Raw genomic sequence first — 1153433 nt, 5'->3', positions numbered from 1 at the left:
CGCTGGATTTTGGAATAGTTTTATTTACTATTCCCACTCCGGTCTGCACAACAGTAGGGAAGATGTTGGACTTTTAAATCCAACAGAATTCCACCAATGCGCCCCCATAAAGCAAGTCTCTGTAATAACTTGCGTGCTGAACGAATGCGTGCTAAAGACGCGTTCGTTCTATTGCCAGTGCTGTGAAGGCACAGCGTGATTCCGGCTTCGTCCTAAAGGACGTTTCCCCCTCCACAGCAAGCTATAGTCCTTGATGCACCAAAGTATCAGGTGTAGTGAATGTGGCCTACAGGAAGTGACCTCATCGCGTCAAAGGGCTGACCCCTTGACCCACCCTTAGCCCCTTCACATCCTGAGTTTTCAGGGGTGGCCCATAAACATCTAAATGCAGTCACATCATATGGTGCACTCACAAATTATTTGACCTGTTTATTTAGGCAAACAGTATTCCACCACCAGGCATAAATAATGTCCTGATTATTACATTTCTGATCCAATCTGAGCAAACACCAAAAACCTGGTTGGTGTCACTGTAAGCTGCGAGCTGGTTCAACGTTGCAGAACACACAAACTATGCTGTGTGTTCTGGAAACACTTATGATGGAGCACTGTGACCACAGCTCTTTCACAAAAATAATCCTGGTAATTGGATGTTTTGAAGCAAGGCTGTATTCTAGTTCTGTGCCCTACCTCCACATCTTCTGTAGATGGTTAAAAGTATGGTTTTCAAGGAGCCTGGAGTGGGCATTCAAGTCTTATCAGCTGTTCATGTAAGTGCAGTGTCCAGGCACTCTAAAAGCCACATTGACAAAGAACAGCCCCTTTAAATCCCTTAGAGTAAATGAGATATTGTCGCCTCTTTCTACAGGGGAGTGCCACAAGAGCATCTGAATGGCTGACATTCACAGACTTCGTGTGCGGATGAGCAAGTGCCATTACAATGAAAGCTTGGGCGAGCACAGAGTGAATTATCGGCTATCACTGGAGATGCGCTTCCCCGAAAAGCCAGCCATCTAGAGGGACAATTTCAGACATTCTGTGTGCGTCACAACAGAGAGGAGGCTATTTTAAGTCCGCTCAAGTGCCTTATCTCTGAATGTCACACCTCAGTGTGGCAAGCTGTCCTCCTACTGATGTAACTTTTAGAGTCATGTAGAAAGGAGCATAGGTGCGATCCACGTGTGGTCATAGTGACTGGAAGGAGGTGCGATGGGCCCTCATCATGAGAGTGACGGCTATAAATATGTAACTTGCTCAGTCGTGCTACAACTCTACGTCAGTAACATGGTCAGCTCCGCCACTCACACCCGGGGGAAGGTAGCAGACTGCCTGGCATACCAGCACATAATTCACCCAGATGCATTGTGGTAAATTAAGTGTGTGATAACACTCACTATTCATCAATCAATATTCTTTATTCGATTTAAAAAAATCATAAAAGACAAACACAATATAAAACAAAAAATGGAGAGCAACATCAACACAAGTTAATATTTCGATTGCTTTAGAACCCCAGAGAAGTCACGTGAGAGAAAAAAACAGACTGTGGGTGTATTTAAAAACTGTAGATCCAATAATGCAGGTCTGACTTCAATAAAATTCATAGGCTTTAAGAGTGGGTGTATAAGTTTAAATTGCAAATGATTGTATTTCGTACAAATTATGACAATGTGTACTGTGCCATTAGCTGAGACATTCTCACAATTACACAAGGGCATCATCAAGTCCTTAAACGAACCGTGATTAGAAGGCAATAGTCGCGGGAATAAATTAAGCCTAAAACACGTCAAAAGATGTCACTGGTGGTGGGACAGATTCCAAGGAAGATAGGGCTCCAGTCCACTAACAGTTTTCACCAGTATCGCATGACGCCCTGAATGTTTGTGTAGTGCTATGACCTCACGGTCTGCTGCCATCTTGTCTCTAAACGCATCATTGACCCTTCTACGATCGGGTTTAGCTATTTGGATTGGTATAAAGTTTGAGTCTCCCTAAAGATTTCATATTAAAGGAGATATAGGCCAGCCATGGGATCAAGGAAGAGTTATCCTTATGCGTGCAATCCTGCGTGATCAGATTGTTAAGAACTAACTCCTCCTTTGTCCAAACTGAGAGACAGAGCTTCAGGGGATAAAGTCGAAGCTGATCAATAATATAGCCCAAACCCAGCTCTACGTGCACAATTTTGAAGGGTGTGATTTGGGGAACCCCCAAAAGCCCCCTGAGAAATTTGTTTTCAGCTGTTTGAATAGGGGGCGACAAGCCCATCTCCCCAGATACTGCATCCATAGCTGGCTCATGGAATGCGCTGAGCCGTGAAAATTTCCAAGAATGATTTTATGTGGGTGCGCCCAAGTCGATGGGAGAAATCTCCTATGCTAAACATAGCCCTATTGAGAACCATCATGTTACGGGTTATAAGCGAATGCCAGTGGAGGCTAGAGTCTAATTGAACACCCAAATAACTAAACTTATTAACCTGGCTTACAAGGTGAGGTCTGCTGAAAATTTCAATCAATAAGGATTGATAAAGCGCAGCAAATTATCTGTACCGGTCTCAAGGCACTGGAGTTGCTGGCTGCTTCACGTGCTCTGTTCATTTGAACAGCCATGCAAGCAGAGAAAAACGATAGAAAAGTTGGAGAAAGCTCTCAGAAAATGGGGGAAAAGAAGGAGAAAGGAGTAAAAAAGAGGGAGAAGCAGGAGAAAGCACTCAGAAAAACAGGGGAAAGGAAGGAGAAAGCAGTAGAAAATGAAACAAAGGCAGGAGAAAGCACTCAGAAAAACTGGAAAAAGGAAGGAGAAAGCAGTAAAATGAGGAAAGAGCAGGAGAAATCACTCACAAAAAATGGAGGAAAGGAAGGAGAAATGAGGGGGAAGGAGAAAGCAGTAAACAACAAGGAAAAAGTAGGAGAACGCACTCTGAAAAACAGGGGGAAAGGAAGGAGAAAGCAGTAAAAACAACTAGGCAAAAGCAGGAGAAAGCATGCAAACAAATGAGGGAGAGGAAGGAGAAAGCAATAACAAAGAGGCAAAAGGAGGAAAAAGAACTCAGAACAACAGGACGAGAGGAAGGAGAAAGCAGTGAAAAACAAGACAAAAGAAGGAGGAAGCGCTCAGAAAAACTGGAAAAAGGAAGGAGAAAGCAGTAAAATGAGGAAAGAGCAGTAGAAATCACTCACAGAAAATGGAGGAAAGGAAGGAGAAAGCAGTGAAAAACGAGGCAAAAGCTGTAGAAAGCACCCAGAGAAACGGGGAGGAAGCAGAGCGGTGCAGCAGCACTGGGACAGCTGGACCTGGGGCCTCTTCATTCATTGATTCATGCTGCTGCTCCATTAAGTAGGTCCAGAGGGGAAAGAAAGGCACTGGGAGGTGGTGGGCGGTACTTGGTGGGAGGCAGGAAAACAGGTGGCAGGCTGGAGTGGCAAATGAGGAAAAAACAAGAAGCAGCAGTGAAAGATGAGGGGAGAGCAGGAGAGGCACTCAGAAAAATGGGGGAGAAGAAGGATAAAGCGGTAAAATCTAGTCAAAAGCAGGATAAAGAACTCCGGAAAACGGAGGACAGGAAGGAGAAAGCAGTGAAAAACTAGGCAAAAGCAGGAGTAAGCACTTAGAAAAACAGTGGGAAAGGTGGGAGAAAGAAGTAAAAAATGAGGCAAAGGAAGCAGAAAGCACTCAGAAAAATGGGGGGAGAGAAAAGAGAAAGCAGCAAAAAAGAGGCAAAAGTATGAGAAAGCACTCCAAAAACAGGGGAGAGGAAGGAGAAAGCGGTAAAAAACGACGCAAAAGCAGGAGAAAGCACTCAAAAAAATAGGGGAAAGAAAGGAGAAACAATGAAAAACAAGGCAAAAGCAGGAGAAAGCACTCAGAGAGGGGAGGAAGCAGAGTGGTGCAGTAGACCGGGAAAGCTGAGCCTGGGGCCTGCCCAATGGGGTCACGTTGTGGCTTCACTAAGTAGGTCCTGGGAGGCGGTGGGTGGGGCTAGTCAGGAGGCGGGGAAACGGGCAGCAGGCAGGAGCGGCAAATAGGGAAAAAAAAGAAGAAGCAGTGAAAGACAAGGCAAAAGCAGGAGAAAGCATTCAGAAAAACGGGTAGAGAGGAAGGAGACAGCATTAAAAAATGAGCCAAAAGCAGGGAAAGCACTCCTAAAAACTGGGGACAGGAAGGAGAAAACAGTAAAGTGAGGCTAGAGCAAGAGGGAGCATACTGAAAAACAGGGGCAAGGAAGGAGAAAGCAGTGAAAAACAAGGCAAAGGCAGGAGAAAGCACTCAGAGAAACGGGGAGGAAGCATAGCAGCATGCAGAGAAATGGGCTAATGGGTGAAAAAGTTTGGTATTCACCATCGTTGGTGCAGCCAGTACTCGGTATATATAAACATGTGTTTCAGGATAGTTGTACTTCTTTAGTGGAGAGTAACACCTTACATTTGGGGTGCTGGCAATGCTGCTTATAGTCAGGGTTGTCTGCATAAGTCTTCATTCTGGACTTGTGAGATGAATCAGTGAGTCAAACTTTCTTGACATCAATTTTCAGTGGTCCAGTGGGGTAGAATACTACCCATGGGTCTCCCGAACATTAGGGTGGCTGGGCTTTCACCGGTTGTAGAATGAGGAGTAGATCTGCAGGCAAGAAGAGTAGAATGAAGGACTGACTTGAGATCAAGTACCTCTAGTACAGCGATCTGAACATCTTTCTTAAGAATGCTCATAAAACATTCAACAACGACATTAGCCTTAAAGGTGTGCTTTTCTGATGCTTGATATTCAAATGAGTAAGAAAGTGTTTTAATTCCCGACCACTGAATGGTGGATTGTCAAACTTTAGAATGGATGGAACACCCCAGGTTGCAAATACGCCTTCTAGTCTTTCAACTACTCTATCAAGAGTGATTGATGAAAGGTTTTCTACCGGAGGAAATCAGGAGTACACATCTATGAATGGCATAAGGTAATGGCCATTTTCAAGGGGTCCAAAGAAGTCAACTGCAATTTTCTCCCAGACATGTTCAAAGGATGCTGTGTTGTGTTGGGAGATAAACAATTGCACAAATGACAAGCCTGGAGCCCTCTCTCAACTCACTCATCAAGATGAGGGAACCAAAAACAGTTCCGTAGGGCTCGCTTGGTGGGGACAGTTCCACAAAGTCCCTCGTGTGCCACGTCAATGGCTTGCTGTCGTAAACTTTCAGGAAGGACAATTCACTACCCTCGCAAGATAATCCCTTCTTGTGTAACCGACAGTTCATCATGCACATTCTTGAATTATTGATATTCAAGGTTATCAAGAGGTCGAGCATGTGTTCTCTAGGATTGATGCCTAATATTGTTTTTGAGGATGAGCATTTTCCCTTCTGCATTGGTAGCAGCACTTATTTGCTGCTCGGACACAGCTGCAGGAGTGCTGGATTCCACAGTGAAGTTATCGTAGATCTCGCCACTTTGGAAAGGGGTACTAAGACACTGTATGGGCACTCGAGAAAATTAGACTGCAGGGTTTTGATCTTTTCTTGGCTGCTCTTTCTCTCACATGTATTTTTATTATGAAGTTTTTGGGAAACATGGAGCCAGCAACATAGCTGAAACTCTCTTCAGGACAGAACAAAAAATATACCCGCACAGTGTCTGAAGGCCTAAAAGTTATTATACTGTGTAGGTGCAGCTGCATTTTCCATATGACAAGCCGACGTGTAATTAAATTATTTAAACTTATAACTCCCCCTCGGAAAATGCGAGCAACGTCCTTCAATGTAATTTCTTGCTTAGCTTTCAAAATGTGGTTTAATGGTGAAATCAGGTATTTGATAACGTAAGTGGAAGATTTACTTTACAAAAATTTACTTGACGCTGCCTGAGCTAGATCTGTCTTAACATCAGTTTTACGATTCATCCCACCTCCTTAGCTGGGATTAGCTATCTCTTAGTGGAGAGGAACTGTTGGCCAGCTTGGCTGGTGAAATTTGAAACTAGTGGGGCGTAAGAACAATTCATGAACTTTGGCACATATGCATATGAGCTGCAAATGTTCTAGGAAAGTTCAAGAGGTTTCTCCCTCAAAGAACATATTTAAAAATTGGTGTAAAATGGTGCATTTTCTAGCACAATTTCTTTAATAAATTAACCAAAATGCACATTTCTTATAGGCATTTTTTTTAAAAACCGTTCAAAATATTGCACAGATTTTCAAATTTTTCAATCTCCAAATTTGAAAGGTAGAGGTGGGCGAGTCATTGAAAGCTTGAGTCACCTGCCTGACTCTGGCTAAGTTTGAGATCCTTTTGGGCTCTTAAATTCCAAAATGAGCCATGCCTTCATGTGGCACCTGCCTGCTGCACATGCTCTAATCTCATGTGCCAAGAAAGAGAGACAAGACATCAACTTTCAGTGTAAAATAGGGCAGGGAGGGAATTATCCATCTAGTGGCTTGCAAATGTCAGTGCCGGGCAAGGCCTGAATACCGAGAATATCATATACAGGATTCATAGATTCTGCGAATTGGGCTAGTTCCAACAGCAAAAATTATGTGTTCATCTGGCCCTAAATGTTTTTCCATTTTTATAAAATTGTTAGGGAAATTTATTATGTGGTGTTCTTTGTCTTAAAATTGTTGGTACTGCTTTAACTTTACAGGCAAATCTCTCTGGATAGCCTGTTGCTTGTGTCATAGCTACCACGGGTTGATCAGAGACTCTCTTAGAAGCGTGTATTGACCTAACTTGACTGTGTTAATTAAGTTGCTAGGGTCACCCACTATAAAATCAATACCCCATTTCTGACAATTTCTCTCAACTAAATTCATACATTTAAAGTACTGGATTGAACACCTTCCTCGCCACAGAAATATATAAAAGTATTGAAGCTGCTGAATAAAGTTGGTAAATAAGAAGTATTCCCCATGCATTTACCAGTCCTAAAATATGGTTGTGAGAAAACTGTTATGTAATCAGCAATTTTTATATAACAAGAATTGAGCTTCAAGTTCAGTTTCTGACGGTGATGATGGTATTATCACTATCAAATTTAGCCCTATATCTTAGTTTGAAATGCATCCTCGAATTACCCTTCGATGCAAGGATGCATTTTGCACAAGCAAATAGTGGGGAAAACACAATTGCTGTGAACAGCATCCACTCGCATTTTGGTTGCTTGTGTGTTCCTGCACTTTCATTTTGCAGCATAGGTGGTGTCATTACATGATGTGTGCAATAGTATAATTTAAGTAATTTAGCGTACAGCACAATAGACATAGTGGTGACAAGCTAACAGGGAGTTTTAGACCCTGAGATAATGGAAGCGAGAGTGGGAGCCTTAAGTTTGCAGTAAATCAATCAATTAATACATTCTTTATTCGATCCATTAAATACAGATCATAAAAGCACAGGTAAAATCAACAATTAACACACAATTTCAAATCATAAGTTCTAAGATTCATATAGTGACTAAGATTACCTTGGCAGATCATGAATAAAGAATATTAAAAAATTAGAATAGATACAGTAAAAAAACGCCAAATTTTGAGCCATGTGGGCGACATGTATATATATATATAGTTGCCCTTTATCTCTAGGTTGGTTTTGGAATAATGACTCCGCACAGTCTAGAATCCCCCCAATTTTATCCTTCTTATACAAGCCCACAAAAATGTAGCTACCGAAAAGCAAACAAAAGGATCAGGCAAAGACTTGAAAAAGTATCTTTCCTACCGACATTGTCTAAAATTGTGGTGCCTTAAAATCGGAATGATATATCTACTCTTTCTTTTTTGTACAACCCAGAGAACAAAACTTAGTGCAAAACAGATTGGAGTGAGTGGTTATCACAGGGGCACAGCATCAATTCAGAGTGCTTGAACCTTCTCTCCGGATAACCTAACATCAAAGGGATCAGCTTCATGCAACATCTCAGTAGGATGTATCGGTGCTGTGCAATACTAATACTTGCTAAGTAGGAGTACCCTTCCTCTAATCTGGGTGGGATCATATGGTATGCGAGGACTGCTGGTTTGCTATGACTCCGTTCCACTCGATCATAATGTGCCTTCAACATAAAGCTATCAATCAGTTTCTGTTTAGAGACCTTCCTGCACGCAGTCGGATCCTTAGATAGTTTGGGTAACCCAATAACAGTCAGAGTTAACTCCATGTATCTCATCCACCTAATCCTACTGTACTTTTCCATGTTTAGACAGTTTTTTATTATAGTTTGCTTTAGGTTAACTGTATCCCTACGCCAAATGGAAAACCACAGTAGGATTGGGGCCAGTCTAATCGTGTCTGACACATATGTCAAACCCAATTCAATATGTAGGATATAGTTTGAGTGGGAGGACGGAAGGGACACTAAGCTCCTAAAAAATCTATCTTTGAGGATTTGGAGAGAGTCTATATGCGCCATACCCCACAAGTAGCCGCTGATTTTGTCTCCGCCTGATAGATACTTTTTATTTGGACTAAAGTTCTCACGCCCAACCTTTTGGAAAAGGAAACCTTTTGGAAAAGGACATGATAGCTGTCCAACTCCTCTCCATGCCTAGTGCCCTACCCGCCACCAGATTTGACCAGGTTTGATTTTTATCGAACAGGACCCCCAGGTGGGGGAAGGTGTCTACCACTTCTATTTTGCAGGATTCTATATTAAAATGCGGAGCTCTGTCGCGACTAACAGCCCCAGATATGATGACCAAGGATTTTGTTTCATTAACATTCAGATGCCATGAAGGACACATATGGTATGAGCCGTTAAAGGGCTAAGCCCGTTCTGGCGATCAGCACCACGTCATCAGCAGAAGCCAGTATTGGTAGGGAGCAGGTACCACACTTGGGGACATCCGAAGAGAAACCCAGAAGGTTTTCCTCAACCCCGTTTGTGTAGATGGAAAAGAGGAACAGAGGAGAACACATCCCTGCCTGACGCTCTTAAAGGAGCGGGTGCGTTCCCCATTTTTGCCATAACTAACACATGCGGTGGCATTGGAGTATAATTGATGGATAAAGTTAATTATGGCTGGATCAATTACCATCACCTCCAATATATACCATAGCTTGGAGTGGCTTACGCAGTCAAATGTCGCAGATAGGTCCATGAAGGCCATATACATTTTTCCACCCTATGCTCTGGTATATTTATCTATTGTTAAGGATACATTTAGGCACTGGTCTATGGTTCCCTTTCCCCTTAGAAACCCATACTGCGCCTGCATTAAAATGTTCTTCTTTTGTGCCCACCCCTCCAGCCTAAATAGGAGGAGTCGACCCATGAGCTCGGCAATTGTATCTAGCAGGGAGATTGGCCTATAGTTCTGTGGGTTTCCCCTGTCCCCTTTTTTATATATCGGTCTTCCATGAAGGCCGGGGGCCAACCTTAACTATGCTATTAAAAACATTAGTTATTAGGGGGGCGCATAGGTCTTGGTTTTCCTGGAAAAAAATCAAATAGCACCCCATCAGGTCCTGGAGCCTTACCAGCACTACAGAAAGAACTATTGATGGACAGAATGCAGAACAATGTCATACATTCACCCCAGTACAGAGATCTGGGCCTAAATCCATCGTTTTTTTGCTCACCATGCCATTCCAGTTTGGACCCAGCCATATGCAAATCAGTCGTGACCCTGTGCCCAATAGGAACAGTCCAGCCCAAACTGCCAGGCCAGGTCTGCCCTGGACTGGAAACAAGCATCCTGGGACCGGTTTCGGGTTTTCACCCCTCTTCAGCCAGGATAGCTTGATTCCAGTGGCGTCCTACTCGGGGTGACAAATGCAAAAAGAACTATTGATGGACAGAATGCAGAACAATGTCATACATTCACCCCAGTACAGAAATCTGGGCCTAAATACATCGTTTTTTTGCTCACCATGCCATTCCAGTTTGGACCCAGCCATATGCAAATCAGTCTTGACCCTGTGCCCAATGGGAACAGTCCAGCCCGAACTGCCAGGCCAGGTCCTCCCTGGACTGGAAACAAGCATCCTAGGACCGGTTTCAGGGTTTCACCCCTCTTCAGCCAGGATAGCTTGATTCCAGTGGCATGGAGAGCATGGGACTCACGTCTGAGCATACCCGTCCCACTCGGGGTGACAAATGCAAAAAGAACTATTGATGGACAGAATGCAGAACAATGTCATACATTCACCCCACTACAGAGATCTGTGCCTAAATCCATCATTTTTTTGCTCACCATGCCATTCCAGTTTGGACCCAGCTATATGCAAATCAGGCTTGACCCTGTGCCCAATGGGAACAGTCCAGCCCGAACTGCCAGGCCAGGTCCTCCTGTTGTGTTTTGATTTGTTCTGCATTCCCTCCATCAATTGTGTGCCTTTTGCTTTCTTGCTCTAAGAGCGCCAGGTATGCCCAGACGTGGGTCCTGGGCTCACAGTGCCACTGGAATCAAGCTATCCTGGCTGAAGAGGGGTGAAACCCCGAAACCGGTCCTAGGATGCTTGTTTCCGGTCCAGGGAGGACCTGGCTTGGCATTTTGGGCTGGACTGTTCCCATGAGGCACAGGGTCAAGACTGATTTGCATATGGCCAGGTCTAAACTGGGGTGGCATGGTGAGCAAAAGAATGATGGATTTAACCCAGATCTCTTGACTGGGGGTGAATGTTTTGATTTGTTCTGCATTCCGTCCATCAATTGTGTGTCTTTTGCTTTCTTACCAGCACTGCAGGCTGCCAGCCCTCTTCTTACTTCTAAAAGTGAGATGGATCGGTTACCTTGCTTTTCGAAATCTAAATTTGTTAAAGGTGTTGCAAGAGATTTAGTGGAGGCAAAAATATGTACAAAGTGTGCCACCCATGCTTATTCACCTACATAAGTATCCAGGGTGGGATCCTTGGGATTTTTGAAGCAGGGTGTGTTAATTACCTTCCAAAAATCTCTGCTATTTCCCGTGCTGGCTGCATGACCATGTTCCATCCAGGCTTCTTCACATCCCTTTCTCTCTTCTTTCTTGCTATCTTGTAATCCCTGCGTAGTGATCTTATTTGGTCTACATTTCTAGGTTGATTTTTCAGCGCATTACTAAGGGCTTTTGAGGATTTTGTACAGGGCGAATCAAACCAGCTATTCGTTTTTAGAATTATTCGCCGGTTTCTAATGAGTAAGGCCACTTTTACTTTCCCAAGTAGTTCTATAAACTGTCGTAATTCTACTGCTGAGCTGGACTCCAATTCTAAACAGTTAAAAATATTGTCCAGTAAGTTCGATATGATCTGAGGGATCAGTTTCATTATATCAATTTGTGCCCACTTTAGTTGGAAACCATTCTTTCGGGACAGTGTAAGGTATTCTGTTCCCTGATAGTGCGTCACTTCCCTGCTGGCCAAACTCAATTTTATAAAGACAATGGCGTGGTCACTAAAGCACATAAATAAGTTATCTACATGGGTAACCTGATCACTAAAAGGATTTGACACTAATATAAAATCGATGGTGGATTCATATCCATTCCTTCTAAAAGTTTTCCCTATGTTACCTGTTAGTGAATTCGGGTTATTGGCTATTGCCATGTCCCTGGTGTATATCATCCTATTTAGGGTGTTTCTGTATTCATTATGAGCAAAGTGGTGGATGGGATTTCCCAGCACGTCTTCTAGACCACAAACACGATCTTGGTTATGTTTGTAGAGGTGTACGTTAAAAACACCCACCCATTTAATACTAAGTGCTCCATTATAAACACACCTGGTGAGTTTATCTATCTCCGTATTCAGCTCAGCTACCACTAGGTGCATGTGTTCCCCAAAATTATTATTTATAATAGTTAGAGCCATGCGCCCTCACTGGCGTCCATTATCAGGAGTAGGTGGAAATAGGCACTTGGACGTTCAAACTTTCTTATTTTTATTAGTAGGGTTTTTGGGATTAGAGTTAAAAGACCCCCCTTTGCTCTACCTGACTGTGATGGTGTTGCCTCTGTCTGGAATCAGCGGTAACTGTTTAGAAAAATACAATCCGTGGCCCATGTTTCCTGTAGGGAAGTAATGTCCTGGGTTTGCCAATATATTTGCCAGTATACGTTGCTTAGCTTTAGTCCAATGCCTGCCACATTCCAGGAAGCTAAGGTAAGTGAATGATTATGTGCCTCGTTCTAGATGTCGGGAGGTATTATGCTCCCTTGAATATTGACATCTGGTCTATCCAATCCCTCTACAAGATCACTGCCATCTAAGGGTAGTCAGTCGCATGCTTTAAGGTCTGTCAAGGGGACATATTTATTTGCCAATCTCCACCCTGCAAAACCAATGTTTCTATCCATTTGGCTCCATGTGAGGGCTTCCCTGGGGGGACCTCTATATTCATTTCCAGAGAATGGGATAAGACTATAAAAATACTCCAATGGTAACACTGTAATCTGTGCATCCTTCATGGGTTCTTTGTATAGCTGGCCTAAGAAGGATCTAACTGCAAATTCATTATTAAAATTAATTAATTACCACACAGTCGCCCGCTATGGATTTCCTGGAGGTGCCCAGCCACTCCACTCCCCTGGCAATAATAATCTGATTGAACAGAGGTCCACATTCCACCCCCCACCCATAAGTTGGGGCTCACCCACAGTGAACTCAGGATGTAAGAGACTGCATGGGGATTTTACTGGTGTCCCCCTGGCTTGACTAGGCCGCTGCGCAGCAGCTGGAGTATGGGGCACTGGGCTGGTTACATGCAGACACATGTGTACATGCGTGTGCACACGTGTATGGTCTGCGCAGGGGAGATTCCTTGCATGCGCAGTCCAGGAGCAGCTACAAATTGAATGGTGTGGCAGGACTTATGCCGAATTGGGTGGTGACATGGAATAGGCTTTATACACTGGAAAGAAACAGGCCAGGGAAAGTAACTGTGTTTTACTGTGTTTTCACTTCATTATTCCCCTATGGGGATGTGGGGCCCATGGCTAGAGTGACTTCCACAAGACCTACAGATGCCAGACACGCACTAAAGTCCATTGTAGCGGATGTGAAAAGAAGTATTCTGCAGAGTCCAAAGTCATATTTGTACTGCTTTTTGGTCATCCAGAAATGTCATATTTCTCTGAGTCACTGGCTGGGGTCTGGCCCTGGCAGGGTAGATTAATGACCTTTCTTCCCAGAGCAAAGATCTTCCCTCCGAGGAAGAGAAAGATAGGTGGAGCTACAGGCTAATCCATCAGGAGCTGTCGCTGGGTGCCAGGCACCAAGCTGAACCAAGGTGAAGGCAGCACTGGGGGAAGGGGACCATGTGGCCAGAGACACTGGACGACGCCATTTTGAACAAACCCAGAGGCTGGACAAGAAGGAGGGAACAGGGGCAGGGAAGTGATGTGTCACTGTTTGATAGGACCAACAGAGACTTCCTGTCAGCCCCCTACTCAACTTTTAAAAAGTGCTTGCACAGGAAGAGAAGCTCTCTCTGGGGTGTGGTCTGCTGAGGCTGAAGGTGCTAGAGCCTGGCACAATGGGCAGTTGGAAGGAGAGACCCCCTGACTGCCCCAGGACACAATCAGCACCAGAAGAAGAGCCCAGGACCGGTGCGCAGAAGCAGTGGCCTCTGCACAGGGAGAAAAGAGGCCCAGAAGGATAGCCAGGCGAAAGGCTGGCGCAGGGAGCCAGTGAAGACCGCTCCCTGCAAAGGCACCCTCTTTGAGATCCGGAGGGCGATGGAGAGTGCTCCCAGTGGCTGGGGGGCGCCACCAGGAGCACGAGGATGCAAAAATGGGACAGATCGGACCCCCAGGGGCTGAGATATGGCCCCCGGAAGGTAGGCGACCTTTGACCCCTAAGAAGACCGACGACAAAGCGTGTGGGGTTCCGCCGCCGGTCTCAGCGATGCCCCCGGGGTGTGTCAGGTCGCGGGGGCTGCCCCCAATAAGAAGAGGAAGCCGGGGAGCGCCATCGCGCTCCCCACAGACTGTAGCTGGAGGGGAGCACCATCGTGCCCCCCCTCGAAGAGATTCGGGGGCCCGGGATCCCAACTCCGGGCCCCATATGCTGCGATGGAGGCAGGGAGCGCCATCGCACCCCCCACAAAGACGAAAGTCGGGGGGGTGCCGTCGCACCCCTCCCCCCGTGAAAATGGGCCCAGGGGTCCGGAACCCCATCCTCGGGCCCCGAAAAAGAAGCGTCGGTGTGCCCCCCCCCGTAAAGATGAGGAAGGGCCCGGGATCCCATCCCCGGGCCCCACAGTGAAGGCGGGCGTGGGGGGAGTGCCGTCGCTCTCCCCCGAAGAACGGACCATCCCGCGGGAAGCTACGTGTCTGCCCGGCAGACCAGAACTGCTGTGCCAGCTCCCGTGGCAGCACACAAGGGTGCTGGCTGCACGGGGAGCCGGTGGGGGCAGCTGGGGGTGGGCTCCCTCAGCTGCCCTCCACCGCAGATGGCAAGCAGGGGTCCCGGGTGGGACCGGGACCCCAGAAGCAGTGTTGGGGCATCGCAGGGCCCGGGTGGGACCGGGCCCCAGAGAATCTGCCGATCGGCCGGGGGTGGGCTCCCCGAGCCGTTACTCTTACCTGGGGGTCCGGGTGGGACCGGGCCCCCCAACGAGGCCTGAAGCCGCTCATCAAATATTCACAGAAATCAGACAAAGCACCCCACAACGTTTTTGGTGCCTGGTGGCCCCAGAGGAGGGGGGTCACCCTCAATGGTGAAAAGGTGCTGGGAGGCGCTGCTGGAGAAGCGCAGTCTCCCCCCCAGCATGAAGAGACAAGTCACCCTAGGTGTCCTGGGGATTCGAAAGGAATAACCCCCTCCAGGGCTCAGCCAGCATTTAATACCTTCTGGGCTGGGACTACTTGTTCTTCAGCTGAGGGTGTTTTGATAATTGTATCAAGGAGTGAAGGGCTGAGGTGCGGATGTCTGGAGAAGGGCATCTCCTGGAGGTGAAGAGGTGTAATTGCGCTGAAATGCTTTTACTAATGAATATTTCTTTTAGAGGGACTGAAGTTCACCTGTTCAATGTGAAGTACTGGTGTAAGGTGATGTCATAAGCAAAGTGGGGTTATGTGGCCAGACTTTCCTGCTAGGGTGTCTGGCTGTACATGTAATCCTGTGATTTCATCTGTGATGCCTTTAGGGCTGTAATTGCAATACATTCTAATGATCCACAAATGTGCTGAGTACTGACATTCTAAAGTGTGCTTAAACATGTATTCTTGCTGCTGCACTTAGGTGAAGACCCCAGACTGCTAGCCCTTAAGATATAGAGGTGCATACTTTATGGTCAGTAGGAGATGCTCAGTCAGGGGCCTGTGTCACCAAGGCAGGTGTACCCATTTTTAATACTGGTTGAGGTAATGGGGTGGGTCGCCACTGGGATGGTGCCAGTGTGCAGGGCCCACGCCCCAGGTTATGTTCAACTAATGGCATTGGGGGCAAGATGATGTGCATACATGGGAGTGGTGGTATTAGACCCCACCCCCCACGGGAGGGTTGGAGATGTTATGCAATGTCACAAAGTAATTCCAACAGCTTCTGCATATTTGTAAATTGGTGCATAGTATTGAGTAGTGTGTGTGTTTAATAAATATACTCTTACTTTTATAAAGCAAAGTACAGACTGGACAATCAATTATTGAGTGTTATTTTTGCGCACCTGCAAATGGCGATTACTAGCCCACACCACCTCCCTTGATTAAGCCTCAGACTGCTCTGCAACGCTACCCTCTGAGAGTCAGGCGCTACAATTGGGTGTTTGGTTCCCAGTGAAGGACAAATGTAGTCATGTTATTTGTGCAGGCCTCACAGATGCTGCCTTGTTTTCCAACACCTAGTGACAGAATTGAGGGGGTAAGGGGTATTTCATCCTTATCAGCCTAGGTAGACAGTTGGGATTGACCCATGAAACTTGGTAACTTGAAAAAGACGGAGGTGAGGCTTGCCGATTCATAGTGCAGTCTAAGGAAAGACCTGAATAAGGGGGAGTCTTGTTCTCAAGGCACATTCGCTTGGCAAGCTACAAACCTTGTGGGAGGGAAGCACCCCCAAGAACTGGTTTAAAGTGGACACAGGGAAGGGAACTTTGTATTTCCCAGGCCACACCACAAGGTGGACACCAGAGCTCTGCACAAGGGAGGGGTTCTCCTATCTTGGATTATAGTAGTGAGGTACAGTGTGGGATTGTTTGCAGTAACACACATAGAAACTACTGAAAAAGTGGACAGGGCGGCCCCTGGGATGTTTCCATTGGTTAGAGCGAGTAAGGAGTCAACCCCCCCCCCCCCCCCACTAGCTTCTGCCAGTCAGAAATATAATTGTGGCTCCGCAAGGAACCATCCTCAGAACACTTTCTGGACATGCAGAAGATCAGAAGAGGACTGGACCTTCTGTATGTTACCCAAGAGGATCCCAGAAGGACTGGACCTGCTCCATATTGTATATAGGACAAATAATTAGACAACAAGGTTCAGTTGGCTGACCTGTGTGGCTACAGAAACACAACAAGCTGCAAGAGGCCTTTTTCCTGAAGTGACCAGTTGACCTGTACCAACTGTACCTGGACTGGACTGGACCTTGCATGTGGCATCTGCTGGAGTAAGTCATGGCCTCTGAGTGCTATCCCTAGAGTACTGGGAGATATAGATGTGACCCAGAGATACTTCTCCAGAATCCAGAGAGTGGGGGCTTAAAAAATGTTTGGACTTCCAAGACCTCTTGAAGCATTTTGGCAACCTTGTGATGTGACAAAGGTGGCCAAGTTCAAAACAACTTCTTTGGATAGAGCTTCAGGCTTGCCCCGCTGGAGGGATTTGAGCTCCATAAAGAAGGTCAAGTTGGAAGGTAAAATCTTTGACCCGGACAAACCTGCTTTGTGTATCAGACCAGCGCTTCATAACAGTGGGCCTGACATTGTGAATTGGCCCCACTCTACCTCTTTCATAAAGTACCATTGACGTTTAGTGCTTTGTGGCAAACCTTTACTTAAAACATTAAAAATTCATATCTCTGATTCCCTCTACTGGATTTTTTGTTGTTTTGGTGTCATTTTATTAATTAAACTTTACTCTTTTATTCTAATTTGGTTTGGGGTTTTTATTATTTCATGGTTTGACTTTATTATGTGTTGTAAAGATTCATATTTTACACAATGCCCTAAGTTAATTCTGTCTGCTCCGTGCCATAGCTAAAGGGGGTTCAGTGCAGGTTAATCACAGGCTAAGTTTGTGACTTTAGATTCACTCTGACAAGTTAGGTTATTATTCCTGGAGGAGATTAACATCCCATTGCGAATAATAATCCACTTTCTTACAAACAAGCATAGGCCTACTGTACACAAAAGGGCCTAGAAAAATACTGTCAGATAACAACCTTAAAGAGAATACTCCCAAGTCAAATGTGTTAGTGTTTGGAAGAAAAATATATAAGAAGGGAAAATGGTTTAAGAAGGGGGAAGATATTGGATAATTATCGGATACATTAAATAACTCAACCTTCATTAAATTCCGGAAAGTCAAACCTGCTGAAATTTAACGCGGGAAAAGTATAAGGTATTTACGCTGTCATGAGGATTTCGGTGCGTTAAGCTCCAAAATCCGCATGTTATTCCCCACAAACTCGTAATAGGTGTTATTAATTGCATCAGATACATAACGTACCCATTGTTATCGTTATTTATCAGGTGCGTTAAATAACACACAAACTCGTCTTCAGGCCCGTAGCTTCACTCAAACCTAAGGCAAACTCCTTGGTAGTTGCTTTGACACATGTTGTATGGAAGTTACCCGCCCCATCTATAAAACCACTTTTGGATGTTATCAAAGCGAAAAGTATGCATTTATTACTGTAATGGTGCGAGACCATCCCTGTTAATGTAATGAAATGATTGGACCTAGCCCAATGCAATCTGTTCAGGCAGCTGTTGAATCTTCCTCTTCATCACAGGCCCAGATGTGCCTGGAATGTTGTCTAATTAAGAAGATAGAAGTGCAGGCATCGTGTAAACTAGTTTCTGGGATTATTGAAAAAAGCTAAACTGAACACTCTAAAACCTATACTTTGGGCACAGATAGAGAAGGTGAGCAGTACTACCATGAATAGTCATCTTAATGCCGCGCCAGGATTTACTACCAAAGAAGGAAGTCTGGGAGAACTCATAGTCACCAATATAGAACCATCTCAGAAAAGCAATTATCTGAAAAATCTGTCAGATTTTAAAGTTTGTTCATTATTAAAACCTATGGGTCTATTTATTCCAGGCATTTCCAAACATATCTGATAGAAGTAATGCCATTAAAACCTCAAATAGAATATACCAGGTTATGATTTGGGTGGTTTGATACAGGTGAAATAGAACAAGAGTAGGATAACACGCGGTTAAATACTGACTGCGGATTCTGTGGATACACATTTGAAAACCTTAACACACATACTACGTTGGTGCCCAAGATTCGTGGATGAACGGAATGTTATAGTAAAACCATAACTTCTCCACCCTAGTGTCAGAAAAGGAGTTGAAGTCAATAGTTTAAGTTTTAATAGCACAGACATGCAACTAGCTAGTTGCCTAGTCCAATTTTTAAGTATGATGTATTTTATTGCATGATCTTTAGCATGTTTTGCGATATATTTACTTTATGCATTTTGTTAGTAATAATTTCTATATTATTTGTCTAGGATTTGCATTGGGTTTTTTTATCATTAAGCAATAAAGTTATTCTTTCCTCCATGCAATCAAAAAAAAAACATGGAAATAAAATAACCTACTTTTGGCAAGAACTAAACAGAAAGCCAGCAGACGTGATAACTAATTGTGAAAACAAACGCCTACAGTGGACAGAGCTACTTGCATTTTAAAAGATAGCATCAGGCGCCGTTATTCAAGCCAGATGTAGGCACTAGACCCCCCTCTTTCAGCGCCTTGAAACCCTCACGGGTGAGTAGTGCGCTCTACAAAACCCTGATTGATTGATTGATTGATTGGTTGATTGACTAGACCAACACGATTGGTACAGCGCACTGAAAACTGCTCAAGGGATGGCAAACTTTTAAACTTGGTCCTCACAGTTTTGTGAATGTACTTTTTTGTGTAAACATTTTTGAGAGAATTCTCAGACTAAAAGTGTTTTTCCATTTTATTTCTCTGCAGTATCTGCTTTTAGTGGAAGTGTTCTCCCACAATTTGATTTTTGGAAACTTTTCAAACTTTTTGAAGTTTACAAAGTTTTTAGAAAAAAAATACATATTTGTAGAGGAAAGATCTTCGCGGCTTCACATCCCTGTGGCCCTCCTTTTGCAACAGAGAGACCCTGCAATTTTAATACATCTCCTTTGAAGGACTCTGTCAATGCAGCTGCGCCAGAGAAATGACATCCCATCCCGCTGTACCCGCCAATGCTTGTTATATTCAGCGCTTGTTTTGGGCATCAGAGAGTAATTGCTTATGGAGCGCTTTGATATGAGGAATATTTTTGAAGTAGGGACCTCAATAATTGTGCTCGGGGAGCTCAGGATGAAATATCTGCATCTTTGAAAGAGATGAAAGCCCCCTCACTTATCTCACCTAGTATAATGTGGTATGTTTGGTCAGGAGTACAAAGGGCCTGTCATTACTTTGGGTTCTGCTGTGAAGTTTGCAAGGGCAGAAAGGATTCAAGCTGCAGCTTTTTTTAGCAATAATGTCAGCTCTTTGCAGACTCTTCAAGGTCGGCTCAGCCTTCTGGACCTCGGTAGCAGCTGAATAAGAGCCAATTATCTGCTGTAATAAAGCAAAGTTGCTGGACTGCAAAGCAGGTAATGCCTGGTAATGATTCTTTATTAAGCAATATACAGGATCAGATAGGAGACTGAGCAAGCTGCCAAAAATACATAGAGTGAGACTGTAAAAAACCTCCAACTGGAAAGAATAGCAAAAAGCAGCAGCTGTTCCGCTAGTCACGTAATTCGCGGACAACCAATTTTTCGCTTGAATGATGACTTGCTTTATGCTTCGTCAATTTTCTTTGCCTTGGGGATCCCAGGTGGTTCCATGGTGTGTTCAATAGCGCAGTGTATAATGTCTCATTTCCCTGCTCAGTTATAGTGAAAGTTGTGTCATCCATAAGTGTCTATTTGGAGCCACTTTGCTTGTCCCATGATGCCTTATAGTGATGCACCCAGGAAGCAAATGTACAATGTTTTAATTACAACTGATGGATCAACCCCACTTCTACTGCTTTCTCTGGGATGTTGGGAGAAGAGGGTGGAGGACAGCCGTTGCTTCTTTCAGACCGCTTAAGTGAAGCAATATTAACACGTTCACCACAGAGATCTGTGAAGTGCGCCAGCCTTACAATAAATGAATTTAGTATGATAACTATTCACCTCGATCTTTAGGAGGATGCCACCCTCATTATAATTATGAGCGAATGTCCTTGATACTATACTGAATCGAGAAACCGAGCTACAATTACTCATCGCTGTTATGCCTCCGGGTCGCCATGCGCTCTATAAGTGATAAGTGATAAGTGATAAGAGTGTTTCACTGTAGAGGAAGCGAGAGGAAGATAAGTATCAGGGTGCAGAGTTGGGGGGAGGAGTAAAGGGGTGAGGATCTGCATTGGGTCAGGGAGTGTACTGGGATGTTGGTCCAGATTCCCTCGTCACAGTGGGAGAAGACTTGTTGTCTGGGTTCTCCATGTTCTTGCACCATTGACAGTAAACGTATTCCAAAATTACACCTCTTTCATCTGGTTCACCTTTGAACTCCAGCTCCATGAAAACTGTTACACTGGTTCCCAAAATGATTGCTCCTTTTGCTGTAGACATGTAATTTTGTTTGTCTACTGCCGCTGAACCTCCTTCTTGTATACGGGCAATTGTAATGCTTCTTCTGGAAAAACCTAGTACGGACCCATCTTTTTTTACTCCAATTACCACTATAAATTTATTTTCATTAATGTCCAAAACTACAGAATACAACCTTTACTCACAGTTTTCTGTCTACCTGGGGCAAGGCTCTCCCCTCCTCACCTTGAAACCGATTCTGTCGTAATCCTCACTTTGAAAAATGTTTGTTTCATCCTTGATTTTGAAGTATCCAGAACTCCTCAGTCTTTCTGTGTTGCTCAACATGGTTTCCCACCCTCGTATGATATGGCTTCCCATCCTATAATCCTAGGATGTCCATCAGCAGCTAGGGTGGATTCCCTTCCAAGAATAGCCTCATTTCTTACTAACAGACATTGGTCAATCTCTCCATAGAAATACTCCTCCTCACTTTGGGAAGTTTGTTGCTGATGTCTGCAGGGATCTTCCATGTACTCAATTATTTTTACTATGTATTTGAATTCCCTAGCACACCTCGCGTAGACCACGTATTGTTTAAAGTTTTTATTGTATGTGGAAAACACAATGCTCATTCAGCATCTCAGCCATCACTTGGGTACTATTTGACTTTCATAACTGTGTAGTTCATATAGTTACTTGCATGTCTGCCACTAATTATTCCTCAATACACATAATACTGAGATCCTTTTTTTGGATGGTCTACTGCGCTTTGGTACCCTCCAATGGATGTCCGCCAGCACCATTATCATTGGTCAAAATCTTGGGAAAATTTGTGGCATCAACTTTCATTCAAGCCACAGTTGGCCAAACCATCCTCCTCCTATGATTTGTCCCTAAGGACTCTCCGAGAAATCCTCCCTTAGTTTCATCAGGCTTTTGAATAATCACAGAGGCGCTCGCTTTCTTCTGTCTGTGTTTCGCCAGTGCTACACATCCCGTTCTCCCAAAGATCCACCAAGTACACATCATTCATGTCTGTGCACCTGGTTCTTTGTCTTTCACTCAACAGACACATCTCTGTACACCTGTATAACCTTCCCTGGTTTGGTACCAAAAACACCTAGAAATAATGATAAGTACCTATACATATGCCATAAGGACCTCCATAGGTGTGGAACCATATTTCTCTGCCCCATTTTCATTTATATTCTATTTGACACTTTCATGTAAGCCTCAGTTAAGCTATCGACTGTCCCTTTGTATGCCATGTTAGGATGGGAGATACAGCTTTTTCCCATCAAGAACATAACATTTGGAGAAGCACATTGCCTTCCCAGCTTCAGTATATTCCAACTCAGCTTTTATTCCATAAGGCTCTGAAGACTTGCCGCATCCCAGTCTGATCTCTGTTTTGCTGCCGACTCCTCCTTTTCAGTCTAGGGCACTATCTAGCACTTTATACATTTAATTAAACTTGTTAATTTGCTCTAAGGACACAAATGCCTCTCTTTCAAAATGCAGAAGCAAAACTATGAATAATAAAAATCTAATTTATCAGATTTTTTTAGCACTTGATGAATGAATTAGCTTTATTTAACTCTATCGATTTTAATAGAGTGATTTTTTAAAAACATTTTATTGAAGAAAGATGCTCCAGGAACCAGTGACAAAATGTAACCCTTTGTGTTTTCCGATCCACAGATGACGTGTCGGTGCTCCTGCAAGAGATCATAACTGAGGCGCGGAATCTCAGCAATGCAGAAATGTAAGTTCATGGTCATAAGGCATTGTAATCCTAATGTGTATAAAGACCCATCACTTGGGGTATTCAGTGAGTACACACTGGCACTCCCCCACTCTTCTTGGGAGTATGAACTCCACCTTCTCAATGAACAGTGTTGTTTGTGGATAATTTGTCAAATATCCAAGCAGACATGGGTGTGAACTACTTTTTACCACTCCTTCCAGAAATCAAAATCTAAACTTTCCTTTTTATGTGGATATCACTTTTTTGGGAGTGACGCCTGCAGTCGAACATGAGGAGAATTTGGTATTTGGCAGAAAAAAAGCTTGTATGAAGCTGGAAGTTGCAAACCACCTAAACTTAGATTAGTGGTGTGTGTAGCTATTCGAGGTTGCAGTACGTGTAGTAGAGAGTACATGCAATATGAATATGTAATATGAAATCCAACCGCTCAACTGATTATACCTCTGTTTCCCTTACGGCAGATGTTCTGTGTTCCTGCTGGAGAAATACAGTCATGAGTTGGTGGCTAAAGTCTTTGATGGTGGAGTGGTGGACGATGATGTAAGTCTGGGACACAGGATTCAATGATTGGTGCATACCACAAGCATCGTAGAGATGGCCTACTTTAATTCAAGTAGTTTTCCTGTCAAATAATTTACTGTTGATGAGACTCTTTCTATGTGTAGGTCTACAATAATGAGTATTCTATGATATATCCGTTTTAATTCCTCATTCTCTCCATGTTACATTTCTTTGACATGTAATTGCACATCTGTAATATTTAACTACTGTTCCCACCCCTACTAAAGACAATATTTATATTTTTACTTTTTGTTGTACTTTGTCATGTGATTCGATTTTTTCTCATTGGCTTTTCAATTGCATGATTTATAAATCAGTCCACCGAAAGCAAGGTTTTGTCTCCTGTATTCAAATAAATTCACTGTTATGCACAAGGACATTTCTTCCTGCATGTAGGGGTCATTGATCCTTTCCCTGCTTGGGTCCATTGTGCCTTGCATTGCAATCCAGCAAAAATGTGCATCAAAAGACTCGCCCTAGATGGGGTGTAAGACAAGCAAAAAAAAGCTTTCCTGATTCACAAAACATTTTCTCTCTCAGAAGGTATTTCTTACTCTTAATTGGAAGACACATTTGAGTCTGGAGTAAGACACAACTATTTATTGAGAGAACTCTGTGAATTACCTTCATAATTTCTATAAAGCAGAGAGTGTAGTTCTGGTGTAAGTTTCAATTGATACACTTAGAAGATTCATTAAGACCATAAAACTGGAAGAAGCCTTGACATACATTGGGACTTTGGTCACCTCGCCTAGGGCCATCGGGGGCTATTCACAAAGGTAAACTTATTTGTGAGTACATCAACATGTGTAAATTTACTCTTAACACTTTACAGTAACTTTACTACTTTTTGCCGTTCACCATTTACAAGTTTAAAGTTACCAAAAGTGTAGACTTACAGGTCCCACCCAAAACAAGATGTAGAGTCAGTAAAAGCATCATATGCGACTGTAAAGTTAGTACTAGTAGTGACTTTACAAGCATATTTGACGTTCCACAGAGGCCGAGACATTCACTATCAGGGCGATGATCTCCCTATGGTAATTACAGGGAGATTTATAAAAGCTTACTAAAGTTAAAAATAAATAGTATAAACTTTTTATGTTAAACACTAATGTAAATTATTTATATATATTTCTTTTAAAAATATGACAAATTAAAAAAATCTTACACCACTATTAACTTAATTTTGAATTAAATATGTAATTAATGTAAGTATATTTTATTAAATTTAAATGATTTTTCAGATATTCATTTAAAAAATCCACCCAAAAAAATGGTTTATATTAATTTATTATCTATAACTAGTTATGAATTGAAATAATTGTAATTAATTTAGTACGTTTAAAAAAATTTACTTTTATTTTTAATTATAAAAGGTAATCAAAATTTATTTTAAAAAATACACTAATATCTATGTACAAAGTATATTTACATTTAACGGTAAACTAAATTCATAGATCTGTTTTACAAAGATAAAATAAATAAATATATTTTACCAATATTTCCTACGGGGTTCTATTTTAAATTCCTACCTCCATTATTTTCTATGGGAGGGTATTGCAGTACCAGTGGTTGACCGTCTGTGGTGTTGGATGTACTCCAGGTCTAAGCTGGAGTACATTTACATTACTGTTTAGGGTCTTTTTTGGCTGTAGTAACTACAGAAGTGCCATCTGTACATAGTAACGGGTTTACTCTTTTCGTGGGTAGGTGCACATTCCTCCCTAAAGCCCTCCCTAGCCCTTCCTAAACCCTTCCTTACTCCTTCCTAAATCTCTCTCATTTATTCATAAAAATTCCCCATTTTTCAGCCCCCCCTGTCCTCCCTGCACTTACTACTAAAATGTGTACCTACATGTGTGGAGCTTTCCGCAGTCAGGGCGGAGATCTCTGCACGTAAAAGACAGGAGAGGAAGAATCATGGACCTCCGCACGTAGGTTGGGAAATAGCACTTTGTAGTACGTTAGTAGTAGTATTGTAGTACGACTAAGTATATCCCGAAATACAGTTTGTGAATAGACCCCGTGATGTTAACTTACTGTACCCACAGAATATACACGCAACATGACAATCTTGCCCTTCATGTTACTAAACTGAACATGTCTGTGTACTGTGATGCCAGGTGGCAGTTTTTAATCTGATGAAAAGCCTAGCAAGTGCTGAGTTTTGACTGAAGTGTTTATATACTCTCTGTGTTTGCCTCAGAGCTATGAAATCCGGATTCCAGCCGACCAGGGCATTGCTGGCCATGTTGCAACAACAGGGCAGATCCTTAACATCAAGGACGCGTATTCTCACCCACTCTTTTATCGGGGAGTTGACGACAGCACTGGCTTCAAGACGAGAAATATCCTCTGTTTTCCCATAAAAAATGAGAGTAATGGTGAGTGGCAGAACACCGACTATTTTTACCTCAGTCAGTGACTACTGGAAGGAGGGATTGATGTTTTCAATGGTCATGACGGATGGGGTGGGTATACAGGTGCATGAATGAGAGCATCTACTGGAGAGTTGTATTGGTGGGAACGAAGATGGATGTATGGGCGTACAGACTTTTAGATGGACATACAGATGAATGGATGCATAGTACGACTGTTGGTGAATACATTGGTGGGTGGGTGGATGGTTGCTTGACAAGATGGATGGATGGATGGATGAATAGAAGGATGGATGGATGGATGGATGGATGGATAGGCAGGTGGATGGAAGCTGGTTCGATGTATCAATGGATTGATGGATGGACAAATGGATGGGTGGATAGCTGGGCAGATGGCTAGCCAGAAGAAGGATGGATGGATGGATTAATGGACAGGCGGACGGTAACACTGTTAGATGGATGGATAGATGAATCAATACATGAGTAGAACATATAGGTGGAGGATTGGGATGGATTGGAATGTATAGGCAAATGGTTGAATGCTCACAGTATGGGTGACAGGATGAAGGAATACCAACATTTGTGTTTGTATTTTGTATATTTTTGGAATTAGTACAAGACAGCATTCGCCATATGGCTTCTTGGTGCTACAGCAATGATTCACAGGATTAATGGCTAATGGGAATAGTGTCAGGTCTTTAAAGCCTATTTAAATTTTTATTCTGATTCAGGTTGTACAAAGTAGAGTGGAACTACAGGTAAAAGGTCAAAGTCTTACTTATACTCCAGAGAAAGTGAAATAATGAATTAACACTGAGTGCCTCCACACTTGTGGCAGAGGACCCGCAGTCATGGAGGAGTTTCCAATCTCTGGGCAGAATCTCCGCATTGAGAATTCTCAGTGTGGAGACTTGCCGCGAGTGACAAATGTTGGTTTCAAGACACCAAGATTGCTGGCCACATAATCAAAAACACTCGGAGGTTGAAAACAACGACTCTTCAAGAAAATTCTCTATTTCTTGAGTATATTCATAGAGGGAAATAAATGCAAAGGTTTGATGAACACCCACAAACTGGGAAGATTTAGTTGATGAAGCTTGCTACTGGAGGCACACCAATATCCTTGTGCCCTTGTCGTTGAGTAGCTGCTCCTTCACATGTTGCCCTAGTTGCCGACACAAGTTTCTTCTGTGTTTCAGAGGTGATTGGAGTGGCAGAGCTGGTCAACAAAATCAATGGACCCGGATTCACCAAGTTCGATGAAGACCTGGCAACGGCGTTCTCCATCTATTGTGGAATCAGCATTGCGCACGTATGTCCACGAGCTTCATTGGCATAGCCGCCTCATTCATTAATTCACTTATTTTATTTCCTACCTGTGACTTTTTGGAGTGCTGATCGCGCGAGTTCCACTGCATTTCCCTGTTGTACAGTACGATTCCTTAACACAATAGTTGGTAAAGGTTAGCCATATTAATTCTTTAAAGTTATTAGTAAACCTTACACAGGCAAACAAAGATCAGATCAGAATACGTAAGGCAGATATCATGTATAATTTAAAAGAGCAAGAACAGGTGTTGTCTTTTCTAATAATTCGGATCAATTTACCTCTGCCCTATATGGCATGTCTGAGATGCAATTACAAATCTAACCTTGAATTCATTATTCTCCTAACCCTCACCATGCCACGCGTGTAGCAGTTAGTTGTTCAGACTTTTGGATATTTGATGTATCTCATCCTTAAGATGACATCAATCCATCCCCAATCTATTTACATAACTGAGCTCCAAAGAATGAGTCTCAGTTACTGAGAAGATATTTGGTGCTCATTTCAATTCTCTCAAAATAGAACGTTGAGAGTCATTGAAATTCCCAAGATTCAAGCAACAAATGTCACTTTGAAAACAGCATGAGAAATGTTCTCAGCCATACACCGACTGGAGGTCGTTGTGATACACAACCATAACCTTGTTTCGATGCAGCAGCCTAGCAGTCCTGACTTCAAGAATGCACTTGGCCATTGAAAATATTCATCTCTTCCTTCATTTTAGAAATCTTTTTGAGCTTCTGGCATTTCTTGAACTATTGTCCTTTGCTTAAATATTACTGTAAGGACTAAAAGTGAACTTCTGTACTCAATAATTCAACAGGGCAAGATTGGTCCACACCAATGCAGCATGGGCTGAAGCTGACACGTGACTGTCACCACACGTCAGAATTGGCACCTCTCAGCAAAATCAGAACTGGTGTGAACATAGGGCCTTATATGGAGTTTGGTGGACAGTTGTGTGACATTACAACGCATTCCGTTGAAACACATGCCTTTACCACGCATGCATTACAACGCAAATGCTATTACGTGAAACCTTTACCACAAATATGTCTTTACCACGCATACCTTTACAATGAATTTCATTGTAAAACCATGCATGCTATGGGCATATTCATGGTAAAGGTTATCTCAGACTCCTGCCCCAAGTCCCATTACTGCTCCCTTGTGCCCACCCCCCTTCAAGCCCCCAGATCTTTTTTATTAAAAAATACCCCTCCCCTGTATGCCTGCGCGACCCCCATCCCCCAATCCTTCTAACAAATACCCCTCCCCTGTCCTGAACCTTAAAAATGGACACCTGTGTAATTCCCCCACCCTCAAACCCTTCTAACAAATACCCCTCCACTGAACTCTAAAAATGGACCCTTGCACGATTCCTTCACCCCAAACCCTTCTAACAAATACCCCTCGCCTGCCCTGAACCGTAAAAATTGACCCCTGTGTGATTCCCCCACCCCTAAACCCTTCTAACAAATACCCCTCCCCTGAATCCTAGAAACAGCCCCCTGTGCGTCCCAACCCCCCAAGCCCTTAAATTAATTGTATTTAAAAACTAAAATCCCCCTTACCTCTCCACAACGTCTCCTCTCCAAGCTTTTTTGAGGCGCGTGCACGTCCTAAAGAGGAAGCAGAAGGGTCTTTCCGTTTCCTCTAATGACACCGATAGCCTCCACCACTACGTATCTCGTTGTACAAGCATGTGTGATAAAGGCTATGCGTGGTAATGGTGTTTACCAGGCACACACATACATTTACCACACATACCTTGACAACTTAATTTGTTGTAAAGGTATGCGCAGTAAAGTCTATGCGTGGTAACCACGCATGCATTGTAATGCATGCGTGGTTCAGGGTATGCGTGGAAACCGCCGCGTTATAGTGGCTGTTTCCCTTGGTGGACACCCAACTGTGCCACAAACTTGATAGAGTACACTGTCCTAGAGTTCACCATTTCTATTAAGTGTCAAGAGGACCACCATGATTCCACAGACTGGGATTCCCCTGGTGGAAACGTTTGACTGATGGCATGACCCGACATTGGGCAGTCAGTCATAGTATCTCAGACTGTCCCTCAGTTTAGGGCAGACACTCGACGTGTTTTTCCTGTTTGGAGCTACCAGGGAAATCCTGGCAGTCTAAACCAGGAAAACAAACAAATTATCCCGGGCCAGGACACCCCTTGACAATCGCACACTTTAGAAATAGATAGATAGAGAGATAGAGAGATAGAGAGATAGAGAGAGAGAGAGAGAGAGAGAGAGAGAGAGAGAGAGAGAGAGAGAGAGAGAGATAGATAGATAGCCCCTACATGCTTTGAAAAAAAACTCCTAGGGCCTCATGTAGGAAGCCTAATACCGGTCGGTAACGGCCGATTTTCGGTAAATATACCGTTACCGACTGGTATTTAGGCTTTTGAGATGTAGGGGGATCATTTCATGATTCGGTATTTACCGAATCGATAAAATTACCGAATCGGTAATTTTACTGATTCGGTAAATACCGAATCATGAAATGAGATGTAGGGGGAGTGTGTGGTGGGTGTGGGGATTCGTTATTTACCACCAACTAAAGGTTGGTGGTAAATGACGAATAGGTGTAAAAAAGCATTTTTGTGCACGTTTAAGTGTGCAATGTGGCAGACATACATGCCCTTAGGGCATGTATGTGCGCCACATGTGCACACATGGCCGAATCAGGGGTGCAACAGGGTGTCAATGTGACACCCTGCCACCCTTGCATGTGCTCCCCCCATTACCGAATCGGTATTTACCGAATCGGTAATGAGGCATACCTTCCCATCAATGGGAAGGTATGCCTCATTACCGAATCGGTAAATACCGATTCGGTAATTACCGAATTTCTACGAATCGGTAATTTTTACCGCATAAATACCTACATAGCATTTACCACTTCATAAATACCGAATCGGTATGATTCGGTATTTATGAAGTGGTAAATGCCAGGCCACCTACATAAGGCCCCTAGTGTGTTATTTTTTGTTTTTCAAAAACAGCTTTTTGGAGTTTGTTTCTGAAAAACAAACAAATTGAACATGGCACCTGTACAACAAAGATTCGGTGCCTTCCACTGTTGCGGCACTTCTTTCAAGGCACAGAGTTCTCCGCCTTCCTGGCAAGGGCTCTAACTATGGAGGGCTGCAGTTCACCAAGGCACTGGAGTACCTCCACCTACTACATGAACAAACTGGAATATAGACTACTAACGTTTAAGGAGCAGATTTACAAGCCCCTTGCGCCACCAGTGCATCACTTTTGTGTCGTACGGTGGTTCATTTTACTGCTCCATATTTACAAGGACAGGAAAAGCCACCCTTCGTGACTTTTCCTGTCCTTGTAAATATGGCCCCTTTGAACGCAGCACTTTGCTTGAAAGGGACGTTCCATGGGTGTTGCTGTGGGTGTTCCCACGCAACACCCATGGAACCAGACACATTTCCAGATTTACGAGGAACCGTAAATCTGGAAATGCGTCTGAATGCTGCGCCTCCCCAGGGTAGGCGTAGGGAGGCACAACAAGGAGACATGTATTAATTTATCTTTGTTTTTTTTCCCTCTTTCTGTGAATGCTGCATTCTGCAGCACACATAGAAAGAGGAAACCACCTCTAATGATTGTTTATTTACAGGAAGGTGTTCCTTCCTGCACATAAATAATCCTTAAATTAATGTCTTTTTACAAGTTCTATGTGTGCTGATGCTGCACACATAGAAATTGAAAAACGGCATTTCATATTGTTTTTGTGCAGGAAGGGAACCCTTCCTGTACAAAAACAATCTCACCACGACGCAGGCATCCTTGCACCATGGTGCAAGGGTGCCTGCGCCGGCGCATGGCAGCAGTTTGTGCGACAGCGCAGGGGAAAGCGACATATTCCTGTAAATATGTCACATCCCTGTGCTTTGAAAGTGACTGTGTCACTTTCTTGTAAATCTGCCCCTAAATGAGGACGCAGTTATCTGAAGTGTTCAATAATCATCTCTCAAAGTTCCTTTCCTCATTTGTGAACGCATGTTCACTCCAATGTTCATTGTAGCATAAAACCTGCTGATCATATAACACCCTTAGCCTGACAGAGGAGCAGATGTTGGCTTCCCATGGTAATTGTTGTGTGCCCCGTGCATGAAGATGTCTTGCCTCCAGTCTCATCTGCTTTGTTTTTTTCCTCCTGTAGTCTCTACTTTACAAGAAAGTCCACGAGGCTCAGTTTAGGAGCCACCTGGCCAATGAGATGATGATGTATCACATGAAGGTAAGTTCTTTAAATGTCAGCTCTGTAATCCAGTATTTAATCAATATTCAGAAATGCAGGTTTAAGGTGCAGTGTAGTGTGCCAGTGTATTACTTCAACACAGGTGTGTGTGCTTGGGAGACAATGATGCTTCTGTGAAAAATATGATGAGAAACACTAGGAGGGCAGAGAAGGGCATCTAAAAAGCCCTAGCCTCCATGACTTTACTATGACTATACTATGGGAGTGAGGAATACTACTGGTTACAGAGAGGAAGTGTAATGTAATGTAAATTGGCATTTATAAAGTGCGCACGGCTACTCAGAAGAGTGTCTCGGTGCTGCACGACCTCATGACACAGTGCTGAATTATACTAGTAATGAGAAGGCTATCGGCTACTGTTGAAATAACCAGGTTTTTTGCCTCTTCCGAAACATGAGTAGCTCATTCTCCACTTTAAGTGACAATGGCAGGCAATTCCACTGATGGGATGCCTGAACTTGAAAGGAACGGCCATCCTTGCGGGCCAGGGAAAATTTGGGAATAATCGCCTGCAGCTGCGAAGACGATCTCAGAGTTCTGCTCGGGATGTAATGCTTGACTCTCTTTTTAATGGAGGAGGGGCCGGTGTCATGTAAGGCCTTAAATGCCAATACCAATGCTTTAAACCGGATTCTCTTTCGAATCGGCAACCAGTGTAAGGCTTTCATGTGGGTGGCAATCCGTGCTCTAGGGCCTAGCAAAAGAATCGCCCTGGCTGCCGCATTCTGAGCCACTTGCAGCCGGTTCAATAGATATTCTGGGAGGCCCAGATATAGAACGTTAACGTAGTCCAGTCTTGAGACAATAAGAGCCTGGGCTACAGTTTTTCTGTGAGTGACTGGTAGTAAGGGAAGAACGTTTTTAAGCATTTTTAATAGGCCAAAACATGTCCCCACTACTGTTTGAATCTGGGCTTTAATGGATAAGCTGTCGTCTAACTTGATCCCCAAGTTCTTAACTGTACTAACTGAGGTAGCAGGGGGAGACATGTCTGAAGGCCACCATTGACGCCAGACGTCACTGGCGGAGGACCCGAAGAAGATGATCTCCGATTTCTCCAGATTGCACTTTAGTTGGCTCCTTCTTAGCCAGGCAAACACTTCTATCAGACAGTGTTGGGATTGTGTAGACTCAAGTGGTTCGAAGAGTAACTGATGGACCAGGGATTTGTTGCTTAATGAAGAAATGGAGATCACCAAGAAGAAGAGATAACAGAGGGGAGGACAGGGGTGTAAGAGCAGCAGCCAGCATATGATACCAGAGGAGAGGCTGGGTTTACGTTAGTAACTGAGTATGGATGGAGAAGTGCTCTGGAGAAGGTACTGACTCATCTTGCGACAAGAAGGTAGACTTTGGAAAATCAGAGCAGAATATAAAACACCTCCTTTGTTCTGAAAACGATTCTAAGAGACTATCCTAAGGTCTGATATTTTGGATTGAAAGAATCAAATATAAGACTCATAGGTGATGGAACTACACAATGTTTGGAATATTTAAGACAGTTTCAAGACCTGTATATCTTGGGGCAGATTCACAGAACCATTTACCAGTATAAGAAGTAGTACTACAAGAGTACTCTTTTACATACTCTTAAACACTTTTGTGAATTGGCCAGAAGTATCCAACTTCCTATTAGTAAAACTGCAAAGAGTGAACAGTCATTTATATTTACACAAATTATATATGAATATTCCTTGAATATTCCCATTCGATTCCAATTTTAGATGTTTTAGGGTCAATTCACAAAAGTACATAAAAGAGTACTACATGAAAACTATTTTACATACTCTGAAAGGCTTTGTGCACATAATACTTAATTCCTGTTGAAGGGTTTTTGCTGCAGTGTTAATGATTACATATTTGTGTTTATAAGGCCAGAATAAACTGTAGTGGTTATATTTCCATATCATTATGTTTAACTTTTATCATGCCTCCTCAAAGTACAACACAAAGGAGCTGATTGGTATGGTTTCATGGCATGATTGCAGTTCACAAAATGTATTTGCCGCAGAGAAAATACCAGAGAAAGTGACTTGACCGGCGAAACAATAGCACGAGATGGGGCAAATAGACTCATCAGATGAAACATAGTGAGAAGTAAGACCATGGGTAGAATATAAGACAACCTAGCAAAATCATAGATGAAGGAAAAAAGTGAGCTATTGAAGATCAAGCAACGAAGAGAAATATGAACCATAGGAAGTAGAATGCATAGCCGGCTGATCCCTGAATGCTAAAATGAACGAAAGAGAGAACAGATTATAGATTTGAAATCGATGGACAAATGAAGAACAGTGTTCAAGAAGGAATTTACTAATCGATGAATTAGAGATTTCAGTTTGCAGAGTGATTAGAGATCTGATTTTCTGGATGTAGGAGGTCTTGAATCATCCTGTGCTAGCACCTATGGGACTCAGAATTTAAACAAACAGTCATAGATTGCTCCCCATTTGTCCACTGAATGCTTTCTCAGAATATATCAAAAGATAATTAAAATTCAATTCTTAGATAACCGTCTTTGCAGCAGAATCAACCAAGATATTATCTAGTTCCCTTAATAAGGCACATTAGAGAACATAAAGCAGCTTTCTGTAATGACATAAAATGTTGGTGCAAAAACTGAGGATGAAAGTTAGATAAAGGCAACTGGAAGGTACATAAAGAGGGAGACATCAACAGATTAGATGACACATCCAGCTCTTATCTGTGGTCATATTCAATTTCTGTGAGACATTTCACTCTCCTAGAAATGTCACTGGTGATGTCACATGGGTATAAATAATATGTAATTGCAGTGATGACAACAAATGCACTCTCCTAATTCTTTACTAATTTGGCCTTTTGATTTTAAGGGTGACCAGTAAAAACTTCCAAGAGCTTGATGAGGATTTAAAGGCCACACCACTTTTGTGATTTTTGAACAATTAAATTTTAATATTTAATATCAATTTTCAGGTCTCAGAAGATGAATCCAAGAGGCTTCTAAGATATGGCATCCAGCCGGTGTCTGAAATTGATCCAGAGTTTGATAAATTTGCATACATGCCACGATCCCTTCCAGAGGACGATACTTCCATGGTGAGTATGTTAGGTGGATATTCAAACACGCAGAATGTCTGTGTTGGGTGATGTTTCTTCTAGTGGCTAATCTTGAAATACTTCCAGTCAGCACTCACCGATGAATGCAGAATATTATAATTTCAAAACACATAAGTGAATATGAATATGCACTTCCCCTCCACACGGTTAGCTTCTGTTGGCAGAATCATGTTGAACCGCACTCAAGCATCAATTCATCCTCTAGAAATTCTGAATATAAAATGTCTAATGATTATCTGAAATCAAGAGCCACTGCCAACTTGCCAATGTTCTACTACAGTCAAGCAAATGTTACATTAAAGTTTGGAAGACCAGAAAGGCCCTGAAGTCTAAAGTATCTTTATTAACAAGTGTCAGGGGCAGGAACTACTCTGTACTAATATAGCCTTATAGCCCGCTGTAGCTGGCTATACCGGCCATCAAAGGATTGCTCTATTTGGCTTGGGCATTGAACAAGGGAGCAGGCCTTTAATGGCCGGTAGAGCCTGCTACGAAGGGCTCTAAGGCTATTAGAACATTCCGCCCCAAGTGGGAAGAATATTCTAATTTGTAAAACAAAGGTCTCATGGAGATCGAGGGGGTTGAAACCCCCTTGGACTCCGTGAGGCCTTTGTTCGCAGCAAGGGCTGTGAAAAAACATTGGAATATTGATTTTCCAGGCTTCTACCGGCCATGAAAAGCCCCGAGCACTCCATTGCCTTCAATGAGGCACCCAACTTTCAAATGTTCTAATACGTCATAAATGTTAACCATCTCCTTCACAACTACCAGTCTGGATTTATATCACGCAGCAGCACGGAGATCACAACCTTACCCATAATAGGCAACGCTCTCTTAACCATAGATGAAGATGGCCCCTGCCTTCTGATATTGTTGGACCTTTCTTCTGCTTTTGACATAGTCGACCATCCCACCCTCATATGCACCCAGAGCTTAAAATGGGATTCATCAGCAATAACCTTCACTAGTTCTTCTCCCGCCTTTACAGTCAACACCATTTTGTTCACATAGGCACCTGCAGGTTACAAAAGAGCCCTGTCACCTGTGGAGTCCTCCAGGGCTCCATACTGTCTCCTGCCGTCTTCAACCTTTACATGGAGTCACTTGGTGCTCCACTCAAACATAAAAGCATCAGGATTCACCAATATGCTGACACAACTCTACCTGCACGCCTCCTCTGCTTTAGACATTCACATGCCTCAAAAACTGCTTGCATCCATTAAGACCTGGATGTCCTGCACCTACCTGACGCCTAACTAAACAGGATTCATGTAATTTGCCAAGAACCATAAATGAGATAAAGTACAAACCTGGCACAATAATATGAATCTTATCAGATTCTAACCCCAACTTTCACTGAATGCCAAGATACTTGGGTTTGCCCTGGACACCAACCTCAACCGCAAGGAACGCATTGGCAAAAAAACAAAGACAACCAGGCACCAGCTCCCCATTTTAAAGAAAGTCAAAGCATTTCCTCCAGAAAGTGACTTCAGAACTGCTGTTCAAGCCCTCATCTTTCCTCTATGGATGGCGGTAATGTCCTGCTCCATGGCCTCCCAGACCCCACAGTGGCACTGCTTAGGGGCATTCTGCATGCCACGGCACGTGTTATCCAGAGTGTGCAGAAATGTAACCACATCACCCACATCCTGATGGAACTCCATTGGCTCCCCATTCCAACCTGCGCCATCTTTAAAACCCGCTGCATCATTTACAAAGCTATCACGACCAGCATTTCTGCTTACCTTGCAGACTTGCTCACTATCTTTGGTGGATCTTGGCACAGCTAAGACACCATCAGACTGCAGGCCAAGAAGTGTAAAAAAGAAAAAACAAGACAGCAGGCCTTTTCTATGTATGTATCCATGATCTGGAACAACACCCCCATATCAATCAGGAGTGCTGCAACGCTGTTCCAGTTTAGGATACAGTTAAAGGCTTGCCTTTTTAAAGAACACAATGCTTGTCTTTGACAAAGTACAGCCCTCCACTGCCTTTTAGTGCACTTTAGAAATTCTATATACATGGATACACAAATAAAGACCTCTTCCAATCCACAAACGTTTAACAAAGAGCAGCTAAGGGTTAAGGACAAGACTGGTACTGCCTCTCTGATTTTCAGTCTCCGGATCCCTGGAATGGGAGCACGTGCTTATATTCCAGCAGGGATCAACTTAACAACAAGTCCTTGAGTCACTTTGGTATCTTGAGTGATGCTGGTGCTATGATTTTTGCTACCCTTATAAAGAGACATGCATCTCTAGTAAAGGGAATACCATTGCTGCTTGCATGGCCCACTAGGCATTTCCCTGCTGGTGGCCCTCTGAAAGGACACCTATTGTACCCTGCCTAGAACACATACATACACCAACACAGATCTACCTCTCTCTTCGTCTCATAGACTGATTATGAAATGATTGCTGGCAGTCAGTTTGCCACGAGCATGGCAACATCTACAATGCTCAAAGTGGCGGTGCACTGACAGTGCACTCAACTGCTGTGGAAGATATTCACACAATGAGGCCACAATACTGAACGTGGCTTATACTTCTATGAGGAGGGGAGGGACACACCATAGTGCTGAGTCTGCACCACTGGAATTTTGAAACAGAACAATAAGGTTGTTGTTCCTGGCCCTGCAGTGCAGCAAAGGTTTATTTGGGTAATGGATTCAGGCCAAATCCCACGTATTTCCATCGTAAACCCACCTCCCGCAGTACAAACAGGACACGTGCAGTTGTGGCAGGAGATTCCTTAAAGTAGTGCTGTGTGCATTAAAAATGACTTATTAAATTAAGGAGCCATAATTGTAAAATTAAAATCAATTTTTAAAAGTTGCAGTGCATAAAGTTAATTTACGTGTAATTACAGAACCTGTGAATGCCCTGCACTTGCAAGCGAGTCTTTTGCTGTCTTTCGTGCCTCAGTCAGGCACACTCAATAGTTAATGTTGTCAAAGTGGATGAATGGGGCATTTTGCTCATTCAGAGAACAATGCAGACAGAGCAGGGATATGTTGCTCAGACTGACTACAATTAATTCCAAATGCTTTGCTGCTCTTCGCATGCAGCACACAACCTAAAATTGGGGCCAGTTTGTGTAAGGCAAAACATGCAGATGTCAAATGTGTATAGGGGAAACAGTTGCAAGACGTACTGCATCAACAGTACTTACCATTATTTATTTTTTACAGGTAAGAGTAGGCATTAGTTTGTTATCAATTTAGTGTTGCATCAGAACATACCTGTATCAATGAAATTAGCCTAGAAGTCTAAAGTTCTTTATAGTTCAAAAGGTGTAATAGCATATGAGGCACAATGATGCATTTTGTCCCCAATTAGTTTACAATCTGTTGGGCCAGCTGTCATTACTGTGCATTAAAACATAATATAAGTAGTCAGAAAGTCCCAGTTACTAAGTCTTTTGTTGTTGTTACAGGCTATTCTAAGTATGTTTGAAGACATGGGATTTGTCAACAACTACAAACTTGATCGCCAAACATTAGGCAGGTGGGTTGCCAGGTCTCCTATTTATTAACTTTTGTATGTTAGGGTTGCTATTGTTTCTCAATTTCAATGTCATATATTTTGTATGAGTGTTAGTATTTCATTTGAATAGAGAAAATTGGCAATATCATCAGAAACATACATCTAATCAAGTGACATGCAAGGATGAAGTATATTTACTGTTAGTTTCCTTTAAACTAATATATCCTTGTGAAATACCCTCAACATATTTGCTGTGATTTAGGATCACCATGAAAGTGTCACCCTACCTACACCACTCATCTACGCAACCTTCTCTCTTCAGCTGCTCTATACTTAGATTTGCACTTTATAAATCCCTTGCATACATACATAAAGATATCTGTTGGAAGAAGACTTTAAGCTGCTAATAACAACCTGATGACCAAGTAGTCAGTATTGTTGTAATCAACCATTAGCAAAAGATGAAGATTTTTTTGTCCTTCCATAAGGACCTTTCTTCTTCGATTAATACTCTGAGTCCAATAACTAAATATACAGACACATCAAATTTAACATTGTTCTCCCAAATCTACGTATTATACCATCTTCTCAAATTCTTGAGCAATTACTTGTATGTTCATTAGTACCATTTTGAGTTAAATGGACTAAGGAATTCTGATCAGGAGCCACCAATATATTATCAGTGTACATTCTCTGGCAAATCATCTTTTGTACGATACAAACTCTTCTGATCTCAGGATTGTATATTTTTCAGACCATTAAGGAGAACACACTTGTGGCATGAGTATCCCGGGTCTAGTATATTGCCTTCCATATAGCTTAAATGCAGGACAATCTTTTGAAAAATATACCAAATGTGTTTGTGAACAGATACAAAATCAGAATACGAATGTGTCCTGTATAATAAATAGTACACTGTATGTTGGTTGTGTGCATTACTATATTGAAATGTGCAACATCAAATTTAAAGAATATTTGGAAATTTCATGAAATGCACAATAAACTGTTGTATGTTTATCTTACAAGCAGGGTAAAGTTGTTTTGTAATTTAAATCCAATGTATATGCTAAGATATAGAATGTAAATTTGCTGTCACACAAATGACGTAAGTGCAAAAACTCTTGTTCTACTCATCCAGGTTCTGCCTGATGGTGAAAAAGGGGTACCGGGACCCCCCATATCACAACTGGATGCACGCCTTCTCAGTTTCTCACTTCTGTTACCTCCTCTACAAAAACCTGGAACTCAGCAAGTACTTAGAGTAAGTGATTTGAGTGGAATTTAAGGTCCTAATGTCCTGGCATTTCCTGACTACAGCTCTTGAAATCAGTGTGAATTCACCTGCAAAAATAAGCAAAACTTGCATCTGGCTTTTGTTTGAACGAGCCCAGCAGTCTTCAAGCAGAAATTGCAAATATTTAAAAAAGCGCTAGAAGACAATGGGTTTAATACAGTGAAATCAACTACAGTTGGTCGTTTGTTACATTACTGTCTGCCTTTCTTTATAAGTTGTCTGTCACTGTTGTACTATTAGTCCTTTCATCCTAAACATTGAGGACAAATGCTTCCAAAGAAAGACAGTGCTGCAAACACCTCAAGGCTTTGGTCTTTGACAAAGTCTTGTGAGGCAGTTAGCTGATTAAAGGCAAACAGCCGGGTACTTTATGATAACTTCAAGAAAGTGGGAAAAAAAAAACAATACTACAGTCCAATGATAGACTTGAAACAAGTTCAGGACTTTAAGACCATAGGATCTTGAAGAATCGCTGTGCACTTATGGTGCCTCTAAAATTCGTCTTAACCCCCCGGCTGAACATCCCTTTACAAAACTGCTTAATTCTTAAAGCTAAGGATGTGTGTAACAAACACATTTTTAATTTAATCGCATGCTACTGTGGCTTGGAGGCAGTGTAAAAGAGGAAGAACTTGATGCTTAGTTGAGATAAATGTGATGATCTGAGTCATATGATTTAGGACCTGTGTTATGAATGTCATTGATAAGAACACAGGAGCAGGCAATAGAGTACTTTGGGGAACAGGAGAGACCAAGAGCAGTTGTAAGATATCAGGTTGTTTTTGAAGAGCATGGAAAAAGGAAATTCTGGGCCTGATTGATACATTTGTCAGACAGATGTATGTTTGTCACGGTGACAGAATAAAATACTTGGTTGCCCTGACAGATATGCTGTCTACCAAAGATAGAGATGTCCGCTGGCCCCGCGTACATCTCTTAACATTGCAAGGACCTGCTGTCATGGTGATTCCTGTCAATGTTGTAAAAGTTTGCCTGTCGACTCCGTCAAACATGATGGCCCTTCCAAAAACTTTTACGTGTATTCATGAAAAATGTAAAACTGTTTCCCCCCACACCATGAGAGATTTGACCCATGGTGTGTTTATTTTCTTTTTAGTGTCCATTACCACCAGATTTTACCTTGGGGTGAGAGACCACAAAAACAAGCTGTCCCACTGCCAACTCTAAATAGGGCGGGTGGTCAGATGGCTAACCTCTGATGGCATATATTGTGTCGAGCCATCAGAGGATTTTGTCTGCGACTTCGCAAAAGTAGGCTCTGTTGTCACCATCTCATAATGAGGGAGGCCGACAGTTTGGTGGAGAGGGTACACTGTCATAGTTGTAATGTAGTTTGCATAAGCAGTATACTGGCTGCCAAACTCTAAATCAGGGCCTATTGGTTTTAGGATATGACTAGTGTGATAGTTCTAATGTTTTGATTTGTATAACTATTTTCTATTAAAATATATAGGGCCAGATTTGCTAAATTCTCACGCAACTCAGCAGCCAAAAATGCTGTGCTGCGCTGCATTGCATGAGAAGAAGAGAGCAGGCAAGTGCCATATCTACATGATATGGCTCTCTCCTTCCCTCTCTCTAAGCCTGGTGCCTTATTTTGCTGCCATGCACCGCATGCACACCTTTGAGCCATAGTGAAGGGTGTGAGTCTAGCAAAAGTTTTGTACTGGAATGCTTCCAGTACAAAATACTATACCTAGACAACGTTTAGAACTTTTCCTACTTTGTATGCGTACTGCACAGTGCAGCACATAGGCAAAGTCAGAAAAGAAAGGAAAAATTAAAACATTTATCCTTTTAACACATGCTTTCAAGTGGCATTAATATTTGATGCAAGCCCCGTCTAAGATTTTTGGTAGATAGGGTTTTGCATCAAAAAGCATGAGTGGGTGCATGGGAACGCCCCTTGGGCATCCCCCATGTAACGCCCCCCTGAAGTAAAGTAACGCAATGTAGTGATTTGCACTGCTTTGTTTTAGGCACTTTTCCCGCGAAAAAAAAAACAAGTTTTGTGCAGAAAAGTAAATAACAAAAATATATTTTGTGCTGGTTTGCAAACACATCGCACAATGTTTGTAAACTGTCCCATAGTTTTGAAAAATGTTTTAACAGAAAAATCTCAAAAGTATTTTACATATGATAAAGCTAAAAGGAAGTTGATGTTAGGACTTAGAAGGTCATGTAAAGGGGAACTTTACCCACATTTTGTAAATATGAAAAGTTCTGCTAGGAGCCCATTATTTGCTTTAGAACTTTTTTAAATGGGCATGTGAGACAAACACTAATCTGTGAAACTACCTGAAAGTAGAGGTAAGTATACAATATCTGTAAAATAGAGGGTAGCTTGTCTGGTTGTAAATACATTAAGATATGTAAAAGGTAAAGGCAGGGGATGGCCACTAGAGCAATCAGGATTGCAGAGGATGGGCACTAGATCAATCACTTATACTTTCTTCGTGTAGATTAATTTAACTTAGATTTACACATGGACCTGGCAGGCCTGTAGGCCATCTTATTCTCACAAATGTAAATAAATTTCTTACTGCCTCTTTAAGCTACATAAGGTCTTTCCCTTGTCTGTCAGCTGGAGTGGCCAACCACAATTCCAATTCAGCTCCAACCACAAATCTACGGTCTGTCTAGGATATAAGCACTCCTTACGACAGTCAGAAAACATAAGGCTGAGGTTAGATACTCATAGATAGCCTTAGAGTCAGCATACAAAGGTGGTATATATAGATTTTATTAGAAGAAGAAGGTGGACCTCAAGCAACAGAAGCCTGGGTTTGGGGTACATTTACATGATGTCTCAATGTCATGCCAAGGATCTTTGAGGATAAAAGTGGTCTAGTAGCAACCCATGACTGCTATGTGTGCAGATGCATGTGCCATGCTATGACAAAAGGATATGCAAAAAGAACAATTTGTCCATCATGTGTTCATTTTGCTTATGCTAAAAGTAGAAGCACCTTCAGGAACACTTAAAACAAGTCATCAGCAGAGCACACTCTCTAAGGGACAATTCAGCTCCAACCACAAATCTACTGTCTGTCTAGGATATAAGCGAGCACTCCTTACGACAGTCAGAAAGCACCCCCTTCACCTCCCTATTTATGTTGGCTATTGTTGCGAACCAACTGAGGACATTCCTCATCTGTAAGATGAACATTTATAAGAGAGTGATATGTTACTTTGTACTAATGATAGACTCATTTGGTGTTGTCTCCTCTTCAGTGAAGGACTAGAAGCTGAAAGCAATCCTGGAAAAATTATACAAACCAGTCCCTTATTGTACAAAGCGTGCACAGCAAATGAGTTTGATCATCTCTAGGAGGAATTGAGAAAGCAAATAATATATCTGGCTAGAAGAAGGTAGTGTGTGTTCCTCAGGGCTGTTTACCAGGGTAAACTCCTGATGACACAATCCACATCTAAAAGCAGATGCTTATCCTCAGCCCATCAGGGTTTTTCCCTCAATCAGGTGGCCAGTCCTACTCAGCTCCTCTGTACAGATCCTTTGGTTAGAAGAGTCAAATACAATCATTTGAAAGTAATTGATTATGAAAAAGAAATGAAACATTCAGGTGCCAACTATTGGCCATGCAAACTGTGTAATCATGTGGTTCTTAATCAGAGCATTATGCCTTTATTCTTTCTTGTCTTGCAACTAGTGTTGATGCCGTGTTACTGCAGATGTCCGACTGCCATATCTAAGGTGTTGTCCGATTTGTTTTATTTCCTTTCAGGGATATAGAAATTTTTGCCTTGTTTGTCTCCTGTATGTGCCACGACCTAGACCATCGAGGAACAAATAACTCTTTCCAAGTAGCATCGGTAAGAAAAACACCTGAAGATTTCTCCACTCTGTTTATCACCAGGTTTCCATCAGTAGATTGAAGATACTCATTACATGATAACAGGCTAACAAGCAGGAAGCGGAATTTACAGTTCTGCATTGTGGGCAGAGTTCTGCGGTAGTGAAGATAAATGAGAATTTTCATCCCAACTTATAGACTGGATAATATTAAACAACACATGCTGAGCCATTTAGGCCCTGGTGGGTAGCCCGTCAGCCGCTAGGTCACCAGAGGCTATGCCCTCCACCCTCCTGGCAGAGGACCGCCCATCCTAGTTAGGGATCCCCTCCAATATGGCAGGGATGTCTAAGTCTTCAGTTTTGGTTCTTCTTCTTTCATCTGTACATGTATAAATCACTTTCCATACATCTACTGAAAATATGGAATGGGTTGTAAGCCCTAAGGTTCAATTATGTCTACTTTACCTTGTACGGTTATTATGAATTCATCAGGACATCATGTAGGGCAGTGCGTCATCCAGGAATCTATGCCATCTGACCATGGCAACACATAATGTAAAAGGATATCACCCAATTAATTTCCCTGGTTCAGCAAGGTAAGATCTTTTCTGCAGACTCAATTTAAACTAAATTGTGTTCCGGTGCCCATAAAGAGGCATATTTTGTATGTTATACGTGCAGTCCATTTGAAAGCCATAATGAGTTATTTTCCCATCTGTGGGATCCTGGCCTCTGCATTTACCCAAACCCACACAATTCTAGACTGGAGGTTATAAACGGACAACACAATAACAGAAGATAACTCAAATGAGTGGGGCTCGCAGACACATCTTAAGCACCAGGCCATAGATGGGGAAGGAAGACATTAGTGGTGGCTTATTGTACAGTCAAACACTTCAACAATGAGGTACAGCCATGCATGGAAAGGGGTACACTGAAGTAGTGTTCAAACATACCTCATGGATTGCTGAAACAAGATTTGTTGACATCAGAGTCATTTTTGTTCAACAAACTTTACAAAAAGTTATTTTAATCTTTCAGAAATCAGTATTGGCAGCATTGTACAGCTCTGAGGGATCTGTGATGGAGGTAAGGGTGCATGTCTTTTCACATAAAAATACTATCCAACATTGGAAAGCTACCGTCAACACACATGCTTCTACCTGTGGCCCTAATTTCACATTGCATGACTCACAAAACACCTGTATGGCCATGTGGTAAGGCAAGGTTGCATAAGCCTGTTTTTGTTCATTCCACTTCAGTGAGATACTGTGCTGTGCTAATGTTGGTGGGAAGCACACTGGCCTGCAGACACGCAATGTAGCAAACATAGGTGACATAATTTTCTTTAGTGGCCTAATGTAGTGTGTGTTTTTTCTTGCATTATGATATTGCGAAATACATGCAAAACTCAATCATATATATCAATGAGAAAAACGTACAAAATCCCTAATACAGAGTGGTGGGACTGATAATATGGTGTTAGATTACTTTCATCTCACTGGAAGATAAAAGAAACATTTACTCGTCCAGCGGCAGTGAAGAAAAGTCATCAGGAGCTTAAAAAGAAAAAAGCGGGAAATCTCCCAAGACTTCAGAATGGCTCCATTCTTCCCGAAGGAGGAAAGAAAACCAATTACGAGGCTGTGTTAGGGTCAAGCTCGCCTCAAGTCTGTCCATTACATTATAAAATCACTTTGATTCATGTGCTGAAATGAAAAAAGAAAATGAATTGTGTTTAGAATCTGTGGGTGAAATGAAGGCTTGAATGTGGCAGAGCATGTGAAACCTCATTGTACTTTTGAGAAGTAAAATAGTTCCTCATGCACTGCAATGGAATCACTCCTTTGGAGGTGAAATGATACACCAAACCACCGAGACCGTGTGGTAAGAGGGAAATATTCCTATGAAACCCACTGTATGTCCATTTATAGGAATTAGTCATTAAATGTCGGACAGACAGGTAAAGCTGTTAGTAGAAAAAAGCGGTAAAAGGATCCGAATTCAAAAATTAAAGTTAGCCATACCTACATCCGTCCAAGTCAGTCACTGAATACAATGCACATGGACCATGCTGGACATGCACAGCAAGAGGCATTATTGTGCATCACATGTATCCCTGAGGACACCATGTGACTGTGAATCCAAAATGTATGTGATAGGCAGCGTTTGGAGGAAGCCCACACCTCATGTTATTATGCTATTTTAGAGAGGACCTATCTAAGGATACTATTTAGGGGTTAAACCCACAACCTAAGGTCGGGTTTAGCTCAGCGGCTCCTTCTCAAACATGAAAAACCCACAACCTAACTCCCAATATCCCTCAATGGAGAGTCCATGAGTAAGTTTGAGGCACATTAAGCGGCTCCATAAAGACCACCTATATTTCAAGAAGCTTGAGGGAAGGGAACTATACCCCTGTATCTGTTGCATCTGACTCTTCCTGTCAAAAGAGGATAAGATGTCCTTAATCACTTCTAGTGTGTAAAGGTTACACAGACAACCCTGCTCGACCTCCTCTGGCATCTCAGAAAGCTGAGAGGCCCAAGGAGGAGCCATTCTCAAACCCTCCCATACACATTATATATTGTCATTTCTGGAAGGCCTCTTGTGCAAAGCCCTTTCAGGTGTTCTGATGTGGTCATTGATGCTGTTTTTTATTTTTACTCAATAACTTTCTGACTTCAGTGTCTAGAACGTTGAACTGCCACAATCAATGCTAAACTACACCTTACGCGTTCCGAGCTCTGAATGGCATGAGCTCCTGAACTGCTTAGACGTACCTCGGCCAGACCATCCTTTGTGGGACCTATAAAAGCAAAAAGGTGATGCGTAGAATGCTTACATTATTGGCCCACTATGTCACTCCGGACAGAGGCCAGCCATATGCAAAAGAGACTTAATCCTAATCCTGCAACAACAAGAACAGTGCAGACCAATTGCAAGGTCAGGTTCCCTCTGAACAGGAACACAAGCAACCCAGACCTGTTTGAGCCGTATTGGACCTCCTCAGTGAGGAGTAGCATGTGTCCTAGGTACAGTGAAAATGGGGCCCAAGAATGTGCATACTAGTCACACTTAGGGCATCTCACGTACAAAAACAAAGACGTGACGGGTGGAATGCTCGAATTATTCTCAGTCAATGGTTTTTGCTAGGGCTGCATTCCAGTCCATCATTTTTTGCCCAGGTGCCAATCCAGAGACTAGCCATGATGTCAAGTCCTTGTAAGTGACTTATATTTCCCTATCACTACCAAAATGAAAGTCAGGGTGTAATGGAATCTGCGTTGAAGAAATGGTTGTTTTCACAATGTATGCCCTGGTACTCATTCACGCGGTTACTGAGCGATTTTTTGAGAGTGTAAATTCTTATTTGCTAATAGAAGTACTGCTATTGCATGCTGATTCTACAGGGGTTTCCCTCTGGACGTAAAGAAGGTAAAACTGAATGGAATATTCCAAAAAGGAATACATTTTGATTGCTATTCGAGTTGTATTTTGCACAATACTTTACAAAGATACCGCTGACCTCTTACGTCAGCCTTATTTAAAGGCACTGCAGATGGCTTCCAAGATGGAGTCCTCGCCCAAACGCATAAACTGCATTGTTGAAACTGGGTTTAGCTATTGGAAGATGGTGCTTTAGGACTGTAATGGAGAGTAATGCAATCAGAGGCAGATGTTGCTGCTTTATGGCTTCAGTGGCTCTTCGCTTCTAATCCATCCCACCGCTCACATCGCCACCTCTTCACATTGTACTAAAATAGACAAGTCAAGTTGGCAATGCAGATGATTGTGAGTGAATAGATAAGCACCCATGACAGACTAGGGGTCTGGTTTACAGCTTTGATACTTGATTTTCCATCCACCATTGGGGTCGATGTAGCACTTCTACCGCAGAGAAGGTGGAGTTAACAGCACAATCAGTTGCCTTCAACCACTGTTAGATGGGGCCAATCATTGCTGTATGTACTGTATCATAAACCCAGATTCTGAGGAATATAAGGTCACCCCAGTAAATTATTGTTGGCTGTTTCAATGTAAGCTAGGAGACTCCTCCTTGGCCTACGTGTTAAAATAATGTGAAAGAGATGCAAGGATGAAGAGAATATCCCCTTTTTCCCCTGTGGGTTTCATGCACTGCTTGGGGAGCTCAAAGATACTCATGCACTTTTTAGTGGATATTAACTGAGTGAGTAACCAGTAAGCAGCAGGCAATGATGATGGTATTGGAAAGGTGTCCACTCAATAGTGCTGCAAACAAAGTTAGATTGTTATTGTGAACTGTGTATAAAAAGCTCAGATTTATGCAAATATTTTGGAAATTCACATCAAATAAATGTAGTGCAATAAATCTGAAAGAGAATCATTTGCATAGTCAGTGGTTAGCTTGAAACCTGAATAGTTCTAGCCCTCATAGATCAATGATGAAAACACTTGACGTACACGATCAAAATGGGGGATTTGGGAGGTGACAGGTGACATGTAACACTCGTATTTGTAAATTTGTTCTGCAATGCAGCTTCTTATTGACACGAAAATGTCCTCTTCGGTTGACTGTTTGCGGTTTCTCGACAGAGACACCACTTTGCACAGGCCATCGCCATCTTGAACTCCCAAGGCTGCAACATCTTTGATCAGTTCTCAAGGAAGGTGAGTCGAAATATATTTCTTGGCTGCTATGTAACATGTGTGCAAGTCATGCCAGTGGTCTCCTAGCTAACTCAATCAGGCCAAATTCATTTCACATGCACTTTCCTTATAATTAAAAAAAATTATTGCAGTTCTTTAGGATTTGTGTGGAAGATTTCACTTCGGTATCACTGACCCTCTGATGGGTTTTCGTTTCACTAATGGAACTTCTACCATCTACCAAGCAGTCATCTATATCTACGCCCACTGGTAAACCTGAGTGATATTAGAGCTGTGTTAGTGATAACACTTTAGTAGTATGATATTTTTTATTGTGCATAGAAAAAAGTGACACTTCCCACTTCAGAGTCGTCTTAAGAGTGGGGATGCAGTCTACTTGTCCTTCGATGTTTTTCCTGGTTCTTCCATTCCGAGGGATATTACTCCATATCCTTCAAAGGCGTAGCCTTAATCTATCTGTCTGTCTATCTATCTATCTATCTGGATGGGGATGGACTATTAGTTCTCAGGCAATTTCTGCAGGGTAAAGATCTGTAATTGCTTCAGGTTTTTTAGTCTTCCATATGAATTTCAGACCCATCTCCCATTTATTAACGTTAAGAGATTGTATGGTAAGGGCATGACATGATTAATGAATTTGTCTGTAAATGCGCAGTAAGCACCCCAAGGAATCGCAAATGTATTTAGTATTTTTAGACATTTTAAAGTCTGATGATTTTAATTGTTTTATTGGATTTTATAGTTTTAACGGAAAGTTTTTAAACAATTTTTTGTTACATATGGGTCATGAGATTATTCTTTGTATTTCTGCTTTGATGACATATCTGTCAATAAAGCTAATTAAGATGATGATGATATTACTCCATATCCTTCAAAGGCTTAGCCTTAATCTATCTGTCTATCTGTCTGTCTGCCTGTCTGTCTGTCTGTCTGTCTATCTGTCTGTCTGCCTGTCTGCCTGTCTGTCTGTCTATCTGTCTATCTGTCTATCTATCTACCAATCTATCTACCAATCTATCTATCTATCTATCTATCTATCTATCTATCTATCTATCTATCTATCTATCTATCTATCTATCTATCTATCTATCTATCTATCTATCTATCTATCTATCTATCTATCTATCTATCTATCTGTCTGTCTGTCTGTCTGTCTGTCTGTCTGTCTGTCTGTCTGTCTGTCTGTCTGTCTGTCTGTCTGTCTATCTGTCTGTCTGTCTGTCTGTCTATCTATCTACCAATCTATCTATCTACCAGTCTATCTATCTATCTATCTACCAGTCTATCTATCTATCTATCTGTCTATCTATCTATCTATCTATCTATCTATCTATCTGTCTATCTATCTGTCTATCTATCTATCTGTCTGTCTGTCTGTCTGTCTGTCTGTCTGTCTGTCTGTCTGTCTGTCTGTCTGTCTGTCTGTCTGTCTGTCTGTCTGTCTGTCTGTCTGTCTGTCCGTCTGTCTATCTATCTATCTACCAATCTTATCTACCAATCTATCTACCAATCTATCTATCTATCTATCTATCTATCTATCTATCTATCTATCTATCTATCTATCTATCTATCTATCTATCTATCTATCTATCTGTCTGTCTGTCTGTCTGTCTGTCTGTCTGTCTGTCTGTCTGTCTGTCTGTCTGTCTGTCTGTCTGTCTGTCTGTCTATCTATCTATCAGGGTCTCTCTCCCCCTCTTCTAAACCTTCCCCCTACTGGGACCTGTTTCTCATCTGGGAGAGAGAGACAAAAAGCAGGAGTTTTCCACCAATCTGCTGCTAGCAGGGTTCTCCACTACCCTTCTCTCCTTCCAGGCATATAAAAGTTTGTCTGGAGGTTGTCCCGCCTGAAATGCCACCTTTTATCCTGGGGTTGCCTCTTGTTGTCCTTCTATGTGTGATTCTCTTCCCTTCATGCTCTTCAAGTGGCTATTTCCTTTTACTACATGAATCTAGAGTTCAAAAAAGGTCAAGGCCATCAGAAAACCTGACCTCCATGCATATATCTTAACCACCCTCACCAAATCTCCCTGGCCCTACCAGCTGCCTGAAAAGTTCACCACCGCCAGTGGATTATGTCAAACCCACAGTCAGGGCAACATCACACTGGAGTTGAAGAAGTTCAGAACAGAAAAAGCAAGGTAACAGGCCGTCTCCACTTGTGCACTAACATCCCGTTTCTACCAGGACTGACCCAACCCTGCTCCAATATAGGAAAGATTTGAAGACACCTCCCTTCAAAGAACACTACATCAAGATGAAGCAACAGTCCAAGTGCACTGTCAAAACCCAGTTACCCCTCTCGTCACTTGTTGCCTGTATCTGTGCCATTGACCATGTACAGCTCTTCATGCCTTTTAGCTAGGGTCACACCAAACAATAAATACTTACAGACAAACTCACATGCATTTAAAAACAGAGGTAATTTCTTAATAGTCATCCAAAAATGTATTTTGTACACAGAACAGGGTACATACGCTTTCTTCATGAACACTTCAGAAAGCCTTTCTGAATCAAAGGTGTCTTGTAATGTAAGAGCATTTCTGGGATATATTTTATACACATGATTATTCTCATTGTTGATAAATACACATGTGCTATTAGGCCCATTTCCCTTAAATGTAGTAAACTATTACCTTGTTGTTGGATCTATGAATCCTGAGTTTGCGAATGCAAGATTTAAGTTTTCGAATAAATTTTGTGAGTGTAAATATTTCCCTGTGTCTACTTACTCCCCCAGGATTACCAAAGAATGCTTGATCTGATGCGGGAGATAATTCTAGCAACGGATCTGGCGCATCACCTCCGAATCTTCAAGGACCTCCAGAGGATGGCCAATGGTAAGGTCACACGGCAGCATCTTGTCTGCTCGGAGTGGAGCTGTCCAGAGAGGAGGCATCTGATGGTGGCACTCATTTCATTTCATTTCCAAAGACTTTATTCGGATAACAACGTATCCATAAAAGTAAACATATACAGATAAAAACACATTAATAGCAATGTCAAAGTTCATAAGGTAGCAAAATACAATGAACATAGGTAAGGCGCATATAATGAATAGCAAAATACGATTAACTTCATAGGTCTCACATCGTTTTCTGAGCACCCGTAGCTACTCTCAGAAAGGTGCCAGTACGCAGGATCAGTTCAGCATTGTCCATTTTAAGTATGCAATTAAGAGCTTCAAATAAATTAATAGTAGACAGTTTTTTAAAATATGGGATAAACAGCCTTTATGCATATATTTCATATAGTATTTACAAAAGAATAAAAAGTGTAAAAGTGTTTGTCCGCTGTGACGGAGGCACTCAATGATAGGCACTTCCTTCTTGATGTACATGCGATTCAGTTGTACAGTTTTAAACAGGGCGTGTCTCTTAAAGAAAAAATTTGGTGTTGTAATAATTCAAAACAAATCAGGACCTTCATTAATTTACTATCTCTCAGCACAGATGATTACTTTAGCTCAGGGGCGTAGTTTAGTCCATGAGATTTGGGGGGGGGGTGAATCTCAAATTTCTCCCCCAAAAAAGCTATGAGGTGCAGGATGGAGGGGTTAGGTGACCAAGGTTTGAGATGGGTCAGTACTGATTGCATTAGGCAGGCCTCCATCCAGAATGGCACAGTGGGTGAACAATGATGAGTTAGAATGCTACCCTGACCTTTTAAGGTGTCTGATTGCCTGTAATCTGCCTGGAAACCTGAGATTGGCGTAGCTTTCCATGCCTACTAATGCCAATGTTTGTGAATTCAAAAAAGTATTAAATTTGCACCCATTCAAGAAATACTTCTGTAGGCGCAGGCTTACTATGTGGAAAACCAGTCAGTTAAGACCTCTTATTGAAATTAGAAAAATAAGAAAAACCTACACAGATATAGCAGACTCAACTCAGGGCCCCAGATTCTAAAACCAAACCAGGTATGCATTTGAAGGGTGTCACACCCTGAATCCCCCCATACCCCTAGCCCCGCTGAAGCTGTGCCCCACCTCAGCCTGGTAGTACTCCATGGGAACTCATAACTTTGGCCATGTTCAATATAATGGCCAAGAGTCCCTGCCTTAGGATCACTTATTTTAAATATATTTTCACTGCACACACTCTTCTTTGTCTCTGCTACAAGAAACCTTGATGGTAGAGTTGTCAAATAGGTGCATGTGGCAGGCCTCCATGTTTCTAGGTCTTGCCTCTTAGAAATGATTGTTTCAAGTGATCAACAGCCCCATCAAAGCCGGATTCACAAATAGAGGAGGGCATGGAGGCAGATCAATAGGGGGGCCGAGCTAAGCCATTGGTCTGGCTTGGCTGCAAGAGTTTTTTGCACACGCTGAGCCATGAAAACATTAGTTATGTATATTGTGCAACAAAGGTAAAGTAAAAATAGGCTGCAATCCCTTCAAGGTTAAAAAAAGTGTATTTCTTAAACATGGATATAAAGACGTTTATTAAAAGTTGTTTTTAAAAACATTCATGGCTCGCCCCCCAACGACAATGCTGTTAGTGAACTAAGAATCAAGTCAGTAGTCATGTAAACGCTTAATGTGGCCTAGATTATTATAGATGGAGCAACATTACAGACTATTAAATCAAACATAAAAGGTGCTTGTACAATGCACATAGTGAACTGAAGTATTTAAAACTATGCTCATATCAATTATAATAAAGAAAAAGGAGGCTCTGCAAAAGAAAATTTGCCTAGGATCACACAATTTGATGAAGCAGGGAATCCAGTATTGATTCCAGGTTATCTGGTTTCACATTTCGAAATTTAGAGCTGTCTCTCGTTCTCCTATTTGCATAATAGGCCACTGTTTTGTCTTACATTCTCAAAACAAGAAAAACCGACGTAAAGCTAGCAAGCCCGACTCAGGGTCCCCAAATCCAACTGCCAAGCTAAAAATGCGTTTATTTGGGGGTGTCATCCACCAAACACCCCCCGAAGCTATGCTCCTGCTTTAGCTACAAGTATCATTTCTATTCCTCTGTCCATGATTCCACCATGTTTTGTATTTACCGTACCCTATAACTACCAGGGGCCCTATTATGTATAGGACGCACTTTCCCTGTTTGCGCCCTGGCGCACCTTAAAACAGGTGCACCAGGCGCAGACAGAGAAAGTGCACCCTATTACATAGACTACCTTGCCCCCAGGGCAGTCGCGAACATGTGCTGCAAACAGGACAGCACGTTCAGGTGAAATACGGAGCAGCTTTAAAGCAGCCGCTCCTTGTTTCACAGTGCAGACGACAACCCGCCTGCACTTTTAAAAGTGGAGATCCCCTTGCAGGCGGGTGCAATGAGTGACTGCACCCGCCTGCAAGGGGATGTCCTGTGGGTTCATTGGACCCACTCCCCCAACTCAAGAGGGCAGCTCTCAATGGGCACATTGACAGTGCACCCCCTGACAGCTTCTTTGCCTCTGCATCTGTGTCTGTAATAGGGCATAGAGGCAAAGGGACTCCCTAATTTGCATGGGGCACTCCCCCATGCAAATGAGGGAACCCCTCTTGAGGAAGCGCTGGCACTGTATGTGTGCCAGCACTTTCAGTAGTACAGTAGGGCACACACAAGCGTCTGCAGCCCCTTCTATAATACCAAAGTGCCCTGGGGTGCGCAAAGCATGCGCAAATGCCCGTTGCGCCCCAGGGCACATCGTGTAATATGGCCCCGGATGTGTTAAAAACCTCCCCCTTCATTAAAATTTGATAGGTCAAACTAGCCAGACTTTAACAGGAGAAACCAATACAGTAGTTACAGTTCAACTGGAATTTGGTGTCTTAAGCACCAAAACCCACGTTATTCCTCAACATTTCAGAATTGCTGATATTTATCGCATCTACTACATTCCGAACCCCACAGCACTGGATTTTATTGGGTGCGACAAATGGCACCTAGATCTCTTCTAATCAAAATCAGGGCCGTAGTGTTCAATAATACTGTGCACAGCAATATATTACAAGTGTGCCTAAAGCAAATAGATGTTCTCTATTTTAAACACAATTTCACCTGAGAAAGCGAATGAAACACGTCGGCAAAAGACATTCAACTAATGAAAGGACCGATTGGTTCTAAGGTATTGAGCACCAGCCCTTCTCTCGTAGAGACATACTTTTGTGATGCACTCAAGCCTTTCTTGGATCAAAGCGTAGCCACAGAGAGGTTCTAATGACAAACGTCTTTCCATTAGTGCATCACTAACAGAAAATATTTTCCAAATGGGATCTCTGGTTCCAGGACCATACATGTTGTTTTCAAAGACTTGATGGCCAGCTGCGTCCTGGCTTGCCCGTAGGTGTCCCTGGCACTGTCCCTCCTCCTTCTGAACTTATAATCGTGAAGTCAGTACCAGGCAGTGGCGGCTCCACCGCTAAGGCGCAGGAGCGTCGTCCCACTGCTTTTAGCAGTGTAAATAAAGAACACATTAAATGATAATAACAAAGTTATTATAAATTCATGTTTCCTTGCTGCTTTGCGGGCGGGCACGCTGGGCTGCTCTGCTCTCAGAGCAGGGCAGGGGAGGAGTCATGAGCACTTTGCATGTTCTCTATGTGGGCTTACATTACTGCCTGTGAGGAGAACATGCCCGGGCCCCCAGCCCCCGTCTGAGCGCCGGACCATGGCGCTCAGACCAATCGCAACGCTGCATTGCATGGACCATGGCGCTCAGACCAATCGCAACGCTGCATTGCATGGTTGTGATTGGTCAGTGGAGCGTAGGTGATTACCAATCACAACGCTGCATTGTAGGGTTGTGATTGGTCAGAGGAGCGTAGGTGATTACCAATCACAACGCTGCATTGTAGGGTTGTGATTGGTCAGTGGAGCGTAGGTGATTACCAATCACAACGCTGCATTGCAGCATTGTGATTAGTCAAGGTAGCCTGGGTGCTTCCTGGTTCCTTTTCGGTGCCGATGGAGTCCTGTCGGGGAGGAGACGCGGCGGCGATAAGATAAGTTATTATTGTTTTTTTACATCTCTCAGCCCTGCTTCCGCCTCGCAACCCCCGATCGTGGCCCCTGCAGGCGTAAGGGCGAGATGAGAGGTCATCGCTGTGATGTTACAGGTCAAGTGGTGCAATTTCTGCTACCGCTGGCATTTTGGTGAATCAACATAATTCAGGAGCGAGAACTATATTCGTATTTTTAGATGCATATTTGTTACCTTTCACAATAAAAAGCTTTAGGTCTTCTCTGCTCAATTACATTTCCTGCCCTGCTTCATGTGCTATTAAACAAACCTGGCCTTCTCCACACTTTATTTATTGGTGCAGGACTGCAGTGTCATTCCAGGTTTAGTGCCTCAGAGTGGACGATAACACTGCAATACTGCAAATGTTTGTACATGCTTAGTGCCAGTTCTCAAAATGTAGAGTTTTTTCCCGTATAAATTTTGTCAAGATTTACCTATTAAAATTTTTGCGGTGGAAATTTTTACATATTTGAGAATCTACATCCGTGCCACAAACTCCTGAACTTGGATTCCCACCGCCCTTAAAACGAGGGACTATATCTGCTGGATCCCTTCCTGCCTGGCCAAAACAGCCATATAGGTATTGTCATTTCTCTCAGCGCCCTAATGAATTTTTGATGTAACTAATATAGTCAAAAATAGAACAAGCATTGGCAAAGCTAATAGACTTGGCATTGGGTGCCAGCTTTTCGGCTTTTTCAATGTTTCTTTTATTGTGCTCTAGTTTATTGAAAACCTATTTTTTGGGAAGCTGCCAGGCCCTCGTCAATCTAAAAAATAAAGAAACCTTTGACTAAAAGCAACAATATTGTTTCGTCTCATAAAGCACACATGGCCATAGTAGTCCCTGACACATAAGCAAACTACTTTGTGTGTGGATGTGCTCCTTGTAAAATTGCAGAATGCTGTCATTCGCAGTGTAGTTGGTCACTGCCGGAAGTGGGCTGACCCACTGCACTGTGTTGTCTGCTGTATTGGGAGGAAGACCAATGTGAATGACACAATAACAGACCAATGAAGAGACCTGGCTGAAACACCCTCATCAGTATAATATGCACATAATTTTAGTGAAATCAAAAGGTCGTGGCTAGCAACAAACCTAATAAAAATATAATATATAATCAGGACATCATATGGAGGTTTCCATTATTGTACACCCTTAGTGTCTTTGAACTGCTCAGCAATCTCCCCCTCGTTCAGCACGCCCAATTCTTCCTAGCAGTATACTTTATTTAGTAGATTTAGCCAAGATTTGAATAGTATTTCAACTGTTTTATTAAAATTGAACAGTGCATTCAACATGAGAGCTCAGATCTAAGCTCCAGCCTTAACTAGCTCATGTTGATTAACTACATAATAATAACTACTAAATTACTCGTTTGAAATATAGCATTGTTTGGCAACTGCCTGCCCTCTTGACACATAGTAGACAGTACAATGTATTTATTGTCTCAAATTATATTACATATGTTTGTGGCAAAAATGGATGTACAACTGAGTTTTAACATGTATGTCAGGAGCATACCGTCCTTGAGGGGTGGGCGGCGCGAGCTCAGGCTGTGTGCTGATTGTTGTTTCGCTGTGACCTGCTTCTCTCTACTGGTTCATCCTCCCCCAACTCCAGCAACAAATAATGCGTTTGAGATCCATGCAGCAAAACCTGCAAAAACAATAAGTGCGGTCTGCCTTCCTTAGGTTTGTTTAGACCTATGCTAGCAGGTGCTACAGAGCTCAAAGCACTCAGCCCTGGTAATGGGAGTGCTGCAGAAGACTTCAGTGACATGCTCAGAGGTCCAAGATGCTGTGTGTCCTGGAGTAGGTTGGGGGGGGAGGGGTTGATTTAGAGTTTGGCGCACAGGGTACTCTCTGGCAAATGCGGAGGAGTACCCGGTCTGTCAAACTCTAGGCCCATCAGCCTCATTTAGAGGTTGGTTGACTGTAAGATTTCCATCAGTGACTCCATTGACAGAAATCTCACTCAGCCCACTCTATTTAGAGTATACAGTGTGATGTCTTTTCTTCTGTCTGCCACCGCCAGGAAGAGCCATTATTGTCATACATGAAATATTCTGTCTAGCACTGTGTGTGTTATTTAATCAGCTGAATGACCCAACAAGCACTCCTTACATTGTTTTTGATATAATACTCTCGCAGACTGTAGGGGTCATTCATTTTTTTGTTTTTCAGAAACAAACTCCCACTTTGGGAAGTTTGCCTCTGGAAAACAAAAAAAGTTAAACATTTAGTGAACACCATCAAAACAGCCACTCACAGTGTGCTATGAAGGATGCATAATTCATTCCTGCCAACTTTCAGATATATTTGACTAGATTAGAGGAGGTGGGGGTCTAAAGGTGTGAGGTCAATGGAGGGGCGTGGCTTAAGCCTATCATTTTTATGAAGCATGAGTGGGTGGGTTCATGGAGAGTGGGTGGGGCCTTATGTCAGAACTGACCCGACCCCACCCCTTAAGAAATGCTTCTGAAGGGCTGCTACTGGCCAGGAAAATTTGGAAAACCCCCCCCCATGGACATCAGCAGTCCTCAATCTCCAAACAATAGCTGGAAACCCACACTATACAAGTGTTTCCAGCTCATGTCATCTCCCACCGTGCAATATTGGATCCTCACTGGGAGACCGTGTGAGCAGAGATGACACTGTGAGACTCAGGGTGGGACTGAGTGTGTTGGCAGGTCTGAAAATATCACGCGTAGTCTAAATCTGAGTCAGAGGAGAGCGGCGAGTGGTGAGAATGAGCAACACAATGAAAAGGTTGCCCTGTCATGCTCACAGCTCCAAAATCCTTTGTGTTGTGATACTACACAAAAATAAGCAGATCTGGTCTCTCTGCTGCATAACCCTTGCAGAGAAGTGGTAACAGCAGACTTTATTGTGTCATGTCACACAGCATGGTAGCGTGGCATGTGCACTGTAACATTTTAAAAGGTTTTAGTTTGTGACCCATAGACCAATTGTGCTATTGGTAGAAAACTTAGGAAGGGAAGGAGGCTGCACAGAGCTGCTCTCTCGACAACACCAACTCAGTAGGGTCCCATGACACAAGTTCACAACCCCAACCTGGCCTATGTGCCGACAAATGGAAAGTTAACACGGTTTACCAGACTTGCTTATCATTTTCCTTGTGTAATTAGCACAACTTTCTGGTGTAATATTTGCAGTTTGGTCAGTGGGTGTCCCACTGTTTGTGAAAAATGCTATTATAGTTCTATTTTGGAATGCGCTGTCATCTGGTCTACGGACACAGAGACTGCTAAACTATTGTCCTGCTAAGTGGGTCTATGCCAGCTGTCTGTCCAGTTCTTTTGGTTTTGATAATATGGGGGCATATCATCAAGGGGCTTTATCTCTGCTTTTCTGGCTTTAAAAGCCAGAAAAGCGGAGATAAAACCAACGCCCTATCAGCAAGAGGGTGCTAACATGCGTATTCGCATGTTAGCACCCTTTTACACTACGCCTACCTTTGTATCTCTAATGAGCTGCAAAGTGGGCGTTCCTGACATACACTACATGTCAGGAGAGCAATAACGCGTCTTTGCGCTATCAGCAAGGATGCCCTTGCATTTTAGCAGACGTTAGTTTTTGGAGAAAACTGCTGTTTTCTCCAAAAACTAACGTCTGCTAAAATCCTTACTAAGCCACCCCTAACATTGGGGGTGGATTATGCTGATACGACCACAGGGTCGTATCAGCAAGGTTATCGCCCTTTTGCAGGGAACATCGCTGGAAAACCAGCGATGTTCCCTGTAAAACGGCGATAACATCGCTATCTCTGGAATTTTTATCGCCCTGGAGCAGCACGTTGATGATAACGTGCTACCAGGGCGATAAAAAGCAGAGATAGCAAGCGATAAGAAAATTATCGCTAAGCACGGCCAGCGATAATTATCGCTGGCCGTTGCTGATTTGGCCCATGGTTACCCTATACTAATCTGTTATTCTCTATCTGTTGAATCCATGACATATATGTTCAATGTGATCAAACATTTCCATGCATGTAATTGCCTATTTCAATTTCATGCAATCATATTTTCTGTGCAATACGACGATGCCACAAATGATTATCAGTTCCAAGACACTTGTCTTGATAACATGTTTCCCATTCATATTTTGATAGGTTTCTCTGTGGTCTAGCACAACACATATTCCATGTTCTATATGACCCATATTTTGGTCACATTATTAGATATTTCCCTGTGTGTTTTGAACATACATTTCTAGGTCTTGCATAAGACAGTGCATCTTGCGAGACCTTTTGTTACCTTATTGGCCTTAGAGGCCACCCACTGCTTACCATTGGTTGGCTTAATTGTCTCTCTCATTTGCTAGCTTCTTCTTCATCAACTTCCATAGGCTGTCCTTCCTCTTCTTGTGTTTGGCCCTCACTTGGAGCACAGACACATTACTGAGTCCTTCCTCTGTTCGCTTTTTTAGGTGCTATATTTTATTCATTTTGTTTAAGCACTCTACAAGAGAGTGTATGTTTTCCAGTTGCCTCCCTCGTGTACTTCCATGCCTCTGAGTTCCTCCCCATTCCTCTCCGTGCAGGTGTGCTGTCCTAGCCCCCCACTCAAACACCGTTGTCTGTTCTGTTTGCTTGCCCCAATTTCTCCCACCAACTCTCTGTTGTTTGGGTTCTTGTCCGCGTGCTTCCCTTGCCCAGCCTTCGTTGTTGGTGTGCTTGCCCCAGCCCCTCTTACACATCCTTTGTTGTCCATGTGCTTCCCCTAGACCGTCCCGTTCACCATTAGTTGTCCGTGTGCTTGCCCCAGCCCCTCCCGCTCATGCTCCATTGTCAGAGTGCTTGCCTCGGACCCTCCCACCAACCATCTGTAGTCCGTGTGCTTGCCCCACCACCGGTCGTCTGTCCTCCCGCACACCAGCGTCCTTCTCTACCACACACTCCCCCCTCATCCTGTCGTCTCATCCCCCAACCTACTTCCCTGAGAGAGAAGGACGTGGGAGTAGAGGGAAGATGACAGGCGAATGAGGATGGGGGAATACAGCGCTAAAAATAATTACCAACTAAGGGGCATATCAACAAGGACTTTATCTCTGCTTTTTTGGCTTTAAAAGCCAAAAAAGCAGAGATAAAACTAGCGCCCTATCCGCAACAGGGTGCTAACACGCAAATTCGCATGTTAGCACCCTATTACTCTACCCTTCCCCTTGCATCTCTAATGAGATGCAAAGGGGGCGTTCCAGAGTAAAATAATAGGAGAAATGTCGCTAAGCGACATTTCTCCTATTATCAAGGATATTGTTAACCCTGTTAGCGATAAAAAAAGCAGCGCTAACCGCGGTTAACGCTGCTTTTTTACGTCTGGTATTTTTCTGACTTAGCCATGATATCCTATGTAAGGTGGATATCATGGCTAAGTATGTCTATCCCTATCAGCAAGCTATCGCCAAACCTTGTGGGATTATCGCTTTATTTCCAGCGATAATCTCACAATTGGCAGCTTGCACTCTAAATTTTATCGCTTTGGAGATAAGCGTTGCTGATAGCACGCTAACTCCGCGATAAAATTCAGAGTTGGCCGGCGATAATTATCCTCACGCTAAGAGCGCTGAGCGATAATTATCAAGCATGGTGTTAAAATTATCGTCGCTTTAGCGGCAGAAAGAGGCGATAATGGGCTTGATAATATGCTCGTGAGAATTCCAATAGAAGCCCAGGTTCTGGCGTGAACATGGGCTTCTATTGGAATTCTCAAGGTCATATTATCATAATCAAGCTCATTATCGCCGCTTGAGCGGCAGTTTTCTGCCTCTAAAGCAGCGATAATTTTTACACAGTTTCTTGATAATATGCCTATAAAAAGCGCTATGATGTTGCCAGTGCTAATGCCCTTAAAAGCGCTATGTTGTGGCCAGCGCAAATGCGCTTTTATAATTGTTACTTTTAGCCATGCTGCACAGCATGCACTCTCTGCTGTACAGCGTGGCTACAAATCATTTCCAAGGCAAAACCTCTCGTAGGCGAGACCTTTTGGCCTTGCCAATGCTTGTTATATAATGAAACTGACTGTTTTTCATAGTCTTAATGTGTCATTCGTTACACATTTAGCTACGTGGTGCTACTGATAAGCATATTGAAACCATGAAAATGGCACACATATCTGGAAACTTCTCAGCAATGGTATATGAAATATGACTATATAAATTTAATTCGCTGTGCTTCCACCCTTTGCCCACTGGATGGCAGGCAAGTCTTTCAATTGGATTTTGGTACAAAGAAATGTTGAGCGTGAATAAGTAAGCACTGCTGTAGGTCATGCCTTTTTTTTCATGAGACATACAGTAACCGCCAATTTGTTGACGGCATGAAAGATATCAAATTGGTTGTGGAGAATAATAGATAAAACCAGTCTGCCCAGATTGCCACATGACGCGCTGCGAGTCAGTTTTCATGGCCATGACCCCTGGGCATAGCTATCATAAACAACCTAAGGATGGCTTCCGTGGGTCATTCAGCTGAGCAGAATACACACCGAGTGCTGGACAGATTATTTCATAAGCGACAATAAAGTCTTTGAGAAGTGAGTATCAAAATAACAGTATTAGAACAATTAGGATGAACCGAAAGTTTCATCTACCAGAACCGCCTCCTTCCATCCTGTAAACTGGGACTTTCCAAACCCCCCTGTGAGGAACACCCCTCGCCAGGAAAATGTTTCACCGAAAATGAATGTTCTCTCATGCAAAGAAACACAGGGCTCCTATTAGGACTTCACTTCTATCTCTAAGAACCATATACATTATATAAAAGCAAACATCACGCCTACATGTAGACACTTCCTGTAATGAAGGTAGGGGGTGCCTCGTGTATTTGGCACAACCCTGTCCTACAAAGCGCCACCAGTTTTGAGCTGACCTTGTGTTAAGACAATATTGCCCCTGGGCGCACCTCTTCTAGTTAAGAAACAGCACCTGCAGTATCATGTAATACATGTCATATGATTGATGTATATGTTTCACGAGCTGGTGCTTAAAGATTGAACCTTACAAAGGGATGCAACATATCTGGAATTCATCTAAAGTCAGAGTCATCTTAAAATAACAGCTGCTCTGAGAAGCGAGCCTGTGGCCTAAACATGCATTTATGTGAATAGTGAAACGAACCCAAACTAACAACATGCCTCCTTAAATGAGCTGCAGATTTTCCAACAATCACGCTGGCATATAATGTTAAAATACATTATACATGTACAGGGCGCATGAGAGGGGCTAAAGGGGCAGTGGAAACAGAGAGGAATGCTGATTGGTTGGGGTACTTAGTGAGAGAAACACAATATTTTGTAAAGTAACCAACTTTTCTAAAGACTTTTAAAGCAGAGAGGGAGAGAGAATGTGTGTGTTTTTGTCTGTGTGTATGGATAATTTATTGGTGAAATCTGACAGACACCTCACCACACCCGAGCGAAAGTACCTGCACCCAACTATTTAACAGAAAATACATTTATTAGGGGGATGTAACACCCCAAACACCCCGCCTGAAGCTGCACCCCTGGCCTTACTCCTCAGAAGCTGGAAAACTAATTTGTGGAGTTCCGACAGGTTCCTTACGCAGCCCAACCCTCTGCAACATCTACATGACTACGCTGGCACATCTATGCAGATGACACGCAAATACTCCTTCAACTCAAATGCTCCAAAGACATTGGAAAATCCCCAATTTTCAGTTGTCTCAGAGCTGTGGATCAGTGGATGACGTGGAGCCATCTCTAATTGAATGCTTCCAAAACGGAAATACTCACGTGTGGCGATTGGAAACATAATGACCCGCTTGCCGCCTGGCCTGATGAACTGGGATCACCGCCTAAAGTATCAAAGGATGTAAGAAACCTTGGAATGACCATGGACTCCAAGCTATCGATGAATGCCCAAGTGGACAAACAAGCAAGATCAGGCTTTGTCACTATAAAAATGCTGCGACAAATTTTCCCTCATTTGGGATTTCCACACAAATTCCAAGCTACCATCGCCCTTGTTCTGTCCAAACTCGATTACGGAAATAGCCTCTACCACAGATCACCTTTAACGACCATGAAAAGACTACAACGGATTCAGCCCTCGGCTGCCAGACTACTCTTGCATATCCAACCGCGAGACCACATCTCACCTGCCTTGAAAGCCCTGCATTGGTCACCGGTTGCCAGAAGATCCACATTCAATCTGCTTTGCATCACCCACAAAGCAATACATGGAACAGGACCGCTTTTCATCAGGAATAAAATCACCAAACACATTCAACAAAGGAACCTCCGCTCTAAAGGGGCATCTCGCCTCAAAATCCCAAGATACAAGAAAAAAAACATGGGCGGCACATCCTTCTCTGTTCAAGCAGCCAAACTAAGGAACTCTTTACCCCCAAAATAAGATCCACCGACAACCACCTTATATTCAGAAAACTACTCAAGAATTGGCTCTTCCCCACATAAGCACCATACACAAACAGAAATTTACAGCATATTCCTCTGTATATAAGCATTTATTTTCACTATAGATATGTACCTATCTTTGTGTATTGCTTTGTATAAACATGTAGAATAATTATGTTGTTGAAAAAAAAACATCTTTGGTCTACATGTACTTGCTTCCATTGTGCATCTATGTACCTTCATGTACTTGGATCTGTGTGTCTGTTACTTTTCTCCTGAAACAGCATATCCAGTGCACTACCCTACTTCTCATCCTGTACCTCTATCAATATCTTTAATCTACATATACTTACCTCTTTTATGCATCTATATACTTTCAATGTACTTATGGATCTATATATTTATCACTTTCTTCTAATTTGGCATTTCCAGTGCACTACCCTATTTCTCAGCCTATACTTCTCTCAATATATCTTCTAGCCCAACTTTCTGACTCATCTCAAACTTCTTTCTACTATTCTTTCCAATGCACCACCCTATCTCTCACCCTATACATCTATCAATATATCCTCTACATCCACTCTCTCATTTATCCCAAACCCCATACCACTGCTATGATCCCCAAAATAACCCTTGCTAGACTCTCACCTACTCTACCCCTCCGTGCAGCATCTGAAACCTCTTTTACTATACTGATCCCCCAAAACAAACCTTTCCAAACTCTTCCATCTGACTCGTTCCCTCCAAATACCATTTTTACTCATCCAAAAGCCTCCTCCTACTGCTATGATGTAAAAAAAGAAATAAAAAACAATCCTTCACTCTTCAATCCCTCCACTATCCTTTTCAATCAAAATAACAGACTAACATGTTCACTTCTCAAATTCCATATTACACTATACTAATTCACCACAAATCCTTTATGGGTTCCAGAGTAGTGTGCTTCTCGTCAAAAAAGCGCTTCAAAACTCCATCAGGGGTAGCAAGCGCTATATAAATACAAACCTCTTTCCCTCTTCTATCCCGCCACCTACCCTTCTCTATCCAAATAACTGAATCACAGATCCACCCCTCAAATTACTTCATATTTCACTATACTAATTTTCAACACTAATCTTTTATGAGTTCCGGAGTAGCGTGCTACTCACCCGAAAAGCACTCCAAATAACTGACTAATATCCAGCACTCAAATTATCAAATTACTTTCATATTTCACCATACTAATTCATCACTAATCCTTTATGGGTTTCCGGAGTAGCGTGCTTCAACACCCTATCATGGGTAACAAGCACTATATAAATACAAACCTTTTTTCCTCTTCTGTCCTTCTGCTATCCTTCCGAATCCAAATAACTGACTAACCTATCCACCACTTAAAATTTACTTGCATGTTTCACTATACTAATTCAACACTAATCCTCAATGGGTCCCGGAGTAGCGTACTACTCGCCGAAAAAGAGCTTCAACGCCTCCTCAGGGGTAGTAAGCACTATACAAATGCAATTACAATACAATACAATGCATCATCAACATATGTAGGCCGACAACACAAAACAGAAGCTGTCTCTTGGACAAAACACCCTGCATAAGAAACAGCTTCCGCATCTGCATGATCAAAGTAGTCACAAGAATGAAATCCACCTGTCAAAAACTGTACACAGAAAAGACCAAAGTGGTGATCGTTGGGGAAGGTGGCCTCCCCATGGGACCCTACCTAGTGTTCCACAGACCTCAGACCCATTCACAACACAGCCCAGATAAAAGAAATCTTGGAATCATAATAATTGACAACAAGCTGGACATCTACCCCCAGGTCAATGCCGTTGCCACATCCTGCTTTCACACCCTGAGGATGCTGAGAAAGATCTACAAGTGGATACCAAACAACAACAGGAATAACATCACACAAGCCCTCATCACCAGCAGACTAGACTACCGGAACGTCTTCTACACAGGAAGCACCAGGAAACTCACAAAAAGGCTACAGACCATCCAAACCAAAGCAACCAGAGTGATCTTACAGCACACTGAGAAAACTCCACTGGCTCTCGATACACAAACAGGTACAGTTCAAACTTCTCACCCACACATACAAAGCAGTACACAACAAAGACCCAGCATAGCTGAACTGTCACGTATATCTCCACTAAATGTCCAGGCACCTCGGCTCAGCCGAATGCTCACTAGTACATGTCCCACACATACAATAAAAGTAGCTTAGGATATCAAACCTTTTCATACATTGCTCCTAAGGCATAGAACAAACAACCTCCTACACCACTTCAGAACCTCCTCATTTCTGATAGAGCACTATAAAAATACACATAACATAATCATTTTCATGGTAAAAGAAGAACCACACTTTCCATTCTGTTTGAATTACACTTAAGTATTTAAGGCTTTTCTATCCTGCTGCAGACAAGAGGCCTCTGCTGAAAGGTGACAAGTTAACCTTTACAAAGTGTTGGTTGTGTTACTGCATCCATTGTGCAGGGATTTTAAAAACCTTTTATCTGTTTGAGCTCAGAACATATAAGTTAAAACTAGTGAGCCATGTAGCAGATGATGTATTAAGTGGCAAAATAACATATCCTCTCCATTAAGTTTTCCAGAGGCCCTAAATATACTGAGACTTGTAATACAAACATAGGACCAGGGCTAATTGGGGCACTTTTAACTCTTCCAGCACAGTGTAAAACTGATGGTAAGCAATTGAGTGACAAGAAGATGTGTCTTCCAATAATGGGTGTAGGGAATTGGTTTACTGATTCTAGGGGGGAAACCCTACTCAAGCAGCAACCATAACTCTTGTCAGGGCAAAACACAAGCAAATCTCAAACCACCCTGAGCTCAATCCTCTGCTAGCTTGGCACAAAGCAATCAGGCTTAAATTAGAGGCAATTTGTAAAGTATTTATGCGGCACATAAAGTGAATACAGAACACAAGAAAAGTTCCACACCATTTTTAAACAATTGAGTAAAATATGTTAAATTATTTGACACCAAAGTAACAAACATCCAATCACTAGAACCAGAGATATGCAGTTTCAAAGATCTAAGGTAAGTATAGTGTCGAAGAGCACAAAGCACCACTCGCGGATATCTGGTCATGCGACACCGAGTGGAAGTCACAAGTTCAGCCTGCCCATGATGGAGCGTGAGATGGATACAGCGACCAGGTTAGTCTCGCTGAAAGAGTTACCATCGAAAGTCCACCGCAAAGAGTTCCATTTGCAGTGGAGGGGGCTCTGAGGAGCAGATAGAGTGTTCTGTATGGTCGTCGTTGTTGTGCGAAGGGCTAGCCGGATATTGCAGACGGTAGCCGCTGTAGTGTGAAGATCCTGACCGGCATCAAAGGTGATCGTTGCTGGAGATTCGTTTTGTTGGTCACCAAGGACTGTTGCTGCTGTCACTGTAGCACATAAGAGGCCGTTCCAGTTGTAGGTCCAGGCAGCAGGTCCAGTCATCTGGTGAGCTGTACAGATGCAGGAAGGCCTCTGGAGCGTGTTATGTCCCTGTACCTCAGAACAGGAGGTCAGTTAGCTGATCCTTGGAGTCACTTCAGCCTGAGAGGAAGGGTGCAGGTCCAGTCTTCCTTCTCAGCAGGCAGGGCAGCAGAGTGGCAGTCCTCTTGCAGCAGATCAGCACAGCAGTCCTTTTCTGTAGTATCCATTGGTTTAGGAGTGTGCTGAAGAGTTGGGTCTGAGGGTGCACTATTTATCCTTGGCGCCAGGTTTGAAGTAGGAGAAGTTTCTAGAGGGTTCCATCCCTAGAGTTGCTTGAAATTTCCTGCCACCTTGCCCGTGCCCCAGTTTCTCTGGGGGCATTAAAGCCTAGTGTCAGACCCTTTGTGAGTGTGGTGAAGCAGAGCATTTGTGATGTGCAAGTGTGGTAGGTGAAAGCTCCGCCCCCCTATCAAGTCAGAGATGGCCCAACCTGCCAACTCCTATGCCCCCTTTGACTCACCGCCTGGGAGCAATACACAAAGACCAACTGTCAGCTACACTTAGTCATGTAACCCAGGATAGAGGCTGCAAGCACCATATGGCTGGAACAAGAAAATGCCAACTTTCTAAAAGTGGTATTTTCAGAATTGTAATTCAAAATCCAACTTTAACATTAAAGAGGATTTTATAATAACATTCTTTAGAAACCAAACTCTGTATTTCTACCTGCTCCTAACTGAAAGATATCACTTATTATATGTGATAAAGTACCCCAATGTTATCCTATGGGAAATGTAGGCCTTGCAGTAGTGAAAAGCGAGTTTTATGAGTTTTTTTCACTACTGGGGCATGTAAACGTTAAACCTACATGTCTAACATTGTTTTAAATACAATGCACCATGCCCTATGGGCTGTTTATGGCCTACCCTAGGGGAGATATATTTATTAAAAAGGAGGGTTTAGGTCTGGATAAGGTGTATTTTGCCAGGTCGAAATAGAAGTTTAAATCTACATACACAAGCCTCAAGGCCTGAAGCATGTTTAAAGGGCTACTTAGGTGAATTGCACAATCGGTTCTGCAGGTTCACTAATTACATTTAATTTACAGGCCCTGGGCACATGTAGCACTACTTTACAAGGTACGTAAAAGTAAATTAAATGAGCCTATTGGGTGTAAGCCAATGTTACCATGTTTAGGGAGCGAGCAAAAACACCGTAGCACTCGTTAGCAGTGTTAAAAATTGCAGAGTCCTAAAGCCAGCAAATATGAAGTCAGCAAAAATAGTAGGATTGAAGGCAAAATGTTGAGGGAAAACCACATCAAGGATGTCAGGTCTCACAATAAGGAAATAAAGTAAGGCAGTATGTAACAAATACACATCCCTCCCACTGACTCCACAGTAGGTGAAACAGGCTTTCACTGAAACAATTGCATTAAATAAAAATCACATTTGCACACAAAGCTGTAGCAAGGTGTGCAAGCAAGTGCATAAACCTCTGATTGTAGTAGCCTGGGGTCACAGCTGGGATTGATTGCACAGTTTCAGCTGCATTAAGTGTTGAAGAAACTACATACGGTTCCATGCAGATTCAAAGACTGTTTTTTAAATCCTAGGAACAGCCTTATCTCCCATGGTACCGCTTACACTGAGCCATAGAAATTCATCAATCGAGGCCTGTTAATATAATGTATAAAAAATGCACTGGCTTCCACTCCTGTTCCTTTCACATTTAAAACCTGCTGCATAATCTATAAGGTGGTCAACTCAAGCACCCCCTTATACGTGGCAATGGAGATTAAGATATCTTGAGGATCACACAACACAGCAGCCGCATCACCAGGCATGAATTGAGTAAGAGCAGTAAGTATTGGAAAGAAATCGACTGTTATGAGCCAAAAGTCTGAAACATCATCCTGCTCAGACAGGCATCATCCTTTCATAAATTCCATAAAGAGCTGAAGGTCCATCTCTTCAAAGAACATCTTGTCACACTGTGACCTCCTCATCACCGGACTACCCTTGAGGACCACCACCCACCCTCTTCTGCATCCTCACTCCGGGCGCCGCTCTCGTATAAATGTAAATGTAAATGTCAAGGTACTTATAGAGCGCACTGTCACCAGACGGCCACCTTGCGGTGTCGCCTTTGCGGTTTCCTGGCGCTGATACTCATACCGCTGTGGAACCCCTCCTGGCTTTCCCTGTGAAGTGTCCACTCCTGGGCACCCCCAGGGTGAAGCCAGGCATCCTTAGCGCTGTTGGGGCCGGTGTGGAGGCTAAGCAAGCTATTGCCCAGAGTTGCAGCGTGGGGCCCATGATTAGAATAGGCACCGAGGCGAGAATAGACAGGTCCGAGGAAATTGAGCCCGAGCCCCACCGAGGCGGGAATTGAACCCTGGTCCCTGGCCAGAACTCTGCTTCTGCCGCTCTAACCATTGAGCCACACTCCTCCTATTACTGCAAACCCCATCTCCACATTGTTGCTTCATCCCCAGCCCTCTTTAACACCCACCTGACACCTCCTTAATCTGTTATCACCCTCCTGGTGAGCACTGTGTTGCTTTGTAGACTGATTATGTTCTGTAAATCACATATCTGTACAAATATATATTGGCAAAAATAAAATGTTAATTAATTCATATTTAATGGGGGTGTTTACATTTTATGGACAGGGCGGAGGTATGTGTCGGCTAAATTGATGGTCCACCTGCTCTATTTAAATTCCAGCAGACCATTGTGTTTCTGCCGCCAGAGCCCCAGCAGGATTCGCAGAACCGACAGCCCCACAGACATCAGACCATCTATGTAACTATCTCAGTTTGACTGCCCTATTTAGGGCAGATAGTTCGACACTCTTTTTTCTGTTCAGAGACCACCAGATGGTAAAGCTTGGTGGTCCTGAACAGAATAAAGGAAAAATCAACCCAACAACTTCAAAAAAAACTCCCAGGGTGTCAAGGTCACTTTTTTTCAAAAACAAGCTCTTGCTTTCAGAGCTTGTTTTTAAAAAATAAAAAGGTTTGCTGAGTGGCCGCATGAAACAACGACTGCTTAGCAACCTTTACAGTGCTTCAGAATAGCCCTGTGGTGGCAGCCTCTTTGAAGGCATAGAGATTCCATCAGGCAGGTGGAGTTCTCTAAATATGGTGGTCAGTAATCCCCAAGAGGGAAGGAGGCCATGACCTCCGGCCACGGGCACATGACGGGCCACTTCCCATAACTCGAAATGACCCCATAATCGATATCAAATAGATGCCTTCTTGCTGAAACCCAACATAACTGTCATACTTTGATATCCTGTTTTCTGTTTTTTTAACAGTTGGCTATGACCCCAAAAATAAAAATCATCATAGTTTGTTGCTGTGTCTTCTCATGACGTCGTGTGACCTCTCGGATCAGACCAAAGGATGGAAAACCACAAGGAAGATTGCAGTAAGTAATCCCTTCCTGCCCACACCCTCACCAAACCAGGCATGCTTAGAGATCATGTAATGCAAATGCATTGTAAATGCAAGCCAGGGGTGTAATACAAGCCCCTGTGGTGCAGCGGGGACTCCACCCCTTCAGGAGCCGCCCACCCCTCGAGGGGTCCCCCACCCTTCAGGTAGGCCCATTCATGCCAAGGTATATGAACATCTGTAAGATATGGGAGACTCAGGGGCCCCCTCATCTCCTTCGGCAGTAGGGCCCCATCATTTTGCTTTACACCACTAATCCAAGCATGCATACGTGCACCCTGCACAAGTGCTTGTTCCCGGGTATGTGGTCCATCTAGTGTTGCTAATTTAAGAGGCAGATATTAATACTCCCTGCACTCTTCATGAGTGCAGAAACAATTGGCAAAAGAACCACATATTCAGTCACATATGCTTTTGCAGAATGTTATTGTTAATTCCTCTAGACAGCCACACCTAAGTATGAGTTTCCTTATAAAAAAATAGAGGAACCATCAACTGACCTACTCCCACTAATGCTGCTTACTAAGTGCAAATAAGTATGTGGCAGGAAATGTGCTTACATTTGTGCCTCCTACCTGATTTTCAAGTAGTGCAAAGCACAGAGAACTATCTGCTAAATGAGGGCCCGTATATCGTTTGACACATACGTGTTGTACTTCTACCGTTCGTCAGAAGGGGGCGGTCTGTGATGGGAACACAACATACTGCTTCAGTTTCTACCCAAGAGTGCCCAGGTGCAGAGGTTTGTCATCAAAGTCCTCAATGGGCAGGAGCCTGCATCAAGGCCTAGATTTACTAAGCCTTTGCGTTGCCCTTGCAGAGCGCAAGGCAAAGCAAAGCAGCACAAAGGATTAAGTGTTGATTTGCACCACCTTGGGTGACTTTGTAAAGAAACATAACGAAGCTCAGACGCTTGCACTGGCGTAGCATTACATTTCAATGTGGTAGGCAGTCCATAGGTGGAGCATGGGCATTCCTGTGCATCCATCCACAGAATTTGATACAATCCTAGATGTACTGAAATCAGTAAACCTGGGATTGCACCAAAATAGTCCGCCACCCCGACCATGGCGAAACAAGGAGAAATATGTTTTTTTCTCATCATTACTTCCTCCTTGCAACATGCATCCAAAGGGGAAGTGGCCTCTTAGGATTTTTGTGTACAGCATGGTATCCCTTCCTGCACAAAATAATGCTTCCTGTGACGCAGGCATTCTTGCACCATGGTGGAAGGGGCCCTGCGTTGGCACTTGGCAGACTCAAGTGCACCAGCCCAGGGAGAGAGCTGAAGAGTGTCATATCTTAGTAGATATGGCACTATGCGGCTCTCTCCCATTAACGCAACGCAGTATAGCAACTTTGCTTTTTGCCCTGTGTTGTGTGAGCTTTTACTGAATAGCCCCCCAAATTTCAAAGTAGTGGGGTCAAACACCTCAAAACCAACTCTATCGCCTCAAATCAATAGCATAAGAAACATGTAAAAGAGGGTTCCAACCCATTCCTATAGATCAGTGCACATTTCTCCAAATAGTTATAATGTGTGACTTGAGATATCTTTACCCTTATAATTCTGAATGGTGTCTTTCTCCTTCGCAGGAACTGATTTACAAAGAATTCTTCTCTCAGGGAGACCTGGTAAGTGATTAGTACTTTGCACTGATAATCAGTTTGGTGAAAAGAGCAATGAGGGGCCTTTGCAAAGCATGGTATCTGGTCTTTCAGCAGATGTCTTTGGATCAGAGTTCTGGTTCTACCTGTTTCTTAGCTTGGTTGTGGGAATCTTTTTTGCCATCTCCTTGTCACTTAGTACATCATTCCTCATAAATTGAGGAGAACCTAAATGTGATCTTTTCCACATAAAAAAACAAGATTCCAAAGAATACTAGGAACTGTAGTGACAAGCATGTGCTAAAGAGTAGGCACAGTTGCAGAATTAACAGCTGAGTGGAAAAATTCATAGGTACGTGTGAACACAAATACGGGCTAATGCCACTCCCATGTTATGAGCTTTCATTAGAGATGTTGAAGGGAACAGCTTTAAAGTTTCCAGATCTTACCAGGACAGGGCAAAGGTGAACTCAGTGGGATGGAAATAGAATGCTCACTTTTGAGCGAACACTTTGGGCCCGATTCACAAAGGTAAACTGAGACGAAAGTCTAACTTTACGACTTTCGGTATTCACAAAGGGCATTTACAAGTTAGACCTTTGTCTCAGTTTTGATCTCAGTTAAACTTAAGACCAAAACTTTTGTAAATTTGGAATCTTGTCTCAGTTTACCTTTGTGAATTGGGCCCATTGTCTTGATGTGCAGCAATGAGTACGATTTATAGATCCTGTAAGAGAGGAGGCTGTATGAGTAGTACCGGAATTGGAGGAGATAGGCATAAAATAGGGTGACCTCAAGCATGGAGGACCTCAAGCTTGGAGGCTTTGGGATGTCACATTGTGAAAATAAGGAACTAGTAAATAAAGATCTCAGAGCGTTCCAAGAGAAGGGTAGAGGTACAAACCAGAAAGTAGGGCAACAAGAGGGCAAACAAGCAATCTTCTCAATCACTATAACACGGAAGAGAAAGGACACAAAATACGAGAGGGCAGAAGCAGAGAGGCAATGGCAGGGGTTGATGAAGAATATTGATGAGTAAAGAGAGGCACCGGAAGAAGGGAAAAGAGGACTACGAGAGTATGAGGAAATAAGACTATCAAGGATTTGAGGATCGTTAACAAAAGCATTGCAATACATGCGTCTGCTTCTTGCAGGAGAAAGCCATGGGTAACAGGCCAAGCGAGATGATGGATCGGGAGAAGGCGTACATCCCCGAGCTGCAGATCAGCTTCATGGAGCACATCGCCATGCCCATTTACAAGTAAGTCATTCATAACACAACAGCCGCAAATTCTTCTCCTCTGCTGTGTCAAAGACTCGACCAGTTGTCTCCCGCAGTGGGCGCCATCATATTTGTCAGTGTGAGTGAATATGCCTTATGGCTACTCACCCTTTGGTCAAAACCTAAACAATTGCTACTTCAAAGGTATCAGCAAATGGAAGAATGTAAATTCTTTCCTTAGAGAAAACTGGCCAATACATCTTGACATAACAATAACTCGGGAACATGTTAGCAATAAATCCAAAGACAGTGGGGCCGAAGACAGGTTCAGTAACGTCATTCGAACAACATAGCTTCTCCCACCAAAGTGCTGATGATATTACACAATACTCTCTTGAATCCCATTCGCCCAGGACAATTTCCCCTTGATCCACTTCTCATGTCAGTAGTATGTTAACCATAGACTCCAAAAACATGTTTTGCTAGATTCACTAATCTGAGACAAAATCCTAACTTTATGACTTTCGGTATTGACAGAGGGCATTTAGGAATCCTAACTTTACTACTCCTAAATGCCCTTTGTGAATACCGAAAGTTAGAATTTTGTCTCAGATTACTTTTGTGAACTGGGCCCGCAGACTCCAAAAACATAGATTAGCAGCATGCCAACTTTATGTAAGTCACTGCAAAAGATCTTGACCTGTGCCGTCTCCAAACCTTCCGGTACTCACTCCCAAATATGCTAGGACTAGGGTCAGAGTATTAAATTAAAGCAGACACAAACATGCTCGAAGTGAGTTTGGCTGGATTTAGAAATTAAACACAGATCAAAAGTTTTGTAGGGAGATATTCATATAAGGGGAAGTTTCTGCCTATCTATTTTTATTAATCCGTGTGTTTGTAAGATACTTCCCTCAGTTCATGATTTCACATTTCTTTTTCAGCCTCTCTGAAGAATGTGTCTGTCTCATGTAGCTTTCCAGCAATCTTGGCGCTTGATTTACAGTGCAGGGGGGTGATATTAATGTGGAATCTGCTGCATGGTGTCTATGAGGCTTCGCAGAGTGTAATAATGCTACATATTAATACTGTTGGGTGTGGGAAACAGCCATGGCTCAGGTAGGCGAAGTCTCAAGTTGGTCATGTCCCCTTCTCGCTCTCAACAAAGGTACTAAATAGCATAATACACTCGATGCAGCTACATACATGGTTTATACCGAGCACCTTTGTCATGGGCAGTAGTTGTATACAAAATGGTTTTTAACCATACCCAGAATACAGGGGATTACATCCGTGCATTGAAATAAATACACATTGACTAGGCCTCATGACTAGAAGAAGACGTGTTTATGTGATGTTTTTTTAATTATAAGCTTGTGAAAATTAGCTCTGTGGTATCAACATTTATTTTTACAGTTTGTAAGCTGGTGCCTTGGTGTGACCAGCTGAACTTGCTCAAGACTCACGCAGTGATCTGCAGGCCATAATTTTGAAGGCATTCCATCCTTCTAAGGTCGAGTCTGGTTTACTGTTATCTATTATCTAGGGCCCACAAACAGGATAATAACGAGAACTCTTCTTTATAGCGGTCAGAAGTGCAACAGGTGCGCTGTAATAAACAAAGGTTCAGCCCTATTGTTCCCCTGCAGTGTATGACTTGTCACTACTTGAAATTCACAAAGGATGTGTACAGCTACGCATGAGAAACTGTGATTACCACAGCTTTACAGCAGTGCTACAGGAATTATCTATACATTTTAAAAAGTTCAGACTGTATTCCAAATGTAGTCGCAGGTCTGTGCAAGTGAAGTTCTAGCTTTATGAGTGTTGGGCAACCTGTCCGCAGTGTTGGGCTCAGCTAAGAGCAGTGAGTGTGAAATATGCTGCATTTTGCCCAATTTTGGTGCAATTGGAGCCTTTCTTGCACCTCCATCACCATCGGGGCAGGGCAGGGCTCTTTAACATTTGGAAAACGTCAACTTTCAGAGCATCCTGGCCTCCCAACCCCTTAACCTATAAGGCCCGATGCACAAAACTCGAACCTGGGCAGTCAGCATTTGACACTACTAGGCTCATAGGATTTGCATACCTGTATGACACGTATACATGTATGACTGCCCTGTAGTGTGTAAATATTTTTTGCAAAAGGAAATGTTGCAAGTTTACATTTCCACACATGTAATGAAAAACACAAGTGCAGCTTCTTGATTGTAACTTTTACATTTTTGGTTTCTCCACATGGAATATATTATTCCCTGGAGGTGGTAAGCCCCTTCCTCTACATTCCCACCAATGTTTGGTGATTTCCTTGCCTTTCGTACCCTAAAAACAGATTTATTCCAGCCTTTGGCAAGAGTACATCTCCAACAGATTTAAAGGTGGAAAATTACCAGCAAAATGTTTGTGGACGTCAACAAACCTGCAGAAGCCCCTGCCCTGGAATGCACACAATCCTGTCCTGTGAGCAGACTTACTAACAAGTGAAACAGGCGGTAATTCCGGAACATGTTTATGTTCACTTACTGGCAAAGGCAGCCAGATATGGTGGGTGGACAGATATGTTTAAAAGGCCTCGTTAGTTCCAGTCACCCTAAAATATCACACCCACATCTCACAAGTTTGCAAACCTGATTTGTCAAATAGTTCAAATATTTCTCAGTGCTCTGTTGAAAAGACTTACTAGAAACCATGTAGCTACGAGAACAGAACTAAAAGAATGCATTTAACTTGGCTCTCTGCCAGTGATTCTTGGTGTGCATGGACAGTTTCGGGGTGATACATCAAGCAGGGGCCGAGAAAAACAGGGGGGGGAGGGGTAAAAAAAAGTGTGTTTCACATGCTAAATTCCATAGGAGCTTTGAACACGACTACAACCCAAATCGCTGGGAGAAATTACACTGAATTTGGCAGAAAGGTATCACGCTTCCAGTTATTTGGTGTAAATCCGTTCAGTAGTTTGTGAGAAATTAAAGGAAATCCAAATTTGTTTATCTACGATCGCGGCTAATTTGTGAATAATAACAAGCTTGTGCAAAGATCTGCAAAGCTCTGATTGGCTGCCAACACTTCAACCAGGAAGTGTTGGCAGCCTGACCCCTTAGCTGGTCTTTGGGTCCTGCCAGCGCAAAAAAGCACTTTAAAAAAAAAAGTCACAAAATCATGATGAATTCGCAAATTCTCAACAAAAATGAAAACAAAAACAACCACAGTATTCTGCACTTGATTTAAGGTAAGTCCCGGGTGGCCAGATGCCGGGGGCATACCTCCTTTAATAAATTAAAGGACAGGTGCGCACGTGGGCCCCCTCCATGTGCATTTTTATGCCCCATGGACCACCACCTCCCCGGGGCTTATGTTAAAGTAAAGGAGGGGGTCTATGCCTCCCCAAGCCCTGGCAACCACCACCTCCCCAGGGCTACAATTAACATTTAAGAGGAGATCTACGTGACGGAATGGGGTGGACTGGTGTGCGACACAAGAATAACCTATTTATGAAGCACAGGGTTGCCCAAAGAAGAAGTACCACAGGGTATAGGGCAAATGGCTTGGCACCATGGGGTAGTCAAAAGTGTGTACCCATTGTTTGTATCCATCTGTAACTTATGGGGTCGAGCGTTCTGGGATTGATCGTTCATCTGGCTGTGACTTGTCATCTTCAGTGTCCACTGCTGATTTGCTGGTGTATGTTTATTGTCAAAATCAATAAAATTGCTTATCAAAACAAGAGGAGGTCTGCGCTGATCCCTGACCCTAGGGACCACCACCTCCCGGGGCCAAATTCAAGAAAGGAGAGGGGCCACCTGGCCCCCCTCTTGGAGCCATTTATGGCCCTGGGGACCAGCACCCACCCAGAGCCGGCTCCTGCTGTGTCCCGGGGGCCCACCCCTGGGACATAGCGGTTTGCTTTTGCTAGGCGGTCGCTGACAAAGTGCTCCCGCCCGTTGAAAGCTGAGGTTTCATCTTTTTCCTTGCTTGCAGACATGGGGGCAGGGAAAGAGATTAAACTATTCTCCTGCACGAAGGGTGCTGAATTTCTATCAGCTCCCTGCACGCAGCAGCAATGCTGGCATCCGCAGGAGGCCCTGGCTGGGACTAGGGCACCCAGAGATACATCAGGGGGCCCTGGGGGATGGGGCCTCCGGGTCCAAAATAGGGCCAGAGTGAGGGCAGCACGGCCCACCTCCCCCATTCAAATGTGGCCTGGCCCCATGAAATGGGAGCCCCGGAGCTGAAATCGGCCCAGGGACGGGGGCCGCGCAGGCCTCCTCCCCATTGAATAATGGCCGGTCCCCGGGTGATAGGGTCCCCAGGGCCAAATACGGTTAGGGGAGAGGGGCGCATGTCTCCTCTCCCCCGTTCAAATGTAGCCATGCCCTGGAGGATGGGATCCCCGTGCTCAAAATCGGCCCAAGGAGGGGGCAGCACAGCCCCAGCTCCCATTCAAATGTGGCCAGATCCCAGGGGATGGGGTCCCCAGTGCCAAAATCGACCCGGTGAGGGGGGCAGCGCAGCTCCCCTCCCCTTTTGAAATTACAGTGCTTTCCTCCCCCATTTTTGAGGGAATAGAAACGGCAGAAAAACTAGCAGAAACTGCAAAACAGAGGACAGAAAAACAATCAGGAAAGGCAAAACACAGGGCAGAAAAATGAGTAGAAAAGGCAAAACAGATTGCACTCAGACACTCACACAACCAATCACAGACCCACTCAGAGACACATGCACCCCACTTACTTATGCACCTAGACGCACATGCACCCACTCACAGACCCACTCAGAGACTTACGCACCCACTCACAGACCCACTAGTGATGTCATTCAAGATGTCATCAGTGATGTCACTGACCATTTTATGAGTGGTGTAGTATGTGAGGTCATAAGCAGTGCATTGCGGAGGCATAAGTTATAGTTAGCTCAGCTAACTATGACTGCTGAAATTCACTGGTTTTGAAGGAGTGCAATCTAAGCCTAACTATAATATATACACACACACGCATGCACACACACACACCCTCCCCCCTTCACGGCATTCGACTTAACAAAACACCAAACACAGCAGCACAGCATGGAGCACAAGCATCTGAGGGGTATTGGTTCAACTTCTTTTTATTTGTTTTTCTTTTTCATTTTCTTGTGCAAACTCCAACATGTTCTTAAAAAGCACTAAATACATACAGATAAGATGACCGATGCATTTCGGCTGACGCCTTCAACTGGGTCTGTATATGTATATGTATATGTATGTATATATATATATATATCTATATATTTTTTTTATTTTTTATTTTTCTTGGGAGTAAAAGACTACCAGTCCCAGCATGCAAGTATCAACTCACCTGACTTGCATTTGAAACGTTTAGAAATAAAAGAGGGGATGTTCTGCTAGCCTGTTGTTTGCCTCTCCTTTTTCTACAAACTGCCCAGAGGAAGGACGTTATTCGAAACGCGTTGGCAGTACCTATGTGAGGAGAGGTTTCAAGTGTGCTGCCTCTTTGATGTTTGGCTTACCCCTAGTGAGTGCATCCCACAGAAGCGGTAATCTTCATTTTTCACAAAAAGTGGCCAGCCCAGGTCACGGGATAGCACCGCTGTGACATCCAAGCGGGTCCGCGGCATTTGCACTGGCATGGCGATGTGGAGCTGGGGGAGCCTTCGCTATACAGGCACCGCTTTGGAACTTTGTTTGTCCCACGATTAACTTTTAGAAAATTGCGAGGCAACGCCCACTTGGGAGTAAAAGACTACCAGTCCCAGCATGCAAGTATCAACTCACCTGACTTGCATTTGAAACTTTTAGAAATAAAAGAGGGGATGTTATGCTAGCCTGTTGTTTGCCTCTCCTTTTTCTACAAACTGCCCAGAGGAAGGAGGTTATCCGAAACGCTTTGGCAGTACCTATATGAGGAGAGGTTTCAAGTGTGCTGCCTCTTTGATGTTTGGCTTACCCCTAGTGAGTGCATCCCACAGAAGCGGCAATCTTCATTTTTCACAAATAGTGCCCAAAGGTAACCATATCTCATGCCCCACCATGCACAGTGATATTATCAGTGATGTCATGAGTGATGTAATATGTAGGGTAATCAGCAGTGCATGGCGAGGGCACTAGTTATAATTACCTAAGGGCACAAATTATAGTTACTTGAGATAACTATAACAATAACTAGTGAATTTCAGTGTTTTTTAGAGTTTAAAATGTTATGTTGTTACTGAGCATTTCAGCTAACTATAACGTTACTTTAACCTTAGTTTTTTTCAGTGAATTTCTAGTTGTTATTTTTTACCATACAATACTCCAATGCCCCGCTGCACACGGCCTCCATGAGCAGCAGGTGTTTGCTGCAGCTGTATGTAGCCAACCCCACGCTGCGCATTGCCTCTGGCCACGTGCAGTAGGGGGCTGGCCACATGGCCTGGGGCCACGCCCTGTGGCCAACCTCCCCAAAGGCAACCAACCCCACACCAGCCTTAGGTTCTGGACCTGGGGACCCCAGGGCCTGTTTTTTAAAGAGGAGGGAGCCTCCCTGAAACTATTATGGCCCTATGGACCCCATCACCCAGGGCCATTTATATTTTAAAGGGGAGGGGGCCCACCTCCTTGACCCTCCTTAAGCCCTGGGGACCTCGTCCCCAAGGACTTAATATTTTTAAAGGACGGGGGGGGGGGTTGAGGCCCTCTCCCTGAGCCTTGCTAGGCCCTGAGGACCCCAAAACCTTACAAGCTCGTGCCCGCTGGGACAGACTTGGTGTTTGATTCCACTTAGCAGGAGATATGAAATAGCTCCCGCCAAGCGAGAGCAAACACCGATTTCTCTGCCAGCTCCAATGCAGGCAGGGAAACTGCTATGTACTGGAGGTGGGCCAATGAGCTAGCCCTGGGGGATGGGTTCCCCAGGGCCATTAATGGCTCAGGGAGAGGGGATGCACGGCTCCTCTTTCCCTCTGCTTATTCAGCTGGGCCCCGGGGCCGAAATCAGCCCAAAGAGGGGGACTGCGTGCCCCCTCCCCCTCTTCCAACATGGCTGGGTCCTGGGGGATGGGGCCCCAGGCCCGAAATTGGCCCAGGGAGGGGGCCTACATGCGCCCCTCTCCCTTTTCTAATAAGTCCAGGGGATGGGGTAGCCGGGACTGAATTCAGGACGGGGGCTAAGTGCCCCCTTTTACATAAGGAAGGGCCCCGGAAGATGGGACTCCCAAGGCCAAAATCGCCCCCTCCCCAATATATAAATAAATATTTGTTCCCCCCCCAGGACCAGGCCTGCTAAAAAGCAGAGCCTCAGTGAACTCTGCAAAATTTTAAAAAAAATGTTTTTGGTCCCAGGCAGGGGCCTTCTAGGACCCCACCACCAGGCTAGGGGTCAGGGTATTCCGACCTTTACCCCTTATGTCTTTATTTTAGGCATTATTTAGGACTCTGGACTGAGTCCCGAGTCCTAACATGGCTGCCATCACTTCCTGGTTGAGCCAATAAGATCTCAGTATGAGACCTGTCAGGATCTGTGCAGCCTCTGCGTCCCTAGATATACAAAGTATTTGAGCATTAATTGCTAACAAAAGCTACTGATTTACACCAAACACAAAACCACTCTTTCTGGACCTAGATCTAGCTTTCTGCCAAATTTGGTGTAAATCCGTTCAGCGGTTTAGGCTGTAGCTGTGGCTAAAGTTCCTATGGGTAAATGAATGGGAAAAATGTGTTTTGGTACCCCTGTTTTTTTATCTGCCCCCACTTGAAGAATCACACTGAAACTTTCCAAGCGCAAACTAGGCAAAAAAGAGATTTATCATACAGTGCCAAAGTTATTAGCAAAACAAAAAATGCATTTCCTATGGAAACACGGTCCTAATTATATCTATCCATTGATGCTTATCACTGGTTAATATACACACACACACCACTATTCCTCCCCAATAAGAGTGCGAGCCAGCACACGGAGACGAGAGCAGGTTAACACCTGTTTCTTGTCTCAGGCAACATAGGTCACAGGATGCGTTTCGGCTGTTTAACAGCCTTTGTCACACTAAAAGGCGCAGTTTTGTTCAAGGTATATATATATACTCTCCATGTGATTAATGGTTGACTGACATAGACAAAATTCTATTAAGTTCTCGTTCACAGCATATATAATACTAGAAATTGCATCTGTGCCACAAGCAATTATTTATATACTCGGCATTATTAATGAATAAAAAACATTGTGTACTAAATTCTATTTAACATCTCTAAAATGCACAGTATCATATGCAGTGTGTTAAGTATTGGGTCAAGTGGAGTCATATACTTGACCCAAATGGACAAGCATAGAATCAATCAATGACATTTATCCCAAAGCTTAACAACTGAAATCAATGATGTCTACACAAATTATAAAATGAATTAATTCATAATACTCATTACTCATTGCGATTGCTGAATACAGCCCCAATGGGATACTATACAATCTGCAACTGCAACAAGAGCAGTGATGACAGTGCAACAGGCTCAACGCGATTCAGCCTGCAAGGCTTTATACATGAGTAACTGCCATTTTGAATGACACCGTAATAAAATACACTACTTTTCCGGTGCAGGTCGCATGATACAATCAAAGTAAATAAAAATACTAACCTAAGGTGTTGGTCTTCATTAGCGTAGACATGTATCATTACACATCCTCATAAATTATTCAGCGAATTACACTGTTTTGAAATGTCAACGCATAAATGAGAAGAGCAGCACCAGTGTCATCTTGAAGTTAATCATTGTGGTTAAACAATGCTTTTATTCATATTGGTAATGTTGAAAAAGGTAGTATACAACATTTTGATATAAAGTCTCTCTATAGCAGGAATATGTGTCCAACAAGATAATCTTGGTGGTACATCGATACAGGAAAAATACTACAGTATCCTAATGTTGAAAGCATAGACATAGAAAAAATACTAAGAATGTATTATTTACGCCGTGTAATATACTGTTATTCCTTATTTTGGAGACCATAATCCTCCAGGACATAGTGATCATCCATCGTTCCTGTCGCAGAACAGCAATTGTACACGCTTAAATTCGTAGCTCCCATATGCAAAAAGATATAAGGAATCCATTATTAGGATGAAAACATATGGTACCTGATGAATACAAATCCTTTCTATTGTAAGTAAAATAAGCGAACATGACAATGTGTTAACATTTTGGTGCGTTGACCGCAGAGATGACAGGAGTCACAGCTTGTGATTGAGGGAGAGTTTAATTTCTGAATAGGAGAATCAGCACTCTATGTCACCCCGCGATCGCTCCAGACTCCTAGAACAATTGACAGCCAAGAATTTCTCAAAGAGCATCACCATGGCACTCAGACATAGAATAAAAAACATTCCAATAATTAAAGAAAAAACCCCATAGTACTCTTATATGTAAAACATAAACCCATAACACACTTCCCTTCCCTTAACAGAACCAAAAACACAATAAGCCCTCAACAAACAAATAGCAAAAACAAATGTGAAACCAACCGTTTACACATGACAAAGTAAATACATTATGGAAGAATGCAATAATACATGACAAGGTAAATTACCTCATGAAAGATTGTAGTCACTTAGATACTTGAGCATACACACCTTCCTCCTACTCTTGTTTTCTCCTTCAACAACACCACCAACTGCCCTACTTTCCTGCAATTCAGAGTCACCCGTGACGACTTGCTGTGAAACCAGATTTCCATCACCACCTTCTGAACTTATTTCACTAATAGATTGGAACCCACAAGGATGCATAGGGCGCACCTCACAGCCAACCAAGGAACTACCTCCTTCTGGGTAGGTGTCACCTCTGCCAGTTACAGAACCTACAATTGATAAGTGACTATCAAAACCTAAAGATAAATCCAACTGGTCGTAAACACCCAACTCTTGTCCAATCTACAACCTGGCCACATACCCCTTACTCCACCATTTACTATTTTCTTCTCTGGCTGAGTACTTGTAAACTTAAACCACTGTTGCCCTGGGATAAAATTTGGAAGATGAGATTTTAGTATCCTTAGGTCTCGTAACCCTGACCTGTTCCCTCACATGAAAATCTACTGCTTTCCCCCTATTCAAGTCATTATATCTGATGCTACTTCTCTCTTGAGTTTTCTCAACATTAACTCTTATCTGATCAACACTAGGAATACTCTTGTTGACCTTATTTATTTTATTTATTTAGCAGTATTTATAAAGTGTGAACAGTCATCCCTGAGGGGATATCACGGCGCTATAGATGCCACAAATTGTATTACTAAATCACTAGGAGAGAGGCCAAATGGAGAGAGCAGGTGAATCAGGAAAGAGACAAGTTTTAAGCTTTTTTCTGAACCTAAGGTAATCATCTGTGCAGTGAAGATCCAGGGGTAACAGATTTCAGAGGGCTGCCGCAAGATGAGTAAAGGATCGGCCTCCCGCTCTAACCCTTGTGATCCGCATAGTTTTGGCCAATGCTAAGCTCATGGATCGCTGATTTCTTGAGGGTGTATAAAACTCAATTTTCGAACGAAGGATCACAGGGCCAGAGTCGTGTAAAGCCCTGTGTGCATGACAAAGAAGTTTAAATTATGCCCTTTTTTGGATGGGAAGCCAGTGAAGAAATGTAAGGCAGGCCAAAGCGGAATTATATTTTTCTTTATCAAATATAAGCTTTGCCGCCATGTTGTGAATCACGTATAAGCGGATGAAAAGGTGGTCGGCCATCCCTATGTAGAAGGTGTTGCTACAGTCTAATCTGCTGATTACAAGGGCTTGGACTGTGGTCCTGCACCAACGCATGGAATCCAGTTGAAGAGTTTTTTAAGAGGTTTGATCAGGCCATAACAATTGCTGCATGTGGCAATAACTTCATATTGCATGGTCAAGGACTCATCAATAGGAACGTCTACATTTTTAGCAGCTTATTTGGGCTTAGTTGCAGGTCCCAAATACGCGCACCACCATGATGAGTCCCAGATCAGGTGGGCACTACCAAATAAAAACATTTCATTTTAAGCAGCACTATCAGCCAGCTGGTGACCTCAGGGAGGCAACTAGAAAGATTCTGTTGAGTGTCATTAAGTTTCTACCCTATCAAGATGAATAATTGCTTATCGTCAGCATATGAGCATATCTGGAATCCCCACTTGCAAATCAGCTTGGAAAGAAGTGCGACATACACATTAAACAGGTTAGGGCTCAGAGTAGAGACCTGTGGCACCCCGCAATTAGAGCTGTGGGGAGAAGATCTCTCTATTCTTGTACCTGACGTTTTCATGAAAATACCTCATCATTTCAATTTCATGCCCACCAAAAGCCACAGTGCGAATGTCTGAGGGTAATAACTTGACATGCTTCCATTCATGATCATACAATGTATCAGACACTATGGTAATGGGTTATCCTGAATCCACTGTGACCTCCATGTCTACATTGCCAATTTTGATATCACAGACAGGGGCACCTTTCTTTCCCATCTTCTCTCCCACAGCCAACATATTTATAGGTGATATCCTACTAATGGAAAACACCAATCTTTTTTCCCTTCTACTTCTTCCAAGCTTTTAACTGAAAGAGAGTCATCCTGACTATTCACAAAGACAGCTTTGTGCACATTCTTACAAACACATGCAAAGTGTCCTGTCTTTTTGCACTTCAAACGCAATTTCCCTACTGCAGGACAATTACTGGAGTTGGCCATGTACATGTGGGTTTGAATCCCATCCTCATCGCCAAGATATGTTGCATTGACTTTAGAGATGACATGAGTCACAACTTGTGATTTAGGGGGAATTTATTTTCTGTGAAAAGAATCGGCACTCGTCGTCACCTCGTGAACCCTCTAGACTCCCAGAACAACTGACAGACAAGAACTTCTAGGCAATTGAACATAGGATAAAGTCATGCCAACAATTAAAGATATAATGCCACAGATTATATATATATATATATATATATATCCTCTCAAGGTGCCCCAGCATTAAGAGACGCACTCCTCCAGCCAGTGATTTCAACCAAAATCATTTATTTAAGTAGGAGCCAGCATTGCCATTCCGATGATTTCTGTCCTCCTGCCTGACGCGTTTCAAAGCTTTTATGCTCTTTCCTCAGAGGCAGTTTCAATGCGCACGTTTTTTCAAGATTCCCACAGTCCCCTGCGCCATTCAAATTAGTTACCTGGCCTCCGGTGTGCCTGTTCACCATTGATTTCAATGAGGTGCACGCTGGGATTTGCAGTTTAATTTCCATTTACATTTTACCTTCCAGTAGGTTTGTGTGCATTAAAACGATTTTGAGGACCAATGTCAGCCCTCCAGTGGGCCTCAGATTAACAAGTCCTGTTCCACAATTACATACTGGCTGCGCCGTCACACGATCCCTGAAGAGTTCAGAAAGACGATCCCTTTGCATATTCAGAATCCTTCCTACTGTTCACATCTCTCCTGCTCTTGCTTCCCCTCTATGGTTTGCCTTTCCGCATGATTTTAAATTTCACAATCTATTCATCGTGTTAAATGTGTCAATAAGCTAGCTCCTTCTTACCCTTCTCTTGTACACTGTTACACTCTAACTTTCTACGTCTCTGTTTCTGTGATTGCTTTTAAATAAAGCAATTTTTTTTCTTTGAAATGCAGCCCGTTTTTCCTAAAGGGTAATGGAGTGTGTTTTAAAAGCAAGAACATTACATGTTTAAAATTCATTTTTTAAGAGCTCTTTAAAACATTTTTTTACATTCTCAAAGGGGAAAGGGTCCCATGGAGACCATTCCCATTTGTGAGTGGGTTATCACCAACATTGATTTGGTGGTAAAATGTAAATGTTTGCAATTGGAATTTGGTCACAAAACATTAATACATATCAGAGTGAATCAGTATTTGGAAGGAGCACCCTAAACAAGCCCCTTCCAAATACCGAATCACAAACACAAATTGTGACTCAGTAACGACTAACAGAATCGCAATTTGTCTTGTGTACGTTTCAAAAAGCATTTTTGGGGTCGCAAACAGCCCGATTCAAACATTCAGGCCATTTGTGACCTCAAAAATGCTTTATACATCTGGCCCCAAGTGTTTTGTTGAGTTGGAAAAATGTACCAAATACTCTTCCTTCCCTATACATCACTTCTACACTTCCCATGTACCCCCATGTTTTCAGGGAGTGTAAGGGGAAAGATTTCTATGGAGAAAAACAAAGAAAATCCAGTTTACTCTATTAATCAATATTTACACAGCATTTTCTCCTTACACTTGTCATACCTGCAGATAGTCCTCAAAAATATATGCCTCGGATGTAGAGTTTGCACAGATTTCAATGTGTATTGCGGGGTGATCCTTATGAATGTCAACAATGGAGAACTCCATGGAAATCATGGGAGAAAACGTACAATACACAGATCTTCTTTCTGTTCAATATATGTGAACTGGCACATGAACGTCTAGTAAGGAAACTTGAATCTAGCAAAGGTTGTTTGATTGCATGCGTAAAACTAAGGTCTAGATTTACTAAGATCTTATTAAAGAAACAGAGGCTTGCTTTATTCATACCTTTCTATTGCTACTTCTCTACACAGCACTTTAAAGAAAAAAACATATTTTTCTAGCATCTATGGCATTAGAACCAATCTCATGGCTGCTTTCTTAAAACCTTACTGTTCAACATTGTTCCCCCTTCAAAGGTTCAGAGAACTTAATTCCTCTTCCTTCATCTGAACTCCATCCTCCTCGCTCCCCTGGTCCAGCACTGAACTCCTCCTTTGTCTTTTTTCATTATACCTCAGTCATTCCTCCGGCCCTTCTCCAAACATAAAAAGTAAATCAACAATCTAAACCAATGCCATTTTTTCTAATTTCTTTATTTTTAAGACTAAAACATTTGCTACTCACCCATCTTCTCCATTCCCCTTTCCTATTGTATCTATTCAATATAGAAGAAGTGAGTGGAATAATGGGAGCTTTCCTTATCTGTAATAAAATCCAGATTTCTCTGTCACTAAATCTTTAAGATGTGTCGTTTTTGGCACAATGTAACCCAGCAATATATCTATTCACATTACCTCAGTACATAACTGGCAATGCCCTTGGCAATGCCCTTTACTTGATCTTAAGTTTGCAAGTCTTAATGCAGTTGATAAATCAGCCACTTTGAACCTATCCACAAATTTTGCTCTTGAAGAAACCAACTTCTTAGCCATAGCACTGAGAGAGCGTTGCTGATGCAAAATTTGTAGGGGTGCACCATATTCACTGTTAGTCAGCATCCGTATATAATGCAAGAGTGTTTAGACTTCCGGCGTTCCCAGCACCATGAATCAAATGAGCCTTGAATGTACTCAAACCAACTTCTGGTTCCTGCATTACTAAACATGCAACCGTCACTGACGACACACCTCTATATAGTCACACATAAAAAGTCAATAACAGAAACTGAACTCCAACATTCTTCTCCCAAACTTTTAAACACAACTTAATGACATACACCTTTGGATACTAATATTGCCAAACACATTATTTTCGGTCCCCATTATACCTGAGATAACACTCTTGATTTTAATACCTACTACCTAACTCCATAGTTCACATGTGAAACCCCTCTGAAAGATATCACAAGAAGCAAAGGAGTCAACTTCAATTTAATGGTTTTAAACTTAAAAATGGCTTACCTGACCGTGCCTCAAATAAACAATAGATCTATACCTTCCTTTTCAGTAGTCTCTGCAATCTCATTCCCTTCAAGACTCTACATATCAAAGAACTCCTACTAATGGACTTTCCATCACTCCACTAATGATCTGCTGCTATGGCTGACCTATAGCAATTCATTGCTCTAAATATAATCCTTTAAGAAATAATTCAGTCAAAATACTTACCACCATTATATTAACCTGGGTAAGCAGAAGGATCTTTGGGGTGCTTGTCACTGGCCGAATGAGTTGGGTACTCTTCCTCGTCCTGTCGACCATGTCCGAAACCTGGGATTTTTCATTGATGAATCCTTGAAAATGCACCATCAAGCTACCAAAGTTGCAGGCACCTGTTTTACCATCTTGAAGTGGTTACGTAAAATTATTTGGATGCTGCCTAAAGACACCCAAAAAAACGTAGTCCATGCTCTTATTACGTCACGGCTGGACTATGGAAACGTTCTGTTTTTGGGTGCAAATCAGGCGGTATCCCATAGGTTGCAACTTGTGCAAAACTCCGCTGCCCGACTCCTATGCGGAGTTCCTAGATGTTCTTCTATCTCCCCTCATCTACGCGACCTGCACTGGCTCCGTATTGACAAGCGGATTGAGTTCAAAGCTCTCTCCTTTATGTACAAAATCAAGTGGGGCCTAGCACCTGACTACTTACAGACTCTTGTCTGTCCGTATGTTCCAACTCGTGCCCTCCGTTCCTCCTCACTTGAAAAATTTCACGTTCCCAGGTTCAGGCTTTCTAGAATGGGAGGTAGATCTTTTTCTGTCTTGGGCCCCTCTCTCTGGAACTCAATTCCTCTTGCCTTACGCAGGGAGCCGTCTTATCCCCACTATCGTTGTTCTCTTAAGACTTGGCTTTTTAATCAATAATTGCTTTCCTCTTCAGTAAATTCGTCCAGGCGCCGGGAAACCCTTGTTGGGTAGCTGTTGCGCCATATAAATTAAATAAATGAATAAATAATAAATAAACCTTCCAAAGCATAGACAGTCATTTGCATACACCAAGGTATCCAAGCTTTCCATGCTCCTCTGTATCTCATCCTTGTACCTGGAGCCCATGACTCTTCAAGCAAAGCTTTGACCTTCTCTGAAAGCTTTTCATATTGTTTGGATCTTCTGGCATCTTCCAAGCAAGCTCGCTCAGAGCCTCATTTTCTACCAACCGATGCACTTCTCCTCCAATCCCCTTAAAGAGCCATTTGGATGCCCACATCACATAAAACCCCAAACTGAGTGATCAACATGAAGAGACATCTCTGCCTCCGCACCATCACGAAGGGAGGAGAAACAAAACGTAGAGTCTTCCTCAATTCTGCAGAAATGCATCCACTTCCTGCTATCTTGGGTCTGGCCTCCAATTTAATAATTCTATAATTGAGCTATTAATCTGGAGACAAACAGATCCACCTCTAATGGAGCCCCTATGGTCTGAATTTGCCTGAAACACTTTTTCAACATCCAATTGCTGTAATCTGTGGAACAGCTCCAATTCCAATCCACCATAATACCAGTTAGATACAATATTCTGCTATTTATCTAGTGTTCCAAATAATAATGTAACATCTTTTTCGCTAATTCTGACAGACTCTGCAGTTTATTGCTCTCTCTGAATGGGCTATATACCATACTGCTAACACACTCTCCATACATAAAGGAACGCACACACCCTCTACACATGCTAGAAAACTCCTCAAAGCAAACAACCCAGGTTTCATTTCCAAACATGTGTATGCTGAGTTCTCTCCCTTGGCATCCACTTGGTACCTGTATCCTGCTGTACCACATGGGCCCCTCATTCATTGCAATTTGCATCTAATTCTAAAATAAAATATGGAATTGTCCCAAAAGTATCTCAATCTTTCCCAGCATCCAAATTCTTTTTTCACCAACTAAACTCTTCTGTTGCATCTTCTGCCAGTCATACCTTGTCCCCATACCACAGAACACCCCCAATGTTTTTTCTTTAGGCTCTGAATTGCCGTGTAATGTCAAGAGACTGGGAATAGCATCTGAATCGAGGAAGACTGAAGACCAAAACGACGTGTCAAAGCCTTCAGACCTAGCAGTTCAATTCTATCAGCCGTTCCAAAAACACCACTGTTGCCAAACACTTTTCTCAATATATTTTGAGCTTCTTCCAAAGCTGTAAAAGTATGCACATATTTTCAAACAGTTTAACAAGCTCCTCATCAAATCGCAATGCCTATCTACACTGAGCTCCTTTGGGGTTAAGTTACCCAACTTTGGAAGAATTTCATTGTGGAATCACCTTGTATGTTTCTGTAATTAAAGCAGAGTTAACTTTTCTTAGGAAAAAAATCACCCTCTGGCTCAAACCTCTAAGGACTGCAACATTCACCATCCCCCTTTTATTTGGGCCTCATTTTCCCATGACACATGCCAATGAAACTCATTTTAAATTAGACTCAAGAATTGTGCTCTCATAATGGCTCTAGCATCCATGTCTAAATGTTTTTGGATTTACTTTTTTATGTAATATAATCCCCAACACGTGGCATGGGCCACACATCTGCGATACAGGAGAGTCTTATTCAATTTGGTCAAAACATATGTTTCCCCATTGGTTCCTTCGACACACCCTTAATACCTAGAATTTCATATTCGCCTATCAAATTTTTCTATTTGCAATCTACCTCTTTTAAATTTACTATCTATTCATTACAATAATTTGTACCCGCTCTTTCCTCTGCCACTAAGGACACATTTCCGTTCCATGCCTCCATGGACACGCTTCCTTTTTATGGTACAGTGACCATCTTCCCCAAATATACTGTAAGAAAGTTCCTCCTTGTTCATTTAAGTGTGATACTTAGTATTTTTCACACTCATTCCACCATTAATATTCCTCACATTTCTCTTCATTTTTCTCCAATAATGACAAATATTCCTCATCTGAGGCCTTCACCCTTCCTTGTTTACCTAACACTTTTTGAACTGCTTCCTTATCAGAAATATTCGCTTCTCTTTGTACAGGAAGCTTATTATATCTACTTGTACCACATCACTAGTAACAGTAGTCTGCACCTTTTGCCCCTTTTAAATATTTTTTACTTCTCAAAACATTACTCTTCATCTGATTATTTTTTGCTAGTTAGTGCTTCACAATTTCAGCTGGTTTTGACAACTGGCGAATCGTTACTCTGCAGCCACTTCCTTCTTAATGATGCCCCAGCTTCCTGATCCAAAATGGCCACATAGTCTTGCATTAACTATGAGATATTTTAGGATTATATGTCAACTAACCAGTCAAACATCAGAAACACTAGCACTTCGTTTGCATGAGCCACTGGAACACTGCTCACTGTTTATTCTCCAAATATCTGGCCAGTTGTAAATGTAAGTAATTATTTGAGTTTAGGCACTAGCTACATGCTTCGCCTTATTTCTCCATCATTGATTCTAATTAAAACTCCCTACTTGTGCTTCACAGTTGTGCAGTTTTAATATAGCAACATTGAGTCAAATTATAAAGCATGTGTTAATACTATATACTCCATTTCTAAAATAACTCTTTAAACCCCAGGATGATGCTTGCAAAAATAGTAGGCAATAGTCCATATCTTTTCCAGTCATGTCTTACCGGGTAGCATTCTTCTACTTAAGATGCAAGATGCTAATCTTTTTAGGAGCAATTTTTAAAGAGGGAGAATGTTGTACAGTGGGATTGCCCAACAGCAAGGAGACGGGCTATTATTACGTAGCTGCTGGTATAATATGATTTGCTCTTGAAAGTGCTGTGTGGAGAACCAGAAATAGTTGTGAATAAATTCTCGACTTGCATAAAATCATGACTCCCAATACACTTCTCGCTTGTCTTTCACCGTTCTTTATGCTTTCCCTCTTCCTTAGGTTGCTTCAAGAACTTTTCCCCAAGTCCTCTGAACTCTACGAGAGGGTGGCAGCTAACAAGGTGCAATGGGCTCAAGTCTCACACAAGTTCACCATCAGGGGATTGCCAAGCAACAACTCATTGGACTTCCTGGATGAGGAATATGACTTGATGCAGGAGGCAGCGGAAGAAAGTATCAAGATGAATGGCTGCCTGGACATTAAGGGGCATAGAGAACACCACACAGCGGAATTATGCCCAAAATGAATAATCAGAACTTTTTAAGCTGTTTATTTTATCCTAGATCAAATTTGACACGGTTGATGATTTTGATACAATTGTAATCTATTTTTGCAGGAAGGTCATCACATTCAACGCATGTCATCCAACACAAAAACATTTTACATTTCTTTTGATGGGTTGACGGTGTGTTTCTAGAATCACGCAAGCAGATGGGTGGGATGATCAAAGAGATTTTGTTATGAGAAATGTTATGACAAATATTTGAATGGTTTGCATTAGTGGCCACTGTAGGAATAAGTGCTTGATGGGCATTTTTTGTGCTTCGATTCTAGTGGAAATGTGAGACTGTTTGAAAAATGAGAATTACCCCAGTGAGGGCCAGCCTCACCAGAGGCATCTGAATTGTCCCAATATGTCTAGGTGCTATGTGGGTACGTGATGTACAGGCATTGAAAGTCACTTGGCAGAAAAGGAAAGGACTGATGGTTGACTCCAGACACCTGTCTGGTTCTCCAAATTCAGGCCATATACTTAACACACTTCACTACTGATCTGTGAAGCATACTCGTCTGAAAGGCACTGTTGAGAAACTTCAGCCATTTGAGGCTAATATATATTTGTCTGGGTAGCTGTTGATCTCTATGAGAAATACACTACGGCTTGCCTGGGTTTCTATGTACGAGCCGAGACACAGACATTTCAGGGAGCAGAAGCCTGGTGTCTGACAGAAAATAGAGTATCCATGTTTGGGCTGTTCTTCAGGAGCCCCAACTGTGCTGTACAACTTGTTGCACATACCCGCTGTAGGAATTGAAGTGATAAGACAGTTTGGTTAAATTGTGACGAAGGCCAGTGTAGCTCAGGCTCTGTGTTATTTAATCATACGCTGAATTATGGCGCGTTTAGTTATGTTTTCACCTTTGAGCATCATAACTATAAATGCCAGACTACACTGGTTATAGGCAAGGAAGGAATGACAGTGGCAGGCACCAACTGTGTAGCACCAACACATTAAATGAAAATGTCTTTTGCCACATATACAGTCAATCCACACTTGAGTTATGTCATACTTACATTACACCCTTACAATGGGATCCTGGCAACAAAGTTCATCTTATACCTGTACTCCTTATAAGCAACACCTCTCCAATTGAATGCACTGTCCTTTAAAGTTTATATCATCCCTCAACAATCCACGGGGGCAACATAACACATTGAAGTTACATAACAAAATTCCACAATAGCAGATACTTATCCAAATAGTTCTGGAAACCCCACTACATAAAACGGCCAGCAAACACTAAACCTGTAAAGCAGACAGAATCAACATTTTCTGCATGGTGATGGTCCAGCTGAAAAATGTTGGGAATCTTGTTGGCAGCAAAGAGAAATACGTGTCTTCATCTCCAGTCCAGTAATGGGTGAAGAGCCATAGACTGCATCTTACAAGTGCAGGTGTCTGAATCCCAAAGAAACACGTTTGCTAGTTTGTTTTAATATTTGTGGGTAGCAAACCAAAGGCTGCTTCGAGATGTAGACATATTGGAACAAACTGTGTAGATTTATAAAACAGCTGAATTTAATAATCTGGCATCTGATAAAAAGCTTCTTCTAAGGCCAACAAGTTAATATGTTTTTTTCAAAAAGATGGCAGACAATGGTAGGTGAATAAAATTTGGCAATATGCCAAATTAGTCACAGCATTGGCCTGAAGGTTAAAAGTCAGATTACTATAAAACATCACACATTGATTCATGACAGATTTGAGGAGGGTAGATATTTTTCCAAAGTTAACTGGCAACTTATGAAGCGAGTGGTACGATTGGCCCAGCTCAGTCCTGGACGTCTGATTGGTCTCCATTATGGCTCAATCATCCTGCATCCAGCACTGCATCACATCCAATCAATTACACCGTGTCTGCAATCTTGAAACCCCCTTGAGGCCCAAAATGCTCAAAGTTCCATCGCCATGTAGTTGGCACTGGAGCTCGTGGTTTCTGGTTCACTGACCTAGCGGTTCCAAATAAGTATTAAAGAGTACATTGGATAAGGCAGGATCTACAGACTTGAAACAATGCTTCCAAAAGGAACAGAATGACTGCTGACAGTCTGGAAAGTCTGAATCTAGCTCAATGTCATTACCTTGATTTGTCCCATCAGGTCCAATCAACAAAACAATTCTCCTGGTTCATGGTATCAACAGCTGCCAACAAATTCAACAATATTAAGGCACCAGATGGCCCTGAGGTCATGTGCACTAATTTTTAAGGTGGTCTAAAATGGACTAAGGGCTTTTTTTGAAAGTCAAGAGATCTTTGAAAAATGATATCCTTCTGGCTTGCAACTTATGGGGGCTGTGTTCCAGAAGGGCATTTCAATCAAAAGTAGGGCGCAGTATTTCACTATCCAGAGGCCCGCACAAAACATAGCACTTTGGCTGTTACTCAGCATCACATAACCTAACCATCACCTCTACTTTTCCTCACCTTGGGCTAAGTGCGACTGGGATAAGCTAATAACAAATTCAGTGAACTTTTATAGGGACATTCATTTAAACAACTCCCTATACTTACAAAATAAGATCTTCATATTACCCTGAACCATTGAGTGAGTTAGGCCCATGTCTGTGAATGAAGGGCTTGGGTTTGTGATCTGTGTGTATCTTTCAGATAACAGGTTCTAAAACTAGCAGGACTGATTAGGCCAGTGATGCTTCCAAGGTCAAAAAAATTAGCATTGAATTTTATTTTTCTCCACTGAAAAACTGATTGGCTCTTGAAGACAATACTATATTCTCCAGGTTTACATATAATTGCTTGCAATGCAATCAACAGATTCCCTGCCACCAGATATCACACACAAATGGTTACAAAGTCCGTCTGTTAGCGCTTCTCATCAGTATGTCCATTCTCTTAATTACAAGCCTTGGAGCATGCAAATCTTTAGACAACTTGGTTTACCACATCAAATACAGGATTAAATGTAATGGTATCAAGCAGTTGTTCTGAGATGCCATGGTACATCAGAAGACCCTGGTTTTAAATACACAACTATACATTATAAATGCAAAATTTCCAACTGGGAATTTGAAGGTGGAATGTTAACTTTGGGGATCATGAAAAAAGAATTAAAAGCAATGGATTCTGGAGGCACGGTTTGTATTAAAGAATTCCCACAGTAAGCTCTGAAATCAGGATTATGAGGATAATATTCAAATCATGAGATTCTGAAGGCATCAATTTTAATCAGGGTATCCTAAAGATAAAATCTGAAATGAGTATTATGAAATCAATTGTCTACATTGCAAGAGAGTGAAGGTGAGGTCTGAAAGAAGAGGAATGAGGAGGCAAGGTCTGAAATCAGGTTGATGAAGTTAAAATTTGAAATCAAATTACGAAGCACAATTTGAAATTCAGAGCTTATCAGGAAAAAATGAAATCATGAAGCAAAGATAATGTGAAATCAGGCTAGCAAAAGCAAAATTTGGAATTGTGCTTTTTAGGACAACATCTATAATTGGGATGATGACGGTAAAATTGCCAGGTGACTACAAAGCAAGACTTAAAACCTGGGGATGATGAGGAAAAACCTTGAAAATCAAGCGCTGATTTACGAAATGTTGAATTGGGAAGGGACAAGGGCAAGAATCCAGAGCAGGGGATTACAAAAGCAAAATTGAAATGAGAGGATCATCAAGGAAAGCTTTGAAGTCAGATTTTCTTTAATAAATGAATTGAAACAGCGATTATGAAGGAAATATTATAATTCAGGAGATTAGGTAAAATTTGAATTTGAAATTGAGGGAAAGAGCTGGAATTGAAATTATATAGGTAATTTCTACACTATAAATGCAAGATTTGAAATCAAGAAGCTTAGCTTGAAATGCGATTAGGAAGACAAGAGGTGAAATCAGGATTATGAAAGTATGGTTTGAAATGAAAACATGAATATGAGATCTTAAATCTGGGGATTGATTATGAAGTCAAGATATGAAATTGAGGAGGACAGGAATTCAGAATCAGAAAACTGGGAACCACAAAGAAAAGATTTGCGATGTTGAATATAAAGATACATTTAAAAATCTGACTTATGAAGGCAAGATTCAAAGTTTCAGTACAAGGAATAATATGGAAGAAGAACGGAAAAAGCAGTGTTATCGAGTTAGTACAAGAAGTGAAAGGGTAATTATGGAGAAAATGGCCAAAAGGTAGAAAAATGACCATGATCCTTTAATCCAAAATATAGCAGCTACGATTTGAAGCCTAAATCTTCCATATTTAATTTGACCTTGTGAGTATTTTGGCTTTAACAGGGCTTGAAGCAACTATTGGTACCATCTTAGAATGTGTTTATTGTTCACAGATGTGAGAAAGTATGTTTCTCAAATAGTGTTTCTTATATAATGATGAAGGCATTTGTTTGGTAGAAAAACATCCAGGCGGACACAATACACAAACCATTGAAAGCATCCAATGCTTTTTGGAAGAGGCATAGGATAACATACAGCACATAATTATCCTATATTTATTGGAACAGGGGAAGAATCTCATGTTGATTTAAAGGGCTAAGCGGATACCAAAAACATGTAACCCTGTGGGCGGATTTCACTCGGAGTGAGTCACTTCGAATTAAAATGTTTTACAACTAGATATTCTGGAAAGTTACCATTTTAATCACACATCACCACTATCTTCAAATACACGTACATAAATTCCAACAAAGGGTGTATGCCTGCATCTGACCACTTGTCGAAACAAAAACACAGCTATTTTAATGTATCGATTCAATGCAACTCTTTTCGAAGATACATTTACAGCCATCTAAGAAGAAGGAAGCAAGAGTAAAGTACAGATGTCTCTATTGCACAATATTTAACTCACAAGTCTTCGCTGCTGATTGACATGTTCAACACCCAGGTATATTTAAATAAGTGGGGTCCCAAAGGACTTATTTCAATAGTTTAAAGGAGTTCACCATACTTTTGCCAGAAAAAAAATTGTTTTCTCATTCGGAGGCCCTAGTGGATAATATTTTTGCATGAATCATTCTCTACCATAAAGCCTAATGCGAAAGCTCTAAATTATTTGAGAATGCGTTACTGACAGCTGTATTGGTTTAGTTAGTATAGCTAAGATGCACAACTGCCGTCTGAATTTGTTATTCTGTTATTTATATTTTTAGTGTGTTGACTTTCCGGTGAGGAATACACATATAGACAATCAGTTCTACTGTCACATGCCCTTAATGCAACCAAACTCCAAGGGGTTCTTACAGCAGGATCACTTTAATACCAATGACAAATCTCAGGAGGCCACCTCTGAACCATAGTTCGGTTTCTACGCCAAGCGACCACTAGGCCATCACTTTCATGAAATTATCACCACTCACCACTATGGTAATGGCATGAATAATGCCTGCACAACAGTCTGTCTCAAAGGAGTTTAAACTAGTCTTGAATTATCACATTGAATCTAGTCCAATCTAGACCAGTATGACTTGTCCAGCAGACTGCTTAAAACAGAAAGATGGCTCTTATGGATAACCATTTTATTGCAGGCCTTAAACAATTACAGAGACAAAATTTAGAATACTTACAGAGAGACATCTGAAGAAATCCAGAGGGTTTTCCATTCTCAAAAAGCAGATCAAACATTATCCTTGCCCTGCACATGCAATACTTGATTTCATCCAGTGGAGGTTGTGAAGTGAAGATTTCAACAAGACTGTAAACATTGGTGTATGCAGAATGCCTGCAGCTTGCACAAACAAGTCAAACACATAAAACTCAAAGAGGGCTATTTCATACCATACTAGTAGGTTTCTGAACGTCCAGCTAAAACACTGCATGTTACACTGACAGTAGTCTTTCTGCTGGGGCATTTTCTCCTGTGTGGTTTTGTGGATGCTGGAGGAGAAAGTAAGGGGTGATAAAAAGGGGAAATAATGTATGTGTCTTATAATGAGGATCACATGAACCTCCTGCTTTCAGGCAAGTTAACCCCCACATGCCTATCGGTGTGGGGGATACTAGGAGTGATGTATCAAAGAGATGCAGCGATGCAGGGATTGAGATTTCCTAGCTGGTGTATTCTGTCTCGTAGCCACCAAAGCAGCCGCGGTCCCTGCAGGTAACAGCGGTGAGGCGGTGGGGCCGGGTGAGGGGGGATTTCAAGGAAAGAGGCAGAGGGAAAATTAATTATTTATTTAATTCTCCCTCCGCATCGTGCCTCGAAATCCCAACTCACCCGCCCCCACCGCCCCACCGATGTTACCTGCACGGACCGCGGCTGCACAAAACGGCAAGCTATTGGTGGAGATGCTCAAAGTTGGTTCTGGGAAATCAACAAATGGATTATGGTTCTTGCCTCTTGTGTGCCCTCCTGACCTCTGGTTCCCTCTTTTCACAATGGCTGCACCCACTGACATATCAGATACATCCCTGTGGCCTACTTATTGAGCTGTAAAGAATGTCCTTTTGCCAGACAATGAAACAACAACATGGACCGGCAGAAGGCTAATTTTTTTATCTATACATACAAATATATAATATATACTTTTATTTTGAATATATGTAGTGTGTTGAGAGGAGGTTTGCAGACCTACCTGTGAGCTTTGACATGAATTGCTAAATGGACCATGTATTCATTTGCCTTACCAATTCTGAGTTGCCTTTAGAAAAATGCTTTGTAAAATATTCTGTAGGGTCTGTGTAGCTACTGTAAATTGGTAATGTTGGCCAATAGCATGTATAGGAATGACTACTGAAGATATCTCTTTATACCGACTCCCTTACCGAAAGAGAAAGCACATTTCTAGCTGTAAAGATAAAGCAGCAACTGAAAAAAGTATGCTTCCCTTATTTGTACTAAAATGGATTTTCTCTTTTGAAAGCATAATGCTCTTTCTGGTGAAAAATGTTTGCATTCATATCTCTGAAAACAACAAAGTTACTGCAAAGATTTCACATTCTTGGTACTAACAGCAGGTGTAAGGTTTTGTAAATTTTACTTCGAGTACATAACATTGGAGAGACCTCTTCAGGTGGTGGGTGGAGGTACCGAGACTTACGGCATCCCAGCCCATAGACGAGGTATGACACCATTCAATTCCATATGTGCCAAGCCGGTGGCCTGGTTGCGTGGCCCAATACCCGTGAAAGATGAACTGACACCACCAAACACTTCTTACCTGGTTTTTAAATGTAGTGCCAGTTCTGCTGGGTGGCAGGTTACTCAGGTGCAGGGAACAAGGGCCTGCAGAAGCTTTTACTTGTAGTATCCCAGGTGTTGCAGCCTGCTTCTGTCTAGCAGTCAAGGATTTCAGCACTCTGCCCCTGTCTCTTGAAAAGAAGATTTGATAAAGCACTGCCTATGAGCCTCTCCTGTCTGTAGTGGTCAAGGATTTCTTCAGCCTGCCCTCTATTGAGAAACAGACCACACACAAAACTATCCCCTCTCAGCTATTTTCTGTAGGAGGCATTGTTTGTGCAGACTGCCACAGGCTGTTGGGCAGAAGACTACACAAAATGTTACCCCTCTACAGCAAATTCACTTTGCACAATTCTTACTGGACTCTTTTATGGACTGGAGTGTACTACAGAAACAGTTTGCTCTTTTTTTTTTTTCTTTGCTACAGTGCAAATATAACCCGACCTAAAGGTGTAAACACAGGCTGGAAAAATACTGGCTATATGATACTGACTGCCAAAATGTCAACCTCACTTCCACGTTTTAAGTTATTAATTCCAATCACACTCACTCTTCCCATCTGTTTTAGGTTTCGTTTACTGTTCTAAATCCAATCCTGTCGTATTTTTGACAAGTGTTCCAAAGTGGGTTCAAGTAACTGTTGAAACTTTTGTAGTTACTGCTCTCAGGTAATTTTTTTTAGCAGTCTATATGTTTAATCACAGTTTTTTTAGTCTCTGATTCGCAAAGATTTTTCTATAAGTAGTCCTAGTTTACTACGGGCATGAGGGTGACTTAATGATACATTTCCGAGTTTAAGGCACAGAAAATAGCTTTGCGAATCACAAAATATTTTGTTCTCTTACTCGTGGGACTCAGAACTTCACGAGAAAGTCACAATTAAGACTCAAATGGGAGTAAGACGCAACAACTCATAGAGGAAACCATGGTGTGAATCAGAACTCGCACTTAGGAATAGAGTGAGACAAAAAAAAAAACTCATGAGAAAGCTTTGTGAATCAGCCCCTGGGTTGTTGTAGCTTATATTCTCAGATGGTAGTATTTTTTAAGCCCACTTTGGCACCAACACCCCCTAGGTTTCTTAAGGCATTTTTATGCTTTCAAAAGAGAAAAGGAACTCCGCATTTTAACATTTGCCATGCCAGTGAGTTGCTGCCCACACATAAATTAGCAGAAGTTGCTCCTAAGAGCCAGCCCGGAGCCAGCCATTTGTGCCAACTGTACGGTGCTCGCTGTGTAGCGGAACCAGGGCTCGACGCTACCGGCACTGCAGGGGGAAAAGGCTTCAAAAGTGGATGTGAAACAAAAGTTCGCGGTATGTCTCAGAGTGTTTTGAATAATGACATATTTTGCTGTGGTCTCCTTTGTACATACATTTTGTAGATATTGTAAAGCACGTCTGGTACTAGGGTTCGCCGGCCTAGTGAGTGAAATATTTTACAGCTTTACCTGTCTATCCTTGTTACATTTTGCTGTTTTCTTGGATAGTAAATCTGTGGAGGAGGAAAGTGGGGGGTTTCTTTTTCCTAATAAATTTCATACACAAAAGTATTTTGACTCGCATCTTTCCTTTAAGAATGCACGGCGGCCAGCCGCGAAGGGAGGGGTTCGTATGATCTTGCTCTGTCACCTCAAGTAGCCTTTGCCTGCCGGTTCTTCGCGGCCATTGCATCTATTCCCGAAGATTCCACGGGTAGCGGAAGTGACTTCACACGCCCGGCGACCACTGATAACATCACATGACTGACTTCCTGTTAGCAGCTCAGCAGCAGCTCGGTTCCTGAGATGCCAGGGAAAGGAAACGGAGTTAAGACTAAATAAATAGACCTGATTAACATTTTATGTTATGTTATGTTATGTTATGTTATGTTATGTTAAAAACTTTTGTAAAGCGCGACAAGGAGGCGTCCCGGCGCTGAACAGCAGAAGAATGTCCATGCACGGAAAGGCACAGGAAGGCCTACAGAGAAGGGAAAGGAAAAGTTTTAATGGCTTTCCTGAATTGGAGATAGTGAGCCCTCGAATATGGGCCGGCAAGGAGAACCAGAGGAAATATATATTTATATTTATATTTACATTACTTCCCTGCTCTTACCTTCAACACTCCCGAGACCAGTTGTCATGTTTCTTTTTTTACACTTCTTAGTCTGCAGTCTAATGGTGCTCTTGTTAACTATGCCAGGAATGGTTGTATGTCGGAACCACCATGCAGGCTTTTACCGCACCTTCCTTAACGCGGTTCAAACCACGAATGCGTCTTTACAACGCATTCTTTTACCTTGCAAGTTGTTACAAAAACTTGCCTTAGGGAAAGCTCTGGGAATAGTATAATTTACGATTCGACTCCAGTCTGCACAACAAGTCCAAGATCAGTCCAACTGAAGCAAGTCATTGTAATGACTTGCATTATACAAGAATGCGTTGTAAAGAGGCATTTGTAGTTCAAACCACGTTGTTAAGGCACAGCGTGGTTCGAGCCGTGATGTAAAGGCTGTTCCCCACCAAGAACCACCAGAGATGGTGAGCTTGTGTGCAAGATAAGCGGAGGTGCTGGTTGTAATAGCTTTGCAAATGATGCCGCTTGTTTTGAAGATGGTGCGGGTTGGCAAACGGTGACAATGGAGTGCCATCAGGGTGGTGGTGATCTGGTCATATTTGTTCAGGCTCTATATAAGATTTGTTGCGGTACATAGGATGCCCCTAAGGGTTGCCAGTGTGGAGTCTGGGAGGCTATGGAGCAGGGCATTACCACCATTCAGATGCAAGAGTACAAGGGCCTGAACAGCTGTTCTGAAGTTGATTTCTGAAAAAAATGGTTTGACTTTCTTTAGAGGATAGAGCTAGTACCAGGCCGTCTTTCTTTATTTGGCATTGTGTTCATTGAGGGAGAGGTTGGTGCCATGTCATTGAGCCAGGTTTGCACTGTATCTTGTTTGTTGTTCTTGGCAAATAATAGGAATTCTGTTTTGGTTTGGTTGAGCTTCAGGTAGGCACTGGACATCCAGGTCTAGATGATGTCCAAGCAGTGTTTGAGACATCAATATCTGAAGCTGTTTTCTATGAGTAGAGCACCAAGTAGCTCCATGGAAAGGTTGAAGATGACTGGAGATGGTATGGACCCCTGGGGGTGCACCACATGTGATAGGGATGTTTTGTGACCTGAAAGTGCAGATGTGAAGAAAATGCTGGTGGTTAGAAAGGTAGAAGGGGAGCCAGTCCAGGATACTGCTGATAAATCCCATTAGCGACTTGAGGGTGCTAATAGGGGTTTTGTGGTCAATAGTGTCAAAAGCAGCAAAGAGGTTCAGCAGTATGCAGAAGGACTCATGGGGTCATGGTTTTGCCTTACATGAATCTCACACATCCTTGGTCACCTAATCCTACATTCAATACATCAACAATAAACTTTACTTTTGAGACATGGTTTTCTTAATGTCAAGAAAGCAATGAGAATAACTCAAGGCTCCCAAGGGACAGAAGCTGACCTTCTTTCCAAAGGACAACCCTTCCACTGCCCTACATGAAAAATTCAACAAATCAATGGCCTTTTTTCAGCACATAGCTCATACCACGTGGAAAGGCACCCATAGGCTGCAATTTCTACTAGACTATGTCAGCAATTCATGCATTTCATCACTGTTCTCCTATATTGTTAGTAAAGTGATAGACCACCTGACTGAGAAAAGAACACAAAGGAAAGGTAGCACCACATCAGAAGCCATCAACATCAATTCCTGCAATTCAGAAAATAACAAAAGATACATCTCTTTGGAGACACTACTTGCATAGATAAGGACCAACCCATTGTAGAATCTCCCTCATTAGAAAGGATCATGAATCACATCTCAAGGTCCCTGGTAAACACTTTATGACACTTTAGCTAGGTTAATACTTTGAAAAATGCTATTACATACATACTTGCATAGGACTAAAGACAGGGAGGCAGATTTACAAGAAACTGACACATCCCTGCGTTAGAGCAGAGATGCGTCAGTTTCCCTGCGCCTGCGTGTGAAACCCTTGCACCACCATGGATGCGTCGCATTTACAATACGTAAAAAAGGGGACAAGGGCACCCAAAGGAATTAGACAGGGACCTTGGGAAGTTATGTATTACAGGAAACAATGGTCCCTGAAAGCAAAAAATAATTAATCATACAATGAATATAGCCAAGATTGGTACTATATTGCAGCCAATGTCCAGCCGGACAGGGCAACTTTAATAAGTAGAAATAGTTAGCAATGATCCAGAGAATGTAAGTAGAGTCTTAGTGGGACACAAGCCTGTATCCTGAGACTTACATATCGTGAGGACAAAAATGTAGAACACATTCAGGCAATTACAATGATGTTTCTGTTTTAGAAAATAATGAATAGTGAAACATCTAATACAAATACTGCCACCTTCACAAGACGTTATATACAGAAATTTGAATGTGTAAGGTGGACAACTAAGTCGACGGCGTTTCGATCCTTATCAGGAGGATTTAGGATCATCATCAGAACTAATCAGTTAAATTTCCCATATTCAGATGCCTGATTTTACATAAAATAATAAGGCAAACAACGAGACATACGAAAGTATTGGGAAAAATGCAGGGAGAAAGGGGAAAGAAAATAGCAACATAGTAGTTAATAGTACGTTTAAAAGGTGAAGCACAAGACGTCAAAATAGAACAATCGCGTCAGATCAGGAGGTAATCTACATTTAAAAACTTTTGCAGTAGTGGCATTGTGGACACGAAGCGTCCAGAGAGGTAATTTCTAGAGGACACGAAAGAAGAGGTGAAGGCTACGAAAGTAATGAGTGAGCGGTTGGTGATTGAAACCACGAAGGTTTAGGAATTGGCCCTGAAAGTGCCACACTGTGCGTATAATTGTGTTGGTAGTTCGAAGAGAAAATGTGGTGGTCGATAATTTGTGAAGCGTAAATAAATAGTGAAGCGGAGGCATGCCATTTATATTGTCAAGCAGTGCCACGAAGAAGGAATGATGACATGGTATAATAAGCATGCCGCAAGTGCACCGCGAGGGAAGGGAGGGAGAGAATTACCTCGTGGTACCAAATGTGGCAACGTAGGGGGTGCCGCGTTTAAAGCGGGTTACGGGTTCGCAGAAATCCAGAGGGACGCGTTTCGGAGGTACAATGCCTGTGAAAAAAAGGAGCTAAGATGAGGTGGTTGGAAGGAAGCGGCGTGTTAGTAAGAGGTGGAGAGGGTTGTGCGCTTACCTGGGACAATTAATTTCCGGAATTAAGGGACACGGTGTAATGGTTCGTCTGGGGGGGGAAAGGAAGAATTGGAATCAGGAGCCATGGGGCAATCATCTAGTGAGGACATGGGAAATACAGTGGCGATTCTTACCTCAATGCGGTGAGAGAAACGAATTCCGTGGCCACGCGAAAGACAGCTCGTTCGGACAATGCCGGATCGACTGTGAAGTGGATGTGAAACGCCGTCGTGTTGTAGGTATACGAAGTCATGTGGGCGGTCACATGGGCGGTCAGGTGGTCCCAAAGAGTGCCGTGTGGACGAGAGGAGGGTAGTGGGCGTTTCTGGGCGCCATATTGGGAGAGTGAAAGAGCAAGGATTGCTGAATGAAAGCCAAGGCGGCCAAGGAATAGAAAATAAGGAAAGTAACTATTAAAAGACAGAGGTGTTATGGAAAATACAGTAGATAGTAACGGGAGCAATCGTGTCACGTCAATATACAATTGAGAGTCAAGAACAGTTGATTATGCACAGCATTGCCACTTATACATTAGAAGAGTGGCAAATGGGGACCGCGATGTTATGGTCAGTGTACATAGGATTGGAAATGAATAGGTCCAAAAAGTTCATAGCAAGGAGGTCCAGTCCTCAAGGCGGTTCAGCCCTTTGTGTATACTGCCAGTTTTCAGAATCCACTTTAATTCCTCTTTGTTCAACAGTTGGGAGAGATCTGCACCTCTCAGCGGGATTTTCACAACAGAAACTACTGTCCAGTGTATGTCATCCTCAGTGTGGCCTAGAGCCTCAAAATGTTCAACCAAGGGTGCATTTGGGGTTTTGCATCTTAATCTGCTTCTGTGTTGGCAGATTCTTATCCGGATTTTTTGCGTGGTTTGACCTATATAAATCATATCACAAGGACAAAAGATGGCATAGATGACATTACAAGTATTACAGTTGCTGAAGTGCTTGTGCGACTTGCGTATATTCCAAAATGCAAACTCTTTACAGTCAGAGGTAAATCCACAAACTGAGCAGTTACCACATCTATTGTGACCAATCACAGATGGTAGGGCCCAGTGGTCATGAAGGGTACCAGTGTTCGTTGTACTGGGGAGTGCTGCTCTAACCAGGTGGTCTCTAATGTTCTTGCTTTTTCTAAAAGCAAAGAGAGGTCTCTCAAGGTTGAGTATTTCTACGTTTACCACATTCCAGTGTTTAAGAATGCTTTTGCGTAGTTTGTTGGAAGAGAGGGAGAAAGTAGTTACACATACTATGCGGTTCTCCGTTTTCTTGGATTTGGGTTCCAAGAGAACTTCCCTTGGACAGTACCATGCTCTTTTGAGGGCACTACGGATCAATCTTTTTGGGTAGCCTCTGGAGGTCAGTTTGTTGCTGAGTGTTTTAGCTTCCCTGAAGTAGTCCTCCTTAAGGGTGCAGTTACGTCTTATACGTAGGTATTGGAAATAAGGTAGAGAGTCTTTTAAAGCTCTCGGATGGTTGCTGCTATACTTTAGCAGAGTATTCCGCTCAGTGGGTTTCCTAAAAAGGCTAGTAATCAGATGTCCATCTTTGTGTGCTATATTGAGGTCAAGAAATGGTATGGATGCATTATTGTGTGTGAGTGTGAATTTTAGACCACCGCAGTTGTTGTTAAGCCAATGGAGGAAATTTTCAAGCATGGTTTGAGTGTCATGCCAGATCAAAAAGATGTCGTCTATGTAACGTTTCCATAGTGACATGGCAGAGAAGAAAGGGTTCTGTTGAACCAGTATATGGTTCATCTCAAGTGCGTTCATGTACAGGATGGCCAGATTTGGTGCAAAAACTGCTCCCATGGATGTACCCTTGGTTTGCTGGTAATAATGACCGTCAAACAAAAAGAAGTTCCTGGTAAGGCAGATCTCAAGAAGTTGCAAAATAAAGATGGTGGGGACTGCGTGTGGTCTGGTACGCGTGTCTAGAGTTGCCTCAATGATGTGTAGTGCGTCTCGCTGGGGGATGTTTGTGTATAATGACTCAACATGCGTGTGAAACTCTTGCACCACCATGGATGCATCGTATTTACAATACGGCATACCATGGCGCAAGGATTGGCAGATGTGTGCGCAATTCTGACGCATCTGTTGACACAAAAGTACTCATTGCTGGAATTGTGTCGCAAGCACGACGTAACTCCAGCAATCTATGGGGAGGCCTATACTTACTGTGCTGCATCACTCCTTACGCCTGCGTCAAGCAGGCGTAAGGTTTTGACGCGGTGGCATCCTAAAAGTGGCACAGTGAAATCTTGTAGATTTCACTGCATCACTTCTACAAGGCTTTCCTGTGTGAGAACACCCCCCCTGCATACATTATACCTGACGCAGGTATGATGTGGCGCAGGGCTTAACAATGTGACACCTCTTCCTAGATCCATCACGTTGTAAATGTGCCGCAATTTGGGGTATTGTTTATACCGCCGCTGTGTCACAAAATGTGATACAACAGCGGTTCAAAAGTGACGCAAGGGGCTTCTAATCTGCCCCAGGGTAACCAGGTATCACAGATTTGCTGGGACAGTTCTGGTTTTTCACGAGCTGTCCCAGCAGATTTTGGAATATTCAGCACATATCCTGGTTTTCAGGGAGGATCGAATGAAAACAGAGGGAGGCATATTTTATTGTGTTACAAGGAAGTAGTAGGTAGCAGCTCTTATAAGAAAGCAATTTAATTAACATGCATTAGACTGTGTTTAAATGTTGCATTAATGTATTCACTTTTTGCCTAGTTCTCTCTGTTTCTGTGTTGATGAGCACTGATATCTAAGTCATTCTGTGCCCACAGGGTTAATTTAAAGTGTTGTTCTTCTATTCTTGTGAAATGCCACAGTTTTTGTTTTCAAAATCTTGCTCAGCCTACCTAAAGTAGTTCCTCCTTGTGACACGAGTCACACGACACACATTGAGACAGGCCGTGCAAGGCAGAATCACTAATGCTAGGCATGTGTGCTAATTAAAATACATGATTACAGTGTTAGATCTCTCAACTAGGTGCAAGAGTAAAGCTGTGAGCAGTATATTTAAGGTCCCCTTGAAAACATCATGGTTCCCAGGGATATTTACCATGCAGGTTTTTAACCTTGAAAACACTGGGGCGGTGTGTGACCAGCAGGAGCCCTACGTGGGTCGGCAAGGAGGGACATGTGGACTTGATCAGGCCAGAGAGTGCCTTAGTTTTCGACACTTGTCCTTTTACGGCATTTAATAAAGCTAGCATTTTGCCTTGGAGCCATAAAACCTGAAATTTGCCAAGGCCTGCCAAGACTTCTGAGGGGTGGGGGGCTGTCAACAATCACAAATGGTGCCTCTCGCCCATAACATAGCATATCTATTATTACACATTTCAGACCATAGAATGAAATAAAATAAATCATAAATTATATTGTATTAATATTAGATCACAGAGGAACTCTCTAAGGTGCTCACAAATAATATAAGCTTAAAACAACTCGAGTCCAGTTGTAGACAGGGAATGCATGTATTCAAGGATAATATTTAGAATTGTTGTTTGATGGGGAAATGCAAGAGAGAGAAACCCATACTGCTCTGATCTAGTTTTATGAATAGTATCTTAATTTAGATGCAATGCACAGGGCAGAAAAAAAGAGGATAGACAATTGCTTCTGGATTTTAAATGCAGATTTTTCATGCACCAGAAATTATTGCACGCTTTAACTTGTAGTGGAAGGCAGAGCCCACATTATCAGCTTTTGTGACCACATGTATAAATAAATACAGGATTCAGGTAATAGTTCTTCTTCAGATGTGCTGTACTTGATTCGCAGTTCCTCCTTGCTCATCTTGGTCTTTGCTCTTGGCTCCCTAATTCACTTTCTTACCAGTGGTACCCCACAGAAATGATTGCGGGGGGGGGAGAGGGGGGGGGCAGACCCTAGCTCTGACTCCCTCAAGCTGTCAGTGCTCTGCTTTGCCTGTGAGCATTTGTTTTTCTATTTATTTAGGTGCAAAATCCCATTTACTCAAAAGAATAAAAGTAGTTCTTCCTACGCCGTCTTTTTGAATAATTGTGGTTATACTTGACTCGCACTCTGTGCTAATATACTATATTATTAAGGTCCCAGAGACAAGGCCGAGAGAAGACCACCCAAGCAATATAGCACACAGCCAACCACCGATAGCCAAACCCAAGGCCCAAAGACCTCACTGCTGGTTGCCTTCAAATCTTGAAACTTTCCCACATTAAACAGGGAACATCGGTCACATATAGACAGCAGTGTTCTTCCATTGAAGAATCTTTAAGAGGCAGGCATAGTCATTTCATTCCACGATCAATAACAGCACGGTGAGTTATGGTAGCCCTCAACATTTGTATCAGATTGTAGCACTGCAGAAAGACCACTATACGGCCATTATATGGCATTATACGGCAGTATGGATTCAGCTTCCAACCCTTCACAAAACACCCACTTATGTTCCACAAATAAACTCCTAGGACATTCCATATCCCCATCTGTAGCTCCACCTTAACTGCCTGAACTTTTCCTGCACCATCCTTCCTTGCAGAAAAGATGAAGTTGTTGCTGCACTCACTGCTGCTGAGGAATATCCGGAATTATCGTCCCAACAAAGTTGGGGAACCACAGCTTCAACAAGTATGATGTTTACCATGGTACACTCACCATCACTAGCTGAACTTAATTGCACAGCACTCAGTGAGTCCCTCATGGACACTAAGGCTAGTCATGAGCAAGACAGACCTATTCAAAACAAGTTAACTATTTTTCTCCCTCACAGGAAATTGTACAATGAAATAAATTAATTAAACACTCTGCTTGGACTGCTACCAGTTCTTCTGACACGAATAGTCGCTTATGATATACATATATAGATACAGATTAACAGAGATATGTGGTTTTCAAAGAAAATAAGCTTGGCAGCCATTTTACAATGCTTTTCTTCATTTCAAATGCAGGTATGATGCTTTCAGCCTTTCCAAAGCTTATGATGTAATTCAATAAGGTTTGGCTAAACCAAAAGCATGAGTGGTGCTGGTGCCTGGTAGCGGATGGTGGCGTTTGACTGTGGAGCAACATCCACATAGCAAGGGGGGCAGAATATGAACAACAGTGAAGAGATTGCTAGGGAGGACTATGTAAAACAGCATTCAACGTTTTATGAAATGCCCTAGCTTTAAGGACAGCTCAGCCAACCAATGGCAACTCCTAAAACAAGCATTGGCAAAGCCAATAAGTCTGGCCTTGGCAGGTTGATGCAATCATTCATTTTTCTTTGTTGTTTGTCATTGTGAGCATGTGCCCGAAAAGAAAAAAAGAACATATAGGGCTACCTAAGCATTGCCGCCATATGATAGCATTAAAAATGTTTACATTTATAAAAATATTCACTGATCTGGGCAATTAAAAGTGTTTTTTATATTCAAGCCTTTTAATTGTCCCATGTATTATTTATTGTTATTATTTGTGAAGGAGACAAGATTAAATCACCAGCTAACCCAAGCACTCAAATTGCAGGCAGCAACAATGTTCCAATGGTACAAAAGCTTTTTATAACTTTACAAAGAAGACAATAACATCACCATATAATTGGGAACCCAAAGTGCAGGCATAATACATAATTACTATTTAAAGTTAATATAAAAATAATTACAATGCAAAAGCACACAGGAAACCAGGTTTACCACTGAAGAGAAAGGAACTGTTTTACATGAATGTGAACAATGTCCACAGGCTTTGTGCAATCACTCAACCAATTCCAACAACGTTTGTCCAAAGTCGACTTTGGACACTTCTATCTGGCGAACATGAGGCAGATCTGCTAGCATGTCCCATTGATTTGGCGCAGAGCGTGAGGTTGCTTCTTCCTCTGGAAGCAACTACATTTTGTTGAGACTTCTATAAATGCAAGATATATACTGTTAAGAGGTGCTTTGCCAGATGGATTTTTGGTCCTGAGGAGACCCACTATAAATTACTTGTGGGTCGAAACGTCAACACTGGAGTGCAGATCATTTAATATGAAATAATTTTTAATTCCGGATCAGTATTTATGCTGGACTGAAACTTTTAAACTATGGATACCTATGATGTATATATGTATCATATTTTATTTGCTTCACATTATCACTTATGAGCACTGTGCCATCTGCACTTTATTGATTTACTTTCTAGCATCTTGTGGAAAGGATAATACTTTTGTGGTTTTTGTAAATGATCAAGATTGACATGAGTTCTTCAAACCTCATGGGTTGTTTTGATTGAGTCCCATGGTACCATTTCTGCAAGGTAACGCAAGGCAGCAATATGTGCTGCCTTTCGTTACCGTGGATTTACTAAACCACGCAGATCCACGCAAGGTGGCTTTGTATTGCTTAGTAAATCCCACTAAGGGGCTCGCGTTGCCTTACGTCACCTTGCGTTGCCTTCATCGTCATGCGTAACGCGAGGGCAACGAAAGCCCCTAGTAAATCTGCCCACTGTTATGAAAATCTTTGATATAGATACATGACACATGAGACGAGCCAGCGCCATGGGTAAATTCTAATTTATCCTCCTAGAAAAACAATTTTTACCAAGCAGTGTGCTAGGAGTGTGCAGTGCACAACTATAGCACGAACATCCCAAGAAGGTGTAAGTTGGCTCCTCTAACTGTTAAAAGGTTATGTGATGCACATTCACGCACATACACACACAAAACTCTCAAATATGTGATTATTTTACATGAACACAGAATTTTTAAGTGGTGGTAGTATTGGTAAAAGTGATATAAGTGGGCATGGTGGTAGTGTGGTCGTAGTAGTAGTGGTGGCAATGGTAGCATTGGTGTCAGTACAAGCACTGGTGGTAGTGAAGGTGTTGGTGGTAGTGATAGTGGGGGTGCTGGTGGAACTGGCAGTGCTGGCGATGGTGGTGGGGATGATGATAGTGACAATGAGAGGGGTGGCTATGGCAGCAATGCTGATTTATGTGGTGATGATGGTAATGATGACTGGTGGTAAAAGTGGTGGCGATAGTAGCGGTGATAGTGCTTGTAGTAGTTGTAGTGCTAGTGGTGCTGGCAGTGTTGGTGATGGGGTGGGGATGATGATAGCGACAATGTGAGCAGTGTTGGTGATGGGGGTGGGGATGATGATAGCGACAATGAGAGCAGTGTTGGTGATGGGGGTGGGGATGATGATAGCGACAATGAGAGCAGTGTTGGTGGTGGGGTGGGGATGATGATAGCGACAATGAGAGCAGTGTTGGTGGTGGGGTGGGGATGATGATAGCGACAATGAGAGCAGTGTTGGTGATGGGGGTGGGGATGATGATAGCGACAATGAGAGCAGTGTTGGTGGTGGGGTGGGGATGATGATAGCGACAATGAGAGCAGTGTTGGTGGTAGTAATGGCGATTGTTGTGGTGATGATGGTAATGGTTGTGATAACGATGGTGGTGGTGATAATGTATTGTTGTGTTGTGTAGTGGTGGTGAGGTCCATACCAGCATGTTATGAAAAGAGGAAAATCCTTCATTGAAGTTTTACTAACCTGGGCAAATATCACAAAGGTGCATCTCTCAGTGCATTTTTACCTACCTCCTTTGGAAAAGGATGATCTGGTTTGTGCTCTGAGCTGAATGATTTCATCTCTCTCGTGCACATTCACAGAAGAGCCATTACTATTCATCTCACTCTCGCTCCATAACAGCTTAGCATGTAGTCAAATTCATGTGCATTAATCTTGTGTAATTATTTGATCATAAAAACTGAAAACATATTCTGCAGAGGAATTAGTACAGACAAATAAGGGTCCTGTAGAACTGCTGGGTAAATTAAAGGCTCACAGTTGTTGCAATGGAAAATGAGTTGTAATAGTTTAACAGTCATGAATCATTTGACATGTCAGGCCAATTTAAAGAGCCAAATTAAACTAACTTCAAAATGTGTTTAGTGCAGCACTGCCACCATTGCCCAGTCTATGCAAGATCCTATGAGTACAACAGCATTTCTATTTATTTCTCAGATGAGACTTTTTCAAAAGGCGGCATTAGGTTGGAGGAGTGTCCAATTTGCCTTCTGCAACATTTGGCAGAAAAAAAACGTCTCCCCAAAATCATCTCATGCAATCAAGCAACACACTATTTAAACTCAGAAAGACTAAATCCTTGTACACACATTTAATTCCATCTTCTTTTAAATTCATTCTTTATATCAAAATTATTCCGCAATTCATATTAAATTAATTTCAAAATTGGATATAAATCGAAGACTGTTTTTTACCTTAATATGTTGCATTTTCCCTGCCCCAGTGCCCTCCTGATGCAGGTTGACCTTCCTGCACAAAAACAATCCTGAGAGGCATTTTCCAATTTCCATGTGTGTTGCAGAATGAAGTGGAAAAAACAAGGTGAAATAAAGAGATTTCTCCCCTGGCGATGCTGAGCACTTTGGCGCATTCCAAGGACTACCACTAATGGTAAATCTGGGAATGCATCAAACTCCATGGATGGATGCGTGAGAAAACCCACGTTCCACCTATGGAATGCCTCCCTGGGGCAGAGTCCTGATTTATCAAGCCATGCAGGGCCACGCCAGGAGGCCTTGCAAGGCCTGAAAAATCTCACTTAGGTTTTGCGTTGCCCTTGCGCCCCCTTGCATGGCGCAAGGGTGGCGTAAAACCTTGATAAATCTGGTCCTAAGAATAAAACATTATGTTTATGATTCATATATGTGAATTAAGGTATGGAAGTCTCTTCTGAGAGGAGACGTCATGGTTAGGCGCTGAGTACGAGGGTAAATCGTATATGGGTTGCTGACAAGACACCTCAACGGGTACGGGAAGGGGGTGGGGAGGGTGTTGGGGTTTTTATGTATTATGTTTTAAGTAGAAAAATGTGTGCCCCCTTGCGGGGGAAATGACTACAAGAAATGACATACAAGATTGCCAGCCTTGCTAGATATATTAAAATACAACTTTTGAGCATAGCGCTGCCCAGCCTCCGGGATGTGGGATAAGCTGTGATGTAACGTGCCTATAAGTGACATTGCGTCCGGCCTTAGGGTTGTAGGCGCACAGCTATGTATGTCATCATGTGTTGTCAGTTAAAAAATAAATAAATGAAAAAAAAAAAATTATGATTCATAATGATAACTTTGGTTTAAAAGCAGAGCTGTTAGGGCCCTACTGATTATATTTTCAACTAGTTATTTTCACTTAATGTTTAACGAGAAGTGTCTACCTCTAGTCCAGTTATTGCTAAATCACAGAAAACAAAACAAATTACTATAGCTGTCACGTTTTCAGATTGCATATTTGTGACATTACCATTGTTTACGTGTCTTTATGAGCAACACTCGAGTGAATAAAAAACAGCAAAATCCCTGTTGTAAGATACATATCGGAAAGTGCCCTCATTGGCGGAACTTGAAACTCTAGAAGTAAGTGCCACTTTGTTTTTGTTCAAGTTTTCCTGCGTGCACTGAGGCAGCGCTGCCCACTAGCAGCAGAACATCACTGCGCTTAAAGTTACCTGCGTCGAGAGCAGGGACTCCCCATCATCTTTATAAAATACTGCAAACTAGAGGTGCAAGCAGGACAACATTTACCCTTTCCTCGATCCCTTTATAGGGGCTGCAGACATGTTTAGCAGATGCACCAGCCAATAAATAGCCTTCCCCACTTGGTGGCAAACATAGAACGGCTTCTGCTGAGCTCAAAGGAGCCCTCAAATTTGCGTGACGAAATGTTCAATTACCAGAATGCGCGAGTGATGAAGGATTTGCGTTAGTCTGACCCGTGAGGCGTGGCACTTGGCAGGGCTGAATTATCCTTTTTTGTGTGGATCTACTGCATGCCAAGAACGGTCTGTCATAAAAAAGCCAGGGCTTGCTGATGGTGCCCCATGACGTAGGCATGCCAAGCCATGCACACCGACCCGACTCATACGGGAGAGTCACGATTTTTAAAGCAACATATTGCTTTAATTTACCTTTCTCCCACCTGATATTGTCCCCACTTTAATACAAGTGAGTGGAGAAATAAATCCTCCCGGTCATTTTTTGAAATTCTCCCTCTTTCTCCTCTCCAAATGTTGGCAGGTATGCATAGGGAACGTAGAAGCTATTACAATGATGCCTTTCAGATCTGCACTGTATCACTTGGCAAATCGCAGGCCTCGCATAACGTGAATGGCAAACTCGGTCTTGGTTTTGATTCTGAAAATCTGGCCCCACGTGCAATGGGAGCTGTTTTATTACTGCCTCTTTCAGAGACGATTTTAGGAGTGGGCAAAGTGGGCAAAGTGGGCAATCGCCCAGGTCCCCCATTTTCCAAGGGCCCCTGGGAACATGAATGTATGTTTGCTCTTTCGTACTTCTGTCTATTTCTCTATCTAAACTTTTAACATATAATTCAATATTGTTTGGCATCATGGGGCTTCAGTCAGGGGAAAATGGATAATAAAATTCAAAGTTGTTCCGAAAAGGCCCCCCCCCCCCCCAAACATTCTTGCTCTGGGCCCTCAAAATATTTTAGATGGCACTGGGCTCGTCCCCTTACTTCCCTATCAACCCTGTGTGGGGGGTGTGCAGGAGACTAGGTGTAGCAGGAAGTACACACTCGCCAGAGTCATATTCAATAACAGACACCATGCTGACTCACCCTGCAGACAGCCTCCAGGCCTCATGGCTGCAGAACCACTTCCTGACACACTCACAGCTGGAGCCCCGCCTAAAAGTAAAAGGGAGCGAGTGTAACATGAACCTACAGACCACTTGAGGTTATATTCTTGGGTGCTAAAGTGAAGGGGCCATGCAGAGGTGAACCTTAGACTAGAGCAGCAGGTGCAGTGGCACCGGAGCCCAGAAGCCCGAAGGGCCCACAGAACCCTAAATATTACTGTATTTTGTAATTGAAACATCAGCCAATGGGCCCATTTCCTTCCTTGCGCTAGGTCGCATGATACATACATTGGCTACACAACTGGGGCCATGGCCATCTGGTGCAAAGCATTGGTTTTGTGGTGCAGCAGTGAGGAAACAGCTACGATCAATTGACGTATGCGCATGCCCACTCTCTTTAAATCCATAGTGTTGCCTCCCAATACATATTGCCCAATGTCGCCACATTTGAGGTCCTTACTGTGCATATATCGAGGCATTTGAGGACATAACTGTGCATGGGAAAACTACACTGGGCATGTGGCTATATCTGCACTATACGAGGCAGCAATAAGCATTATCATTCTATAACTCCACAGGAGAGGCTGCTTTGTCTGACCTTGGGCCCAAATTTGCTAAGATCGTGTGCTGGGTTTGCTTTACTTTTGCAATGCAAACGCGGCACTAAGTGTTGTGATGGTGTTTACTTTCCAATGCAAATCAGTCAGGTTTAATGGTAGGGATGTGTTTTAATTTCCCCACAGTTTTAACATTTTTGCATGTGTGATGCATTGTACAGCATTGCACAGTACACATACCAAGTGAGAAAAGTATTAAAGCATCGTTTGTGAACTCGAAGGCTCCAGTTCCAGCACAAAACCTATACTTTACAGAAAACAAACTACGGGGCCGATTCACAGAACTAGTCTGAGATAAAATCCTAAACTTACTACTTTTGGTATTCACAGAAGGCATTTAGAAATAGTAAAGTTAGGACTCCTAACTTTACTACTCCTAAACTGAGACAAAATCCTAACTTTACGACTTTCGGTATTCACAAAAGGCATTCAGGAGTAGTAAAGTTAGGAGTCCTAACTTTACTACTACAAATGCCTTCTGTGAATACCAAAAGTAGTAGTTTAGGACTTTATCTCAGTTTAGTAGTAGTAAAGTTAGGAGTCCTGACTTTACTACTACTAAATGCCTTCTGTCAATACCAAAAGTAGTAGTTTAGGACTTTATCTCAGTTTAGTAGTAGTAAAGTTAGGAGTCCTGACTTTACTACTACAAAATGCTTTCTGTGAATACCAAAGGTAGTAAGTTTAGGATTTTATCTCAGATTAGTTCTGTGCATTGGCCCCATCATTGTACTATTGTGCAAGGGTGTGTGCGTTGGCACATGGCATTCTAAAGTGTGCCTCGGTGCAGTAGTCCCCAAGCTGAACACAGTGGAAATGTTCTCATAACAGCTTTGTGTGGGTTGGTTACACTAATCATTTTCAGCCAATAATCAGCATTGTGGGAGGTTTTCTGTTCATGGGGAAGCTGCACTGGACACTTGAAGCCATTCCTTGCCCTGGGGGACTGTTAAATGGATATTCAAAGTTGAACCTGGTCGTATTGAGGGACGCTGCGCATTACAGGATATAACTCCACATGAGGAAGCTGCACTGGGCCTTTTCCAGACTATAATTGGATATGAAGAGGCAAGGGAGGCAGTGCTAAACATACGAGTCAGAAGTGGAGCCAGGTCCGGTGGGTCAGTGGACTAATGCATCCACTGCAGGGGCCTGTGTTTGACCTCATGGTCACAGGTTCAAATCCCGGCGGGTCCACTCAGCCTTTCATCCATCTGAGGTCAATAGACTGAGTACCATTGAGCGGGAAACAGCGTTTAAAACGCTGGTAATACCACATGGGTAGGTTACAATGTGGACGTTACATCGTCCACGTTGTTACCATGCAACGCATTACATTGCAAGTTGTTTCAGCGACTTGTGCTAGATGGCGCCCAACAGCAGGGAATGTGTTGGATTTTATATCCAACACATTCCCTGCTGTTGCGCTAACTGGAGTAGGAATAGTAATTTATACTTTTTCTAAATCCAGCGGGCCATCTAGCCCAAGTCGTAGAAACGACTTGCGATGTAAAGCCATGCATGGTAACAACACGGATGATGTAACGTCTGCGTTGTAACATACTGCAGGGTAATGGATGGCGTAGTAACGTCATACATTCCCATTGAGCTGGGTAACAATAAACATCTGGTATTCAGCGCCAAGAGACCTCGTTGGGGTGAACGTGCGCTTTACAAATACACATGTTATGTTATGACTGGGCATTTGGAGTCTGAACACATGGAGATTTGACTGGGCACTGCAGCTGACTCCAATCAGGGGAAGGATAGCTAGACTTTTGAGGCAAACTTCAGCATTCTAACACTACACTACCCTGGGCATTTGAGGGTAACTTGCACACCTGAGTCTAGACTGGGAATAACACTGTGCAGGTTGAGGATGATTGTGGAACCGAATCTTGAGCATTATGAGCCTGCACTGGGAGCTGGAGGCTATAGCTCTGTGTGTGCTTCCTGCACATGGCCATTGGTGCTGTGCTTGGGCTGTTCAGACTGTGACTGTGTGAACTGAGGTTGATCCTGGTTTATTGGGATGGTGTCAGGCCATCTGCCACTGTGTGTGTGTGCCTCTGCCTGGGCATTTGGAGATCTGCCTGGCTTTTCAGTGCTGTCCTTTGGAATAAAGAAGTCTGCCTGGGCCTTCTAGGCACTCTGTGGGTATTCACACGGTGTTCTGGTCATTTGAGATTATAACAGGGCATTTCAGACTGCACCTCGGCATTCGGGCTATGCCAGACTTGTGACTGTTCCTCTGCATTTGTAATGTAATGTAATGTAAGGGTATTCCTATATAGCGCGGCTGCCACCCAACGGGTATCCTGGCGCTGAGATTACCAAGAAGGTTTGTTATTGCACAAACATGTTTTATTTTGATGTATCATGTTCTTGGATGGGTGGTATCTGTGCTTAATACCATATTATCGCTACATCACATGCAGATGATGGAAGCACCCTAATTAACATATGAAAGATAGCTGATTAAGATATGTATCTGCTTTAGTAACATTTTATTGTTTCATTGGCCTTGCAAGTATTGTAGGAGGTGGCGATGATGTCACCTCCTGTGATGTCATCGAAGGGAGTCAGAAGTCATGTACCGTCACTCCTTAAGATGCCATCAGTGCCTAAGGGCACGTGATGTCACTTCCTCTATCCTGGCATTTTGGTGAATTGACGTCCATGTTTGTGAAGGGAGGCTGTACCCTCGATCTGCTACCACAGTGTAAGAGTGATTATCCAGTGCTCTTGTTCCCGGTTTATGGTGCTCTGCCTCTGCTGCTGTGGGGAGGAATTCTAGTGTGGCACCCAACTAAAACTTTGAAGGTCAATCAATCAGTAGATTTGTAGAGCGCTTTTTGTCACCCGTGAGGGTATCCAGGTGCTGGGGTGAAAGCAGCCCACAAGCAGGGAGTATGAGGACTGTGCAGGAGGCAAGGTGTGGCAGGCAGTGCACACTCACCACAGTCCACGGAAGGCTCTGGCTGCTTTCAGTTTGATCTGTGCTCAGGGGCAGAGCTCAGCCTCGGAGCTCCGATCTCAACAGGAAAGGTACTGTCAGAAAGGAGAGAGTCTCTCTTTTCCAGTGGTACATCTTGGTAGTGGATACCTGCTCAGACATCACTTCAGGAGGAGGATCCAGAGATCTACACCCCTAGATCATTAAGCACAGTATACTGTGTTTTCCCAGACTGGCCCATTGTCATTCTGCACATGACAATGAGCTGGCTGGCTTTGTGAGCACAGTCAGAATAACTCTGTGCACACCAACCCCGAGGCAGCCTTTTGGTCAAGCTAGAGTGCGCCACTGTTCATTATGACTTTGCAGGACACTTTGCGCACACAGAGACATTGTAAGATGTTTGTTGTTGGGCATTGGGGGACTAGTAGTCACAGAAACAAAACTGTGTTTCATCCCATAACTACCTGCTCTAAATCAGCCCATTTTAAAGGATACAGCTAGGCTGGCTGGATAAGGTGCTAAATATGCATGGTTAATATGGCATTCTCTATTTGAGTGTCTATACCTTTATTACCTCCTGGAGTAAGCTTTGACAGCTCAAATTGCCACCTATGGAAACACAAGTTTCTAAAGGAATCCACCTTATCCAAATTAAATGAAATAGTCAGTTCTGAAACAGCGATCGTAAACAACAGATGGTGCCGATTAATCATCTATTCCCCCTGACCAAAAGTCAAGCACTCACAATATGCTGCTTTTTTACTTTTACATAAAAATAGTATGGGACTTTTGAGATAAAGGTAGCAAAGAGATTTCAGAAGATGCTGAGATGTTTTGAAACTGCTCAAGATTTTTGAGGAGAGGAACCAAAGACGAGGCAAGCTAGCAAAAGGAGGTCAGGTTAGTGGCTATGATCTCTAGCTCCAGAGACGTTTTAATGCATGGGCAAAGTGGGCTCTGGCCCAGGGCCCCAGCCTCTCAGGGGGCCCCCTGACAGAGTCAGCTCCGTTCTTCAGAGTTTTGCCCTAATGACCTTGAATATTTCTTAAACAGATTGTTTTAAATACTGTTTTCCTTTCATTTATTGTTTATGTACCTGATGTGTGAGTCTAGTACAGCCATTTTGCAGAGAAATGTTGTGTTTATGTTTCATGCAATATACATAAAAAAAGTTTATTCAAAACAAGGCATAACATATAAGTAATGGGAGGGCGTCAAAGAGATTATTTGTAGTAATATTGGTGAGCTGCTGCTGTGTTACAATATTGAAAACACACATACCTATCCCTGAATATTAGATGTAAACACATTTAGGGCCTTATTTATGAGAAGTGATGCATCGCTGTGTGAAAACAGGGATGCGTCACTTCTCAGTGCGCCCTCCTTGCGACATGATACATGCGTCATATTTACTGTATGACGCATCATGTCGCAAGGAGTTACAGATACGTCAGTATTTCTGACGTATCTGTAGGCGCAAACGTGATGCATTGCTGAGATGTGTCTGAAAATAGACGCAACTCCAGCAATGTGTCCTTTCACATGGGGCAAGCCCCACGTGAAAGGGAATGCATCAGTCTTACACCTGCCGTGAGGCAGGTGTAAGATATTGACGCAATGGAGTCCTAGAAGTGGTGCACTGAATTCTCATAGATTTCAATGCACCAGTTCTATGAGGCTTTTTGAGGGGGAACACCCACCCTGCATACAATATACCTGGCGCTGGTATAATGTGGTGCAGCGGATTACAAAGTGATGCATCGCCCTAGATGCGTCACTTTGTAAATAGGGCTCAACATGGCACATTTTTTACGCTGCGAGTGCGTCACAAAAAGTGACGCACCAGCGGCAGAAAAGTAAAGCAAAGCCTCATAAATAAGGCGCTTAGAATTTGGACGAGTGTTCCTTTGCACTGTCAGGGACCTAATGAAATGAAATTGTGTATTTAATAAAGGGCGCAGCTACTCAGACTAGAGAGTCCTGGCGCATGACAGTGGGAGGAAAACATGCGTAAAAGACCCATCAGTTATCAAAAAGCCAGGTTTTTAAGTTCTTTCACGAAAGAGAGTAGGTCTGTGGTAAGTCTCAGAGACTCAGGGAGGTTATTCCACAATTTCGCACCTAGAAAGCCGAGGCATCTGCCTCCAGTGCTGGCAGGGCATATTTTAGGCATAATGGCCAGGTTGGCATTGGAAGATCTTAGGGGTCTAGATGTTGTGTAGCGATTAACTCGCTTATTTAGGTAGCCGGCTCCTAAGCCGTGAATATCTTTAAAGATGATGGTCATCGCTTTGAAGTCCATCCGTTCTTTTATGGAGGGCCAGTTTAGAGACTTAAGAATAGGGGTCATACTAGATCTGTGTTTAGGTCTCAGGATGGTTTTGGCTGCCGCATTTTGTACCACTTGTAGGTGCTGTGTAAGGGATTTGGGAAGACCGAGGTACAAGCTGTTGAGATAGTCAAGCTTTGATGTCACCAGGGCTTGCACCACGATCGTTCTGCTCTCAAGCGGTAACAGTGGCAGGATTTTTTTTTAGCATCCGGAGTATGCCTAAGCAAGCGCCAGTAAGATTTTGGATTTGAAAGTGCATGGAGAGTGTCTTGTCTATGACAATTCCTACATTTTTTACTTTCTCCTTTTCCGTGGGTGGAGGCGGCAGATCTTTTGGCCACCAAGAGCTCCAGTCAGGCGTTTCTGGATTACCAAAGAAAACAACTTCAGTTTTGTCAGGATTGCACTTCAGCTGATTGATCTTAAGCCAGTTAAACACCTTTGTGAGGAAAGACCTAATCATTGCCCCGTCGAAGTCGGTTCCTTTTTCACATGTAAAAATCAGCTGAGTGTCATCAGCATAGGAAACTATTTTGACGCCCTCTTCCTCTACCAGAAATGCAAGGGGGATAGATATATATTGAAAGGGTAGGACTGAGAATGGAGCCCTGAGGGACACCTACATTCATGGCCAGAACCGGGGATGAGAAAGGGGGAAGCCAGATGTCCTGAGATCTATTTGCCAAGAAGGATGACATCCACATTAAGGCGGTCCCTCCCCCCCTCGGCCGATGTTAGCAAGTCTTTCCAGGAGCCTCTCATGTGGGACCGTATCGAAGGCCGCCGACAGATCGAGCGGTATCAGAACAACCATGCCTCCCTGCTCCAGCTTACCCGTGAGAAATTCAGTCACTTCCAGCAGAGCATACTCTGTACTGTAGTTAGCCCGAAAACCGAATTGGGACTCATGAATGAGCTTCCCAACTTCACAGTGTTTTTGGAGGGCCTTGTTTACATGCTTCTCTGATACTTTGGAGAGGGCCGAAAGAAGGGAGATCGGCCTGTAGGTGGCAGGGTCTGTCGGTTTGGCGTTAGCCTTTTATATCAGTGGAAGAATCTTAAAATTCTTCCATAATTTCAGCATGTTGCCTGAGGAGAGGGAAACATTAATGAGCTGGTTTACCAGGGGGTTTATGGTGGGAGCTAATAGGTTCAGGATATTTGCTGGATATGGGTGGGTAGGAGAGCCAGACTTAATGCTTTGGAGAAGGGTCAGTGACTCTTCAAGCTGAAACTCAGGGAAAGCTAGTAAAGATGGAGGATCCAAGAGGTGAAATTTGCTAGAAGAACGAAGGTAGAAGGTCAGTTCTTCCTCTGAGATGTTAGTGAAGGCTTGTTGGATCACAGAGATCTTTTTGTGGAAGAATTGAGCTATTTGATTATACCATTCTTCCGTGGAATGGCCCTTCCTTTGTGCTGGCTTTCGGGGTGGTAAGGGTAAAGGATTTAACTATGCTAAAGATTTCCTTACTCTTATTTTGGGCATTGTCTATCTTGGTTTGAAAGAAGTTTTTCTTGGCTGCCTTCACGAGAATGTAATGATCTTTTAAGGTGTCTTTATACACCTTCTTGTCCTCAGGTAGATAGGATTTACACAATTTCCGTTCCATTTTTCTACAATTTGTTTTGCTAGATCTGAGGGATTCGTTTAACCATGTAGCTGGTGGGGCCGACCTCTTTGAGTAGCGGGAAACAACCGGTACCTCTGCACCAATGTTGGTTCAGAGCCATGACTCTATTGATAGGGCGTCCGAGTCTGGGCAGCCAGACAGCTCCGTTGAAGAACAACTGAGAGCATCTGCTAACATCGGGATGGATATTTTATGGAACTTCCTGTAATTAGGAACCCTCTGCCCTGCGATAGATTGAGGGGCTGTGGCAGAGTTGGGAATGACACATTTTAATATGAGGTCGTCAGACCAGGTAATGGTAAGAGGTAGGCTTACAGATATGTCAAAGTTGTGAAAGATTTGGTCTAGGGTATGGCCCTTCTCATGGGTGGCTAAAGAAATAGATGGAAACATGTTGCAGGCCTGCAGCGTCTCCAACAAGGAAATTGTTTGAGGGTCTTTTCCATTGTCCATATGTATATTGAAATCTCCCAGAAAAGGCAGTTATTGTATTTTAAGGCCAGGGAGGTGGTGGCTGTATTAAGCATAGTAATACATTTTCTAATTGAACCTGGAGGTCTGTAAATCAGAAAAACAGCTATGCTATGATGGGGACTAAGGTACAGCAGAAGCCTAAGGACTCTGCCCCCTCGATGTTTTCCATCGGGATGGGAGAGCAGTCTAGTTTTTTATTGTAAATTATGGTGACACCGCCCCCCTTACCACTCGGTCGGTCCCTCCTAAGGATTTTATAACCCGTAGGGATGGCCGAGGTGATAGTAGGGTTGGAGGCTTCAGACAGCCAGGTCTCAGTGAGAAGTAAAAGATCAGGCTGTTCGTCTAAAAGTAGGTGACACGTGTGGTTCATGCTTTTGCATAGAGCGACAATTCAAAAGGGTGGCCTTTAAGTCCTCTGTTTTCTTATTGTTTTTACACTTATTGTTGCGTGGAAATTTCTTATGTGCGAGTTTTCTGAGCTGTAGGAGAGACCAGTTGCACTTATTGAAAGTCTACCTCCAGGCTCGGATCAGCCGCTGTACACTGACGTAATGGTAGCCGCCTAAGGCTAAGCAGTTTTTTCCTATTGTAATATAGTGGAAGAAACTCACCGGAGGAGAACTGGGTAGCATGGCCGGTGCCAGACACATCTGGGATGCTGACGGGCACAGACGGGCCTGCCTTTGGGGTGCCAGCGGCGTGCCCGCTGCGCGTAACCGTTTGTATTTGGAATATATAGGCTAATGCCTATGATGCAAACTGGATCGCTAACGCACCTGAGGAAGCAGAAGCTGCGTGGGTGGAAGTGAGGAGCTCGACAGTAACCCCAGCCCTCCGCACAATCGGCGTATCAGCCACGGCAGACCTGGACTGGAGGAAAAGCGAGATGCGAATCGGAGCAGCTAAGGAAGTGTAGGCAAGCAGAATCAAGTAAAGTGCAAGTGTGCGTAATTCAGCCACACATATACAATTTTAAAAGTATTAAAAACCTAGTAGCAGGGCAGAAAACACTAAATCCTACTGCTGTCAGCTGCACGCGTCCATTTACATCGGGAATATATAGGTTAATGCCTCTGATGCAAACTGGATCGCTAACGCAGCTGGGGAAGTGGAAACTGCGTGGGATCATAAATTCAAAGTTGTTCTGAACAGGGGCCCCCAAAATATGTTTGGCCCAGGGCCCCCAGAATCCTTAAGATGTCCCTGGTGCTGTGGCCCCCTCTGAAACCATACTGAGTTGGGTCCAATGCTTGTAAGACCTCCAGGAATTGATTACGTTGAGCATTTATATTTTTCTCAACAGTTTTTGTGGGTAGAGGGAGTCTGGATATTGGTCTGAAATTTTTGGGATCTTTAGCATCAAGATTCGATTTTGTCAGTAGAAGCAGAATGGATGTTTTTTCCAATCTAACGGGAAATACCCCTTTGAGTACATTGTCTTTATAATAGGGGTCAAGGCTTTGGATACTGGTTCTGTTGCTAGTTTTAATATGAATGTTGGGCCGGGGTCAAAGGGGGAGCCAGACTTCACCTTCTTGAGAAGATTAACGGTATCCCTGACCGTAAGCAGGGCAAATTTATCGAGTTGAACAATAACTTTCATTTCTGTGTTTAAGCCATCCATTTGGCCCATAGTAGTATTAGATGTTGTGTTGGAAAAAGTTGAAAAAATGGCATTCACTTTATCATAAAAGAAATTAGCCAATTTATCACACAATTCCTGGCTAGGTGTGATTGTAGGTGCTACTGGGTGGGCCCGGCTGGTTACAGTATTGAATAGTTCCTTCGACGAGTTTTTTGCAGCGTTAATTTTGTTAGAGAAAAATAATGTTTTGCTATTGAGAAGCATCTGTTTATATTGGGCAAAGCCGAGTTTATATACCTCCTTGTCTTTATCCTTATAATCCTTCCTCCAGTTACTTTCCAGGTGCTTACAGACCCATTTTTGATCCCTGAGCTGCTAGGTATACCAGGGGGCGGAAGGTCGTAGTCTATTACGATAACACATATTTTTTTAGGAGCTAACTTATTCCCTGCTGCTTTCAACCACCTTGAATAGGACCTAGTCGCCTCATCCAGGTTTGTAGGTGGTGTGGTTAGAGTATTGCTGAGGACCTCCTGTAGTTCCTCAGCTACTACCTTGTTCCACGCTCTTTTCACCAGTTCTTTATTTGCTGGTTTTAAGGTGTATCGAACAGGGATTTTTAGCAATTTTTAGAAGGCCTATTAATTTCTTCTATCTTTTTCATTTGGCTCACGACAGGGACTGGAAAGGGAAGTGCTACATCCTATACTCTCAGGTCCTGTAAGAAAATCATGCCTCTTTTACCTAAAGACTGTCAATTTACGGTCATTACAGCTCTCACTATGGCTAGGCTTGACTATTGTAATAGTCTTTATTTTAATATCCAGGAAGGACTCATGCATAAATTGCAACTCTTGCAGAATGCTGTAGCCAGACTGTTGTCTGGTATCCCAAAATACGCTCCAATCTCCAATGAGATTCGGAAGCTTCACTGGCTGCCAGGTAGGAAGTGTACCCAGTTCAAAGCCTTGTGTCTGGTCCATAAAGCCCTTCATGGGACGGGTCCAGGTTATCTAAAAGAGCAGTTGTATTGGTATACACCGAACAGATCATTGCGCTCTTCTGATGCTAAATTGGTACATGTGCCCTTTGTAAAAAAGGCCACCTGGGGTGGCAGAAGCTTTGTATTTGGCACAGTGAAAGCATGGAATGATCTTCCACCCCACCTCAGAGGCACAACCAACTTGTTGGCTTTCAGAAAGGCGTTAAAAACTTGGCTGTTAACAAGATAACAGACCACTCTCCGCTCTGAGCTTCGGGTAAGACTTCACACAGCGCCAGGACACCTTCGGGTAACAGATAGCGCTTAATAAATGTTTATAACATAACATAACATAACAGTCTCTGATAAATTCTGGTCACTTTATTGGCAGTTGTTTCAATATGGCTGCCACTTTGCACACAGCAACCATCCTAGACTGGCAGTCATCTTTTCCTTTCCAGCCTAGACTGACAGTCCTCTTTTCCTTTTTATTTTCACAGAGTGGTCCTCTTTCCCTTGCGAGTGACTGAGGGCTAACTCCGAGTTCAGGCATTTTGATCCTGGGCAGATCAGAAAAATGAAGAAAATGGCAAAGGAAAAAGGGGGGTAGTGCATCAATGACAGATCGGTAACAGTTCTCCTTTGGCTCCACTGGCAGTCCCTGCAGATTTAGGTCAGCAGTGCACTGTGCTTTTATCACAGCAATGGCATATGCTGCTATGACTGAAACTGGAAGGAGAGGAGGAGAGGGACCTGAACGTCCCTTGCGAAATGCGGCACAGACTATGTGCTCAGCCTCATTGCTGGTCGTCTCGGGGAGGCCGAGAGCATCTCTTTCCTGCTCTAGCCAACGGCGGCTGCACTCAGGTCTGCAGAGTTTGTGGCAATACAGCTCTCACCACGCATTGCTCATCAATCCACAAGTGAAGGCACGCATCAGGCATGCAAGGAGCAATCTGGGCCCATCTCTTATTGGAAAAGGAAGCACCCAACCTACGATTGATAGAGCCCCCAGAGGCAAAGAACATCGCTCACCAGCGCAGACGGCAGAACAGGTAGGGTTGCACTACCCAGTCCCTGGAAACAGCTGGGGGGGCACCACACAGGGAACAAGCAGCATGCCAGTACATCAGGGCTCTTGAAAACAAAGTGGCAGTCCTTCTCCTAGTCTCACAACCCACAGGTCAGCACAAGCAAGAGAGTCCAATGGCAGTTCCTCCTGGCAGCATCACAGTTGTTCTGGCCAGGTGCCATCTGTAGAGCCAGCAGCATCTGGTTACAAGTCCCACACAGTGTCTACAAATATGGGGTCACAGCCCCAAAAGTCTTTGTTCTGGGGGCACATTGAAAACTTTTTAGAAGTGCACAACACCCCCATTTAACCCCAAGCCCTGGCTCCAGACACACTACAGGGGGGCAGAGCCAGCATTGTGAAAGTCAGGCACAGCCCTATTCAGGTGCAGGTGCATCTCCTCCCACTGCTCTAAATGCAGATCAGGCCTATTCAGTCCAGCACTGAGTCACCAATGAAAGGCAGGACACACCTCAACTCCCCTGTCTAGAGTAAATGCACAGCCCCTTCTCCTGTCAGTCTAAATCAGACGTTGAATACACAACCATGCAGGGCACAAGGAGCAGGCCTGGGCGGAGTTTGTGGAGTTGCGCTACGTGGAACTCCACAAAGTGCGTTAGAAAAATGCAGTTCGCTGTAATTGTCAGTGCAGGGTGTTTGTCCGCACTGTGAAATTATCCCGAACAGCACAATACTCGCGGGTGCTGCTTCCTCTCTGCCGCTTGAGTTGGTTTTCTACTCGAGCTCAGCTCTTTCAACGCGAAGGAACAGTTTCTCAATGGGAGCAGTCGCGAGCATACGCGACCACTCGCATTGAGAAATCCGACTGCCAGCGCTGAGAAATCTCACCGGGAGTTTGATTTCCCTCGCTTGCACTTGCCAACTTAATGATGAAGACGCGAATGAGGAAAATTCTTGCCAGGAGGTGGCTTTTCCTCAATCGCGCTCGCCAACTTGATGAAGACGAGCGATAGCGAGGATAAAAACTCTGCTCTGCACATTTTTTCAGAACTCCACGAGCTCCATGTAACGCAGAGTGCAGAAAACTCCGCAAACTCTGCGAGAAGAGCGGAGTTCACCACCCAGGCTTAACAAAGAGTCATAAGCACAAAGAAATACCCACTTCTAAAAGTAATAACAAATCCTCTTTCACCAATAAGCAGGATGTATTACTACTATTCCAAACATACCACAAATGGCCACGGTACCTCTTTCATATCAGAAATTACCACTGAAACACATATCACGGAATTCCCAATGCAAACCTATGAGAGGCCAGCCTCACAGCAGTGAAAAAACATATAGGCTGTTTGTCACTACCAGGCCATGCCACACAACTAAGGCACATGTCCTACCTTCTACCTACACAGCACCCTGCCCATAGGGCTACCTAGGGCCTACCTTAGGGGTGACCTATATGTAGTAAAAGGGGAGTTTCAGACATGACAAACACTTTAAGTGCCACGTCACTGCATCAGTAAACTGCGCAGGCAGGCCCTCCAGCAGCAGAGGCCTGAGACAGGTGTGAAAGGCTACTTCTGTGGGTGGCACAAGCAGTGCAGCAGGGCCACTAGTAGCATTTAAATTTACAGGCCCTGGGTATATGAGATACCACTGTACAAGGTACTTAGAGGTAAATTAAATATGCCAAACAGGTGTAGACCAATCTCACCAAGTTTACCAGAGAGAGCACATGCACTTTAGTACTGATTAGCATTGGTAAAGTGTCCAGAGTCATAAAACCAAAAGAAACAGGTCAGAAAAAATACAGGAGAAAGGCAAAACGTTTGGGGATAACCCTGCAAAAAGGGCCAGTTCCAACACACATCCTCCTCTCACCATCTCCTCTCTCTCTACCCTCCACTTGTGTTGTTCTACTGAAACTGCCTCTCTTACATCTACATCCCTCTTTCATGTGCTACCCTTCACCTCTCATCTCTTCCTAAGGTCTCCTACCTTTTTTTTGCTGATTTGTCCCATTTACATCCACCTCTCCACATTTACACCCCCTGTTTCTTACAGGGTGTCACAGTTTCTGATTCTCTTCCATCCACCTATCTCTTCTATGCTCTGCATTACTTCTCATCACTCCCCAAGTCTTTTACCTTTCTCAGTGATTCTGCACAATTACAGCCACCACTCACCTCCCTGCCTTACTTGTCACATCTAATTTCTCCCCAGCCTCTAACTTTCTCTCACCGATTCTATCCCTCTAACATCTACCTCTCTCCTGACTCTCTCCAACAGGCTTTTGCTTTCTCTTGGTGGTCCTGCCCTCCTACAACCACCTCTCACCATTCCCTCTCCCTGCCACATAAGTTCCCCTCATGGTTCTGCGTTTTACTGGTTTTGCACCCTTTACATTAACCTCTCCCTTTTCCACAGCCTCTTCTTGCTCGTTCTGCCCCTCTTCAGGGCCGGACTGGGAACCGTAACCGGCCCTGGCACACTGCTCGTCCGGCCCCTCTGGGGGCGAGGAGGGGGTGTGTCCGAGCTGTGTGCTAAGGCCGGTTTCAACCGATTTTGTTACGGGGCCGATATTGCCGGCCCCCTGTGGAAATGTAAAATCTGATTCTTTAGTTTTTTAATTAAGCTGTGCCTCATCCATTTTCACCCCTGCCCTGTTTTCACCCTAGCTCTATCCTTGACACTGCACCTGCATCAACATTGGTAAAGAATCTAGATTGGGACATTGTAGGCTGCGTAAACATGCAAAGTCGGCACAAATGAACAGCTGATGTCTGCACTGGGTTTTCTAAACAATGGTAAAGCATTAGATATTGTTTGTTCAGATAGCCTATTTTGTTGTGCAGCTTCAGGGTGCGACAGTTACACAAGACACCAAGGTTGTTGATTGTTACTGATTGTCTCATTTGTGTGTTCTTCCCAAAGCTCTATTTACCTCTGGGCATCCCTTGTCTGTGATCTTTGCTATAAAAACCCATGTAGCCATCGTTCAGTGTGCTCTCTCCTTGAGTATCTCTATGGTACTTGTCGGATGGAGTCCCATTCATGAATGCTTAATAAATGACCTACGGTATGAACTTCGCTCCAGTGTCGATTCCTCCTTACTTGTTAATAACCCTTAGACGAAGTGGTGACCTGCACCAGCAGATTAAAAGTAATCTGCTCCACAGATTGTGGCCCAACGTGGGGCCTCATCGAGGGCTTGCAGTCGGACCGGGGGGATGGAGATCAGGTCGGTAAGACGAACTTTGCTGAGAGGCGCCCCACTTGACTAGTGTTGCTCGTGGTCTAACGTGATTTTTCTCTGATCTTCCTGGTGGCTGCTTGCTTTGACTGGGGCCTTTGGATGGTCATTTTTGGATCAGGGAGGATCAACAGGTGGGAGTCGAAGACTACACATAATGTAAATCTGTATTTAACTGGTTCATTTGATTAGGATTTGCTTAGTATTTGCTTGGTTTGGTATTTGTCTGGTATCTGCTTGACATTTTGAAACTTAGACTCTGTTCTGGAACTTGCTATTTGTTTTGACTAACATTTATTTTTACAGGTAATGTGAGAATATTTTTTAATTCTCTCCGTCTATAAGTTTTTTATATCTTATATAACATGCCTGTACTTAGCACCCTTTGGAAGTTTTGTTGTTGCTGCTGCGATAAGCAGAGCATTTTGGAAGCAAGTCAGCCGGCGCAACCAGAAGGTACGTCGAATTTTGAGATGTAAATCAAATATGGTATTTGTCCCATCTTGTATAATTCATTGTGGAACAAATATGCGAAAGGGGATCCCCAGTTGCAAAGGCCATTATAGGGAACTATGCACCCTCACAAACTCGAGTATCTAGAGAAACGATTGTTTTTAAAGAAGGTTAGGCCAGCTATTTTTGACAGTTTACGTATGTAGAGGAAAGAAGTGAAGGAGCGGCAGCTTAAGGCAGAGAAGTTACAAAGGAAACAGGAAAGGAAAACAGGTATCAGAAGTATAAGTAATTGAAGGATAAGGAAGTTCAGGAGAAAAAGGAATGTTTGGATAGAGAGCATAGATTATTAACATCTAAGGAATATATAGTTAGACCAACAGTAGCAGTTCAGGTCCACCAAGAAGATGTGGATTCAGATATTGATGGGTTGTTGATTAAACGACCCCCGCCCCATATGTACCCTTAACACCTCTTCCCCCTGGACCACCAAATGTAACCCCCCTTGTGCCCCCGGCTCCCCCTCCTTTGCCCGCGGTTGTCCAGCTTCCTATTTTCCAACCAGTACCGGTACATTCCTTACCCCCTCCAACCCAGGCCACTGCACCCCTATCTCAGGCCTCTGCACCCGAAATAACTGATGATCCCATACTTCCTGCATCTGTCCTGACCCCTCGAGTTCTTTGTTCTATTGTATCTCAGTTTCGTCAGGATAGGATAAGGTTGATGGTATTCAATTGGTTAAGTGATCTAGAAATGGAAGTAGAAGAAATGATAGATCAGATACAGGGTTTTTCTGAAGGCGAGCTTCTTTGTCTCATAAATAAGCTTTCTCATAAATGTATGATTCAATGGGAGATGACTACAGGACAAAATGGTCCAGATGATGTTAGAGCTATTAATCAACAGTGTCAGATAGGGGCCTTCCCTGTAAATAGAATTAATACTGCCATAGCAATGATAATTGGATACCTTATTGAACTCTCTTCCTCTTCCCGAATAAGACCTATGAGGGAAGCTACGCCACAGTTTATTCCTGGAAGAGGGAATGCAGACAATGATGACCCAAATAGTGCTGATGCTAGAGCCCATTTTTTGTATAATTGGATATAGAAGCCCTGGAAAAGGACGGATGTACTCACTTTAAAAGCCTCCTTACCAGACATATGGAAAAATCCTAGAGGATTTTATGATGATGTACAGGCAGCCATTGATTCTATTCTTGTATCATGATCTTAGCAGATATTGATGGGTTTTTTGGTATGATCCTGCCACCAGATATGTGGTGACTTACCCGGAAACAGGATCATGCTGTTGATTTGGGAGGAGATTGTGCTGCCATAATAGCAGCTGAAAGGGATAGGAAACCTGGTCAGAAATATAGTCAGCTTATATTGGATTTGCCTGGTAACATACTTACTTATATAAAAACGATGGTTCCAGCTGGGAATATAGACGATTTTAGTGGGCAAGATACATCTACACCTACGGGTGCACATTTATTTGTAGATCGATTTGTGGGAAATTTACTTCCTGAGATATCGGTCCTCTTAAAAAACTCTGAGAGTACATGGGCTTCAGTTACTCCGAAAGCTATATTAGATATAGCTCAGTATTATCAGAATCAGGTGACCACTGAGCAAGAAAAAAAAGAAGGAAAACTAAAAGAATTGAAAACGAAGGTAATAATGGTTCAGGCCTATAGACCCCAAGGTCGAGGTCGTGGCCAAAATTATGGTCAGAATTCTAGACAAGCACCTCCAGTAGGGCCACCGCGTAGACAAACTCCACTAGGGCTGGACCAATGTGCTTATTGCAAGGAGAAAGGACATTGGCGTTCTGAATGTCCTGTTTTAGCTGCTGGTGAGAGAGGAAGGGGACAAAGGAATAGTAATCGAGGGACTTCAGCTCCCTGACAGCAGCCACAGCAGGTTCAAGCTCCAGATAGAAATAGGTCAGGAAATTATTTTGATCAACAAAATAATCAATTTTCTATGGAGGATTAGGAATCAGAGGAAACTGTGGGAACACATTTTGCCTAGGACAGCGTAGGACAAGGAGGACCAGTTGAGATACCTGTAGATCAGTCAGGGCCCTATATAACAGCCACTATACTTGGGCAGGATCAGAAATTTTTAGTGGATACAGGGGCGACACATAGTGCAATATCTCAGAAACTGGTCCCTGGGACACCCTTGTCTGGCCAAGTGATTACATTGATAGGATTTGATGGAACACCAATCCTAGCCCTGTGTCCCAAAGACTGCCTTTGCAGGTTGAGAATTTCATCACTACAGCCCCCTTTTTACTTCCCACACATGCTCCAGATAATCTAATGGGACTTGATCTTTTGAAATACTTCCATGCTACTATACACTGTTCCCCATCTGGAGTACGTGTCATTTTTGGAAAAATTACATTGCCTACACAATATACTTTTTCTTCATGTTCGGATCTTGATTCTGTCCCTGCATGTGTTTGGGCTACTGCTGACACAGATGTGGGAAGAATGGACATTTCCCCAGTACACATACCGGTTCGGGAGGATGCTTCCTTATCAAGGGTCCCGCAATATAAAATATCAAAAGGTGAGGATGCATTGATTTCTATCATTGATGACATGATATGTACAGGAGTTGTTGAGGAAATGTCCTCTAATGTATGCAGTAGCCCCATTCTCCCCATTCTAAAATGAGGCGATGGAACAGGGGATAAGATTGACAGATTTGTGATTGATTTAAGAGAAGTTAACAAAATAGTGATTCCTCAATATCCTGTCGTCTCTGATATTACGACTTTGTTGACATTAATCTCACCTACAGCCACTGTATTCTCCGTTATCGACCTCAAGAATGGCTTTTTCTCTATTCCTATACATGAAAACAGTAGATATATTTTGGGGTTTTCATTACGGGGCCACTCATTTAGATTTTGTAGGGCTCCACAAGGCTATAAAGAAAGCCCTAGCATTTACAGTCAGGCACTTAAGCGACAGTTGGATGAACTTCTTTTGCCACCAGGAGTTACACTTGTGCAATATGTCAATGACATTTTGCTAGCCGCAGACACAGTTGAGCATTGTAAAGAGGCCACTCTTTCTCTCTTGCAGCACCTTGCTGATAAGGGACATAAGGTCTCTAAGAATAAGCTGCAATATTGCCAGTCTGAGGTCACTTATTTGGGCCATCTCCTGTCTAAGGAAGGCCGTACTCTGACTAAAGATAGGATTCAAACTATCCTAAAGAGTCCTATTCCAAGTACCTAAAAAGAAGTCAGGGCACTTATTGGTATTACTTCCTACTGTAGACAGTGGATGCCGAACTTCTCACTTATCATCAAAGCTTTTTTGTCCCTTGTTACTAAAGATACTCCCTCTCCTTTACCATGGACATCTGAATGTCAGGAAGCATATCAGCAGCTTTGTGCATCCCTTTGTTCTACTCCAGTGTTAGGCACTCCATACTATGCAAAACCTTTCATACTATATGTACACAAGAGAGAAGGATGTGCATTGTCAGTTTTGACACAACCATATGGCAATAAGCATCGTCCATGTGCTTATTTCTCAGCTGTATTAGACCAAGTGGCCAGAGGACTTCCAGGTTGTCTCAGAGCGGTTGCCGCCACAGCGATTTCTATACGACAATCTGAGAGAATAGTGTTGAGTAACAAGTTTATGGTCATGGTACCACATTCTGTGGATGCACTCCTGAATCAGACGGGAGGAGGCATCGCCATCGTCCACAGGAACACCATCCGTCTCACGACCAGCACCGACAACACCCTGACCACCGCCGAACACCTGCATTTCCAGATCCACACCGACCCGAACACCACCCTCAGAGGCACCCTGATCTACCGACCCCCGGGACCACGCACACAATTCAGCGAGGACATCGCCGACTTCGTCAGCCCGCATGCCCTCCCCTCCGCTGACTACATCCTCTTGGGGGACCTCAACTTCCACCTGGAGAACAACAACGACCGCAACACCAGCACCCTGCTCGACAACCTCGCCAATCTTGGACTCAAGCAGCTGGTGTCCACCCCCACCCACCTCGCCGGACACACACTCGACGCAGTCTTCTCATCCAGCACAGACATCGACTTCAGCCACGCCACAGAGCTTCAATGGACGGACCACAGCTGCGTCCACTTCACCTTCAAAAGAACGACGACCCACCACCACCAACAACAGGCTGCCCGCAGAAGCTGGAACAAGATCACAGCAGACCAGCTCGCCACCTCCTTGAGCCTGCACCCTCCTGCCAGCTCAGCGAACCCCAACCAGGCCGCCGACAACCTCACGAAGTGGATCAGCAACTGTGCGGACGAGCTCGCCCCGCTGAGGACCCCGCCCAGCAGACCCGGCAGCAAGAAAGCCCCATGGTTCACCGACGAACTCAGGAGCTCCAAGAAGAACTGCCGAGCCCTCGAGAAAGTCTGGAGAAGGGAACCTACACCGGACAACAGGACCACCTTCAAGCTGGCCACCCGGAAGCACCACCAGCTGATCCGCGCCGCCAAGAAAACTGCATTCAAGGACCGGCTGGACAACAACGCACACAACTGCAAGGAACTCTTCAACATCGTGAAAGAGCTATCCAAACCCAGCGCAGGAAACAACGACATCACCCCATCGCAAGACCTCTGCAACTCCCTCGCCTCATACTTCCACAACAAGATCGCGGACATACACAACAGCTTCAACAACCAACCAACGCACACCACGACCGAACAACCACCCCCCACCACCACCCTCCACGCCTGGACCCCGATCAGCACCGAAGACACCATCCGCACGATGAACTCCATCTACTCCGGATCGCCGACCAACCCCTGCCCTCACCACGTCTTCAACAAGGCCGACGCTGTCATCGCACCCCACCTACGAGACATCATCAACACATCCTTCGACACCGCCACCTTCCCTGAGAGCTGGAAGCACGCCGAACTCAGCGCTCTTCTCAAGAAACCCACAGCGGACCCCACCGAACTCAAGAATTACCGCCCCATCTCGCTCCTCCCGTTTCCAGCCAAAGTCATCGAAAAGACCGTCAACAAGCAGATGGCCGCCTTCCTCGAGACGAATGGATCCCTCGGCTCCTCACAGTCTGGCTTCCGAGCCAACCACAGCACCGAGACCGCCCTCATCGCCGCCACCGATGACATCCGAGCCCTGATGGACAACGGAGAAACAGCGGCCCTCATCCTCCTAGACCCCTCCGCGGCATTCAACACTGTCTGCCACCGCACCCTAGTACAGCGCCTCAGCAACATCGGAATCCAGGACAAGGCGCTGGAATGGATCATCTCCTTCCTCGACGGAAGAACACAGAGAGTCCGCCTACCTCCGTACAAGTCAGAGGCCACCGAAGTCATCTGCGGCGTCCCTCAAGGATCCTCGCTGAGCCCTACTCTCTTCAACGTCTACATGAGCCCCCTCGCGGCCATCGCACGCCAACACAACCTCAGCATAATCTCCTACGCCGACGACACCCAGCTGATCCTCTCCCTGACCAACGACCCGCCGCCGCCAGAGCCAACCTGCACGAAGGGATGAAAGAGGTAGCCGAGTGGATGACGACCAGCCGCCTGAAACTGAACTCAGACAAGACGGAGGTCCTCATCCTGGGCTCTTCACCCTCCGCCTGGGACGACTCCTGGTGGCCTCCCGCCCTGGGCACCGCACCCAAACCGACAGACCATGCACGCAACCTGGGCTTCATCCTGGACTCCTCCCTCTCCATGACCAGGCAAGTCAACAACGTCTCCTCGGCGTGCTTCAACATCCTACGCATGCTACGGAAGATCTTCTGGTGGATCCCCACCGAGACCAGGAAGACCGTCACCCAGGCCCTCGTCACCAGTCGACTGGACTACGGCAACGCCCTCTACGCCGGTACCACCGCCAAGCTCCAGAAGAGACTCCAGCGGATCCAGAACGCCTCAGCCAGACTCATCCTTGACATCCCACGAACCAGCCACATCTCCGGACATCTGAGAGACCTACACTGGCTCCCCGTCAACAAAAGAATCACCTTCCGCCTCCTCACCCACGCACACAAAGCACTACACGACCAAGGCCCGAGCTACCTCAACAGCCGAATCAACTTCTACGCTCCCAAACGCCACCTCCGATCAGCCAACCACGCCCTCGCCGCCGTCCCCCGCATCCGAAGAGCGACTACAGGAGGAAGGTCCTTCTCCTACCTGGCCGCCAAGACCTGGAACTCCCTCCCGACCGACCTGCGCCTGACCCAAGACCACCTCTCCTTCAGGAAGAAGCTGAAGACCTGGCTGTTCGAGCAGTAGCGGCACCCCCCCCACCCTCAGCGCCTTGAGACCCTACGGGTATGTAGTGCGCTCTATAAATGTCTTTGATTGATTGATTGATTGATTGATTGACTAAGACACAACACTTGACTACCGCTAGACTCACAGGATACGAACTTAGGCATTTGGCACCTCATATTAAACTTAAGAGATGTTTGACATTAAACCCAGCTACATTGTTACCTTTGCCAGCTGAACAAGCTCGTGATTTGCACAATTGTATTTTACTAATAGAAGAACAAACTAAGGGAAGAATAGATCTTAAAGATACACCTTTGTTAGATCCAGAGGGAGAACTATGGATGGACGGCTCTTGTTTAAGACTACCTGATGGCACCACCTCTGCATCCTATGCCATAACTACATTACAGACTGTGGTAGAAACATCCCGCATCCAACATAAATCTGCCCAAGCAGCTCAACTCATTGCGCTCTTGAGGGCTCGCGAACTCAGTCAGAGATTAAGAGTCAACATTTATTTTCGGACAGTCAGTATGCATTTGGTATGGCACACAATTTTGGCAAGCTTTGGAAGGAACGGGGATTCCTAACCTCCCATGGTTCTAAAATTCAACATGGCGAATTGGTAAATAGTCTTCTTACTGCCTTGACATTGCCAAAAAGTATAGCCACTATTGTGAGATGGATTAAGCCACGCCCTATTTACAACACTAAGTTAGCATAAACGAGATCATTGTTAGCAAGCAAGCTTGTCGTTTCTGCTGCGCTGCACACGACACTGTTGTTATGTGTTATTCATTTTAGAAATGCTGACTCGACTTTGCCTTACAGGATAACAAACTGTTGTTTCACATTCTTAACCGTGAAATGTGCCCTTGGTCTGTACATCATGCAAAGAACGCGTCTGGGTCACTAGAAGGTACAGAGTGTTGTGTTTAGATTGATCGTACCACTTGTTAGACATATCATGCATACAGCTGCCAATATCTGAAGGACAAGCATCTTTAATATTGCAGAACAGTTTGGTTTTACATTCATTCGAACAGAAGAGCTGATGCATGCGAGAGCTGATCCTTTGATGTGATTCTACTAAGCTGATCTATACGGTATGGGGTCCCCCCTGTTAGCCTAAGAGACCTTCTAATAGTCTAATAATAATAATGTATTAGATTCTAGTGAAAGGAGTGTGGCTGTATACCACTGTCATTATTAGTATGATTGCTCCTTTCATTTTATATGGTATTGTAATAATGCTTATGGTTCTGATCTGTACTGTTAGTCTGCTAGTGTTAGCCAAAGTACTGCATCTTAGGACGCGAGGTTTATAAAATAAACTCTTTAAACTTTACCGTGTCTGTATTATTATGTTGTGGACTAACAAATAGATACGAACAGGTATTTCGGATTCCCACCACTCCTGAGAAATATCTAAGTCGCTTGTTCTGGTTTGTCTATACAGTGGGACCACCTAGATAGATCTAGGTTAACGAATGGGATACTAAGCTAGTCGGATAAGGGGTTCTGGGTTCTGAGGGGAGTTTTCTGGTACACCACAATTCTCTGAGGTCCTGGTCTCCTGCGCATAGTTCTGTGCAAAAGCAGAATCCCTGCAACATGGCGCACCTAACGTTTGGTCTTATGATCTGAGACGCTTTAGTAGTACTTAATTTTAGTCCACAACTACCCTCACTCTCGTTTCCGGAAAACAAGAGTGACGGGTTAACCTACCTAGGTTTTGACTAAAGGTTCTATCAAGCTTGAAAATTAAAAAGGTTCTAATTTTTGAGCCCAAGTGCTACTGTAAATATCGTTGTTGCTCTTTAGGGTGTCCTTATGGCGGTTAATATTCCCGCTCATAGTAGGGTTCCTCTGCGCGCTCATTTGAGGGCTTATGGGGTGCCTGATGACGGGATGGCCGTGGTCTTTGTGGTCAGTGCTGATACCACTTACCCGTATGAGTTGTTTTACTCATGGGTGACCTTTGAGGAAGTGGATACGGACGATAGTTTGTTCCACAACTATACAGCCTCGCCTGTGCCTGCGGCTTATGCCCCTTATAGGACACTAGAAATTCCTATTTTTGCCTGGCAGCATACAATTTGGTTTAATGGCGCCCTCCCCCATGAGGTCGTATCGGCGAGAATGGGCCCGTTGTCAATTGCAGGGGCCACTTGGCCGGTACTGGCCGGATATACTCCACACCCACGCTACCTGACGGTGGGAGTGGGTGATTTACGTACGCTACACACAGCCCTGATTACGGTCCATAGGGCTTTAGTGCAGTATGTGTCACGCACAGTTCAGGTGGGAGCACCTGCGGTTGCTGGACACGGGGCGGATCACCATCACGCGGTGGTGATTAGCCCTGTTATGGTTAACGCGGTTGTCGGCAAGCGCCCCCTCAGTAAGGATGAATTTCCTTACTGGCTTGCGGAAAAATTTGATCAATTAGAAGCCGTGTTTCCAAACACTACACCTGTGGATAAACACAGGATACTCACCATTACTTTGCCGAAGGACCTGGTCCCTGAACTTGTTGATTGTGACAATTGGGGCAAGGTCTTTGCTGAGACCTATTCGAAGTGCTACGGCACTCCGTCTATGTCTGTACTACCCTCCGTCATCAAGAAAGTCCAAGAAAGTCATGGTGCGGAGGCAGCAATAGAGTTGGGATTACGGCTTGTCGACAGTTTCGATGTGGTTTGTTCCATGGTAATGGGCAACCTCAAAGGAGATGCCATGCAGTTCCAAGTTGGTAATATGCTGGAGCTTGTGGCTGATGCCGATAAGCCAAGGGAGTTCGCGAAAATTATTGCGAAAGCCTATAGGATGGTTGGACGTAGTGCCTTAGGCGTGAAACCCACCATCAAAATTCCTGAAGTAGTGCAGCAAACTAAGGTGAGTTCGTCTACAAAAGACGAAAAGCCCAACTTTCCTAAACAAAGTTGGCGAGCCAAAAAACAGGAGAAGCAGCAACAGAAACAGGTTTCTCGTCCTGCCTCACCCGTTCAGTCGTATAGTGAACGCACTTATGATTTGCGCGATCGTACTCATATTAAGTCACCTGATAGATTTCAGGTTTCTGAACAACGCTCTCCTCGTTCTTCACAGGAAACATCGACTTCGCACACTGGTGGTGGAGACCGTGGGAGAGGACGGGGTGCTCAAGGTCGAGACCAGCCCCGCCAGACTGACGGTAAAGGCAAGCAGGAAGACGCTGCCAGACCACGTCCACCGTTTCAAAAAAAGAAAGTTGCTGCTATCTCAGCGAGATATGCCTCAGATGGTCAGGACACAGCTTCGGAACCTGACATGGGCACTAACGCTGCTAGACAGCGCAGTGGAGGTTACAGTAGTGCGGGAAGCATTGCGTCCATTTCTGGAGGCGACAGCAACTGACATTTATGTGACAGTTGAAACTGCTGATACTCGCGTAGCCCCCCCAGAAAGATTATTTGAAATAGTCCTTAATATTGAGGGTGACATACAACGCAAAATTAAAGTGTTTTTTTGGGATAATCTTACCACCACATATGATATTCTTTTGGCGGAGAAAGATTGGCCTCCGGCTTTCATTTTGGACGCCCCAAGGGGAGAGGAAGTTATACTTCCTTCCTTTGGGCACGCAGTGCCCACGGAGGAGTCTACTAGGTTAGTCGGGGAGTGGGCACAGGTGCTTGCACCTGCGTTATATCGTAATCAGGTTGGTTGGGATAAATGTTCTCCCAATCACGAGATTCCATTGCGATCCGATCCCCAGCCTCAACCCCAATATCCCATGCGTCGCGAGGCAAGACCTCACGTCACGTCCATCCTTGAACAATTGGAATATCAAGGAGTGATTGAGACATGTGTGTCACCCATGAATAATCATTTATTCACTGTAACGAAGCCTGACGGGTCGTACCGCCTAGTTTAGGATTACCGGCATTTAAACTCGCATTGCCGGACGTGTGCGGTACAAAATACTCATAGTTCGGCTCTCGTAGATAGTCTTGTGAGAAAACGTTTCAAAACTACGCTCGACTTATCAAATGGCTTTTATTGCCATAACCTGGCCCCTCTTAGTTATGAGTGGACAGCATTCACCTCGGGTGGCAAACAAAAATTGTTCAAAAGGCTCCCAATGGGCTATAAAAACAGCCCTGGAGTTTTTGCCGCTCGCGTGGTCTCTCTCTTGGAGATGGTAGACCCGGAGGCATAATCGTATGTTGATGACATCTATCTGACAGACGACGAGTTGCTTCCACAACTTGCTCGTGTGGATAACATAGTGACTATGTTTGCAGACTTCGGTTACAAGTTTAACTTTAAGAAGTCCCACATTGCTGAGTTTACAGTGTTGTTCTTGGGGTACGAACTCAATAATGAGGGTCGAGGCTTGGCACCGCAATTCCTTGAGAAATGCGCACGCCTTCGTATCCCTACGACACTGAAAAAACTACAATCCCTGCTGGGTTTTCTGAATTTCGGTCGATCCTACATTCCTGATTATGCCCAGCGTATCAAGACGCTTTATGCCTTGATACAACCAACTTTTACCAGATCTTGCTGGCTGCCAGAGCACTCATTAGCATTGTATACTTTGCAAACTGATCTTCTTACAGCTAAATATTTAAAGACTCGTGACAACCACACCAACCTGGTCATTAGAATTGTCCCAGGCGCGGAAGGTTTCACGTACTTAACGTTCAATGAGGGCGACACAGTCCCCATTGCTTACAAATCTCATCTGTACACTTCGGCTGAGCTGCGATTTTCCACTGTTGAAAAAGTCTTAACGCCAGTTCAGATGGCGATCCTGAAAGAACGAGCCTATCACAGGGGGCTAGTGGTAACACCGTTTCCTGCTCCCGAAGCAGTCACTAAAGCTAGTGTACCAAATTCTAAGGCTTTGCATCCAAGGTGGATACAATGGGCAACCTCCTTAGCTTCGCCTGACGTCGAATACATCTTTGACGCGGCGTTGCAGACTCAAGAGAGTTTGGAGTATGAATTTGTTCATCCTGCTCCTCTGTCATTGCGCCCCATCGAGGAATACCATTGTGTCATATACACTGACGGGTCGGCGCAACCCGCAACTGGATCGAGGCACGCTTATTCAGCGGCTTGCGCAATTGTAGTCGGTACTTTCGTAAATGGAGAGTTCCAATCTGATGCAGTGCATACGCAGTCATTGGGTGATTGTACCGCGCAGTTAGCGGAGCTTCGTGCTCTAGTGCTTGCACTTGAGTTTGCTGATCACAGAGTCACTACTCTTATAGTGAGTGATTCTTACTATTGTGTTCAATCTTACAACGACAATTTGCTTTTTTGGATTATGAATGGTTTTCGTGATTCCAAAGGTGGCACAGTAAAGCATAAAACGCTTTGGGCTCGAGTGGCAGAACTTAAAGGGAGTCTGCCACTTGTGAATGTAATTCACACTCTTGGTCACCAACGAGTTGGGGTCCATGCTGTCGGTAACAGTTTGGCTGACGAGGCAGCAAAAACAGCAGTGGCGACATATTTAGTAGCAGCAGTTACAAGATCTAAATCTGAGATAGACGATGACATTTTAGCAGCTATTGCTGCTTCTGAGACAGGGACAAACTTCCCTAGGGGTTTCCCTTCTCGATACCATTATCACTTAAGTCCTGATAACGTCCCGTTAGTGAGGATTAAAGACGTTGGTGATAGATTGATTCCCAACGCGGACTGCAGACCAAATTTGATAACAGCTGCCCACGAAGGTGTTGCGTCTGCGCATGCTGGAGTGTCGGCAACTGTGTCTCTTTTACAGCAACGTTACTGGTGGTACGGTTTGTATAAACAAGCGCGGGCTTATGTACTTAGTTGTGACATTTGCCAGCAGATTAAACCTTCTTCTGTTGCTCGTCCACCTCCAACGCAGCTGCATATATCTAATCAACCACTTGCGTGTGTTTATTTAGATCACTGCGGTCCTTTTACCTCTGATACTGCGTACAAGTACATCTTGGTTGCAGTGGATTCGTGCACACGTTTTCTGTGGATGTGGCCACAAAGTAGTGCTGATGCCAGGACTGTCATCAAAGCATTGCATGTCTTTATAGGGAGTTTTGCGTGTGGTACCCTTCACTCTGATCAGAGCCCGGCGTTCGCCTCTAAGGCGTACAAAGAAGCAATGAGAAGTTTGGGGGTCCAAGTCAAATTTTCGTCTCCATACCGGTCTGAGGGCAATAGTGTTGTGGAACGGATGAACCGTGACCTAAAGCAATCGTTGACAGCCAAGGTGTTAGGTACAGGCCGGAACTTGCTTGCCCACTTGTATGACGTCCAACGTGCACTTAATAACCTCCCTAGAAGGTCTCTGGGTGGGCGGACCCCGTACATGATGCTCTTTGGAGTGAGAATGTTTGTTCCGGACCTTGATGGTCTAGACATGGCGGCGGCTGCCGCGCCTTTTGACCTAGATGACCTCTGTGCTGTATTGCAGAATCTACAAGAAGCAAGAGACACTCTAGCGAAGGAACACGTGCCCTCTACATCTGAAGAAGCGCTCCTGATTCCGGTAGTCGGCTGGCTGCCTCGAGTTGGTGACCTGGTCCGTGAGAAGGTGGAGAACAAGAAGGAGTTTGGCCCCTCTTATCGTGCACCAGTCCCGGTGCTTGGAGTATTGGATACACGTACGGTTGTTTTACCCCCACTTCCTGGTCGCAAGGAAAACAGGTACATTTCAATTGAAAATGTCAAGCTACACAGGGTGGCCGATTCTCCATAGTATGACACCTTTGGTTTCCTGCCCTTCGATGCTGAGAAACTCTGTTGTGATGCCACCCTCTATCATCGTGCCTGAAGTTTCCATTGAGATGCTTACAGTTTCAGATCTGCCTGTGCCACCTTCTGCTGGTGGTTTGCCTGGTGATCCGGAGTATGCTTATCCTACAGAAGTCGCTTTGCCCCTATTAAATACAACAACACTTACCCAGTCACATTCTTCCTTTGAAACTGAATCATTGACTTCCACTGTCCCTTCCAAAATTTCTAGATTTTTTGCCTGGTTCAAGAGACATTTTTTGGTTGCACCTTGGACTTACATCTGGTTGGTGCTGATTTGTATTTTTTTATTCATGACAATTGACTTTGTGGTAGTGTTTTTTAGACTTATTAATGGACACTACCTGAATGAGCGTTCTACAATTCAATTAATTGATGGAACTTTGGCCCCCCATTCCTCATCACACATCATGAAACGAGACCAGACGTTTGTGAACATCACCGCCTGGCCTGTACGTGATGGGATTGCATGGGATGCAGTGAACTTTCAAATTCATGGTCCCGCCGAAGTTATTAATGTGCCAACTGTTTTTCGTGTTTCTATGGGTGATGTGGTTAAACAAAACATCCGCTCAGATCATTGGGATGTACAAGCAATAGAAGCACTGGTTTCTGATTTAAAATATTATGCTGCATTTGATGCTGACGATCTGTATTTAAATACTGCAAACTACGATGAACAATTTTGTTTTCAACATTATGGCACACATTTCCTACACAGAGCAAATACTTTTCGAAATTTTGTTAATTTCACCCAATAGGAACATTGTCCAGTCCCTATGCCTGGCAGCTCGGTCACTTTATTGAAAAAATTCACATACTTTTCAGATTTTAGTGTGTCAAACCCTGATTCTTTTTATTTTAAGGTGGCGGTAGAACCCGCTTCTAAGGTCAGACTGACACACACAAAATTATTATACTCCAAATCCTTTATGGATGAATTGGCTATTGGAGGTTATGACGTATGGAAAGCAACTATCGATCTTAAATCGGTTTGGGGAACTAAATCGTGGCAGGTACAGGGAACAAAAGCATTGCATCGTGCCTGTCTTATCCCTAACCATATCTTATTTTTAAATTCGTCTATTTTTCAGACCACCTGTTTTGGATTGGCTATATCTAAAAAATTAATTTCCCCTCAATCCCTGATCTGGGTGCTTATCCTGGTTGGGATAATCACTCAGATCTATCACTTACTATGTTGCAGTCCCTTGTTTCCAATGGCACCTTCAATATTTCAACATTGAATCCTGAGGGTTGGTTGGTGTGGCAAACAAGCTCAGATTCCTGTCAACGTCGGTTTCTGGATTTGGCTCCAGGGTATACACAACTTAGAGTTGACCCTCGTTTCACATCTTCACACACGGTGACTACCTACTCTGTAGGTAAGTTATGTCAGTCATGGCTGCAACATTCCACGTTAACTTCAGTTAAGCTTCATTTGTCACGCTTAAATGAAAAAATAGATTTGAATGATTTTATTAAGGGTCCTGTAAATGGTAGATCTAAACGATGGGCTTATGCTATTTACAATGAAATTTGGAAATTGTCGCAAATTGAAGCTGCTTCTAGATTACGTGCTATTGACCAGGCCAATATGGAAAAAGTATTGGCTGTGATAGATAATAGTATTAATACTTTGTCTTCTAGAATATATACATTAGATAATATTGTTTCTTCTGTCGTAGACATTGTGCAGGATGATGTATCTGTGTTGTATCATGGTCAAAATCAGTTGCGTTCAATTATACAGTTTGCATGGACATTGCAAACGTTAAAGGCAGGGAAAGTCCTGAATATTTCGTCATTGTTCCTTCCTTTTAATTTGACAGAAAAACAGCAGTTCATGTCCATAAAAGATGAAACTTATGCTTTGCTGCACATTGAAAAATTAGAACCTTTACCTTTTTCTGTAGCTGAGTTGAATTCAGCCGTGTGGCTTATCCACGGATTAGTCCCTCTACCTTTTAGTTTGTTCAAATTTAGTTTGTGCATGAAGCATTATGCCATTGGCAGATATGAACAACTTGGTGATGCGTTCCTGCACGAAGTTTGGTCACTTCCGTTCACTTACAGATGCGTAAGGGATGGCAAGGAGGTTTACTTAAAAGGTGAAGAATGCACTTCCGCTCCTGATCACTCTGTGGTTTGTAGACATATACAATTACATGGCGCTTGCAATATATACGCTCCTAATTTAGCTTGTGTCCTAAAGGGGATTCCAATGCCAGTTATAACGTCTTCTTTTAAGCTGCTTGCCAACGGTAGTTATTTGCTTTTAAGTAGTGAAGCTTGCTGTGGGATGCTAGTGGGTATTCCTTACATAGTCACTGTTTCGCAAAAAGTAGTTTGCTGTAATAACGTCCTTTTCCCACCCCCGCAAGGCCGACTCGATATATCCATCTGGCCAGCGATTCCAACCTTGAACGCAGAGTTCAATAGGATGAGCAGAATAAGGGCTCTTTTGTCTAAAAAAGAGGTTGCGTTGACTTCGTCCCGTGAAACATTTCTTCTTAATGTGGCGAACACACGCACTGAGGTACAAGCTCTTTTAAATACCGACCTCCCCCTCCATTTTGGAACCTTGATTCAAACTATCTTTAATGCTTCGTCTACGACTGGCCTTGTTCATTTTTTTAAAATTGTGGGCTCGGGCTTCGTGACATCTTTCCAGACTGTTTTTGGTGTGATCCCCGCATTTTTACATTCTATTTTTTCGAGTCTCTTCGGAGGGTTCCCCTTGCTCCTCGCTTTGGTGGCTGGGATCCTGTTGTTGATTTGCGCACTTCGGTATGGCTGCACACCGGGAGTTGCAAGACAGAATGCTGCGCTTGCTCCATCTTCGTAGCCGGATGCTTGATTTCTACGGCACCTTACCACTGGCGGTATTAAGCGTCAAGTATGGATTGTCTTTCCGGTTTCCCTTTTTTACGTGTGTGCAACCTGTTTTTCATTGCCTAGATTGTCCCTTCCAATGGGCTCTGGACTTGTGCCTGTCAAACTTGGCGTCACCTGACCCGGATTTTGATGAACTAATGTGTCCCTTAGTGGCTCATGAATTTGATTGTTCTGGTGTCGGGTTTATGGCTTTGGGTGCTGCACACGGAGTCCTTGGAAACTGGGATATCGGAGAGGCAGCTATTGAATTCCTTGAAAGGAGTCATATTGAGGAGACTGACAGTTGTCCTATCATGGTGCTGGATGCTCCGATACTTGATGAACATGTGTGTTCCTTTCCCTTGCTAAATTGGATGGCAGATACTTTTGCGGAACGCTCCAATGATTTCCTCTTGGAAGCAGTTGCAACTTACGGTGCATATACCTTCATGGATTGACTGATTGACATTGTCACTCCAGGGTGCATCCAGGGTGCATCCAGGGTGCATCCAGGATTGTTAATTTTCTACGAAAGTTTTGCTTATTTTTTAACACATCATTTTTTCATTTTTTAAACGAATTTTTTTTTTATTCTCGGACTTTACACTTACCTTATATGGACTTATAGTTCATGCCCTTGGTTCCGTTCTGAATCACTTGAACTCTGCGTTCTTGATAAGTGTATCCCTATTGGTTCGTGCTCCGATCATGGGGGGGTGTGAGATGGATTAAGCCACGCCCTATTTACAACACTAAGTTAGCATAAACGAGATCATTGTTAGCAAGCAAGCTTGTCGTTTCTGCTGCGCTGCACACGACACTGTTGTTATGTGTTATTCATTTTAGAAATGCTGACTCGACTTTGCCTTACAGGATAACAAACTGTTGTTTCACATTCTTAACCGTGAAATGTGCCCTTGGTCTGTACATCATGCAAAGAACGCGTCTGGGTCACTAGAAGGTACAGAGTTTTGTGTTTAGATTGATCGTACCACTTGTTAGACATATCATGCATACAGCTGCCAATATCTGAAGGACAAGCGTCTTTAATATTGCAGAACAGTTTGGTTTTACATTCATTCGAACAGAAGAGCTGATGAATGCGAGAGCTGATCCTTTGATGTGATTCTACTAAGCTGATCTATACGGTATGGGGTCCCCCCTGTTAGCCTAAGAGACTTTCTAATAGTCTAATAAAAATAATGTATTAGATTCTAGTGAAGGGAGTGTGGCTGTATACCACTGTCATTATTAGTATGATTGCTCCTTTCATTTTATATGGTATTGTAATAATGCTTATGGTTCTGATCTGTACTGTTAGTCTGCTAGTGTTAGCCAAAGTACTGCATCTTAGGACGCGAGGTTTATAAAATAAACTCTTTAAACTTTACCGTGTCTGTATTATTATGATGTGGACTAACAAATAGATACGAACAGGTATTTCGGATTCCCACCCCTCCTGAGAAATATCTAAGTCGCTTGTTCTGGTTTGTCTATACATTGGGACCACCTAGCTAGATCTAGGTTAACAAATGGGATACTAAGCTAGTCGGATAAGGGGTTCTGGGTTCTGAGGGGAGTTTTCTGGTACACCACAATTCTCTGAGGTCCTGGTCTCCTGCGCATAGTTCTGTGCAAAAGCAGAATCCCTGCAACACTATCAAATGTAGTGCCCACAAGAAAATTACAGTTAAGGTGGGACAAGGAAATGCTTTTGCTGACGAAGTTGCACGATAGATTGCAAGTGCACTCACAAGTAAAATGTATGTACTACGATCACAAGCTGAAAGATGGGAAAACATGTATACAGAGATTAAGGACATACAGCAGTAAGCCACTGAACAAGAAAGGGCAGAATGGCAAAAGGAAGGAGAGCTAGATGATGAAGGATGTTGGAGGTCAAAAGATATGTCAAAATGGAAATTGCCCAATGCCTATGTATTGCCTTTTGTGACTATGGCTCATGGACCTGCTCACATTAGTGCCAAAAGCATTATTTCCCAATTAGATCCAATCTGGGATAGTCCGCTCATTTATGAAAACAGCTGAGCATTTGGTCAAAAATTGTATGATCGGCACAATCCTGGGAAGGGAGCATCAACTCCTACTGGTGGATTTTCTCCACCTCATGTTCCTTTTGAAGCACTCCAAATGGACTACATTCAATTAGAACGCTGTAAAATTTTTAAGTATGTACTAGTAGTGGTTTGTTCTTTTAGTAAGTGGGTAGAAGCATAACCCACCAAAGACAACAGAGGCTTGACAACAGCTAAAATTCTGTTAAATGAGTTTTTCCCCCGGTTTGGGGTTTGTAGAGTCCTATGGAGTGACAAGGGCCCCCACTTTACTGGCCAGATAATAGAGTACCTAATGAAAGGATTAGGGGTAAAGCAGAATTTTCATGCTGCTAATTATCGCCAGGCAGCTGGTTTGGTAGAAAGGTACAATGCCACGTTGAAGCTAAAACTAGCGAAAATACAGGCAACAACGGGCCTTAATTGACCAGATGCCTTGCTTGTAGCTTTATTATCTGTTCATTCCATCCCACATAGTAAGATTGGACTTTCTCCCTATTAGATAGTCTTTGGTAGGCCTATGAATGTATGGGGACCTCCAAGACCAAATATAATCAAAGAAATACAGTACCATGTTTTGAGTGATTATCTTAAAAACTTGACTAAAAAATTGTCTCTGATTCATCAGCAGGTACATGAAGCTAATCCAGACAAGTCAGAGGGTCCGGCTCATGGTCTTCAACCTGGCGACTATGTTCTTATAAAAAATTTCCAGCGTTCTAAGAATTTGGAGCCTCGCTGGAAGAATCCGGAGCAGATCCTGCTAGCGACTCGAACTGCTGTCCGTGTCACCAACAGACGCCACTGGATCAATGGAGGGCACTGCAAGCGAAACCCAGCAACTGTTCTCCAGCCAGAAGGCAGAAACGATCTGAAAGATATCTAACAGACTCAGAAAAGTGTTGCTCTTCTAAATAAAGATACTTTGTTTCCTGATCAAACTACGCCTTCAGTAACAAGGTACGATCTACGACCAAGGAAGGGAAGGAGCAGATAGAGATACCGGAGGACCGATTCCAATTAGTGGAACGGTTCGGCTGCGACACGGTGGGATCACAGAATCGGCCGAACTAGGTTCAGAGGGGATTGTGATACGTGTTCAGTGGTGCCTGGATCTCTCTCCGACCTGTGGTTGTATCAATACCGAAAAGGAGAGATGCAGAAATTGGGATCTAAGTTGCAGTTGCGAAACAAAGACAAGACTCTGTACATACTATTGATAATATTGGCAGCAGTTTTTTGGACAATGGAGAAAGTGATTCCGGCTTGAACCCTTTTGCCTGCTACTACTCCTGTCCCCACACAACATTTTTAGTATACTCTTCCCTACCATGAACAGAAACACCGAATGTCCTACCTCAATAACACTTTCATACAAATGCTACATCATACCCACAATGCTACGAACATTACCAACTGCTGGGTATGTGGAATGATGCCAGCTCATCTGAAGAAGGGAGGAACGCCTTTTATCCCCTTGCCATTCTCACATAATGGCTCCTGTAGAGCCTGGTTTGCATTATTGTGGGCCTCTGAAATTAGTCAAAAGGTTTTTGCTGATGTAGGAAGACTCAAAGCCCAGCTCAACAGGGTTGTTGCCCGATGAAGAAGGAGATACCCAAGCCAAAGGAACTGTATGGGAAATGGAGGAGTACCGCAGAGGGAATTCTTCCACCAGATATGTCTTCCTCAACACCCGAACAGCCAAGGGTAATGGGCCTCCTGTTATCGCTGTAACCAGAGCCCGAGCAGAACTTTGTGTGAGCAGTATTGGCAGTATTCCCGTGGGAAAAAGTGACTGTACCTCTGTTTTAAATATTACTGGAATGAACAATAGCACGTTTTATCTTCCCATAACACTTACTTCATTTGTGGAAACAAGGGTTATTATCATCTTTCAGTCAGTTGGTCCGGCATCTGTTACGTGTCCTTTTTGCTTCCCCCTGTGTTATTAGCACCTGCCTCTTATCACAAAGACCAGACATTGATTAATGGCATCTCTTCAAATAGATACAAAAGGACCATAAATAGTGATGAAGTAGATCAGACTGATAAAGCCTTGCAGCAATACGTTGATTTTACTTTGGGACTCTTCTTTTTTGTCGGTGCAGCCCTAAATAGTAGAAAGATTAGACGGCTAACCCGAGTGGTAGAAGCTGTGACTAATCAGACAGCAATGGCTCTAGGAAATATTACAGAAGAGCTCCAAATTACAAGGATTGTAACTCGTCAAAATAGAATGGTACTTGATGTAGTGCTTGCCGATCGTGGTGGAGCATGTCGCATCATGGGTAGTAGCTGTTGCGTGTTCATACCTGAACACGCCCCTTCTGTCTATGATGCCATTTCTAAATTACATAAAATAGCTGCAGAAATACATCAAGACCAAGGAACATGGTCCGGGTCTGAGTAGTAACAGGGACTTATCTCCACTTGGGGTTGGAAATTATTAATGGGAATAGTAATTATAGGAGCCATCTTCCTCACCTGCTTCTGCTGCATTCAATGTGCCCCTATGATATGCACCACTTGTATAAATACCTGCAATAGTATTAAACCTTCCCCATGTTCATGAACTGAATCGAGAAATGATGTTACAACTTGAAATTGATGAAGTAATGAAAATCGACATATAAATTAATACATGTACCTTATAAAATAGATTCAGCACAGCTGAAAAGGAAGGAATGTGGAAATGTAAAATCTGATTCTTTCATTTTTTAATTAAGCTGTGCCTCATCCATTTTCACCCCTACCCTGTTTTCAGCATGGCTCTATCCTTGACACTGCACCTGCATCAACATTGGTAAAGAATCTAGATTGGGACATTGTAGGCTGCGTAAACATGCAAAGTCGGCACAAAAGAACAGCTGATGTCTGCACTGGGTTTTCTAAACAATGGTAAAGCCTTAGATAAAGTTTGTTCAGATAGCCTATCTTGTTGTGCAGCTTCAAGACGCGACAGTTACACAAGACACCAAGGGTTGTTGATTGTTACCAATTGTCTCATTTGTGTGTTCTACCCAAAGCTCTATTTACCTCTGGGCGTCCCTTGTCTGTGATCTTTGCTATAAAAACCCATGTAACCATCGTTCAGTGTGCTCTCTCCTTGAGTATCTCTATGGTACTTGTCAGATGGAGTCCCATTCATGAATGCTTAATAAATGACCTATGGTATGAACTTCGCTCCAGTGTCGATTCCTCCTTACTTGGTAAGAACCCGTGGACGAAGTGGTGACCCTGCACCAGCAGATAAAAGTAATGTTGCAGCTTGTTGTATCCCTGTAGACATACCGCGGGCCAACCAACTGACCTTTGGAAACTACATCTCAATCCTGGGCACAAGTGGTAGTAGATCCAGCCCCTCAGCTATCCACACAGGTCACTGACAACAGGTTCAGTGCTCTTCTATTCTTACACAGGTCCAAAAAGTGTCCTGATGAGCTGGGAGTGAGGTGCCACTTTTGTATGATTCAGTAGCCAGTAGGTGACGATGACGCCTAAAAACTAATCAATGAAAGCTATTCCACAGTGCACTAATCTGGGTTAAATCCAATATTGCAGAACCCTCCTGCCCTTGGAGGAGGCTGGTGTTCCAGCCAGGGGAGTGTCTAGGGAAATAAGCCCACTCATCCTCAACCGCACAAAAACTTGTTGTGGGAGCAGCTCTCTCTTCCACTGAGATGTTGCCAAGCTGGCCATGGCTGGACCAAGGAGCAAAGATTGTGCGTCACCAGGTTTCCCTTTACACTTAACTATGAAAGTGCAGGACTCAACCTGGTCCCTTTCAAATTGATATGCCAATACTCAAACCTTAAATAAAATTCTTAAGCAGGATATTTCTTTGAGAAAAAGTTTATTCAACTGAATGAAAAGGGAGGCCTGACGTTCCAGCAATATATCTGACAGAAGAGTCTAAGCTCAGGTAAATATAACATTGTCCAGCAATGCAAATTTACTCAACAGTTCAATTCTCAAGCATAGCGATTAGATGGACATCCAGTTCAGTTCAGTTCAAATAACTTTATTCGATTTAAAGAATCATAAAAGTTTACACATTAAAAACATTTAAGACATTTACAGGATTTATACCTATTCGCTTCCATAAATCTTAAAATACCAGCTGAATTGATCAGTATTAAAAATCATCATTGCATTCCACACCCAGATTTATAACCATAACATTTTTGATTCCTTTCATAATTCACAACGTTTCCTAATTCGGAATACGATTCTAAAAAAACTAAGGACTACACTGCAAATTGCGGCCGTAGAAAGTGACCTCAAATAAACAAAGCCCTCCTGATAAGAAAAGGGGCGAATAGCTTTCAAAATGGGCTTTATAAAGTGTGTTCAAGGATCTTTATAAAAAGAACAGAATAGTGTGAGATGCATTGTGCTCTGTTTGGCCATATTTGTACAGGGACAGGTGGCCAGTTTCTCACACCAGCCAACCTGTTTTGGATAGGCCACAAAAAAATGCAATATACCCAACCGAAACCTAGTCAACAGAAAACGCGATTGAACATGTACCGTGAATGACAGGTAATATTGCTGATAACTTATTGTCCCATCAGCTAGCATTCCCCAAATCCTGGATAGACATTTTTAATTTGGTGCGGTATGCATTTTTAATGATCATTTTTGTATTGGGCCCAATAGTATCTGGGTTTTTGTAATATTCATCTAGGCCAATTTTATAAAAAGTATTCCTAACATAACAAAGCCAGGGAATTGACACTGCATTATCCAAGCTCATACAATCTTTAAGTATACTTCTAGAAAACAGGAAATCTTCTGAAGATCAAATTTCCACCCATAAAATAAGTGGGGCAATATTTATCTTGTCTTTCACATATTCCAGGCCGATCTCTGAATGACAAAATAATATTGAGGTGCTACCGGTAATCATTAGTAGTCTCTTTAAAGATTTATTTTCGAAGACCTGGATCTGATAGCCCTTGTGGTAACTCCATACTCCAGCCCCAAAGGTGGCTACAGACAAACATTTAAATTTATATAATATTATCATTTCTGTGACCGGTTTATGTTGCAGGTTACATGCAAAATGAAACAGCACCTCTATTATTCTCCTAGACTGCTGGGCCCTTATTGTGACTAACTTGTCCCAATTCAGTTTGTTGTTGAAAACATTTCCTAGGTAAGTTAAATTGAGAACCTTCTCAATCGTTCTTCCATTCATGATAAACTTTCTGGTTTTAGTTTTTTTTCGGGCCACAAACCATGATAAATGATTTACCTTAGTTTACTTTGAGGTCCAATCCTGACATAAAGTCAGTGAAGGCGATCAGAACCTTTTGTAGACTATTAGCCGTTAGGGTCATTAACCCCTTCAGCGCTGCGCGGATTCACCCGCGGTGCTGAAGGGTTCGAGCGCGGGCGGGGCCATGACGGAACGGTTCCGTCATGAGCACAGCTCAACCGATGCTCATGACGGAACCGTTCCGTCATGAGCATGGAAGGGGTTAATACCGTATCATCGGCATATGATAACAGGGGGACCGGTTTGCCATCTATACTGGGAAAATCCAGTTGCTGTTGTATCAAAAATGATTCAAGGCCATTTGTGTAGATAAGGAATAGGAAAGGGGCCAGAATGCAGCACTGACGCACCCCCTCCATAGACGCTATGGACCTAGTCTTCTCTCCTCCTGGGCCAAAGCGAACAGCAACAGTGGTGGATTCGTGCAACCTATGTAACAGGGTGATAAGGGGCTCTTCAAAGCCCATTTCCCGTATCATTGTCCATAATTTTCCCCTGCAAACAGTGTCAAAAGCACTGGACAAGTCCATGAAGGCCAGGTGAATCGAAGCCCCACCTGGCCCTCATATACTTGCCCATAATCAGAGACAGGTTAAGACACTGTTCGTTTGTGCCCATCCCTTTTCTAAAACCATATTGTGTATTAGCGATTAAACCTGTAGCATTTGCCTAGGACTCAAGTCGCACTAAAATCAACCTCCTCATGACCTTATATGTGGCATCTATCAGGGATATTGGCCGATAGCACGTGGGGACATTCCTGTTTCACTTTTTAAAAATAGAAGTCAAAGGTTAGGCAAACCATAAAAATGCTTAAATGAAAATAAAATCAATTAGGCTTGCACTGGCTCCCCCCTGATAGGTTGGGAACTGTACAGAAGGGTTGCTAGCCAATGTGTTCACCATACATAAATCGTTTACCAATATAATAGTATTCAAAGCATCACCCTGAGGTGTATGCTTAAGATGTGAAACATTACAATCTTCCAAATCGACTACCCCACATACTCTTTGTGAGTTATACTGGACATCCATTATTTATGTCACATCTTCCTTGTACATTCATAACACTTTGTTATACAGTGCACTCTTCCCACTGCAGCTGCAACCTTGAGAGCTACTTACAAATACCAGCATGAGAGCATCATATCTTACTCCCTTGCCTTCCTATGCCAGCTGGTGCTGAGCTCTGCAAAATACCCCAAATTGTTAATCACTGGAGTTCATGCATGTATTAGGGCAATAGCAATGAATTCATGTCATTCGAAAAAGATGGAGCTGATTCAGGTTTTGAGGTTGTGTTCAGGCATCTACAATTCCTTCCTTTTGGCACTGTGTGCGAACTTTCTTACCCCGCAATATTGATTAAATGCATGGCCTCCCTTTGAATTTGTAGTTTCTTTCCATTTCTGCGCCTTATCGACTAATCTTTGCTTGTAGCCTTTGGAGTTTATACAGCTCCTTCCAATACTTATGCACACTGAGCATAAGCTAGGCCATATAAATACTAGTACAAGCAAAAGTGGAAGTACGACTATCACTAATCTTGGAAGGCCTAGAGACCACTTTTCTAGTTGATCTCCGCTCTTTTTCCAGGACTCCTAGATGGGTCATCTCATGTTCCTTCTGTGAAACTAATGTGATATCAAATATAAGATCTTGTACAGTCCGTGTATTGTCAGGGATAAAAGTGCAGCACTGTGTGCTGATAATTTTGCACCCTCTGCCCTCCTTCACTAAGATTAAATCGAAAGCAATTCTGTTTTGCAAAATCATGCTGTGCATTGTAATAATGTTTTCAGTAATGTTAGATAAAGCATCGGCAGTGTCATTAGCCAGTCTCTCTATTTATTGAGCTTCCTTCCTTATTCTTACTACATTTCATGCTACCTACCCCTACTGGAGGAACCACATTTGTGAGAGTTAGAGCTATTGACATTGTAAATGACAATGTCTTTTATCTATGTGTTTTGGCTTGGAGTGGATGTATGTGGTTTGGAGTCAAATTATGTGGGTTGAATTGAAATTATTGTGGAATTGTGTGGGGTGGAATTGTGTGGTGTGTAATGTATGTGCGCAGTGGAATTATGTGACATGGTGAATAGATAGGGGGGAGAGCGGCACAATATAGATGGAAAGGAAGATAGAGAGGGATAGACAGTTTGTGCTGAAGTTGTGAATGGAATGGAAGAGAATAGGGAGGGAAAAAGAGGCAGGACTGAACACTAGCAATCAAGGACTTTTAAAGAACACTGACATAGACAAATGAAAAGCATAGGCAAGCAATGTGTAGAGTTGAACTCCACAAGCCACATTCACCCAATTCTTGTGGCAGCTCTGCAAGACATTCTTCAAACAAACTGTCACCACAATCTAGCAAGCACCACACATGCCCTATTAATACTCACTCCTTCTTTCACCGCCACTTTCGCCACACATCTCCTGACTCCATCCTCTCTGGTTTTTGATCATTGATGCTCTACCTGGGGACTTTCGGGTCAGACTCGAAGCTATTCTACATTCCGGTTCTAGATTCTCCCCTCGCTTCATGTGCACATCATCCGACTCTGCTACCAACTGAAGGAGCCTTGGCCTGCATGCTAAGATCAATCCAAGGTCGGATCTGCGATGGTTCTTTTTAGCAGCATGAATGTGTAGAGGGAAAAACAGGTCATGAATCACTTGAAATACAGTGTAACTCAAACGGCTACACAAGAATCCAAATCAACAACTGATTGAGAGTTAGTCATTTTTATTAAAAATTCAAAAATAGTTGGATATACACAAATCTTAGCATGAAAGTATAGAAGTACAAGGGAAATAGAAGGAAACCGACCCTCCTAAAATGGTTTACCGGTTGAAGCATGAAAAGAACAATAAATTCTCTGATGATTATCCATGAGATGAGAAGAAGAGCTGATGCAAGTCTCCCTTCATCACACGTCTTCTGTATACCGCATTTAGTTCTAACTATCCCTACTCAGGCCTTGAAAAATCCACTCATCCCCACGCAATTGCGAGTGAAATTTTAGCAGGTCTAGCTATTTTTAGCACTTACTTTACCCTGCTGGCAGTAACCTTAGGCTGGAAGAAACAGGTGTTCTTTTTGTTCAGAAAGTGCATGAGCAATTAAAACGCCTTTAAATCTTGTTTTATCTTGACACATTTGCCATCTGCTCAAGGACAGAGGTCAAATGTCAGTTTATCTTTTTACTAATTGTTGCTCATGTGTTCCTGGAAAACTTTTCTTTCTCTAATGCTTGTTCTCAAGTGAGCTATTTGACAATAATTGTGAAACAAAATGCAGTAAAATTTCAGTTTTTTATCTAAAACAACATTTGAAAAGCTTGTAAATGAATAGTACAAGTAGATCAGAAATTATGAAATAACTTTTTTTTGTAATTCAGAAGTGTGATGCAAACAAAGATTTAAATTGGAGGAAAACAAATCAGCACACTTTACTTGCTGATGTGCATATGACAAATATTTGAAGAAACTTTATTTCTAACATTGTAAACTTTATAGTTTTAAAAACACGTCAGTGACAATGTTTGTCGCCATTTCAATGTAAAATCTGCTGATTGCAAATAACAGTGGGCTGCTACTTTATGCCTTTGTTATGTATTTGTTAAAAGTGATAGTTTTTAAACATGATGTGAGAGATATTCCTGGCCAAGTCCTGATGAAAATGCATTTAATGAATTAAGAGGCATGTCTGCAGTCAAGTGTATCTTATATGTGACTAGATTCACATTCTATATGGAGCTCATGTTTAGTCTACTAAATCAAACAAAAGCGTTTTCTGTATTGCAGACGTGCTGAACATGCAGATTTGAAGGTGCTCTCATGTTATAACGAAGAAAATGGCGTCTCAGTGAATTAAAATGCTTGCCCAGGATCACATCATTTGAAACCAGTTTATGGGTAAAGAGCATTATAATTAGGGCTCCCGGTAGTCCGTTTTTACAGATGTTTAGATATAAATACAGACGGAAAACAAGTTTTCCTTTGTCTGTATTTATATATAAAAACGGGAAAATACTAGTGCATTTTGCTGTGCTGACGTGCTCCAGCAGACCTGCCTACAGTAACACAAAACGTGTCAGCCCGGGCTGAGACAGCTTCCTGGGCTCACACAGAGCTGCCAGCCGCACCCGAGTACTTCACAGGTCTTTGAAAGACCGCTTGTTAATGAGGCTTTGTTGTTATTTCGCCCCTTTTAGAGCCCCTGCCAGAGTCCCATTAGGAGCCTCTATTCACACCATTGTTGCGCACCTGCTTTCCCAGTGGGTTGGCGAGTCATTTCGAGACTGGACAAACGCAGCTCGCTCCGGGAAGTGTCTTGGAGGGAGGGCGTTAAACCCTGGGGCACCTGGGACTGGGTTCCTGAGCCTCCGTGAACATTTAAAAGCACATAACCTTTCAAGACTGGCAAATTTCGGAACACGAAAGTTGGCATTTAAATCCAAAAGTACGATTAAAAGTGAGGTTCACTTTCCCAAATACATACAGAGTTGTGGTACATCAGCGCATAGTTCAAAGCGTAAGAGCGCCAGAGCACAGCGGTATCGGTCACTGGGTACAGTTGCTTCATGCATTATTACTAAAACATAAGCGCCATAATAAAGACAAGAACCATGCAGTCTGTTTGTTGCTCTATTTAGCAAAACCTAGACAACCTATTCACTATTCAGCTTTTTACTAACGTGACTGTGTATGGGCAGATCTAAAACTCCAAGAAGGAGTACAAAAACAGTGCACGTGGGTGGCATTTCTTTGCTGTCATCCTATTACAGAGCCCGATATCTCTACAATGGCTCCCAATCACGGACTAGATCATGTCTAAAGTCCTCCCTACGTTTACAATCTTCTTTGAATCCCTAGGCAATGCGAAATACCTATCCCCATTGACACCTTCCAGTGATACAGCTTCAATCAAGCAGTAATCACCAAACTGGGAACGGCCTGCTTCCAAAATAAAGCGGTGGTGTAAAGTAGGGACGTGAATGTGCAAAAACACATAATGGAGATCAAAACACTCCAACCAACAGAAAGTCATCTGGATTGGCACACGGACAATCATCCACCCTCTCAGCTGGAAAAAAAATTATATATATATAGAGAGAGAGAGAGAATGTGTGTCTCTCTCTCTCTCTCTTTTTGGGCACGGGCAAGTCTGCTGACTAGAAATGTCACTCTAACCAGCTCCTTTAACTTGGAGCCTACAAACCACTTCAAGGAGAGTATCTGCTTGAAGGAAGGGGGGAATGGAGAGAAAGTACAGAAAAGACAAAGCAAAACTTTTTGAATTATTTCTGAGACGCTCCATGTTCAGATGTTTCAGAATCTGCATATTCTTAGACTAATTTACCAATGCCATTTCTAAGATATTCAGGAAAACATGAAAAAAGTTTCTCATATTTTTAACGTTTGGTAATCAGGACTCGAAAATTTCCAAATATTTCTGATCTCTGCTCTTCGTTTACATTCCTTTTTTTAAATCAACTTTTCTTTGTTGCACCACCTGGGGCTGGGCTCCGAAGACATATGATTGCCCTGATGGTTGCGGCGTGGAAAGCCTGAGACCACTGCTATGCTCACTGAAAACGTTTACAGCATTTGATTTGCCCCGTTTACCGTGTGAGTGAGTATGCCCTTGGTTTTCTACACATTAGCTTCTACTACCTTTTTTCACCGTTTTTTCTTTGTTGAGTCTGTTTTTCTGTCCTCCTACTTGAAGCACTCACTTTAAAAAACAAGCATTTGCAATGCAATAGGTCTCGCATTTACTTGAGTTTGAGCTATTGGCATTGTAAATGACAATGCCTTTTATTTATGTTTTGGTTTTTAAAACAGATAAATAAAAGGCATTGTCATTTACAATGCCAATAGCTTAAACTAGCGTAAATGCGAGACCTATTGCATTGCAAATGCTTGTTCTCTTCTGCACACACAAAACATCAATCCTCATAGTGATGGCCAGGGACAGCTTTTAGCGCTAGTGAGGCACAATTGGGTTGCACCTGAAGGTAGTGTGAGTTTCTCTCAGTGTGGCAGTATGGTGTTCAGTGGGGGAGAGGATGTGGCACTCTGCAGATGACAGAAACTGCAAGGCTCTGAGACAAATGGCTTGTGATAGCACTTTTAAGAATATTTGGGACATTCTGCAAATGGCAAAGTTTTCAGATGAATGTATAGTGTTGACCAATAACAACCGAGCGCATGTGTGCATTGTCAATTTAAATAAATGTGGAAAAATACTAGCTGTAGCGTCGTCTTTTGCTTGTGGCAAAAATAAATGTGGATAAATACAGAAAAAATGCCCAAAAAATAAATATGGATAAATACAGACGGAAATGGCAAAAAAATAAATACCATAAAACCGGGAGCCCTAATTATAATTATGTAGAGTATATTATTTAAGTCACTAGGCCTGCAGGTCTAGTAACATTTTTGGGATTTTTCGAGCCCTGCTAATCAAACTCTAAAGTGGCATCCCTAAGTTAGGATATAAACAAAAGACGTTAAAGAGAAAAGGTGTCAGTTGGCAAAGCCTTCGTAAAAAGCCACTTTGGCATGAAGCCACAAGCAACGTAAAGTAGACACAGTAGCATGCAGGTGCTCTGTCTGTTCCTCTCTACAATTCATCATATATTCAAAATCATTGTTTGAAAATATCCCATGATGCTTTTGTCACACCTACTCCGAAATTGGGCTCAGCCACAAACTTTTCCATGATGTCGACTCCCTTCACGGCCTTCTCCACACACGCCCCTTTGTAGCAGATTGTCCTTGGTCTTCTCTCTTTCTCCCGTGTGAAAACACCTCCCTCCACCATATCTCCTGTAACCAAGCTAACTGTAACTCCTTCATTACGCAACCTTGTCCAATACAACAATAACCCTACTCTTTACTAATAAACTTTTTCCACCTGCAATGCAAACGTGAGACAAAAAGCATTCTACAAGATTCACATAAGAATTTGAACATTACTTTCAGAAACGAACACTCCAAAAGTGTTACAAATTCAGGCCTACAACTTAGGCTAAATTAATGAATTTGCTATACTACGCAGGTTGAACATTACATCAACAGTTAACACTCAATAGGAGAAATTGTCTTCAGTACATTAGTACACGTCTTGCATTTATATTAGCTTAAGAAACATTTATCAGAATTAATACATCACTGAATCACATTTACTAACAAGTGAGGCCTCAGTACTGGGCCTTACATTGGATCACATTAACCTTCACAGGAACATGTTAGTTGATTTACATTTTTTCTTAACATCTAATTTCATTACAAGACCGGAGGCTACCATTATGCATAATCTTATATTTGCCACTCCTGCAGAGACACCTTCAAAGAACATCCCAACCAAGAACAATCCAGAACTGAAATCTCAATAAACAATAAATGTCTCTGGCATAAAACTCTCCACCTCTTTTAAATGCTGCTCCTGTTCAGATAAGTACCTTCTTACTATATGTGTGTGTGTGTGTGTGTGTGTGTATATATATATATATATATATATATATATATATATATATATTTATTTATTAAGGATGTGTGTGAGTTTTATTAATTGGATGCGTCTAATTTTCAGAAGCGGTGTGTTTCTTTGAGTGATATTAATGTTGTTAATTGAATAATTTTGAAGAGTAGTTTGTAAAATAGGAAATGAAAAATGATTTGAAAAATATTTTGAAGTGTTTTCACTTTCAAAGGGAATAGTGTGTACCAGGTTTATTTACATAGTATTCATCGATCGGGTTGAGAAATATTTATTTTTGGTATTTGTAAGCTAGAGGCATTTGCGGGTTTCTTCAAGCGCGGGCTTACCGTTTGATTAGCTCGCAGTGCGTGCATGGGTGCGAGCCTTAGAGAGGGAAGCAAGTGCAGTTAGTAGTGGTCTGGCACCCGCCTGGGTTCGTGCGGTAGTTCGAGGTCCAGTAGTGTGGCGGTTTGGGAGAAGAAACTGCACGCAATCAGACACAGATTAACAGAGCCCAGTGATTGGTGTGCAGTGATCTCACGAGATCACGGCAGCCATCTTGGTTTGCGCTCACCGGCATGTATTTCGATTGCATTCGCGCTGCCATTTTGAGACAGGAGGCATTGCGAAGCATTGCTAGGCACACTCTCAATCAGCTGAGGAGCAATTTTACGAGTAGATGGAGAGAAAAGGGTATTAGAGGATATGGAGAATATATATTAATCGGAATAGTTAAGACAAACAATTTTGGTGAAGTTTTAGTAGTGGTATATTAGAAAGAAAAACAAAGGAGATGTCCATTGATGAGAGTGGTATGCAGCCGCAGGTGGTTGAAGGGAGAGTAAGTGAGGAAAGCTTGAGAAGATTGATTCAAAATGAAGTGAGAGCTTCAGTAAGGGAGATAGTAGAGATTTTTTGGATAAGAAAAGAAAGGAAGTTAGATCAGACAATGCTTTTTGGTCTTTTTCAGAAGAGGAAGGAAATAGAAAACAGAATAGGCCAGGGAAGAAACAAACAAAACATATGGATAAAAACAGCAAGGATGGATTTAACTCCATCACAAGAATTGGTGCCTGTGGTGGCATGCAGAGCAAAGCTGTCCATGGCGGCACACAAGATGTATCAGAGGGTGATTATTTATTGGAAACTGATGACACAGTTTAGAAGGATCAGCAAAAGTCTGCAATGAATACATTTATTATGTAGACCAAGAGCATGACTTGAATGATGATTTGAAGGTTTATGCTGCAACATCATCTAAGACGGTGATTAAAGATCCTTTAGGGGAGGAAATGTTCAGTCCGTATGATTTAAGGCACCAGAGAAGTGCTGATTGGTGGCCTTTGGATCATGTCAGCAAATTTATTAAAACATGGATTAGAAAGCCTCTAGAGAGGGAGGTAAGGAGTGTTCTTAAAGCGGAGTGTTCTAGGCCGCAAATACATAATAAAGTATGTTATACTCCTAATCTTGACCCAGAAATGATTACCTATCTGTTTAAGATGGGAAGGGACACTCACAATGCCCTGGAATGTTCTTTAAAGCAATGCCAAGTTCGGCTTTTGGGCATATTAGGTCCGCTTGCAAAAATATTGCATATGGCTGAGGAAGCTCATTTGAATGGAGAACAGGTTGATGTTAAACTTTTACGTGGTTGGAGCCAAAGAGCTATGGTGTTTTTGGGGAATGCTAATTCTGGTCTTTTGGCTGAACGCAGGAAGTCTGTTTTGATTAAAATAAACCCAAAGTTGGGTGAGATGGCAGACAAGGAGCCCACTAGTGAAGCAAACGGTTTGCTTTTTGGTGAAGAGTTTGGGCAAACATGTAGCCATGTTTACTGCTCTCGATAAGGCACATAATAATATGAGGAAAGAATCTGGAGGTGTTTTTGGAAGGGCCAGCAGACGAGGATCTTATGGTGGCCGGGGATTTCAAAGGTCCCAGTACAACTACATGTACAGAGGAGAAGGGAGAGATTTCCAGCATTCCACTGTATTCTTTCCACAATGAGGCCAGTTTAGTAAAACAAGAAGTAGTAGTCGGGGAAGAGGTCAATCAGCTACAGGTTCCCGAGGTGAGTATGGAGATTACTTTTGGCTCTTCCCTAAAAAGAGAAGGAGGATGTTTACATTTGTTTCTGGAGGAATGGAAAAAGGTAACAAGGGACCCGTGGAATCTGAATACGGTCCAGGGGTTCGAGATAGAGTTTGTGGAATTACCTGATCAGTGATCAGGTAAAAAAGCCAAAAGAGTTGAATTTGTTTCTGGAGCAAGTCTGGGTGGCAGAGTTGGAGATAGAGGTGATGTTACAGAAGGGTGTGATGCGTCTGGTAGAAGATCACTTGAAAGGCTATGTAAGAACTTTGCTTTTAGCGGAGAAAAATGACAAAGGGTGGAGATAGGTAATAAACTTGAGACGCCTCATTCGGTCTTTGGTTTACAGGCATTTCAAGATGGAAGGGATCCATCTATTAAGGGACTTTCTACAGACAAGGGACTAGCTGGTAAAATTGGATTTTGGAGATGCTTATTTCACTGTGCCTATGAAAGAAGAAAGTCCAAAATTTCTGCAGTTTAGATGACAGAACAAATTATATCAGTTGTTGTGTCTTCCATTTGGCCTGTATTCCGCGCCGTGGTGCTTTACAAAAGTGATGCGAGTAGTGGTAGCGTTTTTTGAATGAGAGAGGATTCTGTTTGATTGTTTATTTAGACAATATTTTGTTGATGTCTCAGGATGTGGAGAAATTGATTTCACAACTCAAAGAGTCGGTTCATATTTTAGAGAATCTAGGATTTTTGATAAACAAGGAAAAATCAATATTATCGCCATCTCAGAGTATGAAGTCTTTGGGTTTCAAAATAGACACGACTGGGAAAGTTTTGTTGTCGCCAGAGAAGAAAGTACATATGATAAAGAAAGAGGTTGTACGAGTGTTACGGAAGAAAACATTGACCTTGAGAGATTTGGCAAGGATTTTATGGTTGTTTTCATCATCAATACAAGCGATTTTTCTAGGGCCTTTGCACTACCAGGATTATAAAGCGTGAAGACAGATGCCTCGAGAGGAAGATTATGGTATGGAGACAACGTAGTTTTGAATCAGGAAGTGAATGAGGAGTTGAGTTGGTGGATGCACAATCTGGAGGCATTGAATGGAAGAGCTATTTTTGGTTATGTACCAGATTTTGTATTGGAGACGGATGCCAGTCGATTAGGTTGGGGAGCTCGATTGGGAGTAGAGGAGACAGGTGGTACTTGGTCAGGCCTCGAGAGGGGCCTTCACATAAATTGCCTGGAGTTGACGGCGGGGTTGTATGCTTTAAAGAAGTTTCAGGAAGGTGTTATAGGGACAGACGGTATTGATAAATGGGTTAGGAGGTTGCAGATCCAAGGGTCTTTCGGACATTGCAAAAGAGTTGTGGATGTTCCGGCTGGAACACAAAATATCTTTAAGAGCAGAGGGGAATATGAATTTGGTGGCAGATTGGAATTCGAGACATGTGAAAGATTACAGAGATTGGATGCTGAGGAGAGAGTATTTCGCGAGGATAGATCAGATTTTTGGACCTTTGGAGATAGATTTGTTTGGAACAAGGTTAACTTACCAGTTTCTCAGGCATTTCAGTTGGTTAGCAGATACAGGTGTGACACCAAAAGATGCTTTTGAGCAAAAATGGAAAGAGATGAGGGGGTATGCGTTTCCGCCTTTTGCAATGATCCAGAGTGTGCTTCTGAAGGTGAGGAAGGAGAGATGTCAGTTGGTACTGGTAACGCCATTTTGGGTGTCTCAGGCGTGGTTTCTAGCAGTGTTGGAACTGGCATGCAAAGTTTCATTGTTGATCTTGGCAGAGGAAGGTCTGTTGTCAAACGAAGAAGGAGAGGAGCATCCTTTGGTGTTGAGCAGGGTCTTGAACCTTCTTGTTTGGAAGGTGTCAGGAGATCTAGAGCGTTCAAGGGCCTTTAGCAGGAAGCTGCAGAGTTGCTCGAAGAATCTTGGGCAGCGGGCACTAGGAGAAGATACAAAGGAGTATGGGATTTTTGTGTTTGTTGGTGCATAGAAAGGAATTTGGATCCAGGGGAGGCGTCTGTCGTGGAAGTTGTGAATTATTTAGTTGAGCTATTTGAGAAGGTATTCAGCTATCGGACGATAAATTGTTATAGGTCAGCTAATTATGCTGTACATGCTTTTGTTGGTGGTAAGTCAGTAGAGAGTAATGTTTTGGTTTGTAGAATATTGAAGAGCAAGAGACTTAAAAGACCTCCAAAGGCAAGGTATGACGTTTTGTGAAATGTAGAATTAGTATTGAAGTAATGGCCAATGAACAAATATTTGAGTATTAGAAATCTTACAGTTAAGTTAGCGACACTGTTGTGTTTAGTGTCATGTAGAAGAGTATCAGATTGTAAATGTCTAGAGGTAAGTAATAAAACTTTCAGTCTAGACAGTGTATTTTTGAGATACGAAAAAGAACATAGACCATGTACACTTCGATATTGTATCCAAAATGTGAGGAGTGTAAAAAGTTATGCGTGGTAGACTGTTTGTAAGTGTATGAATGTAGGGTATTGGAAAATAGAAGAGATGGTGAGTATCAGTTGCTAATCTCTTTTGATAAGTCTTTCAAAGCGGTAAGGACAGCGACAATTTTGAGATGGGTGAGAATTGTAATGGGGCTAGCTGGAGTGGATGTGGAGAAGTTTAAAGCTCATTCTGAAAGGGGTGCAATGGCAAGTAAGGCTTGTTGGTCTGGTTTGGAAAATATTTTGAAAGCGGCTGATTGGTCTAATGTGAGTACTTTTGGGAAATATTATTTTAGGTCAATTGAACACGTCAGAGGTAGTGTTGAAGGGCTATCAACATGCATAATGGTAGCCTCCGGTCTTGTAATGAAATGGCGATTCTCCTCAGAATAACATGACAAGAGAGTCAGGATTTCATTAAAAGACACAGAGGCTAACATTATCCATCCCGCCTCTCCCAGAACAAAATAATTATAATTTTAAAATATAGATTAAAATAAATAAAGGGGAGGAGATTGGGCACATTTTGAAGAATTGCTAATTTTGTTTGAATTTAAATTGGTTGTAGATGCACAATGAAATGGTGTTTTAGAGTTCCGTTTTTTGGGGACGAGGAGTTTTCATTTTATATTTTGTTACAAATGCACAGTTGTGAACTAAAGAAAACATGGAGATTACAAGTGGAGGAATAAGGATAAGTTTCTTTGCAGTTTTGCATTTAAAATAGGAGGAGAGATCTATGCTAGAGACATTTATTGTTGATTGAGATTCCAGTACAGGATTGTTCTTGGTTAGGATGTTCTTTGAAGGTGCTGCAGCAGGAGTGGCAAATAAAAGATTATGCATAAAGTTAGCCTCTGTGTTTTTAATGAAATCCTGATTCTCTTGTCATGTTAATCTGAGAATTGCCATTCTCCTATGACATTGAATGATATATGAGTGCATTCTACATCAGTTACATTGCACTCTTTGCGGATACCCCATGTAGGATACAAATCTTCCCCTCTATCACCTGCATGTTGTTAATGAACACTTGGGTTGGAACAGGTGGAAGACTGGGACTGCTGTTTATACTTCTCTTGAGAATTACATATTAACCTTAAACCCTTACACTTTGCTCCGTTTATTTCCTTGAGAGAGGTTGTAGTCAAGGGTCCTTTGACACCAACCATGTTGGTAGATATGATGCCGCAGCTTGCTGTAGCGAGGTGATACTACCCCACTGCCCAGCCCAACCTATCCAACAAGGCTCTCTTTGTTTGCAAGATCCCACTCAGACAGGCCGGGCATGGAGAGCCACCATGAGTGAAAGGCGAGTGACCCCACTACAGGAGGACGCACAAGCACACCTTGTGGATGTTTGTATGTCTTGGTCACCTCAGGTCTCAAACCGAGATCACTATAATAACTTTAGTCATGGGGAATGTCTACTGCCTGCTCACACCTCTGATTCCTATGCTTCCTGGCTCTCTTCCTATGTGAACTGTCCAGGAATTGTGAAGTTTCTTGATGCACCAGTATGACCCAACTCCCCTAAAACAATTTGGAAAAGGCCAGTATTAGGTGCGGCTATGGTGAGGTTGGCCACTGCTAACAGGTATAAATCGCCCCAAACCTAAATCATAGACTGCCTGAAATAGGTCACAGATAGCCTTCTTGTTCCTCGTTTTAATGTGCATCTTGCGTGCAATAAAATATGTAGCCAGGTGGATTTATTCACCTGTTGTACTGCCTATACGCAGCAGCTGCAGAGTGTTTGAGTGCTCCTCCCTCCGCTGACATACTTTCATTTCTCCAGTAGTATGTTGAGCTGGGGCTCAGCATGCAGGAGTTCCAGGACAATCAAATACACTACTTATAGTCCATGGGGCCACCTTCAGTTCATCATTGGCGGTCAGCGCCATCTTGTTTTCTGGCACCACCAAGGCACATTAACGAATATCCATAGTATGAAGTGAGGGTAATTCCCAATGAAACCCCCCCACCCATTTAATTTCAGTTCTTTGGGCATCCTAAAATAGGATGTTGATAGAATATTAATTTGTTAATATCCAAGTGACATTTGTTTAAATCTTTTTTCTTTTAATTGTTTCAGCCTTAAGAAAGTGATCAAGAGGATTGAGAAACGCATGTTGGCTGAGCTATTTTGAATAATCTTAAGCATCTGATAAGAATGCCAAATACTCTTAATCATTCCCTTGAAATGTACCTGAACATTGATTAATTAACAAATGTCTCTATATGTTGTACTTGATTCAAATAGCATGCCAAAAGAATAGCGGGACATGTAGGAGTGCACAACAGGGTGCTGTTCAACTCCCTTTATATGTGAATATATATTAATACAACCACCTATACCACCACCAGCACCTTCACACATTCTACCATCACCGATACCACCACCAAAACACAACTGCCTCAATAACACCACACAAATAGCACAATTAATACTGCCACTGACAATGCCATTATCAACACCACTATCACCAATACGACCAACAATGCCGCTAACCACGACCACTATCAAGCATTTGCAAAGTCAAAGACCTAGCTGTTGTGTTGAATAATCCACAATACGAAGTAGAAACAATAATATGTTTAATCCAGTGGTAAGTAGGGAGCATATAAAAGAGCAAACAAACCATGTCCACTCTGAGTCATCTCCTAGTCATCTCCTACCAAGGTTCTATATTATATCCACAAGACTCTAAATAACAAAAGCATGAGCAAATACATTTCAGGCACATAGTGCCAATCTTGGCAACAATCCCCATCCCACATACAGAAATATCATCAGTAAATAAACCACACGACACATTACTTGTGGAGAAAATTGCTGCAGGTTTATTTGCATAACAAATATGCCAAACATGGTGGGTTATCTTACGGGCGATCCAAGGGCAGGAGAGCCCCTACGCCGCCTGCCGACCTGATGAGCCAAATTATACCGTGGCCGTCGCCGATCGGTGCATACCACTTACACCATGGCCGTCGCCAGTCGGTGCTTACAAATTTTGGGGGAGGGGCTAGCCCCTCCCACCGGTGGACCACCAGTCCACGCCCTTACTCACGCCCATGAAGGAGTGGAGCGTTCCAGGCAACCCCCGGTTGCTCAAGTCCACAACCGCCCGTAGGACTAACGGGGCGCCGTCGCACATCCAGGGTCCGACACGAGCACCTCCCTGGGGATAGTTGGCCTGTGCACCCTTGTTGTGCTCCTGCAGAGGGTACCCTTCTGAATCTTGCAGCCTCTGGATCGCCCTGTTACTCCACCACAGCTCTGGGTGTGGCCACCGTCACAACCAGGGCACCCCACCGTGGTAGGCATCTTTACCTACATCCTGCTGATTCCAGGGCCTCTCCCTGGTCCAGCAAAACAAGTCCATGCCCACTCTAAACAAGAGCACCCCGGCCTCCCCTGACTGTGCTCTTCGCCATACTATACAGGGGTTAAGTTGACCACCATAGCTCACATGCCCCCAATGGTTGCATAACTTACACATGGAGGACTTCTTTTCTTGCAACAATCCCTCTTCCCCCAGAGAGTCTAATCATTGCCTCCCCCCAGGCCCCACAAGACAAGTCCATGCCCACTCTAGACCGGGAGACTAGTCCTTGCGCACCCAGCCAGGTGGTCCCTAACTTCTACCAAACACCCTGTGGACGTGGAGGCAACCCCCTTAGTCTGTGCCGCAGCTGCAAGCTGCCCCAGCATATGCCTGGGACCCCCAACCAAGGTAACTTATTGGAGGAACCCCATACCTCCATTTCCCTAATTCTGTCCCCCGCGCCACTCAAGACGCATGGAAGGCCATACGCCCAGCTCCTTGATCCTGGCGTAATAACGAGAAGCCAGGCTGGTAACACCCTTAATGAGCACTGACCAATCCAATACAACTAATCACGCTTGCACCTAATTTACCCGACAATACTGCCCCCAAGTGCCCATTCATAGCCTTCCTGTTGGATGACCAGAAAGTGGGGAGGGGAGACACCCCCTTTTGTCTGTGCTGCAGCGTCTTAGCAAGCTGTTCCAGTGCATGTCTAGGAACCCCAACCCAATTATCTCCGTGTCAGGAAACTCATGCCACCATCTCCTGCTTTCCGCCCCTCGTGCCACTCTCAGCACGCATGGATGGGCCATCACCCATGCCTTTGACCCTGCCCTTGGCCAGACCTATTCTGGTGGGTACCAGGTTGCGGACCAGAGGATGGACAAGCTACAGGGATGGTGAAATGGATAGACCCAGATCAACTGCCCCTCCTGGCCCTGTTGGGATGCCGGGTGTCCTTTAAAATGAGCCTCTGTGCTGCACCCAGTATTATCGCTAAGCTTATAGCCCCAACACAATTTGAGTCTGATAAACTTAAACACCACGTGCCGCGATGGCGAGAATGCAAGCATTTGGCTATCTACCAGCTCTGTTGGCTTGACCAGTCTGTTTGCCTTACAACTTGATAATACCACTATGACAGACAAAATACTGAATGTGCCATATCCGGTTTCAGTGAAAGAATGTCCTAAGCGAACCAGAACCGTATATGGGCGGCTGTATGCCTATAGAATTGCGCATCCCCATGCTGCGCTTATGGCATGGTGGGAGCAAAGACCACCTCCCTGATTACCTGCCCCGTTCTATAATCGTGGGAGTGTTGGCTGCTTTCAATCACTGTGGCCTGTTGCACTAACCCAGTGTTTCCCAGTGCTTTGGAACCTGTAGCCGGCGCTCACTTATCCCTATTACTGATGACCGTCCTGTGGTAACTACCAGTTATGCTGGGGGACATTCCCGCTAACTGGCCACTAGGTTTGCACCTCGCCCGAATTATTGATAAAACGGATTGAACTAATGTTGTGTCATAGACCCGTCCCCATGGTAAATTGTCTTTTGTTCCTCACCAAGTCGGTTAGTCCCCTGCTCATTTAACCCTATTAAAATTCTATTAGTAACTTCACTTTTAGTATAATAGGGCCCAGGGGTTTGACTCTGCTGTTGAAGCCGTCCCCACACCCCGCAGGTGAATCGTTACAAGTTCTTTGGCATGACCCCTTCGAAAGCAGCTTGAGACCTGCCGTGGCAATGTGGCAGGCCCAAGCAGGACCTGCATGTCCTTACCTTCCTATCCTTGCATAGCGGCACTCACTGCTGCAGCTGTCTAGGCGCCCCAATACTCTGCCCTTTTGAAACCAGTTATCTATGATAATGGTGACCAATTGCTGGTACCCATGCAGCTGAAATTGGACCTTCAGAACTCTGACTGTCTCCTTGAAGCAATAACCTGTGGCTATGCCTACGAGTCCTGTATGTATTTGCCAACATGACGTGTAGGTGAGCCCGCTGTCACCCTGGGGGTTTGTAGTCTCTGACAGAGACAAGATGAAGCATGCTAACCTGCCCCCAAACTCAGCAGAACAACCACATGTGCGAGCATGCCACAAACTTCTGTGCAAGCAGGCCAACCCAACAAACCCTCTCCAGCACTCGGGGGCACGTGGCCAATCCTTGGACTGAATCCAACCCTGTTGAAATCCAGGATGGTCTTGAAGGACCCAACTCTTGGCCCATGATCGCAACCCTTTCAACATTATCCTATTGGCCATGGCATTCCGTCCCTTTAGCCAACATTCACAGTTTAGGCATGTCACTTAAATCATCTCCATCCTGCGTTTAAGGCTAACTAGTTTGAGTTCTGCTTTAGACAACATCCCTTTTAACAAACAGTGTTCAGTAAACGATCATGTTCGTCTCCTGATCAGTCGTCTCCGTTTGCCTGGCACTCGTTAGACCAAAGGAGGCTTCTAATAAGCACCCTATACCAATGTATATATCATGTTGTGCAATAACTACTGTATAAGGGAACAAGAGATTACCAGTGCACCTTGCCAAGGGCCTTCCACTGCGTGTGAACCTCTGTTGTTGCGTTTTAGACTGTTGCTCTGTTTGAGCTGTAACATCTCTGACTTTAATTTATTAATTTATTTCACTGCAATTTGTCTTGGAGATGAGGGATTTTGCAGCAGGTCCAAGGTTATAGGACATAAAGTCCGGCATTGCAAGTTCCAGTGACCTGGCTGTGAGGAGCTGCCTTACCACTGTTGTTGGCACATGTAGTGTGAGGTTCGACCGCCTCACCCATTAAAATTAACTGACACCAAGTAAAGACCTTCATGTGTACATATGCAAAGCTGCTAGGTTGGCAGTGGGCAGAATGCCAACATTCAGTTAATGTCACTTCGGGTCACCATGATTGTCCTAACCGTTACTTAGGAGACAGACCTTAATACAATTTGCTCCTGCAGTTGCTCGCTGTGCATCAATTAAGTAGAATAATCATGCCAATGAACAGCAGACGGTTCGATTCCCAGGAAGTATGAATGGTGGCACTGATTCCTGCAGTTCTTGGAAAGTGCAATGCTCGCAGACCATACCTGGGGAAACATAGTTGCACATTGCCAGCTACTATAAAGCCTGATAAGAGATTGTAGGGCATCTCCACCCAGCAGCCCACACTGTGACTGCTGTGTGCAGCTATTAACCTTTGTGCTGGGGATGAATCTCTATTGTCAGATTTGGCTGCAGTTCGCTCTACAAGGTTCCTAATTTTAATACAAGTGCAGCTACAAGAGAACTCCCCATCCCGCCCTATTGGAATGCTGTGATGTCTTGCTCCCAATCCTAACAGGCTGCTCACTGTCACCATGTGTGTGGTTTGGTCACCTAAATGTGACAATCCAATGTCCGCGAATTGTCCTTTCGATGCCGCGCATGTTCTTGTGGTCCTTCTTGGAACGCTGCTGCATCGTATGTCAACCCACGCTCAATGACTGCCCAGGCTAGAGGCAACTTGTTGCCGGTACCCGCTTCTATCTTGTCTCCTCCCTGGTGCAACACCCTGGCCTTCCATGGCAGAGACCCATCCAGGAAATAACCAAACCCCCTGTAGGCCCGCCTGCATCTGAGCACCTGCTCCATTGCTGCACCCTGATTACTTCCAGTAAATATGGAGCAGCTACCACGCCTCAAAGCCTAGTGATAGTGCAAGCATACAGGACAAGCACCTGTATAGTTGGACTGTAAAGTGTATGTAAATGTGGGTAGTGTTAAACCCGTCAGACATAGGGCCCGCACATGTATAGTTCGACTGTAAAGTGTGTATCACTGACTTTCTTGGCCGGGTGAAATATTTTTTGTGGCCAAGAGCAATGGATGTCTTTGGTAATGAACACTTTAATAAGCAGCACAATGAACCACAGTCATACCCATAATGCCTCTGAGGTGATGCAATTGGAGGACCCCAGACAGGAAATATTCAAAAGCCTTCGGATGCCATTAGCAGCCATACAGTGTAGAAAGGACCATCAAATCCGGAAACAGCGCCTAGGGGGTAAGCCTCCAAACCCGAACTTGTGCAAGAACCAAACCCAAAGGCTCTCTGTGTGTTTTATTCCAGTCCATGCCGCATAAGTCAGGAAACTTGCCGGCTGGGTAGAAACCTGACCACAAACAAAATTGGTTGAACCGTAGTAACCCAACTTAGTTAATGGCCATTCCCAAGAGGGTACCCCCTAAGACTTACCTGGGGCTAGCCCAGCGTCCGAAGCACCTGCTCTAATACCCCTTAGTTCTGGCCTGTCATTCCTCTACACCAGGCTATCCAGAGCTATACAACTATAATCGGACCTAGTGGCCGGACAGACACAGCAAACCCGGTAAGACAAGATAAGGCATGCTACCCTGCTCCAAACTCTGTGGAACCACCACCTGTGCGAGCTTGCCCAACAACCGGAAAAGTGTGCTGGACATGACCCGGTTTCAGGGTCAGGATACTAGTCAAGGGCAAGTCGGAGTTGAGGGATGGCAGGGTGGCCTCGCCTCACTTTTGCAGAAATTGTCTCCACCTGCTGGCCCATGTGTACCTAAGGGATTCATTATCTTGTCTGTTATCCCAAGTGCCCTCCTTTACCATGAAGTCATAGCTGCATGGAGCCGCGGTGCTCAGTAAGCGGAACATGCAACGCGAGGCCGGCCCCTTCGATGGTACCATGCAGCATACCAGCCTAACACACCGCAGGTGACGCGCCCACTCGTGACACACCGGCAGGCCCAGCCGACAAGTGGGCCACCCGCCATGCCACGACAACCAAACCTATTGTGTTTCAGTGTGGAGCTACCGGTCCACCCATGTTTGTCCCGCGTGTCTTAGCTTTTTCCGCGCGCTGGCCAGAGCGCTGTGTGAATGTGTGGTTCACCTGTCAACATCTTCCGTTGAAACAATATGCAACCCGCCTAAATGCATTTTTATGGGAGTCTAGATGAATGGCATGTATCCCCACTGAGACACATGTATTCAGCAGTCTACCTGCAATGTAACCGGTCCACCTGTAAAGCATGGACACCCGAGGGTAAACGACACGCATAACAAATTAGCGTCACCAACAATGTTGTGATAGATGTGTCTACCAACCTTTCTCTGTCTCACTCTATCCCTATTCCCTATCTCACTCTCCTCTAACCTATCACTCTTCTTCCCTTCTATGACGTATCCTCTCTTTCACCCCTCTATAAATATGATGTAATGGAGTGTTCAGGCATTCCACTCTGAGAGACGCATCTTATCTGTTACTTGCTTCCCACCTGCGTGTGGGCCTTAATGCTTATAACTTATAAAATAACTTATTATTTAAACTACATCAGACTTTGTGTCTCAACAAATTGGCGACGAGGATGACTTGAGGCCCAACGCTAATGATAAGAAAATCCTCCTTACAAACAACTGAAAGGCAAGTTACGACGGAAAGCAAGTTATCAACGTGATTAACTGAAACTCTGACAACTTCATCAAAAGGTAAATAACTGCTGCGCGTAAGTGTTTTACATTCAGCGCACTGTTTTTCCTTGAAGTACGACGTGTCAGTGGCAGTTGGAATTCCGTTTAACTACCTAGCGCGTGAGCATCTGTTTTCTTCACACGCGCTCTGCTGTGAGGGTGACGTAACGCTCCGCGCGTTGACAGTTGAGATGTATTGCAACTTGCCATGCACCGTACTCACGCAGCACGCTGCACGCTCTACGTGCAGCCATCTTTGATGGATTTTCAGTAAGGAAAGGATTGTTATACATGGAGCGTTTTACCATTGGTAAGGAAAGGATTAATTTAAAGCATCAAGTGAAAAGTAACTTTTAAAAGAAATAATTCTTAGCGTTTCTACTGAAAAATAAATGAGTGACATTAAAATAAAAGGTGAAGAAGGGGAAAGCAAATCTAAAATGGCACAAAGCAATACCATTTGTGTACCAGCGTTCTTTTTAAATGAAGCAGGAAAACCACCTATGCGCTGGAGAAATTGGCTTTTGAAAATTATTTAGTAGCAATAGATGGGAAAGACTATAGCGCAGAAAGGAAAAAAGCTATAATGTTTGGGTTATTAGGCAATGCTGGCCAAGAAATATTTGACAGTCTACCAGAATTTGAGCATCCTCCAGGGCAATTCATTCCTATGAATGAATACCAAGAAGCTGTTAAACGCATAGAGAAACAATTTTCTGAAGAACCAAATATTATGGTGGGCAGACATAAATTTGCCATGCGTAAACAATTGGAAGGAGAGTCTGTGGAAGAGTATATAGCGGCGTTGAGAGTTTTTGCTACTAAATGTGAGTTCAATGAAATGGTGGACACATATATTAGAGACCAGTTCGTTTTCCATTGTTACACAAAAGAAATCCAGGAACGATTACTAGCTTGCAGGAATCTAACCTTGTAAGAAGTTATTGACATTGCCAAAGGAATCGAACGTTCTTTAATGTCAAGCATTGAATTATCAAGAGAAAATACAAATTGCACTAATGTTTTTGCTTTACCGGAAAAGAAAAGATATGATCAAAAATATGAGTTCAAGAACAAAGGAAGCAGAAACAAGGAAGGTAAAATTTACAGTTGTTATAGATGTGGATCAAAAGACCATTTAGCCTATTTCCAAGGATGTCCAGGTCTTGGGAAAAGATGTGCAAAGTGTAAAAAGGTTGGAAATTTTACCTTCTCATGTAAAAATCTTAAAAGTAACTTCAAAAGCAATGTAAAAGTTAATCCACTTGAAGAATTTGATGAGGAAATGTGTTTCAACATTGTTCTATCTATTGACGCACCTTTAGGTAGTGTGCTGATTGGTGATATAGAGTTACAAATAATGGCTGACTCTGGGTCACCAATCACAATAATTTCAGATAAAATCTTTGATAATCTTTGGGAAAATTGTGATTTAAGAGAGACCGATGTCAATCCCAAGGCCTTTGGCGAATTTGAAATTGAAATGGTTGGATTTTTTGAAGATTCACTTAACTTCAAAGGTAGAGAGATATATACTAAAATGTATGTAGCATAAAAAGGATGAAATATAGTAGGCTGGAAGGACTTAGCCAAACTAGGTGTAATACTCAAACCAGGTGCTGATGAACCAATAGTCTTAGATGACAATTATTGTAATAGTATAAGCATTAAAGAAAATCCACTTACACTTAAAGCTGTACAAGAAATTAACAAAGAAGTTTTTGAAGACCACATTGGTTGTGTCAATGGATTTGAGCACAAAATCAAAGTAAAAGAAGGTTCTGTTCCCATTTCGCACAAAGTTAGACCAGTTCCTTTGTCCGTTAGAAAAGAACTCAAGGTACTACTTAATAAACTGTGCAAAGATGGAGTAATAGAAGAAACAAATTCATCTGAGTGGGCTTCAGCTATAGTCGTTACTAAAAAATAAAATGGTGAGATCAGAGTGTGTGCCGACTTGAGGTCTCTCAATAAGGATATCGTTGTGGATTGACATCCCTTAACTAAAATTCAGGAGATTTTGGCATCCACAACCGGTTCTAAAATAATCTCTTTGATTGACCTTAGGTCGGCATACCATCAAATCAAGCTAGCGGAAGAGTCAAAGGATCTCACAACCTTTGTGACTCCATTTGGAGCATACAGATTTGTGAGATTACCTTTCGGACTCACCTCAGCCGCGAGTGTCTTTCAGGAAATGAAGGACATCATTTTTAAAGATATAAGAGGTGTTGAAAAGTTCCAGGACAACATATTAGTGCATGCTCCCACCATTTATGAACATAACAAAATTGTTTGTAAAGTGCTTAATATACTAAAAGAGAAAGGGATGACAGTTACAAAAACTAAATATAAATGTGCACAGGATAAAATTGAATCATCTTGGTCACCTACTAACGGCTGAAGGAATTAGACCCAAAAATGATTTGGTTCAAGCTATTAGAGAAGCACCATGCCCAGCTGATAATAATTTATGGGTCTTTGTGAATATTATTCAAGATTCATTGAGGGGCATGCTGTGAAGGTTGAACCTTTAAGAAAACTTTTGCGTGAAGGAGAAAAATTTGTATGGGCAAAGGATCAGAGTTGTGCTTTTAAACAGATAAAAGAGTGTATATTATGTGCTCCAACCTTATTTCCTTACGACCCTGACAAGAAAAACATCATTACAGTTGACGCAAGTGCTGTGGGCATTGGAGCAGTATTCAGTCAAAAAGACAGGAATGAGGAATATACCATTGGCTTCATTTCTAGACGCCTCAAACAAGCTGAACAGGCATATAGCACTATTGAAAGGGAGACCCTAGCATGCGTGCGGGCTGTTGAAAAACTCAAAACCTATTTGTGGGGTAAAGAATTCGAGATCAGAACTGACCATAAGCCGCTGACATTTATGATGGATGGCTATGAGATAGGCAATAATAAAGCATCTTCAAGACTTGTTAGATTGATTGCTAAACTACAGGAATATAATTTCAAGGTAAAATACATCCCTGGGAAATTAAATTCCAGAGCAGACTTTCTATCTAGAATGCCTATCGCCAACAATGAAGAGGAAATTACAGAGGAGGTTGAGTGCGTTGTCGCTCCCATTGATGCTACAGTTATAAGTTCAGGTGCCATCACTGAAACTGAATGGGTTGAAAATCTTAATAATGACCGTACATTACAAAAAGTGATGGAATGTGTTACTACCAAATGGCCTCCTTTACGTAATCTAGATGGTGATTTTAAAAATTATCAGCAAGTCTCTGATGAAATAACTATTGAAAATGGTTTACTTATGAGACATGATTTATCTATTCCACCACAAAAACTTAGAAAAATACTTATTTGCATCACTCACAAGGGTCATCCTGGATCAACAGCTACTAAGAGCATTCTCAAAGAATACTATTGATGGCCTGGAATTAATTCTGATGTTAACAACCATGTAGATTTTTGTGAAGAGTATTTAAGAGCAGATAAGCATTGGAAAGTGGGTAAAAATGAAATGCAATTTGTTGAGATATCCATAGGGCCATGGTCAAAAGTTGCCATTGATTTTTCAAGAATATTTAAATGTTTGGAAGAAAACTGTAAGTTTCTTGTAAGTTATCTGATTATAACTCCAAGTGGATTCACTATGAATTTGTTCCTACGATAACTACTGCATTGTAATTGAATGCCTAAACACATTTTTTGCAATTGAGGGCCAACCCAAACTTTTAGTGTCTGATAATGGAACACAATTGGTATCATTAAAAATGCGTAATTATTTAAAATTGTTAGGAATTAAGCAGGAAAAAACTCCGTTGTACAGTCCATCTTCAAATGGTCAAGTTGAACGTGTCAATAGATTTCTCAAAGAGGGAGCTCAACTAGCCATTGCGTCACACTTACCAGTTAAAAAATATATTCAGGAAAAAGTCTTCAGTTACAACAACACAGTAAATAAAGTTACTGGACAAACACCATTCTTTCTCATGAGAGGAAGGAAAAGTAATACCATGTTGACACCAAAATTTAAGAATTGGTATCAAGAAAAGGTTCAATGTACCAGAATTGATGATACAGAGGTTAATGTGCATCAAAAAAGTGTAGACAGTCAAGCATTGACTAAAGCATATCATGATGTGACCAACAAAACTAAGTATAAAAATTTCAAGAAGGGAGATTTTGTGATAATTAAAAAACCCATAAAAGTACAGAAAGGTGAGTCTACTTTCACCAAACCGTACAGAATTGAAAACGTGTCCAAAGGTTCAGTTTACCTTGGTGAAAAGGGTTGTTGGAGTAAGAGTGATGTTGTAGGTCTGAAGCCAGGACAAGAAGAGATTCTACTTAAGAAAGAAGGATCTGATTTTGTTAATGATTTTGAATCCTGGATCAGTGTGGATTTAGATGTTGCAGCACGGAACGTCAAATTCCCCCTTCGGCACAGACCAACTACCTCGGCATCCAATTCACTCAAATACATTCATTGGTGGGGCCCATAACACCAATATACTTACACTCCGTTGATCTGTTTTTCTGAGGGAAAATACGCTTCCAAACGCTGACGTGAGGAATACCTTTACCTTACCCTTAAACACATTGACCTCAGACTCTAAGATATCCCTCTCAAAAGGAGATGGATCATTTAGTTGTTATCTATGATTTTAATGAATAAAGCTCGTCTATCTACACATTACTTCTTTACTGTTGTTTTCTTATTCAAATAATCAACACCACACATGTGTCAATTAATCAAATATTCTTTATCTAAGAAATATTGCAAGAAACTTTAGAAATCATCATCAGCATTTCAGAGCATCATATTTACCTATTCTGGCTAAAGTCGTCCTCTAAGTCAATCAGTCAAAGAAGAATTTGTTCAGCAAAGTTAGGCCGCAATTCAGTCTCTCAAAGATTCAGGATAACAGCTGTCCAGCAGTGTCACCGTCCTCTCCGTCAGCATAACGTCAGGAAATCGAGTTTGTCAAAGAAGAGCAAGACCTCAGCATCAGCGTCAGCATCTGTTCAATTCCCTACCTACTTTTATAATGAAAATAATGTCAAAAAGTATCAAGATCGGGGTTTAGAGAGTCCTGATTGGTCATCTTGGGGTGGCGGGGTACAGTTCTCAGGGTGTTGAATGATGAAGTCATCAAACTTGCTTGTTCCGGCTTTTAAATTGAGCTTTGTCTTTAGTCTTGGATGGGTTCCCGGAGCGTCCTTGAAGGGTACATGTTCTCCCGGGGTCAGGTCCAGGCCACTGCTGCTGGCGGTGACGCCTGCGCACTTCACCCAAAACCTCGTGTTGTCAGGGCAGTCACGATTAACGTATCGTTCAGCCATCTTGTTTAGGCCGAAATGGTCAACTTAAGTAAAAGAAACACAAAAACATAATTAAAACATAGAAATGGCTAATAAAATGTTATCCCCTTGCTAATACCCATATGTGTGTGTATTTATCTAGCAGTAGCAACACTCAGCGCGGTTTATACTCACTGAATAAAGCACAAATCACAAATACATCACCAAAGCAACATATAACATGCAATATTCTAGTTTTCTACTATTAATATGCGTACTCAAGTTAGTTTACAATTAATATAGCCATGCAAGATGCAATTCCTATGTGTAATTCTTTTGTTAATATAGTTGGTGAGTTATCACTTCAAACAAATTAATAATATTACAATTAATTGATTATTCGGATTAATATAAACATGCAGAATGGGGGGGTATACAACATTTTGTACTACCCGCTCCAGCAATCCCCCCTTTGGTGATTATATCACCACACTAATTTAAAATTTTGTATCCCTTTTACGGAAATTTTGAATTGATTTCTTGTTTCGTTCATATTTCAGTTTCCCCTGTTTCTTCTCTTTTTGCTGTTTTATACATGCTATCTTTTAACTCTTCTAGTTCTATTTCTTCAAGTTCTCTTTCTTGTTCCTTATCCCTTCTCCTTAAGTTTTCTCTTTTTATTCTTTTCTGGTTTTTATTCTTTCTACAACAAATACAACCTAGTCTAATTATTAATACTAAGGAAATCACACAAGTTAAAGGAAATAATATCTTACCTATAAATGTACTACCTAGTTTTACTACAAGGTATTTAATAGCTGATATTTTCTTACCAATCTTCTCCCAAACACCTTCAACCTCCAGTGGTACAATTTCGTCATGCAATTCTGTAAAATTCTTAATATAAATTTTCAAATCTCTACTTTCGTCAGGAATGTAAGTACAACAATGTTGAACTTTCAGCATTCCACAGACTCCACCCTCTTTTGCCAATAAAATATCAAGGTCAAGTCGATTTTGCATTACCATAGCACGCATGGCAACCATTTCAGTATTTACCAATAAATATCCTCCAGCGGTGCTTGTTGACAAGCGATCCACTACTGTTGAAAGTCTTCTAATTTTGTTCGCATTCAGAGATATTCCCACTGCGGGTATCAGTGCTCCAAAAATGTCACCAACAATTTCAGTCCAAGATTCTCTCTTACTACGTGCTAAATAACTACCTAAACTATGTACACCATCTTCTCCTCTATCCATGTGAAAAATCTTTGGAAAAACCAGGCCAACATAACATGTGCCATACCAATGGTCTGGCAAACGATAATATGCCCTGTTCCCGCAAATGAAATACAGTCCTGGAAAGACTGGATCTCTTCCACCTTTAAATCCCCATCCTCCCATGATTCGGTATGTATCATGGCACTCACTATTCCCTAGAAAATAATTGTCATACGCCGTCTGATTCCTTCTTATACACAATTTCCTTTTCTGAGGCCAATCTAAAGCCATAGTTGGACTTGTTTCCCCTCTTAAATGTTTCTCCGTTTCTACATCCCAAACTGTTTTCTCCACTTTCCCTTCTGAAACCTTCCTTTACATTTTCAATCTCCTTTCTTCAACCATATCCAAAAATGTCTTCTCCTCTTTCTTTAAACTGCAAGTCAGGTTATTTCTAAATATATATTCTAAGGTTAGTTAATTTGTCTCTAAGAAAAATTCACCTGATACCTTTGCAGGTTTTACCTTGTTTAGTTTGTTAATTGCTGGTACTTGTGAAAATATAGTATCTACATCTGAAAAATAATACTCTAATTTACCTGTTTGATAAAATAAACTAGCTATTACACTACATGTTATTCCATATGTTACAGGAAGGTGATGATAAGTCACTCCTTCAGATACAGATGCAGGTAATTGCATACATACGTAGCAATCCCTTACGTCCATTGTTTTTACATATTCATACAACAATTTTGAAAACACAATGTTAGAAAAATCCGTTATTGACCTGTCTTTATGTAAATAGTTTGTATCTATTCTAGTTGGAACTACCTTTTGAACTTTCCCTATATTAGTTATGTTATCACTATGTCCTTCTAATGTATCAACAGTAACTTTAAATGAAATTAGTAGAGCAAGAATACTCCAAAGAAGCATTAATAATCCTGTACAACAACAACACATTTTGCACCATCTTCTAAGAAAGGTACATCTACTTTTGCTACTTTCTATGTGTGCCATCTTTCTAAAATGAGCCGTGTCTTTTGACTTAGCCTCTTCTACTTCACAACTAGTTTTCTAACCCAAGGCTTCTAAGCACCTACGTGGTTCTACCAGTTTTTTGTCTCTTTCAGTATTTTATTGTTTTTCCATCAGTAACTTCCTTGTCTCATTCAGTTTGGCATCTCATCATCTTTCACCTTCCCTTCGTTTTCAACATACAGGTTGTCCTGAATATCCGCTTCTTCTCCAATATCGGACAAGATAACTCTCAGGATTTCCGATTCTTCGTCTTCCTCAACCACTTCCGGTACAACCACCTCTGGATTTCCTTGGCTATCCGCCTCTTCCTTCACTTCAGGCAGGGCCACATATGTCCATTCCGGTGATTTATACTTCTGGTTAGGTTTTCTTGTTCTTTTGTTCTCTTTGACTACTGTCTGTTCTTCTTCTTTAGATTTTTCCTGACTCGTTACTTCATTCACCTGTTCAGCTCTTGGCGAATTTACACGTGTCAGTCGATATCTCAGTCTCTTTATTTTGTTTGGCCACACCTCGTCTTTTGCCCCTTTTTTCAATTTCTCATTCTTTTCAGTTCTCCAAGCTCTCTTTCTCAGAACTCGGCCTTCTGGTATTTCATCTTCGCTTTCCTCAGACTCTGTTTCAACTTGCCTTTTACCTTCAATGAGTTCTTTTTCCACCTCTTTTGTTTTCCCTACTTCTGTCCCTCCTCGAATCTCCGTCACGCAATCTTCCTGCTGACTACTTGTCCCTGCTTCTAACTGGATGTTGGAGTTCCCTACACCTCGTCGGGGGTCTTCCGCAATAATCTTTCCCTCTCTCTCTGTATCTGGCACCTGTCCATCTAAAGGTGTTGTCTCAGGTGGAATTTCTCTCATTCCGTCATCTGGCACTTCCTTCTCACGTATTTCTTTTATTGTCTCTCCACTGTGCTTTTCTTTGTTCTTCCTTTGTTCTTTCTTGGATGAATGGGCTTTTGGTTCTGTCTCTGAGTCTGAACTGGATTCAGAAATCTGTAATCTTTTCCTCAGGGAGTTACTTCTGGGGACCAAAGTTAACCTTGGCTCTGTCTCCCCCTTTCAGAGTTTTCTCCTTCTTTATCCTTTGGCTCTCCGTCATCTGACTCAGTACTAGATTCTGACTCATCAAAATACTCCTTTTCTTCACAATCAACTGGATTTGGAATTCTCAAAGTATGACTTGCATGGATCCAGTTCTTCAATCCAGCACACTTCACAGCTGTTGTTGTAGTCAAGACGACTTGCCTTGTTTTTCCCCACCTGGGAACCAAACAGTTTCTTCTTCTGTGTACTTTTATCCTTACCCAGTCCCCTGGGCTTAGATCATGAGCTGGCTTCTTTTCAAGAGTGGTGGCATCCGCTCCAACCTGATGAAACACAGAATGAACTGCGTCAGCCAGGCTTTTACAGTATTCCAATACCATGTCATCCGTTATTGTCATCAGCTTGTTGACTGGTATAAATACATGTCTCATTGCGCGTCCCATGATGATCTCATGAGGACTCAAACCAGTAGTTCTGTCTGGTATTGATCTAATAGTCATGAGTACCAGAGGCAAGACATCTGGCCATTTCATACCTGTGGCTAAACACATTTTCCCTATTCTGTTTTTGATAGTACCATTCATTTGTTCTACTTCACCAGAAGCTTCTGGTCAGTAGGCACAATGCAGTTTTTGTCGTACATTCAATGCTTCACAAATCAGTTTTATGATCTCATTATGAAAATGTCCTCCTCTGTCTGATTCAATTGTTTTTTAAAAAATATGTTTATTAAATTTTTTCCATACTCAACAAATCAAAATAATTTGCACACAGCATTTAGTCAATGCATGGGAGGAACATTGATCATAAAACCAAGAAAGAAAAGGGAGTCATTAGTTCAGCCCCAGAATTTAACTTCCCAAAACAATCTCCTTATTTTAAAGGATCCTCCTTCCATCTCCTAACAGGTTCCCATATACGCTTGCCAAGAACTCTACCCTTTTTCCCCTTTCTATCGTATATCCCTTTTTCCAGATTATATGCTGACAACAATCTGGCCAGCCATTGATGGAATTTTGGAGCTGCCTTATCCAACCATACTGATGCAATACAAGTTCGAAAAACAGATATAGCCACGAACAAAAAGAAAGGTGAGCCAGACTGCTCTTCTGCCCCTCCTACCCCCAGGAGGATCCATACTGGTGTAAGAACAACATTTATTCCTAAATTTACGTCTAGAAAAGATTCAATAGCCTTAATCAAGAATTTAAGCTGGGGACACAACGCAAATATGTGAACATTATCAGCCTCACTACTATCACACCAGGGACACGTAATTCCCGTCGTTCCCCCCCATTTAGCGATCCTATCGGGTGTATGATAAAGTGAATAAATCGTCTTATAATGCTGGGCCTGTAGGGCTGCAGAGCAGAGTATAGTCCGCCCTAATTCAAGAGAATCCTGGAAGCACTCCTGATCAACCTGGAGTTTATCTCCCCATTTCCTTCCATATTTTCCCAAATCGTCACCTTTTAATAAAGATAACTCAGCATAAATTTTCTTTATAGAACAATCTGCTCCAGCCTCAATCATATCCAGAACCCTATTTTTACTAAACCCAGCAGTCCCACCCTTCTTATTCATCAAAAAACTCTGAACTTGCAAAAATTTAAAGAAGTTGTACCTAGGAATACCATACTTCCCTTGGACTTCCAAAAACTCTAAGAAGCCTTGATCTCCCATAAAATCCCCGAATTTCAGGATCCCCCGCCGTCCCCAATCACTCATAATTCCATCCGCAAATATCTCTACTGGAAGAGATTTATTCCCCTCAATCCTAGTGTAGGCATTGAATCTACCCATCCCCAGTTTTTTACTCAACGCTGCCCAGATTTTAGATCCTGCTCCAAGTGTCTTAAATTTGGTTAGTTTATAGTACCCAGGATCAGTATATTTCAGGAAACAATTCCCAGCATCTTCACCAATAAGTATTGCATAAATGTCAGTTGTTCCTGACTTGACCTGGATATCTGAAGTGTCTCCTCCCATAAGCCCTCTCATATATTGTATGGCTGATGCCCAATAATATAACTTAAAGTCCGGTACTGCCCATCCTCCCCTATCCCTAGGAAGAGTTTGAAATCGAAGGGCTCTCCTAGTTTTCCCTTGTGCCCAAATAAATCTATTAATCAGGTGTTCAATTGCCAGAAACCATTTAGCTTCAAATATCAGAGGGATTGTCCTAAACAAATAAAGGAATTTGGGCAAAATAAGCATTTTAATCACATTAGAACGCCCCACTAAAGAAAGATGGAGATTGTCAATCTTATCGAAATCTTTCTTGCATTTCACCATTATAGACTCGATGTTTTTCTCCACGATCTTTCCTAAGTCTGCCGAAATATTGATACCTAAATAGACCGCCGATTTCACTACCCGCACATCATTGCAGGTCGCCTGAAAATTCTTTATAATCTGTGTCTTAGGACCATTTAAAGCGCATCCCGAAATCCGTCCAAATACCTCAGCCTCCAATTCTACTTCCAAAATTGCCCTGGTAGGGAAGGGAGTCACTATCGCCACATCGTCTGCATAAACCAAGGTTTTGCAGAGTTGGCCCTGGAAGCGAATCGGGGCAATTTGGTTATTTGGTTCGAGCCTACGGATCAGCGGATCGATATAAACCGCAAATAGCAAGGGCGAGCATGGACACCCCTGTCGGGTGCCTCGATTAATCTGGAAAGGCAGTGTATGCCCTCCATTAATTCTAAGCTGGGCTGTGGGTGACCGATAAAGTGCCTGTATTGTCTTAATGAAACCTACTCCAATACCACACCATGATAATGCAGCCCAAAGGTAGTCCCAGGGGACCCGGTCAAAAGCATTTTCTGCGTCTAAAAACATAACCGCCATGGGTTCTCCTGAGACTTCCGTAGCGTCGAGTAAGGTAATTACTTTTCGAACATGTTGCGCAGTTCCTCTCCCTGGTATAAACCTATGCTGTGTAGGGCTGACCAATTGCGCTATTATCTTGGACAGTCTAAGAGCCATTACCTTGGAGAAGATTTTGGCATCCGAGTTCATGAAGGTGATAGGCCTATATGAACCTGGTTCCAAAGAAGACTTACCCTTTTTTAAAATCACCACAATATCTGCCCTTGCCCATGATTCTGGGACAGAGTGTCCAGACTGAGCCTGCAAAATAGTATCGACCAGGTCAAGGCTTATTATTTTTTGAAACATTTTGTAAAACTCAATAGGGATTAAATCAGGCCCCGCAGAGGGGAGACTATTAAGAACCACTAGAATTTCCTCGATTTTTAGAGGTGCATCAAGTGCCTCTCTATCATGATCAGAAAGCTGAGGAGGAATTAGATCCGAGAGATACCGCTGGATATCTGAGGGAGCTCCTAACTGATCTTCGCCATATAATTTAGCATAAAATTGCCTAAAAACCTCTTTAATTTCCTCGGAATCTGTAACTTTACCTCCTTTACCGTCAAATATCTGGTTGAACTGTCCTGCCGCGGTTCTCTGCCTGGTGCGAATTGCAAGAGTATGCCCCACCCGCTCGCTCAACTCATAACATTGTTCTCTTTTGGTCAAAAAAATCGCGGCTACTTTTATAGCAAGCCCCTCATTAAGATCTGCTTTAATACATACTATATTAATGAGTAACGAGCCGGGGAAACACCAACCTGAACTAGAAGTGCCAACTCGTGTTCCGCCTCTGCAAGTGCTTTCACCAATTTATTGACTCTGGCCTGTTCATGTTTTTGCTTATGTAGACTATAACTTAACGTCTCTCCACGAACCCCGGCCTTAAAAGCGTCCCAGATCACCCCTGAGGAGGTACTACCACGATTTATTTCCCAAAAGGTTTTTATCCAATTATTCATAAGTTTCACATAATCCTCGTCTTTAAGCAACCCCATCTCAAACGTCCATGTCCGCGTACGCCTTTCACTTCCTAACGATTTTACTGTTAAAACCAATGGGTTATGATCCGAAACCAGTCGAGGGAACTTTTCTATCTTACTATCAAAAATTAAGGAATTTGATATAAAAAAATAATCCAACCTAACACAAACCATATGAGGAGCGGAATAATAGGTTATACCATCATCCAGTGGGTTCAAACGTCCCCATGCATCAGTTAAGGAATTATGGCGCGCCATATTGATGATTGCTCTAGATACCTTTTTCTTCCGCCCACGATATTGCTGTCCTTCCTCAATACCCAAGCCGCCAATCCCATTGATGTTAAAATCCCCCGCCAAAATAACTGGTTCTGACCATAAAGCCAATTCTGAATCTAAGTATTGAACAACAGCTGGGTCATCTTCGGTAGAACCGTACACTGATCCAATGGTGACTATTTGGTTTTTAATTAAACATTCTATCAAGACCCATCTCCCCCATTGATCGTCCTTCTTCCTGATGACCTTAACATCCCTTCTTCTGGACAAAATAGCCAACCCTCTAGTTCTAACCCCCTGTCTCGAGTAAGCCAACAGGAAAAACCCAAGCTGTTTGATTAAGTATCCCCTTGCGGCTTCTACGTGCGTCTCCTGGAGGCATACAAAATCCAGCCGCATTAATCTGAGGGCAGCTGCAAAACGTTGTCTTTTCACCTGGTCATTCAGCCCACAAACGTTAATTGAGGCAATCCTTATACTCATTAAAATACATCATATGTGTGACCCCTCCACGAAAACAAACCATAATTGCATAATCCATTTGCATTCCTCATTACCTGCCCAGATTGTGACTTCACCTCCCCTTTTCGAATAAGACTTCTCAAACCTAGTGCTGTGCAACACAATACAAATCCCCATTACCGTGCCCGACCCCTCCCAAACACCTCCCCCACCCTGCAATTCCCCCCCCAGTACCCTCCCCACTTACAGGCAAATGGGTCAATCCTGACCCATGTGTGGCAGCTAAGAATGCAGCAGCCGCCCCCCTCACTCGCGTGGACCCCCTATATTCCATACATATTAGCCATATGGCCTAGGAATCTATTATACCTCCTGAGAACCAAGAAAGGAGTAACCCTTACCCCCCCTTCTGCGCTTTCATTTCTGCCAAATATTGCTGGGCCTTAATCTCTGAGATAAAAAACCTAACCTGCCCCTTGAAGATAACCTTAAGCCTCGCAGGATACATCAAATAGGCCTCATGCCCAAGGCTCTGAAGAGGCACAATCAACTGCCTCAACCTCCATCTCCTTTCCACCGTAGCATGGCAGAAGTCAGGACGGGCAAAAAAAGTAACTCTATCAAACGTGCGTTTAGCCTCTGGTTTAGCCTTCTCCATAATCTCTTGCCTAAGTAGAAAGTTACCAACATAAACCAAAATTGCCCGAGGTCTTGCTGCCTGTGATGAACGAAAGGATTTTTTTTGATTAAACGGGAAGCGATGCGCTCTTTGAACCTCAACCTCCCAGTCCCAAGTCTCCATCTCAGGGAACGCGCCCTTAAGCAATTTAATTACAAACGCTCTTATATCCTGTCCTTCAAGCCCTTGAGCCACACCCAAAAGTCTTATGTTGTTGCGCCTCTGGCGATTCTCGAAGTCCTCGAGTTTCCATTGGACATCCTCAGTCAGTTTCTCCTGTGCCTCCTTAAATGAATGCCATCTGCTCACATCATCTTCCAGCTGACTCGTTCTCTCTTCCACGTGAGCAACCCTGTCCGCCATCTCCTCGTATAATTTATTCATTTTTCACATAGAGCTCTGGATTTTTTTTGCCGATTGCTTTGCTCTCCGAATCTCAAGCCTTTCCTCGCCCTGCATCTGCTTCAGAGTGGTATAAAGAAGATCCAATGACGTGGCCTGTGGCTGATTACCAATCTCATCCTGATCTGCCTGGGGTTTAGGCGCCGCGCCCTCCTGATAGAGATGAGACGTTGCTGAATAGTCCCAACAGAGCTTCCTGCTCTCCCCCACTTCAGGCGGACTAGGTGAGTGTTTCAGTTTAGATTTTAACTTTTTCTTATATAAAGCCCTATGAGTAACAGGTGCCTTCTGAACCGAGGAACTCACTGCAGAGTCTAGATCAGAGGTACTGTTCAAGCTTTCTTCGCTAGACATAGAAGAGTCTGAATCGTCATTTAAAGAAAAGAAGCATTCACCGTCTGGGGTTCCAGGGATTCCTCGACTAGATAATAATAGCTGAGCCTGAGTATGAGCCTGACGTTGAACCTGAGCATGAGCAGTTACACCTATAAGACTTGATTTCTCAGGGATCGCCACAGAGTCTATCAAAACTCCTGTATCATTCTGAACAGAATTTTGAATATACGTGGAGTCACCTTTTATGCAAGCCACACTATCAGGCAGAGTTCTTTCCACGCCAGCATGCTCACCAGACTTACTCTGCAACCTCAGCATCTCGACACACAGTGAACTCGCGTTTGACTTTTCCTGACTCAGGGGGACTGCCTGCAACATTGTATCCGATTGTTGCTTAGCGACAATGCATTCGGCGTCTGGTGGAGCTTCATTTCTTTCCTCGAGACTGGCCCCGACTTGAGCCCCGTCAATTTCCAATGCCTTCGCCTTGAAGGATTTGTGTACAGAAGGCTGCCTGAGATCCTTAATTAATTTGGTCTTACCCCCATCGGGCCCAGGCTTCACTGCTGGATTTAATTTGCGAGCACTGACGTCTTTCCCGCTTCCCGGTATCGCTGAGCCTACAGCGCTTCCAGCAAAACCTCGCGGATCATCTGGTTTCTTCGGAGCTCTCCGTACCTGTGTTCCGCGTTGCAGACAGTCTTTGCCCACATCGGCGTCCGGTTTCTCCTTGTGGGTCACATCTTCCTTGGGTTGCTTGGGGCCCCTCGGCGCCATGGTCCGGTTGCTTCTAGGCTTACCACTACTCCGCCACAGCAACGGCCACTGCACAAGTAAGTCGGATTTAAATGTATCTATAGCCGCGATAGCCTGCAGCATCCAGCATGTTGAACACAATTTCCAGATAGAGGCCACAATCGAATGGGGGTCCTTGAACATCCCGCTTCCCCTAGGGTCACATAGTCAGGGTGCCTCAGAGGAGGGAGAGAAAGCTGCGACTTCGCGCTGCACTCAGTCAGCGGCCATCTTGCCTTCTGTCTGATTCAATTGTTACTGGGAACCCAAACCTAGGTATAAATTCCCTCAACAATAATTTTGCCACTGTCATTCCATTATTTCTTCTTGTTGGGAATGCCTCTACCCACCTAGAGAATAGGCATACCATTACCAAAACATACCTCAACCTGTTACAAGGAGGCATCTCAATGAAATCTACTTGCATTCTGGTTATTGGCCCTCCCTCTCCACCTATTGTTCCTAGATTCACCACTGTCTTTCTTCTGGGATTGTACTGCTGACAAATTAGACACCTTTGACAAATACTTTCCACCACAAGCCTAAACTTGGCATTATACCAAGTTTGTTTAAAAGACCTAATCATGGCGTCTCTCCCTATATGTCCCTGTCCACGATACATCCGTGCCATGGCAGACATCATGCTATCAGGCATAACTGGTCTTCCATCTCGATAGACCCACACATGATCTTTCTCTCTTGGTGCACATCCTGCTTTTACCCACTGTTTTACTTCTTCCTCTCCTGCTTCTTCCTGCAATTTTCTTACCTCATCCCATGTTCCCACGGTGTTAGTAAACATTGGGAAACAAGAAATCGTTTCTTTTTCCTTTGCCCGATTGATTGAATTCTGATTTTGTGCACAATACTGTGCCATGTCATTGGCGAATTTATTTCCAGTGGCAATGTAATCACCACTGCGACTATGAGCAGCACATTTTACAACAACCAATTGCCTAGGCAGTTGTATTGCCTCAAGCAACTTTCCAACCACTTCAGCATTCTTAATGGGAGTCCCACTTGAGGTCAGGAAACCTCTTTGCAGCCAAATTTGGCCGAAATCATGGACCACCCCGTAGCCATACTGGCTATCAGTTATCACAGTCACTCTCACATTTTTCCCAATCTTACAGGCTCTGGTCAGGGCAATAAGTTCAGCTACTTGGGCCGACCTTACTCCTTTCAAATATGATGCTTCCATCACAGCTGCAACTGTACATACCGCATATGTTGCACTCAGCACTCCATCATCTGTTCTCAAACAAGATCCATCAACAAACATGACATAATCACTTTCTGGTAAAGGGTCATCTTTTATGTTTCATACTTAGTCAGTCGGCTGTGCGTCATATACTGAGTACGACTCCTTGTTAAAAGAATCGCCACATCATGAGGCACAAACACTTTCACAGGGTATCCCATCACAATTCCTTCACTCTGGTCCGAACTTCGACATGTAGCAGCTACTGCTTTCAGACACCCAGGAAGGGCTACAGCTACTGGGTCCAACATGGATGAAAAATATGCAATTGGTTTCCTCAGTTTTCCATGCTTCTGTACTAGATCAGAGAGCGCACATCCATTTCTCTCACTGCAATACAACTCGAACTCCTTATCGTAGTCAGGCATACCTAATGCTGGCGCTTTACACAATCCTTCTCTCAACTTCTTGAATGCTGCCAACTCCTCTTTGTTCAAATCAATAGAATCTCTCACATTACTTCTTGTCAGTCGCACCAAAGGTTTTGCAATCAATGAAAAATTGCCTATCCACTGACGACAATATCCAACCATTCCCAGAAACATTCTCACATCTCTTTGGGTCATTGGTGGACTCATTCTTTTTATGATCCTGATTCTATCTATGGTTATTTTCCTGTGTCCTTTCTCAATGCTGTGTCCCAAATATTGGACTTCTTTCTTACAGAATTGTAATCTTGATGGCGACACTTTTAGTCCTCCATCTGCCAAATGATTCAGCAAAGCTACCGTGTCTACTTCACAAGCTTCACGAGTTTTCGATGCCACAAGTAGGTCATCGATATACTGGACTAGAACTCAATTTTTAGGCATTTCTAGACTCTCCAAAGACTTTTTCAATAGCTGATTAAATATTGAGGGGCTTTCTGTATACCCCTGTAGAATTCGGCACCACGCCAAAATACGCTCGCCGAAACGAAATGCAAAAATTTGCTGACTGTCATGGTGAAATGGGATGGAAAAGAAAGCATGGCACAAATCAATCATTGTGTACCATTCTGCGTCATGAGGGATCTGATACAAAATCACAGATGGATTCGGTACAATGGGACAACATGGTACAACAATTTTGTTTATCTTTCTCAGATCTTGCACTATTCTGAACTTCCCACTAGGCTTTTTCAGTCCCATTATCGTTGAATTACATGGGCTACTCATTATTTCTCTCAAAATTCCTTGTTTTATCATTTTCTCAATCACAGGAGTAACGCCTTCAATTATTTCAGGTGTCAACTTATATTGTGGGACATTTGGATAACAGACTCATTCTTTTGTGGAGAAGTGTGGCTCAATGATTAGAGCAGCAGACCCTGATGCAGAGGTCTAGCCTGGGACCAGGGTTCAATTCCCTGCCTCAGCGGGTCTTGGGCTCAAAAATTCCATGGACCTGATAATTCTTGCCTCGGTGCCTATTCCAATCATGGAGTGCAACTCTGGGCAATAGCTTGCTTAATCTCCACAACGGCCCCCACAACGCTAAGGATGCCTGGCCTCCACATTGGTGGTGCCCAGGAGTGGACGCCTCACAGGGAAAGCCAGGATGGGTTCCACAGCGGTATTCGTACAAGCGCCTTGAGACCCTTGCGGGTGAGTAGTGCGCTATACTAGTATCCAATTTACATTTTATTTTACATTTTTTACAGTTATCTTTACTGGTTCTACATTCCTCATCAATCCTACATCTTCTCCTGTGAAATCCCAAACTTCTGCTTTTACTGATTGTTTCAACATCAATACCCATCTCATTTGCCACTTCTTCTAATCTTTCATGAAGACTTTTTGCTCTCCATGTTACGCTTTTGCACAGAAATAACAATTCCTCATCTTGGTACGTTTTTAACTTCTCTGTCGGGATAGTTCCTACTATTAATTCTTCCAGTAGCTACATCTATTGACTGTCTTTCCTTTGCAAGCTTCTCAACCATTCACTCAACTCCTCTGTAGATGGTCCTACTGGCTTCTCTACATTTCCTTGTCCAAAATCTTTTTGAGTTTCTGACACTGTCTCTATCATTGTCATACGCTTCTCTGCACAGTTTTGACCTACAAATGGATTATTTGAAAAACTCGGTTCAATCATACTCATATTCTGTCTCCATGGATTCTCACTCTGACTCATTCTTGGTTGTTCAACCGGTTTATTACTTTTATAAGGGACTGTCAAACAATGTTCGCTGTCTTTCTGCTTGTCTAAAATAGGCATTACTGGACCTATCGTTACTGGTACATTTACCGCTTCCAACTTTTTAGTCAATTCTCTTATTTTCTCCGTTAATTCTAGGGTTGTTTTTGCTAATTCTGCTGAATTTTCTCCATCCAATTTTCCTCCAGACTTCTTTTCTACCTCTCTAATAGGATTGTTTCTTCCCAAATCTTGGAACTCTGGTTCCGATTTTATGATTCGTACTGTTTCTTTTATTGGGGCACTTGGAGTTAATATTTCTGGTTCTGGTCGGTATGGTGGTAGATTCTTATAGAACACATCATCAAGAACATCATCCTCAGACTCATTCACTCCGTACCCTCTTGACTCCACATTATACACACTTTCGTCCTTCATTCTCTCCTGCAGTTCTTATGGGAAACAAACCCTCAGTCATACTTGCATTCCGCCACCTTCTCATTCGATCATCATGCGTCTCATGTCCGTATGATCTGCCAAACAGGTACCTATATCCTCTACCATTTCTCTGTCTTTCTCGGTCATGCATTTCGTCTTCCCACTCCGTCAAAGCCTCAAATTGAGTCGGTCTAGGTCTCGGTTCTAAATTCATCATTTTCTCTCTCAAATTTCTCAAAACAGCCAAATTAAATGAACCATGCTCTGGAAAAGCCAATACTCCGTCTTTTTCAGTGTATTTAACCCAGTTGTCTAACCAAATAGAGGTGTGATATCCATATTTTGCAACCATAAATGCAGGGGTTTTCGGTGGAGGAAGTAACTGTCCTTCCCTAGTTATGATCGGTTTGTCCTTCTTAAACCACTTCTTAATTTTACCAAACCATGACTTTTTCTCTTTTTCTGGTGGATTGTAATACATTTTCCTTTCTTTCGTGTCTCACTAGTTTCTCCTTACGACTGTACCGCTACTCTGTCCAATTACAGCGCGACTCACACTAACGCACCAATCCGGAGTGTCTGCGTCACTGTCACAATTCTCAAATCCCAGCGCGACTCACACTAACACACCAATAGGGAGCGTTTACGTCACCCTGTATTTCTCCACTCCTAGCGCGGCGTACACTAACGCACCAATCCGGAGCGTTTTACGTTTCTGACCGACTGTCCAATCCCAGCGCGGTCGTTCTGACGTCAGCAGCCGCTGCGGCAGCTCCTGCTCCTGTCTACCCCTCCTTTACAAATTGGCTCAGTAAGTTTTTGTTTCAATTTCTACAATTCTGTTAGTAACAACATAAAAACGTCTCCATTGTCCGCTTCGCTAACCAAAGAATAGCAATAGACCTTTCTCACGAGAATTCAGTCTTTCCCGAGAGCAGCGCTTACCTCTGCCCTACTACGGAATCGTTACTTCCGTTGATAAAGTAGCACATCCCTCTATTTCACCCTTCTAACAAGCATTAGCTAACTGTTTCTCTAGTATTTAAGACACATAGTTGGAGACCCAATGCTCCTGAGAAATAAACCCAGAGTTTCACAATTAATCTGAATGCTATTTCGTTCACGCACTTCACACAAGAAAATTTAGTACATTCACACAGAATCCTGTCTTTCCCGAGAACAGCGAACAGTCTGTCCTACTACAGAATTATGACATACGTTAACAAAGCAGCGCTTACCTCTCCTTTGTCCTTCTAACAAGCTCAGAGAGTACCTATTACCTTTCCAGTGATAAGCGTTATCGGAATGCCAATTGGATCCCTGGTAACTAAGACCAGAATTTCACAGGTAACCTTCGCTATCATACACACTTCTCTCACACAGAAAATGTCTCTAATGGCAACACACAGCGATGTCACCGAATCGAACCCAGACAATGCGTCATGCAACTTCAATCGTCACACGTTTTTCTCCTGTGTACCTATAGGATAACAACAATTCCGTCTTTCCTGAGAACAGCGCTTACCTCTGCTCTACTACGGCACCGTTACAAACTTCCGACTTCCTACATTCCAGAAGCCGTGCAAACAACATACAACTCAACACGACTCACCATAGAGTGTTAGTACATAAACCAATATCAATAACCAATAATCAATAAGCTATTTACAAGCAATGACCACTAAACCAAACAATAAAAACCATTGTCTTGCTACCAGAAAACTGTTGCAGTGCGGAACGTCAAATTCCCCCTTCGGCACAGACCAACTACCTTGGCATCCAATTCACTCAAATACATTCATTGGTGGGGCCCATAACATCAATATACTTACACTCCGTTGATCTGTTTTTCTGAGGGAAAATACGCTTCCAAACGCTGACATGAGAGGAATACCTTTACCTTACCCTTAAACACATTGACCTCAGACTCTAAGATATCCCTCTCATAAGGAGATGGATCATTTAGTTGTTATCTATGATTTTAATGAATAAAGCTCGTCTATCCACACATTACTTCTTTACTGTTGTTTTCTTATTCAAATAATCGACACCACACATTTGTCAATTAATCAAATATTCTTTATCTAAGAAATATTGCAAGAAACGTTAGAAATCATCATCAGCATTTCAGAGCATCATATTTACCTATTCTGGCTAAAGTCATCCTCTAAGTCAATCAGTCAAAGAAGAATTTATTCAGCAAAGTTAGGCCGCAATACAGTCTCTCAAAGATTCAGGATAACTGCTGTCCAGCAGTGTCACCGTCCTCTCCGTCAGCATAACGTCAGGAAATCGAGTTTGTCAAAGAAGAGCAAGACCTCAGCATCAGCGTCAGCGTCTGTTCAATTCCCTACCTACTTTTATAATGAAAATAATGTCAAAAAGTATCAAGATCGGGGTTTGGAGAGTCCTGATTGGTCAACTTGGGGTGGCGGGGTACAGTTCTCAGGGTGTTGAATGATGAAGTCATCAAACTTGCTTGTTCCGGCTTTTAAATTGAGCTTTGTCTTTAGACTTGGATGGGTTCCCGGAGCGTCCTTTAAGGGTACATGTTCTCCCGGGGTCAGGTCCAGGCCACTGCTGCTGGCGGTGACGCCTGCGCACTTCACCCAGAACCTCGTGTTGTCAGGGCAGTCACGTTTAACGTCTCGTTCAGCCATCTTGTTTAGGCCCAAATGGTCAACTTAAGCAAAAGAAACACAAAAACGTAATTAAAACATAGAAATGGCTAATAAAATGTTATCCCCTTGCTAATACCCATATGTGTGTGTATTTATCTAGCAGTAGCAACACTCAGCGCGGTTTATACTCACTGTATAAAGCACAAATCACAAATACATCACCAAAGCAACATATAACATGCAATATTCTAGTTTTCTACTATTAATATGCGTACTCAAGTTAGTTTACAATTAATATAGCCATGCAAGATGCAATTCCCACGTGTAATTCTTTTGTTAATATAGTTGGTGAGTTATCACTTCAAACAAATTAATAATATTACAATTAATTGAATATTCGAATTAATATAAACATGCAGAATGGGGGGGTATACAAAATATTGTACTACCCGCTCCAGCATAGATGCAGCACACAGTTCCGATAAGGATTACTGTAACTATATTAAGAAAATAGTTTCATCTGCTTCTCATTCTTTTTCTGTTCCAGAAAGTTTAGTGAATGATAATGACACTAGTAAACATGATGTTCAATCCAGAAATCTGAGACGCTCTGGAAGTTCTATATCTAGTAATGAACCTCATACCATTTCCTTAATTCTCATTGTGACCTAAATCCCCTTATTAGAAGAATATCAAACAACCCAAACACTTTGATGATTTTGTGTTATATTAAAATTCACTGTTTTCTCTTGAGGATAAGGGAGATGTTGTGCTAGATGTGTTTACCTACCTTTCTGTCTCACTCTATCCCTACTCCCTATCTCACTCTGCTCTAACCTATCACTATTCGTCCCTTCTATGACGTTTCCTCGCTTTCACCCCTCTATAAATATGATGTAATGGAATGTTCAGGCATTCCACTCTGAGAAATGCATCTTACCTGTTACTTGCTTCCCACCTGCTTGTGGGCCTTAATGCTTATAACTTATAAAATAAATTATTATTTAAACTACATCAGACTTTGTGTCTCAACAGACAAGCCAATACGCCGAACGGGTTGCTCTCTGCCCCCCCCCCCCCCCAGGCTCTAACCACACGGTCAGCTACCTGTATCAAAATTGAAGAACTATTCTCTTGCAACAACCTAAATAACAATTCGCAGATATATTGTTATATCTGACTTTTGCCTTTCATTTCCCTGGCTGTGACTTCCCAGTTGCTCAGCTAGTTTGTAGGGGCTCAATTTTATTGTCATTTCAGATGAACCACTTATAGTGCTCTATGGTTAGAGGAGTTCATGTATTTACTGTGAGGAGCCGCATGGGCTCAGTTGTATTGGTGATTTTCTGTTTATTCCTAGTGATTAATTGCAGAAGCATTTGATACTGCTAGGCGTGTTCGAAGTTTCATTCTTTTCGCACTTTAAGATGATAAACAATTTTGATGCTCAGTTTATTCTTTATTTTTAATGAACCACGTTTCTTAGTGCTCTATTCCATTAGAGGGTTTCACATACTTACTGTGAGGAGTCGTTTACTGTGAAAAGTCGTACAGGGGCTACATTTTCTACATTTTTTACAGTGTTTGAACTTATTTTATGGGTACTTATGCGGAGCCACACTAGTGTTCACTTTGGTTGAAGCGCCCCATGCTTTTCGAGTTTAATGATAAAGAGCCGTAGTGTGCTCAGTTCTATTCATGTTCATTGATATGAACCACGTAAGTGCTCTAATGTTTTAGAGTTCATATTTCATTTATTAATTGATGTGGAGGTTATGGGAGCAGTGTTCTCCAATTCTATTTTAAGAAGTTTTGGGACATGAGTGTCCCAGTTCAGAAATGTTTAATTTGATTTTCCCCAAGGGAGGGGGATGGTGATAATCTAAATGTCGTTATAATTGAGAATGTCGTTATATTTTAGAATGCATTGTAAATGTTTTCTTTCAGTATATGTGAGAATGTCGTTATATTTAAGAATGCATTGTTATGTTCATGTTTCTTTTCTTAACTTCAGTTTTGTTGTTTTCCTAAGGAAGGGGGATATGTTATATCTGACTTGTAATGGCAAAGGATGTTCCTATAGTTCCTCAAAGAAAGAGAGAAAGAGTGGTATCAACACGAAGGCTAGGGTGGATAAAAAGCACCGTATAGTTATTGCGGAAAATCCTTATGTCGGATTTAAATGCCCTCACACACCCTTGCAGGTGTCATGCTTCATCATTTGGGCTGCTCCTCGTCGGGCCGGCGGTGCAATGCCCGACGGGCTCCCTAAAAAGGGGCTCTTTGGCGGAGATCTTCAATCCGACTGCCGTATAGATGAAGTGCGGGTATGGGGCCTAGTCAAATGTAGATATGGAACAGTGAAGTTAAAATAGGGTAAGGAGTACCTGATGAAAGTAAATTTTATTCGGATGGCCTCCGACCTTAATTTAAAAACGTGTATACATAGCACTTATACAAGTGTAATGTCTCCTGTTGTAGTGGCATGTAATATACAATGGTCGGTCAACATGTTTCTCGCTCAGAGTAATTTACACTTGCGATTCTTCAGGATCTATAAGAGAATTAACTATCTACATTAAGCAGCCTATTTAGGTTAGAGTTATTAGTTAATCTACGTATTTAATACCTGTTGGTACCGGGAGCTACCTGAAAAGAAAATGAAGTATGTTCAAACAGGTAAGGTCAAGCAGGTATGCAGGTGCTAATGATAAAAACAGTTGGTGAAGCCTACTGGGTGACAAACACTCTATAACTTAAAATGGTGCAGTGTCGCAACACACATACACATTAATGAATTAAAAAGCCGAGGTGGTGGGTCCCTAGGTGAGCTAAAGTGACTACTCACCAGTGTGTAACATCTATAGAAAGAAGCACACAATCGTGCATGATTGACTCACCCTAATCAGTCACTATCCTGGTATCAACATTACTCGGTGGGCTGTACCCAAGTACGACTTCCTCAGAAATGTAGGACTGTATTGAATGAAATACATATCAAGCATAAACTCAAAAAACGGTTGTCTTAGAACACAAAGGATAAGTACCAGAGAAACGTTCTTAAAACTAGAAAGTATAACATGATATCCGTTAGAACAGTATAAGATATCATTATCACCTAGTTATGTAATAATTCATCATTCGCTTTTTCTCGGAAGCGTCTGTTATTGCTTGCACAACAAGGGATTATAAAAAGGGGTTGAATAAAGACTATCGTTGCTTGTGTCAATGATTTCACATAATCGTTAGTATCAACGCATAGTGTCTTGTCCTAACCAGCCATTAAGTTCAGTATGGATCGAGGAGGAACCCAATGTGTAACCCCCAGTATTCATGTTCGGTGTTTAAAACCTCAGGCATATGTCAAAATGAGCTCAGTATTAAGGTGCTTAAAACCTCAAGCATATGTCAGAATGAGCTTGTGACTCCTTAAAGTAACAATCCAAGGGGGTAGTAATGGCATGTACAGGAGATACTTAGGTAAACAACGTGGTTTAGTTCCCCAACAGAGGCCCACGTGGAGCCATGGTCCTTTGGTATGGATGGGAGAAAAGGTGAGAGTGCGCTTAGTCCTATATGCGGGTAAAAATGACTAACGTGAGCATTCCCACGATATAGCTATTTTGTTAATAAAGATATCAACACAGCAGTTGCCGGGGCTGGGTGCTCATTATGCCTCGTCATAAGCGGCCGAAGAAATTATCATTTATAAATAGAATGAGGTTGGGAGGGGCAGGCCTTCAATGTACTGCTCATACTGTTCGTGGTCGATGGTTAAGGCATTCGTCAACGTTAGCGCGTCAGTCAGGCATACGTATATGTGAAAAGGGCTAATACGAGCATGCAATGAACAGACTACGGTGTACAACTTGGTTATTTTCTTAGTGTCGGCGTCAGCCTCGCGGGTGTTGGGGCCTAAGTGCTCGTTATCTTTAGCAGAGCTTGTAAAAAAGTCTGGACTTATTGAGATTGGTCTAGTTTACTTACATGTCTTCTCCTCGAGTACCGTAATGCGACCTACCCTCTCCACCGAGTCCGGAAGGTGGTGTGGTGGAGAGGGAGGTAGGAATTATGTTTTGAGTCTGGTCATGTGACGCGTGGCTCGATTACGTGATGCACTACAAGGCTAATAGGAGGTTCACTTTGGTGGCCATGTTGGATTGGGGTTCACGATCATTGTTAGTAAAGCGGAATATGGGAGAATGATGACAGAAGTCCGTTGTATAAAGTTATTTGCGTAATAGGGATGCACAGAATTTATCAACTGAGGACTTTAGGTGAAAAGTATTGTAGAAAACAGATTGTATGTTAATGTCAACAATAGCTGTAAACTGTGAGTCTGTGCACAACCCAGACATCCAACCATCGCAAAAAATATATATATGAATAGATTAGACCCACTAGTAAAGGTATATGTTAAACTCATTACAAAGGTCTGGTATGTGCTCGTGTGTTACAAAGGTTTTTTGTCAGGTGGGTTTAGAAGCACATTTAGAAAAATGTTAGGAGAGTAGTTGAAAAATAGTTCTCAACCAGTAGAAACAGCTCTACTATATGTTGTAACAGGCGGCGTACATATCATATTCAGATCTTGATTGTCCCCCAAGGGATATCATCGTTAAGCCCATTAGTGCTGGTTGATAAGCGAAGTATCCATCGCTGTTCCTTCGCATAAAGGCTCTGTTTAGTAATATTGGGAAAGGCTTCTAAGATTAGCCACCTCACTGTATCAGGTGAATGGTTGTTTTCAAGGAAATTAGTGCTTATTTTGGTGTTATTTTTCAAACAGCGAAAATTGCTGCGATGTTCCGTGATGCGTAGTTTGATAGGACGGGTTGTCATCCCTATATAGTTGAGATTACAGGGGCACGTGAGAAGATAGATGCAATTAGCCGTATTACAATAGGTATGTGATCTCATTTCCCACGTGAAGGAATTGTTGAGGGTTACCGTCTTGTGTGTGGTTGTAAAAGCACATACACTGCATCCGCCACACGGGTAGTGTCCTTTGACCCTTGGAAGGTGCCACAGTGTTTGTTGTGAATTTTTTGTAGTTTTTGCTTTCGGTCTGGTTCTGATGAGCATATCCTTGATGTTACTTGAGCGTCTAAAAGCAAATCTAGGCAAAGCAATATTCATAGAGCCTGTGTTGAGTATACTCCAATGTTTTTTCAACACCTTGGTCACCTGATTAGATATGGGTGTGTAAGTGGTGACGCATGTCAATACCTCAGATTTATTTCTAGTTTTGTGTTCAAGTAGGGCCTCTCGATGATTATTGCGCGCTCGTTTTTTTGACAATATAATACTACTGTGCGGGTATGATCTTTCAATCAAGTTTTGTTCTAGAACGGTTGCCTCACTCTTATAGTCATCCAACGTGCTGCAGTTCCTCCTAATTCTCAGGAATTGGCCAAACGGTAGGTTTTCCTTGAGAGATTTGGGGTGGTGGCTACTGTAATGGAGAAGGCTGTTACGGTCAGTAGATTTTCTGAACATGGTGGTACTAAGATTACCCTGTGTAGTCTGGATTGTAAGATCCAGAAACGCTATCCGTGACAAAGAAGCTGTGATAGTGAAAGTGAGGTAAGGATTGAGATTATTGATCCATCCAAAGAAGTCACCATAGCTTTCCTGATCTCCTGTCCAGAAGATCAGGATATCGTCAATGAAACGTTTCCAGAGGAGAATGTGATTGCGGTAGGGGTTGGTTTCATTGAGGATATGGGTAGCCTCAAAAGCTGCCATATAGAGACAGGCCACACTAGGAGCAAAGGTACTCCCCATAGAGGTACCTTGCGTCTGATGGTACAGCTGGCCCTTGAATTCGAAAAAATTCTCAGTCAATGCCAAGGTGGCGCACTCCACGATAAATGCTGGTGGTGTGGTTAGCCCCTCAGAGGATGAGTTCAGAACGTCTTCAATCACTTCTAGGGTCGCCCTCTGGGGGATGTTAGTGTAGAGGGCCACAACATCAAGAGTGATGAGGAAATCGATGTCATTGGTATCATGAAACTGATCCAATAAACGCAATACATCCGTGGTGTTCTGGATGTATGATGGTATCAGTTTTACTAGAGGTTGAAGGAAATGATCACAGAATTGTGATAAGGGTTCGAGGACCGAATCTATCCCCGATACTATCGGGCGACCAGGTGTAGGTATAGTGTCCTTGTGAATCTTAGGCAAGATATAGAAATATGGGGTCTTAGGTTCTCTCTTGATGAGAAAGCTTGCCTCTCTCTTGGTTATCCACCCCTGGCTTTCTGCTGAATCTACTATGCCCATGATAGTTTTCTTAAGGCGTTCGACAGGATTTTGGGACAGCGGTGTATAGTATTTCCTATCACCCAATTGTCTTAGGCACTCTGTGTCATAATCTGTGGTTGACATTATGACAGTTGCACCACCCTTGTCCGCCTGTTTGATGGTGATAGTAGTGTCACTGGCAAGTGTTTCAATCGCCTGCATTTCTTGCCTAGAGATATTGTTGAAGTGTTTGTTGTTAGTCAGGGCCCTTACATCTTTCAGAACAGCTTGTTCATACGTAAGAACCTCATTCGTTATCATCCCACTCTGGGGAGTAAAGGAGGAGGGGTTGTGCAGACCTGAGTCTTCGTCAGGAATGTATTCCTTCCCCTCAAAAAAGAATTTTAGGCGGATCTTCCGGAAAAACTGGTGCAGTTCACAAGTCTGTGAGAATAGATCCACTCGAGGTGTTGGAACAAAGCCTAGTCCTTTCTGTAGGACGTTGTTTTCTGTCTTGGTTAGTAGTCTTGTAGACAAGTTTACTACTAGGTTTGTTTTCGGTTGCTCTGGCTCCTGGTTTCCACTCCTGATTGAACCGGGTCCTCCCATTGTACTCTTTTTTCTTGTTGAGTACCTCTTTTGCGCCCTCGCCCTCTGCCCCAACCTCTGCCTAAAAAAGGCTGGCGTATGCCTTGGGGTGCAAATTGTGGCGGGTACTGAGGGCCAAATTGTGGAGGACCCTGAGGGAACATAGGGTATTTCCAGAAAGGTGGAGGGTTATGATGTGGGCCCTGGTAGAGCGACGGTGGGTAGGTGTTATAACCTTGCCTGCCTCTCCTGCCTCTGTATTGGTTGGGTCCCATATTTTCTGTGCTAGAATCGCTGTTGTATGATGAACTCCTGTTGGAGGAGTTGGAACTAGCATCAGAGGCGTAACTGGTGTTAGACGGGACATAGTCAGCTTTAAGGTAGGGGTAAGCCTTTTCCTTATCGAATCGTTTAACCCCTTCGCTGCCAGGCCTTTTCCCCCTCCTGTGCCAGGCCTTTTTTTGGCTATTTGGGGTAGTGCGCGCTTAGGCCCCTGTAACTTTTTGACCGCATTAGGTAGCCACGCCAAATTTGCGTCCTTTTCTTCCAACATCATGGGGATTCTAAAGGTACTCAGGGTTTGTGGATTCCCCTGGAGGGGTCACAGAAAAGAGCCAAAATACAGCAAAACCTTTTTTTTTTTTAAATTGGAAAAACGGGCTGCAAATGAAAGCATCTGGGTTTTTCCCTGCAAATGTACATAGCCTATTTTTGCTATTTTTTGTGCTTTTGACCTCCTTCCAGTTAATGGCAGAAATGGGTACAAAAGCAATAATGGATCCTGGAAAGCTATACATTTTCGAAAAGAAGACAACTTTCTGAATTCAGCAAAGGGTCATTTGTGTAGATCCATCAAGGTTTTTTTATAGAAACAAACAGTTAAATGTAGGATAAATTGAAATTTAGTTGAAAAAAACAGCCTTTTGTGTCAACGTTTTCACCTGTAACTTCTTCTAATTATGACAGCTCTTTGAAAGCAATATACCGTTGCATCCGCTGGACATTACTGGTTGTGGGGATATATAGGACTTGTAGGTTCACCAAGAACCCGACGAACCCAGAGCCAAAAACTGAGTAGTAACTTGCAATGGTTTTTTATTATGTACCGGGTATATAGTAATTATTCTGTAAAAAAGTGTACATGGAAAAATCGGTATGAAAGACACCTATGTATTTCTGAAATGGGAACAAAATATAGAGTTTAGAAACAGTAGATATTTGCACATTTCTGAAATTGGGAATACTCATACTAGCATGAGAATTATCAGTCATTTTTTAGAATGACTTCTTTTTTACATAATATCTTTAATTTGGAAAGCAGAAATGCATGGTAAGTCAATAGATAATAACAGTTCCTTTACAAATCTGAATTACCCTAAGTATCCCGATAAAAATGGTACCTCACTTGTGTGGGTAGGCATAGTGCCCACAACAGGAAACGGCGCAAAACGCAACGTGGTCACAACTCAATATCGCAGTGAAAATTTACCCTTTTTTTGCAAAGTGCCTAGCTCTAGTTTTTGAACCCTAGCTCTGCGGGCACCTTGGGAAACCTAGCAAACCTATACATTTTTGAAAACTAGACACCCAGTGAAATCCAGGATGGGGTAACTTGACTGCCTCCCACCAGGGTCTGTTACGCAGAATCCCTTGCAAACCTAAATAATTGTCAAAAAAAACACATTTTCCCCACATTTCTGTCGTGGAAAGTTCCGGAATCTGCGTGGATCCACAAATTTCCACCCACCCCGCGTTCCCCAAAGTCTTACGAGAAAAACGGTACCTCACTTGTGTGGGTCGGCCTAGTGCCCGCGACAGGAAACGGCGCAAAACGCAACCTGGTCACACCTCAATTTCGCAGTGAAAAATGACCCTTTTTTGGAAAAATGACTAGCTGTAGTTTTTGAACCCTACCTCTGCGGGCACCTTGGGAAACCTAGCAAACCTATACATTTTTGAAAACTAGACACCCAGGGGAATCCAGGATGGGGTGACTTGACTGCCTCCCACCAGGGTCTGTTACCCAGAATCCCTTGCAAACCTAAACAATTGTAAAAAAAACCCACATTTTCCCCACATTTCTGTCATGGAAAGTTCCGGAATCTGCGTGGATCCACAGATTTCCACCCACCCCGTGTTCCCCAAAGTCTTACGAGAAAAACGGTACCTCACTTGTGTGGGTCGGCCTAGTGCCCGCGACAGGAAACGGCACAAAACGCAACCTGGTCACACCTCAATTTCGCAGTGAAAAATGACCCTTTTTTGGAAAAATGACTAGCTGTAGTTTTTGAACCCTATCTCTGCGGGCACCTTGGGAAACTTAGCAAACCTATACATTTTTGAAAAGTAGACACCCAGGGGAATCCAGGATGGGGTGACTTGAGTGCCTCCCACCAGGGTCTGTTACCCAGAATCCCTTGCAAACCTAAATAATTGTCAAAAAAAACACATTGTCCCCACATTTCTGTCGTGGAAAGTTCCAGAATCTGCGTGGATCCACAAATTTCCACCCACCCCGCGTTCCCCAAAGTCTCACGAGAAAAACGGTACCTCACTTGTGTGGGTCGGCCTAGTGCCCGCCACAGGAAACGGCGCAAAACGCAACCTGGTCACACCTCAATTTCGCAGTGAAAAATGACCCTTTTTTGGAAAAATGACTAGCTGTAGTTTTTGAACCCTAGCTCTGCGGGGCCCTTGGGAAACCTAGCAAACCTATACATTTTTGAAAACTTGACACCCAGGGGAATCCAGGATGGGGTGACTTGACTGCCTCCCACCAGGGTCTGTTACCCAGAATCCCTTGCAAACCTAAAAATTTGTCCAAAAAAACACATTTCCCCCACATTTCTGTCGTGGAAAGTTCCGGAATCTGCGTGGGTCCACAAATTTCCACCCACCCCGCGTTCCCCAAAGTCTTACGAGAAAAACGGTACCTCACTTGTGTGGGTCAGCCTAGTGCCCCCGACAGGAAACGGCGCAAAACGCAACCTGGTCACACCTCAATTTCGCAGTGAAAAATGACCCTTTTTTGGAAAAATGACTAGCCGTAGTTTTTGAACCCTAGCTCTGCGGGCACCTTGGGAATTCTAGCAAACCTATACATTTTTGAAAACTAGACACCCAGGGGAATCCAGGATGGGGTGACTTGACTGCCTCCCACCAGGGTCTGTTACCCAGAATCCCTTGCAAACCTAAAAAATTGTCAAAAAAAACACATTTTAGCCACATTTCTGTCGTGGAAAGTTCCGGAATCTGCGTGGGTCCACAAATTTCCACCCACCCCGTGTTCCCCAAAGTCTTACGAGAAAAACGGTACCTCACTTGTGTGGGTCGGCCTAGTGCCCGCGACAGGAAACGGCGCAAAACGCAACCTGGTCACACCTCAATTTCGCAGTGAAAAATGACCCTTTTTTGGAAAAATGACTAGCTGTAGTTTTTGAACCCTAGCTCTGCGGGCACCTTGGGAAACCTAGAAAACTTATACATTTTTGAAAACTAGACACCCAGGGGAATCCAGGATGGGGTGACTTGACTGCCTCCCACCAGGGTCTGTTACCCAGAATCCCTTCCAAACCTAAAAAATTGTTTAAAAAAACACATTTTCCCCACATTTCTGTCGTGGAAAGTTCCGGAATCTGCGTGGGTCCACAAATTTCCACCCACCCCGCGTTCCCCAAAGTCTTACGAGAAAAATGGTACCTCACTTGTGTGGGTCGGCCTAGTGCCCGCGACAGGAAACGGCGCAAAACGCAACCTGGTCACACCTCAATTTTGCAGTGAAAAATGACCCTTTTTGGCAAAATGACTAGCTGTAGTTTTTGAACCCTAGCTCTGCGGGCACCTTGGGAAACCTAGCAAACCTATACATTTTTGAAAACTAGACACCCAGGGGAATCCAGGATGGGGTGACTTGACTGCCTCCCACCAGGGTCTGTTACCCAGAATCCCTTGCAAACCTAAACAATTGTCAAAAAAAACACATTTTCCACACATTTCTGTCATGGAAAGTTCCGGAATCTGCGTGAATCCACAAATTTCCACCTACCCCGCGTTCCCCAAAGTCTTACGAGAAAAACGGTACCTCACTTGTGTGGGTTGGCCTAGTGCCCGCGACAGGAAACTGCGCAAAACGCAACCTGGTCACACCTCAATTTCGCAGAGAAAAATGACCCTTTTTTGGAAAAATGTCTAGCTGTAGTTTTTGAACCCTAGCTCTGCGGGCACCATGGGAAACCTAGCAAACCTATACATTTTTGAAAACTAGACACCTAGGGGAATCCAGGATGGGGTGACTTGACTGCCTCCCACCAGGGTCTGTTACCCAGAATCCCTTGCAAACCTAAGAAATTGTCAAAAAAACCACATTTTCTCCACATTTCTGTCGTGGAAAGTTCCGGAATCTGCGTGGATCCACAAATTTCCACCCACCCCGCGTTCCCCAAAGTCTTAGGAGAAAAACGGTACCTCACTTGTGTGGGTTGGCCTAGTGCCCGCGACAGGAAACTGCGCAAAACGTAACCTGGTCACACCTCAATTTCGCAGAGAAAAATGACCCTTTTTTGGAAAAATGTCTAGCTGTAGTTTTTGAACCCTAGCTCTGCGGGCACCATGGGAAACCTAGCAAACCTATACATTTTTGAAAACTAGACACCCAGGGGAATCCAGGATGGGGTGACTTGACTGCCTCCCACCGGGGTCTGTTACCCAGAATCCCTTGCAAACCTAAGAAATTGTCAAAAAACCACATTTTCTCCACATTTCTGTCGTGGAAAGTTCCGGAATCTGCGTGGATCCACAAATTTCCACCCACCCCGCGTTCCCCAAAGTCTTATGAGAAAAACGGTACCTCACTTGTGTGGGTTGGCCTAGTGCCCGTGACAGGAAACTGCGCAAAACGCAACCTGGTCACACCTCAATTTCGCAGTGAAAAATGACCCTTTTTTGGAAAAATGACTAGCTGTAGTTTTTGAACCCTAGCTCTGCGGGCACCTTGGGAAACCTAGCAAACCTATACATTTTTAAAAAATAGACACCCAGGGGAATCCAGGATGGGGGGACTTGACTGCCTCCCACCAGGGTCTGTTACCCAGAATCCCTTGCAAACCTAAAATATTGTCCAAAAAAACACATTTTCCCCACATTTCTGTCATGGAAAGTTCCGGAATCTGCGTGGGTCCACAAATTTCCACCCACCCCGTGTTCCCCAAAGTCTTACGAGAAAAATGGTACCTCACTTGTGTGGGTCGGCCTAGTGCCCGCGACAGGAAACGGCGCAAAACGCAACCTGGTCACACCTCAATTTCGCAGTGAAAAATGACCCTTTTTTGGAAAAATGACTAGCTGTAGTTTTTGAACCCTAGCTCTGCGGGCACCTTGGGAAACCTAGAAAACTTATACATTTTTGAAATCTAGACACCCAGGGGAATCCAGGATGGGGTGACTTGACTGCCTCCCACCAGGGTCTGTTACCCAGAATCCCTTCCAAACCTAAACAATTGTAAAAAACAACACATTTTCCCCACATTTCTGTCGTGGAAAGTTCCGGAATCTGCGTGGGTCCACAAATTTCCACCCACCCAGCGTTCCCCAAAGTCTTACGAGAAAAATGGTACCTCACTTGTGTGGGTCGGCCTAGTGCCCGCGACAGGAAACGGCGCAAAACGCAACCTGGTCACACCTCAATTTTGCAGTGAAAAATGACCCTTTTTGGCAAAATGACTAGCTGTAGTTTTTGAACCCTAGCTCTGCGGGCACCTTGGGAAACCTAGCAAACCTATACATTTTTGAAAACTAGACACCCAGGGGAATCCAGGATGGGGTGACTTGACTGCCTCCCACCAGGGTCTGTTACCCAGAATCCCTTGCAAACCTAAACAATTGTCAAAAAAAACACATTTTCCACACATTTCTGTCATGGAAAGTTCCGGAATCTGCGTGAATCCACAAATTTCCACCTACCCCGCGTTCCCCAAAGTCTTACGAGAAAAACGGTACCTCACTTGTGTGGGTTGGCCTAGTGCCCGCGACAGGAAACTGCGCAAAACGCAACCTGGTCACACCTCAATTTCGCAGGGAAAAATGACCCTTTTTTGGAAAAATGTCTAGCTGTAGTTTTTGAACCCTAGCTCTGCGGGCACCATGGGAAACCTAGCAAACCTATACATTTTTGAAAACTAGACACCTAGGGGAATCCAGGATGGGGTGACTTGACTGCCTCCCACCAGGGTCTGTTACCCAGAATCCCTTGCAAACCTAAGAAATTGTAAAAAAAAAACACATTTTCTCCACATTTCTGTCGTGGAAAGTTCCGGAATCTGCGTGGATCCACAAATTTCCACCCACCCCGCGTTCCCCAAAGTCTTATGAGAAAAACGGTACCTCACTTGTGTGGGTTGGCCTAGTGCCGTGACAGGAAACTGCGCAAAACGCAACCTGGTCACACCTCAATTTCGCAGTGAAAAATGACCCTTTTTTGGAAAAATGACTAGCTGTAGTTTTTGAACCCTAGCTCTGCGGGCACCTTGGGAAACCTAGCAAACCTATACATTTTTAAAAAATAGACACCCAGGGGAATCCAGGATGGGGTGACTTGACTGCCTCCCACCAGGGTCTGTTACCCAGAATCCCTTGCAAACCTAAAATATTGTCCAAAAAAACACATTTTCCCCACATTTCTGTCGGGGAAATTCCGGAATCTGCGTGGATCCACAAATTTCCACCCACCCCGCGTTCCCCAAAGTCTTACGAGAAAAATGGTACATCACTTGTGTGGGTCGGCCTAGTGCCCGCGACAGGAAACGGCGCAAAACGCAACCTGGTCACACCTCAATTTCGCAGTGAAAAATGACCCTTTTTTGGAAAAATGACTAGCTGTAGTTTTTGAACCCTACCTCTGCGGGCACCTTGGAAAACCTAGCAAACCTATACATTTTTGAAAACTAGACATCCAGGGGAATCCAGAATGGGGTGACTTGACTGCCTCCCACCATGGTCTGTTACCCAGAATCCCTTGCAAACCTAAACAATTGTCAAAAAAAAAACACATTTTCCCCACATTTCTGTCATGGAACGTTCCGGAATCTGCGTGGATCCGCAGATTTCTACCCACCCCGCGTTCCCCAAAGTCTTACGAGAAAAACGGTACCTCACTTGTGTGGGTCCGCCTAGTGCCCGCGACAGGAAACGGCGCAAAACATAACCTGGTCACACCTCAATTTCGCAGTGAAAAATGACCCTTTTTTGGAAAAATGACTAGCTGTAGTTTTTGAACCCTACCTCTGCGGGCACCTTGGGAAACCTAGCAAACCTATACATTTTTGAAAAGTAGACACCCAGGGGAATCCAGGATGGGGTGACTTGAGGGCCTCCCACCAGGGTCTGTTACCCAGAATCCCTTGCAAACCTAAAAAAGTGTCCAAAAAAACACATTGTCCCCACATTTCTGTCGTGGAAAGTTCCGGAATCTGCGTGGGTCCACAAATTTCCACCCACCCCGCGTTCCCCAAAGTCTTACGAGAAAAACGGTACCTCACTTGTGTGGGTCGGCCTAGTGCCCCCGACAGGAAACGGCGCAAAACGCAACCTGGTCACACCTCAATTTCGCAGTGAAAAATGACCCTTTTTCGGCAAAATGACTAGCTGTAGTTTTTGAACCCTAGCTCTGCGGGCACCTCGGGAAACCTAGCAAACCTATACATTTTTGAAAACTAGACACCCAGGGGAATCCAGGATGGGGTGACTTGACTGCCTCCCACCAGGGTCTGTTACCCAGAATCCCTTGCAAACCTAAAAAATTGTCAAAAAAAACACATTTTCCCCACATTTCTGTCGTGGAAAGTTCCGGAATCTGCGTGGATCCACAAATTTCCACCCACGCCGCGTTCCCCAAAGTCTTACGAGAAAAACGGTACCTCACTTGTGTGGGTCGGCCTAGTGCCAGTGACAGGAAACGGCGCAAAACGCAACGTGGTCACACCTCAATTTCGCAGTGAAAAATGACCCTTTTTTGGCAAAAAGACTAGCTGTAGTTTTTGAACCCTAGCTCTGTGGGCACAGTTGGAAACCTAGCAAACCTATACATTTTTGAAAACTAGACACCCAGGGGAATCCAGGATGGGGTGACTTGGGTGCCTCCCACCAGGGTCTGTTACCCAGAATCCCTTGCAAACCTAAAAAAGTGTCCAAAAAAACACATTTTCCCCACATTTCAGTCGTGGAAAGTTCCGGAATCTGCGTGGGTCCACAAATTTCCACCCACCCCGCGTTCCTCAAAGTCTTACGAGAAAAACGGTACCTTACTTGTGTGTGTTGGCCTAGTGCCCGCGACAGGAAACGGCGCAAAACATAGTGAGGTGACATCAAAATTGCCTATCCCAAAACCACCTGATTTTGCAAGGGGGATCACTTGGGTTTTTGGCCCGGTGCACGGCGGCCATCTAGGGAAGCCTACCAAACCCATACATTTCTGAAAACTAGACACCCGGGGGCTTACAGGGAGCTGAAAAAATCACTTTTTTCACACTTTTTTGTGTGGGAAAGTTGCGACATCAACATTGCCTATCCCAAATGTTGCATCACTACGTTTCGGGCCCTTGCCTGTCACGGGTACTTGGGCCTCCCACACAAGTGAGGCACCATTTTTACCGGGAGACGCAGGGGAACGCTGGGAGGTGTGAAATTTGAGTGAGCCCGGTGATGCCACAACTTTCCCACACAAAAAAGTGTGAAAAAAGTGATTTTTTCAGCTAAAATTGAGGTTTGCAGGGGATTCTGGGTAAGGAAAATTTGGGGGATCCACGCAAGCCATACCTCCCTGGAAGCCCCCGGGTGTCTAGTTTTCAGAAATGTATGGGTTTGGTAGGTTTCCCTAGATGGCCGCCGTGCACCGGGCCAAAAACCCAAGAGACCCCCCTTACAAAACCAGGTGGTTTTGAGATAGGCAATGTTGATGTCGCCTCACTACGTTTTGGGCCCCTGCCTGTCGCGGGTACTTGGGCCTCCCACACAAGTGAGGCACCATTTTTACCGGGAGACCCAGGGGAACGCTGGGAGGGGGGAAATTTGAGTGAGCCCGGTGATGCCACAACTTTCCCACACAAAAAAGTGTGAAAAAAGGGATTTTTTCAGCTAAAGTTGAGGTTTGCAGGGGATTCTGGGTAAGGAAACGTTGGGGGATCCACACAAGCCATACCTCCCTGGAAGCCCCCGGGTGTCTAGTTTTCAGAAATGTATGGGTTTGGTAGGTTTCCCTAGATGGCCGCCGTGCACCGGGCCAAAAACCCAAGTGACCCCCCTTGCAAAACCAGGTGGTTCGGAGATAGGCAATTTTGATGTCACCACACTACGTTTTGGGCCCTTGCCTGTCGCGGGTACTTGGGCCTCCCACATAAGTGAGGCACCATTTTTACCGGGAGACCCAGGGGAACGCTGTGAGGTGTGAAATTTGAGTGAGCCCGGTGATGCCACAACTTTCCCACACAAAAAAGTGTGAAAAAATTGATTTTTTCAGCTGAAATTGAGGTTTGCAGGGGATTCTGGGTAAGGAAATGTTGGGGGATCCACGCAAGCCATACCTCCCTGGAAGCCCCCGGGTGTCTAGTTTTCAGAAATGTATGGGTTTGGTAGGTTTACCTAGATGGCCGCCGTGCACCGGGCCAAAGACCCAAGAGACCCCCCTTGCAAAACCAGGTGGTTTTGAGATAGGCAATGTTGATGTCGCATCACTACGTTTTGGGCCCTTGCCTGTCGCGGGTACTTGGGCCTCCCACACAAGTGAGGCACCATTTTTACCGGGAGACACAGGGGAACGCTGGGAGGTGGGAAATTTGAGTGAGCCCGGTGATGCCACAACTTTCCCACACAAAAAAGTGTGAAAAAAGTGATTTTTTTCAGCTAAAATTGAGGTTTGCAGGGGATTCTGGGTAAGGAAACGTTGGGGGATCCGCGCAAGCCATACCTCCCTGGAAGCCCCCGGGTGTCTAGTTTTCAGAAATGTGTGGGTTTGGTAGGTTTCCCTAGATGGCCGCCGTGCACCGGGCCAAAAACCCAAGAGACCCCCCTTGCAAAACCAGGTGGTTTTGAGATAAGCAATGTTGATGTCACATCACTACGTTTTGGGCCCTTGCCTGTCGCGGGTACTTGGGCCTCCCATACAAGTGAGGCACCATTTTTACCGGGAGACCCAGGGGAACGCTGGGAGGTGTGAAATTTGAGTGAGCCCGGTGATGCCACAACTTTCACACACAAAAAAGTGTGAAAAAAGTGATTTTTTCAGCTAAAATTGAGGTTTGCAGGGGATTCTGGGTGAGGAAACATTGGGAGATCCACGCAAGCCATACCTCCCTGGAAGCCCCCGGGTGTCTAGTTTTCAGAAACATATGGGTTTGGTAGGTTTCCCTAGATAGCCGCCGTGCACCGGGCCAAAAACCCAAGAGACCCCCCTTGCAAAACCAGGTGGTTTTGAGATAGGCAGTGTTGATGTCGCATCACTACGTTTTGGGTCCTTGCCTGTCGCGGGTACTTGGGCCTCCCACACAAGTGAGGCACCATTTTTACCGGGAGACCCAGGGGAACGCTGGGAGGTGTGAAATTTGAGTGAGCCCGGTGATGCCACAACTTTCTCACACAAAAAAGTGTGAAAAATTGATTTTTTCAGCTGAAATTGAGGTTTGCAGGGGATTCTGGGTAAGGAAATGTTGGGGGATCCACGCAAGCCATACCTCCCTGGAAGCCCCCGGGTGTCTACTTTTCAGAAATGTATGGGTTTGGTAGGTTTCCCTAGATGGCCGCCGTGCACCGGGCCAAAAACCCAAGAGACCCCCCTTGCAAAACCAGGTGGTTTTGAGATAGGCAGTGTTGATGTCGCATCACTACGTTTTGGGCCCTTGCCTGTCGCGGGTACTTGGGCCTCCCACACAAGTGAGGCACCGTTTTTACCGGGAGACCCAGGGGAACGTTGGGAGGTGTGAAATTTGAGTGAGCCCGGTGATGGCACAACTTTCCCACACAAAAAAGTGCTAAAAAATTGATTTTTTCAGCTGAAATTGAGGTTTGCAGGGGATTCTGGGTAAGGAAATGTTGGGGGATCCACGCAAGCCATACCTCCCTGGAAGCCCCCGGGTGTCTAGTTTTCAGAAACATATGGGTTTGGTAGGTTTCCTTAGATGGCCGCCGTGCACCGGGCCAAAAACCCAAGAGACCCCCTTGCAAAACCAGGTGGTTTTGAGATAGGCAGTGTTGATGTCGCATCACTACGTTTTGGGCCCTTGCCTGCCGCGGGTACTTGGGCCTCCCACACAAGTGAGGCACCATTTTTACCGGGAGACCCAGGGGAACTCTGGGAGGTGTGAAATTTGAGTGAGCCTGGTGATGCCACAACTTTCCCACACAAAAAAGTGTGAAAAAAGAGATTTTTTCAGCTAAAATTGAGGTTTGCAGGGGATTCTGGGTAAGGAAACGTTGGGGGATCCACGCAAGCCATACCTCCCTGGAAGCCCCCGGGTGTCTAGTTTTCAGAAACGTATGGGTTGGTAGGTTTCCCTAGATGGCCGCCGTGCACCGGGCCAAAAACCCAAGAGACCCCCCTTGCAAAACCAGGTGGTTTTGAGATAGGCAATGTTGATGTCGCATCACTACGTTTTGGGCCCTTGCCTGTCGCGGGTACTTGAGCCTCCCACACAAGTGAGGCACCATTTTTACCGGGAGACCCAGGGGAACGCTGGGAGGTGGGAAACTTGAGTGAGCCCGCTGATGCCACAACTTTCCCACACAAAAAAGTGTGAAAAAAGGGATTTTTTTCAGCTAAAATTGAGGTTTGCAGGGGATTCTGGGTAAGGAAACGTTAGGGGATCCACGCAAGCCATACCTCCCTGGAAGCCCCCGGGTGTCTAGTTCTCAGAAATGTATGGGTTTGGTAGGTTTCCCTAGATGGCCGCCGTGCACCGGGCCAAAAACCCAAGAGACCCCCCTTGCAAAACCAGGTGGTTTTGAGATAGGCAATGTTGATGTCGCATCACTACGTTTTGGGCCCTTGCCTGTCGCGGGTACTTGGGCCTCCCACACAAGTGAGGCACCATTTTTACCGGGAGACCCAGGAGAACGCTGGGAGGTGCGAAATTTGAGTGAGCCCGGTGAAGCCACAACTTTCCCACACAAAAAAGTGTGAAAAAAGTGATTTTTTCAGCTAAAATTGATGTTTGCAGGGGATTCTGGGTAAGGAAACGTTGGGGGATCCACGCAAGCCATACCTCCCTGGAAGCCCCCAGGTGTCTAGTTTTCAGAAATGTATGGGTTTGGTAGGCTTCCCTAGATGGCCGCCGTGCACCGGGCCAAAAACCCAAGTGATCCCACTTGCAAAATCAGGTGGTTTTGGGATAGGCAATTTTGATGTCACCTCACTATGTTTTGCGCCGTTTCCTGTCGCGGGCACTAGGCCAACACACACAAGTAAGGTACCGTTTTTCTCGTAAGACTTTGGGAAACGCGGGGTGGGTGGAAATTTGTGGACCCACGCAGATTCCGGAACTTTCCACGACAAAAATGTGGGGAAAATGTGTTTTTTTGGACACTTTTTTAGGTTTGCAAGGGATTCTGGATAACAGACCCTCGTGGAAGGCACCCAAGTCACCCCATCCTGGATTCCCCTGGGTGTCTAGTTTTCAAAAATGTATAGGTTTGCTAGGTTTCCCGAGGTGCCCGCAGAGCTAGGGTTCAAAAACTACAGCTAGTCATTTTGCCGAAAAAGGGTCATTTTTCACTGCGAAATTGAGGTGTGACCACGTTGCGTTTTGCGCCGTTTCCTGTCACTGGCACTAGGCCGACCCACACAAGTGAGGTACCGTTTTTCTCGTAAGACTTTGGGGAACGCGGGGTGAGTGGAAATTTGTGGATCCACGCAGATTCCGGAACTTTCCACGACAGAAATGTGGGGAAAATGTGTTTTTTTTGACAATTTTTTAGGTTTGCAAGGGATTCTGGGTAACAGACCCTGGTGGGAGGCAGTCAAGTCACCCCATCCTGGATTCCCCTGGGTGTCTAGTTTTCAAAAATGTATAGGTTTGCTAGGTTTCCCGAGGTGCCCGCAGAGCTAGGGTTCAAAAACTACAGCTAGTCATTTTGCCGAAAAAGGGTCATTTTTCACTGCGAAATTGAGGTGTGACCACGTTGCGTTTTGCGCCGTTTCCTGTCGTAGGCACTAGGCCGACCCACACAAGTGAGGTACCGTTTTTCTCGTAAGACTTTGGGGAACGCGGGGTGGGTGGAAATTTGTGGACCCACGCAGATTCCGGAACTTTCCACAACAGAAATGTGGGGAAAATGTGTTTTTTTGGACAATTTTTTAGGTTTGCAAGGGATTCTGCGTAACAGACCCTGGTGGGAGGCAGTCAAGTCACCCCATCCTGGATTCCCCTGGGTGTCTAGTTTTCAAAAATGTATAGGTTTGCTAGGTTTCCCAAGGTGCAAAAAAAGGGTAAATGTTCACTGCGATATTGAGTTGTGACCACGTTGCGTTTTGCGCCGTTTCCTGTCGTGGGCACTATGCCTACCCACACAAGTGAGGTACCATTTTTATCGGGAGACTTAGGGTAATGCAGATTTGTAAAGGAACTGTTATTATCTATTGACTTACCATGCATTTCTGCTTTCCAAATGAAAGATATTGTGTAAAAAAGAAGTCATTCTAAAAAATGACTGATAATTCTCATGCTAGTATGAGTATTCCCAATTTCAGAAATGTGCAAATATCTACTGTTTCTAAACTCTATATTTTGTTCCCATTTCAGAAATACATAGGTGTCTTTCATACCGATTTTTCCATGTACACTTTTTTACAGAATAATTACTATATACCTGGTACATAATAAAAAACCATTGCAAGCTACTACTCAGTTTTTGGCTCTGGGTTCGTCGGGTTCTTGGTGAACCTACAAGTCCTATATATCCCCACAACCAGTAATGTCCAGCGGATGCAGCCGTATATTGCTTTCAAAGAGCTGTCATAATTAGAAGAAGTTACAGGTGAAAACGTTGACACAAAAGGCTGTTTTTTTCAACTAAATTTCAATTTATCCTACATTTAACTGTTTGTTTCTATAAAAAAACCTTGATGGATCTACACAAATGACCCTTTGCTGAATTCAGAATGTTGTCTTCTTTTCGAAAATGTATAGCTTTCCAGGATCCATTATTGCTTTTGTACCCATTTCTGCCATTAACTGAAAGTAGGTCAAAAGCACAAAAAATAGCAAAAATAGGCTATGTCCCAGAAAAATGCCAAAACTGTGTAAAAAATGTTGGGTTTCTGACAAAATTCAGGTATCCCCAAAAAGCTGGGAAAATGGTGATTTCAACCCCACAAACCCTTTTTTGATAACATTTGCAGGGAAAAACCCAGATGCTTTCATTTGCAGCCCGTTTTTCCAATTTAAAAAAAAAGAATGTTGCTGTATTTTGGCTCTTTTCTGTGACCCCTCCAGGGGAATCCACAAACCCTGAGTACCTTTAGAATCCCCATGATGTTGGAAGAAAAGGATGCAAATTTGGCGTGGCTACCTAATGTGGTCAAAAAGTTACAGGGGCCTAAGCGCGCACCACCCCAAATAGCCAAAAAAAGGCCTGGCACAGGAGGGGGAAAAGGCCTGGCAGCGAAGGGGTTAAACGATTCGATAAGGAAAAGGCTTACCCCTACCTTAAAGCTGACTATGTCCCGTCTAACACCAGTTACGCCTCTGATGCTAGTTCCAACTCCTCCAACAGGAGTTCATCATACAACAGCGATTCTAGCACAGAAAATATGGGACCCAACCAATACAGAGGCAGGAGAGGCAGGCAAGGTTATAACACCTACCCACCGCCGCTCTAGCAGGGCCCACATCATAACCCTCCACCTTTCTGGCAATACCCTATGTTCCCTCAGGGTCCTCCACAATTTGGCCCTCAGTACCCGCCACAATTTGCACCCCAAGGCATACGCCAGCCTTTTTTAGGCAGAGGTTGGGGCAGAGGGCGAGGGCGCAAAAGAGGTACTCAACAAGAAAAGGGAGTACAATGGGAGGACCCGGTTCAATCAGGAGTGGAAACCAGGAGCCAGAGCAACCGAAAACAAACCTAGTAGTAAACTTGTCTACAAGACTACTAACCAAGACAGAAAACAACGTCCTACAGAAAGGACTAGGCTTTGTTCCAACACCTCGAGTGGATCTATTCTCACAGACTTGTGAACTGCACCAGTTTTTCCTGAAGATCCGCCTAAAATTCTTTTTTGAGGGGAAGGAATACATTCCTGACGAAGACTCAGGTCTGCACAACCCCTCCTCCTTTACTCCCCAGAGTGGGATGATAACGAACGAGGTTCTTACGTATGAACAAGCTGTTCCGAAAGATGTAAGGGCCCTGACTAACAACAAACACTTCAACAATATCTCTAGGCAAGAAATGCAGGCGATTGAAACACTTGCCAGTGACACTACTATCACCATCAAACAGGCGGACAAGGGTGGTGCAACTGTCATAATGTCAACCATAGATTATGACACAGAGTGCCTAAGACAATTGGGTGATAGGAAATACTATACACCGCTGTCCCAAAATCCTGTCGAACGCCTTAAGAAAACTATCATGGGCATAGTAGATTCAGCAGAAAGCCAGGGGCGGATAAGCAAGAGAGCGGCAAGCTTTCTCATCAAGAGAGAACCTAAGACCCCATATTTCTATATCTTGCCTAAGATTCACAAGGACACTATACCTACACCTGGTCGCCCGATAGTATCGGGGATAGATTCGGTTCACGTACCCTTATCACAATTCTGTGATAATTTCCTTCAACCTCTAGTAAAACTGATACCATCATACATCCAGGACACCACGGATGTATTGCGTTTATTGGATCAGTTTCATGATACCAATGACATCGATTTCCTCATCACTCTTGATGTTGTGGCCCTCTACACTAACATCCCCCAGAGGGCCACCCTAGAAGTGATTGAAGACGTTCTGAACTCATCCTCTGAGGGGCTAACCACACCACCAGCATTTATCGTGGACTGCGCCACCTTGGCATTGACTGAGAATTTTTTCGAATTCAAGGGCCAGCTGTACCATCAGACGCAAGGTACCTCTATGGGGAGTACCTTTTCTCCTAGTGTGGCCTGTCTCTATATGAGGCTACCCATATCCTCAATGAAACCAACCCCTACCGCAATCACATTCTCCTCTGGAAACGTTTCATTGACGATATCCTGATCTTCTGGACAGGAGATCAGGAAAGCTATGGTGACTTCTTTGGATGGATCAATAATCTCAATCCTTACCTCACTTTCACTATCACAGCTTCTTCGTCACGGATAGCGTTTCTGGATCTTACAATCCAGACTACACAGGGTAATCTTAGTACCACCATGTTCAGAAAATCTACTGACCGTAACAGCCTTCTCCATTACAGTAGCCACCACCCCAAATCTCTCAAGGAAAACCTACCGTTTGGCCAATTCCTGAGAATTAGGGGGAACTGCAGCACGTTGGATGACTATAAGAGTGAGGCAACCGTTCTAGAACAAAACTTGATTGAAAGATCATACCCGCACAGTAGTATTATATTGTCAAAAAAACGAGCACGCAATAATCATCGAGAGGCCCTACATGAACACAAAACTAGAAATAAATCTGAGGTATTGACATGCGTCACCACTTACACACCCATATCTAATCAGGTGACCAAGGTGTTGAAAAAACATTGGAGTATACTCAACACAGGCTCTATGAATATTGCTTTGCCTAGATTTGCTTTTAGACGCTCAAGTAACATCAAGGATATGCTCATCAGAACCAGACCGAAAGCAAAAACTACAAAAAATTCACAACAAACACTGTGGAACCTTCCAAGGGTCAAAGAACACTACCCGTGTGGTGGATGCAGTGTATGTGCTTTTACAACCACACACAAGACGGTAACCCTCAACAATTCCTTCACGTGGGAAATGAGATCACATACCAATTGTAATACGGCTAATTGCATCTATCTTCTCACGTGCCCCTGTAATCTCAACTATATAGGGATGACAACCTGTCCTATCAAACTACGCATCACGGAACATCGCAGCAATTTTCGCTGTTTGAAAAATAACACCAAAATAAGCACTCATTTCCTTGAAAACAACCATTCACCTGATACAGTGAGGTGGCTAATCTTAGAAGCCTTTCCCAATATTACTACACAGAGCCTTTATGCGAAGGAACAGCGATGGATACATCGCTTATCAACCAGCACTAATGGGCTTAACGATGATATACCTTGGGGGACAATCAAGATCTGAATATGATATGTACGCCGCCTGTTACAACATATAGTAGAGCTGTTTCTACTGGTTGAGAACTATTTTTCAACTATTCTCCTAACATTTTTCTAAATGTGCTTCTAAACCCACCTGACAAAAAACCTTTGTAACACATGAGCACATACCAGACCTTTGTAATGAGTTTAACATATACCTTTACTAGTGGGTCTAATCTATTCATATATATATTTTTTGCGATGGTTGGATGTCTGGGTTGTGCACAGACTCACAGTTTACAGCTATTGTTGACATTAACATACAATCTGTTTTCTACAATACTTTTCACCTAAAGTCCTCAGTTGATAAATTCTGTGCATCCCTATTACGCAAATAACTTTATACAACGGACTTCTGTCATCATTCTCCCATATTCCGCTTTACTAACAATGATCGTGAACCCCAATCCAACATGGCCACCAAAGTGAACCTCCTATTAGCCTTGTAGTGCATCACGTAATCGAGCCACGCGTCACATGACCAGACTCAAAACATAATTCCTACCTCCCTCTCCACCACACCACCTTCCGGACTCGGTGGAGAGGGTAGGTCGCATTACGGTACTCGAGGAGAAGACATGTAAGTAAACTAGACCAATCTCAATAAGTACAGACTTTCTTACAAGCTCTGCTAAAGATAAGGAGCACTTAGGCCCCAACACCTGCGAGGCTGACGCCGACACTAAGAAAATAACCAAGTTGTACACCGTAGTCTGTTCATTGCATGCTCGTATTAGCCCTTTTCACATATACGTATGCCTGACTGACGCGCTAACGTTGACGAATGCCTTAACCATCAACCACGAACAGTATGAGCAGTACATTGAAGGCCTGCCCCTCCCAACCTCATTCTATTTATAAATGATAATTTCTTCGGCCGCTTATGACGAGGCATAATGAGCACCCAGCCCCGGCAACTGCTGTGTTGATATCTTTATTAACAAAATAGCTATATCGTGGGAATGCTCACGTTAGTCATTTTCACCCGCATATAGGACTAAGCGCACTCTCACCTTTTCTCCCATCCATACCAAAGGACCATGGCTCCACGTGGGCCTCTGTTGGGGAACTAAACCACGTTGTTTACCTAAGTATCTCCTGTACATGCCATTACTACCCCCTTGGATTGTTACTTTAAGGTGTCACAAGCTCATTCTGACATATGCTTGAGGTTTTAAGCACCTTAATACTGAGCTCATTTTGACATATGCCTGAGGTTTTAAACACCGAACATGAATACTGGGGGTTACACATTGGGTTCCTCCTCGATCCATACTGAACTTAATGGCTGGTTAGGACAAGACACTATGCGTTGATACTAACGATTATGTGAAATCATTGACACAAGCAACGATAGTCTTTATTCAACCCCTTTTTATAATCCGTTGTTTTGCAAGCAATAACAGACGCTTCCAAGAAAAAGCGAATGATTAATTATTACATAACTAGGTGATAATGATATCTTATACTGTTCTAACGGATATCATGTTATACTTTCTAGTTTTAAAAACGTTTCTCTGGTACTTATCCTTTGTGTTCTAAGACAACCGTTTTTTGAGTTTATGCTTGATATGTATTTCATTCAATACAGTCCTACATTTCTGAGGAAGTCGTACTCGGGTACAGCCCACCGAGTACTGTTGATACCAGGATAGTGACTGATTAGGGTGAGTCACTCATGCACGATTGTGTGCTTCTTTCTATAGATGTTACACACTGGTGAGTAGTCACTATAGCTCACCTAGGGACCCACCACCTCGGCTTTTTAATTCATTAATGTGTATGTGTGTTGCGACACTGCACCATTTTAAGTTATAGAGTGTGTGTCACCCAGTAGGCTTTACCAACTGTTTTTATCATTAGCACATGCATACCTGCATACCTGCTTGACCTTACCTGTTTGAACATACTTCATTTTCTTTTCAGGTAGCTTCCGGTACCAACAGGTATTAAATACGTAGATTAACTAATAACTCTAACCTAAATAGGCTGCTTAATGTAGATAGTTAATTCTCTTATAGGTCCTGAAGAATCGCGAGTGTAAATTACTCTGAGCGAGAAACATGTTGACCGACCATTGTATATTACATGCCACTACAACAGGAGACATTACACTCGTATAAGTGCCATGTATACACGTTTTTAAATTAAGGTAGGAGGCCATCCGAATAAAATTTACTTTCATCAGGTACTCCTTACCCTGTTTTAACTTCACTGTTCCATATCTACATTTGACTAGGCCCCATACCCGCACTTCATCTATACGGCAGTCGGATTGAAGATCTCCGCCAAAGAGCCCCTTTTTAGGGAGCCCGTCGGGCATTGCACCGCCGGACCGACGAGGAGCAGCCCAAATGATGAAGCATGACACCTGCAAGGGTGTGTGAGGGCATTTAAATCCGACATAAGGATTTTCCGCAATAACTATACGGTGCTTTTTATCCACCCTAACCTTCGTGTTGATACCACTCTTTCTCTCTTTCTTTGAGGAACTATAGGAACATCCTTTGCCATTATTGTATCAGGGGCCCCTGTTCCTACTGGACCTCCCATTCCTCTGTGAGTGGAAAACGGCCTCTTTTGTCCCTCTTTTTGCTCTCTAATATCTGACTTGTGCCTTTCATTTCCCTGGCTGTGACTTCCCGGTTGCTCAGCTAGTGTGTGTGGTAGAATGCCTGATGACATCATGTAATGTTTGGTTACTGGCTTGTGTGTGGACTGGCAGTTGATGGCAGGCAGGATGAGCGACAGGAGAACTGCTCCTGGTGAGGTTACAATTCCATCTACTTATCTCTTTATAATGAATTTATTCTGGAACTAAGCTTCAATAAATCAAACCTATTTTATACAACTGAATTTAATGACATTTAATTGTTACATATATGGAACGTGAGAATGGAGCAGGAATGACATTCGCTGGGTCCCCCTTCTGCCTAGTTAACTCTAAATAACAAAAGCATGAGCAAATACATTTCAGGCACATAACTCTTGGTTTAATGAGCTGTTGCAAAGAAATACATTTATGCATGCCTGTGCTTATCTACGTTGTCACAATAAAGTCATGCTTATTGTCACTACCAACGATTGTTCGTGTAGCAGTTCGAGTGTATGGGATGCTCATAGTTGGCGCATGTTACATCGTTTATTTAATTAATAATATAATGAAAGCATATAAATTCATGGATATACATAACTGTAATTTTATAAAAATGCCCTAACCACGAATTGTGCTTAACTCACGAAATGAGAAAGGGCAGTACACCACGAGCCAACCTCTCAGTGTCACATGACGTAGTAGGCTAGCCATGTGAGGAGAGCGTAATGTTGTTGTTTATTTTATATAAGCTGACCCAAATGAACTAGAGGGGTGATATAATAAAATAATTACACAGATTCTTTTTTTTTATGACATATTAGGTATTTAAATAATACTTCCTTTCTTTATATATATCATAAAAATGAATAGGCTAACTGTATTAGATATATCACAGTATTAAAACCACACTTCTTGTTTGTTGCCTCTACATATAACCCCGCTGTCTGTGGTTAAGTGGAACGACCCGGGAAAGACCCTTTCGCGGAAGAACATTGGCTAGAAGTTTCCCCACAGGGTGCAGCTGTTTTCCCCGAGCCACGTGCTGTTGAAAAAAAACAAGAGAGTAATGCAAATCGCAGCGGAGTACTGAGGGAAGCCTCTCAACTAAGAAATCGGCCATTTCGGCACCTACATTTTTGTTAACGCATGTCCCACATGTTCAGTTTTACACATAGATTTTTATAATAAGTAAATGTTATCGAGGATTATCGCATATATAATAAAAGAAAACGAATCCAAGGGTTACCCGATTTATAAAAGTTATAATGTTCTAATGAGTTCAAATTCTACATAAAGAATGGTCATGTCAAGTGTATTCAAAATTCTCAGATTAAACTGTTTTCTGCTTTGAAAATAGTTCAACATTTAGTTTTTATAAAGAACATTTACCCTTCCAAAATGGCCAGAGAGTTATGAATTGAAAGCAAGCGTGAGTCTGCATCGCCTTACTACTGGTGAAAGACAAGTTTGTGTAGTCCGTTTACTATGTTTATGGAACTTCTCGCACTGCTAATGCTAGCCGCTGTCAGTGAGTCTGTCACTGCCATGGCAGCCCTCGTCTCGACTCGGGAACCCCGGCTCACCGGGCAGCGATCGCTGCCCTGCTGGAAGGAGCACATCACCATGGAGCTGAGGCAGAGGGACCGGGCTCAGAAAGCGCGATACGAGCAAGTGTTCCAGTCCTGTGAGTAATGCATGCCCGAGATTTAAGTGCATCCTTCCTGCCTTTTATAAAAGCAGCCCCTCGGCGCTGTCCTCCTTGTACCCGGTGCAGCGCAGTGTCACAGAATCGAAGCCAAGCAGTACATTACTAGTTCTCAACCAGGAACCTCTAACTAAATTATTAACAAAGCACTTTAGTGAAAAAAAGTTTGTTAGACCAGCAACATCATTCAAGCATATACCTAACGATACCTACCCATTACTATGTGGGTACTTAGTGAAAACTTGATGCTATCGGTCTTATTGTGCCCAGATCGTTTATCCGTGTGGTGGCTGGCTTTAAAGCTACATTTAGTGACACAGATAAAAACATGTGTGCTGTAAAACTGATCCTGCATTCTTTAATCTCTATTAAGTTTTGAGGAATGTCCTGGCTTAGTTTATAACAACTGAAACTAGGCGCTGCATTAGATTGATTGGAAAATCATATTTAGATGGTTTTTTTTCTTAACACTTGTTCAGCTTAAAGTGCACGATCTGGGCACAAAATGCATTTTTAGAGTAGCCTTGATATCATTTGCAGCATTGCGGGTATTTTAAAATTACGTGTGACTGCAAAGACATGCAGCTTTTGACCATTTATTTCAGAGAAGTGGAATGTAAGACTATCGACTAGTCGGCTGCAGAAGTTGTGATACTCTCTTGTTTTCCCCAAGCCACCGCTCCTGCTAGCGCCCTGCACACTCCCTTTATCCGCCTCGACTTTACTGTGTTTCTGCTATCTGTCCCGCTTCCTTCCTACGCACATAACAAGGGTAACAAGCACCACAGCTCCTGTTTGTAGCAGTGAAACAAATCAAAGCCCATCCAAGTACATATTACATGCACAGACAGCTGAACCGCAGTTATTACTGTTCTGAAATGTCCTGCATTCACATTTTCTGCCAAACACAAACTAAGGTATAAGGTGCCAACGTAAGCTTTTTACGAACTAAAACGCATCATGTTCAACTCTATGCTTCTTTTTAGTTCTTTTTACGTGCCTTTTGCAGCGAGCGACTCGACAGCCAGCCCATACAATATGTTGTCGAGTTTTCACTTGGAAACTTTAAAAAAAACTCTTGGTTCCATCCTTAGCAGGTTTGGTCTAATGCCGCTCAAAGTCATACTTGCAATGTACCTCAGCTGTGACAGCGGACTCCTATTAAAGTGTTTTTTAAACTGATAAACACACACAATTAAACTGGATCACCTTTAAGGTACACAACTTAAGAATCATAAGAAAAAACACGATTCATGTGTTTATACATAATGAATTTTTTCTTGGTCTATCGATTCCTATTTCTTCTTTTTTATGTTTTTATTAGGGGCCTGATTTATGAACATTTTTGTGTTACTAGGTGCATCGAAACATCAATGCGTCTGAATAAATTCGACACCTTGTTCCCATAATTAAATTTTACCCTTGTAGATTGTATTTATGAAAATGGAATCAGCACCAGCGCGGTGGATTTTCCTAGTTTGTAAATGCAGGATCAGGATGTGAATATTGGCGTTTCAGTGGGGTTGGCCGTGCAGGGAACACATACAGACTTGTAAGGGTGATTGTCTTCACAGACAGTGTGAAGGAAGTTTTTAACCCTGAAAAAAACACACATATTTTCTCGTGTGAATGTGACAAGGAAGTGCTATTTTGGGTGGAGCTCAGGAGGTTCAACACTCATATTTAATGTCGATGAATGTGAAATAATTTTTTAATGGAGGGAAAAAACGATACATGTGACATTTCTTCTTTATTGGTACACGCAGAACTTATTTTGTACCTGCCTAATAGAACATCTCATTGCATACATTTTGTGCATTGAACTGGTGTTTAAATCTACAACTGTCGTATGTTACCAGGAGTAATCCTGGGACTGTTTATGGATTTCATTAAATTTGATAATCGATTCCAAACATAGGGATAATTCAACATCGTAGATTTCTGACTGCTACGTCTTTGGGTTTGTGATTTGGGCCTGGGTATCTTTGTGACTATCCATCGCTCTTTGTGTACATATGGGTCAGTTTGCTTATTTGTGTGTGTCTATGCACATGTCTCTTTTTTTGCATATTTGTGTAGTTATGCCTCACTCTATGCATCTGAATGCATGCTCACATTTCTACTTGTGTTCACTGGTTACAAACATATTTGGTTTCCTATTTATCAATTTTTCCTCTATATGTTTATATGCTGGTTAATCTTCCTCCCTAGTTATATAAACGTTTGCCTCCCTCTCTGTATGGATGTATGCTGTTGTCCTGTAAATTTGCTCTGTTGGTTAATGCATCTACTGCAGAAATCTGTGAACAGCCTTTACAGTTTGTGAAAGAACCCCAAAGGGTTGACTTAGGTTTTTATCCCTTCAAGGTCCATAAAATGAAGGCCGCTGAGTTGCATACTATTAAAACTATTATCAGACCCCCCAGGATATTGCGGCATAGATTTGCAAATTTTGCGGCGCAAATTTTTTAATTTAGTGGCATTATTGCAGCATTTTATTTTACTCGTAATCATTCATTTTCAATCTTAAATCAATGGAAACTGTTTTAGCAGAGTATTCCACTTTCAAATAGGCATGTTTAAAGTGTCTGAGAGTATTTGTTTGCTAAGTTAAGTCCCCGAGTTCTTTAATGGCTGTCAGCAACATTATTTTCATGTTTCTGGCAACCAATCGGAGAACTTGCGGGACTCTGACTTCCGCAGGAGCGAGATGGCCCAAGGGAAATAAAGATCCCAGGAGCAAGATGGCCCAAGGGAAATAAAGGTCCCAGGGCCAATCATAACTCTCTACTTTTAAATTGGCATGCCTGCGAAAGTCTAAGACACTCTTGCAAGCCTAAATGCACCCTTGCTGGGTCCCAAAACAAGAAGAGTTGGTGCCCAAAGCTGCTCCCCGCTTCTTGTACAATCTCATCTCAGAACAGGGTGCAGGCACCCCTACCCTGACCAGTGGCATCAATCCTTCCACTCTCCCGCCACCGACCCTGCTTACAAGCCTACCCCATGATTTGCTGTAATTCGATTCTCTCCCGGCTGCCCATACACTTAAAACTGCGCAGTAAACAAGTTGCACACATGATTATACTGACTGACCCCCTCGCTCCCCCACTTTCCACCTACCACTACCCCCTCCTCCAGGGCACATGTCCTAAAAAAAGAAGTGGGGGGACTAACCAAGTTAGGTAGTTTGGAAGTAACATCATGGCGCGTGCCACCATAGCACATGACGCCACGACGCTTGTCATTGCACGTGGGATAACAGGAATTGATCTCTCTGGAAGTGACATCAGATATTAAGACCTCGTACATTTGTTTATCAAGTATATCATGAGTACATTTAAGCGCATTATGCGATTTAGCAAATTAGATTTTGCTTTGGGCTTGTTAAAAAAAAAAGTGGTGCAATCCCAACGCAAAATCTCGGCCTCAACAGATATTTTTTTTTTTTCAAAGTCTTGCCACAAAGAAATTGACAACAAGGAGTAGCATGGCAGTAAATGTCTTCTGCTTAATTGGTTGCAAAGTCTGCATTTTAAAATATTTTATGGGGTTAAGGCATCTGCAAAAGAAACAATTGATGGACGGAATGCTGGTCAATGCCAACATTCACCCCCAGTCACAAGGATCTGGGTTTAATCCATCATTCTTTTGCTCACCACACCACCCCAGTTTGGACCCAGCTATATGCAAATCAGTCTTGACCCTGTTCCTTATGGGAACACTCCAGCCCAAACTGCCAAGCCAGGTCCTCCCTCGACCGGAGACAAGCATCTGCTACAGTGGCGCCCAGTAAACCTCAGGGAATAATAACAATGGTGAGATAACTCTTGAGGTTAAAGCATTTGTTGGAGAAATCTATGTTTTGTGTAGTCCCAGATTTGCATCAAAGTAGTATAGAAGGTTAATGTGTCTCTTGCAAAGCACATTGAGTAACATGCAGAGCAGAGAATTTTATTTTATGTTGTTAGGTAAGTAAGTTACTGCTTTGAACACAGAGATCCTTTTGTTAATTGCAGTTCATAAATTACAATCCTTCTAATCAATCAATCAATCAATCAATATGAACTTTTTTCGGATAAAAACAACATATCCATAAAAGAACAATTAAAAATATAATACAAAAAGAAGTACAAATATTTCAAACACTTCGAAGAATAAAAGTTAATCTGGGTGCATAGTATTGCGGGTACGAACCGCCATTTTTAAAAAGGATCCAACTCGGAAGCATAATTCATCATTGTTAATGGCTAGCACCATCCCATAGGCTACCTTATAATCTGTAACCAATCGTTTTTTTAAATACGGGTCAGAAATTTTTTGGTGAGGGATAGGTAATAGGAGCAAAAGAATAGGAAGTGTAACATTAATTGTTTTTGAATATTATTACATGGACAGATGGAAAGATCGAGGTTGGCAGAAAAACCAGTAGGGAATGACAGCAGATATTTCATTGTGTCTGTCCTTAACCTGAAAAATAAGCCCCTTTCCCAGCATCCAACTGGTTTTAAAAGGTATTTGGGCATGGCTGGGGTCACGTACTCAATTTGCATATATCTAGTGACCGAGGATTTTTTACGCTCAGTGGCTAATCTTGTTTCTTTATAGGAAGCGTAAAGTGATTTTTCCAGAATTTTAATACTGGTAGGGCTATGATCTAGAGGGTTTAAAAATAAATGTTCCAGATTCAAGCTGTTTAAACTTTTGCGAACTCCTGCCAACCACGGTATGTCCATCCCTCTGTCACATTTTAAACAATCCAAAATTATCTCCCTAGTCAATTGTGCGGCCGAATTCTTCCAGATTCTTAGCCAGAACAATGTCGGGCAAGCCTTAATAAAGTCCTCTATGTAAGGTAGATGAAGTTCGCTATGACTAGCGTACGTAGAGGAGAAGAATGGAGCACCCAAAATTTTACGACAAACCCTATTCTCTTCACACTGGATAGGTGTGCTGATGGTATTCCCCCATACCTCGGCCCCATATGTGGCGGTTGGTGTGCATTGTAGTCTGTAAATTTTAATAATGGAAGACCCTACCTCTATGTTTTTTGGCTTGGGTAGCCTAAGAATTGTGTTAATAGAGTTGATAAACTTCCTTTTACAGTGAACTACATGGTCATTCCATGATCCATTGGATGCAAATACCTGCCCAAGATACGGGAAGGTGCGAGTGCTTAACAATTGATTAGAATTAGGATTTATAACAATTGAGAGATTGGAGTATTTCTTGGACCCACACAACATTAAAAACGATTTATTAAAATTAGTACATAAGTCCAAAGTTGCCATAAACTCCACAAAACCGTGGACAAGGGCGCGTAAAGCTTTAGGGGTGCGCCCCATTAACACTGCGTCATCAGCATATAACAGTGCAGGAATCTTATTTCCACTGATGTTTGGGACATCTTCGGTTGAGATCAGAAGAGATTTGGTCAAATCATTAATGTATAAATCCTTCTAATATAGCACAATGAGCTGTGAAGGACATGTGACCCCTACGCTTTATAATCCTCACTGATTCATGTAAGTCATCTTGTACATTGATTTACACTCTTACATGATTTATTATCAATCTCTAATGTGTATGCTATGTAAAGCGCTCTGACATCCTGCATTGGGATGAGAAGCACTATAAAAGAAATAAAATTGTACTATTTAAATTGTTATTTTTGTGAATACTTGGACAGACAAACACATCTGACATTCTTACAGTGCATGCTCTTACTTACATAAAGGGACTGAACAAAGTAAAAAGCATGCATCTCCTAAGTACCTGTGAAGAGATAGCAAGCTGTGTGCCTCCGTTGTATTTGTATTTAAGTGAGGTTCATGCCACGTCCAGTCCGGATACTCTATCAAAACTTGGCCTTTCTCTTTGACACAGCTGGAAGTGACAATAAAAAAATCCCCCCTTGCTGCCTGCACATTGTTGCTTTGAACGAAATGCAGGAATTGTCCTGTATACATGGCGCGTGAAAGGGATTATTTCTGTTCTGAAAGTTAACACATTCCTGCCCAGCACCTCTTCCTCAACATACCTGCAGGCGATCTGGTCTGCATAGTTACGTTCTCGGCTCTCCTTGCAGAAGACAGCAGTGCTGCAGCTTTCTGCCACCCAGCTGCCAATCCTTGATTTTGCAGGCACTTTTGTAAAAAGCGCTTATTTTTTTCATAAGTGCCAATTTTGTGATTATTTTGTAAATCGCGAAATTGCTAAATCCTGGAGGGTCTGTATTATGTGTAACTTTATTGGGTTTAGGGGCATTTCCTCATCTTGGGTGACTTTTATGACGATGGTGACTTTGGACCATAGGGTGACTTAGTTACCAAATTTGTCCTTAGTCGACGCAACAGCTTTAGATTGAGCCAGGCACTTAATTGGGCGGGCTGGCCCTTCATGCATCTAGAGTTCCTCTATCTCAATAACATGCATCATAAAGGCATATCGAGGTTCTACCACCACCTTTTGCAGTTGACTCCTTCTCGTAAACACGCTTATGTGTTGCAATGGGAGAGGGAGTTGGCTACAGAGATATGCGACAACACTTGGGGAGCCATCTGGCAAAGAGCGGCTAAATCTTCGATTTGTGTCCATTATAAGGAGAACGCATATGAGATATTGACTCGTTGGTATCTTAATTCCGTTAGACTGGCCAAGATGTTTGGAAGTTTGGATTTGTGCTGGAACGGGTGCGGAGAGAGGGGCACTTTTCTACACTCATGATGATCACGCCCAGTGATCCAGACTTTCTTGGATGAGATCCAGAGCACAGTGCAGACCATAACCAACGTTCAACTTCCACTCGAGACACTAACGATTCTCTTGTGTGACCTGGGGGCTGACAGACGTTTTCCTACATCAAACGCTCTGGGCCAACTGCTCTTCCACCTATTTCTGGTGGCGCGACAGTGTGTGGCACAGATGTGTGAGCAGCCACTTCCTTCTTCACATATGTGGTGGGTGAAGGTGTGGTCCATCTACACCATGGAGAAATTGACTGCTATCATTCAAGACAGGGGGGCCAAATTCGATGCTATATGGTGCCCCTTTACTAGTCATATTAAGCCCCAACAGTGAGCAGTAGGGCTTCAAATGATGATTTCCAAAATACTACGCACCTCCGACATCCACATTATGTCCTCTTCTGACCTTGTTGAGGGATCTGTTGAAATTTAATTTTCATGTGCATGACCGGGGTGGGGTGGTACGTTGCATTGATTTTTTTCATAACGTTTGGTTGTGAGTGTTCTGCTTTCCCATAATTTTTTTGCAAGAATTATTCCTAGTGGAATTGTACAATGTGTCATGGTTACTTGTTTTATTTTTGAAATGCAAAATAAAATTGTTAAAACAAAGCTATTATGTGTAGTGCCATGAAACCACAGGACATTTGACGTAAATGCGGTATGCATTAGGAAATATTATGCCTGAGGGGCATGATCCTCTTATGTTTAGATTTATGCGTAACATATTTAAAAATCTTTTTCCTGATTCATAAAAGTGTAAAGTACTCACTATTGAACTTTACCATTTTTAGGTCAACCATAGACATAGCCTTAGCTATTTCCCCTGCCTTAAGTTTTCCATACATCACAATCCAAGTACATGTACACATTGTCTCTTTTAGTCATTCCCTTTCATGCTTTGCTTTCATCACATGTTATTAAGATGTCACTTCTGCTAACTGCAGCATACAGCTCACTTTATCCATGTCTGTGTTGCATTGTAACTTATAGCATTTTGCCTGCTCACATGTGCAAAGATGCCTGAAATGGGGAACACTTATGTCCTAGGCTGCTCCTTTATTTTTCTACTTGTTAATGTTGTAAATATTTTTTTGCATATTGTGTATGTTTGCATTGCGTTGTCAACATTGCCAAAAAAGCATTGTATGGAATAACATATGTCTCAGAGTCTTACTCCTATTAATCCCATGCTGCTACTGCAGATTTGGGACCAACCAACAGATGTCCCTACACTCCTGAGCCAGTATGCAAAAGCACAGGCTCCTGGAGTGCTTTAAAACCCCAAAGATCTCTCTCTAACCCACTGGGAGACTTTGGGTGAGTTTTGCTACTGAGCTGCTACACTGCTTACAGCCCTCAAACACACTTTAAATCTTTGGTGGTGCCCCTGCTCACTCATAGGCGTCCACAAGAAACAATTTGTTAATTATAGTGCCCGCCACAATGCCTTATGGAGAAACCTTGCATGCACATTGTGTTAACTGCACTGTTGCAAGCATTTCCTAGTTCTCGGTGACCTCGTTTTGTGTTCATCCCGGTTTTCCCTGCCCCTTTTAGCATTAGGTGAGAGGAGCAGCTTGGGGAGTCCACTCCTGTGCTGCCGCCTCCACACCTAGCCAACACTATTATGTGACAGCATGGGAGCCGGCAGATTATGTTTCTCCTACCTGTTTGGAAAGCAGATGGGAATGGCTGTTGTGCGTGCCTGCCCCTCCAGGCACAAAGGGGTGGGAAAGAAACCTTTTTGCCTCTTTGTCCCTGGCGATGGTGTGCTCCGAGGACAGTCCTCCAGTTGAACCTGCATGTTGGAAATGGCTCTGCAGGGTTACCCTAAATATGTTGCCTTCCTCCTCCTCTTTTTTTGACCTTGTTTTTGTTGGTTTTCGTGCTCAATGCACCTTTTTACTGCTAACCAGTGCTAAAGTGCTTGTGCTCTCTCTTTAAGGTGTGGTAACATTGGCTTGTCCACAGTTGGCATATTTGATTTACTTATAAATCCCTTGTAAAGCGCACTACATGTGCCAAGGGCCTGCAAATTAAATGCGACTAGTGGGCCTGAAGCACTGAATGTGCCACCCACCTAAGTAGCACCTGACCTGCCACTGCAGAACCTGTGTGTGTAGTTTTGATCAGCCATGTCGACCTGCCAAGTTAACCTACTTCCCTGGCCCAAACCTTCCTTTTTATTTCATATAGATCACCCCTAAGGTAGGCCCTGGACAGCCCATGGGCAGGGTGCAGTGTATTTAAAAAGTAGGACATGTACTTGTACGTTCTACATGTCCTGGTATTGATATACACTTAAATTAGTTTTCACTACTGCAAGGCCTATCTCTCCCATAGGATAACACTGGGATTGCCTTATTACATCTTATAAGTTTAATTTCCATTTGGGAAGAAATAGGACCCCCAAATTTGGTGTATCTGAACACAATTTGAAAACACAACTGATGGTGGAGTTGTTTTTAAATAGCATATCTAAAAATGCCACTTTTAGAAAGTTGGCATTTTCTTCTTTAAACTATTTGGTGCCTTATGTCTGTTTCTGGAATACACATCTGGGGTGGGTGACAGCTGCACCCTCCTCTTGCAAGTAACATAGGGCCAGATGTATGAAGCATTTTACTGGTCGCAAAAAGACGATTCTGATGTGCAAAATGCGATTAGGTAACTTGTTACCAAATTGCCATTTGCGATTCGGTATTTGGAAGGGACGTTTTTTGGATGTCCCTTCCAAATACCTTGGAAGGTAACCCATTTGCAAATGGGAAGAGGCCCCTTGTTAAAAAAAATATTTTTCAAGAGCAAGCAGTGGTCCTAACTGTAAAGTTTAATTTTTTCTTTGAAAACTCATCCTGTTTTCCTTTCAGAAAAATGGTCTGCATTTAAAAAAAAAAAAAAAAAAAGATTGCTTTATTAAAAAGCAATCACAGACACGGTGGTCGGCTGACCCCAGCAGGCCACCATCCCTGTGATGGCTGCTATTCCTAATAGGTTGCAAATTGTGACCTACCTCATTAATTTTTGACCCACTAAGTATCGCTAATGAAACTCTAAAGAGTTTCATACATTATGAATACCGATTTCCTAATTGCGGGTCAGAGAGAATCGCAATTAGGAAATCGGTATTGCAGATGTTAGTACATCTGGCCGAGAGGTCCAACAGCATAGGGTCACATGTTCAAAACTTTACATTTTCGATTTCCTAATTGCGATTCTTAGTGAATCGCAATTAGGAAATTGCAATTTGTAATGTAAGAAAACTTAAAAGATTCCAATAGTGATTCCTAATGAGTCCCAAAACGACATACCTCATGAATTTTAATGGTATAGGGCACAATTTGCGGCTAATTAGGAATCGCAGCCATCACAGGGATGGTGGCCTCCTAGGGTAAGCAGACCACTATGTCTGTGATTGCTTTTAAAGAAAGCAATCTTTTTTTTATTTCAATGCACCTGTTTTCCTTGGAGGAAAGCGGGATGCGTTAAAAAAAAAAAAAAGAGTGTTCTTTTAATTTTTTAAGAGTAGGCAGTAGTCCTGCTCTTTAAACATGTTTTGCTAATCATTCTCAAAGGGGAAGGGATCCCATAATTTCCGAATGTTTTGCAACTGCATACCGCTCGCAAAAAATGTACACATACCACTGCGATTCGGTATTAGGAAGGGACGCACTAAACACACTCCTTTCTAATATTGAATTGCAAAACTCAAATTGCGATTTGGTAACAAGTTACTGAATCGTTATTTGGGCTTTGTAGATGCCAAAAAGCTTTTTTGCGGTCGCAAACGTCCAGACTCTGCAAATCGGGTCATTTGCAACATCAAAAATGGTTCGTTCATGTGGCCCATAGTTGCTTGTATTGAACGTACTTGTAATTTCCTTGTATGGTCTGGCATACATGGCAACATTTTAGAGTAGATAAGTGGGAGATTAAAAAAAATTATCTGGAGAATGTATTTTCCCTAGTGATTTATATTAAAGCATAGTCGATCTATTGCCATGTATGGTGGTGACAGACAATCAGCATTTCATTTTTGGCAATTCAATAACATAGCGCAAACATAAACAGAGTTCTATACTCTGTTTATTTAGGCTATGTAGCCACACAAAAAAAATGTCGAAGCCTGTCACACGCTCTAATCTCTCCCTCCAAGAATTAAGGACAAGGTGTTGACCTTTGATATCAGAGGTAGTTCTTGGAGTGGGTGACTGGAGCAGGCGCGCAATGCCCATTGGGCTCAAAGGGCTTCAGCCCCCCTCCATCGTGTGTGTCAGCCCGGCTGAGACAGCTTCCCGGGCACACACACAGCCGCACCCGAGTACTTCACTGGTCTTTAAAAGACCATTTGCTTATTAATATGGTTTTGTTGTTCTTCCATACCCTTCTTAAGAGTCCCTGCATGTTGCTGGAAAAGTCAGCCCCCACCCACCGACATTTTTAGTAGCCTCCCCCGAAATTTAGCTCTAGTTGCGCCTCTGGACTGGAGCGTGGGTGACAGGCATCAACATTTTGTTTTTGGCAATTTTACAAAAATCTGAAACCGGTTTCTGCATGCAGGAATCAGGAGGCAGGACTCGGAAGTCTCCTTTCTGAATTGGGAGGGTTGGCTTGTATGTATACTAGATCAGAACTCCAGCAGGCCGGGTTGGTGCTTCCATAAAACCAGGTGTCCTTGGGCACCACCCCAAGTGCTCAATTACCAGTGGCCTGTTAATTCCGATGTTCCTGGTAACGGCATTTCAGGGTCGGGAAATAACAGGGATTATTCCCGGACACTCATCACTCATGTGTTTGGGGGCATTTCAAAGCCAAATGCTTGATTGCCCGGAGTGCTGAAACTCCTTGGACATTCCTGCTGGCGTTTTGCTATGTAAAATGAAATGAAAGTGACAGCCTAGCACGCCTGCCACGCCGCTCTGCGTCACACCGGAAGTCTCCCGTTCCAGCATGGTGGCATTCCTGAGGAAGATTTTTCACAGGTACGTTTAACGCTCTAACTGACCTGAAACAAATATTTACAAAAAGGCCTTGCGTTGGGAAACTCCACTAAACAAAACAATTTTAGGGAATTGTTTAAACTATTTTTTTCTGATGTAGAATTGAGCTTTTTGTGTTCAAACTGTTTGCATTTCGGTACTGTTACCTGCGGATAAAAATGTTTCTTCAGATTGAAGCAGCCTTCACATGACTGGCATTCATTCGCCTTTTCGAGTCACTGGTATTATTTAATTCAAATGAAAGGGGTCTCCACTCCCCCTCTCCTTGTCTCTCCCCCCGCCCCCCCATCACTCTCTCTCCCTTTCCTTCCGTCTCTTACTCTTTTGTCTCTGTGAGGTGACACGGGCCAGTAACTCGGTACATTTAATTTCTTTACACCATTATCATTTTTCATTAGTGGATTAAATACACTCCAGGTGTTTTAGAACATATAGGTTTGTTTTAAAACAGGTTGTTTTAAAAGACGATGTGGCGTAATGGTCGGAGCTCGCGACTTTGGAACTACTGGGGAACCGGGTTAGAGTCTCGGCGTCGGCTCAATATCCTGTGATTCTGGGCAAATCACTTAATCTCCCCGTGCCTAACAAAAACAAGCATTTGCAATACAATAGGTCTCGCATTTGTGAGAGTTTAAGCTACTGGCATTGTAAATGACAATGCCTTTAATTTTGTTTTAAAAATCATCAGATAAATAAAATGCATTGTCATTTACAATGCCAATAGGTCAAACTCTCATAAATGAGAGACCTACTTCTGTCAGGTCCCCACAATTCTTACCTCCTGCTTGTGGAGAGATCCCACGGGGACGACGTGGACAATCTTCGGATTCTGTCAGGTCCCCACAATTCTTACCTCCTGCTTGTGGAGAGATCCCACGGGGACGACGTGGACAACCCTCTCCTGCGCCCTTCTCCTTCTGGAAGGACCAAATACACTAACCAGGTCAAAGAGGGAACCGGGGGAGGCTGCCAAGAAGTGGGTGAAAGCAATATGGTGGATGTCGTGGTGGGGCATCCTCCGTGATTTTCTGGTTCTTGTGTCGACACCACCTAATGGCGAGAGAGGATGCAGGTGTAACAATCGCGCCAGTTAAAGGGGGGGCAGACACATGCACCAAGTACAGTGGGCAGATACCGGTTATATAAACCATGAATCCCTCAAGGGTCACCTGAAATAAAGTGCTCCTGTGCGGAGTTGAAGGATCAAAGCAAGTGCGACTTCGGGCAGTTGCATGAGCCGCTGAGGAAGGGATCAAGCGCTCCTGCGCTGGGTTTGTGAGGCAAAGTAAGCGCTACTTCGTGCCGTCGCACGAGTCGCGAAAGAAAGGGTTAAGCGCTCCTGCGCTGGGTTTGTGAGGCAAAGTAAGCGCGACTTCGTGTCGTCGCACGAGTCGCGAAGGAAAGGGTTAAGCGCTCCTGCGCTGAGTTTGCGGGGCAACAGTGAACGCGACTTCGTGCCGTCGCACGAGTCGCGGGAGAAAGGGTTAAGCGCTCCTGCGCTGAAGGGGAAGACAAGGCAAGCGTGACTCCGTGCCTCCGCACGAGTCAGCAAGGAAGAATCTGTGGGCGCCCTTGCACGGTCCGGACGGAGTGTCCGGTTGCAGAGAGAGCCTTCGCGTACGCTCCTGCGTTCCTGCAAAGCTCAGGGGAAGTATCCGAAGCGCTGATGTGGGCGTCTTCTGTGTTGAAAAGCAGAATCAACCGGAAGTGCTGGCCGGCCGGTAGCGTCAGCTGCGTTGACCTTCAACAACTAGACTGCTACCCTGCCAGGCGGATTTAGGTGGGAGGAGTCTCGTTACCAGAGGAGACTGCCTCGCTCCCGTTCATCAGGAAGTGAGGAGGCGAGCGAGAACATGACAGTACCCACCCCTAAAATAGACCAACCCGCAGGTCAAAGAGGGGTAACAGGACGGGGCTTCTGGGGTTGCCGGATATGAAAGGTACGAACCAAGGTAGGCGCATTACGGACATGTGAAAGGTGCTCCCAGGAGCGTTTTTCTGGGCCATACCCCTTCCAATCTACCAGGTAAAAGAGTTTCCCCCTTGTTCTACGGGAATCAAGGATGGCCCGAACCTCGTATTCCATGTGGTCATCCACAGGAACAGGAGGAGGGGGCTCCGCTATCAAGCAGTCAGGATGGGCAGGACGTAAGAGAGAGACGTGAAAGACAGGGTGGATTTTCATGTGGGGAGGTAGTGATAGCCTCATGGACACCTGATTGATAACCCGAGCTATGGGATAGGGACCTACGTATCGGGGCAACAGTTTCTTGGTCCCATGTGTGTTGAGGTTCTTGATGGACACCCACACCCTATCCCCTGCTACGTAGGCAGGTTCGGTTTGCCTGTGTTTATCTGTGTTTTGTTTGTAGTATTCTTTGGCTTTGGCTAGCTCGAAACGGGCTTGCTGCCATACGGTGCGGAGGAAGGCATGATGCTCCTCTATGGTAGGTATTCCACAAGTCTGGGCCTCTTCCCAGGGAGTCGTTCTGGGATGGTGTCCTTGGAGACAATAGAACGGGGAAACCCCAGTGGCAGCATGTTTATTGTTATTGTAGGCGTACTCCACCATCCATAACACATTGGACCATTCTGTTTCAAAGGAAAGCAGCAAGCAACGGAGGTATTGTTCCATGGTACAATTCGTTCGCTCTGCCTGTCCATCGGTTTGGGGATGGTAGGATGATGACAAATGTGCATCCATGTGCAAAAGAGAGCAAACCTCTGTCCAGAACCTGGACACAAATTGAGTTTCTCTGTCTGTTATTAGCACTGAAGGGATTCCATGTAGTCGTACCACATTCTGCATGAAGATTGCTGCCAATTCCGCATCTGAGGGTAGTAGTTTCAGTGGTACGAAATGTGCCATTTTCGTTAGGTGGTCCACGATAGTAAGGATGGTAGTGTATCCCGTGGTGGTCTTAGGGAGTTCCACTACGAAGTCCATTGAGACGGTGTGCCACGGGCAAGGGGGAACAGGAATGGGACGCAACAGCCCTACTACGGGTTGTGAGGGTGTCTTTCCTTGAGTGCAGACAGGGCAACGAGCTATGTAGACCTGTGTGTCAAGGTTTAGGGTAGGCCACCAGAATTGTCTTTGCAGTAGGTACTTGGTTTTCTGGTACCCCGGGTGACCAGATAGGGGGTGGTCGTGGCACATGACCAGTGCTTGTTGCTGGTGAGTAGGTAGTGGTAAGTAATACCGCCCCTCCTTGAACAGGAATCCGTCTTGTTCTGTAAGTCCTTGGATGTCTCCTGTCCAGTCCTTCGGATTCTTTTGTTTTAGATCGTGGTGCAGTTGTGTTAAGAAGGAGGAGGAGGACACTGCTCCCTGTAAGCATCGGATGGGAATAACGGGTACTGGTTCTGTGGAGGGTGCCTGGTCTTCGGTTTCCTCTAGCCTGGACAAGGCGTCGGCCTTGGCGTTCTCCCTTCCGGGTCGGTAGGTGATCTGGAAATCGTATTCGTTGAAGAAGAGAGTCCAGCGTAGTTGTCTCGCCTCAAGGCTCTGGCTGAACGGAGGAACCGTAGATTTCTGTGATCGGTAAAGATTGTCACCGTGTGTTTAGCGTCCTTTAGGTAGTGCCGCCATTCCTCAAACGCCATTTTGATGGCCAAGAGCTCCCTATCTCCAATGGAGTAATTGCGTTCTGCTGGTTGTAGCTTCCTGGAGTAGTAGGCTACCGGGTGGAGCAGATCGGTTTTGCTGTCTCTTTGCGATAATACTCCCCCTAGGGCGTTCTGTGAGGCATCGGCCTCTACTATAAAGGGGCGAGTAGGGTCGGGGTGCTTCAGTATCGGAGCCGAGGTGAACCTGGTCTTTAGTTCTTGAAACGCCTGTTCTGCTTTGGCGTCCCATAGGAAACATGCCCCTTTACGTAATAAGCATGTAATGGTGGTAACAATCCGGGAAAAGCCCGCAATAAAGCGTCGGTTGTATTTTGCGAACCCAAGGAACCTCTGGACTTGTTTCACGGAGCCTGGGGACGGCCACTGCAATATGGCGTCGATTTTTCTGGAATCCATTTGATCGCCTCCCGGTGTTAGAATGTGTCCCAGAAATTCCACCGTTGTGGTGTGGAACACGCTCTTCTCTAGCTTTACGTACAGCCCGTGGTGCTGCAATTGCTGGAGTATAGCTCGCACATGTTGGAGGTGCTCCTTCATGTCTGCGGAGTAAATCAGTATATCATCGATATACACAATGCAGAAGCGGTCGATGAATTCCCTTAACACCTCATCTATAAAATACTGAAAGGCGGCTGGGGCATTGCAGAGTCCGAAGGGCATGACACGATACTCGAACAACCCGTACCGTGTTCGGAAGGCGGTTTTCCACTCATCCCCCTCACGGACTCTGACAAGATGATAGGCCCATCGTAAATCCAGCTTTGTATATATGGCAGCACCTTTCACTTAATCCAGTAGGTCGTGTATCAACGGTAGAGGATACCTGTTCTTAATTGTTATGGCGTTCATCGCCCTAAAGTCTATACAAGTGCGTAGATCGCCTTCTTTCTTCGCCACGAAGAAGAGGGGGGAAGAGACAGGAGATTTGGAATGGCGAATAAATCCGTTCTGTAGGTACTGGGTGAGGTAGGCGCGAAGATGTTCGTTTTCCTTCTCTGTGAGGGAATAAACACGGCTGCAGGGGAGCGTGGATCCTGGAAGTAGATCAATTCTGCAGTCGAAGTGGCGATGTGGGGGTAGGGTGTTGGCACTTTGTTCGTCAAAGACGTGAGCCAGGTCTCTGTATTCCCTGGGTACGGTCTCGTGTGTGACCATACCCATCCCGTCCCGTGGCAGTGTACAGGCCTGGACCTCCTTTGTAATGTTTTTCGTCTCCGAGGAGTAGCAAGAGTGAACACAATGGACAGAGTCCAATACGGTTTTACCGGTTGCCCAATTAATCAGGGGATTGTGCTGTACCAGCCAGGGAAGGCCTAATATAAGCCTAAACTGAGGGGCATCGATGATATCAAAGGCGATGGTCTCAGTGTGCTGGTTTTCCAGCACCATTTGCAGGTCTTCTGTTTGATATCGGATTAGTCCGGAAGTCAAGTCTGTGCCGTCCACTGCTTTCACGGTTTCGGGTTTTCTTTTTGTTCGTTTCTGCATGCCGAGACCCGTCATGTACTGGGCATCGATGAAATTCCCGGTTGCTCCCGAGTCGATCAAGGCTACGACGTGCCATGATGATCCTGTTGATGACTGCAAGAACACCGGCACGCCCATGTGGTGGTGGTCGGCACAGATGGTAGGGGTCTGTTTTTTCTCGGCTAGCAGTCCCAGTAGACAGACCCCGTTTGCTACTGGGAGGTCCCGTTTCCCAACCCTTCTCCTCGGATGATCGGGAGAACAGAAGGAGTCCTCTCTCTGGGCTGACGGGGCTTTGCAGGGCAGTCCCGCACGAAATGACCGTTCTTGCCACAATACAGGCAAAGGTTCTGTTTCCGTCTTTTTTCCTTTTCTTCTTTTGTTAAGGGGGCACGGACACCTCCGATCTGCATGGGCTCAGGAGCATCGCAGGTTTTTGGCGTGTCTCTGTACACAGGGAGTCTGGCCTCACCTCCCTTGGTCTTTTCGGTTCTCCGCTCTTGTAGGCGATAGTTCTGTCTGACTACCATATCTATAAACGGGCCGATATTCCTCTGGTGGGTCTGTCATTTGGGAGATGAGGTCTTTCAACTCATCGCGTAGGCCTCTATAGAACACCAACACTTGTTTTGATTCTGGCCAGCGGGCTTCCACCACCAGACGAGTGAAGGTGGTAATGTAATGCAGCAGTTCTGTGTTGCCCTGTTTCAAATTGAGTAATTCGTTGTCCGTGGCTTGCACGAATGTATGGCGGGTGAACATACGTTGCATGGTCTCTTTAAAGACTGGAAAGTTGTATAGCAAGGGCTCGTCGTTCTCCACCAAAGGAATGGACCACTGGGTAGCGTCGCCTCCTAAATAGGAGAGAACAAAAGCGACCTTGGAGGCATCATCGGGGAAAGCAGTCGCTCTGGCCATAAAGTGCAGGTGGCATTGGTTAAGGAAAATGCTGTTTTTTGTGCTATCGCCATAGAAACGTTCTGGTGCGGCCAGCTGTGCCGCAGGTTGGGCTATGACCTGAACGGGTGGGGAAGCAGACGAGGGAGAGGGTGAGAGACCCCCCGGGTTGAACAAGGGAGGCCTTAATATTCCTTCTTGCCGGGGTCGATGTATAGGGGAGGTACCCCAAGGTCCTGTGTTTCCGACACCCAACTGCCCTTGTAAGGTAGTTATATCGTGTCGTAGACTACGGTTTTCAGCTTGAATACTAACCAGCATGGCTGCTATGTCCTGTAAGGTAACGTCGGGATTATCCATGTTGTCTGGGTGGGATATGTAACGTGGGCTTCGAATTCTGTCAGGTCCCCACAATTCTTACTTCCTGCTTGTGGAGAGATCCCACGGGGACGACGTGGACAATCTTCGGATTCTGTCAGGTCCCCACAATTCTTACCGCCTGCTTGTGGAGAGATCCCACGGGGACGACGTGGACAACCCCCTCCTGCGACCTTCTCCTTCTGGAAGGACCAAATACACTAACCAGGTCAAAGAGGGAACCGGGGGAGGCTGCCAAGAAGTGGGTGAAAGCAATATGGTGGATGACGTGGTGGGGCACCCTCCGTGATTTTCTGGTTCTTGTGTCGACACCACCTAATGGCGAGAGAGGATGCAGGTGTAACAATCGCGCCAGTTAAAGGGGGGGGCAGACACATGCACCAAGTACAGTGGGCAGATCCGGGTAACCTAAACCATGAATCCCTCAAGGGTCACCTGAAATAAAGTGCTCCTGTGCTGAGTTGAAGGATCAAAGCAAGTGCGACTTCGGGCAGTTGCATGAGCCGCTGAGGAAGGGATCAAGCGCTCCTGCGCTGGGTTTGTGAGGCAAAGTAAGCGCGACTTCGTGCCGTCGCGGGTGAAAGGGTTAAGCGCTCCTGCGCTGAAGGGGAAGACAAGGCAAGCGTGACTCCGTGCCTCCGCACGAGTCACCAAGGAAGAATCTGTGGGTGCTCTTGCGCGGTCCGGACGGAGTGTCCGGTTGCAGAGAGAGACTTCGCGTACGCTCCTGCATTCCTGCGAAGCTCAGGGGAAGTATCCGAAGCGCTGATGTGGGCGTCTTCTGCGTTGAAAAGCAGAATCAACCGGAAGTGCCGGCTGGCCGGTAGCGTCAGCTGCGTTGACCTTCAACAACTAGACGGCTACCCTGCCAGGCGGATTTAGGTGGGAGGAATCTCATTACCAGAGGAGACTGCCTCGCTCCCGTTCATCAGGAAGCGAGGAGGCGAGCGAGAACATGACAACTGCATTGCAAATGCTTGTTATTCTTTAGTGCAGACTTCAGCCAAGTAGGTTTCAAAGCACTGTGCAGTCTGATATCCAAACAGGCCAGCAGGATATAGTTGCACCGCAGTTGGCCTCTTTACCTTGGTGTATTTGATAATGGGAGGTTGTGTGCTGCAGTGGAGGCATACAGTACTAGGTAAGAGAAACAGGTTGGTTGGAAAAGCAGCATACCAGCTAATTTAGGTAGCAAAAAGATCAGTGCAGATATACAGGCGCACGGAACAATTGAGGCAAAATTTGGCAAAACGTGCAGCTCATTACACAGCAGAAGCAAGAGCATGTTGACATTAGTATCATAGAGACCTTTGAGTATGGAGAGCCCAGTAGTGTAGAGAATAACGTAGACAACTAAGGGAATGTGCACCTTAGCGATAAATCCCTCTAAAAACTAAATAATAAATACAGAATGAGCAAGTAGTCTAAGAGGGGGATGCACCCATTGAGTGTGCACATACTCAAAGCTCTACCTACCGATGACCCTTACTGCGGGTGTCCGGGCGGGAGTGCACACCACACGGACCGGGCACATGAAGCATGCCCAAGGAACCGGAATGGTTAGCACTCAGCACCCGTTTGGCCGTGTTTACTGTTTAACAACGTGCGGCCGAATAAAGAAGCCCCCTTAACAGTCTCTGGACCTAAATGCCAGTGTCCCAAAAAGGCGTGTAATAAAAACTCATCATTTCAGAGGCAGTGGTTGTATTGTGCGTCTGGAGCGGGCACTGTCTGGCATGTGCTATCGAGCGGGTCTGCAGGTAGATGCATCCTGTGTCTCCTTACCGCGGGGAGGGCTCTTGACACTCCGGCACTAGGTACCTTAACCGGACCGAATGGACATACCCCACTGTCATGGCGCCTGTGTTTTTCTGCCCCTGTACACTCCTCTATAAATGCGGCTACCTCTGGGCCTTTCCTGCTTTAAAGACGCGCATACGGCACTCTATACAGTAGCAGAGTACTGGAGGCAGGATAAGGGGCTGCTTCAGAGCAGCGTGCGGTGCACCGGCACTATTTTTGTACTTCGGAGAGTTACACAAGCAAGTCAAACATATTGTAGAGAATCATTAATGTGCAGGGAGGAAAGTCCAAAGACGAAATTAGAGAGGAAAAAAAAATATGATGAACAATATAAAAGAAAATACGTGGGCTTGAAAAAAAACCTGCGACACTCAAGCAGCGTGTGTTTAAACGAAGCTAAACACAAGTCCGTGTGTACCACAGTGTATGCTGCTGCTAACACTGTGCCTACCTCTGTATGAAGTTTTTGCTTGTTAGCACATATATAGCAGCCTCACTAAGTCTGGTGTCGGGCACAGTCCCACACTGAGGTATTTATCCCCTTAAGCACGGCTCTGGACTCACTTCCAAGAAACACCACAGCAGCAAAAAACAAGCAACACAGCACGAGTACTTGGGGGCCGAAACATAGGAAGCAGCGACAAAGATGTAGGACAACAATTTGGTCTGCCTTCAAGAGTCTTTACAGCATAAATACTAAGCGCATATATGCGCTTTTCCTCGCGGCCATGTTAAGTGTACATAATGTGTAGGTATTATTTCCGTCACACACCCTTGAGGCGCAGCCTGATGCAAAGAGTTCTAGTTTTGCGGCGGGTCCTCTCGGACTATCCTTTTGTTCAGCGATTGGAAATTAAAAACAAGAAATAGAAAAAAAATCTGTTTCTTTACCTTTGGTATAATTGCGGCACCCGCGCTTTACTTTTAATGTTATAAGTAAAGCGCGGGTGCCGAGATTATACCAAAAGTAAAGAAATAGATGTTTTTTTCTATTTCTTTACCTTTGGTATAATCGCGGCACACGCGCTTTACGTATAACATCAAAAGTAAAGCGCGGGTGCCGCGCTTATACCAAAAGTAATGATATAGAAAAAAAAATCTATTTCTTTACCTTTGGTATAATCGCGGCACCCGCACTTTACTTTTAATGTTATAAATAAAGCCCAGGTGCCGCGATTATACCAAAAGTAAAGAAATAGATGTTTTTTTCGACTAAGTTTGTTTAGGAAATATAACCAAGGATTGAAAACAATTACATCAGAAGGCTGAAAACCAAAGCATACAGCAGCTCTAACACTGATATTGGCTATTTACAAAGCCCACAAACAGCAAAAGGAATTAGCGCTCATTTTATTACCCGTCAGAATAAGGCATTTTTTATCGACATAGAAATAATGAAAGATGAAGTCAGTACTGTCAGAGCTGGAATCTGTGATGTTTAGGTTTTTGCACAAGAGTTCTGCCTCATAGGGAGGGCAAGGGAGGGCAGAAGTAGTTAGGGGTGAAATAGGACGAACTGGGAGGAAAAAGGAGGAAGGGGATAAGACTAGAAGAAGAGATGAAGGCAGTGGAACTAGGATTGGAAAGCAATGAAAAAAAGAGAAGAGACATAGAAGTAGAATGTGGAGAGAGGGGGCAGAGTTAAAATGTGCAGAGAGAAGGGAGGCCGAGGTAAAACGTGGAGTGAGACGGGAGGCGAGGAGGAGGGGTGCTTAATGCCGTACACAGGAGTTTGCAGACGCTGCGGTGCACGGTCGGGAGCAGCCAACAGCGAACACACAGAAGGAGGGTTACCGGATACAAGAAACATGATGGTGGTAGGAAGCGTCGGGGACAGCCCCATTTGGAGAGGGGGCTGTACAACAGTGCCACATCCGCTTCAAGCGCTGCTGGAAAGGGGAAGGCGACCTGGGCGCTGCAGCTCAGTGCTGATTTACGAACAGATTAGCCGCCGAGGTCTAAAGTTCACATACCTGTGAGCCATCGAAGCATAACCATCTCGGGCAGCAGGCGCAATGCAGGCAACCTTGCAAGAGATCCCAGAGTGGCGGGTTCAGTCTATAGATGAGGTGATTTACCACAAACATGCATGTTAATGCACACTAATTAAAATAAAAAACAATTACGCTGTGTAAGCGTAACAAGACTGAAGTTAGACGGTGCTGCTTCCGGAATTAACGAAAGTTACGTATGGGATGAAGAGCCAATAATAAGCCTGATAACAAAATAAAATGCACAAGTTAACTAATGGCAAGCGGCGAGAAATTACCCAGCAATAGGCGGAGTTTCACCACCCATATAGATTACTAGATGTCTCGGAGAGACAGCGCATGCGTGCTGCCTAGGCGAGACCTAAAAAGATGTTTTATTATAATTTTTATTAACATTCAAGGTAAAGGGCAGGATACATCAAGTAGGCCTTTTGCAAACCTATCTTGGGATTACATAGAATGGGTCTTGTGGGAGCTCAGTTACAACAAATTGCCAAATCTCCAGTCACTCTCACACCAAACTCCTTCCAAGAATTTTCTTCATTAAGAATTTTAGTTGTAGGTGGGACAGAGAGGCCTTGTTGCTGCATGACTTTTAAGTGGGAGGGATGTAGACATGAAGGCCAGTGCAGAGTCATGCAGCAGCCTATATTTGAGTCGTCAGGGAAGTTATTTTTGTGGGTTAAGGAGTAGGTGATGGATTCTAATTCAAAATAAATATTTATAATCCACTGTGCAAGACCAATATTATTGCACTGGCCTGTGAAGTCTAGTGTCAATAGTGTCTTGGAATAATGTTTTTACTTGTTTCCGGTATAAATGACGGTGCTGAAGACAGGTTTCTATTTTGAAAGGCTGTTTTCCATCCACTGTTTTGATAATTTATGATGCACACTGTCCCTCTTCATTGGAGCTGCGTGCTTTTCTTGCCATCACAATTCTAGATTTGCCTGCTCACTGCTTCATCTCAGGTCCTAGCGTGATCACCTGATGCGTGTGATCATTAGTTAACTACTACTTAAAAGCTCTGATTCCTTAAGTGCAGCACTGGCCATTCTATCACTGTTCTTGTTTCGCTGACCCTTTGTTTCTAGTGTTTCTAATTTCCTAATTCCCCAAGGTATTGGCAATCTTCCTTTGCATAGTTTCCTTATTGCTGAGCCATTGCTATCATTGCTTGCAAAGCTTCCTGATTCCCTATGTACACCCAAATTACTGTTCCTTGAACTAGCACTGTTCGGCTTTGTGTCACTGTTCCAGAAATAGAACTATTTTAGTGCATTCCTTGTTTCCAGAGCATCCATTATTTTGACAGTTACCTTTTCTTGTCCCTTGCCTTTCTTTCTATCTACCTTAGTACCAGTTTTCAGGGTGCTACCTTCGTATCTCTGCTGTAGTTTCCATTTTCCTAGAGTGATTGACTTGCTTGTTGACTGCAAAATGTTCTGTTTGTTTTCCCTTCATTAATTTTTAAGCACTACTCCTCTCAAGCTTTTTGTCTATCATGGCCGTGTATTTAGATCTCCACCCTTGCTGTTGCCATGTTGCATGTTTGTATGTGATTCATGTGCGAAGCTGGCAATATTGGTTATGTTATATGTTACGTTATGTTATGCCAAGCTTATATTGTGCACGTTCACCAGAGTCTTCTTGGCGCTGTGGTAAAGAAAGGCGACATCTCGTCAGGTTATTGACAGTATGCTTGTGTGAATAGTCAAGTTTTCAGCAGCTTCCTGAAGATCATATAGTTTGCTGCTGGTCTAATTTCAGTTGAGAGTGAGTTCAAGGTGTGGGGACCTATCACTAAGAATCTTACTCCTCCAGTTTCTTTCACTTAAAAAGCTTGGAACCATGAGGCAGTTCAATTAAACTGATCTGAGATTGCGCATCGGGGTATACCTCTGGATTCTTGAAGATAGAACTTCGGGGCTTTGTTATGGAGATAATACAGCCTCTTTTGGCAGGGGGGGGGGTCACCACTATACCGTATTTGTCCATTTTCCCCTGCCTTTGGGTCTTGGCTTTTTGTCTCTGGCCATTAGTTGTCGCCGTTTTTTTGGGGTTATTTCCGAGTGTGCTGAGTTACTGGCCGACCTGAGGGGCGTTAATCTGTGGTCGACGTCTCCCCGTCGCGGTGCCAATGCTTTCTTCTGCTCGCTTGCTCTCTCGCCTTCAGGGTCTCAGCTACCAACTCCCCCCTGCCTGCGGGCTCCAAGTGCCGCCAAGTGTCCCAACCCCACTGTCGCGGCAGCATGTTTTTATGATGGCTTGCTGCTTCCCGTCTGCCCTATCTGTAGCACTAATGCCTCCTGGGGTTTGGAATGGGCTGGGCGTACGTGCCAAGTTCTTCCTTTTCGTGTTCCCGGTCTCTCCTGGCATCTCTATACCCAAAGCTGTGGGTATTTCACCTTGTCTCAAGTGGGCCTTTGCAGTCCACTTCCCCTGGCGCTATCCGTTTTTCCCGATCTCACCTGGCAGACGCCCCTTCCCTGCGGGTCCTGTATTGGGGGACTTGTCTGGGGTCAACCCCACCGACCATGGCCGATACAGATGCCCTGGGCTGCTTCCACGCCCAGTAGCCGCCTTCCCTCCGCAGCTTGGGGTAATTTCCACGGTTGCCCTCTGGCTCTGGCGTGGGTTCTGGAAGTTCTTGCTTTTCTTCCCTTCTCCCCCAAGTCTTACACTGATCGTTGGTTGTCTCCTGTGGGGATATGTTGTGCCTCTCTGGCCAGTCTCCTGCCCCCGCCTACACAGTTCTATCGTGGCCATCAGGTCTGCCCAGGCCCTGCGTGAAAAGTTATGGGCCCGCGTTCAATCAGAGATGCCGCCGGAGTGGGTGGGGGGGCTTTGTTTGCTGTTCACGATTGAGGGGGTGCCCGATGTCCTCTGCCCTCTCTAGCCTCGCGAGGCCCAGGCTTACTTCATCGCCTGTTTGCAGAGTCTTCTATTGGATCAGGGCCTCCAAGTGCCTCCGGACAGTGAGGGCGTGGTCTTCCTTCCCACCCCACTGCATGCGTCTCTGGCCCTGTACGCGCCCCCACCTGCCTCCGGCGGTACGGGTCCGTGCAGGGTGTGCTGGACCTCGTCTTCTGTTGCGAGGTACTCCGGCGGTGCAAATCTGTGTGGCACTGTTCCTCTTCCATGCCCGCAGGATCCAGCCGCCCCGCCTCAGCTCACAACAGTCCCCCATGCTCCCTCCGGCTCCAACAAGGAAAGAGGCTTTGGTAACCCCAGCAGGTGGGGTGGGAGGGGGTCGACAAGGATGTTGGGTCTCGCCATCTCCTCAAGTCGATCGGTTCATCCGCCTGTGCAGTCAGATCCCGAAGCTCCCCTCTTTAACAGCGGTTGTCTTTGCCACCGTGCGCCGCCATTTTGGTCTCTTGCGCTCGGACTCCAAGGTGTCTTCACTGTTGGTGGGTTTCCACAGCGTGGTTTCAGCTCTAATGTCTCAGGTTTGTGCCGTTGCTCCCCACCTTGTTTCCCGGTTTCTGTTTCAGGCGTGGATGGGGTTTGGCAGTCAGGATTTGGTACCGGATTCGTGTTGGGCTGCTGGAGCCTCGGGGCGAAGCGTCATATCCATCTGAATATTTAGGTTTAAATCTTTTTATTAATCTTAACCAGGTATCACCGACGACATCAGTAGCTTGCGCCTACAACCCTGCGGGCCGGCACGTTACTCCCCAGAAAGGCCAGCCTGTCTCAGAGCTCAGGGGCTCGCGTTATGAAGACAATACTGTTACTATTACTATACACAGCATGCCGCCTACAACCCCACAGGGCCGGCCGCAATTTAACCTCAAGCAGAAACCAAACGTCCCCTTCCCTCCCACGGACTAGCGCTGTAAGACTGTCCTCCAAGTTGAGCTCCGTGTGTAGCCCCCCCCCTAAAGCACAAGCTGTCGTAAGAAACATCAGGGAGGTCGCCATCCCTCGAGAATCAGAGCCCCCTCCCGTGTCGTAGGAACCGCCTTCCAGTCCTGTCTGAGAGGGCTGCCATCCGCTCCGATACCTAGTAAGTAACCCAACTTTCTACCCCCAACAACCCCCCAACCCTCCCCCCGCCCTTCCCAACTCCCGATGCCCCCCCCAAACCCCCCCTCCCCTCCCCCTCCCGGTCCAGCGCGTGCCTCCGGTGAATCCGTCTCGACCCCAAGGTCCGATACTTCCTATCAGGCACCTCAAGAGGCCTCCTCCTCCCGCGCGGTAAGCCGCAGGAGTCGCAGGTATCTCAGGCAGGTCAATTCTCTAAATTCCGTGACCAGTAGAGACCGAAACGGCTGCCAAAGGTCATTAAACTACTCTGCGTCACCTGCCACCGCCAGCGACATTTTCTCCATCCCTAGCACATGCCGCAATCTGTGTAACCAGCCCGTGACTGTGGGTATCGTGGGCGAACGCCAATGTACCAGGATCGTCTGAACTGCCGACCACAAGGCTGTGGCAATCTGTCTGCCTCTGCGGGTTTTTAAGGGATATGTCAGCCCATTTGGAAGGCCCAACAGGGTATAAGCCGGGAAGCGCAGTATTTCGGTGTCAAAGTGGGAATCCACATTGTCAATCACCTCCCTCCAGTAGGCGGCTAGTAGGGGGCAATCCCATAGTGCGTGCGTCAGCGTTCCTCCTGCCCGCAGCCCCTCCAGCAAGTGGCCCCTTTACTATGGTCCATTTTGTGCATGCGTTCCGGAGTATAGTACCAATACGTGGAGACTTTAGTGAAGGTCTCAGTGAGGCCGGCATGATAGGCCGAGTGTCTGGCCCTGTAAGCGACCTGCTCCCATTCGGCATGACTCAGGGACCTTCCCAGCTTTCGTTCCCAGCGCTCCCGTCCCGGGTTATATAAGTGTGAAGCGGGCGTCTGGAGAAACCTGTACAGGTCATTGATAAGCTTTGTGTCGGACGAGCGTGTCAGGAGCCAGCGCTCATAAGGGAGGAGCCGCCTGTCAGCCGCCTCCCGCACCTGAGGGTGCAGCGCCCAGTGGCGCGCCTGCAGGTATCGCAACCTTTCAGATTCCGGGAACGCATACTCCTGTTTGAAGCTCGTGAATGGAAGGACCCCCTCTGGGCCGTACAAGTGGCACAAAGCCCGGCATCCAGCCGGCCGCCAGTGCTCAAATGCGCCTCTCTCCAGTCCTGGAGTGAAGTCCGGATTATCCACTATGGGTGTCAGCGGCGAGAGGAATGACGTCAAGCCGTGCACAAGATTTGTGGCATCCCAGACCCGTAGGGTTACTCTAGTGATAAAGGAAGCGTAAAGATTAGCGGGACGGGGAGCTCTGCGCAGGAAGGGTACCTCCTGCAGAGGTCGCCCTGCCACCGCCTGATCCTGGAAGAGCCAGTGTTTGTCCGACTCCCAGCGGCTCCATTCCACGAGATAACGTAGCTGTGACGCGTAAAAGTATTTGCGGAGATCCGGGATCCCGAGACCTCCGGCCTCCGGCGACAACATCGAGAGCGCCCGGCGCATCCTAGGTTTCCTACCCTGCCAGATAAAACGCCCCAGGTCGGATTGCATCTTCCGAAGCCACTCCGCCGGCGGCTGCAGTGGAAGCGCCCGGAACAAGTACAATATCTGAGGCAGGATTGTCATTTTAACTGCCGCCACTCTCCCCAGCAATGAGAGGGTGTTACGGTCCCATCGGGCTAATTCTCCTCGGACCTTCGTGCCCAAGGCGGTATAATTCGTCATTACCATTGCAGGTAGGGTAGGAGCCAACTGGAACCCCAAATAGGACACCCGAGTCCGCAGACCACAGGATCGGAACCCTTTGTCGCAGTAAGGCTTTAGTCCCCGGTGCTAAGGAAAGATCCAAAGCCACCGACTTCCCCATATTCATCCTGAATCCCGACACCGCCGCAAACGAGGTGAGTTCCGCTATACAGGCCGGCAAGGCAGAGAGCGGATCGTCCAATGAGAAGATCACATCATCCGCGTATAGGCTTACGGCGTGACTGAAGCCTCCAAACTTTACCCCTCTCACCGCCGGGTTATCCCGCACCCGCTGCGCAAAGGGCTTCATATATAGGGCGAAAAGTAAAGGCGACAGCGGGCATCCCTGTCTCGTACCTCTTTCGATGTCAAGACTCTGGGAGCAGTACCCATTCACTCTCACCACTGCGGTCGGGGATCGGTAGCAATTGAAGATCATGCCGCGGAATTTCTCCCCTATCCCTACCTTTGTTAAGACCTGCTCCAAGTACGGCCAGTGGACCCTGTCAAACGCCTTCTCGGCGTCGACTGACAGCAACATTCTCTCCCTGGGGATCCGCGACACTTTTTCTATGAGGTGTGTGATTCTTTTGGTATTGTCCACTGTCTGCCGCCCCGGCACGAAACCCGCCTGATCCGGATCTATTAGTCCCTGGAGGAGCGGGGCCAAGCGGCTCGCCAAAATCCCGGTAGAGAGCTTGAGGTCGATGTTTAAGAGCGATATAGGCCTGTAAGAGCTGCACTGTGTCCGGTCCTTCCCCGGTTTGGGGATGACCACTAATGACGCCCGCAGCAGATCCGGCGGTATGGCTCCCTGCGTCGCAAAGGAGTTGAATAACCGCGTAAGGATCGGCGCGAGTGACAAGCAAAACGTCTTATAGAAGAGGGAGGTATACCCGTCCGGACCCGGGGATTTCCCGTGCTTAAGCTTGGCTATAGCGGAGATAACTTCCTCGATCCGGATCTCTTTATCCAGAGCTTCCGCTTGTGTAGGTGTCAGGGACGGCAGAGAGACCGACTCTAAGTATGCTGCCACGGTGGGCGCGTCCGGGGGGTCCCCCGCGTACAAGTCAGCATAATACCTACGAAAGAGCTCTGCGATGTGGGCGTCCTCTGTGGCCGTCGGCCCTGCGGGGTCAGTGATCGCTTTCACCGTCTGTGTCTGCCGCGCTATTCTCAACTTGCTCGCCAATAGCCGACCGCATTTGTCCCCCCTGTGTAATAGGCGTGCCGGAGGCGTAGTGCCGCGTACTCCGCCCGGTCCATGTCTAGAGCCGTCAGGAGCTTCCTCGCTCCCACGAGCTGCCGCCAGACGCGCGGAGCGCCTGTCCGTCTGTGTACGTGTTCCAGTTCACGAACCTGCTGCGTGTGCTCCTCCCGTTTCTGGCGCCGGTTTGCGTTATCCGCCGAGGAGATCGCAATAAACTCCTCCCGGAGCACCGCCTTCAGTGCCACCCATTGCGTCGCTCGTGACGTGTCCGAGGTCTCGTTGTGGGTCAGGTAGTCAGTTACCTGCTGGACTACCCCTCGTCTGTGTAGTAACGCGTCCCGTAGACGCCAGACACGAGGGGGTTGAGAAATCGGCGGCAGGCAGAAGGTAGCCGTCACCGGGGCGTGATCTGACATGGAGACCACCCCAATGTCCGCCGCCGTGGCCAGTGCGCAGACCGGCCCAGTGACCAGAAAGTGATCTAGCCGCGCTTAGGTCTTATGTGCGTGCGAATAGTAGGAATAGTCCCTTTCCGCCGGGTGCAGGTGACGCCAGAGGTCCTCGAGGTCCATAGCCGCCAGCTGGGCCCTGCACCCCGCTGAGAACTCTCCAGTCTGCGGCGAGCGGGGGGCAGACCTGTTGAGTGCAGCGTCAAAGACCATGTTAAAGTCTCCTCCTATAATAATGTGTCTATCCGGTGTGGCTGTGACCGCGCCCAGCGCCGTACTGAGGAAGCGTTCTTGCTGCTTGTTCGGGCTATAAAGGGACCCGATTGTGAAGGAGAGGCCGGCCACCCTGAATCTGTATGCCAGAAGCCTGCCTTTTTGTTCCGCCTGTTTGTGGAGCACTTCTCCCCGAAAGTGCCGGACAACCAGTATCGCCACCCCCACTGTTTTAGTGTTACTGGACGAGAAGAACTGGGTGGGGAAGGCTGAGGAGCGCAGCCTGGCACAGTCACGGGGTAGGAGATGAGTCTCCTGTAGAAGACAAATATCGGCCCGGGTACCTTACCGGTAGGGATAGGATGGCTCGCCGCTTAATCGGGTTGTTGAGGCCCCTGACATTCAGCGTGACAATTTTAAGTGCCGTGGGCGTCATTGGCAGTGGCAAGTATGACAGCAGGGCCCCCACAAGGGCCCACGGACCAGAGTATGTGCGCCGCCGCCGCGGCCGTGTTACCAGGCACGCGCTGGACTCCCCCCCCCCCCCCCCCCACCCCCCTGCATCCCCACCCTCCCTTAGTCTCCCCCCCTCCCCCCGAATTCCTGCAGAAAACACCCCAACCACCCCGCCACCCGCCCCTCGGCAACGTGCCAACACCTCCCGAACCCCCTCGGGCAATGCCCCCCTCCCACTGCCCCCAATCTGAGTCAACATTGTCCAAGTCCCGTCCCCAAGGGGCAAGTCTGTGGTGAAGTACTCCAGTGGACGTCCAGCCACCGGACCCCCTCCCCCCGCCCCAAACTGGCCCCCACACCTGCTCAGTGTCAAAGGCTGTGATGATCTCCCCCCGGAACAGACTTACGCGGTCGGCGCCGTGTCACTTAGTCCAGTGTTCTCCGCCACCTCAAGTACTGCCTCCGCCATGCTAGCTCTGATTGGTGGGTGAGTCTGGTCTCGAAGGTCGTGCCGGCTGGTGCCGCCCCGACACCCGCTGCCATCCGTCACTGCCAGCGCGCCCCTGCCGCCGCGGAGCCGCGTCCACCTCCGGCGCCGATATGCCCAAGACCCCGCATGTCTCCTGCAGGGAGCGTAGCTGATGCAGAGTGCCATTCCATCGGAATATGAGCCTGAACGGGGGTCCCCATGCGTATGGTATTTCGTGCGACCGCAGGAAGTCGGTGGCGATTTTGAACGCTTTCCGTTTCTGTAGCGTGATGGCAGACAGATCCTGGTACAAGGCGACCTGGTGGCCCCGGAAAGTGGGGGGCTGCTTCTTACGAGCTTCCGCCAGGATGCGTTCCTTGAGCGGGAAGTCCGGGAGGAAGGCCAGAATGTCCAGGGGCGGCAACGATGCCCGGCGCCGCGGCCCCACTCGATGCGCTCTGTCTATCCGGTTGTGGAGCCCGTCCGACTCTCCCAGGACCTCTCGGAACAGATCTTGCAGGTAGCCCGCCACGTCCGTCCCCTCTTCTGTGGGCGGAATGCCACGAACTCTGATATTGTTGCGTCGAGATCTGTTTTCTAGATCCTCGGCATGCGCCTGGAGGTCGATCTGTTGATCCCTGAGACGCAGCACCTCTTGTTGCAATCGTTCTAGTTTGTCATCTCTGCTCCGCCCGGTGTCCTCAAGCGTGACCACACGTTCTCCCAAGCTATCCACTTCCCTCCGGACCTCCCGCACCTCGCTGGCCACCTCCTTCTTCAGGGCTTGGAAATCCTCCCGTAGGGAGCCGAAGAGGGATTCCATGAAGGATCTGGTGATCGGAGGCTCCCCGTTATCAGCGACCGGCGCCCCTCCGGAGGGGCCGGGCGATTGCTGCCCCCGTTCCACTCTCTGCTGGTTCCTGCCCAGTAGCTCGGGGAGAGTGCGTTCCCCCTTCCGTCCTCCCTTGCTGCCCGCCATGTGCTCCGGGACTCAGTACAGATCGGCTCTTCAGTGCCACAGACGTCCCACTAGGGCTCCTGTCTCACTTCGGCACCCTCGGGGCCCCGGCTGACCTCCTCCGCGTCCACTCTCTGCGGTGCCCCCCCGCCTCTGCTTACGCACTCCGATGGTCTGCAGGTATGTCCCTCCGGGACCCTTCCGCTCACTTCTGTGCTCGCGGCGCAGTCGCCGCCGCCGGGGGGCCGCGAACCCCTCCTCAGCCGGACACCTGCCGCACCCGGTCCGTCCACAGCTAGCGCTTCATGCTCAAGCTCCTCTGTGGGGAGCGTACAGGTCGGACTCCTGCCCTCACAGCCCCGGCCCTCGTGGTCGTGGATCGGGTCTCTCCATGCACCCCCTTCAGCCAGCAGAGCCCATCCTACCTCCAAACTGGCTCCGAGGGCGGCGGGGGGTGGGGAAAACAGGGGGGGGGGCCCTCGCAGTCGCCCCCGTGCGATCCAGCAGCTTCACCCCACCCAAACTGTCCGCAGGCCGCCGCGCCGGTGTGCGCACGTGTCCCTACCAGCACCGGGACCGTTCAGCTATACCGTCCTCCGGCCAGTCAGCTCACACGCGCCGCACAGGCCTCCGCCCGCCTCGTGTCCTCTGGGCCGGAGGGCCTGCACTCCACACCCGGGGCCGCGTCCTGCCCCACGCTGCTTCCTGCTCCGACGCCGTAGTCGGCCCTCCGGGCCTGCAATCGCTCCGCCGGTCTCAGCAGGGGCTGCAGGGGTGCCTCCGATCTTGCGCTGTTTCCGCTCTTCTGCCGCTGGGGGCGGGGTCACGCCCCCCCCGCTCCGCTCACCACCACCGCAGTCCTGCGTCCCAGCTTGCGCCGGTCAAGGCCGTTTCCGGACCCCCAGCTGGTGTTTGGGCCGTCCCTTCGTGCCTCGGCCTGTCACCTCCTCCGAGCCGGGTGCTTTCCTAGGCGGGCCACCGGGCTCGCAGCCAGCCGTGCCGGTCTGATGCTCCGCCCCCTCTCGGCCGCGAACTCCAGGTCGTTCCGGCGAGCGCCGCAGTCGTCTCTCAGGCTCTCCGGGCTATCGGGCAGCCCCCACCAGCACGCCAGAGTTTTCGCCGCCTGATCCCCGTTCCTCCGGGGGGAGATGCAGCGATTAAACCCGGTCTAGGGGCTCAGGGAAGCAGGAGCCGGCGGAGAAGTCGTCCGCTCACCTCGCCATCTTGGCCACGCCCCCCCCCCCATCTGAATATTTAACCCAAAATGTCACCAGCCTTCTGATGGTCCTCAAACTTTCATCTCATTCAAAGTCATTCCTTAAATTGATGATCTTTCTCAGTCTGCACTACTGTTTTAACTTCATATTGAATGTAAGTGTCTCAGTGACAACAATACATTAATTATGACTGTATGTTCGGTGAGCAAAAAGCTTTGGCAAAGCCAATAGATCTCGCCTTGTTGACCTTGTGGCTGTGCCAGTGCTTTTTGTGGATGCTGTGGTGCAACTGGAAAAATAAAAAAGAGAAATAAAAAGCGCAGAAGCGCAGCCCCTGCTGTGTCATTCTGCAGGCAAGTGCATGTGTCAGCACGCATGCACACACCTGCAGAATGGCGGGCCAAATGCTTCTTTTTTTATTTACCAATCTAAGATGGCAGACTTCACTTAGATTGGTAAATTAACAAAAATCTGTTTGATGTGCTTGAGGACAATTTCAGATAGTAGTGCGCCTGGCAGCAAATGACAGCTGCAAGCTCCTTTTGGTGTGCTACCACTTGCTGTAGGTTTGTTAATAGAGTACTTGTACTGACACCCACCACCCTTACTTATATTTTTACAGACTTACTGTGATATAGCTCAAAACGCCATTAAGGTACGAATTACATCTCTGGCCCTTAGTCAGTTGTGATTTATCGGCCTTTTTAACTACTTTATTCACACTAATGTTTTTCCTTTCTCCCACTCCCGCGCTTCATGTACCCAATTTGCTTCCTTCCATCTTTTGGATTTTGGATGATGTATTGAGAAATTCTAAATAATACATTGTCTCCATAATTTTAACCCCTATTTTGGGAATGCATTGGATGCGAGATATTAAGCAACAGATATTCTAAAAACATTTGTGAGATCAATGTAAAATGTGACAGAATAGTTTCTTAGAAATGTGTATAATGAAGTGATTTGTCTAGTATTCTTTTGAGCTTTCACTTTGTTCAATGCAGACTAAGCCATCATTTCGACACTTTATCAGCACTGGGACTTTCTCTGCTGATGATACTTTGGGCTGTCACGAAGGGTGTTGCACTTTTAGTTAAAAGTCGTCAGAAATCCTTACACAGATGTATATGTCTGATGTTGAAACTTGTTATTGTACATTTTCTAGCCCTGAAGAAGTCTTGAGTTTTGACCCTGACAAAACACGTGTCGGCTGGGCATAGTGATCTACAATAAACACAAATCATCTGGAGTATTCTGCGATTATTACTTTTATTGAGTTGAATTATAATGAGCATTGTATCAGATGTATGTGGATGTAGAACATGGCAGTACTAGTCATATATGTCTGCTTTGTGTGTGCACAGGCCCATATAGTATAAATTGAGGGGCATTTGTGTCTTTTTGGAGGGTTTAGGGTTTTCCCTTTGCCTGTAGCACCACACTAAATTTAGAAATTTGTAAACCTTGCGAGGAAAAGGAGGCACCATCGCATACCGCACCAATATAAACCCGTTGGCTTGTAATCAAGCAAGCAAATTATGTGACAGAAGTTCACTGCACAAGTAAACAGAATGGGTAACTAGCAAAGAGGCAGGCAATTTGAAAAAAGAGTTCTCTCTAAGTATAAATAACCTGAACATTAAGAATGCTTGTACGAGGGTCAGGATACAAAATTCCAAAAGGAGGGACTGCTAAGTGTATTCACCAATGAAAAGCCAGCTTTTCTAAAGAATAGCAACAGGAACCAATGAAAAATATGAGCGTTTTTTCAAGTCCATATCGAAGAGACAGCGTAAGCGCTGCCTAGACGAGGCCTAAAAAGGGGGAAGTTGTTGCTTTCTGACAGGAAAAGAACATTTACGTTGTTTGCATTGTTAAGCATTCCGTCAATCATTTATACCTTTTGCTTTTGTTGCCCTAAGTGGGAAGTGTATGCCCAGACATGGGTCCCTTGGTCACTGCGCCACTGGATTCAAGCTCACCTGGTTGATGAGGGGTGATGCCCCGAAACCGGTCCCAGAATGCTTGTTTCCGGTCCAGAGAGGACCTGGCTTGGCAGTTTGGGCTGGACCGTTCCGATGAGGAGAAAGGTCAAGGCTGATTTGCATGTGGCTGGGTCCAAACTGGGGTGGCGTGGTGATCAAAAGAAAGATGGACTAAACCCAGATCTTTGTGACTGAGGTGAATGTTTGAATTGTTCAGCATTCTGTCCATCATTTGTTCCTTTATGCTCATATACTTATATGACCCAAGGACATGTACCTGACTGATGGCAAAAATCAAGTCAATAACCAGGAGTTGTATCGCCAAGTTCAAGAAGACCCAACACGACAAACCCAGGAGGCAATTTCAAAGATATTGCAAGATGGATTCGAGCAGAGATTCTTGGGCCCAAAGGAATACGATTTCCTATTGAAGAAATTTCCAAGGATCCCGGTCATTTACTTTTTGCCCAAAATCCATAAACGACTTAATTATCCGCCAGGGTGACCAATTGTCTCTGGTGGTGGTTCCCTCATGGAGCCAATTTCGAAGTATGTCGATATCTTTCTAAAGCCATTCTTAGCTGATGTACCGTTGTATCTTAGAGATATGAGTTTGATCATCAACTCCACTGGATGGTCTCCTTAGATGTGACCTAATTATATACACAGATACCCCAGGATGAGGCCCTACAGGTCATTGAACTCTATCTTGAAAGCAGGCTGAGACCTCATAGAGTTCTCTAAGAGGGGGTTGAGGGATCACCCTTCCCCGGAACGTAAGGACCAGGATACAGTAGTAAGGTAAGACTTTTATTGAACGGGGTCCAGTTTAAGGAAAGAATCAGACCACCAAGGCAACAGTCTAGGATGAAGACGGAGTACTCAGGAATCTCAATAGTCCTGTCTGGTCGTTCTTGGTCACAGCTCGGTACTCTTCTGGCTTGAGGCTGACAAGGGCCCAGAGGTGTCTCTCGGATAGAAAGAAAACAAAACCCGGGGTTAAATCCAATGTCGGGATTCCCGATGGTGAAAGGAGGGGGAGGGGAAGTGACGGGATCACCAGGGAACCTTTACCGTGCAACAATATGGTTGTGCAGGGGAGGTGTGCTCTTTTGACAGTGTGAAAAGCCCACCCAAGCGCCCTCTGACTACCGTCACCCACCCCTACCGGTTCCCTCCCTGTGAGAAAACGAGTCCCCTTAATCGGGCTCGTACCTTGTGGTGCCACACTTCTCCAGAAGTGTGGCGGGGCGGAGCGTGGTCTCGTTGGCCTCCTGGCTTTTTCGTCTCCTGGGACGCCAACGTCTCCGGATCGTCTCTCCTCGCCTGCTCCGACGGCTCTGCTCCGGATACCTTCGTCTCCTGGTTCACGAACACTCCTGCAACTGCTTCTTCCGGCTTCTCCTCTCGGGGCTGTGTCGCGCCGTGTTCGTCCTGACGTCGTTCTTTCAATGGCAACAGGACATCTGATTGGAGGACGGCCGGTGATGTCAGAGGCGGCGTCTCCTCCTCCGGGAATGGCCTGTCCTTCTTAAAGGGACCACGGCTGTCCTGTAAGCGGGGCGGAAACGAACAGGAATGAAAGTCCTCCCCCGGCTCGTGGCAGGCAGGGACCCCCTGACACATCCCTCCCCCGAGATTTCCCCGATCGGGGGAAAAGGGGAATCGAGACAAATAATCCGCATTCCCCTGCTCCAGTCCTTTCCGATGCCGAACCTCGATCTGAAAGGGTTGCAGAGCCAAGAACCATCGAAGAATGCGATCATTGTGACCTCGGTTTCTTTGTAGCCAGGTTAACGGGGCATGGTCCGTATACAAAATAAACGGTCGTCCCTCCAGATAATACCTGAGTTTGTCCACTCCCCAACGAACTGCCAAGCACTCTTTTTCGATAGTGGAGTAAGCCACTTCCCTGGGGAACAGTTTACGACTGATGAAGAGTATCGGTCTTTCCGATCCCTCTGAATCCTCCTGGGAGAGGACCGCCCCAATACCCACCCCTGAGGCATCCGTCTGTAGGATAAAGGGTTTCGAGAAATCAGGGGAGATCAACACGGGTGCAGTGGTGAGGATGGTTTTCAATGCCTCGAATGCACGAGTCTCTCTGGGAGTAGGAGCAGGTAGTCTAGGTGACGACTGAGTTTTCTTTAAAAGGTCTGTAAGAGGGCCAGCCAAGTCAGCAAATTGAGCAATAAACCTCGTATAATAGCCCTCAAGGCCCAGAAAAGCTCTTAGGTCTCTTTTGGTCTTGAGATAGGGAACTTCAAGGATAGCATTGACTTTTTCGAGCTGTGGTTCTATCCTACCATTTCCCAAGACGTATCCTAGATACTTCACCTTTCTGAAGGCTACTCTAGTTTTTTTAGCATTTATGTGAAAGCCTGTTGTTCTTAAACTGCTGAGTATGTTTTTCAGATGTGTTATATGGTCCTTCCACGTTTTACTGTAGACGACAATATCGTCTAAGTACGCAGAAGAATAGAGAGTATGGGACGACAATACCGTATCCATGGCTCTTTGAAACGTTGCCGGAGCACCGTGCAGTCCAAATGGTAGGACTGTAAACTGATAATGGCCAGAGGGGGTAGAGAAAGCGGTTTTCTCTTGATCCGCAGGGTTAAGGGGAATCTGCCAATACCCCTTGGTGAGGTCTATAGTGGTGATATAACGAGCCTCCCCAAGGCGTTCTAGCAATTCGTCTACCCTAGGAAGGGGGTATGCATCTTGTTTGGACACCCTATTCACTGCTCTGAAGTCGATACAAAATCGAATACTGCCATCCGGTTTGGGGACGAGGACAACTGGAGAACACCAGTTGCTGCGGGAGGGTACTATCACACCAGAGCGTAACATTTGATTCACCTCTTCTTGGAAGGCCTGCCTCCTAGCTTCGGGGACACGGTAGGGTTTTTGTTTGACCACCGTCCCCGGAGACGTAGGGATGGAGTGCATTGCTATGTTGGTTTTCCCTGGCTGATCAGAAAAGACGTCTGCATACTGGAGAAGAAGGGCTAGTATTTCTTCCCGTTGGTCCAGGGATAGGTCAGAGTCGATAGGGGTGTCGTACACGGTATGTTCGGCTAAGGTAAGAGAATTGACCGCTTGAGGAGGTGTTCCCAGCCATTTTTTCAACAAGTTTATATGGCACATTTGTGTTTTGTTACCTTGGACTTGTAAGATGTATGTGGTTTTACCGATTTTCCTAACGATTTTAAAAGGGCCCTTCCATTCTTTCCTCATTTTATGTGTTGACGAGGGCAGCAGAACCAAGGCCCACTCCCCAACATCCATCTCTCTCCACTTCTTGCCTCTGTCATAAAACGTTTTTTGTTTTGTCTGGGCTATGGCTAGGTGCTCATGTGCCATAGTCCTCAGTTTGTGTAACCGGGTTTGGAGCTGTCGGGTGTAATCTAGCAAGGCTTCTGCTTCTTGTACTCCTTCCTTTTCCCAGCTTTCTTTTGTTATTTCCAATAGGGTTCTTGGGGTTCTGCCAAACAACAACTCGAAAGGAGATGTGCCTAAGCTGGCTTGTTTTTGGCTCCTAAGGACAAAAAGAGCTAATGGTAACAGTTGGTCCCAATTTTTACCATCCCCAGAGAGGAGCTTCTTCAGGGTGAGTTTCAAGCTACCATTATACCTTTCGACCAAACCATCCGTCTGGGGATGGTAAACAGACGTTTTTATGTGAGTTATTTGGAGTTGTTTACAGACCTGTGTCATTAAGCGGGAGACAAAAGGCGTTCCTTGGTCAGTAATGATTTCGCGAGGAAAACCCATCCTAGCGAACACCTCAACGAGTTTTTGGGCGATGGCTGTTGATGTAGCCGCCCGGAGTGGAAAAGCCTCGGGGTAGCGAGTGGCATAGTCTACTAAGACCAGGGCATACTGGTGGCCCCTAGCCGACTTAGGTAAGGGACCGATAAGGTCCATGCCTATTCTATCAAACGGGTTGCCTATGATCGGTAACGGGTTCAAAGGTACCGGAGGTGGAACATAGGGGTTTCTACGTTGGCATATCTGACACTCTTGACAGTATCGTTGTATTTGTGCGTAAATCCCTGGCCAAAAGAAGTATTGCAAAATGGCCTGCCCGGTTTTTTTCCACCCCTGAGTGTCCTGCCAGTAAGTGTGCATGTGCAAAGAATAAAATCTGGTCCCTAAAGGCAACCGGTACCAGGAGTTTGGGCACTGCATCTGACTTGGCCAGCCGATATAACAACCCGTTTTTTTCAATGAAGGTGGGATACGTGGTTGTTACAGGATCCTGACCTGAACGGGCGATGTGCCAAGCATTAGTAAGGGAGGAGTCATTTAGTTGGGCTGTTCGAAAATGGGTATCCCTGGCCCATGGTTCAGAAGCAAGAAGAGTGGGGCGGGGAGTGTTTTGCAAAGCCTCAGACATGAGAGCGACGAAGCCCGGATTGTCGGTACCTATGATCACAGTTTCTGGTAAAGTAGGCAAAACCCCAACGACTACTTCGGTTCTGGTGCCTGAGGCCGTGCAAACGACGATTTTGGCTATGGGATACTCCCTGACATCACCATGTACGCATTTTATGTGTACCCGTTTCCCTTGTATGAGGCATGAGGGGGGGACCAGTTCTTTTCTAACCACCGAGTGCCTGCATCCCGAGTCAAGTAAGGCGCGAACCACTTTCCCATATACAGTTACACTCACATAGAAGACCTGGCCTGTTTCTTGGGCGTACAAAAGTGAGTAGGGAGCATAGCTCACATCCATAGGTTCTTCTTCCTTTTCCTTTCGTTTTCGGCAATACCGGGAGATGTGTCCCCACTCCCCACAGTCATAGCATTGTGGACCGGAGTTGGGTTGAAAGTCTGGTTTTAGGGGTCGTGGTCGGTAAGGCTCTACAGGGGGCTTTGTAAGTTTCTTTTCGGGTTTTCCCGGGATGGCCTTATTGGTTTTCTCTATTTCTCTTATAGGGGGTCGTCCCTGGGCCCTCGCATAAGACGTAGCCATCTCAACAGCATGGTCAAGGGTTAAGCCTGCATGTTGTTTCAGCCACCGTTGTGTCCCATACGGTAATGCTTCCAAAAACTGTTCCAGATATATTTTCTCCATTACTTCTTCCATATTACCTTCCTGGGGTTTGAGCCAGAGGTCGGCGGCTGCCTTCAACTTGAAGAACAAAGTCTTTAGAAGATCACCTGGGGAGCCGCGTTCTTGGCGAAACTTGAGGCGATGGGTCTCTTCATCCACCCCTAGCCGGTCGAGTATATACTGTTTCACCAAAGCGTACCCGGAAGTACCATCCTTATTCACTATCTGATAAGCGGCTTGCGCCTCCCCTGTTAAAAGAGGGGCAAGATAAAAAGGCCACGCTCACCGGGCCAAGCGCTGGCCCTAGCGGCCCTTTCGAAATTCAAAAAGAAAGCCAAAGGATCATCCCCTTGAGTGAACTTTTGTAACGGGACTACCGTTCCTGGGAGAGGGGCACTGGTTCTCCCTTGTCCTAGCGCTGCCACAAGTTGGTTTTGACCCTCTGCCAGCTTCAAAAGGCTAGCAGCCTGTGTCTGTATGGCAGAAGTAAACGCTGTGCGGTCGGCTTCCGCTTGAGTGGCTGTTTGTCCGATCGCCCATTCGAGTTTTTCCTGTCCTTCCTTCATTTGTTGGATAATGGTTTCCATCTTGTATCAGAGGACGGTCTTAACCTCCTATCTGGCTCGCCACTTGTAAGAGGGGGTTGAGGGGTCACCCTTCCCCGGAACGTAAGGACCAGGATACAGTAGTAAGGTAAGACTTTTATTGAACGGGGGTCCAGTTTAAGGAAAGAATCAGACCACCAAGGCAACAGTCTAGGATGAAGACGGAGTACTCGGGAATCTCAATAGTCCTGTCTGGTCGTTCTTGGTCACAGCTCGGTACTCTTCTGGCTTGAGGCTGACAAGGGCCCAGAGGTGTCTCTTGGATAGAAAGAAAACAAAACCCGGGGTTAAATCCAATGTCGGGATTCCCGATGGTGAAAGGAGGGGGAGGGGAAGTGACGGGATCACCAGGGAACCTTTACCGTGCAACAATATGGTTGTGCAGGGGAGGTGTGCTCTTTTGACAGTGTGAAAAGCCCACCCAAGCGCCCTCTGACTACCGTCACCCACCCCTACCGGTTCCCTCCCTGTGAGAAAACGAGTCCCCTTAATCGGGCTCGTACCTTGTGGTGCCACATTTCTCCAGAAGTGTGGCGGGGCGGAGCGTGGTCTCGTTGGCCTCCTGGCTTTTTCGTCTCCTGGGACGCCAACGTCTCCGGATCGTCTCTCCTCGCCTGCTCCGACGGCTCTGCTCCGGATACCTTCGTCTCCTGGTTCACGAACACTCCTGCAACTGCTTCTTCCGGCTTCTCCTCTCGGGGCTGTGTCGCGCCGTGTTCGTCCTGACGTCGTTCTTTCAATGGCAACAGGACATCTGATTGGAGGACGGCCGGTGATGTCAGAGGCGGCGTCTCCTCCTCCGGGAATGGCCTGTCCTTCTTAAAGGGACCACGGCTGTCCTGTAAGCGGGGCGGAAACGAACAGGAATGAAAGTCCTCCCCCGGCTCGTGGCAGGCAGGGACCCCCTGACAAGTTCCCACTGACTTTATTTTACAACTTGCTGAAATAGCACTCAAAAGGAACTATTTTTGGTTTGAGGATACTTTCTACATTCAGACAAAGGGGATTGCGATAGGATGTCCCTTCGCCCCGGAAATGTAAGCAAAATTTAAGTTCATAAATAGTTTAGTTTAGCAAATAGCAGAAAAACCCAACGCATTTCGGCATCTGCACTCCTTGGTCACTGTGATGAATGGAATGTTAATTCTTTTTTTTTTAAATGTTCTGATCTCTCGAGAGCCTTGTGGGATCTTGAACAATAGAAAGGAGTAGTGATCTTTGAAAACACTCTGGTATAAACACTTGTTACTGTAGGAAGGAGAGTGTGTTTTTCAGAACCTACTATTTATGCCTATCAGGTTGGGAAGAGTTCTGAGTAGCGAGTTAAGACTCTCTCCACACCCTATTATGCACAGCCATCATGCAATAAAGGGGCCTCAGTGGAGAGGCCAACCCCCCCCACACTCCTTACTATGCACACCTGTCATCTGAGAGAGAGGTCTCAGCGAAGAGGCCAGTCTCTCCATATACCCTACTATGCACACCTGTTATCCAGGAGAGAGGTGTGAAAGTAGAGGCCAGTCCTTCCACATCCTGCAACGCACACCCGTTATCTGAGAGAGAGGTCTCTTCCATATACCCTACTATGCACACCTGTTATGCAGGAGAGAGGAGTGAAAGGAGAGGCCAGTTCCTTCCAACACCCTACTGTGCACTCCTGTCATCCAAGAGAGGGATCAGTCTCAACTGAAATATTGTCTTTTTACATCAGTTATACTAAGACAACATTTATTGCAAAGCTTTTGCATGTAGTGCACCCTTTCCTGTTATGTTACAATAGAAAGTCATTCCCATTCAAAATGACTTGTGCGGTCAGGATATATTCTTCAGTCATCCTATAATACACACATTGAAAAAATATTAATTTACTTTAAAAAACGAAAAAAAAAGCCCTGGAAGTTCACTGAAAATACGAAGGTTAAGGTAACGTTATAGTTACGTGTAATAAAAAGAGCTGTTTTAGTTTTTTTTAAAACCTTAGAAGTTCACTGAAAAAACCCAAAGGTTAAAGTAACATAGTTAGGTGAATTTGCCAGTGAATGTGTCAGAATAGGTCAGTGACAACACTCACTTTTAGAACTAAAAAGACACAGCTATTCACCTGTTACAGTTAGCAGAGCTAACTATAACGTGCGCCCCTTCCATGCAAAGCTTATGACCTCACATATTACATCACTCATGAAATATTCTCTGACATTACTTATGGCATCACTGATACTTACAAATTAGGCAGCTCTTCTTTTTCTGTTTGCCAGTGGATACTAATTTCTTTGCAGTGGTGCTGTGAGCATTATGCACACATTTCACCATCTTTTGAAGGGTTGAAGAATGTCAACCCCGCTGAATCATCAGCCTTCAAACAAGGTACACACCTCCAGTTTACTTATGTGAGCTTGCTCATTCTGAAAACCTTCCTCAGAACCCCTGAACCTCACTGGTCTTGGAGACTCCAAGGTTGAGAGGCATACATCATGTGCTTTCTTGGGTGCTGATGCTGAATCGTCTGCTTTATTAGTCTTTCATTGACAGATTAGATACCAGTGAAATACAGGAAGAAATCGCTTCAGAAGTATATGTTTTTTGAGTTTTTATTTCAAAGAAGACAAAATGTTGACTTTTGCCGATTTTTCTACCTTTTTACTGCCTTCATGTAAATGTATTAAACCTCGCCCTCATCCTTCCTTACCACATTTCTGACCATAAACTTTTAAAGGAGGTCCTGTTAAGTAAACATTTTGTTTCAGGGGGTTTGACTCAAGGAAGTTCAAAGACCTGGTCTATAGCATACTGTCTTGTGACTTTTTCTACAATTGTCTCAAAGTGTCATGTTCTATATCAGGAAGCCTGATAGGCACTTGCCACAGATTTGAAGCTTTTGTGATTTGTAACCGCGAGATACTTCCTGTAATCTAGGTTTTTACCACACATCTGAGGGAAGTTGTTGCTGAAAACATCAAACTCTTTGAACATGCAGCTGTTGTTTCTTCTGGTGGAAATAGCTTTCAACCACTTACTAATAGTTTTGTATTGGTTCTACATGGTAGCATCAGGGATATTTTGACTTTATTGCTGTGAGACTGTCCCAATTCACCATAGTTGCTTCTTAGTACTAATTGTAGCTAGTTATTCTGTTTTAATATGTCGTGCTGTTTTCTCAGCCCAATTTCCATAATTGGATTCAATTACAATCTATTTTAACAGGAATGGTCACTGACTGTTATTATCGTGTGGTAACTTTGGAGTTTGCTTGCAGTTGGGCCCCCAATGCACTGTGGACTCTTCAGTGATGGTAATAGGGCATGCACAGTTACAGGGGAGTTAGATAGCAAGAACCGAGAAGAAGTTGAATCTTTAGTGACTCATGCTCTGGGAACAAAAGCCATAGACCTTCCCTCTCCATCTCAAGACCTAGAGTTTTACACCGGTACCTCTTGACCTGAGCCGCCTTCTACCATGTTCTGCCACGATAACCTTTTCAAATCCAGGCTAACAGTTTGTACTTACTTGGCCACTGATCCATCCTTTTGGGATATCCCTCCGGAGACCGAGCCTGAGATCCACCCTACAGTCCATATTTGCCTACATCTGGCCCCAGCTCCACTGTGACTGATAATATACCCCCTTCTTCTACCACTTTCTTAGCTGCCTATGTCAGATCTTTTCCCAGAAGGTAAAGCAGGCAATTACATTCTGTAGAGTTTCTGCATGGATAAGGTTCTTTGGAACAACTTATGCAAAATGACAGCTGTGACTTTAGCCTTATTGGGGAAAGAATACATTGCGGTAAGCGAAGATCAACAGCCAAAGTGCAATACATCCATCTAACAATCCCCTCCAGGGACGTAAGAAAGCTGTCCTGGAGCACAACACAGCAATGTATACTCCAGCTAACCATAGTCTCCCCATATCGGGGCTATGAAGGAGGGAGCCTCATACGCAATGGTGGTGCTTAGGGTGGCCGAGATCCTTGAGCTTCAGTTACCCTCAGTGGAAGTCAAGATGAACATCTTGACAGAGGTGCTGCAGCCGGGAGTTTTCTCTTCCGAACCCTTACTCCCAATTAATGATGCCTGTACTGACATCCGGCTGGGGACTTGGTCCAAACCTAACAAAGGGGTACCTGTGAATAGGATGATTGCCCGCCACCACCTCCCCGCCGGACCCAAACTTCCTCACCCAACACCCTACCCTGGAGAGCTTGGTGCTCCAAGCCTTATTTTCCCAGTGTGCATTCCCTACTTCACTCCGGGACAGGGAATCCAAAAGGCTGGACTCTTTATATAAGAACATTTTCTCTTCAACCAGCCTAGCATTGCGTTCTGTGAACACTGCCTGCCGTTTTGGGCCTCTACTCTCTCACACTGTGGGACACCGTTGTGCAAGTGCTGCCACACTCCCGGAGGAGGCATGTGCCATCCTCTTCCAGGCTGTTGCCGACGAGACAGACTCTTTGGGCAAAGCGATTCCATCAACTGTGGTCCTGTGATGCCACGGCTGGTGAGGCCAACTTGTTTTTTGGGTGGATGTACAGTCTTTCCATACGGACAAGCACTTCAATGTCATCCGTCTCTTCAGAGCCAAAGCAGATTCAGCGCTAGACCGCCTTTAGGCTCGTGGGCTACGGCCAAGCCCTTGGGCTCTCAGCAGCCCCACATCACCACCAATCTGCCTTTCGCTCCTTTTATGGCTATGGAAGGGTCTTCCAACCATGACATGCTCCCCAGCCTCAGTGTGGATGAGGGCGTGGTACCCACAGACCTCCTGAGTGAGGTAGACAGTGGTCTGGTCTGTGCACCACCCCCCAGTAGCTGCAGCCTCCAAGCCCTCCAGATCTGCCCCTCTATGATCATTGGCAGTGCCAGTCTTCCCCTATCTCGACGACGAAGTATTGAAGGCAGGCTCACCCCAGGTTGTTATCTCCCACCTCCAGACTATGGCGAACCTCCTGCATTCTCTGGGGTTCACTATCAGCATTGTGAAGTCACATCTGACTCCCACTCAGATGCTTCATTTCATTGTATGCGGTTCTGGATACAGTGCAGTTTTGGGCTTATCCTCCTGAGCGGCGAGTTCAAGATATTCAGGTAATGATACCAATGTTTCTGCCTCTATCCTGGATTTTGGGGAGACAGACCCTGAGGCTGTTGGGACAAATGGCCTCCTGCATCCTGCTTATGACACATGCCCATGGTATATGCGGGCTCTGCAGTGAGACTTAAAATTTCATTAGGCACAGCATCAGCGGAACCTCTCCTAGATGGTCCAGATCTTGAGGGTACTGCAAGCACCTGCAGTGGTGGCTTACAACTGCGATTGGGCCAGCTGCAGACTCCTTTCCCTTCCCCAACCAGAGCTGACAGTGACAGATGCGTCTCTCCTGGGATGGGACAGCCATCTGGGAGAGGTGGAGATCAGAGGAATCCAGGTTCCAAATCAACCTTCTGGAGCTTCGTTCGATCTGACTGGGATTGAAAGCCTTTCTACCCTCCGTCAAGGGATGGCTTGTGCAGGTGTTAAAGGATAACACCACTCTCATGTGGTACTGCAACAAACAGGGCGAGGTGTGGTTGTGGACCCTTTGTCTGGAAATGACTGGAACAGCAGGGCACATCCCTGGTGGTTTAACATCTGGCAAGTTCCCTGAATGCCAGAGCGGACAAACTCAGCTGTTGATACCTAGTGGATCACAAATGGCGTCACCATGTAGAGGATGTGCAAGGTCTCTTTCAGCAGTGAGGGGAATCTTTGGTTAGATCTGTTCGCCTCTGTTAAGAAAGAGCAATGTCAGCAGTTTTGCATGCTGGCTTTTCCGAGGCGGCTCTCGCTTGGGGATGCTTTTTCTTTAATGTGGAGCTCAGGCTTCCTGTACGCCTTTCCACACATACCACTCCTGCCCAGAGTTCTCAAGAAGATCAGAAATGACTGGGCCCAAGTCATCCTTGAGGTTTTGGACTGGCTGCTGACTCTGGTATCCCGAGCTATTGAGCATGCCCATCCATCCTCCGATCAGGCTGCCACTTCGGAAAGATCTTCTGTCGCAGTGGCAGGGTCAGGTCCTCCACCCGAACCTGTCTGTTGAATGAATGAATGAATGAAAGAACTTATAGAGTGCAGAACTCACCCCCAAAGGGGTATCTCCGTGCTGTGAATGGAGGTAAGAAAGCTAGGGAAAAGGGATCAGTTGTTGAAGGGTTCTGTTTTCAAGAGTTTCCTGAACGTTAGGAAATTAGAACACTTACATGAGTGGATAGAGCGCGAGTTACAATTTTGTGGAGCAAGGTAGGAGAAAGGTCTGCCACCAGAGCGGAGTTTGTTAATCCTAGGGACCATAAGAAGGGTCTTCTCCCCAGAGCGCAATGATCTGCTTGGTAGGTAGCAAGTGAGTTTTTCCGCCAAATAAGTAGGGCCTCTGTCATTAAGTGCTTTATGGACCAAACAGCATATTTTAAATGTAATTCTTTTATGAATGGAGAGCCAGTGGCGCTGCTGTGTTCTGAACCACTTTCAACCTGTTCAGCACAGCTTCATTTCCTCCTGCTTAAAGGGCATTACAGTAGTCAAGACAACTGATTACCTAGGCTTGAATCAGGGTCTTACGTACTGATAAAGGGAGGAGATGGAACACATTCCTTAGAAGCCTCAGTGTATGGAACTAGGTGCCTGAAGTAGATGCTGTTTGATCTCTCATAGATAAAGAGTGATCTGGATGGACTCCCATGTTCTTTGCAGACTTTGTAGGGATGGGGGCAGGGCCTAACTCTGATTGCCACCAGTCAGGGGACAAGAGTATTTGTGAATTACCGAACATAAACATTTTGGTTTTATCAGCATTAAGCTGGAGACAGTTTTTCATCAGCCAGCCAGAAATTGCTCTCATGCCTTCAGCAAAAAGAATTTTGGTCACAGCCGATCTGTTATCAAATGAAAAGAGAAGCTGGGTGTCGTCAGCATACGAGAAGGGAGTAAACCCATGGCCTCTAATAATTTTAGCAAGAGGGGCCCTGTACACATTGAGTAGTGTGGGGCTAAGGCACGAGCCCTGTGGCACCCCCTTCATGAGAGGTCTGACACAAGAGCGGAAGGGACTCAAATTAACTGTCTGTGTCCGCTGTACCAAAAAGCTTGAGAGCCATTGAAGTGCTGTCCCATTACTTCCAATTTCATGGCGTGTTTCAATCGAGCAGGGAATCTTTAAAGCGCGCTACTCACCTGTGAGGGTCTCAAGGCTCTGGGGGGACGCAGGGGGGGGGGGAAAGAGGAGAGCAGCTCTAGTTATACGAAGAGCCAGGTCTTGAGGGTCTACCTGAAGATGTGCAGGGTGGGGGCACATCTGATGTCGATTGGGAGCTCGTTCCAGGTTTTGGCCACGATGTAGGAGAAGGTCCTGCCCTCATTCTTGCTCTGTGGATGCGCAGGGGTGCGGGAGGGCGAGGTCGGCCGATTGGAGGTTCCTATTGGGTACGTGGAAGGAGATTCTGTCATTGAGATATTTTGGTCCGGTGTTGTGGAGGCATTTGTGGTTGTGGCTGAATATCTTGAAGGTTACTCTCTTCTCAACGGGGAGCCAGTGGAGGTTGCGCAGGTGTTGGGTGATGTGTTTGTGTCGAGGGATGCCAAGTACGAGTCTGGCTGCGGTGTTCTGTAAGGTTTGGAGTTTGTGGAGCAGAGACTTGTTGATCCCGGAGTAGAGGGTGTTTCTGTAGCCCAGTCTGCTGGTTATGAGTGCGTGGGTGACGGTCTTCCTTGATTCGGGGGGGATGGTCCATTTGAAGGTCTTTCGGAGGATGAGGAGCGTGTTGAAGTAGGTGGGTGTCAGGGACTGTCCGGGACTATGTCGGGAACACAGTCAGGGACTTGAGCAAGGACTGGGTAGAGAAAGTACAGTGCACAGAAAGAGTAGTACAGCGCTGCCCAGGATCACACAAGGAGTCAGAGTAGAAAAATGGATCCAAAGGGGAAGCCTGTACAAGATAGCTAAGACTTAGAAAGGAAGGGCACTCACAAGGCAATTTAGCAATAAGACTAACTACACCCAGGACGGACGTGCAAGACATATATATATAATACAACATTAACAATAAAGAGGAATGTGGGGTAAAGCACTCAGGCGCTCCACACGGTAAGACTGAAGCCCAGTAAGTTCCTTACCCACAATTGCTGTTACAGATACTGACTGAAAATACCCACTTATAGGATATGTATGCAAAGGCAGGGTCTGTGGAGCTTATACCTATGGTGATGTTATAACTGTAACTCAAAGACAATACTCACAGTGAACAAGAAACACCACCTAGGTAGTCAGCTGTATCCACGGATCCTGGCGATCAAACAGGAACATGCAAGGCAGTAACAGCAAACGGGTAGAACTAAACACAAGCACAATAGACAAGTAGCTAGCAAGGAGGAGTGCTTATCAGGAAAGGAAAACAAATCACAAGGCACTCTCGGCAGAAAGCAGGTAGCAAACATACAAGGTAACAGAAGCAAGACAGCAGAATAGAAAGACAGCAAACTAGAACTGGAACCAAGGAAAAGCGAAGAAAGGCAGGGACTTGAAAAGGATATACAGAAGGGGAGGTTACAAGGGTGTACTAAAATTGTGCAGGTTAAAGAATCAAGAAAACAAAGTAGCATAGAAGGCAGTGCTGGGGCAGGAACAAGAATTGAGCTAAGGCTCAGGAGTCAAGGTAGGACTGCAGGCAGTGCTAGTTCAGGGACAGGGAATTACTAGAGCTTCAGGAGTCAAGGTAGCACTGCAGGCAGTGCTAGTTCAGGAGCAGGGAAATTACTAAAGCTTCAGGAGTCAAGGTAGCACTGCAGGCAGTACTGGTTCGAGGAAACTGGAAATAGCTACAGCTCAAGAGACAAGGAGTCAAGAGAGCACTGCAAGCAGTGCAAATCAGAAACAAGAAATAGCTGAAGCTCAGGAACAGGAACAAAGGATAACTATAGCTCAGAAACTCAGGAAACAAGGTAGCACTGCAGGCAGTGCTAATTCAGGCACAAGGAATAGCTAGAGCTCAGGAAACAAGGTGGCACTGCAGGCAGTGCTAATTCAGGCACAAGGAATAGCTATAGCTCAGGAATCAAGGAACAAGGATTAGCTATAGCTCAGGAATCGCGGAATACCAAAAGCTCAGGAAACAAGGATCGGTCTCACCGTAAAACAATAACCAACCTTGGCCTGAAGTGAGCTGGGGCTTAAAAGAGCTCCCAGTAATCACATGCATCAGGCATGAGCAGGCTAGTAGCAGCCAGCCACAGGTGAGCTGAATTCCTCCACCCATCCTTGGCTCACCAGGTGTTGTCCCATGCCGAGGACGAGGGTCTGAAGACGAGGACCTCTGTCTTCTACGAGTTGACCTTCAGGCAGCTGCTGCTCATCCAGGATGCAACTTCCTTCATTCCTTCCTTGAAGTTGAGTCTGGTGGTGATGGGGTCTTTGGTGAGGGAGAGGATGAGCTGGGTGTCGTTGGCATAGGATACTATGCTGAGTCCATGCTCTCTGACGGTGGCGGCGAGGTGGGCCATGTAGATGTTGAAGAGAGTGGGGCTGAGTGACGATCCTTGGGGTACTCCGCAGTTGATTTCCGTGGGTTCGGAGAGGAAGGGTGAAAGTCTGATCTTTTGGGTTCGGCCGGTGAGGAAGGAGCAGAGCCAGTCGAGGGCGGTCCACTGTATGCCAGCGTCGAGGAGTCTGACGGTGAGTGTGCGGTGGAAGACAGTGTCGAAGGCTGCCGAGAGGTTGTATAGGATCAGGGCTGCAGTGTCTCCTTGGTCGAGGAGGGTGCGGATGTCATCTGTGGCGGCGAGTAGAGCCATCTCAGTGCTGTGGTTGCTGCGGAATTCGTATTGGGAAAGGTCGAGAATGGAGTTTTCTTTGATGAATTTTGTTAGTTGGACGTTGATGGTCTTCTCTGTGACTTTGGCCACGAAGTGGAGTAGGGAGATGGGTCGATAGTTCTTGAGGTCCGTGGGATCTGCTGAGGGCTTCTTAAGTAGGGGGTCTGACTTCTGCGCATTTCCAGTCATCGGGGATGATGCCGTTTTCGAAGGTGCCGTTGATGGTGTGTAGTAGTTCTGGAGCGATGGCAGCTTCGGCTCCGTGGAAAATGTGCAGGGGGCAGTGGTCCCTGGGGGCTCCTGAGTGGATGCCTTTCATGGTGGATGCGATGTCTTCGGTGGTGACCGGGGTCCAGGAGGAGATGGTGGGCTGGCTGGCATTGCTTGAGGAGGGAGTGGTATCGGAGTCAGGTGTCTGGTCGTTGAAGTTGTCAAAGAGGTCCTTCATTTTCAGGTGGAAGTAGGAGCCAAGCTTGTTGCAGAGGTCCTGTGGGGAGGGGAGGGGGGGGGGGATGTCTGTGGTTTCGCTGGGGGGTTTGGTGAATTCCTGGATGACGCCGAAGAGTTCCTTAGAGTTGCTGGAGCTGGCGAGGATCTTGTTCTGGATGAAGGTCCTTTTGGTGGATTTGATGTGTTGGTGGTATTCCGTCATGGCGTTCTTGTAGGTGGTGCGGTCTTCCGAGGATTTACTGTTCCTCCAGTTCTTCTTCTTTGAAGTAGCTTATGGTGGGATGCTGTATTGAAAGCTGCGGACAAGTCCAGCAGCACTAACGATACTGCCTTGTTATTGTCCATGGCTGTTATGTTATGTTATGTTGCAGAAATTTATAAAGCGCACATATACCCGGGGGTGTCTTGGCGCTAGACCCAACAGTGACCCTGCTACAACCTTGCCCCTAATGCTGAAAGAGCCAGGTCTTTAGTTGTTTTCTAAAAATGGTCAAGGAACTGGCATTCCTGAGAAAAAAGGGAAGGGAGTTCCACAGTTTAGATGCTCCGTGATAAAAACTGCGCCCACCCCAATGGGCTTTATGAATTCTTGGAACAGCCAGTATTCGTGCTCCCGTGGACCGCAGCTGTCTGGAAGGATGATACCATGTGAAATGATCCTGCAAAAAAGAAGGACCAATGCAATGCAAGGCTTTAAAAACGATGCGCAAGGCTTTAAAATCAATACGCTGGGAAACGGGAAGCCAGTGAAGATTGCGGATTTCGTTAGAGACTGAGCAGTGTTTAGGGATATCCAATATGAGACGAGCTGCTGAGTTCTGAATCATCTGGAGTTTACGCAAGTGCAGCTTCTGAGCGTTAAGGAATAAACCATTGCAGTAGTCCAGCCTAGATGAAATAAGGCAGGAGACTATTGTTCGCTTGGTGTTATCAGGGATGTAAGGAAAAAGTTTCCTAATTTTTTTAATGAGGAAATGCGAAGCCGACACTACCGCATTTGTGTGGTGAGGGAAAGTGAGTTTATCATCCATGAGCACACCCAAGTTCTTTGCCTTAACCACCGGATTGGGCGGGGAGCTCAACCCAACAGGCCACCACAGATCATTCCAGGGAGGCTGCACACTGCCGAAGATCAAGACTTCCGTTTTACTGGAGTTAAGCTTCAGGCAGTGTGCTGTCATCCATTTATTAATTGCGCTCATGCAACATCTGAACTGCGAGGCCGGAGATTGTTGGAATTTAGAAGCTGCCACCACAATCTGGGTGTCATCAGCATAGGTGGTCAGGCTGAAACCAAATTCCCGAATAAGGGGCGCTAGTTCAGAGACGTATATATTGAATAGTGTGGGGCTCAAAGAGCTACCCTGAGGAACACCACATGGAAGAGTGTAAGGATTTGAATTAAAGCGATCCATGGATACAGTGGACCTCCGATCACTGAGAATGGAGGCTATGAGTGCTCGTGCTGTCTCTCCTAATCCTAGCCCCTCCAGACATCTTTGCAGGAGGAGATGATCCACCGTGTCAAAAGCCGCAGAGAGATCGAGGAGCACCAGAGCTGCTGCGCCTCCACCGTCCATAACTGCTCTGATCTCCTCAGAGGCTTTGATCAATGCCAGCTCCGTACTATGGTCCTTGCGAAAGCCAAATTGAGTGTGATCCAGTAAACCATTTGCATTAATAAATAGTGACAATTGGTTATTTTGTCCACTATCTTTGCTGGCAGAGGCAGTCTAGCAATGGGCCGATAGTTAGTAGGGTTGGCCGCGTCGAGAGTGTTTTTTTTTTTAAGAGAGGTAAAATAGATGTCTCCTTCCAGCTAATCGGGAAAACACTGGAGGAGAACATCAAGTTAAAAATATCGGTGAGTTGTGGGCTCACCAGATTAGCCAGTTCTTGAAGGAACCTCGGGGGGCAGGGGTCTGAAGGAGAGCCCGATTTAGCTTGAAGAACATAATTTCTCACTGTGTCTATCGAGATCGGAGAGAACACAAATGTTAAGTGATTGTTGATACTTGGACTGCTTGGGCGTGATAAAGGGCTAGAATCGGAGACCTCTCTGAATGCTTTGAAGATGTCTAGGACCTTGGATTTAAAAACATCAGCAACATCATTACAAAATTTCTGGTTAACCTTCCTGCCTGAGTTGTTGGGTATAGAGAGCTTATTGATCACTGCAAACAGTTCCTTTGCGGAATTAGCTGCTGAATCAATCTGAGAGGTGAAATATCTTTTCTTTTCAGAAATGAGAAGTTTTTTGTATTTTAATAATGCTTTTTTGTATGCTGATTTCTCTGGCTCGTCATAGTTTACCCGCCACCGTTGTTCTAAACGACGACATTGCTGTTTTTCCAAACGGAGACATTCAGAGAACCAGGGGGCTGATGGCGTAGACCTGTTAGCTGAGAAAGTTCTTAATGGGACTGAAGCATTAACTGCATCCAATATCCAGTTAGTATAATTAGTCACAGCCAGGTCTACCTGATCCTGTGGGAGAGGGCAGGAGGTTTCTAACAACGCATTAAAGGACAGTATGTCTACTTTGTTCCAAGCTTTCCCAGCAGAGGCAGAACGTTTACTGGTGTCATCCTTACCATCCCTGGGAAGGGGGAGAGTGAACTTAATTAAGGAATGATCTGACCAGATTAAAGGATGTGTTTCCTTAATCCTAAGGCCCTGAGCTGAGGAAAACACGCCATCCAGTGTATGCCCAGCTGTATGTGTGGGGGATTGCACCAATTGAGTGAGTCCAAAGGAACTGAGGGTGTCCAATAGCCCTACAGTGTCCTTGTTTCCTGCATCCTCTAAATGAAAATTGAAATCCCCAAGAATGGTAAAATCGGAGTTTAAAATGAGTGGTTCAAGCAAACTGTCCAAATTAGTTAAAAACGTATTGCGTGGGCCGGGTGGCCGGTAGAGAAGGATTCCCTTAAATGTTACTTTGGGATGAAGTGTGAGCGAGAAGTGGAGAGCGTCATAGAAAGGGGTAGAGATGGAATGATGAACTGCCGAGAACTGATCCCTATAAATAATGGCAACTCCACCCCCGCGTTTAATGGACCTATCTTCTCTAATAGCTCTGTATCCCGTAGGTATGGCTGTCGTAAAATCGGGATCAGATGCAGCGTCAGCCCAGGTCTCTGTTACAAATAATATGTCTAGGGCCAAGCACTCTATCATGTGAGCAATTTCATACTTGTGTGTGCCAAGGACCTGGCATTGATGAGTCCACCAAGGAAAGCAGGTTGGACCCGTGCCAGTGTATCCTCTAGCCGCTCACGGGCATGAAGTGCCACCACTGGTCTGGCTAAGCTTATAAAATCTGTAACACCTATAAGAGTAGATTTGGTAGAATAATTTGGTCTAAAACCAGACTGCGAGGAGTCAAGACAGCCTTGGGATTCTAAGTACTCCATGAGCTTCCCATTAATATGTCCTTTAAGTAGTTTGCTCATGAGCGGAAGAAGTGAAATGGGACGATGGTTTGATAATTGTGTTGGGGGTACATTGGCCTTTTTACAAATCGGGAGCACTTGAGCTGCTTTCCTTGCCTGGGGTAGTTTCCCCTCACTCAAGGGCAAGTTGACTTAAGTGCAGATGGAAGGAGCGAGATACTTAGCCAATAAGGCAAACACGCTAGTTGGCATTAACTCATAAGGAGAGCCCAAATTTGCAGTTTTTGGCATCTCTTCTACTTTAGAAACCTGCAAGAATGGAAAACTTACTAGAGCGGCGTCTGTTCCTCTAGAAACTAGAGGGAGTGTGGTAGAAGTAATCTAGTGTATCAGAATCAATTCTCACCCTAGCATGGAGATTTAGCGTTTGCAATTGACAGCTTTTGACCTTTCTACCGAAGTCTGTAATGTCATCTTGTCAGCCAGGCGTCCCTTCACCAAAACAGTACACAGTTGCAGTTGGATAACATTTGTGGCATGGTGTGCAAAACAATCCATTGATCCTCTTTCTACCACCTTTTCTGAAGACTTCATTCTTTCCCTCTTAATGGATATCTTTCTGCTCTGTCTGCTTTCTTGTTGCTGTCTGACCAACTCTCTGTGTTTAAATCCTTTATTGTACATAGATTTTTGAAGTGTCTCATCCACAGGTTTGCCCCTATGCCATTCATTATGCCTCAGTTGGACCTCAATTTAGTTCTTATTTTGATGTGTGCACCTTTTGAGCCTCTCGACAACTGTCCCCTCAGGCTTCTCACATTAAAAACAGCCTTCTTGGTGGCAATTACATCGATCCGTAGAGTGAGTGAGCTGCAGAGCTTTTCATCGAAGCCACCTTACCTCTCAGTCTATCCAGACAAAGTGATGCTTCGCACAAAGGCCTTTTTTTCTGCCGAAAATGGTCACCCCATTTCATGTAGGCCAATCGATCACCCTGCCTACCCTCTACGTTACTCCACATCCCTCTAAAGAAGAGGAGCAACTCCACTGTCTATACCCCAAAAGATCGTTGTCGTTCTACCTTGACCATACATGAGAATTTGGACGACCAACTCTTCGTGGGGTACGTTGGTGCTAAGAAAGGTCAGGCGGTGTAGAAGCAAACCATACTGCGCTTGGTCGTGCTCTGCTTCAAAATTTGCTACACACTGGTCAAGAAGCAAAAGGGAGTGGGGTTTCAGAGCAGATTTCCTTAGGTACTGTTAATATGCTGTTGAGTAGGCTGCAGGCACTGCGATCCCGGGAGGGAGCTAAGGTGGATCGGTGGTATGAACAAGGATACCTCCGGTACAGCCGACTCTGAGTGGCTGACCGTATTTGGCGGCGATTGTGGGGAGGGAGTTGGTTGGGTGTAAAAGCAGATACTACAGTGCGAGGTTGACCTGTTGCCTCTGCGAGCGGCTCGCCTAGATACTCTGAGTCACTGTGTTGGTACGCCGCCCGGCCCCCGGGATGTGGGCTGAATGGCTGTGTGCATTGTTCTACTGGCAGCTGAGCTTTGTGAAGCCGAGTGTGTACAGGTTGACTTACTGGTTGCCTTGTTTATAACTCTGCAATAAAAATATGTTTACAAAAAAAAAAACACTGGTCAAGAAGCAACCTCCTGAAACCTTGAGAGCTCATTCCACCAGAGCTAAAGCTGAGACAACAGCGTTAGCACGCAGAGTTCTGGTCCTGGAAATCTGTCAGGCAGCAACGTGAGCCTCCTTGAACACGTTCTCCAAACACTACTGCCTGGATAATCAGGTCTGCAGGGATTGCCATTTAGCCTGTTTGGTCCTGCATGAGTTCCTTGTTTGAAATCGGTCTGCAGATCCACCACTGGAGATGGTAGTGCATGGGTATCTATTCTAAGGTAAGGAATCTGCAGGTACAAGTCTATCAAATGAACAAGTTTACCTTAGGTAACGCCTTATCTGATGAAGATTATATCTATCTGCATATTTCTTACTGGCCCACCCATCTTCCCCGGTCTGCGGACAGATTTCTAGGTTCTGGGATGATCTTTTCAGGGCCCTAGTTTATCCATACCATTTTTTAGGTCAAGGACTACCGGTCTGCCGGAAGGCAGAACCGGAATTCGGAGATTTAATGACTTGGAGAAGAGGGGCTTGAATCCGCCCCTCTTCTCCCCTGTTCTCCATTGGCTGGCCTCGTAAATGCTGGCCAGCCACTGGAGAAGCGGTCAGTCACTCCCATTAGGCCCCGTCCTTTTCGGATCGGGGGGCGTGTTTTTTGCGAGAAGTCTCAGGGAGGAGACAACAGCAAAACACGCCCCCGAATCCGAAAAGGACGCTGCCTTTCTCCGAGGCATTTCTGCTCTGCCTCGGAGAAAGGCGGTGGTGTGTCCTGCAGCGGCCCCTACCCCCACACACAACCTTCCGGTGGGCCTATCCGTGCTCACCCCTCCCCGCTGCAGCCTGGGCGGACCTGGGGCTGCTCCTTCCTTCTCTCCTCCCCTGGCCCGAGTGTGCGCTGCCAGCGGCAGGAGGAGCTGCAGCATGGCGGCCGTGGAGAGCAGGCGAGTGTGCGAGATGCAGGGCTGCTGCAGCCAGGCCAAGCTGCAGTGCCCCACCTGCATCAAGCTGGGCATCCAAGGATCGTACTTCTGCTCGCAGGTAGGGGAGGGGATGGATTCGGGCCTGTGGGGGAGCAGTAGGGTGCGTGCATGTGAAGCCCAAGCGCAGGCACTCACGCTGTCAGCAGTGAACACCCTGCCGGGGTTTGATTCGACTGATATGCCCGGGCACGAAGCGTGCCTCGTCTGTGTAAGAGGGCGGCACCAGCTCCACTTTGAGCCGGGTCCGGCTCCTGTGCAGGTGCAGAGGGGCCTAGCCCATAGCTGCGATCAGGTGGTGCGGGAGTTGGAATGAGTGTCGGCGTTTATTTATATAGCCCTTGAAATATGGGGTTTGACAGAGCAACCCTACACCTTTTATGCAGTTTGCGAGTTGCACATAAGCTCGCCCTTTGCCTTAATCTTTCTTAAAATATAATTTGGGTTCACAAGTTTCATTTAGGATTTTATGCACGTCTCTGATTCTCTATAAACCTCCATCTTTTTACAACTTTGTCCTGCTCGCCGCGTTGCCACAACCTCCGCTATCTGCAAGTCTGTCTCTCTACACGTGGGTCCCATGCCTTCTTTTTTTCTCTCCGTTTCCTGACTTTATTTCTACCAATCTTATTATTGTTTTATTTCTAGTGTATTTCAAAATGACCTTGCCCTAAAAAATAATAAAAAAATAATTTGATATGTTGTACTGTTCTGCGGGGGGTTAAGTTAATTTTTTTTTTATTTTTATTATTTTTTATTGACCCTTTCCCTAGTCGTTGCCCGTTACTTACAGGGACGCTCTGTGCCACCGGCATCAAAGCTCGCCCTTCGCCTTAATCTTTCTTAAAATATAGTTTGGGTTCACAAGTTTCATTTAGGATTTTATGCACGTCTCTGATTCTCTATAAACCTCCATCTTTTTACAACTTTGTCCTGCTCGCCGCGTTGCCATAACCTCCGCTATCTGCAAGTCAGTCTCTCTACACGTGGGTCCCATGCCTTCTTTTTTTCTCTCCGTTTCCTGACTTTATTTCTACCAATCTTATTATTGTTTTATTTCTAGTGTATTTCAAAATGACCTTGCCCTAAAAAATAATTTGATATGTTGTATTGTTCTGCGGGGGGTTAAGTTAATTTTTTTTTAATTTGTATTATTTTTTATTGACCCTTTCCCTAGTCGTGCCCGTTACTTACAGGGACGCTCTGTGCCACCGGCATCATTACGAAGATCTTTAGGTCAGCAGTAAAGTAAAGGACAGCCTTTCTTTCGGGTGTGTTGCAGGAGGTTTTGAGGCCTTTTTACAACTTTGTCCTGCTCGCCGCGTTGCCACAACCTCCGCTATCTGCAAGTCAGTCTCTCTGCACGTGGGTCCCATGCCTTTTTTTTTCTCTCCGTTTCCTGACTTTATTTCTACCAATCTTATTATTCTTTTTTTTCTAGTGTATTTCAAAATGACTTTGCCCTAAAAAATAATTTGATATGTTGTACTGTTCTGCGGGGGGTTAAGTTAATTTTTTTTTAATTTTTATTATTTTTTATTGACCCTTTCCCTAGTCGTTGCCCGTTACTTACAGGGACGCTCTGTGCCACCGGCATCATTACGAAGATCTTTAGGTCAGCAGTAAAGTAAAGGACAGCCTTTCTTTCGGGTGTGTTGCAGGAGGTTTTGAGGCCTTCAGTAACTTCTGAGATTGACACATGACAGCACTTTATGCAGGGTTAAATATAGTTAAACGCACCTCCGTGTCATCACGCACTACATGAAAGCACTTCCCACATATGCTTAAAACAACAAGCATTTACAATGCAACGGTCTCGGCATTGTTAAAGTTAGAGCTATTGGCCTTGCTCATGACAATGCCGTTTCTTTAAATGTTTTAGAAACAAAAACATAAACAAAAATAATGTCATGAGCAATGCCAATAGCTCTAACTTTACCAATGCCGAGACCATTGCATTGTAAATGCTTGTCTGTGTTCTTCATGGCCTTGTGCTTCTGGCGTGGAAAGTCGTGAAAAGTAACTGATGTCAGCGCACCTAGGTGGCACCTACAGAGGTGCCGCAGCCACCCCTTCCAGCTCGGATGACGCCGACGATGCCATGCACAGCTGATCAATGCCACTTACCGGCACGCAGGGGGTATTGCTCACGAACAATCTTCTGGATCCAGTCTGATGCCTGTGGAAATTCTAAGTTAAGGAATATGCGGCTAGATATAGTCTCTAGCAGATAAGGTGTTACTAAAGGTAGGTAACTTGTTCTTTGAGTGCTCTGGCATGTATTTGACAGTGACAAAGCGTAAAACAATGTGGCCCCACTGCGGAATGTGATGAGAGCTCCCTGAGTCCGTTATATCTCAATCATTGGAATTGAGCTAAATGGGGCTCCCCTGACTGGGGACCTCCTTAAGGGTTAATGGCCCCCATGCACTGCAAAGGCCTGCCTTGCACCCCCGGTATTTGACAGTTACATACGTCTTTATAACTTTTTGAAATACACGCAAATTATGCATTTGTAAATTAAATTTCTTTCAATACATTAGGTAAACGTAAACCTTGAACTTACCTTTGTAAATTAAGCGTAAATATATTTTGTCTTACATACCCAACGTTTGTAAAATAACTTAATTAACAAAAGTTGTAGGCGTCTTGTTCTTCCTTTTAGCAGTTCTGTCCTCTGCACTTGTTTTGCTAGTCTCCATAACAGATCTGTGCAACATTTCTGTATCATATTTGCTGACTGATGTGTTTTGTTGGTTTTAGTTCAGCTCAGCTCAAGTATAGCAGAAGTGTGCAGATGTGTGGTAAGACTGCAGTGCCACAAACGGTTGATGTCTCGAGAAACAGCTTTGTGTGACTTCTGCTGTGTTGCTGTGAAACAATGCAGTGGTAGCAAAAAATTAAAGCATCTCAGAATATGCCACGTTGAAAGGAAGATGACAGTGGGATTTAGGACCATATGTAGGCCGGATCTGGGGCTAGATGTATGAACAGTAATAAAACTGATTAACAAATAGCTTTAATTAATGTACAAAGGGTTGTCTAGCCCCCTGTTCCCTAAATAGTGATTCGGGTGGGTTGGTAATAGATATATCTCATGAATATTAATGAGGTAGGTCGCAATTTGTGACCCACTAGAATTTGCTGCCTTCTCTGGGATGGTGGCCTGCTGGGCTCAGCAGACCCCCATGCAAGTGATCGCTTTTAAATAAAGCAATCATTTTGTTTAATGCAGCCAAACTAAGCAAATCACAAGTTTGATGCTTGAACATTCAATGACTTTCAAATCAGCATGCATGTAAGAAATAATTACATATTCTTCTGGGATATGAACCAGGAACCTCTGACAAAAATAAAATAATCCTTGTTTGCACTTCTTGAACCCCTGACACATTTGGTTCTTCTATTTCGGTTTTTAGTGCCCTGCACCAGGCCATCACCTAAGATTGTCTATGAAATTAAAAGTTTTAATCAGGCAAATCAATGGGACTCGTGCAGTCAACTAGTATCTGCAAAACTTACAGAGCTAACAGTTCTGTCAAGGCAGAAGATCACAGGTTTAACAAAGCGTTGGGCTCAGTGAGAGCAATACCTACCCCAGAAAAACAAAGGCTAAGGACAAAATCCCAAAGCCAGTAGTTCAGAAGGACTTCAACTAAACACCAATTTAGATGAAAGGATTTAGGTGTAGATACACTAGGGCTGCTCTAGGTGTCACAACTGTACTGCAATGCCTTCTACAACAAAACTTGGATGGAAATGAACCTTAACCCAAGGGTACAAAAACCCCAGAAGATCCTCTTAATGATACTTTTAAAAGAAAGACTTAAATGAGCACCACAAGCTCAGGAATATCCATCATGTCTATTCTGAGAACCACAGCCACATAGCTCCTAATATACTATGTCTAACTCATGAGAATACCTCTTGAGGAGGTCAGCCTCTCTCCCTTTCTGCCAATCAGCAATTAAGGCTTGATGTGGGGGTAGAGAGGTGCCTGAGCATTCATCGTCCACCAGGTACTGAACCTTTATCATCCAACCCAAAGGAGTGATGCAACTAACTGCTGCCTACTCCAGTTGTTTAACCAACACTCCAGAAAAAACAGATCCATGCCACCTCAAGGGTACAAACAACTGTAGCGTCATCCCTCTCCTGAGATGCATAGTGACCTACAGAGCAAGGTCGACCTTCTACCTCTTCAAGGCTGCAGATGAGGTTCCTTCTCAACTCTAGAAATGGGCACTACCAAAATGATAAGAAAGGAGGTGAGAATTAAATTCCACCAAAAAATCCCTGCCATTTTATAGTGCTAAAGGGATTTGGTCTGCGGCTCCCCTTCTGCTGCAACGCTTCCTGTTTACTGTACCTCTCCCCGTATGCTGCATCACTCTCCTTTATGTCATAAAATTGCCATTTCTGGGGAGAAGATTGAACGGGACACCCTTGAGAGGTGAATTGTTTCTATCTTTTCTACGGACTAAAATGAGGTACTATGGTAGGATTTGGAAGTGGTAGATTGTCCCTTAAAGGCAAATAATAGATAGAGCAACCCCAGGGCTTTTACATCGCAGGAATCTATACAAGACAATGCCAAACCTCCATCATGTCAGCCTGGTTTGCTTGGCTGTTCCCGATAAGAAATTGAGTATTATTGAGTTGGGTAACAGTAATTGGGTATGCACCCTGCCCAAGTAGGGACCGCAATCGTAGACCGGGTAAGTCAGTAGCACACGCCAAATCCCACTGCGTGTTCCGAGGTGTACCAGATTTCAGAGAAGCAGCAGGAACAGCTTCAGATGGAATTCCCCGTGTTTTGTGTGATTTATAGAGGCCGCCGTTGAGATCCACGCCCTTCAGGGGCTGGGTGGCGGAGGGTTGGGTGGGAACGAGGGAGCAGGCGGACAGCAGCTTGGAGTCCGCATCAAAGCTGGGCGCAGAGTTCATCTGTGGCAAGAAGTCCGGGCCTGAGGTTTTTGGCAGCCTTGCACCGCCATGTCTGTGCTCATGATGACATCACCCTGGCCTCCGGAGTCTCCATTCTCCGGGTCCAGGAAGTCCCAACTCGAGTAAGGGCAGAGGTCAAGAGCCAGTGAAGGACTTCCGGAAAAGGAACTCAGCTAACGAGGGAGGGAGCGAGCCACCCGTCACCAGGGACAATGGCATATATTCCAAGAGACTCGATAAGTGCTGGAGAATCTCAATTTTTGAAGCAAAAAAATTGCTTTATTTTGCGGTCTCCCACCTTAAATTGCCTCTACTTCAATATGGCAATAGGGATGTTCGCCTGCTTGTTAAACAAGCATTTGCAATGCAATAGGTCTCGCTTTTACACGACTTTATACTATGGGCATTGTAAATGACAATGCCTTTTATTTCGTTTTAAAAACAAAAACATAAATATAAGGCATTGTCATTTACAATGCCAATAGCTCAAACTCGCATAAATGCGAGACCTATTGCATTGCAAATGCTTGTTTCACTCAGTAGTGGCGATGCAGCAGTTCCTTGGATGACGCATCAACTTCAGAGTGTGTCAGTTCTAAAGGCAAGGTGCCGGGTTGATCCATGTTCGAGGCGATGCGTCGATCTTCTCTACGTGGTGGTGGTCGCGATGTGTTGGTTCATCATGCGGTGATTCCGGAGGTGATGCAGCGTTTCCGAGTGCGATGCGCCGGACCCAGAGCCCGCAGTGGCAGTCATGTGTCGATCCCGATCTTGCGGCAAGCGATGCGTCAGTTCCAATCAGCGCAGTGATGTTGATGTGCATGTTTTTGGCAGATTCAGTACTTCAAACTCACTTCCAAGGCCCTGGACTGGATTGGCACCTATTGGCAGAGCATGGCTTACAGCAAGGAAAGTCCAGGTGCTGGGTTGGAGAAAGAAGTGAAGTCTTTGAGACCCCTGAGACTTTAGAAACAGGAGGCAAGCCAAACAAGCTCTTGCAGAAACTTAGGCTCTAGGATGTAAAGAGCAGGTCCAGTCCTTCTCACTCCCAAGCAAGAAGCGGCATGCAGCAGACCAACAGAGCAAAGCAGGTCAGCCAAGCGGCAGCTCCCTCCTACAGCATAGCAGTCCTTCCTCGCAGAATGTCCTCAGTTCCAGTAGTGTTTTGAGTTCATGGTGTCAGAGGTCCAGTACTTACACCCAGTTTGGCCTTTTAAGTAGGGAGACTTCAAAGAGCTGCATTGAAGTGCACATGACCCTGCCTTTCTTGCTCTGGCTCCAGACTCATTATGGGGGGTATGCAGCCCTTGTGAGGGGACAGGACCGAACCCTTTTAGATGTAGTGTCAGCTCCTCCCTCCCATCCTGCTCAGGATGACCCATAAACATGCAGATGCCTTCTCAGTCACACTTACCCTTCCTTTGTGTGTGACGTTCCAGAGGGAATGCAGAAAGCCAGCTGTCACCCTCCCCAGACATGTATTTCAGAGAAAGGCAGAAGGAACCAAATGATTGAAATAAGAAAATGCCAACTTTCTAAAAGTGGCATTTTCAGAACTTCCCAATTGGAAACTATGCTTAAAAATGTATTAAGGCAGTCCCAGTGTTACCATGTGGGAGAGATAGGCCTTGCAGTAGTGAAAAATTATTTTAAGAGTATTTCAGTACCAGGACAATGAAAAATTAAAAGTACATTTCTTACTTTTTAAATACTTTGCACCCTGCCCCTATGATGTCCAGGATCTACGTAATTGTTTTTAAAATTGTCTTTATTGGTTTTCCATAAGTTATGCATAGAACAATTTTTGCTAGCTTTATTATACAAAACATCACAGTGACATCTACTAACTCGACACTTGGTGGGGTACCAGGCTGCATTGCACGCTGGTGACAGGAAACATAACCAACATTTTGTATATGTCATTATATGCTATTAACATTGTAACCAACAAATAAGGCAGTAGACTTTCCTTGTCTCTGTATTTTTTCCACCAACCAGACTGTAAATTAAACTGAACTATACGATCCCATCTAACCTACATGTGCGTTGCCTCTCATACCATATATGAGCAAAGATAACTGTATATGAGTGAACGTTCAGGGGCGGCCAAGAGAGGAGGGGGAACGCCGAGCGCACCGCTCAATCGCATACAGGCGGCAGCCTGAGGCCTTGTTCAGTTAGGTCATACATGAGAAGGTGCCCAACATGCTCGCGCCTATGCGCAGTGTGCTATATCAGATGTACAGAGCGAGGAACCGTCTACGTAAGGTGTGACTTATATGTAATAAAAGGGAAGGCTTGGGCCTGGCAAGTAGGTTAACTCAGCGGGTCGACATGGCAGTTTAAAACTGCACACACAGTCATTTCAGTGGCAGGCCTGAGACATGTTTAAAGTGCTACTTAAGTGGGGGCACAATCAGTGCTGCACGCCCATTAGTAGCATTTGATTTCTAGGTCCTGGGAACATGTAGTGCACTTTGCTAGGGACTTATAAGTAAACCAAATATGCCAATTGTGGATAAACCAATGTTACCATGTTTTAGATAGAGAGCACATGCACTTTAGCACTGGTTAGCAGTGAAAAAGTGCACAGATTTCTACTGACAGCAAAAACAAAGTCAGCAAAATCAGTCGAAAACAGGAGGCCTGAAGGCAAAAAGTTTGGGGAAACGACTCCAAGGATGTCAAGTCTAACACACATTGTGTTACACACAAACGTAATGGCGACAAAACGGAGCTGATGTTTCTGGGGCCCCTACATCTTTTGACTCTCTTTGGCCCCCCTGCCTTGGTCCTCCGCCGGTACCCAAGGATAATATAAAAAGCTTGGGTATATGGCTGGACAAGGCCCTAACATTCAACACCCAGGCCACAAAGCTGTCTGCAACCTGTTTTGGCCTACTTAGGATGCTTAGGAAAGTGCTCCCATTATTACCCATGGAGGCCAAGCAAGTCGCTGTACAGGGTCTGATACAGTCTCGACTCGACTTCAGCAACTCCCTATACTTAGGTGCACCTGACTACACTCTCCGTAAGTTGCAGACTGTGCAAAACTGGGCCGCCCGCTCAGTATTACAACTGCCACGGAAAATCTCAGCGTAACCTGGACTGAGGAGACTGCATTGGCTCCCGGTCCGCCAAAGAATCTCTTTTAAAGCACTGTGCATTGCCCATCAGGCCTTCTGGGGCACAGGCCCGGCAATCTGCCGAAATCTTATGACCCATTACCATCCTACAAAGCACCTCCGTTCTAGCCAGGCTTTTCTAGCAACAGTACCAAGGATCAGGAGAACGCGAGCCGGCGGCAGGATGTTTTCATACAATGTCGCAAAGTTGTGGAACCTCCTACCCTCTAAACTCAGATCCAACTCCAACCTTTCTTTATTTCGCAAACACCTAAAGACCTTTCTCTTTACTCTGCAAGATTAATCTCTTGAAGTGTGCCGGCTCCCCTCACTGTATTCTTCAAGTAGCGCTTGGACGCCTCCGGCAGCAACTGCGCTTTATAAATCCACTTTTCATTTCATTTCATTGTGTCTTGTGCCTGGAGAAGGTTTTGACAAAATTACTAAAATTATTCGAAGTTCCAAGGTTAGCACTTAGAGTAGAGCTATCTGCTTTGTCCTTCATTCTGATCAACCACTTTACTTTTCCAGGTGCTTTTGACTTAAAAACGTTAAAAATTCATAACTCACATTCTCCTTATCTGGCTTGGATTGTTTTGCTGCCTTCTGCCTAATAAATGTACTTCAATTCATCTAAATTGGTTTGAGAATGCTATCAAGTCATTTTCATGACTTTAAAATTGTTGATACTGCTTGAACTTTACACTAATTTCTCAAGGGAATTGCCTGATGCGTTTTCCATATCTACAGTGGGGTGTAGAGAGTTTCACTGTGAACTGTGTTGAGACCTAGCCATATTCTGTTTAACAAGCTGGTAAGGGTACTCCCTTCCCAAATTATTATCCCACAGTCTGACACAAATTGCTATTACATGCAGTCTGATGGGAGGGTAATATTTGTTTTATCAATATGAGATGTTTATTTGAAACTTTGTGTTTTATCATTTCAGATAACATGTTATTGGAAAAGACCTACTTGCTGAGACATATCACAGAAAGTCTTCAAATAGAACCTTCTGAAACCAGGTAATAACAGCACTTCTGATCACAATGCCTTATTTATTTATTCAAGAGTTGGAGAGGTGCTCTATAGAAGTACACAGGTGAGGGTTTCATAGTTAGAGGTCTGGTATTTCAGCTTCGTGTTAAGACACCATTTACATTAATGCATATAAAAAGTACAATAAGAGTGCTAATAGTCATATTGTTGTCATTTTTATAAGTATACGTTTTGAGATATTGGATTAATTTTCAAGAGTATAAAATTGATATCCATAATAATCAAGTTTTAGGACCACTGAGCACACCAGCCGGATTTGTGATTCTGGCTTATAACGAAACACATTATAGAACTTCACAGGAATAGTCCCTAATACTACATTGTCCTATCAAGTATGTATCTTATATGTATATAGTTGCATCTGAACTGAAAACTTTATTAACTGTGAATCTAATGATGAAAAGAACCTTATAAGTAGTATTTTATTTATCTTAAGGAATAATGAACTAACTTTGTTGCTTATATAATCCTGGGTTCTCAAACTGGATCCATGAGAGTCAGAGCCAGTTCTGTAATTCAGGCTATTCAAATATAATATATTTATATGCAGTTGATATAATGGGAAATCAGCCCATTATTATTCTGAAAATCTGCTTAAGGTGTCAGCTTAATTACTGGAAAAGGACGTGAACTGATTGAACCTCAATCCTTCCCTCCACAACCTACCTCTGTTTAGATGCACACAAACCTTGGAAATGAGTTGGAAGTCAAAATGGGAAGATCAGCTCTAGAAACATGGCATCAGATTTCTCCAAGTTAGCCCTCTAATGATCAGATAACCTATATTTTACCCAGGAAACAATATTTCACAATGGAAATACCAAACCTGCTTACTGATCTCCTCTTTCTCAATGTGGTGCCGAATCCTGGATAATCCAAGGAAAAAACCTGAAATCCTTGGTAAAACAAATAAGAGTTCAGAGATGCACACTGTACTACTACAAAGTAATCACAAGATGAACTGCAAAGTGACATAGCCAAAACTTCAAGTGGGAGCATTATCGAAGACCTCATACAGAGCGTACCTAGAAGGGTCATAAATACCAAAGGTGTGGGACAACAAAGCCCGGTATGAACTGAATCCTCTGGGAGAAGCCTAGACAACATGATACGTTGCTGGGCGCCATTGTACACGTGAGGCAAAACTAAGTACTCATTGCACCATGTGTGTCTGTGAAGTACTCTTCCCCGAACTAGAGTTGCTCGTGCTACCTCTGGAGTTCCTTTATTCAACTAAGTCTACAGTGCCACGTCTAACACAATCACTGTCCAGCACCAGATTCCTTAACACTATGTGTCCTACTTGTGCCATTTCAGGTACTCAATTTGGTTTTGGTCCATGACGCTTACCAAGAAGCCTGATAGTAGATTTGACTCATGCAGGTCAAGATTTGATTCCCCTGATGTAACCCATAACAATAGAGGGAAATCAGAACAAAAGAATCGTAAATAATTGGAGAAGAGAATTAGGGCCAGCTGCATCAAAAAAATGTTTTGCGATTCCTTAATTGCAAATCTTTGCGATTTGCAATAAGGAAATCGCAATACGGCATGCAGGAAAGTGTGCAGTACACTTTCTGCGTTTCCTAAGGGGTCGCAAATAATCTACCTCATGAATATTAATGAGATAGGTCGCAATTTGTGATCCCCTTGGAATCGCAAAATTCACAGGGATGGTGGCCTGCTGAGATCAGCAGACCACCATGTCTGTGATTGCTTTTAAATAAAGCAATCATTTCTTTTGTAAAGCAGCCCGTTTTCCTTAAAGGAAAACGAGATGCTGTACAAAAAGAAAAATTATGAGTTTTCTTTTCATTTTTTAAGAACAGTCAGTGGTCCGTGAGACCACTGCCTCCTCTTAAAAATGCTTTTACAAACATTCACAAAGGGGAAGGGGTCCCTTGGGGACCCCTCCCTAATTGCGAATGTCCTTCCACCTACTTGAAGTAGGTGGTAATATGCAAATGTTTTGCGACCGCATTCACGGTCACAAAACATTGATGCATTCTGTTAGGATTTGCTATTTGGCAGGGATGCCCTAAACACGCCCCTTCCAAATAGCAAATCACAAACCCATTTTTCGATTTGGTAACAGGTTACCAAATCGCAACATTTAGTTTGATTCATCGCAAAAGCATTTTTTGTAATCGCAAACGGGCCGCTTCGGAGAATTGGCCCGTTTGCAAGGAGAAAAATGTTTGATGCATCTGGCCCTTTGTCTCATAGCAAGAGAGCATGTTGGGTGTGAAACCTTGTATAACTTCAAGGTGGGTTATTATCTTCATCATTCTTTGGCAACCTTAGCAAGCTACACACAGACTGGGCTGGAACTTTTAAGTGGTAGTGAATGTTAACTAAAATTCCACCAATTCCTGTAAGTAAAGGCTGGTTGGCCTTCCATTAAGTGTAATCCCTCTTAATACCACCACTACCATTGTGTAGGCTGATGTAGCTGATCTTACTGATCCAATATGGCATTGGTTGAATTGTTGGCATGCCCTTGCTTTTCTGTGTCGGCATCAGACTCCCTCTTCATATTTTGTCTCAGTGTATATCATGTTTTTTGTGAAAACTTTCCCAGTGTGGGAGAATGTAAAATTTCCTTGTTTTCGTAATGGAAAGTTTCAATTCTGTCAAGCACTCTGAGGCGAGAATTATGCTTTCTTTCTTCCTTTTATTCTCAAGAGTAGCCATAAAACAACATAAAAAAACTAACTTTCCCAAAAAGCACTGGGAAAGGAGACAACATGGTATGGTCCCACCAAATGTCTAGTATGTCGTTTATAGTCCATACTCCACCGTCATGTCCCTCTCTTTCTTTCTGTGACAGAAGCAGTTTCAGAAATTCCTCTAATTTCCGTTTGGAGGTTTCATTCCTTATAAAAGAGAGACAACATTAATGCATCAGAAACTCACCTTGTTTGCACAGTCAGATCAATTGGTCAATCGCTAAAACTTATGAAATCACTGTATGAATGACAGTCCAGTATCGTAATCAACTACAAAGTAACCAGGTACTTACACTATAAATTGCATCTAACAACATAGCCAAATTCTTCCATTGTCAGGGGGGGTTCATATTTATTGTTGATCCAGACAAGGTATAATCCTCGCCTCAGAGTCCTTAATAGAATTGAAACTTTCCGTTAAAATAACTAGGACATTTTGCATTCTATGTGAGGACCGGAGGCGAGGCTCATGCTTGTTCAAAGCTCACTTACCACAAATGTCGCCATGTTCAGGGTGGGCTTTTAAAGGCGGAGTCGGTGGACCAGTCCGCCGCATTAGGGAATGTCTACCAGGCACGCTCCAAGAGAAAATGCTTTTGAGGTTATAGCACCTTTGCAGAGTGTGCCCCAAAACATGAGGTATCATTGCCTGCTTCCTGCATGACCCCACCAAACCCATCTCGCTATAGTGGGAGAAGAAACTGCCTAAAAAGGCTTTTGAATAGAAATAAGTAATTGTCATTCGGCGGGAGGGAAGAACTTCTCCATCATGTCCTCATAGTCCTTGATACACCTGACCATGCATAGCTTGGGGGTATCATAAAAAGCTGGGTATAAAATTACCCTTGAATCACGTTTCGTTCTTCCAAATCCATGTAAAGTAACCCTCTCTCGGGACAAATACTACCTGGATAATTCAAAGCTCTGACATCCGATACTCGTCTGCAGGAGATCAAGCCAAGCAGCATGATCAAATTACTGGACAACTCTTTCATGTACAGGCATTTATTACTCCTCCAATAGAGGAATAGAGAAAGTACTCTATTTTCATCCCAGAGGGAAGAGTCCCTGGGTTCAGAAGGATGCGAAAGCCTTATACCACTGAGTAACTTGTGTACAAGAGGGTGCGCCCCTACTGCGGCCCCTTCATTTGGGATATGCCCCGCAGAAATAGCAGACCTAAAGATTTTCACTGATCTATAAGCCATTCCCTCCGAGGTCAGGGATGCCAGAAAGTTTAGAATGTGCACAAGGTCTGCCCTCTCGGGATGTAAGTCCCTCTGTATACACAAACCCAGCCATCTCGACCATGTAGATTTGTATCGTATAATGGTCCCAATGTAGCTCCTTGCTCAACATCAAGTGATGAAGATTCCCTAGAGGATCTAGAAGGAGTTCCGGACACAGGGGGCGATGGATCGGAAAATTCCTGGGAAGTTATCAATCTTACGATTTCCACATCAGAGTGACCAAATCAAGGTTTGCCATTCGCCTCCTTACCTGAGCCGATAACTCTGTGATCATCGTAAAAGGGTAAAATGCGTTCCCCCTCATCTCAACACCAGTCCTGAAGGAGGGTGTCTGTTGCCACCACCAGGAGATCCGGCTGAAGAATCAATTCACTTGGTGATCCAACATGGAGGCAAACAGATTCACCGTGATTGGGACCCACTTGTTCTCCAGCCCCTATAACACTCTGGTGTTCAGTTTCCATAGACTCAAGTCCTGCAGATGTGTTAAGTGCCAGTCCACCACACCGTTGGCTGTTCCTGGAAGATACCCTGCCGTCAATGAAATCTTGTTGCCCAGGCAGAAGTGCCTGAAGTTCTTGACCAGATCTGAAAGGGTCTTCAGTCTTGATCCCACTAACCGGTTGATGTAGCGTGCCACTGAGAGGTTGTCCATCTTCAGAAGGATGCTACACTGTACCTTCTCCTTCATTCATTGGCAAAAGAGCCCGTCAGATGCTCCAGGCAGTTGCCATTCTTGTGCCAACCATGTTCCTCCTGTTGATAATGCACCACATCTTGCTCCCCAGCTGGTTCGGTTCTGCTAACTTACAATTCTGTAATGATATCTGGGTTCAAACCGAAGATTGCCCTGCCATTCCACGCCTCCATATGTGTGAGCCACCATTCAATCTACTCCTTGACAACGTCCATCAGCGTTATCATTTCTGTGTACGTCAGACCTCTGTGTAGATGGTTTGCCTTCAGATGCTGTAAGGCCCTGTAGTGGAATGACCTAGAAAGATTGTTTACTTAGACAAGAGGAGACCCACCAATCTGACAATCTGACTCAGAGAAAGTTGGCGAGCCAGTGTTTTCCATAGTTTGACAGATTTTCACTATTTTCCTTTATGGAAGGCTGAGAGTTGCCTAACTGTAATCAATGACAAAGCCTAGGAACATTGTCTGTTGTGTCGGAGTGAGCAGGTTTTTTTTATCGTTGATCACCAAGCCTAAATCATCCAGGAGGGTGAACGTCCATTGGAGCAATTCCAAAAATCTTTTGGGCACTGATCCAACAGAAGGATATCGTCCAATTAGACGAATCCCTGGTGACCTTAAATGTTCCATGGCCGGTCTCAGTACCTTGGTGAAGTACCAAGGGGCTGACGATGGGCTACAAGGAAGTGATATGACTTTGTAGGTTTGTCTGTAGCATACGAACTGCAGGAACCTCAGATGACTAGGGAAGATCCGGATCGTGAGATACGCATCCTTCAGATCTAAACAAACTATCCAGCGGTTTGTCCTCAGCAGATCCCTGAGAAGATGGATGCCCTCCATCTTGAAGTGGTGAAATACCAGCCACTTTTTGAACCCTCTCAAATTTATGACAAACTTCTGGCCCTGTCCCTCTTTTCCGTGAGGAAGAGGTTGCTTACAAAATCGTTTGGATACCTACCTGCCAAGCATAATGCATCATTGTCCAACAAATCTGTCAATGCCCATGAAATGAGAGATGCTTGAGGGGCCAAAAAAGAAAGCTGACACGGTCTGCTGCTTTGGCGGGGAGTGCTGTAGAACTCTATAATGAGCATCATCCACGCAGAAAATAGGTTGATCTGTGAAGTTTATTGTCGAAGGATAACGCAATATATATCACCCCCACACCGCTCAAGGCAAAGCCCAAACCGAGAAGTACCATCTGTCACCAACATTCTACGGAATACTTATTTTAATTCATTCCGGAGTAGAAAATTGACAAAGACACCCTTACAGCGCCAACTAGAAATGCTACCCATACACAGTATGACGTGACACTGTATGGTGTATATACTAAAGGAGTGGTTTTTTTTAACAAACATTAGGCAACCACCATTACATTAAGGCATGAACAGAATAAACAAAACACAAATTAATAAATGCAGGGGAAAGATAAAAGACAATATAAATATATTGTAAGCCACCATAAAACATTACATATTCCTGCAGTTTTTCTTCTTACATAAAATTCAACAAATGCATGATGAGCATTACATCTCTTGTGACAAACTGTAAATTAGCAAAATCTCTATGGTACTTTGTGGGATCTAATAGTTCTGCGCACCTGTACTTCCAGGAGAGAACTACTTTGTCCCTGGTTGCCGATGCCTCTCTGACTATCAGCAGGAGAAGACTCCTTCTGATTGCAAGAAATCTAGATGTCTTCACCAACTTTGTAATCTCATTAATTTGTGCTTCTGGCAGTAGTATCATTTAATAGTGATTAATGGTGCTACTTTGTCCCTCAACCAGACACATTTCTTTCAGCTTACTTGGAATTTTAGACACCTTGGCAACATTTCACCAGTTGCGTCCCATCACCATTGCAGCATTACCACACACCCTATCTTCTAATACCAAATCAAAATATTTTGGGTCACCTTTCTTGAAAAAACCTAGTGTTTTAATACACACTCAATCTCCTACACTTATTTGCCAATGCCCACCATATACACTAACCCAAAACACAGTTGAAGCGTTGTACGGAACCATTGGTTTGAGGTTGATATTGAGAACTCTTCAAATGTTTCATGGAACTATCCTTTAAAAAGTTCTCTACCTCAACCAATAAAAACGCTACTACATTATCAGATATCAGTACTTCTGGAACCCCCTTCCCACATGAAAATATCTTTTAGAAACAGTACCACAGATTTGGAATTAGGTTCACTTACAAATTTGACGTGAGGCCACTTTGAATAATCATCCATGAGGAGATAAGCGTTGTGTGAATGATTAGCAAGAGCACTGAATGCCAGCGACAATCATGCAACACTCATCCTCATAATCGTCACTGTCTACCACTTATTCCTTGATAGGATATCTTGCTAATCAGCTTTCACATTCCTTCCCCCTGATATGTGAACTACATCAAAATTAAATTGAAGCAACCTAGCTGCAAATCTTGCGATTCTTGGGGTGCTGGATTTGACACTAGCACCTCTGAAGATTGAGAGCAAGGACTTATGATCTGTTTGCAGGACAAATGCCTGCACCAAAGATAACTTCTAAACTTCTCAATGACACTCCAGCAGGCTAAGTGTTCCTTTTCTATAGCTGAATAGTTGATTTTGGCTTCTCTGAGAACTCTAGAAGCAACCTCTATTGTGTACTCTTGATCACCAGACTTTTGTGGTAGGACAGCTCCCTCATCTAATTTGCTTGCTTTCAATGTTAAACGTAATTTAAGGTTGTGATCATATAGTTTAAGAACTCCTAAATTTGGCAACTGCTGTGAATGCAGCTCTACAATCAGAATCCCAATGGAATTCCGACCCTGGCCGCAAAATCTGGAATACATCAAGAGTAGAACTCACATAGGCCCATGAAAGACTTGACACCAATCATATCTCCAGGTGGAGGGGTATTGAGTATTGCATCAACCAATCTAGCTTTGGGATGAACACCCTCACATGATATAACATGCCCGAGATATTCTATTGAAGTCTTAAAAAAAAATGACATTTCTCTCTTTTAAGAACCACTCCAGCGTGATCAAAAATTGTGAGAACTAGTTTGAGAATGTTGTCATGTTCACGTGCATGTATTAACAAAACATCTTGGAAAATAGAAACATTAACAATGCCTTTAAGCAAGGTGGTCATCACTCTCTGAAACAAAGAAGTCGCAGAAGCGAGATCGAATGGCATTCGGCACTATTTTTTTTTTTTAATCCTCATTTGCCTCTAAAAACACCATTCCATTTGCACCTTTGAATGGAGTTACGTGACGTTATGTGCTGGAAGGAGGGAAAGAAGAGAGACAAAGGTTTTTTGCTTTTACCGCCCTCGTTTGTTTGAAACTCAGTCTTCTTAAAAAATCCCTTACTATCGCTCCACTCCCCACCTCATTGAAATAGGGGTGGGGGAGAAAGGAGACTAGATAGCCAGACGAGGCAGAGAAGGCATAATCATTGGACTTCATTAATCTGTTGTTCACACCAGTTCAGAATGGAAAACCAAAAATCATGCTTTTTAAAACCCTTCATATCCAATCTAGCAACATATTTGACTGAACAAAACCAATCGTCAAACCTGGGAGGGGCCACCATTACCCACTGTGTACAGATTTCTCTACATGCCAGCAGTATAGAATAGAAGATCAGCCTTGTCTGTTTTTTTGTAATCTTTGTTGAGGAATCCACACATCCAAAGATAACAAGCAAGACGCTTACCTTAATGTCGATCTTCAACATGCTAGACAAGGCCCTACTCACACCGTTCCAGAATGACTGGATCTCTGGACAGTCCACAAACATATGTACATCATCCTCTTTCATACTGCCACATTTAGGGCAAGCTACGTCCCCTCCTCTCCCAAACCTTTACAACCTCTGAGGAGTCCAATAGGTTCTGTGGATGGAGAAAAGATGGTTTCTTCCTAGGTGTGCAGGTTTAACTATTTTAAACAACATAGACATAGATACTTGCCATTGGTGTTCCAGCGATGACTCCGGCAAGCATCTTCCCCACAATTCCGATGGCAAAGTGAAGGCACCATCTTCCAATTCCACCATCAGCCAATAAATTGTTGCAAGCTCCTTCTTGAGTACTGCTTCATGCAATAGTCTGTCTTCAAGTTCATTTGATTTTCCAATTATCGTACCTGGATCTTGGAACCAACTCTGCAATTGCAAATATTTGAATCTGGACACTTTATGATCCGAAAGTTGTTTACATGTTTCCCAGGTTATCAAGTGACCGTCTTGAATTATATGGACCCATCTTGTTATACCTGCCTCTTTCAGCGGTCGTGCCAGTAGGTCTTTTGTCCACTCAGGTGAGCCAGGTGAATCCCAAATAGGAGCCATTAGGCTATAATATGGTATTTTAAAAACTTTTTTGACCCTATACCATGTCTCAGCCAGCCCCCTCTAGATCTTTAACCTGACTTTTTTTAAGTATTTGGGGTCTGCGTATTTAAATATGAAGCCAAAATTACCCCCTGACTCTTGCCTTGACATTACTCCCAATAATTTCCCAATCTCGGATAGTGTGGATATATTCAACAGCATTTTCCCATTCTTTAATAAAAAAGCCCATGGGTAAAATAACAAGTCTGGTAGTGCTAGACCTCCTTTCTCCACCCTACTTCTCAATTTCTTCCAAAATATTCTGGGTCCTTTACTTGACCAAATAAAACTACTGATTTGGCCTTGCATCTTTTTAAGCCATTCCTTTTCAAAGGGAAGGGGAATCGGGAATCAAAAGTTAATTTCGGGAGGATCATAATTTTTACTAAATTTACACGACCTTACAAGGTGAGGTGAAGATGCGTCCGCATTTTTAGGAGCCCAGTGACATCTTTTTTAACCTTCTCAAAGTTTACTTTAGCTGTTTTAATAATGTCCTGTGGTATCATAACTCCTAAATATCTCATTATCCGTCTACTAGCGGCTTCTCCTACTCCCAGGTTCCATGACATAACCTCGGTCTTGCTTCTGTTAATTTCATAACCTGAGATTTTCCCAAAATCTGCCGTCAGGGTTGTAATACGACTCAAAGTATTTTATAAGTTGGTTGTGTAAATGAGGATGTCATCAGTGTATAGACCCAGTTTCTTACTCCAGCCTTCATATTGAAAAGGTATAATACCTGCATCCTCCCTAATTTTCCTAGCTAAGGGCTCTATTTATAAATTGAATAAGAGTGGTGATAAGGGACAGCCCTGTCTTGTTCTCCTACTAATAAAAACCGGATCAGTCAGAGAGCCGTTAATCAGGACTCTAGCTTTTGGTGCCTTGTAAAAACCCGCTAGTGCTCTGCAAAAATTTGACCCCAAATTTAAAGACTTTGCCACGCCTTGCAAGTAGACCCAATTCACCCGGTCAAAAGCTTTGGTGGCGTCCAACGCTATCACCGCAAGTGGGAGCTCGTAAGCAGTCACCAGGTCTATCGAACCTATCAATGAATAGGTCAGCTCTTTCAGGGATCTACCACGTATAAACCCTTTTTGATCTGTGTGGACCAACTCCACCATAGGACCATTTAACCTATCGGCCAATATTTTTGCAAAGATCTTATAATCGCAATTTAGCAACGATATTGGCCGATATGAATCACAGTTTTTAGGGCACCTGCCTGGTTTCAAAATTAGGGAGATGGTAGCGTCATTCCACGAGGCTGGCAATTCTGCCCATTCTAAATACAGTTTATTTAAGATTTTAACAAAAATGGGGTCTAATACATTAGCCAATGCTTTGTATACTTCGTGAGGCAAGCCATCGGGTCCGGGAGCCTTACCCCTCTTGCCCTGTCTTAATGCAAGGTCTACTTCCCCCTCCCTAATCTCCCCGTTCAGCTGCCTAAACTTGTCTGTTGTAAGGGGGTTTTTACAGCCTTGCCTCAACCATACTTCCACCTCTTCTTGAGTAGGTTTTAAATCTTCTTGGTAGACTCAACTATAATAGCTGTGGAAAGCATGCTCGATTTCCTTATTGTCACTAATTAAGGCTCCTGTGTGTTCGCATTTAACCTGATCTATCCTGTTTCTCACCTGCTCTCTTTTAACCTTCCAAGCCAACAACTTACTACATCCCTCACTGTATTCAAAATGAGCCAAACAGCTGACCTCCCATTTTTCCCTAACCCTTTCATGTAGAATTGTTTCCAAGTTAGATTTTGCTTCTAACATTTCCTGTAGCAGCCTTATCTGGGCTTCTTCATCCCAAATCGTCCCAATTGCTGCTGAGCCCCATTTGAATTTAAAAAACTCTTCTGTCTCTCTACTCAGTATTTCTATGACTCCTTCTTCCTGCAGAATCGTGCGATCTGAGGTCCATCTAGATTGAGTGGCCCCTTCATGGATCTTCATATGTAAAACCACTGCCGAGTGATCCGACAGATGAACTCCCACATGTTCAACCTGCTGAACCCAATCTGCCAGGTTGCTGTCAATAAGAAAATAATCAATCCTCGACTGATGTTTGTATTTTTGATTATAGAATGTAAAAACCATTTTGTGACCCTGTTTTCCGCCTCCATATATCACACAACCCTAACTGGGCCATCATTTGCCTGATAAATGCTGACATTCTTGGGATAACAAGTGCTCTAATGTGCGAGGTTCTATCTAAGGTATGATCTAAGACAGCGTTAAAATCTCCTGCCATGGTAATGGGATCATGTGAGTTTACTAATTCCGCCAACAGTTCACCTAAGGAAGAGACATCATCTTGATTTGGGCCATAATATCCCATAAGAGTAAAACCATGACCCAAAATATTCACTTTAACAACTAGCCATCTTCCAGCTTTGCCTGAAACCTGGGGTCCCAAACTGATATGTGCCCCTCTCTTCACTAAGATCGCCACCTCCTTTGTAACGGCTGATGGAGATTTGCAAACTACTTGGGAAATCCACTTTTTAGCCTTAAAGAGCTCCAGACCCTCCTTATCTGTCAGGTGTGTCTCCTGCAGAATAACAATCTGGGCCAGGCAATCTTTCAAATATTGTAATATTTTTGCACATCTTCCCCGTACCCTAAGGCCGTTTACATTCCACGAGAGTATTTTTATTATATTTTCTCTCTTCTCACCCATCTCTACTAATTGTTAAAAACAAGCACCAGGGGGGCGTGTTCTCGCCAGGAATGGAGTAGGACGCGGGTCGTGGCCGCTCCGGACCGCCGCTGCTACCAACCGCCACAAACAGCGGTGTGACGGCGGCAATTGGACCTGGGAAGCAGCCCATGGAGAGCGGAACACTGGGGGCACCAGCCTAAGGGGTCGGTGATAGCTACGGAGGCCGTTTCGCACCACACGTACGAAGAGTCGGGTGCCAGCCGTGCTGTCCGCCATTTTCTCTTCACCCGATCTGCGCGCCCGGCGCTTGGCGGGTCCGGAGCAGAGGGGACATCGCGCTGGTAGCTGCTGAGGAGTCCTTGCCAGGGGGCCCCGGCAGTTGTGGACCTCAGACTGCGGGAGCTGTGGGAGAGGCGATCCCGAGACCCGAGCGGCGGCTGCGATCTTCAGCGTCTGGACCTGGTAGGCCGGGACACTCCCGGGTGCGCTGTGAGCTTGCTGCGGGCCCGGCGGAGGCTGTTGAAGTCGTTGGGTGGAGGAAGCGGCCCGACGTGGAGGGCAGAGAGTGTTGGCCTTCCGAGGGTGACGCCTGGCTGGTGCGCCTGAGAGCGCGGTGTCCGAGGAGCGCTCGCCGCCATTTTGTGTGCTGGAGTGTGTGCGGCCTGGCGGAGAGGATGGACCACGAGGCGGCTTGGGGAGGACGGCGGCTGGGGGAGAGCATCGCTCCTGGTGGGCCCGGATTCTGGTGAATTGTTGCCTGCTGTCTGCTTGCCCTCCACCCTATGCGGATGCTGTGACTGTCCGGCGCCCTGCCTAACTGCACCCTAATTGGCGCTGAATCGGTGGGTGGCGCTTGCTGCACCGCGCCCTGGGGACCTACGGCTACCGGCGCTCGAGGAGGAGCTGAGGCGGACGAGCGGGCTGCCGGAGCGGGACAAAGCGGATCCCGGAGCCTTGCGCTGCTGCGCCACCCCTGGAGGTTGCTCTGGGGCCCTCGACCCGGCGGCAGCATCACCGCACTGGCGGCCTGGCTTGAGGCCTATTGGGGGCCACGGGAGGACGCCTCGACCTGGGGCGCTGTGGCCTGGATCTGCTTGGGGCCTGTCCAGGCTGTCAGGGGCGGGGAGAGAGGCTTGCCTCCACGCTGCTCGGGATTCCTGTCAGCCGGGGGGCGCGGACTGGGTGTTGGCAGCGGGCCCAGCGAGGGAGTGCATCGGCCGACCAGTGCCTGGACCCCGCCTGATCTCTAGTGGGCGGCCTCTGGTGGAGCCCCCCCGGATTAGTGCCTGGGCCTACAGGAGGAGAGAGGCTCCCGATCCAGGCTGTCGGCTGCCCCTGGCTTCCCTAGGGGTGAGAGCCCTCTGGGGGGTGCGTTTCCCATGCCCTGTGGGAGTGGGGGTGATCCCCGGGCCCTGCTGATGGACTGACCGTGGCCCCACCTGGTGGACCGGGACTGGAGCGGCGACTCGACGAGTGCTACAGCGCCCCCACTGCACCCCCCTCCCTGTTAGACTGAGTTGGTGGGACCACTCTTGGGGGGCAGGTTGAGTGTCCGACAGCCCTGCGCAACGCAGTAGATTGGGAGCTTGCCGCTTCCCCTTCCCTGCTGTGGAGCTTGCCGTCCTTCGCCTCGTCTCTACAGCGCTGCATCTGGAGGGCCTTCTGGAGCGCGGCGCCCTGGGTCACCGACTCGTGGACTGGGTCCCCACTGCCACTCCTGGGCTACGTGGCCCAGCGGCCTGCGCTCTACGCTGAGTGGGTGTTCGAAGAGTCCAGGGTTCTTGCTCCTTCCCGTCGGAACGCTGCCCTCCGGCACTCTTGCAGCATGACCCGCACGAAGCCAGGGAAAGAGCCATCCGCAGCCCCCAAAGACACCTCGGTCAAGGACTTGTGGAACAAGCCGAGCGCGGCATCGACGGGTGCTGCGTCGTTGGACCTTGGGGCCTCTGCTGAACCAGTCACACAATCCTTCATGGCGTTGTTCATGCAGGAGCTTAAAACAGAAATCGGGTCACTTCGCACGGAGGTCCAGGCATGTGTCAAGGAGCTGCTGAGAGACGTGGGGGAGCTCGGTGGCCGGGTCGACGACTTGGAGAAAACCTTGGATGCACGTACGGAAGACCAAGAACACTTATGGCAGCGGCTCGCCACTCTGGAAGAACAACATGTCGAGCTTCAGATCAAGCAAGAGGATTTGGAAAATAGGGGGCGCCGGAACAACATACGCATACGGGGGGTGCCAACTGGAGCGGAAGGAGCTGATATAATGTCATTCGTGGCGGACCTGCTTCATGACATCCGAGGAGATGATGATACTTCGCCGCCCACCTTGGACCGTGCACATAGGGTCTCAGGACCGTCTGGAAGGCCAGGACTTATCCCTGACATCTTGACACGGGTCCATTTCTTTGTCGAGAAAGAAGCCATTCTCAAAGCGGCTAGGGACAAACCTGAAATCTCCTGTGGTGGCAAGCCCATTCAGCTGTTTCAAGATCTGGCCCCTACTACACTCCGGCGGGACTTCCGGCCCATTACGGACAAGCTGAGGGAGCTCAACATTCGGTATCAATGGGCCCATCCCTTTGCCCTCATGTTCCAGTGGGAATCTAAGCGTCGTGTGCTGCGCTCCTACCGAGAGGCGGCCCAGCTGCTTCAGATCCCGGACTCCCCGCCGGCCAGCCCCTCGCACCGCCCTGCCAACCTCCGAGTCCCACTGAAACCACAGTGGTCCACGGTGCGCCGCCCTAGACATCCCTCCTCACCGGATGGAAGCAGATCCTCCCGGGACAAGCAACATATCATAGAGCACATAAAATCCCTGGAGGGCGGCCCGTCGCCGTCTGGATCACAAGCGCCCGCTCCCAAATAAACGTTTTCACTGCGGAACCTCCTCTCTGATGGCAGCTTTGGAACCGAGATGGCTGTGGGCATGGACTGCCTGCGGCTGCCCTGATCTTTCCTCCCTCGGCGCCCTTGATGCTCTCCTCGGGGGCGCACTTCTGCCTAGTTCTTGGCGCGACACCTGTACTGCTGAGGCGGTGGTCCGGAGCGGACCCTCGACATCATGGACTTACAGATAAGCGATGACAAACCCCCACTCCTATTTCTGGGAGAGTGACATTTCCGGGACAGCCTGTGCCGTGGTGCCTGGCTACTCCCTAGACTGGAATAGGCTCTGCTGGCCCAGTTGGCCGATCAAAGGTTCTAGTTGTTTTCCCTGTTCCTCTCCCTCTCCCTCTCCCTCCCTTCCTTTCGTCCCTTTTTGGCGGGAGGGACATGTGGGCTGGTGGCACAGTAGCATGGGAGGCGGCCCGCTAGTGGTCCTATACAAATGACTACTACACCTTCCTGGAAGATTGTCTCCCTTAATGTGAAAGGGCTCAACTCACCCAACAAGAGACGCCAAATATGGCGTTATCTGTTACTGCAGAACCCTGACATCATTCTCCTCCAAGAAACACACCTTCTCAAGTCCGATGTGGCTCGGATGGCACACCCACGCTTCCCCCACCAGTTCTGGTCCTCGGCTGCCACCAAGACAGTGGGGGTGGCTATCCTTTGCAGGGCGGGGATACCCCAGGGAGACTCTAAGGTCCTTCGAGATGCCGAGGGTCGGTTCTTGCAGATAGAGGTCCGGAGAGGGAACCGTCCACTCCCTCTATGTAATCTCTACGCCCCCAACCAGGGTCAGGATGTCTTCCTACTCCGGGTAATCAGGGACCACCTTGAGCCAGTGAATTCGGACCTCATAGTTGGAGGGGACTTCAATTTGGTGTGGGATGCGGAGCTGGATCGCTGTGGAGGCGCCTATCACGGGGTGGGGGCCATGTCTGCGGCGGTGAAAAACTCCCTAACCTCCTTAAACTTGGTAGACGTTTGGCGGTATCACTCCCCGGGGCTGCGGGACTACACCTTTTACTCCCATGTGCACTGCTCCTACTCTCGCATTGACCTTCTCCTCGTGTCGCACTCTTTGCTCAAAGACACCATTTCGGTGTCCCACTCTAACATCTCGATCTCTGATCACGCTCATGTTGAGCTGCTTTTGCGGGAGGGTTCCACCCACCAGCCGCGGTCGAGCAGATGGACATTCCCGGACCATGATCTCCGGGACCCGGTAGATAGGGAAGAAATCCAGGCGGCCATCCTGGCATATTTTGAGGATAATGACTTACCGGGGACTCCCCTCCCCCTCCTCTGGGACGCCTTCAAAGCTACGATACGGGGAACTCTCACTGCCATAGCTGTCGCGAGGGCGCGCGAGGCCCGGCTCTATGAGACCAAACTTGCGCGCGAAATTGGGACGCTTGAAAAGATGGACCAGGAGCGCCCGCTGGCGATGCACAAGCGACGCCTAGCCGTCCTTCGAGGACAGCTCCGTGCACACAGGACCAACAAGGCTGAACGCGCCCTGACGGCGCTCAAGCAGCGCTACTGCGAGGGTGGCGACAAGGTGGGTACTGTCCTGGTGTGGCGCTTGCGCACGCGAGCAGCCAAAGCCCATATAGCAAAACTGCGGAAGGCAGACGGGTCCTGGGCCATTGCGGAACCGGCAAAGCTTCAAACGTTCCGCGACTACTATGCGGCTCTATACGCTAGCGACCCGCCCGAGGCGGACCAGATCTCGGAGGCTATGGACGCATGTCACTGGGAGCCACTGAGCAAGCGCCAATCCGAGCTTCTGGAGGACTCTATCACCCGAGCAGAAATAGCGGGTGCCCTGCACGATCTACCGCTCGGCAAAACACCGGGCCCCGACGGGCTCCCGGTGTCGTTCTACCACGCCTTTCTGCCGCAATTGCAGCCGTATCTCCTGCGTCTCTTCAACTCGTTCGCGGAGTCTGTCGGGCCTTCCGCGGACATGGCAATGGCTGAAATAGCCCTCATCCCGAAACCCGGGAAGGACCACACCCTTTGCTCCTCCTATCGGCCTATCGCCTTGTTAAATACGGACTTAAAACTGTACACTAAAATTCTTGCTAAACGGCTGAGTACCCACCTGCCCAACCTCATTGAGCCTGACCAGGTGGGGTTTATACATCAGCGCCAGGGCGCGGACAACGTGCGCCGCATTGCGCATATTGTTGGGAAGGCTAAGCACTGGGGGATACCGGCCTGCCTACTATCGCTGGACGCGGAAAAAGCGTTCGATCGGGTGGACTGGAACTTCCTCCGGGCGGTCCTACGGAAAGTGGGTTTGGGTCCTAAGATGGTGGCACGTATTATGGCCCCCTATATTTCACCGGTGGCCAGGGTGCGAGTCAACGGCCAGCTCACGCAACCTCTCCCCATCTGTAGAGGCACCCGGCAGGGCTGCCCCCTGTCGCCCTTGTTATTCGCCCTTGTGGTGGAACCCCTTGCCATTATGATACGTCGGTCCCCGGACATCTGTGGTATATCTCTCCGCGGCGTAGAGCATAAGATCGCTCTCTTTGCGGATGACCTCCTTCTTACTCTCTCCGATCCCTTACGCTCGCTACCGGCGGTGTACTCGTTGCTTCAAACCTATGAACGCGCATCCGGGCTTAAAATTAACCACGCGAAGTCCTGGGCCCTTAATTTAACGATCCCGGATGGGGAACTTACGGCGATCCGAGCGACTGTCCCGTATCAATGGGCGACCACGTCGGTGCGGTACCTGGGTCTTAACCTGACACCAGATCTAGCCACCTGGACGCAGGCTAACTGGCAGGAATATAAACTCTCAGTCCTGGCAGACTTACGCGCGTGGAATGCCCTGCCACTCTCCTGGCTTGGCCGACTCAACACGGTGAAAATGTCGATACTGCCGAAAATCCTCTATCTCTTCCAAACTTTGCCGACACCTATTCTGGAGCACCAAGTTCAGGGGCTCCAACGCGAACTAGTCACATTTGTATGGGGGGGGAAGAAACCGCGCTTTTCTAATAAAATCCTGAAACTCCCCCGGGATAGGGGTGGACTTGCCTGTCCTAACCTCCTCGATTACTACTGGGCGTTCCACCTCCGCTTTGTGCTGGAGTGGGGGGCGTGGGAGAGCGAGAAGGTGTGGTTTCACATGGACAGGGCAGTCACTTGTCGCCCGCTATGGGACCATGCTTGGCTGCCCCGGGAGGCACGCCATCGCAGCGCTTACATGGCGGTCCCTACCAAAACGGTCCTTGAGATCTGGGACAAGGTGGCGGTTCGTAGAGGCCTGACTACTTTTCCGTCCCCTCACACCCCAATCGCTCGCAACCCGCAGTTCCCGCCGGCGTGTCGCCCACCCTTCTTCACGAACTGGACGGAAACCGGCTGCAGGACGATCCGAGACCTGTTCGTGGGGGACCACCTTAAGACCTTTGCCCAATGCCAGCGAGAATTCGGGCTGACAGAGAGAGACACATTTCAGTATATTCAACTACGCCACTGGATACAGGGTTTTTCTCTGACACAGGCAGCCACGCGACCTTACACCCCGTTCGAACAGCTGGCGCGCACTTTCGGCACTTACAAGGGGCTGATCTCCCGCATATATAAGGTGCTCCAACACACGCAGCGACTGGACTCCCACCCATACCAGTTGCGATTGCAAAACGTCTCTGGTTCAGGTGTTTCCTCTTCCCAATGGTCAAGGCTCTGGGGGGACATCCCCAAAATTCTCCGCAGCATCCCCCAACAGGAGTCGGCCTACAAAGTGATGACACAATGGTACTACACCCCCGCTAGACTTCAAAAAATGTTCCCTAAGGCATCCCCCCTATGCTGGCGTTGCACCCAAGCACTGGGAGATTTCATACACATCTGGTGGACGTGCCCTCTCCTGACCACCTTTTGGAAAGAGGTCCTTAGCCATATCAAAAGGGTGTTAGGGTATCCCCTGCCGGAGGATCCGCTTGTGGTTCTGTTGGGCCTTAGGCCAGCCGCCTTACGGGCTATGACGGGCCGTGATCGACATCTTAGCCTCCACATGCTGGGAGCCGCGAAGCAAACAGTGGCCCTCTATTGGAAGAAACCTGATCCGCCTTCCATTAATGTGTGGTTTTCCCGACTGTGGCATGTGGTGGCGATGGAGTTTCTCACGGCGCGTTTGCAACTCCGAGATACCAAGTATAAGAAGCTCTGGAAGCCTTTGGTCGATCATCTGGGGCGACTAGAACATGTTAGGCTACAACCGCCACGACTCCGGGCCTTAAAGCTTTTTGATGATGTGGTGGATCCAGTGGAGCCAGGGGGTTTCTGGGGATCTGCAGAGGGTTTATAGTATCCGCCCCTCAAGGCTACCCTCCCGGACGTGAGAGCCTCGCCTCTGGAAGATTCCAACTCACAGCCCTCACCGGGTAGCGATAGTGGGGCCCCCACTCCTCCCTCCCCGCCAGGCCTGCATTCTTCGACCCTGTACCCCCTCCTTTCCTTCCCCGTGTTCTGACCCCCCCTTCCCCAGTTGGTTGGTCACATCCTTGTCAATTTTTAATGCAGGAACAGTAGCGGATAGCTTTAGCGCCGCCATAGCACAGTGAGGATAACGCGTTTAATATTCTATTGTTATTATGTCTTGCCCTGCCTGCTGGTTACTGACCTACTCCCTGCCCTGTACATCACTGGAGAATGCTCTTGGGCTTACACCTAACATAATCTAGCCAATATCAGCCTTTTCATGAGGTGCCTGCTGCAGATCACGATTGGGGGTACAGTCGTGGGTACACCTATGCGCTACTCGTTTGGATTGACATTGCATGTTGGGGCACAATACTCGCCACGGCTGAAGTGAACACTGCATTAGCCAACTGCTTGCAGGTACAACTAAGCTCTAATGGGAATTGTATAGAAAGTAGGATACCTGAGATCTTTAAGATACGGGGTCTTTGGCCCTCGAGGGCGGGATGGGTGAAGTTCACCGAGTTCAAGCTAGCTTGGCAATGTTGCAACGGTCCAAACAATGTCTACCAAGCAGGTGGCGTACACAGGGCATGGGGTCTCTAAGGCGGGGAACTCTGCTGCTTGATGACTGCGCATGGGCCTGCTTCTTGGGCTCCTGAAAGGCCCTCCTGTTTTGCTGTATACACATCTGTCGTTGGCTATCTGTAGTTTTCTGCTGCCGGCCTATATGGTTGTAGGCGAGTAAGCTGTGTATTGCCTCTTGCACGACCTTTAAAATCAATAAACGTTGGTTAAAAAAAAAAAAACAAGCACCAAATCTCCATTAAGAAAACTTTAGAGGCTGTAGAGGATCTTTTTTATTTTTTCTCCCACTGCTCCCCAACCCGTGCTCCCCCATTTCCCCACTCCCCTGGAAAACCCTTCCCTAAACTCTTCATGGCCTAAGGCCATATGGGTGTCCCCCCCAGAACGAAAGTGTACAAACTAAGTATAAAGTTGTGCATGAGTGAATTTGCCGATAACACTTGTTGAGTTGGTTTTATCTCCCTAGATTTGGAATAAATCTTTCACACCCAATCATTGGTAGTATGGTAATATTACAAAAGTAGTTCCAAAAGTCGGAACGAGGGTGTCCTCTCTCTTATTAAAAGAAAGAACCTAACCCCCAGGTTGTAGGCTTTTGATACAATCATCCACCTCCCTTACAAACATCACCTTTTTGTCCTCTTTGCGAGAATAGGCCTGAATCAATCGCACACATTTTATTTGCATGCCCAGAGCATAAAAACCCAAGGACATACTGGCTTAAACCTTTGTGCAAAGAACTTGGGACAAGAGATTACACTATAGCTTTGCGCATCTTCAAATCTGATACCAGATCTTTGTATGTTTGCGCACTCTCTAAGTTCCTTGGGTGGGCCTGGCTTTTAAGCTCTAAAGCCCTCGCAGCCCAAACGTAATGCGGATTAATTATTCTGTCATTTTGTCCTCTGTTATCTTTTATAATGCAATTGTCCTATTTATTACGTTATATGTATTGTTTTTAAATTCTATTTTCCTAGGAACTCTAGTGATGTTACTTTTTTATTCTTAAATTTTGTGATTTTATGATTGTTACTTTTTATAATTGTATGTGCTTTTAAAATATACTTATATCGAAATAAAGCTTATTCATTCATTCACAATCATCCACCTTATCACAAGAATGGAAGGTGTGTATTTTGTTATTTACCATCATGTTGTATTTGCATTGCTAAGGCTTGTTTAGTTTATTTCATGTTGAGCATGTGCACCAGAGCATCTTATGAATAACATTCTGGTTCCATGTGGAACCTTGTGGATGAGTCTGGGGGTTGAAGGACAGTTGTATCTGGATTGCTGTACTGACCACTGGATTACTGGTTGCTGTGCTGCTAATATTAAACTACAAGGAAGATTTCTACAAGTTTGGAGTTATTATTTCAACATTTGGCGACGATCTGGATGGGATATAGAACACCTTACCAACCAAGGACCCTGCAGCACAGGTGTTGTGTGTTCTATCGATTTAAAACTAAAACGGACTCATTTGATGTTCCCGTGATCTGCCCATTACAAGAACTGTCATCGTTATTAAGAATCGTGTATTCGTAAGGAATTAGCACCTTATCCGGTTTTGGGAAGGAAATAGTAAGTTTCAGCGTATTCTTAATGTCGTGCGACTGGCATGCAAATCGGAGGCAGCAGCTGTGGTATAATTAGCGCTGCGGATGGACCTCCGTATCCTGAAAGGCTGAAGTTTCGGGGACAGAGACAGCAAGAAAAGGGTAATTTTGTACATTTTAAGTTTTTTTTTTCGCTAACAGTGACAGATTGAGTTGTCGTTTGAATACCTGGATGACGTGGTATGCGCGTGTGGCCATTGTCGTCGTAGAAGGATTCGTGTGTCTGGAGCTTCTTGGCTGGATTCCCGAGTACAGTCTGTGACGTCGATCAGCTACGTGAGCTCGTAACGCACTGCGTGCGTAACGCTCGAGTTCATTTCCTGTTTCTCAGTTCCCATGGCAACATCAGACGGGCATCAGTCGGGAGCACGGGAACAAGTTTAACTTTCAGCGAAGCAGTTTCTTTGTAAAAAGAAATTATTTACAAGTAAGAGGTTTTGGTCAGTTTAAAAAAATTTTTTTTTTTTTTTTTCTTCAAGAGACAAGCTTAAAATTGGACTTATGTACACCACAATTCAAAGGTTAAGCTTCTACCACTGATACCCATATTTAAAAAAAGTTTTTGATGGATATATATATATATATGAGGTAGTGTTTCATGAGATACAAGTTTTTTTTTGTGTGCAAATGTTAAATAGCTGGGTACAAAAATTTTGATCAGCTTACTTTGGGTCAATTTTGTTGTGTTCAGTATATCTACGAGTATAACACTAAGCAATCTGTGTGCGTTATTAATACAAAAAACAATGCAGTTCGATCCACCTGATAAATTTCTTCAAAACAAAGGTGATCCACCTATACCTTGGACACGATGGAAAGAAGAATTCCTTAACTATATGAAAGCGATAGATGGTGAACGCATGGGTGCAGAGAGGAAAAAAAGTATTTTCTTGCATTGTCTAGGTTCAGAAGGTCAGATGGTATTTAGAGCATTACCACAACTTCCACCATTAGATGGAGAAGGCGAAGGAGTTAATGTCTACAAAGAAGCGATGCTACGTATGGAACTAAGGTTTAAGCCAGTCACTAATATTGCACTAAACAGATACAAATTTTACACCAGGAAACAGCAAGAAAGTGAATCATTTGATGATTTTTTAACTGCGTTGAGAGCCTTAAGTATTCATTGTAATTTCGGTGCAATATGTGACGAGATGATTAGGGATCAGATCATTGTGCATGTCAAAAACAAAAAAACTCAAGAACGACTATGGGAGATCGGTGATCCTAAGCTAGCAGAAGCTATTGCCACAGCAAAAGCCTTAGAACAATCAGAGAAGTGGATGCTCACAATAAAGAATACGACCATCAATACGACAGAGGTAAATGATGAAGTTTGTGTTGTCAGGCGCTCAGAGCTGCAACAAAGTGGGTATCCGAATGCTAGGACTAAGACAAGTGAACAAAATTCTCAAGGATCAAATACTCAGCGAAATTTCAGCTATAGTAACCAAAGGAGATTTCAGAAATATGAGAGAACAGGAGCCTGTTATAGGTGTGGTAGCAAACTACACGTAGCATCTTATGGAGGTTGTCCAGCAATTAATAAAGAATGTAAAAGTTGTGGTAGAATAGGACATTTTGCGTCAGCATGTAGAGATTTAAGGAAAAATAGTGGTCCTGGACAAGGTAAAGTATCGGCGGTGTTAGAAGTAAATGACACTCTACATAAATGTAATTCTTGCGGATGCATGGAATCTAACAAAGGTTTTATTGTGTCAATATATGAAGATATTTCGAGCATATGTGAGGATGAGGCCAACAACTGTAAAATATCTCCTATGTGTATAGTTGAAATATCTGGGGTCTGTTTGGACTTAATGGCTGATTCTGGTTCCCCATGGACCATTATTTCGAATGAATATTTTCAAGAAAAGTTTAACAATGTGTTACCGACATATGAAATGCTACCATCTGATATAATTGCACGAAGTTATGATGGATCAAAGATAGATATGTTGGGGTATTTCAATGTGAATCTCTCTTTTAAGACTAGGAAAGCTGACATAAAATTATACATTGCTGTAAAAGGTATTAATGTTTTAGGATGGAGAGACCAATGGAAACTAGGCATCATGTTAAATCCTCGTTCAGTTGAACCGGTGTTACTTTGTGAGGATATTAATATGAATAAGGTGTCTACAATTGTTGAGCAAGAAAAGGAAATTCTTTTAAAAAAGAAATTTTGTGATGTTTTTTCAGATACGTTAGGTAGGTTGAAGGATTTTTCTCACAACATTAAAATGAAAAAGAATGTTACTCCTGTGAGACAAAGATTAAGAGGAGTGCCTATTAACATTAGAGAGGAGTTGAAAGGTATGCTAAATGATTTAGTCCTAGAAGGTATTATTGAACCTATAGATTCAGCAGAATGGGTTTCTCCCATTGTTTTGGTAAGGAAACCTGATAAAAAATTGAGAATGTGTGTTGACCTTAGAGCATTAAATGCTGGAATTATCATAGACTGTCATCCTCTTCCTAATATAAATGAAGTAGTTTCTATGTTGGAGGGAGCAAAAGTCTTTTCAACATTGGATCTAAGGTCTGCTTACCATCAAATTCCTCTCACAGAAGACTCCAAATCACTCACGGCCTTTATTACTCCTCAAGGCTTGTACCAGTTCACCAGAATGCCGTTTGGTTTGGCTTCTGCGGCATCTGTTTTTCAGAAAGTAATGTTTAATATTTTCAGGGACTTGGATAAATATGTTAAATGTTTTCAAGATGACATTTTAGTATTTTCTAAAAATGAGGATGAACATTTCAGACACTTAAGTGAGGTTTGTGAGAGATTAAAGAGCAGTGGTTTAACGCTCAAGGCAAATAAATTCAAAATGTTCAAATCATCGGTAGAGTATTTGGGTCACACATTATCTAGTGAGGGGGTGGTACCCAAGAAGTCCAATGTGGATGGTATTGTTAATGCTCCTCCACCTACCACAAAAGAGCAGTTACTATCCTTCACTGGTATGTGTGAATATTATAGTAAATTTGTGGACAATTTTGCTTCTAAGATGGAACCACTAAGGAAATTATTGAGACTTAAAACAGTGTTCGACTGGGGTTTGGAACAGCAACAAACGTTTGAACTTATCAAATCAGAAATACTTAAGGCTCCCACTCTCAAACCTTTTTGCATGAACAAAGAATGTATCATAACGGTGGATGCAAGTTTGTATGGCATTGGAGGAGTGTTATCACAAAGATGTGGGAAGGAAGAATGGAATGTATGTTTTGCCTCCCGCACTTTAAATGACACTGAACGCAAGTATGCGGTAATTGAGAAAGAATTGTTAGCGTGTGTGTGGGCTATTGAGCATTACCGGAACTACATTTGGGGAAGTAAGTTTGTGTTAAGAACTGATCATAAGCCCCTTGTGAACATACTTTCGCCTGGTGGTGGCTGGAATTCTACAGCTCGCATTGCTAGACTTACGTCTAGGTTGCAAGAATATTGTTTCAGTCCAGAATTTGTTCCTGGAAAAAAAAATGTTGTGGCAGACTTCATGTCCAGGTTGCCTTGTCAGGTTAAGGACAATGGCAAGGGTGATGATTCTGAGATTATCACAACTATTTAAGATGTTGTGGCAGGTTCTTTTGAGGATATTTCTGAAGAGGCTTGGGTTTTGTGTGAAAAGCAAGATCTCATGTGGCAGATGGTCAAAGGATATATTTTGGAAGGATGGCCGGAGAGGAAAAATTTGCAAGAAGAAATTGTTCCTATGTTTAATGTGTCTGACGTGTTAGAGCTTGAAGGTGGCATCATGTTTAAAGATGGGAAATGTGTGCCCCCGTGTGGTATGCAAAAAATTATTTTGGATTTAGCACACAAAAATCATCCTGGCATGTCAGCAATGAAGCGATTGATTAGGAATTATTTTTGGTGGCCTGGTTTGGATCGCATGGTCGATCGCATGATTAGGGAATGTGGAGTATGTATGGGAAGTGAAAGAATGTTGAAGGTCAATGTACCTCCATTAAAAAGTTCAGATTGGCCTACTGAACCGTGGAAGAAAGTGGCTTTTGACATATCTGGTCCTTTCATGTGCTTACCGCAGGACTCTCGTTATGCGTTTGTCTTGGTAGATTATCATTCCAAGTGGCCGGAGGTAAAGTTTTCATCAGGTACTTCCACCACTTTGGTCATGGAGTTTTTTAAAGAGGTTTTTTCTAGAGAAGGGTGTCCTGCCACACTGGTAACTGATAATGGTGTGCAACTTACCTCTAATGAAATGGAAAGTTTCCTAAGAATTCATGATATTAAACATTATACTGTCTCGGTGTACGAACCACATGAGAATGGTTTGGTAGAGCGTTTTAACAGAGTGTTAAAGGGATATGTTTCTGATGGGCTTAAATCTGGTGGAAATTGGAAAAATTTTGTGAGAGAGAAGTTATGGTTATATCGTATCACGCCTCATACTACTACAGAAGTCAGTCCTTTCCGACTTTTAAAGGGCAGAGACCCTGCTTCTAGGATTTGTCCATGGTGGTTTAAGGAGAAGTGTAATCATAAGGCGTTTTCGGACCAAATGGTCATTGGTGTGGAAGAGAGGGTGTGTTTGAAACAAACAAAGACAAAGTCTTGGTATGATAATAAGTGGAAAACTAAAATTCATGATTTCAAAAGTGGGGATTGGGTCAGAATAAAGAAACCTGGTTTAAACACAAAGTGTTCTGATACTTTTGGCAAGCCCATTAAGTTGGTGAAAGTGTTTGACAACAGTGTTTTGACCCAAGATGGTAGGTATTGGAATGTTAAACGTGTGGCTAAATGTTCCAATGTCTCTCAACAGTTTGTGGGTTCTCCTATTGTACATTCTCATGATACTGTAGCTTCAAGGGTAAAAAGTTCAGTTCGCGATAGATGTCCTCCAAAAAGATTTCATGATATGTAATGTTTGTAGTTGATGCATATTTATCATAATGTTTGTAGTTGATGTATATTTATCATTTATGTTCTTGTTTTGTTGAAAAAGGGAGATATGTTGTATTTGCATTGCTAAGGCTTGTTTAGTTTATTTCATGTTGAGCATGTGCACCAGAGCATCTTATGAATAACATTCTGGTTCCATGTGGAACCTTGTGGATGAGTCTGGGGGTTGAAGGACAGTTGTATCTGGATTGCTGTACTGACCACTGGATTACTGGTTGCTGTGCTGCTAATATTAAACTACAAGGAAGATTTCTACAAGTTTGGAGTTATTATTTCAACACATCACTTTCAAAATTGCTGGAAATCTCAGCTGTACAGAAGCACCCAATCTCTTCAGTGTATCGATTCTTTGCCCGAGCTCCCATTGCCTATTAGAGGTGGTGGCAGAAACATCTGACCTAGGGGCATATGTATCAAACGATTTTGTATTCGCAAACGCTGCGAATCGCAAAAAAACAGCGTTTGCGAATACAAAATCGCAAAATGAGATGTATGAGGCATTTCAGCATCGCAATCTTAAGGAATCGCTAATTATGCGATTTCTTAATTTTGCGTAAGCATTTAAGAAATCGCAAATTGCGATTCCTTAAATGCTATGTAACACGCACCCAAGTTGTGCGATTTCTCCTTAAGAAATTGCAAATTACCACCAACTTCAAGTTGGTGGTAATTTGCGATTTCTTTGAAAAATGCACTTTTTGTCATTTTTCAAAGTGTCGTGTGGCGCACATACATGCCCTTAGGGCATGTATGTGCGCCATATGCGCACACATGCTTAATTTCAGGGGTGCATCAGGGTGTCATCATGACACCCTTGCACCTTTGAAATTATTCTCAATTTGCGATTAGCAAATTGCGATTCGCAATTTGAGAAAGACTTCCCATTCATTGCTATGGGCCTCCTGGCCCATTGGAATGAATGGGAAGTTATTCCTTAATTGCGAATTCGCAATTTGCTAATCGCAATTAAGGAATTTTAAGAATTCGCAAAATTTGTTCGAATTTTTAGATACATCCTGTTTTGCAATTCTCAAATAGCGATTCTCAAAAAATCGCTATTTGAGAATCGCAAATGGAGATTTTGATACATATGCCCCCTAATCTCATATCTGACACCATCAACCTCAATTGATTTCATCCCCAATGCTTTCGACAGAATTTTTTCTTTCAATGAATATGTTAGGAAATGTAATAAAAGTTTTCTGGGTTTGGACCTGTTGGTATTGAGTCTGAAAGGGTCTCTATGTACACGCTGTACGTCTTTTGCTATCTCTTCTTCTGAATCCTACAGCTGTAACTTATCCTTGATCAAATTGACTACGTACGCTTTGATGTTCACCTTCTCTATCTTCCTGAACTTTCAAGATTTTCAAATTATTCCGACTTTGAAAGTTTTCCAGTCTTTTAGCTCTATCTTGGTGCTCTCTTTCCGCGGTTTTTAGTTTATCTATTTCGACGCAGTTTGCCTGAACAATTTCCCGGAGCTCTTTGACCTCCCCCTCTAATGTTGTTGTTCTGCTACTAAGGTCATCTATCTTTTTCTCCATAATTTCACAAGCCTTTTTTGTTTCTCAAATCTATTTTTAATTTCAGCTGAAAGGGCTGCTAAGAGTGTTCCGACAGATAGATCATCCTTCTCGGTGTGCTTTAAGCTCTGTTTAGGGTCTTTGGAATTTGAGCCTAGGGTCTTTTGAATTTGAGCCTAGACTTGCTGAGGTTTGCTGTTTACCTGTGTCAGAATCAAAATCGGGGGTAATTGTATTTAAAATTTGGTATCTGTTCTGAGACATTTCTTCCCCCCAATCAACCTCACCCAAACCTTCTGGATGACTTTCCAAGGTAGATGTCTGTTTCGTAGTACCTTTTTCCTGGCAGCTATTTATATCTGCCATCCTACTTTCCCCCAAAATTAATGTTTTAGGTAGGACTTTAAAGCAAGTTTTAAGGGAAGGAGTGATTTTGACCTTAAGCTCTGGAGTGCGTTTCTTTAATGATGTCTTTGTATGCTTAGTCTTAGGTTCGGAAGGTGTCAATTTCTTCACCATAATATGGGAGGTTTCAACAAGGGTATCAGGACCCTCACGTCCCTCTCCCCGTCTTTCTCCTCCTTCTCCCCCTTTTCTCCTTTCACTACAAACTCCCAGGTTAATGGATCCAGTGCCAGACGTTTTTTCCCCTTTTCCAGGCTCCGGAGCGCGTACCTTGAAACCCCCTTTACAGGCACAGTCTCACATACCACCTTCCTCCTTCCTTTGTCAGTATCAGTATCTAAGCCGGTGTTATCAGCCTGAGAAAGCACTCCTTTCTTTCCCCTCGAACAGAAAACACGACTCTGGCCGCCATTCGCCGGAGTCGGAGACTCGCTCCCGCTGGCCGCTTCAGTACTGCAGCCTCCACGTTCTCCTTTCCCCCGGAAGGGAATTCTTGCTGCCGCACCCCTTCCTCTGCGGAGCTCCAGGGCCGTTCTATCCCACACTCGCTCTAACGCCGTCTTGCCGTCGCGCTGATTAACCGCTCCAGACCCCCCCAAGCTACATCTCACCTCGCCGTGTACATATATCGACCGAAAAGGTACGTGACAAATATACTACCAAGCTCGAATGCTTCTTGGCAGTACCAGCTGCTAAATCAGAAGAATATGGGCTCCTTCACTCCTCAAAGTTCAAATCCGAACCACGGACGTTCTGGGGACTCACCCGCAACCCGCTATTCGCCGGTCACCATGTTTTCCCTTCTCCAGGCATTCGGCACTATTGATATGTTCCCCATGGGGACACAAATGCTGTCAAGTGTCAGGATTCAGGCGCTAATTCTACTTGGAGATAAGCTGATGTTAGGTCAAGTTTAGTAAAAAAAAAGAATTTGCCTCAGATATTGTTGACAACATTTCATTGATTTTAGGAAGTGGGTGTGAGTACACCCAGATTTCTTTATTGAGGGGCATAAGATCAACACACTCCCTCCGCTCTGTTTTTTTTTGGGCTACTACTAGCTCCATAGCCACAAAGAGTATTGAGTAGGTTCAATAATGCCACTGATGCGTAACCCTTCCAGTTCATCTCCAACACTGAAAGGCACTCCTCTCAACTTGTGTTTAATGGGTGTGGCATTCTCTTTTATTCTTATCTTGTGTTTGAATCCTTTTATCTTCCCAAGTTCAACTGCAAATACCTCTGGAAACTCGTTTAACAAATCTTCAGTGCCACTGGTATCCCTTACCACAGTTACCTGTTCATTTGTTTCTGTCCCAAAATCATACCAAACAACCCTTAGTGAAACCAGCCCAGTATATTTAACCCTTTGACCCCCACATATATCTTCCCAAAAATACGTCTCCCTTTAAACATCAATATTTTCCTCGAATAATCCTTGAAGTTCAGTTTTACTCCCTTCATGAGAGACGAGTGACCTCTCTGGTGGTGTCACTTTTCGATCACCCCAATTTTGTTGAAACAGTTCCTGAGTAATCATGATGACCCTAGCTCCTGAATCAACTAATAAACCAACCTGCTTATCACCAACTTGTCCATCAACATAGGGATCAACGCACTGTTCCGGATCACCACTTTTCATATCACCATCATTCAGTACCAGCACCATGTCTTGCACTCCACCAATCAGACCTTGATATTACTTTCATACTGCTCACACATAGCTTTGAAATTAGTACCTCTGCGTTTCATACTACGGCACACCTTTACAAAGTGCAGCATTTGGAAACATAATCTACATTGAAATTGTTTGGCTGGACACACTTTCTCTCCTTTTTGATGAGAAGCTTTTCCACACCTAAAACAAGCATTAGCAGTTTGTTTAAAAAAATGAATTATATTGATTAGGTTTAGCTGTGGTGAGATTAGAAGACATTGATTTGTTCATTTTAACTTTCTCTTCCCTGGAGGGTATCAAATTTACTTGTTCTATGGTTTTGCCTCCTAGTTCTTTTTCTGACTTAATAGATGTCTCTATACTTTTAGCAATTCTGATAGTATCTGCCAACGATTGATTGCCCATGGATAACAACTGTTGTTTGATGGGTTTATCAATGCAGTAACAAATAAACTGGCTGAATAAGCTGTCAACTGAAGTTTTCAAATTAACATTCTGCCATTTACGTAATACAGATATGTATGTGGCATCATCTTCACTTGCTTTTTGTTTTCTTTTGAAAAACGTATGACTTGACACTACTAGGCTAAGTGGTACATCAAACATGTTGACCAGTTGTGTTATTGCCTCCTGGTAATCATCAAGCTCCTCCCCTTGAACTATTTGAATGTCAGGCAGGTACTTAAATGTGGATCTACCTTCAAATCCAAGATAATACAATAGCAGATTATTTTCTTTATTCTGACCTAAATCTTGATGTTTCAATAGCTTATAAATAGGTCTCGACGGCATCATACCACTTCTGCCATGAAATCCATGGATAACCTGGAAAAGGTGGAGGACGACTCACTGACTGCATGATGTAATATAACAGAGGTTCGGACAAATACCCTCTGTTATTCAGCTAACATATGGCTGTTACACTTGGCTGTGTTTGAACTAAGCAAAGCTAGAGAGTCATTTGTTTGTTGACACAGTGCCAATGATGAAGGTGTGCCAATCACTGAGACTAACACCCACAAATAAAAAATAGCTGTAGATGTATTTGCATGATTATACCTATATATCTTGCATAAAGCATAGCAGGGTTCCCAACTTTGTGGTGTGTCTGTCACACGTGGAAACAAGCACCTACTTGTGTGCAGTTCCTGCAGAGTCCTCCTTACTTTCCTGTAGATTTAATGGATGCACCATACAGACTGTAATTAGCGGTTACATCAATGCTACGTTTGTGGTAGCTCAGGCTGTGTGATCTTTACCCATAGGAAAATTGGTTGTTTGGAATGTATTTGATGCCAACCACAGAAAATGGCCACTACATTGTTTAACGGGAATTTCTTGAGGAAGTAGAGTTTCAATTCTAAAAATATGCCTGGAGCAAGGTACACATACATTATACGTGTGCTTCCTCAATCATTGCTCATGGAAAGCCGCCCAAAGTATTCAGATGGTCAATCATTGTTTGTTTATTTGTTTTTTGGAGGTGGTTGAGCGCTTTCTCAATAGTTGCTTATGTGTGCTTCCACAGTCCTTGCTTAATGGACTTGCCAATACAGCAGTTATAGTTATCTCAAGTAACTATAACCCTCACCCCTGCCATGCCGAGTTTTCTCGTCCATAATTTCACTGCAAATATTGCAGTGATTTCATAGAAGATGTCATGACTGATGTAATTAGCAGTGCATGGCAAGGGCGTGTAGTTACCTTAGGGCACGAGTTATAGTTTCTTCAGACAACTATAATTATAACTGCTGCATTTCTATGGCTTTGAATGTGTAAAATCTGAACCAAACTATGTCCTTATAACCTTTTTTTTTTTTTTGTGTGAATTTCTAAGGTTTTTTAAATTCTATTTCCTAACAAATAATGTCCTGGTAACCTTTTCAGTGAATTTCTACTGTTGTGTTATGCTATTTTACTGGGTTTTTTTATAATAAAATTTATTGGCATTTGAAAAAAACAAACATGCAAAGGACAGCTTGTGATTGCATATTAAAACAAGTTCCATTATTAGCAGACAATACAAGTCCCAGCCATAATTTAGTATTTTCGAGAAAAACTCCCCACCGGAAAAGCAGTGTATTTTACTGGTTTTTTATTAATGTAAATTGTACTACAATTTGACCCATAGTTTGAGTTTACTAATATCCTTTTTCACAATTTCATAAATACAATTTATTCACACATTCATTCTTATTACATATTTTAAAACAAAAAATTGTAAAATTAAGGTAAGGTACCTCATGTAGTCTTTCTATAAATGCAATGCAGTAAGTCTTGCTTTTTTTAAATTCATTTGATGGATCTGTGGATTTGTTGCGAATCCTTGGAAAAATAAGGGGTCTGCCAGTTATACTACACAGTCAATACTAAAATAACAACACATTTAATACAAACACATGCTATTGCAATTTCTATAAGTGTATCACTGCCTGTGTGTGGGTATGTGAGTGTCTATATGGCTGTGTGAGTGACTGTGTGGGTTTGGGGGTATGTGTGTGTGTATGTGTGAGTGGGTGTTTTTATGGGTGTGTGAGTGGCTGTATGGGGTAGTGAGTGGTTGGGTGTGTGGGTCTGTGAGTGGATGTATGGGTGTGTGAGTGTGTTTATATGTAAATACATAAACATAAAGTGCTGACATCCTCAGCGGTCTGTATAAAACAAATGAGTGCTCAATGCTGCTTCACAGGGCACTACAGGGACAGAGCCCATGTTACAGGCGACATATAAAGAAAGGGGCAGTCTTCTTCTGTCCCAGGACTTTGACCCATATTGGAGCCCCAGGCTCTCTAAATCCCACTGGGCTACCTCCAGTACCAAAATCCAGCCTTTGGGCTACCAAATACGTCCGCTCTTTATATATATATATATATTTATATATATATATCTATATTTCACAGAAAAGTCCAAAGGTTACAAGGACGTTATAATTAGGTTCAGATTTACGTGCAAATACAGCCCCCCACTGCTCCAGGTGTGTAGACGAGGGTCAAGACTCTGCGGCAGTCATGAGGATTCTTCAGATTGAAGAATCTGCTTGCAGGTCACGGATCTGAGAAACACATTTCTCTGGGGTCACGATGAGGCGTTAGCACCGTCTGGCAGCCGAAGGAGTTAACCATGGCAAGCGCGGTCCCGCCGCAGTAATTGCAGTATTGGTGCCCTTGTAAGGAAGTAACAGTTATGAATGCATCTGCAACAATAATGTTACCAACAAAACGAGCTGGAACATGCTTAACTCACAGGCTTCTGGAGTACTGCAGAATGAGGGGCCATGACGGTGGAGGGCAGACTATAAACGACATACGAGACATTTAATTGGATGATGCCAGGTTGTTTCCTTTCCCAGTGTTTCTTTGGAAAGTCAGTTTTTGATGCCGTTTGTTTTAAGGCTGCTCTTCAGAATAAAAGGAAGAAAGAAATCATAATCCTCACCTCTGGTCCTGACTTAGAATTGTCTGTTGCATGTCATTGTTTAAGAAGTGTCTCGGAGTTTTCCTGGTGTTGCTATTTATTTTCTCTGCTGTTCTTTCAAATGTTTATGAATGTGCACTATCTTTAGCACCAGATGACCATACTGTCCTGTTCTTATAAGCAAAAACATACACAAAAGGGTGCGCCATAATTGTCCAACAATATTACTATATAGAATTTTCTCTCCGTTTTCTTCTGATGTATACTTGTTCAATGTTGTCAAAATCAATATAGTCTTCTTCAGTTTCAGGTTTTATTCTTCAAATTCTTCAAAACATCAATGACTCGGCCAAAGTGTTTTATCCTCATAGAGGACTTCATCAGGGCTGGAAAGGATACATACATTAATACATACATTTAAACACATATCAAATAAATGTAAAACAAGCATTTCATCTTAACATCATAATATGAGGATAATTAAAAAAAACTGTAAACAATGGCTCCCACCCAACCCACTGTGTATACACAACACATTTAAAACCAATACATCACCTAATACACGTACATAATTTATCTTGTTGCAGGGTGCCACACATTTCAACATTTAGAGACCAATACAACAACTCAACACAACTAATAAAAGAAGATATTTCTTATTTGTCGCTAAGGAAAAAAAACAGGAATGGTGAGACATTTACTTAAAATATTTCCTTGCAGAAACATCAAATCATTATGGATGTATAAAAGACTCAGTTCAGCCCAACACTTTTATTTCTCTTTATCTCCTACAGTAAACAAATTAAGTATAATTTTAGTGGTAATAACAATCTCCTACTTATTATACTCAGAATTTCCTTTAGTATATGTTTCAGCTTGTCCTATCTGAGAGCGTCTCAACGTTCATAGCCACCTTAAATGGAAAATCCTCATGTAGTTTCGTTCTTGAGATATTCTAATATAACATTTCTGTACTCACTTCGAATACTTGTATTTCTTAGTTTTCATTAGAACAGAACAAATGGTCATGCATAAAAGCAGCTTAATATCCACACCCCATTGGTTTCTGTAATATAAATAGAGAAACAAAAATTTCCCCTACATCAAAATTATTTCTTTTTATTTCTATTCTACACTAACCCATCATGTGTCCTCCAGACCCGCTCTACCTTCCAACCCAATAAATTACAACTTAAGTAATGGATCCCTTCATCCTTGAAATCACCCATTCATACAAGTACTTCTTCCCTCTGAGAGAAACATGCAGTGATCCCATCATCCCCCTATTTTGGGAGTTCAAATATGACGACAAAAAAGTTATGCAATAAGCACCCAGGCAAAGGACAGCAGTACCCCCCACACCTTCAGTTACTAGCTGTAAACTATGCTCTGCTCTCACGAAGCGGTTACTAACGTCCAACACTTTCCACTGTTTCCTTAAGACTGGCACTGGGCTTATATAGAAAAGTTCCACCAATCAGTGTCCAGTTGCATTACACTGGCCAATCAAATGTCAGCATTACGGTCCACAAACACCATCGGACTAGAGTGGAACACCAAATTCATATGTTTTTCGATAGGTATACATCTCATTGGTTAGACTCTCAATTAATCAGAGAGAGGGAAGAACTGTCCCCGTAAAAATCCCTGCTGCGTTCCATGAATAATAGTCGGACCAGAGAGGAACACCTGTTTTCAAATAAACCCAATGGTCTATCCCATGAACCAATCGCAAAAGAGAATAGCCTCTTCCTATTAAAGCCACTTCTACGGTCTATGAGAAATCGTCGGACTAGAGAGGAACATATGTTTTAAGGGAAACCCATAGGCCCATCCCATTGACCAATTACCAAGGAGAATGACGATTCTCCAGTTACCCTACAGAGAGAATCTTGATTTCATTAAAGACAACAGAGGCTGTCATTATGCAATAACTTTTATTGCTGCCCGGACATGCAGCCCTTCAAAGTGTAACAATTACATTATAAGTAAAACATTCCAAATAACATAACAAAGCGCCATGGCAACCAACTATCTTCCTCTTAGAGCTGCGAAAATGTTAGACAACGTCTTCCAAGATGAACATCATTATGATTTTACAAAGAAGTAGAGTCTGAAAAAGAAAAGAATATTGGTAGAGACATTGTCCACGTAAGATAAATAATTATAAAATGATAACAACATTAAATAAGTTATCCACCAGGGAGTGGTGGGAGGGATAATGTCAGCCTCCGTTGTCTTTAATGAAATCAAGATTCTCTCTGTATGGTAATTGGAGCATCGTCATTTCATTACAAGATCGGAGGCTACATTATGAAAGTTTAAAGCTGTGCAATGCTACATTGCTTACATGTTCAACAGGCTTAAGGTAAAATTTAACAAAAGTGGAAGCATTTGACCAGTCTGCTGCTTTAAGGATATCTGAAAATGAACCTCCGCCCCAGAAAACCTTGCTGGCCATAGCCCCTCGGGAAGAGTGAGCTCCAAACTTGGACAGGTCCAGCATCGCCATTCTAACCCATTTCTAATGCATTAACATCTGAAACCCTTCTAAAAGAAATAAGGCAAAGTAGAGTAGCTAACTTAATGGAGAGTTGTTTCCTTGTAATGGAAGAGTTATCAGGCCATGAGGAGAAAAGCTCAAAGATAAGATCCACGTTCCATAATGAATCATATTTGGCCTTAGGTGGACGTTTAAGTCTTATTCTTTTCATCACTCTACGAATTAAGGGGTCAGAACCGATAGAGAAGTCATTTAACAAGGAATGCCCTGCAGAAATAGATGATCTATAACAATTAACTGTTCTATAGCAAAGTCCTGAATTAAAAAGGTCTGCTAAGTAGTTTGCTACTTCAACTACCGGTGCGTCCACGGGATCCATATTCCGTTCCAGGCACCAACTACACCATTTCTTCCATGCCCCGGAGTATCTTCTCCTTGTTCCTGGAGCCCAAGATTCGTCCAAAAGGTTTTTAGCCTCTCCCAAAAGGCCCAAGTATCTTCTTGAACCCCTGAAATCTTCCAGGCAAGAAGGTTCATTTTTAGGTCTCGCCTGACCCAGCGCATGCGCTGGTCTGGCGAGACTTATTGAGAGGGCTCCAAAAAGTTCTACTAGGCCAGCCTAGAGCTACAGTGCATGTGCACGGGTGTGCGCGCCGCGTTTTACCGCGATTACTTTCACTTTCGCGGCCGCAAGGCCGCTTTGATGTTTGATCGCAATCACTTTCGCGGCCGCAAGGCCGCTTGGCATAGCCAATAGGTCTCGCTTTTGGGACCTTATAAGTATTTAGTTATGCAACTGTGCATGGCTAAACACTTATAAGGTCCCAAAGGCGAGACCTATTGGCTATGCCAATGCTTGTTTCTTCTAAGAGAAGAGGGTGTATCTCTCCCTCTGGGCCATGAAAGAGGTCTAAATTCCCTGGGGTAAAGCGTGGAGATTCTATCGCCAATTCCATCACGCTTGGGAACCATATTTCAGAGTTCCAAAAGGGAGTAATTAGAACAATGTGGCAACACTCCATTCGAACTTTCAAAAGAACTCTCTAGATTAGTGCGAAAGGAGGGAAGGCATAACAATTTGCAGTTGCTAGTGGATCTGGTCTCCAACTGAAGAAGCGATCTATCTGAAAGGTCAGCCTGCTGGCAAAAAGATCTATCTCAAATGGGCCCCAAAGGTCTTGAACTCTCTGGAAGACCGAAGTGTTCAGTTTCCAGTCGCTCGAGTCCCTTAGGAACCTTGAGTTCCAATCTGCTCTTGTGTTTAGATGACCTGGGATAAATTCTGCTCTCAGAATAATTTTTTGATTCCAGCAGAAATACCAAATCTTCTTGGCTAGATCTGCCAGAAGCTTTGATCTGGCTCCGCCCAAGCAGTTGATATAGTACACAGCTGTGAAGTTGTCTATTTTGAAAAGGACTACACTGTCTTTCAGGATTGACTTGAAGCTCATTAGGGCGTTCAAGCTGGCTAACATTTCCAGACAATTTATATGGTCTTGGGACCATTTCCCCCCGGTTTCTAGCTTACCTAGTCTGGCACCCCAGCCTAGGTTGCTCGCATCGGATTCCAGTGTGTGATCTGGGGTATTCCCAAATATTGCTTTCCCATTCCAGCTGTATAAGTTGTTGCGCTACCATAGGAGGTCCACCCGAGCTTCCAGAGACAGGAGAACAGTGTCGGAATACCAAAGACCTTTCTTCAGTCCTGTAGATTTTAGTCTCTGTAAGGCCCTGTAGTGTAGGGGCCCCGGGGGAAATTGCCTGAATGGATGAAGATAAGAGGCCTACTACCCTTGCAAGTTCCCTCAGGCTCACTGTGTCTTTGAATAAGACATAAGAAACTTCTTTCTTTATTTTTGTTAATTTCTTCGAGGGGAGTTGTAACTGCGCTAGAGGTGTGTTCACCTGGAAACCTAGAAACTCTAGGTTTTGTGAAGGGGTCATAATTGATTCTCTACATTGATGATGAAGCCCAGACTCTCTAGGAGATCGACGGTCCATTTCATGTGAATCAGTAATTCTTCCTTGCTTAGGGACATCAGTAAGATGTTGTCTAGGTAGATAATAAGACAAACTCCTCTTCTCCTCAGAGAGGTGACTACTGGTCTCAGGACCTTGGTGAAACACCAAGGAGCTGAGAATAGGCCGAAGGGAAGACAGCAAAATTGATAGGTTATATTTCTCCATACAAACCGTAGGTGTTTCTGAGACTCTGAATCCATAGGGATTGAAATGTAGGCGTCCTTCAGGTCTAGTTTTATGAGCCAGTCATTCTCTTGGAGGATATCTCTCAGAAGATGTATCCCCTCTATTTTGAAGTGTCTGTATACAAGGAAGGAATTCAAATCCTTTAGATTTATAACTGGACGCCAACCCTTCTCTTCCTTTTTTACGAGAAAGATTGTGCTCTCAAAGCCTGGAACAATGTTCGAGACTATAAGAATCGCTCCTTTGGCTAACATTTGGCTCACCTCCGCGTCTACTAGGGTGGATTGTTCCTGGTCTAGGGTAAGTTCCCTGGGGTGTTTGGTCTGGTAAGTAGTAATGAACTCTATTTTGAAACCTTTTACTGTCTGTAGGACCCAGGCGTCGTTCATTATGGACGACCAATTATGGCTGAAAAGGGAAAGTCTTCCCCCTACCTTTGGGAGGGAAGAACCAGGAGGAGAGGATCTTACCTTGTTGTCCTTGGCCTTGGAATCTTCCTCGATTGTTTCGCCTCGTACTCGAGTGTTGCGGTCTCTCTGGGGGTAGAAGTTATTGTTTCCCCGGGAGTATCTCGAATAACCGGGTTGGTTTTGGTATGAGGACCCGTTGAATCCGCGGCTGGCAGCTGGTCCTCCCCTGTCAGCCCTTCCAAAAACTCTGCCTCCGAACATTTGCCTCATGTTGGATTGTGCTTTGTTAAAAGCGGAGAATGTCGAGATGTATTTACCCAGAGATTTTATAAAGGTCTCTCCAAAGAGTAGGCCGTTGGGGTCTCCTTGGTCATCTTTGTTTGCTGGATTTCCCAGTTTGGGATTCATGCACATTAGGATGGCTCTACGTCTCTCGGAGGCCAGGTTGGCATTGGCATTTCCGAGGAGGCAGATTGCGCGCTGGCTCCATCCACGAAGGAGTTCGGTATCCACCAGAACACCGTTCATGGAGGATTCCTCGGCTAGATCCAGGATTCTAGAATGGAGGCCAAGTGTGTCAAGGAGCTTATCCTGGCTCTGCTTAAGGCAGTGTTCCAGGCCCTTGCGAGGGTCTCTCCCGGTTTTAAATAGGAAGGTGAGTAGTTCGGGGTCGAGGTTGGGGGTCTTACCGGCTTTGTTGTCTAAAAAAGGTCTTGGACACTCAGACCTCATGAGGTTCCGAGAATCTCTTTCAAGTGGTTTTCTAATCCAAGCCTTAATACATTTGGCCACATGATCTAAGGGCCACAAGTTGGAACCTCTAGGGTGGGTAATCTTGGAGGGGTTAAACATCTCGGACCCTGATGGGTCTATAATGATGTTAGAGTTGTTGGTAGATTGCCCCAGCTCCTCATCAAGGAGGTCATCTTCAAATTTTTCCTGGGGTTCGAGGATGTACTCATCAGCCTCATCATTGATGTCAAAAGGAGACAGGTAGTCATCGTCATCTTCGATGAGGTCTATTGTGCCGCGAGGTGCACCTGATCTCTGTGTGCCGCGAGGGACACCTGTGCTTTTTGCGCCATTCAGGTCGCTCATTCTTTGTGTGCCGCTCGGGGCACCTAGGTCTTTTGTAGCGCAGAGGCAACCAATGGCTAAAACCCTGTCATTTGAAGTAGCGTGCAGGCTACCGTGAGGCTCAAGGTGTTTACACTTTTTAAGGGCCTTACCGCCTTTCCTTGGAACAGTGTCCTGCTCTTATTCTGAAGATAGAGCTTGGTCTTCGCCATAAATGTTCCTTTTTCTGTTGGCGAGTGCTGCCTCCACAGCCTCCTTTAAGGATGTTTTTAATTGCCTCTCAAAGAGGTTCATTAGAGAATTCTCAGTTAGTGGGGTATCATTAGTAGTCTGAGAATCGTTTTGAGACATGTTTATATTACCCCTCTCTTTATTTATTTTTTGGGGGGGAACTAGAGTGCCAGGAAAGGTGTCTCTAAGAATTTTATGCTTCTTTAAATAAAAAACTTGCTAACGTTAAACGTTAATAATTTCCCTTTGGAAAAAACGCTAGGAAAAACCTCTTTTAAAACGTTATACGCTAAACACTATTCATGCGATCTTGCCGGCAAAGTAAAAATCACCTGATTTCATACATTGTTCAGCACTGCGCGTCCCCATGGATTCTGCATGGAGACGCATGGCGCGAGACAAAAGCGTAACCTGGAAGGCTGTATTTTATGCCTTGCAAGTCACGCGTCTCCACGGAGTCTCCATGGAGACTCGAGACGTGAGGCAAAAACGTGACCTTGAAGGCTGTATTTTAGGCCTTGGAAGTCACGTGAACCTTTAAATTGGTAATCGGGTCTATGGAGAAACCGGAAGGACCCGGAAGATGAGGCGGGGACGGAAGGACTTCACGCTAACGAAGGCTTGCGTGTTAGTCTAAAGGCCTCTAGGATTGAGGTATTCGTTGGGTTTGAAAGATGTTATTTTAAATAAAGCGCTCGTAATAGGAGGAAAACACCCAAAAGTAATTTGGAAGGGGTGATCCTTCAAGATAGAAAATAAACGTACCTGTTAGGATGTCGGTCAAACTGAGATGTTAGTGCAGTAAAACAATTTAAAAGAAGTAAAACACATGAAAGGCAGTAGTAAAACTTTAAAAGTACGCAAGTCAGCAAACAGTTGTTATTGTTTGATGCATATAAGAGCACTTAGAAGTTCAATAAGCCTATAAATCTTATCTAAGAATCAGAGTTAAGGGAGATAAGAAGAAGTTGTACTTAACTGTCCGAGAGAAGAAAATAAAAGAGGAAGATAGTTGGTTGCCATGACGCTTTGTTATGTTATTTGGAATGTTTTACTGATAATGTAATTGTTACACTTTGAAGGGCTGCATGTCTGGGCAGCAATAAAAGTTATTGCATAATGTAGCCTCCGGTCTTGTAATGAAATTGCCCATTCATGTTGAAACTACTTATAAATTCCTGCTGTTTCATGAATGGTAGTCGGACCAGAGAGAAACATCTGTTTTAAAGCAAGCCCATTGGTCTATCCCCTTAATCAGTTACTAACGAGAATAGCCTCTTCCTGTTAATGCCTCGTATACGGTCTATGAGAGAACTTTGAACCGGACAGGAACACCTGTTTTAAGGGATACCCATTGGTCAATCCCATTGACCAAGCACAAAAAGTGAATTGCCCACTTTATGTTGATATTATGAAGAATAAAAAGAAAACATTGTTTGGAAACATCACACTTAGCCTCCCTTGTTATTTCGAACCTGAAGAAGAATATATTGATATTGACAACATTGAACAAGGGTACATCAGAAAATAAAATACCGAAAATTCTGTATAGTAATATTGTTGGATAATTACGGCACTCCCTATTGTGTTTGTTTTTGCTTATTTGTATTCATATTTTTTTTTTAGTAGTTTGACCATTAAGGGGTGAATGCCCATTATTACTACTTAACCAGATTAGCATTTGTGTGGCCACGCATAGCCAGAACTTATTGCTTTGGGATTGCAGTCTCTTCTTATGAATATGATGAAAAATGGCTTCATTCTATTGTAACATATTCAGTTATGTAAATCATGCTCTAAATCAATTCACCTACTAATCTACTAATCAAAATGTTATCTGTTCTACTGCAGTTTTCCTTCTCTCTGTTAAATCCTTTGGGCTGCCCAATTTATAAAAGACTACTTTGGGAGATCTTTCAAAGTTATTAAAACGTTTCAAGCTGTCTTTCAAGCCAAGACTGGATCAGTAGCACTGAGATTTAACTTCAAGTATAACTTTAGATGCAGCTATGACAAAAAGTGATCACTGTCTGGCACATTATGTTTGGTGGAGCCATGAACAAGTATGCCCCATGAGTGGAAGTGAGGGATGCAAAAACCTACTAGGCCACACATCTCTTCCCAAAGAAGTGCAGACAGCTGTAGCTTTGTGTCTGTTGTAGATACAGCCCCCCAGTATCTTCCCAGAGTACCAGAACCTAAGGCATTAATGTATGCTCGCTGTAGGTATTAAGAATGTTTATTACGCCAGATAGCATTTGTGAGTGGAGAAGATTAGCAGTAGGGAGATGCTCTGAACAAAGTAGGATCATATTTCTTTTTTTACAATAATTTGGAAATTGCTGAAAAGTCTGAATTTCTGTACTTAGGCTTCAATGAGATGGCGTTCCTTCATCATTGACATTCAAGTACCTGAAATATCAGTTAAAAATGAGAAACATTCACAGATCAGTGTGTTGTCATGTGACTGGTTCTAGGGCAATCACTAACTAGGAAATTCCATGGAAAACAAGTTTGGCAAAGCCAATAAGAACGTTTTTGGGGGAGTGGGTGCATGGATGGCTTAGCTTAATGAGTGACTGGATAGAGAGAAGGGTGAACATCAGGGACATAGCTTAAATTTCTTCAGAAACAGCGGTGGTGCCGAGGCCCAGTGGCCTGAGTGGCCCTCTGAAACCTGATTATTGCTGTACTTTATCATTCAGATAACGGCCAGGGAGCCCGTTATATTCCTTGTACAAGGCCCCTCACTAACTAGCTATGCTGCTGATGAGTGTGTGAATAGATGTTTGAGTCATTACATACTTGGATGGATAAATGGATGTGTGGCTTAATATATAAGTAAATGAATGGGTGAATGAATGAATGATCAAGTGGTGAATGAGTGAGCATATGTTTGCGATAGTGGGTAGGGGCAGACTGGGATTGCAAGCAACACTATTTTTATTTAACTGTACATTAAGATCCAGTACTAGTGCTAGGTCACGAATGACAGACTCGGAGGTTTCTAAATCGCTGCATTCCACCAAGAATCTTCTGTTGCATTCCTGACTTTTCATCTAGTAAATCTTTGCATTATGGTGGATACATCAAACCTCAGATTCATCACCAGAATACTCCTCAGTAGCCAGATTGCATCGACACCCTTTTGTTTAGCACTGCTCCTGCATACTATGAGGTGGTATCAAGCAGCTCTGCGTTGACTCTGTAGCACCCCAGAAGGTGCGGAGCAAAGCGGCATATAAGCGCCGCCCAAGACACTGATATCCTTTCTTCCCACACCTTCCGATGCAAATCTGGAGCTCTGCCTCCAATTTGGTTGGGCTTATGATGACTTCTAACAAAGCAAATCCAATGTGTTAGGGACCCATGTCCCTGCTCAAAATGACAGGTTTCTAAGCATTCCACAACTGTAGAAAATTGATGTCTGTCTCTGACTTGCACATGGTGTGTCTCCGGCCATGATTTTAAATTGTGAGATAAATGTTCCCTCATGCACTCAAAGGCGAACTGTGACCACGGGATGAAGCTGTATGTCACAGAACACAAGAAGTCTTGGGCTTCGTGTAAGTCGTGTTTCTTCTCCAAGTTGCAGACTTGGGCCATTCCTGCAAGCGGTTAATATCATGCTCGAAGCCTCTGGTAAGTCCAAATTGAAGTCTAAGGTAAACAAGACAAGAAAGCGAAGTGGGACTTGACCCCTTTCCGCCACTGTGAATCCAAAGAGAAAGCATGAGGGCATAATGATGTGAGTTATTCGTCTTCAATGTCTCCTGCTCCCTCTGGCACCCCTTCAGGTCCAGTTGAACCACAGAGGCCTGTCAGGTACCGCTGGCAGATCCGTGCTCTGTGCCATCTTAGCCCTTTTAAATTCGCTTTAGGCCCTTTAGCGACACCTCTACAGACTTCTACTCTGGCTTCAAGACCTGTGTTTTTCTCTTTCACGTGTGCACTGGAAACTGTGTCTTCTGCTCTGGAAGAAGCCCCGGTTACGATACTGTTGTTGATTACCGGACCAACTTTTCCTCAATCATGACTTATGTGACGCTACGAGTTCACAAAAGCACAGCAGGTTGTCATGCACCTTGAGTCTGACCCGATGTCTCGACTAGCACGAATGAGCTAGCAGAGGGAACATTATCTCTTTGGCTCTCATTCAGAGCAGGTGGCTTTCTGGGAAGTAGATGATGATGGTGATAGGGATGGCTTTCTCCACCCTTTCTACACAGATGATGCTAGAGGCCAGTCTTGACACCTCTCCCGATGCAGTGTTTGACTCGCCACTTAGGCCGCCAATGGCAGAAAGTGCCTCATTTGCAGTGGTGTCCCAGAGGGCAGCTGAGGTTTTAGATTCACAGCTGCCTTCGGTTGAGAACAAAGAGACCATCCTGATGGAAATTTTGCAGTCTGGGCCAGCTACTTCTGAGCCTTTTTTACCCCCCCTTTAATTAGACTCTCACAAGGGTGAGAAGGGGATGTAAGTTAAATGGGACCCAGGTAAGGAGTTGAGCAAGGGCACTGAGCTGCAGGAAGTTCCCACTGTACCTGCGCTTCTGTCTCCTTTCACTGTATCACGGTAAGCAAGGCTGGCAGGGTGGGTTAGGGAGCATGGTCCAGTCAAGAGGAGGAGTAGTGGAGACATAGCAGGCAGAATGGAATATAGCAAAGGCGTGTGAAGAAGGCACAGAGCAGCAACAAGCGATGCATTATGTATTATGCTTTTTTCTGCATGCTGGTTGTGCCTGCCCATCACTATATGGCTGCATGGGGCACACCCAATATATTTACTCAAAGGCCCAGAATCACTGTGAACTTTCCTTTCTTTGCAGGCCCCCTGAAGCATCTGAAAAAACGCATTTCCTAGAATGCTGTGTAGGAATCCATACCATGGAGGTGGCTCATCAAGAAAAAATTCAAAACGCACAGAAGTGTTGTGGGGAGGTAAAGAATATGTATGTTGTTTTGGGAGAGAAAGTTCACTTTTCCCCAATGGGATCATTATTACCATTTATAAACATCAAATTGTTCCATGTATATACAGTGTCCCATTGCACATTTTTTTTTTCTTTATCGTTTTTAAATAGTGATAAAAAATAGCAACAACAACTCGGCATATTCATATATCAGAGCGCAGCAGTAATTTCATGTCATGAATCAGTGAGTACAGACACCAAAGATCAATCCAATCAAGTATATCGGTATTCACATTGTGGTTTAGATGTTTAGGCAGAAACCTGGAGACTAGAGTGCACTATCCCCACTGCTTTTCCAATGGACAGCCATCAACGGGCAAGCCACCAATGTCTCACGGCGCGTGGCTCATACTGTCATTGCACTTTTATAAAGAGATAACTGTTTCTACTTATTATATTTAGATAGAAAAATATTGATTTAAAGGTACAAATACACTTAACTAAGCAGCTGGCTTGAAACCGAACCCTTTGTAATACTTTGTAATTCTATGTCAGGACGCGGAGGCGAGGATTATTGCACACTTTCTTCATTTTACTAAACAGCAGCCATTTTTTAAACATGTATCAGCACTTAATTGCCCATAACTCGTAGAGAAAAGAAGAAGAAATGCATTGACCAATCAGAGGATATAGTGCCCATCTTGAGCCTCCGCCAGCCTACGCTCGTCCTCTTTCTTCGCTGCTGCAGCAGAGATGAGTATTGATTGCTTGTCATTATTCACTGTCTTAACTGTGTTTTATTTTGTGCGCATTGTGAACGCTGTGCGTTTTTATGCTGTCTGGCGGCTGCAGGAACGCTTCGTCACTCCTTCACGGCCCCTTTGGAATTTCTTCAGTGTTCTGCTATGCAGAGCCGTGGGGCGGACATGCAGAGGTACTTGGGCCCAGTGCTTTAAATGGAACTAAATAAGTGCAGGTACTCACCATATTAAGATGTGGATTAGGGGGTGGGGCTTGGGCGTGTGATGGGGGCGGGGCTATAGGGAGTGCTAAGGGACCCGGCCAGGGGCACACATTTAATTTGTTTGATATTTAATTGGTGTGCAAAACTAGTAACCCACATGCCTATGTACATAAAATACAAATCTGGGATCAGCATGTTGTGTTTTGCAGCAAGCACATGAACCCTCTGTGCTAACTTATGATGAGTCAAAACTGTTATCAGATAAAGCACAGGTCTTTTCGGCAAGTACTTTTGTTGGCGTTTGAAAAATTTAAATTGGGGTCCAGCTTAAAATGTCCCAATGGCGCCAACACCTCATTTGGCCTCCCAGCGAGGCCTCTGAGCCTTTGCACACTCCCACACCCACCATGGCCTGAATGCGATGGTCTGGCAGAGAGGTCAGCTGAAACAAATTACTTCTGCACTGGGCTAGCCCCTTAGTGCTGACGTGGGAACGGCCCAAAAAGTAGAGACACACCTGGCCTCTCAGGAAGGGCTCTGAATTGTACCTGCACTCCCCACCTACCACAAGATGAATGTGAAGCTCCTGCCTGGGAGGGAGCATAGGAAAAACACAACCTTTAGGCTGCCGAGCAGCCCTAGGGCCACAACACCTGGCCTGGCCTCCCTGTGTGGCTTCTCAGCCACCTCACACTCTCTTCTCCCCTGCCTGCCATGGCCTCAGTGAGAGGAGTGCATGGAAGAGGAGTACTGCAAAGACACTGCTTTAGTGTTTAGCTGTTCCACCTACCGAGCCCTGTGTCACACAGGGGCCGAGTTGTGAATGGCCTAATGACCAGAGGAACACCTGCCCCGCCCCAACCACATCTAATAAGGCACAGTGTGGCGGAATGGCATAAAAAAAATGTGGAATAGCACTGCTTGTGGGGTCTGGGCTAAGGTGAAGACGGCCCAAAACTACAGCCACAAACCTGGCCTCTCACTCGTCTCGGCTTCTCACCTCTAAGCACAGCGTTTTGTGCTGCGACCTGCCTTCACATTCCATTGTGGCCTAGTCAGTTGGTTATAGTGGGAGTTGGATATTGTGGGTGGTTGTCCTCCATGAAACCAGCCCACAGGTGACACTCAGGCAGGGCCCATGCGCTTTGCCGATCAATCCCTGGCTGCTGCCCACATTACTAACCTCGATTCCCATCGGCTGTGCTACAGTTTCACTATCAGCACCTTCCTCCTCAAGCTGACTTCAAACAAGTGCAGCCATACTCTGCTATGCCAGCAGGAAACCTTTCTTAGATTTCCACAGTGACAATATGCCTATTAGCAGGCCCTGCTCACACACCTACAGTGCTATTGACACCACAGAGCCTGCTTATCAAATATCACATTATGACTCGGGCCCTTCCCAAACGTCCTGTCAGCTCTAAATAAATGCATACGGGCCGCCCTGCAGTTAGCACACTGACGGCAGATTAGCACTCAATTATCAGAGTGCTTCACGAAAACGGACTGACAAGTCAGGTCTGTTGCGCTTCTTTTTGTACAAGCTAAATTTCACTGAGGCTGGCATGCTACCCCATGAGTACCGGTACTCTCTTTGGATACGGAGAAGTTCTGGTACTCAAGGGCAGAAAATGTAGAAGTGCCGGTACTTAGTACCGGTGAGTACCGGCCCATTTAAAGCACTCCTTGGGCCACTAGAGGGTGCGCGTCTTTGCCTCTCGTGTCTCCCGGCGCGGACACTTCTCTCCCTGCCCGTGTGGATTGGGAGGCACATTATCGGAAATTTCAGTCAAAGCCGAGTGTTTCTACGATCTACGATTGTGAACAGGGTGTGCCCCACAAGGCCTGGAGTCCTTAAGCCCCTGGGGTCTGTATTATTTCAATCAAACGGCAGTGCTACCACTGATTACTGGACACTGAACAAGGCTGTGATACTTGGCCAATTTAATACTGATGCTGCATTGGTGTCCTAGGAGACTCCTGCCTCTTTATTTACTTGATTGTAGCTTTGCTATCCATACACTTCTGGATATAAATTCTGTTTGTGGGGTACCTACCTCTAATTACCTGTGGCAATGCAAATGTATGAGGACTCATACACCGAGGAGGAGGAAGAGGTATCCTATTTCCCAGTGTCAGAAAAGTTCTGCGAGGCAGCACACACTACCATACACAAGGCGGTCTCAGACTCTGTAGTGCCTATGGAGCAGAAGCTTTTGGCTATGGCACAGCAGTGCCTTCAACCCCTGAGAACCCGCGCTGCCCCGGGGGTAGATCTGGATGCTTTTTCTACACTTAAAAAGTTCTTCTTAGGCCATTTCCTGCCTTTCCACACCCGAATCTGCCGAGGACCTACAGATGCCAGCCTGCTTTTGCTCTCCTGTTATCCCTGCCCGTGCCTCAGAAGGTGGATCCCCTGTAGGATCGGATGAAGAGTTCGAGCATGACCTGACCTGGAGGCCGCCTAACTCACTTTTTGGGACGGACCCGTCCACAGACGAACCTGGAGGTGCGGAGTCGGATATGCTGGACCCTGAGGCACTTGTACACCCCCACTCTGCCAAGTGGTCTCCGGCCGAGAAGGTAGCCACGTATGTGGCCGGGAGGCTACACAAACCCCTGGATCAATGTCGCAGCTACACCCGATATTGAACCTAGAATTTCCACGTTTCTGCCCAAATATCTGCGTGACCTGAAAAGGGCTTGTCTGCACCTGGCTGTCATGCCAGGATAAACTACTGGACTTGACTGGGCTATTAGCCAAAATCCTGGACATGGCAGAGAGGCATCATGGGGGCTCATCTCCGCTGAGGTACCCTCTCGCTGGGGCCAGTTATATTTTTGGGCAATACCAACTGCGCCATCTCTACTGAGAGGCGCAGAGCTCTCCTGATTAAGATAGACTCCAAGTTAGAGGACAAGTGGCGCAGGGCGGGCTCTTTGGTGAACATTTTATTAAAGAGCTCGGGAGGTTTGTTTCAACTTTCAATTTGCTGGACAAACCGCAATCGTCCATCGAGCCTATTTTTACACCCCGGCTTTTCTCAGGCGCCAGCCATGGCATGGAGTGCTCAGCCAGCAGCCTGCACCCCCTGGCCCCCGGTAGAGGTCAGCCCTCCAGAAGAGCAGAGTGGCAGGACCTCGCACTTTTCGGAGGCTTCTATCCCACCAAGGGGTACTCCTGCCACAGGGGATCCTGAGGAGACTTCCCCTGAGGTTGGCCCTCCACCAACACATACGATGAGTCTTTATCTGATTTCTCACAAGCGTTTGTGGGGTCCGTTGGCATGTTTCATGCATGGTTGGAACACTTCTTCTTCTTCTGATGCTTAGATTCTGCAGACAGTACAGGGTTTCCATATAGACTTCTATGGCTCTCCGTTCCAACCCTTCCCACCTCATCCTATCCACTTCTCGGAGGGGGAGGCGTCCCTTATTCAGGTGGAGGTTCAGCGACTTCCATCCACAGGAGCCATATCCCTGTTCACGCCCCATCCCATGGGCTTCCTAAGCAACTTATTCCCATAGAGAAGCGCGATGGAGAACAATACCTGGGGATTCATCTCTGGGAATTCAACTAATAGCTGCTTTTCCTACATTACAAGGTGGAGGGGGTTCATCTCTGACACCTCCTCAGGCCCAGGGATTGGCTGGTACATCTGGACCTAAAGAACGCATATCTGATGATACCGATATTCCCGACACATTATCTGTTTCTACAATTTCAATGGGTATCTCAGATCTTTGCGTTTAACTCCCTCCCCTTCGGCCTATCATCCGCTCTGTGATGTTTCACCAAGGTGCTCAAACCAATGGTCGATTATCTGAGGACAACACGCTCCTCATGGAGCAATGCCCACATACTCTGACTATGCACCTGTGGACGGCAATGAACTCCTTCAGTCTCTCGGTTTCATCATAAATTGCGAAAAGTCGGCCCTTGTTCCTTCCCAATCCCTGAACTTCCTGGGCTTTGTGATCAACTTGGTGGAAACCACACTGAGTTTTTCATCCAGAAAAATGGCCAAAATACGTCACGAAGTGCGCAGTATGTTGGCAAAACCCTCTACGTCTCTCCGGCAGATTGCCATGGTAGTCGACCTCATGTCATCCTCCATTCAGGCCATTTTCCTTGTCCCCGTCACTTCATGGCCCTGCAACACCTGAACCTTCAGGCATCGCACCTGTGCAACGGTCTCCCGTACTCTCAACATGTTCCCCTCTCATTTGAGGTCAAGGATGAGCTGCAGTGGTGGCTCATGCACATAAAGGCCTGGAATGGGTGCACGATTTTTGGTTTGCAGCGGATCTGGTGATAGAGTCTGACGCCACTGGCACTGCCTGGGGCTTGCGTTGTGGAGCAAACCCTACATATTAACTGCCTGAAACTGATGGCGGGCTCCTTCTCAGAGGAGTGTTGTACCAGAGAATGAGCCCAGTGCTCTGTGCTGTTGAAGATAGACAAAACAGCTGCAGTCCGCTATATCAAACATAAGGGGGAACACGTTCCAGAGCTCTGTTGGATATTGCAAAATGTTTCTGGGAATATTGCCTCAACTACCACATGTCGGTGGTGGTGGGACATCTAACGGGCTCCACCAACCGTGTAGTGGATTGGCAGTAACACCATCTCAAGAATACAAGCATGTGGAAAGTACATGCAGGAGTATTTCAAGCCCTTTCAATAGATAGGGGCCTTTCATTGTAGACCTTCTTGTGTCCCGTCTGTAACATTAACTTCCCCGGTACTCCAGTTGGAGATCAGATCCTGACATAATAGCGATGATGATGCATTTCTCCAAGATTGGTCCAAGAAGATGGGTTTTGCTTTTCCTCCTTTGCCATGATAATAAGACTCACAGCGCAAACGCACTGCCAACCATCAGACTTGTTAGTAGTGACCCCATTATGGAAGTCGCAAGTTTGGTTTCTGATAGAACTTTCTTGGGATTTTCCAGTCTGTACATCCATAGATCAGTGTCTCCCCAAAGATCCCTGTGGGAATCCCCACCCGCTGATGAGCAACAGGTCCCTCCTGCTTATGCCATGGACGATTACAGGTTATGATGGCAAGTCCCAGGGCTTTTGCACAGTGCTGTGGACCTCCTCTCCCGAGCCTGGGCGAAGGGTGCAATCAAACGCTACAGATCAGCTTGGTCTCGGTGGTGGATTTGGTGCAAGCAATGGGACTTGGATTCTGTGGGGAGAGATGTTGTCCGCATCTTAAAAGCTTTGACCTTTTTGACGGCAGAAGGGATGGCATATAGGTTGGTCAACACCTTTTGGTCTGCAATTTCCTCAGGTCATGCCCATGTGAAGGGCTGTCAAGTGGATGAACATTCGTTGTTGCAAAAACTTCTCAGGGGTATCAGATTGTCTCTCCCTCCAGAGTCGAGATATTAGGTCCTCTGGGATGTTAACAAGGCGTTGCACCTCTTCCTCTCCTGGCCACGTAACAAGTACCTTTCTTGGAAACTGTGGTCAGCAAAGTTGGCTGTGCTGCTATGTTAAGTATCTTGCTGCAGGGTCTCTGATGTCTGGGCCCTGAACATTTCCAGGAGGACATATACTTCCCAGGGGGTCTCCTTTCATGTGTCACGACACACGACGTGTAACTCTGGACTCATTTCATACCTGGCTTTCCCGGGCTCTCCAAAGTTGGGGGTAGTTTGCTGTGTCATGGCATGAGACCATGACTGAGGAACTTTGGCCCCATGGGTAACAACAGTTACTTACTGTCCTTTGCAAACCGAATAAGCAGTCTCCTCCCTGATCACTAAATGGTGGATTCGATGGGCCATGCAGGAATCAGGGATCTATAGTAAGGTGTTCAGAGCTCTTTCTACCAGAGGGACTATGGCGTCGAAAGCATTCGCCTGGAGGATGTCATAAATGTGGTGGACTAGTCTTCAGATTTAACCTTTTATGAAGTTCTATTTCACTCCAGTTCCCTCCATTGCGGCCCTGGTGGTAGACAAGCTTTAAACTAGCGTAATCCTCACCTCTGGGTTCTGATGTAGAATGAAAACTTTCCTAGCATTCGTAAAGGAATGTTTAAATTCCATGAAGGACACAAAGGCAAGGATTAGCCCTCCCTCGCTCTGAAGAATCATTGCCCGTCCGGGAATGCAGGTTTTGTCCATTTGGGTGTAAGTAATGTGTCTTTTGATTGGAGTACATGCATGATATGTAGTCAAGTTCTCAATGGAGACAATAGTCTATTGTGTTGAAATGCTCTTTATTATTGCTAATTTGTACTGGATGTTGGTTCGCCTATAGGAGCCTGATAATTGAATCTTGATCCATTGATTCTTGCAGGTTTGGAGTGAAATTTTCAATTGTTTGCCTTGGTTGTAGGAAGAAAGAGGACGAGCATAGGCAGATGGAGACTCAAAATGGACACTCTATACTCGGATTGGTCAATGCATGCCTTCTTCTTTTCCCTATGAGTTATGGTAAATTAAGTGTTGATAAATGTTTAAAAAAATGGCTGCTATTTAATAAAATTAAGAAAGTGTGACATAATCTTCGCCTCCGTGTCCTTAATAGAAATGAAACTTTCCTTTACGAATGCTAGGAAATTTGTCATTCTTCCCTCAGCATGGCAAAAATAGGGGCTATGTAGCCAGTAACTTAACAAGAGATGTTTGTTGCACTGTCACTTCAAGGCAGACAGTGTCCATATTGCCCACAGCTCACTGGAGTCACAGCCAGTAGATCTTTCTGTTCTGTGCAGCAAATATCTCTTAGCACGTTTTAGCATGTTCCTTTGGCTTTTGAATTTCTCTGCTGAAATTAACTTTTAAAAGTTGTTTCTCACTGTTCACTGAAAGCCTTATTCCACCTTCCCTCTCTTAAAACTTTTTTTGTGAAGGTAAAGCAGATGGTATAATTATTTTCTCTATTTTTTTTTATTGCTGACCTATAACACGATATAATAGCAAGGTGTCCATCCTTTAGTGTAAAAACGTACAGGACTTAGGAACTCTCTCACAATGTCATCTTCCTAATGGTCACTCTGGAAGAAAGACATAAGGCCATGCTATCCCTCTTCAGAAAGAGAGCTAATTGCCATCAGCCCCAAGGCTGGCCATGCTTGGAAAATCCAGACTAGAAATTATTATCTGTCTTTATCTGAAGTTCCATACCTAACAAGTGGGCACAAAGATACCAAGCCTCCAGCTCTAGGCTTTCGAGTACCTACAGGATACCTTTAGATCTAAGGCTCAGTTTCCATTACTGGTTGATGCTGAGAACTTCAACATTGAGACCTTTTGTAATCTCACTAGCAGTTTGCTCAGTGTCACCCTTATTATCAATGTGTATCCTTTTTGGCGTCAAGGGTTTCAGCGTTCAGGCATAGATTGAAGTTAAAGCTGTCAATATTGTGCCATACTCGATATCTAGAACTTCTCTGTTCAGAAACCAGTAGATTCCACAATCTCGAATCAGTTTGAATAGGCACAAAAACTTGCCTCGCTCTCTCTTGTCTGACTTCTCTCCACACTTCAGGCTAAAGAGTGCCTAATGGTAATCAGTAAATACTGCATATTCTATCAATGATAAATTCTTCTGGTAACATTTGATATTACTGTTTTTCTAGCTTCATATTTTTAACACCATATTTAGATGGAAAAGGCACACAAATAAACAAGCCTTTCACTACACAGGCCCGCGTTTCTTTCTATAATTGCACCCATTCAGAGCTCTGATAGGCTCAAAAAATCTTATCATTAATGTTCTCCGGTTTCATTAAATTTATGTTAGACCACCCTCTTCCTATGCCTTAACCCTCCCTCACCGAACTCGGTACAGTGTCTTCTGCCAGATTGTGGGTGTCTGTCTGATAACATCTCTTCTATGCAAGTCATTAATATCTCTCTCTTTCCCTTCAAGGGCTTATAGTAATTGCTCAAGAGCCATTTGCATGTAGCAGAGAATGAGAAATAACCTGTTGAGACAAAATATTACATATGAAAACCTAATACATAAAATAACATGACTTCCTTAAATGAAAAAGTTGCATTTGTCAGGCTTTTCCTCCATCCTTTCCAGTTACTGGTGATCCAGCTGGTTACCAGCAACAAGTACTCCCACACCATATACTCACCTGAGCCCATACATTCACACTAGCTAGTAAACACCGCTGGGGGTGTCAGTTTGTACTCTTTATCCAGATCCAGTTATTTGTTCTAAATACCCAACCTATTCACTGATCAGAGAGTATTAACTTGTCAATGGACCTATTAGTTAATCTAGTTGAGGATAATATGACAATAAATCTTGGTTTAGCTTTGTTTAATTACCTGAAAATAATCACAGACTCCGGAACGTTTAAAATGTTTATCTAAATTCATAAATGCGAGTCAAAGGCAAGTAGTACAGTACACAATCACAATTTCACGAAGGAAGTGCATTACAAAAATTATGTCATCTAAATATAGCATCACAATGACAGTATCTCAGAAAGGAGAGGATAGAGAGGGCAGTACAAGGTAAAACCACAGTCATATAGTTACCTAAAGGTGTGAAAACCAAACCCCTTGGCCAAGGAGTTGGGGGAAGGGTCCTAGGACAGATTGGCGACCAAAGCTTCAGGACAGGTTCAAGACAGGATTCAGGACAGGATAGATGAGCTCTCTAGCACCGACGCCTGCGTCGCTCCCCTCTCTGACACTCGATTCCTCCTCGAGATTCTTCCTCGATCTTCTTCTGCATATGATCAGCTACCCCACCTCACCACCTCTTCGGACAGCATTTTGGTCTGCAATCAAAAAACGAACTAACTAAACCTACATCTATCATACCTTTCTACAACCATGTTCCTCCCATTAATGTTTCAAAATAATGGGGCCACTAACTCTGATTGGACGGGGAAGGGGGTTGATCCTCACACCATATTAACTTTAGTGATATTTTCTTAAGACCATTGTTAAAGATCCCACCCCTTCATTCTTTATTCATTTTCTTTATTTCCCACCCGCATCCACACAGTTATCTTTAAAATTGTATACATTTAAGTAACTTCTTCGTCCGTTCCCAGTTCAAATTGATGTATTCTCAGGACATGTTCAATGTTTGTTCTTGGGTTACGCTCTCTCCCAGTGCGCCTGCGTGAGGTCAGCTGATGCAGCGGCTTCCCTTGCCCATTCAGGCCCAAAAAAACGAACATATTAATTTCAGAAATAAATGATTTCACTGTATACCACCTACTTCTACTCTAAAACCATTTACTTATAAATGGTCTCCCCGCATTAGCAGTTTAGAAACAACACACGTTAGTTTCAGCAGTGCAGAGGCTTAGCATGTGAGCATCAAAGCGGCCATTTTAATGCATACTGTGCAGAAGCTGAAATTTCCCTCCAAGCAAAGAAAGATGTCGCACCACGTAAACGTGGTTGACGCATATTAGAGTTCCCGCGCTTTAGCAGCCATCTTGGATAAGACTCGAGTTACTTGTTAGTTAGAAAACATATGCAAGCTTCTTCTGAATTAAAATGTACATGTTGTGCATTGTTATTTATCACATCACAAAGTTTAGTACAAGTTAGTAAATATTTGTGAGGGGATTGCTTCCGAGCAAGTCTCTTTACGAGTCCTTGCTCCATCAATCTCCTCTCTGATGGCGTTTCTGAGCCATCAAAACTACGTATAAAATCAGATGCCAACTTTAGCATATCTCAATTACTTTGTCATTTATGTCCTTTCCTTTCTTGTCCCTTTCTTTTAGCCCTTTCATCTTTTCATAAAAGTCGCTTTTTAATTCTTCTAATTCAATTTCTTCAAATTTTCTTTTCTTGCCCTCTCCATTCACTTCATACGATCTCTTCTTTCTACGACATTTGCACCATATCATTATTGTCAGTACTATTATTGTTATACCTACTAATGGTAATAATATTTGACCTACAATTCCTTTCCTTATATTAGTTAACCAAGTACCTATTGATATAATACTCTTTGTTAATCTTTCCCATACACTGTCAACTTCCAGTGGTTTTAGTTCTTTCTCAAGCTTAGTAATATTCTTTATATAACTTCCAAACTCCGTACTTTTGTCTGGAATATAAGTGCAGCAATGTTGCATTTTCAACATTTTACAGACTCCACCCTCTTTTGCTAATAGTATGTTAAGAGCAAGTCAATTTTGCTAAACCTTAGAACTAATCGCAACCATTTCTGTATTGATCATTAAAAATCCTCCAGCATTATCTGTTGATAAACGATCAACTACTGTAGATAATTGAAAGATTCTTCTTGAGTTCATAGTGACTCCCACTGAAGGTATTAGTGCACTAAATATATCACCTACAATTTCTGAAAAACTAGCTTGTTTACTACGTGTTAGTTCTCTACTATTTTCATTGCTTTCAGTGATTCTTTTAACGTGGTACACCTTTGGAAAAACGATTCCAAAGTAACAGCTCCCGTACCACCGTGCAGGGAGCCTAAAATAAGCATTATTCCCACACACAAGAAATTATGTTCACACTCACTGGAACCAATAAATACAATGTTATAGTGAGTCTTTAATCTATGGAGGCAGATCTTACCCGTCTTTACAAAATCTAGGGCCATCGCAGCATGAGTCTTGCCAGCTGTATAAATACCCTTCGTCTCAGCCCACAGTGGAATATGAGCCTTATGTTCAGGAGCCTTCTTTTGGAAGTTCTGTCTCCTTTCTTCTACTAAATTTAAAAACACTTTCTCTTCTTCATGTAACAAACATGTTAGATTGCTTCTATGTGCCTGTGTTATGTCTATTGATTTCATTGTTAAGAAAAATTCTCCCCTAAACTGTGCATCTTGACTACCAAGCACTGGATTCATATTCTTTTGAATAGGAACCTCTGAAAATATCACATCTATATTTGAATAATAATATTGAAGCTTCCCTGTTCTATAAAATAAACTGGTCAGTACACTACATGAAATGCCATATGTTAACGGTAAATGATGGTAAGTTATACCCTCACCTGTTGATGCAGGTAACTTCATACAAACATAACAATCACTAATCTCCATAGTGTCTACATATTGAAACACCAACTTAGTGAAAACATTTAAAGATGTATCATTCTATGTCAGGACCGGAGGCTTCGGATTATGCTATCACTTTCTATGCTTTATTTGCACAACAGCCATTTTAAAACTCAAACTTGGACCACCTTTCCCAAACACCCTCGGTGAAAGTGGTCAAACAAAACAAAGAAGGGACAACATATCCCCCAGTCCATAGTAACCAATCACAGTCCGGGACCCTCTCCTAGTCCCTCTTCAAAGCTCTGTTCATCCTCTTTCTTTGCTGCTCAGCAGCCGGAGATAAGTGTTTTCCGTTTCTCTGTTATTATTGCTTTGTGATAATACCGGCGATCGCGTGATTGACTTTGGCATCCCGTGCCCGTTATTATTGTTTATGGGCTGTTCTTACTTTCTCACGCGTGGTGTTGTGGCCCTCAGCGTCAGCGCGTTCCAGGGTTCACCTCGGCTTTGTGTGAAAGATTAGTTCGCTGGAGAGCACCCCAACACGCTTCCGCTGTCTCCCCGCTGAGGCATTGTTTTGTGTGGGAGTGTGGCACTGGGATGGAGCTTCGGCTCCTTGTTGGCAGGTAGAGCGGCCCGCGGGTCCGGTTTTCGGGCTTACACGGTCCCGCTGGCGTGACAGTCGGTGAGGCGCGGTCAAGGCCCCCGACTGCTAGGAGCGCTGCTGCATCTCTCTGACGCGACGGCTCCTCTCGCTGGCAGCACGTGGAATTTTCGATTGGCATTCTTTGCATTCCGCCGCCGTTGCCAGCCTGCCTCACGCTCCTGGAGACGAACGCCCTCTTTGAGGGTCTGTAGCGCTTCGCTCCCGCTTGCCCGACGCTCGTGTTCACGAGCAGTAGAGTCTCGGTTTGTTTGGACGCCCGCTGGATGTATTTGGTGCTTACAGCATGCAGGCATTTTCCAGGTGAATTGGGGCCTTGAAGGGACACGTCCCAGGGTGTTGGTGTGCCCTTCTCCCTCACGCCTATTGGGTCCCTCAGGTCTTTGACCATTGTTTGCATTTAATAAAGGGTTCTACCCTGTGAATCTCGCTGGTCCCCAGCATATTGACTTCAGACAGACTGTTTGGGGGTTCCCACTGGTTTCTTCTTGTTTTTCCCGTCAATCCAGTGGTTAGTTGGGTTGTTCAGCATGTCCCAACAGGGAGACAGTAACTGGGGAGAGGATCCCCTCAATCAGCTATCGTGGGATGATGATTTCTACGACGCGGTTGATTCGTATATCTACCGCGCCGTAGAAGAGGCCATGGGCCCTATGGAAGAGCGCCTTTGTCGACGTTTGGAGCAGTTCTGTGCTCAGTGGGCTCCTCCTACACCCTCTAGTCAGCAAACGGTCCCTTCTGGCGACCCGGTACCTGCGAAACGCCCCAAAGTGGACGGTGTGAATCAGGATGCCTTTGACAGGCTGCGAGATGCTTTCATCGCCAACAATGCTCCGCAGTGCCCTCCTGTGATCCCTTCTCCGCCGGTGCCACCCACTGATCCATCCAGCCCGGCTCCGGACACAGGTGATGATGTCAATAGGGATAGGGATGAAGAGCCGGGACCTTCTAGTCCTTGGCGGCCCGCTTCTTCACCGCCCCCATCGGACCCTCAGGTTCCCTCCATTAGCTCTGATATGCTAGACCCTGAACTGGTGGTACATCCTCGTTCCTCTGAATGGGCGCCTTCGGCCAAGGTGGCCGCTTACGTGGCCAGTAGGATTCGCACCCCTATGGGGTAGGAGGCACGTAGCTGGCTTCGTTCGGAGTGTCCCCGCCCCTCCCTTGACAGGAAAGTCGCACAGACCCCTGAGCTGGATCCCTGGATGGCGACTTTTCTCGCTAAGTTTATCAAAGATCCCAAGAAAGGGATAGATCGTTCCTGGAGGGCATGCCATGATAAACTCCTGGATGCCCTCGGGCCCATGATGATGGTGTTGGATATGGCAGAGGATGCCAAGGCTTCAGGTGCCTTGATTTCGCCGGAGGCCCTTTCAATATGGCCGCAGAGGGCGAAAGTCTTCTTAGGAAATGCAAACTGCGCGCTTTCCACAGAGCATCGTCGTTCTTTCCTTATTAAGGTGGACCCTAAGTTAGGGGACTTGGCAGATTCGGAGGCCGGAGCTGTAGCCCAAGGGGGTTTGTTCGGGGAGCCCTTTATCAAAGAATTAGGAAAATTCGTAAATACATTCACCTCCTTAGACATGGCCCAATCGTCTATTAAAAAAGTCTTTCCCTCACGGGTTTTCCGTGGAGCCGGTCGAGACAGGGGCCGCTCGACCGGCCAGGTCCCCGCTACCAGCACCAATAACTCCAGGGGACAAGGCTCCAGGCAAGGGCAATACCAAACGCAGGCATGATATTCCAATTTTTACCCGTCCCGCGGCAGACTTTCCAGAGGCAGAGGTTTCCGCAGAGGGGACAACGCTAATAACACCGGTAAGTGTTTTGTGTTCTTCCCTGGTGGGATTGGGAGGACGTTTGGCCCGCATTCTAGGTGTGTGGAGGACGATCATGTCCGATGCCTGGGTCCTCCGGACGGTGCAGGGGTTTCGAATAGAATTCTGCGGCGAACCTCGGCAAAGCTTCCCGCCCAATCTCATTCGTTTTTCGAGGTCAGAAGAGGCCCTGATAGGTCCGGAAATCTCCGCTCTCTTAGACAAAGGTGCGATTTGCCGCACAGCCTTAGATCCTCTCGGTTTCGTCAGCAACATGTTTGTAGTGGACAAGTCAGACGGGGGACAACGTCCGGTCCTCAACCTGCGGGATTTCAACATTTGGTTGGTTTACCGTCATTTCAAAATGGAGGGTATTCACCTCCTCCGGGATGTGCTCCGGCCGGCGGATTGGATGGTCCGGTTATATTTAAAGGATGCTTACTTGGCCATCCCTATTTTTCCGCCTCACAGGAAGTTTATTCAATTCCTTTTGAAGGGTCAAGTTTATCTTCACTACACCTCTCTTCGGGCTGGCCTCCGCCCCCTATTGCTTCACAAAGGTTCTCAAACCAGTGGTGGATACCTCAGGGCGAGAGGAACACGTCTCATCGTTTACCTGGACGATATGCTCTTGGTTGCCCAAGACCCGTTTTCTCTTCGGGATCAGTTGCAACAGGCCGTGAGTCTGTTGGAGGGCTTGGGTTTTGTCATAAATGTCAAAAAGTCCCTCTTGGAGATTTCTCCACAGGAGGTTTGTGGTCCCCACAGGAACAGGAGCTTCACATCAACTGCCTTCGCTGTGTGTTGTTGGACCAAGGACACAGTTCAATCTTGCGTCCTATTGAAGATGGACAACGTTTCAGCGGTCAGTTATATAAATCACCTGGGCGGTACTCGCTCAAAGGTGCTTTCGGACCTGGCAGCGAATTTGTGGCAGTTTTGCCTCGACAATCACATTTCATTGACGGCAGAGTATCTCTTGGGTCATCAGAATTTGGTGGCCGACTGGCATTCGCGTCATTTCAGGGATTCCAGTCTGTGGAAACTGCATCCGGACGTGTTTCGTCGGGTGCGGGACTTTTGGGGTCCTTTTTCTGTGGATCTTTTTGCCTCCAGGTTGGACCACCAGCTGCCTCGTTTCTTCAGCTGGAGGCCGGACCCCCTGGCGGCAGCCACGGATGCATTCCTGCAAGACTGGATGCAGGAAACAGCTTACGCTTTCCCGCCCTTCGCCATGATCACTCGAGTTTCCGCTCAGATTCGGTGGCAGCGAGCCAGCATGGTTCTCATTACACCAATTTGGAGGTCTCAAGTGTGGTTTCCGGTTATTCTGGAACTTTCTTGGGATTTCCAATCCCACTCCCCCACTTTCCAGAGCTTCTCCTCAATCCGAACGGTGTTCACCATCAAATGGTTTTCGAGGGCTCTCTCCACCTCATGGCGTGGAGGATTACAGGGGACGATGGGCACTCCCGGGCCTTTCACAGTTCGCTGAGAGCCTCCTGTCCAGGGCTTGGTCAGACAGCACGGTCAAACGTTATCGCTCCGCCTGGACAAGGTGGTGTCGTTGGTGTGTGCGACGGGGTTGTGATCCCGTGGTCGCAGACGTGGTCGAGGTCTTGAACTTTTTGGTGCACCTCGCTCAGCAAGGCATAGCTTATCGGTCGGTCAACACCTTCTGTTCGGCGATTTCTGCAGGTCATTCCCCACTGGGGGGCAAACCAGTGGGAGAGCATCCTTTTATTTGCAGGCTCTTGAGGGGCCTCCGGTTATCACTTCCTCCGGAACCCCGATACTCGGAACTTTGGGATGTAATTAGAGTGGTTAATCTTTTTCTGTCATGGCAACACAACGAGTTTCTCTCCCATAAAGAATTATCCGCGAAGCTTGCAAAGCTTCTTTGTTTGATTTCATGTCGCAGAGTTTCAGACGTACGAGTTCTAGATGTCACAGGCAGAATTTTTTCTCCTTCGGGAGTGTCTTTCACTATCTGTCGCAGGACTAAGACTCATACTCGGACTATTGAGTACCCAGCGTTCCCGGACTCTCCTAAACTTTGTGTGGTCCGATGCTTACAAGCGTATGAGGAGATGTCCGAGGAACTTTGTCCCCCTGGTGAGCGGCAGCTCTTAATTGCGCTCAAGAAACCTCACAAGGCGGTTTCATCCCCTACTATTGCACGTTGGGTGTGTTGGGTCATGCAGGAGGCAGGCATTAGCCTGCGGCAGTTTGGGGCTCACTCGGCACGGGGGGCAATGGCCTCTAAAGCTTTTTCTCTGGGTGCCCGTTTAGAGGACATAATGAATGCAGCTGACTGGTCCTCCGATTCAACTTTTAAGAGGTTTTATTTTAAACTGGTCATTGATATGGCCCATTTGGTGGTAAGTAAGCTTTGAAGCAGCATAATCCGAAGCCTCCGGTCCTGACATAGAATGAAAAATGTCCTAGCTAACGTAACGGAAAGTTTCAATTCTATTAAGGGCTCGGAGGCGAGGATTATCCCACCGCAGATCGACGCAGCGATTCCCACCCTTCGCTGGGAGTAAGTATCAATTGGATTTCTTGATCTGGTTTAGTGGGACGATGTTTGTGATTTAGCATGGTCTTCTTTGGATCGAATTTGAACAAGTCAGAATCTTGTATTTGATTGATGATGCTTATCTCGCAGTTTCTTGCTTTGTACTCGCTTTAATGCATATGCCTTCCTTCTCAGACTGGAACCTGATGTTTTTCTCTTTGTTTTCCAGGATCGGATTCTGGAAAGCAGGACACTTGATCGAGGTTGAGACGCTTCCCAGCAAAGAAAGAGGAGGAACAGAGCAGTGAAGAGGGACTAGGAGAGTGTCCCGGACTGTGATTGGTTACTATGGACTGACACTGGCGTAACGAAAATTGAGGGGGCCTCCCTGCACGATACGAAGAGGGGCCCCCTCCAGGCTCAATCAGGAGCTCTCTGGCCCGAGTGCAGTGCTGAGGGGGCCCCCTGGAGCTTGGGGCCCCCCCGCACCACTGGGGCTGCAGGGGCCTGTGTTACGGCCCTATGGACTGAGGGATATGTTGTCCCTTCTTTGTTTTGTTTGACCACTTTCACCGAGGGTGTTTGGGAAAGGTGGTCCAAGTTTAAGTTTTAAAATGGCTGCTGTGCAAATAAAGCATAGAAAGTGATAGCATAATCCTGGCCTCGGAGTCCTTAATAGAATTGAAACTTTCCATTACGTTAGCTAGTAAATTTTTCATTGTAGGTTACTGTGTGATGAAATTCTGTCTCATCTGATGCTTCTAATTCTACTCTGTCACTTTTCGTGTTAGCTACCTTCTCATTAGTGTCTGTGTTTTTCTTCTTATCCGTTACCATGAGGTAAGGAATTACTGCTGTCAATACTAACCATACCACGATCACTAGCAACATACTACATATACACATTCTACAACATCTCTTTATACAGTTTCGTTTTGGTCTCTCAGAAACCCTGTCTCCTGCCATTTTGGACTAAGAAGATTTCTCTACTTTCTTTTCCTTTATGATTGCCTTTTAATTTTCTCAAGGAGGTCTCATTTCCCTTTCGTCAATGTGCTCTGCATTTACTTCCTCGTCACTCTCTTCGTTCAACTCTAGATTCTCGGAATCCTCAAGAATCACATAGGTCCATTCAGGACCTTTGAACTTATTGTTCAGGATTTTCAATCTTGGACTTCTGCGTCTTACAGTCCCACTTGTCTGTCCAGACTGACTTGTTACGTAGTTTACTTGATCTGGCTCTTCACTTCTGGTGACTATACAATATTTTAGCCTTTTGATAAAACTTGGCCAGTTATCACCTTTCCTGACCTTTTTAGATTGCACTGCACTTTCACTTTCTGTGTCTCTTTCGAGAGCTCTTTTATTTTCATTAATTTGTGGCACAATTTGGTTATCTTCGTTTTCAGTTCCCCTCTCTCTCTGACCATGTTCAGGTTTTATTGTCATTGCTTTATTTGCCTGAACATGTTCTTCTGCTATCTGACCCTGTTCAGGTTCTGCATTTACTTGTTGTCTTTCTTCCCCCTGAACGTTTTCTTCTTGTCCTAACTGGTCCTGTTCAGGACTTACTGCACTTTATTCTCCTGCAGCCTGAATGTGTTCTTCTAAACCTGTCTGTCCCCGCTCAAACTTGGTTATTTCATTGTCAGTTTGAGCCCAACTTTCTCTCCTTGTCTGTGCCTGCTCAGGTTCTCCGTACATAGGAACAATGGTCCCAGTAAACAATAAGTAAACACACAAAGTTTATCAATCAAAGGCAATTATTCAAAAACACATATTTGGTTGACACACAGAGTTATTTAATCACACCGGGCGTATATACGTTAATAGTATTATTCAATTGTTTTCAAAAGTGCCCCTAGAGCAGAGAAGGGAGACAGGGGGATGACATGTTTAAAGTGAGGATAGAAAGGTGAGTAGGAATTGTAAATCACACACATGTACTTTTTTACAAATTTGCAATGTATCAAACATTAAATAGCCATGATTTTTTACATTGACACAGTGATGGATCGCTGTTGATCAAACTGGCTAAAAATAAAAGATGTCGACGTTTCGACCCCTGGTTGGTAGGTTGATATATCCTTTACAGCGGGGTCTTCATCAGGACAGGGTCAAGGGGGAAGAGACTGGTCCCTAGGGATAACACATAAATTGGCCTTAGTGTTGAATTCTGCATTACGATCATTAGAAAGACGGGGGGGCCAGAGCCTAAAAAATTTACCTTTGGAGAATCGCTCTACAAATGTTGGAGGGATGGGTGTGGGTGCGTAGGCTCCAAAACAAGACGAGAGCGAGAGCACCTGCGGAAATAAGGTGCAGAATCAGAAAAGGCCCTATGGAAATGCAAAAAATCAGGAATGAAATAAGCAGTGCACCATCACTCACTTGTATGAGAAAATGTTCCGGAAAATCTGCACGGCGCATCCGCTGGGCCTCTGAATGAATCCGGTTCTGAATGGAAAGATAAATTACGGGTTGTTCAGCAGGGTCTAAAAGCCACCACCACTATGGCTGCATAGTTAGGTTGGTTGCACATTAAAATTAAAATTGAAGCCATCCACTCGGGAAAGCGGAGAAAGTACCGTTGAGGCCACAATGCAAGGATGAATTATAAAATAACCACTAAGGGAGTGGCAAAATACCTGGAGAATTCTGGGACTTGAGGGAAACAACTCTACTGTCTTCTGATCTAAAAGGAATGGAAACAAAGATGCGGTTAGTAAATCGAACCATAAAAAGCTTCGGGTTTACACGAGTGCTGTGCCAGCATACCATAAAGGTTCTCACCGTAATTTCAAACGTCTCATTCCGTGTAATGAAGCGATGCGTGGAAAACGTCTTTCTCTATGTTGGAAAGGGAAAGAGGCTCTGAGCCAAATGGTTTAAATAAGCTGACTTATTGAAAAACGCCGGACCACGAGCGTGGCGTCACTGTGCAGACGCTCGATGCCTGTCAGACATGAGAGATGATCGTTGTGAGCGAAACAAGACTCTGAAGGCTGCTACATCACTCAAACTTGAACGGGAGAGAAAGAGTCTATCTCTTAATTGCGGAAAAAATCTGCTTCACTGTGGGAAGAGAGACTAGCTGTACGTGAAATGCCATAAAGTATATCTGGTGTGGGGAAGTAATCCCATGTGTTAAAGGGGTTTTATGAAAAATTTCTGGGGGTGGAAAGACCAGGGCTTCGCAATGACATTGGTTTTAAAACATTAATCTAACAGTTGTGTCGAGTCTAGGTTCCTGTTTGCAGCGCCTGATATTGAAAACAGTCAAAATACGAGATCTTGCATGGTACAGGGATAGTTCTGTGCCTTACATTTAAAGCATTTCATGATATCGCACATGTTACATAGATGCCGTCATTTGGTGAAGTTACACATAAGCAAAAGGTGACAGAGTGCACACCGATTGTCTCCATTCTTTCGTTAGTGGCTCGTTTGTTTGTATTTTGTTGGCGTGCAAGCCCGGAATCGTGGACTGCCCGTTACACGTGTAAATAGTAATCACTGGAAAAAGTGGGGCGACATTCCACCCCACGTCAGGCGCACAGCCGTAGTTCATGCATATATATGCAACGTTTGCTCCAATTTTGTCAAAAAGTTTTTATTTTCATTTTTTTATCAGCAGTTGTTAAACAGTCATCTTTTTTCTCTCAGTCACGCGGTGGACCTCTATGTTAACACAATCCTTAATGCTGAAGAAATGCCAGTGTTGGCTTTACTCTGCAGCATGGCGTTTTACATAAGTATTCCTCATTATGTTGCTTTCAATACCCAATGCATTTCGGGCCTTTTTTGGCCCTTCGTCAGGGGTTATCTATAAATTGAAAAACATAGTCATTAGCTGAAGTTTGTTACATAAATCATGTTTGCCACCTTGAACACATAAGTGAAGTTAAAAACATACATGTATACAACTGAGGTGAATCCCCTAATCAATGTGATGCCCGCTGAATTCTTAAGAGTGTACCTGCTCGTTTCCGTACCTGCGCTAGGACACATTAAACCCCTCTAAACTCTCATTACGTTGTTCCCTCGCCAGCAAGTGCACACCCACGTAATCCAGGTTTTCCCCTTTTAATTTTTCAAGCCTTTTACAAAAACGAATCCCTACCTTGAATATTCTGGTAACTGCTTTTTCTCCTGTCCGGAACCATTCTAATGACCTAACCCACTCGCTCTATTTAAGACACCTGACTCGGTATAAACAAACATAGAATAAGAGAACCATTGTCATAAAGTGAGATGAATACGGTTTATACACTCAAACTACACATTGTGTGTAAAGTACTCCTTAAAGAACTTCTTGATTGTGACATTTGGCAGTGGGAGCGTTTTGAGATTGAGACGCATTTTAAATTGGATATATTTTAACATATGTAGTGCATTATGGGTCTTGCAGTTGGATTGAAAGAGCGGATCGTAACAGGAGAGATTAGAATGGGCGGGGACACTCCACAGGTGTCTTAAATAGAGCGAGTGGGTTAGGTCATTAGAATGGTTCCGGACAGGAGAAAAAGCAGTTACCAGAATATTCAAGGTAGGGATTCGTTTTTGTAAAGGGCTTGAAAAATTAAAAGGGGAAAACCTGGATTACGTGGGTGTGCACTTGCTGGCGAGGGAACAACGTAATGAGAGTGTAGAGGGGTTTAATGTGTCCTAGCGCAGGTACGGAAACGAGCAGGTACACTCTTAAGAATTCAGCGGGCATCACATTGATTAGGGGATTCACCTCAGTTGTATACATGTATGTTTTTAACTTCACTTATGTGTTCATGGTGGCAAACATGATTTATGTAACAAACTTCAGCTAATGACTATGTTTTTCAATTTATAGATAACCCCTGACGAAGGGCCAAAAAAGGCCCGAAATGCATTGGGTATTGAAAGCAACATAATGAGGAATACTTATGTAAAACGCCATGCTGCAGAGTAAAGCCGACACTGGCATTTCTTCAGCATTAAGGATTGTGTTAACATAGAGGTCCACCGCGTGACTGAGAGAAAAAAGATGACTGTTTAACAACTGCTGATAAAAAAATGAAAATAAAATCTTTTTGACAAAATTGGAGCAAACGTTGCATATATATGCATGAACTACGGCTGTGCGCCTGATGTGGGGTGGAATGTCGCCCCACTTTTTCCAGAAGTTACACATAACACAGTTCATGTACGGAAAGAAATATTAGAGAATGAATTCAGACATTGTTTCCACATAAAAAATATAAAGACGTATCGTTACGGAGGCATGATTCTTGCCACAGAGAAACTACTCATTGTTGCCAGCTCCGTTAGTGTATCTTTACATGAGAAATTGAGCATTGATGTGTATGTCATAGACCCAATGTGGATGTATATTACAGTTTAAATGGTACGTTTTTTCAAGCGTGAGACAGGCTAATTTGGTGTGACTGACCTCGGATTCGTTGATGACGTTCTGGATGGAGTCTAGTAGGGACATCCATTTGCATTCTCTTGTGTTGAGAATTGCTGCAATGTTGCCACCCCTCGGGCCAAGGGATACCTTCTCAAGTACCACCCATTTTAGGTCATCTGGGCTGTGATTTGCAGTTTTAAAATGTTACACTAAAGGTGCTCCTTGCACCTCACATGTTATTCGGCTACAATGTTGGAGAATGCGTGCCTTAATTTTCTGCTTCGTTTGACCTATGCATATGAGCCCGCACGGACATATAATACCATAGATCACATTGTTCGTATTGCAGTTAGTAAAGGATTTCAAAGTAATCACATGATGTTTGTATGTGAATTCTTTGGTTTGGATAGTGGTTTGGCATGCCTTGCATTGGCCACACTTGAAATGGCCTAGTGTTGGTGGTAGATTCCATAAAGATTGGATTGTTGGCGCATCAGGAGTTTCAAGAAAGGAGAGTACTACGTGGTCCTTAATACTCTTGGCCTTCTTGTAGGAATGCATGGGAGGATTGATTTGTTCAGTGTCATCTGATACCAATGTCCAATATCTATTGATCACTTTCTTGATGGCGTTGTTTTGTGTCGAGAAAGTGGTGATGCATATCATCCTTTGTACAAAACCGTCACCTTTTTCTTGCGTTATCAGTAAATTCTCACGGGGGCTAAACCAAGCCCTCTTCTGAGCCCTCTTGATCAACCTTCTTGGGTAACCTCTCCAATAGTTGATTAGTCAAGTCCTGTGATTCACTCATGTAATCGGTTTTCTTGGAACAGTTCCTACGGATCCGTAGGAACTGTCCAAAGGGGAGATTATCCCGGAGTCCTCTAGGGTGTTAGCTGTTGTATCTCTCCACAGAATTCCTCTCAGCCGGCTTGCGATACAGCGTGGTGTATAATTGGTTCTCCTCACATTTGATGGTGATATCCAAGAAGTCTATTTCTCTGGGATCTGAGCGTATAGTAAATTGTATGTCCGGGCTCCTTCCGTTGAGCCATGAATGGAAATTGTTCAATTCGGTTGAGTCACCAGTCCAAATCATCAGTATATCGTCAATATACCTCCTCCACATGGACACCTTTTCAATATAGGGGTTAAGTTCACTGAATATAAAAGATTTTTCGAAATGGTCCATAAATATGATGGCCAGGTCCGGGGCGAAGGCAGCACCCATTGCTACTCCCTTTATTTGGAGATAGAAATGGTCATTGAAGAGAAAAAAGTTTTTCATCATTGCAATACGTAATAGGCCAATGATAAATTCTGTTGGGACTGCTGTGGGTGCTTCTCGTTGATCAAGCACTCCAGCCATAACCTCAAAGGCAGCTTGTTGTGGTATGCTGGTATAGAGGGACACAATGTCACAGGTGACCAAGAGTTGACTGTTGGGGTCAAAAGGATGTTTGTCAACGAGATTAATTGTTTGCATCGTGTCCCTCAGATAGGCTGTCGTTGTCTTAGCTATAGGTTTAAGGAAATGGTCTATGTATCTACATAGTGGTTCTAGCATTGATCCACATCCCGAGACGATGGGACGTCCTGGTGGATTCTGTGGGTTCTTGTGAATCTTTGGCAGTGTGTATAGAGTGGGGAGCCGGGGTTGTTTCTGATTAAGGTATGAAAATTCCAGGTTGCTCAGGAATGCTTGTTCTAGGCCATGAGTGGTAAGGCGAAGTATCTCTTGAGCGAGGTCTTTGGACAGGTCTGATCTTATCCTTAGGTAGCTGACTCCTTTCTGTAGCTGGTTGTTAATTTCTGTTTTGTAGTCAATTACATTTTGTACAACGATTGCTCCGCCCTTATCAGCGGGCTTGATCACTATGGCCTTGTTGTTTTTTAGAGACGTGAGTGCTTCCCTCTCCATCATCGTGATGTTGTATTTCATGTGCTTGTGTTCTTTCAATAGTTTGGACACATCCCTCACGACACCGCTTTCATAAGCCAGTATTTTGTTCGTCATGCGGGAGGCTGGTGGGACAAAAGTGGAAGGGATCCTAAGTCCAGTGTGTGAGGTCGCCGGGGATGAAGGGGCATGTTTGAAAAAGTATCTGAGGTGGATCTTTCTAAATAAGCGATGGAGTTTCAGGTGTGAATTCATTTGGGCGTGCTGTTGGTACAAATTATAATCCCTTACTCAGCACGCTGGTTTCTTCATCTTTCAGAGCATATGAGGAGATGTTGATTACAGGGTGTTGTTTGCTTCTCACCATCTGTAGACCTTGCGTCGGGTTTGTATCTCCCTGTAGTTCTCCGGTTGGAAGCGTACCTGCTTCTGGGTTCTCGCACGTCCTAAATCCCAGTTGCCGCTGGGTACTTGCTGTCCTCGTTGTCCTCTGGGCCAGTTGCCACCTCGGCCCCTGGGTGGCCTCCATTGGCCTTCTCCTAATGTGAAGTATAAGTATCTGATTAAATATAGAGGGACTTTCTGTGTACCCTTGAGGGACACGATTCCAGACATAAATGTGATCTTCAAATTTAAAAGAAAATGGATACTGACTATCTGGATGTAATGGAATTAAGAAAAATGCTTGGCACAAATCAATTACTGTAAACCATCCTGCATTCCATGGTATTTAATACAGGATCACTGCAGGATTTGGCACTATAGGACAACAAGGCACGACAATTGTATTTATTTTCCTTAAGTCTTGCACGATCCTATATTTTCCGCTAGTCTTCTTCAGACCAATGATAGGTGAGTTACAAGGGCTGCTCATTGTTTCTCTTAATATGCCTTGTTTTACCATTTGACCGATCTCAGAAGCTTCTCCTGCTTTCACTTCAGCACTCATTCTGTACTGTCTGGTATTTGGGTAAATTGCACCTTATTTCACAGTTACTTTTACTGAATCCACATTTGCCATCAATCCCACTTCTTTCCCAGTGAAATACCAAACATCTGGATTCACTGTAGTTTTTAATTCATCAGGTAATTCATCTTTTGTTATTAACGAGAAAATGTCATCTACTTCTGTGCCTTGTTTTGCTAACATGATTTTATAGGCTAGGTCATCATTAGGGGTCTGAATAGCAACACCATCCAGTGTGCAGAAAATTGTGCAGTTCATTTTGCACAATAAATCTCTTCCCAGTAAGTTTATACACCACAAATTGGTGCATCTCTCGGAAGTTAACAATTCTCACTTCCACTGGTTCTGTACGTGAGGTAGTGGTCTCTCACTTCAAAATTTCCTTTGGAGATTATACTCAATTGAGTATGTACATTGAACACAGCACACACCGTACCTTACAGAGGGACCAACTTGACTTCTCGGCGTTCCAATTCCCACCCGTGGTTCCATATTCAATTGAGAATTCAGAGTGACTATCATATCACAACACCACACACCGTTCCGAATTGGTCTTTGTGCGAATACGAAAAGGTCATCACGTAACGTCTTACTTAGAAGTGACGTTGAGATATACGTATGAGATATAAGAGTATAATCTCCAAAGGAAATTTTGAAGTGAGAGACCACTACCTCACGTATCAATTACCTAACAGTTTTGTGAAATAGAGGAACACCCTGAAGAAGTTCTGTTCGCAGAATGAAACGCGTTGGCTCTTTTAAAAAAAAATCAATAGAGCAGGAACCTTATATTTTTTCAAAACAGACTGGACAAAATATGATTCGATCATATAAATTTGTGAAGTGGTGCAGCTTTGATATGGCTTATATGTACAATTGACCCTGAGGGAAAGGGTGGTGCCTTTGGACAGAGGGCACTTTTGAAGTTTGCACACAGAATTGATTTGTATCTCACAGAATATTGGTACATCCTCTGAGGTTGGTGCCTAACGCAGGCGCGTTGGTCCACTGTCCAGTTTAGGTGTTTAGATTCAGGCTTATACTTATGTTGCGACCAATACTAGCGCGGCACTTCAGTGACGTCTATATCGCTCCTTGCTACTGACCCCTCCTTTACAATCTGCGCTTGTCTGTCCCTCGCTGTTTCAACCAATCCCAGTGTGGCGCCTGTGACATCAGTATCATTCCTTACTACTGACCCCTCCTTTACAAAAGACTGCATAAACTTAGTTTCTCAACACTTTTAATTAAAATTTATTAATAACAACATAAAAACATTCGCTACTCTGTCTGTTCCACTAAAACCAAAAGGATAGAATTTTCCACACCTAGTAAACCTTTCCGTTTACTATACATACACTACAAGCAAAAATCTTCAGTTTTACTCTTCACGTAAGCTCAGAAGAACCTGCTACTCGTTCAGTGTTACCCTTTATAGGTGATATAACACTAACATTTCACCAGCGAACCCCTTCATTGTCAATCATGCACACACAGAAAAATAATCCCTAACTAGTGCTGATAGCCCTGCTTAACTTCACAGTACTATTTCCAACAGACGAGTAACCTCACTGCAGAATGGCTTCCACTTACCATCCGCTATTCAATTTTCTCTGGGGATTTCTAGACAACATAAAACAAGACTTAACGGATGTGTTAGAACATAAATCAACAAAGAAAATATTTATTATCCAACTAGTTAAAAAATAACTATCCTATCGCTACCAGAAAACTGACCCAGCGGGTTACCAGCAGGAAGTACTCACACACCATATACTCACCTGGGCCCATACATTCACACTAGCTAGTAAACACCGCTGGCGGTGTCAGTTTGTACTCTTTATCCAGATCCAGTTATTTGTTCTAAATACCCAACCTATTCACTGATCAGAGAGTATAAACTTTGTCAATTGACCTATTAGTTAATCAAGTTGAGTATAATATGACAATAAATCTTGGTTTAGCTTTGTTTAATTACCTGAAAATAATCACAGACTCGGGAAGGTTTAAAATGTTTATCTAAATTCATAAATGCGAGTCAAAGGCAAGTAGTATAGTACATAATCACGATTTCACGGAGGAAGTTCATTCAAAAAAAATATGTCATCTAAATATAGCATCACAATGACAGTACCTCAGAAAGGAGAGGATAGAGAGAGCAGTACAAGGTAAAACCACAGACATATAGTTACCTAAGGTGTGAAAACCAAACCCCTTGGCCAAGGAGTTGGGAAAGAGTCCCAGGACAGATTGGCGACCAAGACTTCAGGACAGGTCCAAGACAGGATTCAGGACAGGATAGATGAGCTCTCTAGCACCGACGCTTGCGTCGCTCCCCTCTCTGACACTCGATTCCTCCTCGAGATTCTTCCTCGATCTTCTTCTGCATATGATCAGCTACCCCACCTCACAACCTCTTCGGACAGCATTTCGGCCTGCAATCGAAAAACTAACTAACTAAACCTACATCTATTATACCTTTCTACACCCATGTTCCTCCCATTAATGTTTCAAAATTATGGAACCACTAACTCTGATTGGACGGGGAAGAGGGTTGATCCTCACACCATATTAACTTTAGTGATATTTTCTTAAGACCATTGTTAAAGATCCCACTCCTTCATTCTTTATTCATTTTCTTTATTTCCCACCCGCATCCACACAGTTATCTGTATAAATTGTATACATTTAAGTAACTACTTCGTCCGTTCCCAGGTCAAATTGATGTATTCTCAGGACACGTTCAAGGTTTGTTGTTGAAGGGGCTCCACGGTTTGCATCATGGGGTTACGCTCTCTCCCAGTGCACCTGCGTGAGGTCAGCTGATGCAGCGGCTTCCCTTGCCCAATTAGGCCCAAAAGACGAACTAGTTAAAACTTGTTTGTCAGAGAAAAACATTAATTTCAGAAATAAATGATTTCACTGTATACCACCTACTTCTACTCTAACACCATTTACTTATAAATGCTCCCCCCGGATTAGCAGTTTACAAATAACACATGTTAGTTTCAGCAGTGCAGAGGCTTAGCATGTGAGCATCAAAGCGGCCATTTTAATGCATACTGCGCAGAAGCTGAAATTTCCCTCCAAGCAAAGAAAGACGTCACACCACGTAAACGTGGTTGACGCATGCCTATTAGAGTTCCCGCCTTTTAGCAGCCATCTTGGATTAGACTCGAGTTACTTGTTTGTTAGAACACATATGCAAGCTTCTTCTGAATGAAAATTTACATGTTGTGCATTGTTATTTATCACTTCACAAAGTTTAGTACAAGTTAGTAAATATTTGTGAAAGGATTGCTTCCGAGCAAGTCTCTTTACGAGTCCTTGCTCCATCACTGGGACACCAGGCCCTGTCAAAGGTGAGCAAGCTAGCGTTTTCCACTAATTAGAACTCTAGATAGTTAGTTTATGAAGGAAAGTTGTCCTACTAAGCTTCCTGGACACTAGATGAGCAGTCAAGGACTAGCACAAAGCAGTGGAAGTAGGCTGAGTCTATGGGTGTTACAGCACAGTTGTCATAGTTACAGCAAGGACACAAATGTCTAGCCAGTGTTATCAGTACATATTGTCTTAATAATATCTCAGAAGTATATATAAACAAGCATTGGCATAGCCAATAGGTCTCACCTTTGGGACCTAATAAGTGTTTAGGTAGATCTATTGGCTTTGCTAATGTTTGTAAGCTATGTTATAGAGAAGTTAAGTATTAAAATGGTTAATAAGCTGTAATTGAATCCGGCACTATTTTATTTCGAGAGGGAAAGTACCAGCTCTTTTCAAGAGTGAATTGATATTTTTAATTGGAGAATACCGGCACTTCTCAGAAACAAGCAGGTACCCTGTTACAGAGTACCTGCACTACTAATTTTCCACTTCAAGCACTGGAGATACCAAGTCATTAATTTGCGGGGGGAGGTATAAAGTCTCACTTCACGAATACTTCAAAAGAAAGATAGCACGTCACGAGACAACACATCAGACACTGATCTCCCGATCCAAGGAGTGGCATCACAAATGAGTGAGGGTGGGGGTGAAGTAGCCGCGCTTCATTTCAAGCTCCAGAGGAACACGAGTAGGCAGGGACCCTGGCGGCGGAGGGTGCACCCAGTAAGGGAGAGAGAGCCGAGGCTCGGCGCCAGCCTCTCGAACAAGGAGCCAGAATGGGGCAGAGTGACAGAGTGCCAGCTCCATTTTATGAACTTCCGAGGCTTGATATTAAACAGCCAAGGGCCCGTAAAACTGAGAAACTGCCTCTGTAGCCTTGTTGTTTTTCGGTCAGAGCACAGCGCGCGGCGCAGGGGCCCTCCTCTCCACAGGTTGCTGGAGGCACCTCGGGATGGGAGGAAATATATATCATTTGGTGCCCCAGGCTGCGGGCAGGTCAGATATATATACACCATGAACACGCAAACAATAAGTAGAGAGGGCCTGGAACAAGCACAGAGTGCCTTCCAAGATATTTCCCCCAGGAACACTTTATGCCATGTCTTAACCCCCTGCCTCGGCTGGGCACATCTGTGTGGTATCCTGTTCTGGGGCAAGAGGATTCGGATTGGGTGACAAGGAAAGCCTAATTTACTGAAAAGTCACAGATGGTCAAAGAGCGACATAGAAGGGAAGGTGATGGTGGAGACCAAGGTGTGGGGGGGGAGTAGGGATGAAGGGGTGTGTGATGGTGGGTGTAGTATAGTGAAAAGGCCTGCTCTTTTAGGGTATGTCTCACTCGTTTTAGGATTTTATAAGGTGTTTTTTTATTCATGGATCTCACACCACAGAAACGAGTCGCAAAGTCTCACTTGTTTTCACGCTTGCAATTTTCATTTCTCACTCATTCCGGGACTTGTCTGCCAAAGTGGAAAGCAGGGTGGGGGACAGAATGGGGAATGAGAAAGGAACCATGCAGAAGGGAAAGTAGGCGAGAAAAGGAGAAAGTACATGGATGGGAACCGGAAGTGAGGAAGTGTCGAGAAGGAGTGTGATTGGGATAAAGGTAGAAGAAATAGAAGTATTGAGGACGGCAGGAAAACGTGGAGCAAGAACGAACAAAGAAGACGAGGCAAGATAGGGAGAGTTCGAGAAAGAGGGGAATGAGACAGCACATGGAGAAGAGGAGTGAGCGAGACCAACATACACCGGTAAAATGGAGATTGAGGGAGAAACATCTGAGTGAAAGAGATAGGGAGTGAGTGATATAAAATGAAACTGAAAGAGAGAATGAAAGGAACCGAGGAAAGATACTTTGGGAAAGAGAGGGATAGAAAGAGGGGGGCAAGACAAACAAAAAGACAGAGAAAGACGTGTTGAGAGAAGGGGGAGAGTGATGGGAACAGACAGGAGCCGATAGAGAGAATGTACAATATGGAAGGTAATATAGTGAGAAGGAAGGAGGCCGATAGAGAGGAATATTGAGAAAACAACAGAGGGGATTAGACCGATAGACAGGAAGGCAGGCAGACTGGAGAGCGAAAGGAGCAGGAGAGAGTGGATCAGGGAGAGTGGAGGAGAGAGAGAACCACCGCTTCGGGCACTACAGCACCGTATTGCAGCCAATGAGGAGCAAGCTGCGTACAGAAAACAAGCCCAGGAGTGGTGCGTGCATGCGCGAGCAGTCTTCACTTTTCAAGCACTGCACTTGTGCTTGTGGCGCGCCACTGCTCGCTCCCTCAAGGTAGATGCCTCCACAAGCACGAGTGCAGTGCTTGAAAAGTGAAAACCGATGGCTAAAGGCCCTCCTAGTTCAGCGCATGCGCGCTGCGTAGGCGAGACCTAAAAAGGAATTCAAATGGTCAGTAGTTTATAATAAACAATGAAAACTGCAATGCCATATCTTAGTGGTAAAACCAGGGCTTCATGGTATCTTCATAATACTTTGTTTGCTATCAGTCAATGATTGTGAACAAAGGCACAATCCTGAAAACGAAAACACAACATAATAGCTGTGCTCATATGGGAATGTTGGAATGGTACAACAATATTTACAAACATAAAGAGATCGTATGGCTAACTAATCTTGAATACATCTGTAAGGTACTTTGTGAAGTGTCAGCAACTAGTGCATACACGATGTGCTGATGATGAACTTCCAGTACATGTGCTCTCACAAAGCCCAAGTAGAAACAAGCATTGGAAATGTATCGGGTTCGCCTATGTAATGAATAAAGAGCTGTTTTCATCAATCATCAGCCGGGAGAAGGAAAGTGCTCTTTGACAAATAACATGGGAGAGGAGAGGGTATGGCGCATTGGTCAGAGCTGCTGACTCCAGAGCTGGGGATCCCGGTTTGAGTTTCGGCGGATCCACACAACATCCTGGGATTCTATGCAAATCACTTAATCTCTCCTGGTGATAATCTGTCATATAAATATGCTGCAAGAGTAAAAGGCAAAACTTTATGAAAATATTGTTCCACCTAAGTGGATGTTGACAGTATTTCGGCGATGGGAAACTGATAAGAGAAGCAGATGAGGAACAAGCATTGGTAAAAGCAGGAAAATATGCTACAGCCAATAGAAATGAAGGAAAGGTAAGTGGCACACACAGAAACCAATGAGAAGCCAGGAAAGAGAGTCCCTTATACTTTTATATTAAAAACATTAGATTTTGCAAGCACAGCACAAGCGCTGTGCAGGTGAAACCTAAAAAGGGAGTCCTGGAATTAGGAAACGGCAGAGGGCTGCAGAGCAGACCAGACACAGTTATTACTGTTTCCCATGAGACACTTAAATTGATTCATTCAGGTTTGACTGACATCTTCATATGGTTTGAATAAAGTTTATTTTTTGCATGCAAAAGGGTGCGAGCGCTACAGCGACAGTACAGTTTATAACAATGTAAACCTTTAAACTTTGTAACACTTGTGGTAATGAAGAAGCATAAGCAAAGCAAACGTTGTGTCTGCACCCTGCAAAGTAAAGCAATAGAGACTCAGATTTCTAAGGAGTGTGTAAATGGATTCAGGGATGTAAGGTTATCGTGCAGGATTAGAGTCAGTGGTTTGGGTCCCATAGTTTGGGGATATTTCACAACCTGAAGGCTGACAAAACTGAGGGGCTGTGGGATTGCAGCTCCTTAGTGAGGCCAGCTTCTGCAAGAATGCAAACTGTGATCTAACCTACAGCAGTAGATGCAAGCACACAGGCCCAAATGTCTTATTCTAGTCTCCAAATGCCCCTCCCGATCATCTGTGATCTGCACCGGAGCTGCTGAAAGACTCATTAGTCGCCGTCCTCTACCCCCAACTTCCCTTAACTATGTCACCTGGACTCTACATCTTATGGATTTCCCCCCTGGCACCCATTTTTAAACAATCTCATATTCGATGCCGAGATGACTGTACGTGGTGTTTGTTATTGGCATTGGCCCGAGTATCTACGTGGCCCCACCTGGGTTCTGGTTCCGCTTGCTCTAACTTTTGGGCCTCCATAAAACACTTTTCTTCCACTGCCGGTCTACCAGAACTGATCTGCCACCCTGCGCTTTTTTTCTCTCCTTCCTTTCCTCCTTCCTCTACTGGGGTCCTGATCCCCTATGTTTGATTATGCAACTGTAACTAATGTAACCATGCAAATCTGTTATCTTTGGTATTCCCTACTGCGGAAACCTGAGCAACATGGCTGATGCCCGGTGGAACTGCTAGACCGCTATAGAGGAGATCGGCCCTGGTTCACCCCCTTGACCGTCACCTACCCAGCCGGACATTAGGCATAGTTCTCCTCTTCTCCCCTTTCTGTCTCCCTCTGCCCCCTCCCTCCGATGAACTACTGTTAACTGTGTTCTTTTTCCTGTGTTCTTACTATGCTTTTGTAACGGATGTAATTTGTAACTTATAACGCAACAACCCTCATGTAAAGCACTCTGATACCTATGGATCTAGCTCGCGCTATATACAACTCTTCAAATAAATAAAAAGCCACACAGGGTGTTGGTCCAAACAGAGAGCTTCAAATGGGGGAAGCCGCTTTTGATGGACAAATGACAGCCACCCTCGAGAGGGGCTGCCCCTTTGTTTGTTGTTATGACTGGCGGTGGGAACAGAGAGGGGAAACCTGTTGCCAAACTAGTTTTTCTGTGGACTGGTTGCCCACAGGTAGCCACACCTCTAGTGTGGGCTGCCAAGCTCCTTGCACTGAGCGAGGAGTTCAGACATATTCGGAGTGGACAGAATGGTGCACTCGTGGATTGCTAAGATGTCGTCATAGGGCGGGGGAACCTGCTCGCATATTGGCTAGTGACTGGTCCATTCCCGCAAGACACTTTCTGGGCATAAATATGGCACGCCTGGCACTGGATAGAGTACCAAAGAACGACTTCCCTGCTGATCCCTGGACCTGGCAAGAGAGGCTGCACCAACTGCTGGAGTGCACCTGCTGCTTCTTGGACTAGGTGAGAGAGAACTATGCCTGTGGTGCCTGTCTCCTGTAAAAGTTGCTCCAGAGCCCCAGACCCAAAAAGTAAACTCCAAGATTCAGTCGGATATCCCCCTGTTCCAGCACCAGGGCCTTAAATGCTGAAGTTGCCCATACTGTCTTGTCCGTAGCTGCTTTCGTTGAATCACCACTGCCAGCCGATGTGCAGCCAAGAAGACCACTCCTCTGACCTTTAAAGTTGCTTCCGAGACTGCCGGACCCAGGGTAGTCATCAGATTGTGACTTGGTCACCAATGAAGAACACTAGCCCTCATCAAAGGATACAGCTAAACCTGCTGTGACCAAAAACCAGTAGCCCCACCATTGCTGGGCTTCTGCTGGCTCAAAGAGGACTTTGAGGGACGCCGACTCTGTAGCCCAAGATGCCCCTCTTCACCCGTGGACAGAGGAACAACACAAGGGAGGCCCCCGTTGTTTACACAGCACCCAGATAATCTTTCAGCATCCTGTATCCTCAGGATCACTCAATTGAATTAAATATACATCCCTAGCCGTGCTTCATTCCTTTCCTAGTGACAGGATATAATTGGTGACTCCTAGTGATTTTACATCGGAACCACACATCCATCCCTGTGGTGTTGCACAGAGCTCATTGCTAGGTCCATCTCTATTTAATATATATGTCACCCCTTTGGCTTCCCTAATGAAATCCTTTGGGTTTTTGTTAATGTCTTACGCTAACGACATCCAAATTGTGGTGTCTCTTTCCCACACTGATCATGGCATAGATTAATCCTTCCAAACCAGCATTTCTGCAGTCAGGGATTGGATAGTCAATAATTGCCTTAAACTAAATTCATCAAAGACATAGTAATGCTGTTTAGGCACAGCACATCCTTCTGGTCTCCCTCCTCGTGGCCGCAAGGACTAGGAACACTTACAGTCCCTACAAAAAAAGTTAAAATCCTAGGTATCACTCTAGACGATAGACTTACTTAAACACCAGGTTAACACAGTCATTTCCTCATCTTTCTTTGCCTTAAATACCATTGTTCATTTGATTGCATTTGAGCTATTAAAAACAGTAGTCATTGCATTAGTTCTTTCCCGCTTGGACTACGGTAACAGACTTTACCTAAATCTACAAAAGAGGTTGTTAACCAAGTTGCAGACTGTGCAAAACTTGGAAGCTAGAATGCTATTAAATCTACCTAATTTCCACTCTGCAACTCATGCCCTAAATGAGCTTCATTGGCTCCCCATAAAGAAACTAACCACTTTTAAAGCATTGTGCATAGTATTCAAAGCCATGAATTGCATAGGACCAGGCTACTTGAAAATTAATTTCGGATGGTATACCCCAAGTAGATCCCTTCGATCTAGCCCCGCAAAAAATGTGGTTGCTCCCCCCCATAAGATGGTCTCTTGGGGAGGTGAAAGTTTTATTAGAGGCGCTGCTCAACAATGAAGCCCCATGATATAAAATCTGCCCCTACCCTCCTGGTCTTAAATTTTTTTTTTTTTTTTTAAACTTGACTTTATCAGAATTAATTGTGCTCCACTTTGATCACAGGCTAGCTCCATGAGGCCTCTGGGCATAAGAGCGCTCTATAAAACCTATAATTAAATCAAATCAAATCTATGGTGGTCCTTGCATAAAGTGTGGAACTGAACTCAAAACTGCTTCAGTGATCAGGTGCTTTGGTAACCAGGTAACTGTCCAAATACTCCTTATTTAGCCCCCTGACCTTCTCCCTGTCAGATTTGGTCGCCCAGTCCAAGCTGGAGTAGTCAAACACAACCCTTTAAACCTTTTCAAATGTTTCTAAAAATTGTGCTTGCTAATGCTTGTTTGCGCTTTAGACTGAAAACCTGAGATTTACGTTTTACTTCAAAATCTATATCTCTGGAGCCCTCCTGTAGATTTTGTGTATTTTGGTATCTAAAAATTTGTAAAAATATTATCTATTTTTTGGCACATTTCTTTATTGATTTTTCAGAGTAACATACACCGGTTTATCATAAGGAAAGCAGATAGGTGCATATGACATAGTAATGAGCACTATTGATGAAGGACAGAGATAGGGATTACAGATCATAAAAGTGAAATGCAAAGAGACTCTTTAGAATATTCAGCATCCAGCTGCCACCTCAGATATAATCAGTTCCCACAGTACCACCCCTCATCTTTTTCACATTTCCTATAGGTTTCCAAGACTATCTCCCACATTGAAGATGTCAGTGTTGAGGACAAAGAAAGAACAACACAATTAATGGGATTGAGCAATGAGTCACTTGATATGTATTTCAAGGTTGCCCAATTGAACTCCCTGGAAGCCACAGATAATGAGGGATAATGCCACATAGGAGTTCACATATCACCTCCCCATTTTTACAGGAATAATGAAGGGGTGGAGTCTTCCATCGCTCCATCTCTCAAAGTTTCCTGCAGACAGATAAAGAGATCCCATACATTATTAGACAGTAGCATTTGATCCTGGTTTTTGTATATAAGCCTTTCGTAAGTGGCTTAGCGGTATATATATATATATATATTCACTGAAAAAACCATAGGTTTCACACACGTTATAGTTAGGAATTAGCGTTTAAAAAACCTTGCAAATTCACTGAAAAAACCATAGGTTTCACACATGTTATAGTTAGCTGTACATTTCACTCGTACAAAACCAATGAAATTCCCCCGTTATAGTTAGTGCAGGCAACTATAACTCACGCGACTGCAATCCTCTGCTGATGCTAATACTGTATTTCGACACTTATTTGCCCATGTCTTCTTCCATAAAATTTTAGCTACATATATTACAAATATTTTTTTTTCATAAAGACACATATGTCATCAGCAGAAGATTGCGGTCGCGTGAGTTATAGTTGCCTGCACTAACTAGAACGGGGGAATTTCATTGGTTTTGTACGAGTGAAATGTACAGCTAACTATAACATGTGTGAAACCTATGGTTTTTTCAGTGAATTTGCAAGGTTTTTTAAATGCTAATTCCTAACTATAACGTGTGTGAAACCTATGGTTTTTTCAGGGAATTTGTACGTTTTTTTAAATGCTAAGTTACTTTACGCCATTCGTGGCGTGCGCGCCCAGTTAACGCAGTTCGTTCCGTGCGCGCACGGTGCGCTTCGCGCACCGTGCGTGCACAGTGAGCACGCGGTGCGCTTCGCGCACCGCGCGCCCACTTTACGCAGTTAGTGCCGTGCACGCACGATGGTCACGCGGTGCGCTGCGCGCACCGCGTGCCCACGTTATGCGGGATGGGCCATGTACGCACGATGCGCTTCGCGCACCGTGCGCACATGGGGGACATATTATGCGCATCTTTGTGAAATGTATTCTTTGTTAATTTCATATATCTAGGATGCCAAGCACAAATGGTGCCCTTCGGGCACCATTTGCACACGGGGTGGGGAGAATGTGGGTAATTTTTTTTTTTTAAATTGTTTACCGTACGCGTACGGTAAGCGTAATCGGCGATTTTCCGAAAAAAAAATTATTATTTTTTTGGGCTTGGGGGTAGTTTGGGGACCCCTATATCAATGCTGGGTGGTTAGGATCTCAAGAAACTGCCTCTTTAGACATTATTTGGCTTCGTTTTTGCTGGCCAACTCAGAGAGCGAGAGAGAAAATGGCGGCCGTCGCTTCCTGGTTTCGACCGATTCGAATGTTTACTAAGATCTAAGAGCCAATCAAAATCGCGCTCGCGCACGCCACAGTACGCGTACGGTAAGCGCACCGTAAGCGCACCGTAAGCTGTCACAGATATATATATTGATTTAAAGGCTATTTTCTCAGAATCTACTGAACAGATTTACACCAAACCTACAAAAGGCACTTCCTTGACCCGAGGACTGCCTCTCTGCCAAATTTCAAGTAATTCTGTTCAGCCGTTCGGGCTGTAGCTGTGTCTAAAGGTCCTATGGAAAAATGCATGGGAAAAACGCGTTTTGGGACCCCCCTTTTATCTCAGCCCCCGCTTGACGAATCCCCCTGAGACTTTCAGGGTAGGAGCGGAGCGTAGCGCCCCACCTATTTTGAAAAATTCACGAGGATTCGTCGACCGGCGCCAAAGTTATTCAAAATAGAATGTTGCGGATTTCCTATGGAAACGTGGTCCTAACTATAACTACCTACTGGCGACCGCCAGTAGGTAATATATATATATATATATATATATATATATATATATATATATATATATTGTTTTTTATTATTGATTTTCATAAAACTGGGTGGAGAGCGGCCACCCTGCCCTAGCAAGCACAGCAAAGCTTGAGGCTTTATTACATATCATAGTGCAGTATCACTCCCCCCAAGGCACTAGTCATTCTGTATATAGCACATTTGTCAGAACAGGCACTCGGGAGGCCCACAGCATATGGTGTTAACTATGTATCTTAGATTCCACCAAGGCTTACCCTGCAAATCTGACTGTATCTCTCCCTAGGAACATGTTGTCCAAGGCTTGTCTCCACGGCCCCCACACCTTATCATATTTTGTAGGACATCCACATGCTTGTGCACCTTTTTTCAAAGCGCCTGCACCAATTTGTGTTGGCCTCGCAGCTTCTCTGCTTCCGGACCTCACTACTCCCCACTTTCTAATGATGTCCAGCTGAGCCACCAGTAGAGCCATCTTACAAATGAGCAGGGCTTATCTGTCTAGGAACTAGTCACGCAGTTTGAAGCCTCAAGTTTGCGTTTGTGAGAAACCAATAGGTTTCTTAAGAAAACCCTCACCCACCAACCTAGTTGGTGCCATGCTTCATCATCAGGTCCCACCCAAGGTGCTGAGTGCACCCTGGGTGTGCTGCGACACCTGAACTACAGTGGAGCGTTTTTTTTTTGGTGTAGTGTGCTGCAGTGAATGTGGTGTTAAAGCTATCTATAGGATCCCTTTTATGAATTAATTTTAATAGTGGGCCCTATGACAGGGTTAAAAATAAAGAGATGCGGAATTGTGTAGAGCTTTAGGTTTGGACTAAAATATCCTAAGGGTAGGTCTACATGTTTCAGCCAGTCTATTTAATATGCTTGCTTTCGTCAGGACAAGTGCGAAAAAGTGTATAAACCGGTCAAGGTTGAGTTTTCCAGATCGGATTGCGTTAAAAGTGTTGCACGCGCTAAGGTGCGATTAAGAAAGTGGAGGGAAACCAGTTGTTTCCTCCTAATAATCCTTAGATTGTGCCGTTGTAATCTGCAAAGGGAGTAAGACAAAACACAAACACAGATACATAAAACATATAGTTGTTTAAACATGAGAAATTCATGCACTCATGTGGGCTACACTCAGTGTAAGACTTGATCCTTAGTCGATCTATGCGATGGTGACAAGATGTTACACCCATGGGTGCATCACGGTTTATTATCGGGTTGTATGCGCTACAGTGAAAATGTCTGTGACTGTGGCGACTAATTTGCGGCATGGTGTATTGCTTCAGAAATTGTTTGATAATGCTTACTATGGTAGATTGGCCATAGACACCGTGAATCCCGCAAGGGGGCAGTGCCTGTAGTCAAACGCTGAAATTAGAAAGTAATGGGGTTACTTGGTGAGTTCCCGGGTGCTGTTTTCGGCGTATCTCGCTTCCCGATAAGTGAGCCCGGGTGCTCCACCTACTTCATTAAGGTCCACTGCCCTCTGCTAATACCTGTTGCAGCCTTGGTCCGGGATTCCTGAGGATGTTTGGCTGCTTTGAAGACCCGCATTAAATGTGCAGTCTGCCACGGTCCGTTCCCAGTGTGCGCGTGATTGCGTCATCAATCGGGCATGGTCTCTAGGAATCGAGGACAGACTCAGAGTGCAAGGACATGCCCGAAGGGCTGTTTGACATTTGAAATGATTATGTACAAATTATAATGGTAAGTTCTTCTCTGCATATGCTGATTGTCATATGTAGCTAAGTGTATTGACGGATTTGTGTACAAATGGGGGAGCCATGACGCTGGTACCTTTTGGGGTACAAGTGCAGCATAAGCATTCTGCGTGTTGGTTAGTGAACATTTGAAAGAATAAAATGGTTCAGTTTATTGATGGTGAATGCTTGAAATCGAGAACAGGCTTTGCCTTAGGATGCCCAAAGGACTGCTTGACATTTGGAGTGATTATGTGCAAATTATGGTTAACTTATTGTAGCAAGTTCCTTGCTGATTGTCATATGCCGCTGAGTGTTATTGGTGGTATTGTGTACAACTTTCACGCTGGTACCTTTTGGGATACGGGTGCAGTACCAGCATTCTGCGTGTTAGGGTGGTGTAAATATATAAATTCAATGGACCAGTTTAATGATGCTGCTTGCCCCATTAACTGATATTTCTCAGCATCAAATGTACACTACTTGGGTCCAGATATAGATTGCTGTACCTCTTCTTAGGATATTACAGAGAACCAAATATATCTGATTTCAAGAGTTATTTAGTGCATTCTATGGGATGTTGTCGTTCAGCCCGTTTTTATGAGTTGAGAGGCGATAGATCCAGCGCTGTTCTTTTTGTAGTAATAGGTTTTCCCCTGCCCCAGGTGTGGCCTCGATGTGTTCTAGGATGACCCATTGCATATCATTGGAGTATGCCGATGTATCGGTGACCGCATGGGCACTCAATTATGCATATAACATGTGTGGAGTTGCAGTTGGTGCCTTTCCTCAGGGACCAAGTTTTACCTTGTTCTAATTCCAAGATTTTCGTGGTTGCAGTTAGGTGGCATACACTGCAGTTTCCACAAGGGAAAAGGCCTGTCACACATATAGGGGAAATGAACTAGCTCCTCTTGACTCTTCCTCTCTTATTGATTTGCATATAGGAACTAGTCACTCCATATGCCTAGGGCTGTCAGCTGGGGGGGGGGTCAGTTTGATTGTACAGTCTAGAATCTCCGAGAGCTGCCTTCCTATTATCCCTCCACTATTTCTGGAGGAGTGGGCATTCACATACGGTGTGGAATAGAGTTCCCCTTTGTCCATAGCCTCTCCTGCATCTGTCTGAATCTGTGTTGCTTATTCAGAACAGTCTCGATAGGGTATAGTAGGCCTTGTGGAAGAGTTTCAGTTGCACCAGTTGAAAACCGGTCCGTATGGCCGATTTTCTAGGATCTCTATAGGCCGCCCCCCCATTGTTGTCTTCCAGCCTGCCCTGCTCCCCCCCCCCCCCGGAGGCGATCCAGTGAGGGGTTGCTTTTTTGTATTAGGGTTGAGTACAGTTGAGACACCACGTGGCTGGTGAGTGGGGCCCCAGCACTCTGTACTCCAGGGGAGATTCATCCGTGGCCTCTCTCAGGACCTCGACATGCATGCCAAGGAGGTGACCAAGTGTTGGTATCTGAGGTATTGCCCCCATAAGAGTTTGAATTAGTCTTGGAGCTCCGGATATGGTATCATCTCTTGCCTCTTCCATATGTCCCGACCTTGGATATCCCTATTATGCCCCATTTTGCATTGCCGTTCATAGACCGTAACTCCCTCAATCGATCGGAGGCCAATGGGGGATTTCTAACATCAATTTGCCTCTTCATCCAAGGGCATTGGTGGCTTTGTGCCAGGTCTCAAACACTACTGTAGTAGGTGCTGGCAGCGGTGGTAGACCATACAGACTCCTGACATACCCTTCCGGATTCATTGCTCTCCAGCCTGCCAACACCGAGGGCTCCCAATGGGATGCAAAAGAACAATCCTTGATTGTCTATATTTAGGTCTTCCAGTAATATAGTCAAAGGTCAGGGAGGGCTATGCTTCCATCTAACAATTTTCTCGTAAGGGATGCGTATGCTATTCATGGGGTCCCCCTTCCCTCCTCCCACCAATAGCAGGCCTATCTTGATTACAGCCACCGACGTAAAGAATTCCTCGGGTACTGGGAACGGAGTGTTCTCTAGTACATTCAGAAACTTCGGAAGGTAGATCATCTTGTAGAGAGCTGCTCCTACCTATGAGTGGGAGGGAGAACTTCTTCCAGTGTCTCCTGCGCTTCTGTACAAGTCTAGGATGTTCCCCAGATTTTCTGCCAGAAATATATGTCTCGATCTATTTTTGATAAAGATACCCAGGTGTTTAAACCCCGAGGTTACCACATCGAGGATCGCCGCAAGTCTGTGCCCTTCGGTTTCCCTGATAGCAGAAGTACAATAGATTTGTTCCAATTGATACGTAGCCCTGAACAGGAGTGGAACATCTCCAGGATTTTCAATATCCTCAGGACCAATTGGTCCGGGTCAGCGAGATAGATCAGTATATTATATGCATATAAAGATATGACATCTTCCCAATCAGGATTCCATCTCCGCTCAGTAGAGCATCTGTTCGCAGCCAGCATGCCAGGGCTTCGATTGCCGGTGCGAACAGTAGGGGTGAGAGTGGGTCTGGTACCGCTGCTCAGAGAGAAGGCTCTGTTCATTTTCATCCTGGCCACTAGAACTTTGTAAATTAGCCTCTTCCACAACAAGAACTTCTTACCTATCCCAGTTCTTTGGAGGATGCCCATGAGATATGACCATTCCACGGAGTCCAACCCCTTCTCAGCATCTAAGGAGAGATATATATGCCATGTAGGGTATGACGCCCGACTGATCAGGGACCACCAGTGTGTCAGTCGCCTTTCTGAGGCGATTAGCGAGGGCTTTTTCTAGGATTTTTGTCCCCAAATTCAGGAGGAATATGGGTTGATAGGAGCCAGAGTTCGTTTTGGTTTTCCCTCGTTTATGGATTAGCACAATTGGTGCTCTACAGAGATCTTGAGGCATGGTCGACTCCCCTAGACTCTGGTGTACATCGACCGGAGCGGGCCCTTTATGTGCGTTTTTGCGCACTTAGAGTTCCAGGGGAATCCCATTTGGCCCCGGAGACTTTCTATTTTTCATTTGGGTGATTGCCTCACCCAATTTCCTCTCGGACAGGTCACAATCTTGGGATTTGTTTAAGTCTCCTGGTTACGTAGGCACTGGCACCTTATCTACAAAATCATTAAAGGCACGTATGTCGGCCCCCCTCTAGCCTGATACAAGGACTCCAAATGCATCACAAAGGCTTGTGCTGTTTCCCCCGGAGCCACTGCCCTGGACTCCAATTCCCCCGGATTTCTGCTATCCATCTCTGGTCTTCTTCCTTCCTGGCAATCCACGTCAAAAGCCTGCCTGCCTTATTCCGCATTTTGTATCACTTGCCTTGCTTTGTCCTGTAGATTCCCCTTGCTTCTTGAGGAAGCAGGCGCCGTAGCTTCTCCCTCCCTGTCTCAATCTGGCCTTCTCTTACTGGGGTGGGCTTGTGTATATCATCTGTCTCCGACTGAGTCAACTGCTCCTCAAGAGCCACCACCTCTGTGTCACCTCTCTTTTTGTTTGTCAGCAATGCATGCAATAAGGCAGCCCTCAAGGACAGTCTTGTGTGCCTCCTGTAGTGTGACCTCTGAGTCTACAGTTCCTGAGTGCTCCTGAAAATATTGGACCATGGTCTCTGCCACCAGTTTTCTTGTCTCCCAGGCTGTTACGTTCCAGGGGGTCTAACTTCCATTCCATTCCCCCTTTGACCTCTGAATGTCTGCCTGCAGAAGTACAGTCGGCTGTAAATAGTTGGATATGTACAGAGCATGTATCTCTGAGTGTCGGAAGGAGTCAAATAGTTTTTTTTTGGAGTTAGGAAGTAGTTCAATCTAGACATGGAACGCATCCGGTTGCAATTGTAGGTGTGCTGTTGGGTCTCTGGTTGTTCCTCTCGCCACAGGTCTAGTAGTCCTGTGGTCTCTAAGAAGGTCTCTAGGTGTGGGCCCTGTCTCAGTCTTACCCCCGATTTTGTCATTTTGTCCCTGTCACCATGATGAGTTAGATTAGGGGCCCTCCCCCCCCGATCAGCGGGAGTGAGTCCGGTACCTCCGCTTGCCACGCTCCCATTTTGCCTAACCCCATTGTCTGTAGGCCTGGGGTGGAAGTAGCAAGTGGCCAGAGCCCGATTCAACACATTCCACTGACCGCACACTGTTGCCTGACATCCCATCTTGTTTGCCCATGTGTGATTCACCCTCGGGGAAAGCGATTGGCCAGCCAGAATGCCCATCCCTTTAGACCCCGGCAAGTAGTCTGCGTGTGCCAGTAGGTTGTACCTGCTGTGATGCAGTATGCTACAAGCGTTCTTCTCGAGATGCGTCTCCTGAAGGAGAATAATATTTGGGTTCTGTCGTGCCAAGTGCTTCCACGTTACTCCCCACCTGTTTATGTTCCAGTATAACACCTTAAGAGTGAGACCCGAGTGTGTTAGGTGATATGTGGCCATTGTCCGGGTTGTTGGGCCTGGGCCCGTATCTGTCCATCCTATTGGTGCCTTGATTTTCCTCTGACTAACCCCTGAACGCCCCACCAAACATCCTTGTGCTGCAGATGCAAAACTACCCCCCCCCCCCAATGCCCGAGGACACTAGTCCCCCTACATCAACAGTGACAGTATTGCGTATTTGACTAATACGTTTCTGCTCAGGAAGCTGAGTCCAAAACAGTAGAGGGGGCAGGCAGGCCTGGCCCCCTGGTATAGTTACCCTTGTTGTCTGACCGGCCTACTGTCTCTGTAATGTCGGAGGCCACTCAGCGGTCTCCCATCGGCCAACCTGAGCCACAGCTGACTACTAATATTTTGTGTCCGCTGTCATTGGAGTGGCCACCAGCCTGTTTGTCTCTTCCGAGCCCCCCGAGTAAATTGCATTCTCTTCTGAATCCTGAATAATTTGGTACCCCACCCGCAGGATCTGCCTTTTTAGGTCGAGCCAAGACAGCTCATGCGCTGTCGCAAGACCTGTAGTAAACAGAATATGGAGGGTAATTTCTCTTGCCGCTTGCCATTGGTTAAGTCTAGCATTGCTCTTCTTATCTGGTTTATTGTTGGTTGGTGATCCGATACTTCACTTCCGTTTTTGCAGGAAGCAGCACCGACCAACTAAAGTTCAGTTATGCTGCTGGCTGTTATTTTTTTATTTTGGGACTACTTGTTTTCTTTGCTGCTCGGATTCCCAGAGGAAGTTTGCACACTGCCGCCGCTGGCACATCTGCCAGCTTCCTGCCCTCACCTGACGCCTTGCTCCGGCGCTCTCTAACCGGGACCGACGCTTCCTGTCTGGCACTTGTTTATATGTGTGACCATGCTGTCGCTTGGCCTTGATGCTTTACCTGTGCAGATCGGTAAAAATTTAATTTTGGGGGTGTTGCGTTATATTTCTTCCCCCAATGCCCTCAAGACTATCACGCACCGAGAGGGCAGTGAGGCGGGTGCTGCGGGATATGTTTAAGATTACTTCACACAATGCGTTCGTGTTTCGTTTCTTTGATCAGCGTAGTGTCGGCTTTGCGGCCGCAGCCTTCATCTTTTAGAATGCAGCCTTGCTATTCTGTGATACTTTTGACAGAAAGCATTCAGTCTTCGCCGTAGCCTAGGTTGGGGCACTTTTTGTGTCACTCGGGAGCTCTGCGTTACTTGCTTCGCTCTTCACCTTAGCCAGCCTCTGCACTCTCACAATGCCGATGTGGGGATAGGTGGAACAGGCAGTGTCATGGAAGCTGCGCAGCCGACGTGGCTGTAAACATGGTTCAGGTTTCCCTGTATCATTGTCTGTTGTTCATCAACCCCTCATCAATTCTTATTCTGACAGATATGGAAGTGTCAACCAGAGCTCTATCAGCTAGGCTTTAATGGCCGTTCCCGGGACTGGCCGATTGTGCGGAAAGGGTGTAAGATGTGTAAAAGAAGTAGCCACAGAGTGTCTGGTATGCAGTCTGAGCTAGGAGCAGATGTTAAGGTTTCACCGGGGTCTGTCCCCTCCGGTCGCCCAATGTTCTAGGAAACAGAACTACCAACATCGCAGAAACAACATTCTCTTTACATACAGTCTGCCACACAGCGACCTGTGAGCCCTCCTCGAGCTAAAAGTGCGTGTTTTAATGTAGGAGCGACTCAAGCAATTAAAAGAAGGTCTGTGATTATAAGCATTGTGTTTTGTTTTACATAATTTCCCAGCGCCGTTTCCTTTATGGCCTGGTACTCCCCCAAGTCCCCTCTTTACCTTTTGGTACCCACAGCCCTTGTCCAGATGAGGTCTCCCTCCCTCCTTTAAGGCAAGTATTGAGACCACAGCAATTTTTGAATTTTTGGATTAGGGGGTGTAACCCCCTGGCCGTATTTATTGCAAAATTAAAAAAAACATTATTTATTAACCTTATGTACGATTACGCAGAAAGGCCAAATACATTGTTAGACAGATGATGTCACATGGCTATCCTTAACTCTAATACACACAACACTCCTACCGTAAATCTAACAATGCATATATTCACTTTCTGCGTGCCCCCTCTAGAGCCTACGGCAAAGTCAATGACTGCCAGCCTCCAGATCCCAGCAATCTAGCAAATTACGCGAAATTATTTCGCCGGAGTTGGCTTGCGCAGGGGGTACAGCTTATCGGACGGATACTTTCCCCCGGGCCCCCCCTGAGCCTTAAACTCCATGACGGGGGCTGCAGAAATTCGGCATACTTATGCCGTGATGCGCATGCGCGTACGGGGGTGGCCACAGGCTCACTGGAAAGAATTACTCCCCCTGCCCCCGCACCCCGACAGCCTACCTACCGGCTGTCACTGCCCCTGGAGTTACCTGGTTCTGACCGCTAAGGACCGAAGACTATGCTTACCAATCATGACCTTACCGCCTGACCGGAGACACACACCACTAAATACGACATTATTACCTGAAATCAAATAACATGTACCGACATTCTTTTAAACGTTACATTTCAATCACATACTCTGTATTAAACAATCCTGTACTTGTCAAGCTTACAAATAACAACACTTTTATTATTATAAATTCACCAAAACATCATATTTTCATTAACCCCTTCGGTGCTCATGACGGAACGGTTCCGTCATGAGCCACGGTTGAGCTGTGCTCATGACGGAACCGTTCCGTCATGACCACGCCCGCGCAAGAAACCGTCAGCACAGCGGCGGAATTTGCGCAGCATGGAAGGGGTTAACTATCTCCTGAGATACCTGTAATATAAGTAAAAGAGCCTAGCAAATGCATTACTGCGAAACACATTTAACGTGTACCTGATCATCAATTTACATTAATTCTATCGCCTGAGATACCTGCAATAAAAGTAAACGAACAAAGCAAATACATTACTGACAACACACATTTACAATGTACCAAATCATCAAAATTACATTACTTCTATCTCCTGAGATACCTGCAATAAAATCAACAGAACAAAACAAATACATTACTGATAAAACACCATAAAAATGTACAATCTTCAAGTGTGCATTAATGCTATCTCCTGAATTACCTGCAAGAAAAAATTATTATTAATATTTTTTTTTTTAATAGACAATCCAAAATACATTCCTGACCAGCACAATTAAATTGCCTACCTTAGGGGATGGTGGGTGGGCAAACCCTCTAAACAATAACTAACTTCTCAACATTGTGTGCCAAACGCCGACACGCGTAGGTGTAACTGGGTGATATAAAGACGCTCGACAATTCAGCGTTTGTTAAAAAACACATGCCCCTTGAAAATCAGAAACTCAAACCCCTGACCAATTGAAGTCTAGGACCTAAACCATTAAGCCACACAAGACCATGAGACACACACGTTGATGCACTGCGCCTCTTGTGCTATATTATGGAGATCTTATTGTGGTGCACGAGCTTCACCATCTTGGAGTTTCAAAAGCACTAGACATAATGGGTTCTCATATTACTCCGCTGTGCTCAATCTCAGGGGAAATTTCAAACTAGCTAACGATGCGATCACAAGACTGACATTATGCACGATGACTAGCTGCCCGATGATACCCTTCTATGTTACCCAAAGGCAGGCTGATAATTCCTATTCAAATATTTCCAGGTTTATTCCTCGCGGTTCCCGCAGGCTACGGGCAGCATCTAGTCACGGGTCTGCAGCAGGTACCGTTTGCAACTGCGTTAAGGACATTGAACAGTTCTCAACTTCACTGTAAAGAGGTGCTTGAAGGTGACTGAGAGGGAGGGGCTGCAGCTACAGGCGCAGGGTCATCTATTCAGATGCACTTCACAGAGCTTAATTACTGTCACTAAATTGTAAGCAAACCTCGGCACTTCAAACATGCAGTCTATAATGTAATAAAATAAAGGAAAGGCACAATCGCACCCACACTGATCACCAAAGTATGGAGTACGGCGACTACCTTACGCAAGATATTTCCTCAGTAAGGTACACTTCGGGAACTTAACTGCAGCGCCACCTAGTGTTAAGGCTCAAAACACGGAACCCCAGCTTCGCAATCTGCAGCTCTGCCGGCTGTGCCACGTACTCGCGCTCGACTAGCTCTTAGCGCCATCCCGTACCCGGGATCCCGCCGCCTGCCCAACCCAGGTGGCACTAGAGTCTATTTCTGTAAATGCAGGCACCAAGGTTTCCTGCAGCCTAGCTGAACCCCGCCGAACCAGAAAACCCTACCTATTAGGCCTTACTAAGGAAAAAACGCGGCGGGAGCATACCTAATTCACCCTCCGACCGCTACCAGGCCGAACGCTAATCCCGGCCCCCACTCGAAAACAGGTGCAGCAACAAATAGAAAATGCGGCGGGAGCATTTTTTAATTCGCCCTCCGACCGCTACCATAACTAGCGCGCAAAGAGATCTAACTGAACATAATCAATAGGAATTGAACCTGTAACCTTGAGAGTAAGGGTCTCAGACCATAACCATTAGGCCAGAGTGACTCTGTCGAACCCACCCGGGGAACTTACCAACTACCCATTGGCAGGGCAGGGCGATGCACACTGGTCCAACCGAGGCTCGAACCCTGGCTTCCAGCACCCAAGGCGGCAGTCCAGCCGACGGACCACATCCTCTCCCCTATGCTGCCCGCTATGCCGCGGTGTCTCCGGCGCAAATCCTCCTCGGTTTGCCGCTGTCTGCTCCTCCCCGGGACCAAAAGCTCCTTCGCCACTCCTGCGCTGGACCCACGATACCGCGAACCTGTAGGGAAACAAAAGATGAAAAATACATTACGGGCCGCTGGAGGCCTGGGTGCTGTGCCTGTGGGGAGAGCAGAACAAGAGACTGTTCTGCTCTCCACTCCCCCTTTTAAAGGGGGGGCACAGGCCAGGCCGGTCTAAAACCGGCCGGACCCCTATGCTGGATGCCTCCGTTAACCGGAAGCACTAAAGTGCTTCCGGTTCACGCCCTGCAGAAATGCCACCTATTGGACGCCTAATGGGGGAGGTGGGAGTGCTCCCACCTCCCCCTTTCCCCCGGGGACCGGTCCGACCGCCATAAGGGCGGCGTGCGCTAGTTAGCGCTCGGCCTTGCACATTCTTTCTGTAATCGTATGTGCTTTCCATATGAATATATTTTTTAATACTTTTTAACACTTATTCCTTTATGGAACAAAGCTTTAACTAATTTAATATTTGTTGGTGATTTTACACTAACTTCACATTCGTGGAAACGTGTCCTGCTGCATGCACTCACTCCTCACTCTGTATCTTCTTTCCAAGTCTACTTTTGTCCCAGCCTGAAACCTGCTCAACAACAGCAAGCGAGGGAGCGGGGCAGCAACATCGAAATATTTCCCTTGTGGCTTTTGTAGTGGTCATTTAGGCTTGCCCACGTGAAGTTATTTCCAGGTGTTTTATTTTTCTCTGCCTGTGTGCCTGAATGTGAGGACTGACAGGGATTAAGTATGTTAGGAGATAGGGAAAATAGTTTTTTTGTTCGATGGCAAAAACATAAACATGAACTCTGTTCACGTTCTGGCAGCCCTGTAAAGTGCGCACTCCTCACCGGTTTTTAGTTTCACCTCATGTGGGACCGAGTCCGAAAGAATTTGTACGCTTTATAAATACATTTCACAACTTTGTAAAGAAGACTGTGCCTGCAGTTTCTTGTTTTTTTTGTGTCTATGCGACCTCCTTCACCCACATGCGCCATCGTACCTGCCTGCCCTCTACTTAATCTTGGGATTCCAGTGAGGAGTGGCAGGCCAACGTGTCCTGGACCTTAATGCAAGAATGGAACTGGGCACCCTGGCAGCTGTTTGAACTGTGAAATACAGCAATTATTAGGCCCCCTTACTCTTCGGTGCCCCAGTGCCACTGCACCTGATTCTCCAATGGAGCTACAACACTGCTGGTGATAGTAAAGCAAACCATCCACCATGACACTTTGCCAAAAATCCACACAAAAGTATAGAGAAACGTATATATTAAGCAAACAAATTCTGACTTGCAATCAATTACCTTTGGTAGGTCACATTAAAGAATTGCTTATGTGGGAGAAGAATGTGCATGCCAGAGAGCAATGTTGAATAAACAATATAACAGAATTAATTTATTTGCCTTAATTATACCTCCTTTCCAAAATCTTAAACTATTCTTTGGAGCTGCCCTCCACCTGGTGCTAAATTATATATTTTACATTGTTTTCCATTTTTTTTAATGTTTGAGCTGTAGTATTTCACGGCGCATGCACAAACAAAATGTAGACCAGGCCTTTTATAATAAACAGAGCATTTATTCAACATCTCTTCATGGCACTGAAGCCTTTTGATAACTTATTTCTTTAATCATAGTTCTGGGTTATTTCATTTCAGCCTTCTGTCTGCAAATCTCCAGATGCAGTTACAAAATTAACTTCATAGTGAAAGTGAAGTATTTCTTTTCAACAATGTTTAGCGTCTTTCAACCTTGACATCTAGCTAATTTTGTGAATTAATGCACAATGAAAGGCCTCCTTTCTTTGTAATTGTTTCATCATTTTTAAACATGGTAACACATTCCAAACAAATACCCTCCATATCGTGCCACATAATTCCAATCAGCATAATTTCACTCAACGCCACACACTTCCACGCCACACAATTCAACTCTACACATTTCCATTCACACCACATAATTCAACGAAAAACCACATAATTCAACTCAACAACACAATTACACAACACACCAGATACATCCAATCCACAGCACAGAATTTCACATCTTGCCACAAGATTCAACGGCATACATAATTAAACTTCACTACATACCACTCCACAAAATACCATTCCACATAATTACACTCCATGACACACAATCCCAATCCACATGATTCCAATACACTCAATACCACATAACTATTATCCACATAATTCCACTGCACACCACGCTACACCATGCCACTTCACAAATCCACTCCATACCACACAATTCCACCACACACAATTCCACAACTAACAATTCCAATCCAACCCACATAATTCCACACCACATACAACCACTCCAAATCAATACACATGGGTAATAGACATTGTCATTTAAGACATTATCATTTACAACGCCAATAGCTCTAACTCTTACAAATGCGAGACCTATTGCATTGCAAATGCTTGTTTGATGTCTGCTACCACCTTGGCTCGTTCTGTCTTTACCTGGGATATCGTGGAGCTGCTGCCGGGCCCCCACATTGTCTCTGCCTCGATTTCTGCCTCTGCCACTCTTGATCTGTAGGTTGTGTGCCTTGGTCCGGGAGGGGGTAATCCCCCCTCTCCTCCACTCCAGCCACTTCCTGACATCGCCTGCTATGTGGAAAAATTGTGTGTGCCACTCCGCCTGCGCACACCCGTAGTTTCACTGGGAAGAATAAATTGTATTTATGGTTTAGTGTGCCCTTTCACTCTGTGGAACGTCTCTTATTTTTGGACGGAGGGGGTGTAGTCGGGGTAGATGTTCACCGGGGTATCTTCCATTTGCCAGGGCCCAGGGGCCTGTTCCACTTGCAAGATATGGTCCCAGTCGCTGCAGATGAACAGCCGCGCCACTATCAGTCGAGGGGGTGTCCCAAATGCTGGGGGCCTGCCGGGTACTCTGTGTGTGCGTTCAGTCGTGAACATTTTTGTCATCTTGCTCTTGAGCACCTCCCTGAGGAGCCAGTCCTCTAGGAGTCATGCCATGCTGGGCCCCTCTGTCGATTACTTGACTGCTACTATTCTCATGTTGCTCTGAGCACCCTTCTGCGTCTTCAACCTTTTCTGGAGTTGGGCAACGGTTTGATGTAAGGCTCGGATCGCCCAGTTGCCGCCCTTAACCCGGTGCCCCAAGTTTCCCAACACTTGCTCTGTTCCATCCACTCTTTCCGCCAGTTTCTTGTAGTCTATCCATGGGAGAGCAAGGCCTAGGGACGCTGCATCGATCGGGTTTTCCTGGACAAGTTTTGTGTCTTTAATAGCTTCCAGGATGGTGGCTGTATGATTCTCAAAGCCATGGGTGTCCTCCGGTAAACTCCATTCACCCCCTTCATCTGGAAGTCTCGAGGGTCTATCATTGGGCCCATTTTCTGTGGTTTGTGGCGAAACATCCCTTCTAGATTCTGAGGGCACCCCAGACAGTCTGATGATCAGGGTGGATCTCAGCGCATATTCTGATCTCTCAGAGGTTTCTGCAGCAGGGAAAGTGCAGGCCTCCCACCCCCATCAGGGCCATTTCTATTGACCCCAAGTAGGGGTGAGCCACTTTGCATTTTGGTTTGCAGGGCAAGCCCCAGCAGGTAATCAGCCCACACTCCCACACAGGCATGAGGGCCCCCTGCCTACCTCAGGGCTCCCAGGCTCTTGAGTCCCGCCGGCCATGATCTCAGCTCCCTCAATCTCCGGTGTCTCCTCTCCTCTATGTACTGCCGCTCACTCACAGCTAATGAGTGGGAGCCGCTCTGTGTTCACACTTGGCCCTCCAACACCCCGGTGTGGGTGATACCTTAATAGGCCTTCCCACCGCACCAAAGGGTGCCTCATCACTGCCTTTGCCTCACCGGCCTTCCCAGAGACTTTGGGAGTCTGCTCCCCCCTTTGGGTCTACCTGTGGACCAGGTCTAGTCAGAGGTCTCTCTGGCCCTCAGGCCTCCCCAAATCGCCACAGCCCGGAGCTTCAGGGTCCACAATCACCTCCCCGGCCCGCCCGGCCTCCCGGGGTCATCCAACCTGCATGGGCTCCTGGCTGGCCCTTTTCGCCATGTGGGCAGGCCCTACACTCTGCTGCAACAACTTCCCAGGCCCCGGAGAATGTGCAGGCATTAGGTGGTCCATGCTCATGAAGGTGGGACCCTCATAAAATATAGAATCCTTTCAGTAGACTGCGAATGGCAGGGCCACCCGACCCATTGTGGGCACGGCTCGATTGGCCCATGCCTCCGTGTTCGTGGAAGTCACTTGGGCCGTTACAATATCAAGGATTATCCTGCCTGTTAGAGCCCCCATCTCCTTGCCGGCAGCCCCCCCGCGGCAGGGGTGTGCAGTGTGCCGGGCCGTTAGATGCAGGATGATGGTCCAGGCCGCGGGCAGAGCTCCTCAAGACACGGACGGCCCGGCCGCCATCTTGCCCACCCTAAGCATTATAATTCAGTGATCCATTCCTGTTGTGTGTTGTGTAGGCACCTGCGGGGATCCGAAATGCCGTAGGATACATATCTTGGCTATCAAGAAAACTGTCGCCATCCACCTCCACCAGTAGGAGGTTGTGTCATCCATGTTTGAAAAATCAGAGAAATCATATAATAGAGCAAGTCTGCCGGAGTCCTCGAAAGGGATAAGGCTAGTAGCATGGAGTATTTGCCAAATATCATGCCGTGACTGATCTAGGCGGGGGCATGACCACAGGGTATAGCAGAGTTTACAGCCCTCAGTACTTCATCTCCAATAGGGATGGTTTGGCAAATGTTTGACTCTAGGCAAACTGTAGGGGGATAAGTACCAGTAGGAGAATTTTATCTGCGGCTCCCAGAGGGAGCAGTTGTGGTCCAGCTTTTTGCAGAATAAGCGGCCTCAAGCCGCGTCTGCCAGAACGTTTTAGCACCAGCTGCGTGCCATGGGAGTGTAAGTTATCAATAAGGATCTGGTATAGTTTAGAAACAGTACCCCTAGGAAGACCTCATCATCATATATAACCCAGAAGAGGTGATTGAGGGAGGAGGACAGGATCCTTTCCCAGTATAACTTGCTGACAGTGCCGTAAATGCCAGTATCTCCACAATTGTGATCGAGGTATCTTAAAGTTCAATCGTAACGTCACAAAGGATATGAAGTTATTACCATCAAGTAGGTCACCAATCTTCTGAATCCCTCTCTCTTCTCACTGTGGCCATCTGATTATCGCGCGGCCCATACTAACACCTATATTAGAAAGAAGAGTGGTGCATCTTTATGAATGTAGTCGTAAATGCGCAATCATTACTGGGAGTCTTTCCAGATCAACCACATTGCCTGTAGGGTAGGGGGCAGTGGTCAGACTTATAGGCACTAGAGTCATAAAGTATCCCCAGTCCGGTCAGTGGTTGTACCCTATTATGTTCCATGGGGACCCATAGCGGTTGGTCATCTGTGGACACCAATAGATAAACCAGTTGTGAGAGATGGTGTGTGAAATAGAGGCTTCAAAGCAAGTAGGAACAAAAAAATGGGATAATGGGCATCCCTGCCACTTTCTCCTGTGGATGGGGAAAACCTTCCCCATTCATAGGGGGCACAGGTGATCCCACCTGTGCCATGGGATCAGTGTAGGACCATCTGACCGTACCCAAAAAATGAGGACCTATGCTGACTCTGCTTATTGTACGGAACAGGTATCCCCATTTGACCCGATCACAGGCTTTCTCTGCATCGAAGCACAACAGGAATTTGTCATTTGTGTTGTTTTGTACTTGCCATAGGACGTTCATTAATAGGCGCATGCGGTTGCGGGATGATTGACCCGTACTTGTAATGTGTGTATCAGGCTTGGAAATACCTTTATTAGTCGGGTGGCTAATACTTTTGTGAGCACTTTCGTGTCCTTATTAATAAGTGATATTGAGTTATATTTAGCACAGGGGAGGCGGGGTGGTCTTTGTCCGGCTTCAGTATGAGGCTAATAAGTGCTGTACTCTTGTCGCAGGGAGATAGCCAGAGTCCTCTGCCTCCCTAATGACGTTATGAAGGAGATACCATGAAGTGTGTATTTATTTTATAGAATTCGATGGGGAAACCATCATCCTCTGGTGTCTCATTAGTGGCCAGATCTGTAATAGCGTCTGAGATCTCGTCCTATGATCTCCACATCCAAGAGTGATATGCCGGCCTCTGATGAAGTAGGTAGTTGGAGACTTTCAAAGAGGGCCTGCTCGGACAATATATCAACTGGTGCCTCAGAAGGATGGAGGGAACCAAGAAAGCAAGTGATTGCGTCCGCTATTGCCTCTGGATGTGTCATCACCCTTCCCTCATTGTCCTAAATCGGCGGAATGGCCTTCTGCGCCTCTCTTTGTGGCAACTGGGCCACAAGGAAGCTACAGTTCTTCTCCTCCTGTTAGAACGTGCGGACACTTAAGGTGCACTAAAGCGTGTTCAGCTCTTGACGTAAAATACATATTCATGTTGATGTTCACTGGGGTGGTTTGAGTATTATTTGGTGAAAGTGCGTACCTACCCCTCTAATTGCACTAGTTTCTCCAGAGCCTCTCTTTTATGCGTGGTGGACTCCCTTATGAGGTTACCTGTCAGAGTGGTCTTCCCAGCTTTCCAAAGAATTTGGGGTGTGGGAGCGGTGGGTTTGTTATCCGTCAAATATTAACGGAGATCTGTGGGAGTGCAATAGCTAAGCTAGAAACCCAAGTGGACAAGTGGATTAAGCTCTCTTTAACGCTAGCGGACAGGATAGCCATAGTAACAAGCATTGGCATAGCCAATAGGTCTCGCCTTTGGGACCTTATAAGTGTTTAGCCATGCAACAGTTGCATAAATAAATACTTATAAGGTCCCAAAAGCGAGACCTATAGTGATCGCGATCAAACATCAAAGCGGCCTTGCGGCGGCAAAAGTGAAAGTAATCGCGGTAAAGCATGGCGCGCGCGCCCACGCACATGCACTGCAGCTCTAGGCTGGCCTGGTAGCAATTTTTGGAGCCCTCTCAATAAGTCTCGCCAGACCAGCGCATGCGCTGGGTCAGGCGAGATCTAAAAAGGATCGGGTCTGAGCAACTTTAGAACTAGAGCATGAAAGGAGAGATACTATAGTCAAGCTGTGTCTAAAATGACAGTGAACAAATCAGAAAGGAAAGGAATCCCTTTAAGGATGAATGCCCTCACTCACCCGAAGGTGACATGCTTCATCATTTAGGCTTTCTCCTCTCAGTGGGAAAACCTAATCCCACTGAGGGCTACAACCACCGCACTGAGAAGTGGGAGCTCAGGGATGTTTTTGTTTAAGATTTTAGGATACTCAAATCCCAAAGATGAGCACTAATGTGAGAAGAGGGCGCAGCGCAAAGAAATTCAAAAGTGTGTGAAGTGTGAGCTAAAACTGGCTAGCGCTATTGAAAAAATGATTTTTATTGACTCATTAGCCCTGCCAGAGATAAAAAACAGTGCAAAGCAGTTACTATTGAAAACTGCTAGATGACAAGGGTCAACATGTTTCAGCCAATGACCATCTCAAAAGTATGTGTGGCTTTCATCAGGACCAAAAAACAAAGCTGCTGCTAGAAAGTGTTACACACGTGCAAATAAAGTTTGAAAAAAAGACCAAACCAGTTAATGCTTTAGCGGATACAATCTCGCTGGAACTTGTCTGAAAATAAGAAGACACATATAGAAAAAGTAAATCTCCAAAACTCATTAGTTAACAGTCAAGTCTGAAACACTGGTATATGTGGCTCAAACATAGTACTTATGTCCAAACTGTTAGAAAGCTCTAGTAAAAAGACTCACCCAATCTGTGGGACAAGTGAGCCCACCTCAACCTGGTTACAACTCAGGGAAGGGAGCCCCGCTCTGTGAAAATAAGCAAGTGTAACCTAATCAGTATATTTTACTTGCTCAATAGTGCCATAAAAAGTGAAGAATATCAGTAATGTCCAACAGACTAAAACGGACTCAAAACGACATAGAGTGTTATAACGATGTCACTCCCCTTATATCCTGGAAGTGTATGTACATAAACCACTTGTTAAGATTTTACAAAAGTGGTCAAGGACGAGGGAAGTCAAGTGTCTGAAAATTACGAACTCATGTTCAAGCCAAGAATCTATACACCGAAAGACTACACCATGACCAAACACAGCAACAATGATCAATAACTTAAACCGAATCATCAAGCAGAAACTCACTAAAATGCATATCAACACACTCACCTCTCCGTCGGTACTCCGTCGATGTACAGAGATTGCAACCGGAGGAACCGACGGGGTGGGAAAAGTGAGAATAAATACCCAAACACTGATGGCTCCGAATGGAGAAATAAGGACCCCATAGGTGTCTATCCTGACTGCCTGCATTCGTGAAGGGACATAAGGACCCCATAGGTGTCTATCCTGACTGCCTGCATTCGTGAAGGGACATAAGGACCCCATAGTCGTCTTGCTGTAATGCCTGTCTCTGGCAGGACGCTAGTGACTTAATAAAGCAGTGTACGGCAAAGCGCGCATGCGCACTAGGATGCATTTATATCATGGAGTTTTGTTAGCGTAGCCCGACCAGAGACAGCAATGATTGTTTATCTGTAGCCTAGCAACGAGAACATATAGTTTTTTCAGAAGACGATACAAACCGGAACACAAGCTTTATTAGTCAATGGGCACAACCAAATTGCTGAATGTTTAAGCAAATCGATTTGTGCATAATTAATGAAGGCCCAGTATTAACAAAATACAAAACCCATTTGACACAAAAATGTGTAAAAAACGCTGAGAAGGCATGTGTCGTATTTCACCACAAGTACAGGATTCAGTAAATAATAGTGCCAAAGTTGACTCTACAAGTAAACAAACAATCGCTCCACAGTATAATCTCAGGAAGGATCTAGATATACCCAGTTGTTTTACGTATTTACTGTGGGAATGTTATAATATCAAATTATTTGTTGGAATTGCTAAAGGTAATTCTCATAGATGGTATAAGGTCATAGAGACAACCAAGGAATATCCTCGTTCAAACCTATGTTGTCACTTTTTAAGCGGAACACCCACCGCTGTTCTCTTCTGAAGAGAAATTTTGAAATATCTGTGATATGCTGGGGAATGAGAGGCTGCTCCAAAATGGTCCACGACAAATCATCTGCCTGATGATTAAAATCCAGGAAGTGGTTTGTCATTTTAGTAGCCCTCCTCTTGCACCGAATGGTGCTCTTGTGTTCAAGGATTCTGGTTTTGACCTTGCGTGTAGTCATGCCCACATACTGCATGGAACAGGGGCACGTGATGAGATAAATTACATTGTCGCTATTACAATTAGTGTGTTTTTGTAACAGCCAAGGTCTACCAGTGCCAATATCCACTTGTGTCATGTGTGAAGTCTGTGGACAAGCTGCACATGAACCGCATGGGTAATGTCCTTTCACCGGTGGTAAACCCCATAATGGCTGTTGTTCACTTGTATTGTGCAAGATTCTCGGTCTGGTGTGTACAATGTGGTCTTTAATGTTGGCACTCCTTTTAAAAGCAAAAAGTGGAGGTTCTGAGGCCTCAGTACCAATGTTCAGGATTTTCCAGTGTTTGAGGATACTGCTCTTGATTTTGTTAGAGTAAGTATTGTAAGTGTTCACACAGGTGAGTCTATCAGAAGGTTCTTTGGGGCTGGGCAAATCAATCAGAGCTGCCCGATTGTTGTTTGCTGCTCTTTTTCGAGACATATGTATCACTTTCTTGGGGTAATTACGCTCCTTCAGTTGAGTGCTGAGATGTTTCGCATGCTCATTGTATTTGGCAATGGATGAACAGTTCCTCCTTATTCTTAAAAACTGTCCAAAAGGAAGATTCTCCCTGAGGGATTTGGGATGGAAACTCTCAAAAGATAATAACGAATTACGGGCTGTAGGTTTGCGATATAACTCAGTACCCAACCCTCCGTTCTCTGGGAAAATTCGAATATCTAAAAATGGTAAACTTGTATTCGAAAGTTCAACTGTGAATCTCAGGAAGTTGTTCTGTGTGTTCATCCATGCATGGAAAGCCATGATGCTGTCAGATGATCCCTTCCATACTACAAATACATCATCGATGTATCGTTTCCAGATGCTTATATGGCTCCTGAAGGGATTGTCTTCTCTGAATATTATAGACTGCTCGAATATATGCACATACAAATTCGCTAGACTGGGCGCGAAAATGCTGCCCATAGATGTTCCCGATATTTGTAAGAACAAGTCTTTCTCAAATCTGAAGAAATTTTCCTTCATGGCCATTCGTGCACACATCATAATGAAGTGTACAGGGGTGATGCTATCACTAGATTTTGATTGTAGCAGCATCTCAACTGTTGCAAGCGTTTCATCTTGTGGTATGGAGGTGTATAACGCCTCCACATCAAATGAAACCAGGAAATCTTGTTCAGGATCAAAGGGAATGTCATCCAGGAGGCGCAATAGATGTTTTGTGTCTTGAAGATATGTAGGCATCTCTAGGACCAATGGTTGCAAAAAGAAATCAACGAAAGTTGATAGAGGTTCCAACAAGGAACCTATCCCAGAGATGATTGGTCTCCCTGGAGGTGGTGATTGTCCTTTATGTACTTTTGGAAGTACATAAAAATAGGGTATAACAGGATGTGATACCACTAAAAAAGCAGCCTCATGATCAGTGATCCATCCATTGTCTTTGGCTTCATCAACCATCCCTTTAATCTCGCAGGAAAGGCGTTTGGTTGGATCCAATTTAAGCGGTCTATAGGCATCTCTGTTGTTGAGTTGTCGCATACATTCTGCTTTGTATGTGATACTATCCAAAATCACGATAGCACCCCCCTTGTCCGCAGCTTTAATCACGATGGTATCATCTTTAGCCAGCTCTTTTAGTGCTTTTTCTTCTGATTTAGGAAGATTGTGATAATGTCTTGTGTTGTGTTGAAACAACTCTTCGACATCTTTAAGGACCGCTTTTTCAAAAGTGGCGACCTGCACAGGTATCAAATGCGATGGAGGATTAAAAGTTGAACGTGGTCTAAGACCAGTATTGGTATTTTCTGTAGATGAATCAGTGGTATCTTTTGTAGAAAAAAAGGACCGTAAGCGTATTTTGCGGAAGAAACAGGCCAACTCTTGTCTAATCAAGAAAGGGTCACCAGTATTCGTGGGGACAAACCCCAAACCTTTCTTTAGCACAGACATTTCAGTAGAATTAAGCTGTCGCCTGCTTAAATTCATAATCAGGTCGTTTCCCTGCTGGTCCCTGGTTGTACCGGAGGCTGGACATTGCTGCGGAGTGTCCTGGAAGTTACTGGTGCATCCCAATGGACTGATGCCCGTTGATTTCTTCTGCGGCCTCTTGACCTTCTTGGGCCAAACCCTAAAAAAGGCTGCGGAGGAATCATACTGTTGAAAGGCTGGAATGGGTACATCGGTGATTGAAATGGTGGTTGTGGTGGATACCCAAAAGGGCCTGGCGGCCACCATTGTTGTTGTCCTTGGCCATATTGACCACCTCTTTGCCCTCTATTTCTTTTGTTGGTGTTGTTAGATCTCGCGTCTTCGAACGGGGTTGTGTCCGAATCCGTCGACCCATCTTCACTAGCTGATGTAGAATAATTTGAACCATATCTCCTTCCTTTGTGGTTGAACTGGGGAGGGACATAGGTATCGCTAGTGTATGGGTATACTTTGTCAAATTTAAACTTATCAAGATCTTTTTTGAATTTGACTATCTTGCTTGCCAAAACTGAATCCTTGAACTCTTTATTGTTTTTATTAGTTTCTTCGGCCTGCTTCTTGTAGACAGAAGAAACCAAGACTGACTTTATTTGTGTCTCCAGTGTCTGTATTTCTATCAGTATTGTGTCCGCAATACGCTTTGCGGTACTGATTATCAAAATGAGCCAGTCTCTGGTACACCGCCAGGCAATCAGAGACCAGTCCTTTACAAATTGCTTGTCCTGTAAGAATAAACGAGGAGCATTGGTCACAATGAGACCTGTTGGTGCGCAATTTGCTCTAAGATACTCGGTCATGATTGCCCCGTGTATATATGTGCGTGAATGTGATCTTTTAAGAACCAATAGGTTGGCCCATTCATCAGTAGGAGTTGTCCCAATGCTGGGTGTAATATCCAAAATACCCACGGTCCTTTTACCACTTGGTTCACCACAATGATGAACTGTTAGTAGCTGTTTGGTATTGTGTTCTATTTAAGTTCTTTCCAACGATTAGACTGCCAGGACTGGCATTAGAGTGTATACAATGGCAGAACTTTTGGGTCTGGCTTTTGATGAGGCTATGGCTAGGGATATACTATCGACACCTAGTATTTTGGATATTACACCCAGCATTGGGACAACTCCTACTGATGAATGGGCCAACCTATTGGTTCTTAAAAGATCACATTCACGCACATATATACACGGGGCAATCATGACCGAGTATCTTAGAGCAAATTGCGCACCAACAGGTCTCATTGTGACCAATGCTCCTCGTTTATTCTTACAGGACAAGCAATTTGTAAAGGACTGGTCTCTGATTGCCTGGCGGTGTACCAGAGACTGGCTCATTTTGATAATCAGTACTGCAAAGCGTATTGCGGACACAATACTGATAGAAATACAGACACTGGAGACACAAATAAAGTCAGTCTTGGTTTCTTCTGTCTACAAGAAGCAGGCCGAAGAAACTAATAAAAACAATAAAGAGTTCAAGGATTCAGTTTTGGCAAGCAAGATAGTCAAATTCAAAAAAGATCTTGATAAGTTTAAATTTGACAAAGTATACCCATACACTAGCGATACCTATGTCCCTCCCCAGTTCAACCACAAAGGAAGGAGATATGGTTCAAATTATTCTACATCAGCTAGTGAAGATGGGTCGACGGATTCGGACACAACCCCGTTCGAAGACGCGAGATCTAACAACACCAACAAAAGAAATAGAGGGCAAAGAGGTGGTCAATATGGCCAAGGACAACAACAATGGTGGCCGCCAGGCCCTTTTGGGTATCCACCACAACCACCATTTCAATCACCGATGTACCCATTCCAGCCTTTCAACAGTATGATTCCTCCGCAGCCTTTTTTAGGGTTTGGCCCAAGAAGGTCAAGAGGCCGCAGAAGAAATCAACGGGCATCAGTCCATTGGGATGCACCAGTAACTTCCAGGACACTCCGCAGCAATGTCCAGCCTCCGGTACAACCAGGGACCAGCAGGGAAACGACCTGATTATGAATTTAAGCAGGCGACAGCTTAATTCTACTGAAATGTCTGTGCTAAAGAAAGGTTTGGGGTTTGTCCCCACGAATACTGGTGACCCTTTCTTGATTAGACAAGAGTTGGCCTGTTTCTTCCGCAAAATACGCTTACGGTCCTTTTTTTCTACAAAAGATACCACTGATTCATCTACAGAAAATACCAATACTGGTCTTAGACCACGTTCAACTTTTAATCCTCCATCGCATTTGATACCTGTGCAGGTCGCCACTTTTGAAAAAGCGGTCCTTAAAGATGTCGAAGAGTTGTTTCAACACAACACAAGACATTATCACAATCTTCCTAAATCAGAAGAAAAAGCACTAAAAGAGCTGGCTAAAGATGATACCATCGTGATTAAAGCTGCGGACAAGGGGGGTGCTATCGTGATTTTGGATAGTATCACATACAAAGCAGAATGTATGCGACAACTCAACAACAGAGATGCCTATAGACCGCTTAAATTGGATCCAACCAAACGCCTTTCCTGCGAGATTAAAGGGATGGTTGATGAAGCCAAAGACAATGGATGGATCACTGATCATGAGGCTGCTTTTTTAGTGGTATCACATCCTGTTATACCCTATTTTTATGTACTTCCAAAAGTACATAAAGGACAATCACCACCTCCAGGGAGACCAATCATCTCTGGGATAGGTTCCTTGTTGGAACCTCTATCAACTTTCGTTGATTTCTTTTTGCAACCATTGGTCCTAGAGATGCCTACATATCTTCAAGACACAAAACATCTATTGCGCCTCCTGGATGACATTCCCTTTGATCCTGAACAAGATTTCCTGGTTTCATTTGATGTGGAGGCGTTATACACCTCCATACCACAAGATGAAACGCTTGCAACAGTTGAGATGCTGCTACAATCAAAATCTAGTGATAGCATCACCCCTGTACACTTCATTATGATGTGTGCACGAATGGCCATGAAGGAAAATTTCTTCAGATTTGAGAAAGACTTGTTCTTACAAATATCGGGAACATCTATGGGCAGCATTTTCGCGCCCAGTCTAGCGAATTTGTATGTGCATATGTTCGAGCAGTCTATAATATTCAGAGAAGACAATCCCTTCAGGAGCCATATAAGCATCTGGAAACGATACATCGATGATGTATTTGTAGTATGGAAGGGATCATCTGACAGCATCATGGCTTTCCATACATGGATGAACACACAGAACAACTTCCTGAGATTCACAGTTGAACTTTCGAATACAAGTTTACCATTTTTAGATATTCAAATTTTCCCAGAGAACGGAGGGTTGGGTACTGAGTTATATCGCAAACCTACAGCCCGTAATTCGTTATTATCTTTTGAGAGTTTCCATCCCAAATCCCTCAAGGAGAATCTTCCTTTTGGACAGTTTTTAAGAATAAGGAGGAACTGTTCATCCATTGCCAAATACAATGAGCATGCGAAACATCTCAGCACTCAACTGAAGGAGCGTAATTACCCCAAGAAAGTGATACATATGTCTCGAAAAAGAGCAGCAAACAACAATCGGGCAGCTCTGATTGATTTGCCCAGCCCCAAAGAACCTTCTGATAGACTCACCTGTGTGAACACTTACAATACTTACTCTAACAAAATCAAGAGCAGTATCCTCAAACACTGGAAAATCCTGAACATTGGTACTGAGGCCTCAGAACCTCCACTTTTTGCTTTTAAAAGGAGTGCCAACATTAAAGACCACATTGTACACACCAGACCGAGAATCTTGCACAATACAAGTGAACAACAGCCATTATGGGGTTTACCACCGGTGAAAGGACATTACCCATGCGGTTCATGTGCGGCTTGTCCACAGACTTCACACATGACACAAGTGGATATTGGCACTGGTAGACCTTGGCTGTTACAAAAACACACTAATTGTAATAGCGACAATGTAATTTATCTCATCACGTGCCCCTGTTCCATGCAGTATGTGGGCATGACTACACGCAAGGTCAAAACCAGAATCCTTGAACACAAGAGCACCATTCGGTGCAAGAGGAGGGCTACTAAAATGACAAACCACTTCCTGGATTTTAATCATCAGGCAGATGATTTGTCGTGGACCATTTTGGAGCAGCCTCTCATTCCCCAGCATATCACAGATATTTCAAAATTTCTCTTCAGAAGAGAACAGCGGTGGGTGTTCCGCTTAAAAAGTGACAACATAGGTTTGAACGAGGATATTCCTTGGTTGTCTCTATGACCTTATACCATCTATGAGAATTACCTTTAGCAATTCCAACAAATAATTTGATATTATAACATTCCCACAGTAAATACGTAAAACAACTGGGTATATCTAGATCCTTCCTGAGATTATACTGTGGAGCGATTGTTTGTTTACTTGTAGAGTCAACTTTGGCACTATTATTTACTGAATCCTGTACTTGTGGTGAAATACGACACATGCCTTCTCAGCGTTTTTTACACATTTTTGTGTCAAATGGGTTTTGTATTTTGTTAATACTGGGCCTTCATTAATTATGCACAAATCGATTTGCTTAAACATTCAGCAATTTGGTTGTGCCCATTGACTAATAAAGCTTGTGTTCCGGTTTGTATTGTCTTCTGAAAAAACTATATGTTCTCGTTGCTAGGCTACAGATAAACAATCATTGCTGTCTCTGGTCGGGCTTCGCTAACAAAACTCCATGATATAAATGCATCCTAGTGCGCATGCGCGCTTTGCCGTACACTGCTTTATTAAGTCACTAGCGTCCTGCCAGAGACAGGCATTACAGCAAGACGACTATGGGGTCCTTATGTCCCTTCACGAATGCAGGCAGTCAGGATAGACACCTATGGGGTCCTTATGTCCCTTCACGAATGCAGGCAGTCAGGATAGACACCTATGGGGTCCTTATTTCTCCATTCGGAGCCATCAGTGTTTGGGTATTTATTCTCACTTTTCCCACCCCGTCGGTTCCTCCGGTTGCAATCTCTGTACATCGACGGAGTACCGACGGAGAGGTGAGTGTGTTGATATGCATTTTAGTGAGTTTCTGCTTGATGATTCGGTTTAAGTTATTGATAATTGTTGCTGTGTTTGGTCATGGTGTAGTCTTTCGGTGTATAGATTCTTGGCTTGAACATGAGTTCGTAATTTTCAGACACTTGACTTCCCTCGTCCTTGACCACTTTTGTAAAATCTTAACAAGTGGTTTATGTACATACACTTCCAGGATATAAGGGGAGTGACATCGTTATAACACTCTATGTCGTTTTGAGTCCGTTTTAGTCTGTTGGACATTACTGATATTCTTCACTTTTTATGGCACTATTGAGCAAGTAAACTATACTGATTAGGTTACACTTGCTTATTTTCACAGAGCGGGGCTCCCTTCCCTGAGTTGTAACCAGGTTGAGGTGGGCTCACTTGTCCCACAGATTGGGTGAGTCTTTTTACTAGAGCTTTCTAACAGTTTGGACATAAGTACTATGTTTGAGCCACATATACCAGTGTTTCAGACTTGACTGTTAACTAATGAGTTTTGGAGATTTACTTTTTCTATATGTGTCTTCTTATTTTCAGACAAGTTCCAGCGAGATTGTATCCGCTAAAGCATTAACTGGTTTGGTCTTTTTTTCAAACTTTATTTGCACGTGTGTAACACTTTCTAGCAGCAGCTTTGTTTTTTGGTCCTGATGAAAGCCACACATACTTTTGAGATGGTCATTGGCTGAAACATGTTGACCCTTGTCATCTAGCAGTTTTCAATAGTAACTGCTTTGCACTGTTTTTTATCTCTGGCAGGGCTAATGAGTCAATAAAAATCATTTTTTCAATAGCGCTAGCCAGTTTTAGCTCACACTTCACACACTTTTGAATTTCTTTGCGCTGCGCCCTCTTCTCACATTAGTGCTCATCTTTGGGATTTGAGTATCCTAAAATCTTAAACAAAACATCCCTGAGCTCCCACTTCTCAGTGCGGTGGTTGTAGCCCTCAGTGGGACTAGGTTTTCCCACTGAGAGGAGAAAGCCTAAATGATGAAGCATGTCACCTTCGGGTGAGTGAGGGCATTCATCCTTAAAGGGATTCCTTTCCTTTCTGATTTGTTCACTGTCATTTTAGACACAGCTTGAGTATAGTATCTCTCCTTTCATGCTCTAGTTCTAAAGTTGCTCAGACCCGAGAGTTTATGTTTGTGTGTTGCATATTACGTATTAGGGGAATGAAACTTCTCGCAGGTCTTTAAATCTGTTCCCTTGGACCCCCCTTATCCATTTTGTGTGTTATAGAGATCTAAAAAGGGTCATACTGCCTAAATTTCTCTACCTATTTAGCAACATACCCGTAACTACATCAAAGCACATTTTCAAAACGATACAAACTCATGTAGTCAGACTGGTCTGGGCCGAGAAATACACAAGAATAGGATGGAAAACCATGGCACAACCATACGAGCAGGGAGGGTTTGTGGCTCCAAACTTCACGCTCTACGGTTTATGTGCTCAAGCACAATATGCGCACTATTGATACCATCCAGTGAAATAACTGCCATATCTAGCTACAGAGGAAGGAGATTCTCACACCATTGCACTAAACAATAATTTGCCCCACAAAAGAATGGAAATAACCCGTAAAGAAATAAACACAGTACAGGCTACAGCAGAGGCATGACGTAAGCTAGGTAACATGGCATGTAAGCTGCCATTATACGCGCCACCAATGCCGCTAGCAAACCACCCTGCATTGTCAGTGACGCAAGACACAGGTAGCATTACTATGCTACAACAGATGGGTATAAACACATTAGGAGATCTATATGCAGAAGGGAAGTTTATAGAGGCAACAGACCTGCGTTATATTAGTAACCAAACATTATTATTCCAGTTCACTTATCACAGACTAAGAGCAGGCCTTAAAGCCCTATATCCGAATTTCCCTGTAGAACCACCCATACTGACTCCACTGCTAATGGTAATTAACCACACTACGAAAAAAAAGATTAGTGGGCAAAGTTATACAGGGCAATGCAAGAAGAACTAGCGCAAAGCAGTACACAGGCACTAGAGCGGTGGAATCAATGATTAGACACATCCCTTAACAATGATGAATGCAAATTCTGTGGTAAACTAACGGAAATGCTGTCCCCAAAGGGCAATTTGCAAATTATACACTACAAGTACCTGCAACAAATCTACCACACGCCTATAAAATTATGTCGATACGGCCTAAGGGTAGACTCTGCTTGCCGTAGATGTGGGGCGCAGGATGCAGACTTTGCACATTTATCATGCAACTGCCAAAAAGTCAGAGAATACTGGGAGCAAGTGGTGAAACTTTTACGAGGGGTCACACAATGTGTAATAGAATGCTCAGTAAGGATGTGTATACTAGGACCATTAAACAAGGCACCACCGGCAAAGATAAAACTGATGGCAATAGCACTATTAATGGCAAAATGAAGAGTCTCAATGCACTGGTACAGCAAAATCAGCCCCACAATCCAGAAATGGGTAAAAGACATAGTGTACTGCAGAGATGCATTGAAGACATATGAAGAAGAACTACCTGCAAGGTCATGACCGAAGGACTTCTGGGAACCACTAACAGTGTACTTATCGGAACACCAAGACATTTTGAATACAGAAGCCGCAACGCAAAGAGACAATCTGGGAACAGAGCTCATCGTTGATAAATAAAACAAGGTTTAGAAAGATATATGCAAAAATATGCTATGTAACAAGCTGTATGATGTTGCATAACTCAGTTATGTTGTTAACTGTATTTACTGGAAAATGAATTTTAAAAAAATGAATAAAAATATTGACGGAGATAGACTGTTAGTTTCTGTTTATCCTCGGGCAGTCTGTGATTCGACAGATTTAACCTCTAGCGTTTGGAGCTAGGCAACATATGCCCTATGTCCAGCTCCTGTAACACCTTTGCATGGTCTGCTATTCCCCCTCTACTATACTACAGTCCCGTAGGAGGGCCAGAGATGTATAGTTCACGAGGAAGTAATCTATCCTTGAGCATGTTTCATGTGTGCTGGAAAGGAGAGTGTGCTCTCTGTCCTGTGAATGTGTCTGGTGCCAAAGGACAGTTAGGTTGTGGTCCTGCAAGAGATCGATCATGAATGATCGTTCTCGTGTGTTAGTCCTATCCAGCGGCCCTGTTTGCTCTTGCCAGGGTTTGAGCATGAGGTTCCAGTACATGCCTATAATCACCTTGACATTGCCAAATTCCATCATGACTCTTGAGAGGGAAGAAACAAAAGATGTTCTGCCCTGGTTGGGGGCATAGATGGATACTACCACCATGGTTCTGTCCAGAGTCTTTAGCTTTGTAAGGGCTTACCGACCTTGTGGGCCTGTCCATGTCTTCAGAATGGAATGAGGGAATGATTTACATATAAGAATGGCTACCTCCTGTTTCTTTGTAGACAAGGAGGAGGAGTCTGAAGATTCAGACTCCGAGAAAGCCGCCAGTAATGACCCTTCCCACCCAGTCTCACCTCAACTTATCTGATTCCTGGGCCAAGAGATGTGTTTCCTGCAATATTGCTATGTCAAGGGATTTCGAAGCAAGATATGTAAGGGTCTTTTGCTGCTTAATGTAATGAGTAAGGCCGTTGATTTTAAGAGATATAATGCGGTGGTGCTTGGGCCATGGTACAGCGGTCATAATGTGTGGCCTGTTTGTGGTGAGTAAGAAGGGAGGGGGCGTAGGAAATGCGTCCTACCACAAGTCTACAATCCTCAGAGTGCAAGAGGACTAGGGGTACATCCAGAAAACAAAGGGGTGGGGGTTCTGTGAGAATAGTGAAACTGCGGGAATACAGTTGGAAGGGCAGTACACAATCTGGTGTGGTGTGGGTAGGCTGAAGTAGAGTGGGTACTATGGAGCGGAAGAGTAGTGTGAGGAAAGATTACCTAATGTGTCTTTGTGCAACTAACAGTAGTTGAATAACAGACTACTTTAAACGGGTGAATACACCTTCCAACTCTCATCCAGCGCAACACCACCCTGGAGCATTCCACCCAATAACAGTCCAGGGCCATCCCGGCGTTGTGAAGATATATCAATGTGGTGAAACGCACCAGAACAAAAAACCAATCAGTCATAGAGGTGCCCCAGGGATATAGGATTGAGATCTCCAGTAGGCCCATGAAGGGAGCACCCAGCCAGGAGTCAGCACACAAATGAGACCCCTACCTCTCCCTAGCAGTTATTTACATTAGATGGATCTCACCAATTCAGGTGCCTCTTTAGGTTCCAGGAGCTCCTCCAGGTGCCACCCATAGGTATAACTTTCAGGGGTTGATGGGGAAGCCGGATTTGTCTCTACCTCTGTTAGGGGGCTGTCCCACCATGAGGAATCCTGTCACCCCACCTTTTTAAGTCTGTATCTAGTCTTTGACGTTCAGACAGAGTGTCCATGGAGGTAGGTCCCTGGTCTTAAGCTGGGATTTCGTCTTGTCCCTCCACCCCTCATGTCCCATCTACTTGTGTCATGATATCCATGGCCGTTATATCCAAGGTGGTCAGGAAATCTTAGAGGTTATCGTAGTCTTCAAATTCCCTGTTCTTTCTGTCAATAGTGAGCAACATGGTACCAAGCTCCAGTAGGCCAAGTTTCTGAAGGTCAGTGTGCAGTGAGAGGGATTTCCTCCAACGCATGGCGGTATCGTGAGAGAAGTCGGCTATAACTTGTATTTTAGCTCCCTTATACAGGAATGGTCCATTGCATCGCTTTGCCGCTGAGATGAATTGTCGGGCCTGTTGATGGTGGAGAAAACGGGCAATGATCGGTCTAGGAGTGTTACGCCATGCGTCCCCTCTGGGTCTTACTCTGTGGGCTCTCGCGAATTCAACTAAGGTGAGCATGTCAGGCCCGTAAGCTCCTGAAGGAAAGCTGCAGAGAAACTGTCCTTATCCTTCTCCTCCATCCCCTGTGTCACCCCCATGAAACAGACATTGTTTCTCCGACTGCGATCCTCCACCTCCAACAGTTTCCTATGGAGGTGCCAGATCTCGCGTTTAACGTCGGAGCCAGTTTCCAGTATGTTCAAGCAGTCCTCCCTGGTCTCTACTCTGCGGTCTATGGCCTTTAGTCACGCATGAAGGCTCCGAGGTCACTCCACACCGATTTCAATTTTGTCGTAGTAGATTGGGTGTCTTCACACATCGAGTCCATTTGATGCTGTGAGCTGCTTCATGAGCGCCTCTAAGGTAACTTCAGTTATACTGGTCAGGGGCGATTTCGACTTTCCAACTACTATGTCAGTAAAAGGAAGCTGACTTGTGGCCTTCCCCTTGGACATTTGGGCCAGTAATTAGTAGAGTTGCAACAGGCTGGGTGGATGAGATTGGGTGAGCCGCCCTCTGAACACGGTCGATAGGAGTCATACATGCAGCCCTTAGTTAAACGGGCTCACTGAAATGGCCACATGGAGTCCAAGAGTTCCTTAGGGTGAGTGAGACAAAGACTGAAGCCCCCATCTGATGTCCTTGCCAGGCAGCCACAAAGAAGAAATCACCAGGGTCCACAGTGGAGCAGCTGTTCCCAATGAGATGCCTGGATACAGTCCGTGGGAGACAGTATTAGTCTTTCTCACGATCCCAAACTAGTCTCAATCTGAGTCATGGAGTATAGGTATCGCAAAGAGGCCTCCACCCCTGTTGCCCTGTGTCCAGGAGGTAGGGTGAGTGTGGAGAGGTAGAGGGGTGGCTCATGGTCACCTTCCTTTCAGAGCCCACAAGCAGAGGAGGGTGGCTTCGCGTCTGCCGTGCTGCCAATGCGTGACTGCTGCAATGTGGCCTGAGGGCAAGAGAGAAAATGGGAAGGAAAGGTCCTCACCATGCAGCCAGATTCTCATTGCCGCCAGAGGGTAGAGTTGGTGTGCGATGGTGTGTGGGACCCAGGGGCAGCAGCAGGACAACGGGGCCGTGGCATAGGGTACGCTTCTTATATTGCCGGGCCTCCTGGAGCTCATGACACGCCTGATCAGGTGTCTCTGATAGGGCCTGAACACCCCTACACAGGTTCGGAAGGCATCGGGCGAAGCCCAGCTCCCTCCGATTACGGCTCCATAGAGCTACTGATCGTTGAGAGTCCAGGGTGGGAGGTAAGCAGCAGGAAGTCACCGGACGGGTGAGGAGCTTCACCGGGAGCCGTCCATCTTGGATGGGGCCAGACTCCGCCCCTATTATGATGTATTTTTATGAATTGACATTGGCTTTAATTCGTGTTGCTTGACCTGCTTATTCTGTCTGGTGTGTCTAAATGCTTAACACTTGTTCCTTTGTTTAAGCCTTGGTTCTTGAAGCCACAGCTACCAAGGGTTAAGCATGACTTAAGCAAGACTTTTTACAAATGAGCCTGACTGGACCCGAGGCTGTTTTGGCAAGTGTATTACACAGTGAGGTCACACAATCACACTATATAGTACACCACAATTCCCACATTGGTGCCTAGCTGTGGGATTCAGAACTTGCGTTTAGCTGCACCAGACAATAAATAAGTTTGTAAATGCTAGATTTACAGGGTCCGGGGATCCCCATCCCAGATAGTAGTGCCCAATAAGTGATCGGATAGTTTTGGAGGAGATTCACTCGAGGCACTGGACCTCTATGGCCTGAAAAAATAATTCATGTAAAACGTTGTGAGTTGATACTCCTCCTCATTTGATTAGATATTGGGGTAGTCAAAAAATCTTTGAGTCATGTTATTGAAAAGGCTTGTTTTGTTTATTTTTTAATAAATATTCTTTGAGTGATCCACCACAGAAGTTACATCCTTATTTCTGTATGCTGTTATTTTGAGATCGTATTGGTAAGTACTAACAGCCGCCAAGTGTTTCGCCCAATGGCTCTAATAGGCCAGGGCTTTTTCAAGGCTTATATTTTGAAGTAGTAGCACATCACAGATATATTTTTATCAAGGTTTAAATTTGGTAGGTCTTCACATTTGTAAGTGGAAAAATATTTCAGATCAGTCAAACAGTTTTAGTCCAGGGACAATCCCGCGTTGATGCTTCCCGCTGTTGTAGCTAGCTATTTAACCCTAGAGAGTTAGGGAAGATAGCTAATGCATGAGTACGCACCAGGGAGCCCAAATATTCTCCAGGTAGTGATCACAAGTAAGGAGAATAGGCCCCCCTTCAGGTGAAAGAAGGGGCCAAAGATAAAAGAAAAGAGTCTCTTAAAGACTCCCCAAAGATGCCCATGGCGGGGGTCAGGGAGTGGGCAGAGTCTTATCCCATTCGAAGGGGAGGAATAATTGGGAAATAATATTGACCCTACAAAGGCAGGGGTGTGCTATGACTGTAAACATCCAGGGAACAAGAGGAGAGATACTGTGTGCACCGAAAAGCCACCCACCGGTGACCATCCCAAAGGCATGGCAAGTGTAGGGATGGGGGTGGAAGTTGTCCCAGGGAGCTGTAAAGGGTACACTGAAATCATGTTGGTCTCCATGGGTGGAGTGAAATTGAACCCTTGGCCCATTGGCCTGCCAGTATATGAAAGTACAGGCAATGGCTAAGAATCAATGGGGTTGAAGTCCAGGCCTTGAGGGATACAGGTGCCAGCATCATCATGGCCATGGCAAAGCTGGTTTCCCCAGGACAGATCATCCCTAATGTGGTGCACGATATAGTAAACTATGACAATTTTACAAAGTCACATCCCATAGCAGTAGTAGACTTTGAATTGGGAGGGGTGACTGGCCTAAAGAAGGTAACTTTGTCCCCTGCCATCCCAGTGGAGTGTCTGTTGGGCAAAAATTGTGAAACTTCTGCCTGGGCAGAGGTGGAGAGAAGGACTCGTGCAGCAATGCTGGGTCTCCCTGAGTGGATATGTGTCTCCCCTAGGGCACAAAAGGACTTAAGAGAAAGTCAAGGGACTGTGGACCCTTGAACAATGGCCCAAGATCCTAGTACGAACAGAAAGGGCAGGAAGTCTGGAAAGGCCACTTACCAGAGTCCACAGGCCCAGAGGAAACTTCACCCTCTGAGGGGAGGTCTGGTATCTAAAGGGAGAAGCGCTTCTCTGAGAGATTTGCCTGACCTAGCAGAGCTCCAGGGATCGAGAGGACCCACCAAAGAGCACTAGGGCCAAGGACAAAAGACTTGTTCACTCTTGATGGCCTGAGACAGGTGACTGTCAAACAGGAGGAAGGAGTTGTCAGTGGGCCCCATGAGATGTACTGGGAGAAGGGAATCATGTACAATAAGGAAAGGAACCACAAACCATGGGAACTAGCATAGTGGTGGTCTCCCAACAATACAGAGAATTTCTCCTTAACCTGGCCCATGACATCCGCTTAGCTGGACATCTGGGGCAGACCAAATCATGGGAAAGATTTATCAATCACTTCTATTGGCCTCAGATATCTGAAAAGGTGAAGGGGGTTTGTCGTTCCTGTGTCACCTGTCAAGCCAGTGGTAAGACAGGAGGCACTGCCTGTGGTGAGGACTCCCTTTGAGAGGGTGGGGATTGACATTAATGGTCCTCTAGACCCACCTACTGCTTCTGGCAATAGGTTCATCATGGTAGTAGTGGACTGTGCCACCAGGTATCCAGAAGCCATACCATTTACACACTTACTGCCCCTGTAGTAGCTAAAGCCCTGCTTGGAATTTTTCCAGAATTGAACACCATAAGGAGGTCATCTCAGATAGGGGCATGGGTTTCATGTGTTCCAATCTGAAAGCTACGTGGAATGAGTGTTGTATAACCTCCAAAGTTATTACCTTCCTACCATCCCCAAGGTAATGGCCTTTTAAAGTTATTCAATAAGACCGGGATAGGCATGATTATGGGTTTACCAGAGAAACTCAAAAGGAAGTGGGATATTCTCCTACCATGCCTACTGTTTGCATAAAGAGCTGATCCTCAGAAGGGAGTAGGTTACAGTCCCTTTGCACTGCTCTTTGGACACCCTGTAAAAGGTCCCTTGTGTTTGGTGAGAGACGTTTTAGAGAGACCACTCAAAGTACACAAACAAGATATTGAGGACTGTGTACTAGGCCTTCATGCCATGATGGCTGAATATATGAAGAAAGCAAACAGAAGTTTGGAGGTCAACCAGAGGCTTGCGAAGCACTGGCATGACCAGAAGTTCTTCATGGTTGAGTACGAACCAGGACGACTGGTGTGGGTCCTAAAGCCTGTGGCCCCCATTGCTCACCAAGATAAGTGGACTAAGCCCTACCCCTATCTCGAGAAATAAGGGAGAAGTCACATATATGGTGGACTTGGGGACCCCTAGACTCCCTCATAGGGTGGTCCATGTGAATAGGCTCAACCTCCAACATGGCAAAGTCAATATCACAGTGTTCATGGTGACCAATAGAGGTGAAGATGAGGAAAGTGAGCCTCTCTCTGACCGCCTGTTAATCAATATCAAATATGGCTCAGTGGAGGAAGTAGTGATCTCTTCCACTTTAACAGATCATCAACAAACAGATTGTTACAACTTGCTCAGTCAGTTTGCTGGTCTGTTTTCCTTGACCCTAGGTCTGACAACTTGGTGTACCCATGATGTAGACACAGCTTTCCTGTCAAAAGCTAAAGTTACAGACTGTCAGACCAGGTCAAAGGTAGTATCAAGGCTGAGGTAGCCAATATGCCAGAGCTGAGGGTGGTGGAGACCTCTAGTAGGCCATGGGCCTACCCAGTGGTGTTGGTGCTCAAGTCAAACTCAAACGTCGGGAAACCTGAAATGAGATTTTGTGTGGACTACAGAGGCTTACATGCAGTCACTAAGACTGAAGCCTACTCCATACCAAAAGCCGATGAGGTCATTGATGAGCTGGGAGCTGCTAAATATCTGAGCAAGTTTGGCCTGACTTCAGGTTATTGGCAGATAGCTCTCACACTAGGAGCCAATCAGAGGTCTGCTTTTCCTACCCCTGAAGGCCATTTTCAATTTAATGTGATGCCCTTTAGACTGAAAAATGAATCTGCCACCTCCCAGAGGCTTGTGAACTAAGAACTATTAGGTTTATTATCATCCGGATGATATTGCTGTATTAGTTCCACCTGGGAGGACCACCTGGTCCACCTCAAGGAAGTGCTTTAAGCTCTGCAACAGGAAGGGTTGACTTTCAAGGCGAGAAAGTACCAGATAGGGCACGTTTTGTTGTGTGCCTGGGCCACCAAGTTGGTTGAGGTCAGGTACAACCTCTCACGCCCAAAATCCAGACAATTCTGGCTTGGGAAGCTCCTAAGACACAAACCCAAGTCAGAGTGTTTCTTGGCCTGAATGGGTACTACAGAAGATTAGTAAAAGGGTATGGTACCGTAATAGCACACTTGACAGAGCTAGCCTGCAAGAAACTGACCAAAACATAATTTTGGAGGGACCTCTGTCAAAAGGCCTTTGACACCCTAAAGGAAGCTTTGTGCTCAGCACCTTTCCTGAATATCCTGATTTCAACAAAGAATGTGTTGCCCAGACCGATGCTTCTGAACTTGAGATTGGGACAGTGTTGTCACAGCTAAATGATGAGGGTCAGGATCAACCAGTTGCCTTTATCAGTAGGTCACTCCTACCCAGAGAGCAGTGTTGGAGTGCCATTGAGAGGGAAGTCTTTGCTGGGGTTTGGTCCCTGTAGAAGCTGAGGCCCTACCTATGTGGGACTCATTTCCAAGTTCAACCGGATGACAGACCTCCCAGATGGCTGATGCAGATGAGAGGAGAGAACCCCAAATTGTTGGGGTGGTCCTTTTCCCTACAGGGTATTGACTTCACAGTGGAACACAGATCAGGGGCTGACCATGACAATGCAGATGGCCTTTCCAGGATCTTCCACTTAGATGATGAGAACTACCACCATAAGGGTTAATTTCTTATCACCTTTCTTTTGGAGGGGGATCATGTAAGGAAATGCCTTTTTTTTGCATGATCACGCTTAAAGTTTTGGACTGATGCTGCTGGTGTTTCGACTCTGAGAGTGCACTGAGGCCTGCTGACCAGACATCCGTGCCAGTATTCTAATCCTTTACAAACCCTTCCTCAGATCAGGGGTCCTATAAACTGTTACCAAAATGACATGACTTTTCAGGACCAAGGAAATTCTTTGGGTATGTTACAGCTGCACACTTTTTCATGGTGTGTCCTTATTGCTTTTTACATCATCTTTGTCAGGTTTTTATTGAAAAACATAATCATGAGTTTATTGATTACATTTTTTTGTCCTCTTCTTTCAAGACACGTAATGCAGTGTTTCCTTATATGAAGAAAAGCCTATATTTCCTTAAAATACAGATGGACAGTTGGTAACCATGTCATTGCTGCCAGACCAACCTAGCTACCATAACAAAGAGTCCCTTACCACCTTCTCTATGCTGAAACTAACAATTCCCATTGCAGGAAATAGTTTGCAGGAAACTATATTTGCGAATCTTTGACACATGCCTTACTCTGTACAGGATTAATGTTTGTGCTGAGTCACACACTTACTCATATCTTTAATGCCAAATCTGTTTTTTTCTGCAGTTATCCATTGAGATCATTGAGATGGAAAAGACGCTGAATGAGAAATTTAGAATAGTGGATGAGCAGGAATCCAGGTATGTAAGGATGCTCCTTAGGTTCCAGTGCCACTCCTGCGTTACTTTGATGTTTGATGCTCTTCTGCACCTGTGGCAAACCTTTCAGCAAAACCACATTTATGAGATTTTTGAGACTTTATTACAGAGGTACATCCCTTTGTATATGCTTAGGTTATTTGTGTGGGATCTCGGTTACAGCATTCACACCCTTATCCTCAGTAACTGGGCTCACCTCCCTAGCTTTTAATCTCTGATTGACAATTTGATAGTCTGTGTTTAATGTGATGATTATGAGAGCCTTCTAAGTCTGGATGGCTGGTTAACTTCAGTATTTTGACTAACTCAAACCTGGATGGGGCCTCAGTGTATTTTATTTTAATGTTGGGACCCATCTATATGTATACTGAATATGGAGAAAAACAGAACAGTAACTATTGCTGCTTCACTGCTTCGATCTATTAGATCCCTTAATCTGAGCGGTCTCAGAAAACGATCCCCAGTTTGACTGGAAGGTTTAATTTGGTGGTTGGAGTTTTACCATTCTTACCATTGTCTTTCTGTTTTACTTCTCTAACATTTCCTTTTGTGACAAATCAATCCAATGATTGTCTTTGTACAGAAGCTTTGTTTTCTTCGGGAGTTAAAGCAGGCTCTCACTGTATTCCTGACAGAGCAGGTGCAGTTTATTTTCTACATTGCATCCCTGCATGGAGTTGCAATTGGAGACCTAGGGCGGTGTTTAGAGTTGACAGATGCAGGATATCCACCAAATATTGGCTTATTTCCCCATCTGCTTTATATAAAAAGTTTACCTATGTATGCACTCTAAATAGGGTGGCCGGGAAAGTCACCAAAATTGGCAAATGTGAATTCTGCCCTATACAGCAAGTTTTACCCAGAGCACTTCAAGGTAGAATAGTAAATTATCCTTTTTTGTATCTAGTACATCAGTCGGTCTGTTTAGCAGTGTGTGTTACAATAGAGGTCTATTCTCGTTTTTCATGATTTCGCACTTCAATGGATGGTGAGACCATTTATCTATTTCTTCTTGTTAAATAATAGCTGTATTGTGTTCTCCAGGCAAATTGATTCTGTGCCACTCTGAGCCATTCACTTTTTTTTGCTGTGAAATGGAAGTGGTATGTTAGATGGAAATTATAGTGGCTCCATGTTGCTGATAAAGCCACCCGTCCAGGTTCAGTGAAAATTATGGGCAAAATAGATGGCCTGTGGAATGGGTTCAAGTCATGGAATATTTGTAATATTCTTTATCATTTGTATCCCCTCGAGTACAAAGACTTGGCCATATTCGGGCATTTAAAATTCGTGTTTTTGTCTCTAAGGCACTGGTCTTGTATTACATAAAGGCTGATATCTCACTGTACTTACACACCACAAGCTTTGACGGGGGAGCTCACCCCATGCAGATGAGTCCTGCTCGTCCAGTGGCACAGTAACATGCCTTCTTGTTGCAGTAGTGACAAAGGCAGCCTGCATACTAATAAGACAAATAATAAGACAAAGTCTTACTCTGTGTTCTGTGTGCTTGGAGACACTGGCAGATGTCCTTGTATATATGTATCTATGTATGTAAATGGTATTTGTATAGCGCACACCTACAGTCAAAGAGTGATTGTAGGGAAAGCCGGGTTCTGTGAGGGTATGTGAAATGTAACTTCATTGTAATAAATTGTTCTTTTAATAGGTGGGTCTTCAGCTCTTTCCTAATTTGGAGGTGGGTTGGGGTGGACCTCATGGATACAGGCATGTTGTTTCAGATCCTTGATGTATAACTTAGAGAATCCTTTTGCTTTGCTTTTTTGCTTGATTGCACTACTTTGCTTTCAGTCTATTGGTGGGTGTGAAAGTTGGTGAGCTTGTCAGATAGGTAGGCTGTGATGCTTATTAAGTGATGCAACTGGTTGGAGATGATGTTGAGTGTCAAGAGACTGTGGAGTTCCATCTGGGTGTAGGTGATGTCATATTTTTTAGGCGCTTGATGAGATATGCTGCCACATGTAGAATGACCTTAATGGCATTGACTCTGGAGTCTGGGAGACTGAAGAAAAGGGCATTTCCTCCATCCAGTTGCACTAGGGCTTAAATGGTTGTTGTGACATTTTTTTGCCATTGCTAGAAAATTAGTACAGTATTCAGGGTTAATAAGTGTGACTTGATATTGGTTGAAAGTTCGGGTGTCCAGTCTGTCTAAGTCCATGTCAATAGGATCAGTTGTTGCTTGTTGTTCTTGGTGAGTGGTAGGAATTGTTTATTCATTGAGCTTCTGGTAGAGGCTGAAAATCGAGGCCTGGATGAGGTGCATATCGGGGAATTTTCATTATGCTATCAGTGAGTGGAGCTCTAAGGGTCTCTATGTAGATAGTGAAGATGGCGAGGGACTAGATGGATGTTCGTAACTCTACAGGTGGAACTAGTGTAAATGGGCTGGTGTTAGGTGGATAGGTGAGAGGAGAACCAATGAAGTATGTTGACAGTGAATCCCTCTTAAGACTTAAGGGTGTGGATTTGGGTGTGCTGATTGGTGTTGAAAGCAGCAGAAATGTTTGGCAATATTAGAAGGAAGGGAGTCATGAAGACATAGTCTGTGATTTATACCGTAGTTGACATTTTATATAAAGCACTCTGATACCTTCGGGCCTAGCGAGCGCTACATAAAACCTATAAATAAATAAATAAAAGTCTGAATGCCGCAGCATGATCTGAAGCCAGATTTGTAGTCCTACTGGAGATGGGCGGCATTCATGTGATCCTGGAGTTGTGCTTAGACTGATGATTTTCCCATGAATGAGGCTGGTAGATAATAAAGTCATCAGAGTTTAGTTTTGGTTTCTTTGGGGGTGGCAAGATATGGTGTCTCTTGAGAGCTTCAGGGATAATGTTTTGAGTGAGGTAGGCACTAACAATTGTGTGTAGGGGTAAGAGAGCTACACTGGATGAAATATCTTCCTAAAAGGAGGCTTTGCAGGAGCTGAGTACATTGGTGAGTTGTGTGAGAAACCGGGGTTAGAAGGATGACCATTAGGGATGAAATTTCGATTGCAGGATATTTAGATAGGTATGCTGTTGGTGATGTGCTGTCATCCCTTCTGTAGTTTATAATTGAAGGAGTGATTGCTGCCATGAACCTTTCTGTGGACAGAGAGATTGGAGGTTTAGGCAGTCACTTTATGATGTGCCTGATTGTCTTGAAGAGCATTCTGCTTCTCTTAACAACTCCATTGATGGTGTTGGTACAGTACTTGACTTTGGCTGATGTGATGAATTGACTGGATGTCGAGCAGCCTGAAGCTGTTTGTGCTCTATCTTTCGTACATTTTCTTTCCTGTATGTGAATTGAACATTTGTCATTGGTGTTGGACTTGGCCTGCTCTGCAGGGTCACCCCCAAACATTTTGCCTTCACCCTTCCTGTTTTGCTGAATTCCTTTTATTTGGAATTAGGACTTTGTACATTCTGTCAGTGTTAACTAGTGCTAATGTGCTCTCTCCCTGAAACATGGTAAAATTGGTTTACACACAATTGACACATTTATTTACTTGTAAGTCCATACTATATAGTTCTACAGGTAACTAGGACCTGCACATTAAATGCTACTAGTGGCCTGCAGTACTCAACCCTCCCCCACTAATGTAACATGTCTCAGGCTTCCCACTGCAGTATGTAGTGCAGTTTTTAACCTGCCATTTTGACCTGGCAAAATAGACCTTTTTTCAGTCGCAAAACTTTCTTTTGAAAACATATGTCACCCCTAGGGTAGGCCCTAAACAGCCCATAGGCAGGGTGCATTGTATTTAAAATGTAGGAAATGTGTTTTAGAGTTTTACATATCCTGGTTGTGGAAAACTCCTAAATTAGTTTTTTTACTACTGTAAGGCCTACCTCTCCCATTGGATAACATTGAGTTACCTTATTACACTTAATACATGATACCTTTCAAAATTTGGGAGCAGGTAGGTATGTCATTTTTACACTCTACTGAATTGTAATTTAAAATCCTACTTAACGGCAAGGGCAGTTTTTTAAGTCACGATTCTTAAAAATGGCACTTTTAGAAAGTTGGATTTTTCATATCCTAACCCTTTGGCCCCTGCTGCTAGTGCCTGAGTCACATGACCCTGCTGTTAGGCTTTGTATATTGTACTCAGACAATGGGACAATAAGGCTTAGGTGTGGGCAGCATGGGCCATCCTGATGGGATGGGTGGAGGCAGGGCTGTTGCCTGCCCTACGTGCACTGCATTGATACTAGCCTCAACACACAAAAAGCAACACAACACTAGGCCTGTGTCACCCCAGACTTCTTGGTGCCGGAAAGGGAAGAATTTTCCAGAGCTAGATGTGGGGGTAGGCCGGGGTGTTTCCTCCTCTTCAAAGTCTGGTGGCAGGTATAAATATTAGACCTCCTGAGTCGCTCTTCAGAACACTCCTGGAACTGTGGGCATACAGAAGGACTGCCCTGCTGCCAGAGGACTGCCCTGCTGCTTGAGGACTGCCTAGCTGCTTGAGGACTGCCTAGCTGTTTAAGAAGGAAGGCTGGACCTGCTTGATTCATCCCAGGATACTTGAGTGAATCCAAGGATCAATCGGCTGACCTCCTGTTCTAACCTGCAGGGTCAGAACAAGCTCCAGAGGCCTCCCTGCAGCTGCGCAGCTTACCAGCTACAACTGGGCATGACGGAACCTGGAAGTGGACCTGCCTGAACCCTACTGGCCTCTGCTAAAGTGAGTCCCTGGACCCGAAGAGGCGCATCCCTAAGTCCCGGACCTTAAACTTGTATCAAAGTGCACTCCTCTTAAAGAAAGTAAAAAATCCTGATGTTGTGGGCATTCCATGACTGCGAACGAATATGTTTGCTCCGAATGCTTCTGCCCGTGATGACCGCCAACTGTAAGCTCCGATGATCCCAACTCTTCTCACTACAGCCACAGCCGGTAACACACTGGCAATGCAAGATCTGCACTTCATGCTATAGCAACGACAGCCCACAGAGACCACCATTGCAAAGCTCCAGCCATGACCATCCGTGCTGCGTGACCGAATCTGCAAACTACAACAGCGACCATCTGGGGCGCCTAGCCTGCTTCAGCCACCAGTGAAACTGTTGGTACTGGACTTTATAAGGTAACTTTTTCAGTGTGACTGAATTGGTTCCCTTATCTGGCCCGCATTCCATTATGGTCGGCCTGAACTGGTGTCTTTCCACTGGTCTAGCATGACCAGATGACCGCAATTGACGCTTTACGCTTGTAGGAGCTATTTTCACCTAAACCACTAAAATTGCATATCTCCGGTTCTACAGATTGTTTTTTTGTCATTTTGGTCTTATTTTATTTATTAAAATGTACTCTGTTTTTCTAAATAGGTTTTGGATTTTTCTTGTGTTGAGTTTTCACTTTGTTAGTGGCTGTATGCTGCATAAATACTTTACACTAGACCTCAAAGTTAAGCCTGACTGCTTTTGTGCCATTCAACCAGATGGTTGCGGTTAATTTAGTGACTTTTGTGGTTCACTCTGCCAAGGATTGTGGTTGTTGCTTGTGTAATGGTTCACCCCCTCTCAACCAATAACCCTATGTTCGAGGCATATGAGCTGCAGATCACACACTTAGGATAAGATCGCCATCTGGTGTTGGGCTCGGATGATTGCAGGTTGTTGTTGTCTTCGGAAGAGGCCTTTGGTCACGAGATAGGTGACTCCTCCTCTGGACAACAGTGCGCATGGGCATCCACTCCTTCGTCAGATTGTTTTTTTCTGCCATTTGGTTTGGATGAACTTTTTTCCGCTCCAGCAGAAAAACTCCCAGCAATCGAAACAACTCTCAAAATATCACTACTCGACGTCGAAATCCACTCGGACCGGTTCCGGACGCAGCTGATGGAAAGGACACCTTTTAAAAAATGCCCCCAATGTGGAGCAAAGTTCCCCCACAGTGATCACCACGAGGTTTGTAACCTCTGCCTGTCGCCGGAACATAACAAATCCAACTGTCCAGCCTGCGCCGCATTCCGTTCCAAGAAAACCATCCGGGACCGAAGAGCTCGACGCCATATCATGGCCAGACCAGCTCCAGAACAGGACGACATCTTTGCCCAGGATGTCCCTGAAGACGATTCCGAAGACCTTCAAATCGTGTCCGAGGCAGACGATTCCGATGACCTCATCACTCCGGGGCAGCGTGTGAGTACCACCTCCCCTACCCCAACCCCACCCAAAAAGACATTGGTCAAGACTCTGCCAGCTGGCCCCAGTCGCGACTGAAAATCATCTTCAGAAGCCCCGCCCTCGGACCCGGCTCCGAAGAAAAATAAGCCTGGAGGTGGCTCGGGCTTGAGCAAACCTCATGTTATTGTGCCTACAAATCCTTCGGCACCGAAAACTACAACCTCGGCACCGAAACAGGCTCCAAGACCGAAATCTCCATCGGCACCAAAACATTCCTCGGCACCGAAGTCTCCACCGGCACCGAAACGTTCTTCGGCACCGAAGTCTCCACCGACACCCAAAGGTTCTTCGGCTCCCAAAGGTTCGTCGGCACCGAAAATTCCATCGGCACCGAAAGGTTCTTCGGCACCGAAATCTCCGCCGACACCGAAAGATTCTTTACCAACCAAACCATCTTCGGTGCCCAAAAAAGTCCATAAAGACTCTGCCGATCTCCCAAAACCCAGATCGGAACCGAAACGGTCGACACCACAACCACTTTCGGACTCTGAAGAACTTTTTCGACCAGATCCTACTCAAAAACGGATCTACATCAATCCGAAAACCGGACATGTCACAGCAGTGCCATACAAAAAAAGGAAGCTGGACATACCACCACCTCCAGCTCCCATAAAGATGAAGAACTGTGCCACTTCGCCAATTCATCCTTCCTCTCCTATATTACCTCCCATCCCATCCCCACCTCCTCCACCTTCTTCTCCTCTACCATCTCCTTCTCATACACCACCTCCACAGGATGATGATGATGATGATGATTTAGGGGGAGGGTCAGACCCGGATTTCCCTAATGATCCTATTGATCCAAACGATCCCTTTACAATCCCAGACACAGCACCCATAGATGACTGGTCTTATCCTTTACCTGACATGCCTGATCCCACGGCATACCCTTCCAAACCCTCTCCTCCTGATGACCATTTGGGGTTTGGTCAACTTGTAAATAGGGCAGCAACATTCCATGGCGTCACTATGCACACAGACGCACCTGAAGAGGACTTTCTCCTCGACACCTTTGAGCAGTCGCAGAAAACTGTTCACATTCTGCCCATGATTAAAGGAGTAATAAAGCATGCCACTGAGGTTTTTAAGGACCCTGTTAGAGCTAGGGTTCTTAACCCCCGTATAGAAAAAAAATACAGACCAGCCCCACAGGATCCCGACTACATTAAAGCGCAGCTCCCTTTAGACTCCTTAGTCGTGTCAAATGCCAGGAAGCGTGCTAACTCACAGACAACTGGAGACACACCGCCTCCGGACAAGGAGTCTAAACTGTTAGAGGCCTCGGGCAAAAGAGTTGCTGCACAGGCGGCAAATCACTGGCGTATTGCCAATACGCAAGCCCTATTAGCTTTTTATGATAGGGCTCATTATGACCAACTTGAGGACCTTATGCAACATCTGCCTGATCAATTCAAATCCCAGGCCAACGACCTCATTCAAGAAGGCAAATTAATATCTAATGCCTCCATTAAATGCGCGTTAGACGCAGCGGACACTGCCTCTAGGGCAGTCAATACAAGCGTTTTACTCAGACGCCATGCATGGCTCCGTATTTCCGGCTTTAAGCCGGAAGTACAAACCACCATTCTTGCTCAACCTTTTAATCAGGAGCAACTATTTAGACCTGCAGTGGACACTGCGTTAGAAAAAATGAAAAAGGATAATGAGACTGCAAAATCCATGGGAGCATTGCAGTCTCCTCAACCCCGCGGCTCCTTTCGTCGCTCCTTTTATAGAGGAGCCTCCAAAAATCTGGGAACAGAGACCTCTTCCACTTTTAAAACTTCTGGACAAACATCCCCTAACAGAGGATATTTTAGGGGAGGTTACAGGGGAAATAATACCAAAGGCCGAGGGTGGGGCAACACCAACACCTGCACCTCTCCAGCCACTAAACAGTGACTTGCCTCCACTCCCCCTAGACCATTCCACTCCGGTCGGGGGACGACTCCAACAGTTCCTACCTGTCTGGAATTCCATCACCACAGACAGGTGGGTGAGACAAATTATCCAATTTGGCTACTGCCTCGAACTCATACACCCCCCCCCCGCAAACATACCACCCAAACACCGTCCAATGTCGTCACACCATCTCACGCTCCTCAAACAAGAAATTCGGTCCTTGCTGCAAAAAAATGCAATAGAACCAGTCCCACTTCAACATCAGGGCACAGGAGTGTATTCTCTATACTTCCTTATTCCCAAAAAGGACAAAACCTTAAGACCCATACTGGACCTCAGACTGCTAAACCAGTATATACAATCAGATCACTTCCACATGATCACCCTCCAACAAGTCCTCCCGCTACTACAACAGGGAGACTTCCTGGCCACATTGGACCTCAAGGACGCATACTTTCACATCCCTATGCATCCCGCTCACAGAAAGTATCTACGATTTGTGGTAGACGGGCAGCACTATCAGTTTACAGTTCTCCCATTCGGAGTAACAACCGCACCCAGGGTATTCACCAAGTGCTTAGCAGCCGTGGCAGCGCACCTCAGAAGACAACAGATCCATGTCTTCCCCTATCTGGACGATTGGCTCATCAAAGCCAATACTCTCCACAAATGCGTTCTCCACACTCACCGCACTATTCAAACCCTCCACAACTTGGGATTCACCATCAACTATCCCAAATCCCATCTGCAGCCCTCCCACACACACCAGTATCTAGGAGCCACCATAGATACATCCAAAGCCATCGCTTATCCCAGCACAGCCAGGATAGCCAGTATACAAAATCTCATCTCACAATTTCAAACTCAACACTCTCTTCCAGCAAGAGTGTTTATGCAGCTGTTAGGCATGATGGCGTCCTGCATCTCCATAGTCCCACACGCACGACTTCAAATGCGTCCCTTACAGGAATGTCTAGCACAACAGTGGAACCAGGCTCACGGACAACTTACCGATCTGGTGTTGGTGGACAGTCGCTCACTTCGTTCACTGAAGTGGTGGAACACCATCAACCTGTCCAAAGGGCGGCCGTTCTTAGAGCCTCTTCCACAAGTTGTGCTGACCACCGACGCATCTCTCACGGGGTGGGGAGCCCACCTCCTTCAACACACCACTCAGGGCAGATGGACCACTCAACAAAAACTGCTCCACATCAATCACCTAGAACTTCTAGCAGTGTTCCTGGCACTAAAATCCTTCCAAGTGCACCTAAAAAACAAAACTGTCCTTATACGCACAGACAATATGACGACAATGTATTACATACAGAAACAGGGGGGGACACATTCTCTCCAACTGTCCCAACTGGCACAGCAAATCTGGAGATGGACAATTCCCCAAAACATCTACCTGTTAGCGGAACACCTCCCAGGGATTCACAACCAGGTGGCCGACCTCCTAAGTCGACACGCACAGCAAATCTACGAGTGGGAATTACACCCCAAGGTTCTACTCCCATTCTTCCAAAAATGGGGACAACCAGACATAGACCTGTTCGCCACTCCCGAAAACACAAAATGCCCAAGCTTCGCCGCCAGGTTTCCACACCCACAGTCACAGGGCAATGCAATATGGATGAACTGGTCAGGCAGATTTGCGTACGCTTTTCCGCCTCTCCCACTCATTCCTTTTGTGGTACGCAAACTGAAACAACAGTCGCTAACACTGATCCTAGTGGCTCCCACTTGGGCACGTCAGCCCTGGTTCACCACACTTCTGGAACTATCACTAGTCCCACATCAAAAATTACGCCTCTCCCCGGATCTATTAACCCAGAACCATGGAGAAATCAGACACCCAGATCCTCAGACACTGAACTTGGCAATCTGGCTCCTGAAGTCTTAGAGTTCGGGTACCTCAACCTTCCTCCAGACTGTATGAATATCATAAAGGAAGCCAGAAGACCTACTACTAGGGCATGTTATGCCGCAAAATGGAAACGATTTGCCATTTACTGCGCTAACAACGACATACGCCCACTGGATGCTTCCATCCAAAACATTATTTGCTACTTGCTACACTTACAAAGATGCAATTTAGCATATTCCTATATACGGCTACACCTAGCGGCCTTAGCAGTCTACGTGCAAAATAGACAACACCTGTCCCTCTTTAAAGTACCAGCTATCAAAGCATTTATGGAGGGTCTTAAAAGGATTATTCCACCAAGATTACCACCTTCCCCAGTGTGGAATCTCAACATTGTCCTCACAAGACTTATGGGCCTCCCATTTGAACCAATGCATAAATGTGAACTTCAATTTTTGACATGGAAAGTAGCTTTCCTTATCGCAATCACTTCCCTTCGAAGAGTAAGTGAAATACAAGCCTTAACCCTTGAAGAACCTTTCTTACAACTACATCGTAACAAAGTGGTTCTTAGGACAAACCCTAAATTCCTTCCTAAAGTCATTTCCCCTTTCCACCTTAACCAATCAGTCGAACTACCAGTCTTCTTCCCCAACCCAGACTCCGTAGCTGAAAGGGCCCTACATACCTTAGATGTTAAAAGAGCCTTGCTTTATTACATCGACAGGACAAAACCTTTCCGGAAAACAAAACAACTGTTTGTTGCTTTCGCTCCACCACATAAAGGCAACCCTATTTCCAAATCAGGTATAGCCAGGTGGATAGTTAAGTGTATCCAAATATGTTATCAAAAGGCTAAACGTACTCTTACAGTTCCCCCTAGGGCGCACTCCACACGTAAAATAGGGGCTTCTATGGCCTTCTTAGGGAATATTCCCTTAGAAGATATTTGCAAAGCAGCCACATGGTCTACAACACACACCTTCACTAAACACTATTGTGTTGATGTGCAATCCAAACAACAAGCTTCAGTAGGCCAGGCTGTCCTAAAAACTCTATTCCAAACTGCTGCAACGGATACAGGTGACCACCGCTAGGGGAGACACTGCTAAATAGTCTATCCTAAGTGTGTGATCTGCAGCTCATATGCCTCGTACGGAATATGCTACTTACCAGTATGCATCTGTTCTTGGCATGCAGAGCTGCAGAACCACACACGCCCACCCGCCTCCCTGGGACCTGTATCTGTTCCAGCATTTGTCTTAATTAGACACTACACATGGACATCCTTTCTCTTCATTTCTTATACACTCCATCTTTTCCCATCATGGCGAAAAACAATCTGACGATGGAGTGGATGCCCATGCGCGCTGTTGTCCAGAGGAGGAGTCACCTATCTCGTGACCAAAGGCTTCTTCCGAAGACAACAACAACCTGCAATCATCCGAGCCCAACACCAGATGGCGATCTTATCCTAAGTGTGTGGCTCTGCAGCTCTACATGCCAAGAACAGATGCATACTGGTAAGTAGCATATTCCTTCTTACAGTTGGGTATGAGGATGCTGACTAATTCAGTTTGTGATTGAAGTTGTTTAGATGGGTAGTGATGTTGAATGCAGAGGTGCCAGGGCAAGAGATCAGCTTAACCATTAAGGGCCTGATTTAGAGTTCGACGGATATGCTACCCCATCACAAACGTGACAGATCCCCCATCCGCCATCCTACAAATGCCATTACACATAATGCACTTGTAATAAGGCAGACAGGATATTCATCACATTTGTAATGGGTAACCCATCGCCAAACTCTAAATCAGGCTCCAAATTGTCAATGGAAAAGCCTTTGAAATGTTTGAAGGTTTGTACTGTATTTAGGAGACCTTGTGATGTTGACTGGTTGATGTGTAGTGTGGCTAGCAAAGTGGTGGGTCCAGTCAAGTGGTATGGGACATTTGCATTGAATGATGATACCTGATGTTAAGACAAGATTGATATGTGTCCCTTGGAGTGTATTGGTTGGGTGATATTGTGTACCAAGCTGAAGGTGTTGATGGCAGTTCTTATTTTCTTCGTGCTTAAGTAGTCTTGTTGGTTGAAATCACTGAGAAAGGTGGTGAGGGCGCGTAGGATAAATGAGATGGTGAGGAGGTCAGAAAATTCATCCATCATGTCCTTCCTGTGTCCAGGGGGTACAATAGATCTGGTGGAAGGTGGCAGACTGAGTTGTGGAGAGTGTGATGTACCATATGAAGAGTTTAATGGTATTGAGTGCCTTTTTGCATTCCAATGGTGCAGGACCAGCAGGATGTATGGATGACAGAGACCTCCTCCCTTCTTATGTGCACAGTCAGCATGCTCTATACAGTAGCCTTTGGGCACGAAGACATGTAGGATCTGCAAGGATGTGGAGGTGAGCCATATTTCTGTGATGAAGAGTGTGTCAAGCTTTTGAGAGGTGATGGCATCTGAGAGATTTGAAGAGTACTGCAGAGAATGCATTACTGAGCATGAATGTGTCTCTAGACTGTTAATCAGACCTTTGTTTACTAGTTGATTGAGAGGCCCAAGTTTTAACATTCTTGGTCTGCCAGAGGTTAGGGCAACCCTTTCCAGTAGCCATAATGCCGCCAGGGCTTTAATGAGATATTTGAAGGATTTCCCCATCACCAGTAAAATATTCTGCAGTTTTCCTGTGTTCACGGGCCTAGTGGAGCCTATGATTGGTTTCTTATTGCTTTTAAGATTGATGTCTTATGGGATATGTGATGCTTCCTAAAGCAACATATACCATACATTTGCCCCAATTCTCTGTCTACCTGACACCTTCCAACATAGTAAGAATTGATATCACACTGTGATTCCTCAAAGTACTGTGACCTTTGCTCATAGTACATCTCTCAAAGGGGAGTGTAACACTGTGTTTCAAGTGAAATAATTTAGAACGCCTGCTGTCAGTGTTCATTTTGGGCTACTAACTTCACAGCTCTACATTAACAAATCAGGCATATCTGTGCCATTTGAGACTAACATAGTCCTTCTCCATATAGAATGTTGGAGGAGCAGAAGAATAATGAGAAGTGGAAGAACGAGGTATTGGAGTGTCGTGAAAAAGTTAAAACTCTGGACAATGCAAATCAGGAATTGAAGACGACCTACGATGACCTTCTCAAGAAAACAAAGCACACAGGGGAAACATTAAGAAAAGAAGAAGAAAGTATGCAATGTAATCTGAATGACATGCTGGCATACAAAAATGCAAAAGCCGAGGAACAGAACGCAATTAATGACAGGTTAGTATATTTGTAAAGAAAAGTTCTGCTGATTGATGATTCAATCAGTTATTTAACCCGCATGAATCTCTTGTCAAACAAAATGCCAATTTTCATTTTCTGTTACTTACTCTGCTCCCATCACTGACAGCGGATGGTGGTTGTGGGGCTTGCTCTCTCTTCTGTAAACATCATGTTTATTTCTCTCCCAGGCCTATGCCATGAAAGTTGTGTGTCATCACACATCTTAGAGACTGTTCTCCTTTTCTACCATACATTTACCCCAGGTATATTTAGGTATTTCCATCTAATGTTCTCCATTTCTCCTCTTTGAGACAATACAGGCTTATGTCCTGGCCTCTTTTTCCAAAATATTTTTTGTGAAGCTATTGTACATGGGTAGTTCACCTCTTGACTATCTAAACCTTTTTAGAAATGCGGTCTGCAAGAATGGCCTATGGCTCCAGGTGAGGTTTTGCCTATGCTTAAAGCTGGGATAAATAAACTTGTTTCTCGATATTTCACCGTGCATCCCAAAACTACTGTGGCTCATCAACTGCATTTGACAATGGTTGGAAATTCTGTTTTCATTGGATAAGACTTTTCTCCTGCGGCACAGCCTTCTTACATCTCCCACATCTTCTAGTAATACTGCGACTGCACCACTTATGATTTTTCGTTTTCAAATTGATGACTTTCCGCTTGACTACCCTAACCCTTACTCGACAACCCTATGCACAAACAGGATTCTTCCTTCCTTTTTGTTCTATTTATGGGCTATCCTCTCTGTTGTGGAAGCTGTTGTCAGTGCAAAGAATGACATCTACCTCTTCTAGACTTTTGACAGTGTCAAGGGATGACATTGAACATTCCTGGTTATCATTCTTATAATTTTTTCTACAGTTTTTCCTTATCCTACCTTTATGACTTTGACTGTCAAACACAGTCAAAGGCTTTGTTGCAGACCAAGAATACTACACCTGCGAGGACCATCTCATTATGAAGCTGCCCTAGAGTGCATCTTGGAACGAGAACAGCAGCTTCCACCAAATTTCACAGATCTTGCATTTGTTGTTTCTCTATATCATTTACTCAGCTGCGCTTATTTGGAGTAAGACATTATTAGTCCAATTGCAGTTTACTGGCGTTACCCTCATCTCCAATAAGTAGTTTAACAAGGTCATCTGTGGTTCCATCAGCACCCCTCTATGACACTTGAGTGCTCAAGTGTGTTTTAGGGTGAAAAGGAATATAGTGGCCTGTCCACAAAGACATTTAAGGTAGGTAAAAGAGTATTACTATATTACTCTTTTGTCTGCTCTTACAAACTTTTCTGAGTAGGCTCCAAAACATCTAAAATGGAAATAAAATATGAATATTCATATACAATGAACGCAAATAGACATGGTTGTGCTCTCTTAATTTTTCCTACTAATGAGTGGAACATTTAGGGAAAAATTGACAACGGCGTGTAAAAGTATGCAAAAAGAGTACTCCTGTAGTACTTCTTGCTATACTCATAAATGTATATTGTGAATCAGCATTATATTCTTTAGCCTTATTCCTAGCCTGTTGTCACATAAGTAACTTAAAATTAGCGATACATACAGTTAACTATCTCTTCTTTTTTTTTTTTAAATATGCCACAAATTGATTCCATTCTGCTACCCAATCACTATCATAAACCAAGACACGCTTTAGCAGTTTTTCAGTCTGATTTTATTTTCTTCTGGCAGAAGTAAAGGTCCTTGAAGCAATTCTTTCTAAGTCTGGGATTAGCACAGAGTTTTAGATTTTTCTATAAATGTATACTGACATATGGGGACTCAGCCAGCCCTCTTCATCCATTGATCTCTTGTTGAGTCATTTACATTTTAGTTCTGCCCACTACAGCCTACTGCATGGGGCAGTGGGTCAGCCCACTACAGCAACTGGTTAACTTCACTGCACAAGTAACTTATCAGCACCATAGTTCTTATCAGTACAATAGACTATTGTGGCAAAGTGTGTTATGAGACCCCAACAATATTTTTGCTTTTAGTCAACAGTTTTTATATTGCCAAGGGTCAGCTGCCCAGGAATAAACCTTTACAAAAACCACGATAAAACAAAACAAACTCTGCCAAAAAGAAAGACCAACACCAGGCACATTTGCTTTGCCAGTGCTTGCTTATAATAAAAGAAATTGTTACAAGAAATACTTTAAATGTACCTTACATATTTTAGAAAGTCACATACATTAAAATTCAACTTATCCTGTTACAACTATAAATAATATATATATTTTTTAAACATACTTCATACTGAAAACACAACTAGTTCAAACACGTTATGAAGATGGTAGCACACACCACTAGCAACAACATATAATAATTATGACTCTCATACATATAGAGGTTATTAGAGACAGACTATATCTCCTTATAAGTTTTGCAATGCACAAAGGGCTGAAATTAAGGCAAATATTTACTTCCACAGTGCCACCCATAAAATTTCCAACATGTACAAGTTTCTCAGACATTCCGAGCGTCACACCAGGAAATCCGCACACATAGAAGGTTATGGAAATGTCTGGATGAGGAAAGATCGCTCTGATCTACATTTACACATTAATTTATTTTTGTGTTTTTTCACATTCCCAAACAGACTTGTTCATGAATTTATATAAAACCTTTTTTCAATAAAGAGAAGGAACTCCTGGTAAGACACGAAAATGCCCATGTAAGGGCAACGGTTTCTTTTCGCTTCTTATAAAACTATTAAATAAATAGTAGTATTTCTGTCCAACTTACTTTTTGTGTCCCCCTTTCAAAAAGGCATAATGATAAAGAAATATTTCTGTAGGCGTGCAGCTTCACATAGATGAGAAACTGCACTGTTAGTTTGAGGCCAAGTTAGTACTTCCAAAAACACGTCATGCAGCACAGAATCAGTCCATTAAACCCTCATTTAAAAACATTCTATGGATGACAGACCTGAATAACAAACTGCACTTAGTAAAAACATACTACAAAGTGTAACTTTTACTGATAGCTATATGTGATAAGTTTTCCACCCTATCTACGGGGTCTCCGCACCTGAAAGTATAGATTTTAGTCATAACTTTTGGAGAGTCTCAGGGGAGTGGAAATAGGGCAGACTTAATACTGAAGGGGACAGGATAAGAGAGGGATAAGGAGGGTATTGGATGGCTTAGGTAGAGGTTTAGAGAGACAAGTGTAAGCCAATTGCTTTACTCTAGGGGTGGAAACGTGTAACTTGCACTTTTGCAGGATTCAATTAGCACCAGGAGAGGGCGCCTCCTTTAAATCAACAGAGCAGTCCCGTGGTGTGGGCTGTTCACAACTCACCTTTCCCAGGCCGCTCTTGGACTGCAACACTTCCTGCTGGGGTGGGACTCAGTCCCCCAGCATTCAATTGGCGGCAGGAGGAGCCAGGAGAGGTCGACTCCTTTAAATCAACGGAGCAGTCCCGCGGTACGGGCTGCTCACAAATCACCATTCCCAGACCACTCTTGAACCTCAACGCTTCCTCCTGGGGTGGGACTCGGTCCCCCAGCATTCAGGCAGTGGCAGGAGGGGCCCGGAGAGATCTCCTCCTTTAAATCAGCAGAGCAGTCCCACGGTGTGGGCTGCTCGCAGCTCACCTCTCCCGGCAGCTCTTGGGCCGCACTGCTTCCTGCTGGGATGGGACCCGTCCCCCAGCATTCAATTGGCAGCAGGAGAGGTTGCCTCCTGTAAATCAACAGAGCAGTCCCGCAGCACCAATAGCAAGCCATTCTTCACCCATCATCGCCTGGAAGGGGCTGGGCTGGGCCTACTCTATTTTCTGCTTGTGACGCCACCTGGCTGATGTAAGTGAATGCTTAGTACATTCTTGACTCTATATCCTGCTTTTTTCTTTGTTGTTTGTTCACTGGCCAATTCAGACATTAGTCACCTCACCTGTTAACGATGGGTAAACGTAAGGCTGGGGACTCTGCGAACCATGGAATCCATGCTAAGAAACCGAAAAGACCTGGGAAATACAGACCCGAGGCAAACCCTATTGAGTCTTCCACACTAGCTGGAATCGATACATTAATTGAAGAGGTTGAGCTGCTCCTCACCACAAGTAATTCAAAGGGGAAGGGCAAATTGCCCAAAGTACCAGGCACGTTCAAGTCAAATAGATCCAGGGCTTCCTTCACATCTGAGGAACACACTGAGTGTACTAAGCCATGCTAGTCAATCTTAGTGAATGAATGAATGAATTTATATTTATATAGTGCATGGCTACCCTGAGGCCTCCCAGCGCTGAGGACAGACGCAGATGAACACAAAGCAGAGAGTTAGAGCGAGTCCTTGAAGAGGCAGGTTTCAAGAGTTTTCGAAATGCCAACAGGTTAGGCTCCTTCTGCAGATTGGGAGGGAGGGTGTTCCAGAGGTTGGCGGTAGTTCTTTGTTTTTTTTTTCGGGACGGCAAGATAGGAGGAGCTAGAGCGGAGATATCTGGGAGAATGGTAGGGGGTGATGAGGGAATGGGAAGTGACCTGGCCGTTCTTCCAAAAGGCCTTGTGAGCCAAGCACATGGCCTTAAACTGTATCCTTGCCATGATAGGGAGCCAGTGAAGGCTCGCAGATTGCCTGCGAGGAATCTGAAGGAGCAGGCGAGCAGCACAGTTCTGGATCGTCTGGAGTTTAAGAATAGTGAATTGAGGAGCTCCCAAGTAGAGGGCATTCCCATAGTCCAGACGAGAAAGAATGAGAGCTTGGACCATGATCCTTCTCACCTGGAAGGGAAGAAGGGAGAGGATCTTACGCAGCATCCTCATCAGGCCATAGCAGGTGGCTGAGAGCTTGGTGGCCTGGTGGTTGAAGCTAAGTGAGCAGTCAAGCCGCATACCAAGGCTCTTAATCTGGGCTTTTGGATCTGAGGCAGGGCCAAGGCAGTCCGGCCAGAGGAGAGCAGGGTTGAAGGAGGGTTAATTTCCGAGTAGCATGAGCTCGGTCTTGTCCCCATTGAGATTAAGGCATGAGAGTTCCATCCACTCGGCCACCGCCTCTAGGCAAGGACCTAGGGTGCTAGATGAACTCTCGGGGTGGTTTAATGCCATCACGAGCTGCGTGTCATCTGCATAGGTGATGATCTTTATGCCGAATGGATGGACAATCTCCGCCAAGGGTCTCATATAGATATTAAGCAGCGTGGGGCTCAGGAAAGAACCCTGGGGGACCCCACAGCTAAGAGGCAACCGGTTGGACACAGCATCTCCTTCAAACACCTGGCAAAAGCGGTCACTGATACAGGACTGGAAGCAGGTTAATGCAGTGCCGGTCACTCCAAGATTCTTGAGTTGACAGGTCAAGATGTTATGATTGACAGTGTCGAATCACTGAGCACTGAGATCGAGAAGGATGATTGCTGCAGTACCTCCCTGGTCCAGTATCTTCCTCGCCTTCTCAGTTAGTGCCAGAAGGGCAGTCTCAGTCCTAAGCTGAGGGCGAAAGCCTGTTTGGGAGTGGAGGAGAAGATTGTAAGATTCCAGATACTCTACCAGCATGGTATTTATATGTTTCTCGAGCAGTTTACTCAGCCAGGGAAGGAGGAAAATGGGACGATAGTTGGTTAAGTTGGACTGGTCATGGTTGGGTTTCTTTAAAAGGGCCTTCACCAGAGCACATTTCCAGGCAAGGGGGACTGTACCAGAAGATATAGACGAGTTTAGGATGTCAAGGATTACGTTGCGGATGGTGTTGGCAACTAAGGTAAGAGGCTGTGGGGGAGCCGGATCAGTAGGAGAGCCCGAGATTACCTTGGGCATAATCAGATCTAGTGAGTCTGAGTCCAAGAGAGGGAGTTGCCCTAATGAGAACTGAGATTCAGATTGCAGTCCTGCAGTATGGGAAGCAAAGGGATCTTTCCAAGAGGCTGGGAAGGACATGTAGATATTTAGAATTTTTTGATGGAAAATCTCTGCTAGGTTGTTACACCGAGTAAGTGCCCCCTCTAAGATTGGTGGTTTCTGGGGCAAGGTGGAAAGAGTTTTAGCAATTCGAAAGATCTCTTTGGGTGAGTTTGCGGCTAGGTTAATTTTCTCCTCATAAAAGGCGACTTGGCCAGCTTTAATTCCTGACTTATATAGCCTGATTGCCTCTCTATAGTCTGATTTCCGGGGTTCTGAATAATTCTGCCTCCACCTTCTTTCTAATCTTCTGCATGCTTGTTTTAATTCTCTTAATTTAGGGGAGAACCAGGGAGCAGTCTTTGGTCTACATTTCTTGTGGGTTGATCTCTTAGGGGGACTGAATCAAGGGTGCTTAGGATCCAGTGATTGAAGTTATCATTGGCCAGAATGGGGTTGGGGTTGGGATCAATGGCTGGTCTAGTGGCTTCAAGAACTGAAGTCCATTGGTCAGTAGGGAGCTTGGACCAATTCCGTTCCAACACTGACATTGTGTTGGAAGAGAAAGTAGGTCCACTGATTTCCCAGGTTAGGGGGATCAAAAAATGATCCGTCTAAGGGAGTGGATTTGGAGTGCCTACAAGGAGCTCATGCAAGTTATTAAAAACAGGGTTGAGAAGATGACCTTTGATGTGTGAAGATGTAAATCCTTTCTGAATGAGCTGAAGCGCTAAGAGATTTATTGATAGCTCATTGGCCACATGGTCGGCGGGATCATCTTGGTGGATGTTAAGAGCCCCAAGCACAGTAAAATTTGACGGGGCAAAGGCCAGGTTAGCAACGGCGGTGGAGAGGTCGGTAAGAAATTTCCCTATGGCCCGGGTGGGGGGGGGCGATAAATTAGTAGACCAGAGAAGGTGCTTGTCGGAGAAAACTCTATAGAAAAGGCCAGGCTCTCGTAATCAGATAGAGAGTCTGTGGTAATCCGACAATTGAAGGTATCTGTTATAAAGAAGTACAGGGGTCCATTGGTTCATGTAAGATACTTCTTTAATGGTAGCTTAGTTCCATCACAGGTGATCAGGATAACAGGAGGAAGTTAGATAGTACAAGGATAGCCCCACCAGGAGCAAGCTCCCTTCAGCTCAGCCTGAGTACACCAACTGACAATCTCCCCTAGAGAGGCACCCAGGCATTCCATGATGTCATGCAACATTCCATCAGAGCACAGTGAAGAAAAGCTAACAAGTAATTTACCACACATCCTCTCTCCTTAGGGAACAAAAGTGCACCTATCCTCAGGTGTAATGCAAGAGGTATCACAAAAACGACTGGCATGAACAGAATTTGAATTTTGAATTTAAAAGCATTTATTGAGCGCACGTATACCATGCGGTTTCATGGCGCTTTAAGTGATGCAGTAGCGGTCGGCAGTAGGGCTAGACAGTGTAAGCTTGCTCGAATAACAAGGTTTTAAGATCTTTCCGAAACTGTATATATGAAGGAGAAGTTCGGAGAGCAGGAGGGAGAGAATTCCAGAAAAGCGGGGCGAGAACAGCAAATTTCGCTCCGCCAGATTTCTTTTTCTTGAAACGAGGAGTGGTCAGAAGAGCCATGTGGGCAGAGCGGAGCTCGCGACCTGGGAGGTACGGTTTTATGGCGGCGCAAATAAACTCGGGGGCTGTACACGATCTAGCCTGAAAAGTGAGGCAACCGAGTTTAAAAAGGGCACGCTCCCTCACCGGGAGCCAGTGCAGAGCTTTAAGCAGGGGAGTGGCACGATGGTATTTGGGTAAGCCATGAATCAAACGGGCCGCTTGATTCTGAATGAGCTGCAAGCGATGGAACGCATATGCTGGAGCTCCATTGTAAATGATGTTACCATAATCAACTCTCGACAGTACCATGGCCAGCACAATAATTTTTAAAGCAGGAAGGGAGAAAAAGCGGGATACTTTCCTAATTAGTCTTAGAGAAAAGAAGCAAGCAGAGACCACTGAACCCACATGTGAGTGGATAGAGAGTTGTGTGTTAAGAAAGATCCCAAGGGTTTTGACCTTAGAAACAGGAAGAGGGGGAGCACCAAGTGACAAGGGCCAGTGGGAGGAGGTCCATGGACTGCAACCACCTCCGGTCAGGACTAGCTCAGTCTTGTCCGGATTGAGTTTGAGGTGGTTGCAGTTCATCCAGTCCTGAATGAATGTCATTACAGTCTGAACATTGGGGGCAGATGAGGGGGAATTAGAGAGATTAAAGATTAGCTGGAGATCATCGGCGTAATTAAACACCGTGACCTCCATCTGCTGTAAAGAAAAGATGAGGGGATAGATGTATAAATTAAATAGAAGAGGGGAAAGTGATGAGCCTTGAGGGACTCCGCACTCCACCTTACGAAAGTCTGCGGTGAAATTGGCCAGATGGATGGCTTGGGCCCTCCCTGTGAGGAAAGACTCAATCCACGAGAAGGCAAGACCTTCTATGTCCGCCGCCCTGACACGATTGAGAAGAATGGAATGATCCACCGTGTCAAAGGCGGCGGACAGATCTAATAAAATCAAGGCTTGCGGAAGGTTGGTGTCAATGCCTTCACGTAGCACGTCCATAACCGAGATCACCACTTTCTCGGTGGAGTGCAATGGGCGAAAGCCGGCTTGACGGGAGGAAAGACAGTGATTGACTTCAACATGAGTGCTTAAGGTAGTTGTGACGTGAGTTTCCAGAATTTTTGCTAGGTAAGGCAGTAGGGATATGGGACGGTAGTTGGAGGGAGAGGAAGAATCAGCGTCAGATTTTTTAATAATAGGTATTACAACCGCTGATTTGTGTATGCCAGGAACATTTCCTTTCTTTAACGAGTCATTGAGGAGGGTCAAAGGGGGAGTGGGGGAGGTTAAATAGATTTCCCTAAGGATATGGGCGGGGGCAAAATCTAAGGGAGAACCGGATTTGACTCGATGAAGTAATGAGAAGAAGGTGTCCTCAGTTAATGGTGGAATGAGATTGAGTTTGGGGACAGTGGGCGGAGGGGAAGGATTAACGAATGCAAGGGAGGGTGGGGGAATGTTAAGTTTAATTTTGACTACTTTATCAACAAAAAACTCATTGAGCGAGTTACAGAGGGACTGAGATGGGGGAATGGTAGCCGTGGTTCTACTGGATAATGCTAGTTCATGGACCGCGGTAAAGATTTCCTTTGAGCGAGACTCTGCTGCCATAATCCTGCTAGTGTAGAATTCAGTTTTAGCCGCCAGAATGCCCGCTTTATAAGTTTTTAAAACAGACAAATATATAGTCTTTAGCTCTGGGCTATAGTTTTTCCTCCAGGCTCGCTCGGCTCTTCTAGCTGCTAGTTTCTGTTCTTTTAGCTCTAAAGTGAACCATCAATTGGCTGCGTGGGCCCGCTTAACAGTGAGTCGCCTCATGGGGGCGAATTCGTCGCCCGCCAGAGTCAGCCAATTGTCAATGGCGGCCAGTTGCGAGGTACCAGTGAGGCCTATAAGGTCAGGGGCGGTTTTGGCCAAGGTTGAACAAAAGGAGGGCATGTCCGTTTTTCCCCATTTCCTGACCCAAATGTTTTTAGGAAGTGGAGGTTTGACCAACGCGGTCAGTGCAAGGGAAAAGGAAATGATAGAATGGTCGGACCAAGAACACGGGGAAATTATGGGGGGTGTGGATGGAATGTTTAACGCCCAGATTTGATCCAGCATGTGACCGTGGATATGTGTGGAACCATGAGTGAGCAGTGAGAAGTTCAAGGAAATCATAAAGTCTGTAAATTCTTTGGATTGAGGGCTCTCAGCAGGTTCATTGGGCCAAAAGTTTAGATCCCCTAGCACTAGTACCGATGAATTGTTAACCACCAAGGTGGCTAAGAGAGCCTGAATGCTAGGAAGAAAGGATGGGGTTGGCTGGGGAGGGCGGTAAATTAAGACAAAAGTGAATGGTACCTGATGGAGAGTTGAGCGAGCTACAAGGTAATCTACCTCAGGAATGGGTAAGGAGGGGAGAATCTGGAAGCAGAAGTCTGTCCGGGCTATTAAGGCTACTCCGCCACCCCGCTTGCCCTCAGGCCGATCTGCTCGAATGGCAGAGTATGATGGAGGCAACGCGGCTAATACATTGGGTAGGGAGTCAGCCTGAAACCAGGTCTCAGTTAAGAATATGAGGTTTGGGTTATGGGTGTCAATATAGTCAAATAGCTCGTATTGATGACTAACCGCGGACCTGGTGTTTAGGAGTATTGCTGAAGTATTGCAAGTTGGTGCTGGGGGGGCTGAAGGGGGCAAGATGGTACAGGATGGTGTATTGGATAGAGGAACTAAGGGTGGACTGATACTAGGAGGACAGTAAGGTGGGGAAGAGTATAAATCAAGCTGTCTCAGGTGGGTACTGATCGAAGGGTCAACCGCTCCAGGGACCCAATATGAGAGTAATAGCGCTGGCGAGTATAGCCTTTCGTGCCCCTAGCCCCGGGCGGCCGCGGACGGGCGCAGACGGGCTTAACTCTGGCGCAACTCCGGCGCGCCTACGTCGCGCCCGCTGCGCTCGTCCGCTGCGCTGACACATGCTGCACGATTAAGTAGGGGAGGGGCGGTGGAGGAGGGGCAGGGCTAGGAAGGAAGGCAGCCCGATCAAAGATGGCGCCCGTTGCAGCTAGGAGCCCGCAAATACACCAACCCGCCCTGGCAGCCCACCTCTGAAACCGCAATAAGGTAAGAGACCTGCACAAACTTTAAAAACAAGTTAATAGCAGTAATAAACGATACAAGTGTACATCGCCTGCGCTGGGAATCAGCGGGGGCGGAGAGCAGGGTGATCGCGACCAGCAAACCAAGCGTTAACCAGCAAGCCCACTGCCACCGGGCTACTGGCAAACACGGTAGGAGAGCAGGTCCAGGATCTTAAGTAGGGGAGGGGCGGTGGAGGAGGGGCAGGGCTAGGAAGGAAGGCAGCCCGATCAAAGATGGCGCCCGTTGCAGCTAGGAGCCCGCAAATACACCAACCCGCCCTGGCAGCCCACCTCTGAAACCGCAATAAGGTAAGAGACCTGCACAAACTTTAAAAACAAGTTAATAGCAGTAATAAACGATACAAGTATACATCGCCTGCGCTGGGAATCAGCGGGGGCGGAGAGCAGGGTGATCGCGACCAGCAAACCAAGCGTTAACCAGCAAGCCCACTGCCACCGGGCTACTGGCAAACACCATATGACAGACATATGTTAAAGATTACAAACAACATCACTACACGCCCCATCCCCCTCCCTTAGGGAAAACAATGCATGGCACAGATGAAAAACACAATGCAACAAGAAAGGCGAACACCCACCCAACCTCCCCAAAAGCGGGTACACCCAGGGAAAACACCCTGTTAACCAGGTGGATGTAAATACAGACCCTTGGAAGAAAACAACATCTCCAAAAACAACAACAAGGATTAGAATCACTCTAGTTAGCCCAAAGAGAGCAACCACAACCGGAAAGACACTAGAGAGAAAACATGTTGGAAAGACACAAAAATTCCCCTGATTAGGCTAGAAGGCATGCTGACTCTTAAGATCCACTAGGAGTAACAAAGAGATCTAAACACAAAACTGCACATTCAAAGTCCTCCAAACATGAAACCCTTGGCCACGAGTTCCATAGAGGCGGACTGGAACACAGTGTCAACTAGAAAAGAAGACTCATTGATAGCGCTGGAAATTAGCCAAGCACGCCAAAAAAACACAGGGTACTAACCTTTGAAAAAAAACAACCTCCCCTAAAAAGGGTACACCGCAGAGTACCAACCCTGGAAACACACCACAACCTCCCCTTTGGAGAGAGCACCACAGGGTACTAACCCTGGAGAAACAACAACCTCCCCTAGATAGGGTACACCATAGGGTACACGCACCCCAGAAAACCACAAACTAAAATAGAGGCATTGCCTACCCCCACAACCTCCCCAAAGAATGGGTACACAATGAGTTACACACTATAAATCAAACACTACAGGACACCCGATATCCCCTAGGTAGGGTACGCCACAGGGCAGTCACCCTGGGAACAGACATAAGGCATGGACTACCTACAAACGCAACCTGAACCACATCCCCTAACTAGTTTACACCTAGAAGGGTACACAGGGTACTAACCCTGAAACACCGAAAACCAGATTAGAGGCAAAACATTACGCCCACAACCTCCCCAAATAAATGGGTACACTATATATATAGACCAAGAAATTACTGACAATAACTACCACCAAAACCACCCCAAAGGGACAGATACACTGCATGTGAACAGATACAGGGCAAATACTACCCACAAATGACAGAACTTCCCCAAACAAGGGTACACCCCTGTACACCACAAGTGTACACAACAAGAAAGACACACAACTTCCCCTTAGTAGGGTACCGCAAAAGATACATAGCATAGGGTTAAGCAACAACCAAAGACCTCCCCATGACAGGGTAGAGCAAAAGATAACGATCAGCCAAAAACTTTAACCTCCACCCACAACAGTGTTAAGACATGAATTGAAGCATTGAGTACACTATGCCTCTCACAAGCCAATACAAACAGTGCTATATGAGAGAAGGCAAGAAGAAACACTAGGCACCGGTGATCGGTCTATCACCCGAGATTCCCCATCAAAGAAGTTCCGCAGCTTCTTCAGTGAGCATTCACTGAATGGGAATGTCCAAAGTACCTAGCGCTCTCAATGCTCAAGTTGACTGTAGGTTATTACAATGTCGCTTGCACACCAATGTACCTTAATGTGCGACAGAAGTTGCAAAACCGCCACATCCTCCGCTTACCAAGCCGCACCATCCTTTTCCTGCCACGCTGCTTAATACACCAGAAAGAACTGCGCAACGACTTGTTGTCCGCAGAAATTTAATGACAACGCAGACCGCAGTAAAGATTAGCATGGAGGAAGAGTTCCCAAGTCCAAAATGGCGGCACGCATTTTGACGCCGCGCCGGGTGGCTCACGGCACGCATGCACTGGAGAGCGTCCAAGAGCAGTTGAGGAGATGCGGGAATGTCGGAAGAACTCCAGGGGTCTGTGACGGAGGTAAGTGTGCGCATGCTGGCGCTCGCGGCGAATATCCACACATTCAAAAATTGCGCACAGCATGGCAAACGGCTACAAAGCCAACGATCTTACCCCAAAAATGGCACCACTACCACAAAGCCGATTAGAGAACACACGCAGCCCCACGAATATGAGTCAAACGAAAAGGCTCCGCTTTACACCACACGAACCCACAGCGAAACAGGAGCAAGACGCATACCAGGAGCCAGAAGCCGATCAGATGGCTTTGAGTTCCGCTGCTCCAAACAATCCCAGTTTGCCGATCTCTCCACGGAGACACCCAGACACTGCAGGTCTTGAAACTGATCCAATGGCTTGAGCTGCAAGTAGCTCTCCGTCACACCAGCCAACAGAATAACAGCCGATTTCCTCACCAGATAAATAAAGCTTGTTCCAAAATGACATCAGAAGTCTCTCTCTCTTTTTTTTTTAAAACGACGCTGCTCACCATGAGACTTTGATGGTAATTCCCTGAATGTGCAGACAAGACACGACACTTGCAGGCAGGCTGGGGCTGTGATAAACAAGGAGGCACCGTAGGCTTGTTACCAGAGAGACTCCTCCACTCCTACAGGTGACAACAGGTTCCACAGTGATGTGGATACAAACGCCCAGGCTGCAGGCTGTCCAGATGGTACAGGACACTGGTGGGGCTGACCAGGGCGTTACTTTTGTGTTTCAATTGACGTCTTGAAAGTCCTTAAATTCCTTAGTTCCTTTTCTTTTGGTTCCTTAGTTCCTAGAAATCCTTACTCCTTAGTGCACGCGTCAGTCCTTAAGATCGTCGCCAAAATGTTATAAAGAAGTACAGGGGTCCATTGGTTCATGTAAGATACTTCTTTAATGGTAGCTTAGTTCCATCACAGGTGGTCAGGATAACAGGAGGAAGTTAGATAGTACAAGGATAGCCCCACCAGGAGCAAGCTCCCTTCAGCTCAGCCTGAGTACACCAACTGACAATCTCCCCTAGAGAGGCACCCAGGCATTCCATGATGTCATGCAACATTCCATCAGAGCACAGTGAAGAAAAGCTAACAAGTAATTTACCACAGTATCTTTAAAAACGATAGCTAAACCCCCTCCTCTACCAATCTTGCGATCAGCCCTAAGTATTAAATAACCCGGGGGGAGGGTTTGAACAAGGACAGGATCTGCTTCAGCATGAAGCCATGTCTCGGTTAAACAAAGTGCGTCAGGTTTCAGCTCTTCTAATAATATAGCATGTTCAGTTGAGTGTCTGGTGAGTGATCTGCAGTTCAGAAGGAACATCCTTAAGGAAGATGGGGTAGTAGCAGAGTTCAGTTTTGTTATATGGCCGGAAGGCGAAATTACAATAAGAACAGTGAGAAGGTCTATTAGCAAAGTTCATAGAGTGCAAACAGTTTACGTTAAGATCCCTTCTCAGCCCGTGCAGAGTTTGGGAGCTATAGAATATAGTATCTCCAGAGAAACCGACAGGGGTTGTGGCCCCTGGTCCTGGCCGGGCGCAGACGGGTTTGCCTTTGGTGAGCCCGCTGCGCTCGTCCGCTGCGCGATGGGCAAGGCATGCTGGTTAAATAGTTTTGAGCGCACTAGAGCGCTAACCCCCCGTCTCCGCCCCCAACCAACCAGAAAGGAGTATGGAGACCGCCAGCACCCTCCACAACAATCGGGAAAACCCGAGGTGGACCGGGGTGCGGGCGGAAGCACTAGCAAGTGCTACCAGGGAGCGAGGTTCCACAGGGTAAGTAAACGAGAATGACCAACATGTCTTAACTCCTGTTTCTCCCAGAGCAACTAGTTCCTCGAATCAAATTCACTAGACACCTTGCTCCTTATATCCATCAGTTAGTATTATCCCCAATGTGTCCTGTCATAAATGTTTTGGCCTTATTCAACCTATTGAACAGACTACTGAACAGACTACAGAATCACTCATGCCTATTATGCCCTCCCATGGAAAATCAACTGCACAGTCTACCCCGGAAACTAACACGTCCCCTGCAGAATCAGTTAACATTGAACTATTGTCTAGCAAATTGAACTATCTCCATAATCTAGTAATGAATTTAACTGCACAAGTAGCCGGGCTTACATCAACATTCTCTAGTTGTTGCAGGGATCATGTGTATAAAATTACTGCTCAAGAGTCTACTCTGATAGACCACCAGGTTTTCAATTTAGACCCAGTAGTAAGTGGGGGTACATCTTCAAACTCTTATCTCAGGCTAAAGAAAACTAACCAAAGGCACCTTAAACACACATACTTCATGTGATAGTTTTCTCTCAAAGAGCCCAAATCGGAATATGAATAAGGGTCCTCTTAGAACAAGTAATGTCTCCAGTCTGAAACCTCAAACTGCAACATCATTGACAGTAGGCGTGGCATTGGATTAAAGGAATTACCCCCTCAGAAGACCCTTGCACCTACTGGTTAAATCTGGTGACCCCTCTTCCTCCCCATAGTGTCGTCGCCCGATACCAAGCAATATCACCTGCAAAATGGGAACCTGAAAACCAATAGGTCGATTTACATGGTACAGGTTCCAAAACTGAAGCCAGTAACTTTTGAGGTCACAGAACCATTAATAAATAGGGTGATCTACTGGATAAGGATGGAGCGAAATTGTTTATCTTTAATTAGATCAGATATTGTTTTTGTAAAAAGGCGCTCTGTCAACTCTCTGTCCCACGACTATATCCATGTTGTTTCATGTTCCAATTACCTGGTTGAGGATCTCATTAGCTTTGAATTATGTACATGTGACTTCTCTAGGGGTAAACAGCTGGGAACATGGTTGAAAGCATCGCCTCCTCCGATGGACACAGTGGGAGGCCCGCCTAGGTTTCAGACTATTCGGGCGCCATGGGACACTGTTATCTCCCTACCTACCCATACATCGACCTTGAATGAAATTGATTGACTAAAAACAACACTAATCCGCTAATGTGTATTAACAAAGATAATAGATCTTGTAGTACAACTATTGTCAAATATGTGTGCACTAAATCTAACCAGGCAAATAGAACCACAAATTGTATTTCTTGTAATGACCCCGGTGGTAGCAAAGCATATATTCAGACTAATTGGGTCCATAGGGACAGTCTACGAGCAGGGGGGGGCCCGAAGCCTATTTTATATAACATTGATGATAGGAATTTTGACACATCTACAGGCGAGTTATCCCACACTTGTGACCGATTAGGGCCCAGGTCTAGTGGCAACAATTGTCCGCCACCTGGTCTTAATCTATGATCTTGGAACATAGCTGGGCGAATTTCGAAGACGAGTGACCCCGAATGGTTATTGTACATTGGGAAATTTGACGTGTGCATGTTCCAAGAGACATGGGCTACCGAGAAATTCTTTATTGATGGTTTTGCCTCTTTAGTGTAGAGGCAAAACTAGCATAGCTTTTTGGCAGAGCACTTGAAGGGCTTTTAATCCTAGTAAGAAATAGATGCTTTAGCTCAGTAACCCCCCCACCCCAAAAAAAATAGATAGTCCTGATTTAATGGGGATTATAGTAAGATTAGTTACAGGACTTTCTCTAGTCTTAACAAATGTATATGTTAGAACGATAAAACCAAATGATGCCACCTTATCACTCTTAGATGCCTTATTAGACACTGTACATTTGGATGCATGAATAATTGTGGCTGGGGATTTAAAAACCTCTTATGAACCCTCCCCACTCATAACTGAGATTACGGAAGAGGAGGATAGATACTGGGGTATTCCAACGTTGTCAGGCCCACCTAGAAAAAAGCTCTCTTCGACCACATTTAAAGTTGCCTCATTAACAATCAACTGAGGGTTGAGAGCTTGTAATGAACGCACCATTTCCGATCCTGATAGAGCACCTACTTGTAAGAGCGGAACATCCACTAGCGTCATTGACTATGTTCTCATTGATATAAGTTTATGGTCGCTTTTGGAGGATATGAAAGGTTCTGAGCGAACCAACAGCGACCCTAACCTGTTGGGGGTAACCTTACTTGGTGAATTTTTTTATATAGCGCGGACTTTACCCGAAGGTGTCAGAGCGCTTTACAATAGGAGCAGTAATGATACATAAGGAGCAAAAATACAAGTGAGCATGTTACAAAATCAAACGGTACGTTACATGAGGCAATAGTGACAATTGTGCAAGTATCAAGAGCAAACAAAATACAAGAGGTAGCAAACGATACGTTACAAAAGGAAAAAGTGACGTGTGCAGGTTACAATAGCATACAAAGTACACGTAGAGGTAAAAAAAAAATTGCAATAAATGGCGGACACTCAGAACACTAAAACAAAAGTTACGTTACATGAGGCAGTGGTGGCCGTTGTGCATGTATCAAAAGCAAACAAAATACAAGAGGTAGCAAACGATACTTTACAAAAGGAAAAAGTGACATGTGTGCATGTTACAAAAGCGATCAAAATAGTAATAAAAGTATAATACTGCAATATATGGCAGACACTCAAAACACAAAAACACACTGGGAAGGCACTTCTATAGGCATGGAGAACAGAATTTCCTATAATGGAAGGACTTCCTTCAGAAAATAGAGGGCGTGAATTAAATTTGGAAGTGTCTTTGAAGGACGAGAGCTTTGAGGTCAGTTTTGAAGGCCTGGGAAGAGGTGGTGGTCCGGAGCTGAGGCGGAAGTGAGTTCCAAATTCTCACCGCGTTGCCTGAAAAGGTTTGGGCCATTGATCTTTCCTTTTTGAAAGTGGGAGGTTCAAGCAATACATTTTCTGCATTCCGTGATGGTCTGGAGCCTCCAGAGAGTTTCAGTTTATCCGCCAGGTAGCGAGGGGCGGATGAGTGCAAGGCTTTGTGGGTGATACAGGCATATGGGAAGCCAACGGAGGGTGGATAAAATGGGTGTGATGTGGTCGCTTCTTTTGTCCCCATATATGAAGCGAGCTACTGAATGGAGAACAAACTTCAGGGGGGACAGGTGGGATTTGGGGAGGCCAGTAAGAAGAGAATTGCAGTAGTCCAATCTGGAGAGAACCAGCGATTGGACCAGGGTTTTAAGGTCGTGCTCCGGGAAGAAGGGACGAATCCCCCAAAGAAGGCGCAGTTGGTATCGAGCAGACTTTGCAATGGAATCGATGTGGAAGAGTAGATTGAGTTTTTTGTCGAGTATGACACCAAGGGATTTTGCGCTCTCGACAATGATGGGTTTATTGTTCAGTAGATTAATCTGATCCATCCATGATTGCACTGGGGGAGGAGAAAGTGAGGAGGAGAGGAGGAGGAATTCAGTTTTGGAGGGATTCAGGACCAGTTGATGAGTTAACATCCAGTTTTGAATGGAGTCGAGAGTAGAGCTTAGGAAGGAGAGAGCGTGAGTGGAGGCCACCTTAAGGTAGATTTGAGTGTCGTCCGCATATAGATGATAGTGGATCCCGGATTTACTCAGGAGATTTCCCAACGGTTCTAAATAGAGATTGAACAGTGTGGGTGCAAGTATAGAGCCTTGAGGGACACCTTGACCGACCGCTAAAGGAGATGAAAGACTGTTTGCTATTTTGATCATTTGGGATCTATCAGAGAGGAAGAAGGCAAACCATTTGAGCACAGTGCCCTCCATGCCCATTCTCTGTTGCAGAGTGTTAAGGAGAGTGTTGTGATTGACAGTGGCAAAGGCTGCAGAAAGGTCAAGAAGAATTAGAAGGCAAGACTCCCCTGAATCGAGAATCCGCAGCGCGTCATCAATCACTAGCAGCAGGGCTGTTTCAGTGCTGCAGTTTTGAATGAAGCCGGACTGGAAGTTGTCCAGAAGATCATTGTCCTTGATATGGCGAGAGAGTTGTTTCGCTACACATTTTTCTGTGATTTTCGCAAGAAAGGGTAGGTTAGTGATGGGACGGTAGCTGTTAGGGTCGTTCGCATCAGCGGTGGGTTTTTTAAGCAGAGGGGTGACCTGCCCAGTTTTGAAGGAAACAGGAAGGAAACCTTGACTGAGGGAGAGGTTGACCAGAGTGGTCCAATAGGAAAGAGAATGGGTATAGAAGTCAATGGCAATGGCACTAGGGATGGGGTCAAGAGAATGGTTAGAGTGCTTTGTATCGAGGATGCATTTAAGGAGGGCATCATCAGAGATGGGGTCAAAGTTTTGCCAAATGGTTAAGGATTTGCGCTCCTCTGTAGGGGTAGGATGAATGACCTGATCTACAAGTGATTTCACCTTTTCATCAAAGAATATAGCGAATTCCGCTGCTTTCTTTGTGGAATCCTACAATTTGGAGGTTGGGGGAGAGCTGTTTGGGTTCTTGATGAGGTCGAATAGTTTTTTGGGTCTGTTTTTGGCTGAGTCAAGGAGAGATTTGGAGTGCAACGCTTTTCCAAGGAAGATGTGCTTGTGGTACTTGGATCTTGCTGAACGAAGCGTGGCCAGATTTTCGGTGGAGGGCGCTTGTCCCCATTGTTTCTCAAGGACTCTTAGGTACTTCCTTTCTTCATAGAGGGATTTGTTGAACCAAGGTGCTGAGGGAGTGGGCCTTTTCTTTAATCTCTGAAACAAGCAAAAACAAATTCTTATACAGATGTCCCCACTCCCATTGTAACCAATATTCATCGCTCTGTGAAGTGGCCTAAAGTTCTATCAAATCAAAAACTATATCCAAAGCTATATAGGCTGTTCGTTGCCTTTTTTAGAACAGGATGAGGAGATGAATGTAGCTAATATCCCATTTTAACTGTGCATAACCAGATGTTCGGGAAGCTGCAAAAGGTTTTTTTATATAATGAGGTGGCCACTACAAAATCCAACATGGACAAAAGAGAACGAGTGGTTTGACTCAACATGCAAAGTAGCCAAGAGTTCTCGCAGGTTGGCCATTTTAGATGGAGACAGGTGAAAAATCAGTACAGCGAGACGTACTTACAAAGCTAGATTGAAGGAGGCTATAAAGAACTGGGAAGAAAAACTTTGGCAAGATTTGCTTATTGCTAGCAAAATTAAAGACAATAGAACCTTTTGGAGACTAGCTGCCCTAACTAAGTCAGGAAGTGCGAAAACCCCTCACTACAATATACCTCCTGAAAAATGGGTGTCGCACTTTACTGCTCTACATAATGCAAATGAACATAATAATTGTGGACCCAGTAACATCCTGGTCTCTCCCTTAATTACATCTTCTGTAGACCGAGAAGCAGCTGCCACCCTGGTTTCCTTTAGCCTAGATGAAACAATTAGTGGTAATGACTCGCTGAAATCGGCAAAGGCACCAGGACCTGATAAAATCCCAGGAGACCTTTACAAAACTGAGCCTCACATCTGGTCAATTTACTTGAACTTGTTATCAACTGCTATTTCTGCAGGGGGAGAAATACCTGAAACATGGAGGGGAGCTGGGATTATAACCATATTTAAAAAAGGAGATGCAAGCAACCCTGCCAATTACAGACCGAGAAGTTTGATTGATAATGCGCAAAATAAAATTTACCAGCCACCTTTTGAATAAACTGATGGATTGGGTCAATGTTAAAAAAATAATGTCACCTCTTCAAGCCAGCTTTAGGTCAGAGGTCAGCACAATCAATCACATTTTTAGAATTTGGATTTTATATTGACAAACAGTTTTACTCCAACAACAAAAGCTCTATGTGGCTTTTATAGACTTAAGAGCTGCTTTCGACTTATTCTGTGCCCAAAACTATGGCACGTTCTAGTAAATATGGGAGTTCCAGGCAACCGTGTCCTGCTCCTAAGTAAATTGCATGAGAACAACTTTGCACAGGTTCGTTGGGGCCCAAATGGCGAGCTGACTGACGGCATCCTGATTGAACGTGGAGTACGCCAGGGATGTGTTCTTGCACTTACATTGTTCTCTCCATATATGAATGATATTGATGAAGTTTCAGAAAATTCCAGAAACGACTCACCTAGTCTGAATAACAGGAAGGTACCCCTTTTACACTTTGCCGATGACTCTCTTCTCATCTCAAAGACCCTCATCGGCTTGCAAACCGTAGTCAATCGACTTTTAGGGTTTTGCAAGTCAAGGGCCTGGAATTAAATATAAATAAGACTAAATATGTGGTGTTCGGCAAGGGTATGAAGAAAAAGACTGTTATCAAGTTGGTAATAAGGTACTAGGGGGCATATTATCAAGCCAGGCGATAAAATTATCGCCGCTTTAGCGGCAGAAAACTGCCGCTAAAACGGCGATAATGGGCTTGATAATATGCTCTATGGAATTCCAATTGAAGCCCATGTTAAATGTGAAGGACATCTAACCTGAGCTTCAATTGGAATTCCATAGAGCATATTATCAAGCCATTATCGCCGTTTTAGCGGCAGTTTACTGCCGCTAAAGCGGCGATAATTTTATCGCCTGGCTTGATAATGTGCCCCTAGAAAGGGCAAATAATTTTGATTACCTAGGGGTGCGACTCACTGAAAATGTTAAGTGGTGAGACAAACTATTGAGAGCAACCGTGTAATTGAGCATAGATCAAACGCTATCATTCGGATGCATAAGCAAACAGTCTCACATGTAGTCTCGCCGGCTCTGGAGATGTATCGAACTAAGGCTCAAGGGGCTGCCCTTTATGGCGCAGACATCTGGGGTTATGTGAATGCCCAGCCCTTGGTCACTGCTGAAAACCATTTTGTTAGGAATTTGGTTTGTCTTCCTACCAGCTAACCCCTTGCCCCATTGTATTTCGAGATGGGGCTAAAAAGAGTATCTGATGTGTCTGTATTAAAAACACTAGTTTATTGGGTCCGTCTCTGGACCACGCCTGAGCTCGGTGATTACAAAGATTCGCTTGCCGAATTATTGCAGATCCCTGGAGCCAGGGTGCTACCCTGGTTACAATTTGTTCGTGTGTGGCTGGGGAAGCTGGGGCTACAAAGTTATTGGGATGACCCTGCAGGAATAAAAAGAAACCATTGAAATTCCCCCGTTATAGTTAGTGCAGGCAACTATAACTCACGCGACCGCAATCCTCTGCTGATGCTAATACTGTATTTAGACACTTATTTACCCATGTCTTCTTCCATTAATTTTTAGCTATACATATATTACAAATATTTTTTTTTCATAAAGACACATATGTTATCAGTGATGTAATATCTGACGTCATCAGCAGAGGATTGCGGTCGCGTGAGTTATAGTTGCCTGCACTAACTATAACGGGGGAATTTCAATGGTTTTTCACGAGTGAAATGCCCAGCTAACTATAACATGTGTGAAACCTATGGTTTTTTAAGTGAATTTGCAAGGTTTTTTAAATGCTAATTCCTAACTATAACGTGTGTGAAACCTATGGTTTTTTCAGTGAATTTGTACGGTTTTTTAAATGCTAAGTTATGTATTTATTTATTTATTTATTTATTAAAGGTTTTTCACCGTGCGCGCGCTGTGGGCGCACGGTGCGCTTCACGCACCGCGTGCCCACGATACGTAGTTCGCGGAATTTTTCCGTTTCAACCATGCGCACACGCTACGGCACTCCGCAATTTTTCGTAAAAAATTTAAAATAAGTTTTTGCCCTTGGGGGTCCTTCTGGGACCCCCTGACCAAGGCTAGGGGGTCAGGAACTGTCCACCCTGCCCCCTATTCACATTCTCCACCTTTGTTTTTCTCTGCCTCAGATGCGAGAGACAAAATGGCGGCCGACACTTTCTGGTTTCCACCGATTCGAATGTTTACTAAGATCTAACAACCAATCAGAATCGCGCTCGCGCACGGCAGCGTGCGCGTACGGTACGTTTTACCGTGCACGCACGGTGCGCGCCTATAGATATATATATTGATTTAAATGCTATTTTCTCAGGAAATACTGAACAGATTTACACAAGACCTGCAAAAGGCACATCCCTGACCTGAGGACTACCTCTCTGCCAAATTTCAAGTAATTCTGTTCAGCCGTTCGGGCTGTAGCTCGGACTAAAGGTCCTCTGGAAAAATGCATGGGGAAAACGCGTTTTGGGACCCACCCTTTTTCTCAGCCCCCGCTTGATGAATCCCCCTGAAACTTTCAGGGAAGGAGCAGAGCGCCCCACCTATTTTGAAAATTTCGCGAGGATTCATCAATCGGCGCCAAAGTTATTCAAAATAGAATGTTGCGGATTTCCTATGGAAACACGATCCTAACTATAAATATCTACTGGCGACCGCCAGTAGATAATATACATATATATATATATATATATTCACTGAAAAAACCATAGGTTTCACACACGTTATAGTTAGGAATTAGCATTTAAAAAACCTTGCAAATTCACTTAAAAAACCATAGGTTTCACACATGTTATAGTTAGCTGGACATTTCACTCGTAAAAAACCAATGAAATTCCCCCGTTCTAGTTAGTTCAGGAAGCTATAACTCACGCGACCGCAATCCACTTCTGATGATGTCAGATATTACATCACTGTATTTAGACACTTATTCACCCATTTATTCTTCCATTAACCTTTAGCTATACATATATAACAAATATTTATTTTACAGAAAGACACATATGTCATCAGTGATGTAATATCTGAAACTTTTCAGACACTCACCCCCAGTCACAGATCTGGGTTGAATCCATCATCGTTCTTTACCTCACTTTGCCACCCCAGTTCAAACTCAGCTATATGCAAATCAGTCTTGACCCTGTGCCTCATGGGAACAGTCCAGCCTGAACTGCCAAGCCAAGTCTTCCCTGGACTGGAAAGAAGCATCATGGGACCGGTTTCGGGGTAACACCCCTCTCATCAGACAGGATAGCTTGAATCCAGTGGCAAAGTGAGCAAGGGACCCACGTCTGGGCATACCTGCCAACTTAGGGCGAAAAAGCATACACAAGGAGATGATGGACGGAGAGCTGAAACATTTCAGACGCTCACCCCCAGTCACAGATCTGGGTTGAATCCATCATCGTTCTTCGCCACCCCAGTTCAGACCCAGCTATATGCAAATCAGTCCCGACCCTGTGCCTCATGGGAACAGGCCAGCCGAATATAGGCGTTTACATTGCATGCATTTACAACGCATGCGATTAGAACGTGGTTGTTACAACCACCGCGTTGTTATATTGCAGTACCATTACGACGCAAGTCGTTACAACGACTTGCTTTGGGGGGGCGCTAGACTTAGGAATAGTATAATTTACTATTGCAACTCCAGTGTGTGCAACAGTAGGGATGGTGTTGGAATAGTAAATTATACTATTCCATAGTTTAGAGCGCCCCCTACAGCAAGTCGTTGTAACAACTTGTGTTGTAATGGTACTGCGATGTAACAACGCGGTTGTTGTAACGACCGCGTTGTAATAGCATGCGTTGTAATGCATGTGATGGATGGCTGTTTCCCGTCCAGCCCGAGCTGCCAAGCAAGGTCTTCCCTGGACCGGAAACAAGCATCCCGGGACCGGTTTCGGGGTAACACCCCTCATCAGCCATGCTAGCTTGAATCCAGTGGCAAAGTCAGCAAGGGACTCACGTCTGAGCATATCCTGCCAACTTATGGCAAACAAGCTGCTGCTTAGACTTGCCCCATGTCTTTTCAGCTAAGACAGGACAATCCTCCTTTTCAGGAGGAGGCTTACCTTTTGACTGATTAGATGGTCTACCCTCCATGTTATTGTGACTCAAGGATGTATAAACATCTGCAATAATAACTAGCAAATCATGTTCACAGTCGAACGCCTTTGACGTACCATCAAGGACGCTACTTCACCTTTAACATTAGAAAGAATCATTTCAGAGACTACAGAAAATATACCCACTAGCTTCATCCCCAAATCTAGGGCACGTCTTGTCCCATGTTAGTTCTGTACTTGTTTGAGAATGCTCGAAAGAACGCTCATTGAGGGGGTGCCATAACAAAGTGTATACACTGTCCCCCAAGTGTTGCAGTCATATAAAGGGGGGGGGGGGGGGGGCAGACCACCTGGTAAGCATATAGTAAGGATCCTGTGTGACCCGTAAGGGGAAAAACCACATCAAGCTGACCAATTTTCTGAGCAATCTAAAAGGGAAAGTCAACACGATTCTGAGGGCACTTGCCCATGACAGAATTAATAATCAAAGGACTAAAAACAAGCCCCCACCGTGCGGAGCCTGTGCAGGTGGCGCAGCCCGTGGAAGAGCAGCCAAAAAGGTACGGACAACAAATTGTATCACATTGGCGTTGACATAATTAGGGTACGGAGTAAAACCGGCCAACACAGGCCCGTTCAGTACTCAAGGGCTCCATTCAAACAGTGTCAATAGGATGGGGTGGGGCGCCATTAAACTAAATCTGGTGCTCCCAGGCTGTAAGAGGAACTTCATTAATCGCATAAGGGTGATAAGCCACCGGAACAGCGCGGCAGTGTAGTTATGAAAGGCATTATCATTCGCATTCACAGCGGGAAACGTAACCCAGGAGTACAACGGTATGCAGGTCCGCCTCGACTACAAAAACAACAGAAGATCCCCGAAGCAGCGGAAGCGTTTTATGAACTCAAACATGAACTATTCACTACACTAAAAATGTATTCCTCAGCAACACCATTCACACTAATACAGAGTTTGGTCCATCGAAACGCTTCAATAAATCACTACCATAAGGTCCTTCCATAGATCTTATTATAGCTAATAGGGGCCCAGATAATGAAAGACAGAAAGCAACTCCTTCATTAGGACCTGGAATAAAGAAGTGGAAAGCAAATAATACTTTACAATATCAATAATATCAACAGTAAGTAAAACAAATACATGAAATAATCATCAAATACCTTTGTCTAAACTTCAATATGAATGGTCAGAGCACAAAAATAGATTAGAATCACCACCTCAGCATGCCGCCAGTCTCTGGGCAAATGACCAACCTCCCTAGCCTCTTCCACAACCCTACAATAATGGGGACCAAGCTGCTGGAAGTACCGTTTAAAGAATTCATTCGGGAAACCATTAAGACCCGGCGCCTTACCAGGCTGCAGCTCCTGGAGAGCAGAATTCAATTCATCTGCCGAGAATGGGCGGTCAAGGTCCGCGCTTACCTCGTAGTCAGAGTTCTGGGCGGAAGATCATCCAAAAATCGGGCAATAACCTCTGCCGACAGACATTCTCGGGGAGCATAGAGGTCCGCATAGTAGACTGCAAAACTTTCTGCGATGGCCAACGGATCCGAGATCGGTATTCCATCGGGTCCGACTATACCCGGGAGGACAAGGGAGCCCGTCGCCCCTTGGCACAATCTATGAAGAGTTTGCTCGACTTGTCCCCCCACTGATATATCCTGCTGCGGGTTGCCAACCATGCCTGGCGGGCTTCATCCAGCAAAAGGGATGAGTAATCCTGTTGGGCTAGTGACAACTGGCGGCGGACCAGCTGACCCCCCTCGTCTCCACTGCGCGCTTCTAGGTCCAAGATCTTCGCCTCTGCCCGAACAAGAGATTCCCTGCGGGCCGCCACGCAGAAGGAGATGTCCACCCCACGGAGTGTGGGCTTCATCGCCTCCCACAGAGACGACGCCGCCACCGTCACCGATCCCACATTGTGCAACAAATAGTGGTCTATAGCGTCCCCCATGTGTTCCCTATATTCTGCCTTTTGGAGATTCCATGTGGAGAGGCGCCACCGGAAAGGTCCTCGTGCAAGGCCAGCACGCAGTGTAATGGCCACAGGCGAGTGATCAGATAGCCCTCGAGTGAGAATGTCAGCCTCCACCACCCTGCCAGCATCCCCCCCGAGACACGAAGATATAATCAATACGAGAGAAGGAGTCGTGGACCGCCGAGAGATGGGTCATCCCAATCCTGGCCCACCACGAGGGAATGAAGCTTGGTGGGATTGCGAACCATCGGGGCCCCGTCGGGCCTCCACCTGTCAAGAGCAATATCTAGCACATCGTTCCAGTCCCCACCAACCACTGCCAGTCCCCCTGGGATATCTGTCCACACGGTCACAAGTTTCTCTACAAAACCCCAGGACAGCGGTGGTGGGGCATAGACGCCCCCTGAAAATCATGGACTCACCCCTCAACGTACCCTGTAGGAAAAGATATCTGCCCTGCGCATCACCCCACGTTCTAATGTGGATATAAGGGACTCGTCTGTGGATCAAGACTGCCACTCCCCTTAAACCCCGCACAAAGCCCGCATGAGTGCTTTAGTCCCCATAAGGTGTGTCTCTTGTAGCATCAAGATATCAGCACAGGCGCGGTTAGCCTGCTTAAGGATAGCTCCACGCTTAATCTTATCTAGCGCCCCTCTGACATTCCAGCTCAAAATGCGCAGGGACCCCAAGGAATCTAACGATCTACCCGCAATGGCGGCCATGCAAAAACATCAGAAACATGAAGAGCCCTGGTGGCCCAAGACATGCCACACAGCGCGACCCCGACCTGCAATTGGACAGTGCGATGAAAGAACCACAACAGTTCCACTGAACAACCCAACCAACCCCCTTCCCCCACCCAATACCTCGAAAACAGTGAAGTACCTGTCGCGGCAGGCAGAGCAGGCAGACCCCAACCGGGGGTACCACCCCTCACCCGCCAATGGATACCCAAACTACAGCCCATCGTCCCCTAGCCCCCATCCCCGTCTGGAATAACCAACAGAGATACCGGCCCTTATCGGGCTCCTTTAACCAATACTAACATTTCTAAGAATCATAGATGCACATGCACAGAGATTAATCAGTCAGCTGGTGCCGCTTGATCCAAAGCAGATCCCGCACGCGACGGAACATCGCCGGATTTGGACCGCCTCCTGGACCTGGAGCGGTGAGACCCCCTCACCCGGCCACCAGGCACGCTCCGGACAACTCCGCTCGAGGATGAGTCAGATTCTCTCCCGGGCGGAGAGTGAGGGCGCAGCCGCACCGTCTCATCCGTCCAACGGAAAACCTCCTCCGGAGAATCAAAAAAATACGTGCGGGAGTGGTAGACAACCCGCAGCCGGGCCTGGTAGAGCAACGCATATGGAAGTTTGAGTTCCCACAGGCGGGCCTTAGCCACGAGGAATGATTGCCGCTGTTGTTTGGTCTGTTTAGTATAGTCTGGGAATATCAGGATACGGGCATTGTTATACTGCAAAGGTTCTTGGGCCCTGGCTTGCTTCAGGATCACATCCCGATTGTGATAGTTAAGTAGTTTCGCAATCACTGGCCTCAGCCGAGCCCCCGGGGGAGGCTTCTGCATCAAGGCTCTATGTGTCCGCTCCACCACAAAGCATTTAGATAGGGAGTCGGGGGGTAGCCAGCTTTCCAGCCACTGGGTGAGAAACCTCTCCATGTTTCCAGACTCACACCCTTCCGGAAAACCAACAAAGCAGAAATTGTTGCGTCGCGCCCTGCCCTCCGCATCCTCCACCCTAGACGCCAAACCCCGCTGAGTAGTCTCCCGAGATGCCACTCGTTGTTGCAGGGTCGTCACCACATCCTCCACTCCAGAGATCCGCATCTCAGTCTCAGCGATGCGTGCCACCGCATTTTGCAGGTCCTGGCGCAGCAACATAACGTCTGAACACAGCGCCCCTATTTTGGCATCCAGGGCGTCCCTGGATTGGGTAATGGCTGCCAGGAGGGCGGCATTGTCCGGGACAGTACCCTGGGCCCCACCCTCCGCCACCGCTGAGCCCTCAGGGCCAGCAAATTTGTCCATCGTACTTTTCTTGGAGGACCCTCCACTGGTTTTGTCTCTCATCATGGTGGGCCGGTTATACCTTCGTGATCCCCCTTCCCAACAGGCAGGCGCTATCACTGTGCACCCCGGTAGGGTAGCGTAAGTAGCTCAGGGGCGACACTACTGTCCGGCAGCGGTCCATGCAGCTCGATCCAACTGCCGATGCAGCCGTCAGGGTGTCCTCGCCGATTGTCCCTAATCCCTGTACGCCAAGTGGCACCACTCCACGCCGCCCAACGGGTGAATGTCAATGTCCCTCTGTGACCCTGCGGGCGATGAGGATTCTGCCAGGGCGTCACAGAAATCACAGCACGGGCCCCAATATCACAGTATTCCCTAAAGCCTGGGTCCTCAATGGTACCCCCACAGAGCCTCAGAAAGGCCCCCGGGAACGGACAGGAGGCGCCCCTGGGCCATCCAAGAGATGCTGTAGACTCTGCAGGCCGCGGTCACCACCCTGCACCCCCACACGGTCCGACAGCACCGCCGAACCCCCACACAGACCTGGAGAAGACGGGGGGGCAGGGACCCAAGCCCACCCGCAGAGAGCAGGCCACTACCACCGGTCCACCGCAGCACACCCCTGGGCCCAGCGGGGGATACGACCACTCACCCCGTGTCGCCCGGGTCCTCCCCGCAGCCCGATCTGGCTGCCAACAACTAGGAGCGATCTTCTGTAATGGCCGGGAATCGCCGGAGGCCCAGAGCGGATGGGCGGAAACCTCCGCAGCTCGGGGGCCACGCACCAGGCCCCGGCTCCACGATGTCCAAACCAGCAATGCCTCAGGAAGGGCGAGCCTCCGTCGACCGCCAACACCCCCAGGCTAGGCACGGGTCCCGGGAGCTCCTCCGCCGGCGGGCCAAAATGGCGGTCGCAGCAGAAAACACCTCCCTGGTCGCCTACACTCTCCCCCTCGGTCCGACCGACCATCGATCACTGGGGGGGGGGCACCACACAGGAAACCCCACCAGCAGGATGACTCACTCCGTGCCACCAGCGGGGGGCACCCCATCCACAACCGCTCCGCCGCTACAGGATCCAGCAGCCGGGCCGCACTCGAGGCAGCGGTCTCAGCGCCGCCCACAGGCCTCAGCGTCGATCTGATCCCGCCGCCGCTGCAGGATGCCGCTCCAGCCACCAAAACACCGCCAACGAGCGTCGCCGCGTCTCCCCACCTCCAGGCACAGCAGGAGGGGATATCGTGGCCAAAGGAGCAGGATCAAGGAATGATTAATGAAGGGCTGGACGGAGCCTACTTAGAAGACGTCCGCCATGCTGGCTTGCTCTTACGATCCTGTTTTAACTTTCACGTATTCACGAGACACTCTGTTAGTCATGTTTTTAAAGTATTTATTAGTATCACACTCAATGAGCAGGAATGTAATTGAGCAAAATTATTCTTAAATAATCACGCTGGATGAATCCCACAACTGATGGCGAATCAAGCCATAACACAATCCCAATAATATGATTGCAATCTGATTATCTTAAAATGCACTTGTTTTCATCTGTTTCATCATAACACCTTCTACATCTTTCATCACTTCATAATAAGTACCTTTTCTGTTTTTCAATTCTCTATCAGACATTTTTCTTTTTCTACCTCTACCTCATTTTGTTTCTACTTTATGTAAACAACTTTTGTATAGCAATACTATAAATATTATACTAACAGCAACAACTATTAATGGTGTTAATATTTTCCCCACTATGTTATTACCTAATGCTGCAAACCAGTTTCCCTTTGAAGAAAAACCCTTACCAATTTTCCCCCATTCACCATCAACTTTTAATTCAGTTAAATCATTATGCAGGTTAGTAATATTACCAATATATCCCCGCAAATCTCTACCATTATCAGGGATATAAGCGCAACATTGTTGAATTTTTAGCATGCAACAGTCTCCTCCCTCTTTTGCTAATAATACATCGAGCACAATCCGATTCTGCAAAACCATAGATTTTATAGCAACCATTTCAGTATCAATCACTAAAAACCCACCAGCGGTATCCGTTGATAAATGATCAACCACTGTAGATAATTTTCTAATTTTGTGTGAATTCAAAATCACTCCAACTGAAAGTATTATTGCACCAAATATATCACCCACAATTTCTGCACACTTATTGCCTATTCACATGATACATTTTCGGAAAGACAGTCCCCATACAACAACATCCATACCAATGTTTAGGCAAATTATAATAAGCATTCTTACCACACCCAAAATACACTCCTGGAAAACCGGATCAGTACCACCTTTTAATCCCCAATTCCCCATAATCAGGAAGGTGTGTTCACACTTGCTAGAACCAATTAATTTATTATTAGACTCAGTATTTTGTCTTAGTATGCAAAGATTTCCCTTATGATGCCAATCCAGAGTCATTGCAGCATATGTCTCACCTTTCTTATAATCACCCTCGCTGTGAGCCCAAGGAGGTATTCTAGATTTCTGCTCTACAGCTTTTCTTCGCGTCTATGGTCTGCAGAAATAATCAACTCTTTGTCTACACTACTCAAAATACATGTTAATTAATTCTATGCGCAGATACAGTATCAATAGGCTTAGTTGTATGAAAAAATTCACTCATTATTTCAGCATTTTGCGCACTAGTCACTATATCCATGTTCTTCTTAATAGGAACTTCTGAAAAGAATAAATCACAGTTAGAATAATAGTATTGAAACTGCTCCTTGCCGTAGAGTAAACTGCTTATTACACTACAAGATATTCCATATGTTAAAGGAAGATGGTGATAGGTCATCCCTTCAGACACAGACGTTGGTAATTGTGCACACACATAACAATCTCTTGCATCCATAGTATCAGCATATTCATACAGGAGTTTAATAAAAATATTTAACAAAAAGTCATTAATTGATTTATCTTGGTGCAAGTTATTTCCTGTTCGTTTTTTAATATTGATATCTTCTCCAAGGACTTTTGTTAATTCTGTAGTCGTGCACACATATCCGATAATAGACTCACCACAATAAACAAAGTGAGGCACAATTAGTATAGACACTAACAAAACAAGAATTAAAACAAAAATACATATAAAGCAAATACCTAAACACCTTTGTCTAGGCAAAACAAACTTATTTGAATTTTCAGTCTTGGAATCTTTCACTTTCTTTGAAAATAATATCAATTAGACTATACTAGCAAGGTTTACTTATTCAAACCACCACTTTTCCAGCTTCTGGTCATACCTTATTTATTCAACCCCCTCTCTTTTTTTTTTTTGTTAGCACCCTCTTTTCTCATGAACAGTTTGTCTAGGGTGGCTCATGTGATGCGTTGTCTTTGAAGCAAAATGCAATGAAATATTTTTCCCAGTCACTTGTGGCAGCCAAATATGTCCATTCAGGTGCCACATACTTTTTGCTTAGAACTTTTTGTTCTGCGTACTGCAATGTCTTCTCCGTATGTTTTCTTGTTCAATTTAACTGGAGACTTCTGTTACAGTATTTGAGATTCTTTTCGACAAAGTATTTTTCAACTGTTCAGTTCTTTCAGGCCTGTGGTCACCTTTTTGCACTTGTTTTTCTGATACATTGTTTATTTCATTAGCCTCAGAACTTTGTTCAGCTTATTCAGGAATTAACTCTTTTTCATTTTCAACAGTGTTACAAGACCCAGTAGCTGACACCCACTAAACTTGATTCTGTTCAAGCTGTCTTTGTTCCCCTACTCTGTACTTTCAAGTGGACGTGGGACTCGACGAGTATGTGCAGCGTGCACCCAATTAGGTAGACCACCATATTTAACTGCAGTTGTTGTCACCAGAATCACTTGGTATGGCCCTTGCCAACGAGTTTCCAAACAAGTCTTTCGCACATGCTTTTTTACAAGCTGGTCTCAAATCGTGTGATTGCTCCCGTTGGACAGTAGTTGTGATTTCTCCAACCTGATGAGACACAGAACGAAGCAAAACCAAAGATAATGATGGACGGAGTGTTGAACATTGCAAACACTCACCCCCAGTCAACTGATCTGGGTTTAATCCATCACCGTTCCTTAGCCCACTCTGCCACCCCAGTTGAGACACAGAACGCACTACGTCAGCCAATCCTTTACAATAATCCAACACCAAATCATCAGATATGTTCACAAGCTGACATGCTGGGACTGTAGGCTGTCTCTAAGCCCTCCCCATAATGATCTCATGAGGGGACAGTTCTGTTCTTCTGTCTGGGATACTTCTCAAACTCATCAATACCAGTGGCAATGCATCAGGCCATTTCAGTGAGGTTGACGAACAATCCTTTGCTAATCGTGATTTTATTGTGCCATTTACTTGTTCTACCACACCTGATGCGCAATTTGTAGGGTAGCACAAAGCATTCGCACCACTTCATTATTAAAGTGCGTTCCTCTATCTGATTCCAACGAGACTGGAAACCCAACTCTAGGTATTAAATCTAAGCTACAGTTTAGCAACAGTTAGGCTGTCATTACATAGTGTGAGGTATGCTTCAACCCAACGTGAAAACAGACACACAATTACATGGACATATTTTAATCCATTGCAAGGAGGCATTTCTATGAAGTCCATCTGCATGCGAATAAATGAACCTCCTCCTCTCCCAATTTAACTCAAAGTAACAACCGTTTTTCTTCCTGCATTTTGTTGCTGACAAGTTACACATCTTTGGTGCAGACTCTCTGCAATGGCTCTGAATTTGGGATTGTACCATTTTTAAAAAAAAATTATTATATCTTTTTTGACATTTGAAACAAAAATGACAAGTGTGGCATGGACATTCTCAGAATTGTACATTAGGGAGCATCATATACACAGAGAGAAGTGGAGCAAGTACAGGCTACACAGATACACTATGTTAGTGATTGAGGTTCATATACCCTCATTGTTGATTTCCTCCTTCCAATCCCTGCCCCCATGAGGCATCGTTCCTTGGCAAATGTCTCTAAAATGTCCAAAGACAATCCTATGATGGATAGACCAAACATCCATCCCCCCTCCCTTAACTAAACATACCCCTCCACCAAAACATTCTCCCTTTCTCTTTTCCGCTTCAGTACGCAGTTAGTATTTCTAGGGTAAGTATCCTCTCCCCTTCTCCTAATCACCATCTGGCATACTCCCTGCCTGTTCAATCTCGGTGTCCTCATCCTGGGGTACAGTACGCGTTTCTTCACCTAGCAGCTCCCTCAGCATTGCCCTCCATGCCTGTAAATCATCATCCAGCTTTTCATTGCGCCTGGTCTGCTGCATTCAAACCACTTCAGCTTTCACCCACTCACTCACGTCTCGCACCCATTGCGCCACTCGAGGGGATCTGTGGCTCAACCATGAGATAGCTATCCGGCGTTTTGCAAACACCAGCCCCAGAAGAACAAATGTCCTGCTGAGATTCTTGTTTTTTAGGTTGGGAGCAGCACCACACGGATCTCCCGCAATATCACTCACCCCGTCGCCTCCTGTAGCGTAGCCAAGACATCAGTGCAGTAAGGTTGTAACTCTGAGCAGGACCAGACCATATGGAGGAAGGCAGCATCCGCCTCCCCACATCTGGGGTATCGCCCGACCAATCCGGATAGATCCTATGTAACATCCTGGGAGTAAGATATGTCTGGTGTACAAAATTAAATTGTATTATTTTAAAACAGGTGTTCGAGCTCACCCATTTAACCCTTTCGTGAATTTTAGTCCAGTCCTTAACTGTTATGGGCTTCCCCATCAATGTTTCCCATCTTGTCTGGGCAGGGAGTGCCTGGACCCCCCTCTCTTCCCGAATTGCCCGATACAAGTGCGTCAACAGTCTTTGCACCTTGGCCATAACTATCATAGTCTGTAACATGTTAGAAATAAGGGGTTTCCACAGGGAATATGGGCCACAGCTCCCTAGCCACCTGAGCTAATTTCCCGTACTGTAGGAACTGCCCTGGGCCTAGCCCAAAGGCGTTCGTCGGCTTCTCTTGGGGGATGTACTGTTTGTTATCATATAAGTCCCCATGGTCAAGTAATCTCCTTCCTGCCATTTACAGACAGACATTGATGCAGAAATGTTATGGAAGGGTCAAGCTACCCACAAGGGCATGAACGGGGCGTAGGAAGCCCTTCTTAGCACCCTCCTGACCATGAGTTCCCATATTTCCGCCAAATGTCGAATAATGTTTGGGCATGTCAGAGGTACCTGTGCTCCCAGTATTAGCAGCTCAGGGAGTGGTCTGTCTCCGAAGGACCCCGCCAGCAGGGTTTACTCCCATTTTTCCCAATTTCCATCATCTAACCAATGTACAGCATGTTGCAGCGGTGAAGCTATATAATAGAACTCCCAGCGGCATCCCGAAGGCCGCCATTTTTCTTTAAGGGCCGCCACCAGGGGCTCCATTGGCGACAGCAGACATCCCTGTCTGGTGCCGCCTTGCAATCCAAAGGCCCTCGATACCATTCTGATTTTGGCATAGGGTTACGAGTGAAGTAACTGCACCCATTTAAGTAATTGTAGCCCCACACACATTACACGTAGAACCTCCCAAAGATATACCCACCCAACCGAGTCAAACTGTTGTTCTATATCCAATAACACCAAGGCACACTCCCCCTGGTGTGGTAAAGGGGAGTGCCACACGTGGCTAGTGTCTGCAAATTATGGGCCAAACTTCATTTGGAGATAAATTGCTTGGTCGGGGTGAATTAGATGCTGCATATGCGGTTGTAGTCGAGCCACCATGACCCCTCTAAGGACTTTTATATATATGTTCAGCAGAGATATTGGTCAATATGATCCCGGCAGCCGGGTGTCTCTATCCGCCTTGGGTATCATGACCACCAACGCTTCGTTCATAGAAGATGGTAGTTTTCGATTCTGGAATGCCTCATTATATACCTCAAGGAGACTGTCCACTAAAATGGGCGCAAATATTTGGTAAAATTCGGCCGGTAGGCCATCACTCCCTGGACTCCTAGCAGTCTTCAGAGCCTTTATGCCCTCCAGTATTTCCTCTTTAGAAATCGGGTCGCCCAGCAGTGGGCTAGTCTCCCTTTCTAAACAAGCTAAGTCCAGTGCGGCTATGAACCCCTTCATTCCTTCCAGACCGGGCACAGGATGCCCTACATATACCCCAGCTAAGTGATCAGCCAAGGTTTCCAAGATGTTTTGCTGACTGTATACTGTACACCCATCAGCGGATTGCATTTGTACTATGGGGAACACCGGCTCCTCGTTCCTAATCAGTCTGGCAAGCAGAGCCCCCGAATGAACTCCCTCTGCATGTAATCGTTGTCGGTGCGCGGTATAGTGGAAGTTTTCCAAACTACATAGTGCTGCTAGCAGCTCCTCTTGTGCCTCCCGCCACTCGTTCAGAGGATATGGGGCGGTTGGCAACAACGCTTCCAACTCAGCTAGGTTCCTCTCTAGTACCTTAATGTCTTTTTCGAGCTGCTGTCAAACCCGGTAAGTTGTGCTAAGGCAGATCCCCCGGACTATTACCTACATTGCCTCCCATTCCATGCCCCTAGAGGATGCTGAGCCCCAGTTTGTCGCTAAAAAACTAGAGATCTCTTCTTCGAACTTCTTAACAAAGGGTGGACCAGTGACCGCCTCGGTTTGAAGCCCCCATGTGGGGATTACTGATCTGGGCCTTCTAGTGCCTAAGGAGAGCAGCATGGGGGAATGATCCGAGATATGTCTTGAAAAGTACTCTATCTCCTCAACCCTGGACATCAGAGTCGCTGATATAAGAAATTGGTCCCGTCTGCTAAACGTATTTGTCACGAGGGTGTGACATGAGAAGGTCCTGCCATCTGGGTGTCTCATCCTCCATGCGTCTACTAGCCCCAGCTCCCTCATAACATCCACCAGCTCCTCAGTCAGTCAGTCAGTTGGTATTTGCCCGGGGGGAAAGGGGGTGTTTCCCAGTCCAATGTCCCATCCATCACACAGTTGACATCCCCAAAAATAACTATTTCTACACCCAGATAGGATGTCGCTGCAGCTATCACTTTATAAACATCCCTATTCATTCAAAGCATCACCAATTCCTGAGATTCGAGATGGCGGGGGTTCATTACCAGTTCAAGGTTTTGCCATTCGGCCTTCGCTCAGCTCCCAGAGTCTTTACGAAATGCATGGCTCCGGTAGCAGCCTTTCTGAGACGACAGGGACACCAAGTTTACCCCTCCTTGGACGACTGGCTGGTAAAGGGTGCGACATTTCACTCTGCCAGAAAATCTACGCAGGCCTGTCAACGGCTCTTCAAGTCTCAACGTGGAGAAGTCACATTTGGTTCCGAAACAGAATCGTGTGTTCCTAGTAGCACTTCTAGACACAAGGCTAATGAATGCGTATCCCACTTCGGAACGGAAGCTCAAGATAATGCGCTTAGCATCCCTTCTACGCGCAAAAGAGTTCACTTCTGTGAGAGTATTCAAATCCTTACTGGGGATGCTGTCATCATACATCCCGTTGATTCCAAATTGTCGGCTGCACATGAGGCCTCTGCAGGAGCAGTTGGACATGCAGTGGGTGCAGATACACGGTTCATTAGAGGATGTCATCTCCCTCTCTCAGACGATAAAACAGTCTCTGTCATGGTGGTAGAAGGAAATCAATACTTCTCTGGGACTTTCGTTCCAACCGGTTCAACCTCATTATATTATGACGACAGACGCCTGGATGGTTGGGAGCGCATCTTCAGGAGCTGCAAATTCACAGAAAATGGTCCCTTCAAGAAACACGTTTACACATCAGTCTCTTAGAACTGAAGGCAGTGTTTCTGGGACTTCAGGCCTTTCTTCCCAGAATCCATGGATCCTTCGTTCTAGTAAGAACAGACAATACCACAACAATGTTCTACCTTGCCAAACAAGGGGTCACCAGATCTCTCACTCTTAACGGAACAGGTCCAGGAGATTTGTAGATGGATAATTCATCACCACATAACATTACAGACCTTCCCGGACCCTAGGGACCTGGGGCTAGATGTACGACCCGTTTGCGCATGCGAAAAACATCATGGGCCATGTACAAAGCCTATTTTGCGAGTCGCAATTTATTTGCGATTCGCTAATTAGGTTTTGCGGCTTGCTATTTGGAAGGGGCGTTCCCTTCCAAATAGCGAGTCTCAAAACCATGTACTAATGTTTTGCGACCGCAATAGCGGTCGCAAAACTCTCGCAATTACCACCTACTTCAAGTAGGTGGTAATGCATTCGCAAATGGAAGGGTTCCCCAAGTGACCCCTTCCCCTTTGCAAATGCATGCGAAAATATTTTTTAAGGGCAGGCTGTGGTGCCAGAGACCACTGTCTGCCCTTAAAAAATTAAACTGAAACGTTTCCTTTTTTTTTTATGCATTCCGTTTTCCTTTAAAGAAAATGGACTGCATTTTTTTTTTTAAACTGCTTTATTTAAAAGCAGTCCCAGACATGGTGTTCTGCTGAGCCCAGCAGGCCATCATCCCTAGAAGGGCCTGTCATTCCCAATGGGCTCGCAAATTGTGAGAGGCTCATTAATATTAAATAGCCTCGCAATTAGTCGCAAATTGCGAGGCGCAAAATAAAATGGTCGTACATCTGTCCCTATATCCCCGTCATTTGAGAGGTCATCAATGATGTCATAAATGTTGTCATAGAACATGTCATGTGTGATATCATTTGTGAGGTCGTAAGCAGTGCATGGCAAGGGTGCAAGTTATGGTTAGCGTGCTAACTATAACCAGTGAATTTCTTTTTTTTAAATATATTTTATTTGTAAATTTTCATATGAGAATATCAACAGTACATGTTCATCCTTGTCCCCATAGTGCAGAATACATAGCAGTAAGTTGTTACAATATCAGTAATTTCAAGTACATCATAGCAGCAGACGGTATAATAATAAAACATACATCAATTTCAGTAGTCACCCAATAAGTACTATTCATCAGTTGAATGAGCTAATATGTAAGCAGTGAAAGGTCCCCAAATGTCTCGTGGCCTTGAAGCTTGTGGCAGTTCCTCCCAATTACATATAAGTTGGTCCCGACAATATGCAATATCTCTGAGCCAATGTGTTACTTGTGGTGCTGGTCTGCCATCCCAATGGATTGAGACCCTACGTTTAGCCAACAATAACGCCAAGGCAGCTAATTTACGATTACCAGGTTTAAGCTTTAGCACATTCCCCAGGAGGCAAAGGGTCATAGTACATGCCATAGGTTCGCCCACCATTTCCGCCACCGCCCTTGTAACTTTGTCCCAGAAGTCAGACACCTTCGGACCTCCATGACAAGTGGCAAAAGTCAGCATTATCTGTACCGCATCGCCTACAGCAATGCTAGTCCCTGAGCCCATATTTATAGAGTTGCGCTGGTGTATAATACATTTGATGAATATATTTATAGTGGATCAGCCGCAGGTTACCATTGGCCGTAAACTGACCTGTGGGCGTACAGCATTCTTCCCATTCGTCTTCTGTAATCTTCTGTGGTAAGATATCATTCCACCTTCCCATAGGGACCAGAGTAACAGCAGCTTCATCAGTCTGTGAGCCATTGTACAGCCGAGTAACTAATTTAGTTGTAAGTTGTGAGGTATATATTATTTGTTTAGCCGTTAGAGTAGGAGGCTCCTCAGGGAAACAGGAGTACATTGCCCTAATCGCAGCTCTCAGTCTGCTGTATACAAACGTCGCCATAATAGGCCTGTCCTCATCCCCCACAAAGGCGTTAAGTTCAATGAATTTGCCATTAGGGTATATATCTCCCATAGTGTATGCTCCCGCCTTCTGCAAAACTTTTAGTGAGCCTGTTTCACCTGTCACTGAGATTTCCCCATGGTGCAGTAGTGGCATTGCCGGAGCATACAGTGGTAATCTCCGAGCACACTTCCCAAGTTCTGTCCAAGCATGAGCTGTACATTGTACTGTATCAATTTCATCTTTTTCAAACACTGTAGTTTCATTTACAATCATTGCTTTCAGTGGTATTGGTCTTACCGCCTGCCTCAACCGCTACATGTGGCATGAATGGCGGCGCGTTCTGCCAATAAAAGGCATACTGCGCTTGTGCACACAAGTAGTATGTCAGGCACTCTAAATCCTCAAAATTCATAGGGCAGCGTTAACACCTCCCAATTAACGCGCTGCTTTTTCCCCCCCCAAACTAACGTAATCAGTAACCCGCAGAGTGTATTAAAAAAAAGTGGTCTCAATATGATGGGTATAGTGCCAAATAAGTATAAAAATTTTGGTAGAACTACCATCTTAAGTAGAGCCACCCTGTCAGCAAACGTCAACGGTAGGCGTATCCATCTATTGATCTGTTCCTCAAGTCGGGTGATCGCGGTGCCATATTTTGTACTGATAACCCTCTGCGGGTCTCTGTGAACCCACACACCTAGGTATTTAACCGGTTCCTCCCTCCATTCCAACAGGAACCCCAGTTCAAACTGCGTTGTGCACGCTGTCAAAGAGACCACTACCGATTTATTCCAGTTTATTCCCAAACCAGATTACCATTCAAATCTTATGTATTCCCTAATGAGCTGTTCCAAATACATCGCTGGCTCACGCACATACAAAACCTTGTCATCCGCGTACATGGACACCGCCAGTGGTCTCTGATGAAAGCGCAGTGCTGCCCGCGGATGACGCTGTCGCAATATACAGGCCAGCGGTTCTAACACCACCGCGAAGAGTAGAGGCGATAAGGGACAGCCCTGCCTCGTCCCACACCTAATCGGGAGTGTATCAGATGTCCTACCATTTACGCGCACTCGAGCCACTGGTTCTGTGTACAGTAACTTGATCCAGTTGGTGAAAATAAAAGGCACCCCCATAGGATGTAACACCGGCAGCATGTATCGCCATGAAATGGAATCGAATGCCTTTGCGGCGTCCAGTAGGACTGCCACTGCAGGCAAAGTAGGTTCCAAAAGGTGTAGGACTGCAAAGAGTGTTCGTAGGTTATGTGCTGTGAATCGGGCAGGGATAAAACCAGATTGATATGGCAGCACCATGACAGGCAACAGTAGTTGCAACCTGGTTGCCAGGACTTTCGCTAAAATTTTCACATCTGTTTTCATTAAGGACAATGGTCGATATGATTCGCATTTATCGGATTCCTTCCCTGGCTTCAGTAAGGCTACAAATAATGCCTCTTGGAGCGTGGCCGGCAGCTTTTGCTGTTCATATGCATCTTCAAACATTGTATGAAGTCGTGGCACCAGTAAATCAATATACTCCTTATAAAACTCCGCTGGGAGCCCATGTGTGCCCGTAGGTTTGCCATTGGGTAAGGCAAGGATCGCATCCCGTATTTCGGCCAGTGTGAGCGGGTGCATTAAAAAATGTTGCTGCCTTTTTGATAGCCAAACCAAAGCAATATCCTTCAGATATTGTGCTATTTCATCTTCATCCGCTGTTTGTCTATTATTATACATATCCGTATAGTAATGCACAAAGGCGTCAAGTATACCTCCGCTATCACAATGCCTAGTATCTCCCTCCACAATAGATTGCACAATATTGTTTTTCGCCCAGGGTGCTTTTAGTTTGTCTGCTAGGGCCGGACCTGGTCTCCCACCCTTCCCATAATACCTAGCTGTCCAGCTTCGGGACATATGTTTTACTTCTGAGTCTGCCAAATCATTATATTCGGTTACTATAGTTCTAATTGACGCTAGTGTATTGATATCTGACATACTTTCATATTGACGTTCAAGATCTATCAGTTCTTGCTCCAGTCGTTTCATAGATCCGCGAAGCGACTTCAGCACCCCAGCTTGCAATCCTATGCGTACACCTTGTATCGTTACTTTAAACGCTTCCCATAACGTTCCCAAACTATCTACTGATCCAGCGTTCCATCAAAATAATTTACAATGGCATCTCTTATCCCCTCCCGGAACACTTGGTCCTGCAAGGCTGTGGACTGCAGTCTCCACTGCAATTGTGGCGGTGTGTACATGGGTATTATCATTTGAAACAGCGATGGGGAGTGGTCAGAAAGTGTTCTGGGTAAGTGGTGAACCTTAGTGATTAGCGAGTTTACCTCCTCAGCAGTAGTTAACCAATAGTCTAGTCGAGACCAAGAGTGATGCGCGTAAGAGTGACATGTGCCCTCCCGCTCCCCCGGGTGCCTCATCCTCCAGATATCTATAAGAGACAATTCTTGCACACCATTTTTAACAGCTTGTGCAGCCTTTTTGACTGTGGGGCCCACACTAGAGTGGCAGTCTATGGACAAGTCCAAAACCACATTCAAATCACCCCCACAAACTATGGGAGTCAGTTGCAGCCTATAGACTTTGCTCCACACTTCTTCATAAAAAACAGGGTCGTCAATGTTAGGAACATATATATTAATAAGAGTCATCATCATACCACATAACTTCCCTTGCACAATAATATATCTACCATTATCATCAATCTCCACATGTACTAGCACAAAGGGTAGATTTTATTTTATTAAAATCATGACGCCCCTCGCATAGGAGGAGTAGGATGACGCCCATTTTACCCATCTAGTGGCCACTTTATCAGCTGCTTGTTTGGTCAAATGAGTTTCTTGCAGGAACGCCACCTGCACATTTTGCCTATCCAGATAGGCCAGCACCTCCCTCGTTTTCTTCGGACTGTTAAGGCCTCTGACATTCCATGTTATCCATGTGAGTTTGCCAACCTCAGCTGCCATCTATCCCGCTCTCTATCAGGTTAATAATCATGGCTAAAGTATTTATGCTGCGTGTTACACTCTGTCTGCTATCATGTATTCTGTCTTGCATAATACTACATGTGAACAAACCCCCAACCAACCCCCCACACACTTAAGCATCCCAATTATGCTAAGAATCCCCATTGAAAAAAACACAGTAAACAAAACAACCCCCCAACCCACTGTAAGCAGTTACTCTGCTCACATCCAATACTCATACCCATAACTGCGTGGGGTGCACCCTTTGTGGAGGACACCAGCCGCCCAACTACCCCCTCGTTGGCATGAGGGGTGGTCAGGGCCATATCTATTTTCCCCTCAACACATCACATTACAGTATGCCTAAATATAACATTTATGCAAGGAGTATCTCATTCCCAAAGATTCAACATCTAAAAGGTGTAGCTCGCAGGTTTGTCGTCCATCACCACACTGAAGGTGCAAAATGGCAAATGTCCCACCTGCTATCTCAGCATATATCAGGAACAGTTTATCTATGTCGGAAATCAGAATTAATACTGCAGTGCTACAATAAACATGTAAATCTGTAGTTTAACCCTGCACTCTATATCAGTGCGCACGTCCAATTTCACATTCAAGCCTCAGGAACACCTCCATGTACACCTACAAATTACCTACTGAGTTAACCTCACATATCCATTAATGTTCATTTGGTGGTGTTCCCAAAGACATGACACTTCCATTGTAACCCTTAAGAATAGTAGCTGTTGCACAGTATAGTCCTGGGCCATTGTCACATATCAAATCCTTAGTGCACCAGTCAGTTTACGTGTACTGTCTTTGCGGGCCCATGCCCAAGGAAACTTTAAACATATTTACCAGATACAATTAGCTTACAACCTGCAGTTCCTTAATCCTCATTGTCCGCTTCATCTCCTTCCGCACCAGATGCTCCGCGCCGTCCGAGCTGCTTTATGTACTGCATAGCGTCCTTTGGAGTCATGAAGATTTGAGGCTTGCTGCCATGCATTATTTTTAGACGCGCCGGGTAGAGCATGGCGTATTGTATTTTCATGGTCTGTAGCTTCTTCTTAACCTGCTGGAATTCCCGCCGGGCTTGCTGCACCGCTGCTGTGAAGTCTGGGAATAACGCCACTTCCATTCCTTGGTAGGTGGTGGTGCCCATCTCTCTAGCAAGTCGCAGGGCCACATCCCTGTCCCGATAATTAAGGAGTTTTGGGATAATCGGGTGCGGAGGTGCCCTGGGTCAGGGCGCGGCGCAAGGGGCCGATGGGCTCTTTCTACTACCAACATGTTTGAAAAGTGTTCTGCACCCAACATATTTTTTAGCATTTCCTCAACATAGAGTTCCAATTTGCCCATGTTGGTAGATTCTGGCACTTAGGTTCTCATACTTAGGTTATTGCGGCGCGATCTCGCCTCCAAATCTTCGCTCTTTGCTCTTATCACCTCCAAGAGCCTCTCCATCTTGGTGCAGGACTCCGTAATATTCTCCACTTTGTCTTCTGCATTTGATATGCGTTGCTCTGCTTCCGTTATTCGCACGCCATGCTTGTCTAGCTTCGCCATCATGGTATCCATACGTAGATTCAAATTGTCGATTTTACTGTCAGTGGTATGCAAACTTTGCTGCATGGCCAGCATCATTTTTTCAACTTTCTACTGCTGCCAGCTTCTGGATCAGTCTCAGTGTCCGAAGCAGCCTGCATCTGCGTTTTTTTGAGGCGCTTGGATTCAAACGAAAGTTTGGTCCGTAGTTGTTTGTCCGGCTTACCCATCATTCCACGAAACGTCAGGGACTCCAGTGCGCACCCACCGCTAGGCCCCAATCCAAGTGACTCTAACGCAGTTCCAGCGCAGCAAAGACCAGCAGCTCTATATTAGGATTACACCGTCCTTAGGGCAGATAAACAGATTGCCTCAGCAAGCCAGCATTCAAATTATACAGTGCCATTAGGTTCAAGATCCATGCACACTGATGCAGCACACTGAGGGAGAGTCATATCAACTTGCACCAGGGATCACGTCCTCAAGATGCCTCACTGATCTGTTATTCAGCAAAGGCTTCAATCAACTATATGCACCAATCCCTGATTCCACAGGGTATCCCACCCTATTCAGTGTGTTCGTTGTGCATTCCGTGAGGCAAGATTATTGTGCAGCATATATCAACCAAGAGCACTGGAAATATAACATAGGGGACAGCAGGATATGGCCCACGAATGTAATGACGGGCAGGACAGTCATTGAAATGGCAGACGCTGTCCCCACCTCGCACCCAGTCTATATCCCAGTTGCTTGGGTCCAAAACCGGACAGATAGCGCTTTCTCCGTTTTTTTTTTGTTTTTTTTTAGGCACGTTACAGTCGCTGCAGCCTACGCGGTCCGCTGTTCTCTTCTACCGCCACCCAGCCCGCGCTCTCAACAGCGGGAATCTTCACCCCGCCAGCGGCCGCTGTTGGCTGTATCCACGCCGCACGTTGAGGCCAGAGCCGAAGTCAGCAGTCGGGCGAGGTCAGGGCAGCTCTGCTGCTGCCGTCCGCACACACTCCGCCAAGCAGCAGCGCCTTCACGCACCGGAGTTCACTGAGGGCTCCGACCAGCTCCGCAGCGGCCGCCGGCCCGCTCTCCTTATCTCTGCAGTGACTTCTGCACGGGCCCTCCTCCCCCGCACTCACCGCATTACACAGTGAGCAGGACCGCCGCGTTTCCAGCCGAGCCCATGATCAGATCGGCAGCTCAGCCACCACTGTACATTAGCTTCAGCTTTCAGGTAGGCACAGCTCCCGCACCGCAGCTCAAATTTTCAAACCGCAGCTAGATATTGTTATTACACCTAACTATAACAATAATTTAACTTCAGTGAATTTCTAGTTTTTTTTTATTAAGTAAATTCATTCTTTTTGAGAGTGTATGTATGGTAGAATGACTTTAAGATATATGTTGTGTTCTGACTTTATTTTAGTAAAAAATAAAAATATATATTGTAACAAAACTGGATATGGTTCACAGTTTTCAAAATCTTTGTTAAATGTTTATTTGCTCTGGTATTGTAACTCTGATATCAAGACATGTCACCAGCAATCTCTTTTTTTTTCAGGTGTCATTACTGTTGCAATAACTGGTGTGTGTAGTAGGGTGTGTAGAGGGACTTGTCCTCTCTGCTTAGACATCTCTCTGTAATGATGGGTGTGTGTGATAGATTGTGGACAGGAACTGCCATCTCCTTTCAGACCTCTCTTTCAGTTGAGGAATGTGCGTAATAGTGTGTAGGGAGGGACTGCTCCTTTTAGATCTTTCTCTCAGATGACAGGTGTGCGTAGTAGGAAGTACTAGCTTCTCTGCTGAAACCTCTATCTGTAATGATAGGTGTACATAATAGGGTGCGGAGAGGGACTAGGCTCTCCTTTTAGATCTCTCTCTCAGCTGAGGGGTGTGCATAGGAGGAAGTGTGGAGGGACTGGCCTCTCTGCTGAGACCTCTCTCTGTAATGATAAGTGTGCGTGGAAGGGTGTGGGGGGGACTGGGCTATCCTTTCAGACCTCTCTCTAGATTATGGGTATGTTTACTACGGTGTGTAGAGAGGCTGGCTTCTATGCCGCAACCTCTCCCTGTAATGATGGGTGTGCAAAGTAGGGTGTGGGGAAGGACTTCACTCTCTTTTTGGACCTTTCTCTAAGATGACAGATGTGCATTGCAGGGTGTGGGAAGGGACTGGCCTCTTTGCTGATTCCTTTCTCTGTAATGATAAGTGTGCACAGTAGGGTGTGGGGAGTGACAGGGCTCTCCTTTCAGACCGGTCTCCCAGATGATGGGTGTGCATAGTAGAGTGGGCGGAGGGACTGGCCTCTCTTTTTATACCTTTCTCTCAGATGATGGGTGTGCGTAGTAGGGTGTGTGGAGGGACTCTCCTCTCTGCTAAGACCTCTCTCTGTTGTGATAGGTTTGCATATTAGGGTGTAGGGAGGGACCGGCCTCTCCTTTTAGACCTCTCTCTCAGATGACGGGTGTGCGTAGTAAGGGGTTTAGAGTGACTGGTCTCCCTATTAAGACCTCTCTCTGTAGTAATAGGTGTGCAAATTAGGGTATAGGGAGGGACTGCCCTCCCCTTTTAGACCTCTATCTCAGATGACGTGTGTGTATAGTAGGGTATGTGGAGGGATGGCCTCTCTGCTCAGACCTCTCTGTAATGATAGGTGTGCGTAGTAGGGTGTGGGGAGGGACTGGGCTTTCCTTTCAGGATGCTCTCTCAGATGACAAGTGTCCATAGTGGGGTGTGTAGAGGGACTGGTCTCTCTGCTGAGACCTCTTTTTGTAATGATGGGTGTACATAATAGGATGTGGCGAGAGACTGACCTCTCCTTTTGGACCTCTCTCTCTGATGACAGGTGGGTGTGCACAGTAGGGTGTGGGAAAGGACTACCCTCTCCTTTTAGACCTCTCTCTCAGATGACTGGTGTGCATAGTAGGGTGTAGGGAGGGATTGCCATCTCCTTTCAGACCTCTCGCTCAGATGTCTGGTGTGCGAGGAGGGTTCTGTGGAGACTCTGGCCTCTACTTTCAGACCTCTCTCTCAAATGAAGCTTCTTGGGGAGGAAGTGCCCTCTCTTTTTAGACCTCTCTCTTAGATGGCCTGTGTGCATAGTAGGGTGTGTACAGGGACTGGCCTCTCTGCTGAGACCTTTCTCTGTAATGATAGGCGTGCATAAAAGAGTGTGTAGAGGGACTGGGCTCTCCTTTCAGACCACTATCTCAGATGATAGGTGTGCATAGTAGATTGTTTGGATGAGCCTTAACTCTACTCACAACTACTAAGCATAAATATTAGAGTTTGATAAACATTATCACCAGTAAGACTCCTTCATACAGTAATAAGTGTGCATAGCAGAGTTTATTCAAACATCACTTGCTCCTTCCTACTTTTTACAAAAACGTTAGTCTCACAAGATCATAACATTTAAAAAAAGACTTAAGCTTCTAATCATCACAGTCCTTATCTCTTACATTCTTCCTCTCAAAAACAAGGACCACTATATGCATTCCTGATAATAGAGTGTATTGAGGACTCATTTACTCCTCTTTACTATGCACGATCCTGCGAGAGTCCTGCAAGATCATAAAAATGAGTTTAAAGCAATATAAATGTATTGTCTTCACAGTAGTTATCCCTTAGACACTTTCTACCTAAATGTAGGGGACAACATGCCTTTCTGCTGCCCCATTATATAACTTTTTTACTTCATTTCCACAACGCCTCCAATTTTTCACAGTAAACTGTAATGGTGCCCATTTTATTTCTAACATACCAATATCCAGGAAATCAGAGTGCTTGCTGTTGCGAAACAAACTGGAACATCTCGCTCCAGGAAGAGCATGCAGGCTCACAGAAAAAAATCAACCAGTCACAGGTCCCCATTTTTGATTTTGCGCACTCGCAGCACTCTTGCGAACCCAGCTGCAAAAATTTCCAATTATTTTGTCCCTTAATATCGCCAAAACTACTGAACAGATTTACACCAAATCATAAAAGCACAATCTGTGGCCCATGATCTAGCTTCCCGCTGAATTTGGTGTCATTCAGTTGAGAAGTTTTTTCTATTACGTGTCTTAAAGACGTCTATGGAAAATGCATGGAGATTTTACGTTTAGCGAACACTCTTTTTTCTAGGCCCTACGTTGATGGATCATCCTGAAACTCTCTAGGAAGGAGGTGAGGCGGATGAACTTTTCTTTTGGGACGTTTTAGGAAGATTCGTCAAATGGGGCCAAAGTATTAGCAAACCAGAAAATGCTCAGTCTATGGAAAAGCAGGCCTAACTAGAACTACCTACTGGTGAACACCAGAAGAATATAGATATACATATCTTTATTACCTAGTCATAGTCAGGGCCATGTTTCCATAGGAAAAATGTTTTTTGACTTGCCTATATCTTTGGCGCAATTTGACGAATCTTCACGAAATTTTCCCAAAAAGTGTACTGGTGATTCTAGTTGTGCATGGAAAGTTTCGGGGTGATCTGCCAAGTGGGGGCCGAGAAAAAGGGAGGGCAGGGGGGGGGGGGAGTCAAAAAAGCGTGTTTCCCATGTTAATTCCCATAGACTCTTTAGACGTGCCTGCAGCCTGAACAGCTGAATGGAAATACACCAAATTTGGCAGAAAGGTAGATTTTGTTCTGCAGATCACGCTTTTCGTTACTCATGTAAATCCATTCAGTAGTTTTTGAGAAATTAAAAGAAATCCAAATTTGTATATTTCCGAACTCGAAGCCTTCACGAATAATGACGAGCTTGTGCAGAGATCTGCAGCGCTCTGATTGTCTACCAACACTTCAACCAGGAAATGTTGGCAGCCATCAGGGGACTCTGCTTCAGCCAATTCCCCTAAAAAAGGCAGAAAAAAGAAAAGGGGGCAGGGTACAAATACCCTAACTCCCTAGCCTTGGTTTTGGTTGGTTAGTATCTGTATGAGTAAGTGAGTGGGTGTGTGAGTAACTGTATGGGTGAGTGAATGGTTGTATTAGTAACTGTATTGGTGAATAAGTAGGTGTGTGTGTAGCTGTATGAGTGGGCATGTTGGTGTCTGTATATCTGTATGACTGGATGTGTGAGTGGCTGTATTGGTAAGTGAAAGGGTGCATGAGTGGCTGTATACATGAGTTAGTGGTTGTGTGAGTGGCTGTATGAGTGAGTGGCTCTATGGATCAGTGAGAATGGGTCTGTGAATGGATATGTCAGTGGCTGTGTGAGAATGGGTATATGTGAGGTTGCATGGAGTGTGAGTGGGTATGTGAGTGGTTCTGTGGAGGATGTCATCAGAGATGTCATTTGACCTTTGCGGACCTGGGGCGCCTCCTCCTTGGCCTTCCGGAGGGGATTCTAGTGGTGGGGGGGGATTTTAATGCTGTGGTTTCCGGAACTGTGGACCGTCACCCCCCTAGGGATCTCCCCCGGGCCCAGGGGTGGTTGCCTGGCCTCTTGGATACCTTGGGGCTGGTGGATTGTTGGCGTTTGAAACATCCCACGCAGCTCCAGTATACCTTCCACTCCGGGGTTCATGGTAGTCTTTCACGGCTAGATTATGTCCTGGTTCCGGCGGCTCATGTGGGGAGGGTGGGAGAGGTGAGCCATTTGGCACGGGGTATCTCGGACCACTCCCCGCTCTTGTTGCGCTTTGATGTTCTTCCTAGGGGAGAGGGTAGGGTGGTCCCGATTAATCCCTGGTACCTGCGTGACCCCACCATCCGCGCGGAGTTGGTTAAATCCCTTAAGCGCTACTTTGACGAGAATATGGGGTCTGTGTCATCGGCGGTCTCACTGTGGGAGGCGTTCAAGACGGTACTCCGAGGAGAGGCCCTGTCCCTTATTTCCCACTCCCGGAGGCGCGAGCAGGAGGAGGTGACCCGTGTTGAAGCTGAGATAACCGAGTTGGAGGGTGATCTAGAAGGTGGGGTGACGGATAACAAATTACATGTACTCCGACTCAAGCAAGCGGCCTATAAGGCCCTCGTTACGGAGGCGGCCAGGGGCCTCAGTAGAGAGCAACAGGGGAGACTGTATGATGTGGGTGATAAGGCTGGTAAATTGCTTGCGTGGCTGGACAAAAAGGGGAGAGCGAGTCGAGTTGTCCCTTTGATTGAGAAACAGAATGGTGTGTGTGTCACTGAACCGGAAGAAATTGTTTCTTGCTTTGCAGACTATTTCCGTGGGGTGTATTCCCCGGTGTCCTCCCGCTCTGAAGAGGATTCCCATGCCCTGCTCAGAGATATCGCGCTGCCTTCCCTTTCGGAGGAGGACAGAGTGTCGTTGGACGCCGCTCCAACTTCTGACGAAATTGCCCTCGCCATACGCACGGTCGCTTCCGGCAAGGCCATGGGTCCTAATGGTCTTCCCATCGAGTTGTATAAATTGCGACCGGATACGCTGGCACCACATCTCCGTGCTATGTTCCTTGCGGCCCACTCGACGGGTTCCCTCCCGCTAGACCAGCGTCTGGCTACAATTGTGGTTATCCACAAGGAGGGGAGGCCGCGGGACCGAGTCACATCCTATCGGCCCATTTCGCTCTTGAATGCGGAGCCCAAAATTCTTGCCAAAGTGTTGGCCAATCGGCTGGTCGGCGTAGTGTGTGACTTGATTCACCAGGATCAGTCCGGCTTCATCCCCCATCGCAACACAGCGCTTAACCTGCGGCGTTTGCATGGGGTGCTCGCACGTGTCCCGTACATACGGGAGCCGGCCATCTTGGCGTCCTTGGACGCTACTATGGCGTTTGACACACTGGAATGGCCATATATTTGGGCGACGCTCGCGAAATTTGGGTTTGGCCCTGGGTTTATCAGCTGGGTTAAATTGTTGTACTGTGGCCCGCTGGCACAGGTGGTCGTGAACGGTAGAGTATCGGCTCCATTCGAGCTGGGCAGAGGCACGCGGCAGGGCTGCCCGTTATCGCCGCTCCTTTTCGCGCTCGCCTTGGAGCCCCTGGCAGAGTGGCTGCGGTGGGAACCTTCTATTCGTGGTCTCCGCTGGACCCCCGAGTATGAGGACCGCGTATCTCTCTACGCTGACGACATTCTCCTATACCTGGCTTCCCCACGTAAGTCATTGATAGTACTGGTTGATGTACTGCATTCATTTGGTCTTAACTCCGGCCTTGTCATCAACTGGGCTAAATCGTGCGTCTATGTTCTCTCTGGGGAGGAACCTATCCTTCCGCGGGGCTGTCCTATTCAGATCGCCCCGCGGGGATTTCGGTACCTGGGGGTCTTCATTACCCTGGATGCGGAGGCCCGATATAGTCAGAACTTGCTTCCCCCCCTCCAGCGCCTGAAGGAGGATGTCGCACGTTGGAGGCGCTTGCCGCTCTCGCCGCTCGGCCGGGCGGCATTGTTTAAGATGATGTCGCTGCCGCGTTTCCTGTACGCTCTGCAGAACACAATGGACGTCGTCCCGGCGCGCTACTTCCGTGAAGTAGAGAGTTTGCAGCGCCGCCTGTTCTGGGAGGGGAGACCGCGTATCGCTCTGGCGAAGCTGACGCTCCCGTGGTATGACGGGGGGGATTGCCCTCCTGGATATCAAGCGGTATTATTGGGCCTCCCAGCTGGCTGCGATTAATCACGGCATGTACGGGCCCGCTCTAAACCCGGCCTTTGAAATGGATAAGATGTTACTGCCGGGTGGTGATTATAACCGTGCGCTTTACTCCAGCTCGCTCGACGCACGTCTGACGGGGCCCACGCGTGTCATGGTACAAGTGTGGCACGCGGCTAATGTAGCGATGGGGTGGAAAGATCGTTTGACCCGGGCGTCGCCACTATACGCAGCTGAGCAGTTGGGCACCCTGTGGACTTCGAAGGGCTTTGAGAGGTGGGACATGATAGGCATCAGCAGGGTGGGTGATCTTTGGACTAGGGGGGGATTCAAAACGTTCGAGATGCTGCAGACGGAATTCCAGTTGCAGGACAGGGAGTACTTTCGGTATATGCAGATCCGCCATGCGCTAGGCTCCGTCTTCCCGGATGCTGCCTCCATCCCGGAGTATTCCCCTCTGGAGGACAGAGTGCTAGATGGACATGTACCGGAAAGCACGATTTCACTAATCTATAAAAAACTTATTAATGACCGCGCGGGATTGCTAACTAGCCTTCGTGAGGCATGGGTCGCCGATGGCTTGGAGCTGGACGACGAGGACTGGGTCTCTGCGGTGGCCTCCTCGAAAGAGGTGGCCATACCGGCCCGCCTTCGCTTCGTCCAGCTCAAGATACTCCATAGGGTCTACGTCACGGGGCCAAGGCTATTGCGTATGGGTTATGCTGTGGACGGGCTGTGTAAGCGTGGGTGTGGTTCCTTGGGGACCTTTCTTCATATTTTGTGGGACTGCCCGGAGGTGGAGCGATTCTGGCGTGGTGTGCATGAGGTCCTGCGGGTGGTTACGCGTGTGTCGCTGCCGCCTGAAGCGAGGAGATGCCTTTTGAATGTGTGGGAACCAACCGACTACTCTGCGCCGCAGACGTGGTGGGTGACTCTGGGATACATGGTGGCCAAACGCGACATTGCCCAACTGTGGGGTTCCCAGAGGTCGCCGACCGTCTCGGCCTGGAAGGACAACATGGACTGGTGCATGTTTCGGGAAAAGGTGGTGTATGTTGCGAGAGGTAAGCCTGGGACATGGGTGAAAGTATGGGGCCCTTGGAACGCCTACCGCGGGGGAATCTGTACCCCGCCGTTATTGCCCGATCCGTCTCCGGCCCCGTCCCCTTAGCCGGTTTATCGCCCCGGTGCCGGGCACTGAGTCCACCTAGTCCCTGTCCTGACCTCATCCCCCCCTTGATACTCCTATGGATTGGTAGGGTCCCCCTTCTAGGGGAGCACATGTTGCTGTTTCCGATTGTGGGTTGCCTTGTGGATTTGTTTTTTGTGTTATTTATATCAAAAAGAAACCGTTATATGGGTTCCGGATGGTGTGGCTATCAACGCTGCTAACTCCTGTGCATTTCCCTTTGCCGCAGCATGTGCGCTATTGTTTGTACCATATGCTCCTTCTGTCTGCTAGCGGCCGGCCTGAAGGTTGTAGGCCCATCAGTGTATATTTTTTGAATTTTGTAATAAACGGTTTCAAAAAAAAAAAAAAAAAGAGATGTCATTTGAGATGTCATCAATGATGTCACTGACCATGTCATGAGTGATGTAATATGTGAGGTCCCAAGCAGTGCATTGCAGGGGTGTAAGTTATAGCTAACTTAGGTAAATATAACTGCTGAATTTCTATGGTTTTGTATGAGTCAAACCTGAGCCTAACATCCCTATAACCTTTGTTTTTTCAGTGAATTTCTAGTTAAAAAATATTCTATTTACTAACTATAATGGCCCTATAGCCTTTGGTTTTTTCAGTAACTTTCTAGTTTTTTTAAATTCTATTTCCTAACTATAAAGTCCCTGTAACCTTCGCGTTTTTCAGTGAACTAATATATTTATATCAATTGAAACACGTATTATAACTCTTTTCATCACATATGCAATAGAAAAGTAAAAACTATGAAACAGCACGTGAAAATCTGAACATTTGTGTCTTATGTAGTTGTTCCTCGCTACACTCTATTAGTGATATCTAGAGGTAGTATAGTTATCGAGCGAACCAAGACAGTCACTCAACACAAGTACGAAGTGAACACACTTAAAGATGGAGACCACCATGCAGTGCCCGTGCCTCATGATTATTGAGATGGAGGCATACTGCATGAATCTGGGTGTTAGTGGCTCTTGGTGGTGTCCTGTGTGGTTGGTTAATGTCCAAATACTGCAGTTAAGTTTAGCCTGTTATTGTCCATGGGGTGCAGGTCTGTGTAGGGTGTGAGTGTTGTTATGGTGTAGTTTGGTGCTTTGATGTCCATATGATTCAGTGTGTTGGGTTCACACACTCATAGGACACAGTGTAGTTTAGCACGTTAGTGTGCCTACAGTGCATTGTGATAGGTTATTGCTATGTGGATAAAATACACTTTTTAGTATTAGGGCCCCTAGGATGTAGTGTACTGGTGGTGGGGTAGGGCCCACATGGTAAAGATTAGCATCCCTAGTCTCACACTTAATGCATTTTATCCCAAGGGTGCAGTGCAGTCTAATGCATTAGTTGTCCTTCGAAACAGAACAACGCTCGCGTCATTTGCATATGGAATTGCGTAGAATCCTTTCTGTTGTGCATGTGTTACAGTGGTAGTGAATGCTACAGCTCCCTCCATCTAGAACTAGCAAGAATGAGCACCTATCAGATCCCCATAATAACTGAAGCCATTTTAATAAATCCCCTTGGTTGTACCGTTTTACTCTGCTGCTAGAGATTAAGGAAGCAGACCGGAGAATACTTTACCTAATTGCTTGACTGTTTTACAGTTCTCCAGTGCAGGTTACCTTTCGACCCTAAATTGAGAATTGCTTTTGAGGCTGAATGTTACTATTCAAAGTTCATATGATGGTCTGAAAGGCGAGAATCGTTTCCACCAATATTTTAAATCTTTGTCTACACATTTGCTTGCCTATCCTTGGGCACAACCTGTAAATGTTTAGTTGTAGGCTGAATCAGGCACATGATTTAAGAAGGCAAGGGTACTTCTGATTGCCGCCTCTTTCCCTATACAGGATAAAGCAACAAAACAAAGAGCGGGAGCTGAAAAGAATAGCACGAGAAGCAGCACGCATGTAAGTAGGAGTTTTTGGAGTTTGTTTAAAAAGAGGACCCCCACCAATCCTTGAGAGCTGGTCCTGCCTTGTCAAGCTAGTCCATTTAGGCTGTTGTTCACTTTGCCAAAGTTGAACTGACATTGTGGTAAGATCTGGAAAAGATTTAAATAGCATGCTGTGAACAATATATATTATTAATATTATTTGACCAATCCTTCATCTATAAATTTAACCATTTCATTTACTTTCCATAAGAATTATTGATATTGATCATAACATTAGTGTTTGACAATCACACTTTTGACATACATTAAAATACAACAGAATTATTTGCAATGATGGAGTCAGTAGGCACATGAAAGAGTTCACAAGATGTAGTAAATATGACATTATGAATTATTAAACGTTCTCATTAAAAAGCTACACTTTCTGTTGAGGCAACCCATTTTAGGTTTTCTGTTTGCCCTCTTGCTCCATTTTTATCATTAGGAGCCTTTTCACTTGGCAATTGTTTTAAATTGAGTTACTGCTGAGGGGGGCTGGTGAAGATATACTCAAGCAGCAACCACAGTTCTTGTCCAAGTGAGGTCACAAGCAAACCCCAAACTAACTGTGCACAAACCTCTGGTTGCTTGGCACTAATTAGTCAGACTTAACTTAGTGGCAGTTATAAAGTAATAATGCAGCACTTCAAACAGTAATAAAGTGAAAACACAACACAAGAAAAATCCCACACCAATACAGAAAAACAGAATAAATTATTTGATATCACAATTACAAAAATCCAATTAGTAGAACCACAGATATGCAATTTAAAACATGTACATGCAGGCCCAGTCCTTCTCCGCCAGCTAGCAGAGTAACAGCCCTTATTGCAGCAGAGCAGCACAGCAGTCCTTCTTCTGAGTCTTTCACATGTCCAGATGTGTATTGAAGAGTTGGGTCTGAGGGTCCAATATTTATGCTTAGTTCCAGCTTTGAAGTAGAAGTTTCTAGAGGTTTCCGCCTCCAAAGGTGTTTGGAATTTCTTTCTACGTTGCGTTGGTCCCCAGATCATCTGGGGGCACAAAAGATTAGTGTGAGACCCATTGTGAGTGTGCTGAGGAAGAGTATTTGTGATGTGAAGTTTGGTACAGCTCCTCCCCCTTATTCTGACAGAGATGGCACATCTTGCCAACACCTGTTCCCCCTTTGTCTCACTGTCTGGGAGGAATACACAAAGATCAACTGCTGGCTACACCTAGTCGTGTGACCCAGGACGCAGGCTGTAGGCACCAAATAGTGGGGACAAGAACATTTCACCTTTCTAAAGGTGACATTTTCAGAATTCCGACTTAAAATTCGACTTTATCATTAAAGAGGATTTTAAATTACAATTCTTCAAAGACCAAACTCTACATTCCTACTTGTTCCCACTTGAAAGTTATTACTTATTAAATGTAATAAGGCAACCCAATGTTATCCTATCGGAGAGGCAGCCCTTGCGGTAGTGAAAATGATTTGAGTTTATCACTAACAGTACATGTAACTTAAAAAATACATGTCATACAATACATGGCACCCTGCCATCTGGGCTGTGTAGCGTCTACCTCACAAACCTGCTAAACAGGATATTGTAGACTATGTCCTTGGCCTGCGTTCTCCTGTGGCTGAGTGCATGAAGAAGGCCAGTGAAAATCTTGAGGCCAGCCAAGAGCTTCAGAAAGCCTGGCATGATTAAAAGGCTGTCCATACTGTTTACCAGCCAGACCAGAAAGTGTGGGTGTTGGAGCCTGTGGCCCCAGCAGCTCTCCTCCAAGACAAATGGAGTGGCCCCCACACCATCCTGGAACAGAAAGGTGAGATCACCTACTTGGTGGACCTAGGCACTCCAAGAAATCCCCACAGGGTACTTCATGTGAACCGCCTGAAACCTTTTGTCGACAGGGCTGACATGAGCTTGCTCATCGCAACTGATGAGGGAGAAGAGGAAGAAAGTGACCCTCTACCTGATCTCCTCTCTCAGAACCCTGTTGATAAGGCAGTGGCTGGAGTAGCCTTAGCATGCAGCCTCACTACCCTGCAGCAAGCTGATTGCAGGAAGGTCCTCAATCAGTGCCAACATATGTTTTTTCTGACACCCAGTCAAACCACCTGGTGTACTCATGAAGTGGACACAGGTGACAGTCTGCCAGTAAAGAATACAATTTACAGACAGCCTGACCATGTCATGGATTACATCAGGACAGAGGTCCAAAAGATGCTGGAATTGGGGGTCATTGAGCCTTCTGATAGCCCCTAGGCTAGTCCAGTAGTCATTGTGCCAAAACCTCACACCAAGGGTGGAAAAAGAGAGATGAGGTTTTGTGTGGACTATAGAGGCCCCAGTGCAGTCACTAGGACTGATGCCCATCCTATGCCAAGGGCAGATGAGCTCATAGGTACTTTGGCTTCAGCCAAATTTCTGAGTACATTTAATCTAACTGCTGGCTACTGGCAAATCAGACCAGCTGAGGATGCGAAGACAAAAACAGCATTTTCAACCCCCAGGGAGCATTATCAATTTATTGTGATGCCCTTTGGTCTAAAAAACGCACCTACCACATTTCAGAGGCTGGTGAACAAAGTCCTAACAGGTCTGGAAGCCTATAGTGAAGCATCTCTAGGTGCCATTGCTGTCTTTAGCTCCACCAGGGAGAATCACCTGGTCCACCTCAGAAATGTTCTGGAGGCCCTGCAAAAGGCAGTCTTTGCTATCAAGGCCACTAAGTGCTAGATAGGGCAGAGCACGGTTGTATACTTGGGCCACCTGGTAGGTTGAGGCCAGGTTCAGCCGTTGCAGAGCAAAATCCAGACCATCATGGACTGGGTTGCTCCTACTACCCAGACTCGGGATAAAGCTTTGTTAGGCCTGACTAGGTACTACAGGAGGTTTGTTAGGGGGTATGGGTCCATTGTGAATCCCTTTACTGATCTCACCTCCAAAAGAATGCCAAAGAAAGTTCAGTGGACAGTTAGCTGTCAAAAGGCATTTGAGGACTTGAAGCATGCCATGTGCACTGCTTCCATTCTGCAAAGTGCTGACTATTACAACACCTTCATTGTCCCGACAGATGCATCTGAGATAGGGGTACGAGGTGTGCTGTCACAACTTAATACAGAGGGCCAGGACCAACCAGTAGCTTTTATAAACAGAAGGTTGGTCAGCTATAGAGAGGGAGGCCTTTGCTGTGGTGTGGTCCCTGAAGAAGTTGAGACCCTACCTGTTTGGTACCCACTTCTTTGATCAGACAGACCATAAGCCCCTCATATGGCTTAAACAAATGAAGGGTAAAAATCTCAAACTTTTGAAGTGGTCCATTTCCCTACAGGGGATGGATTATTCAGTGGAACATAGGCCTGGAAGTAACCATGCCAACGCAGATGGACTCTCCAGTTCTCTTCCAGGGGTATCCTCATCAAAGTCATAAGCATATGAATATTATATATATATATATATATATATATATATATATATATATATATATATATATATATATATATATATATATATATATATATATATATATATATATATATATATATTCACTTAAAAAACCATAGGTTTCACACATGTTATAGTTAGGTGGATATTTCACTCGTAAAAAACCAATGAAATTCCACCGTTATAGTTAGTTCAGATAACTATTACTCGCGCGCCCACAATCCACTGCTCATGACGTCACATATTACATCACTCATGACATGGTCAGTGGCATCACTCATGACATCACTGATGACATCATCCTTGTGATAGAGTGGCGGTCGCGCGAGTTATAGTTATCTGAACTAACTATAACGGTGGAATTTCATTGGTTTTTTACGAGTGAAATATCCACCTAACTATAACATGTGTGAAACCTATGGTTTTTTAAGTGAATTTGCAAGGTTTTTTAAATGCTAATTCCTAACTATAACGTGTGTGAAACCTATGGTTTTTTCAGTGAATTTGTACGGTTTTTTAAAAGACATTTATAGAGGAGATGGTGTACACTTCACTGATGAAGGGAACAGAGTCTTCCTCTTGAACCTTAGACTCTGCATCGGTACTTACTTGTAGGTACCACTAAAAAATCACTTCATAAACACAACGGCTCTTTCACTAAAAAATCACTTCTTAAACACAACGGCTCTTTTTAGAGCCCCCTAATATCTAAACACTTAAATCTGAATTTTATTTCTTTTTTTATTTTTTTTTTGTGCCGTACGCGTACGGTAAGCTTACCGTACGCGCACTCGGCGTTTTTTTTAAAAAATTAATAAATGTATTTTTCGTACTTTTGTGTCCTTCTTTGACCCCATTTCAAATGTTAGGGGGTCTATAACTCTCTTCCTTGACCCCTTTTCACGTTATCTCCCTTTTTTTTTCTGTGTGAAACACACAAAATGGCGGCCGACACTTCCTGATTTCGTCCGATTCGAATGTTTACAGTCATGTGACAACCAATCAGATTTGAGCTCGCGCACGGCACCGTACGCGTACGGTAAGCTTACCGTAAGCGCACGGAGCGCGCTTACAGATATATATATTGCTTTAAATGCTTTTTTCTCAGGAACTACTGAACAGATTTACAAAAGGCACATCCTTGACCTGCGGACTACCTCTCTGCCAAATTTCAAGTAATTCTGTTCAGCCGAGGACGCCCCTTGGCTGGGGCAGCTGTGCGCGGTACAAAAACCAGTAACATAACATAACATAACATAACTATGGAAAAATGCATGGGGAAAACGCGTTTTGGGACCCCCCCTTTTTCTCAGCCCCCGCTTGACGAATCCCCCCGAGACTTTCAGGGAAGGAGCGGAGCGCCCCACCTATTTTGATAATTTTGCGATGATTCGTTAACCGGCGCCAAAGTTATTCCAAATAGAATGTTGCGGAATTCCTATGGAAACACGGTCCTAACTATAACTACCTACTGGCGACCGCCAGTAGGTAATATATATATATATATATATATATATATATATATATATATATATATATATATATATATATATATATATATATATATATATATATAATAAAAAAACAACAATGCAGCCTTCCATAAAGTAAGAGCTGAGTAATGCAATAAGAATGTCCTTTGGACATATATACAAACAAAAAAAAGCAGGGAAAAACAAAGTACATTTGAAACTGCTTTAATGCACAGTAGAAAACCATAATCCTACAAAGGGGAATCAAAGCATTGCCAGCTCACAGGCTGCATTGTAGAACCTTAGTGTAGAAAGCTATAAAGCTAACCCATAGGTACACATAGAAAACTGGCACCGTGCCTTTAAGGCAGCCATAACCCCTGGCTTCCCATCATGAGTCAGGGATGACAGTTAGGTCAGTTTTTCTTTATGGCTCCTTCAGTCAGGACCCTGGTTAATCAGCTCTCTTTTTTCTGGCTTTTTTGTCTCCTATTTTTGACTAAATCTTATTATTTCGACGTCTCTTAGCTGTTGGAGTAGTATTTTGCCATTTTTGAGAGAGTTGAGCATTTTTCTCCACTCAGAAATGCCCTCTCTATTTGACTCTTGCCCTTCTTGTGGTAAAAAGAAGGTGAAATCAGACTCCCATCCTGTCTGTATTGTTTGCCTTCCAGAAGATCATGTTCCCTAGACTTGCCAACATTGTCAGTCCTTGTCCAAAAGTACTTTGAAGGACAGAGAGAGGATTTGTCTCTATGGGCTGGCTGAAAAAGAAAAACCACCTTCCAGAGGCAGGTCTCCGGTGAGGCAGAGGAAGGAGAGAGCCAGATCTTCCTCCAGGAGCAAGATTCCGACCTGCTCTTCATCGGCGTCGGCTCAGCGCCAAAAATGCCTCCACAGGCACCGAAAACGTTGACGAGAAGACCTTGACAACGGGCTCCACGTCGAGAGAACACTGGTCGTCGTCCAAGAAAAAAGGTATGTCCGACTCTCCGCCGTCATCAACTCGTCGTTCTCCGTTGGTGCGGGATCGCACAACATCGAGAAATATCATCGCCGTCGGTACTGAGTTCGACGTCGGGACATGCTCCGTCGTCGCCGGTGGTACGGCGATCGACGTCGAAGCGGGCATCTCCACTGGATGATCACTGGACTCAGTGATCATTGCAGTAGCGAGGAGAACGCATGCGGTCTCCTCTTCTTCCTCATTTCCTCCAGACAAGGAGAGTAGAGCCCAAGATTCTTGGGGGAGAAAAGCAAGTGGTTCAGCAGCGGCCTCTTTAAAAATGTCTAGTGCTGCAGCCTGTTGGGCTGTTTTTTTTTTACATTTCTTTATTGCGGTTTTAAGGTTCACGGCACATAGTAAAACAGTACTATTTTACAAACAATTCCGAAGAAGAAGCCTCACAGTCTCTGTCCAGCGACAGTTAGTCCAATTAGGATTGCCTTTGAAGCGTGTACCGAACCAGCAATAGGCATGAACACTGTCAGTAACAATCATATGAACTTATAACTGAACATCCCCCCCACCCTCACTCCACCCCCCTCGCCGGGCCCACCCACCTAGAGGTTTATCTAACAACATCTCAATCAGGTGTATCCTCCCGTCTCTCCCCCTGCCTGGGGATTCAATCCCCATATGACTAACATCTGACAACACTGTCTGTGTAGAATTCGGGGAGCTCCTCCCTATCTCCTGGACCATTAGCCCCCACGCCTGCAATACTTCCGGGAGTTTGGCATCCCTCCTAGTGCTGCGCATATGTCCCTCCTCCGCTAATGCCCATTCCTGCAGGACCGTTTTCCAGTTCGCAACCAGCGGCCCACTCTGTTGCAGCCAGTGGATTGCTATTCGCCGCCTAGCTATCACAAGTCCCAACACCAGGAACTTCCTGCTGGTTTTACGTTTAGGGTCCCGGGGAATCAGTCCAAGGAGACAAGTACGCAGCTCCAGGGAAACTCTCCATCCTGTTATTCTGTGCAGGTCCTCTAGGATAGCTGTCCAGTATATCTGGATAATCGGACATGACCAAACCATGTGTGGGAAATCTGCCTGTGCATAGCGGCATCTGGGGCACCTTGGATCCCTCATGCTATCAATAGTGTGTAGGCGCTTGGGTGAGAGGTATGTCATGTGGACCATATTGTATCTGCTTAAATCTATTGGACACCGCCACCTTACGTACACCCTCGTGAATTTTTTCCCACTCCCGTGGTGTGATCTCCTGTGGGCTCACTTCCTGCCATCTACCTTCTATTTTGAGAAGCGCACATTTTCTGTCTTCCCGTAACGCCCTGTACAGGTGAGTGACAAGTTTCCGTTCTCCCGCCATGGCTATCATCTTGACCAGAGTATGCGTGTGTTCCGGGGCGTCCGGGAATGTAGGCCATAGATGTCGTGCTGTTGCCGCTATTTTGGCGTATTGCAAGAATTGCCCCGGTCCCAGCTCAAAACAGTCCACTGCATCTTGGTATGTTATGAACCGTTGGTCAGGGTAGAGGTCTGGCAGCATGAGACACCCTCCCGCCTTCCATTTATCAGTGGACATGACCCGGTCAATGTGCGCGAAAGGCGGCATCAGCCAAAAGTCTGCCTCTGGGGCAAACGGTCGCACCTGTATAAGTCGTCGAACCACCCTGGCCCAGATGGCAACCAACAATCTGCCCAGTGGAGGACATTGGTCCTGTCGCCCTTTTGTATGCCAGAGAAGCGCACCCAGCTGTCGATCCCCATATGTGTTCGCCAGGAGCGATCGTTCCCATGAAGGGTGTAGGAAGGTGGATATCTGACTATGGTTACCCCCAACTTTTTGCCTAGTGTCTAGCTGGTTTTTCGACTTAGTTGGCCTGAGATCCTGCCATTCAGGGTCTCAGGCTGTCTGCTCTCTCTGTAAAATGGACTCCATGTACCCTAGGTACATAATCAATTGGTAAGGATCACCTTATTGGACCCTGTACAGTGTACCCTAGGTACCCAGGGCATAGGTGTACCCTAGGCCTCCCAGGGGCTGCAGCATGTATTATGCCACCCCTGGTCTGGCCTTCCAATCAGACACAATTGGCTGATCACTCAGCTGGGGCAAGGTCGTGTAATCACCCCTTGCTTAGGTGTAGTATTCCTATACCTACCTTATATATAGACACATGTGTACCTATCAGTCACTCCTATGGCAGGCCTTAACAATCCTGGAGGCAGAGTGCTTGGTAACATGTGAGATGGTGCTCTAGCATGAGCTGAGCCTGTCTGCAGCTTTCGGAACCATGTCCTTATAGCTGTTCTATGATATAGCCTACCATATACTCTTAAAGTGCCTTATAATCTTAAACGGTTATGGTAACTATGGTTTGGCTTTATCAAAACATGTCGTGTAAGGTGTCTAACACTTTGGAATAATACCCCCATGCCATTTCTGGTGATGAGGATATTATTCCTCCCTTCTAGAGGGAGAGACATGTTAAAATCCTACTTTGCTGTTTATCTCTAACCAAAGCCTCAGCATCACAAAATGGATGCTGCTGCCACAGACACAAGTCTGACCTCCTGCTGCTGGGAGTGATCCCAGCCAGGGAGGCCTGGACAATAGGTTTCCTGCTTGGGGAGGTGCTAGCACCTCCCCAGACAGCCTTTAGTGTATTGGGGCAGGGTGGGCTGAAAGGAATGAGACATGCCTGGGGCACACAAGGTGTTCCTTGCATAGTCCAGTTCAAACCGGCGCTGGGGCACTCCAGCCCCAGCTCTGGCGCGAAACTGGACAAAGGGAAGTGGGTGTAACCACCCCCTCCCAGGTCCCACCCATAAGGCGTGACCTAGCAGGTATCCCAGCCCCCCAGATTAGTATAAGAGTGGGAGTTGGGCCTCAAGACTTTAGATTATCCTGAACCTGCAAAACTGAACAGAAACTCTGGACCTTCGACATTCGACGAAAGAAGAAGACTGAAGAATCTCCATTGTAGCCAAGGAGTGGCTACCCTGTGCAAACAGGCACCATCAAGTGACTACCCTTTGCTTTGTGAAACGTTCGACGAGGAACCGACTGCAGAGCCCGACCAGAGCCTTGATTTCCAGACTTCTCCGACCCTCGTCCACATCTGCAGCAGAGCTGAGATCCGTGGAGGCGACGAGCGACGTGGGACCGGCTACCTGGGAAAAGTGGCTAGTAACTTACAGCGCAGCTTCTGAGGTACCCTCGAAGTTGTGCACCGGGGATTGAGAAGCCCCAACCCCAAGCACCATCTGCACCGAAGACCAGCCCCCCACACTCCACGAGTCCTGCGTGGGGCCCTTCAGCATTTTCCTGCTTGCCGCGTCTGTCCGGTTGCTTGCCCGCTGGCTAGTGGCCTTTGTGACGACGCTCCCTGAAATCTTCTGCGCTGGTTTGGCTCCTCCAGACTGGCTCCCGCTTCTCTGCAAAGAAGAAGCACCCCAGACCTTCCTGGTCTGCACCAGAAGCAAGTCCCTTGTTCTTCGTGGGTTCCGCTTGCCAAGGCTTGGTGAGTCCTAGTCCAACTTCGACGCCGCCGACAGCAAGAGCCTTCGTGGGACAGGTCGCCTCCTGGTCCTGGTCGTCCTCGACGCTTCCTGGTCCTCCTGGCTGCAGCGACAAGCTTCACCTTCACCTGCAACTCTTCACGACATCGCCTGGTTCCTTCCTGGTTCCACGTGGTCACTGGCTAGTGACCTTGACTCTGTCCCTTCTGCTTGCAGGTTTCTTCTCTTCTTGATCCCAGCCTTGGGATCCACCGGACACTCTTCACTGACTGCCTGTCAGCATCTTTCTTCAGGCATCCATAGGAGTCGACGACGAAAACGACGCATCTTCACCCCTATGCACCCGCAGCCTGTGGGCTAGGTAACTTGGGTACTCCGGTGCTCATCAGGATAGTGACTATCCTAGTGTCTAGTTTTCAAGTCTCAACTTCCTAGCTACTCCGGAAGTGTCCTAAATCTATCTATTTCTAAACTGTAATATTGCTATTGACTTTTACGCATTACGCGTGAGTGTTTCCACTCTGCACACGAATCCCGTGGGCCTCCCACTTCCTAACTAACGCTAGTGTAGTGTAGCCCCAGCGATTCCCTAGGCCTAGGCCTATTCTATTTCCGTGACAGTGGTTCTTATACCACTTATTTAGTATATGGTTTGCGTGGCCCCTAGGGCCTAACTGTATTACTTACCTGTGTGACTTACTGTATGCATTAATAAGACTGTGTTGTACTTACCTCTAAACTCATAAAGAGTGCTGAGGGTTTGCTTAGAATAAATACACTTTATTTTATATATATATCTGTTGTGGTGTCCTTTCATTTGGTATTCAAGGGATTATATATGGTATCACAGCTGGCTTCACATGCCATTCAGAGTTTAGCCTAAGACTGCTCTTGTCCATGCTACCACTAGGATAGCTGGTCTATAAGGTTGACTTTACAACCAATCACCATAAGGGTATTTGGACTGATATAAGGTGTACACTATAACTAGTGACATCATACATCAGGCCAACTTCTCACATTGGTGAGCAGCGGTTGGGATCTGAGCTTGCTGTTGTAATACCATTGTAATCTTGAGATACTAAATTGAAAGATCACACAGATATTGTCTAGGTACATATAACATAGATTATAATACTTAAGTCCTACTGGACTTTGTAGTTGTAGGTTGAAGGGAGTAACACACCCTGACTACAACTACTAGAGAGGTTTAGTAGAAACAACTAGTGTAGGTAGGTGCACACACCACACCCTCACTAGATCATGCCTCTGGGAGGAGATCAAGTAGATGCTCTCCCAGGAGGGTCAGGTCTGCAGAAGACCCCCTCTAGGTATGATACCTTAACATTCCAGGAGATGAGACAATTGTGTACCTCCAGAGGAATAAAACAGGGTGCAAACCCTACCCTCCTTCAGTTAAGACAACTCCTAGAGGAGTATGATGCTCAGAGGGCATCTCAGGCAGGTGCCCTAGGCACAGAGGAGGGTCTACCCACCACAGAGGAGTCAGATGGGGCTTCAGATGGGGAGGTAGACAGCCAGAGCCAAGTAAGGAGACTTAGCCAGGCTAACTTAAGTTTACATGGGAGTTTGCATGGGGTCCCCCCATACAGACCCACAAGTAGGCATTCACAGAGAAGCAGGAGGGACAGATCCCCTTCAAGGGAATCCATCCACTCCCATGTCTCTAGCATCTCTAATGCTTCCTCTCACAGGGGAATGACTTCACCTGAGAGAAAGGAGCATAAAGCCAGGATGAGGGAAGCTAATCTGAGGATTCAGAGGGAAGAAATTGCCCTTGCCAAAGAGAAGCTTGCTCTGGCTAGAGAGCAAAAATTGTGTGGGTCAGAACCCACTGGTGGCAGCAACATTCCTAGAGATAGGGATAGGTCTTATGACCATAGAAACCTAAGCAAGATAGTCCCCCCATATCAGAATGGGGATGACATCCACAAATGGATGACTGCTTTGGAGAGGGCCTGCAAAGTACAGCAGGTACCCCAAAGTCAGTGGGCAGCTATCTTGTGGCTCTCCTTTTCTGACAAAGGTAGAGACAAGCTCCTCACAGTCAGTGATGAGGATGCAAACAATTACAAAGTCCTGAAGAGTGCTCTGATAGATGGGTTTGGCTTAACCACTGAGCAATATAGGTTGTTGTTCAGAGACACCCAGAAGACACAGACACAGGACTGGTCTGATTTTGTGGATTGTGCCACTAAGGCTTTGGAAGGTTGGTTAAATGGCAGCAAGGTGCAGGACTATACAGGATTGTACAACTTGATTATGAGGGAGCAGATCCTTAGTAATTGTCAGAACCAGCTTCTCCATCAACACCTGGTAGACTCAGATTTGACCTCTCCCCAAGAATTGGGAAAGAGGGCAGATAAATGGGTCAGGACCAGGATTAGGCCTAAAAATCAGGGTGGTGACCAAAAGAAAGATACCACCAAGCCTCAAGAGAAGGGTGGGGATAAAGCAAAAGAGAAATCTTCCTCAGGGCCCCAAAACTCCACACAGGGTGGTGGGTCCCAAGCTCCCTCCTCTACCACAGTTAAAAAGCCTTACTGCCATGTGTGTAAAACACCTGGGCATTGGAAAACTGACAGCAGTTGTCCACAGGCTAAAAACAAAACTGTTCCTCCAACTACTCCTGTCACACCACCTATTACTGTCAGCAGTAATCCCCCAGGTGGTGGGAGTGCCCCCAAAAATTTGGTTGGGTTTTCTTGGGGAACACAGGGGGATCCTGGCTTAGCCAATTCCCCTACAGCAGCTACTCTTGTCTGTGATGGTGGCATGGGGTTTGCCAACTTCACTGCCTGTCCCAACACTTTGGGTAGGTACAGACAGGAACCCTACATCAATGGTAGAAAAGCTGAGGCCTACAGAGACACTGGAGCTAGCATCACTATGGTGGCCCATAGGCTAGTTCCCTCTGAGCAGCTTTTGCCTGGTTTCTCATACCAGGTAACTAACATTGATGGCAAACAGAACAGTCATCCCATGGCAGAGGTATGTCTCAGCTGGGGAGGTGTCACTGGCCCTAAAAGGGTGGCAGTGTCTCCAACCTTGCCTGTGGACTGCTTGCTGGGGAATGACTTAGAACTCTCAGCTTGGGCTGGAGTTGAACAAGACACCCATTCTAAAATGGTAGGCCTTTCCAAAAAGGGTAGTGGGGTTGTGCCAGTCACAACCCCTGTCCAAGTAGCTTTCCTCCCTGAAAAGGTTGGAAGGGCAGTGGTAGCCACAGCCCAGGCACAGACAGACTTCCCTGTAGAAATTGGCAGAGCTGTGACAGTCACAGCTCAAACACAAACTGAGTGCCTTCCTGAAAAGGTTGGCAAGGCTGTAATGGTCTCAGCCCACACTCAGACTAATATAGGTGTAGTGAAGCCTGAAACTATGGATCACTCCACACAAACAGAGAGTAGTGGGGAGGAAGAAAAGTCTCCCTCTCCCCAGACATTAGGAAAAGGTCAGCCTCCTCAGGGATCTGACCTCACCCCTTGTGAAGGAACTGCCCCAGAGGTAGCCAGGCCTGGCCTGGCAGAGCCTCTGATGTCAGTGGCCCCTTCCAAGGTGGGACCCAGTCTGGTGCAGTTAGCCTGCCTCTCTCTACCCTGCCTCAGTCAGCCCAGGGCTGCAGAGGTCAGGGAGGCCAGTGGACCCCAAGAGGGCCCCTGTCCACAAGAACCCCCCCCATCAAAAGAATGAGGATTGCCTGGTTAGTTGCCCTAGCCAGGTGATGGGTAAAAACATTCCTGAGGGATCCCCTTTACAGGTAGTTAGGGACCTCCCCCAGAGGGATTCTGTTGGGCACAGGCAAACATGGGACCTTAGGGCCCCAAACCTGACCTGTCCCTCCAGTAAGCCCACAAAAGGGACCCAGCCTCCAGCTTTAGGTAGCCAGAGGCTGACCCTGAGAGCACAGTGCAACTCAGTTAGAGAAAGAAAGGCATCCAGGGTGGAGGATGATTGGAGGAAGCTGAGGCCTCACTTTGAGGACACTCACTTCAGTACTCCATCTCAACACCAGCCTTTTACTTTGCAAAGACACACCAAAGGTAGAGATTCCCTATGGTGGAGACCCTATGATATCTTTAGGATGAGGGATTGCTTAGTGGACCATGAGACAGGGGGTAACCATGCCAGTGCTGGTTCTTCCTTATATGGCCACTCAGGCAATAGAGGCTTACCTTGTCAAGGCCAGCCTTATCTCCTTTCGTTTGGGGGGGGGTTGTGTAGGAAGGTGGATATCTGACTATGGTTACCCCCAACTTTTTGCCTAGTGTCTAGCTGGTTTTTCGACTTAGTTGGCCTGAGATCCTGCCATTCAGGGTCTCAGGCTGTCTGCTCTCTCTGTAAAATGGACTCCATGTACCCTAGGTACATAATCAATTGGTAAGGATCACCTTATTGGACCCTGTACAGTGTACCCTAGGTACCCAGGGCATAGGTGTACCCTAGGCCTCCCAGGGGCTGCAGCATGTATTATGCCACCCCTGGTCTGGCCTTCCAATCAGACACAACTGGCTGATCACTCAGCTGGGGCAAGGTCGTGTAATCACCCCTTGCTTAGGTGTAGTATTCCTATACCTACCTTATATATAGACACATGTGTACCTATCAGTCACTCCTATGGCAGGCCTTAACAATCCTGGAGGCAGAGTGCTTGGTAACATGTGAGATGGTGCTCTAGCATGAGCTGAGCCTGTCTGCAGCTTTCGGAACCATGTCCTTATAGCTGTTCTATGATATAGCCTACCATATACTCTTAAAGTGCCTTATAATCTTAAACGGTTATGGTAACTATGGTTTGGCTTTATCAAAACATGTCGTGTAAGGTGTCTAACACTTTGGAATAATACCCCCATGCCATTTCTGGTGATGAGGATATTATTCCTCCCTTCTAGAGGGAGAGACATGTTAAAATCCTACTTTGCTGTTTATCTCTAACCAAAGCCTCAGCATCACAAAATGGATGCTGCTGCCACAGACACAAGTCTGACCTCCTGCTGCTGGGAGTGATCCCAGCCAGGGAGGCCTGGACAATAGGTTTCCTGCTTGGGGAGGTGCTAGCACCTCCCCAGACAGCCTTTAGTGTATTGGGGCAGGGTGGGCTGAAAGGAATGAGACATGCCTGGGGCACACAAGGTGTTCCTTGCATAGTCCAGTTCAAACCGGCGCTGGGGCACTCCAGCCCCAGCTCTGGCGCGAAACTGGACAAAGGGAAGTGGGTGTAACCACCCCCTCCCAGGTCCCACCCATAAGGCGTGACCTAGCAGGTATCCCAGCCCCCCAGATTAGTATAAGAGTGGGAGTTGGGCCTCAAGACTTTAGATTATCCTGAACCTGCAAAACTGAACAGAAACTCTGGACCTTCGACATTCGACGAAAGAAGAAGACTGAAGAATCTCCCTTGTAGCCAAGGAGTGGCTACCCTGTGCAAACAGGCACCATCAAGTGACTACCCTTTGCTTTGTGAAACGTTCGACGAGGAACCGACTGCAGAGCCCGACCAGAGCCTTGATTTCCAGACTTCTCCGACCCTCGTCCACATCTGCAGCAGAGCTGAGATCCGTGGAGGCGACGAGCGACGTGGGACCGGCTACCTGGGAAAAGTGGCTAGTAACTTACAGCGCAGCTTCTGAGGTACCCTCGAAGTTGTGCACCGGGGATTGAGAAGCCCCAACCCCAAGCACCATCTGCACCGAAGACCAGCCCCCCACACTCCACGAGTCCTGCGTGGGGCCCTTCAGCATTTTCCTGCTTGCCGCGTCTGTCCGGTTGCTTGCCCGCTGGCTAGTGGCCTTTGTGACGACGCTCCCTGAAATCTTCTGCGCTGGTTTGGCTCCTCCAGACTGGCTCCCGCTTCTCTGCAAAGAAGAAGCACCCCAGACCTTCCTGGTCTGCACCAGAAGCAAGTCCCTTGTTCTTCGTGGGTTCCGCTTGCCAAGGCTTGGTGAGTCCTAGTCCAACTTCGACGCCGCCGACAGCAAGAGCCTTCGTGGGACAGCTCGCCTCCTGGTCCTGGTCGTCCTCGACGCTTCCTGGTCCTCCTGGCTGCAGCGACAAGCTTCACCTTCACCTGCAACTCTTCACGACATCGCCTGGTTCCTTCCTGGTTCCACGTGGTCACTGGCTAGTGACCTTGACTCTGTCCCTTCTGCTTGCAGGTTTCTTCTCTTCTTGATCCCAGCCTTGGGATCCACCGGACACTCTTCACTGACTGCCTGTCAGCATCTTTCTTCAGGCATCCATAGGAGTCGACGACGAAAACGACGCATCTTCACCCCTATGCACCCGCAGCCTGTGGGCTAGGTAACTTGGGTACTCCGGTGCTCATCAGGATAGTGACTATCCTAGTGTCTAGTTTTCAAGTCTCAACTTCCTAGCTACTCCGGAAGTGTCCTAAATCTATCTATTTCTAAACTGTAATATTGCTATTGACTTTTACGCATTACGCGTGAGTGTTTCCACTCTGCACACGAATCCCGTGGGCCTCCCACTTCCTAACTAACGCTAGTGTAGTGTAGCCCCAGCGATTCCCTAGGCCTAGGCCTATTCTATTTCCGTGACAGTGGTTCTTATACCACTTATTTAGTATATGGTTTGCGTGGCCCCTAGGGCCTAACTGTATTACTTACCTGTGTGACTTACTGTATGCATTAATAAGACTGTGTTGTACTTACCTCTAAACTCATAAAGAGTGCTGAGGGTTTGCTTAGAATAAATACACTTTATTTTATATATATATCTGTTATGGTGTCCTTTCATTTGGTATTCAAGGGATTATATATGGTATCACAGCTGGCTTCACATGCCATTCAGAGTTTAGCCTAAGACTGCTCTTGTCCATGCTACCACTAGGATAGCTGGTCTATAAGGTTGACTTTACAACCAATCACCATAAGGGTATTTGGACTGATATAAGGTGTACACTATAACTAGTGACATCATACATCAGGCCAACTTCTCACAAAGGGTCTGTATCGAGCCAGGCCACTGCGTGCTGTAATTGGGACGCAAAATAATAAAGTTCAAGGTCCGGGATTTCTAAACTGCCCCTACCCCAAGTACGTTTCATGACTTCTAGGCTCACCCGACAACGTTTTCCATTCCACAATAGTTGTATAAGCATTGCATCGAGATCCCTGAAGACCTGGTGTGGGATTTCAAAGAAGGAGTCCTGCATTGTGAAGAGACATTGAGGCAACACCACCATTTTAATCAAGGCAATCTTCCCCATCAGCGAGAGCCTGAGTGTGTTCCAGAAGGTAATGCTGCCTCGGAGACCTCTAAGAATCCTCCCCATATTATGTTGGTAAAAAACTTCTACTGTCCCTACTGATCCAGATCCCGAGATAGCGCAACGTATCTGACACCCATGGAAGCCCCAGCTCTGGGGGTTGAACCCCGCTCCTCACAGCCTCCGACCCAACCGGATATAATTGTGATTTAGTGTTATTGTCATAGAGTCGAGACGTCTCGCCAAACTGACCCAGGGTCGCCATCAGTATTGGAAGCGAGTGCGTTGGCTCCCGTAGATACACCAGTGCATCATCTGCGTACAGTGATACAATATGTTCCATGGCCCCAATTTGAATACCCTGTCCCTGGAGGACCCCACGGAGATGGCATGCTAATGGCTCCATTGCCAGGGCGAACAGCAAGGGGGAGAGTGAACACCCCTGTCACGTCCCCCTGGCTAGCGATATCGCATCTGAGACATAGCGTTCCGTACGGACCCTCGCCACCGGCTGAGTATAGAGAAGTCTCACCCACTTCACAAACCCCTCCCCAATCCCCATTTTTAGGAGCACCTGCCATAGATAGTCCCACCTGAGCGAGTCGAACGCCTGTTCGATAACTAGGAATACCAGGGTGTTCCGTTTGGCCCTGCCCTCTAGTGATTGCATGACATGGGCGAGACGGCGGATATTCCGCAGCGCGCTCCTTCCGGGAATAAAACCGGACTGGTCGTCGTGTACCAATCGCCTGAGATACGGAAGTAATCTGTTGGCCAATACCTGACTAATGATTTTAAGGTCTACATTGAGCATTGAGATCGGCCTGTAAGAGGCGGGTAGTAAGGGGTCCTTCCCTGGCTTGGGGATCATCACAATCAGCGCCTCACGCATGGAGGCAGGCAATACGCCAGTCTCACCGGCCTCCAAAACTATGTCCAGGAGCCTAGGGACCAGTACTCCCCCAAACTCTTTATATAGCTCTGCGGCCATGCCATCCATTCCAGGGGATTTAGCTGTCTTCAAATGGGCGATCGCGGCTCTCACCTCCTCCCCTCTGAAGGGTGCCCCCAGGGATTCCTGACTGTCTGGGTCAAGGCAAGGTAGATCCATCTCAGCAAGGTAGGCTTCCAAAGCCTGTGGGACGACCTTGGATTTGGGCTCGGAATATATTTTTTGGAGGTGTGAGGTGAATACTGCGTTAATCTCATACTGGGTATAAACCATTCGGCCCTGACCGGCTTTAAGGGCCAGTATCGGGAGAGGCTGAGTCTCCACCCTAATCAAGCGCGCCAATAGGTGCCTGGCTTTATCACCCTCAGTGTACCATCGACGCCTACTCGTGGTCCTATTGTACTTGCCCAGTGACTCCCATAGATCCCCTATCATTTGTCGCTGCTCCGTCCATTTGGCCAGCCCCTCAGGGTTTGTGTGAAGTTCTACCTCTAGGGTCTGTAAGCGTTTCTCCTGTAGTTTTAGGTCCCGCTCTAACACTCTCCTCACCCCCACCTCCGTGGACATGCATATCCCCCTCAACACCACTTTCATCGCATCCCATTCGAACGCCCTTGAGCTAGCCGTGTTCCAATTCACCTTGAAATAGCCTTCCAACCCTGTCGCGATCGCCTCCTTGTTAACCGGGTCCGTCAAGGCCTCAGTATTCAGTCTCCATAACGGTATTTTGGAACGCAGGCGGCCCAAAGTGTAGGCCACCAGCAGGGGGGAGTGATCGGACAGATAACGGGCCAGGTACTGTGTCTCGAGAATCCGACCAGCCGCTGTTTCCTGAATGAAACAATAGTCCAGCCTGCTATGCGTATTAGCTGCCGGAGTATAACAGGAGTAGACCCGACTATCGGGATTACGGTGCCGCCATATATCTAGTAGGTGAGAATTATTAATCATCTGGCATATGGATTCTCGTGTCTTAGGTTTAGCATCTACCTTTGGGGGGTGCCTATCCCGTTCCCCATCCAAAGTACAATTAAAGTCTCCTGCTATAATGAGTTCCATGTCAGGTGTCAGGTCCAATTTCCCCAGGACCTTAGCCAAAAATTCCCCATCGTCGGTGTTTGTAGCATATACGTTCACTAAACACATGTGTCTCCCATCTAGTGTCCCTTCCACCACCACGTATCTTCCATCGGCGTCAGGACTACATTTTAAAACCTTAAAGGGGACTCCAGGCACCACCCATATAAGTGCCCCCCTGGCAAACCCCAGTAAGAGGTCGCGAAAAACTGGCCCCTCCACCGCCGTTGGACATACTTCAGGCAATCCCCCCAGAGGTGCGTCTCTTGTAGAAAGGCCACACTTATCTTATATCGCCTAAGGTATGTTGCTATCCGAATCCGTTTGACCCTATTGTTGAGCCCCCTAACATTCCACGTTATAAGTTTATAGATCTGCTGATCGCCTGTCATAAATAGAGTTTTGGTTGACCGCAATACCTGATGCAGAAGTGGTAAGAACCACAATGTATAGAGATGGGAACCCCTCCATCCCCTCCGAAGGCTCTCATGACCTCTGGTGACCCGGCATAGAACATTCCCCCCATAGAACAATAAAACAAAACAATGTGAACCTTCCCCCCCCACCCACAGGCAGTAGAACCTCATTCACACATCCCAACCTAGGTCTGAGAACTCAGGACTCCGCCCCATAACCACCACCCTCCCCTGAAAAAACCCCCGCAACAGTGTAAACAACAATGACAATCTACAAAAGGAAGAACCCCAGTCCTTATTGTACAACCAAACTGCCCGGTGCTGCGCAGCTCCGCCCAACCAGCGGCCTAGCCGAGCTGGCGCAGCACACCACAGCTGGGATACCTAGACTGCAGTGTGGCGGAGCAGCGCCCCCCCCCCCCAACAGCTACACTCCCACCCCCCCTCATAGTCCCCGAAACCGAGGACCCCCCCACAGGCGCTCCACAGAAGAGTTAGGTTACAGTAGCGATGATGTCCTTACTTACAGCATCTAGTGCAGCCCCGCCGACCACCATCCCCCAATTGGTAGTTCCCATACTTGCAAATACGTGGCTCACGAGCCACCAGCTAGTGGGTCAGCAGTGCCTTCTGTTTCCGATTGAGTTTCTTGGACGAGGCATAATGGGGAAAACTGATTTTGCGGCGGTATGCCCCCCAGCTCTTCTCTCAGGGTGCCATCCGGCCCCACCATGATGTGACCTCCGTCTGGTGTCCCCTGTGGCACGGACCGCTGTCCTCGAGTGCGACCAGGCTGAGTACGCTGTTGACCGCTCCGTCTCTTCCGTTCCTGCCATCCTTGATGTTGATCTTGCCCCTCCAGGCCCATCGAATCCATCCAGTCCGTGGCCTCCTGTGGATCGCTAAAAAAGTGGACCCTGTCTGCATACTGTACTTTGAGCCGGGCTGGAAACATTAGGCTGTATTTTATATTGAGATCTCTCAACCTCCTCTTGACCCTTAGATAGTCATTACGCAAGTTTTGCACCTTTTTCGTGTAGTCCGGGTAGATATGGATCTCTTGGTTCTCAAACCGGGGGGGACCATTCTTGTGGATGAACTGTAGGATCGCGTCCCGGTCTCTAAAATTGAACAAACGAGCGATCAGAGTTCTAGGCGGGGACCCCGGTTTCGGGGAGGGGCCAAGGGAGCGGTGGGCTCTTTCCACCGCAAACATCTTGGATAGTTGAAGACCTGGGAGGGCGGATCCGATCCACTCCTCCAGAAATAGGTCCGCTGCCGGCCCCTCCTCCTTTTCCGGAAAGCAAAAAAAACAGAGGTTGTTTCTCCTCGAGCGCCCCTCCGCATATTCCGCCCTGTCTTCAAGATGAGAGGTGTGCTCCTTCAATGCAGACACCTTCGCTTGCAAGTGTTGGACCTCCGCTTGCAAGGAGGTCAAGTCCCCCTCCGTAGTAGTGACCCGATCCGCCACCTTCCGTAGGTTCAGGCGCAGGTGATTGATGTCCATGGCCATACCATCCATCTTGGACTCCAATGCCGCCTGTGAGTCTCTAATGGCCTCCAGGACATCTGCCTTATCTTGCGCCTGCGGCGGTCCCTGCTCAGGGTTCGGTCTGGGGTGCTCCGCTGACGTTGGGCCCGGTACTGTATATTGCATGATTTTGTTCACTTGTGCTCCTCTAAGGGGTCTATCTTTCCCCATTTCCAGTGCGGGCTGGTCAAGAGCGTCCTCGGGGCCCTCCACTCCATAACCCCAGGCCCAGAAAAGTCGTCACGGGGCAACTCGGGCCCAGGAGGCATGTGTGTGAGTCCCTCACTGCATCCTAGTCCTCTAGCTCTCTAGGCTAATGGTGCAAGACCAGCCCAGGGCACCGTCGGGTCTGAAGGATATCCACCCTGCCACCATGCGTTACCCCAAGTCCAGGTCAATATGTCACATCCAAATGAATCGCCCCTCAGCCGCCTCTCTCTGTACACGAGGCTTGCCAATGGCCACCTCCGGCCTGATCTCCGCTACGGGCCACTTGAGTTTGTACCTTTCCAGCTCCCCTGGCCCACGGCTGGGCGGCCCCTCCACCAACCTGCGGAGCGAGTGCCCTGGCCACCGGTGACCGCCACAAACTCTACGGCCCTGGCCACCTCAGCTACTGTCTGCACAGGGGGGCGGTAGGCTCGTCTCCAGATTAAGAGCCCCAGCCTTGCAGTCCAGTCCAGCCGTCCGCCAGTCGACGCGGACACCGCTGCCCCGCCACCGTCAGCGGCTCACATACAGCACCGGGCTCGCGTAGAGCGTGCACCCGGGTCTCTTTTCACGGAGCGGGCAGGCGATCCACAACAGCCCCTCACCTCCGGTCGCGCCTCTGCAGGGCTTCCACTCGGTGCGGCGAGGGCAGCGGCTACGGCCGGGTCTCCGACACAGGTCTCCGCCCCGGGGCCAGTCAGGATCGGCTTACAGAGCGGCCCTTGATCCCTCGGCAAAGGCCAGCGCCGCCATCTTGCGCACCGGTGAGCCGCCGCGTCTCAGGGCATCTAGCGACAATTTCCCCCTCTGCGGGCTGTCTTCGCATCTCCAGACAGGGACCCTCAAGGCCAGGGGGAGCTCCGATGCCAGTTTCTATGAAGAGAGTCACGACTCCGCCAGGATTATTGCAGGATTTTGAGAGACGGGGCAGGAGCTACGCAGAGATGCAACTAGCCGGCAATGCTGTCAGGCCACGCCCCCTGCCTGTTGGGCTGTTATGACCGATCTTTATGGGATTCACTGGAGCACTTCAAAGAAAAACTGCCAAAAGAGGATCGCCAGGATTTTGCGGAGATTCTCCAGGAAGGGGCACTGGTAGCCAATCAAGTAATCAGTGCAGCAGCGGATGGGCTTCTCTGGCCTCGCATTCATATGCTCATGGAATATGCGCATGGAGGTCTTCCTGGTTACGTTTAACGGCTTTGAAACCTGAAGCCCAGCAACGCATTCAAAATCTACCTTTCTCTGGCAGCTCTCTTTTTGGCACCCATACCGACGAGGAGATGGCCAGGATGAAGGCCGAGCCGGACACGCTGAAGGCTGTGGGCTTGGAAAAGAAAAAGAAAAAGGAATCCAAGCGCCGATACAGGCCTTACAACCGCAAGAACTACCATCAGAGGGTTCAAACCCCTCAATGGTCGCAGAGGCAATTCCAACAATCCAAGTTGCATTATCAAGGCCATAGATCCTCCAGAGGCAGAGGTGAACAGCAACAGCAATCCTCCACTGCAGCCAAAACCTCAGGCAAGCAATGATTTTCTGCTTCTTCTGATGCCGTTGCCCACTCCAGTGGGAGGAAGTATCTCAAGTCATGTAGCAGGGTGGCACAACGTACCCAAAGATCAGTGGGTGCTAAATATACTGAGCAATGGGTATGCGCTAGGTTTCCGCGTTTTCCCAAAGAACATTCCTCCAGTAAGATCACACCCTCACCAACTAAGGAGTTTTCGATCCTTTTCCAAAAGTTGGCCATAGAAGAGGTTTCTCCTGTTCAACGAGGAAAGAGGGTCTACTCCAGGTATTTTCTTGTGCCAAAAAAAGATCAATTACACAAATTCAGACCTATCCTGGATCTTCGATCTCAGAACAAGGTCATCCAGAAGGAGAAGTTTTGCATGTTGGCGCTACATCAAATATATCTGCACCTGCAGAAAGGGGATTGGATGTGTTCGATAGACCTCCAAGATGCGTACTTCCACAATCCCAATTGCTCCATGTCGTCGCAAATTCCTGTGATTCATGGTAGGCGCAAAACTTTACCAGTTCAGAGTCTTACCATGCGGCCTCAAATCTGCGCCGCAAGTGTTCACGAAATGCATGGCAGTGTTGGCCACAGCTTTACATCGTCAAGGCCTTTTCGTGTATCCATATCTGGACGATTGGCTGTTGAAAGGTTCGTCCCCCCAAATGGTGAGGAACCACTATCGGATCTGCCTAGATCTGCTACACCGCTCGGGCCATCATGTGAACATGGAAAAATCGGTCCATCAGCCCACTCAGAGCCTCCATTATCTGGGCGCTACCCTAGACTCCAGCGTAGGAAAAGTGTTTCCTTCGGAGGAGAGTCTGCTATCAATGAAGCAGACGTGCTATACTCTCCTTCAAGTGCATCAACCATCAGTACAACAAGTGGCATCACTACTGGGGTCGATGGCCTCTTGCATTTTTCTCATCCCCAACTCCAGATTGAGAATGAGATCGCTATAGCAGGATCTGGAGGACAAATGGGGCAAATCCTCAGGACATTGGGAAGATCGAATTCTCTTTCTCACTCAGCCAAAGCGTCCATTGTCTGGTGGACTCAGCCGAAAAATCTCCTAGTAGAAGTCCCTTTCCATCAACCTCTACCAAAACATTCCCTGATCATGGATGCCTCTCTTCAAGGATGGGGGGCGCATATAGGTTGCCTACAGACTCTGGGCAGGTGGTCGACCAAAGAGCAAACATATCATGTAAACATGTTAGAACTGCCGGCAGTTCATCTAGCCCTCAAAGCATTCCATCCATCGATTCGGTCTGAGTCCATACTAATACAGACGGACAATACAGCCACCATGTATTACTTAAACAAACGAGGTGGGACACGCTCTCGCCCACTGTCCCTGGAGTTGCAGGCGATTTGGCACTGGCTCCTGGCCAGGAATCTCTCGATCACAGCAGTGCATCTGCCAGGAGAACAGAACGTGCAGGCAGACGCTCTAAGTCGGCACTTCGAAGAACAAGAAGACTGAGTGCTCAACGACGAGGTGGTGGCAAACATCTTTCATCAATTGGGTCGTCCATCCATTGACCTCTTTGCAGACGATCTAAACAAAAAATGCCCCACCTTCGCGTTCTGATTTTACCGTCCAGGAATGAGAGGGAATGCTCTTTTGATAGACTGGTCCGGAACATTTGCGTACGCCTTTCCGCCCCTTCCTCTCATCCCGAAGGTGGTGACCAAGCTCATCGGATCCAGGATGAAGATGATCCTGATAGCATCGGACTGGCCTCGCCAATGGTGATATCCAGACCTGTTGCAGCTCTCAATGTGTCCACACAGGAAGCTTCCGTGCAGACCTGACCTACTGACCAAAATGGGCGGGAAGATTCTGCACCCCAACCTTCCCTCACTGAACTTGGCAGCATGGCTCCTGAGGTCCTGCAATACGACCACCTTGATCTCCCTCAGGAATGTATGTACATTTTGAGGGAGTCAACGAGACCGTCCACAAGGAGTTCTTACTCTTTTAAATGGAAGAGGTTTTACTTGTGGTGTATGCATAATGGCTTTAATCCTACTAGCGGGTAAGAACATGTAGTCTTGCCTTATCTCCTTTATTTGGCCAGATCAGGTTTGAAGTACACATCTATAAAAGTTAATTTGGTGGCCATTACAGCCTACAGAAAGTAACCGAACCAACCTTCTTTCTTGCGGCTTCTTTCTTGCGGCTTCAGGTGGTCAAGGATTTCCTTCAGGGATGGAAGAAAGTTTTTCCCCCTGTCCGACCTCCTTCTCCTCCTTGGGAGTTGAATCTGGTTCTCATCCAGGGGATACTCATCAATAGTCATAATCTATGAATAATCCCCGCCCATGTGCGGGATCCCGGAGCATATAGAAAATACATATATATACATATATATATACATATGTGAAAACATATAAATGCAGCCTAATAATGTTCAAAACATGGCAATGCTGTAAATTACATAATTTTTGCATAGTAGTGCCCCCGTAACCCGTAAGGAAAAAAGGAAGCATCAGGCAAAATATAACACAGCACTGCTTTTTGCCATAAAGCAACATGTAATTGTAGGCATTCGCCAGTAGGCTGCAGTAGAGTATCAAGAAACCAAGAAAACTGACACCCTGCCTTTAAGGCATTAGAGTAGGGGGACCGTGCCTTTAAGGCCTGCCTGTGACCCCCTGCTCCCATGATGCACTACAGGTGGCAGTTGGGCCAGTTCTTTTTTCCGGCTCCTTCTGTGAGGATCCTGGAGCTTGAGCTCTTCAGTTTTTTGACTGAAATTTTTGATTGCAGCTTTTTCAAGCTTTTTTCGACGTTTTCTGGCTTTTAAGGGCTAATTCTGCTGGTTTCCAGTGAATTTTCCAATTTTTTCCAGTCAGAATGTCTCCTTTATTTAGGAAATGTCCTTCTTATGGCAATAAAATGGCACTGGCAGATCCACACTCGGTGTGTATTGTGTGTTTACCAACAAAACACGATCCTGACCAGTGTCCCCACTGCCAGAAGTTCTCAGAGCGCACTCTGAGGGACAGAGAGCGCATTAAACTGCATGCAAGACTGGAGAAGGAACGGAGCCGTCGTGAAGGCGAGCATTCCTCATCAAGACCACCTTCTTCAGCTACGCAAGTACAGAATCAGCGACATACCAGCTCCTCGGGCTCCAAAAAGACCAGGAGTACAAGAGGTTCGCCGTCGACGTCGAGGATGCCGGCGAAAAGGCAGAGAACTTCGGCGTCGAGGGATTCATCCTACCATCAAGAGTCTCCGCCGCGCAAAAGTAAGTCGGCGTCGAGAGGCGGTCCTTCGGGCTCGATGGCTGCTAGTCCGGTGACATCTGGACTGTCTCCATCGACGTCGAGGCTTCCGTCGACGTCGAGACACTCTCCGCCACCCTCGAGGGGGTCGACGTCGAGAGATGCGGCGACGTACATTCCGCCGCGAGTGGGCCGGTCGCCGTCGATGGTTACCCCCACTCGGCGACATAGAAGGTCGACGTCAAAAGGGCAGACGTCGAGAGAGATCGACGTCGAAGTCGCCCAGTGGACGTCGAGAGAGGTCGACGGCGAAGTCGCCCAGTCGACGTCGAGAGAGGTCGACGTCAAAGTCGCCCAGTCGACGTCGAGAGAGGTCGACGTCGAAGTCGCCCAGTCGACGTCGAGAGAGGTCGACGTCAAAGTCACCCAGTCGAGAGAGGTCGACGTCAAAGTCGCCCAGTCGACGTCGAGAGAGGTCGACGGCGAAGTCGCCCAGTCGACGTCGAGAGAGGTCGACGGCGAAGTCGACGTCGAGAGAGGTCGACGTCAAAGTCGCCCAGTCGACGTCGAGAGAGGTTGACGTCGAAGACACGGCCGACGTCGTGGTCATCTAGCCGACGTCAGGTGCCAGAGAAGAGAAGATCGACGTCGAGGTCTCCGCGATCGGCGTCGAGACCTCCGTCGAGACCAGAACGGCATATTTCACACTTGCCGATGGTGACGCAGACGTCGTCGACGTCAAGGGATTCGACGTCGAAGGCGAAAACTGGAGCGGAGAGGTCCCCAGGAGAACAGACATCATCTCCGGGACTGCACATCGTGCAAATATCTCCCGAAGGATCACCCGAGGCTCCAGAGCGGTTCGGACTGTCACCGCGCTGGTTATGAGATGTGGGCGCAGGCACATGTCAGAGTCCGGGATCGGACTACTCCCGCAGGTATTCCCCACCGCGCAGGAGTAAATCACCTCCGAGGGATCCAAGGCCAATTTCACCACGCCGGTCTCGTTCCAGGGACCGTCGCACCGCGCCAAAACGTCCAAGATCTCCGTCCAAGCGCAGATCAGGGTCAAAGGCTCACCATAGTGAACGCTCCCACAAGAGGCGACGCACCAGGTCGTCCACTGGGACTTCATCCACAAGATCCTCAGTCCGGGACTACTCTCCTAGCTATGGCCACGTTCCTTACACCGGCTACAGCGGGCTCGGTTCCTTCGAGAATAGCAAAGAAGTACAAGGCTCCGACCGAGGACCCTTTATTCTTGAGGGTGGACCCGCCAGCGGATTCGGTGATCGTGGCGGCGGCCATGAAGTCTCACTCAGCCTCAGTATCTGCTTCTGTCCCCCCTGAGAAGGACAGCAAGCTGATGGACTCCTACGGCAGGAGAATGTGCAACTCCTCTGCCTCGCACATGAGGGTCACTAGCGCTTCAGCCCTGCTGGGGAGGTATGATCGCTCCCTATGGGATTCCCTGGCCAGGTTCGTGGAGAAACTGCCTAGGGAGGACAGGCAGGACTTCACGGAGATCCCCCAAGAAGGCGGACTGGTGGCCAACCAAGTAATAAGCGCAGCGGCGGATGCATCAGACCTAGCCGCGCATGGCTACTCCCATGGCATCTGCTCCCGCCGTTCGGCCTGGCTCAGATTAACGGGCCTCAAACCAGATGCGCAGAAAAGAATTCTTAACCTGCCGTTTCATGGGTCATCGCTATTTGGAGCTCATGCGGACGACCAAATGAGCAAGATGAAAACGGAATTGGACACCGTAAAGGCTGTGGGACTGGAAAAGCGCAAAGAGTTCCGCAAGCGCTTTCGCCAGGGCGTCAAACGTGCCTTTCACCAGCGCGTTCAAACGCCCCAATGGTCCTCTCAAAACCAACAGAGGTCCCAGTTTTCAGCAAAGAGGGTGGGGCAGAGGAAGAGGAAATGCTAAACAGCAGCAGTCCTCTCACAAAAAAAAACCTCCCAAACAGTGAAAACGTACTTCCTCCGCGCTCGTTCGCCACTCCGGTAGGAGGAAGTATCACCGTTCACCTGGCAAAGTGGAATGCAATTACAAACGACAGATGGGTGCTGAGTATTGTAGAGCGTGGCTACTTGCTGAGGTTCAAATCTCCCCCTCCGCAGGTACCCCCACGGAAACAGCCACTCCCTGAAGTTGCCACTCTCCTCTCCAAAAACGCCATAGAGGAAGTTCCAAACAGGCAGAGAAATCAGGGAGTGTATTCCCGGTACTTTCTGTTCAGAAAAGAGGAGCGATCGGAAAATACAGACCCATCCTCGATCTCCGCCTACTCAACAGATTTCTCAGAAGAGAAAAATTCAGGATGCTAGCACTGCACCAGATCTTCCCACATCTCCACCAGGGGGACTGGATGTGTGCCATCGACTTACAGGATGCATACTTCCACATTCCTGTCTCAGCGAAACATCGGAAGTTTCTCAGATTTCACATCTTTCGCCAACATTATCAATACAAGGTCCTGCCATTCGGCCTCAAGTCCGCGCCACGAACGTTCTCAAAGTGCATGGCGGTGGTGGCTGCATTTCCCCGCAAACGGAAGATATTCGTCTACCCCTATCTAGACGACTGGCTCTTAAAAAGTTCCACTCCGGCTTGACTCCAGAGTCATTTCTCGTTCTGCCTAAACCTTCTACACTCGTTGGGCCTTCAGGTCAACTACAGGAAGTCGATCCTCAATCCAACTCAGCGGATCCACTACCTGGGCGCCTCTCTAGACTCCTCAAGCGCAAGCGTGTGTCCTTCGGAGGAGAGGTTATCCTCCATGCTGCAAAAAAGCCGCACGCTTCTCAGCACGGAATATCCCACAGCCCGACAAGTGTCATCTCTCCTGGGATCCATGGCCTCGTGCATCTACATCATGCCCAACGCACGTCTGCACATGCGTCCTCTGCCGCAAGACCTAGAGGATCAATGGTCGCAGAGGTCCGGCCGCTGGGAGGTTCACATTACCCTTCATCAAGCCGCCAAAGATTCTATCCGGTGGTGGATGAAGCGCTCCCATCTGCTTCACGGCGTCCCTTTCCATCAGGCGCCTCCGACACAGACAGTGGTCACAGACGCCTCCATGCAGGGCTGGGGGGCTCATATGGGCCGGCTTCAAGTACAAGGTCTCTGGTCCGCTACCGAACAGAGCTATCACATCAACCTCTTGGAGCTACGAGCAGTCCATCTCGCTCTCAAGTCCCTGAACCCATCCCTGCAGACCGACTGTTCAGGTTCAGACGGACAACACAACTATGTTCTATCTGAACAAGCAAGGAGGGACCAGATCACGGGTCCTGTCTCTGGAGGCCCAGTCAATCTGGAAATGGCTTCTGGCGAGAAACCGGTCGATCGTCGCTGTTCACCTGCCAGGGACCCTGAACGTGCAGGCGGACGGCCTCAGCAGAGACTTCGTCGAAGCGCACGACTGGGTGCTCAACGAAGACGTCGCTCAAGACATCTTCTGCTTGTGGGGCACACCGGGCATCGATCTGTTCGCAGACGCGGACAACATAAAATGCCCCGTCTTCGCCTCCAGGTTCCCTCAACGGGGTTCGCAGGGGAACGCGCTTTTGATCAGCTGGTCGAGGACATTGCTTTACGCTTTTCCTCCTCTCCCTCTCATCCCGGCTGTGATTCAGAAGTTCTACAGGGCCAAAACTCGGATGATCCTAATAGCACCGGAGTGGTCCCGGCAGTGGTGGTACCCTGATCTACTCCAGCTGTCGGAGGTACCACAAAGGAGGTTGCCATGCCTGCCGAACTTGCTGACCAAGGACAAGGGGAGAGTGTTCCACCCCAATCTCCCCTCCCTCCGCTTGACGGCATGGCTCCTAAATTCATCCAGTACGGACATCTAGATCTTCCACCGGACTGTATGAGCATTCTTCGGGAGGCAAAGAGGCCCTCCACGAGGAAGTCGTATGGCTTTAAATGGAAAAGATTCTGCTTCTGGTGTAGAGATAACACCCTTGATCCGATCCGGGGTCAAGAACAGGTTATTCTCCCCTACTTACTGTACTTGGCGAAGTCTGGGTTAAAGTACTCTTCCATCAGAGTACACTTAGCTGCTATTACAGCCTATAGGAAGTCTCCTAACCAGATCTCATTCTTTCAGATGCCAGTGGTAAAGGATTTCTTAGAAGGGCTTAAGAAAGTTTACCCACCTGTGAGGTCTCCTTCCCCTTCCTGGGAACTGAACATCGTTCTCTCTAAACTGATGGGAGCCCCTTTTGAACCGATTCATAAGGCCTCCTTGCAACATCTGACCTGGAAGGCTGCCTTCTTAGAAGCCATCACGTCAGCCCGTAGGGTTAGTGAAATTCAGGCCCTCTGCTGCAAGGAACCTTACACTGTGTTTCATGCTAATAGGGTGGTGCTCCGTACCCATCCGAGCTTCCTACCCAAGGTGGTCTCGGACTTCCACATTAACCAGGTGATCACATTGGCCACCTTCTTTCCTCAATCGACCACTCCCCCGGAGAGAGCCCTACACTCTCTTGACCTCCGGAGGGTTTTGAAATTCTATCTGGCTAAGACCCTTACTCTTAGAAAGTCAGACAGGCTCTTTGTGAACTATGGGCCCACGAATACCGGGCTGGCTGCGGCCAAGATGTCTATCTCTAGATGGATTGTCTCTTGTATAGTTTTGGCTTACCAACTGTCCCACAAAGTTCTGCAGGGTAAACCTAGAGCACACTCCACTCGAGGGAAGGCTTCTACGGTAGCACTCGTTCGCAACGTTCCCATGTCTGAGATCTGTAAAGCGGCTACATGGCGCTCAGTCCATACTTTTACGCGCCATTACTGCCTAGATTCAGATGCGCAGGCCGACGCCCAGGTGGGGCAGGCTTCTCTGAGGAACCTGTTTGCATAACTGTAAATGCAAAATGTGTTTTGCTGTTTGTTTTTTAACTGTTTTTTGCTCGTCCGCGAGACTTTGGGTATGGGCTTGCTACTCTATTCATAGATTATGACTATTGATGAGTATCCCCTGGATGAGAAGGATTAGTTACTTACCTGTAATCCTAGTTCTCATCCAGGGGTATACTCATCAAAGTCATAAGCGACCCACCCACCTCCCCGGACGAGCAATGTTTTCTCTTTAAATAAGTGATGTATGGAAGGCAGATCTACTCAGGTGCGGAGGCACCGCCAAAAAGAACTGGCCCAACTGCCACCTGTAGTGCATCATGGGAGCAGGGGGTCACAGGCAGGCCTTAAAGGCACGGTCCCCCTACTCTAATGCCTTAAAGGCAGGGTGTCAGTTTTCTTGGTTTCTTGATACTCTACTGCAGCCTACTGGCGAATGCCTACAATTACATGTTGCTTTATGGCAAAAAGCAGTGCTGTGTTATATTTTGCCTGATGCTTCCTTTTTTCCTTACGGGTTACGGGGGCACTACTATGCAAAAATTATGTAATTTACAGCATTGCCATGTTTTGAACATTATTAGGCTGCATTTATATGTTTTCACATATGTATATATATATGTATATATATGTATTTTCTATATGCTCCGGGATCCCGCACATGGGCGGGGATTATTCATAGATTATGACTTTGATGAGTATACCCCTGGATGAGAACTAGGATTACAGGTAAGTAACTAATCCTTCTGTCCAAATTAATGGGTCCTCTCTTCGAACCCATTCATAAGGCCACATTACAGCACCTAACATGGAAAGTTGCTTTTTTAGTGGCTATTACGTCAGCACGCAGAGTAAGTGAAATCCAGGCACTCTGCTCTAATGAACCGTACACGGTTTTCCATCACAACAGGGTGGTTTTGAGGACTCATCCTTTTTTTCCTACCAAAAGTAGTGTCTGACTTCCATGTCAATCAAACAATGTATTTCTCTTCCCTCTTTCTTTCCCAATCCTGCTACGCCAGCAGAAAGGTCTCTTCACTCACTAGACCTTAAGAGGGTTCTTTACATATTTGGAGGATACAAAGTCCATTAGAAAGTCTGACAAATTGTTTCTAAACTATTGTGCCATGAGGACAGGTTTTTCAGCCTCCAAACGATCCATTTTGAGATGAATAGTGTCCTGCATTAAGCTGGCTTATCAACTGGCAGACAAGCCTCCTATTGGTTTCCCCTAAAGCTCACTCCACTAGGGGAAAAGCAGCTACAGTATCTTTCATACATAATGTACCGATGGCCGAGATTTGTTAGGCAGCAACTTGGAAATCGGTACACACGTTTACGAGACACTATTGTCTTGATTCCGACTCCAGAGCAGATACCCAGGGCCTCCTTGAGGAATTTGTTCCAATGCTAGCCTGATCGGAGTTATTGTGTTTTTTCAATATATTTTCTACTTGATTTTATGCTAATCGTCTGCCCGCAGGAAGAGGGGATGGGCTTGCTACTCGATTCATGTGCTTATGACTATTGATGAGGATCTCCTGGAAGAGAAGGATAAGTTCTTACCTGTAATCCTAGTTCCTTTCCAGGGGTATCCTCATCAAAGTCATAAGCAACCCATCGCCTCCTCTGGAAAATGATCAAGGTAAATGTCATCTCTTTGTGCCCTGACCTTCGGGTCTCCGCAAAGAACAACTGACCTGTCACCCATGAGGCATGATGGGAAGCTAGGGGTCATGGCTGCCTTAAAGGCACGGTGCCAGTTTTCTATGTGTTCCTATAGGTTAGCTTTTCAGCTTTCTACACTAAGGTTTCTACAATGCAGCCTGTGAGCTGGCAATGCTTTCATTCCTCTTAGCAGGATTATGGTTTTCTACTGTGCATTAAAGCAGTTTCAAATGTACTTTGTTTTTCCCTGCTTTTTTTGTATTTATATATGTGCAAAGGAAATTCTTATAGCATTATTCAGCCCTTACTTTATGGAAGGCTGGATTGTTGTTTTTTTGTTATAAAAAAAATATATATATATATATAAATATATATATATATCTCTTCATATATGTTTTCACATATATGTATATACATTTTTCCAGGGTCCCCGCGCATGGGCGGGAATATTCATGTGCTTATGACTTTGATGAGGATACTCCTGGAAGAGAACTAGGATTACAGGTAAGTAACTTATCCATATTTCCACTTAGAAAATGAAGACTCAACTGGGCAAGTTTAGTCTCATCTACTTACGTTTGGGGTAGGGGTTGTGTAGGAAAGTAGGATCTGCTTTCATGTTCACCCCCACTTTTTGCTGGTGTTGTCATGTTTTTCTGACTAGTTTGACTGGGATCTTGCTAACCAGGACCCCAGTCTCTGTGCTTCTTTCCTAAATTGGACATGGTGAGTACAGCTTGGCTACTGGTGTACCTTTGTAAGTCCCTAGTCTATGGTACTAAGGTACCCAGGGCATATGTACACCAGGGGTCTCCCATGGACTACAGCATGGGTTATGCCACCCATGGGAAACCACCCAAATTGTGACTCCCAGCTTGCCTTTGCACCCTGTGAAAGCTGGTGCTAGCACCAATTACGACAGATATAGGTTTCCATATATCTGAGGTCACTACACCTAAAACCTATAAGTCACTCCTAAGGCAGGCCTTTCAATCCTGAAGGCAGGCCGCTGGGTCCTAAGTGGGAGGGTGCCCCTGCATGAGCAGAGCACCCCTACAACCTTCAGAGTCCGTTCTCCCGGGGTTAAAAGTTCATCAGCCATTGAGACCTAGAGTGGCCATGCATCATTGCGCGATGACCAACTCTAAACTGGCTGTAACAAGCCCTGTCATGTTTGGTATCAAACATGTTGGAATCATACCCCCACACAGTGCAGGGTGTGGGAAGTATGATTCAATGCACTGTAAAACTCCTTCGGGAGGCAAGAATGCTCCCGGTACCAGTCTTCCAGAACCGTACAGCAAGCTAGGGCTGCTGCGAACCAGAGACACGATTCTGCCCACCTGCTACTGAGCTAAGCTCGAGCTGGGGAATGCAGAACAATAGATATCCTGTCACAGGGAGGTGTGACCACCTCCCAGACATAGTTTAGTGTATTGGGGCAGGGTGGGGGTTCTTGCCAATGAGACTGCTTGATGGGCACATTTGGTGCCCTCCTTGCATACTCCAACTCAGACCAGTTCAGGGAACCGTTGGCTCCCACTCTGGCGCAAAACTGGACAAAGGACATGGGAGTATCCTCCCAACTGTCCAGCCCCTACTCTGGGAGGGACCCCTGAATCATCCCAACCCTTTCCCTAAGGGTACTGTGGGTGGGTCCCTAGATTTGTTGTGGGATTTGATTCAGATTCAACCGTCTGGGCACTCTGACCGTGTCGGACTGACTGTGTCTGACTGACCGCATTGAACTTCGTTTTTGGAACCGCAACTGCAAAAGGGAAGTCTCCGACTGCTCTGGGTCTCATCATCCTGCAAGTCCGTTGCACCGTCATTGTCCATGCTCCATACAGGTTCCACACTGAGCCTGTGGACATCCAAGACACCCGAACGAATCTCCCTTGGAGTGAAGGAGTCACTCCCCTGCATCTGCAGACATCGTAACATAGCTGACCGGTTTGCCGATCCTGGGCTCCTACGGACTCCGACAGGCTCAGTAACACAGGTGGTGGTTGTGCAACTCCCTCGGGGCCTGCACTGAGCGAGTCTGAGGCCGGTATCCCTCATCAGCACCGCTGAAACAGAGCCCCTGTGCACTGAGTCGGCTGGGCCACTCTCGGCGCCAGAGATCTTCGGGTCCTTTCGAGGGTCTCCTTTGATTCTAGTGGACTCCCCTGCTTGGGGCCTGCTCTGACTTACCTAATCGTGGTGAGCCACTTGGACCTTGCTGGTCCTGACACTTCTTTTTCTGTGATTTTGACGCCAGTTGCCATTGCCAAGGCTTGTTGGTGCCCCTGCCAGACACCGAAAGCTCGTGAATGGCTCCTGGTCTTCCACAGCGTCACCTGGTCCACACAGCTTCAACTTCAAGGACACCGTCAACCATCCATCATTTTATCGACATCGGTGGGCATTCGTCTTCAGTGCCTCCTGGTCACTCCTGAGTGGCTAAGACTCTGTCCCCTCTGCTTGCAGGTTCTTCTCATCTTGAATCCACCTTTGGGTTCCTCTGGACTCCTCCATCTTCTTCCCCAGCAGCACTTTTCCTGAAGTCCTCCATTGTGGTCTACGGCGGTTCCCGACATCAGTTCGAACCTATGCACCCGGCTTCCCTGGTGTAGGCATCCTGGTTCCTGGCGTATTTACGGGTGGGGTGACTCTCCAACCTTCCATCTTTCAAGAGGTTTCTTCAGGGTCCACTAGGAAGGGTCCTTCTTCTTTAAAACTACAACCACTACTTACCCATTGACTTGTGATGATCACTCGGTAATGTTCACACTCTGCACATGGCCTCCGTGGGGATCCTAGGTACTTACCTTGCATGGTTCCTTGGGTAACCAACACTTTTGCGTCTTTCGGGTCCAGTCTCGACTTGAGTTGTGGTTCGCATACCACTCTCTTAGTGTATGGTTTGGTCTAACTTGTCCTTTGCTCCCATTGAGTTGAAGACAGTTGCGGGACATCCAGATGGCAATCTCCCTCATGCAGGCTGGAAATCTCTGTTTGACATTCTCGATGTCATGCCCGAACAAAACAACCAACTGAGTGTCGTCCGTGTGTGAGAATGTCTTGGACACAAAGGATTTAATCAGTCAGGCCGCGGGGGCTGCGTAAATATTAAAAGGTGTTGGGCTCAAGGAAGAGCCCTGGTGAGCTCCTTTGTTCAGGGGAATAGTCCTGGAATGGAAGGCACCCATGGAAACTGTTTGGACCCTGTCTTTAAGGAAGTTCATGTACTTCTTTTCGATTACACGTGGCAGCTGTGGCAGCCTACATGTAGAATGGATAGCACACTTTTTTTGTTCAAAATTCCTTTTGTGAAAGCCTGTATTGAAGGGCTTAAAAGAGTTATACCTCCTAGGATTCCACAAGCCCCTGCATGGAACCTAAATATGGTGCTAGCAAGAATTAGGGGACCTCTTTTTGAGCCATTACTTTCTTGTGACGTGCAATTAATCTCTTGGGAGGCAGCCTTCCTTGTCACAATCACCTTACTAGGAAGAGTTAGTGAGGTGCAAGCACTCAACAGTGCAGAAGCCTTTGCTACAAGGTCACAGAGACGTCCTCTGGTAGTTTCTAGAAAAGGTGGTTTCCTTTTTCCATGTGAATTGGACAGTAGAGTTGACTACCTTCTTCCCCCATCAGTGTCCATGGCAGAGAGGGCATTACGCACTTTATATATCAAGAGAGCATTAATGAATTACATTCGTACAACAAATTCCATCTGCAGCACCTAGCAATTGCTTGTTGCTTTTGCAGATCCTGTCTTGGAAAATCTCATTTCAAAGTGTGGCAATGCAAAAAGGATAGTAAAATGCATACTACGGGAATGCTATGCTAAGGCAAAATATGCACTGCATGCTATTCCTTAGGCCCATTCCTCTAGAACAGGCTTCTCCAACGAGTAGCTTGTGAGCTACTGGAAGCTCTTCAGGTCCCTGTAAGTAGCTCTCCGGTGTGCAGTCCAGTCTACTAAAGTGGAAGCTTTTGCTTGGTTAAATTAATATATTTATTTGAAAATGGTACATTTGTGATGAAAATTTGTGTATTTTCAGAATTCGTAAACTGATGTTTGAAGAAAGAAAAAAAATCAAAACTTATTTTAAAGCTGATGTTTGAGTGCTAAATGATGTGGCATTGGTGAGACATTACTATTATTATAATTACCTTGGTATCACAAGCATTGCACTATGGTTGTTATCTATTAACTATGTAAAGACATTTCAAAGGGGCAGAGCCTAGTTTGCATTTTTGCTGGCAACTCTGCCAGATACACTAAAATGCTCGCTGCTGGTAATGTTACATAGGATGGCCACTAACATAATCTTTTCTGATGTGGTCACTATTACAGCACTAATAATATTAGTAGCTCAGGATGATTTTCTTTGAACATAAGTAACTCTTATTACAGAAAAGGTTGGAGACCCCTGCTCTAGAAAGAAGGGTGCAACTATGACCTTGTTTGGGAACCTACCAATTGCAGACATCTTAAAGTTGCTACATGGTCAACTGCACAAACATTGAGTAAGTGCTAGTGTGTGGATATTCAAACCCGGCAAAGGGCTTTGGTGTGCCAAACAGTGTTGTAAACTATATTCCTGACATCTGCTTCATCTACTCTCTAGTTACTGCTTAATGGGGGACTACTGATTTTGATTGGATGCAGAGCATGTGATCTTCAGCAGCATGTAACATACGAAAAGTGTTACTCACCCTGTAACCATCCGTTTGTGTGTGTGTGTGTAGGAGGCTGGCTTAGTATATGGAGGAGGTAGTGTAGATTCTTTCAGCTGGTGGGTAAATAAGTGCATGTAGAGGAATCACTGTCAAGTCAGCGCCAGGATACCCGTGGGGTGATAGTGCGCTTTAGAAATTCAGTTTACATTACATGGTGCACACTTATTTAAATGAAGAACCTTGCACTAATGCAGGCAGCCCTTATGGTGATTTTAGTGGTCATAGAAAGCTCTCTAAGTGGTAGCTGTGGATAGCAGCCTTCAGGCTTAGTCCAGAAGGAATGTAAAGCAGTTTGTTTTACCAGTACTAATCATATAGTGTAAGTTAAGTGAAAAAGAACCACAGTGTAGTTATAAAAATATGTATTTATTATAAGCACTCACTAACACAGTGTCAGATTTCCTACCCAGAGATATATTCACAATACACACAATACTTCAATAATTGAACAGGGAAGTATCACAAATACACAGTGGTCTCCAGGGGGAGACCAAACCATATACTAATAAATCGGAATGCGAACCACAACCAAAGTCGAGACTGGATCTAGAAGACTTAGAAGTGCCGGGGACCCAAGGAACCACTCAAGGTAAGTACCAAGGAACCCCACTGAAGCTGTGTGCAGAGTGGGAACACGACCGCATGCTCAACACAAGTCAATAGGGAAGTTGCCGTTGCAGTTTTAAAGAAGAAGGACCCTTCCCAGAGGACCCTTAAGAAACCCTGTGGAAGATGGAAGCATGGAGAGTCACCCCACCCGTGGATATGAGAGAAACCAGGATACCTACACCAGGAAAGCCAGGTGCATAGGTGTCAAGTGACGTTGGAAACCGCAGTGGACAACAATGGAGGACTTCAGTGAAGATGCCGCTGGCGAAGAAGGTGGAAGTGTCCGGTGGCATCCAAGGGTGGATTCTTGTAGAGGGGTACCTGCAAGCAGAGGGGACAGAGTCTATGCCACTCTGGAGTGACCAGGAGGCATGGAAGACCAATGAGTACAGATGAATGAAGATGCAGGAGAGTTGACGGTGACCTTGTTGCTGCAGCTGTGGGGATCAGGCGAAGCTGTGGAAGACCAGGAGCTGTTCACGAGCTGTCCTACTTCGGCAGTCGAGAGCCTGGAGGTCGGTGTCCGGCGGGAGCACCAACAAGCCTTGGCAGCTGCAACAGACGTAGAAAGCGAAGAAGGTGCATTGTCGGGACCATCAAGGTCCAAGGGACCCACAAAGTGCAGGAGAGTCAGAGCAGGCCCAAGCAAGCAGGTAAGCCCACTGGAGCCAAAGAAGACCCTCAAGAGGACCCACAGGCCAAAGGCACAGGAGTCTCAAGAGGACCTTGAGCAGCTCACCAAGAATGCAGGCCTACAGTGCAGAGGATGCGGTGACGACAAAGATCGTAGTAGCGGGAGAGGCTGGTTCTTCTTGGAGCCCTAAGATCTCTGGAGAATAGAGTCAACAAGCCTTGGCAATAGCAAGCTGACGCGGTGCACAGGGGTACTACTCCAGCGGTTCCAATGAGGGATACATACTTCAAACTTGCTATGAAGACAGGGCAGGCCTCGAAGGAGTTGCAGAACCACCACCTGTGTTGCTGAACCTTTCGTAGTCCATGGTATCTCAGGAGCAGCAGACCAGTTAGCTTTGTTGCAGAGTCTGCAGATGCAGGGGAGTGACTCATTCACTCCAAGGGAGATTCCTTCGAGTGTCTGCAGATGCCCACTAGAAGACTGGCAGAACGACGAGACCAGGAGCAGCAGGAGTCTTCCAGATGCAGTCTCGGATCTCAAAGTGAAGTCCAACGAAGTACAAAGTGCCCAAATGGTTGAAGATGAAGTGGTTTTGAATCTGAATCTTGTCACACGGGGAATTTGAAGATCCAACCACAGGTAAGCCCTTAAGTACCCTGAAGAAAGGGTTGGGATGATTCAGGAATACCTCCCAGGGGAGGGGCTGGACAGAGGGAAGGATACTCCTTTGTTCAGCTTCGCACCAGAGGTGGAGCCAATGGCTCCCTGAACTGGTTCCAGCTGAAGTATGCAAGGAGGGCACCAAATGTGCCCTTCAAAGCAGTCTGGTGGCGCTGGCAAGCACCCCCACCCAAGCCGAATACACTAAGTCCTGTCTGGGACAGGAAACCTATGGTCCTGCCTCCCCCTGCTCAAGCCTGGCTCAGCAGTAGGAGGGCAGATTCATGTCTGTGGTCGGCAGCAGCACTAGCCTGCTGTTAGACCCTGAAAGGCTGGTAGCCCCGGATACAGGGGGGCTCCCTAGGGGAGCCCCCAGTACATGGGATCCTACATCCAACACTGAAATCGGTGTTGGGTAGGATTCCAACATGTTTGGTACCAAACATGACCGGTTTAGATGCAGCCAATATATAGTTAGACATCACGTATTTGACTTGATGTATAAAATGGCTGACCGCACTTACAAAGAGGGGAGAATCGACTCCTGGGTTTGTAGGGGGTGTCCTGCTCGTGCAGGGCACCCTCACACGTAGAACCAAGCACCCTGCCTTCAGGATTGAAAGGCCTACCTTAGGGGTGACTTATAGGTTTTAAGTGCAATGACCTCAGATATAAGGAAACATATCTGTTGTGAGTGCTGCTAGCACCAGCTCACACAGGCTGCAATGGCATGCCTGTGGTCACAGTTTGAGTGGTCTCTCATGGGTGGCATAATGCACGCTCCAACCCATGGGAGACCCCTAGCCAATTCGGAAGGTACCAAAGTACTTACCATAGTCAGATTTAGGGAGAAAGCATAGTGACTGGGGTCCTGATTTGCAAGATCCCAGTCAGACTAGTCAAAAACACATTGACACCAGGCAAAAGTTGGGGGTGACTATGCCAGAAGGACCCGACCTTCCTACAGTATCCTTTAATGCTGGAGATTCACATGCGCCCTTCCTCCTTCTTAGAAGTGAGCAGTGATTATTACCTTTTTATATTACAATACACCGGACACAAATGTTCTCGCGCTTCACTAAACTCCATTCTGCAGTACTCACCTGCTGAGGAATACCGGTCTGCGGTAAAGTCGTCCTGGTGCAAGACCTGAGGCTTCTTGGAAAAAAACATTTTGGAGTCTATTTGAGCCCAGCAGTGAATGGCAGGGGTATGCACAGAATATGAAGCCACAACAGTACATGCTACAAACAGATTGTTACAGTATGAGTAACATTGTCCTTTCATCTGTGTGAAACCGTTTCCTCTCATCCCTTTAATTTCATTTTCTATAGGAAGAGTGGGAAAACACCACCTGATGTCAAAGAGAAATGCACAAATGATTGTTCTAGAAAACCTGATGATCAGCAGCTGCTTCAGAGGCCCAAGAGGTAAGATGACTTATCTCAGTGCCCACATTGTTCCACTCCTCAAATTAAATGATACCCAGGTAAGCAGTTAGGGTTGTGAACATTTGCTTCTGACAGACACCATGTTGTATGGGACTATGTCAGTCTTATTTGCAGGGATTTGTCACATGCGGCTATGTATGAACTCAGTGCTTCTCAGTCCACAAGTATACTTTGTTGGCTCTGATTTGCATTTTACATGTTAAAAGCAAATTACCTTTTTATCCTTCTGTTGTCTCTATTTCTTAGAAAATATATAATGTGGTCCTTGAGATGAGTAAACGTAAAACCTACCACAAGTGGGTCACTCTATTTAACATCACCCAAGGGTACCTGGTATGTGTTTTTGTGGTCAGTCTCTAGGGTGGGGGTTGGCAGTGTCTGGGATATTTGTAGACTCGCTACTTCATTTTACCTGCCTTACTTGCTTTGCGAGTTATTAACCATGTGTTGTCTATCTTGTTTCTGTAGACTTTTCAGCTAGGTTTTTGATAATTGAAGACAGCTTCCTTTAAGATTGAAATCTATGGTTTCAGTATTCTCTGATGAAGAAAGATAAAGTGTGATTATTCTCCAAGGAGGGACCTAAAGGGCAAAGGATGTTCTCTGTTTTGATGGGAATGGAAGTTGAGGCCTGATTTAAATTATATCAAGTATTCCAGGTGCACCATTGGAACGAGGCAGTTTCTGCTCCTTGTATATTCGTTTGTTTTTACTATACAAATTGGTTGTGCTCATGTTCAGTCCCTCTGCCCTCACATCTTTCCCTTTAACTCTGGTGCCTCCCTCTGTCTCTTGGATGGAAACCTTTGAACTCACACATCACTCCATGGTGACTTACTCTGGATCAGAGTGGCCTTTGAGGCTCCAGCATCCTTCCCCAGGTCTCTCGGGCCTCCCTTTGGGTGGCTCCTCACACCTCTCTGAACCTTTGGGGGCTCTATCTGTATCATGAGTGACATCCTGTGCTTCTCACGTATCCTTTTCCTGGTCTCTGATGCCTCCATCTGTGACTCCCATACTTTTCTCTGAATCTGGTGTAGCTCCTCCTAAGTTAAGTGTGGCCCCTGCAGAGCTTGTGTCCTTCCCCCTAGTCTCTTTTGCATCTTGGGTGGCTATTAATACTGTTAGCAGCGCCCTCCTTTCTCCCCCTCAGCATTACATTTGTGGGGGCTAATGGATTGCATAAAATAGAGACCCGGAATCTTTCGTCGTCCTGTACTTTCTAAAAAAATACACAAGGATTTAATAGCCGTTATTAAATTCTCCTATTCAGGGGTGTGGCATTCCTGTCACCCGACGCACAGCGCATATTGTTTGAGGTCAAGGGCAACAGGTAGCGCCAACCCTCTGCTGCACACAAACCCTTTACAGTACCACAGGATGAATCTGTGAACGGGGATTGTGTGACACTAAAGGCAAGATCTGAGTCCATATATACAAGTTGTTCAAACTTGTGTATATGATTCATTGATACCAAAGATTTTACTATTTGCATCACTGACAGTAGTTACTGTGTACAGATGTTAACAAAATATAACAATTGAGCCTATATTAAGGCTTGCAGAATGCTCCATAATTATATGAAAAAAACAAGTATACTGATGAAAGCATATGATAGTTTTAAAATAAGATGTACACAAAATAAGTGCAAATCATTTTGCTAAACTATTGTGCAACTTAAAATAAAATTTCTCCGAGGCATCATTTAGCATGCCAGTATTAATTTAAAAAAAGGAATAATGGAGAGTCAGTGTAAAACCAGTTTAGGGAAAATTATGGGCGCCATGAAAATAAAATTGGGGGTCCTATTCAGTCACAAAAATCCACCGGCGGACACATGTCCTTATGTTAGTGCAGATTTATGACTCTAGGAATTCACAAGTTTGCAGAACCTGGCATAGAAACCATATTCCTAACAAATGTTTTAGAATTACATCTTCAAATGAACAAATATACATTTCTATATTTGCTGAAGTGAAAATCTACTGAGTGATTGCAAATTCACTCCCTAGAAAAGGTTTCTCTTCTCTCCTTGTCAGGAGTCCTTTCCAACGTTTTGAAAGTAGTTTGCGAATACCCTTAACATGTAAGGTTACCATTTCCCGCCACCTTCCAACTCCATAGTTAAATTTGCAGAAGGTGGTTAAATCAAAGCCTAGCTAAAACCCAAACCCTGTGAAGAGCCCTAACCTCTGACTTTATAAGAATGCTCCAACAATTTGACATCTTACGGCATGCCACCAAAAGGGACAAGTGGATATTTTTACAGACCAAGTAGGCTTCTTTCCTACTTATCCCTAGGACAAGGAGCTATTTTATAACATTACACACCCTGCAACTTTATTGCAATATGCTGGGATTGCCAGTAGAGATAAAAGAGTCAGACACCCCCCAAACAAAATGTTTTAAATTTAATTATAGTTTTATTATTGGAAAAAACCATGCAAATTAAATGAAATGTGCTAATTTGTTTTAAACCACTTGTTATTGGGGCTTGGGGTTCGACTCCTTCCACGTCCCCTCCTTTCCTATAGGCCTCTCTATAGCTATTGTATCCATCTAGTGTAAAGGTGGGGGCAGCCCCCTCTCATCCTCTCACACTGTTATCAGGATTCTATAGGGGTTCTCAATGATTGCATTCTACAAACTGGCTGCACCTTATGGAAGTTTCTTCCTTGTCCCGGATTTTCTCTGGCCAACACTTTCTCTCTGGGATCTCAGTGTTTCCCCTATAATTGCAGGGTTCTCTTTCTCCCCCACCCCCAAGTCTCACTCTTCACAGTACACGTTCAACAGTTTCCCTCTTCCAAGGTCTCACTGCTGTTGCAGTTACCTAGTGTATATAAGTAACACTTTTGTCATAGACAATTAATCTTTTCTGTATAGCCTCAGTGGGTCTCCTCCTTCTTGAGTCTCACTCTTCAACTTACATCTTCTGAGGTTTCCTGCTCCTCAATTGCCCCTATCAATTGTAACATTTCTGGGGGTGTATCATGGATTGTGTGTTGGGGCTTGCAACAGATGTGTGTGCTTGCTTTATGTATCCTGGGGCACTAGGTATTACAGAAGGGGCCGCAGACGCTTGGGTGTCCCCTTCCGTAATACTGATAGCGCATGTGGACATGTAGTGTCAGAGTTATCTTGAGAGGACATTCTCTCATTAGCATGGGGTTATGGCCCCATGCAAATAAGGGTATTGGTTTTCCTCTGCGCCCTATTACTCACCCAAGCGCAGAGGCAAACAGGCACAAAGGAGGTGCACTGATAGTGCGTCCCCTGAGGTCAGCCTTCTGGAGGAGGGAAAGGGGATCCCTTAAACCACCCAGACCTCCTCCTGCAGGCAGATTCGGGCACTCACAGCACCCACTTGCAGGGGGATCTCTGTCCCCGCTTTAAAGTGCAGGTGTCTGCTACTTGCACTGTGAAACACAGAGCGGCTTGTAAGCAACCTTTCCACCTTTCACTGAATGTTCTGCTGCCAGTGCAGGCGTGATTTCATTGCTGGTGCCCTGAGGGCAGCGTATTGATTGTAATAGGGGGTACTGGCCTGGTCCGCACCTGGCGCACAATTTGAAAGGTGCACCATGGCGCAAAAGTACACCGTGCACCCTATGTTTAATACGGGCCCTGGATCTGTAACTTCCCATGTTCCTTCTCCTCATAATCTTGGAGGATTTCTCATAGGACCTATCCTTCTGGACTTACACTACACGAGAGATTGAGAACACAGTTCCATACCAGGATCCCACACTTACCAAAGTGAGTTGAGACACTGATCCATTCTTGAACTCAACCAATAACCCAATTTCATACAGTGTTCCTTGAGGGTGAGGTTGGTGTCCAAGGTGAATCCAAGTGATATGGCATTCGTTGAAATTTGAGGTTCACAGCCATCAATGTTTATATCACGGAGCCAGGTTTGTGCAGAAGCTTGTCTATTGTTCTTGGCAAACAACAGGATTTCTGTTTTGGTTGGGTTGAGCTTTAGGTTGGCACTGAACATCCAGGTCTGGATGATGGACAGACAGTGTTTTAGGCATTATATGTCTGTAGCGGGGAGATTTTCAAGTAAAGTTGTGTATCTTTGGCATATTGGTGAATCTCAGTGCTGTTTTCTGTAGTAAAAAGAGGCTCCATGTAAGGATGATGGATGAAGATGACAGGAGACAATATGGAGCACTGGGGAGTCCTTAATTGATAGGGATCTTTTGTGTTCTGGACGTACCCATGTGAACCAACTTGTGTTGGTTGGAAAGGTAGGAGGAAAACCAGTGGAAGACATTGTCTGTGAATACCGTTGGAGTTCCAAGGGGCTTTTGAGGGTGGGATGGTCAACTTTGTCGAATGCAGCACAGACATCCAGCAATATCAGGAAGCCAGGGTCATTTTCATCTGTGTTCAAGGAGGCATTGTCCGTGATGTGTAAAGTAGCAGCTTCCGTGCTGCAGTGTGATGTGAATCCAGACTGGCAGTCATACAGAAGATGGTTAGCACTGATATGGTCTGAAAGTTGAACACAGACTGCTTTTTCAAATATGTTGGTGATGAATTGTAGGTGAATAATTTGTCAGTAGTTCGCAAGACCATCGTGGTTTAGTGGAGGTTTCTTTAAGTGTGTAGTGATCTAGTCTGTCTTCAGAGCTTCTGGGAAGGTGCCTGGAGGGAAGGAGGCATTGACAATGGTAAATAGGGGTAAGCGATTTTCCCCTGAGAGAGCTTTGATGAATGACAACAGTAAGACTTCATCCTAATAAGTGCTGTGAGAGAGTTGAGCTATGTGAGCCAGATCTGGGCGAGAAAGGACTTTGAAGGGTGACCATTGCAGAATTCTACAGAAATGAGTGTGTGTAAGAATGAAAAATTTTCTAGCTAACGTAACGGAAAGTTTCAATTCTATTAAGGACTCGGAAGCGAGGATTATGCCTTCTTTCTTCACTTAATTACATAGCAGCGAAGGGTATAACAAGAGACTACATTTCTCATGAACATAAGGGAAAGAGTATTCCAACAAAAAATACATGGTAACAGCCAATCATCTCACATGAGACCAATTTCGAATCAGGGGCCAGCCAGCCCAACATAGTCCATCAACAGTGTCCTCTCTTCCCCTTTCGGAGCCCGTAAGCAGCATCCCTCAGCTCTTCAGGAATCCTGTTTGTGTGTATCCGAGCCTGAGGTCAAGAAGAACATGTTACTGGAAGAACCACTGCGATAGTCCATTTAAGAGAATACCATACATAGCAACAACTGAACTCAAATTGTAATCTGAATGGTCAAACCATTACTTACTGTAGTATGGGGAGGGTTCTCCTCCAGGAGCCAAGGGCGGGATAATCCTCGCCTCCGAGTCCTTAATAGAATTGAAACTTTCCGTTACGTTAGCTAGGAAATTTTTCATTCAAATTCAGGACTGGAGGCAAGGATTATGCTTGTTTAAAGCTTGCCCACAACCAAATGAGCCATGTTTAGAATCGGTTTGAAGTAAAACCGTTTAAAAGTGGAGTCAGATGACTAATCCGCAGCATTGAGTATATCCTCTAAACGCGCTCTTAGGCTGAAAGCCTTCGAAGCCATCGCTCCCCTTGTGGAATGCGCCCCAAACTGGCTAAGGCTGATGCCCGCTTCCTGCATCACCCAGCGAACCCATCTGGCAATGGTGGGTGAGAAAACCGCTTGAAAGGGTTTCCGAAGCGAAATGAGGAGTTGCCTCTCCCCTGGAGGGCAAAACTCTTCTGTCATTTCTTCATACGCCTTAAGGCAGTGAACCACTCAAATCTTCGGGGAATCTGGAAACTGTGGATAGGAAATCAACATGGAATGGCACTTAGTGCATCTAAGTAACGTGAAAGTCACACCATCCGGGGTAAAAATCCTGCTAGAAATGTTTAAAGCCCGAACGTCAGACACTCGTCTACAAGAGATCAGGCAAAGCAACATGGCCAATTTTGCTGACAGCTCTTTCCTGGAGAGGAACCTATTCGACTGCAAGATAAGAACAGGTTAAGAACCTGATTAACATCCCAGAGAGCAGAATACCGAGGCTCCGGCGGAAGGGACAGGCGAATGCCCCATAACAGCTGACAAACCAGGGGGTGTTCACCCACAGGAGCTCCGTCCACCGGAACGTGGCCAGAAGAAACAACCGATCTGAAGGTATTAATGGACCGATAAGCCAAACCCTCAGATGCTAATTGAGCCAAGAAATTGACTATGTGGACCACCTCTGCGACCAAGGGATCAAAACCCCTTCGCAGACACCAACGGGTCCATCTGCACCACGCGGACCTGTACCTCTTGACTGTACTGTCTGCCCATACTTTAGAGATAATCGTCTCAGCTTCTCGCGAAAAACCAGGGGCTTCCCATCTACCCCGGAAATCCGCCACGCCATGAGCCGCAGTGAGCTCGTGGACACTAGAGGATGAGGAGACCCGTCCGGACTCATTAGGAGGGTCGGAAATTGGGGGAGTAGGATTGAAAAATCCCAAGAAAGTTCCAGAAGAACTAGAAACCACACTTGAGACTTTCACAGCGGGGTGATCATGATCAGATCCGCTGCTTGCCTGCGAACGTGCCCCCGTGATCATCGCGAACTGAGGGAACGTGTAGCCCAGCTCACCATTCCAATTTTGGAGAAAAGCATCCGTGACTGCTGCCACAGGGTCTGGCCACTGGCTGAAGAACCGCGGAATCTGGTGGTACAGCCTGGCTGCAAAGAGGTCCACGAGAAGGGGCCCCAGCGGACGTTCAGCCTCTCGAACACTGACTGATCCAAGCGCCAAAGGCTGGCATCCCGGAAGTGACCCGATTGGAAGTCTGCTTCCAAATTGTCTCGGCCCGGGAGATACTCCGCTGTGACGGAGACCTGATTGTCGAGGCAGTACTGCCAAAAACTTGCCGCCAGATCCGAGAGGACTTTCGATCTGGTACCCCCCAGATGATTCACGTAACGGACCGCCGAAACGTTGTCCATCTTCAGGAGCACAGAGGAGTGCACTGAATCCTTCGTCCAACAACGTACTGCAAAGGATCCCGCCAGTTCTAAGCAATTTATGTGTAACTTCTGATCGTCGGGAGACCCCAACCCTCCTGTAGAGAGGTCTCCGCACCTGGCCCCCCAACCAAGCCTGCTGGCATCCGACTCTATAACCAAGTCTGGAGCGGAACTGAAAATTGCTCTTCCGTTCCATGCCTCCATGTGGTCTAACCACCATTTGAATTTCAGATCTTGCCTCAGCAGATAAGTCGACTTTGTGAGAATACGGATACCCCTTGCGTAAAAAGTAACCTTTGAGGCGTTGCAGAGCTCTGTAATAGGATAGGATAGGATAGGATATATGCTTGTAGAGCGCTCGTATGCCGTGGCGTCTTGGCGCTAAGGGAGGAAAGAACCTAGTAAGACCAATAGCCTGTCACATGCAACTATGTTCTCGCAAATAGCAAAGTTTTCAAAGCTCTCCTAAATGCCAATCTGTTAGGTTGTAGACGCATGGCTACAGGCAACGAGTTCCATAATAGAGCCGCACGGTGTGAGAACGCTCTACCACCCCATCTTGCCTTCCTGATCCTATCCAGGCAAAGAAGATTCAGGGTACCCGATCGCAGTGGTCGGGCCGGAACATAGGGTCTAAACAATATACGCATAGCCCTGGCACCTCCTCCATAAAAAGCTTTATGGACCAAACATAAGGCCTTAAACGCAACACGATGCTGCATTGGAAGCCTGGGAAGATGGCTTGTATCGAGGCAGACAGGAGACCCACGACCCGTGCCAACTGGCGGAGACAAAACTGTTGCTTGGTGAGAACGCGACGCAACTCGTGCCGGATCTTGGAGACCTTCCTGCCCGTAAGACTGAGAGTGGATGACGTGGAGTCTATGATGAACCCTAAGAATGTAATGCTCTGGGAAGGTTGCAAAAGAGATTTCTTCTCGTTTATGACAAACCTGAGGCTTTGAAGAAGGGACACCGCCATCTGAAGATGTTGTGTCAGGCGACGGGGGCAAGCCGCCATCAAGAGTAGGTCGTCCAGGTACTCAATCATTCTGACTTCCCTGGACTGTAAGCACTCCACAACCGGTCTGAGAACCTTAGTGAAACACCAAGGAGCGGAAGAGAGACCGAAAGGGAGTGACGTGAACTTGTACGTGCGGCGACCCCAGATGAATTGGAGAAACCGGCGGTGTGGCGGGAAAATCGGAACCACCAGATAGGCGTCCTTGAGGTCCAGCCGGACCATCCAATCCAAGGGACGGAGAACGTCCCTGAGGACATGGATTCCCTCCACCTTGAAGTGACGGTAAACCAACCACTGGTTGAACTCGCTCAAGTTTATCACAGGTCTCTTGCCGCTATCGGTCTTGTCAACCAGAAAGATATTGCTTAAGAAGCCCCTGGGGTGTGGAGTAGTAAGGGTGATAGCGCCTTTCTTGAGTAGAGAAGACACTTCCTCGTCTACCAAGAGGGTATCCTGTGCGGAAAACTGAATAGGATGGGGAGGTGCTCCATGTACCGGGTTCCCCTGGAACTCTATGTGGCACCCCCTCACCGTTTGCAGAACCCAGGCATCGTGAGTGATGGTCAACCGAGTTTGGAAGTAGCCTGCCAACCGCCCCCCTATGTCTTGTTGAGAAGAAGGGAGAAGTCCCACCTGGTCTAGAGGTTCTCGTTCCTCCTCGGAATCCTTTCCCTTTTCCCCGCCGTCCACGGGTGGGGTAAAAGTTGCCGAACCTGGATTGGTCTTGGTACTGTCCGGAGCCTCCTCGATTGGTCTGGCGTTGCTGGCGACCGGCCGGCCGAGCGGCCCCTTCCTTGGCCGGCCCCGCGAAGAAGACGGGGAAACACCTTTTTAATTGTAGACTGGGCTCAGTCCAGCGACGTGAAGGTATTGACAAACTTACCGAGCTCCTTCACAAAGGGCTCGCCTAACAGACCACCTTGGGCAATAGCTCCCCGCTTCTGAATCTGCCAGGTCGCCTAACTTATGGTCAATTTTAATAAGAAGGGACCGACGCCGCTCGGTGGAAAGGGCACAATTAGCATTGCCCATGAAAATAACAACTCTCTGTGCCCATCCAGATAAGGTTTCAGGAGAAATAATGGAACCTGATTCCTTCGCCTCTTCCGCCATATCTAATATCTTTGTAATTGGGCCGAGGGCGTCCAGGAGTTTATCCTGGCACGCCCTCCAGAACCTATCTATCCCCTTCTTGGGGTCCCTGATAAACGTTTGGAGGAAGGTGCCCATCCGGGGATCTTTCTCAGGTGCAAGAGAGACCTCACCCTCCAAGATGGGACGGGTGCACTCCACCCGAAGGCAGTTGCGAGCTTCCTTTTCCAGGGGACGTCTGATATGGGCGGCCACATAAGAAGCCACTTTCTCCGCTGGTGTCCACTCTGAGGACCTTGGATGGATGATATCATTAGGATCTAGCATGTCTGAGGTGCTCGGGGGAGTCTGGGAAGTGCTAGGGAGAGATTGAGAAGCTGGATCAGCAGAAGGGGGAATCTGGTCCCCTGGGGAAAGCACTGGCACCTTGGCGAGGGGAACTCCGGCGGGAACTGCCGGACGACTACCCAGGAAGACCTATCTAAGGGGATCGAACGCGTCGCCATCCACAATAGCCTCGCAGGAGCGCTTGGGCGGCGGAGGACCCAGAGGGTCAGGAGGAGGAGCAGCTGGAGACTGGGGGGTGGAACACAGTTGCTGAGTGAGTTGGGCAAATGCCTGCTGAATCTGGTTGGAGAGCCTATCCTCTAACGGAGAGATGGCTTGATCTACCGCCCTGTAGATTGAGGTATCCATAGCCTCATAAAAGGCGTCCCCCCAGGGCATGTCGGCGAGGTGGTCTTCCTCCTCTTGATAATCCTCGTAATATTCCATGAGGAGAAGGTGCACCAGTAGTGCAACAGTAGGGGTTTTCCTAATAAGTTCAACAGGGAAAAGTCTTAATTATGGCTGGGTCTCAGCCTGTAGTTCTTGTTTGCGCAGAAGGAACCGCAGTAGACCGGGTTCGAGCCCGACGGACTAATGCTGGCCAATGGATTATAAGAAAAAACTCCCTTGTCACAGGGAAAGCTGGTCTGGGTAAGTCCCTTGCACGAAGTGCCAACCTCGATACCAGACCTCTGAGGCGTTCAAATAAACATACAGGCTCTGCCCCCTTGAACTACTGGGCTTGGGGACCGAGCGTGAAGCAAATAAGCAACAGCGCGACTTTTATAAAAGCCCCCACTGCCTACAACCGTTGCAGGTGTTCACCCTCAGACCAGCAGCTCCTGTACAGTGCGCGCGCGACGTTTGAAACTCTCTGAAGAGAGATCAAACGTTGCGTCGTGTCTGAACAGACTCCTGCGCCCTCTGACGGCGGGAGGACCTGGGAGCAAGAACAGCACGGAGCCGCGTAGGGACGGAAACCCATACCTGCGGCTCTGTCCCCGCTGCGCAGCCCACACGCAGGGAGACGCTCTGAAGAAAACGCGGAGGACCACGTGAGAGAAAACACAAGGTAAACAGAGAAACACTTTTTTGAAGTAAACGCGGTGAACCGCGTGAGGTGAAAAACAGAAGGAAGTTTAACCAGTAGCGCCGCGCGACTTCACAAAGCAAGTCGCTAACTTTCACCACATGAATCAGCCTGAAAACAGTGCTAACGACCACATAGCAGTTAACCACCTAATCGCAAAAGCAGCGTGCGCGCCACAGAAACCATCAGAAAATTACTGACACGCTCTAACAATCTATACAAGTACTAAACAGAATCAGAGAACTGAAGAGTACTTATCTTGCTGCGTAGCAGCGAAGAAAGAGGAAGAGAGGATACTGTTGATGGACTATGTTGGGCTGGCTGGCCCCTGTTGGACATTGGTCTCCTGTGAGATGATTGGTTGTTACCATGTATTTTTTGTTGGACTACCCTTTCCCTTATGTTCATGGGAAATGTAGTCTCTTGTTATACCCTTCGCTGCTATGTAATAAAGTGATGAAAGAAGGCATAATCCTCGCCTCCAGTCCTGACATAGAGTTGAAGTAGGCTTAGTGGATACATGCATATTGTTTTTATACATAAGGCTTTTTCGTTCCCCTACTTTGTTTGTCACCTCAATCCTCCTACATAGTTGGGGCATTTACGATTGAAGCAGACTTTTATAATCAAGGAGAGGTACCCTGGGATACCCAAATCAGCCCCACTTGGGGCCACCTCATCACATATAGAGATGAAGCGTGATCCGGGCTAGCCACACCAATGCCTTATTTGTCACACTCAAATGCTGCATTCATCTTCTGAAAATCAATAGCTTCTGCACTCTCCACACGTTGTTTACAGTATCATCAAACTCCTGTTTTGAAAATCAACATTACTGTTGAGGATATAAAATGAAACTCTCACACTTATGACACACTTGTTTTCTTCCAGGTTCATATGTCGTTGATCCAAATTTCCCAAAATTGATTTTCCCCAAGAAATCCATATTTTCTGTTCCTGCTAGGTTCATTAAAGTGTAGACCGTGTCTGTTGCCCCTTTCCATAAATGCCCCACTTTCCCAATGGCACTAACATTAGTCCAAGTCAACTTATCTCAAAAAGAAAGATCTGGAGACACCTAATTATTAAAGTTCAGACATTTACAAAACTTTATATTTGCAAATATTTTGAAATGTTTGAATCCAATTATTAACCACTATGATCACATTTGTATTGCTGGGAAAGACTGCCCAACATGTTTGCAAGACAATATAAGTGGGAACTGCAAATGTAATTCCACCTTCGGCATGTAATTTCAGTGCTTCCATTTTCTGGTGGTCATTCCACTTTTCAGCACAGGCAGTAGTAGCATTGAGGTTTTACTTTCTCCACAAATTGACTCCTCCCGTCGCAGAGACAGCAATTTTGATGGTGAAACATTAATTTTCTTCAGCATTGGCTCTTTCATGGATTCACACACTGTAATCTTTCTCTGCCGTCAAGCTGAGAACCACTTGGTAGCCTTCAAATAGCAGTGATCCTCAAACAAGGCAAAAAGGCCCTTTATTTACATGTTCACCCTAAAAACAACACATCAGCCAATCAGAGGTTCCCTCAGTTCTCACATTTTTCCCTTGATCTGTGGTGCCTTCCTTTGGCTCTTGGATGGAGACCCCTGTGCTCTCACCGCTCCCTCTCAGGCAGCTTTCTTTGGACCATATAGTGAGTGACACCAGCACCATCATCCTTCTCCTGACCTCTCAAGCCTCTATTATAAATCTGTAGGAAATCCTCTGCCAAACCTTAAATGAATGACTTCAGGAAGCTTTTGAAGGCTTCAACTGATGTTCCATATTCAAGGGATGAGTCATTCTACAATAGGAAAAGTTGCAGAAACTTTATTGGGGCGAAAGTAAGACCGCCTTGAAAGGCCTCAAAGAAGTCTGACAAAACGCCGGACGGGCCACCCAAGGATATGTAGGAGCATGGATCTGCAACACATGCAAATTCGATTACATCTTGGTGAATGATATGTGCAAACATGTGTCTTGCTGGTACTCCATTCTTTACCCCAAAGCCAGAGTCTCTGGCAGTGTAGGTGGTTGATATTTGTGCATGGTTTCATTTGCATACAAGTGTCACAGGTGCTCATGTACATATTGATTTTGTATATTCTTTTGTTCTGCTTTTGCAGTAAATTGATATTTTATCAAATCTGAGCTTGTCATATATTTTGACTGGGCTGGTAATAGTCCATTTATTTAAGTATTCAGCCCCGCTGGTTGTAAGCATGCATTTTGGGCCTTTGTTTAGACTCAGTTGATGAATACTCATAAAACCTAACATGTTTTTTTCTCATTGTGCCTTTTATATTCCATTTCAAATTTAGATCTGCTTCTTCGGTAGAGCCACGCGCATCAAGTTTCCATGGTTTCATCAAAACTTTTACACTGTAAGTTTGCATTTGTTTAACCCCTTCGCTTCTAGGCCTTTTCCTCCCCTGTGTTAAGCCTTTTTTTGGCTATTTGGGGTAGTGCGCGCTTAGGCCCCTGTAACTTTTTGACCACATAAGGTATCCACGCCAAATTTGCGTCCTTTTCTTCCAACATCATGGGGATTTTAAAGGTACCCTGGGTTTGTGGATTCTCCTGGAGGGGTCCCAGAAATTAGCCAAAATACAGCTAAATTTAGTTTTTTGCGGGGGAAAATGGGAAAAAGGGGCTGCAAATGAAAGCGTCTTGGTTTTTCCCTGCAAATGGTATCAAAAAAGGGTTTGTGGGGCTGAAATCACCATTTTCCCAGCTTTTAGGGAATGACAGACTTTTGTCAGAAAACGTTTTTTACACAGTTTTGGCATTTTTCTGGGACATAGCCTATTTTTGCTATTTTTTGTGCTTTCAACCTCCTTCCAGTTAATGGTAGAAATGGGTATGAAAGCAATAATGGATCCTGGACAGCTATACATTTTAGAAAAGTAGGCAAAATTCTGAATTCAGCAAGCGGTCATTTGTGTAGATCCTTCAAGGTTTCTTTATAAAAACTAACAGTTAAAAATAGGAAAAATTGAAAATTAGTTTTAAAAAAACAGCCTTTTGTTTCAATGTTTTCACCTGTAACTTATTCTAATTATGACAGCTCTTTGAAAGCAATATACCGTTACATCCACTGGACCTTTCTGGTTGTGGGGATATGTAGGACTTGTAAGTTCACCAAGAACCTGACGAACCCAGAGTAAAAAACTGAGCAGCAATTTGCAATGGATTTTTATTATGTACCGGGTATATAGCAATTATTGTGGGAAAATGTATACATGGAAAAATAGGTATGAAAGACACCCATGTATTTCTGAAATGGGAACAAATTATAGAGTTTAGAAACAGTAGATATTTGCACATTTTCGAAATTGGGAATACTCATACTAGCATGAGAATTATCGGTCATTTTTCAAAATGACTTCTTTTTTACACAATGTCTTTCATTTGGAAGGCAGAAATGCATCGAAAGTCAATAGGTAATAACAGTTGCTTTACATATCTGAATTACCCTAAGTCTCCCGATAAAAATGGTACCTCACTTGTGTGGGTAGGCATAGTGCCCACGACAGGAAATGGCTCAAAACCCAACGTGAACACACCACATTTTCACAATGAAAAATTACCCTTTTTTTCAAAGTGCCGAGCTGTAGTTTTTGAACCCTAGCTCTGCCGGCACCTAGAGAAACCTAGCAAACCTACACATTTTTGAAAACTAGATACCCAGGGGAATCCAGGATTGGGTGACTTGACTGCCTCCCACCAGGTTATGTTACCCAGAATCCCTTGCAAACCTAAAAATTGTCCAAAAAAAACACATTTTCCCCACATTTCTGTGGTGGAAAGTTCTGGAATCTGCATGGATCCACACATTTCCACGCACCCCGCGTTCCCCTAAGTCTTCAGAGAAAAATGGTACCTCACTTGTGTGGGTCGGCCTAGTGCCCGCGACAGGAAACGGCGCAAAACGCAACGTGGACACACCTCAATTTTGCAGTGAAAAATTACCCTTTTTTGGCAAAGTGCCTAGCTGTAGTTTTTGAACCATAGCTCTGCGGGCACCTAGGGAAACCTAGCAAACCTATACATTTTTGAAAACTAGACACCCAGGGGAATCCAGGATGGGGTGACTTGACTGCCTCCCGCCAGGTTCTGTTACCCAAAATCCCTTGCAAACCTAAAAGATTGTCAAAAAAAAAAAAATTCCCCACATTTCTGTGTTGGAAAGTTCTGGAATCTGCGTGGCTCCACAAATTTCCACCCACCCCACGTCCCCCAAAGTCTTCCGAGAAAAATGGTACCTCACTTGTGTGGGTCGGGCTAGTGCCCGCGACAGGAAACGGCGCAAAACGCAACGTGGACACACCTCAGTTTCGCAGTGAAAAATGACCGCTTTTTGGCAAAGTGCCTAACTGTAGTTTTTGATCCCTAGCTATGCCGACACCTAGGGAAACCTACCAAACCCACACATTTCTGATAACTAGACCCCCAAGGGATTCAAGGGAGGTATGGCTTGCGTGGATCCCCCAACGTTTCCTTACCCAGAATCCCCTGCAAACCTCAATTTTAGCTGCAAAAATAACTTTTTTCACACATTTTTGTGTGGGAAAGTTGTGGCATCACCGGGCTGACACAAATTTCCTACAACCCAGCCTTCCCCCGGGTCTCCCGATGAAAACGGTGCCTCACTTGTGTGGGAGGCCCAAGTACCTGCGACAGGCAAGGGCCCAAAACGTAGTGAGGTGCCATCAAAATTGCCTATCTCAAAACGACCTGGTTTTGCAAGGGGGGGGGGGTCACCTGGGTTTTTGGCCTCGTGCTCGGCGGCCATCTAGGGAAACCTACCAAACCCACACATTTCTGAAAACTAGACACCCAGGGGATTCCAGGGAGGTATGGCTTGCGTGGAGCACCCAACGTTTCCTTACCCAGAATCCCCTGCAAGCCTCAATTTTTGCTGAAAAAAATCACTTTTTTCACACATTTTTGTTTGGGAAAGTTGTGGCATCACCGGGCTGACACAAATTTCCTACCACCCAGTGTTCCCCCGGGTCTCCCGATAAAAATGGTGCCTCACTTTGTGGGAGGCCCAAGTACCCGCGACAGCCCGATGATGCCACAACTTTCCCACACAACAATGTGTGATTTTTTCAGCTAAAATTGAGGTTTGCAGGGGATTCTGGGTAGGGAAACGATGGGGGGATCCACGCAAGCCATACCTCCCAGGAAGCCCCCGGGTGTCTAGTTTTCAGAAATGTGTGGGTTTGGTAGGTTTCCCTGGATGGCCGCCGAGCATGGGGCCAAAAACCCAGGTGACCCCCCCCCCTTGCAAAACCAGGTTGTTTTGAGATAATTAGTTATTTATTTCTGCAGCGTGAACATTTTGGCACAATATTGCAAGGAAAATGTGACAGACATTTTGAGGTTTGCAGGACATTGTGGATAAAATAACTTGTTGGGATTCACAAGAGAGACATCACCTTGTACTCTCGTGGGTTTACGGCAATATCTACAGTTGGTAGGTTTTACTTAGATGGAATGTACACCTTGGCAGAGAGACTAAAAAGACAGAGATTCCTGCACACCCATCTATTCCTCAAACACACACACACATACTGGTTGGATTTGGCACGAGGGCGAGTGATGGTTCAGTATATAAAATTTTATTAACAAGAGAGTTCACAAAAATGAAATGCACTGTCAATAATTAAATGGACTAAAAACTGAACCAGTGACTCACAGCTCGTGAGCTGTAAAGCCACGGCAAGGCACCAACCGCTTTACAGGCCATTCACACACCTTCCATACGTGATACACACAAGACCATTCACACCACCAGGCACGAAACCAACACATTACAACATTCACAAAAAGGAACAAGGTACACCCTGCTTCAGAAAGACAAAAAAGACAAATACTACTGCACAGCCATTTAATCCTCAAGCACACCCACATACTGGTTGGATTTGGCATGAGGGTGAGTGATGGTTCAGTATATACAATTGTATTAGCAAGTGACTTCACGAAAATGAAGTGCACTGTTAATAATTGAAAGGACAGGACACTGAACCATTGACTCAGCTCATGAGCTGTAAAGCCACGACAAGGCACCAACCTCTTAACAGGCCATTCATACACCTTTCATACGTGTGACACATACACAACCATTCACACTGCCAGCCGCGGGCCCCTCACATTACAACACTCACACCAGCAGACTGCGCCATTCAAGGGCCCATCACTTTCACACGCCCACATTCGTGACGCAGAAACCACACAAGCTGATGGATTGCGTGGAGTGGCGCTCAGCTAACAGTATGTGTAGTGATTGGCAGCAAGTCACTAGTCACACACCGCCAGCCGAGCGCCAGTCCACGCACAGCGCCAGCCAAGCACCAGTCCTCGCACACCGCCAGCCAAGCACCAATCCGCGCACACCGCCAGACGAGCGCCAATCCACGCACACCGCCAGCCAAGCGCCAGTCCACGCACACCGCCAGCCAAGCGCCAGTCCACGCACACTGCCAGCCAAGCGCCGGTCCATGCTCACCGCCAGCCAAGCGCCAGTCCACGCACACCACCAGCCAAGCGCCAGTCCACGCACACCACCAGTTAAAGCGCCAGTCCGTGCACAACGCCAGCCAAGTGCCAATCCACGCACACCACCAGCCAAGCGCCAATCCACACACACCGCCAGCCATGCACCAGTCCACGCACACCTCCAGCCAAGCGCCAGTCCATGCACACCACCAGCCAAGCACCAGCCTACACACACCGCCATCAAATTTAGTATTTTTTTATACGAAAAAGAAAACACAAACAAATTGCAAATAGATACAAATCTACTAACACAAAATCTGAAACTAAATACATTGCATTAATGCCAACCTTGAAACAGAAAAGAAATGGTAAACAATAGAGACCAGGCAGTTCACTTTAGCACTCATGGATGCTCCCAAAAATTATTTTGTGTGTGGTACGCTCTAAAACAAGCAGGCACATACAGCCCAGGGTTAGAAGGATACTCGGGCAGTACATATGAGTCTCCTTTCGCCTACCTCTTCGCCAACAGACTCTACATCTCCTAGTGGGTAAGTCTTTTGAGGATGTTGGACGAATGTAATCAGGAAAGTGGCGATCTTTCAATCGAGCCACATCCTCCACCACTCCAATTCTAGGAACACTTGTCTGTTCCACAACAACAAAGCTGCCTCTCACAGACTGCTGAATCTGAACAAAAGTCAACTTTGGCGCAGGAGAACACTCTTTGAACACAACAAAAGCATTGAAAGTTGCTTAATTGAAGAGATGGATGACCAACTTCTTATACCAAACGTAAGTTTTAGAATAGCAGTGTAAGGTTCCAACCTCTGATCTACTCTATCAACACCACCCATGTGCTTATTGTAGTCTAAAATGCACACAGGTTTTCGCACTTCAGCAATCTGACCCCAAACAGCCACAGGTGAAGTACTCTCATCATGAATGTTAGTCAGCATGTACACATCCCTCCTGTCCACAAATTTCACAGCTAGTAGTTCATCACTACGCAAGGAACTGCACTGTCCCCTCTGAAGTTTTTTGCAAACAAGCTCTTTTGGATAACCTTTACAGTTAGAGCGGATTGTGCCACAAGCAAAAGTTTCCACTTTGAACAATTCCTTAAACAATTGCACAGCAGTGTAGAAGTTATCAAGGTACAAATGGTGGCCTCTGTTAAACAGTCCCCTAGCAAGATCCCACACAATTTCTTTGAAACTCCAAAAGTGGACAGACAACCAGGGGGGTCAATAGTGGAATCCCTACCAGTGTACACACGGAAATTAAAAACATATCCTGTCCTTCTCTCAGACAACATACACAGCTTAATTCCATAACGTGCCCTCTTGCTAGTAATGTATTGCCTAAAAACCAAACGGCCCTTGAACAGGACCAAAGACTCATCAATAGATATTTCTTTCCCTGGAGTATAGATCTCTGAAAATCGATCTACAAAGTGATCAAGAACAGGCCGAATCTTAAAAAGACGGTCACAGTCAGGGTGATCTCGTGGTAACGCCAAAGAATTATCAACAAAATGCAGCATCCGTAGCAAAAGTAAATACCGATCACGAGTCATAACTGCAGGAAATATGGCCGTTGCCATCAATGGACTGGTAGACCAATATGAAGCCATGGACGGCTTCCTTATCAAACCCATCAATAAAGTAAAACCCCAAAACTTCTTCATCTCTTCCAGATTTGTGGGAGTCTACCGGGTAGCTCTAGAGTGGGGTCTACGTTTGTCACTGTTGTCCCTAAAAAACTGTTCAGCATACAAATTAGTCTGCTCAACAATCTCACCCAAAAATACATCATCCATAAACAACTGAAAAAACTGTATAGGCAAAAAATGTTCACAATCCACTCTACACCCTGCATCACCACTAAAGGCAGGCAACACCGGCTGCACCATATTTGGATCAACCCAGAGTCCAGCACTTCCAGTAGTAAGCCTAGCAGCCTCAAGCTGCAATCCAGATGCCTGTTGCACCATCGGCACAGCAGTATCCTCCTCTAAAACAGGTACTTCATCTGCACTGAGAGGAGCCTCATCCACACCAAGAGTAGCTTCATCTGCACTGAGAGTATCTTCATCATCCGATGATTCCATGTGGAGAGAAAACTCACTGCCTGAATCTTCCCCTCCCTCCTCTCCCTCAGACGCACTGTCAGTCTCATAATCCTGCTCAGAGGAAGATTCAAGAAGCATACCAACCACCTGCTGAGCAGTCATTCTACGGCTAGCCATAATGCTTACTAATAAAGGTAACTTGTCAAACAAGTCAAACACTTTGTAAAATAAGTAATAAACAAAATGCACCTTTATCAGAAATACCTGCATACTCCAAAACGATACCACTCACTTGCCAAAAGCAGCTAAACTCACCACCACCTATTCTGCACAGACACAGTATGGCTCAACAATATCCCACTAAAAAAAAAAAGAGAAAAGAAAATTACACATAAGACAATGCAAAACACATTGCAAAGAATGTCATGCTCAAAACACTAACTAAAGATGCTGCCATTATGACACCACTTACAAACAAAATCATTCATACATGACAATAATACTCATTTGGAGTAAATACAACAAAAATGTTTTTCTTACCAAAACAATTCAACTACGCAAAACTGCAGAACAACCACTGTCCAAACCGCAAACAGGAATCAAAAGCTTTACACTAGAATAAAAAGGAGAAAAAAACATTACAATCACATATGCAAACAATGCACTAGTCCACACACAATCCACCAGCCAAGCTAAGGGGTAGGTGGGCCTAAGAGTATAAATAAAATATTCACCCCTGTAAAAGGGGAGCAACCCTTGCCCTTGAGGCCACTCCCCAACACAAAAATAAAAAAAACCCTGGTATCTAGTGGCTACTGCCCCCCTTGGGGGCAGATGGGCCTAAAAACATACTGCTATTCTGCCACCCAAAGAGGGCAGAAATGGCCACAATCATCCTCCCATAAAGGGGAGCGACCCTTGTCCAAGGGGCCGCTCCCCAACATTAAAAAAAAACCCTGGTGGCCTAGTAGCCCTACAAAAAAACAAATCAGCCGATCTGCCCCTCAGGGTGGCAGAAACTGCCAAATTAATGCTCCCCAAAGGGGAGAAACCCTTGCCCAAGGGGCCACTCCCCACAAACAAATCCCTTGCGGTCTAGTGGGCCTAATTTTAAAAAAAACATGGCAATCTGCCCTCTGCCCCCCCTGGGGGGCAGACCCAGCTACAAATATTGCCCTCAAAGGAGAGCGACCCTTGCCCAAGGGGTCACTCTCCACAAATAAATCCCTGGCGGTCTAGTGGGCCCTAGATTAATAAAAGGCGAAATCTGCCCCCCATGGGGGCAGACAGCCAAAAACATAGCCCCCAAAGGGGAGTGACCCTTGCCCAAGGGGTCGCTCCCCACAAAATACTCCCTGGTGGTCCAGTGGTCCGTTTTTTTTAAAAAATTGCAAAATCGGTCCCCCCCCCCCCCCCAGGGGGGCAGACAATGCCAAAATAATTACCCCCATAAGGGAAGCGACCCTTGCCTAAGGGGCCGCTCCCCCCAAACAACAAAACTAATTTGCCCTTTAAACAAACACAAAAAAATCCCTGGGTCTAGTGGGCATTCCTGCTGCGTGCAGCAGGAATCACAAAAGAGGCATCGGGGCAAAGGAAAACCCTTTCCTTTCCCCCAATGCCTCTTTTGTTTGAATCCCGCCCTCCCCAGAGCCAAAACTCACCTCTTTCTTCCACGACACGCTGAAAGCAAATGGCTTCCTGCGCATCGGGGAAGAAAGGGAAACCTCCAATGACGTCAGCGCGCCTCGCGCGCTGATGTCATGGATGACGTGTACGGGGGGGCGGGTGTGGCAGGGGAAGGGCTTCCCCTGTCTTCCCCGGTAAAAATTCCCCGATCGGCGTCCCACGAGGGGAGCGCCAGCGCTTCCTCCGTGGGTGGGTGCCATGACGAGCTGGACCCGTCATGAGCACATGCCCACTGTGTGCCATGACGAGTCCAGCTCGTCATGAGCACCAAAGGGGTTAAATAATGGGAATGTAGCGAAATAATAGTTTTCACCTCACCTCACTGTCACAGAGTGGTGCATTATAAAGATATTGACATTAGATTAGTGAAAGGCTAATCCTTGCCTGGCATTCGAACCTCTGACCTGCAGGCTAGAAACAGGTTGCAACAATGCTGAAAGGGTGACTCATGCCAGAAATGAATAATATATATGTACATTAATGTGCTAATAGAAAAAAGTTAAAGGTCCCAACAGAACATAAATACAAATAATAAGGGATGAAAAAGAAGAAAATAAGGATGAAAAAGAAGAAAAAAGAGGGCGCTGAATACCAATTGCAAAATGTTTCTATTTATTGTATACGAATGAATATGTAATTCATACTACGATATAACATACATACGTACATCTAAACTCCACCAGAATATCAACCCTTATATAGAAAAGGCTCAACACAAAAGTAGGCCTTGACATTAACATTATAAAACACAACAAGGGGGATATCTTGTTGATGTGACATAAGAGAGGTTCCATGAACACCCTGGGAGGTATTCATACCACTTGATGAACTCCTTTAATGATCTAATATGTTGACTTTTCAGCTCTCTTTAAGTTGAATATCAGGACCATCATCATCAGGACTGGGAGGAGGTTACATATGATTCAGATGAAGGGTAATGTTAAAACCAGTGAAGCAAAAAGACCCATTTTAAGGTATATGATTGCTCCCCCATGAATCATTCCCAAACACTGTATTCTCATTTGACTCTATTGCTGTTGGCATCTATACCTTTATGATTCACAGAATACACTAGAGCACTATTGCTATTCTACATTTCATCAGTCATCATTCATAATTGCGTCCATAGATAATTATGAAATATACTTTAGCAATAGTGCTCTAGTGTACAACAATGAAAATTGTCCTGATTTAGTTGTCTTTACAGGTCTATGGCTATTATTCCTGACACATGGTAGTAAATGTCCTTTTTAATCCTGGAACGTCAGAGCTTTTGTCATAAACGTCATGAGTTAAAAATGAAGCATTGGCAAAAGGAATAAGTCTGGCTTTGTTGGAGAATGTCCCAGTGGTTTAATCAATGGATTTGTGTGGAGTTGCATGAATTGGTGAAACACTGACTACTGGGGGCATGTGAGTGTGTCAATCAGTGTGATGATAGATGGATGGACTGATGAATGAATGGCTGTGGTCAGCCGTGTGCTTTCACCTGGCCATAGCCATTCACCCATCCATGCAATACCCATTCATCCCTAATACATATATCCATCCAGCCATCCATTCATGCCTACATTCACCGATTCATTCATTCTTCCATTCACCAAATCATAAATGCACTCACTCACTTATCCACCCATTCATGCACCCATTTACTCGTTCAGTTATTCATCTACTACTTAACATTTCACATTCACCACTCAATATTGTAAGCATTTTTCTCTTTAAAAAAGCCAGACCTATTGTCCATTGACAGTGCTTGTTTCATTTTACTATTTGCTCCTTATGTGTACCCTCTATTCTCATGGAAGGCTTTGAAAGAAAATAATCACATCTCTGTTCTTATGTGTGTCACATCCTTATTTGCCTCACAAAAATGACCTTAAACCTCAGAAATAAAACTTGACATTCAAAAACCACCCGTCCTTTCTTGACGTCCATAAACTTCTGCACCCTGAGCAACAAAGTCTAATCCCACACCCTGCAAGTATCAACTAGCGCCTACAATGCAGCACATGGCTTTCCCTTTAGGGTGGCAGTTCTCTGATAGATGCTACATGAGGAGAAACAGTGGCACAGTTGTGTTTGTGCCCCCATGGGGCATTGGAAACCTCACCCACTCACACCTTGTTCTCTCAATTCTCCATGAATTGCCAAGAAAAAACAAACAGACTTTGCAAACTGAGATTGGTAGAAGGGCAGACCTTTACATCAGGAACGCTTAGATCACTGGGAGAGAAAACAACCCTAGGAGGAAGTAGGTAACAGGGCAATAATATAGTCTTAATATACGTTTGTATATAAACTTAAATGCCCCTATCGACACACAACATTTCTGACCCATTACTCCTCAGTGATTAGATACCTTCAACCTTAGTCCCACTACAGTCAGCCCTCACATCCACTTGTACACACAGGGCTTTAAAATTCATGCTTGTAGGACTATAGCTCACCAGCATGGTATATCATCATTAGTGAATAAACCAGTCTTTAGAAAGTCTGTAGCAAAACCAACAATGTTTATAGCCTCCGGCCCAAAATTCCTTTATGCCAGCATGGTTCCAGCATTCCCTGCACACTGCTCACTTGTCCAGCAGCAGCAGCATGTGTAAGCCAGTTGGCGTTTGAGGGCAGACAGTGATTATGGCTATCTTTTCCTTCCTCTCTTCTTCTGTGCTCCTACTCTTGATAGCACTGGTGGGACACTACCTGCTTAGTGCTTAATTGTCCTAAAAATACTTTGTTAGCCTTGTCACCATTGTAATATTCAACAAGCATTGGCATAGCCAATAGGTCTCGCCTTTGGTATGTTATAAGTGTTTAGTTATCCAGCACAATATCCTTGGTGCAACAACATCAACTGTTGCATGGCTAAACACTTATAAGGTCCCAAAGGCGAGACCTATTGGCTATGTCAATGCCTGTTTAGCTAAGGGCCGTTGCATTCTGGGACCTGTAGTTGATGTTGTAAATATGGGTTGACAACGCCCAGCATGCAATGAGCTGTTGATGAAAAGCCGACATCTGCCTAAAGGGGTCTACGTGGCTATCATAACATCAAATAGTGTTACAACCGAAGCTCGGTATGGGGTGTAGTAATGGGGGATGGTCTAAATGAGTAATTGGCGATAATATTCTGCTGCACCCCTGACAGCAGTGAAACGGCCCTTTATTAAGAGAAGGCACTCTAAAGTTTCCTGCTAGAATCTCAGCTATACATCGTTTTTCTTTGCGCACATGTAACCCTGAATTTACAAGAGGTTATATATGTGAAAAACTCCTACGTCATCTGCAGCGATTGCTGGACTTTGTCCCATGTGATTATGGCAGAGTTTAAGTAATTGAGGAGCGGTTGGGCCTATTTATTTCTTCGTTTCTTTCAAGCGCACTTGTACACATGGGCCGGCTTGGTTTGTTGAATAACCCATGAAGTGCTGGAAGGACATGGCCAAGATCACAGGCCAATATTCAACCAGTGCCAAGTTACTGAAACACACACAATTGTGGGAGAGCTGTTAAAAGAATACTGTTATCACCTGTACTGGAGTCTTCATCTTTATTGTAACAGATACGCTGTCCTCTGAAGCAGTCTTCCTGCAATTTAAAAAAAACTCAACGTCACTCTCCCCAAGACAAACACAACTGTAAAACCATTAAAACATGCAGATTTTTCCCGTGTGTGCAGTGCATGGCCGCAGTTCAAAAATAAACATTTCATAATAGGCAGTAACCTGAGCACCCTGACAATGGCAGGTGCATAAAAAATGCGGCGGCTCTTTTACAGGCACCCGAGACCAAGCCTGCACTCAGGAGTGACCAAACACCGGCCGCATATACAATCCGAAAATATCAGCTAACAGCGTCTGCATTGATACAACAGAACCCCTGGCCTGACTGTCTTGTCCCCATTCGGCTGGTACGTGTGCCAGGGAGCTGGGGGCCCTAACTTTGGAAATGAAATGGTGAAAATCAGGACAAGTAAACTTCAAATTTAACAGAGATTATAGGTTTGGTATAGGCTATTTCAGAGGCTGTAACGCCCGTCCTCTCTATGCCATCGCTACTGCCAGTAGTGGGAGCAGGGTTCGGTGGAGCTGTGCTTTTGAAGCAACAGCCTTCTAGGAAGTGACAGCCTTCGTTCTAGGAAGCCACAGCCTTCTAGGAAGCCACACACTAGACATCTTTAAACACCACAACTCCCACCACCCCTCAGCATATCCCGGTCTCCTGACATATATTCCTCAGGGTTCCGCTACACCCCAGCCTCCCCCAGGCGCTGCGCACTTAAAATAAGACATTACCTCATCCGCCGGTAGCCCGAACACTTCCATACGAGAGACTGCCATGGCTCCAGACTACCCACGAAACCTAGTCCTGACCACGGGCACCACCCACTGCCATACCCAACAGTTCAAAAAGCAAAAGATCCAAGCCCGGAAGAGATTTCAGGCAACTGACAGCGGCCGAAGTCCCCACAAATTCCAGCCCGCCCTAAATATAAAAAAAAAAACAGAGCGCGGTGAGCCTAAATCGGGCGCTGCGCTCCGAATTAAAATAGACCAGCACTGTAAAAAAAAAAAATTCTTAAAAAACCCTTGCGAATGGTGCGCGCGAGAGCGAGCACCAGAGCTTGATAATTTAAGACACATGTCGCCCCTGAGATGCGGGAGCTGCTGATGCGCGCGCGCGGTTGCGAGCAACAGCATGTGTTTCCAATTATCGCGCCTGCGTCTGGGCACGATAATTGGAAACATATGCTGCTGCTGCGCTTAACCGCAAGCATTAGGCCGTGGGGGTGCACATGGGTGGGACAAAAAGAGGCTTTGGCCAATTGCGTGCTGTCTTCGTTAAAAAGACGCACGCAAAGGCCAAGCACATGCGCGAGCGTGTGGTGGATTTCTGAAAGCCCTTACATAAGGCAGAGCCGAGCAGCGCATGCGCGCTGAGCTAGACTCGACCTAAAAATGACCAGACAAAGTAGGTATATATAAATGTTCTCTACTGCAGTTATTCTCAAGCTATAGGTAAGTACATACACATGTACCTCACCAGGAGCAATATTGAATGCACTACTTAGTACATCATAGTGAACAGGCAAAATTGTCAGTAACAGAAGAAACACCACTCTGTAAGCCTTCCAACATCAGCATTCTTCACTGAACAGGGAGCCCCACTGACTCAGACAAACCCCTTTTAACATGCCCAGTATTAAACATAGGTTATCCCAGTCTTTTGCAATGCAGTCATTGATGAATGATAGCATCGCATGCTTAAAGGCAACACTAGCAGCCCTGATTGCAAACTACCTGAGTCAAGTTTCCTGGTTTACTGAGGAGCTGTCCTTGAAGATATATATATATAATGTGGAAAAGGAAATGATAAATCGATTTGTCCAAAGAGACTATCCCTCTAGAATGTTACAGAAGGCCACAGAAAAAGCTAAAAACTGGGTAGAGAATTAGTGTTATTTGAACCTCCCAAAACAGTAATAAAGAAAAAATGTAGAGAAGGAACTAACACTCACAGATTTATAACAACTTACAATACCAAACATACAGAAGTAAGACTTATTTGAAAGAAGCACTGGCACCTTATCAGGGGAGACCCCATAATAGGCCCTCATGCAAAGAAATAACCTGAAATAACGTATAGGAAATCTAAATCCTTGAAAGATCATATTGTTAAAATTGAATACCAAGAGAATACTGGAAACCAGACTTGGCAACAGCAGAGAGAAGGCTTTAGAAAATGTTTAAAATGTAAAGCCTGTCAGCATGGGGAGAACCTCTTCAGTTTCAAAACAGTTTTTAATAAAATTGTGAAAATAAGAGTTTGCCTCACCTGCAAATCAAGTTTTGTGGTATACATTTTAAAATGCCTCTGCGAGAAAACATATGTAGGGAGTACCACATTACCAGCTCATAAAAGTATCCAGCAGCACAGAAGAGCTATAATTAATAAAGATCGCATTTACCATGTAGCCTGACACTTCGAGAAAGTCCAGAGTGATCTCTCTCTGATGCGGTATAGCTGCATAGCAGAGATACCTAGAAGAAGGAGGGGTTGCAATAGGAAAAAAGAATTACGAAAGTTGGAAATGTATTATATCCTTGAGCTAGACAGCAAAGGGCTCAATGGATTAAATATGGAAGAGGATGTGTTCACATGCCTGTATTAATAACTGCTGTAGAGTTTGCATATTCAAGAGAGCCATTTTTAATGAAAATTGTTTGTAATATTGGAGGAGGACAATAGGCTTTACTATTAAGAGCACTTTACATTGGAAATTTGAATGAGCACTAGCACTTTAACAAATGAGAAAAAAATATATATATATGAAATAAATATATAACAAATTAAAAAAGTAAAGTTAGCACATGCACTTTATGTAAGGGAGGCGGACACTGAGATACACTTAAAAGTTCTAAGTGTAAAGAAGCAGCTAAGGAACAATAAGCACTGACGCACTTTATGTAAAAAGGAGCTTTCCTTTTTAAATATATTCCTCATTGTTAGATTCATTAAGTGATATGGGACTGTCCTGTTTAAATGTATTTTAATGAGGATAGCATGCACTGGTATTGGAAATAATTGAGTATTATGTGCAAAATAAGCTATTCCAAAATGGAGCTTGTATTAATCAGATGTACTGCCTTAGTTTACAATGGTGATTGTCCTCGGTCTATGTCAATTTGTTTCAATAAAATCAATGTGTATTTAAATCACATGAAAATGAGGCTCACTATCGTGAACAAGGTTGCGTGTAGCAGCCGAAACGCGTAGATGCCATCACTAAAAAAACAATAAAATCGAGTGAAGACCCTCAGAGTGCCGGTTTATTACTGCTGGAGAAAGGAGTTGTTGTATATATATGTATATGTGTGTGTGCGTGTATATATATATATATGTGTGTGTATATATATGTGTGTGTGTATATATATAGATGTGTGTGTATATATGTGTGCGTGTGTATGTATATATGTGTGTATGTTTGTATGTATATATGTGTGTGTGTATATATATATATATATATATATATATATATATATATATATATATCTTCGCTTGGCTCCGTTCAAGACAAAGGCGCTCTAATGACGGTGCGGGAAGTGGATATGGCAGGGCCCAGCCGTTTTCCACTCGCACTCACAGGTTCAATTTGCATTTACGTTATTGTGAAATGCAATCCATAAGCAGCTCAACAGCCCAACGTTTCGGTCTGCCCTCAGACCTTGATCACGGGTATAGAGCACAATGTCACATGTTACTTTTATTAAAGGTACATACACAGATATTACGTGATATCCTGTGACATAGCGCTTTTGCATTATGGATCTTGTAGTTTCATGTTAATCAACCTCAATTTGTGCAAAATTAAATTTATACAAATAATTAACATTGAAGGGCTGTTTAAACACGTTACAATTTCTTATATAAGGCCACATTAGACCAACCATTTGTGTGTAACAAATTTGACCCTCCGGTGGGTGTCGATTTTAAATGGGTGTATATTAAAGGGGTTTCTGCTTGTTGTATAAATGCGTGTTTGTTGTATATCAAATTGTGACAGTCTGTCATTTAGCCCTCTGGTGGGCGTTAGTACCCAAAACATAATAGTATGTTTCCGTTTTGTATACCCCTACCTCCATATGTAATTAATTTGTTACCTGTTGCTTTACCATGTTTTGGCTTTTGTTTCGTGTTCAAACCCTTTCCTTACACTGCTTAGATGACAAAGTCGGCAAAAGGAATTTATATCTCCCCTAATTGAATTCCAATAATTACATTTATACTATTCATAATGAATGTGATCTACAATTTTTACAGTCAAACTAGAATCACTTTTTCGTCATTAATCCATTTTTATCTGTTCCCAAACACTGTTTTTTTGAAGACGTGGTTGGATTACCAGACAGGTTGGGGCAATCTTATCATACTCTTTAGTTCATCACAGGTGTGAATGCATTTCCTCATCCTTATTTAGACCATACGGTGTTAAAGTTCTAAAAGACAGGATGTGGCGAGATTCTTTTTGTCGCAAAATCTTTTCATGGTTGCCACCTCTCACATGGCGTTCAACCATCTCCCATCCATAGAATTTCAGTTTTTTCCAATCACCCTCGTGGTGTTTCTCCATATGTTCAGCCACAGCATAGCTACGATCCCTATTGATTGTTGCTCGCACATGTTCCAAAATGCGTTTCTTTAATTCGCACACTGTGCTGCCGATGTATTTTAACTTGCAGGGGCACTCTATTACGTAAATTACATATTGGCTTTTGCAATTTATTAGTTGATTAATTTCCACATTTTGTTATTTGCCATTTGCGTCTCTTTTGTGTTGTGTGCAATCTGACACACCTTACACGTTGAGCATTTGAAAAACCCATTGCTGGTCATCCAGGTATTCCGTTTTTTGGGTTTAAGATAGCTGTGGACTAAATCGTCTTTTAAATTTTTAGCTCTTCGACATGTAATTCTGGGGTGTTTCCCCGCCAGTTTTGCCATTGTTGGATCCAGGCATAAAATGCTCCAATTTTTTCTTAGAATGATTTCAATTTGTTTGGAATCAGTGGAGTAGGTTGTAATTAATCGAATTACTCCGTCTTTCTCCGATGTTTTTGGTTTCTTCTTCTCTTGTATAATTTCAGAACGTTGTTTCTTCTCAGCTTTCTCTAAACAGGATGCCAATATTTTTTTGTTGTATTTCCGTGTTTTAAATCTATTAATTGCCAATTTGCTATGCTTTTGCCATTCCTGGTTCTCTGAGCATATTCGTCGTATCCTCAAATGTTCCCCATATGAAATGTTATTAATTAAGGAGGACTGGTGAAATCTTTCCGCATGTAGCGTTGCGTTACTTGCAGTTGCTTTTCGATGTAATGTTGTGTGGATTCTGTCATCCATAATGTAGATTTCAGTGTCCAGGAAAACCACTCTTTTTTCACTGATGTCATATGTGAAATGTAAATTTGTATTTGTGTTGTTAAGAATTTGGAAGTATGTCTCAAAATCTTCCTTTGAACCATCCCAAATTATCATGAGATCGTCGATATATCTCAACCATGATCTCATTTTTTCCACATGTGTATCATTTTCTGAACTCCAGGCTATTTTTTGTTCCCACCATCCCATGGTGAGGCAAGCGTAGCTTGGACTAAAAGAAAAACCCATCGCTGTGCCTTCTTTTTGTAAATATACCTCTTCCCCAAAAATGAATACATTCTGTGTCAAACATAACTTAATCATTTCCATTAACATCACGGTGTGATTAGAATAATGGATGATCTGAAAGAAACACGTTAGTTAGATTCCTCACCTTAGAATATCCCCAGGCGTCAGACTGGATCCGGAAGATTTTTCGTCAGCAATACCCCTTGCGCGTCGCTAGGCGTCGTCTGCGGCTCCGCGTCCGTCGTCGGCGTCGTGCGCCGGGATGACGTCGTCGGAGTACTTAGACGCCGCCCTCGCGCGCTGATGTCAGTTCTTCTTTTTTCCGCGCCAGTAAGCGCAGATCCGGGAGAGCTACCCCTTTAGTCAATTTTTGACTGACTTTTTGATCCTTTTTGATCCTGTCTATCGACACCGGTGCCGGTAGGATGCCTGGGTTTAAGGCCTGTACGGACTGTAACCGATTGATGTCGGTTACGGACCATCACCGCCGGTGCCTGTACTGTTTGGGCCTCGACCACGACGCGGAGTCGTGCTCGGACTGTAAGGCCCTGACCTCGAAGGCTAGACGGGAGCGGTCCCGTAAGCTCCTCGAGCTTCGCCACTCGGCTCCGCGCGCCTCTCGATCCCGGTCCAGGAGGAGGTCCAAGGATCGGTCGCGGAGCCGCAGCCGACGTCACCATCGGTCGTCGGGATCAAAGTCTTCGGGTAAGTCGAAGCATTCCAAGAAGTCCAAGAGGCGACATCGCTCTTCGGACTCCCCTCGCCGGTCGTGCGACTCGGTTGAGGGTCAGGGTGGTTCCACCCCCGCGGCTCCGTCGGAGCCGCAGTCGCCGCGTCCGTCCCCATACCCTCCGGTCCCTGGGACTAACGCGACGCCGGCGGAAGTCAGTGCCTTCCTCTCGGCCATGAGGAACCTGGCTCCGCCGTCGGCGCCCGCTGGTGCGCCTTCGGGCCCCGCGGACCCGACTGGGCTGCGTTGCCAGCCGGCGGCTCCGGCCCCGGCGCCGTTGACGGCTCCGGCCTCGACGCCGCAAGCGCCCGAGGGACCCGTTCTCGAGTCCCCGTCGATGCCGGTCGACCTCGTCACGCCTCCTCCACCGGCGTCGACTCCGGTTCCACCCCCGACGCCGACGCCGACCCCGATCGACGTCGTGCCCCAGTTCAGTCCCGCTCCGGGCCCGGCGCCGGTCCGGCGTCGATGGACGCCGAGATCGGCGCCGCTAGAGACACATTTTGTCTACCGCCCGGCTCCGTTACTTTCTCCTCTACACCAGGAGTCGGATGATGGGGACTACTGGGAGGGATCCGAGGATCCTATGGCCCATCAGGCCCAACTGTCCCAGGACTGGGCAGATGAAGTGGGGGAGGCCAGTGGTCTGGATACCTCGCCAGACACTGGATTCATCTCTCCTCCGACTGTGGCTTCGGAGGAGGGTGCTGCTTTCTCCGTGGTGCTGCGCAAGGCGGCCGCAGCCCTTGGGCTCGAGCTACCTGCCGTGGCTGTGAGGACGAACGTCCTCACTGAGGTGCTTCAGTCTGCAGCAAGCTCCACTGAGCCTCTGCTGCCATTCAATGAGGCCCTCACTGACGTTCTACAGGGCACCTGGTCCAAGCCCTCCACAGTTCCTCCTGTGGACAGGAACGTTGCCAGGCGCCACCGCCCTGCTCCGGGCGACCCCAGTTTTCTGTCCCAACACCCTACCCCTGAGAGCCTGGTTATCCAGGCCTCCACCTCCCAATCCTCTTTCCCGACCGCCCCGCCGGACCGGGATTCCAAGAGACTGGAGCAGTTTGGCAAGAAACTGTTCTCTTCCCTTAGTTTGGGCCTGCGGTCTTTGAACACCGCTTTTCTCTTGGACCGTTATTCCCACTCTCTGTGGGATGCGGTGGAGGACGCGCTGCCCCTGTGTCCGGAGGAGGTCCAGACACGTCTTACCCAGGCTCTGGCCGATGGGAGGGATGCAGCGCGACATGCTATACGTTGTGGGCTTGACACCACGGACTCGCTGGGTAGGGCCATTTCCACCACTGTGGCGCTTCAACGTCACGCCTGGCTGCGGTCCACGTCGTTTTCCGGCGATGTCCAGAGCACTCTCATGGACATGCCGTTTGATGGCACTCGCCTGTTTGGCGGGAAGGCGGACAGTGCGCTGAACCGCTTTAAGGACTCCCGGGCTACGGCCAAGTCCTTGGGCCTCTCGGCCCCGCGGTCGCAATCTTCCGCTTTTCGCCCCTTTCGTGGCCAAGGAAGGGGTGCCTCCTCACGTGCGCCTAGCCACCAGCCGCAGAACCAACCTGCGCGCGGTCGTGGACGTGGTTTCCGCCGAGGCGGATCTGGAGGACGACGAGGTCAGCCCACATCCACCCCGGCAGCATCCGCCTCAAAGCCTTCCTAGTCCGAGCTTTCAGGCCCATTCCACGCCAGTGGGCGGCAGAGTTCGCCATCACCTGCTCCACTGGCGGTCCATCACATCGGACAGGTGGGTGCTGCAAATCGTCCGAAGGGGCTACTCCCTCCCCTTCGAGACGACCCCTCCAGCCATGCCACCGCAGCACCACCGTATCTCGGGGGATCATTTGCATCTTTTCCACGAGGAGGTTTCCGCCCTCTTGGCCAAGGGGGCCGTCGAGCGCGTTCCGAGCCCAGAAGTAGGTCGTGGTTGTTATTCCCACTACTTTCTGGTTCCCAAGAAGGGCAAGGGGGGCCTACGCCCTATCTTGGACCTTCGGAACGTCAATGCCTTCCTCCGGAAGGAACGGTTCAAGATGTTGACTTTGGCTCAGGTTCTAGCTGCCCTAGACCCCGGAGACTGGATGGTAGCGTTGGACTTGCAGGACGCCTATTTCCACATCCCCGTCCTGCCGGCCCACCGGCGTTAGCTGCGGTTCACGGTGGGCCAAGAGCACTTTCAGTTTACCGTGCTCCCCTTCGGCCTCACCAGTGCCCCTCGGGTGTTCACGAAAGTGATGGCGGTGGTCGCAGCTCATCTGCGCAGATCAGGGGTTCCAGTCTTCCCCTATCTCGACGACTGGTTGTTGAAGGCGGGCTCGCCCCAGGCAGTCGTCTCCCACCTCCAGACTACGGCAGATCTCCTGCATTTGCTGGGGTTTTCCATCAACGTGCCGAAGTCACACCTGAGTCCCTCTCAGAAGCTCCTTTTCATCGGAGCGGTTCTCGATTCGGCGCAGTTCCGGGTCTATCCACCGGAACAGCGGGTCCGGGATATACAGGCCCTGATTCCCATCTTTCGGCCTCTATCCTGGGTTTCGGTCAGGCTAGTGTTGCGGCTTCTGGGGCTGATGGCCTCCTGCATCCTACTAGTGCATCACGCCAGGCGGCGCATGCGGGCTCTGCAGTGGGACCTGAAGTTTCAGTGGGCCCAGCATCACGGCAACCTGTCCGACCATGTCTTGATCTCGGAGGGCACTGCACAGCAGTTGCAGTGGTGGCTCACGGACCGCGATTGGGTCATGGGCAGGAGCCTCTCCCTTCCCCAACCGGAGCATGTCGTAGTGACGGATGCGTCCCTCCTGGGATGGGGTGGCCATATGGGAGAGGCGGAGATCAGAGGTCTCTGGTCTCCGGCGGAGTCTCGTCTCCACATCAACCTGTTGGAGTTGAGAGCGATCCGACTTGCACTGAAAGCCTTCCTTCCCTCTGTCAGGGGCTGTGTCGTGCAGGTGTTCACGGACAACACCACCGCCATGTGGTATTGCAACAAACAGGGCGGGGTGGGGTCGTGGACCCTTTGTCAGGAGGCTCTGCGCCTCTGGACGTGGCTGGAACACCAGGGCGTCACCCTAGTGGTTCAACATCTGGCGGGCTCTCTGAACGCCAGAGCGGACGAACTCAGCCGCCGGTGCATGATGGATCACGAATGGCGTCTGAACTCCGAAGTGGCGCAAGGTCTCTTTCAGCAGTGGGGAGAGCCTTGGTTAGATCTATTCGCCACCGAAGAGAACGCGCAATGTCAGCAGTTCTGCGCGTTGGAATTTCCAAGGCGGCACTCGCTCGGCGACGCTTTTCGTCGCGAGTGGAGTTGCGGTCTGTTGTACGCCTTTCCGCCTATACCACTTCTGCCCAGAGTGCTGAAGAAGATCAGGCACGACCGGGCCCGAGTCATCTTGGTGGCTCCGGATTGGGCACGAAGGTACTGGTATCCCGAGCTACTCAGTATGTTGACCGATCCCCCGATACGTCTGCCCCTTCGGGAGGATCTTCTGTCGCAGCAGCAGGGGACGGTCCTCCACCCGAACCTGTCCAGCCTCCACCTCCATGCGTGGAGATTGAGCGGCGGCAGTTGATGCCATTTGACTTGCCTCCTGAAGTCTGTGATATCATTCTGGCAGCCAGGCGTCCCTCCACAAAGACGGTATACGCCTGCCGGTGGAACAAATTTGTGGCATGGTGCACGGCAAAGGCTTTGGATCCCCTTTCCGCCCCTCTTTCTGAGGTTCTCCTCTTTCTTCTTTCTCTGGCCCGGCAGGGCTCTGCCCTGGGCACCCTGAAAGGTTATCTTGCTGCCATCTCCGCCTTCTTGCGGCTTCCTGATCAGCCTTCTCTTTTCAAGTCCCCTGTGGTTACACGCTTTCTAAAAGGCATTACTCACACGTTCCCTCCTGTCCCTTTTGTAATGCCTCAGTGGGACTTGAATCTGGTCTTGACATTCCTGATGTGCGCTCCCTTCGAGCCTCTTCACAATTGTCCTCTTCGTCTTCTGACTCTTAAGACTGCTTTTCTGGTAGCCATCACCTCGGCTAGACGGGTGAGTGAGCTCCAGGCTTTATCTTCAAAGCCTCCTTTTCTCTCTGTTCATCCGGACAAGGTTGTCCTTCGGCCTCGTCCCTCCTTTCTTCCGAAAGTGGTGACTCCATTTCATCTTGGGTAGTCTGTCACCTTGCCCACCTTCTTTCCGCCTCCGCATCCTTCCAAAGAGGAAGAGAGGCTCCACCGTCTGGACCCAAAACGTGCGCTCTCCTTTTATTTGGACCGCACAAAGCAGTTCCGGGTGTACGACCAACTTTTCGTTGGATACGTGGGTGCTAAGAAGGGGAAAGCTGTGCACAAACGGACCATCTCTCGGTGGGTCGTTTTGTGCATCAAAATTTGTTACTCTTTGGCAAAAAAGGACCCTCCTGTTGGGCTGCGCGCCCATTCTACTCGGGCCACGGCGGCTACTACTGCCTTGGGACGGGGAGTCCCTTTGCAGGACATCTGTCAGGCGGCGACGTGGGCTTCGCTACACACGTTTGCCAGGCATTATTGCCTTGACAGCCAAGTCCGGAGGGATGGCTTCTCTGGCCGTTCTGTCCTCCAGGACTTTCTGGTGTGATCTTGGTTCGCAGACCCACCACCGGGGATGGTATTGCTTGGGTATCTATTCTAAGGCGAGGAATCTAACTAACGTGTTTCTTTCAGATGAACAAGTTACTTACCTTCGGTAACGATGTATCTGTAAGAAACATTAGTTAGTTAGATTCCTCACCGACCCACCCATCCTCCCCGTTCTGCGAACTGACATCTAGGGTTAAGGTTATCCTTTTCAGGCCCCTAGATTTTATTTTTGGCACCAGTGTCGGTCTTTGCGTGGCTCTGCGTTCCTGGCGCGGAAGGCTATGTACAAGAACTGACGTCAGCACGCGAGGGCGGCGTCTAAGTACTCCGACGACGTCATCCCAGCGCACGACGCCGACGACGGACGCGGAGCCGCAGACGACGCCTAGCGACGCGCAAGGGGTATTGCTGACGAAAAATCTTCCGGATCCAGTCTGACGCCTGGGGATATTCTAAGGTGAGGAATCTAACTAACTAATGTTTCTTACAGATACATCGTTACCGAAGGTAAGTAACTTGTTCTTTCGTTCTTTTAGAAAGTACTCGCATGCCCTCATACCCACCGAATTCTGTATGTTGGTGTATAGCGAGATCACGTCCATAGTGATAAGTTTGTATGTTGGCTCCCACGTGATGTTTTGTAAAATCCTTAATAAGTCACTGGTGTCTCGCAAGTATGAAGTCAGGTTTTTAACATATGGCAGCAAATACCCATCTATGTAGTTTGCAATTGGTTCCAAAAGAGATCCTTTCGCGGAAATAATGGGTCTGCCTGGTGGCTTGGTTGAATGTTTGTGTATTTTTGGTAAGAAGTATATTGTTGCAGTTATTGGAAAGTCTGTTGTTAAATATTTTTTCTCCTCACAGTCCAGTAGTCTTTCCTCAAACAGTTTTGTAATTTAATGTCTAGGTTTTGTGTGTATTGTGGTGTTGGATTCTCTGATAGTCGTTGGTAATGGTTATCGTTCATTAGTTGTGAGTGGGCTTCCTGGATATAATTCTCCCTGTCCTGGATAATAATGTTTCCGCCTTTATCCGCCATTTTTATTACTATATTTTCATCACTTTTAAGCGTTTTCAAAGTAGTCCATTCTTCTGGTGTTAGATTCTGTTTTCTTTTTGCAGATTTGATGTTATATAAGTCTTTGACAATTGCTTCATGGAATACATCAATTTTATTTCCACTTTGTAACTGTGGATAACATTTTGATTTGCTTTTCTTTCCACTCGTTCCTTCCCCTAGCTGTGGGCAATATTCCTCTAGGTCATGTCCTTGTTCATTTAAATCCTGATCTAATTCCATTAATGTTACAAAGTGTTCCGCATCTTTGATTTGTAGTTCCATTGTGGGATTTTCTGTTTGTTTTTCAAAGGTATTACATTTCCATTTTTCTTCATGTATTTTTGCAAGTTTTAATTTTCTGATATATTTGAAAATGTCAATCCTTGTTTGTGCTAAATTCAAACCGTTGGTGGGGCAGAATGACAAACCACGTTTCAGGACTTTAATTTCCTTTTCGGTTATTGTCCTTTTAGATGGGTTAATCACTTTGAGTTCATGTTCATTGTTATCTATGGTCTCTTCTGTTTCATGCTCCTTGTTGATGTTCCGGGTTTTGTGGGGTCTGCGGATACGCTTGCCTCTCCTTGTTGGTTTATTCTTGGGCGGCCTCTTCCTCTGCCCCGTCCTCTGTCCTCAGTTTTTTGTTGGCTGTGCATGGAACATGTGCGAGCAACAATCAATAGGGATCGTAGCTATGCTGTGGCTGAACATATGGAGGAACACCACGTGGGTGATTGGAAAAAACTGAAATTCTATGGAGTGGAGATGTTTGAACGCCATGTGAGAGGTGGCAACCGTGAAAAGATTTTGCGACAAAAAGAATCTCGCCACATCCTGTCTTTCAGAACTTTAACACCGTATGGTCTAAATAAGGATGAGGAAATGCATTCACACCTGTAATGAACTAAAGAGTATGATAAGATTGCCCCAACTTGTCTGGTAATCCAAACACGTCTTCAAAAAAACATTGTTTGGGAACAGATAAAAATGGATTAATGACGAAAAAGTGATTCTAGTTTGACTGTAAAAATTGTAGATCACATTCATTATGAATAGTATAAATGTAATTATTGGAATTCAATTAGGGGAGATATAAATTCCTTTTGCGGACTTTGTCATCTAAGCAGTGTAAGGAAAGGGTTTGAACACGAAACAAAAGCCAAAACATGGTAAAGCAACAGGTAACAAATTAATTACATATGGAGGTAGGGGTATACAAAACAGAAACATACTATTATGTTTTGGGTACTAACGCCCACCAGAGGGCTAAATGACGGACTGTCATAATTTGATATACAACAAACACGCATTTATACAACAAGCAGAAACCCCTTTAATATACACCCATTTAAAATTGACACCCACCGGAGGGTCAAATTTGTTACACACAAATGTTTGGTCTAAAGTGGCCTTATATGAGAAAATGTAACGTGTTTAAACAACCCTTCAATGTTAATTATTTGTATAAATTTAATTTTGCACAAATTGAGGTTGATTAACATGAAACTACAAGATCCATAATGCTAAGTGCTATGTCACAGGATATGACGTAATATCTGTGTATGTACCTTTAATAAAAGTAACATGTGACATTGTGCTCTATACCCGTGATCAAGGTCTAAGGGCAGACCGAAACGTTGGGCTGTTAAGCTGCTTATGGATTGCATTTCACAATAAAGTAAATGCAAATTATACCTGTGAGTGCGAGTGGAATTTGTCTGTTGTGAGAAGCTATGACGATATATATATATGAACTGCCGAACGGAACTACACCAAATTTGGTAAAAAGGTAGGTCTTGGTCTAGAAAGTGTGCTTTTTTTAAAATGGTGTTAATCTGTTCAGTAGTTCCTGAGAAATTCCAAAAATAAAAATATCGATACCTGAGCACTGAGGAGGATTTGCGAACCCTCCGGGGCACGAGCTTCACTCTGATTAGTTGTCAGCACTCCAAACCAGGAAGTGTTGGTAGCCTTCTTGTGACTCGGTAACCGAATGATTTGCATATGGCCATGTCTGAACTGGGGTGGTGGAGTGAGCTAAAGAATGATGATGGTTTAAACCCAGATCAGTTGACTGGGGGTGAGTGCTTGCAATGTTCAACACTCCGTCCATCATCCCCTTTGGCTTTGCTTTGTTCGCCCTAAGTTGGCAGGGTATGCCCAGACGTGGGTCCATTGCTCACTTTGCCACTGGATTCAAGCTAGCCTGGCCGATGACGGCTGATTAGCCAGAAACTGGTCCCATGATGCTTGTTTCTGGTCCAGGGAAGCGATGGCTTGGCAGTTCGGACTGGACTGTTTCCATGAGGCACAGGGTCAGACTGATTTGCATATGGCCATGTCTGAACTGGGGTGGCGGAGTGAGCTAAAGAATGATGATGGATTAAACCCAGATCAGTTGACTGGGGGTGAGTGCTTGCAATGTTCAACACTCCGTCTATAAACCTTTGGTTTTGCTTTGTTCGCCCTAAGTTGGCAGGGTATGCCCAGACGTGGGTCTCTTGCTCACTTTGCCACTGGATTCAAGCAAGCCTGACTGATGACGGCTGATTAGCCAGAAACCGGTCCCAGGATGCTTGTTTCTGGTCCAGGGAAGACATGGCTTTTCAGTTCGGACTGGATTGTTCCCATGAGGCACAGGGTCAGACTGATTTGCATATGGCCATGTCTGAACTGGGGTGGTGGAGTGAGCTAAAGAATTATGATGGATTAAACCCAGATCAGGTGACTGGGGGTGAGTGCTTGCAATGTTCAACACTCCGTCCATCATCCCCTTTGGTTTTAGCAGGATAGAAACACCCTGATGCCCTGGGCCTGCTCAGGCGGTCCCACAAAGACCCCCATGCCCAGAAAAAGCATTTTCTTCTTTAAACGGCCGAATCCGTACTGGGTGCGTAAATCTGGGTGAAAAAATGCCTAATTAATTAGCGGTGGACCGCCACCTCCCCAAGGCTTAGTTAATTGTATGTGGGGGGCACGCGGCCTCCTGCAGCCCCAACAATAAATGCGTGGGAGGTCCCACCCACCCCCCCCCACGCTGCCCCGGGGACTGCCACCTCCCGGGGCTTTATTATAATTGAGACGGGGGCCTCTCGGGGCCTCCCAAGCCCCGGGGACCACCACCTTCCTGGGGCTTTGAAAATGTAGGGAGGGGAGCTGCGCGGCCCCCCTCCTGGAGCCCTTCATGGCCCTTGGGGACCGCCACCCCCCCAGGGTCGTCTCCTGCAATGTCCCGGAGTGCCCACCCATGCGACATTGCCGTTTGCTATGGCAGGGCGGGAGCACGGCTCCCGCCCTGTCATAGCAAACTCTGCTTTGAAGCGAGAGCAGGAAACCTGCTCTCACTTCAGCAAAGCAAAGTATGCTTTTGGGCAAGGGGAGCTGCATGTTAGCAGCTTCCCTTGCCTAAAAGCAATGCTGGCTCCTGTAGGAAGCGGGGAGCCAGCTGGGACCGTGGGGGCATTTGGGCTCGCCCCACGGTCCCCAATACTAAGGCACCCCTTCCTTTATTTAAAAAAAAAAAAGAATGGCCGGGCTGAAATTGGCCTGGGGAGGGGGGCCGCGTGGCCCCCTCCACAAATAAAAATAATGTAAAAAATGGCCATGCCCTGGGGGATGTGGTCCCCAGGGCCAATGATGGCCCAGGAAAGGGGGCCACGCAGCCCCCCTTCCCTATAAATATTTTCTACAAATAAGTTACCATGCCCTGTGGGATGGGGTCCCCGGGGCCAAAAGTGGCCCCCCTTCCCTATAAATGTATTTAAAAAAAGTAGGCCATGCCCCGAGGGAAGGGGTCTGCGTTTGCATAGTCGTGTAAAAAGGGGGCGTGGACTCGGACCACTCTGAGCAATCCAGGTGTGTGGCGTTTACTGGAGGCTAGTTGGCCCCCAGGGACCCTCAGGAATGAAGGGCACTTAATAGCCCAATTTAGAACGCGCCAGGAGGCACGTTTGCAGAGTGGTGGGGAAAGGGAGCGTGGTCGTTGTACACCTCTCAGCAATCCCACTGTTTGGGGCTTGCTGGAGGTAGGCTAGTTGGCCCCTAAAGGACCCACAGCAGTGAAGGGGACTTCAATCCCCATCCAAGAGCATGCCAGGGAGCGCGTTTTCGGAGTGGTGGGCAAAGGGGGCGTGGCCTGCTATGCGAACTTAGCAATTCTGCTGTGTGGGACTTACTGGAAGTAATAGAAGGGGTAGTTGGCCCCCAAGGATGTCCTTAGGGACCAACTACCCCCTTGTTACCTCCAGTAAGTCCCACACAGCGGGATTGCTAAAACGTCTTCGCAGGCCAAGCCCCCCTTTGTCCACCACTCTGCAAACGCGCCTCCTGGCAGACTACGTGATGGGGTATGAAATCCAATTTACTCCTGAGGGACTTTGGGGGCCAGGAAGCCCTCCTGTAAGTCCTACGCAGCGGAATTCCTGAGCGCTGGTCGGAGGCACAGCACAGTTTCTCCTTTAGTTTTCCTCGTTTCCATAGAAGCTCAACTATGAAGTCAGTGAGACCAAAAAAGAAGGAATCACTGAGGAGCACTTGGGCACCTAGTCAGAGGTATGAGCAGGGTCACTGGAATTATGCGACTGTTTGGCTGCACCGATTTTCACCCAATTCATCATCTGCTACCTAATCGGCAGATTTGAACAAAAAAAAGCCTTGGCTCAAACGTTACCAAAAATGCAGCGACAAGTTTTACAGCATGGTGGAAGGCCCTTTCCAAACCTAGAATGGTCACCTGTTACTTATTGCTAAATGTGGTTGTTAAATTGTTACTAATGGTGTGCAAGCCACTGTTGCTTCCTTCTGCACCTCTCTTGCCTCTTTCTGCATTTCTGTAGCTTCTTTCTGCACATCTTTTCTTTTTCTGCACCTCTTGCCTCTTTCTGCAAATCTCTTCTACTTTCTGTACCTCTCTTCCTTCTTTCTGCATGTCTGTTGCCTCTTTCTGCACCCTTCTTCCCTCTTTCTGCACCTCTTGCCTTTTTCTGTACCCCTCTGACGTCTTTCCGCACCCATTTTGCCTCGTTCTGCACCTCTGTTCCTTCTTTCTGCACTTCTTTTGTTTCTTTCTGCACATGTCTTGCTTCTTTCTGCACCCCTCTCGCCTCTCTCTACCCCTCTTCTCTCTTTCTGCACTTCTGTTGCTTCTTTCTGCACTTATCTTGCTTCTTTCTGCACCTCACAGGTCTTTCTGCACCTCTATTGCCTCTTTCTTCAGTTCTCTTGCCTTCTTGTGCACTTCACTTGCCTCTTTCTGTAACTCTCTTGCTTCTTTCTGCACCCCTTTTGCCTGTTTCTGCACCCCTCTTCCCTCTTTGTACAACACCCTTGCCTCTTTCTACAACTCCCTTGCCTCTTTCTGCACCCTTCTTGCCTCTTTCAGCACCTCTGATGCTTCTTTCTGCAGTTCTCGTTCTCTTTCTGCACCTCTCTTACCTCTTTCTGCACCCCTCTTTTTGCTTCTTTTCCTACCTCTGTTGGTTCTTTCTGCACCTCTTTTGCTTCGTTCTGCACTTCACTTGCCTCTTTCTGTACCCTTCTTGCCTCTTTCTGCACCTCTGTTGGTTCTTTCTGCACTGCTCTGGCTTCTTCCTGCACCTCTGTTCCAAATGTCTGCATCCCTCTTGCCTTTTTATGCACCCTCTTCCCTCTTTCTGTACCTCTCTTGCCTTAGTCTGCCCACCTGTTCCCTCTTTCTGCACCCCTTTTGCCTGTTTCTGTAACTTGCCTTTCGTCAGTTTTCTTGCCTCCTTCTGTACCTCTCTTGCCTCTTTGTGCACCTCTCCTACCTCTTTCTGCACCCCCTTGCCTCTTTTTAAACCTCTGTTGGTTCTTTCTGCACTGCTCTTGCATCTATCTGCACCTCACTTGCCTCTTTTTGTACTTCTCTTGGTTCTTTCTAAACCTCTGTTGCTTCTTTCAGCAATTCTCGTGCTTCTTCCTGCACTTCTCTTGCTTGTTTCTGCACATCTCTTGCATCTTTCTGCACCTCTGTTTCCTCTTTTGACACCTCTGCTGCTTCTTTCTGCACCTCTCCTGCCTCTTTCTGCACCCCTCTTCCCTCTTTGTGCAACTCTCTTGCCTCTTTCTACACCTCTCTTCCCTCTTTCTGCACCACTCTTGCCTCCTGCTGCACCTCTGTTGCTTCTTTCTGCACTTCTCTTGCCTCTTTCTGTACCTCTGAGTTAGAGGTAGTTTTAATCCCCCTGCCCTATTATGTACTAGGGCCTTACAGGGGAGATCATGCCAATCACAGGGGTACCTCAACCCATAGAGTATCCTAGTGTGTGTAGGTGTTTTCACTCTATTCTAAGTGTCTTTCAGCATAGCACTGGCTCCGGGCCTAGTTAGTCAGAGTCAGTTACCACCAGTACCAGTCAGCAAAAAGTTGGGGTCACAGGATGACTTTGCAACAAGGCCTCTTTCTGCACCTCTGTTGGTTCCTTCTGCATATCTCTTGCTTTTTTCAGCACTTTTCTTCGTCTTTCTGGATTTCTGTTGCCTCTTTCTGCATTTCTATTGCTTCTTTCTGCACCTTTCTTCCTTCCTCTTTCTGCACATGTCCTACCTCTGTAGGCATAGTTAGAAATTAGCATTTAAAAAACCTTTGAAATTCACAGAAAAAAACATAGATTTTAGGGACGTTATAGTTAGAAATTAGCATTTAAAAAACCTTAGAAATTCACTGAAAAAAACATAGGTTTCAGGGACGTTGTAGTTAGAAATTAGCATTTAAAAATCCTTAGAAATATAGTTATATCAGGGTGTGAGGAGGTGCATCAGATTATCACGTGGATGATGTCATCAGTGATGTCATTTGAGATGTCATCAGTGATGTCACTGACCATGTCATGAATGATGTAATATGTGACATCATCAGCAGTGCATTGCGGGGGCGCGAGTTATAGTTAGCTCAACTAACTCTAATGGCAGAATTTCTCTCGTTTGGTACAAGTGAAATGTCCAACTAACTATAACGTCCCTAAGAGCTGTGGTTTTTAAGTGAATATATAGATAAAATATATAGATAATAGACATGACTTTTCCCAGGGTAACGCTGATGCTTTTTTCGGATCTGCTTCAATCTATGTATACCTGTGTAGCGCTGGGACGCCCCGTTGCTGGGGCAGCTATGCGCTGTACAAATTAAGTAAATAAAATAAATATATATGTATGTATGTATGTATGTATATATATATATATATATATATATATATGAAAGCAAAGTCCTGAGCTCCCCAATGAGACAAAGGGAGCTGAAGGCAGGTAAGGACCTCTTCACCATGCACAATGCTGACGCCCAGAAGTAAAGACAGCAAACGAATCCAAATTTTCAATTCTGACGTTTAATTCATTTGTCAGACAAGTGTCCGCCTCAGACGCGTTTCGATCGCCTCCGCGATCTTGATCACCTGACGCGCTGGTGCCGGACCATCCAATTTAAAATCAGTTTCACCCAATCATGATGCTGGAGTTAATAGACATAACTGAAATACTACAAATTACAAATTGGAGTGTGTTTTCCTTAAAGGGATGCCGCAAATCAGTCAAAAGCATAAGTAACCGGGTTAAAGAAACAAATTGATACATAGAATGCAACAAAGCAGTTCATAGCATAAAGAATACAGGGCAAGTGCCCTTAAGTGCTAAAATGCTGGTTTTACAAATCTTCACCACGGTTCGCATGTTTTAGAAAGAAACAACAATAATTCATTCCTTAAATCTACAAATAACACACTCTCAATGAAAAAAGGTTAAAGAACAAATAAAAATAAAAATTGAAAGCATAAATAGGGATGAACAAAATTAATAAATACAAAAAGGGGAATGAAACAAAAAGACTCGAGCAAGAAGCATTGGAATGATTACTCATACTATACAGAACTACCAGTAACAGAAAAAAACGCTAATTTCGAAGTTGTGAGTGCTGTTGGAATAGCCACATTCAGATTGCAAATAAAAGATTCAAACTGAAACATATTCTACAAGAAGTTATGCAAATCCTCACTCGTGTTCATCCCATTTGGCATCTTAGTGTCTAATAATAGGATGAAAGAGGATTCCAACTGGCGTAATTGTTTTTCTCTGTTGCCCCCCCCGAATTGAAGGTGGTACCGCCCCAATCACAAAATAGGTTAGGTCACTGACCTTGTTGGCATGAATGGCTTTAAAGTGACGGGCAACGGGATATGTGGGGTCCGAGTTGACAATCGCACGAAGATGTTGTAAAATGCGATTGAAAACCGGTAGTTTGGTGCTCCCCACATATCTTAAGTGACAGGTACACTCTAACACGTAGACCGCAAAGTCAGTGCGGCACGTGAAATGTTGTTTGATTTGTACCGGAACATTGCTAAATGCAGTGCAATATTCAGAAATGTTAATTCCGAATTTGCACGCGCGGCATGAGGCACATTTGAAAAAGCCAAAGCGTGTCAGCCACGTGATCTTTTCCGTGACTTCAGGATTGGATTTGACCAACGCATCCCTCATGGAGGGTGCTCTCCTGAAAGTGATGTTTGGTAGGTTGGGCAGTAAAAATTTCAGAGTCATGTCAGTTAAAACAATGGGCCAGTGCTTGTAAATAATATGTCGCAGGCTTTTATGTTGTTTACAAAACGTGGTAATGAGCCTAATAGGTTGAGTGACCTCTGTGTCCACCTCCAAACTAGGACTAATAGTCAGAGGCTGTCCGGTGTTTAGGCAGATTTCCCGAGAACAAAGATTGGCTTTGTCAAGGGCTTTTTTAAGATTATCCAGATTGTACCCACGGGCAAGGAACCGGTTAGTAGCCTCCTGTTGGCATTGATCTAAGTCACATTGACGGCTACAAATGCGGCGTAGACGAAGATATTCCCCGTAGGGTATGCTACGTATGAGATGTGGTGGGTGTGCACTGCTGGCATGTAAGATGGAGTTGCCAGCAGTGGATTTCCTATGAAGTTTAGTTTCTATGTGTTGGTCCATAATGAACACTTCCACATCCAGGAACTCCACCCTCTCAGTGCTAATGGTAGCCGTAAACTGTAAGTTCATTGTGTTGTTATTGATGGAGGCTACAAATGAGGAGGCCTCCTCTTTGGAACCTTCCCAGATGATAAAAATATATATATATATTAGATAAGAATAGCAAATCCATACTCACCTATGTGTACATACGTTTGACATTGTGGTGGTCAATATTTTAGCTATGAATTTTCTCACGATAATTTCTTAAAACAAGATATCGGAGTAAAATACCACCTGGTGAGTCTGTGTAAGAACCTCCTTTGTATCTTAACCAGGTCTGACAGGTGCAGTGCATAGTGGGATATTAATAAGCCATGAACCTAATACCTAAATCATGGTCAGGTTCTCTTGTTTTATTTAGACTAGTCACTGTTTCCTTCCTAATTGAACCACTCTCTGCCTTAAAATGTGCCTGTTGGTGTCTTTGTGAACGTGTGTGAGCACAGATAAGTGTATTACTTTGAGTTAAGCTGTGCATACCATGCATCTTACTTCATTATTTATAATTTGGCTTATTGCCCTTCCTTGTGATCTCTTATCATTGACCTTTCATGCCTCTTTCTGTTTCTTTTTAGAAAAAAAAGATCAAACTCTATGTGCAGTTACAGCGAAGAGCGATACCAGCCCTTGCCCGTCTGTGTCCTTTCCCGAGTGCCCTCTAGAGCCCTCTGTGTCTTGGTAAGGAACTGTGCTTTGGTCTTACAACATTGAACAAACATAAATATGTCTCTTTTCTTTGCTTTTCTGACTGAAAGAAAGTATGTCAGGTAGCCACTGTGCAGGCAAAGTAAGTTATGGGGTCCATGCACCCATCCACGCATCCACTGAACCTACACGCATGATTTTTTAACTTGATTGTCCACACCAGTTTTCCAGTATTGGGTCTCTCATAGATTTGTATGCTTGAATCATCCCCGTGGTCGAAGTGGGAGTCCCACTCTATCTTTATAAAGCAGTAAAAGACATAACCATAGGCTACAATGCAATAATTAGTCACTTCAATAGTATATCAATATCCTTTTGTAAGGAGAACCAAACGTGAACCACAACCAATCAGGTGACAGCGCCCTGTAGAACACTCCTAAGAGAGGCAGGGTCCCTCAGAATTTCTACCCCATGTCGTGTGAGAGGGAATCTACCTCAGCTCTGCTCAGTTTCTTCTCAACTTTACCATGATACCAGGTTGGAATCTTCTAAGAAAGGATTCTTCAGATCATGTGGATCTTGTGCCGAGGATCCTCATAAAAATAATATTTATTGCCTATATCCGCACCATAAGGTAAAGGACTGCAAAATTAGTAGAACCTTTTCAACCAAAACCCTCAAGGATAGAGAGGGGTGGTTGGTATAATGGCTGCAAGCACATAAAACCGAGACTGATGCTATCTCTGAGGAGGAAGATAGAGCAAGCTCTAACACCTCCCATGAAAAATCAAAGAGGAAGATGGAAAGTTTTCAAGGGCCACCACAAGGTCGTAAAGCTTTTAAAAAGACACACCACAGCGTCTCCCAAAAGCTCCTCACTAAAAGGAAAGCTTTCAGCTCCTTCTGAGGTAAAATCTCCCCCTCCATCGTCTGTTTTGACCTTAAAACCTGCTAAATCTTCCTCTGACTCTTCATTAATAAAGAGCACCCTCGCCATGAAGTCGTTGTCGATGACAGCAACGCCTTGGAAACCATCATCGACGTCTACACATCAAATATCTTTGACGACGTTCATTTCTCCTTTGTCGCCAATGACTCTCTCCTTGTTGACAGCCTCACCGTCGACCAAGACTGTACCGTTGGTGGCTGCACAGCGACGAGCGCCACACCGTCGACGAGCGCCACACCGTCGACGACAACCACCTTGTCGAGGACGTACACGTCTACAACGTTGACGATGACAACCTCGTCGTCGATAACCATCGTCTCACCGTCAGCATCATTTTCTCCGCCGCCACCACCATTGACGTAGAATTCGTCGATGAGGCCGCTGTTGAAATCGAGAAGGCCTTCAACTCTGCTTCTAACTCCGGATTTGGCACTGTCGACAACACCATTGGCAGATGATGGACCTAATAGCCCATCACTGCTCCATGTGAAGTATCACAAGGATGAGGATGATGAGGAGCAGAAATAATCAGCCTATTCTGAGCAAGAATTTAATTATCAGCGCTACGGAGGCTAATCTCTGCTATATATGGGTCCACTCACATACCCATGGTCCAGCTCCCGTTGGCCTTAGTACAAGACTTGTAGGCAATGTTGCAGGACTATAATAGACATTTTCCTTAACATGAGAGAGCAACACCACCGCCTCCTCCGCCACCTCCAGCTCCAGCATCTCCACCTCCTATGCCTCCTCTCATGCATCGAATGACGTCGGCTTCAAACATTGCCATGCTACCAAGACAGGATCCATCTTCCTCCGATTCTGACAGGGAGGAAGGAGAACCTCAAGACACCCATCCAGCTGCCAGCAAGTAGGATGAATATCTTATTCCCACACCATCCCGCCAGCACCTCAACCAGCAGGTTCGCCACCGGAGGATATAGGTAGTTTTCACACCTTAATGGAGAGGGCAGCTTCACAATTTCAACTTCCAATGACGGTCAAGCAGTCAGACTATGTTCTTTACGATTTTAAGGAGCAGTCAAGGAAGCCAGTGAGGGCAATCCCTCTGATTCATTATATTTGGGAAAAAGGTATAAAAATAATGAAAACACCAGCTACGGTGACTGTAGTCCTTCCCAGAATTAACAAAAAATATAAAATTCCTGACGACTCTCTAGAATGTTTGGTAGGACACCCAAAGCCACACTCTGTAATAACCCAAGCCACACAGCGCAGGTCAAAGAACCCTTCAGCGCCTATTACGACACCACCTGATAAAGAAGGCAGGCGCCTTGACAACATTGGCAAAAAGTTCTCCACCATTACAGGCACTACGGTGCACACTGCAAACTCTTTAACAATTTTGGGAATGTATGACCACCAGATTTTGTTGGATATCGCACCATATCTGGATCTTCCGCTGGATGACAAGAAGCAGGAAGCATGAAAGATATTGCTGGAAGAACAATCCGCTTCCGAAATCATTGATTGTGCTAGCTGAGGTTTCGTCACCTTGCATGCACAGAGGTTCTTAGACGCCATGGCTGGCTTAAAGCAACCACTTTCCATCCTGAGTTACAAGCCAAGATTTTAGACATGCCTTTTGGTGGCAATTCACTTTTTGAAAAACACTTTGATGATGCTTTACAAGCCATCAAGGCAGACACAGATACAGTGAAGTCCTTAGGAACACTTCAGTACAGAAAAACACCTTTTAGAAGGGCCCATGGATGAGGTACCTATTCCTTTCATGGCGGATGCCAATGCTACGAATCGTTCCAGCCCTATCAGTCCTTTTGTCCTGCCTATCAACAACACCAAGCATATCGTGCACCTCCAACAGCTGCATATTCAATGCAACAACCAAGGCGAAAGCAGCCAGTACAGCCAAGGGACACTGTGAGAAAATAGTGATATTAATGTGGTACTTGCTGCAACCTGCTATGCTCCTCGATCTCTGTGGGCACACATCTCCCACTATTACCACAAATGGCAGAAAATTACGATGGAGAGGTGGGTCCTAGATCTTATCAATTATGGCCATACTCCGGGGTTCACAACAGTTTCACCCGCTCATCTTCCACAAAGATCACCTCCATCCCATCGCCACTTGCTCCGGATGTAGGCACTTGCTATGCTCCTGAAGGGTGCCATAGAAAAGGTCCCACACTCTCAAAAGGGAATGGGCTTATATTCTCGTGTTTTCCTAGTAAAGAAAAAATCTGGAGAATGGTGTCCCATTCTGGATGTCAGAAAACTCAACAATTACCTGCAGAGAAAATCCTCTCTCATGGTCACTCTCCAAGAGATATTACATCAGCTTAATCACTGAGATTATATGACCCGCCTAGATTTACAAGTTGCATACTTCCACGTCCCTATCCATCCCAAACATCGAAAGTTCCTCTGTTTTACTGTAGCAGGTACTCACTATCAGTTCAAAGTTCTTCCCTTCAGTCTCTGGTCAGCGTCCCTAGTTTTCACCAAATATCTTGCTCCAGTAAGAGCACATCTCAGACAAAAAGGCCTGAAACTCTTTCCGTATCTCGGCAATTGGCTTGTCACTATCTCTTCACCAGGCTTAAGAGGCAACAACAAACTGCCTACAATTGTTTAATTCCCTTAGACTCACAATCAACTACCAAAAGTCTCTTCTTTCACCCTCACAGAGGATAACCTTTCTTGGAGCAGCTCTGGATACCTAACAGGACAAGGCATTCTTGTCCGCAGAGAGGCAAAGGACCATAATGTTCGTTCACAATATGTCCAAAAGAGAGCTTGTTTCTGTCCGTCTCCTCAAGTCTTTGCTCGGCATGATGTCCTCAGCCATTCTCTTGGTGCCCTGTGCCCGTCTCAGAATGAGACCCATTCAAGTAGAACTGGACAAACAATGGGTCCAAATGACCTGCTCATTCGACGATCTCACTCGGATCACACCAGCCATGAGAAAGGCGCTTCCTTGGTGGCAAATCTCATCACGGCTAACATTCCTATCTCCAATTCCAGACTTCATAATCACCACAGACACTTCTCTGGAAGGCTGGGGAGCCCATCTTCAAGATCTCAGAATAGTAGCTGGAGTATGTCACTGTCCAAAATGCACAGTTGTTTCTTGGAATTGAGAGCAATTTTCCTAGCACTTCAGTCCTTCTTACCAAGGATACAAGACTCATCTGTACTCTACGGACAGACACCACCACCTGCATGTATTACCTAAACAAGCAGGGGGGTACAAGGTCTCACATTTTGTCTCTGGAAGCTCAAAGAATATGGAAATGGGTTCTGCTACACCTGATATCCATCAAGGCGGAACATCTACCAGGAGTGAGCACCAATCTAGCAGACACCCTGAGCAAAACCAGCAAAGCCTGTCATGAGTGGGAACTCAATCAAACGATTCTTGATTCCCTATTACAGCAATGGAGCAAACCAAGCTTAGAACTCTTCGCCTCTCAAGATAATCGAAAATGCCGGTACTTCGCTATTTGAGAACCTCAGAGGGTCATGGGGAATGTTTTTTCGATAAGATCGTCAGAGATCTATGTTTACGCTTTTCCCCCATACCCTCTCATTCCCAGGCTTCTCATCAAAATGAGGAGGTAGCCATGCCGGCAGATCCCAATTGCTCCACGCTGGCCCCGCGAACATTGGTTGTCTGAGCTCCTTCTGCTCTGGGAATCCGAGCTCTTTCGCCTTCCCATAACGAGAACACTGTTAACCATGAACAAGAGCCAAGTTCTGCATCCGGACCCCACCTCGCTTCAATTGCATGCATGGCTCCTGAATTTAATGAATCCAAAGATTTAGACATCCCTTAGGACAGTAGGTAAATTTTATCGAAAGCAAGAGCTGAATCCACAAGCAAAGCATATAAATTAAAGTGGAAACGGTTTTGTCCATGGTGTCTACAGAACAATATCCACCCACTAGACTAATCACTAGAGCAAATTCTGCCCTATCTTCACTCTCTTGCTAGGTAAGGTTTAGTACATGCGTCTGTTAAGGTTCACCTGACTGCTATTTCTAGATTACAGATGTCCTTTGCACACATTATCGCTCTGTTCTACAAGAATTGTCAAACAATTCATGAAGGGATTATTTCGAGCTTTTCCCCCAATTCGAGCTAGTCCTCCGAAATAGCATCTCATTGTGGTTTTCTCGCAGCTTCTTAAGCCACCGTTCCAACCTGTTCACAAGGCAGAACTGAAATTTCTCACTTGGAAGATCTCATTCTTATTGGCTCTCACTTCCCCTTGAAGAGTCAGCGAAATACAAGCCTTTACAACAAACGAACCCTATCTGCACTTTACTGAGGACTAAGTTCTTCTCGGGATGAATGCAAGATTTATTCCCAAGGTTCCATCTCAATGACATCTCAACAAACCTGTTGTACTTAGTACCTTTTTTTCCAAATCCTTCTACGCCAACTGAAAGATCTCTACACACTCTAAACATTAAACAATGTCTTAAATTGTATTTGCAATAGACTAAACAAATTTAAAAGCCAGACTAGTTGTTAGTGTCTTATGGCCTATCAAAACAATGTACTTCAGTCACAAAAGCTACTATTGCAAGATGGATTGCTGCGACAATCCAGTTCTGTCAATTTAAGGCCTGCAAACCGCTCATAGTTAAGGCTAAAGCACATTCCACCAGAGCAGTATCCACTTCTATTGCTCTGTTTGCTGCTGATCTGCTGGAAAAGATCGGCATTGCTGCAACGTGGAAGAACACCCACATTTTCACGTGGCACTACTGCCTGGATTTGGCATACCGCTGTGATGCAGCTGTAGGACAGGCGGTCTTACGTCTATTTATAGAGGTGTGTCTTCTTTTATGTGTTATTTCATATCATGTTGTGTAATACGTGTGTGTGTGTGTGTGTATACAATTATTATATTGTGGAAGTGCAGAAATGTATTAAGTTGTACCCACCATCCTCTAACGCTACGTATATTTCTGCAATCTTTTACTACAAAAACTGCTTGATATTCTGATTCAAGCATGTGACTCTATGAAATATCCAATACAGGAGAAGAAAATGAGTTATTTACATGTAATGGTTCTCTAGTATTGTTATCCTTCATAGATTCACATGTGACCCAGGGGCGGCTGGTGACATTTGAAAGTGGTGAGGCGTAAAATGATTGGTATACTGTACCGTGGCGAGCGAGCGTAGCGTACGAGCCCGAGCAACTCATCTGTTCCCTCAGTCACTGACTCTTACTCACTGTAACATTTTCTCACACTCTCATTCACTCTCGCAGATCCGCCTTCCATCCTACCCACAACCACTCGCTCAACCACGAACCTACTCAGTCACTCACTTATACACTCAGCTAACAAAATAAAGTACACCAACTACTGGAATAAAATAAAGTGAACATGTAGTTCCAACTTGGTCGGTGCAGATCTGTTATAAAGAAGGTTCTTCAGTAAACCCCCCTCAAAAAAATGAGGCAGGTTCTACCATTCAATAAAGTGTCAAAGTTCCCTCAATACCCAACAGGAAGTGCTTCGGACAAGACCCTGGGAAGACCGTTTCGGAGTTTCCATGCCAAAGTAAAGTAAAACTGTTGCAGAAGAAGCACTGTACCAGGTAACACTTTCAGCGATAAGCTTTGGGTAGAAGCGCAGGGCACACTGCTTCCATATGCGCACAAATGCTCGCACGCAAGTTCCGGTTCGCACACTTCACAACGCTTTCCTCAAGCCTGCAAGACCTTGCACGCACAATTCTTTAAGAAGAAGTATCTTGATTTAAAAAAATTATTACAGCCGCCAGTTTGCGCAACTAATAAGCGCCACACTCAGTTCTTTAACAAAATATTAATAATTCCAGGACTTAAAGTGCTTGTTAACAGGGGAATGAATTGTTAATTCTCTCTACAAAAAAACTTAACGTTCAACCCCACCAGTATCGTGGCAGTTAACTGTGGCTTACTGCAGTGGTCTGCTGTTTTAAAAAAACTATACATATAACACAAATCAACTTTGCTTCCAGCAGTAGTTGAGCACATCCAGTTATCATAAAACAGAGTTACTCCTACCGCTACCAGGCTATAATGTTGAAATGAACCTAGCTAAAATCCTCGCGCGAGCACAAATACCATCAAATCTCACGGTGTTGAGACCTTACCTTTCCATCCTGCCCTTCCCTGCCCTGCCCTGCCCTGCCCTGCCCAGCCTAGCCTAGCATAGCCTAGCCTAGCCCAGCCCATCCCATCCCATCCCATCCCAGCCCACCCCATCCCATCCCATCCCCATCGCCAGTGTTTCAATGTGAATTAATTGGTAAAGTCTTGGTCAGCAGAGTCAAGATGAACGTAGTTTATTCACTACAAGAAAGGTCTCATTTTCGCACACCCCATCCCTCAGTACCTCTTCCTTATTGAACAGTGACCCTGGACCTGTCCTAAGCTGCAGCAACGGCGTCGCTGAAATATCGCAGCGCTAGGCCGGTGTAATGAGATATCGCAGCGCTAGGCCAGTACAATGAGATATCTCAGCGCTAGGCCAGTGATATGAGAGATCAAGCGCTAGGCCAGTGGAATGAGAGATCTCAGCGCTAGGCCAGTGCAGTGAAATATCTGAGCGCTAGCCAGGCCATTGGAACAAGATATCTCGGCGCGCTAGGCCAGCACAATTAGATATCGCAGCTCTTTAGGCAGCGCTAGGCCAGTGCAATGAATTAGGGCAGGCCAGTGCATATCGCATTCGCAGCGCTAGGCCAGTGCAATGAAATATCGCAGCGCTAGACCAGTAGAATGAAATATCGCAGCCTAGCAGTACAATAACTTAGCAGCAGGCCAGTGCAATGAAATATCGCAACGCTAGGCTACTCCAGTAGAATGAAATATGATATCGCAGCCTAGGCCAGTAGTACAATGACTTAGCGGCAGGCCAGTGCAATGAAACAAATATTGCAGCGCTAGGTCAATAGTGTGACATATCGCACCCTATACGAGTGCAATGACTTAACGTCAGCGGTAAGCGGCCGTAAGCTGATGCAACGAAATATCGCGGCGCTAGGCTACTGCAATGAGAGATATCGCAGTGCTAGGCCAAAGAATGCACTGACACATTAAAGCTCCCTCTAGGCCAGTACAAGGAACCCTGCACTCATCCTGTGCTGTGGGTGTCCATGCGTGTGTGTTAACAGCATTTGGCCATGGGGGGGTGGCGCCGCGACCAGAGGCTGCGCCGGCCCGGGTCACAGTCAGGGGCCCCTGCCCGACTCTTACCGATTTTCACGACGAACAGTCGAACAGATGAATCAGAAGAAGAATATTGATTATTAGCAAATTAGCCAGCCCTGGCAGCCCACGACCACGAGCGTGCAGTAGACTACTGTAACCGTGCTAAGTGTAGAGACACGACACCGGCACGAGGTCCGTCTGTGTGGTGGTGCGAGTGCAACTCGTGACTCCGTGGCGTGGTGACGTGCCGGAGCCAGACGCTGCGACGACAGCGTAGGAAATGGCCAATCACTATTTCATGGCTTCACATAAGCCACAGTGATTGGCCAAAGTGCGGCAGTGCCACCACCCATGCGGGGCAAGCATATGCCATTGCTTGCCCGGCCTCAGGCTGCGCGGTCTCTCAGCCAATCCTGGCGCTTTTAATGCAGTACCACTGCGCCAGGATTGGCTGAGGGGCATGGTTACTCCTCGCCCCATTAGGCCTCGATTCCTTGCTACAGGAAGGGTCTGGGAAGGTATTACTGTGCGGCGTGTGCGCATGTTCGGGCTGGTCATAAAAATGACCAGCCCAAAAACGGACATGCGCACTGCTGCTGCACTGTCTGCTGCTGCGCTGCCGCACTCACTCAAGCTGCCACAGCCCCGCCCCCCACCCCTTCAGCCAGCGCCGTCCGATAGCAGCGGCGGCAAGATTACTTTATTAATGAGTCTTGACTCTTGACGTGTTTGTTAACTTAGTTATACCAGGTGAATTCAATTTTAGTGTGATGTCCATGTGGGGCAACGCCCCAATGGACGCACCGCCGATGATGTGACCCACTCTCCTCTCTGAGAGGCTTCGCTTATTTAGCCTAGAATACTCTTATCATCGTGCTTGAAGATCTGAGCGACTCCGCCTCTCTTAGAAGTGTTATATAGGGTGCTATTTCCTGATTAGTTATGGTTCAAGGTTGGTCCTTCTTACAAAAGGATGTAGATAGGCTATTGCAGTGACTATTCATTGCATTGTAGCCAATGGTTATGTTTTTTACTGCTTTACAAAGATACCTTGGGGCTCCCACTTTGATGACTGGGATGATTCAAGCATGTGAATCTATGAAAGATGCCATTACCTGAGAACTGTAGTTACAGGTAAGCAACAAATGTTCTTCTTGCGCTCTGAGATATTGGGTGTGTTGTGTTCAGCACGTGGTCTATGTGTTAACATTTCTCAAGGGCCTGGCTAGATCGACCTCTGGCTTTCATATTTTGCTCCTTTCCCTGCCTTTGTGCCTTCTGCTAAACATCAAGAACTATGCTCATGCCAGACCTGCTTCTCCAAAGTTGACCCACAATGACAGTCTTTGTTTTCAGCTTCTGAACAAGAGGCTACTCAGTGGACTTCCATTTGTGTGCTTTTCGTCCTATGATTTCTTAAGGACATTGTAGCAAAAATGCCTCTTTAGCTTTCTGTGAGAAGAAATTTAGTTTTACAGGCAGCCAAACAACTCTTGTTCTTCCCGCCCTCAAAATGTAAGTCCCCACTACCATAGTGGCCACCCTGAGGTGTACTTACTCACCTAACACTGGAACCTGGTGTGAGATGCCTTGTGGGACAAACAGAACTTGACATCTGCTGCTCGGTACGCTTATTAGACCCTGATCCAGGTCTGTAGATCAGAGAGTTCTGCAAATGATTGAGTCTCCCTTTTTGTTTGACTCTTGGTAGTGGACCAAGGAACCTAAATGGAATTGGATGTTTCGCCTAATATGTGGCTAAATTATCATTGCTCCTCGTAGTTTTTCGTTAGGCATCTCAGAAAGTCTAAAATCCTATAGACATTCATACAAATGGTATTCTTGCCCAATCTCTGCCTTGTCAGCTACTGTACTGTCTAAGGTCAGGCAGTGTGAGGATACTTGTTTCTGCCAGAAAGCACTAATCTTGTAGTCCATACCCATTGGGATTGATGTACAATCTATATCCACTTCTAATCCAGCATAGTTGCAGTATTGAAGTTAGCTATAGATCTGAATGGATAAAAAAAGGACTGCCACTCTGACTCGTTAGTTCTGCTGGGAATGGACTTCCACTTGATATAGTAGTTATCTAAAATGAATAAGACTGTCAGTGCCCATGAATTACTCTGCGTCAAATTCTTGACATAAATATATAGGCAACAACATACCTTCAAATTATCTCTATGTTCTGAACTCTCGTTTGAAGTGAAACATTTGTATATGTGTGAAATCAAAGATAGGAATTTAATGTCCTGGGTATATAGTAGCCTATCCTTGTATCAGTATTAATATAGTAAGTGCTACCTTTAGCTGTAGTTACACTTTCAACTTTCGATGCATGTAGTATGAATTTCTGGTTGGGACCTCTGTAGAATGAAACCTAAACCACAAATTAGCATTGTGTTGTTTTGCTGATTACGGTAAGTACCCTCTTTAAATGATCAATGCCTTAAACACAATAAGCCCACTGTAAATATTACAAACGTCATGAGCCTTAAGGATCCTCTTCATAAAGTCACACAGATCCAAATGCACAGAGAAACAATTCCTCAGAAGTCCCTTTAAATAATAGTTATTGTTTTGTTTCTAGCTCCCACCGTATCACATCGAATAGTCTCCAAATATAAATGTTCAAATTCACTTCCTTAGCACAATTGTGTTCTTAGAATACTTATCTGAAGAATGTTAAAGTGGCTTTGGAAAATACTCTTCTCAAGTTGTCATGGGTTTCAGATAGAAAAATCCCAGCTGCAGCAAGTAAACATCTTGATTGCTAACAAGGATGCCATGGACCACGAAGAAACATAAAATATTGCCGCCACTATTCCCAAATGACAAGACAGTTCTGAACTAATGAGCAATGTAGTTTGTGCATGGTGCCATTGCATAGTGCGTACTCCAACGATGCCTTTTAACGCAGATGTTGCCAGATCTTATCTTTCTAGGAACTGTGTTAGTGTCAAGTTCAATTGATGACATAAATACAATATCTAGTGCAACATTTGTCTGGGTCTCATGTCTGCTCCTCACTATGACAAGGTCAAATAAGAACACATACATATAACCTAAATTATGTATCTGAATTGACATCCTTTTGCCTTATTTGTTCGTAACGAAAAATCTGGGACGGATACCTTAATGCACATAATGTGTCAGACATTCCTAAACTTATGTCAGAAATTCCAATATCTGATAAGATTTAGAATATAAGGACTGCCGCTTGACCACTTGCCAGGAGTGCTCCTTCGCACATATTATCGCCCACAATTCAGTCAGGGATGGTCTCACTTGCTGTCAGCACACTTTGCAGTTGATGCATTTCACCTGAAGACTGAAGCTGATAAAGCCAAGTCCCGGAGGAAGCCTGACTGACTGTTACCGCAGTGGGTGTTTGTTCTTCATGGGGAACCCTGTCTTTACATCTCCGCTGTCAACAAGGTATGCAGTGTATCTCTTCTCCCTAAGAAACTCTCGATTGCAAGTTGCGCTGCATTCCATGCTCTCATAGTATAGAGTGTAGAAATAGGCATTAGGGTGTTAAGTTCTAGATAAACATTTTAAATAGCATTTTAACAGTGTTGGAAATGTTCATTATATTCTTGTTAGTTATAACTTGTCTTGTTGCTGTTTTTATAATATTCTTTGTAGTTATTTTATATGTGCTAACACACAGATTGTTCCTTTAGTAATAAATACTTTTAACTTAGGTGTTCACTCTTCTTAGTACAGTGTGTGTGATACTGTGAATAACAAAATAAGGTTTTTGCTGTTTTCATGGTGCCCCTGATCACACAATGGGATTGTTAGTAACCTAAAGCCAATACTTCTATGCCAGTCACACATTGAATAGTGTTTTGCAGGGCTACAATAACTTGTTACAATGCACCAGTGATGAATGTGAAAGACAAGTTTAGGGTGGCGTAACTGCCCTAATCAGCGACAGGAACCATTGCCAGCGAGCAGTTAGTCCTTCCTTCCCACCTCTGACTTCATCCATCACATGCCATCTTTAAGAGTGAAAAAAGATTCCAAGACTATATGAGTGCAGAATATTTTGCAAAATGCCTATGCTCTGAAGGTTGAAGATTCTTCCATTTACTGTTGTTTCAAAAATGGCTGCCAATTACTACCTTCTAGAACTGCAGAAAGATTTGGCGGTCTATGTAAAAGCAAGGAATTTTCTCTTCGTACTTTCAGGTACAAAAGAAAAGTCTGGACTAAGAATTCAGACATATACTTGGTCTCAAGAAGTGACAGCGTGAATCAGAAAAAAAAACTTCAGAAAGTTGGTCATTCATCAGATCTTCTGTCAACTCTTATACGTTTCTGGGAATGTGGCAATTACTTTTTTGGTGCATACTTCAAACATTCCAAAACATTGCCGTTTTTAGGGTATGGATGCTATCAGTACAAAGTCCCTATATTAACGCTTATATCAGCACCGCAAATGTTGTAAAGTCCATGGTAGTGGTAGAAAAACATCTTGAAAATACTATTTTTACCCCTAGTTAGATGAATGGCTTGTAGAATCATTGTCTCAACAAAAAGCTGAAAATGATCGTCAAGCAACTGCTTCAATTCTTTGACTCCATCTACTCGAGATTTATGCTTAAAATGTATTCTGTTCCTGGTACAAATCATTCAGTACCTGAGGTCTTTGCTGAATACAGTATAGCCACATCAGAGAACAAGTATAGCCATCTGAGGAGAAACTTTCTTCTCTGCAAGAGAAATAGTGTTTTTTGCAAACTATTCCTCATGTTACAGCATCAGACTTTTTCTCTTCTGGTCTCATCATGCAACTTCATAATACTAAAAGTTAAGCATCATGTAACACCCCTTCAACAGACTTAATTAGTGGAACTAGATGAGTAAAATGCAGCTGACACGGCAATGGGCTTCTCTAATGGAGTGTGCATTACTTTCCTGTGGTTTTCCAAAGGATATACATCTCTCTTTGCTACGCTGGAGGTTATTTAGGATGCCTCTTGCTACTGCGGTGACATAGGATCAGTGCTGAATGTCCCTTTTGATTGTATCTATTGAGACTGAATATGGCTATATAGTTTAATATAGTTTATCTGATTTGTCAAAAAAATATTTTTGAGGCTCATTGTCTTAATCCCATTTTGGATGGCCTTGTCTCTTCTTTTTTTGCATGTTATGCATTTTATTTCAGTAAATGATACCTCGATGTTTGTTTTCAGTAAATAAGAAGAAAACCAGGGAGCAGAGCTAGGTGCCAACCAAGATGGCTGCCCCCTGCTAGAGCTCCTGTGAGGCGCCGCTTTCTCTGTGCCCCCTCAGGCGAACCAGGTGTCAGACGACCCCCGTAGTCTGAGGGGTGAGCTGAGCTGCACCTGCAGACCCCCAGGTACTGTTGCTGCCAATGTGCCTGCTGTGCCGGCTGCGGAGAGGAGTTGGTGAGTGGCTGAGTGCAGACACAATAACTGCAAGAGCCGTTCTTTTACTCCCCTAAGCCTGGATTGGCATGCCTCATACCTGCACTGGAGTGAGCCCCACCCCCAGAACACTATATTAGGTCCCCGCTCCGCGTCTCCACGATGAGAGCCGGTGGCAAGGGCCACGCCCCCTCACCTTATTCCGCCATGGACTGAGCCCAGGGGCTTAAGCCTCATTAGACAATTCCTGTACGAGGCCCCGTGGCCTCCCTCCGTTCTCCAGCACCCCCGCCCTTGGAGTGAGGAGCCATACTCCCCCAAAGTGTGAGCGTTAGCAGCAACATGTGAGTAGGCCTCTCTGGACCCCATCCTTTTTAGGTCTCGCCTGACCCAGCACATGCGCTGGTCTGGTGAGACTTTTAGTGAGGGCTCCAAAAAATGCTGCCATGGCTGGCCTAGCGCTTGTCTAACGCGAGCGTGCACGCACGCACGCAGCCGCCATGTCTTTCACGGGTCATTAAGCGTGTGGACGCTGCAGCTGCTTTCACTTTTGCAGCCGCGCGCCCACTCGCTCCGCCTTGTTTAGACTGGCTCCACTTTCGGATTGAAGGGAAAGATGGTGCGTGCTCATGCTGTTTTCACTTTCCCAATAGCCGCGTGCTCTTTTGGTGCACTTGTTGGATACCCCTCTCTCCTCAATGGTTTGTTTCACCTCCGCAACAGCATTGTTTTATTTAGCTTTGGAGATGGAACAATTATATGACTGCAAGGAAAAGCATAGCAGGTTGTATGACAAATACTGAAATTCAAGCTAGAGGTTTATTTCATTTTACAAACTACTTTTTGCACATTGACGTGGCGTCGCAAGTGTGCACTGGCCATAGTGCAAGAAAGGAAAAGCTTACCTGCCCCAACTGTTATTTAGTTAGTAAAACACAGCAATAACTAGAGCTCAGTTGGGCCATCGGGTCTATGGGCCACGGTGCCAGACACCCTGTTAGACCATTTATAGATAACCAAGGCTTTAAGTGGGCCGGGTCTTGCCGGTGCTCAGCACCGGCAGTTATAAAAAGCAAGTGCCGAGAGGGTCCCTATCGAGCTCTCCAGTTTTGCCCTCACCCTCAGGAATGATAAAAAAAACTCAACTCTACAGCAGTGCCACCCTTCACCGCCTTTGATGTAACTTTAAATAGACTCGTTATAGTACTTTAACGCTCTCAACATTTCTGAACTGAAGCATTTTCAATATTAAATACAACAAAACCATAGTTGTTGCTTATTTATCTTACGCAACTAACAAGCACTGACAAAGCCAATAGTACTGGCTTGTTGTAGGTGTAATGTTGCTTCTTGTATTATACATCTGGATGCAATGATAGAAGCAGCAAAATACCAGTCGCGCGGGAAACTGAGCTAAGCACAGATGTTCAATGGACGTGTTTTAAGCCACACCCTTAATTACATCGGTTAAGGACCTTTGAGAGACCCCCTCGCCCACACACACACAGTTTTTCAACACACTTAGAGCCCTGTAGATAACTACGCACACGTTGACGCCACTCCCAAAAACTTCATGTTCAGATTGTTACAGAAAGCAAACATTGCCAAGCTTGTGATGAGAAAGCAGGCGTAGCTTTTGTTCACACTCACTGTTGGGCACCTTCAGAACGAATACTTGTAAATATTTGGGGGGGGGGGTCCGGTTTTCGTGGGACACGCCAACAACTCAGCTGGAACTTTCCGACACATTCGACAAGAGCGGGTTCTCTCTGCACAGTGTTTCCAGCCACATCATCCAGGGCACGGGCAGCTCTTGCTGTTCCCACAGGCTAGTCCAACCTATGCCTACAATAAAGTTCCACCAGGAGCCAGCACCAGCTGCTACTCCCCTCTGTCTGGTGTCTCTCAGCTGAGTAACAGTCTCTTATCACAAAGAACGTAGCTCACACAGAGAGTCTGCTTTAAACATCCCATTCCGTAATAAACACTGCTACAAACGCTGGATCGCTTTCTGTTTTGCCATGACATGCTGCTAAGGGACAGTCTTTGCGATGGTTGTCTCCTGCTATGAAATGGGGGGCGGACTGGGAAGAAAACAGACTTCTGTGGTGAGTAGAAATGACCAGCAGAATGCCACAGCAGTATGGAAGTCTGTGCACTTTCAAGCACGCAGCGCAGATCTTCGGTCCTTTATTCCTGCGTATTGCACCACCCGAAACCCTGCTGTCACATTTCGGCCTTCACATGATTTTTGGGGCGTATTCAGTAGTTGTATTCAGCTTGCAGTGTCCATGTTGTACCAGTTATTGTTATGTGCGAGACAACGTAAGGGCACATAGCTGCAAAGATGAGCATCCCTTTGATACGCCTCAGCACACCCAAAATTTTCCGCTCCCCACCCAATTTTTCTTTCTCCGCACTCTGTTTATTACAAAAATATTACAAAAATATTACAAAAATACTTGTGCGCTTTTTTTCTTTTCAAGGGGCTCTCTGCAGAGCACCATTCATTGATGAACATTATTCGAAATATTTCAGGCTTTACAGTGCCACTTCTGATGGCAACCTTTATCATGGTTTAGTCACAAGGTGTCTTTGGCATAGTATCATTCTTTTAAGTGTGAGTAATCATATTAATACTCCTGTGTTCAACAAATGCCTAACACTACCCTTTTGTGGTAAATAATTTAATTACCGGAACTTAATTTGATGCGGAAAATCTATAATAATAGCTCAGTAAAATAAGAGGCAGAATCCGTGGTATTAGAGGTTCGGAACGGGCTTTATTCCAAAATCAATTCGAATTGATGGACTCCATATTCCATCACCACGAAGGTTCAGGAAGTGAAGAACAAACTTTATTGACAAGTAATCATTTTTATACAATAGGCATTACAGTGAAACAGGTGCAGGAGGCGTAACAGTTGATCACAAAGATAAGAACATACATGCGTAACTAAAATGGGTGTAACTGGGCGTAACTTAAAGAACGTCATTGGATATGATGTCATAAATGGGTGGTTCCACGGAAGAATTTCGCAATGTCAGCAGAAATACTTGGCAGAGATGCGCGCGCAGCAGCATGACGTGTGATTGACGTGCAACTAGGGGGTGAAGGGGACTTGACATTTAGCTCTACATGTGGAGACAGAAGTCTGGGGTTATGTCAACCTAATCCCAAATCATATCTAACATCCTATGTTTAAAGAACTGTGTTATCCAAAAAAGAAAGGTCTCTTAGGATAGAATCTTATTCTATACTGACTATACTGACTGTTAGTGCGTGTACAAGCGTCTAAGTGTCTACACTAGATGCGAGGGGGTAGGAATATTCCATGGTAACAGGGCTATGAATTACTTGCATAAAGACAGAGAAGCCGGGCCTTTTGCTTGGTAGCTGAAAGAATGTTTACTTAAACTACTAGACAGGAATGCATTGGGTGAAGAGCGGAGCAGAGCAGATAATCTTGAAGGTGAAATACAGTTTTTGGCAAGCAGACAGGTCGAGTCAGGCACCGTTAGCCGCACAGGGAGTAGGACAAAGTTCATGGATACAGATGCGAGCTCAGACTGGAGCTTTCAGAGGCAGAAGGCAGAAAAGGCTTGATGGCAGAATCAGGGCCTACTCGCCTGGACTGTAAGAAATGTGGGAAGTGAACCATATAAAGCCGGTGGCCTTTCATACTTAGGAATAGAGTATCCGGCCCATTCATGGCGGGTCTGAAAGAGGACATGTTGACGGTGGACGCACATGTGTTTGCGTCTTCATAACTGGAACTGGAGGAAACATACATGTACTTATGATTTATACATGAAACCGTTGGGGTCCAAGATAGGGGACATAACTGATCATAAAAATCCATATTTCCACATTCCCTCCTTGTCCCCTACTTGCCCTTAAGAGATATCAATCTTCATCAATCCGTTGATTTGTTCATATAACATCATTTGTTCTTCTTTCTTCTTCCGGAATCTTGAGTGAAAACTTGGATGTGGGATACACGAGGTGGCACATAGACCACAAATCGCTGGCCCACATTGTAGGCATAAGCAGCAACTGAATAGTATGAGAAAGCCAATACCTAGGAAGGATAAGACCCTCCATCCAAAGGTAGATAATACACTCCAAAACCAACCGGACCAAGTCCAGGTGCCTGGATTCTGGTGTATCTGGCTTACAATCTTATGAAGGCGGGTTATGGCTTTATAGACTGACGGTGAATTTTCTGGTATGAAAATGCAACAACTTGATCCGATGACCCTACAAGCTCCGCCCCTATCGGCCAGGATGACGTCAAGGACAAGACGATTTTGAAGCACAACAATCCGCATAGCAGACTGCTCTTCTGTTAAATTGCCTAAGGCGGAAATAGTTTCGTTCACTACTGCTTCAAGGGTTCTGGTTAATCTACGTATCAACTTACTATTAGTGACTGTACCTATATAAGGAAAGAAACCTTTATTGAAATCTGTGTATTTCTCCCATGCTGTTTCAGTGTAATCGACTATTGGGAGATCTCTCTGCTGTCTATTGTGTACTAAGTGAGTATTTCTATGATAATCAGGAGGAGCTAGGAAAACAGGTGGCAAAAGGAATGCTATGTAACAGGTACCATCCCAATCTAAAGGTAGGCGTATATATGCGGTCTGTCCACATATAAAGTAGGAATGACGAGAAGCTCTAAATGTAGACTTGCCTTGATCACTGAATTCTATTACAGTGGTGCATTTACTGTGGCCCATGTGTATGGAGCCATTCTTTTTTATACATAGTTCACCTTTAACTGGAAATACTGACATAGCGGGCAAAATTGGTGCAGCTTCGGATTCAACGTTCAGGATCATGAGATTAAGCGTGAAATTACCTAATCCATATACTTCATTTTCTAGATCAGTTCCTGTTCTTTTGGGAAGTCCCTCCTTGTTAGGGTAACAGACTTTAAGCAAGACTAAGTTCAGGTTTCCCCAAACCCAGTTGTCTTGATAAACTGCGGAATTCGAATCTAGGGAATTAATTAAACTAAACCATGCTCCACAGGAGCCATTGTGTGTGAACGGATATGGAAAGAGAGGCAGAATTCCCTTATAGTTCTGATAGGGAGGGAGTCGGCCACATATCCAACAATTTGTAGCATTGCTAGCCTGATGGGAATGATGTAACATACTAATAAAAGTGTTATTGCGCAGCGCAAATCTATATGACAACTCATGCGGGGGAAATTCACTAAAAGAATGTTCAGCAGTAACATTATAAACATGTTTAGAAATAGGATAATATATGTGTAACAATATACTTGCAGCGATTATTAAAAGACATAAGAAAAACAGAATTAATAACGTCACTGTGCAATGACTACGCAGTGATTTACAGTACGCATGTTTTTTCAACTGGATTTGATTATTTTTTTCTCTATTCCGGTCCAGAGGATACATGTCAGAGACAAATTCAACCGATTCACCTTGGAGAGGACTTAAACAATCAAATTGTCTGACTTATTGGACCGTAGTTTTAGTCTATATAGTTCTGAGTTCGTTTGCTCAACCAAGGGGAGCTTTGAGTCTGTCTTTGAGGAAATACAGGGTTTAGTCTCTATATCGGATGGTAGTCCATGAAATTTCTTGATATGACTTGAATGTATCCAGCCTTTTCGACCTTCGATCTTCACGGCTGTCCTCGTGGTTAACAGTACGAGTTGAGGCGATTTCCACCTAGGATCCAGCTGAGACTTCCGGTCAAAGTTCCTCACTAACACCAGGTCCCCCGGAACTACGTCGTGGGGTTTCACCTCGGTGTTGTCGGGAAAGGCTGCAGCTACCTGTGAACGACAAGATTGTAGTGCAGACATCAAGGAAGCCAGGTAATCTGTCAGCATATTACAGTCAACGTCAGTTATTTTACGAGGTATAGGCGTCCCCCACATATTTGGTGGTCTACCGAAGATCACCTCATACGGGGATAGCCCTGTTCGAGAATGTGCTACCATTCTCATGTAAAAGAGTGCAACTGGTAAGGCTACTACCCAGTCGACACCTTTCTCTCTACATATTTTGGACAATCTAATTTTCAGAGTTTGATTATGTCGTTCCACGAGACCTGCTGCCTCGGGGTGTCGGACACAGTGAAATCTCCATTGATAACCTAACAAAAGTGAAACGTGTTTCATTAGTTCGGATGAGAACGGCTGGCCGTTATCTGAGTAGACAGCACGTGGTAAACCGTACCGTGGGAAGAATTCTCGAACCAACTGTTTGGCAGTAGTCGGGGCAGTGTAATCTGAAACCGGGTATGCCTCTGTCCAACGGGAAAGAGCACAAACAACTACAAGAACATATTTGAATCCTCGACATCGTTCCATCTGGATATAATCCATCTGGAGGACTTCAAAAGGGTGATCAGGAGGCTGAAATCCACCCTGTTCTACGGGAATGCTTTTACCTGGGTTAAACTGACAACAGATCATACAGGTACGAACTTTTTGTTTAGCTGCTGCTCGTAAATGTTTGTTGAACCAAATGTGTTGAATGCTGTCTAGCATAGCCTTTTCTCCTAGGTGCGCTGGACTATGTATTGTATTAATGATAACTTGGACCATTGAGTCGGGAAGAAACCATATAGATTTTTCCTTCGTCATCCATCCCTGATCAGTTTGGATCCCTCCTAATTCAGTCCATTTCTTTATTTCTTCTGGTGTAGCATGTGTCTGTATGTCAATTACGTCAAGAGCGGGATCCTTAACCATCATGCAATGTGTTGGTGTCGGAACTATTGTCTTTGTCATGTCAGATGTGTGAGTTTGAGCAGTCTGTTTAGCTGTTTTGTCAGCTAGATCATTGCCTTGGGAAATGATATCAGTAACTTTCGTATGAGCTTTACATTTCATAATTGATATTGCAGCGGGTAGATGTATTGCTTCTAATAAGGCATGAATGAGGGGTCCGTGCTGAATGTGGGCACCGTGAGAAGTTAAATAACCTCTCTCTCGCCACAGCACGCCGAAGTCATGGACGACTCCGAATGCATAACGTGAATCTGTGTATATGTTGACTTTCTTATTTGTGGCTTGAATACAGGCTTGTGTCAGAGCGGTGAGCTCTGCTGCTTGAGCTGACAAGGTATTAATACGATTTGTTTCAATGACTTCAGTGTCTGTTGTGACTGCATACGCGGCCACTAGCTCTCCTGTACTTGTTCTCATACATGAACCATCTACATACAACGTCAGGTCTGGGTCTGACAATGGGACGTCTGTCAAGTCTTGTCTAGGTTTCGTCGTGATAGTAATAACTTCAATACAATCATGTGCTAGTGGGTCTGTTCCGTTTACTGGTAACAGTGTGGCAGGATTTAACGTATTACAACGTCTGATTTCTATGTGTGGCTGAAACAATGTTAATTCGTAACCGGTGAGTCTCGCTATAGTCAAGTGTTGTGTTTGTGTGCGGTTCAAGAGAACCTCTACTGCGTGTGGTACTTGTACTGTCAATGGATGTCCTAACACTATGGCATCGCTTTGTCTGATTGCTAAAGCTGTCGCTGCCACTGACTTCAGGCACGCAGGCAGAGCCTGAGCTACGGGATCTAATGTACTAGAAAAATAAGCACATGGTTTGTGTGATCCTGCTTGTTCCTGTGTGAGTACTGACAAAGCAGTACCTTCGCGTTCTGTAACAAAGAGCGTAAACTGTTTGCTGTAACATGGTGTTGCTAGGACAGGTGCTTGACATAAAGCTTTCTTTAGGCTTTCAAAAGCTTGTGTATGTTCCTGAGTCCAAGGGAGGACAGTCGATGTGGCTGCCTCCTGTGTTGTCTACTGAATGAGTGGTTTTGCTAGAAATGCATACTGAGGGATCCACTGCCTACAATATGAAGTGAGGCCTATAAAAGCCCGCACCTCCTTTTGTGTCTTGGGTACTGACATGTTATCAATTAACTGTATGCGGTCGGGTGTAAGCTGCCTTCCCTCCTTGGACAGCGAGTGACCAAGGTAAACAACTCGCTGGACACAGAATTGCAGCTTAGAAGGGGACACCTTGTGCCCCTTTTCGGCCAAGAATTGTAAAACCGTCAGTGAGGCTTTTTCACATTCATGTTCGCTTCTAGCGGTGATCAACAGATCATCGACATATTGAAGCAGGGCAGTGTTGACTGGCATGTGGATACTGTCAAGTTCTCGTTTCAGTGCTTGGCTATAGATGCTGGGGCTTTCTGTGAATCCTTGAGGTGCGCGTGTGAATTTAAAGCTTCGTCCATTTAAACTAAATCCGAACAAGTATTGGCTTTCCGGATCTATTGGGACGCTGAAAAAGGCATTCTTGAGATCAATTACAGTAAAGAATGTTGCTTCGGAATCAATGGCTGTCAGTAATGAAGAAATGTCTGGAACTACGGGGTATTGTGGTACAATACATTTATTTAATTCGCGCAGATCAATAACCAATCGATATACTGGCGGGGCTTTTGGATCAGTTCGTTTAAGAATCGGAATTATCGGGGAATTACATCTATTGGAGTCGGTTTCCACAACCACTCCTTGGGTAATAAGCTCGTCAATGATTTGCAGTAAAGCCACTACAGCATCTGGGGGTAACTTGTATTGTCGCATTCGTGGTAGTACCACTCCTGTCTTTAGTGTGACTCGATATGGTGTAATGTTCATGCAACCAACATCTGTAGGGCCTTGTGCCCATAAGTATGTGGGTAAAGTCTGCAGTCGGTGATCCATGTCTCGGGACACATAGTGCCCTTTGAAATCACGTAAAAACAATCTTACTCCTTCCGGAGAACAACATATTATAGCTCCTAGAGCTTTCAATGTTTTTATACCTAACAGGTTTTCTGGACATGATTTAGTAAGCAATAAATCTGTAGTTCGTGTCAAAGGACCAATCGTAAGGGGAAGAGGCTGTGATACTTCGTTAATGATAGGTTTTCCTGAAAACCCAAGGGAAATATTCTGTGAGCCTGAGAGGGGTGCCCCTGGAACTTCACTACGTTTTATGGTTGTTCGGCTTGCCCCTGTATCAAGTAAAAATTTTCTATCTTGGCCTAATAGTTCACTGTGTACATAAGGTCCTTCTTGATCTACAGGGACCTCGATAAGGGGTAAGCCAACTTCCCTCTCTAGGCTGTTTCATGAGTATCGTTGATAATCAGGATAGTCATACTGTGCAGTCTGGTACATCTGTCGTGTCGTTGTTGGTGTAGCAGCAATAGGCTGCTGTGGTGGAGCTGGCATAGACTGTTGCGGAGCTGGCATGGCCTGTGCATGCTGCGGAGCTCCTTGTTGGTTCTGATCCTGTCTAAGTGGCCGTGGTCTTTCTTTTGTATTACCTATGGCGATATTATGTTTTAAAACTGGACAATCGTGTACATAATGACCTGGCTGTTTACAATAGTTGCATGTCCCTTTTACAGGACCTGCTGAAACACTAGACTGTGTCATACCCTTTTTATGACCGTCAGCTGGAACTGTCTGGGAAACGAGCATTTTCATTTTCGTATCTTTCATGCGTCTTTGTTCATGTTCTTGTTCCTCTCTAATTCTATTGTGATGGTACTGTAGCATCTGTAACATTTGTGACGGAGTGTTACCTTGCCAGGTACTCTCGAATTTCAATACTCTATTCTTAACTTGGGGCAGGGCATTTTCAACTAATTTTGTCACAAACAGATGTGGATAAGATTCGCTACTTGCTTTTATTCCACTATTTATACCAAAACATTTTTCGAATCGGGCATAGAAATCACTAGTGTCTTCATCTTGCTTTTGTTTACAGGCTGAAATTGCACCCCAGTCTTCCTTGTTCGTAGTTAATAAACGTGGCAGTACCTGTACTAGTAAACCTGGTAGTGTTTTGGTCTTTTCCCCAAGCCCTGAACCTGGACCTCGAGCTTTTTCTTCGTTTTCTAATGCTGTCCAATCTATCTTCTGGTCTCCCACCTCCCAATCCTTTTCCTTGAGTTTTTCGTAAATGCCCGCAGGCATTAATACCTTCAATATTGTCATAATGTCGGGATAGGTATACTCTCCCATGAGCAACATGTCTTTAATTTCACGGTGGAAACCCGCTGGGTCTTTGTCATGACTGGGTACCACTTTCTTCATTTCTAATAGTTCTATTTTAGATATGGGTGTGTATACAAACACACGTTTAAACTGATTGTCATCACCTTTTATCGGGTGCACTTCGCGTAAGGGATTCTGTCTATCCATATAATACGTCGTTCTTTCTTTTATGGGCAGTGAGACATGTTCGGGACATACAAAAAGAATGTACTGCTTTCTGGATTCTAGTATTTCTCTAATTAACTCAGTACCTGAACCTCTCCATTTATTCGTGAGTAATTCAGTCAATATATCAGGTACTGGACCAGGATCGGAGTGTTGGCTTTTATATAATATAAGGAGTTGTTGAATCATGTAGATACCAGCTAAACGCTGTTCATCGGGGTTGAGGTTCAAAAACGTGTGTGCTAGTGTATCATCACTATATTTTCCGGGACTGTCAACCCAATGAACGGCTGACCTGGCTAATTCTTGTTCGTCCATAGAATCGAGTAGATGATAACCCCTTCGTTCTCGGAGTAATTTGTCAGCGGCTTGGAACGAATGTTCGGGGGACCGTATATTTATTATAGGGGTTTGGAAATTTCTGTTATTATCTGGACGTATCGGACGTATCGGATCAGTAAAGCATCTAGTATTATTACAATATTTCCCTCTACCTACATAGGCCATTGTTTCTAACTGTCCTGTGGGTAGTTCTAATTCTTCCTCCTCCTCGGTTTGTTCAGGCTCGTCTACTGCTAATCTTTCTTCGTGTATTCGTTCTACTTCTTTGCGGATCTTGCGGCACATAGCTACTATACATGATCGTTTATCATGTCTCCCCTCTGATATATTCCGACTCCATGTGGTAAGAATTTGCATTTCTTCCGGATTTACCCCTGGTCGGTCTTGATTTCTGATCACACAATTTATGAGGAAACGTAACAGTTCCCCCTGTATCTCCACTTTCTGGTACTCCAAGGCTCTATTAATACTTTCAGAATCTCGTCCTGACTGGACAAAGTGATATATATTTTCTAAATGTGTAGTCATTCCTGGTAGCCTTCCTAAATATATTGCAGCTCGTCGGATACGTAATGATGCCAGCAGCATTTCATCCTTTTTGCCGGGCACAGGATCATATCTACAATCTATTAGAAGTTCCTTAAGCGTGTCGGGAGTTACTAGTTTGGGCGTACGTTGGTGTGCTAATTCTTGAAAGGAAAGTTTATTTACTCTGGGTGGCGTGGAAAAAATGTTTGTTGTATCTCCTGTAGCACCACCTGGGGTGCTGGATGTGAAAGGATTCGTTGAACGTGATATAGCAACCATAGATGTGGGTACAGCTGTAGAAACAGATGTGCTTGCCGGAACTTGTGTCGGAGTTTGTTGTTGCGGAGGTACAGACGGAGGAGGGTCTTGGCGTTGAACCCCCTCGGCAGGCGGTCTATGTGGCGCAGCATTAGCATACTCGGGAGCTGCGTCGTCTAAATAAGAGGAAAGAAAAACATCTTCTGCGGTTCTGGGATGCCCTTTGGGATGTACTTTTATCGGAAACAATGGGGGTGGCAAGTCTTTTGGTATCTCCGGAGTAGCCTTAGGTAATCCTTCGGCCAGAAGAGGATACATACCATTCATAAGGGCATTTCGTTGTCTGTCTACTTGTTCTGATTTTACTCGAGTACCTTCTTCAATTAATAGGTTTTCTCGAACTTTATTTGAATTCTCCTTACTCTTCTCTTCCTGTCTACGTGCTTTTTCTGTACGTCTATACGATTCTTTACGCCATAATTCAATGGCATCTTTCTGTGATTGTCTAGCTTTCTTTTTCCATAATTCTTCCTCTACTTTCACGATGCAATCTGCATCCCAGGTCCCGGCTGCGGGCCACCTCTGACTTTCTGGTAATTCCTTGGTGTAGTCTACCCATAAATCAAGAAATAATATGGCGTCTAGGCCATGTTTATGATACATGAAGTACCCTGGAGTGTCCCTAGGGGGAATGGGAACAGCTTCTTCGAGTACCCCTTTTCTAGTTTTTATCTGTCTTAATTTCGAAAAGAGCGGCATTTTTGAGAACTGATCTGATCTGATACCTAATTCTGAACACGTTTAATACAACAAAACACAATAATGAACAGTCATTCACACCACAATATGCAGAACGTATTTAAAACATTTTAACATTTAACATTTAATGAACAACAATGATGGTCATTTGAGGAACTAGTCACTAAACATGATACTCGGCACTAACTAGGTAATTCTGGATTATATACTAGACATACTTGATATACTGCTAAACAGTACAGATACACTGCTGAAACAGTGCAGACCGGATTTGTGTACCCAAACCCGTCTTGACCGGCACAACCTATGTGCACGTCAGAACGCCTCCCCGACAATGGTACTCACCGGGTAGCTCGGAACGGAAGGCCTCGGAACTGAACTGAACTGGACTCGGACCAGACTGGACTCGACTCGAAACTTCGGAACTTCGGAACTTCGGAACCTGGTGGGCCTCTGTATACCTCGGATCTTGCTCTCTCAGCTAGGCTCTGGTCGGGATACTTCGCACTTCTCACCGCCTCGTCTGGGTGTTGATCGCAGCCTCAGTTACCCCCGCTGGGCAGGAGGGAGATACAGGAAATCCTGTGGGTACGCGTTGTTGTCCGTCCAGCTGTGGCAGGAGACCGGGCCTGCAACGCACCTCCGGCGCGTGAGATGAGAAAGTGTCCCTGTTCGGGCGCCATATATGTGGTAAATAATTTAATTACCGGAACTTAATTTGATGCGGAAAATCTATAATAATAGCTCAGTAAAATAAGAGGCAGAATCCGTGGTATTAGAGGTTCGGAACGGGCTTTATTCCAAAATCAATTCGAATTGATGGACTCCATATTCCATCACCACGAAGGTTCAGGAAGTGAAGAACAAACTTTATTGACAACTAATCATTTTTATACAATAGGCATTACAGTGAAACAGGTGCAGGAGGCGTAACAGTTGATCACAAAGATAAGAACATACATGCGTAACTAAAATGGGTGTAACTGGGCGTAACTTAAAGAACGTCATTGGATATGATGTCATAAATGGGTGGTTCCACGGAAGAATTTCGCAATGTCAGCAGAAATACTTGGCAGAGATGCGCGCGCAGCAGCATGACGTGTGATTGACGTGCAACTAGGGGGTGAAGGGGACTTGACATTTAGCTCTACATGTGGAGACAGAAGTCTGGGGTTATGTCAACCTAATCCCAAATCATATCTAACATCCTATGTTTAAAGAACTGTGTTATCCAAAAAAGAAAGGTCTCTTAGGATGGAATCTTATTCTATACTGACTATACTGACTGTTAGTGCGTGTACAAGCGTCTAAGTGTCTACACTAGATGCGAGGGGGTAGGAATATTCCATGGTAACAGGGCTATGAATTACTTGCATAAAGACAGAGAAGCCGGGCCTTTTGCTTGGTAGCTGAAAGAATGTTTACTTAAACTACTAGACAGGAATGCATTGGGTGAAGAGCGGAGCAGAGCAGATAATCTTGAAGGTGAAATACAGTTTTTGGCAAGCAGACAGGTCGAGTCAGGCACCGTTAGCCGCACAGGGAGTAGGACAAAGTTCATGGATACAGATGCGAGCTCAGACTGGAGCTTTCAGAGGCAGAAGGCAGAAAAGGCTTGATGGCAGAATCAGGGCCTACTCGCCTGGACTGTAAGAAATGTGGGAAGTGAACCATATAAAGCCGGTGGCCTTTCATACTTAGGAATAGAGTATCCGGCCCATTCATGGCGGGTCTGAAAGAGGACATGTTGACGGTGGACGCACATGTGTTTGCGTCTTCATAACTGGAACTGGAGGAAACATACATGTACTTATGATTTATACATGAAACCGTTGGGGTCCAAGATAGGGGACATAACTGATCATAAAAATCCATATTTCCACACTTTGATAAGCCTAAACTGATTGTCCATACTACCACAAACAAGCATTGGCATAGCCAATAGGTCTCGCCTTTGGGACCTTATAAGTGTTTAGCCATGCAACAGTTGATGTTGTTGCACCAAGGATATTGTGCTGTATAACTAAATACTTATAAGGTCCCAAAAGCAAGACCTATTGGCTATGCCAATGCCTGTTCTGTATTTACGGGGGGCAGTTGTGCCCACGGACCTATGGAATGAGACTTGCTGATCACCCCTATTATGCCCGTCCACCCGCCTGACCCAGCTACAGGGTGGAAACTTTCATATTGAGGGCGTAGAAATTGCTTGGCATGGCACATGTCACACCAGCCCCAGGGAGGGCTCACCCCCGGAAGCCAGCAGACCTGGTAGCGCTGACCTGGCAGTGGAATACATATTTTGGCCTAGGCTCTCCTGGACATGCCACCCTTGAATTGAGGACCCGGTGCTACTTAAGAGACAGTGAGTGATGACCAGGGGGCAGGCCTCTCTCTTCTATTCTCCGTCCCACCCCTCCACCCCACCCCCCCACCACTCTCCACCCCCCATCGGGGTTCGATGTACAAACTCCAGCAGTGGGGTTGAGGACCAAGTGCTGACGTACTGGCCACCGACAGGGGTGCTCCTGCCTTCGACCATTCCAGTGAATTGTTTCACTTCTCTCGCTGTTGAGCATGGAATCGGGGAACCCCATCATACGGCTGTTGGGCTACCCGAACCTGAAATCATTACCGACCAGACCTCTGCACTTCTAGTGACAGTAGGTGGCTCACAAAGTGACTTTTCCCTCAATCTCTGAGACAACATACTCATCTTCTCATCATCAGACAGTCGGCTAACAGTCTTCAGTCTTCTTCATGCCAAAGCCTGTTGTCTGAAAACTTCTCTTCTCTGAGGCGGTGGCTCACCATAAGCATCCAACGCCATCTGCACTGTTTACCCAATTATCAAAGGACCTAGAAATGACCATGGAAACCATTTTGTAGGAAATCTAGGCCATCGCAACCAAACTCTCCACCATGCATGGCAGAATGACAGACCTCACATCTGTGGTTATATCTCTACGTGTAGAGGTGACCAATTTTCACTCAAGCCTGAGTTGCTTGATTGCAGTGGTGAGCATATGACTTCCTAATACATAAGGTCACAGATTTGGAAGACAGGTCAAGGAGAGATAGCATTCACATCTTTGGTGTCCCCAAGGAGGCGGAGGGAGAAGACATGCTGCCTTACTTGGGAGTTTCCTGCCCAAGCTATTGTTACTACACTTTTCTGCACCACTGTAATTCCAAAGAGCACTAGGGTGCGGTCCTGCTTCACGACCCCTGACAGGCCTCCCCACCCGATCATCGCCTGTCTTCTCTGCCACAATTATTATACAGGTTGCAAAGCTTTCACCATCCACGTTGCTCTTCGATTACCACCTCATCTCCATTTTGACGGAATACTCCTCGGCCACCAACATCAGGGGGAAGAAGTTTCTTTCCCTGACTTCATCACTGGGGCCCTCAAATTCGGCCCGTTGGACCTGACACACATGCGTGTCACCTGCGACAGAAAATCAAGGGAATACAGGTACCCAGCTGGCCAGGAATCCTTCTTGGACGAGCTCAAGGCTCCCTCAATCAACATGGGAACCCCCTTGGATACCTGCAAAGAACCACCGACAGACGACGCACCTTGGTCTCTACCCCATTCTCTACCACCACCAAGCCCCAGCCTCAAGGCGCCAGGAATGGGATTGTCCTAGTCTCAACCAGGTGGTGGAAGCTTCAACTAAAGACAGAGACAAATATTGCTTTGTCATCAAGTAATCTCTGGACCCTGGGTCAGAGGAAGTGCCTGCCCCTTAATGGACTCGCTTTTGAATTCATGCAGTATTACTGTGGGGATGGGCGCACATGGCATTGGACTGCTCATCCCTGGAAATCCACTTACCTACCCTCTGGCCGGAGTAGCTTCCAGGCTCCTTGTTGGCCTAAGAGCCTTTGGGTTCTCTACTTCACTGCCTCCTTCTGTGAGACTAGCAAAATGCTCACCCAGGCGGACAGAGTTCTCCTTGTGTTACTTTCTAGGCTGTCCCGATCTCATATGGGCAAGTAGTGCCCCTCTACGAACTCCCCTTCCCACCTAAACCCCCCCATGTGGGACTGACTGACCTGGGGGCCACCCCCAGCTCCCTGTTCTCTCTCTCTCCACTCCCCCAACCTCGACTTGCATACGGCTCCTAGCCTGACAGCCAGGTTCACCCCTTTCTGCCCCACATGCAGCTGACACTCAGGGAAGAGTGATGCTGATCTGGATAGCACCCCCTCTGCCTGCATTCACTACATAATTTCTCACACATCAGGGCCGTGGGAAAGCAGACACCGACAGGTGCAGGTTTTAGCTCAGGATACCACACTTACTTGTCGCCTCCTTACCCCTTTGCCCTCTTAACCCTTTGCCACCTCTCCATTTCTCCTTCCGCACAAAGGTTCTCCCTGTTGATCCCACACCATTGCACGCTTACTCACAAGTGTTTCAACTGTATACTTCTTCTTTCATGACTTTTCTTAGGTGAAGTCCATGCCCCTATCAATTTGCTTAATGTTAATGGCATGCAACACTACATTAATCCCAAAATGGCCTACACTACCTGAAAATTAACCAGGTAGATATTGCTCTGATTCAAGAAACACACCTAACTCCTGAAGAGTCTCCCAAACTTAAACAGGACTGGGTGGGCACAGTAATCAGTAGTAGTACTAGGTGGGGATTAACTACACTACATCACTGTCTCGCAGGTGGTCCATTGTGGGATGGCCATTCTGCTCTGACGCAGCCTTTCTTGGAGAGTGCTCAAGACCTGATCGGACAGGTACCGTAGCTGAGTGTTCACGAAAATCTGCTTCCCTGATAGAACACTCAACCTCTGTTCTGTTTATGCACCCAATGCCGATAAGACCTGCTTTCTGGCCATCCTTTCTCAGATGATTCTAGACTTCGGCTGCACTTCCCGATTTTTAGGCAGCAACTGGAATTTGACCCCAGGCCAGCTCCTTGACTTTAGAGGCAGTCTTGATCCCGTACTTTTGTACGGATTATAGTTTCTCAATCAAAACTGTGCGTCTGTGGGACAACATAAACGTCAAAACTGTGTGAGACTGATTCTGAGCACACCATAGGGATATGTTGGTCTTAGTCCTGCAAGCTCACAGTGCACCATCTGCACCCCAAACCTGACTAGGTAACAAATGGAATGTGCAACCTCAGAAGATGACAACTCTGACTCCCCAATGAAATTGTGGTAACATATCTAGAACCTTTTCATTTGGTCACTCATGCATACCCAAAGAGATACACAAGAAATACTCAACATGGCGGTTCAATATTTATTGAAACATTGTGATTCTTGAGTAAAATATGTGTGCTGAAATAATCAATAGAAGCAAACAGAATAACGTGATCAGAATTACGATAATGGTGAAGAAGATAAACAGTTCAACCATTTTGCTGTTACAGAGAATTTTTGCTTGCATATAAGTACTGTAATATATTGTACTCCTAACCTAGCGCTACCTAACCTAGTGTACCTTGGCTGGGTGAATCTGCCAAATCCCTGTAGTGTGATCTAACTTCCCCGTTACCTGTGAGTAAGTGTCATCAGGGTGCCCGTCTTGGTGGTATACAGGAATCAGCTGTCCTAGAATTCCGGCATGGGACAATCTCTCAGTGCCAACTAAATGCTCCTCTAACTAAACAGGGAAATTATGTATTTTATATAATAAACATCATCCATGATGCCATGCCGAAGTCCCAGTCAGGCTACTATTATTGTTCTTTTGTGCTAGCTCTATTACTGAGTGGACAATAACAAACGACAACATTTTGTGCAGTGAACTTAGCCCTTGTACAGAATGTTCAAGGTATTTGATAATATTCCTATGAAGTGGAAATGTAAGAAAAGCTAGTTCAGAGAATATCATCCTGCACAGGCACGCAAGCAAATGCATGTCAAATGTCATTGTGTTTAAGAAAAGAAGGTAATTTAAAAACGTGACCATGTAGAATGGTAGTGTTTCTACCTGGGCCTAAAATATGATCACACGACAGTACAAGATTGGATAGGGTGGTTTTCCTCTTGTATGACCATGGACTGCTCAATGTGTGGCATCTTCTACATCCCACACAGAGGGAATATACAGATTCTCTTGTCCACATGACAACCAATACCACATTGATTACTTTTTACTCCAGCACCCACTGCTCTCTTCTGTCACAGGTTGTAACATTCTGAAGCCAACTGTCACGGACCACGGTATGGTCTGCTTGGAATTATACTGCGGCCCAATTTACCCCCATGCCAGTGAAATGGCTGATGTGGGTTTATGTCTCAACACTGCCAGGCCATAAGGAAACCTTGAGGAGCCAATTTTGTTCCTATATGACTGATAATAATGGCTCTGTTGACTCTGCTAGGACCCTTTGGGCTTTTGGGAAAGCCACCCTAAGAGGGGTCTTGATGCACGGAGGCTCTTTATGAATCGGGCCCCCAAACCCTTCCTGACAATGGATATATTTATGTTCCCTGTACTTTTCTTTTCTCTTGCCTACAGCTCAGATCAATGTACTTTCATCACTGTAATGTTTTACTGCTATGTAATTAACCCCTTGTGTGCGCAAGACGGCTCCCGGCCGTCGTGCATTACGGTGGGCGTGTGCGCACGACGGCCGGGAGCCGTCGTAATCCCGCCCACCGTTTATTTCTCCCGCACAGCGCGGGAAATAAACTTGCACACAAGGGGTTAAATAAAGGTTGAAAACAAAATCCGAAGAAACCACTGTGTACGCATAACAATTATGTTAACCAGGTTCCTAGGAATGATGGGTTCCCCTTGTTTTATTGCACAAGGATGTCCCTTTGAAACTAAATTTTATTGTGAAGAGGATCTGAAAAAGGTTGAGGGCAGGATATAGTGCTCTGTGCTCCAGCAGAATGTTTCATTGATCATGGGTCCTGGATCCCATAGTTACCCACATGTGTCCCACACATCAAGGATACATGAGGTAGCACTATTTCAGAGGTTTGCTGTAAAAGGAAAATCTACAGGCTAATTCTCTGAAGCACCCATCCGTGAAGTGTTATTTGAGATGACTTAGGATACTGCTGTGCTATAAAAAAAAATTAACTAAAACATCAACTGCAATAAAATAGTAATGAAGGTTGCAAGAGTTTTGCTTCCATTGAAGGTGAAGGGCCAGATGTACGGCGCGCAAAATAGCGCCTAGCAAATTGCGAGTTTTTACAACTCGCAATTGGTGAGGCGCTATTTTGGATGTACAACAGTGTGTGTCACACTGTTTGCAATTCTCAATGGGGTCGCAAATTGAGAGGCTCATGAATATTAATGAACCTCTCACAATTTGCGACCCCATTAAGAATGGCAGGCCCTCCCAAGTATGGTGGCCTGCTGGGCTCAGCAGGCCACCATATCTAGGACTGCTTTTAAATAAAGCAGTTTTTTTTTTAATGCAACCCGTTTTCCTTAAAGGAAAACGGGATGCATTAAAAAAAAAATGAAACGTTTTAGTTTCATTTTTCAAGGGCAGGTAGTGGTCCCTGGGACCACTGCCTGCACCTTAAAAAATATTTTCCCCTGCATTTGCAAAGGGGAAGGGGACCCCTTCCCTTCTGCGAGTGCATTACCATGCTCATGAAGAGGGTGGTAATTTGCGAGACGCAAAACATTCATACATGGGCTTGCGTTCGCTATTAGGAAGGGAACGCCCCTTCCTAATAGCGAGTTGCAAAACCTATTTAGTGAGTCGCAAATAAATTGCGACTTGCTAAATAGGCTTTGTACATGGCCCATGCTGTTTTTGCATGCGCAAACGGATTTGCAAACCTGTTTGCGCATGCAAAAGCGGTCGTACATCTGGCCTGAAGTCTTTACATTTCTTAACAAAGTTGCTGCTCATCCGTTTTTTATAAAATTTTATTTCTGCCATGTTTCATTTTTAATGAGCATTGACAAAGCCAATTTGGTTTCACCATGTGATACAGGGCACTGACCTATTTGCTCTGCTGATGTTTTTTTCTCCCTCAGATGACCACTCTGCATGCACAATAATGGTTCCCTAATTTGGGATACTTTTCCTAAACTTTATGGAAAAGCCATCTGGAAATACTTTTCCATAAAGCTTAAGAAACAGCTTTCCGCAGCGGCCATTGGCCATGCGCATGTACACCAGTCATCTTGCAATGTTTCTTTTAAAGCTTTTTATAATCATTTCAAGGTAGCCTCAGCATTTGTACTTGTGTGCACACTAGGCAGCCTAGTTTGAATGATTAAAAAAACATTCAAAGATATGGGCGTTCGCGAAACAAAGTGTGGTGGGGACAAGTGGACACATTTTCAAATAGTATAGCTACAATGACAAAAGAGGGGGCTGTAGGGAGAGCAAGAAGAGAGAGAAAGAGGGAAAGGAAGAAAATATAGTGCCCCATGCAATGCAAGGTTCTAATGTTAGCAGCAGAAGAATACAACTGATCCACTCAAAAACAGCGAGGCTGAACTGCTTCTTGAGCAGAAAAAGTGCAAGAATAGGATGGAAAGCAGCTGAATCTGATGCATTGAATTGAGATAGACAAGCCATCGAGTAAGAAGCTAGGAGAAGACACAAAGTCTCCTCTAAGTCTAACTTTTCCTTCTAGTGAGTTTGTTCTCCTGCTTGCTTGAGAATCTAATTTTACTGTACATTACTCATCAAAGTGCTTAATCCTTGTTTTTTACATTTATTGTAAAGAGAATTATTTTAGGCTCTTGACACAATTGCAGAATTTAGAGCTGCCAATCTATAACCATAAATATTTTTTATGATGTCTTCCTTCAGGATACCTTCGATTCAGAAGTGAATGCCATCAAATTCAGTCCTAATTCAAAGCTGCTGGCCACAGGAGGCGCTAGCCGAAAAATCGATCTCTGGGATATCGTAGGAGGTACAAGCTATAGAGGCTTTGTTTACTATTAGAAACTTATTATGTAGAACCCTAAGGTCCAAGTCTTTTTACTACTTAAGGTCTTTTGCTTCTATGCTTCATAGGAGCACCCTTTTGCAGACGTTTCTCCAGCTATGGAATATGTTGTACCCTGCACATAGAGACACTGGTAGCCATGTTGTATATTTCAAGTCTTCTTTATTGGTTCCATGTCTGGGTAGTATCAATCATAGTCCAGCCAGCTCTAGACAGGTACTAGCCATGTACCAGCCCCACCACCAAGAGCAGCCTGCCTAGCTGCTCAGCCCATCTCCAACTGTCACCACTCATCCACACAGGCACCCAGGCATTCCATTCATCACAGTCACACCAACATTCCGCTACCATCTCTCACTCTGGCTGAGCAGCTAGGAGGACCTTGGTTGATTACATATAAATGTAATAATTAGGATATGACAGAATAATTTCCCATTCAAGAGAAACAAACTCAAGCTCTTCTTTAGCAAAGACTCAAAGCTTTTTTCTTTTTGAGAAACCTTAGAGGGCCTGAGAGGATTTTCTATGTTTTTGGGCACCCAAGATTTAAGGTGCACTCTAAATGTTGTACACAACATAATGAACTGTGTAACATCTAACACAAATCCCGGCATGCTGTATGCTAATATAACATATATGGTGTTGGGATGGAAATTTCCCCTTCATGGGTACAGTTGTGTCCCCTCCCCTGAGTGCCCAACTGCGAGTATTTTCTTCCATAGTTTTTGTTATTTTCGGCCTCAATCTCAAGCTAATCTATCATGCGTGTGAAGCCTAGACCTGTCCCTTGATGTGTGTCCTGTCATCGACTTTGAGGGGCACGCAATGCGTGCTTTCCTTAGTGATAGAGGACTACGGGTTCAGGCCTGTAGTGTGGTAATGGTAGCATACCGTGTTTTCTTATTTTTTATTCTAGTGTAACCAGACTTTTCTTATCTTGGTCACTGAAGTTCTCATCCAGGGGATACTCATAATCTATGAATAATCCCCGCCCATGTGCGGGATCCTGGAGCATATAGAAAAAACATATATATACACACATATATATATGCATATGTGAAAACATATACATGCAGCCTAAAATGTTTCCAACATGGCAAAAATGCTGAAATTACATAGGTTTGCATTGTAGTACCCCTACCTTCCTAACCCATAAGGAATAAAGGAAGCAGTAAACAATTGTCATACAATAATGCTTTATTGCCATAAAGCAAACTTGTAATTGCAAGCATTTGTCTGTAGGCTACAGCAGAGTACTAAGAAACAAGACCCCTTGCTCCCATGATGCACCACAGGTGGCAGTTAGGTCAGTTCTTTTTTCCGGCTCCTTCTATGAGGATCCTGGAGCTTGAGCTCTTCAGTTGTTTGACTGAAAGTGATTTAATTGATATTTTTCTCAGAACACGCGACATTTTCTAACTCCTAAAGGCTTATTCTACTGGTTTTTGGGTCTTACTATAAATTTTTTCCAGTCAGAATGCCTGCCTTATTCAGGAAATGCCCTTCCTGTGGCAAGAAGATGGGACTGGCAGATCCACACTCTGTGTGTATTGTGTGTCTTCCATCATCACCCAATCCTGACCAGTGTTGCCACTGCCAGAAATTTTCCAGGCGGACTCTGCGTGACAGAGAACGCATAAAACTTCATGTCCAGCTGGAGAAGGACAGAAGCCATCATGGAGGTGACCATGGAGTCTTCAAACCACCTTCCTCAAGCAAACAACACCGAAACCGGCGACATACCTTCTTCTTTCTGGACTCAGGAGAGGTGGTAACAGGAGATTCGCTGTCGAAGAGACCCAGACACTCTTCAGCGTCTAGGGACAAATCACCATCTCGACGTTGAGATTCTCTGCCGCATGCAAGTAAGTCGGCGTTGAGGCACAGTGCTTCGGGCTTGAAGGCTGTGGGTCCTGAGAGACCTGAAAAGTCTCCGTCTCCGTCGAGGCTTCCGTCTCCGTCGAGACACTCTCCGCCACCCTTGAGGGGATAGGCGTCGAGAGTCACGACGGCAAACATTTCACCGCAAGTGGGCTTGTCGACGTCGAGAGCTTCGTCGAAGTCCCATCACTCGACGTCAAGAAGATCGACGCCAACTCGGCGCCATGGGAGATCGACGTCGAGATCACCAGACCAACGGCGAAGGTCCACGTCGAGATCACCAGACCGACGGCGAAGGTCCACGTCGAGGTCTCCACATCGCCGTAGGCGATCGATGTCGAGACCACCGTTGAGAGCGGGACAGCGTTCCCATAGCAGATCCCCTCAATCGACGCCGATGGTGACGCAGACTTCATTGACGTCGAGGCATTCGACGTCGAGGGAAAAAAGTGCAGCGGCCGCAGAGGACACGTCATCTGGGGACAAGTCATCATCCCCAGGACTGCATATTGTGCAAATTTCACCGGAGAAATCTCCCAAAGCTGGAGAAAAGTACGGTCTGTCACCTCGCTGGCTGGAAGGTGTCCGGACAGGTGACTGCAGAAGTCCGGGCTCGGACTACTCTCGCACTTACTCGCCTTCTAGGATCTCTCCTCAGAGAAGCAAGTCTCCCCTCAGAAGACCAAGATCACCGTCCACGCACCGATCACGTCCAGGGGTCACCAGTCTCCCCCCAGAAGACCAAGATCACCTTCCAGGCACCGATCAAGGTCCAAGGGTCGTCGCAGCTCTCATCACAACCGTCCCCATAAGAGAAGACGCACGAGATCGCCCACATGGTTTTCCTCCACTAAGTCCTCGGTCCAGGACTATTCTCCGACCTTCTCCTCGACTCCTCCATCGTGGGTGTCTCCCATCGATGACATCGCGACCTTCTCAGATGTCCTGGGTAGGGGTGCGAAGAAACTAAACATCACTTAGTTCCCACATTTATCATCTTCGACACCTTACACCATCGCACAGCTCCTAGACTGCCGCTTCCTTTGGTGCCAAGATTCTTGGAACCAGCTATGGCCACATTCCTCACCCCTGCTACAGTGGGCTCCGTACCATCCAGGATTGCCAAAAAGTATAAGGCCCCAGCCGAGGATCCCTTATTTCTCAGAGCTGATCCACCAGCGGACTCCGTCATTGTGGCGGCAGCCATGAGGTCTCATTCGGCGGCTGCATCATCTTCTGTACCCCCAGAGAAGGACCGTAAGCAGATGGACTCCTATTGCAGGAAAATGTGCAATACGTCGGCTTCTTCCATGAAGATTGCAAGTGCCTCAGCCCTTCTCGGGCGATATGACAGGTCTCTTTGGGACTCCCTGTCAAGGTTCACCGAAAAGCTCCCCAAAGAAGACCAGCAGGACTTCAGCGAAATCCTGCTAGAAGGTGGGCTAGTAGCCAATCAAGTTATAAGTGCGGCAGCGGACGCTTCAGATCTTGCCGCTCATGGTTACTCCCATGGCGTCTGTTCACGGCGCTCAGCCTGGCTGCGCCTCACAGGCCTCAAGCCTGATGCACAGAAAAAGATTCTGAATCGTCCATTTAACGGCTCCTCCTTGTTTGGGGCTCACGCCGATGAGGAGATGAACGAGATGATGGCGGAGCTGGATACTGTCAAGGCTGTAGGTCTGGAGAAGCGCAAAGAATACCGGAAGCACTTTCGTCAGGGCGACAAACGTTCCTTCCAGTAGAGGGTTCAAACCCCTCAATGGTCCTCCCAGAACCAGCAGAGGTCCCAATTCCAGCAGAGGGGTCGTGGCAACAACAGTCCACCACTAAGCAGCCTCCCAAACAGTGAGGCATTACTTCCTCCACACCTGTTCGCCACTCCGGTAGGCGGGAGTATCGTTTTTCACCTGGAAGAGTGGGAAACCATAACAAGAGACAAATGGGTGCTGAATATTGTGCAGCATGGTTACTTGCTAAGGTTCAAGTCTGCCCGTCCGCAAGTGCCCCCGCAATTGAAGCGCCTTCCTCAACTTCAAAGGCGGCTTTTACTGGACAAAGTATCTATCCTCCTCTCCCAAGAGGGCCATAGAGGAGGTCACACCTCTCCAAAGAAACCAGGGGGTATACTCTTGCTACTTCCTAGTCCAAAAGCGAGGAGTAGCCAAAGAGTACAGATCTATCCTCGACCTGCTCCTGCTGAACAGGTTTATCAGAAAGGAAACATTCTCTGCATCAAATCTTTCCGCACCTTCACCAGGGAGACTGGATGTGTGCCATCGACCTGCAGGACACCTACTTTCACATTCCTGTCTCAGTGACACATCACAAATTTCTCAGGTTTCAGGTCTCTCGTCACCACTACCAGTATCGAGTGCTTCCGTTCGGCCTCAAATCCACCCCACAGACATTCTCCAAGTGCATGGCGGTGGTGGCTGCCTTCCTCCGCAGGCAGAAGATCTTCGTCTATCCATACCTAGACGACTGGCTCCTGAAAAGCTCCACACCTGTGCTACTCCAGAGCCATCTCTCATACTGCCTCAACCTGCTGCATTCCTTGGGGTTGCAAGTCAACTACAAGAAGTCGGTCCTCAACCCCACTCAACGGATACACTATCTGGGTGCCTCCCTGGACCCTGCAGAGGCAAGCTTGTGTCCTTCAGAGGAGAGGTTGTCATCAATGCTTCTCAAGTGCCACACTCTTCTCGACACTGCACTTCCCACAGCCAGGCAAGTGTCTTCACTACTGGGATCGATGGCCTTGTGCATCTACGTTGTGCCTAATGCACGCCTTCACGTGCGGCCTCTACAACAGGCACTCGAAGATCAATGGTCTCAGAGGTCAGGTCGCTGGGAAGATCGTGTCTCTCTCCACCAAGCTGCCAGGGACTCCATCAGATGGTGGATGAAACGTTCTCACCTGCTGCAAGGGGTCCCTTTTTATCAGACGCCTCCAACACAGACAGTGGTCACAGATGCCTCAATGCAAGGCTGGGGAGCTCATATGGGCCAGCTTCAGGTACAAGGTCTCTGGTCCAAGACAGAAAGAAGTTATCACATCAACTTCTTGGAACTACGGGCGGTCCATCTGGCGCTCTAATCCCTGTATCCGTCTCTTCAATCCAGCCACATTCAGATTCAGACAGACAACACAACAACGATGTTCTATCTGAGCAAGCAAGGAGGCACCAGGTCACAAGTCCTGTCTCTGGAAGCCCAATCCATTTGGCAGTGGTTGATGGCAAGAGGTCTCTCAATCGTCGCAATCCTCCTTCCAGGAACCATGAACATGCAGGCAGACGGCCTCAGCAGAGACTTCGTAGAAGCGCACGACTGAGTGCTCAATGAAGACGTCGCTCAGGAGTACGGATACACTATCTGGGTGCCTCCCTGGACCCTGCAGAGGCAAGCGTGTGTCCTTCAGAGGAGAGGTTGTCATCAATGCTTCTCAAGTGCCACACTCTTCTCGACACTGCACTTCCCACAGCCAGGCAAGTGTCTTCACTACTGGGATCGATGGCCTTGTGCATCTACGTTGTGCCTAATGAATGCCTTCACGTGCGGCCTCTACAACAGGCACTCGAAGATCAATGGTCTCAGAGGTCAGGTCGCTGGGAAGATCGTGTCTCTCTCCACCAAGCTGCCAGGGACTCCATCAGATGGTGGATGAAACGTTCTCACCTGCTGCAAGGGATCCCTTTTTATCAGACGCCTCCAACACAGACAGTGGTCACAGATGCCTCAATGCAAGGCTGGGGAGCTCATATAGGCCAGCTTCAGGTACAAGGTCTCTGGTCCAAGACAGAAAGAAGTTATCACATCAACTTCTTGGAACTACGGGCGGTCCATCTGGCGCTCTAATCCCTGTATCCGTCTCTTCAATCCAGCCACATTCAGATTCAGACAGACAACACAACAACGATGTTCTATCTGAACAAGCAAGGAGGCACCAGGTCACAAGTCCTGTCTCTGGAAGCCCAATCCATTTGGTAGTGGTTGCTGGCAAGAGGTCTCTCAATCGTCGCAGTCCACCTTCCAGGAACCCTGAACGTGCAGGCAGACGGCCTCAGCAGAGACTTTGTAGAAGCGCACGACTGAGTGCTCAATGAAGACGTCGCTCAGGAGTTCTTTCGGCAGTGGGGAGTGCCGGACATCGATCTGTTCGCAGACGCGGCAAACACGAAATGCCCCGTCTTCGCGTCCAGATTCCCCCAGCAGAGATCACGGGGGAATGCACTTTTGATCAGCTGGTCGCAGACATTGCTGTACGCTTTTCCTCCGCTCCCTCTAATCCCGGCGGTCATACAGAAGTTCTACAGGACCTACACCAGAATAATCCTGATAGCGCCGGAGTGGCCACGCTAGTGGTGGTACCCGGATCTCCTCCAACTGTCAGAGGTTCCACATTGAAAGCTGCCCTGCCGCCCGGACTTATTGACCAAGAACGAGGGGAGAGTGTTTCATCCCAACCTCCCCTCCCTCCGGTTGACTGCATGGCTCCTGAAGTCATCCAGTACGGACATCTAGACCTTTCGGCTGACTGTATGGACATACTTAGAGAAGCAAAGAGACCCTCCACAAGAAAGTCATATGCTTTCAAGTGGAAGAGATTTTACCTTTGGTGTAGGGACAACGCTCTTGATCCGACTCAAGGTCAAGAGCAAGTGATTCTTCCATAGTTACTGCACGTAGCAAGGTCAGGCCTGAAGTACCCCTCCATCAGGGTCCACTTAGCTGCTAACACAGCTTATAGAAAGTCTCCTACCCAGACGTAATTTTTTCAAATGCCTGTGGTCAAATATTTCCTAGAGGGGCTTAAGAAAGTGTTTCCACCAGTGAGGTCCCCTTCGCCTCCCTTGGAGCTTAACATTGTCCTCACCAAATTGATGGGTGCTCCTTTCGAGCCTATTCATAAGGCATCTTTTCAGCATTTGACCTGGAAGGCTGCTTTCTTAGTAGCCATCACTTCAGCCTGCAGGGTGAGTGAGATTCAGGCCCTGTGCTGCAAGGAGCCTTACACTGTTTTCCACGACAATAGAGTGGTGCTGCGGACTCATCCGAGTTTCCTGCCCAAGGTGGTCTTGGATTTCCACATCAATCAGATTATCACTTTCTTTCCTCAGCCAACCACTCCCCCGGAGAGAGGTTTACATTCTCTAGACCGCCAGAGAGTATTGAAGTTTTACCTTGATAAAACCCTTCCACTTAGGAAGTCTGACCGGCTCTTTGTCAATTATGGTTCAACAAATACCGGGCTGGCTGCTTCCAAAAGATCTATTTCTAGATGGATCATCTCCTGTATAGCCTTGTCCTACCAACTAGCCAACAAGGTTCTCCTGGGCAGACCACGAGCACACTCTACCAGAGGGAAAGCTTCTACTACAGCTCTCCTTCGCAACATTCCTATATCTGAGATTTGCAAGGCGGCTACATGGCGCTCGATACATACCTTTACACGCCATTACTGCCTAGATTCAGATGCACAGGCCGATGCCCAGGTGGGGCAGGCCTCTTTGAGGAATTTGTTTGCATAACTGCTGTTTGAATGTGATGTTACTTCATGTTCTATATGCTCTGTTGCTCGTCCGCAAGACTTTGGGTATGGGCTTGCTACTCTATTCATAGATTATGACTATTGATGAGTATCCCATGGATAAGAAGGATTAGTCACATACCGGTAATCCTAGTTCTCATCCAGGGGTATACTCATCAAAGTCCTAAGCGACCCGCCCACCTCCCCGGACGAGCATTCTCTTCAAGTTATTGTTTATTGATTGCAGATCTACTTAGGTGCATATGCACCGTCAAAAAGAACTGACCTAACTGCCACCTGTGGTGCATCATGGGAGCAAGGGGTCTCCTGCAGGTCTTAAAGGCACGGTACCCCTACTCTAATGCCTTCAATGCAAGGTGTCAGATTTCTTTGTTTCTTAGTACTCTGCTGCAGGCTACAGGCAAATGCCTGCAATTGCAAGTTTGCTTTATGGCAATAAAGCATTATTGTATGACAATTGTTTACTGCTTCCTTTTTTCCTTATGGGTTAGGAAGGTAGAGGTACTACAATGCAAACCTATGTAATTTCAGCATTTTTGCCATGTTGGAAACATTGTAGGCTGCATGTATATGTTTTCACATATGCATATATATGTGTATATATATGTATTTTCTATATGCTCCGGGATCCCGCACATTGGCGGGGATTATTCATAGATTATGACTTTGATGAGTATATCCCTGGATGAGAACTAGGATTACAGGTAAGTAACTAATCCTTATAGCATACTGGCCCTCTCATATAACATCCCACTGTTACTGGTCTGGTGCTTGCTTGACCGCCAGATTCTGAAAGGTGAGGGGATATCACGTGGAATCTGACCTGAAAGAAGAGCTGTGCCTTGTCCTGGAACACCTGGACGATCCTGCCTGGAAGAAGGGAGGAGGAGGGAGCCAGCCTAGTAGAAGGAGCAAACTACTTGTGTGGCCAAGAGCAGCCTACCCTTGTGCTGTGGATCAGTCTGACAGAGGCGTGTGGCAGCATAACTGCTGTCGTGTGAGCTTTGAGATGGTCACTGACACTGGGGATTTGGGGCACTGCTGAAGTGTGCGTGAGTAGATTGCCCCATCAACCCTACTGTTGCATCTGTGGCACTTTCCCCAACTGTGCCTGAGAAGTTTGCGCCACTGAAGAGACATGCGTAAACTTGTGGTATTTTCCACACGTCTGCCCGAATGAACTTGTACCATGGCTAGTCCAGTGACACTTGCCTAATGCGTGCCTGTGCGTTCCTGTGCAGGCTATGGCACTAGAACAGAAGCTGCTGCCTCAAGGAACTTGCCCCTGTGTGTCCGTGTGACTGTGGCTGCTGCGCTTATGCCATGTCTGGAAGAGGGCTCTCGAATGCATAGCCTGGGTCTCCTCGGGAGGAGTGGAAGAGACACTAACGCACTTACACCCAGTGCCAGAGGCGTAACAAAGGCCACTGCAGCCTCTGCGGTGCGGGGGGGGACCCCGAGCTCCAGGGGGCCCCCTCAACACATTACCCTGGCCTGACAGCTCCTGAGGAAGTCCAAATGAAATGCATTGGCATTTGTGCCTGCCCCCGGAAAGTCAAGCCATAGCATTGCTAATTCCAATGCTTGTCTGAAATGTAAAGCGGGAGAGTGGTAGCGCGCTGCTCAGGCATGCTGGGGCTGGCTGTCTGAGCAGTGATTGTGCTACAATGTAATAATTTGCGCCCAGTGTCAGCAGCCGACTTTCGATACGTCACGTCCTGCTGGCGCCTGTGGTGGAGGAGGGCAGGGGTCAGGCAGCAAAGTTTCTGCGCGGCAAATGGTAGTTATGCTTGCATTATAATGAATCTACGTTGTGATTCCCGACGACTGGGCTCTCGACTCACGGGACTGTGGCAGCTGCGATGGAGCCCAGAGCAGGAGAGCACACACCACTCACAGACTGTGCAGCTGGTGAGTACCCTTAAAATCATTGCCGCAGTAAGTAATTACTTATTCACTCAGGGGACGGGTGGGGTTCACACTGCCCTGCTGCGGGACAGAAAATAAAGGTTTTTTTTAAGCTTACAGTGTGAACCCCAGCAAGACTTCATTAAAAATTACCCTCCGCATCCCCACCACGTAACAATCCTTGTGGAGTTCAATTATTTATCAGCATCTCTAATGTTGCCGTTGCAGGTCCCGACTGGCGGGAATTTCAAAGGTATCAGATGGGTGCCAGAAGGAGCTTGTTTGGTGAGAGCCCCTCTCTGCAGTCTTTTTGCTCCCTCTGCCCTGTGACTGATCGTTCTACACTCATTCAGGGTCACTTAGTTTATCACCCATCAATGGCTAGGCTGTCCCACTGAGCGCCGCCGCTAGCAGCAAGAAGTTGTAGCACAAGCACTTAAAGTTACTTGATTTTTACCGCTGCACGCCTTTACACTTATTTCAGCACCGACGGCTCTCTCACATCCCGTGTCTGCCAGGTATATAGTTGCGCTTGGTTGCTATAAAATAGCATTCAGTCTGGGCTGCCTACGATCTCATGTACTCTAGGAATTATTGTGCAGCAAGCAGCCTCAGCAGTGACACGTAAGTGCACAATACTGTAGTGTAACAGCGTCGGGAGGGAGGGGGTGCTGCACTACTCGACTAGCGCTGCATGCAATTTGCCTTATTTTTAGCGCCATGGGCGACGCCCTGCGCCAAATAAAACAAGATCTTTCCAGCCGGGGGCCGTCCTGCCCAGCTTCACAGTGCGATCAGATTACAAGGGCACTAGTGCCCTCTCATTTCTAGTGATGCTTTGCAGCAGTTTTAAAATCTGTTTCTTGTTGTTCCAATGTTTGTAAATTCTGATATTTATATATTTCCCTCTTATTCATTGCTTAATTTTGCTCTCAAGATAGTGTCACTCATGGTCATTGAAATGTCACTCCTAATCACACTGACATTATGAAAATGTCACACTTAGCAATCTGAAACCTTGGCAGCTAGGAGAGGGGGGCTCCCCATGACACAGTTCTACACATTCTACATATAAATATATCCATTACCTTTCTTGTACTCGAAGTTTCATTTGATCCATAAGTTAAAGAAACAATGTGGTTTGTGATAAACGTCATAGAATGTAGTCAGGGAATTGAACGGGCAACCACTGCTCACGTCAGTCAGGCCTAAGGTCACCCACGGAAGGCTGGAGCATGCGCACAGTCCTTGGGGATTGGGAAACATTGGGACTATTCCCTTGGAACACATCATTGGAAAGTTAAACATGGAACTTGGAGGGAGTAAACGGACAATAACTTATGACTGATCTCATGGAAGGTAGGTAGATGAATCCACGACTTAGAGGTGAGCGATCCAAAAAATTAACAGTGCGAGCCGAGACAGAGCCGAGCCAAGGGTCTGGGTGGTTCTTAGAGCCTGTGCACGAGCTGAGCCGCGAACATGTTAGCCATGTAAATCATACTTCTTGAACAAGTGGAAGCTGTGACATTATAAATAACATGGTAACACAGTCTGAGACGTACTTATCAAAAGTGATAATTTTTAACTTGAATTTCAAACCATTTCTGCCCCCGCCCCCGCTGCTATTAATGAACTAAGAGGCAAGACAGTTTTCACGTCTTTGAAGGTGCTTTCATATGCAATAGTGAAGAAAAAGCAGGTAAAAAGAAATATCTGCCTAAGATCACACAATTTAGTTACGGGGGAAGCCGCAATGAATCCAAGTGTTCTGGTTCAACTTTGTACAAATCATTCACTGAATGGGTATATGTTTGTCTCTCCTTTTTATCTCAAATGTTAAGGTTCTGTTTTCACCTCTTTGTCCATAAAGGTAGAGCGAGGGTGGCAGGCAGAAGGCACATAAAGGCTCGGCTCGTTATGGTCCCAAGGTTCCAATGGGACCTTGAGTTGAGCCAGATCCAGTCTTCAACTTACAATGGCTCACCCAACTCTATCTCAACTCAGCTCACTACATACCTCTGTAGCACTTTAGTACTCCTTTTGAATTACCATGCAGTTTCAAACTTCATCAGGTATTACTGTTTCAGTTGAGAATTGTACATTGCATATATTTCACCAACATAAATGATTCGATTTAAACACCATCACTTCGTTGTAGGAATAGTATATGTCGACAGAACCCTTGAAGGCAACGAACAGATCTACTTTCCATAGTTCATAATCATGATAATGAAAACACATTGGAAAGAGAACAATGAAAGGGTACATTCCATATAAAAGCATTCATTTACCAAGACTAACACGGCGTAGGCAGAGTAACGGGCAACAGTAATGTACGGATGGCTGCCAATTAGAAACAGAGACGAGAAAAGCGGTCAAGGTGATGTGTAAATGTTTTCATGTTTATGTTTTTAAGATTTAACTGTGTGCCGGAGCTTAGACGATTAAGAAATATAGCAAAATACATACATCCCACCCTCTAGCTCTCTCCCAAGCTATCAATACCCAGGATACCAGTAACTCTGGGTGCAGAGGTGTTAGGGGGTTCCGAGTGACACTTAAATGGTCCCTTAGAAACTTGCATTGGTAGAATCAGACGGCTCACGTCCAGGCTTGAGCTGAATACTTATGGCAGTGAGTAAAGATCTCAGCTCTCTGAAAAGTGTGCATTCATTTAATATTTCACAGCGAAGCTGCAAAACTGATCATACACAAGCTTTCTAAGTGATGATTTAAATCCATGCATAAAATAGAATTCGACTGATGCTACAAATGTGGCCATTCAGTCGACATTTCTAAATGACTGTGAAAACATCAGCACGTACTTATTGCTACTGAGCAATTGTGCAAATATGGGTATGCAGTCAGGATTACTGAGTGATGATGCAACTCTGAGCTCGCATTAAGGATTATTGAGGGATATGCATATTCAAACATATACTAATAATTAATGATGGGGCAAATCAAATTATGCATAATGATGGCAATTTTGAACATTATGTGGGAATACTTGGCACAATGGTATCCTCTGTAATGCTTTCTGTGGAATAATGGAACCAAATCTTAACATACTGTAAGCACTCTTGGTGCAATGGTGCCCACTGGGGCAATGGGCCTGCCATCTACAGTCATTGGTAAGCTGGAAATGTCATTCACATTTTGGACAGCCCAAAGGGCAGTCAATTGGTGGCTGGATTATCTGTCGCCATGTTTAAGGGCATGTCATCAGGGATGGGCAAGCTCCAGGAGGCGTAGTACCTCTCCATCTATACCACCACGGCCCAAACACACCAGAGGGGGTCCTTCCAACAGTGCCGGGGCTCCGTTGCCACCTTACACGGAGGTGGCATGGCTCACTTATCACACCGCTCCGGGAGCTTCTCTTTGAGGTGTGCTGGAGACAAACAGTGCTCACTCCATGCAGTATCTGGGATGTTCTTTCCAGGCTGTGCTTCTCCAGACTGCTGAGCAGGGCATGCAGGGCATTTCATTGACACGGAAACTGCAAACAAATGTCAGATTCAGAGTTTTTACAGTCTTTGGCCAGATGCACTTGGACTAGTACCAGTACCAGTACCTGTTCCCTAGCTGAAAGTGAAGAACCTAGGCATATGGTTTGACAAAATATACCATTTGGCATCCAGACAGCCAGCCTCGTGGTGAAATGTGTTGGTATCCTAAAAACATTGAACAAGATCAGGGGCCTTCTCCGTGTGAAGCCGCTAGGAAAACAGTAGTCCAGGCCCTGGCCATGTCCAGGCTAATGTAATGTGTTATATCTCGGAGCCACACAAGGGAGGCTGAGAAAGCTCCAGAGGGTGCAGAATTCGGCAGCAAGTTTGCTGCTGAAAATCACGAGACGCTCCTCCATGGGACCAGCCCTTGCTAAACTACACTAGATCCCGCTAAGCAAGAGAGTGTCCTTTAAAGCACATGCTTCTGCCATAAAATCTTGAATTATAAAGGACCTTCTCCTCCAGGGGATACTCATCAATAGTTATAAGCACTGAATTATCTCCGCCCACCTGCGGGAACCCGGAGCATATACAAAAATACATATATATGTGTATGTAGTAGAAAAGGAGTACATAGTATGAGATAAATATACACATATACATGTATAACATAAAAAATATGCAGTCCTAAACATACCCAATAGGCTAAGAAGCCAGATTTACATTTATTTCTCTAGTATGAAAATAACCCATAAACATATAATGTAAGAGAAGGACATGTACAGTAATAGCATTCTGCAAAAAACCTTTTATTTTCATCAAAGAAAACAGGTAATGGCAGGCAATTAGCCAAAGAAGGCTGCATAAATCAAAAACATCCCTGTACAGAAAAGGAAACTGGCACCTAGCCTTTAAGGCCTCAGAGACCCTGAGCACTTTGCCTTTAAGGCCTCCAGGAGACCCTGCTCCCATCATGCACCACAAGTGACAGTTAGGTCAGTTCTTTTTTGCAGCTCCTTCTGTGAGGAACCTGGAGCTTGAGCTTAACTGATTTTGACTTTTTCTAGTCAGAAATTATATTCTAACTACTTTTTTCGATATTTCTTGATACTGGTGGTATTTATCAGTCTTTTTCTGACTAATTGGTCATTCTTTTTAGGTACATATGCCACCTTTATTTTATAAATGTCCTTCCTGTGGAAAGAAGATGGCCAAATCCGATCCTCATTCGGTCTGCGTTGTGTGTCTACCTTCTTCTCACAACACATAGACATGCTACCACTGTCTTCATCTTTCAAGAAGAACTTTGAAAGACATAGAGAAGATCAGGTTTCTAGGCTTGCTGGACAGAGGAACACATCATAAAAGTGGCCCAGAGAGTTATCATTCATCTGGAGGGCCCTCCTCTCCGAGAAAACGGCGAAGATCTGCATCACCAGAAGCTAGAAGTAAGAAAAAACATCACAGCATGTCGTCGGCATCGAGACCAACTAAACAAGTGAGGTCGAAGACGAGATCGCTGTCGAGAAGTAAGTCGATGTCGAGACCTGCGACTCAAGCGAGATCGACGTCAACGCAAGTGAGATCGACGTCAAAGACCAGATCACCGTCGAGAAGTAAATCGATGTTGAGACCTGCAAAGCAAGTGAGATCGACGTCAAGGACAGGATCGCCGTTGAGAAGTAGGTCGACGTCGAGACTTGCTTCGGGCTCGAAGCATGATAAACCACAGTCGACGTCGAAGCGCCCATCGACGTCAATGCAGAGGTCGACGTCAAGATCTCTGCCCCCTTTTCGAGGGTCGGCGTCGAGACACTCCAGATCACCCTCTCTGACCCGTCAGAGGTCTACGTCGAGGGCAGAGTCGACGTCGAGGATACTGCATGATCACCAGCGGTCAACGTCGAAGGGACCAACGTCGAAGCCTTCGTCCCATAGATCTCCGCCATCCAGAGTGTTACCTCCACGGTCGTCGTCGATGGTGGCTCATTCTGGTTCGACGTCGAGGCGTTCGATGTCGAGGGACAGGCAAGTTATCCCTGTGTAAGGCGTAGGAAGACCAACGTCTAGATCACGGCTCTCGACGTCGAGAAAGACTTCTTCGCCAGGTATAACTATAATTCCAAGAGACCTCTTACCATGGGATGCTCAAGACCTCCTGCTAGTAGGTCCCCGAGGCATTCCAGATCTCCATTAAGAGGGCGCTCACGCTCAAAAGAGCACTCAAGGTCCCGCCGTTCACATTCGCCAAGGAGAAGACAGAGGTCTCCCACAACGACAGCATCAACAAGGTCATCGTATAAAGACTATTCTCCTACTATATCTTCAACTCCACCATCCAGGGTTTCCCCTGTTGATATTGAGACATTCAATGAGGTGGTCTGTAGAGGTGCCAACAAGTTCAACAAAGCCATGTCTGTACCTCAGGTTACTACATCCATTATATTTGAAACTTTACACCATCAGGCTTCGGCAAAGCCTCTGCTGCCTTTGGTGCCAGGATTGTTATAGCCTGCGATGAAGACTTTTTTGACACCTGCCACAGTGGGCTTGGGTCCCTCAAGAATGTCAAAGAAATACAAAGCCCCAGACCAAGATCCCTTGTTTCTGCGGTCTGACCCAAAACAGCAGTCAGCAGCACCAAAGCAGCCACAGAAGCAATGACGTGTGTCTTCCTCCGAAGCTGTTGTCCACTGCGGTGGGAGGAAGCGTTTTACACCTGGAGGAGTGAAAACGTATAACAAAAGACAAATAAGTCATCAACATTGTTCAAAATGGCTATCTTCTCAAGTTCAAGACTCCTCCTCCATCTATACCTCCGAGAGGCATTTCTCACTGCGACCAACGGTTGTTACAAAAGGAGGTAAACATCTTATTAAGCAAAGGAGCTATAGAGAAAGTTCCCGCTCCTCAAAGAAATCAAGGACTCTACTCTCGTTTCTTCCTTGTGCAAAAAATAGGCCACACCACAGAATACAGGCCTATACTGCACTTGAGACTGTTGAACAAATGCATTCGCAGAGCGAAATTTAGAATGTTAGCACTCCATCAAATTTTCCCACAGCTTCATCAAGGGGATTGGATGTGCTCCATCGATCTACAGGACGCATACTTCCACGTACCAATAGCGAGGAAACATCGCAAATTTCTACGATTTCGAGTGTCTTTTCAACATTACTAGTATTCAGTTCTCCCGTTCGGGCTCATATCAGCTCCCCGAACATTCTCCAAATGTATCGCTGTGGTGGATGCCTTCCTCCGCAAGCAGAAAATATTCATGTATCCTTACTTGGACGACTGGTTCCTGAAGAGCTCATCTCCAACTCTACTGCAGGATCATCTCTCGTGCTGCCTTCAGCTTCTCCACAACTTGGGCCTTCACATCAATTTCAAGAAATCCATACTAAATCCAACGCATAAGATCAATTACCTAGGCTCCTTCCTGGACACCGAAAAAGCAAGCGTGTGTCCTTTGGAGGAGAGGTTGTCATCAATGCCTGACCCTTCTTCACACGCATCTCCCAACAGTTCGACAGGTGTCACCACTACTGGGATCAATGGCGTAGTGCATCTTTATAGTACCAAACGCACGATTACACATGCGTCCACTACAACAATGTTTGGAGGACCAGTGGATGCAAGTATCAGGGTGCTGGGAGGATCAGGTAATTCTCCATCAATCAGCCAAGGACTCCATCCGGTGGTGGATGAAGCGATTGCACCTGATGAAGGGAGTCCCTTTCCACCAGGGCCCTCCTACCCAGACTTTAGTCATGAACGCTTCTCTCCAAGGTTGGGGTGCTCATATGGGCCCTCTGCAAGTACAAGGTCTGTGGCCCTACTCCGAGCTGAGCTACCACATCAACCTGCTAGAGTTGAGAGCCGTACATCTAGCTCTCAAGTCCCTGTTTCCGTCGTTCAAGTCTTGCTCCATTCTAATACAAACGGACAATACAACGACGATGTATTATTTGAACAAATAGGGAGGTACCCGATCAAGAACCTAGAGTCTCAAACCATATGGAACTGGCTTCTAGCGAGAGACCTGTCAATAGTAGCCATTCATCTACCGGGCCTCACTCAACTCCCAGGCGGACTTTCTCAGCAGAGACTTCGTCGAAGCCCACGATTGGGTTCTCAACAACGAAGTCGCTCACAGCATCTTTCGAGAATGGGGAACGCCAGACATCGACCTGTTTGCAGACGCTGTAAACGCAAAATGCCCCGTCTTCGCATCCAGGTTTCCCCAGCAAGGATCTTAAGGGAATGCCCTTTTGATTGAATGGTCTCAGAGCTTACTGTACGCTTTTCCACCGATCCCGTTGATACCAGTGGTAATCAACAAGTTGTATAGGACCAACTCCAGGTTGATCCTAATAGCCCCGGAGTGGCATCGCCTGTGGTGGTTTCCGGACCTCCTTCAACTATCGGAAGTGCCACACAAGAGGTTCTCATGCCGCCCGGATCTCCTATCCAAACAGGCCGGGAGAGTATTCCACCCCAACCTGTCCTCCCTCCGGTTGACAGCATGGCTCCTGAAGTCATCCAATATGGACACCTAAAATTGAATCCAGACTGTATGGCTCTTCTCAAAGTAGCGAAAAGACCTTCCACGAGGAAATCATATGCCTTCAAGTGGTGTGTGGACAATAGACATGATCCCATCCGGGGTCAGGAACAGGTGATTTTACCCTACTTGCTGCATTTGGCTAGATCTGGTCTTCAGTTCACTTCTATCAAAGTCCACCTTGCAGCAATCATAGCCTATAGGAAGACCCCCCAACCAGACTTCTTTGTTTAGAATCCCGGTGGTAAAGGATTTTCTTAAGGGCTTGAAAAAGGTCTGCCCACCAGTCAGATCTCCCTCTCCTCCATGGGAGCTTAACATTGTGTTGACAAAGTTGATAGGGGCTCCTTTCGAGCCTATTCATAAAGTTTCCTTACAGCATTTAACATGGAAAGTCGCGTTCCTGGTAGCCATTACATCTGCTGGCAGTGTGAGTGAGATCCAGGCTCTTTGCTGTAAGGAACCTTATACTGTGTTCCACGCTAACAGTAGTTCTCAGAACACATCCTAGCTTTTTGCCTAAAGTAGTCTCGGACTTTCACATTAACCAGACTATCACTTTACCTACCTTTTTTTCCAAATCCTTCGAATCCTCCAAGAAAGATCTCTCCATTCCCTAGATCTCAAGAGGGTTCTTAAGTTTTATTTGGACAGAACAAAGACACTGAGGAAATCAGAACGTTTGTTTATTAACTATGGTCCTGATAACACAGGTTCTACAGCTTCCAAAAGATCCATTTCTAGATGGATAGTTTCTTGTATTCTTCTGTCATACCAATTGGCCAACAAATCCCTTCTGGGGAAGCCTAAGGCCCATTCCACTAGGGGAAAAGCTTCTACCACGGCTCTCCTGAGGTATGTCCCCATGGCAGAAATTTGTAAAGCTGCTACATGGCGATCAGTTCATACCTTTACTCGCCACTACTGTTTAGATGCTGACACGCAGGCAGACGCTCAGGTTGGGCAAGCCTCACTGAGAACCTTGTTTGCTAATACTGTTTAACATGTGTACGTCTATTTAGTTTACTGTTTTTTGCTCGTCCGCTCGGAAGTGGGTATGGGCTTGCTACTCTATTCAGTGCTTATGACTATTGATGAGTATCCCCTGGAAGAGAAGGATAAGTTACTTACCTGTAATCCTAGTTCTCTTCCAGGGGTGTACTCATCAAAGTCATAAGCAACCCTCCCGCCTCCCCGTACGAGCATTAGCAGTTTACTTGTTCTTCTTGCATCTTTGATGCAGGTTCCTACAGGTTTCTTATACCGTACAAAAGAACTGACCTGTCACCTGTGGTGCATGATGGGAGCAGCGTCTCCTGGAGGCCTTACAGGCAAAGTGCTCAGGGTCTCTGAGGCCTTACAGGCGAGGTGCCAGTTTCCTTTTCTGTACAGGGATATTATTGATTGATGCAGCCTTCTTTGGGCTAATTGCCTGCCATTACCTGTTTTCTTTGATGAAAATAAAAGATTTTTTGCGGAATTCTATTACTGTACATGTCCTTCCCTTACATTATGTTTATGGGTTATTTTCATACTAGAGAAATACATGTAAATCTGGCTTTTTAGCCTATTGGGTATGTTTAGGGCTGCATGTTTTTTATGTTATACATGTATATGTGTATATTTATCTCATACTATGTACTCCTTTTCTACTACATACACATATATATGTATTTTTGTATATGCTCCGGGTTCCCGCACGTGGGCGGAGATAATTCAGTGCTTATGACTTTGATGAGTATACCCCTTGAAGAGAACTAGGATTACAGGTAAGTAACTTATCCTTATTACCTATATTCTCTGGTGAAGCCTTATCAATCCAGAAGAAGTCCTAAGTCTGTAGGAGCCGCGTTCACCATAATCCCCATCGTGAAAAAAGCACCCATGGAAGGATGTTCCTTTAGTTTTCTAGCTTCCACAGTGAGGAACACCATGCCTCTGGATCTGAGACAGGAATGCTCAGGATTAGTCTTTCGTAAGAAACTTAAGACTTAGCATTTTAAACAAATTTAGGGTGGGTAGACTGTGCATTTTGGCTCTATACTGGAGAATTAATTTCTAGCGCAGGAACACTCTGTATGGAGTAACCAGGCACTTTATAAATTTTGTATTATTATTATTTATTTATTTTACAAAAGAAGGTTAGTGCTTGTCATCCCAGGAAAAAGATAAACCTTTGAAAGGTACAGTGGCTTATTTTAAATGTAAACGAAACATGTGGAATATGTTACAATGTAAGGAAAAGTCAGCCTAATTATTGAAAATGGCATTTAAAGATTGCAGCAATAGAAGAAAGGATTGTGGGAATGTAGATGTGGCATAAAGGTTTGTGGGTATTTAAATATCCTGCTTAGCTACCTTCTTCTCAGAGAAAGAATGGATCTGCATCCACTCTGGATCAGATGCTTCTGAGCAGGGAAAAAGGGACTCGGCGCCATACTTGTATTAGTAACACAGATCAATGTTGACTGGGTGTGGAGTTGGAGTCCTTTAGAGCAGTCTCAGATAGGAAACTAAGGCTGCAAGGGCTGAGCACACAGCATTGTCTGGTGAATAATGTTTGAAGGCTGCAGCTCCAGTGGCAGCCGCTGGCAGTGCCCTTCGTGATGGCATGTCTAATAACATGCACAATTGTGGTTAAGTGTTGTTTGCTTTGTTTAAGATGTGAATATTTTTGGGAGGTGCTTTACTTGATAATACCAGTTTGGTTACTGTGAACAATCTGGTAGGCCCTCTCAAGCTGCTTACTTATGATGATCCTGTTTTCGTTTATGTTAGGTTATGTTATGTTATAGTGTATTTATACCGCACACAAATACTCATGAGTGTCCTGGCGCGCAAAGTGAACGTGATCAAGTAGAACAAAGAATTTAAGTCGGCTGATTAAAAAGGAAAGTTTAAAGTTGTTTTTTAAAAAGTCTGAAGTCCTGAATATACCATAGTTCCGAGGGAAGGTAATTCCATGCTATAGCTGCTTTAACAGAGAGGGACTGACCCCCCAATCGCGTCTTGTGGAATCGGGGGATCACCATCCGTCGTTGGGTGGCTGAGCGCAAAGATCTGCTGGGGACATAGAAAGCAAAACGCTTCCTGATATACATTGGTCCAAGACCATGCAGGGCTCTATAAGCCAGAGTGAGGGCTTTAAATTGCACTCTGTGGGCCACAGGAAGCCAATGCAGGTTTCGTAAATGCTGTCTTACGCTTGATCTTCCAGAGATGTTGAACAGAAGTCTAGCCATGGCATTCTGTATGGTTTGCAATTTTTTTAGCAGGTAACCAGGGATGCCAATGTACAAAGCATTGGCATAGTCAATGCGGGAGAGAATGAGAGCACGGGCGACCATTTCCTTGGCTGGCCTCGGTAGCAAAGGAAAGAACCTTCTTAGTCATTTAAGAGTGCCAAAGCAGACTCCGGTGAGTTTCTTGATTTGCACCGAAAACTGAAGGTCTTCTCCAAACCAGACCCTCAAGTTCTTTGCTGGATCGCCCTCTGAGTTGGGTTATGGTAAGTCTGGTGGCCACAGGGTTTCTCTAAAGGCAGGCGGAAACTGACCGTACAGAAGGACCTCCTACTTGTCCTCGTTGCACTTCAGTTGAGCATGTGCAAGCCACTTAAACACAGATGAGAAACATTTCTGGGCAGTTTCTGTAGACAAGTCGGAGTCCTTCAAGGTAAATAGGAGCTGAGTATCATCAGCATAAGCTATTATTTTTGCTCCCAGTTCCTCTGCCAGGAAAATCAAAGGATTCAAATAGATATTAAAGAGCAGAGGGCTCAGAGTATTGACATAAGCCCAACCCCAGCAATGTAATGGCCCCAGGGCTTGATTAATACATTCTGAAAGTAACAACTCAACTAACTTGGCAGGATCTTTAAGGTCAGGCAGAGGCGTAGCTAGAGCATGTGGCGCCCGGGGCTATCCCTCAGATTGCCGCCCCTGGGGAGGGGGGGTTGCTGGGGAAAAAGGACGGCGAACACTTGAAAGAGGTCCGAGAGACACATAGTATCGCCGCTAATAGTTACCTCGATCATGCAAGTTACATGCACATACATGACACGGTCCAAGGCTGCACAGTTGAATACACCGGTGACTGGCAGTGACTGGCAGTACAAAAGAGAACACACAGACTGCATGATCTATCTGGGGACTCAGAAAAACTGCATGTGACATCCATCAGAGAGCTGCGTGAATAATTACCTGGTAATCCCCTCAGCACAATGCAAACATGCACATACATGACACTGTTCAGGGATCCATCGTGTACAGCTGGCATTAAATGACCATTCATCATGGTCCCTCAATTAAAGCAGTGCACTTTGTGATCTGCATGGTACATGTTCTTTGCAGCAGGCACATTAACCCTCTGTTCTACCTTTCCAGGAGTCAACCCTTCCACTAGACAAAACTCCGATCTCTCTCTAGGAAGAACATTAATCACCGAAGTTATCATGAAATTTTTATTGTTTCTGAAAATTGCTGGAGGCCAGGAAGGAGGCAACAAGTTATTTTTTAACCATAATATACTTGCAAACACTACGCACCCACCCTAAATAGGTACCCAGGGTGGTCACACCGTTCGCATCGCCCTAACCTGCTCAAGGTTCATGTGACGTCAGTGACAGAGTCACAGAGACTGGATCACGGTTGCTCTAGGGTGTGCTGCTTCGTAGGCCTGCCCGCAAGACTGGAGATGAACTTCAGTATAGATTGTGGTGGACAGGCCTTCAAGGTTAACCCACAATTGACACCACTAGGGTACACCTGCTTGTGCTAAGACATCAAGCCTTCTAAGGTCTAGTGGGGCCTTCTATGGTCTAGCATGGGAATGTGCTCCCTCAGTAGAGTGGTCTGGTGGACTGGTCATGAAGGCTGAACCCGGTTACCCAGTTCCAAATTCGACAGCTCTGGCCATAGTGCCACATCCTCCACCCCACTGCACACCATACTTCCCCACTGAGAGAAACTCGCACTGCCTTCAGCTATAACCTAATTGTGCCCGCTATAAACACTTGGGTGTGGCTAAATTCAAATTATGCACTTGATAAGAGTAATATGCGGCCTAAAAAAAAAGTAAAAGCAACCACTCATAATGAATGCGAGATTAAGTAAAGCATGTGAAATGTAAGCAGAAACAACATGGTTACCTTAACGATCTCTCACTCACTATTCAGAAATCAGGCAGTGGTTTTACCTGAAAAGTTAAGGACACAACTAGAGGGCCCTGAAGGGAACCGTTTCAATATCCATTGCTTATATCCTTATAAAACGTAAGCAGTATGGTTTAAAAAGACCACATCCATAAACACAGAGCCATGGTAAACATTTTGTTTTTCAATCCACCCATCAACCAGGTATTGCAGTACATCCAGGAATGGCACACTTTCCCATCTGGGAACAACAATGCTGTTCAAAGAAAGACGAGAAAACAAAAGTAGCACTTCACTGGCAAACTCTGTAAAGTGAGGCTGATGTATTTGGATGTAAATAAAACCAATCTGGCCACTTTGCAACCACTCTGTCTTGCTTTATTTAGTTATGTATTTATTTTTCATATTTAAAACCTTCTACTTCGCTCCATCCTGCTGCACTTTGGAATAGAAAAATGTCAGAAAAAGAGCTTTTCTCGCAAGAGTGTTTTTCTTTTTTGGATCCATTTCACAGGGAAGCAACTAAATGAAAGAAGGAAAGAAAGGTTGTGAACCGTTTCTTCAAGTTACGGTTTTCAGTAAGTGAGGAGCAAGACAGAAAGAGAGGGAATAATAGGAAGGGAGGTGGGGACAGCTGCCAGCACAAAAAAGAAGAGGACATTGCCCGAGTCCTATTCCTCTCTGCCCATTCCCGAATGTCCACGAAAGCAAGCCATGCCTTTGTCCGCCCCCAAAATAGTGCCGCCTGGGGCAAACAGCCCCCAACCCCCCCTAGCTACGCCACTGATGGAGTTTCAATGCACTGCTGACAAACATTAACCGGGTTGTAAGTGTCTGACTGCTAAGGCAGCCAAGAACAAGAAAGAATCAAGGAGAGTCAGGTTGGATGTAACCGGTAGGAGTGCTTTCAGCTCATGGGCACTTTCCTTCGCGAGTACTTGGAACGAAGCAGAAAATACACAAAGGTTTGGGATCCAAAATTGTAACAGGGTAAACAATACTCAAGTTAAGAAGGCACCTCTCAAGCAAACGTTTCTCAGATTTGTACTTGTAAACCTGCAAAAGCAACCCTCTACATTCCCAGTTTTATAACATATGCCACATCACTTCAGTCATCTAAAATAGGGGACATAGCTATCATTAGAGCAGCAGGAACAGTGGCACCAGGACCCAGGGACATAAGGGTTACTGCACTCCGATTAGGGCTCTCTTTTACTATACAAATTACCATTTTCTAGATAACTCTAGAACACAGAGTTCGGTTTTCTAGAAAACTTGCCAATAAACAGTAGGGTAACAATAGCCCCTGTAACCTCCATGGTGTGTGGGGGGGGGCGAGCTCCAGGGGGGCCCTCCGGCACTGCGCACGACTGATGGACACCTGGCCTGCAAGCTCCTTACTGGGTCCGGAGAGTGGGAGGCCCCACTCCATGTACTTTGCAGGGTGGCCCCCTCACATTTCGTTACGCCACTGCCCAGTGCGTCTTCACCTTGGGAGGACCAGGACTGAAAAGTGGGAGGCTCGAGACAGGCCTAAGGCAGACCGCAACTTTGTTTGAGACTAACACCGAGAAACTGAATGCCTGTTAAACCAAGGGGGGTGTACTGCACGGGTGCTGAAGTTTAGAGTAAGGGCGATGGAAGAGGGGAGAGATGGCTTCCTTGTGAAAAGCAGTAGTACAGCACAGAAATACTTGAGCCCCTGATAAATTCTGTGTTGTGTGTAGTATTGAGTTTTACTGTGTATTCAAATACTTCTCTTACAAAGACAAGCACTGTGTTGGCCAACCACATTTTTACAATGTTTAGTATCTGTTGAGTGCTGTACCTGTTATACCCCCACACCAATCTCCCCGAGAACCCTGTAACTGCTCACCATCACTACCACTGAGGGCCAAGTGCTAAAGGAGTTGTAGTGCTAAAGGTGTTGTACTTGACCAAGTTTGCCGAGTCGTAGTAGTGTGGTCACCAGGGTATCTGACATAAATGACCCCTTGCTCCACGACTGTGAGCCAGTAGTCCCCGCTAGTCCCATTTTCCCCCAAACGGAGTCTGACATATTGAATATCTAGATTTCATAATTATTTTTCTCCCATTACTTTTTTGATGCTACCTAGATAGATGTGTGTAAGCCAGATCAGCAAAATAATGTATACTATAAGAAACTGATATAGACCACATTGAAGGAGTTTTTAAAGAAACTTTCTACTGCTTTTCTTTCCTTTCACCAGATTTGTTTTCCAGAATATTCTGTACTGGCCCTATTTCATGTTTAGTAACATGTATTTCTTTTGGTTCAATCGAAAGAAATAATAGGAGAAATCTCTTTAAAGACCCTTAAAAGAGATCTCTTCAGATTAGATATCATCGTCATCAATGGCAATATTTGCCGCCTCCTTACCAAAGTTGTCTTTCTTGATGCTGGTCTGCAGCTCCACCCCCTCCAAAATATGGGTTTTAAAGCAAATCTCATTTTGGCTAAATATAAATGACTAGATGAGGTTGCAAAGGGTTAACTGAATCCTGTGCTCTGTGTTTTGACTTTCCAGGCTTTTTTACTTTGCCAGTCAACATCATAATTTTACGATTTCTCCCAAATCCATATTACAATTAATTTTAATAGAACATCGAAATGTTAGGTTCATCATTGAAGACAAGGAAGTTACTCGTGGCCCATAATGGCATGCACAGACCCTCTCATGCAACATTCCAATGTCTTCCTGTTTGTCCCGGTTTTTTATTTAGAGCATTCTACCCAGAGTGGTGCATTGTTCTAATGGCATAACCTTTCTGCCTCAGGTTACACCGGTTAATAGTCCTATCCCTTGTTATAGGCCAGGGGTCGCCAACTTTTTATGTAATGAGAGCTAATTATGATCAATGACAATCATCGTGAGCTACTAATAGTGTTAGTGTTGTAATGGTGATGACAGACAGGATCACATTATTAGCCACACCATTCAAGAACAAGCATTTGCAATGCAATAGGTCTCGCATTTACACGAGTTTAAGCTATTGGCATTGTAAAAGACAATGCCTTTCGGTTATGTTTTAAAAACAAAAACAAAACTAAAAGGCATTGCCATTTGTAATGTCAATAGCTCAAACTCGCGTAAATGTGAGACGTATTGCATTGCAAATGCTTGTTTTTTTAGCTTTCGAATTCACTAATGGGAGCCTCTTTTATTTTGGCGACCAGGCATATTTTCTGTCCCAGTCCAACACTGGGCTCCAAATAACAGCGATTATTCTTCTCTATCTGTATTTTTACTGACACAAACTATTCTATTATTGGTAAAACTGTAACAAAAACACTCCATCACAAGGCTGACCGCAAAATAAAAATGTCTGGTTTTGGAAGATGTAGAAACAACCCCGATGAGCCATGTCAGACCGCACGCACTTAGAGACCTGTTGTACGTGTTTTTGGAAGAGGGTGCGAGTTAGTAAAGCGCTGTGCTTAACATGTAGCATGAAAGAACATAGGTCTCAGCAGTCTCAGGGAGCTAGCTGTTATGAAAATCCGCAATCATTCAGTTGAATCTGCTATCAATCACAGGAGGAGTCGCGTCCTCCGATCATAACTTGGTGTGAGTGTGAAAAGCATGCGAGCTAGGAGGTCGAGCACACCCTCGTTTTAGGACAGCATTGTGAGTGGATAAGTACACTGGCAAGATCAGGACCACAAACGGGCCGTATTCTCCAGGTTCACTCGAAGGTTAGAGAGTTCTCGGAACAAGGCCACGTGAACAGACTACTTAGACGCGTATTGTCCCTTTCACAATGGCAGCTTTATCTCAAATGAATGTACCCGCCGCCAAACAAAAGATGACAATAACGCCGTGCCTCTAAATGAGTGGCGATAGGAGCTAAAAAGCAACGGGCATGTCTTCTCATGCATTATAGCTCCTCTTTGTCGAAGCACCATTCCAGTAGTTTTCTTAAATTACATATTTGTTTCTTCCAATCGTGTACTTAGCATGTCCAGCCTCGGGGGAAATCAGAAAGCTGGACTGGACATTCAAGATTAGGCTCAGTGCGAAGGCATAGGCAATCAATTCAAACAGGGGTGTCGATTGGCTGTGAGTGTACGCTTTTTTGTAATAATAGAAGAAAGACAAAAAACAATCAATCAAGAATGGAAGCAAAAGGACGGAGTGGCAGAAATAAAAAGTGAGAAGAGCGGAAAAATGAGTAAGAAAGAGGAGAGGAAAGAAGCAATGAGAGAAAGTAAGGAGAGAAGAAAGAAATGCGAGGAAGAATGAAATAAAGAGAAAGTCAATGAAAGAGAAAAGACATAAGAAAGGGAAGTGAAAGAGAAAGGTGGGTTGATAGCATGAGAGGGAAAAAGAGAAGAAAAGTGAAACAGAGGAGAGCATAAGAGGAAAAAAAGACATGAGAGAAGGTAGAATACCTTCCAGCCTCCACGTTACACTGAACGGAGGACTGAATCGGTAATAGTATGTTATAGGGAACAATGGTCCCTATTCAGGAGGAATACAGTGTGATAGATAACCATACACTTAGAATAGAATGTATGTCTTTTGTCCAGCCGGACAAGAATTTATTTTCATAGTATTTTACAAAAGTAGTATCAAATAAAACATTCAAATGACAAGTGGGCACAGCCGTGACCAACAGAACACAAGACAGAACAATGAACACAGAATTGGCCAAAAGGCAAACCAAAATGGGTCTGTACAGTTGTTCTCAGTATAGACAGACACAAATTAATCATTTAACACCGTTGCACAATGTGTTATAGCTTGAGTCTAGTGCATAGGGTGTTTGGGTGTCGACGACGTTTCGATGCCACATTAAATATAGGGCATCATCTTCAGGACAAATAATGCACTGCTGTCTTGATAATATATCACACCTTTTTTACAATTCTTTACATACAAAAAAGGAGCAAGGGGAGAAAAAGGGGGATAAAAAATGGAAAGGAAGAATTTTAACCACATTTGACACAATACTAGGCATGTTTTCAGCATAACGTTTGTGACTTAGGTGCTTGGAGTTGCGTGAACAATGTGGATTGAATTTCATGCAGAGGTGGTGACATTTCTCTAGTCTATGCTGAGTGAGGATTGAAATTCGTGTCGCAGTGACGACGTTAAAAAGGAGTTGGTTGAATTGATGCTGAATACAGCTTCGTCATGAAATGGTGAATTATTGCTGTGATTCAACGGAGAAGAGACAAGTGAGTATGATAAAAACCAGTCTGCATATTAAAGGACGACGAACCGGCACAGTGCCTGATCATGAGCAAGGTGTTTCCAGTGATTCAGGAGGAACAAAAAAACGGCGTGGTGCGAAGGTGAATGAAATATTTTTATGGGTGAACCCAGAAGGCAGTGGGGACTTTACCTAAGGTGGCAGAGAGTCGACGGTTCATTATAGGCGTAGGAGCGCTCAACATCTGGACTTTGGGGGTTGCTGACACCAGCGGGATCTAAATGAACAAAAGGCAGAGGTGGAGGTGTCTAAGTTTAAGAAGGGGTGGAGTTGACACGGAAATTGAGTGTAAAACAGAATAATTTAATTACCAATTCTGTTTGCTTTATGGCAGAAAGTCCTGTTGGGTACTGTGTGCCAGCTGTTGGAGAATGCACGATCGCATTACCTGGAAGCAGAGAGGGGTAAGAATGGGTTAGGCGTGAAGCCGCCATGTTAAAGAGGTGGTGTCCAAGGGATCTAGCCGTGCTACTTACTTCAGTGAGCGTGGGCAGTATCGCCGCATCTGCTTCGGAGTTTCAATGGAGACTGCCGGTTTGCCGAGGCAGAGCTAGTTAAGGCATACTAGTGGCAGAAAGTGAGGAAGGACTGGTTAAAGCACATTATCGGCCGAAAGCGAAGAAGGACTAAAATGATGGAAAGGAGGCGGACATTTTAAGGTGGTGTGGGAAGGACTGGTTAAGGCACACAATCGGCAGAAAGTGAAGATGGACTAAAATGATGAAAAGGAGGCGGCCATTTTAAGGTGGTGTGGGTTGCCCAGGAAAGGTGCAGAGTAAGTGACTCATAGTGTGATTACATGAGCACGTGCATACAGAGTGGCAGTGTTTGTGACTTGAATACATGTTGAAAGAGAAATCTTTTTAGAAAAACAGATACATCTTTATAAAAGGGAGGTCCAGTCTTCAAGGCGATTGAGGCCACTGTGGATGCTATTGGTTCTCAGAATCCAGTGGAGCTCTTCCTTGTTGAGTATTTGAGAAATGTCTGCCCCTCTTGGGGGTGGTTTGATCACTGTGATAATTGTCCATTTGAGATCATTCTCAGTATGTCCATTGTCCGTAAAGTGCTCCACTAGGGGTGCATTAGCCGTTTTACACCGGATTCTACTGCGATGCTGTCCGATCCTAAGCTTGATTTTCTGGCTTGTCTGGCCTACGTAGATCATTTTGCAGGGACAGAAAATTGCATACACAACATTTGTGGAATTACAGTTAGAAAAATATTTTCTCTCATATTTGATTGCTCCGTCCTCAAAGGTTTTGCCTTCAACAGTGTAATCACAACATATGCAGCTACCACATTTCACATGACCTGTAAGAGTCGGTAACCCCCATGCATCGTTGATAGTTGTTTTTTGGGGGGGTTTTGGCAGGGCTGCCCGGACTAGATGATCTTTGATGTTTTTTGCCCGTTTAAAGGCGAACAGTGGACGCTCAAGGTTTAGTTGGCCGGAATTTAACACTGGCCAGTGCTTGACTATACTCTTTTTGATTGCATGTGATGCTGGTGAAAAAGTGGTGACACAAATTAAGCGTTCCTGCATTTTCTTAGGTTTGGGTTCTAGGAGGGTTTCCCTAGGGCAATACCAGGCGCGTTTGAGGGAATGGCGCACTAATTTCCGTGGATAACCTCTGGCTCTAAGCTTATGGCTTAGTATCTTGGCCTCACTGAAAGTCTTCCTTAAAATAGCAATTCCGCCTTAAGCGCAGGAACTGGGAGAAAGGGAGTGAATCTTTGAGTGCACGAGGGTGATGGCTGCTGTAGTTCAATAAGGTGTTCCGCTCAGTGGGTTTGCGATGGAGACTCGTGGTCAAGCGGCCCTCCGTGTTTTTTTATCACTAAGTCCAAGAAGGGAAGTGATTCTTTACTAGTACTGAGTGTGTAGTTCAGGCCACCGCTGTTATTATTTAGCCAATGATGGAATTGTGTAAGGCTCTCTGGGGAGTCACTCCACAGTAAAAAAATGTCGTCTATGTACCGTTTCCACAAGGTGATTCCTGTGTGGAAGGGGTTAGACGTGTCTAGGATACATGATGTCTCAAGGTGGTCCATATAGAGTATGGCCAGGTTAGGGGCGAAAATTGCTCCCATAGATGTGCCACGTACTTGGCCGTAGAACTGTCCTTCAAAGACAAAAAAGTTTTTGGTTAAGCAAATCTCGAGCAGCTGAAGGATAAACACGGTAGGAACATTGTGTGGGCGTGGACGTGTTTCTAGCACTTTTTCGATGACATGAAGGGACTCATACTGGGGAATATTAATATACAGCGATTCCACATCCAGCGTACACATGGTGCTGGATGTGGGGTCAAATGGTAGCTCCTCAATGAGATTAATCATGTCCATACTGTCTTTTATGTAACAGATAGTACCCGGGACAAACTGTTTTATGAAGTAATCTATATAATGTCCAAGGGGTTCCAAAATGGAACCACAGCCCGAGACGATGGGACGGCCGGGTGGGGACTCTGCGTTCTTATGAATCTTAGGAAGACAATAGATCACTGGTATGCGCGGGGACTTTGTGTTGAGGAATTCGTGTTCCTTTTTTGATTGAAAGCCTGTTTCTAAGGCTTCTGAGGTGACTTGAGAGATTAATTTCTGGATCTCATTGGTAGGGTTGCGAGGTAATTTGCAATAGTGTTCAGTATGATTGAGTTGCCGCAAGATTTCTTTTTTGTAAGAGTCTATTTCTTGAATGACAATCCCTCCACCTTTGTCTGCCGGTTTTATCACGAGGGACTGGTTATTTTTTAGAGTGGATAAGGCATTTTTTTCTTGAATGGTAATGTTGTAAGGTACAAAAGATCGTTTAGTTTCAAGGTCTGCAAGGTCTTTCAGAACAAGTTTTTCGAATGTAGGGAACTCCGGGGGTATCATACTTGCAGTAGGGGAAAATTTAGATGGTGGTTTAAAGGGGGTGTTACAGTGTTTTGGTTGAGATGGGTTTAAAATAAAGAAGCTATGTAGGCGAACTTTTCTAAAAAACTTTAGAAGTTCAGTTTGTGCGTCCACAAAGTTTGGGCGTATGGTTGGCACGAATGATAAGCCTTTATTGAGCAGTGAAACTTCATCAGCCGACAAAGTGTGTTGTGTTAGATTAAAGATGGGTAGAAGACCTTTTTCTTTGTTTAATGTCAGATCATTTTCAATAGGGGCGGGTTCTGCTACCAACGGTAATGTTGGCGGCGGGTGAACCGTTCGCCTGGGGGGTTGGGCCATCGCTGTGGTTGTTTGCCTTTGCCTATCCCTTGAGGCTCTTGCTGGCCACGTCCTCTCCCTAAAAAATTCCTGTGTGATGGACATGGGCTTTTGTGTTGATCAGAGTTGTCTGAGGAGTCAGCCGAACTGTCGGTGAACCCTACGATGTTTTGTCTTTTATTATATCTACCCCAGGGCCTCTGACTTTGTGAACCACTGTAGGGCCGGTTGGTATAGTAGTCCTTGGAGAGGTTCGGATATGCCCTCTCCTGAGAAAAGGCTTTTATATCTATCTTAACTTTGGTGGTTTTTTTGTTTAGTTCAATTTTGTTGAAATCCTCGATGGTTTTTTGTATTTGTTCTAAAAGTTTCTTTGCCTCTGTGAGAGTACCTTTGTCTTTGATTTGTTTTTCTAATTCAGCGATTTCTGTGTTTAGTTTTTAAGTTCTTCACTGGCAATGTCTATCCCCAGCACCATCCAGTGCCGGGAGCATGTGGTGCTGATATAACTAAAGCCGTTCAGATATTTGGGGTTGGTTGTAAAAACACCAGGGACGTTGCGGACCTGAAGTCCAACTGGGATTATGTTTGCTTTTAAGTAATCTGTCAATAGTTTGATCATCAGTATCATACGTACTTCTTTTTTCTTTAATTTTTCTAAGTCATCTCCTAAAGAGGAACTTGGTTCTGTGGAAGTCTCAGCGGAATCAGACAACAGCGAAGGACCTCCTATAATTTTGTTAATGTATTCTAGAGTGTAAAGAGGTGGGTGGTCTGACATGCCTAGTTTGGAGAGCGTGTAAAAGAATAGAAAGAGAGGGGTTGCACAGTGTGGACCCACTTGAAACAAGGGGGTAAGGATTTTTCAATCCCTTGCAATCCAGCGATTGCGCGAAGTACTATTTTACAGAACAAGGAAACCCAAAGGAATTAAGACAGGGACCTTGGGCAATTTCATGTTATAGAGAACAATGGTCCCTATTCAGGAGGAATACAGTGTGATAGATAACCATACACTTAGAATAGAATGTATGTCTTTTGTCCAGCCGGACAAGAATTTATTTTCATAGTATTTTACAAAAGTAGTATCAAATAAAACATTCAAATGACAAGTGGGCACAGCCGTGACCAACAGAACACAAGACAGAACAACGAACACAGAATTGGCCAAAAGGCAAGCCAAAATGGGTCTGTACAGTTGTTCTCAGTATAGACAGACACAAATTAATCATTTAACACCGTTGCACAATGTGTTATAGCTTGAGTCTAGTGCATAGGGTGTTTGGGTGTCGACAACGTTTCGATGCCACATTAAATATAGGGCATCATCTTCAGGACAAACAAATAATGCACTGCTGTCTTGATAATATGTTACAACAAACAAATGATGGACGGAATGCTGACAATGCAGACATTCTCCCCCAGTCAAGAGATCTGGGTTAAATCCATCGTTTTTTTGCCCACTACACCACCCCAGTTTAGACATGGCCATATGCAAATCAGTCTTGACCCTGTGCCTCATGGGAACAGTCCAGCCCGAACTGCCAAGCCATGTCTTCCCTGGACCGGAATCAAGCATCCTAGGACCGGTTTCTGGCTATCAGCCGTCATCAGCCAGGATAACTTGACTCCAGTGGCGTAGTGAGCACGGGTCCCACGTCTGGGAATACCCATCCCACTTAGGGCGAAAGGCGTTACAACAAACAAATGATGGACGGAATGCTGACAATGCAGACATTCTCCCCCAGTCAAGAGATCTGGGTTAAATCCATCGTTCTTTTGCCCACTACACCACCCCAGTTTAGACATGGCCATATGCAAATCAGTCTTGACCCTGTGCCTCATGGGAACAGTCCAGCCCGAACTGCCAAGCCATGTCTTCCCTGGACCGGAATCAAGCATCCTAGGACCGGTTTCTGGCTATCAGCCGTCATCAGCCAGGATAGCTTGACTCCAGTGGCGTAGTGAGCACGGGTCCCACGTCTGGGAATACCCATCCCACTTAGGGCGAAAGGCGTTACAACAAACAAATGATGGACGGAATGCTGACAATGCAGACATTCTCCCCCAGTCAAGAGATCTGGGTTAAATCCATCGTTCTTTTGCCCACTACACCACCCCAGTTTAGACATGGCCATATGCAAATCAGTCTTGACCCTGTGCCTCATGGGAACAGTCCAGCCCGAACTGCCAAGCCATGTCTTCCCTGGACCGGAATCAAGCATCCTAGGACCGGTTTCTGGCTATCAGCCGTCATCAGCCAGGATAGCTTGACTCCAGTGGCGTAGTGAGCACGGGTCCCACGTCTGGGAATACCCATCCCACTTAGGGCGAAAGGCGTTACAACAAACAAATGATGGACGGAATGCTGACAATGCAGACATTCTCCCCCAGTCAAGAGATCTGGGTTAAATCCATCGTTCTTTTGCCCACTACACCACCCCAGTTTAGACATGGCCATATGCAAATCAGTCTTGACCCTGTGCCTCATGGGAACAGTCCAGCCCGAACTGCCAAGCCATGTCTTCCCTGGACCGGAATCAAGCATCCTAGGACCGGTTTCTGGCTATCAGCCGTCATCAGCCAGGATAGCTTGACTCCAGTGGCGTAGTGAGCACAGTGTCAAGACTGATTTGCATATGGCCATGTCTGAACTGGGGTGGCGTAGTAGGCAAAAGAACGATGGATTTAACCCAGATTTAACCCAGATCTCTTGACTGGGGGAGAATGTCTGCATTGTCAGCATTCCGTCCATCATTTGTTTGTTGTAACGTCTTGATAATATATCACACCTTTTTTACAATTCTTTACATACAAAAAAGGAGCAAGGGGAGAAAAAGGGGGATAAAAAATGGAAAGGAAGAATTTTAACCACATTTGACACAATACTAGGCATGTTTTCAGCATAACGTTTGTGACTTAGGTGCTTGGAGTTGCGTGAACAATGTGGATTGAATTTCATGCAGAGGTGGTGACATTTCTCTAGTCTATGCTGAGTGAGGATTGAAATTCGTGTCGCAGTGACGACGTTAAAAAGGAGTTGGTTAAATTGATGCTGAATACAGCTTCGTCATGAAATGGTGAATTATTGCAGTGATTCAACGGAGAAGAGACAAGTGAGTATGATAAAAACCAGTCTGCATATTAAAGGACGACGAACCGGCACAGTGCCTGATCATGAGCAAGGTGTTTCCAGTGATTCAGGAGGAACAAAAAACGGCGCGGTGCGAAGGTGAATGAAATATTTTTATGGGTGAACCCAGAAGGCAGTGGGGACTTTACCTAAGGTGGCAGAGAGTCGACGGTTCATTATAGGCGCAGGAGCGCTCAACATCTGGACTTTGGGGTTTGCTGACACCAACGGGATCTAAATGAACAAAAGGCAGAGGTGGAGGTGTCTAAGTTTAAGAAGGGGTGGAGTTGACACGGAAATTGAGTGTAAAACAGAATAATTTAATTACCAATTCTGTTTGCTTTATGGCAGAAAGTCCTGTTGGGTACTGTGTGCCAGCTGTTGCAGAATGCACGATCGCATTACCTGGAAGCAGAGAGGGGTAAGAATGGGTTAGGCGTGAAGCCGCCATGTTAAAGTGGTGGTGTCCAAGGGATCTAGCCGTGCTACTTACTTCAGTGAGCGTGGGCAGTATCGCCTCATCTGCTTCGGAGTTTCAATGGAGACTGCCGGTTTGCCGAGGCAGAGCTAGTTAAGGCATACTAGCGGCAGAAAGTGAGGAAGGACTGGTTAAAGCACATTATCGTCCGAAAGCGAAGAAGGACTAAAATGATGGAAAGGAGGCGGACATTTTAAGGTGGTGTGGGAAGGACTGGTTAAGGCACACAATCGGCAGAAAGTGAAGATGGACTAAAATGATGAAAAGGAGGCGGCCATTTTAAGGTGGTGTGGGTTGCCCAGGAAAGGTGCAGCGTAAGTGACTCATAGTGTGATTACATGAGCACTTGCATACAGAGTGGCAGTGTTTGTGACTTGTATACATGTTGAAAGAGACATCTTTTTAGAAAAACAGATACATCTTTATAAAAGGGAGGTCCAGTCTTCAAGGCGATTGAGGCCACTGTGGATGCTATTGGTTCTCAGAATCCAGTGGAGCTCTTCCTTGTTGAGTATTTGAGAAATGTCTGCCCCTCTTGGGGGTGGTTTGATCACTGTGATAATTGTCCATTTGAGATCATTCTCAGTATGTCCATTGTCCGTAAAGTGCTCCATTAGGGGTGCATTAGCCGTTTTACACCGGATTCTACTGCGATGCTGTCCGATCCTAAGCTTGATTTTCTGGCTTGTCTGGCCTACGTAGATCATTTTGCAGGGACAGAAAATTGCATACACAACATTTGTGGAATTACAGTTAGAAAAATATTTTCTCTCATATTTGATTGCTCCGTGCTCAAAGGTTTTGCCTTCAACAGTGTAATCACAACATATGCAGCTACCACATTTCACATGACCTGTAAGAGTCGGTAACCCCCATGCATCGTTGATAGTTGTTTTTTGGGGGGGTTTTGGCAGGGCTGCCCGGACTAGATGATCTTCTTTTATTTTTTTTTTTTTAAAAAAACCTTTATTCTGTAAGATCAGTGACACAGCTATTCAGCCGACAACCCGGAGGTACGGCAGCGTTAAAAACACAACACATGCTAGCGTCAACATTCCACTGACAGGAGAATCGAAGGTTCTGTTTTAAATAAACACAAACCCAAACCTAAACACAAGCAAGGCGATAAGTACTGTAAGCACCAGAAGGGGTTCCCATCAGGGGGAGCGAGCCCCATTTCGTCCAACAGACACAGGTCTATAGTAAGGGAAGGGAGGGTAAGTCAGAGACTCAAGAAGACATACACATACCAGCAAGAAGTTCAAAGCCGGAAAGAAAGCTAAGGGGAGAGCTGTTCCTCGGGCGGGTCCGGATCTGGGGGCAGGCATATGCCCCCTCTGTACTGGTTCCAGCGCCCCCATACAGAGTGCCATTTCCGAGGGCGCCCTCGAGCACAATACACTGTCTTCTCCCTAAACATGCTCCAATCCATGTTTTCCATCCACGCTGTCAATGTAGGAGGCCCATTAGAGCCCCACAGACGAGCAATGTCGCGCTTGGCAACCATGTTCCCCAGGGTCACCCACTGAGTCTGTGCCGCGTCGTGGTCAGTAGGACCCCAAACATTCAGGAGACAACACCGCGCCTCAGGCTGCATGACGATGCCCGTCACCTCCCCCATCACCTCGTGGATTCGCCTCCAAAACTCCATAATCGCACCGCATTCCCAAATAATATGTAGGAAGGTGCCCACCATACCACAGCCTCTCTTACATAAGCCCTCCTCAGAAAAACCCATATGGACCAGCCTGGGCCCCGTCACGTAGACCCTATGGAGTATTTTAAGCTGCACCAACCGCAGGCGCGCGGGGATCGCGACCTCTTTGGGAGAAGAAACTGCGTACTGCCAATCCTCATCATCTAGTTCAAGGCCATCTCTGGTCCATTGATCACGCAACCCTAGAAGAAGATCCGCCCGAACATTAATAAGTTTCTTGTAAATGAGCGAGATCGTACTCTCTGGCATATGGCCATCCAGGATCCGGTCCTCTAACGGAGAGGACTCAGGCACCTTCTCCCCTTCTACAAGAACTGACCGCAAGGCGTGGCACACTTGAGCGTATCGGAAGAACTCCGTGCTCCCCAGCTCATATTCCTTCTGCAGCTCCTCGAATGATTTTATCCTACCCTTAACCAAAAGGTCTCCAACCCTGGATATACCGATCAGGTCCCATTTCTCAAACCCTTTTGTATGCCAAAGCTTTCCCAGAATATCGGAGTCAAACAGAGGGGTGGCGAGGGTAAGCTTACCCTTCCAGCCCAGCGAATCCGTCGCAACCTTCCATACATGCACGGCCACCCTGGTGGGCCCCGTAAGGGTTTAGTCCAACGACTTCGAATACAACGCTCTGGAGTAGTTACCCCCACGTAGCAACCATCGGTCCATGGCGAAGCCGGGGCTCAGCGCCGGACCATATACACCATGGTTAATCGCACTCAACTGGGTGGCCCAGTAATAACGTCGGATGTCTGGAAGCGCAATACCCCCGTCGTACCACGGAAGCGTCAACTTAGCAATCGCTATACGCGGACGCCCTTCCCACAATAGCGCGCGCTGGTGGCTTTCGACCTCACGGAAGTAACTGGCCGGGATCCAGTCAAGAGTATTCTGCAGGGCATAGAGGAAACGGGGAAGAGACATCATTTTGAACAGAGCGGCACGGCCAAGGAGGAAAAGCGGCAACCGCCGCCAGCCCGCCACGTCCCGCCGCAGACGCGCCAAGGGAGGGAGCAAGTTCTTCTCGTATCGTAAAATGGGATCGGTGGAAATATAGATCCCCAAATACAAAAAGCCCTGCTGGGCTATCTGGATCGGGCAGTTGCGCGGGACAGGCGGGACATCTCCACACAGGACATACAAGTATGACTTCCCCCAATTAATGACAAGACCAGAGTTCCTACCGAAAGAAGTCAAGACGTCACAAACCACTATCAGAGATTTCTTAGGCGAGGTGAGGTATAGCAGAATATCGTCGGCGTAAAGTGAAATACGGTCTTCGTGGTCAGACGACCAGCGAATCCCACGTATGTCCGGGTGCCATCGTATCCACGCCGCCAGTGGCTCAAGAGCAAGAGCGAACCGTTGGGAGGGTGCGGAACTCTGGGAGGGGGTGCAGGGAGGACTCACCCCTGGCACCGGCGCAGCCTAAGGGTTTAGACCCTAGGTTGGGGAATCAGTTGAAGGGTCAAGGCCCTGGACTGGGGAGAGAGTGGTGGTCTGAGGGTGCCTCGCATGGGAGAAGGGTGAGGAACCCCGGAAGGAGAGGTAGGGGGAGGAGAGCCTCGCCCCTGATGGCTGGTCAGCTTGAGGGTGCGGACCCCAGGTAGGAGGACCAGTGGTAGTTCGGGACTGCAAGGAGGAGGAGGAGAGTGGTCAACGGGTACTACGGGCCTGGGGTTACTGCCCCCCACTCTGTGAGACCGCAAGGGCCAGAGACCTCTGGATGGCCTAGGGGCCAGTCCTGGCCACAGCCAGCTAGGGAACCCGAGGGGGGTAGCTCAGTTGGTCAAGGGAGGTATGAGAGGGGGAGCCATCGGGTTCCAGAGTGGAGGAGAACCTGCGGGTGCTCCTGCAGTTGCGGGCCTGCGTCCACCTTTTCTCGCCCCAAGCAGGGAAGCCCATCAAGGCATTGACTGGTCTACCCTGACTTTTGGCTGGAAGGGGGTTATGTTGGACATGGCCCTTTTCCCGGAATTTTTCGCTTTTATGGGAACTCGCATGTTATGTAAATGCGAAGATTGAATGCTGTGCGATAGTGCACGCAGACTGAGTTTCCCCACTTTAAACATGAACTTTTAAAATGGATGCCATGGCTGTGTGGTTGCGCCGTCTGACTGAGCTGGGTTACCAGTCTAGTTGTTATTTCCCAGCAACCCCAGCTTTTGGAGGAAAGCCTGGCACCTAGGGTGCTTTACCCCTCCCCCTAGTCCAGTTAGAGCCAGTCTCCCCAGACGCTTCTAGAAGCTTCTGGCACTGTCTGGAAGGTGGGGTGAGGGGCGTATAAAGGGCGGAGCTGGACTGCCATGTGCTCAGTCAGAGGGTGGACCTGAGAGAGAGGGGACCTGCTGCCAGGGGTTACCGCCACATGGGCCTGTGTGCTGGGCCCTGAGCTTACCTACACCCCCCCCCCTACTGTCCACAGGGCGAGGGGAAACTATAGTTGGGGCGATGCTGACCTGGAGGAACCTACGCAGGAGTTTTAGGCGGTAGGGCCTAGTCAGGGACCTATGCCACTGGAAGTGACAGGGCTTAGGCGCTGCCTTTTAAGTTGAGTGAGGGATCCTGAACTAACCCACTGATCTGGCCCGGCGGGAGGAGAACCCAGGGACAACCTGCAGAGACTAATTAGTCCGCCTTCAGCCACCAACTCAACCCCCCCCCCCCTTAAGAGACCCTCAACCCAGGGGGCAGGAATCAACAAGTGCCTTGTGGGACCCTGACTGCAGTCCCGGTGGAAAGAGAGCGCTATATTGAAGCTGCCTGTGGAAGGAGAGCGCTATATTTGGTGAGCGCTATATTTGAATTGACTGGGTTCTGCTGGTGGGCGCCGCCTTTCCACTCCCCTGTGCTGTAGCCATATTGGTGGTATATTGACGCCAGCGGGAGCCCACCCCTTGGTTCTGGCACCTTGGAGATTATGTAAATCCGAGCGGGAGCCCACCCCGCGTGATGCCGCCTTTAGCGGGTGCCTACGCCACTTCAGGCTTGTGGGAGTAGCGGGAGCCCACCCCGCGTGTGGGCTGTACCGTCGGAGGGAGCCTACCCCTCATTGTGGGGCAGAGGAACTGCGGGTACTCACCGCCGCTGGCCCGGATCGCCGCACGCTAGACTTGGGAGAAGAGGGGAAGCGCTGTGCCCAGCGCGCCGCCGCAGCCCCCGAAGCCAAGGGAGGGCCGTCCGAGGCCTAGAACGCGCGAGCAAGCGTTACCCAGCGACTGGGGCGCCGGCCGCGTTATTGGCTGCGCCCCCGGGAAGCTGCGCCAGGATTGGCTGCCAGAGCAAATCGAGAGGGAGGACGGGAACCTACCCCGCCTCCCCCAGCCGAGGACTAGGAGGGGGCCCGGGTGAAACCGGAGAAAGCGCTGCTGTGGTCGGAGCTCCCCCGGAGCTGAGGAGAGCCCCGCGTGCTGCGCCTGCCACAAGAGACGTCCGAAGCCTTGCCCGGGAGCCGGTGAGTGAGGGCCTCAGTGGGGGACTGTTGAAGAAGGAGGAGGAGGGTAGCGGGGCACAGTGTCGGTGCTTGCCCCCGTTGGGCCTTCCCCAGAGACCCTGAGAGTGTCCGGGCCAGCCGTGCTTCTCCAGCTGCCCCGACTGGCAGTGGGCAGCTGCAACGTGCGCCTAATTGGCGTGAGAGCCCACATGGGGGCATCAGGACACCGATTGAGGCTGCCTTGGGCCCCCGTGAACTGCGCCGGCGGTGGACTCACCTGCCCAGCCCCCAAGGAGTGGTGAGTGGGGCTGGGCTCTGACTAGTGCAGCATTGGGGGATTTCCGAATCCCGGAGGGGACTCCAACCCTACGGGAACTCGCTGCACTCTGCACAGCTGCCCCACAGGACAGGGGGCAGCTGCAACGGTTTGGGGGCATTCTGTATGGCCGCGCCCTAGAGGAGGGAGTGCCAGGGTGTGCCAGTGGCCCTTTGGTAATGCCACGAAGGGGGCCACTTTTATGGATAGGGGCCCAGAGTAGGGGGCTCCCCGGCGCAGTGGCACCAGCGGTTGTTCTGCAGGTTTGCGGCAATTATTGCAGGTGGAACTACATGTGCACCACCGGCTATGTGTTTATGCCTTAGGATCAAAGGATTCATGCCGGGTATATGTTGGTATACCTGTTGTTGCCTCACTGCTGTTGATTCTTGGTTACCAAGAATCAACAGCAGTGAGGCAACAACAGGGGACTGGATGCTATGATGATTATGCCCGCCTCATGTTTCTATGCTCATATGTTTTATGCCTAGGGAGAGGCCTCATGCTAGTTACGCCTAATGAGATGCATATTGTTTTTATGCCCCGATGTCTCCATAATGCATGTGTTTATAATGCGAATGGGTTTTTTTCAATAGGACCACCGCGTTGGTGTTCTGCCGCAGGAGCTCTGCCTAATTTTTTGTGTCCACAGGGTCAGGCTCGAAAGTAATGCCTTATGCATCTGCTAATGCCTAATGTGAGGTTGCCTGGTGTTTTACCCTAATTAAGAATGCTCCATGCCAGCTATGTTTAGGTCCTCAGGTGGTTGCCTAATGTTTCCCTTACAGCTTTCCTGCCTCAGGGGACATTCATGTTGTTCATGTATTTGGCGATGCCATGAGGTTTCCATTGCAGGTGTTCCCGACTAACGCCTAATGTTATGCACTGATGTGTTTTATTGCAGGTTGGAAGCCGATGGACTGTACCTTTATTCCTCACGTACATGTATTTTAACTGTATGTCGCAATGGTTCTGGTAGGGGCCCGATTTGCCCTGCCACGTAGATAATTCCCCCCTGTACATATTGCCTTGGCGCCGGTTGGCGCAGAATAGTGATTGCTAATAATACCGTGTGTTTTGACAATACAAAAGTGATGCTTACACAAACTGGTGTAGCGTCTCTTTTTGTAGTGTGCCTTGTGCGTCGCCTGTGTGTACTGCATGGATGCTTTACACATTTCCTCCAGAGTTTTGGCCCACCCGCTCTGCACCACGCTACCCGCTTCCAACAAAGAAGATCTCCAAAGGCCTGAAGCAGAGCTTGCCTCCTGTTCTTAAGTCCCAGGGACACAAAGACTTCACCACAAGCTCCCCTGAACTTCTTTGCTGGGAGTTCTGACATGCCAAGAGGTGTATGTTTCTGTGTTGGGCCTCTGGAGGTTGTTCCTGCTGCTGGGAGCTGTGAAAAGAGAAGCAACTAAAGAAGCGTGACGCATCTGCACCCGTTTCCAACGCAACACACAGGGCGGGAAAAATTCCTATGCATCGCCATCGTACAGCTGAAGAAACTGACGCAGTGCCTGCCCCCCCGGCCGGAGAAATCGCCTCACGCCAAATCTCATGAACCAATCTCCGATGTCCGAGATCACCGCACCAATTCCGACGCAGGCCCTGCTTTGCGACCGCAAGAACCGATCCATCGTGGGACCGTGGCTGGAGAGATCAACTAAGCGCCGCTGCCGCATGGAGAACGACGCATGCCCGAATACCCATGAATCGCACCAGGGTGCCAAGTCAATATCAACGCCAGGGCTGCAGTAAGAAACCAATGCATTACCTCCCCGCACAGTAAGAAACCGACGCATCACCTCCTCTTCAGTAAGGAACAGACGCATCACCTCCCCTGTGTGGCAGTAAGGGACTGACGCATCACCTCCCCTGGAGCATGGAACCAACACATCACCTTCACTGCGCTTAAGGAACCGACGCATCACCTTTCCTGCGACTGTGTATGATTTTGACGCAATCCAGATGCTTTGTGTCGCATCTATAATTTGCAATGGATAGAACTGTTTTGACCTTTTTAAAAGTCATATCTTGATAACTGTATGTTGGATTTTGTCGTTTTGGTCTTGTTTGATTTCGATGAAGATTTCCTATTTTTCTAAGCTGGTGTGGTGTCCATTTGTAGTGTTTTGCCTGTGTTACTGTATGCATGCACAAATGCTAAGATAAGTCTGTATGGTCGTGCCAAGCTACCAAGGGGTTGAGGAGGGGTTATTTTAGAAGTGTATCCCCCTTACCCTGACTAGAAAGAAGCCCCCATCTAGGACAAAGGTCCAAACCATTGTAGACTCTCATTTCTAACACCACCACCTCACTCCCTTGTATCAACCCTGCTCCAGAGGACAAGACCTATGATGGATTGTCCCATATCCCACCTTTACCCAACTTCTCTCTCATCTACATTTGCAATGCATCCTCAGACATCCCAGCTAAGGTCAGACAAAGAGATTACCAGTTTGGGCTAGCTCAGGCTAGAAAGGGTATTCTCAGGTATGCCAGCAACACAGTGTGCCACAAATACTATGCTCCATGCTCTATACTTACACCCATATCTAAACATATCCACTCACATCATACCCAAGCAACAAACTGTCAGAACCTCATCCATGTCCTGTACCATATCATTGTCAGTGTGCGAACTGCAGCCATCCACGCTCCTAAAATAGTGGATATAATTACAGAATTCAATATGGACACACTCTTCAGCACGTAAACCTGATACGCGCATCAACACACATTCTCGTGTGCTTATTGCTGCAGGCAGCAATCAGTGCGTAGACCGCACAAACACAAGACGAAGACTTGTTTTCATTCACAAGTATGCACCCTTAGCTGCCCAACAATACTCATTCAAATTACTCCCTTGCCACTGAATTCTCGATGTGTACCAAACATCCTCTTTCAAGCTGATCTATATATATCCCCCATATCTAAAAAGAACTTTATATAAGTCTGTCTCAGGTGTCATCACTGATACTTCCTTTCTGGATATATAACCATAGCTACCTATAAGAAGCATGTGCAATGCAATAGGTTTCGCTTTTGTGAAAGTTAGAGCTGTTGGTATTGAAAATTACTGTGTTTTTAACTTTTGTTGTTTTATATGCAGTAGAGTGATTACATTTGCATGGTAATTATTGAAGAAATAAGCCTAAGCATACTTGACTCGTGTTATAGAGTCTGTGCACCCATGGATTTCCCTGCCCTTATATTCAAGGCTTCCTGTCCTAGTGCCTGAGTGCTACGACGAAAGTGTCTGAATCTAAGCTATCTTCCTGTGTCTGGGTCCCTTCTCTGACAGTGTCCGTATTACCACCATCCCTGTTTAGGTCTCGCCTAGCAGCGCGCATGCGCTGCATAGGCAAAAAGACCTTTAGCCATCGCTTTGGCTTCTCAGCCAAAAATGTGCACGCGTTCCATTGAATTCAATGGCAACGCGTGCACGTTTGGCGATCCCCTTGCGTGAGCGAGCTCGACACCATAAGTTTGTAATTAACTTACAAACACATGGTGCCCATGGCTCGCTCCCGCAAGGGAAACGCTTTAACTTTTGCAGACACATTTTTAGGCACTCGCGCGCTAGTTTAGCTTTGAGCGCGAGGTGTTTTAAAGATGCCGTTGTTAGCATGCATAATGTTTTAGTTAGGGGGTGGGCATGTATTCAACCTTGTTTAAGATCAGTTTGAGGATGTGACTGTGTGGTTTCCAAGCTTTACAGTGTTTGTTTGGCATCGTCATCTTTATCTAAAAGTATGCTTGGATAAGGAAAAGAGAAAAAACGAATTGTGTCTAGGGCTCAGATTACCTTTGCGCTAGGGTTATATGTGAGGCAGAGCATTGGACACGACACGTGTACCTGTTGCACCTGACCCCAGACATGCCTGTGATGCCAGTCTGTAAGTATTAACTAGTGTGGCACCGACTGGTGAGAATGCCAACAGGACGAGTTTTTGTCCAACCAAGAGCCCGTTGTTTCTGCCGTTTTTGACGCAACCACAGTGATGACGTCGCTGGAGACTGGCAGCATGGCTCCGGTTCTGAACATTTTGGGCAGAGACCCGTGAGCTCAGATATCACATTAGTTTGTTTAGCATCTTTTTGCGCGGTCAGCAGAGCGGCCAAGGACTGACTGAGCACAGATTTTAAACTATCAACCAATTGTCCAGAGCAAGGATCCTTGGAAAGTTTGTAGGTCTCGGAAATGGTCCAGGGTCTGGAATCTCCTGACATCTCTCCACCCGGACGTGACGTTCTGGGGCCGCGTGCACACTACGCTCCGGAGGCAAGACGCCCTTCATCATCTCATGAGGTACGCGAAGCTGAGGACTGCAGGCTCCCAGATGATGGGCAGAGACAATATTCAGAAGTCAAAGCAACCTCCCCAATACCGCAGGACCTGTGAGTAAAGAGAAATGGGCGGGAGGAATAGGACCTGTTTTCAAATTTAATGTCAAACAGGACTCTGTGAAATGTTTATTATGCAAGTTTGTTCGTGCCTAGTCCCCGAACATTCACCTCCCCGCAGTTCGCCGAGTTCCGCACTTTTCCTTTGTCTACAGTCACAGTTGGGTAGTTTTTCCTCACAGACTAACAATATTTTCTTGTGAGTGCCAATATTTATCAGAGGCTAGTTAGTTACCACAGACAATAATAGGTTTGCTGATTCCTTGCGAGTTTGCTTAAACACGAGTTTGCTTTGGTCTCGTTTTTATTGGCGTTGCTTTTTGTCTTTTCAACAACGTAAAATGGACGCAAAATTCCCACTTTTAACACGAAGAGTAAGACACACATGCAGAAGACTCTACTAACCACAGACGGTAATCGCCTTATTATTCCATACAATATGTAGAAATAGTACCTGGGTGGTTTACTCTGCCAATAATCGCCTTTTATCTGATGTCAGAACGTACCCTCAACAAAAACTTTGCATCAACTTTCACTTGTTATAATTTAACAAATGCCGCCTGTTTCTAAATGTGTTCACCTGCCTGTCAGCTCCTGCTTGCCTGTCGCCTGTTTTTACATGTACGTTACTTACCTATAACCTGCCTGCCTATCACCTCCTTCATCCTGAACCTGGGTAGGTTGGTACATGTTGGCACCTTTTATAACGTCACCTGCCTGTGCTTGTAGCTCGTTGTAAATGCCTGTGACTTCGCCTGCCCACAATTGCCGGGCTGTACTTTCATGTAGTTGATTGTGCCTTCCTGGCACCACCTGCTCTGGATGTACCCATAACTGTCTGTACCTGCATGGCACCAGTCTTTGCGCACCTCTCTATACACATCAGCCTGTGGCAATACATGTTTGTGTCCTACCTCTCAGTACCTGCTGCTGTCTGTACCTCTTTGTACCTACCACAGATGCCGCTATGTGTCTATTTGTGTACAGACTACTTTGGCTTGGGAGATGATACTACAGTCCTGCCTGCCCCTCCCTTGACAGCGATGTAGATAAGGCCTAAGTAAAAGCTGTTGTTTGACATTGTTGAGCCATCCCACCTCGCCACTCATAGCTGACGCTGAAGGATCCAATGTCCCCTTCAGGCCCGGCTCCAGGAATTTTTATTTGGGTGGGCCAAGGGTGCATTTGGGTGGGCCACTGCGGGCTCGATTTATCGCATATATGTCTGGGCACGCCTGCTTCAGAGCCCTCCTTTATCTCTTCTTAGTCTTACAAGGCCCAGTAAAACGCACTCTTTTCCAAATCTCTTTCTAAATATTATCACTCTCAAAAAGTGTTTTTTCAATGTAATGTTCCTTTGATGGGAAGAGGAGGTTTCTGAGGTGGGAGTATCAGGCAAGTGACACTTCTCGGGTGCCCTCTCAGGGAGAATCCCTCTTCATTACTACCTCCACCTGACCCCGGACTCTGCAATGCACTCCCTTACAGGCTTGATTATCCACTACTCCTCTCCAGTGCACCTTATCTCACAGTTGACCTTGGGCCCCAGCCCCATATCAGGCACATCGCGCTCCAGTTTCATTTTTCCCGGTAAAAAAATTAGTAAAATCACCTTCAAACTTAAAACATTGAATATAGCAGTAAATATAATTAGCACCCACTTTAAAGTATGTTCTACAGTAGCCCTTTAGACCCGGCTGCTAATTAAATAAACAAAAACAGAAAGGCCATGACAGGGTCAGCTTTATCGCTGATGCGAAAGTCTTTTTTAGTGCCGCATCAATAACCTCTTTCTCCGTAAATACCTTTAATACCACCTTCCAACAGTTCCCCTCATCCCTCCATGGCCCCCCCTATTGACCTCCTCCTCGGATTCCCTCACTGCCTCATGCCACAAGTGCCCCTCATCTCTCCATAGCCCCTCCCTTCATGACCTCCTCGGATTCCCTCACTGACACCATCCACCAGTGCCCCTCATCTCTCTGTAGCCCCTTCCCCTCATGACCTCGTCCTCAGACTCCCTCACTACCACCCTCCAGCAGTGCCCCTCATCTCTCCCTAGCTCCCCCCTCCACTCCATGACCTCTTCCGCGGATTCCCTCACTGCCACCCTCCAACAGTGCCCCTCATCTTTACGTAGCCCCTCTCTCATATGCATTTAATTTGTATAGCGCTACTCATATCAGTGGAATGTGTGTCAGTACTTTACACCACGCACACATTATACAGAGACAATGAATCATACAAGTATGTAAATCAGTCTACAGGGAATGTCACTTAAGCCAATGAGGATTACAAGGTGTATGAATCACATGTCATCCATGCTGGTGGGCAGTATATTTTAAGAGGGTTTGGTCTGGGGAAACACAACCTTAGGATTTAAAGAGTATTCCATGGGGGTCAGCTTTACTGATAAAAATGTATATCTGCCCAAACATACTCATTTTAGCAACATTAGAATAATGAAAGACTGGGGAAGTTCTAACTATATCACAAAACAAAAAAAGCGAAGTTCTAACTATACCATTCATGTTTGTATGCAGCTCTTTGATGACAGTTCATTGGCCACTGTCCTATGTTAGGATTATAACTTCTGAACTGCAAATAACACAAGGATCTCTGTGTCAAAGGCAGTAACCCACTGAGCTATCCACATAATACAGTTCATCTGCATTTAAAAACTACTAACAGACAAATGATTGCTCTCCAGCAGAATCATTAATCACTGGCGTTATCTGGGCGTTTTATATTGTCTTATTGTTGTCCTGCATCAGCCATGATAATGATAAAATCTGTTTAAATGAAGCACACCCCAAGTATGTGTCCTGCTGGGCCTGTGCATATTTTTAAAAGAAAAACAAATAGTAACACATTCTCTTACCTACTCCATTAGTCAACCTTTGTGTCACAGCCTGATGTGATAAGCTGCTGCAGGGGTCAGGACAGGTGAATAGAAATAAACAAACTTCTTTTCTCCTGTGCTGCATAGAAAAAGAAATATCCACGCAGCAGAACAGTAGGCAACGGTTACTCCTGTAAAGGAAAGGATTTGTCGCCTTTCGCCATTTGGAGATGAAGGGGTGAAAAAATAAACAAAGCCTCGTTAACATGTTAATGGTCTTTTAAAGACCTGTGAAGTACTCGGGTGCGGCTGCGATAATCTCAAAAACTGTCTGTGTGTGTGTGAGCCCGGGAAGCTGTCTCAGCCCGGGTGCATACACACAGACAGCCCTTTGAGCCCAATGCCGTTGCGTTCCTGCCTTCAAGCCCTCACTGCGAGGGCCAAGGCTCCTGTTTGGGTGAGCTTGGCCCACCCGATAGAACCGGGCCTGTTCCCCTTTGGCCAGGGGTTTGGTTTTCAAAATATAATATTGTCGCAAGGTTGCAATGACAGTGATTTACTGTTGATGACATTATAACTGTTATCAGTATGTTTTGGGCTACGTGAGTCATCAGTAGACAAGAAATTTATCACACACTCCCTCTCAGCTACGTATCTGAGAGCGATGCCTAGAGGTGGCCGAGCCAACAGATTAACAGGGAAAGCCGAGCTAGAGCCGAGTCAATGGTCTGGCTTGGCACTTGGAGACTGCGCACGAGGCCAAAACTGAAAATATTTGCTTTGTTGATCGTACAACTAGCATCACGTAAAATATGATAAGGTCGCTTCTAAATTCAAAAAAGTGTATTTAACACGTGGAAGTTTTGATATTAATAGGGCACATTATAGGATTGGAGTGAGAATTACTTATTAAAAGTGATATTTTTTTTGCAACTGGTTGTCTTAACACACATATTTGAAAGTGCTTTCATGTGCCACAATGAAGAACAAGCATTGGCGTAGCCAATAGGTCTCGCTTTTGGGACCTTATAAGTATTTAGTTATGCAGCACAATATCCTTGGTGCAACAACACCAACTGTTGCATGGCTAAACACTTATAAGGTCCCAAAGGCGAGACCTATTGGCTATGCCAATGCTTGTTTTGCCAGTTTAATGTCAGTGCCTGTGCCTGCCCCTATCGCAGAGGCTATTCTCCTGGGCTGTGTCATTGGTCGAATGGCTGTCCCACTGCATTCCACACAGCTGGCTGACTTCGCAGTATCCGCTACCTAATGTCTGCTATTCCGTGTCCTCTCTATATTGCTCTTGTCCTGCCCCCTCCGATCCCCGCAGATGTTTGTCACCAATCTTTAAAAAAATAAATAACGTTAGATATCAATTCGCAAAGTCGTCAGGGGTGAACACTCAAGGGCGGATTTCCAGGTACAATCGCACAAGCCGGCAAAAAAGGGGTAAACATTAAACGTGATGCCACTGATTTTGTATGTTGGCTAAACTCCAAGGAATTGTATTCTAATCGTGTTTGTTCTACACTTTACTAGTCTTATCCAAACATTGTAAAATAAAGCACAAACTAAAAAAGCAACAGCCCCTTGTTTACATCCGCGTGCGCTAAATAGTAGTTGCACAAAACATCCCGCCCAAACAAGTGCTTGCTAAACACACGGATTGATGCTCAAATTAGTGGAAATACAAGAGGTAAAATAAACACGTTGTTACTATGTTTCTTTCTTGCGCACAATCGTTGAAACGAACAAAATGTGACGGAAAAAAACGAATTGAAACTGCACATGCACAGAAAAAAAAGCATCCAATTAACGTAACGCAAAGAAACCAGCTCACACTGGCTGACGTCTAATGTAAGCAAAGGATGTGTGCGGCTTTAGTCATTTCACTTTGTTTTATTAGCAGCCACTGCCGCTCTGTTGCTGTAATGTGAGCCGCAGACGAAACGTCGTGTATCTAATCACCTCCTGTTCGGTCATGTCAATGTGAGTGGTCGAAACACCGAACGAGCAAGGAATGAAACCACACACATGCCAGCATTTTAGAAGAGGAAACGTGGGAGCGTTAAACAAGCATTGAAAATGCAATAGGTCTCGCCCTCGTTTAAGTTAAAGCAATTCTGTTTGTAATTAGGCGGCTTTTTAGCTTTGCTTTTATTAGTGTTTTTCAAACTTTCATGTACATAACATGCATATGTATGCATATATGTATATGTATGCATGCATTTATATTTGTATTTATATAGATATGCAGATGTATATATCTATGTTTATATATGTATGTATATACACATACATATATACATGCATATGCATATATATACATATATATGTGCCTATGTGTGCACGTAGAGAGAGGTAGAGGTAGAGAGAGGGGTAGGTAAAAGAGGTAGATACAGAGTGAGTAGTAGAGAGTGAGTAGTAGAGGGTGAGTAGTAGAGAGTGAGTAGTAGAGAGTGATTAGTAGAGAGTGAGCAGTAGAGAGTGAGCAGTAGAGAGTGAGCAGTAGAGAGTGAGCAGTAGAGAGTGAGTAGGGAGTAGTAGAGACAGAGTAGTAGAGGGTAGTAGAGAGTGACTAGTGGAGAAGAGTGGACAGTGAGTAGTAGAGAGTAGTAGTGAGTAGAGAGTAGTATAGAGAAATAAAGATTGAGTAGTAGAGAGTAGTTTAGAGTGAGTAGTAGAGTGAGTAGTAGAGAGAGTAGTAGAGAGAGTATTAGAGAGTGAGTAGTAGATAGTAGAGAGTAGGTAGAGTAGAGAGTACTAGAGAGTAGTAGCAAGAGAGTAGTAGAGAGTGAGTAGTAGAGTAGATAGGGAGTAGTAGAGAGTGACTAGTAGAGAGTAGGTAGAGTAGAGAGTAGTAGAGAGTGAGTAGTAGAGAGTGAGTAGTAGAGAGTGAGTAGCAGAGAGTAGAGAGTAGGTAGAGTAGAGAGTGAGTACTAGAGAGTGAGTAGTAGAGAGTAGGTAGAGTAGTAGAGAGTGAGTAGTAGAGAGTGAGTAGTAGAGAGTAGTATAGAGTGTGTAGTAGAAAGTAGTAGAGAGAGAGTAGTAGAGAGAGAGTAGAGAGTGAGTAGTAGAGAGAGAGCAGTAGAGAGTGAGTAATAGAGAGTAGTAGAGAGTATTATAGAGTGAGTAGTAGAGTAGAGAGTAGGTAGAGTAGAGAGTACTAGAGAGTGAGTAGTAGAGAATGAGTACTAGAGCGTGAGTACTAGAGAGGAGTAGTAGAAAGTAGAGAGTAGGTAGAGTAGAGAATAGTAGAGAGTGAGTAGTAGAGAGTGAGCAGTAGAGAGTAGGTAGAGTAGAGTAGTAGAGAATGAGTGGTAGAGTGAGTAGTAGAGAGTAGTAGAGAGACAGTAGTAGAGAGAGTAGTAGAGAGAGAGCAGTAGAGAGTGAGTAATAGAGAGTAGCAGAAAGTATTATAGAGTGAGTAGTAGAGTAGAGAGTACTAGAAAGTGAGTAGTAGAGAGTGAGTACTAGAGAGTGAGTACTAGAGAGTGAGTACTAGAGAGTGAGTAGTAAAGAGTAGTAGAGAGTGACTAGTAGAGTGAGTAGTAGGGAATAGTAGAGAATGAATAGTAGAGAGTAGGTAGAGTAGTGAGTAGTAGAGAGTTAGTAGAGAGTGAGTAGTAGAGAGTAGTAGAGAGTGAGTAAAGAGTAGTAGAGCGTGGGTAGTAGAGAGTGTGTAGTAGAGAGAGAGTAGTAGAGATAGTAGAGAGAGAGTAGTAGAGAGTGAGTAGAGTAGTAGAGAGTAGTAGAGAGAAGTAGAGAGTGAGTAGTAGAGAGACAGAGTAGTAGAGAGTAGAGAGTTAGTTGAGAGTAGTATAGAGTGAGTAGAGTGTAGAGCCTAGTAGAGAGTAGTAGAGAGAGACTAGTAGAGGGAATAGGCGAGAGTGTTTAGTATAGAGTGAGTAGAGAGTAGTAGAGAGTAGGTAGAGTAGAGTAGTAGAGAGTGAGCAGTAGAGAGTGAGTAGTAGAGAGCAGTAGAGAGTAGTAGAGAGTATTAGTGAGTAGTAGAGAGTAGTAGAGAGTAGAGTGAGTAGTAGAGTAGAGAGTAGTAGAGAGTGAGTAGAGTAGTAGAGAGAGAGTAGTAGAGAGAGAGTAGAGAGTAGTAGAGAGTGAGTAGAGAGTAGAGAGTGAGTAGTAGAGAGAGTAGTAGAGAGAGAGTAGTAGAGAGTGAGTATAGAGTAGTAGAGAGCAGTAAAGTAGTAGTGAGTGAGTAGTAGAGAGTGAGTAGAGTAGTAGAGAGTGAGTAGTAGAGTAGAGAGCAGTAGAGAGTGAGTAGAGTAGTAGAGAGTGAGTAGTAGAGAGAGAGTAGTAGAGAGCAGTAGAGAGTGAGTAGAGAGCAGTAAAGAGTAGAGAGTAGTAGAGAGCAGTACAGAGTGAGTTGTAGAGAGTAGTAGAGAGAGAGTAGTAGAGAGAGAGGCTCTGAAGATGAAAACACGCCTCTGTCTCCGAGGGACATCTGTGTCACTGCCCCAGGGCAGCAGCTCTAAAAGAAAAGAGCGGAAGTGAAAGCACAGCGAGGCCAACAAAGGGAGGGGCAGGGCTGCTTAATGGATCGGGGAGGAGATGGGAGTGGGGCTAATCTTTCACTGAGCACAACTGTGCCTTGGCTGGGGTTTGCACTGAAAACAATTTCTAAGGACTCATCTATAGTTTGGAGGGGTCTGAAAATACTTTTCTTCCTGAAACAAAATCTAAATGCGGAGTAGGAGCACCCGGAAGAATTTCATCCCCCACATGGATAGCCGGAAAATTCAGCCGATCATTGTACTCCGAATTAAGACTGTCCTCCTGAACTTGGAAGATATCTAGTTTCCTCCAAACTCTAAATGAAGCCCATCGAGATATGATTAGTGCTCAAGCAACCAAGGCCAATTACAGGTCCAAAAAAGGCAAAAACAGGCAGCAATCGAAAGCATGCAAGGGGCGCAGAAATGCAAACTCTTCGCCTACTACAGGCGAGCCAACACGCCACGCTGGGAGTTGGCAGGAGGGCAGATGTGGTGGGTAACACTCACGTCAGAAGAGACAGAAGGAGGATATGCGCAAACAATGGCAAAAAAAACCCAGGATGGTTGCAGGTAGTAAGCTGTAGAATCCTCCAGTGGGTGCTCCACTGCTGGTATTCTATTCAAGACTGGAAAGCACTAGGGACCGGAACGGCAACAAGTCGCTATTCTTCCAAGCGCCTCCTACAACGAGGGACAGACCCGCATAGACTAGTCACGCCCCGTAAATGCAGTTTTCTGAAGGAGCCCGACTTTTGGAAAGTTGGAATGGCTGTGTAACAAACACAAACGGTTGATTCCTTTCATCTTTAAACCTTACTTTGTCCACAACGTCCCACTGCAAAACTCCTTCCCACCGAAAACTGACCGCGTTGTTAAACGCCTAATACACAACAGACCAAGGTTTTTGCAACAAACAAATAAACGCTGCTGTTCTACAACCAATTCCTTATAAACATCTCGATAACCAGGAAGCCATCCTCTGCACGTTTCATTCGCTGCTTTCTGGCACTCATAGTTCGAGGGTTTGAAGCAATCCATCCGCATTAAAAGAAACAAGTAGCTGAAAAGAAGCCAAACGTACATAACACCAGCAACAGCAGACCGAAAAGGACACCAAATGGTATTCTGGAACTTAACGGTATTGATCTAGAAAGTATTCCTGACGCCTCTCAGAGAACTCACATAGTACACACAACTAACTTGACCCAGAAAATGGAAACATGGAACTGGAAGTCTTTTGTCGAATTTGTATAGCACCTCACATCCTGACGAGTCTCCAAAGCGCTTCTTGGCTGCCGTGGAAAAGGCAACTCAGTTTGTTGTGGTTGCTTGGTAGGTTGTGGATTTATACAGTGGCACGAGGGCCAATACGATTGTTTACAAATATCAAGCAAATAGTGCTTACAGAGTAAATTGAAGGAGGCTGTGTCCCTCCACAAGTAAACGATCAAATCCCGGTGGGAGGGGCCAAAAGGGGACAGGGTGGTAACCCTCGGTGTAATGATTGCCTCCAGTGCAATCATTACACTGTTTTGCATCAGCCATGACGCAAAACGCCGCGCACCAATGAAAATGGGAGGCGGAATCGCAAGACGACTTCTGGAATCGCTGCTCACATCAGGCTGAGAACTAAAAATAGGACTTTCCTTCAGCCACTACCACGCAAAAAACACAGGTGACCTCAACGTTCTTTGAATGAACTACACTGTCATGTCATCGTTGTGCCATAGAACAAGATGCACTGTCACTTGACCATTAACAACTCGCACTTCAATGCTATCTAAAAACAGCAGTGTGACGTCAGGACGCAGCGTCGCTTCACTGCTACTTAACAACACGCAGTGTGAGGTCACAGTTATCTCAGCCCGAGAGAACGCGGTGTCGCTTCACTGCTGCTGCTTACTCATAGTGTGACGTCACATCGCTGGTGTGGCAGAACACAGTGCAGTTTACGGTCTGTGCTGTCTTAAGGAACAAAATGCTACGTCGATTCAGCACCCACTTCCAAAGAACAGAACAGAGGTCCATTCAGCATTTGACTGTAGTTCGAAGTACAAACTCACATCAGCACTTTTTGAATCAACATAATAGAGATAACCGTCCAGGCTATGGTACAGAACAACAGTGGTAAGCAGCTGTGTCTCAGAGACCGACGGAAGGGGAAACAAATAGTGCTTCCCCAGTAAATAAAGGCATTAGTGTAATGCCGCGGGTAAAAGATCCAATCCCGCAGGGCGTAGATAAAAGGAGACAGGGTGGCAACAATAAGGGAGTAACATGCCTTTAGTGCAATCATTGCACTGCCTTTGGCATAATTCGTGACGCAAAACAACGCGCATGAATCAAAAGTTAAGGCAGAGCTGGGACAAGGCTTCTGGAATCATATCGATTCCAAGAAGCCTCGTATGACGAGGCAGCGCATGTGCTGCCTACGTCAGGCCGAGACCTAAAAAACAATAATTGGGAGAATGTAGTTGGCCGGTGCTCCTTGCTACAATACGGAAATGATGTATTGGAGCACCAGCCAATAAGGAGCCAGGAAAAAAAGAGCAATGGAGGAGTGAGCCAATGGCGAGTAGCAGGCGGGATTAGGCAGGATTCCACTCTGTAGAGTGATTACCCCAGGTCTTCCAGACAGTGCATGCGCTGCCTCGGCTCGACCTCAAAAGCTAGCCTGTCTGGTGACTCAGCACAAAGACACTGAAAAAGTCTCACTGCACACTCCTAAAGTCTCAGGACATTAAATACTACATTGTCAAACCACTCCAAAGGCAATACACATGATCTTGTTCTATCATCCTCACTCACAAATCCACTGCAAGTCACGGTATCTCTGGATTGAATGTCCTACGTCGCCATACCATTCTCCATCCTGCACACCAAGAATTTGCATCGAGGCCAACATAAAAAAAGAAAAATATTATTCCTTCCTTCCGGTCAATGCTGGTCTTTGTGTCATATTCTCCTTTAGCTCTCTGGTTTATTAATGATTTAATGCACATTTGTGATGCTAAATTATCTGCAATTAAGTTGGAGAGAATTAGTATTGCTTCAAAAATGTGGTTCTCTTAAAATATTGTTTCCTTTTTAATTTGTTAAATTGATTGTGCCTGAGGTAGGTGATGGATGGTTGGTGATGAATGGTTCTCCAAAATTTCTTTGATGGTCTCAGACAATTTTAAACAGTAGATCTTCTGAAACCTTCTGCTACTAGCTTCCTCCGCCACATAAGCTTAGAGATGTGCTTGAAGTGCATGCAATCTAAAGACCTAAGACATGGAGGCAGCATGATTTGCACAGGGTCACATGACGACTCAAATCGAAAACTGACCTCAGAGGTAGGGTTGTGTGGGTTCAATTCAGCAGTAACTACAAGCTCACACCACTCTTGTATTAGTTCCACATCTTTCTTACATTGAATCATATTAATTGTCTTTTCTGCTCTTTAAAGTGGTACCATGTTGAACTGTCCAATGTGTTTTTCGGTGTACAGTTCTCTGAATGTGACCTTTTCAGAATAACATAAATGTGTTCCACTTTTGTCACAGGATCCCTGAAGAGTGTGAAGAAACTAAAAGGCAGTAACGGCACAATAACCAGCGTGGAGTTTGACCCCAGTGTAAGTATAAGTGTGTATTGAAAAAGGTACTAAGTAAGGTCCTGCAGAAAGTAAGGAGGCGAGAAAGTGGCTCTTGTTTCAATTTATGAGCAGCACATACATTTGAAGAAGGAATTTAAAAAATGTACATGGTCAAAGTGTGGAATCTTTTTTTGCTGTATATGGGGCCCTACTTTAATGGGTTAGTGCAGTGTTGTGGTTTAGTGTCTATAAGATGACATGCAGTGTGATGGGTTAGTGTCAAACTGGTGCAGTGAACTGCGATCGTATCGATATAAAGCAGCACAGTGTAATGGGTTAGTATTTCCATGAAGCAGAGTAGTGTGATTGGTTATTATAAGATGCAGTACAGTGTGGTGGCTTTGTCTGCATACTCTGCCAGGCATATAGGTGGCTATTGACCTAAGTTGCAGTGTGCGGGGAAATTCCCAAGTTGCACAGTGAAGTGTAGAGTTTTAACTTCTTTTTGGAGGAGTGAGGTAAGTTAAGGTCATTGGGATGCCGTACAGTCTTGCTAGCCTACAGTGCAGTGTATTAAGTTAGTGCTTCTACAATAACGTTTCATGGGTTAGTGGCACTAGGATGCATTGTAATGTGCACTGTTAGTGCCCCTGTGGGGCAACACAGTTTGCTTAGTGTGTGTCTTTAGATTGTTTTACAGTATTGTGGTTTACTGCCTCCTGGATACAGTGCAGTGTGGTGGATTAATGAACCCAGGCATTAGTGCCCATGGGATGGATGCCCTCTGGTGACTCAGTGTCACCAAAATGCATTGCTTTTGGGTAGTGCCCCTACAGTGAGGTGCAGTATGGTGGGATACTGGCCCAAGGTTGCTGTGCAGTGTGGTAGCTTAGTGTCACAAGAGAGCAAGCAGTGTTATGACTTATTTTCTCACGTCTGCATTGCTGAGGTGGATTATTGTGTCTAGAATGCAGAGTTGTGTGGCGGGTTATGTTTCATAAAATGCATAGCAGTGTGATAGGTTGAAGTCTTTGTGGTGCAGTTCTGTGTTGTGGAAAGTGGTGGAGTCATTGTGTCATTCGGATGCAATGAAGTGTGGAGTTTTAGCATTCTTATGGAGTGGTGAGGTGAGTTATTGTTAAGGTGCAGTTTGGTGCTTCTAGGGCGCTGTGCAGAGCAGTGAGTCAATGCTCCATGAGTGCAGATCAGTGAGGCTAAGAAGCGGGGCTAGAGTTGGGGGTACACGCAGGTACACTGCGTCCCCCACTCTTTTCACAGGGTGGAAGCCGTCCCCCCTGCCAAGAAGTTGGGCCCCACAGAAATATGCTGAACTTGTCCTGGTGTCATTTTCAGACACCGGGACACGTTCTGCAGCACCTGCACGTTGCCTGCTTTCCATTCCCAGCAGCAACATGCAGGCAGCGAGGGAGCCTTTTTTCACCTCCAGCTGGCCCGAAGTTAAGGGGCCATCCGGCCTCCTTTCGTTTGTATATGCTGACTGGGGGCCGCCTGGAACCTTACATTTAAATGTAAATGCCACAGAGGGAAACTAAGTCACACAGCTTGCCTTCTCTTCACTGGTACTTAAGAGAGGCATACTTTTGCCTTTGTTCTGTCCCTGTATATAAATGCAGGCACTGTAAGACTGTCAGATGGGTTAGTCTATCTCAGTATTTACACAAATAGTTTAAATAGCACCATTTTAATTCTTTTATAGTGCTACGTCGTGACATCATGAGGTCATTTGCATATTGTCTTACTTGGTCAGTCCCTCCACTTCTTTTTATAGGACTTGTGCCCTGCTAAGAAGCATTGTTGTATAAAAGTTTAGAGTCCCTATAATGAACCACAGTGGCTCTCTTTCCCTGGGATACAGTGCTGTGAGGTGGGTTAGTAGGCCGAAGACACTACATGAATATCTCCTACGATAAACTGAAAGTATGGAACTCTACATGACATGTATCACTAGTCCAGCTCGTGCTGTCTACTTTACAAACCAAATTTTGTACTCCTTGTGGAAATAAGCGGGCAGGACTTGACCGTGTTTTGGTCCAATACAATTTCACTGACTGCGGTTGCTTCTCAATTCCTTGTGCTGGTAACATGATGTGAGGTCAGTGCCAAATGTATCTAAGGCTTCATTAAAGTATCTGACATGTACTTGACAGCTATGCTGCTAACCGTATCAGCCTTAGGGTGGTCTTCCTCCAAGTGTTTTTGCATTCCTCCTCCATTTTGGCTGGTGTGTTTTTTTACTGGCCTCAAGACTCTGCACACTTAACCACTGCTAACCAGCGCTAAAGTGCCTGTGCTCACTCCTTAAAACATGGTGACATGGGCTTATCCCCAACTGGCATATTTAAATTTACTTATAAGTCCCTAGTTTAGTGGTACTACATGTACTCAGGGCCTGTAAATTAAATGCTGCTAGTGAGCCTGCAGCACTTGTTCTGCCACCCACCTAAGAAGCTCTTTAAACGTGTTCAAGGCCTGCCATTGCAGCTTGTGTGTGCAGTTTTAAACTACCATTTCGACCAGGCATAATACACCTTTTGCCAGACCTACATCTTTCTTTTTAATTCATAGAAGTCAACACTTGGGTAGGCCCTGGATGGCCTAGAGGGCAGGGTGCAGTATATTTAAAATGTTGGACATGTACTTAGCTAGAATTTCCAAATGGGAGCAGGTAACCAATTCATGTTGGGTGTCTTTGGAATTGTAAGGAAAAGTCCTAACTAATGGTTTAGGATTTTAAATTACAATTTTGAAAATGCCACTTTCAGAAAGTTGCCATTGTTCTGCCTTAGCCATCTAGTGCCTGTAGCCTGTCCCTAAGTCACATGACTGAGTTACCTGACAGTAGAGCCCATCTCGCACTTGCCATTCCCAGTCAAAGTCCTGGAGAAAGAGATCAACAACAGTCAGAGTTCAGTAGCAACCACAGCATGGACACTGCCCACCTGGCAGCAACATATGGCATCCGGTCAATCATGGACAGAGGAGAAACCGCCTCTCTCTTCCTGCTCAACCTCTCAGCAGTGTTCAACACCATCTCCCATGGAACCCTCATCACCAGACTCCAGGGCTCAGTTATCCATGGGCCCGCTCTGAGCTGTGAGGACCCAATTCTTACTCTCCGCTTTCCCAGGGGACTCCTCCCTCAACTCAACCTTGTTCAACGTGAACATGGCACCTCTCACCCTCATCATTAGAACCCCCGCATGAACATTGTCGCATACGCCGATGACACTCAGCTCATCATCTACGTCACCAACAGGAACAACACCACCAAGACCAATTTCACTTTGTCCAATGTGGACAACTGGATGTGAGAGAAATGCCTCAAACTCAACACAGACAAAATGGAGATTCTGATTTTCTGAAGAGCTCCCCCTGGGATGACTCCTTCTGCCCACTCAACCTGTGTAAGGATCAGTGGTTCTGTTCCGCAGGAGCGCCAGGAATCCTGAAGAGAAGTCCTCTGTCGTCCCCCACGCCCCTTCCGCTCTATCAGACTCTAGAGCCAGGAGGGACGCTAGGGAAAACAGGGAAACAAAACAAGGGTAGGCGGGGGAAAAAGGCAGATCGTGCGGTACACAACTTCTAGGTAACAGGCAGAACTTCACAGCTGTAAGACAAAGACACTTCGTTAATGTATATTAATTTCCCCTTTTTCAGTCTAACCTTGTGTGAGTGAAAATACACCTACCACGCTGTTTTTGACTTTGGGAATTCTCAGCATGTATCTTATTGTAGACGTCAAGACCCCTATGTGAATACACTAAGATTACAACCAACGTTCACTACTTTCCTGGACCATCAATCTGTAACTGTAATGGTGGCGCTTACCCCTATCTTCTGATGAGTGTGAATAGGCGGAATGCTAGTCTCCTTGTGTGTCCACTGATAATCTGAGGTGAATATGACAACGAAGAGCTGCAGGGAATATGGGTGGAAAAGAATGTAAGGGATATGCGTGAACAACTTTCTCCCGAATATACCCCTGCAATGACTAATGGTTACCGTGTTTATTTATGAAGTACCACTGTAACCTACGATACACCCCAAAGGTCCACGCCAGTTTCTCCTGCCTAATGGGGGGGGTAATGAAATGCGAACGGAACTGAAGAGTGTCAAGAAAACAATATAGCTCTGGCCAGAAGAGTCAGAGAGAATCCTTAACCGCAGGATTCATGTAAAACAAGCACAAGAAGTCCACAACAGGGAGCTGAACAAAGAACCGCCCCGTGAGTAGCACCACGCTACCAACACCGAGGCCTTACTTGACAGAGGCTTCTGGACCGTGGGCGACTTCAGCAGGGCGAATGGACCAGAGTGCGACTACCGTTGTTGTCCCCCAACAACTCCGGGAAATACAAACACTGCCGCACAAGGAACAGCACGGGGCTCGTACAGTCCGCGACACAGCGACCTCTGAACCGGAAACAGGAAACACTACCAAACAGGAAGTCAGGCAATACAACGAAGAGACGGAAACGGGCTAACAGCTAGAACGCTAAGCAGCGTTAGAAGCCCTCAATGCTCCTTAAATTCCTTCCGCATCTCCAGGCATGACCGCGGGGCATGACAGCACACTCCCCCTAAGAAACTCTCCCCTGGGTTTGGGTTTGTCAGGGTACCGATGATGGAACTGCCGTACCAACCGGGGGGCATGTACATCACGAGCGTATTCCCATGTGCGCTCCTCCACCCCATACCCTTTCCAATGCAACAGATATTGGAGAGAACGTCCCCGGGTGCGCGAGTCCACAATGTCCTCAACTTCATATTCCTCCGTGTCGGAAACAAGGACAGGAGCGGGTGCGCAAGGGAGACTCGTGCCAGGCTCAACAGGTTTTATCAAGGACACATGGAAAACCGGATGAATCCGAAACGAAGCAGGTAACTCGAGCTTCACCGCCACTGGATTGACCACCTTAAGGACAGTGTAGGGACCGATATATCTGGGAGTAAACTTGCGAGGACCATTGAGCGTAATGTTCTTTGTGGAAAGCCACACTTTATCCCCTGGAGCATAGATCGGTTCCAACCTCCTGTGCAAATCAGCCCCCTCTTTATATCGTGTTTTGGCCATGTCTAGCTCCTCCAATGTCTTAATGTGTAGGTTCTGTAGTTTCAGTAATAGATCAGTGACAGCGGGAGTAGGGCAGTCAATCGAGACCCCCACAGGCAACAACTTCGGATGGAAACCGTGAGAACAAAAAAAAGGTGTCATAGTGGTGGATGTATGTGGACTGTTATTATACGATATTTCTGCCAACCATACCCACTCGTCCCAGTCAGCCAAGGAGTGCAAAGCTTGATTTCTTACATATTGCTCAAAACACTGATTGACCCTCTCGGTCTGGCCATCTGACTGCGGATGATGGCTAGAAGATAGTCGCACATCAATCCGTAGCAGAGCACATAAGTATTTCCAAAACCGAGATACAAATTGAGCCCCTCTATCTGAGATCTGAACCGAAGGCAAGCCATGGAGGCGGACAATGTGTTGTAGGAAAATAGAGGCCAATTCTGAGGCTTTGGGTAGACCAGGTAAAGGGATGAAGTGTGCAGTCTTAGTGAAATGATCCACAACTACCAGCAAGGTGTTATTCAATTTCTTCGTTACTGGTAGGTCCACTATAAGATCTAGGGAGACCGTATGCCAGGGACCCGGAGGAGAGGCAATAGGCAGGAGAAGACCCACGGGTTTCTGATGGGAACTCTTGGTTTGGGCACAAACATGACATGTTTTCACGTAGTGTTCTATGTCGCGCAACATGGTTGGCCACCAAAACTTTTCCCGTATGGTCTTAATAGTTTTCTTTATTCCGGGATGCCCTGACAGGGGATGTGAATGATACCAATCTAGTACCTGGGCTTGCAAATCAGATGTAGGTAATACTACTCCTCCCTGAACGCAAACAAACCCATCCACCGTGCGAGTCTCATGCGACCCTACAATGGCCCGCATGTTCGCCGAGAGCTGACTCTCCCTAACATGGTCCTGAAATACATCTCCGGTGATCACTCCTCCTATGATGTGTTTCTCGGGAATGATAGATGGAGCTTCAACCGGATCCTCTAAATGTTGAAACCCCAGCCGGGATAGGGCATCTGCTTTGCCATTTCTAGATCCAGGACGGAACTGTATAGTGAATTCATATTCACAAAAGAATTGAGACCAACGAAGTTGTCTCATGGACAGTGCCTTGGTTGTCTTAAGGTATTGAAGGTTGCGATGATCTGTATATACAACAAGAGGAAACCTGGCTCCCAGTAGATACTGCCTCCACTCCTCAAAGACCTTTTTTATCGCCAATAATTCTTTATCACCCACAGCATAGTTGTATTCAGCCGGAGTGAATTTATGAGAGAAATAAGCTACAGGATGACACTCGCCACTCTCTGGATCTGTTTGACTCAGGACCCCTCCCACTGCCACCTGCGAGGCGTCCGCCTCCACCACAAAGGGCAAGGCCGGGTCAGGATGTCGCAAGACAGGTGCGCATGTGAAGGCCTTCTTCATGCGCTGAAATGAGGATTCAGCTGCAGCAGACCACACATACAAACTCCCCTTCCGCAATAGCGCAGTGAGAGGAAGTGCCAATTCCGAGAAATTCTGAACAAAACGCCTATAAAAATTGGCGAACCCTAAAAACCTTTGAAGCTCTTTGATCGAACCAGGTGCCGGCCACGAAAGGACTGCTTTGACCTTGATGGGATCCATGCGGAGTCCTTGGGGCGTAACAATAAATCCCAAAAAGGGCACTTCTTGCGTATGGAAGGAGCATTTTTCCAATTTGCAGTACAGATTATTATCACGCAAACGTTCTAACACCTTTCGGACATGACCCATATGTTCAGACAGAGAAGAGGAATAGATCAGTAAGTCATCAATGTACGCGATGACATGAACGTCCAGCATATCCCAGAGCACCTCATTGATGAAGAATTGAAATGCCGCTGGAGCGTTACAAAGCCCAAAGGGCATCACTAAATACTCGAATAATCTGTATTTCGTGCAGAAGGCCGTTTTCCATTCGTCTCCCTCCTTGACCCGTACCAAATGGTAGGCGCCCCGCAGATCTAGTTTAGTAAAATACCTGGCGTTGCGTATTCTGTCAAGGAGGGAAGCGATCAGAGGCAAGGGATAACTGTTTTTGATGGTGATATTATTCAGTCTCCTATAGTCAATACAACACCGCAAGCCCCCTTCACGCTTGGGAATGAAAAACAGGGCCGAAGAGGCAGGTGATCTAGACGGTCTAATAAACCCCTTCTCCAACATCTCATCCAAGTATTCTCTGAGATATAGGTTCTCCTTCTCCGTAAGGGCATAGACTCTACTGCACGGAATCCTGGCTCCAGTCTCAAGGTCTATTCTGCAGTCATATACCCTATGCGGAGGAAGGACCTCTGCTTCCCTGGGATCAAAAACTGTGTACAAGTCTTCATAACAGGCAGGTAATTCGGGTACAGGGTTGGTCACTTCAATCTCACGCGGATGCTGGACCACTGCCACCTGAGCCTCACAGTGTGTATGTGGGCGGAACGTGAGGGTCGCTTCTTTCCAGTCAATAATGGGGTTATGCGTGTGTAACCATGGAATGCCTAGGAGAACAGGTATTTGTGGCGACCGAATTAAGTCGAATTCAAGGACCTCGTGATGATCAGGTTGTATGTGCATATGGAGCTTAACTGTCTTATGAGTCACTGGCCCCGAGACAAGCGAGCTCCCATCTATCGTAAAGACCTTGGTGGAAACGTCTTTCACGACACAGGGAATTAGATTACTCCTTGCCCACTCCTCATCCATGAAATTCCCAGAAGCCCCTGAATCAATCATGGTGGATACATGAATGCCAAGATTTTCTACAGTGAGGTAGGTTGGTACATAGAGGTGAGGGATAGGTGTAATGTCATGTTCAGTAGAGGAGACTGTTAGACCAGAACTGCCCAAGGCTCCCGTCTCCACGAAACCCCGGCTTTCTAGTTTCCCGAACTCTTGAATGTATTGGGTTTGATTGGGCATGTCCTTAGGAAATGACCAGCCTTTCCACAATATAAACAGAGCCGATTCGTTCTTCTCCTTTGCCTCTCCTCCGCTGACAACGGCCCTCTCACTATCCCTATCTGCATTGGCTCGCTGTCATCTGTACCCTTCACAGCTTCCACTCTCTTCTCCTTAGCAGGCACAAAACGTGGTTCACCCTTTCCTTTTTCAAGTTTTCGTTCTTGGAGGCGGTGTTCGATCCTAACCACTAAATCTATCAGCTCAGTACAGGCAGAGGGCAAGTCCACAATTTGAGAGAGTGCACCCTTTAGATCGTCGCGGAGCCCTCTATAGAATAAAGTGCTCCGTTTTTCCTCGGGCCAATTGGCCTCGACCACCGATCTCTGAAAGGAGGTAATGTAAACCACCAAATCCTGGTTACCCTGTCTCAAAGCTAGCAATTCGGTGTCAGCTGAATGGGTGTACGTATGCCTGTCGAATAGTTTACGAAATTCCCCTGTAAAGGCAGAGTAATTATATAAGAGGGGATCATCGCGATCTATCAAGGGTATAGCCCAATCTGCGGCTGCTCCACTGAGGTAAGACACTAGAAAGGCTACACGGGCTTGATCCGTGGGAAAGCAAGAGGCTTTACACGAAAAGTGCAACTGGCAGTGACTGAGGAAAGCCCCGCACCTGGAAGCATCACCCGAGAATCTCTCAGGAGGGGCCAAAGGGATGGAGGTAGGGGTAGTGACATGGATCACGGAGGGCGCGGTTTCGACTCTCCCCCCAGCAGCTCCTGGCTCATGCCTGTGCTGCAGAGAGTCGAGTCTGGTAGACAACGCCTGTGTCTCCGCCTGTAAATTACCCAACATGCCAGCTAAATCAGCGAGTGTGACTGCTCCCAGGTCCATGGCGCTCGGGCAGAACTATCTATTTAGGCTTAGCGTTCTGTAAGGATCAGTGGTTCTGTTCCGCAGGAGCGCCAGGAATCCTGAAGAGAAGTCCTCTGTCGTCCCCCACGCCCCTTCCGCTCTATCAGACTCTAGAGCCAGGAGGGACGCTAGGGAAAACAGGGAAACAAAACAAGGGTAGGCGGGGGAAAAAGGCAGATCGTGCGGTACACAACTTCTAGGTAACAGGCAGAACTTCACAGCTGTAAGACAAAGACACTTCGTTAATGTATATTAATTTCCCCTTTTTCAGTCTAACCTTGTGTGAGTGAAAATACACCTACCACGCTGTTTTTGACTTTGGGAATTCTCAGCATGTATCTTATTGTAGACGTCAAGACCCCTATGTGAATACACAAAGATTACAACCAACGTTCACTACTTTCCTGGACCATCAATCTGTAACTGTAATGGTGGCGCTTACCCCTATCTTCTGATGAGTGTGAATAGGCGGAATGCTAGTCTCCTTGTGTGTCCACTGATAATCTGAGGTGAATATGACAACGAAGAGCTGCAGGGAATATGGGTGGAAAAGAATGTAAGGGATATGCGTGAACAACTTTCTCCCGAATATACCCCTGCAATGACTAATGGTTACCGTGTTTATTTATGAAGTACCACTGTAACCTACGATACACCCCAAAGGTCCACGCCAGTTTCTCCTGCCTAATGGGGGGGGGTAATGAAATGCGAACGGAACTGAAGAGTGTCAAGAAAACAATATAGCTCTGGCCAGAAGAGTCAGAGAGAATCCTTAACCGCAGGATTCATGTAAAACAAGCACAAGAAGTCCACAACAGGGAGCTGAACAAAGAACCGTCCCGTGAGTAGCACCACGCTACCAACACCGAGGCCTTACTTGACAGAGGCTTCTGGACCGTGGGCGACTTCAGCAGGGCGAATGGACCAGAGTGCGACTACCGTTGTTGTCCCCCAACAACTCCGGGAAATACAAACACTGCCGCACAAGGAACAGCACGGGGCTCGTACAGTCCGCGACACAACGACCTCTGAACCGGAAACAGGAAACACTACCAAACAGGAAGTCAGGCAATACAACGAAGAGACGGAAACGGGCTAACAGCTAGAACGCTAAGCAGCGTTAGAAGCCCTCAATGCTCCTTAAATACCTTCCGCATCTCCAGGCATGACCGCGGGGCATGACAACCTGTGTCCCAAATCCCCACAGACCACAACAAAGAAGCATTGGCATAGCCAATAGGTCTCGCCTTTGGGACCTTATAAGTGTTTAGTTATCCAGCACAATATCCTTGGTGCAACAACATCAAGTGTTGCGCGGCTAAACACTTATAAGGTCCCAAAGGCGAGACCTATTGGCTATGCCAATGCTTGTTTTGAGTGAGTGGCTTGTGCAGGTATGCCACTGTGGGGTAGAGATGCTGCGAGTGCTTTTACAGGAGCCCCTGTGACATTGCGCCTCTTCAAAATGTATCTTGGGTCTGTTGTAATACTTCTAACCCCTATTCCCATCTTCTCGCAGCATCCTTAAATGTGCCATGTACAGCTGGGTTGACACTCCTATTACCCTTGCCCTCCAGTGACACTTTACCTGTCATGGGTGGTGGTGGTGGATGTGGTGGTGGACGTGGTGGTGGATGTGGATGTGGTGGTGGACATGGTGGTGGTGGTGGTGGATGTGGTGGTGGTGGACGTGGTGGTGGTGGACGTGGTGGTGGATGTGGTGGTGGTGGATGTGGTGGTGGATGTGCTGGTGGACGTGGTGGTGATGGTGGACGTGGTGGTGGTGGACGTGGTGGTGGTGGACGTGATGGTGGTGGACGTGATGGTGGTGGTTGTGGACGTGGTGGCAGTGGATGTGGACGTGGTGGACCTGGTGGTGGCGGTGGACATGATGGTGGTGGACGTGATGGTGGATGTGGTGGTGGTGGATGCGGTGGAGGAGGAAATGGTGCTGGTGGATGTGGTGGTGGTGGACGTGGTGGTGGTGGACATGGTGGTGGTGGACGTGGTGGTGGTGAACCTGGTGGTGGTGAATGTGTTGGTGGCGGACATGGTGGTGGTGGACCCTAGTGGTGGACATGGTGGTGGTGGATGTGGTGGTGGACATGGTAGTGGTGGATGTGGTAGTGGTGGATGTGGTGGTGGATGTGGTTGTGGATGTGGTGGTTGACGTGGTGGTGGTGGTGGTGGACGTGGTGATGGATGAGGTGGTGGTGGACAATGTGGTGGTGGTGGATGTGGTGGTGAACGTGGTGGGGATGGACATGGTGGTGGTGGATGTGGTGGTGGTGGACCTGGTGGTGGTGGTGGGCGTGGTGGTGGTGGTGGACATGGTGGTGGATGTGGTGGTGGTGGACCTGGTGGTGGTGAATGTGGTGGTGGTGGGCATGGTGGATGTGGTGGTGGTGGACATGGTGTTGGTGGACCCTAGTGGTGGACGTGGTGGTGGTGGATGTGGTGGTGGACATGGTAGTGGTGGATGTGGTAGTGGTGGATGTGGTGGTGGTGGACGTGGTGGTGGACATGATGGTGGACGTGGTGGTGGTTGTGGATGTGGTGGTTGACGTGGTGGTGGTGGTGGACGTGGTGGTGGTGGACGTGGTGATGGATGTGGTGGTGGTGGACAATGTGGTGGTGGTGGATGTGGTGGTGAACGTGGTGGGGATGGACATGGTGGTGGTGGATGTGGTGGTGGTGGACCTGGTGGTGGTGATGAATGTGGTGGTGGTGGGCGTGGTGGTGGTGGTGGACATGGTGGTGGTGGACATGGTGGTGGTGGATGTGGTGGTGGTGGACCTGGTGGTGGTGGTGGTGGTGGTGGTGGACATGGTGGTGGTGGACATGGTGGTGGTGGATGTGGTGGTGGACATGGTGGTGGAGGAAGTAGTGGTGGTGGACGTGGTGGTGGACATGGTGGTGGACATGGTGGTGGTGGACGTGGTGGTGGACATGGTGGTGGTGGACGTGGTGGTGGTGAACATGGTGGTGGATGTGGTGGTGGTGGACGATGTGGTGGTGGATGTGGTGGTGGACGTGGTGGGGATGGACATGGTGGTGGTGGATGTGGTGGATCTGGTGGTGGTGGACCTGGTGGTGGTGGACCTGGGGATGGTGGTGGAGGACATGGTGGTGGTGAATGTGGTGGTGATGGGCGTGGTGGTGGATGTGGTGGTGGTGGATGTGGTGGTGGACATGGTGGTGGTGGTGGACATGGTGGAAGAGGTGGTGATGGTGGACGTGGTGGTGGTGGTGGACGTTGTGATGGTGGTTGTGGACATGGTGGCGGTGGATGTGGATGTGGTGGCGGTGGACCTGGTGGTGGCGGTAGACACGATGGTGGTGGACGTGATGGTGGATGTGGTGGTGGTGGATGCAGTGGATGAGGAAATGGTGCTGGTGGACGTGGTGGTGGTGGACGTGGTGGTGGTGGACGTGGTGGTGGTGAACCTGGTGGTGGTGAATGTGTTGGTGGCGGACATGGTGGTGGTGGACCCTAGTGGTGGACATGGTGGTGGTGGATGTGGTGGTGGACATGGTAGTGGTGGATGTGGTAGTGGTGGATGTGGTGGTGGATGTGGTTGTGGATGTGGTGGTTGACGTGGTGGTGGTGGACGTGGTGATGGATGTGGTGGTGGTGGACAATGTGGTGGTGGTGGATGTGGTGGTGAACGTGGTGGGGATGGACATGGTGGTGGTGGATGTGGTGGTGGTGGACCTGGTGGTGGTGGTGGGCGTGGTGGTGGTGGACATGGTGGTGGATGTGGTGGTGGTGGACCTGGTGGTGGTGAATGTGGTGGTGGTGGGCGTGGTGGTGGTGGACACGGTGGTGGTGGTGGACATGGTGGTTGTGGACATGGTGGACGTGGTGGTGGACATGGTGGTGGAGGAAGTAGTGGTGGTGAACGTGGTGGTGGTGGACATGGTGGTGGTGGACGTGGTGGTGGTGGACATGGTGGTGGTGGACGTGGTGGTGATGGAATTGATGCACGTGGTGGTGGTGGATGTGGTGGTGGACATGGTGGTGGTGGACGTTGTGGTGTTCATGGTGGTGGTGCTGGTGGTGGACGTGGTGGACATGGTGGATGTGGTAGTGGTGGATGCGGTGGAGAAGGAAATGGTGCTGGTGGACGTGTTGGTGGTGGACGTGGTGGTGGTGGACATGGTGGTGGTGGATGTGGTGGTGGTGGACATGGTGGTGGTGGACCCTAGTGGTGGACGTGGTGGTGGTGGATGGTGGAGGTGGACATGGTAGTGGTGGATGTGGTGGTGGTGGACGTGGTGGTGGTGGACATGATGGTAGACGTGGTGGTGGATGTGGTGGTTGACGTGGTGGTGGACGTGGGCGTGGTGATGGATGTGGTGGTGGTGGACGATGTGGTGGTGGTGGATGTGGTGGTGGACATGGTGGGGATGGACATGGTGGTGGTGGTGGATGTGGTGGTGGTGGTCCTGGTGGTGGTGGTGGTAAATGTGGTGGTGGTGGGCATGGTGATGGTGGTGGACATGGTGGTGGTGGTGGACATGGTGGTGGTGGACGTTGTGGTGTTCATGGTGGTGGTGCTGGTGGTGGACGTGGTGGTGGACGTGGTGGACATGGTGGTGATGGACGTGGTGGTGGTGAACATGGTGGTGGATGTGGTGGTGGTGGTGGACGTGGTGGTGATGGAATTGATGCACGTGGTGGTGGTGGATGTGGTGGTGGACATGGTGGTGGTGGACGTTGTGGTGTTCATGGTGGTGGTGGTGGATGTGGTGGTGGACGTGGTGGACATGGTGGATGTGGTGGTGGTGGATGCGGTGGAGAAGGAAATGGTGCTGGTGGACGTGGTGGTGGTGGACGTGGTGGTGGTGGACATGGTGGTGGTGGATGTGGTGGTGGTGGACATGGTGGTGGTGGACCCTAGTGGTGGTGGTGGATGTGGTGGTGGACATGGTAGTGGTGGATGTGGTAGGGTTGGATGTGGTGGTGGTGGACGTGGTGGTGGTGGACATGATGGTAGACGTGGTGGTGGATGGGGTGGTTGACGTGGTGGTGGTGGTGGGCGTGGTGATGGATGTGGTGGTGGTGGACGATGTGGTGGTGGTGGATGTGGTGGTGGACATGGTGGGGATGGACATGGTGGTGGTGGATGTGGTGGTGGTGGACCTGATGGTGGTGGTGGTGAATGTGGTGGTGGTGGGTGTGGTGGTGGTGGACATGGTGGTGGTGGACATGGTGGACATGGTGGTGGTGGACGTGGTGGATGTGGTGGTGGACATGGTGGTGGAGGAAGTAGTGGTGGTGGACGTGGTGGTGGTGGACGTGGTGGTGGATGTGGTGGTGGTGGTAGACGTGGTAGTTGTGGACATGATGCACGTGGTGGTGGTGGACGTGGTGGTGGTGAAGTAGTAGTGGTGGACGTGGTGGTGGTGGACGTGATGGTGGTGGATGTGGTGGTGGTGGACGTGGTGATGGTGGACATGGTGGTGGTGGACGTGGTGGTGGTGAAAATGGTGGTGGATGTGGTGGTGGTGGACGTGGTGGTGGTGGAATTGATGCACGTGGTGGTGGTGGATGTGGTGATGGACATGGTGGTGGACTTGGTGGTGGTGAAGGATGTAGTGGTGGTGGATGTGATGATGGTGGATGTGGTGGTCGACCTGGTGGTGGTGGTGGACATGGTGGTCTTCATGGTGGTGGTGCTGGTGGTGGACATGGTGGACGTGGTGGACGTGGTGGTGATGGTGGATGTGGTGGTGGTGGTGGACGTGGTGGTGGTGGTGGACATGGTGGTGGACGTGGTGGTGGAGGTGGTGGACGTGGTGGTGGTGGACGTGGTGGTGTTGGTGGACATTGTGGTGGTGGATGTGGTGGTGGTGGTGGACATGGTGGTGGTGGACTTGGTGGTGGTGGACTTGGTGGTGGTGGTGGTGGACGTGGTGGTGGTGGTGGTGGTGGACGTGGATGAGCCCTGGCAATTTCACTGTGGTTGGCTCTATGGTATCTTTCCTCCATAAATGAAAGCAATTGTTGATAGTTATTTTTTAAATCATAGCAGATAAAGTACTGCCACTACTTGAGTTATTCAAGCATTTTAAGCCCCACAGCCCCTAGTAAGAAAGCGACATGCAAACATAATGCAATGCAGTAAAATGGAATGTGCTGGGACACTTTGGAGAGAGAGCCGTGCACGAGTGAAAACAAATAATGCGATATTTTATGGCTCAGTAGTGTCTGCTTTATATTGTGGCTATTGTTAATTGTTGTTACAAAGAGCATTGTAAGACGAATTGCTGTCTCTGTGCGACATGCGACCTGCGACAATAAAGAGAGAGAGCGAAAGAGAGTGCGAGCGACAGAAAGGGAGGGGGGAATGAAAACTAAATAAAAGTGCGTCCCATGCTCTGTTTAATCACTGAATGACTAATGCTGGAATGCAAACAAGCAGCAGCTGTTTTAAAGCACACTTGTGCTTGTGCTGGCCTCTGCCTTGTGGGAGCGAGCAGCGGCGGCGCCAAAGCCATATGTTTTCAATAAGAACGCGTGCCGCTGCTCGCTCTAGCAAGGTGGATGCCAGCACAAGCACAAGTGTGCTTGAAAAGGACCAGACCGATGGCTAAAGGCCCTCCTAGAGCAGGCGAGACCTAGAAAGCTCACATTGTCCTTGACGACAAACTCTTGAGGAACAAACAGGTCATCGCTGTGATCGCATCCTACTGCCACATCCTTAAAATGTTTCACAAGATCTTCAAATGGATCCCATCACACACAAGATGCATTGTTAGAACGGGGGGTGGGTCTCTAGTTGGCAATGGTATACACCTTTGATCTAATAGGGACCCTTGCTTCTAGTCAGGGAAAGTGGATTACACTCCTGGATAACCCTAGCTCACCCCCTTGGTAGCTTGGCACGAGAAGACCGTCTTATCTCAGAGGCAGTGTGTTAAGCATTTGTGAACACATACAGTAACCCAGTGAAAACACTACAGGTGGACACTACACAGGTTGTAGAAAAATAAGTATTCTTTATATAGACTTAACACAAGACCACAAACGACAAAAATCCACAATACTGTACTCAAAATAGACTTAAAGATGGTAGAAGTAACTTAGTTCGTAATTATGATAAATGCAACACGTTTCTCACAAAAGTACCTTGGATGCGTAACGTAAAACAAACAAAAGGTTCGCAGGGAGGGAGATGCGTCGGTTCCTTGCTTCGGGGGAGGCCATGCGTCGCTCCTCAATACTTGTGCAGAGTAGGGGATGAGTCTTGTTTCTTACCGGAGAGGAGGTGATGCGTTGATTCACGTACTGCGTTCCGGTTACGATGCGGCAAGATGGCACCTCGATGCAATGTGACAATCCGGTGTGATGCGATAAGATGGCGCCCTTGATGCGATTCGACCGTGCGGCGAACTCTGTAACTTTGGAGCCGCGACAGGCCCTGCGACACGCTTCTCCGGTGTTGCGGCGGCGGCCTCTGCGGCGGCGACATGCTTCTCCGGCTATGCGACGGCACAGCTGCGACGGCTTCACGCTTCTCATTGAGTCGCGCTTCCAGCTCCCAGCAAGGACATTCAGAGGGGATCTGGTGGTGAAGTCTTGTAGCCCTGAGACTTCAACAGGAGGTAAGCACAATTTCAAGCCCTTGGAGAAATATTCTGCAAGATGATGAAAGTACCTTAAAAGTTCCTTCTCCTTTCCTTGGCAAGGAAGAAACCACTGCAGGCTAACCCAGCAAACAGCACACTGGCAGAGGGGCAGTCCAAAACTCCTGCAGCTTCCTTGATTCTTCTCCTTGGCAAAGGTTTGTCTTGTTTTCCCAGAAGTGATCTAAAGTCTTGGGTTTTGGTCCCCCATAGTTATACTACTATTCTCTTTGTCCTCTGAAGGCAGAGGGTCCTGTACCTAGTCCAAACCAGTTCTAGGTGCATTCTGCCAGTGCACACCTTCTTCCTTTGTCAGTGTGTGCCAGGGTCATCAGGCGCACCACAGGAGGTGGAGCCAGCATTCTGGAAGGCAGGCACAGCCTTATTCAGGCCCAGGTGCTACTCCTCCCCCATTCCTCATGCAGATAGGTCTATTCAGCCTAGTGCTGACTCACCCTGTCTCCTGGAGCCGCCCAGCCCCTGTCACTCACAAAACCAGACATACAATACACAAGCTAGCAGAGGCAGGCTGGATGATTAGGCAAGAAAATACCTACTTTCTAAAAGTAGTATTTTCAAACACAGAATGTTAAAACCAACTTCACTAAAAGATGTATTTTATAATTCTGAGTTCAGGCATACTAAACTCGAATTTCTACCATGTTCCCTGGGTCAGTTAGGATTATAAGATGTTATAATCAAACTGCCCATTCTGGCTTATGGGGACAGGTAGCCTTGCAATAGTGAAAAACGAAATAGGCTTGTAATTCACTATCAGGTCATGCCACACACATCAGGGCATGACCTACCTTTCTACATACAATGCACCCTGTCCTAGGACCTGCCTTAGGGGTGTCTGATATGTAGAAAAGGGAAGGTTTAGGGACTGGCAAGTGGGTGCATTTGCCAAGTCGACATGGCAGTCACAGACTGCACACAGGCTCGGCAATGACAGATCTGAGACACACTTTACGAGCTGCTTCTGAGGGTGGCACAACCAGTGTTGCAAGCCCACCAGCAGCATCATTTGATTTACAGGCCCTGGGCACACATGGTGCACTATACTAAGGTCTGACAAGTAAATCAAATAAGCCAATCATGGAGTCACCAATTCAGTATAACAATTTAACACAGGGAGCACTTGCACGGTGGCACTGAATAGCAGTGGCACAGTGCCCAAAGCACCTAAGCCAGCAAAACATATCAAAAACAGGAGACAACAGCCAAAAATGGAAAGGAGACTCACGCCAATGGTACCAGGTCTAACACGCATTGTTACCCAGACCCTCATCACCACCAGACTCTGCTTCTCCAACCAACTCACACAAAGAATCCCAACCATTCAAAACACCACTGCCAGACTCATCCTAGACATCCCCAGAAGCGCCCATATCACTCCCTACCTCTATGAAGTACACTTGCTACCCATCCAGAAATGTTGCATACTCAAGTTGCTCATCCACACCTAAAGAAAAACCACAGCACAGGACCAGCCTCTCTCCACGACTGACGCCAACTCTACCAAGCCTCCAGACAGCTACGCCGCACCTTTCTCTCCCTTGCACAAATTATTCGCATCTACAGAAGTAAGACATGAGGGTGCACTTTCTCCTTCATCACCGCCAAAAACTGGAACAAACTCCCTCTACACATCAGAACTGCCACTCCACTCCTAAACTTCCTTAAGACATTAAAGATCTGGCTGTTCAACTAGGTACAACACCGGTCCTCAGCTCCTGCTCCAGTGCCTAATTGCGGCTGATAAGCAGCGCCATACAATTTAACATAACATGACATGACATAACATAAAAGTGCATTGAGGGGCCATTAATGGCAAGATGGGAGGGTGGATCAGGGTGCAGCCTAATTTACACTTTAATAACATGCGTCCTGCCTCCACACAAGGAGCTGCATACCCCCTGTAGTTAGTCGGGAACCAGGGCAGGGAAGACAGGATGTCTGGGGACTTCAAGGGCTAGAAGTATCAACCACCTTCCATAGGAAGGGTATCATGTATAAGTATTGGACCTCAGACACCACCTCTTTAGTATACTTCTTGACCTGTAGATAATCTGCATCGAAAGAAGGACTGCCACACTGCTTGCCACACTGCTTGACTGCTGATCGGAAGGACTGCTGCCCTGCTGTGCTGAACTCCTGCTCTCATTCCTGATTTAGAAGGACTGGACCTGCATCTGTTGAACATGGACACCAAAGTGACTCCAAGGGCTAGGAGGCTGGCCTCCTGAGTTGACCCTCAGGAACAGAAAGCTCCAACAACCTCTACCCAGCACCTGCGCTCTGCCATCTGTGAGTCTACACTGACCAGTGGTGCTTGGACCCTTAGAAGTGAGCCAAAGGTGCTTTGCCAGTCTCTGTGGACTCAGCGGAACCGACACATCTCGTCTGCAGTGCAGCGCAACCCTGTGCAAAACTGACGCATTGCAGATGCTGAGTGGATCATGGCAAAGAACTTCATTGCAGCCTTATTGGAACCGTCGCTGCGCAATTCATGCTCGGCGCAGACCCTTGCATTCTTAGTCGATGACAGCCTCTACGACAACGACGGACTCCACATTGCAGCTCCTCGGAACTGACGCATCACCCTTACTGCGCAATGCATCCTCACAGCTGGACTTCACAAAGCAAGCCCTGTTGATGGGATCCTCAACAATGAGAAGAACCAAAAAGGGGGAATGAGGGTGGGCTTTTATTAACCAGGGCCAGCATACATGCCCAAAGATCTATATAAACAGTATTGGTATGCAGTTCCTAATGAAAAAACAGGTTGTAAGTATGAATCAAAAAACTCCAAAAGGAGTGGCAGAACAGGAGAATAATCTCCTTTTCGGAAAAAGGCCCTCACACACCCAGCCAGCTAGGTGTCTTGCTTCATCATCGGGTCTGCTTCTACTCGGGCCGGCGCTGCAATGCCCGATCAGGCGCTCGTGATGGGACCTACCTTGCGGAGATCTTTATTCCTTAGGCCGTTCGGTGACGTGCAAGTAAGGGCCCTAATATAGTGTAGGTGAAAGTGATGTGTAGAGTAAAGTGAAATTTAAAATAGGAAAAGATAGTCCAATCAAAATAATTTTAATGAGGCTGGCTACTTCCCTAATTAAAAAAGGAAAATGCGCGTATATTCACTCAATGGTGTGAGGTTCTACGCTTATAAATGAGATCGACATGTTTCTTGCCCTTATATCAAGTAGATGGCAATTCCTCAGGACCTATAGAGTACTACCTACACTTTTTGGTAGTGGTAACCTAACACTTATTTAGTGAGCAGTGACCACCGTTACAGCACCCTAAAAAGTGGTGGTACCTGTAGTTCAGAAATAAAAAGTAACAACCTGTAATGTAAACAAAATTACAACCGTCCGAAAAAAACAACAGCAATATTATGTCTATCAAAGACAAGTTGTATTCATTAGACTGGTGCACCAAAACAGTGTATGCGGTGCATCACACGCATGCAAGTGGCCAGTGAATCATGGCATGCTTAGTACACGAATCCTATTTTTTAACAAATATGTGAGCTTGTCGATGGGGAAAGTTGAAATGGTAGAAGTTAAAACATGTGTGTATAAATAAAATAAAGGTTCTCACCCTATTAGGGTCAGTTGTGGGCCACAACAGTACCGGCCGGTGTAGACACTGAACTGTAGTGTCCTGGTATATGATAAAAGTTGTTTAGCAAGACGAAGACATTTATAAATGCCAACAACAACGAAACAATTGAGATGTCAGTATGGTTAAAAAATTCTTAGTTGATGACAGCCTCTACGACAACGACGGACTCCACATTGCAGCTCCTCGGAACTGACGCATCGCCCTTACTGCGCAATGCATCCTCACAGCTGGACTTCACAAAGCAAGCCCTGTTGATGGGATCCTCAACAATGACACAGGTCCTCGCATCGCAGCCTTGCTGGATCTTGGAACCAATGCATTGCTTTGGCTGCGCGGCGCAGCTTTGATGCAGACCCTCGCAACGCTCCACAAACCATGATTTAAGGTACTTGGTTCAGCTGACCTTGGTGGGTACCTGCAGCCGGCCCACGCTCCATTGCAGTTGGCCTGAACTTATGACTGTCCCAGTCCGGCGTGACCATATATCCACAGTTGGTGCTTTTTACCGCTGTCATCACCAAAATATTTAAAATTACATATTTCAGGTTCTACTGATTGAATTTGTGTCGTTCTGGTCTTGTTTTATGTATTTAAAATGACTCTATTCTAAATCTGTTGTGGGATCCTTTTGTGGTGTGTTTACACTGTGTTACACCTTGCCTCAGAGTTAAGTTTGACTGCTCTGTGCCAAACTGCCCGAGGGTTGAGCACAGTTTAATTTAGGGTTTGCTTGTAACACCCTGAGAAGAATTGTGGTTGCTACTTGAGAATGGTTTATCCCCTCTCAACCAGTAACCCAATTTCTTACACATGCAAAACATGAATGTTCACTAGGTGCCTGCAGCTTTATCGAGCTAAATGTAAGGCAATATTTTTGGGCTATTAAGGAGGTTCACCCTGAAAAAAAGACATATTCGATCCTGGGTAAAGCTCTCCAAATGGCACTCGAGTACAAAGAAAAGTGTCTTTTCTGACATTTCTTTGTGATCTTAAATCAGAGCAATTGTCAAAAGCCACTTTCACTCACCCCTTTGTCCTGGTGACAGCTTCCCGCTTTAGATTCCTTGCCCAGAGCATTCAGTCTTCCGGTGGCTTAAAATGCAGTAGTCATTCTGCAGTCCTATTTGATTTAAAATAATAAACCGGTCTGTGACATTGCTTGTTTAATTATATTGCGTTCATAGACCAATCTACTCACTGTCTTGTGTTTCTGACTGGTAAAAAGTAGCAAATATTACTTTTTTACCATTAGGTGGCAGCAAAGGATGAATAATGCACCAAAACCCAAAGTTTATGAAACTGATCTGATAGTTGCAGGTAAAACGCTGGACAATTGTTAGAACGTGGGTACTCGCAAACTTTTTCTCGGGGCCAAAAGTGGGCCTGCACTTGGGGTGAGGGCGGTGCTACTAGAGTAAAAAAAAAATACACATTTTCAAAACATTACTAGACTATACTGTATTTCAAAAGCAGCTGTAGCTACAAAGCTACAAGGAGGAGCTTTTCAAACAATTGAATGACCTCTCAAAGTGGTATTGGGGCTGATCCATGCCTCCAAAGCCAAGTCCGTATTTGCAAAGGGATGCGAGGGGCATCATGACCCACACAGTCCTTTGCCGCTCATGAGCCATGGTCTGTCCCCAATTATAACAGTGGCAAGATTGTGGCATTTTAGATCTGATTATATAAGATTACACAGTAGTGGCAGGTTACATTTCACTTTACATTGAAAAGGTGATGTTTGAGTTGCTTATACCTTTAATGCCTTTTACCACGTTTACACAACTCTTTCCAATCAAAAAGCATTCAAGGGTAATATATTGCACATAGCTACTAAGTTTTCAGATTGCTTATGTGTGACATTATCAGGTGCTCAGCCTACTCATGCGTAACATTGCATTGCCTATGTGTGACGCTTCAAGGGGCACCTTATTGCCAGGAAAACAAGCGGTGAAATCAATGAAATGAGATTAATAGAGCAGAGAGAAGTTCTGTAAGTTACATTGAAACAGCTGCGTTGGCCACAACACCCTTTTGGATGGCCATCAATAAACTTTTGGGTTACAAAATGATAGTACTATAGCTCAGGCAACAGTTCGTCATCATAGCAGGTGTCCAGGTGCTTAAAGCTTTTAAAATGCGGTACAACGCAGATACAAATGTCCAGAGGTACGAAAAATTCAACCAACTTTCAAATGAATGAGTTCAGGATATGTGTGCAGGACAAAGACCTGTTGCATTTGATTCAAGGTAGTATAATGTTACGTCATATAAAGAAATTAGGCCATCATACAGGGCTTTAAGTGGGCCTGGTCTCACGGGCGCTGAGCACCGAAAGTTTTTTCAAGGGGGCCTCGAAACGGGCTCGGTTTTGTGCCCTGGCACAGGCGGTCCGGTTTTTTTCCGGACTGTAGTGACAGCAGGCACGTCGATGTGCTTGTGCTCACACTACTCACTAGTGGAGAAGTTACGGTATGATGTCATCAATGGCGGCTGGTGACATTTGAAAGTGGTGGGCGTAAAACAATTGTTGTACTTCACTGCGGCGAGCGAGCGTAGTACGCAAGCCTGAACTGCCTACGGTGGTTGTCCCCCATAGAAATCTTTGACGCCCCCATGAAGGAGCTGCCACTGGCTCTGGAGCCCCCACCTCATCCCCCTGCGTCAGGCTCCTCGGTGTCGTACTATCCTCTCTTCCTGCTGAACTGCTCCCATTCCAAAGGGTGGAATGACGGGGCATCTTTCAACAAGGATGGGGGGCCTAGGGTGACCAGATTCTCAAAACAAAAAACGGGGACAGGTCATAGACATAGAAGTAGGACTAAGGTTTGCAGTAACCATCGACATAAAAGTAGGACTATTTGACAGCTGTGATAAACATAGAAAAAGGACTACGACAGCTCCCTCCAAGACCGAGATGAAGCATTACAGATGACAAATCAGAGGTCTTTTATCGGCAGTAACCATTAATTCCATTTAAACAGACTTTGCCTCAACATTTGCTTTAGTCCAATAAGTAAATAGTTTAGAACATATAAGACAGGGCTGGCTTTAGTGCTGGTGGCGCCCTGTGCGACAATGTTTGTTGGCGCCCCCCCCCCCCCCCAAATGACCACCTCCACCACGGATTCTCTCACTAGCACCCTTTAACAGTGACCAAGTCACCATAACCACACTCTATCAGATGCATTGAATTAGTTATATAGCGCCACTCATACCAGTGTAGGGTGTCCAAGCACTTTGCATCACACACACATTACACAGAGACAATCAATCATACGTGTGTAAATGAGTGTATAGGAAATGTTACATAAGCCAAAGGACTGAAAGTGTAGGATTCACATGTCATCCATACTGGTAGGCAGTATAGTTTAAGAGTGCTTGGTGTGGAGAAGCACAAACGCAGAGTCGAAAAAGAAACAGCATAGTTGGGAGTTTTCTTTAATATTAAGAATCGATTTCTAGCCAGATTAACCCTTTTTGAAACATTAATCAATGTTCTAATAATGTATACTTTGCAGTGTGTATGCAGTTCTAGGATGAAAGTTAATAGCTCACTATTCTCTATTAGGACTTTAAGTTATAAATTGCAAGTAACAAAAGGATGTCTCTTTTGAAAGCAGTAACCCTGCTGATCTGTTTACATCATACGTACACTGTAATCTACTTGGTACACGTTCTTTGCAGCAGGCATATTAACCCTCTGCACTAACTTCAGCCAAGTCAAAACCTCAACTATACAAAATGCTGATCTCTCTCCAGGAAGATAATTAATCACACTCTTGACATTTATGTGAGGCCTGGTAATTGCCGGGGGAAAGAAACGCTGCAGCAGGTGCTTCAAAAGCTTAATAAACTTTCAAACACGGCGCCCCCAGGAAGCCAGCACTGGTGCAGTGGCACCGGTCGCACTGCCCTAAAGCCGGCCCTGATATAAGATATAAAACTCTCAGGGTTAAAATACTTACGTTGCGGGCTTGCAGGCTGGGAGGGCAAGGATTCCTGGATGATGCAGCTCTGATGCAAGGCAGTGTCCCGACGGTGCTGGTAGGGCTGGGGAGGCGTCACAAAGCTGCTGCTGGATTCTGCTGTAGTTTGAGACTGTCCGACCCTCGCTCGCTTTAAGGCAGAGCAGGGTCACGGTGGATTGCTGCAGGCTGTAAAATCAGGGTCATGCCGCTCACAGGTGGTTCTAACCAGCTGCATGATGACGTAGATGGCGCTGTGTAGACAAAGAGAAGGGAAATCCCGAGAGAACATGTCTCTCTTCAAAGGATTTCCCTTCCTGCTACAGCGCTCACCTCAGTGACGTCACCAAGCTGTGCAAACAGAGCATGCGCGCAACCGGAACAGTGAAAAACCGGGACATTTCTTTGTTCAACCCGGACACTGTTCTAAAACGGGGACATTTGACTCCATTGGAGTACAGTGTCGGGACACGGGGACATTTCACAAAAAACGGGGACCGTCCGGGCAAAACCGGGACGTCTGGTCACCCCATTGGGGGCAGATGTAGGTACACCGGGACACGCTAGCGAGAAGGCATCTGCTCTAATCAGCGACCGATCTTAAAATCAATACTCCCTCTTCCCAAACAATCACAAATCATCACCATGCGACCATCACAAAACCCAACTGCGAGGGTAGACGTACCCAAACCTGTGGGAAAGAGGGAGGCAGTGCAAAATAACCACTCCGCTGAACAACCTCTCGAAAAAGGTCTTTAAACACTGACCTGGAATGTCCCATTGCCTCAACTACAACGGGAGAGCACGTTCAAAAGAAAGCAACACAATTAGGTAAAAACACTGAACACCACAACAACATAGTAAAACGTATTCACGTAATAAAAGACTACCCTAGCCATCGCCCACCACATAGGAGGCACACAAACCCAGGCTGCCACAATGCATTCTGAGTAGCCAAAAAAAGGAACTCAAAGAAGTTGAGGCTGTGGAAAGTAAGTAAAGCAGATGCAAAACAAACGGAGCTACGAATAAACAGGTTCATTTTGTAGTTTCAGTTACTTCAACCTGGTGAGAAGTTGTTTGGGAACTGTTGAGTAAAACTGCCAAAAAGTCTTAATGGGGGGAAAATAAAGACGGCGGGGGCTTCTCGGTGGAGCTGCAGACTGCCTACCTTGCCTGTTCTTGGGTCCTGGTGCGCCCCTGTTACCTGGTGGGCTCTCTATTTTGGCCGCTTGCCTTCACCACTTCCTGTTACAGCAAGGGTTCGGATGTGCAGCACGGCTATGCGAGGCAATTTCTCAGCAGTGATTAGAAGCTGGTATTTCACTCTGACTGTTGATCAGATTGGAGCGAGTGAATTGCACTCACTGTTGTCCATCTACTCAGCCCCAATCCTCCCGGCCCCACAGTGAGCCATCAGCCAGGAGATCTCGTGAGCCATTGCACAACCACCAACACTCCAAAAACCAAACTAACCCTCTCCTTTTATCATCTCCTCAGGCCTATCCGCTTTCTCGAGGCTGATCCCTTCTGTGTCCGCCCTTACACATTTTCATCTGCTGCCGTTTGTCATTAAAAGGTGGACACCTTTTATTGTTAATCCCTTTTAACACACGCTTTGATATTTTTTGTCGAGATCAGCCAGTGCTGCGTTATTAAAAATATTGTAGTGCTTCTTGTTGCATTGCCATGATTTCCGTGATTGTTTGCACAATTGTTACATAGTTAAATGTATTTTTCTTCGGGAATGTGTAAGATGAGCTTAAAATAAAAGCCGTGTTACAGACCATTGCATTTATTGACCTATAGTGCACTGGCAGTCTTGGTTGTTGTAACCGTGACCCAGCAGTACATAAGACTACTAGTACCAGCAAAACTGCAAGCAAGCCCAGCACTGCCGAGGCGCCAACCCGGCCAGATTATCCAGCCAAACCTGACCAACCCCAACCCAGCCAAACCACCCTAAAATTAAAAAACACTTACCTGACCGGTGACCGCCTCTTCTCCTGGCCCACGTTGGCGCCTCTCTGCCCCTTCAAACGGTCCGGAACACCACGTCCACGTGATGCAAGTGACTGGCAACCCGGCCCTCAGCCAATCCTGGCGCTGCAGCAGCGCCAGGATTGGCTGACGGCACAGCCTACTCCTCGCCCGCCGCCTGCCCATTAGGAGACCGAGGGGCTCCTAATGGGCATGCGCAAGGCAGCAAAAACACAAGTACGCATGACTGGGCATGGAGTAAAAAATTAAGCTCCATGCCCACTCATGCGCACTTGTGCTGCCTTTCCCAAAGGCGTCTGACAATGATGTCAGTCAACATGACGCTGGACCGCCCACGGTCCGACGTCATGCTGACTGACATTCACAGAGGAGGGACTCGGGAGCTGCGGACATTCACAGAGGAGGGAGCTGCGGGCGCGGGTGCAGGCCGGGGGGCTACGCCCCCACGCCCCAATGGACACACCGTGCCTGGATGTCATGCCAGGGGAGCGTTGTAGGGGAAGGGAAGTCCTTTAAAGAGAGTCATTTTCGCTCTGGATTTCCCTCCTCTTTTTGAAACTCGGGAGCAGAAACATTGTTGTGGCCTCACCAAGGCTTTAAGTGGAAGCTTTTTCATTATATAGAGGCCATGGTTGCTGCTTATTTCATTGCATCCAGAAACAGCAAAATACAAGTCGGGCGGCACACTATGCTAAGCACAGATTTTTAGCCTACGTGTTTTAAGCCACGCCCTTATTTACATTGGCCACGCCCCTGTTAGAGACCCCCCCAGTTTTTCCATCAGACTTAAAGCCCTGCCATCACATAGTACACATGACAACTAACCTGTAGGAAGGCGGAACACGAGGAAGACAGGCTGGCGGTGAGCAGGCTGGCAAATAAGCAAGAATGCTGGCAGCCATCAGGTTGGCAAAGAAGCTCAAGCTGGTCAGCTGGCAGAGAGTAAAGTAGCAGCCTGGTCCGATCCACGGGAGGCCCCCTGATGCAGTCCTCAATGGCGGCGAAGAGTGCTGGCAAAAGCAGTCTGCACTCGGCGTGAAAAGAGCAGGCTGCAGGCAGAGACGGTGTATCCAAAGGCAGCAGCTTTCTGAAAGGCCCCGTAAAAGTCGGCTGTGAATGTGCAACAGCTGACTTTTAAAGGGCCTTTGCTTCCCGCCAGTGGCAGGCGCGTGATGTCACAGAGGCTTTCAGTAAACACATAAGAGGGCAATTAAAACATGCGTAGTGAAGCTGCTATGGTGCATGCTCCAGGTGCCCTCTTTTGTGTCTACTGAGAGCCCACTACAAGGTCCACCCGCCGCCAAAGAAGTCTGCCAGGGCCTTACTGTGAATATCTCGGACCAAGTTATAACCACTAGTCAAACGGCTTTCTTTTTTCATGAAATACACTTCTCACTTTCTCTGCACGACTAAGAACAACTGTATTTCTCTACTAACGATAGAATGACTCCATCAACATTTACATTTGTTGTAGATGACAGTATGACAAGAAACCTCATGTATTCTCTGTGCAATGCTCCTAACTAGCCACTTCCATGGCCAAGTCATTCCTTCACAAGCTCCAGATTCCAGACAGGTTTCTTTCCATTCGAATCACCATGAACGCTTACACCTTCACCCTTGTTACACTGTACGCCCCCAACGACCACCAGAAACAGTTTACACTTAGGGCCATGGGTCCAGTCACAGCCACTGCCCGCTCTGATTTACTGGTGAGGATCGACTTTAATCAACTCCCTTGACAGATCAACACAAAGAGTGGGCCAGTCAGGAGCTTTCACGGACACCGTGCTACATTGGCTGATGTGGGCCTAGTGGATGCCTGGCGCACTGACCATCCCACCTCGAGGGGGTATACTTTCTTCTCTGCTACAGACCAGGCCTACACCAAAATAAACTAATTCGTAGTCTCCCCACGCAGTCTTACAACCCTGCGACAGACCAACATTGAGGTGGTGCCATTGTCCGACCGATCCCACTAACATTTAATATACCTTGCAGTGGGGTTCAAGGTCACACCTCTTGACTTCACGATAAACTGCTCACATACGACTCCACTAAAAAATAGATACTGGACACTATTCAGCACTTTCTCAAAGATAACACACCGGACATGCTCATTGCCCTCCTCTGGGAAACACTGAAAGCTGTAGTTAGGGGGGCCTTCCTTGTGATCTCCGCAAAGCTCAGTATGGAGCGGCTGAGAATCAGAAAGACCTGGAAACACGGGTAAGAGACCTAGAAGAAACCCACAAATGCACAGGCGTCCATAGAGTTTGTAGGCAACTAAATCTGGTTAGAATACAACTTAAAGCACTGGCTTGGGACAGGGCAGAATATGCCCTCCGAACCAAACAAAATACTATGCAGGCGGAAATCTGTCACGCAGACTGTAGCATTGCCCGCCAGGATATCGATATTGCCCGGCCCTTTGAGTACTTTTATGCCACCCTATACAAGGCTAAGGAGAAGACTACAGGGGACTGCCAGGGGTTTCTGCTTCCGACGCCGATTACGCACTTACCCGATGATGACTGTCTCGTTTACGAGGCGGATATTCGCATACAACTCGCCCCAGTACTTGTTGAACTTTACAATTCCATAGAAGATCTAGACATACTGCCTCTTTCCATGAGAGAGGTCGTTATCATCGTCATACCAAAGCCAGGAAAAGATCTTACACAGTGTGTCTCCTATTGACCCATTTCTCTCTTAAATGTCGATGCTATGCTCTTCCCAAATATCCTGGCTGCTCGGTTGAATCCCTACATGCTGGGTCTAATCGAGCTGGATCAAACCGGCTTCATCTCCGAAAGAGGTTGCAATGATAACACTAAGAACCCAATCACACACCACAGCATTGGTTGTGTCCCATCGATGCCGAAAAGGCTTTCGATTGGATGCACTAGACGTTTCTTCTACCAGTTGCGAGTTATAACTGTACCTTGTCTCGCTTCTTAGCAATCACAGAGAAACCAGGTAGTGCTGCCCTCTGTCACCTATACTTCTTACGCTTTACATGGAACCACTTGCAGACTGGATTCAGGCAAGCACTCAGATTAAAGGGTATCCCCTTTGGTAAGCAGGACCATAAAATGGCCCTATATGCTAATGATGTAATGATGTCCCTGAATCATCCTCGTACCTCACTTTCATCCCTTATGGACGATCTCAGGCCCTTTAGAAGAGCCTCCGGTGAATATTTAAAAAAAACCAAATCCTTTATCTAACCATTCCACAAACTGACCAGGCCCATCTGGAGCAGTGTTTTCCCTTACAAAGGGCACGTTACGGGGTACCCTATCTGGTTCTTATATTGTGCTCCTCCCTTATGCAGACAGTGGAGTGTAACTATCGCTCCTTCCTAGACACAGCCCGCAAAGATTTCCAAGGATTGAGGACGGGCAGCCTGTCCAGGATGGGCAGACTTGCAGCAGTAAAAATGACACTGTTACCCAAACTTCTGTATGTAATGCAGATGCTCCCTTTGGACCCACCACCACATATGCTAACAAAACTCCAGCACACAATAGAATCATACATTTGGGACGATAAGATACCCCTCATGGCCAGAAACATAGTATACCACTCTGTCGCAGACGGTGGCCTTGAAGTTCCACAGCTTAATCACTACTATTTAGCCACCGACTCAGATACAGGGTTGAATGGAACAGACCCCTTTCTGAAAAACATTGATGCTTTATCGATCAAGCTCTAGCGGGGATTCATATATGGAACGTCCCTTGGCTTCCCAAAAAACCTCGCCCAGCAGGGGTTTACAGCTCCCCTATCACCAGGGCCACCATAATGGGATGGGATAAGGTGATAGCAACAAAAGGACTGTCCTCACCCATCGCCCTGCTCACCCTTATCATAGGGAACCCGACATTCCCACCTGCCACCACAGGAACGGATTAGCATGTGTGGCGAACAGCCAACTGCCAACGAATTGGTGATCTGTATGGAGTTCCGCAGCTTCAGGACACCTACAGTCTCCATGGCGGCAAATTCTAGCACTACACAGTGGTTAAACACTGGGACTTGCACCCGTCACTCCAACAACACCCTAGCCGACCACTTACTGACTTTGAAGAATGGTTATTTACCAAGGTGGATAAGAAACACTTGCTCTCACACATTTATACCTTTTTTAACACACCTACAGACAATAGCAAGTCACCAGTTCAGAGGGGGTGGGAGGCCGAATTCACGCTTAAGGAATGGTCTAATATCCTCAACAGAGCCACACTTCCTCCATCAGTGTGGCTGGCAAACAAATTCATGCTGAAAATGGCCCATTATTGGTATTACTCCCCAGCCACGGTGGAGCTCTGGATGACTGGAGCTATAAGCTTATGTTGGCGGTCAGGTAGGTACACTTACCCACCTCTTTTTGCACTGCCCCAAACTTCATTGATACTGGGAAGAGGTCACCAGGGACGTAGACGAGATTTTCACAACTGACATTCTAGGCTTCCCTAGCTACACTCTGCTGGGGCTCCCTAACCCTCTGACATATCCGCTCAATTCTGCTAGGGGCAATTCGAGTACACTAGCCCTCTGGGCAGCTGGGCAAGTTCTCTTATCGAACTAGGGCTTGGATACTGTGACAGCACACTCGGACTTGCTACGTAAACTGTGGGACACCTTTCCAATGGAGAGAATCGCAGCCTCCATGGGCATTACCCTGCTTCGATAAAATGGGGGGCCCTTACATCCAATTTCTAGCCCACGACCTTCGGGAGCTAACATGTGTCTCAGGATGCTTATTCTGATTGGTAAAGATCCCCAAGAACAGAAATAACATGGATACAATCCTGTTGAACCCACTCACCTAACAGTCCTACAGTGAGTATTCCATGTACAGATATCTGCCTCCTGGTCACCCTTCCCCTCTACCCCTCCTGCCGCCCTCCCCACTTCTCCCCTCCTTCCACCTGCTGCCTTCCCCACGCCTCAATACCGCCATGCCCGCCCCACCAAGTTATTGTTCCTATACATTTGCTGCCTTCACTAGCCAATGGTTGTAGGTGAGAGTATGTGGTCCTCCCAAACTTAATAAAGAGATTTGAACTAAAAAAATTAAATGTAATGTTTCCAAGCTTTCTCTGTGGTCATCATCACTACGATGCTTTGATTTAATTATGTCCAGTGTCCCCAACAGAGATGTCCATTCTGGCCCATTGTTCCATATTTTGCGACATTTATTATTCTGCATATTATTGTGTCAATTATATCTTGTGTTTTCCGCTGAGTTAACTTCTTTATACTTAAATATATTGAAGATCTGAATTATTTTTAAAAGCCTTGTGAACACACAACCATTGGCTGGAATTCAGACTTCCTTGTATGGAGATAACTGTGTTGCACTGTATGTAAACTCTCCCTAAATACCCTCTTGATTTAACCATGCAGTGTTTGCCCACCTCTACCCAGATATTTTGAATCTTAAGTGACTCTTACTTTGTGGTGCTAAGTATAGTGGTTGCTAGATACCTTAATTGTCTCTCATTTAGAGAACCCAGTGTCCCGTTGAACGTATTCCAGGGACCTGGGCAAGGCATTATTTAATAGTGCTGTTTAATGCCTGGTAAAGTCTGTATTGCTTTTTGAATGCTTTGGCACAATTAAATGCACACGCTGGGACTCTTTTATATTGCTAAATAGCTGATCTAAGTAAATTAAAAAAAATAGCTTGGACAGTATTCCATATATACTAGCAACATTCAGACTTTGCACCTACCTGCTACAAATTACGAATGAAATTATCACATGATCATTTTCAGATACCGTTTCAATTAAGTTCTTCTTTTTTTTTTTTTTTGTCCTCATCTAACCATATAGCACCTGCAATAAAAAGCAGTAAGCCAACCGATATCCTGAACTCCCCCTGGCATCTGCATTTTGCATTAGCTATAGGCCTGCCCAGGCCAACTTCTTTTGAAGCTAGGTGTAATCATAGGACCTGGGGGTACTAAATCAATCTCAGGTCTCTGCCCCAGCTTAAGAGTGGTGACCAAATGCTGGGTTCCATACCATCCAAGTGACCAAGATCTTATCGGGCAGCACTGAATGAGGCCCTCAGCCATTTTTCGTACAGTGGGGGTGTTGGATCTTTCCACAATCTACATATCTCTCTTCTGGCAATAAGTATTAAATACATAATCAGGCCTTTTTGCGTTACTGACATCCAGTCCATCAAGTCATTATTAATACCAAAAATTACTAACGGAAGGCTCAGGATGATCTTGACTTTAAAGATAGCATAGAGCGCATATTCCACTTGCTGCCAGAAGGGCCTTAATTTCCCACAATCAAATAAAATGTGTAAATCATCAGCTGGGGAAAATTCACACCTTGGGCATTTTGCAGATACATAGGTAGCAAACTTGGCTATTTTCTTGGGGGTGTAGTATAGTCTGTTGATAACATAGAAATGGTTCTTTTTTAATGAAGCAGGTTTGATTAGTTTATACAATGTAAGCAGAGAAGATTCATATAGCTCTACAGCAACACTGTCCAAGACAGATAGGTTCCAAACCGACTGCTGTGGGGGAGACGTGGCCAAATCGGTTTCCACAAGTGTTTTATACCAATGGCCTGCCTCTTTTTTGATAAGATTTGTGTTTTGAAAAAGAGACTCTATTTCCCAGTTTCCACCTATATGTTCTTTCTCTGCAGTAAACCAGGAGACCAATTGGAGATATTTAAATCTTGAAAATAGGCTGCCAATTCGGGCCTTTAACACCTCCCATGGATGGACGCCTTGGGCCCGATTCACAGAACAAACTTAAGACAAAATCCTAAACTTAGTACCATTTTGGTATTCACAGAATGCACTTACTACTTCTGGTATTCACAGAATGAACTTACTACTTTTGCGATTCACAGAATAAACTTACTACTTTTGCTATTCACAGAATGGATTTACGACTCCTAACTTTACGTCCGCACTCGGGCCGGAAATTCTGGCCCGGATGCGGGGCTTCCGGGCCGGAGGCGGGGCTTCCGGCCCGGAGGCGGAGCTTCCGGCCCGGAGGTGGGGATTCCGGCCTCCGGGCCGGAAGCTCCGCCTCCGGGCCGGAAGCCCCGCCTCCGGCCTGGAAATTTCCGGCCCGAGTGCGGACGTAAAGTTAGGAGTCGTAAATCCATTCTGTGAATAGCAAAAGTAGTAAGTTTATTCTGTGAATCGCAAAAATAGTAAGTTCATTCTGTGAATACCAGAAGTAGTAAGTGCATTCTGTGAATACCAAAATGGTACTAAGTTTAGGATTTTGTCTTAAGTTTGTTCTGTGAATCGGGCCCCTTCTGAGGAGATAAGGTCAGACCAAATCGTAAGGCCAGCATCCTTTATAGGTTTCGCAAGGCAGTCTTTCAAACAGGCAGGCAGACCAGGGGAGTCCCAAATAGGGGCAAACTCTGAATAATAACGGATCCCCCACAATCTCCTGATCTTATACCACCCATTTAAGGCTGTTTTTAATACCTTTAACCGTACCTTTTTGAAATACCTTGGGGCTCCAAACTTATATAAGAAGCCCCCTCCTCCTCCCTCAAAAATAGCCATTTCTTTCAAAATCATCCCCCAACTAGAATCACCCGGAGACATAAGTAATGCCCGAACATTTTTAAATTGGAACGAGTGGTCATACCAAAAAAGATCAGGAAGGGCCAAGCCTCCCTTCAGAAGTTTCCGCCTTAGCTTCTTCCAGGAGAGTCTTGATGTTTTATTTGACCAGATGAAACTGCCAATTTTGCCTTGGATTTTACTGATATCTCTATCTGAGAAACCAAGAGGAATGGTACTGAATAGATAGGTTAACTTTGGCAAGATTACCATTTTTATCAAGTTAACTCTTCCATAGATGGTTAAGGGCAAGTTCTTCCATCTTAAGAATAGATGTTCGATCTCATTTGACACTTTTTTCAGGTTAATCTTGGGGATATCATCTATATTTCTCACTATAGTAACCCCGAGATATCTAAATTCCTTGCTGATACGGCCAGCCCAATTCTCGATGTTCCAGCACATCACCTCCGTTTTGGAGGAGTTGGAGAGATAGCCTGAAAGAGCTCCAAACTCCTCCATAATTAATTCTACTCTAGGAAGGGCCTCATTTGGGTTACTGGTATAAACCAGCAAGTCATCTGCATATAGGGCTACCTTACTTCTATATAGATTAACACTGAAGGGGGTAATTACCTCGTCTAATCTTATGGCTTGGGCCAAAGGTTCTATATACAGATCGAACAGCAGGGGTGAAATGGGGCAACCCTGCCGCCGTTTCAATTAAGTTCTTGACTAAACACAACATTATTATGGTGCTACGACTTACAGCAAACGTTCTTTGGCTACTTCGGCAGGGAAATAATGGAATTATTGTCAGATTGAGCTATTATGGAGGGTTGTATGGGTCGCTGACAGTAAAATAGGATAAATCTAATGTAGACATTTATTTTATTTTTTCATGCCATGACCAAGTTGTAGGGGAAGTCTGATCAAATGAAAACATTATTATTAGAAAATGATTTATTTAGTTCTGCATTGTTGAAAAAGACCCCTTCATTTGAGAAAATTGTAACTGTTATTGGTTTTTAATGCATTGGCAAATGTGGTATTCTGTTTTTTTTCTTCAAACGTAACATTATCCAAATTCATGCACATTTTTAAAGTGTAATTGTGATTGTTTTGTAAGATATTTGATAAATGAGTATACATTTTTTTTCAAAATATAAAGAGGGTATGAAGTTCCTAGTGAAAGCTAGTAAATAAGGACTAGGTCGGATGGTTCTAAGGAATATGCTCCAATAGAAGCACGGGCTATCACACACCGAACGGGTGTCAAGCTTCATCATGGGCTAGCTCCTTGTCGGGCCGGTGCTGTAATGCCCGACGGGCACCCTTGAGGGGGCACTTTGCCTGAGATCTTTTTAGAATAGCCGTTTGATGAAGTGGGAGTGTATGGGCTAAAAATGTGGTGTAGATTGGTGAAACAAGTATTGGGAAAGCATATTAAAATAGGTAGAGGGATACTGAAAGACAATACATTTAATGAATGAGATCATTAACCTAGTTAAAATCGTGTTAGCTCCCTCAGGATGTAATGGTTGTAGATAGCTCGGTAGGTTAATAGTTTACTTGGTCAACATGTTTCTCGCCTTTTTCAGTCAGAAAGGATGATGTGGCGATTCTTCAGGACATAGGAACAAACCCTAATCAACACAGTGTCTAGTTTCTTTAGCTGTGAAGGCTCAATGTGAGATAACCAGGCACTCACCAAATAATGTGGTAAATCTTGTACCTCAAATACGATAAAAACCATCCTGAAACACCAAAACCACCATGAACATACGTATTTGTCAATTACAAATATAAGTTTCTGAAAAAGGCATGTGATGAAAATGTCAACAGCTTGGCCCAGAGTAACATGTACAGAGAACAACATGAAAAAACGACAGTGACACGACCAAAAACACACATCAACGTGACTGGAATGAGACCACGGAATTGTGGAATACTTTCATTGTTGGCGTATAAATGAAAAAAAACTCACCCAATTAGGGATCGGGCCCCATAAGTAAAAGCTGGGAGAATGCCAATTAGCGTCCTGAGGCTCATCTTACCGTAGCAGTAGAAGAAGGTTCCAGTCTCGTGGAGGAAATACTTACACGGACGCGGAACGGCGTCCACTGAAAGACCTACCCTGGCTCTGCTCCCTAGAAGGGAAACGAGGCAAGCTGGGTAGGATCTCTTTAAGCATGGGCCAATTAGAGCACTTCTAAGCGTTGTGGCGCTTTAACAAGCCAGCTTACAGTGCAGTGCGGGTGAAGACGGGTGCCATGTTGGGAGCAAAAGTAGCTTCTTAGCATAGAAAGGCAGGTAATGGGCGCATGAAAAGTAATGTGATATTAAAATTCTTTATCGGAATGATGGAAGGGTCACACCATCCTCTGCTATATTCAAAGGTCAACTGTACTATGTTGTGAAGCATAGATCTCATATAGAGAAAGAGAACAACACCACCCACATTGTAGACAGCGGTCACATAGTGACTAACAATGTCAGTTGGGCATAAAGATAAAATTGCCTCTTAGTGAAGGGGCTGTAAGGTATTCGTGAAGGGTCAGACAACAAGAAATGCCTAGAAGACTCTCATAGGGTTTCTTCCTGAGCAAAGCTCCAGGCTATACTAAGGTCTTTATATTGCAAGTATCAACAATAGCGCAGGTGCATGTAGTGTGGTCCCTATATAATGTACAAAGTGTCCAGGAGCTGAGTTAATGAGGGGCAAAGGTGCCCAATACATATTACTGGTTGATCATCATATGTGTAGTGTGGCCTCCCAAAGGGATGTGTTGGTTGTTCAATTCAGCCCATGGATATCATCATCGAGTCCAATAATGTGGAAAGACGGAAAATCCAGTTCTCTTCCAGGGGATACTCATCAATAGTCATAAGCAGTGAATTATCCTCGCCCACGTGCGGGATCCCGGAGCATATAGCAATACATATTTATGCATACCTACATATATGTAAATATGCAGCCCCATCAAACCGTCTAAAACAAATAGGGCAAACAGCCAAGATTACACCAGTTTTACTTATATAACAATAAGTCTCTCAAATCTTCTCGTAATAGAGACCATACACTATAATGGTTTCAAACAAGACTCCTTTATTTTCTAAAAATAAGGAAGAACAGGTAATTGCAGGCAGTTTGGCCCATAGGCTGCATAAGAATAACTGCCTTAGTACAGAAAAGACAACTGGCACCTTGCCTTTAAGGCTTACAAGCATCCAAGCACTTTGCCTTTAAGAACTGCAGGAAACACTCTGCTCCCAGCATGCCCCACAGGTGACAGTTAGGTCAGTTCTTTTATCGGGCTCCTTCTGTGAGGATCCTTGAGGTTGAGCTCAACAGTTTTCTGACTTTTCTGTCAGGAATTGTTATTTTTCTTGTTTTTTGTGGTTCTCCTGTGCTGGTAGAAGTTTATCTTCATTTTCTGACAGAAATTCTTCATCTTTTCCTGTCAGAATGCCGGCTCTTTTTCGCAACTGTTCAGCCTGTGGAAAGAAGATGGCCATTTCAGATCCACATTCTGTGTGTATCGCCTGTCTTCCTTCTAGTCACAAGATAGACTTGTGTTATCACTGGAATACGTTTTCTGCGAGGACTGTACGTGATAGAGAGAGGATTCTCCTTCAACCTGTGCTGGAGAGAGGATTAGCCCAGTTGGAAAGTGGCCTTGGGAGTCAAGAGCCCGCCTCTCATCAGGAACATCGACACCAGCATCATTCTGCCTCTTCAACATCAAAAAAAGTCAGGTTCCAGACTGTTCGCCGTCGATGTCGTTACCGCCGTCGAAGAAAAAGCCTACACAGTCTTCGACGCCGAGATGGCGTGAGTCTCCGTCGTCGAGAAAGGCTTCGACGTCGAAGCGGACTACCTCGGGCTCGAGGTATGTTCAGGATGCGGGTCAATCGACCTCTAAGCACCCATTGACATCTAGACACCCATCGACGTCGAGGCATTCTCCGTCGCCTCACTGTAGGTCGACGTCGAGAAGTTCGCAGATGGCGAAGAGACCTCGAGACCAGTCGAGAGCATTGATGTCGACGTCGAGGAGGCGAGAGCACTTGCCGTCGAGATCACCACGACGCCATAGACGATCGACGTTCCCTTTGAAGAAGGTGGGGTCACCGTTGAGGACAGCGAGGTCCTTAACTCCTTCCATGCATCGCCCCACGTCGGGGGAGAAGCACGGGTCGGCGTCAAAAGAGATGCATACGTCGACGTTGAGGCCATCGACGTCGAGGGACAAAGAGCAGCTGCAGCATCGGAGGAGGGTGGAGCTGCATCTCGTTCGCCCTCAAGGACTTCATCGTCGCCAGGACTCCATATTGTTCAGGTTTCCCCGGAGGGCTCTCCGGTGGTTGGCGAAGAGCCTCGGCGTAGAAAGTCTAAAGCCCTCAGTTGCCCGGGTTCAGGCTATTCCCGTACCTACTCTCCTTCACGCCTGTCAAGATCTCCGTCACATACTGAGGCTCCACAGAGAATACCACGAAGGTCAAGATCACAAACGGTGGTGTCTTCTAGAAGAAGAAGTCCGCGCAGATCGCGCTCTCCGTGTTCCCGTCATATCCGTTCAAGGGACAGGTCTCACTCTTATCACTCTTCACCGAAGAGAACGGGACAGAGGTCTCCCACCTGGTCTTCTTCTTCTACCAGGTCCTTAATGATACATTACTCTCCAACTTTTACGTCTACACCTCCATCAAGGGTGTCTCCAATTGATGATCTCACCACCTTCAATGAGGTACTCTGTAGAGGAGCGAGTAAGTTAAACATTACTATGTCGGTACCTACTGTTTCCTCCTCGTTGATTTTTGAGACTCTCCATCACCGTTATTCAGTCAGGCCTTTGCTTCCTCTTGTCCCTGGCATTATCGAGCTTGCTACGCAGACTTTTCTGACACCAGCAACCGTGGGTTCTGTGCCCTCCCGGATAGCCAAGAAATACAAGGCTCCTGATCAAGATCCACTATTTCTTCGCTCTGATCCTCCTCCAGATTCCATCATTGTGGCAGCAGTTAGGAAGACACACTCTTCTATGTCTTCCTCCTCGGCACCTCCAGATAGGGACAGCAAATTGATGGACTCTATGAGTAGAAAGATGTGCAACACATCAGCATCTTTCATGAAGGTCGCCAGTGCCTACGCTCTGCTGGGGAGATATGATAGATCCTTGTGGGATTCTCTGGGCCGTTTTGCGGACAAACTCCCTAAAGAAGATCAGCAAGATTTTCGGGAAATACTGCAAGAGGGAGGTCTTGTGGCGAATCAGATTATTAGTGCTTCCGCTGATTCGGCTGATCTGGCTGCTCTCGGGTACTCCCATGGTATCTGTTCAAGGCGTTCTGCGTGGCTACGGTTGACTGGCCTTAAGCCTGAGGTACAGCGGAAGATTACCAATCTACCATTCAATGGGTCTTCTCTCTTCGGTCGAAGATGAAAGCAGAATTGAACACAGTGAAAGCTGTGGGGCTGTAGAAAAAGAAAGAATTTCACAGGCTTTTTCACTCCTACGATAAACGCCCATTCCAGCAGAGGCGTCAAACCTCTCAGTGGTCGTCGCAGGGTCGTCAACAGCAACAGAGGTCTCATTTTCACCAACGAAGACCAGGTAGAGGAAGAGGGAACAATAAGCAGCAGACCACTACCTCAAAGCAACCATCAAAGCAATGAGGGAGTGCTTCCTCTAAACACGTTGTCCACTCCGGTAGGAGGAAGTATCGCTGGTCATCTGGAGGAGTGGAAACATATAACCGACGACAAATGGGTGTTAAATATTGTCAAGAATGGATATCTGCTACGATTCAAGACCCCACCACCATCGATTCCTCCGAGTGGAGGACTCCGCTTGTGTCATCCCATTTTTTATTTTTTTATTTTTTATTTTTTTTCGAAACCGTTTATTACAAGACTCAAAAATATACAAATATGGGCCTACAACCTTCCGGCCGGCCGCTAGCAATGAAAGGAGCATACGATATACATTTATAAAACACATGGTGCTGCGGCTGAGCATGCACAGGAGGTAACATCGTTGCGAGCCACACTATCCAGACCCCACTATACGGTTCCATTTTAAACTTAAAGAACAACAAATACAAACAAACCCACAAGGCAATCCTCAATCGGAAATAGCAACACGTGCTCCCCTAGAGGGGGGATCCTAGCCATCCATAGGAATCTCAAGAGAGGGGAGAGATCAGAACTAGCGCTGGGTACACCTAATGCCCAGGTACCGGGGGGATGAGTTGGCTAAGGGGACGGGGCCGGCGACGGATCAGGCAATAACGGTGGAGCACAGATTCCCCCGCGGTAGGCGTTCCAGGGGCCCCACACTTTCACCCATGTCGCAGGCTTACCTCTCGCCACATACACCACCTTTTCCCGAAACATGCACCAATCCATATGTTCCTTCCAGGCCGAGACAGCCGGGGGCCTCTGGGATCCCCACAGCTGGGCAATATCACGCTTGGCAACCATATACCCCAGAGTCACCCACCACGTCTGCGGCACCGAGTAATCGGTAGGCTCCCACACATTCAACAGGCATCTCCTCGCCTCGGGCAACAGCGCCACATGCGTGACCACTCGCAGCACCTCATGCACACCACGCCAGAACCCCTCCACCTCCGGGCACTCCCACAAGATATGCAGAAAAGTCCCCAGCGCACCACACCCACGCTTACACAAACCGTCCTCAGCATAGCCCATACGCAGGAGTTTTGGCCCCGTCATGTAGACCCTGTGGAGTATCTTGAGCTGGACGAAACGAAGGCGAGCCGGTATGGCCACCTCTTTCGGGGAGGCCACCGCGGCGATCCAGTCCTCGTCGTCCAGCTCCAGCCCATCGGCTACCCAAGCCTCACGAAGGGCCGTCAACAAGTCCGAGCGGTCGTTGATCAGTTTTTTGTAGATCAGTGAGATCGTGCTGTCAGGGACGTGTCCATCCAGCACTCTATCCTCCAGGGGGGAACACTCCGGGATGGGGGCAACGTCCGGAAAGACGGAGCCCAGCGCATGCCGGACCTGCAAATACCGAAAGTACTCGCTGCCCTGCAACTGAAATTCCGTCTGCAGCATCTCGAACGTTTTAAAGCCTCCCCTCGTCCAGAGATCCCCCACTTTGCTAATGCCTATTAAGTCCCACTTCTCAAAGCCCTTCGAGGTCCACAAGGAGCCCAACCGCTCGGACGCGTATAGTGGTGACGCCCGGGTCAAACGGTCCTTCCACCCCATAGCTGCATTGGCCGCGTGCCACACTCGCACCATGACATGCGTGGGGCCCGTTAGGCGAGCGTCGGGCGCGCTAGAGTAGAGCGCTCGATTATAGTCACCACCTGGAAGTAGCATCCTATCCATTTCAAACGCCGGGTTTAAGGCGGGCCCATATAGGCCCTGATTAATCGCAGCTAGCTGGGAGGCCCAATAGTACCGTTTGATATCCGGGAGGGCAATCCCCCCGTCATACCATGGGAGCGTAAGCTTAGCCAGGGCAATACGTGGCCTCCCGTCCCAGAACAGGAGACGCTGCAAACTCTCCACTTCGCGGAAGTAGCGCGCTGGGACGAGGTCCATAGTGTTCTGCAACGCGTACAGGAAACGCGGCAGCGACATCATTTTAAACAATGCCGCCCGGCCGAGCGGCGAAAGCGGCAAACACCGCCAACGCGCGACATCCTCTTTCAGACGCTGGAGGGGGGGAAGCAAGTTCCGATCATACCGAGCCTCCGGGTCCAGAGTAATGAAGACACCCAGGTACCTAAATCCCTGCGGGGCGACCTGAATCGGACAGCCCCGCGGGAGGATAGGAGCCTCCCCGGAGAGAACATACACACACGATTTAGCCCAGTTGATGACCAGACCGGAGTTACGACCGAATGAATGCAAAACATCAACCAGAACTATGAGTGATGTACGTGGGGAAGCTAGGTACAAGAGGATGTCATCAGCGTATAGGGATACGCGGTCCTCATACTCAGGGGTCCAGCGGAGACCACGGATGGAAGGCTCCCACCGCAGCCACTCCGCCAGGGGCTCCAAGGCAAGTGCAAAGAGGAGCGGCGATAAGGGGCAGCCCTGCCGTGTGCCCCGGCCCAGCCCGAACGGAGCCGATACTCTTCCGTTCACCACCACCTGCGCCAATGGGCCCGAATACAGCAATTTGACCCAACTGATGAACCCTGGGCCAAATCCAAACTTCGCAAGCATCGTCCAGATATATGGCCATTCAAGCGTGTCAAATGCCATGGTGGCGTCTAAGGACGCCAAAATGGCCGGCTCCCGTATGAACGGGGCACGTGCGAGCACACCGTGCAAACGCCGCAGATTAAGGGCTGTGTTGCGATGGGGAATAAAGCCAGACTGGTCCTGATGAACCAAATCGCCCACCACGCTGACCAGCCGATTGGCCAGTACCTTGGCGAGAATCTTGGGCTCCGCATTCAGTAGCGAAATGGGCCGATAGGATGTAACCCGGTCCCGAGGTCTCCCCTCCTTGTGGATGACCACGATTGTAGCCAGACGCTGGTCCAGCGGGAGGGAGCCCACCGAGTGTGCCGCCAGGAACATAGCCCGGAGGTGGGGTGCCAGCGTATCCGGTCGCAACTTGTACAACTCGATAGGGAGACCATTCGGACCCATGGCCTTGCCGGAAGCGACTGAGCGTATGGCGAGGGCGATCTCGTCGGAGGTAGGAGCGGCGTCCAACGACACCCTGTCATCCCCGGAAAGGGACGGCAGCGCGATATCACTGAGCAGGGCACGGGAATCCTCTTCCGAGCAGGGAGACACCGGGGAATACACCCCACGGAAATAATCCGCGAAACAGGAGACGATTTCTTCTGGCTCAGTTACACACACACCATCCGTTTTCTCAATCAGCGGGACCACACGATTCGCTCTCTCTTTTTTGTCCAACCACGCTATAAGTTTACCAGCCTTATCACCCACATCATACAGTCGCCCCTGTTGCTCTCTACTGAGGCCCCTGGCCGCCTCCGTGACGAGGGCCCTATAGGCCGCTTGCTTGAGTTGGAGGACATGTAATGCGGCATCCGTCACCCCACCTTCTAAATTACCCTCCAACTCGGCTATTTCAGCCTCCATCCGGGTCACCTCCTCCCGCTCGCGCCTCCGGGCGTGGGAAATAAGGGATAGGGCCTCCCCTCGGAGTACTGTCTTGAAGGCCTCCCATAGCGGTACAGCCGAAGGCACGGACCCCACATTCTCATCAAAATATCGCTGAAGGGATTTAATCAATGCAGCGCGAATGGTGGGGTCGCGCAGGTACCAAGGATTGATTGGGACCACCCTACCCTCACCCCTCGGAAAGACATCAAAGTGCAGTAGGAGCGGGGAGTGGTCCGAAATACCCCGTGGCAAATGGCACACCTCTCCCACCCTCCCAACATAGGCCGCCGGGACACGGACATAGTCTAGTCGTGAGAGACTACCATGGGCTCCCGAGTGGAAGGTGTACTGCAGCTGCGTGGGGTGTTTTAAACGCCAGCAGTCCACTAATCCAAATGTATCCAAGAGGCCGGGTAGCCACGCCTGTGCCCGGGGGAGGTCCCTAGGGGGGTGACGATCCACAGTCCCAGATACCACCGCATTAAAATCCCCCCCCACAACTAAAAGCCCCCCCGGAAGGCCAAGGAGAAGGCGCCCAAGGTCCGCAAAGGTGGTCGACTGCAGCCCCGGTGGGATGTATACTGACACAAAGACAACCACTTTGCCCTCCAGTCTTCCCACCAAGACCGTGTAACGTCCCCTGTCATCGTGGAGCACCTCATCAATCTCCAACGGGAGCGAGTTCTTCACCATGATGCCCACACCCCTTGAGCCAGACGTGAAGCCCGAGTGAGCCACTAGGCGATAGCCACGCCGATTCATGGCGCAGAAGGAGTTGCCAATGAGGTGTGTCTCCTGCAGAAAGACTACATCGGGCGAGATTCGCTTCAAAAACTGCAGGACCACACCTCGTTTGATCCTGTCCCCCAGTCCATTCACATTCCAAGACAACAAAGTTAATTCCCTACCCCCCATCATATACAGAAGCCATCATTCGTCCCCCGGAGAGCACTTTAGAACTAACACAAAAATACGTTTGCCTTGTGATAAAAACGAACAACACCCCATCCCTACCCACCCACCCCAACAGAACTCCCCCCTCCCTGCACCCCTGCATGAGCCCGAACAGCCCCCCCAACGTGCAGTGTGCCTGTCGCCTCATATATAGTTAGACTAACTAGACCCCCTAGAGGAGGAGGGAGAACCCCCAATAGACCCAACACAACCTCCATAGGAGGGGAACTTACAAAAATTGACGCAGAATCGAAAGTGGCATCATTTTCGTCCAGAGTGAGGCCCAATATTAGACCCTCAGTCCCGATCCAGCGTGCCGTCTCCCCCCGCCGCCCCCCCCCCCCCCCCGCCCCCCGATCACGATCCCTGGGCAGAGTATCCAGCCAGTCCCCGGCCGCTTCGGGACGATCAAAGAAGTGCGTGCGACCATCCACCTCCACTCGCAGCTTGGCTGGGAAGAGCATGGCGTATTTGAGGTTTAGGTCCCGAAGACGGCGTTTGACGCCTAGGAAGCTCAGTCTCTGCTTCTGGACCGCTGGGGTGAAATCAGGATAAAAATTAACCTCCATATTGTCAAGCTTGACCGGTCCATGCAGTCTGGAGGTTTGCAGGATAGCGTCTCTGTCCCGAAAATTGAAAATCCGGGCGATGAGAGGTCTCGGAGGGGCTCCGACCTTTGGCCTTCCCCCGGGAACCCTGTGGGCCCTCTCCACAGCGAAGAGTTTGCTCAGCCCCCGTGGCTGGAGATGGGTAGCAATCAGGTCCTCCACAAAGAGATCCGCCGCCGCCTCCTCGCGTCCCTCGGGCACCCCGATAATGCGGATGTTGTTCCTCCGTGCCCGACTCTCGGAGTCCTCCAGGCGTCGATCCATAAGCGCACTCGCCTGACTAAGCCGGCGCACCTCTGTTTGCAAGGCCGCCACATCTGTCGTTAGGCCCGATGCGGTGTGGGCCAAAGAATCTACTCGGTCGTTGGTTTTGGAAAGATCGGCCCTCACCAGGCCAACATCCACGAGGACCGAGTCGATCTTCTGCGCCAGTGTATCAAACCGCTGGCCCACCGAGGCCTTCATCTCGGCAATGGCGCCCATGACATCACGCAGAGTCAGTTCTGCGGGCAGGTCTGGGGCATCAGGAGGGCTCTCAGGGGACTTGCGCGGTCCATCGGGAGATCCCTTCTGGAGGGTATAGCGGTCCATACTGTTGGCCTGATGGACGGCGCCACGCCGGGTCGATTTGGTCTTTGCCCGGTCTCCATCTTGTTTCGTGGCCATGGCCACCAGTCTCCCAGTCGCACCAGCCACGTCGTGTAGGGCAGGAAAGCAGGGCCACGAGCTCCGGGGGGGGGCCCCCTCAGAGCAGCGGGGTGGATCACAGCCTGCAGGCAGGCAGGGTCTCCCAGCAAGGCCACACCAACACCAAGGGCTCCGCGACCCAACCTCGCAGAGACGACAAGGGGGTGTGAATGCGAAAGTGAAAGTGCGGGGTACGCGAGTCGCCAGGCCCTGCCTGCCGCTGTTGTTCACTTTGTCACTGGACCACCCCACAGCGCAAATCCGGGGTCCGGCGAGGGGAAGGCCGCAAACCTCAATCAGTGCTCACTCCGGTGTCCGAGGTCCGATTCGGAAGCGGGAAACGGGAGCCACCTCAGCTCAGGTTCACCAACATAGTCCCCTCATCCAGGGCAGGATAATTTCAGGATAATCGTAGGAGGTTGCGGAGGTCCTCGGGAGCCTCGCACCTATGCGGCCATCTTGGTTGCGCGCTAGGCTCCTCCGTGTCATCCCATTTTACACGAGGAAGTAAACAATCTTCTGCGGAAGAAAGCCATAGAGTATGTTCCTGTTCATCAGAGGCGTCAGGGGATATAATCTCGATATTTCCTGGCGAAAAAAGAGGTCCTTCAGTGGAGTACGACCAATTCTGGACCTAAGCATCTTGAAAAAATATATCCGCAAAGAAAAGTTTTGGATTCTTGCTCTGCACCAGATCTTCCGTCATTTACATCAAGGGGACTGGATGTGCTCCATAGATCTGCAGGACGCCTGTTTTCACATTCCAGTGTCCAGGGAACATTGGAAATTTCTCAGTTTTCAGGTTGCTCGGCGCCATTATCAGTTACGAGTTCTACCATTCAGACTCAAGTCAGCCCCACGGACTTTTTCAAAGTGCGTGGCAGTGGTGGCGGCTTTTCTCCGCAGGCGAAGAATATTTATTTCTCCATACCTGGACGACTGGCTTCTGCCCCACTCCAGCCCTACTTCAGTTGCATCTCTCCTACAGTCTCCAAATTCTGAACAAGCTGGGCCTACGAGTCAATTTCAAAAAATCGATTCTCAACCCGAGTCAGAACATTCACTACCTAGGATCGTCGCTAAACACCGTGGAGGCAAGCGTGTGTCCTTCGGCGGAGAGATTTTCATCGATCAGGATGAAATGCCAAGAACTCCTACGGCCTTTCCACCCGACGGTCAGACAAGTGTCCTCTCTCCTGGGGTCCATGGCTTCCTGCATCTTCATCGTCCCCAATGCCCGATTGCCCATGCGTCCCCTGCAACAGGCTCTGGAAGACCAGTGGGTGCAAGCGTCAGGCAGTTGGGAGGATCGGATTACTCTTCCCCAATCTGCCAGGGATTCCATCAGGTGGTGGACAAAGAGGTCACATCTAATGAAAGATGTTCCCGTCCATCAAGAGACTCCGACTCAGACCATAGTTACGGATGCCTCCCTACAGGGTTGGGGTGCTCATATGGATCACCTTCAAGTGCAAGGGCTATGGTCGGACACAGAGAGGGGATATCATATCAACTTACTGGAACTGAGGGCCGTCCAGCTAGCCCTCAAGTCCTTCTTCCCGTCTCTTCGGTCCAACTCCCTCTTGATTCAGACAGACAATGCCACGACAATGTTTTATCTGAACAAGCAGGGAGGCACCAGGTCCAGAATTCTGTCCCAGGAGACACAAGCAATTTGGAAGTGGTTACTGGCAAGACACCTCACCATCACGGCGGTCCACGTCCTGGGCGTTCTAAACGCCCAGGCAGACTTCCTAAGCAGAGAGTTCGTAGAAGCACACGACTGGGTGCTAAACAACGAGGTAGCTCTAGACATCTTTCGAAGATGGGGGGTTCCGGACATAGACTTGTTCGCAGACGCAACAAACGCCAAATGCCCCGTCTACGCATCCAGGTTTCACCAACCAGGTTCAAGCGGGAATGCTCTATTGATAAGATGGTCTTCGAGCTTACTCTACACTTTTCCTTCGCTACCTCTCATCCCGGCAGTGATCACAAAGTTCTAAAAAGACCAACTCCAGGATGATTCTGATCGCTCCGGAGTGGCCGCGCCAGTGGTGGTACCCAGACCTTCTACAACACTCCGAGGTCCCACACCGAAGGTTGCCTTGCCGTCCGGACCTGCTGTCCAAGAGCCAGGGGAGTGTTTCATCCCAACCTTCCTTCGCTCAGGCTGAGAGCATGGCTCCTGAAGTCTTGCAGTTTGGACACCTAGACTTGCCAGCGGACTGTATGAACATCCTTAAGGAAGCTAAGAGACCTTCTACCAGGGCTTCCTACGCTTTCAAGTGGAAGCGTTTCGTCATATGGTGCTTGAATAATGGTCCTGACCTGGTTAGAGGACAAGAACAGGTCATTCTGCTGTATCTTTTATATCTGGCTAAGTCGGGCCTGCAATTCACATCTATTAAGGTACACTTAGCAGCAATTACGGCATATAGGAAATCACCTACGCAGGGTTCTTTCTTCAAGATGCCAGTGGTGAAAGATTTTCTTGAAGGGTTGAAAAAGGTGTATCCAGTACGAGCCCCTTCTCCGTGGGAGCTCAATGTGGTCCTTACCAAACTGATGGGAGCACCTTTTGAACCAATACAGAAGTCCTCCCTCCAGCACTTGTCTAGGAAAGTAGCCTTCTTGGTGGCTATTACGTCGGCTCGTAGAGTCAGCGAGTTGCAAGCATTGTGTTGAAAGGAACCCTATACTGTGTTTCATTCAAATAGGATAGTTCTAAGGACTCATCCTAGTTTTCTGCCTAAGGTTGTCTCAGATTTCCACATTAATCAGGGAATCAGTGGAGAAGTGTGGCTCAATGATTAGAGCGGCAGACCCTGATGCAGAGATCTAGCCCGGGACCAGGGTTCAGTTCCCCGCCTCGGCGGGTCTTGGGCTCAAATATTCCACGGACCTGATAATTCTCGCCTCGGTGCCATTCCAATCATGGAGTCCCACTCTGCAACTCTGGGCAATAGCCCCCACAACGCTAAGGATGCCTGGCCTCCACCTTGGGGGTGCCCAGGTGTGGACGCCTCACAGGGAAAGCCAGGATGGGTTCCACAGCGGTATTCGCACAAGCGCCTTGAGACCCTTGCGGGTGAGTAGTGCGCTATACAAGTATCAATTTACATTTACTTTACCTACTTTTTTCTCTAATCCTTCTACTCCCCCTGAAAGGGCCTTACACTCCTTAGATCTTAAGAGAGTGTTGAAGTTTTATCTGGACAAGACTAAAGATATAAGAAAGACGGACCGACTATTTGTCAATTACGGTCTTATTAATACTGGTTTAGCAGCATTTAAGAAGTCCATTTCAAGGTGGATAGTCTCCTGCATTTCTTTGGCCTATCAGTTGGCTAGTAAATCTCTTCAGGGAAAGCCTAAAGCACATTCAACCAGAGGAAAGGCCTCTACTACGGCCCTCCTCAGGAACATTCCCATAGCAGAAATCTGCAAAGCAGCTACATGGCGGTCTGTTCATACTTTTTCTCGACATTACTGCTTAGATTCAGATGCTCATGCAGATGCTCAAGTAGGTCGGGCATCTCTGAGAAATCTGTTTGGTTGATTGTCTGTTTTCAACTATATCGCTGTCCTTTTATTTCTAGGGCTGAATTGCTCACCTGCGAAGTGTGGGGTATGGGCTCGCTATTCTATTCACTGCTTATGACTATTGATGAGTATCCCCTGGAAGAGAAGGATAAGTTACTTACCTGTAATCCTAGTTCTCTTCCAGGGGTATAGACATCAAAGTCATAAGCACCCCTCCCGCCTCCTCGGACGAGCAATGTGAGTACAAGATTTAAAGTGTTTCAGTACGCCTTTACAAAAAGAACTGACCTAACTGTCACCTGTGGGGCATAATGGGAGCAGAGTGTTCCCTGAGGTTCTTAAAGGCAAAGTGCTTAGATGCTTGTAAGCCTTAAAGGCAAGTTGCCAGTTGTATTTTCTGTACTAAGACAGTTATTCTTATGCAGCCTATGGGCCAAACTGTCTGCAATTACCTGTTCTTCCTTATTTTTGGAAAATAAAGGAGTCTTGTTTGAAACCATTATAGTGTATGGTCTCTATTACAAGCAGTCTTGAGACTTATTGTTATATAGGTAAAACTGGTGTAATCTTGGCTGTTTGCCCTATTTGTTTTAGACGGTTTGATGGGGCTGCATATTTACATATATGTAGGTATGCATACATATGTAGGTGTATGGGGTTGAAAGTCTTTATTTACTTTATGATCTGGGCATACACCTGTATATGTATGTACACATATGTATGTATATGTATGTATATGTATGTGTATGTATCTATATATATTATATATATGTATGTACACTACAAGATCCATGATTCAGAGGTGCAGCTGCAGGCACCGCCCACTTGGGAAGTACTGACACAGGTGTTGCTGTAGCTTGGAAGCTTGAGACATTGCGTTTTGAGTACCCGCCCCTGGACTCGTTAATGAGTGCCTCGACCAATCGTAGAGGGACACTCTTTATTTAAAAAGGTGAACAGTGAATGACTCTATGTTAGAAGGCATCTGAGGAAGGCGATTACGCTGAAATGCATTATGCCGATCATTGCACTGCCAATAAAGGAGCAATTTCTACTTACCTGCGTGGGCTCAAGTCCTTTTCAGAAGGGGAAGGACCTTGGTTCTGATATATATATATATATATATATATTCACTGAAAAAACCATAGGTTTCACACACGTTATAGTTAGGATTTAGCATTTAAAAAACCTTGCAAATTCAGTGAAAAATTGATTGTGTTATTGACTGATTAAGTGTATCTTAGTGAATACATGGCTTAGTGAGTAATGTTTAAATATGTAATTATCTATATCAGTCTCTGACTTTGTGTATAAGTGTCTGCTTGGGTTGGTGAGTAGCTACATGGGTGTTTATATTGGATTTAAGGATGTTTTTTGAGTATCAGTCTGAGTGTCTGCATGGTTCGGCGGGGGGTATTACGTACTGCATAGGTGCATGTATGATTGGCTCTCTGGTCGTATGTGTTTAAGACAACATGTGTGCATGACTGTATGGGTGGATGAGTGTGTGTATGGGTGTGTTAGTGAGTGAATGACTGTCTCAATAGTGTCTTTATGAGTAACTACATATGTTTTAAAGAAGTATATTTGACTATTGGTGTATATAAGTGAGTATGTGTGAGAGTGAGAGATTGAAACAGTTCCTGTATGTTTAATTATGTTTTTTTAATAGTGAATATTTAAAAGAGTAAGTATGTGTAAGTTTCTGTAGAAGAAATTGATGAGGTGTGTGTATAACTGAATATGCAAGTAAATGGATGTTTGACTCTTTATTAGCATGAGTGACTATGTGTGTGAGTAACTCTATGGATGAGTGACAATGTGGAACAGGATGTGTAGGTGTATGAGTACATATGATGAGTGAGTACATGTATGAGTGACTGTACAGGACTGTTGGTGAATGAGTGGATGTGTATGTGATTCTTAGAATTACTGAAGAGGTTGGTGTAAATGGTATTGGTATGTCCATTTTTTTGAAAATTTCAGTCTCTATTTTTGAATGTTTGTATCATAGGTTATATTAGGGTGAGAGGAGGTCTACCACTCTGTCACAAGGATGATGTCATCAGTGATGTCATTTGAGATGTCATCAGTGATGTCATGAGTGATGTCACTGACCATGTCATGAGTGATGTAATATGTGACGTGATCAGCAGTGGATTGCGGGTGCGCGAGTTATAGTTAGCTGAACTAACTATAACGGGGGAATTTCAATGGTTTTTTATGAGTAAAATGTCCCCTAACTATAACGTGTGTGAAACCTATGGTTTTTTCACTGAATTTGCAAGGTTTTTTAAATGCTAAATCCTAACTATAACGTGTGTGAAACCTATGGTTTTTTCAGTGAATTTGCAAGGTTTTTTAAATGCTAATTCCTAACTATAACGTGTGTGAAACCCATGGTTTTTTCAGTGAATTTGTATGGTTTTTTAAATGCTAATTCTTACCTATAACATGTGTGATTCCCATGGTTTTTTCATTTTTTTTTTTTACAAATACTTAAATTAAACGTGTTTTTTTTTTTTATTTGCAAGTGTTTTTTTTTTTTTTTTACTTTATATTCTCTTAAAACACTATGCTTAATTTAAAAAAATTCTGCAATATATTAATTTTTCTCATTTTTTTTTCCCAAACAGGTAAAATATATTAGTATAACATAGAGATTCTTTTTTTCCTTTTTTTTTTTTGTTTTTTTAAGTGCGCGTACGGTAAGCTTACGGTAAGCGTACGGTTTGCGTAATGTTAGTAAAATTTCTACTCTTTTTGCGTATAGTTATGCAATTTACGTAGCCGTGCGTACTGCGCACGGGGCGCGTAAGCGTGTACGCTACACGCGCACGTTACGCGGAAGTGTTGGGGAGTGCCTGTTATGCGCATGCCCGCGAGCGCGTGTCTTTTTTACGCGCATGCGTACTTTTACCGTAAGCGCACCGTAAGCGCTCCGTAAGCGTAACGTAAGCGTAACGTACGCGCACGGTGGGTCATGTGATCATGAAACAAAACTTTTGATTGGTTCAAAGTAGTTTCAGTTCTAGAACTCTCCTACACCACACCCATTCCCCTCATTTCTGCTTGTGATCCCTTAGGAGAAGGAGCTGAGTTGTCTTTGGGATACGATGGCAGACCAGCACTCTTCTGCTGAGAGTGAGGCTAGCAGCACCACCATCAGGCAGAGAAAGAGGAAACAGAAGAGCTCTTTTATATGGGAGTATTTTAGTTTTCCAGAGGGTGAGAAAAAAGTCAATGCTGCTTTGGTGACTTGTAAGCTGTGCCAGCGTGTACTTTCAAGAGGTAATCCTAACAAGAAGTATTCCTTCGGGAATCACACAATGTTAAGACACCTTGAGGATGTACACCCTAGGACACATGCACGACATTCTAGAGGTAACCCTTCAGTAAGTCGAGCAAGCACATCCACAGCAGCTCAGCCGAGTCCTTCTTCGGAAGCTCAGCAGAGCCCTTCATCTGTGGGGGCAGAATCACCTTTTTCTGATCCTGTGGAAACGAACCATCGGTTTGCGAGGGTTACAATGCGGTGTTCATTTTGTCATGGTCCAATTGTTCATAGGGAGACCAGTCTTCCCCTCATTAACAACAAAATAGACCAGCACATTTGTCCTACCAGCTAATGTTCCCATTCTTCCTTTCCTCTGTCCCTGCATGAACACAAGGGCTCTTTTAAGAGCCAACCTTACCTCTCAACTTCTGTTTTTTTTTTTTTTTAACTTTTTTTTTTTTTTTTTTACCGTACGCGTACGGTAAGCGTATTTATTTTATTTTTTTTAAAACACAAAAAAACAATTACCACATTTCAAGATGCTTGAGAGATTAATAACTAAATAATGTAAATCTGTTTGAGGAGAAGTGGAAGAAAGGGACCATCTAATTTCTGACTTACCTGACCCACCCAACAATTTAATTTTTATTTAAAATTTAAATTGAAATTACTTGTAAAAATGGTTGTTTTTTTTCGAAAATTTTCTTTCACAATCTGAAAAAAAAGAAAAAAGTATTAATATTTAATAAATCATTATATAACACAGTACACGTATTTACATATTTTCCAAAAACACTTTTTTGCCTTTTTTTTGCTGTTTTCAGAATATATTGCATTTCACTATAAATTGTGAAAGCAATTGCATTCATCACTTAACAGCGGGCAAAAAAAAAATAACAATCTCAAAGATTGTTTTAAAAAAGCCCAGAATCTCTTCTCACTTAAACATAACATTATAGAAATGCAAAATATTAAAAAAAATATCATCTAATAACAATAACTTTTTCTTTAAAATACCGTCTGACAATTTTGTTACAGAAGCATAATCACAAAAATAATATATCTCAAATAACTCCACAATACATCTGGTTACCTTTCCTTTAGGCCAAATGGTAATTTTACAATTCTTTTTTGATTAAATTTCAAATGGTAATCCAATAAAATTCCAAAATTTAAATTGGACAGATGTTACCGATTCTCTCTAAAATTTTGGTTTCCGAAAGATTAATTAGGAATTAAATAAGTCCACAATACAATTGATTACCTTTCCTTTAGGCCAAATGATATTTTTAAAAATCTTTTTTGAAGAAATTTCCAATGGTAATCCAATAAAATTCCAAAATTTAAATTGTACAGATGTTACCGATTCTCTCTAAAATTTTTGGTTTCCGAAAGATTAATTAGGAATTAAATAAGTCCACAATACAATTGGTTACCTTTCCTTTAGGCCAAATGATAATTTGAAAAATCTTTCTATTTGTAAATTCCTATGGTAATCCAATAAAATGGTAAAATTGTTTTGCACAGATCTTGCCAAGTCTCTCTAAAATTTAGGTTTCGGGAAGATTAGATAGGAATTTGCTAAATCAAAAGGCAAACGTTGCTTGAAAATCAATTGGGAATCATTACACAGTGTCCAGCCTTTTTCACATTTAAGAAAAACTGTGTAATGTCCAGAAGTTACAGTAGGTCCTTCATGGAAAATTATTGCAACTGTTACAAAAGTTTTTCCTGAAATTGATAATTGCTGTCCTATAAACTTCTTTATTAAAGTATCCAATTTTGAACCATCTGCTTTACATCGTTGCATCATTAAAATTACATACTGTCCGTATTCCTTTAAAATTAATGTTGAAAACATGTCAGATTTACACTCACCGCATTCCATGCTATGATTAGCATCTTTAACTAATTTAGCAAAGTGACTGTTTTACTGTCTGGCAATGTTAAATAAATAAACCTTTCTGAATCAACATTAGACCCACATGTATTGAAACAGTTTTCACAACTATGTTCCCATTTATAAGAGACACCAAACATATTTTCAATTGGTACCCCTTCTTCTTCCAGTACCTGAAGAAAATACATCAAGAATTCCTGTGCGTCTTGCTGTACATTTTGAGAAAACTGTGTTCGTCCTGAACATACATCTAAAAGTTTTCTAATTTCAGTAGCACTTTCTATTTGAGTTTTATCATTACTCAGCTTTTGAAAAAGGAGACTCAACTCACAACAGAATCTTTTTCTCTGATTTACTATTATCTGCTCTTGCAAATTTTCCAGATAAAATGCAACATTCAGCACTACATTAGCGTAGCAGTTGACACCAGAGCTATTTTCAAAATGACAACCTACAACCTCTTCAACATTTTCATTTGTCTTTTTGCTTGCAATTACATCACTCCTCTTTTTTTTCCTCCTCTCTACATCCTCATTACAGATATTCTCAATTCTCCTTTTTCGAGAAACTACACGTTTCTCCAACACAGGATACTGACCTAAATGAGGAGCATAGGTTCTTCTTAATCTATTATACTCCTTTACACAGTTTGTATCAGCACTAACTTTTGAATCATCAAAGTCTATCATGAATAAACCAGATAATGTTTTCACTCGTGACAAAGCTACATAAGCCATACCTTCTTTGAACACAGTTGAACCAATGTTTACAAATGTACAATCTACAGTCAATCCTTGAGACTTGTGAATAGTTACAGCATATGCTAGTGAAAACGGAAACTGTTTCCTTTGTACATATAAGTCTTTCACAAGCATGAAACGAACTGTACAACGACAAATTTCTATAACTTCTTCTATCTGATCAAATTTTATTTTTAAACATTCAATTCCATCTTTTTTCTGATAACTAATAAAACCCACAACTTTACCCATAGCTCCATTTACTAAGCCTTTTTCAACATCCAAATTTCTCCTTAAAAATACTCTACAGTTCATGCAAGCATATAGATTTTTTTCTAATCCAGCAGTTTTTGAAATGTTCTTCTCTAGTGAATCCAATTTATTTTTCAGTTTGCCTGTTAATGTGATAGTAATTCTTCCATCCTGAATTTTGTCCACTGCTTCCAATTTCCTAATCTCTTCCTTTTCCAATTTCAAAAGCTCCTCATTGAATATTGTGCATTCACGTAGAGTTGGCAGTAAGCAGATGACACTTTTCTTTTCTGCAATGTTCTTGTATATCTTCTCAGCAAATATTTCTTCCTTTGGAAATAAATTATGTAGCAACCGACTCTGTAATGCTTTCGTGCCAGCTTCAGTGAGTAGTCCAATTCTGATATCTTTCAGAATACTTCCATATTCTTCATCGTTTGCTTGCCTCATATTAGTAGTAAGTTCCTTGTACTCAAAGAAGGACCAAATATTTGCATTACCAATGCTTCCCAATGACTTCTTTGTGTCTTCATGTGTCACAGTATTAAACACTGGTTGTCCTTTAACTGGAGTAAGTTGTAGAAGATCCCCAAAAACTATGACATGTTTTCCACCAAATAACACGTCATAGTCTGTCCTTAGAATTTGCTGCATTCTTAAATGCATAAAGGCAAGCATTAAGTTTGATACCATGCTCACCTCATCAATAATGAGAACTTGCATCTTCTTCAATACTCTTGAAACTTCCAAGCATGCTTCTCCAGTTAGCTTGTGGTATTGTATTTTGTTCTCATGCTCCACTGGTAACATTAGCAAACGATGTAAGGTGATTCCTTTTATGTTATATGCTGCTAACCCAGTTGGAGCAGTAACCACACAAGACAAAGTTGAATCCGTTTTTTGCTGTAGATAGCTTCTGATGACTTTTATTAAGAAACTTTTTCCAGTTCCAGCTTGTCCGCTTACATACATCCTGATTGGATGAAATGATGTGCATAAGCACTCTTTTTTTTCATGTAGTAATCCGTGATCTATTTTGTTTCTGATCTCTTCATAAATTTGTTGCTGCTCTTCATTCAGTTGTCTTTCCAAATTTGGTAAGTCTATAAATTCTTCTTGAGCTTGATTCATAGCCGTTTCCACTTCATTCATGGCTATTGCAGCTTCATTTTCAACAATTGGTTGTCCTAGGGGATCTTGACTGAGTGTTCCTGAACTTTGGCTGTCTTGAGAACTGTCTCTAGCTATTTCAGCTGCAATTGTAGTTTCCTGTTCAATTTCTTCATTTAACATTTGCACATAATTTGTGAAAGTACTGCATTCTATGCTGTCTTTGCAAGCATTAAAGGAATCTTCATAGCTTTGAAATTCTCCCAGTAGTTCATCCTCTGTACGCCACGGTTTAAACAGCTGTAAAAGAGCCAAGTAGTAAAATTCCTTTTTGTCAGTAGTGTCACAACTCAGCTTCCGGTGATTTATCAAACTTCCTTTTGTTTGCTTCACCAAACATCCTTCCTCACCAATGACTTTATATTTTCCATTGTTGATGTCTTCTGTGGCTTTCCGTGAATAAATGTAGTTCTGTAGCACTTCATAGAGACACATGTTCTCTAGATGAAGACTTCTCTTGGGGTAATATGTGTCCAACATGTTTGATTTCAAAATATCTGTACTTTCTGGGTCATTCTCGGCCAAATATTCAATTTCTCCAACAGATTTCAGTACCCGATTTCTCATTGCTGCAAGGCCTAAACTTGCCCAAATTATTCTTCTTGATTTCGAGTAGAGACTTGCAGAAGATAACCTATCTGAACATTCGTAGGATCCAATTTCTCGATGCGATAACATCTTTAAACTGAAACTGTACAGCTTCTTACTGACAGTCTTCTCGTGAGAAATCTCTTCCCACATTTCTTTCAATTCAGTTTTTTCTGATTTAGTAATGTAAGACGTTACATACCGTGCAACAGCAATGGAATTGTCAGCTACATACTGTATATCCATGTTAGCATTCCACATGGATAAAATGACTGGGTTGTAGTCATTTATATTTTTTGATTCTTCTTTTCTTTTAAGGTTGTAGGTATTCTTAGGTGATTTTCTTGTAATAGTATGTCTCACAGATGACATAAAACTGTTTACTCTTCCATTTGAAAGAACAGGTCTAGGAAATCCAAATCGACATTTAGTGTAGTATTTATCTTTGGTCTTGTACTTCCGTCGACAGTATTTTCCACACCGATGACTTTGGGAACGTAAAACTTGCTCTTTTAACTTTTTCTCTTCTGTGCTTTTTGGTATAGCACATGTTGCATATTCTTCAATGAAAGATAACACTGCTTCATCAGTATCTGTTCCAAACTTTGGGGCATCCTTGATCCACAACAGCATATGAATATGAGGAGCACCTCTTGCCTGGTACTCTTTTCTCCAAAAGAAATCCACTACTTCTCCAAGAGGTGGATTTTTTTTATTGCAGATGAAGGACATCATAGCCTCAAATCTATGATTGAAATATCTGCAAACATTAACCGGATCCAATGAGCACAGTTCTCCTGCTGTCTTGTATTCGATGTTTTTAATGTTTGAATTTGCCTCTCGTAGAAAATCCAGTAAATCATCCCAAGCGTACTCAGCACAGCTTAGGGTAAGGAACCATGTTGGTGTTCCTAAATTCCGTAACATGCATTTTAATTCACCATGGCGTCGGTACCAATATTCATTTGTCCCACGCTGACAAGCCATCAGATTGATCAGTTGTGTTTCCAAATGATCATCTCGTTGCTGCACTTTCTCCATAAAATCCTTAGCAGACACATTTTGTAAATGTACTCCACTTTTTAAAATGTGATTTACTGTATATGATAATGCAGACAAGTCGCTTTCAAATAAAAGATGGAACAAATAAGGAATACTTTGTCGAAATCTGGGATCTTCTGCATATAGTCTTGTAGTCCGATACTCAGAAGCTGGAATCTGTTCTGGACGTTCATCGTATCGTCCTCATTTTCCTGTAGGAAACAGCTGGGGAAAACATCGGGCTTCCAAGCTCTCCTCCCATACACTCACAGGAGTTCCTTTTGCTTTCTTCATCTGAAACAGATCAATATTGTCTCCCATAACTTCTTTTGAATGAAGAGGATGTATGCTAAAATGTTCATAAATTTCTTCTTCCTTTGACTTGTCCACTTTTTCAATTTGTCCAGTTGGTGTTTCAGTGTCTTCTTGTAAATCTTCTTCTTCTTCTTCTATATAAATTGATTCATACCATTTGTTATTCCTTTTCAAATACAAATTTGCTCTTTGTACTTTCCGTACATCTACCAGCTCCTGCCAAATCTTCTTATTCTTTGTAGGTACACCATTAACCAGAATAACTAATGGTTCAGTTTCCAAAGTATCTGCATCAATAGTTTCCATATTTTTTTTCAAATCCAAGGGCAAATACACCACTCTACCTTTTAAACCTCTCAGTAAATCTGAAGGAGGTAATTTACCAGTTTTTGGCTCCATACGTACTATGGTCTGGAACGGATGAACACATTGAATAAGTATAGACTCATATGTATTTAATTCAGAAAGTTCGGCAGGAATAGCATCCAATTCTAAATTATTATGTACAGCTCTGGTCGGCATTCTATTTTCCTCTAACTTGTTGTAACAGTATTTACAAATACGCTGATCTTCACCCAATTCAAAACAATTTTCAAGAAATATATAAGTGGCAAAATCCTTCCACTTATAATTATCTTCATTTTCACTTTTTCTGTAGAGATCAACATTCCTGGTTTGTTTTCTATAATGAGTTCTGCGGCAACAAATACAAGTAATATTTGGTTTTTCTTTAGAGATTATTGCAAATTTTGTTATGTGATCATTAAATGCCTTACTTACAGAGGGTTCTACATTCTCTTCCACTTCCTCCTCATTTACTGTGTCCTTTTCTGCACTTTCTTGTTCTGGACCAAAGTAACAAAACTGAATTTCATCAGTAACCTTCTCTACATCTGATACCGATCCACGGAACAGAGCCCTATTTAATTCATCTAACTTTATTGCTGGACTTTTTGCAAAATACAACCGTCTCACAAACTTTCTCATTTCAGTATGATGAACAGCCAGCATCCTAAAATGATGAAAAACACTTTTACACACTTTTCTAGATAGACAAGCCAGAGAATGTCCCTGCAAACCAGTATTCTCTCTCACTCTACATGGATATAGACTTTGAAGCACCTTAATCTTCTGTTTAACACTTTTTTTTACTATATTCTCTAAGAAACTCACGAAATTTATCAATAGATGCCTGACACACAGTGCAAATACTACTACAATTCCAAGTGTACACTGGGGCTTTAGGACGTCTCCCCATAGCCTCATCCGCCATCACTTGTACCTCATCTCTTGGAACCATTTTCTCCTTCTCCATTATACAACCATTTTTCACTTCATAAGCACGACCTCTGGTGTCAACTGCATGCAGCAAACTATTACTTTGAAAATAACTCTCTTCATTAAAAAAAGGTTCACTACTTGACCTATGCATCCATTCTCCTAAAAACACTTTACAAAAGTTTGTTCTTTTCACTAGTCTTTTCCTTTTGCTTTGCGATTTCAGTACATTAACCATTTTATCTAATGTACGCATCCTATTCAAAATTAAAATGAATAGTTTCCTTTTTAATTCTAAAGCCTTTGCTGCAATGGCTTCAATTTCTTTTTTTCTCTTATAAAATTTAGCTTTTTTCTTATATTTCTTCACATCCTTTATCAAATTGGACATAACTCTTCTCTGAAACATTTTTCTACGAATCTCTTTAAACGCTGTTTTTCTTTTTAAGTTAATCTTTATTGTTTCTGAAGGTACATTTGCATTAACTAAATGCTCAATTTTTTCCTGTTGTTTTCTATTTAAAACATTCTTTCCAGTACAGACATTTTGTACATTTTTCCTTTTTTTGAAGATATTGCTTAAAAAATCTTTTGTCTGCTTACCAGAAGACTTTCTCTTTTTCCCAACATGAGCATCTCCAACTAACTTAGGTCCTCCAGTTGTCTTCAAATATATTTTTTTGTTGTGGTTTTTCCTTAGTCTGGATTTTGTAGGCATCTTAAATTTTGTTCACTGCTCTTCAGCAATACCTGAAAAAAACTAAAAAAAATTCCTTTATTTTATTTAAATATATTACTACATTTTTTATGATCTTTTTAAATCTTAAAATACTATGTACCCCTTTTCCTACAAGTGAAAATCACAATAACACCATCACAAATTAAATATCTAAAAACAATTCCTGTGTGCACACAGAGTCATGGTTTGAAATTAGGCAGAAAACGAAATTTCTTTGACAATTTGAAAGCACACTTACTACACTTTTTTTTGGCAAGTGATAAGTACTTTTACAGGCTGACACATTTTGAATGCACTTTTCAGATTCTGACAACAGCATATGTCCAAACTGCTTTTTGAGACCAGCAACATGTGTAACCTGGGTGACTGACTACACTCCAGCAAGGGCAACCAGCCTTAGTGATGCTGAATGTATTTGCATTACTGACTGCAACCTCAAACCCCACTCGGTTGTGAATACTATGCATGATTCTACAGGATAAGCAGCTGGGTGTGTGCTAAGAGTCTGCTTCTGCAGAAAAAATAGCTCCCCCTTTCCAACTAATGCAACTGTAAAATTACCAGAGTAATACGCAATAAATCTCTGCCTATAATTCCTCTTTGCACACAGTGTCATGGTTTGATATTAGGCAGAAAACGAAATTTCTTTGCCTATTTGAAAGCACACTTACTACTCTTTTTTTTGGCAAGTGATAAGTACTTTTACAGTCTGACACATTTTGAATGCACTTTTCAGATTCTGACAACAGCACATGTCCAAACTGCTTTTTGAGACCAGCAACATGTGTAACCTGGGTGACTGACTACACTCCAGCAAGGGCAACCAGCCTTAGTGATGCTGAATGTATTTGCATTACTGACTGCAACCTCAAACCCCACTCGGTTGTGAATACTATGCATGATTCTACAGGATAAGCAGCTGGGTGTGTGCTAAGAGTCTGCTTCTGCAGAAAAAATAGCTCCCCCTATCCATCTAATGCAAATGTAAAATTACCAGAGTTATACGCAATAAATCTCTGCCTATAATTCCTCTTTGCACACAGTGTCATGGTTTGATATTAGGCAGAAAACGAAATTTCTTTGCCTATTTGAAAGCACACTTACTACTCTTTTTTTTGGCAAGTGATAAGTACTTTTACAGTCTGACACATTTTGAATGCACTTTTCAGATTCTGACAACAGCACATGTCCAAACTGCTTTTTGAGACCAGCAACATGTGTAACCTGGGTGACTGACTACACTCCAGCAAGGGCAATCAGCCTTAGTGATGCTGAATGTATTTGCATTACTGACTGCAACCTCAAACCCCACTCGGTTGTGAATACTATGCATGATTCTACAGGATAAGCAGCTGGGTGTGTGCTAAGAGTCTGCTTCTGCAGAAAAAATAGCTCCCCCTTTCCATCTAATGCAAATGTAAAATTACCAGAGTTATACGCAATAAATCTCTGCCTATAATTCCTCTTTGCACACAGAGTCATGGTTTGATATTAGGCAGAAAACGAAATTTCTTTGCCTATTTGAAAGCACACTTACTACTCTTTTTTTTGGCAAGTGATAAGTACTTTTACAGTCTGACACATTTTGAATGCACTTTTCAGATTCTGACAACAGCACATGTCCAAACTGCTTTTTGAGACCAGCAACATGTGTAACCTGGGTGACTGACTACACTCCAGCAAGGGCAACCAGCCTTAGTGATGCTGAATGTATTTGCATTACTGACTGCAACCTCAAACCCCACTCGGTTGTGAATACTATACATGATTCCAGAGGAAAAGCAGCTGGGTGTCTGCTAAGAGTCTGCTTCTGCAGAAAAAAATAGCTCCCCCTTTCCATCTAATGCAAATGTAAAATTACCAGAGTAATACGCAATAAATCTCTGTCTATAATTCCTCTTTGCACACAGAGTCATGGTTTGATATTAGGCAGAAAACGAAATTTCTTTGCCAATTTGAAAGCACACTTACTACTCTTTTTTTTGGCAAGTGATAAGTACTTTTACAGTCTGACACATTTTGAATGCACTTTTCAGATTCTGACAACAGCACATGTCCAAACTGCTTTTTGAGACCAGCAACATGTGTAACCTGGGTGACTGACTACACTCCAGCAAGGGCAACCAGCCTTAGTGATGCTGAATGTATTTGCATTACTGACTGCAACCTCAAACCCCACTCGGTTGTGAATACTATGCATGATTCTACAGGATAAGCAGCTGGGTGTGTGCTAAGAGTCTGCTTCTGCAGAAAAAAATAGCTCCCCCTTTCCAACTAATGCAAATGTAAAATTACCAGAGTTATACGCAATAAATCTCTGCCTATAATTCCCCTTTGCACACAGAGTCATGGTTTGATATTAGGCAGAAAACGAAATTTCTTTGCCAATTTGAAAGCACACTTACTACTCTTTTTTTTGGCAAGTGATAAGTACTTTTACAGTCTGACACATTTTGAATGCACTTTTCAGATTCTGACAACAGCACATGTCCAAACTGCTTTTTGAGACCAGCAACATGTGTAACCTGGGTGACTGACTACACTCCAGCAAGGGCAACCAGCCTTAGTGATGCTGAATGTATTTGCATTACTGACTGCAACCTCAAACCCCACCCGGTTGTGAATACTATGCATGATTCCAGAGGAAAAGCAGCTGGGTGTCTGCTAAGAGTCTGCTTCTGCAGAAAAAAATAGCTCCCCCTTTCCATCTAATGCAAATGTAAAATTACCAGAGTTATACGCAATAAATCTCTGTCTATAATTCCTCTTTGCACACAGAGTCATGGTTTGATATTGGGCAGAAAACGAAATTTCTTTGCCTATTTGAAAGCACACTTACTACTCTTTTTTTTGGCAAGTGATAAGTACTTTTACAGTCTGACACATTTTGAATGCACTTTTCAGATTCTGACAACAGCACATGTCCAAACTGCTTTTTGAGACCAGCAACATGTGTAACCTGGGTGACTGACTACACTCCAGCAAGGGCAACCAGCCTTAGTGATGCTGAATGTATTTGCATTACTGACTGCAATCTCAAACCCCACTCGGTTGTGAATACTATGCATGATTCTACAGGATAAGCAGCTGGGTGTGTGCTAAGAGTCTGCTTCTGCAGAAAAAATAGCTCCCCCTTTCCATCTAATGCAAATGTAAAATTACCAGAGTAATACGCAATAAATCTCTGTCTATAATTCCTCTTTGCACACAGAGTCATGGTTTGATATTAGTCAGAAAACGAAATTTCTTTGCCAATTAGAAAGCACACTTACTACTCTTTTTTTTTTGCAAGTGATAAGTACTTTTACAGTCTGACACATTTTGAATGCACTTTTCAGATTCTGACAACAGCACATGTCCAAACTGCTTTTTGAGACCAGCAACATGTGTAACCTGGGTGACTGACTACACTCCAGCAAGGGCAACCAGCCGTAGTGATGCTGAATGTATTTGCATTACTGACTGCAACCTCAATCCCTAAAAGTATTCCTCATTTATACCAGTACACCTTAATTTATGGTGAAAACATAGTCCATATTATTTTACATGTTCCTTACATTTAAATTTCTCCCAAAAGACAAAATGATAAACACAACTTCAACAAAAGGAATTCCAAATCTATTATTCATTTCTTAATTTACAATATACATCCCCTCTCAAACTCATAACTCACCTTTAAAATTAGTTAGTTGTGTAAGAAATGTGGCACTCAAACAGCAGATTATCAGAGCCAGCACTCTGTTCTGTACACCTCTCTCCTCTCAGCAGAACCAGATAATGGCAATGTTTCCCTCTCTTTTTCCACACATATACATGTTAATTTCAAATCTCAGTGCTTCCCCCTTTTTTTCAAATCTAATCACACATTTCTATTGGTTGAAAACCAACCCTTTTCCAAAAGTACCCTTCCCCCAACTTGACTTCAGCCTAGTACCCTTCCCCCAACTTGACCTCTGCCTGCTACCATAGCAACAGCTCATGGAACACTGCTGTGTAGAGTTAGGTCAGAAGTTCACCACACAATGTTTCATTTCCAAAGAGCAAGAGTGCTTGACTTTTCAAACCTAACAGCAAATCCATAGTACTGTTCTTTGGTAACACATTTTTCTGTACCAATACAAAACATGCTTCTATAAATTGACACATGCAGCCTAGTTTTTAGTGTAGAATGGTATGAAACAGCCAATGATTTCTTTTTATTTTATAAAAATATGTATGCCTCCATTTCCAAACTGTCTTTCATTTCTTTTTCCCATTCTACTGAAATACACCTCCTGAGTGCATCCAGATCTCCTTGGAAGATGTTCACAGTGTGGATTGTAGGGCACAGCTATGTCTTCTGGAGTGAAAAGTATGCAGAGAAAACAGGTATGGTGAGAGACCTTGCTTTGCCAAATGTAGACATTAAATGGATTGGTCAGAGAGGGTTAAAGTGGCACCAATTGATGCCTTTGGTGAAATCCTTCATGCAAATCCAACACCCTGACCTCATAATAGTGCACTGTGGTGGCAATGACCTAGGCACTTTGACTGGGGTAGGTCTGGAAATGCTTATGAAGGAGACCTTTGCACAACTGTTTTCACTTTTCCCTAAAACTGCCTTTGCGTATTCTAACATATGCCAAAGGCAAAAATGGAACTGGTCCAATCATTTTTGTCCGCAGATTGACAAAGCAAGAAAGCACGTCAACAAATCTGTTTCTGCTTTCCTCCGAGACTATGGTATGGGTTCCATTTACCACAACAACTTGCGTTACGACATGCAAGACATTTATAGAGGAGATGGTGTACACTTCACTGATGAAGGGAACAGAGTCTTCCTCTTGAACCTTAGACTCTGCATCGGTACTTACTTGTAGGTACCACTTAAAAATCAAATCACTTCATAAACACAACGGCTCTTTTTAGAGCCCCCTAATATCTTAACACTTAAATCTGATTTGTATTTCTTTTTTTTTTTTTTTTTTACCGTACGCGTACGGTAAGCTCACCGTAAGCTTACCGTACGCGTACCCCGCGATTTTTTTTTAAAATTAATAAATGTTTTTTTTGTACTTTTCTGTCCTTCTTTGACCCCCTTTCAAATGTTAGGGGGTCTGTAACTCTCTTCCTTGCCCCCTTTTCAAGATATCTCCCTTTTTTTTTCTGTGTGAAACACACGAAATGGCGGCCGACACTTCCTGATTTCGTCCGATTCGAATGTTTACAGTCATGTGACAACCAATCAGAATCACGCTCGCGCACGTCACCGTACGCGTACGGTAAGCTCACCGTAAGCTTACCGTACGCGTACCCCGCGATTTTTTTAAAAAATTTATAAATGTTATTTTTGTACTTTTCTGTCCTTCTTTGACCCCCTTTCAAATGTTAGGGGGTCTGTAACTCTCTTCCTTGCCCCCTTTTCAAGATATCTCCCTTTTTTTTTCTGTGTGAAACACACGAAATGGCGGCCGACACTTCCTGATTTCGTCCGATTCGAATGTTTACAGTCATGTGACAACCAATCAGAATCGCGCTCGCGCACGTCACCGTACGCATACGGTAAGCGCACCGTAAGCGCACCGTAAGCTGGCTCAGATATATATATTGATTTAAAGGCTATTTTCTCAGAATCTACTGAACAGATTTACACCAAACCTACAAAAGGCACTTCCTTGACCTGAGGACTACCTCTCTGCCAAATTTCAAGTAATTCTGTTCAGCCGTTCGGGCTGTAGCTGTGTCTAAAGGTCCTATGGAAAAATGCATGGGAAAAACGCGTTTTGGGACCCCCCTTTTATCTCAGCCCCCGCTTGACGAATCCCCCCGAGACTTTCCGGGTAGGAGCGGAGCGTAGCGCCCCACCTATTTTGAAAAATTCGCGAGGATTCGTCGACCGGCGCAAAAGTTATTCAAAATAGAATGTTGCGGATTTCCTATGGAAACGTGGTCCTAACTATAACTACCTACTGGCGACCGCCAGTAGGTAATATATATATATATATATATATATATATATATATATATATATATATATATATATATATATATATTCAAATAACAAAGCACTCCTTAACCTCCTTTACGGCGATAAAGACTGCACGAACTCCTCTTGTTTGTGCAAGTGTTTTTTTATTTTTTCTCGTTCATGTCATGACGCGTTTCGACCGGTAAAACGGCCTTGATCACATCCTGACTGCTTTGCGGTAAGACATTTTATATTTTTTCAACAATGTCACGTGTCCCCAAACATAGAAAAAATACTTTTTTCACTCATATATACGTTTGTTAAAACCAGCAATTGATCTAAATTCTCCACTATTACAATGTCAGCGGACACATTTAAATTACATGGTTCATAAATTCCATAATTTTTTGTACATGGATCTCAATTATTCATAAAATAATAGTAAACAACCGTAAAATACAAGTATGGCCAAGTTATAAAAACATGCTTCTGAAAACATATATAACCACAGCAATTTCAGTGACTCAATAGACTATATAAATGTATAAATATATAAATAAATATATAATATATAAATAGTAGTCTAAAACCAAAATAAAAGGTCAACCTGATATTGCATTCAAGCATATTTCAGTCATATGACTATTATATCTGCATAAATGCAAGCTCGAGTGCTCAGTATTATGAGTCATTCTTTAGGCCATTATTCCGATGGTTTGCAATATTCATAACTTCTGAACCATGTTTCCAAGTCCCCCATGACTTCATAAATGTATGTTCTACTGTAAACATATGCGATGTCTTTCTCCATACACCCTCCTAAAGTGCATAGTGCAATCGTTGCCTAATATGTGCAAAAAATTACTAAGAAGTGCAAAGTGCTATACAGTACATATTTGTATAAAGTGTAAATATGCCAAAAATAAATATGCATCTATAAAATAATTTTTGGGGGGGATTTTTATGTTATTTCCTGTATATTATGGAAAATATTAAATTATTTACAAATGATTGTTGTACATGATAGGGTTACTACATATTTTATCATAATCTAGCAGTAGTCATTTTTCTAACTATGCTACTGATGCAAGACCATACATTGTTACATAATGATTACAAAAATACAATTAGTTGTAAAATCACAGGAAGTTGTGGAGGTTCTCCGTGGTATTGAGTCCTCTTGGGGCCTTACTGTCAAACTCAATTATAATGAGAGTTTCCAATTGTCTCAACATGCGTTCTCTGTTGCCCCCAAGTCGCAATACAGGAATCTCATTTATCACATAGTAGGTCAGGCATTTAAGATTGTTATTGTGCTCAATCTTAAAATGACGTGCCACTGGATAAGTGCCGTCATTGTTTACAATCGCCCTTAAATGTTGCAGTATGCGTATGTGCACTTGCAGCTTGGTAGCTTGGTACTACCAATATAGTTCAAGCCGCAAGTACACATAAGAACATACACTGCATATTCAGTGCAGCAAGAATAATGACCCTTAATTGGTATACTCCTGGGACTAAAAGGTGTATCATAATGGGTCTTTTTAATCCCAAATTTGCAGGTTCTACATGACGTACATTTGAAGAAGCCATGTTTTGGTTGGAGCCCTGTCACACTGGATGTTATTTCTGAGCTATTTTTTACCAACTGTCTCTTCATAGACACTGCCCATCTCAAGGTGACTGTTAGTTTGGAAGTTAAAGAAGGGACAAGTACTGTATCAGTCAAAAGTATAGGCCAATTTTTGTTGATGATTGCTTTTAATTGCCTTTGCTGCCTGCTATATGTTGTTTATCTTTATTAGTGGTGTTAGACTCGGGTGCTTGATCTGTTTTGTTCTTATTTCTATCACTTTCCAGTGAGGATTGCCTAGTTATTAAATCTGCTTTCTCACTGGCTTCTTTCAGTATGACTTCATTATAACCGTGTGCTCTAAATCTTAATAATGTTTCTTGTGTGCACTTATTCATCTCATCCCTAGTGCTACATATCCTTTTTAATCTTAGGATTTCCCTGTAAGGGAAACCCCTGATCAAATGGTTTGGATGTGAACTCCTAGCATGTAGAGTAGCGATTCCTGCTGTAGGCTTCCTGTGTAAAGTAGATTCCAGTCTACCTCCAGCCGCATATACCGTGGTGTCTAAAAATGCTACGCTTTGACGACTAATATGTGATGTGAATTTCAGATTATTATTATTGATGTTAATTTCTGAAATGAAGGATTCAGCACTATGGTGATCTCCCTTCCATACTAAAAACACATTGTCAATAAATCGTAGCCAATATAATACATGGGTGGTAAACATTCTAGCATAGTTTCCTCTTAGAACATGTTCCTCCCACCAACTCATGTGCAAGCACGCGTAGCTGGAGGAGAAACAGGCTCCCATTGCTACTCCACGTTTTTGTATATACAGGTCTTTTCCAAACATAAAGAAATTATTGAATAGGCACCATTTAGTCAATTCAAGAAGCATTAAATTATGACTATGAAATGTCAAGGGCCTAGTTTCCAAATAATGTTTGTTCGCAGTTAGACCTACATGGTGATCAATGCTCGTGTAGAGCGATTCTATGTCCAATGTTATAAAAAGTAGATCATCATTCCATTGTATATGCTGAATGTTGTTTAAAAAATCACTTGTATCCCTTATGTAAGAAGGGAGTGTCTGCATGTGACTTTGAAGAAAGTAATCAATATATTGACTTATATGTTCACTTATTCCTCCAATGGCCAATATAATAGGTCTGCCTGGCATTGGAATTATCTCTTTATGGATTTTCGGGATAAGATATAATGTCGGGATCACCGGAAAATCTTTTTACATGAATTGTATTCTTGACTAGATATTAGACCTTGTCTTTCCCATGCATGCAAGTCTTTTTCCAATGTCTCAATTGCCTTTTTGTACTTAGTCATAGTTGTTTTCTCATAGCATTCAATATTGTTGAGTTGCTTTTGTGCTTTCTGAATATACTCCTTGCGGGGCCAAATAACATTCCCGCCCTTATTGGATTTGTTTATTTTGATTTCTTGATTATTTTTGAGTTTTTAGATCAAGTTCTCATATTGTCGATTCCTATATTTCAATCTTTTTTTGCCATGATTGATTTTGCGATAAAATTCTTTCACATCCTCCGTTATTCTGTCATGAAAAATGTTTATCGCATCTTTTGGCATCATTGGATAGAATGCGGATTTGGCCTTGAAAGGACTAATACCCGCACTAGGATGAGTTATATTCAGTGCTGACAGTCTGTCTTGTGTTGATTCCTGTTCTGCTTGGTCTCTTTGATCTTGGTTCATTTCATTGCTCAGTTCATGTAGTGTAAGTAATGTTTGTGCACCAGAAACTTGAAGATTTGCATTTATCGTTGTGGCAGTGTTCTCTTGGTTTTCACCTTCACTGAGTTGTTTATTGCCATCTTTTATCGTGAAGAACTTTTTTAGTTTTAATTTCCTAATTTAACTATATACGTCAATTCTTGTACGTCCATAATTGAAATTGCTCTCCGGGCAATAGGAAAGTCCAAGGGCTAACAGCTGTGTCTCAGCTTTAGATAAAACCACTGACGATAAGTTGACAACAGTATTATTTGTAATTATCCTCTGCGCCATTGTGGTTTCTTTGGTCTTCCTCGCCTAGTGTTGTGCCTTGCCCTGCGCCTCTGGTTTCTTATCTGTTTGGCGTTTTTTTTCTGGTTCCGTGGGCGCAATGTCTGCCGGCGATCTGATAAAAAATTCAATTCTTCCGCTGGACTTAGTTTGTTCATTTCATCTGGCATGCTTCGCGCTTTGGATCTCTCGTCACATATATAGTTCAGCAATTTGATTCCTCTTGACAGCGTGCTCTGCCATCCGGTGCAGACATAAAGAGTGCGGAATCCAGCCCAACAGTGAATTTTGTAGAACAAAATGATTGTCGCGCTCCAAAACTATTGATTTCAGGGTTTTATTCACCGCCACTACCACCAACTTGTTTCACCACAAGGGGTTGTTCACGGTTGGGAAAGTCTGTCTACCATTGCAATTTATAAAGTTCTCCACATTTGCCCATAATGAGGCATTGTGGGATTTAATGCATTCAGAAATATACAATTATTTACAATATATTTACAATGTTTGTTTTCCATTTTTGTGCCTTATTATGACATTATTAATTCCTTCATTGACACATACTTGGGTTTTTGAAATTGTTAGTTTCTTGTAATGTCTGTGCAGTCTAAGTGACTGAATGTCTTATTAGTGGTTCATTGATTACTTAATCAATCATTGACCCATCATTTGAATAGTTCAATGATGTTGGGTTCCACAGTATTCGTAATTTTTCAGAGATCAGTTTCGCCTAAGTGGCTTAGTCTCATTATTTCTGCATTCCTTCTGCCTTAGTGGCGTTTTTCAGTACCCAAGTTGAATCTGATTGTTTTGCTTTTGCATTTGTTTTTGTTACCCGTTTTTGGGGAGATGGTTGATTTTGTATTCACCATATCTGGTACTCTTTTCAGATGTACATGGAGGTCTTTTTCAGCATTAAGTCCACAAGGTTGTTTGGTTTTGAATTTAATAGCTTTGGAGTGCGACAATCATTTAGTTGTACAAAATGTGTGTATGTATATATATATATATATATATATAACACGCACAGCAGTCTTCTTCGAAGAAGGACTCGCACTCAGGGAAAAACCAAGATTTATTCACCACGGTAACGCGTTTCGACAGACAAGCTGTCTTGCTCACACAAAGTCGTGTACATTTCAGAGGAATCTTTATAGGTACAAACATAAAAGAAAGACTACTGTTTGTCAAATGGTAATGACCGGCAAATGTGGCGGCCATGTCTAAATGTCAAAAAACTAACATTGCTTTATATGTTATACTGAATTAATCAGTTGGTTTGAACATGGAAATACAAAAAATAGATGTAAAACATGTATATATCTAAATTTCGTTATTTAGACACATTGTCCATAGTCTATAGTCATATTGCAGCAATCGTAATATAGGCGAATTGATGTAATCTATAGGCAATAATATCTATAAACGGCAAATAGTGCTCAAGTGTTCATAATAGACAACCAAATCACATATTGTCAGGCGGCAAACTTGCATATTGAGCTAGGATGTATCAGTCATTTCACAATTTATTCTTTTCATAAATATACTGGCGGCATAGTGCCCCTATTATATTTGACTGATCATCCACTAAATGAAATCTATTTCTAAAGGACTCAGGATGTGCCTGACATATTACTATATTACAGCGAAATGCTATATCTAGAAGATTGGACCATGATCTAAACAAATAATAGCAGTGCATTATTCTGGCATTTTTTTAAAGATTCTTGAAATGCGAGGAAGAAAAGATTAATATAGTGCACATCACAACGATTTGAAATAAGAAAAAATATAATAATCTTATCTGGGGAAGAACCCATAGGACACGGAAGAAAAGGGTAGGGTAGTCGGAACGGATGAAACAGTCCGCAACTGGAATAACCCTGCCTTTCTTCCTGTATAAAGAATATCAAATAACAAAAGAAAAAAGTGTGTAAAATCACATATTAAAATATAGGCACATACTATTACAGCATAGTAAGTACTTCATAATAAAAAGACATCAGTATGAATGCAAGCAGCTATATACACAGACAACTATAATACTGTATCAGGACTAATTATCCCGTAAATGGGTATTCAGTTCTTCATCAAGATTGTGCCCCTTAGGATACTTAGTTTCCAGTTCAATGATCCATCTGGATTCTCTTTTCCGTAACATCAGAGTTCTATTACCTCCCCTTGGACCAGTATGTACTTGTTCAATCACAAAATAGCTGAGTAACGAGCTATTTGACAGGTGGAACAATTCAAAATGTCTGGCAATGGGGTAATGGGTATCTTTTTTGTTTATGGCTCGCATGTGTTCTAACACACGTTTCTTAGCCATGAATGTTGTACTTCCCACATACCACATTTGACACGGACATACCAAGACATATACACAGTATGTAGAGCTGCAAGTTAAAAATTGGTTAATACTCTTAGGAGACCTATAACCAGGGATTGATACAGTTTTTTTCATGCCGCTGTTACGACAGGCTTTACAATGCCCGCAAGGGAAGAACCTTTGAGATTATGTTCACTTGAGGGTTTACTCGATGTTATATCGTTGTGTATTAAGATATCTCTGATGTTGCGACCTTTTCTATAGGTTATTCTAGGTCTACGCTCCATTGTTTTGCCAATGATGGAATCGCTGGTCAAAATGTCCCATTTATCGGCCAGTATTTTGTGTATTTCATTGGAATTTGTATTGTAGGTAAGAATTATTCTACCTGTTTCTTGGATGTTATCATTTTTGTTGGAACTTGTTTGTGTCTGGGGGTCCAATATCTGAGTACGGTCAATTTGATCTACTCTTTTGATGGCTCTTTGGATTACCCATTCAGGGTAACCCCTGTCTCTGAATCTTTGAATCATGGTTTCCTTTTCTTTTGCAAATGCGGCAACAGTACTACAATTTCTTCGTGCTCTGAGCAGCTCACCAAAAGGGATACTCCACTTGAGAGTGTCTGGGTGGCTGCTGAGAGCATGAAGAAGAGTGTTACCAGCAGTTGTTTTGCGAAATAAACTGGTTTGCAGTGTGTTGACCTGAGGTGTTATAAGAAGGTCCAAAAACTCAACAGAATGTCTACTCATATTGCTTGTCAAAACAATATTCATGTTATTGTTATTAAGTTTTTGAATAAATTCGACAGCTTGTTCTTCAGTATCAGACCAAATGAGAAAAAGATCATCAATATATCGAAGCCATAATTTGACCTTGGAGAGATATTGATGAAGTGTGGTATCTTGCTTGATGTCCTCCTCCCATTTTCCCAAGAAGAGATTGGCAAAGCTAGGGGCAAAGCATGTCCCCATTGCCGTACCTCTGATTTGTTTGTACAGTGTACCATTAAACATAAAAATATTGCTGGTAAGACAGAGTGACATCATCTCCAGCAACATATTGGTATGTTCAAGGTATTGAATGGGTCTGGTCTTCAAAAAATGATGACACGACTTTACACCATCAGTTTAATCTATGATAGTATAGAGCGAATTAACGTCTAGCGTTATCATAAGATCATTAGGTTCCCAGGTGATATGTCGAAGTTTGACTAAAAAGTCGGTGGTGTCTTTTACATGGGAAGGGAAAATGTTACAGATACTAGCATTATACATTTCCATATTGGCCTTCATATAGAAGTGCTGGTCATTCAATTGTCTTTCCGCCTCCAATATATATTGGTCTCTTTCCCAGAGGACAATGTTGCCACCTTTATCCGCTGGGCGAATGACAATGTTAGTATCGTTAGCAAGTGTTGTCAGGAGATCTTTTTGTTTTCTAGAAAGGTTAGACTGAATATGATTGTTCGTTTTGTGTTTCAGTTTCAATAGGGTTTGGGTGACAACCTCCTGAAAAGTGTCGATGTTGTCGTGGGGGAGGTTGGGGTAAAAAAATCGATCGAGGTTTAAATTTGGTAGAGGTAATAGAATATAAATATATATATATATATATATATATATATATATATATATATATATATATATATTACCTACTGGCGGTCGCCAGTAGGTAGTTATAGTTAGGACCACGTTTCCATAGGAAAACCTCAACATTCTATTTTGAATAACTTTGGCGCCGGTCGACGAATCCTCGCGAATTTCTCAAAATAGGTGGGGCGCTACGCTCTGCTCCTACCCTGAAAGTCTCGGGGGGATTCGTCAAGCGGGGGCTGAGATAAAAGGGGGGTCCCAAAACGCGTTTTTCCCATGCATTTTTCCATAGGACCTTTAGAACGAGCTACAGCCCGAACGGCTGAACAGAATTACTAGAAATTTGGCAGAGAGGTAGTCCCTAGGTCAAGGAAGTGCCTTTTGTAGGTTTGGTGTAAATCTGTTCAGTAGATTCTGAGAAAATAGCCTTTAAATCAATATATATATCTGAGCCCGCTTACGGTACGCTTACCGTACGCTTACGGTAAGCGTACGGTGGCGTGCGCGAGCGCGATTCTGATTGGCTCTTAGATCTTAGTAAACATTCGAATCGGCAGAAACCAGGAAGCGGCGTCCGCCATTTTGTCTACCGCACTGAGTGTTATGTATCAAACATGATGGCCAAAAACATGTTACGGGGATGTTTTGACAACTCCCTCTCACATAGTCATGTTGAGGGAGTCCCCAAACATCCCCCAAGAGCAAAAACGGCATTATTTTTTTTTCGGCAATTTCGCGGGGTACGCTTACCGTACGCTTACCGTAAGCGTACGGTAAAAAATTAAAAATAAAAAAAACACTATCCACACTTTCTCCACCCCTTGTGCAAATGGTGGCCGAAGGCCACCATTTGTGCATGGCTTATCAGAGCACAGAAATTTCCCAAAAAATTTCAACAGATTACCTATCACAAGGAAGCGCATAATATGTCCTCCATGTGCGCACTGTGCGCGAAGCGCATCGTGCGTACATGGCCCATCTAGCGTAACATGGGCACGGCACTAACTGCGTAAAGTGGGTGCGCGGTGCGCGAAGCGCACCGCGTGCTCACTGTGCGCGCACGGTGCGCGAAGCGCACCGTGCGCGCACGGAACGAACTGCGTTAAGTGGGCGCGCACGCCACGAATGGCGTAAAGTCACTTAGCATTTAAAAAACCGTACAAATTCACTGAAAAAACCATAGGTTTCACACACGTTATAGTTAGGAATTAGCATTTAAAAAACCTTGCAAATTCACTGAAAAAACCATAGGTTTCACACATGTTATAGTTAGCGGAAATTTTACTGATAAAAAACCAATGAAATTGCCCCGTTATAGTTAGTGCTGGCAACTATAACTCACGCGACCGCAATCTTCTGCTGATGACATATGTGTCTTTATGAAAAAAAAATATTTGTAATATATGTATAGCTAAAAATGTATGGAAGAAGACATGGGCAAATAAGTGTCTAAATACAGTATTAGCATCAGCAGAGGATTGCGGTCGCGTGAGTTATAGTTGCCAGCACTAACTATAACGGGGCAATTTCATTGGTTTTTTATCAGTAAAATTTCCGCTAACTATAACATGTGTGAAACCTATGGTTTTTTCAGTGAATTTGCAAGGTTTTTTAAATGCTAATTCCTAACTATAACGTGTGTGAAACCTATGGTTTTTTCAGTGAATATATATATATATATATATAAATGTACATATGGTTTATTTTCATACAGATTTTTTGCAGGTCAATGGAGAAGTAGTAAACATAGTATAGAGGGAATTCTCTGGGAGTGTAATGGACATTTCACTACTCATTGGTTCTGCAGCCTAAAGCAGTAAGGACTATAATGATAATCTGGCTACATCACGAGTTCATTCATTTCAGAAGACTTTACTTCCTTGAAGATATTACCAAGGATTAGATATTTGGAGATAGAATGGTTTCAATATATGCTTCATCAAGAAATACCTTAATAAATAACCCACTTGAAAGAATCTTCAAACACATAGTATTCACTTAACAGTAGTTGGATCATAATAACAAAACTCCTAGAATTCATTCGTTTCTGAAGACGATGCATTTTAACAAACATTACTCATATTAACCGTAACCCAAATACTAAAACGTTCTGTAATTCTAAATCCTGGCCTTATATTTAACCCTAAACCTGTACCTGTATAGTGAAGATCCAGGAAGTACGGCTCCATTAAAGATGTACAGGAGTTCATCATACAATGCATTTACATATAATTAATTGCAATTGAACTCAATTGCATAGTCAGTGGGACTCCTGAAAAATATTGGGGCCCAGACCGCAAGACTTTAGATCACTTCTGGGAAAACAAGACACACCTTTGCCAAGCAGAAGAACCAAGGAAGCTGCAGGAGTTTGGTCTGCCCGTCTGCCAGTGTGCTGTTTTGCTTGGTTGGCTTGCAGTGGTTTCTTCAGAGTTACCGCTGCCATCCCCCTTTGTGGGGGCTAGATGGTTTGCGTTTGGGGGGAGCTCCAGCGCTTCCCCCATGGGTGGGTGCCATGGCGGAGCGGTTCCATCATGAGCACACGCCCACCGTGGCTCATGACGGAACCGCTCCGTCATGAGCATCAAAGGGGTTAAGAATACCACCGCCGACTATAATCATGGCCTTACAAGTATCTCTCACCCTTTAAACATCCTTAGCTTTCATGTTGCATTGCTTTTTTACTGAAACCTCAATATTAAAAGTGCTTAATGGTATTTTTGGGGTATTTTTATTTATGGGATACTAACTTAAAAAATCTAATGTATTATTCCGTATTTTTCATTTTAGTGGTTTCTTCATAATGATATTTTTTTCATTAAAGTTCATGAAAGCTTTTTCATAAGGGTTTAATCCTGTAAAAATAGAACTTTAAAAAATTGAAGTAAAGAAGGAACATCTACAATCTTCACTTATCAGATGGTTTTAACATGCAGGGTGTTTACTTTCTCATTTTTACCGCACGCGTTTGCGTTCTTCATAGAATATGAAGATACTCTCTTTTCTGGCAGTTTACGTTTTTTACGTTCTTACTAAATTACTTTGCATGCCACTGACACTATGCAGCCTTATTATTATTATTTTTTTTTTTTACATTACAGTGGAGCCTCGTGGCTTCTGTATTCTCCAGATTTCCGAATCAAAATGGTATGGGCTTTGCATAGGTGCTTTGTAAGCGCTGTCCTCTGAAAGTCAACAGATCAACTCTGTACTTGAGCGTCAGAATTGTTATTTATAGTCTGCAGCAATTCAAGTTTTCAACACAGTATTTACAAGTACTGATTTTTAGGTGGAAACCTTTTACAATAAGCTGTTTTATTTTGTTGGCTTTGTTGATGGAACCATGTTTTGCATTTCTATCAGTGCTTTTCCACAAGTATCAAAACTTAACTAAACTTAAGTGAATATGCTTTCCCTTCCTTTAGGGGCAACACATTATAGCTGCTTCCTATGGAAATGCAGCACATCTGTGGAACGTAAACGATAGTCTTCCCAAAGTAAGTGTCATTCATTTTGTTTTTGTTTGAGTAAGCTAGGAGGTAGATATTGTTCTTGCTGGTTGATAATATGCAAACACGGATTCCTGACCGCAAACTTGTACTCTATCAATATGTCAACGATAATTTATATAATAATTTATAATTTATATATTTATTTTTGACATGAGCATGCTGACATAGAAGCAGTACATGGTACGAACTTTATTGTTGGAAGCATCACCCAGAGTTTTTGACTGAAGCTTTTGTATATTTGTGAGAAATGATCAGCAAAACCATACAACAATACTACAACCTTAAGATGGACTTTTAACATATTGGATGTGTTGTGTTTCTTTAATTGTGCTTTCTGACACTGTTGTTTCCTGGAAGATAAAATGAGGCAACAACCACTGAGAGCCACCGCCTAACAGGACCGTCCGCACAACAATTAGGAACAATCTGCCATTTCACATGAGGTAGACAAATAAACTGAAATTCACTCCAATAGGATTTTGCCTGCTTTTAGCACAAACTCACACCTTTTGTAGCATTCGCAAATAATTTCTAGAGGACTTCTAAAACTGTGACTGTTGTAGTTTTCCATGATGGCTCCACACATACTTTCTACCAGTTGGAAGTTTAAGGGTACAGAAAATTGACCCACATGTGTATTTTCACAGGTAACGTTGTACCTCCACTGGTAACATTTCATAATGGAGGAACCCCTTGTCCTATATCTCCAATAAATATTGTAATGTTGCCTCTCCACGGGTATCCTGGAAACTCCTACTCCTGACTTTGATGGGTGTAAACTTGTGACTGTTTGTAGGGCAGCAAACTATCTGCAAAGGGTATGTGAATTACCACAAACCTATGAGTTGTGGTTGTTCACCTACTTTTCTATGGAAAGACACACAGCAAATAGGTTTAGCTTTGTACGTAAAAATCGTAGATCGGGCCAGCTTAGTCCATCTTACTAAAAAGTTGATTCTGAAAAGTAATGCATAGAAGGAGAATCTACAATTAAGAGGTAAATAGACATTGTTAATTGACTTATTCAAAACAAATACTGCATATGTAAGTGACAGCAGCCAAATTTCTTTTTAAGAGTCATTTTTAGGTCTCGCCTGACCCAGCGCTTGCGCTGCTCTGGCGAGACTTTAAGTAAGGGCTTCAAAAAATGCTACCGCCGGCTACAGCTTGCAGTGCATGTGCATGGGCGCGCGCTTGAGCAGAGGCGCCATATGGCATTCCTCATGCTCATTAAGTGCATCGCTAGCCGCGCGCTTGATCGCGATCACTTTTGCATTGCGCAACGGCCGCTCGCACACCACTCCCTTTATACTCTCTCTTGCTTTTTTTTTATGTCTGCATTTGTGGACTTTTGATTAAGGATATCTTCATTGAATCAAACTATGCACTCAAATGTGTGCCATACCATGATATGAACTTATAAACTGTTGGCAAGTTCAATTGTTAATTTAAGTTGCGGCAATAAAAGGATGGCTGAAATCACGTGAGCTCACGTTAAACGATAATGCTCAGATTTCTGCTTTTGTTACATTGACTGCATGGGTTGTGTGGACTTTGACTAGCTGAGTGTTACTAGAAATCAATGTTGACACTTCCTCTTGCTTATCAGACTACGGAGTGCTGGATGACGTCTAGTCTCTTATTTGAATGAAAATAGTTCAAGATGTTTGTGTCAATTTGTATTTTCACATTATCAGACTGTGTGTGTGTGTGCATATACAGTGTACAGTCATATTTATTGTTACAGTGGATTTGTGAATTGTCTAAGGGCATTTAGGTGCTGCATTAAGAACACTAAGCCGTGGCAGAATAATGTAAAGCATTGCAAAAATATTGAAAGTAGATGTGGTTGTGGTCAGAGAGGGCAGTGTCTGCATTGGTCATTAGCTCATGTCACGTGGTACATTCAATATTTAATATTACAATCTTGCAGTTCCTCTCAATCCAGGGAGAGTATCACATTGCATGGAAGGAATCTCTTACATATGTTTTGCAGGTTTTATTAAATTGTTCCTCGATATGCAAGACTCTTCACAAGCATATTCATATTTCAGTGGCCAAGCTTAGGCTTTGAGCACTGTAGACGTTTCTGGTATTTTGCAGTTTGGTTCTATTACTATTGGTTATGTATTGCATGTGTATAAGGGATGATTAGCTGTAGAGCAGAATTTGGCAGCGTAGGCTTCATGTAGAGAGATGGACTAGATCGGTTCTTCACATTTTGACTTCTGGGGACCCCCACTGAATCACTCACTACTGGAACCACGGACCTCGGCCTAAACAATTTTTAAAGTTTGAACATCTAAGCAGTATACGAAATACAGAAAAAGTATACATCAAACAAATGCAAAAATGACTATGTTATTTAAGTCGCAGACCGGATATACCGAAATTGACATTTATTGGGAATGTTGCTTTTCAAAATGTGGATTTGTTTCTGCGGAGTCAGCAGTGGGTGTGGTTGTGAAAGGCTAGGGTGGTGTGTGTGCGTTCCCTCACACCTTTTCTTGCTCTACTCCACGCTCCCCGCTTGTCCCTCGTCTGTATATTACAGTGGTCTGAAAAACACAGCATTTGATATACCAAAAAACACTAAAAGATTGCATGAGAACCGGTGCCGCAGGGCGCCTTTCCTCTCATTGATTGGATATACCCGCTCTCCCTACACCTCTCTCTCTCTTTCACGCACACAAGCTCTCTCTCTCCCTCTCTCACACATGCATGCACGCACACATGCACGCTCTCTCTCTCTCTCCCTCTCCCCCTCTCTCTCACACACACACACAGGCACGCACACATGCACACTCTCTCTCTCTTTCTCACACACACACAGGCACACATGCACGCTCTCTCGCACACACACACGCATACTCACACATTCAGGCTCTCTGCTCTCTTTCTCTCTCCCCCTCTCTCACACACACACACACGCACACATGCACGCTCTCCCTCTGTCTTTCTCTCTCTCGCACGCACACATGCACATTATCTCGCTCACACACACACGCACAAATACATGCGCTCTCTCTCTCTCTTTCTCTCATACACACCCATGCATGGACACATGCGCGCTCTCGCTCTCTCACACGCATGCACGCACACATGCACGCTCATTCCCTCTCTCAATCACACACACCCACGCTCTTTCTCTCCCTCTCTCTCTCGCGCACACACATAAGCACTCACGCACACATGCATTCTCTCTCTTTGGTGTGTAGTGCCGAAGCCCCATTGATTCCTGCTACGCATGGTAAGTCATTCATTGGTGCTTTTATTATGATACAAGGACCCCTTGCTCCCTGCCAGGCTTCCAGCACTGGTGGCGTGGTGGGGGTAGTGCGTGGTGTGCAGTGCTGAAGCAGCATTGACTCCTGCTATTTACAGTAAGACCTTCACTGGTGCTTTTAGCTTGACTGTGGTATGATACTAGGACCCCTTTGCTCCCTTTCAGGCCTCCAGCACTGGTGGCGTGGTGGTGGCAGTGTGCAGTGCCGAAGCACTTTTGACTTCTGCTATGCACGGTAAGGCATTCGCGAGTGTGGCAGTGCCTAATCTGAACACCTTCACTGCTGTCTCTTGGCGTACCGAAACACTGCAGTGAATAGTCACAATATGTTTGTGAGTAAGTCCTGCATGTTCGCTCTGCTTGGCATGCCAGTTTAGGGCCTAGAACTACTGTAGTAGTACTGTACTGTAGTTTTTTCCCTGTGTGCTTCTACCCGTTCCACGTTGCTCTCTTTATCCCGTGTGCTTCTGTTCTCACGTGCTCCACGTTGCTCTCTCTCGCCCTGCTTGTCCAGCCGCCATCCGTGTTGCTTCTGACCCCATCCTCTGTAATCTTTCCCGCACCAGTACTCTCCGTGTTGCTTCTGAGCCCTGCTTTCGTTATTTCCCTCCAACCGCCTTAAAAAAAAAAAAAGCTTTGGCACTGCTTTATTTTTCTTTATTTACCAGTACAACTAGGATCAGTAAATAAAAAAAAAAAGAAAACTTCACACACACTCTGTAGGTGCGTTCATGTGTTGTGCTTTTACCTACAAAATGACACAGCTGCTGCGACTGCATAATAACATCTCTTTTTTTAATGGGGGGTTCCTCTTTATCCATTCTGCACAACATTGCTAAACAAGCATTGGCATAGCCAATAGGTCTCGCCTTTGGGACATTAAGTGTTTAGTTATCCAGCACAATATCCTTGGTGCAAAAACCTCAACTGTTGCATGGCTAAACACTTATAAGGTACAAGGTTTAGCCGTGCAACAGCTGATGTTGTTGCACCAAGGATATTGTGCTGCAAAACTAAATACTTATAAGGTCCCAAAAGCGAGACCTATTAACTATGCCAATGCTTGTTGTATGACAAGCCATAAAGTGCTAAGTAGTGAAGACTGAGGGGGCATGGCCTAGCAACATGGCCTTCAGGATGTGAGCCTTCTCAGCTCCCTGTCCGTCCGTCCGCCCGTATATCCTGGATTTATCCTTGATCTCCTGCTGTAAACATTACTTTCAGCGTTGGAAAAGGCATATGGTTAACCCCCCTAACGCCCCCCCTCCCCCCGGCTGATTGAACGACTTTAGGCAAGCTGGGACTTGGCGCAGCGCAGAACGCAAATGTGCGTAGTGCCGGTCCAGCCTACGTTGGACGAACCGCTGTATCTGGAGCCTTGCGGGAATGATTTAACATAGGAGGAGTGCGGCCCCTGCGTGTGGAGCCCCCCCTTGTGTCCCCTGGCTGATCAACTGTCACTGGTTGCGGCTGATGGCCGCATGAATCGGGCCGTATGAGTGCGGAGTGTCCGGGGCTGTTTGTGTGGGGCTGCTGAGGATCCTGCCTGCGAAACGACTTTTCTCTTCCAGGGGATCCTCATCAATAGTCATAAGCACTGAATATTCCCGCCCATGTGCGGGGACCCCGGAAATAATAAAATTATATATGTAAAAACATACATATATACAGCTCTGTATATGTATAAACATATATCATTTTTTCCAAGCAAATGCAGCTCCCATAAAAGGCTAGGCAATGTAAATATACACATCCAATAACACACATATATATATATATATATATATATATATATATATATATATATATATATATATATATATATATATATATATATATATATATATATATATATATATATATATATATATAGGTATAACAATACACCTAAATCTCTTTTTTTTTTCTTTTTTTTTTTAATGAGGTAAACACTCATGAGAAAGCAAAAAATAAAGAGAACAAACTGTGGAAAAACACAGATGTACAACACATTGCCAGCCTGCAGGCTGCATTGCAATATAATACCATAGAGACTAAAAAGCCCTGTACAGGTAAAAACTGGCACCGTGCCTTTAAGGCAGCCCTGACTTTCATATCCCATCATGCCTCAGGGGTGACAGTTAGGTCAGTTGTTCTTTCCGGCTCCTTCAGTCAGGACCCTGGAATTCAGCTCTCTTCTTTTTTGACTCTTTAGTCAAGAATTATTACAACTTTAAGATTTTTTGGACTTCTTCTTATAACATCTGTGAGGAAGTTAGTATCCTGTGTTTTTCTGACTGATTTTTTGCTGTTTTGTCAGAAAAATGCCTTCTTTATTTGTTCCATGTCCATCTTGTGGAAAAAAGAAGGCTGCTTCAGACACACATGAGGTGTGTATTATCTGTCTGCCGGACTCTCACTCTCCAGCAACATGCCATCATTGTGAAGACCTTTCCAAAAGGACTTTAAAGGAGAGGGAGAGGATTAGGCTGTATGGCCTAGCAGAACGGTCGACGTCGAAGCAGTTGGTCCCTGTTTGCTCCCCATCGACGTCGGGCTCGGCGTCGAAGACTCCAGCGGCAGGATCGTCGCGGAGAGGTGAGGAGTCAAGGGGAAGTCATGCTGCAAAGAGAAAATCGTCGTCGACTTTAGATTCAGCGTCGAAGCGGATGCGTTCGACGTCGACGGCGTCTAAAAGCTCGGCGTCGAGGACTCGGCGCCACAGTTCAACGTCGAAAAAGCATCTGTCGACGTCAAGAGAAGATCGATCGACGTCTGCACAGAGATATCGTTCGTCGTCGAAAGAAAGACATCGTTCGACGTCGAGGTCGGCGAGACATCATTCGACGTCGCGAGAAGTACGTAGGCGATCTCCACCACAGTCGACGTCGAGACCAAGATCGCCGTCAAGATCAAGATCGCCGTCGAGGAAACATCGTTCGACGGCGAAGAGGCTTTCGACGTCGTCGGAGCATTCGACGTCGAGACAGAAGTCTCCGTCAGGAGTGACGTCGAGGCAGACGCCTCCGTCAGGGCCGACGTCGAGGCAGGAGCCTCCGTCGGAGTCGACGTCGAGGCAGAGGCCTCCGTCGGAGTCGACGTCGAGGCAGAGGCCTCCGTCGGAGTCGACGTCGAGGCAGGTGCCTCCGTCGGAGTCGACGTCGAGGCAGGTGCCTCCGTCCTCACAGGTCTCCAAAGCTTTGGTGAGGTACATGAAGCCTCCGTCGAAGATAATCTCGACGTCGAGACAAGAAGCTCGGAGCCTCGAAGATTCGAGTCAAAGATCTCCGGTGATAGGCCTATCACCGTCGAGGCAGCCCTCTGTTGAGGGTACGCAGGAGGTGTCACATGTTCGCCTCACGATTCGACCAGTCTCAAGGCGAAAATCTCCTCATAGACTGATATATACAACTCCTGAGTCACCGCGTCTCATATCTATCTCGCCTTCAGGATCAGAGGGCTCAGGTTCAAGATCCGAATCACCAGAGCTTGTGCATCAATCTCCAATACCTGCAAGAGAAAGTTCGCAGGAGGAGGACAATGCGGTACCTCAAAGTCCCGTAAGGGAGATGCCTCAGGACCCTGCTATGCCAGACGCAATAAAGGCATCGCTAACAAGAATAAGGGGCGTGGTATTCCCAGCGACACCGATCAGACCAAGATCTCGAGAAAGAGAATCCCGAAGTCACTCTCGAGCACCAAGAAGGCGATCTAGGTCTCCCTCCCGCAGAAGAGAGTCGACCAGATCAGAGAAAAGGCGCCGTAGAACCCCTTCTACCTCCCCTTCTTCCAGATCATCCAAAAGGGATTATTCACCGACACTCTCGGAGACGCCACCCTCTCGGGTATCTCCGGTAGATGATATTTCTACGTTTCAGGAAGTGTTGTGTAGAGGAGCTACAAAATTAAATATCCCTATGCCGGTTCAGGAGACCACTTCATCCATAATCTTTGAAACTCTTCATGAACGCACAGTGTCACGCCCGTTATTGCCATTAGTCCCCGGTTTGTTACAACCGGTAATGGATATCTTTCTCACACCAGCAACCACCAAAACGGCGCCGGCGAGAATTCTAAAAAAGTACCGTCCAGCTCCGGAGGATCCTTTATTCCTTAAATCAGATCCTCCACCGGACTCTGTCATCACCGCCGCTGCCAGGAAAACACATGCAGTGGCTGGGTCTTCAACGGTACCACCAGATAAGGACAGTAAGACACAAGACTCCTGGGGGAGGAAAGTTTGCGGCTCAGCATCCTCAAGCTTAAAGGTGGCGAGTGCCTCGGCGCTTCTGGGGCGCTATGATAGGTCATTATGGGACTCTCTGCAGAGGTTCATTGACAAAGTTCCATCAGAGGACAGACGGGACTTTGAAGAGATTTTGCATGAGGGGAGTCTGGTTTCTAACCAGATCATAAGTGCAGCGGCGGACGGGGCAACACTGGCAGCGCATGAATATGCACATGGAGTCACAGCCAGAAGATCATCCTGGCTTAGATTGACGGCCCTGAAACCGGAAGCACAGGCAAGAATTTTAAATCTGCCTTTCTCCGGTAGTTCTCTTTTTGGGTCCCATGCAGACGAAGAAATGGCCCGTATGAAGGCAGAGCTGGAGACCATGAAAGCTGCAGGGCTTGAAAAGAGAAAAGAGTTTCGACGCCGCAAGGGAAATGACAGGCGCAGTTACCAACAGAGGGTTCAAACCCCTCATTGGCAAAAGAACCAGGACCAGCAAGGTCAAAAGAAACAGCAATACCAGTCCCGCAAGCCATCCAGGGGACGGGGTAACAACAGGCAGTCTAATGCTGGAAACAAAGCTCCGGGGAAGCAATGAGAAGCCGCTTCCTCCGATGCTGTCCACCGCTCCGGTGGGAGGAAGTGTTGCACATCATCTTCCAGAGTGGCAGTCCATCACAAAGGACAAGTGGGTACTGAATATACTGCGTCATGGGTACTCGCTTCGTTTCAGAAGTCACCCCCCATCGATTCCTCCTGTCAATTCATCCCAGCATCTAAAGCAGCTCAGAGAAGAGGTAGCGACGCTTCTACTCAATTCAAAAAGTCTTTATTTATCGATATTTCATCATAAAAAGACAGTTTACAGAATAAAAAGAAATATAAACAGAATATTTTATCTTTAAAAATTGTTGCAACAAAATACAAAATGTTAAAATCTCAAAGAACCAGAGAACCATAATTTTATGGCCTCCTCAATCTAATAAGCCACACCCAAGCTTCTACTCAAATCTGCAATAGAGAAAGTGCCCTTAAACCAAAGAGGAAAGGGAGTTTACTCCAGATACTTTCTCATCCAAAAGAGGAATGTGAAGGTAGAGTTCAGACCCATTTTAGACCTACGGATACTGAACAAACACATAAGAAAGGAAAAATTTCGCATGCTGGCGCTCCACCAAATATATCCTCTTCTCCGGATGGGCGATTGGATGTGTTCATTGGACCTTCAGGATGCATATTTCCATATTCCCATCCTGAGGAATCATCGAAAATTTCTCAGGTTTGTGGTAGGCAACTCTCACTATCAGTTCAAAGTCCTCCCATTTGGCCTGAAGTCAGCTCCTCGAGTATTCACAAAATGCGTGGCAGTAGTAGCGGCTGCTCTGAGGCGCGCAGGAGTCTTCGTCTATCCCTACCTAGACGACTGGCTAATAAAGGGCTCATCACCACAGAATGTGCGGTCACAGCTGTCGCTATGCCTGAACTTATGTTGCAAGTTGGGTCTCAGAGTGAATGCCAAAAAGTCCAATTTTACACCAACGCAGAGGATCCACTACCTGGGCGCAACTATAGACTCCGTAGTAGGAAAAGTGTTTCCTTCGGAGGAAAGACAGTCATCCATTATGCTAAAAGGCAGGCAGATTATAACCAACAATCTGTCGTCGGCAAGGCAAATCTCTTCTCTGCTAGGAGCCATGGCATCCTGCATCTTCCTAGTGCCCAATGCCAGGCTAAGGATGCGTCAATTAACGTGCGACGATTGGCGCATGTGCTGCATGAGACACAGGGGGCCCCTGAGGAGATGGCGTTGGTGTCTATCGACCTTGAAAAGGCGTTAGACACGGTGCATTGGGGATACTTGATGGAAATACTTTGAAAGTTGGGGATTGGGCCACATTTTTGTAAATTGGTCAAAATACTATATACAAATCCCGCAGTGTGTGTGCAAATGGGCCAAACTAGGTCGGTGCAATGGTTGCTGGGGTGGGGCACGCGTCAGGGAAGCCCATTGTCGCCTCTGCTGTTTGCTCTGGCCATTGAGCCCATGGCAATATGGGCAAGTCAGGATCTGGGCCGCTGGGGCATACAAACTGGGCACAGCAAGCACCTTGTCTCGCTCTATGCTGACGATGCGCTGTACTATCTAATGTCGTCACGTGAGGCCCTGCCGGAGTTGCTGAGGTTGATGGAGCGGTTTGCAACTTATTCAGAGCTGCGTTTAAATAGGCGTTAATCCCTGGCGTTCCCCCCATGGTACCCCCTACATTTCACCAGCACTACGTGGCAGGCACCGTGTGGTGCCTGCCACGGAGTGCTGTGAAATGCACAACATGGCATTTTGACATCGCGGCGGGCGCTGCTGTCAGCAGCACCCGACGCAATGTTAAAAATCAAGATCCGACCGCCATGATGGCGGTTGCATCCTGATTGGGTGTGTGGGACCACCGCATGCAAGGCGAACGGTCCCAGTTTACACCAGAATGGCGGACGGACTCCAGTCCGTCCGCCATCCTAATGGGTCCCTAAGAAAAGATCTTCAATATACCTCATCCACATTTGGACATTGCTGTAATCCTCCAGATCTGAACCACAGGCGTAGATCTTTTCAAAATATTAATTAGACAGGGAAAAGTATATGTCCTTGACAATACCGCACAGTTGTGAAAAATACTTCCTATTAAATAGAAAATCAATAGTCTCAAGAATAAATTATGTCATGCCCATGATCGTTTTAGTATACCTTAGGTAGGAGGCAGATATATTAAACTGAAAACTATTATAAGGCCAGCAGCCCATCTGAATGCTTAGGGGCCGATTCCGATACCGGGTCGGACAGCTGCCCGTAGCCTTACCGCGCGACCGACACGTACCCGTAGCCAGTCCGTCCTGTAGAGTAAGTACGATGTGCATAACTGCCAAAAACACGACCGACACGAAGGCTGTGATTCAAGCTCCATTCCCCGTCCGAGCCGTATCTCCTAACGCTGAACCGAGTCGCCCGGAAGCAGTATCCATAGCAGTTTCCGGCATGACAAGTACGATGCGCCGGACGGGTCGCCACGTACGGGACATCACAGCATCCAGAAAACAAGCATATCAGCTACGATTCGCGCCACAACTCAATACACGGCTATGAGACGGACCAGCTTGCAGCGGGTATGAGACGGAGAAACAAGCAGCGTGTACGACACAAACGCATCATGAATCCCATCGCGCAGGTCATACCAGTACTCTACATCTATGACCGGATCAGGAACCGACGCCGACGGCGCAGGCGGTAAGTCAGACACCTACCACATAAATAAATGACACGTACCCGCAAAATGGCACACACACACAGGGGATCCACATCCTGGCCACTAACAACAGCCCACCATAGGGGTTGCATGGCCAGCACCACTAACACCCCCACCCATAGGGGACCGGTTGCCCATCACTACTGCTTCCCCCAGCCATAGGGCTTATGTTGCCCATCACTACTGCCACCCACACCCATAGGGGACCTGTTGCCCATCACTACTGCCACCCCCAGCCATAGGGCTTATGTTGCCCATCACTACTGCCACCCCCAGCCATAGGGCTTATGTTGCCCATCACTACTGCCACCCCCAGCCATAGGGGACCTGTTGCCCATCACTACTGCCAGCCCTACCCATAGGGACTCTGTTGCCCATCACTACTGCCACCCCCAGCCATAGGGCTTATGTTGCCCATCACTACTGCCACCCCCATCCATAGGGCTCATGTTGCCCATCACTACTGCCACCCCCAGCCATAGGGCTTATGTTGCCCATCACTACTGCCACCCCCATCCATAGGGCTCTTGTTTCCCATCACTACTGCCATCCCCAGCCATAGGGCTTATGTTGCCCATCACCCCTGCCACCCACACCCATAGGGCTCATGTTGCCCATCACTACTGCCACCCCCAGCCATAGGGCTTATGTTGCCCATCACCACTGCCACCCACACCCATAGGGGACCTGTTTCCCATCACTACTGCCACCCCCAGCCATAGGGCTTATGTTGCCCATCACTACTGCCACCCACACCCATAGGGGACCTGTTGCCCATCCCTACTGCCACCCCCGGCCATAGGGCTTATGTTGGCCATCACTACTGCCACCCCCAGCCATAGGGCTTATGTTGCCCCTCACTACTGCCACTCCCAGCCTAAGGGACCTGTTGCCCATCACTACTGCCACCCCCAGCCATAGGGGACCTGTTGCCCATCACTACTGCCACCCCACCCATAGGGCTTATGTTGCCCATCACTACTGCCACCCCCAGCCATAGGGGACCTGTTGCCCATCACTACTGCCACCCCAGCCATAGGGCTTATGTTGCCCATCACTTCTGCCACCCCAAGCCATGGGGCTCATGTTGCCCATCACTGCTGCCACCCCTAGCCATAGGGCTTATGTTGCCTATCACTAATGCCACCCCCAGCCATAGAGCTCATGTTGCCCATCACCCCTGCCACCCACACCCATAGGGCTCATGTTGCCCATCACTACTTCCACCCCCAGCCATAGGGCTTATGTTGCCCATCACTACTGCCACCCCCAGCCATAGGGGACCTGTTGCCCATCACTACTGCCACCCCACCCATAGGTACTATGTTGCCCATCACTACTGCCCCCCCCAGCCATAGGACTTATGTTGCCCATCACTACTGCCACCCACACCCATAGGGCTCATGTTGCCCATCACTACTGCCACCCCCAGCCATAGGGCTTATGTTGCCCATCACTACTGCCACCCACACCCATAGGGCTCATGTTGCCCATCACTACTGCCACCCCCAGCCATAGGGGACCTGTTGCCCATCACTACTGCCACCCCCAGCCATAGGGCTTATGTTGCCCATCACTACTGCCACCCCCAGCCATAGGTTTCATGTTGCCCATCACTTCTGCCACCCCCAGCCATAGGGGACCTGTTGCCCATCACCACTGCCGCCCCCACCCATAGGGACTATGTTGCCCATCACTACTGCCACCCCCAGCCATAGGGCTTATGTTGCCCATCACCCCTGCCACCCCCAGCCATAGGATGGGTGATGCGCCACACATCCAGAATACTCCAACATCAGGTATGTCAGCAAAATACATCACCCCTAACATCATGACAACAGGGTGGAGTCTGTGACAAATGCCTTCAACAGTGATTATTACTTCGAACATACAATGTAAGTAACAGCACATGTGTGACCAACACATGAGTGTGACATACACAAGGCAAGCATCACTATAGCACTGTGGCAATGTAAAAAGAACACCCCCTCACTGTGTAGAACAGAATTTAAGTGGGGGCTTCCAAAATGCAGCAGATGTTGAGCATTGTGGTGATGGGGAATAAACCCCCCCTCATCACAGTGACCAAAAGGTAAGTGTCATCATGGTCAAAGCTGCAAATAACAAACAGCATGTATGATCCCTGCTCCCAACACGTTAAACACTTCTGGGGCAAACTAGTGGTTGAGTCCCATTCCCACAGAGATGTGGTGAGGCTAACAGTGCTGTGAAAACATAACACACTCTCGGCCATGTGCAGACAAGCACCACACATGGGGGCTGACAATGCATACAGTGTACAATGACACAAGAGCAGAAGTGACCATCACCAAGCATGCACACATCTCGGAATAGACACACTAATCAAAACAACATGTGTAGACTGTAGGTGTCAGCTCACAAACTCACATTCCATGCCAGCAATGGCACCTAACAACCAGGATGAATGTGCACAATGATGTGATATGACTCACAGGGACAGCAGGGAAAATCACAGAAACAACATCCAGACAAAGGCCCACAACAGCAATACCAATGCACTGGTGTAGATGCACAAACCCAAACAGGCAAGCTCACACTGCACATGTGACACAGCATGTGTGTGTGTGTGTCACAGTATCCCCAGGCAACTACACAACACATGAGAAGGGCTGAACCACAGTGACACAGATGTGGACACAGTGCCATACAAAAGTAAACCATCTTTGGGACACCCTCAGTGGGCAATCAGGCATTGGGAGATGAGAGGGAGCACAACAGACACATGTGACACAAGCTGGAATGAACACCAACTAACACAGCAAGAGACTGACACACAACAGCACTACCCCCAGGGACCAGACATTGGGGTGACACAAGCATGCATGACACCTCCACTGTGATGACAAAGACAGATGTCGTACAAACTGGGAAACCCAGACATGTGTCCTGTGCCACAAACGTACATCACACATACACAAACACAAATCACTCAGCATGGCCCCTCATCCATGGACAAACGGGAGCTAGGGGACCATCCATGCAAACATTTACATCAGTCCACCCTCAACACCACACACCCTGAACTGCAACAATGTGTATCTGTGAAGCCCACATGGACAGGTGACATTGCACATGCACCCATGACAAACACAGGAATTTTGGGAGGAACTAAGGTGCACAGACACATCACACAAGGACAGTTTACAACCCTGGGGAATGACAGACATACTGCACAGTATGCGGTACATGGCCATGACCTCAAAGCTCATGTAACCTTCAGAATCTCTGCCACAGTCTCAGGACAATGCAGAAGCCAAGGAGAACCACAAGACACACATGCTGACACCTGCCAGCATCGCAGCCATGAACCCGACAAGTGGGAGCAGTCACACACACATACAAATGTCTCAATCACTGAAAGGTGCCACCTAGGGACAACTACATGATTTAGCAAATAAACAGGTGCCTTGGGGAACCCTGACTGTGTCCCATCTGTGTCTGACAACATCATCACCACACAGAACTGACAAATCCCAATGATGATACACCAATTAACAGTAGTGTGTCATGCACCCACACATCTGGTAGCCCATTGGAAAAGTAGTGGGATGAACCCAGTACCACTCAGCAAGCATCAGCAACAGGAACATATCAGGGGAACACAGTCTGTGTATGAACATGGATGTGGACACACACACATGCTCATACAACAAACACCATGGGCCCATGCCATGCCACTGGACAACACACTTACTTGAGGGGACCCAACTCCTGTGGAAGCCCAGCTGTGCCAAACATATTCACCGCATTCTCACTCATGTCTGCAGAACACTTGGCCAGTCAGCCATCAGTTACAACACAATGAAGGCTCTGGTCACAACAGCCTGGGTATGTGAGTCTCCCCTAAGTCATCTGCACATACCCAAAACATATGTCTAGCAAGTTGCACAGAGGACCCAGTTGCTCCTATTCCAATGATGCCCACACCTGTAGGTCCAGTGTTGATGAGCACAAAGTCTGTGGAAGTGACAAATTGGACAATGGGAAGCACATCATATGTGCAGGGGTGCAAGCCAGAGATGTGACCATGCAAATGAAATGTTCACAGAGATGTCCACAAATAGTTGATCCTGACACACCCAGGTAGCTGCAAAGGATGACATGGATACCCACCAGAATAGGATACATATCTCATGGACCACAGGGAGTACCTCACAGCAACACATCAGTATTCAACATTGGAAACCAAGCATCACAGGTGCAAGGGCATGTTAAACATCATCAACATAATGTACAGCTAAATCTAGTTCACAGGGATAAAGAAAAAAGCTTTATTCAGCATATTAAAAGTTAAACGTCTGTTCAAACAAAAGTCCAATGGCCAGTCCATGTCCAAATGCCAAGGAGTGAAGTAGAGTGACAACTGTCACACCTTGCTTGCCTGCACTGCTAAGGACCGGGGTCATCCCCTCGGAGGGGCATACATGGGGACAGGCCAGGCACCGCAGGGACAGGATCAGGGCGCAGCAGAAGGAGGCAGTGAAGAGGTGGTGGATGCAGGCGAGACACTTGCAACTGCAGTGGAGCTGACTGAAGTGGTGGATGCTGTCACAACTGTGGGGCACAAGTCAGATGGGGTGGGTACCGGCACAACTCCAGTGGGCAGGTCAGATGGACGGGGTGGTCGTGGACTCCAATGCAGTGCCTACATCCATGGGAGCGGAATGGGGGGCAGGTGAGGTCGGCAGGGCAGAGGGGGGGACACGGTCCCCACATCAGTGGCACTTACCGTCTGACCAGGTGTGGAGGAGCAAGTGCTAGGGGGGGATGGCCTTAGTATTTTGGGGATGGTGTATCTGTGGGTGGGGTATCCCGGGGCAGGGAGTGGCGGGGGAACCTCTGGAGTGGTGGCCTGGGTGATGGAGGACGGAGACTTTGCCTTGGAGCTGCGTGGTGGCGGGGGGAGTCTTGCTCTTCTGGTGCCGGGGGGACTTGCGGGTGGGGGTCTCTGTCTGACTGCGCCTGGGGGAGGGTGTCTGGGTGTGAGGGGCGCTCCTCTCTGTGTGTGGGGACTTCCTCTTCCCTTTGTAATCAGGATCTGCTGTGTCGGTGGGGAAGAGGCCAAGGTCACAGAGGAAGAGCTTCTGGGGAGATAGGGTTGCAGGTGATGCAAGGGAAGGGGACTGGGAGGGAGAGGTCTCGGAGGACTGTGGAGTGGTTGTGGATGACTGTGTGTGTGTCTGCAAACCAGCCCCTGTGAGTGTGGTATCAGTCCCCTGCGCTTGCTTGTGTGCACGTCTAGTCCTTGGTTTGGGTGTTTGTGTGCTTGGGACAGGTAGGCTGCTAGGAATTGTGGGTGGTGCAGGGGTAGGAGGGGTACGGGACTGTTGGAGGAGGGACACTGCTGCTGTCAGGGAGGAGGCCACGGACTGATTGGTCCTCTGTAGGGCAGACATTCCCGAGGAAATGCCCTCCATGAATGACACCAGTTCTGTCAACAGACCTGTGTGTGCATGGAGGACCTTCAGCATCGACGTTTGCCCTACATGGATCTGTCTAAGTAAGTCCACAAACTCCTCACTCAGGGCAGCAGGGGACACAGGGGCAGGGGTTGCGGTGCCTGACACAAAGGAGACATATTCACGAACACGGGAGCCCACAGGGACCTCTGGGATGGGAGCCGATGGGAGGGTGGTGGTGGTGGTGGTGGTGGCGGTGGCGGGGACAGCATCACTAGCTGGGGTTTGGTGGCTGCTGACACTCGCCTCCACAAGGGAGTCATCCTCAGAGATGCTGTGGCCCTCAGCTGGGGGGGATGGTGCTGACGACTCCTCTGTGTGGCTCCACTCTCCCTCCGTGCCACTGAGTCCACCCGACTCCTCTCCTTCTGTCCCTGTCAGGCTCTGTGGCTCCTCCTGGTCCGTGGAGCTGTCCCCTCCTGTGGCTGTGGATGTATCTGGATAGGAATAGGAAGTAAGAGAACAACATCAGTCACCTGCACCGACTGCACACACCACAGTGAGTACATCACAGGGAAGCAAGCCCTGGCATCATCAGCTGAACACAGCTCAAAGTGCCAACACTGTTTAGAATAAGACAATTGTCATTCTCAACATCAACCATGGCACACATATCCCTCCTTGACTTTCACACATATGTCTGTTGCATGTTGGATGCTAACACCCCAATGTGCCAACATGCACCACCCACACATTAGTTGTACATGCAAGTGAACATGTAGGAGTATGTCACTATACACACAGCACATCTCTTGCTACTTACTCAGTACAGGTGTCCGGATGAAGGGATGGGCAGAGACTCATTTCACATGCTTGTGATGCATGCCAGAAACACACACTATGATGTTCTCATGTCCTGATGGGCAATGCCACAATGGGGTGCATGGTGCACACTTGAACACAATGCAGGATCACTCATAGCAAGTTAAATGCCATGGCACTGGGATGCCCTGAAAGTCAGTTAACACTGTCTCCTGTCACAGGGGCAGGGCATCCAGACAACAACAATATGCACTGACTCACAATCCTAGCTCAGAGGTAAAGCTAACTCTGCAGATGACCAGCGCACTTGTCCATCCCATGCAAACAACATATCCAGGACCCAGAAGACCCCACATCATGCGAATCAGACATACGAGTCTCTGCAAACACAAATCCCTGTACATTAACACATCACAGTCTGCCATGCATGTAACCCAGCTGCATGAAGGACACAGTTGCATACACCATTGTGCGCTGTCAGATGATCACACACCTATATGTCACACAGGTCTTGTCTCTCACAGTCACATTTCAGATGTCATGCTGACCCTCTGAATCATGGACACCCCAGTTGTACGTAACAACAAGTCACACCCTAATGACACAGAGGCAGACACCTGAGGGCACATGTCACTTAGCACAACCTGCAATTTCATACACAGGAGTGGGATTACAGTGTTTCTAAATGCCCTTGAGGAGGCATGACTGGCCAGGTCTACGTGAAACAGTGTTTGGCCCTGGACAGTAGTCAGGTGGCTAAGCAAGTGTGACATACTTGATATACATACTCCTGAGGCCCAAAAATTGGAGTCCCCTGCTGCATGGGTTTGTTTGGAATATCCCAGCCACATGTTGCGAGTCAGACCAGCAATTGGAACACGTCTCAAGGGCACACACAGATCACATTTCAGATCTCAGGCATTGTGTAAACAATTGACCCACCCATGAAACACACAACAGAGTCACGGGAACAGATGCTGACCGGTAGCTGAAGCATAGCTGACTGCAGGGACACAGTGCCCTAGTGACACAAGCAACAGACTGTAGGGGCCACACCTGTGGAACAGATGACGAGGGTGCATCACACAATTGAGGGACATGAGTATTGGACTACAAGACCTATGTAATGTAGAAGTGTGACCAGGCCAAAAGACTGCTATTAGCATGTCAGACATAGTACACAGATCAGGCATGGACTTACCCCCTTCCTGCTGCTGTCTGGCCTTCAGCTGCCTATCCAGGTCCGGGAAGACCACCGCCAGTATCCGGAGCATGTGGGGAGTCAGGGTCTGGTGTCCGCCCCTCCTGCGTGGAGGTGACAGCTTCAACTGGACTCTAGCTATCCTCCGGGTCCAGCTCCGAAGGTCCTGCCACCTATTCTGGCAGTTGCGGATCCGTCGCTTGTAGACCCCCACCGAACGAACAGCCCGGGCGATGGTCTGCCAGATCTCCTGCTTCTGGTGGACATCAACCTGTGAGGATGACAAAGTGAAAAGTACATTAACACACATGCCCCAGATTTGTGCAGCACACATTTGGATATACATGTCATCATCACAAAGGGAAATGAATTACACAGGTAGTGCAACCATGGGGAAGGAAAAATCACCTGCATGTCTGACATGTTAACAATGCCTGGATAGTTTAAGCTTGCACTAATGCACTTTAGCAGCAGGAAACCTATTCATTACATGTACCTACACACTTTGGGGGATGAAGTAGTTAGTGAGAATGCTTGCCACTGGTGTACACACTGCTAGTACTGCTAGTCAGACAACATGCATAATTAGGAAGGCAGTGGACTGCACACTCACCTGGTCCCCTGGTGTCCCATAGAGCTTGCTGTACTGTTGAAGGAGCCCGTCCAGCAGGGCCTGGTTCTCCTCCTCAGTGAAGGCTGGGGCCCTCTCCAGAGTATGTGCCATAGCAGGAGCCAGAGGATGCAGAGACAGCAGCAGTGGTAGCAGGGATGTGGTCCAGTAGCATGTAGTGCAGGCAAGTGAGCTCCCTGGGGGCCAGCCAGCCAGCCTTATATCTGTGCTGCAGAGGCAGACTCGGTGCCATGTGTCCCAAGTGATAGGTCCAACACTGGTGCATTCTATGAATCTAGCCAATCCATTTAAATGTACGACTCGTAAACGCCTTCTGCATCGTTCAAATCTTCACCTTCATGGAACACTTGAAATTGCAACTTTGTTGTAGGCATCCAACTGAATTTCCAGTGCACAACTCGTACAAGTTTTGAATCCGCATCTGTCTCCATGACAGTCCGGAGCCAATGGGTGTGCCCGGCTCGTTCAACTGACTGTACAACGCGTATTTTGAATATTCACATGCACCCGTCTCCATACGATTCAATGGCCAAGGCGTACGCCTGTCTCGGACCATGCCTGTCCGACGCGTATGCATGATAGTCACCCGCGTCGGACCTCATTGCATTCAATGACAAAGCGTACGCACGGCTCGGTCATGAACCGTGCAATACGTACGCATTGTCACCCGCGTCGGTCCTCATTGCATTCAATGACAAAGCGTACGCACGGCTCGGTCATGAACCGTGCAATGTGTACGCATTGTCACCCGCGGCGGACCTCATTGCATTCAATGACAAAGCGTACGCACGGCTCGGTCATGAACCGTGCAATGCTCTTCACAGAGCTTAATTACTGTCACTAAATTGTAAGCAAACCTCGGTTCTTCAAACATGCAGTCTATAATGTAATAAAATAAAGAAATGGCACAATCGCACCCACACTGATTAACAAAGTATGAAGGACAATCAGTTAAATCAGTTCTCTTGGAGTATCTCCTTTAAGTACTGTACATCACAGTGGGGGATGGCAAAACTAACATTTTGGAAAGAGAGCCTGTCGTCTCATTGTCCTGTCCAGGAGGGGGTGAGGAGCCCTACCCCACCCTGGAACAGACCAAAATGATACTAGAATACTGCATGCCCACCCCTGTGCCCACCCTGGTGGATCCTGTTCCCCCTCCTGTGATGGCTCCTGCCCACCCCCCCCAGTGATGGCTCCTATCCCCCCATGTGGTGGCTCCTGTCCCCCCCCCCCCCACCCGCCTGTGATGGATCCTGTCCCACCTGTGGTGGATCCTGTCTCCGCCCTGGGTGGCTTCTGCCCCAGTCCTAGAATAGCTCCTGCAGCGAGGGTGAAGTTCTTGATGGGCCTCTTCTCAAAAAGGCTCAGCTCAAAATTAATATGAAAAGGCGAGTGAGTAAGTGAAGGGATGGGTGGATGGCTGGATGAATTAGTGAAAGGGTGAAGGGATGAATGAAAGATTGAATAGATGGAGAATGAGAGAGGATGGATGGATGGATTGATGACTGAGTGGAAGGATGGTTGAGAGAAAATGTAAATAGCTGGATGTATGGGTGGAAGGGTAGCTGGATGGGTAATAGGGTGGATGGATGAGTGAAAGGATGGATGAATGAAAGGATGGATGAGTGAAAAGGTGGATGATGAGTGAGTGAGTGGGTGGATGGATGAGTGAAATGATGCATGGATTGATGAATTGATAAGTGCAATGGTGAATGGATGGACGGATGAGTGAAAGGGTGGAGTTAAGGATGGATGAGTGTGTGAAAGGGAGGGTAGATGGACAAAAGGATGAATAGATGAGTGAAGGGATAGATGGATGAGAGAAAGGATGGATGAGTGATAGGGCCAATGCATGGATTCATGAGTGGATGAGTAGATGGATGGGTGGGTGGATGGATGGATGGAAGGAAGGATGGCTAAGTGAAAGGGTCGATGGAGAGAGAAAGGAAGGATGGATGGATGACTGAAAGGGTGGATGGGTGGAAGGATGAGTGACTGGGTGACTGGGTGGATGGATGAGTAAGTGAAAGGATGGCTGGATGGGTGAAAGGGTAAAGGGCTGAATGGATGAGTGAATGGATGGATGGGTAGAAGAGTGGATGGATGAGTGTACAGATGGATAGGGTGAAAGGGTGGAAGGATGATGGATGGATGAGTCAAAGGATGGATGAAGGGATGGATGAGTGAAATGATAGATGGAAGGATACATGATGGATAGGTTTGCAAATGGTTGAATATGTGGGCTTATATACTATTGCACGACCTCCTCTGATGTGTCTGTAAAACCCTGAAGTTTTGTCCTGAATTTTGACCTCTTGTCCTGAATTTGTGTCCCTAATTTTGACCCTTTGTCCTGAATTTTTACACTCACCGTCCTGAATTTGCACCAATGCCAGTTGGTCACCCTAGGTAAGTATGGTCAGGGCTGTCAGTCCTCCTTCCCATCATGAAACGTGCTTCCATTGTAGGGAGTGCAAGTTGTCTTTCAGGATGTTAGTCAGTGGTGTCCTGCTTCTGATTTGCACACAACCCTGAGCAGGGCCTTGTGCTCCCCACAGCAGGACCCAGTGTCAGCCATCTTGTCAGTCATTTTCCACTCCCTGTGATGTGGGCATGTTTCAGAGAGATCTTGATGGGCCAATCAGGAGAGGGAGCATTATCTGTGACTACAGGCCCCTTCATGCTTTTGGATACACTCACTTCACCTGCATCCCCACTATTCCTTCCTGACAGTCAGCTGCACTGTGAGGTGGTGTGTTTGTGGTGGCAAACTGTCTGGCAGGGTCTGTTTGGCTTTGTGCCTCTGGCTTCCTCTATTTGTTTGTAGGTTGGTGCATGACACAGTTCCCAGTCACTATGAGATGGCAGGTATTATGTTTGTCTGACTGGCATACACATCTTGGGCTGATTATCTATTGGTTAGTGTAGCTTTGCTTGCGGTGCATGGTTTCACTGTCCCCTTGCCACACAATCTTGGGTATGTTGTTTGTGTACTCACCTGGCTCTGGGATGTCTGTTAGGCCATGGACGCTCTCTGGTGGTAGGATGTCCCGCACCTTCTCCTCCCAGGTCCTGAAGTAGACTAGTTTGGCAGGAGGGCCACCGCCGGTGCACTGACTCAGGGCGTGATCTTTTTCGATGAGTTTCTAGACCCTCCTGCGCACGTCATACCACCTGTTCTGGATATCGTCCTTTGTGCGCCTTGCTGGTGCTTGAGCGTTCACCTTGTCCACAATCCTTGCCCACATCTTGGTTTTCTGTGAGATGGGGGTCCTTTGGACCAATGTACCAAACAAATGTGGCTCTACTCTGATGATCTCGTCTACCAGCACTTCTAACTCACTATCTGTGAACTTTGGATTCTTCTTTGGGGGCATGGTGATGGGTGGATTTGTTGAGGGATGTGTGTGTGTGAGGGTGCAAGTGAGGGTGGTTTGGTGTTGGTTTTGCTGGGTGTACGTGTGTGTGCTTTTGTATGAGGTGCTGATGGTGTGTGAGTTGTGTGATGGGTGAGTTGTGAGTGTGTCTGTGGTTGCTGGGTAATGGTGTTTGCTGCTGGCTGTGTCTCCTGTTTGCAAGGGATGATGGTAGTGATTGTAGTCCTTTATATAGTTGGAGTTGTGGGTGTGTCTTTGTCCCATGTTTTTTTCTTTGGTATTTATTGGTTTTGTCATTGCTTTTTTGGTCCTTTTTTTGTCTTTTTTCCTTTGGGTTTTGTAGGCAGGAAGGAGACATTCATGTGACGGAAACGGACGCTGCTGTTGTCTCGTGCGGGCTTCTCCACCTCGTTCACGCTGCCTATCTTCTGTATTTGGTACGCGGCGGTCTCTATTGCTTGTGTGCCCGGTTGTCTGTGTGTGTCGGTCGTGTGGCTTGGTCTCTGTGCGAGTCGGTCTGGTTTTACATGCATTGCATCGTACTGCGCGGATCGGACATCGCGGGTACGGGTCGGTCAGGTACATTCCGGGTTCGTGTCAGTCAGTGAAAATCGCATCGGTTTTCCGGCCGGATCCCTATTTTCCCTACGGCTCGGTCATACGGCTTATATTCCGTACGTGTCGGTTGTAATTCACTTGTGTTGCATCGTACTGCACAGGTCGTACGGCGCTGGTCCGTGTCGGTCGGTATTCGGTCAGGGTCCGTGTCGGTCGGTTCATTTTGCGGACAGAATCGGCATCGGCCCCTACGTAGAAGAATGCACACCCAGTATGACTACAGACAAATCATATTGTATGGGTAGGCCCTTTAACTTCCTGATTACATATCCTTTATCCTTCACATAAGATGGTCAAGATGGTGCAGAGACAGAATATCGAATCAAAAATATCCCCTTGCACAAATATCGTGTAAAAAATATCGTGGGTCAAGAATATCAACGAGAATATCAACAGACAAATTATTGTGGTCAAGATTATTTATTTTAGGTAAGTAATATCGATTTGAAAAATATTGAAGTGTTTAATATCATTTGCAAAAATATAGATTTATTTTTTATCAATGTTATGTATTTTAGTATATATTTTATATGTGTGTAATGTGTGCATTTTTTGTATAAGAATTGTTTGTATTTTTATCATATGTGTTAAAATATTAGTAGTTATTAATTTTTGTTTGTTTGAATTTTGGGTTTTGAGTTCCGTAGCGGGTTGTGGGTTTATAGGGGAATAGAGTGGAAAGTAATGTAATTATATATAATTTATTGATTATTTTTAGTAGTTATCATTTATTTATTATTTCAACTTTGCATTTTCCGTAGCAAGTTGTGGGTTTATAGGGGAATAGGGTAGATAGCAATTTAATTATAGTAAATGTATTGAATAATTTTTTTAAACTAATATTTGTTGAATTAAGATGTTATAGTGTTAAATGTGTAAATAAATGTATTATTAATTATTTAATAATTAGTTGTTATTTAATTTTATTATTTAATTGGCAAATCATTATGTTAATTGTGTAATTAATGTTAGGTGTGTGCTTTGGTGCTTCTAGTTGAAAATGTTGGGAAAGGTATGAAGTAATTTCTTTTTCATTCATGAATTAATAATTAGTTGTTAAATAATTTGAATTAATTAATTGGCAATTAATTATGTTAATTGTGTAATTATTTTAGGTGTGTGTTGTGGTGCTTCTAGGTGAAAATTGTGGGAAGTAATTTATTTTGTATTGATGAATTAATAATTAGTTAATTCATTTGTATTAATTCATTGGCAATTAATTATGTTAATTGTGTAATTAATATTAGGTGTGTATTGTGGTGTTTATAGGTGTAAATGATGGGAAGGGTGGGAATTTATTTTCAATTGTTGAATAATAATTAGTTGTTAATTAATTTAAATTATTAAGTAATTAAATATGGTAAATGTGTAATTGATTGTAGGTGTGTATTGTGCATATTATAGTGTTAAAGAATGTGTGTTAAATGAATGTTTATTAGCTATTTATTAAGAATATATTTTAATTAATTAATAATTAAGGAAATAAATGTAAATACAAATGTTGACATTTTTATTGCTGTGGTGCTATAGGGTAGGAAATAAAATAAATACATTATGTTTTTAAAAACAAATTGTTAATATTTGCTTTTTTAAAATAAATATTGTTTATACATGTATTTATTAATTTATTTTACATAAAATGTGTACCTTTTTGTTATATGTAATTAATATATTTAATGTTCGTTTTTAATATATTTAATCAGATATTTTTAAAATATTGTTTATTTTTAAGATTATTTAAATTTTTTCAATTGTTTAATTGTTATTAGTAATTATTTTTCTCTTCTATCTACCACTTTCCCTACTGTTGCACTCACTGGAGTGGGAATAGTACGTTTTACCCCTCTGCTAACCAGCATTTTCCCGACTGTTGCAGTCACTGGAGTGGTAATGATAATGTTTACCCCTACACCATCCAACACTTTCCCTACGGTTGCACTCACTGGAGAAGGAATAATAATTTTTTTTATCCCTACAGTATCCAACACTTTCCCTACTGTTGCACTCACTGGAGTGGGAATAGTAATTTTTACCCCTACGCTATCCAAAATGTTCCCTACTGTTGCACTCACTGGAGAGGGAATAGTACTTTTTACCCCTCCACTATCCAGCACTTTTCCTACTGTTGCACTCACTGGAGTTTGAATAGTAAATTTAATTATTCCGCTATCCAATATTTTCCCTACTTTTGTATTTATTGTTTTGTGAAATGTACGTTTGAATTTTTTTAATAGTTAAATGTTTGAAATAATTATAGAATGGTTATTTTTTAATTTTAATTTATTGATATATGTATATATTTTATTTTTATATAAAAATAAATAAAGTTAATAGTTAATAAATTATTTTAAAGTAAATGTATGTATATGTATAAATTATTATGTTTGTGTGTTTATATTTTTTTATTACATTTTTTTTAAATTTAGTTAAAATATATATTAAATGTAATTAATTTTGTTAAAGATAACATTGATATTTTATATATTTAGCATATATTATTTTATTTAAGTTATATTTTCAAATCGATTTTTTTTACATTCATATTTTTAATTCGATATTTTTTAATCAATATTTTTGTACTTACCTGTTAAAGTATTGGAAGTCGATATTTTTGTAATCGATGTTTTTGTAGTCGATATTTAGAACATCGATGTTTGTTTGATCGATATTCTATCAGTGAACCGGTAAAGATATCACCTATGGAATTAAAAATTTATTCAGATATTTGGACAGGTTTTCGGTCAGACAGGCTATACTGATAGCTATCACTCTTCCCAGTGGTGAGACTTAAAAGTCCTTACGAAAGTGCTATAAGGTACTGCTCTGGGACCCAGTTAAATGGGACTTTACGCACCCTAAATTGATCTTTTTTGGCATGGGAAATTTTCCCTACAACAATGACTAAGTGTGATTGGGGACATAGTTTTCCTACGCATACATGTGTGGCTGCAGGAGGGCTAGGAAAGTCATCTCTCCTGATGGATCCTAGCTTAGGAGTTGACTTCCCAGGAGATGAGGCTGGATTGTAAAGTACCCAAGGTTGAGACAGGTCAGTAACAGGGTGGTTCATACCACAGCCATACTGATTTCTTGAGTGCTCTGGCTTCATCTTCTGCAGTCTGTAATGGAGTATAAAGGAACTTAAGTTGAAGAGGTTCATGGGAACCCAGACTATCTGGACTCCTGCAGTACAGTAAGATGTAGTACTTGGTGAATCACCGCTTTAGGGGCTTCCAACACTGGTGGATGAGACTGGATGTAGGTGGGTCCAAGGCGCAATATCTGAGGCATAGTATATTTGTTTCACAGCCAGGATAGTGCTATAACTTCCTACCCATACATTTGATAGCCTTGAATTGGGGACACAGGTCATTATGCTTTCATGCCAGGTTACAATAATCATATCATAAAATTCCTACAATACTGGTGGACCTGGCCCTCTGCAGGGTCACCCCCAACTTTTTTGCTTTCACCCCTTCACCCCTCATATTCTGCTGAAAGTGTTTTTGTTGGCTTTAGGATTGCTAACCAATGCTAAAGTGCTTGTGCTCACACCCTAAATCTTGGTGAAATTGGCTTACACCCAATTGGCACATTGTATCTACTTGTAGGCCCCTATTAAAGGGGCACTATATGTATTTGGGGCCTGTAAATTAAATGCTGCTAGTGGGCCTGCAGTACTTATTGTGACACCCACTCAAGTAGCCCTTTAAAAAATGTCTCAGGTCTGCCATTGCAGCTTGTATGTGCGATATTAAACTGCCATTTCGACCAGGCAAAATAAAACTTTTGCCAGACCTACACCTCCTTTTTTAATACATATAAGTCACCCCTAAAGTAGGGTGCAGGATGTATTGTAATTAAAAAGTTGGGCATTTATTTTTAAGTTTTACATGTCCTGATACTTAAAAACTCACAAATTCATTTTCACTACTGTGAGGGCTACCTTTTCCATTAGGAGAACATTGGGTTACCTTGTTACATTTAATAAGTGGTGACTTTTGGTTGGGAGCAGGTCGAAATATCAAGTTTGGTATCTGAGGAATTTAGTTTAAAACTGTCATCTGACAGAGACTGTATAAACAACTTACCTTAGAATTACCCCCAGGCGTCAGACTGGATCCGTAGAATTCTTTCTTAGCAGTACCACTACGTATCGGTAGGTGGCGTCCGTCAAACTTAAAATCCGACTTTACCATTAAAGAACAAGTTATTTACCTTCATTATAGATGCCTTACCTTAGAATTACCTCCAGGTGTCAGACTGGATCCGAAGAATTTTTTCTTAGCAGTACCCCTGCGCGTCGGTTGAATCCACGTCTATCGTCGGCATCGTGTTCGCCAGGATGACGGCGCAGTGTCTATATAGATGCCGTCCCTGCACGCTGATTTCAGTTCTTTCTTTTTCTGGGCCAGACTAGCGCTGATCCGTAGAGAGCAACTCCTTTAGTCCCTTTTTGACAAAAACATTTTTTTACTTCTTTTTTGAGTATTTGACTCCTGGTGCGCGAGGGATGTCCCAGTGTCGAACTGGCTTCAAGCCCTGCGAGGCCTGTCACAAACTAATGTCTGTGATGGACCCAGACTTCATGTGCCTCTGGTGCCTGGAGCGCTACCACGACCCGAAGTCGTGCTCCAACTGCCAGGCAATGAATCCTAAGTCTTTGCGGGAGCAGTCCCGAAAGCTTTTGGAGGCCCGGCAGTCGGCTCCGCATCCTTCCTGTTTTCGCTCGAGAGGAAGGTCTCGAGACCAGTTGCGGAGTTACAACACCTCATTGCACTCCAAGCCCTCCAAGTCTTCGGGTAAGTCGAAGCAAACAAGGTGAAGAAGCACCGTCGCTCTTAGCCTTCTCCCCGTTGCCTGACGCGATTTGGGACCCGGAGTGTTGTCGTTCACAGGCTCCGTCTTCAGTGTCTCCTTCTGGAGCCATCTTTGTTCAAGTCCCCTATTGTAAATAGATTCTTGAAGGGCAATACTCATCTCTTTCCTCCTTCTTTCGTAATGCCCCAGTGGGACTTGAACCTGGTCTTAGCTTATCCTATGTGCGCTCCCTTCGAGCCTCTTCACAATTGTCCTCTCAGGCTCCTCACTCTGCAGACAGCTTTCCTTGTTGCCATCACCTCTGCTCGCAGAGTGATTGAGCTCCAAGCTGTTTCTCCTAAGCCCCCTTTCTTCTCTGTGCATACCAACAAAGTGGTGCTTAGGACAAGGCCCTTGTTCCTTCTGAAAGTTGTCACACCTTTTCACATTGGACAAACCATTTCTTTGCCCACCTTTTTCTCACTACCGCACCCTTCCAAGGAGGAGTAGAGACTCCATAGTTTGGACACCAAACGTGCGCTGTCTTTCTGCCTTGACTGCCCTAAAGGTTTCCGGGTGGATGATCAACTCTTCGTTGGCTATGTAGGTGCCAAGAAAGGTCAGGCTGTTCAAAAGCGGACCATCTCTAGATGGGTTGTGCCTTGTATTAAAACATGTTACATTTGGCGAAAAAGGAACCTCCAGTGGGGCTCCGTGCTCATTCCACCAGAGCTACGGCGGACACCACTGCTCTTGCTCGCGGAGTTCCACTCCTTGACATCTGTCAGGCACCCATGTTGGCATCCTTGCTCACGTTCACCAGACATTACTGCCTGGACAGCCATGTCCGGAGGGACGACTGTTTAGCTTGTTCTTTCCTCCAGGACTTTCTGGTGTGAACTTAGTTTGCAGACTCTCCTCCGGGGTTGGTATTGCAGGGGTATCTATTCTAAGGTAAGGAATCTATCACCCAACAGTCTCTTTCAGATGGACAAGTTACTTACCTTTGGTACCGATGTATCTATAAGAGACATATGTTAGTTATATATTCCTTACCACCACACCCATCCCCCCCACTCTGCGAACTAACTTCCAGGTACGGGGAATCCCTTGCAGGGCCCTAGTTTTAGCACACCAGTGGTCCGTGTCTTGCATGGCTTTGCGCTTTTGGCATGGAAAGTCGTGTCAGAACGGACATCAGCGTGCTGGGGCGGCGTCTAAATAGACACCGCAACGTCATCCCAGCGAACACAATGCTGACGATAGACGTGAAGTCAACCGACGCGCAGGGGTACTGCTAAGAAAAAAAATCTTCGGATCCAGTCTGACACCTGGGGTAAGGTATGTCTCTTACAGATTCATCGTTACCAAAGGTACCTAACTTGTTCTTTAATGGTAAAGTTGGATTTTAAGTTACCATTCTGAAATGCCACTTTTAGAAAGTTGTAAACAACAAGAATGTCTGAATTAGAGTGCACTCCTTCCCTTTTACGTGATCCTAAAATTGATGTATGTTCATACTTGCGTGCGCTCCACTTAGTGACCCGTCCCAAGTCACTGTGTTCAAAATGAAGATTCAAAAAGCGCGTGATTGACGCACAAGATTGGCGCACTGCTGTGAATGGGACCTTTTCCCTTTCCAATCCATAACTTTCATTCATAATTCGTCCAAAACTTGACAATTTAATCACCATATTATTCCAATTCGTCCTTTTAAATATCACGGAGACAGCGAAATTCCATTTAAGCGTTTATTGCACATTTTCAAATGCAGCTGCATTCCAATCCAGGCTTTTACACAGCGGCACGTGTAATTTAATAAACACCAATGTCAGCCCTGTATCTGTAACCCAATGCATTTCGAGCTGAATGCTCTTCGTCAGGGGTTTCTGCAAAATACAACACAATCAGCTATAACAACTGCTCCGAACCAATATATAGATTACAAAGAAAGGCCCTCTCAGTTCCCAGTTCCCAAAATGCAACACAATCAGCTATAACAACTGCTCCGAACAGATATATAGATTACAAAGAAAAACCCTCTCTGTTCCCAGTTCCCTCGATGTCTTGATGAAAACGTAAAATGTTAAAAATCCCGCTCGCTCCTCCAACCGTCAACCATCAGTTATCAACCCCCGATTATCCCTCACACCATCCCAAGTGAAAAGAACCCTTCCCTGCACTTTCCCGCTTTTTACCTGTAAAGCACAAGCCTCTCAAACGCCGTTCTCCTCTCTAGCTCTCGTGAAGACTGCTCTCACCATCGCCCTCCCACCCAAACCAATATAAAGGATAATCCTCACGCTCAGGTGACATCCATCAACCTAACGCATCAAACCACGTGACTCAATGCCTACATCCCTAATACTACAACACCCATAATGCACTCACTAACCAAAAGAAAAGAAAAAAAGAAAAAAAAGAAGAAAAAATCATCCTAACCCCACAATTTAACTGAAAGAACCTGCCTGCTCAACCGTACAGGTATCACACCAGTGAACAAATGATTAATGAAACAAAAAACATTGTGAAACAGTTGAAATACAGCAATCATATGTTATACAAGATGTAACGTCTTTTCAAAATTCAAGGCGCTCTCTGATGTAAGTTTTTCCGGTGTCTCCGATGTCGAATCCTTAATCTTTTGAGTCAACTATTGAACTTTTGGGGTGCAGCCTTCGTAGGGACGGAAATATTGTAAACAACGAGAATGTCTGAATTAGAGTGCACTCCTTCCCTTTTACGTGATCCTAAAATTGATGTATGTTCATACTTGCGTGCGCTCCACTTAGTGACCCGTCCCAAGTCACTGTGTTCAAAATGAAGATACAAAAAGCGCGTGATTGACGCACAAGATTGGCGCACTGCTGTGAATGGGACCTTTTCCCTTTCCAATCCATAACTTTCATTCATAATTCGTCCAAAACTTGACAATTTAATCACCATATTATTCCAATTCGTCCTTTTAAATATCACGGAGACAGCGAAATTCCATTTAAGCGTACTTGCACGTTATCGCCAACTTCCTCAGCGCCGACACATAGTCGCCGATGGATTCGCCAGGTTCTTGCTTTCTTTGCTGGAAATTATACCTGTCAATGGAGACACTTACTGCGGGTCGGTAGTGGGTGTCGAGGTCTTCTATTGCATGTTGGAACACATCAGTGTCCGCGTTCTGTCTGACTGCGGGTACTAGGGTCTGATAGACTCGTATCCCTTCCGGGCCCAAGTTGTGCAGTAGGATCCTTTTCTTTCGCGCACTGGAAAAAGCCTCCCCATTTTCATCTTCTAGCGCTTCGATGTAATTTTTGAAGTACTCCCTCCAATCTTCCCATTTCATTTGAGGTTCTCCTGGTCTCGGTAGAAACGGGATTGGATTCGTCAGTGAGGATGCTTGCGCACTCATTTTGGCACCTCCTGCCGGGGCTGCCCCTGGGCCCCTCGGGCTGCCTTGCGTGTCCGCGCTCTCGCCTTGCGGTCGGTCTTGCTGTTGGGGTTCTTCCGCCCCCCTGTCCCTGCGCGCCGCTGCGTCTGCCAGGGTCCTCCTTGGGTTCGACAGGCCTACTCCGTCTTGTTCTTACTAGTATCTATTTTCTTGGAGTGCCTTACGTCTTGCCGCTGCCTCTGCCACGCTCTCCCTTTATTGTGCTCCCTGAAGGTGTTTTATCCTCCTGTGGTCCTCTCTGGTGTCCTTCCTGCTCTTCACCTTGCCACGTGGTGTGTCTATGCTCCGGTGCTCCGGTTCCCCTCTGCTGGTCACTTTCCTGCATGCAGGTCCCAGCCTCGTCGCCACTGTAAAGTTGTGAGCACTCAGGTCAGTAGAGGGCTGCTTCCCCCCCACCCCACTAAGGATAGCCAGGACACCGATTGGTGCAAAGATAATATACTTTATTCTTCTCTAAAAGAAGAGCACCGGGAAAACGGACCTCGCGGCAGATTGCGGGTCTTCGCGCATGTGCAGTTGCTCGTCCTCACACGTTCTCGCGCGCTGCGTCATCACGCAGCGCTCGAGAACTAGAGCGCAACACTACAGACATGAACACACCTGCTAGGGCTCAAGTCAAATATATTAGTGCCCTGTGGTGCTTATGTACTGTTGGTTATAACAAGTCTATACATATGTGCTTAAATCGCACACAAAGGAAAATGAGGGCGATACCATCATAGATGTATAAAAATAATAATAATACTGATAAGCAGGCATCATTGCTAGGAGACTACTAACACACCATCATGCAAAGTGTTTACGCTTACCTAGTTTATTAAAAGTATTAACTCAAACTGGCGGGGAAGTGAGAACAGCTGCCTAGTCACACTCTGCAGGACATGAGGAAAGGGAAATAAAAGGTAAAATAGGTTACAAGGTTAAGAGCACACAATGCTAATTAAAGCAGGTGGCTATTCAGCCCGCCAGGATGAACAGAGTGGTCGAAACCCTTGTTTGTTGTCCTCCAACAGTCGGGACCACAAACATAATCACATTGTGCAGCTGAAAAGCCGCGTGGTAAATGAGACACCGCTCGTGGGGACGGAGAGCTTAGCTGCAAGTCAAGGCTCCCCCTACCCAGTTCCTGCTAAGGATGAACTTACTTCGTCAAAGTGAGCTGTTGTAACCAAGTGGGTCTCTCCCGGCGCCGCGTATTCGTGGAGTGCGGGCAGCCGTGGATCCATTTAAAATGCTCAGATCCTTGCCTCTGCCCTTGACACGCCCATGTCTCAAACGTGAAACCGGCAGTCAGACACGCACAGCAGGCGTGCGTGGGAGCATGCTCCAAAAACTAGAACGCCGACCTAAATAAGCCATTTTAGTGGGTTAGGAGAGAGAGAAAGAGGGACACGGCGGGCCCGGGTGCCTATATGTCAAAAAACACATGAGTAAGTGAGTTACCAATTTTTATGTTTTTACAAGTTACTCTGTTATCAGGGTGCCATGTGAAAGTCACTGAACAAAAATGCTGGCATTTATACAGTATGTATTTTGTCACCTCAAAGGGATACATACTGAAGGCGCAATGGTGTGGAAGAAAAAGGAATGTTGGTCGAAATTTCAAAAACAGAGAGTTTCAATTAACAGATAGGGCTAGTGAATAATATAAAACTGCCAAGAAAGTTCATAAAACATGGGGCAATCTCATAGTCTGAGCTGGACAGAGAACTCCCTTTGAAAATACAGCAGAGAGGGAGAAGTCGCTGGAGATACAGCGCTCATCCAGTGCAGGTGACCAGATAGATGTAAGCATTAGTAAGTGGGAGACTGACTTGAGAGAGACTATAGGGTATTCAAACTATTCCAGGGAATTTTGTCGTTCAGCCCCTAGTATGGCTCTGCACACTGTAAACCCATTTTTGATCCCTAATTAACAGGGCCCTATCTGGATTTCTTGTAGTAGTGCCCATGTAAGGCTTGTCTAAAACTGTCTACGAGAAGTCCTCTGCCCCATGACTTTTCTCTTTGAAGTGGGTGGCGAGGCGACTGATGGTCTTTTGGCACCTGAATGTGGACCTGTGCTCCATAATCCTGGTTTTCACCCTCCTTGTCGTCATCCCTATATAGATGAGGTCACATGGACACCTAATCAAGTAAATCAAGTGGTCGAGTTACAATTAGTGTGCCGACGTTGTTCCCATGGATGGCACAATCCCACATAAACAGTTTTGGTGTTTGCGGTAAGATGACATACATCACAATTTCAACATCTAGTGTGCCCTGTCGCCGGGGGGAGAGTCCAGCCCTGGCACCTCTCCTCAGAAGTGTTAGATCTAATCGTAGGGATCACTGGTCTAGTGTGGACCACCATGTCTTTGATGCTTTGACACCTTCTGAATGAGAATAAAAGCCTTTCCAAATGTAGACCGTTGGAGTTAAGAATTCTCCAATTTTGTAACACGATCCTTTGAATATTACTGGAGGCAGTGTTAAATGTGGTGACACAAATGGGTCTATTCGTAGGTGTTTTTTCCGCTGTGTCAAGGAGAGCTTCCTGATGACAATTATTAGCTCTTTTACAGGCCCTTTTGACGGTCCGTTGCGAGTATTTCCTTTGAATACATTTTTGTTGTAAAACATTGGCTTCAGACTTGAAATCTGCAGTATTAGAACAGTTGTGGCGGAGGCGAAGAAATTGCCCCACCGGGAGGTTTTCCCTAAGGGATTTCGGATGGAAGCTCTCAAATGTTAGCAAACTGTTCCTGTCCGTAGGTTTGCGAAACATTTTCGTCTGTAGCCCACATCCTTGGGGAAGATGGTAAGATGGTGTGGAATGGGAGACTCTCCTTGGTGACAGTGGATGTAAACAGAAGCAAGGGGTTACAACTGTTAAGCAATTCCAGGAACTACTCAATTGATTGTTTGGTGTCCTCCCAAATAAGGAGGACATCATCAATATATTGTTGCCAGATTTTGATGTTATTGCTTCAGGTAATGCCTAGGGCGTAAATATACTGGTCCTTCAAAGCTGCTGTGTAAGCCCAGCTAAACTGGGTGCGAAAACACTCCCCATGAAGGTCCCATGAGGTAGTAAGTCCCCTGGAACTCAAAATAGTTCTTTGTGAGTGCGATTTCTGCCAAGTGTAGAATAAACGGTCTTGGGGTGCAGAAATTCCAATCCAGTGTGTACAGGAGTTCCTCAACCACACGCAGGGTCTCCCTCTGCGGTATATTAGTATAAAGGGGCTCCACGTCCAGCCCCAGCAGGAACTGTTTTTCAGGGTCAAATTCCAAATCCTTTAGGAGGAGCAGCATATCAGTGGTGTCCTTCAGGTATGCCGGTCTTGTTTGTACCACTGGTTTAAAAAATAGTCACAAAATTGTGACAGTGGTTCCAGCAACAATCCAATGCCCGATACTATAGGTCTACATGTCGATGGTTTTGCAGAGTGGAGTGGTTGGTGCTTCATTATAAGCTCCCCATACCACCATCCACTGGTCCTCATGTGGAAATATGGATTTTTATAGTCAGTTATGTCCCCTATCTTGGACCCCAACGGTTTCATGTATAGATCATAAGTACATGTATGTTTCCTCCAGTTCCAGTTATCAAGACGCAAACATATGTGTGTCCACCGTCAACATGTCCTCTTTCAGATCCGCCATGAATGGGCCGGATATTCCATTCCTAAGTATGAAAGGCCACCGGCTTTATATGGTTCACTTATCCCATTTTATAGTCCAGACGAGTAGGCCCTGATTCTGCCATCAAGTCTTTTCTTCCTTCTGCCTCTGAAAGCTCCAGTCTGAGCTCGCATCTGAACCCATGAACTTTGTCCTACTCCCTGCGCGGCTAACGGTGCCTGACTCCAGCCTGTTGCCTGCCAAAAACTGTATTTCACCTTCAAGATTATCTGCTTTGCTCCGCTCCCTATCCAAAACATTCCTGTCTAGTAGTTTAAGTAAACATTCTTCCAGCTACCGAGCAAAAGGCCCGGCTTCTCTGTCTTCATGCAAGTAATTCATAGCCCTATTACTATGGAAGATTTCTGCCCTCGCATCTAGTGTAGACACTTAGACGCTTGTACACGCACTAACGGTCAGTATAGTCAGTATAGAATAAGATTCTATCCTAAGAGTCCTTTCTTTCTGGATAACACCGTTCTTTAAACATAGGATAATAGATATGATTTGGGATTAGGTTGACATAACCCCAGACTTCTGTCTCCACATGTAGAGCTAAATGTCAAGTCCCCTTCATCCCTTAGTTGCACGTCAATCACACGTCATGCTGCTGCGCGCGCATCTCTGCCAAGTATTTCTGCTGACATTGCGAAATTCTTCCATGGAACCACCCTATTGTGACATCATACCTGATGACGTTCTTTAAGTTACGCCCAGTTACACCTACTTTAGTTATGCATGTATGTTCTTATCTTCATTATCAACTGTTACGCCTCCGGCATCTGTTTCACTGTAATGCCTACTGTATATAAATGATTACTTGTCAATAAAGGGGGTCCTTCACTTCCTGAACCTTCGTGGTGATGGAATATGGAGTCCTCAATTCGAATTGATTTTGGAATAAAGCCCGTCCCGAACCTCTAATACCACGGATTCTGCCTCTTATTTTACTGAGCTATTATTATAGTTTTTCCGCATCAAATTAAGTCCCGGTAATTAAATTATTTACCACATAAATGGCGCCCGAACAGGGACACTTTCTCATCTCACGCGCCGGAGGTGCGTTGCAGGCCCGGTCTCCTGTCACAGCTGGACGGACAACAACGCGTACCCACAGGATTTCTTGTATCTCCCTCCTGCCGAGCGGGGGTAACTGAGGCTGCGATCAACACCCAGACGAGGCGGTGAGATGTGCGAAGTATCCCGACCAGAGCCTAGCTGAGAGAGCAAGATCCGAGGTATACAGAGGCCCACCAGTTCCGAAGTTCCGAAGTTCCGAAGTATCGAGTCGAGTCCAGTCTGGTCCGAGTCCAGTTCAGTTCAGTTCCGAGGCCTTCCGTTCCGAGCTACCCGGTGAGTACCATTGTCGGGGAGGCGTTCTGACGTGCACATAGGTTGTGCCGGTCAAGACGGGTTTGGGTACACAAATCCGGTCTGCACTGTTTCAGCAGTGTATCTGTACTGTTTAGCAGTATATCAAGTATGTCTAGTATATGAAGTCCGAATTATCTAGTTAGTATCGAGTATTATGCTTAGTGAACGGCCATCATTGTTGTTCATTAAATGTTAAATGTTAAATGTTTTAAATACGTTCTGCATAATGTGGTGTGAATGACTGTTCATTATTGTGTTTCGTTGTATTGAACGTGTTCAAAATTAGGTATCAGATCAGATCAGTTCTCAAAATGCCGCTCTTTTCGAAATTAAGACAGATCAAAACTAGAAAAGGGGTACTCGAAGAAGCTGTTCCCATTCCTCCTAGGGACACTCCAGGGTACTTTATGTATCATAAACATGGCCTAGACGCCATATTATTTCTTGATTTATGGGTAGACTACACCAAGGAATTACCAGAAAGTCAGAGGTGGCCCGCAGCTGGGACCTGGGATGCAGATTGCATCGTGAAAGTAGAGGAAGAATTATGGAAAAAGACAGCTAGACAATCACAGAAAGACGCCATTGAATTATGGCGTAAAGAATCGTATAGACGTACAGAAAAAGCACGTAGACAGGAAGAGAAGAGTAAGGAGAATTTAAATAAAGTTCGAGAAAATATATTAATTGAAGAAGGTACTCGAGTAAAGTCAGAACAAGTAGACAGACAACGAAATGCCCTTATGAATGGTATGTATCCTCTCCTGGCCGAAGGATTACCTAAGGCTACTCCGGAGATACCAAAAGACTTGCCACCCCCATTGTTCCCGATAAAAGTACATCCCAAAGGGCATCCCAGAACCGCAGAAGATGTTTTTCTTTCCTCTTATTTAGACGACGCAGCTCCCGAGTATGCTAATGCTGCGCCACATAGACCGCCTGCAGAGGGGGTTCAACGCCAAGACCCTCTTCCGTCTGTACCTCCGCAACAGCAAACTCCGACACAAGTTCAGGCAAGCACATCTGCTTCGACATCTGTATCCACACCTATAGTTGCTATATCACGTTCGACGAATCCTTTCACATCCAGCACCCCAGGTGGGGCTACCGGAGGTACATCAAACATTTTTTCCACGCCACCCAGAGTAAATAAACTTTCCTTTCAAGAATTAGCCCACCAACGTACGCCCAAACTAGTAACTCCCAACACGCTCAAGGAACTTCTAATAGATTGTAGATATGACCCTGTGCCCGGGAAAGGGGACGAAATGATGCTAGCATCATTACGTATCCGGCGAGCTGCTATATATTTAGGGAAGCTACCAGGAATGACTACACACTTAGAAAATATATATCACTTTGTCCAGTCAGGGCGAGATTCTGAGAGTATTAACAGAGCCATGGAGTACCAAAAAGTGGAAATACAGGGGGAACTGTTACGTTTCCTCATAAATTGTGTGATCAGAAATCAAGACCAACCAGGGGTAAATCCGAAAGAAATGCAAATTCTTACCACATGGAGTCAGAATATATCAGAGGGAAGACATGATAAACGATCATGTATAGTAGCTATGTGCCGAAAGATCCGCAAAGAAATAGAACGAATACACGAAGAAAGATTAGCAGTAGACGAACCTGAACAAACCGAAGACGAGGAAGAATTAGAACTGCCCACAGGACAGTTAGAAACCATGGCCTATGTAAGTAGAGGAAGATCTTGCAATAATACTAGATGCTTCACTGATCCGATACGTCCGGTACGTCCAGATAATAGCAGAAATTTCCAAACTCCTATAATAAATATAAGGTCCCCCGAACATTCGTTCCAAGCCGCTGACAACCTACTCCGAGAACGAAGGGGTTATCATATACTCGATTCTATGGACGAACAAGAATAAGCCAGGTCAGCCGTTCATTGGGTTGATAGTCCCGGAAAATATAGTGATGATACATTAGCACACACGTTTTTGAACCTCACCCCAGATGAACAGCGTTTAGCTGGTGTCTATATGATTCAACAACTCCTTATATTGTATAAAAGCCAACATTCCGATCCTGGTCCATTACCTAATATATTGACTGAATTACTCACAAATAAATGGAGAGGTTCAGGTACTGAGTTAATTAGAGAAATACTAGAATCCAGAAAGCAGTATATTCTTTTTGTATGCCCCGAACATGTCTCACTGCCCATCAAGGAAAGAACGACGTACTATATGGATAGACAGAATCCCTTACGCGAAGTGCACCCGATAAAAGGTGATGACAATCAGTTTAAACGTGTGTTTGTATACACACCCATATCTAAAATAGAACTATTAGAAATGAAGAAGGTGGTACCCAGTCATGACAAAGACCCAGCGGGTTTCCACCGAGAAATTAAAGACATGTTGCTCATGGGAGAGTATACCTACCCCGACATTATGACAATATTGAAGGTATTAATGCCTGCGGGCATTTATGAAAAACTCAAGGAAAAGGATTGGGAGGTGGGAGACCAAAAGATAGATTGGACAGCATTAGAAAACGAAGAAAAAGCTCGAGGTCCAGGTGCAGGGCTTGGGGAGAAGACCAAAATGCTACCAGGTTTACTAGTACAGGTACTGCCACGTTTATTAACTACGAAAAAGGAAGACTGGGGTGCAATCTCAGCCTGTAAACAAAAACCAGACGAGGACACTAGTGATTTCTATGCCCGATTCGAAAAATGTTTTGGTATAAATAGTGGAATAAAAGCAAGTAGCGAATCTTATCCACATCTGTTTGTGACAAAATTAGTTGAAAATGCCCTGCCCCAAGTTAAGAATAGAGTATTGAAATTCGAGAGTACCTGGCAAGGTAACTCTCCGTCACAAATGTTACAAATGTTACAGTACCATCACAATAGAATTAGAGAGGAACAAGAACATGAACAAAGACGCATGAAAGACACAAAAATGAAAATGCTAGTTTCCCAGACAGTTCCAGCTGACAGTCATAAAAAGGGTATGACACAGTCCAGTGTTTTAACAGGTCCTGTAAAAGGGACATGCAACTATTGTAAACAGCCAGGTCATTATGTACACGATTGCCCAGTTTTAAAACATAATATCGCCATAGGTAATACTAAAGAAAGACCACGACCACTTAGACAGGATCAGAACCAACAAGGAGCTCCGCAGCATGCACAGGCCATGCCAGCTCCGCAACAGTCTATGCCAGCTCCACCACCGCAGCCTATTGCTGCTACACCAACAACGACACGACAGATGTACCAGACTGCACAGTATGATTATCCTGATTATCAACGATACTCATGAAACAGCCTAGAGAGGGAAGTTGGCTTACCCCTTATCGAGGTCCCTGTAGATCAAGAAGGACCTTATGTACACAGTGAACTATTAGGCCAAGATAGAAAATTTTTACTTGATACAGGGACAAGCCGAACAACAATAAAACGTAGTGAAGTTCCAGGGGCACCCCTCTCAGGCTCACAGAATATTTCCCTTGGCTTTTCAGGAAAACCTATCGTTAACGAAGTATCACAGCCTCTTCCCCTTACGATTGGTCCTTTGACACGAACTACAGATTTATTGCTTACTAAATCATGTCCAGAAAACCTGTTAGGTATCAAAACATTGAAAGCTCTAGGAGCTATAATATGTTGTTCTCCGGAAGGAGTAAGATTGTTTTTACGTGATTTCAAAGGGCACTATGTGTCCCGAGACTTGGATCCCCGACTGCAGACTTTACCGACACATTTATGGGCACAAGGCCCTACAGATGTTGGTTGCATGAACATTACACCATATCGAGTCACACTAAAGGCAGGAGTGGTACTACCACGAATGCGACAATACAAGTTACCCCCAGATGCTGTAGTGGCTTTACTGCAAATCATTGACGAGCTCATTGGCCAAGGAGTGGTTGTGGAAACCGACTCCAATGTATGTAATTCCCCGATAATCCCGATTCTTAAACGAACTGATCCAAAAGTCCCGCCAGTATACCGATTGGTTATTGATCTGCGCGAATTAAATAAATGTATTGTACCTCAATACCCCGTAGTTCCAGACATTTCTTCATTACTGACAGCTATTGATTCCGAAGCAACATTCTTTACTGTAATTGACCTCAAGAATGCTTTTTTCAGCGTCCCAATAGATCCGGAAAGCCAATATTTGTTCGGATTTAGTTTAAATGGACGAAGCTTTAAATTCACACGCGCACCTCAAGGATTCACAGAAAGCCCCAGCATCTATAGCCAAGCACTGAAACGAGAACTTGACAGTATACACATGCCAGTCAACACTGCCCTGCTTCAATATGTCGATGATCTGCTGATCACCGCTAGAAGCGAACCTGAATGTGAAAAAGCCTCACTGACGGTTTTACATTTTTTGGCCGAAAAGGGGCACAAGGTGTCCCCTTCTAAGCTGCAATTCTGTGTCCAGCGAGTTGTTTACCTTGGTCACTCGCTGTCCAAGGAGGGAAGGCAGCTTACACCAGATCGCATACAGTTAATTGCTAACATGCCAATACCCAAGACACAAAAGGAGGTGCGGGCTTTTATAGGCCTCACTTCATATTGTAGGCAGTGGATCCCTCAGTATGCATTTCTAGCAAAACCACTCATTCAGTTGACAACACAGGAGGCAGCCACATCGACTGTTCTCCCTTGGACTCAGGAACATACACAAGCTTTTGAAAGCCTAAAGAAAGCTTTATGTCAAGCACCCGTTTTAGCAACACCATGTTACTATAAACATTTTACACTCTTTGTTACAGAACGCGAAGGTACTGCTTTGTCAGTACTCACACAGGAACAAGCAGGATCACACAAACCGTGTGCTTATTTTTCTAGTACATTAGATCCCGTAGCTCAGGCTCTTCCTGCGTGCCTGAAATCAGTGGCAGCGACAGCTTTAGCAATACGACAAAGCGATGCCATAGTGTTAGGACACCAATTGACAGTACAAGTACCACATGCAGTAGAGGTTCTCTTGAACCGCACACAAACACAACACTTGACTATAGCACGACTCACTGGTTACGAATTAACATTGTTTCAGCCACATATAGAAATCAGACGTTGTAGTACATTGAATCCTGCCACATTGTTACCAGTAAACGGAACAGACCCACTTGCACATGATTGTATTGAAGTTATCACTATCACGACGAAACCCAGACAAGACTTGACAGACGTCCCATTGTCAGACCCAGACCTGACGTTGTATGTAGATGGGTCATGTATGAGAACAAATACAGGAGAGTTAGTGGCCGCGTATTCAGTCACAACAGATACTGAAGTTATTGAAACAAATCGCATAAATACCTTGTCCGCTCAAGTAGCAGAGCTCGTCGCTCTGACACAAGCCTGTATTCAAGCCACAAATAAAAAAGTCAACATATATACTGATTCACGTTATGCATTCGGAGTTGTACATGACTTCGGCGTACTGTGGCGAGAGAGAGGTTATTTAACTTCTCACGGTACCCACATTCAGCACGGACCCCTCATTCATGCCTTACTAGATGCAATACATCTACCCACTGCAATATCAATTATGAAATGTAAAGCTCATACGAAAGTTACTGATACCATTTCCCAAGGCAATGATTTAGCTGACAGAACAGCTAAACAGACTGCTCAAACTCACACATCTGACATGACAAAGACAATAGTTCCGACACCAACACATTGCATGATGGTTAAGGATCCCGCTCTTGACGTAATTGACATACAGACACATGCTACACCAGATGAAATAAAGAAATGGACTGAATTAGGAGGGACCCAAACGGATCAAGGATGGATGACGAAGGAAAAATCTGTGTGGTTCCTTCCTGATTCAATGGTCCAAGTTATCATTAACACTGTACATAGTCCAGCGCACCTAGGAGAAAAAGCTATGCTAGACAGCATTCAACACATTTGGTTCAACAAACATTTACGAGCAGCAGCTAAACAAAAAGTCCGTACCTGTATGATCTGTTGTCAGTTTAACCCAGGTAAAAGCATTCCCGTAGAACAGGGCAGATTTCAGCCTCCTGATCACTCTTTTGAAGTCCTCCAGATGGATTATATCCAGATGGAACGATGTCGAGGATTCAAATATGTTCTCGTAGTTGTCTGTGCTCTTTCCCGTTGGACAGAGGCATACCCGGTTTCAGATTACACTGCCCCGACTACTGCCAAACAGTTAGTTCGAGAATTCTTCCCACGGTACGGTTTACCACGTGCTGTCTACTCAGATAACGGCCAGCCGTTCTCATCCGAACTAATGAAACACGTTTCACTTTTGTTAGGCTATCAGTGGAGATTTCACTGTGTCCGACACCCCGAGGCAGCAGGTCTCGTGGAACGACATAATCAAACTCTGAAAATTAGATTGTCCAAAATATGTAAAGAGAAAGGTGTCGACTGGGTAGTAGCCTTACCAGTTGCACTCTTTTACATGAGAATGGTAGCGCACTCTCGAACAGGGCTATCCCCTTATGAGGTGGTCTTTGGTAGACCACCAAATATGTGGGGGACGCCTATACCACGCAAAATAACTGATGTAGACTGTAATATGCTGACAGATTACCTAGCTTCCTTGATGTCTGCACTACAATCTTGTCGTTCACAGGTAGCTGCAGCCTTTCCCGACAACACCGAGGTGAAACCCCATGACGTAATTCCAGGGGATTTGGTGTTAGTGAGGAACTTTGACCGAAAGTCCCAGCTGGATCCTAGGTGGAGATCGCCTCAACTCGTACTGTTAACAACGAGGACAGCCGTGAAGATCGAAGGGCGAAAAGGCTGGATACATTCAAGTCATATCAAGAAATTTCATGGACTACCGTCCGATGTAAATGACACACCTTGCGTGTCTTCACCGATTGACTCAAAGCTTCCTTTGGTTGAACTGAATGACAAAGAACAATACAGACTAAAATTAAGGTCTACCAAGTCAGACAATTTGATTGTTTAAGTCCTCTCCAAGGTGAATCGGTCGAATTTGTCCCTGACATGAATCCCCTAGGCCTGAATAGAGAAAGACACCGAAGGAAGCGAATGAAACAACATGCGTACTGTAAATCACTGCGTAGTCATTGTACAGTGACGTTATTAATTTTGTTTTTCTTATGTCTTTTAATAATAGCTGCAAGTATATTGTTGCACATATATTATCCTATTTCTAAACATGTTTATAATGTTACTGCTGAACATTCTTTTAGTGAATTTCCCCCGCATGAGTTATCATACAGATTTGCGCTGCGCAATAACACTTTTATTAGTATGTCACATCATTCCCATCAGGCTAGCAATGCTACAAATTGTTGGATATGTGGCCGACTCCCTCCCTATCAGAACTATGATGGAATTTTGCCTCTCTTTCCATATCCGTTCACACACAATGGCTCCTGTGGAGCATGGTTTAGTTTAATTAATTCCCTAGATTCGAATTCCGCAGTTTATCAAGACAACTGGGTATGGGGAAACCTGAACTTAGTCTTGCTTAAAGCCTGTTACCCTAGCAAGGAGGGACTTCCCAAAAGAACAGGAACTGATCTAGAAAATGAAGTATATGGATTAGGTAATTTCACGCTTAATCTCATGATCCTGAATGTCGAAACCGAAGCTGCACCAATTTTGCCCGCTATGTCAGTATTTCCAGTTAAAGGTGAACTGTGTATAAGAAAGAATGGCTCTGTACACATGGGCCACAGTAAATGCACCACTGTAATAGAATTCAGTGATCAAGGCAAGTCTACATTTAGAGCTTCTCGCCATTCCTACTTTGTATGTGGTCAGACTGCATATATACGTTTGCCTCTGGATTGGGATGGTACCTGCTACATTGGATTCCTTTTGCCACCTGTTTTCCTAGCTCCTCCTGATTATCATAGAAATACTCATTTAGTACACAATAGAGAACGGAGAGATCTCCCAATAGTCGATTACACTGAAACAGCATGGGAGAAATACACAGATTTCAATAAAGGTTTCTTTCCTTATATAGGTACAGTCACTAATAGTAAGCTGATACGTAGATTAACCAGAACCCTTGAAGCAGTAGTAAACGAAACTATTTCCGCCTTAGGCAATTTAACAGAAGAACAGTCTGCTATGCGGATTGTTGTGCTTCAAAATCGTCTTGTCCTTGACGTCATCCTGGCCGATAGGGGCGGAGCTTGTAGGGTCATCGGATCAAGCTGTTGCATTTTCATACCAGAAAATTCGCCATCTGTATATAAAGCCATAACTCGCCTTCATAAGATTGTAAGCCAGATACACCAGAATCCAGGCACCTGGACTTGGTCCAGTTGGTTTTGGAGTGTATTATCTACCTTTGGATGGAGGGTCCTATCCTTCCTAGGTATTGGCTTTCTCATACTATTCAGTTGCTGTTTATGCCTACAATGTGGACCAGCGATCTGTGGTCTGTGTGCCACATCGTGTATTCCACCACCAAGATTTCATTCAAGATTCCGGAAGAAGAAAGAAGAACAAATGATGCTATATGAACAGATCAACGGATTGATGAAGATTGATATCTCTTAACGGGCAAGTAGGGGACAAGGAGGGAATGTGGAAATATGGATTTTTATAGTCAGTTATGTCCCCTATCTTGGACCCCAACGGTTTCATGTATAGATCATAAGTACATGTATGTTTCCTCCAGTTCCAGTTATGAAGACGCAAACATATGTGTGTCCACCGTCAACATGTCCTCTTTCAGATCCGCCATGAATGGGCCGGATATTCCATTCCTAAGTATGAAAGGCCACCGGCTTTATATGGTTCACTTATCACATTTTATAGTCCAGACGAGTAGGCCCTGATTCTGCCATCAAGTCTTTTCTGCCTTCTGCCTCTGAAAGCTCCAGTCTGAGCTCGTATCTGAACCCATGAACTTTGTCCTACTCCCTGCGCGGCTAACGGTGCCTGACTCCAGCCTGTTGCCTGCCAAAAACTGTATTTCACCTTCAAGATTATCTGCTTTGCTCCGCTCCCTATCCAAAACATTCCTGTCTAGTAGTTTAAGTAAACATTCTTCCAGCTACCGAGCAAAAGGCCCGGCTTCTCTGTCTTCATGCAAGTAATTCATAGCCCTATTACTATGGAAGATTTCTGCCCTCGCATCTAGTGTAGACACTTAGACGCTTGTACACGCACTAACGGTCAGTATAGTCAGTATAGAATAAGATTCTATCCTAAGAGTCCTTTCTTTCTGGATAACACCGTTCTTTAAACATAGGATAATAGATATGATTTGGGATTAGGTTGACATAACCCCAGACTTCTGTCTCCACATGTAGAGCTAAATGTCAAGTCCCCTTCATCCCTTAGTTGCACGTCAATTACACGTCATGCTGCTGCGCGCGCATCTCTGCCAAGTATTTCTGCTGACATTGCGAAATTCTTCCATGGAACCACCCTATTGTGACATCATACCTGATGACGTTCTTTAAGTTACGCCCAGTTACACCTACTTTAGTTACGCATGTATGTTCTTATCTTCATTATCAACTGTTACGCCTCCGGCATCTGTTTCACTGTAATGCCTACTGTATATAAATGATTACTTGTCAATAAAGGGGGTCCTTCACTTCCTGAACCTTCGTGGTGATGGAATATGGAGTCCTCAATTCGAATTGATTTTGGAATAAAGCCCGTCCCGAACCTCTAATACCACGGATTCTGCCTCTTATTTTACTGAGCTATTATTATAGTTTTTCCGCATCAAATTAAGTCCCGGTAATTAAATTATTTACCACACTCATGGGACCTTTCTTTTACTGTTGGTCAGGGTACCCAATATTACATTTATGATAGGGACTCCCTGATACCAATTTTAATCACTGTTTCTGCACTTGTTCACACCTGTGATCCCTCAGTATTGTGATTTATGTTGTATTGTCTTCCCCCTCCCTATTGCTCCACCTCCTGCGTTGGTCTGCGCGGAGGTGTGTTAGCAGCCCTATGATGAAGCATGACACAGCTTGCTGTGTGTGAGGGCGGTTTTAACACACACGTGTGCTCCCCCCGACTACATTAACGCTTATTTTGTCTAAAGTCCCCCTTCTATTTTGTGTTTGTGAAACATGTGAAGGAGGTCGAAGTGGGAAGTTCTCCTTTTACCCCTCAACCTTTGTGTGTTTAGTACTTTGTGTATTCCTCCCAGACAGCCACACAATAGAGGGCTTGGGTGTTGGCAGAATGGGTCATCCAAGGCAGGATGGGGATGAGGGCAGGGGAGTTGTCCACAGCTCTACTTGCACTTCAAAGGCACTGCCTCAACTCACACTCAAAGAATCTCACACTAGCCTTTGGTGACTGTAGGTAGATTGGGAGCAGTCAGGGAGGCAGAAAGATCGAAACACCTCTGTGTGGGGAAAACTCCAGTAGCTTTGCCTATATCAAAGTTAGCACCAGGTATAAAAATGTGACCATCACACCCACTCTTCAGAACACTTCTGGACCTGTTGAAGACTCAGAAGAAGGACTACTCTGCTGCCCTGCTGCTGTGAGGACTGCACTGCTGCAAGAAGGATTGCACTGCTGCCTGAGGAAGGAAGATTGGATCTGCGTCTTGATCCCAGAACCACTGGAGTGAATCCAAGGGAAAGCTGACTGGCATCCTGTTTTGCACTAGGGGACATAACAAGCTCCAGAGACCTGTCATGCATCTGCCCAGATGCCCAGACTCAACTGAACCTGCCTGTGCTCTGCTGCAAACATCAGAGTGTTATCCTCCTGGCCTAACAGTGGGTTTGTTAAGAGCTGATGCTGCATGACGCAACTCGACGCAGCGCGATGCAGCACTATGCAGGACTTTCATCATAGCACCTTGCAGTCGCTGATCGGCGGCCTCAACGGAACTGATACAGCACGACGTAACTTGACGCAGGACTTCGCATCGCAGCTCCACATTGGAACCGACATAGCACAACGCAATCCGACACAGGACCTCGCATTGCAGCCCTTATAGCACCTCATCGGAACCGGAGCAGCGAGATGCAACTCAACGCAGTACCTCACCTTGCAGCTCCTCATCGGAACCAACTCCGCACAACAATCATCAAGGACATAAGGTACAATTTTCAGTGGGACTAACTTGTCCCTGTCTCCAGTCTGCACTTCATCGCAGTGGGGCTGAACTTGTCATTTTGTCCCCGTCCGGCGCAACCACGTATAACCACAAATTGAGCTTTTAGGTGCTGTGCTTATCTAAAGTCTTTGAAATTACATATCTCCGGTTCTATTGATTGGATGTTTGTTGTTTTGTTGTCAAATAATTAATTACATTTCACTGTATATATTTCTACATTGGTGAGGAATTCTTCTTGTGTTGTGTTTTTACTTTATTGCTGTTTCTGTGCTGCATAAATACTTCTCATATTGCCTCTAAGCTAAGCCTGACTGCTTTTGATCCAAGGTACCAGAGAGTTAATCACAGGTTAATTTTGTGACTTTTTGTGGTTCACCCTAACAACGATTACACCTGTTGCTTCAGCAGAGTTTCACACCCCTCAGCCAACTACCCAATTCCCCACAAATACTATCTGCACCACTAGGCGGTGTGACTGGAAATTCCTAGAATAAACTGCTCTGTGAATAAAGAACCCCCAGTCTTGAGAAAGAATAAGAGGAGCTTGTGGTCCTGCATCATATATTGTTGGAAGCTTCTTTCTATGGGATTTAGAAGCACTTGCTGCCTGAAAACCAGTGTATTCTCCTGGCTCGAAATGGGCTCCCTTATAAATAGAGATATGCACATGACTTGAAACGCGCTCTTTAAAGAGCACTGGCAGACAGGAGTGAATATCTCTGAAATCCCCTAACCCAGTGCAACTGTGTCGAGCAATGCAAAAATATACTCAAGAGGGTAGTCCTCATCAAGAACATGGAATCTAACAACAGTGACAGCCGGTGATATTTGACATTGGTGAGGCATAATACTGGCCCTGAATTCAGGGCACTGGGAGCCCAGCTTACCTGAGATGGAACATGAGGCACAGGCAGTCTCTTCTACAGGGCCATTTCTCCCAACCGTTGTCGTGTCCTCTGCAGATCCACCCGAATGAGCGACACAGCAGCAAGGAAAAAGGTGAATTAAAGATATTTGTTTAAACAGATACCCTGTGCATGCATATCTAAAGCATGTGCAGTGTATATGATTACTACCGGCTGTCACAGAGTCATCAGAGCTCGTGGCTCTGATGACGCCAGGTCACATATTTACAGACTGTTCCGCCCCAGGCTTCCTGCATAGGCAGCCTAGAGGATAGCTAGTGAGGCCCCAGCTGAAAGATAAAGCCCCCGAGGTACATTAAAAAGTGACACTTGTTGTGTGTCATCTAAGGGGTGTGGTGAGGAGGTCCTGAAGAATGGCAGGCCAGGGCTGGATTAAGGTAAGCACTGATTTGTAATTCGTATTTGTAAAGTGCGAACATATCACCCCTCAAGGGTATCAAGGCGCTGGGGGCCATCGGGGAGATTAAGTGAGCTATTGTCCAGAGTCACATAATGCTGAGCTGAGCTGCCGCCGGCGATCAAACCGCAGTCCCCGCTCTGGTCGCTGCTCCACACCTCTCCTACACCTAAGACAGCAAGGTTACGAAGGATGGAACTTGAGCACTAGCCCATGTGCCAGGGGAAAGTGCCCGGCTGTCTGATTCTCAATGAAGCTAAGATTAGAAAATGCCAGCCAGCCAGCCAGGCTTCACTAATGTTTTAATTACTATTATAACATTATAATAGTAATTAGAAATGTGTGTGTCTATGATGCAGGAAAGTGGGTGGGTTCCACTCACTAGCCCAGCTGCCCCTATCTAAAAGGGCAGATGTTGCCGGTGTAAACGTGGAGGACACATCTGAACCTCACAGTGGACCAGAAAATACCACCCGATTGAAATCAGTTAATTAGTGCCTTGTTGACAAAATAAAGACATGCGCACACTGAGCATTGTTGTATGTGGGTTTCAGTGCAATGCATCTTTTACAAGCACGAAAGCGTCCAAGTATTATTCCCTCAAGGGTCAAGAGGCGCGTTGGTGGTGCATACACTGCCGTATGTGACAGCATTGTAATGATGCGCTTGTACTAATGTTTCCTTGTTATTGTTGTTGGGATGCTTCCTTATGACATGTATATGTTCTTTATTCTTCTGCATGCGCACCCAAACATGTTTATGTTTGAAGGTGCTTCTCTCGTGCTTTCCTTCATCAGTGAAGTACGTTCTTGTGGAACTGACATTCACAGCTTGTACTTCGTGGAGGAAGGACGCACTCCAGTCATCTGCTGTTCCTTACTAATAAATACTTCTTGAAGATACTTTACCTGTCAGATTCGTCTTTGTAACCGGATATTTCCTTACTTCACAAGCATGTTGTGCTGGAACTCCAGTTAGCACCTACTTACAATGGCAATTACTTTGTGTCTCATCAGCAGCGGTAGTTTCACTGTTATCCCGCTCTAGATAACAAAATTGGATCCGTACGCATTAAAACGGCCTTATGTCCTCCAGTCATTTCTTTTCACATTCCTATCACAAGTATTTTGTCCGTGGTTTCCAGACTTAGAGATGGAGCTTGATGAGTCATCCCACAGAACTGCTGCATATTTCGTAACACATGACGCAGTAAATGCATGTGGCAAATTTACTGGAGCGGCATTTTTCAGCTTGTAACATCTAACCCTTTACCATATAAACCATGGCCATTTTGGTCCACCATCCACTCCCGCACTGCAAACGAAGTTGATAGTATAATGTTATCAATAAATATGTGTAAGGAATTGGCTATATCCTTGTTTTGTTATCCATCATACCTTCACCAACCCATTTTCTCCAACCACGCTGCTGCAAGTGTTGGGAAATAACTTACTGATGCTGTGTACAACACACCTGCTAAAAAAAGCTGGCAGAATTCAGTAAATAAAAATATTAATCCAAAGAGTCTAACACTTGCGAGTGGAGATAGTCGTAAGGCGATGCTCTGCTTCTGTCTTGTCAAGACCTCTCCTTTGTATAAGTAGACATGTCATAGCAATGTTTTTATCTGCTCCAGGAAAGCTCCCTATGTGGAGACTTTAATACATGTCAGATTGTGTTACTGCGTAGGTCTCTCTCACGGGACACGAGAGGAAAGTCACAGCTGCAAAGTTCATGTCAATACTCCACCGAGCCGTGACGTGTAGTTGGGACAGGACGGTGAAGGTATGGGACCTGACCAAAGGCGATTGTAAGTAGTTTTACCTTTCTGCATGAGTTGCCTTCAAAGTTTTATTTTAGATCAAGATTTTTTGTCTGATAGAATTTATCTGTGTTTAAAACATGAGATGACAGAAGTAAATCTCTACCTAGCCTAAGGTTTTTTTTTAAACGGATGCTAATGTAATGTGTTACTAAAGGTACTGTCTAATGTACAAAATACATCTTGTTAGATGTCAGGCATTGAACACATCACAGGCTGCTCAAGAACATGGTGGTATAGTCATCAATCACCGAAGAAGGCCTGAAAACACATCTCTAGTGTGCATTAGACCGCGTTAAATGGTGAGCCTATCTTCGTACATATTCAGAAGAGATGTCAAAAGGCAAATCTGCTAGCAACAAATTGCAGTGAAAGCAGTTGTTAGTGGTGGTGTTTCTTTATTACAAGCACAGTGGCCTGGAGGTCAGAGTTATCCACATGGGTGAAGCTAAATCTTTGTGAAGAAGCCCAAAGAACGTTGACATTAGCAAATTTACTCCTTACTTTAGTCTGTTTCTTCGTTAGTCGAGTCAGTACTTTTGACATCCAACTACTTCCATTTGCAACATGTTGAAGCAACACCGTGTCAGCATAATTACAATTTGCCAACTGATTAGGAAAGATATTGCACCTTTTCATAAGAGCTGTTCTTTAAATGTAGAGGCTGTAAGAATTCCAGGTGTAGAAGCCTTCACATCTGTTGTGAGAATAGACAGGGAACAGAGAGATATCCCTGCAGACACAGGATGTTAGGCGACTAAAATAATCGAAAATAGCAAAGGATTAATGCGGTGCGAGGCATGAGGGGGTTCCAGTCAGGGAATAATCAGAATGATCTTGATATTATTCAGGACCAGCGAATATTCAGTAAAAGATGATCTCAGTACGTACGTATGTCTGTGGGTTTTCTACAGTATGAACCTATCCAAAGGGCAGCAGGGCACTGTGCAGGTTCAAAAACAAGCATAAAGTCAATAGGTGTTAGGGGAGGTATCTAGTTTGTGGACAGTTGAGGCGCTGTGATGCAGTTTTCTTTAAATAGGAGAGTCTCCAATTCTTCACTAATTTTGAGCAGCATTGAGGGGGTCCTGATGGATACAAGATGTTGTTCCAGCTCCGGGGTGATTTATTTTGTCTGAATGCATTAACAAGCAACAATACAGTACATGATCCTAAACTAGTCCAACAGAAGAGTGAACAGTAACCAGTATATTCAGGAATGAGGCACAGGAAGGACCAGTATTTTAGAGAAACCAGAAGATAACTTCACAATAAAAAGACTTACTTTTAGCACAAAAGATAATGAGATAGAAACATAAACCTACACCAGAAATAAAAAAAATAAAGATTATAGGGATGCAACATTTAGGGCCCGATTATGTCGGTGGCGGTCCGTCTGAAATCTCAGGCTGCAGTCCATTCGCCATGTGAAGGCAGACAGAATGGGACTTTGGGGGCTGCTAGCAGGCCCCCTGTGCTCCCATGGACCTACACTATGGGCCGAGGGGGCACGGGTGGTGCCCCCAAACATCCATGCACAGTGTGCCAGGCACCACATGGTGCCTGGCACACGGTTGCATGGATGTTTGAGATATGCCCTTTTCCGCTGCGGCTTGTGCTGCAGCCCTTTTCTAGGGCCGCAGAAGAAGCCGCAATGGAAAAGAGCAGTTTTCCGACCGCCTGCATGGCGGTCGCATTGTAATTGGGCAGGTGGAACCGCTAACATATAGTCAGTCGGACACCTGCCCGAGGCAGTGGCAGCTGGACGCCCGCCCAACTGCCATTGTAATGAGGTCCGTAATGTTGCTGATAGAGAAGGAGGTGATAGGAAAAGGTTGAGGGAAAAAGACTGTAATTTCAAGACATAAGCAAAATAAATAAGCTAGAAGGATTGCAGTAGAGTGAACTGGGGCACAGACCATGAATGTAAGAGTTTGAGGCACAAAAAAAGGACTGACAAAGAAGAGACTGTGGATCAAGGGAACACAAGTAGCAAATAAACTGCAAAACGCAGTGTAAAGACTTGTCAGGCTGGTATACTAAGGGCACTAGGAATTGCAGTAACAATGACACTATGAACGGTAATACTAAAGGTCCTGCAGACTCTGACTGTAGAGAGAGTAAATGAACAATCTTTGAAGAGGCAGCACGGTTGCGCAAGAAGGCAATTGTTCACATTCAGGTGGGTAAAGCGCACGAGAGGAAAATAGAAGCAGGCCCGCTGACTTACCATGATAGAGTGTGGGCAGGCCATGTGTGCATGCATGCATGTGTGATAGTACATCTTGCTGGTAGGCTAAGGAACGAGATTTCCAAAAAGACAGACTTTGATACGTTCTATGACAACTCTTGCGAAACAATTTCTGCAGAGACTCAATTGTGACAAACCATCTAATTAGACAATCCTTATCGCACCTTTTGATAGCATAGGCCAAGCTCAATACATATTATGAAGGAGGGAAGCACACTACTATTTAAAAATCAATTAAATGAAAAGAATGAAGACTGTAAGATATTGAATTGTGCCTTTGTTAACAAATGTTACTTGTTGACCGAGTTGTCATTATTGTGCTCAATGCCTTTCAGCGGTGTTCTTTTCTTATAATACAAAAAATGTGTCACAAATATGAATACACTGATTTTGTTTAGATCAAGGTGTTGGAGAAGAACAAACAAAATCTTTGAGTTGGGGAATGTACCTCTTAGTGGTTGATGATGCGCGCCACGTCACCATATATGGATGGTGCTTATGGACTCTTACAATGCAGAGCTTTTACTTGATTAAAATCACTCCTAGCAGGACATGTGGCAAACAGTATGCAACAAACTCTCAGTATTCGTCTGCAGATTCGTTCCAGTCAGATTTTGCAAGCAAGGATCATGGAAGAAGTCAATTCAGCGTTTTAGTGGTGGTTCCCAAAGTTATAATTAGCTCAGACTGTCTGCCTTAAAACCAAGCTAACTATTAATCAGTGGATAATTTTTGATGTTGGAGGGTGAATAAGGCTCTTTAGTCTGGAAGAGTGTTTCAGGGAGCTCACGATGAATAGTTTTTGCTGAGTTGAACTCGAACCAAGCATGTCCAAGAAGCATCAGTTTGCACAAAGTCTCACTATGTGTGCAATCGGTCTGGAGCTTTGTTCTGGCCAGGTTTTACAGAGCTGGAACCAGGCAAATACTTTAAATACTCTAGGTTGGGTATCCAAATGTAGAACCTCTTTGAGCTGGCCGTCTTCCTGCCAAGCTCCTGTGAAGCAATTGGACAGTGTGTGCTAATACTCTCGCTGCTTCAGTGCCAGTCAAAGACCTAGGGCCAGATGTATGAAGCTCGTTTGCATTCCCAAATTGTGCAAATTGCTAAATTTGGCCGTTTGCAAATGCAAAATGCCTTTCCTTATGTATGAAAAGCTTTGGCATTCATAATTTAGGTAATCGCAATTTTTAGCAATTACCGAAATTGCGAAGGCAAATGGGGAGTCGCAAATAGCGAATCCCTAATGCACATGTAAGAAGCCTTTCCTAAATGCAAAGTGTGCATTTAGGAAATCAAGTTGATGGTAACCATGTGCGTACGTTGAAAAATGAACAAAAAATGTGCCATGTAGCGCACACATACCCCTAGGGCATGTGTGTGCCTTACATGTGCACTTTTTTTCGGGGTGCTTCAGGGGTGCCTTAGGCCCCCGGGCACCCTTGCCTTTGCATTACCTAATTTGCGATTTCCAATTAGGTAATCGCAGTTTAGGTAATGTAAGACCAATCCCCCCATTGGGCCTTGAGGCCCATAGGAACGAATGGAGTCACAGTTACAAATAGCGATTCCCTAATTATGTTTGCGATTTTTAAGAAATCTCAATTAGGGAATGGCTGTTTCCTTTCTAGTTTGTTACATCTCATTTTGTGATTACCAAATAGCGATTTCATAAAATGTGCTATTTGGTAATCACAAAATGATATTTTCATACTTGTGGCCCATAGTCTGTTCAAAAACCTACATTTACAGTCATGCTGGTTGCATCTGTTACTCTGGATTCTCCATACCTCAGCACTTTCTGGTTATATGCACTCGTGGTCACATCAGTCCTATTAATGCCTTCCTCTAGCTGTCTCTTGTCCTGTTACCTTCACCACATCTCATTCTCACCCTCACATCATCAGTAAACACACAGTATGCTTTGTCTCTTCTTACTCTCTCTCACTTACCAGTGACCCCTCCCAGTTAGTAACCCTCTTGTCCATTACTGCTCAGCCCCCTTTTCCATTTCTCCCTCTCAACCATGTTCTGCCCCATTATTTTCCATAATTTTTCATCATACTGGCAGCTGTCCTGGTACCTTCCCCATCCTCATTTGCCCCCAACTTGTCACCTTACCATCCCACCCTCGCCACTCTGTCATCTGTCCCTTCCCCTAGGTTACATTCAAGGTGGAATGCATCAAAGAAACCTCAGAGTATCATACATCAAGCCACTTCTAAACAAACCCTCCCTTGATCCCAAGAACCAAAATAACTACAGGAAGAAACTGGCCTTTTTGGATAACCTGAGAGAAAGGACAATAGTCAAAACAAGGCCTTGAATTGTATTTTCTCTTTCTTCGCATCTTCATCACCAGATTAGCTTGACTTCTACTTTCTCTTCTTCACTGCACCCACTCACTACCCAGAGGTCCATGAGATTTTTTACCATGTGGAAAATTTAGCTCAATTCCCTGCAGTTTGATATTTTTTCTTTTCAACCAGATTGTATTGGTTTTCAAGACATCATCAATATACGTAAACATTTTTCACGTCATATCTAGCGCATATTGTACATACTATACTTAGTCGTTATTCTCTGACATTCTTCTCTTAAAATTCTCTTCTATCAAAACAGTCCCCCCTGCACCTTCGAGTTGTGCTTAAGTGAACATGTTACTACCTCTGTGTATTGTTGGGTTCTCGTGGGTCAATCTTTTGGGTTCTATGTGTTGCGGTGTCGGTCGTCGCCAGTCTAAGTGCCCCTCTTATCCGCTCTCCTGTCCTGGCTCCACCAGCCGTGGGGTGATTGCTTCATTATTATTGTCCTGCCTGTTCATCGTCAGTTCACTCACTAGGTTTTCCCATGCTCTGGTCCTGTCTATTTTACCTTTCCCTCAAATAGCTTCCCTGAGCAACAGTCTACCTTCTTTTCCTGCCCATTTCTCAAGCTCTTTTTTCCTGGAAACAATCCATGGCCCTCCTGGTGCTTTCCAGTTCCTGGCTATCTCTCTCTTGGCCAGGACATAGGCGAGGTCCTGGAACTTTCCAGTTGTTTTATTTTTGGCAGTGTTGGGGAACCAACTTAGCAAGAAGTGCTCAGGGGTATGCAGAAGCTCTTTGTCGATGAGGTCGCGTATCACGTGTCTTATCTCCTCCCAAAAGAATTGCAGCGTAGGGCAGCTCCAAAACATGTGAAGTATGTGCCCGTCCATCTCCCCGCATCTTGTGCACGCTGCCATGTCTGTACCGAAGTATCTCCGAATTCGGGCCAGTGTTAGGTACGCTCAATGTAGCACATAGAAATTCATTATTTTAAATCTTGCATTTCTAGATGCTTTTGGGGTTTGCTCTAGGATCTTGTCCCACTCGACCTCCGGTATCTGTTTACCCAGGTTCTCTTCCCACTGTAATTGCAGGCGCTCTAGCCGCTTTTTCATGTCATACGTCATTGCCTTGTATAGGCAGGACACTGTCTTAATCCCCCCCGCTGACAGCACAACATATCTACACCCAGCTAGCGCCCGTGGTTCCATACCCCCAACGTTCCAGTGCTTTCTAATTCTTCGTGTGAGGGCCCCATGCTTCAGGAAGTGACCTCCCGGCAAATCATATTCAGTTTGTAATTCTTCAAATGGTAGCAGTGCAGAGTCTTGATACAAGTCTCCCATCACTTTCAGTCCTGCCTCTACCTAGTCCTCCAGCCCTGCCCAGGGCTCCCCTTTGTGGCAGACAGAGCAGCATCGTGATAGGTATGTTCGGGGAATAGGGGGGGTCACAGCGCCCGCTCGTCTCAGGTATCTAATCCAGCAACGCACCACCACACTAGTTTCCATAGTGTCTTCAGATGTATTCCGACGCACTCGTTGTAGGACTTTCGCCAGGGTTATGGCATCTGGCACGGCTGGGTATTGTTCCCTGTCAGGGTCGCGGTCCGCTGCCAACCATTGGATCAATCAATACAGCTGGGCAGCTATATAATAGTTCTCAAAATCAGGGACTGCTAAGCTGCCTTCTGCCGTGGAGCGCCACAGTGAGGCCAACGCTACTCTTCTGCATCCTGCTCCCCAGAGGAATGACGTAACCATTGAGTCAAGCTGTTTGAATGTTGCCTGTGAGATCCACACCGGGAGAGTCCCAAAGTAGTATAATAGGTGCGGTAGCGTTACCATCTTCAATACGGCTACCCGCCCAGCTACCGACAGCGGCAGCGTTCCCCAGAAGTCCATTTGCAGTTTTCGTTGATCGTATCACTCTACCCACATTACCTTCTAGTAATTCGGATGAGCCGTGATATATTTTGACTCCAAGATACTGCAGGCAGCTAGGTTCCCATTTCAGGTGTTCTAGATCAGGTGGTTGGGCAGGCGTCGGGCATTATTGAGTATAAGCTGGATTTTTGCCAGTTAACTTTGAGGCAGGACACGGTGCCAAATCGAGCCAGCATTTCACGCGCTCCTCTCAGTTTGTCCGTCGTATTGCTAAGGAATAGCATGAGGTCATCTGCATACAAGACTTTGAAATGCTGCCCGCTCCTGGCCATGCACGCCAGTGCAAACAGGAGCGGGGAGAGAGGATATCCCTGCCTCGTACCTCTGTCCACCCTCTGTCTAGGCGAGATGGTCCTCCCGGTGCGCACCCGGGCCGTAGGGGATGCGTACAGTAGCCGCACCCATGCCAGAAATCCGCCTCCCAGGCCCATCCTAACCAGGACTTCCTAGAGATAGGACCACTCCAGACTGTCAAAGGCCTTCTCAATGTCCACTGCAAACACTGCCACCCCTCGCTTGTCGTATCCATCAGAGCCCATCACAGCCAGGAGTCGCCTAATGTTTATGGCCGTGTTCCGCCCCAGGATAAAACCTGCCTGGTCCACGTGGACCAGTTCTGGCATGTGGGGGCGTAGATGCATCGCAAGGATTTTTGCTTAGGATTTTGTAATCTATGTTTAGCATGGATTGTGACCTGTAAGCTGTATAATCGTATGGTTCCTTCCCTGACTTAGTTACAGGGGCAATAAGTGCCTCCCTAGCACTCTCTGGCAGCATTCCCACTTCTCGGGCCTCTTGGTACATTGTGACAAGTCGGGGGGCCAACTCCTCCACATATGTTGCTTAAAACTCAGCCAGGAGACCGTGTGTACCTGGCGTCTTGTTTCTCGCCATACCCTTAATGGCAGCCCACACCACCTGCTGTGTGATGCCTGTTCCAAATCCTTCCGCCTCTTCCGGATTCAGCCTTGCCATCTACAGATCTGCAAGGTATTCCCTTGCGCCTGTGGGCTCGCCTTCTCGCAACCTTCGATACAGTTTGGAATAGTAACGAGCAAAGACTTTGTTGATCTTTGCCTGTGTATAGTGTCGGACCTCCATCTCATCTTCTATTTCCACCAGGGATGGACCACTACTCACTGGGTTCGTCAGCCATGCCAAGAGCGATCCCGATTTGTCCCGCTCAGCATGAGTACGCTCTAGGTATTTCTTGTAATCGAAGCATCTAAGCCTCTCTGTTTGCTTTGCCACTTCCTCCTTGGCCTCTAAGAGTGCCTGCTGCAGCTCCAGGTGCTCTGATCTCCTGCATTCCAACCCTCTAAGGGTTGTCTCCACCCCCTCTATTTCTCCCAGGATGACAAGCCTGACCCCCGTGGTACGCGTTATACATTGGCCCCTCAGGACCACTTTGAAGACGTCCCACTCTGCGTTCGGCGATGAGGCCGTCCCCGCGTTGGCCTCGAAATAATTTGCTATTTTGCCCCTAATCTTTTCCCGAAACACCTGGTCCTCCAGGGTGTCCGGGCGAAGTCTCCATGTAGTGATCGCCGTTACAGGGTGCATCCACTTCAAGGATAGAACTAGTGGGTTATGATCCAATATCGTTCGCTCAAGGTATTCCGCTGCAGTAACGTGGCGCTGAGCGTCTACTGAGCATAAGAAGGCGTCTAGTTGCACATGCACTTCCAGAACCACTGAGAAATAGGAGCAGTCCCTTCCTTGGGGGTGTAGGGTCCTCCAGGCATCTATCAGTCCCCAGCTGTGTCTCCATGTTGTGAATGCATGGGAGGCATGCGCTGCTTGGAAATTTCGCAGTGGGGGGTGGGATCTTTCTAGGAGTGTATTGCCTACACTGTTAAAGTCCCCCCCATTAGAGTAGTGCCTGTCAGGTATTGCGTTAAGCTGTGACTCAGCCTCACAAAAACGATTCGTTGTTCTGCATTGGTGGCATTGATACTAATTAGACTGATCTCTCGACCCTCTAGCCGCCCCTTTATGGCTTCATATCAACCCTCTGGATCTACCAGCGAGCTTGTCAGCTGAAATGGAACCACCGCTTGTATCCATATTAGCACCCTCCAAATTCCTTGCAGTTTGATGGATTTTTATGGACTCACCGGCTTCATTATATCGCCCACAAGCATTGACTGCTCAGTGCTTTGGCTTTCCCTCATCTCTTTCCTTAACTGATTGGTTAGAAACCATCTGAATCTCAACAACAGCAACACAGATGTTCTAACCTGTTGGAGTTTGTCACATCATGTGTCAATATCTTGGATGCCTTCAGGGCTGAGTATTCTATTTCTTCCATAGTCATCTGTAAAATGTTTTCTAGCCATCTTTGATGCAGACTTTACTTTTGAGCTCCGAACAACTGGATTGCCAGTAGTTTATACTATTGTCTTCTACTGCTGTTGTTAATCTTGGTTTCCTTCATTTGCATGAATTGACTTTAGCTGTAATGGCTTCCAAAACCAAACTTTAAAGGGAACGGAGGTAGTGGAAGTCTAGCGCCAAAAAGCATGCTGATGATTTACAAAAGCAAGTAACATTTGATAGCCCACATACAACACTTTCTAAATAGCACATGTCCTGCTTGTTGAAGCTTGTTTGCTCCTCTTAAATTTGTTACATCAAGAATCAAAGCAGAACATGCTAATATGTTTTCAAAATCTGTAATTAAATAACTATTCTGCCTTCGAGTTGTGGGTCAACTTTTCAAAGAGTTTAAGAGTTAGTTGACATGGGAATTAGTGACACTAACAGAAATTAAAGGCTTGGCCAGTTCACATTTGCTCCTAGTGGTTCTCTGAGTGACTCTTCTTATTTGAGTGACAGGGAGATCTAGCCATGATAAGTATAGCAAATAAAGGTAGGGTATAGTGAATACTGTTATCAAGATTGGGACCTTCTTAATGTGAGTGTATTATCCCTATTATGAGGAAAGAAATTGTTTCACTTGATCGATCAACCACTGAATGATTTAAATCCTTTGTGTTGAGGAAATCACATGTGAACAACCAAGGTTTGTCATCTAGTCACGTAAACATGCACAATTGCTTTGCGAATAGCCTCCATTTTAAATTCTGCTTTTTCTCCTACTTTGTTTTGTTTCAGGTGTAAGTACTATTAATGTGCCGTCTCTTTGCAGCGACGTGGTCTGTGCTGACTACTACATCATCAGTGGACACCAGGATGGAAAAATCCGGTTCTGGGACTATAGGTAACATTTTCTGACCGCTAATGTGTGCTACAGTATTCTTATCATTTCATTAGGACATTCAACGCTTGTTTATACCAAAAATAAATAGATATTTGGTAGGTCATCTGTAAATACGGAGGCTCTCGAATCACGAAAAACAGAGCCTTGCCGTGTAACTGTATTCCAAGTAGCAGTAACATCTGGTACCCCAACATCCACTTTGGCATTGATGATGCTAAAGGTCACATCACCATATCTATTGCAACTAGGCAAGTTGTTTTATTAATATTTTATACATTAAAAAGTAAGGTACATCAAAAAGTACATTAAAAAGTAAGGTACATCTTTTAGGAGTTGATTGTCTGCTCTCTCACCTTTGTGCTTTTGGTGTTCACTGCCTATGCAGATGATGTCTGCCAAGGTGAATGTGAATTTGTGAGTGAGTGGTATGAAGTTGCAGTGCGTCATTGCGCAGTCAGTTGTGGCTCCAGCTCAGAGTACCAGTGTAAAAAAGACAATGACCTCAACAGGAATGGAGTCGAAGCAGCTGCTGGCCATGTGGGTTAATGCATGTAGTGGTTCCTTTCCAAGCTATGTTGAAGTCACCCATGACTGAAACTAGCACCTGGTCTTGACATTCGTCACGCAGATGTTGAACCTCCTGCTCAAAGTTGTGTTTTTTTAACACCTTTGTAAGTGGAAGTCTTAATAAATGTTGATCGGCTTTTCAGTGATATTCAATGATATTCGGTGACATTTGATTCTTGTTATTCCTCAATAATTGAGATGTTTGATGAAATTCCTATACGAAATTAAATGATATACCTGGCGCAGTAATTAATTTTGAGGAATTATTTTTGTCAAGGAATAAATATAGATTGCAAAAGAAATTATTAGATAAATTACATGCCTTGAACGGTCTCAGTCAATTTAAGGTTGTTCTCCTCAGCACTTTATGGTGGGTCTGGTGGCTCAGTGGACTGATGCATCCTCTCCAGAAACTTGTGTTTCTCGTCATGGCCACTGGTTCAAATCCCAGCGGGTTCACTAAGCCTTTTGTCCTTCCGTGGTCAGCACTTTATGGTGGGTCTAGTGGCTCAGTGGACTGATGCATCCTCTCCAGAAACTTGTGTTTCTCGTCATGGCCACTGGTTCAAATCCCAGCGGGTTCACTAAGCCTTTCGTCCTTCCGTGGTCAGCACTTTATGGTGGGTCTGGTGGCTCAGTGGGCTGATGCATCCTCTCCAGATACTTGTGTTTCTCCTCATGGCCACTGGTTCAAATCCCAGCAGGTTCACTAAGCCTTTCGTCCTTCCGTGGTCTATACAACGAGTACCACTGAGTTGGGTGACAACACCTGTTACTCAGCGCCATGATGCCTCATGGGGTGATGGTGTGCTTTAGAGACACTTATCATGTCGATCAGTATTTCCACAAAAATTGCTTTTTTATGTTCTCTACACAGGTTGTCTGTTGTGGCCAGAATGTCTTTTGAGAGTCTCTGCACGGTTCATCTTTGTGCTCATGGCCAGGCACCTGAGTTTCTGAAAAAACTGCATTTAATAAACTACTGGTGCATGAGCTTTGATCTGCTGAGCTGGATCTTCGATCTGTACCATGCTTCCATTCCCAGAGGTTAACGGGTCTCACATTCTCATAGATCACAAAATAGTTTCAAGAATATTTATAATTAAACTCCCTAATAATTCATGATCCCCAAAATGAGTTCAGGCCCCTGAGAGGGACCTGAACCGAGCAATTTGCAATAAGCATTTGTCAGAGATGATCTCTCCTGTCCCCTTGACTCTGGACGCCACCTCACATGCATTATTGAGCCAATAATGAGGGTCAAAGACAATATGGGGGTTGAAGCCCATTTATCTGTTGCCAGGTCAGCACACCTTTGTGCACTATATGCAAAATCTAGACTGCATTCTCCTGCTCACCTGATCCTGCCGATGTGATCTGGAAGCCCCTACAACTATTTTGAGCCTCCGTTGCCCACTTTCATATGCTCCAGATAAATTGTTGTTGCCATTGTTGGAGCAAGACCTCTGACCTCTGGTCTGAGGTTCCGCTCTCTCCCCAGCAGCTCCGTTGTGCTCTGCTCTGCCGTCGATCCTCTGACCCCCTTCTGCCTGGTAGTGTTCGAAGCCGCTCCGCTCTGTGCCTGCCTGCTTGCCCGGTTACTGTGCCTTGTTTTTCGTTTTGTCTTGTGCCCATTCAGTTTTGTTTTTTCGCTCTCTTGTGCCCTTCAGTTTTGTTTTCCGTTTTTTTCTTGTGTCCATTGTGTTTGTATTTCGTTTTCTTGTGCCTTGTGTTTAATTCTACTAGTTTTTGTGTGGCGTTCAATTCTTCATTGGGTTGTCTTTTTCCTGCCGCTGCCACTGCCCCCGCAGCCCCTCCCCCCTGACCGTCCCCACCTCCCAGCTGTACGTCCCTACCTCCTTCCCTACTTAATGGCGGCCGCTGCGGGGGAGCGGGAACAAGACCTCCGACCTCTGGTCTGAGGCCCGCTCTCTCCCCAGCAGCTCTGCTGTGCTCTGCTCCGCCGTAGATCCTCTGACCAGGCGCGCAACACCCATTGGACTCACAGGGCTTCAGCCCCCCCCCGTCGTGTGTGGCAGCCCGGGATGAGACACCTTCCCGGGCAAAAAAGCAGCCGCACCCGAGCACTTCACAGGTCTTTAAAAGACCATTTGCATGTTAATGAGGCCTCGCTGTTGCTTCACCCCTTCTAAGAGCCCCTGCAGCTCCACTCTGCCTATTGCTTAAAGTTCAGCCCCCCCCGAAATTTTTGCTCAGCCCCCCCCCGAAATTTGGCTCTAGTTGCGCCTCTGCCTCTGACCCCCTCCTCCTGGTAGGGTTCGAGGCCGCTCCACTCTGTGCATGCCTGCTTGTCCGGTTACTGTGCCATGTGCCCTTCGGTCATATTTTGTTTTGTCTAGTGCCCATTCAGTTTTGTTTTTTCGCTCTCTTGTGCCCTTCAGTTTTGTTTTTCTCTTGTGCTCATTTTGTTTGTATTTCATTTTTTTGTGCCCTGTGTTTAATTGTACGAGTTATCGCGTGGCACTCAATTCTTCATTGGGTCGTCTTTTTCCCGCCGGTTCCCGCCGCTGCCTCTGCCCCCGCAGCCCCTTTCCCTGACCGCCCCCGCCTCCCAGCTGCACGAGCCTCCCCCTTCCCTACTTAATGGCGGCCCATCTGCGCCCGTCCGTGACCCGACCGCAACCAGCCCTAGGGACCCTGGATCTCCTTCCATCCAACGCTACAGCACAGCTGCCCTCTGTGCACTCAACCCCGGAAGACTCAGAGACTACCAACAGGCCACGCCAAACATGACCCACGGCCAGTTCTCCTGCCTCCACTGCTGTGTGACCTTCACCACCACCCCGGCCACCAACACCAACACCTGCGACACCCTAAGATGCATCCTCCTCAACGTGTGCTCCATGCACAAATACGCCGTGGAGATCTGGAACCTGCTTGACTCTCTCACCCGACATCGCCTTCTTCACGGAGACCTGGACCAACGCCTCCTCTGCCCCCGACATCAACACCTCCATCCCGGACGTATATAAGATCCAGAGGAAGGACCGCCTCAACCACCTGAGAGGGGGCTTCGCCATCGTCCACAAGAACACCCTCTACCTCACAACCTCGAGCGAAACCTTCCCCTCCGCCGAACACCTGCACTTCCAGATCCAGACCAGCCCCAACTCCACGGCACCCTCCCCTACAGACCCACCCGGGCCCCCTTTGCCGCCACCATCACTGACCTCATCGCACCCCACGCCATCGCCTCAATGAACTACATACTCATCGGAGACCTGAACTTCCACCACGACAACCCCAGCGACCCCAACTCCACCACCCTTCGTGACAACCTCGCCAACATCGGACTCAAACAACTTGTCTCCACACCGACCCACAAGGCAGGACACACCCTTGACCCCCATCTTCGCAGCAGGAAACCGCGACCACTTCAGCCAAACAACGCAATCACCATGGACCGACCACCACTGCGTACACTTCCTTGTCGACAAATTCAAGCCACCCAAACCAGCCCTGCGCCTACCACGAAAGAACTGGAGCAAAGTCACCGACGAACAACTCAACTTCACCCTCATCCGTTACAACCACACCCCGACATCCGACGCCAACCTAACAGCCAGGGAACTCCACAAGTGGATCTCCAACGCAGCAGACAAGCTCGCCCCGCAACCCCGACAAACAGCGCCCCAGGAAAGCCGCCTGATTCACCACCGATCTCTAAGATGCCAGATGCACCTGCAGACGCCTGGAGAAAACCTGGAGAAACAACAAGACACACGAAAACTACACCACCTACAAGGAAGCCATGGCAAACTACCACAACCAAGTCAGAACCACCAAAAGGACTTTCATCCACAACAAAATCCTCGCCAACTCTAGCAATTCCAAGGGACTCTTCACTGTCATCCAGGAATTCACCAACCCCCGCAGCAAAGCCACAGACATCACCCCTTCCCAAGACCTCTGCAATAAGCTTGGAGCCTACTTCCACCTCAAGATCAAAAACCTGTACGACAACTTTGTTGACCATCCATACACCAGTAAGGAATGCAGGACGTCGCAGTCTGGATGACCAACAGCTGCCTAAAGCTCAACGCCGAGATGACAAAAGTCCTTGTCCTCGGAACCACCCCTTCAGCATGGGATACAACAACACATGGTGGCCCACTGCCCTCGGCCGCCCACCGACCCCCTCTGACCACGCCAGAAACCTCTGCATCGTACTCGACTTATCCCTCACCATGAACCTACAGGTCAAAGCCGTCTGGTTCAGCTGTTTCAACACCCTCCGCACCCTCCGAAAGACGTTCAAATGGATCCCCCCAGGGTCAAGGAAGACAGTCACCCACACACTCATCACCAGCAGACTGGACTTTGGAAACGCACTCTACGCTGGCATAAACAAGTCCTTACTCCGCAAACTCCAGACAATACAGAACACCGTCTCCAAACTCATCTTCAGCATCCCTCGGCACAAGCACATCAGCCAACACCTATGAAAGCTCCACTGGCTCCCCGTGGAGAAAAGAGTCACTTTCAAAATCCTCACCCATGCCTACACAACACCGGACTCAAATACCTCAACGACAGATTCACCTACCACGTATCCAAAAGTAACCTCCGATCAGCCAACCTCGCACTGGCAGAAACCCCGCCGCGCATCCACGGAGCCAGAGCAGGCGGAAGATCCTTCTCTTACATTGCGGCCAAAACCTGGAACGAGCTCCTGGCAGACATCAGACACGCCCCCTCCCTGAACACCTTCAAGAAGACCCTCAAGACATGGCTCTTCGGCTCAACGGATCTACTGAACCACCCCCCCACCACCTTGAGACCCTCATAGGTGAGTAGCGCACTTACAATTCCCCTGATTGATTGCTAATTGATTGATTGATTGTTCAAAAAAGCTGACATGTGATTCTCAAATGAAGATAATACTTTGTCGCTTGGCAAAGCCAATGCTTGAGCAATATTCAGTGTCCATTACTTGTCCATCCTCAGAGGCAAAGCACTTTATAGTCTGGCAGATGTAGCTTTACACAGGAGAGGGTCAACCCACATCAGCCATTCCTTAATGCATCTTTCATTCACATTTTGGATCAGCCAGGGTTAGTGGCTTAGTGTACTAATGCCCTCACAATCAGAAGTTTGAACCTTGATGGGTACACTCAGTCTTCCATCCTTCCGAGGTCAATAAATTGAGTAACATTGAGTAAACATCTATTATTTCAGCCCCAAGATACCCTTTAGGGTGTTCATTTGCTGTACAAATACATGTTATGTTAAGAGCCTACAAGATAGCAACCGAGAGATGGAGCTGTCAGTCTGGAGATTTCGCCCACAGCCATCCAAAACACAGTGTGAACCCAAAACCTGGTCTCTTCTGCCCATATTGCAGGTAAACTGCCTTCTGCAGCCTTTAAAAGGGAAATTTGTGTTTTCAGGAGAACTTGTACATAAAACAGTGACACAACCCATCTTGAACTGAGTTACCTTGATCCTTTATTTCATGTAATGAGGCACCCACCACAGTATATGAAGGTTTAGTGACACAAACTAAGTAACTGAAGGTTGTAACAAACTTTTAGGGAACCAGATCAGCATGTTGTGGCAAATAAAGGTTCTCAGTGTGATAGTTGCAATGGTGAGCAACAAAACAGACCACGAATGTTCTAGCACCACCAAGATCGGAGACACAACCCCAAATATTTTTATAGTGTTTTCACCTGGAGGTGCTGAAAATCAGTTAACATGATTTTCCTTGAACAGTGTTGTGAGTTCTCTGCTGTCCTGTAAATGTTTGGTTTCAGTCCTCTTACAATGGCTTTGTTACTGCCTCCAGCCAAACACATGTTGCAGTGTGTCAAGTATGTTACGCTACGACCTACACCCTAGTTTGCCAGTGGCCCTTGTTCAAGGGGGATAACTCTGTAGGTTCTGGCTCAGACAGCTGAGAATCTGTTCTAAACACCCAGAAACCCAACACTTCAAAGCCAACTGGAATTAAAACTTACAGAATATTATGGTTTTAGTTTTCTAACAAACTGTTCCACTGCCCTGTTAAGGGGTCTCTTGGATCCAGTGTTGGTTATTTGGGAGGAGGTACAATGGACACATTCAAACTCCAGTGGTCAGTAATCGGGAGTGGGCACACGAGACACACTTCAAGGGCAGACCAGTTACTGCCTCAGTTGGTCTCCAAGTCCCAACAGGTGGGCTACTGGTGTTGGGGCTGGGCTATCACACACAAAGACGTAGTTTGGCAACTACATGTCATGAAAGGTGACTGTAAAATATTTTGGTGTTGGTAGAAGCACCCACAGGACATGAGGCATCCTGTGGACCCTTTGGATATCAGTAGTCATTGGGGAACAGGGATTTCAGAATGGAGTCTGAGTTGTCTGTAAAGTGTGATGCCTCCTGTGAGAAGTTGGCCTGATATATGCTGTCCACTATTTATAGTGGGCACCTTGTATAATTCCAAACAACCCCTTATTGGTTATAGGTTAAATAAAACCTTTATTGAAAGCTATCCTAGTGGTAGCTATGGAGAGCAGCCTTCAGGCTAAGTCTTGAAGGAATGTAAAGCAGCTTGTTTTACCAGTCTATATTCTCTTGAGTCACTAAATGAAAGATATCCACACCAGGTTTATATATAAAATATATGTATTTATTACAAAACACACCCTCCTAGTCTCTTTATTAGACTAGAGGTCAAAACACATAAGTTACACTTCAATAATCACAGTAAAATAGCACAAATACACGTCAGGACCTTGGGGCGAGCCAAACCATATACTAAAATAGTGGTATAAGAATCACGACTTAACAAGACACAAGGCCTAGAGCCTCTAGAATCGCTGGGACCCCAAGGCACCACCCAAGGTAGTGACACAGGGGACCCAAGGGGGCCGTGTGCAGTGTGTGAACACAGCTGCGAGCTCCCGTTAGCTTCTATGCGGAAAGTCGCGGTTAGATTTTTAAAGATTAGGGACACTTAGAAATGAGTCAGGACCAAACCCTTTCGGACTTAGGAAGTTCTAGGGCTAGCACCCACAGGAGCACCGGAGTACTCGTGTTACCTCACCCAGGGAAGCCGGGTGCATAGGTGTCTTTTGGTGTCGGGTCGCGTCGTCGATTTCAATGGGAGCTGGTGAAGAAGTGCTGCTGCCGTGAAGATGCGAAGTGTCCGAAGAGATCCAAGCCTGGATCGAAGATGAGAAGAACCTGAAAGCAGAGGGGACAGAGTCTGGGTCACTTGCCAGTGACCAGGAAGGCAATGAGCTGATGCCCACCGATGTCGGGTGATTTCAGGTGATGGAGGTGAAGCTTGACTCTTCAGCCACGAGGTCCAGGAGGCGTCGAGGATGACCAGGAGCTGGATTTGAGCTGTCCCACGAAGGATGTCGAGTGCTGCATCATCGGTGCCCGGATTGGACACAACAAGCCTTGGCAACAGCAACCCACGCAGAAACGAAAAAGATGCCTCGGTGCAGACCAGCAAGGTCTGTGGGACTCACCACTTGGCTGGGAGTCAGGGCACTTCTGAAACAATCAGGAAAGCCCAAGGAAATGCAAAGTTACCCCCTGTGGGACCCACCAGTCAATGGACCAGGGATCGCGAAGGGACCTCGAGACGAAACACAAAATGGCAGCCCATGGGTCACTCGGAATGAGCAGGCCGACAATCTTCGGTGGATTCAGTGCTCGAGATGGGGGCTACAAATCAGCCCAAGCACGACTTCCAGAGACGTCGAGAAGTCAATGTACTTGCAGAAATGCACAGCGACCAGGAGTTCCGGTTCCACGCAACTCACGAGGGCTGCGGGTCTCAGCTTTGCCCCCAAGGGAGATTTCTTTAGTCCTCTGGTCTTGAGTAGCACGTCGAAGGTCCAGGATTCAGCTTCAGAGTTTCGTCCAGGGTAATCTAAAGTCCTAAGGACTGGGGTCCCATACCTATACTAAGGTAGGGGGTTGGACATACTCTGGGGACCCACCTATGGGAGGGTTTGGAAAGAGGGGTGGCTACACCCATTTCCTTTGTCCAGTTTTGCGCCAGAGCCGGGCCTGGAAGCCCCTGAACCGGTTTGAGCTGGGCTATGCACAGGGACACCAAATGTGCCCCCAATACAGGACTTCAAAGCACTCAGAGAGTGCTCCCACCCAGCCCCAATACACATAAGCCTGTCTGAGAGGTGGTTACACCTCCCTGTGACAGGAAACCTATTGTCCAAGCCTCCCCTGCCGGAGTTTCGGTCAGCAGCAGGAGGCCAGACCCGTGTCTGTGGCTGCAGCATCCATTTTGTGATGCCTGGGCTCTATTAGCTTTCTACCGGGTAGACCAGTACAGTCATGTCTCTCCCTCTAGAAGGGTGGGATCATACTGCCACACCAGTTACTGATGTGGGGGTATGATTCCAAGGTGTTTGACACCAAACACGACATGTTTCCGTGCAGCCAGTCCAAAGTTAGCATTTACCATTTGGTTATAATGCACTTAAGAGTATATGGTCAGGCTGCACTACAAACAGCATCAGAGAAGGGTCTCCGAACGCTGCAGAGGGGCTCTGCTCATGCAGGGGCACCCTCTCACATAAGAGCCAGGCACTCTGCCTTCAGGGTTGATAACGCCTGCCATAGGAAGGACCTATAGGTTTATATATGTGTGTGTATATATATAGTGATTTAGGTAACCTATATCACAGTAAGGGGTGCTGGCACCACCTTACCCAGGCTGCAGTAGCAGACCTGTGGTGTCATTTTGGGTGGCTTTCCAGGGCTGGCATAATACATGCTTCAGTCCCTTGTAGGCCTCTGGGGTACCTAGTATACCATATACTAGGGGCTTACAAGGGCACCTCAGATCCAATCTGTAATGTACCTAAAGTACATGGAATCATTTTAGAGAGGAAGCAGCTAGGCTGGGGCCCTGAATAGCAGGGTCTCAGTCAGACTAAAATCGAAAAACATTGAAACACTAGCAAAAAGTGGGGGTAAACATGTGAAGCAGGTCCTACTCTCCTACACAACCCCCCTCCCCCCCAAACGCAGGGGCATTAAACTAACCTTGACCAGTTGAGTCTTCATGTTCTAAGTGGAAATATCTGGAGAGTCCATCTGCATTGGCATGGTTACTCCCAGGTCTATGTTCCACTGTATAGTCCATTCCCTGTAGGGAAATAGACCACCTGAGCAATTAGGGATTTTCACCCTTCATCTGTTTTAGCCATAAGAGGGGCTTATGGTCTGTCTGAACAATGAAGTGAGTACCAAATAAGTATGGCCTCAACTTCTTCAGAGCCCAAACCACAGCAAAGGCCTCCCTCTCAACGGCTGACCAACGTTTCTCTCTGGAGGTCAACCTTCTGCTTATGAAAGCTACTGGTTGATCCTGACCTTCATCATTCAACTGTGACAGTACAGCCCCTACCCCCAACTCAGATGCATCTGTTTGGACAAGGAACCTTTTGAAGTAGTCATGACTTTGCAGAATGGGAGCAGTGCACATGGCCTGCTTCAGGTCATCAAATGCCCTTTGACAGCTAGCTGTCCACTGAACCTTTTTGGGCATTTTCTTAGAGGTTAAGTCATTCAGGAGTGTCACTATTGATCCATACCCCTTGACAAATCTTCAATAGTACCCAGTCAGGCCTAAGAAGGCTCTCACCTGAGTCTGGGTAGTTGGAGCAACCCAGTCCATTATGGTCTGGATTTTGCTCTGCAATGGTTAAACCTGGCCTTCACCTACAAGGTGTCCCAGGTACACAACCTGACTCTGCCCTATCTGGCACTTAGTAGCCTTGATAGTTAGGCCTGCTTTTTGCAGGGCCTCCAAAACATTCCTCAGGTGGACCAGGTGATCCTCCCAGGTGGAGCTAAAGACAGCAATATCATCTAGATATGCTGCACTATAGTCTTCCAGGCCTGTAAGGACTTGATTCACCAACCTTTGGAAAGTGGCACGTGCATTCTTCAAACCAAAGGGCATTACCACAAATTGATAGTGCCCACTAGGGGTAGAAAATGCTGTCTTTGCATCATCAGCTAGTCAGATCTGCCAGTAGCCAGCTGTCAGGTCAAATGTGCTTAGAAACTTGGCTGAGGCCAAAGTATCTATTAGCTCATCTGCCCTGGGGATGGGATGGGCATCAGTCTTAGTGACTGCATTGAGATCCCTGTAGTCTACACAAAACATCATCTCTCTCTTGCCATCTGTGGTGTGAGGTTTAGGTACCAGGACTACTGGACTAGCCCATGGGCTATCTGAGGGTTCAATGACTCCCAAATCCAACATATTTTGGACTTCTGTCCTTATATAGTCCCTTACATGGTCAGGCTGCCTGTAGATCTTACTCTTCACAGGCAGACTGTCCCCTGTGTCCACTTCATGAGTGCACCAGGTGGTCTGACTTGGAGTCAGAGAAAACATATGTCTTAACTGGCTGAGAGGTTTCCTGCAGTCAGTTTGCTGCTGGGCAGTGAGGCTGCCTGCCAAGGCTACACCATCAACTGACCCATCATCAGGGTTCTGAGAAACCAGGTCAGGGAGTGGGTCACTCTCTTCCTCCTGTCCTTCATCAGTAGCCATCAGCAAGCCAATGTCTGCCCTGTCAACATATGGTTTTAGTCTGTTGACATGAAGTACCCTGTGGGGACTCCTAGGGGTCCCAAGGTCTACCAAGTAGGTGACCTCCCCTTTCTGCTCAACAATTGTATGGGGGTGACTCCATTTGTCCTAGAGGGCTGCTGGGGCCACAGGCTCCAACACCCACACTTTCTGCCCTGGCTGGTAGACAGCCGGTACAGCCTTTTGGTCATGCCAGACTTTTTGTAATTCCTGGCTATCCTCAAGGTTTTTGGTTGCCTTTTTCATATACTCAGCCATCCTGGAGCAGAGACCAAGTACATAGTCCCCTATGTCCTTTTTGGGGGGCTTGAGAGGTAACTCCCACCCTTCCTTAACCAGACACAATGGACCCCTGACAGGGTGACCAAACAAAAGTTCAAAAGGGCTGTAACCAACCCCCTTTTGAGGCACCGCCCAGTATGCAAAAAGAAGGCAGTGCAAGAGTATGTCCCATCTTTGCCTAAGCTTTTCCTGGGAGTCCTTTAATCATGCCCTTTAAGGTTTTGTTGAACCTTTCAACTAAACCATTGCATTGTGGTTGATAGGGTGTGGTGAACTTGTAGTTCACTCCACACTCCTTCCACATAGCAGTCAAGTAACTAGACATGAAGTTTGCATCCCTGTCAGATACTACCTCCTTAGGAAAGCCTACTCTTGAGAATACACTCAAGAGAGCTCTTGCCACCACATGTGCTGTAGTGGTCCTTAGGTGAATTGCTTCTGGGTACCTGGTGGCATGGTCCACCACCACCAGTATAAACCTGTGCCCAGATGCTGTCTGAGGATCCGTAGGACCAACAATGTCAATCCCCACCCTCTCAAAGGGAACCCCCTCCACAGGTAGTGGTATCAGGGGGCCTTTGTGGTTCCACCTGCCTTGCCACTGGCTTGGCAGGTCACACAGGAGCGACAAAACTCCTTAGTGTCTTCAGACATGTGGGGCCACTGAAAGTGAGGGACAATTCTGTCCCAAGTCTTGTTCTGGCCCAGGTGTCCTGGTAGGGGAATATCATGGGCTAGTGTCAATAGGAAGCCCCTAAACTTCAGATGGATAACCAACCTCCTGGATGCACCAGGCTTGGGGTCTCTACACTCTGAAGAAAGGAGTCCATCATCCCAATCAACTTAATTGGTGCCACTAGCATTCCTAGCAGCCTCAACAGCAGCTTGCTTTCTGAGGGGTTAAAGAGAGGGGCAGGTTTTCTGCTCCTGGCTCAGTTCAGACCTGGAAGGGCCCCCTGTCCCCAAGAACTAAACCTGGTCAGGTTCAAGCTCCTCTGGGACAGTTCCTTCTTCAGGCTCAAGATCCTCTCCCTGAGGAGACTGATCTCTATTCTGAGTCAGGTGGGAAGGCACTGCCTTAACCCTACTGCTCCTCCTCTTGGGAGGCACCTGGTCCATTATTCCAGAATACAGGGCCTGTCCAGCTTTAGACATCTTGGCCTGTGACCTAGTCACAGCAAAGACATGAGCAGGGATCCCTAACATTTCTGCATGTGTCCTGAGCTCCACTTCAGCCCAGGCTGAAGATTCTAGATCATTGCCAAGCAAGCACTGTACTGGTAGGTCTGCACTTACCACAACCTTCTTAAGGCCAGTTACCGCTCCCCAGGAGAAGTTTACAACTGCCAGAGAATGGTCTGTTCTGACATTGCTAGCATTGGTCACTTGGTACATTTCACCAAGTATAATCTGCCCAGGATCCACAAGATCTTTTGTCATCATTGTGACACTTGCTCCTGTGTCCCTGAATGCCAAAGCCTCTTTTATATTTATTAAAGGTTGTTGTCTGTATTTGCCCAGATTACTGGGACTCACAAAGGGGCACATGTCCTTGCCCCCATCACAGACTAGAACAGCCTGAGTTGGAACTCTGACTAGGCCAGAGTCCATCTCAGAACCCAGGGTCAACCCTACTACACTCTTATTCTGAACATTACCACCACCAATAGTAGCTGTACTAGGGGGAACAGCTGCATTAGGGGCAATGGTGGCTGGAGTAGATTCTTTGGACTTGGTTCAGTCACTTGTCCAGTGAGTTTTCTGATTACAGATTTTGCACCATCGTTTCTTTTGGCCTTTTCCCTTGTTAGGCTATGAACCCCCACCTGAAGAAGATTTTTGGGGCCCTTGTGAAGACTTCCGGTCTTTACCCTTCTCCCCACCCTTATCAGAGTTTTTAGGATCTTGCTTCTTGGGTTCACCACTTTGATTCTTTACCTTCTGCCTCACCCTGGTTCTGACCCACTTGTCTGCCTTCTTTCCCAATTCTTGGGAAGAGGTCAGATCTGAGTCTACCAGGTACTGGTGCAACAGCTGATTCTGACAATTATTAAGGATCTGCTCCCTCATAATCAAATTGTACAATCATTGATAGTCAGCATTACTGCCAAGTAACCAACCTTCCAGAGCCTTAGTAGCACAATCTACAAAGTCTACCCAGTCCTGAGTCTGTGTGCCTTTTGGGTATCCCTGAACTTTACCCTTTATTGCTCAGTGGTTAGGCCAAACCCATCAATTAAGGCCCTCTTCAGACTGTTGTAATCACCTGACTCCTCTTCTCTAACAGTGAGGAGTTTATCTCTATCTTTGTCTGCAAAGGCGAGCCATAATATTGCTGCCCACTGCTCCTGGGGGACTTTTTGTACATTACATGCCCTTTCCAGTGCAGTTATCTATTTGTGGATGTCATCCCCACTCTGGTGGGGAGGGACAATCTTATTCAGGTTTCTATGGTCATGAAACCTTTCCCTATCTCTAGGGATGTTGCTGCCACCATGAGACTCTAGTCCCAACTTTTTTCTAGCTCTGTAGAGCTCTTGGGCCTCCTTATCTAGGGCTACCTGCTTCCTTCTGATTTCAAGCTGAGCTTCCTCATACGTAAGCAGTCTCTCCCTTCTCTCCTTAGAGGTTTCCCTCCTATGAGAGGAGATTGAGGTCCCTATAGATGAGTTAGAATGGTTAGACTCCACTGAGGGAGATCTTGACATTTGTGGCCCACCACTACCTCTCCCAGGAGGGACAAAGAGGGGTCCATTATGGTCCTCTCCATCACTGTCTAGGGGAGCTGGATTTTCCAGGTCCAATCATTGTCATCTGCCTGGCCAGCCTCAGAGGTCAGGTCATAGGGAATAACACCCCTAGGCCCGTCCTCAGGTGCTGTCCAATCCCCTGTGCCTAACCCACCAGATCCTAAAGATCTGCTAAGGTCATCCAGCTTGACTACCTCTATGAGATGCTGGGTGTTTGGGCTTTTGCCTGTCTTCAGTTTCCTAGTTGTACACAATGCTCTCAATTCCATGAATGGGAGTCTATCATACTGGGAATCTTGAAGCCCATTGGCTTCTGGCAAGGACCTACTTGTTCCTGGCCTTGAAGAATTACTAGTGTGGTGTGGTGTTTTGCACTACCTACTCAAGTGTGGCCTACTAAACTTTCTTGAGTTGTAGAGAGGGTGTGCTATCCCTTAACACACAACTCTAAGTTCAGTAGAACTTACTGTATTCTAAAGCTTGTATTATATATACCTAGGGTACCTTTAGTGGTTTTCAGTTAGTTACTCAATTGAGATTATCTTGCAAAACAGCAAGCTGGAATCCCACACGCTGCACACCAATGTGAGAAGTTGGCCGGATATATGCTGTCCACTATTTATAGTGGGCACCTTGTATCAGTCCAAACAACCCCTTATTGGTTATAGGTTAAAGACCACCTTTATTGAAACTATCCTAGTGGTAGAAATGGAGAGCAGCCTTCAGGCTAAGTCTTGAAGGAACGTAAAGCAGCTTGTTTTACCAGTCTATAATCTCTTGAGTCACTAAATGAAAGATGTCCACACCAGGTATATATATAAAATATATGTATTTATTACAAAACCCACCCTCCTAGTCTCTTTATGAGACTAGAGGTCAAAACACATAACTTACACTTCAATAATCACAGTAAAATAGCACAAATACATGTCAGGCCCTAAGGGCAAGCCAAACCATATACTAAAATAGTGGTATGAAAACCACAACTTAACTGGACACAAGGCCTAGAGCCTGTAGAATTGCTGGGACCCCAAGGAACCACCCACATTGTGACACAGGGGACCCACGGGGCCGTGTGCAGTGTGTGAACACAGCCGCAAGCTCCCATTAGCTTCTATGGGGAAAGTCGCTGTTAGATTTTTAACGATTAGGGACACTTAGAAATGAGTCAGGGCCAAACCCTTTTGGACTTAGGAAGTTCTAGGGCTAGCACCAACGGGAGCACCTGAGTACTCGTGTTATCTCACCCAGGGAAGCCGGGTGCTTAGGTGTCTTTTGGTTTCAGGTCGCGTCGTCGATTTCAATGGGAGCTGGCGAAGAAGTGCTGCTGCCGTGAAGATGCTAAGTGTCCGAAGAGATCCAAGCCTGGATCGAAGATGAGAAGAACCTGAAAGCAGAGGGGAAAGAGTCTGGGTCACTTGCCAGTGACCAGGAAGGCGATGAGCAGATGCCCACCGATGTCGGGTGATTTCAGGTGAAAGAGGTGAAGCTTGACTCTTCAGCCACGAGGTCCAGGAGGCGTCGAGGGCGACCAGGAGCTGGATTAGAGCTGTCCCACGAAGGATGTCCAGTGCTGCAGCATCGGTGCCCGGATTGGACACAACAAGCCTTGGCAACAGCAACCTATTCAGAAACGAGAAAGATGCTTCGGTGCAGACCAGCAAGGTCTGTGGGACTCACCACTTGGTTGGGAGTCAGGGCACGTCTGGAGCAACCAGGAAAGCCCAAGGAAATGCAAAGTTACCCCCTGAGGGACCCACCTGTCAACGGACCAGGGATCGCGAAGGGACCTCAAGACGAAATGGAGGCCCACGGGTCACTCGGAATGACCAGGCCGACAATCTTCGGTGGATTCAGTGCTCGAGGTGGGGGCTACAAGTCAGCCAAAGCACGACTTCCAGAGACGTCGAGAAGTCAATGCACTTGCAGAAATGCACGGTGACCAGGAGTTCCGGTTCCACGCTACTCAAAAGTGCTGCAGCTCTCAGCTTTGCTGGGGACTCGGGTTGGCCTCTGCGACGTCTGGAAATCCTCTTCCTGGGCTGCAAATACTTCGGAGTCCAGCGGGAGCTTCGATGATGCAGACCGGCAAATTGCTTCGTTGGTGCCTGCCAAGCAGGGGAGTCACTCCTTGACCCCAAGGGAGATTTCTTCAGTCCTCTGGTCTTGAGCAGACCGTCTAAGGTCCAGGATTCAGCTTCAGAGTTTCGTCCAGGGTAATCTAAAGTCCTAAGGACTGGGGTCCCATACTTATACTAAGGTAGGGGGTTGGACATACTCTGGGGACCCACCTGTGGGAGGGTTTGGAAAGAGGGGTGGCTACACCCATTTCCTTTGTCCAGTTTCGCGCCAGAGCAGGGGCTGGAAGCCCCTGAACCGGTTTGAGCTGGACTATGCACAGGGACACCAAAAGTGCCCCCAGTGCAGGACTTCAAAGCACTCAGAGAGTGCTCCCACCCAGCCCCAATACACATAGGCCTGTCTGGGAGGTGGTTACACCTCCCTGTGACAGGAAACCCATTGTCCAGGCCTCCCCTGCCAGAGTTTCGGTCAGCAGCAGGAGGCCAGACCCGTGTCTGTGGCTGCAGCATCCATTTTGTGATGCCAGGGCTCTATTAGGTTTCTACCGGGTAGACCTGTACAGTCATGTCTCTCCTTCTAGAAGGGTGGGATCATACTCCCACACCAGTTACTGGTGTGAGGGTATGATTCCAAGGTGTTTGACACCAAACACGACATGTTTCCGTGCAGCCAGTCCAAAGTTAGCATTTACCATTTGGTTATAATGCACTTCCGAGTATATGATCAGACTGCACTACAAACAGCATCCGAGAAGGGTCTCCGAATGCTGCAGAGGCGCTCTGCTCATGCAGGGGCACCCTCTCACATAAGAACTAAGCACTCTGCCTTCAGGATTAATAAGGCCTGCCATAGGAGTGACCTATAGGTTTATATGTGTGTATATATATAGTCATATAGGTAACCTATATCACAGTAAGGGGTGCAGGCACCACCTTACCCAGGCTGCAGAAGCAGACCTGTAGTGTCATTTTGGGTGGCTTTCCAGGGGTGGCATAATACCTGCTTCAGCCCCTGGTAGGCCTCTGGGGTACCTATGCCCTGGGTACATAGTATACCATATACTAGGGGCTTACAGGGACACCTCAGATCCAATCTGTAATGTACCTAAAGTACATGGAATCATTTTAGAGAGGAAGCAGCTAGGTTGGGGCCCTGAATAGCAGGGTCCCAGCCAGACTAAAGTCGAAAAACAGTGAAACACCAGCAAAAAGTGGGGGTAAACATGTGAAGCAGATCCTACTCTCCTACACCTCCAAAATCATAAGGGCTAGAGAGATGGTTCCATGAGCAGGGCTTTCAGCAGCAGCTAATGTGGGCTCTTATACCTTCGGGTCTAGCTAGCACTATATAAACCTCGCAAATAAATAAATAAATAATCTTGAATTATTTACTTAAATGTTATGCTTTCTCCTACTTTTCCAAATGCTGATCTGGTTAATGTTTCGCTCTAACACTCCATGTGAAATCTCTGTATTATGTTTTTGCTGTTACATATGACTTAGATGCTCTGTTTATACTTTTTGTCTATGTTGTGAACATTTACTGTTGTAAAGCGCTTTGACTCAAAAGCTCTGTATTGACTTGTTATCTTTGATGTGAACAATTACTGTTGTAAATCGCTCTGATACCTTCGGGTCTATCAAGCGCTATATAAAACTCTGTGATAAATAAATAATGGAATGCTACACTTAGACATAGGTTGAAATTGAAAAGCTCTGCTGCCCCTCATGGGCTGAAAAGAAGGCCATACAAACTTACACAGAGTTTGAAATAGAAGCATTATGAGAAGTATTTTCCTTGGCCAGATCCCCTGTTTGCTGGTGGAGCAAAGCTTCTCTTCAGACCCAACTAAACACTACCTTCTGTTCTGAAGGGGCTGTGTTCGCCTAAATCTACATAGGCGGGATGCCAGTGCCGGTCACCTGGAGTACTGATTTATTAAACCTTGACAACAGACAATAATCTTTCTGGAATTTCACAAATGAAGTAAATAGTGCCCTCCACTTAATAGTGAATAGTAGATTTCATGGTAGAGAGTATAGACTCCTCAAGTATTGTCTATGGCCCATATGTACGAATCCATTTAGCATTTCTTAATGGACTGAATCGCAATTGGGAGCCATTAAGAAATGCTGAATAGGCTTTCCATATGCACATAAGGGGAAATGCGGTTGCAAAACGCGATTTCTACCAAGTAGAAATCGCATTTTACGATTCCCAAAATTGGAAATCACAAAAAGGGATTTCTTATTTGTGATATCCTAAGCACTTGTACAAAGCATTTCCTAAATGCGAAATGGGCAGTTTGAAAATTCTGTTACCATTGGAACCGATCCGATGGTCACCATGTGCAATTTAAAAAAGTGCCCCAAAATTGATTTTTTGCAGTGCCGTGTAGCACGCACATTCCCCGAGGGCATTGGAGCGCTTTACACGAGCACCACTTACTTTTCAATTTTATTTAAGGTAGGGCTAAGTGCCATAGGTACGAATGATTTTACATTTACAAAATTAGGAAATGCGCAACCATTCATACTTTAGGGCCAGAGGAAGGAATGGGTTTGCATTCCCTAAATAGCGATTCACTAATAGCGATTGCGACTCTGAAGAAATCACTATTAGGAAATTGCTATTTTAGTATATTCCATTTCCTAAATAGCAATTTCTTATGATTTGCTATTTAGGAGATGCAAAATGGATGTTTTGTACATATGGGCTCAAGTGTTTTCTCAATAGTCTTTTAGAAGATCAAAAAGTTGGAGGCTACAGATAGAGGAGGTTCATTGGGCACTGGATACCCTTACGGTGGACAAGCAGCGCTCTACAAACCCACCTTACATTACATTGGTACCCAGACAGATCATTCCATTCAAGGGGTATCCTAAATTGGGGCCAATATTACTGTAGATCTGGCTTGGCAGTCAAAATAGTTTAGGTAAGTGCCGAGTGTTCTGGGCTAAATCTATATTGCATCCAGCTATCAGATGAGTCTGAAACCTTGATATGCTTTTTGAGGCTCATCCCCAGTGGTTACTGCAGAGATAGGGATTCCAGAAACTGCCTTACACTTTTGCAGGGCCACACCATCTTGTGCTGATTTCAACATGCATGCTTGTAAATGGCATCATTCGAACCACACATGTTGTCTACGCACACTGCATCTAAACTCAAACACACAACACGATTATGGAAAATAGAAGGTCCCCAGTTATGAGAAGATTTAATTTGACACTCTTTTCTCCCGTATGTACTGGTAAAAAACCCTTTGCCATCACTTTGATCTTGGATTTCATGAACAATCAATCACCATATAGCTATGTGATTGAGTAGCAACCAATGTCTACGCTGTCGGTGAACCAATACCAAAACACATGGACCTCCCTAAGCGGCCCCTCTGCTGTTAAACCCAGGAAAAAACAAACGGTTGCCAAAAGGTTGATGGCATCGCTGTTTGCACCCTGTAAGGATTACCCCCCCCCCTACAAAAATCTCCTGAAATGTGCTTGAGGTATGTCGTGTAACAATTGTAACCAAACAACTATGTAAGGAAAGAAATAATGCAATGGTCCAAACCAAGCTGTATACAAAAAGAAATCTTCAACATGTAAAATGCCCCACAACAAAACAAGAATGAAGGGCGTATTCTACCGTCACAGTAAACAATGGTTTTGCAATCCTATTTACCCTTTACTAAGGATAGCTGGCAAAGATATCTATTAATAAGATTCAGTTTAAACAAGGTGTATCCGATTGTGACAATCTCACGCTAAAATGGTCAAGAAAGAGTGCTAGAGAAATGCCTATGCGATAAAACCTCCACCACAGGAATGCTTAAAGTCATGTTTTTGCCATTCCTTTGACCTGCCCAGACTTTTATCAAACCCGTGCAAAATAACAGCGGAGCTGACGACGCCTGTAGGAGAGCTGTGCCTGCCTCGCTCAGCCCGGCCGCTGCCCCCGCCTCCCTCCTGGCCGCTGCCCCCACCTCAGTGTGTCTGGTCTCCGATCCCTGCTCAGCCGCAGCCCCGGGAGGACCGCCGAGCCGATGCTGGGAGTCCGGATGGCCGGAGGCGTGTGCGGCGCGATTCTGCCGCTGTTGTTGCTGCTCGCCTGCGCAGCCAGGGCCCGGGCTCTGGAGTGAGGAGCGGAGAGAGGCTTGTGAGGCGCCCCCCAGTGACTGGCTGGGAGTGCGGTGCGGGCCTGAAGTGAGCGGCTGGAGACCCCCTCGCCTACGAGACGGCAGCCAGGGCGTGGTTCCTGGTCTTCGCGGCCGAAGGCGGAAGTGAAGAGGCCTAGGCCCGCAGTTCCTGGAAATCGGGCAGCTTTGCAGCTATACTGGCCCCAGAACACAGTAATTCAGCGGGTGAGTGCAGCGATAGTCGGGAGTGGCCGAACTGATCCTGACTCTGGGGAGCTCCCTCGTGGGCTATCAGGCATGCAGCCGGGCGGGAGGGTCCAGAGGAGGTGCGGCCCCCCAGGGTGCAACGGGAGGTGAGAGACACATACAAGTGGGGTACCTGACACCAGTGGGGATCCCCTGGACCAGCGGTGCACCTGGTGGAGGAGGAGAGGAGGACTGGTCCTTTGGTCCACAAAAACAAGCCACTCTGGAGCCCAAGACAGGCCACAGCAGGGAAAGCCTGACGGTGATACAGCCCTGAGTGGGGGAAAAGGGCAAAGACAACAACAAGGGGGCTGGGGGCGTAGGTGCATGCAGAGGGAGTGTGAAGCTGGAGATTCACCCCTTGGCCTACAAAAGCGAGGCCTCAGGCCGGAACAGTGATTGTGCTCCTTTGGGATGTTGGCAGAGAGAACGAGTGGCTGAGAGACTGTTGTCGGGATACTCTGGGAGCTGCTGAGTCTCCACTCAAAGATCGAGAGCAAAAGGTGAGGGGATCTGCGAGAGGGCGGATTGTGGACCGGTGCGCGCAGACTTCCCTGAAGTACTAAAAGAGCCCTGTTTGTTTGAGGGGGGCAATTTACCGGCCATCAATCCTGCCACAATCTTGCCGCCACCGAGTCCTGCCGCCATTCCGGGACTCTATACCCGGCACCACTAGCGGCGAGCGCAGCGCGCACACCAACCACGCCCACAGCAAGCGCCAGGAGGCGCATGCAAGGAGTACAGGGCACCCACGCCGCGGGATGCGCGCGGGCAGTGCTGGCCGAATCCCGGGCCAAGGGCGGGCCCGTCTGTGGCCGGAGGAGGCTGGGCTGGGCCGCCCCCCTTGGTTTGAAAATCGCGCCTAGAGAGAAATAACAGGAAGTGAGGGGTTCTGCATAGGGGTCAGGCAACGAAAAAGCAGGAGTGACTAACCACTACAACTGTAAGTCTTACCATTTACTTCGCCAACGTAAGCTGTTTCTTTGGGCTTGTCGTTTTTGTTAGTATTAAGAAAGCCCCCACAATTTTAACCGACACCACAGAACTGAATATGGGCAAACAAACTGTAAAAGCCTTATGCCATGCCCCCCCTTGTTCCACCCCTCAACTTCTTCCCCAGACATCAATCTATCGGATGTTACAAAGGGCGATAGGAGTGGTGGCCACAGAAATCCAGCGAACTGAGCGCCGACTGTCTATAACTCCGGACCTTCCCCTGGCCTTGTCACCATCTAACCTTTCCCTTCGCCTTGAAAGGGGCGACAGTATTCAAAGTCAGGTTTCTACGCCTAAGTCGCCTGTTCCAATTATAGAAGCTACATGTAGGGCAACTACTAGAAGTAAAGGGTGCACTAAAACCCCCGCTAACTCAAGTGCAGCCAATCATCATCCTCAATCCAAGAATGTGGGGGGCAAAAAGAGGAAAATAAACAATGGAACCGCCGGGTCGGTAGTAGCCGACCAGAGAGTTTGTGACCCTCCAATTCATATGGATCTATCGCCTCCTGCATGGGCTGCTTCATTTTCCAACATACTATTCAATCAAATTAGCGGGCTTCTAAAAGAAGAATTTGCCCTAATCCATGCCCGTTTGGACACCATGTCTAAGACCTGCACATGCACAGACTCGGCTCATCCAAATCCATCACTCCCAGCCAACACACATGGGAGAAATACGGCTCCAACTTTGTGCACTAGTCTGGGAAATACATCTGAGAAAAGCAGAGGGGAAGGTTTTACAGCCCATACTGCAGATAAGGGGTCAGCAAGTTCTAGCAATGTAACAGCCTGTACTACTCAGGCAAAGGCAGACGGTCTCGCTCGTCGAAAGGAGATTGCCACAGTTCCGGGAGTAGCCCCCACACCTCATGGTCATCGAGGCCAAGAGCTACCTCTTATTAATCTGCCTCCTGCTAGTGTACCATATGTACTAGTCCTTGCTGGTGTGCCCTCACTGGATGAAGATAAAACTGAAACTCATTTGGAACTTAGAAACAAATGCCTCCATTTGCTTGCCAGACAATATCAGTTTTCTTATAACAACGCAGTTGACATTTTGATGACTCGAAGGGTGAAGTGGATTGGCAATCGGGCTAAGGACATTAGTGGGGATTGTGTAGTTGTCAATTTTAGGAATCCCCAATTGGTGCAACAAGTTTTATACCTGAGTAATGGGGATTCTACCATCAGACTTCTTCCCCTCACTTATTTTTACAATCATGGTTTTGCTTGTGGTACAGGGGTCGGGTCACGTTATGGCACTAGGGTACGGCCTTCTCATCGATCTGGGAGGGGATAGGTGGTAGGCTTGCAACGGCCCCAACCATTTAACTTACCCCTCTTTAACAGATTTGAGAGCTTGGAGGAGGTGGATTGACTCTTGATCCCATGGCCCCCATGTAGCAATGCTGGGCCAGCAACGATCGAAGTTAACACAGTGAGGGCAGCGGGAAAATTGAAGATTGTCATTGATAGTGGAAGGGCAGCATGCAAGTTTCCATCTACCCTTGAGCAGACAGAAAATTGCGTAGTAACTGCAGTGCCGGTTGGTCCTTCTCTTAATCAAAATTCTGTAAATAATCCTGTGGTCCTACCCACGAGTGAACTAGTTATGAAGGCCTCAGCTGACAACCAGACCTCTCTCCATAGAATTAAGTTACTATCCTGGAATGTGGCTGGTATCAAAAACAAACTACATTGTCCAGAATGGGGAGTCTTTGTAGATTCTTGTGACATATGCTTATTTCAGGAAACATGGGCTACAGACCACCCTGTTCGTAGAGGCTTCGCATCATTCCATATCCCTGCCATTGCTGGAACTAGGTTTTTTTTTTTAAAGAACAAAGGTCCTTAGCTTAATGATAGATAATGAAAACATTTCAACATAGACTTCAATAAGAGCTAAGGACAGTCTTCCAATGTCCAGCCGGAAAGAGGAACATTTATTTAGAACAATACAAAAGGAATTAAACAAATGAAGGCCACGAAAAGAATGAAACAAGGGCACAATCCTGTACCGAGCTTTACAAGAAGAGAAATGAGAAGGAAGCAAAAATAGCAAGCAAAAACTTTGGGCGCAAGTAGTGGCTTACAGTACAGTACAATCTTGAGTAAGCTCTAACTAACAGTAACCACAATACAATTTACACAATGGATAAATTGCGGTACTGTTTGACAAGTCGACGTTTCGATCCATAGCTCCTAATGCAATGGGATCATCCTCAGGACTACACAATGAACAATTGCCTGATTTAATTTAGACGCCTTATGATTTGGCTCATGGTGTACCAAGAACAGGAAAGGTAGCACGTAGTAATGCGTTGAATCACCTTGTATTGGGGTATTTTAAACATTGTCTGGGAGGTAGAGATCACTTCCTGATGCCCGGCTGGGCAAGGCGTCTGCAGGAGTGACACAGGATGCCTAGCAGCAAACAATGGCTGCTGGTGTATGTGGAGCTCAATGAAGTCTCATAAAACCGGGGCGGGGAGCCGTCCGGTCTTCCGTTCCTTAGGGCATAAATGCTGGAACTAGGGGCAGGCCTTCAGGTGGACTCAGCATTTGGGTGGGATGCCATCTGAGTTGCGATGTTAGGCAAGTGGACTCACATAGTCCAGACATCCTTTGCCTTATATTATCCTTTTCTAACAATCTTAATTTTTTTTTAATTAACATTTATTCTAGGCCTGTTAAGAGGAGTTCCCTGCACTAGCACACCTAGAAGATCTCCTCTCGGATATCCCTGTGGATGCCGCGATAATTCTGGGAGGCGATTTGAACTGCCAGTTTGAGCCCCTACTGGAATCTGGGGATTTGGACAGCGCAGAAGAGGATGATATATGGGCTATTCCGGAGCCCAACATCCCTCGGATCAGAGCATGGTCCCCCTTGGCTCTTCAAATTAAAGTGCTAACTCTCAAATATTCACTGAGAGCATGCAATGGGCGGTTTCCCTTAGATTCCCAGGTAGTTTTACCTACAATAGGCTGGCCCACTCCTCAATCCTAGACTATATACTTCTGGAGACCAGAGTATGGTCGTTAGCCTCTGATTTTAGTGTTATACCACGTGAGGACAGTGACCATAATGCGCTGATGGTAAATCTTGCAATCTCCCCCGGGGCCGAACACAGCCCGGATCATATCAACCACGACGATGGGCTTCTCCTCAGTAACAATAGGAAGAGAGTGAAGTGGTCATGGTTAGAGAATTCCAAGGAAAAAATGGCAACACTATACAGGGAGTTTATCCCAGACCTGGAGGCTATGTTAGAACACGTGCACTCTGATATCTTAGTACCCCATGTGAGTAAGGTTGCTGAAATCAATCGCCAAGCTTTCCTGAGACTGAAAGATGTCTTCTGGAAGGCATGTCGTAGGATTGGTGCCCACAAACCACAGCAATCTTGGTTCGATTCCAATTGCAGGAAAATGAAAAGTGCCTTGATAGAGGCCATAAAATCAAAGTGTAGTCCTACCATAAAAATGGCAAGGCTTGTCTATAAAAACGCCATTCATGCTGCTAAAATCTCGTGGGGAGAAGAACAGTGGGCAAATCTCAAACAGGCTCTGGAAAATAAAGACTCAAAATCTTTTTGGAATATAGTGAGCTCAGGGACTGCAAGAGGACAGGGTGCTGTTGAACCTAATATAGCGGCAAAAAAGTGGGAAGCCCATTACAAACTCCTATATGCACAAAGTCCCGATGAATGCACTGGTCAGGGGCAGGAAACTATAGTCCTCCCAGAAACAGATTTAGATAGCACAAAGATTACCTTGAAGGAAGTGTATAATTCCTTAGACAGAATAGTCCCAGGGAAAGCAGCTGGCCATGATAAGGTTCCTGGCGACTTGTATCGGGCTGAACCTAAGATCTGGGGCCTTATTTATGGGTAGTTTTTAATGTCATTCTGGAAGGGATGGATCCTCCTGAGACTTGGCTGGGTGCAGAGGTGATACCAATATTCAAAAAGGTTCGCCTCTTCTCCCAATCAACTATAGACCGATCAGCTTGATTGACGTCTCTCAGAAGGTGTTTGCCAGGATCATTTTGGATTGCCTACAATTATGGATGGAGGACAATAATATCCTCTTCCCCCTCCAGGCGGGGTTCAGGGCCAAAATGTAAACGGTAGACCAGATTTTCAGGCTGCAGCTCCTCTTTTGGAAGACAGTAACGATGGGGGGCGGCAGTCTGTATCTGGTCTTTGTTGACCTTAAAAGCGCCTTCGACTTGGTTCCCAGAGAGGCACTATGGAAGGTGCTCAAAGAGTTGGGACTACCGTCTTATCTCTTACTCCTACTTAGGAAATTACACACTGGCACCTTCGCCCAAATTAGATTTGGTAAGAAAGGGGAACACACTATTCGCATTCCGGTTAATAGGGGAGTGAGGCAAGGATGCGTGTTAGCCCCAACACTGTTTTGCATCTTCATTAATGGCTTAGTGGATGTTATAAATAAATGCCAGTACATCGATGCCCCTAAGCTAGCAAACAAGAGTATAGCAGCAATGATGTTTGCAGACGACACCTTGCTCCTCTCAAAATCCCCCATGGGCCTGCAAAAAATCCTGGAAGCCTTCTGCGAATTTTGTAGGAGCAGGGGTTTAGAAATCAATATACTTAAAACAAAATTTATGGTTTTTGACCCCAGTAAGAATGTCCGCTCTAATCTCTGCATGAATGGTGTACCGTTAGAAAGGGTATCAGAATTTGATTAGCTGGGTCTTACCATAAATGAAAATATGACATGGAAACCCCAAGTGGCCAGATCTAATCTGAAATTAATACAGACAGCTGGGGGTTTGGCTAAACATTATAGAAAGTCCTTCCACAAACCCTTGACCCCGACTATAGAGATTTATAAGACGCAGGCCAGAAGCTCAGCTCTCTACGGGGCTGAACTATGGGGGCACTTCAACCTTAGGCCAATTACACATACCGAAAATAATTTTCTGAGGCAATTGACAGGGCTTCCGCGAACCTCCCCTCTGTTGCCCTTGTATATGGATCTGGGGTTGAGACTTATCGCACAAGAAATTGCAAGGCGTCCGCTACTGTATTGGCGACGTCTGTGGGCAACAAACGAGCTGGCGGAGTACAGAGACGAATTGCAAGAGGTACTTAGCCTACCTGGGGCAGGGAAGCTTCCTTGGCTTATGCATATCAAGAAAAGCTTAAATGAGATAGGCTGTCCCGAGCTATGGGCAAGTCCTCTAATTGCCCACACTAGGGTCACGCGAACATATTTATCCACCATGTACTGGAAGGCGAAATTTGATAACATCTCAGAGGACCCCAAGATTGGCTCTGTAACTCGCCAGTTCCTGGATATAAAAGCCATTTACCAACTAGAGCCGTGCTTGGACTTTATACGTCCAACCATTGCCAGGAAACTCTATTTGCAGTTTCATCATGGTTGTCTCCCCCTGCATTCATTTGTTCATAAATGGTCTAAGGATGTTCCCATGGCCGGCCCTGCCTGTGGTCTAGCTGAGGAAACAGAACTGCATGTTTTTTTTGTTTGCCAAGGCTACTCTAAGATCAGAAGAAGAGAATTACAGCAAATATGTAAGAATCTAGGTGCTATCCATTGCATACATGTGTTTAGGCTTTTAAAACATGACACCAGCATGCATATAGTATTTGCTACCTCACGATTTCTTGCTGCAATGTGGTGGGCTCGTCTGTAATTTTTAAAACCTTAATGAAATGTATTTTTTTATCCGTGGTCATTGACAAATTGCGAAAGATCTTTTTCTTTTATCAATGTATTTTACTCTTTTAAATATTTCTGCCAAAATCTTTTTTTAATCGTTGACATGAAATGCTGTCTTTTATGGTTTCATAACCGAAATAAAGTTTTTCTACTATAAAACAAGAATTTTACATCAAGAGTTTGGAAAATATCTATTGAAAGAATTTGGTCAGTGGGTCTATCCAGGAGGCTGCATCCTGCGAGCTGCATTTGAAATCTGATTCACACCATTCAAATTCTCTGTGAACCAGGTGCAGTTAATAAGGATAACCCAAGCTTCAGAAGGAGCTATTCAAGAGATGAAGCTTAATGCAAGTTCATTGGTTGGTATTCAAACCTTCCCTTGTTTATTAGGACATTCCTGGATCAGTTTTGGTTTCAGAGGGCGCTGTTGCTGAACTGTATTCAATTCACGTTCAATTAGGTTGAGCTGTGGCACTGCTATCTAATGTAAAATAGCACCAGATTCTAAAAATGCAGTAAAGTTTTTGAGCTGTTGAGAGTCTTTAAGACAGTAGAAGCAATCCCAGTATACTTCAGGTTAGCTGTTGGGTGGTCCGCGCAAGCTGGCAGCTGGTCCCAAAAGCCTTCTATAACATATCCTTGAATTGGGGACTATTCCATAGACAGGCTCTACAGTCCAGTTTCCAGCCCTTCAGAACAACAGGAACTCTAATGCCTCCAGGCATCAAATCAAGAGGAAGTCTTCAACATTCTTGGAACAGGGATTCAAGTGGAGGAAATGACAGCTATCCTAGCATTTCCCTTAACATGTGAAGTAGGTATACTTGTCATTCCTCTCTTCTTCAAGCCTGAATTGAGGGTCAAAAAGAAGAGAGGCTAGCATGTCAATGGGATGTACCCCTAAACCAATCCCTAGCTATTCCCTGTATGTTCCATTCCCCATTGTTGATTTATAGCGCACACTAATCACCCGTGAGGGTATCCAGGCGGTTGAGCAGGTGTGTAGTTCTCGCATGGTTATTCGAATAGCCATATCTTCAGCTTCTTGTGGAAATCAAAATTTAAGCCTATGCTTTGATGTGGGAGTTCGTTCCAGGTTTTCGGTGCAGTCTAGGACAGCATGTGCCCTCCTGCTCTGCTTTTGTGAATGTTGGGGTTGTCCATATGAGAGTGAGGCTGATCGTAGGTGTTCGGCTGGCTTGTGGAAGTTTATTCAGCTGTTAAGGTATGCTGGTCCGTTTGTGATTGGGGAGCAAGTGGAGCTCTCTGAGGTGAGGTGAGATGTGGGTGTGGCGTAGGAGGTTGAGGACGAGTCTTGCGGAGGCGTTCTGAATGGTCTGGAGTTTGTGTGTGAGCTGCTGGGAGATGCCGACATAAACTGCGTTGCCATCGTAGAGTTTGCTTTTGATGAGTGCCGCGTGACGTTTCATCTGCTGGTCTGTGGCAGCCATTTCAAGATCTTTTGGAGCATGTGTAGGATGTGGAAGCAGGCAGTGCTAACTGTGTTGACTTGTGTTGTCATGTTGAGCTTGTCGTCCAGGGTCATCCCCAGGTTTCTAGCATGGTCCGTGGGTTAGGTGTTGGTCTTAGCTCGGTCGGCTGTCAGTTGACATCCCGTGGGATTCCGAAGACTAGTACTTCCATCTTGTCAGAGTTAAGCTTCTGGTAGTTGGTTCACATCCATTCTGCTACCATGATCATGCAGTTGGAAAAGTTGGTTCTGGTGGTGATAGTGTTGTGCATCAGGGAGAGGATGAGGTGGGTGTCGTTGGCGTAGGAGATGAAATTGATGCCTTGGGATCAGATGGTGTTGGTGAGTGGTGTCGAAGATGTTGGACAGGTCAGGGATGAGGGACGATATCTGGGGGACTCCGCAGATCAGGTTCTTGGACTCCAATGTGAAGGGTGGAAGTCTGACTTTTGGGTTTTTCCTGTGAGGAAGGAGCAGATCTATTTCAGTGCAAGTCCTTTGATGCCAATCTCGTGGAGTCTTCTGATGAGTATGTTATGGGAGACTGTATCTAATGCTGTAGAGATCAATCAAGGTTAGGGTTGCTGTCTCTCCTCGGTCCAGAATGGTCTGGATATAATCGGTGGCTGCGATGAGGAATGTGTCAGTGCTTTTTTTTTTTGCTGTATCCTGGTTGGGTGTTGTGCTGCAGGTGGTGTAGTTAAGGGTGGGTTGTGAGTTGCTTGTTGATGGCCTTTTCTACCACTTTGGCTGAGTAGGGGAGCAGGTCGATTGGACGGACATTACTGGTTCGAGTCGGCTGACGGTTTCATGAGGAGGATGTTGACCCACTGCATGCTCCAGTCTTCAGGAAATGTGACGGATGTTATGGGGTGTTGATAATGAGGGTGAGGGTGGTGCTGATTGCTGCTGCTCCTAGTTTGTAGATGTGGTGGGGGCAAGGATCTCCAGGGGCCTCTGAGTGGATGGACTTCACGATCGTCGCTATCTTGTCTCTTGTGAAAGTTTCCCATTTGGTTATGGGGTTGTCTTTGTTGTTGATGGGCAGGCTAGCGATGAGATTACTAGGGCTTGGTTGATGTACGAATTTGCTGCCGATGCTTGCGATTTTGTTGTGGAAGAAATTCGTCACAGAGTTCTTGGGAAAAGGTGATGCTGTTGGAGGCCGAGGTGTGGGGAAGTCCTTGATGATCAAGAACATCTCCTTGCAGCTGCTGGCGCTCCCTTCGATGGGTTCAGCTAGCGCTCTTTATCCGAAAGAAACACGTTAGTTGTAGATTCCATACCTTAGAATTACCCCCAGGCGTCAGACTGGATCCAGAAAGTTTTTCATCAGCAGTACCTCTGCGTGCCGGATGGTGGCGTCGGTCGGCTCCGCTTCCGTCGTTGGCATTGTGTCACCGGGATGATGTTGCGGTAACTACTTAGACGCCGCACTCATGCGCTGACGTCAGTTCTTTCTTTTTCCGTGCCTGTTAGCGCAGATCTGGGAAGAGCGGTACCTCCAGTCACTTTTTGACTGACTTTTTTCTCAACTTTTGTCAACTTCTTGTTTGAGTCTTCGACTCCTGGTGCATGAGTGATGCCCGGTTTCAAGGCCTGCGGTTCCTGTCACCGACTGATGACGGTGACGGATCCGCACCGCGTGTGCCTCTTTTGCCTGAAGTGCGACCATGACCCCAAATCGTGCTCTGACTGCCGGTCGATGGCACCGAAGGCTTTGCGGGAGCAGTCCCGAAACCTGCTTGAGTCACCACAATTCGTCCAAGTCATCGAAGTCTTCGCACTCGGGGTCGGGTACGTCAAAGCATAAGAAGAAGTCGGAGAAGCATCATCGCTCTTCGACTTCTCATCGTCGGTCAGCCGATCCGACGAGGGATACGGGTGGTTCCGAAGAGTCGATCCGCGTTTCCCTCCTTTTCCAGGACCCGGAGCGACTCCTGCCCAGCTTTGTACGTTCTACGAGGCGATGCATGCCATCTTTGGGTGACCCGGACCCGCCGGCGCGCATTCGGGCCCCGCGGAACTGGTTGGAGGGCCTAGGCCTTCTCCGCTGACGGCTCCGGCGCCGCAGGCCCCACTTGGATCCAGGCCTGGATCCGGATCGGCGTGGGTTGACCTTAAGATGTCTCCTCCAGCGCCGCTTCCTCCGGCACCATTACCGCATTCGACGTCGGTCGGCCCCCCCGGCCAGCGTCGACCCCGGCCTCCATCCCGACGTGGATCCTGACCGGCATCGCCCGACGCCGGATCTGGTGCCAAGAGGGGGTTTTGTACCCCTGTTCACTCCTGGGGTCCCCTTTCAGCCAGATCGGCACCCAGAGGATGAGGAGGAGGACTGGGAGGGGCCAGGAGACCCTTTAGCTGATCAGGTGGAATCTGAACAGAACTGGAGAGAGGTACTGGGGGATGCCAGTGGTCTGGACACCTCCCCTGACCTTGGCATGCTGTCTCCTCCTACCGTGGCTACATAGGAGGGAGCTTCGTACGCAGTGGTGTTGCAGAGGGCAGGCTAGGCCCTCAAACTCCCTACTGTGGCATTCAGGACTGACCTCCTGACAGAAGTGCTTCAGCCGGCGGCGAGCTCTTTGGAGCCTCTGCTTCCGTTCAACGAGGCCCTTACTGACATCCTTTTGGGGACTTGGTCCTGGCCCAACAAGGGGGCTCCCGTGGATAGGATGATTGCCGGACACCACCGCCCGACACCGGGCGACCCCCCTTTCCTTCCCCAACACCCCACCCCTGAGAGCTTGGTGGTCCAAGCCTCTACCTCCAAAAGCGCTTTCCCTACCGCCCCGCCGGAAAGGGAATCCAAGAAGCTGGATCATCTTGGAAAGAAGATTTTCTCTTCCGCCATCTTGGGACTGCGGTCGGTAAACACTGCATGTCTATTGGGCCGTTATTCCCACTCTGTGTGGTACTCGGTTGCACAGGCGCTTCCTCAGTGTCCGGAGGAGGCCCGGACAGTGCTCTCCCAGGCTGTTGTCGCTGGGAGGGATGCGGCCAAGTTTGCCATCCGTTGTGGACTGGATCCTGCCAACTCTCTGGATAGAACGATTTCTGCGTCGGTAGCTCCTAGACATTACGCCTGGATGAGATCCACTGGCTTTTCCAGGGATGTCCAGAATACACTCATGGACATGCCCTTTGAAGGCTGTCGCCTTTTCGGCAACAAAGCGGACAACGCTTTAGAGCGTTTCAAGAACTCATGTGCCACGGCCAAGTCCTTGGGACTCTCCAGCCACCCCACGCAGTCTGCTTTTCACCCCCTTTCGTGGCTATGGAAGGGGTGCCCGCTATGTCCTGCCCAGAGCCATGGCCCTTCTCCAGCAGGAAGTTACAGCTCTTTTGGCCAAGGGAGCTATCGAGCGCATTCCTGTCCCAGAAGCAGGTCGTGGTTGTTATTCCCACTACTTTCTGGTCCCCAAGAAGGACAAGAGCCTGCGTCCTATCTTGAATCTCAGGAACGTCAACCGCCTCTTCCGGAAGGAGAAGTTCAAGGCGCTTGCTCAGGTCTTGTCGTCCCTCGACCCGGAACACTGGTTGGTAGCGTTGAACTTGCAGGATGCTTATTTTCACATCCCTGTTCTGCCGGCCCACCGGCATTACCTGCGGTTCATGGTAGGCCACGAGCACGTTCAGTTTACCGTGCTTCCCTTTGGCCTTACCAGCGCCCCTCGGGTGTTCATGAAAGTGATGGCGATGGTAGCAGCTCATCTACGCAGTTCAACGATTTCAGTCTTCCCCTATCTCGACGACTGGCTGTTGAAGGCGGGCTCGCCTTGGGCAGTCGTCTCCCACCTCCAGACTACGGCCGACCTCCTGCTTTCGCTGGGGTTCTCCATCAGTGTGCCAAAGTCACACCTGATTCCCTCTCAGAAGCTCCTCTTCATCAGAGCGGTTCTGGACACAACGCAGTTTCGGGTCTATCCTCCCGAACAGCGAGTCTGGGATATTCAGGCTATGATTCCGATCTTTCAGCCTATATCCTGGGTTTCAGTCAGAATGACCCTGAGGCTGCTGGGCCTCATGGCCTCCTGCATTCTGCTGGTAGATCATGCCAGGTGGCATATGCGGGCTCTGCAGTGGGACCTGAAGTTCCAGTGGGCGCAGCATATGGGGAATCTGTCCGATTGCATCTAGATCTCAGAGGGCACTGCACGACAATTGCAGTGGTGGCTCACGAACTAGAATTGCGTCAACAGCAGAGCCCTCTCCCTTCCCCAACCAGACCACACAGTGGTGACGGATGCGTCCCTTCTGGGATGGGGCAGCCACATGGGGGAGGCGGAAATCAGAGGCCTCTGGTCTCTGGCGGAGTCCGGGATCCACATCAACCTTCTGGAGCTTCGGGTGATTCGTCTTGCACTAAAAGCATTCCTTCCCTCTGTCCGGGGAAGAGTAGTGCAGGTGTTCACGGATAACACCACCACCATGTGGTACTACAACAAACAGGGCGGGGTGGGGTCGTTGACCCTATGTCAGGTGGCTCTCCGCCTCTGGACATGGCTGGAACATCAGGGCATATCCCTGGTGGTTCAACCCCTGGCAGGTTCCCTGAACGCCATGGCAGACGAACTCAGCCGCAGGTGCATGATGGATCACGAATGGCGTCTTCACTCGGAGGTGGTGCAAGGTCTCTTTCAGCAGTGGGGAGAACTGATCTATTCGCCACTGAAGAGAACGCACCATGTCAGCAATTCTGCGCGTTGGAACTTCCAAGGCGGCACTCGCTAGGCAACACTTTTCTTCACGAGTGGAGTTGCGGTCTGTTGTACGCCTTTCCACCTATAGCACTTCTGCCCAGAGTGCTGAAGAAGATCAGGCGCAACCGGGCCCAAGTCATTCTTGTGACTCTGGATTGGGCACGAAGAGTCTGGTATCCTGAGCTGCTCAACATGGCCATCGATACTCCGATCCAACTGCCTCTTCGGGAGGATCTTCTGTCGTAGCAACAGGGGACGGTCCTCCACCCGAACCTGTCCAGCCTCCACCTCCTTGCGTGGAGATTGAGCGGCGGCAGTTGACATTGTTTGACCTGCCTCCCGAAGTCTGCGATGTAATCTTGGCAGCCAGGGGTCCCTCCACTAAGACGGTATACGCCTGTCAGTGGAACAAATTTGTGGCATGGTGCACAGCAAAGGCAGTAGATACCCTCTCTGCCCCTCTTTCTGAGGTTCTCTTGTTCCTCCTTTCTTTGGCCCCGCAGGGCTCTGCTCTGGGCTCTATCAAGGGCTATCTCTCGTCCATCTCTGCCTTCCTTTAGACTTCCAGATCAGCCTTCTCTTTTCAAGTCCCCGGTTGTAAATCATTTTCTGAAAGGCATAACTCACCTCTTTCCTCCTATTCCTTTTGTTATGCCTCAGTATGACTTGAATCTAGTTTTGACCTATTTAATGTGCGCTCCCTTTGAGCCGCTTCACAGCTCTCCTTTAAGGACACCTTCTGGATCCTCAATTCTCGAATCTTACCTGGTTGATGACGGATCCTCCAGCCCCACAGTGTTGGACAGATCACTTTTTGGTGTCCTTCACACTAAGATGGCAGGGCCAGATGAGAGAACATTGCCTGACCTCCACCTTTAAACGACCGTGGCACAAGCTAGACAGCAGTAAGCTGTCGGCATATTGGTCGAGCCATAGGCCTCAACTACCTCAAGATCTGGAGGCAGCGGATATGCTAGTCCATGACTGGGTAACAGCAGGTCTGGACAGTTGCATCCCAGCTAAGTTGACGAGGGTAAAACGGGACCAAACAAAACCCTGGTTCAACGAGTCGCTATCTAAGGCAAAAAAGCATTGTAAACAGCTGGAACGTACATGGAGACGCTCGTACGATGCAGTGGGGAAATCTAATTATCGAACAGCCATTAATCATTATCATAAACAAATCCGGAGAGCCAGGGCTGAGTATATAGGAAACACTATCCTAACAAGCTCTAATCCATCTAGAACAATCTTTTCTTTGCTTAAGATTATGAAGACCGGTGATATGGCAAAAAGTTCTTCAATTTCCTCCAATAACCAATGCGATGAGCTGGCCAACTACTTTATTAACAAAGTGGAAAAAATATATCAAAATCTACCGGTAGCCGCTGATCCCGTTACGAAGATTTGGCCCACTGTCCCGGCCTCCCAAGGTCTAAATAGCTTGCTATCTTTTCCAGCGCTATCTTTAGCAAGTCTGGAGGTCTTTTTTCAAAAAAATTAAATCGGGTTCACCTATTGATCCATTGGCCCCAAAAAATCTCTCTCAAGTTATGCCATCTCATCTATCTTACCAATGTATCTTGAATTGATAAATCTCTCTCTAGAGTCAGCTATAGTACCTGTAACATGGAAACACGCAAAAGTTATCCCTCTGCTGAAGAAACCGTTGTTGGACCCAGCCGAGCCAGGTAACTATCGTCCCATTTTGCAACTTCCTTTTCTAGCGAAAATGGTAGAATTACATGTTCAGACTATTCTGACGGAGTTCATTGAACAGAACACTATCCTTGACCCGTCGCAGAACGGTTTTAGAGCCCGACATGGCACTGAGTCTGCCTTGTTGACAGTGACAAAGGAAATCCGTGGGATACTGGAGGTAGGGGACTCGGCGGCCTTAGTTCTTCTCGATCTAAGTGCCGCCTTTGACACGGTCTCCCATGAAATCCTACTGAAGCGGTTATCTGATATTGGAGTGAGGGATCTGGCTCTTGACTGGTGCCGAGCCTTTCTAACGGGAAGATCTTTTCAGATTTGGATGCCACCATTTCAATCCCAGAGGTATGCCCTACAACGAGGAGTGCCCCAGGGGTCAATCCTGAGCCCCCTCTTGTTTAATATCTATATGCAACCTTTGGCCCAGGTGGCTCGGAAGAGGGGTCTGTCAATGGTGTCATACGCTGATGACACCCAATTAGTGATTGCCTACTCTAAGAAGAACACCGCCAATCTAAGTAGATTCAGGGAAGATCTGGTTGAGGTGGCAGACTGGATGGCCAGCAATTACCTGCAACTTAACACCAGTAAATCTGAGGTGTTAGTATTTGGAAAAGATCGGGACCTATGGTCTGATCATTGCTGGCCTGACAGCCTTAAGCCAGCCCCGGTGCCCAAAGAAGCTGTTAAAAACGTGGGTTTCTGGATTGATAGCGGACTGACTTTTGACATGCAAGCCAAGGCTGTGGCTGGGTCGTGTTTTGGCCTATTGCGTGGTTTGAAGCCAGTACTGGGCTTTTTTCCCCCTAGAGATCGCCAGACCATCATTAAGGCGACTATACTATCTAGACTGCATTATGGGAATGGATTATATCTCGGGGCTAACAAATCCTGTATCATGCGTTTACAGAGAGCTCAGAATGCCGCAGCACGTATGCTAGTGGCACTCCCGAGATCTGCGTCGGTTGCCCACATCCTCCCCAAGCTGCATTGGTTGCCGGTTGAGAAAAGAATTGAGTTTATAACCTTATGTGTTGCTCATAAAATTCTCTCTCAACAGGCTCCATTGGGTCTATCTAAGCTACTTCAATCATATACACCTCAGCGATCTCTTAGATCGTCCAATCAGCTGCTGGCTATTGTACCTCGGGCGGTGAGAGCAAAAGCCGGGGGGCGCTCATTCCGCTGTCTTGCAGCGTTACTCTGGAACCGACTTCCCCTCTCCATCAGACAGATCCAGACTCATCTGACCTTCCGCAGGGCGATCAAGACCTGGCTCTTCCCTGCCGTTGTATAATCGCCTCCTGGCCTTCCACTCTCTCATGTCTCTGATCGCGCTGGGACACCCCATTGCTGGGGCAGCTACGCGCGCTGCAAATCTGAAAAATAAATAAATAATAAGGCTTCTCACGCTTAAGACTGCTTTCCTGGTTGCCATCACCTATGCCAGGAGAGTGAGTGAGCTCCAGGCTCTTTCATCCAAGCCTCCTTTCTTGTCTGTCCATCTGAACAAGGTGGTCCTCCGAACTCATCCATCCTTCTTGCCCAAGGTTGTCACTGCCTTTCACATCGGGCAGACCATCACTTTGCCCACCTTCTTCCCGCCTCCGCATCCTTCGAAAGAGGAGGAGAGGCTCCACCGTTTGGACCCAAAATGTGCGCTTTCATTTTATCTGTATCACACCAAACAGTTCCGGGTCGATGACCAGCTCTTTGTTGGGTACATGGGTTCAAAGAAAGGTCGGGCCGTACACAAACCAACTGTCTCCCGATGGGTCGTTTTGTGTATCAAAGCCTGCTATTCTCTGGTGAAGAAGGGGCCTCCAATGGGGTTTCCCGCCCATTCTACCAGGGCAACTTCAGCAACTACTGCTGTGGGACGAGGCATTCCTCTAAATGACATCTCTCAGGCAGCTACGTGGGCCTCGCTGCACACGTTTACAAAACACTACTGTCTTGACAGTAAGGTCCGAAGAGACGGCTTCTTTGGCCGTTCTGTTCTCCAGGACTTTCTGGTGTGAGATTGGTTTGCAGACCCACCACCGGGGTTGGTAGTGCTGGGGTATCTATTCTAAGGTAAGGAATCTATAACCGGCGTGTTTCTTTCAGATGAACAAGTTACTTACCTTCGGTAACGATACATCTGTAAGAAACATTAGTTAGTTATAGATTCCTTACCGCCCCACCCATCCTTGCCATTCTGCGAACTGATTTCTAGGGTTAAAGATATCCTTTCAGGGCCCTAGTTTTGTGCACCAGTGGTCAGTGTCTTGCATGGTTCTGCGTTTCTGGCACGGAAAGTCGTGTACAGAACTGACGTCAGCAGGTGAGGGCGGCATCTAAGTAGCTACTATGACATCATCCCGGCTTCACGACGCCAGCGACGGACGTGGATCCGACCGACGCCCCCATCCGACGTGCAGAGGTACTGCTGACTAAAAACTTTCTGCATCCAGTCTGACGCTTGGGGGTAATTCTAAGGTAAGGAATCTATAACTAACTAATGTTTCTTACAGATATATCGCTACCGAAGGGAAGTAACTTGTTCTTCTGGTGTTTCTCAGATGCTGGTGATAGTGCTTGAGTGCAGCCTTGTAGGTGGTTCTGTCTGTGGCTGGCTCTTCATCTTCTTTCTAGATATCTGTAGTGTTGTTTGGGATGTCAAAGGTCCTCTGTGTACCAGGAGGCTTGCTTGTTGGTTATTCTTTGTTTGTTGTGTTTGAAGGGTGCGAGGGTGTCTACGCAGTTCATGATTTAGTTGTTGAAGTAGGTGATGTCTTTGTTGAGGTTGTTTATGGGGTACGGTTGATCTGAGGATGTTAAACCAGTCTACAAAGACTTAGGAGGGAGACCTGCCTTATGATTGAGGAAGTATCAACGTGCATGGAATGTAAATTTCATTATAAAAGATAAAACCTTTCCTAGGTAAAGATTTAACCCCTCTGCAGTTCTGTTGGGCTCCACACTTCTTTGCTGAGCTACAACAGAAGACGTATTGTTGTTTGTATGGGCTTACAGTGTATTATTTCATCAAAACTCCTTATTGGTAATAGAAAGGCTTAGTAATTACTCACCTCTTATGCATTTTGTGTTTGTGTGTTCCGATGTTAATGTGTTCATCGCTTATTTTGTCATCTTGTGCACTCTTAAGTTGTATTGTTTGTTCCATTCCCCAGATCGAAGCAGTGTACGCATGAGATTCCACCACAGGGGAAAATCACGTCTCTCAGCCTGAACTACAACCAAACACTGCTGCTCAGCTGCTCCCGGGATGATGAACTGAATGTGATCGATGTACGCATGGCCCGTGTTGGTTGGAGCAGGAAGGTTTTCAGGTAACTAATAGTGGGATGTCACTGATCCATGGGAAGGTAATTTAGAGCCTGATGTAGATCTCGGCGGACGGGTTCTCCGTCACAACCCATCCGCCGAAATAGAAATCGCAGAGGATATAATGGGATTTATATTTCAGCGGATGGGATATCCGTCACCTTTATGCTGAGGTCTAAATCAGGCCCTTGGACTCGCTGCCGATTACAGATGTTATGTCTGATTAGATAAATAATAAGTAAAGTGGAGGCATGCACTGATGTTTACTAGATACCTTATATTTGCTTTTGGAAAAGATGTATAAGAAATACATTTTTAAGACACGGTCATAACAAAACCACCCCCAACTCACTATAAATAAATATAGAGAAACAATTGTGCACTTGAAAAACCGTCTGAAGTTTATCTTTATGGCAGTATTTTGACATTCCCTGTGAATACTTCTAAGATAGTGCTATTGGTATTCCATTATCAATACAAATTGAAACTGTAGGAATATGGATCGTTAAGCTATGGAAGAGAGAGGTCACAGTCCTGATATGAGCTTAGACTGAGCTCCCACAAAGTCAAAGCCCTCACATTCCTATTAAGTACAGTTGTTTCTGTAAGAAGTACATGGCTCAACCATGGTACAGCGGCACTGGCAGTGAGGCCTTCAGAGAATAATGCCTCTGGTACATGTGCAAAAATGCAGAAATAAATAACTTAAAATGTCCAAACCAATTAAATTATAAACAATACAGTTTAATAATTAAGATGACACGGAAATGAAGACAAATCAGTGACAAGATCTGCAGTTATTTAAAAAAAAGACAATAATGGTTCCACTAGAAATGCAAGCCGTCGCTTTGTGATATTTTCAAGTCGTCGTCTCTCCTCGTTTTTATGTGGGTGGATCGGTGAGGAAACACAGGAAGCATGGAAGGACGACCATCAAATATTTTATTGAAGGACCCTCAGCTATAAATATGTGTAGATGGTATCAAGGCAGCACATGGCATATATTCCACAGATTAAATGACAGTTAATGTATGGAATGTACATCTCTGCCTTGCACATTACTGCAATACGTTCTGTGCATTATTACAACATTTACCTCCTTTAAGAATTGATAATGTACTTTTGTCACTGTTTTGGTTCACTTTCTGGGGGATGCAAGCTCGTTGGTCTCCGTGACTTTTTGCACAGCCTTTTAATGGCAAATTGTGTTCTATACTTGCTAATTATCCTTTACATAGCAGTCACTCTCAATTAATCTCCCGATGCACTCAGAGTGTGCATGTCTTTCTCAGTCACTCTCACACATACACAGCATCTTTCGAACCATAAATATAGAACCTACTGGACACAGATTACAAATCCCCCCCTGTCCACCACTCCTCATGGTCTCATCTTCCATACAGTTCTTGCTAGCATAACACTAACTAGGTCTTTCGTGATTGACATGCTCCATCTCAGCGACATCCTTACTATCAACATTACCTTACTTGTCAGCCCGTCCACAGCAGCGGCATCTTTATTCCTAGCACCTGCCCCTGATTAACACAAATACCATGTGCCCTCTGTTTCAGTGTGATGCAACTTGTACGCCTGCACCATCTCTTCCAACAACTTTTGTACATCTAAATAATTGTCCAATGCCTGTTGCGCAACCCCTTTGTATCAACTATGACCTTCTCGATCGGCCTCTTGCATCTGCACTCATGTCCCATCGGGACATGAGTTTGTGGGTGCTACGGGCACATTTTAATAATGCTGGTGTAATTTCTGGAATTTCATGTTACACCTGTAACATGGAATTACGCCATCGCGCCACGTCGCCCAATTACGTCGCATTTCACAGCAAAATTATAGCACAGGAGTACAGGACCTACGGGAATAATAAGAACTCAAGTGGCTGTTCGTTGTGGCCATTGTTTTTTCGCAGTATTTGTTTTAGAGGAAAAATATATCCATGTGTCAAAAATGGATGAGTATTGATTCTAGATAAAGTATTTTTCGAAATGTAGAATTTTCCCCAAATTTCCCATATTTATGCAATAGTGTCAGTGAATCACACACATTTCGAACACCCCATAACTTATGTGTATGGAAAATAAACACACGTTTGTGACCCTTAAAGTGTGAATCCCAAATATATATGTTCACCATTATCAATCCGCTGAAAATCTGTGGACTGGAAACTAGGATGCAATCAACGGCAACAACATTTTCCATTAAAAAGCTGAAATTCTACTGTCACCCATGAAAACTTTCATCCACTCATCTTGCTTTTAACTGGGTCGAAGTTATAGAAAACGTATTCAGAAGTTTTCGAAACAAGCAGTTAAGGTTTAAAACTTTCTGCCAATTTCCCTAAAGGCTGGTTATGAACATATGTCAGATATATCTTCTTGCCTTTCAATAGTTACTCCCACTGTGTTACACCCAATCTTGATTTTTTCCAGTGCCAAGAAGCCACTCTGGTGACATGTCACCCTTTAAAAATAAAAATATAATTACTTAAATCACATATCATATCATGCAATAACCATATTCAGTATTACCATGGTCAAGCAACTGAAATTAATGAATAAATGAAAAAGCATTTATAACGCGCATGGCTACCCCGGAGCGTCCCAGCGCTAAGAACCGACACGGGGGAAACAGAAAGGTCTTCAGTTGTTTACGGAAAGCCAAATGATTGGGAACTATGCGAAGATGTAGTGGCAGAGAATTCCAGAGTTTAGCGGCGTTATAAGTGAAGAGCCGCCCACCCCTTCTGGCCTTCTTGATCCTAGGGACCTCGGCCAGATGCAATTCATCTGACCGAAGTTTCCTATTCGCTTTGTAAGGACGGATCATGGCTGAGTTGATTGTAAGCCCGTTCCCCTGCATGGATTTCTGTACTAGGCACAGGGCCTTGAATCTAATACATTCCTGCACTGGGAGCCAGTGAAGGGAGCCGAGTGCTGGTTTCGCCGATTGTCTGTTGGCGTCTCCAGTCAGAAGTCTGGCGGCGCTGTTTTGAACAGACTGTAATTTGGAAACTACTGTTGTGGGGGCACCCAGATATAGTGCATTACCGTAGTCCAGTCTGGAAAGTTTAAGTGATTGGACCACTACTTTTTTAGCTTGAGAGAGGAGGAGGGGGGAGGACTTTGCGGGCCATTCTAAGCAGGTCATAGCAGATAGCTGCCGTCTTCCTGGCCTGTATCCTAAAGTTCAAATCCTGGTCCAACCAAATGCCCAAGCTCTTGATTTCTGACTTAGGGACCAGGGGAGGACCCATGCCGGCTGGCCACATGGAACTGGATTTAAAACTAAGGAGCTCAGTTTTTACGCCATTAAGCTTGAGCTGAGACGCATCCATCCAGTTCGAAACGTCCTCTAGACAAGAATAGAGGCCATTGGTTTTTTGATCTGCTTGGTTTAACGCTACCACCAATTGCGTATCATCGGCATAGGTCACCATGCGAATTCCAGAGGGGGCTACAATGGCTGCCAGAGGAGCCATATACACATTGAAAAGGGTCGGGCTAAGCAACGAGCCTTGAGGGACTCCGCTCGGCAGGGAGGTAGGTTTAGATGCGATGTTCTCCTCAAATACCTGAAAGGTTCTACCCTCCAGAAAGGAGCACAGCCATTGATGCACTGTGCCTGTTACTCCTATACTCCTGAGATGGTGAGCCAGAATCCTCTGGTTCATCACGTCGAATGCTGCGCTCAGGTGAAGGAGTATAATGGCTGACGAAACTCCTGAGTCTAAGATTTTCCTACTTTTCTCCACCACTGCTAACAGGGCCGTTTCGGTGCTCTGACGCGGTCGGAATCCTGTTTGAGAGGAGTGAAGCAGGTTGTGGGTTTCGAGGAACCCGGAGAGGGTTTGATTAACGTATTTCTCTGCCATCTTACCCACTCCTGGCAGAAGGGAGATAGGGCGGTAGTTGCCCAAATCTGCCGGATCCAAATTAGGTTTCTTAGGTAGGGCTTTCACCATGGCCCCTTTCCAGTTGGTAGGAACTATTCGTGTGGACAGTGAGGCGTTAATCAGGTCCGTCATGTTAGGTGCTATTATCAAAGCTACCTGTTTCAGAATGTTAAGCGATGCAGGATCCTTGGGTGATCCGCTCTTTACCGAGGACAGCAAGATAAGGAGAGATTCCTGAGACAAGCGGGGGAAGACCTCTAGTGTGTGTTCAGAGGGAAGTGGTCCGGAATCCGTCTGCTTGTACGGAGTCCTCACCTCCTCAAGTTCCACTCTGACCAAACAAGAAGTTCTTTTCATTTGAGATTTCAGAAGAGCAATAGCCCACATGGGACACCAAAGATATGCATGTTTTCTGACTAAAACAGACAACTGTACAGTTAAAACCCCAAACTGCTATGTATTAAGCTATACATAATATGAAATATTTGCTTGGGAGTTTTTAAATATATGAATCTAAAAGAGACACGTTAGTGATAGATTCCTTACCTTAGAATATCCCCAGGCGTCAGACTGGATCCAGAAAGTTTTCGTCAGCAGTACCCCTGCGCGTCGGTAGGCGTCGTCGTGCGGCTCCGCGTACGTCGCTGGCGTCGTAGTCGCCGAGATGACGTCGTCGGAGCTACTTAGACGCGTTCACGCGCGCTGACGTCAGTTCTTTCTTTTTCAGCGCCAGCAAGCGCAGATCCGAGAGAGAGCGGTACCCCTAGTTAATGTTTTAACTTGGTTTCTGAGACTTGTTTCTCTTGTTTTGTTGAGTTCTCAACTTCTGGTGCAGTAGAGATGCCCGGGTTTAAATCCTGTCGGGATTGCAGTCTGAACATATTAGTGGCGGACCCACATAACGTGTGTCTCTTCTGCTTGGGGCACGCCCATGACCCCGAGGCGTGCCCTGATTGTCGGGCCATGGCGCCGAAGGCTTTGCGGGAGCGTTCCCGAAAGTTGTTGGAGGCCCGGCATTCGGCTCCGTGACGCTCGAGATCCCTCTCCTGAGGAAGGTCGGGAGACAGGTTGCGAGGCCGTCACCACCGTTTGTCGGAATCGTGGACAGGTAAGTCCAGGCTCCATAAAAAGTTGAAGAAGCGACATTGCGCTCCATCTACCCCTCACCGGTCGCAGTACACGGTGGAGAGGGCGGGTCGGGTGGTCACTCCCCTGCGGCTCCAGTAGAGCCTCCGTTGTTGCCTGCAGCCTACCCGCCTTTCCCCAGACTGTACGTGACTCTGGAAGAAATACAGGTCTTCCTGTTGGCCATGGGCCGTTTATTTTCCCCATCGGGTCCCTCCGGCACGCCTTTGGGCCCCGTGGACCCCTTGGGTTACGCCGGCAAGATTCCCTGAGGCGCCGCTGGCTCCGGCCTCGGCAACGCCGCTGGCTCCTGCCTCAGTGCCACCTTTGGCTCCAGCCGTGGCACAGCCGTTGGCTCTGGCCTCGACGCAGCCGTTGGCTCCGGCCTCGGCGCCGCCGTCTGTTCCGGCATCGGCGCAGCCATTGGCCTCGGCACCGCCTTCGGCTCCTGTCTCGGCGCCGGCCTCGGCAACTCCATTGCATCCCACCTCGCCATTGGCCGCGGCGCTGCCTCCGGCGCCGGACACAGCGTCGTTGCCTCCAGGGCCTGACTGTATCAAGCCTGCCTTCTTCTATTCCGTGGGGGGAAATTCGTTCTCCTTCTCGGCCTCTCAAACGGCCAGGGACCAAAGGAGGGTACTAGGAGGGGTCTGAGGACCTTCACGCAGCTCGGTGGAAGGATGTACTAAACTAGGTTGGCAACACGGAGAGTCCCAGCAAGCTGGACTTATCGCCACACCCTAATACACTGTCCCCTTCTTCCGTAGCTACGGGGGTGGTTGGTTCATTCTGTGGTGTTGCGTAGGGGAGGCCCTAACCTCAAATTCTCTACAGGGCCTATCAGGGCTCTCCTGACTGCAGTGTTTCAGCAGCGGCCTCCTCCACGGAGCCGCTACTACCCTTCAATAACACACTTAAATCTAACACAGGGGCTTCTGTGGATACAAGGCAACCCCAGTTTCATCACACAACACCTAACGTCAGAGTGGCTAGTTGTCCAAGACTCTGCCTCTCCAAGTGCCATTTGACCTCTATTCACACTCTGTGTGGAACACGGTGGCGCTGGTGCTGCCTCAGTGTCTAGCGGAGGCTTGCAAGGTGCTCTCCCAAGCAATTGCCGAGGGCAATGATGCGGCAAGGTTCACCATCCATTGTGGTCTTGACTCCGCCTCCTCCATAGGTAGGGCAATTTGCATACAGCAGCGCAGCCGCGAACAGGGGACCGGCACCAATGGGTCCCGGGGCTAGCAGGCAGGTCCGTCCTAAAGACGTTCCTAGTCAGCTGTTTCAGTCCAGTGTTTAAGGCCCACCACGCGCCAGGTGGTGGCAGGATTCGCCATCACCTCCCCCACTGGCGCGCCATCACTTTGAACAGGTGGGTTCTGCAAATGGTCCGAAGGGGCTACTCCCCCCTCTTCGACACTACTCCTCCTGCCATGCCATCTCAGCACAACCGCATGTCAGGAGATCAATTGACACCTCTCCAGCACGAGGTTGCGACCTTCTTGTCCAATGGGCCATTGAGCACGTTCCAACGTCAGAAGTAGGTTATGGTTGTTACTCTCACTACTTCATACTTCCAAAGGAGGACAACGGCCTACGTCCTATCTTAAACCTCCGGAACACCACTCGCTTCCTCCGGAAGGAGAAGTTTAAAATGCTCATGCTTGCTCAGGTCTTGTCTGTAGGAAGGTGGAATCTGACTACATGGTTACCCCCACTTTTTTCCTGATGTTTTGATGGTTTTTTAATTAGTTTGGCTGGGAACCTGCAATTCAGGTCCCCAGCTTATCTGCTTTCTCTCTAAATTGATTGCATGTACTTTAGGTGCACTCCAGATTGGATTCTGGGGTACCCTTGTGAGTCCCTAGTATATGGTATACTATGTACCCAGGGCATAGTTACCCCAGAGGCCTACCAGGGGCTGAAGCATGTATTGTGCCACTCCTGGAAAGCCCTCCAAAATGACACCACAGGTCTGCTACTGCTGCCTGGGTAAGGTGGTGCATGCACCCCTTACTGAGGTATAGGTTCACTATACCTCACCTATCACTGCACATAGTAACCTATCAGTCACCCCTATGGCAGGCCTTATCAATCCCGAAGGCAGGGTGCTTGATTATATGTGAGAGGGTGCCCAGGCATGAGCTGAGCCCCTCTGCAGCCTTCGGAATCTCTTCTCAGTGGTGCAGCCTGACCATATAGTCTTAAGTGCATTATATCTTAAACGGTTAATGCTAACGTTGGACTGACTGCACGGAAACATGTTGTGTTTGGTGTCAAACACCTTGGAATCATACCCTCACATCAGTTCTTGATGTGAGGATATGATCTCACCCTTCTAGGGGGAGAGACATGGCAGTACTGGGTTACCCAGTAGAAATCTAATAGAGCCCTGGCATCACAAAATGGATGCTGCAGCCACAGACACGGGTCTGGCCTCCTGCTGCTGACCGAAACTGCGGCAGGGGAGGCCTGGACAATAGGTTTCCTGTCACAAGGAGGTTTAACCACCTCCCAGACAGGCTGATGTGTATTGGGGCTGGGTGGGAGCACTCTCAGAGTGCTTTGAAGTCCAGCGCTGGGGGCACATTTGGTTTCCCTGTACATAGTGCAGCTCAAACCAGTTCAAGGGCTTCCAGACCCTGCTCTGGCGCGAAACTGGACAAAGGAAATGGGTGTAGGTACCCCTCTTTCCAAACCCTCCCATAGGTGGGTCCCCAGAGTTAGTCCAACCCCTTCCTTAGGTATAAGTAAGGAACCTCTGTAACCAGAACTTTAGATATCCCTCTGAAGCTGAATCCTGGAACTTCGACGCTCTACTAAAGACTAGAGGACTGAAGAAATCTCCCTTGGGGTCAAGGAGTGACTCCCCTGCTTAGCAGGCACCAAGGAAGCATTTTGCCGGTCTGCATCTCCGAAGCTCCCGCCGGACTCCGAAGTAATTGCAGCCCAGGAAGAGGATTTCCAGACATCTCTGAGGCCGACCCGAGTCCCCAGCAAAGCTGAGACCCGCAGCCCTCGTGAGCCGCGTGGAACCAGAACTCCTGGTCACCGTGCACTTTTGCAAGTGCATTGACTTCTCGACGTCTCTTGAAGTCGTGCTTGGGGTTACTTGTAGCCCCCACCTCGAGCAGAGAATCCACCGAAGATTGTCGGTCTAGTCACCCCGAGTGACCCATGGGCCGCCATTTTGTGTTTCCTCTCTAGGTTCCTTCGCGATCCCTGGTCCGTCGACTAGTGGGTCCCTGAGGGGGTAACTTTGATTTTCCTTGGGCTTCTCTGGTTGCTCGAGACATGCCCCGACTCCCTACCAAGTTGTGAGTCCCTCAGACCTTGCTGGTCTGCACCGAAGCATCTTTCTCCTTTCTGCGTGGGTTGCTGTTGCCAAGGCTTGTTGTGTCCAATCTGGGCACCGACGCTGCAGCACTCGACATCCTTCGTGTGACAGCTCGAATGCAGCTCCTGGTTGTCGTCGACGCCTCCTGGTCCTCGTGGCTGAAGACTCAAGCTTCACCTCTTTCACCTGAAATCACCCGACATCGGTGGGCATCCGCCTATCGTCCTCCTGGTCACTGGCAAGTGACCCAGACTCTGTCCCCTCTGCTTTCAGGTTCTTCTCAACTTCGATCCAGGCTGGATCTCTTCGGACACTTCGCATCTTCCCGGCAGCAGCACTTCTTTGCCAGCTCCCATTGAAATCGACGCCGCGACCCGACACCATCTGACACCTATGCACCCGGCTTCCCTGGGTGAGGTAACTCGAGTACTCCGGTGCACCCGTGGGTGTTGACCCTAGAACCTCCTAAGTCGCAAAGGGTTTGGTCCTGACTCATTTCTAAGTGTCTCTAATCTTTAAAAATCGAACCGCGACTTTCCCCATAGAAGCTAACGGGAGCTCGCGGCTGTGTTCTCACACTGCACACGGCCCACGTGGGTCCCCTGTGTCACTACCTTGGGTGGTTCCTTGGGGTCCCAGCGATTCTACAGGCTCTAAGCCTTGTGTCTAGTTAAGTCGTGGTTCTTATACCATTATTTTAGTATATGGTTTGGCTCGCCCCTAGGGCCTGACATGTATTTGTGCTTATTACTGTTCTATTCGAAGTGTAACTTATGTGTTTTGACCCCTAGCCTCATAAAGAGACTAGGATGGTGTGTTTAGAAATAAATACATATATTTTATATATATACCTGATGTGGTTGTCTTTCATTTAGCCATTCAAGAGATTATAGACTGGTAAAACAAGCTGCTTTACATTCCTTCAAGACTTAGCCTGAAGGCTGCTCTCCATAGCTACCACTAGGATAGCTTTCAATCAAGGTTGTCTTTAAACTATCATCAATAAGGGGTTGTTTGGACTGGTACAGGGTGCCCACTATAACTAGTGGACAGCATATACCAGGCCAACTTCTCATATTGTCTACCCTACACCCGCAGGACTGGGTTGTACAATTGGACTTGCAGGATGCTTGTTTTCATAACCCCATCCTGCCAGCTTACCGGCGTTACCTGCGGTTCATAGTAGGCCCGAGCACTTTCAGTTCACCGTGCTCCATTTCGGCCTTAACAGGGCCCCTCGGGTGTTCACGAAAATTATGGTGGTGGTCGCAGCTCATCTGCGCAGATTAGGGGTTTCAGTCTCCTCCTATCTCGAAGACTGGCTGTTAAAGGCGGGCTCGCCCCAGGCGGTCGTCTCCCACCTCCAGACAACAGCCGACCTCCTGCATTTGCTGGGGTTCTCCATCAACGTGCCGAAGTCACATCTGATCCCCTCTCAAAAGCTCCTCTTCATCAGAGCGGTTCGGGACATGGCGCAATTTCAGGTTTATTCTCCCTTTCAGCCCTTGTCCTGGATTTCTGTCAGGAAGACCCTGAGGCTGCTGGGTCTCATGGCCTCCTGCATCCTGCTGATCAATCATGCCACATCGCCTATGCGGGCTCTGCAGTAGGACCTGCAGTACCAGTGGACGCAGCATCATGGAAACCTGTCCGACTACGTCCAGATCTTGGACGGCACTGCACAAGACTTGCAGTGGTGGCTCACGGACCAGCATTGGGTCAGTGGCAGATCCTTCTCCCTTCCCCAACCGGAGCAAACAGTGGTGACGGATGCGTCCCTCCTGGGATAGTGGGTCCACATGGGAGAGGTGAAGATCAGAGGCATCTGGTCTCCGGCGGAATCCGAGCTCCATGTCAGTCTTTTGGAGCTCAGGGAGATCCTCCTTGCACTGAAAGCATTCCTTCCCTCTGTCCAGTGGAGAGTAGTGCAAGTGTTCACAGACAACACCACCGCCATGTGGTACTGCAACAAGCAAGGCGGGGTGGGATCGTGGACCCTTTGTCTGGAGGCTCTGCACCTCTGGAAGTGGCTGGAACGCCAGGGCATTTTCCTGATGGTTCAACGCTTGGCAGGTTCTTTGAACGCCAGGGCGGACGAACTCAGCCGTCGGGGCATAATGGATCGCGAATGGGGTCTTCACTTGCAGGTGGCGCAAGGTCTCTATCTACAGTGGAGAGAACTTTGGTTACATCTCATCGCCACCGACGAGAACGCGCACTGTCGTAGTTCTGTGCGTTGGAGTTTCCAAGGCGGCCCTCGCTCAGAGCCGCTTTTCGTCGCGAGTGGAGTTGCGGTCTGTAGTACGCCTTTCTGCATATAACACTTCTAACCAAAGTGCTGGAGAGCATCAGACGCGACCAGGCTCAAGTCATTCTTGTGGCACCGAACTGGGCTCGAAGAGTTTGGTATCCCAAGCTACTCAGTATGAGCGTGGATCCCCCGATCCGGCTGCCTCTTCGGGAGGATCTTTTGTCGCAGCAGCAGGGGACGGTCCTCCTCCCAAACCTGTCCAGCTCTCACCTCCTTGCGTGGAGTTTAAGTGGCAACAGTTGATTCCTTTTGACTTGCCTCCTGAGGTCTGTGATGTCATTCTGGCAGCCAGGCGTCCCTCCACTAAAACGGTATATGCCTACCGGTGGAACAAATTTATGGAATGGTGCACAGCAAAAGCTGTAGATCCCCTTTCTGCCCCTCTTTCTGAGGTCCTTTTGTTCCTTCTCTCTTTGGCCCAGCAGGGCTCTGCTCTGGGCAATGTTTAAGGCTAACTTTCCGCTCTTTCAGCCTTTTTCAGGCTGCCTGATCAGCCCTTTCTTTTCAAGTCCCCTGTGGTTAATTGATTTCTCAAAGGCATAACTCACCTTTTCCGACCTAATCAGTTTGTGATGCTTCTGTGGGACTTGAACCTGGTCCTCACATACTTCATGTGCGCTCCCTTTGAGCCTCTTCATAATTTTACAAACTGTCTTCCTAGTGGCTATCACCTCTGCTAGGCGTGTGAGTTAGGTCCAGGATCTTTCCTGTAAACCTCCTTTCCTGGCGGTTCATCTGGACAAGGTTGTGCTTCAACCACGTCCCTCCTTTCTACCAAAAGTAGTCACTGCCTTTCATCTGTGGCAAACTGTCACTCTGCCCACTTTCTTTCTGCCTCTGCACCCTTCCAGAGAGGAAAAGAGGCTCCACCGTCTGGACCCAAACATGCGCTTTCATTCTACCTCAACCACACACAACAGTTCCGGGTGGATGACCAGCTCTTTGTTGGCTACGTGGGCGCCAAGAAAGACTGGGCTGTGCACAGATGAACTATCTCACACTAGGTTGTCTTGTTTATTCAAGCCTATTACTCTTTGGCTAAAAAGGAACCTCCAGTAGAGTTGCGCGCCCATTCGACCAGGGCGACAGCAGCTACTACAGCACTGGGATGCGGTGTCCCACTGCAACACATCTGTCAGGCTGCCACGTAGGCCTCACTGCACACTTTCACTACGATTTATTGCCTTGACAGTCAAGTCCGGAGAAATGGCTTCTTTGGCTGTTCGTTTCTCCGTGACTTTCTGGTGTAATCTCACTTCGTAGACCCACCGCCAGGGTTGGTATTGCTTGGGTATGTATTCTATGGTAAGGAATCTATCACTAACGTATCTCTTTCAGATGCACAAGTTACTTACTTGTGTAACGATATATCTGTAAGAGACATTAGTTAGTGATAGATTCCTTACCGCCCGCCCATCCTCCCCGTTCTGCGAACTGATCTCTAGGGTTGAGGTCATCCCTTTCAGGGCCCTAGTTTTAATGCACCAGTAGTCGGTCTCTGGCATGGCTCTGCGTTCCTGGCGTGGAAAGTCGTGTACAGAACTGACGTCAGTGCGCGTGGGCCTGTCTAAGTAGCTCCGACGACGTAATCTCGGCGACTACGACGCCAGCGACTTACGTAGAGCCGCACAAGAACGCCTACCGACGTGCGGGGATACTGCTGACAAAAACTTTCTGGATCCAGGCTGATGCCTGGAGATATTCTAAGGTAAGGAATGTATCACTAACTAATGTTTCTTACAGATATATCGTTACACAAGTAAGTAACTTGTGCTTATGTTCGCAAGCTAGTCTAGTTGATGGACATCATCCGGGTAAACTACTTTTCTCAAGTATGGTAGACTTTTGGTGAGCTTTCCTGTTCCTTTCCATGTTGGTATTCATGCGAACAATGTATTGTTTTTCTCCTCAGGGCTGACGGGTTCAAGTGTGGGTGTGACTGGACAAAGGCGATATTCAGGTACTCATCTAGTTTCAGAGACATGCCTTTCTGTGTTGGGTTTGGGAAGGAAAACATGGTTCAGCTGTTCAATGCATTGCAAACCAGTGAATGCTGGTATCTCCTCCTGGTATTCATGGCGTTTTCCACAAGGCCTACCTATTTTGATTCTGAGATGTTTTATGCAAATGAGTCCCAAAGTATTTCGTCATGACTTATGACCGATTATCTTTTCATTATGTGGATTTTATTAAGGATATTTCATAACATGGTTTTATAGTGAACATTGAGGCATGTAGCCGCATCTCCACAAATCATTCATTACTATCCTAAAAGGAGCTTCGTGCTGAGTTGTTTTGTGTTACCAGCTTGTGTTGCGCGATATATATATATGTCACTATTAAAGGAAGGTTTAACGGAAGCACAATTTCTGAGATGATTTGTTTGCATTTGATTTTATGATAGAAAAACATAGATGTCAGAGAAGTATTTCTGTTTCTGATGAATACATCTGCCTGTGGATTCCTCACCTTTTGAATTACCCCTGCACCAGCATTCCACTGAAACTTTTTCTTAGCTCTCCCACGTCACAATAGCACGGCTCTGCTCGTGACTCCGTAAGATGTCACCGGAGCCATAAGAAGACCTCTTCGGCGTACTAACATCAGTTCCCTTTTTTCCACGCCATCGACGCGTAACGGTTTTGTGGGACTCTACATTTGGTTTTGTTTTACTTTGTTTCTACTTCTCTGTTGGTGTAGCAGTGCAATGGCTACTTAGAAGAAGTCTGGATTCAAGCCTTGCAGAGAGTGTGGGGGACATATGTCCATCACGGATCCTCACGGCGACTGTCTCTGGTGCCTTTTGTCAGACCACGACGTCAGAGGTTGTTCCAGTTATCAGAAGATGAATCCGAAGGCACTGAAAGAGCGTCAGGCTAAGCTTTTCATGGCGCGAGCGAGAAAGGAGAAGCGGGGTTGTAAGAGATCCAATTCGAAGTCGTCAACCTCGCATACATCAACGTCGAGGAAACATAAGAGGAGGACAAGGCATGGGTCTGGACGTCGGTCTTCGAAGGGTAGGGCTTCAAGGTCAACTTCTCTGGCTCCATGACGTCATACAAAGGATGTCTTGCCGTCGCCTTCTCCTTCTCCTTCTCCTCAAGCGACTCTGACCAACTCTCCCACACCGTGGGGTACTCCGGCACCCAGGAAATCTCCGGCACCCAGAGATTCTCCGGAGCTCAGGGAGTCCTCTCCTGTTCCTGTGGCTTTGTCTGTACCAGATCCGACGTCCCCGGCGCCGCAGCCTCAGCCTTCCACGCGCCCTCGAGTGGATCCAGACTAGGTTCCTTGTCTACCCTTTCCTGGTCCAGGGTCGGATCCATCGCGTTTTCTCAATGCAATGTTTGGCATGTTTGCCAGGGCATCCTACCCTACTGGTGTGCCGTCTAGCCCAGTGGGTTCGTTTGCCTTTAATTTGGGCATCCCTCAACAATATGCCCAGGCACCCTTCGTGCCCATTTTACCGACGGGGCCATCATGGCAGTTTCCGGCTCCAAGGTTTTCGACGTCAATATCACAGTCTCCGTGTCATCTGGTGGGCCGTCATCATCTCGACTTCGTGCATTGTGCAGCCGCCAATGATCCCGAAGATGCCGCCAATGATCCCGAAGATGCGGTCAAGGAGAGAAGCCCAAAGGCTGCTGGAGGAAGAGGAATACTAGCAGGATGAGGCAGAAGAAGGAGATATCAACAACTCCGTTGATGAATTTGAGGGCCTTCGGGAAGCCAGTGGTTTAGATACTTTTCCAGAGTGGGAGCTTTCATCACCAAAGGCCCTACCTTCACAGGATGTTGCTCCATACCATGCTGTCATCAGGATGGCTGCTGAACTTTTGGACCTTCAACTGCCCACAGCTGAGATCAGGCCAAATATTCTTACTGAGGTGTTGCATTCACCATCTTCTGTTGTTGAACCTCTATTGCCTTTTAATGAGGCTTTAACAGAGCCAAATCTGGAGGTGTGGCAGAAAGTCGAGTTGACAGATGGCGACGAGCGCAAGATACGTGGTTTTAATTTTTTTCAATGTAAGTTTACCTTGTCGTCGTCTGTCGACTCCCCCCACCCCACCGCTCTTACCTGCACGGCCCGCGCCTGCCACCCTGCCCACTGACACCCTTCCCATACCCCACCACCCTCCTATTTCCAACCCTCCCTAACTGCCATTTATCATCTTCTCGAAGCAGGTGATACATGGCAGCTTAAATCCACATCGAATTGGGAATGGCACCATACTTTTGCCCTGAAAAAACATGTCTATTTGCTTACTTCCCATTCCATGTATAGCATTCTATGCAACGTTTCAGTATACATTGTATCAGGTGCCATTTACCATAGCCCCAAAGCCAAAGGATGACGTGTAAAGTGTGCAACAGAGAACATATCACAACATAAACCCCTCTCTCATCAAGCAGCCACTCATGATAGATTTCCCCTGTGGGAAAGATTATGCTCACTACATTAGGCCTGAGTTGGTTATAGTGACCAACCAATGATCAAAGCAGTTGTGTTCATATTGAAATGTTAAGACAAAAGCACTAGGACTGTATTATTTACTGTAAAAGCATATGTTAAAGGCAATAGACCTTTAGGGTAGATTGTTACAACTGAAGCATGTTGACAGGTATTTCATTACATGGAATCTCACTGATTACTGCTGTAAGCAAGGTTTTTGAAGATGATTACTCCATCTGACAAACTCTGCCTGTAGAGGACTTGTACCGTGATAATCCTTGCTACACCCTCGTAGAAGAGGCTGTACATTGTTTTGCCAAATGTAAATTTTATACACATTGTAATTGCATGACCATGCCTGATGTTTGCCATTGTGAGAAAGCTTGTGTTAAATACGGTAGGCGTGAGTTTGCTGTGGTGACAAGCAGTGCTTAATATTTGTCAGGAGGTCACAACAGCTTGCACCACCCATTGGCCCTGTCAGCGCTGCCATCATAGTACCTACACAACTACACACTGCTACAGGTGTGATATTTTAGACTGTTCGAGTCTCCCAAAGCTATAAGAATGGCTTGGGCAGGAGGCTTTAGTTGTTTTTAATGTATTTTGAATAAATAAAACAGCTGTTGTTCTGCTTATCTCTAAATCACACAAACAGCGCTATCATTTGGCAGCTGTCATATGTGCTAGTGTTGACAATTAAGTGCTGGTGCCGAGCACTGGAAGCCAGCTGCTGTGGTAAATAATTTAATTACCGGGACTTAATTTGATGCGGAAAATCTATAATAATAGCTCAGTAAAATAAGAGGCAGAATCCGTGGTATTAGAGGTTCGGAACGGGCTTTATTCCAAAATCAATTCGAATTGATGGACTCCATATTCCATCACCACGAAGGTTCAGGAAGTGAAGGACCAACTTTATTGACAAGTAATCATTTTTATACAATAGGCATTACAGTGAAACAGATGCAGGAGGCGTAACAGTTGATAACAAAGATAAAAACATACATGCGTAACTAAAAATGGGTGTAACTGGGCGTAACTGAAAGAACATCATCAGGTATGATGTCACAATAGGGTGGTTCCATGAAAGAATTTCGCAAGGTCAGCAGAAATACTTGGCAGAGATGCGCGCGCAGCAGCATGACGTGTGATTGACGTGCAACTAGGGGGTGAAGAGGACTTGACATTTAGCTCTACATGTGGAGACAGAAGTCTGGGGTTATGTCAACCTAATCCCAAATCATATCTAACATCCTATGTTTAAAGAACTGTGTTATCCAAGAAGAGAGGTCTCTTAGGATAGAATCTTATTCTATACTGACTATACTGACTATACTGACTGTTAGTGCGTGTACAAGCGTCTAAGTGTCTACACTAGATGCGAGGGCAGAAATCTTCCATAGTAACAGGGCTATGAATTACTTGCATAAAGACAGAGAAGCCGGGCCTTTTGCTCGGTAGCTGAAAGAATGTTTACTTAAACTACTAGACAGGAATGCATTGGGTGAAGAGCGGAGCAGAGCAGATAATCTTGAAGGTGAAATACAGTTTTTTGGCAGGCAGACAGGTCGAGTCAGACACCGTTAGCCGCGCAGGGAGTGGGACAAAGTTCATGGATACAGATGCGAGCTCAGACTGGAGCTTTCAGAGGCAGAAGGCAAGAAAAGGCTTAATGGCAGAATCAGGGCCTACTCGCCTGGACTGAAAAATGGGATAAATGAACCATATAAAGCCGGTGGCCTTTCATACTTAGGAATAGAATATCCGGCCCATTCATGGCGGGTCTGAAAGAGGACATGTTGACGGTGGACGCACATGTGTTTGCGTCTTCATAACTGGAACTGGAGGGAACATACATGTACTTATGATTTATACATGAAACCGTTGGGGTCCAAGATAGGGGACATAACTGATCATAAAAATCCATATTTCCACACTGCTCAAATTAAGCACTAGTGACAAGCCTACCCGACGTTTCTGATTGGTTCATCTACGACAGTTATGTAAGATACCATAGGTCTGCCATTTTTATTTTGAAAAGTTATAACAAACACAGTAGTCTGATGTTGTGATCCCATCCTCGTCTCCAAATTGTAATGATGCTATGGACTCCGATATATGCTTTGAGTGCCTTTATTTTTCCCAACCAGAAGCGTGAGGCTCCCTCGCCTGCCAGTGCCCAACTGTCACCCTAGGCTCCGTGGAATCCCAACCCCCGACAGAATCTGGACTCCGATATATGCTTTGAGTGTCTTTATTTTTCCCAACCACAAGCATGAGGCTCCATCACATGCTCATGCTCAACTGTCACCCTAGGCTCCGTGGAATCCCGCCCTGTCAGAATTCTATCTCTCCTTTATCTCTGGGCTGCCTTTTGGGTCATTTATCCACGATATTCCATACCACGTGGATTGTTTTGTGTGCTCTATGTATAAGATCTATGGGATGTGGTCACGCCTTGAGAGATGTGTGGTGCATCGGGGAGCTCTGTTCGAGGGTCCCCACGCCTATACCAGATGATTATACTGTATACTGTCCCTCTGCCTGCTGTCTCTATCCCATGTAACAGCCACAAGACTCATGCTATACTGTGTAAAGTTGTTCACTTGGCCCCTGAGGTTATAATGGATAAGTTGCCCTTGTGACTTATGACCTGCAATGCCACTTGACCTTGATTTTGTTTTTTGTATGAATGTAATAAAGTAACACAAAATCTCAATAAAAAATAAATAAATATCACTGCCATAAGTTGTAGCGAACACACACTTAGCCTTGTAAACCTTAAGAAAGTGCTTAGCATCAGAGGACCGCAACTGCTGTGCAGGATGATGGCAGCAAAATTTGCCTGCAAGTAGGAGACTCAAGAGGAACCTCTGCCAAGGAGAAGAGCTAGGAAAGCTGATGGAGTAGTACTGACCCTTTGCTGTATGGATTGACCTGCTGTGGCTGTTTCTGCCAAGGAGAGGACCAAGACTTGGTGTGTGTTGTGTATCCTGCTTGAAGAGGACCTTCAAGGGCTTGGTGTAGAGCTTGCCTCCTGTTCTGAAGTCTAAGGGACACAAAGACTTCACTCCACCTGTCGTCCTGCACCTGGAACTGCTGTTTCAGCTGCCACAGACGGAAATAGCAACACCGACGCCGGTGAGCGACGCCGCGACCTGCAACGAAGCTGTGGGTACCGCTCATGAAGTGCACGATGCACTGCATCGACGTGCACCGCAGCCCTGACGCTTGCCGATGCCACACCATACTGACTCTGACGCCGTCACTGAGGCCGCTGCCTACACCAGAGCTGAGGGCACCACTCGTGACGCTCACAACGCACAACCCCGACTCGTACCGCAGTCCCGACCTCACCGACGCCGGTGCTTCATCATCGAAGAGCCGATACCTGACGTGGGTGACCTCCCAAATCTATCAACCCTGCATCATTGTAAGGAACCAACGCCTCGGCGCCACCGCGAGGTCACCTCCAGGGCAACAGTAAGGAACCGTCCCTGCATCGCAGGAAGGAACCATCGCCTCACCTCCCCTGTGGTTGTAAGGAACCGGCGCGAACGAAGCATCACATTCCAGACGCCGTGCACCATCTTTGTCATCATTTGCCAAGGTACTGTTCTTTGGGGGTCTGTGTGACACCAGGCCCGACGCTGCACACCTCGTGGTTGGTGCCGTACTTTGGGATTTTCATCTGTCACAACGTCATAATAGCCCGGCTGGCAGCTATTTGTTGCTACAATTTTATTTTTGTGAATAACCTCTTTTTGATGATATCTTGAAATATGTATGGTGGATTTTTTTTTCGTTTCGTCTTGTTTTGGTTTAGATAAAGATTTCCTATTTTTCTAAACTGGTGTGGTGTCCATTTGTAGTGTTTTCACTGTTACTGTATGTGTGCACAAATGCTTTACTCTCTGAGATAAGCCTGTCTGCTCGTGCCAAGCTACCAAGGGGGTAAGCAGAGGTTGTCTAAGGGCGTAACTCTCTTACCCTGACTAGAAGCAAGGGTCCCTACTTGGACAAAGGTGCAAACCATTGCCAAAGAGAAATAAAATGGTAGCCTACTGGGTGCCATTGTCTTCTTCTCTTCTCAGTAGGTCTAAAGATATCCCAATAAGGGACAAAGAAAGCTCCCATCAAATTCTCCATCCACTTAAGCTTTCACTGTCCAGTTAATTGAATTCAATTTTGGCACTTTGAAGTACATCCCTACCGAAGAGGTATATCTTCACTAGGTAAGCAGAGGCACACATAATGTCTTTGGGAACCTTAAACAAATGAAACATTTTTTCTGAGCCAGCAGATCAACCAAGTTTTATAATTCAGGAAATAATTCAGAGTGGACGCTAGTTGAAGAAAAAAACAAAATGATGTATGTCAATGAATTGAGCAACAAAGCATTATAAATGCTTTTTTATATTTGCTGTTTGTCTTTGGTTCCTGTGCAGCTCAATATTCAGCAGCATCCGGGGAAGGAGGAAGTCCTGAAAAGATCCCGTAGACCTCCACCTAAGTGCGGTCTGTCTCCCATACCCTGGGGAATGGGTTGTACTGTTTAACAACACTAGACATAATCTAAGCCTGGAGCCCAGTTTATCTTGGCTTCAAGATCTGATGCAGACAAAGGGGAGGCACCGTACACCCTTCAAGAGATTTGTGGATGTATTTAAATGGCCCATTCATTGCCCAGCTTGCTAACTGATGGTGAGGCATATTAGTTGTGTGCATATAGCACCAACAGGCAATCACAAGTGTTTCGGGCCTGAAACTCTCTGGCAGTGGGTGGTGGTCAAGGGTTTGTATTGTGGGAGACCCTTTGGCGTTCTGACACTGATAAGACTGATTGTCCAACTGGGTAGCCTAGTTATGGATTAGGGTGCATTCACACATCAATAGTGTAGTGTTTCGGGAATTGCATGTCACAGCAAGATGGCCCCAATGCTTCTGTTCTCAAGGCAAACACTGCAGTCAGTAGAATTAATTACTTTGGTCCAGGAAGAAAGGGAATGGTGAATCATGCTACCACCTTTTCCAGGCCACACCACTAGCCACCTCTATGCCATGAGCGTAATGCAATGGGTCTAGGATTCATGATCAAGGGAGAATGAAGGCTCATCTTGTGTCATTCTCCATGCAGGACAGGACAACCCAGCTCACTGGGAAGCTAAGCAGCTCATATTCCAGACATTCGCTGCAGCACATCCTTCTCTGGGTCTAGGCTCCTTCCAGAAGTGGAGGAAGCAGGTGCTGAAACTCCTGGTCTTGGTAAAGCAGGAAGAAAGGAAACACAAGGAGATGACGGGCGGAGTGCTGAAACTTTTCACATACTCACCCCCAGTCACAGATCTGGGTTGAATTCATCATCGTTGTTTAGCTCACTTCACCACCCCAGTTCAGACCCAGCTCTATGCAAATCAGTCCTGACACTGTGCCTCATGGGAACAGTCGAACCCGAACTGCAAAGCCAGGTCTTCCCTGGACCGTAAACAAGCATCCCTGGACTGGTTTCGGGTTAACACCCCTCATTAGCCAGGTTAGCTTGAATCCAGTGGCAAAGGGGGCAAGGGACCCACGTCTGGGCATACCCTGCAAACTTAGGGCAAGCAAAGTAAACACAAGGAGATGATGGACGCAGCACTGAAACTTTTCAGACACTCACCCCCAGCCACAGATCTGGGATGAATCAAGCGCCAGTCACAGATCTGGGTTGAATCAAGCACCTCCTGTCATCTGGTGCTGCAGAGCTTTCTTCCAGGATCAAGATAAATACAAAATGCTAAGCAAAGGCCAGTGTTTATGGCACGAGGGGGCTACAAGTAGGAATCAAATGGTATGCCACATTACAAAAGCACAGCCCTGAAACGGGCGCGGAGAGGCTAGGCAGGCATTTTCACAGGCGTCCTACTCAGTAGGGTAGTGGGATTGCCAGCTGGTATGCTAGGTGTGGATTGGGATTTTAATGGCATGCTGTCCCAAGTGAGGTTGATTTGTTACAGGACACATCTGGGAGAAGAGTTGCATAGACATTTCAGTCAGGTTAGGAAGTGATTTCTTCCAGACTGGCATCCTTTTCATTGTGGTCCTCTAATGCATGATAATAGGCAGGAGAGACTTTTGATTCTGGGTAGGTCCAGCAGATCTTTGTACTCTGCTGGGAAGCAATCCAAGACATGGTGTGTACCTCTTCGGTAAAGAAACCCATTCCCCACTCTATGCACAGTCTTCCCTCCTGCGAGGATCCACTGCTTCAGAAATAATGAATACAATGGAGGCCATCATGACTGCTGATACTCAGTTTACTTCTAGCGCTACTAAAATGTGGAATCTGCCTTCTGGTAATATTCTAGATACCTCTCTTGAGCACATGTCCAACATTCAACAAACCATCAAACCTACTCAACGCTTAAAGGAGCCATCCATTGAAAAGAATAAAGCTTGCCCTCTTTCACAATCTAAGATGCCCCATACTACCTAGAAAATACAAACTTGAACTATCGGGCTCCAGCCGGAACCTCAGAAGTACATCCACCCTTCTCTTGAAACCTCCAAGTTTCAAAAAGAAAAGATCGTACAACCGTGCGTTCACCGGTCTTGCTCTGAGAATCTGGAACACCTTGCCATCCGTGATCAGATCAAATCCTTCCACTACTTCCTTTAAAAAACTAGTTAAAAGGCAGCTAATGAACGAACGTTAACGTGTTGATCATGCTTGTGTGTTTTGTTAATAACCAAAATCTTGAATCATTTTCACTGATGTTCTATTTTATATTTCTTTTACCTTCGTTTCGTTATAGTCCTCGATAGTTACTGTTGATTTTTGCTCGTTTCCTTTTTGTTAAAATTCCCGATGTACATTGCACATCTTTGTTCTTTCTTTTGTATGATGTTTTACTCGGTGCGCTCTATGGCACCTCTGATACACCCTATGTGTTATTCTTGAATGTTTTCCCACAGGTTGTAACTTCACTTACCTTCTTTATGTTTTATATACTTACTGGCGCCAACTCTGTACAGCGCTCAGATACCCTTTTGGGTTTTGTTAGCACTATATAAAACTTTTCAAATAATTAAAAATAAAATAAATAAGATGTTCAAGTATCACCAACACTAAGGGCCTAATTAAGGACCACCAGACTCGTGAATGGGTGGCGGTCTTCCGACCGCCTCATTACAAACTTGCCGGTCGTGCTGCCCTGGGACTGCCGAATCCGCCAGGAAACCGCTGTTGCCTTGTGGTGGAGCGGCGATCATGAGGCAGTCTTATGCTTGGCAGGACCGCCGCGGTCCTGCCAAGCATATAACGACTGTCCTCTTCACCACTGTTTTCATGGAGGTCTTTCCACCATGAAAACAGTGGCAGTGAGCAAAGAAAGGGGACCCTTATGGCCCCCTTGTACCTCACTCCATGTGTGGATGCACACAGGGGGGCACAATGTGTGCCCCCCGTGTGCATGCACCCCCAATTCCAGCATGGCATGGACTTCATAGTCCATGCCGTGCTGGAACTACCGTTGACGTTTCCATGGGGATGCCTATTTTATAGGCACAGCCATGGGAACGCCAAAGAAACCGCCTGCCAGTGACTAAAAAAGTCATAATACGGGAGGCGGTTCTCACTCAGATTTGGTGGTGCGTCAGCGAGGTGGTCCCGTCGCTGCACCTGCCTAACTCGTAATCGTGCCCCAAGGGTTACGAAATGTTTTTCATTTGATGGCGACTGGTTAGGTTGTAAACCCTATTGTGACATCATTCTCTAGATGACTCAAGGAAGTTTATGATACTAAAGATGCGTCCTTTATTTCTTAGGTAGCAGAGAGAGGTTATAAAAATGCTAGAATAAGTCTTAACTACTGGATTCCATTCCATTCCTTTGTTTTGTAGCTTATAAGGGCCATTACTGAAGGGGACTAATCATATGCAAACATTGGTGGCACCAACACAAAAGGAGAATTTCATTCTGAACTGCTATGCCACAAAGCATAGATGCCTATCAGACTCCTTGTGCTTTGTTGATGAATTGCAGTGTGGCTCAGCAATGTTAGGAACTCGTCTTGGAATATATCTGAAAGTTAAGGAAGCAATTTCTAAGGCGAATTAGAATTCTGTTATGCCCTGCATAGTATTTTCATATCTTGCAGTTTCCCAGTTCTCCTGCTGTTCAGCCACAGCGTGTGTTTGGAGTAGAATGTTGAGAATGCTGTGATGCATAGAACGTTGGGAGTCTGACTGGGTGACAGATGACAGTTACAGATGGGCTGAGCAGCAGGCAGGCTGCTCCTGGTGGGGTTAGATACTACCAAGGGAGTTTGATACTACAAAGGTGTTTGCTGTGGCATAGGACCAAGGACTGACTACTGGGCTAACCTTCTTTACCTTATCCTGTTACCTGTACTACCTGTTGGATGTACCTGTGAACCATCTTGCTGTACAACATTATTTTTGGCGACGAGCGAGAGTTGGAAACGTACTCACTGCCTGGGAGATGGTACAGTAACAAGAAGAAGAAAGAAGAAGAAATTTCTTACAGCGCAACTAAAGAAGTAACTCAAGATGTCACTAGCAACAGAAGAAAGTGGCACAGCACTCTTCGCAACCCCACCAGTGTCCTGTACATCGGACAGCCCAAGCAACAGAGTGCTGTACTGTGTGGTTGTGCGTACACCCACAAGTTCTGCACCTAAAAGGAAAGTTAAAGTCTTGGGAAAATGTATCTTCATGTTCTTAGGCGCAGCAAAGATCAAGACAAACATGGACTGCTGTTTAGTGCCTTATTCAGAGGATTCATGCTGTTGGCGCTACTTTGGAGGAGCTTGATGGAGTAGTTACAATTTACAGTGTATTTTGGATCCAGCGCAAGTCAAGTCTGACATCTGGTGGTGTTTTGAAGGCTTTGAAAATACGTTTTTGCCTCATGATTTTACGTCGATTTTAAAAGGATCTGCAGTGTTTTTGATCCATTTATTGGCTGTTTTCCCTCACAATGATGTGATTTAAAAGTTTTGTGGGCCATTCTCAGCGTGGAGAATTCACACCAAGGAAAGTGTGTGAAGTGTAGTTGCAAATTGGGGACGACTACGAGTTACGTGGTGTGGCAGGTGAGACATATTTTTGTTTAGTTTTTTTTTTACATTGATTTTAGTCCGTTTTGAGACCCCTGCTCGCGGTGACTCTCAACCGCCTATTTAAGTTTAAATTTAAACGTTGCACGAGCTGTGCTTGGCGCGTGAAAGCCTACCTTCACGAAGACGTTCGCGGCTTCTTGTGTCTTCTATTACGTCAAACGAAGTCTTCATACTGCTGGTTGTTAGACGCTGGGCACACAGAGCGTGCCGTGAGCCACTCGACGCGGCGTGTAAATACGTGCCGCCATTTTGAGAGGTTAACATTTATTTTTGCCAACCACGTAATTGCCATTGGAGGCGCGTGCCATATCCCCCAACCACGTAATTTTGCCTACCAAGTTTTTTGTTTCTCCACGAGCGCAGATTCTTCGATAAAGTTTCCAGAGGACAGACGGTGTTATTTTATACATCGCCGGTGAGTGGCAGTTTTGATGCTGATCCTTTCAGTTGCAAAGCATTTCGAGGCAGAGTTTTGATGTCGCTTCATGTGAACTTGGGGAAAGTCAGATTTTCAGAGGTTGTTCTTGGTACACGACTTTGGAGCTGTACATATCTAATTGGAGAGTTGGAGACTGCACAATATGAATGGCGTAAATGTTTTCGGGTGAGAGATCGCTCACCGGTGTGGCATACAGTTTTAAGATGTTTTGCATTTAAAATGTTTGCAAATTTTATGTAATGTTTTTTTGGAGTGTGTTTTTCCACAGTGTTTGTTTCCCTTCATATGGGAAGGTCATGTAATGTCGGGGTGGTAATCACAGGTTTATCTCTAATTTCAGGGATGTGTTCAGTTTACGCTCATTGCACAGTTACAGTACCCTTAGTTTAGGGACTTGATTAACTTGTTTGAAATTCTTCACATGGGCATGCTACATAGTAATGCTGTGACATTTGGTATAGAGCATGATAGATTGGTTGGTCTCTCAAGCTTCTGTCATCCATTTGACTATGTTGTGGTTTGAGAGCCTTTTTATTTTACAGGACGAAATTATTACATTTGTTCTTTATATCTGTACTATAGTTGATCTCTAGCACAGGATCCTTCAGGGGTCTTTCCACTACTCCCAAGATTGTTATTGTCTGTATTGCTCCAGTCTTGTTTTCCCTCAAAACAATTTGAGGTAGAATGCCATTACCATGATACACAAATTGAAATGAACGCCTTTGATGTCAAGAAATCTTTCCATCATCTATGGGGCTGACTAGAAGCATCCAAACGTGATGCGTTTCAGCTAGCTGCAGCGAAATGTTATAAAATCAAAGGCAATGGTATTGGTATAAAAGACTAGCCGCAACACGGGCATTACTGCTTGTTCCCTGTTTATGGTGCGGAGATCAAGGCTTGGAATCAGACACAGACTTAGAGAATTGTCTTTATACCTTCTCTGTTCGGGGAGCAGCGTAGCACGCAATGAGCAAGGATTATGACTAGAAACGCCATTACAAATTCTTCATCATAAAGATGACTGCCTGGTATGAAAAGGGTATCTGCTACCTAATATCCTCTAGGACCAAGGTCAAAGTGTCTGCTCCAGCATCCTCAGTCTCTCTTATCCCTTTTCACCCTCCTTTTATAGGCAAGATTTCTACTTCAGCCTCTCATTCTTTATTTCCAGGCATGAGACTGCCCAGCCCCTTCTTCTGTCCTGCTAAGGCTAACTGTGATGCCCCGCGTCATGGCAAAGCATATAAAGGTTCATTAAAGAACTGGGGAAAAGCATGCTTTAGGCATAAGGTGTGTTTCTCCAGTGATGCAACTAGCAGCCCCCAACCAGTAGTCTGAGAGCACTCCAAAACCACCTCTACCTACCCCCGCAGTTGTGCTCTAATTACCAGCTGCCTGTGAGGAAGAAGCCGGAGCATCGCCAGATGAGCCTTTCCCTTGAGCCGTGGAAATGAAGATGCTTCCTTAGTCAGAGAGAACCTTCCTTCTGGCACTGCTGCAGGAAGTGTCCTCTTGCTGGAAGGCAGGGAAGCCATCTTTATCCAAACTCCACAGATATCAGCCATGGATGTGTTGGAAAGATATGCATCCCAATCAGCGCTGAGGTAGACATTCAATGATCAGCATGCAATCACTTGTTTAAGTAATATATGTGTTAATCAATGTTAAATCACACATGTACTAAGGTCCAAAGTTTGTAGGTCTGGCATTAGGCATGACCTTTTGATTTTACAAAATGGATGTGCATAATATACTTATTTTGGGGGGGCTTCATCCATTGGTCTGTTATTGTGTCTTTCACATTTGTTTCTGCCCACTGCAGCAGACAGCATGGGGAAAAGGTCAGCCCTCTTCAACCATTGCCTAACTTCACTTTGAGTGACAGCATTCTCCCCTTTCACAAGGTGGACATCTGCGCACAAAGTTGTTTACTTCCAAGCCACTAAACTACTATGCCAACGTATGCTTTTTTAAACCAAAAAATATTTTTGCTTCAAGACAATTTTAGATTGAAGAGGCAGTGACCAATTCCTAAACAATAACTTTTTGCAAAAACCTAGGTAAAACAAGCATTGACAGACAAAACGGCTGGCAGCCAATGACATCTATTGGCTTTATGCCAGTGCTTATTCTAGAGTTCAGACAGCACCATAAACATTGATTATTAGGTCTAGCGTTTGAGATAGCTTTAGTTCTCTTAGCAGACTATTGTTTTTTTTAATTTAAATCATGCTTAATATACATACACAGAGGGGCTTTTAGGATGTGGGCTTCATTCACTGATCTATCAAATTGTCATTCACATTTTGTTTCCACCCACTACAGCAATCCTGCATGGGGTAGTGTGTCAGGCCACTTTACATATTACATTGGCTCCCTTTACTTCGAGTGGCTGGCCAAAGCCCGCACACATTGTTTACATTCACCTACAAACTGTTTCTTTCTCCTCAGTGAGAAAGCTGACTCAAATTGTTTTTTATTTATTTTTTATTAACTTAGATTCTTGCTATTTATTTTGCCTGCACTTTGAACCCAGAGTCAGCCATGTACTGTACCCTTCACAGGCACACACACACCGATCACATGCATATACCATATACTCAATGCACAGCACTGCATCCTTCATGTATTGTACCTCTCACAGGTACACATACTTCCAGCGTATGCATAAAACCTACATGCGCTGCACAGTACTGCAGTATCCCCGTATTATACCATTAACAGGCACACATACATTCAGCACATGTACACCACACATGCATCGCGCAGCACTCCACACCATACCGATGTGGGCCAAGTGTAAGTTAAGTGCACAGCAGTTGAACTTTGAATGAGTATGACTTCAGTGACACAGGTAAAAAGGACCCATTCACTCCTACTGATCACAACATGGTATGGTGCCACCACCTCACTTGTGCCGCTTAACTTCTGGTAAAGGCAGTGGCCTTCCACCACTATGAGGGTATCCCTTTGGGCGCCCCTTCCAGTCCAACAAGACCCAATCTGTGAGACAGGCATATTTCATGGTGTACGTGCATGATCCGTGTTTGCCTGTCAAAGCAAAAATAAGCATTAGGTATCCAGACATCAGTACAGTTGGGGCACTAAGGGCAGGAGTGCATATCCACTACCATGCGGAGGAGTTTTCCGTTCCCAACAGTGACCGCATGTGTTTTTTAACTCATGTTATTTTACAGCATATGTTTGCATTAAAAAAAAAATAGCCTTTGTAATAGATTAAGAAGGCCAGACCTACAGGCTTTGCCAATGCATGATTTTGTTTGATATTTTCTTTAGGAGATTTCCAGCTTTAGAAGATGAAAAATTATGTTCTTTTGATCTTGTAGAAAATGTTTATGTTTAGTCCATTTAAGATGCACAGATCGTTGTACCATCAACATGTTTTGTTTGTGTTAAAACATTTTTGAAGGCGGTGTCATGCAAAGCGCATCGTCGCTATTTTTTAATTGGAGGTAAAACTCCAAGCAAATAACTTCTCCTTGACCAGTATTGCAATATTAAGGAATTTTCTTAAATAGCTGTGCTGTACCTGTCGATGAAAACTAGTCAGAGTCGGAAGTGGTCACAGTTCTTCAATGCCAGTTCCACTAAGTTAAAGTTTAGCTTTGTAAGTTCATCAGTCGTGCCATTGTTTTCTCATTATCCATTTTTTTGTGCCCTTCCTTTCGTTTTTTGGTCAAATGTCCTCGGAGGATTCCCTTTATTGACTCTCTTACTCTGTCACACTTCCATTTGTTTCACTTGTCTTGGTTTTGGAAACGTCTCTGTGCATGTTGGATGTTGAAAGGTGTTATCACTTTTCCGAAACTTTTTCTCGTTGTTGGAATATCTCCTAATTTAAGAACATTAGGACATATCAACAAGGGCTTTATCTCTGCTTTTTTGGCTTTAAAAGCCAAAAAAGCAGAGATAAAACTAGCGCCCTATCAACAACAAGGTGCTAACATGCAAATTTGCATGTTAGCACCCTTTTACTCTACGCTTCCCCTTGCATCTCTAATGAGATGCAAAGGGGGCGTTCCAGAGTTAAATAATAGGAGAAATGTCGCTAAGCGACATTTCTCCTATTATCAAGAATATCGCTAACCCTGTTAGAGACAAAAAAAGCAGCGCTAACCGCGGTTAACGCTGCTTTTTTACGTCTGGTATTTTTCTGACTTAGCCATGATATCCTATGGAAGGAGGATATCCTGGCTAAGTTTGTCTGTCCCTATCAACAAGCTAACGTGAGATTATCGCTGGGTTTCCAGCGATAATCTCACGTTAGCCACTTAGCGTGAGGATTTTTATCGCTATTGAGATAAGCGTTGCTAATAGCACGCTATCTCAGCGATAAAAATCCACGCTAGCCGGCGATAATTATCCTCACGCTAAGAGCGCTTAGAGATAATTATCGCCGGTTGTTGTTGATATGCCCCATAGTTCTGTCGTTCTCTTTGAGCTGGCAACCGGACCGCGCCCTAGCTAAATAAAAGCAACCTCTAACCAGCCATCATCATTCCAGTGTTATATGGGGCATCTGTATGGTCCTTCAGAAACCTCTGCATTTTTGATACTGACTGCAGCAATGGTGCCTTCTCTGCAAGACCAGTTCTGAAACAAATGACCTGAGCTGCTCTTTCAATGTGGTGCATGGTGTGCTTTTAGAATTGAGGACCTTTGTGCTCCTCAGCAGATTTTATTGAAAAAGCTCCTACTGATATTAAGACTTCCCCTTCTCTTGAAAAATTTTAGACAGAACTTAAACCCCAACATTTCTTCCAGTATCTATCCCTGCAAAGACAGTGTCCATCACACTTAGCCAGGAAGAAACTTGTGCTCACCGACATATTCTAGACTCTCTCTGTCACTGCTTTTCCGTATTTCTATTCTTCCTCCTTCCCTCTTTTATGTGTTTCTCTGTCTCTGGGTCAAAGTTTGATGATGACAAAGAAGTACCGGTCCCCAAAAATAAGTGCTGGTGGGCGCTGCGGGAACCACCGGCTCACCTTAGGCACCGCTTATGTCATGTGACAGGCTTGAATTTGCGGTGAACGAGAGGGCTGACACTGTAGGCTGGGAGCAGTGCTTTAAATGGGCCGGTACTGAGTACCGGCACTTCCGATTTTTTTTGCCGTCAGTACTGGGAGCAATCCTAAAGTAAAGTTACATAAAGAACGAGCAACCTAAGATGTTTAATTTAATGATCATTAGGAAAACGAAGTACATGCGTGTGACGTGCGAGTTTTGGAATGTTCGCGCTAGTGCCCGGATGAGCGGCCCGCGGCAGTGAGTGCTCAGGCTGGCGCGGGCCCTTGCAGAAGGTGACGCCTCCGCTGAGAGTCCCGGCGCTGCTCCGTTGCTCCTGTCAGAATCTTTCAGGGGAGGGAAAACTGACAGCGTTATCAGCAGCGTTCATTGAAGGGAAAACAGCCATATTTAACCCAGCTCCGCCGTTGACATCTAGGAATGAATTATTTATAGAGACTTTCTGCTGCCAAGATAAGGCATTGCAATATCTGAAGTGTCCTCCCCGCAGAACGTCACAACAGCTCTGCTCCTACAACAGTTGTGTCACAGCTGCCCTCGGCATAGACCATATTGGAGTGCTGGCAGGCAGTTGAGGCCTGCGGCATAGTACCACCATTGGCAACCTTCCCCACCCCTCCAACGTAACATGCATGCTAATAAATAAACACACAACACATTTCTTGTTTGGGTAAAATTGCTGCAGGTTTATTACATACACCGATATGTAATATGGTGGGTTATCTCACGGGCGATCCAAGGGCAGGCAACCATCTGGGCCGCCTGCACGCCTGATGAGCCAAGCAGCACTGGGGCGAACCCCATCTATGCTGCCACTTCTGCTGATCCTCTTCCCGGATCACGTGACACATGGTCCCTTATTACTCACGCCCCTTTCAGGCCAGAGCGTAGCATAGCAAACCCCTGGTTGTTCAGGCCCACAACCGCCCGAAGGACTAACGGCGCGCCAACACGGTTTTCCAGGAACCTCCCTTGAGGCTCCTGGGCTTTGGCTCTTGCACCCCCTATGGTGCAGAGGTACCCTTTGCTTCCAGATCGCCCTGTACCTCTGCCACAGCTCTGGAGCCCCCCCCCCCCCCAACCGCTATTGTCTTAACCGCAACCTCTCCTGTCTAGAGCCTCCTGCAAATCTAGATGAAATACAACCATCCCTACTGGTTATAGATGACCCCATTTATATCCCAATAGCCCATGACGTTAGCCTGGATCAGCTAGTGTCTGATGAAACAAAAGGCCCTTTTGGCCTGTGAAGTTGTGCCAAGAACTATTCACCCCATGCGAGAAAATTCCACTGCGTCACATGACTCAGCCCCGCGCCAACTCTGGGCGGGACGGTTTCAGACACCCTGGCTCACAATGCCCCATCTATTTGCTTCTCCTACCTAGCTGCTGCCCTTCTAGCACGGTATGTGCCTGAACACCTGTGTCCCACATCTAGAAGTATGTGACAATGAGCAAGGGTGCCATCCTGCCCTTGCCATGCATCACTTATTCCTTAGGTGAATTTCGCCTGCTCAGCTCCCTCAGTGGTGGAACCCCCTAGGCATACCGGCTTAGACAATCTGTCTGATTTGCACAGTGTGCACTGTCTGCAATGTGATCCTAACATTCAAGATTGACTAAGTCCTACTTTACCCCATCCTAGAATATTACCAAATAGGGGAGTGGTGGGGGTACCAACCCGGAGCACCCCCAGCGGTGGAAAATTACCTGCTCCGTTAAATTTTAGTTTTTTGTTGAACAATGGACGTGCCAAATGTTCTTACTGCATTGTAGCCTTTTGTGCTCGACACCCTGTTTCCCCTTTATTGAAACAGCAGCAAGCTATGTTGGTTGACAGCGTCCACACCCAGCGTGGCTAATACAGCTGACCGTGCGGGGCTTTTGAGCTTAACTGCAGCAGCAGGTCACCTACCCTTGGTTCTGGGATGCACTTACTTTGCCCCGTTGACCAGACAATTGCACAGACCGTTCTGATTGCTAAACCCCGGTCAACACCTTATTGGTGTCAAATCTGGTTTGAACCATATATGTATTGTCCCATTATTGGCGATACCTCACCCTTTCGTGTCGTGACTACTTACGCAGTCCACCCCGCTTGCTTAACTGCCGTCAGATCACAGATGCCAGTACCTGCTACCCATCTCTGACCCTGGCTGCTTAAACTTGCAAAAGAGTCGGACTCCCAAATTCCCCGTTCTCAGTTCAGCTGCAGTACACCTTCAGTGGATCCGCTGGGAGCTACCACAAACCGCATTGGTCCTGCAAACCCAAAGAAGCACCAAATTCTCACCTGTGTGTACCTCTAAAGGAGATTGGCACCACCCAGGTGTAAGGCCAGAAACACACATATATTAAACCTATTTACTGGTTTCTGCCACTTGGCACCTATCTGGTTCCAGCTCTGTGTTTTGTGAAGCATGCGTGTCCCTAGGGCATGCTGTCACTGAATAACCTGGTGTATGTTACCTACTCCCTGACACTGTGCAACGCTAACTGCCCTTGTTTGGGTTGAAGGAATGCTGGATGATTCCTAAGGACTGTGAACTTAATACTCCACCTAGTTTGCCCCAAAATATTTGGGACAACCCAAGGAGTAATCATGCCCTTCAAGACACAACTCCCCAGCGTTGACTATCAATGTATGTGGGACACCAGTCGCAGAAGGTTCCCCTTCCAGTCTCTGGTTCTAGCCCATAGAAGGATAACCCAGGGGGCAGGCCAGTCTGTGTGAACCTGAGTCGAACATTATGTGCAAATACCTGCCGTTTCCTGAATATTTGGAATGTCAAATGGTCTATAATACCCTGTCGCCATTTGGCTCTAACGCAGTGTTTACCAAACGTTTTGGCACCACAGCACACTTGTTAGACGACAACTACCACAACCGCCTGCTGCCCTGGCTAAAGTGTGGGTGAATATGTCATAACTGAAGCGACCTGTGGCCTGGCCTTGTTTGCAGAGGGCACTTTTTAGCTGCATTGACCAGACATAGCGAGAGGAGACGAGCTTGCGAGCCCCACTCCCACACAACTAAAATTAAACATAGTCCACCAGGGGCTGAGGCGTTGCCTTTGCAGCACCTCTCTTTTCGTTGTAATTGCCCAGAGTAAGTGTAAAATTGTACTGTCCCACCATTGGGCTGGTAACCAACGGCAAAGAAAAGCAGAACCTGGACATAAGATCCCCGTTTCCTAGAGTAAAACCATAATTATCCTGCACCATTATCAAATGAGCCACAAGCACCCAATGCGCTATCCACCTGTTGCTATGCAGCTGTCATCCGATTCAATGGCATAGGCGACATATCAACCCAATCTGCCTTTGTGGTCAACAAAATACCATCTGCCGGGATTTCACCACTAATCCTATGATGCTGAACCTAGATTTGTAAGGCGCACGTGAGGTTCGGCGATCCCCCCGATACTAGATACTTCCGCACAGCCAGCCAGGTCACCTGCGCGCATGCCAGGTGCCAAAACCGGAAAGCGGCATCCCTTTGAAAACGGAATGGCGGTGCACAATCCCCGCATTGGAGACAATATTGACTAGTGTTGACATCCGCCCAACACTGGGCTAGCTATTACATTGAACCGTGAACCTTCAGCGAACTGCCCTTTTCAAGTGAACTGGAAGGACATGGAGGAAGCTGCATCTACCCTTGACCTGGCAATTCTCACCGGCACCGCGCTGCTCGGTACCCATGAACTGCATGCCCCACAATGTAGGAGTCAACACCCAGGTACTCCAAAGCCAAAACTGGTAAACAAGTCGCCCAACCAGAGCACCGTGCCTGCACTGTCTGCTTGTAGCGACGCCGCCCAGATCTAACATGCGTTTCTTGTAAGTTACCTCTCAGTTCCAACATTCCACAAAACTGCTGCATTACCGCACTGTTGTATGATTTTGGCAACCTATCCAAGTACTACACAACGTAACTAAGCAATTGAGCCTCAGCCTTGAAAAGTAACAATCCCCGGCCATGAAATGGGGCAAACAATGCTAGAGCACCTCAGCAGCCTCACTCCAAAATGTCATGCTGGTTACATGCTCCCAAAACTGAATCCAGCGTCTTACCCATTATGCCTCTGGTATCACATATGAAACTCCTCTAAATTAGCATGCAAATAACACCGCAGCTAGATGAATAATCCAATCCACTGGGGCATAGGTAGCGTTCAAATGGCCAGGAGCCTTGTTCTGGAATACTTCTGTCTCAGGAGGGGCAGCTTTTAATGGCCTGAGGTCTAGACGCTATGCGAATTACCCAGCCTATTGGCATATCTCAACCATGCTCATAATGTGGGATCAGGAATTTGAAAACAATACCCCCAGCTGTGCACACATTGCATGCTGGGAGTTTGGGGGGTATATCTCCTTTGTCCACGTGCAGCTGTAAGCCCCAAGATACCACTTAATGTTTTCATACAGACTGGCTATCATACTTACTGAGACATCTTTTGCGTCATTGGGCGGTCTCTGTCAAATGCTTTTTCCTAAGCCAGCATGGCTTGTTTTGTTCCTATTTCATTTTCATTTGCTTGATGCCTTGTAGAGAGATATCCCTAAACCTTACCGAATTGTGATGCCATTGGCTTTGCCAAACATAACATTTGCATATGTGCTTACCTCCCCCCGAAAGGTAGCGAAGCGCTGAATACCAAGTTTATTGACCGCGATGGGGAGCACAAAACCCCTGTTGCCAAGCAATGTAAAACAGGGAAGGACCCACGTCCTGCCGTTCTCCTGACAGTACCGCCCCCGTGCCCAGGAGAGCACGCGGCAACCATGCCCCTGGGCCAGAATAAGCCAAGATCCCCGGCCCACTCAGAACGGCGCGGAATCGCCATCCACAAGAACACATCAGAGGTCATTTCCAACAATGAAAGCAAAAGCGCCCAGCGAAGCTAAACTTCAAACAAGTGCACAAATCTCCCAGCCCTTGGGAGCGGCATGCGGCAGAGCCCGGGCTGTGACATTAATAGTGCTCGATACCTGCACCGGTGAAAGCCCAAGCACATGCGCCTGCCTAACCCAGGCATCATCCCACGGCCAAAACTGGCTCCTGTCCCCCGCTTGGCCTCAACTACAACCACTAGACGTCTTTACACTGGGGCCCGGCAGCACCATGAATTGGGGCTGCGAATACAATGGTCCCGCAGGGCCCATTTCCACTGCTCTGGCGTCCTCGCGGGGCCACTTTGTCTACCTGGCAGAAAAAGGCTTCCCTACGCTGGCTTCAAATGGACATCAGAAAGCTGTTTCCGACCGACTTGTGCGCGAAAAATAAAGTGCATCAGTGCGACTTCCAACCTTAAACGAAACAATCTTCGATACTCCAATAAGCGATCTGTAGTATGAGCAGAGTGAAATTGACGCTACAAGATGGCGCTTATGTAACACTCCAGATTTTTGATACGGATAGGAGTACTCTCCGTTGCACTCTGCTCATACTACAGATCGCTTATTGGAGTATCGAAGATTGTTTCCTTTAAGGTTGGAGGTCGCACTAATGCACTTTATTTTTCGCGCTCCATTGATTATAGGGTACTTTACCATAATTGGCGCGTCCACGAAAGAAATTGTGACAGAAATCTGTGATTGACATATATAAAGATCTTTCGACGGAAACCCGAGTTTTTGTGCCATGATGAAGTCTGAGGTTATTTGCCTACAGACGAAACACATGTTGGCTCAACTTGTGGCTACCTGTTATGTTGAAGAAGTGAAGCACACCTTTTTTGGATTTATATAAAAATGGAATAAAACATCATGAAAACGGCTTGAGAAGACTACTTCTTGGACTCATTACGATATTTATTGCATCTGTGACTGTAGCTCAGGACTTTGAATTTTGTTTTGTCCTTCTGCTTGAATGTTGGTGGCTCTGGTGTTGGATAATGAAAAGTAAGAGATAGTAGGAGTCAGCTGGCCAGCAGTGTGTAGCACTGGGAAGCTGGGTTTGCAGAGGAACTGGTTTAGAAGGTCTAGCGCAAGCTGTACCCTCACATCTACCCTCCTCTTCTCTCACATGATGCTGAATTCCAAGGCTGCATAGACCTGATTCCACCTCTTGCCTCTTTAATCCATCACACATACCCACTTTGTCACAGTTTTTCCGTCTTTATCTTCCTTCTCCTTTTTGCCTTTTGAGTTTTTCTCTTTCTCTAGAACAAAGTCTGTTGAGGGGCACTGCCACCAACTCAAATTAATAAATGTAAAAGGAACAAATGATGGACGGAATGCTGAATAATGCAAACATTCACCCCAGTCACAAAGATCTGGGTTTAATCCATCATTCTTTTGCTCACCATGCCACCCCAGTTTGGACCCAACCATATGCAAATCAGTCTTGACCAAGTTCCTCATGGGAACAGTCAATCCCGAACTGCCAAGCCAGGTCCTCCCTGGACCAGAAACAAGCATTCAAGGACCAGTTTTGGTTATCACCCTTCATCAGCCATGCTAGCTTGAATCCAGTGGTACAGTGAGCATGGGACCCACGACTCGGCATACCCTTCCCCCTTAGGGTGATAAATACAAAAGGAACACATGATGGAGGGATTACTGAACAATGCCAACATTCTCCCCCAGTCACAAAGATCTGGGTTTAATCCATCGTTCTTTTGCTCACCACACCACCAGTTTGGACCCAGCCATATGCTAATTAGTCTTGACCCTGTTCCTCATGAGAACAGTCCAGCCTGAATTGTCAAGCCAGGTCCTCCCTTGACCACAAACAAGCATCCTGGGACCGGTTTTGGGGCATCACCCCATATCAGCCAGGCTAGCTTGAATCCAGTGGCGAAGTGAGCACGGGACCCACCGCTGGGCATACCCTTCCCACTTAGAGCGACAAATGCAAAATAGCAAAAAAAATGATGGAGATAGGCCCAGATCTCTGTACTGGGGTGAACGTATGGCATTGTTCTGCATTCTGTCCATCAACTGTTCTTTTTGCATTTGTCACCCCGGGTGGGACGGGTATGCCCAGATGCGGGTTCCGTGCTCTCCATGCCACTGGAATCAAGCTAGCCCGGCTGATATGGGGTGATACCCTGAAACGGGTCCTAGGATGCTTGTTTCCAGTCCAGAGAGGACCTGGCCTGGCAGTTCAGGTTGGATTGTTACCATGGGGAACAGGGTAAAGTCTGATTTGAATATGTCTGGGTCCAAACTGGAATGGCATGTGGAGCAAAAACAGATGGATTTAGGCCAAGATCTCTGTACTGCGGTGAATGTATGACATTGTTCTACATTTTTCCATTAATTGTTCATTTTGCACCGGCTCAAATTAAGCACTGCTCATGCTGCAGGGAACTAATCTGTGTGTGCATATGTGTATCATGTGTGTGTATCTCTGCTAAAGTATGGATGTGATACTCCATGGTTGGATCAGGTGGCCTCCTCTAGTTCCAAGGGCATAAAGGTCAAGAATGTCATCAGGACAAAAGAACCAGCAGGCCCGTGGGTACTGGACCTTGTAAGAGAGCCCTGGGTGTAGGGAGTGGTTAAGCCTCCCCCCCACTGCTGCCTGTACCCTGGTATCCTGGAAGATGCCCCCAGCAGTTTAGGAACTTTGGGGGTGACTAGGAGAAAGATAATCCACATCCTGGAAGAAAACAAGCTTCTTAACCCTGCACAATCTGGATTTTGCCTCCTCTCACCCTAGTATCACTTAGGACATTGTTTAGCTTCAGATAAAGGCTGTAAGGATTTTCTCAGCACTCTTGACCTTAGCGTCACTTTAAACACCATCTTGTATAGCACACTGTTTGATCATCTATTTGAACTAGGTATGTTGAATCAAGTACCTAACTGGTTGAAATCTCTTTTCACAGACCGCTGTCACTTCTACCTCCCTTCATTCCTTCCCCTGGCGTGGCATATCACAGAGATCTAGCAATGCCCGCCTTGTTTCAGTCTTTAAATGCTCCCCCTTGCTGTTTTGTTCCAGTCGTGTCATTTGGATTCTCCTTCATGGCCAAATGGACAACATCCAAATCACATTCGGTGACAATATGCATGCAGCCCAAGAGAAGATTTACAAATGCATGTGTTTGATAGCATCTTAGATGAAGAGCAACTCACTGAAGCAAGATAGTTACAAGACCAAGTTCCTAACAGCTGGAACTGTGGCTGGTGGCCCCAGAAACTTGGACCCACACCCTTACTTGCTTCCTCCGTTGGTAACCTGTGAATTATCCATTGCTATCTTTTAAAGTACACATAAATAGTTATTGTCCCATGCTTTCTCTCTCTGAATAACAGACAACCAGCCACTGTGGCGCTCATTCTCTCGCAACTGTGCTATTGTATTGCCTTTTATCTCGGGCTACTGGACTACCTTCTTCATCTGCTAGAGTTGCCAAAAAAACTCCTCGACTCACCTTATTCTAGACCTTTGCGTAATGTAATCTGCTTCTCACCATCTGCCTCTCTGCAGTGGCTCCCCGTGGCCAAACATATGCTTCACTACTTACACAGATTTACCAAACATGATCTTTAGGAAGCAAGCGGACCAATCAGACCCTTTGGTCCTGCAATCCCTACCTGCAACATAATTCTTCTATCTCTCACAGCGATACTGATAGGCATTCCTTCTCCTGTTTGGCAGTTAAATACTGGAACACGCACCCTCTGAGTCTTCATTCTACTGCCAATCATCTCCTCTTTTGTTGTCTATTAAAATGTTTCTGTTGTGTCAAACAGTAGCCAATGCGCCCTGCAGCCACCACCTTTTCCTTGAGAGCCAGGACACCTCTGGGTAGTATTGCGAATTAGATAGAAAGTAACGTAACATAGCCTAAAAATATTGGGACATGACTTATGGCTGTCCCCTGTGCTGGGATAGAGAAGTATGTCATTGTCTGGAATCCATAACCTGGGTCCCCCATAGAAGCTTCTTAAAGATGGGAACAGTTGAGCGTGCCATCCTTCAGGGTAACTACCCTTGCCCTTTTGGACTGTGTGAAACAGCACTGTTTACTGCTTACTGTTATATTGTTTCCTGCTTGGCACAATAGTGGCCTCCTGTTGCCTTTTTTAGCAACGCACATAAAATAATATCGACTTTTGCCTCACATTGTTCTCTAATAGTTTTTTTTATGTTTACATTTTCCTCAAGATTGATAGCCGTATCCAATTTTTACTCATCATTTGTTTTTTCTTCTTTTTCCTAACTTGGTTTGGGAATGTTAATGGTTGATTTAATTTTTGGTTTGGTGCTGATAATTTACTCACATTTCTCTATGGAAATGCTTGATGCTTCCTGCCTCCGGTACCAGTGGTAAGTGTAGGTATTCTCATTAAAACTGTACATACCTACGTATCAAATTGAACTGCTAACTCCTAGTCCCCACATTTAATGATCTAGGGTCTCACAGAAATAAAAATGGATACTATACCCACCATCTTTGTTGATTATGACATCAATAGTTTGCCCTTCTCCACTTTCCCCATTATCATCCACACAACCTTTGGGAAATTAAACCATAGAGCTTAATGCCTGCATAAATCAAAGTAGTCAGGGTAATACCATGGAACATGGCTACAGACAAAGGTGCCACATCCCAATCCTCCATTACCATTTTTCAGTGGACATCTAAAATAACATCATGAAATGATCAAACAATGATTGATTGAAGCATGTTAAACAAATGTTTACCACTTGACTTCTTGGCAGTAAACCATTACTGAAAGCCAAGTGATCAGCAAATATCAGGAGATGAAGTAGAAGAGAGTTACAGACCTTAGGCCCTAAAACTGGCAAGGCGTGTCCATCACATCCAACTTTTTTAAAGTGGGGAAGACATCTCTGCAACTGAGTTCTAGTGTGGTTATAGTTGAATATTTCTTGAAGAAAAAAACTAATACTATAAGTTAGAAAACACAACAAGATGATGGTCAGAGTGCTAAAACTTTTCAACCACTTACCCCCAGTCACAGATCTAGGTTTAATCCATCATTATTTTGCTCACTATGCCACCCCAGTTTGGACCTAGCCATATGCAAATCAGTCTTGACCCTGTTCCTCATGGGAACAGTCCAGCCCCAGATGCCAGGCCAGATCCTCGCGAGTCCAGAAACAAGCATCCTCGGACCAATTCAGGGGTTTCACCCATCATCAGCCAGGATAACTGGAATCCAGTGCCACAGTGAGCAAGGGACCTACGTCTGGTCATACCAACGGCCACTTAGGGCAAACATAGCAAACACAACAAGATGATGGATGAAAAGAACCTTTTCAACCACTCACACCAAGTCACAGATCTGGGTTTAATCCATTGTTCTTTTGCTCACTATGCCACCCCAGTTTGGACCCAGCCATGTGCAAATCAGTCTTGACCCTGTTCCTCATGGGCACAGTCCAGCCTGAACTGCCAGGCCACGTTCTCCCTGGACTGAAACCAAGCATCCAGGGACTGGTTTCGGGGTTTCATCCCTCGTCAGCCAGGCTAGCTTGAATCCAGTGGCATAGCAAACAAGAGACCCGCGTCTGGGCATACCTTTAGGCACTTAGAGCAAACATAGCAAACACAACAAGATGCTGGACAGAGTGCTGAAATTTTTCAACCACTCACCCCGTCACAGATCTGGGTTTAATCCATCGTTCTTTTGCTCACTATGCCACCCCAGTTTGGAACCAGCCATATGCAAATCAGTCTTGACCCTGTCCCTCAGGGAACAGTCCAGTCAGGGTAAACCACTAAAATCACTAAATAATCTTGTCTTTAACCCTATAGTAGATTAGCACAAACCGGTCAGGCTTAACTCAAAGGAATTGTGTAATGTATTTATGCAGTACTCAAACAGTAATAAAGTGAAAACACAACAGAAGAAAAATCCTAAACCAAATTAGAAAATTAGAGAATATTTTATTAAATCAAATGACACCGAAACGAAAAAATTGAACAAGTGCAACCGAAGATATGAATTGTATTTTCTTTAAACAGAAAATAGCCCCAAAAAGCAGAAGGCACCAACCGTGGTTATCTGGTTGCGCTAGACAGGTCTAAGTCAAAATGTAGGGCCGAATGCAATGGATTGCTGTTGAATACTTTGACCAGGTTCACCTCGTTGTAAAGTTTACTTTCAGGCTTCGAAACCTTCATGGACAAAAAGTGTTTGTTTAGGAGTTGTCATGGGAAAAGTTGATAACTGGATCCGAAGAAGGGTTCAACAACGACAGGGAACCACTGTACAAGGCCTCGGATTGCATTGGAGGATACTCTGCGTCTGACACTGTGATGCCATTGACAAAGGCTTTCGGCATTTCCCGGATGCTGCTTGGCATTGAGTCAGGTTAAGCCATCCATTGCGTGCTACTCAGCGTCGAATCCATGAAGCTGCCGAAGAAGGTTGTGGGTATTGATGCTGAGCCTCGACGCTGGTGAAGCTTGCAGTTAGACAGGGAGGAGTACACCCTGATCACAATCAGAGCTCTAAGATTTTGGGGGCAATATTTGGGGATCAGGACTCACTTCAACAGAGGCCAACAGAGGGGACTAGGTCAAATCTAGTTGGATCTGATCCACTGGAAAGCAGGAAAAGGTCTCTGGAAGCTTAATGTGTCCATGTAACTCACACCACACAGGAAGTCAGACAACTGAGTCTTAGAGTCACTTATGGTATTTTAGGTTCAAGGCAAGAAGGTCTGGTCTTCCTTCAGCTTCATCGGATGGCAGGGCACTTCTTCTTCTGATTCTTCACCTGTCTAGGAGTGTTCTGAGCAAAGGTCTGTGTAGTCCCCTTTTATGCCCAATGCCAGCCTGTGGTTGGAAGTTAAACCTTTGTCCACCCCCTAAACAAGTTCTGGGTATTTTCTCTCCTCCCTCTGGGTTTGGCGCCAGCCTGCTTTGAGAGATAAAAGGGAGGCAGACCTAGATGTGTGCTTCATCTGCCAGTGCCATGGTGTGCATCATTTGAAGCTCAGGAAAGGAGCTGAGCACCCCCTCCCAAGCAGTCGTGTTAAGGGAGGAGTTCCCTCCCCACACCCAAAGACCTTTGTCCGCTGTCTGGGAGTGTCTTGTAGTTCCTATTTTGCCTATACAGGATTTGCGCGTTTTGATAAACTGTGGGATTGGTGGCAGACTGATTCTGTGCACCCCTACCAGATACGTTAGCCTGTCTGTATCAGCTAGCTCACAGTGCCACTAGAATCTCCCCTTATCAGGGAGAAAATAGTTCTTGGCAACCTCAGAACATGATAACCCTGATCCCTCAGGATCATGGAAACAATTTACTACTTTTCGCTCAGTCACTCGTGCACACTTAGTTTCTCTCAGAGATACACAGAATAAAAATATTGGTCGTTTGTCAATAAAGATTTATTGAACAGTTGTTATTCTAGCGTTGAATAGATGAGCTGCAACAACCATTAGACAGTAGCAGAGATATATGATTAGAAGCACTAAGAAAGTAAATGGATAGTATAGCTCTACCACTTTGCTATAATCATGATTACATACAAGTATATAAAACACATGATGAAAAGTGCATACTCCTACTATGCCTCCCTAACTAGATGTACCTAGATGTACCTAGCATCTGTGTAGGTGTTATGCCAAGAATCCTTCTAGGATCTAGTCAACCCCATTAACTGAGAATGAGAGAATATGGGACCCCGTCCTGGTGTTGAATTGGACACCCGGCGAGGGATGTTATATCACTGCTAGCTGGAGTGTCTGCATGCAGGAAACTCAACGTCTCTGGTCAGTGTGTCAGCCGGGAAGTCTTGGTCTCCTTTGTCTTTCCAAGCAAGACATGATGTATATATACCCATCAGTTTTCCCAGGGGTCCTACCTTGCTGTGTTACTGTGTGGGCCTAAAGGATGACGTCGGGCCTGAACTTTATAGAGATATTATACAGGAGATGTTCCTCCTGCTGTCAGTCCTGCTGTGTTTCCAAGAAGCCTCATGCATAATGAATGAGATTCAAACTAGTGAAAAACCCGCGTTCTGAATGCAGTGTCGTATCTAGGTAAAAGGTCAGTCTTTAAGAACCGGTATGTATGTTATGTAGGGAAGAATATAGGTGAAAGGTTGCAATGTTACCCGCGCCTATATAGGGTACCTATATGGAATATAACAGGAGCAGTACACATCTTACCACAAGAAATCCATCTGAGGTCATGTGACAGCTGAACGCTGGCAGAAAAGCCTTTTTGTTTTGGGAAGGAAAATGACAATTTCTAAAGTGTCATTTCCAAAGTAGTAATATAAGATGTGACTTGACCGTCAAGTTGGATTTTAAATCACTATTAAAATGAGTCCTTGAACAATGTTTAGCTATTCCCTGTATGAATTTAGCACTTATTAAAAGTATCAGTGTAAACCAGCGTTAACGTATGGGAGAGCCTGTCTTGCCACTGTGAAAAATAACTTTGGAGGTGTTTCACTGCCAGGATGTGTAAAACTTTAAATATACATATCCCACTTTTTAACTTCCGTGCTCCCTGCCCTGTGGGCGTCAAAGGCCTACCTTAGGGGTAACTTATAACTATTAAAAGGGAAAAGTTAGGCCTAGCGAAAGGATAATTGCCAGGTCAAAATGGCAGTTTAAAATTGCAATCCCAGGCAGCTTGGCAAGCCTGAAGATGATTTACAGGGTTACTTTAGTGCTGCGGCCCACTTGTAATATTCAATTTGCAGACCCTGGCTATAGATGATACCACATACTAAGCAGTGCTTAATTTATAAAAGAATGAGCTCCAGGCCTAAAATTGTGCTCAGAAGTTTGCGATTGGCATACAGAATTACGAAAAGTGTGACGGCTTGATTCCACCTCATGCCTCTTACATCGACCACCAAACACTTGCTGCCCATTTATCTCACCACTCTTGCAGGTTCTTTTTCCTCCTTTCTGTCTTTGTCACTGTTTTTCTGTCTTTCTCTTTCTTCTCTTTCCTTATTCTCATCCTGGGTGACCCTGCAGGAAAGGCAAATTTCCACAGCGTCGATAGATAGGGTGTCCACCAAGATAAATCTAGACTGACGGTCAGGAACTTTGTATTATCATAATTTAACTATTAAAAAATGGTTATTTGCCATACAGTGCTGATGCAGTTACAGTTCCAGAATCACATATTGTTTATATTCAGTGACCTTCAGGTTAAATTAGAGTTTTGAATGTGTGGCAGTGAGTTACAACATCAACATTACATTAATGTGTGTCACTTTGTGCACCGCACCTGAGCTTGATATCACAAGGGAGCCAGACAACAGTATGTCTTTCACATTCAAGTTACAGGACTTCAGAATACACATCTCCTAAAACCAGCCAGCACAAGATGCATGCAGTGACACACACATTTGTTGACTGGGTGATGAAGAGTTTTGTCAGGGTCGCTTGCACTTGGCTAAAGCCGATGTATCTCAGTATTGCTCAAGCAGTTTCCTCATAAGGACTTTCTTTGATGCAGAATGTACAGTCTCTCCTGTAGCGAAGAAGACCATAGGTGTTCATGAGCAACACACTGAAGGGAACATGTTGCTCTTATGGTAAATGGAGAACTATTTGTGTCCAGGGACGTTGAGCAGGATCCAGCCTGAGAGGCTGTTGTCAGTTTGGAAAGGTGCTATTTGACAACATGTTAAGCTTATGCTTGTAGCTGCATTTTTACTGGCTGCTAAGCAGCCAAAGTAACAAGTGAGAAGCTTTTCCCGGATGGCATTCAGCAAAATTCTAACATTGCCTTCTTTGCTTTAATAAGGGAGTTTCTTGCTCTTACCCTGTTTTGTGTGATTTTCTGAAATTCTAATAGATCTAAATACAAGCCTGTAAACCATCAGTACAAATTCGATTTCTAACCAACATCTTTAGGGAAATAAGTATCTATAGCCCCTCACACCATGTCAAATGTAGTGGGCAATGATTATTAAGTGTTTCCTCTTGTCTTGTTTCCGTCAGGAATGTTCTATTTGAATGTTGACCCAAATGTAACCCCACATCCATGTCCAGCCCAACCAGCATCTTTTATTACTTCCAGCCGCCTCCCTACAGCTATGTCCGGCCGTACCAGTGTCCTCATACCACCTCTAGACGCTCACAGCCATGTTCAGCTCTGTTACATCCTACCACCTGCAGCTGCCGCTCCACAGCCATGTCTAGTCCTGCTAATCCCCTTTTAACATCTCCAGCTGCCACCCCACAGCCATGTCCAGCCCTACAAATATCCTGATGCAACCTCCCGCCATTGCCCATGTCGAGCCGTACCAATGTTTTACCTTTTCCAGCCACTGCCCACAGTCAGGTCCAGCCCCACCAATGACCCTTTACTACCTCTATTCTGGTGATTCCACTAATTGGATTAATGTGGGAGTTCACTTCTGTGGGAATGGAATATTGACTCTGAGCTTGATGACAGGTACCCTTGTTAAATGCAGTAATTATCTCATATTCCAACTTGTTGGGGCATAAAGTGATTTTTCTGCTTACTGCACCTAAACCTGTCAGTCCTAATAAATAGTGGCCCTTCTTAGCTTATTAATGATCTCGTAGAACCTGTTATCCTCAGTGACTCTTACTATTTTGCAAGACCTTAAATGTAAAAGAAATGGGTTCTACACACTAAGACACGTGTCATTGTAAAATAATGATCATTGTACATAAAAGCTATGGTTCTTACCATTAACATCATAGGCAAACCAGGCGCTGTCCACTTTGAGGTGTCACTCATTACCTCTAAGTGAAAATCCTCCAAGTTGTTGACATCACCCGGAACTGAGAATCAGATTGGCACCAATCAGGTGTACTGCCCATAGATAGGTCACCAGGATATGAGGGTCAACAGAGACACCTATGCACAACACTGGAGTTCACCACCTCTGTTGCGAAACCTCACAGTAACACAATGTTGAACCTTCTCTAGTTCTCTATATATAATCTCTGTTCGTGCATTTAAGCACAGATCGTGGTCTGAGCTTTTGTTAACGTCTTTCTGCAGCTCTCTGTTAGCAAGCTGTGTTATTGCAACGAAATCACCAACAGTTCTGTCTCGTGTCTTGTTTCTCAAAATCTTTTTCAGGAATCTTATGTACTATCACCTGGTCTAGAGTTGGGTGTAAATGGAAAATCCTTAGATTTTTAGATTTATGTGCTAAATCTGAAGGAGAATCCAAACAATGTGAAATTTCTTAATTTGAAATCAACCCAACAAGGTATAAAAAAAAATGCAAAAATATGTCGCACTTCCTTGAAGATTCAAAAATAAAATAGTTTTTAAAACAGCAAGAGGTATAAAGGCTTCATTTTCTGCAACAAGCAACAACGTATCGCTTGAGGTTAGACGCTTTTGAAAGCCCCAGCTTACTCAGTGGAGAAGGCTCCCCGGGGTCTAGGAGACAGGTCAGCACACAGATCCAGGATGCCTCATGGTAGCGTGCACGGCTGTCTGGGAACCCCATGAGCATTGTAATGGGTACTGCAGCTTCCACACTTGAGTTCTTCGAGTCCCTCTGTGACTCGCTACCATGAAAAGGTCCACAGGCTGTGGCGAATGCATGTATGTAGATAGTGTGAACCTAGCTGGGCAGAAATAGAGATCTGTACATCACGTAGGTTGTTGGGAGGCAATACAACATTGTATATGCTAAGCAGAGATTTACATCTTTGAACTGCACAACTACATAACACATATTTACATTTATAGTAACAGCAAGATTCAGTATTTTTACCCTCAATCAAATGACTGTCCTTTAAGCGCTAATCTCAGATTACGACCCAGGTTCCCAAATCAGCAGATTAGCTGGTCCACTATGTGTGCAGTACTGGGTGACACACTTCAGCTTGCCCATCTGCCTAGCTGGATGAATGTCTGAAAACTGGCCCTGCTCACGCGCCACAGTTCCAGCTAGGGCAGCATTTACAATTCTATTTTTTATAACTTTATTTTGACATTTTAAGACAAAGTAAACATACAGCTGTGTTACAAGGAGCGCCATTGCACACACATCTCAATGTGGGCGATACATAGAAGGCCGGAAGGATGTACCGAAAACACATTCTTTGCATGGGTGGCGTGGACAGCAATACAAACCCAGTGTAAAACATTATCTATAATACGGAATCCAAGAGGCCACTGCAAGGGGTAACGACCCTTTGGGGGGGGGGGGGGGAGCACCCACACCACACCTCTCACATCAACACACCCTCCCGCAAGCCAGAAAGGAGACCCACACCTTAAGCGCAAACAGTACTAGCACACCCCGGAAGCATTCTCGGGCAATTACCCTCAGGCGTCGCAGTTAACAGTACGAGCTCATTCAGCATCCTGACTGCCATCCGGGGCTGTCGTCCCAGCAAGGAGATAACATTGTAGCGGGGCCCATATATCAGCGGGCCGCGACGTGGGCGGCATGAGCTCAGAGTACGTTCGGATCTGATCTTGACAGTAAACAAGATCTCGCATCCAGTCCTTGAATTTTGGGGCCCTGCCCCTGCCCCATCGACACGCCACTCTCTTTTTCGCAAGCAGAAAGGCAAGCGCGATGAATTTGCGGTGCGCCGCCTGTATAGGCTCTACATAACCCAGCAGGGCCAGGAGAGGGGAGGGCAACAATATTGTATCGATCATCTTTGAGAGCGCCTCAAACACCTGGCACCAATTGCGGTGAACTGCATCACACGTCCATGCCAGGTGAAGGAAGTCCGCACCTGGAGCCCGGCATCTGTCGCAACTATCATTGTCGCGAAGCCGATATCTGTAAAGTCTGGCGGGCGTGTAGTAGAGCCTATGAAGGTATTTGTAATGGATAATCCTGAGGCGGCTACTGGAGGAGACGCGGTCCGTCTGCATCAGGCAGAATTGCCACTGTTTATCCGTCAACGGGGCATGTAACTCTCGGTCCCACTTCTCCCTGGCTGCCAACTGTGGCGCCTGCGTGGAGGAGTGGATCGATCGGTATATTTTGGAGACAAGCTTAGCTGGAGTGTCATCGCTCAGTATACGATGCAGCGGAGCCAAATGCGGGGGCTCCTGGGGGAAGCAGGGCATAAGGGCTCTCAGCCCCTGCCGGAGGCGGAGGTATAGGAAAACATCGAGGGGAGTAGGCTGGATGGTGGCATACATGTGCTCCATGGACCGGAACGTGCCGTTATGGTACAGGTCGCCCCATGTCTTCACGTGAATAGCTTGAAGCAATTTTCGGAACCCCGCCACCTGCAGCAGGGGCATGCTTGGGTGGTAAACAAGAGGCAGGAGTGGCGCGTACACCATATCCAGCTCTAGAGTGGCAGCCAACTTAGTCCACGCAGTCACCGTACTGACCAGTGTCGTGGGCGTCTTATCTCTGCCTGTCGCCGGTATGTACAGCGCGCCTTCTATGGGAATGGGGTGTGCCAACCAATGTTCAGCCGCTAGTTGGGGCATATATCGAGGCTGCCGCATCCAATAGTAAGCATAGTGCGCCTGGGCTGCCTGATAGTAGAGCTCAAAGTTGGGAATGCCAAAACCACCCTGCTCAAAGGGCCTGATCAGGATTTCCCACTGGAGCCGGGGTGACTTACCGCCCCAGACTAATCTAATAAGTTCCGAGCGGAGTTGTCGAAAGAAAAAAGCACCAGGATAAAAGGGAATATTCAAAAAGAGGTACAGCAGCTGCGGCAAGATCACCATCTTAATCAGTGAGGACCTGCCAGCCATTGAAAGGGGTAAGGTGATCCATCGAGTGATGGAATCCGTAATGCGGGACAGTGCCGTCCCATAGTTAGCCCTCATGAGTTCATCTCTGTTTTTTTCAATGCGGATGCCCAGGTATTTAAAGTCCCCTTCACACCAGGCAAGGGGGAAGTCAGGCACAAATCTTCCAATGGAGGCTGTCAGGGGAAACAAACAAGACTTGCTCCAGTTGATCTGGATACCGGAAATCATGCCAAACCGAATGAATTCACGGAGGATCGGGTTAAGATTTTCCTTCGGCTACCGCACATAGAGGGTGATATCGTCGGCATACATGGATATGAGTATCTGCCTCTGGAAGCACCGCAATGCTTTGTCACGATGGTGTTGCCGCAGTTTGGCCGCCAGAGGCTCCATGGCCAGAGCAAATAATAGGGGCGAAAGGGGGCAGCCCTGCCTGGTGCCCCTGGTAATAGGGAAGTCAGAGGACAACCTCCCATTCACTAATACTTTGGCCATAGGGGCAGTATATAATAACTTAATCCACGAGATGAATACAGCCGGGAATCCCATGCGCCCCAAAACTTGGAACAGATAGTCCCATTCAAGGGAGTCGAAGGCTTTCGTGGCATCCAGGAACACGGCGGCCATGGGCAGATCTTCATGCACAGAATTAAGGATCGAGAAGAAAGTGCGTAGATTATGAGTCGTGGCCCTACCTGGCACAAAACCGGCCTGGTCGGGCAGTATCAGGTTGGGGAGTAACAGATTGATGCGATTGGCGATGAGCTTGGCTAAAATTTTCACATCACAATTGAGGAGGGAGAGAGGTCTGTAGGAGTCGCAGTCACTGGCCTCCTTCCCCGGCTTAAGGAGCGACGTGATGAGGGCCATGCGCATCGATGGGGGGAGATGACCCACCTCCAATGCATCCTCGTAGACTTCTCTCAACACCGGGGCCATAAAGTCAATATAAGTTTTGTAAAATTCAATGGGTATCCCGTCGAGTCCGGCGGTTTTACCCGACCTCATCTGCATAATGGCCTCCTTCACCTCGTCTAGCTCAAAAGGGGAGCTCAGAAACTCCCGTTGCGCATCGCTAAGCCACCCCAGGGACACATCGTCAAGGTAATCATGCAGTTGGAGCTCCCCAACCCTAGTGGACGCATAGAGCACACTATAGTGGGCTACAAATGCGTTGAGGATATGTGCGGTCTCACTGTACCGTGTGCCATCCACCCCGACAATCTCCATGATCGTATTAGGCGGTCGTGCTAGCCTCATCGTTGCAGCCAGGGCTTTCCCCGGCCTCTCACCCTCACCGTAACTCCGGGCAACCCAGTACTTGCCTCTAAAGTTTGCCTCCCGGGTGGCCTCCGCAGTATACTCAGAAATTTTGTCCCGAATGCTCGCCAGCTTGGCATCATCAGGGCTGGCCGCCAGTGACGTTTCCAGTGCCCGAAGGTCATCCTCCAAGGTGCGCAGGCGCGCCATAATGCTCTTCAGGACACCGGACCCCTTGGCAATACACATACCCCGCAGGGTCACTTTGAAAGCATCCCAGATAGTCTCAACGTCCTGCACAGAGTCCTTGTTGCGCTCAAAGAAAGCCAAACATTCCTCCCGCAGCTCCTCTTGAAAAAGGGTGTCGAGAAGCATCATGGGCTGCAGACGCCAGGCCGCCAGAGGGGGGCCTAGCTCCGCCGCCCTCAGTGTGACTCGCACCGACGCGTGGCCCGAGAATGTACGCAGAAGGTGTCGCGCTCCAACCAGCGCCACATGAAATTGTGGGGTCAGGAGGACGTAATCGAGCCTGGCCCAGGAGCGCGCCTGCGCCGTGAAGTGAGTACCCTCGTGGCCCTCCGCATGGAGGTGTCTCCATGCGTCAATCAGCCTGTGCTCCGCAATGATGTCCAGAAGTATCTCCCGGGACCGTGTATAATGATGCGAGGCCGGGTGGGACCTGTCAAGCGCCGGGGCAAGTGTGACGTTGAAATCTCCCCCCCATATGAGGTGCTGCGTACCCACACCTATTATATCCGCACCAAGGTCAACGAAGGAGGCAGGGTCGTCCACGTTGGGACCATAGCAGCAGGCCAGAGTAACCATTCTATGTCCCAGTCTCCCCCACATCAGGCAGTATCGGCCTTGGGCATCGCTTTTCGTACCCGCCAGCACGAAGGGGGTGTTCCGTTTAACTAATATAGCAACACCACGAGAGTATGAGGAGTAAGAAGAAAAGGTAGAGTACTTCGCCCATCTATTAGCAAAGGTAGGTGCAGCCTGCGCCCGGAAGTGGGTCTCCTGAAGAAACGCAATGTGTATGGCGTGGCGATCTAAGTAGGAGAGGATGTGTCTCCGCTTTCTAGGGTCCCCCAGGCCTCTGACATTCCACGTGAGTATGTTCAAATCAGTGTCCCCCATAGCCAGGTCGACCCAAAACAGGCAGGAAGTGCAGCGGCAAAGGGGCCTCTTTCAGTCATCCCCCATCTGTCGTGTGCGCGATTTGCTCTACACACCATGCTCCAAACCACCAGCGCTCCACAGTCTACAACACCGGCCATGCCTAGGCAGAATCTACCCTAAACAAATGTGTACCCACCACGTCCCCTCAGGGGACCATGCCGCAAACAAACATCAAAAGCGTGAAGTAATTCCATGGACGGCAGCGTCCTGAACACAGCTGTATCAAACATAGCAACAACATCATGAAACATCCCCGGTCTCAAAACCAACCCGGCTGCCTGCCCCAGCAGATACCCAGCACCAGGCTCCAGTGCCGAGCAACGGGGAGAAGCGAGGCACTCAGTCCCCCAGAACCTTGACCTCAGATCCCACCCTACTGCCCCGAAAGCAGACCCACAACGCCACAGAGCTAAGGAGTCCCACAAAGCCCCGAGTCCCACCACCCCACCCCACACCCACTGAAGCAACCCCAACTCGCCAGAAATGTCTACCCACCCCCCACCCGTCAGAACCCTCAGAAAGCTCAACAGGAGCAACTCAGTCAATAGAGTCAAGGGGGTACACCCTACAGGGGTCATCCAGAGGGCACACAGATCCACCCATGCCTGCCCGTAGCCCACCATAGTCATAGAGGGAGGGAGAAGGGTGGTGCCTGGCATACATTACCGATCCCTGTCCAGCACGCGACCAGGCCAGACTCGCTCAGGCAGTACACAGCCCATCAAGTGGCCCACAGGGGCGGGCAACCAGGAGAAGCACAGAGAAGCCGTACAGTAACGCAGGGAAGTGATCCCGGTAACCCACAGGCAAGCAGTCAATGTTCGTTCTCTGGGGCCGCGTCCTCCTCATCAGGCCGGTCACGACGCGTTTTCCGCAGGGATTTAAAAAAAGTCCTCCACCTGCTGCGGGTTCGTGAAGAAATGCTGTTCGCTTGATGGGTGACACGCAGCTTCGCCGGATAGAGCAACGCATAGTCGATTTGGAGAGCTCGCAGCTTTTTCTTAACATCCACAAATTTACGACGCTGTTCCTGCACAACAGGCGTGAAGTCTGGAAAGACGGTGAAGCTGACACCTTCACAGGACAGATTCTGGTTCATACGCGCAGCCCGCAGCGCAGCATCTCGGTCGCGGTAGTTTAGAAGCCGCGCGATGATGGGCCGGGGTGGGGCGCCGGGACGCGGTCGCGGGCCAAGTGAACGGTGCGCCCTCTCCACGATGAACTGTTTAGAGAAGGCGTCCGCGCCAATAGAGGCAATGAGAATCCTCTCCACATAATCCTCCATGCGCCCTGTGTTGGTGGACTCTGGCACACCCACCACGCGAATATTATTACGGCGGCTGCGGGCTTCTAACTCCTCATTCTTAGCAGCTATAATGCGCAGGACATTGTCCATTTTTGTGAGCTGTGTAGAGTGGGAAGCAGTCGTATCTTCGTTCTCCGAGATCCGCCGTTCGGTCTCATTAAGGCGCTCCTCATGGGCATCGATTTTCTCTGCGTACGCATCCATACGGGAAGTAAGACGGTCCACCTTATCCACCACGGTGGCAAAGCCCTGCCTCATCTCCCGCATTATCTGTTGCAGATCCAGTGGCGGAGGGGCCGCGTCCACGTCCAGCACCGGGGGGGCCCGTGCGCCTCCATCATCCGGCGCACTCCGCAGCCCAGTTTTCGCAGCTGGGGCAGCAAACGACAGCTTCGCCTGTTTAGCGTCATGCTTGCCCATCGTGGGCTCGTGGTAGGGGGCCGCCTCACACCCCAGAGTAGCCAAGGTCGCCCCCGTCGCCGGCAGGTCAGAAACAGGGGCTTGCAAAGGGCAGTTCAGCCCCGGTAGGCGCCGGTGCAGACGACGGACCCACCCGGCAACGCAGGAGCAGCCCAGGAAGGGAGCCCCACGACAACCCGCACCGTCCCAAGGGCAGAATTAGTCAGCGCTCCGCTGCGGGCCCCGGCCGCCCGTGCACAGGAAGGAGGCAAGCCCACGCAGAGTAACCCCCACGTCAGGGACACCAGCAGAGCACCAGCAGGGGGGCCTCCAGGCCACAGCGAGGGGAGGCGAGGGGAGTCGGTAAGGAGCAGGCCCCAGGGGTCTCCAGCAGCAGTGAAGGCTCGGTCCGTGCAGCACTAGGCCATCGTGGCGTATCCCTCCTCCGCCAGCAGCCCCGCCGAAGTCACGGCTCAGCGCCACCTCCGTAAGGCCTCAGAGTCCCGTCGCAGCGAGTTCAGCAGGAGGGATTCGGGGAGTCCGGAGCACCCTCGGCGGCGAGTCAGCAGGGCCCAGGTAAAGCACGGGGGGGGGAGGGGGCATCCATCCGTCACAGCCCCAAACAGCAGTCCGTCCAGTCCAGGATGGGGGGGGGGGGCGGTTCACCTCCGGCGCCACGTAGAGAGACCCCTCCGGCCACCAGCACCGCTCGTCCCCAAAGCGCAGGATCACTTCACTCCGCCGCCGGGCACAGGCAAGTCACACGGCAGCGGGGGGTGGGAGGGGGCCAAGCCAGGTACGAGAAGAGTCCGGAGCCCCTCCGCTCTTCGCCGCCTCTATCCCCCGTGCAGCCTCCTCGATCCCCACAGCAACGGTCGCCGCATCAGCAAGGGGCAGGCCGGGGCCTACCTGCCTCGTGGACAGCACCGGGAGCGCGTAGCTCCAGATCCCGGCCGCCGCCACCACCACGCCTCAGCCACTGGTCCGGCGGAACTTGCAGCGCCTCGCACAAAGTCCTCGAGGGTCTCTCGGCTCCCAAACTTCCGTCGGGGCCGCCGGGGACCAGCAGCCACAGGTACACCCGGTCACGGTCCGGCAGGTGATCAGTTAAGTAGGATAGTTGTAGGATAGTGTGTCCAGGCAGCAGGAGCCTCACCGAAGTGCGGCCATACTGCGTGCGCGCCCTCTAGCGCCCCCAGCATTTACAATTCTGTAATACAATTCAGCAATAAACATGTACGAAAAGAGCCTTGCATTTCGAGTGAAAAAAACGAAGAGTATACAATACATCATAACATATTCCTTTCCAATACAATAGAAAAGTTTCCCGTACGAATGTATGATAAATTAGCAATTTAGAATGCTAAAAAATTTTAAAAAAATAAAGAATTATGTGCAAACAAAATTCTTCAAATAACCAGGAGATTTCTTGTGCCTAACAGACCAATGTGTAGTAGTTATGAACTTACGGGAAAGGTCAAGTAAAATATTATGAATATCTTTGTTTCTTTCAATATTTTCTGTGTCAGATTGAGATTCAGAACCATCATTTACCATGTTCTCTTCTCAGACAACAATGCTTCTTCTATATTCCCTGTGTCAGATTCTGTTTCAGAACAAGCATGTCCTGAATTTCTGTTCTCACTCCATACACCAGAATCACATATACTCGATTGGACATCACTCGGAATACTGTTCTCCGCCCTAGCACCATGCGCACATCCTTCTGCAACACAATCCCTGAAAACATTATTTCTCATGCCGGCCATAGTGTGATATGGTGACCAGAACCTACAGTCAGGCTCAACAATCACACCATCACATAAACAACTCTGAGGTGGCCTCAAACCCACAAAACCTTCTATATCCTTGAAGCCTTTCATTTTGCGCTTTGCCATGCTCCTCTTACTTTTTCAAAAGTAATTCTGCACTTATACGGGCGCCTTACTCAAATGACACGCGTAGTTTTAAAAGGCATTGATTGGACCTTTGTCAGGACTGAAAACTTTCTATGTCTTGGCAAGATCCCCCAACTTAAATGTACACTGACTAACATGATGAGACTTGTACCTTTCGACAAAATTAATCTTCTTATCCCTCACCTGTTATTTGCAGCCAGCTTGAGACCTGCATCATTTCTACCACACCAATCTTGTATGTACACAGGTACCAATTTAGAAATAGGATCCTTTAACTGAAGCAGTTTAAATGGACTACTACCTGTTGTAGATTGCGTTGAAATGTGATAATTCCAAAACCTGTCGCTTAAAGCTTTGTCAATATTTATCACTGCATACAAGTTTGATGATCTCCTCACCCACCCTGTTTACTCGTGTTTACTCTAGCCACCATGCCCTTGTTTTGGGGGCTATAAATTGCAGCTGTGAGCTGTTTAATGCTAGACAGAAAGTAATCCTTCGTTTTGTGTGACATAAACTGAACTCCATTATCGGAATCTAGCACCTCCAGATCTCCTTAAGTAGCAAAAACCCCTTCAAGAAAATCCACAACATTGTGTGTGGTGGGCGCTTTTCATGAAGACATACTACATCCATTTCAAATAATAATCAACTAAAATAGTTGTGTATTTGTTGCCACGCTGTACCCCTTGAATGGGTCCCATCAAATCAATTGCATGCTTCTTCCATGATCTTTGGGGAAAATTCAATAAGGCTAAGCGGCTTTTTTCTCTTGGTTAAAACTTATCAGCATTTGGACAGACATGATAAAATTACACAAACGCCCACACATGGTTGTCCATGGTTGGCCACAAGTAGTGCTTGTGTAGTCTTTTCTTTGTTGCTGTCATGCCTTGATGCCCCTCATGAGTTAATCACATGTGCTTAGAGCGTACATTAATAGCAGGAACAACCTTTTCTCCTTTCAAACAATACAGTGCTCTAAGCTTAGTTCATTCTGGACCTGAAAAAAACGTTGTTGCCTACCCTCCAAACAACATTTTTTGAGCAAGCCATTCACAATAAATTTCCTCACGTCAGATAAAATGTTATCCTAACATGCACTTGTATCCTATTCCAGCAATGATATAGCACCATTAGACTGCATCACTCCATCCACAAACACCTGCTGCACATTCCACATCATCACCAGTTCTCACATTTAAATTAGGGTAGTCCACAAGGATGCTTGACAGAAAATCTGCTCTTGTGTTATTTCTGCTGCTGGGAACATGTTGTACCCTTTTTGCCTAAAGGATACTGAAGAGTTTTGTGGGTGCTACATAGAATAAACTTCCTACCCCAGAAATAAGTTCCAAAATGTTTGACTGCCCACACACATGTTAGGGTTTCCCTTTCACCAGTAGAATAGTGAATCTCTGCTGCTTTACAAAGGCATCTTCAAGCAAAAGCTATGTTATGTTCACTAATATGTATCTTCTGACTATCATCTCACAACACCTCTAATGCCACAGGCACTTGCATCCACAGTGATTACACCTCACTCCCCTTCTTACTAAGATTTTAACAAATGGGCGTTATCAATCATTTTTTTACAACTTGTTTCAAAGGTTCATTAACCAGGGCTAATCCTTCTACAGAGCGCTAATAATATGTGCATAGTCCCAGGAATTATTTTAACTGTTCCATATTGATAGGGGACTTTACATCAGTGATGGCTTTTGCCGCGTCATTCTTTGTTTTTATACCTTCAGGTGTTAAATAATGTCCTAAATATTCAAAATGTTCCTTAAAGGATTTTGCAATTGTCTAATTTCACAGTCCTTCCGTATTTTTCTATTGCATTCAATACTTGGTCCATGATACAGCTGTTTTCTTCAACATTATTGGCATGTATTATTATGTTGTCCTGAAAAGCGTTAAATCCATGCACATCCTGTAACAACTTAAACATTAACATTTGGAAAACTGAGGCCACTGCCAGCCCAAAAGGTATTCTAGGGTAGCTGTAGGCACCGAAGGAGTAATAAATGTCGGTAATAACCTAGACTACTCAGTTTTTTTATCGCATGCCAATCTTAGGTCAATTGCAGAGAAGAAAAAGAGCATTACCAAACTGCAAAAATGTCTAATATTTTGGGTAGGGCATGACAGTCAACAAATATGTTTTTGTTGAGAGTCCTGAGATCCACAATCAAACTAATATTCCCAATTTTGTAACAACCACAACTGGGGTGACCCTTTCAGGGGACTCAAACAGTTGATTTACCCCCTCGCACTCCAGATGTTTCAAGTGGTTGCGTTACTGCATTGTAAAACTTAAAAGTACATGGCTTACTTTGAGACAAACATGCCCAGCAGAGTTTTTCAAAATAATTTTGTTTGTCCCTAAATATCTCAAGATGAACATTTAAAATATTATGAAGTTAACGATTTTCCAGTGTTATCTAAGGAAATCAGACAAGTAGTTCCTGGTCTGACTGCCATGCCCATAGTTCCCTGATTTTTTTCCACTCAAGAATATTATACGCCTTGTGTGTCACAAAAACCTTTGTGAAGATCCAAGATCTTCGTATGATATTTCACAAAAATAACCAAGCATGTCAGTTTTGTTGCCTCCATAAAATACAGTTCTAATATCAGACGGAAGAAGATCAACATTATTCCATTAATAGAAAAGCAGTTTGTCTGAAATGATCGTATTTGTTGACCCAGAATCAGCAGTAAACTTCTACACTTCTTCCTCATTACAATGTCACATACAGGATCACCATTTTTATAGCTAGCTCTATCAGTACCAACAGTTAATACTAATTTTTAAGTACTCATATGCTGACTACGGGCCCGATTCACAGAACTAACTTAAGACAAAATCCTAAACTTACTACCATTTTGGTATTCACAGAAGGCACTTACTCATTTTGGTATTCACAGAAGGCACTTACGCATTTCGGTATCCACAGAAGTTAGGAATCCTAACTTTAGGACTCCTAAATGCCTTCTGTGAATACCGAAAGTCTTAAAATTAGGATTTTTCTCAGTTTAGGAGTAGTAAAGTTAGGACTCCTTTACTATTTTAGTACTCCTAAACTGAGAAAAGTCCTAACTTTAAGACTTTCGGTATTCACAGAAGGCATTTAGGAGTCCTAAAGGTAGGGGTCCTAACTTTACTACTCCTAAACTGAGAAGAATCCTAACTTTAAGACTTTCGGTATTCACAGAAGGCATTTAGGAGTCCTAAAGTTAGGACTCCTAACTTCTGTGAATACCCATAAGAGTAAGTGCCTGTGAATACCAAAATGAGTAAGTGCCTTCTGTGAATGCCAAAATGGTAGTAAGTTTAGGATTTTGTCTTAAGTTAGTTCTGTGAATCGGCCCAAAGTTTGTCACATTCTTGAAAAATGTCCTATTTTGTGACAATTATTACAAGTTTTGTTCATTGCAGGACATGTAGGTGAACTTGCCCAATTTAAATGTGACCCACAGTTAAAGCTTATTGTTTGTTTCTGAAATAATTTCAAATGTTCTCATTGACTGTTTTCTCTGTATCATCTGTTGTGGTTCTGTTTAGTAGAACCTGAAGCAACATTAATAGACACAACATTTGGTGTCCGTAGCAATAGTCAGCTCTAAATTGAAATCTACAGATTACAGAACATTAAACTTAAAAGCATGGCAGATTTCTTTCCTTTGGCATATAGACTAGACACCTCCACAAAACCCAAAAGAAAAATGAAAGGGAATATGTTGGAGTTTATACCCATACATAATCTCCAAACCTAACTAATTCTCTACACATCATCACACGCTTAATTTTGCTTGTAAGACCCATCTCAACTCTGTCTAGCTCATCGTCACAATATTCACCTCCACTTCTTTCTGTAGATTCCCTCAATTCAATCTGTTCTCCACCTTCCAACTCCTCTTCAACATCTGTCCACTGCATCTTGAAACCCTCACTATACACTCCACAAAGTCTGATATACTGCTGCCCTCTTCCTATTCCACCTCTAGATATCCTTCAGCACCACATAACTACCCTGCATTAACCTCACCCTAAATTGACGTTGTAACTTACAAACCCCAAACCACACTATTCTGACATATCCTTCTCCAAATCACCTTTCTTTATGTAACATTTCAGCATTCATCACCCCCAATCTAATACATTTTCTCTCTTCTTATTGCACTTTCCAACCAAACAGGTCAACCATGCCTAAACTAAATGTGTACCTGCCTGCCCTTTATCTTGAAAAGCAAAGTTTTGCCAGCTGTTGCATTCATAGGAATGTGATATGCTCACACTGTTCGCAGCTGCTCTCTGCACTTCCAGTCTTCTGTTACCCATTACCTGCATGGCTCCCTTCACCAGCATTTTGGTCATCTCTACCATTCCGTTAGCTTGAGGATCGTACAGTGCTGTCCTATTATGCTTTACAATGTATCACAAAACAATTTCTCTTGGATGACTTCGCTCATTCACAATATCGCACACTCTACTGTCCATATACCTACCAGATATCCCCGAAATGCTCTTAAGATGGGACCCATCAATCAATTATAAAAATCTGTTTAATGGCACAATTAATAAATTTACAATCATATAGAGAACAGTTCATATACAAAAAAGCATTTTTTTAGTTAAAAACAACCATAAAATTAATCATAAAATGATGCTCGCTTTTAACTAACAAGCATTTGCAATGCAATAGGTCTCGCATTATTAAAGTTTGAGATATTGGCATTGCTAAATAATGCAACACCAATAGCTCAAACTTTAATAATGCGAGACCTATCGCATTGCAAATGATTGTTATGTTAATCTTGACAGAAGTGCAGGATTGCATTGCCCTGGACACGCACGCACGCACACACACAAACAGAGGCATGCACATACACACATGCTTCGACATACACAGGCAAACACACACACACACAGATGCTTTCACATACACAGGCAAACATACACAGGCATGCACATGCACACAGGCATGCACACACACAGACACACAGATGCACACACGCCCAATTGTAAAGTTTTTTTATATTTGGTTGATACCAGTGCTGACTGTCACAAGTGCGTTACAGCAGTTATCCGTATTTATATTGGGTAGCCCGTGACCAGATTTAGGGAAAGACCACGACACCACATTCTTCCCACGCAGCATTATGTATATGTCATATTGATATAATATATGGTAATCGGCAGCTCGTAACAAACGCAAACGTGCAGAGGCGTAACTATACATTTGTCATAGCGTACAAGCATTATAGGCTTTAGTACAGCGCACGTTCTGCCACAGGTGCGGCAACTTTCCAAGAAGGACCTGCATGTGCAAAGATAAGCAAACCGCAATTTCGGTCTCGTGAGATCCAGCACTTTCCTCCAATTAGACTCCCACCCAACATGAGCCTGGTGATCTATCTCCCACTATACGACTCATCTTCCTTTAGTTGATTTAAACAACGTACACAAGAACCAAAGATTTACTCCTCGCATTATCGTCACCCCGCGTGCAGTATGTACTTCCGGGCAGGCTACACATCCCATATGGTGACTTCTGTCCACACCTCAGTTACTCTCGTAATGGCATGCCCAACATCTGCCCTCCTGTCATTATCAGCTGCTGATATTACCCCGCCCTGCTGCAGTGATCGCTTCACAAAACATCTCACAACCAGCAAATCTTTAACATTTACACAACCACCTTCCTTACGGTGCTTACCGCCTCACAGTAACACTGTCTAAAATCCATAGTCTCGGAGATAATCGAAACCCTATCCAGTCTGGGGCCAGGAGCATAAACTGGTCACCGGCCACCTTGCCCCGATGAACCCTGTGCTCTCTCCCTGTGACATCGACCCAACTTTGGATACGCCGATGTACCGTCTCTTTGGGAGCTGGAGGAGTGCTCAGGTGAACACTCAGATCTCCTCTTCTAAACAAACGTTTCCTCCTTGAAGTGCGGCGCTGAGCTCCAGCCCCGTCCGCAGGTTCACCAGCCTGCCTGCTTTCACACTGTATGCTATAACCAAAGCTCTGTGCCCCGTCTGCTAGGATCCGAGTCACCCTTCCTTAGGTACGGGTTCTCCCACCTGCTTACCCCCCCTTCTCACCAGGGCTCCATGGGCGGTGCTCGCGTTCTCCACCATGGCCGGCGCGGCTCTGCTGCAGAGATTACAGCTGGCATATGGGCATCGACTTCTCATAGGTGGTTGCAAAGTACGAAAAACTAATTGGCACCAGAGCTAAACTAGACACACTGCTGCAAAGAAAATAAAAAATGCAAAGTGGGGTTAGCCGCAGCCAGGGACACTAACCAGTTCTTCGGAAAGCAGCAAGAACTTGCGAGCGCTGGTACCAGGAAGAACAAGCAAAAGAGAAAGCAGCTCCACACATGCGGGCCGGGGAGAAGACCTGCGAGGGCTGCCCGCGCATGCGCAGTACATGTAACTTTTGCGTGTTCTGCAGCTCCTGCCCAGTGGCGGCGTGTGCGGACTTCAACACCGCGGGACTTTTAATTAGTGCTGCGGAGCTCGTGCGGCCCAGGGAGGGGGCCGCCAAACAGTACAGGAAGTCCGGCGGGAGCCCACCCCGCCTTCGTGAATGTTGCATGGTGTGGACAAAGCAGGATTTCAGGCGGGGCTCCTGTGAGCAAAACGGAGCCCCGCGTGTTGCTGCAGTGACCGGCAGGAAAAGCAGAGGAGCAGCGCAAATTCCCAACAAGAGCCGGTTAGTGCTTGGAGCGCGCGTGCACATTTAAAAAAAAAAAAAAAATGAAATAGCATGAGGTGTGCGTGTTAACGAAAGTGAAACTGCATGCTGGCTTGCGAGGGAAGGGGGACAGGAGATGTGCACGCCGCGTGGCTGTAGGCGCGTACACCAACTCAAATCCGCCGAGACCATGCGCGTGCCCATCTCCTGTCCCACTTCCGAGGCAAGTCAGCAACAATAGATCTCGCTGGCGACAGCGCTTCGCGCTCCGTTCGCCAGGCGAGACCTAAAAAAGTGACCCAGTAATGCAAAGTGGCCACACCGTGACTTACTGTTACATTAAAAACACCAAAATGAATAAGTAATTGTGTGTTCTTGAAAGCTTGTCAGATTTTCCAACACTGGTCCCCTGATGCTGTTGCTATTGTTGCAGTGTGGGTCTGGATATGAGGGTTCGAAAATCCTTATACCACACTGCTAGACGAGTGTTGGTATTGTTACAAGAGGGAAAAATATCCCCTTATTGTAACTGGAGTTGCATACCAGGTATTCATCCACTAATCTATCCATTAATTCACCGCCCCACTCCTGCATTAATCCACACACCCATTTATTCCTTCTTCCACCCTCTGAGACATCTAGCTTTTCAACCTCCTAAGTGCCCAACGATACAACCCATATCCATAAATTCATTGATTCACCAAAAATCCATTAGTTAATCCACTAATAACACACCCACCCGACTATCACCACATTCATCCTGTCACTAACGCACCCATTCACAAATCCAGCCACCCAACTGCTTATCCACCTACTTTCCCATTCATCCATTTTCTCATTCATTCATTAATTCAGTCAATTATTCTGCTATCCTCTCATTCATATATCCACCCAATCCCCCATTCACCTATTCACATTTTCATCCATCTATATAACCATTCATCTGACGACTTTTTCACACACTCATTTACCCATCTAACACCCATGCTTCTCATATTTTCAATATTAATTCACACATTGACCCACCCACTCACCCACCTCTTCAACATCCACTCACCCAACCATTTACCTATTCATCAGCACCTAACCAGGCACCCACCCATCCATCGATCAAAATCTATCCACCCACACATCTATGTATTCATCTGTTCACCCACCTACTCATAAATATACAATTGCTTGCCAACACACTCATCAGTGTTTGTCCGTTGTGTGCTCACGGCATGGCTGGACCTGCATTTGTGCACACAGCGCTCTCACGTGTGTCCATTCCTGCATGCCTTCTTATGATGCTGAACAATCCACAAATGTTGGATACATACCTGCCAGAATGTCGATGCCAGCTGCTTCATTGGTGTGTAACATGCAGATGCATACTGTATAGACCTGCTTCTCCACCACCAATTAATTAATCCACTAATTTACCATTCACTCATCCACTTGCCACTGCCTCTATCCGTTCATCCACCCACCCATCTATTCAATTCCACCATGCTTATTTATCCATCCATCAACCCAATTACCCACCATGCAACTCAAGTACCCATCCACGCACCATACTCGCCAATTCATCCATTCGCCGTGATGTTCATTGCTTGCTCACAGTCCGCCTGTACACGCACACAATCCCACAGTGCCAGCAACGCCTGGATTCCCATGATGACGGGCAATGCACAAATGCATGCTTGTGCTGACGCACATGCCATGATGTTGATGTTAGTCCACTCATAGATGTGCAGATATAGAGGCATTCTTGCAATGAAGCGCGTGCTCTCAAGATGTTGACAGGAAAAACCAGAGGTGATAACCCAGTTGAGATCTGGGTAGTTAATGTGTAACAATCAACAATATCTCAAAAGGTTATAATTGTAGGCAAGTATGTAAAGTGTAAAACATCAATTACAACTGAAAGGGTAAAAAGGAGACAACAAATTGTTTGTATAAGTTGCATAGGGCGGTCTATGTTGAAAGTATATTGAATACAAGTAGTATATCAGCACTATTTACATTGTATGTGGGTGTAACCCACACATTTGTGTGCATATCAGTGCTCGTGCAAAATGTGAATGGTGCAAGTGACACGTGAAACAGTATGAGGAAGATGTTGATGGCACCATTCTCTCTGGGCTTGGTGCCAGGAGTCTTCGCTCAGCACCCCAAACACTGATGGTCATTTCAGCTCCCTGGCTGCCAAGCGCCATTCTATACTCACAGCCCTACATGCCACTAAAACCATAGCCTGGGCCGTTCAGTTCTAAAATAAAATCAACCCACCACACTGCAGCTTAAGAAAAGCAAATTGAATCCATCCTGGGGTAGCAGCAATCTTGCATTGTCATATACAGCCAGTGCTTAATTTGGGGGGGACCGGCACTTATGTTTCCTCATCAGACGTTTCTTGAGAGCATGAGTCAAGAGATGTAAAATGCACAAAGTGTAAAGATGGAGGCAGAAAAAGAAGGAAAAACTGTCTCAAAGGGAGAAAACAGGGATAGGCATGAGTGGATTCAGACTACTCTGCCGGGGTATTAGGTGCGCTGGTGTCGGCTGCAGCCTTCTGGGCAGAGCTGTGGGCACCAGCACGTATTATTCTACAAATTAAACACTGAAGTCACCGAAACAGAAGGATTTCCTCAAGCCACAGAGGGTAGCACCTGAACATTTCAGAAACATGTTCCGAACCGTTCATGCTCAGCAATCTGGCACATCGCCATAACAAACACCTAGCACAGTGACTGACAGCTGGTCACTACCTGTTGACATTGGAGTATCCAATTCCGGGGTAAATTTAGACCACCAATAAAAAAACAGGTTGCTAGATTTTAGTTTTCACTTACCCGGAGATTTGTGTGTTGTTTCGTCAGTCACTTTCCTCATTAACATTGTCATAATGGAGACCTATCATAAATATTATGGGAATTAAAGTGTTGAGCTTGTCTCATTTTTTTTGTTTGTTTAAATTTCTTTATTAGTTTTACAAAGTTCCATGTATTACAGCGATTACAGACAACTGAAATTGCATATTCGCATCGTTTACGGTCACTACTTGTCACAAATGTTGTACCCTTGAACTGCAAGGTACGTGTCTGGTACCAAAGTGTTGTGCTTGTCTCATTATTGTCCTTTGCCACCTCACCTTTAACCTGTCTATTTGTGGGGCTTTGTGTCCCCTTTTACTGTTCAACTCTCCTTTGCTTTGTAGATATTTTTGCTTTACACACTTCTACATGTATTGGCACATCTAATTAGTGCTATCAAGCAATTCTACAGAAGATTAAAAATCCAGAGTGTTGCTTTGTTTCCTTAGTACAGTTTTTACATCCCTTTTTGGGATTGTACTGCTTATTGTTAATTCATTCGTTTTTTCCCCCTTCTTTCATTGCCATATGGTTTGTAATGATGTTTTACTTGGCATATCTTATCCAATAAAGCTTTCTAAACTGAAAGAAAAATCCAGAGTGTTACAGTATAGTCATTGAGACCTAACTTTAAAACAAGTGTCAAATAACAATATTGTATAAATGTATTTTTATCATGTTATGGTTGTCAACATTTAGGTAGCTTTAACCACTGTTGCCTTTCTTTGTCTACAGTATCAAAGTGTTCCTTGCAAACCTGGTTTATCAGTGCCTGATGTTGTGTGGTTTCTGCTGTGTCTGGTTTCCTTGCTCACCTTTTCCTCTTCTGGTTGATCCTTCTGTAGCCCCGATGGGAGTTATGTGATGGCTGGCTCCTCCGATGGCACTCTCTACATTTGGAACGTCAACACGGGCAAGCTGGAGAAGAGTCTCCGCGAGGAGCATAGGTGGGAGACCTTTGTTGCGTGCAACAAACACTGCTCCATCAGACTGACTGTAGGCCACAGATGTTTTGAGTGTATGATACCTCCTAATGCAGACAGGAGGAACATGATTAAAGAATCAAGGACTCTTCGTTTCATAAAATAGAAACCATCAATGAATATTGAACACTGTCATCAATAATGTCTTCAGGTAGCATCTGAAAGCCTATAATGAAAACACTAAGATTGAGAAAGCATGTACTCAAAAATATAGGCTACATAATATTCTTCATATGCAGATTTCACCATTTACCCCCAAATGTGCTAAAAGTGGGGATTTGCTGTAAAAATAAAACTAGGAAAAAGGTAGAGTCACAAACAAAAAAGGAGAGACAAGTAAAATGTACACTGCAAAAAGTAGACTATACAAAATGTTTAAAATGTAGTAAAATGCATGAATTGGGAATAGAGTTGGGTTAAGTTAGGCATAGGTTTAGGTTATGTTTTGGGGTTGAGTGTTAGAGTGTGATATGGTGTGAGTGATGGTAGAAGGTAAGGGTTGGGGTAAGGATAGGAATAGAGTAAGAGGTGTTGTAAGGGAAGGTGTTAACCATTAGTGTTGGAGTAAGAGTTGGGTGTCGGGTTTGAGGGTAGGGTTTGCGTAAGGGATAAGGTTAGGTTTAAGTTGAGGGATTTGGTTAGGATTTGTACTAGAGTTGTAGTAATTAAAGGTGTATGTCCTTTGTGTTGGTAGAAGTTGTGGAACAGGCGTAGACCATGAAACAGCAAGTAACAGCTACAGATTACAGCAAAGGTTAAATAGATCTATGTAGCATTCAGAAATGTTGTGGTAGAAATGTATTGACTTATTGTGAGCTTTATGTAATGTACGTATAGAGCTAGTAGAGCTGGAGCATATCTTTTCCATGAAGAAGCAGCAGACAAGGAATGTTGGATTCTTAGCAGAAAGGTGGAGAGAGGAACCTGAGTACAGAATGTAAAAGTATCCCAATAATCTTGATTTTTTGTGTGATTATTTGGGGACTGGAGGGGAAGGTGCTATGTTATGGGATCACTCAGAGTGTAGATGGATGGACTCCATTTCACTCATTACTAGAGTAGATGTGTTTTGTCTCAATTCTTGCAATGGGCACTCTTTTGTTCCAGTGGAGGACATGGTCTAAGCATGCATGATGTTGACGAGAGTCTCTGGATGGTTGTGTAGCTGGAAGTGGACCAGCATGTCATTCTCATACATTTAGAGGATTTTTTGGTGACGAGTTAGGAGAAAATGTAGATAGTGAATAGCAATGGGGGATGATGCTTGCGGAATGCCTCAGCATGCCAAGTGTCTGGACAAGTTACCTGACCCAATCCTAACTCCCAATCATAACTTTTTTCTTCAAGCTTTAAAGAAAATACTGTCCTCTTGGTCTAATGACTGCTGTTGAACTCTGCTATGAGGGTTCTTGGGTCTAATTTCCATGTGTTGTCGATAGGTAAGGCATGGAGAAGTGCCCTGGGCCTGTATATTGAAGTACAGCTCTTTCACACTGCAGGTAGGGATCTGAGTGTACATGGTTTTGTTGTGCTGAAAAACCCTGATCTTGCTAAGCAGTGATTCATAAATATGTTTTCAGAAGTACATAGGAGGCCCGGTGGCAGGTGCTTGATCGTCTTTCATTTGTAGGTGATGGAGCAGTAAGTGTCCTACCTCTGTTCTTCGTTGAGTCATAGCGTATCATTTATTTCCATTTTCTCTGAGTCTTTCTTATTTAGTTTGGGGTGGAGGGGCAAGTGACGTAGTTGATTTTGTCCAATTGCAAGTAGGCAGCAATGCTGCAATAAACTGCAATGCATCAGAGATGGAAATGGTAACAGGCCCTCAACTAAGATGGCCGCCATTTCACAATTCTCGTGAGACCTCCCTGTAAAAATGTATCCTCTCAATGTGTGAGGCTCAATTAGGTGAGGAGGATGATGGCTACCAGCATCTGTACGGGGGACATGATTGATGTGCTGCGGAGCGAGTTGCCAATTCAGCAGGTCCCCTTCATGCTGCTGGTCTTGGTTTTGCCGGTCCCATTTACAAAATTATAACAAAGAAAAAAACACTGGATTATAAAAAAAAATTGTGTACATGGCGTGCTTGTTGAGGAGTCATAGTTTGTCGCTTTTTTCAGAAAATGTTATGTATCGTTTTTCTTTTGTTCAACAGTAGGATTGGTAATTAAATGGTAAACGAAACGTTATAGTGGTGCTAGAGGTAATGAAGTCTTGAATATTGTTTCTTTGTTTTATTTTTGCTGTTTTTTCATAAGATAGTGCTCTTCCTAAACACAAGATGCAGACACAGCAGTAAGTTTTCAGTGTTGTTTCCGGTATTTCATGCGTTTACCTCTTACATCCTCTGTACTGACTATCGAAAACCACAGAGGGACATATGCAATATTTCCATCAGCTGTAGTAAGGAGGTGTAGGGTTGAGTCGGGGTCATGTACGCTCAGCGTGGACATAATTTTGAAAAAGAGCTGAACCATGGCTACACGTTTTCTGATAAAGACGGTAAAAATGGGGCCCTATATTGTTTCCCATTTACAGCTTTAAAAGAAAGCAACCCTGACAACCTCCGTGTTGGCAGATGTGAGCTGAATCCAGCAGGGCTGTGAAGTATACATGAAAGCGTGAATCATGTGCCTTCGAGCCCGAGCCTTTCATTTGAATAATACTTTAAGGGGGTGTGTTGATGGGCGAGCACCGCACCCGCGCGAAGAGCTTGACGGGTTACATTAACGCAGAAGACATGACTTCAAGGGAGGAAGCGGGGTGGGAAACACAGCGTCTACGTGTAAACGGTGGAGATTCTGACATTTATGTAAGTTGGAGTTTGTGGCATTATGTGATGTTAAGTAGACGTTTTTGCGGAATTTTTCAGTTTATATTTTACATGAAATAATTTTCCCTGCCACAACACAACATGCAGACGCAATACTACTACACATTCCACACGTACACAATACAACAATTAAGGCAACACCTACCATAACCGAATTACTCATGATTTATCAATTATCAAGTCAAGTCAAGTCAAGTCAGAGAATTTATATAGCGCACTACATACCCAGAGGGTCTCAGGCACTAAGGGGGGGGAGGAGGATTACTTGTCAAATATCCACGTTTTAAGTTGCTTTCTGAAAGCTAGGTGGTTCTGGGTAAGGCGAAGGTGGGTGGGGAGTGAGTTCCATGTTTTAGCAGCCAGGTAAGAGAAGGATCTACCTCCCATTGTGGTCTTGTTGATGCGAGGTACAGTGGCGAGGGCTTGGCTGGAGGAGCGTAGCTGGCGGGAGGGGGTGTAGAAGGACAGTCTTGAGTTGAGGCATTCTGGTCCGATGTCGTAGAGTGATTTGTGTGCGTGGGTTAGCAGTCGGAAAGTGATTCTCTTATTGACGGGTAGCCAGTGGAGGTCTTTCAGGTGACCAGAGATGTGTTCGTTGCGTGGGATGTCTAATATGATTCTGGCTGAGGCGTTTTGGATTCGTTGGAGTTTCTTTTGGAGTTTAGCGGTAGTGCCTGCGTAGAGGGTGTTTCCGTAGTCCAGTCGGCTCGTGACCAGAGCATGGGTGACTGTTTTCCTGGTTTCGGTGGGGATCCAGCGAAAAGTTTTTTTGAGCATGCGAAGAATGTTGAAGCAGGATGAGGATACGGCGCTGACTTGTCTGTTCATTGAAAGTGAAGAATCCAGGATAACGCCTAGATTCCGTGCGTGGTCTGTCGGGATGGGTGCTTTTCCAAGGGCTTCCGGCCACCAAGAGTCGTCCCATGCAGAGGGGGATGTACCTAGGATGAGGACTTCTGTTTTATCTGAGTTCAGTTTCAGACGGCTGAGTTTCATCCATTCAGCAACTTCTTTCATTCCTTCGTGTAGGTTAGATTTGGCGGTGCTGGGGTCCTTGGTAAGGGAAAGGATCAGTTGAGTGTCATCCGCGTAAGAGATAATGTTGAGGTTGTGTTGGCGGGCGATGGTCGCGAGGGGGCTCATGTATACGTTGAAGAGGGTGGGGCTGAGAGAGGAACCTTGTGGTACGCCACAGATGACTTCGGTGGCCTCGGACTTGAATGGTGGGAGGCGGACTCTCTGGGTTCTTCCGGTGAGGAACGAGGTGATCCATCCAAGTGCTTTTCCATGTATTCCGATGTTGCTGAGGCGTTGTAAAAGGGTGCTGTGGCAGACTGTGTCGAATGCTGCAGAGAGGTCAAGAGGATGAGGGCGACTGTGTCTCCATTGTCCAGTAGAGTTCGAATGTCGTCTGTTGCTGCGATGAGGGCGGTCTCAGTGCTGTGTTTTGCTCGGAAGCCTGATTGTGAGGAGTCGAGGGATTTGTTGGTTTCGAGGAAAGCGGCGAGCTGGATGTTGACAGCTTTCTCGATGACTTTGGCCGGGAATGGAAGGAGCGAGATGGGGCGGTAATTTTTGAGTTCGGTGGGGTCCGCTGTTGGTTTTTTCAGAAGGGCGGTGAGTTCAGCGTGTTTCCAGTTTTCCGGAAAGGTGGCGGAGTTGAAGGAGCAGTTGATGACGTCTCGGAGGTGCGGTGCTATGACGGAGTCTGCTTTGTTGAAGATGTGGTGAGGACATGGGTCTGTGGGGGATCCTGAGTGGATGGAGTTCATCAAGCGGATGGTGTCCTCAGTGGAGATTGGGTTCCAGTCGTTAAGGGTGTTCACGGGGGTGGAGTGTTCAGCATGTGGTTGGGTGGGTTGGGCTCCGGGTTGGTTGTCGAAGCTGTTGTGGATGTCTGCAATCTTGTTGTGGAAGAATGAGGCTAGGGAGTCGCAGAGGGCTTGAGAGGGGGTGATGTCGTTGGAGTTGGCCGAGGGATTGGAAAACTCCTTGACGATGTTGAAAAGTTCCTTGCTGTTGTGGGCGTTGTTGTCAAGTCGATCCTTGAATGCTGTTTTCTTGGCCTTTCGGATTAGTTGGTGGTGAGTGCGGGTGGCGTTTTTGAAGGCGTCCTTGGTGCTGGTGGTTGGGTCTTTTTTCCACGCTTTTTCAAGGGTGCGGCAGAGTTTCTTGGACTTCTTAAGGTCATCGTTGAACCATGAGGCCTTCTTGTTGCCAGGTTTGCTGTGACGTTTTTTCAGTGGTGCTAAGGTGTCGGCGGTGTTGGCTAACCATTGGGGGAAGTTGGCGACGGCTAGGTTTGGGTCCCAGGAGTGGGTTGGGGTGTTTAGAAGGAGCGAAGAGGAGATCTGGTCGGTGGTGATTTTGTTCCAGTTTCTTTGCAGAGTTGGTTGGAGGTGGTTGGTGGGTTTGGGCTTGTTGTAGGTGAAGTGAACGCAGCTGTGGTCAGTCCAGAGGAGATCCGCAGTGTGGCTGAAGGAGACATGATTGCTGGAGGTGAAGATGGGGTCGAGTGTGTGACCTGCGATGTGGGTGGGGGAAGTGACCAGTTGTTTAAGTCCGAGGTTGGCGAGGTTGTCCAGGAGGGTGGTGGTGTTGCGGTCGTTGCTCTTTTCAAGGTGAAAGTTGAGGTCTCCCAGAAGGATGTATTCTTTGGAAGGGAGCGCGTGTGGAGTGATGAAGTCCGTGATGTCTTCACTGAATTTCGCGCGGGGTCCTGGTGGTCTGTAGAGGAGGGTGCCTCTGAGTGTGGTTTTGGGGTCGATGTGGATTTGGAAGTGAAGGTGTTCGGAATTGGCGAGGTTGGCGTCAGAGCTGGTTGAGATGCGGATTGATTTCTTATGGACGATAGCGATTCCTCCTCCTGTGTGGCTGGTACGGTCTTTGCGAGTGATCTTATAGTCTTCCGGGATGGCAATGGTGATGTCTGGTGCGGAGGAAGCATTCATCCATGTTTCTGTAAGGAAGGCGATGTCTGGAGAAATGGTGTCTAGTAGATTCCATAGGTCAATGGCGTGCCTGTGGACTGATCGGGTGTTGAGAAGGATGCATTGTAGGTGGTTGGGTTCGGGAGTCAGTGGTGTGGTCGTGACGGAGATGTTGTTGGTGCCGCTGAATTTGCAGGAGTAGCAGGAGAAAGGTCCATGGGTTTGTCCAGGGGCGGCTTGGACGCAGTTGGGGGCGCGACCGGGGTTGAGGGCTAGGAGGGTGGTGGCATCGTAGGTGATGCGGGAGGGTTGGGCAGCGCGAGGGGCAGGGGGTCTGGCGCTGGGCGCGGTCCAGGCGCGGACGGGCGTAGACGGGCTTACCTTTGGCGCACCTTCGGCGCGGGTTGGGCGCGATCGCTGCGCGTGAACGCTGCGCGCGGGAACTCCTGTCATATATGGATAGTGGAGGGGGAGGGGCGAGGGCGTCTCAGCTGGGAGGCGGGGCGGGCTACGGAGGACAACAATCAACAAAATGGAGGCGGAGGGGTCTGAACGCCGAGAACGCTTGGGGGAGAATGCAAAAACAGGAATAAAGTTGGCAAATATAAGACAATGCAACTAACGCTGGCAATTAAACATATAATTGGGCAGAGCGGCGGTCAGAGCACACAGCTGGCAGTCGGTAAAGGCAAAGCGCTGCAAGTAATGGAATAAAGTTGGCAAATATAAGACAATGCAACTAGCGCTGGCAATTAAATATGTAATTGGGCAAAGCGGCGGTCAGAGCACACAGCTGGCAGTCGGTAGAGGCAAAGCGCTGCAAGTACGATACCACAGTCACAGGGGGAGCGACCACTCTGCTGGGAAGCGGAGATCGAGTCACGGCGCTTCCAGGTACTGGAGCGCTGTTTGTTGTCTGTGGGAGGGCGTCTCAGCTGGGAGGCGGGGCGGGCTACGGAGGACAACAATCAACAAAATGGAGGCGGAGGGGTCTGAACGCCGAGAACGCTTGGGGGAGAATGCAAAAACAGGAATAAAGTTGGCAAATATAAGACAATGCAACTAACGCTGGCAATTAAACATATAATTGGGCAGAGCGGCGGTCAGAGCACACAGCTGGCAGTCGGTAAAGGCAAAGCGCTGCAAGTAATGGAATAAAGTTGGCAAATATAAGACAATGCAACTAGCGCTGGCAATTAAATATGTAATTGGGCAAAGCGGCGGTCAGAGCACACAGCTGGCAGTCGGTAGAGGCAAAGCGCTGCAAGTACGATACCACAGTCACAGGGGGAGCGACCACTCTGCTGGGAAGCGGAGATCGAGTCACGGCGCTTCCAGGTACTGGAGCGCTGTTTGTTGTCTGTGGGAGGGCGTCTCAGCTGGGAGGCGGGGCGGGCTACGGAGGACAACAATCAACAAAATGGAGGCGGAGGGGTCTGAACGCCGAGAACGCTTGGGGGAGAATGCAAAAACAGGAATAAAGTTGGCAAATATAAGACAATGCAACTAACGCTGGCAATTAAACATATAATTGGGCAGAGCGGCGGTCAGAGCACACAGCTGGCAGTCGGTAAAGGCAAAGCGCTGCAAGTAATGGAATAAAGTTGGCAAATATAAGACAATGCAACTAGCGCTGGCAATTAAATATGTAATTGGGCAAAGCGGCGGTCAGAGCACACAGCTGGCAGTCGGTAGAGGCAAAGCGCTGCAAGTACGATACCACAGTCACAGGGGGAGCGACCACTCTGCTGGGAAGCACAGATACATGCATCATACGACGTGCACTAAACAGCACACAGAACAAAGGTGATGTTCCTAAAAGAAACACATAAGACAGCACACAAATCACGTGCGCATCACACACTATGCATCTGCATACCCTGCCATCTCTGAATTAAGTTGGGAGAGTGTGCAGTAGAGGTGGGGTGGCACTGGTGTCAGGAAATGGTGCACGATTAATGGCATGGTTCAAAATGTCATTTTCACGCTGGTTGGGTGTGCAAATGTCATTTTGTACCCTTTAATTGCTGCAAATGACAATTGAAAATTCCACCAGTAACGGTGGAAAACTGCTTGACACCGCTGCAATCTGTTTCCCCGCCCCCTGGATGAAACGGCCGGTTATTAGAGTAACGGTGAAGGTACCTTCCTATTCGGAGGTACGGATTCAGAGGCGAGCGGCCACGAAGGTAGCTCCTAGAGATAGCGTGAAAATAATCCATTGTCTTTTGAAATAGATTATGTACGTTCCCGTTGAAAAACAACAACAAACACCACCATTCAGTCAATCAATCAGGGGTTAGTAAAGCGCACTACCCACCCGTTTGGGTCTTAAGGCGCTAAGGGTGAGGTAAGAGCAGCTCCGTTGGGGTCATCTGAAGAGCCAGGTCGCTGCTGTTCTTTATCGAAAAGAAGTGAGCCCCCCCCCCCCCCCCCCCCCCCCCTGAACCAAGGCAAAGGCACAGTCTGCCTCTATTCTCTCTTGGAAAGGCCCTTTTATGTAGGAGTCCGAGAAAAATCCTAAAATAATGTTTTATGGTTTAAGCCCTTATTAATTGACTTTGACATGCAGATCGCTCTGAAAGAGTTCACAAACCGAATCATGGCTGGTGGTATCATAGCGTGAGGCTGCCTTTTTTGGGGTCTTTGATTCCTTGTCTCATTTTCTTTCTATCTTTTCAGCCCCCCCCGCAACCTCCACCCCAAGGATTCCCTGGCCCTCCCAAGGGTAATTCACACTACGAGGCCCTCTTCTTTAATATCATGGTTTCTAAATCGCAGTCTTTTAAAGGCACTCTGGTCTACCATCCACCCGACCCTTGTGCCACTTTTCTACAAAACTTCATTAGCCTATTAGAGGCTAATATTCTTTGTAACTACACAGTGCTTGGTGACTTTACTTACCAACTAGAGGCCTTAGAAGATCCAGATACCACTGCTATTCTCCAAACTATATCTGCCTTCGGCTTGCCACAATTGATTTATGGCCCCACTCACTCAGCAAGACACACATTAGATGGTATTTTTACTAAGAGTCCCTCTATACACTTTATAAGATCCCTTCCATTAGCATGGTCGGATCATAGTGCCATCACCTTCTACCTCATCAGTAATTCGTCTTCTCATCCTCCTCAAGCCACTCATAACCTTATCATAACCCGTGCTTTGCATAAAATCGATGCGGGCAACCTAACCTGTCTAGCAGACTCTTGCCCCATTCTCTACGATGATCCTGACACAGCCATTGCCCAGAATGCTCATTGGCTAGAGCCTCTCTATCTTTGGCCCTTCAAAATTCTGCCAATTCCAAAAGAAGCAAGACTTTCACTCCTTGGTTTACAGCAGATCTGAGATCTCTTAAGCAGAGCAGCAGAAGGCAAGAAAAACAAATAGCGCCGGGAATACAATGAAGCTGAAAAGGTCAAGTACAAGACCTGCCTGGCTGTTTACAAAACCAAAATCTTTTCAACAGACTGCCTATTTTACTCAGAAAAGCAAATCAGCTGAGAATTCATCTAAAGAACCTTTCCTAAAAATTACTAAACTTACAACAAACTTTGACACAAAAACAAATAAATCTAGCCAATACCTTTACAATGATGTGGCTAGTTTTTTCTTTAATAAAGTGGAAAAAATCTGTAGCACCTTTGGCTTCAGACAGACTATCCCTTAGCCCTATCTTAGCTGATTCCAGCTTTGTGGCCTTCACTCTTCCGACCAAGATTGGTCAAAGCGGCAAGATCTGTCCTCTGTTCACCCAGAATCGCTACCCTTGTTGCATATACTATCACCCCAGTCTTATCAAATATCTTTCAGCTTGTACTTGATTTGGGCTACTTTCCAAATGGGTGGAAGAAAGGCTCAGTCTGTCCTCTTTATTAAAAAAGCTTCCTTGGACCTGACTGATCCAAATAACTATTCCCTGATATCTTGTCTCCCCCTGCCGGGAAAGATTATTTTAGAAAAGATAATGAACTCTCAACTTACTGACTTCATTCACCACAATAACCTTTTAGATGGCACGCAATTCGGGTTCCGTTCTAATCATAGTAGGGAAACTGCTTTAATCTAGGCCACTGAGGAAGCCAGGATGACCTTAGATGCTGGAGGTAATGCAGTCTTGATTCTATTAGATCTGTTGGTGGCGTTTGATACTGTTCATCACAACAAATTGTTATCCCGCCTGACTGACATTGGTATCACTGCCTGATATTGGTATCTCTGCCTCTGCCTGAAACCTACTTAGCTCATTATTATCAGGATGAGAACAATCAGTTCAACTGGACAACTACGTCTCTCTGCCGTTCTCTCTTCCCTGTGGAGTTCCGAGGCAATCCGCACTTAGTCCAACGTTGTTCAACATTTACATTACCCCTCTGGCTGAGCTAGTTAAATCTTTTGGCTTTGCCTTTACCTCTTATGTGGAAGACACAATTTTTTGTCTCCATTGGTAAGGAGGGGCCCAACCAAGGCACCAGGTTTTCTAGCTGCATGCAGGTTGTTCGTAATTGAATGTCAGACAACTGCATTCATTCATTCTGGACACACGCCTGGTGGCCCCAAGAGCTCGGTCCCCTTCCCATGGCAGTCGTTAAAGCCTAGAATCTCGGTGTTTTGATAAATTAAAAACTTTGCCTCACTGATCAAGCCAACACAGTCTCTTTTATACTTTGAAGATGATAAAAAACTTCTTCCTTTCATTCCATCACATCTGCAAAAGCATTAGTTACCTCTCTGGCAATTTCCAGACTTGATATTGCAACACACTTTATCTCAATGCTCATCAACACGCGATTAATAAGCTACAAACGCTACAAAATACTTTGGCTCATCTTCTCCTGAACATTCGAAAACACCAATCGGTGTCCAAACACTTGAGGACATTTCATTGGCTGCCGATCAGGCCCAGAATTATTTTCAAGTCTCTCTGTATCACTTATCAGGCCCTACATGATCAAGGGCCTGCCTTTTTGAAGAGCACCTTTAACTGGTACACCCATAACAGGCTTCTCAGATCCTTGACAGCCAAATCTGTGATTGTGCCCAAATATAATCAGGTGTCATGGGGAGGCAGCAGCTTTGAGCTGGGTGCCTCCACGATCTGGAACAAGCTCCCCCTCCATATTAAATCATCCACGACTCTCCTAGCTTTCGGAAAAGCCCTTAAAACCTGGCTATTCAATTCTGAATAGGTATTCAATTCTCAACAGGTTTTCCATTTACGCTTACAGTAGCCAGCGCCAAGACACCTCTGGGTATTTGTGCACTTAACTGTTCATTTAACATAACATAACATAACATAGAAAGGTGTTCATTTATTTTGGGGTTTGACGGTGACCTGATGCTGTTGTTTCCACCCACCCACAGAAAAACAGCAGGGTGCCCTATGACACAGATCACAACAAAAGACAGAGAACGCCAGATCCCACTAGAGGATTATTAAGAGTCAGACTGCGAAATGCTACACAACCTGAAAATAGTTTTGCATTCCTAAGAAAAGTGAAAGGTATACATTTGTACAATTAGATAATAAATAGTTTAGGAGTGGTTTATTTTCTTTTCTTCCTACGGCAAAGCAGTTCCTAACGTGCAGAACTTAATGGAAAAGACATGTTGCCTTTTGATACTTAACTAAAGGACTTTCTGTGCCCCATTCTACCTAATTCACATGATGCATGCATATTTAGATGGGTGCCTGTGTCGTTTTTGTGACTTCTGCTGGAGTAATGTGTAGACTGCAGGACACTGTTTTGAGCGGCAGCATGGGCTTCTCAGCATATCATCCTTCTGAGATTGATAAAATGGAATATATTGTCTTGACAACTAGGGACTCTTGCTATTTGCAATGCAACAGAAGAATGAAATATGTTATGTCGAATATATCAAGCGCTACATAAAACACGTTTGTATATATTTCTTTCATGAATAAAAGTTTCAATCACTGTTAAAGGTACAGTATAATGTGGATTGCCACACATAAAAAATGAACAAGTCTCAGAGTTACAGAATCACATCAGTTAAGACGTATTTGTAAAAGATTAATGCAAATAATAGTGCTATATAAATATCTTAATTATTTGTCAATATTGCAGGGAATCCTGGCTTCTTGATAATCATTCGGAAATGGATACAAATGTATTTTGCATAGCAAGTGTATTTTTGTCACAAATGCTATAAACTGATGTGTAGCAGTACAATTGATGTATAGTTTAACCCAATAGCTGCTGAGGCTTTTCCACCCCAGTGCTAAACCCTTTTTTTTGCTATTTGGGGTACTTCAGACATACGCATCTGTAACTTTCTTTCCACGTAAAGTATCCACACCAACTCTGTATCTTTTTCCCCCCAACATCTTGGGGATTCTAGAGGTATCCAGAGTTTGTGGATTCCCCTGTAGGGGATCTAAAAATATTGCTACATTTTGAGGTTTGTTTTTTGGGAAAGATACGAAAAAAGTATTCCACAAACAGGTGTCTTTTTTTCTCCTAAAAATAGCATCAAAGAAAGGTTTGCTGTGCTAAAATCACCATCTTCCCAGGCAGCTACTGCCTTCATCCCATTGTGGAAGTTGCGCTTAGCGGCTGTAGTGTCATCGGTGAGGGAGAGAATCAGCTGTGTGTCTTTGACGTAGGAGACGATGTTGAGTCTGTGGTTTCTGACGATGGTTTATGAGCCCCCTGCACACTCTTCTTCTTGAGCCGGCAGGGATCTTAGTTCTATGGGTGGGCAGACCACGGGCTTCATGCACCTATGGTGAGCCTGACGAAATTTGAGCTATAAGACAGCTCAGACTCCGTCTATGGTAACGACAATACCAGTGGCACTAGGTACCTCCAAGACATTAGACTAAGGGCAGAATTACGAATTTGGCGGTTTGGCAACAGGCCGCCACATCAGCGCCCCACTGCCATACCACCAAAGCCGTACTGACACTCCCGCTAGATTAGGAGTTTTCTGTTGGTCTGGCGGGTGATGCCTTAGCAGTCCCAGGCAGTGAGCCTTAGCAAGGCACCGCAATTGGAACGCCAAAGCAAGTTCCTGCACGGCATGGACTACTAAGTCCATGCCATGCAGGAACTGGGCGTGCATGCATATGGGGGGGGGCACACCATGTGCCCCCTGCATGCATCCCCATAGCCCGAGGCTCCAGAGGGGCCTGTAGGGCCGCCTTAGTTTCCTCACTGCCAGTTTTCATGGCTGGCTTACCGCCATGAAAGCGTTGGCGGGAAAAAAACTTCTAATATGCTTGGCAGAGCTTCAGAGGCACCACCAGCATATTGCGGGCCTCAGATCGTCGCAAGACCACCAGGGATCATGGATCCTTGACGGTAGCAGTGTTCCTATGGTGGTCTGATCTTCCAACTCATAATAGAGCCATCGGACCGGTGTAGTCATAATCAGGCCCTTAGCCAGTGCTTAGCATCTATGTAGCGGGGGTTCCCTGGTTCAAGGCCACATTTCTAGCCATAGGGACATTTAATTAAAAGAGTAGCAGCTGGAGCATTGTGATGCGTGATCTTCATGGGAAATGTATAATCTCTCTGGCAGTAATTTAGGGAAAATGTTCAGACCTTCAGAGAAGAGTCACATTTATATGTTTACTTATGGCATGGGAACCCAGGTCAATAATTATGTAGCTGAGAAATTTTTGCACACAAGAGGGTACCACTAACAGTCACTTTGGTATTTCTTTTGGGATGTGAAAAACACCAGAAGGAATTGCACAATACCCAAGGTTTTGACTGACGATCTAGTCCCAATATACCCCTCACCCCGCCTTCACAGATGTGCACATCATCCTGCTAGTCTCACCTGTTAGAACTTATTTCCTCAAATATGTTGTGGTTGTCCAAATTAACAGTGCAAATAACTTAGTAGTGTATGCAGGCATCACTAATAAGGTAGTTGAACAGAGGTAGGACTGCTGAAATTGGAATTTTTTTAAATCCTGGCTGTGGAGAAAAAGTTGGTTTGAAAAGTGTTGACTAAAGAAAAGACTGTTTTTCGTGCACATCATAGAAATAAATGTATGTGTTTGGGATCCCTATGCATCCATGGACTACAGAAAGCAGTCTACTTTACGTGTGTACTTTATGTAGTGTTCTGATTGGCAGCCACCCTTTTGTTAGTTGCAAGTGTCGCAAGATAGCGACTGCTATTTGGCATTCTGATTGGCTTGTTCCAATTGTGCTTGTAACCAGTCACAACAGCCATGTAACAATCTATTTGTTACCGCCTGCAGTTGGCTGTTTATTTTTCCCAGTTCATGGTAGACAGAAGTAGATCCTTCAAAAAAGGCTGATTGATGCCAGGTTTAATTTCTCCATACCACGAAGTGAAAATAAACAGTACTTCACACAGCCCTAATCAGTACACCACCCAGATTTTCTGGGGGCAATCATTCATTCTTTGAGCATGTATATTGATTTCATATATACAAATATACAAGATCCTAGGAAATTTGTAGTTTTGATCCACAAATGTTTTAAGGCTCCATAAGTCACCCTATCCTGACATATTAACTTAGCAGTGGTTTTAGTTGGTGTCAACTTCTCTCCCATTTTCAACTGTGGCTTGCAAGAACCACAGTCTAACACCCTTTCAAACTCTGCATGAAGCTGGCTGTGTATTCATATCAGCAATTAATCAACTATTCATATAGTGCCCACAGCTCATCTTAGATCAGTGAACACCACCTGCCTGTTAGCCATGTACACCAATGCCCTGAGGGAAATGATGCAGATCTATTTCCAGATCACCTTAGGGACAACTTTGCTGTTGTGGTCTGAGATGGACAAAATGCAGCAAAGCAGGTCGTGAGGGCGGGTGTTGACACTGTGGACTCAGTTGAAGGTCCACGGACCATGGGTCTATTAAATGCCATGCCTGGCTCCTCTCAAAAGGTGTCTCTGGAGATTTCCAGGTCACTTAATGGGCATGCTCTTTGATGGTTCCTGTCTCTTCGTCAAAAAAGCAGACTGATGCCTTGAGCAGTTAAAGCAAAGTGGAGCAAAATCTTGACCCTTGGGTTGGCTTCCACTGCCCATCATTTTCATGGGCTGTACTGCAAATTTTGTAGCTACTCGTGGTAAATGCCTTTTCACCTGTGCTAGTCCTCCAAGCTAGTCGAGCAAACACACTAGTTTCTCCGACATAAGGGAGGCCGAAGGCGGATTTAAAAGCCCTCAGATTGAGTCACTCTGCCTCCTCTCCCACACCGCCCAGTAAACCACTTTTGTTTCTCCTTAAGGATATATGAAAAAAACATATAGGAAACACAATTCAAAGTGGACTGACTACTTATATAAACATGTACACACCCACAAATTTATGTCATACAAAATTCATTTTTTATTCAATATTTTATATTTAAAAGAAGGGGAAAGAAGGTTATACATCCATAAATTAGATCACATTTTTTTGTATCATTTTCTTGTTAGGGCAATTGTCAATTGATAAAATGTTGTCTATACAGTATAGTCATTGATCTATACATTCCTAATCTTTTCAGTCAAAGTTATATATTCATATTGCACATTTACAATAAATGCCAAAAAAAGGGGAAGGAGGGGAAAATATAGGTTCATATACATAGATCTTTTACTCTCATCTTTTCAGGAATTCTGTAGCGTAGAGAGAGACCACCCTTTATTGCCCTCCAGTTATTGCTTCCTGCTGAAATCACGAGCGAGCAATCACAGTACAAATGACAATGTGATCCTAGCATAAGGTTTCATAATTACATGGCTACCTGATGAAGGCACAAGGCCGAAACTCGCGTAGACTATATCATTAGCCATGAAAGATCTATGTATATGAACCTATAGTTTCCCCTCCTTCCCCTTTTTTTTCACATTTATTGTAAATGTGCAATATGAATATATAACTTTGACTGAAAAGATTATGAATGTATAGATCACTGACTATACTGTATAGACATAATTGTATCAATTGACAATTGCCCTAACAAGAAAATGATCTCATTTATGGATGTATAACCTTCTTTCCCCTTCTTTTAAATATAAAATATTGAATAAAAAATGAGATTTGTATGACATCAATTTGTGGGTGTGTACATGTTTATATAAGTAGTCAGTCCACTTTGTATTGTGTTTCCTATATGTTTTTTTCATATATGCTATGTAGACCCTGATATAGGAAATATTAGGGGTACCCCTTTTTTGTTACAAATTGGTTTCCCCTTAAAGAAACACACATGGCCTGTGTGGGAGAGGGAAACACATATGGCCTGTGTGGGAGAGGGAAACATACATGGCCGATGGGGGAGAGGGTGTCAGAACGGGCTAGTGGCTCCTACCGATAATAGAAATAGCTGATGCCCTTCCTTTATTACAGTTTCACCCCCGTATACCCCATCTTTTCCTCCCACTCAGATGAGCATGTTTTCATTCTTCAGCAACATGTCCAGGCCCTTACAAACAGAATATTGAGTATGGGTGTTACTTCCTAGCGGTTAAAAAGGATGGCTAGCTGCATCCCATTTTAGACCGCAGGTCCTTAAATACATTTCTCTATAAGGACCAATTCAAGATTTTATCCTCCATAAGTCTACTTCTGGCTTTGCAACTAGGCATCTGATTGGGTCTTCCAACTTGTTAGATGCGTACTTTCATCTTTCGATTCGACAGTCGCACGGAAGATATAGCTTTGTGGGAGGTCCCATCCACTACCGATTTGCAATCCTTCGGTTGGGATTGCTATCGACCCCACTGTTCTTCACCAAGGGCATGGCAGTGGTTGCAGCACATCTGCACAGGTCAGGAACAGAAGTATTCCCATACCTCTGCTGTCTGCTGAAGGCCTCTCAATGCAGCTGGTGTCAAACCACTTAAATGCAGCAACCACGTTGTTTGACCTGGGATTTTTCATCAGTCTGCCTGTGTTGCTCCTGGAGCCCTTACATTGCCTTCTGTTCATGGGGCAGTGCACAACATAGCCCTTCTCAGAGCTCTCGCTCCTTCTCATAGGATATGGGACATTCAGTATATGATTCTGATATTTCGGGAAGGAGCTCTGAGTCCAGCCGTCACGGTCCTTGCCCTGCTAGGTCTTCTGACTTCTTGTACCCTTCTGATCTCATATGCATTCTGACACTTGCAGACTCTATAGTAGCGTCTTCACCTGCAATGGTTCTAACATAAGGGCCATCTAACAAACTGGGTATGTCCGAGGCCTTGGAGACGACACAAGTGAAGAGCAAAGCAATCAAAATTCAGAAGCATTGCGCCAAATTCAATGATGAGTAATTGTTCCCTGGCCCTAAAAGCTGGGAAACAGTTCTGTGGATGGGGTAACAAGGTAGATCATGCATGTTTCTTTAAAGCGATCAGTGGACACCTTTTAGCTATTTTAACTGGACAAACCTCATTTCTGTTGCAAATAAGCCAAGGTGTGTCATCCAGTATGTGCCTGACTGCATACAGATAAAATGCTAACCTCCAGGCATCTTCAGTCTTCTGAGTATCACTGCTGTGATCTGTGTGGATTCTTCAGAGCAGCTAGATACTACAAACAGGGGCAGTGAAAAGAAAGAGAAACCCAAGTGCAAAAATAAGTGCAATGCAGGAGCGTGATTTAAATACTTAGAAGCTTACTCCTATAGGAGAAGCCAGGTAAACAGTGATACCTACTGATGAGACATATCTTTTGATGTAGTGACAAAGCCCCAACAGAGTGAAACAATGAACTTGTTGAAAGCCATTTGAGGTGAAACGGGTCAGCCTCTTAAATGCTTCTCTGTCTCAGTCAATGTGTTATTTTGTTTCAATGTCCCATTTTCCATTTGTGCTCATTTGTTGCATTTTCTCAACAGGTCCTCAGTGAACGCTGTCGCCTGGTCCCTTTCAGGAGAGTATGTTGCCAGTGTGGACCGGGCAAAGAAGGCTATCCTCTGGAGCGAGTTCTAAAGCCTGTGCCATATATCCAATCTTCAATCTCGTTCTGTGCAAGGGTCCAACATCAGATCCACATCTCATCAGGTGCCAAGGCTCCAGCTGGACCCACTTCTCATCTTATACAGTGACTCCATATCGGATCTGTGTCGCATCCGTTGCAAAGACTCCAGCCAGAGCAACACCTCATCCTCTTCACGGGCTTATGATTGTATCCACATCCCGTCATGTGAGAGGGCTCCAGAATGATACACCCCCATCCTATGCAGGGGCTCATAATTGGATCCACATATCATCCTATATAAGGACTCTCATCTTGAGCAGCGGCTCAAGATCAGGTACACATCTCCTCATGTGGAAGAGCTCAGCCGGATCCACCTCTCATCACATGCAAGGACTCCAGGTGTGATTTAGCGTTGATAAGTGCCACATTCCCACTGAGTGTGACTCAGAATTTGTGGACACACCTTCTCCAAAGGAAAAACATAGATTTAGGAGATAGTGTTGGCTCTTTGGGAAGCAACAAGAATAATGTAACTAAAGCGCTGGTCGTGACCTTTCCACCCATCCTTCCTGTATAAACTGGTAGGCCTCCTCTTAGGAGGTATTTGTTTTGCCAAGAGAGAGCTGGTTTCTTTCATTGACCTACTTGCAATCTGGTTGTAGGAGCTGCAGTCATACAGGACTTAGGTGGTGGCTGTGCCACATAACCCCATCTGCGATAATGTTAATGCCTTATGGAGAAACTGATGTTCATATTCTTTTCCGTTGGGGCTTCCATCCGCATAGGGCCATCGAGTTGGGCATATTACTATAGGACAAATAAGGGAATCACGTTATGGAAACTCTGTGGACACTTCTAGGATGTATTATTTGGTTCTGAGCGAGAGCTGGGGTTTCTTGGTGATCCATTTGCAACTCGCATGTTCGAGCTGTGGTGGTGGCTGTGCCAAACCACCCTGGCAATCTTATGCTTGATTACTTTGTCATGATTTATGAAAAATGCATGTGCAGATTAATTTCTGGCAGTGCTACCATCCACATAAATCCATTGTTTCAGGCACTTTACTGCAGGAGAAAACCAAAGAATAATACCGTTTAGCTCCTGAGGCCACTCTGAGGAGGTTTTTTTAGACTTAAGATACTGAGGTGTAGGGTTGGACTGGCTTATAGGGCAACCAGACAGTGACTGAGATGCTGGTCTGATAGGTCATTGTGTAGGCCGGTATTTTGAAGGTTTGTGGGCCTGTTTTATGGTCTAGTGGGCTAGTTTTTACGTTTCAATTCCCTGATTGATATAACCACAAATTCATGCATTCTCCCTTTCCGTGCCTAAGATCTATACAGCACGTCTTTACAAGTTCAAAACTGCCCTATTTGCAAACGTGGGCAACGTTTTAGCAATCTGATTTGCTAATCAGGCCACTTTTACTTTGGTGCCCAGGTCTATTTTCTGTCCCAGTCCGACACTGCTCAGGTACACACTTTGAATTGCAGTTGATGCATTGTAGTGTTACAGCCCCATAATTAGCAACAAGATCTCTTTCCACCCCTTGATGTAAAGGCCCTGTAGTGTGAGATGTCGTGCACCACGCTCAGACAGAATACATTCAGGTGAGGTTTGTTCATGAATACAGTTGTACTGTATACTTATGAGTGAGGAGTACAAAACAAGGATTGCCTTGTGACTCAATACTTCGGACAGCTCTGAGTTGTGTAGAGGTCCGGTAGCGGCCTATTACGTTCATGTTAAGGGTGCCTAGATGGTGTTTCATCTGGTACAGGGCTGCAACATGGCTGCCAGGTATTTAAAGGGGACATCCAGTGAATGATGTCTCAATAGATCTCAAAACCCCTGCTGACATCATCAAACAAACAAACATTCCACAATCCGTATTGTTGCTGATTTTTAGGGAAGCAGGACTGGGTACAGAGGACAGTTTTTTCTCTACATTGGATGGTTCCTATAAGTAACAGAAGGATATTTGTCACATGGGTGGCATCTTGGATATCTGAAATGTGATTACTTGAGACTGCCACACGGCACTCGTCAAACAGGATTGATGCTATAACATGAATATCACTATAAAAGGGTAGCTCGCTATCCTCTCTTGAGGCATATATTCACAAATCCAGGCCTCTCCTGGTTAGCTGTCCATGGGAAGCAGCATTGAACTGCATGCTGGTTTCATATGGTTGGCAGGCTGATAGGGTTCTGCAAGTGCTACAGAAATCGTCCAACTAGTGCTTTCAAAGAACACAGAAGAACTTGCTCAGGCAAACAGCAATGCATTATACTAGTGTTAATGCCTGTTCTGGCGGCTCAGCATACTAATGCCTCACGCTTAAGCGACCAGGGTCACAGGATTGAATCCTGCCAGGACTTCTCTGCCTTTCATCCCCCTGAAGTCCATAAAATAAGAGTTGGGTAACAGTAATTGTTTGTTAACTGTGAATAGAGCCTGGAGTCCTCTCAGTGAATTTGCACTTTAAAAATGCACGTAATGTTAAGGAACTGAATCACTATGATTCCAGCAAGTCGCAAACACAATTAGTGCGATAACGTGGATAGCAGCGCTGTTACAATTGCATCAGTATATTCGCTTAAAAATAGTTGCCAGTGTGGTAAGAAATGAGCCAAGTGTGGGTATTCGTACATAAATTCATGGATGTCCATCAGGCGAGTTAAGGTAGCAGTGGTGGGGCCAAATATAAAACAAGCATTTGCAATGCAATAGGTCTCGCATTACTGATAGTTTGAGGTATTGCCATTGCAAATATTAATGCAACGCCAATAGCTCATACTTTCAGTAATGCAAGACCTAGTGTATTGCAAATGCTTGCATAGAGAGCCAGGAACCAGCATGGTATGTCTCAGTGCAGTACCGCAAGCTGCTCCTAGAGGTCCCTAGTGAGCAAGGTACCAGCACTGCATGTCTAGGTGCAGTACCGCAAGCTGCTCCTAGAGGTCCCTAGTGAGCAAGGCACCAGCACTGCATGTCTAGGTGCAGTACTGCAAGCTGTTCCTAGAGGTTCCTAGTGAGTATCATAACCTACCTAAATGAATTAGTACACAGCTGCTTGAAATATGAGCAATTATATGTTGAAAGTCGTACGCCCCTGGTGACATCAATGGACAGCTGACGATCCACTATAACAAAACAAGCGCACCCATGTTGAGGTAAAAGAAAAGCATGTCCGCCATTATCCCATCTGAGGTGGCCGTGTTGCTTAAATGTAAAAAAAGCGTTGTGAGAGAGCCAGGCAGAAGAAAGCCAATTAAGAAAATACTGCTCCCAGGCTCTAATTAAAGCATACATGTAAGAACCGAAGGAAAAGGGCCAGTCCTCGTGGGAAGTTACAAATGAAGACAAGGCGGTACTAAGGAGGGACTAACAAGCCTATTGACCAATCAGAAGCCAGCATTTACGTAGGACAATGACATAAGCCAGTGACAAATATGGGTGGAGAGTGGGTGGGTCTACAAGTACATGCTGCAATACAGCATGCCTCGCAGAGCAGCGCATGCGCACTGACTCTAGGCTCGACCTAAAAAAGTCCTTTAGTGGTAGGGCCAAATATAATAGAAATCCTGAAAAAAATAATTTTTCACTGCATGCAAGTTTGTCAAGAGCACTGAAAATATTTTCAGTGTTCATGACAAATGTACCAGCGCTGTAAAATTCTCTTAGAATGATTTGTTTTCCACCTCTGTCGGCAAATCTATCTGTCCTATATATCTGGATATTGAACATAACTTTGCAGAAGCATGGTTTGAGCATTTTCAGCACATACCTCTTAAACCTACATTATTCATTACTGGCATGGCTAGATTAGTGTAAGTGCACAGAGGGCGGTTCATAATCTACACCGATGACAGCTCACTCAATATGGGCCCTGATGGAAATCCCATCTGACCACTTACAAAGGGTTTTACGGAATCCATTTGAGGCATGATTTTTTACTTTAGACTGTGCATTTCAATTGGGGGAACAAAGGTTAAATGAAATAAAATACCAATTGAAATCAGTAGATGGCATTATACATCAGCAGACAGCTTCAGGACACAACTGGAATTTCTCCATAAGAGTTCGTTAGATGTTCAATTGCCAAAGGCCTACTTTCCAATACAAGCCACTTTAGTCAAATTACATTTCCAGAGGGAGCTCATACTAAGAATGAATAGCGGTGAAACTTAGCAGATGATTGTATCAGAGTTGAACATTGCACAGCAATTAGAGCTGAGGCTGACATTGGCATCTGCAAGCATGGGTTCAAATCTTGACTTCAGCACTTTGCCAAAAATTGCAAGTCCACTTAAAGCACTTTATTTCCATGGGCCTCAAACTGAAAATATGTGGATTGTGAACTGTGCACTGTGTTACCCAATACTGTCCAAACTGCATATTCGCCCTCCTTGTCCCATCAAATCCTGGTTTCTGTATTGTAATTTCAAATGGATCCCAAATACCATACTGTTCTGCGTGCAGCACTTCTTGTTCTAGATGCTGTTGACAAAATAAATATGGCCTTTTAGAGCGTTCTGCTTCTAGATCAACTACTTGCAATAAACAACCCTTGTTCCGTTACTTACAGACAAAGTTTTGTCAGCACGCTTGAGCCACAAAAAAGTGATTTATCAGCCAACCAGAATAGGTAAAGTACCTATGGCGAGTAAGAATTTAATTCAGACTCCCAAATTTCTGCAAGTTCAAATCATGAACATTCTTCTACAAGTATTTAGCAAATATAATTCATAGCACTTTGCATAATTACTAACTAACCAACTATTGCCTGATAGATGTCAACGAATTATTTACCATTCACTGATGTTACAATAGCACCAAGGAGCTGTGTTGCTTGGAGTTGGGAGCAGCTGAATGGCCTTTCTTTGATACCCTTATAGATTTACACACAATTTTTATATACATGCACTGATATCATTTGTTGTATTCTTTTTCCTGTTCACTCCGCAAGAACGTATTCTTTTTGCAGAAAGTGAACACTAAATGACGAATAAAGGTAAGCACTTTTGTGAAGGAGACTCACACAAAAACTGAGATATGCATTTTCTACTAATTTGGGTGTTATTTATTTATCTGTATCCTATAAGTCTAGGGTTACTTTACTTTGGGGTCAGTACAGTGTACATGTCTGGTAGTTTATGGATCCTGTTAACATGTAGTCTTGTTATACAAATGTAAATAAACTTATTTTAATAAGAATATTTAGTATTGTGGTTCCACAAGCACATGTCATGTCATGTATTAATGCTGTCACTTTTTCAGGTGGACTAAACATTTTAAACCAAGCCATAGGTCCCATCAATAGATTGAGGGAATGCAATTCTGAACCACCCAACATTCTCTAGGGACCCAGAGTGCAATATCAGGGTTATTAGCATTGGCTATTGACCCTTTTTGTCAATCTATAATGTTTAGGATGCCATACATGTGTCAATTACAAATTGCTGCTGCTGGTCTTTGTTGTAAAATGATTGTCCCGGGGGCAGTATATCAGTCCGCAGACCAGAGCTACAATACTGATAGGTAATCGGCCTCGCTTACTGTTTCAGCATGCCTTGACTGCAGTAGGGCAGAGCATCACAATGTTCATCAGAGAAGCATACGGAGATGTGAACCAGAAGAGCACTCACGGTTAACCTCTGTGGGGCTCTGGGTGAGATGCCTTACAGATGCAATGGCTAATGTGATGCCCTGGATATTGGTCAACAGCAGTGTTGAGTGTTGTGCATCAGCCAAACACAGGGGAATGTACAATTCAGAGGTTGTGCATAATGAAGCAGAGAGTGTTGTCCAGCAGTGGACACAGTGATTTACAGTGGGTGCATATGATGTACAGTGGAGGTACATGCTATCTTGTTGCAAGTAATGTGGGACTCCTTCCTCCAGTCCTGCGTTTCTTTGGCCTTTTGCAGTTTTCATTCTTAAGAGTTTTTCAAGCCTACACACATAATAGTAAACACAAAACGACAAGTCCCAGATTGCACAGTTTTCTGGATTAAAAACAAGGTTTTTGCAAAACTTTATTATTGAGGAAGCTGATGAGCCCGCTGCGGTTTTAAAAAAATGGCTAAGAGCAACAACAACAAATGTTGCCTCAAAAAGCATGAGTTGCTTTAATGGTCCCTGGAACTGACAGGAACAACTTAGTGTGTGAATGTGATGCTAGTGAAAGGGCAAAATGCCACCACTTACAGTGAAGGTATACAATGGCTGAAGTGGGCGGACCCAATACCCCGTGATGGAGTGGGTGCAAAACAAATGTGAATGACAAAAACAAATTGTATGAAAAGGGCTACCTGAAAGGCACTATAACTAAGTATATTATACACATAATTTTGGTAAAATCTAAAGATGATGGCCAACGCAAGAACTAACAAGAAATTTCTGAATGTGTAAAACATGACATAGATCACTTGGCAACTATGCATCGGATAAATGGATGAAATAAAAAAAAACAAATCATACATTTCATCTTTATAATAGCATTTTAGTTTGATAAACACATACATTTCCTGTTTTGTAACAGATTCATTTTTATTTCTGCTGCTTTTTGTGTGCGTTATCACACTTTCTGAAAAAAGGAGTATTTAAGTCACAGACTGGTGTATTTTAAATTAGCTTCATCCTCTGAGTTGCTTATGATGGATACATCATCCTCCAGATTCTTAACTTTCTGAATACTGCTTCCAGGCTTCTGACTAGTGCAGAAACCTTTTCCCCAGCAATGACTTTCCAGCACCACCATGAGGTGTCGTGCATCTCCAGCCATGCCAGAGTGGTGGGAGGAGGTGACATCACCTGAGACTATTCAGAGCCCACTTGCACAATGTCATCACTTCCTGTTTTTCAGCGCCATATTCGTACATTTTGGATGCCTCCATTGGTTTCTCACCAACAAATTCCTCAGCTTTTGACATTGACTAGGTCACATGTCTCCCAAAGAGCCTCAGAGTGTAAGCCTTGAAGATGGTGCCACAAGAAGATGTCACTTGCAGACCCTCTCAGCAACTGTTTGAGGGTGTCTGGGGGTGGAACATGAAGCCACAGTCTGCGACTCTCATTGCTGTTCCATGAAGGTAGACTCTTTCTTGGCACTGAGCAATCTCCTGGAGTGTGAGAAGATGAGAGTAGAGTTTCCTGGTTCTTTTGTTAACCCCGGCTAGCAATGCTGGATCTTTTCAGGATGCCTCTGCAACTCTCTGGGGTAACTCTCCAATAGAAGTCCATTCCTTCGAACATAGCATCTCCGGTGGCTCCAACCCCAGTGCCTCCCAATGCCTCTCCCACTCAACCTACCATCAGACACCCCTGGTGGAAGCAGAGAATTGTTATGATGCCATTTGATTGGTCCCTTTTTCAGCACCAATTTGGAACCCAAAGGCAATGCTGCCCATGGAGATGAGTCTAGAGCTGGTCAGTGAGTGTATAGGGGAAAAGCATCATCTATTTGGTAAAGCATGTCAAGGCTAACTGTAATGATGAACCCCATTGTGAAAATTTCTCATGGGCCCAAAGTTTTTCCCACTAGGACTAGATTTTCAGTTCAGATTCAGAGAGCTTGATTATGGAGGATATGTGCTACGGCAATAAGACTGATCGCCTCGTGCCACCTTATGATATTGATGCTGGCCTCTACCTGGACTTACAAAATGCCTGTAGCCTAGATACTTCACCTGCAAGTGACATTTCCAACCCTTCTGATCCTACTACAGAGGAGGATTAATCTTTTATTACAGTCATGCGGAAGGTGATGGACAATTTTGAAATTGATTTTGCCTTCTATGCTAGTAAAATCAAACATTCTGAAAGAATTATTGTAACCTTATGTAGCAATGGCAGACCTCTAGCTTCCATTTAACTACGCCCGCATGGATCCTATCATGAATTGCTGCCTGGGAGAAACCCTTCTTATAGCTGGTAGTCCACAGGCACATTGGCAGATGCCAAAGACTCGCTGTAGGTGACTCGCATTTTATGTCCTATCACCAATCACCAGAGAATCTGATTGTTCAAACATGGTCATCAAAGCAGAATCCCAATCCTTTTATAAATCTCCCATGACAGGTAATCCAGGAAACATGATATCTTCAATCCCAAAAAATGTGCGCCACTAGGTTGGCCTTCTATACAGCAAATGCCACTTGCCTTTTAGGCTGATAAGTTTATGCCTTATGGAAAGTGATGAAATTTATGATTATCAGCTTGGCCTACCTTAAGAAAGAGCCATTCTCAGATCTGGTTAGTGATAGTCCGGATGCGTCAAACCAGATCCTAAAGTGTGTCCTTTCTACTGTGGACACCTTTGCTCAGTCGATGGTTATTGTTGTCATGCTGCGTCAGCATGCTTAATGTGTTCCACTGGATTTTTGGGAAATGCCCAGTCTAGTCTCGTGGACCTGTTGTTTGATGGCGAGAGGCTATTCAGTGAGAAGGTAAACTATGCCCTTGGAACTGATAAAGAAGAGTAGGGCTATCAGTCACACACTAGCCTGACTGTCTCTGAATCCCATCACCATTATCAGAAATTCCACTGTTATTCTGCGGCTCGGTAGTCTTGAAAATGGCTGCTGCCTCAGCCTATTCAAATGCTACAATAGCTATACCATTCCTTTCTGATGGATACATCACCTGTGAATATTCCCCAAGTGTCAGAATGGATCCATAAATATTTTTGCTTGGCCTCTCAGCGCCAGTAGAGGGTGCTGGCGCCATTGGGCATCAGACATGGCATCACTGACGTCACTGGCATCTATTAAGCAACCATACCTGGGCACCAGCGCCAGTTCCCTTTCTTATCACCTTTCACCGCGGATCCAGAGCACCTTTCTCTCAAAGGTTTTTACCTCGGAAATTCAAAATTTCAGTAGTGTAGAGTTAAGGTTATGTCACCCCCTAAAAAATCTGGCATCAAGCCCTGTCACACTTGCGACAAATAAATGTCTTTAACAGATCCTGATGAAAACTGTCTCTGATGTTTAAGTTTCCACCACAGCACCAAATCTTGCTCTAACTGGCGCAGTATGTTACCTAAAATGATAAAGGAAATGAAGGTTAAGTTGTTTATGGCCCTGGCGAGAGATGACCGTTGGGCTTGATGATGAACTTGGTCAAAATCCACTCCTACTCTCCTTCTTGAAGATCTTCAGAAGAAAGAAGAAAACCCCACAAAAAGAAGAAAAGTTCTCTTTCTGCATGAAGATCAAAATCTACTGGTAAATCACCTTCACCTCAGAAATCGTTTTTAAAGCCTAAATTTGTGGTTCTCTTGTCACCATTAGCTTCTTCATCAGATATTGTGCTGGCACACATATCGGCTTCTCAGTCCCAGCCTTCTCCATCACCACAGCAGCACCTTTCTTTTCCATTGCTGGCATACCCAGAGATTCCAGTGCTGGGTACGGATCCCTCCATATTCCTCCATGTGAAGTGAGATAACGTGTGCTAAAGTGCTCATGCTCTCTCCTTAAAACATGGTAACATTGGCCTACACCAGGTTGACACTTTAAGTTTACTTATAAGTCACTAGTATTTGGTACTATATGCACCCAGGGCCTGTAAAATAAATGCTAATAGTGGGCCTACAGCAATCATTTTGCCACCCACTAAAGTAGCACTTTAAAACATGTCTGAGGCCTGCCATTGCAGCCTGTAGTACAGTTTTTAAACTGCCAAATCAACCTGGCAAAATAAACCTTTTGCCAGATCTAAACCTTCCTTTTTCATAAATATAAGTCACCCCTAAGGTAGACACTAAAACAGCCTACAGGGTAGGGGGCATTGTACTTAAAAAGTGAGATTTGCGTGTAAGTCTCCCAATAGGATAACATTGGGTTACCTTATTAAATTACAGAAATGCTAACCTTTGACAGGGAACAGGTATCAAACGAATAGTAATTTAAAATCCTCTTTAATGGTAAAGTAGGATTGTGAGTCACAATTCTGAAAATGCCACTTTTAGAAAGTTCACATTTTCTCATTCTAACCATTTGGTGCCTCTGCCAGTGCCTTGGGTCATATGACCCTGTTAGGCGTTGTGTATTCCTCCCAGACAGTGAGGCAAAAGGGCTTGCTTAGGTGTGGGCACCCTGATAGGATGGATGAGGGCGGAGCTTTTCCCTGGCCACCTTGCACTTCAAAGGGGCTGTCTCAAGCACACACAAAGAAGCCTAACAATAGTCTTTTGTGACCCCAGACTTCTTGGAGCATTGGCAGGGGAAGGGGGGAACTTTCCACAACCAGTTGTAGAGGTTGCCTAGAAGATTCATCCACTTCATAGGCTGGCATCAGGTATAAATATTGGACCCTCAGAACAACTCTTCAGTACACTCTTGGACCTGTGGAGGACTTCAAAAGGATTGCAGTGGACGGACCCCATAGGACTGCCCTGCTGCTTGAGTCCTCCCTTGTACCTCAAAGGACTGCCCTGCTGCTACCAGACGACTGCTCTGCTGCTTGAGGCTTAACAAGTTCCCCAGAGAACTGTCCTGCTGCTTGAGACCTGCCTTGCTGCTTGAACCTAGGATGACCACAGTGACTCCAAGGGCTAGTTGGCTGGCCTCTTGCTTGAGCTATTGGGACATAGCAAGCTCCAGAAATGTTGAAACCTACACTTGGCCACTGCTGGAGTGAGGCATAACCCCTCCAAGTGGTGCCCCTCCAGTACTGGACCCTTAGTGGTGTTAGAGGTGCTGCTCCTGCCTAACCATAAAAATGTTCGCCAAAAGGTCCAAGAACTTACAGAAGACTTGGACCTACCAGCCAGCCGATCTGCCCAAGGTGTATCGCCAGTTGGCCTGACTTTGCAATAACCTTCGCTACTGTCTTCTCCGCAGCAGCAAATCCTTTTCAGTGGGACTTCTCAGTGACTGTGTCCGGCCTTGTGGAGCCCTCTTCAACTACAGCTTGCAGCTATGTCCCGCTGGAGGTTTTCAAAAAAGTTGTCTAAAGGTGGGATAAATAGATTGTATTATAGATCTATGGGAGAGTGGCTCTGAGACGTCTTGGCCTCTTAGCATTGTGCATCCTCCTTGTCAACTATGCCAGGGGTCACGTGTGAGCCCTGTAGTGGAATTTAAAGTCCCAGGGGGCCAACAATGTCGGGTGCCTTTCTGACACTATCCAGGTCTCAGAGGAGATGGCCATTGATGTGCAGTGGTGGCTGACTGTTTACAATCTGTCCTGAGGGAGGCTACTCTCTTTCTCCACCATCAATAGCTGACAGTGGTAATGGATGCATCGCTGCTGGGTTGTGAGGTCTCCTGTAAGATGTGAATATCAGAGGCCTCTGGTCACTGACCTACTGGAGTTACGGGCCATAATTCTTCCGCTGAAGGCTTTCTTCCCGTCCATCGGGGGAGGTTGGTGTAGATTCACATGGACAACACCACTGCCATGCAGTACTGCAACAAGCAGGGTGATGCTGGGTGATGTAGGGTCCTGGTCCTGTGTAAGGAAGCTTTACGTCTCTGATGGTTGAGGAATCACCCAGTCATCTTCCTTGTCACCAACAACCTGGCATGGTCCTTGAGTGCCAGATAGAACAAAATAAGCAGATGTTGCCTGGTAGATCTTGAGTGGCGCCAACATCCCGAGGTGGCACAGGGTGCCTTCGACCAGTGTGGAGAGTCCTGGCTGAATCTTTTTGCCACCATTAAGAATGTGCAATGTCTACAATTTTGCAAGTTGGAGTTTCCACAATAACACCTGTTAGGAGATGTATTCCGGATGGAATTGAACAAGGGACTCCGATACTCCGTCCCACAACTACCTTTCCTACCATAAGTTCTGAAGAAGCTAAAGAGTGACCAAGCCCGAGTCATCCAAGTGGCCCAGGACTGGGCCAAGAGAGTCTAATGCCCTGATCTCCCGAGCACCAGCATCTGTCCTCCGATCAGCCTACTGCTGTGGGAGAACCTACTTTCTCAGCAGCAGGGCAGGGTTCTCTACTTGAATCCAAGTTGTTTACAGCTCCATGCATGGAGATTAAGCAGAAACAATTGATTGCTTTCGATTTAGAGCCTGAAATGGTGAATGTCCACTTCACCACCAGTTGCCTTTCCATGAAATCCATCTATGCTGGGTATAGGGACAGGTTTGTGCCCAGGACACTGTCCCCGTACAAACAAAGATGTCAGACATCCTTTTGTTTTTTTTGTCTTTGTTCCAGCAAGGCCTTACAGTGGGCACTATAAATGGTTATTTGTCTGTCTTGTCAGCCTTGCTACATTTTTCGATCTAACTCTCCTTGATGAAATCCCCTACTGTGATGAGGTTTTTTAAAGGTTTGACTCATATGTCCCCCTCCCTACCAAACAGTTTGTGATGATACACTGGGACTTTAACTTGGCCTTAACACTCCACGTGTGTATGCTCTTCGAGCTCATTCATAGTTGCTCGCTGTGTCTCCGGAGTATGAATCCCATCTTCCTCATTACAATTACATCAGCTCATCACAAGTTAACTGCAGGCACTTTAAGTACATCTACACAATTTATTTTACTCCAACTGACCATCCGATGGTCGGTATCGATACACGTAGATGGAAAGATGTCAAGAAACAGGTGAGGGCTCAACCACAATGTTGGGAGCTCTTTGAAGATATTACAGACCAGGGAGGCTAGAAGATAAAAAACCTCAGGCAGATCCCCAGTTTCCCTTTATTATTGGGTCTGTCTGGGTTAATTAAAATCACTAAAAAGGGGGTCTTTATAGGAGTATTATGGTCCTAGGACCCTTGTGCCAATATGTTTCAGTCCGTATATGGCTGTAAAGGTCCAGGACTTTCTTCAGGGCCACAGAGGCCACCCTGGATTATAGAAGGGGGAGGTCCCTATCCTGTTTTTTTTAAACAAGGGCAGAGTAGCTGCTCCTTGTATGAGCGACTGATTAATTAATCTGTCGAGCGTTGAAATTCCATCTGTAAAAGAGAACACAGAAAACAAAACATACAACTTATACTTATTGGTTTTCTTAATGGTAGTTCCAAAGTGTTGTGTCTCAAAATCGTGCTGAGGATAAAAGAGTCACACCTACACGTGCCAAGTGCTCATGAGGCATAGTGGTGTGCAGCTATATCCACATATGTGCCACTCAAAATTGTATCTGTACACAATTAATCGACGTGACAGATCTGTTGTGCGGTGGCGAATTTGCTCGCATTCTAACTGAATCCACATGCCAGTTAGTACATACTATCAATGTAGAGAAACTCTCCTAGAGTACGCTTACATACATCATTCTCACCATATCTGTAACTGAACACAGTAATTTTAACCATGCGTGATAATTTAAAAACATGTGAGTAATTGTGAAGTGCACTCGCACTCATGCATACTCTCTTACCCGGGCTTCGGATGTTTTCCGTTTCTCAGGGGATCGTAGGGCTAATGGGGTAGCTCTATAGTCACACCCTATCAAGGAAACCCCAAGGTATAGAAAAGTAGGGAAGGAAATATTAAGGCATGTTTAAGGGCAAAGGGGACTAGATGTAATCGATTCCTTCTCCAAGAGAAATGATTTGGGCCCGTGTCCTGGGTTCTTCACCCTAGCCCCCCGTACTTACTTCCTCAAGAGTCCTGCCCCGCCTGTTCACCTACTTGGTCCCGATCCCCGGCGTTTGGCGCCATGTTTAGTTGATCGCCAAGTTTATACTTCCGCATTTGTGTGATGATAACGGGATTGGTCACCACAGTCACGTGATTAATGACGTGCGCTAGTAATCCCGTAAATTCTGTAAGTGAAGTTATTTCCCAAGAGTCTGTGATTTCAATAAACCCCAAATATATGTAACAAGTGCGATCGCTGATTTGAGTATTTCTTATTATTATTAGTAATGGCAGAGTGATTCTTGTATCGATACACGGAGCTAAAAGATTTCTGTATTCGTATAGTAACCATATGGTTGGTTCTTACGACCCGTGATTAGAGACGTACATCTGTGGTCCAACCAGCCACGTGGACTGTAGTCCTTACTCCCATAGAATCATGGGAAGTGTAGTTCTATGTTCTTAAGACCGTGATGTTAATAAACACCATGTGATAGTAACAGGCGTGCTAGTTCTACTTCATTTCCAATTTCACATTTCTAAGAAAGTGGTTATTAGTGTTTGTCGTCGCACTTACAGGGATTACACACAACGTAACTTCATCGAAGTCCGGTTGGTAAAAGCCATATATATATACATATATATGTGGGTTACACTCGCTGTAGGGCGACTGAGTGAGAAAGTTATTCACTCAAGGATAGATAACTCGGTAGTTGTTATCTGAGTGATGAGGTCTTAAATTTAGTAACACTATAAATATTCTCACAACCTGTACTGGGGGGCTTAATAACGCACTTTTACCGGCACTAAGGAGAATGCCTCTTAATGACTATTGGGGTGGTTGTAGATGGTGGGTAGAAAAGTACAGCCCCACTTAATAGTTGGGGATTTTTAGTGGTAAATCTAACCCTTGATAACCTCTCAGTGAAGAAATCTTATTAATCTACCTATTCAGTTGGTTCCAGGGTATGCAATCATTAAGACCTCTCTCATGGGTCTTCAAGCGATATACCCATCGTTGTTCTCGCTCTAGGAGTTTTTGCTGTTGGTTGCCCGTATTTTTGACTTTTTCAAGTACTGTCCATTTAAGCTCTGTATCTTTATGGTTTTTCTCATGATAATGGGCAGTTAACCTAGTCGCTGTAACAGCTCTGCGTATGGTACTTCTATGTTCGCTAATGCGAACTTTGACCTTACGACTAGTCATCCCTATGTATCAAAAGAGCATGGGTCTACAGGCTCAGAACAAGCATGTATGTTGTTAAGAGGAACATAGACCTACAAAGATAATACAAGTTATGTATAAAGCCCTCACTCACCAACCTGGTTGGTGACATGCTTCATCATCGGGCTCCACTGGGTATGGCCGAATGCCATCCCAGTGTGCTGCAACGCCAGGTTACTGCGGAGCCGGGTTCATGTGAGGTGACAGTGAATTTAAAAACTTCCAATTGAGTCAATAAGTTAATTTATTAATTTTGCTAATCGGAAATATTAAAAATGAGTGAGAGTCAAAAAATAGAAGACCTGTTTCACTCAATGGCGGTCAACATGTTTCTGCCTAAATGAATGTTCAACAGGCTTTCGTCAGGACCAGAGTGGGGGTGCAGAGTCCCGGTGGTGTGAGCGCGCTAAGGTTCACCCAGCCGTGGACTACTGTGTGAAAAATATATACAGTGAAAAATTCCGCCAAATATTATTGTGGTGGAGAGAAACGAGTTTATTCTGGAGTTAAGAAGACACACAAACAAAAGACAAAACATGAAAGAGTTGTAAATGTTGATGGTCAACTCGTAATCAAACGCTGTAGAGTCAGTCGAAAGACTTTGTGCTCAAATGAAGAAGTGCCAATAACATATACCTCAGGTGCAGAAAATGGTGAAAACAGTGCACCTAAGAATATCCGGATATCGGTGTCAGGTAAGTAAATTACAACTTATCCTGAATAGCGTGTCTAATAATGTATATCGGAACACACGTGGAATTTAAACTCTGTGTGAGATTCTCAATTCACATATGGGCTGAGGCACGACAAAGCGCGCCCCTGTGAAAGTCATCCTAGGCTTAAAATGCAAGGAGAAACCATCTTACTAAGAGGCATATCCATTTGAAGCCTCAGGGATCCCGGGAGGGGGGTGGGAGCAATATGGCACACCCTGCAGGAGAGAATGAAGAGGATGACGACCTTCTCTTCCCTTCTCTTATATGAGCCCCTCGCTATGGACTCTCACCCTGGACCCGGTTGCAAGAGGCTACCAGCGATTATGATGCACCCCTACAATTTCAGAATAACATGGCGCTCTATCAAAGGCGTAGATGGAACCGGGGCTCTGCGACGCTCCGCCAGCAGCCCACCTCCAGCTTCGCCCACGCACCCCCGCGTTGCCCCCTCCTGAGATGCCTGCGCGGGATGCGGACTCAGGGCACCTCGAGCACAGTCAGTCCTGGTACCTGCCTCAGCATCCGTTCAATCCACACCTCCGGAAAGTAAGGACTGAAATGCCAGAAAAGCCAGGACAAAAAAAGTATAGAAATATGTGTAAATATTTACTTTCGACCTGGGACGACGGTCTCCTCACAATAACCTCAATATTCGTGCTCAACTCAGTGCAATCACCATTTCCTGGCCACGGCTGCCTCCTGGCGTGGTGCTACTCTGTTGCATGTCAAAATATTGTTGTAAATGGTTCATGTGGCGAAAACCCTAAGCAGACATCAACACGCTACAGAACATTCTAGAATGCTGTTTGTTGGTCGGTGATTTTTAGTGCGGTGGGGATGGGTTAAGAGAACTGTTCTCTTCATTAAATGACCCTTTAAAGAGGCAAGTCCAGACAACTCTATGGCTACTCTTTCTGATAAGGGGTAGGGGGTGGGAAAACTCATGTGATGGAGTGGCAGGGGCGCAGAGTCTCACGTTCGTATATGAGTGTGAATTCCAAAAATGTATGTGGGTGAGACCGCTTAAGTGAATGGCGGATTTGGTGGGCGATACTGGTTTGGCTAGAGGGGCGACCCCACTGAAGCCTGTAGATTTATGTTGATTTATAGGAGAGTGAAAAGCCATGGAAAAGAGTGTGACACCCTCTGATGAGGATGAGTGGACGGGTATGCCCTTGGTGCTCTTAGACAGGGACAATTTAATTCTGCAACAGGGGAGGCCCAAATTATGTGGCAAGTTTCACAAGAAAAGACAAATAATGTGGCGTATTGTGTCATTTTCACTCAAGCTAACACTATTTGGGAAAATATTTCACCTCATTACTTGAAGTTTAGCAATCAAATAAAGCAATAAGCAACAGAAAGGAGACAAGTCAACCTCTGCGGACAGCCTTCACTGCGCAATGTTTTTAGCAACTTTGATCCATTTGAGCTAGAAACATTTTTTGTTAAAATCAGCAAATTGTGCTGCAGATGATGTATTACGTGGATACTGTGACAAATCTGTTACTATGTTGAAAACACTGCAGAATCTCATAATTCCATGGGACCTGCTCTTAGGTGATTACCTGTGATAAGGCCGGATTCTTGCCTACCTGGTTATCTCCAAGAATCCTCACAGGTCGCCAGGATCTTTTTATTTGCCAGATAACGTGAAGGGGATGAACACAATTATCAAAATATATCTACCACAATTAGACTTCATTTGGAAAGGACCACTGATTCCGAATCTAAAATTTTTAAGATTTTATTACAATCAAAAACAGCTGAACATACAAACACCTCAGTACCAGGTGCAAAAGGTAAATAGGCACTAAAACAAAAGCAAGCCTACGTAGGATTCTCATCCGACTCAGAACGAAAAGAATTACAGATTCCAAAATCATCAAAAAGGCTATAGTTAATCCGATGTCTAAATTAGGAATCATTAGTCAAAAGAGAAAACATGAATCTATCCCTACTCTACCTCTAAGGTGACATCCCTACTTAGCATTCCCATCCCAGGTAAGAGAATCAAGAAAAAGGTGTCAGAAGTGAAGACTTCCTAAGAAGTACACTCACTTAGTTAGAGCTCGATCTAAGATGCTCCTTCTAGCTTCCCATCTAAGCTTCATCTACTCCACCCACGGGGCACTGTCCCTAATACAAAACCCCAAATTCGTAGAACACACCCTTCGACACACCTCTTCGGCCAGGTCTTCTCTCTGTACTTTTCCATAAGGAATTGTCTGTCGTCCAACGTCCGTTAGCTTGACCTTGGATCCCAGGTACCTTCCTCGCTAGGAGTAACTTCTTCACATTCCAATGCACTCCCCTGTTGGCTTCTCACAGTATCCTAACTCCTAAAACAAAGGCTTATTCTCACTAACAAGCTAAATGTCCTTGCACCTGCAACAGAAACATGGGAACGAAAAACAATTTCGTCTCTTTAAGATTTCACATTTTTCTGCACCCAAAGCCTTTACCAAGGGAATCATTTTTCAGCCTACAACATTAGCTAACATAAGAAAATGAACAGGCCTTCTCTTCTAACGTATATGCGATCAGGCCTCTACAAAATTAAACACACCATTAAATCACACCCTAAGCATTAGTTCATTACTCTCATATGTGTGAATAAGCAATCTACACGTGTAACTTTAACATGGCACACATTTAACCTAATGCATTACATTGCACGAAACTAATCATTATGCATTTTACTGAATACATTCACAATGATCGGCAGCATTACTCTTCACGAAAAGCATTATTACATTTTGATCATCTCTATGTTAAACGATTACAGCAAATACATTTCTATGGCCCTTCTAAACATACATCGATTAATATGCGGGTGCTGACTAACGGTGAATATAATGCACCCCTACAAATTTCAGAATCTCATGGCGCTCTATCAGTTCCCCCCTTTGATGACAATTGTCATCACACCATCACAAAATGTATTCCCTTGGAGAAAGAACCGACCTAAACAGTGCTAGTTGCCATTCTCCCCTGTCGGAACCTCTCCATTCTCTTAAGATTCTGGTATTGACTGTCCTGCAGTCTAGCCATTCGCCTCTCACTCGCTCTAAGAGCTCTTTCAACCCTGTTTCCTCTGTACCACTTACAGGCTCTAATGAGACCCCACAAGCAAATCACTCAAACCACAAAAATAATGAGTGGTTTCAACACAAATCCAAGGAATCCCTTTCCCAAATTCGCAAACCAACTTCCCACACGACCAAATCCTTTACCAATCTTCTCCCACACACCTTCCTCAGTCAAATCCGCAATCTCTTGATGAATGGTGGTAATGTTGTCTAAATATTTCTCCAGATCTTTGCTGTTGTCTGGAATATTCGTACAACATTCCTGAACTTTCAACAATTTACAGACTCCGCCCTCTTTTGCCAATAATATCTAAAGCAAGACGATTTTGCAAAACCGTCGTCCTTATCGACAACATCTCTCCATCCACTAACAGCAACGGCCTCGCAGTATTCATTGACAACTCATCAACCACAGTCGCCAGCTTTCTTATTTTCACATCATTCAGAATCACACCCAAACTCGGTATCATTGCTCCAAAAATATCACCAATCACTGCTCCTGCACTTGCAGCTCTCCGTACTTTAGAATGATGTCCATTCTCCAAAAGATTTAAATCTTCCGCTTGATAGATCTTCGGAAAAATGATAGCCAAGTAACATGTACCATACCAATTCGCAGGCAATCTCACATAGGCATTTCTTCCGCACACATAATACACAGTTGGAATCACTTGCACCGGACCTTGCAAAAAGTTCTTAACAGAGTCCTCCATAGTAAAAGTATGGTCACACGTACTCTGTCCTACCGAAACCTTTTCATAATAGGTCTGCGGATGTCTCACACACAACTTCCCCTTTTGCGTCTGGTCTAATTCTATGGGTCCATAACTCCCCTTAGATCTGTGCAATCTCTCCTCATCCGTCCAATCGACTGGACTCTCACCTGTATTTCGTGTCTGGGTTAGTTTTCTATATCTATCTTCTACTTGACCTATAAACTTCTTCTCTGTCTCTGACAATAAACATGTCAAATTATGTCGGTGAGCATAAGCCGTATCCAAATTCAAAGTCGGTATGAAATACTTGCGAAGTCTGTCCTCTGACTTATAATAGTCGTACTTATTCAAATGCTTATAGGCCGGAACTTCAGGAAGTACTGCATCGTAGTTGGAAAAGAAATACTCAAACTGTCTCCTCTCATAGAAGATGCTAAGCAATAGACTGCAAGAAATCCCTTAGGTTAGTGGAAGATGATGGTATCTAATACCCTCATCCACGGAAGAAGGTAGCTGCATGCACACATAGCAATCTTTCGCATCCATTGCATCCACATACTCATACAACAGCTTTGCATAAGAAATAAGCTTAAAGTCACTTCTAGACAGATCTACATGAAACCTACGACTCTCTTCAAGTAACAAAGCCCTTTGAGCTCCTATAGTAACCTCTTTTTGGCTAGAGGTTGTAGGTGTAGGTGTCCCCTGTTCCTCCCCCTCCTGCTCATGTGAGACTATATATGAAGCTACAACTATGGCAACTATCACCATCCCTAAGAGGGTCCTATCACTAATTTAGCCCTACGGTGGGTATTTCCAGCGTCTGCCATTTTTGCAAAATTCTCAAAATTCAGTTCAACAGCAACATATAAGAGTCTCTTTCCTTTTCGAGTATTGCTTGTCAAACCAATTCAAACAACGCCTTGAAGCTGAAAATCCCCTTCTAATTTCAGTTCCTTATTTACACAGTCCACAAAAAGACTTCCTTAGCCCTCCTTCTTTATCTTGATGGAAAGTCCCTAATTTTATTTTTCTTCCACTAGGGCCTAGGTTATCTTCTTTCGGACTTATATACAACAAAAGAGTTCACCTTCAGTCCAGAACAATATTCGCTCCCAAAAGCTCTAAGACCCCTTGCAAAATTTCGAGACGAAGTATCACCAGCTCCTGATGTGGAGGTACAACACCAAAATCTGGAAAAACCAGCGTCTCCAGAATCAACTCACAAACTTTACTCAGAAGCGGTGGATTTGGAATATTGAGAGTCAGTATTCCTTCGATTTCCAATCCTGGAACTCTCATCAACACTTCTATTCTCAAGTTCGGAGAATTGTTGACCAGTGTCAAGGACCTCAGCCTCCCCGTGCTCGGTATACCTGGCATCAGTCACAGCGTATGTCCACTCTGGTGAGGCGTACCTCTGACACCGCACTCTTGCTCTCCTTGACCTTCTCAGATTTCCTCGGACTTGCTCTTCGTCTCTCTGCTCGGATTGAGATGTTTCAGAAACTGGGGCAAGGTCTCTTCCAGGTGCCAATCTCAAGTTTACCCGTCTCTGATTCACAGGCCAAACTCTTTCTGCTTCTGTGACACCTCTGCTCTCCCTTTGACTACCCTGTGCACTACTTCCTTCTTCGGCAGAATTTGACTCCACTCCACCCACAGCAACACTTTCTCTGTCTGAGTCAAATTCGGGGCTTCGACTTGCACATCCCCTTTCAGCTCAATCTAGTGCACAACCAACTGCATCAGCAACCCTTACAACTTGGCTTGCCCTCTCAGATGGCTCTGCCACCTCAGCTGGATTTTCATTCACAAGAGGGGCTGTATCTTCCAAGGGTGCTGGAACTCTACGGGTATGGGAGGCATGCACCCAGTTCGGCAATCCCCCACAATTCACTGCCGTATTCGTGACCAGTATTACTTGGTACGGACCACGCCAACGGGCATCCAGGCAACTCTTCCTCACGTGTTTACGCACAAGCACCCAATCCCCTGGGCACAAGTCGTGGCACAGGTCACCTGCGGCTGGAACAGCTGCTGCTTGCACCTACTGAGACACAGAACGGACTAAATCAGCCAGGCCCTTACAGTAGTCGAGAATTAAGTCATCAGTGATGTTAATCAAAGCAGTGGCAGGTATTGCTGGCAATCGCATCACTCTTCCCATGAATATCTCATGCGGTGACAACCCAGTCCTCCTATCGGGAACACTACTGAGGCTCATGAGAACTAAGGGTAGTGCGTCAGGCCATTTCAGAGATGTCGAAGAACACACTTTCGCCATCCGTGCTTTCAAAGTCCCATTAACTTGTTCCACAATCCCAGAAGCCTCTGGTCGATAACTGCAATACAACCTTTGATCCACATTCAAGGCAGCACAAAGCAATTTCATGATCTCACTATGGAAGTGTGTCCCTCTATCTGACTCCAAAGAGGTCGGGAAACCGAACCTCGGGATAAGCTCTCTCAGTAACAGCTTAGCTACAGTGAGTGTGTCACATCTACATGTTGGGTAAGCCTCTACCCATCTTGAAAAGACACATACCACAACTAAAATGTACCTCAACCCATTGCACTTCGGCATCTCAATGAAATCCAACTGCATCCTATTGAAAGGTCCTCCTGACCTCCAGATGTGGCTCAAGGTCACAGCATTTCTCTTCCCTGCATTCATCTGCTGACATGTAAAACACCTGTGACACACAGCCTCAGCCACTGCACGGAACTTCGGATTGTACCATGTCTGTCGAAACACTCGCATCATCGCATCTCTTCCAAGATGTACTGCACCATCAATCGTGCCATTGGGTTCAACAGGCACTCTGGCAATACAGCTCGTCCATCATTCGAGATCCACACATCCACATCTCCCTTCCCACATCCAGCTCGTATCCAACTATCCCGCTCTTGATCAGAAACTTCATCTTGCAACCGTTGTAATTCCTCCCATGTATCAGCCATGGCTAACATCACGCTGAGATTGGTTCCTTTTGGCTTTCCCCTGCATGCCCTTCAGTAAATATGCATCCCTGTTCTGCACAAAACCGGGCAACTTCATCCACGTAGCTGTTTCCCAGCGACACAAAATCATTCCCCTTGCTGTGCGCAGAACATTTGACAACTGCGATTTCCTCTGGACATTGCAATGCTTCCAACAACTGTCTCACATATTCCCCATTTCTGATAGGTGAACCAGACGATGTCATGAACCCTCTCTGTGACCCTAACTGTCCAAAGTCATGAACGACACCAAACCCGTACTGACTATCAGTGTAAATCGTTATCCGAATCTTGTCAGCAGCCAAACAGGCACGGGTCAAGGCAATGAGTTCTGCCACTTGTGCGGAGTGTACTCCTTCTAAACAAGTAGCTTCAACCACCCCAGTGATGGTACATACAGCAAACGCTGCTCTCAGTCGACCAGCACTGTCTCTTAGACATGAACCGTCACCAAAGAAGATTTCATCAGGATCAAGGAGCGATTCATCAACAATGTCTGGTCTCGGTTTGGTGCACAGTTCAGTCACATCGAGACAATCATGGTCTTCACAATCTTCATCGTCTACATTTGGGATAGGCAGCAATGTGGCAGGATTTAAAACAGAATACCTCTTCAGTGTCACATTCTCTGCAGCAAGGATGACTTGCTCATAACGCGTCAACCTGTTGTTCGTGAGGTGCTGTGTTTTAGTCCTTGTCATTAACAATTCAACAGTGCGGTACATAGACTGTAAGCGGATGACCCATTACAATGCTCTCACATCTTTCAATACTGACACCTGTTGCAGCAACAGATTTGAGACATCCGGGCAATGCAGAAGCTACTGGATCTAAAGTAGCTGAAAAGTAGGCAACTGGTCTACGGACACCTCCATGACTCTGAGTCAAGACTGCCAATGCGCAACCTTCTCTTTCGCAGCAGAATAGGGCAAATGCCTTATTGTAATCTGGCATCCCCATGGCTGGAGCACAACACAGGGCTTCTCTCAACCTCAAAAATGACCTTAAACAGTCTTCGTCCCATGGTACCGGATAACTCACATTCTTGCGCGTTAGCCGCTGTAAAGGCTTCGCTTCAAAGGAGAAGTTTGGGATCCATTGGCGACAATTGCCAACCATTCCCAAGAACATTCTAACTTCTCTCTGAGTGGTAGGCACAGGCATATTCATAATAGCCTCAATACGGTCTGGTGACACCTTTCTCAATTCTGTGACCCAAATACTGCCCTTCGTATCAAACAGTACTGCAATTTGTTCGGAGACACCTTGTGTCCATTCTCTGCCAGATAGTTCAGCAAGGCAATGGTATCGATCCTGCAAGCGTCTTTAGTTTCTGACGCAACGAGCAGATCATCAATGTATTGCACCTGAACAGAATTCTGCAGCAACGCAAGACCTTCAAGATTCTTCTTCAAGATCTGATGAAAGATAGACGGGCTCTCCGTATACCCCTCTGGGATACGACACCACGTTAACACACGATTCTCCAGACGGAAAGCAAAAAGAAATTGGCTCTCCTCATGCAGAGGAATCGAGAAGAATGCTTGGCATAGGTCAATCACTGTAAACCACTCAGCTTCACATGGGAGCTGAAACAAGATCACAGACGGATTCGGTACCACTGGTCAACATGGGACAACTATCTCATTAATTTTTCGCAAGTCTTGTACTATCCTGAACTTCCCACTTGGTTTCTGTAATCCCATGAAAGGTGAGTTGCATGGGCTACCCATGATCTTCAAAATTCCCTGCTTGATCATAGACTCAATTACAGGCTTGATCCCTGCAATAGTTTCAGACGACAAATTATACTGGGGCATTCTAGGGAACTCTACATTTGGCTTAACCTGGATTTTCACTGGGTCTACACCTTTGACCAATCCTATCTCTTCTCCACAAAGATCCCACACATCAATTGACACGGAGTCTCTCAAATCAAGTGGAAGTTCCTCCACTGTCAACGCTGGATACATTTCTATGCACACCCGCTGATTTGCAACCTTAAAGGTCGCATCATCATCCCTCGTCTGTACTTCCACTCCCTTCGGGGTACAATAGATAGTGCAATTCAGCTTGCACAACAGATCTCTACCTAACAGGCACACTGGACTCGAGTCGCACACCACAAACTGGTGACGATCTCTGAAATTCCCTATCTTCACTGGAATTGGCTCTGTCAATGGGCTAGTCAGTTTCTTATTCGCAACACCAACGACTTGGATTGATTGTCCCGAGAGGGGTAGGTCAGGGACTACTGCAGATCGTACAGTAGACCGGGTAGCACCAGTGTCAACCAAAAAGGTTGTAGTGTGACCATCAAGATTGGCTTCCATAAATGGTCCCCTCTGATCTACTTCTAAGACTGCTCCAAGCGCACAGTCCTCTTCCCCTCTCAAGCACGGTCGTGTCAACGGATCTGGGCCAAATTCCTCATTTCCCTCGAACATTGGCATCTGTAGGTAAGTTCGGACTCCCTGTTGCATATTCTGTATCTTAGGTGGTTGAGGAACCTGCACCTGCGGAACACCAGACCCCCTTTGACCATCTTAGGTCGAGTCACTGTAGGAACCATGCCCGCCACAGGAACCTGAACTATCTCTCCTTCTTGCTGTATCTGATTCAACTGGTTCAAAGGACACTCGCGTTTCTAGTGTCCAACCTGGTGACAAAGATGACATGCTGTGGTCTTTTTCAATGTCGCCACATCCATCCCCGTCTTAGGATCAATTGATTTCGGTCTTCCCTGACCTTGGACATTCTGATTCCCTCCTTGGTTATTTCCCTGTTTTCTTCCTAACGTCCCTCCATTAGGCTGTCCCTGAGCTGTTTGCATCTGTACAAGCATCAATTTGTCTTTCAACTTCCTGTGCTTTGATTCTATCTCATCACTACAGTGCCTAGCATACCGTAAAATCTCATCCACAGGCTTATTCTGCCAACAAATCAAATACTGCTGTATCATGAGACTAACTTCTGGCCTCAATCCCAACACAAACTTCGAAACGAACTGTCTCATATCCTTTGTGTCTAGCGCATCTAATCCACTGTACTGCTTAAAAGCCTGCAAAAGTCTCTCATAAAACTCATGCACCGTCTCTTTTGGCTCTTGCACTGTCCGATCTATCTTCACCCAATCAATATCCTGAGGTGAGATTTTCGACTTCAACCATGTGATCACCTGTTCGAACTTTTTCATCACCATGGGCGACGGACCATTCGAAATTGGGTCCCTATCAAGTTCTGAGGTTGGCCACTCAACAGCGATTTTACATACCGACCACAAGTCACTCGGAACCACAATGTCAAACAATGTGTTCAAATCAACCCACAACACCTTCGAGATTTTGACAAAGCGATCAACCTGCTCGTACCATTCCACAGGCTCCTCCCTTAACCGGGGTAAATCATTTGTAAAGTCAGCCAAGTCACCCCTACTCCAAGGTACATGCACATATCCTCCATTCTGTACCTCTCACAAAGGGTAATTCCCTACCTCCGTCATCCCCCCACCTGCAGGTGGTGTCTCTCCTATTGTTCTCCTAGAGCTTTTCTTCTTGGACCACCTTTCTTCCCACTTATCAAGCTTGATCCATGCATGCATTGCTATGATCAAATCCTTGATATGGGTCCTCAAACCTATGACCCTTTTCTCTTCCAATTCTTGATCGCTATACTGCAGTCTATGACTTGCTTGTAATGATTTCATTTTAGACAAATCCACATCATACTTTTTGGCCAATTCTGACAACTTCTCATGTGCAGTTTGTGCTTTGCGAGTCACATCCTTCGCTACAAAGAGTAACTCATCTTGTTCATACATGTATGTCCTTTCAAGAGGCAAATTTCCACTTATTATCTCATCTACTTCTGCCTTCAACCTTACAACATCTAACATTCTCCCTTTCAGGGCTCCCTTCAGTACTTCTCGACAAGCTGCACCATCTCTTTCATCATAATCACATTCCCATTCCTGAGAGCTACTCTCTTCTGACATGCTCATAGGAACTGGACGATTCACTATTGTGCCTCGTTCGCTTTCTGCTGTTCTCACACTCTGGTTCTGATTTCTCACTGGTGGTGCCCACATCCGCAAGTCTGATCTTGACTCGGCCAAAGACTTCGGCCTCACTGGTCTCAACTCTCCGTGTCCCCTAGAGGAGTCTGCTGTAGCTGGCAATGGCGTACTCCATTCTATAGGCTTTGGAGTTTGTTCCATTCCACTCACTGATCCATTTCTTTCAATTACACTCCTCGCTCCTACAACTGATTGCATTGAGCTTCCACCCTTCTCTTGATCTGGGTCATAAACAGAAACAATGGGTCCAATGTTAACCGGTACCTTCAGAGCTTCCGGTAACCTCACACCTCTCCCAGCATCTGCGCTAGCTTCAGACTGATTTCTAGTACCCTCAACTCCTGTCGAGATCTTCCCTTCCATTCTCACTTCTGACTGAGTCGGTGCTCCGCTAGTCCCTTCTGCCTGAGCCAATTTTCCCACGCCAAGATCGGGATTGTATGGAGGTGGTCTCTCGGACAACAACCTCTCTAATAGGCTATCATGTGTATCACTGTCATCATCATCATCCGCACTCTTTATTTTTGAGCCATCAGTTTTTACCAATAAGGGATACAACCTGTCTCCTTATATTGTTTGCACTCTCCACCTTTTCTCTTCTGCATCCCAACTTGCATTCTGAAATGCCTTAATCAACTTTTTCACCCTCTCCTGACTTCGATCTCTTTTCCTATCATGCGCTGCTCTAATCCATGCATGCAATGCTTCAAACTGGGTTGGTCTCGGCAAAGGTCGTAATGCCGCCATCACAGATTTCAACTGATACAACACTTCTAATCTGAATGAGCCATATCGCGGGAAAGCTAATTCTCCTCCCTCCTGGGTCATTTTATGCCAATTTTCAAGCCAAAGTATGGTATGCAACCCCACATTTCTTGCCATATAACGCGCTGGAGTATCCTCGGGAGGAGCCTCTTCTCCCCCACGGGTAACCACATGTTTATCACCTCTACATAATTCTCTGAAAACTTTAAAACATTTCTTGATGAACAAATTTTAATCGCACACAATGTTTTTGTCTCCTTCCTGATGTCAAACCCACCAATAGCAGCGCGACATACACCAACCGGCCTATTGCAGCGCGGCACCTTCTGACGTCACTCTTCCTCCACTCGCAGCAGTTCCCCTCCTTTACAACTCACGTCTCACCCTTGCATTCGTCCCATTCATACGCTGAAATAACTGTTTGTCCCAAATAAGTTACTTCTCTGACTGTCCGTCCACAGTCTCTCGAAATTGTCGACCTCGGTTGACAACTGTCTGTCCACGTCCGACCAGACAATCACCTCTGATAGGTTACAAATACTCAAATTCCACGTACAACAACCCACGACCAGCGTCGGTTACTCACGCACTCACACATTCGCTCCCCCTATCTTGGTCCAGGTGACCGATGACGTCTCACGATCCGCTTTCGGTGGTCAACAAAATCTACCCCGGGTGTCTTCTACACCACAATCGCTTAAGCTACTCGTCGAGCCTAAGACTTTCCCGGGCTGCGCGCGCTCACAGCCTGATCTCACAATCATTCAACACTCACTCCAACTCCGCAAGACATCACACAACAAATCAACAGCGCAATCTACAACATCTCACCCTATTCATACTCACTCCTCCTCGAACTGCTGCTTTCTGCCGCAACGCTACTCTCCATCAGTCGCCGTCGTCCGCTGCTCGCCATCCGATGAGTCACCATCACTTGACTTCTATGGGCCTCAAGGATCTCTTATCCTAATCTAGATCTCCCCTCACAATCGGAAATAACCATTCTCTGCTACCAACTGATAAGGCCGGATTCTTGCCTACCTGGTTATCTCCAAGAATCCTCACAGGTCGCCACGATCTTTTTATTAGCCAGATAACGTGGAGGGGATGAACACAATTATCAAAATATATCTACCACAATTAGACTTCATTTGAAAAGGACCACTGATTCGGAATCTAAAATTTGTAAGATTTTATTACAATCAAAAACAACTGAACATACAAACACCTCAGTACCAGGTGCAAAAGGTAAATAGGCACTAAAACAAAAACAAGCCTACGCAGGATTCTCATCCGACTCAGAACGAAAAGAATTACAGATTCCAAAATCAATAAAAAAGGCTATAGTTAATCCGATGTCTAAATTAGGAATCATTAGTCAAAATAGAAAACATTAATCTATCCCTACTCTACCTCTAAGGTGACATCCCTACTTAGCATTCCCATCCCAGGCAAGAGAATCAAGAAAAAGGTGTCAGAAGTGAAGACTTCCTAAGAAGTACACTCACTTAGTTAGAGCTCGATCTAAGATGCTCCTTCTAGCTTCTCATCTAAACTTCATCTCCTCCACCCACGGGGCACTGTCCCTAATACAAAACCCCAAATTCGTAGAACACGCCCTTTGACTCACCTCTTCGGCCAGGTCTTCTCTCAGTACTTTTCCATCAGGAATTGTTTGTCGTCCAACGTCCGTTAGCTTGACCTTGGGTCCCAGGCACCTTCCTCGCTGGGAGTAACTTATTTACATTCCAATGCACTCCCCTGTTGGCTTCTCACAGTATCCTAACTCCTAAAACAAAGGCTTATTCTCACTAACGAGCTAAATTGTCTTGCACCTGCAACAGAAACATGGGAACGAAAAAACATTTTGTCTCTTTAAAATTTCACATTTTCCTGCACCCAAAGCCTTTACCAAGGGAATCATTTTTCAGCCTACAACATTAGCTAACATAAGAAAATGAACAGGCCTTCTCTTCTAACGTATATGCGATCAGGCCTCTACAAAATTAAACACACCATTAAATCACACTCTAAGCATTAGTTCATTACTCTCATATGTGTGAATAAGCAATCTACACGTGTAACTTTAACATGGCACACATTTAACCTAATGCATTACATTGCACGAAACTAATCATGCATTTTACTGAATACATTCACAATGATCTGCAGCATTACTCTTCACGAAAAGCATTATTACATTTTGATCATCTCTATGTTAAACGATTACAGCAAATACATTTCTATGGCACTTCTAAACATACATCGATTAATATGCGGTGAATATAATGCTCCCCTTCAAATTTCAGAATCTCATGGCGCTCTATTACCTGTAATGTGTAGTAAGGGATGCAGCCTTTCCTTCGACCCTGAAAGCTTACACTGCCACCACCACCATTTTGTGATTTTATTAATATTTCGATGTCTGCTGATCCAATCATTTTGGTGACTCCTCATCTATGATATTTCATTTCTATGTTGCCCTATTGTACTCTTATTATCATAAAATCATTTTATTGAACAATCATACAAAATAAACACCAGTGAAGCTTTATATAATGACAACAAAACAGACCGACGCAGCTCCCGACAGGGACCAAATAGATACAAAATTTTCCTAATAAACCGTGACATGGACGTTTCACAGGACAGTAGTTTCGCGTTAATTACATCAGTCTACTCTGGCATCCACAGTGTCAGCCAGGGGCTCACACAAGCCTCCTCTGTATTCATTCCAACTGCCCCATATTTTGTTCCATTTATTCGGGCAGCCCCTACCCACATACACCCCTCTCTCTACCAGCATGCACCAGTCCATGTCTTTCTTCCAATTCTCCAAACTTGGACTCACAATCGCCCTCCACAAGCGGGCTATATTTCACTTAACCACCATCAGTCTCAAGGTGACCCGGAGCCATTTCATACGGGTAAGATTTGATTTGTTCCACACATTAAGTAGGTACCATTTGGCAGACAATGTCAGATCACCTCCCACCACCTCGCCATGACAATCGAGCACCCCCCTCGAATTGTCCTGAAGCACGGGGCAACTCCATACCATATGGAAAAAGGAACCCTCTTGGCCACAATCTCTAGGGCACCCAGCATGCTCGGATTTACCCATTTTAACTAGAGTTTTGCATGCATAGTAGCATTGATGCATTATTTGCACTGGAACCAGTCAGAATCTAGAAAGTATTGCCACCTCTCTAGGGGAGATCAAGGCCTCCTACCATTCGTCATCTACCAACTCTCCCAAATCATTCACCCATTTCATACAGAGCTTAATCAGCAGATAAGGGGAGTTATTAATCAATTTGCGATAGGTAAGTGAGATAGCCTGTCATGGCATATATTCTTTTAGCAATCTGTCCTCGAGCGGGGAGGACACCAGAAGGTCTATCCCTCTAGGGCTCGCACTCCGCAGTGCACTTCTGACCTGTAAGTATCTGAATGTTTCGGTGGGGACCAACTAGTATTCTTTCTGAAGTTCAGGAAATAAAAGTACAACCCCACCCTTCCACAGATCTCCAACCTTTGATATACCTATCAAATACCACTTGTCAAACCCACTCCGGATGGTCAGGGTGCCTAACTGAAATGTGTCCGACAGAGGGGTGGCTTGTGTAATTTTCCCTCTCCACCCTAAGCTGTGAAGTGCGATGTGCCAAAGGGTTATTGTGGCAGCCGTGGGGCGTAGTACGGGTGTAGCTTTCAGGCCTCTGTAAAGGGCTCTAAGATGCCCACCTGGCCTCATGTTATCCATGTCCATTTTATATGCTGGATCATCCCTTTGCAGATTATCCCAATGATTTATTGTCGTTAGTTGTGCCACCCACTAGTACTTTTGGATGGCCGGAAGGACTATACCACCGTCAAACCAGCTCCTAGTCAGTTTCTGGAGGGCGATACATGGGGGGCTCCATCCCACAGGATTCTGCATATCTCAGCTTCGATGATCCGGAAGCAGAACACCGTTATCAGGTAGTGTGAGTTATAGAGGACATAGAGAAAGTGGGGTAGGGCCATCATTTTAAAGAGGGCTACCCTCCCCAAGAGAGACACTGGCAAGGCCCTCCAAAGTTGGACATCTACTCTCAGTCAATTCAACAGTGGCTCCAAATATTTTACATAAAACACCCCTGGATCGCGTGTAATGAAGGTACCCATGTATTTGAATCCCCCCAGTCACCTCCCTGGCTTCACAGGCTTTAGGCAGTACTGGGCTGACTCCGGTAAGGACGTATATAAATGATTTGAGCCAATTAATGGTATATCGTGAGTACCTCCCATATATTACGAATACATGCATAAGCCTATAAGGGACCAGGAAGGGTTCGCCACATACAGTAAAATGTCATCCGCATAGAGGAAGATCCTGTTCTCCTAGTCCGCAGTCCATCTCAGGCCTCTAACCAGCGGATCTGATCTTATCCACGTTGCCAATGGCTCCAAGAACAGAGCGACGATCAAGGGAGAAAGAGGACAGCCCTGCCTTGTGCCCCATTACAGCAAGAACATAGGGGACACAGCTCCATTCATTGTCACTTGGGCAAGTTGATCTTAATACAGGAGTTGAATCCAGGCTAAAAAACCCAAGTCAAATCCAAGCTTTTCCAACACTGCAAAGATTAAAAAAAAGTCCATTCCACTGTATCGAAGGCCAAACGTGCATCTGAGTACAGTACAACAGTATCTTCCTTTATTCAGGTTGCACGCCCCACAACCCCATACAAGCGTTGCAGGTTCAGTGCAGTATTTCTCCCTGGCATGAACCTAGATTGGTCAGAATTAAATAGCGGGTAAATCACTCAGAGTAGGCATGCGGCCAATAATTTGGCTAGTATCTTAACTTCGGCCTTTAACAACAAAATGGGCCTATAAGAGACGCATTCATTGGGTGTTTTGCCATCTTTATGAACCACCACTATGGTGGCCACTCGTTGGTCATGTGGCAATAGAGCAGTCTTCTGGCTTTCCATGAACATGTGCAGCAGGTGGGGCGCCAACTCAACAGCAGTCAGTTTACATAGTTCTATAGGAAGTCCATTGGGCCCCACTGCTTTACCGGAATTGAGTGCCTTAATTGTCCCCTCCAATTCCTCCTCTGTTGGATCTTTATCCATTTACTCTCTCTCAGGTTGTGTTAGGCACAGCAGTTGAATGTCTCTCAGGAAATCTCGTGCTTCCTCGAAAGTAATCCTACCAGCCGAGGCATAAACTTGGGTATAGTAGTTGGCAAATGCTGTTGCTACTCCTACACGGTCCCTCACATACTCACCAGCCTCATTTAAGATGTCAAGGACCCATCGGGACTTCGCCTCCCTCCTATTTATCCAAGCCAGAAGTTTCCCAGCCCGATCTCCCACATCATACAGGCGGTGTTGCTTAGCTTGGTGACAGCTCCTGTCCTCCTCCATTGCTACATCTTTGTATTCCCTCTGCTTCAATGCTAGACTGTGGTTGAGGTCACTTTGACTTCCCGCAACCATATGGGACTCCAATATCGTAATTTCACTCTTGAGCTTCTCTAAACAGGCTCTTTTCTCTTTCTTGTGGCCCGCAATCAGAGCTATGCCCTGACCCCTGAGCACTGCTTTGTACGCCCCCCACAATGTCTGGGCCGAATTCACAGAACCCTTGTTTTCTTTAAAGTAGGATTTCATCGTCTCACAAAGGCTGTCTCAAATACAAGGTATTTTGAGGTAGCAGGGTTCCAACACCTCTCGCCGATTGTCCCAGCGTACCGCCAGCCCATAAATTGCAAGGACTGGGGAATGGTCTGAAATGTTCTAGCAAGGAGCGAAATCCCTCTAAAGAAGGGCGTGGTCAATATATAATCTATATGTGAAAGACTCCCATGTGCCCCAGAATGGAATGTGTATTGTCGTGTCGTGGGATTAAGGGACTTCCACACGTCAATTAAACCCTGGACCACCATAAAATCCACCAAGGGCTCAAGCAACGATGCGTCCTATTGAGGGGGCCAGCGATCTACAACTTCATCATGTAGCAAGTTAAAGTCTCCCCCCAGGAGAAACTCATCCTCGGGGAGGGTGTGGAGCAGTGCACAGAAATCTGAGAGGGCGCTTACATGAAGTCGGGGCAGAACATAAAGGGACGCAGTATTAATCGTTGAAACCTCCACTGTCCCGTCACAATTACGAACCTTCCATGGGAATCGGCCTATATTTTCCGTATAGTCAATGGGAATGCCTTGTGTAAGAGAATATCCACTCCAATTGATCCTGTTGTGTACCCTGCGTTAGCCACCATTTTGTAGCCTCCTCTGTCTAGTGCCTGGTAAGTATTTTCCTGTAGGTACATCTCCTGAAGGAGAACCACATCGAGGGAGCGCCGCCTGAGAAACTGCAACACCACCCCCCATTTGATTTTGTTCCCCAAGCCATTGACATTCCACGACAGGATCTTGAAAACGGGGGGTTGCTGTGCATCACCCATGTGGTTCAACATCCCAGAAGACATCAGCCACACCAAACTCTAGAATCATACCACTACTCAGAGGGCTTCTGTTCAAAGAAAGTGTTTGTCCACCTCCAATCCTGAACACAGCACTTCCATGAAAACAACCATCCCATAAAACAAATTAGGTCTCCATCATTGCAGCTGCAGACAAGTTGCGCCACCCACCTTAAAACACAATAAGAAAACAGAAAGCACTCCAACACAATAACCCCAGTGAAACCCCCCCCCACCTCCCTGCATGGCAGACTTAGAAATTGTCCGCCTCCCAACACTGCAGAGTGCCTGTCGCCCTAGAACATATTAACTAGTCAAGGGGGGAAACTATGAGTCTTGTCGTGTATGTGCACAGCTACTCCCCAAATAAGTCAAAACAATATACTTGTCTCTGACGTAATCAGTGTTCAAAGTGTCCTCACTGTCATGTCTAGCATCATTTTCAAGGGGACTCCAAGGTCTCTCCCTTCCAGATGATTGATTAATAGCAGGAGTCAACTGGGCGATTGCAGCGTCAAGGATCCATCAATTATGTGTTCTTGATTTCTATGGCCTCTTCCACAGCTATAGGAATCTCCTCTCCACTCCCCGTTTCCCTCCAGCGCCGCCCCTGTGGGTCGCCCCAGGAATTCCTGGCACCGCACTGCCCACACCTCACAGCAGGCATGGAGGAGCAATTTAGCCCCAGCAATTCAGTGTGGGCAGCCGCGACGGCCCAAGGAGGCCCCTCCCCTTCTCTGCAGGCCCCACAAGATCGGGGACTTCCAGCTGGGTCTCCGTCAGCAGCTGTTGGGTCGACTTTCTCCTCCAGCTCTCTGCGGTTGGCAGTTGGTATGCCGATGAGGCCAACCGCAGCTCAGCCGTCACTTGGTCACACCAGCTCTGCACGGCACTCCAGCAAGCCAAGTCAGTCCAACGCGGTATGCCTCCTCGCTCCGGGTCCTTGGATGTCACAAGACCCCACCGGGGTTTCTCCGCTGGCTACCGGACACCACCTGACCACTCGTCTTCATCGTCAGCCGGATAATTGATCAGATCTTAGGGGAATACTGGGGCTGGCAGCGTGAGCCGCTTTAGTAAGCGGCCATCTTCCCGGCGATTGGAAACAAAGATGGATGCAATTAGGAAGTGGTATATATTCAAACACTTAGGGGTATTTTTACAAGGGGATAGTGCCACCAGAACATCACTCTCAACAATGTTCTGTGGGCGCTATGCTCTTCTTCATATTTACAAAGCAGCATTAAGCCACTTTTTGTGGCTCAACGCCGCCTTGTAAATACGACCCCTTCACACGCATCACTGAAAGGGGCGTGCAATGGGTGTTGCTGTGGGCATTACAATACAACACCCATTGCTTTTGACGCTGCCCCAGATTTACAAGGATGTGCAAAAGTACACCTTCCTGTACATAAACAATCATTACCTGCTATGGTGCCAGGCAGCTAATTTTAGCGCAAGCTCTAGGGGAAAACACAGGGGTGCGCAGTTTTGTTGTATATACTGTACATCCCAGCATTTTGGAAATGTTGGAGCGCGGCATTGCCAAATTTGGTGCGGCTCCCCGCTCCGACATTTCATTGTAAATATGCCCCCTCCCTCCGCCGAGTGCCATATACAGTTTGGTGGACTGGCTACTCCATCACTAAGGTGGTGGATAGCCCGACCTCCGTATCACAAGTGCATTACTGTCTACGGAACTTGTAATATCACAGACAGGATGTTTGTCAGGTTTTGACAGAATACCCCATCTGCCATATTCTAAATAAGGCGTATGTACAAATTCTCCCGCTACTCCCTAATGAGGCAAGGTCCCTGGTGGTACAGAGTGTGATCCTGAGTAGACTGGATTACTGTAATTCACTGTACCTGGGTGCTCCCCTTTATATTGTATAGGGATTGCAAAGAATACAGTCTACAGCAGCCAAATTGGCCCTCAGGAGAAAGCGTGACTCATCTGTAACGCTGGCACTAAGGGACCTCCATTGGCTTCCTGTCAAAGAGAGGATTAAGTTCAAGTCGTTGGTCACGGTCTATAAAGCCCTACATAATACTGGCCCGCTACCACTGCGCGAAAGATTTTCCTGGTACGAACCAAAAAGACTCCTCCGGTCCACTAGTCAAAGCCTGGCAGCTGTCGCCAGAGTAAAACTTACCAAGATGGAAGGCAGGGCTTTTAGCACGGCGGCAGCCCACCTCTGGAATCAGATCCCCCAAGAGCTGCGTCAGGCTAAAACGTTGCTGGGCTTCAGGAAGGATCTTAAGACTTGGCTGTTTCGCTAGGAATAGATGGCATTGATCCTGACCATTGGCTTTTCGTTTGTGTTGTCTCATGTTATCATAGTCTCTCAGCGCCAGGATACCCGTAGGGTGGCACATAGCGCTTTACAAAAGCTTATACAATACAATACAATACAATACAATACAATACTTCTTGAACTGGTTTTCCGGGGTGCTTGTACCAGTTCACAAGTCGTCCACTGACCATTACGTTCCCTGATGTAAAATGACAGCCCCATTGTGAACACTATTCTCTTGAGAGATGGGCGTTTCCATTCTACAGAAAAGTGTGGCGATATCTAGGTAGAGGGGATTGATGTTCCATCAAGGCCTCTGCCCCTTAAGGAGAATCACTTGGCAACGTGTTTCAATAATCTTGACCATCCACATGATTAAGAGACAATGCCATTCCTACATCATTGCACCGGGAGAGGAGTTGCCCAATGCCACCACTTTGCATGAAGAAAAACAAACACACAAAAAACCAATAGGTGGAAAGATTGAATGAATCTCAGCCTTAATCATTAATAGGACATGATGCAGTCCATTGTGTTTTTCGGCCCGCTGTGTCACTCGGAGAGGGACCATTTCACTCCAAATTGAGCACACTTCAGCCTTATTGAGCCTTATGAGTGGGGTGAAGCTTAGGTCCTATGCACAGAAAGTTACAAGACCAATATCTTGGCACAACGGTCACACATAGGTGTCTCATTTGGAAAAACAAGAAACTTAAAAGCAAAAGTGATTGGAGGAGTTCTCTCATCTTGTCTCCTCTTCTGGTAATTTATTGGTGTCTGCATTCCAGTACATGGTTTTCTTCTCACTGTGCCACCACAGGGGGTTACTAGCCATATGCAAATGAGCCTTTATTCTGCTCCAATAAGAACTGCCCTGCCCTATATGCTAGGGCATATCCATATCCCCTCTAAATGGGAAAAAAGCAACATTGGATCAGTTTTAGCTTATGGTGCCTCATCAGCGAGGTGCAGCTTGAGTCCTAGGTACAGGGAGCTATAGGACCCAAGGGATAACCGGTGCACCTAGAGTATCTCACTTTGAAAGTAAAAAGTGGTGAGTGGAATGCAGAATTAATAATGGAAGTGTAATATGACTATGATATGAGAGTAAGAATCATTAAGAAATCAGAAAAGTCTTAAGGGATTTACCAGAACCAGATCAGTTATTAATAATGCAAGGAGGAAAACAGGTGTTTCCAATCACTGAGACTTAGGCAAGAGAATGTCTGATCGTCACCCAAAGCCAAAGAGTGACGCAGGTACATCTAAGAGTTCTCCACTCGAGCATCTAAGTTTATCTTGGGGGGCGGGGGGACTTTGGAAGTTAGTATTTATTTAATGGACAAATCTGTGGCCCACGTACAGGCAGAGGTGGGAAACAGTACTGGGTAGAGCTTTGGGGTGGGAGAAGAACAAAATTCCAACCACATACCAAGAAGTCCGAAAGGTTATTTGCACACCGTAGTATAAACTATGGCCCCAATTTACAGGGATTTGGCGTAGGGCAATGCAGCAAGTCACCTTTCTGCACTGCCCTAAGTCAAAGTGAAAGGGCAGGCATGCACTGTATTTATCCAATATGGTGCATATCTGTCCTTTCCCCCTGCTCTGGTTCCGTTTCACAGTGCAGTGCCTACACAGGCACCATGGCTCCATGATGCAATGGTACGTGTGTTGTCGGCAGGATTATTATGTGCAGGAAGGGGCATCTTTCTGCACAAAAACAATCCTGGGAGTCTTTTTCCACTTTCTATGAGTGCTGCAGAAGGCAGCACACATGGAAAGAGGAACAAACGAGGCAAAATAACATTATTTCTCCTCATTGTGCCTCCCCTAGGGAGGCGTACGGTTCTGGTACATCCCCCCGTTTACATGGTTTTGTAAATCTGGGGAAGCATCAAACTCCACGGGTGTTTTGTGCCCATGGAACGCCTCCCTAGCACAGAGCAAGGCAATGCAGCGAGTTGCTCTGTCTTGCCTTACTCCATATCTATGAGTCCATTCAAAGCCATGCAAAGTGGCTTTGCGTGAGCCCTGCCAATAACCATGCATTCGGCGTTAGACTAACGCATTTCAGTATGGTTGTCTGCTTCACCGCACTGAAATGCAATGTCATGCCTTATGGTGCCTCAGCTGTCAAGCGCCGGGGCTATTATAATAATGCACCACAAACAGGTGAAGTGGCAGCACGGTGTGTGCTGCTACCAGCAGTATTGGGAGCTCTGGCTCAGTTGCTAGAACTCAGCCTGCACAGTGCTACAATGTAACACTATGCACCCTACATCGGCGCGGCATTTACCGTTAGCAATGGCAATCAGTGACCGCAGACGTCATGTTCGGAGTGTCAGTGCCCAATGGCAACACAAAGAGTTGCTTCTGAGACACCTCATGATGGTCCATCTGCTCCAGCTCCCTCCTGCGGCACGTGCAGGTTGGCCACTGCAGCAGTTCTTATAAAGTTTTGGACTACTGCTGCACAGTGCAGCTCAGGGACAGATGACAGCGCAGCTCCCCCCTCCACCTGCGGCGGTATCAGGATCCAATCCTGACGATTCCTGCCACGGACCTGACTCACCACAGACCATCTTGATCAATGCTGCTGGCGGCACACACCGACAATTAATATGGCATTGGCAGCACAGCACGCCAGCAGACGGTATCCCCCTACCGAAGGACTCAACCCCAGCACCAGCATCTGAAACAGTGTGTGTAGTGTGCTGTGCAGCTGAGAGCCCAGAGCTAAGCCACAATTGCCGGAGGAGTCCACGGTGACTCAATGCGGCCACCACGGGGCCCGCCAATTGTCGCTCACTGGCCTCCCGCCTCAGAAAAAAGTAAGTGTGCCCTCAGAGCCCAGTATCTAGTTGCACTTGGCTGCTATAAAATTGGCTTCATTCTGAGCTGCCTGCCTGCCCCTGTACTCTAAGAACTGTGCAGTCAAGCAGCCCATCTCTGCTTGAGCAGTGACGCATTTGTGCACTTTAATGTTGTGTAACTTAGTCGGGGGTAGGGTGCAGTGCTAGTCGACAAGCGATGCATGCAATTTGCCTGGTTATAGCGCTGGGCCAGCAAAGCGTGCCGGACAAAACAACGCTAGTCGACAAGCGATGCATGCAATTTGCCTGGTTATAGCGCCGGGGCAGCAAAGCGTGCCGGACAAAACAACGCTAGTCGCCAAGCGATGCATGCAATTTGCCTGGTTATAGCACCGGGGGGCGCAGCGTGCCGGAAAAAACAACAAACTCTTCAGCATCTGGCTGTCCCACCCAGATTAACAGTACGATCAGGTTACAAGGGCACTAGATTAGTGACCTTCAACTATTGGTACTTTGCAGCAGTTTAAAAATCTTTTTCTTGTTGCTCAAATGGGTGTAAATTCTGATATTTATATGTTTCCCTCTTCATTGCTTGATTTTGGAAGTATCACTCACGGTCGTTGAAATGTCAATCATAATTACACTAAAGTTATTGAAAATGTCACACATAGCAATCTGAAAACTTGGCAGCTATGTTACGTGGCCTCATAAATATGATTTTGTGGATTGCGCCGCTGGAGCGTCACAAAAAGTGATGCTACAGCAGTGCAAGGGGCTCATAAATATGCCCCTATGTGCGTAAATAGTAATTCTATTGATGGAATTTTGCACACAGTCGATTTTCTAACACACTTAGGGTCGCATTACGAGGGGTAGTGAAATTACTGGACCCTGAATTACTGATTCCAAACGGAATTGCATCCCTGTACTGTACGATTAGAAGACTGTTATGGTTGTGACTTTACCTGTTGAAGTTAATGTGCTGCAGATTTGTTTAGGCATTGTCATAGTTCTGGAATGTTAGTCCGTGGAGAGTGCCAAGTAAGTTGGTGAACCTATGGTCGCCAATAAATATTCATTCTGCACTTACCTGTGTTGGTGTTCTTCGTGGGAGTGAGCCTAAATCTGGTGACGAGCTGCCTGGGAGGAGATTGACACCTCTTACCAACCCCCCATTGGGCCTCCTGAGGGATCATGAAGAAATCGCTAGCTTGATGAACCCAGACTACTGGATTCCTGTCTTTTTGGATACTTGCTCATCAACCATCGTTGTAAGGAATAAATTGGGTATCTGGCATTTCTGGGGTGAGATTATCTATGGTACTAAGGATTGAGGATCACCGGCTCGCACTACTTTTATCTTGAACTGTTTATTTTGAGTGCGCTTGACTGTGTGCCGCATCCCAGCAACAGAGCTCACCAGGTTCCCAGTGTGACATCTCTGGAGCACATCAGTTGCGGGGTGCTGTGGTACATTACGTAATGCCAAAAAATCAATAGGAGAGTGGATCACTGGTCCTGGGAAACCAGGGTATTGCATGGTTAGTACTTTGTACTGTTTAAGAAACCCTCATTCACGTTTGGTAAAGGATCGAGATTAGCGGTATATCTTGATTCTCCGCTGGATTTGGTATTAACGTGATCGCATAATCATTGGGTTAATCCAATGCTTCCTGCACCCGGAGGCTTTTACCACTGGTAATCACAGTAGTGATCGTGAATAAAAAAGGTGAAGTGATTGTGGTGAAGAAAAAAGTTGTTTAAAAATCTCGTAAAGCCAGTAGATTTCTTTATTAGTACTGGATTCGGGATAGGTTTAAAAAAAGTTTTCTGGTTGTGCACATATCCGACTTATTATGGTCAAGTGCACTTTTTAAAAAAAAAATTTGTGTCCAAAAAAGGTCGACATGTTTCAGCCCTCGTCAGCCCCTAGGGGTCAAGTGGGCTTTCTTCAGGACCTGGTGCAAAACAGAGTGGCCTTAACTACAGGCACCCTTGTGGATGTGCGGGAAAAGTGTTTCCTTCTTGGTTGCACATTCAATCTAAAACCATTGAGAAAAAATATTTGTGGGGGGAGGGGAAAGAAAAAAAGAAGGAAAAACACAAAAATCATTGTGAATTCATTCAATATATATGCAATCATAAAATGGCAAAACTTTTTCTTGAGTGAGACCCCTAGGTGGGGAAACACTTGGTATGGCAAAGTTCGTCCCTCCTTTACTTGTAAGAAACAGACCCTATTCACAATCCATTTTGTCATATTCCCAAAGGGGTGAAAAACCAAATCTCCAAGCATCTCCTCATTACCAACACAAGAAGTGCGCGCTCTGTACTCCCTTGTGAGCAGTTCAGGTTAAGGGGTCGAGAGAAATAACACTTCTAGATGTTCATCGAGGGTGACTGGGATCTTGGTCATCACATGGGACCACATTGAAAATCGGGATGAGGCTGGGCTCATTTGAAAGCTTGTAAATAGATACATTTCTGGACAATAAAGTTTTTTCAGACAGACTAAGCTAAGCGGTACGGGACTTTCGTTTGTATTAATTCCGTGGCTAAGTTTATCGAGCTCTCAGAGATAATAACCCTGTAATATGAAACAGAACCTTGAAAATGAAAAAATAATAAAAAAATATAAAAAAATACAATGCGCTATTCTATTCTTTTCAATGGCTTCTGAGTCGCGTAAGGCGAGTAAAATACACGACAATGTGAGCACGCTAGAGACAGAAATGCAGAAACTGTCGTGGTTACCTGGTCTCCTTGGTTACAGGCCACAACGGGTACTCTAGGGGGGTCGCTTCACGCTCTAGTGGTGATTGAAGAAAAAGCAGTGCTTCAAAGAAAGTAATCTTAGGAATACGTTACGTTTTTTTCTCTCTCGGCGCTCTGGATCTCCTTCCATTACCTCTTTGGCGTCGGTCTGTGACCTGTGCTGACTCTGCCTCCTAGGACCCGGTGAAGACAAAGGTTCCGGGTCGGCTAGTTCTTTTGAAGGCAGAGTGGTCATAGACATGGGAAAAAGACTCACTAGTTTCATCAATACTTTCATGATACACAACTAGATTTAATTGCCGTCTAATTCTCATGTTTTTAAAAAAAGGGGTATTCGTGGAAGAAAGTCAGAAAATTAAACATAGTGAGTTCTTGTATGTCTTGACATAAATATTCGTTAATCAATTCATTGTATTCTCCGTTACCATTGTGTGTACGATACCGTGATCTTTTGAAGCAATTGGTGATCACATTTTTTGCATTTTTCTAAAAATGATGATATAGGTTTCTTTAAGCTCAGGTTTGTTGGTAAGGCGTCTCTGAACTGCAAGGCATCTAGTGAGTAGATAGGTCATTTGCACATCTACTTACTGTGGGAGATGGACGGATATGGCCGCATTGGTCAATGCTCATATTCGCAATATTTCTCTCATTTTTTTGACAGAAAGGAAGAAATATTGGTTTTCGGAATAGCGCTAAAGTTCTCAAAATACTTCACGTTGATGGGTGTTGATCTATCAATCATGTGTTCTTGAGGCTGAGCCATGGGATATTATCGTTCAGACCTCGTCTGTGTGTTTGGAGACGATATACCCATCTTTGTTCCTTTTCAAACAGTGTTCTTTCGGCATTGAAGTTTCTAAAGGGTAGAGTCTCTAAAATGACCCATTGCAGATCATCAACAGTGTGTCCTTGCTCTAGGAAGTGACAACTCATCTTTGTGGTCATTTTTTTGCATTTCACATTGCTTCTATGTTCACATAGTCTCGTTTTGGCTTTTCGTGTGGTCATGCCAATGTATCTTAGACTGCAAGGGCATGTAATCATGTAGATTACATGGGTGGTATTGCAGTTGGTATGTGATCTGATTGTCCATTTTAAATCAGGCAGTAGTTGCAATGTTTTGGTCGCTGTAGTTAGGTGACATACTGAGCAGGTGCCGCATGGAAAGTGTCCTGTTATCGGTGAGTTGTTCCATGGACCTCGTGGGATTTCATTGATAGTTTTCTCTGGAGGTCTTGTATGGACGAGTAGTACTTATAGTACGATGTCCAATAACATCAAGAAAATCGTAAACAAGAACTGGAAGATCCTCACCTCTGGATCTCTAAAATGGCCAAAACCAAGGTTCTCGAATAGAAGGACTAGGAACTTAAAAGACCTACTCGTCCATACAAGACCTCCAGAGAAAACTATCAATGAAATCTCACGAGGTCCATGGAACAACTCACCCATAACAGGACACTTTCCATGCGGCACCTGCTCAGTATGTCACCTAACTACAGCGACCAAAACATTGCAACTACTGCCTGATTTAAAATGGACAATCAGATCACATACCAACTGCAATACCACCCATGTAATCTACATGATTACATGCCCTTGCAGTCTAAGATACATTGGCATGACCACACGAAAAGCCAAAACGAGACTATGTGAACATAGAAGCAATGTGAAAATGACCACAAAGATGAGTTGTCACTTCCTAGAGCAAGGACACACTGTTGATGATCTGCAATGGGTCATTTTAGAGACTCTACCCTTTAGAAACTTCAATGCCGAAAGAACACTGTTTGAAAAGGAACAAAGATGGGTATATCGTCTCCAAACACACAGACGAGGTCTGAACGATAATATCCCATGGCTCAGCCTCAAGAACACATGATTGATAGATCAACACCCATCAACGTGAAGTATTTTGAGAACTTTAGCGCTATTCCGAAAACCAATATTTCTTCCTTTCTGTCAAAAAAATGAGAGAAATATTGCGAATATGAGCATTGACCAATGCGGCCATATCCGTCCATCTCCCACAGTAAGTAGATGTGCAAATGACCTATCTACTCACTAGATGCCTTGCAGTTCAGAGACGCCTTACCAACAAACCTGAGCTTAAAGAAACCTATATCATCATCTTTAGAAAAATGCAAAAAATGTGATCACCAATTGCTTCAAAAGATCACGGTATCATACACACAATGGTAACGGAGAATACAATGAATTGATTAACGAATATTTATGTCAAGACATACAAGAACTCACTATGTTTAATTTTCTGACTTTCTTCCACGAATACCCCTTTTTTTAAAAACATGAGAATTAGACGGCAATTAAATCTAGTTGTGTATCATGAAAGTATTGATGAAACTAGTGAGTCTTTTTCCCATGTCTATGACCACTCTGCCTTCAAAAGAACTAGCCGACCCGGAACCTTTATCTTCACCGGGTCCTAGGAGGCAGAGTCAGCACAGGTCACAGACCGACGCCAAAGAGGTAATGGAAGGAGATCCAGAGCGCCGAGAGAGAAAAAAACGTAACGTATTCCTAAGATTACTTTCTTTGAAGCACTGCTTTTTCTTCAATCACCACTAGAGCGTGAAGCGACCCCCCTAGAGTACCCGTTGTGGCCTGTAACCAAGGAGACCAGGTAACCACGACAGTTTCTGCATTTCTGTCTCTAGCGTGCTCACATTGTCGTGTATTTTACTCGCCTTACGCGACTCAGAAGCCATTGAAAAGAATAGAATAGCGCATTGTATTTTTGTATATTTTTTTATTATTTTTTCATTTTCAAGGTTCTGTTTCATATTACAGGGTTATTATCTCTGAGAGCTCGATAAACTTAGCCACGGAATTAATACAAACGAAAGTCCCGTACCGCTTAGCTTAGTCTGTCTGAAAAAACTTTATTGTCCAGAAATGTATCTATTTACAAGCTTTCAAATGAGCCCAGCCTCATCCCGATTTTCAATGTGGTCCCATGTGATGACCAAGATCCCAGTCACCCTCGATGAACATCTAGAAGTGTTATTTCTCTCGACCCCTTAACCTGAACTGCTCACAAGATAGTACAGAGCACGCACTTCTTGTGTTGGTAATGAGGAGATGCTTGGAGATTTGGTTTTTCACCCCTTTGGGAATATGACAAAATGGATTGTGAATAGGGTCTGTTTCTTACAAGTAAAGGAGGGACGAACTTTGCCATACCAAGTGTTTCCCCACCTAGGGGGTCTCACTCAAGAAAAAGTTTTGCCATTTTATGATTGCATATATATTGAATGAATTCACAATGATTTTTGTGTTTTTCCTTCTTTTTTTCTTTCCCCTCCCCCCACAAATATTTTTTCTCAATGGTTTTAGATTGAATGTGCAACCAAGAAGGAAACAATTTTCCCGCACATCCACAAGGGTGCCTGTAGTTAAGGCCACTCTGTTTTGCACCAGGTCCTGAAGAAAGCCCACTTGACCCCTAGGGGCTGACGAGGGCTGAAACATGTCGACCTTTTTTGGACACAAATTTTTTTTTAAAAAGTGCACTTGACCATATTAAGTCGGATAGGTGCACAACCAGAAAACTTTTTATTAAACCTATCCCGAATCCAGTACTAATAAAGAAATCTACTGGCTTTACGAGATTTTTAAACAACTTTTTTCTTCACCACAATCACTTCACCTTTTTTATTCACGATCACTACTGTGATTACCAGTGGTAAAAGCCTCCGGGTGGAGGAAGCATTGGATTAACCCAATGATTATGCGATCACGTTAATACCAAATCCAGCGGAGAATCAAGATATACCGCTAATCTCGATCCTTTACCAAACGTGAATGAGGGTTTCTTAAACAGTACAAAGTACTAACCATGCAATACCCTGGTTTCCCAGGACCAGTGATCCACTCTCCTATTGATTTTTTGATATATTGAGACAAGGAAGCTGAGTGGACCTAAGCCCTTCTTTCTCCCTCCTATCTGATTTTTGAATATTGAAGCAGCGTGCAGCTGTGGGAGTTTTCTCCTTAATAGATATAAACTATACATATCTCTCTTCTGGTCAACACTAACTATGGCCGACAATCTAGGCTTAAGTTACTCTACAGAAGAAATTAACGCAATTCTGTCCCTCCCATCACTTTTGCAAGATAAAGACCTCACGCAAACCTTGGCCCAAACCACCGATTGGGAAGAACTCTCAGAGATCAAAAAAGAGCAAGTACGAACAGCTATCCATGGCGTAATAATGACAGAATATTTACGCGCTAATGCGGCACCAAGAGGACTTTGGGTAAACAATGCCCCACGCATCTTCCTACAAGATCTGGTCTTTCGCAAAGACTGGTCTTCCATCTCTTGGAAGTGCACAAGAGACTATTTAGTTTTGATAATCAAGACAGCGACAAGACTCACCGAAGAACTTACCATCAAAATCCAGGTGATTGAAACCAAGCTTAAAAACATGGTACAATTGACAGTTTACAAAAAACGATTGGAAGAGATCAACAAGGAAATTAATGAAACTAAAGACTACATCACACAGAACAAAATTCAGAAATTAGGGAAAGACCTCAAAAAATTCTCTATGGAGCGGATGCATCCATACAGTGCGGATGACTATAAAATTCCAGACAACACAACTGACAACCTAAGCAACTCTAGTATGAGTTCTTCAACCAATGGATCAGATTGGAGTGGCGATGAAGCTTACACACCAAGAAGAAACAGAGGCCAATACAGATGCCAAAACAGGAGGAGATCAAACAACTGGTTCAACCCCTACTTTGGCCCACAACCACATCCAATGCCTTTCAATACTTTCAATCCGAACCTTCAAGGCTGGGCAAATCCTTTCTACCCAATTCCCCCTCCTCCTATGGGGAACCCAACACCACCAGATATGGGACAGAGCTACACACATAGGCCGCCTTTTTTAGGGAGAGGCCAACCGAACAGCAGAACGAGACGGAAAGGAGTGACCTGGTTCGACCAAGAACGTCAGGTACACACGAGAAGCATGACGAATGCAAAACCAGGGACCAGCGCAACAACCTCGTCTTCAACCTGACCGACACTCCACTCACAAAGGAACAGGAAGACGTCCTCAATAAAGGCCTCAGCTATGTCCCCACACCCCCACTTGATCTATTTAAACTTCAATGTGAAATGGCGGATTTCTGCAGAACTATCAAGTTGAAAGCATTTTTTAACAACCAAGAAGAACCATCCAAAAGCTGCGACACAACATTTCGCCGCAAGTCGAACTTCTGCCCTCTGAACCATCAGGTTCCAGTAGAGATCCTTGCCTTTGAACAGGCAATAATGAAGGAAGTTGAAGATCTTAAAGATTCGACCAACAAACCCTTCATCAATTTCTCCAAATCTGAACAAAAAGCATTAGACTCATTACGTCTAAACAGTGAACTAGTAATCAAACCAGCAGATAAAGGTGGGGGAATTGTGCTACTAAGTAAAGAAGGGTATAACCAACAATGTACCGATCTTCTCAGTGACACCAAATTCTATCAAGTGATCACTGTAGATCCTACCCCACGCCTACAGAATACGATTGCTTTAATGGTCGATGAAGCAGAGACCAATAATTGGATTTCGAAGTCAGAAGCAGACTTCCTACTGACAAAATCACCCCGGATGCCGTACTTCTACTCCCTCCCCAAAATCCATAAAGAAAAACGACCACCACCAGGACGATCTATTGTTTCAGGAATAGGATCCATCCTCGAACCATTATCGCAATTTACCGATCATTATCTAAAACCATTAGTACAACAGACGGCCACCTACCTGAAGGACACGAAAAATCTTTTGAACCTTCTTCAGAACCTACAATTCTCAGAGGATAAGATGCTTTTGGTTGGTCTAGACGTTGAAAGCTTATATACAAGCCTGCCTCAACAGAAGACCCTAGAAACCCTAGAGACACTACTATTCAACCAACAATGGGAGCACAAAACACCGAGACACTTTGTACTTGAATGCTGCAGACTAGCACTAACAGAGAACCACTTCCAATACAACAAAACAATGTACAAGCAGTGCCATGGAACATCTATGGGGAGCACCTTTGCGCCTAGTGTGGCAGGGCTGTATGTCAGTGACTTTGAGACAAACCATATTTTTGACACCTCTAACCCTTTTCGGAACAAAATCGTTTTTTGGAAACGCTACATCGATGATGTGCTCCTAATATGGGAAGGGGATAGAGATACCCTGATTGAATTCCACCATTGGCTGAACGAGAGAGATGCGTGGTTAAAATTCACATATACAGCGAGTTCAAATAGCCTGGATTTCCTGGATGTCACGATATTCATCAAAAACAACACAATACACTCTAAAACGTTCTTTAAGTCAACCGCCAAGAATAGTCTCTTGTCCTATAAGAGCTTTCACCCACGCCCATTAAGAGATAATCTCCCTTATGGGCAATTCCTTAGGTTAAGACGTAATTGCAGTGAGATGAGAGACTACAAAAGACAAGCTAGGGAACTCAGTGAGAAACTCCGTACAAGAGACTACCCAATCAAGACCATCGAAAAATGCCAAAAGAGGGCTAAAAATCAACAGAGAGAAGTGCTACTCGAAACCATCACAAAAGAACCAACACCAGACCTCATCACCTGTGTGAGTACTTATAGTACGATGTCCAATAACATCAAGAAAATCGTAAACAAGAACTGGAAGATCCTCACCTCTGGATCTCTAAAATGGCCAAAACCAAGGTTCTCGAATAGAAGGACTAGGAACTTAAAAGACCTACTCGTCCATACAAGACCTCCAGAGAAAACTATCAATGAAATCCCACGAGGTCCATGGAACAACTCACCCATAACAGGACACTTTCCATGCAGCACCTGCTCAGTATGTCACCTAACTACAGCGACCAAAACATTGCAACTACTGCCTGATTTAAAATGGACAATCAGATCACATACCAACTGCAATACCACCCATGTAATCTACATGATTACATGCCCTTGCAGTCTAAGATACATTGGCATGACCACACGAAAAGCCAAAACGAGACTATGTGAACATAGAAGCAATGTGAAATGCAAAAAAATGACCACAAAGATGAGTTGTCACTTCCTAGAGCAAGGACACACTGTTGATGATCTGCAATGGGTCATTTTAGAGACTCTACCCTTTAGAAACTTCAATGCCGAAAGAACACTGTTTGAAAAGGAACAAAGATGGGTATATCGTCTCCAAACACACAGACGAGGTCTGAACGATAATATCCCATGGCTCAGCCTCAAGAACACATGATTGATAGATCAAAACCCATCAATGTGAAGTATTTTGAGAACTTTAGCGCTATTCCGAAAACCAATATTTCTTCCTTTCTGTCAAAAAAATGAGAGAAATATTGCGAATATGAGCATTGACCAATGCGGCCATATCCGTCCATCTCCCACAGTAAGTAGATGTGCAAATGACCTATCTACTCACTAGATGCCTTGCAGTTCAGAGACGCCTTACCAACAAACCTGAGCTTAAAGAAACCTATATCATCATTTTTAGAAAAATGCAAAAAATGTGATCACCAATTGCTTCAAAAGATCACGGTATCATACACACAATGGTAACGGAGAATACAATGAATTGATTAACGAATATTTATGTCAAGACATACAAGAACTCACTATGTTTAATTTTCTGACTTTCTTCCACGAATACCCCTTTTTTTAAAAACATGAGAATTAGACGGCAATTAAATCTAGTTGTGTATCATGAAAGTATTGATGAAACTAGTGAGTCTTTTTCCCATGTCTATGACCACTCTGCCTTCAAAAGAACTAGCCGACCCGGAACCTTTGTCTTCACCGGGTCCTAGGAGGCAGAGTCAGCACAGGTCACAGACCGACGCCAAAGAGGTAATGGAAGGAGATCCAGAGCGCCGAGAGAGAAAAAAACGTAACGTATTCCTAAGATTACTTTCTTTGAAGCACTGCTTTTTCTTCAATCACCACTAGAGCGTGAAGCGACCCCCCTAGAGTACCCGTTGTGGCCTGTAACCAAGGAGACCAGGTAACCACGACAGTTTCTGCATTTCTGTCTCTAGCGTGCTCACATTGTCGTGTATTTTACTCGCCTTACGCGACTCAGAAGCCATTGAAAAGAATAGAATAGCGCATTGTATTTTTTTATATTTTTTTATTATTTTTTCATTTTCAAGGTTCTGTTTCATATTACAGGGTTATTATCTCTGAGAGCTCGATAAACTTAGCCACGGAATTAATACAAACGAAAGTCCCGTACCGCTTAGCTTAGTCTGTCTGAAAAAACTTTATTGTCCAGAAATGTATCTATTTACAAGCTTTCAAATGAGCCCAGCCTCATCCCGATTTTCAATGTGGTCCCATGTGATGACCAAGATCCCAGTCACCCTCGATGAACATCTAGAAGTGTTATTTCTCTCGACCCCTTAACCTGAACTGCTCACAAGGGAGTACAGAGCGCGCACTTCTTGTGTTGGTAATGAGGAGATGCTTGGAGATTTGGTTTTTCACCCCTTTGGGAATATGACAAAATGGATTGTGAATAGGGTCTGTTTCTTACAAGTAAAGGAGGGACGAACTTTGCCATACCAAGTGTTTCCCCACCTAGGGGGTCTCACTCAAGAAAAAGTTTTGCCATTTTATGATTGCATATATATTGAATGAATTCACAATGATTTTTGTGTTTTTCCTTCTTTTTTTCTTTCCCCTCCCCCACAAATATTTTTTCTCAATGGTTTTAGATTGAATGTGCAACCAAGAAGGAAACAATTTTCCCGCACATCCACAAGGGTGCCTGTAGTTAAGGCCACTCTGTTTTGCACCAGGTCCTGAAGAAAGCCCACTTGACCCCTAGGGGCTGACGAGGGCTGAAACATGTCGACCTTTTTTGGACACAATTTTTTTTAAAAAAAAGTGCACTTGACCATAATAAGTCGGATATGTGCACAACCAGAAAACTTTTTTTAAACCTATCCCGAATCCAGTACTAATAAAGAAATCTACTGGCTTTACGAGATTTTTAAACAACTTTTTTCTTCACCACAATCACTTCACCTTTTTTATTCACGATCACTACTGTGATTACCAGTGGTAAAAGCCTCCGGGTGGAGGAAGCATTGGATTAACCCAATGATTATGCGATCACGTTAATACCAAATCCAGCGGAGAATCAAGATATACCGCTAATCTCGATCCTTTACCAAACGTGAATGAGGGTTTCTTAAACAGTACAAAGTACTAACCATGCAATACCCTGGTTTCCCAGGACCAGTGATCCACTCTCCTATTGATTTTTTGATATATTGAGACAAGGAAGCTGAGTGGACCTAAGCCCTTCTTTCTCCCTCCTATCTGATTTTTGAACATTACGTAATGCATCATACAAAGGATATGAACTACATGCGGCTGCCATTTTGGATTGGGGTCCGTCCCAATTTCATTGTTGTGAGTCTACACACAGAAGGATAATTTTAACACGCGAGTGGCAGTTCACTGCAGGAGAAGTGCAGCAGACACTGAGGTGATCTACCACACAGAGGTACTTTTCATATATGGGTGAATTTAAGTGTTCTATTCATTTTCAAAAGAAACTGTCCAGAGCAGTATTATGTTTTTCGGTATGTACTCACTCAGGTGTACTGCTGCATATAACTATGCAATATTTGACTGTCTATCAAATGCCACATATCATTCTCACTTTAATAAGTAATTCATATGTTGGTGTTGGCTTGCTTGGAATAATTGCAGGTACTAGCATTTCTCAACCACCAGCTGTCCTCTCAGATGGGGGTGAACAATTATCACCTTGGAAACAATGGAAAACATTGCGGGAGAAGTGTGAAAACGCTGGATAGCAAGAATTCTGTGGATGCATGCAGATACAGAAATTTTCCTCACAAAAATGTGAAGTTAGCAGTGGTAAAGTGTGCAGAGCCCTAAAGACAACAAAAACGAAGTCAGCAAAAACGGGAGGATTAAGGCAGAATGTTCTTTCTTTGTAGATGTAGTTGCTCGTAGGATCTCTTAGTTTCTCCTTTATTTCCTTTATAGTTCCTTTGTTTCAGTGGTTCACCAAGAGTCTCTAGGGTCCAAATCCCATCCTCGTCGCCAAAATAAATGTTGTGATCTCTGTAGAAAGACACCTGGAGCCAGGAGGTATTCTTAAGCCATCTTTATTCAGTCTCCAGTTCAGGTTACATCTGTCTCTACTCCAGCCAGCCTAGTGTGGTACCAGCCCCACCAGGAGCAGCCTCCCTAGCTGCTCAGCCCATCTTCAACTGCCAACACTCATCCACTCAGACACCCAGGCATTCCATGCATCACAGGCACACCAACATTCTATGACCATCTCACGCTCTGGCTGAGCAGCTAGTGGCAGCAGGGCTGGACTAAAATGATAATCAATTAAGTAGGATATAACATTAACCATACCAGGAATGTAAGGTCCACCATGTGTCACCCCCCCTCCTCCCCCTCCCCCCAGCTGAAAGCAGTGAGAACTGCTGTCCCTCATGGAAGTTCTCATCGGTAAGGCGGAAGCACCTGGAGAGACCATCAGCATTGGTGTGGTCAGGTCCACGGTGCTGTTCCACAATAAGGTCTATTCCCTGTAGGGAGGTGAACCACCTCAACAGTTAGGAACTCTGACCCCTCATCTGCATTAGCCATCTGAGGGTTTGTGGTCTGAATGAACCAAAAAGTGAGCCCCAAACAGGCATCGTCAGAATTTCCCTAGGGGTGACATTTGTATTAAAAAGAGAAGTTGTGGCCTGGCAAGAGGTTTATCTAACCCGGTCGAAATGGTTGATTAAAACTGCACACGCAGGCCTTAGACGTGTTTAAAGAGCTACTGAAGTGGGTAGCACAATAAGTACTGCATGCCCACTAGTAGCATTTAATGTACAGACCCTGGTATATGTAATATCACTTTACTGTGGAATTATAAGTAAATTAAATATGCCAATTAGGTGTAAGCCAATTTAAGTGTGCAGAGTCCTAAGGCCAGTAAAAATGAAGTCAGCAAAAATAGGAGGATGGAACGCCAAAAGTTGGGGAAATTCATGTCCAAGGATGGTCCAACAGTGATAAATACCATCATTTCTGACTGGGAACCATTAAAATTGACCTGCCTTTATAAAATGTATTTTTTTATTTTTACTACGAACATGCCCTTCTAGACTAATACAGTATGCTTTCTACCGTAGTCTCAAAGAGCACACAAATCCTTTAGTCTAAAAATCTTACTCTCTCAGGTAACCATATACAGAAATGAGACCTACACACTACCATATATAAACGTGTGAAGGTCATTATTCAGTCCTCAGATATATAGCACCATCTTTTCACCACTTTGCCGATACCGTGGAGGGCCTAAAAACCTCTTCAATTTGTATGGGCCACAACATTGAGACAGTGTGTAGCATCTCTATGCACTACACCACTAGCTAACTAGCTGTCCCGTCTCCTTTTAGCTCCTATACACCTCTCAGGGAATTAATCCAGACAGCATGGTACCAAAGTAAACCATAGTAGCCTGGATCATAACCCAAAGCATGCCTACTTCTACACATGCACAGACCAAAATACTGTCACCAAGCATACCTGCAGCCATCCCGCTAGACACAGACACTCCTTGATATAGCTTCCCTCTGTCAATCAACCTGTCATCCCAGTCTTGTCCAGCTACTCCAATATAGCAGCAAACAAACTGAATCTTCACAAAAGAGCTCAAGACCCACAGGTAACATTCACATGAGAGGTGCAATTACTCAATCCTTACTTCATTACAGCCACCTACCACTGACCAGAGCACCAGTCTCTTATTGACTCCACAAAATGAACTGGTTGACATTAATCCAATGCTGGGTTACATGCTTGAGATGATAAAATGTCTGCAGGCTGCACTCGCCATCTGTCTACAAGCACTCTTCTCTCAAGGAATGCTTTCTTAAGTCCATCCCATTACACCTCACCCACTACACCTACTTCTGAAGACACCAAAACACAAACACCACCGCCAATACTTCACGTCTTCCTTCATGCACCTTTACAGTAAACCACACACCTGAATACTCCTTGAGCATCAATCTCACCACACATCCTATTACCACACTCTCCAGAGGAAGACATCCTAAAGAAAGCTATCTATGCTAAGGCAACTTTAGACAAATCACCGCCTGTTCTGCTCGATTTTCCTGGCCTTCTTGTGTTAACAAGTGATTGAATGTGACTTCAGTCTCTTACCATTCAAGCCTAAGGGTTAGAGTAGTGGATGGAGCCTATTTACTAGGCACTTCGACATGATTCTGTGCTCTTCCCCATAGATCAGGGCTTGCACATATAGCCTAGGGGATAGATTCGTTAGTCTTAGGGATAACCTGTCCTGTAGTGAGGGTATTTCATGGAGCCGTGCTGAATTGCAGCCTGGTAGGCCTCAAACGGGAGAGACTCCATCTTTCTTTCTGCTCCGGCAGCTTGGGATTCTTCTAGGTCACATGCAATGTTTTAGTTATGAGGTGTTATTCGCTTGGAGAGAACCGGTTCAGGCCGGCCCTTATCGAAGGATTGTATTTTTTCTTCATGCCGAAGACACTACATCAGGCCGGCCGGCTGGGAACGTGTCCTTGGTACGGGGAGGTACAAGAATTTGGTGGGCGGCAGGTTACGGGCCGGAATTTTCCATGAGGAAATGCACCTCTATATTAGTGAAAGTCTGAGGCAGTTACAGGTTCAGTCCGTAGGCGGCATCTAGCCGTTAGTAGTAGAGCTACTACTTATTCCAGGGAAGACAGACGCCATCTTGAAGGCGGAGAAGAACTGAGAGACAGATGCTTTCCTAACAGAATAACCAGAGAGGAGAGAGTAGCCGATAAGGAAGAGGTCCCAGTGACTCGGAGAAGGGTGATTCCAGGCGAGCCGAGGCACAGACGAGAAGGGAGCCTAGATGACCACTGAGTGCAGGCTACATACTACTAAGGTGATGTCGACCCTTTCTTATTAGAGTGTACAACTTAATCTTTCACTTTTCTTTGCAGGTTATGTGTTATATTGTAATGTTATGTGATTGTATGTGTAATGAGTAATAAAGTATCCAGTTTGTAGTGAATCAACATATGCTGTGTGTTCTTGTATAAGAGGGTAGCCTATTCTTCTAGTCAGCTGCGGCTACATGAACAGATGTTAACCCTGATCAGGTAAGTGGTAACTGAATAAGGGAAAGAGGAGCCCCTCAAACCTGAGAACAGGCTATGCCCGAACTGGCAATCCTTGTGTGATCTGATGAATAGTGAGACTGATTCCCTTTTTGTATGTTATGGTGATCATAGGATGAACTGTCGTATGAGACTGCCGTCTAGGTAGAGAGGTCTGGGTTCGTATGGGACCGCGAGGCCGCCACTTGTGATACTGTCGTATGGGCAGAGAGGTCTGGATCCGTATGGGATCGCGAGGCCGCCGATTGTGCTGATACTGCCGTCTGGGTAGAGAGGTCTGGGTTCGTATGGGACCGCGAGGCCGCCACTTGTGATACTGTCGTATGGGCAGAGAGGTCTGGATCCGTATGGGATCGCGAGGCCGCCGATTGTGCTGATACTGCCGTCTGGGTAGAGAGGTCTGGGTTCGTATGGGACCGCGAGGCCGCCACTTGCGATACTGTCGTATGGGCAGAGAGGTCTGGATCCGTATGGGATCGCGAGGCCGCCGATTGTGCTGATACTGCCGTCTGGGTAGAGAGGTCTGGGTTCGTATGGGACCGCGAGGCCGCCACTTGTGATACTGTCGTATGGGCAGAGAGGTCTGGATCCGTATGGGATCGCGAGGCCGCCGATTGTGCTGAGACTGCCGTCTGGGTAGAGAGGTCTGGGTTCGTATGGGACCGCGAGGCCGCCACTTGTGAGACTGTCGTATGGGCAGAGAGGTCTGGGTTCGTATGGGACCGCGAGGCCGCCACTTAGATCTTGGTATGCATGGTAGGAATCCCCTGTCCTTAGGTGATAGATATATGTGGTTGTAGGATTGTAAATAGGTTCTAGGGAGGGGGTAACGTTCTGGCTGGGTTAGTGAGGCTCTGATGAGCGGGTTCTATCTGATCCGAAAACCCAAGCAGAACATTTGGCGTCACAAACCGTTTACGAAACCTGTGTGCGTTGTGGTTGTATTGTGTTTGCCTTTGGCGCGTGCGTGGTTTTGTTTGTATATTATTTGTATCTACCTGCGTATAATTTTCTTTTCTCTTTCTTCTTTTTCTTTTTCTCTTTTTCTTTCTTTTCAAAAATGTTTTCTAGAAAGTCGAAATCTACTTTTAAGTTGCCCGTTGATATTCCCGGTTGGGATTCAACGCCTTATGAAGCCTTAGCCCGTGAGTGGGCTGATTCTACTGGTTTGAGTGAGAATTGGAATTCTTTTTTGGAGCTGGCGGAGCCGGCTAATGTGATTACTTGCTTACAGAAGGCGCCGGTATCTAAGGGTGATGAGCTTCCCGTTTTAGGGCGCAGAGGTTGGATTGTTCTGTCTGCGTACAGGCTTCTCCATGAGAGGTTGTTGAAGTTGCAGAACTTGCATAAGGATTTGGAAGCGAACTTTGTTGAGATTCAGAATGCTCATACTTTGTTACGGTGTCAAAATAAGTTGCTTGCTGACAAGCTTGAGACGTACCAAACTATTGCCGAGAGAGCGGCTGTGCGAATTGCTCGTTATAAATACAAGAATCGGCGTGGTCGGGTTTCGACGCGGAAGGTGCGTCTGGTCGTGGCGAAAGCCGTACTGGATTGGAATCCTGATGAATGGGATGGTAATATCTGGAACTCGAGTGATTCTCCTTCCTCGGGTGAGGAGTCTGCCAAGCGCGAGTCCTCTCGCTCCGGCCGTGCTTGTAAATCTGCTTCTTGCGCCTCTGATGGTGCACCCCGTGATTGCGCTCGTCCTTCGAGCGGGGTCGCTACGTGTACTGGTCGAGCTCCTTGTGATGCTCATTCCGCGGTCTCGGCGCATCCAGTTTTTCGACGGAAGGTGCAGCAGGCTCCCGGTGCTCCGAATGGTATTGCTTTAGACTCTTTGGAGGATTTTACTCAACAAGAAATTAGTGATATTTTGCAGCGATTTCGACAGCGAGTTGGTGAGCCCTTGCTCACATGGATGGTGCGCCTTTATGAACTGGGCGCTGCTGGCATTATGTTGGATGCTGGCGATTGTTTGAAGTTTTGTTCCTTGAGTTCGGATTCTACTGTACAGGATCATTTTCGTAACTTTAATGGTGGTGGTCAAATTTCTTTGCTTCAATTGGCGACTGAGGGTTGTAATCAAAAATATCCTACTGAGTCTGACTGGCCTGTGAATGACAAACCGTGGTATACTTTGCGCGATGCTGCACAACGTCTCAAAGAGGAGGTGATGAAAACTGCAATTTTTCTGAATACTGCTGACCGGTTGCTTGATGCTTTCTTAACATCTTCTGTGCGGAATCGTATTATTCGTTCTTCCCCTGTTGCTTATAAGCAGGTCATGATGACTTTATTGATTAATCAGACTGGTAACATGTTATCTGTGGTGCTGGAATCGGTACGCCAACTCGGTGAGTTGGGTGAGTGGTTTAAACCTGAACGGCAGTCCCGGCCTGACACTCGTACTCCTGGTGAAAATAAATTTACTAGACGTGATATGTTTCTTGCTCTTCTGGCTGATGGTGTGCGTAAGGAGGACATTGATGGTGAGACTACTTCTCGTTTGTGGGAAATGTTTCGCAAACGTGGCTTGGATCGAAAGGAGGGTGCCCGGCGTGTTCGGACAACTGAGTGTGATCGTGGTTTTTCTGATGGTAGCGGCGATGACGACCGCCGTGGGCGCTCTGATCGTCGTGATGATCGACGTTATGCGTGTGATTTGTCCCCCCGTCGTGAGAGAGACAGGGAGAGAGAGGGGGAAAGAGAGAGGGGGAGAGATGATTATGTTAACAGCAGACGTAGAGATGATAGGGATCAATCCCCTGAGTTGAGAAGGAGAGAGGATCGACACATATTGGCCGATCGAAACCCGCAGTACAATGCAGGGAACAGTAATCCATTTCGTAATGGAGATGGATATGAACAGGAGGTATCGATACCTAGGAACCGTGAGAGTCTTTATCCTGATTTATCCTGGTACACAGAACACAATAAAAAGGACTAGGAAATAGGTCAAGCTCCAGTACACAGATGGGCTCACAGAGATAATAGACCCTATGTAGATATTGATATTTATTGGAGACATCGTAATATCCAAAGGGCCCGAGCATTGGTAGATACAGGAGCGGAGGCCACTCTTATTCATGGAAAATCAAAGAAGTTTAAAGGTCAGCCTTTTACAATTACCGGATTAGGTGGAAAGGAAACTCCCGCAGTTCAAACCTTACTTGAAATGAGAATAGGTAGAATTCCTAGAAAAGAATACTCTGTATTAGTGGTGCCACTCTTAGAATTCATAATTGGAATTGATATTTTGAAAGGAATGACTTTGCACTTAGATGATGGATGTTACCAATTTGGAACTAAACATTATATATCGTCCAGGCCTGTACGGGTTGGTCGTTTAAGAATGCCCCCCATAAAAGTTCCTCAGGCGACAAAAGTGGTTCGTCAGAAGCAGTATCGTATTCCAGGTGGTCATGAAGAGATAAGTACCACTATTCAGGAGTTGGTGGATGCAGGAGTTATAACCCCAGTTACTTCTGCTTGGAATAATCCTGTTTGGCCTGTACGTAAGAGTGATAATTCTTGGCGCATGACTATTGATTATCGAGAATTGAATAGACATACACCCCCTTTGACTGTTGCAGTACCGGATGTTATTACCCTAATTGAAAGAATCCAAAAACATCCAGGTACATGGTATGCGTCCATTGATATTGCTAATGCTTTCTTTTCGATTCCGATTGCCCCTGAGTGTCAGGAACAATTCAGTTTTACGTGGAACGGGCGTCAAATGACGTTTAGAAGTCTTCCTCAGGGCTATGTGCATAGTCCTACGATATGTCACCGGCTGGTGGCAGAACATCTGGCTGAGGTACCAGTTCATCCACAAATTCAGATATGTCACTATATTGATGATATTTTGATCCAAGGTGAATCACAAGAGGATGTTCAGACCCAATTGGATAGAGTCATTGAGTGCTTGCGTGAGAAAGGTTGGGAAATCAACCCGGATAAATTACAAGGTCCGTCCCAGGCTGTAAAATTTTTGGGTATTAATTGGCATGAAGGGCACCGAGAAGTGATCCCTCAGGTTAAACAGAAGATTCTTGATTTTGCAGTTCCGAGAAATAGGAAAGAAGCCCAAAGCTTCATTGGTTTGTTTGGATTTTGGCGCCAGCATATTCCTCATTTGAGTCAAATATTGGCCCCTTTGTACCAGGTCACTCGTAACAAGAATGCATTTGAATGGGGTAAACCACAGCAAGATGCGTTCAGTCTGGCAAAAGAAGCAATTCAGCATGCTCTGGATTTGTGGCCTGTATGTGATGGTGATGTGGATTTGAATGTGTCTGTACAAGGCCTTTATGCGAATTGGAGTTTGTGGCAGAAACAAGGTAAGAGTAGAGTACCGTTAGGTTTCTGGACCAAAAAGTTACCTGATGCTGGTGAGCGTTATACACCTTTTGAGAAACAGCTACTTGCATGTTATTGGGCTCTGGTGGATACCGAGCAATTGACTTTGGGACATGATATAGTTTTGCGACCTGAAATTCCTATCATGCAGTGGGTTATGAGTTCGCCGAAAACTCACCGAATTGGACACGCTCAAGAGGCGAGTGTGATTAAATGGAAATGGTATATACAAGACAGGGCACGTGTGGGACAAAAAGGAGTTGCATCTTTGCATGAGCAGGTGGCACGGGCGCCATCAGCTGAAACTGAAAATGAATGTTCCGTACCCTTAGTACAGGAGTCTCCTGTTAAGTGGGGTAAACCTTTTGATGATTTGTCTGCAGAGGATAGAAACCATGTCTGGTTTACGGATGGTTCAGCAAGGTTCATAGGGACGAAACGGCATTGGAAAGCAGTGTCCTATAATCCGATCACACAAAAATTGCTGAGTACAACTGGTGAGGGTAAGAGCAGTCAATTTGCTGAACTCTATGCTGTTTATCAAGTTCTGAAACAAGAGTTACCTGGCACATGTCATATTTTTACCGATTCTTGGTCTACTGCCAATGGACTGGCAGTTTGGTTACCGACTTGGCATTCCCATAGTTGGAAAATTCATTCCAAGGAATTATGGGGAAAAGAATTATGGCAGGAGATTTGGGAAATGCTCCCACAGAGTACTGTTACAATCTTCCATGTGGATGCTCATACCCCGATAGACTCTCTTGACAAATTCTTTCATAATATTGCAGATGAGAAATCTAAAATTGCTGAGGCAGTGGTGGACACGCAAGATTCTGATATTGCGGGATTGGCGAAATGGGCCCACCAGAAAGCAGGACACTTTGGAGAGAAAGCCACTAGCAGGTGGGCTGCTGATCGAGGAATTTATATTCCCCTAGATTTAATTAAAAATGTTATTCTACATTGTCCCATTTGTCAGCATATCAGGCAGCGCAAAGTGCCCCAAATTGTTAAAGGTCATTTACATCGCGGGAAATTGCCCGCTCAAATTTGGCAGATTGATTACATTGGTCCACTTCCTATGAGTAGGAATTGTCAATATGTTTGCACCATTGTTGATACATACAGTGGCCTGTTGGTGGCCCTTCCCTGTAAGCGAGCTACCCAATTGAATACTATTAAAACATTGGAATTGATTATGATGTATTATGGTGTGCCATTCCAAATTCAATCTGATAATGCATCCCATTTTCGTGGAAGATTGGTACAGGAATTCTGTGTGGAAAACAATATTGAATGGGTATTTCATATACCTTATTATCCACAGGCCTCGGGTCTTGTGGAGAGGTTGAATGGCCTGCTAAAAGACCAACTTCGCAAATTAACAGATGACAAGTATAAGAATTGGCGAGATTTTGTGCCTCAAGCGCTATTGATTTTGAATAATCGTCCTTTTCTAAATGCTGTATCCCCACTTATGCGTTTGTTTCCTCCGAATGTTGATGCTAAACCTAACAAGATCAGAGAGACTGTGATGTACTGGGAGATTACTCCCGGAGCTTTGGCTCCATGCAGAGCGACCCCAGGGTCGGCAGGTTTAGACTTGCATGCCATGGGTGACATCATTCTAAAAAGTAAAGATCGAGTCATCATTGAGACAGGTGTTGGTGTTCAGATACCACCTAGAAATTTCGGATTAATTGCCCCTAGATCGGGGCTGGCTGTAAAAGGCATTCAGGTGCTTGGAGGAATCATTGATAGTGATTATCAGGGAGAGATTAAGGTGCTCCTGCTGAATAGCAGTGAGGTTGACCTACTGATACATAAAACTGACCGAGTGGCTCAATTGCTAATAATGCCTGTCTTCAGTGGTGAGATGGTAAAAGGCACTGCCCCAACGTTGCTAACTGTACGAGGCCAGAAAGGTTTTGGCTCCACCGACAATCCTGGGGCCAGAGTTTGGGTGCAGTCGCCTAAGAATCCCCCTGAACAAGCAGAGGTCATTGCAACCGGTCAAGATAATACTATTTTAGTTATGAGACCAGGGAAAGATAGCTGGGAAGCAGTCCCGGCTGACAAATGTTACTTACGAGAATGAATAATGCCTGTATTTGATTCTCTTTCAGATCATTCTTTGGACTGTTGCTGCAGGATGTGTCGGCGTCGGACTGTTTTCGGGCTGGTGCGACGAGAGAGGAGGGATCCCATCAACCCGGGATGAGTTGAAAACCCGAGTGTCGCGTTCCTTTGCTGCGTGGGATTCGTCATCGAACTTTTGGACTTCACTAGCGAAACGGGTGACTAGCGCCCCTCATTTCTGCTTGACACCGATGAGATCAGTAAACGACATTTTGGCAACTTGTTTGGTTGCTGTCCCTGCATCGTTGGAGACTTTGAGTCATATTTTCAATATATCAACCGCTCGCCCCAATGTTCTTCTGGGCGATTTTGCTACCCATCAGTATTGCCCCTTGTGTACTGAACTGTCAGATCCGCTACCCCCCATCCAGTCCCAAATAGTTACTTATAATATCACACAAGGTGATTTGTGTTTCTTCCTTACGTGTAATCCTAGTGCAATTTCGGAATGTATCCGTTTAAAATTGAAAGGTGCCACCTCATTCACCACTCATGAACGGACCTTGTGCTTTCAAAGGACACCGAAAATATGTACTTCTGTTCAGAATAACATGACTTGCAAGAGTATGGTAGTTGCCCCCAGTCATTATCGCACGATGTTACTACCTGCCGGATGGCTTTTCTCATGTGGTAATACTTCCTGGCCATATGTCCCCGCAAATATTTCTGGAGGCCCTTGTGCCATTACTAGATTGAGTTTATTGATGTTTTCATCACATCCGAATGCCAACTCTCGTGTGATTCGAGATACAGTGAGGTTACAGGAGGATTGTGACTCATCTTTGCATTTATATTCTAAGTCCGAATACCTTAGCCTGGCTATTTCAATTATTGGTGTTCCTGCTTTGGCAGTTTATAATGCAAAATCTATTGAGAAAATGGCCTGCTGGATGGTGAAATCCATTAATAATACTTCTACAGTCCTGTCGGACATGCTATTAGACGCCCAGGGTGAACGAAGGGCTATCTTGCAAAATCGAGCGGCCATTGATTATCTTTTGCTTAAACATGGACACGATTGTTCTGATTTTGAGGGTCTTTGTTGTTTTAACTTGTCTGATCATACACATTCCATTCGAGCTCACATTAATAAGCTACATGACTTGACAGAAGAAGTTAGAAAACACATTGACCAGGGCTGGTTTGACTGGCTCTTTAATTGGTTACCTGATTTACATATGTTACGTCAAATATTAGGAGGTATTCTGATTACTATCGGCATTTTGATTTCCATCTGTTGCTTTATTCAGTGTATTCCTTCACTACTTCAATTCTGCACACTTGGTAATAGACATAGATCAGTTAGTTTTGTTTCATATTATTCTTCCACAGATGTTAGTCCTGTTTAATGAATGTATAATAGACTGAAGTCAAGGGTGAAATGTTCTGCTCGATTTTCCTGGCCTTCTTGTGTTAACAAGTGATTGAATGTGACTTCAGTCTCTTACCATTCAAGCCTAAGGGTTAGAGTAGTGGATGGAGCCTATTTACTAGGCACTTCGACATGATTCTGTGCTCTTCCCCATAGATCAGGGCTTGCACATATAGCCTAGGGGATAGATTCGTTAGTCTTAGGGATAACCTGTCCTGTAGTGAGGGTATTTCATGGAGCCGTGCTGAATTGCGGCCTGGTAGGCCTCAAACGGGAGAGACTCCATCTTTCTTTCTGCTCCGGCAGCTTGGGATTCTTCTAGGTCACATGCAATGTTTTAGTTATGAGGTGTTATTCGCTTGGAGAGAACCGGTTCAGGCCGGCCCTTATCGAAGGATTGTATTTTTTCTTCATGCCGAAGACACTACATCAGGCCGGCCGGCTGGGAACGTGTCCTTGGTACGGGGAGGTACAAGAATTTGGTGGGCGGCAGGTTACGGGCCGGAATTTTCCATGAGGAAATGCACCTCTATATTAGTGAAAGTCTGAGGCAGTTACAGGTTCAGTCCGTAGGCGGCATCTAGCCGTTAGTAGTAGAGCTACTACTTATTCCAGGGAAGACAGACGCCATCTTGAAGGCGGAGAAGAACTGAGAGACAGATGCTTTCCTAACAGAATAACCAGAGAGGAGAGAGTAGCCGATAAGGAAGAGGTCCCAGTGACTCGGAGAAGGGTGATTCCAGGCGAGCCGAGGCACAGATGAGAAGGGAGCCTAGATGACCACTGAGTGCAGGCTACATACTACTAAGGTGATGTCGACCCTTTCTTATTAGAGTGTACAACTTAATCTTTCACTTTTCTTTGCAGGTTATGTGTTATATTGTAATGCTATGTGATTGTATGTGTAATGAGTAATAAAGTATCCAGTTTGTAGTGAATCAACATATGCTGTGTGTTCTTGTGTAAGAGGGTAGCCTATTCTTCTAGTCAGCTGCGGCTACATGAACAGATGTTAACCCTGATCAGGTAAGTGGTAACTGAATAAGGGAAAGAGGAGCCCCTCAAACCTGAGAACAGGCTATGCCCGAACTGGCAATCCTTGTGTGATCTGATGAATAGTGAGACTGATTCCCTTTTTGTATGTTATGGTGATCATAGGATGAACTGTCGTATGAGACTGCCGTCTAGGTAGAGAGGTCTGGGTTCGTATGGGACCGCGAGGCCGCCACTTGTGATACTGTCGTATGGGCAGAGAGGTCTGGATCCGTATGGGATCGCGAGGCCGCCGATTGTGCTGATACTGCCGTCTGGGTAGAGAGGTCTGGGTTCATATGGGACCGCGAGGCCGCCACTTGTGATACTGTCGTATGGGCAGAGAGGTCTGGATCCGTATGGGATCGCGAGGCCGCCGATTGTGCTGATACTGCCGTCTGGGTAGATAGGTCTGGGTTCGTATGGGACCGCGAGGCCGCCACTTGTGATACTGTCGTATGGGCAGAGAGGTCTGGATCCGTATGGGATCGCGAGGCCGCCGATTGTGCTGATACTGCCGTCTGGGTAGAGAGGTCTGGGTTCGTATGGGACCGCGAGGCCGCCACTTGTGATACTGTCGTATGGGCAGAGAGGTCTGGATCCGTATGGGATCGCGAGGCCGCCGATTGTGCTGAGACTGCCGTCTGGGTAGAGAGGTCTGGGTTCGTATGGGACCGCGAGGCCGCCACTTGTGATACTGTCGTATGGGCAGAGAGGTCTGGGTTCGTATGGGACTGCGAGGCCGCCACTTAGATCTTGGTATGCATGGTAGGAATCCCCTGTCCTTAGGTGATAGATATATGTGGTTGTAGGATTGTAAATAGGTTCTAGGGAGGGGGTAACGTTCTGGCTGGGTTAGTGAGGCTCTGATGAGCGGGTTCTATCTGATCCGAAAACCCAAGCAGAACACCGCCTCTCAACCCAGTGCCACATCACCTACACATGACATCAAAGCTGCCCTTCAAAACTGTATGTTTGCAGACTCAAATACAACTCCCTTATCTGCCCTCATCCAAGACTTTGACCTCAATGCTACTGCACTAGTCGAGTCCTGCTTCTGCTGGTCTTCCAGGCCACCATCTTACCACTATGATACAACATCCTCCACTTCAATAGACCTGAAATTTATGAGATTTACCTTCATCCTCAAGCAGTCCTTTAAATACAAACTCAGAAATGCATAAAATGACGCTTCTTTCAAATATCTCGCTATGCAGAGTGCAAACACGCCACCTAAACCACTGAGCCTGAATATCCTATTTACCACCCACTCAGCAGCAAATGAAGTTCTGATGATGTTTTACATGATTAAAGCATTCATCAAGTCACCTCCTCTTGTGGTCAGATTTTCTTGATAGACGTAAACTCCTACTTGGAAAAAGAGGAAGACTTCCACACATCCATCCTCAAATTCTTCCTAACAGCCTTCCACAACATTGCACCTTCTCTAGTCTCAACAAGTGCTCCACCCTGGACCTGATTTTATTCATCTCAAAAGGCTAAAGATAAATGATCCTCTGCAGGATACAATGCACTTATTTCCAGCAAGAGAGGGTAAGAGAATGAACTTTAATGGTGTGCCCTCACATGCCCACAATTAAAGTTGTTTCCAAGGCGCCAGCTGCATTTGTGCTGGCAGCCAGAAGAAGCAGCAGGGTCAGAGCTCCACTCGCTCAGCCCACTCACCCCTCTCCGCTGACTCCTCTCAACCAGGCTGTTTTTCGGTGCGTTATGAGAATAAGCTTCAAGGAGTGAGCGGGGCAGCAAGCCACAGTTTGGGCGTCACCCTCACACTTTGGTGTTGGACACACACCCACTGTCGTCATCTCTAAGCTTGAAGACTCACGCCTGGAATGCAAGAGTAAGCCTAAATCTGTGTGAATCAGGCCAATGGACAACAGGCCCTCACAATACTGGGCCCTTAATGTGCGAGCGCATGCAAACACCTGCACGCACAAACGTCCTACTTTGCGCCGCGGTGCAGTCTGTTTTTTGTGTGCCTCAGATGCCCGTCTTCTACCTCTATTTCCCATACTTGAAGGATGTTTTTTCCGTAAGCTATGGTGCTGCTGGCATGCAGCACTGCAATGATTCATAGGAGGCACAGATATTAGCAGCTTGCGTGGGGACGCAACCCAATCAGTCTGTGCACATTTGTAAACGTCCAGTATTTGGAAAGCGCAATTACCCTAAGGTGTCAAGGTGCTGGGGGCCGTCGGGAAGAATAAGCGAGCTATTGCCCAGAGTCACACGGTGCTGGGCTAATTTGCCACCGGCGCCGGGGATCGAGTGTCAAGGTGCTGAGGGCGAGTGTCAAGGTGCTGGGGGCCATCGGGAAGAATAAGCGAGCTATTGCCCAGAGTCACACGGTGCTGGGCTAATCTGCCACCGGGGATCGAGTGTCAAGGTGCTGAGGGCGAGTGTCAAGGTGCTGGGGGCCATCGGGAAGAATAAGCGAGCTATTGCCCAGAGTCACACCGTGCTGGGCTAATCTGCCGCTGGCGCCGGGGATCGAACCATGAGCCCCCGGGTTCCGGAGTCAGTTGCCCTGGCCGCTGCGCCACACCTCTTCCACATTTGTGCATGCCTTAGTACATTAAAGGTAGTCAGGTCCATTGAGTTTGCAGATGTTTGTTTGTATTCACAGGTAGTTGTATTTTACATCCACAGTCCTATTACTGTGCCATAGCATGAGTTACATGTTGCATATCAAGATGTCTCCAAGGTTAACTGAGGTGTCCCTCTCCTGCAGGCATGGTCAGTGTGCACATGGAGGTAGATGAACCTACTGAAAGCCAGGTCTCGGAAGCCTGGGTAGATGCTATCATGGTGCCTTTTACAGGAGGGAAGAGGAGTGCAAGAGCTGATGGGTGCTGTATTCGTGTGCGATTGGCAGGCCCTGTGTGTACGCTGGTGCATGAGTGGAATTGTGTGAAAACTCTTAGTTCTGAGCTGGTCTGTGGGATGCAGATAACGATGGTTACAGTTGCTGCCTGTGGCTCAGCCATGCAGGCCTCTTGCTCTGCCATCCCCAGCATGGGTGGCAAGATTATGCCATAGGAATTTGTTATGTGCCCTCATGGACCAGACCAGAGGAGATCATGGGCCAGAAGGCCAAAGACTTAGGGCCCGATTCACAGAACTAACTTAAGACAAAATCCTAAACTTACTTCTTTTGGTATTCACAGAAGTTAGGATTTTGTCTTAAGTTCCTAGATTTAAATATATTACACGAAGATGGGAAATTGTACACTTCATTACATAGAAAACCTACGGAACGTAACACGCTACTTGCCTACAACAGTCATCACTCGCGTGCATTAAGAGATGGCTTACCCCACGGACAATTTTTGCGACTACGTCGCAATTGCACTAAAAAAGAAGATTACATGAGGGAGGCGAATGTTTTGCGAGATAAACTGTTAACTAGGGGATATCCAAAGAAGTTAATAAAAAATTATCTTAAAAGAGCTTGGTTCTGCCCTAGAGAAACACTACTTATTCCAAAAGAAAAATCTAAAGTAAACAAACTCATTTGTGTCACCACCTTTGGCATACACATGAACCAAATCCGGAAGTTAATCACAAAAAATCGGCATATTATCAAAAGTATAGATTCCAGCATCGATGTTCCGATGTTTGCCTTTAAAAGAGGCAAGAATATAAAAGACCATCTTATTAGATCATCAATGGAAAATCCATTGCAAACAACGAGATCACTGCAGTCAGCCTGGGGATTACCAGATCTAAAAGGGCATTATAAATGTGGCAACTGTGTTGCTTGTGAATTTACGGTTAACACAAAAAAATTTGAACATGGCAATGTCGATCAGCACCTGAATTTTTTTGCAAACTGCAACACTAACAATGTACTTTATTGTATACTGTGTCCGTGTGGACTACCTTACATTGGACAAACCCAACAAACAGTTGAAGCTCGGATTGGACAGCATCGAAGTAGGATTAGAAATTTGGTCCCTAACGCTCCTTTGGTCAACCATTTCCTAGAGAAAGAGCATACAGCAAATGATATTCGCTGGCAAGTGATAGATAAAGTGGTTGCTTCTAATAGAGGCGGAGAGCTATCACGGACACCTCAGAGATTAGAATGCCGCTGGATCGGACTTACTAACTCGATCACACAAGGGTTGAATTCAGCTGAGGAATGGCGTGGGTTTGTTACCACCCTTACTTGAATGATTTTTCGGTCCACTTTGTTCTTATATACTCTGTCCTTTTCAGCTAAATGTATTGTTTTTGAGGGTGTCTTGCTCAGATAGTACTCTGTTTGATTCATCAATACCTGGCAAGATACAATGTGTAATCAGAATCTGTTGTCTAAACTGAGTGTGCAGATAAAAGAGGGTACATCTGTATCTATACATTAATTAATATCGTAAACAATTAATTCTGTTGTGACAAGTTGCAACATTGCCTTCTGAGAATAAATGTTATATGTGTTTAGTTTACACTAATATGTAATTACCAAGTAAATGTAATGATTAGCTGTGTAATTAATAGGTGGTTTTGACCAAATGATTTGTATTGGAAGGAAATGACAGTATTTCTTTGTATATAATATGATTGACACACCATGGGGTATTGTCTTTAAATCTCGTTCATTGCATGTATTTATTCTTTATTTCACATTTCAACATAGAGTCGACCACATTTCAACATAGAGCCGACTACGTGCCTTTTTAAATAATATCATAGTGTCCCCATATATTAGGAAGGAAGTATTGCGAAGATTAGTCACGAAGTTACTGGAACTTTATTGACAATCACTTGCCCACATTTTACTTGCTTGCACCTAAGTGAGAAGCGTCAAGTTGCTTAGCGACACCAACGCTCTTTCCGTTTCTGCAACGTAAATGAGACGTTTTGATTCGCTGCTCCGTATCCAATCATCCTTAAAGACTGATTTTCTTTCACCACTCACTGTGACTGTACCACACGGATTGAACAACGTTCTTCCGCTGTAGCGCGAGGCAGTATACTTAGATATCCCAACTACTCCGAGAGAGGTAGGAATGTTTTCCTCTAACCCTGAGAATTATTTGGAAGAGATATAAGGAAAACCTTTATAAGAGGCTTTCTATTCTTTTTAATTTGGCCACAGTTTATCGAAACCCTCGAGACCGGCGAGATCCAGTACACGGCTCGCTCATTTTGACTATATCCTCACGCTAAGAATTACCCATCAGGTTGCAAGCTGAAGACAAACATCGATTGGGCAATTGTCTTCTTCTGAGTTGACTCTCACAGTGAATATTGTGCATTCCCATAATTTATCGTGACCATTAATTACTCTTCAATTTTACATCTATAGCACCCGGCTGGGTACCTTGTGAGTAATTTTGTTTCACATCCTACACGGTGACACAATTTTTATACATCAGGCAGCACCACCGCCGTTCAGGTAGAAAGGCTCAATAATAGTGATTTATTATCGTCTTCTCTAAAGAATACCTCATACTGATGGTATTTTTATTTAATTTTTAGGTGTCCCTATATTATACTGTCCTGAAGAGACCCTTTACTTCAAATAGGGTCGAAACGTCGTTGACGAGAAATAAGAGGCGAATCATTATTCGACACTCACGATGATTAAGTGTTGATAATTACATTTTATCATTCTCTATGATCACCTCCAGAATGAATAATTGAAATCTTTTATGTTGCACTTTAATGTCACTTGTTTAGTTTAGGTTTAATCACTTTTTTTCACTGGGACACTTTTCAGAATTGTTTATCAAGACTGCTATTTTATTTGGAATGTATATTGTGAGATTTTTTTCAAAAAAACTTTTTCATTGTAAATATAAAGAACAATGTTTTTTACCAAGTTTCCAATGTGTATGGTTAACTTTTCTTTCTGACGTCACGTTTAACCCTTTCTTTATTGCCATTGTGTTTTGTATATCATATATTTGGTTATTAATCCACACGAGCCACTGTTTCATTTTTATAATTAATACCCAGGCTCCATGTGAGTAGGGTTCCCTTGATCCTTGTTCAGATTATCTAGAGCGGTGGCTGCACCGCAAGGGTTTTATCCTTTTACAGGATTTTCCCCTATACCCTATGATACATAGGGTTTATATTTTTTAGTTTTGGGTTAAGATGTCAGAGAGAGAAGCTCCCCTATACACAGAAGAATACATTGCAAAATTGACAAGTGGACCTTCTTTATTTTCTAATCAATCCTCTTCTACTGTGAGTCTATGCCAATTGTTATTAGAGAAGATAGAAAAAGCAAAGAAAAAACATGTAAGAACAGAGTTACATGCACGCATGCTAACTGAATATTTGAAGGCAGGAATTATTCCTCAAGGATTGGTGGTTAGAAACGTTCCTGGTATTTTCCGCGACGATCCTAAATTTAAAGGCGATTTAGTGGTATTTCCACAACCTGTTCGCGCCATTGGATGGTGCTGGGTGTGGAGACAGCACTGGATCATGCCAAAGCAGAGCTGAAAGAAATTGAAGAATTGGAAAAAGAATAGTTCAGCGATGACAGTATAGCAGAGACTAAAACACTTCTAGATAAACTCAATAAATCGATAGAGGACTTTAACTCATTTGAAATCAAGAAAAAGGCTGATAAAGTATCAAAGGATATTAAAAGCTTTTCCAAGGAAAAGGCTTATCCTTACTTAAGAGAGGACTATTATAACACAACTGGTACCCAGAATAGACAGAATACCTGGGGGAGATTCAAGAGGAATCAACCAATTACCTTCTCTGAGTCCTCTGGAGGATCTAGTGATTCTGACACACAACCTGGTCCAAGTCGTATAGATAATCACCCGGGTCAGCCTTTTTTAGACCGAGGTGGCAAGAGGAGGGGGAGGGGGAGAACATGGCATCAGTATGCAGGGGAACGTCAAACCCGAAACAAATACTATCAGTGGGGACCCCGAGCATATTAGGTCAAGCTAACAGAGAGACTGAAAGTATTCCTATTTTTAATCTGTCCCAACACCTCCTATCCTCTTCTGAAATTTCTCTATTGAGTAAGGGACTATCCTTTGTTATAACTGAACGCACAAACTTCTTTAATCTTAAAACAGAGATGTATCAGTTTTTTCTTAAAATACGTCTGAAAATATTCTTCATGGGAAGAGATAATCCTCTGCAAGATTCTGTAACAGGACTCAGACCACCTTCGACTTTTTATCCAAGCAATGGCATGATGCCACCAGAATTGTTGACCTTTGAGAAGGTAATTTTGTCAGGGATTATCAATTTATCCCATATAATATCAGTTTGGATGAACGTAAAGCTTTGTTGACACAAAAAAATGACTACTCGATTGTATTGAAACCTGCTGATAAAGGGGGTGGGATTGTTGTTCAGAATAGAGAAGACTATGACATTGAAATTAGGAAACAAATAGGAGAAGAAAAACATTACAAAAAACTGGAGACTAATCCACTTGCTGGAATTAAAGAAGAGATATTAAAAACAACAAGAGATGGCTTGGAGCAAGGTTCTGTAAATAAAAAAGAATTTGAATATCTTAATATTGATTATCCAAGAACTCCTGTTTTGTATACTCTCCCGAAAATACATAAGAGTACAACCAATCCTCCAGGACGTCCTATATTGTCGGGTTGTGGTTCAATTCTTGAACCCATCGGCAAATACATAGATTTCTTTATTAAAGATTACGTCCTCTTACAAGAGACCTATGTCAGAGATTCTATGCATATGATAAATCTTTTGGAAGACAGACCATACGACATCACAAAGAATTGGCTAGCTACTCTGGACATCACTTCATTGTATACGAATATACCACAACAAGAGTGTATACAAGTGATTCAGGATTTACTAGATACTAGACCTAAACCTGATCGAGTTCCCACCTCCTTTATTATCGCACTTCTGCAGATTGCATTGACATACAACTATTTTGTGTCCAATGGTGAATACTATCAACAGTGCTCCGGTACGAGTATGGGAGCAATTTTTGCTCCAAATTTAGCCAATATTTATATGGATCACCTAGAACACAAGTTTGTCCTTAATGATAGCAATATATACCATTCCAAGATCACCTGTTGGAAAAGGTATATAGACGATATTTTTTTGATTTGGTCAGACACTATTTCAGAGTTCAACGATTTTGTTCTGTATTTAAATACAGTCCAACAACATTTGAAGTTTACATCTACTATACAGAAATCTAGTATTGTCTTCCTAGATTTAAATATATTGCACGAAGATGGGAAATTGTACACTTCATTACATAGAAAACCTACGGAAGGTAACACGCTACTTGCCTACAACAGTCATCACTCGCGTGCATTAAGAGATGGCTTACCCCACGGACAATTTTTGCGACTACGTCGCAATTGCACTAAAAAAGAAGATTACATGAGGGAGGCGAATGTTTTGCGAGATAAACTGTTAACTAGGGGATATCCAAAGAAATTAGTAAAAAATTCTCTTAAAAGAGCTTGGTTCTGCCCTAGAGAAACACTACTTATTCCAAAAGAAAAATCTAAAGTAAACAAACTCATTTGTGTCACCACCTTTGGCATACACACGAATCAAATCCGGAAGTTAATCACAAAAAATTGGCATATTATCAAAAGTATAGATTCCAGCATCGATGTTCCGATGTTTGCCTTTAAAAGAGGCAAGAATATAAAAGACCATCTTATTAGATCATCAATGGAAAATCCATTACAAACAACGAGATCACTGCAGTCAGCCTGGGGATTACCAGATCTAAAAGGGCATTATAAATGTGGCAACTGTGTTGCTTGTGAATTTACGGTTAACACAAAAAAATTTGAACATGGCAATGTCGATCAGCAACTGAATTTTTTTGCAAACTGCAACACTAAAAATGTAGTTTATAGTATACTGTGTCCGTGTGGACTACCTTACATTGGACAAACCCAACAAACAGTTAAAGCTCGGATTGGACAGCATCGAAGTAGGATTAGAAATTTGGTCCCTAACGCTCCTTTGGTCAACCATTTCCTAGAGAAAGGGCATACAGCAAATGATATTCGCTGGCAAGTGATAGATAAAGTGGTTGCTTCTATTAGAGGCGGAGAGCTATCACAGACACTTCAGAGATTAGAATGCCACTGGATCGAACGTACTAACTCGGTCACATAAGGGTTGAATTCAGCTGAGGAATGGCGTGGGTTTGTTACCACCCTTACTTGAATGATTTTTCGGTCCACTTTGTTCTTATATACTCTGTCCTTTTCAGCTAAATGTATTGTTTTTGAGGGTGTCCTGCTCAGATAGTACTCTGTTTGGTTTATCAATACCTGGCAAGATACAATGTGTAATCAGAATCTGTTGTCTAAACTGAGTGTGCAGATAAAAGAGGGTACATCTGTATCTATACATTAATTAATATCGTAAACAATTCATTCTGTTGTGACAAGTTGCAACATTGCCTTCTGAGAATAAATGTTATATGTGTTTAGTTTACACTAATATGTAATTACCAAGGAAATGTAATGATTAGCTGTGTAATTAATAGGTGGTTTTGACCAAATGATTTGTATTGGAAGGAAATGACAGTATTTCTTTGTATATAATATGATTGACACACCATGGGGTATTGTCTTTAAATCTCGTTCATTGCATGTATTAATTCTTTATTTCACATTTCAACATAGAGTTGACCACATTTCAACATAGAGCCGACTACGTGCCTTTTTAAATAATATCATAGTGTCCCCATATATTAGAAAGGAAGTATTGCGAAGATTAGTCACGAAGTTACTGGAACTTTATTGACAATTACTTGCCCACATTTTACTTGCTTGCACCTAAGTGAGAAGCGTCAAGTTGCTTAGCGACACCAACGCTCTTTCTGTTTCTGCAACGTAAATGAGACGTTTTGATTCGCTGCTCCGTATCCAATCATCCTTAAAGACTGATTTTCTTTCACCACTCACTGTGACTGTACCACACGGATTGAACGACGTTCTTCCGCTGTAGCGCGAGGCGGTATACTTAGATATCCCTACTACTCCGAGAGAGGTAGGAATGTTTTCCTCTAACCCTGAGAAATATTTGGGAGAGATATAAGGAAAACCTTTATAAGAGGCTTTCTATTCTTTTTAATTTGGCCACAGTTTATCGAAACCCTCGAGACCGGCGAGATCCAGTACACGGCTCGCTCATTTTGACTATATCCTCACACTAAGAATTACCCATCAGGTTGCAAGCTGAAGACAAACATCGATTGGGCAATTGTCTTCTTCTGAGTTGACTCTCACAGTGAATATTGTGCATTCCCATAATTTATCGTGACCATTAATTACTCTTCAATTTTACATCTATAGCACCCGGCTGGGTACCTTGTGAGTAATTTTGTTTCACATCCTACACGGTGACACCATTTTTATACATCAGGCAGCACCACCGCCGTTCAGGTAGAAAGGCTCAATAATAGTGATTATTATCGTCTTCTCTAAAGAATACCTCATACTGATGGTTTTTTTATTTAATTTTTAGGTGTCCCTATATTATACTGTCCTGAAGAGACCCTTTACTTCAAATAGGGTCGAAACATCGTTGACGAGAAATAAGAGGCGAATCATTATTCGACACTCACGATGATTAAGTGTTGATAATTACATTTTATCATTCTCTATGATCACCTCCAGAATGAATAATTGAAACCTTTTATGTTGCACTTTAATGTCACTTGTTTAGTTTAGGTTTAATCACTTTTTTTTCACTGGGACACTTTTCAGAATTGTTTATCAAGACTGCTATTTTGTTTAGAATGTATATTGTGAGATTTTTAAAAAAAAAAACGTTTTCATTGTAAATATAAAGAACAATGTTTTTTTACCAAGTTTCTAATGTGTATGGTTAACTTTTCTTTCTGACGTCACGTTTAACCCTTTCTTTATTGCCATTGTGTTTTGTATATCATATATTTGGTTATTAATCCACACGAGCCTTAGTACATTAAAGGCAGTCAGGTCCATTGAGTTTGCAGATGTTTGTTTGTATTCACAGGTAGTTGTATTTTACATCCACAGTCCTATTACTGTGCCATAGCATGAGTTACATGTTGCATATCAAGATGTCTCCAAGGTTAACTGAGGTGTACCTCTCCTGCAGGCATGGTCAGTGTGCACATGGAGGTAGATGAACCTACTGAAACCCATGTCTTGGAGGCCTGGGTAGATGCTATCATGGTGCCTTTTACAGGAGGGAAGAGGAGTGCAAGAGCTGATGGGTGCTGTATTCGTGTGCGATTGGCAGGCCCTGTGTGTACGCTGGTGCATGAGTGGAAATGTGGGAAAACTCTTAGTTCTGAGCTGGTCTGTGGGATGCAGATAACGATGGTCACAGTTGCTGCCTGTGGCTCAGCCATGCAGGCCTCTTGCTCTGCCATCCCCAGCATGGGTGGCAAGATTATGCCATAGGAATTTGTTATGTGCCCTCATGGACCAGACCAGAGGAGATCATGGGCCAGAAGGCCAAAGACTTAGGGCCCGATTCACAGAACTAACTTGAGACAAAATCCTAAACTTACTACTTTTGGTATTCACAGAAGTTAGGATTTTGTCTTAAGTTTGTCTTAAGTCTGTCTTAAGTCTGTCTTAAATTTGTCTTAAGTCTGTCTTAAGTCTGTCTTAAGTTTGTCTCAAGACAAACTTAAGACAAAATCCTAACTTCTGTGAATACCAAAAGTAGTTAGTTTAGGATTTTGTCTTAAGTTAGTTCTGTGAATCGGCCCCTAAGCCTTGTTGAGTCATTTATCACAGGACCACCCATATTTTTTCAAGGTGGTGACTTGTGCATCATAAGTCACGTGGTTTTCACCGAGAGCCTCAGGCTTGTTTTTCAGAAGTCACATTGGTGCCTTAGAAGAAAGTCATAGGCCATGCATGTCTGTGGTCAGCCCCCACCTGGGGGGGGACCTGCCAGTGGGAGCGCTGTTATTATCGGTATCGTGCAAAAGCGGTGGACATGGCTAGTTTTTCTCTCCTCCGTGAGAACAGAGACACAAACAATAGGAACAATAGTGCAGAAACAGTACCAATCACTGGAGTACTTCCGGGGCAGTGGTGTAGCCAATGTGTCAAGGGGTCCTGGTGCAAGGAAGGGAATGGGTCCGCTGGCCGCTGTTTGAGCTTTGAAACACAGCAATAACTACGGCTCAGTGGGCTCCAGTGCCACTGCACCTGCTGCACAAAAAGGAGCTAAGACCATCATGTAATGCTGAAAATGTATTGTTCGAACCTCCTACATTCAAATGGCAGAGACTTATGGCACAATCCTTTTCTGGTAATGCGACTAGAATTTGGAACTCCCTACCTTCAATCTTTCAGACCACCGCCTCTTTCTGGATTTTCAAAACAGATTTTAAAACTCTTCTCTTCCAAAGACACTTCTATGAATAATTCACCTCAACCCAGATCATGACCCTGATTGCCACAAGACCCTCAGGAGAGCTCAATTTTGCAAATATGTATTCTGAACTTATATTGCCTTAATTGTCCCACCTTTCATTTTTATATAATTGTGAATTTATCTGTAACTTGTTAATATATACTTTCTACCACGAGTACTTTTTCCTACTTCCATTCTACTCTCATTCCCTATGTAATTTACTTTGTTCTATTGTAAAGCGCTCTGAAACCTCTGGGTAAAGCTATATATAAAAATGCATAAGTAAATAAGGAGCTACACCCCTGTTCAGGAGGAGGTGTTCTCTTCTTGATGCGAGGGAAACCAGGGAACATCCACCTGCAAGTTTGTTCTCTGCCACTACACGACAGGTGCAATCAGGGGCATGGCTTCCATTGATGCAACAGGTGTAGTAGCACCGGGGCCCGGAGGCATGCGCGTCCTACTGATCATTGCTGTATTTTATAATTCAAACAGCAGCAGAGGGCCGTTTCCTGTCTGGACTAGAACCCGTGATGCACTTGCTGCGCTATAGGCGGGGTACAGCCCATCTAGTGCATTGGAATCAAGATAAGATGGTAATGAGGCAAGAGTAGGTCTGGCCAGAACTGTGAGCCACAAGTAATTGAGCAAGGTGAAGCAGTGGCTGGGGAGGCTGCACTGCCCTACCAGCACCACCAGGGGGCAGCAGAGGAGCCTGTATCTCTGGGCTCATAAGAGACTGACGTAAAGGAGTGACGCCCGAGGCTAGGAGGGAAACCAGGGGGACATATGTGCACGTTTGAGCATCCTTGCATTAAACCCACCTCTAAACCACCTGAACAGGTCATTTTATTAGTGTCGGCACCCGCCATGACCACTGTAGTTTGAAGTGAACACAGCAGAAGCAGGAAAACTGAAGGCATCGCACAGAATTCTATGAGCCCCAAAATAGAGGCGCTCGTTCTGTACTTCCGGCGCGTTTGGGAATACTTTAGATGCAAATGTAATTCAAATCTAAAGTATTCTCTGCCTCCTCCAGTGATCTGCAGGTTCCTCAGCTCTGCTTCCATGCCCCCCCCCCCTCCGCAGTGCATGAAGGAGGCAGCTGTGGTGCTCCTGCGGTGTTCAGTTGCCAGGGGTGGGCCATGCCCCCCCTCCGCAGTGCATGAAGGAGGCAGCTGTGGTGCTCCTGCGGTGTTCAGGTGCCAGGGGTGGGCCACGCCCCCCTCCGCAGTGCATGAAGGAGGCAGCTGTGGTGCTCCTGCGGTGTTCAGTTGCCAGGGGTGGGCCATGCCCCCCCTCCGCAGTGCATGAAGGAGGCAGCTGTGGTGCTCCTGCGGTGTTCAGTTGCCAGGGGTGGGCCATGCCCCCCCTCCGCAGTGCATGAAGGAGGCAGCTGTGGTGCTCCTGCGGTGTTCAGGTGCCAGGGGTGGGCCATGCCCCCCCTCCGCAGTGCATGAAGGAGGCAGCTGTGGTGCTCCTGCGGTGTTCAGGTGCCAGGGGTGGGCCATGCCCCCCCTCCGCAGTGCATGAAGGAGGCAGCTGTGGTGCTCCTGCGGTGTTCAGGTGCCAGGGGTGGGCCATGCCCCCCCTCCGCAGTGCATGAAGGAGGCAGCTGTGGTGCTCCTGCGGTGTTCAGTTGCCAGGGGTGGGCCTTGCCCCCCCTCCGCAGTGCATGAAGGAGGCAGCTGTGGTGCTCCTGCGGTGTTCAGGTGCCAGGGGTGGGTGGGCTCTGTTTATGTTTCCACCGAGGCACGCATTCAAAACACCTCTGCGCTTCTCAGACTGTCGAAAAGGCTGCGGTTCTATTTGGGATTTAATTCTAGCAGTTCATTCTCTGTGTCAGTTTTTAGTGCATGTGTGACTGTGTGTGCTTGACAGTGAATGCCTTTCTCTGGCTGAAATGCTGTTTGTGTTTGTGAAGGGCCAGAAGGGACACATGCAGTGTTCACCATTCAATGCACCTGCTGCTGAGGCTCCACATCTCTTTCTGGATAAGGGGGTGTGTTGAGGGATGTGCTGTCAGAACCTTCACTACATACATGTAATGAATGGGTCGCCCATACCACCTTTCTCACTCTAAAAATGTGGATTGGTGATTGCCCACAAAGCACGCTGTGCACAAGCAGATTTATAGCACTTTCTGAGCTGTATTTGTCTGTAAAATTAGCTGAAAATTGTCGATTTCACCATAAATGCGCGGTACCAAACCCCACTCCAATTTTAACAGTACTTCCATGACATCATTAAACAGTATATATTCCAGAATAATTGGAAAGGTTGGCCCCTGTTCAGAAAAGGTTGAAATGCCACTGTGTTGAGGAGTGTGTTGCCTCAACCTGTGCATTCCAGTGAATTGTTTTTGTTTTTGTTATGCTATACTTTGGTCCTCGCCTTTCAAAGCAGGGCATTGTGGCAGCTGTTGGCAGTCCTGATTCTGTCTCATTTCTATGATAATGACCGTGAAGAAGGACCGCCACATCTGTAGGGATACTAGGCGGCAAGTCCAAGTTTTATTGGGTGCGGGAAGACAGCCAGCAACGCTAAGAGGTTTCCACGCACATTGTGCTCGTGCTGGGAACAGAGACTCTGATGGGGAGAAGGAGGCCAAGGAAAGAGCCCTAGTGCGTCATTATGAGTCCAAAAGCTAGGTCTGCCCCCTACTGCCATTGGCTTACTTGGCCCATCCCTTGTTATTCATTTGATGGCTTAGCTGTCAGTTTCTCATGTGACCTGCCCAGTCGAGTATCTTTACATTTCCCATTGATCTAAATGTGTATTATTATTCTAGTGGCATCAGAGATTTTTTTTATTTGATTTTACCATCAATCAGGGGTGTGTAAAGCACAGCTACTCACCAAAAGGGTCTCAAGGTGCTGAGCGGGGGGGGGGTTTGGGGCAGGGCTACTGATCCATCTGGGTGTGTGGAGGTTCAGTCGAAGAGCCAGGTCTTGAGTTCCTTCCTGAACTGGGTCAACGACGCTGGTTGCCTGAGGTGGAGGGGCAAGCAGTGTGTGTTCCATGTCTTGGCGGCAAGGTAGGAGAAGGGTCTTCCTCTGGTTCTACTCTTGTGGATCTGTGGGACGGAGGCCATGGCGAGTTGGGTGGAGCGGAGTAGTCTGGTGGGTGTGTGGAGAACGAGGCGGTGGTTCGGATATTCTGGTCCTGTGTCATGGAGGGCCTTGTAGGCACGTGTGAGGAGCTTGAAGGTGATTCTCTTATTGATAGGGAGCCAGGGGAGTTGTCAGAGGTGTTGTGTCATGTGGCTGCGGCGAGGGATGTCGAGGACCAGTCTGGCTTTGGCGTTTTGGACATTCTTTAGTTTCCTGAGCTGTTTCTGGGAGACGCTGGCATAGAGTGCGTTGCTGAAGTCCAGTCTACTGGTGATGAGTGCGTCGGTGACCGTCTTTCTGGATTCTGTGGGGAGCCATCTGACTGTCTTTCGAAGCAGGTGGAGAATCTGGAAGCAGGATGAGGATACTGCATTGATTTGGCAGTTGATAGAGAGCGAGGATTCCAGTATGAGGTCAAGATTGCATGCGTGGACCGTAGGGGTGGGAGGGGTTCCTAGTGCGGCGGGCCACCAGGAGTCATCCCAGGCTGAGTGGGTAGGTCCCAGGATGAGTATTTCAGTTTTGTCCAAGTTGAGCTTGAGGCAGCTGTCTTGTATCAAGGTAGTAACTGCCTTTATTCCGTTGTGAAAGTTGATTCTGGCGGCTGTGGGCTTGTTGGTGAGGCAGATGACCAGCTGGGTGTCGTCGGCATAGAAGACGATGTTGAGTCCGTGGCTTCTGATGATGGCTGCGAGGGGAGCCATGTAGATGTTGAAGAGGGTGGGGCTCAGGGAGGAGCCCTGGGACACTCTATGGCTGATCTCTATAGGTTCTTAGAGGAACAGGGGTAGTCTTACTCGCTGTGTTCGGCTGGTCAGGAAGGAGTGGATCCAGTTCAGTGCCTTGTCGTGTATGCCGACGTCGTGAAGTCTCGTGATTGGGGTGCTTTGAGAGATGTGTTGAAGGCGGCCGAGAGTTCCAATAGGATGAGGGTTGTGGCTTCGCCCTGGTCGAGGAGGGAGTGGATGGGAGTGCGGTCTCTGTGCTGTTCTTTCTTCAGAAACCAGATTGGAAGGTGTCCAGGACGTGGTTCTTTTTGATGAATTCAAAGAGTTGGGTGTGGATTGCCTTCTTGATGATATACTAAAGAACAAAGCTCATGCAGCACACCTGTTATAATGTATAGCCATCCAAAAACAGTATTGGATAAGTAATGGGCAAAGTTCAAGTTTCAATGTAATCCTGTTTACAAATTCATGAAGAAAAACTAATGAGACGTCAGGTATACAGAAAGATGCAGACAGTCCAAAGAAATCATCTGTTGGTTTTCATTCTCTTCTATTATTTTTCGAAAATTCCCAGCACACGATCTTGCCACGTGTTTCGTCTAATCCTAGAATTTTTCAAGGTTGGAAAAAGTAAACAACATATATTCAATAGTGCATAATATTACAAAAGTTCACAAAGAAAAAATGACATATAAATGGATAAATCTCTATAAATCATGTGGTGTATCAAACCAATTCTAGTGTAATAATACAAGATAAAACCTCATAAGAAATCTAATGTAACCATATATGTTGCAATATTACAAATATTTAATATTTCTTCTCAAAAATTTGAAAGAGGAGGAAGAGAAAAGATCCAGAATTCCACAATACCCTTGTAGTAAAACAAAGGAAGCAAAATAAGTAGACAAACCCGAGTGATGATAGGAATAGAATCATAGTGTAGCAATTAATCATCCTACAGAGTGCAAACCGAAATTGTAGAAGTGAGTATATAGAAAATTATTATGTGTGCACACAATATATAAGTAATTATTGTGTGTGAAGAAAATATCACAAACCCTAGGGGGATTAATCCTAACTATAATGAAAAAACAAAGGACCCACCGAAATAAGGAAATTATCACAATATATTCTGACGTGAGTACTTCACAAGGCAATGTCTGATTGCGAGCTCAAAATCAAAAAACTATTGACCGGGGGCATGGCTTGCAGCCAACCACGATGGCCGCGGCTTAGAAGAGCTCCGGGAGCGGCGTAGGTTCCCCTAGATATCCGACATGCCATCCGATCAATCATCCTGCCCCGAAGACGTATACTAAAAGCGGAGGGTGAGCGGCGTCGATCGATCTAGCCCTGGGCCCGAGACGTTGCTCGCAGCGCCGAGGAGGCCGTGTGAGAGGGAGCGGCCTCACTGCGCATTGGAAGCCGGGGACTGCGTTACGCTGGAGACCCGAGTGGAGGAAGCGGGGCCCGGAGGGCGACGAGAGGTGAGGGCCTGAAATTGTACGGTGCACCGTGGAAGAAGCGGGAAGCGCCCGCTTGTGCCCGACGGTAGCGGATTTCGGGCCTGCCCCCTGGGATGATCACTGCAGCGGCGGGGGACGGGGCTCCCGTCGGGGGGGGGGGGGTCCCACGCCGGCATCGGCCCCGGAGCAGGTACACGAGGGGGCAGCTGAGTCGCGCAGAGGCGGCTGGGGCCCCGGGGGAAAAATAAGGAGCGGATCGGACGGCGGACCCTGGAGGTGAGAGAGACAGGAGAGGTCCAGTCCCCCAGAGGTAGAGGCCCATTTAAGGCACACAGAATTTGGGACACAAAGCACCCTACGTAGAAATAGCGCTTGGAAGGCCTTGGGTGTGCCAGAAGCCTCACAGATGACCTGAGAAGAGACACACTGTCTGAGGCAGCACCACTACCTATGTGCAGCAAATTGAGTGACGGACACCTGCCCACGCGTCGGCGGGTGCAGGGGCCCCACGTGTGTTGCGACGCCCAAGGTCCCCAATAGAGGTGTGCTGGGACCACTGTAGGGCAGAAACAGCTTCTCTCCCCACGCAATGAACGACGGTGGCCCTGGGCCCCACAAGCCACTCATTGACAGAAAGACGGGAAAACCGACAGGCCACGCTTGGCAGTCGGTCCAGCGGCAGGCGGCGGTGATTACCAGTTAGAGCTCAGTCGTCCAGAAGAGGATGGGGGGCAAGGGCCCACGCGCGGCTTCGCAGGTGAAACTGGACAAATACGCGTTTGCGAAAGACTCTCCGGCCCTGCCTGAACGCAAAGGGATGTCGGACAAGGCCCCAGACTCGGAGGGAGCGGCCAAAGTAACACTAGAGGATATCATGTCAGCTCTCACCAACGTGCAATCTACGGTGGGTTCGATCTCCACGGATGTCTCATTCCTGCGAGCTGATTTTCAAAAGATGACCGCCAGGGTTACAGAAGTAGAACAGGTGGCGAAGTCCCTTACTAAAGACACCGCCGCGAAGCTCCACAAGGTTGGTCGTTTAGAGGCCGAAAATAGACTCATGACGGCAAAGCTGAACGAGCAGGAAGGGCGCTCCCGGCGAAATAATGTTCGAATTACGGGAATTCTCGAAAGTGAGGGGAGCCCAGCCATGGACCTCTACGTAGAAGATCTCATAAAAACCAACTCCAGCCCCGGGGGCTCTCCACCTTCTTTTCCGTGGAAAGAGTACACAGGGTGCCGGGGGTAAACCCAAGCCTGGGGCTCCCCCTAGACCAGTGTTGGCCTGCATCTTTAACTTCCGAGACCGGGATGTTATATTACAAACAGCGAGGGTGGCGCCGCCGTTGCGCATCCAGAACTCAGTGGTATCATTCTTCCCGGACTATACGGCGGCGGTTGCCAAATGTCGCAGAAGTTTCCTGGAGGTGAAAAAGGAACTTCGGCGCAAGGAACTGCCATACTCGATGCTGTTTCCGGCGAAACTGCGGGTGGTAGCGGATGGAAAGACTTGGTTCTTTGAAACACCGGAGGAGGCCCACGACTGGCTCGAGGGATGGCGACGGGCGGAGGGAACTGGACGGTCAAGGAGACGTCAATGGCAAGGCAGAGAAGAGAAGACCACAGGGAATCCGGACAGGAGCAAGAGGAGCCATATCAGCAGCGTACTGACACTGGGGAGTGATGTGCCTGGAAATCGCAGTGAGGATCGTGACGTGGGTGCAAGCTGGACTCGAGATGTGAAGTTTACGAGTGATGGGGTTTCGGACATTCTGATCTTCCCCTTCAATGGGATGCTCACAACGGATAAGGGCGACAGGATCGATCTGGGAGGTGTACAGCTCCACTGGTGGCAAGACTGTCTTTGAGGTTGGGGAGGTCTGCGGCGGCACTCGGACTTCTTCCCCCCCTACACGCAAGTACTGTTCTATGGGATTGAAGCACTCTGCTTTGTTGGGGTGGCGGGTAGTTGGGGATCCGTCTGGCAGGGGAGCAGGGAGGGGGGTGGTTGAGGGGGGTTGTTTTTTATTTTTGGTTTTTCAGGTTTTTTGTTCTTCATTGTTTATCAGTCACCTTGAGTTAAGCATGAGCGTACACTCACTCAAGACGATTTCGTTTCCGAGACATGCGAGGGGCACGTTAGACACACCACGGGAGTGGACCATGATCTATGTTTGCTCCCACACACACTGCAAGCACCACCACGATGGCTGTGCGTTCACAACTAGATGATTACCACGCCCCGGGCGCCCCCTTAGCCGTGATATCGTGGAATGTGAACGGCCTGGGGAATAAGATTAAGAGGGGGTTAGTGCTACAGCACCTTAAGAGACAAGCTCCGTCAGTTGGTCTCCTACAGGAGACCCATCTCGTAGGTACGGCCGTCAAGGCGCTTGATAGGTGGGGTTTTAAAATGATAGCGCACTCAGAATTCACTTCTGGTTCCAGGGGGGGTCGGGATCCTAATCCGTAAAAGTTACCCCTTAGTGGTGACCGGGACGTGGGCAGACGACCAGGGACGTTTTGCAGCGGTCTCTGGGCAGTGGGAAGGGCGCAATTTTAATTTTGTCACGGTGTACATCCCCCCGGCGCTGCACTCGCTTGCTTTTCCGGCCTTGGGGAATTTTTTGTTGGGCCTACCCCCTGGAGAACTGATAATAGAGGGCGACTTCAACACCACATTGGACGGTGAGTTGGATAGACATCCCCCAAGAGGACAGGGTACAGTTTCATCGCCCCTACGAGACTTTATAGACGCACTGGGGCTGTTTGATATTTGGCGCATGCGAAACCCCACAAAACACACATCACTCTGGCGTGCATAACAGTCTCTCACGTATAGATTACTTCCTTACTTCACCTACATGTACTGATAAAATACACGAGGTCAAACACCTTCCCAGGGGTATATCTGATCACTCGCCACTGTTCTTGACTTACTACTCATGCCTCTTGGGTAGAAGACGTATTTTTCCTATACATCCCGGGTACATGAAGGTCCCCGGTGTGCGGAGGGCCCTGCATAAAACTTCGGAGAATTACTTTCAAGAAAATATACAGTCGGTGTCTTCGCCCATTGTCCTCTGGGAGTCCTATAAAAAGGTGCTGCGCGGACAAGCCATAGCAGTGATCACGGCCCACAAACGTGACATGGCACGCCAGGTATCAGCTCTTGAGAAAGCGGTTGCCCAGGCAGAGGGCGTACATGCCAGGGACCCCACCACCATAAACACCCACGCACTTCGCCTTGCTAAACAAGCCTACAGGGACCATCTATGGGAGGCGGCCAGGGCACGCACGGCGAAAACACAACACACGGTATACGAGGTGGGGGACAAAGCAGGCAAATTGCTAGCGTGGCTAGACAAAAAAGAGAGAGCCAGCAGCTGGGTGGCACGGCTGAGTTTGCCCACGGAGGAGGTTGTGACGAACCCCGACGACATAGTGATGGCCTTTGCGAATCACTATGAAAAAGTGTACACCTCAGTTGCAACGACTACCATAGAGGAAAATTTTGCGTTCCTAGACGACATACAACTCCCAGGACTGACTCCAGATGACGCGCTATCACTGGAGGCTGACCTCACAGCAGAGGAGGTTGCCATGGCCATTAAAGGCCTCCAGTCGGGGAAAGCATTGGGGCCAAACGGGATTTCAGTGGAATTGTTCAAGCGGGAGGCAGATACGTAGGTTCCGCACTTACTGAAAATGTACGTAGCCAGTCTGGCAGAGGGCATACTTCCCCATGACCAAAGGGTCGTGACATTGGTTGCAATACTAAAACCGGGTAAACCCCCTCAAGAGTGTGCCTCCTACCGGCCAATTTCGCTCCTAAATGTCGAAGCCAAAATATTGGCGAAGGTACTAGCGACCCGTATACAGCCTCACTTAAGGACACTCATTCACCCAGACCAATCAGGCTTTATGCCTGGGTGGAACACAGCGATGAATCTCAGACGATTGCATGGTATACTAGCGAGTGGGCCGTATACCCACGAGGACGCAGTCATTCTCTCGCTAGATGCAAGCACGGTTTTTGACCGGGTGGAGTGGCCTTTTCTCTTTGCGGTGCTCGCACGTTTTGGTTTCAGGCCCAAATTCTGTGCATTGGTGCGGCTGCACTATACACGGCCTCTGGCACAGGTGGTGGTGAACGGGCGACTGTCTGGGGACTTTGTGCTGGGATGGGGAACTAGACAGGGTTGCCCTCTCTCCCCACTGCTATTCGCCCTGGTGTTGGAACCTCTGGCGGCGTGGATAAGGAAGGACCCAGTTATTAAAGGACTAAAGTGGACTGAGGGATGGGACGACCGTATCTCGCTGTACGCGGACGATATACTGTTATATCTGACGCAACCGGGGCGGTCTATAGGCTGCCTACTTGACATTTGTGAGTCCTACGGAAGGGTCTCCGGTTACTCGATCAACTGGGCAAAATCAGTGCTCTATGTTTTACATGGGCCCCCGCCACGATTGCCCAGAGGGGTGAAGATATCAATGGCGGAGGATGGTTTTAAATATCTCGGTATTAATATTACGCCTAATCCTGAACAATTCATTGAACGCAACCTGCTTCCGCCCCTGAGGAGACTACGGAGTGATGTCAAACATTGGCACTCCCTCCCACTGACGCTACTGGGGAGAGCAGTTCTGTTCAAAATGATGGCTCCCCCTCAGTTTTTATATGCTCTGCAAAACACGCCCATACCGGTCCCGGACTCTTACTTTCAGTCAGTTGAGGCGGAGGTGGGCTCTCTCCTGTGGGAGGGTAAGCCGCACCGCATAGCTCTCTGTAAGCTCGTGCGGAGCAGGTATGATGGTGGAATCGCCCTGCCCAACATACGCCTATAGTATTGGGCCTCCCAGCTCATTATAATTAATCAGTGGCTACACGCACCACAAGACGAACCGGCTTTAGGTATGGACAGGCATATGCTGGGTACGAAGGGAGTCCTTAGCGCCTTGTATGATAAACCCCCGAAAACTAAACTAACAGGCCCGACAGCGCACACTGTAAAGATATGGTACACGGCGCAGCGAGCGCTGGGTTGGGAGGGAGTGATCACTCGACAGACGCCGCTGTGGGTCTCCCCCAAGATAGGAAAGCTACACATGAGTAAAGGGTTTGAGGAGTGGGACCTCATCGGCATCTCCAGGGTTGGAGACCTCTGGAAGCGGGGCGGGGTGCTCCAGTTCGAGCAGTTGCAGACGGAGTACCAGATGGAGCGGACGGAGCAGTTTAGATTTCTGCAAATACAGCACGCACTGAGGAAGGCTATACCAGCTAGTTCTCAAAGAAAACCCGGTGATCCATTGTTACTGTCAAGACCCCATATGTCATCTCAGGACAGGTAACATCTAAAACATTGCTAACCCACAATTACCAAATGCCCACTATTGGGTAAATAACATACACTGTTATGATGGAGAAATAAATCTCATTGAGAGCTCATAAAAAATACAAAAAAGAGTTGTGTATCGCATGCCCCACGTAAATTTGCTTTCACTCACCAGAATAAAACCATAGTTCTTTGCAAGTAACAGTGCTGATAAGGAATTTATTTCCCTAATGTTACGCTTACCTTGATAAGTATGCAACCTAAAACAGAATTGTCTGTATTTCCCATATGTTACCATACATCTAGTGCACAAGTGCCCCTGAGTCATGTCGCATCCACTCACCATTAGCCACGTCCGTTCCAATTCTAGGACCGAATATCTTTAACCACTTTGTATAACATATATTACATACACATGGTCATAGTGTGGAAGCTAACCCTGATAAGTTTGCGACCTAAAGAAAAGACCAAACCGACAATAACTACAACCATTTTACATAAATGTCTCGATCTGTTGGGGTGCGGCGTGGATGCGTGCAGTGGTGGTGGGCGTAGTTGCGGGGTCTTGGGTGTCGAAGCTGTTGTAGATCTGCCTGATCTTCTGGTGGAAAAAGGTGCTGAGTTTGTTGCAGAGATCTTGGGAGGGTGGGATGTCTGGGGTTTCGCTGTTGGGCCAGGCAAACTCCTTGACGATGGCGAAGAGTTCCTTGCTATTGTGTGGGTTGGCGTTTATTATTTCTTGGGAGGCCGGTTTTGTGGTTTTGAGGAGAAGGTGGTGTTTGTTGGTGGCAGATTTGAAGGTTACATGGGTTCCAGGATTTTGTTGTTCCTCCATCTCTTCTCGAACCGCCGGCAAGCTTGTCTTGACTTGTGGAGGACAGGAGTGAACCAGCAGACTTTCTTGGAATGTTGCTTGCCTGGTGTCTTCTTGAGGGGTGCCAGAGTGTCGGCACAGTTGGAGATCTGTGGGCATGTGATATCCGTAACTTGGCGGTAACAGAGCTATAGGAGTAGAGCTGAAAGCTTGCTGTAGGAGCTCAGAATCTGTGTTTGCTTTTTGTTATCTTTCTATGCTCACCTCGTGCTCTCGCTTCCTTCCCCTCTCCCACCCCCTGCTCTCTCTGATTCTGCTCCCCTTCATCTGTTTTTGTGAAGATCCAGTAGCTCCTCACAAGCAATCATTCTGGCAAGCATCCCATGCATACTTAAAAATTTTTTTTATAATTTCCAAGATGTCTACGGGCCACCTTGGAACAGTAAATGAATAATCCTGCATAACAAGAAAATAATTGTAACAAGACCACCCGGACACGACATGGCAATGGTTGTTTGTCCAGCCAGTCTACCATTTGTCTTTCCACATTGGGTTCTGGCAGGCTACAGGCAGCAAGACTATAATTAGAGGGAGGATGACCTTGGACAACAAGCATTGGTAAATGCATTAGGTTTTGCCTATGGGATTATTAATAAGTTAAGAGGTGTGGGAGCAGAGTATGAGTGCAGGGAGAATTGTGTGAGTGCTCTCTGTGCAGGGTGAGTGGTGCATGAATGAAGGTTGATAAGTGTCTTAGTGCAGGGTGAAAGTGCCTCAATGCATGGTGATTGATGTTTGTTCAGTGGATAATAAGAATTGTGTGAGTGTACAGGGTGAGGGATATTACCCTGTACAAGGCAAGAGGTGTGCTCGTATAGGGTGAGCAGTATGTTAGTAGTTTAAGTGCAAGATGATCGGTTTGAGTTCAGGGTGAGAGTTGTAGGTGGAGGGTGAGAGGAATGTGATTACTGGGTGAGAGTTATGTCAGTGGTGCGTGGGTGGTTGGTGAGCAGTATCGGATTGCCAGCGCAATGTCAGGGTGACTGTGGAGAGTAAATGGTTGGTGAGTGTGCTGAGTGAGTGGTGTCTGAGAATAGATGAAAGGTATGTAAGTGAACAGACATATGCAGAGACTATTAGGTGCAGAGAAACTGAGCTGGGTCCACTGAGAGGCTTCAAAGGAGACAAGCTGCAGCTAATGAGAGACTTTGGGGAAGATCTATGTCTGTTTAGAGACAGCTGTGTGTCAAGGAAAGGTGCTGCATCCAATGAGAGGCATCGAGCCTTGCAGGGGAAGAGCATTGTTCTATTAAATACCGGTGAGTGTCATTAGAGATATCACTGAATGCCAGAGTATTGGGACTGATTCAAATGAGATGCTGGTGAGTGCCAGAGAGTAAGAACTGATCCCTTGCAAGGCTTTTGAGTGACAAGAAAAGACAAACTGTGTCTACTAAAAGACCACTGAAATGTGTCTAACGAATGGCTTCTTGGTGCTGGAGAAGAGGGGAGACACCCAAGGAGAGACCACCAGAGACCAGAAGACATTCATGTGTTGACTGGTGTTCTGCGAACTGTCGTTGACCGCCAGAGCAGAGCAGTGCCCACTCAAAGACTGCTGACTGCCGTAAAGGAGATGTGCTTAGTAACACTGCTGAGTGCCTAAAGAGGCAACCTGTGTTTAACACAAGGTGTTGCGGAATCATTGTGTACACAGTAAAGTCGTATACCCCCAGGCAATGTATACACAAACTGACACCATACAGCCAGCTAATGAGTGCATTGGCTAGTCCTGCATCAGAGGCAGAGTGTGCACACCAAGCAAGCTGTGCGGCGAAAACACAGATAATTCTCCAGCACTGTGGGCACTGTTATGCATTGAAGTAATGGTAAATGCATTAGGTGTCGCCTATGTGATTAATAATAAGCTATTTTAAAGCACAAAATTACACAGAGGATACAGCGGTAACTCCTTTCAACGTACGGCATCAATGGTGCTAGACTCTGCTCGAACCCGGACACGCTGAAGAATCCAGGGAATGTGTCATAAGTGGTGGAGAGTCCTATTCTACACTACGCTAGTCAGACCAGGCTGTCATCTAACAAGATGACTGGACATGCACCTATACAGTGCATGTGCACGACATGCTAGATAGGGTTACACGGCTGGGGACAGACGACTCTACCTTGTCACGAGCGCTGCGTGCAGTTCATTAAGGGAGATGATGTAGCCTGATGGCTAGAGCGGTCGACCTCTAAGCTGGGAACCAAGTTTGAGTCCCGGTAGGGACGCTCAACATTCTGTAATTCTGGGCAAATCACTTAATCTCCCTGTGCCTAACTAAATGAATGTGTCTGTCTGTAATGCAACTGGTGCTGATGTAAAGTGTTCTGATACCTTCGGGTCAAGTTTGCGATATATAAAACTCCGGAAAAAAAACAAATGAGCAAAGTGCCAGAAAAATGCAATGTGGAGCTACCTCACCTGTGTAATATATGTGTCTTCTATGCCTCAAACACAAAACGGACTGCAAGCAGGTTAAAAATGAATGAAGCTGGGGTTGAGCAGTGTAACTCGGCTTTATAAAAGCTGCACGGGACCCACCTGTTTGAAATTGCCGACATGTGGGTGATCTAAAATGGTGGGCGTAACCACACACATATTGGGTGCCATCTTGGTGTGGGTACTACTAACCCTTCACGGCCTCCAGGAGTATTTCTGTACCCAGACCCGGCCACCAGCATCATGAATGAAAGAATCTTCAGCAGTGGGCTTCTCTTGATGTTGAGAGCACAACTGAGCAATAAAGATGTGCTGCGTTAACATAGGGTAGAGATAGGCTGTCCTTATTGTACATAAAAGAAAAAGCATATTCTAGGAAGATACAGGTGTCATCTTAAGATAGCTACTAACGACCGGTTGTGGAAATAAGCTTACCTAGTCAAAAGGCGGCTCATGTCAAAAGCCTGTGCTGCTAAAAGTTTGTATGTAAGAAAACAATAATATGATAACGCAACATGTATATCTGGTTTTAAATTACATTGTCTCCGGTCAGCCTTCCGGGCTACATGGGCAGTCATTGAACAGATACACGTTGTGTGGGATGTTGAGAAGGACGCAAGCACAGCACTTGTGCATGCAAAACCTTTAAAAAATAGTTCCACAAAAGCGAATGGAAACAGTACTTGGCCAACAGGAAGCTGATAAGAGAAGTACATGAGGTGCAACACGAGGACAGTATGCTACAGCCTATAGAAATGGAGGAAAAGTAAGTTGCAAGCTCAGGAACCAATGAAAATCAAGGAAAGTAAAGGGGTGGTATTTAAGCCCCTTTTAAGATTTATATTAAATACAATAGATTTCACAAGCGCTGACCAGGCAAAGACTAAAAAGGAGGGTGATTTCAGAGTTGGTAGTAGGTGTGCAGTTTTTATGATGTATGCCAGCAAATCCTCTCTATGGGATTCTGAAAGGCAAATGCAACTTTTGGGGCCTCCACTGCTACCTTCGATTGATCAAACTGCAGGAAACATTTTATGCATTAATACTTTTTTTGCAAAACTTAATGCAGCTTGGTCAAATAAAACAAAGTTATAGGCAACTAAAACATTTTTCCAAGGGGCTAGATGGCTGAACATAGTCTACATAGACTACATAGTCTCTGTCGCTGACTGTGATATCTATCTATCTATCTATCTATCTATCTATCTAACTATCTATCTATCTATCTATCTATCTATCTATCTATCTATCTATCTATCTATCTATCTATCTATCTATCTATCTATCTATCTATCTATCTATCTATCTATCTATCTATCTATCTATCTATCTATCTATCTATCTATCTATCTATCTACGTACCTTCTGTCTGTCTGTGCCTGCCTGCCTGCCTGCCTGCCTGTCTGTCTGTCTGTCTGTCTGTCTGTCTGTCTGTCTGCCTATTATATTTTGCATACATACATTCTCAGTGGTTGAGATATAATTTTCACCAGATTTAAATTAGATAATCAGGCGAACAGCTTGAGCTTCCGCTGAGATGATAAACGCTTGCAGGGATAATTCCTTTGCTATTAATTTAATATTAACATCTACATTTTGCTCTCTGCGGGGTTTGCCCTAAACCAAATGCTCAGGCAATTTAGGTACAAACACGGTGGATGCAAAGAACCCCCCCTGGGACGTGCACGTCTTTCATCCCGCATCACTAAAAGATGAAGATCCAGGAGTGAGTGAAAGTAATTGTTGTCATTACATTTTCAAGAAATTTACTAGAGTGCAGTGGAACCGGACACATTTCCAGTTGCAGCCTGGGCGCCGGGTGTGTGCCAGCCTGATAGGTAGGGGGTTCATGCATTCCAATGTAGCTTAAAATCATTTACAAAATAATCCTCTGACTAGGTGTTAGATTTTCTATTATTAACTCCAATGACACAAATATTTATGTCAGATGGTATTCTGACACTTATACTCCGCTGTCACACCGTGGCCACACTGTCGACCTCCGCACACTCTTTTTGCTCTTTACATCTCACTCACTCGCTCATGCCTATAAACCTACTTAATGCTTCACTCACATTATTCCATATCCCTCCTTATGCCATTTCATATGATCCTCTCACTCTTGCGTGTCTTCCGGTCCCCTCACTTTTTATATGACTGTTCTTTTTCAGTCACACCTTAATCATGTCTCTTTTGCCTGTCCTTCCTCGTCTGTTGTAACTCTCATCCATTAATCCATTCCTGGCATTGAAATCAACTCCACCGAGCTGGCGCGGACGAAGGGTAGGAGTTGAGGCATTCCACATCGCGGACTGTCGACACTGCACTATTCAGTGTCATTACTCAGCGCCTTCTCGTTGGAACCTGACGCCTTTAACAACAGGGCGCAATTATCATAATTTTTAAAGTAACCACTTATTAGGGTGCTGTATCAGTGGTAAGTATTAGTTGCTACCACTACCAATAAGTGTGTGAACTTTTTGGTCCTGAAGAATTGCGGTCAGTTTGACCTTTGCAAGAAACATGTTGACCACTATTCACTAGAGCGTAATTCAGACACCTTCACTGGAAGATTACGCACGTTATTGTTTTTAACTAAGAGTGGGACCTCCCTCATTAAAATTTGTTATTTAGGATCTCCACTACTTATTTTTAACACACTTAGTCTTACACACACTTCACCTTAGGGCCCTCACCTGCACTCACCTTCCGGCAATGAATGGAATAAAGATCTCCACTAAAAGGCGCCATTAAGGTCGCCGATCGGGGATTGCAGCGCCGCCCCGATTCGGAGCAGACCTTATGATGAAACATGACATCTGGGCCACATGCTGACGATATATGACAGCTAGTCTGCCGGATGTGTGAGGGTCTTTTTCCTGAAGGAGGAATCTCCTCCTGACTCATACATCTCCATAATCATTAACAGCCTTCTTAGGAACAGCATACCTTTGTATTTTTAGATTGAAATCAACTCACACATGGCAGGGTTAGAGGCAGTAAACCAGGAAGAGGAAGTGAATCAGGAAGAGGAAGTGAAATCAAGCACCCTGCAACCCCTGCCATGACATCACAGAGTTGACCCTTGCCGTGCCTTTACACCTCACAGCCTCCTAATTGCTGCTTAGGAGATAGGGGAATAAGTAAAGACTACAGAAAGCAAAAGGGTCTCCTTTAGCCATGCCCTAGACTTCATTACACCTAAGAGTAGTAGTAGCAAGAGTAGTGCCAAGGCTAATCAAAGGCAAGCTATTGGTAGAAGCTGATACCCTTGGCTACCTCAATTGACCAATTACTGACCGCTAGCTGAATGCACAATATTTCATTACCAGGACTCCTTCACATGGCCATGTATTACATATGAATGTCCTGGGTAACAAACATTGTGTTTATGGAGGTTTGCATATATGTTCAAATCAATGTTAATATATGAATAGGTATTCAATAAGAAAAGATGCTGCCAAACCTCTGGTCCTCTGTTACTTCTGTCAGGGGGTGTTTCCTTGTTTGCCTAAAAGGTTTCCCTATTATGTAGTTTGAACCAGGAATGTGCCACGTAGGACCAGGAGGGCCAGATGCAGGTTAGACTTGGTAAACCATTTCTATCGAGAGTTATTACAAGTTTTTGTATTTATGGGTCCTGGAGTCTAATCTTGGCCACATCTACTTTACCACATCACTGTATTCTCATGCAAATGACATGTATCAATGGTTTAATCACCGCAAACCATTTATAGTTTACCCTCCTGCCAAATGAGGTAGTAGTAACTAAGTGGAAGGCAGCTTCCTCCCTATGTAATACAAATGGGGAGCGGGTGGTCATGGGTAGCAGATAGAGATCCAAGGACGGCTGCATACTCTCCCCCTAATGTCCATTTGCAGGATTCAACAGATTTTATTACATGGCAGCCCCTGTGCCTTGAAGGGACAGGGGCTTCACTGTTGGAATTCTGTGGATGCGGGGATGGAGTCCTGCTGTCCCTCGCAAGCCTCCACCCCTACCATTGCAGGCATAAGGAGGGATTCACAAAAGATTCTCTGCTCATTAATATTAATAAGCAAGGATTTGGTGAATGCTACTGAGGACCACTTTTATGCTGTGCCAGGTTAGTACGTCTATATTCGTAAAGCATGGGGCAACCCACAAATTGTGGTACCTGGGTAGTACAGTAATATGGGAAACAATAATCCCCAAAGGGGGAAGTGTGAACCTCAACTTCCATGATAAACTAGTAAATGACGATCAGTAGATTTGCTTAACTAGAAAATATACATTTTTTATTTGATTATTCAACATTTGGAATCATAGGAAGCCTAACTCATTAAGCTCTGTTATCATGTACATTCGAAATTTAAGAGGTGTTCTCAAATGACGCAATGGCACAGTGAAAGGGAGGTAAGTGAGTAAGGAGTGCGCTAGTGCTATACAATATATACATACATAGTGACTGTGGAGGATGCACAGTTGTTTGATCTAAACTCTATCATAGAGTTGCAGGCTCCTGAATGAAATAAGCACAGTACACTATTATTGTGTTAACGTTTCGACCCTTTGTTGTTATTCACACAGGGTCTTCATCAGTACGAAGAATGGGAAACAGCCATTAGGTAGTAGTCATGCAGCAAATGACAAACAGTGCATTCAGGATTGGACTTGCTATCATTGGTCCTGGAATTGTAACAAATTTACCAAAGCCTCCTTCAGATATTGGAGGACTCCGTTAGAGAGGGGTCCATCATTGAGCCATAGACTGTATAGCGATTAGTATGTCTAGCACAAAAAATAATCTTGGATTGCATAACATATGCAGTGCAAAAATTGTATCTGCATGTAACCATGGTTAGTACATCAGGCCTTCAGTTATATCCCAAGTGCAATTGTCCAGAATCCCCTATAGCAATCAAATGATGGTGCATGTGATCTGGACTCAATTGGAACCCACACACCACAGCGTACTATTGCTGGAACTGTTGCTGTGCTGCTCCTCTGCTATTGCATGCTCTCTGTAAGGCGCTTTTATATTAAATGTCTATACTAAAAGACACACATCACAATTACAAATGCAAGTGATAGAGGCAAACTCCGAAAAGAAATCACGTTGAGTTTGCTGGCGGGACTCAAAAAGTATTGATTATAAGAAAACTGGAGGGAGGTCAAAGCTTCATATAAAAATAAGTGTGGAAGCAGAAGAAGTTACATCCCTGCTGAGAGCATGCGGAGTAATTTCCCAGCAGGCTATTATGGTGAATTGATTTCTTAAATATTCAGCACTATTTGTACGTAGGGGTCGAGGTGTGTGAAGGCCAGTGTTACACACCATAAAACACTGCAGAAACAGGCACTGTGATGAACACATTCTCAGAAACTGAGGGTCGGTCTGCTCAGCACATTTAAAAGGATATATAAAGGAACTGTGAACTGAGAGGCAGACGAGGAACAGGGTGAGGGCGGTTCTGTATCCTGATGCACCCTGCTTATAGCTGCTTCATCCTCAATTCCCGTCCCATCCTTCCTCCTCCCATGACGACACTTCCTGTCCCTTGACCTCCTCTGCTATGCCCAGTGCCCTCCGGGTCCTACTTTCGCTACTCCACAGAAATCAGCCAGGGGTCTGCATGGACAGAAATGCAAGATGTAAGTGGCCTGCGCTCCAAGATCCTGGTTCATGAACTTAGGGGAGAGAGCAACATGCGAACTCCCATATATGTAGCACCTCCTTGCCATGTTAGGTAAACGCAATTTGAAGGAGAAAGCCGTGCATTACTCTTATGGCACAAAGCAGCAGACCTTTCCTTAGAAAAATGCAAGTGAAGTATTTAAGCAAAACAAAGTAATCGTTAAAGCCAAGTAACCATTCAGTAAAGTTCGTGGGGGGGGGGGGGGGGGGATTCAATGGTAAGCACACACTATGTTTACTATAAGAATGGAAATATCTGGGCCCCTGCTTGCCCTGCCCTTTGTAATTCATCCGTGGTTTATCCTCCCATTACATTCGTTGACAGTGGTGGATGGATGCCCCTGTAATGCACCTCCCCTGCCTTCCTGCCACAAGGCCAGCAGCAGGCTGCTGCTTCCAGGGGCTCTTTCTTCTTTGATGGGAGCCATGTCACACCTCTTACCGGAGCCAATTGTTGATCGGCATAGGGGTCGGAGCACGTGCACTTGGCGGTGTTTTGCAGCCTGACAGGGCACACAGTAAAGTATGCCTGTACATACTGTCTGAAAAACACGAGGGATCCAAGCAAAAAGATGCACTTTTCCATATGCCCTTTTAAAGTGAGGCTTCCAGACAAGTTTTTCTGGTTCACTGGCAGAGCAAAACATTAGTCCCCCCCCCTGCTGAACGCAAACTCTGAGGGCTTCAAGGGCACTGATGTGACCGTTTTCAAAAACATACACCTGCTTTAGCGAATTCTTAAAAGTATGAAAAATGCCAGCTGGTCTTTTATGCCACAATGACATGGTGTGCCAGCTGCCATTCACCAATTTCACCTAAAGTGCAACCACCATGCCCATGGGTGGTGTTTCTGTGAAGATTGCGAGCCACGCGGATGGAAGCCCTTGAGCTGGCTGGCAGGCCCCCCCTGGACCTGTGGTGGCAGAACCTTCGCTGCCCTGTGGCTTGGCAGCCTGTCAAGACAGCATTAACTGAGACCCATAGCCATGGTTAAAAAGTAATCCACTTTATGGGACAGGTAAATAAACTTTCCAGTTGGCATCGTTGTGAGTTAAACAAATATGATCCTGACACCCACTTTTAAAAGAAAGATTATTAAGTGATAATAAAACATTTAACCATAGGTTTTGAACCTCCTATTCAATACCTGCATTTACCCAGGGCTTTATTTGCAGTGGATGAACAAGAAAGGAGCCTCTAGCTAGCAACACACTAGATGCACCACCTTGCAACAGGTAACGTCTCTCTCCATTTAAACCATGTGGCTTGTTAATGGAACATGTTTTCAACGGAGAAATACATCTCTCCAATGAAAACTGAAGCCTATGTGGAGGGGCATTTTTTCATTTTTTTTTATTATCTTTTAACAAAATGAACACAGGATACTGTAATAATCCCACTAGAATATGAAAATGGGTTTACAGATGCGAGAAACTGCCCTGCTATTTCTATGTTCCTTCTTTAGAAACTATAAAGGCGTCTCTTCCCTCAGGCACACTATTAAACACATAAAAAAGAAATGATTGGTCCTAGCAAAGGAATAATTCAATACATTATATAAGTTCTTGAATTGTAATGTAATTCAACTTCTGACACTAAAGAATGAAAAACGAAATGTAGAAAACACTTTACCATAAACATGATGGAATTATTCAAGGACTACGAAATTAAGGTTTAGAAATCCAATTACAGGCGACCTGAATTTTACAGGAAAGTCCTTTCAAGCAGCCACATTAAATTCCATGAGCCCGAGAAAAATAAAAAGAGATCTCAGGATGAAATCAGAACTATGAGCTGAAATCGAGTAGGCAACTTTTAAGTCTTTTATCTCTTTATTGCGAAGGTTACATGGTAGTTGCTGAACACATTACATATACTATCTCACCTTTGCCACTTCCCATTTGGAGTCATATAGAGTCAGGAATGTCATATCTTTGTCAAAACATAGAGAATTCCCTCTTTTCACATGCATCACGCATTCAAATTAAAAGGGTGTGAAATCTTGACATAGTCGTGATTGATTGCACCAGCATGTCACATGGGTGGGCCAACCTGGAACCAGGAAACCAACACATGCCAAAGTCCAGTTTCAAGGTGTCCCATGGGTGGGACATTCGGGTGAAGGATGTCACTGTATGACGATTTCCTGTGCCTGCCTGACTGCCTATCACTGCAGCCCATTCTGGCACACAAGGTAGGCCAGGCAGGGCTAAAATAGGATTTTCTTGATGGAATGAGCCGTGGCTGGGACAAGCACCCGGTAGGGTGGGTTAGGGCTGATGTTGGCAGGATTGCCGCAGGTATTTGCCCTGGGGTGGGGTGATGAAGGTCAGTAGCATCGGACTGTGCACCCCACAACACATTGCCACATCTGGAATAGATTGTTGTGGCAACTGGCTTCTGAAGCTGCACTTCTCAAACTTTACAAACTTTTAAAAGAAAGAAAGGGCCTTGGGATTGGGTTGGAAAATGACCCAAAGCCTTGGTATTTATGTATTAATGGTCCTGGTATTTCTAGTTCCAGCATGTTATTCCCCATTCAGGGCATAGAATCTCGAGATAACTGGGGAGGATATACCTGCTGCAGTTGGTAACGCGGGGTCTGGTAGCTCCCCATCCATCTTGTAAGGATGCCCTTAGTGGAGTCTGTGATGCCGCAGCAGACATGGACTGAAGGGATGAAAATCTCATTACGCTCCAATTATACTGCCAATATATGAATATCCGAAGATGTCAATGTCATACAACAGTGCGACCGACCACTTCTAGAAGGTTCTAACTCCTGGCTCATATGTACAAGCATCGTGTGCCTCTGAGCATATCTCCATGCTGGAATCAGCGGGGACGCGCGAAGGAGTTTCCAGGCATACCGTGAGGGGAACGGTTCTTTCTTGTGCTGCTGCCCTTGCTCTTGGTTTGTTCGTGCTGGTGCCTCAGGGGTCACGAAGGCAACAGCAGTGGCCGGCTGTTCTACCCAGACTACAATCCCCAGAAGGCCTAGCGCACTCAGCGCAATTGTGAACAGCTGAGGGGAATCCCTTTTAAACCCAGGACGCTCACTGCAGCGCGGGACGCGCGAAGGAGTTTCCAGGCATACCGTGAGGGGAACGGTTCTTTCTTGTGCTGCTGCCCTTGCTCTTGGTTTGTTCGTGCTGGTGCCTCAGGGGTCACGAAGGCAACAGCAGTGGCCGGCTGTTCTACCCAGACTACAATCCCCAGAAGGCCTAGCGCACTCAGCGCAATTGTGAACAGCTGAGGGGAATCCCTTTTAAACCCAGGACGCTCACCGCAGCGCGGGACGCGCGAAGGAGTTTCCAGGCATACCGTGAGGGGAACGGTTCTTTCTTGTGCTGCTGCCCTTGCTCTTGGTTTGTTCGTGCTGGTGCCTCAGGGGTCACGAAGGCAACAGCAGTGGCCGGCTGTTCTACCCAGACTACAATCCCCAGAAGGCCTAGCGCACTCAGCGCAATTGTGAACAGCTGAGGGGAATCCCTTTTAAACCCAGGACGCTCACCGCAGCGCGGGACGCGCGAAGGAGTTTCCAGGCATACCGTGAGGGGAACGGTTCTTTCTTGTGCTGCTGCCCTTGCTCTTGGTTTGTTCGTGCTGGTGCCTCAGGGGTCACGAAGGCAACAGCAGTGGCCGGCTGTTCTACCCAGACTACAATCCCCAGAAGGCCTAGCGCACTCAGCGCAATTGTGAACAGCTGAGGGGAATCCCTTTTAAACCCAGGACGCTCACCGCAGCGCGGGACGCGCGAAGGAGTTTCCAGGCATACCGTGAGGGGAACGGTTCTTTCTTGTGCTGCTGCCCTTGCTCTTGGTTTGTTCGTGCTGGTGCCTCAGGGGTCACGAAGGCAACAGCAGTGGCCGGCTGTTCTACCCAGACTACAATCCCCAGAAGGCCTAGCGCACTCAGCGCAATTGTGAACAGCTGAGGGGAATCCCTTTTAAACCCAGGACGCTCACCGCAGCGCGGGACGCGCGCGGGCAGCGCCCGGGCGAAGCCCGGGCCAAGGGCGGGCCCGTCCTTGCCCGTCAAAGCCCGGATAAGGCTGGGCTGGGCCTACCCCCTAACACTTGTGGTGGGACCTTGTTCAGCCACACTGCCTTCGATGTTGCTGTGAGGGGTTTGGCGTCTGAGTGGCCCTATTCAAGAACTGTGAGTTGCAAGAGAGATTTGCTACCACTTGTTAGTTGTGTACTGTACCAAGTTGCTGTGTTAATTCAAGGGAAGGCGGGGTGCTCATAAAGTGGTTCGGCCCCATTCGCCCCAGCAGCATGTCTAAAAGGAGGGCTGGTGATAAGCCGGGGGGGACACTTGACGATTATTTAATAAGAGCAGAGTCAGCATTGAACCTAGAGATTCTAGCGGTGGAACGTAGACTCTCCCTAGATCCTACCAACTCTTCCCTCCCATGTGCCCAGTTACAGACTGGCTCGCCTACCTCTGTTCACTCAAGCCTAATAGATGGTAACATTTCCCCGCCCGCACACACTCCCCCTGTGCAGGAGACTTTGGTTCCTGTTCAGGATTGTGTCTCCATCCAGAGTCCTTCCAGGGTTATAACAAGAGGGAGGTTAGCCCACAAAGCTAAAGGCAATAAAAAGGAAGCTATGAACAAATCACAGAGAGGCCAAGGGAAGAGGAACCCCACAGTAGAGCCGCTTCCCTCCAAGCCTAGTGGGCCCATTGTGGAAGGGCGCCACTTGGACCATATTACTATTCCCTCCAGCCAGGCCCAGATACAACCTCTTCTGGATTTACTCCTTGTTGGCCTCAAAGATCATTTAACTAGTCTCCTTGTCCCTGTACATCAAAAATTGGACCTCGTAGCTAATAGGTTGGACCATTTGGAAGCTAGATTCCCAGGCAACAAGCTTTTAGTCCCTGGGCCCCCTATATCGTCGAACGGAGTGACGCCAGTGGAGGTGCCTAATGCGGGCGTTTGTACTAGATTACCAAGGCCTGTAGGGGCTGTGCCTTTGCTACCATCTATAGGGGAAGAGAATGATACCGTCCTTGGCCATGAAGTTGTTACAGATAGGGGTATCAATTCTCATCATGACCGACAAAGACGCCCTTCGCTAGTTAACAAGGATGGTACTGAGGGGGAGGGAGCAGGACCTTCCCCACAGTCCATCAGCCTGCATCTTCCCCCCCAAGCCACCCCTTATACGATTATCTTGGCAAACGTTCCACCCCTCTTGGAAGGGTCTTACGAACACTGGTCCAACCTTAAGAACAAATCCCTTCATTATCTGAGCTACAAAATTGGAAATAGCAAGGCCCTATTTGACGAATTTAATATGGTCAGGCGCATTAAATGGATTGGTCAGTCCTATAAGTCTATTCCAGGGGATTGTGTTGTGTTAAGTTTTAAGTCTCCTGCTCTAGTTAAATACATACTGGAAGTAGCCCATCACCTTCCCCCAGCTCCTAACTCAATTAAGATCCTTCCACTGGGTTTTTTTTATAGGCCAGGCTTTATACAACCCTTACGGGATAACTGTAACTTTCCAACATTTCCCGTTAGGTTAGATAAGCCTATTGCGTCCTTTAATCGCTTTGAAATCCTCTCTACATTGGAGGATAATGATTGACATATGGATGGTTCCTTACACATCTCAGTGCCTGCTCCAGGGTTGATGGGTTCGATTTGTCATCTGAGCCAGGATATTATCATTAAGTCACCATCCCCTAAAGATTGCTCCTGTTTGATTAATTCATCTGGTCTTAATTTGTTACCATCTGTTGAAACGATTGTCCCCCAGTCAGTCCCAGGTCAAAGAGCTGGAACCAGGGCTGAAAAGTCTTTACTAAAAATGGGCTCCTGGAACATTGCAGGGCTGGGGTCAAGGCTTGATATTCCTGATTGGGCCGATTTTGTTGATGAGTTTGGAATATGGGCATTTCAGGAGACCTGGGCATTGTCTCCCCACTTTCGTACAGGGTTCCTGAACTTTCACAAACCTGCTGGTAAGAGTCACAGAGGCAGACCCATGGGGGGCTTAACCACCTGGGTCCGGCAATGTGAAGGTGTCACCGTGACAGAGGTTCCAATTGATAGTCCTGATATTCTGATTATCAGGGTTAAATCCCGTAGCGGCCTCAACCTCCTTATTATTAATATCTATGTAAGAGGTCTCCCGGGAGGCAAATGCTCTCCCACATGCCATCTATTGGAAAATTATTTAGAGACCGCTCCTATGCTCACCAATAAGATTGTGGCTGGTGATTTTAATGTTTGTTTCGAGCCTTTGGGGGTCGACGATGGGGACTTCACCGAGGAAGAAGACTCAACTTGGGGTGTTCCCATGTTGGAGTTGGAACCAGTAAGCAAATGGTCTCATGCTGCCCTCTTTATGAAGGGCTTATGTTTAAATCAGGGTATGAGAGCAGTCAATGGTCGAACTAAATCCGATAGGATGGGGAAGATGACATTTGACAATGGGAGATCAGGGAGCCGAATTGACTACATATTAGTCGGTTTGGATTTGTGGCCGCTCATAGACGACATGGTGGTAGTAAGTAGAGTCGAGAGCGACCACAACCCCCTTGTACTGTGTATCAAGGATAACAGCTTTGCAGTCTCCCCCTCCCCCTCGGATGGTTGTTCCCCTATAGATGTCATCCTTACCAATGATCTCAGAAGGGTGAGATGGCCGAAAATTGCCACTTGTGAATTTTCACGAGCGGCCATTAGAAAATTAATTAACAGTACCCTGGCCTCACTTAATCAAATGGAATCTCAAAATCTGATCAAGGATAACATCCGGGACACCCATAACAAACTCTTTGCTGAGCTTAAAGCCTTTTTTGTGAAAAGTCCTCCTGCCACTGGCAGGGGTAAAGAGTTGAAGCCATGTACGTGGTACAACAAGGATTGTAGACTGGCCCAAAGTGCTCTGAAAGAGGCCATTAAATCTGGCTCTCTTTCTACCATCCAAAAATGTAGACTTGCTTACAAAACCGCCCAATTTAAGGCCAAGCAAAACTGGGATGAAGATCGTTGGAGGGATTTATATCAAGCATGCCACAATCGTACCATGGTCCAATTTTGGCATCTCCTTAAATGGGGTAATTCCCCCTCAGATATCCGCCCCTCTAATCAAGTAGAACCTCAGCAGTGGGTAGCGTATTTTGAGGAACAGTTTAAGGTTGGTAATTCGTTGGACAAACAGATCTTCTGTCCCCCAGGTGTTGAAAACACATTAAAATTCTCCCCTGGTGAAGTTAAGCTAGTCTTACGATCAATCAAGAGTGCCAAAGCTCCAGGACCAGACTGTATCCCTGCCGATTTATTTATTCAGGAGCAAGATGCATGGATCCCTTATCTGACCCTGCTGGCTAATGCCCTTGCGGGTGGTGCTGCTGTCCCTGATTCGTGGCTCGGGGCAGAGATATTGCCGATCTATAAGAAAGGCGATCGCTCTGCCCCGGGCAATTATAGACCTATTAGTTTAATAGACGCAGTACAAAAGATTATAGCTCGACTCGTTTTGGGTCGTATCCAAATCTGGATGTCCGATTCGGATGTGTTGTCTCCTCTTCAGGCAGGGTTTCGATCACACACTGGGACCCTGGACCAAGTATTCAGGGTAGTACTTCTGTACTGGAAGGTTGTTTTTCTGGGGGGAGGAAAGCTGTATGCGGCTTTCGTAGACCTAAGGTCTGCGTTTGACCTTGTGCCGAGGGACAAGTTATGGAAAGTACTCTTGGATATGGGCATGCCAAAAGAACTGGTTTCTTTTCTTGTCACCATTCACAAAAATACGTATGCCCGTGTCCGTTGGGGTAAACCCGGGGAGCTGACTGATAGATTCAAAGTTTCCAAAGGTGTCCGACAAGGGTGCGTACTCGCTCCCACCTTGTTTTCACTATTTATCAATGGGGTTGTAGACTACTTCTTAAACAGCCCTACTGATGCACCTACCTTGGCAGGAATGAAGATTCCCCTGCTCATGTTCGCGGATGACACCCTTTTGGTCTCGAAGACGAGACAGGGTCTGCAGCTGGCCCTGTCTCGCTTCGAGACCTTTTGCCGTGAGCATGAGCTGGAGATAAACGTTGGGAAGACCAAGTTTATGGTGTTTCGTGGGCCCCGGCGGGTTAAGGCGGAGGTATGTCTGGGTGGTGTCAACTTATCCCAAACGGCAGTGTTTACTTATCTTGGGGTCACTTTTAGCGAGACATGCAGCTGGTCTCACCAGCTGGATCTCCTCGCTCTCAAGCATGCTCAATTGGGAGGAGCTTTGCTGAAAGAGCACAAACACTCATTAACAAAACCAATAGCTCCTCTCATGAAGATCTATGACTCCAAGATTTTACCTGCAATTCTATATGGAGCCGAAATTTGGGGTTTCAATAACTTGTCTAAGCTGATGACCGCCCAGAATAAATTCCTCCGGTCAGCTATCGGGCTTCCCCAATCCACCCCGCGTATCCCCCTACTATATGATCTGGGAATTCAGCCTATAGAGGACCGGGCAGGATATAGACCCCTGGCGTTTTGGCGCCGTCTGTGGACGACACCAGAACTAACTAACTATGCAAAAGCCCTCTTGGAGATCAAAGGGTTAGAGGGGTCGCATAGGATTCCCTGGTTGTCTAGCATCAAAACTCTGTTGTCTGATCTCGGGATGCGTAACCTATGGGCTAACCCCGATACTGAAGTTTTTCCGGCAAAAAAGGTCCTTAAGGATGCGTACTGGAGCTATATTAAGAACAGGAGATGTGCTTCCTCTTTAGGTCCCACGATGACTGTTACTTTCCTAGTTTTTAAGGACGAGCCTGTCTACGAAAACTACTGGGATACTATCCTGAAGTTTCTCGATCGCAAACTGTATCACCAGTTCAGAGTGGGTGCCCTACCACTGCGAGGACTCACCAAAAGTTGGAGTCCTCTTGGTAGTGACAAATGCCCCTTTTGTCCAGACATGACGGAAACTATGGATCACTTCCTTTTTTGTTGCCCAATTTACCACCTCCCTAGACGTATCTGGCTTCGACCTGCCTGCAGATTAATGAGTACCCGCTCTGCACAGGTTGCTAGTAGAATCTTGAAAACAGATACCTCAAAACCTATAGTAATTGGTGTTGCAAAATTTATCAGTTGGGCATGGATCCTTAGGGCTAGGAAACTTAAATCGTGAACTGCGTTGTTAGCTGTCATAAACTAGTATTCTCTTTGGTCCCTGGGCTAAAAGGCGCGTCCCTATTTGCACTTTATTGGATTTTTTTAACTTGCAGTGATTATTTTTAATGTATTATTTTATGTAATATTTTAAAGGTTTTAGAGTCTGTTTTGTATTGTATATGAATTGTACTGTAGTCGAAATTTTATATGTGTAGAATGTCTTTTATGATGTGAATCGAATAAAGACTTTTTTGACTGACTGAATATCCGAAGATCCCTTCTCAATCTGCACATTAAAAGATACGAATAATATTGTATGAAAGGAAGCCCTGTAGTTCTCCAAATGTTCAGTTTCTTTGCCGATTAATACATCTCACATCACTGATGTCCATATACACATGTAGAGGCATATTTATCAAAGAGTCCCGTTGCCCTTGTGCCATGCAACTGGGCGCACGAGTGATGCAACTTTTACGTTACATTCATCAAGCCGCGTAAGGCCACCTTGCGCGGCCCTGAGTGGCTTAATAAATTTAGAGTAACGCAGCGCAAATCGCTGTGTTGCATTACTCTGCCCCAGTGCAAGATTTTGCACCCTTTTAATGTGCATGCGTGAAGCATGCGAAGTGAGGGAATTCTCTATGTTTTGACAGAGATAAAACATTCCTGACTCTATTTGATTACAAATGGGAAGTGGCAAAGATTAGGTAGTTGTATGTGTTCAGCAACTACCATGCGGCCTTCTCAAGCAGCAGACACAGAAAGAGGAAAACACCTCAGGGGATTGTTTTTGTGCAGGAAGGTGTTCCTTCCTGCAAAAAACAATCCAGCTTACAACGCAGGCACTCGTGCACCATGGTGCAAGGGTGTCTGCATTGGCGCTAGGCAGCACATTGTGTGCCAGAGCAGGGGAATGCGCTGTATAATGTCAGATGTGGCACATTACTGCCCTTTCCCTCTTACACAGTGCAGCACAGTAAAGTGCCTTGCTGCGCTGTGTAATGTTCTAATAAATATGCCCCATAATGTTTGGGTGTATCGGGCTGCCCATATCTGTTGCTGGTCTGTCTTCTCCCTCCCTTTTGCATAATCAATCCAGATTTTGATGTTAAGTGAATTTCCTGAGGAGAGGGCAGGAAATTTGACCTGAACCCTTGGTATTGCCTGAGAAGTGGCTATGTTACAGCAACCTTGCAGTGGTGAAAACAAGGGGATGCAGTGGATTTGCGCCATGCAGATTATTGGTGCAAAGTCAAAGCTGCATTTGAGCGGATGGACCTTTAGGCCCGGACTGAGGGGTGACTTCCACAAATCAACCACTAATCAATGACCGTGAAGCACATTGGGCCCCATAATGATGCAGAGAGTAGTTGATCTGCAAAGCTTGTAGGTTTATTAGCAGATTAGCAAAGTTACAAACTCAAATCATTTAATGTTAACAAAGGTTAATAGTCAGTACTAGAATACATGTATTACAGAATTCAAATTGATTCCAAATTAGCAAATACAAGACAAAATACTAAGAGTTGTCATAGGTGCAAAATCAAGCAAATTTAGTTTCCAAATAAAGGGATGATTCCCTTATTCACTAAACTAGAGGAAATGGGGACATTATCAAAAGAAGTCTGACAAGAGGTGTCAGCAAGTAAAGCTTCTAAAAGGCTCGTCCAAATGAAGATTCAGTCAAGTGAGTGAGAATGGATTTGCCCAGGAGACTTACTCTTTTGGGCAGGAGCAAAGAGAAGCATCTCTCCTGAGGCGAGTGGAAAGAGCATCTGAACGTTGCTAACTCAGCGGTGCACAATCAAATCATAGAGATTGTCACAGTGGAAAGTGACTCCCCGCAGTTGCCATAAAGAGAACCAAGCAGGGTCAAGCATTTCACGATAAAACAGTTTCAGGCCTTATTCTCAGCCATCGCACAATGGTCTCTACTGCGTGACCACCAAGAGATATCTCATAGTATGGTGACACAACAGGGTTGGCCTGTTCTCAGCACAGGTGTCTTAACTCATTATTCAGCTGTCTATGAAGCACCTATAGAAAGACATTCACACAGAAACTTTAAACAAGAGAATACATTTAGGGTCATATATTTATAAGGGTTGCATCACTTTTGCGTGATGCAATCCTTGAGTGTGATTTATCAAGCCACACAAGGCCACAGTGCGTGGCCCTCAGTGGCATGATAAATCTAGAATAGTGCAACACAATGCAGTGCAAATTGCTGTGTTGCTTTACTCTGCCCCAGGGAGGCGTTCCATGGGTGGTGCGTGGGTGTTCCCATGACACACCAATGAATTTCGATGCATTCCCAGGTTTACCATTAGTGGTAGACCTGGAAATAGGCCAAAACTGCTACACCTCCCCATGTGAGGTGTAACGAGGAGAAATATGATTATTTCTCCTTGTTTTTTCCTCTTTCAAGGTGTGCTGCATTGTGCAGCGCACATAGAAAGAGAAAAATGCCCTAGGGGATTGTTTTTGTGCTGGAAGGTGCCCCTTCCTGGACACAAAAAATCCTACTTACAACGCAGGCACGCTTGCACCATGGTACAAGTCTGCCTGCGTTGGTGCTCGGAAACACATTGGGGCATATTAGCAAGGCGAGGCGATAGAATTATTGCCGCTTTTGCGGCCGTTTTCGGCCGTTTTCGGCGATAATTTTATCGCCTAATTAGCAAGCTCACGCTAACGCGTGTAAACTTGCGTTAGCGTAGGAATTCCTAACGGCCAATGCAAAGTGTGCGTTCCTGACCTGACATGACAGGAGAAATGTCGCTAAGCCCCACGCTATGAAGCATAGCGGCAGGAAATGTAGCGGTAACCCCTGTTATCGCTACTTTTCTTACGCCTGCTTCAGGACTGACTTAGCCATGATATCCTATGGAAGGTGGATATCATGGCTAAGTTTGTGAGTCCCTATCAGCAAGCTAACGCCACATTGCGTGAGATTATTGCTGGGTTTCTAGCGATAATCTCACGTTAGGCAGTTAGCATGAGGATTTTTATCGCTTTTTAGATAAGCGTTGCTAATAGCACACTATCTCAACGATAAAAATCCACGCTAGCCGGCGATAATTATCCTAGCGCTAAGTGCGCTTAGTGATAATTATCGCCGGTTGTTGCTGATATGCCCCATTGTGCCCCAATGCTGCGAAAAGGCAGGAATGTGCCGTATTATGTTAAATACTGCACATTTCTGCCCTTTCTCTGTCATGCAGCGCCGCGAGGGGACTTGCTGCGCTGCGTGACTTTTTGATAAATAGGCCCTTCATTAAAAGATGGCAGTTTCCTCTTGGCTCCTGAAAAGAGAGACAGAGAAAAAGTGCACAGCAGCTGAAAGAGCATTTCATGTTAGCTTAAATCATTTAAACTGAGGCTTACATGAACTATGGCCAACTTTAACTGTGAAAAGCATGCTTTATATATAAATGCATGCTGTGCAGATAAATTAATGTGCATATTGGTGTAAATATTGTGCAAAGCATAAAATACTGACAGCATCACCGGAGGGCGGATCACTTTGAACCAATATTGCTGCATTTGGAACAGTGCGTGGAGCGCGGCCAACCTCGCACCGAATGATTCCACGTCAGTTTTGCTGTATTTACTTAAAAGAAGTGAAGACGCACAGTTTCTCTTTGTTATAGAGTGAAAGATGGTACTGTTCTTGGACCACCAATATTCATTCCAATATTTTAATGCAAAAATAACAAAATAGTGCAAAATCAATTCCTCTGTTAAATGGGCAATTTACTGACGAAGTTGAATTTGTAAAAGATTCTGTAAAATATATCACATTTGTTTTTCACAATTACACTCGTGTGTGCTTGCACTGGTGTAGAAATCTTTCTGTGATCCAGATGATAGCAACATCTGTTGTGCCCTATCAGACTAGCAGCAAACACGGTGGGCACGGATTCGTCCTGTTTTTGCACTGCTGCAGCATGTCTGCACTGTTACCTCTGCTTGACCTGGAGAACCGTCAGAGCAGCCCTTGTCCTTCACAAAGCGGTGCGTCCAAGGACGCCGAGCCAACAGGACATGTTCTAATTGGCTTTTCTTTCAAGTTCCTGGTACCCTAGGAGCTGCCACGCTGCTTGTTGGCTCCGCGGATCTCCGCTCCTGCTTTGAAACAAACCCGTTCATTAGGCCCTTGGAGATGCGCCCTGTATCCGTTCTATGATGGACCGTGTTACGTAAGCGCAATCCTGCCTGGCCATGGGGGACCGGCATCCTTATTACTGGTCTTCCTGGGTCGCGTCATCTGGGTACCAGCCACAGAAGTTTTAAAGGAACAAGTAAAGTACATACCTGTCATAGTATGCTTGTATGAGATTCCTGGACGTGCATCTTACTGTTAGGTTGGGATAGTAAACAGGCCCAGGCACCAGAATAAAAGTGGAGCCCATTAGTGAATTGGATAGCTTCAAATGTGCCCTGTGTTTGGAAATTGAGGCCGTTTTCAACTTGCAAAGAAAGACAGGCTGTTCATTGTTAATCAATGTTATGCAATGTATGGACTGCTGCATGGATTTTAGCTTGCTTCAGACAATGTTTGGTTTTATTTTCAAGGTATTCTAAAGTAAAATGTATCTCAGCAGACCATAAAACAGGCTTAAAAATAGGCAAAAAGCCAGCCACGCATTGACCTGTCAGGCCAGCATATCGGTTACTTCCAGGTTGCCCTATATGCTCGGCCGACCCCTCTGCCTTATAATACTTTCAGAAATATTGGCCTTCTCACCGGAGCAGTCAGCCATGCTTCATCTTAAAATAATCTGTAGAGAGCCGAACCTCTGTGTAAGCATGATGCACTAAGTTCTTTTGCGGTCGCAAATGCCTTGATTCACAACATCACAGGGTTTGAGCTGCAGATGAACTTTTCACCGTGTACAAAAGCAGTTATGTGAGTTGGCTTTGGCGACTCTTTCCGAACCACAAATAGGAGGGGAGGAACAGGGGCGCCCTCCTCCTAGTTAAACGTTGGAAAGGGCAGTTGTGGACACAAACCATTGATGAGTTACAGATCCTGGAGTTGGGGTGGTAACTGATTCCCAAAGGGGAAGTTGTTCCTATGGGAAAGCCTTTTCTCTTGGAATTGAGTCGAGCATCCTTGGGGATGTGGGGTCTGGGTGGGGGTTCAGGCAGTGGTCTAGAGGACAACTGTGTGCTCAACCTATGTGTTACAAAACGTGAAACATATTTTTAAAAAGCAGCACCTGTCCTTTAAGTGGATAAATTCGCCTTTAAAAAATGCTTCCCGTTCAAAAAGCAAAGTATAGTGGTCTGTTGCCCTTCGAAGACCGCCTTTGTGGTATTTGCACCCAATCACAGGGATCACAAATTGTGATGTGACTAGTCATAGCCATTAGGCAGGTCATTCTAAGACTCTGTGCAAATGGACGATATGCAAATTAACCTATCTGTAAATAGATTGCACCTCACACTGCATCGCTGTTTACCAAAAAGTCGGTGTACAATTTTGGTCTGTGATTGAGGATGGTACATGAGGACCTAAGTATGCGATACTAAAACATAGTTATTTAGTACATTTCACCACATTTCCTAGAGCAAGCTTCTAACTGTATTGTATCTCATATCCAGTGACAGATCACTTCACTTCACTCTGATAACTGACAACAGATCTACTAGCTACAATCCACATGATTCTGTCTAGTATCCCACAACAAAGCTGCAAACTAAATCCTATGCCATGTCCAGTAGCAGAAGGTGTCTAATGGAATACAGCTAATTGCTTTATGTCTGATATTCAACAACCGAGCCCTTAACTACTCTTTCTCATAATCCACAACAGAACCTCCAACAACAACCTATTGTATCATTTGCTTTTGAGCTGCAAAAGTATTTCTGGAGCAGTCAGAACTTATTTTGGGGCCAAAATAATGTTTCTTAGTTTAATAGGGCAAGACCAACCACTGACTGGTCTGGTATGTTTCTGATTGGTCAACTCCCTTTAAAACCATTAATTAGTAAGAAAACCTAAGCACACACACACACACACACACACACAGTCCACGGTTAAAGTATACATTCAATATAATAATCTTCTTGTTTCAGATTTGTAGTGTGTAGTTAAAGATGCTTTATTCTCTGCACAGACGTGGTTGTTCATTACAGATAGGCAGCCGACACGTGTTTCGTCCGAAAGACTTCCCCAAGGCTGCAAAACAATTTTAATATTTGTTTTTTGTTCATGTGTACAGATGGTAAGGGACACAAGTAGAGGATTAATGTGGTTTCAATTTCCAAAGGTATTCTATGTCACACCATAGTGTATAGGTGATTAAACAGCAAGAGCCCAAGAGAGACATAGCGTACAGAAAAGAAATAGGTTTGTGAATGATCAGTAGAGAAACCTCACTAGTTAAAGATAGGTTTGGAAAGAATCTTATACCAAGTCAGCATGCGGTGAAGCATTCAATACGTGCATTCCAAGTAAAAGAAAAACCCAAGTGCCTCCAATCTAAAAGTGCCGGGTGAGGATAGAGCTGGTGTAGACAGATTATAAAATCTGTGACCTAATTAACACACATATGTGCACTAATCTCAAACTTTGAGTAGAATGTACCTGTATAGTTGAGATAATATTAGGCCAAAAAAGCATCAATTTCAGTAAAATCTGCAAGAGTTTCACTGTTAAAAAACAGAAGAAGGGGGCATGTTATTTTTGGAATCTACCTATAAGTGTACTCAAGTAGACGGAAGAGCAAAAGCAGAAAACCGGTGTTTTCCACAGTAAGATGGTATCACTCAGATAAAAAGTAATTAGAAAAAGTTGAGTATTTCAGCCTCGTCAATTATGGTAAACATAGTGAGGTTTGGGTAGAATGGCCCTAAAGGCCGGGGAAGTGCATATACACAAAACGGTATATGTTATCATTGAATTAAAGGTATTGTGGTCTAAAAATCACCAGAACAACATGGTCTAAAACATAAGGATTGAGAGCAGTAGTGCCGGGTTACATCTCAGACGAGCTGTGATAGTAATCTAAATTTCAAGAAGCAGAATTAGATCGCTGGTACAGATATAAGTGCCCATTGGTGAAGTTGAAAGCCTGGGAATCAGTGTATTATGGGGTAGGGTAGTATGAAAGAAGAGATGGGCGCATATAATCACTCGAGTATCCGAGGTGATAACTACAAAAAATTGACCCAGTATTATGCCAGAGTGGGTTAATAAAGTATAAATGCGATAATTCCATTGTATAACAAATAAACCATAAATGGGAAGGTCCAAAGCCTTCGATATAAGTACAAATCACCCGTAAATTGCACAAATAGAATTACCTCAGTCATTAAGTCAAATGGTAAAATCCAAAGCAGTGTCATGTGGGAAAGTTGGGGGCAGCACGTGACCTCGATAAGTCTAAAAAAAGGAGACGCAGTAATCAAAACCAAAATGGAGTTGTGCTCTCTATGTGAGCAGCACTTGTGCGCAGAGTGCCAAGAGCCGCCTCTATAAGGTAGTGTGCTAGTTGGCTTACCTGGCAATCAGACGGGGCCTCCTGAAGTCTGTGCCGGGTGGGAAGAGTGCCGGCAAATGATATGTTCTCCATCAAATGATTGTGAGAGGATGCCTAAACCAGTTTAGGACTAACAAGGACAAAGTAAAGAAAAGAAAGGCAAAAATGCTGCCAATTTTGTAGTGAGAGGTGGGTGTGCCTGTACAACGATAGGAACTCATACCAGTGATTACAATATAGAAAAGGACATATATGTAGACAGAGAAAAAAAATTGTGAGTAGTCCAACATGTACATAGATGTTGGAAATCAAAAACCCAGTTCAATATAAATCGCAATGTATCGCACACAGGTAAAAGTTGTTGGCTGCAACCTATAGATAGAATATGGACATTTACAAATTTTTAAGGTGGAGTCTCATTGTGGAAGGAGACATGTAATCTTATCAGATACTCAAAGAGATTAGGTTCTAACATATACATGCCCTATATGAATGCACGAACATGGTTACTTATATTACATGTTGAGGCACTAGCGCCTTTCATTTGGTACAGTACTCTCATGAAATAACATGTTGCAATCTACAGCGCATGGTGAGATGCAAATATTGTGTCCCAGGCATGGTGTTATTTTAGGAATACATGGAGGACGATATCTATGTTGAGACCCACATCAACTGCTTGTAGTTTGGTAATCCACCTGCTTTCAAGACATCTTAGTTCGTGGATCCTATCCCCCCTCTGGGACATGTGCCGGCAAATTAATCCCATGGAACCCTATCTGGAGTGTTTCTTTGAGACTATTTGCAGTGATGTAGTGCACTGCCAGTGGGTAATCTTTTTGGGATTGCTTATTACCCAAATATGTTCTTGAATGCGTTCCCTAAGAGTTCTCATAGTGCTTCCAATGTATATAAGGTCACATTCACAGACAATACAGTGTACCACATATCTGGTGTTAGGGTTGATGAAGTTGGTGACCTCGTGTATCCTTTTGGTAATGTATTGGAAGGCTGTTGTCTTGTTTAGAGAATATATACAGATGTTGCAGTGTACACACTTGAAAGAAAAAAAAAGTGGTTCAGGTAACCAAGTTCGTGGTTTGTCATGTTTGGTATAGCCGTGACATAAAGTATCCCTCAATGTGCGTACCCTGCTGTAGGTTATGGCGGGTTTGGTGGTAATGGCATCCTTTAGGGTGTGGTCAGCCTGTAAAAAGTGCCTGTGTTTGCTCATGTCTCTGTGTATCTGTGGTGCAAGTATGCTGTGGGGGTGATGAGTGCTAGTTTCTTTTTTTTTTTTTTTTTTTTTTTAAACCTTTATTTCAAAAGTCAGGACACAGCTATTCAGCCGACAACCCGGAGGTTCGGCAGCATCGATATATAGAAACAGAGATGCGTCCCCAGTACCATGAAAGGAGAAGTGCAAAGGTTCAATTTTAATTAAACACAAAAACGCACAACAAACCCCAGCAAGGCAAGAACACTGTAAGCCCATGATGAGCCCCCCAGGGGAGGCCGGACCCCACTCATCTAACAGTTACAGTACAAAGTAAAGAGGAAGAAGAGGGACTGTAGAGGCCAAGAAGTCCATAAACCATACTGGGCTGGAAAGAAGGTTAGGAGGAAATCTGTTCCTCGGGAGGATCCAGATCCGGAGCAAGACATATTCCCCCCCTGTATTGATTCCACCGCCCCCATATGGCGTGCCACTTCCGGGGGCGGCCTCTAGCGCAATAGACCGTCTTTTCCCTTAACATACTCCAGTCCATATTTTCTTTCCACGCGGTCAATGTGGGGGGCCCCGCAGAGCCCCACAATCTCGCGATATCTCTCTTAGCAACCATGTTGCCCAGAGTCACCCATTGGGTCTGCGCCGCATTATGATCAGTGGGCCCCCAGACATTCAGTAGACAACACCGCGCTTCCGGCTGCATAGCAATGCCCGTCACCTCCCCCATCACTGCATGGACTCTCCTCCAAAATTCCGTGATGACACCACATTCCCAAATGATATGCAGGAAAGTACCCACCATACCACAACCCCTCCTGCATAGGCCGTCCTCCGAGAATCCCATGTGAACCAGCCTTGGTCCCGTCACGTACACTCGATGCAGTATTTTAAGCTGCACCAGCCTCAGACGCGACGGGATCGCAACCTCCTTAGGAGAGGAAACAGCAGACTGCCAATCCTCGTCATCCAACTCGAGGCCATCCCTAGACCACTGGTCCCTCAACCCCAGAAGCATATCCGCCCGGACGTTTATCAGTTTCTTATAGATGAGCGAGATCGTGCTCTCGGGCATATGACCATCAAGGACCCGGTCCTCCAAAGGAGAGGACTCAGGCACCTTCTCACCCTCTATGAGGACTGATCGGAGGGCGTGACGCACCTGAATATAGCGGAAAAACTCAGATGGTCCTAGCTCATACTCCTTCTGCAACTCTTCAAAGGACTTCACCCTCCCCTTAATCAGGACATCTCCGACCCTGGAGATGCCGATCAAGTCCCATTTGTCAAAGCCTTTTGTGTGCCAAAGCCTACCCAATCTCTCAGATTCAAACAGCGGGGTAGCGAGGGTGAGCCTATCCTTCCAGCCCAGCGAGTCAGTTGCCATCTTCCACACACGCACCACCACACCAGTGGGCCCCGTGAGGGACGAGTCCAGGGACCGCAAATACAACGCCCTGTAATAGTTACCACCACGCAGCAACCACCTGTCCATGGCATACCCAGGGCTGAGGGCCGGGCCATAAAACCCATGATTAATCGCACTCAGCTGGGTGGCCCAATAGTACCGTCGGATGTCTGGGAGCGCAATGCCCCCGTCGTACCATGGAAGCGTCAACTTTGCAATAGCTATTCGTGGCCGCCCATCCCAAAGCAACGTTCGTTGGAGGCCTTCGACCTCCCGAAAGTATTTGGCCGGAACCCAGTCCAAAGTATTCTGCAGTGCGTAGACGAAGCGGGGAAGCGACATCATTTTGAACAGGGCCGCACGCCCAACGAGGGAGAGCGGCAGCCTCCGCCAGCCTTCAACATCCCGCCTCAGGCGTGCCAGGGGGGGGAGCAGGTTCTTCTCATATCGCACAGCAGAGTCCATGGAGATAAAGATCCCCAAATACACGAAGCCCTGCTGAGCGACCTGTATCGAACATGTTCTAGGGATCGGGGGAACCTCGCCACTAAGAACATACAAATATGATTTACTCCAGTTGATAACAAGACCCGAGTTCCTACCAAAAGATGTGAGTACGTCACAGACCACTATAAGTGATTTCTTGGGTGAGGCAAGATACAGCAGGATATCATCGGCATAGAGCGAAATACGGTCCTCGTGTTCAGGCGACCATCTAAGGCCCCGTATATCCGGGTGCCAACGTATCCACGCAGCCAGCGGCTCAAGGGCGAGGGCGAACAACAAAGGCGACAGGGGACAACCCTGCCGGGTACCCCTCCCAAGCTGAAACGGAGTCGACGCCCGACCATTCACCACCACACTCGCAAGTGGCCCCTCATACAGCAACCTCACCCAACTCACAAAACCGTGGCCAAAGCCGAACTTGGTCAGCACGGCCCACAAATATGCCCATTCCACCGTGTCGAATGCCATCGTGGCGTCAAGAGACGCCACAATAGCTGGTTCACGCAGTGTGTCCGCCCTGGCGATTACACCATGAAGGCGCCGAAGGTTTAACGCTGTGTTTCGGTGCGGGATGAAGCCGGATTGATCCGGGTTGACCAAGTCACCGAGTACCCTAATTAATCGGGTCGCCAGGATTTTAGCCAGAATTTTCGGCTCTGCGTTAAGAAGTGAGATAGGCCTATATGAGGCGCACTTATCTCGGGGTTTGCCCTCTTTGTGGATAACCACGATCGTCGCCAGTCGCTGGTCCAACGGGAGGGTCCCACTCCCCCGCGCCTCCATAAACATGGCGCGCAGGTGAGGGGCGACCCTATCCGGAAATAACTTGTAGAAATCGACCGGTAAACCGTTCGGTCCCGAGGCCTTACCCGAGTTTAACGCGCGGATAGCCCCCGCCACCTCGTCAACCGTTATGTCACCATCTAGATCTTCCCTATCTATGTCGGAGAGACAGGGCAACTCGATATCACGGAGGAGGTCAGACTTCCCCTCTCTCCCGTCAACTCTGGCATAACTCTATTGACCCGTTCTTTTTTGTCCAGCCAAGCCAGGAGTTTCCCCGCCTTGTCACCAACATCATACAATCGGCCCTGCTGCTCCCTACTGAGGGTCTTAGCGGCGTTCGTCACCAGGTCCTTATACTCAGCTTGCTTCAAGCAAAGCTCATGCAGTGAGGACTCTGTAACCTCCTCCTCCAGCGCTCCCTCCAGAGCCGCGATCTCCTCCTCAACCTGCAGAACCTCGCCATCTCTCCGCCGCTTGGCAGCTACTACTAGGGAGAGGGCTTCCCCTCGGAGCACGGTCTTAAATGCTTCCCACAGCGACACTGCCAAGTCCACGGATCCCTGATTATCCTTGAAAAAATTATCTACTTTCTTTACCAGCGCGCTGCGCATCTTGGGGTCTCGGAAATACCACGGGTTGATAGGGGCCACCCTTCCTCCTCCCTCCCGACCCAGATCCAGCCGGATCCAAACTGGCGAGTGGTCAGATATACCACGCGCCATGTGCCTTGCCTCGGAGACCGATGAGGCATGCGCAGCCAGAGTGAGTAGGTAATCAATCCTGGAGAGACTACCATGTGCCCCGGAGTGGAACGTATATTGGCTCTGTGTTGGGTGCCGGAGCCTCCAGCAGTCTATCAGGCCAAGCGTGTTTAGGAAGTCTGGGAGCCACCTCTGAGCCCCCCCTGTGTCTCTGGGCGGGTATCTATCCAGCAGGCCGGAGCCAACAGCGTTGAAATCACCTCCCACCACAAGCATACCCCCCGGGAGATCCAGCAGGGCCCTACCCAGATCTGTGAACGTGGAGGCCTGCAGGGCCGGCGGGACATAAACCGAAACTAAAACCAAAGTTCTTCCTTCCCACCGCCCCGCCACCGCCACAAACCTCCCCCTATCATCAACAATGGTGGAGTCCACCTCAAATGGTAGCGAGGCTCTGACTAGGATGCCCACACCCCTGGACCCAGAGGAGAATCCCGAATGTGCTATGAGTTTATACCCCTTCCTGTTCAGAGCATAGCACGTATTACCAATAAGGTGCGTCTCCTGCAGCAAGGCAACATCCGGCATTGACCGTTTCAAGAATTGCAAAACAATCCCACGCTTAATGCGATCCCCCAAACCATTAACATTCCAGCTTATAACACTTAAACCCCTACCCCCCATCCTCAAACGTAAAGAGGCCCACCCCACTCCCGAAGAGCCACCATGGAACAGTCCTGGAAAGAATCATCATGCCTTGCAGAAATAAACCCCCCAACAACAAACCCAAAATCCCCAAAACCCCCCCCACCCTGCACCCCTGCGGCAGCTTACAAAGCCCCCCCAACTTGCAGTGTGCCTGTCGCCCTACAAAACCCCCAAAAAACTACAAAAAGTACCCTAAGGGAGGAAAAGAGCACCCCTCGTCCTCCCGCCGCCCTCCGCATTGACTGCACTCTATTCAAGTCTTCAAATATAGCCAAATCCAGTCAGACCGGCTCCGATAAATCAGCCCTGCCCATCCCGGCCACTGTCCCCATCCTCGGCAATGTCCTCCCCCGTCTGTCGTCGGGGCAAAGCTTCCAGCCATTCATCGGCCATAACAGGAGAGTCAAAGAAAAATGTCCGATCTTCGTGCACCACACGTAGTCTGGCAGGGAAGAGCATGGCATACTTCAGATCCCTCTCCCGAAGCCTCCTTTTCACCCCCAGAAAGCCCTGTCTCTGCCTCTGCACCTGCTGGGTGAAGTCCGGGTAGAAATTCACCGACGCGTTCTGGAAGGGGACCGGGCCCGTCACCCTCGATGCGAGTGCTAGTTTCTTACGTTTGCGTACCCTGCGGGGCCCAGTTCTAAGGAGGAGAGTATCTCTTTTCACACTGCTAACTTTGTCCTTCACCTTCTTGAGTGTGTTTGCAGGGTATCCTCGAGTAAAAAAACAGTTTTCCATAGTCTGTAAATCAGTTGTGAACATGGAATCAAAGCTACAATTACGCCTGGCCCTCATAATTTCACCATATGGGATTGCCTTAATCTGAGATGAATGATGTGAACTGGTGGCGTGCAGTATAGCATTAAAAGCGGACAAGCTCCTTTGGTGGAGCGGGAGCCTCTTTTCAAACTTTGTTTTGTTGTGCACTTTACCCGTGGGCAGAGGAGCAGGGTTGCTGGGCGTCTGTGGCCTCTCCTGCCGATATCGTCGTCGATGCTGTGGTGAGCGTTTGCAGCGCGGAGCTCACGGACTACAGCCCCCAGAATTCCTGGCAGTGGGCCCGCCCCCAACTAACCAGACTTCCGCGTCTGGAGGCGCTAAAAGCGGACAAGCTCCCTCCGCGTCGCGGGATGCGCGCGGGCGGCGCCGGGCTAAGCCCGGGCAAAGGGCGGGCCATCTGTGACCATCAGGGGCCAGAGGAGGCCGGGCCGAGCCACCCCCCTAACACGAGGTCACTGACAATTACAAACCAGCTAAGAAGCCAAGGTACTGTGTCCCGTCTAAAGGATTTTTCCGTCCCTCTTTGGGGGCCCGTGACATTGCTATTCATCCATCCACTAGCAGGTGTCCTGCAAACGTTTTGTGTGTTGCCTTTCAGTTTGTGTCCATCCCTCTCGGTATTGGGCTCTTATTATGGGTAAAAGGAAAGCTGCTGAGGGAGGTCTCATGGGCAGTAGCAAAAAGGGAAAAAAAATCTATGAAAAATACTCATGCTGCCATGAACTGTGTTCTCACCAGAATTGAGGAGATTGTTAATGATTGTGAGGATTCTTTGGCTGGCGGACAGGCGGGTGGTCAGACAGTTAAAACCGCCCGATTCTTAATAATACAATTCCATCTATGTTCCACAGCCAGCGTCAGTCTAAACAACAAAGTATTATTCCCGCCCCTATCATAACAATCCCTGATCCCCAAGTCATCCCTGTACAGACTACGGGCACTATGAGTGTCATAGAAGTAGATCCAGCTATTCCTGATTCTGCCCCTCAACGTATTTTATGTTCTAATAGGTTCGCCCCCCTCGATCCTGACCTATCTTACTCCACTACTTTTGCAGCAAAGCCTACTGTGGATTCTGCGTCTTCTACCAGGTCCGATGTTGATACCTTGGCGGCGCTTCAAGATAGAATTAGGAGATTAGAGGAGTTGGTGGCGGATCTCAACAAGAGGGTGGAGAGCCTTGTAGTAAGCCAAGTTTCTTCCCCGACTCCCCCCGTTCTTCTACCATCTTCCGGGGTTGCCCCTCCTAGGAAGAAGTTTGCTCTGCCCAAGCAACTTCCCCCGAAAACAAATGTTGATTCTGCACATGGGGGGGCTTACAATGAGGATAATAATGTCAGAACAAATGGCCTTACTAAGTCATATGCAGATATGACAAGATGCTCTGAGCCAGTAAACGCACCAAATGTAAACTTTCTCACTAGGCTCCCCTCTAGTTCTCTTCTACCTCTTAGACGGGGTAATAATAATCTATCACTCCATACGCCAGCCTATTCGCCTATTCCCCATCCTGTGCAGGCTAAGCCCTCTGTTTTCATGACCCACGTACCGAAACTGCCATCACGGTGCGTTACTGAAAACAGTGACTCATTACACAATAAAGCTATACACTGGCTGAGACATGTCAGAGAGTGCAGATTGATTATTAGAGAGGACATCACAAGGGTAAGCAGGTTATCTCGGGCAGACGCTACTACTGATTGTGTAGAGATTGTCTTTGGGGACCCTACATTAGCAGAAAACTTAATATTGCTCGAGTATAGGTCATCCCCTCCCATTCATTCCTCAATTCAGATTCGCAGGTTTCCCGTTTGGACCCATCCGAGGGAGGGTGAGGACTCTGGTCTAAGACAGGTGGACTGACTATCCAATTTACACACAAGATTCCCCCCACACTCACCTGCACTTTATGTTAACGAGGGGCCAGTCCTGAATACCACTCCTGCTCCCCACTTGTCTCCTAATGGTTTGGGTGAAACTGTTGATACTATGGTAGCTGACGAGGGGACTCAAGATAGCATGGTGGAGGACGTGGGGATTTCCTCAATGCCCATCCCCTCGGGAGTCATTAAGTTTTTATCATGGAATGTTGCGGGGTTAAAGAGGAACCTTATAGATCCTGTCTGGAGTGATTTCATTGATCAGTTCGATGTCATCCTCTTTCAGGAAACTTGGAGCCTGGTCCCCCTGCATAGATCAGGGTTCATTACCCTCTTTGTCCCCGCAATCAGGTCCACACGAGGACGACCCTCGGGGGGCCTTTTAATTTGGCTCAATATCAACTTGAACTGGGCAGTCAGGAGTCATGTAACTACATCTTCCGATCTCCTGCATATATCTATCAATGGGGTTGACCAACAACCCCCCCTCGAAATATTTAACATCTATGCTAGAGGGACTCCTGGTGCACAAGCAAGCTCCACTGTATCAGCTCTCGAGTCTGAACTTATAGCAATTATCACCAAGGCGGATGTCATCGTTGCCGGGGATCTCAACTGTACTTTTGAGCTCCTGAGCAGTGATGACATCCTGGGTATTGGAGATGTTGACTCTAAGCAGGGCATACCCCAACTCTATCTCCCGCCAATAAAGAAATGGTCCAAGAGAGCTCTGCAACTTAACGCTTTAACTCTGGAGTTTAACCTGAGGGCGACAAATGGACGAACCCGCTCAGATGGCCTGGGAGCCCCTACTTTCACGAGAACTGGTGCCCCCTCGTGCATTGATTTCATCTTGTTGGGCACCGAGCTCTGGCCGGATCTTATTAATATGGAAGTGGTCTATCGGTGCGAGAGCGACCACAGCCCGCTGTCCATGCAACTCAGGCGCGAGTCGGTCACCACTTCCATTGAGCCCTCAAACAAGCAGAAGCCTGGGGCAAGAGAGGTTGTCCCGACAAACTGTAATAGGCGCCTTAAGTGGCCAAGGGTAGTTAAGCGAGAGATGGATCTGAGTAAAATTAAAAGGCTAGTAGAAGAAGGCACTGTAGCTTTGGAAATGCCCACGGGCTGTCCGTCAAAGGCTGTCTCTCCCAATGACTTCTTAGAAGTTTATCAACAGAATGTGGCAAGGGTGGGGAACTTTTTGGAGTTGCATGAAAAGGGGGATCAAAAGCGCCCCCCCCCCCCAAAGTCAGTAAACCCTTGGTTCTCACAGGACTGCAGGGAAAAGAGACAGATCCTTTCTCGAGCCATAAAATCTAAGGAACAGTCATCCATAGTAAATGCCCGAAAACTTATTATAAAACCATAAGGCGAAGCATTTGTGGGACGAAACTCACTGGCAGGATTTAAAGGCCGCAGCGCTATTGAAAGACTCAACCCCTTTTTGGAGTCTTATCAACAACAGCGCCAGGGGAGGGGCCGATCCAATCCCGAATCACATTACGGGGAGCCAATGGCATCTACACTTCTCTGATCTTTATTCACTTAGGGAAAGAGTGGCTCTAGAGGAGCAGACCCCGGTATTAGAGTATTTGGTACCCTCGGAGATAGAGGCCCAGTTTGGGCTAACAGAGGTCCTCTCTGCGATCAATATGATCGCTCCGGGAAAGGCAGCTGGACCCGACGGACTCCCTGGCGACCTTTTGCTCCATGAAAAAGACCTTTGGGCAGAATTCATCCTTCGGACTTTAAACAACCTAGCTTCAGGATACCCAGTTCCGGACTCGTGGAAGGTGGCGGAGGTGGTGGCTATCTATAAGAAAGGGGACAGGGAGGACCCTGCCAACTACAGACCGATTAGTCTAATCGATGTAATACAAAAAGTGGTTGGCAGAGTCCTCTTGACCAGGATTAAGGCCTGGATAGATGAGGAGGGCATTTTGAGTCATTATCAAGCAGGATTTAGGGAAGGAGTTGGTACTATTGACCAGGTCTTCAGATTCTGTACTATATACTGGAAATCTGTTACTATTGAAAAAGGTAGCATGTATTTGGCGTTTATTGATTTAAAAACAGCCTTCGACCTGGTCCCACGATTATAGCTGTGGCAGGTACTGTGCGATCTGGCCAACCCTCCCCTAATCCTGGACCTCCTCAAACGCCTTCATGAAGGCAATTTTGCCAAAGTCAGGTGGGGACACCAGGGCCAGCTCACAGAGAGGATAGCTGTCGAGAAAGGGGTGCGCCAGGGTTGTGTTCTAGCCCCGACCCTGTTCTCTCTTTTTATAAATGGGGTGGCAGACCATTTGAGAGATGACATGGCCGATGCCCTAACCTTGTGCGGGGAAAAAACACCCACCCTGCTCTTCGCTGACGACACTTTGCTGATATCAAAAAGCCCTAAGGGGTTACAAAGATTGTTGTCCTGTTTCTCCCAGTTTTGCGACATCAGGGGATTGAAAATAAATACAACAAAAACCAAGCTGATGACGCTATCACCCTCAAAAAACTTTAGGAATAACATCAAGCTAAATGACACCACACTGGAGCCAGTGGAGGCTTTTGATTACCTTGGAGTGAGGGTCAACAACAAGCTCAAATGGGCCCCCCATTTGTCGAAAATGCTCCTTGTACATAAAAGAGTCTCAGGGGAAATAGCGAAACATCAGAGGCTCTCATATAGTAGGCCAATAGCTGCGGCAGTCAAGTTCTACGAGGGGAAGGCCATGTCAGCGGCCCTCTACGGGGCGGAACTGTGGGGTTTTGAAAATCTAACAGAGTTGCTTAAATCTGAGAATAAGTTCTTTGGAGACTTAGTCTCGCTTCCTCTGTCTACCCCGCTAGTACGCTCCGCAGCGATCTCGGTAGACATAACATCCGCAATGTGGCTAGGCTACGCCCTATATTATATTGGACAAGGCTCAGAAGGTCCCCCGAACTTCATCATTACGCTTCTGCTCTGGACGAGTTATTAAAACTTGGAGCAGAGCACAAGATCCCCTGGGTATCGAATCTGAAAAAACAGTTGCAGAAGATAGGCCTGGAAGAGGCTTGGGAGAGTCAGCTCCCTCCTCCCAAATCAACGATAAAAAAGATCTATTGGGAATGGGTCACGATTGACATTCTAAGAAACCAGAGGGGCGCTCTAACTGTGAACTTTTTGGATGTGAAACCTGCCCCCAGTATGGAATCCTTTATGGATTTGATTGAATCTCCTGGAGACAGGTCACTATATCTTAAAATGAGACATGGTACCCTTCCACTTCACGAGTTCCAATCTAGCTGGAGTAAGGCAATCGCGAGCCCAAAAGGCTGCCCAGGCTGTGCCTCCCCATAGAGACCATTGGCCATTTTATGTTTGCCTGCCAGGCATACAGGCAACCAAGATTAAGATGGCTGAAACCGGTTTGTAATAACCTAGACAGTAGGTCTTCTAGGGTGGCGTTGCGAATCCTGACCTACGAAACATCAGTCCCCAGTGTTATCAATGGGACTGCTAAATATCTGGGCTGGGCATGGAGGATAAGATGCAAGCTCCTTAAAGATGTACCAATTATAAGCTAACCATCTATCCCCTTGACCCTATACCTATACTACTGTTTATTAAATCATGTAACGGGGGAGTGTGTAAATTCTGGATGTATATAGATATTGCTTTTTTACTCTTTTTAATTGTATATAGACCAAAGTCATTGTTGTAGTGGGTTTTAAACTGTTTCATATGTAGTGTATTATACTTTTATGATATTGTTTTTATATCGAATAAAGTGACTACAACAACAACATTACAGGCAGGTGGGTTTCTGAAAACATTAGAGCTAATCCTGTTTTCCTCTATGTACAAAGTAACATCAATATAGTCAAAGTAGATGGTACTCAGTTGGTGTGTGTTCCTGATGTTGTGGTCATCGTTGTTGAGATGTTGTGTGAAACATGTCAGTGAATGTGTGTCCCCTGACCAAAACATGAGGACATCATGTATGTATCAACCACCAATAGACTATGTGTTCTACCAGATATGGCGGGCAACGGCTCCAAATGTGTTTCTGCTCAAAAGACCCTATGTATAAATGAGCATAGGAGGAGGTAAATTTGGCCCCTATAGCAACTCCTAGAGTCTTTCGAAACCATTTGCCATTGTGAGCGAAGATCTTATTTTCTAGGACAGTCAAACTAAATTAAGTCACTGATCATCTCAGAATGTTCAGCTAAGGTGGCATCTCTCGTGTCAAGAAAATGTGGGATAGCAGCAATCTCCTCTTTCTTTGGGATACCGGTGTATAATGAACACACAGCTAAAGTCACCAAGATGTTACCTTCGGACCACTCAAAGTCTGACAATTTACTCAAAAGGTCCTTCGTGTCTCTTATGTGGATGGTAAATTGTGTACAAAGGGTTGGAAATATAGGTTATTGAATTCCGACAGTTTCTCCGTTGGTGAGCCTATACCTGATATTATTGGTTCGGCCAGGTGGAAAAGTGTCCTGTTTGTGTATTTTAGGGAGAATGTAAATGCTGGGTGTTCTATGTGTAGGGTTGAACAAGTATTTGTATTCCATTTCCGTCAGGAGACATCGATCCCTCCAATGTTTTAACCTTTGTTCTATTAGTGGGTTGGTAGCCTCAAAGCAGGCAAGTGAGGTTTTTTATGATATGCTGTTTCCTCTGCTAACTGTCGGTCAATCTCGCCGATATAGTCGCGTGTGTTCATGACCACAATGTTTCCTCATTTGTCAGCCTCCTTGATCGTAATGTCATATGTCTGTGATAACGTGAGGAGTGCTTGTCTCTTCTCCTTAGTAATATTGTGTTTTGCATGTTTGTTGTCCATAGTGTATTCATCCTTTAATTTGTATAGTTCCTTGGTTGTTTCCCTATAGAAGACATCTATGACATTGTCTGAGGGAAAACAGGGTGTGAAAGTGGATTTAGTTTTCAAGCTGCTGTCTGTGTCTAGATTTATATTGATGCCCAAGTTGTCCATGAAGGTGAAGGGGTGGTGTTTGTAGCAATATGTGTATATCTCGGAACTCTCTGATCGTCATATCGCAGTCTCTAGTAACTGGTAGCACTGAAACTTCCAGGACCCATTTCTCTTTGAAAAATGTGTTCAGTTTTAACTTGCGAATAGGTTTGAAGAGATTAATCTGTATGTCTGTAAAAGGTAGTAGGGACAAAGCCAAGACCTTTGCTCAATACGTTTATTTGATGCTTGTCAAGACTGAAATCAGATACGTGGGCAACTGTCACACATCACAATCAGTATGTGTATCACCTGTATCCAAAACATGCAGAATTTTTTCTGACTCCTTGAGGTGGATTTCATGGTCACTCCTCTCTATTTTAGTTTTTCTCCTACATCTGGTTTGTCCCCTTCTCATTTTTTGTGTATGTGTCCACTCTCTGATAAGACTGTCGGTTTCCCCTGTGGTACCTCTCTAGTTCTAGTAAAAAGGTGACTTGTTCAGAAAAGCAGATGTGTGTGGCCCTGTAGAGTTGGATGATTCATGGCTGAACCTGCAGCTTGCTGAATTGTGCTCCCTTAGCCTGTAATGACACATAAGTGACTAGTATCTGCTATTGAAGTTGTTGAGACCAAGCATAGAAAAGATGTACCATCCTGCCTTCTGAGTAGCACAGCTTTGTTCCTCCAGTGAACTAAATTATCATGCAAGCCCAGTAAAAGTCCTCCTCCTCCTAAAACTGTGCTCAGAATGACTGTGGACGTGAAACATGCACTCTATTTCTGAGTGAGTTCAAAAAAAGCTCCCTCCCACCGGTCCATGGGCATGGGCCTTTCTAACTGTATCTTTCCAGAAAAATCTCTATTATGTCCCCAAAACTTAGGTTCATTACCTTCATCCTGCCAGGTTGCATGTGCATGTGTTTTGTTTGCAATTGACTTGGTGAATGTTGGGGTCCAGTGCAATCTTGCCAACTATGGCATTAACTTAATCTCAGGTGTGCCACCGGCTTTCCTTCCTTAAAAGCATTCCGTAATTCCTTGGGAACTGCAGAGATCTTGTCTCAGTGGCCATTTCCCAAAGGGCATGCATACAGCACCACAACAGAAAGGCAGTGTTTGGGGACCTCAAAGGAAGTCTGTTCCCAAACCAAGCAAGGCTTCATCCCAAATGTGTCTATGAGCTTCAAACCAGTATCTGGTAGAGTAGCGATACAACCACAGACTTGACCTTGCTGGTGGAAGCCTGAACTACCAAGCTCTACGTAGTTGGGTGTTGGGCAGAATGGCTGGGTCCTCAGGGTCAGGCCTATAAAGTCTAGACACAGGGCAACCTTCTGGAGACACTGAGCAGGGCGTGGACTAGGTCACCATCAATATATATGTTAAAAATTCATTAAAATACAAGAAGGGGCAGGCAAAGTCTTCAAGATCTCCATCAATAGCTTTGCCTTTGTATGAAAGAAGATATCCAAAAGTGGTGGAACTGGTAAGTTTAATAGTGAATAACGACAAGAGGTCCCGGAGACCTAACTCACAGGTGCAGAGCAAGAGATCAACTGAAGACTCTCCATATATTGCGCAGAATTCAGGCAGAGATTGAACATAAGCGCTCTAATAACTGCATACAGATTGCCTATATCATTATGTTGCAGAATTGGAAAGAGAGACTAAAATAAAAACACAATATTATAATATATCATATATCTCCCCCATTTGCAAAACAAAGATACCAAACAGCTACATACAATATAATTATTTACAAACGTAATACATAAAATAATCATCATACTTATTCCGAAGACAGATCCAACGTCCAAACCAGCTCTTCTTGCATACATTTCTGCAGTATTGTCCTTATGAGACATGTCCTGTTTCAATGAAGATGGTTTTCTACACTCAGGGCCATATTTATGTCCTGGTTTGCGTTGTGTTTTGCACCACGTAAAGTACATCTGTAATGTTGTAATTTTTTAGGTCTCGCATAGCGTTGCATCGCGAATGCACTGCCATCGCTTTGCGATGAATGCAGTATATACTGTAGTGTGGAAGCTTCATGGAAGCTCCGCACACTCTCTGCCCGTTGTCTTTTGTCTTAAATGCTGCCTTACGATTGGTTTGAGGCTTGTTAGTCCCTCCTCATTCATCATTTGTATCCTTCCACGGCTATTGGCCCCTTTACTCCTAACACTATTTTCTTTTAGGTCTCGCCTAGCGTTGCAGCGAGAATGCACTGCCATTGCTTTGCAAGACATGCAGTATATACTGTAGTGTGGAAGCTTTGTGGAAGCTCCGCCCATTTTCTGCCCATTGGCTTTTGTCTTAAATGCTGCCTTCCGATTGGGTTGAGGCTTGTTAGTCCCTCCTAATTCATCATTTGTATCCTTCCACGGCTATTGGCCCCTTTACTCCTAACACTATTTTCTTCCCTGTCTCCCCACCCCGCCGCCCCCTCCCTCAGTCTGTGACTTCTCACCCTCCCCCGCCCCCCCACTCCTGTTTGTGTTTTCTTGCCTGCCAGCAGTTCCGTTTTCATCTTTATTATTGCCATCTTGAAATATGCGAGTTCAAGATGCGTGCTGTACAAAAACTTCTCTTGTCTAATGAACTAGATTTTAATGTTGCTCTAAATATAATAGGACTCTAGGCAACATTCGGGGTATGCAGGGCAACTGACGCCTCTTAGTTCACAAATGGCATTGTTGTCGGGCGGGAGGAGCGGCAGTGTTTTAACTCATGCTTAAAACGATCACTTTTAATAACTTCCTCTCAATTCAGTGCTATAATCTTGTGTACTGAGGTGACACGCTAACGAAATGCACTTTTTTGAATTCTGAAGAGACATTATCGCACATTTACATCATGTTTACTGTATGATTAACATGCCAATCATTTTCACGGCTTGCCCACTGGCTCGTATACGGTTGGCTCGTCTCTGGCTGGCTCTCCCTGCTAATTAATATATTGGCTCACGCACCTCTAACAAATAGATGAATAGATACATGACAGTGAGCCCGGTAGATGGTAGAGAAATAGACTGGTGCAGACAAATAGACAAAGTCAGTCTCCACTGCCTCATGTCAGGATCATCACTTTCAATAACCTGGAAATCTGCCGGCAACTCCCGCATGCCCGAACCTCATCCCCCTCACCTATTCTTAGCAGAAGCGGCAGATTCTGAGCTGTGCCCTGCTGGTGCAGAGAAGCACGGCAGAGTCTGTAGAAGCGCTGGGATCCCTAACCTCTCCGGGCGGGCACCTAAGCCTTCCGGGTGCCTTCACACTCAGGATAAATGAATACATTTTGTTCTGTGCTTTAGTCGCCGCTCTGTGAACACTGTCTTGTAGATGGAGCTCTGTGTTAAGTGAAGTGGTTGTGTACAAACAAACAACAGCCACAATACCGTACGTTTTGAACGTGTAGTTAAATACCTGCTCATCGAGTACCTAATTGGCTGATCATTCCATGGCACTACCAAAATTACATTTGGACACATTTGCTCAGCTGTAAAACACTCCCTTTTATGGGTCATTTAACAACTTGGGGCTTTGGAGATAGGTAAGCTACTTTGGATGCTGTGTAAAAGAGTAAATACAAAAATTAATGCAATGAAACTGAGCAACCAGTACTGTCTAACACACTGTGAAAACTGACACGCATTCTGGCATTTTGTTTAGTTAATGTCGATTTTCTCATAGATGCGAGTAAAGTACTCTTAATATCTTAATGAAATCTGCACACTTTTAACTAATAGCACCAGGCGACCTTTGACAACTAGGCAATGAAAACATTTTCATGTACCCCCGAAGACCCCTGCCCCCCAGCCCCCTTGGCAAACTCAATTGCCTCCCAGTGTTTGTGGGATAACCAAAATGCAGGAGAGTGAGTCAAATAGTCTAGAAAATTAAAGAGAAACTGGGATTCAGATTCACATGCTCTGATCCCGATCGTGTTTGTTAGTCTGTAAGCACTACTTTTATTAATGAGTTTCGCATTAGTAAAGCACCACGGTGTGCATGTGTGGCGAAACTTCACCCATGAAGTACGTGCCAAGCAATTGTTGACACAATCCACACTTTGCGTCTTTTTCAATATATTTATTACAAAGTGCAGAACCTTTCCAAGGGATTTTGCACACTATATGCATTCCCTCCAAAAATAAAACGTGTAGGTAAAAAACATTGCCATTTACAACATCACTAGCTCTAACTCACAAATGCGAGACCTATTTGCATTGCAAATGCTTGTTGTTATTTGTGTAGGTTATGCGCAAATTCGTGATTTTCTCTCTTTTTGTAAATGTTGTATTGTAATTTAAATATTTAATGGTCATAACATGTGGTGTGTGATCATAGATGTGAATGATTTGTGGAATTAAATCAGTACTGGTACTTGTGTTGTTTGACTAAGTATGAAGAGATTATTCGTGCTGCTAAAAACATTTCCCTGAAAAGGTGTGCGACTTTGAATCTGGCCACACTTTTTCCTCTACCTGAAATTGAAGGTGATGACAGAGAAATAGAGCATGTGTGTCTCGATGTCACTGAACTATGCACCACGCCAAGACCAGACATACAAGATAAGCCACTGACTGAGTCTGATCTCATGCTGTTTGATGATGGTTCCCTGGCCTGAGAGACGATGGAGGAACCCTAAGAGCTGCCTATACCAGAGGTGATTCCCTCACATGGGCGCTAGGGCTCTGCCCCCTTTATTTCCTTCCCCTCAATAGCTTTTTCTTAATTAAAAAAATGTTTAAATCCACTATTCCAAAAAAAAAGATTTTCTTTTGAGCAGTACTGGAAATAACTCTGTCAGACAAAAACTCCTCAAGCAGTCCTCTGCTACGCCTGCACAGCTCACTCAGTAAGGCTTGCATCAAATTACCATTTGCCAGGTGGGTGAGGTCAATGCCCTGAGGCCTGTGAGGTCACCAACTTGCCAAATCATTACCCTCTGTGCTAAGCTCCATCCCCTGACAACATGGGTGGGAAGTTGGTCTCTGGGCGTTTCTGGCTGAAGCCCCGCAGCCCCAGGGGATGCTTGTCCATCAGGGACTTGTCACAGGAAGGGGTGGGAGCAAGCCTCACTGACCCCATCCTGTGACAAGTTGAGAGCGAGGGGGTTGATTAGAGGAGGGCGGCAAGCTCAACCCTGGAATCTAGTCCCCGGCGCTGAATATTTTCTACAGATAAGTATGTGTGAATACGTGGCTAGGTATCTGCGCGATCTCTCTGAATGCAGAGCAACTTCTGCAGCACCGATCAGCCTTTCCAAGTGAGCCTGGCCGATATCTTGCAATTGTCAGTGCGGACAGTATGCTGTGGCACAATTGCATCGGCAACTCCTGGCACGTACTTTTAGTTTGGGGTGCCTACATGAGCGCATTTAATTACGTGTTACCAAAGTGACTTCACGACAGACACACTGTTTGTTTCCCGTCACACCAGCCGCTGTGACTGCTTTTCCCTCTCTGACTTCATGGTGCTGCTGTACGCTAGCATTTATTTCCTGTCAGGATACAATTTTGCCAGTGAAATGGGTTTCAATACTTAAAACCAGATGCAGTGGTGAAGTGCCACCGCGTGGTGTGCGCAGCCTGCTGGTTCCATTAACCACCTGAGGGGGTGCATTACAAGAGCCTGGGGTGCGGCTAGAAATCTGAACACCAACCATAAGAGAAGGGCTGGAATTGTCCGACTGACTGCAGAGCGCTGTGCAAACCTTTTCACTGTCTCTTTGTGCTTGGCTGAAAGTCAACATATGCAAGCCCTGGTGAGCTTTTCCTTTGCAGTTTAAAAGATTTTTGCCATTTCCCTGGCTGAAATGTTAAATGACTGTGTGTGTGTGTGCTTTCTAATGACGTGATCTGTAAGTCTTTCTTCTCATCACTTTGCAGAGCCGAAGAGAGGAACTGGGTTGAACATGACACACAAAGTGCAAAATGATGTTCTTTTGTGAATAATTGTAAAGGGCTAGCTATGACACACATTTTTGTCCTGTTGATCTGTCAAGAGTAATGTGCTGGTAGACCCATAATACGGATCATAGAAGTACCTAGCACCAAGCTTCTTTGACTTTTTCTCTTTTGTTTAATAAAACTATTGATTTTAGTCTGCACCATTGGTACCAAACTTATCCTGTTCATTCAACAAAATACCATGCCTCCCTTAAAAAAGGCATAGCCTCTCTTTCAGCAAATGCTGCAGCATTCAAACATCTTTAGCTTATGTCCACTCATGTGTGGTCACTAATGAACAATTGGTCGCTTCATTTTATGCCACACCATTTTCAAACTTTACCAGCCACCACTGGCCTATACAGTCTGCACAGTCACAGGACTAGTCGAAGCCTTCTGGCTTCAAAGAGTGTCTTCTGCACAAGTGGCTGATTTGATTGTGCTTACTAGAGCTTGCTGTACTTCAGAACAGCTGAAAGTGATGCTCTTCACTGATAGCCATTATGGCTTTGGTGTCATTTATGACTTTGGACAGTTATGGTTGTGGAGGGTATTCATAATGTTGTCAGGATTCCCCATGCACAATGGTGCATGTCATGAGATTGTTGGAGGCATTGCAGTTGCCTACCGTAATTGCTGTTGTTAAGTGTTCGGCCCATCGGAATGGGGATGACTATGTGAAAGCTGACAACCGATATGCTGATGAGGTTGCACAATATTGTGCTCATGGGCCCGAAACTTTAATGGTGAATATGTAAATGAATATGAAGATGAGACCAATTGCAACCTTTTGTTGACAACAGCTGATACTTGGGAGGAAGTGAAGAGGTTACAGGAGGCAGAGGCAGCACAGCAGAGTTGGATCAGAGCAGGTTGTGTCAAAAGAGATGATCACAGTGTTAGTGAATCATGCACACCACAGTAAACAATTTGATCAATTCTTCTCAGTGATATCAATTTCATGGGCGTGCGGGGAGGTAACGTCCTCTAAACCAACGCGTAATTAAATAGATAAGGTTGCATTTCCCATCACGGGAGATGTCCCTCCATGCGCACTGCCAGTGGTGTAAAGTTCATAAGATTGTAGAGGTAATCAATAAAGTTTGAGTGGTTCAAATCAAAAAATTATTGTTTATTATATAATAACATATCCTCATTGTATTCATGTCATGATAATGTTTTTGAACAAATCCATTAAAGGGTCATTCTTGATCTTGAATGAACATCTAGCTGGAAACCCCAATGCATTTCGGGCAGTTAACCTGCCCTTCGTCAGGGAGTAAATTCCTAGAGAAAGTAAAGATAGACACCACCCGCCACTCTACACAGGGTTACAACATCAAACTCTAGACCACGGCCACATGTGATTCCAAAAACCTTGTATATCTATTGAAATGGCCCTTGTGGACTAGACATTTTCATGGTCCCGCACATGTTGGAAAGGATGCAATGGTCAGATTGTATCAACATACTTGGTTCAGCCCCCGATGGTTTAAAGTCTGATTAGGAAAAATAAGTGCGGGTCCCCGAAAAAGAGTGTCGCTGAGCCCTACCACACACCTTAATTGCAGTGCTGAGCAGACATATTAGGCTTACCTGGCAGACGATCATGCTAAAGGTGCTAGGTCTAAATAGCATTCTTAGGACTGGGATTGTCCAGGTGAAAGATGACATTGCACAGAGCTGGAGACAATGTATGTAAAAAGTGACGGTTGCACCAGGCTAAGTGCAAAGATTAAGTTACACAAAACGTAGCAACTTCAGAGATACACAACAATCCATAATTTTTTCAATACAATAATGTAACTTAAACAATTAGAAATTTTGTATTTTTTATTTTAATATTTCATTTTTATTTTTGTAGTTTCATAACCAATTTGATATTCATAATGGGTATTTAATTTACTCACAAAGACTACATATATAAGACAATCAATATGATACAAACAACAAATACATAAAACAATCAAGCATTAGCAATTGGATATATTGCTAAGATGCGCAAAGGTGATTTACAATTCTTTTCTATTTTTTGTACCATTATTACCTCTTAGTTTTTTCTGCTTTCTTTTTCTTTTATCCTTTCTTTGTGGTGTTATAGAGGAGAATTTTTGTATCATTTGTCACTAATTGGTCTTTCAAATTGTTCTAAATTTTATGACATTACTTGGATGTGGGTTCCCTAACGGGTACAGTGGTAGATATTGTTTTTAATATTAAATATGAGCTAATTGCCATTGAGTCTCCTGACTCATTTATCAAGTATCAACAAAATTAGGTAACTTCAGAGTGAAAATAATACATAGCAGTATTGTCATATTGGGTTGTTGAATTGTGTTTCTACATATTGTATTAGATTCTTACAGAGAAGTAAGGATATAAAAAAATGTCTGTTTTTTTACAGCAATCACTGACACAGAATAATCTGAAGAAGGCTTTGCCGAAACGCGTCATTTCATATTTCTGTGATTTTACTCAGTGTTTTTATCTTGTTATAAAATTGTATACTCTTGAATTAATCTAATGTCATTGAGTGAATTATCAATCAACGAAATCACCTTTGCGCATCTTAGCAATATATCCAATTGCTAATGCTTGATTGTTTTATGTATTTGTTGTTTGTATCATATTGATTGTCTTATATATGTAGTCTTTGTGAGTAAATTAAATACCCATTATGAATATCAAATTGGTTATGAAACTACAAAAATAAAAATGAAATATTAAAATAAAAAATACAAAATTTCTAATTGTTTAAGTTACATTATTGTATTGAAAAAATTATGGATTGTTGTGTATCTCTGAAGTTGCTACGTTTTGTGTAACTTAATCTTTGCACTTAGCCTGGTGCAACCGTCACTTTTTACATACATTGAACTTCCCTGCTAAGGCTTATCCTTTTTGCAGGGGACCCCTTGTCCTTTCCCAAATACAGAGCTGGAGACAGCCAGACGCCCAGAGCCTTACTTTCCAACTGGAAGAATGGTAGTTCTATTAGTCCTCAGTAATCCAGACCAGACTGTATAACCCGAAAGTGCCACAAACGTACCAAAACGTATGTGGGCGAGGGGTATTGAGGCACTGCGGGTGGAGGGGGGGTGTCTGAATGGACTGTCAGTGATGCTGACACGATAGCGAATGGTACATATCTATGGTCCAAGTGTATTCTAATGCAATAATTGAAGGTGGATGTACAACTATTTCTTAACTGTGAGTTTGCATTATTGGTTGCTTATTAAAAATTCAAATAAACAAAGTTACACCAAAAGATTTCAGTTGAAAATCGTTTGTAAGTCCTTGCTGTTTGTTTGCTTCCTGTGGCCAATCATGCAGTAGTGGCTGGAAATAATTAACACTAAACTAGACCAGGTAAACTCACGGGTTACAAAAATGCCACAATGCACAGCCAAGACGCCCAGATCCGAATCTGTTTGAACTTTTTTCGAACCATCCATTGGTTAACTGTGAATACAGACTTTTTATCTAACATTCTGTATTTATTTTTTGAAAGCCTCAAAGGAATTAGCCCAAAATATCCGGAATACAGAACAGCTCCAGGCATCAGCCACACAGGGATTTATGTTCTATTCTTCGGAATTCACTAACACTTCCTGTGACTCCTTTGTGGGCCGAAGGGGCAGGCTTTTTCTATTCTCTGCCCTACATTTAGTAAGGCCAAGAACCTTACCATTTGCCAAGCCTCATTAATCATAATTTAGCAATTACTGGAAAACAAAAAAAGGGTATTTTCTGACAGTTTGCCTACTAGTTTTATAGCTTGCTCTTTTTGATGGATTTTCTCATGAAGTTTATTTATGCACAGATCGAGGCAGCTTGTTTGGAGATCAGCTCGAATGGCTAAAATGCTGACTCCAGAAGATGGGGACCTGGGTTCTAATCTTAGCTTCAGCCCCTGGCTTGAAAATGGCGCGGTTCCGGGTAATTCATTTCATCTACCTGCGCCCAAATAAGTACATGAAATGTAATGTAATCGGACATCTCAAGCGTGTTTGATGCACTCCCTCCCATATGGTATTCAAAACCCCTGCCATTAACTTACAGCACTCTCTTGCTTTCCTTTGGTTTTCTCCAATATTACAGGAGATGGGCTTTGGCACTAAAGCAGCTGATGGGCTGGTAGTTGCCGGGGTGCTTTGTTAATTGCTGAATCTTACTGCATCTTGTAGCTGATGTCTATTCATTTTACATAGTATGTTAAACTGCTTGATTGACATCTATGCTTATATTATGTATGTATGAATGTATGTGTACATATGCTATATATATAGATATATATACATACATACATAAATATACACCAAAAGTTCCCACGTTACTGGAGCCCAAGATCCTAGAGAGCGGCCTCACAGAGGAAGGGGCACGGGGCGGCCCATCAATACATCACTGCAGCACATAGAAGTGAGGCCCATTACTGCAGATGCCGTTTATTTTTCAGGTACAGCAGAGCCTTATTCCATCTTGAAACGTTTCGGCTTACTGCCTTGCTCACAGAAGGAATTGAATAACACGCAGGTGTGCTGGGGCACGCTTTTTCAAAGATAAAACACGTGACTGAAACTTTAACTACTACAAGCCCCATAGTGCATTGTGATGGTATTAAAACGTTCAACTGGAAGTCCTCCGATATTTTTTACCTTAGTGGTACTTTCCTTCAGGCCCCAAAAATGTGTTATACCCGGGCATAGCCAGGCTGCATGTAAAAAATCCGCTGAGGAGGCTCTACATTTATCACACTCCGCTGATTCCCGCAGTCCATATCTATGCAAACGGGCAGGAGTATAGTACACCCTGTGCAAGAATTTAAAGTGGACAAGCCTATGTCTCCCGTTCAATGAGATTACCCGCGTTGCTTCGCAGCAGTAGCTCCACGTGTCATCAGCGATAGTTATATCTAGGTCCAACTGCCATTCTAGCTGCTATTTAGTGTAAAAGGTCTTGCGGTAGCCCTGAACTGTGTCATAGATGCTAGACACCAGTCTGCTAGGTGATTCAGACTTTAACAGTAATGAGAAGGGAATGTCCTCAGGTGGCTCTGCCATGACCTGCCCAAGGAGTTCCCGCAGGGCATGCCAGACTCCGTGGAAGTGAAATCGCACTAACAGTGTAACATCTTGATTTTCGGCCCTAGTCTCAGTCCAATTACGTACGCTTCCATCAAGGAAGAGGTCCCCAATTTTTGTGATATTAATAGACTATATTGCCTTAGTCATTTTCCTGTCCCCAGCAATGGGCAGCCAGTCGCACCACTCTATTGGGGTTCGGGGGTAATATAATATAGTACACGCTTGTCTCTTCACCAGGTCATGCCATGCGTGAACCGTGGCATTAACCGAGTCAAGATTACCAGTTCTGCGATCAGGAGCATGAAATAATTGCAATGGGAGTGTGGCGGGGGAAGCAGCTAGCTTCTCTATATGTAGGTGACGGTGTCCCGCTGCTGATGTATCCAATGGTAGGCGTGTGAGCTTTGTGCAACTCTATAATAAAGTTCCAGATCTAGGGCCCCTAGCACACCCAATGCATAGGAAAGGGTAAGAATTCCCCATTGGGCATGCGGTTGTCTCCCCACCCACGCCAGTTTTATTCGTCGTTGATCTTATGGACTTAAAAGAGTGTGATGGAAGGACCAATGGTATATTTAAAAATGGGAACAAGAACCTGGGGAGAATCACCATTTTCATTAGTGATATACGGCCAATCAGGGACAGAGGAAGGCGGATCCATCGTTCCACATCCTCCTCCAGTTTAGTGACTGCCCTGCCATAGTTCTCTTTGATGATTTTTTCCGGATCTTTATGAATTTGGATACCCAAGTATCGCACTGGTTCATTTAACCAAGTCAGAGGGAAGTCCAATTCAAGGTAATGCCATGAGCGCGGTCAATGGGAATATTATTGATTTAGTCCAATTAATCTTTAGTCCGGAAAATTTCCCAAATCGAACAACCTCTCTAAAGACGGGAGGCAAATTAGTTTCGGGGATTCTAATATATAAAAGCATGTCATCTGCATATGATGATATTATTAAATTATATTTTGGGAATCTGATTCCTCTCCACCCGCGGTATTCCCTAAGTGCACAGGCCAGAGGTTCCGCTACAATTGCATAAAGTAGTGGAGATAACGGGCAGCCCTGCCTCGTACCCCAGGATATTTTGATAGGGGCAGTGACCATGTCTCCAATTCTTACCTTTGCAGATGGGGAGGTATACAGTACGGCCACAAGTTTAATAAATAGTTCACCTAAACCCATTCTTCGCAGCACCATGTTCATGAACGTCCACTCCACAGAGTCGAAGGCTTTCTCCGCATCTAAAAAAACTGCGGGAGTTTGACCTCAGGGTTAGTGTGTTGTACAGCTCCAAAGAAGGTACGCAAGTTGTATGTCAAATTCCACCCTGGGACAAACCCCCCTGTTCCGTGCTGGCGAGCTTCAGCACCAGCGGGGCGAGGCGGTTAGCAAGGATCTTGGCTTATATTTTGATATCGACATTCAACAGCGACAATGACCGGAATGGGGAGCACTCGTTAATAATGTCACTAGTAGAGGTACTAGAAGATCTCTAAGGGGCATATCAACAACAACCGGCGATAATTATCGCTCAGCGCTCTTAGCGTGAGGATAATTATCGCCGGCTAGCGTGAATTTTTATCGCTGAGATAGCGTGCTATTAGCAACGCTTATCTCAATAGCGATAAAAATCTACACGCTAACAGGCTAACGTGAGATTATCGCTGGAAACCCAGCGATAATCACACGTTACCTTGTTGATAGGGACAGGCAAACTTAGCCATGATATCCTCCTTCCATAGGATATCATGGCTAAGTCTGAAAATTAGCAGACGTAAAAAAGCAGCGTTAACCGCGGTTAGCGCTGCTTTTTTTGTCTCTAACAGGGTTAGCGACATTCTTGATAATAGGAGAAATGTCGCTTAGCGACATTTCTCCTATTATTTTACTCTGGAACGCCCCCTTTGCATCTCATTAGAGATGCAAGGGGAAGCGTAGAGTAAAAGGGTGCTAACATGCAAATTTGCGTGTTAGCACCCTGTTGTTGATAGGGTGCTAGTTTTATCTCTGCTTTTTTTGGCTTTTAAAGCCAAAAAAGCAGAGATAAAGCCCTTGTTGATATGCCCCTAAATTCCTTGTAAAAGGCAACTGTGAGACCAGCCTGACCAGGGGCTCCACCCGAGCGCATACCTTTCAAAGGCTCATGTATCTCCCAGGCCTCAAGCGGTCTCATTAGATATTCGCGGTGCTCATTGGTCAGCCAAGGTAACTTAATGTGCTTGAGGCAGTCTAAAATATTGCTCTCGTTTGCTGACTTCCCAGAGTGATACAGTTCAGAGTAATATTGGCCAAATGTTTCTGCAATATCTTCAGGATCAGTCAGTAGCTCCCCCGACTCTGCACGAATTGCAGAGTCGGGGGACGACCTCTCTCCTATTATGAAACAGAGCTGCCAGTGTTGCACATGGGCGCTCCCCCTCCCCATACTCTCTGGCCACTGCATATTTACCCATATGTTCGATCTCACTATCAGCTACCTCATGATATTCTTCAAGTGTCTGTTTTAACTCTTCAGTGGTGCCAGCCTCCTCCCCGCTTAGCAAGGCCCTTTCTAGGTGAGATAGATGCTTCTCTAAGCTATCTAGGTGGCCTCTAATAGAGCGCAGCACTCCCGAATGCTTGGAAATTGCAATGCCTCTGATATAAACTTTGAATGTTTCCCAGATTGTGGAGAACCTATTAACTGAGCCAATATTATTCGTAAACAAATCTTCTATAGCCTCGAATATGGCGGTTTTAAAAATGCTATCCAACAATGAATAAGGGGGGAAACACTACGTGAATGGGGCTGGTCTTTTCTGTGGGCAAAGTAACTCAAATACTATCGGTGCATGATCTGATAAGGTCCGTGGGTGTATCATGCATTCCCTGACCATTGGGAATGTCTCATCATGTTTCTTGAGGGCTTAATGAGACATGCTGTGGTGTGTAAGATACCCATGAAGGGGGCCAGTGTGGAGTCTCGAGGCCATGAAGCAGGGCATTGCCACCATCCAGATGTAAAAGTACAAAGGCTTGAACAGCAGTTCTGAAGTTGCTTTTTGGGATGAACTGGCTCATTTTCTCAAGGAGCAAGAGCTGGTACCAGGCCTCCTCGATTTTGTTGGCAATGTGTTCCTTGAGTGTGACAACCGGTGTCCAGGGTGTATCCACGTGACTTGGCATTCAGTTCAATTTGGGGTAAGAATCAGTCCAGGTTCATGTCACTGAGCCAGGATTTAACTGGTTGTTGCTTGTCCTTGGTGAATAGCAAGAATTCTGTTAAGTGGGTTTAACTTTCTGGTAGATGCTAGACATCCAAGGGCCATATTACATAGTGCGGTGCACTCTCTTTTTTGCACCAGGCAGACCTTTTTAATGATGCCCCCTGCACAAATAAAGAGAGTGTACTGTATTATTTTTAATGTCCTGCCCCCAGGCCAGCTGCAAAGTTGTGCTGCCCTGGGGGCGGCGCATTTAAGTGAAATACGGGTCTGCTGTGTAGCGGGCGCTCCGTGTTTTCATTGTGCAAGCAGCTATCCGCCTGCACTTTTAAGGGGGATCCCCTTGCAGGCGGGTTACTTGTTAGGCTATCTTTGCAAAGTTTGGTTTGTTCATTTGATTCACTTATTTAATGTTTGCCTTTGCAAATGCTATAACTATAACCTGTACATTAAGCAAATTAAGCAATCCACCGCCAGCTCCCATTTTATGTTAGCAAGTAAGTGAAACCAGACCTCCTCCTCTCCCCCCCCCTCCCCAGCAACAGGGATATTCTTCATCAGAGAGTGAACAGAGGGTGCTCTGAGACAGCAGTAATGTGCTGTGAGCTGTTTAAGCTGTGATTTGTACGGATTGTGCACTCGATGTTTGGCTTGGAGAGTGAGTAAAGTTTTTTACAAACAGTATTGTTAGAGGGCAAAGTTTATTAGGCACTTACCTACAGAAGTCCAAAGTGTGGATTGAGCCTGTCTGTCTCCTAGGAGATTCTGAATGGAGGAACAGCTTCCCACCCCCTGGCCAGCAAACCGAAGCTTGCTGATTGGCTCCCTAGCTCCCAGGCAACCCTGAGCCCTCTTGTTACACCTGCCCAGCCCCTTAAGGGTTTGCTGGGTGAACCCCAAAACAGTCACCTCCATTTTGGGAGCTGCAGTTTCCCTGTGCCCCAGATTGCAGCAAACCAAAGACCAGGAGGTGGTAAGGAGGTAGACTAGTGCTGTTTGTATCCTAAAATTTAAAAAGTGATTTTCCCTACCTGTGATTGCATCATGTTTGTAACTCTTTTTGCTTGTGGTTGTTATAGTTTAAAAATTGTAATTTTAACCTGCCTGTGATTGCATAATTTCTCACCTGTTTTGTGTTCAAACTTGTAGTTTTTACTTGCCTGTGACTGTTGTCGTTTAACCTGTTGAACTGTGGGAGTTGCAGTCCAAAATCTGTAGTTTTTTTCCATCTCATTTCCCGTGTCTCTCTGTTTTCCCTCCTAATTTCTTCCTTGCTCTGTACTTAGACCTGTATGGTAAGCAATCTACCTCCAGCTCCCAAATTGTGCTAAAAAAGTGAGTGAAACTAGCCCCCCTCTACCACCCTAGCAACAGGGATATTCTTCATCAGAGAGTGAACAGAGGGTGCTCTGAGACAGCAGTAATCTGCTGCGAGCTGTTTAAGCTGTGTTTTGTAGAGATTGTGCACTCGCTTTTTGGCTAGGGGAGTGAGTAAAGTTTTTTACAAACAGTATTGTTAGAGTACAAAGTTTGTCAGGCCCTTACCTGCAGAAGTCCAAAGTGTGGATTGAGCCTGTCTGTCTCATAGGAGATTCTGAATAGAGGAGCACCTTTCCAACTCCCTGCACAGCAAACCTTGACTGAGGTCGCAGGGACCTTATATAGTCTACTATCGGATGGTACATGTGTGCACTGATTGGTGGTTGAATCTGGTGTTTCTATTAGATTAGGGTTATTGTTCTCATTGGTTGGTTATTTGAGGGTTCTGATTGGTTCCTGGGTCAGTGATTCTATTGATGTAGGGCTTAAGGTTAGTGATCTGATTGGTGGATAGGCTTAGGGTTTCGGATTGGTTCCTGGGGCTGGGCTTTTTATTGGCCATAGGGCTTAGGGTTTCCTGTGTGATTGGTTACGTAGGCTAGGGTTGGGACTAGGCTAGGGTTAGGCTTTCTATTGGATATATGGCTTGGGGTTTTGTGTGTGAATGGTTGCTGAGTCTAGGGTTGGGACTAGGCCTAGAGTTAGACTTTCTATTGGATATAGGGCTTAGGGTTTTGTGTGTGAATGGTTGCTGAGTCTATGTTTGGGACTAGGCCTGGGGCTAGGTTTTCTATTGGAGCTAGAGTTTATGGGTTCCTGTATGAGTGGCTGCTGTAAACAGGGTTGGGACTAGGGTTGGGGTTAGGCTTTCTATTGGACATAGGGTTTAGGGTTTTGTGCCTCATTGAGTGCTTGGAGTAGGGCTATGATTGGTTGTAAGGTCTTGGTCTCCTAAGGTTTAGGGTTAGTGTTGTCACTGGATAGGGTTAGGGCTAGGGTTTCCATTGGCTGAAGGGGTCACCTGACTACTGGGGCTATAAAAAGGAAAGGCTTAGGGCATCTCAGCACGAGTGTCGAGGATAAGGGCAGACAGGACAAGGGTGAGTGCCTGTTTCAGTGCCTGTTTCAGTCTGTCCGAGGGCCAGGAATGCTGCCCATTTTCCCATTCATCAGCACACACCCTACCCCATCCATGACCAGCAACACACTCACCCCAAATATACTTCCCTCATGTACTACAAACTAACCCTATGCACAATCCGATATCTCAGCACACACTACTAAACCACACAAACCACACGCATATACCCTTCTATCCCAGCTACCAGACATTTCCATCAACTACAAACAATACACAACTCTATACCATGCCACTAACCAATCCACTAGTCACTAACACAACCCCATTCCACACCATACTTAACTACAACCCATCCAGACACAAACTTCCCACTCTAATTACCCCTAACAGACCCCCTTTTATCACTAACAAACCTATACTCAGCCTTCCATCATTTGTCTGACCAACTCCCTCCTCATCTTTCTACCACAATAACACAACCGCACAACACGTACACTCCATGGCAGCAAACATTATAACTCTTGCAGCAAACAAGTCTAAGACAAAAACGCTTAACTCTACTTCATCCCCTCCTACACACAACATACACTCTACTCACAAACACACCACCACCCCCTTTACTTTACAACTTCCACTCGCAAACAATACTATACAAACAAATCCATGTCATAAAACAACTACATCAGCACCTCTTTTCACTACTCCTCAAAATCAAAGTATAGCACGCACACCAGCACAACAAAATCTCTCAAGCGTAACACCTCATAATACTTACGGTCACAAAATACAAAAATACACCCACCTTTCAAACTACACAAATGAACAAACTCAAATGCCAAGCTTTCTCTCTTCCACCGCACCTAACACACATACAACAACACAGCAACTCTCTTCCAACCGCCTCTCATCCATTGGACAATTTAGAAACTTACTACATGACCCACATGCTGCACCACCACCCCTGACTCATACACCTTCCACCCTAAATACACAAAAACAATAGTATGCCACATCTCACAACTTTGCTTCTCCATGTCTACTGCACAACAAGGCTACAACACAAAAACAACACAGTGCACCAATTCACTCTCAAACACCGTCTCCAACAGCTACACACGCAGACCCATCCAAATGTCTTCTTAGCCTGCTAGACGAGGAACATGATATAGAACAGCTACACTATTGCTATCCTCAAACAGCTAATACCAGCACCAAGGACACACCTGCTACAAGCCCACAAAATACTGATCACTCTTCTACAAAACAAAGTCACACTATCGCCAAAGCACATTCTCTCAAATGTCTACTAATAAATGCTCGATTACTCTCTAAAAACAAACATCACATCTACGACCTTCTCACTGTCGCGAAACCAGATACACTATTCATAACTGAATCATGGTTGGGAGATGATATGGCTCCAGTCCTGCATGAAGCTGTTCCTTTAGGCTATCAAATGATCACCCAAAATCAAATAGACAAAAAAGGAGGTGGCCTAGCTGTTGTGTTCAGGCAAACATTATATATCATTAAAGTGGACGACATCTCCATAAAAGATTGTGAGGCCCTTTTCACCAGAATCAATCCTACACCGTCTTCCTCCTGTTACTTCCTTCTCCTTTACAGACCTCCACCTAGTAAGGCGACATTCCCAGACACACTTCTAGACACGGTTTCAAACCTAATAATACTACACTTCAACCTATGCATTTTAGGTGACCTCAACATGATTTGACAAACCCAATATGCCCCATCCAAAAACAATATTTGCTGGCCTAGATGCACTGAACCTGCATCAGATCGTCCACAAACCCACACACAATGCTGGACACATCCTCGATATCATTTATGCTAATACCGAACTAGTTACCTTTCAATCTATAACTGCAGTCACATGGTCAGACCACCATTTGCTTTCTTTCCAACATAAAACAACACTAGTTGACGCACCTAAAACCACCTTATGTGCATCCACCAATCCAACGTGGAACAAACTCAATTTGGAACACTTAGAAACACAACTAACATCCAGTGCAGAGCTGGAAACAATTTCTGTTAAAAAACTATATGAGTGGCTTCAGGAATCTTTTGATATCCTGATACCACCCAAAACCGCACAACAGAACAATAGAAAACAAACACCTTGGAGAAATACAGAGATAAAAGAGATAAAACAACAAATTAGAAAGCTCCAACGTGCCTGGCTCAAAACAAATGCCAATTAAGACAATCTTCTCTTGCAGAAGATTAACAGATTATACAAGTCAGCTATCAAAAAAGCAAAGAAAAGGTACTGTTCAGACAGAATTCAAAATGCTAAATGTGCAAATAAAGAATTCTATAAAACACTCAATGAATTTCGTAAACCAAATTGCTCAGAAGGAGCTCATCCCATTGCTCAAGATTTCACAGACAAATGATTACACGCACAAAACAAATACATTGGACTATATTAGACCTGACATCCTTGGTGTGGTTTTCCCTGACTTTTTGCCTCTGCCACCTGTGTTTTTGATGCTGTGCTAGATTTCGTTTTTGCTAGCTTAGATACAATGGGCACTTTGCCACTGCTGATCAGTATCAAAGTGCAAGTGCTCCCTGTTCAAATTAGTATTGTGATTGCTTCTCCCTGATTGGCATATTTGATTTACCAGTAGGTCCCTAGTAAAGTGCACTGAGTGCGCCAGGGCTGGTAGATCAAAATGCTACTGCAGCACTGATTGTGCCACCCACCTGAGTAGCCCTGAAAAGATGTCTCAGGCCTGCCACCGCCGTGCCTGTGCGCAGTTTGTTAACTGCCATGTCGACTTGGCAAGTGCAGCCACCTGCCAGGCCCTACCTTTCCTTTTTCTTACACATAGGACACCCCTATGGTAGGCCCATGGTACCCCCCTGGGCAGGGTGCAGTTTATGTGAAAGGTAGGACATGTACTGGTGTGTGTAACATATCCTGATAGTGAAATACTGCCAATTTCGTTTTTCACTATTGAAAGGCTATCTTGCCCATAGGACAGAATGGGGAATGCTTTGTGACATTTTACAAGCATATCTTCCCATAGGGATAAGATTAAAAAATGAAATTTGGTATCCCTGAACTAAGGATTTAATAACACATCTTTTAGTAAAGATGATTTTTAAATTGTGTGTTTGAATATAGCCTTTTTAGAAAGTGGCTATTTTCTTGTTCAACCATCCTGTGTGCCTCTGCCTGTTTGTGGGTTGACTGTCTGGTTTCAGTGAGACAGAGACAGAGGATGTGCATTCCCTGTAGACAGCCTCTTGGGGGGTTGAGGTGTGCCTGGCCCTTCCTGGATGACCCAGCCTTGGTCTGAATAGACCTTGGCTGCATATATACAGTGGTGGGAGCAGATTTACCTTGCACCTGAATAGAGCCTGTCTCCCTTGCACAATACTGTCTCCAACTCCTGTGGTCATGCTGCACCAGTGAAGGCAGAACTGGTTTGAACTGGGCTCAGAGCCCCCTGCACAAAGAGAACAAAGACATTTCTGGGTATAAGTATCAGACCCAAAACCCCAGTCTTTAGACTACTACGTGAATCAAGAGGAACCTTTGCCGAGGAGAAAGACTTTAGGAGAAATACTGCCCAATTGCTGTGTGCTGTGTGGGGTTGGCCTACAGTAGCTGATTCTGCCAAAGGAAGGAAGAGGACTTTGCTGTGTGCTGTGTTCCCCCCTGCTTGAAAGGAGTCTCCAAGGGCCTGTGCGTGCTGGCCTCCTGTTGTAGGAAACTCAGAGACATCAAACTTTCCAAGTACTTTTTTCTTATTCCAACCGCACTGTGTGTGTGTGCCCTCGCACAGCGCCTAGTGTACTGTAACCTCTGTGGAGCCCACAAGCAATCAGTTGGAGGAGGACTCTGAGGGTCTGCCTAGCATTTGCCTCAGGCCTCGCTTTCTCTGTGTGTCCCTGGGAGCAGCGACGCGCTCTCTCCGAAGAAGAGGCCGTCAGAAGTATTTGTCCCGATCACTGCCTCCGGCACAAGTCCAGGGACAAAGTTCGTCAGCAAGGAAAAGGGGCAGCACCACAGCACAGCTGGCTGTGAGGCATTGCCTCGTAACTGGAATCTCCCCAGCACTGGGGAAGGCATGGTCGACCTAGCCCCGCCTAGCAGGACGTTGGCTCCAGCCGCCGGGTAGTGAGGTCGCGCCCCATTCAGGAAGAAGCTGCCCACTTCCTCTGTGCACCGTCATCAAGAATTTCACTGCCTCCAGCCCAGGGAACGGAGGGTCCTCGAGCCTGTGTCTCCTGTTTCTCCTGGGCCGCCCACAGCTTATGTCTGCTGCACAGGTGCCATCCGAGGCACGGTCCGGCGCAGGAGGGAGCGACACAGAAGGACAGAGCAGCCCCCGCAGGTGGTGGCGGTGCACGCTCCCAGCTGGAGCTTCCACGGACACTGAACATCCCGGAGGTGCACAGGGACAGAGGACGACCGCCAGGTAATGCTGAATTCTGCGGGTTGAGCCACGACGCTCTGGCAGAAATAAGTGCTTTTACTAAAAATAATCTGTGGCAACAGGGGCACCTTTATGTGATACAAAAGACACATGCTTTCACTAAAGGAATCAGTGGCAAATGGGGCATCTTTATTTTTGATCCAGAAGACACATGCCTTTACTCAAGGAATCAGTGGCAGCTGGGGCACCCTTATTTTTGATACAAAGGACACGTGCTTTAACTGAGGTGATTTATGAAACCTGATGCATTTTTGAAACACGATCTATAACACCTGTGACTCATTGATACTACTGCATTTTCTGAATGATACAAAGGCTATATTTTTGTACATACCGGAGTGTGGAGTTTCCTTTGTGGTGTGCCTAGCATAACATTGGTGCGTGCGTGAGTGTGTGTTGCGCAAACGCCTTACACATTGCCTCTGGGATAGGCCTGACTGCTCTGTCAAGCTATTTAGGGGGTGAGCAGGGGTTATCGTCAGCGTGTAACTCCCTTGCCCTGATTAGAGTGGTAGTTTCTGCCTGGTTTAGCCAACCAGAAATCCCATTTCTAACAGACTCATAATTAAAACCAAGGCAAAGCACCAGCGCTGACCCTTTTCCAAAACAACAATCCAAGAATACTCTAACCCAGCCTCTCCGTTCCTTCCAACACATTTCCCACGATGAATTTATGGACCTTGTAAAAGCAAGCAGGCCTGCCAGCAGTCCTTCTGACCCTTGTCCACCGCAAACTTTCAAGACAATTCTTCTAACAACCTCTGCTGCCACTTTAGTAAGAAGAATCATCAACCATTCCTTAACTACCAGAGTATTTCCAGAAGAAGTCAAACACTCATACATGTGCCAATTACTGAAGAAACAAACTTGGACCCGCTGAACCCTGACAACTACAGACCCATTACAAATGGACCTTTCCTGGGCAAACTTATAGAAAGAGCAGTGTTCGCCCAGATGTCACAATTCATTAAAGACAAAGCCATATTTTCAGACTTCCAAACGGGATTCTGTCTGGGAAGAGGCACAGAATCTGCCTTCCTTGCCATCTGGGAGAACACAGTTGACCGCAACAGGGTTGCTGCGCTACTTCTCTTGGACCTCTCGGATGCCTTTGACACGGTTGACCATGACACTCTCATACAAAGACTCTATGAAGCCGGCATAGAGAGGACTGCTCTAGTTTGGATCGCATCCTACTTTCGCAACCTACCTTCGAACTAATGCCATCCAAACCCCAACTTTCTCGTCCAAACCATACTGCACAAAAGCAGGGGTCCCTCAAGGCTCAATCATTTCGCCCATGGTTGTCAACATCTACACAAAGTCATTACCGGTACTGATCAATCAATTTCACCTCACATGCTATAACTATGGAGATGACACGCAAATACTCCTTCAACTGGAATGCCCCAAAGACATTGGACACTCGCCAATTTTCAGTTGTCTCCGAGCCGTGGATCAATGGCAGACGTGGAGCCATCTCAAATTGAATGCTTCCACAATGGAAATACTCATATGTGGTGATTGAAAACATTATGACCCGCTCTCAGCCTGACCTGATGAACTGGTATCACCGCCTAAAGTATTGAAGGAAGTAAGAAACCTCGGAGTGACCATGGACTCCAAGCTATTGCTGAATGCCCAAGACAATCTAACAAGATCAAGCTTCGTTACTATAAAATCTCTGTGATAAATCTTCCCCCATTTGGGATTTCCACACAAGGTCCGAGCTACCATCTCCCTTGTTCTGTCCAAACTCGATTACGCCAATAGCCTCTACCACAGATCACCTTTAACAACCATGAAAAGACTACAACGGATTCAGAACTTGGCTGCCAGACTACGTCTACATATCAACCCACGTGACCACATCTCCCCTGCCTTGAAAGCCCTGCATTTTTTACTGGTTATTAATCTTTTGATATCCTGATACCACTCAAAACCGCACAACAGACCAATAGAAAACAAACACCTTGGAGAAATACAGAGATAAAAGAGATAAAACAACAAATTAGAAAGCTGCAACGTGCCTGGCTCAAAACAAATGCCAATTAAGACAATCTTCTCTTGCAGAAAATTAACAGATTATACAAGTCAGCTATCAAAACAGCAAAGAAAAGGTACTGTTCAGACAGGATTCATAATGCTAAATGTGCAAATAAAGAATTCTATAAAACACTCAATGAATTTCTTAAACCAAATTCCTCAGAAGGAGCTCATCCCATTACTTAAGATTTCACAGACAAATGATTACACGCACAAAACAAATACATTGGACTATATTAGACCTGACATCCTTGGTGTGGTTTTCCCTGACTTTTTGCCTCTGCCTCCTGTGTTTTTGATGCTGTGCTGGATTTCGTTTTTGCTGGCTTAGATACAATGGGCACTTTGCCACTGCTGATCAGTGTCAAAGTGCAAGTGCTCCCTGTTCAAATTAGTATTGTGATTGGTTCTCCCTGATTGGCATATTTGATTTACCAGTAGGTCCCTAGTAAAGTGCACTGAGTGCGCCAGGGCTGGTAAATCAAAATGCTACTGCAGCACTGATTGTGCCACCCACCTGAGTAGCCCTGAAAAGATGTCTCAGGCCTGCCACCGCCGTGCCTGTGCGCAGTTTGTTAACTGCCATGTCGACTTGGCAAGTGCAGCCACCTGCCCGTCCCTACCTTTCCTTTTTCTTACACATAAGACACCCCTATGGTAGGCCCAAGGTACCCCCCTGGGCAGGGTGAAGTTTATGTGAAAGGTAGGAAATGTACTGGTGTGTGTAACATATCCTGATAGTGAAATACTGCCAATTTCGTTTTTCACTATTGAAAGGCTATCTTGCCCATAGGACAGATTGGGGAATGCTTTGTGACATTTTACAAGCATATCTTCCCATAGGGATAAGATGGAAAAATGGAATTTGGTATCCCTGAACTCAGGATTTAATAACACATCTTTTAGTAAAGATGATTTTTAAATTGTGTGTTTGAAAATAGCCCTTTTAGAAAGTGGCTATTTTCTTGTTCAACCATCCTGTGTGCCTCTGCCTGTTTGTGGGTTGACTGTCTGGTTTCACTGAGACAGAGACAGAGGATGTGCATTCCCTGTAGACAGCCTCTTGGGGGGTTGAGGTGTGCCTGGCCCTTCCTGGATGACCCAGCCCTGGGCTGAATAGACCTTGGCTGCATATATACAGTGGTGGGAGCAGATTTACCTTGCACCTGAATAGAGCATGTCTCCCTTGCACAATACTGTCTCCACCTCCTGTGGTCATGCTACACCAGTGAAGGCAGAACTGGTTTGAACTGGGCTCAGAGCCCCCTGCACAAAGAGAACAAAGACATTTCTAGGTATATGTATCAGACCCAAAACCCCAGACTTTAGACTACTACGTGAATCAAGAGGAACCTTTGCCGAGGAGAAAGACTGTAGGAGAAATACTGCCCAATTGCTGTGTGCTGTGTGGGGTTGGCCTGCAGTAGCTGATTTTGCCAAAGGAAGGAAGAGGACTTTGCTGTGTGCTGTGTTCTCCCCTGCTTGAGAGGAGTCTCCAAGGGCCTGTGCTTGCTGGCCTCCTGTTGTAGGAAACTCAGGGACATCAAAGTTTCCAAGTACTTTTTTCTTATTCCAGCCGCACTGTGTGTGTGTGCCCTCACACAGCACCTAGTGTACTGTAACCTCTGTGGAGCCCACAAGTAATCAGTGGGAGGAGGACTCTGAGGGTCTGCCTAGCATTTGCCTCAGGCCTCGCTTTCTCTGTGTGTCCTTGGGAGCCGCGACACGCTCCCGCCGAAGAAGAGGCCGTCATAAGCATTTGTCCCGATCACTGCCTCCGGCACGAGTCCTGGGACAAAGTTCATCAGCAAGGAAAAGGGGCAGCGCCACAGCACAGCTGGCTGCGAGGCATTGCCTAGTAACCGGAATCTCCCCAGCACTGGGGAAGGCATGGTCGACCTAGCCCCGCCCAGCAGGACGTTGGCTCCAGCCGCCGGGTAGTGAGGTCGCGCCCCATTCAGGGAGAAGCTGCCCACTTCCTCTGTGCACCGTCATCAAGGATTTCACTGCCTCCAGCCCAGGGAACAGAGGGTCCTCGAGCCTGTGTCTCCTGTTTCTCCTAGGCCGCCCACAGCTTATGTCTGCTGCACAGGTGCCATCCGAGGCACGGTCCGGTGCATGAGGGAATGGCACAGAAGGACAGAGCAGCCCCCGCAGGTGGTGGCGGTGCACGCTCTCAGCCGGGGCTTCCACGGACACTGAACAGCCCGGAGGTGCACAGGGACAGAGGACGACCGCCAGGTAATGCTGAATTCTGCAGGTTGAGCCACGACGCTCTGGCAGAAATAAGTGCTTTTACTAAAAATAATCTGTGGCAACAGGGGCACCTTTATGTGATACAAAAGACACATGCTTTTACTAAAGGAATCAGTGGCACATGGGGCATCTTTATTTTTGATCCAGAAGACACATGCCTTTACTCAAGGAATCAGTGGCAGCTGGGGCACCCTTATTTTTGATACAAAGGACACGTGCTTTAACTGAGGTGATTTATGAAGCCTGATGCATTTTTGAAACACGATTTATAAAACCTGTGACTCATTGATACTACTGCATTTTCTGAATGATACAAAGGCTATATTTTTGTACATACCGGAGTGTGGAGTTTCCTTTGTGGTGTTCCTAGCATAACATTGGTGCATGCGTGAGTGTGTGTTGCGCAAACGCCTTACACATTGCCTCTGGGATAGGCCTGACTGCTCTGCCACGCTACCTAGGGGGTGAGCAGGGGTTATCTTCAGCGTGTAACTCCCTTGCCCTGATTAGAGTGGTGGTTTCTGCCTGGTTTAGCCAACCAGAAATCCCATTTCTAACAGACTCATAATTAAAACCAAGGCAAAGCACCAGCGCTGACCCTTTTCCAAAACAACAATCCAAGAATACTCTAACCCAGCCTCTCCGTTCCTTCCAACACATTTCCCACGATGAATTTATGGACCTTGTAAAAGCAAGCAGGCCTGCCAGCAGTCCTTCTGACCCTTGTCCACCGCAAACTTTCAAGACAATTCTTCTAACAACCTCTGCTGCCACTTTAGTAAGAAGAATCATCAACCATTCCTTAACTACCAGAGTATTTCCAGAAGAAGTCAAACACTCATACATGTGCCAATTACTGAAGAAAACAAACTTGGACCCGCTGAACCCTGACAACTACAGACCCATTACAAATGGACCTTTCCTGGGCAAACTTATAGAAAGAGCAGTGTTCGCCCAGATGTCACAATTCATTAAAGACAAAGCCATATTTTCAGACTTCCAAACGGGATTCTGTCTGGGAAGAGGCACAGAATCTGCCTTCCTTGCCATCTGGGAGAACACAGTTGACCGCAACAGGGTTGCTGCGCTACTTCTCTTGGACCTCTCGGATGCCTTTGACACGGTTGACCATGACACTCTCATACAAAGACTCTATGAAGCCGGCATAGAGAGGACTGCTCTAGTTTGGATCGCATCCTACTTTCGCAACCTACCTTCGAACTAATGCCATCCAAACCCCAACTTTCTCGTCCAAACCATACTGCACAAAAGCAGGGGTCCCTCAAGGCTCAATCATTTCGCCCATGGTTGTCAACATCTACACAAAGTCATTACCGGTACTGATCAATCAATTTCACCTCACATGCTATAACTATGGAGATGACACGCAAATACTCCTTCAACTGGAATGCCCCAAAGACATTGGACACTCGCCAATTTTCAGTTGTCTCCGAGCCGTGGATCAATGGCAGACGTGGAGCCATCTCAAATTGAATGCTTCCACAATGGAAATACTCATATGTGGTGATTGAAAACATTATGACCCGCTCTCAGCCTGACCTGATGAACTGGTATCACCGCCTAAAGTATTGAAGGAAGTAAGAAACCTCGGAGTGACCATGGACTCCAAGCTATTGCTGAATGCCCAAGACAATCTAACAAGATCAAGCTTCGTTACTATAAAATCTCTGTGACAAATCTTCCCCCATTTGGGATTTCCACACAAGGTCCGAGCTACCATCTCCCTTGTTCTGTCCAAACTCGATTACGCCAATAGCCTCTACCACAGATCACCTTTAACAACCATGAAAAGACTACAACGGATTCAGAACTTGGCTGCCAGACTACGTCTACATATCAACCCACGTGACCACATCTCCCCTGCCTTGAAAGCCCTGCATTTTTTACTGGTTATTAATCTTTTGATATCCTGATACCACTCAAAACCGCACAACAGACCAATAGAAAACAAACACCTTGGAGAAATACAGAGATAAAAGAGATAAAACAACAAATTAGAAAGCTGCAACGTGCCTGGCTCAAAACAAATGCCAATTAAGACAATCTTCTCTTGCAGAAAATTAACAGATTATACAAGTCAGCTATCAAAACAGCAAAGAAAAGGTACTGTTCAGACAGGATTCATAATGCTAAATGTGCAAATAAAGAATTCTATAAAACACTCAATGAATTTCTTAAACCAAATTCCTCAGAAGGAGCTCATCCCATTACTTAAGATTTCACAGACAAATGATTACACGCACAAAACAAATACATTGGACTATATTAGACCTGACATCCTTGGTGTGGTTTTCCCTGACTTTTTGCCTCTGCCTCCTGTGTTTTTGATGCTGTGCTGGATTTCGTTTTTGCTGGCTTAGATACAATGGGCACTTTGCCACTGCTGATCAGTGTCAAAGTGCAAGTGCTCCCTGTTCAAATTAGTATTGTGATTGGTTCTCCCTGATTGGCATATTTGATTTACCAGTAGGTCCCTAGTAAAGTGCACTGAGTGCGCCAGGGCTGGTAAATCAAAATGCTACTGCAGCACTGATTGTGCCACCCACCTGAGTAGCCCTGAAAAGATGTCTCAGGCCTGCCACCGCCGTGCCTGTGCGCAGTTTGTTAACTGCCATGTCGACTTGGCAAGTGCAGCCACCTGCCCGTCCCTACCTTTCCTTTTTCTTACACATAAGACACCCCTATGGTAGGCCCAAGGTACCCCCCTGGGCAGGGTGAAGTTTATGTGAAAGGTAGGAAATGTACTGGTGTGTGTAACATATCCTGATAGTGAAATACTGCCAATTTCGTTTTTCACTATTGAAAGGCTATCTTGCCCATAGGACAGATTGGGGAATGCTTTGTGACATTTTACAAGCATATCTTCCCATAGGGATAAGATGGAAAAATGGAATTTGGTATCCCTGAACTCAGGATTTAATAACACATCTTTTAGTAAAGATGATTTTTAAATTGTGTGTTTGAAAATAGCCCTTTTAGAAAGTGGCTATTTTCTTGTTCAACCATCCTGTGTGCCTCTGCCTGTTTGTGGGTTGACTGTCTGGTTTCAGTGAGACAGAGACAGAGGATGTGCATTCCCTGTAGACAGCCTCTTGGGGGGTTGAGGTGTGCCTGGCCCTTCCTGGATGACCCAGCCCTGGGCTGAATAGACCTTGGCTGCATATATACAGTGGTGGGAGCAGATTTACCTTGCACCTGAATAGAGCATGTCTCCCTTGCACAATACTGTCTCCACCTCCTGTGGTCATGCTACACCAGTGAAGGCAGAACTGGTTTGAACTGGGCTCAGAGCCCCCTGCACAAAGAGAACAAAGACATTTCTAGGTATATGTATCAGACCCAAAACCCCAGACTTTAGACCACTACGTGAATCAAGAGGAACCTTTGCCGAGGAGAAAGACTGTAGGAGAAATACTGCCCAATTGCTGTGTGCTGTGTGGGGTTGGCCTGCAGTAGCTGATTTTGCCAAAGGAAGGAAGAGGACTTTGCTGTGTGCTGTGTTCTCCCCTGCTTGAGAGGAGTCTCCAAGGGCCTGTGCTTGCTGGCCTCCTGTTGTAGGAAACTCAGGGACATCAAAGTTTCCAAGTACTTTTTTCTTATTCCAGCCGCACTGTGTGTGTGTGCCCTCACACAGCACCTAGTGTACTGTAACCTCTGTGGAGCCCACAAGTAATCAGTGGGAGGAGGACTCTGAGGGTCTGCCTAGCATTTGCCTCAGGCCTCGCTTTCTCTGTGTGTCCTTGGGAGCCGCGACACGCTCCCGCCGAAGAAGAGGCCGTCATAAGCATTTGTCCCGATCACTGCCTCCGGCACGAGTCCTGGGACAAAGTTCATCAGCAAGGAAAAGGGGCAGCGCCACAGCACAGCTGGCTGCGAGGCATTGCCTAGTAACCGGAATCTCCCCAGCACTGGGGAAGGCATGGTCGACCTAGCCCCGCCCAGCAGGACGTTGGCTCCAGCCGCCGGGTAGTGAGGTCGCGCCCCATTCAGGGAGAAGCTGCCCACTTCCTCTGTGCACCGTCATCAAGGATTTCACTGCCTCCAGCCCAGGGAACAGAGGGTCCTCGAGCCTGTGTCTCCTGTTTCTCCTAGGCCGCCCACAGCTTATGTCTGCTGCACAGGTGCCATCCGAGGCACGGTCCGGTGCATGAGGGAATGGCACAGAAGGACAGAGCAGCCCCCGCAGGTGGTGGCGGTGCACGCTCTCAGCCGGGGCTTCCACGGACACTGAACAGCCCGGAGGTGCACAGGGACAGAGGACGACCGCCAGGTAATGCTGAATTCTGCGGGTTGAGCCACGACGCTCTGGCAGAAATAAGTGCTTTTACTAAAAATAATCTGTGGCAACAGGGGCACCTTTATGTGATACAAAAGACACATGCTTTTACTAAAGGAATCAGTGGCACATGGGGCATCTTTATTTTTGATCCAGAAGACACATGCCTTTACTCAAGGAATCAGTGGCAGCTGGGGCACCCTTATTTTTGATACAAAGGACACGTGCTTTAACTGAGGTGATTTATGAAGCCTGATGCATTTTTGAAACACGATTTATAAAACCTGTGACTCATTGATACTACTGCATTTTCTGAATGATACAAAGGCTATATTTTTGTACATACCGGAGTGTGGAGTTTCCTTTGTGGTGTTCCTAGCATAACATTGGTGCATGCGTGAGTGTGTGTTGCGCAAACGCCTTACACATTGCCTCTGGGATAGGCCTGACTGCTCTGCCACGCTACCTAGGGGGTGAGCAGGGGTTATCTTCAGCGTGTAACTCCCTTGCCCTGATTAGAGTGGTGGTTTCTGCCTGGTTTAGCCAACCAGAAATCCCATTTCTAACAGACTCATAATTAAAACCAAGGCAAAGCACCAGCGCTGACCCTTTTCCAAAACAACAATCAATCCAAGAATAGTCTAACCCAGCCTCTCCGTTCCTTCCAACACATTTCACACGATGAATTTATGGACCTTGTAAAAGCAAGCAGGCCTGCCGGCAGTCCTTCTGACCCTTGTCCACCGCAAACTTTCAAGACAATTCTTCTAACAACCTCTGCTGCCACTCTAGTAAGAAGAATCATCAACCATTCCTTAACTACCAGAGTATTTCCAGAAGAAGTCAAACACTCATACATGTGCCAATTACTGAAGAAAACAAACTTGGACCCGCTGAACCCTGACAACTACAGACCCATTACAAATGGACCTTTCCTGGGCAAACTTATAGAAAGAGCAGTGTTCGCCCAGATGTCACAATTCATTAAAGACAAAGCCATATTTTCAGACTTCCAAACGGGATTCTGTCTGAGAAGAGGCACAGAATCTGCCTTCCTTGCCATCTGAGAGAACACAGGGTTGCTGCGCTACTTCTCTTGGACCTCTCGGATGCCTTTGACACGTTTGACCATGACACTCTGATACAAAGACTCTATGAAGCCGGCATAGAGAGGACTGCTCTAGTTTGGATCGCATCCTACTTTCGCAACCTACCTTCGAACGAATGCCATCCAAACCCCAACTTTCTCGTCCAAACTGTACTGCACAAAAGCAGGGGTCCCTCAAGGCTCAATCATTTCGCCCATGCTTGTCAACATCTACACAAAGTCATTACCGGTACTGATCAATCAATTTCACCTCACATGCTATAACTATGGAGATAACACGCAAATACGCAAATACTCCTTCAACTGGAATGCCCCAAAGACATTGGACACTCGCCAATTTTCAGTTGTCTCAGAGCTGTGGATCAATGGCAGACGTGGAGCCATCTCAAATTGAATGCTTCCACAATGGAAATACTCATATGTGGTGATTGAAAACATTATGACCCGCTCTCAGCCTGACCTGATGAACTGGTATCACCGCCTAAAGTATTGAAGGAAGTAAGAAACCTCGGAGTGTCCATGGACTCCAAGCTATTGCTGAATGCCCAAGACACTCTAACAAGATCAAGCTTTGTTACTATAAAAACTCTGTGACAAATCTTCCCCCATTTGGGATTTCCACACAAGGTCCAAGCTACCATCTCCCTTGTTCTGTCCAAACTCAATTACGCCAATAGCCTCTACCACGGATCACCTTTAACAACCATGAAAAGACTACAACGGATTCAGAACTTGGCTGCCAGACTACGCCTACATATCAACCCACGTGACCACATCTCCCCTGCCTTGAAAGCCCTGCATTTGTTACTGGTTGCCAGAAGATCCACGTTCAAGCTGCTTTGTGTCACCCACAAAGCGATACATGGAACGGGACCGCTCTTCATCAGAAATAAAATCACCAAACACATTCAACAAAGGAACCACGCTCTAGAGTGGCACCTCACCTCAAAATCCCAAGATACAAGAAAAAAAACAAGGGTGGCACATCCTTCTCTGTTCGAGCAGCCAAACTATGGACCTCCTTGCCCCTCAACATAAGGTCCACGGACAACCACCTTATCTTCAGAAAACTCCTCAAGAATTGGCTCTACCCCACATAGGCACCATACGCAAACAGAAATATACAGCTTATCGCTCTGTACATAAACATTTTTTTGTACTATAAATAATTACCTATATATGTGTATTGCTTTGTGTAAACTTGTAGAATAATTATGTTTTAAAACAAATTACTAAACTGAATTTTAAGTACAACAACACTTGTAAGCCAGAATGTATTTAATGCATCTTTAATCTACATATACTTACTTCCTTTATGAATCTATATACCTTCCATGTACTTGGATCTATATATTTATTACTTTGCTGCTAATGATCACCACTAATGCACTTCCCTATTTCTCATCCTATGCCTCTCTCAATATATCCTCTACCTCAACTCTCTGACTCATCTCAAACCTCTTTCTACTACTCTTTTCATTGCAATACCCTATTTCTCACCTCTATCAATATCTTTAATCTACATAAACTTCCTTCCTTTATGCATCTATATACTTTCAATGTACTTATAGATCTATATATGTATTAGTTTTCTTCTAATTCAGGATATCCAATGCACTACCCTATACCTCTCTCAATATATCTTCTACCTCAACTCTGACTCATCTCAAACCTCTTTTTACTACTCTTTCCAATGCACTACCCTATTTCTCACCCTATACCTCTAGCAATATATTCTCTACCTCCAGTCTATCATTCATACCAAATCCCATACCACTACTATGATCCCTAAAATAACCCTTCTAGACTCTTCCTACTCTACCCCTCCTTGCATCATCTCAGACCTCTTTTACTATACCAATCACCCAAAACAAGCCTTTCTAAGCCCTTCCCCTCCACATCTGTTTTACTCATCCCAAGCCTCCTCCTACTGCTTTGACCTCCAAAACAAACAAACAAAAAAAGTCTGAATCCTTCCCTCTTCTTTCCCTCCACGCCCATTTTCAATACAAATAGGAGACTAACATGTCCACTCATATTTCACTATACTAATCCTTTATAGGTTCCGGAGTAGCATGCTACTCGCAGAAAAAGAACTTCAACACCTCATCGGGGGTAGCAAGTGCTATATAAATGCAAACCTTTTACCTCTTCTATCCCTCCACTATCCTTCTCAATCCAAATAACTGACTAATATCCACCACTCAAATTACTTTCATGTTTCACTATACTAATTCAACACTAATCTTTTATGGGTTCCGGAGTAAGGTGCTACTCGCCAAAAAAGCGATTCAACACCCCATCAGGGGTAACAAGCACTATATCAGTGCAAACCTTTTTCCCTCTTCTATCCCTCCGCTATCCTTCTGAATCCAAAAAACGGACTCACGTATACACCACTCAAATTACTTTCATATTTCAATATACTAATTTAACACTAGTCCTTTATGAGTTCCGGAATAGCATGCTACTCGCTGAAAAAGTGCTTTGATGGCTCCTCATGGGTAGTAAGCACAATATATATGCAATTACAATACAATACAATACAACTCTGTTAAAATCATACAAAGTGTAATCTGCACCATAGAGTCCATAATATAGATACGAAGACACAGGATTGAGGGCAGATACTGACTCTCGGATGAAAAAAAGGGACCCATTTAAAAATATGCCGCTGGCTTTCTGGCAGGGCTAGACACAGTGCTTAATTTGAGCCGGTGGCTCCAGTGCTCGGCACTTGTGCAGTCTGCCACAAAGTGGCGCTGTCTGGCTAATTAAGAGATGACCACACCAACAGCCAATTATTAATTCAATATACCTTAAAAATTACTATTTCCTGCTTCCCAAGCCATTCTTATAGCTTTGGGGCCTGAAATAGTCCGAATTGTCACACTTGAAGGAGTATGATGGTTAGTAGTTGTGTTGTTACTATCATTGGCAGCCTAGCGGGGCAGTGTGTGGTGCAAGCTGCACTGGCCTCCTGACTAGAGCCCTGGCGCTTACATTTTTTACAAGTTAAGCACTGGCTAACCAGAGGGACTAATGCCGGTCACTGCAGCTCCTGCGGCGCAGTCGGGTTGCGCAAACCCTTCAGGGGGACCTCAGTGCTTCAAGGGCCCCCCATTCAGCCCAAGGCCAATAAATGACTAACTGAATGTCTCCACAGTCACCCTACCTGAGCTCCAGCCCAGGAGAGGGGCAGTGAGACCCGAATGTTGTCCTCTACAAAGGGACCATAGTCTATAAACTCAGGCACTGAGGGCAGAGAGATTCACTGAGTGTGACCCAATCTTTGGCATTTATGAATGGGAAAAGGACGATGCCTATAGTTATGGTGATTTTACTGACCACATAAACAATGGCACTTAAAATAAGGTTATATGAATGAAATGACCACACTAGGCTTAACATTGAGACTATGACAGTAAGACCGGCTTGGCAACATATTTGGTAGGGGCCTCCATTTAAAAGTCCCTCCACACGCTGTGAACTATAGAAATCCATGGAAAGTTGATTTAACTGTGACAGGGAAAGAATGTTATGGACACTCTGAGCGTATGCCAATATAACATGCATATGGGTTCTTCATTGATAAGCACGATCTATTCTATTAACTACTGAACAGGATGGTTCTCCTGAACTCTGAAGCGAGTGACAACAATGCAATCCCTAAGATTGTCTCCCTCTCTATGAGGCAATGACACCCTTTTGACTGTTTCACAGAGTTTATGCCAGTGAAAGGCCAGCTTGGCACATGAAGTTTCCTATCATTTGTCATTGATTCTCTGTAGATTGCAAAGAAAGCCAAGCCTGTCAAGAATGTGCATAGCCTGGAGAAGACCTCTTACAAACACTGGTCCATTTAGCAAATGCCCTCGCTCCTTAGAAGGCCGTCTGTGTTTCGACAGGATGGGAAAATATTGTTGTAAGAATATCATCACATGCAAAGGTTGTGTCCTTAATATAGTTTACAAACATATAGCCCCTTTGAAGTTAATCATTGAAAATCGACCCCTATGGAGATGATATTTTTGTGAATGGCATCCAGGGCACAATATTTATGTTGGGCTATATTTCTGTGGATGCCATTGTGACTCACATCTCTCTGCCCAATCATCTCACCTCTATGAGAACCCAATCACAACAGTGTGTGGGCTATAAAAAAAATCTTTTGACTCCCAAAACATCTCTCTAGGGCGAGACTTAGGTTGGAGTTTGGACTGGTCAAACAAACATTAATCCTAAATGTTGACTTTTTAAAATGTTACATTCGAATTTTGAAATCCCCAGAGCAATCCCTAAAGAGCTGTCTCAGAGACATATTTGAGAAACCTGGCTCCCCGTGGAACACACAGCCTGAGAGAGACATGGTTGCCACAGAAATAAATAAATTAGCACTCGCTCTGTCTTACATCTCATACGGTACCTGGAAAAAGCGCATTAATAAACAAGTGCAATTAGCTCCGTTCCTGCAAGACCAGGCAACACTAAAACTTCCCCTTTACTGGCCCCACTAAATGCTTCATATCTGGTAATCAAACCCCAGCCATATCTCGCCGCCTTGCTGAATCCAAACACCAGAAGAAACATGTACATGGGACTGTTGGCATTACCAATTGCTGAATTTAGGCGGGCTTGGGCAAATCAATATACAGGAGGAGCACGTCGACTGTGTAACTACGAACATAATTCATGGCTACACCTCCTGTGTTGCTGCCCGACTTTAGCAAATGAAAGAAGAATCCTCCTTAGGGAATTATACCTGAGCAAAAAAGCAAGCACCTGTCTCGAGGCCTCGGCAATATGCTGCACACAAAATGAACGTCATATCCTGGCACGCTGTGGAAGATTCGTACAATCCATCAGGGATGCTCTCCAGCCCGCACTAGTCCTCGACCTCGCCTACGCACAGTCCAAAAGCTGATCTTGGATTATTTTAAACATAGCATCCCAAAAGTACGCTGATCCTGCCTTGAAGGAAAAAACACTAAGCACATAGAAACTCAATGGTTTTATTCAAACAACAGTTTAACTTAAATTGGTAAACAGCTGCAAAGCACAAGTACTCTATAAGAGAATTAGGCCCCAAGATAAGAACCAAAGGTGCTTGAGGAGTACTGAAAGGAAGGAAAACGAGGGCATCCGATGAGCCAGTCGGGTTTCTCTACTAGGGCTAAAAGGAAATTCCCTGTCGAAGTGGCAAAGCACAAGCACTTTACAAGAGAACTGGAACTAACGTTGAATATGAGGTGGTTAAGGCCAATGGAATGGAAGGAAGAACTGGGAAACAGACGATTTTTTTGTGCAGGAAGGGGCACTTTCTGGGGATGCATCAAAATCCATGGGTGTTGTGTGGGAACACCCACTGCAATGCCCATGGAACGACTCCCTCGTGCAGAGTAAAGCAACGCAGCAATTTGCGATGTGTTGCCTTACTCCAAATCTACGAGGCCATTCAAAGCCACTGAAAGTGGCTTTGTGTGACCTCATAAATATTATTTGGTGATTTGTGCCACCGTTGCATCACAAAAAGTGACGCAGCAGTGGCGCAAAGGGATCATAAAGCTGCGCCCCAGTGTATAAATAAAAATAAAAAAGTGTGATGCCTAAAACAATCTGCAGCGTAAATGTAGACTAAAGAGCTAAACCTAAGCTAAAATTTGTGACACAAAACACAAATGCAAAAAACATGTTGCTCACCAAAGTCATAGTGGTTAGTACCTCATTATCCTTGAAAGCAGAAAGATAGTTTTTGCTTCAATTTCTTTTTTTTTTTTTTTTAAATATATTTTTTATTTTCTCTCAAAAACAAAGAAAAATAACAACAAATATAAGCACAGTTTTAACTTACGTTGAGTACCCATTAATAGTTACAATACTTTCATTAATTTCTATTATATAAATTCCAGCAGTTCCACCAAGTTATTTCAATACTTTGTTTAAGCAGTGCGGGACTTTTGTCTCTCCTTCCATTTACTTAATGGCTCCCAAGTCCTTCTCCCCAAGCATCTTCCTCTCCTTCCTTTCCGAACAGAGATATTTTCCTCCATATTATGTACATACAACGTATTTGACAACCAAGTTTGAAATTTTGGGGGATTTTTATCCAACCAGGCCCTAGCTATTGTCAATCTGTAAACGGCCATTATAGCAAACAGGAATTCTGCATGCTCCTGCTCTCCTTCTGCCACTCCTAACATGATCCAAGATGGTGAGAGAGAGATTCCTATACCCAAGGACCTTGCAAGGAACCCCTCTATCTCTTTAATCAAAGTTTGAAGTTGGGGACATGTTGCAAAGATATGTATGCTATCTGCCTCTAGCGCATCACATCGAGGGCAGTTAATTCCTACAGTCCCACCCCATCTTGCTATCCTTGCTGGCGTAAAATAGAGAAAATATAATGTTTTATAGTGCTGAGACTGCAAAGGGGCTGAGCTTAATATTGTTCGACCATAATTCAGAGATTCCAAAAACAAATTACTTTTAACTCCTATTTTATCTACCCATTTTGTACTAAATTTCTCTAAATCATCCTGATTTTCTTTCAACAATATTGCATAAAACGATCTTATCGTACAGTCCCCCATCAGCTTGATTTTCTCCATTATTTCTATCTTGGTAAAGCCTGCAGGACCTCCCACTTTGTTTCTGAAAAAACTTCTAATCTGTAAATACTTGAAAAAACCCCTGTTATCTAAGTTATATAGAACTCGCAGATCTGAGAATTGCATAAAACCATCGTTAGAGATCAAGTCTCCTATTTGCGTAATCCCCCTTGTTGCCCACTCCGCCATTATCTGATCAGCAAATATCTCCGCTGGGAGTGATCTGTTATTGCATATGGACACATATCTGTTATACCTCCCCAACTTGACTTTTTTAAAGAAAGCATTCCATACCACGACAGCCGCCTTAACAGTTTTAAACCTGGTTCTCTTAAAATAGCTAGAATCTATACATTTTAAAAAACAGTTGTAGGTATTTGCCCCTAGCACAACTGCATAAATCTCAGTAGACATCTTATGCATTCTTACATCATCAATATTCCCCCCAATTAATCCTTGTATATATTGCAAAACAGTTGCCATATAATATAAGCGAAAATCTGGTGCTCCCCATCCCCCCTTTTCCCTAGGCAGTGTCATGAACCTATAGGCCCTCCGGGTCTTACCATGTGCCCAGATAAACCTACTACATATGGCCTCTAGGCCCTTAAACCAGTTGGCTTCAAACAACAAGGGTATAGCCCTGAAAAAATATAAAAATTTAGGTAAAATCAACATCTTAATGATGTTTGTACAGCCTACCAATGACAAGTGCAGGTTATTCATTTTTTCCAGCTCCTTTTTAACTTGAACTGTTAAAGGTGCGATATTGATTTTAACGATCTTATCTACTTCCGCTGTAATCTGGACCCCCAGATAGTTTGCCACTCCCACCACTCTATCATCATTACACATTACCCACTGATTTTTAACTATCTGAGTTTTCTCTTTGTTCAGGCTATATCCTGAGAACTGCCCAAATCGCACAGCTTCTTCTTCGATTACCCTGATAGCGTCCGAGGGGTTTGTCGTCAGGACGGCCACGTCGTCAGCGTATGCTAGCGTTTTAAGTCTACAACCGTTTAATATTAGCGGTGGAATCAGAACATTTCTTTCCAACTTTCGTATATAGGGATCTAGATAAAGAGCAAAAAGTAAGGGCGAAGAGGGGCAACCCTGCCTTGTTCCTCTCTGGATATAGACTGCGGATGTTTGTCCTCTATTAACTCTTATCTTGGCCGTCGGGTTTATATATAGGGTCTGTAGAGCTTTAATAAATCCTACCCCTATACCATTCCATCTCAGAGCTTCCCACATATATCTCCACGAAACCCTGTCGAATGCCTTCTCGGCATCTAGGAACAGGGCTGCCATGGGGTCTTCTAAAATGCTTGCTGCATCAAATGCCGTAATTACTTGTCTAGTATGTTGAGTTGTCCCTTTACCCGGGATAAATCCATGCTGAGAAGGAATTACCAGTGATTCAACTACCCTAGACAACCTTTTCGCCAAGATTTTAGAAAACACCTTAATGTCTGCGTTCATTAAAGTAATAGGACGATACGACCCCGGGATGTCTGGGGGTTTACCCTTCTTTAGTATTACGATGATGTCTGCCCCACCCCAGGACTCTGGTACAGACTCACCCTTTTGTGCCAGCAGCATAACATTAAACATTTCTTTTATAAGAGAGGGTTGAAAGGTCTTGTAGAATTCTATCGGAATCTGATCCGGGCCAGCTGCCTTCCCTGATGGTAGATCCCTCATAGCCTCAACCAGTTCCTTCAGTTGCAGTATCTCCTCCAGCCCTTTCTTATCCTCCTCTGCTAGCCCCAAGGGCTCTATCTCGCTTAAATAAGTCCTTATATCCTCCACATTTTCTCGACCATCCTTTGTATAGAGCTCTGTATAAAATTGCTTGAAGACCCCTCGGATCTGTTCAACTTCCTTCACCCTAATTCCCTGAGAATTTTTAATCTCCTTTATATCAGCCATCCCGACCCTTTGCCTAGCACGCACAGCCAATATGTGGCCAACTCTTTCACTTAGTTCGTATGCCTTTTCCTTATTTACCAGATACTTCTCTACTGTTTCCTTCCCCATCTCCTCCATAGCTTCAGCTTTAAGCGCAGCTATTTTCAATAAGATCTGGTCAATTGGGGAGTGTGTATGTAAAGCTGTAATAAGTGCTTCCTCTGCTTTAGTGATTGATTTATTAATTTGCTCAGCTTTTACCTTCAAAATTCTTTGTTCCTTAATTACATAACTCAAGGTTTCGCCTCTTATTCCAGCTTTAAAAGCATCCCACACTATCCCTGGTGTTGAGGTACCCCTATTTATCTCCCAATATTCTTTGATCCAGTTACTCAATCTTTCCCTATACTGCTGATCCTGTAGCAACTTTCTATCAAATGTCCATTGTCTTAGCTCTTTATTTCTCCTTTGCCCAATTGCTACAGTTAGGACTAATGGGCTATGGTCTGAGATGATCCTTGGTTCCCTATCTATTCTTGCATAATCCAGCAGTCCTCTTGTAATTAAAAAATAATCCAACCTAACCATTATCTGGTGAGGGGCTGAAAAGAAGGTACTCCCATCTAGATTTGGATGACATTTTATCCAAGGGTCTTCCAACAAGTTATGTATTGCCATATCTGCTAAGGCTCTATACGTCCTCCTTTTCCTCCCCACGTATTTTCTTCCGGGATCTAAAAAACTACTGTCTGGATCGTGTAAGTTCAGGTCACCACAGAGTATAATGGGCTCCGGCCATTGTGCTAATTCTGTATCTAAAAATTGAAAAATATCCGGATCATCTCCTGTAGAACCATAGACCGAGACAATGGTGATTGTCTCCCCCCTAAAACTTATCTCCGCTATAGCCCATCTTCCCCACTGATCCTCTTTCTTTCTCTTAACCAGCGTATCCTGACTCCTACCTAGAATTGCCACCCCTCTCGTCTTTGTATTTTGGTTCGTTTTTGCCAGCGTGTTATAGCCAAGCTGATCCAATAAGTAAGCCTTAGTGCCTTCAATATGTGTTTCTTGCAGGCACACTAAATCGAGATTTAGCCATTTTAACAGGGCAGCTGTCTTAAGCCTTTTATTTACCTCGTTTAAACCACAGATATTTATTGAGGCTATCCTACATGTCATTGTGATTCAAAATTTTTACCCTCTGTAAGTATGCATGCCTGCCATTTTTCATCAAACCTCAGTGTTCTCTTACCTACGTTTCTATTTACTAGTATACTGTACCCCCTACCTCGCAAACCTTCACTACCTTTACTGTGCTTAAAACCACCGCCTGAGTGCATGAGTTTCCCCTTCCCCACCACCTCCCCCTTTCCCCCCTCTTCCCCCCTCCCCTTTGGATCCCCACCCCCCTTGCTACAGGCAAATAGGTCAATCCTGACCTATGTGTGTCCCCTATAGTCTGTAGTGTCGCTACTCTCTCCTATCCTAGTCTCTCATGTACTTATACCTATGTGTGCTTTTGGGGATTTTCCCTTACTATGCCTTTGAAGGGCATTTTGGTGGTGTTACCACTGGAGTATTCCCTCTACTTTCCTTTCCTTATAGTTTTTGCTTCAAAATGTATTTGAGTTATAATTTTGTGGGTATTGTTGCACCAATTTACCAAAGATTTTTGGCATTACATATACCATGCTGGATCTATGTGCACGTTTGATATTAACTTTATATGAGCAAGGAACTGTTGCTCTTCTGGTACATGAGAGGCTGAACCCATGGGCAGCTGCAGGACAATGTTCTAACCATTACTCAGCATTACTTTGGAAATAAAACATAAGTTATTCAGTAGGCTACCATCATTCATTCAATGCAGAGTTATTTTCTGCATTGTGGAAAGAAGAGACAGAATGACATTCATTTTTCATCAACCTCCCTCATCTATATTTGATCATTTCTGCTCTTAAGCTGCTGACCTCCCATTCTAGACTCCAGGGGGAACAATGACTTAGGCGGCCACGATGCACGCGACAAAAGCAGATGAAGGCGGAGGGCTTATGGATCCCACAATGTCCTTATAACTGCTGAGCAAACACCCACCTGCATGGTACACTTATATACGTAAATTGAATGAGCCTTACCAGTCTTAAACTCAGTGCCATTAAATACGAAGGGGTGACCCTGTGTCCCTCAGACCCGTTATGAACAATGTTCTATAGCTACAAATGGTTTTGTGGGGGAATATAACAATAATTTTGTTAAACAACAAATGCCTAGACTGGACTTGCTCACCCCCAACGGAGGAATCAACGCTGAGGAGAGACGCGAGGAGTCAGAGGAGCCGGAAGGCCCGGTTTCATTAGCACAGATTTTTCTGGATACAATATATGTTTCCGTAACCCCAAGATCAATTTCTTATGACAGACACACCAGACTTAACCGGCAGGCCCTGGTTTTAACATATCAATTTAAAAGTGCCTTGATCGCTCTCACATTATAGGAGCCAACACGCCCTCCAACGCCCCTAGCCCATGTGCAGAGGTTTTTTGATCACGCCCCTACCCATCCCCGCACCTCTGTCCTGATGAAGACCCCAACGTAAGGGATACAACTGCCTACATCTCCATAGGGGTCGAAACGTCGACTTTCTATCACCTAGCCAGCACAAACAACAGATATTTCATACTAGGTTACTGTTGGAAACATGGCTGTATATTGCTTCTGCTAAATTGTGATTAATAGGCTCGATGTATGCTCTAAGTGATTCATTGTTCCTGATTGACACTATATCTCTTAATCACTTTCCCTTTCCTAACTAAAGCACCAATACCCGTCTCCCCCCCCCCCCTCCCTCACCATGTTCCCCGTCTAGGGACATTGTCACATATTATGTAAATATTTTCAGTAAGAAATTTATGCCCAGTGTGAATTAAACACTGTGTGCAACAAATACCTTGTGTCCTATGCTTTGTTCTGAATGTTTATTGTGACTTTTTATATTGCACTTATACTTTCTGGGACCACTGTTCCTACGTACTGTAGACTGGTGAATCAGTCACTTATGGCTATATCCATAAATGATCAAGCACACACTTAAAACAGTATTCATTTTGTATATTGAAAATCATATAGCGAAGTATATACACGGTTTACAATATAATACCCATTACAACAGGGCTGCCTGTTTTGGTAAAAAGTAAGTGAACTTTGAGCAAGTGAAAGACACATACATTAAACAAAATCGAAGCAGTCCCAGACATGGTGGTCTGCTGAGCCCAGCAGGCCACCATCCCTGGGAGGGCCTGTCATTCCCAATGGGCTCGCAAATTGCGAGAGGCTCATTAACATTCATGAGCCTCGCAATTTGCGACCCCCATTGGGAATCACAAACAGTGTTAAACACACTGTTGTACATGCCAAATAGCGCCTCACAAATTGCGAGTCGCAAATGCGACACAATTTGTGAGGTGCTATTTGGCAGGTCGTACATCTGGCCCTTGGTGCCTGATGCCTATTTCTGATCATGTCTGGGGTGGGTGTCAGTTGGGCTTTGTGCATTCTCCCTAAACAGCCACACACAATGGGAGCTTAGGTGTGACTTGATAGGCCATCCTGGCAGGATGGGAGGGCGGGAGGAGTTGGACTCAGCCTCACGCACACCTGAATATGTTGTGTCCTGTCCCCACACAAAGGGCTGCATAGCCCCCTGTAGTGAGTCTAGATCCAGGGCAGGACATCTGTGCACTTCAAAGGACTGTCTTTGAAGTCTTCCCCACTTCAAAGGCCAAGCTGGGTATAAGTACTTGACCTCTGACACCACCACTTCAGTACACCTCTGGACCTGTGGATACTCTGCCAGGAAGAGCAACTGCAGGCTGATGAAAGGACTGCCACTCTGCTGGACAGCTACTTTGAAGTAGCTGCTGCTTTGCCGTGCTGACCTGCTACCTGCTGCCCTCTTTCCTGGAGAGGAAGAACTGGACCTGGAATCCATCTTGGACCCAGGAACCCAAAGGGACTCAAAAGACTAGTCTGCTGGTCCCCTAATCTGAGGATATAACTGGCTCCCCACAGCTCCTGCACTCATCTTCCACAAGTTTCTGACTCCCCAAGACCAGCCTCTCGGGTCCCTATGCCCTTGGTGTTGTTCTCAAGCTCTTAAAGTAAAGTTTCTGGGCTCTTTGTGAACGGGACTGTTTGCTCTGAAACTGCACCACTCACAGATAGAATCAGCACGAGCCACCGCAAAATTGTCTCTTTGCACACAGCAAGTATCATGTGCTAGTGTGGATCGCCACAGGCCACCTATCCATGACACCCTGCCTGAACTTCGAGCCAACCATCGCCAGCGACTCTCTCCTTGCTCCCAGTGAACTTGTTCCCCATGAACAGCACTCTTGGCACACAAAACTTGAGAAGGTAAACCTTCAGCTGGACTAATCTGGCACTGATTCTGACCTCTGCTCCATCACGGTCGGCCTACATTTTTGGACCAGATGGGGAGCACAGGTTAAATTTAAGGCATGCTTGTGCTCTACCCTGTCTAGGATTGTGGTTACTTCTTGACCAGGGCTTATACCCCAGTCAAACAGGAACCCAATTTCAAACATCCTTATCACAAAAATAAATCCAGCAGGTATGCTTCTTGTGGCCTTCCACCTGAACAGTTGTATGAAAAATGCACCACTTAATAATCAATTTGTGATTTCCACCCAAATGTTAACGATTTTATTTACAATAGCCATATTATTCAAGGGGGGGCACTCTCTGACCCAGTCTCTAGCCAGGCCTAATATACAAGAACACTTTTAAAGGGACAAATGCAAAAAGAACAGTTGATGGACAGAATGCAGAACAATGTCATACATTAACCCCAGTACAAAGATCTGGGTAATGCCCTGAAACCGGTCCCAAGATGCTTGTTTCCAGTCCAGGGAGGACCTGGCTTGGCATTTCGGGCTGGACTGTTCCCACAAGGGACAGGGTCAAAACTGATTTTCATATGGCTGGGTCCAGAATGGGATGGTGTGGTGAGCAAAAGAATGATGGATTAAACCCAGATCCTTGTGACTGGGTGTAAATGTTTGTATTGTCCAGCATTCCGTCCATCAAGTGTATCTTTTGCACTTTTAAAGCGACAGCATAGTCAGCACGCGGCGATCCATGGTACCTCTGTCTACTCCATCTGATGCTCACAGCTGCCACTTGAACCGTGGAAGGTGACCCTTATGGATAGCTCCCACTTTCAGAATCTTTACTGATTGGCAATGGTGGTCAGTAAACTCCCCATGGTCTGCAAACGCAGGACATATCGCAAACCATTTACAAATTTCTTGCAGATTCCTTCCTTTTGGTACCACCTAATACCACCTGGTATTTCCTAGCGCTTCGCAAGAAATCACTATGTTGACAGTGTGGGGGAGGTTTACAAAGATTTTATGCCGTCATTCCGTCACAAAAGTGACACAAATCGGCACAAAATCTTTTTTTTTCAATTTACTTTCCAGTGCTAAACTTGTTTTGCATTACTTGGCGCCAAGGGGGCGTACCATGAGTGGAGCATGAGCGTTCCCATGCAACCACCCAAGATTTATGATGCGAAACTCTATTTATTAAATAAAGTAGACAGGGTTTAACGTCAGAAAACTGCGCCCTTTTGAAGTAGGCGCAAGGAAGGAGAAATGCTTTCATTTCTACTTCCTTTTATAATCTTGCTAGTGTGCTGCACTTTACAGCACACCTACAAAGAGGGAAAAGGACTAACGTTAGTCTAAGCATAGTACTTTGTACTGGAATGGTACCCTTGCAGTACAAAACCTATGCTAGACGCAAGGAGACACCCTTGCACCATTGCGCAAATGTGTCTCCGTGGCGCATGACAGCTGATTTCAGTGCCGGCGTTAGGGAAAGGGGAGGAGAATGCCATATTTTAGTAAATTTGGCACTCTCCTGCTCTCTCCTTCTCACGCAGCACAGCATTTGCAGCTGCTGCACTGCGCTGCATGGATAAATGGTAAATCTGCCCCTTCGTGTTGCAAAGACATCGCAATGACACTTTGGTACAGTTTAGTTGTTCATCCTCGCAAGGCATGCCACTTTCCGCATTGCAGGCATTGCAAGGGCGAAAAATATGTCAAGAAGTGGCTACTTATGACTTTTACTTGTCTGTAATTGTTTTTCCACTGATTCTTTGCTACTCAGTTGCTCTCGGTAATACTACAGGGAATTCAGTATTAATACATTTATTCAGGGCCAGACTGGCCGTATTTGGCACTGGGCATTTTCCCGGTGGGCCGCCAGGGTGGGGGCCAGTTTTGGTCCCCTGGGTGCCGTTTTTGGTCCTGGGGGCAAGCAATATCGGCCCCCTGTAACAAAATCGGCCAAAACCGTCCCTTGCAAACAGCTCGGTCGCACCCCCCTATCTCCTCCGGGGCAGCCGGCCGAGCCGTTTGCAGGGCTGGCTTTGGTTCCCAGTCCGGCCCTGCATTTATTGCTTGGAAAGTGTCTGCCCCACAACAGGAAGCAAATGTCCCAAGACACTCTATGGACTCTGCTCAACTGATGCTTATGCTGAAAATAACTTGTGTCATGGTGTCAAACAAACAAAAGTCCTAATTTGGGAATAAAAATCCACAGTTTAACAAGTTAGGAATTGTTGACAATGATACTATTTTGCAAGAAGGGTCCCAGAAATAGTTTATGGCAAACTATATTAGCATCAGTGTAACAATTACCACTGTTTCAACAATTAATGGAAACCCACTACATTTTCATTCACTTTTACTCTCTTTGTAAGTTAATTGCTGTTGTCTAGGAAGATGACAATTTCAAACTGGGGGCCTCATTTACAAAACAATGATGCAGCGTGGCAAGCCATTTTGTTGCGCTGAGCTGCATCAATTTAAAAGCACAGGGAAGGGTTGTATTAACAATGCGATGCATCTGTGTGCTATCCTCTGTGCAAAGCAAACAGAAGGAGATGATGGACAGGGAGCTGAAATTTTTCGGACACTCACCCAAGTCACTGATCTGGGTTGGATCCATCATCGTTCTTTAGCTCACTTCGCCACCCCAGTTCACACCCAGCAATCTGCAAATCAGTCTTGACCCTGTGCCTCATGGGAACAGTCCAGCCAGAACTGCCACTCCAGATCTTCCCTGGACTGGAAACAAGTATCCTGGGACTGGTTTCAGAGTAACACCCCATATCAGCCAGGTTGGCTTGAATCTAGTGGCAAAGTGAGCAAGGGACCCACGTCTGGGCATTCCCTGCCAACTTACGGCGAACAAAGCAAACACAAGGAGATGATGGACCGAGTGCTGAAACTTCTCAGACACTCACCCCCAGTCACAGATCTGTGTTGAATCCATCATCGTTCTTTAGCTCACCTCACCACCCCAGTTCAGACCGAGCCATATGCAAATCAGTCTTGACCCTGTGCCTCATGGGAACAGTCCAGCCCAAACTGCCAAGCCAGGTCTTCACTGGACTAGAAACAAGCATCCCGGGACCGGTTTCAGGGTAACACCCGTCATCAGCCAGGCTAGCTTGAATCCAGTGGCAAAGTGAACAAGGGACCCATGTCTGGGCATACCCTGCCAACTAGGGGTGAACAAGCGAACAAGCCCCTTGCGGCAAGTTGCAAGGGACCTGCATTGTGGGGATTTTGTTTTTGTGCAACTATACAATGCTCCCTATAACAACATGTAAACCCATAAAGGACACTGTTCCTGTGGCCAGGCGCAAAAAGTCACCCTAGCCCAAAAAGAAGAAAGAAGAGAAAAGAGTGAAAGGAAATCCTAGGTGAAGGACCCACTCGACTAATGGATGACCACTCATTGTCCTCTAATGCCCTCACACACCCCATAGGGTGTCATGCTTCATCATCGGGCAGTGCTCCTCGTAGGGCCGGCAATGCAATTCCCTAGGGGCCCCCCCGAAGGGTCATTTTATCGGAGATCTTTTGAGGATTGCCGGATGATGCACGCGGGTGTATGGGGAGTGGGTCCTCTGTGGAGGGTGAAAATTGTGCATGTAATTATGTGAAAGATTAATAAAGGGTCATCATGCAGCCAGTGTAAAAACAGATGTAAACTTAGCAGAAAGTAACACATTACCCTAGAGGCACACTATGCCCTGATGTCGCTGAGCATAGGTCGACATGTTTCACACCTCTATTGCCATAACAGTCGTTTGCGCTTCTTCAGGACCAAAACTAAAATTAAGGTGCACGTGAAACAAAGAAGTAATATACCCTCAATTTAGAACAGGGCGCTAACCTGTATACCCTCACTGTGGTAGCAGCGTAATGATGTAAGCCACTCCTGATCAATACCGAGAAAAGAAAAAAACAGGATAGACAACAGCCATGTGCACCAGTAAAAATTGACCTTATGTAGGCGTATTTAAGCACGCTTGGCGATATGCATTTTTTACCTTTTAGCATTGCCGGCATGAAGGGGAGTAGTTCCCCCTTTACATGCATGCGCATTTTCGAGCATCAGTTGCACATGCGCAACTTGTTTCATCTCCATCCGGCTTCCCCGGAAAGGGTAACCGCCCAGAGGCCAGTCGCATGGATGGGGTAGGCTTATAGGGGCCACTACCGGGGGAGTACCGTGAGTTGACTATGAGTTTCAGCCATTTGTAATGCGGAGCTTTAATTGTTGGCTATTTACTGTGCGGGTGACATGTAATTGACAGCATTTTAGTTCGTATCGTTTTCGTTTCAACCCGATAACTTGCGGGCAGCCCATGCCTCTAGTCTGAGGAGCGACCGTCTCGGTACTATTTCGGTAATGACATGAAGCTCCCTCTCTGAGGCATATATCTCAGTGTGGTGCCTGTATGGGTATAGGTGATTCTGCTTGCACTTAACCCTTAATCTCACAGTATAACTTATTGTTTGTAGGCAGCATCTCTATGTTGTTCAGGACTATCACTCCACCAAGCACCACCAATGTACTGGTGTTACTCGTATACCTATTTCTCTCTTTTTTATGTGGTTGTTGTGCACACAGCTGTGGCACACGAATGATGCATCAAGTTTTACTGATGCACATGCCTGTTGTCTATCCTGTTTTTTCTTTTCTAGGTATTGATCAAGAGCGGCTTTCATCATTATGCTGTTACCACAGTGAGGGTATACAGGTTACTGCCCTGGTCTACATGGAGGGTATATTACTTCTTTGTTTCACGTGCATCTTCATTTTAGTTTTGGTCCTGAAGAAGCGCAAACGACCCTTATGGCGATAGAGGCACGAAACATGTCGACCTATGATCAACGACACCCGGGCATAGTGTGCCTCTAGGGGAATATTTTACTTAGCAGTCAAGACTCTGCTAAGGGTACATCTGTTTTACACTGGCTGCATGATGACCCTTTATTAATCTTTCACATAATTGCACGCACTGTTTTCACGATCCACAGAGGACACACTCCCCACACACCCGCATGCAACATCCGGCAATCCTCAAAAGATCTCCGATAAAGTGACCCTTTGGGGGGCCCGTAGGGAATTGCAGTGCTGGCCCTATGAGAAGCACTGCCCGTTGATCAAGCATGACACCCTATGGGATGTGTGAGGGCTTTAGGGGACAAACAGTGGTCTTCCATTAGTCGAGTGGGTCCTTCACCTAGGATTTCCTTTCGATCTTTTCTCTTCTTTCTTCTTTTTGGGTAAGGGTGTCTTTTTGCGCCTGGCCACAGGAACAGTGTCCTTTATGGGTTTACATGTTGTTATAGGAAGCATGGACACTGGACCTTAATTAGCTCTCTGGTCCCCCCTCTCTTTTTTGTGATACAGATAAAGTACAGCAGCTCAGCCGTGGGACCCGTTCTTTCATTTCTTTCCTTTTCTTATAGGTACACGAGCCCTCACTACACTGTTAGTGGTGGTATGTGTGCTGACGCATATGTTGCGACACTACTCTGGCAATATCCTTTTACCTCCCCTTTTTTGGTATATGGCATAGCATAGTGAGCCTTATTGGATGTGGGTCTATAGGGTTTATTATATCCACTATGTCCCCATGAGTTTTCTAAGATTGTTTGTTAATGATAGGACATAGTCCTTTTAAATAACATTGTTTATATTGATACAAACTTTTAATTTGAATTTTTCCCAGCAGGGGTGTTTAAATTATCAGGCTCCCATTTATCTACTCTCCGTTTATTATTACTGAGTTCGCATTGCGTGGGTATTCCCACGACACTGCATGGGGTTGGAGGTAAGCGCACAACAGTTCCTGTTTGCACGGCAGCCCGATGCCTTATGTAGGCGTATTTAAGCACTCTTGGCGATATGCATTTTTTTACCTTTGAGCATTGCCGGCATTTATGGATATAATGAGGCTATTTAGGTGAAGGGGAGTAGCTCTCCTTTTACACGCATGCACATTTTCGAGCATCAGTTGCACATGCGCATCTCCATCCGGCTTCCCCAGAAAGGGTAACCGCCCAGAGGCCTGTCCCCTTTACTATTTTAGCCGCGTCCGCTGCCATTTCAAGTTGTTAACTGGCAGTCGCATGGATGGGGTAGGCTTATAGGGGCCACTACCGGGGGAGTACCGTGAGTTGACTATGAGTTTTAGCCATTTTGAATACGGAGCTTTAATTGTTTTCTATTTACTGTGCGGGTGACATGTAATTGACAGCATTTTTGTTCGTATCATTTTCGTTTCAGCCCGATAACTTGCGGGCAGCCCATGCCTCTAGTCTGTGGAGCAACCGTCTCGGTACTATTTGGTAAGGACATGACGCTCCCTCTCTGTGTCATATATCTCAGGGTGGTACCTGTTTGGGTATAGGTGATTCTGCCTGCACTTAACCCTTAACCTCACAGTATAATTTATTGTTTGTAGGCAGCATCTCTATGTTGTTCAGGGCTATCACTCCACCAAGCACCACCAATGTACTGGTGTTACTCGTATACCTATTTCTCTCTTTTTTATGTGGTTGTTGTGCACACAGCTGAAGTAATCTATATCGTAAGCCAAGGGCCACACTTACCAGTGGCCCGCAATGTAAGTCAAATAATGAGCAGTTGGCAATGTAGAAGGTTCAAGCGTTTATTGGCCACAAACAGAACTCTACATAGAGGAGCCTCATCGATCCTCACCCATGAGGTGCGCCGAGGAAGACTGCAGACTCCTTGACAGAATCACACTTTTATACATTATCAGTTCAACATACAAAGCCTTACAAGCGGAAAAGTACCAGCCAGTCCAGGCGCTCCTAATGAGCTCATCCCATATCTAGTTTCGGCTATACAAAAGGGTTACTATCTTTGCAGAGAGAAGGTCGGCGGGGTGACTCCCTTCTCGTCCCAGGTCTGAAGGAATTCGCTTGATACTCCCTTTAGCAGATGTGACCTTGCATCTCGGTCGTAAATACAATTCAGCCTGTCTTCTCAACTGGTGCATGCTAAATTGGGCAAATGGTGGGCTCAGGGAACCACGTGACCCTAAAGGGAGAGAGAGTCACAATCCAAGATGGCCGCAGTCCTGCTTTCGGCCCTTTCTATCATATCAAGCTCAGTTCAATGGAAACGGGCCTTATTACAAGTATAATCAAACGGGCTGTCATTAGATACACTGTGCTAATTATATGTATTAACTCAATCCCTTCAGAACGGCCCTTTTAGCATAGTGTAGCTAATAAATGAGGTTACTCCTCAAAGATGCCCTCATCTATCTGCATCATATTATGTATTTCTTTCTGGGTCATTTGAGCATCCATTCGAGTTTGGGTAGGCCTAGACTCAGGTATTGCAGAACGAATTCGAGCGGCACAATAGGAACAACAAGCAGGACCGCATTGAATGCAAATACATCAGGTAAAAAGGAAACCCACTATGCCCAAGAGGATCATGAACAATTTCCACCCCCAGGTAGTCAGAAGATCCCAAAACCAGTTTGACAGGGACCAGGTACCGGTCTCCGTATGAATCTCCGATGCCAATCGATGAAGTTTCTGAATAGCTAAATGGACCGAAGGGGCGGAGTCAGGTATATATACACAGCAGGAGCTCCCGATTACTCGGCATGCTCCTCCGCGATCTGCCAAAATGACATCTAAAACAAGACGATTTTGAAGGGTCACAAGCCGGGTCGCTTGAAGTTCAACAGTGATATTAGTCAATATCCCGGCAGTGGTATTTACCACTCCTTCCACCACTCTGGACAGTCTCCTAATCTCCTTACTAGTTAAGATGGGGCCCCATATGGGTAGGACCCTTTTTATAATATCAACAAAGTGTTGGGCGGGGGTGTCAGTCTGATCAGTGGCGTCATTGTCAGTGGATTCGGATAGCAGACTTCGTCGGTTTAGTGAATGGGATTTGTGATAATCCGATGGGGCAATATAAACAGGAGGATAGAGGAAGGACAGGTAGCACCTGCCTGACCATCCCCTGGGAAGCCAAGTATAAGCATTTTCCCCACACACGAAATATATGTTTGGAGGGGTCAATATTGGCGGACTGCTAAATGTCCGTAATCTGTAAGTATAATTGCATCTACTGAACCCTACAAATAAATGGCCGGCACCCTGGACGCAGAAGGAAGATGAAGTATTTAGCACGGGAACTGGTATAACCTTGTCATCTGAGACATTGCGTTCCTGGAAATATTTGAAGTATTCAGTAAAGTTGAAGGACACAAAATCCAATATTTCGTCCCTCAGCCATGTGTCATTTTCATGTTCCATGTACACATTCATGCAGGCCGTCGGATCTAAAGTACCATCGGTACCTTCTGCATTGGGAGTGAAACCCTGATGCCTCTCTATATAGGCCAATATTAGGTCGTAATCTTTCTCCGAAAACCTGTGTGCATCTACAGTGTGGTGCTCATATATCGTAGACAACAGTTTAAACCAAGCTTCACAGCTCCCCAAATGTGACAAAGGCATTGAAATAAACAAATCATGCTTGTGCATTACTGAAGGAAGGAGGCCACATACCCAACAATCGGTAACATTTGTGGAACTGTGGGTCTGATGCAACATTTCAATAAAAGCATTATTTACATAAGTCTGGCGATGTCCCTCTTTATGAGGGGCAAAAGTCTGAAAATGATGTTCCTTAGGAGCAGGGGTAGACATCACTAGGGTATGGACTGGGTGGCGGAATTCTAGATAAATGAACAATCCTAAGCATAGTATAAGTGACACAGCTACTATAGAAATAAAAACAATCTTAATACGCAAACTCCATGTAGAAAACATTGGTAAATATGGGTACATAGGACGAGGGATTATGGGACGATCTTCTTCAGGGACAAAACGAGCAATGGGATACATCCTCACTAAAAGTCCAAACCTAACCTTGGGAAAAAGGGGGGCTTACAAGCAGTCCAACCTGCCGGAGGGTGCTTCTTTCCTGTGTCCGTGTTAGAGCCTCACAGGCAGACTCCTATTGTTCCAAACAACAAAGAGAAAACTGAAGGTACAAAAACTTCTCGCGTCGGAGTTGCACTTGACGCAACTCTTGCTGGGAGGGAAAGTTACCTGGGCCCCATCAACCAATCAATGTCTCTACCTTCTCTCTGAACAGGGCTTCCACTCAAAGTTCCAAGCCCTCCACGAGTTCAGTCCAGTGTTTATATGATCCCCAGGTTCCTTAACTCAGGCCTCGGTTTCTGGTTTCTTCAGGCTGAACCTGGGATCTCAACTCTTTTCCGGGGCCGCAGGTGATATCGAACATGACCAGGGGTCTCGGGATTGACAAACAAGACTGGCACAGTGGGATCAGATAAAGAACAGGGCGTGTGACTTTCCTGGTCACGTGTTTGGTCTCCAGGAGTGGACTCGCTTACAACAACTGATTCCGAACTTGTGGCACTCTCCCCTCGCCCTTCAACTTCTCTGTGGGCTTCAGGAGAGAATGGCTTTTCGGTATCGTGCTCACCTCGGTGCTGTACGCTTTCCTCCTGGCCCTGATAATCCTCAGGCAAGGGAAGAGGAACACATTTGAGGTGCGAGATGTGGATCCAATGCTGTTTCCCTTCGACCTTTACAGCCGTCCTCGTAGCCAGAAGCACTTGATGCGGTCGGGTCCAGCGTGGGTCCAAGCTTGATTTCCGCTGATAGTTTCGAACTAGGACCCACTGGCCCGGCTCTATGCTGTGTCCGGGACCCTCCGGCAGAGGCTGCAGTACTGCGGATATCTGTTGATGAATAGAACGGAGGTCTTTAGTTAGAGCATAAAGGTAGTCGGCTAACATAGGATATTCAATGTCCCTGAATGATTTGGGCCGGGGCACTCCCCATACATTGGCAGGCCTCCCGAAAACTACCTCATACGGTGAAATCCCACTCCGGGAATGAGGGGTGGTTCTCACAGACAGCAGAGCTAATGGTAGAAGATCGGGCCATTTTAAGCCAGTCGTGTCCTGTAGTTTAGCTAATTTTAACTTCAAGATCCCATTGTACTTCTCAACTAGGCCTGCCGATTGAGGGTGTCGTGCTGCGTGAAATTTCTGTCGTATGGACAAACCTTTACATACATGTTGAACCAAATTAGCATTAAAATGTGTCCCATTATCACTCCAGATTACTCGTGGTAACCCATATCGGGGAAAGAACTCCTTTATCAAAGCCTTCGCAGTTGCTAAGGCTGTATTTTCTTTAGTGGGGTATGCTTCCACCCATTTACTGAAGGTGCAGACCACCACTAAGACATATTTAAGGTTGTTAACCCGTTCAAGCTGTATGTAGTCCATTTGGAGTACCTCGAAAGGCAAGGTAGGTGGAGCAAAACTGCCTGTTAGGACGGGAATACTACCCCCCGGGTTATGCTGTAGGCAGACCATACAATGTTGGACCAGATTCTTGGCCGTTTTGTGGATATTGGTATTGTACCATACAGGGTCCAATATCGCACAAATGCCTTGAACCCCTACATGTGCGGGGCCATGTGCCATGGTTACTACCGCATTCACAAATGCATTCGGCAGCAACCATCTGCACTTTTCTGACAGTTCAGTCCAACAACCATTCTCGTCTAACCGTCCCACCTGTTCCTGCCAATACTTCAGTTCCTCCGGGGTGGCTTCCTGCTGCAATTCTTTCACACTATCTATGGTGTTACAAAAAATGTCTGCCTCTACCACCCTTCTATACTGGTTAACCACAAACATGGAGGTAGTGTCAGACTGGGCAGTCTCCTTGGCAATTCTATCTGCAAAGGCATTTCCTTTCCCTACATCATCAGTTACAGCTTTATGTGCACTACATTTTACAATAGCAAGGGCTTTTGGCAAGGTCAATGCAGCCAGTAGTCGTTCAACCAGCTGTCCATTCTTTATCTTCTCACCATGGGATGTAAGAAACCCTCGTTCTGCCCACAACGTCACAAAACTATGGGCTACACCGAAAGCGTATTGGCTATCGGTGTAGACATTTAACCTCAATCCCTCACCCAATTCACAAGCCCTCAGTAGTGCAATCAGTTCAGCAGCTTGTGCTGAATAATATGGTACTTTGGTCGCCTCAACCACTGTCTGTAAGGTGGTGATTGCATAAGCCGCAACCGTAGTACCATTAGGCAATCTAAAGCATGAACCGTCAACATACAGTTCCCCTTGGGGTTCAGATAAAGGGATGTCTGTTAGATCTATCCGGCCCTTCGTTTCTTCTTCAGTCCGAAATATGCAATCGTGTATGTCCTGGCCACTTTCTCCGGAGGGGAGGGGTAGTAGGGTGGCAGGATTCAGAGTGACACATCTCTTGATCGTTATATGAGGTGCAAACAGGGTCAATTCGTACCCTGTAAGACGCGCACTAGTTAAGTGCTGCGTCTGTGTCCTGTTTAATAATACGTCCACAGCATGTGGTACCATTACTGTTAGATCCGTATTTAGGACCAGCCCTTCCGATTGCCTGATCGCCACTGCTACTGCGGCCGTGGCTCTCAGGCAGCTGGGAAGCGCTCTGGCGACATTGTCCAAAACCGCCGAGAAATATGCACAAGGTCTTTGCTTACCACCAAAGTCCTGTGTTAACACTGAAAGCGAACAACCGTCCACCTCATGCACGTAGAGCACAAAAGGCTTCCGGTAGTCAGGGGTGCCAAGCACAGGAGCAGAACATAAAGCAGCCTTTAAGGAAGTGAAAGCCGTTTGACACTCAACAGTCCAAGGTAGAGGTTCATGCACATCTTTGGTGGTTAGATACAGGAAAGGTTTAGTCAAGAGGGAGTAGTTAGGGATCCATTGGCGACAGTAAGAGGTTATACCAAGCAAAGCACGGACATCACGCTGCGTGCGGGGAACAGACATGTTAGTAATGGTTGCAATACGCTCAGAGGTCAACCGTCTTCCCTCCTTCGACAGGAGATGACCGAGGTAGGTCACCTCCGGTCGACAATATTGGAATTTCGACAGTGAGACCTTGTTACCATGGTTCGCCAGATGCTGCAGCAAATCCACCGTCGCCGTCCGGCAGCCCTCCTCAGTATCAGAGGCCACCAGGAGATCATCAACATATTGGAGCAATACATTACCTGGTGGCAAACACAGGGTGTCTAATATCTTTTTTAGTGCCTGACTATAAATACTGGGGCTTTCCGTATACCCCTGTGGGGCGCGACAAAATCTGAAGCTGCGGCCTCCTAATGAGAAGCCGAAAAGATAGCGGCTATCTGGATGAATAGGGATACTAAAGAAGGCATTTTTTAAATCTATCACCGAGAAAAATTTTGCCGTTGGAGGAATCATCGTCAAAATGGCATTAATATCAGGTACCACAGGATACTGAGGTACCACAATCTTATTAATCTCTCGTAGGTCAATCACAAATCGATAGGTATCAGCATAATCAGGAGTCTGGTGTACTGGGGCTCGTTTAAGAATCGGAAGAATAGGACTATTACATGCGTTGGAGGCCGTTTCTTCCACTACTCCGGTTTTAATCAAATCATGGATGATAGCCAATAGAGCTCGTTCTCCAGCGGGGGCAATTTTATACTGGGGAACTTTCGGTAACGGGGCATTCTGTTTTAAGGTGATCGAAACTGGGGGAATTTGTAAATGGCCCACATCAGTGTCTCCAGTAGCCCAGCGACTTTTCGGGATGCGCGCCAATTCAGGTGGCAAAGGATCAGTTTTAGACAGACATTGCGCGGAGAGGGGTGAAGGATCTTTGATGGTCAAATAAACACCGTCCGGGGAACAATAGATACGGGCATGTAGTCTTTTCAGTATGTCCATACCTAAAAGGTTTTCTCCACACTGGGAGGTCAAAAGGAAAGGTGAATCGATCGATACCGGCCCCAAGGTAAGGGGAAGCGGTTGAGAGATGGGGCTTACCACCGGAGTTCCAGAAAACCCCACTGACACATTGTTCTGGCCAGACAGAGCAGCCCCCGGGACTAGGGCACGTGAAACAGAACTGTTCATGGCCCCCATGTCAACTAGGAACTTACCTGATGCATTCAGTAATCGCGCATGGACATAAGGTCCAGCTTGATCAATTGGAATTGACACCTGCCCCTCACTCTGTCTTTGGCTGTCCTATGCTTGAGAGTAGCCTGATCCCTCGCCTGTCATATAGCCTTCATTGTAATACTGCTTTCCCTGACTGTGATCAAAGCAATTCTGACCAGTCTCACCTTGAGCCGAATGCTCTTGTCTCGTAGATCCCCCTCACTGTCCACCAGACCGTCCCCTTCCCCGACCTCTCGGAACACTGTTCTGTTCATACAATAACGGACACTGGGCTCGCCAATGCCCCTCCTGTTTGCAGAAGGCACATTGATTTATGCCCAAGTCTGTTCGTCCTGTCGTCTGTGCAGGACCCGCCCTTTTTTGCAGCAAAATTCTGCGATCCTCGCCCTCTCCCCCGTCCCCTCTCTACTTGCTGTAACAATACTCGAGTCTTCAACTCTTTCGATTTCTTTTCTGTCTGGTCCTTGCTTTCATTCTCACGATGTTCATAATATTGAGCCATACTCAATATCGTTGAAGGGGTAATGGTCGTCCAGGTGCTTTCAGCAGCCTGCAATCGAGCTGACACTTCTGGCAGTAAATTGGTCACAAACCGGTTTACAAACAGACGTACACCCCCTTCAGTGGCGAGATCCTGTCCACTGAAGTCAATGAAGACTCCCTCAAATCTTGTAAAGAAATCCGACACACTCTCATCCTTCTTTTGCTTGCATGCTGTCAATTTATCCCAATCCACCTTCCGGGGAGGGATCAGCGAATGCATATAAGTTATTATCCTATCCGGGAGAGCCAATATCTCCGCCCGGGGCTTATTCCCTGGTTTGCGATCTCTATCCCAACCCCTTAGCTGTTCCCAAGTTCCCCCAAATTCTGTTGCATGGTCCTGGTCGTGTACCTGGCGCCAAATGTCCACGGGTACTAATAGAGCAAAGAACAGTTCAATGTCTACCAACGTCATTACTGCGGAGGAGGCAGCTTCAGTAAGCTCCTTATAATACGCGGTAGGGTTTTTCCTGGGATCCGGTAACTGACTTTTGAGTGACAACACCTCACTTCGTTTCCAGGGGGTATAAACCCATTGTTCCTGGAAACGCGCATCCACTCTGGGACGAGTAACTACCCTGAGGGCATCTACCACTGCCGTAACTTCCGGATGGTAGATGTGGTGTCCCTCCCGCATAGGGTACTGGGATAGCCCCGGGGGAATGGTCGCTGCAGACGGGTTCTATACGCCACCAAAGTCTGCACATTCCCATACACCGCTTCTGGAGTAAGGTGAGATTTATGGGCTTGAGCGACGATATCATACAATATAGCCGGGGCCCTCCCCTCCCTGTGTACCTGCTCCCATAATGATATAAGGCGGTTTGCCATGTGTTCCAACGCATGCTGCTGCATTACTGGCTCGTAATCTCTCATGGTGCTCCAAATATCAGATAATGTATAAATAGGTTGCCGCATCCATTGGGATGCCTGTACGGCAATGGTCTCCTTCTCTTCCGTTCCCAGAGCTGAACGAGTAAACAACCTTTTACCCTCAGAAAAAGGGACCGGACGTGTCGGAGTGGTAACAGCTGCTACCGGCGTAGTACTCGCGGAGGAGGAGGGCAGGACAGAAGGGGAAGTCTTTGACCCGGATGGCAGCTGAGGCGTTTCAGCTGCTGCGGCCGTCAATAAAGATGGCAGTATAGTCATCACCTCTGACACAGATGTGGACAGCCGGGAGAGTTCTGTCAAAGGAGAGGAAATAGAGGGAACCGGAGGGGCTGAGGCCCCTGGGGTTCCTGAGGACGCGGCCGGGGCCGGAGCCGAGACTCCTGTCACCTCTGGATACAGCCGTTGGGGCACATAAGGAGGCGGTGGCCGCATGTCCAATAAATCCTCTATTTCATCGTCAGCATTGGGTCGAGTCACATAGCTCTTATCTACCTTCAATCGGAATTCGCGGTTCATACAGTCTATTCCCTTTTCTGCTCGAGCCCTATCATAAGCTATAGCCTTCTGAGTTACGTTCTGTCCCACCTTAGCCCTGGCCTGCTTTTCCTCTCTCATCCGCCGCTGTTTGGATTCCTTCAGCCACGCACCCAGGGCATCAAACATAGCCTGACGGCTACGTCTAGAGAACAGTTGGTCCTGTAAGAAAGCAATTTTCTTTTCATCAAACGAGCCGGTCTTTGGCCACTGCAATTCTTCATTTCCTTTGGTATATTTATGCCACAGAGTACAAAACAACAAAGGAGTGATTCCATGCTTCACATACATATAGTGGCTAGGACTGCCTTCCGGCGGGGCAGGCTGACTCTCAGCTAACCGAGAGTCACCAGTCCGACAACAGCAACTAAAACAATTCAATTTACTAAAACAAGGCAGAGTGGTTAGTTTAGACAAACACAAATGACATAAACCACGAACGATATGCAACAAACCTTACCACTTTAATCAGCGAGCCAAGCCCACCACACTAATTCATAACATTTCCAACAACAGACATCCCCGACTGTACCACGGATCCTCTCACTGCCCTCCTGGCTCACCACTGAGGCTGTCCCGATGAGGTCTATGCCCCACCGCGGATATGCCTCGTGGCTACCCAGCTCTGGTCGTGAGTTACCTAGGTACAATCGGGCTCTATTCCGCGCGCGGCTATCAAATCAGAAAAGGGCCCATCAAACCGTCTCAAATGTACATGTACCTCAAATCAATGCCCCGCCATACAATGCGGGCTTCAAACCAGCAGTGGCACCGCTCTCCAGCGCATGCCTCAGAATCAATGCACCGCCTAGAGCGTGTGCTTCAAAATCAAATACACGCTCCACCTTGCGTGCTTCAAAATCAAACTTGCACTGTTTACCACAAGTGCTTCAAATCAAAATTCTACTCACCGGGTGCACCCAGGTACGAATGTCCGTTCTCCGCTGCCAACTCCTCTCGACCAACACGGTCCGTTCCTGGGTTAAGCCCGTAGGACCCCGGTGAAGGGTAACTAGCAGCAGAGGGCATCCCAATCGGGCGTGCAGAGCGAAACTCTCGAGCTCCCCTCCGCTCATCCGGCCATGACGCCCTCGAACCTTCCACCCGATTACGGGGGAGGACAGACCCTATCACGGGGTCCCTTCGTGGTCGCCAACTGAAGTAATCTATATCGTGAGCCAAGGGCCACACTTACCAGTGGTCCGCAATGTAAGTCAAATAATGAGAAGTTGGCAACGTAGAAGGTTCAAGCGTTTATTGGCCACAAACAGAACTCTACATAGAGGAGCCTCATCGATCCTCACCCATGAGGTGCGCCGAGGAAGACTGAAGACTCCTTGACAGAATCACACTTTTATACATTATCAGTTCAACATACAAAGCCTTACAAGCGGAAAAGTACCAGCCACTCCAGGCGCTCCTAATGAGCTCATCCCATATCTAGTTTCGGCTATACAAAAGGGTTACTATCTTTGCAGAGAGAAGGTCGGCGGGGTGACTCCCTTCTCGTCCCAGGTCTGAAGGAATTCGCTTGATACTCCCTTTAGCAGATGTGACCTTGCATCTCGGTCGTAAATACAATTCAGCCTGTCTTCTCAATTGGTGCATGCTAAATTGGGCAAATGGTGGGCTCAGGGAACCACGTGATCCTAAAGGGAGAGAGAGTCACAATCCAAGATGGCCGCAGTCCTGCTTTCGGCCCTTTCTATCATATCAAGCTCAGTTCAATGGAAACGGGCCTTATTACAAGTATAATCAAACGGGCTGTCATTAGATACACTGTGCTAATTATATGTATTAACTCAATCCCTTCAGAACGGCCCTTTTAGCATAGTGTAGCTAATAAATGAGGTTACTCCTCAAAGATGCCCTCATCTATCTGCATCATATTATGTATTTCTTTCTGGGTCATTTGAGCATCCATTCGAGTTTGGGTAGGCCTAGACTCAGGTATTGCAGAACGAATTCGAGCGGCACAATAGGAACAACAAGCAGGACCGCATTGAATGCAAATACATCAGGTAAAAAGGAAACCCACTATGCCCAAGAGGATCATGAACAATTTCCACCCCCAGGTAGTCAGAAGATCCCAAAACCAGTTTGACAGGGACCAGGTACCGGTCTCCGTATGAATCTCCGATGCCAATCGATGAAGTTTCTGAATAGCTAAATGGACCGAAGGGGCGGAGTCAGGTATATATACACAGCAGGAGCTCCCGATTACTCGGCATGCTCCTCCGCGATCTGCCAAAATGACATCTAAAACAAGACGATTTTGAAGGGTCACAAGCCGGGTCGCTTGAAGTTCAACAGTGATATTAGTCAATATCCCGGCAGTGGTATTTACCACTCCTTCCACCACTCTGGACAGTCTCCTAATCTCCTTACTAGTTAAGATGGGGCCCCATATGGGTAGGACCCCTTTTATAATATCAACAAAGTGTTGGGCGGGGGTGTCAGTCTGATCAGTGGCGTCATTGTCAGTGGATTCGGATAGCAGACTTCGTCGGTTTAGTGAATGGGATTTGTGATAATCCGATGGGGCAATATAAACAGGAGGATAGAGGAAGGACAGGTAGCACCTGCCTGACCATCCCCTGGGAAGCCAAGTATAAGCATTTTCCCCACACACGAAATATATGTTTGGAGGGGTCAATATTGGCGGACTGCTAAATGTCCGTAATCTGTAAGTATAATTGCATCTACTGAACCCTACAAATAAATGGCCGGCACCCTGGACGCAGAAGGAAGATGAAGTATTTAGCACGGGAACTGGTATAACCTTGTCATCTGAGACATTGCGTTCCTGGAAATATTTGAAGTATTCAGTAAAGTTGAAGGACACAAAATCCAATATTTCGTCCCTCAGCCATGTGTCATTTTCATGTTCCATGTACACATTCATGCAGGCCGTCGGATCTAAAGTACCATCGGTACCTTCTGCATTGGGAGTGAAACCCTGATGCCTCTCTATATAGGCCAATATTAGGTCGTAATCTTTCTCCGAAAACCTGTGTGCATCTACAGTGTGGTGCTCATATATCATAGACAACAGTTTAAACCAAGCTTCACAGCTCCCCAAATGTGACAAAGGCATTGAAATAAACAAATCATGCTTGTGCATTACTGAAGGAAGGAGGCCACATACCCAACAATCGGTAACATTTGTGGAACTGTGGGTCTGATGCAACATTTCAATAAAAGCATTATTTACATAAGTCTAGAGGAATTCGCTTGATACTCCCTTTAGCAGATGTGACCTTGCTTCTCGGTCGTAAATACAATTCAGCCTGTCTTCTCAACTGGTGCATGCTAAATTGGGCAAATGGTGGGCTCAGGGAACCACGTGATCATAAAGGGAGAAAGAGTCACAATCCAAGATGGCCGCAGTCCTGCCTTCGGCCCTTTCTATCATATCAAGCTGAGCTCAATGGAAACGGGCCTTATTACGAGTATAATCAAACGGGCTGTCATTAGATACACTGTGCTAATTATATGTATTGACTCAATCCCTTCACAGCTGTGGCACACGAATGATGCATCAAGTTTTACTGATGCACATGCCTGTTGTCTATCCTGTTTTTTCTTTTCTAGGTATTGATCAGGAGCGGCTTTCATCATTACGCTGTTACCACAGTGAGGGTATACAGGTTACTGCCCTGATCTTCTTTGTTTCACGTGCACCTTAATTTTAGTTTTGGTCCTGAAGAAGCGCAAACGATCCTTATGGCGATAGAGGCGCGAAACATGTCGACCTATGATCGACGAAACCCGGGCATAGTGTGCCTCTAGGGGAATATTTTACTTAGCAGTCAAGACTCTGCTAAGGGTACATTTGTTTTACACTGGCTGCATGATGACCCTTTATTAATCTTTCACATAATTGCATGCACTGTTTTCACCCTCCACAGAGGACACACTCCCCACTCATCCGCATGCATCATCCGGCAATCCTCAAAAGATCTCCGATAAAGTGACCCTTCGGGGGGCCCATAGGGAATTGCTGCGCCGGCCCTCCAAGGAGCACTGCCCGATGATGAAGCATGACACCCTATGGGGTTTGTGAGGGCTTTAGCGGACAAAGAGTTGTCTTCCATTAGTCGAGTGGGTCCTTCACCTAGGATTTCCTTTCACTCTTTTCTCTTCTTTCTTCTTTTTGGGCTAGGGTGACTTTTTGCGCCTGGCCACAGGAACAGTGTCCTTTATGGGTTTACATGTTGTTATAGGGAGCACGGACACTGGACCTTAATTAGCTCTCTGGTCCCCCATCTCTTTTTTGTGATACAGATAAAGGACGGCGGTTCAGCCGTGGGACCCGTTCTTTCCTTTCTTTCCTTTTCCTATAGGTTCACGAGCCCTCACTACACTGTTAGTGGTGGTATGTGTGTTGACGCATATGTTGCGACACTACTCTTGCAATGTCCTTTTCCCTCCCTTTTTTGGGATATGGTATAGCATAGTGAGCTTAATTCGATGTGGGTCTATAGGGTTTATTATATCCACTATGTCCTCATGAGTTTTCGAAGTTTGTTTGTTAATGATAGGACATAGTCCTTTTAAATAACATTGTATATATTGATACAAAATTTTAATTAGAATTTCTCCCAGCAGGGGTGTTTAAATTATCAGGTTCCCATTTATCTGCTCTCGGTTTATTATTACTGAGTTCACATTGCGTGGGTATTCCCACGACAATGCATGGGGTTGGAGGTAAGCGCTCGACATTTCCTGTTTGCACGGCAGCCCGACGCCTTATGTAGGCATATTTAAGCACGCTTGAAGATATGCATTTTTTACCTTTTAGCATTGCTGGCATTTATGGATATAATGAGGATATTTAGGTGAAGGGGGGTAGTTCTCCTTTTACACGCATGCGCATTTTCGAGCATCAGTTGCACATGCGCAACTTGTTTCATCTCCATCCGGCTTCCCCGGAAAGGGTAACTGCCCAGAGGCCTGTCCCCTTTACTATTTTAGCCGCATCCGCTGCCATTTCAAGTTGTTAACTGGCAGTCGCATAGATGGGGTAGGTGTTGTAATAAAGTACTCCAGGCCAGCGAAGTTCGAGAGAACAGGTTTATTGGTAGTGGATCCTTCAGCCTCTCGCTCTGTTATGCCAACGTTCTAACATGAGCTTCTGCCCCAACGTTCCTAAGCTGGGCAAACCCAAAAGGCGAGGAAAGGGAGGGGGGAGGGGGAAGAGGGAACGGGACCAGATTATAACACATCTCCCTGCGGGACAGAGCAGTTTATAAACAAACATAGCTAATAAGATAAACATTCCCCAAAGCCTAAAGGTACAAGGAGGATTGCCCACGGCTCTCATAAAACCTGACATACATTTACGAGATAAACAATCCCCAATTCCTGAAGGTGAGTGGAGAATACATAAGAATACAAACTTATAACATTACACTTCCCATAGAAACTCCCAAACGCATTGGAATAGGAGGCTGAGAGCCCTATGATAGGTTAAAGTCACATTTTGTAATCAGATAGCCAACTTGGAGGTCTGCGTACCCTTGCAACTTTGGGCTCCTCACTACTGGGCATTGCCAGACTTTGATCATCCCCGCCGGTTGGCTTGGTACCCATTGTGCTTGGACAACCAGCTATGTTGTCCATGCTCCATGTGCCTCCGTCTTCCAGCACTACAGAATTGTTGTTGACCCTAGTTATCCTCAGTGGTTTGGAAAATGAGGAGATCTTGGACTTAGACAAAGAAGGCCTCTTAACAACCACCCATTGGCCTTCTCTCCACTTTTTTTTAGACGCTCCCCATCGACTGTCGTACCTGAGTTTGTACTCCTGTTGATGTTTCTGAGTTTTCTCTAATACAGAGTCTCTGTCCACCCATACAGGAGTTCCTCCATTAAGCCAATTGGGAGTAAGTTTAGAACCAGGATTCCTACCTTTGAGTGAAACAAACGGTGACACTCCTGAGACAGCATTGGGAGTCGCATTTTCCTAATGGCCTCCTCCACCGGTACCTGAGAGCTCACTGCAAGCTGAATAGTGTCCTTTAACATCCTGTTTGCCCTTTCCACCAGTCCATTGGCTTTGGGACAGTAGAGTGGTGACTTGAGATGTGTGATGGACAGTGTGGACATAAACTGCTTCATTTCTTCAGAGACAAATTGGACCCCATTGTCCGTTATTATGATGCCTGGTATACCCTCTTTAGAAAAGGTATCTCTCAGAAAATTTAACAACGACGCCGTTGTGATGGAGGGTACCATTCTCGTTACAATCCAATGAGAGTGGTAGTCAATCAGAACAAACATGAACCTATGAGATTGCTTCAGCAGATTAAGTGGACCAATTATATCCAATCCCAATTTTTCCCAGGGTATGGTAGGGACCTCAACTGGGATTAGCGGTGACTTGCGAACAACTTTGGTTTTATCACTGGAGCCGCATGCTGCGCAACTCTTTACTTGCTCCTCCACTCGTGAGTCCATAGCAGGGAACCAATAATGCTGCCTGATCTTGCTTTTGGTCATGCTCCTCCCCGGGTGACCCTCATGTGCAATCTGAATTATTCTTTCATACATGTTTTTTGGGGGAATGATCTTGCTCCCTCTACAAATATGATCTTTTACAATGGATAGTTCATCTTGCACAGGCCAGAATTTGCGGATAGATTCCGGCACCTCAGACTTGTTAACCGGCCATCCTGTGCGAATCATATTCTTCAATGTAACGAATTCGCTGTCCTCCCTTAAGGATTTCTCCCACTACTCACGATTGATGGCTGGAATCTCAACCAACAGGATTGTCTCCTCCGGTGGGTTTTGCATAGGATCCCCACAGGTCACAGGTAGCCTTGAGAGACAGTCCGCTACCCTGTTTTCACTCCCTGGGACGTATACCATGGAGTAGTTGAACCCTTGTAGACTCAGCACCCATTTAGATATTCTCGGAGTGGTACTTTCCAGGCGTTTAGTGGAGAATAACGGTAGTAAAGGTTTGTGGTCCGTCCTCAACACAAATGGGATACCCCACAAGAAATACTTAAAGTGGTTTATGGCCCAATAGCAAGCCAAAGCCTCTTTTTCAACTGTGGAGTAGTTTAGTTCAGCATCTCTCAATGTTCTAGACGCGAAAGCTATCACAGTCTCTTGTCCATTTGTCCTCTGCGTAAGTGAAGCTCCCAAACCCTTCGTGCTAGCGTCTGTGGTAAGAGTGGTCTTGGCATTGGGGTCAAAGGCACTCAGAATAGGTGCATCCACAATTGCCTCCTTGATGAGTTGGAAAGCTGCTTGATGATCTTGATTCCAATCAAACTTAGAACCCTTCTTCAGCAACTCTCTGAGGGGACGCACCTGGTCTGCAAAGTTTTTGACGAACTTAGCCATATATTCCGCTAGGCCCAGAAATGATTTGAGCTCATCCTTGTTGGTGGGCTCTGGGGCTAGCTTGACGGAGTCTACCAAACTGGATTTGGGTTTGATTCCCTCGCTTGATATGGTGTGACCGAGATAGACCACAGATTCCACCCCGATCTTGCATTTGTCTCTCTGAGTGGTGAAACCTGCCTTGCTGAGTCTGGTCAACACCGCCTCCAGATTATGATTATGTTCTTCAGAGGATGAACCGTGCCCCATGCCTTATGTAGGCGTATTTAAGCACTCGCATGCATCATTCGGCAATCCTCAAAAGATCTCCGATAAAGTGACCCTTCGGGGGACCCGTAGGGAATTGCAGCGCCGGCCCTACGAGGAGCACTGCCCGATAATGAAGCATGACACCCTATGGGGTGTGTGAGGGCATTAGAGGACAAAGAGTGGTCTTCCATTAGTCGAGTGGGTCCTTCACCTAGGATTTCCTTTTACTCTTTTCTCTTCTTTCTTCATTTTGGGCAAGGCTGTCTTTTTGCGCCTGGCCACAGGAACAGTGTCAATTATGGGTTCACAAAGTTTCCTGTAACACTTCCTCAACACCTTCCTGGATGCTATGCTTCAAAGAATGTATCATTATATCCGGCTTCCCACAACACAAATGGAACTGCATAAGACCAAGATGGATTTTTATCAGATGGCCCGGTTCCCAAATGTCATTGGGTACATCGATGGGACACATGTCGCAATCCGCCCACCTTTGCTACTGAGTACATATATCGGAAAAGGAAATCTTATCATACAATCAACGTTCAGGTCATTTGTGATGCGTCTCACATCATAACTGCTATAGTAGCGAAATTCCCAGGGAGCACGCATGACTCGTACATCTTCAGGCACAGTGGAATCTATACATGTCTGCCTGGGGGTGAATTTGGAGAAGGATACCTGCTAGGTAAATGCATGTGACATACCCTGATGTATACCTTGGTTGTATCTGTTGTTGCCTGTGAATGATGTTCCATTCTTTCCCACTTAGGTGACAGTGCATATGCGGTGCGTGCATTCATACTCACCCCATTCCTCAACCCATCTACCCCAAGTGAGAGGAGATACAATGCTGCCCATTAGTCCACGGAGAATGTGGAGGAGCAGACATTTGGACTCATGAAGAGCAGGTTCCGCAGCCTCCACAAGAGAGGAGGTGCACGGCAGTACTGCCCCGAGATATGCTGCAAAATTATTGCAACCTGTGCCATGCTACACAACCTGGCCACATAGAAGAGAACCCCAGTTGAAATCACTGATTCTGACTCAGAGGATGAGGAATGTCCACGGCCACTGCACCACGCAGCAGGTGTCGTAGGAGCGAAAGATGGGAGACACAGACGTGCTGAGATCACGCGCAACTATTTCTGAGTAAGTAATGAGACAAAGCCATTAATGACGCTTGTGTAACGGTGTACTATTGACCTTACATCAGGCAATAGGAATGTATAAAGCCTCACCATATTGGCCTCTGAGTGCCTTAAGTAGCCCAGCATGGCATTAATACATTGCATGCACATTGTCATCCCCTATCAGTGGGTCACATGGGTTACCTCACCCATCTGCGAATGTCAGCAGCAGCATGGATTCATTTCCTGCGCCCACGCACAGCAGTGCCTCGATCAGTTTGCATACTGCCCTCCGTAGAGGACTGTCCTGCTGCTGGCCCTTGCCTTGCACTATGCCTCTTGGGCTCAGCAACGGGTGGAGTAATGCTGCTGCGGCTGGTGACCTCCTCACTGTCACCACCATCCCCAGACACTGTGGCAGCAATGCTGGCTGTTTGGAGCAGTTCTACAGCAGTGGTGACATGCACCAACCCCCTAGCGACATCCTGACTGTAGTGGGCCATTTCCAACTGCATGGCCACTGTGCTTCTGTTGTGGACAGAAGTGGCATTTCATAGGCGGTTCACCGCCTTTGTGTACCCCTCCATGTGCTGTTTTTCCCTGCGCCTTGCGCACCATTCACTGTCTATTTTGCTGCGCAACAGCCTTACTGCCTCAGCCATGTCCCGCATGCCCTCTGCAACAGTGTTGTTCAGTCCATTGATGCCCTCCTTAATGTCCCTAAGGTTCTTGCTCATGGACACCATCTGACGTTGCATTGATCGCAATGTCTTCCCTTGCAGCCGCTGCACCTTCACCATGGTGCCCTCAAGACCTGCGAAGACACCCTGTGCATCTGGACTGTGTGCCCTTGGTCTGCGTCGGGGACCACAGGTGTGGCTGCGCTGCATGGGTGACTGTGTCTCAGGATACTGTGCTGGCTCTCCCTGCATGGTCTCTGGGGTTCCCGTGCTCTCCTCCTCTGACCCCTCCATCTCCTGCAAGTTACCCACTGTGTACCTCCTGGGTCTGGGTGGTGGTGGTGGTGTGACATCTGCGGGTGACAGGGTCTCTTCCTCTGAATATGGTGTTCCCCAGGTGCCTCTTCTGTCTCCCTCCCAGCAGTCTGGTGCGCAGGTTCGCCTGTGGATACAGAATATCCATTTACTGATTTGCCTTGCAGCATGTGTGTTACATTAAATTACATGAGATGCTATTCACACTGACAGTCCCCCGCTTGCTTATTGACTGATGTGGGGCCCCCTGCACTTGTGTTCAGCTGACTCACTTGTATGCTATATGGCTTTTGGTACTACATCTCCCATGATGCATTGCTGGTTGTTTGCAAAATATGGACTGGAGTGGCATTCTGACTTGCTCATGGGGGATTGGGGAATAGTGATTGTGGGGGGTGGGGGGGGGTCAGGCCATTCTGTGCATGCATCTTGCCTTATCTGTTGTTGTCTCTGGCTGAGCTGTCCACGTCTCCTATGCCACTGATGATCTCAGGCTGGAGGCTGGACTCCACCAATTCATCCCGGGGTGTGGTTGCAAGCGCTGTGGATGGTCCGCCACCTGTCTTCTTTGCTTGTTTTAACCTGTTAGCCGCCCTCTCCTGCGTACTGGAGCGCAGGTCATACAAGCGCTTCTTCAGCTCATCGATGGAGCGCTGGTTGACACCAATGGCATTAATTTTACCTTGTATTTCTAGCCAGATCTTTCTTTTCTGGGATTCTGGAACATGCATAGATTTCTTTCCAAACAACTGGCCGTGAGTCTTCACCACCTCTTCAATTAAAACCTCCAACTCCTTCCAGCTAAAATTATGCTTCCTCTTTCTCTCTGCAGGCTCCTTTCCCTTCTCCTGTGTGTCCATCCTGGTATTTGGTGTCTGCCTGGTAACTCCTGTGCAGCTCCTGGGTGTGTGCTCCTGCTCTCTGCCTCTCCCACAGCCTCAGGCACAGTGAAACAGCATGGGTGTGGCCACTTCCTGTGTGTGATGTCATCAGGGTGCACCTAAAAGGCAGATTCGCTAATTTGCGATTATTTAAAATTACGATTTCGCAAATTCCGAATCGGTAATACCGATTCGAAATGGAGTTTGCAATTATTACCGAATTTCAAACTATTGGCGATTTTTTTATCTACATTGCGGTTTGCGAGTTCTTAATAGCGATTCGGCAAAAATCGCTATTAAGAACTCACAAATCTCTTTTTACCTACATCTGCCCCATAGGGGCAAAATGTGATGCATTCAGTCCCTGCATTTCATGGGTCAGGCCCCATGACTCTATAATACACTTCATTTAAGTGTAACTACACATAAATATAAAAAGAAACACAAAAGTGGCGAAAATTCAAAATAAGGGTTGTATAGCTATATAAAAGGATTGAAAAGGGAGGAAACATGAAAAATAATGAAAATAAATAAATGTAAAATAGGAGCAAGAGATGAAAGAGCAGTGCAAAAAAAGGTTGTGCTTTAAAAAGGAGAGGGCCAGACAAGAGAAAAAGAAAAGAATGAAAAGTGAAAGGGGGAAATAAAAGTTTATATATTAACAAGCACTGGCAAAGCCAAGAGTTTGGCATTTATATCAAGAGAAAGGGATTTCTGTATTTATTACTCTTTCCTTTGTTCTCTCTCTATCTCCATCTCACACACATACACACACAGAGACCCCCCACACACAAAGGAGGGTGCAATTCTGTAAGCCATGGAGGTCCCTTCTTCAAAATGCCAGGAGTAACAGATGTTACATCATTTCCCACTGGCCCCTAATTACATAGCTAATTTGAACCTTTAACCCATTCACCTTACCTAAAGAGCCTCTGATTTTCTATTAAGAGGCAGGGGGCGGTGCAATGAATGAGAACTACAGGAAACAATTTGAGTTCTTTTGCTGTCTGTTTCTGCCACAGACGTCATGGTCCTTGAAACCAAGGGTAGAAAAGGCTTTGCCAGGATTCCCAAAGGGGAGATCAGGGGTAGCAGCTCTCACCTCTAGATGGACCTAATAGACGGCCATGTTAAGCCCTCTTGCACTTTTTGAGGAGATAATGTAAACAAAACATACATTTGAAAATGTGGATGAGATACTTCAGTGAGTCAATGCACCTGCTCTAGACATCTATGGACATTTCAGAGGGTCAATGCACCGGCTGCAGCATCCATGAGTAATTTGACATTTACCGGCTCTAATTGTAGAAATGTATGGCTAATCCGCAGAATAGAGACTTAGATCAAATGTTCATCCGTGCCTTGAGATACCGACTGTAGAGATGTGTGGACAATTGGACAATATTAGCAAGCTAAGAATTTGCTTTTGCTCGAAACGCCTCAGAGATCTGTGTGCCATTCTTAGAGACCCATCTCTCTTCCACAAAGTCACAATGTCCGCAGGGACCTAAACTAATAAAGAGTTCCGTTTCTTGGTTGCCTTTGCTCAGCCCTTGGGATGCAGTGATAAATGGATAGAGCATTCAAGTAGGGCGACCTACTCCACCCAAAAAATTAATCAGTGTCTTATTGTTGTTGTATTTGGATGCTTTGAGCATTTCTTTTTCTTTGTAATCACCTGGAAGGGCTGGTAATGTCTAGTTTTCTTTGGGAGGCAAGGTAGGGGACGTAGGAAATTGTGCCTGATGAGAAGGGTTTGAAGGATGGGATTTTCCTATATTATTTTTTCTTCTAGTGGCAGAAAATGTAAAGACAAGATGATGTGGTCCTCAAGCCTCCCTTACTTTTGTTCACTCTTACAAGCCACCCTTAATTTCTTAAAGAACAATGGAAAATCAACGCACCCTACTGGGACCGGCCTTAGCATTGGTGGCGCCCGGTGTGACAGAATTTGTTGACATTCTCCCCCACCCCCACAATGACGTCCTTCTTCATGGATTCCCTCACTACTACCCTCCAATGGTGGGTGACCCACATCTCATCTTAGCCCATCACCCACATGAATCTATTTTACAGTGCTACTCATCCCATTGTAGAGTGTCAGAGCCCTTTACATCACAAACTGATTATACAGAGACAATGAGTCATACAAGTGTTCAAGTCAATGTATAGGAAATGTTATTTAAGACAATGAGGACTACAAGGTGTAGGACTCACAAGTCACATGTCATCCATGCTGGTAGGCATTACATGTTAACAGTGATTTGTCTGGAGAAATGAAGGGGCAGACTTAGTAAGTTTTGACACAGTGCAGAAACCAAAGATGCTACCCTGGGTTGCATGATAAAGAGAGAGGCTCTGATGCTCTCTCCTGTAATGCTGGTGCACCTTTGGCTGCAGAGTGCCACAAACTCTTTCACCATAGTGTGTGTGATATGAAGTAGAGGTTTTACACTGGAAAGGTACTCACCCGGCACACATTTATATGCTTTGACAAACCTTTAACAGTTTACCCCTTATTATATGTTTTATATGGTGTAGCACACATGCAAAGTTGGAAAGATTTGGGGAAAATAAAACTTTTCTCCAAAGTTACCCTGTCTGGAAGGGGCATAAACATGTTTGATTCAAATCCCTTTCTACCAAAGTTATCTCTAGAGATGGAATAGCATCAGAATCCATGGGGGGTGCATGGGAATATTCATCTACGAATCGTGGTATACATCCCTGATGCAAAGTAGTGCCTAGTGCTACTGTGTATTACTTTAAGGCTGCTTCCCAAATCAATTCAGGGTTTGTACTGGAAAATAAACCCCAAAACAACACTTTGCACCATGTTTGTGTCACTTTTGTGATGAAACCACGTCCAAAGTGTAATAAAATCTACCTCATGAACTCAGGATTTGGCACGTAACATAATGATTGACGGGATTAAACTAACAAGATTGTATTACTACCCAAAGGAATCCTTTTAGTAATCTTGGAATAATGAAAGTTTGAGGAAAAAATACTAAGGTTCTATGTCTCGGCTTGCAATTTGCATACAGCGCTTTGATGCCAGTTCCTAGATCAATGTGCTGTATTCAAAGGACTGTAACTTTAGAAGTCCAAGTATCAAAAGTCTCTCTGTGATAAAAGCAGTAACTCACTGAGCGTCTTCATAAAATACAAATGTGTGGTTTGCATGTTACACGTTCTGCTGTGCAGAGGGACCATTAATTTGGTATGCTACTTTAGCATGAGTCAAAACTGTGACTAGACAAATCACAGATCTCTCCACCAAAGTGTCCATGCCATTGAGGTTATCCCTTGAAAATGCCAGGCACACACAGATCTCCGCAGGCTGCTCTTCTCTCGCCTCAGGCTGTCATGCACAGGGTGCCACCCTGGAGCTCGTGCCCGGTGCAGCAACAGCAGTAGCGCCGCCCTAAAGCCAGCACCACATCCAACGTGCTGCAGAATTCACTTCCTATGTCTTTATTTATTTATTAAATATTACTACGTAGCACAAATAGGAAAGGAGAGCAACAAAGTGCATTTCACAGGGGACAAAAAGTGTTAACACAAGAACAAATGTCAGCAATAAAAGGATAAAAGGCAAAATTGTGTAGGACATATTAGAATAAGAAAACAGCTAGTGCTTAGGTCTAAATAATAAAGCACTCAAATACAAGCACTAGACAAGAGCAAAAACAAAATCCCAGGAAACTGAATGAAGGAAACATTACGTATGACCCATTGAATGAAGTTGTGGAAACTCTGAGCACCACAGAGCTGTCCTCTCAGTCATATCTGACTTTCATCCATTCCTGATCATTACTCTGCCTGTTCAAACCGTTCTTGAAAGGGGGCAGTACTGGGCAGTTCATCGAGGTCCTTCAAGTGTCTGTGTTAAATGCAGATCTGCTGACCTGTGCACATAGGGGCCGATTCACCAGTGGCGGCCGGTACGTTTTGGAGGGAGGGGGCGGACTGGGCACACTCTCATGCACATGCACACATACACATAACACTTAAAGCAATGTATTTACACACACGCACGCACGCACACAAACACATTCATTCACAACACTCTTAACCAAACATTCACACACGCACGCACACAAACACATCCATTCAAAACACTCCTCACCAAACATTCATACATACACGCACGCACACAAACACATCCATTCAAAACACTCTTCACAAAACATTCACACACGCACGCACACAAACACATCCATTCAAAACACTCTTCACCAAACATTCATACATACACGCAGGCACGCACACAAACACATCTATTCAAAACACTCTTCACCAAACATTCACACACGCACACACACAAACACATCCATTCAAAACACTCTTCACCAAACATTCATACAGACACGCACGCACGCACACAAACACATCTATTAAAAACACTCCTCACCAAACATTCACACACGCACGCACACAAACACATCCATTCAAAACACTCTTCATCAAAAATTCACACACGCACACACACAAACACATCCATTCAAAACACTCTTCACCAAACATTCATACATACACGCACACACGCACACAAACACATCTATTCAAAACACTCTTCACCAAACATTCACACACGCACGCACACAAACATCTATTCAAAACACTCTTCACCAAACATTCATACATACACGCACACACGCACACAAACACATCTATTCAAAACACTCTTCACCAAACATTCACACACGCACGCATGCACGCACGCACACAAACACATCTATTCAAAACACTCTTCACCAAACATTCACACACACACGCACACAAACACATCCATTCAAAACACTCTTCACCAAACATTCATACATACACGCACGCATGCACGCAAACACATCTATTCAAAACACTCTTCACCAAACATTCATACATACACGCACGCACACACACAAACACATCTATTCAAAACACTCTTCACCAAACATTCACACACGCACACACACAAACACATCTATCAAAAACACTCTTCACCAAACATTCATACATACACGTACGCACGCACACAAACACATCTATTGAAAACACCCTTCACCAAACATTCATACATACATGCACGCCAGCACCAAACAGTTTAAAACAAAAACAAACACTTACCTGCAGCCAGCTCTGCCTCGGAGGTTCCAGAAGGCATGGGACTGCTGCCGTCCCTCATTGGCTGAAAGGTCAGCCAATAAGGGAAGGCAGCAGTCCTAACGTCTTCACAGAGTGGGATGGGGTCAGTGAGACTGCTGACCCCACTCCACTCTGTGATGAAGTGTCACTGATTGACACTCGACCCTGGGCGCTTCAGGGCCTAAAACTGCAGCGCCCTGGTGCGAGGCAATCAGTGACACTACCCTTCGTCACTGATGGGCGGGCCTCAGGGACCTTTGCTAAGCTGAGACGTCAAGCCCACAGGAGCTGTGACTTCCTCAGCCCTGCAAAGTTCAGCTCAGGCAGCCATGAGTCTGGCTAAATGCGCATGTCGGGCTCCTGGCTGCTTGAACTGAAAGTGAACAGTGTCTGTCAGCCTGACCTTTGTGCAGCCTGACAGACACTGTTCATGAGGATCGAAAGGTGGAGGGGCGTGGCCCCTCAGCCTCAATAAACCGGCCGCTCCTGCGATTCACAAAGGCATTTATGAGTAGTGAAGTAGCACTACAGCTACGCCAACATGCGGAGCTCCTTCATAGTGCAAAGATGCCACAAATCCTCTCTATTCGTGCTCATTGCATATGAATAGTCCCATTTTAGATATTTCTGGACCAATTTGCAAAGGTATGTAAGGGTATGTATAAGAAACCTGCAGAAGTGCTAATTCATGTCCTCCAAAGTGCCTTTGGGAATTGTTCTCTTCTTTAATAAAATCCATTTATTTTCCATAATAGGAAACATCAAACTATTGCTGTAAGCTCATCGGGCCCGATTCACAGAACTAACTTAAGACAAAATCCTAAACTTACTACCATTTTGGTATTCACAGAAGGCACTTACTCATTTTGGTATTCACAGAAGGCACTTACTCATTTCGGTATTCACAGAAGTTAGGAGTCCTAACTTTAGGACTCCTAAATGCCTTCTGTGAATACCGAAAGTCTTAAAATTAGGATTTTTCTCAGTTTAGTAGTAGTATAGTTAGGACTCCTAACTTTAGGACTACTAAATGCCTTCTGTGAATACCGAAAGTCTTAAAATTAGGATTTTTCTCAATTTAGTAGTCCTAAATCTAAATTTAGGACTACTAAATTGAGAAAAATCCTAATTTTAAGACTTTCGGTATTCACAGAAGGCATGTAGGAGTCCTAAAGTTAGGACTCCTAACTTCTGTGAATACCGAAATGAGTAAGTGCCTTCTGTGAATACCGAAATGAGTAAGTGCCTTCTGTGAATACCAAAATAGTAGTAAGTTTAGGATTTTGTCTTAAATTAGTTCTGTGAATCGGGCCCATCCTGTTTGCTACAGGTTTAAAAGGTCTTCACAGGGGCGTAGCTTCAGGGGTGGTTGTTTGGGGTGTTACACCCACCTAATATATATATTTTTTTCTGATAAAATAGTTTGGTACAGGTGCTTTCAGTGGGGTATGGTGAGGTGTCTGTCAGATTTCATCAGGAATGTTTACATACACACAGACAAGAACTCACACACACTATCCCTCTCTGATTTGGAAGTCTTTTAAAATGTTGGATGTTTTACAAAATACTGTTTTCTCTCACTTAGTACTCCTACCAATCCACATTACTCTCCCTTTCCACTGTCCCAGGGCCCCTCATACACATCCCGTGTCCTATAATATATTTTAACATTCTAAGCCAGCCTGACTGTTGGCAAATCTGAAGCACAGCCTCCCACACCCCAAGCTACGCCCCTGGGTCTTCACTTCCTGTTTCCTCACATAGCTGTTGAGTACTTTGCAGCGGCTGAAGAGAGTGTCAGTGGAGCAGCGGGAGTGACGTGCCTTCACTGCACTCTCCCCGACCCCTGGGAGCTGCAGCGTGCTCTGGAGCTTCTAATGGGGATGGGAGATGGCTCGTTAATTTGTCATTAGGTCTGTTAAAGTTACAACATTCCAGCTGCAGTGCTGTCAGATAAACACAGTTCACTCCCGGGCAAATGCAACATAAATGGCATGTGAAAATATACTGTCTCATGGAGCGCACCATCAGCAATTATTGATGCGCAGTGAGAGTCACAGAGAATAAATAATTCGCTTTCACAAATCAAACTTCTCGCATCTGAATATTTTAACGTTTTTACTTGCAATTAATTTCTCAGTATGACATATCAGCAAAACATTTAATAGGAAATTTGTTTGATTTTAGGACACACACGCAGTTGATAGCTCTGGGTTTTTGCAGCGTAGTTGTCAAACAGAGGTATTGCCTCCAATAAACACTTAGGCCCTAAGTGCGAGTTGCACAGTACTCTCACCATTTTACCACTCAGTTAAACCGCACACGATTTTACAGTTTCTGTGTGGTAAAAACACCCCAGTGCCATGCAAGTATGCGTACAACCCTATAGGATTACCATAGAGAATTATAAGGTGGGGCTGATTTTTCTGCTCATGGAACCCCACATAATAAGACTATTCCATGTGGCTTTAGCCACCTACATTTAGCACCTGCTCCAAGCATGAAAATATTTTGAAACAATTATGTGAAATTGCACATAATATAGCAAAATGCAAAACTGGCATTTGTTTAGCATGAAATGCATCCGTGCACACATTTGTGTATGTAATGAAGCATTCTGTACTTAAAGATAGAACAAAGAATACAAGTTACTCCCATTGCTCCCATGCACTCAGGGTAAATGTTTACCGCACACTGCTGTAATTACATGACATGTAAAAATATGTGAGGGTTTACAACACCCCTTGTCGATGTTGGTTATACATCGCTAGCGCACAGGTGTACTCAGCTCACGTCATTGAGACACACTTTACCCATAAGTTCTTATAGACTAACAACGTTCATTTGCCAATTTATTACGTAGTTTAGATGTGTGCAAAACTGCTTGTTAACCCCTTCCCCGCTCATGACGGAGCCGCTCCGTCATGAGCCACGGTTGCCGTGTACCGTCATGTCACGGCCGTTGGCGCCACTCCGCCTACGCGGCGCTGTTTCCCCGCCTGTGCGGGGGGACAACGCAAATGGGCGGAGTCATGACGGAACCGTTCCGTCATGAGCACAGCTCAACCGTGGCTCATGACGGAGCGGCTCCGTCATGAGCACAGCGCCACCGCGCTGCCCCCCGCACCCCCCAGCGCTGCGGCGGAATTCCCGCCGCAGCGAAAGGGTTAAACTTTTCTCGAAATGTATTTTGGTCTTTGGTTCTATAAATAAGTTGTCTACATTACTGAAAGCATTTATAAACTGTTGAAACTGTTGATGGCAATGCGACAGAATGAACTTTCGAAAATGGCGACCGTTATTATGTGGTTGCACTTATTGATATTTATATTTCTAACCAGCACTATCAGCACTAACATGTGGTTGCCTAAATAACTCATAGGTATTATTAGGATATATATCAATCAATCAATCAATCAATCAATCAATCAATCAATCAATCAATCAATCAATCAATGCATTTGTAGAGCGCACTACTTACCTGTGAGGGTTTCAAGGCGCTCTGGGGTGGGGGGACGCTGCTACTGTTCAAAGAGCCAGGTCTTGAGGATTCTTCTGGAGGTCAGTCTTGGCGGCTGGGTGGGAGAATGATATGCCGCCGGCGGTCACTCTTTGGATGCGGGGGACAGTGGCGAGGGCTTGGTGGGCGGAGCGGAGCTGCCGGGTGGGGGTGTAGAAGCTGAGTCGGCTGTTGAGGTACGCTGGTCTGGTGTTGTGGAGTGCTTTGTGTGCGTGGGTGAGGAGTTTGAAGGTTATCCTCTTGTTGACGGGGAGCCAGTGCAGGTCTCTCAGGTGGGGTGTGATGTGGCTGCAGAGAGGGATGTCGAGAATCAGGCATGCGGAGGCGTTCTGGATGCGTTGGAGCCGTTTCAGGAGTTTGGCCGAGGCTCCTGCGTAGAGGGCGTTTCCGTAGTCCAGTCTGCTGCTGACGAGGGCCTGGGTGACCGTCCTTCTTGTTTCGGTGGGGATCCACTTGTAGATCCTGCAGAGCATGCAGAGGGTGTTGAAGCAGGAGGAAGAGACGGCGTTGACCTGCTTCGTCATGGAGAGGGTGGAGTCGAGGATGACCCCTAGGTTGAGTGCGTGGTTGGTGGGCGTTGAAGCTGTTCCTAGTGCGGTCGGCCACCAGGAGTCGTCCCAGGCCGAGGGGGTGGATCCGAGGATGAGGAACTCCATCTTGTCCGAGTTCAACTTCAGTCGGCTGTTTCTCATCCAGTCGGCGACGGCCTTCATTCCCTTATGGAGGTTGGTTTTGGCAGTGTGGGGGTCTTTGGTGAGGGAGAGGACCAGCTGGGTGTCATCGGCGTAAGCGATGATGTTGAGGTTGTGCAGTCGGGCGACGTGGGTGAGTGGTGCCATGTAGATGTTGAACAGCGTTGGGCTAGGGGATGAGCCCTGGGGTACGCCGCAGATGATCTCCGTGGCTTCGGAGCGGAAGGGGGAGGCGGACGCTCTGTGTTCTGCCAGAGAGGAAGGAGGAGGTCCAGTCCAGTGCCTTCTCTTGGATCCCGGCATCGTGGAGGCGTGTTCTTAGTGTGCGGTGGCAGACCGTGTCAAAGGCGGCTGACAGGTCCAGGAGGATCAGGGCCGCGGTTTCTCCGTTGTCTAGCAGAATCCTGATGTCGTTGGTGGCGCCGATGAGGGCAGTTTCGGTGCTGTGGTTGCTGCGGAACCCGGACTGGGACAGGTCCAGGATGCTGTTCTCCTCGAGGAATCTGGTCAGTTGTTTGTTGATGGCCTTCTCGATGACCTTTGCCGGGAACGGAAGTAGGGAGATGGGTCAGAAGTTCTTGAGGTCCTTGGGGTCCGTCTTGGGTTTCTTGAGTAGGGTGTTGATCTCGGCGTGCTTCCAGCTCTCTGGGAAGGTTGCTGTTTTGAAGGAGATGTTGATGGCTTTCCGGAGAGGGGGTGCGATGGTGGTGCCGACTTTGTTGAAGATGTGGTGTGGGCATGGGTCTGACGGGGATCCGAAGTGGATGGAGTTCATGATCTTGATGGTGTCATCGTCGTTGATGTTGGTCCAGGAGATCAGGCGGTTGGTGCGGGTGATGGTCGTGGGGGTGGAGGTCTCGGTGGTTGCTGGGGCAGTCACGGCGTTGCAGCTGTCGTGGATGTCTGCGATCTTGCGGTGGAAGAAGGTGGCCAGCGAGTCGCACAGGTCTTGCAAGGGTGGGATGTCGTTGGTGTTGGAGCTGGGGTTGGAGAGTTCCTTCACAATGTTGAAGAGCTCTTTGCTGTTGTGTGCGTTGTTGTCTAGTCGGTCTTTGAAGGAGGACATTTTGGTGGATCCGATGCGGTGGTGGTGTCTGCGGGTGGTGTTCTTGTGGGCTGCATAGCTTTCCGGTGTTCCTTCACAGATCCAGTTCTTCTCTAGCTTTCGGCATGTTTGCTTGGAGGCCTGGAGGTCTTCGGAGAACCAGCTCACTTTCTTCTTGGTGTGGCTGTTGGAGGGTTTCTTGAGCGGGGCAAGGGTGTTGGCGCAGTCGTCGATCCACTGTCTGAGGTTGCGAGCCGCGACGTCGGGGTCGGTCGGGTCTGCGGGTGGGCTTCGGGCGAGGGCGGTGGTTAGCTGGGCTTTCGTGACTTTGCTCCAGCAGCGGTGAGGCATCTGCTGGGTGCGGTGGTGTGTGGTGGGTTTCCGGAAGGTGAAGTGGATGCAACGGTGGTCGGTCCAGTGAAGTTCGGTGGTGTGGTTGAAGAAGACGTGGGAGCTTGCTGAGAAAATAGGGTCCTGCGTGTGGCCGGCGGAGTGGGTGAGTGTTGTGACGAGTTGTCTGAGTCCGAGGTTGGCGAGGTTGGCGATCAGGGTGGAAGAGTTGGAGTCGCTGTTGATCTCGAGGTGGAAGTTCAAGTCCCCGAGGAGGATGTCGTCCGTGGAGGCGAGGGCGTGTGTGCTGACGAAGTTGGCGATGGAGTCGCTGAACTGTGGTCGGGGTGCAGGGGGTCTGTAGATGAGGGTTCCTCTGAGGGTGGTGTTGGGGTCGGTGTGGATCTGGAAGTGCAGGCGTTCGGCGGTGCTGAGGGTGTCATCAGTGTATGTCGAGATTTTGAGAGTGTTCCTGTGGACGATGGCAATTCCTCCTCCCACTCCGTTGGTTCGGTCCTTGCGGGTGATCTTGTAGCTGTCCGGGATGGCTATGGCGATGTCGGGTGCCAAGGAGGGGTTCAGCCAGGTCTCTGTCAGGAAGGCAACATCTGGGGTGTTGGTGTCTAGTAGGTCCCAGAGTTCAACAGCGTGTTTGCAGGCGGAGCGGTTGTTGTTGAGGGGAGGTGGGGGAGGAGAAGCTGGGAGGCAGGTGCATTGTAGGTAAAAGGTAGGACATGCCCTGGTGTGTGTGGCATGTCCAAATAGGGAATTACAGCCAATTTCGTTTTTCACTATTGCAAGGCTATCTGTTCTCCATAGGCCAGAAAGGGCCGTTTGATTATTACATTTTATAATCCTAACTGACTCAGGAAACATGGTAGAAATTCAAGTTTAGTATGCCTGAACTCAGAATGATAAAATACATATTTTAGTGAAGTTGGTTTTAACATTCTGTATTTGTAAATGCCACTTTTAGAAAGTAGGCATTTTCTTGTTTAACCATCCAAACCTGCCTCTGCTAGGCTGTGTATTCCTTGTCTGGAGTTTGAGTGACAGGGCTGGGAGATTCCAGAAGACAGGGTGAGTCAGCCCAGTGGTGAATAGAGAGATCTGCATCTAGATGGGAGGGAGGAGTCGCACCTGGGACCTGAATAGGGCTGCGCCTTCCGTCCACAAGGCTGGCTCCACCTCCTGTGGTGTGTCTGATGTCCCTGCCCTGCACTGTGAAAGGAAAGTAGGAGACATGTCAACAAAGTGCTCCGGGACTGACCAGAACTGGTTTGGACTAGGCAAAGGCCTCTCTGCCTTCAGAGAACAAAGGGAAAAGGAGTATAAATATTGGGACCCAGACCTAAGAACTTTAGATCACTTCTGGGAATCAAGACAAACCTTTGCTGAGGAGAAGAACCAGGAAGCTGAAGGAGGAGACTATCCCTGTGCTGTGTGTTTGGGGGTTGGCTTGCAGTGGTTGCTTCATTACCAAAGAGAGGAGAAAAGGACTGAGTGTGCTTTCTATCAACTTGAAGAAGAATCTCCAAGGGCTTGAACTAGAGCTTGCCTCCTGCCTGAAGTCTCAGGGATATAAGACTTCACCAACCGGCTCCCCCCTGAATTCCCTTGCTCGGAATTGAAGTGCCTGCTGTTGTGCTGGGCCTTCTGAGAGACTGCATGTTGCTGGGAGCTGGAAGCGCGACGCCACAATGAGAAGCGTGTCGCCGCCACAGCCGCTATCATCGCATCGCCGAGGAAACGAGCCGCCGCTGCCGCTGTCATCATCGCATCACCGAAGCACGGCGCATCGCCGGAGAAGTGGGATGCTGCCACAGAGGTCATCGTCGCATCACCGGAGAAGCGCATCGCAGGGCCTGCCACGGCTCCAAAGATCATCGAGTTGCCGCACAGCCGTCGGGCGTGCACGCATCACACCAACGTCGCATCGCAACCAAGACGCCATTTTGTTGCATCACACCGGAGAAGAGTATCGCATCGAGGTGTCAGCGTGTCGCATTGCACCGGAGAGCAGTAAGAAACCGACGCATCAACTCCCCACACAGTAAGGAAGCGAGCATCAAGTCCCCTGCGCAGCAGTAAGGAACCGACGCATCCAGGCTGAAAGGAAGGGAACAAAATCGATAGGTTACTCCTAACCATTGGAACTGAAGAAACTTGGTATGAGAAGCGTGAATAGGAATGGTAAGATATGCGTCCTGTAAATCTATCCGGACCATCCAGTCGTTCAGTCGAAGGGTATCTCGTAAGTGAATGATAGTTTCCATTTTGAAGTGGCGATACACCACAAATTGGTTGAACCATTTTAGATTTATCACTGGGCGCATCTTCTTGTTCTTTTTTCGAACAAGGAAAATGGAACTGTGGAACCCTGTGGGATCAAGAGGAGCAATCTGAATAGCATGTGTTTGGAGCAGGTTTTGGACCTCTTTTGAAATGAATTGAGTCATGTCTGCTGAAAAAACTAGAGTAGGAGGGAAAACTGTTTGGGAAGGTGGCACGTAGAACTCTATAAGATAACCTTGGACAGAGTTTAGAACCCAGGGATCTGCAGTGAGAGTACGCCATTTTTGTATGAAGAGGCTTAAGCGACCCCCAACTGGGGGAAGAGTTGAAGGACCTACCTTGTTGGGTGTTGCTGCGGAAATTCTTCTGTCCTCGACCTCTGTAACCACGACCACTTTGTGGGTAGAATTGAGGTTTGTAGTCTTGGTAACCTCCATTGGAGGATCCTCTGGAGCCTTGATTTTGATAGGCGCAGCCGGTAGAGCGACCCCTGCCTCTACAGGCCCACCCAAAAACCCGAGGGGAAAACACTTTTTTGATGGATTGTTGAACCTTATCCAGAGAGGCGAAAGTAGTGACGAACTTGCTCCAGTCCTTGACAAGAGAATTCCCAAACAGAAGGTCGTCTGCCTTAATACCAGGGTGGAGTGGAGCTAGGTTAGCCAGTTTGGGGTCGAGTTTAATAAGGAGACCTTTGCGGCGTTCAAGAGTGATAGCGGCATTGGCATTTCCTAAGAGACAGAAGGCTCATTGAACCCACAATGAGATATCTTCAGCACTTAATTCAGTCCCATCCAGTCGAGCAGATTCTGCAAGGTCAAAAATGCAAGCCAAAGGACCCACAACATCAAGAAGCTTGTCCTGGCAGGTGGACCAAGCTTTATCCACCCCTTTGCGGGGATCTTTGCCAAACTTGGAGAAAAACGTAAGTAAAGGCTGATCAATGGAAGGGGCAACAGTAATGTTTGAAGGCAAAGAAGGCTTGGGGCATTCAGACTTCAACTTGGACCTGGCGGATTTGTCTAAGGGAAGACGAAGTCTGGCAGAAATATAATCGCCAACATGAGAGGCCGGGAACCACTCAGTGGAATTGGGATGACGAATGGTAGAAGGGTCAAACATAGAAGTACCCTCAGAGTCCAAAATGGGAGCAAACACAAAAAAGTCAGATGTAATTTTCTTAGCAGGGGGGAAGGAGGGTATGACGCATCAAAAAGGTCAAATAAATCCTCTGCGTCACCCATATCATCATCTGTGTCCATAATATTGGAAATCACCAATTTTTTGGGTACCTTTACGTGTTTCGCCTTAACTTTTCTTTTTCTATCGGAACTTGAAAACCCCTCCTTGGAAGGAGGCCTAGGAGGTACTAAGTCCTCAGTCAAGTACGAGGAAACCTCGCTAGTCGAGCGTGACGCATTCTTTGAAACATTCGTAGAAATAGAGGGTACTAACTTTGCTTTTCTGCTATCCCCGCAGAATGGGCCAAAGCTTTGGACAACAGACTCAACGTAAAGTTTTCCATTCCCTTGGAAAAACTTTCATAAAAGCTTCCACAGCATTCTCTACAGAATTGTTAATAAACATTTTCAAATCGCTTTTGAAGGCTTCACCTTCCTCATTTTGCCTGTCAGACTCAGGAGAGCTGTCAATCTCCATTGAGCAAAAAGGAGAGACACAAGGTAAACCAAGGGTTAATTGCTCAGGGCTGGGAGTGCCAGAGGCTTGAAAAGAGGGAAGGACAAATTCAGAAACCACTCCCACCAAAGGCGGGGCGATACTGGAGCAGGAGGAACGAAGCTCCAAGTGAACAGAAACTAGCAGCGCAGATGGAATTCACACGCACGCGCTGGTGAAAGGAAGAAACGGCCGCCGCGTGGCACGTTGGAAGCAACCGTCAACGCGCACGAGTGGGGGGAAACAAAGCGCAGAGAACAAAGCGGAGCGTCTGTTAAGACGCGAAGGGGCAAGAGCGGGTAAGCTCAAGGGCGACAGTATTTTTAATAATAAACTTAAAGAATACCATTAAATAAGCACAATTACAGTCATATAATGATTAACCATAACGAGAAACGAAGAGAAGGTACTTATCTGACTGCGAGCAGCAAGAAAAGAGGACTGCGAGCAGTCAGTTATGACGTTATACCTATGGCTACGTTCTCATTGGTTCATGGTTCTGTGACTTTGTGTGTTCCCATTGGCCAGCGGTTCGCTCGGCTCTCTGGGAACTGTAGTTTTAGTACTTATTTTGGCTGCTATTTGAATAAATGCAAGATAAGAAAGCATAATAGGAGCCTCCGGTCTTGCCATAAAATTCAATGCGTAAGATGGCACTCGTGCAACTTTTCAAAAAGGCGACCGTTATTGTGTAGTTGTATTTATAAATACTTATATGTCTTAACTGCATTTATCTGTACTACTGTGTGGTAGCCTATCTGTACTACTGTGTGGTAGCCTATGTAGTTTAGAGGTATTATTAGAGTATACATGTCTCTCTACTTTGTCGGTGCACTCAAAACACAACTATATTTCCTTTCAATCTGTATAGTAGCGTATATTAAATCTGTTCTTTTAGATTGAGAATAAGCGATAATCTAACACACAAGATGGCGCCTGTTGTTGCCAGGCAATGTATGGTGCTACTCTTGTGTAACTCTCTAATATGCCGTCATGGATTCTTGAACATACTTGCTATGGCTGCCATATTCTGAACAAAATAGTGTGCGCAATATGCATAAGATGGCACACGTCTTTTCCAATAATGTTTAGACGCAGACACGTGCTATTTTTCTTTTACTCTTAATGCTTGTGTTTGACAGTATGTTCCATTAATGTCCTATTACCATGACTACCTTAGATCTAACATATTGGCTATGGCTGCCATATTTTGAACAAAAAGTGTGCAAAATACGCATAAGATGGTGCACGTTTTTTCTGATAGTGTTTGGGCTCAGACGTGCTATCTTCACTTACATTCTTAATGTATGCCTTTGACAGTGTATTCCATCAATGTCAATATTTTTTGTTTAAGCAGATCGTTCATATCGGACAAGACTGCTATTCTTTGGTATACATTACAATATTCAATTTTTATATGATAAGATATTAATTATTCACCCAGATAGTGGTCTGGTTGACATAGCCAGTACCATTATCCTTATTGCTCCTATCAGAATAGTTGTTGTGAAGTGTCTGGAATTATATCTCCTTAAAATTTCTGTCAAAGAAGTGTTCTTTTGTAATAATATATTTTTAAGAAATATTTCGAGTTAAAAACATTTCATAGAAACATTTCGAGTTTAACACTTTCTTTAATCTTCCTTACAGATCTCCTGTTTGGAAATACTCCTATGCACTCCAAAGTACCTTTGATATATAGTAGTCGTGTGTCTTCTTTTCAATATACTAAGGTATGCTGGATTATGTTGATTACATTTTTATTAGTAGATTAATGTAGTTGTCTTTTACATCTATTTTTATATTAAATGTGTTCTTTTTTTCAAAAATATATTATCCAGATTCTCCTTGTATAAGTCCTTCTTTATGCCTCAATAAACTTGATGCGAAACGTCTATGTGGGATGCTTAAACATACAACAGGTATGCTGGTTTGATTACAACTATATGTACATAGTAGAGATCAATTGAAAGTGAGCGGTTTTTAAGAAAATAAAGGGAAACGGGCTGCGATGAATAATAATATAATTGATTAATCAATTATGATGATTATATGTGAAATAATACAATAAGGACATCAATGACGTGTTTGTCTGTATGTAATAATCTGCTTTTTGCCTCTATCAACTATCACACACTAGACTGACTGGTGCAGACTTCTAGTGCCTTGACCTTTCGTTTTTTTCACATGTAAAAATATGGCCATTTCTAAATTTTGCATAACAAGAGTAAAGTGAAATTAGCAAAATTACACAAGATTGCCCCAATGTAACACTCATTTCCAGTGGGCCTATGGACATGTGTAATCTCAAGTGTAGGAGGATTCGGAGTTGTGCAGCACACATGGACACAGCATAAGGCCAATGATTGTTTATGTACAGGAAGGTCCCCCTTTCTGCACATGAAAAAACATATTTTTTAAATGCCGTTTTGGAAATTCTATGTGGGCTGCATTAAGCAGCACACTTAGTAGTTACAAAATGGCATTTCAAGTTTATTTATGTGCAGAAAGGGGGACCTTCTTGTACATAAACAATCTTCCCCTGCACGCAGGCACCCTTGCACTATTGTGCAAGGGTGCCTGCGTTGGTGCTAGGCTACCCAAGTGTAGCGCCAGAGCAGGAGGAAACATAGGGCTGCACCATATTCTTTTAAATATGGTGCAGCCCTGCGTTCTGAAGTAGCAGAGTGAGGCGTTAAGCCAGGAAGGTTAACGCATCACTCCGCCACTTCACTTGTAAATATGCCCCTCAGTTTGGTTTCAGAAGTCATCACAGTACGGAACTCACACTGATTACATGATTCGAGCAAATTAAGCAAGCCATCAATGCAGGAGGCAGCACAGCTTTGGTCCTTTTAGACCTCTCGGCAGCGTTTGGCACGGTCAACCATAACATTCTTCTGGACCGTCTTGCTTCCATTGGGATTAAGGGGCTAGCTTTCTCACTACTGGAATCCTTTCTCACAGACTGAGAACAGTTTGTTGCTCTTGAAGATTTTGACTCTTCAACTTGCCAGGTGACGTCCCCCAGGGTTTGTCGTTGAGCCCTACCCTTTTTAATATATACACCACTCCTCTACCCAATCTGATCCAGTCCTTTTGGTTCTCGGTAGTGTCCTATGCCGATGACACCCAAATCATTATATCAGTGGCCAGCGATCTCTCCAACTCAGACACTTGCTTTCGGACTGTTTGCTTCATGTCAATAAATAAATGGATGTCGTCACATTTCCTAAAGCTCAACTTCAGTCAAATGGAAATCCTGCTTTTTGGAAAAATTGCCCCTTTCTGGTCCTCACAGTGATGTCCGCAAGAACTTTGACCATTCCTTACACCAGCAAACAAGGTGGTCTTCGACAACAAACTCTCCTTTGTGGGCCATGACAATGCTATCATGTCTGCAATCTTCTACACCCTGGAAAGTCTCATAAAAGTTTTTCCTTTTATCCCTCCCAACCTGCAAAAAACCAGTGACTTCAGTTTTAGTACTTTCCAAGATTGACTACAGTAACACTCTCTTCATTAACATCCAAAGTCCAAAAAAAGTGTCTCAACAAAATTTAAATCATACAGAGCGCTGCTGCTCGCTTTCTCCAAGGTATCCCCAAACATCAATCAGTATCTACAACACTTAATCTTCTTCACTTACTTCCGGTCAAGAAGTGTATTGATTTCAAAGCCATATGCATTGCCTTTAAGGCACTTAATGGCACAGGCCCGCAGTATCTTTGACAAAGCTTCCAGGGGTACATTCCTTCCAGTCCCTAAGTTCAAAAAGGCTAGCTGGGGTGCTAGAAGCTGTGTCTTGGTTACAACCAGACTTTGGAACTCGCTCCCGCTGGAACTGAAAAGACAGACAGACCTGTTAGCCTTCAGGAAAGCACTTAATACTTCTTTGTCTTTGGTCAGCAGCCTTTCCTCTCTCAGACTAGTGCCTGGACACCCTTCGGTATGAGTGCACTTTACAAATCTTATTTTCATTTCATTCCATAAGAACGTTTGTTTTTAAAAATATGGCCCCATTCTTCATTAAAAAATCAAATATCGATGAATAATTACAGGGCTTTCAAACTGTACCCGCTTCAAGGTATGCCACGTCCATCAATCTACTATATTCGAAGCTCTCTTTCCTGCCCCTGATGGCTGTGGATGAGTTCAAGTCAGTCCTGCATGCACTTAAATCAGGTTTGCCTGAAAATCCCTGACCTGTTCCCCCATTACAATTGTTACAGTCAGCCATTGTTCAGCCTCTCCAGCGTTTCATCAATGCCTCTTTCACCACAGTAGTAGCTCCAAAGATGTGCACAAGAGGGGTGGTTAAGCTCTTTAAAAAGTCTAGTTGGACCCTCATGAGCTGAAGAACTGCAGGCCTTGCTACGTGCCCTCTCAAAAATCATGAAACACCATCTTGCTAGATGGTTAGCAAACTTTCTTGACATCCTAAACATGTCCCAGATCAGCTTATGAGCCATACACAGCACACTGGCTGATCCTCTGGGCTCCTTGGATGACCTGAGAATGATCCTTGCGTGCAATATTCAGGGCATCTAATGTTGCTAATTGAATTCGTCACATGAGTTCTGATCAACCGTGAGATCTTAACTGCCCGCCTTAGTACAGCATGGGCTTTTGGTCCAGTGCTTTAAATGGTTTAGGTCACACTCAGTCAGTCCTGCCTGCTTCTTTTCATGAAGCAAAGCATCATATTTATTGAGGGGTTCCACAATGTTCAGCACTCTTGTAAATACTCTGTAATCTCTACCTGCAGCCAGAGTGGAGATGATCAGATCACATGGGTTCCAAACTCTTACCTTTGCAGATCACTCTCATATATTGTTAAAGTTGGACTCAAAGCAGCCAAACAAATTTAGGCATCTATTGGAATGTTTCTTAGCAATCTATAATAAGATGGCCAACTTCCTCAAGCTGAATGAGGACACAACGCACTGTAGGCAATGGTCTATCAGTCTGTCACCTAATCTCTGGATTGACACCATGGATCTCTTCCCAGCTCTGGTCCCCTCAGCATGAAATCTTAGCATGATCATTGGTCAAAACCTCGGTTTTACCATCCAAATATGGAGAGTGTGGTCTCCTTGCTTTTATGTGGTGCATGTCCTTAAAAAAGATCCTCTCTTTCATTGAAAAGACGAACAAGTAGGTACAGCTGAGGCCAGGGCTGGCTCTAGGGCGGTGCAATCGGTGCCACCGCACTGGGCGCTGACTTGGGGTGGGGGAGTCTTTTTTTGTGAGAATATTATCATTTTTAAAACACCTGCTGTGCGTTCCTGGCATCAATTAAAATGTCAAGCTAGCTCTGGTGATTAATCGTCTTCCTGGAAAGAGACAGGAGGTTTATCTAGTGGGAAGTTTTGACTCATTGTAAGGTAGCGCACAGGGTTAAAATGCCTGCTGTTAAGAACGTGTACCATGCAGGTCACAAAGTGCATACAATGTAAATAGGTCAGTGTGTTACTGCTTCTGCAAGAGAGATCCTTTTGTTACTTGTAGTTTATAAGTCAAAATCCTTATATAGAACATTGAGCTATTAACTGTCATCAAACAGCTGCATGCAATCTGCATATGTTAGAGCTACATTTTTTTTTCCCCACAGTCTTTCACTATCCTAATCTTGCTAAAAGAATTTATTTGGGTAGAAAACAACTCTTATTATTGAAGAAAGAACCCCTGACAATGGTGTTATGTTTAATATCCTGAATTTGTGCTTTTCCAGAATAAGGACTCTTAAACTATTTTGCCTACCAGTATTGTGGACATGTGACTCCTATACCTTTTATTCCTGTCTGATGTAACATTTCTTATACACTGATTTACACTCATATGATTGTCTCTGTGCAATGTGTGTGTGTGATGTAAAGTGCTCTGACACCTTAAACTGGTATGAGTGGTGCTATAAAACTAAATGAATCTGAGAGATGGTAGTTATGGAGACTTGAGTGGCACTGTTAAAGGGTGCTAGTGAGGGAATCCGTGGTAGAGGTGGTAATTGGGGGGCACCAACAAACACTGCCAACAAACAGGGCGCCACCAGTGTTAAAGCCGGCCCTGGCTGAGGCATTCATTCAGTCCCACTTACATTACTAAATGTGGTTTTCCTTGGACTGGCTTAAGCGCAGACCTCAAATTTTCTAAAACTCCAAAATATGGCCATGAGAGTTTGCATGTGGGCTTAGGATCTGTGATCATTGGTGTCATGGCTCATCGGTTGCTATTTGGGTTCCACTGAACCTGCGTATTCTCTTTACGGCTCTGAGCTTTACCTACTGTGCTTTCTATCACACCGTCCACAGACATTTCGGACTGTGATGCTTCATCTATCGGTGAAGTCCTGTGCTCCACTTCCATCATGCCCTCTTGATGGTTCCTCGTGTTCACAGAGAAAGATATGGAAGACGATGTTTTTGGTTCCATGGACCCTAGCAGTAGTATGAATGACCCCTACACCTAGGGTTTCACCCATTTTAAAAGGGCTCCCAAAAGGTATCGACTCACATAAGGGTTCTCCTTCACTCCTCTACCAACTCCTATCCTCCCCTGTCTATTCCATTCCCATTAGTTTCTCCGTCAGCCCCTCCCTTCCAGTCATAGTACAACGATACTAGCTCTTTAGTGAAGTGAAGTAGTTACTTATAAACTGCAATAATTACTCATAGATTGCATGTAATTCCATCGCACTTATGCTAAGTGCTGTAAATAATAGATACCACTCATACCCAATAAGTGGCACTCAATTTATGACCTCGCTAGGACGGAAAGCTGAATGTGCCTTGCCAGGTTTCAAACTTATGACCTCTTTATCTTCATGTTTGCAAGCGGCGGTGTTCAGCTCACTGAGCCATTCTTCTATTTTCGCATACCCCTTAACGGAAAGACGTGAAACCGTTTACAAAGCAATAAAGCTCAGAATCTCTAACGAGTGACTGACTGGAATTCAGGGCAGGGGGTTTGAAAGCCTTGTTTTTCGGTCATGGTTTAGGAAGGTGAGAAGGGAAATGGGGACAGTCAACAAAATGGCAGTTAGACAATAATAGAGCGTTCTGCACTTGTGTACATCTTATTGTATTAGACTGGAGGAGGAGTGACCTGCAGTCAAATCAGTGGCAGGTGGATTCCAGCCAATTCATTTTTCTGAAATGTCGATAGCCTTAGGGCAGATTCTATAGCAAGGAGGGGATGCTTGTTGTAGCGTCCTCCAAAGCCTCGGCACTCGTTAATGACTACGCCACACACTGAGCTTTGTATTACACCTCTTTAGTCATCCTCGTGTAACCTCGAACTCAACATTCTAAACCTGCATTAACTTCACTACGCTCTAACACCTATGTCACAGAGTCCATCAGGAGCCAAAGGGGTTCCGTTATTGCTAACTCACATGACAATACACTTGTGGGCACTTTCTTTTTTATTGTAGGCCATTCACATCTGCTTCATTAGCCATCAAATTTTTGATGCAGCGTGTGAGGTGAACTTTGTGTAATTTGCAGGAAATATATTCCATGCATATTATTAAGCATATAACTTTGAGAGGACTGGTTTGTCACAACATGTCACTCTGAAGTTTTGCAATGTCTATGACTGTTGAGTGTAGTGAAGAATCTACAAATCGAAGACATGTTTTAAGCATTGCACATATTTTCAATTTATCATCAATCTTCAAACCCCAAGCATAATGAAGCAGGACATTATCACAGTGATTGACAGCTTAGGAGAATTCTTCCACAAGTTGCCATTTTACTAGCCAGCCAGGAGGATATTGGAGACTGAGGCATGTAGGCGCTTCCAAAACCCAAACCCAGATATCTCACACTGTAATGCAATTTTAAAGGGTCTATCCAGCTCAGTGTTGTAGGTTATCTCATCATCTATGCAAATCTTTGTATGTGTTTCTATAAGTGACTGCAGTGTTTATAGTTATAAGACTACTTAATTTTTTATTTTTACATCTTTACAATGTGATGTATTGTCTGTAATAGATGTCTAAATGTATAACCATTTTTACTTTGTGTTTGACTTTCACCAAAAAGATCTCCTCACATGCCAATCGTAGTCAGAGAGGGTCTGCTGAGAAAAGAAAAAATATACCTGTCTGTACACAAGTTTTGAGTAGTAGTCACGTGGTAAGTTCTCACAATGAACACAAGCAAATGCCTACCTTGTGATCATAGGAATGAGAAAGAATGTCCTTCAGACAGTAACAGAAATTTTAACAGTTTTAGGTGAGTTACCTCTTCAAGGATTTTCGCACCTTGAGAGCTAAGATGCAAAAGTGGCTCTAGGCCAGAGGGGAGCACTTCTTGTGGGATTATGTCAGCCTGAGCAAGAAAACATGGCTCAACAGGTTGCATCTACAATAATGAAAGTAAAAATGTTTTATGTCTTTACATGAGCTGTGTAGCTTACTACAAGGCTTGGTTGAATTCGATTTGAGTCTGTTTTGGCTGTAGTACTACTGCAGTAAAAATGGGTGTAAGGTTACTGAAGTGCTTACCCTTTTTTAGGTGTTCTTTTTGATGTCCCTCTTGCTGCCTCTCCTTAATCTTCCTTTTCCCCACCTTTGTGATAGATATTCCCAATACTCCACCCTCTCCCTCTATCCTGTCCCACACTTGCATTGAAAGCAAATAACTCTACATGCAGAGTTTTATACCCTTGTGACAGAGATCTCAGTACATGAGGCAGGGCCGGCTTTAGCGCTGGTGGCGCCCTGTGCAAAAATGTCTGTTGGCACCGCCCCCCCTCCCAATGACTACCTCTGCCACGGATTCCCTCACTAGCACCCTATGACAGCGCCTCTCAAGTCTCCATTACTACTGTCTCCCAGATTCATTTAGTTTTATAGCACCAATCATACCAGTGTGAGGTGTTAGAACAATTTATACCACACACACATTGCACAGAGACAATCATATGTGTGTGAATCATTGTATTGGGAATGTTACATCAGACAGTACTACAAGGTGTAGAGTAGGAGTGGCATGTCATCGATACTGGTATGCAATATAGTTAAAGTCCTTATTTAGGAAAGGCACATATTCAGAATTTAAAATGCAACATCATTGTTAAGGGTTCTCTTTTATAATAGGAATTGTTTTCTACCCAAATGAACCATTTCCGGAAGTTTAAGATAATGAAAGACTGGGCAAAAAAACATATAGCTCTAACATATTCCTTGCAGTTTGCATGCAGCTCTAGGGTGACAGTTAATAGCTCAATGTTCTATATTAGGATTTTTTAACTTATAAACCACCAGTAACAAAAGGAGCTCTCTGACAGAAGCAGTAACCACTGACCTATTTACATTATATGCGTTTTGTTAGCCACATGGTACACTTTCTTAGCAGCAGGCATTTTAACCCTCTGCGCTACCTTAGGATGAATTCAAATTACCACTAGACAAACCTCAGGTCTCTTTCCAGGAATACTATTAATCACTGGAGTTCTCTTGACATTTTAATTGATGTCTGAAAGTTGCTGGAGGCCAGGAACGAGGCAGCAGATGCTTTTAAAATGATTATAAAACTTTTCAAAAATGACACCCCCCGCCCAAGTCAAAACTCGATGCGGTCGCACGATCGCTCCGCCCTAGAGCCGGCCCTGACATGAGATATAGGACAAACAAAGACGTAGATCCTTGCTTGTAACCATGTGTATGATTTCGCACTACTGTAGTTCTACTTTAAGTACTTTTAAATGCCTTTTGTGAATTGAGCATTGGGGAAAAACTTGAATAAGTAAAAGAGATTGTAAAATTCTACTGTTGGTCCCTCCCTTCCCGCTCGCTGGATAATGTGTCCTTGTGGTGTTCTTATTGTAAAATAAAAATAAAGGTTATTAAAAATAAAAAAAAAGGTCCCTGAGCCCTGGCCCGGGCACCAGCTGCCGCATGACTGAGGCACCTGTCGCAGCTGCCCAGAGATGGCTCATCAGTTTAAATCCCCTGGTGGCTCCCACTGACACGAGGGCGTGGCAGTCTGTCCATCAGCTACAGATGTTTTATAAAATGGCCGCGCTCTCAGCGGGGCTGTGCTTGTGCTCATCCCTCCTGCAAGGGGTGTGGTTGCATGAATAGTTTATGTAAATAAACTTGATATTCTTTTATAGTCTAAAAAACAAAATGTGAAAGAGATACCCTACAGCTAAAACTGGTGTAAACCCTTGGTTGAATCACATCGAACACATCTGACCAGAAAGTTTTTATAATAATAGGAACTGAGTAAGCTGGGATAAGGAAATAGCAATAACCACAATAACATTTGTCAATCTATGGCATTTGAACATGAATGGAAACAGGATGATTTAAGGGGATGTAACACTTATAGGATGTTAAATATTTGAAATGTAGGAGTAGATGGCTACAATTTAAATCCAAGATACAGGGGTGAGAAGATGGCGCTATAGCCGTTGATGCTAACAATAAACTTGATAACTCAATGACATCGAGACAGAATGGCTTACGCTTCATGAGTTAAGAACAAGTGTATGTTATCAATGTTGCTCTTAATTGGTACTATAGATGATGAATTTACAGTAAGAGATGTTTCACATTGGAAAATGGCATCCGTCGCAATCGAACAGACACACATACAGGCACATAAAAGGCACGCAACAATTCATTGGCTCTTTGTAGGGCAATGTCTTACATCAAGGTGCAGAGAGTAACAAATAGAGTAATGTTTATTTGGACATTATTTTAACAAAAAATGAAAAATAATTGCATTACCACAGAAAGGTGATCAAGAAATAATTACGTTTATCATTATAAACTACGGGTATCCAGTTTCACTATATGTGACCCAGATATTTAACTAAAAGCCAGTTTGACTGTCTAAGGGCATCCTAGGGAAATCTCCAATGGGGTAATATTCTTGTAGTTGAGAACTAGATTATATTATGACATGGATGTATGTCACTATATCGAGCAAGTTAATATGGGCTTACAAAAACATTGCATCAATCATAGCACTTACCATGATATCATAAAGGTAAGTGCATTTGAAGGAAAGTATAGATGTACTGTTCTGAACTCCACATGTGCTTAGCGTGACACAATGTTGGTAGTTGATATTGTGGATGCAATATTTCTGTCCAACTATATATAGAATATGATGTATTGAATTCCAACCATATGAAGTAAACTAAATTGTCACAGAACAAATAGTTTCAAATGCAAAGGAAGAAGTAGCAATTCCTGATATTTGTACTCAGGGTTTGAGACAAATGTTAATGAAAAGAGGAAATTATGTTGCAAGGCCAAATAAGGACATGAAGCTGAATAAAAGCAAACGGATGTTGTTAGAATGAAAGTCCAACCATTTGTACAACATACAATGTCATCATCAAGATGACTTGATGAAACACTTAAAAACTTCTACAAAAACACACATGAAGCTAAAACTACTAAAGACGTTCTTGGGCCTCTCAATGACAAATATGGTAACCCATTTGAAATGGACTCAATGGCAGTATAACAACTTAACAAATATTTTGGCATAGTTATTACTTATGCAAGCAAAAGACTTTGCAACCATTAGTAAGGACGTATTGAAATAACTCAAAACATGTCAAGGGAAAATGAGGACAGGGCTTATGAAAAGAACGTTCTTCAAAGTCTGGTCATATATAATGGCATTTTGAAAACTGACTGGGGATGGAGAAAATCTGCCAGAATACAACACAAGGGTACCTATATTGTAAAGAAAAAAGGGTGCAATCAGTGACCTGAAAATTAATGTCATATAAATAAGACTTCAATATGGGGAAATACTGGAATATCTAATATGGAGAACATTAAAATGAGTAATGTTATGAAGGTGTTATTTCCTACATGGGAACACCTTGATGATGGTTTCACATTACAAAGAGACCAAATGTATCAGTTTTATGTCTTTAAAGACATGTCAGTTCTGCAGGGCTTATGATTTGCAAGTGGCCCACATTTAGTTAAGTATCTTACATGGTAGCATATTACAAATAAATGAATACTCTCCAGGAGTCTATAGAGAGGTAGACACTAAAGTTAGTGTTAGAAATTGACCTGGAGAACTGAGAGGAGAGAGTGTTCAAAGACATATCTACAGTTTGGCTCCCACAACACCCATTTCTGTCAAACAAAAGTTTGTATTGATGTTTTTTTACTGGTCCTTTAGCATTATGGACTGAAACTCGAGAGGTGCCAAGGTCAATAACGCAAATAAGCAATAAAAACGAAAAATGTATTTTCTAACTTGTACAAAAATCAAAGAACAGGTAACACCCATGGCATTTGACACATTCTCAGATTTACAACAAGGTGTAAGCCTGGGAATGCGTCAAAAGCCTACGCCTCCCCAGGGGTGGCGTAATGGTTTTTTTTGTGAAGGAAGGTGTCCCTTGCCTCCAAAAACAACCTGATTTCAATGCAGACACCCTTGCAGCATGATGCAAGGGGGCCTGCATTGGCGCAAGGCAGCCATTTGTGTGCCAACGCAGTAGAAGAGGAGAGGAATACACCGTATCTCATAGATGCAGCACATTCATGCCCTTTTCCTTTGATTTAGGGCAGCGCAGCAGAAAGGCTTGTGGCGCGGCCCTAAGCCAAAATATTGTAAATGAGGGCTCAAGTTTCATAAAGTTTCTTAAACATACACCTGCATCTTGCAGTGCTGAAAATCTCTCTTAAACAAGCATTTGTTGCCATGCTTTTTGCTTTTCCGGTGCATAGTATCCTCTGTTTGGTCTCAAATGGTACACCCTGCAAAAGACTTTCTTGGCACTGAAACAAACTGCTTTGTGTGTGAATGCACTCCTTGTGAAAGAGCAGAATGCCATCACTCTTAGTGAGGATAGCAAATGGCTGAAAGGGGCTGGCAAAATGCCCCATGCTCCCATGCTGTAGTGCAGAAAAGATTCAAGTAAACCACAAAATAACAGAGCAATGGATGAAGTAGTCTGGCTGTTTTGGATTGTCATGGTGTGTGCAATGTTTTGTTGGGGAAACTGATGGGCCCCTGTTATTCTAAAATAAAATTGGCAGAAGCAAAAACAATGTTTGGTCTCTAAAAGCACTCATTGCCACAGTTGTCCCTGGTACTGAAGGGAACTCCTTTGTGTGTGGAAGTTAGCCAGTGACTGAAGTGAGTTGACCCACTGCCCCATGCTGTATGCTGTGATAAGCGGAAGAAGCGTGAATGACACAATAACAGATAAAGGGATTAAGAGGGCTGGCTGAAAGCCTCTATAAGTAAGTATAGTAAGTTCAAGATTTTAGTAAATTCAAAAGGTCTTGGCTAATGCAAATCTTAAAAATGTCAGTTTTTGCAAACACTACCCCCACATTCTTCTGCAAGCAGTACATTGACCAGTTTGGTCCAGTATCCCAATGTTGCCACTAGGTTTATCAGACCCTGTTGGACCTGGCCCTTTCTGCAGGGTTATCCCTAAACGTTTTGCCTTCCTCCACCTATTTGTCTCACCTCAGTTTTTTTGGCTTTAGGACTCTGGGCACTTTACTACTGCTAACCAGTGTTAAAGTTCAAGTGCTCTAAACATGGTATAATTTGTTTATACCTGTTTTGCATATTTGATTTACTTGTAAGTCCCTTGTAAAGTGGTACCCCATGGGCTTGTGGCACTGAAAGTGCAACCCACAGAAGTAGCATTTCAAACCTGTCTTAGCCCTGCAACCGCAAGGCCTGTGTGCACAGTTTACTGCCACTTCAATTCAGCATTTAAAACTACTTGCCAAGCCTTAAACTCTCCTTTTATTACACATTGGTCACCCCTAAGGTAGGCCCTTGGTAGCCCTAAGTGCAGGGTGCTGTCTAAGTAAAAGATAGGACATGTACATTTATCTGTGGTATGTCCTGGTAGTGACAACCATCCTATTTTGTTTTTCACTGCTGCGAAGCTTATTCCTCTCATAGGCTAGCATTGGGAATTCCATTATATACGTTTAAGTGGTAATTCATGATCAGAAAGGAGTGGCGTTGCCATGTTTTGTATGTTTAGAAAAGTGGTGATAAATCCTACTTATTGTTGTAGTTGGATTTTACATTACTATTCTAGAAATGTCACTTTTAAAAAATGCCCATTTCTCTGTGTTTTTGACAGTTTGGGGTATATTCTCAAGAACGTGTGATAACTACCGCAAAAGTAACTTAACGCAACTCTCAACATCGCAGTCTATCACGGGAAAATTACGCTGTGTTAACTAAGTATTCACAACACGGCGGTACCATGCGATAGACACCAGATTACACATCAAATGGGCGCGTTAAAAACAACACCGTGCCGCAAAAATGCAAAACACGAACGCAAAAAAAGCTGTGATGAGGACAATCGCGATACAAAATGCTGCAAAAACCAGCGACAGGCCTGCAATTCACACGCATCATGTGGGAAAATGCACCTTAAATGCTACAGAAACAACACACCAGAAACAATCCAAAGTGCGTATCAACATGGATGCACCCTGACTAAGCGCAGAGGCCAATGCGAACCCCACAACCCCCACAGACCACCAGCAAGGAACAACGGGCTTGGGGAAGGCCAAGGAGAAGAGGGAGAGGAAGACGGGGTGCAGGCCGCAGCAAAACCAGATCAGCGTCACGGAGGTGACAGAACACAACCATCAACTGTCCCCCCATTAGACCACCGGTAATGCAGTCGGAGTGTCGAGGAGGCCAAGAGGCGCTGGCATGATGTGAAAATCTAAACCAGGCACAAAGACGCTGCCAACAGGAAAGCAGCAACGGCGATAGAAGGTGGGATTCCTGCGCAACAGGAGGAGCTGGAAGAAACGGAGGCCACAGTCACCAGTATGGAGACGGTGCAAGGAGTCGAGAGTGCAGACACAGCTCGGGAGGACCTGACACAACATCAACAGGGTGAGTAAAGACCAGGGACTGGGGGACAGGGGAGATGAGCACAATGGCACACATGCACAACGATGCATAGCACACCGCACACCCACGATGAACCTGGATCATGTCCCTCATCCCCGTGGCACACTGCAGCGCACACACATTGCAATGAAAGCCCATCCACATTGACGACAATGTGGTACAATGTGCAACCCCGACACGGCAGAACAGAGGACACAACTGGCTCCGCACACACGCAGAAAGAGGCCTACTATATCTGACAGAGTTGGAAACTGTAAAATGGAAATGTACGCGTACAACCTCACATCCGTCATGTAGTCCAAATGTACACTGTCCCGCATCCAAATCCTGCACCTCCAAAACAGTCACAATGTACACAGTCTGCATGTACACAAGAACAATGCACCAACATGCATGTCAACACAATGTCAACATGCATCTCCCCTTCACATTGCAGAGGGGCACACAACACCACCAACAGAGCAAAGAAGACCACACATCAGTGATGCCGGAGAGGACCACCACACCTTTGACACCGACGCCCTACAACAACCCATGGACATCCCACGCAACCCACCACCAGGACCAGGGCAGCCAAGCTACTTAGAGGAGAACCCAGCCCCTGCAACAGACCACACAGCATGAATAACCCGCAAGCACTGCAGGCTCACAACACTTCACCGACCCACACATGGCACCCCAATGCCAGGTGTCAGAACACCAAAAGGAGGTGGCCGAACAGGTGCAGGTGTGGTCTGAACCCATGGAAGGCGAACTAGATCACATATGTGGGTGTCTATCACCCTTCAGGGACCACCGACACTCCACAAAGGAGACCCACACTGCCATAGAGACACATGCAGATGCACATTTCCAGTACAGAACCACGCCCAGGGGCACGCACATATCAGTCACACACCCACGTTGGCTCTGCATACGACGGCCCAGTCCACTCCCCTTACGAATTGAGTGGGTGACGATAAAGCGACATGTCCAAGCTCTAACCCGCTGCCTGCGGTGACATGTCTGCATCCGCTGTACACAACACAATGTCATTTCGTAGGGCCCAAGGCCCTCATGCATACAACAAGACCACAGGGACAGACGCAGTTATCAAGTTGAACTGGCTATGGGCACGTGCACCCGGCCCCTTTATTGGCAGGGCCACATGTACAGTGACGCCTGTGCTGGATGTGTGTGGGGTGAGTACAAGCCAGCCGGCAGGGAGTGCTTGGTGCTGGCAACAACTTGAACAGTGGACACCAGTGCAATGGAAACAGAAAACACCTGCATAACTGAGTCAACTGCTGAGCAACATGGAGGGAGCTGGAGCAAGTACAGAGGTCACCCAACAAACAAACAGAAGTGTCCGTGAGTTTCAGTTCACTGAGGTTGGGGCACTAGAGCTGAGCGCGCTCATGTGAAGAAAATGTCTAGGATTGTGTCCATTCGGGATATTCCTAATGCAGATGCAGTGGGGTGTGTTAGACCTGCATCAACCTCCTCATCAATGTCCCAGGTCTCCCACACTGCCTGAGGTGACAATGCTGTGCAACATCTGCACAGCACAAAACTCAATCAGTAACGGTCCAGGGGTTGCGGTGCACTGAGTCAGTGGCACCTGGAGTGCTGGGCAGGGGATCAGGCAGATGATGGCAGCCACGACAGGTCTGAGCCACTCCGTTAGTCTGCCAGTACCACTGTTACGACTCTGGCAGATGGTGGTTGGAGTTGGCCCTGGCGATGGTGGCGCGTGCCTCCTGTGGTGATGCGACGTCCGGGCCAGTCAGGACTCGATTAGATGTGTGAGCTCTGGTGGACCACAGTTGAGTCCAGAGGCAGCGGACAGTGCAGGGCCACATGCACATGGCGTTGATGACCCCAAGACCACTGTCACAGAGGTCATCCAATATTCATTCAGACAGGGTTCCTGACTTGAGCTGCACACAGTTAGTGGCCCCGGATGCACAGTGGCCGGCACAGGCACACTGCCATGGGACGGTGACTTGCGGTCCACTGAGGTAGGGCCACGCAGACTGAGCGGGTTCTCGTCGGTGTCGAAAGCGAATGTGGCGGAGGGTTGGGGGGACAGTAGAAGGTGTCCTCCAGGGCATGATGTAGAAGGCAGAAGCTATCCGGAAGCAGCAAATGGAGGAGTAGACAGCGAGAGCCTCGTTACCACACTAATTCGGGATCAGCTGCATGAGGATGAACACTGCCCCCTAGTCCATAGACACAACCAGAGAGTGTCCATGAATGTTGGGGAACAGACTTAGTGGCTCCGGGGCTGAGACGGGATGCAGTCTGCGATGATGCCGGTACACTGATATGAACTCCGGCATTGCCAAATCAAGACTCTGTGACCTACTGGACCGCAGTGTAGGCCGGAGGCAGTGGTCAGCAGTGGGCCACAGCCACGTGTCGTAGGCTCACGATGCACAGAGTTAGTGACACCAGGGCAGTTGTCGGTAGTGTTCGATCATCTCCGTAACGACGATCCATTTTTCCTCCCTAATGCAATGCGTCATCCTCTTACGCCTCTCCTTGTGTGCAATGATATGTACTCTGCCTTTGAATAATCGATTTTCAGTTCCAATTCTGTGATCTACTCGAGCGCTGCGTAGGCCGAGAGCAGTAGTCCACGTGGGCCCACAGAATCTTGCAGCTGTGATATACCACTAAGACCTGGTGGCACCACATCGAAGGGTGTATAGTGGCATACACTCAGCCATAATGAACGTGCTCTGCCATGGTGTAATCAAGACTCAGTTCCAAATGTGTGACCTAGTTGGCCGCAGTGTCCGCCAGAGGAAGAGGTCAGTGCGGGCCAACCCCTGTCCAGCCATCTCCTCCTGGATCTCTCACACACGACGTTGGAATGACATTTGTATTAGATTTATGGCTGACATAGGTAGTGGCACTAGAGTTGAGTGGGTGTGCAGCTGGCGTGGAGGCCATGTCCTGCCTGTGATGGACTGCATTGGATTGGTGTGAGGCCTGCAGGACCGCAGTGCAGACCGAAGGCCGGAGTCAGCAAGGGCCCACAGACACGTTTGGTGTGCATCCTATGCACAGACTTGGTGGCACCACATCGGAGAGAGTATGGTGACATGTACTCAGCCTTAAATCATGTACTCTGCCATGGTGTAATCAAGACTCAGTTCCAAATGTGTGTCCTACTTGTCCGCTGTGTATGCTGGTGAAGTACGTCAACGATAAAGGAGTTCCGCGGCCTGTGTCGGGGAGGCCGTGATGGTCCGAGGAGTCTGCCGATGTCCTGGGCCTCGGGCCAGGAGCTTGCACCGGCATGTGGTGGGCCCTCTTTGACACACCCCGGTGTCGGCAGGTGGGCATTGAGGCAGTACTGGTTTGGGGACCAGTGTCCCGGGGTGCAGCAGGTGCACAGGATCGCTGGCAACACCGCTCACTGCCTCAGCCTCATGGCAGGGAGAGGCGCCGCCCTGGCAGAGACGTTGGGCAATCTGGAAGAGGACCACACCCAGAGTTACATGCCTTTTATTCACACCCCTACGATGGCCTGGCGTACGCCGGGCCAGCCCACTCCGCTCACGCTTATGGGGGGGACGTAACAAGTTCCATTTCTGCGATCGTCCCCAATGGCTGGGGTGACATGGTTGCGTCCACTGTCCATTGCACTCCAGACACCAGTGGTGTGTGTTGGCATGGAAAGGTGCGTGGTCTACATACTGCAGTCTGTCTAGCACATCCACGCCACACTTGGCATTGTGTACAGTCTCATTCATGGGTCACTTGCATCCTTTGCAAATGCCTGGTCCCCACCTCTTCCAACATTCTGCTATTGTGTGGCCGATGTGTCATTCCGTTGATGGCTAATGTACATGGCTGGCCCAGGTTCCCATAGTGAGTTGTGCTGTCGTGTCTAGTGGGTGTGCATGTTGTATGTGAGCTTGTGACGTGTGCATTTCCTGTGTTGTGTGTTGCATGATTGTGGAGTTGAGGTGTGTGGTGTGTGCATTTGGCATTGGCCAACGAGCAGTGCCTTTCCGTAGGTGCCATCCTGGTGGCGCAGGTTGATGATGGACTGTCGGAAGTTGTGGTAATCATGCACACTGCCTAGGTGGTTGGCGGTGGTGTTGGCGGCGATTCCCCTGTGGTCCACTATTGCCTGCACATTGGTAGGATACGTGCGCTTTCTGTTGTGCTTATTGTGTGCAGTGTTGCCAGGGGCCACTAGTAGGACATGTGTGCAGTCAATTGCCCCCGACACGTGCCGGAAGCCAGCTGTGGCATACACGCCTTGCTTGGTCTCCGGCTGTTCCTGTGCAGTGTGTGGGAAGTATAGATAGTGGGGTACCAAGCTGATGGTGTCATCCATGACCGTTGTGAGGGACTTGTATTGTCCTGGCTGTGTGACTCCTCCGTCTCAAGTGGATGTCGGTTGGAGGGTACCAGAGGCCAACAAGTACAGCACGGCCAGCACCTTTGTCTGAGGTGGGATATTGGTTGTCCCGTTGTGTTGGTACCGTCAGCCTGTGGGCAATGGTGGTCAGGATGCGGAGGAGGGTTGTCCCTTTGAGCATGCAGTGGTCAATGACATTCTTTGGTGTTGGGTCAGTGAGGTTGGTGCATTTTCGGAAGGTCGCTATCTTTGTCTGCGCTGCCTCAGTGTTGGTCCGTGGGGGGCGGTGGGTGTCCAGGGGGGTGGTCCTCTTGGGTGTCCAGTCTGCATGTTCATTGGCTCCATGGCATCTGTTGTTCTTCAGGTGTGGCTGTGGACTGGGCTCCCTTTTGTGGTGCCGGCTGCCCTCCGACTTTACACCAGGTCAGAGCAGGTGTTAATTTCCTGCTGCTAACGCGCCTTATCACCTGTTTTGAGTTCGTATCGCTGATCTGTCCGGTCATTGAGAATGTTGCGGAGTGGTGTTGTCGCGGATTTTGGCACGGGAACACCTACTCTGCATCTCATTAGCAATAGTTGCGATGTTGCGAGTCATCTGTGGCGATGTTCTTTGCGGCTGCTATCGCGGGTTAACTAGTGTTATCGGCTGTTAGCACCAGCTTGAGAATGGTGCGATACATTTATCACCACTTTGACTGCGATAGAGTGTCGTTAACTCGGCGATAGCTCCTTGAGAATATGCCCCTTTGTGTTTTGCAGCCTGACTCCAATATACGTCTGGGCTGGGTGACAGCTATACTTTGTGCATTCTCTCTAGACAGCCACAACATAGGAAGGGCTGGGTGTGACAGGGGTTACATCTGCATACTGATAATTGTCCTGGACTGGGAGAGGGAGAGGTGGTTCACACTAAACATTTGCATAGGCTGTGTCCAACCCTCACACAAAGGGATGATTTCCCTCCTACTGATCGTCTGGAGCCAGGGCTGGGCTGAAAGGGATTGTTAAACACTTCTAAGGGTTCCTGTGAAGTAACCCCTTCATCAAAGACATTTTTGAGGATAAGTTGGGGCTCTGACCCCCTGTTTTTAGACACTGGATGGGGCTTGTAACCAGACGCTGCTGGCTCTACAATTTACACATTTTGTAGAGGACTGCTGTGCTGTCTGGCGGAAATGCCATTTGGACTACTTGCTTTGTTGTACTGATCTGTTTCCAGCTGGGCTGATGGAGGGACTGCCACTCTGCAACTGCACTTTTGTGCTGGCCTGCCTGACTGCTACTCTCTTTGTGCCCCAAGTGTTCTCCAAGAGCTTGTTGGCTGGCCCCCTATTTTTGCCATCTCAGGGTCATCAAAGATTGCACCTTAAGCACCTCTGCTGTGGGACTCTGTCTCTTTGAGTCCTGCAGCAGCGTGCTCTCACTAGGAGCTGTAATTGAAGACCCCTGGCTTTGTACTAAGTGTGTGGTGAGCGCTTCCTTGTGGGCAAATCTGAAACCACAAACTAGCACGTGGTGAGCGCTGATTATTGCTCCATGTTGCTTTGATTAGTGCGTGGCTGATCCCCTGTGCTGCACAAAGGGAGGCACTTCCTGGGGTATCCAGACGTTGCCCCGTCAAAGAGTTGACTTTCTCCCCTCCATGGTACTCAGGCTGCATGGGCAATGCAGGCTGAGCCACCTTTTCACAAACGCAGCATACCAGAGGCAACAAGGAGAAGCCTTGTGTCATCAGAGTACAGGGATCCACTCCCCCATTGGTAGTCTGGGTTTGGGCGTCATGGGTCTCGCTTCTAAAAGCCACAGAGGCTCACAGATCCACACACAGATGATCCCCGGTACCCCACAGACGCCCAGGTCAGAAGCAACCTTGGAGGTGTCCAGGCTGAAAGGGGCTGTTCTGTGTTTACGGTGGCTGCACCATGTGTTTGCAGGCAGCTGCATCTAGCTACTCTGAACATGGGAGACCAAGCAAGGTCTCCCCGCTGGATTTTACAGTGTGTTGGCCCCCCACCCCCTTTTTGGAATGTATCTTGGGGGCACTGGTTCTTCTGTGGCATTAAGAGGTGAAACCTTAGCAGAGGCCTCCGATTGCCGCTAGGCACCTGCCTTATTTAGACACTTGCCTGGATTACCATATTAAAGGTAGTTAGCTTTCAGATACTTCTATGCCCTACGTTTTGGTGCCTCATTCCCACATAAAGTGTAGTAGGAGCGCAGGTGCACTTGCCCTATGTATTTATGGGTTCACATTGTGATTCATGTGCTTGTTACTAATCTAACTTGCAATACATGCACTAATAATACGATGTACACCATTTTTAGTTTTGCCTTGTTCAGGATAACGAGTACTATCTGAGTAAACCATAGTGTGCACAGTATTTATAATTTATGTCATTTTGGTCTGGTGTTATGTACAATATAATTTATATATTTTTATATAATCCTTTATGGAGTCTCTTTTGTGGTGTATTCATTGTGTGTCTGTGTGAGTGTGTTTTCACAAACGCTTTATACATTGCCCCTGAAGATAAGCCTGCCTGCCTGCTCTGCGCCAAGCTACCAGATGGTGAGCACAAGTTATCTTTGGTGTATAACTGACTTGCCCTGACTGGAGTGGTGGGTTCTTCCTAGCTTAGGTGCATAGCTTAGCCAACCAGGAACTCCATTTCTAACAGACTCTAAAATACAATTATCATTTGGTGCTGATCTAACACATAAATAGTGATTTTAATATGAGACTCATCTTCAGAATGATGGATTGGGAAAACCAGCTCCTAACGCCTGGCAAAAAACTATATATTTTAAGTACAGAGAAGCATGGACTTTGTATATTATGACATTTAACACCAAAATCAGTTCATTATGTGTTGTAGAAGCTTACACAATAAGGTGAAAGTACTTACAAGTTCAATTCTCAATAGGGACCGAAACATTAGCATTTTGGGGCATATTATCAAGAAACGGCGTTACAATTATTGCCGCTTTAGCGGCAGAAAACTGCCGCTAAAGCGGCGATAATGGACTTGATAATATGCCGCAGAGAATTACCATAGAAGCCCAGGTTCTGGTGTCAACATGGGTGTCTATTGGAATTCTCTGCGGCATTTTATCAAGCCCATTATCTCCGCTTTAGCGGCAGTTTTCTGCCGCTAAAGCGGCGATAATTGTAACGCCGTGCTTGATAATATGCCCCTATTTAGGTCGAGCCTAGAACAGCGCATGCGCTGTTGCTCGAATTTTTGTAAGGGGATTTTCAAAGTGCTGCAGCCGCTGGCCTAAAGCCTGCGTGCATGTGCGCGTGAACGCGCGCAGCCGCCATATCTCTCCGTCACGGGTACTTCATGAAGGCGCTTTTGCTATAATCGATTATAGCAAAAGTAAACAAATAGATGCTTGTTTCTATTTTTTTGTCTTTTCGTTTTCAAATTCCTAGAGATTCTCCTGTGACCGCTGCGCTCACACAGACAACTTAGCTTTTCTCACGTGCAGAACCATAGGAGGCAGGAATGCCTTAAAAGTAAGACAGTGGTAACAAAGCCTTTGAAAACCACTTCTTTTCGAACAAGTGGTGATATACCCGCTTACCAGATGATGTCAACGACAGGCGTACATTTTTTCAACACTCTGTTATGAGTTTTGTCCGGTCAATCACCCCGTTAAGCCACCACCTGCAAGAACAACGCTTCGGACGCAGTGCTCCAAGTGCCCAATCATGGATGGCATGCCTAGCACCTTGTGCTCTGCCCTTGCAGATGCTGGGGTCACCACTGCCCTTGCAGGTGACTTCAAGCTTCCTGACATGACGAGGACATAGGTTTTCTGGACACTCCCAGGACCACATTATTTTCAGTAGCCTCTTGTTTGTTCCTCGCCCTTGGCTCACGTTGGCTTTACATTAGCATCTTACATTTTTGTAGATGATTTTCCACCCAGCTTTTCTTTATGTTTGAGTTTGCTTTGGTTTTGGGTCCCACCTCAGTCCCTGAACCGGCATTGAATGATTAGCTCCTTTCGGGCGCGTGCATGCGTGAGTGCGTGTTGCTGCCCTCCTGGGGTTCAAGACTGTCGCAGGAACTGTTTGCCAGTCTTTGCGCGTGCAACGCACCCTTAAACACTCACACTTGCAGAGCACAGCGGAAACTCTGCCCTTCTTAGAATACCGTTCATCTGGAGGTGCTGATAATGTCCAGGCTTCGTTTTCTGAGCGGAGAACCACCAACTTCACATGGTATTCTCTCTATATTTGGCGAAGAGAACATTGGACCCGCCATAAAAATAAACTGTTCACAAGACAATATGTACCCCAAGGAGCTATACCGCTTAGGCGAGTTAGATTGCAGATGCCTGTTTTAGAATTTATTATCCAAAACCAGTTCACAATGCTCTTAGAATTTTACTCTTGGTTTCCCTCGAGATGACGAAACCACCAATGCCCAATTTATAACATGAATATATCAACCCGAAAAATCAGGTTCTGCTCTGAGCCTCACAGGTACATTTTTGGCTCACTGCTGATAGCCTCAAAAGGTTCAAGCCAAAGGTTGCGATCATTTTAGGTACATGGTAATAAAATATATCACTGCTTCCAAGCGCTGTTATTGTCTGGTGTTAGACCGAATTCAGAAAGGCATTGTGATATGACGTTGAACTTGTGACCTGAAGGTTACAGCAAATGCCCACGGCGACAGTTTAACTCGCTGAGCCATATAACCGACCACAGTAACTACTGGCCCACACAGCACAATGCACTGAGAAGGGGAGGGGGCAGAATTATTTCTGCTCTTCTGCCGCGACAGACTAAACAAGCATTTGCAATGCAATAGGTCTCGCATTTACGCAAGTTTGAGCTATTGACATTGCAAATGACAACGCCTTTTTTGTTTGTTTTTGAAACATAAATATAAGGCATTGTCATTTACAATACCAATAGCTTAAACTCGCGTAAATGCGAGACCTATTGCATTGCAAATGCTTGTTTCTTTTGCTCACTGGTAGTGCTCTGAATTATCGAAAAGTGACACGCAGCGCTTATAAAACCCAAAAACTCCGGGGCAGATTTATGAGCCCCTTGCGCCTCATTTACGCCGCCGTTGCGTCACTTTTGTGACGCAGCGGCGGCGCAAATCCTGCGCCATGCTGCGGGGTATTTACAACGTGACGCATCTGGTAGATGCGTCACGTTGTAAAGCCCTGCGCCACATGTAGGCGTTCTGGAGCAGGGGGGGGGCGTTCCGATGCAGGAACGCCTCCTAAAAGTGGCTGAGTGAAATCTACAAGATTTCATTCATCACTTTTAAGGCCATACTGCGTCAAAACCCTGCGCCTGCTTGAAGCAGGCGTAAGGATTGACGCAGCATGTAAGGGATAGGGCACCCCCGAGACTTGCTGGAGCTGCGTCGCGCTTGCGACGCAACTCCAGCAATGCGCTGCCTTTCTGACAGGAGATGCGTCACGCATCTGCCCATCCGAGTGCCACGGTGCGCCGCATTGTAAATGTGGCGCATCAATAGTGGCGCACAGGTGGGCAGATGCGTCGCAACTCTGCTGGCGCATCTCATAGTGGACGAGTAGGAAGTAAAGAAATAAAAGAAAGAAAGAATGGAAGGAAGTAAGAAACAAAGAAACAAAGAAAGCAAGCAAGAAATAAAAAAAGAGACAGGGTTGCAAAGATAGAGCACCTTTGTGAACTTATATTCAGAATTTATGCAAGCTGCTGATATTGTGTGAAAAAGCAGCAGTCAGAGAAATAAACAAAGGCCAATTCTAAAGGAATTTGCAACAGCATTAATAGGAACTGATGCAGATCGAATGTGACGTGTTCTCATCTGGTAGCACTACAAACAAAGGCAACACTAAAGTAATAATGAAGTAAAAATTAAAATACTGAGAGTGAAAGGAACTACCTTGTGTGCAGATGTGAACTCTGTGAAAGGGCTAAATGCAGTCACTCGACCACTGGCTGAAGTAAGCTGACTCATTGCCCCATGCTGTATGCTGTAGTGGGCGGAAGCAAATTGTGAATGGCACAAGAACAACCCCTTTATGTAAGTATATTATACATATATTTTAGGAAAATAAAATGGTCTTGGCTAACGGTAAACCTAGAAATTCCCATACTCTCTCTCGTCGGTATTTTGATTTTATTCACTAACTGTGTGCACACATTTATTTATATATATATAAACACGTAGGGCTTTTTCACAAGCTTTGGAAATGAATGCCGGTTCGCAATTCAAATAAAAGGACTCTGTTACAAATGATGGGGTCCTGCCTTGATCATTGAGTGCGTCTCCAAGGAAGGGGCAATCTATGTTTGACATTTAAAACGGCCAGCCTAGGTCGTGAAGTCCGCACCGCCATGGAAAGTATATGGTCTGCTGCGAGATACTGGGTTCTACGCAAATAGCGGAATGACGAGGTTCAGCGGTATTTGGAACCGGATTCCTCTCTGAAGACCCACTGGAGAGTAATAACATTTGCGCACTAATTAACTGGGGATGGCAGAACCCACTGAAGGGTGCAGGAGTATGGCGAGCACTACAAGTCCCAGGATGCCTGTTGTTGATGCACTGGAGCCAGCCCACCAGGGGGCGGTTAATTTGGTATTTAAATGTGGTGACTTGTAAATGCCTCGTAAAACTGCCAAAAACCGGAGGTGCTAGCCCGTGAACAAGGAGCAAGCAGCTCCGAAAGGCGTAGGACTTTTTCACAAACTTTGGAAATGAATTCCGGTTCGTAATTAAAATGAAAGGACTGTATTACAAATGATGGGGTCCTGCCTTGATCATTGAGTGCGTCTTCAAGCAAGGGGTAATCTATGTTTGACATGTATATATATATATTTATGTATATATATATATATATATATATATATATATATATATATATATATATATATATATATATATATATATATATATATATATATATATATATATATATATATCCAAAGCACTCCTTCGCCTACGCCTTGGAAAGCGCCTGTAAATCCACAGAAAGGAGCACGGACCACAATTCGATGCATACGATAGTTGTTTATGCACTCAAGGTATGCCAGCCATGACGCGTTTCGACTCCGTGGAGCCTTGATCACATGACACGCCATGAAGTCACCTGCTCGTTTAAATACATTTTTTTCTTTTTTTTGCATAGTTACAACTTCCGGTCTGTGTTAAAGTGACAGTGCTCTCAGTGCCTGTTTACAAATTTCATTCGGGGTTGGTTGACAAACATCTTGGTAAAATACCGCGGCCACAGGTGAAAATCTTGAATACACAACCGTGTATGTGTGCAAACAGCAATAGATTACATATGTTATCAAGCATCTCATTAATAAATATATTAAATACATAAATAAATAAATAAATAAATAAATAGATAGATATGTATAGATTACATTTATCACACATATAAATATTTTTAAAACCGAGTTTTTAGGTTTGTTAAAATAAGAGAGACAATTAAAAAGGTAAAAAATGGATAAAACTCTGTACATATTGTTTACAAGTTTGTTTGGAAATCCAAGTATTGCTGGATACACAATTCCAATTTAAATACCATGTCGGTGTCTTATTATCTCCGAATGTGTGAATTTCATGATAATGAGTAATGCTTGTGTGTTTTTACTTTGTGACATGTTGTCTAACCCCTAGTGCACGATAAAAGTGATAAAGAGTTGTGTAAAAGATATGTGCAAACTAGGTGTAAATCATCTTAATTATTGAAAAAAGCCTTTTACAAAAATTGATGATTTTAAAATACACCTGAAAAAAGACCATAAGAATAGTGTGTGTATGTTAAAAACAGGATATATGTGTACGATATCCTGATTGGAAGGGGACTTCTTTGGGTAGTGAGACCGCTCATTGCTACCTTGTCTTGATTGAGTGCGTCCTATATGGAATTTGTGTATGACAAGAATGAGGTAGATTAAGATTCAACAGGAAGTGTCTGTTGTAAGCCAATGGTGTATTGTATTGGAAAGATTCATGAGAGGCGGTAAAGTCATGTGGTTTTAGGGTGCTAGCATATAGTTTTAATTATTAGTAACTCTTTTAGAGATAGGTATACATGTCTTCTGTTGCGTTGAGGCCATTAGGGCTTTTGGAGTCTAGTTCTAAAATAAAACGAGTCTCCATTTGTCTAAGAATCTTCTCTCTGTTGCCACCGCGTTTGTTGAATGGCACACAGTCAATTATATAGTATTTAAGAAGTTTGGGATTTGAGTGGTGATGTTCAGCAAAATGGCGAGCCACCGGATATGTAGGGTCTTTGTTGGATATTGCTCGAATGTGTTGTAGTATCCTTTTGTGCCCCTGCAGCTTGGTACTTCCCACGTATCTCAGCTTGCAAGGGCACTCCAGGATGTAATCTACATATTCAGTTTTGCAGGAAAGGGCTTTATTGATAATTTGATCTCGGTCACTATATTATATGTTAGTGTGTTAATCCCACATTGGCAGGCTTTGCAACTGCTGCATTTAAAAAAGCCCTTGCGCTGACTAAGCCAGTTACCCTTAGGTTTTGCAGTTGGATTATTCTGCACTAGTTTGTCGCGCATGTTGGGTGCCCTTCTGTTGGTTATAGACAATTTTGCAGGTACAGCAGGGCCTAAGATGGGGTCATTTCTAATTAGAGGCCAACTACTCTGTACAATTCTGTTTATTTCTAGATTTTGTCTACTGAAACCCAATATCATCCGGAATTCATCTTTCTTGGGGCTGAGTGTGGTGTTTGGTGTAAGTTTTGGTGATTCGTTAGAGTGTATTTTAAGGAGAGATGCTCTGTCTAACGTGGCGCATTTAGAGATGGCTGCTTCAATGCATTTTTTGGAGTAGCCTCGTTGGAGGAACCTTGTACGGCTATTATGCTGGGCTTTTAGTAGTTCCTCCTCGGTGCTACAAATTCTCTTTAGCCGAATCATTTCGCCATAAGGAATGCTCTGATCCAAATGTTTGGGATGTAAACTGGTTGCGTGGAGGACTGAGTTGACTGCCGTGGGTTTGCGGTGGATTTTGGTTTCAATACTACAATTATGTATATAAATTTCAACATCTAAAAAAGTGACTTTAGAAGCACTGATTTCGTATGTGAAATTCAAATTGATGTTGTTTGTATTGAGCTTGTCAACAAATGTTTTTGCCTCCAACTCGGTTCCATCCCATATTAAAAACAAATCATCAATGTAGCGCCACCAACATTTTACGTTGTTGTTAAGAATGTCCGAATAGTTTCTGTGTAGGACCAATTCTTCCCACCACCCCATGTGGAGGCAGGCGTAGCTTGGTGAAAAGCTTGCGCCCATCGCCACACCTCTTAGTTGCTGATAGACACAGTTCTGAAATAGGAATAAGTTATTGTGTAGACAAAAGTCAATCATGTCGATAAGCATCTTGCTATGGGCTTTGTGGATAGGTGCTCTTTTGTCAAGGTAGTATTGGACTGCTTTGAGACCGTCCAACTGATTGATGCTCGTATACAAAGCTGTGATATCCATGGTTATTAATAGGTATCCTTCTTTCCACTTGAAGTTGTAGATTTTGGTTAGAAAATCGCCAGTGTCTCTAAGATATGAGGGAAGTGCCTGTACATATTCCTGCAGGAAATAGTCAATATATTGAGACGTGTTTTCAGTTAGGCTGTTCCTCACCGAAATAATGGGGCGACCTGGTGGTTTGTTTGGGTTTTTGTGTAATTTTGGTATGAAATAGATTTCTGGAGTTGTGGGTGTATTATTTCGCAAGAAACCATATTCATCTTTGTTTATCAGCCCCATGCTTCTCCAAGCCATAAGTTTGCTGTAGTAGCTCTCATAAGTCAATTTGAGTTTTAGAGGATCACTTCTCCGATAGCATTGTGTATCCGTAAGTTGGCTAAGGGCTTCTGCATTGTAGTCTTCCTTGGACCAGATTACTAAATTTCCGCCCTTGTCGGCATTTATTATAACAATATCTTGATTACTGGACAGCTTCTTCATGAGTTGATTGTATTTGATGTTGTGTTTTTTCATCTTGGTTTTGCTGTGCTTTTTGTTTGGTTTGTTGATCTTTAGGTTCAGATTTTTTAGACCCATGATTATTTGTTCGTGGTATACATCTATAGCATCCCTTGGCATGATGGGTACAAAGACTGAGCGTGGTTTGAACTTAGATTTTTTTTTTTTTTTTTTTTTAAACCGTTTATTACAAAACTCAAAAAATATACAAAGATGGGCCTACAACCTTCCGGCCGGCCGCTAGCAGACAAAAGGAGCATATGATACACATTGTAGAGCGTGTGTTGCGGCTGAGGAAGATGCACAGGAGTTAGCAGCGTTGATAGCCACACCATCCGGACCCCACTGTACGGTTTCATTTTAAACTGAAAGAACAACCAGAAAAACAAACCCACAAGGCAATCCACAATCAGAAATAGCAGCATGTGCTCCCCTGAGAGGAGGACCCTACCAGTCCATAGGAGTATCAAGAAGGGGAAGAGATCAGGACTAGGGCTGGGTAAACTCAATGCCCGGAACAAGGAAGATGGGTCGGGTAAGGGGATGGGGCCGGCGACGGATCGGGCAATAACGGCGGAGCACAGATTCCCCCGCGGTAGGCGTTCCAGGGGCCCCATACTTTCACCCATGTCCCAGGCTTACCTCTCGCCACATACACCACCTTTTCCCGAAACATGCACCAATCCATATGTTCCTTCCAGGCCGAGACAGTCGGGGACCTCTGGGATCCCCACAGTTGAGCAATATCACGCTTGGCCACCATATATCCCAGAGTCACCCACCACGTCTGTGGCGCCGAGTAGTCGGTAGGTTCCCACACATTCAACAGGCATCTCCTCGCTTCGGGTAGCAGCACCACATGCGTAACCACACGCAGGACCTCATGCACACCACGCCAGAATCGCTCCACCTCCGGGCATTCCCACAATATATGCAGAAAGGTCCCCAAAGCGCCACACCCACGCTTACACAACCCGTCCACAGCATAGCCCATATGCAGGAGCCTTGGCCCCGTCATGTATACTCTGTGGAGTATCTTGAGCTGGACGAAGCGAAGGCGGGCCGGTATGGCCACCTCTTTCGGGGAGGCCACCGCAGAGGCCCAGTCCTCGTCGTCCAGCTCCAGTCCATCGGCAACCCAAGCCTCACGAAGGGCAGTCAGCAATCCCGAGCGGTCATTGATCAGTTTTTTGTAGATCAGTGAGATCGTGCTGTCCGGAACGTGTCCATCCAGCACTCTATCCTCCAGGGGGGAATGCTCCGGGATGGATGCAACGTCCGGGAAGACGGAGCCCAGTGCATGGCGGATCTGCAAATACCGAAAGTACTCCCTGTCATGCAACTGGAATTCCGTCTGCAGCATCTCGAACGTTTCAAATCCTCCCCTCGTCCAGAGATCCCCCACTTTGCTGATGCCTATCATGTCCCACTTCTCGAAGCCCTTCGAGGTCCACAGGGAGCCCAACTGCTCGGACGCGTATAGTGGTGATGCCCGGGTCAGACGGTCCTTCCACCCCATCGCCACATTAGCCGCGTGCCACACTCGCACCATGACACGCGTGGGGCCGGTCAGCCGAGCGTCGGGCGCGCTGGAGTAGAGCGCTCGATTATAGTCCCCACCCAGGAGTAGTATCTTATCCATTTCGAATGCCGGGTTTAAGGCGGGCCCGTACAGGCCGTGATTAATCGCAGCCAGCTGGGAGGCCCAATAGTACCGTTTGATATCCGGGAGGGCAAT

At 45.5% G+C, this 1153433-nt stretch overlaps 2 protein-coding genes and 1 long non-coding RNA gene across 5 annotated transcripts in view; 2 read left to right on the top strand and 1 right to left on the bottom strand.

Moving 5' to 3' along the window:
- The window catches only part of PDE2A (phosphodiesterase 2A), a 1179840-nt gene extending 1087554 nt beyond the window's left edge, over positions 1-92286 (top strand). For all 3 annotated transcript variants that reach the window (XM_085623379.1, XM_085623380.1, XM_085623381.1), the window contains 16 exons: positions 22377-22440; positions 22905-22983; positions 25214-25391; positions 26585-26697; positions 30910-30987; positions 33964-34086; positions 37549-37619; positions 38737-38859; positions 42660-42747; positions 43772-43819; positions 47309-47383; positions 50124-50223; positions 69522-69634; positions 71257-71295; positions 72423-72529; positions 91035-92286. In XM_085623379.1, the coding sequence (XP_085479505.1) occupies positions 22377-22440; positions 22905-22983; positions 25214-25391; positions 26585-26697; positions 30910-30987; positions 33964-34086; positions 37549-37619; positions 38737-38859; positions 42660-42747; positions 43772-43819; positions 47309-47383; positions 50124-50223; positions 69522-69634; positions 71257-71295; positions 72423-72529; positions 91035-91281 (1646 nt within the window). In that variant the 3' untranslated portion in view covers positions 91282-92286. The remainder of the gene's footprint in view (positions 1-22376; positions 22441-22904; positions 22984-25213; positions 25392-26584; positions 26698-30909; positions 30988-33963; positions 34087-37548; positions 37620-38736; positions 38860-42659; positions 42748-43771; positions 43820-47308; positions 47384-50123; positions 50224-69521; positions 69635-71256; positions 71296-72422; positions 72530-91034) is intronic.
- Positions 92287-223961: 131675 nt separating this feature from the next.
- On the top strand, positions 223962-918273 carry ATG16L2 (autophagy related 16 like 2). Its single transcript, XM_085623378.1, has 18 exons — positions 223962-224138; positions 289729-289804; positions 334339-334450; positions 410660-410733; positions 423776-424018; positions 478344-478403; positions 518528-518623; positions 531501-531563; positions 564597-564699; positions 599121-599226; positions 654616-654686; positions 731527-731598; positions 781883-782003; positions 791639-791744; positions 830195-830353; positions 842947-842994; positions 895239-895340; positions 912976-918273. The coding sequence occupies exons 1-18, from the start codon at positions 223967-223969 to the stop codon at positions 913067-913069; spliced, it is 1878 nt and encodes a 625-aa protein (XP_085479504.1). The 5' UTR covers positions 223962-223966; the 3' UTR covers positions 913070-918273.
- LOC146806075 (uncharacterized) lies at positions 478729-679312 on the bottom strand. The gene is made up of 3 exons (XR_014967980.1): positions 678818-679312; positions 542980-543037; positions 478729-479442 (listed from the first exon to the last, which is right to left on the bottom strand). It is a non-coding gene; the product is annotated as an uncharacterized LOC146806075 (long non-coding RNA).
- Positions 918274-1153433: the final 235160 nt, after the last annotated feature.

This window comes from Triturus cristatus, chromosome 8, assembly GCF_964204655.1.
Source record: "Triturus cristatus chromosome 8, aTriCri1.1, whole genome shotgun sequence".
Taxonomy (NCBI): domain Eukaryota; kingdom Metazoa; phylum Chordata; class Amphibia; order Caudata; family Salamandridae; genus Triturus; species Triturus cristatus.
The sequence above is the reverse complement of the archived record's forward strand: the minus strand, read 5'-3'. Positions and strand labels throughout refer to the sequence as shown.

What these genes read in the sequence shown, in the direction of transcription:
- ATG16L2 (XM_085623378.1), top strand. Translation starts at nt 223,967, where the DNA reads ATGCTAGCCGCTGTCAGTGAGTCTGTCACTGCCATGGCAGCCCTCGTC. An exon ending in GTGGATGAGCAGGAATCCAG is followed by an intron (nt 410,734 to 423,775) that starts GTATGTAAGGAT and finishes TTCTCCATATAG; the next exon opens with AATGTTGGAGGAGCAGAAGA. An exon ending in AGTCTCCGCGAGGAGCATAG is followed by an intron (nt 895,341 to 912,975) that starts GTGGGAGACCTT and finishes TTTTCTCAACAG; the next exon opens with GTCCTCAGTGAACGCTGTCG.